We start from the raw sequence: 1,153,433 nt of genomic DNA, 5'->3' as shown, positions 1-1,153,433 counted from the left end.
TCCAGTCGGGTGTGTGGTCCCGCTCTGGCAGCGTCTCTTCACTGGGTGTCAGGGGTAATTAAGGTAAGCCTCATTTTCTTATCATGTATGTCCTGATGAAAATGCCATGATATTAAAAAGGCATTGAAACATTGACCACCATTACCGCTGCCTGAGTGACGTTTTTTCAAATGCTTGGAGTGCCACACTACGATATATCCTATCTACTTGACCCTGTGTGGGCACCCAGCTAAGTATTTTCCAGTTCCAAGGAGTGCCGGACATTGTATCAATTTGTATATATATGTATATATATATATATATATATATATTTTATTTATTTATTAACAGTTTCTTATATAGCGCAGCAAATTCCATTGCGCTTTACAATTTGAATCAAGATTAACATTATACTGGGTTGTAAAAGACATACATACATGACATACATAAGGGTAAGAGGGCCCTGCTCACAAGCTTACAATCTATAGGGAAATAGGTGTTGATACATAAGGAGAGGTGCTATTGCAAATTGGTCCAGCCCAATTGCAGATATTCTTGGTGGGCTGTATAATCCAATCACACTGGAAAGTTGGCCTAGGGTTAGGAGGATGTTCACTTGAAGAAAGAGAAGATGTGATAGGTGTTTACTATAAGAAGAGAGTTAGATAGGGAGCTATAAAAGGTTAGGTGGGCAGTCCTGGAATCTGATAAGCTTGTCTAAAGAGGTGAGTTTTCAGAGAACGCTTGAATGTTTGGAAACTAGTGGAAAGTCTTATTGTGCATTGGAGGGCATTCCACAGGGTGGGTGCAGCCCGAAAAAAGTCCTGTAACCGTGCATGGGAACAAGTAATGCGCGGGGATGAGAGACGCAGATCTTGTGCAGAACGGAGATGTCGGGTTGGAAGATATTTTGAGATAAGTGAAGAGATGTATGTTGGTGTGGTTTGGTTAATAGCTTTATGTGTGAGTGTAAGTATTTTAAATTGAATACGGTAGAAGACCGGCAGCCAATGGAGGGACTGACAGAGTGGATCAGCAGACACTGAACGTTTGGTGAGAAAGATCAACCTCGCAGCTGCATTCAAAATGGATTGTATTGGGGAGAGCCTGTTTTTGGGAAGACCAATAAGGAGACTATTGCAATAGTCAATGCATGAAATTATGAGTGCGTGTATAAGAGTTTTTGCAGTGTCTTGCGTAATTTATGATCGAATTTTGGCAATGTTTCTTAGAAGTATGTAACAGGATTTAGAGACAGATTGAATGTGGGGAACAAAAGACAGTTCAGAGTCAAGGATGACACCTAGGCAGCGAGCTTGTGGGGTGGGGTAGATTGTCGAGTTGTCAACAGTAATAGAGATATCAGGTTGGTAACTGCTATTGGCTGGTGGAAATATAATTAATTCTGTTTTGGATATATTAAGTTTGAGGTGTATATATATATATATATATATATATATTCATTTCCAGACTGGTGAACTGAGTAGTATGCTGAGCGATTGAAAATTTTGAGCAGTATGTTGAGAGACTGAAAATTTTGTGTCTGGGCTAAAAGCTTACCTTCCTGGTGGATTTAAATCTCCAGTAGAAGTAGATAACCAGTTGCTAACAAAACAGACTGGCTGAGAGACTTATTGTTTGATCCTATGCTAATAGCATATATCCTTACATTTTCCTGGTGGATATATACTCCCGGTAGAAGTAACCATCCTTAAATAGATTTTCCTGGTGGATACACAGTATACTGCGGGTAGAAGTAAGTAACCAGTGACAAAACACATTGGTTGACAAGATATCAAGATCCAAAGTGGACCCTACAGGGTGTTAAAGAGATTGTCCTTAGAAAGGGAGACAGCAAGTGTACTAACATCTGTCCTACAATGGTCAAGATGTCTCTGTATATGTAAGAATATGTTTTAAATGTGATTTTATATTTTTTAATAAAACGGTGTACTAAAAGGAAATAAAGTTATTAGTTGTATTTGGGTGAACTCAGGTTGAAATAGGTCTCTTAGTAGGCCTGATAGGAGGAATATAAAATTCACCATTATCACCTCACAACACTCTATATATTATACTATATAAAGGGGGAATTGGATCCCATATAGAGTTGTATAATCTAGTTTAGGTGCTCCCCAAAAAAACAACATTATCATTGTTAATTCCATAGGCCCTTTCTGGTGAAGGACCTTTTTGGGGATTAGCATCCTTATTTGACTATCAGATAATTTATACCATCTGACGATTGACAGTCACTAGCGCAATATTGATATATATATATATATATATATATATACAGTCAGGTCCATAAATATTGGGACATTGACAGAATTTTCAGATTTTGGCCTCTATTCACCACCACAATGGTTTTGAAATGAAACAAACAAGATGTGCTTTAACTGCAGACTTTCAGAATTAATTTGAGGGTAATTACATCCAAATCGGGTGAACGGTGTAGGAATTACAACAGTTTCAATATGTGCCTACCACTTTTTAAGGGGCCAAAAGTAATGGGACTATCAACTCGAAAGCTATTTCATGGACAGGTGTGGGCTATTCCCTTGTTATTTCATTATCAATTAAGCAGGTAAAAGGTCTGGCGTTGATTCTAGGTGTGACATTTGCATTTGGAATCTGTTGCTGTGAACTCTCAATATGAGATCCAAAGAGCTGTCACTATCAGTGAAGTAAGCCATCATAAGGCTAAAAAATCAAAACAAACCCATCAGAGAGATAGCAAAAACATTAGGTGTGGGCCAAATCAACTGTTTAGAACATTCTTAAAAAGAAAGAACGCACCGGAGAGCTCAGCAACACCAAAAGACCCGGAAGACCACGGAAAACAACTGTGGTGGATGACAAAATAATTATTTCCCTGGTGAAGAAAAACCCCTTCACAACAGTTGGCCAAATCAATAACACTCTCCAGGAGGTAGATGTATATGTGTCAAAGTCAACAATCAAGAGAAGACTTCACAAGAGTGAATATAGAGGGTTCACCACAAGATGCAAACCATTGGTGAGCCACAAAAACAGGAAGACCAGATTAGAGTTTGCCAAACAACATCTAAAAAAGCCATTACAGTTCTGGAACAACATCCTATGGACAGATGAGACAAAGATCAACTTGTACCAGAGTGATGGGAAGAGAAGAGTATGGAGAAGGAAAGGAACTGCTCATGATCCAAAACATACCACCTCATCAGTGAAGCATGGTGGTGGTAGTGTCATGGCCTGGGCATGTATGGCTGCCAATGGAACTGGTTCCCTTGTATTTATTGATGATGTGACTGCTGACAAAAGCAGCAGAATGAATTCTGAAGTGTTTCGGGCAATATTATATGCTCATATTCAGTCAAATGCTTCAGAACTCATTGGATGGCGCTTCACAGTGCAGATTGACAATGACCCGAAGCATACTGCAAAAGCAACCAAAGAGTTTTTTAAGGCTAAAAAGTGGAATGTTATGCAATGGCCAAGTCAATCCCCAGACCTGAATCCGATTGAGCATGCATTTCACTTGATGAAGACAAAACTGAAGGGAAAATGCCCCAAGAACAAGCAGGAACTGAAGACATTTGCAGTAGAGGCCTGGCAGAGCATCACCAGGGATGAAACCCAGCGTCTGGTGATGTCTATGCGTTCCAGACTTCAGGCTGTAATTGCCTGCAAAGGATTTGCAACAAAGTATTAAAAAGTCAAAGTTAGATTTAGGATTGTTTAGTTTGACCCATTACTTTTGGCCCCTTAAAAAGTGGGAGGTACATATAGAAACCGTTGTAATTCCTACACCGTTCACCTGATTTGGCTGTAATTACCCTCAAATTAAATCTGAAAGTCTGCAGTTAAAGCACATCTTATTTGTTTCATTTCAAAGCCATTGTGGTGGTGAATAGAGGCCAAAATATGAAAATTCAGTCAATGTCCCAATATTTATTGACCTGACTGTATATATATATATATATATATATATATATATATATTAGGGGTGAGCGGGTTCGGTTTTACTCGGTTTTACTCGGTTCTTATCGCCACTTTACCGCAATTTCGGCTCGATTTCATTCGCTATCCAAAACACGTGTTCAGCGATAGCCAATAAAAAGATCCGAGTAAAACGAAGTAAAACCGAACCCGCTCACCCCTAATATATATATAATATTCCTAAGTGCGCTATGTGCATTCAAATTAAGACAGATTGAGTTAGCAGGTTGCTTGATTGTGAAAGTATGTCCTCTAAATGTTTAAATAAGGTACAGTATTTTCATTGGACATTACTCCTCTAGCTTGGAGTCCACTCTAATCAGTAGGATCAGTCCATATCTGCGGGTTTAAATGTGCAGTTACTCATTGCAAAACATTAACAATACATTAGCCTGATCTAGCAAACATGACAAATGAAAGCAGATGTGTTTATATACACAGATGTATTTTATATGCATGCAATTTAAGAGACACTATATTGTGAGCATTTCTAATTACCATCATTTAATGTCAAAATGTATTAGGTCTACCCATGAACCTTGTTTTTTGATATTTCTTTTGTTGCTTTTATTCTTATTGTTGTTTTTCCTCATCTTATTGTATTATAATAATTTATGTATAAAGTGTCAATATATTCTACAGTGCTATAGAAGCAGGCACAAAAAGCCTGATTCATTACGGAACGCTATTGCAATCGCAGCTGCAATTAGGCAAGCAGTACCACTGCGAATATATGCTAATGTTTGCAAATGCAATGCCGTCGCAGCCTAACATAAGGACGTCCACGTCCCCTTACTCACATCCGTAACACTTTGCAAGTCTATGAAATCATCAGTAACATCAAGTACTATAGGAGCCTCACGCACACTTGCACAAGGTCAGACCTTTCTCAGAAATTGCTAACCTCATCGCATGCAGTGAAAGCCCAAGCTGCATATAGTATCGCAGTGGCTAACATATGCACGCCCTGTAATGGCATTCAAAAGCACTGGCATTTCTGCGTTTCGCTGACCACCCCCCCGTCACCACCCCCAAACGGTCACTTCCTGTCAATCACTCTGTAATGGATGTGCATTGTCATTGCAATCGCAGTCCGATCGCAGTCAGACCTTCGCGCAATGCGATGCATACAAATGCGCCGAATTCAACAATCAGCTGACTGCGTGCGTAATCGCAGTTGCGATCGGTAATGAATCAGGCCCGAAGTGGAACATGCCATGTTTATTAACACAGTTAAAAATAATGTGGGAATCTTGCAATCAATCTAAATTAAGTGAGAGACAACAAACATAAGATACAGTGCTTTTTATTGGGAGGGGGGGTTATCTGGTAAAGTAAGGGACTATAGACCCCTCACACCACAGATAATTTGGGTGGTAGGCATAATCACTCTATTTCCAGTAGGACAGAGGGAATTGGTTGGTGATTGGTTTATTATTCTGCCCCCAATGAATGTATGGGTTGACATGAGCATCATCAGGGGAACCAGGATTAAGGGGGAGATGTATAAAACCTAAAGATAACAGGTATCAATGTTGCTCTTAGCAACCAATCAGCTTCTACTGTGTCCTCATACTTCTTTGACAATCGCGCTAAAAATGTGCACACGCATCGCGCCATGCGATTACCTGCAGCAGCATACACTATGGTATGCTATGGAGTGCACTGTGATCGCACTATGCAGTCCTATAGAGTTGCGGGTTACTGACGCAGTGCGCATATCCGCTCGCGGGCACGTCTCGTGCCATGTGTGGCGTGATTTGCCACGTACGCAGCAAAGATGTAGCAGGACACATCTGTACCTATCATTTTATGGACTGTAGTTGATAAATAATAGCCATTAACTAAGTGGTTACTACGGGCAACTTCTCCACTTTAGAAGGTTTGATTCATCTCCCCATAGAACTCAGCACAAGATTGACAGTTATTTTATTACTTACCTGCACAGCACAAATGGAACACTTAGATACTTTGAAGGAGATGTATCAAACCTTAGAGAGTGATAAAGTGGATGAAGATCAAGTACCAACCAATCAGCTAATAACTGTCATTTTTCAGTCTGTAAAATGAAAGCTAGGAGCTGATTGGTTAGTACTTTCTCTCTCCACTTTATCTCTCTCCAAGGCTTGATACATCTTACCCTTTGCCCCATAAAACTAGTTTTATGGTTGCATTAGCCTACTTTCCCAGCACCCTTTCCAGCTGCTGAAGCTGAACAGAGTGGTCTGAAACTAGATTAAAACAACCATTGTTACATATTAATAGTGTAGGCATAAGCAAGGTGGATTATAGGTGAAAACAATCCATCTCCATAGATGATTTGCTGTTTACAGCTGCTATACTGTAATTTTTAGACCTGCACATGTTGTTGAAGTAGCTCTTATTTACAGGATATTAATGATTTCACTGGCAGCATCACATAAAATGGTTCAATAATTATTACATCACTGATATAACACAGCATCCCCTATGATTACATCTACATTCAAATAGATTATCAAATGAAATATCATAAACATTTTTATTTGTCATAAATAATTAAAATGAATTATTGCTGAATATAAAATTAAAAGAATATATTTTACTACTTCTGTTTTTCCTCTGTTATTGGAAACTAAATTGGTTAGCCTTTTAGTACTATGAAGGCCATTTTCTCTACATTTAGAACCAGGTTGCAGGGATGCTATGAGTTTATATGTCGATCAATTATTTAAGATTTAAAAAAAAAATAGTCTGGTAACAAGTTGACATGTTTAAAGTAGGGATGTGCAGGCTCGGATAGGTTCGAGTTTGCACGTGGAGTTCGGATTTTTCCCTCCAAAAAAACGGAACTCAGAACGAGGCAAAACGTCATCTTACATGGACGAACATCATCATTCCTGGTCTTTTGTCCAGGAATGATGATGTTCGTCCATGTAAGATGACGTTTTGCCTCGTTCTGAGTTCCGTTTTTTTGGAGGGAAAAATCCGAACTCCACGTGCAAACTCGAACCTATCCGAGCCTGCACATCCCTAGTTTAAAGTGAGCCAATCAATAGTCAGGTCTTTGTCAAGGCAAACTCATATGGTGCATACACACGGCCAGATATGTTAGATGAATGATTTGAACGATTTGAATGATTTTACCAACAATTTGAATGATTGCATGATTTTAGACTGTACTAAAATGAATGGAATTGTCCAAATCTGACTGCAAACACATCAGATGTCAGATATCATTATCTGACAAGTAGGAACGCGCATCATTCATCGTTGCAGGCTCACATGTCAGATTTTCTTTCAGATATGAATGATTGAACGATTTTTAAAATTGTTATCTTTTGGATCTGACAGAAAATCTGACCGTGTATATGCACCATAACACTTATTTGGGTGAATTACATTTTTGTCAAGTAACTTTATGAGGAAAAAGTGAATGGAGTTGGTTGTCTTAAAAAAAATGTGCGCGCATCACAACCACTCACTGAATAACTCTTTAGCATCTCTGTGTAGAAAAGTAATCTTGCAAATACACATTAAACTATATTAACCAATCAGACATTTGCTTTAATGTCTGGAACTAGACGGGCAAAGTAAATTATGAATGTTTGTAAAAAGATTGTCTGTGTGCTAAAGGTAGTGCACAATGTCATGGGCCCACCCAGTGTCGGACTGAGACATGAAAGGTCCACCAAGGAATGCAGTCATTATGGCCCAAGCTTAAGGAATGTGGCCAGATACCAGAGGGAATGGGCCAGCCACCACAAAGGGACTTGGACTATTAAAGAGGAGATACAAAGAATAAGGCCACTTTATAAAGGAAGCAACAGTAATGTGTCAGGACCAATCACTTTGATTGGCAAGAGATTTCATCCATGATCCTGCTCCAGCAAGTTACTGACCCCTAGAGGAAGAATGGGTATCTTTGGCAGTGGGACCCAACACTGGTTTCCCCTGTACACCTGTGGGCCAGTCCAACCAGTCTGATGAGAAGCCATGGTCTATTAAAAGGAGATTCAATCAATGTCCCGATTGAAGCTTTGCCGTATATTCCTTAGATCCCCATTATCTCACACCCCACTATTGCACCCTCCCTGGTGTGTTGGGCGAACCTCAGAAATCTCACTCATGTTTCCCCTTTTATATCTACTTTAGTGTGTATTCAAGGTAACCTGTGCTTCGCTCTGGGCTGTGTGGCTGGCTCTTTGAAAGCATGGAATGTGGCTGGAAATGATGATGATAATGGTGGATAATTTTGCTCTTTTGATGTTCTGAAGGAATAGCTTAGTCTACTGATGGAATGTATGCTGAAATTGTTCATTATATACATTATGAGGACCCCATTTGTATATGTGTTTGCTCCTCTAGAACTCCAATTAAGCATTATATCTCTCTCACATAGAAGTTGCTGGGAGAACATACATTCATCTTCCTTCCAAAATATGTTGTTATGTGGCATAAGGAAAGAGGTTTTAAATGACTGCCTGGACAGTAAGGGCTGGTGTTACCTGTACCTCCAATGTGAAAAAAATATTTTAAAAAATGACAAGACTCACACAACACATGTTTTTAAGCTCAGCTAGCTGGCTGACTAAGCTAAGTGACACAGTGGGCGGCACTAACATGTGGCAGTTCAGCTTCTAATTTCCAAAATGGATGCAGTGTGTTAAACAGTGTGGGTTGGATACAACAATAATGCTCTTACTGTTGGCAGAGCGGAGTTGCTGATGGTGTCCTCAGTACATGGAATGGCAGTGCTGTGGTGCTGGCAGTGTCCTCAGTGAAGGGTACCAGCGATGTCGGCAGTGCCAATGGTATCTTTAGTGCAGGTTTGCTGGCTGTGTTGGCAGTGCAGGGCTTGCTTATGGTGTCCTCAGTACATGGAATGGCAGTGCTGCGGTGCTGGCAGTGTCCTCAGTGAAGGGTACCAGCGATGTCGGCTGTGCCAGTGGTGTCTTTAGAGCAGGTTTGCTGACCATGTCAGCAGTGCACGGGTGTTCTCTATGCAGGGTGCCGGCAGTGTTGGCCGAATGGGGGTGCCAGCGGTGTCCTAAGTGTAGGTTCACTGTCTGTGTTGGCAGTGCAGTGGTGTTACCAATGCAGGGTGCCAGCAGTTTCCTCAGTGCATGTGTGCTGACAGTGTCGGCAGTGCAGGGGTGCTGGTGGTGTCCTCAGTATGGGAGTGCCGGCAGTGTCGGCAGTGTGGGGGTCACTGACAGTGTCCCCAGCACGTGGGGCAGCAGTGCAGGGGTGCCAGCAGTGTCAGCAGCAGTGGTGTCGGCAGTGGCAGGTGCTGCTAGTAGGGGTGCCAGTGGTGTTGGCAGCGGGGGGTGCCAGTAGCCATCTTCTTTTGTTTCCTGTGTGCATATTAAATGGGCTTAATGCTGATTGACTGAGAGCCGTGACAGATGGCTCTCTCAGCCAATCAGCGTTAAGCCCGCTCAATACAAAACCTTGTGATCAGACAGCGAGATCACATGGTTTTGCCTCAGAAGAGGGATCCGTGGCAGGCAGGGAGATCTGAGCTTGGCTCGGAATGCCCCGGATCCCCAAAATTCGGGTGGGTTCAGTTCTCTGAGAACTGAACCTGCTCTTCCCTAGCAAAAACAAATCAATTCCATGCAGTGTAAAATAAAGAATGGGTAAAATGGTGCTTTGACTTTTTTTTAGTGAACCTATCTCTGTAATCCTTACTTATAATTGTTGTTTTCTGCACTTATGTATTTCATTTTACTCATAATAAAATATTGCAGTTTAGGATAGATTTACTTTGACAATATTTGTTGTACATTTGGGAGTTACACCCTCTACAGTATAAAGCAAAGCAGTATTTGTGAGAAAATTCAGCATGCCGTCACTCTCTAATAATATCTCTCAAATACAGACTTTCCAAAGACAAATTCAGTTCATAAATATGCTTTAATCAGTCAAGTGTTTAATCTAATAAAAGCATTCTTCAGAAAATGGAATTTGATTGTAACCTTGTTTATGGCAACCATGTTGTCTATCAACCTTTCCGTCAGCAGCACCATTTAACATAGCATGATACTTTCTGAAGAGGAAGAAATATTCCATGGTGAACATTCCATTGCTTGCTGTTTATTCTAGATAACAATGACAACAATGTAGCTGTGTTCTCTATGGGACATCAGCCAAGTAACACAGAAAATAATGCTGTTGCCTTTATCAAATTTGAAACAATCACAGAGTAAACATCACTTATAATACCCCCAACATATTTGGCACCTCTAATAGGTATTGTTGTAAGCTCTTATATGCACTGACCTTAAGAAAGGCAGTAGTTTTACATAAGCCGCTGTTTGACTTAAACAATGTGTGATTCAGTTTTAACCCTACAAACCACTGGATAATAAATCCAGTGGTTTGGAGGGAAAAATCACCGGTGATGTTCGGCCATATATGGCAATTGCACACCCACAGGAAAAAACAGCCTCTAATAAATGTAACATCTAATTTGTTGTATTTTCACATTTGTGTCCATGTGTAAGAAAGAAAAAAAGTACAAAAATATATGTAATCTGTCAAATTATATGCATTTATTTACTAAAATAAAGATTTATGTAACGCACCAAAAACAATTAATGTTGTGCTCCCTCTGTACCATGCATGCATCAAACACGATCAGTTCTGTCCAGAAACAAAATAAGAGAAAATATCCAGTGTTGTGTCATATCAAATGTTCTAGTTGTCCATGGAATCAGTATTATTTACCATCGGCCGCATGCCCGGCAGTGAAGATCCCGACAGGTATGTATCTTTTCTATTTACTAACCTAACCTCCCCCTAACCCTAACCCTCCCTTAGGGATGCCTAACCCTAACCTCCCCCCCCAAGTACCTAACCCTAACCCCTCTAAGTGCCTAAACCTAGCCCTCCCTTCCCCGCAGCCTAACCCTAAGTCTTATGGGGGGGTGCCTATCCCTTAACCTCCCCCCGGGGGTGCCTAACCATAACCCCCCTTCCCCTAGCCTAACCCTAACCTCCCGGTGGGGTGACTAACCCTAAGTCCCCCTTGGGAGCCCTAACCTAACCCTTCCGCCCGTGGCTGTCCGCACCCAGCTTACCTTCGATCAGTAAGCCACGTGTCGGGCTCCCAGAGTAGGTCTAATGACAGGCGTTGGGATTTCAACACCAGTCATTAGACACTTGCCGGGATTAACACAAACAAAAATCCGGAGAATACCACTCTGCGCTCACCCAAGATATAGAATTTACTTATCTTCAATATGAAGTCCTGATCTTGGGACCTCAAATCGTTTTTATATTGGACACTTTATATGATAGGTGTGGGATGTATGTTCCAATGTTGATGAATATGTGGGAACATAAAACATAGAAAACAATCTAGTGCAGACGTATAAGAATTCACTTGAGTACACAATAATTCACATATAGGGGTGTATATGATCTACCCCAAATTAATACATATATAGTCCATTCAGGTATATGCTCTCCATATGTCCATATTAAAATGGAAAAAAAGGCACATTTAAAAACCAAAGAGACAAAATTTCCAAAAAAATAAAAGTGTTTTAATTGGATATATCCAAATGAAGGAGTTCCAAATAACTTTAAAAATACAACAATGCTTCACAGCTGAAATATCCACAAAAGGTGAAGATGGCTTCCTACCAGAATACAGTGGTTTTTTGTGCGTATAAGAGTGATCTCACTGCCCGCAGTAATGCACCCAAATATTCGATGGAAATGGCACCGTCCTCCTCTGGTCTGGTCAGGATAGCTGTTCAACACCAATACCGCCAACGCGTTTCGATCAGTACTCTGATCTTCCTCAAGGCTTGGATGTCTGCCACTCTTCCCATGGGTATTTATACCCAGTGGGATAAAATGCACCTAATTACTGGGAGGAGCCATCCTCACTTACAAAATACACATGTTTACAAATATTGCATAAAAAACTCTCTAACATAAAAAATATCTTCCTGAACAAATGACCATGCCATCGTTTCTTTAATAACATATAAAACATAGATTTTATAGTCTTTATTTGTAAATAAAGTTATATACATAAATTTCCGGCTATTACTTCCGGTTCGGCCAATAAATATGTCCCCACAAAACTTAACCATAATGGTTCCTCCTGCCATTAATCTGATCCTATACCTCCGTGTAGCCTGCGTTGCCCCAAGGGCATCACCATCCGGTCCCGCATCTGCATCCGGTTCGGACACAAAATGCGTCCCCGCGATGCTTCTACACCAGAGTTCCCCCCTGGCACTGCCTCAATGGGGGACTTCGGCTACACATCCGTAACGTGACGGACATCATCTTCCGGTCCTGCATCTGGGCGGGCCGAGAAAGATGTCCCCGCGATGTTTCCATACCAGGGTTCCCCTTCCATAGATTTATTAATAGGGGACAAAAAATAGTGTTGTGCATTGAACTCTAACCCGGATGTTATTCCGGTACTATTCCCGTTACATGCACTTCACAGTTACCTACCCAATTATTTTAAAAAACCTTAGATGAACAATACAACAATTATTGCTTTTTGAAATAACCAGATATCTCTTTTTCTTAAAATTTGGCAAATCGATATGTTGACATTTGGCCTATATAAAAGAATCTTCAGTGGCCATTTTAGATCCTGGCATATCTGTTTTTTTTCACCAAATAATCAATTTGACAACCTATGCGTTGAATAATTAAATGATATTCACAAAATTAACCATATTTGACATATTTAGTGATATACAGTTAAACAAATAAAAAACATCATTTTTTTTTTTTTTTTTTTAAACAGACATCATTTTTTTGGTGATCCGTTATTTTTCAAAGTTATCCTTGGTGTTCTCCATATGTTAGCCCTTTAAGATAGAGGAAAAATATCATATAAGAATTACATATTCAAAAACCAGAAACATTATTACTCCAAAAACCACTTCACTTCAAAATCCTTATTTAACCCATATGGCATCAAGGTTTTAAATGAGTATATGTGTTCCATCTCAGTTTTGGCTAAAACTTTCGCAACGTTATTGCATCTCCAACTCCCTTTTACTAATTTACATGCCCCAAAGGCTGTAATTTCTTTCCGATTTCCCTGATGGAATTCCTTAAAATGTAAGGAGAGTGCATGGGTTTCCAACCCATTCTTTATATTACGTAAGTGTTCCCCGAACCTTATTTTGAGGTTCCTGGAGGTTCTCCCCACATAATATTTCTCACAACTACATTTTATGAAATAAATAACATTTTTTGAGGCACAAGTTATAAATTCCCTTATTTTTTTGGTGTGGCCATTTATTGTTATTTCTTCACATTTATTCATCCCCATAGTGTTTTTACACATACAACACGTGCCACACCTAAAAAAACCTTTCGACAAAATAGTGGTGCCCGTTTTCTGTGAAGACAATGCACTCTTAACTAAATTATCTTTTATGTTTTTAGCCTTTCTGTATATGAATTTGGGTTTATCAGAGATAACATTTTTTAAAAGAGGGTCCTCTACTAAAATGGGCCAATGTGTTTTGAAGATTTTTTCTACCTGTTTGAACTGGGTGGTATAACCCGAGATAAATGCTATGGACAAGTCTCTCTTTAATGTATCACCTTTGTCTCCCTTACCCTCTATATTTGCCTTTGGAACTAATAGGAACTTTCTATCTATATCCCCACATTTTTTTGTAGCTTTCTCCAAATTTTCAGGTATATAACCACTATTTCTGAATTTATTGATCAACTCTTCCGCCTGATTTTTATAAACTTGATCATCCGTGCAGTTTCTCTTCAATCTTTGTAGTTGGCTTTCTGGAATGGAATCTAACCAATTACTATGGTGACAACTTGAAGTATGGATATATGATCCTGAGTCTGTAGGTTTAACAAAATTACGAGTTTTTAATATACCATCCTCAACATAAATGTTGAGATCCAGGAAATTCACACCAATCTTGCTACTATCAAATGTCAACACTATATTATAACTATTATTATTAAAAAGCATTCTTCAGAAAATGGAATTTGATTGTAACCTTGTTTATGGCAACCATGTTGTCTATCAACCTTTCCGTCAGCAGCACCATTTAACATAGCATGATACTTTCTGAAGAGGAAGAAATATTCCATGGTGAACATTCCATTGCTTGCTGTTTATTCTAGATAACAATGACAACAATGTAGCTGTGTTCTCTATGGGACATCAGCCAAGTAACACAGAAAATAATGCTGTTGCCTTTATCAAATTTGAAACAATCACAGAGTAAACATCACTTATAATACCCCCAACATATTTGGCACCTCTAATAGGTATTGTTGTAAGCTCTTATATGCACTGACCTTAAGAAAGGCAGTAGTTTTACATAAGCCGCTGTTTGACTTAAACAATGTGTGATTCAGTTTTAACCCTACAAACCACTGGATAATAAATCCAGTGGTTTGGAGGGAAAAATCACCGGTGATGTTTGGCCATATATGGCAATTGCACACCCACAGGAAAAAACAGCCTCTAATAAATGTAACATCTAATTTGTTGTATTTTCACATTTGTGTCCATGTGTAAGAAAGAAAAAAAGTACAAAAATATATGTAATCTGTCAAATTATATGCATTTATTTACTAAAATAAAGATTTATGTAACGCACCAAAAACAATTAATGTTGTGCTCCCTCTGTACCATGCATGCATCAAACACGATCAGTTCTGTCCAGAAACAAAATAAGAGAAAATATCCAGTGTTGTGTCATATCAAATGTTCTAGTTGCTGCTAAAGGGTAAATCTCCTTGGTGTTATCCTCACCAAAATTACATTAACACAAACAAAAATCCGGAGAATACCACTCTGCGCTCACCCAAGATATAGAATTTACTTATCTTCAATATGAAGTCCTGATCTTGGGACCTCAAATCCTTTTTATATTGGACACTTTATATGATAGGTGTGCCTTTGTAGCGCAATTGTTGGCAGATATCACCTTCTACATTCTTCTATATCTATTATCCAAACGATATTTGCCTTTTTGCTGCTTTCAATTATGTTCTCATTAAGAGAAAACAGACAAGTTTTATCCAGTAAATTTTTTGATGAAAATTGTGAAGATACTATTTTGGAAGATGATGATGTAGGTAGTATAATGAAAAAAATGGAAAAACTGCTACTAAAGGAGGGAAAACTGTGGTGGGAAGTGTATACATTAGAAAATTATACCACTAATAAATTGATCCCTAGGGGACTTAAAATAGATAAAGTTGCTTCTTTTGAAGATTCAACTGAAGCATTCAAAAAAGACTGGGATAAAATAATTGAAAATTGTTCATTTAAACTTATGGAATTAATTATTCAGGAAAGACGTAAACAATTAAAAATGGTGGAGGAGGAAATAGAAGTGTCAAAAACTCTTATTGCCCCATTTTCGAAACATTCTGATTATAAAGATTTAGAAAAAAGTATTGTGTTTAGATTAAAAAAGAATGAAAAGGAACTAATGACAAAAAAATTAAAGAAATTTAATAGAGATAAAAATGAATCTAGTATACTACAGGAGGGACGGGATGTTGTATCAGTGAGAAATAGTAGATATAATCCAAGATCTACAACAGCAAATTATGTTCCTTATGACAGGTTGGAGAAACCCTGGAATGGGACAAGAAAAAGAAGGGAATCTCCTATAAGGATAGAAAAGGAGTACACACCTTATCATAATTGGAAATCTCAAAACTACACAGAAAATAGATCTTTTTCAAATAAAGGATGGACAAGGGTTCCATCATCTAGATATAAACAGGATAATTGGAGGACAGTGGATCATAATAATAAAAGGTGGGAGGAAAGAAGTTCCCCCATGGGTGGTCAGGAACGGTGGAGGAATAAAGACCACATTATTAGAACCAATAATCGATTTGGGACTTTAGGAGAATCAGATGATTTTTTAGATTATGGACACAACCGCAGACACAATACATAAAACCCTATTTACATAGGGGAAAAAGGGGAGGTCAAAAAAAGACGAAAAACAAAAGAAATATTAGGAGACAAAAACGAAAAAGAGGAGGAATAACTACAAACCAAAAAAATTCCAACACTGAGAATAATAGTGAATTGCAGGGAAAAATTAAGATTTTTAATTTAAGTCAACATATTCTGAATGAACACGAAATATCCCTGCTTGAAAAGGGCCTAAAATTTGCCCCTTCTGCAAAACTAAATAAATTTGATTTATATGTGGACCTTCAGAAATTTTTGCGGAAACTATCTATAAAAAGATTTTTTGAAGCAAAGGTTCCCTTAGGATCGGAAATTGAATATGATGTTACTTGCCCTAAACAGTTTAAACCAAAGTCGATATTCAACCCCACTCATATGAGAGGAAATTACGTGGAGACGTTCGGACATTTGGTGAATAGAGACATAGATTTAATAATACCAAAATGTAAAAACTTTAACCTGACAAAAAAGGAGAATGAAGCATTGAAAAATCTTAGGCTAAATAAAAACATTGTAATAAAACCCACCGATAAAGGGGGAGGAGTGGTGGTGATGGACTTAGGCAAGTATGAGGAGGAGGTTTACAGACAGTTAAATGATATTAAGGTATATAAAAAATTAAGAGGGGATCCGACTAAAAGGATTTTAACAAATTTAGTCTCTCTGATAACAGAATATATACATAATGGAACCATTACTGAGTCAGAGGGAAAATTCTTAATACCTGAGGATCCTAACATACCAGTGATTTATATTTTGCCAAAGGTCCACAGGGACACTCAAAATCCTCCGGGTCGTCCAATCGTTTCGGGTTGCAATTCTATAACTGCAAACCTTTCTGAATTTATAGACTACTACTTACAACCTCTTGTAATAAAGAATAAGTCCCATCTTAAGGATACCCGTGATGCCCTAAATGTTTTGAAAGAGATACAGTGGGAGGATGACTATTATGTTGTGACAGCAGATGTTAATTCCCTGTACACAATAATTAATCATGATTTAGGAGTGGAAGCTGTTACCACTTTTCTGGAGGACAGTGGCTATGAAACAGAACTCTGTGACCTTTTGATTAAGGGAATTTATTTTATCCTCCGAAATAATTATTTTCACTTTAAGGATCAATTCTACTTACAAAAAATGGGGACTGCAATGGGTACCAGGTTCGCCCCAAGCTATGCCAATATGTTCATGGGAATGTGGGAGTCGGAATATGTTTGGCAGAACCATCAGTTTGGGGCGAGCCTGGTATCCTGGTCACGATACATAGATGACATCCTTTTTATATGGAAGGGTGATGCAGAATCCTTAACCTCTTTTTGCAGTCATCTTAATAATAATAGTTATAATATAGTGTTGACATTTGATAGTAGCAAGATTGGTGTGAATTTCCTGGATCTCAACATTTATGTTGAGGATGGTATATTAAAAACTCGTAATTTTGTTAAACCTACAGACTCAGGATCATATATCCATACTTCAAGTTGTCACCATAGTAATTGGTTAGATTCCATTCCAGAAAGCCAACTACAAAGATTGAAGAGAAACTGCACGGATGATCAAGTTTATAAAAATCAGGCGGAAGAGTTGATCAATAAATTCAGAAATAGTGGTTATATACCTGAAAATTTGGAGAAAGCTAGAAAAAAATGTGGGGATATAGATAGAAAGTTCCTATTAGTTCCAAAGGCAAATATAGAGGGTAAGGGAGACAAAGGTGATACATTAAAGAGAGACTTGTCCATAGCATTTATCTCGGGTTATACCACCCAGTTCAAACAGGTAGAAAAAATCTTCAAAACACATTGGCCCATTTTAGTAGAGGACCCTCTTTTAAAAAATGTTATCTCTGATAAACCCAAATTCATATACAGAAAGGCTAAAAACATAAAAGATAATTTAGTTAAGAGTGCATTGTCTCCACAGAAAACGGGCACCACTATTTTGTCGAAAGGTTTTTTTAGGTGTGGCACGTGTTGTATGTGTAAAAACACTATGGGGATGAATAAATGTGAAGAAATAACAATAAATGGCCACACCAAAAAAATAAGGGAATTTATAACTTGTGCCTCAAAAAATGTTATTTATTTCATAAAATGTAGTTGTGAGAAATATTATGTGGGGAGAACCTCCAGGAACCTCAAAATAAGGTTCGGGGAACACTTACGTAATATAAAGAATGGGTTGGAAACCCATGCACTCTCCTTACATTTTAAGGAATACCATCAGGGAAATCGGAAAGAAATTACAGCCTTTGGGGCATGTAAATTAGTAAAAGGGAGTTGGAGATGCAATAACGTTGCGAAAGTTTTAGCCAAAACTGAGATGGAACACATATACTCATTTAAAACCTTGATGCCATATGGGTTAAATAAGGATTTTGAAGTGAAGTGGTTTTTGGAGTAATAATGTTTCTGGTTTTTGAATATGTAATTCTTATATGATATTTTTCCTCTATCTTAAAGGGCTAACATATGGAGAACACCAAGGATAACTTTGAAAAATAACGGATCACCAAAAAAATGATGTCTGTTTAAAAAAAATAAATAAAAAAAAATGATGTTTTTTATTTGTTTAACTGTATATCACTAAATATGTCAAATATGGTTAATTTTGTGAATAACATTTAATTATTCAACGCATAGGTTGTCAAATTGATTATTTGGTGAAAAAAAACAGATATGCCAGGATCTAAAATGGCCACTGAAGATTCTTTTATATAGGCCAAATGTCAACATATCGATTTGCCAAATTTTAAGAAAAAGAGATATCTGGTTATTTCAAAAAGCAATAATTGTTGTATTGTTCATCTAAGGTTTTTTAAAATAATTGGGTAGGTAACTGTGAAGTGCATGTAACGGGAATAGTACCGGAATAACATCCGGGTTAGAGTTCAATGCACAACACTATTTTTTGTCCCCTATTAATAAATCTATGGAAGGGGAACCCTGGTATGGAAACATCGCGGGGACATCTTTCTCGGCCCGCCCAGATGCGGGACCGGAAGATGATGTCCGTCACGTTACGGATGTGTAGCCGAAGTCCCCCATTGAGGCAGTGCCAGGGGGGAACTCTGGTGTAGAAGCATCGCGGGGACGCATTTTGTGTCCGAACCGGATGCAGATGCGGGACCGGATGGTGATGCCCTTGGGGCAACGCAGGCTACACGGAGGTATAGGATCAGATTAATGGCAGGAGGAACCATTATGGTTAAGTTTTGTGGGGACATATTTATTGGCCGAACCGGAAGTAATAGCCGGAAATTTATGTATATAACTTTATTTACAAATAAAGACTATAAAATCTATGTTTTATATGTTATTAAAGAAACGATGGCATGGTCATTTGTTCAGGAAGATATTTTTTATGTTAGAGAGTTTTTTATGCAATATTTGTAAACATGTGTATTTTGTAAGTGAGGATGGCTCCTCCCAGTAATTAGGTGCATTTTATCCCACTGGGTATAAATACCCATGGGAAGAGTGGCAGACATCCAAGCCTTGAGGAAGATCAGAGTACTGATCGAAACGCGTTGGCGGTATTGGTGTTGAACAGCTATCCTGACCAGACCAGAGGAGGACGGTGCCATTTCCATCGAATATTTGGGTGCATTACTGCGGGCAGTGAGATCACTCTTATACGCACAAAAAACCACTGTATTCTGGTAGGAAGCCATCTTCACCTTTTGTGGATATTTCAGCTGTGAAGCATTGTTGTATTTTTAAAGTTATTTGGAACTCCTTCATTTGGATATATCCAATTAAAACACTTTTATTTTTTTGGAAATTTTGTCTCTTTGGTTTTTAAATGTGCCTTTTTTTCCATTTTAATATGGACATATGGAGAGCATATACCTGAATGGACTATATATGTATTAATTTGGGGTAGATCATATACACCCCTATATGTGAATTATTGTGTACTCAAGTGAATTCTTATACGTCTGCACTAGATTGTTTTCTATGTTTTATGTTCCCACATATTCATCAACATTGGAACATACATCCCACACCTATCATATAAAGTGTCCAATATAAAAAGGATTTGAGGTCCCAAGATCAGGACTTCATATTGAAGATAAGTAAATTCTATATCTTGGGTGAGCGCAGAGTGGTATTCTCCGGATTTTTGTTTGTGTTAATGTAATTTTGGTGAGGATAACACCAAGGAGATTTACCCTTTAGCAGCCTTTGTAGCGCAATTGTTGGCAGATATCACCTTCTACATACTTGCCGGGATTAGATAGTCGGGATGCCGATGGTAGGGATTTAGACCGTCGGCATCCCGATCCCATTGTCCATATACTGTACTTGGTGACACCAAACATGTCAGAAGAAGGCATAAATTATTTCTTGTATGTGTCAAAAATTAAACGAAGCAAAAACTAAGTACAGTGAAAACCTGTGTGCCAATTTCACATTGATTTATTTATTATGATTTATTTATTATGTATTATTATCAGTTACTTATATAGTGCCAGCATATTCTGTTGCACTGTACAATTGGGAACACACATTAATAAACTGGGTGATAACATACAGACATAGAGGTAAGAGGACCCCTGCTAACAAGCTTACATTCTATAGGGAAAAGTCACGGTTAGGTATTTTAGATCCCAGTCAGGACCCATGGACTGGGCTGATGGTTTTTTAGCAGAATTGATGTGGTAGGATCAGAGGTCTACTCATTGGTGAGAGCCATGCGGTAAATGTCTGATGCCTTCAGAGAGGTCAGTGGTAATGACAAGGCTCCCAGTCTCACCCTGGAACCAACTGAGTGTAACTCAACTCCTTACCCTAAATGTAGGGAAAAGGGGCCAAGACTATTATTTGAGAAATTAGGGGACAGAGCAGCAAGTAATTCAAGTAATAGGTAAGCTACCTAGAATCTACTAACAGATGCTGCAGACTGATTATCAGAGCTTGGTAACTGAAGCCTAAATCCTCAAGGAGGTCCAGCACCCAATCCCCAACAACTGGAATAAATAATGTAGCAGAAACTCAGCATGAGCCCCCAACACTAGGGGATAAATTTACTAAGGGTCGAGTGTGTGTGAGTTTGCAAACTCACGTGAGTTTATGCATTTTTTTCATCTTGCAAATTTTCTAAAGACAAACTCAAGTGAGTTTGAAGTGAGTGCTCTTTTTTCACTGTTAAAACTCATGTGATTCGAGAAAACTCACCATTGGCCAAAATAGGAAGTACTTTAGATGAAAAAGATGCAACTCGCAAATTTACTAAGATTCGAGTTTCCAATCTCATGTGAGATTGTAGCAAACTCACTGTGAAATAGAAGTTTTAAACACTCACCTCCTGAGCTGCGAGTTTGGCTGAAACAAACACAAATCATTGTGATTTGTGTATGTTTTTATTTAACTTGTTTAAGTAGGGTTAATAATTTTTTTTAAAATGACGTGAGGTCCCCCGCAAAAGACTAATCAGCCCTGGACTTGCCAGCCAGTCCTGGTTCTTAAAATTACAGTGAAAAAAATGTGTAGGGTTCAACTGTAATTTAAGAACCAGCACTAGGCAGCAGGGACAGAGCTGGTTTTAAATATAGAGAGATAAAAAATGGTGTGATATATTTAAAACCAGCTCCAGACCCTTTTAGTGGGGGACTGATGCCACAGCCAGGGGTACCCTTTCACTGGGCCTCCCAGCCGCAGCATCTGCCCTGACTGCTTGCCAGCCCAGGCCAGGGATTCTTGAGGAGTTGTGGACCCCTCAAATAAAGGGGTCCCCTCTCCAGGGTACCCCAGGCCTAGACTGATAGCCCAGGGCTATCCCAACCACCCCTGGGCGGTGGGTGGCAGGTTGATAGTGTAAGTGTAGTGTTAAAAATATAACTAACAACATTGTCTATACAGTAGAACTGCAGGTCCGAGCAAGCCTCCCCAGCATGCTGGTATATGAAGAACCACAAGTACCAGCATGCGAGGCATTAAGGGGCCACTGGTACCTACTGCATAGTTCACCTGTAACGAAATGTGTAAAAAAAAACAAGGGAGGGGTCCCCAACTCCCCAGATCCCTGGCCCGGGCTGACCAGCGATCAGGGCTGATGCTGCAGCTGGGGGGCCCTGTGATGGGATCCCCTGGCTGTGGCAACAGCCCCCTGCTAGAAAGGGTCTGGTGCTGGTTTTAAGTTTTTACCATTATAATTAAAACCAGGACTGGCCCTGCATCCTGGTGCTGGTCCCTAATTTATGGTGGAACCCTACTTGTTTTGTTCTCTGTAATTTTAGGTACCAGGACAGGCTGGCAAGTCCAGAGCTGGTTAAGGTTTAGGCATGGGGACCCTATGTCTTTTTTAATTATTTAACCCATTTTTTACAGGTCTTACCACACAAGCAGCTTACACATATCACACTGATATGTGCAGGCTGCTTGCTTGTGTCAGAGTTCAGCCGGGGATCGGCCATCCCTTACCTTCCTGCAGGCTTCCTCTGACTTCCCGGGCAGTCGGGCGGCTGGTGCGGCGACATGGGAGGTGCTGAGCATTCTCCCTGATGCTGGTGTCCCGGGCGGCCTGGTGCGCGGGGATCAGAGTCCCTGTCATGGGCGCCGCCATGACACTTCCTTTTCTGACTGTCCTTCCTTCCCTGACAGTCTGGCTGGTCAGCTGACACTGTGGACCAATCAGTGGGCTTCCAGGGGTTTATTTCTGGCTCCTGTGTATCAGGTAGTTGCCTGAACAACCATTGTCGCTGCTAGTGTTACTAGTGGTCTCTCATTCCAGGTTCCCTTGCTTCCAGTGATCTATTCCTGTGTGCAGCTATATCGTTTATCTCACCAGTGCTTTACCACCTCAGCCTGTGTGCAGCTATATCGTCCATCTCACCAGTGCTTTACCACCTCAGCCTGTGTGCAGCTATATCGTCCATTTCACCAGTGTTTAACCACCTCAGCCTGTGTGCAGCTATATTATCAGTGCTTTACCACCTCAGCCTGTGTGCAGCTATATCATTCATCTCACCAGTGCTTTACCACCCCAGCCTGTGTGCAGCTATATCATTCAACTCATCAGTGCGTTACCACCTCGCCTGTGTGCAGTCTCCATTCCACCAGTGCGTTACCACCACCGCCTGTGTGCAGTATACTATACTATCCATTTCACCGGTGCTTTACCATCACAGCCTGAGTGTAGTTATACATACCAAAATCTCCAGCGTTATAATCTCTGGCTGGCTCCAGTACTACTACCCACCTTGTTACTAGACTCTGTGGTCCCTACCTACGTGTTACAGTATTGCACCGTGGTGCACTCTTTCTGACCGGCAACCCGGTAGAGTGTGTCCGCAGTGCACACTTCCTTCTACCTCAAGTACAGTGTCCCTACGTGCCCCTTACTGGCACTGACCCTTTGGGCCACGAGTGTTCATCTCTCCTTTTTCCCGCAGGCTTTGGTCAACTAGTTAAAGGACCATGACCTGCTTACAAGGTGCAGCTCAAGCCCATGTCCCGATTGGTGAGGTCACTGGCGAACACCATCTCGTGGGTTAGATTCCGCACCTTTGACTAGGTCTTGCCAATGACCAAGACCCGTGGATACGGAGGTCGTACATTCAGGCCCCTCGCCTCCGTTTCCTCTCGCAGCCTCAGGCCTCAGCTTCCAGAAAACCGCCTCACAGCATGACAGTTTGTTCAGGCCCAATGGAAGCTACAGGCTCCCCAGGTACTGGGAATCTCCAGGAGCTAACGGCTCGCATGGATAACCAAGAGGCGGCACAGCAACATGTGGCCCAGTACCTACAGGAATTATCTGTTCAGCTCCTGTCTATTCAGAACACTCTGGCAGCTATGTCTCATGCTCCAGCTTCTGTTGCTCCTACGGTTTCTCCTGTATTACCTTCGAGGGTCATTCCTTAAAAATCCTGTTTGCATCTGGCTACTCCCGAGAGGTTCGATGGTACTCCTCAATGATGTTGTGGTTTCATAAACCAGTGTGAGATCCAGTTCGAATGCCTACCCCAGAATTTCCCTACCTTCCTGTCTAAGGTGGTCTATGTAATTTCTTTACTTACTGGGGCAGCTCTGGATTGGGTCTCCCCCTTGTGGGAACGAGCAGATCCGCTCGTATCTAGATATGAAGAGTTTGTTGCAGCTTTCAAAAGGATCTTCGATGAACCCTGGAGATCTGTCTCTGCTTCTACAGATTTGCTTCATGTCCGTCAGAGTACCCGGTCCGTCGGGCAATTTGTAGTACAATTTCAAACCTTGGCGTCCGAACTAAAATGGAACGAGGAAGCACTTAAGGCAGCCTTCCTACATGGCTTATCTGAGAGGATGAAGGATGAATTGGCATCTAGGGATTTACCTCCCACCTTCTCGGATGTTATATCCCTCTGTATTAAAATTGACCTTCGCCATAGAGAGCGGTGGGGAAATAGGGGGCGTGGAGATCGTCCTCGGGATTGCCCATCCTAGGGAGGTCATTCCTCTCCTTCCTTCTCTAGCAGTGAGGAGCCAATGCAAATTAACAGATCCCAGTTAAGTACCGCCGAATGGAACCGGCGTTTTCAAAATAAATTTTGCTTGTTTTGTGCTGCTCCAGAGCACATATTAAGGAATTGTCCTGTATTGGCGGGAAACGCGAAACCCTAATTGATATTGGGAGCATGCAATTGGCGGTTATTTCTGACCAAATAAATGACAGTTTATTGCCTGTGTCGCTCTCCTACTGGTCCAGGACAATTATGGTTAAAGCCCTTGTGGATTCTGGGGCTGCCGGCAGTTTTATTTCTAAGTCACTGGTTCAGACCCTAGGCATTCCGGTGGCTCCATTGCCAAACAGATTACTGCTCTCTGGAGTAGATGGCAAGACCTTGCTAGGGAGATCTATTTCCTCATAAACCCTGCCAGTGTTCCTCCAGATTGGATGTCTGCACCAGGAGACAATTGATTTTTTTGTTCTTCCCAACTCAGCCTATGATCTAGTTCTAGGCCTCCCCTGGCTACAAAAGCACAATCCTACATTTGAGTGGTCCAGTATGCAGATTTTATCGTGGGGTCCAAGTTGTTTCCATGGATGTCTCATCCAAGTACTCCCTGTCCGCACTAACGCGGTGTCATCCAGTGGAAATATAAGCTTCCCCCGTCTGACAAACCCAAGTGTTCCTCTGTTCCCGGTCTACCAGCAGCTTATCAAGATTTTGCCAATGTATTTTGCGAACAGGCTGTGGATAAACTTCCACCTCATCGTTCCTGGGACTGTGGTATTGAGCTCCTGCCAGGGAAGAACCCTCCTCGGAGTCGAACCTATCCATTATCAGTTCCTGAAACAGCCACTATGGCGGCATATATAAAAGAAAATCTAGCTAAGGGGTTTATCCGGCCCTCCACTTCTACAGCAGGGGAAGGGTTTTTTTTTGTAAGCAAGAAGGACGGCGGGCTCCGGCCTTGTATTGACTACTGTGGTCTCAACCAGATTACTATAAAGAATCGATATCCTCTGCCTCTGATTCCAGAGCTTTTTGATAAAGTTCGCGGGGCCTCTTTGTTCACCAAACTTGATCTGCGGGGTGCGTATAATTTAATATGTATTAAAGCTGGAGATGAGTGGAAGACCGCTTTTAACTCCAGAAATGGCCACTTCGAATATCTCGTAATGCCCTTCAGACTCTGCAACGCCCCAGCGATATTTCAGAGTTATGTGAACGAGATCTTACAGGATGTCCTCTACAGTTTTGTTATAGTCTACTTGGATGATATTCTAACTTTTTACAAAAATTTGCAAGATCATCGCCAGCATGTCCGCGAAGTCTTGTCATGCCTCCGGAAGCATCATCTTTATGGAAAAATATCCAAGTGCCTTTTCGAACAAACCTCGGTACCCTTCCTAGGGCACATAATTTCTGGAAAGACCCTCCGGATGGATCCGGAGAAGTTAAAAGCCATTTCTGACTGGCCGTTACCAAAATCCTTGAAGGCTACTCAACGCTTCTTGGGTTTTTCAAATTATTGCAGAAGGTTTATACCAAATTTTTCCACACTGTTGTCACCTATCACAAATCTCACAAAGAAGGGTGCCAATCCCATTCACTGGCCAGATACTGCCATCAAAGCCATCCAAAATTTAAAAGAAGCCTTCTCCGCTGCACCTATCCTGTGCCAACCCCAATTGGACAAACCGTTCACAGTTGAGGTAGATGCTTCTTCAGTAGGGGTGGGGGCAGTACTGTCTCAAATCTCAAGTGATGGAAAGTGCCATCCCTGTGGGTATTTTTCTCGTAAGTTTTCCATTGCCAAAAAGAACTATGGAATTGGTGACCAGGAACTACTAGCAATGCGGTTAGCTTTAAAGGAATGGCGGCATTTGTTGGAAGGAGCCAACTTTCCAGTTACCAATGATCACGGATCAAAAAAACTTAATCTACCTCCAAAAGGCTCACCGTCTAAATGCTAGACATACCCGTTGGTCCTTGTTCTTTTCAATATTTAACTTCAATTTCGTCCTGGCAGTCTAAAAAGAAAAGCTGATGCCCTCTCATGGTCTTTCTTGTCCAGTACTCAGAAAGAGGATCATTAATGTTCCCGACCAATTTTAGATCCTGTAGGCTTCGCCTCTACTCAAATTTTGACTCTTCCCTCAGGGAAAATTTTTGTGACCCCAGAACTACGGGGAAAATTACTAACTTGGGCTCATAACTCTCTGTTTGCTGGCCATTCTGGTATCCTCAAGACTTACAAGTTCCTTCTGCGTTCCTATTGGTGGCCCACAATGAAAGGGGATATTCGAGAATTTATTCTTTCATGTGTAAAATGCGCTCAGCATAAGACTCCTCGCAAGAAGGCAGCAGGTCTTCTGCGACCCCTGTCCATTCCTAATACTCCTTGGACCCATATATCCATGGATTTCATCTCTGAACTACCATGCTCCCAAGGATACAATACTATATGGGTAGTGTTGGATCACTTTTCTAAGATGGCACACTTTATTCCATTGATGGGTCTCCATTCTGCTCCTCAGTTGGCAATAGTCTTTGTTAAGGAAATATTCAGGTTGCAAGGACTTACTAAAGAGATCATTTCCGACCGCAGAGTTCAATTCGTAGCTAAATTTTGGAGAGCCTTATGTAGCACTTGTGGAACCAAGTTAAAATTTTCTTCAACCTTCCATCCACAAACTAATGGGCAAACCAAAAGAGTTAACCAAGAGCTGGAGACTTTCATAAGACTCTTCGTTTCCTCCTCACAAGATAACTGGCTGGATCTATTACCTTGGGCTGAATTTTCACACAACAAATATCACACTTCCTCCAAAGCCACTCCATTTTTTACGGTGTTTGGGAGACATCCTCGAGTCCCAGATTTTCAAAATTTACCTACAGTAGAGGTCCCTGCAGTTTCTAAATTGGTGGAGTCTTTCGCAACCATTTGGAAGAGGGTTCATTCTTCTCTGAAGCAGTCATCTAAGAACTACAAAAAGTTTGCGGATAGATGACGTGTCACTGTTCCACTGCTGAGAGTTGGAGATAAAGTCTGGGTATCCTCCAGGAACATCCGATTGAAAGTACCCAGTATGAAGCTAGCCCCGCGCTTCATTGGTCCTTACCGTGTTCGCAAGGTCATCAACCCAGTCGCATATAAGTTGAAACTCCCTCCTCAACTAAGAATATCCAATACCTTTCATATTTCTTTGCTGTGTCCTCTAGTGCTGAATCATTTTCAAACTTCTGCTCCCAAGTTACCTCAAGTGCAAACATCTCATGGTACAGAGGGCCTGATTCAGAGCTGAACACTCTGACCAGAGCGCTTGCTCTGAATCAGGTCCCTCCTCTCTGAAAATGGAGCGTCCTCTTGGACGCTCGCATAGGTGTGGGTGACCACCCACAGCATATGCGAGCGTCCATGATGATGGTCGCGATGGTCTTAACCATCACGACCATCGGGCTTGCAATGGAGACCCTGTGGTAGGGTCTCACTGCCGCAAGCCCTGGAGTGATTTTGGCTCTATCAGAGCCAAAATCACTCCCACTGACATCACTAGTGATGTCAGTGGGGCTGGCTCCAGACCAAAGGGGGCGTGCTGTCAAACAACATCGACAGCACGCCCCCTTTGGTGCGAGACCCGGAGTGACAGCTTGGCTGTCGCAGCCCGGGTCTCGCGCATGTGCATGACGGAGCTCCCTCCATTGTGCGCATGCACAGTGGGGGAACATTGACCCGTTTGCGAGCATCCTTTGCTCATGAACGGGTCTGAATGACCCTCTGAGTTCGAGGTAGGGAGGATTTTGGACTCTTGATTTACCAAATTTTACAACCTCCAACATCTCATTGACTGGAAAGGGTACGGTCTGGAAGAAAGGGCATGGATCAGAGCCACAGATGTTCACGCGCCTCAAATGGTTCGAGCCTTCCATATTACATTTCCTGGTAAACCTGGTGGGTGTCTGGTGTCCACCCTGAAAGGTGGGGGTACTGTCAGAGTTCAGCCGGGTATCGGCCGTCCCTTACCATCCCGCTGGCTTCCTCTGACTTCCCGGGCAGTCGGGCAGATGGTGCGGCAACATGGGAGGTGCTGAGCATTCTCCCTGATGCTGGTGTCTCGGGCGGTGATCGGAGTCCCTGCCATGGGCGCCACCATGACACTTCCTTTTCTGACTGTCCTTCCTTCCCTGACAGTCTTGCCGGTCAGCTGAAACTGTGGACCAATCAGTGGGCTTCGAGGGGTATATATCCGGCTCCTGTGTATCAGGTAGTTGCCTGAACAACCATTGTCGCTGCTAGTGTTACTAGTGGTCTCCCTTTCCAGGTTCCCTTGGTTCCAGTGATCTATTCCTGTGTGCAGCTATATCGTTTATCTCACCAGTGCTTTACCACCTCAGCCTGTGTGCAGCTATATCATCAGTGTTTTACCACCTCAGCCTGTGTGCAGCTATATCATTCATCTCACCAGTGCTTTACCACCCCAGCCTGTGTGCAGCTATATCATTCATCTCATCAGTGCGTTACCACCTCGCCTGTGTGCAGTATACCTCCATTCCACCAGTGCGTTACCACCACCGGCTGTGTGCAGTATACTATCCATTTCACCAGTGCTTTACCATCACAGCCTGAGTGTAGTTATACTTACCAAAATCTCCAGCATTATAATCTCTGGCTGGCTCCAGTACTACTACCCACCTCGTTACTGTACTCTGTGGTCCCTTCCTACGTGTTACAGTATTGCACCGTGGTGAACTCTTTCTGACCGGCAACCCGGTAGACTGTGTCCGCAGTGCACACTTCCTTCTACCTCAAGTACAGTGTCTCTACGAGCCCCTTACTTGCACCGACCCTTTGGGCCACGAGAGTTCATCTCTCCTTTTTCCTGCAGGCTTTGGTCACCTAGTCAAAGGACTGCGACCTGCTTACGAGGTGCAGCTCAAGCCCATATCCCGATTGGTGGGGTCACTGGTGAACACCATCTCGTGGGTTAGATTCCGCACCTTTGACTAGGTCTCACCAATGACCAAGACCTGTGGATGTGGAGGTCGTACATTCAGGCCCCTCGCCTCCATTTCCTCCCGCAGCCTCAGGCCTCAGCTTCCACAAAACCGCCTCCCAGCGTGACAGCTTGGGTGAGTTTGGAAAAGAGAAAACTCTGCAATCTCGAGTAAGTAATCTCATCTGAACTCTCTTTAAACTCTCCTCTAAACTCGCAATTTGGGGAAAAAACTTGATCTGCTTCACCATCGAAAGACTCACTTTCAGCTAAACTGACTTCTTAGTAAATTTGTGAGTTTGATAAGGGAAAACTCACCCAAGTTGTGGTGAAGCAAAGTGAGTTTAAAAACTAATAAACTTGACCAAACTCAAATCTAAGTAAATTTAAGCCCTAGGAGAGGGCCCACAAAGCAACAACCATCATTGATAGAAGTACTGATCATATAGTGAGTAGTGAGTCCCAAAGTGGATCAGGAGCTGTAATACAAAATAATGTAGAACAGAAGTAAACTGTAGTACAGTGAAGATAACATCTACTTAACTCTGCAATGAGCAAGAGAAATTTACTCAGGGGACTTGCTAGTAGATGAGGTCACTGTGGCAGAAGACTTGGCACTGGAAGCACTAGTATTGTCTTTGTAATGCCCAGGAGACTTCAGTTTACAAGAAGCCTGGAATTACAAAATAACTAAAGACTTGGACGGTAGATGAAACCAGATAAGAGCTGGTGGCTGCAGATGTGAAACTGGAATGGAATCGGATACTTCAACTGGAATATGACCGGAGGTAAAAACAGAGTAGCCAGAGTGGAACCAGAGACTTGAACTGGAATGGGACAAGAGGTAACAGCAGAGTAGCCATAGTGGAACTGTAGACTTGAATCGGATTGCGACCAAAAGTTAGCAGAGTAGCTGGAGTGGAAATGGAGACTTGAATCAGAAGTAGTCAAAGTAGAATGGTAGGTTCAAACTGGAGTGACTGATGAGATAAACAGCCAACCGGATTGGAACCACAGACTTGGACCTGAGTGGGAACGGAGATACGTAGCAACAGCCAGCCAGCCAGAGTGGGACCACAGGTTTGAACCAGAGTGGGACCGGAGAATGCAGTATGCAGTTGGAGTGGGACCACAGACTTGAGCCAGTTTGGTACCAGTGAGAATAACAGTAGCTGAGCCCGACTGGGACTGGTGCTTGTACACAGGCTGGTAGGTGCAAGATGGAAGTAGCATACAGCACAGTGCTGCAGAGTGCATGAAGTAGCTTCAGAAGCAGCAGCTAGCAGGAAACCAATAGAGCAAGTTCAGGCAGTGGATCAGAGGTCATACTTACTCCAGTGCTGTAACTTCAAGTTGTGGCACCTGGTGCCTGCCAGGATCCCCTTTGCATATGATGTCATGACATCATACCATGGTGGTGGGACCACATCCTCAGGATACTCCGGGGCATGATATGGCTGCAGTATGCCATTTGGAACATCCAGTGGCTGCTCCATGATGAACTGCATCTGTGATTCTGGTTGCAGGGTGCCAGCGCCAGTCACCCATAGCTAGATATTGCACTGATTTACTCACTAGTGAGTGAGATCACAGGATATAAAAAATCCACATTGTTCTGACAAGGTGCTTGTGTCAGGTGCAGACTTAAATGGGGTGCCCTTGTCAGGGATAGGATATGGTGGTAATGTCAGTGCAGGTAGAGACTGGATACCAGTTTTCACCTGATGAGAGACAACATAGCTGTGTCCTTGAACCTCAGGGAATGGATCAACAGTGCACTGGAACATTTTCAGTATATTGTGTACATTGTAAAATGTCACTATTTATTAGAACCTAATATGTCTGAAATGAAAACTGGGTGAGGTCAATCACTGATTTTCTAGTATAAACTACACTTTAGTTTTAACTTATATCCACCTGTGCAAAATATGGGGCTTTCTATAATTCTAGTGTAGTGACAATTAGACAACAGAGCAGGAATCTGAAATCTATTAGGTTGTTAAGTTTCATTTATGGCAGTTATTTCTAGGAATTAAGATTGTCTGGTCAGAAATTGCTCTGCATGTCATCTGTCATGGGACCAGTTTGTAAAAATTCTAAATACAGTAAAGCAAGAAGCAACAAACAGTAGCTCATAACTGGAGAGTGGAAGTGCATCTTCTGTAGTTTGAAACTGGGATCCCTGACCTGATTATTGTGTAAGGTTTACTGTATTTCAGTGATATTACATAATATTATATCAAACATTTGGAGTTCAAAATATCAACACAAAATATCCATGCGTACGCAAGATTCACATATTTTGGTATAAAGCATAATCATCCCAGTGGAGATCTTTGAGTGATTATTCATTGCATACAGTGATTCATAATACTGTAGCTATCAATGCCCTCTTTTTGGAAATAGCTTGGATAAATATACTTCTCTCATGGGCAATGCTGCATTATATTGGATTAATATTATTTTTGGTGTGGTGGAATGGACCATGTGAGTTTGTGTGTTGAGACATTGGCATATGTCCTTACTATTCGGGTGGAATATGTATGATGTTAAAAGAATTTTATGTCTGTTATAGAAGTAACTAATATTCAACTATACCTTAGACTAGAAGCATGAGTGTATCAAGAGAGGCAGGGGCACCCTCCTCTGTCCCCAGCTGCCGTCAGAGAACTGACAGCAGCAATAGGCTTCGGGCACTAGAAGTTAAAAGAAAAGGTGCACACTGAGATCTGTGTGAGAATAGAGTTGTGCTACTAAGCTGCCACACAAAGTGGGATCTGCAACCCACTAAAAATTGGAAATAGAGAAAACACAGTGTGGTGCTGGTAGACAACAAAATTAATTTAATAAGTACAATAAAACATACGTGCACATGAATAATACATATGAATAGAATAGATCCTGATCAATATGAGATATAATTAACCAAGCTGCTATAATAAAAAAAAAAAATAGTAGAAATGGTATATGGGGTGGATGTTTTGCAATGAATTTCCTCATACAATTGAGTCCAATATGGGGAACAATAGAAGGTAAATGTCTCACCCCAAATTCGGCTCTGCAGTATCTTATCCACAGGGCACCAAGGAAAAGTTCCAATAAGTTCTACCTGTCGTCGCTGGAGTTGTAGAATAGGAAACACAGACGTGTGTAAGTATGCCGTGGTATAATTCCCTCTTTGGTCCGTGTGGCTCACTTAAACGGGGGTGAAGTTTCCACTATGGACTCCCAAACTTTCTCCTGCCATGGCAGTGGAATTGCCGTGGAGGCCAATGGGGCCCAAAGATAGTCTGCTATGTCCACAGTCTCTTTCTAACGTGGACCTGTGGCCAGATTACCTCCAGGTGGTCTCCTGTGTGTAGTTAGCTGACAGCGCTGGGCAGAGAGACGGGAACCGGCCGCTGGATGCACTCCGTGCACACTCCATCTGTAGCTGCTGCATGTTACAGCTGAGCAGTTTTTCCCAAAGTGACGGTGTGGAATAAAGATCGGTGATATAGGTAGAGCGTCTTGCAGCGAGGTTCAGAATATCCCCTGTGACTTAACGCGTTTCTCCGAGACTTATCTCCCGGTTTCATCAGAAGGAGGGGGTAAGTGTTTTGCAGTTTTAGATCAGGTATATATAGGGCCTGTAGCCACATCACTTTAACTTAATTAATTAGTGCACACCTGTATCACTTGAGTCTCTTAATATACTGAAGTATAAGGCAAGGAATGAGAGGCTTTTTTCATATATATAAATAAATATACGTTGTAAAAATTTAAATTAAACAAAAAAGTAATAATGATACATAAAAATATTTATATATATAAAAATACATATACATTTTAAACATAAATATGACAAATAAATTTGTACATATATATATATATATATATATATAATACACACAGAAACACAAAATCTAAAAAGAGACCAATTAGTCTCTGACCAAAATATATATTATTTGTTTATACAACACTGATGGTTATGATAATATAGAATGATGATATAGAAAAAGAACCCTGAAACTAGATGACTAAATCTGAGGGAAACCTCATAAACAAATGCATAATCTTGTTATCATGCTGGCTCATCCACTACTACCCACCCACAACAATGTGGATGGATAAGTGTGGGAAGTAAATAATTCAACAAAAACACACGAATAATTAAAACACATGAATAATTGAAAACCAAGGATTAACTATCAGACAGGGGAAAAGATTCTACATCTAAATGTTCTAAAATGTCGCTATTACAGGAAAGAACTATATCACGCTTGAGTAAAAGGAAATATAAATATCCGAATTTACAAAGGCTAGATCCACAAATCAACTGCTGAGATAATTAGTACATTTAAAGGGATCAATCAGAAATCTAATTCTATAGTCTCATTATGCCCTTCTGGAAAAAGAGTATGCATAATGTGAATCCAGTATGCTTCTCTTGCACAGAGTCTACTGTATCTATCACCTCCCCTTTGTGTAGGTTCAAACTTCTCTATTATTATTGCTTTAAGAAGTTTTGAATCAGCGTCATGTACTTTGGAAAAATGACGTGATAAACTGTGATTGTGAAAACCTCTTTTGATATTTCTGCAGTGTTCAAGGTATCTGATTTTAAATTTCCTAGTAGTGCGTCCAATATATTGTTTTTTACACAGACATGTGAGCAAGTAAATTACATATTCTGTTTTGCAATTTACAAAGGTCTTAATTTGATGTGTTTCACCCGTAACTTCGCACGAAAAGGAATTAGTCCTATTCATTATAAAGGAACATGTTATGCACCTTTTGTGATTACATCTAAAACATCCCACCCATTTTGAAGCCCAAGATAATATTGGTGATATCTGATTAGATGCCATATTTGTTTGTCTTTTAAAATGACTAGGGGCTATCTTGACTTGCAGATTATCTGCCTTTTTAAAAATCACAGTCGGTTGATTACTTAGTTCCTGCTTTAAAATAGGATCTAGTTGCAAAAGGTGAAAGTTCCTCCTAAGAATAGGTTTGATTTGGTGAGAGGCACTATTTTGTTTGGATACAAACACAATGGATTTGTCTATCATATCAGCTTGGGGGTAATTCTTTTCTTTTCTTTTTTCTTTTTTCTCATTATTTACCACAAGGAGTGATGATCTATCTACAGCAGCAACCTCTTTAAAGGCTGTTTACAGCAACTTTGTAGGATATGATTTTTCTCTGAAAGATTCTATTAGGACATTGGCTTGTTCTTTAAATTTAGTTTCAGTAGTACAATTTTGTTTTAATCTTTTTAACTGTCCTTTTGTGATGTTATCCAACCAAGCCTTTTGATGGTTGCTGCTATATTCAAGGTAATTGTTACAATCTACATCCTTATGTTAAGTAGAGGTGATAATTTTATCATCTATAATCTCCAATGTTATATCCAAGAAATGAATACATTCAGAGTGAATAGTGCTTGTGAACGTGAGATTAAAAGTGTTCATATTAAGGTGCTCAACAAATCTAGTAGCTGACTGGTGATTTCTTCTCCAAATAAAAAATAAATCATCTATGTATCTAGCGTAGTGGACCAGGTTTGCACCGAAGCCGCCATCCCACACGTGGCATTGCTCGAAAGCACCCATGTAGATGTTGGCATAACTCGGTGCGAACCTGGACCCCATCGCCGTCCCAAGGACCTGTAAATAAAAAGTGTTATCAATTAAGAAAAAATTGTGAGTGAGAATAAATTGAATTGACATCAAAATGAATTTCCGTTGTGGCTCTGAGATACCCGAGTCTTCTATGAGACTCTTTTCCACTGCTAACAAACCCAAATCATGTGGGATGTTGGTATATAATGATGATACATCACGTCAAATTAAAAAATCGGGTTCCCATTGAATTTCGGAAATAAGTTTGAGAAAATGTGTAGTATCTCGTATGTGGGACCTCAGAGCCACGGCTTTTGCTTGAAGAAATTGGTCAACAAAATGTGAGAGATTAGTGGTAAGTGCCCCCAAACCAGATATAATGGGTCGCCCCGGTGGATCATGCAGTGACTTATGTATCTTTGGAAGGTGATAATATGTCGGTGTTGTAGGGTGTGTGCAAAAAAGAAAATTGAATTCATCCTTGGATATAATCCCCTGTTCTCTATTTATCGACAATATATGAAAAAGTTCATTTTGATATACTGAAGAGGGATCTCTTTCTAGTATTTTATAAAATCTTTTATCGGTCAATTGTCTAAGAGCCTCATTGACATAGGGCCTGATTCAGACCCACTCGTGAGCGGCTGTCCACTCGCAAGTGGGTCGATGGTCTGCACTGCGCATGCGCACGATGGAGGGAGCTCCGTCGTGCGCATGCGCGAGATGCGGCGAGCGAAAAACTTTCCTTCGCTCGTAGTGTCTGATCAAAGGAGGCGTGCTGTCGATGTTGATTGACAGCACGACCCCTTTGGTGGGTGTGCCGGGGGCGTGCCTCCCAGATGGAGGCGTTCCCAAGGGAACGCCTACCATCAGAAGCCGGCTCCACTGACATCACTAGTGATGTCAGTGGGAGTGATTTTGGCTCTGATAGAGCCAAAATCACTCCTGGCCCTGCGGTTGAAAAACTCAACCGCAGGCTTCTGCTCACAGTGGCGATGGTCACGATGGTCAAGACCATCGCGACCATCATCCTGCACGCTCGTATATGCTGTGGGTGGTGACCCACAGCTATACGAGCGTCCAGGAGGACGCTCCATATTTATGGAGGTGGGCCCTGATTCAGAGCGAGCGCTCTGGTCAGAGCATCCGGCTCTGAATCAGGGCCATAGTCCACAGTGTTCTGCACAACCACCCCTCCCCCCTTATTGGCTGGTTTGACTATAATGGAATAATCTTTCTGGAGTTCTTTTAATGCCTGCATCTCGGATTTGGTAAGATTATGTCTGTATTGAAAATCTGTATGAAATTTAGTACATAAGTTCCTAATGTCACATATAGTTTTTTCATAGAAAGTTTCTATTGGAGGACGTTTATATCTCAAAGGGTAGAATTGCGATTTCAATTTACAACATGATGCATTAGAAGTGTTATTGATATTAAAAATGGGTATTGGGGATTCTGAATTGCCACCATTCTCCTCTATTAAATCTGAAAGTTATTCTAAGGATCTTGCATCACCCTCATCTAAAGTTACACTCCTGCATAAAAATTCTCCATCTGTGAGAATGGGGGTGCCTTCTATTTTATGTTTTTTAATATTTTTCAGGGCAAAATACCCTTTTCTGCAAAGATTCCTAGTATATCTATTCAATTCCATAAAGAGATTGAACAGATTAGGTTCTAAGGAGGGGGCAAATTTTAGAAATCTCAACAGCAATGTTTTTTGTGCCTCTGTTATAATTTTAGAGGATAAATTAAAAACACCTTTATTTAACCCTGTTGATTTACCTATGGTTTTTAATATTTGTATATTTGTTCTTTTTTCTTTTTTGATGATACCACTCTCCCCCTCTGCTTCCTCGTCATCTAGATCTCTTGCTCTTTTTGGAATTCCCATTCTGTGTTGTATTTCTTGGGTGGATGTTTTGGTCGCTGTTTGCGACTTTAATCTGTCATTGTAATCTCTCTGCCTGCTCAAATGAAAAGGGGGTGGATTTTGTGCATGTTTTCTATTCAGAAGGGACGGTTCAGAGTTATTATCATTTCTTTATATTCATTCACAATAGGGGAATAATTTCGACGGAATCCTGTAGATGATCTTGGTCTCCTATGCTGGGATCTAGACCTTTCAGTGTATACTTCCTTTTTAATAGGGGAATTATATCTCCTCTGTTTCGATAGACTTCTAAAGCTTTGCATGTGGTTGTTGTATATCTTATTTTTGTGATTATTATAAGTCATAATTTTATTTTCTGCATAATCTCTTTTATCCCTATTAAATTTTTCATTTTTCTTATTAATAATTTCTCTTTCATAATTCTTTATTCTTTTATTAATCTCCCTGTCTTTCTCTTTATAAATCACTGTTTCTGAAAACTCTATCAAAGATGAATGGATATTTTCTATTTCATCCTCTAGTTTTTTTTATTTTATTCTCTCTATGTGAAACCAATAATTTCATCAAATCAAAAGAACAAGCATCCAATGTTTCATTACATTTTTCAGGGAATGATGGGTCATCTTTAAAAGAGCAACTTTTAAAAATATGCAAACCTCTAGGGATTCTTTTTATTTCTATATATTTTTCCAACATGCATTTATCCAACCAGTGTCATGTTTCATCTTTGACTAAATCTTCTAAATCATAAAATTGTGACACAATAAAATCATCTGTTTCAGTTATACTTTTAGTAATTTGTACACCAATTTGCTCAGTAAAATAATCTTGCCTTCTAGAATGCCTTTTAGTATTATAAGTGAGACTCATAGTGAACAATTCTCACACTAGACTCTATGCTGCACCAAAAGCATTGAAGTTAAAAGAAAAGGTGCACACTGAGATCTGTGTGAGAATAGAGTTGTGCTACTAAGCTGCCACACAAAGTGGGATCTGCAACCAACTAAAAATTGGAAATAGAGAAAACACAGTGTGGTGCTGGTAGACAACAAAATTAATTTAATAAGTACAATAAAACATACGTGCACATGAATAATACATATAAATAGAATAGATCCTGATCAATATGAGATATAATTAACCAAGCTGCTATAATAAAAATAAAAAATAGTAGAAATGGTATATGGGGTGGATGTTTTGCAATGAATTCCCTCATACAATTGAGTCCAATATGGGGAACAATAGAAGGTAAATGTCTCACCCCAAATTCGGCTCTGCAGTATCTTATCCACAGGGCACCAAGGAAAAGTTCCAATGATTTCTACCTGTCGTCGCTGGAGTAGGAGAATAGGAAACACAGACGTGTGTAAGTATGCCATGGTATAATTCCCTCTTTGGTCCATGTGGCTCACTTAAACGGGGGTGATGTTTCCACTATGGACTCCCATACTTTCTCCTGCCATGACAGTGGAATTGCCGTGGAGGCCAATGGGGCCCAAAGATAGTCTGCTATGTCCACAGTCTCTCTCCAACATGGACCTGTGGCCAGATTACCGCCAGGTGGGCTCCTGTGTGTAGTTAGCCGACAGCGCTGGGCAGAGAGATGGGAACCGGCCGCTGGATGCACTCCGTGCACACTCCGTCTGCGGCTGCTGTGACACACAGCTGAGCAGTTTTTCCCAAAGTGCCGATGTGGAATAAAGATCGGTGAAATAGGTAGAGCGTCTTGCAGCGAGGTTCAGAATATCCCCTGTGCCTTAACGCATTTCTCCGATACTTATCTCCTGGTTTCATCAGAAGGAGGGGGTAAGTGTTTTGCAGTTTTAGATCAGGTATATATAGGGCCTGTAGCCACATCCCTTTAACTTAATTAATTAGTGCACACCTGTATCACTTGAGTCTCTTAATATACTGAAGTATAAGGCAAGGAATGAGAGGCTTTTTTCATTTTTTTTAAATACATATACATTGTAAAAAATTAAATTAAACAAAAAAGTAATAATGAAATACATAAAAATATTTATATATATAAAAATACATATACATTTTAAACATAAATATGACAAACGAATTTGTACATATATATATATATATATATATATATATATATAATAATACACATAGAAGCACAAAATCTAAAAAGAGACCAATTAGTTTCTGACCAAAATATATATCATTTGTTTATACAACACTGATGGTTATGATAACATAGAATGATGATATAGAAAATATGACCTAATAAACAAATGCATAATCTTGTTATCATGCTGGCTCATCCACTACTACCCACCCACAACAATGAAACTAAATTTAAAGAACAAGCAAATGTCCTAATAGAATCTTTCAGAGAAAAATCATATCCTACAAAGTTGCTGTAAACAGCCTTTAAAGAGGTTGCTGCTGTAGATAGATCATCACTCCTTGTGGTAAATAATGAGAAAAAAGAAAAAAGAAAAGAAAAGAATTACCCCCAAGCTGATATGATAGACAAATCCATTGTGTTTGTATCCAAACAAAAGAGTGCCTCTCACCAAATCAAAGCTATTCTTAGGAGGAACTTTCACCTTTTGCAACTAGATCCTATTTTAAAGCAGGAACTAAGTAATCAACCGACTGTGATTTTTAAAAAGGCAGATAATCTGCAAGTCAAGATAGCCCCTAGTCATTTTAAAAGACAAACAAATATGGCATCAAATCAGATACCACCAATATTATCTTGGGCTTCAAAACCGGTGGGATGTTTTAGATGTAATCACAAAAGGTGCATAACATGTTCCTTTATAATGAATAGGACTAATTCCTTTTCGTGCAAAGTTACGGGTGAAACACATCAAATTAAGACCTTTGTAAATTGTGAAACAGAATATGTCATTTACTTGCTCACATAGCCGTGTAAAAAACAATATATTGAATGCACTATAGGAAATTTAAAATTAGATACCTTGAACACTGCAGAAATATCAAAAGAGGTTATCAAAATCACAGTTTATCACGTCATTTTTCCAAAGTACATGACGCTGATTCAAAACTTCTTAAAGCAATGATAATAGAGAAGTTTGAACCTACACAAAGGGGAGGCGATAGATACAGTAGGCTCTGTGCAAGAGAAGCATACTGGATTCACATTATGCATACTCTTTTTCCAGAAGGGCATAATGAGACTATAGAATTAGATTTCTGATTGATCCCTTTAAATGTACTAATTATCTCAGCAGTTGATTTGTGGATCTAGCCTTTGTAAATTCGGATATTTATATTTCCTTTTACTCATGCGTGACATAGTTCTTTCCTGTAATAGGGACATTTTAGAACATTTAGATGTAGAATCTTTTCCCCTGTCTGATAGTTAATCCTTGGTTTTCAATTATTCATGTGTTTTAATTATTCGTGTGTTTTTGTTGAATTATTTACCTCCCACACTTATCCATCCACATTGATGTTGGTGGGTAGTAGTGGATGAGCCAGCATGATAACAAGATTATGCATTTGTTTATTAGGTTTCCCTCAGATTTAGTCATCTAGTTTCTGGGTTCTTTTTCTATATCATCATTCTATATTATCATAACCATCAGTGTTGTATAAACAAATAATATATATTTTGGTCAGAGACTAATTGGTCTCTTTTTAGATTTTGTGTTTCTGTGTGTATTATTATTATATATATATATATATATATATATATATATATATATATATATATATATGTGTACAAATTCGTTTGTCATATTAATGGTTAAAATGTATATGTATTTTTATATATATAAATATTTTTATGTATCTCATTATTACTTTTTTGTTTAATTTAATTTTTTACAATGTATATGTATTTCAAAAAAATTAAAAAAGCCTCTCATGCCTTGCCTTATACTTCAGTATATTAAGAGACTCAAGTGATACAGGTGTGCACTAATTAATTAAGTTAAAGGGATGTGGCTACAGGCCCTATATATACCTGATCTAAAACTGCAAAACACTTACCCCCTCCTTCTGATGAAACCGGGAGATAAGTCTCGGAGAAACGCGTTAAGTCACAGGGGATATTCTGAACCTCGCTGCAAGACACTCTACCTATATCACCAATCTTTATTCTACACTGGCACTTTGGGAAAAACTGCTCAGCTGTAACACGCAGCAGCCGCAGACGGAGTGTGCACGGAGTGCATCCAGCGGCCAGTTCCCGTCTCTCTGCCCAGCCCTGTCGGCTAACTACACACAGGAGCCCACCTGGAGGTAATCTGGCCACAGGTCCACGTTGGAGAGAGACTGCGGACATAGCAGACTATCTTTGGGCCCCGTTGGCCTCCACAGCAATTCCATTGTCACGGCAGGAGAAAGTTTGGGAGTCCATAGTGGAAACATCACCCCTGTTTAAGTGAGCCGCACGGACCAAAGAGGGAATTACACCACGGCATACTTACACACGTCTGTGTTTCCTATTCTCCTACTCCAGCGAAGACAGGTAGAAATTATTGGAACTTTTCCTTCGTGCCCTGTGGATAAGATACTGCAGAGCCGAATTTGGGGTGAGACATTTACCTTCTATTGTTCCCCATATTGGACTCAATTGTATGAGGAAATTCATTGCAAAACATCCACCCCATATACCATATCTACTATTTTTTATTTTTATTTTTATTAAAGCAGCTTGGTTAATTATATCTCATATTGATCAGGATCTATTCTATTTATATGTATTATAAATGTACACATATGTTTTATTGTACTTATTACATTTATTTTGTTGTCTACCAGCACCACACTGTGTTTTCTCTATTTCGGGCACTAGAAGTCTACTGTGCATGAGAAGTTCACCGGGAAAATGGAGCAGCATTGATTTCCTACTAAGCACGTGCAAAACACTGGGAAAATGACTGCAACAGCCAGTTTCCAGGCATTTTCTGTAGTGCTACTCTGTATGACATTGGAGAGATAAGTATGAAAAAAAAATTATGGGTGCAGGGTGGACCCAGAGGCCCGTGTGCACCGCAAACCCTACACCCATTATAAGTACGCCCCTAACTAGCAGGTCAAAATGTACTTTGCAGCTATCTTTCAATTATAAAATGACAATATGCTACCTCCTATTAGTAATAAGAATTATTCAGTATTGCCATGCTTGTATTTATTGAAAGTAGTCATATCTGCTATAAAGTTAAGATTGGGTGATTCTTGAAAAACCTTTTCTAAGGGTAGACATGATAACTAATTACCATAGCCAATTTGTTTTTAGTTGGATTCAGCATATATGTTTTTTAAAGAGCACGGCTTTATTGCAAGCTTGTGCAATCAATATGGTCACCTCTGTATAAATAATGGTGTGCTTGTAATATTGTAAATAAGTCCACAATCTGAAAATGTGCCATTAGCTTAAATATTCCTATTATAAAAGTAAAAAATACATATTTGTTTATTATTGCTCAAAGCAGAGTTGCAGTCACACAGAAGTTATGAATCTCATATATTTTTTGTACCCGATACAATTTAAAAAAATATTTTGATCTAGAAAAAAAAAGTCATTTTATAACCAATATGCTCAGATGTGGTTTTATTGTTACAGATACAGAAAAAAAATAGACCACATAATAGTTTTACTGAATAAGAAAAGCCAAAGCTCAACAAAACATTGCAAAATGATTTTTAGAACTTGGCAAACATAATGTAGACATGAAACATTCACATTTGTTGTAAACTAAATCATCACCACAATATTTTGAAATGATTGATGTTGCTAATAATGGCAAAATGATAGAACAAAGAAAAAATAGTAAATATGAGATGTGTGGAGTATGTGGCAACTGACATAAACAGTTAAAAAGGTTCATTTTTATACATCACTTTTTGCACTGTGAGACACACTGAATCATTTGTATCAGTGGTCAATGTGTTAAAAATGAATAAAAATCTGATGGAGAATTTAATATTGTAGTCTACTTGGAATGTGGATTAAAAAATAATATTGCAAGTGTTGCCATAGCAACAGTGTTCTGTTCTCACCAGTGGGCCATTGTCTGCAAGGTAATAGTTGCTCACTAACATCTCCTAATCAATCAACATGCTGGGACCTGCTTAGAATATTGGGAATATCACAATGGCATAAAGTATTGTACTTGCAGAACAATAAGGCATGCACATCTTCTTAAAATAAACTTTATCAATAGCACACATAACTATTATAAACATATGTTAATTTATATTTCCTTATTGCCTCATATTGAAAATATGGTTAAATCAAAGAACTTACATTTATATGAAATCAGACTGAATAAAGTTCAAGGGTTGATGGTTCTCCTAAGATCATGTCTTACTTGCTCCAGAGTTCAGGGGGTTGAGAATCCAAAGCGTACCAGAAGGATTGCCACAGGGCCCAAACTCTATTGATATTTGAAAGTGCATTGGCACTTGTGATACATAAACCTTTCATGTACAATAGTGCTATTACCTAAACCCAACCATTCTGGAAATGTCGGAGTATGAGGAGCCATCCAGGTCCAAGCAAGACACAACCTGGCTAATACAAATACATTAAATACAATGTGACACTAATAAAAAGTATGTGAGGGAAATAGCTGTATGGCTGCAGAGGGTCCATACGACTCAAAAATTAAATATCACCCCCCCCACAACACTGTGCACAGAGGGCATGCCTGAGCTGTAAGTATTGAAAAAACATGTTAAAGGGAAGGTTAAACTTAAAACTCAACTGAGCAAAAGATTGTAGAACCCCAGTGTGATAGATATGACCCACAGAATCTTCCCCATGAGACAGCCAAAGGGACTGACCTCCCAAAGTACAAAGTTCAGGAACATTAGGATGACCCCAAAGAGGAGAACATGGGTCAATACCAGATTCCCCCAAAAACTTTGCCACCACCATCCAAACATAGTGTAAGAAAAAGGGGACTCTCAATAAGGTGCTAAAAAATCAACTATATAGATAGAGGTTGCGAGAAGAAGTGTCAGGTCTCCTATTATTCTCAAGGAAAGAGAAAAAACTAAGAAATGGAGTAACACAGCGCTTATAATATCAGCAATAAAGGGCTAATATTGATCATAAATTCAAATATTTAATGAAAATATATAAATAATAAAACTATACATTTAAAAAAGGTGGAAGCAATCCGTCAAATAGCTGCTGGATTCAACATGCAATGATACATAATAGAATGATACAATGATCAGTATAAAACCTGAGATGAAATAGTCATATACTGGAGTCCAGTGAAGGACTCTCCAAATCAAAAGTCTCTTCGTAAACTTGGTAGATAAGAACGTGTGTCCCAAGTTCCAATGACTGATGAATCACAATAGTAGGATAGTGATACTAGCAGTAAAAAATCTGTAAGTGACCTTTAAATAGCTCACCCTTGGAAGGGAGTCCCACGGCATGGGGAGTGCTGAAAAATTAATGAAGCAGGCTGTTATATTACCCGTGCAGGGGAGCCTGTCTGTGACCAATGAGAATGCTCAGCATGTGGCCAGGAGACTCCGATGATGACTGCCACTAACAAGAGAGTGAATGTTGGTCAATGGACTCAACGTGCTGTCACAATGCTCCAGCCGGCTCCAGCCGGGTGTCCAACTCACACAGTACTGTGTGGTGGAGCAGACATGCAGGAGGACCACCCTCGTAAGAGACACCGCTGAAGATGGTAAGGCTGGGTTGTCGAATCTGTGCTGGTGAGAGAGGGCTCCAACAGGTGTAGTGAGATAACAGCAATGACTGGCGCATTTCCCCGTGGCTCCACTCACGGCTTCGTCATTGGACTCCAGTATATAACTATTTCATCTCACGTTTTATATTGATCATTGTATCATTCTATTATGTTTCATTGCATGTTGAATCCAGCTGCTATTTGACGGATTGCTTCCACCTTTTTTAAATGTATGGTTTTATTATTTATATATTTTCATTAAATATTTGAATTTATGATCAATATTAACCCTTTATTGCTGATATTATAAGCACTGTGTCACTCCATCCACACATAGTGTGCGTTAATGAGAAGAGGAGGACACTGGGAAAGCGAGGTCTTGGTCAATAGAAACAGTAATGGGCTAAAACCTAATCCCCATTTTGCCAACAAAGCCCAGTAGGAATCTTCCTGTTCTGGAGCTGTAACTTGCTCAGGGTGATAAAAAAATGAGCATCTACACAAATAGAGCATCATAACTGACAAGGCTAGGCCCGTCTCACTTTTAGGTCTGCAAAAAGTTTTGGAAGCTATACAGGCTGTGTTTTGCCCCAAAATAAAATAGGTCACCTACTGTATCTGGCAATTATGGAAGACAATATGTAAGGGAGATAGATTGGAGAGTTCTGTAGAACATACAGGAATTGGTCTGAATAACCATCTTTATCAAATTAAACTGGCCAGTAACCGAGAAGGGGAGTCTTTCAAAGACAAGCTTCAAATACTCAATCTGAGGTCTCAAATTCAAATCTACATAAGCAGATGAAGAGTGAGCAATCTACTGGGAAGTATTTGAATTGCATACACCAGCAAAGAGGGAAGGCATATGAGTCCAGTTAGAATATGGTAGGAAGAAGGAGAAATACTAAAGATTTATCCCAATTTACCCTGACACCAGAGTAAAGACCAAAAAGATCCACCATCATCAACTTAGCCGGTACGGAGCTCTCCATGCAAGACAAAAATAAAATCATCAGCATACAAAGCAATTCACTCCTTACATTCACAGACCATCAAGCCATAAAGCATAGGGGAAGCTCTAATGGCTTTATTACAGTGGTGAACAGTAGAGGTGAAAATGGACATCATTATTTAGTGCCTGTACCAAGGGCAAAGGCATCCAAGACAAAATTATTGACCGAGGCCTAGGCTGCAGGACATGAACAAAGCAATTTAACTCAAGCCAAGAACCCAGGTCCCACTCCAAATCTAGACAATTCTTCACACAGAAACTGCCATTCTACAGAATCAAATGCCTTGGCCGCATCCAAGAACACAACCAAGGCATACTACCACTAGCGAGTTGTAGACAGGTATAAAGGCACCAGAGATTAATAGAAGTCAACCATCCAGGTATGAATCCAGTCTGGTCAGGGTGAATTTCAAGAATCACCTTATTCATGTGTAGAGTTAGAATATTTGCCAAACTTTTAGTTTTAGTGCATAATAATTATATAGGATGGTAAGAGTCTGGGAAAGCCTTGGTCCTTACTACTATGAAACTCTGTAATAGTTTAAACTCTATTAGAAGCCCATCAACTCCCAGTGCCTTAAAAACAGGTAAGGAATTATAGCATCTTCTACCTCCTCTTGAGTGATTTTAGAGTCTAGAAAGGTGCTACTGTACTTGAATTTGACAGTGTAGAAAGCACAATTTGATCATGGAACTCAGGACCTGATTCAGCTTTGGGAATAGAGTAAGATATAGCAAGTAACTGTGAACCAGGACAAACATGTTGCAATGCAAGGGGTGCAAATACATACATTTTATTTTGCATGCATGGTAAATACTGGCTGCTTTTGCATGTAGCCCACAAATACTGCACAGCTTTATTTTTACACTGCAATATATATATGTCAGTTTGGACACACCCCTCCCAATCTAAATCTCTCTGCATATTTTAAATCTGCCTCACCTGCAGTGCAGCAAGGTTTTACCAAAATTATAATTTACATGCTATATCTTACTCTATTCCCAAAGCAGAATCAGGCCCTCAGCTAGCTCAGATCTCGAACAGGCAGTCCTAGGTGTACACATCCCTAAAGTGGCCATAAATACAGCAGCAATGGATAGAGTATCTATATGCACAGTTTCAGCCGCAGCCTACAATCTGTGCATAGTGGTAGGGGCAACATCAGCTCTGGCCATATAGGCCATAAATTGCCCAGCTCTATTAGTATGAAAATAGTGATTATGGGTTGTGACTGTACTTCAAATCATCAAGTAAGAAGTCAGACCATTCCTTATGAATCACCAGCATTTTAACTCTGTCCACTGAAAGTCCACTAAGAGTGTAAATGTCCAAGAGAGTAAAAGGTCACAACATATTCATTCTAATTATGCCTCGCTCCTGCTATGAAATAACATAGGTTGTGCCACCCTCAGCGGTGAAACGTCATCCCAGGTGCCGGGAGGCAAGATAAATGTTGGTGCCCCCCCTAAATTAAAATTTACCACCCCCCAGCACCTATGCCAGCCCCAGCTACTGCTGCCCCCTATGCAGTTCCTTTTAAAAAACTGCCCCCAGTAGTGGTCCCCCTACGCAGTGCCTGCCTATGTAGTGCCCCCCAGTAATGGTCCCCCTATGCAGTACCTTCAGTAGTGGTCCCCCTATGCAGTGCCCCCAGTAGTAAGGGCCCCTGTAGTGCCCCCCAGTTGTAATTCCCCTTGAAGTGCCCCCTGTTGTAGTGCTCCCAAAAGTGCCCCCAGTAGTAAGGCCCCTGTAGTGCCCCCATATGATGCCCCCAGTAGTAATGCCACTGTAGTGCACCCATATGATGCCCCAGTAGTAAGGCCCCTGTAATACCACCTGTAGTGCCCCTGTAGTAAGCCCCTTGTAATGCCCCCTGTAGTAAGCCCCCTGTACTGCCCCCTGTAGTGACCCATTAGTAAGCCCCCTGTAATGTCCTCCATAGTAAGCCCCCTGTACTGCCCCCAGTAGTAAGCCCCCTGTAGTGCCCCAGTAGTAAGCCCTCTGCAATGCCCTCAGTAGTAAGCCCCCTGTACTGCCCCCAGTAGTGTCCCCAGTAGTAAGCCCCCTGTAGTTCAGCCAGTAGTAAGCCCCCCATAGTGCCCTCAGTAGTAAACCACCTGTACTGCCCCCAGTAGTAAGCCCCCAGTAGTAAGCCCCCTGTACTGCCCCCAGTAGTGTCCCCAGTAGTAAGCCCCCTGTAGTTCCCCCAGTAGTAAGCCTCCTGTAGTGCCCTCAGTAGTAAACCACCTGTACTGCCCCCAATAGTATGCCCCCTGTATTGCCCCCTGTAGTAAGCCCCCAGTAGTGCCTCCTGTACTGCCCCCAGTAGTAAGCCACCAGTAGTGCCCCCCCAGCGCATACACATATACAAAAAACCCCCAAAAAACAATACTTACCTTAAACCCCGCTCCAGTGCTGCTGCCATCCGTCCCCAGTGCCCGCTCCTTGTAACTATGGGAGTGACGTCATGACATCACTCCCATAGTGCACTGCGTCACCCAGAATCCAGAGCACAGGAGTGAGCTCTGTCTGGTGCCGGGGGTGGGAGAGGAGAGGAGTGGAGGAGCCGGGCGCCTGCTGGTAACACACTCAGCGGACGCCCGGCAAATGGAGGGAGCAGGGAGTACGGCCGGAACAGCCCGGAACAGCCGGGGGACAATGGAGCCAGGTGCCCCCTTCAGGGCTGGTGCCTGGTGGCAAATGACTCCATTGTCTCTGGGAGTTCCACCACTTGCCACCCTAGAACTCAAAGTGCAACAGAGAAAAGCTTTAAAAGTATCCCAAACTAAAGTTGCCGAGAAGCTACCAAGCTACAACACATAGCGAGAGGCATAAAAATCTCCTATGTGTACTCGAGTGCTAAACTAATAGTAAATGGTTTAGAGCATATGTATTTACAAGAGTATACAATGGGGCAGAGCATTTTTATTTCTTTGATTGTTTTGTGAGGTGGGCAATACCTCTTTTGTCACCTGCTGCAGGTGCATACTCTATTCTGTCTGTTCCCTATGCACGGGTGTTGGTTGTTTTTCCAAATCCAGCACAGCATTAAAATTGCCAATACATATAATGGGTACTTTAGGAAAATCAGTAAGAAATGTACAGCACTGAAAGGGATGGGGACATACACAGCCAGGAAACAAATGGAAAGATTTATACCGTACCATGAAGTCAAATAAATCTACCTATAGGATCCACCTGAACCTGGCAAACAAAACACACTGATGTATTGATTAAAATAGACACTTCTCTAGATTGAGCATGAAACAGAATGGACAGCCCAACCAACCCAAATCTTCTTGAGGACCCGACATCCATTTATATGAATTTCTAATAAACAGATATAACTTTTAGACTGCGCTTTGACCTGACGCATTATTGTTCTGTTACTTTTTTGTTTTTATATAAATCCATGTCTTGGAGGTAAAGGAAAGCCCTTGAAAACTAAGATAATTCCCTGCCCAAAGCACAACACTATCCCATTAGAACCAAGTACTGTATAAAACTTAAAATATATTTATTGAGAAGCACCCTAATCTAAACTCCACTGTTTATTTGTGTCTTATTTGTGTTTGTTTGTTTGGACTTACTCCACAAATAACCCCATACAAATGTGTGGAAATAAGCCACATTGTATTAACTTTAGGACACTTTTGAAATAACAAATTTGTGGTACAAGATTCATGCTCTTAATCTGACATGTAACTTTGTTGTTCTTCACAGTACTCATGAATGTCCTAGACTTTGTAGCCCAAAACTTTGCATTCACACACATTAATACATTTGTATTCATTTCTCTGAACCTAACATTCCTCCTATGGAAGATGATGCCGCATGTGCTGCAACCAGTGGTGGATTGGGATGGAAAATAGCCTGAGAAATTTATGGAAGAAGCCCTAATGTGGGTGGAGTCTGAGGGGTGGGGTATGTTGAGGGGGGCTGGATCCCTCCTCATAGGACCTGATTTTGAGTTGGACGCAGTTGCGTCTTTGACTTTATGCTAATTCCGCTACAATGCCCTTCCCTGGTGTACAGCCGTGCATCTGACACCCATTGTCAGTGTCTACAGACACTGTAATTATACTTTGTGCATCTTTAGACACCACCAACGGTCATACCAATGAAGCTTTCACCACACCAGCCCTATGCAGATCATCTGTCTGAATATGGCATCCAATGTGAGTAATTCAGTGTCTCTGTATGCTACCACTTTCAGCAACACACCCATGTCACTCCAATAACATGCCCATACTACTTTACATCTGTGTCTGATTAGCTAACCCCCTGTAACCAACCAGGAACACCCAACACATTTCTAATAAACTTCTTAGTACGTGCTTCTGAATCTGTAAAGCAACTCTGTATGAACAACATTGGGACGCATCCACAGTGCAACTCAGATGCATGTGCAGATGAAAAACATTGCACAAAAAAAACAAAAACACATTGGCACCCGCTAGAAAAAAACACACACATTGGCCCCCACAGGAAAAAAAACATATTGGCCCCCAAAGTAAAAAATAAGACATATTGGCCCCCACAGGAAAAACACACACATTGGCCCCTACAGAAAATAATACAACACATTGTCCTCCACAAGAAAAAAACAAACACATTAGCCCCAATAGGAAAAAAAAACACAATAGACCCTAACAGAAAAAAAAGATATTGGCCCCCACATGAAAAAAATAAAACACATTGGCCGACAACAGGAAAAAAAAAACACATTGGCCCTCGCAGGAAAAAACACACACATATTGGCCCCGACAGAAAAACAAAATAAACACATTGGGCCCAACAGAAAACAATAAAACACATTGTCCTCCAGATGAACAAAAAAAAACCCACACTAATCTCAATGGAAAAAAAACCCACATTGACCCCTGCCAGGAAAAAAATCATGTTAGCCCCCAAAGGAAAAAAAATCACACAATGGCCCCCACAGGAAAAAAACAAACACATTGGGTGAGGCAGGTAGATTATATCTCTAAAGCAGAGGGTAGAGTGAGTAGTGTATGTCTCTTGGCATGGGGGGTAGAGTGTAGGGTGCGAGGTGTGTGGTTCTGGGGCCGGGGGTGGAGTGGGGGTGGTTTATGTCCCTGTGGTAGGGGGAAATGTGTGCAGCTGCTCTCCCCAACACGCTGTGCCAGGACAAGTATGGAGATCCCGAAGCTCAGCTGGGAAAGGCAGTTGGTGACTGGGGAGAAGCAGTGGGTGCCTGGGGAAGTGAGAGGGTGACCGAAAGATAGTGGGTGACAGGGAAGTTAGGAGGTGATGGGGAAGTCAGAGGGTAACAGGGGAAGTCAGAGGGTGCCAGGGAGAGGCAGTGGATGACACGGAGAGGCAGAGGGTGACAGGGAGATAGTGGATGGCGAGGAGAGGAAGAGGCTGATGGGGAGATAGCGGGTGACAGGAGAAGTCATAGGGTGCCAGGGAGAGGCAGCAGATGACAAGGAGAGGTAGAGGGTGACATGGAGTTAGTGGATGACTGGACAGGCATGGATGACAGCTGTAAGATGGCTGCAGGCTTAGACATTTATACGTTTACTTACTACTGTAAACAAAAAAATGCTCTGTGCCAAAGTTTCTTCCTTCCTCCCTCCCACTTCCTCTCCCCCTGGCTGTATGAACCTGCTTACCTCTCCAACATCCATGTCTGACTCGCCCGGGGTTGCTCCAGGTGGTTCCAGCCTCCAGTCACCCTCTTACTGCAGCAGCACCTTCCCCGGTTCCTGGGATCCATAGTTGGGAGGTGTGACCATGTATGCCAGGTTGCACCCACCGTCACTCACTCCCAGCCCACCAATGATGCCTGCTGCAGCCCCTGCAATTTAGTAAAAGCCGCTGCTGCTCAGGGTTATGGCACCTGGAAGTACCTGTTGGCCGGAGGAGATGACAGGTTCCCGTTTGTGTTCCACAGTGGAACGCAAATACCAGAATCGCTGCATATGATTCAGCCTAGGTCTACATGCAGTGTGAGCTGACCCAGCAGAGGGGGGATCGGACCAGCCCAGCAGGACATTTCCCTCTTTTCCGGTGGCCCAATCCACCCCTGGCTGCAACTCCAGATGCGGACAACCAAGATGAGAAGGTCACACTACATTTAGTAGCTGTCTCCCCACCACAGCAAGAAGTTAAAGATGTATAGTAACAATATTTTTGTCTAGGTACCTAGCATGTGAGCAGTGCCATACTACTCTACATCCACAAGATATATGTCATTTTCTGATACTAAATTATTACCTTGTAAACGTTTTTCATTGCTGTATATTTCTTATTTATATGTTTTACCATTGCTGTAATTAGATATCATGTTATTTAAATATCTGAGTGTCTGGGTAATTGTTCACATAGATGTATGTATGCACTAGGTTAGTTAATACTATTTTGGAGTTAATTTTGTGAAGGCTTGTATACTTTCTTGCAATTGACAGCAGCTGTGCACCATTGCATCAATGGTTAAGTGCTAGTGACAATTGTTTTATTCAGTTAATGGTCACTCAGACAGCAAAATAAACACTATGTCACATAAATCACACATATTGTGACATATTGTGAGATATATTGAATACTTATACTTTTGAATATATTACGGTATGTTTCTTTCTTCATTATATGAAACAATTGTTAATACAATAAACAATATATGTTGGTACAGCAATTGCCATATATTGATTTTGTTAAATATATCAAACAATATGTTTGTACAGGCAAAGTAAATCTGATTTTGTGGGTGCAGATATCCTGCAAACACCTATCCTATATGAGGTAACATTATTTTTACATTTTATTTGCAATAACAAACCATAAATGAAAGGTACAAAACTTACATGTATATAACTTGTTAAAAAGTGTCTGCCTAATCTGCCTTCCAGTATTTGTGGTCACAGAGTTCTTTGATGGTAACAAGACCCCCTACCTGCTCACTGTCTATTGCAATATCTGGTAGTGAAGGTTGGTGCAATGCCAGATTATGCAATAGATAGCTGCAGAGCACAATATCAGACACTTTTCAGATTATATAGCAAAATTACATCAGATTTATCAAGACATCTGTACCTAGTTTTTAAAGTATTTCTGTCACTGATCTAGTGGATATATGGTGCCACATTATAGTTGTATATATGCAAACCAGGAGTCTATGGAAAAGACAATGGAGTCAGAAGCCAAGAGCAACATCCTTATCCAGAATCCCCTGTGTAAAAAACCCAATAAACATATATTGCTTACACCTTACAATTTAACATAAATATTAAAGGTCACTTACCCAGCAACCATCACTCAGACATTTGTTGCACCCCATACTTTGCATAGAGGGATGTATTACTTAGAATGTAGGCATCATGGGACAAACTAGGGTAACCAGTTACATCACTCATGATTTTTAGTGTTGACCACAAATTTATAAAAAAAATATGTAATAAATCTTGTTGAGGCTGGGAAGACATACATTTGTAAACAGCCATGCAACAGTTACTGTCTTTACAAGCACTATCAAACAATGTAAACAAAAAATATATTTATGCAAATTGTAACTTTAAGCAAATGTATTTAATAAATTTATAGTTAAAAATGTGCATCTGAGATGGATACAATATCTTGATTAGTTTTGACCGTTTTGGTCATTCTAAAAGGTCAGAAAAAAATAACTAATAGCTTAATAATAGATTTAGAAATGTTGAGTAATATGTGTGCACTACATTAATTATTGTTAATAAATAAATGATAGACAGAGAGTGAATATAAATTTACTTTTTTCACTTGGCTTATAACTTTCCAGTCTTCTCTGATTTATAACACCTGAAACATATTTAAGTGCCTATTTGGAGTCTAGCCATACACTGTGAAAAAATAACATTATTTCATTCTTAAGTGATAGCATATCACAAATAAGCGCTCATAACTGGATTGTGAGTACAGAGATGGTTCCTTTCAGAGAATAACATTTGTAAGATATTAATGAAATGAGCTCATACAGTACCTGTAAACAAATTTACCAGAGTGCTTTCATGCTCCATTTTTGATGTTTGCTATCTATTAAGAACTGTGAACAATCTGTATTGACCTTACCATTTGTACTTCTTATCTTTTTAAATGGGGATGGAACTGCATTGTATTAATTTTTTTTCTTATCCTGTGCATTGATTTTTTTTCTTCTGTTACTTTAACAACAAACTATAAAAAGTCCAAATCACAATAAGTTGTTTTTCATAATAAAAACAGACCTACCAGAACATGACTTTAATATCTAAAGTAGCATTTCTTCAGAATGTTTTATATTTTATTTTCTCTCTACGTTTGCAGTCTAACGCAGAAGAAAGGGATCTATGCTGCTGTGTTTAGCTTTGTTGTGTTCACAATGGAGAACCGTAAAATAGAGCTACACGTGAGATACAGTATTCATGGTTGGGATAAGCATCTGCTTTTTCTTCAGTGCGATCAATAAATTTGTTATTTTTAAACTCAGTAATATTGATTAAAGGTCCCAGGAACATTGAATAACTATTTTGAAGTGTACTGCAAATTTGCCGGCTGATTTCTTGCATTAATAATAAAGCAATCAATGTTTAACAAATGTTCAGTAAAAGGTTTATGGACAGCTGACACTAGAAGCAAATAAGGACAGAGGTAAATGTGTTTCATGAGCTTAGCCTTAACAGAATTTCAGAAAGTGTATAAGTATTTTATTATTCTCAATATATAACAACAAACAGTACAGATTGTAATGACATAAAATAAGCTAAGAGAGCATGTCAGTTAACCCTGATCAAATTTACAGTGATTTCACATGTTATTTTCATGTGTTTCAACCTAACAACTTTGTTCTGTGTCAATCTGTAAATATACACTGAGACTCAGTATTATATAGAAATACAATGAACAGAGTGGTCCGCACTCCAGGTCTTAGAGGGTATGTCTATAAGGTGTGTGAGGAAGGGAGATTAGGGAGCAAGATGGGGGGAAAGCAAGAAAGGTGGGGCTATGGTGGTTCTGCACGTGGAACAGGAGTACCAGATCCTGTTAATTACAAGTTGGATGAGGGGGGTTTACACGTGCGCTCCTGTATGTGGATACATGCTGCGAGGGGAGGAAAAAAGGGGGGGGGGTTCACCAACTCCCTGACCAGGAAATCACTAAACCCGCCACTCAACCCCAATCTCATTCACGATACCGCCTGGGGAGCACTGTGACTCACCAATAAACAGATTGGATTCGATCTCAGGTGTCTGGCTTTTCATTACACACCAACAACACCCACACAGTAGACAAACACTACTACACGCCATCTATTGTTATTACATAACCACCCATATTCCGCTTTCCCACCTACCCTCCCCTGTCACCTCCCCCCCCCCTTTTTCCCCCCCCCCACCCCGTTTCTCTCACCCCTCACCCCACCATCATATATACATACATTTCTCCCACAAACCCCCCACTTTTTTCCTCCCCTCGCAGCATGTATCCACATACAGGAGCGCACGTGTAAACCCCCCTCGTCCAACTTATATAGAAATACAGTTTGTTGGTACAGATAAATGATATTGCCAAAATCAACATGCAATTCAATTGAATGATAATAAACAGAAACTATTTTAAATAACAAAGACTTTGTATTGAGTGTGAGGGGTATATTTACTAAAATACAGGTTTTTAGAAGTGGAGTTGTTGTCAATAGCAACCAAACAGATTCTAGCTATGATCTTCTAGAAGGTACTAGATAAATGGTACAGTAAGTAGAATCTGATTGATTGCTATGGGCAACAACTCCACTTCTAAAAACCTGCACTTTAGTAACTAAATATACCCCTCAGAATCCAACATATCTTTAGTTATCTTCAATTTCATTTGAGAGGGACCCTTGTTAATCATAAATGTCTGTCATCAATCATCAATGTTGATCCCAGATTTGATAGTCAGTTGTAAAAAGCAGACCTGAGTACAGCTATATCTTGCAATCTCCTCTGTCCAGTTGATTCCCAATGTAGAAAGGAAATAATCCTTCTAATACACTTTGTTCAACCTCTCAGGATAACTTGTTAGAAATGGTATAATGTCCCTTAATGCCCAGTATGTCCTCTATGTGTTCATTTACTGAGGGCCTCATTATACAGTATTTATGTCTTGTATGACCTTAAAGGTCAGTGACAGTTAGACATTCCCTAGGTACAGCATGTGTACAGTGATGTGAAAACTCCATTACTGGGCCTCACATGATATCTGCTAGTCATTCAGAAATCATCATTTATTTTACCCTTTTTTAACCCTATGTGGACAAATATATATAGAGAATTCCTGTTATATATGAAACTGAAAGACAGTCCCACAGATCCTTGAAGTTATAGATGTCTGTCACTGTCATCTGTATTTGTTGATCCATTCCTGCACCCTTGGGTCTAGCTGAAGCAGAAGTAAAGCTGAAGCTAGGGGCTTTGATAAGAGCTCATTTATGAAATACCATAGCCAAAGTAGCACTGGCAGGAGGGGCAGAATCCAAAGACCAGCAACTAGATTGATTATGGAACTGGAACCCACAGCTAGAGGACCCTGTAACTGATAATGGAGAACTCATCTCTGGAACCTGAATCCAAGAACTCGGAGCTGGAGCCCACTAATGGGAACTCGAGAGATACAGTCAGCAAAGATTTAGAACCAAAATAAGTTAAAACTGGAATCAAGATCTCAGACCTGAAACCAGAAATGAGGACCTATGAGCTGATTGCAGGCACACAAACCTGGAAAGTACACACTGTTACACAGAACTGGAAATGAAACCTGAAACTCAGCATTATCCCTGACTATCAGACACCCAGAACACAGAGACCAGTCACCTACCACCGATAGTATGCTAGCAGATGGAGTAGTTACTTGTGGCACTTGCAAGGTAATGGGCACTAGATGTAAGCGGATCACTTGCTTAGAAATAAGTACTTTGGATAATGCAGAGTTCTTACTGGGAACAAGCACTTTGGAGAATGCACAGTTCTTACTGAGAAACAGGCACTAAGAGTAAAAAGAGCACTTGATGAAAACATTGGGACTTGGAGAATGCAGAGTTCTTGCTAAGAAAGCAGGCACTAAGTATAAATAAAGCACTTTATGAGAAACAGGCACTTAGTGCAAGCAGAACACTTCCCGAGAACACAGAAACAGAGCAGAAAGCAAGTGAAGTCCAGAGCCAGAGAATTATTTTTCTGGGAAATAAATGAGTTGTTCTGGCAATGAGCTGGCCTCAGGAGCTAATTTAAATAGGGCACTCTCAGTGTCAATTGTAAAATCAGATAATGTATTTCTATACTCCAGATGCACTTGGAGGATCACATGACAGATCCAACATGGCTGCGCCCCTGCAGCCAGACTGTTGTTTACAATGGAGATGCAGTGTTTCAGGGGTACTGCAGATGGTGAGATTAAGCACAGATGACCCTGAGGTGGCACCGCCAGATATAGGTGGAGCTAAGACCCTGATGTGTGACAATACCTATGCACTGCTCCTACTTTGACATTCCATTCCAGCATGATATGGACAGTGGCGACCAAAATAATTATTTTAAAATTTATGGCTGTGCTTTTTACCTAATTTCATGATTTCTTTCATGGTTATTAAATAATCAGGGATAAAATGTATATAAAACAAGCAAATATGCACACACCCGTGGGTTACAAAAGTAACAATTATTTTGTTATAAGAAGGCTAGTGTAGGTGCCAATGTGAATGTGGTCAGCTTGTCTGCGTAAATGACCATTCAGTTTCAGCAAAATATGTGCTAAATAACCTCATTCATATTAGATCTACTGTAATCTATGCTAGAGATGAGTGGTTCTGCTGAAAATTGAACACACCCAAAATTTGGGGATCTCAGTCGTACCAAGTCCTGGCTTGAATCACTTTGAGGTTTTGAGTAGAACCGAGCTCCAACTCGTGTCTTATCGCCAAGTTCAGAACTCTGATCTAAATCCATTCCTTGTATGTTTTGGATTGCATTTGAATCCCTCCCTCGTGATTTTAGGAGCTGTGAAGTGGTCAATATTAACTGAAAATGTATGTTATTGATGTTAATAATACTATAGAAACAAAAACAGGTCCAAATTACCTGATTTTAGCTGTTTTTATCAATTTTTTAAGAAATCCAAAACAGGTTAGTTTAGCCCAAACCAACACATGTCAATGATTTAGAACCAAAACCAAAACACGGGGATCTGCACACATCTCTAGTCTATACACCAATGTCACTTATAGTGAAAGTATGCTTTGACATTCTGTATTATGTGAAGTTAGTGACAGCAGTGATGCATCTTTTTATCCATTTTACAAACTGATGTGTGCGAAGAAAATTGCCATTGTTTTTCTCTACAGTCAGTAGGTGTATTGTGGACTGACATTTTGAAATGTTATGTCATATTGTATTGTTTTTTTAATGTGACACAAAATTATTGTATTATCTATGCAAATGTGTACATTTTGATATACAGTAAGTGAAAACAATTTACATAAATGCTACTCTTCTGAACTCTGTTGAATTACATCTGTATTTTAGTTATCTGTGTTTTTTAACTGCTTAATACCAAATTTATATACAGTAAGTTACCTGCTATATTAATAATCGTGTCATAAAGTGAATTACCCCTGGCGCTAAGTCCTACTTAAAAATAAATAAATAAATACTGTATATCTCAAACAGCTAAAATAAATTGCATTAATTTATTTCATAGTTGATATTCAAACAGATAAAGAATAAAAATCTGTGAACAAATCACATTTATATCCAATATAGTCGGATCTGCTCATGTAGAAATATAATAAAAACAATGAAATACATATGTATCTATGTAGTATAAGTGCCTGTGCATGCAAAATTGAATAAAAAAAATCCATTTGTAGTTTTTTGCAAATCAAGTGGAACAGTCTTAAGTTATCCACTAAGAAATAATAGTCTCACAGTCCATATACATATATATATATTGTCAACCTCCGTATAAGACAGTTCATTTATATAGAACCTTCTTAGATAGTCTTTTAGTCTGGTGCAGATAGACAAGGGTGTTTACTACGTATTTCTTCTTGGGAGATAAGTGGTGAAATATGTGTTTGTTGCACACAATGGTGCTCTGGAGAAACTTTGTACATAAAGAGGGTAGATGCATGAAGCAGTGAAAAGAGTGGAGAAATGTGCCAGTGGATAAGCTGCCCCTGGCAACCAATCAGCTTTGAGACTGAATGAATCAAGTACATTCTATACAATTATAGGTAGAAGCTGATTGGTTGCCATGGGTAACTTCTCCACTGGCACACTTATCCTCTCTTTTCCCTGCTTCATACATCTGCCCCAAAATACCTTAGATGAATATTTGCTTCCTTCTGCTGCTCCGCTCTTGCCCCAGCTCCATGAGTCCTGTTTGTACTTCACAGCTCCTGGCACCTCACCAATGTGTCTCTGTGCTGCCAAAGACTAGATGGATCCTGAGGCATTAGATGATAGGCACCCACTGTTACTGGGTGTATGGCTGGATCACGCTGCATCCTGGTGCGAGTGTGTATGTGGGTGTAACTACCTACATGATTTGCCCAATCCAGGGCTTCCTCAGGGTCATGTGATCCACCTCTCTGTTTCTGTTCCTTTATTAAGCATCTGGTAACCCTGGTGACCTGCTTGTACTTGTAGTGCGCATGCTCGATACTCTATGTTCCAGTACATGGCTCAATAAACAAATACATAATGGATGCATCTTTATCTGTGCTAATAGATACGTGATTTTAATATTGTTGCAATGCATGGCTGGAATAAATGGACATTTTACAAGCTAGCTATATCTTCCAATTCACTTCTGGTAGGCATGTTAAGGACTGTCCGTATATCAGGTAAAAGATACAAAGACCAATAATTACAAAGACTAATACAAAGACCAACAATAATTAAATAATTAATAATCACGTGTCATGATAAATTATATTATTTTTCTAATTCTCTAACAATAAGCTTTCTGAAAATAAAATGAATCATTACTGTAGATTATAACACCACATTGCACACCTGCCATGAATTTTGCAAACAATAGGAGCTAATCTTCTAAATATTACATTTATCCTTTGACCAAAATGGATCTTGCATCAGAAGTTTTGAAGAAAATAACTGTGGGTCTGATTCAGCAAGGAATGCAGTATACACACGCAAACAGCCAATTAATTTGCACTGCGCATGGGTATGCATCGCAGTGCGCATGCACAAGCCAGTCGCTACGTTTGTTACTGCGAATGCAGAGGATGCACATACCCATGGCAGAATGAGTGACAGAAAGTGCCGTTTGTGGGTGGTGATGGGGGGTGGTCGGGCAAATGCAGGTGTGCCAATGCATTTCAACGCCGTTGCAGGGGCATGCATAAATTATCCACTGCGATGCCAGATGCCACCTGAGGCATCACAGCGTGCACATAAGTAAGCAATTCCTGAGTGAGGTCTGGGCTTCCCTAACTGTCCGCTGTTACTCGATGTTACCGATTGTTTCACTATGTTGGCAAAGTATACGGATGTGAGTAAGGGAAAGTGGGCGTCCTTATGTCAGGCTGCGATCGCAATATGACTATGAACATTTAAATAATACTGCTGATATTAGCAACGCAGTTGCGTGCGTATCAGCAGAGTAGTTAATCAGGCCCTGTGATGTATATTTCCTACAGAAGTAAAATAACCCGAACCACACATATTATGAAAAAACTTATGTGAGACTTTTGAACCAAAAATGCAGCTCCTGCAATAACATGGTTTAGTAGCTACAATACTAATCAGATTATTGTGCAACCATTGCCTCAAATTTATAAACAGCATGGAGAGGCAGGGTCTGGTTGGAGCAGCTAACCTGGACCTCCTAGCTGGCAAGGAGTCATGAACCAGCATAGAAGTTCAAATATTCAATAAAAAAGTATTGGAACCACTTGAACAAAATGTGGTAGAAATTGACCAGAGGACCACAAGATAGGTTTCAGCATGTATCAAGCTGTCCATCTGATAGCAAATAACTGACCAGGGGCTGGCAGGATAATTTCAGTCTTGTAGGATGCCCACAACAGTGGACAGTGGTCTTTCCTTTAATTGTGGTTTCAGGTATAAAACACATGGGCTGATTTGTCAAAGGGCAAAAAAACATAACATACCTCCCAACATGACCCTCTCCAGGAGGGACACAATGCTCTGGTCCTGGACTTCCCTGGTAATTTATGATTGGTGGCGGCTCTAGAAGTGGGGCTGCAGTACAGTCCAAAATTCAAGTAGGGAAGTCACACCAACTACCAGTGAGTCCCTGCCAGTGATGTTTGGCAGCGTGTGAAATGGCAGTTGGTGTGGCTCCCCTATTTGAATTTTGAACTGCGCTGCAGACCCACCTCTTACCAGGGAAGTCCAGGACTAGAGCATTGTGTAGCTCCTGGAGAGGGTCATGTTGGGAGGTATGTATCAACCACCCGAGTGTTTGTCAAGATCGTGTTTTCCGATGGTGCATTTGATCATTCTTGCCCATGTAGAGTGATGGACACGTTGGTTACAGCCAGAATTGGCTCCTGCCCTCTTACCTGAGGGGGCTGCCGCTGCTAGCCTGGGTCCTGGCATCTGTTCCATGAAATTGGCAGGCAGCGGGACCTGCGCATGCGCATGAGTGGTGGTGGCGCCGTGCATGTGCATGCCTTACACCAGCTTCTCAGGGCTGCATTAGTTGCACTGGAAGCTGCTCTCTGCAGATCGCAGCCTGGACAGGCAGTCCCAGGGGGAGGAGACACCTCCCCCTGGCTGCCTGTCTTCAGTGTGACTGACAGGTGGTGCTTCCAATAGAAAGCCACCTCCAGTCACAGTGAAGCCAGTGCAGTCATAGGTAAGATCCGCCACTGGTTACAGCCAATCAGCGGCCACTACATGTGAGAATTTCAGAAGACTCCCCTCTACTGTCATTCCGCGTTGTATAGGTGTATAGTTGCCCAAGCTGGTACTGGTCACTCATGTTTTTGTTTTGACCCATTAGATTTCTACCTGGAGAAGGGGACTGAATATATGCCAGGAGGTAGGTGTTTTTTTATTTATTTTTTATTTTACATGTAACCCATTGGATTTCTACCAGGAGAAGGGGATGTGAACTTTTGGTAGAAGGTAAGTATGTGTGTGTTAGGTGTGGAATAAAATTCTAAAATCTAAAGTGTGTGTCTCTTGTAGTTTTTTTTACTATTTTTCTCTGCAGTGAGGGGTATGGGGCCATCTGCTGGCACTTGTAGTTCCACTGTAAAAAACAATAGTTTACATTATAATTACCTCACTATTACCCCTGCACCCACCGGCCAGGGCTGCAGGGAAGACCCCCGGGCTTCAGTGCAAGCCTGGGGTGCTCAGGAGAGGGGGGACCCCTTTATTGGAGGGGTCCAAACCTCTCCAGAGATCCCCAGCTTGTTCTGACAAGCTTGGGGTGTTAATGCTTTGGCCAGGGAGACCAGATGAAATGGCTCCCCTGGCTGTGGCATTACACCCCAGCTGGTTGCTTTTAAAAATAGGGGAAACCCCTCCCCCCCTACCTATTTTTAAAACCAGGACTGGCTCTGGGAGCACAGTGCTGGTTCTTAAAATACGGGAGGAACCCTACTCCTTTTTTTGCCTGTATTTTCAGAACCAGGACTGGGTCAGGAGCCTAGGGCTGGTTGTGCTTTGGGGGGACCCCACATCATATTTTTTAAAAAGTTAACCATTTCAGTCACACTAAAATGGCAGAAACATACACAGATCACACTGATCTGTGTGTTTTTCTGCTAGGCATGCTGCGCAGGAGGGGGTCTAATTGAAATTTCTATTTGGACATAGAGGCCCTGATTCAGAACCGGACGCTCTTTCAGAGCACTCGCTCTGAATCAGGGCATATTTTTTTATTGGAGCTGGCCTCTTTGGTGCTCGATAAGCTGTGGGTGACCACCCACAGTTTTTGCGAGCAGCCAGGTGGTGGTCGCGATGGTCTCGACCATCATGACCATTGGGCTTGCAACGAGACCCTTGTGGTAGGGTCTCATCTGCTGCAAGCCCCAGTGAGCTTCCAGCTGTAATAGAGCTGGACGTTCACTACTGACATCACTGGTGATATCAGTAGGGCCGCCCCCCAAATGGCAGGCGTTTCATCGGGAAGGCCTCCATTTGCACAGCCACCCCCCTCCCCGCCTTCAAAACAGGGTGAGCTGTCAATCAATATCGACAGTTGCCCCGTCTTGTAGAGAGCCCAGGAGTGGCAGAGCTGCCGTGCGCTTGAGCAGTGGGGGACCATTGACCCACTTGCGAGTGCTGTGCGCTCGCGAGCAGGTCTGAATCAGGCCCAGAGTTTGCTTTTATTATACCTTGATTATAATCACAATTTTTGGTAAATTCCCATGTTGTATTCCTGTCTAGGGAAACTATTGCCATTTTTAGAAGATGGGGTATTCATTTCTATTTGAATTTTCGGCCGCATTTTAACTATGACATTGTGTGTGATTAACTCTACAGGTATGGGAAATACTCCTGTTTTTGACATAGTAAACTTTGTTAGAAAAAATTACTCCCGTACAACCAAATTCAGACCAACACGACTCTTAGTAAATTTACCCCTTACAGTAATCAACTACTGCTTGCACACCCCAATTCCACCTATGCAGACATACAGGGCTACAACTTGAATTTAAGTCCAGCTTGCATACAGCCAAATTTGTTGTGCATGTGCTGTATAGAAAAGCATATTTTTACACAACACAGGTGGATTTATGTTCAGCTCTAAATGAGACCTTGAATATTTGTCATGTGCTGATTGCTCCCAAGAGAGAATCACATTGCCGTAATACTGTAGCTATCAGGAACACACCTCAACAAGCCAACTCCCTTATTCCTCATAAGGAATGTCATGAGGAACAAGGCTGAAATTTGGTTAAAGAAGTTGGAATCATGAAAGGCAAAACAAAAGTTGTAAGGTTTGATAATGTAAAGTTCTGAGGAATAAAACTAAAGTCAATAATCAGGCAAACACTAAAATAGGCTTTGAAGCACGAGCAGTGAGTGCTTTACACAGGCTGCATTGAGGTCAGGTCTCTTACCTAATCACTGGTTGATTTTTACCTAGCACCCACTAGAAAAATCTGCAGGGACTGCCTAGCAATGTGGCAGAGGCTTCTCATAGGTAGTGCTCTCTGCTAATCATGACAAGAGAGGCAGTCCAAGGGAAGGTCCTTTTTCTCACTGGGACTGCCAGTCCGGACTGCAATTAGCAGAGAATGGGAAGACACTCCCCTGCTGTAATGGCAGTCCTAACTGGGTTCTAGAGGCTGCTGCTGATGCAGTCCCTAGAAGCCTGGTTTTTGATATTTATTTATATGCAGGGTCTCGATCCTGATCATGCACACACTGCAGTCTGACAGACCCCCCTCGGAACTTCAGAACTTATAGGTATAACCCACAGCTGAAAAGGCAAGGATGAAGGTAGCGCTAGTATTATCAGATCCTATAGGTATCGCTTTGAGAGGAAAGAAAAAAGGGGCTCACCCTCCCTGATGGATATATTGCATAAAGAAAAAAACCTCTAGTGCCTCCTATAGATACTGAATAAATAAGTGAAGCAGTGATACTAAATACAGGTTTATTAATATTGCTAGCTATTATAAAACTCACTGACTTACAACATGTAACAAATAACATAGAGCTGTATAACATACAAACATGTAGAAATAGAGAAATAAATAAGAATAAGATAAAATAGGATAAAAATGGGATACAGACACGCTGAATAGCGGATTATTCTGGTCCCTAATCAGGATCAATATCCAGGAGGTTTCCTTTGGTGGTGAAATGTCTTAAATACAACACATTAATAGTCCAAAGAATAAATCCAAGCAAGGGGCAATCAGTTGAAAAGTTTGCCGGCAAACTAAAGGGTACCTGATACACTGCAGTGATAACGTCCAGGTCCCCCTCCACTGTCATCAATGCATTTCACCTGTCATTAGGCTTCCTCAGGATGGTATGTGGGTCTCACTTCTGCCGCCTTATATACCTGCTTGATCATCACTCTCCGCCCAGCCGTGCTACGTGTACTTCCGGTTGGCGGGCCGTCATATCCGGTTTCCTTTTTGCTTTGCGTCTTGCCACTCGTTCTGCACCTCTGATCCATGCGGTCCAGGCTTCACCGTCACTTCCCGTTCAGTGAGGATGCGCCAATCATCTGGTTCTCCCGCGTGGTCATCTCCGTGCATTCCACCTGGTATCGTCACTCCCGTTTGGGAGTTGCCAGGAACCAAGATGGCCGCATGTAGTTGTATGTTGTCCATCTCTTAGGGGGGTCCCTTATAGAATATTCATCACATTTGTTCCTATTACTAATAGGATACAATGGACTTCCATGTTTGATCAAAATGAAAGCGGTGATAGTTCAAGGTTATTTTCCAATATAGATATTAGTCACGAGACACTGAAATATTAAAATAGATAAATAAAAATACTGAAAGTAAAATAAAAATAAAATAAAATAAATAAAGTAAAAACGAAAATAAAGTGAAAATTAAGAATAAGTAAAATGAAGAAAAAGAAAGGAATAGATTACATATAACATCGGACATCACAGACATACATATAACAACAGATGGGCTCCTGATTTTATGTAAAGGAGATGTCTCTGATAGTTTAGAGGTCAATGATCTAAGTTCATCCTCAAGTTTTCAAGAAAGGTGCCAAGTCAAAATCAATATTAAGGCCCTTGGGCTGTAATGTACCTAGTTCAAAAATTAACTTTGTTTCCTCTTTTAGTAGAATATCGTTAAGATTCCCTCCTCTCCATGGAATTTTTATTTGCTTTAGACCCACAAAAGACAATTTGGAGGGATCGCTATCGTGCTTTTCCTGGAAATGCTTAGAGACACTGTGATTCTCCTTATTGTTTTTGATGTTGTTCGGATGTTCATTTATTTGTATGGACAATTTACGTATTGTCTTCCCTACATATTGGTACCCACAAGGGCAAGATAGTAGGTAGATGATTCCCTTTGAGTCACATGATATTTTGTGTTTGATTTTGAAAACTTTCTTTGTGGTGTATGATATGATGTTGCATGTAGGTTTAGTGGTGAAGCTTTTAGTTTTTTTACATGCGCTGCATCTTCCACATTTGTAGAATCCTGAGATGTTTTCTTGTAGCCATGTATTTCTCTCCTCTTTCTCTATGTAAAGATGACTTCTAACTAAATTATTCTTTATAGTCGGGGCTCTTCTATATACGATCCTAGGTGTTATTGGTAAAAATGGGCTAAGTTCTTCATCTGCTCTTAGTATGTGCCAATGTTTTTGGAGAGATTTCTCCAGATGTTTACTTTGTCCAGTGAATTCAGTAATGAAAACTATGTTGTCTTCTCCAGTTGCCAGTTTTTTCTCTTTATATTGCAATAAGGTCCTTCTATCTAGTTGGCGGACTTCCTTTTGATCTTTTTCCAAGTTGTCTTTATTGTAGTCCTTATCTTCAAAATACTGGATTAGCAATCTTGATTGTTTTTCCCAATCTTCCATTTTAGAGCAATTCCTTCTCAGTCGTTTAAGTTGTCCTTTTGGGATACTAGTTATCCATTTTTGATGGTGATTGCTGTTTGCATTAAGGTAACTATTCCAATCCACTGGTTTTGAAAAGGTGGAGAAGACAACATAGTTTTCATTACTGAATTCACTGGACAAAGTAAACATCTGGAGAAATCTCTCCAAAAACATTGGCACATACTAAGAGCAGATGAAGAACTTAGCCCATTTTTACCAATAACACCTAGGATCATATATAGAAGAGCCCCGACTATAAAGAATAATTTAGTTAGAAGTCATCTTTACATAGAGAAAGAGGAGAGAAATACATGGCTACAAGAAAACATCTCAGGATTCTACAAATGTGGAAGATGCAGCGCATGTAAAAAAACTAAAAGCTTCACCTCTAAACCTACATGCAACATCATATCATACACCACAAAGAAAGTTTTCAAAATCAAACACAAAATATCATGTGACTCAAAGGGAATCATCTACCTACTATCTTGCCCTTGTGGGTACCAATATGTAGGGAAGACAATACGTAAATTGTCCATACGAATAAATGAACATCTGAACAACATCAAAAACAATAAGGAGAATCACAGTGTCTCTAAGCATTTCCAGGAAAAGCACGATAGCGATCCCTCCAAATTGTCTTTTGTGGGTCTAAAGCAAATAAAAATTCCATGGAGAGGAGGGAATCTTAACGATATTCTACTAAAAGAGGAAACAAAGTTAATTTTTGAACTAGGTACATTACAGCCCAAGGGCCATAATATTGATTTTGATTTGGCACCTTTCTTGAAAACTTGAGGATGAACTTAGATCATTGACCTCTAAACTATCAGAGACATCTCCTTTACATAAAATCAGGAGCCCATCTGTTGTTATATGTATGTCTGTGATGTCCGATGTTATATGTAATCTATTCCTTTCTTTTTCTTCATTTTACTTATTCTTAATTTTCACTTTATTTTCGTTTTTACTTTATTTATTTTATTTTTATTTTACTTTCAGTATTTTTATTTATCTATTTTAATATTTCAGTGTCTCGTGACTAATATCTATATTGGAAAATAACCTTGAACTATCACGGCTTTCATTTTGATCAAACATGGAAGTCCATTGTATCCTATTAGTAATAGGAACAAATGTGATGAATATTCTATAAGGGACCCCCCTAAGAGACGGACAACATACAACTACATGCGGCCATCTTGGTTCCTGGCAACTCCCAAACGGGAGTGACGATACCAGGTGGAACGCACGGAGATGACCATGCGGGAGAACCAGATGATCGGCGCATCCTGACTGAACTGGAAGTGATGGTGAAGCCTGGACCACATGGATCAGAGGTGCAGAACGAGTGGCAAGACGCAAAGCAAAAAGGAAACCGGATATGACGGCCCACCGACCGGAAGTACACGTAGCACGGCTGGGCGGAGAGTGATGATCAGCAGGTATATAAGGCGGCAGAAGTGAGACCCACATACCATCCTGAGGAAGCCTAATGACAGGTGAAACGCGATGATGACAGTGGAGGGGGACCTGGACGTTATCACTGCAGTGTATCAGGTACCCTTTAGTTTGCCGGCAAACTTTTCAACTGATCGCCCCTTGCTTGGATTTATTCTTTGGACTATTAATGTGTTGTATTTAAGACATTTCACCACCAAAGGAAACCTCCTGGATATTGATCCTGATTAGGGACCAGAATAATCCGCTATTCAGCGTGTCTGTATCCCATTTTTATCCTATTTTATCTTATTCTTATTTATTTCTCTATTTCTACATGTTTATATGTTATACAGCTCTATGTTATTTGTTACATGTTGTAAGTCAGTGAGTTTTATAATAGCTAGCAATATTAATAAACCTGTATTTAGTATCACTGCTTCACTTATTTATTCAGTATCCATAGGAGGCGCTAGAGGTTTTTTTCTTTATGCAATAACCCACAGCTGATCCTAATTGATTTGACCTTTAGCAAAGTGCTGATTACAGTAAGTGAAAAATAATGTGTCGTTGTCAGCTTTGATACTGCACTACCACCTGTTGCCAATAACTGACATTGTGAAAGATTTTTAAATAATAAAGTAGTCAGTGAACTGGCACATTTTATCAATAGCTGATATTATACCACAGTGATCGCAAATATGTACTACAGAAGGTATTTTACCCACATATGAGGACCTGGGACTCACTTTTTCAAAATGTGAGGGTCCCTGGGGACACACTTTGCTGCCGACCAATTTCCTGGCTCCTGGGTAGATGATTGATGTCTCCCCTGGCCCAGCAGCAGGGAGCACTATAACAAGGGGTAAAGCCAGCAGCAGCTCATACATGAGGACTGGTGTGGACTGTCGGTATGTAGACTGCGGCCCGGCCCCCCGGAGTGAAGATGGCCCCCTACAGAAGGCTCCATGGACCAAGCAAGAAGACTGCACATGTGGCTGTTCTCCCTCAGACAGGTAAGTGGATAGCAGGTAGTGCTGCAATAGCGCGTGTGGGGGGGCTGGTTAGGTGCAGTGGGGGTTTAGTAATAATGTGCAGTGGTGGCGGTGTTGCTATTAATACACACAGGGTCTGAAGGAAAACATTCTCTGTCACCCCTCTTGCTGTTTGGAGGCAGAATTCAGGCTCACATGGAGGAGCAGAAGCCAGCAGCAGGCTGGACAGGGGTGGTAAAGTGATTAAATAGTGCTGTGAAAGAGGATGGAGAGTACTGCAGAGCACCTGGCCCCAATAGTCCCCGACTTTCAGTCTCTAATCCCCACCTCATCTCCACATCTAATACCCAGTGGCACTCAGAATCTTCTGTCCATGCTTACTCCTGCAGTCCCTAGCTCCCCTCCACATCTAATACCTGGCAACCATCACCTTCTCCTGTCCCTGCTTACTCCTCCTGTCCACAGCTTCCCTCCACCTATATTCTCTGACTCCCTGATTCTCCCTGTTCCCTGCACCCCATCTCCTACTCCTGTACCCTTCTCCCCACCTCCTACTCTTGTTTCCTGCTCCCCACCTCCTACTCCTGTTCCCTGCTTCCCACCTCCTACACCTGTTCCCTGCTCCCCACCTCCTTCTCCTGTTCCCTGCTTTCCATCTCCTACTCCTGTTGCTGTTCCCTACCTCCTACTCCTGTTCCCTGTTCCCCATCTCCTACTCATGTTCCCTGCTCCCCACCTCCTACTCCTGTTCCCTGCTTTCCACCTCCTACTCCTGTTCCTGTTCCCTACCTTCTACTCCTGTTCCCTGTTCCCCACCTCCTACTCCTGTTCCTGTTCCCTACTCCCCACCTTCTACTATTTCTGGTCCCTGCTCCCTACTTACTACACCTGTCCCTGACTTCCCACCTCCTACTCCTGCCCCCAGCTTGCAGCTCCCCTCCACCTATACTCTGACTCCACAACTCTTCCTGTTCCTGGATCCCCACTGTCTACACATGTCCCCAGCTTCCTACCTCCTACTCCTGCACCCAGCTCACAGCTCACCTCCACCTATACTCTGACTCCTCGATTCTTCCTGTTTCCAGCTCCCCACCTCCTACTCCTGTTCTCTGCTTTCCACCTCCTACTCCTGTTCCCTGCTTCCTACCTCCTACTCATGTTCCCTGCTCCCCACCTCCTACTCCTTTTCCTGTTCCCTGCTCCCCACCTCCTACTGTTCCTGGTTCCTGCTCCCCACCTACTACACCTGACCATGGCTTACCACCTGGGGGTATCAGATGGGCATTCTATGGGTATGTGGGGAAGTGTGGTGGCATGAGGGGCATGTGGGGAGCTCTAAAGCATAAATTATGATAGGAGCCAGAAATGGTCAGGTAGGACCTCATTTATTTAAAGTGGCGGGTCCCTGGGACCCACATATTTTGTCACTCAGCATGTTCACTGTACCAGAACCGCACAGTGCATCACTACTTTGAGAAAAGAATTTTGAGGCAACACACTAGATTTGGCAGAATCTGTCATGAAGAATTTGGAGAGCAGAGTGAGCATCACTAAATATCAAACCTAAGGATCAAAGCCTTTCCAGTTGGTACTGCATGTGTTTTCTAGATCTGCTGAAGTCTTTATTTGACTGGATGATGCACTCCTGCTGGTCTTCAACTGCGATCTCTACTGAAGGAAAACATTTTTATCTAGAAAAAGGGTAATTAACCACTAGTTTCTGATAGCAGACATGGAACACCAATTGGATCCCATAAAGATGGTGGTAAAAGTAGCCTCTACACTGCTGGAGTTATCTTCCTGCTGATATAACAAAGGCCAATGTACTTAGGACTGAGTTTGAATAAAAGCATCTTTAAGATAAAATTGTTTCTGTAGAGCCACTCTTAATAGCCTACTGAGAATGCCTGCCTGTTTCATCTGTCTGACAAAAAATTTTGGTTAGCTTCCACCATTTTCAGCTGCTCTTACAGCCTTTCCACAATCCCTGGAATGCCTGCACATGCTTACCTGCAGAAGGAAGCCCACAGGGAACATGGGAAGACAAGAAGACCACCAGGCTAAAACCGTTGCTAACATAGAACCGGGTGCCCCAAGGAGTCCTCCTACATCAGTTTGTTAAATGAGAACTATGCCCATGAAAACAAATGGAACCAGTTATTCTAATTATATGAAACAAAGAACTGTATAAACTACTTGAAGGATTTGTTACCAGGCTCTGTCTACTGCAGGTTGTACATGGGCAAGTAGTGAAGTAAAAATTCCCTTACAGAAGGCCCTCCAATGCTCAGTCATGAAATAGACTCCTCAATCAGACCTGATTTCTCAGGGAGTTTCATTCTGATAGGAGACCTTTATGGTGAAGTTTTTGTATATGGGAGCTTTTCAAGGCTGTGAGGTTGATGTGCTTAGAGAAGCAATCTATTATTTCCAGATGGTGGTGGTAACTTAGGAGCTAAGGAGGTCAGTTATTAAATCCATGGAGGCATGGGTCCATGGCCTTGTGGAAAGGGGAGGGGAATTAGGAACCAGGAGAATAAGATCCATTTCACATTATTTGGCACACAAGTAGTTCAATACTAGACAAAGGAGACAATAACTTCCCTTTAAGTCAGATTCATAGGAAGACATAACCATTTTCCTGTTGCTATAATGGCCTGCCAATTGTGATTACTGTCTTTATTGCAGGATTTTAGGCACCATTTTGAATGCTGCCATTTTGACCTGGATCCTACTCGGAAGTAAGCCCCCACTTCCAGTATCAAGTCTGGAAATACCATGACCGTGTTCTTAAAGATGAATAGTAAGGGGTGAATTTACTAAAGTGAGAGTTTTTAGAAGTGGAGATGTTGCCCATAGCAACCAAGTAGATTCTAGTTATTAGAAGTGAAAGAACTGCCTGGAGATCCTTTTTCCTCCAGGTTTCTTGTGCATCTTTGTGAGGGCTACCATTTTGACCTGGATCCATCTCCAAACAGATGGCTTCTTCCAGTATCAAGTCTGGAATTATAATTGCTTTTCTCTTGATGACAGATCATTTCATCATTTGGGAGAGAACCTTGCACCAGCCAGGAATTTGAACACTATATTACACAGCTCATTTTGTGAATCACTTTGGGTCACGCTGTTATATCTAATTCCTTGATATTGATTACCCTACAAGATATCACTCCAGCTCCATCTGTTTCTATCTTATTTATAGGATAGGATGGGAGGTAATCGGGAAGCTGGCTGCCTAAATACTGGCAGCCGGCTTCCCGACTGTCTTATCCCGGCAAGGGTGAAATGCCGGGTGTCTAGATGTAGACGCCCGCATTTCCCCGATGCCGGGAGACCGGCGCTCAGCATCACAAATGTAGTGATGCCGGGCGCCGCGAGCGGACAGCTGTGGGGGGGAGGGTTAGGTTTAGGGCTCCCGGGGGGGACTTATTAGTGTTTTTGTATTGCACTGTCCAACATTCTTCCTCTTTGTGATTCTAGATGTGTATATAGTAGCACCTCTCGGTGCAATAAATTATGTCTTTTGCCATACACCTATAAAATAATTAAATATTATATATATATATATATATATATATTTATACACACACACAGACATGAACCTGCACTCAAAAGGTACAAGGGAATACTGCGCCAGGTGCCTCCACAGTGAGCCTTTGAGATGCCAACAATACTTTACCTGCGAGGTGGTTCAAATTCCCCCCAGCGTACTGATGACATTTAGCAGCTATTATTCAGTCTATGTCTCCCATCCACTGAAAACACTTGATAATGTATTCCAACATTAATCATCTCTGTCATTTCCATCTCTCCACATTTAGCTGTTAGCTGAAATAATCCGTTCATACCTGCCAGTCATGTTTGATGCCCACATGCTAGGCTGTTAGGCTGTAACCAGCATGGCTATAGAAGTGAAGAATGTCCCTGGTGAACTCATGTGCCATGTTAGACTCCACACCACCACTACAGACAGCACCAAACCAAACTGTTCACTATGGATCGACAACACTCCTGTGTATTCTCAACAGAGAGCTACTGTGGACCTGATGATAGTGGTATTGCTGTATTGGAAAAGATAGCAATTGCTAGTTGATGTGAGGGAAGAATATAAGCTATTATATTTTAAGTGGTCACAAATCAAATGTCTATTACAGAAGGATGACTGAGAGACTTATTCAGAAGCAAGGCCACTTGGTACACAGAGAAGTGAGACCATGATAGGGAGCAAGGAACTTGTGGGTGTGCATTTGGAAGTAGCATGGTCTGAGATACTGTGGCAGGCTTTATTGTGGAAATTGAACCCTAGAGCACATGTGGGGATTGTTACTGAAAATTACAATGCCGGTATGCCTAGGGAACCATATCATCTATGAGTAGCATTTCTATAAGATAGTCTTGGTGACTACTTAACAAATGTCTTGTACATGTATCTAGCAAGACATCTCTACTTCTAGTCCAGGTAACATAAGCATAGCAGACTTCAGAAACAAGAGTACATTTAGCTGTGGAATGTGACAATCTGCGGCTAGTGCAGAGTGCAAACTTCTCTAAAAAAAATCATATCCCAATATGCATTCTGGTCACCAAAGTAGCATATGTGCTTGGTTTATACAAGGCACTAATCACAGGCACTTACCTGTCATTTGTACCCATATTCTAAATAATTTATATTATAATAATAAACTGCAAAAACCTCTACTATAGCTTAAACAATGCTTAAACATGCTGACAAATGCATATTTTATGCACATTCGATGAAAACTACAATCAGTATCAGGGCAGCATTTGTAAACAGCCAATCACAAGTGGTTTGCTAGTACCAGTGACCATCTTTGTTATCATCCCATATGTGCCCCTGACCACACGCAGGTATATATGCGAATGTGTGTACTTGCTTGCAATTACATGAGCATGCCCTTACAGTAATTGGCGTAAGATAGAATGCCCCATCCTGCCTAATTACACCCATTGAGCAGTAGATAGGCATAAGTGTCAGTATCACACAAAACACAAAACTGCAATGGTGCATATAAGTAGAGATGTGCACAGACCCCCGTGTTTTGGTTTTGGATCTGGTTTTGCAAAACCACCCTCACATGTTTTGGTTTTTGTTTTGAATCTATATTTAAAAAAAAAAGAAAAAAACAGCTAAAATCACATAATTTGGGCCTGTTTTTGTTTCTACAGTATTATTAACCTTAATAACATTCATTTCCAGTCCATTTTGACCATTTCTCAGCTCACAATATTGTTTTCACGATTTTTCGCCAATATAGGCCAAAGGCTGCAGTGAGCTGGCTGGCTAAACTAAGCGACAGAACAGAAGCACAAATACACAGCAGTTATTTCTGTTTAAAAATGTTTAGCAAATTATTAATGTATTAGCAATAACAAATCAAACGAACTCGCAAGTACTTTCAACAAAGAACAATACAACACAGAAGTTTACTAAAAATCGTGCATTGAATATCCTGGCTCAAAACACAAGTAGTCATAGTTAACAAGCAGCAAAGAAAAACACCTAAACTATGTGTAAGATAGCAACAGAAGAAGTGAATGCCCCCTACACAAGTGCAGATGGCCCCAGCAAATACCTATTCTCATTGCCCAATCTGTATTTCCCTCCTGGGGTGCTGATGACCAGCACTCTGTGCCCATGTAAAGCCCCAAACAATCAGCCATTTTGTTGAGCAGTTTCCCAATATCTCCCTCACCATAAAAACAGTGTACTGTACCTGCAGGTCAAAAACAGCGCTGGTCGGATACAGTGCAGGTTACAGTGCGGGTCGGATACAGTGCGGGTCAGATACTGTGCGGGATATAGTGTGGGTGGGATACAGTGCGGATACAGTGTGAGTTGGATATAGTGCAAGTCGATTACAGTGTGGTATGCAGTGTGGGTTGGACAGTGCAGGATGGATACAGTGCTGGTCCGATACAGTGCGGGATACAGTGTGGATTTAATAAAGTGCGGGTCAGATACAGTGCGGGTCAGATATAGTGCGGGTCGGATACAGTGCAGGTCAGGTACAGTGTGGGTTAGATACACCAATAGTGCACTTACTGAGCCAGCAGTGTAGGCAGTGCGGGGGTGCCGGCAGTGTCATCAGTGCATGGTTGCCAGCAGTGTCGGCAGTGTGAGGGTGCTACATTTACTGTTCAGTGCAGGCACAATGTGCATTAACACAAGATATGATATAACTGTAGTAGCCTTCTCTGTATCTAATGGCTCTATTCATCATCACTAAACATGACCAATTTTCAAAGTTTCAACTTTGTTTCTACATTTTTAGTTAATTTCCTATTCATCAAGGCTGTAACAAAGAAGATATTACTCATATCTCCTTGTTACAGACCTTCCCTGATAATTTTCATACTCCCCATACTAAAGTATAGGGATGTAGAAATTGTGTAATTCATCAAATTCCGAAAATGCATTATTTTCAGAATTTGATAATGAAACTGTTCACCATCCTGAGATTCCATTCAGTTCCCCAAATGTGCTAACAGGCTGCCGGCAGCCTGTGTAGCAGCGCATGCAGCGGCGGGATCTGTTCAGTTTCCCCACCGCTGTGTCCTGTAGTGCTGTGCCCCCTGCTTCCACAGGGCAGTAACAACAGAGACCTGTGTTTCTGACGTCCATACGCTGTCGCGTCTGCTTTATGGACCGGGCTGTCCCACACGCTATTGCATCCCCCTGCCCGCCCGACTGGGGCGTGTGTTCGGGTGCAATAACCCGATGGGATGGTGTAATCAATTTTAAGCAGTTGTGGCCGGGGAAAATATTGGGGTCTGGGTTAGTTTGAACGCCAACATACTAGTCCAGGCAGCCCCTTCAGTCTGCAGCTCCGACTCCAGCTTTACAATTATTTTAGGTTTCAGCTGCTGATTGAATCCTCTGGCAGAAAGGATCTTTGGACTGCACACAACTTTCTTGTTTAGATGCTGTGCATCGGCATCGTGACAAATATGCAGGAGGTAAGTGAAGCACGAGCTGATGCAGAGGGGAAATATATCACTTTCCGAAAAGCTGTCTCCACAAAAGAAGCCACTTTTCGGAAGTGATCATTTTATAACTTGGGAAATGTGAATTCCAATAATTTTTTGTAAAGAAAACCAGCGAATTTAAAACTAAACTTTCACAATGGAGAATTTGTTCATGATGAATGGAACCCTAATTTAGATAAGTACATTTATTGGCAATTTATTTGATTTTACAAACTGTTAATCAAATAATAGACACAAAATTAATGCTAGGATAAAAAGGAGTAAAAGATAAAACCATCATATTGCATGTTAGCTTTAAAATGGGAAGAATTATTTCTGATTTTAAGTCATTTTGATTTCCTTAAGTATTAGAAATGCTTAAACATCATGACCACTCAGCTGCAGTTTGCTAAAATGTCACTGACAACTTTATCCATAGAGCAGTTGTCGGTTTCATCTCTATCCTAGTGTATTCCAATTATCTGACCCAACTGACAGCCATCTGATACAAAGGTGCACCATGGTTACAGTTGTCAAGGAAAACTTAGCTGCATGTCAGAGATGTCTGCAGTTTTAGGGTTATCCTCTATAGATGCCAATTTTTTAACAGTTTAGGAAAAGACTTATATTTTTGTGTAACAATAATTAATGTCGCTTTTGTCAAAATCTATTAGACTTCATAATGGTTGATATCTGTATTGCACCTTAAAGACTTATCATAACTAAAACTTATCTAAAATAAACACATGGACAACAGGAGTTGGAATAAGATCAAATTTTATTTTGACACAAGATTATTAATTATTAAATTAATCATCGAATTAGATATTGGCAATTGAAATTGATTGTTATGAACTTAAAGCTAGTATGGTAACGGACAACAAAGAACGGACAATCCAACAAACACATGCAGACCAAACACATCACTCGTTGGTGTTCAACTCTCCAGCAAAGCACGCCCGGATGGGCTGTGTCATTTCCTTGTCGGGACCATTGGCCTATGTTTGAATAAGGAAAGTGCATCCATCTAACCTAATAACAAATAAAAAGCACACTACTGTTCTTTCCGCCAAAGCGAGGCCACTAAAGCTGCTGCCCACCACCATAACAAACTAAACCAACTCCACCAGCGTCCCAAACAAAGTCTCTACAAACAAAAACAGTCCAACATTCATCAAATGTACTCTGTCAGCCCTAAACAAATGCACATCATGAAACCAAATCATGGTATGGACCACGACTCTGCCACCCACTGACAACAAAAACCAGGCCACTGCAGCATTCACTTTCCACCTTGCCTCCTTCATCACCGTACCTGGTTTGCTGGAATGCCAATTATGGTGAGGAGTTATCGCAGACCAAACCAAAGTACAGATGTAACAATTCGTGCACAATAGCCCACCTAAGTTCCAAGTAGGTATGTTTCCCCAGATCATTTGCCACCCAGGTGCACAATCAACACCTTAGGCTGACCAAACATTTGTACAGCAGACAACAGTTGTCCCTTTAATTCATGCCATAGCATCCCCTGAAAGCCTGACCACTTGACACTATGTATAGAAGCAAAAGAACCAGAGCAATGTGCTGCATCTGATTTTGCAGCCCAATAAAATAATGAGTGGCCAATAATCCATATAGGCCTCTCATCATACTATCCTATATATTCAGTATTATATGTTGTTAATAAAGTTGTTTGAAACCGGCATCACACCCTTCTACACCATCCACACACAGGAAAAACATTCACCATGAACATGAAGACAACAATAACATTGTTAGTGACAGACACAATCATGGAAACCAGCATGCAGGTAAAAAACAAAAAACTACTAGGATATTTTCTATATTTGTATATATCAACTCTACTTGATGCCTCTGGTTAGCATGCTGAAAAAGCACTAGCAATCACCTTACACGGTCGCACATAACAATGAAAAGCCCCTGATTTCCACTGACCCAGAGTCTTAATCTCTGACAGTGAAACTCGGAGGCCACGGCAGAAGTGGCAGCGCCAATTCTAAATGAATGAGTGCCATATTCATGCAAAGAGAGGTCGAGAGCTGCAATACATTGTTTCAAGACCTGACCAAATTGGTACTTAGTAACTGGGGATCCATCTGCATGCACAAGCCACATTACCCCGGCGAAGGACGCCAGTCCAAATATGCATGCTCTAGAAACACTGGGCAGATTCAGCTGTCCAGACATTTCCTCAAAGATATCCAATGACCCCGCCCAATCTGGTCAGTCTTGGAATGACTTATTTTGCACAACAGAGCATCACCATCACACAAAACATCCCAATAAAGAAGAGTCGTTTCAGCATCAATTGCCGGCGCCACTAAATTACTAACCCAAAATGCGCCATGAAAATCCATTGCAAAGGCCAGTTTAAACAAAGAAACCTCAAATGTCAAGTAGCACACACCTTCAACTGCTGTCAATAGATGGCAACAAATTAATATCAATGGGACGCCAACAATCTTCTTGAACCGGCCCGGCTCTGGCGCCCTAGCTACTAGAAAACTCTGTGTGGGATCAGGCCAACCAAGCAGGCTAAAGAAGAATGCCACCTCCATCAACCATTTATGCATGGCTGACAAGGAACAATGTGCAACAAAATAGGACCAGATAAAAGAGTTCACCAATTGATGCTGACTCCTACTGTGTTCCCAAGCAAAAGGCAATACTGTTCCCACTCATGCCAAGCAGCTTTATATGAGCATAAAGTCCTAGGGGCAACAGATCACCTTGCTAATTCCTCCAGTCCAGCCTGATGACCTGCCAGACATAAATAGGGCAATCATCACCTTCTAGTGCTGCCTACGGTGCCAGCTCTCTAAATTCTACCCAGTGAAACCTAGAAAGCACATCCGCAATGGTATTATCAACTCCAGGGACATGCTTAGCCTAAAACCTCACATTGAAGACCAAACAATGCAAAACTAGTCTAGCAAGCAACTACAGAAATGGCAAGGAGGGTGCTCGCTGATGGTTAATAACCCGAACTATGCCAAGGTTGTCGCACCAAAATACTATGATAGTTATGAGAGTTATGGAGATGCTCACCCCAAAGCTCCATAGCCACTATGATTGGGAAAATCTCAAGCAGGAGTAAGTTCCTGGTCATACCTTCCCCGACACATGCTGATCACCTAGGAGCAGCACACCAAGAACCGCCTAAGTAAGCCCCGAAACCAGATGACACAGCAGCATCTGTAAAAAGCTGTAAGTCCCTATTGCTGTGTGCTGGCTGTGGTCAAATACTAACCTCATTAAAATCAGTCAGAAAAATGGACCAGACACACAGGTCATGTTTTATTTCTGCGGACAGGCAGAGGAAATTATGTGGTTTATGCAAACCTGACATGGCTCTTTCTAATTTGTGACAGAAAACTCTACCAATAAGAATTATCCTACAAATGAAGTTAAATAGCCCTAAAAGAGATTGCACCTGATGCAATGTCACCTTACCCACCTGCAGCCCTGATGCAATCGCCACCCTCAATTTATCCACTTTATCAGCTGGAAGCTGACGGCAACCTTCTTCGGTGTCTATTACTATACCCAAAAAGGAAAGGCGCGTAACTGGACCCTCCATTTTGTCATGCGCAATGGGGAAACCTAGCTCTGAAATCAATGCCTGCACCAAAAACAGCAAACATCCACACTGGGGGAGAGCCCACCAGTCCAATACAGAGAAAATCTTCAAGGTAATGAACCAGACCCACTTCCTTTGTGCCAGCAGAAATGCACCAATGTAGGAATGTGGTGAAATATTTGAAAAAGGAACAGGTGATGGATCACCCCACAGGCAAATATTTGTCTAAGAAGTACTCCCCCTGCAACTGAAACCCCATAAAAGGGAAAGAATCTGGATGTAGGGGCAAAAGACAGAAAGCTGACTCAACATCTATCTTCGCAAGTAAAGCCGCGCTCCCGAAAGAACAAACGAGGTCAACCGCACCATCAAAAGACTGATACTTTACAATAGCCAATTCCTCTGGAAAGGCATCATTGACAGAGCTGCCATAGGGGAGGGAAAGATGCTGAATCAGCAAGTATTTACCATGTGCCTTCTTTGGAACCACACCGGCAGGAAAAAGTACAAGTCCACCAAAGGAGGCAAAGTAAAAGGGCCAGCCATTCACCCTAACTCAAACTCCTTTAAAACTTTTTCACAAACTATGAGGCAACTCAAAAGCAGACCTTAAATTCCAAGGGGTACCCGGCGACACCTGACCTCTAATGGGAAGGTAAACTCCTTCCAAAAACCTGGCGTGCAGAAATTCCACCTCGCTTTTATCTGGGTACATGGTTAGCCATGTTAACAATGGTGCGATGCGAATTGGGGATAGTGCCTTACTTAGCTCCACCCCCACCTGTTGGCCTGCTGGAAGGGGTTGCTTCACTGGCCCTGCTGCAATGTTTGCTGAATGCTGTCCCCCGCAATGGAGGCAAATGTGTTGAAAGCTACACTGCGTACGAAGCTTTCAGAAAGAACCATTGAAAGCATAACAATGACCCTGCCCCCCTCCGATCAGGAAGTGAGTGCTTACCGGGCCCTTTGCGTGCTGTTTGCCAATGGAGCATATCCTGAAGATTGCTGTGTAACCTCCAGCCAAACCTCGACATCTTTGCACCCAAAATCTATGATGGCCAATCCCAATTGTTTCTTCTGAAACTCTTCATCATAGATATGCCACATGGGCCCTTTATTGAGGTGAGACATACCATGAATCATGTGCAAATATTTAAGAACATTAGGGTGCTCCACTGGTCTAGTATCCAAATAGCAGGCAAAAAATGTAGACATTCCCATAAGCCAATTAGTTTAAGACTGAAAAGCTTCCTCCCCAATGCCCCCTTTTTGCTTAGCCACTTTAAGTTATTTTTTGGACTTGGACATGAGTGTGAAAACATCTACATATTTCCCTTTAATAATACGATCCTGAACATGCCTACGCAAGCTGCACAATATAACTGTAGTGTCACAATGCACAACACACCCTTTAGGCTGTGTTTGGTCCTCCAAACTGCTAGTCCAGTGTGAGCTGGATTTACAAGACTTGCGGGCCCTATGCTGAGACTTATTTCTTGCCCGCTTCGCTCATCTAGGTGCAGCATCAGAAGAAGAGGATGCATCATCAGAATCTGTGGAGGAAAAACTAGTTCCTTCAGCTGTAGCCACCCCCACTACCAACTTTATTTGATGTCCCAGATGGATCACCATCTGCCTGCACCACTGTGTCAGCTATGTGGTCACTGGATGTCATACCAACAGCAACACCTGCAGAGGATGGAAGAGGAATAACAGGTACAGAATTTGCTACTACATATACAGCTGTAGGGGTGAAAGCTGGCACAGTGGCAGGACCTGAAAAACCCTGCAAACCTAAAGCGCACAAAAGCTGTCTTGTCAGAGGGGCTAAAGCTTCCTGTAACTGTACAGATGACTGCGAAGCTGGAGGGGGCCCAGGTGCCACCACTGACTGTGCTGCTAACAACGGCATCAATGCACCCACCAAAGCCACCAATGCATTAGCGGCATCCAGCAGGTCCAGGGTCACCCTACTATAGGTAGGGAAGGTGGCAAAGTAGAGGAGACCTCTGTATTTGCAGCATTTGAGGCCGTGGGAGCCGACTGAACCTGCTGTGCTATAGGTGCAATGGTACCTAACAAAAGCCGCCTGGGAAAAATACGAGATTGACGCAAACAAGCAAGCTAAATATGCTGTGCCAGTGGAGGGGTGGATGCATTTCCCAGTGATATCTGCCCTTGTGCAAATTCTGCTTGCCCAGCAACTACAATCTCACTATATAAAGAGGCAGTGTGACTTAGCTGGCTGTGGGAAGCCATCACAGCACTCTGCAGAACAGCAGCAGGCTGCCTCTGCAAAATGGAACCAGCCTGAACAGCAGGCTGCATCACAGGTGCCTGTAAGCATAAGCACCCACTACTGCCAAGCGCTGCAGTGCCATACTCCCTCACTGCCCCGGAGCCCCTGGGAACAGTATTAGCTGGCCATTTATGCCCTGCCTTCCACCCAGAATGCCAATGACCATGACCGGAGTCACCAGCAACCAAGGCTGCATCAAGTGGCCCTGGCCCTGCACTAATGGCGGGGTAGAGTGGAAGTACTGTTGACCCCGACACCATGTTCATGGCAGGTGACTAAGATGTGCCCAAAGCCGCCATGTGGGCTGCGTCTCTCATTAGTAGGTGGCAAGAGGGGCATGCTGACGCTGCACACTGCCGGGAGCCTGGGCCGCTGAAGCTGCCTCCGACCCTAGTGCTGCAGTCACTGCCGATGTCCCACATCGTGACCCGCATTGCGATGGGAAAAATGACCGCTCGCCGTGTGGCTGTCCTCCGGCCCTGCTCTGGCAGCAGAAGCAGAGCGGGAGGGACATTTAGCCTGGTGGATGGTGGGACATGCTGAAAGGATAATAGCAAGGAAGGAAGAGACAAAAGAAAGTAGTAAAGGAAAGAGAGAGGGAAAGGGAAAGAATAAAAGTAGCAGTAAATCAAATGAGAGGAAAAACTATGACAGGATGTAATAACAGCAGACTAAGGAGGCAAGAGGAGAAGGGAGAGAAGGAATAGAGGTTGAATAAGAAAATCAAGAAGCAAGAAGGGACAGAAATATGCACTGAAATTACAGTCAATAACACGGACCACTTTCCTGATTCCTGGGCTGGAAATTTCCAATATCAAAGAGACTGATTTCCTGGTTTTCCAGCCCTAAGATTAGAACAAATACACACCCTCCAAGAACCCTATAGGCTAACTCTAAATGTCTGACACCAACAACACATAATTCTGAAAGGTACCCTGCTACTACAACCTTGGGGTTTAACCAGGCTCAGTCAGATTGCAGCTGCCTTACGATGTTCTTTTTCATGGTTTCCAGTAGACACCCCATAACTTTTAAACAGCATGAAATAAAAATATATGCAGCATGTGGATGCTACTGTATTTGTTAGAATTATTGGAAGCACCACACATATCTCTGTCATGAGATCCAGATAGGTACACTAGAATTAATTATATATATGTAGCATGCTCATCTATCCTGTGATGCGTTCGCATTGTGGCATGGATGGTGCAACTAGTGTGCCCGAGTCTATGGCATGAACATGTGTATGCCCAGCACCAGAAACTTTTTTGGCAGGGGAGAGCAAAATTTATAGTTATACCACTGTCTGTCTGTCTCATGGACGTTGTCACGACTGGCTGTGTGGAATCCCCTGCTGAGGGAATGAAAGCTGAGGAAGGATTGGAGGCGTGGGGCCTGCATGTAAGATCTCCTCATCCACAAATACAGACATTTACGAGACCTTACCAATGGTGCGGAGTCTAACCAGCTGGGAGGTGTTCACCAGTGACCCCTCCAAGCAGGATATGGGTTTAGCTGCACCTCTGGTCAGGTGTCCGGTACCCACGGGAATAGAGGTTACTACAGTGGCCCTAGATAACTACTTCTGTAAGAAGTAAACAGCACCAATGAGGAGATTGCCAGTTGTACACTGGAAAAGGTCTTTTGATGCACAATTGTGCCGAGAGGTGACACTCATAATAGTACACAAATGAGAGTGGTTTGACGCAGAGTTGCATCAAGGGGTGGCACCGATGATACGCACCGGTGTGATGTCCAGATGCACAATTGCGCACCAAGGGGACACTAGATGGGTACGCAAGTAATGATGTAAATAATCTGTGTTGCACAATGGATAGGCACTTGCTTAGCACACAGGCAAGATGTTTAGGATGCACTGTTGCACAAGGAGTTGGCACTTGTTTCAGCACACACAAAAGATGTTAGGATGCTCTGTAGCACAAATAGTTGGTACTGTCCGCACACAGGCAAGATGTTAGGATGCTCTGTTGCACAAAGAGTTGGTATTTGTCAGCACACAGGCAAGATGTTAGGATGCTCTGTTGCATGAAGAGTTGGTATTTGTAGACACAAGGATATCATGAAGAGGGAACCTGGAATATGGTAGCAGCAGTAAACACTAGGTAGCGAACCCAGTAACCAAGGCATGGAGTGGCACATGGACATCCACATGGCTCTAGAATAATGCTCAGCATGTCACCCGCCGCAGCTCCTGTCATCTGACCACCCGAGATATCAGGGGAAGCTGGCACCACAGTGAGTAATGGCCAATCCTAGGCTGCAACCTGAACAACGTGTAATTGGAGTGTCACAGGTGTGTCAATGAAAGCAACTACAGTACATTTACAGATGCACAGATGCAGCCATAGGAGGCCAGAGTCAGATGGAGTAACTATCTGCCATTGGGCTGGTGCAAGCAGGGCCACAACTGGGGGGGGGCTAGAGGTGCATGTGCACTGGGTGCTGGAATGCAGGAGGTTAAAAAGAGCTGACTCAGCCCCTGCACACTCCACGAGGTCTTGTAGAGTGTGGTGATTTGGGGGCTGCAGATTCCATGTGGACTAGCCATCCGCATGGGCTCTGCTGAAAATGGGCATCCAAAAATGGCCGCCGCCAAGGAGAAGACAGATGCTAGAGGTTTTACTGGACCTCTAGATTATGTTAGGCCAGCGCAATGCACATAGCATTCCCGGAAGTGCCGGGAATGCTGGCGCTGCTGGAAGAAGATGCCGAAAGCTGCATCTTCTCCCATGAAACCCCCTTGCAATGAGCATAAACCCCCTGGCAATGAACGAAACCCCCTGGCAACAAGCATGAAACCCCTGGCAATGAGGATGAAGCCCCATGGCAACAAGCATGAAACCCCATGGCAATGAGCATGAAACCCCCTGGCAACGAGTATGAAACCCCCTGGCAACAAGCATGAAACTCCCTGGCAACGAGCATTGAAACCCCTTGACAACCAGCATGAATCCCCTGGCAACAAGCATGAAACCCCCTGACAATGAGCATGAAACCCCCTGGCAACGAGCATGTAACCCCTGGTAATGAGCATAAAACCCCTGACAATGAGCAGGTAATTTTAAAGTAATTAGAAGCCTTACTGTAGGACATAAAAAGGTGTCAGGCAAATATGTTAGTGGCACACATTTGTAATAGGCATTACAGTGTGTGGCAAAATGTGTAATGGGCATTATGGTGTGTGGAATAATGTAGGTCACTATACCAGGGACGTCTGACTAGTGCACTGCCTTATGGAGGAGCAATGACAAAATCCAGGTACAGGAAAGGAGGGGGCGCAAAATTACTGCCTTGCACTGGGTGACAGGTATCCTAGTTTCGGTCCTGGTGAAAGTATCGATAGTGCAAGTGGTGCAAGAGCACCAATGGTGGAATCTAAAATAACACTGGTGTTATTACTGCGTTGCAATGCTGAAAGCGGGCATCTCAGAACTTGCACATTTCAGTAGCAAACTACAACACCAGGGAAAGGGCTGAAAATAATAATCAAAGTAAAGTAAATGGTCTGCGCTAACCAATACCATAAGAGAATCTAACAAGTAGCTGCTAAGAGTGTGGATGTACTACAGAACTGCACCAACTGCACCAAAGAAATATAAGCAATCTAGGTCTCAGCATGACTATGTCAGATGAAAAATGTGCAAATAATCTAACACAATACTGAAAGTTTAAAACTTAAATACATTCCCTTTATTAAAATATAAAATATATATACAAATAACTGTAGTCAAGATAATATCCAGCATAAACTAGGGGTGAGCGGGTTCGGATTTCTGAAATCCGAACCCCCTGAGCCCACCCGATCCGAGGCCGATCCGAGTCAGGCTCGACTTTTCCCGCCTGACTCGGATCTGAAATCGAGGCAAAACGTCATTATCCCGCCTTCCGGGTCTCGCGGGTTTTGGACTCTATATAAGGTACCCGCATCGGCGCCATTTTCTCACTCGGCTGTGGACAGTGAAGAGGGAGGGTGGGAGTTAGGGCTGGCTGGGCTGTGTAGTGTAGTGTAGTGCAGTGTAGTGTTGTGCTGTGCTGTGCTGCGCTGTGCTGCTGTTGTCCATAGGGGCTGTGGGCCTGATTCAGAGCCGCTTGTAAGTGGCCGCTCGTTTGCTCCGAGCGATGTTCGCACAACTGCGCATGCGTTTGGCTCATAATACGCATGCGCGAATCAGTCAGTGCGGTCGAAATTCATGTGCTCGCAAAATAGCGAATGCTTGCTAATTTGAGTGACAGGATAAGGCGTTTGTGGGTGGTAACAGGGGAAGGTGCTTGAAAACCGGGAGTGGAGATCCGAACGCAGGCGTGCCAAAAAGTCAAAACGGGCGTTTTAAGGGTGTGCATAATTAAGAAATCAGCGGCATCGGCCACGTCACTTGGTTGTCTTTTAGCCTAAACTGCTCTCATGATTGCATTAGGAAAATCCAACCACAAGCACTGCGAGCAGTTCATAAGCCTTTCGATGTACTCGATTAATCAAATAAATAGCGGAGATGACGTAGGATGCGAGCGGCCAGGGTGTGTTTTTTACAAAATAGCGAGCGCATGTTTCGTTCGCTCGTTCAGACATAGAGGCGTCAACAGACCGCAAAGAGCGAGCACTCTATTTAAATATCCGGCCCCTTTTTCTGAACGACCATTCGCAAATAGTGTCCGGCTCTGAATCAGGCCCTGTGTCCACTCCTCCAAACTCCATAGAGGCTGGCTGTGTTGTGCTGTGCTGCTGTTGTCCATAGGGGCTTTGTCCACTCCTCCAAAGTCCATAGGGGCTGGCTGGACTGTGTTGTGCAGTCAGTTGTCCATAGGGGCTGTGTCCACTCCAAAGTCCTGTGCAATGTCCCAGTCCTAAAGGGGTGCTGTAGTGTTGTCCAGGGAGTGCTCTGTCCATCAGGGGTGCACCCCCCAAGTGCAAATTTTTTTAATATTTTTCCTGTTTGTGAAGTGTGTGCGCAGTAGCCGCACATGCATCAACAAAGTAGTGCCAAGCGTGCGCCTGTGTCAAAAGTAAAGGACCAGCTGGCTTGACCGTTAAAGGGTGCTGTAACCCCCAAAGTGCACTCCAAGCGGAACGTGACATGTCAACAGCTCCTTCTTCATTTTCTCCCGCAACTGGGGCTTCCAGGAAAAAACTTAGGTATCCTAAGCAACCTGCTGGCGGTGATTCAGGGCAGGCAGGGCCAAGTTTGGACATCTGGTCCGGACTGAAGGACCTGGCAACAATTTCTGACATGTCTACTGTCACTGCATATGATACTGTCACCATTGACAGAATGGTGGAGGATTAAATTGGTGACAGCATCCAAGTAGGCATGTCAGACAGTCCGTACCTGTACTTGCAGGAAAAAGAGGCAATTTGGGGGCCCCTGTACAAACTGGCTCTATTTTCCAGAGTTTCCCCCCCTCCAGTGTGTACTCCAAAAGAGTGTTTAGTGCAGCCTGGAACCTTGTCAGTGAAAGGCATAGGAGGTTGCTTCCACAAAATGTGGAGAAGATGATGTTAATAAAAATGAATTATCAACTCTTCCAGGGAGACCAGGCTCCAGAACGTACAGAGGAACCTGTGGTGGTGGATTCCAGCGAGGACAAATTTATACTCTGTGAGGATGAGGATGTACACAACACTGAAGAGAGTGAGGAATCGGTGGATGAGGACGATGAGGATGACATCTTGCCTCCATAGAGCCAGTTTGTGCAGGGACAGATTAATTGCCAGCTTGTTTTGTGGGGGCCCAAACGAACCAATCATTTCAGCCACAGTCATGTGGCAGACCCTGACGCTGAAATGATTGGTTTGTTAAAGTGTGCATGTCCTGTTTATACAACATAAGGGTGGGTGGGAGGGCCCAAGGACAATTCCATCTTGCACCTCTTTTTTTTCTTTGCATTATGTACTGTTTGGGGCCTAGTTTTTCAAACTGCCATCCTGTCTGCCACTGCAGTGTCACTCCTAGATGGGCCATGTGTTTGTGCCGCCCACTCGTATCTCTTAGCATAGTCATCCAGCTACCTCGGTGCAACCTTTTGGACATAAAAACACTATTGTGAGGTGTGAGGTGTTCAGAATAGACTGGAAATGAGTGGAAATTAAGGTTATTGAGGTTAATAATAGCATAGGAGCAGAAAAACCCACAAATTCTGTGATTTTAGCTGTTTTTTAAAAAAAAATACAGATCCAACACACAAAACCCAGAACCCAAAACACGGAAGGGTGGTTTTGGCAAAACCAATCCAGATCCAAAACACAAAGAAAGATCTAGATCCAAAACCAAAACACAAAACACGAAAAGTGGCCGGTGCACACCCCTAGCATAAACAATATCCAGCATTTTATATATATATATTTATTTATTTTTTTTATTTTTCAGACTGATATAATATGTGTATGAACCTAATACCGGTATATATACATTAAACACAACACATAACGTATATGCACCAATTAAACTTAGGTCTAACATGTCCAGAGTTTATTTCCAAGCTTTAAATATCGAGCAGTCCTGGTAAAACATGGGGTATACGTCTTAGTGTTTCACTCTCCCTATAATGACAAGTGGTTCTCTACCTGATGAACCATATAATCGACTGCATAAGACTTTAACCCATAAACAGACGTCATCCAAGTCTGTAAGGGTTATGTAGTAGTGGTACCTCAATTTATATACATTCCAATTGTCCCTTAGGTGGATTAGGGAACCGCTGTTCTGCACCTATATGTGTAGATAGCTGCAGCCACTAAGTCCGGTGCACAGCAGAGGTAATAACCAGTAAGGAACCTGGTATCCTTGCAGATTGTGGGTCCATCTTACATACATGGTCCGGTTATGTGCTGAGGGTCTGCCAATGTGGGACTCTTGATGTGTCCATCTCTATAGTGCCGGACCACACTGTTCGGGATTGATATGTTCTGTGATATAGGCATTTCACCAACATGCTTCTTCAGGATTGCAGGTACTAGTATTTGCATATACTCACAGCTGCAACTCTGGCAATAGACACAAGAGTGTATGCAGCAGCAACCATCTCTGCGTCAGACTCTATATCCAAATGTAATCTAGATTTAAAGAGTTAACAATAATATAAAATATATATTCAATAATTTATACAGGAGATCTTATTTCTAACTGCAACTGAACTGAGCTATGTATCCCAAAATAAGGACCGCAGAACAGTGGGGCAAGGAGGTACATACTAAAACGCTGTAATAACAATAAAAAATGTGGAGTAGAAAATCTGTCCATAAACTACCAAGTATTAACCTACACTGATATGACGTAATATTATCCTGTTGTAATAAAGATTCTAGCATTGACATTGAAGTTTTGGTGAGTCTGTCTATCCATTATTTAGTTATATAGTTATTATTATGCATTTGAAAAGTACAACCATATTACGTAAATCTTCCCAGACAATATAAAATTGCTCACATCAGTCCCTGACCCATTGGAATGCACAACTTAAATTCTGTACCACCCCAACAAACATACTATGGTCTATTTTTATAGAAGACAATTAATTAACCCTACAGTACATGTTTCAGGATTGTTTGGACGAAACTGAAGCACCCAGAGGAAGCCCACACAAACATAAAAACTCCAAATACAGTGGATAGTGCCTAAGTCAAAATCACATCAATGGCTCAAGCACTGTAAAGCAGTTAATACTCACCATGCCACCCATGCACTTACAGAGCTGGATTAAGCTTTTGGGGGGCCCGGGGCACTGCAGACAGGAGTCCCTATGATCTAAATGATCTGTATACATTTGCACAAACAAACACTAACCTCAAGACTTTTGGGTGCACTGGTTCCAGTGATGTGTGCTGAACTCTCCTGATATATTCTCTACTGTCACACCACCAGCTGCATGTTTCCCCATTCAGGACTCTCACTCCACATCCCCCAACCAAACACAAATATTACCCCCAGCTCTCCTTTGTCCCATGAGCTCTTTCCTCCATCCTTTAGCTGCTGTTCTTTCCTTTCTTTATCTTTCTGTTCTTTCCCAGATCTCCCTCATTCCCACTCTTTCTGTTCTCTTTCTCCTCTTCCCCCACCCCTAACCCTCTCTGTTCTGGCTGTAACCCTCCTACTGCCACCCCAGCTAATGCTCTCTTCTCTACTGTCACACACACCCCTTCCCCCTTGCTGTCCCTCTCTCCCCTGTGACATCTCCCTTCCTGTACTTTTATTAAGTGACAGCAGCCAATCATCACATCCTGCAGATGAGCCCTATCCAATAAGATCAAGTTAAATATGCAGACATAATCTCATACTAGTTTGCCTTCTTCTAATGATTGGTCCTGTGTCTATGACAGACTATCTGCGGCTGCTGTTACTGGACTAACAGATGTAGTTAGTTTATATGCAGGAGTGTGTTTGGCTGAGGCCACCCCTGTATGCTGCCACTGCAGCAGCATTGATGAGGAGTCTGGTTGACTGTGCTACCCACTCACACCACTCCTCCTCAGTTTGTACCCTCTGCTTCTCTGGCCCACCCCACTCCTCCTCCAGCCTGCCCCATGCATCCTTTGGACTTCCCCACACCTCCTCTGGCCTTCCCCCACTCCTCCTCTGGCCCACCATCACTCTTCATCCAGCTTGCCACCACTACTCAACTGGCCCTCCCCCCATCATGCAGCCTTTAGTTACTGTACAAAACTGCAGTGCTCTGAGAGCATAAGACAGAGCAGGCAGGGAGAATAAATGAATGCCTGTGGGGGGCCCCTGAGAGAGGCTCCCCTTAGTATTGCTCTGTACACTTGAGTAAGTTTTACTTATATATATCATTGGTAACACTGAAATGTAAGCTGCCATAAGTATATATATGCATATTTTTTATTTTGTACTTTATTTAAATGTATAATTATTTCAATGCTAATTTAATAGATGTGCAAATACTTATCTTTTATTTTAGCTTGTTATTTTTTTAATTTCTAAATTATACAATATAGAATGTTGACATATTGTTCCAAATTATTAATACATTTTCAAAGTGAGAACTATTTCTAATTTGTTACTGTCGTTCCTTATTCTCATGAATTGGATTTGTGTTAGCTGGTGGATGAAAGTACTGTATTTAAATACAGAAATTAACTTTAAATGGCTTATCTAAAATCACATAAATTGCCCACAGTGCAATATGCTTAGAGCTGCAATGCATTACATAAAACTTAAACAAGACCCCAGTGGCAAGATCATTGTGATACCTTATGACATATCAGCTACTATAATAGGGACTTAACAAAGGAATTTAATTGCATTTTGATCTGGATTTCAAGATTTGCCATCCTGTAATTATAGCAGCATTGTGTGGAGATAACAGTTAGTTCAACTTGAATGTCTGTGAGATAAGAGGTTGAACTGCATGAATATCTCAGGATTTCGAGATTTCAGATATTGTGTGTTTCATTGTTTTGATTGAAGTTTATTTATAACTCTGCTGGGACTATTCATTTCAACAGCTTTATTCAAAGAAGACCTGAAAATATGACAATATACTGTTACTTATGAAAGTTCTGGATCTTTCCATGTATCGCTTAAAATAACTGTTAAGACACAGTCTTTGTTGATATTTATACTTTTTTACAGATAAATGTTTCCCTGTATATTATGCAGATGCAGTGAAACCCCTCTGGGATGGCATAATAATAAAGTGTTAGACTTAGTTATTCAGCCGAATGTAGATTATATGTTCTCTGCATATCCCATACTGGAAATGGGTTGGGTACAGGATCCCGGCGGTTAGGGTATCTGTGGTCAGAATACTGACAGCAGGATCTGACAGTCAGAATACCGACCCAATTAGATAAGTGTCCTAACCCTACCTCCTAAGCTACCTTACCCACAGCCTAAGCCTAACCCTTCCCCTGCAGCATAACCCTAACCCTCCCACCCACAGCCTACCCATAACACTCCCCACTGCAACCTAACCATAATCCTCCATCCCCCACAGCCTAACCATAACACTCCCTCTGTAGCCTAACCTTAACCCACCCCTAACCAAAATAGTTATCAATGGGATGCTGGCGAACTGGATTCCGACTGCTGTTGGGATTCCAGCGCCGGTATTCTGTGCGCCGGCATCCTGACCACCGGGATGGTAACTACATCCCCTGGAAACAAACTGCTACTTGTTCCAGCAAACAGACAAGAACCATTTTAGATGATTTTTAACTTCTCTTATATACAGTGTTGTGTTAGAGTCAGACAATGCTTTGTTTGGAAAGAAATACAAACTTCTGCATACAGTATATGGGGGAATTCCTAATGACATCATCATTGGATGTTTCCATGGTGGAGGGAGAGCCAAACTAAAATAAAACCCAGGGAAAGTCTCCCAAAATACTGAAATTTAGTGCATGAGTTAACATGTTGTAACCTGAGCTTAGATATCATTCAATATATTACATTAAAATACATTGAGTGGTAAATATGTGGACCTGCACTACCTGTGTAAACATGTTTAAGAGCATCTCCACAGTCAAATGCATTTTTCCTTTTTTTTACTGTACTTCAACTTTCCCATATTTATTCCAAATTAAATAAAGAATGATATGTTCAGATATGCTATGAAATGAAAACTGTGGTTGCAAACTTTGCTAAGTGGCAGGTTCTAAATCCTGTCTGTTTTTGGGCAGTTTTACTATCTGCTAATTTATTAAAGATGAAAACCACCACCATCAAGAAAGCACACTTTAGAATAAAACAGAACAGAATTAAATATCAAAGCACCATCAATGTTTTAGAGCATATAAAGAATAGAGTAGAAACCCCTGATTTATCAAGCAGGGTTTTTAGAAAACTGCCATAGAACCCACCCAAACAAGCCCTCACATGATAACACTTGTAGAACCAGAAGTGCCAACATACCCAAACATTAAGGGCCTGCTGGTGCTTGTAGTCCACCTGTAAGGAATAAACACACTGTGGAGACCCCCTGCCATAATGTTAACAAAACCCAAACTGTTCAGCCCCATGATGGACTCCCGTGGCAAGCCAGGACCCCCCCAAAAATGGGGTCCTCCATCCTGAGAAAGGCTCTTCTGCACACCACCTGGTATTTGGGTGCATGGATAATAGTGATTAAGTAGTTAACAATACTGTTCTTTACAAGTCCCAGCAAGTCCTCACATAATAGCACTTATAGAACCAGAAGTGCCAGCATGCCCGAACATTAAGGACCTACTGATGCTTTTAGTCCATCTGTAAAAAAAAAATCTTAAAATAAAGACACTGATAACCAGTATTGTAATTTTTTCATTTAAAAATACCTCCCCCACACAGCCCTTATTCTCCATTTTAATACTCACAAAAGCAATGAGAAAGGTCCACAAATCATGTTGACCAGTGTAGTGCTTGTCTATATTTTAGCTTCTATTCCACAATGGTTTCAATAGAAATGCCGGGTTGTCATTTTGAAACCCCTGGTAATAGATGGTGATTTCTGTTTAGATATCAAAACAGACTGTTAGTAAATGCTAGCAACTAGACATAGACATCGCTGTCAATTACATATGGTGCCCAAATCAGGGACCTACATAGAATCCAAAACCCACGGGAATCCGACGCCCCGAGGATGAAGTTTTGCCTCGATTTGGAATCCAAGCAAGGCTTCAAAATCCGAGGCGGCATTTGGATTCACTCAGATCCAGGAAGTTCGGGTGGGCTCAGATTCCATAAAAACAAACCCAGACATCTCTACTGATAACCAACATTATACACGTTGTTCTTCATAATTCAAATGGACTGCATAATTTTTTTCTTCTTAAATGTACTGAACTCCTTCTTGTAATGATTACATTGAGTCTTCAATGTAGAAATTGTTAGGAGTTGTCATCTAGAATAGTTTTGTTAGATTGCATAAGTATCTGGTGAGTTGTAGTTCTTTTAAGGCTTTTCTATGACTAGCAACATCAAACAAAAGTTTGTTTATTAAAGATAGCAATCCATCTTCTAGAAAAATCTGCATTGTTTCAACCAATGGTTAGACTATTTTTCACTCATAGACCCCCATTTATTAATGATTGCAATTGCAATGCAATCTGGGCATGACATTACCGCCCATGATCGCATTACAATATGCAATCATAGCGCCTGGATCTATCATATGGCACATGCAAGGACACAGGCTCCGAAAGAAGAGGAGAGCTGCTTGGGCTGCTGCGCATGTCCATTCACGCTGACTGCATATGCATCGCCGTCATTGCTGGGCAGAATTCAGGAGGAACCCTCCACCGGCTAATTATGCGTGGTGTAGACCATAGGCTATAGCGGCTAATGCCATTTTCAGATGGCGTTAGCTGCGGGGGCCAATATCCGGAATGCATCACATTCTGGATGTTGGTAAATTTGCCAGCATCGCATCCCCATTAGAAACCTGTGGGGGATTCGATTGCCAGCGGGAATGGAGGAAACACAGCAGTATCGGAGATACCTGCTGGGGACCCTCCTTCATACATCCAGGGGAAACTTAATATTTGTGGTTAATCCCCAATAGTTAGTAATCCAATAATGTGGTACCATGTAATCAATAATCTTTTCTTTTTTGTTAATTTCTTGATATAGTTCTTTTACTGATGTAGTCGTTTCAGAGAGCAGTAATCAAGATTTAGCTTGCTTTCATAATGAAACTACAAAAGAGGTAGATATCTCAGAGACATCTTGGTTAAAGCATACATAATTATTATGGCCAAACTTTCTTATTGATTTCTCACTAAAAAAACTGGGGTGTTATAAACAGGGGCAGATCTAGACTGTTCTTTTAGGGGAGGCAATGTAATGTTTAATTATGACTCCTCCTCTTTCCTGTACTGGCACCTCCCCTTTCTGGTCCCAACACCTCTCCTTTACAGTTAGTTTTTTGTGGCCACATTGATTATTACAATGTATATGTTTATGTATTCACTATGTGTAAATACACAGTTTTAGCACCAGAAGCCATCTCCCTGCTCCCCCCTCCCCCAGCCATCTTCCTGCTCCCCCTTCCCCAGCCATCTTCCTGCTCCCCCTTCCTCTGTCCAAGATCAGCAGAAGCCATGCCCCTTTGTTTGTGCAGGGGCAGAAGCAGCAGGGACTGGCTGGCAACTTTTAGCCTGGCAGACACAAGTAAGTGGTCCGGCATCTCTACCAGTACATTGCAATGAGGAAAAGACACTTGTTAATAGCCTCTGTAGGTAAGGTTTGCTTAATGTGGGTGTGCTATAAGTAGCCAATGAAATGTATAAAAAATTGTTATATTAAAGAGCTATAAACAAGTACTACAACCAGCCCCATCCCAAACCAGAAACCAGAGGCTACCAGATAATGCAGAGAGGTTTGCCATGACAGCCAGATCAAAGAGCATCGCAGAGACTAACATATCATACAGATAGGTTTGCAGTGACCATCAGATCAGGAAGTGTCGCAGAGATGCATATAATATAGAGAGGTTCGCAGTGACAGTCAGATCAGGGAGCATTGCAGTGACTGCCCTATAATGCAGAGAGGTTTGCAGTGACTGCCAGATCAGGGAGAATTGCAATGGGTGCCAGATAATGCCAGATAACTCAGTAATCACCAAATAATGCAGAGACCATCAGTGACCCACATATAACACAGATATTATGAATATACCCCTCACACACAATAATAATACCCCCAACATACACACACACATTATTACACCACCCTCATCACCTACAATATTAAAACAACCCCCTCCTCCCAAAAATAAAAACAACTACACCCTCCATTGCATAAGTATTCCAACCCCCCTACTCCCCCTCAAATATAATTTAAACATTTTCACACCTCCCCTGGCACTTACCTGTCTGGAAGACTGTTCTGTCTCTGGTCTCTGTGGAGCTCCAGGGTATAGGAAGAGATGACACAGACAGGATAGACTAGTGAAGGGACAGAGACTCAGGGTGAGGGGGCGGGGTCTTCATCAGGGAAAGAAGATTAATATAGTCAGACAAGGTAGGAGAGGGGGCGGGGCCTCCAGTGAAGGGGCAGGATCTTTGCCAGGGACACTAAGGAGCCCGAGTGAAGGGACAGACACAACAAGGAAGGTAGTGTAAGTGTACCAGTACAGCCCCTCAAGCAGAGCGGTCACGGAAGTAGCGCCGCTCATTGTGCAGCCAGAAGCTGCATAGATGTGAGAGGCAGCCGTGTAACAGGCAGAGAATGCTGCCCAGCTGCTCTGATGCTGCTATAGTTGGAGCTACGGAGAGCACTTTCTGCCTGTCACCCGGCCATCAGTCCTGCATGTGTAGCAGCTGAGTGCATGATGCATACTGTGCTAGTAGGGGCAATCGCCCCCCCCCCCCTTCCTGGATCCACCACTGGTTATAAATGCATCTCATTTGTGACCACTGGCTATCTAGAACATGGCACATATTTTAGACATCCAAACACAGGCAAAAAATATAAAATGAATCATGTCCTTACATGCACCACAAAGTATGATATATACCTCATAACATACCATGTTGGCTCTTTTATATTGTCCAAACCACCAGGACCTTCAAGATTGGAGTGGTACAATCAGAGCTGCTGCCCAAACAGTGGCTCACCACTTTAAAAGTACAAACAACCAATTATCTTCATTAAGATATAAGATCATTGACCATATTCCACCTTCATCCCACAGAGGATATAGAGCAAAAACCTCACTTCAAAGAAAATCAATATGGATCTATACTTTGGATGCTGTACATCCGAGAGGACCCATGAAAAAATTGTCTGGAATGCATTTATTTTAACTCCCTAATTGTCTTACAATTATTTATCATTATATTTCTTTACTCTCCTATTGATATTTTCTTTTTTTGCCCTATCATTTTCTTATTTTCCTTTTTCTGTTATTTCATTGCACTGGTGTAACAATATTTTCTATGTGTCTTTCATGTCCTATTTATATATATATTAGTATAAGTATACTATTCCTATTTAATCTTTTCTTTACAGCCTTCACTTCTAGCATGGTGGGGACATTGGCGTCTGCAGTTATGGCTGCCTACGTTCGACGGCCCCCCTTGGATGACGTTGGCGGCTCTCTGTCTGAGGTTGCTAGGCGTTGGGATGCCAGGTCCTTGCTATGCCTCCCTTCATGGTGGATTCCCGCAGATGGCAGATCCCTTGTCTTCCTTAGAGGGATGACACCCCTCCCACACCTTCCGGTTTCTACATTTCAGCGCTCACGGTTATATAAATTAAGTTCCTTGTATTTGTTATTTCCACATCCTGAAGAAAATTTTAATGCAGTTTGAGTTTTTTCAAAGTCTGTGGAGTGCCGCCTTGTCCTTGATTGGATATCCACATGTAGCTCTTATATTAGGAAAGCACCCCAGCATGCTGACCAGACTCCAGTGTGACACAATTCTTCACATTTGCATAATTTTGGCTTTTCATATAAAGTGTAGAAGCACCGGATATATGTTTGTTTGTGTGTGTGTGTGTTGAATTCCCAAATCTAAACATGATACATACATTCTCCAAGTTTCTAAAATGTTTTCTTTTCTTTTAGGTTTGCTGACTTATATTGTATTGATTTATTCCCTTTTCTCCAGTGCATTGCTGATAAAAATAATCTAGAAATTGAGTTTGAGAATTGATTTTAAGCATCATAGGTGTGTGTCTAGTGACAGCAGAAGATTAGAAATGGCTTTTTCCTGAACAGCATTAAAGTCAATATAATTGAATTATTTTATTTAGCCGGCAAAGAAACATTACCTGATGGAATGAGAAACATTTTCTGATGTCCACTTAGCTGAGTTAAGGATACAATATGTTACAGAGGGACACATTATTCTGTAATTTGTAAAATTTTGAATATTCTGTGTTCATAATATGTCTAGTGGATAAGATGGCCCTAAGAGCCATGGGCATTCCTATAGGCTCCAACTGAATTAGTCCAGCACTGCTTTTGTGTGACTAAACAGATGAAACTAATAGGTCAAAGTTGATTTTTCTACTTGTGTTCTCATTATAAGGACTCATACACTGGGCCTGATTCATTACGGATCAAATTTTTCGATCGCGGATGCAATTATGCACGCAGGTCTTCTGTGAAAATATGCAAATTAATGCAATCACAAAGCCATTGCACAGCCAGCATAGAGACGCCCTTTACCGTTATCTCACATCTATAATACCTCGCAGTCCTGCGTATACATCGGGAACATTGAGTAACATCAGCCCTTCACGCACAACTACAACAGGTCTGACCTTACTCAGAAATTGCTGACCTCATCGCATGCAATATGTAATCAAGCTGCGTATGCCGTCGCAGTGGCTAAGTTATGCACGCCTATGCAACAGCATTCAAATAGACAGGAATGCCCACATTTCAATATCCAACCAAGCGCTAAAGAATATATGTGTCTAGTTCAATTAAATAAATAGCTCTTAAAGCAAAACTCTGTCCCAGTAAAAACACAAGTATAAAGATACTTATAATATATTGGATAACAATTAGAGAAATTACCACTGTCCTGCTGCTCAACTCAAAAAACGGGTTGCTGGGTCCCGGAAGAAGGTGAATATAAAAAGCAATGAAGAGCACTGGACAGGGGTAAATAATTTATTAATCTAAAAATCACTGTCACAAGACATATATTAAAATCTCATATAACATGAAATGACATATACATAAATGAATCACATATTGTTTAGGCACCTTAAATGATTAAAAAGCAGAAATAAGCAAGAAAGCAACATGCAATTGGCAGCTGATAAATTTGTATATAGTTAACTGCAAAGCATCTCCTGCATTCTCCATCCAGCTCAACCAGCGTTAGTGAAGCAGACTGAAAATGTTAGAAAAATAGATCTGCATGTATAATAATGCTCCAACTAAATATTGAATGATGGTACAGAACAATGATACTTAAAATCACCAGGGGACTTGTATTGGTTGGCAGGCAGTGGTGATATGTTAATCACCTGTGTGGAGTTGAAGCTGTTAGCTGGCATCATGGCAAAAACAGCCAAGTGGCATCTAGCCTACCTCTCAACAGGTCCTGATGTATGTAGTGACCTGGTCGTCTGGAGATGTGGAAGGCCACATTGCCCACTGAAGCTCAACAGGTGAGTAGCTGGAGATAGAGGTATGAATGGTGTCTATGTCTGCAGATGTCCCGGCAGCTGGCCATCTGGGGTGGAGATAACCAGCCATGCTGCTCACTTGTGCCTGGTGAGGTGGACGGCTGGAAGCGGAGGTGCAGGCAGCATCCCCATCCACGGGGATCCAAGCAGCCAGAGGGCACAACGGCGTGTGCGCCTGTGATTGCACTGTAGTGCTGGAACCACACTTCATCTGGCAGTGGCTGGTGAGCAAATCGGGTGCTCTCTTGGTCCAGGATGCACAGGAAACACCTGACAAGTTTCTATGCCAATAGGAGGGGCTATTTCATCAGAGGTGACTGGTGTGTAAGAGCAACAAATGTTTACTGACAAATGTTTTGTTAAGCAATAACACATGAAGCTATTAAAATCAATTAGATTATCCACTTGTGTTTGCAATGGGACAGATAAAAATAAATTCAAAAATGTAAACATACTCTAGTAAGAATAAATATATAATATATAACTTGTAATTAACTTGTATCTATACATGAGCTGGACACCTATATAAACAGGATTATATGTAGAATAGACAATATAACTAATTAACTTAAAATCGTAATAATTTTGTCACAAGAAATTGAATCAATATAGTTATCAATAGTCATATGGTTATGACTATATGTACAAAAATACATATAATATATAATAAAAAATATATATTAAAAATAACAATAAATTCTATAAATAATAATAATAATAATAATAATAATAATAATAATAATAAATAAATCTATCAAAATGAATATAATAATGGATTAATTTCAAAAGACATCTAAATCTTATCAATACAATAATCCTTAAACTGAACTAAAACAATCTAAATAAACATTATTATTATTATTATTATTATTATTATTATTATTATTATTATCATTATTATTTGAGTTACATTTATTAGTATACAAACACGTGGCAGTTCAACTTCAAACATGGCACATCTAGGAAACAGAGTGGCACTGTAGAGGCAGACAGGATGGCAATTTAATATAAATTATACAATGCTATCGAATGCTTAATCAAGTACTAGATCAAAGGCCCAAGGGCAGTACAGGGAAATGGAGGTGGAGTTTGTAGTGGAAGAGTAATTGATTGATTAATTGATTGATTAATTGATTACCGTTATAGAAAAATCAGAGGTAGAAAATGTTATTAAAAAACAAGTACCCGAAATGGATGAAAGTGGTGCATTCATTAATTGATTAATTCATTGATTGATTAATTCATTGAATAATTTATTATAATTGTTTGATTGATTATCAAAATTTTATTTAAGGCCATTAAACAATACAATGTTAATAGCCAAGGATTCCTCACAAGGGTTGAAATAGAAGCCAAGAAAATGAATAGTTGCACTGCAGAGTAGCAAACTCCAAATCAGACTATCATATACTAATAAATAAAAGGAGGCTGACCATACTACTCCTCCTCTCCCTTAATTTGTGTAAAACACACCTGTAGGGTACACCAGATAGTCTGAGTATAAGGGATAATACCATGTTTTTTCTCCTAAATCTAGTCCTCATGCAGAGATTTTCTGCTTATCCATATACTGTATATAACTAATTAAATTCTACTGCCACCGGGATATTGGTGGTTTACCCATTTTTTTGTGCACATTCTAACATGTCATTTTAATTGAATACACAATGGGGTAGATCTGTGTGTTATATATAAATAGAGATGTGATTTGGTTCTTCCCGTTTTTTTTCACCAAATTAGCTCAAATTCAGATTTTTACTATTGTCTATCCAAAACACGTGAGAGCCGGATAGTCAATAAGATTAATTTTTCTGATCCAAACCAAACTGAGCCAAAACCGACCCTGTCATCTATAGTTATATCCCCACATCTGTGGAAAATTCTACTTTTTGTGTACTGTTTCAGTCAATGTTTGTTTATCACCATGTTCTAACTAATAAAGGGTCATATATTTTGAAAGTGTAGACACCTCTCATTCAAACAATAATGTCCCAATGTGTGTGTGAGCCTGTAAAGGGCAGATAAGTCACAATGTGCACTCCCTCTGCTTATGGAAAACAATGTTTTTTTCATAGCACTGGTTAATTTTGTTTTGTTACCAGACAATGAGGGTAATGTATTAAGCCTTGGCTAGAGATAGAGTGGAGAGAGATAAAGTACCAACCAAACAGCTCTTACCTGTCACTTTACAGGCTGTGTCTGAAAAATGACAGTTAATAGCTGATTGGTTGGTACTTTATATCTCTCCACTTAATCTCTCTCCAAGGCTTAATAAATCTCCCCCTATATCTGCTAAGAGGTCACATTATTTTGAAAAGGGAACTTCCCTCTGTGATATGTTGTTCTTGGTTATTGCATACAAATGTATTGATGAGACACACAGGAATGCTAGTCCCAACACATACAGTTTATTGATAGAATTATTACAATTATATACTTAACTACACCTGGTTGACAGCGAAATGTTCAGTCTGAAGTTCCAGAGAGCCCTGCTACTTGTCTCAGTGTCCTTTATATGGGCATCATTTGCAGTTCAGTGCTGGAATGAGGCTGACATTTACTTACAATGGGTTACAGTAGCTTATATACCGTTATCTAAATGCTGTCTATCTTGAAACACTGTACAAGCAAAGTCACAGACTTGGATAAGATACATAGTTCAACATGTGTAATATAATATCATATAACATCTAAACAGATTTAGTGATATGACCCATGTTATAAAAAGTATACATTATTTGTACCTGGTTTACTCCTGGACAACAGTGATATACTGTATATCACAAGGAAAAAGCTTATTTGATTGCGCACAGGTTTAATTTTTTGATAATTACATATCTAAACTAATTAACCAACCAATAAAGAGTACTAATAAATCAGAATAGTGTATCTGATGTTCATGTAGTTATAATGGTTGGTGGTGCACCACATACAGTATATAGATACTATAGCTACATAAAAAAATGGGAATGACCAGAGAAGGTTCAACAAAGAAACGTTTCTTTCTAGTGCACTCTTAAACCCAAAAAATTGTTAAAATTTAACTTTTAATGGTTCTTATAAATCAATTAAGTGTTGGCCACACAAACTAACATACGCAACATTAAATATTTAACAAATTGATACTATTATAAGTATCACTTCAATAAAGACAGTCAGAATAAATAAATTGCTTATACCAGAGGTTCCCAAACTTTTTTGGTTCACAGTGCCTTAGAGTAACAGCATTCTTTTCATGGCATCCCTAAGCCAAACATTAGTTTCTGAGAAATTCAGAAAAAATTAAAATGCAGTGCAGTAGTAAAGTGAAGTAAATTGTGCTCCCCTGTCATCCTTAGGTTCCATTATGTGGTTGTGGACAGGTTTGAGATTATGTTTATCCACATATTTACATTACATTGACCATAAATAATATGGTTTGGTGCTGGACCACCAACCTGAAGCACCCCTGCAAGTGTCCTGAGGCACCCCAGGGTGCCACGGTTCACAGTTTGGGGACCACTGGCTTATACTGTATAACTAAATGAATATATTAAAATGGTTATGCTGCATTTCATCAAATATCATCATATTAATGAGATTGTCAATATCCCTGATGCAGCATATACTGTACCAAGAGCATACACCAATGAGACAATTGTATCACCCATATATCAGGATAGTATGTGATTTTTTGTGTATCAGGAGGATTACATATAATATCACTGGGTTGACATTACCCACATTTATTTCGTGTTCACAAGAAATCACAAAAATATATACAAAAGCACTACCGATGATAGTGCAATCCTCTCAAACTAACATCAGATAGACATACTATACCAATCAGATTCTACTTAACATTTATCTACCACCATCTAGAAGATAATAGCTAGAATCTGATTGGTTGCTATGGGCAACATCTCCACTTTTAAAACCCCACACTTTAGTAAATATACCCCTTAGTGTCTGCTGGTGCCTAATTGGGAGCATGATATATGTTGCCTGTAGAGAAGTTGGAATTTTTTGCAAATGATCCACAGAGTATAATTAATTTAAATGCATTTCAAATAAAATATTATTCTTTCTCTACATGAAGTCTGTAGGTTAAATAATGTTCAAAAATGAAACATGTTCATAGAGTAGGCATTGATCTACACAGTATTTTGAATTTATCTGCACTTTAATGAGTTAATTTTCAGAAATATCTAAAAGTACACATCAGGACTAGCATCGTACCACTTATGAAATATTGTTTTTTCCACATAAATATCCTCATGGGGAAACTGCAGTTTAGAAAAAAGGCAGTGTTATTTATAAGTTGGTAGTTCAGTATATAAATAGAGCAGATCCTACAAACTATAGGGCTATGAGCTTCTGCTTTCCCAATGTGTGCACTTCTGGGACAGTGAACAGTTGGATGAGAGTACTGCTAACTGAGGCATAAGGAAGGGAAATGCATGCTTCTGCTGTCTCCTGATTCTAAATGGAGCCTCTGTTGTTATATAACATTGCAGGGGTATCACAGGCAGGGAGAGATGAGATAGCATGTAAAATTACCTTAAAGAGGAATGTGCAGTATGAAGTGCACTGTAAATTACAGTAGTTAGTGTCAGCAGTCAGCTTTGTGCTCCATCAGCGGGTCCCAACAGTGCTGAGACCTTCTGAAAGTGCTGAGATGATGTACATTCACCTAATAGGCTTGATCCCATCTGAGTCCATCAGTCCATAGTTGAAATTTGTATGAATAACATTTTGGCAAAATAATAGTTTTGCAAATCAACCCTGATTCAGATGAGGTTTGACGATAAAATAAGTAATCCCAGTCCTACCTCAACCACACTACGGATAATGAGCATAATTGTTCTAGCCCTAGTCATATACTGTACTTCAAATTTCACAAAACACAAATTTAAAATACAGAGGCGCATGCTGAGTTTAATAGAATTTTTGTCTAAACTAGAGTTCCTGTTCAGTAGTATTTGCTCCTGGTTTATACCTGGGCAACAGTAATATATATGCCTGGTTTATAACAGCAAGTGTGGATTCACAGTTGTTTTGTATAGATGTGTCCTCATACACTGGGCATCTTTGTGCCATACTGTGTGAGATGCCTGGCAAGACTGAGTTGCACCAAGAGCAGTGGCATGACATATTCTTCTTAAAATTTTGTGTATAAGTAGCATTGCAGATGCAGCAAAGTCAGAGGCATGCGCAAAGGCTGGCACTAGGGGTGCTCTCCTCCGGATCATGGACTAGCCCATCTCCCCTCCAACCAGGACAAATCCTAGTGACCTGGGTGGCCAGGTGAGTCCTGGTGAATGTTCTGGGGCGAGGAGGGCATGGGGTATTACATAAATGAGCAGAGGGGGAAATGCTGAAAGGGCATGCCCTGGGCTAGCTTCTGTGCATGTCTTTGTTCACAGTGAAATAGGAGAGGCAAGGCTGCAGCTTTAATCATACAGGGATTTTCTTTTACACAAACAAAGTCGCAGATGAAGCACAATGGAACTTAGCATCAGTAAAAGCCATGTCTGTTTGCATTGAAGCCCTTTTTACACAAATTCAGACTCAGTCACACATAGATGTGCAATTGTCGCACACCCCAGTGGTTAGTGTATGCTAGCAATGCAATTACAGTTGTTTTATTTATTCGAATAAGACGCTTAATTTGAGTGAAAATGACACTTGATGCGGTGGAGTTGCACTGGACCTGGCACATGGACAGGGTCTATTTGACACAACTGTAACAGTATAAGTTTGATATTCACTACACAATTCATACACAGTATAGTACTACTGAACATTCGCAATGTCAAAGGATGCAAAGACAAATTGAAAGAAATTCAGATGAAAACACATATCTATTGCTTTCCCTTTAATCAGATGAAATGGAAAGTAAAATAAAGACATGTTACATAGGTTACTCATGCCCTGCTTGGAGGTAAACTGACTGGAGTCTCAATGTAGCAATATAATCTACTGAAGTTATGCCTCATGTGGGGTGTAATTACTACTAGGTAAAACAGAGCGGCTTCTCACGCTGATTGATTGAGTGTTAAGCCTGACATAACATTCAGAGTAAGCAGATACTCCCCATTCGCTATTGTTTTTTTTTATTTTTACTTAAGCATTGCAAGCTGTTAAAAGGAAGAAAATCCCTCTGAGTCATGTAAGAAATAATTGGGTAAATATGGGTGTGTAAGGGAGTCATTTTGTTTCCAGTGGCAGTGTTTTCCTTTCATAGTATTTTTGTCTGGCATATCTACTGTCGAAGCTGGATAATTGGCTGACACAAGACCAGCTTAAAATTAGGTCGTAACGACGCCATCTTGCGACTGGCCGCAAGACGCCATCTTGTAAATCAGATCGCAAAACGCCATTTTGCGAATGGCCGCCCAGCGCCATTTTTAGCTAAACTCACACTTAAGTACATATGGCGATGTTACTATTAGCATAATGCGATTGCATCTTACACCATTTCTCATACACACATAAATACGCACAATTGCGCTGTTAACTAGTCGCATATTAGCGAATGCATAAGATCCTGTATGAAAACGCTGTTTGTTAGCTTCATGCGCACGCATCTGCCCCAAGTTAACTAGCATCTTTATATCAAACCCTAAATACTTACACAGTACATATTCACATAAAAGGTCTCATAAGCTTTAAAATATAAGATTCTAGTTTGTACATTTATTATAATTGCTGTGAAATAAAGGTTATTTGGTAGCTAAGGTTTAATACATGATAAGTAAGTCATGTTTGATATTATACTGATCTGCACTCTTTCAACAGCATTCTGGTATCGTCAGTGTGAAGATCGCAACATGCATTCTCAACTTATGGACCGCAGAGACTTAAAGCACTGAAATGTACATTATATGACCAACTGTTAGGATGTGCATGAGGCTGGAAACCAGAGACAACCAGTTGTTAGTCTGGACTGTGTCTATTTGAATCAACCTGTTAAATGCTCTGCAACAGATGCATCCTCCTTGGGAACCAATGGCATCAGTGACAAGCCTCTCTATTGTGTTGTCTGTTTCTGTGAGAGTATAAACGTGTGTGTTGTGACCCCAGTCTGAGTCTTCTTGCTGAATGCTGATAGACGGGGGTTTCTTGCTGATGCCTACATCTGGTCCAGAGCGCTGCGTATGTATAACTGTACTCGGGTCTGTATAATTCTTTGCGCTAAATTGTACTTAGATCATAACGTGTAACTGACTGTACTTTTACTTGAAATATTACTTTGTGCTTTGCATCCACAGGTTCAAGGTCTGGAGACTTTATTTACTATATGACTGCGTACGCAAAATAGCATCATCCATTATAGGCAGGATATTAGAAGGTATAGGCAGGAGTGTATAGAGGTTCTAATTCAATATCCTTACTACAAGTCCCAATGAACACAGAATTCAAGAGCATACTGGTGCTTGTAGTTCAACCAGCAGCAGTACTTTCTGGCAGCCATTGGTATGCTAGCACTTGTAATTCTATAGGTTATACTGTATAAAAATATAAAGTAGAGCTAAGCATACCCGAACTTATGGGTTTTAATTTTTAAAGAAAACCAAAACTGAATCCAAACCTGAACACTTAAGGGTGGTTTTGGCAAAACCAAAACCTTTTTGGCAAAACCAAAGCACAGTGATCCAGGCACATTCTAATATAAAGTAATAAAATAAGGTTAGGACTGTCAGAGCTTGATGGGATATCTGTTTTTTAAATATATATTACTCAAACACCAACTGGGCACAGCTGTTCAGAAGAGCTCTATTGCTGATGTACAGGTAAATTATTTTTATAAAGACAATTTTCCCAAATGTGGTCCTCAAGGAATCCCAACAGATCAGGTTTTTGAGCTGTCCATGGTTTAGCACAGGTGGTTAAATCAAATTGACTGTGGTACTTATTAAGTCAACTGTAGTCAGGCATGGATATCCTTAAAATGTGGACTGAGTTTTGGAACCTCTGTCCTATGAAATTCAGCCCGATGATGAACAGGCTAATAATGATGGTTGACATAATGACAGGAGGGCCCTAAGTTGGAGGTTCCTCTGGGCCCAGCCAATCATAGCCCACAATGTCCATTCCCCCAAAAGTTCTGCTACCAATCTGGTTATAAGCTATATTTTTTGGAGAGGAAAATTATTATTAGTTTTTTTTTTATTTATTTTTTTACAATGGTAAAGTGTATCTTTATGCATTTTAGTGTATCTTAGTGCAAATGCATTTATTGGTTAATTTTAAATGATAAATATCTTAATATAAGTGCACCTCAAAGAGACAAGTCAGGGGGGGTGGCCTAGCAGCTGAACAGAGCGGTCAGGCTTTCTCAATCTCCGGCTCCAGGGCTATCATTTGGTGGATATATACCTGGTGCTCCCGATAATTGGTCTACAGTGATAGCGGTGCTCCCGGGAAGTCCTGGATTTGCTGCCTAGTGCCTGGCCTAAAGCTGCGGACTTTCCTGAGGTGTGGTCCCCAGCATTGGACAATTAGGTGCCATGACTAGTGCATCTGCCTCAGCAGAACTCCAGTCCTCAGTGGGAAGGTGGCCCTGAGACCTCTATGAGTGAAGGGCACAATCCGAAGGCTATACTCACCCTGCAGTATCCTGCTATTGCTTCAGCTGATTATCTAATTTTCCAGGTTATGGTGCTGTATTGGAACTGTGGCCATCTTGGATATACTGCTGCCCTGCTCTTTATTTTTTCTCTCAGTCTGTAGTCCTCTCAGCCTGGGAAATTTATAGAAGCAGCCCTAATGGGAACGGGGTCTGTTGAGGGGGTGGGGTTTGTCGAGGGGGCCAGATCCCTCCTCATAGGACCTGATTCTGAGTAGGACTGTTATGGTCTCTAGCTATACCTTTAAGGTAGCCATTAGAGTCCAGATAGACAGGAAGTAGAAGTCAGAACTGGAGTTCCTAAGAAGGCCTGTGGTGGAACAAATGATGTGGGGAGAGATGAGAATCTGGATGTTGCGGTCTTTAAGAACCAATAATGCGGCTAATGCCGATGGTGCGGCTACTGTGCCAATGGTGTGGCTAATGAGCCGATGAAAGTGGCCAATGGGCCGATGTTGCGGCTGATGAGCCGATGTTTTGACCAGTGGGTCGATGTTGTGGCCAATGGGCCAATGATGCAGCTAATAAGCCGATGATGAAGGCCAACGGGCCTAAGTTGTGGCTGGTGAGCCGATGTTGTGACCAGTTGGTTGATATTGCAGCCAATGGGCCGATGAGGTGGCTAATAAGCCGATGATGAATGCCAATGGGCCTAAGTTGTGGCTGGTTAGCTGATGTTGTGACCAGTGGGTTGATGTTGTGGCCAATTCGCCGAAGATGCAGCTAACAAGCCGATGATTAAGGCCAAAGGGTCTAAGTTGCGGCTGGTGAGCCGATGCTGTGACCAGTCGTTCGATGATGCGGCCAATGGGCCAATGATGCAGCTAATAAGCCGATGATGACTGCCACTGGACCGATGGTATGGCTGATGGTACTGGAAAGCGATGGGTACTGCATCTTGAGGAACCGATGACAGCACGAGGATGCAGGAGCTATGATGATGGCCAATGTCCTGGAGGCACTGCTGGTACGGTGGCGGCTGAGTGCCGATGATGGAACCGGGTGCAGACAGAGGGTGGAATGGCAGCGCTTCAGGAGTTGCCGGGGGGAGTCGGTCAGGAAGCTGAGTACACCCTATGTGTCAGCCGACAGCAGACAACAGCTGGTGCTGCAGCTAGGAGAGCAGGAGGCAGCACGAGGATGGCCGAGAGGAAGTGTGTCCTGGAGCGGCCAAGCAGTCGGAGGAGACACGGAGGACTTGTAGCAAGTAAGTAATGCTGAAAATGCAGCAGAGCCGAGCGCTGAAGTAAACGCTATAGCTGGCGATGCAGCAAAAGTTCAGTGAGTTTAAATAGAGGAAGGACTCATCAGGTGACATGGGAGGAACCCAGTCCAGGTCTCAGATGTCCGGATCTCCTGGGGGCAGGTCCAGTGGGACCAGGATCAGGAGCAGGAGAATCTTGAGCCATGTACAAGTCCTGGACTGGACTTGTAACAAGGACACAGTTGCGGTCTGACATGTGTCTTTTGCTGCAGTTGCATCTGCAACTTTATGCTAATGGATGCTACAATGGCCTTTCTGGTGTACAGCCATGCTTCCGAATATGCAAGAACTGAGATGCCCACTGTCAGTATCTACATACGCTGCAATATCACTTTGTGCATCTTTAGATGTTACCATCAGTTGCACTATTGAAACTTTCACCAGCCCTATGCTAGGTGCAGATCATCCATCTAAGTATGGCCTCCAATTGAGCAATTAATTTTCTCTGTAGACAACTCCTTGTAACCACCCAGGAATGCCCAACACATTTCTAGTACACTTCTTGGTGCATGTGTCTGAATTCATACTACAACTCTGTAAGGACACCATCAGGAAGCATGAGCGGTGTAACTCAGATGCATGTGCAGATGAAAGACAATGCACAAGAAAAAAATAAAACACATTGGCTCCCACAGGAAAAAACACACACATTGGCCCTCACAGAAAAATAACACATTAGCCCCCACAGGAAATTAATAAAACACATTGGCCCCCCCACAAAAAAAAAACATAACAAACAAATTGGCCCCCACAGGTAAAAATATAAGCACATTGGCCCCCACAGGTAAAAATGTAAACACATTGGCCCCCACAGGTAAAAATACAAACACATTGGCCCCCACAAGAAAAAATAGAAACACATTGGCCTCCACAGGAAAAAATAAAAAATGCATTGCTCAGATCATAAATAAAAATAAAACACATAGGTCCCCACTGGAAACAAAACACATTGACCACCGACTGGTGAAAGGCAAATAAATTCATTGGCCTTCACAGGAAAAAAAAACACATTGACCCCTGCAGGGAAAAAATAAAAACACAATACCCTACACATGAAAAAAATATGGTGAGCAGTGTACATCCCTGGGGAAGAGGGGGGAATGTCCATGGGCTGGGTGGTACTGTATGTCTAGGGGGCCAGGGGGTAGGGTATGATGCAGAGACTGGGGGTAGGGTGGGTTATATTATATATAAAATCTTGTGTTGACCTGCACTCCTAATACCCCTGCACCTTGCCCTGGTACCTTTTGCTGGTGGTATGTAGTCCAAGTAATCAGACTTAGGGCCCCATTTACAAATGAACGAAAATACCAGCAGCAATTTTCGTTTAGTATCACTGTGATACAAATTAATATGCCACTAGTATTTACTAATACTTACCCCTCTGGTGAGGTCCCGCGAAGTCCAGCAAAGTCCTCGTCCTCTATGAGGTACTTCACTAGGCTGCTGGCAGCCTAATGCTGCCAGCAATGGGGCTCCAGTGTTATGCACATGCATGATGGTCCGTGAGATATACGAGTATATATACTATAAATAACACTTACTTTATTTAATATGTTATATATAAATATTCAATTTTTTTCTGCTGGTGCCTACCTGTGAAACAGCAGACTGAGCACTGTAATATTTGCCCACTGCCTACCGCCTCTACTCTGGCAGCTCGCCGCTGGGTGCTGACAGCCTAGCACTGTGCTAGCACATCTGCTGCTGCTGCTGTCAGGTGTGACATCAAGCAGGCTTCAAAGGGGCTGGAGGCAGAGTTGTCAGTGGTGACCGATGGCTCTGGGCTCCGCAAAGGATTATGGGAGGAGTTTCCCCCATTGGCCATTTTTTGATAAGTTACTGGAGATCAGTTCAAGTCCGGTGAAGATATGGTGAGATCTGAACTTGTTATTCGATTATTATGCTGATTGATATTAGTTTGTTATATGATGAAATATGTGTTATTCATGTATCTGTTTAACTACTATTTTCATAAGAGTGGTGGGGGGCAGCCACTACCCCCAATACATTTATGTGCCACCACTGGGAGTGGCCTCATTTTGCACCAGTAGGGTGCTCTGTCTGTCCAAAAACAAATATGATCTTACAGTTCATGCGCTATGAGTTGTTCCAACACTACTGAGATCTCCAGATGTTTTTAATGTTGCAGTCCATACATAAAAAAGAAATATAAAAAAGGAGAAGTGATGTTGTAGTAATGTTTAAATTAAATAGTTTACACCCCTTGTGTGAATAATAGAATATGGTGAAAGGAGTCCAATTCCAGGAAGATCTTTAAGGCATCCAAGCTCCCATCACAAGCACCCCAAATGTGAACTGTGCTTCATATAATGGTGCTTACATGTATGCTTACTTTGCACAGGTATGGTATGGACATATAGCGGTTTCTTTGGGTCCTCATCTGATACATCTGTCTGTCCCTTTGTTCATTCCTTTTATCTTTTCTATTTTTCCCTTTGTATTAATATGTTAAGGGTACATTTCAGATTTTTCCACTCAATCTCTGTTGTCCACATTACAGGTAAATTATAGTCAAGATGGTGAAGGTACTGTCTCTCAATGTTAAGTGGCTAAATTTCCCAAATAAGAGACACTTGGCCCTGAAATATTTCCACAAACATAAAGCGCAGATTGTGGCTCTTCAAGAGAAGCATTTTCTAAATGCATCTCCTCCGAAACTTTTTGATACTCATTTCCAGTGGCCCCCACAGAAAAGCAGGTGTGGCTATATTGATTTCTGCATCCTGTAACTTTATATTAGAGAAACAAAGTGTGGATAAAGAAGGTCGTTGTTGATGTTACTAGGAAAATTGGAGGGGCTTCTGGTTACGATATTTTCAATATATTCTCCCAATGCTAAAAAGATCTCTTTTTGTAGACGTCTTTGTACCAAATTACAAGATCACCAAAAGGGGTACGTTTTGTTATTAGGTGATTTTAATATGGTCATCTACACATCTATGGATAAATCTTCCTCAACTTGTAAATTAAGTTCTCGTATTCTTCGAGACCATTCCAGCTTCTTTGGCCACCTTTTACAGGAATATGATCTACTCGTATATGATATATTAAGAGCAAAAAATCCCACTGTACAGGATTATACATTTTATTCCCATTTCCACCATTCATATTCCCGCATTGATTTTGCTATATCTGACAAATGGCACTCCAGCAAATTAAAATAGTGGTTATTTTACCCAGGGTTTGGTCAGACCATTCAGCAAAGTCTGTTTTGGCATATTGGGAGACATGGAGCCCCCCTTAGTCCTTGGTGCCTGTGAGAACATTTGCTTTCCGACTTAGAGTCTAGACAAAATATATCCCAGTCCCTCTCCTTGTATTTGGAGACAAAAATTCCCTAGATGACACATCTCAATTCAACTTTTGGTGTTCATTAAAGGCAGTGGTGCATTGGTCTGTGATTCAATCTGCACCTCGTCTTTTGAGAAATGCTATTAAACATCAAGAAAATTTTTAATTACTTATGCAGATTTAAAAACTACACAAAAATGCTCCCCTCAGAATTTTAAGATCTATCGGGAGCTGCTCAGACTTAGGGAAGAATGGAATACTTTAGCTTTGACAGAAGTCCATAAAAAAATCTTCAGGCTGATCCTAAAATTCTATGTCCAATGCGATAGAGTGGTTAGTATGTTAGCACCCAAACTGAGAGGGAAAATGGCAAGGGAGTGAGTTTGTATGGTCTACAACCAGGTAGGAACTAAAGTAATTGATCTTAAGGCAATAGCGAGTGCGATTGCATAATATTATTCTAATCATTATAATTTAGCTAGCGATCCACAAATCCTGCAGCCCACAGAGGAAAGTATTGCTAACTTTTTAACCAATGTACATTTGCCAACACTAGATGAAGAACCCCGACTAATGGCCTTTCCTAATCTGGGGAAGAACCCAGCATTGATTTCTAATTACCGTCCAATTGCGCTTTTGAATACTGATGTTAAAATTTATGCAAATCTAATTGCTACTAGAGTGCATCCATTATTTTCCTCTCTTATCCATCAGGACCAGGTAGGATTTATCTGTGGTAGACAGGCCCCAGACAACACCAGGCATGTTATCAATGTTATTGAGTCCTCCACCTTTGATGAACCTTTGCTATTGTTATCACTGGATGTGGATAAGGCTTTTGATAGGCTTTATTGGTAGTATTTAACAACACGGCTGAAACGATTTGGGTTTTTCGGATGAGCCCTATCTTCCATACTGGCCCTCTACACCTGCCCATCAGCTAGAGTTATGGTGAATGGCATCCTTCCATCAGGGGTGCCCCTTATCCCCACTGATTTTTTGCCTTGGCCATAGAACCCTTAGCCAAAATTATTAGAACTAAGGAAGATATACGAGAACCAATTCTTCAAGGCTTGGATTATAAAATTTGCCTCTTCATGGATAATATCCTCTTAATCCTTATGGATCATATATCTAGTTTGCAACAGTTACATATAATACTAGAAGAATATGCGAAAGTATCTTATTACAAACTGTATACATTCAAAATGAAGGCCCTTCCGATAAACATCTCCCCAGACCTTTTTTTTAACATTAAGATCCTTCTACTCATACTCCTGGCAAGATAGGAGCCTTAAATACCTGGGAAGACATACAGTATCACACCTAAGATAGCGGACCTGTTCCCGTGTAATTATCTCCCCTTACTGAGCCACTTTACATTTCTGAGTAAGGTTTGGATGATGCAATAGGTATCTTGGATAGGATGCATCACAGCTCTTAAAATGGTGGTCCTTCCTAAGATCTTATATTTGTTTAGGATTATCCCTATTCTTCTACCTAATTTTTTACTTAACAAATGTATGCGATTTTCACTAAATACGTATTGAAAAATAAGAAACCATGTTTAGCACAAAAGATTCTGGGCAAAATTTACTAAGCAGTGGGTTCTAAACCCAGGCAGTTTGGTGGTTTGGTGGCGGTTTTGCTATCCGCAGATTTAGTAAGGCCAAAACAGCAGCCAAACCACTGCAAAACCGCCATCAAAACAGATTTTAGAATAGAATAGAACAGGGCTGTCATTTAGAAACTTCCACCAAACCTCCACTAAACCCCCTGGGGTTTAGAACCCACTGTCAAACCACCACCAAACCACCGGGGTTTAGATGCCGCCGGTTAGTAAGTTTTGCCGTATGTTTCTCCCAAAATTGGATGGAGGGTTGGCATTCCCCGATTTGCAAGGTTACCAATGGGAAAGGGAGGATTCCACACAGAAACTTATGTGACTAAATTTATTCAGTAATTATCAAAATTAGATAGACCAATCATCATACATCTTCTCAAACATTGTGATTTACAGTGTTGGTGGTGCTCCCAAAGCTTATAAGTACATGTAGCAAGATTACAAAAAAAAAAGGATAGGCTATTTGCTGGGGCACTCTTGGATGAAAATTACAAATAAGATTGGTTAAAATATAACTTTTATTATGTATACATAAAATTAGAGATATCTATAACACAAAATCATATAGTAAGAGATATGAAACATCAAACATAAATTGAAACTAATGTGAAATAGTTAATTTTTATTATTTATTTTATATTGTGATTAATTAAACACTCAAGTGTTTACAACAAACATCCCAGTGATAGGCAAAATAGAACAAATCATATCAAATTCTGTATACCACTAGGGACACAAATAAAGGTTTGGTATCAATAGAATATAGGTACACTGATGTAGATAATAGATAAATTATACAAGTACTGCATCATGTGATGTTCCATTCAGCTTCCCATAAGTTTACCTATGACACCTGATATTCCTAGGAGGTCTCCTATCCAAGTACTGACCAGGCCTGGTGTTGTACTGCTTCCAAGATCGGACGTGATTGGGCAGATCCAGTATCGTATGGCTGTAGGTAATAATTCAAATAATGGGGATGGACATTCCCTTGCACATGGACTTCACAGAATTGTAAAAATGTAGGACTGACACAATGGACAGTCCAATTTATTAATTAAAAGTAAGGTTCAAAATAGTATTGCATGGGCATACTTATTCGTATAAACATATGACACTTACTAAGCATGAAGAGAAAAACCCCTTACATAATGCAAGGTAATCCTTGTGGGAAAAAAATGTCACTAGGTAAAGTAATATAGAGAGGCACTGCACCAACCAAATGATATTAGTAACAAACAAGATCCTAAAGCCTGGACATGGGCGAAACGCGCGTCCTCTCTTATTGTGGTGGTATGCCTTTTTATTTACTTTGCAGAATCCAGTGAAGTTTCCCTCATTAGCTCAGTGGGATTCAGATCTAGCGTGCCAGTTTACAGAGGAGGACTGGAATCAGATATTTTGCACGTGTTTTCAACTTTCAAAATGTATTACTCATGTGTAACATTATTATTAACTTTTACACAGATTATATCAAACCCCTGTTAAAATGCATAGAATCTGGCCATCAGTGTCAAATCCCTGTTGGCGTAATTGTGGCCAAGTGGGATCTCTAATTAATATATTCTGGTCATGCCCAGCTAACACTAGTCTTTGGTCTTCGGTAATTGGACTTATATCTAAGGTTTTTAATGTCACAGTGCCCCTTAATCCATATGTGGCTATTTTTCATATATCTATAGACACTTTCTAATGATCGCTATATTATAGGTCATATTCTTAGAACTACCAAATTATTAATTGCCCATCATTGACATACAGGGATAATCCCAACATTGGATGCAATAGAAACTAAGGTGTAGGCACACTGTGAATTTGAAAATGCAGGCTGCCAATACTCATCCTCGTCATATGATCCCTTGATCTGTTAGTTTGAGTATAGTGAATACTGGGCTCACAAATGTTCTTCCATTGGGCCTAGTGATCATAATGGCTGAATACCTTTTTTCAGTCTAACATGTCTGCTTTTATATTTGTATATGCTCCTTTCATTTATTTATATTAGTTGTGGGCCTGAGCCTTGGCTATCTCTATGTATTGTGGCGATAATGTTTTATATTGTACCTTATTGCATATATATTGTTGACATTTATTGTATGGACGTTTCGTGATGATGTATGCACCCTATTATGTGTACTATGTTTACTGTTCCTTATCCCCCTTTTTTCTGTATCCCATTTTCCACCTCCTCACTTAATATATTTATATCTTTAATAAAAATTATTATGGAAAAAAAAGACTAGTAAAATGTGCTGATAAATCACACATTTCTATGCCTGCACTTTTGGAGTAAACGATCCACTATATTGCTGAAACATCATGCATCTACAAAATATCCTGTTCCAAATCAGGCAAAGTGATTAGGCATTATGCATTGCAGCATTTGTTAAGCTGTACATATGTCCCCATAAAATATGTATACTGCAATGTATTGAACATGTAAATTATCACTTTCAATCAAACCGTTTTTGGGAGAGCAAATCCTACAATAAACTTTAAAAAAAGTATGAAAAATTATGAAATGCATTCTAAAACAAACAAACAAATGCAATAGTTCTGCTCACAATATATGTATTGACACAAATTTTAATCAGTATGCTGTACAATGCAGACAGCATTGTTTGTGCAATTAGGCAATTCAGAATTAGCTTGAAATGAATTAAACTGTGATTATAGATACATTAATAAGATGACAAAAGGATGTGTCAATTGAAAGTTTTAATTTGTTTACTTTTCACCAAAATAAATTTGGATATGACAGTCGGAGTGGATAAATAAATATTTAAATAAGAAATTGCTGTCATGCACAAATGTATACTTATGATTATCAGTAAAAGCACATGCCAAGTCTTCAATTTCATTTCCTATGTTTCCTGGAAGAACTGAGATTTGGAAGGCTTAGTGTTACAGATTAAAAAGGACTGTAAGTAGCTAAAAGAAGGCTCGAGACAGGATATTAATCGCATAATGATATATAATTTTCCAATTATGCAATAACGATTCTTAGAGAAAATTTGGAAACTTGCAACAATGTTTTTGGTAACTGTTACACAAAAACATTTTTATTCACATTCATATATTGTTCTGTTTACCTCAACTTTTTATATTAAAAACACAAGCCAATAATTAACATATCAAACAACACTACAGTCAGCGAGTTTAAGAATACTTGAAAGTTACCTATTGCCAGGGGTGTGTCTATAATTGGTGCAGGGAGTGCGGTGCACACAGGCCCCCGGCACACCCTGCCCCCATATTATTCAAAGCTTACCTCTATGAGGTCCTGCGCCGGGTGTTCGAGCTGTACAAAATGCTGGAAAAATGGCTACAAAGGGCATTTTTCCCGGGGTTTTGTGCATGCGCAGGAGACTCCGGGCACACTCTAGTTCCCAGAGTCTACTAATACTCCGGTGGCCGGCCAGCCACGTCAGTTGGCTGCAGGCCACCAGGAAGAGAGGAGGGTACCCCAGAAGGGGAAGGCACACGGGCCCCCTCCTCTCTAAAGATGCATTTGCCTGTAATATACTTGAAGTAGTCACTGAGCTAAACTGCTGCAGTAATTATCTGCAAATGAACAAATGCACATGGAAAGAATGCAACTTCGCTCACTATGAACTAATAACACCACACTCACTGTTCTGGACTTTCATAAAATTGTATACACCTACAAAATGGCTGCCTCCAGGGAATACTTGCATTTTAGGCTGTACCTAGAGATGATATACGTTTAGGAAGCAGGGCATCGAAATGCTGACAGCCAGCTTCCCAACTACTTAATCCCAGCGAGGGTTAAATGACAGCCATCTAAATCTAGATGCCTGTCATTTTACAGACACTGGGAGACCGGTGCCCGGCATCCCGATCGAATGGACACCTGACGCCAAGCGCAGATAGCCCTGGGGGGGACTTAGGGTTAGGCACCACCCCGGGAGGTTAGGTTTAGGCTAGGCGGAGGGAGGGTTAGGGTTAGGCAACCCCGGGGGAGCTTAGGGTTAGGCACCCCCCCAGGGGTCTTAGGTTTAGGAGGTGGGGAAGGGGGGGTTAGGTTTAGGCACGTAGAGGGGGATTAGGGTTAGGCACAGGGGGGAAGTTAGGGTTAGGCACTCTAAAGGAGGGTTAGGGGGTAGAATTAGATTAGTTTATACTTACCTTTAGGACGATCAGGATTTCCTCCTCTGTCAGACTGACGTTGCCGGGATTTGAAACGCTGGCTATCTGGCTTGCGGTGAATCATACCGAATGCCTAGAGATGCATGCAGTTATTTAGTATACAACATAATTTATGCTTTCTCTGAATACATTAAAGGTTCAGTTTACAATTCTAGATAAAGAAACTATTCAGCAGTGACGTGCGGTGAGGTAAATGGCAGGGGAGGCACTAGCTAGTATCAGAGCCAGATTTACAGATACAGTACATATATGAACCTGCAGGTACATGTGGGCATTATACAAAAGTGCAGCAGCATATAGTGCTGGAAATTTGATGTGTTTTGATCAGGGATGTGTGGAAAGGGTAGATAGAGGAGGCAGCGCCTCACCTGCCATACACTTTTTATTCAACAGTTTTTACTATAAAAATTATTATAATAATACAAAGAAGATATTTATAGTTTTTTCTTTACATTTTTTTTTAATCATTTTTATAGTCAAAACTCTGAAGTATACCTAAGTATGGCAGAAAAGACTCTGCTAACCTGCCTCATCTCTCCACACATCACTGCTATTCAGTATATTCTAGAAGATCTCTGACCACAGAAGAAGCAGTTTTTCTATTTACATAAGACTCAATATACTGTATATATTACAATGTAAATCAGTTGTTGAATACAAGCATTTTATAGGCTTTTAGATACAGTAGAAATATTGCTTTCACCTATTATACAAATAAGATTGGCAAGCTGCATATTTGTCGATTGTCCTAACTTGTATCACTAAATTTTGTACATTTTGTTATGTTCACCATCAAAAATTTTGGACCTCCTTTACAGTGCAGAGTGCATGTCATGTTCACTAATAAGCACATTGGTTCTACACTACTGCTACAAGTGGATGAAATGCGTTGGGATAGTTGCCTTGCCTGACTGAATGAACTTTTACAGATAAGCATCTCATTTTTGTAGAAAACTTCCTATATATTTTTAACAAATTCTGAAACTTTTTAAACAAATACCTTTTTACTTGCTTTTATCCACTGATCCCTTTGTGTAAACTGGCTTTTTTATAATATATCAACTCCATTCGTTTTCAAGATGTATTTAAATGTATGAATTGCATTTTTAATGTCATCTTAAATATTTATTAGCACTATTTGCACACTCTGGGAAATTCTATCTATTTATTTATTTACCTGTAATATCTGTGCTTGTATGCACAAGATCCAGTTATACTTTTTAAATATTAAATTGTGATTTTTATTTTTATTTTTATACTTCGCATGGTATATTTGTTGGTTTATGTCACACATTCCACAAATCATTGTAGAATATAGGTAAGTTGCTAATCACCTAACACTTGCACTATTCTCACATTTAAGGGCTTATCCAAAAGTCCTCCTACGTTTGGTTCTAGCTGACACCTTTATATCAAGGGAGTACGTATTATTACACATACTTTGTATCAATCCTCTAGAAAACTTGAAGGTGGTGCCGACACATTTTTGGTGTATCTATATATATATATATATATATATATATATATATATATACACCAAAAAAAGATCTGCAATCACTAATAAACGGTCATCATCCAAGGAACCTTTCCTTAACCTCATCTATCTGAATTTCAGCCAAGTCAATGTCTGAGTTGTTCCTGAGGACTCTCATAAATTGTGACACAGGTAAACTGCTTTTAAGGGCATCTGAGTGGTGACTTGTGGCTAACAGAATGGTATTTCTATCTGTTGGTTATGATATAAAGTATAAACCAATTCACCATCCTTCTGAGATATCAGTACATCCAAAAATGTAATCTGCATCCTGTCAATGGAAAATCTTACTGGACAGTCCATGCTATTCTATATGTTCACTGGCTCATAGAAGGAATTTTCATCATTCTGCCACACAATGAAAATATCATCAATAAATCACTGATAATAAAGAATGTCCTTCTGAAACTTTGGCATGATATGGCACTGCTCATAATAAATCATATAGATGTTAGCATAAGCAGGTTCCATACTTGAGCCCATGGTCATACTGGATTTTTGTATAAAAAAAATTCCCTATACAAAAAATTATTACATTCTAGCACTGTCTGCAAAATGAAAATAAAAATTCATCAACTTCTTTTTTAATCCTAGGCATAGGGTTGAACATAATTTTCTCATAAGTTGTGCTATCCTTTAACTGCCTACTGATTTCTTGGTCATTATTAACTAAATCCTTGAGCAAACTCCGCTCTCTGGATCATGACTGATTGATCATTCCAAAGAGCCTTAAGAGCCTGTCTTTCAGCTTTATTTAAATTGTCAAATGTTATATACTTAATTTTGTACATTTTAACCTCGTCAACCTTCCTTAAATTTTTTTTATACTTCTATTATTGGATGGGGGGCCAAATCTACTAGATTTATTAAAATTTCCTATAACCTGCTCAGACACAGTATTTTTTTAAAAACAGTCTCAGCTTTCTATCCATTTTGTAGTGGTCAAATGACCAATCAAAGCTGTTAAATTCACAAGTTGATACAAAGCTGAGACACCTAGAGATAAGATTTCAGCCTCAGTCAGACAATGGCTAGTGTATGTGTGGTTGCTAGTTTGTTGGGTGTGATTGTGAGCCGTATGAATGAGAGAGGCGGACACAACAGTTCAGGGTAAATGTTTTATTGGAGAAGTCACAATGCTTCTCCTGTGTAGTCCCGGGCAACATTTACCCTGCACTATTGTGTCCACCTCTCTCATTCATACTGCTCACAATCACACCCAACACACTAGTAACCACACATACAATCCTAGACTCCCCAACAACCACTGCACCCACAGGGCGAGCGCACTTTCCATTCCCCACCTCCTCTAAGTGGAGGTACATGATCAATGATTCTGTAGTGAAGGGCTGAGAGGTTATGTTTAGCCAGAGGCAGACTGAGGAGGGCACCTGGCTGTTACAACTTGCATCTCACGAGTGCTGGATTTTGGACATATATATATATATATATATATATATACATATAGCAAAATGTGTGGTGCAGCACTCCTGGGATAAACAATCAGTCAGATTCCAGCAGTATAATCCAATGTTTCAAAGTTTTTATTTTGTCATCAGGGATAAAATACAGAGACAAATTGTCTTACCTTAAATAGATCTGAACTTAAATAGATCCGACACCAAGTGGCCACCAACCCCGGCATCAGGAGCATGCACCTGGCCGGTGATGCATAGAAATGACATCATCATGCCAAATGCTGCAGGCGCTGTATATGTACAGTATATATATAAAGAGAGAGAGAAGGAGACCGCACACACTTATTGTTAGAATAGTATAGGGTGCTAAAGCCCAGTAAATGTATAAAGGATATTTAATTCAGCTCAAAATAGCCAAACAAAAAGACCAGCACATCACCATTGCATTATATAATACAGTATATTGTAGAGAAAACATGCCAAAGTAATCCACAAGTACTATTGATCCAGTAAAATAGACATGGTAATTATATTAGCCTATGACAAAACCTCATTAATGTCCCAATGGCTGTTTGGGTGGGTACAACCAACTTCATTAATGGCAAAACATATCTGGAGAATAAAATGGTTTATATGTGATTTAGGTGGGTACCAAATCAAAACAAATTCCTAATTCAGCTGGGCAACCTGCACACTGCTGTCTGCCAGCAGCCAGATCCCGGAAGTGGTCTCAACAGTAACATAGACCAGATAATACCCAACGACCTTCACCATGCGGCTTCACTTCCACCCAGCCAGAACCAAAAGTGCAGACATCTCAGAGGGGAAGGCACTCAAGTTCCACCGTATTGGAAGTGATACAACATTACCTAGGAGACAGAAGTAGCAGACAGAATCAACTCATCAAAAGTAATTTGCACTACCCATACCCATTGGGAAATAGGTAAGCTCTTCAAGGGTTTTGAATGAGCTATCAGCCTTTAGTACATAATTTTAATCCATCGGATGATGATCACAAATATGTCATCAGTAATCACAACTGAGCTAAAAAAAATCAATCATCCATGGGCTGCTTGACTATGTAAACCTAATAGTGCTGGTTATTGAAGCTAAAAGGAGAATAAATTAATCTAATGCTGTTTTACCAGCTGTCCACAATAATAAAATCATCAATGGACTCTGTATAGAACACAAATAATTTAGAAAAAAACCTGTTGTTAAAAATATGCATCGTCTCTTGCATAAAAAAATTGATACAGGCCAGGACCATATTAGACCCCATGGCTGTGCGCTGTAGTTGCAGGTAAATTAATTTTCAAACAAAAATAGTATTTTTGCAAATTGATCTCCATAAGAAGCAATAGATATACACTTGGCGGACCTGAGTAATGTGGGCTGGAGGTAGAAGCCTTTTAATAGCCTCAAGTCCCTCTTTATGACCAGTGTTGGTGTAGAGACTGGTAATGTCAAAGGTTACTAACAATTAGAAGGTGGCTCTCCAAAGTTCTTATGTCTCATCATAAAGACAGAAGTGTCCTTCAGGACAGTGTCATTTGATTGTACAACAGGCTGTAAATGATAATCCTCAAATTGAGAAAGAGCTTGAAAAAGTGAACACCAGGAATATTTGTTTGGTCTACCCAGGGTTTTTTAAGGAGTTTGTGGATTTTCGAGAGTATATATAATAGTGGTACTATGGGATACTCCTGTCAAAATAATTGTACAACCATTTTAGGGATCTATTTATTAAGCCTTGGATGGAGACAAAGTGAACGAAGATAAAGTCCCACACAAACAATTCCTAACTGCTATGTCACAGGCTGTTTTTGAAAAATGACAGTTAGGGGCTGATTTATTGGGAATTTATCTCCATTCACTTTATTACCATCCAAGGTTTAGTAAATAGACCCCATACTGTAGTTACAGATAATGCCATCTCTATATATATCACATGTGCATTAGCAACTTACTTGATATTCTGATGCATCCACATACTTTGCAACTATCCTCAAATCATGCTGATTAGCCCTGTTTGGTTTGCCACAGACTTTTCGACTTAAAAGTGCTGTGCAACTTTTTCTTGCAATATGCTTTTCACTGTGCTATACTAATTCTAAGTACAGTACTTAATACATTAGTAGCAACTTAGTGCCTTGTTCATGTATATACTTAAACTCAATGGTTTACTGTACATACATATGCAATGGTAAGTTGTCTGTGTATACTGAAGCAGCATCTATGGACACTGCACTCAGATCACAGATGCCAACAGGAGGTGTCTGTTTAGACACCTCCTGCTGCATTTGCATTTTAGTTGGACGGTAGTGCACAGCTGCTCCCTTGCCACTGTGCACTACTATCCACATCTCAATCATGCCCTTAGTATGCTATTAGTAAATTAAAAATCAAAATTAAAGAAAAAGAATGTGCTCTGGGAAAAAGAAAGGCAAAATACAGATTTCCTACAGTATAGGACATTAATTCACTAATATTGTACTAAGTCACTAACTGTGTTCAGGTTATATATTTACTGTCACAAAGGCATTGGTAAAATGTAGCAGATTAAGCATGTTGATGTGTAATGCGAGTTCCTCATATATGATACCAGTAACTCACACCACACATCAACGTTATGCTTAAACTTCTTTCTAACAATTTCCTTGCATCAAAAAATACTACTATTTAGTACACTATTAGAGACTTAGTGCCTGACTCGGAGACATAGGCAAAGCCGATATTTATCCAGTTGACTAATTATCTGTAAACTGCTCATGCTGTCACACTGAAAATGGGTTACGATACATTACTATCATTGCTCACAGCAAATTGTTACCCACAGTGTGATTGACAGTCAGGGAACATTTGTGGGAGGTAACAGGGAGTGATGGCAAAAACCCAGGCATGTTATAACCGTTTTTGAGGTGTGTCATAGCCTGCATCTGTGATCCCATATGCAATAAAAATTGCTCTGGTGTCTCAGTACATGTGGCCATAGGGTTACTAAGGTGGATTATTGAATGATCTGAGACCAATGCTGCCTCTTTGTATGCAGTCGCTTGTATTACGATGCCGCTTGTGGGGGTCTCAATACAAATCTTGGCTGCTATGACATTTACATATTTTTGCATTGCTGCTCTGTACAAAGATGCAGCAGCAGTAGCATTAGAGTACTCTGATGTAAAATTCAGGTAAAGTACTCAAGCACGGTAAACTGCTCATGTCATATTATGCAAATGGACAAGGTATATGGACATATCTGTAGACTAATCGTGTACATCAATGATATAATAATAATAATAATAATAATAATAACAATAATACTAACCGTAGATGATTGCTTGTTATTGTATTACAGTTATACTGAAACAAAACAGCCCCATTTACTTCCCAGTCAGGGAGAAAATTATATTCTTCAGGCTTTTCAGCATACATTAGTTACATTTCAGTCCTGATTACTCCCTTCAGGGTGATGTATTAAATTTTTATATTTGGACATACACTGCAAGTAAACTTATGTCGTCAATTTGAAAAGAATGATTCTGAAGTTCCCCTCTCACCATTCTTTGCTAACAGAAAAAAACACATTCAGTAAAGATAATAATGTAACGTTATCTGCCATCTCCACATGGAATAACACTACCAGGATTCATTTCATATACTGGTCACCTCTGACGCATTTCTCCGGTATATCTGTTTTTTATCATAGTCTTTAAATTGTATACAGCTCCCTTAAGGGAGTAATCAGGACTGACATTACAAGGACATATTGCTACTGTTTGCAGCAGAGCTACTGTAAAAGCCCAAATTATTTTGATGTAGATTAATTTACTATCACAGCACACTGCAATCTACCATTAGCACTATTGCAGTTTTTTTTTGCTTTTTATATGTTAAATAAGCCTTAAACCTGTAAACCTGAATCTAGATATTTACATTTTCCTGGCACTAATCAAACTTTTACAGGTAGATCAAAATATTTTTTTATAATAGTTGGGGATTTTTTATTTACTATAAACAACACAATTCTAGAGAAATTACTGACAGCACAACTGCCTTTCCTCACTGTGTGGAGGCAACTCCTCATTTAAAACCCTCCTCAGATTGACACACCCCTTTCACATTACCCTCACGATACACTGCTCTTTTTAACAAATGAAGTACAATACATTTTGGATGTGCATGATCTGATTTCTCTAGTATTACTCATAGACATTCAAAATATTGTAATTTCAGTACACACATTGGTGTAATTTTAATATCGCAACCGTTTCTGCCCCAGGTGGTTGTCTTTGGTGTAGCTAGACCAAACAAATGAGACATTGTGTGCTTATAATCAGACATGGCTCTATGAGATGTCGCTAGTAAGTTGCCTTGTTATTTTCTACCATTGAGTATAATGGTTGGTTGCATTTCCAAAAAGCAACATTGTTGTGATGTTAGTTCAGTGTAGCTTTTATAGTGGTCAATTCCTATATGGTTTCCATGGAGAGTGATGCTTTGTGTCTCATCTCAAGTCTCTGATTTTCAACAGTACCTATTTGTGGGCCTCCCATATGGTGACTCTTGAAAGATCAGGAGTATCAGTATTGAAATGTAATCATCTATGATGGATTCTAGCAGAAATATTCAATATAGGTCTTGTCAGATAAGGTAATGTAGTCTAAATGACCACTGTCTGAGAGCAGGGTGGGTCAGAGAGATATTTAAGTATACAAATGATGGTCTGACCATGTGGCATGTACTATTATTGCCTCTTTCAAGAGATGTAGGTAGCAATGGTTAAGTAATAAATAATCTAGTCTGAAATAAACTGAGTGAATGTTTGAAAAAAAGGAATAGTTGAGACTTCCAGAGTATAAAGGTGGCCAGAAAGCATCCAGCTTTGGATCATCAATAGTGTGCCCTATTCTTGCTGTTTGACTCTTTAGGTGTCACTTGAGGAGTCTAGCAGTGGATCGATGGCCCAATATATTGTAGGTCTCCATCTAGAATCAGGATTCATTTCAGAAGTGGTTAAATCTCCTTTAAAGCTCTGTTAAGAATAACAGCTGATAAATAAAATAGCCCAGCGCATTATTTCAAATTCTTACTGCAAAGAGCAACTCATTATATGCACCAGCTGCAGTACAAAAAAGAGGTGTTGTCTGCCTCACGAAAAACACAATTAGCAAACTAGTATTCTGTGCTGATGTATATAAACAAGTATATGTGTTATTTAGAAATTGTGTATTTATTTTTATGAAGGGTAAAAATAGAAACAAACATGTATTAACATAAAACCATAGTATAATAGTTCAAAACAATGTTAAGTATATTGTAAACATAGCCCTATAGACTCAATAAATTATGAAGTGAAAAATAGCAATATATAAACTATATAACTACACTGAACAAGACCTATATGTATAGAACACCCAGTGCAATAGTAGCAGCATTAGTTATCATTGAAAGACTTCCAGCCATATATCAATTATATCAAAATGTATCATAGTTCAAAAATGTAAAAAGTGAGTACTCACATAAATAAAAAATTAAGGTGCGGCGTGCATTATAGAGATGCACTCACAGCGGAGGCATCACTTGGCCACTGACATCAAATAGGGAGGATGCTCCCTGGCTGCCGCTAGAGACCGCTATGCTTGGCGGGGACCTTGGTAAGACGGAACCACAATTATTCACCTGGAGGTGGTACAAGTATCCATTCATCTGTTTTAGCTCTATGAGCGATAACATTTTTTCTACCTTTTGTGAGTACTTTTTAAACTTTGATATATTTGGATATAATTGATATATGTCTGGAAGTCTTTCACTGATAACTAATTCTGCTACTATTGCACTGGACTTTCTACACATATAGGTCATGTTCAGTGTAGTTATATAGTTTATATATTGCAATTTTTGCTTCATAATTTATTGAGTCTATAGGGCTATGTTTACAATACACTTAACATTGTTTTGAACTATGATATTATGGTTTTATGTTAATAAATATCTGTTTCTTTTTTTACCCTTCAAAACAATAAATACACAAATGATAAATAACATATACTTGTTTATTTATTAATATACATCAGAGCAGAATACTAGTTTGCTAATAATAATAACTGACCCCAATTTGGTAAATATAAGTAAACAAAAGAACAGGCATGGCCAATATTGCATAGCTTCACAAGGATGTGTCTGCTGTCTCTGAAGGAATGTTAACCGTGGGAGCCTTTTAGACAATAAAATGACCACTCTATATTTCTCAGAAAAATTGATGTTACAGAACAAGAGTTAATTCTAGAAAAGTGATGCATTCCATTTTTTATCTATTTTTTTCCAATTTGAATTAACTTCAATAATTCTAAACTTTGTGATATTTGGTCCCATGGCATCAATGGAAAATATTTTATGTTCATCAAGCATAAACAATTATGGTGTTGTGCTATATTGCATATATTCTGGAGACTCATCTACATCCTAAATGATTAGGGTTATTTTAGTTGTATTTAGCACTATTCCTGAAGTGAGAGGGGAGCAGGGAAGCAGGGTGAGAAAGAAGACTATAGGGAACAAAAGTTTTAACAACTAAACAATTGAAAAGCTGAATGAAACAAAGAAGAAACTGTGCGAAGAAATAAACTGCTCCAAACTGTCAATAGCTACAAAGGTAGACCATGAGCAGAGAGATTTAACATAACTCATAACCCATAATGTTTAAAATGGACATAATTTAGTACAAGATCATCCAAAAGATGGACACTCCAATAACTGTGCACAAAATCAAAAATATTTATTAAAATTATTAACAATTACTGTATGTGAAAACATTATCAAATTACATATTAAATAACTTGCATATGAAATTATAGGTATGATTAAAGACTGATGCCTGAAGTACTAGCATACGATTATTTTATAGAATGCTTGAATTTAATATTGGAAAGACAAACAGACAACAAGTACACACCTGACACCCAATCCATTTTCTTGAGTTGTAAGACTAAAGCAATTACCAAAATGCATAACCAATGTTACCTTTAACAAGTGTTGTTCCATAATAAGTAATATTCTCCAAACCAGTATACTTAAGAATTTGTCATTTTATTAATTAATTAAATAATTAGATTAAGCCCTTTTAACTGGGACATATTCTCCCTGTGTTATAATGCAGGAATAACAATGATTGACATTGTCACACAGTACTTATACATTATTACAATATTCAGATTATACGCCCCTTTCATACACCCACTACCATTATCAGATAGACAAAGCTTATTTTTGTTAACTCCTCCTTAGCAATCAGACTCGAAACTGAATTCCTTTTGAGTGATACTCATGGAGTGTTGCATCCCATATTTAGTCAAAATAGTTTCATCAGCGAAAGGAAACATATATGGGCTTGATTTTGTTCACTTTGTTAGATAAACAGTTTCCCTCGGGAGTGGCCTTAAAGACATACACTAGTTTCCATTTAAATCTGAGTTTGGACAGAGAAACAAAATGGAAGTACCAATGCCCTGTTAAATCTCATGTACTGCTTCATTATACAGCATAAAGCATATGTAAATATGGAATTATGTAAATTAGTCTTCGACAGATGATACCTTTTGAGTGAGGCACAAGATTGGTCTTTCAGATGTCAGGTAATATCCAACTACCACAATCTATTGATATTTAAAATTCTTTTGAATAGTTCAATATTTAGGAGCTGCCTGGTATTTCAGGATAAATTTGTGAAAAGTCTATCCCATCCAAGTGCCAGACCAATTTGACAATTTACTCTTTTTGCCTGTGATAGTGAAAGTGGGAGTTAATATCTCGGAGCCACTATATTTAAAACCCCTTTGGATGTTACAAATGCACTGTCAAAAAACAAATGTGAGCAGTGACATTTTGGGCAATAATCTTGATAAATCTGTTGACTTAATTTCAATGTAAAAATAAGACGTGAAACTTTTTTGATTCAGACTTCAACTTAGTAAATTGGAGAGATTATGAAAACACAAAAAAGGTGGGTTTGCAAATCTGCCAAATAGTAAAGTACCCCCTATTCTTGAAATCTGCTTTCATGCTTTTTTTTTTTTAAATTACAAAAAAATTGTATTGCTCACAAATTACATTATTAATTAACAATTTTAGTAGTCAGACATCAAATGTTATTTGAAATAAAAAAAAGTAGCTCAATGTTGACAAGTAACAACACTGAATGACAAACTTAGTCTTAAAACTATTGTGGCACTTCAAATTTGATATGATAAATTGAGGACTTCCTGAAATTGACAATGTGCACTGCAGTTTCTACAAATGCTAGATGGAAAAAGAAGCAGATTTTTGCAGTCAAGATTCATAAGGAAATTATTAAAATTGCCACATGTATTAGTAATAACACTTAGTAAAAAATTGGAGTTGACAAGTGGTTAAGCTTAATGCAGGACAAGGTGGTATAATGTTAACCTGCTTGTGGATATGTTCCTTTATTTTTAAGCTCGGAACATTGGAAGTACAGGTACAATGGGGTAGAAAATGCAAACACATATGGACTGAAAAACAAATATGAACCAGTGACAAAGGAAAGGTCAAGGCTAGTAGCAGATAAAAATAGAGCAAGAAACAACTCAAATGTCAGCAGCAGAGAGAACCTGGTATCTTTTATGAATATGAAAACAGCGTTAAAAGACTTAAAGGGGTTGCAAGATTATCTGATCGAGAAAACAATTTCTTAACAAATAGCTGTTCCGTGGCACTATAGGAATTACAGTATGTGAATTATACAAACAGGCATGGCCTTTGTACAAATGCACATGCATACTGTACATCTAAGAATTACTACAATATAGTCATTATCTGCTATATAATTGTAACAATTTGTAATGTTCAACAATAAAGTTGATTTTTTGGTTAGCTTTTATTTTGATTAGCTTTTAATTTGATTAATGAATGACTCACCAAATTCTGGTTCTCACCATACATATGTAATATTGGCATTTTGTGGAAATTTTAGTCAATGAATAGAGCTGGGATAATGACAGACAATGCTATGTCATTCATTTGGTTTAGTACTTAAGGCCCTTTTCTGCCAACAAAGGGCCTGATTCAGAGACGGACGCTCTGACCAGAGCGCTCGCTCTGAATCAGGGCCCTCCTCCATGAAAATGGAGCGGCCTCCTGGCTGCTCGCATAGCTGTGGGTGACCACCCACAGCATATGCGAGCGGCCAAAAAGATGGTTGCGATGGTCTTGACCACTGCGACCATCGGACTTGCGACGGAGACACTGCGGTAGGGTCTCCCAGCCACAAGCCCTAGAGTGATTTTGGCTCTATCAGAGCCAAAATCACTCCCACTGACATCACTAGTGATGTCAGTGGGGCCGGCTTCAGACGGTAGGCGTTCCCATGGGACTGCCTCCGTCTGGCCACCACGCCCCCAGCACGCCCACCAAAGGGGGCGTGCTGTCAATCAACATCGACAGCACGCCCCCTTTGGTGCGAGACCCGGAGTGATGGAAAGCCCGTCGCTCCCCGGGTCTCGCGGATGCGCATGTCGGAGCTCCCTCCGTCATGTGCATGCGCAGTGGGGAACATCGACCCACTTACGAGCATACTGCTGCTCGCGAGTGGGTCTGAATGACCCCCAAAATCACTAAAAAATGTCCAAATGCAAAATGAGAATATGTAATGCAATAGACTGAACAAGCCTTATCACTAATTGCTGCTTTAAATTAAGCAGCAATCTTGCAGAAATCCCACCAGTTCGGTAAAATCTGAACAATTTCAGTGAGATTGCAGTTAAATTTAAAGCAGAAATCAGTTATAAGGCTGGTTCAGGTTTATAACTGATTGCCGCTAAAAATTTAGTGGCAATATCGTGAAAATCCCACTGGTTCCATGTAATTGGAACCTATTACATAACCCACATTGGCTGATGTAATGTTGGATGTACATACAAAATGATGCTTTCATTAATGAAATATAAGTCTACACTTAGAAAGGCATGACAGGGGAGGAAAAAGGCAAGCTAGCAAAACCAAATTATACTGTAGTAAGGGCAATCCATGGACTTTTCATAGTATGTAGGGGTGAAGCAAGTATGTCTTTCAATAGATGTATGCGTTGTGCCTGTTTCCCTCCTGGTCCAAGATATGTGCTGCTGACAAGGACAACATTTACTTCTAATGAATAAGATCTGTACTTATCAGCCTATGACAACTCATGATACCTAGAAAACAAAGAAGTTGGTATGAGACTTGCACTAACAGAACGGCAGCAGGGGTCCAACCAAAGAGTCACCAGCTCTTAACCTCGCAAAACATATACAGAAAATAGGGAAAGGCCACCCAGCGCTGGTCTGAAAAAAATGGTTAATTAAATAATGAAATCCAAAAAGTATTATGAATAGTTCTTCTGTGTGATAACATCAATTGAAAATCCTCAGGGAACTTTAAATAATCGATGTCGACTGATATATCCCAATAAGAATATGCTCACCTCAAATTGGTTAGATGTGTACACATAAGGGTATCTTTTAGGAGATCTTCTAGATTTATTCATGGATAACACTTGTCCCACTATAATCGATACTCCACGGACCCTCAAATAAATCACAGAGAGTGGACTCCCATCGTGTAAGGCAGTAACTCAATTTATTCACAATAAAAATACACTGAACATATGACAAACGGCACTGGACAAAAAAATATATAATAAAAAATAAATAAAAATTAATAAATAAAAGACCCTCTTCGGGGTATCCTGCGTACCGGAATGGGCCTAGAAATAGGCACTGTGAAGAACATGGGTGGATGGATGTTAACCCGGGTGCATCTCCTCCCCGATCAGTCCAGCAATATCCCTTCCCAGGTCCAGCCAGGCAGCAGTAATTTCTCCCACACTACCAACGCGTTTTGGAAACCTGTTCCTTCCTGAAGGTATATGGGAGAAATGAAAACTAGAGCTCCTTATATACATGAACACATAATTAATGATGCTCATTAGTAAAACCACCTGTGATCTTAATGGTGGACTCTTAAGTCAATATGTGCTTTAAAAAATACCAAAATTTCTAAAATATCCACATTCTATCCACAATATATATCTAAAAACCCTAGAAGAATCAATATTTGATAAAAACATGTAAAATACCACAATCTATCCCCAATAGGTGAAAAACAAAGTGCGGTGCATAATCCTAACATAAGTATGTACATCCTTAGTGATCCCATGGTTATGTTAGTCCATTTACTGTTTTGCTAGTGCAAAATGATGCATCCGGAATAAAACTACAACGTAACATCCGGTACACGGAGCCCAAAGGTGGAAGTCATTTAAGAACAGCAGGTCCATCTAACGTGGCATGCAAGGAAGTCCTGCTGCCATGATTACATTGGTATTTCCAGGCTGTGATCTGCACAACCGGAAGTCATAACAGTATCCCAAGTCCTGGCAGTGGAATGCACAAGCGGAAGTCATGGGTAAAACGGACAAGTGGCTCCGCAATATATATATCAGTTAGCCGCACGCTCAATTAACTCTTTATTCACTGCATCTCCGTTCACCGAATAGCACCATGGAGATTGTAGTTTTTCTCAAAATGCTCATAGCATTGTAGGCACAAGGATACCTCATAATGAAAAATAAAAATATGTAGTAAGGAAACAATATAGTAAAAAACACCTTATACACTCTAAAATCTATATTTATAAAAAATCATAAAAACCACTTGGTCTCAAAATCAATGTTGAGACCCCTTGGGGTTAAAGTGCGTAAATCATAAATAGTCCTCATTTCCAGCCTTGCTAAATCCCTTTCCTGATCTTTAGTTCTCCATTTACAGGGAGATATCTTAATACCACAAAAAGAGGTTAGAAATTTAATATCGCATACATTTTTTTCTTTTTTTTTATGCGATCTTAAATTTCTAACCTCTTTTTGTGGTGTTAAGATATTTCCCTGTAAATGGAGAACTAAAGATCAGGAAGGGGATTTAGCCAGGCTGGAAATGAGGACTATTTATGATTTACGCACTTTGACCCCAAGGGGTCTCAATATTGATTTTGAGACCAAGTTGTTTTTATGATTTTTTATAAATATTGATTTTTTTATAAATATAGATTTTAGAGTGTATAAGGTGTTTTTTACTATATTGTTTCCTTACTGCATGTTTTTATTTTTCATTATGAGGTATCCTTGTGCCTGCATTTTGAAAAAAACTACAATCTCCATGGTGCTATTCGGTGAATGGAGACGCAGTGAATAAAGAGTTAATTGAGCGTGCGGCTAACTGATATCTATATTGCGGAGCCACTTGTCCATTTTACCCATGACTTCCGCTTGTGCGTTCCACGGCCAGGACTTGGGATACTGCTACGACTTCCGGTCCTGCGGATCACAGCCTGGAAATACCAATTTAATCATGGAAGCTGGACTTCCTTGCGTGCCACGTTAGATGGACCTGCTGTTGGTAAACGACTTCCACCTTTGGGCTCCATGTACCGGATGTTACGTTGTAGTTTTATTCAGGATGCATCGTTTTGCACTAGCAAAACAGTAAATGGACTAACTTAACCATGGGATCACTAAGGATGTACATACTTATGTTAGGATTATGCACCGCACTTTGGCCCTCATTCAGAGCCGTACGCTCTGAGCAGAGCGCACGCTCTGAATGAGGGCCGCCCTCCATGAAAATGGAGCGTCCTCCTGGACGCTCGTATAGCTGTGGGTCACCACCCACAGCCTATACGAGCGTGCATTGTGATGGGCGCGATGGTCGTGACCATCGCGACCATCGAAACTGCGAGCCCGAGCCTGTGGTTGAGGTTTTCAACCGCAAGCTCCGGAGTGATTTTGGCTCTATCAGAGCCAAAATCACTCCCACTGACATCACTAGTGATGTCAGTGGGCCGGCTTCTGATGGGAGGCGTTCCCGTGGGAACACCCCCGTCAGGGAGGCACGCCCCCGGCACGCCCACCAAAGGGGGCGTGCTGTCAATCAACATCGACAGCACGCCCCCTTTGATCAGACACAACGAGCGAAGGACTTTCCTTCGCTCGTCGCATCTGGCGCATGCGCACGACGGAGCTCCCTCCGTCGTGCGCATGCTCAGTGCATAACATCGACCCACTTGCGAGCGGACAGCCGCTCGCGAGTGGGTCTGAATCAGGCCCTTTGTTTTTCACCTATTGGGGATAGATTGCAGTATTTTACATGTTTTTATCAAATATTGATTGTTCTAGGGTTTTTAGATAACTACTGTGGATATAATGTGGATATTTTAGAAATTTTGGTATGTTTTAAAGCACATATTGACTTAAGAGTCCACCATTAAGATCACAGGTGGTTTTACTAATGAGCATCATTAATTATGTGTTCATGTATATAAGGAGCTCTAGTTTTCTTTTCTCCCACACACCTTGAGGAAGGAACAGGTTTCCAAAACACATTGGTGGTGTGGGAGAAATTACTGCTGCCTGGCTGGACCTAGGAAGGGATATTTCTGGACTGATTGGGGAGGAGATGCACCCGGGTTAACATCCATCCACCCATGTTCTTCACAGTGCCTATTTCTAGGCCCATTCTTGTATGCAGGATACCCCAAAGGGGGTCTTTTATTTATTAATTTTTATTTATTTTTTATTATATATTTTTCTGTCCAGTGCCATTTGTCACATGTTCAGTGTATTTTTATTGTGAATAAATTGCCTTACTGCCTTACACGATGGGAGTCCGCTCTCTGTGATTTATTTGAGGGTCCGTGGAGTATCGATTATAGTGGGACAAGTGTTATCCATGAATAAATCTAGAAGATCTCCTAAAAGATACCCTTATGTGTACACATCTCACCAATTTGAGGTGAGCATATTCTTATTGGGATATATCAGTCGACATCGATTATTTAAAGTTCCCTGAGGAAGTTTGGTTAATGTTATCACACAGAAGAACTATTCATAATACTTTTTGGATTTCATTATTTAATTAACCATTTTATTCAGACCAGCGCTGGGTGGCCTTCCCCTATTTTCTGTATATAACTCATGATACCTGTTCCTCTTATTAATATGATATATAACTAGGATTTTGAACTTCTGTAAGATTCCATGACTGAAAATAAAAAGGGACAGATGTATCAAACCTTCTCAGGTGGATACATGGGAAGTTGCCCATTGCAACTATTGAACTTCAAGCTACATATTATTTATCAAGTACTTCTATTGACAACTTCTCTACTATCTTCTTTTGAATGTTTGGAATAGTTAAAGTGGTATTTGTAGATATTATGACATTAACATATACATATACTATATATATATATATATATATATATATATATATATACACAGTATATATATATATATATATATATATAATTAATTTGAAAAATAATACAAGGGTGGTTCAATAAATAAAGTAACAAGACCTCTCACATGTAATCATTAATATGGCCTATATTTGTTTAAGTATTTGTACAAATGGTACAAGTTATCTGCCCCAGCATAGAAGAAATCAGTGTCAAGCACCTGAAGCCAGGACATGATGACTTGCTGAACTGGTTGCCTTCCATCCAAGTGCTGATTCGATGGTCCAAAGAGATGGAAATCACTCAGTGCCAGATCAGGGCTGTAGGGATGATGGTCCAGTACCACACATTTGTAGCATCATAACAACTCGCGTTCTGTTGGCTGAGTGTGGCCTGGTGTTATCATGCAGCAATATGACACCTGTTTGCAGCAACCAATGTCATTTTTGATGAATTGTAACCAGCTTAATGTGTCACAATAATGGATAGCATTCAGAGTATCTCCGTTGGTGAGGAAATCAACTCCAAGCACACCCTTGTGGTCCCAAAACACGGTCGCCATGACCTTATTTGCTGAAGGAATTGTTTCGAATTTCTTCAAAGGTCTGGATGATGCATGTTTCCATGTCATGAATTCTTCTTCATCTCTGGTGTCACATGATGCACCTAATGTTTCATTGCCTGTAACAATATGCTGCAGGAACTGAACTCCCTCCTCATGGTACTACGTCAAGTTCATGAGAGACAATCCCATCCTATTAGTTTTGTGAACTTCAGTTACTTTGATACTCAGCATGAACACTTTTTCCTGTACCCCAGTTACTCATGAACAATGTTGTGCACAGTACCAACTGAGATATTCAGTTTGTCAGCAATATCACTTGAATGTGTCTGTCTTCCTGAATCAGACCTTCAACACAGCACAAATTGTCATCTGTGGTGGACGTGGTTGGACGGCTGGATCATGCTCATCTTGATCATCTCTCCTGCTGTTATCAAAGGGAGTGCACCAAACCCAAATCTGTATCCATGACATGATGTTATCACCATACACCTTGACAAGTTGGTGATGAATTTAAGTGTGCACCAAGGGCAAGAGACCTTTTTAAATATCTTTTAGGTTTTCAGCAAGATAATTCACTTATTTCCTCTATGCCAGACCTTAATGCAACAGAGCTTTATATTTTCCTGAATTCTGATACATAACACTAGGGAACAATTTTTTTTTATTTTGTTACCAAGGATTTAAGATCGGGTTTAGAGTACTCGCAGGTCCTATTTTTGCATTAGATCTTCACTATAGCTGAATTGGCTCCAGTTTTTAAATAATTGAAAAAATTTAAAATAAAATTTCCTCCATTTGAAGTACCTTACTAGTTTAAGCCTGCGTTACTTAACAAAATTGACTTAGTTTTGATTTTTTTTACAACTACCCTCTTTCAACAATAACAATAATTAGTTTTATTTGTGATGACATAGCGGGTAGTCACGTTTGAGACACATAACACATTCAAATCTAATTAAAGCTGGGAGTAGGTGTAGCAGTGCACTGCTGAGCCTACTGGGACATCCTCAGACCACAGCCATGCCTCCTCCCAGCATACAGAGAGGAGCAATAGAGAGGACCCAGTGACGCAGTTAGCACAGCTCCTGTTCCTTTGTTCATCCCTCTCTCTGCCCACCACAATCAATTTCCCACCGTTTGGGCTTGTTTTGTTCAGTACGTCCTTGACTTTTGTTGGGAGTTAGCACTGAATGTGTGAAACAAAATGTTTTTGCTGTAAAAATAAGTTCTTCTTGGAGATGGTGTGCTAACAACTCCAGGGTTGGACTGGCCCACAGTTGTACAGGGGAAACCCCCAGTGGCGCCCCACTGCCTGAGGGCCCACCAGCTCTAGAGATCAGGTTCCAGATTGTACACTTGAATTATACATTATACATATGTTACATTATACTGCACAGAAATATGTTGTATTTTCTACAATACATTGCTGTTATTAATCTGGTAGATTATCTTGCATGTACTAGCAGTATTTACTATATATATATTTAAAGGGGCCCAGGCCATGCACTCTCTAATGGTTAACCAAGTCTCTGTAGAGGCTGGCCACACCTGTGGAGGTTTGCCACACCCCTAAACATGGGCACCTATCTATCACTGCATTCCCCCTGGGGGCCTTTTATTCCCCAGTCCGACACTGAAAAACCCTGATGTTTTTTGTTATATTCATGGCAAAATATAGTGTTATGAAAGAAAGAAATGCAGTGGTAAGTTGCCCTGTGCATTTCTGTTATTGCAATCATTTATTCAATTATCTGTGCTATATTCAATATAATTTATTTTCTTTTTCACATAACACTGTGAGTGCTGCTCATTTTTTCTGTTTCTTTCTTTTTTCAGATAATAAGATATTTAATAAATTTTCAGTAACGCTATTGTACCTATTACCACCAATTTGCAGGGAATAAATTGCCAGAATATCATTAGTGCACACACCTAAATCCTCTCCAGATGAAGTGTATAAAAATACTTAGACTACTGATAGTCCAATTATGGACCCCATAGAGGCAGACTTTCTAAATCACACCATGGTAGTTTGAAATATACCATTAATAAGAATCACATGTAAAGGGGTTTAAATTATTGTAGTTTAAAGTAATTAGAAATTATCGTTTATTATTAATATACACTATTTAAGTAAAGGAAAATGAAACAATTGTGATTCTATGGGCGAAATGTAATAAGATTCCACATTGGTGGAGTTGTATCTTCAATATGGGAAATCATCTGGATGAGATTTTAAATTGTGAGAGTTTTTTTAGTCTGTAAAACATGCAAGTTTGCTCTGTTGCTTTGTTCTCAGACTCTTTTACAATGGACTAGTTTAAAAGGTGTGAGAAAACTCTCACCCTATTACATTTGGCCCTATAAGCTATTTAGGTTGGGTTCATTTCCCAGAGATACTATATGCAGCTGGACAGCATCACAGTGTCCATCACACACATTTCTGCTTATTACGGTAAGGAATCACTACTTGTTTTTCTGCACACCTCAAAGAGTAAAGATATATTGCCACAAAGTTCCTTTGCAACTGTTCTGAAGACACTCACCAAGTATTGAATGTTAGATATAGAATATACTTGTAACATTCTCAGGGATAAACAATGGATGATTATTGCCAACAAAGGCCCCATTTATTAACGATGGTAAAAATAAGCAGCATTTTTAATTTAGTATCACTGTGATACAAATGAAAATGCCACTGGTATTTATAAATACTAACCCCTCAGGAGAGGTCCAGCAAAGTCCTCCTCATTGACGAGGTCATCCACTAATGCTGCCAATGATGGACTCCTGTGTAATGAGCATATGCGTCTCATGACACATTCACCCGGCAGGGACCCAGCAGTGCCTGGAAGGCTTTGCTGAAGCCAGAAGGGCAGTGCCATCAATGGGGACCACGTTGCTCTCACCATCTAAAGATGTTGAGAACGATGCTGTGACAAACAGAGATAATCTTAGATTATTGCTGTTTGTTATATACAGAAAGAATGAAATAACCCCTTTAGTGAGTGCTAAAGGGGTGATGCTTAATTAATGATTGGGCCCTAAGTTTGGTACTACCAAGGACAGAGGTACAGAGTCTAATGTGTCTGTGGTATTTACCAAGGACACCCAACAAAGGGATTTAGGCTTTGCTGCACCTGACACACAGGTCACACCACTCTGAGTGGGTACCTAGTGTGAGTGCTGGTAACTAGAACCAATACTGGAAAATAGTATGACAAGCTGTTGGTCTCAACCAGAACTGTAGAAGAAAATACCAGAGGAGTGTCAAGGAGATTTGTCAATAACAAGCCAAAAGTCAAAAACTGGAATCAAAGGGACAGAATGGCAGGAAGAGAGGCAGAAGACAGGAAGCAAAGTCAGATATCAAGTTAGATCAATACACAAAGAAGCAATCAAGAACTTGGAATTGTAATGCTGGCACACAGTAAGGTGAGCTGGACACTCTGGCACTGATCTAGTACCAGACTGGTTTATACAGGAAGTAGGATTTGAAGTTGGCTCCAAGAGCCATATAAGCAGTCATAGGACCACACTCCTTTGACTGTTCCTGTTGGCAGAATGGATATGCATGAAGATCAGAGCAAAGCAACTGCCTGTCTGCAGGTTGCTGCCACAGCAGGGTGTTACAGTCTCCTAACCTAACTAGATAGAACCCTCTTAGAAAGAAATGTTAAGGCCTGGACAGACATCTTAAGAGGAATGGATGGAGTTATATGGCACAGAGAGCTGGAACATATAGTACTAGAAAATGACTTTATTGTTGTATAGCAAGAAACAAGGCAGAGGAAAATCAACTAAGACACTTGGAGTCTGAGTATACAGAAATTTATATAAAAGGATGTTAGTTCAGATGTTGTGGTGTGATCGCCAGTTGACAGTTCATAGCTGAGGAACTGCTATGCAACTAAGATCCAGTGATGAGGCTTGTAGCCAGAATTGCATCAATTTTCCGGTGGAGTGCCTTGAAAGACGGAGGTGCAGCCTGAGAGCTAGAGGTGCGACTTGAGAGCCGGTGATACAGCTTGAGAGCTGGTGGTGTGGCTTGAGAGCCAGTGCTATGGCTTGAGAGCTGGTGGTGTGGCCTTAGAGCTGGTGGTTTGGCCTGAGAGCCGATGGTGCGGTTTGAGAGCCAGTGATGCAGCCTGAGAGCCGCTGGTATGGCCTGATCATCAGATGACAGTTCATAGCTGCAGAACTGCCATACAACTAATATCCAGTGATGCAGCTTGTAGCCAGATTTGCGGCAATTTGCTGGTGGTGTGGCTTGAGAGCCAGTGGTGTAGCTTGAGAGCCGGTGGTGTGGCCTTAAGAGCCAGTGGTCCAACCTTGACAGCTGGTGGTGTGGCCATGAAAGCCGGTGGTGTGGCCATGGGAGATGGTGATGTGGCATGAGAGCTGGGGATGTGGCATGGAAGCCTAAGTTGTGGGATGGAAACCAAGGAGGCAGCATGGAAGCTGGTGAGAGTACACTTGAAATCAGGAACAACAGGAAGTACTGACCATTCAACAGAGCCCAGAGATCCTTTAGGAAATGCTATAGTCAGCGAGGTTGAAAAAAAAGGAAAGGATCCAATCACGCTGTGTTCTGGTTCACATGTGACATCCTGCGGCATCCTGATCACGTAGCAACTGACAGAAAGACTCCAGGTGAAACTGTCAGATGAAAGTATATTGCTGGAGGGAAACAAGTCATGACCGTGACTTGTAACAGTACCGCCCCCTTGATGCAGGGTTGAAGAACCCCCAGAACATGGTTTGTCAGAAAATCCCAGAAAAAAGCCCTCTTCAGTCTTGGAGCATGTGAAGCATTCTCAGGGACCCAGGAATGTTCCTCTGGGCCATACCCCTACCAGTGAACCAAAAACTGCAAGTGGCCTCTGGAAATCTTAGAGTCCAAGATCTTCTCGATAACAAATTCATGTTGACCGTGGACGATAATCAAAGCAGGTCTGTATGGAAATTTTTGTTTGACTTTGACAGAGCTGAAGACTGGTTTTAATAGGGAACAGTGAAAGGTGTTATTGATATAGAGATACTTGGGTAATTGAAGTGTCGAAGGCCACTAAATTAGCCTGACCAATGATACGAAAAGGACCAATAAATCTCGGACCTAACTTCTGAGTAGGTTGGCGAAGCTTGATGTTTTTGGTAGAAAGCCAAACTAAATCACCCTTCCTGAATGCACATGACCTCTGATGCTTGTCAGCTGAATTCTTGGAGCAGAGAAAAACATTATGAAGCTTTTGATGCACTTAGGGTCTGATTCAGAGCCGGATGCTCTGAACGAGTGCTCGCTCTGAATCAGGGCATTTTTATTTTTTTTTTGGAGCATCCTCCTGGACGCTCGCATAGCTGTGGTTTACCACCCACAGCTTATGCAAGCGTCCATGATGATGGTCGCGATGGTCAAGACCATCGTGACCATCGGGCTTGCGACGAGACCCTGCGGTAGGGTCTCGGTGACCGCAAGCCCTGGAGTGATTTTGGCTCTTTCAGAGCCAAAAGCACTCCCATTGACATCACTAGTGATGTCAGTGGGGCCGGACCCAGACGGTAGGCATTCCCATGGGAATGCCTCCGTCTGGCAGCCACGCCCACCAAAAGGGGCGTGCTATCACTCAACATTGACAGCACGCCCCCTTTGGTGCGAGACCCAGAGTGACAGCTTGGCTGTCACTATCTGGGTCTCGCGCATGCACACTAGGCCACCATTGACCCACTTGCGAGCATTCAGCGCTTGCGAGCAGGTCTGAATCAGGCCCTTAGTTCCAAATGAGATGGAGCCAAGTTATAGAAGGTGAATCAGGCAAATTGGAGAAACTGGAATCAAATGAATTCACTCTGGGATGTTGTCCAGTCACACAAAAGAAAGGAGATGTTGAATGGCACGAGTTGTTAAATGCAAATTCCGCAAGAGGCAGATGAGAAACCCAGTCATTATGGCATTATGAGACATAGCAGTGTAAATATTGTTCCAGAGACTGGTTGGAACATTCTGTTTGCTCACTGGATTGAGGATGATATCCTGAAGAAAGGCTGAGGCAGATGCCTAAAGAGGAACATAAGGCTCTCCAGAACTGTGCAATAAATTGTGTTCCCCAATCCGACACTATGTCTACAGGCAATCCATGCAGATGAAAAATATACTGGAGGAACATCAAAGAAAGTTTCTTGGCAGTGGGTAATTTAGACAAAAGGATGAAATGTGACATTTTGCTGAAGCGATCCACCACTGTCCAGGTAATGGAGCATTGAGCAGAAACTGGGAGATCGACAATAAAGTCCATGACAATGTGAGTTCAAGGTCTCTTAGGTATAGAGAGAGGAAGCAACAGACCTGAAGGGGCTGTTTGAGGTGTCTTATTTCGGTCATAAACCTTACATGCTAGGACAAACTCCTGGACATCTTTGGTCAGAGAAGGCCACCAAAATGAGCAAGAGAGTAACTCCAGAGTCTTGCTAATGCTGGGATGACCAAAAACTCATCGAGAGTGGAAATCCAACAAAACTGAATTTCTGAAGCTCTCTGGAACAAAAAAAAGAACAGGAGGTTTGTCCAATGGTGTTTCCTACTGACAAACCTGAATGAGCTCAGCCAAATTCCGGATGAGAGCAAAATTGATACGAGAATTTAAAACATAAGGTTCGTCGGAAATTGTAGGCTGCTGAACTGGTACAAAGCTTTTGGAAAGTGCATCAGCATTAATGTTTTTTTGACCCAGGATGGAAATAAATGATGTTATTAAAACAGGTAAAAAGCAAGGCACAACTTGCCTGTCTGAAATTCATTCTTTTAGCAGACTCGATGTATGTTAAATTCTTATGGTCAGTAAGAACATTAACTTGGTGCTTTTCTCCCTCCAAACAATGCGTCCAGTCCTCAAAAGCCCATTTAATAGTGAGTAACTCCTGATTACCCACATCAAAATTATGTTCTGCAGTTGTGAACTTATGGAAGAAAACAGCACAGGGGTGCAAATTTTTGTCTTGAGCATCCCTCTGGAACATAACAGCTCCAGCTCCTACATCAGAGGTATCTACTTCCAGAATAAATGGCAGATCTGGATTAGGATGACGGACAACAGGAGGATGTATAAAAGTGGCCTTAAGATCTTCAAAGGCTTGAACAGCCTTAAACGGCCAGTTGGAGGTGTCAGCTCCCTTTTTGGTCAAATCCAGTATGGGAGCCACAATAGTAGAGAATGAATTGATGAACCTTCGGTGGTAATTAGCGAAACCGAGGAAGCACCAAATAGCTTTAAGGGTAGTTGGTTGGATGCACTCCAGAAACTCTTTGATCTTATCAGGATCCATAGAAAATCTCTCGGAAGATATAGCCTAAAAAAGATATTTGAGTAACGTCAAAATCGCACTTCTCCAATTCAGCGAAAAGATAGTTTTGCAGTACCTGACGAACATGTTGATGGTGTTGATTCAACGACTGTGTGTAAATGAGAATATTGTCACAGTACACTACCACAAAGATCCCCAAAATTCACAAAGAAAATCATTAATAAGGTATTGGAATACCGCTGGGGCATTGGCCAGCCCAAATGGCATAAACAAATACTCATAGTGTCCTGAGTGAGTATTTAAGACCGTTTTCCATTCATCTCCAATCTTAATCTGGATTAGGTTGTAGGCTCCCCTGAGGTCAATTTGAGAGAAGAAAGTGGCTTGACGTAGCTGATCAAAGAGGACTGAAATGAGCGGTAGCAAATAGGAATTCTTGACTGTTATCTTATTGAGGTCCCTGATGTCGATGCAAGGATGGACGGAACTGTCCTTCTCTACGAAAAAGAAACCAGCCCCAACTGGAGTCTTGGAAGGGTGGACGAATCCTTTATCTAATCCATCTTCAATGTATTCTTCCATAGCTTTGTTTTCAGGAGTTGACAAAGAATATAACCAACCTTTAGGTAACTTAGTACCAGGGACCAAATTGATGGCACAGTCATATGGTTGATGAGGTGGAAGGACATCAACCATCTGTTTAGAGATGACATCAGATAAATCCTGATACTGGACAGGTATAGCTGGAAGAGTTTCAGAAACAGCAGGTTGAATCATCCGAATAAGTAAGGTGAGACCCTGAGACTGGCACGAAGGACTCCATTTTATGATTTCCCCAGAGGACCAGTCAATAACAAGATTATGATCCCTGAGTCAAGGGAGACCAAAAAATATGGGTGCCAGAGGACACTGGAGTAGCTAGAAAGAGATAATCTCCAAATGTAATAGACCAATGGACATATGAATAGGAGGTGACATGAATTTGATGAAACCATTGGAGACCAGACCTCCATCCAGGCTGCAAATGGTAATGTCTTGGTCCCAAGGAACAGCAGGTCCCCAGAGATGTAATAAAAAAAAGATGTCCATAAAATTACCACTATCCAAAAATGCGGAAGTGGCTAAAGTAGCATTTAAAAGTTGGATAGCTGCAGAAGCAAGTACAGAATTCTTGGAAGAAATTGGAGCTAGGCCTAAATGTAACTCTTCTGAACACTTAGGCCTTGCCTTTTACTGGTCTGAGTGGACAGTTACACAAGGAATGGCCCTCGTCTCCGCAATACATACATAGACCTTGGGAACACCTCTTGTGTCTCTCTTCTGGTGGTAAGTGAAAGGCACCAATTTGCATGGGTTCTTCCTGTACTGAAGATGGAACCCAGGAGGGAGACAGAGGTGATCTAGTTGGAAGATTCTGCTCTCGTCTTTGCTCACGAAGATGACGATCAATGTGGATAGCCATATGCATAAGATCATCCAAAGATTTAGAAATAGGATGCTGGATAAGAGTATATTTAATGGCCTCAGAGAGCCCAAGACGAAATTGGCTGCATAGGCCTGGATCATTCCAACCGGAGTCAACTGCCTATCTATGAAATTCAGAAGAAAAATCCTCCGCTGCCTTTTGTCCTTGCCTGAGAGAACGCAGCTTTGACTCAGTTAAGGCAGTTCTATCAGGGTCATCATACAAAAGCCCATGTGCAAAAAAGAAGGCGTCAACTGATTGAGGAGCTGCATGTGTCGAGGCTTAACCAAAAGCCCGTCTTAGGGTCTCCTTTGAGTAAGGATACGACCATGCCTACCCACTGAGACTCTGATCCAGAAGAAGCAGCACGTAACCTGAAATAAAGTCTACAACTCTCATGAAAGTTGAGGAATTGTTTGCGATCTCCAGAGAATTGATCTGACAGGTTAATCTTGGGTTCCTTGAGACTACCATGAGCTGCCGTAGCATGCACATCCTCAACCCAAAGAGTAAGCTTTTGAGTAAGCACTTGAAACTGTGCAGCAAGCACCTGAGCAGAGTTTTGTGACTGTTACGTAGGAGCCACAAATTTCTTTATATTTTTAGGCCAACTATAATGTTGGAGTCTCCTTAAAACACTCTTAGAAAAAATGTTTAAGGCCTGGACAGATGTCTTAAGAGGATTGGATGAAGTTATGTGGCACAGAGAACTGGAACACAACTTTATTGCTTTATAGCAAGAAACAAAGCAGAGGAAAATCAACTTAGACACTTGGAGTCCGAGTACGTTGGAAATTATATAAAAGGATGTTAGTTCAGATGTTGTGGCATGATTGCTGGTTGACACTTCATAGCTGAGGAACTGCTGTGCAACTAATATCCAGTGATGTGGCTTGTAGCTAGAGTTGTTGCAAATTGCCGTTGGTGCACCTTGAAAGCCAGTGGTGCTATCTGAGAGTTGGTGGTGTGTTTTGAGAGCCAGTGGTGTGGCTATGAGAGCTGTTGGTGTGGCCTGAGAGCTGCTGGTATGGTATGGGAGCCTAAGTTGCAGCTTGGATATTGAGGAGGCAGCATGGACACTGGTAAATGAGAGTCCACTTGAAATCAGGAAGAAGAAGAAGCACTGACCATACAGCAGAGCCCAGAGATCCTTTAGAAAATGCTATAGTCAGGGAGGCAGAAAAAGGCCAGCGTGAACAAATAAGGAAAGAATCAAATCAAGTGAGGTGGAAAATGGCAAGGTAGTGTGGCTATGAGAGCCAGTGATGCAGCTTGAGAGCTGGTTGTGTGGATTTAAAGCCGGTGGTTCAGCTTGAGAGCTAGTGGTGTGGTTAGAGGGCCAGAGATGCGGCTTTGAGAGCCGGTGATGCGGCTTGAGAGCTGGTTATGTTGCTTGACAGCCGGTGGTGCAGCTTGAGAGCAGGGGGTGCAGCTATGAGAGCTGGACATGTGGCTTTGAGAGCCAGTGGTGAGGCTTGAAAGCCGGTGGTGCTGTCTTGAGAGCTGCTGGTGCGACCTTGAGAGCCGGTGGTGTGACCATGAGAGCAAGTGAAGTGGCCTTGAGAGCTGGTGGTGCAGCCTGAGAGGTGCAGCCAAAGAGCCGCTGGTATGGCGTGGAAGCCTAAGTTGCAGCGTGGAAACCGAGAAGGCAGCGTGGATGCTGGTAAGTGAGAGTCTGCTTTAAATCAGGAACTACAACAAGCATTGACCATGCAGCAGAGCCCAGAGATCCTTTAGGAAATGCTATAGTTGGTGAGGCAGAAAGAGGCCAGCGTGAACAAATAAGGAAAGGATCCAATCACACTGTGTTCTGGTTCACACGTGACATCCTGCGACATCCCAATCGCCTAGCAACTGACAGAAAGACTCCAGGAGAAACACTGGCATATGAAGGTACATTGCTGGATGGAAACAAGTTGCTACCACGACTTGTGACACAGGGTAGACCCGAGCATCCACCCATTGTAGGTAACAGGAAGCAGTGAGCAGACCCAGGACTCCAACGGTTTGTGACATTACTGGTTTTAAACATAATTTAGTCTCTGGCTATAATTTTAAATGCATTATTAATTTATTGCAATTAGTTAATTAATGGTTGATTAATTATATATACATCCCACCAATCTGCTCCTGGCTTGTTTTCCAAATAATAACTATTTTATTAAAGGTTCCAATTCTTTGGAAGCTCAATCTGGCTGGGCATCACAGCTCTCTGCTTTAGGATCAGCAGTATTTCCTTTTTGAGTATAAAGACACAGCATCAAACACTGCCCAACTAGAATGCCTGGAAGTATAACACTATACTGAACTTACAAAGCCGTAAACTTATCTTACCCTCTTACATCTCTCAATTTTGTTATACACTGTCTCCTACTTACTACATTCTTCAACTGACCTTGCCTCAACTTACCACTGATTACCAAATTTCAGCTTTCAAAGTTTCACCCTTGTTTCTTTCTACTAATGGAACTCTCCATAACTTCCAATTAGACTCTTCCTAGCCTTCAAAGCATTAAATGACCTGAGAAAACCTAATTCATTAAAGCTTACCATTTTTCCACCTATTGTAACTCCTCTCTTGCCAGTTTAGCTGGCCTTTGTTTACACCCATCCAGGTTAACCATGCACCTTATGCTTTAGATCGTTTCTCCATATTGGATTGTAAGTAATCAGGAGCAGTTGTGGCAGCATTTGGGGTGACTTCCCTATTTGAATTTTGGACTGTACTGCAGCCCTACCTCTGGAACTGTCACTGCTCAGGAGTATGAACCTCCTGTCTCCTTTTCTACTCCCAATTCATCAAGATGTTTGTCAATGTATTTTTTGTTTTAATCTCAGAGATCTTGTGTCTCCCCCAGTGGCCCCTCCACCATAGGCCCAGCCTACCCCAATGGTTCCTCCTCCTCCTTCTCCGCCCCTTTTGCATTTACCTTGTCCCCTCTTCCTCTCCCTGTGTAACACAAAAACAAAATAGTAACTGCAGGTTTTAATATTGTAAATACAAATAGATGTATGGCTAATGTTGTTCAAGAATCCACAATTCAGATATACAGAATTCACAAGACATCAAGCACTGAAAATCGCATACTGTACATACACTCATTGCACGGTGATTGTCATTGTATGTGATTGTAATGTGCCTGACAATCTACCTGTTGCTCACGTACACAAGTGACATTTATCAGTATTAGTGATTTGTGGAGGTGTACACATTTTAATATCACATGCTGAGATAACTAATACATATGGCCTGTTTGGGGTGTGCTGTCTGCTTTATAAATCTCACATTATGATAATGATAATTATATCATATTACTTCTTACTGATTTATTATTGTTAACTATATAATTAGTGTAAAACTAACAAAACATTGAGTTAATAAAATAAATTAAAAAGTGTCACCTAATTTAATGATATTCTACTTACTATTAGGTTACTGTTCTGAAAACCCTGGACTAATTTTACAGGGCCTGATAATGAGTAGCATACTCCTACAGCCAGGGCCGGATTAAGGTCTGTGGGGGCCCATGGGCAACAAACATGTGGGGGCCTCTATTAAATGTGACAACTGGGGGTATGCACAATGGGCACCCCAGTAGTGTCAGTGCCCACTGTGGTAGTGCCCCATATGCAGAGCCCACAGTAGTGGTGCCCTTTATGCAGTGCACCCAGTAGTAGTGCTCCCAGGAGTGTTGCCCCTTATGCAGTGCCCCCTATGCAATGCCCCCAGTAGTTATGCCCCCAGTTGTAGTGTCCCCAATAGTAATGCCCCCTTTATAAATGCCCTCAGTAGTAATACCCCTGTAGTTGTCAGTAGTCATGCCCCCTGTGGTAGTGGAACCAGTAGTAATGCCCCCTGTAGTAGTACCCCCTGTATAAATGCCCCTGTATTAGTGCCCCCAATAGTAATGCTCCATCTGTACTAGTGCCCCAGTAGTAATGCCCTACCTTCAAGTAGTCCCCAATAGTAATGCCCCCAGAAATGGTGCCCCCAATAGTAATGCCCCTAGTTGTAATGCCCCCTGCAGTAATGCCCCTTCCTGAGTAATGCCCCCTGCACTAATGCCCCCCAGTAGTAATGCCCTCAGTGGAAAAGCCGCTTGCACTAAAAAGAAAAAAAAGTCATACTTACCTTAAGCCCCACTCCCGCTTCCTTCTGGTCCGCCTGGCTGCTCCTCTGCACTATGGGAGAGAAGTCATGACATCTCTTCCATAGTTCACTGTCTGAGCTGGAAGCCGGTGTTCATGAGTGAGCTCTAGCCTCTGATTCTGGCTGCCGCTGCAGGGAGGGAGCCGGGCGCCTGCTGGTTACAATCACAGCGGGGGCCTGGCCAATGGTGCCTCCCTGCGGTGTCTGGGTTAGGTGGTTCTGTCTCCTCCGGTTCACTGTAACCCTCATGGCTGGGTGTGGGGGCCCTTCAGGTGTGGGGGCCCAGGAACAATCACCCCTGTCACCTCCCCTTTAATCCGGCCCTGTCTACAGCTGCTTTTCCTTCCAGCCGCAGTGTTGCCCTCACTTTAATATACTAATGCAACAATCGGCCATACTAAGTTACAAATCTGTGCATCTGAAGGTGCAAACCTTTCCCACCCACTGCTCTAGCATCTGCAGATGTAACCATCATCATTAGTATCAGCACTTGCACCAATCCTATTCTATGTGCAAGAGATCTATCAGAAACAGACATTCCTTTCCCAAACACACACTCAGCATCACACAGAGCTATACATACATGCCCAAAACAGTTCCATGACACTCCCATCAGAAGTAGCTGCTCTGTGCATCTTGATACTCGCTGCCCAGTTGCTGCCCAGAAATGCCCATTTCACACAGGTCTCCAGTTATACAAAATGCAGCATCTACTTTAGTCACATCATGTGGCAAATGCGCACACCACATTTTGTGATTCAGGCTCATGAGCAGTTGGTTCAAAAATGGAGGATGCATCTGTCTTCACAGGTGTGTCATACTCCGAATCAGGTCCACAATAGCTACAAATGGTTGATGACTGTGTAGTCAACAAGATTCATTATATTCTATCAGTCTATAATCTTACATGACTACTTAGCAGTAGGAACTGTGCTTATGTCAAGAAGTACTTATCCTTCCCAGGACTGAAGTATTAACAATTACAAATTATTTATGGTAGCAATTTATTATGCCTATATTTGGCTTTTAAAAGCATTTTCAATATGTCTGTACTTGACAAGATCTAATGTGGGACTGAAAAGCTGTCTGCATAAAACAGCCTTGATTTTACGATCAGTTGTCTCAATAAATTTTAAAATGGATCCTATAAAATTTGCGACTCACTCTATTTGCTAACTCCTAAGTGGAAAAAAAGTTATAAAACTACTTGATTCATCATTTACTGACCATTTTAAAGTATATTTTCCAGACTGTTTTTCTTTCAAGCTCGGGATATGTAAATTGTAAATGGATAATTGGATTTGTATTTATGTCTCATATGGTTGCATCAGAATCATGCCCTTTCATTGTCAAAGTAACATCACTTTTAAGGTCATTCTGAAATTTTAGCATTTACCAAGGTCAATCCCTAAAGATGTTGAGATAATGTAAATTTGCCAAGTTGTAAACACATAATTGAAAAGATTTCTGACATGAGGCAAACATAATCTTAATCTGATCATCTGGTTATTGAATTCTAACAGCAGACGCTACTAAACCGAAAGTGATAATGTATGTGCAGCAATACCAATAGATCAAGTAAATCTTTGTGCATCTTGATGTCACACTGTTGTGCATTGAAGCAGAAGATGTTATGATGCACATCTTCCTGAAATAATCATGTCATCTCTAATTTTCCATGGGTCATTGAATTGAAAATGATCTGTGGGAACAGCACACAATGAACACATTTCAGGTAAAAAGTAATAGTGCGTGACTGCAATGTAGTTTAGAGCAACAAATCATGGTTCCCATTTACAATGAATATTAAAGACTATGGTAAACATTCTAAAAGCAAAATACATTTGTAAGGATTTTCTTGCCGGTTAAAATTTATTGAATCCAAGTGCTTAGAATGTGCATTGATTAAAGCAAGCTTGTCATCTTCAGACAGCTATATTGTGGGCAGAACCAGTATTTATTAAAAGGCATCTAATTAATTCACTAAATACAAGTCAGAATATACTCATGAAATGCCTCAATAATGCTGTTTTCTAGTGAATTAATAAAAGTTATGAATCAACGTGTTAGTAATTTGCATAGAAGCAGAGAGTTCTTGCTGTATATTGTTTTTTTAATATTTTGTACTGTATGGTTTACTTTAAAATATTTGTTCCACACAATTATTCAGGCTAAACTGTAAAGGCAATGCATTGCTAAAGGAATATATCATAGAGCATGTACAGATTTATATATTTTCCTCCCCATTGGAATGCTTTTCTGAGGTTCCTACCTTGGTGACAGATCAAAGATACCTGAATTCTGCTGCAGTCAGTCAATTCTATCAAAGGTGTTCTTCTTGAAAATATCCTTCTGTATATTTTAATGTAATTAATAGATTATATAATCTGGCATGTCAGTTCAGGACTCTTTATTGTTGAGCACTTTTGTGATATGTTCCCACTCTCTTCATTCCCCTATGTGCTTTGGGGCATATTTTAATTCAATTCTGACACCAGATGGGCTATAGATGTCAAATTCTAACAAAATACCCCCACAGAGTTAACTGATGATGTATTACTACAAATGAAACATATTTGATCCAGTGGGCATCTTTGTTCCTGTGACATGGACTCGAGATAATGTTGACACTGTAACTTTGGTTTAACAGTCTGCTTTATTTGTCAAGATGGCAGACAACTTTCACAAAATATAAGTACATTTCTTGGAAATCCATAGCACAAATCTACCATAGTCCAATTCATGATCAAATCAACCACCTGGTCAATCATTGATTGCCCTGCCCTCAGGAACCAGAACTTTGCACCTAAGTTAAATCCTAATTGACAGGTATTATGTTTTTCCTTCTTTGCTGCTGACAGTTCCCTGATTTCCTACATAAGCTGTCTATAGCCTAAGAACTTCAGTATTAATTAATTGGATATAATATCTAATAAAACCAATAACTAACAATAACAACACAAGACACATTTGTTAGGATTTAAGTAAAGTTACAGTTTTTTACTGAATTTGTTAATTATCATTAAAAGTGGCCTAAGAAATCATTGCAAAACTCAGCTATAGCCAAGATGTTCTTCACTAAAAATGGGGGGTGGCTGTATGCCCCAAAGCAAACTGAGCTGTGAAGGCTTATATACCCCTCTCTATTAACCTAGAATTACTGGAACCCAACCATTATGAAGAAGCCCAGGTCCCCAATCTGAGCAGAGACAGCTCACCATGCGAAATGGAAGGTGTCCTGCAGTTACCACTTGCTTTCCAGCCAAAGCTGAATTTGACAGATCACAGCCCACCACCCAGTGTCCTTTCAAATCCAACCTTAAAACTGAAAATATTTATTTTAGAAAAATTACCATCCCATTGTACATAGCTAAGTAAATGATATGGGGTCATCATAACAGTGACCTAGCTGCCACACCAGTAAACCACCAGTGGCAGGACTAGTAAGTGGTGGACCCAGGTGCAACAATATGCATTGGGACCCATCCTGTCCTCCCATCATAAAGATATATATATATATATGTATATTCTGTATATATATATATATATATATATATATATATAAAATCAGAAAACTCAGCACTTACAATGTTTAAACACTCACAGTAATGTATAAATAAATAATGGGGTTTTGGTTCATGATTTGATCAATGCATTTAAGCTTGCAGCCCACATCTTCTTATAGAGACCTGGTAGCTGCTATCACATAGTTTAAACTGAAAAAAAATTACCTGGTTTAAAGCTCACCTGCCAGCTAATGGATTTTAAAGGCAAGGCAGTCATCAAACATAGCTTCTATCATACTATTGTTTATCTGGTTAATTTTTAATTAACCTTTTGTGATCATAGCTTTCTTATGCACCCCATATGCAAACTCATTTATAATAACCTGTGTCAGCTGCGTTTTTGGTAGTATGATAGAAGCTATGTTTGGTGACTGCCTTGCCTTTAAAATCCATTAGCTGGCAGGTGAGCTTTAAACCAGGTAACATTTTTTTCAGTTTAAACTATGTGATAGCAGCTTTCCATCAGTGTGACAGATAGTGTAGGACCAGCAGTGAAGTGGGGTCCCGTGATGTGGGCTGCAGGCTTAAATGCATTGATCAATCCATGAACCAAAACCCCATTATTTATTTATACAATATTGTGAGTGTTTAAACATGGTGAGTGCTGAGTTTTCTGACTCTACTTATTTAAGCAATGTGGTCACAAGCCACTTGCACCCCATGCCTGGGAATGGCAAGTGCAGGTCTGCACCTCAAATCTGGGAGTGGCGAGTGCAGTGGTGTTCTGACTTTATATATATATATAAAAATATATACATATACATATTCACATACCATGGACAAAATAGTTTTCACTCTATGATTTTTTTGGGCAGGGTGCTGACAACTGAGGAGCGCACTTTTGAAATTTAAAGGGCAAAATTTTGGATGCATCACTGGAGCTGATGTATACAGTTATATAAACATCAGTAATATAACATAAATATATCACTGTTACATTATCTGTATTGTAATATATTGCTCCAATTAAAAATATGCCACACATAGGGCCTGATTCAGAGCCGGACGCTATTTGCGCTCGCTCGTTCAGAAAAAAGGGGTGGCTATTCAAATGAACTGTTCGCTCTTTGCGGTCTGTTCACGCCTCTAGGTCTGAACGAGCGTACAAAACATGCGGTCGTTTTTTGGAAAACTATGCCCCCTGGCCGCTCGTATCCTACGTCATGTCCGCTATTTATTAGATTAATCGAGTACATCGACCAGCGTATGAACTGCTCACTATTCTTGTGGTTGGTTTTTCCTACCGCAATCTTGCGAGCAGTTCTGACTATAAAATAACCCAGTGACGTGGTCAATGACACTGCTGTATTAATTATGCACACCCATAAAACGCCCGTTTTGACCTTTAAGCACGCCTGCGTTCTGATTTCCACTCCCCGTTTTCATGCACCTTCCCCTGTTACCACCCACATACGCCTCCTCATGTCACTCAAAATAGCAGGCATTCGTTATTTAGCGAACAAACGATTTTCAGCCGCACTGACTGGTTCGCGCATGCGTATTACAATCCATACGCATGCGCAGTTGTGCAAACATCACTTGGAACGAACGAGCGGCCGCTTACGAGCGGCTCTGAATCAGGCCCATAGTGCCCAAAATGTACATGATACACAATAGTGCCCCCAATTCATGCCAGCGGTGTGGACTTTGATGTGGACTTGGTATCCACAGTCAGACATTCCTAATTACATCATGGGACATCGAGAATCACTCTGTCTAATGCTGTGTGCCACTGTGGAGTTGTTTATACACACCTTTATACCTTCTTAAAGATTGTAAGTGCAATGTACTATTAAAAATTTGTTTTTAAAAACATTATTTGCACAATATATTTTCTTTTTTCATGTACTTTCCCTGATGTATATTGCTGCAAAGTATATAAGGAAAAGGTCTATACCATTTTAATACATTATGGAGGAGTGAAGGAGATGTGGACCTAAATTGTGACCTTCTAATACCAACAAGAGGGAAGACTTTATTCCTATTGGGACATTCATATAATTCTAATGGATTTTTATCCCTTTATGGTGTTTACTCCATTTTTTCATTTGTGTGAACACGGGTGAACATTGACATATTTTTGTGTACACATATTATCTAGAGAGCGCTGCTTATTGGTGGATTTATCTTGTATGTAATACTTTTGGAGTAATTTTGGATGTTTTACTTTATTAACTCTGCACTCTTGGCTTAATTGTACACATTTCTTTAAAATACTTTATTTACAAACCTTATTTATGTAATGCCACACAGTAATGCCCATTATTTATATTATGCCACACAATGTGTGTATATATATATATATATATATATATATATATATAATATACAGCAGGGTCTGGCACTCCCAGAAATGATATACAACTTGGCCGGGTGCCCACAAATAAATAGGAACAGTCTTACATGTAGGCAGCACTCCTGGCACAAACAAGGCTTGAGATGGCAGTTTGGAAAATCAACGTTTCAAAGCTCTTTATTCCAGCTTTTTCATCAGGACAATGTCCTAATGAAAAAGCTGGAATAAAGAGCTTTGAAACGTTGATTTCCAAACTGCCATCTCAAGCCTTGTTTGTGCCAGGAGTGCTGCCTACATGTAAGACTATATATATATATATATATATATATATATATATACAGTCAGGTGCATAAATATATGAAAATTTTGTCAATGTCCCAATATTTATGCACCTGACTGTATATATATATATATATATATATATATATATATATATATATACAGTCAGGTGCATAAATATTGGGACATTGACAACATTTTCATATTTTGGCCTCTATTCACTACCACAATGGCTTTGAAATGAAACAAACAAGATGTGCTTTTACTGCAGACTTTCAGATTTAATTTGAGGGTAATTACATCCAAATCAGGTGAACGGTGTAGGAATTACAACGGTTTCTATATGTGCCTCCCACTTTTTAAGGGGCCAAAAGTAATGGGACTGTCAACTCAAAAGTTATTTCAAGGACATGTGTGGGCTATTCCCTCATTATTTCATTATCAATTAAGCAGGTAAAAGGTCTGGAGTTGATTCTAGGTGTGACATTTGCATTTGGAATCAGTTGCTGTCGATTCTCAATATGAGATCCAAAGAGCTGTCACTATCAGTGAAGCAAGCCATCATTAGGCTAAAAAATAAAAACAAACCCATCAGAGAGATAGCAAAAACATTAGGTGTGGCCAAATCAACAGTTTGGATCAGTCTTAAAAAGAAAGAACGCATCAGAGAGCTCAGCAACACCAAAAGACCCGGAAGACCACGGAAAACAACTGTGGTGGATGACAGAAGAATTATTTCCCTGGTGAAGAAAAACCCCTTCACAACAGTTGGCCAAATCAAGAACACTCTCCAGGAGGTAGGTGTATATGTGTCAAAGTCAACAATCAAGAGAAGACTTCACAAGAGTGAATATAGAGGGTTCACCACAATATGTAAACCATTGGTGAGCCACAAAAACAGGAAGACCAGATTAGAGATTGCCAAACAACATCTAAAAAAGCCATTACAGTTGTGGAACAATATCCTATAGACAGATGAGACAAAGATCAACTTGTACCAGAGTGATGGGAAGAGAAGAGTATGGCGAAGGAAAGGAACTGCTCATGATCCAAAACATACCACCTCTTCAGTGAAGCATGGTGGTGGTAGTGTCATGGCGTGGGCATGTTTGGCTGCCAATGGAACTGGTTCCCTTGTATTTATTGATGATGTGACTGCTGACAAAAGCAGCAGAATGAATTCTCAAGTGTTTTGGGCAAATAAAATATGCTCATATTCAGTTAAATGCTTCAGAACTCATTGGACGGCGCTTCACAGTGCAGATGGACAATGACCCGAAGTATACTGCAAAAGCAACCAAAGAGTTTTTTAAGGTTAAAAAGTGGAATGTTATGCAATGGTCAAGTCAATCCCCTGATCTGAATCCAATTGAGCATGCATTTCACTTGATGAAGACAAAACTGAAGGGAAAATGCCCCAAGAACAAGCAGGAACTGAATACATTTGCAGTTGAGGTCTGGCAGAGCATTACCAGGGATGAAACCCAGTGTCTGGTGATGTCTATGCGTTCCAGACTTCAGGCTGTAATTGCCTGCAAAGGATTTGCAACAAATTATTAAAAAGTGAATGTTAGATTTAGGATTGTTTAGTTTGTCCCATTACTTTTGGCCCCTTAAAAAGTGGGAGGCACATATAGAAACCGTTGTAATTCCTACACCGTTCACTTGATTTGGATGTAATTACCCTCATATGAAATCTGAAAGTCTGCAGTTAAAGCACATCTTGTTTGTTTCATTTCAAAGCCATTGTGGTGGTGAGTAGAGGCCAAAATATGAAAATTCTGTAAATGTCCCAATATTTATGCACCTGACTGTATATATATATATATATATATATATATATATATTGCAAGCCACATGCTTGGCACTCACAAATATAAGAAATCAAAGTTCCAGGTGCCTTCCACAATATGGATAGATAAATAGGCAGGGGATGGTGACACTCATAAGAAATGTAATATACAAATGGGTCAGGAGACCTACTTGATAACTCTTGAGTTATCAAGTAGATCTCCTGACCCGTTTGTATATTACATTTCTGGTGAGTGCCATCATCCTCTGCCTATTTATATATATATATACTGTATATATAAATGTCCAAAAGATCAGCAATCAGTGGCTTAATAATTAACATGTGCCCAGTCCATTCCCCTTTAACAGACCTGAAGTAATTTACCAGTGTGAGGGTGGCACTAATAGATGACTTAATAAAAAAGACAAAAGACTCCTGTGGAGTATACTGTATAAATCTTTCACAGCTAGGATTACAAAGAAATGAATACTTTCTTACCTTAAATTCATACAGTATCATTACGTGTGAAGGCACCAAACAGCCCATCGCAGACGCGGCTTGTAATGACACATGAGTAAACGTGAAACCCATCACCATAGCAAATAAAGTAACAAAATACGGAAACCTGAAAATTATAGTTACCAATTTGAGCAACATAACATTACCAAAAAGCTTAACTCTAATCCAGACTGCATTGTAACAATGTAACCAGTTAGTAATCACTGAGTTGATGTAGCAAGATAAACTAGATACTTAGCATAGTTGTATAAATAATAAATCACAAAATTAAAGATTGAAAACAGAACAGCAAGCATCAAAACACTTTATGTTATTGTATATTCCATTGACAAAAAACCTTATGGTTTCACATGTCCCATTAAGGCTTCTTAGACATGGTCTGAAATTTCACAAAACCATCTAAATTTCTGCCACTCAAACTTCAAAAAGCAATTAAATTATGCTCATTAAGGCTGATACCTTAATGGACGTGTTCCTTGTGTAATACAGATATGGTGTGCCATGACACTATGTAGTTGACTGCAGATTCAGTACTCTCACAAAGTGAGATTGCTGTCACTCACAAAATGGTGGAGCAGCTAATTCACAGAATTGTGTGCTCATTGGAATACACACATGCAGTCTATGCAACTGAGGTCTGAGCAGTTATGTGGCACACACATCCCAACTCAGTGCCCACAATCTTTCCATTCAGTCATTACGATAATCTCACTGGGTTCCAACATCCTTCTCACTCAATACATCCATCTCATTCATTATACACATTCAGCTGCCTAATGTCTAAAACTATCATAGTCTCTATGCATGTACACTATTTTTGCCTCCATTCTTCTATAACTTCCTAAATCCATACAGCTGTGTGTTCTACCAACTGTGCTAGTCTGCATGTCCTCAACCACAGCAATATGTCTTTACCCATGTGCACAGCCCTGTCTTCCTGCATCCATGCCACTGTTTTTCCTTCCATCTGCACCACTGCCTTGCCCCCAGCCACGTCACTATGTCTGCTCCTCATCTCATCTCTGCTACTCTTTCTTCCTCTATCTGCACCACTCTGTCCCCCCAAACATGCCACTCTGTCTTTCCTTTCAAACCTGCACCACTCTGTCTTCCCACCCATCAGCACCAATCTGTCTTCCCCAATCCCTACTGTTGTGTGTTCACACATTGTGCTAGTCTGTATTCCTCATCCACACCAATCTGTCTTTACCCATCTGTGCTGCTCTGTCTTCCCGCATCCATGCCAATCTGTACCCACCATTCATGTTGCTATGTTCCCCCAAACCATGCCACTCTGTCTCCCCTCATGTGCACCACTGCTTTCCCCCAATCTGCATCAATAGGGGGTTAAATCCCCCTCCTTTTTCTAAATAGCCCCGGGCTATCAGCCTAGGCTTTGGGTGCCCTGGAGAGAGGGACCCCTTTAGGGGGGTCCCCAGCTCCCCAGGGATACCCAGCCTGGGCTGACTAGTGGTCAGGCTTGATACTTTGGCTGGGGGGCCCAGTGAAAGGGCTCCTCTGGCTGCGGCATCAGCCCTCTGCTAGAAAAAGTTGGGGTGCAGGTTCTGGAAAATACAGAGGATTCCTACTCATTTTTTCCTGTGTATTTCCAGAACCAGGACTGGCTCAGGGTCCAGTGCTGGTTGCGCTGATTACCTGGGACCCCTACATCATTTGTCCCCCATATTTTGGCAACCAGGACTGTTTCTGATTTGCCTGGTGCTAGTTGTACTTACTATGGGGGACCCCTATTTCTTTTGTCCTCTGTATTTTGTACAACCAGCACTGGGTCACTAAAAGGCAGGTGCTGGTTGCTCTTTTGAGGGGGGGCCCATGCCATTTTTTTTTTACACATGTTACTTTTTTTTTTACACACAGATGCAAGCTTCATGAGCCTGCATCTGCCACTGATGTCGACTAGCTCCCCTGAGTCCTACTGCCCACCGCACACCCTGCCTAGGCTGCTAATGGCTGCCCGCTGCCACCTGATTTCTCCCCTGGGTCTCAGCCACTGCTAATGCATGCTACAAGCCCCTGGGTCCCAGCCACAGCAAATGCTGGCTTCCTTACCCCCGGTCCTGGCTCCCACTACCACCTTCAGAAAACAGCCATCTTGGTGCACCCAAATGAAGCCACAGTGAGTACACCTGCTGGAGGCTCCTACTGAGGCTGCGCAAGGAGTTGAATCTTCCTATCTCTATAATGGCACAATTGTTAGGAAATAGTTTAAAAACTGTAACGTTCTAAATTACCTAAACCCCAAAAGGCCCTACCCTGGAACAATAGCTACCTAATAAAGCAACCCCATGTCTAAATTTGCACCTCACCCTGAGTTATACCTTCCTAAAAATCCCCCATAGTTAGAGTGTCAGAAAAAACTGACAGTTTGAAATATTAGATTACTCCCAAATCCTAATTTTTTTGCGCCCTGAAATTTGGCTTGCAGCTCTGAGCGACAGTTCTACCTGCCCCTGCCAAATTTCAGTTTGGTACCTCCAATAGCTTTTGAGGTGTTGCCCCATTAAACACCATGTCCCACCTTCCAGAATTCTCCATGGAGATTTCCATTTTTTTCGGTTCAGACAATATAAGGGCATGACTGTGCCCTTATAATTACATAGACAATTTAGAGCAACCTCCAAAAAAGCAGGGGTTTCATAAAAATCAAGGCAGACACATATTTTTGTATAAACCTTGAGCGAAAAAGGTGTCTAATGTAAACATCAACTTAGATTCCAATTTTAATAGTTGGCATTAACAACTACCTCCGTGAATAGAAGGTGGTACATGATCTATGATGTGATAATGCAGGGTAGCTAGGCTATGTTTTGCCTTAAAATAATGTCTGGTGACACGTTGATCACTCTGTTTCTTACTGATGGAATTTCAATGGCACTCCTATTGACATCCTATCTGTCTTGCCAATATAGCTTTTGCTGCAGGGGCAATTGATCATATAAATCACATATCTGGAGGTACATCATTAATATTATACCTTTTGCCAGTGTGTGGATGATGAAAACTACTACCTGTACCACAAATCAAGTAGCAACACGTCAAGAAACTAAGACATTTAAAACAACCTAGTGTACAGTATATACACACATAGATATACATAGTGTCACTTTTAGACTTGTTTGGCCAGGGTGCTGACCACTGACACGTGCGCATTTGAGTTTTGAAGAGCAAAATTGTGGTTGCATCGTTGACATGTCATACAATAGTGCCCAAAATTCCCATTATGCTACACAGTAGTGCCCACACTTCATGTTTTGCCATACTGTAATGCCCCTTATTATATTGTACCACTTAGTAGTGCTCCTTATACACATTATGCCACACAGTAGTGGACACAATTCATGTTATGCCACACTGTAGTGCCCACAATTCATGTTATGCCACACTGTAGTGCCCACAATTCACATTACGCCACACCATAGTGTCCACAGTTTGCATTATGTCACACATTAGTGCCCTCAATTCATGTTACATCACTCAGTAGTGGCCCTAATTCACATTGCGCCACACAGTATGGCCCCTTATTCATGTTATGCCACACAGTAGTGTCATAATTTCATATTATGCCACAGTAGTACCCATTATTCACATATTTATCTTCAGGGTAATGGGGGGGTAAAGGTAGGAAAGGAGGTCAAAAGGACAGGCAACTCAGCCAAAAAAATAACCTTCAGGATACTCAGCTAGTCTGGTTCCACATGAGGAAAAATCCCTACACACCATGGTAATGAGAAACCAAAGTCCTGGGCTAACCCACAAAGGAGTGCACTGCTGTCCTATACAAGGCGTGTACCAAAAATTGTATTTTGCTAAATATTGCACTATCCCGAGGACCTACAGTACCACCAGAAAATCATCCAAGTAGTGTACAACCCCAGTGTGACCTGTGCCTGCCTGAATACACCATTGAATAATGGTACTGGACTTTTCAAAGAAAGCACAGGAAACTGCGCAACCCATGGGTAAACAGTAATTTACAAAATATTGTTCCTTCAATCGAAAACCCATCAACCTGAAGGATGTCGGATGTGAAGGCAACAGAAAAAAAACTGACTTTTAGCCATCAGGGCCCCTGGGCCAAAACTCCAAACTAAAGACATTGCATCATCAAAAGATTGATAAACAATACTGCAGATCTGAGGATAAATGGCATTATTAGCTAAAGACCCTACTGGGTAAGATAGGTGCTGGATTAATCAAATTTGCATTGCATCTTTTCCAGTATGACAACTACAGGGGAAATGCACAAGTTCTGTAAATGGGGACTGGTGAAAGGTCATTCCTGCCTGGTTCTACTCAAACTAAGTTCAAGATCTAACTTGGTGTATAGCACCTCAAGAAGGTCCCTGGCAGAGTATAGGATGTGCAAAGCTAGAACAACCTCCTGACCAGAAACACAAACTTTGAAGATTAACGCAAAACCTTCCCTCAAAAATTTTGCATCAGTCCTATTGGGGTAACACCCCAACCCAAGCACTGTATGTACTGACCCCCTATCACATTCTGTGTTGGAATGCCCTCCCCTGCAAATGGCACAAAAGAGGCAAAACATTTCCACCCCTGTCACATTGTGAACTATTAAACGCAAAGTAATTCTCTTCTGAAATGTGCCTTATTGCACTCTAGCCACTCCAACTGACTTCTTACTTGGTGCTACTTCCCCCCAAACCTCCTCTTCTGAATCACTTCTAATCATATTTTAACATCTTTAAATCCCAAAGACATAACAGTTTGACTAGCCTTCTTCTTATGAAATTCTTCATTGTAAGAATGACAAATTATGCCTTTTGATTTTACATACATGTCACTGGTTAATCAGGGGTGTATTAAGAGAGGAGTATGCCCATGTGTATTCCCCATCCAGGGCCCCCTCCTCCCTCCCAGGCAGGCAGCGGTGCAATGACAACAGAGTAGACTCTGGGTACTAGCCAGTGTTCACCGCATACCCTGCCCCAATTATAGATATGCCTCTGTGTTTAAATATTCAGAAGGAATAGGTTCTAATTAGCATGCTGCAAATACCAGCATGCAATTCAACTAATTGTTATAGCAGCTATAAGACTCATATCCAATGATTCCTGATGCCTTCACTACAGCCAAACGCTTCCTACATTCTTCTAAACATATCAACCTAGCAAACTTTAGCTATCCTCTCATTAACACTGCTGCCTAAACCTCTAGTAATCGCAGTATAAGCGCAATGTACTAGGTCACTGCCAGCAATCATCTGCCTACTTGGATGAGAAGCTCATCATCCTGTACCACTCTTATGCAGTCCCCTTAAAATGTCTCTCTAATTGCTTCATAATCTTGTGCAGCCTTTTAGGCAAGCCAGACTAAGCACTACTATTGCTCGCTAAGGAGCTATCTTAATATACTGTATAATCATCATTGGCACTATACTCATTGACACTGGAAGGACCCTCCACTTCCTCTGCTGTTTCTACGACAACAAGCTCTTGAAGCTGGCCAGGCCACTGGACGAGATTGCCCTGCAACAGAAGAAGAAACAGTAGGAGCCCCAACCCACATAACAGTAGATGGGGGTAGTGTAGCCACAGGTGAATAACCTTTGGTTAAACATAAAGTAGGAGCACTAACAAGGGCTGGGACAAGCCTTGGAGACCAAAGGGGAAATAATCCTATGGTACATGGTAGGACTGTGCTCCCTGTCACTGGAGCATTTTGAGAGAGGAATGGAAGTAAGACACATGAATATAAGGTGTACTGACTGAATAAATATACATCGAGGATGAAAAGAATGGGAAAACTGGACAAAAGTGGCAAATGGGTGCCTGTGTCCAAGGCATTGGGTAGCTCCAGAAGGCAGAAGAACCATGGGATGCTGAAGAAAGGAGGGGATAGTAAGGAGATGGGATTGTGGAATAGGATTCAGCCTCAATTGAAAGTTAGACTTCCTCCTCACTGGCAATTTTGGAGCCATAATCAACTGGGTCAAGAGGGGGGCAAAAAAATTAGGTTGAACAGTGTCCTGTGCTACATCTTGCACTTGGTGCTATGTCTCAACAATACTCTGTGCCATATTAGGGGTTGGTGAGTGATGAGTGTAATGGAAAGACTTGGGCTATGTAGGGTGCTGCCTGGGAGACATGTGCAATCCCTGAGAAGAAGCCTAAGAATAAATGTGGGGAAGAGGGCAGGGGTTAGAGACACACAGTGCACAGCATCTCTGGCCTCAGAAAATGGTTGTACTGAAGCTAAATCAGTGTCAGCTGCACCTGAATTAGCCACAGAGGTCATCACACATGCCGCAGCTGTTGCTGAGAATACAGACACTGAACCATGTCCTTTGCAACCGTGGCCTGAGTCCATTCTATCTGGATCCATGGCTGGTAGTACATTCACAGACTCGGCTTCCACAGCAGAGGCTGGGCCCCTGACCGGAGACCATAAGTGTAGATGGGAATGCTTAGCAGGCCTCTTAGATGGGCAGCAGCCCAGTGGAGATGAGGGAACATGAGGCAACATTAGCTGGCAAAGAAGGAGACCATGATGTTAGACTAGAGAGGGGGTAGGAGAGGGGGGAGGAGAGGGGGGGAGAAAACTAAGATAGGCAGCTGGGAGGGCGGGCAGAGCACTACTGGTGGGACACAATAACAGGGGAGGGGATACAATGCAAATAAGAAAAGGAAGGAGGAAAGGAAGATAAAAGAAATTAAAGAAAATAAATAAATGAGAGAAAAGAAATGAAAATTGAAGGAGAAAAGAACAAATAATTATGGAATAATAAGCAGAATGAGAAAGAAATGAGGAGCAGCAGACAAAAGAGAAATAATGAGAAGAATAAACAGCAAGCTCTAAAGATGTCCAGTAAGCAAACTTGACTCTACCTTCTATAAACTCCTAATGTCAGGACATAAAGATAGATACTTTTGCCAAAGTTCCATTGTGGTCATTGGAGGAGCTATCCTGCTTACTGGCATGCTTCTCATTCATGGGATAGAGTGTTAAAGTGATCATCTGTTTCCCAGGTGTTGTCAGGTTGTGGGATTCTTAGATTGCTCATTATTTCAAACCTGATTCCATTTGAGTCACATGTTCTGAAACTTTCTATGGATCACAGACCTCTAGTATAAAGCCTGTTACTAACTGTGTCTCAGTGTCTGTTCAACGTTGCTTTCAGATTACTGTGGACTTTGTTATATTCCAGATGAACTTCTGATGTCAGTCACCCGCTGCACTACAGGGCCCAGCATTCCTATTGCCTAAGTATTGCTTATTGCTCCATCACTGCAGTTTCACCATTTTGCTACCCTATTTATTTTGCCTGTTGTCTTTCTGTTCCTGTGGATATTGAACTCATCCTTGTTACATTAGTCAACTACACCATTACAGTGTCATCTCTGCATCACGGGGCTCAACCCCGCTCCGAACCCTAGCCGCACCACAGGGCCCAACCCTGCTACGATCTTCTCTGCATCACGGGGCCCAACCCCGCTACAATCTTTTCCGCATCATGAGGCTCAACCCCGCTACAATCTTCTCTGCATCACGGGGCTCAATCCTGCTACAATCTTCTCTGTATCACAGGGCTCAACCCCACTACAATCCTTTCTGCATCACGGGGCTCAACCCTGCTCCAAACTCTAGCCATGCCGCAGGGCTCAACCCTGTCCTGGAATCTCATTGTCTTACAGGGCTTAACCCTGCTCCAACTTCACAACCCCACATGGCTAAAGTTTGCTTCATCTCTCACTGCACTACAGGGCTTGGCCCTGTCCCGCAACTATATTATTCTGCAGGGCCCGCTTTGCTCCCTATTTCCAATACTACAGGGTTCTACCCTCGCAAAGGTCCTCAGTGTCATCCTGAGTGTTGGCCTCATTCTGGACTCTGGGTTCCCTACCATGTTAGTTCTTATATATTAAAGACTGCATATATATATTTGGGGATTCTCTCCTATACTTATTATTGCATATGTGAACCTCTGTGCTGTTTGAGACTTTATGTGAGACCTTGTTGATTATCATTCTTTGTGAATAAATTCTATTTTACTTTTATCCTGTGCTACTGAGTTTTATGGAAAGGTCATTCCTAAGACCACCCCAGTTTATTGTGCCTAGTAGGCCTGCCTCCCTCCAGGAGTCTCAAGTGTCAGCAACCATGACACCTAAGACCTTTCCTTTCCTGTGTTAGGATAGAATAACTGGTCTCACTAAAACTGTCAATAAACGATTTAACCTGAAACCACCTATTGGCTCCAAGACTAGCCACTTATCTAGGATTAGGCTTATATAACCTTCAGCTACCTTAAAGGTGATTAGCCCATGTCTTCTGTTTGGCTTGACTTCAAATCTACCATGCAGCTTCACAGCAGTTATTAGAGGTGAATTATTCAAAAGGCATGTGGTAAGTCATTCAGTCTTCTACGTATTCTCCTTACCAGTTTGCACAGACACCGTGGGGAGGGTACATTTTCATAAGTGTGAATCCACATTTTTTAAGTAAAAGGCAAGGTTATATTCCACAATATAACAGAATTGTTTCAGCATCAAGAACTAGATAGTCATCTTCTTGTTTATAGTAGCCTGTGATTGATCAGCATAAGCTCATCCTAGAAGGTAGTATTTAAAGGTATCTTTATCCCACTTTATTGTTAGGCATTTTTTCTCTATTAAAGAGTACTTATGTTCCCTGAGAAGCGGTTTATGACATAGGGACTGATTCAGATTTGAGAATAGATTAAGAAAGAGCAAGTAACTGTGCATTATGGCAAAACCGTGCTGCACTGCAGATGGGGTAGATTTAAAATGTGCAGAGAGATTTAGATTTGTGAGGGGTTTGTCCAAACTGAAATCTTAATTGCTGTGTAAAATAAAGCTTTCTAGCATTTGTGGACTACATGCCAAAGCAGCCAGTATTTACTATACATGCAAAAAAAAATATGTATTAGCACCATTACATTAATTTGCAACATGGTTTGTACAGGAACACAGATACTTGCTCTATCTCACAGGTTCTCAAACTCGGTCTTCAGGACCCCAAACCATGCATGTTTTCCAGGTCTCCCCATAGAATCACAAGTGAAATGATTAGCTTCACCTGTGGATCTTTTAGAATGTGTCAGTGAGTAATGACTACACCTGTGCTCCTGCTGGATGACCTGGAAAATGTGACCTGTTTGGGGTCTTGAGGACCGAGTTTGAGAACCACTGCTCTATCTTACTCTATTTGCAAATCTGAATTAGGCCCTTAGTTACAAAACTGGGTATTATAACATTTTTCTAACCTGTGACAAACCTAAACAGCCTGTGTGAAAGAAAAACATACAAATAAAACATGGGCTTTTTAGGAAATGAGCAGAGGACGCTGAAAATTTGAAAATGCAGCTTCTATGGCATCAGGCCTATTAAGCAATTTGGGCAGTTTTATTATTATTTTTTATTTAATTTAATGGTTCTATCCTCATGTCAGAAATGTTTATAAAACTGCAATGGTACCCAACTAAGGGCCTGATTCAGAGTCAGAAGCTCTGACCAGAGTGCTCGCTCTGAATCAGGGCCCTCCTACCTAATATTGGAGCGGCCTTTTGGATGCTCGCATAGCTGTGGGTTACCACCCACAGCTTATGCGAGCATCCATGATGATGGTCGCGATGGTCAAGACCAACGTGACCATCGGGTTTGCGACGAGACCCTTGTGGTAGGGTCTCGTTGCCACAAGCCCTGGAGTGATTTTGGCTCTATCAGAGCCAAAATCACTCCCACTGACATCACTAGTGATGTCAGTGGGGCCGGACCCAGACGGTAGGCTTTCCCAGGGGAACACCTCTGTCTGGGCAGCTACGCCCTGACATGCCCACCAAAGGGGGCGTGCTGTCAATCACCATCGACAGCATGTCCCCTTTGGTGTGAGACCCCGAGAGATGGCTTCCCCATCACTCGCCGGGTCTCGCGCATGCGCATGATGGAGCAGCCTCCGTTGTGCGCATGTGCATTTGGGTACCATCGACCCGCTTGCGAGCATCCTGCGCTCATGAGCGGATCTAAATGAGACCCTAAGACCAGTAAAGTACATTTTTTGTTTTTCTTTTCATGTACTATATGTTCCACTGTTTTTCTGCCTCTATCTTATCTACATGGGGCTCTACAAAGACTTGCTCCACATCATAGCCCAAATATTTGGCCTCTGCCATGACTATTGCACCCTTAACTAGTTTTCACTGTGGTACTTTTTTTCAAGTGTATTTTATTGGTTTTTCAATAAAGAAAAATGCATAGAACCAACATATACAAGAACATGGCAGCAGTATACACATACATAAAGATATACATACATACAATACACAGACACATATATTTATATATATATATATATATATATATACAGTCAGGTCCATAAATTTTGGGACATTGACAGAACTTTCATATTTTGGCCACTATTCTCCACCACAATGGCTTTGAAATGAAACAAACAAGATGTGCTTTAACTGCAGACTTTCAGATTTAATTTGAGGGTAATTACATCCAAATCAGGTGAACGGTGTAGAAATTACAATGGTTTCTATATGTGCCTCCCACTTTTTAAGGGGCCAAAAGTAATGGGACAATCTAATCAATCCTAAATCTAACTTTCACTTTTTAATACTTTGTTGCAAAACCTTTCCAAGTCTGGAATGCATAGACATCACCAGACGCTGGGTTTCATCCCTGGTGATGCTCTGCCAGGCCTCTACTGCAAAAGTCTTCAGTTCCTGCTTGTTCTTGGGGCATTTTCCCATCAGTTGTGTCTTCATCAAGTGAAATGCATGCTCAATTGGATTCAGGTCAGGGGATTGACTTGGCCATTGCATAACATTCCACTTTTTAGCCTTAAAAAACTCTTTGGTTGCTTTTGCAGTATGCTTCGGGTCATTGTCCATCTGCACTGTGAAGCGCCGTCCAATGAGTTCTGAAGCATTTGACTGAATATGAGCATATAATATTGCCCGAAACACTTCAGAATTCATTCTGCTGCTTTTGTCAGCAGTCACATCATCAATAAATATAAGGGAACCAGTTCCATTGGCAGCCATACATGTCCACACCATGACACTACCACCACCATACTTCACTGATGAGGTGGTATGTTTTGGATCATGAGCAGTTCCTTTCCTTCTCCATACTCTTCTCTTCCCATCACTCTGGTACAAGTTGATCTTTGTCTCATCTGTCCATAGGATGTTGTTCCAGAACTGTAATGGCATTTTTAGATGTTGTTTGGCAAATCCTAATCTGGTCTTCCTGTTTTTGTGGCTCACCAATGGTTTACATCTTGTGGTGAACCCTCTATATTCACTCTTGTGAAGTCTTCTCTTGATTGTTGACTTTGACACATATACACCTACCTCCTGGAGAGTGTTCTTGATTTGGCCAACTGTTGTGAAGGGGTTTTTCTTCACCAGGGAAATAATTCTTCTGTCATCCACCACAGTTGTTTTCCCTTGTCTTCCGGGTCTTTTGGTGTTGCTGAGCTCTCCGGTGCATTCTTTCTTTTTAAGAATGTTCCAAACAGTTGATTTGGCCACACCTAATGTTTCTGCTATCTCTCTGATGGGTTTGTTTTGATTTCTCATTCTAATGATGGCTTGCTTCACTGATAGTGACAGCTCTTTGGATCTCATATTGAGAGTCGACAGCAACTGATTCCAAATGCAAATGTCACACCTAGAATCAACTCCAGACCTTTTACCTACTTAATTAATAATGAAATAATGAGGGAATAGCCCACACCTGTCCATGAAATAGCTTTTGAGTTGATCGTCCCATTACTTTTGGCCCCTTAAAAAGTGGGTGGCACATATAGAAACCGTTGTAATTCCTACACCGTTAACCTGATTTGGATGAAATTACCCTCAAATTAAATCTGAAAGTCTGCAGTTAAAGTACATCTTGTTTGTTTCATTTCAAAGCCATTGTGGTGGTGAATAGAGGCCAAAATCTGAAAATTCTGTCAATGTCCCAATATTTATGGACCTGACTGTATATATATATATATATAAACACACTACTCCCGGTACTCAATAAAACTCAGTCCATGTAGCTTGCTACAGTGCCTTCACTAAGTGAATACATCACTCCATATAATTACCCCAATCGGGCGGCACTCAGTAGACTTCCACAGGTTCTGTTTCAAAGCATTTATTCCAGGTTCGATGTTTTGGGGTTGCCCCCTTTGTCAAGAACAGCAGACATACAATATACATTAAACAATACAAACATACATATATACACACATAAAAGATTGCAACTCACCTCACCTGGTGAACGCTGGCCCGCCAACCGCTGGAGCCACGCACCACTACCCCTGTACGTGGCTCACATGATGTCAATAAGCTACGTCTCCAAAATAGAGAGTACCCGCTGCTAGGCAACAAGCCTTGCAGCTCATCATTATATAAAATATCTCTGAACTAAATAATTACTGCAATACACCTTGGATACATAGTTGTCCAACTCTTGACTATAACAGAGATAAAACTCTATCAAGTACATATGATATATATATACCACCGATACAATTAAATATACATTATAAAATATCAATAGGACAAAACATATATCCAAGCATAACACAATAATAAGGTTATATGTTTAACATATATGACTAGTCCCATGTGAAAAAAACACTGCCCCCATATTATCTGCTTATCCACAAACAACCAGATAAACACCTAATCCACGTGAAAATTATAATTAGAAAAACAATCAATACAACCCCACAATCGGATTAACATTACCAAAAACAAAATACTCTAAGTTGCAAGATGTTAATACAAAGTACAAAATGATGTAAAAATACTACATCTCATATTGGTTTAAAGAAAACATTGGAGCCCCAAAGTTTAATTTAATCCCCTTGGCGCAATAGTTACTCAGATCATGTATCTACTTACTCTCTTTCTGCATCAGAATCTTGTTTCTGTTACTACCCCTAATAAGGGGGAACATGATCTATAAGGATAACTCTTAAAGCCTCCACCCCATGTTGCTTTTGTGCCCAATCGTGGGCCACAGGTTGTTCACTGGTGCCACTCACTATGGCCTGTCATATGGCACTACGATATAATGCCATGCGTTTCTTAAATTGTTGTTGGGTTTTACCCACATAAGACAGGCCACAAGGACATGTAATCATGTAAATCACATATGTACTGGAACATCCGTATGAGGATGACAGAACGTATTGCCAAACAACAGTGATCTACATGTCACACATTCTAGACAATGATGACACCCTGTCTTAATTCTCAAAAAATTAGTTGGTCTAACTTGCTTGCTTAAACTAGTAATGTCTAATTTGACAACCAAATACTTAATGTTCTTATTTCTCGTAAAGCTAGGTAAAAGTGTAGTTTCTCGCAAACCTGGTAAATCACTATCCGTGCTAACAATTGGCCACCATTGTTTAGCACATTTAACTACTTGGGTGCTATTGATGTTAAAACGATTCACCCATGGTATCCATTTCTTTTTATAATGGACCCTTTGATTATCAATAGGAGATAACATTTATGATCTAAAATAGATAATACCTTCTCTTTGGTTTTTAATAATTCATGTAGTGGATAACCGCAGTTAACAAATTTACTTACCATTTCATCCAATCCTTGGATGGTATGGGTAACATCAGATTTAATTCGTCTCACCCTGAGAAATTGTAACCCCTTCCTTAAGGGATATGGGTTGAAACTGTCAGTTCTTAAAATCGTATTCCAATCCATCTCCTTAGTAAATAATGATGTACTAAATGTCTCACCATCATATTGTATGGCCACATCCAAAAATGTATGCTCTTCTTACTAAACTGATATGTAAGTTTGGCTGCACTGTCAGAAAAGTTATGTCATTCTAGCAAGTTGACCAAATCATTCTCCAAACCTGCCCAAAATAAGAGTAAATTGTCGATAAATCTTAAATATAAGACAACCTCTTATCGCAACTCTATTTGTACATAAAACATGGATAACTCTACCGAATACATGAAAGCATTGGCATACGATGGGGTCACAGAGGACCCCATCGCACACCCAGCAATCTGGAGATAATATCTCCCATTGACAAAAAAATAATTTTTAGTCAATACCGGCCACAACAATTTGATGACAAAATCAATTGATGGACCTACATATTCAGGGTCCTTTCTGTATTAGATGTCTAACATCCTCCACACCTGCATCATGAGGAAGACAGGTGTAGAGGCTGGTGACATCTGCCATACACAATACTAAAGAATCACTAGATCACGCAAAATTACCAATAAGGAATTTGTATCCTTTAAATAGGATGGTATACGTTGGATGCAAGGATATAAAATCAAATCCAAGTGCAATTTTGGCAGTGTATAAAATAGTGGGGTAATTGGGTACTCCACTGTTAATGCTTCCCTTAACTCTACAGAAATGATGCAGTCTTGAACTGCCTGATTTAAGATTTCATCTAATTCTAATTTATATACAGATGTTGGATCATTAGGCAACAACAAATACATATTAGAATTGTTAAGTTGACGATATCATTCATCTCTATAGTCACTCAAATTTTGCACCACCACTGCACCCCCCTTGTCCGCACTACGGATAACAATGTCCTTTCTTTCAGACAAACATTTTAAATCCTGATGTTCTTCTTTATTTAGATTGCATTGCTGAGGAATGTGATGTTCTGGTTTTGTTGTGGGCCTGAGGTGGTGATAGAAGCAAACACAGAAGCAGATTTAAAACAAAACATGGAACTTTTAATAAGTGGTTTGGCAGACATGAACAATGGAAGAAAATAAAGTCCATGGATGGCACTAAAGTGCAAATGGGAACTGAGGTGAAGCAATGAGTAAAAGTCAAGGCAGTGGTAGATAGGAGCAGTCCAGTAATCCAGGTCTTGTGAGGCTGTAATGAATAGCAGGTTCAAGTGAATTTGCAGGCTATAGTGAATTGCAGACTGAAGTGAATGGATAATGTCCAGGGGATTAGCAAGTGGAGGCAGGGTGCAGAGTAACAGCTGACACAGGTACTCAGGCAAGGGAGAGGCAATAGGAGGAGGCAGAGGATTCCAGCAGCATATTGAGCAGGTCAGGTAAGCAGGCTAAGGCAAAGATCCAACAGGCAGTAAGTGAACACAGGAACTCTCTTTCAGCAGTGGCTGAGAAACACGTTGCACTGGCAATGAAAGAGAACTCTCAACTCCCTTAAATACCCAGTGCTCCACTGTGACAGGCCAGAGAGAGCATGTGACCCACCAGGATAGGGTGATTAGACCACATGGCTAGAGGCAAGATGGCGGCACTCATGCTGGAGTGGACAGAAACACCACCAGACCAAACAAGCCCAGAGTGACAACATGCCCACACAGGATCATGTACAACCAATGCTCCCCACCAGGTGCCAGCACCACCACCAGACGCCTCCCGCCATAGCGACCTCACAGGTAATACTCGCCGACCACTATGCCGAGAAACCCCGGTCGTGACAGTACCCCCCCTTATGGGTGGCCTCAGAACAATCACCAGGCTTCTTAGAGTGTGCAGAATGAAATCTTCTGATGAGTGCGGGAGCATGAATGTCTCGGGCATTGGTCCAGGAGCGTTTTTCTGGTCTGTAACCCTTCCAATCTAGAAGGTATTGCAAATGGCCCCTGAGGACACAAGAATCCAGGATTTGGGAGACCTCGAACTCCACACCTCTTTCTGTCTGGATATGATGGGAAACAGGGAGGACCTTAAGGAACTTATTCAGAATCAAAGGTTTGAGAAGGGAGATGTGAAAAGAGTTTGGAACTCTTAAGTAAGAGTGGATCTGAAGGCGATAAGACACAGGATTGATGATACCTGTGATGGAGAAGGGTCCGATGTAACGTGGGGCAAACTTCATGGATGGAACTCTGAGGTGTAGGTTCCGGGTGGACAACCAAACCTGGTCTCCAACTTTCATGCAATATACCTTCCTTCATCTCCTGTCTGCTTGTAGTTTGTAGTGTGAGGACATCTTCTCCAAATCAGTGCACACTTGAGCGAATATGGACGCAAACCTCTGTACTGTATCCTCCACAGCTGGAACATCAAAAGCTGGCAGGCTCCGAAACTCAGGTATTCGAGGGTGAAGACCGTAAATCACCTGAAAAGGAGTTCAATTCGTAGAGGTATGATATGAGGCATTGTGCGCAAATTCAGCTCAAGGCAATAACTCGGACCAGTTGTCTTGGGATGATCACATGAATATTCTCAGAAAAGTCTGAAGGTCCTGCTTGACTCTTTCTGTGGATCCACTACTCTGTGGGTGGTAGGCTGTAGAAAAATTGAGTTTCACTTGTAGGACAGAACATAAGCCTCTCCAACACTTCACCACAAATTGAGTATCACGATCAGAGACTATTTCCGTAGGGTGTCCATACAGGTGGAATATGTGCTGGACAAACAAATTAGCCAATTCAGGGGCTGTGGGCAATTTCTTCATAGGAACATAATGGACCTTCTTCGAAAATCGATCCACCATGACCCAGATGGTGGTGTTACCCTCAGAACTTGGTAAATCCATTACAAAGTACATGGAGAGATGCGTCCATGGATGTGATGGAATAGGTAGAGGCAACAGTTCACCAGCTGGAGCTTGATGTGAGGATTTGTGCTGGGCACAGGAAGTACATGATGATATAAACTCTAATACGTCAGTTTTCATCAAGGGCCACCTGTAGGACCTTTTTAAAAGTTCCAGAGTCTTGTGAGTACCAGAATGTCCTGCGAAGCATGAGGTGTGAGCCCACATGAGCAGCTGCTTCCTTAACTCTGGGGCCACAAAGGTTTTCCCAGTAGGAGGCTGTAACTGTATGGTGGCAAACAGCCATGATTCCAGCACAGGGGTACTGCAAGAGTTTTCGGTATTGTTGTCACAGGAAAATTATCTAGACAGAGCATCTGCTTTCTGGTTGAGGGCTCCAGAGCAAAAGGTCAGAGTAAATTGGAATCAAGCAAAGAATATTGCCCATCGGGCCAGACAAGGACTTACACACTGAAGATTTGTGAGGAAGAGGAGGTTTCTATGGTCAGTGAAGACAGTGAAAGGGAATTTAGCCCCCTCCAACAGTTATCACCACTCTTTAAGTGCCAGCTTAACTGTCAAAAGTTCTTGTTCTCCTATAGCATAGTTATTTTCAGCTGGAGTAAACTTCTTGAGAAGAAGCCACAAGGGTGTACTCGGTTATCCTCATACCATTGAGATTGAACTGCTCCATCGCCTCCGATGATGCATCTACCTCCAACAAATAAGGTCTATCCACGTCTGGTTGTCTTAACACTGAAGCCGTGATAAAAGCTTGTTTCAAAAGCTGGTAGGCTGTCTCAGCTTCAGGAGTCCATAGAGTAGGATTAGCGCCTTTATGAGTCATTGCTGTGATGGGTGTCAACAGAGATGAAAATCCTTTGATAAAGCATCTATAGTAATTGATGTCTTTGGATGGCTTTCAATGTCTGGGGTCAGGACCAATCTAGAATCGCCTGGACCTTTCTGAGATCCATCTCCAGGCTGGAGCCAGCATCTTATCAGGCAACAAATCGATGGGGCAATTCCATTCCCTGTGAGGAGGTAAGACATTAGCTCGTTGTTCAGAAAAAACATTAGGAAACAGTTGATACTCCTTGGGGATAGCTGGGGTTACTAATGAGACTGTTTTCCTCACAGGTCATATCTTGGGAAGGCAGAACTTTTGACACTCCATTCCCCATGATAGAATTTGTATAGAGCACCAGTCTATCCTGGGATTTGGCAGACACAACCAGGGTAACCCTAGAACGAGTTCTTGGGAAGCCTCAGGAATGAAAGAGATATTTTAGATACTCAGAATGGAGTGCTCCAATGCGGACTAATACTGGTTGAGTCTCCTTGGTGACAACTACGTTAGCCAGGGGACGTGCACCTACAGCAGTCAGAGCAGTAGAATGATCCAGGGTAGAACAGGAAATTTGTAATTTATCAACAAGACTAGAGGTCATAAAGTTTCTGGCTGCTCCAGAATCCAGTAGAGCAGCGACGAAGGCAGGTTTAGGCTTAACATCTAAAGCCAAGGTCAAAACAAAATCTTTAGAAGTTGAGGACGGACAGATTACTCCTAACTTGATGTCCCCAGGGTCAGTTAGGAACGGGCGTTTCCCAGTTTGCGGGTACAGGAGGCCACCAGGTGACCCGAGTCTCCACAGTATAGGCAAAGGTTTTTTGATATTCTTCTCTGGCGTTCCACTTTGGAGAGATGGGTATGATTCACCTGCATTGGCTCTTCATCTGTAGGAGGGGGAAGTGGATGCGTAGGGGAAGGAAGAGTGACTGACCTAGTATGGTCAGTTCTTTGCTTCTTGGCCTGACGTTCTCTGAAGCATAGATTGATTTTGTTACAGTGAGAAATCATATCATTGAGATTAGTAGGGAGGTCACAGGTGACCAAGTCATCCTTCAGTCGGTTTGGAAAGCCCATGTCAGAAAGCAGAGGTGAGGGCTTCCTCATTCCACTTGAGCTCTGATGCCATAATCTGAAACTGTACAACATATTGGCTGAAAGGACAGGTACCTTGTTTCAGTGACATAACACTAGATGAGGCTGATACAGTTTGCCCAGGTTCATCAAAAATCCTCCTGAATGATGTTACGAAATCTGTATAGTTGTCCAGCAGGGAATCTGAACACTCCCAGAGTGGGGAAGCACAATCCAAGGCTGGACCGGACAACAGAGACACCAGGTAGGCCACTTTGGTTCCAGCAGTGGGGAAGTTGGCAGGCTGCAAGGTGAAATGTATATCGCACTGATTCAGGAATCTGCGGCAGAGCTTGGGGTTGCTGTCGAATTTGCTTGGCATAGGAAGGTGCAGCCAAGGAGATGCCCTGTAACTAGTATTGTCAGGTGGAGGAGCATGGGTAACTATAGTTGCATTAGAGGTAGACAAAGAAGTTTGCAGATTATCCTGTCATTTAGACATCTCTTGAAGAAACTGAGCCATTTGATGCTGCATAGTTTCCAGGTTTTCCAAACGACCTTCACTATACCAAAATAAATCTGTTCCAGACTCCTGTCCCATGGCCGGGTCCAAGGGGCCAGTGCACACTGTGATGTTCTGGTTTTGTTGTGGGCCCGGGGTGGTGATAGGAGCAAACACAGAAGCAGATTTAAAACAAGACATGGAACTTTTAATAAGTGGTTTGGCAGACATGAACAATGGGAGAAAATAAAGTCCAGGGATTTATTTATTTACTTATTAACAGTTTCTTATATAGCGCAGCAAATTCTGTTGCATTTACAATTTGAATGGCACTAAAGTGCAAATGGGAACTGAGGTGAAGCTATGAGTAAAAGTCCAGGTAGTGGCAGATAGGAGCAGTCCAGTAATCTGGGTCTTGTGAGGCTGTAATGAATAGCAGGTTGAAGTGAATTTGGAGGCTGTAGTGAATTGCAGACTGAAGTGAATGGATAATGTCCAGGGGATTAGCAAGTGGAGGCAGGGTGCAGGGTAACAGCTGACACAGGTACTCAGGCAAGAGAGAGGAAATAGGAGGAGGCAGAGGATTGCAGCAGGGTATTGAGCAGGTCAGGTAAGAAGGCTAAAGCAAAGATCCAACAGGCAGTAAGTGAGCACAGGAACTCTCTTTCAGCGGTGGCTGAGAAACACGTTGCACTGGCAATGAAAGAGAGCTCTCAACTCCCTTAAATACCCAGTGCTCCACTGTGACAGGCCAGAGAGAGCATGTGACCCACCAGGATAGGGCAATTAGATCACATATAATACAAAAAATCATTCGGAGAAAACAATGGCGCATTCTAATGTTGAGCAGCCAACTTATGAGACCCACTGTCTCCACCAAAACAGTAAATAAAAAATCAAACTATCTAATAGAGTTGGTCACATAAATAAGGCACTGATCAGATGTTTCATACAAATAAATACAAGATTAATATAAAAACAAGAGTCTCTGGAATATCTTTCTATATGTTCGTATTCATATGTTCCTTTCAGATGAAAATTCAGTATTTCTCTTCCAAATATGCATGAAAAAAAGAGAGAGAAAATACTATATAGTGTAGTATTTAAGTGAATTTAATGACATATATACATATAACATAGGGAATATAATTTCCACAGCAATAACATAAAAGACACAACATTAGTTTATTCTGAGATCACCCAGAAAAAAGTTTAAATTGGATCCGTACTGTATGTAGCACCAAAACTAGGTGCTTCTTAGAGAGCGTTAATTGGGGAGTCTTCCGGATAGACTGCCACAAAACCCCTTTAAGTCTTTGGCTTCACTCGCCCCACATGGTAAAATATTCCACCAGCAGATAGATCCCAGCTTCCAACGCGTTTCGAGTAAAGAAACACTCTTCTTCAAGGCTGTATGGGATCTATGGCTGGACCATCTGCTTTTTAAAGGTCCAATGACCCGGAAGTGAAACATACTCCATTTCCTGAATACATCGTACAATACATCTGAAAAAACTCAAAAAACCACTCATTCTTATACCCAAATATATAAAATCATTTAATTATTAAGAGATATATTGTCTCTAAGGAATAAATGAACGGAATAAAAATAAGAATTGAATAAGAATTCATAAGTCTGTGGATTCCACCAAAACCATAGATCCACAGTCCTCCACTAAAAGAGTGAAAAAACCCACCTCCTTAGAGGTCCAGTCTCAGGCTTACCCCATTATTTATAAAAAAAACCTTAATTCCGGCTCATCTACTGGAAGTCTCTGCTCAGAGTTCATGCCCCATGCGGCCACGTGTCTCCAAACATAAACATGCAGACACGTGGTATACAAATCCTTCCGGTGACACATCGGAAATATCCACTCCACAGTCCTCCAATAATAAGGAGGCACAAGTAGAGGTACACTCTATTCCTTCATTATGCAGCTCTCTTTCCGCTATCCACTTCCGGATATATACAATGCAGTCACCATGGTTACGCCAACTTGCGATCCGGCTATCTGAAATATGAAAGGTCCGATCACGTGACACAGGGTCCGATTACGTGACACAAATTAATGCACGTGACACAGAATACACAGAGTTTGATCACATGACACAAATATATAAAAAGTTCCTAAAAAAATATATATATATATAAGAATGAGTGGTATTCATAACACTCTATAAATAATATACACATTCCCTCCTAAAATATTTATAAAAACAAGAGATATAATAATAATACTCAATTAAAAATTATTATAAAAACCACATCAATTCAAACTCTTTATTAAGACCCATAGGTACAATAGTGTTTAATTTAAAAATCCATGACATTTCTGCCTTGGCTAAAATCCTCTCTATGTCATTTATTCGACACTGATGCTTCATTCTGAAATGGTTGAAGAGATTATGTGTCTCCAAACGTTTCTTAATATTCCTGGAGAAAAGAAGGAATAATAAGAAAAAAAGTAGCCATAGATCTACAATAGAAGACCCGGGACATCGTAATATTGAATTTGGAGAATTTTTTGACGAAGATGATAAACGAAATCAGAGAAAGAGTAGAGAACATCATATGCCATATAGAGAGTTTATGGAAACTCCCATGAAACGTAATTCGATCCTGTCACCGATTAAAGTTAGTTATGACATGTCAATATTTGTATCGCCATATAAACGAAATTTTAACAATACAGGAACTAGACGACAGGAAATGTATATTGGAAATGAATGGATTTACCCTAAGAAGAATTTTAAAAATCAATTTTATTCAAAAACAGGTCAGTCGGGACCTACATATTCTTACCGCAATAGATATGGTCCATTAAATGAGGAATATACCCCTAAACCTCATTTTTTAGAGAGAAGGAACAGAACCCACTGTCCCCGATAAAAAAGAAATGGAAATTGAGGGGGAAAAGGGGAGGGAGAGGAAATAGAAATAGAAAGAAGACTAACAAAATGAGGAACAAGAGATTAACTGATAAAACCCTTGACGATGGTAGTATATCTACACTTAAGGGGACAAAATTTTTTAATATGAGCACGAGAATTCTCTCAGACTCAGAGACGAGTTTGTTAAATAAAGGTCTTAAATTTGCACCGACAAAGAATTTAGACCCTTTTGAGACATTTATAGATACACATAAGTTTGTACAGAAATTGACTCTAAAAAAATGTTTTGCTTCACAAAATAAAGAAATAAGTGCAGAAAGTTCAGAATCTAGCAAATTCACTAAGAAATCTTCCTTTTATCCCGCACACGTTAAAGGGAATTTTATTGATTGCTTCCAAAAGCTGGTAATAGAAGATCTGAATAAATTAAAGGAAGATAAAGCGAAAAATCATAATCTTACAAGAAAGGAGAAAGTGGCAATCAAATTATTAAAACAAGATAAGAGTATAATTATCAAACCATGTGATAAAGGGGAAGTAGTTGCAATTATGGATCGAGATGGATATACAAAAGAGATCTATAGACAAATTACAGATGGAATCACTTATCAGAAATTAAATAATGATCCAATAGAGAGGATCAAAGGAACTCTCCTAAAATTTTTGAATAAACATCTGGATAGAGGAACCATTTCAAAACGGGAATATGATTTTCTGTTTATTGAGTAACCAAAAACTCCGACAATATATATCCTGCCAAAAGTTCACAAGAGTACTACGGCCCAACCAGGGCAGCCCATTTTGGCAGGAGTAGGTGGTATCACTATGAATCTCTCAGAAATGATAGATTATTATTTACAACATTTAGTAGTTCAGAATAAATCTTATATTAAGGATACCACTAACATCATTAATAAACTGAATGAAGTAAAATGGAATGATTCAATGTTTTTGATAACAGGAGAAGTGACATCTTTATATACCATTATTTCCCACATAAAGGGTTTGGAATCAGTACATTGGTTTTTGGACAAGTCTGATTATTCAGAAGATTTAAAGAACTTTATAGTTGAGGGAATAGAATTTATCCTCAATAGTAATTATTTTTTCTTTGAAGGTGATTATTATTTGCAAAAAGTCGGTACCGCAATGGGGACCAAGTTAACGCCCAGCTACGTCAATCTCTTCATGGCATATTGGGAACAGAGGTTGATTTGGGATAGTAGCTGGGCGCGAGACTTGGTGACATGGTACAGATATATAGATGATGTATTATTCATCTGGAACGGTACTGAAGAAAATCTTAACCGTTTCTGTGATTTTTTGAATGTCAATGATGAAAATGTTGTCCTTACTTTTGATGTGAGTAGGGAGAGCGTAAATTTTTTAGATTTGACATTATATATTAATGAAGGCAGAATAAATACCAAAGGCTATATTAAACCCACTGATTCACATAATTATATTAATAAGAAGAGTTTGCATCATATCAATTGGTTAAAAGGGATACCCAAGAGCCAATTTATATGTTTGAAGAGAAACTGCAGTAATAAAGATGACGTTAGACTACAAAGTGAGAGTATGAGTCACAGATTTCTGCAACAAGGTTATGATAAATCTCAGTTAGAAAATAATAGAAAAGAGGTGTCTAGAATGGATAGAAATGTATTATTGGCACCAAAGGATGGCTCAAGGTGCAGTGGGAATAATTATGATTTCTCCTTTATGACTACTTTCTGTTCGAATCACAAGAAAATTGAAGATATTATTAATAAACATTGGCATCTTTTAAAAATGGATCCAATATTAAAAGAGTTGATTCCCAAAAAAACGAAGTTCATATACAGAAAGGCCCTAAATTTGAAAACTCATTTAGTTAGAAGTGCCTTAGATTATGAAGCCTCCAATCCGGTGAGAACACAAGGTTTCCACAGATGTGGCACATGCACTTTCTGCAATGCGGTACCAAGTCCCATTTCTAAATTTGTTAATTTTTCAGTTAATGGGAAAGAGTACAAAATTCATAACTTCATTACTTGTCATACAAGTAATGTCATATATTTAATAAAATGTTCCTGTGGTCTATTTTATGTAGGATGTACTTCCAGGGCACTGAAAACGAGATTATCTGAACACTCCAGGAATATTAAGAAAGGTTTGGAGACACATAATCTCTCCAACCATTTCAGAATGAAGCATCAGTGTCGAATAAATGACATAGAGTTATTCCTGGGGATTTAGAGTGTGAGGGCTTCATGGAAAGATAGAGATATAGAGAGGATTTTAGCCAAGGCAGAAATGTCATGGATTTTTAAATTAAACACTATTGTACCTATGGGTCTTAATAAAGAGATTGATTTGAAGTGGTTTTTATAATAATTTTTAATTGAGTATTATTATTATATCTCTTGTTTTTATTGTTTTTTAAAATATTTTAGGATGGAATGTGTATATTTATATTATTTATAGAGTGTTATGAATACCACTCCATTCTTATATATAATATATATATATTTTTTAGGAACTTTTTATATATTTGTGTCATGTGATTGGACTCTGTGTATTCTGTGTCATGTGCATTAATTTGTGTCACATGATCGGACCCTGTGTCACGTGATTGGACCTTTCATATTTCAGTAGACTTCCACAGGTTCTGTTTCAGAGCATTTATTCCAGGTTCGACATTTCAAGGTTGCCCCCTTAGTCAAGAACAGCAGATGTACAATATACATTAAACATTACAAACATACATATATACACACCAAAAAGATTGCAACTCACCTCACCTGGAAAACGCTGGCCCTTTAGGTGCTCCAAGGGACAGGGGTTAAAACCAAAAGGACAAGGAGATCTAAACAAAGTGCGCGGTAGAGGAAACAGAAGAAGACTGCCGTGGAAATAGAAGACCTTGTATTTCATTTATCTGACACTCCACTTGATAAATTAGAACTAAATGTCCTTTCAAAAGGACTATACCTTGTCCCGATTACTAAAGTGGATAAATTTCAATGGAAATTAGATATGTACAAACTCAACCACACTTTACGGCTGAGAGACCACTTTGGCAAATGTGAGCTTGGAACTTCTACTGTGAACAAAGATCTTATCCCAGTACCTTTAAGAAACATTATCCCACAGTCCAGATTTGATCCTGTGTCACACAATGCATCTATAAAAATGTTTACTCGAATGCTTGAGGAATAGGGTTTTAATTCTAGTTCAAATTTTCATCAGCAATATAATCTAAATAAAGAGAAACATCAGGCTTTAAAATGTTTGTCTGAAAGAAAGGACATTGTTATCCATAGGGGGGTGCAGTCGTGGTGCAAAATTTGAGTGACTATAGAGATGAATGCTATCATCAACTTAACGATTCTAATATGTATTTGTAGTTGCCTAACAATCCGACATCTGTTTATAAATGACAATAAGACGAAATCTTAAATCAGGCAGTTCAAGACAACATCATTTCTGTAGAGTTAAGGGAAGCATTAACAGTGGAGTACCCAATTACCCCACTATTTTATACACTGCCAAAATAGCACAAAAATGCAACTGCACCCTCTGGACGGCCCATAATTTCTGCCAGGTCATCTCTTTTTCATCCAGTGTCAGTATACTTGGATTCGATTTTAAATACTTGCATCCAACGTATACCATCCTATTTAAAGGATACAAATTCTTATTGGTAATTTTGTGTGATTTACATGTGTCTAGTAATTCACTGGTATTGTGTACGGCAGATGTCACCAGCCTCTACACCTGAATCCCTCATGATGCAGGTGTGGAGGCTGTTAGACATCTAAAAGAGAAGGACCCTGAATATGTAGGTCCATCAATTGATTTTGTCATCAAATTGTTGTGGCTGGTATTGTCTAAAAATAATTTGTTCTTTGATGGGAGACATTATCTCCAGATTGTTGTGTGTGCGATGGGCGCCATTGTATGCCAATGCTTTCATGTATTCGGTAGATTCATCCATGTTTTATGTACAAAGAGAGTTGCGACAAGAGGTCATCTTATATTTAAGATTTATCAATGATTTACTCTTATTTCAGGCAGGTTTGGAGTATGATTTGGTCAACTTGCTAGAATGACATAACTCTTCTGACAGTGCAGCCAAACTTACATATCAGTTTAGTAAGGTGAGTATACATTTTTTGGATGTGGCCATACAATATGATGGAGAGACATTTAGTACATCATTATTTACTAAGGAGACGGATCGGAATACAATTTTAAGAAATGACGGTTTCCATCCATATCCCTTAAGGAAGGGGTTACACTATTCTCAATTTCTCAGGGTGAGGCAAATTACATCTGATGTTACCCATAGTATGTGAGCATTGGATGAAATGATAAGTATATTAGTTAACTGCGGTTATCCACTACATGAAGTATTAAAAACCAAAGAGAAGGTATTATCTATTCCTAGTTCAAAATTGTTATCTCCTATTGATAATCAAAGGGTCCATTATAAAAAGAAATGGATGCCATGGGTCAATCATTTTAACATCAATAGCACCCAAGTAGTTAAACGTGCTAAACAATGGTGGCTAATTGTTAGCACGGATAGTGATTTACCAGGTTTGCGAGAAACTACACTTTTACCTAGCTTTACGAGAAATAAGAAAATTAAGGATTTGGTTGTCAAATTAGACATTACTAGTTTAAGCAAGCAAGTTAGACCAACTAATTTTTTGAGTATTAAGACAGGGTGTCATCATTGTCTAGAATGTGTGACATGTAGATCACTTTTGGTTGGCAATACGTTCTGTCATCCTCATACAGGCAGACATAATACTATTAAATTTCGCTTAACTTGTTCCAGTACATATGTGATTTACATGATTACATGTCCTTGTTGCCTGTCGTATGTGGGTAAAACCCAACGACAATTTAAGGAACGCATAGCGTTACATCGTAGTGCCTTACAACAGGCAATAGCGAGTGGCACCAGTGAAAAACCTGTGGCCCGCCTTTAGGCACAAAAGCAACATGGGGTGGCGGCTTTAAGAGTTATCCTTATAGATCATGTTCACCGCCTTATTAGGGGTGGTAACAGAAACAAGATTCTGATGCAGAAAAAGAGTAAGTGGATGCATGATCTGAGTACTATTGCATGGGTGAATCGTTTTAACATCAATAGCACCCAAGTAGTTAAATGTGCTAAACAATGGTGGCCAATTGTTAGCACGGATAGTGATTTACCAGGTTTGCGAGAAATAAGAACATTAAGTATTTGGTTGTCAAATTAGACATTACTAGTTTAAGCAAGCAAGTTAGACCAACTAATTTTTTTAGTATTAAGACAGGGTGTCATCATTGTCTAGAATGTGTGACATGTAGATCACTGTTGTTTGGCAATACGTTCTGTCATCCTCATACGGATGTTCCAGTACATATGTGATTTACATGATTACATGTCCTTGTGGCCTGTCGTATGTGGGTAAAATCCAACAACAATTTAAGGAACGCATGGCATTATATTGTAGTGCCATATGACAGGCCATAGTGAGTGGCACCAGTGAACAACCTGTGGCCCACCATTGGGCACAAAAGCAACATGGGGTGGAGGCTTTAAGAGTTATCCTTATAGATCATGTTCCCCCCTTATTAGGGGTAGTAACAGAAACAAGATTCTGATGCAGAAAGAGAGTAAGTAGATACATGATCTGAGTAACTATTGCGCCAAGGGGATTAAATGAAACTTTGGGGCTCCAATTTTTTCTTAAAACCAATATGAGATGTAGTATTTTTACATCATTTTGTAGTTTGTATTAACATCTTGCAACTTAGAGTATTTTGTTTTTGGTAATGTTAATCCGATTGTGGGGTTGTGTTTTTATAATTATAAATTTCATGTGGATTAGGTGTTTATCTCGTTGTTTGTGGATAAGCAGATAATATGGGGGCAGTGTTTTTTTACATGGTACTAGAAATATATGTTAAACAAATAACCTTATTATTGTGTTATGCTTGGATATACGTTTTGTCCTATTGATATTTTATAATGTATATTTAATTGCACTGTGCATGATCGGCCTGTAGCGTAGGCCGGTAGTATTTATATATCATTTGTACTTGATAGAGTTTTATCTCTTTTATAGACAGGAGTTGGTCAAATATGTTTCTGAGGTGTATTGCAGTAATGATTTATTTCAGATATATTTTGTATGATGATGAGCTGCAGGGCTTGTTGCCTAGCAGCGGGTACACTCTTACTTGGAGAAGCAGCTTATTGATGTCATGTGAGCCGCGTACAGGGGGAGTGGTGCGCGGCTCCAGCGGTTGGCGGGCCAGCGTTCTCCAGGTGAGGTGAGTTGCAATCTTTTATGTGTGTATATATGTATGTTTGTAATGTTTAATGTATATTGTATGTCTGTTGTTCTTGACCAAGGGTACAACCCCGAAACATCGAACCTGGAATAAATGCTTTGAAACAGAACCTGTGGAAGTCTACTGAGTGCCGCCCGATTGGGTTAATTATATATATATATATATATATATATATATGATAGCAATATAGGCGGCACTCTGGAGACTGTAGTTATAATGTATATAAAAGTCCTTTAATATGCCGACGTTTCGGGAGTCACCCCGTCATCTTGTCCCTGATGACGGGGTGACTCCCGAAACATCGGCATATTAAAGGACTTTTATATACATTATAACTACAGTCTCCAGAGTGCCACCTATATTGGTATCATGTGGATGGGTCTTCAGTCCTAGGAGGGCACTGGAGCATTTGTTTGCATCAATTGGAGTGTCGGATACAGCTGGATTTATATATATATATATATATATATATATATATGCACAAATAGTCCGGCTCTCACGGTAATCCCTAAGCTTTATGTGCTCAGGTGCCTTCCACTGAAGAAAATGTATAGACCGCAGAAAGTAGTGGCTGTGCTGGAAAAGACCAATGTTTTGGGGCAACACCGCACCTTTGTCAAGGTGAGTAACAAGAAATGAAGCACAAATATACCTTAAATACCCTCAGGAAACCCGCCGGTGAAAAAAGCGTGCAGGAAGCTGTGTGCGGCTGCCGTGTCAATGAATGATGATGTCACCACGTTGATGACGCCCGGTATCCCGGGTAACCAGGGACGCAGGCCAGCCTGTGAAGTAAACAAATGTAGATCGTGATCAGCAACGCCTGTGGAGCAAATTGTACACACCACGGCATGCAGACACAAAAGTAAAACTACCGCCAAGAATTAAAATGGCATATGCCCGGAAAAGTGGATAGGAGGGGAAGGTTAGATCAGTAAACAGAGACCAAATGATAAATGCTCCTGAGTTATATAGTGGCCTGAAGGAAAACCAAACCATAGTGAGTGAACAGGATGCCTGCATGGGTGTATATTAATACATAGTGAACACATACCCAATGTAAACATCGCACCACAAATACCATAAAGTCAAAAAGTACAGTTGCTGCAGCTAGCTGTAGGGCCAAATGAAGAATGTGGCATAGTAAAGCAAAACTTTATCTCTAAGAGTTTTAAAGGCATAAGTATATCAATGAACAAAGAAGATGGACAAGTTCAACTGTTGTTCCGAAAAGCAGGGTCCAGGGAATCAGAACACACTCCACGTGATTCTTTCATTCAGCCCATTAGGCCTAATAGTATTTAAATTGTACATCCATCTAGTCTCCAGTTGAAGGAGCTTGTTAGCTCAATCGCACACCGTCAGGGACAGTGGTACGTGATTAATTATCATATGTCTAAGGTGTATCAGGTTGTGTTTCTCCTCCATAAAGTGTCGAGCTACGGGCTGATCTGTACTCTTCCCACCACTTTGATGGCTGAGCAGTGCAGTGCCATCCTTTCCCGGAGGGATCTAATGGTCTTGCCTACATAATATTGGCCGCAAGGGCAAATAATTATGTATACGATGTAGGATGAAGTGCAAGTCAGCACGTGTTTGATGGTAAACTGTTGATCTGTATGTGGATGCTTAAAGGTGGAACCTGTGATCATGCTGTGGCATGTAGTACAGCGTAAACATTTATAGAAACCAGGCAACTTAGAGAGGAAATTTTGAGGACCCGGGACATTTGTAAAATTAGTAATGTCCATATGGACAATCATATCCTTGATGTTCCTGCCACGAGTGAAGCACATCATGGGTCGTTTATCCTTAAAGCATTTTAAGTCTCTATCTGTAGAGACTATAGGCCATAAAGCCCTAGTTGCCGTTGGTAGGACAGGGCTTGAGGTGTTGTATTTGCTGACCCATGGAATGATTTCCTCATTGGAACTCGTTTGGGGTGATAGCAACTGAGACCTGGGCATTGCCATGATTTCTTCCTTTTGGTCAAGGAGGGTGCTTAACTTATAACCTCTGGATAAGAACTTGTTAATCACTGTGTCTAACTCATCTCCAAGAGACTCGCGATCACTTGTAATCCGTGCTACTCAGATCATTTGTGACTTAGGAAATCCTTTTATTAATGCACGTGGGTGATGACTATCAGCCCTCACGAGTGTGTTCTTATCCGTCGCTTTGGAAAACACTTTAGTGCCAAAATAACCATTGGTAATGCTCACTTGGACGTCAAGACAGTTGATGTTGTGCTCGTCCATTTGATAAGTGAGTCTGATAGGGGAATCTCTATGATTGATGTAGTCCATTAATTCGATGAATCGATCCCTTCCTCCAGTCCACAGCATGAAGAGATCATCAATATAACGAGCAAAGGTAAGTATGTGTTTGGAGACCTCAGGCTGGATGAAAAACATAGATCTCTCCTCGTTGAAGATATATATGTTCACATAGGAAGGAGCCACGTTACTCCCCATTGCACAACCGTTAAGCTTGAGGAAAAATTCCCTGTTGAAAAGGAAGTAATTTCTTTTAAGGGTAATGCCCAACAGACACTGGAACAATTCCAGATCAACTGACTCCATGTTCTCTTTAATTAAGAATTCCCTCATAGCTGTAAGACCTCCAGCATGAGGAATGCTGGTGTACAAGCTGCTTACGTCCATTATGCACAGCAAGGTACCCATCGGAAACCTTGCCCCCTCTGTTGAGAAGATTGAGAATGCGGTGGTGTCTTTGATAAAGGTCCCCTATTTCATCACCAAGGGCTGAAGAATGCTGTCTAAAAATTCAGAGACTGGTTGAAAGAGGGAATTCCTTGCTGAGATGATGGGGCGGCCGGGGGGATTCCTTAGATCTTTGTGGATCTTGGGGACCGTGAACAAGATGGGGACTACTGGGTGTTCCTGTTGTAACACTGTAGCCAATTCTTTGGATAATTTTCCTTGGGAAACTGCTTCCATGAGAATAGAATCCAGTTCCTTCTTATATTGAGCCGTCGGGTCCGCAGGTAGACGTTTGTAGGTGTCAAGGACCGCTAATTGGTCATGGATCTCAGATCTATATGTACTCAAGTCCATAACCATGATCCCTCCCCCCTTATCCGCAGGGCGGATGATAATGTCTCTGTATGAGCCCAAGTCCCGTAGTGCCTCCCTCTATTTTTTAGACAGATTATGGTGCTTGATGGTTTGCAGCAGCATTGTATCTAGCTACAGAATTGTCCAACAGACGTGTAAATGTCTTGATTGATGCATTGGTCGATTGGGGGTCGAACTTCGACTTAGATTTGGAATTGATGAAGCTCTGATGCATAGTGCCAGGTGCAGGTGGTGTGTTCTGAAAATGCTCCTGTAAACGTAGTTTACATGAAAATTTATATAGATTGATTTTCCAAGCTAATTCGTTGTAATGATTTGTCGGAATAAAGGACAACCCTTTGTTCAAGATGCTAAGTTCAATGGGGCTGAGGTCTCTTGAGGATAAGTTGTAGATTACTTTCTCTTTGGTTCCAGATCTTTGAAGCCTCGAGTTCTGGCCCCCCCTGCGGGTGGTCTGCCCCTGCCTTTTGGGCCTTTTATGATGGCAGCTGGTGTCCCTAAAGGGACTGGTGTTACTTCCGGCAACCCTTCTGAATCCTGAATGGTGAATTCGCTGTCATCACCCACGTGCATTAATAAAAGGACTTCCTAAGTCACAAATGATCTGAGTAGCATGGATTACAAGTGATCGCGAGTCCCTTGGAGATGAGTTAGACACAGTGATTAACAAGTTCTTATCCAGAGGTTATAAGTTAAGCACCCTCCTTGACCAAAAGTAAGAAGTCATGGCAATGCCCAGGTCTCAGTTGCTATCACCCCAAGTGAGGACCAATGAGGAAATCATTCCACGGGTCAGCAAATACAACCCCTATAGCCCTGTCCTACCAAGGGCAACTAGGGCTTTATGGCCTATAGTCTCTACAGATATAGACTTAAAATGCTTTAAGGATAAACGACCCATGACTTGCTTCACTCATTGCAGGAACATCAAGGATATGATTGTCCATACGGACATTACTAATTTTACAAATGTCCTGGGTCCTCAAAACTTCCTCTCTAAGTAGCCTGGTTGCTATAAATTTTTTACGCTGTACTACTTGCCGCAGCATGATCACAGGTTCCACCTTTAAGCATCCACATACAGATCAACAGTTTACCATCAAACACGTGCTGACTTGCACTTCATCCTACATTGTATACATAATTATTTGTCCTTGCGGCCAATATTACGTAGGTAAGACCATTAGATCCCTCCGGGAAGGGATGGCACTGCACTGCATCAGCCATCAAAGCAGCTTTGATTCAGAAGAGTACAGATCAGCCCATAGCTCGACACTTTATGGAGGAGAAACACGACCTGATACACCTTAGACATATGATAATTGATCACGTGCCACTGTCCCTGAGGGTGTGCGATCGAGCTAAAAAGCTTAGCTGCAGTAGCTGTAGCAAGTGTACTTTTTGACTTTATGGTATTTGTTGTGCGATGTTTACATTGGGTATGTGTTCACTATGTATTAATATACACCCATGCAGGCATCCTGTTCACTCACTATGGTTTGGTTTTCCTTCAGGCCATTATATAACTCAAAAGCATTTGATCATTGGGTCTCTGTTTACTGATCTAACCTTCCCCTTCTATCCACTTTTCCGGGCATATGTCATTTTAATTCTTGGTGGTAGTTTTACTTTTGTGTCTGCATGCCGTGGTGTGTACAATTTGCTCCACAGGTGTTGCTGATCACGATCTACATTTGTTTACTTCACAGGCTGGCCTGCATCCCTGGTTACCCGGGATACCGGGCATCATCAACGTGGTGACGTCATCATTCATAGACACGGCAGCCGCACACAGCTTCCTGCACGCTTTTTTCATCGGCGGGTTTCCTGAGGGTATTTAAGGTATGTTTGTGCTTCATTTCTTGTTACTCACCTTGACAAAGGTGTGGTGTTGCCCAAATATTAGTCTTTTTCCAGCACATGGAATAAACATTGTACGTTTGCTTTTTGCCTTCAAGTCTCAGAGTGCCACTACTTTCTGCGGTCTATATATATATATATATATATGTATATATATATACCCACATCACCAATAGACTCGGCACTCCTGGCTCACAATGATTCACACTCAGTCGGCATGTCGGTTACCAACGTTTCAGTGCCTTTTTATTATATCAATGCGCACTTTCATCAGGAATACAAACTCATTAAAATTGTCTTACCTTCTAACTGTACCTTCACAATGTAAGTTTCGAGTGCCGGACACAGGACCTCCCACCCAGCCGGAGGCACAATTATAGTGACGTCAAAGCCAACAGCCTACTCGGCTGTGTCATATCTGACACAGGCACATGGTGAAGGTATAGTAGTGCTGTTTCTATTGGTGATGTATGCTGTACTGCATTTTTGCATTATTGAGGGCACCCGGCACCATTATTATATATATTAAAGGGAGAGCTGGATTTTGAGTATATATATATATTGACAGAATTTTCAGAGTTTGGCCTCTATTCACCACCACAATGTTTTAGAAATGAAACAAACAAGATGTGCTTTAACTGCAGACTTTCAGATTTAATTTGAGGGTAATTACATCCAAATCGGGTGAACGGTGTAGGAATTACAACAGTTTGAATATGTGCCTCCCTCTTTTTAAGGGGCCAAAAGTAATGGGACTATCAACTCAAAAGCTATTTCATGGACAGGTGTGGGCTATTCCCTCATTATTTAATTATCAATTAAGCAGGTAAAAGGTCTGGAGTTGATTCTAGGTGTGACATTTGCATTTGGAATCAGTTGCTGTCAACTCTCAATATGAGATCCAAAGAGCTGTCACTATAAGTGAAGCAAGTTATCATTAGGCTGAAAGATCAAAAACAAACCCATCAGAGAGATAGCAAAAATATTAGGTGTGGCCAAATGAACTGTTTGGAACATTCTTAAAAAGAAAGAATGCATCGGAGAGCTCAGCAACACCAAAAGACCCGGAAGACCACGGAAAACAACTGTGGTGGATGACAAAAGAATTATTTCCCTGGTGAAGAAAAACCCCTTCACAACAGTTTTCCAAATCAAGAACACTCTCCAGGAGGTAGATGTATATGTGTCAAAGTCAACAATCAAGAGAAGACTTCACAAGAGTGAATATAGAGGGTTCACCACAAGATGCAAACCATTGGTGAGCCACAAAAACAGGAAGACCAGATTAGAGTTTGCCAAACAACATCTAAAAAAGCCATTACAGTTCTGGAACAACATCCTATTGACAGATGAGACAAAGATCAACTTGTACCAGAGTGATGTGAAGAGAAAAGAAGGAAAGGAACTGCTCATGATCCAAAACATACCACCTCATCAGTGAAGCATGGTGGTGGTAGTGTCATGGTGTGGGCATGTTTGGCTGCCAATGGAACTGGTTCCCTTGTATTTATTGATGATGTGACTGCTGACAAAAGCAGCACAATGAATTCTGAAGTGTTTCGGGCAATATTATATGCTCATATTCAGTCAAATGCTTCAGAACTCATTGGACAGCGCTTCACAGTGCAGATGGACAATGACCTGAAGCATACTGCAAAAGCACCCAAAGAGGTTTTTAAGGCTAAAAAGTGGAATGTTATGCAATGGCCAAGTCAATCCCCTGACCTGAATCTGATTGAGCATGCATTTCACTTGATGAAGACAAAACTGAAGGGAAAATGCCCCAAGAACAAGCAGGAACTGAAGACATTTGCAGTAGAGGCCTGGCAGAGCATCACCAGGGATGAAACCCAGCGTCTGATGATGTCTATGTGTCTATGTGTTCCAGACTTCAGGCTGTAATTGCCTGCAAAGGATTTGCAACAAAGTATTAAAAAATGAAAGTTAGATTTAGGATTGTTTATTTTGTCCCATTACTTTTGGCCCCTTAAAAAGTGGGAGGCACATATAGAAACCGTAATTCCTACACCATTCACCTGATTTAGATGTAATTACCCTCAAATTAAATCTGAAAGTCTGCAGTTAAATCACATCTTGTTTGTTTCATTTCAAAGCCATTGTGGTGGTGAATAGAGGACAAAATATGAAAATTCTGTCAATGTCCCAATATTTATGGACCTGACTGTATATATATATATATATATATATATACACACATATATATATATATATATATATATATATATATATATATATATATATATATATATATAAAAATTATATATAAATGCAAAATATACTGATAGTTTATATTACCTGAAAAAATGCTCAACTTTCAGCAGATGGCACTTCCAATACCATCAGAATATTACATTGTCATCTAAGTAATATGCAGCTTCATGAGGTGTCAATTTATTTATGGGCTTCTGTAAGGTAACAGGGTAATTTGCAAACTATACAGAAGTACTATACACTGGTACAGTTAGATGGCACTATCCAGCTAGATGGGAATTTTACAATTCCTTTTTGTTACATCTAATGTGGCTAAATAGTTGCTGTTGTCTAAGTTTCTCGACTAGTAGTAGTTTATTCACCATATGCATAGATGGACTAAAGTATTAAAGCATCTGAAGTACAGTAATTGCAAAAATGTTTGGTTTACTTTTGGTTTTGGGACAAACAGTATTGGGCTAGACAAGCGGTGGCCAACCTGTGGCTCTTGAACCACATGTGGCTCTTCCATTGTTCTGATGTGGCTCCCCTGACTGCCTCCTCTGACAGGCACACAGCTGTTCAGAGGAGGCATGTCCTTTGATACAGCAGTCTGCTCCACTCCGGAGACATGTATGGGCGATGTGGCGATATCATGCCTCAAACAGGAGGTAGAGCTCAACTTGTTACTGAACCTGCAGCCATGAGCAGGATGCAGTCGGGATGCCAAAGTCTACCTACGTGACACAGACAGTTGCAACAGGTAAAGAGCCATGGGGGGGATTCACTTTTTATTTGTGACATGTGGGGGGCTGGAGAGCCCCGTGGGGTGGGAAGGAGTGTGGGGGAAGGTGGCTGGACTGTAGTGGCTGGGGAGAGAGGGGGGGCTGGAGTGGCACATGAGGGTCTGCTGGAATGACTTATCAGGGGCTGGAGTGACACATGGGGAGGTTGCTGGAGTAACTAATGGGGGCTGACACATGAGAGGATGTTGAAGTGACACATGAATGGCCTGGAGTGACACCAGGGGGAGTTGGATTGTATTATGTGGATCTATTTTTATTTTCAATGCATTTTTTGTGGACGTGGCTTTTTCAGTGTATTTTATGTGGATGTGGCTTTTTCAGTGTATTTTATGTGGATCTGGCTTTTTCATTGTTTTTTATATTGTTCTGGCTTTTTCTTTCCCTTTTAATAGTCACCTTCACAATGATTGTGTGCATGCACTTTTACATGCTTCTACAAACACGAGGCGAGCTCAGGGAGGACAGAAACCTCCCGTGGAGTAGAAGGGCACTTCTGCTCCACGGGAGGTTTCTGTCCTCCCTGAGCTTGCCTTAGGACACCTGCATTACGGTTTGACAGGTGTACCACCCCAGTCAAACTCCCCACCTGCCACCTAGATGACCACGCCCTCTTTGCACATGCGCCTTCGGCGTCTGCATGATCTCGGCTCTTTGACATACCTACAGATATTTTTGGGCTCTGACTGGTTGGCCACCCCTGGGCTAGACCATTTCCTTGATTTCTACTCAATGACATCTAGCTGAATAATTTATCAAGAACTTCTTTCCAACTAAAAAATCTAATGTTGGCAGTATCATTGCTTTGGGATGTATGGTTGCCACAGGGCCTACAGTAGGATGACTTGTTGTATTAATGAAACTATGATTTTTTGTTTACACCAAAATATTCTACAGTAGAATATCAAGGTATTCATCATTGAATTGAAGCTCAATAGAAGGTTGGTTTTTCAGCAAGACAAAACCTTAAAAGCTCATAACTGTTTTAAGCAGAATAAATTTTCTATCTTAGATTATGGCATGTAGTCAGCATCTCGGCATGCTGGATGTCGATGGTCTAAATGCCGGCGCCAAAATCCTGACAGGTCAGAATCCTGACACCAGTATCCCAACAATCAGCATCCCAAATGGTAAGTATCGGGGTGCACGGGGAGGGTAGCATTAGGTAATAATAATAATAATAATAATAATAATAATAATAATAATAGTTTTATTTATATAGCGCTTTTCTCCTAAAGGACTCAAAGTGCTTTACATTTATAGTACAAAATAAGCTTAAACAAGGGACATTAGTGAAATGCTTGGGTGAATAGGTGAGTCTTGAGTCTATTTTTGAAGGATTCTAGAGTGGAGGCCTCTTGAACTGTGCAGGGAAGTGAGTTCCAAAAGGTTGGAGCCACAAAACTGAAAGCTCGACCCCCAGACGAATTCCGTGAGATTCTAGGTACTGTTATTAGTCCTTCGTCAACGGATTGCAGTAATCAAGTGGGACAGTAAGGAATCAGAAGCTGCTTCAGGTACCCTGGGCCATGGTCATGAAGGGCTTGTAAGTTATTAATCCAATCTTGAAAGCAATTCGCAATCTGACAGGCAGCCAGTGAAGGGAGGAGAGAATGGGTGTTATATGGCTGGAACGGGGCTGGCTGGTTAATAGCCTGGCAGCTGCATTTTGTAACAAAGCTGCAGTGTAATTCTTTTGCTAGGAGACCGAGGTAGAGGGTGTTGCAGTAGTCTAGGCGTGATGATATAAATGCATGTATGACTTTAGGCAGATCTTCTGAGGGAATTAAGTGCTTGATTATGGCTATGTTCCTCAGATGAAAGAATGAGGATTTGATTGTGGCAAATACCTGATGTTTAAGTGTCAAGCCACTATCCAGGACAACGCCAAGATTCCGCACATGTTTAGTGTTTTGTAATTCTGAACCCCATATAGCCCTGTCCTGTGACCTATCATAAGCACCTCTGTTTTATCAGAGTTCAGTCACAGCCAACTGACACTCATCCACTCCTGAAAGCTCAGCTAGGCAGCCATTTAGAGTTGTTATTGGGTACCTGGATCAAAGGACAGGTGCAGCTGTTGTTATTGGGTACCTGGATCAAAGGACAGGTACAGCTGTGTATCATCTGCATAGCAGTGGTAGACCAGGCCATGACGTCTGATTATTTCACCCAATGGTAGCATCTATACTGCAAAAAGCATGGGAGATAGTATAGAACCCTGTGGGACACCGCATGAAAGTGACACTGGTGATGAAGAGTTTACTCCAGAAGAAACTCTCTGTGACCTACCAGTGAGAAATGATTTGAACCATCTAAGGACTGTGCCATCCAATCCAAGAATTTTCAGATGCTGAATTAAAATCGCAAGGTCCACAGTATCAAATGCTGCTGAGAGATCCAGAAGGATTAAGATTGAACAATCACCTCTGTCTCTTGCCATCAGAAGATCATTAAGCACACATACCAGGGCTGTTTCAGTGCTATGTCTTCTCCTGAATCCTGACTGGAATGGATCATAAATATCATGGGTAGACAGGTGGGTTTCCAGTTGCATTGCCACCACTTTCTCAATGACCTTTTCTAGAAAAGGAAGGTTTAATACTGGTCTATAGTTGGTCATGCAGTCGGGGTCTAAATTAGATTATTCAGAAGTGGCCTAACAATTGCTTCCTTTAGTGGTTCTGGAAACTATTGAACTAGTTGAACTATTTTTGCAATTACAGGGCCAGTAATGTCTATACACCCTATGAGAAGCTTGGTTGAGGCAGGGTCCAGATCACAGGTGGTGGGTCGCAACATTCTGATAATTTTAGCAATGTCTTTTACATCCATTATGTCACAGCTGTTCCAGGGAGACAGGTGGCTTACCTTGGCAGGCTTGGTAGTTTTGCACTTCTTTGATGGCACTGTGGGGATTCCAGCCCGGATGAAGGATACTTTATCTGCAAAGAATTTTGCAAACTCATTGCATCTTGACTGGGAGAGGGTTTCATCATGCTGCAGGCATGCTGGTTTGCAAAGCATCTCCACTGTATGGAAAAGCTGAGCCGGCCTATTGTTTGCTGCCTTGATCTCATTTGAAAGGAACTCAGGGCCTGATTCAGAGCCGGATGCTCAGAACGAGCGCCCGCTCTGAATCAGGGCATTTTTTTTTTTTGGTGCGTCTTTCTGGACGCTCGCATAGCTGTGGGTTATTACCACCCACAGCTTAAGTGAGCGTCCATGATGATGGTCGCGATGGTCAAGAACGTTGTGACCATCAGGCTTGCGACAAGACCCTGCGGTAGGGTCTCACTGCCACAAGCCCTGGAGTGATTTTGGCTATATCAGAGCCAAAATCACTCCCACTGACATCACTAGTGATGTCAGTGGGGCCGGCCCCAGATGGTAGGCGTTCCCATGGGAACGCCTCCATCTGGGCAGCCACGCCCCGGCACACCCACCAAAGGGGGCGTGCCATCACTCACCATCGACAGCACACTCCTTTTGGTGCGAGACCCCAAGCGACGGCTTCCCCATCGCTCGCCGGGTCTCGCGCATGCGCACGACAGAACAGCCTCCATCATGCGCATGCGCATTTTGGTACCATCGACCCAGTTGCGAGTGTCCTGCGCTTGCGAGCGGGTCTGAATGAGACCCTCTGTTTTCTTATGGGTGATTGTTGATTGATATTCTCTTATATGTTTGATTAGTGTTAACTTATCCTCTACCAGGTTCGTCTTCCTCCATCATCTTTCAAGTCTATGCCCCCTTTTCTTGAGTTCACTAACACTATTGTCAAACGAAGGGGCTTGACTGTGTGGTATGAGGGGTCGTATACACACAGGAGCAATAATATTCATTGCAGCTGTCACATCCCTGTTATAGTAATGGAGAAGGGAACAAGTATCTTCATAGGCCCCCATTACCGCAGAAAGATCCAGGTTTGCTGCAAGAGCCTGGGGAGTCATGCCCCTCCTTGGACAATACCTTGTCAACTCCATGGGTAAAGTTCTGTTTTGAGGGGTTGCAACTGAGAAGTGAATTGAGTGGTGGTCTGACCACGTGACTGGGTTTATATTTAGGTCAAAGACATCTAATCCAATCTGGAAAACAAGATCAAGAGTGTGACCACTTATATGAGTAGCCGAAGGAATGATTTGTGTGAGGCCCAGAGTATTCGTTGTGCACAGGAGTTCTTGGCCAAGGTGTGAGAGCTCATCATCAACCCATGCATTGAAATCCCCAAGGATCAGCCATCTTTGATGCTCCAGAACTAGTCTAGCAACAATATCTTCAAATTCTTGTAGAAATATCTTTCCATCTACAGGGGGGCGGTAAATGAGAAATACTCTTAATCCTAATTCTTTAGAACTCTGAGCAGTGATGCACTCAAATGTAGAGACATTTCCATTGGGTGTACCTTAAGTTTAAGTGATTTCTAAAGCAGATGGCCACTCCCCCTCCCCTGCGGCTAAGTCTTGGGTTTTGAATGACAGAATAATTTGTTGGAACTGCAGCTTCCAAGATAGGTGCTGCATTTTCATCTAGCCAAGTCTCTGTATTACAGGCAAGATCTGCAGATTCCTCAGGAAAAAAACATAAAAAAATGGGATCCTGTGTTTAAAAATGACCAGACTTCCAGATTTCAGAGACTGGGGATACTGTATTTTGGATTATTAGTGCAAGAAATCAGAGTTATTTGCTGAGCAGAAAACAGAGGTGAATGATGTCTTAGGGGGGAGCTGGAGCCAGAGATAATTTGTATTCCACAGTACCTTGCCCTGGGGTGTCCACTGCAGAGATAATGCCAGTCTAGGTTCTGGTGGAGAGGGCAGAGGTTTCAATCCAATCCAATGTGAATCTCAGTACAGGGATGCAATCCATTGATTTTGGAGAGATGTCCATGTAGTGCAGTACAAGTTAAAGGTAAGTCCTTGGAGATTTATTGTGCTTCTAATGTCACTTTTGCAGAATTTAAGCTGTTTTATGGAGATGTTCAGGAGCTGTAAAAGGTGAGGCAGCCATCTTGGGCGCCTGTGAAAAGGTAGCGGGTTAGGTTTAGGCATTAGGGGGAGGGTTAGGCATCGGGAGGGAGGGTTATGATTATGGTGCAAGGAGCGGGAGGTTAGGCTTATGCACTAGGGGGAGTTTATGTTTAGGCATCAGGGATGGGGTCTTAGGTTTAGGGTGCGGGGAGGGGAGGAGAAGGTTAGGTTTAGGCTAGGCATCAGGGAAGGAGGGTTAGGGTAGGAGTTAGGGTAGGGAAAAAATGTACCTTGCTTTTCAATGGGTGTCTGTATTTTGACTGTTGGGATTCTGCTGTCGGTATTCTGAACAGCAGCATCCTGACAGCCAGGATATCATACCCAACCCTTAGAATGGTCTATTCAAAGTCCAGAATGTGATCCAGTAGAATTGTGGCTAAAATTCCTCCACTTACTATACATATTTCATTGCTGCTCAATGAAGTCACCTAGAGGTCCGCATACTTTTTGTGACAAAGAACTTTAATGTTGGCTCATTTTATTAAGAAATGAATAAAAAAATATATCATTTTGTTTGCTGATTTTTTTGGGTTGTTTATCTATTGTTATGGATAGAAAGTCTGTTTGGCACATGAGTTCTGAGAATGACAAAGAAAAAATATGAACACTGTATATATTTGAACATTCTTAGTTCCGAATGTTCAAAACTCAGCTAATTTAGTGAGAAGGTTGACATGTTTTTATTGTTCATGAAAACTTTTCTAGACAGGAAATGTCAGTTCAATAAAAGGAATTCATCTAGCAACCATCTTTTGATTTTCACTTTATTTCACGATCAAAGTAGATTAAAACTTTTCAATATTTGCCGTAAAGCTCTAGTTATCACAATGTCACAAAATCTCAGATTGGAAAAGCAGGAATTTAATCTGTTTACAGTACTAAATCCTTGTGAAGTTTTTCTAGTTTAGACAAAGGAAACAAAAAGGTAAATGCTTAGTGCTAAGTATTAACACCTAGATGCATATTTACTAAAGTACGGGTTTTTAAAAGTGGATATGTTGCCAATAGCAACCAATCAGATTCTAGCTATTATCTTCTAGAAGGTGCTAGGTAAATGTTAAATAGAATCTGATTGGTTGCTATAGGCAACATCTCCAATAATAAAACCCACACTTTAGTAAATATACCCCCTAGTGTGATCTAGTCATTTTTCTGAGCACTCTGTTTGCTTGCAGCCACTATACATTACATAGCATTAACTGAATTTACTAGGACAGTGGTTGTCAACCACTATCCTCAAGTACATCTAACAGGTCATGTTTTGTGGATTTTTGTCTGTGGAAGCAGGTGGAATAATTACTAGCCCGTCAAAATAGATTAACTCACTTGTGAATAATTTAAGAACTCCTCAAACATGACCTGTTGGTTGTACTTTAGCATTAGGACTGAGAACCGTGGTTCTCAAACTTGGCACCCTGTTTTTCAAATGTAAGACAACCTTTTTTTGTCGTTATCCAGGTGCTTATTAACTGATATCCCTGGGTGTGGACCTGTCTCTTTAAGCCAGGACCCATTTTCATGTTTAAAATGTATGCAAGCTTTAGCCAAAGGTGGCAGACCAAGGTCATTTATCTGAGAATCAGTGTAGGGACTGGCCAGATGGGAATGAAGTGGTGGTCTGCTTAACAAATTATTGCAATATTTTGGAAAAAACATTCCCTGTATTCAAAGGAGTTGCAGTTTGAAAAGCAAGTGAATGCTGAGTTTGTATGAAATTTTTTATGTAGATGGTGTGGTCACCACCAAGGTTGCCCCAGATGGTTGAGTGCTGTGGATTAAGCCTACCATGTCTGTTGTGTGTATATATGTATATATATATATATATATATATATATATATATATGTGTGTATATAAAGGATATCACATCTACTATACGTAGAGATAAAGGCACTCGCCAGACTTTTGAAGTCAAAACATACTTTAAGCTTTATTAGCATGCACATAATCCATAGTTGCCAACGTTTCAGTTCCACTCCGGAACCTTTGTCAAGGCTTCATAAAAGTACAACAGACTAAAACAGAAAGAAATAATAACAAAGAAGTGTCACATAAGGCACAGTAATGCCTCCCAGGCCCTTATCTGGTTATATATTAGAACTTTTAAAAGTCAGTACACAACAAAAATTGTGTTATGCTGTAACTAAAATACATCAAATCACATTTACCAAATATCAAAAAAATTCAAATGAGATTAAATACATCCTGTATCTGGTCTAGAGAATCAGTAAATTAATGCTGAATTTCACTCATGTAGCAAATGCTTAAATGGCATATATTGGGATATGTTAACCAGAGTGCAAACTCATTTATGTAACAAAAGCATGTATGAGTATATGCTAGCCAGAGTGTATAATCACTTATGTAACAAATGCTCAGTGAGCACATATTAGTATATGTTAGCTAGAGAGTGATGACATCATACAAACAACTAAAAACTAAAATTAAAAGCTAGTATAATAAGTAAGCTATACATAAGAATTAGTGTAATCAGCATCATGTTGTCAACTGTGTATATCAGTCCAATGAACTATTATAAAAATTGCTTAATAGATGACAACACTGTACACTTCATATAATACATCACCAATGCAGTAAAAAAAAATTATACTGGGGAACATAGCAATAAATAAGAAGATAAAGAGCATAACAGTACATGGGAAGAGAAAAGGAAAATTATCTTAAATAATACACATACCTGTGGAGCTGAAAGAATGTATGTGTGCATGCTGGCATGGCTGTGAATGACAGGCTGCCTGTATTTAAACTAGTCATGACAGGAAGTGGTCACAAAGACAGGAAATGTGGCTTAATATGTTGAAAAGTGGTAGACTGCTTAATGTGACTGGCTTGTGGATAAGTGACACTACTCCATGTTGTGTACTGTCACTATAAAGGTGTTTTAAAGTAACTTAGTTATCATGCTGTGACTAGTTGAAGTTAAAATCAAAGAACAGGAAGTGGGGCATGTGTGTAAGAGGAAGTGTGGCGCATCAAGTATATGACAGGAAGTGTGTATATATATTGTATATATATATATATATATATATATATAGAAAGAGAGAGAGTAAGTTTTTGTTGGCACTCCTTAAAATAATAGATACATTTGTCCCATCTGCTCTGGTGCTCGATACAGAAAAAATGCAGATACCACAGAAAATCGGCACTCAGAGACTGTCATAGATATGAAATATATATAAAGGCAACGTTTCGGGGTAGAGCAAAGATCCTTTTGAATAAGGAGACACAATGGATTTTTAAACTGAACACTATCAGTCCAAATGGACTTAACGACAAGATTAATTGGAATGTTCTATCTTGATTCATTATTAAATGTGATATTTCTATATATTGGTTTTGATTATTAGTTTTTTTGTTAGAGAGATTTGAAGAGGTTATTCTTTGTTATTTTTTCTTATTCTCTTTTTCCATTCATTTTGTTTATTTTTCTAGCTTTTTTATCACTCATATCCTTATTTTCTGTTATTTTGTTTATCTTTTATTTATTTTTTGTTTATTTTCCTTCTATGTAAAGTATAGTGGTGATTGATGTTCACTTTTTATTGATCCTGCCTTTATTCTTTTTTCAGCGGACCAGGGCTGGAGGGCTAAAGATTGGGGTTGAGGACTCCTGCGGCTGCCGCACTCTGGACAACTGCGCGTGCACCACAGGAGATTACCCAGGAGTATGCAGGCAGCAGGTTGCCATGACTCTTGTTGACTGCGCATGCACCAGGGGTGATGTTCCAGTGGAATGCAGACACGAAGTTGCCAGGAGATGCTGGAACGCAGGAGCCGCATGTGACTCCTCCTATGGCTTCCGGCGATGGGTCTCGTGGAGATGGAGATACGGACGGACTGGTTTATCACTATTTAAGGGGTAAGTGGATGATCTATGTGTTTTTATTGTCTACTGTGGCTTGACAAAGGGGGTTGTACCCCGAAACGTTGCCTTTATATATATTTCATATCTATGACAGTCTCTGAGTGCAGATTTTTCTGTGGTATCTATATATATATATATATATATATATATAGTTTAAATGTATATTATTTTGACTTGTCTTTAATCTGTTCAGGCTTATTAATATACTTTATTTCAATGGTGCAGTTCCACAATTTTTTTCTTCTTGATTGGTTTGTGTGTGTACACAGACTCGCATTTGGCGTTTGCAGCTATAATATTTTCAGTATCCTATTTAGGAGTAGAAATTCGATGATATTTTTTTTTTAATCCTTATACTTTTTATATTAGTGCTTGGTCACATATTGTTTTGTTTGTTTTTTCAGTGTGACTTTCAAAAATACTTCACTGGTGGACAGATTTTGTGGAAAAGAGATTGCAATATCACATCACTCTACTGCAAAATTTCCCCCCATAGGCACCACATTTTTTCTGCCATCTAAAGATGGTGTCAGTTTTCAGGCCAAACTCTAAAAAACTTTTAAGAGCTGGGTAGATTGAATCAGACTGCAGTCCCCATTGAGAATAATGGAAACTGCATTCTCAGCTCTGAATGTCTGAATAGCCTTTTGCAGTAGATTTATATGATATCCCCAGCATTAGACTGCTGCTACGAAGCCCTGATCTTAAAACCATATTGTAACAGAAGTTTCTGCATAATTTAAGTAAAAAAGGGCTTGATACATATGCCCCTTATGTTGCAATTGTGAAATAAATGTACATTTAAAACAAACATGGACAGTTTTCCTATAATTTTAAAACTAAAATCCAGGATAGCAAAATAAACTTAGCATATTAGCAATAACACTCATCAGGTGAGGCTAACAATTACACAGTAGGTTTGTTGTTAACAGTACGTATCACTCAGGAGAACCTGGATTAGACAAGTGTTTTTATGGGCAGCCCTCTTCAGCACAAAGTGCAACATATAGTACACTTGGCAAGACAAGCAATTGTGATTCTTCAGAGTTCATTGCAATAAAATAATAAATTAAAATTAGGAATAACCTAGGTTATGTTATAGATATTATAAATTATGATACTGTAGCTAGTATAAACCTTGTCCAATTTGTTTTACATGCAAACATGGTAACATACTATATATCTTACTAAGAGAGGCAGACCCTACTGAGGCTACTAATGTCTTTGAACATCTAAAATTAATGAAACAATTTAGATATTAATAGGTGTGGGTTCTGCATACTGAATAACAAAATAAATAATACATTGCAAAATACTCCTGATAAATTTCCCTTATGAATAACAAAATGAGTAGTTGAGAAAATGTTAACAGTTTTTTTATAAGAAATAAAACCAATTCCCAAACCAATTTAGCTCAAGTTATATAAAATTCAAAAGCTATTCCAAAATAAACAGCAAATACGTTACCATATTTCATCTAATTTGCAAATATAGCAAAACAGTTATTTTATATATGTACGTAAAATTCTAATAAGCTCCTGGACACAAACATTAAGTAGACACATGTGTCTAATTGTTCTGAATTTGATACACATCGCTCTATAATTGTGTTTTAATTTACTGTTTAAAGTAAGCAAAACATTTTCAAATCACTGAATTACAGTATGCCCCTTTTAAAAGGACTAGTGTGCCAGAACCAATAGGATGAACTGTATGGCTGAGCTCATATAATAAGCAAGCAGAAGGAAGCAGTTAGAACAAGGAAGATCATCTTTAAAAATAATGATAGACAATGCTATGGCTTTAAAAGGATCAATAGTTAGAAAAAGGTAAATAATACTTATATTCCTAATATTTTTGATATGCAAATGTCCATCAACTGCATACAAGTATAATATTATTTTAAAGAACTTATAAATATTTTATTTTTGAAGCTATGTTATAAAAAGATGTGAAATATACCAAGTAACTAATTCATCAATACAAATAAACACATCCACCTGGGAGTCCTACTACATACTACTAGTTTTCATCCTCTTTCAAAGTTTTCAATACAGAAAAGTAGAAGCTAACATACCATAAGATTAAATCAATGAATTAGATAATGTAAACATATATCTATATGCATTTAAAACACAAACAACAACTGTCTCATAAACATTGCTCATGTCTCATTAAGTTTGGATATAGATTACATCAAAGATGTCACTATTTTCTTACAAATTGATTAGCCACATTGTTACATTTATTGGTCTAGCTTACAAAAGAGCTTCCTCTACTGTGGACAGGGATATTTTTGATTGCCTTTAGCAATTATATGCAGTACAGTATGCACTGATAATATGTATAGCACTTTATACACAGAATTTATATATTACTGTTAATAATATATAAATTATATATTCATGTCAATCATTTTTATAATGTTAATAATTTAAACTTTACTTTTAAGTCATCAATAAAAAACAAACTTTATATTTTTTACATTTTGTTTCAAATTTATGCTACTGTAGTCCAGTTGCTAGCTGATAAACTCATTTAAAAGATAAGATGAAAATGAAAGTACGATATTAAAATTATCCAAAAAATAAATAAATAAATAAACTATATCTTGATTCAAAAAGGATAAATCAAAGTGTATAACCAAATTACATTTTCACAAGAAGTGTGAAAAATAATGAAAAGTCATTATACTGTACAGTATATGTGATTTATGGAAATGATTAACACTAATAACTTTAAAGATTTTTTCAAAGAAGGTCAGTTAAATTTGCAAATACAATGCTAAGCAAAATAGGAAGGCATATTATTATTATTATTATTATTATTATTATTATTATTATTATTATTATTATTATTATTATTATGACTATTATTAACCACATTTACTTATATAGCCTAGAACAAATTCAGTTGCTCTTTACAATTGGGAACAACAAAGTGATAAAACAAGTCAGAATAATAAAACACATACAAAGAGGTACTACAGTGATAACTGATTTTTTTTTCTTTTAAAGATAAGCAGTAAGGTTTTGGCTAGGATCTTCCTGTCAAGTTTGGATCTCAGAATAAGGCAAAGTGTCATCTTTCACTGACATCTCTTAAATACGATAATTTTTTTATCATCATACTGAAGCTGAAATATTATTGGAAGGTGTTATGCATCCAGTATTTATTTTTGTTTTATGTTATATGCATTCATTTCTGTGCATGCTTCATCTAGGGTCATTCTGATATCTGTTGGTTTGAACTTCTTAGGCAGCCATAATAAGCCTCCCAGATGCACCCTGGGTAGGTTACAGCGCAGACTCCAACTTAGTTTCCACATGGATCACTGCAAACAGGTGCTATATATTTCTCCCCTCAGCACAGCATTGATGGCAAGATCTGTTGTTAGTTGCAAATCCTGTTTTATGTTTGCATTGATATGAATTATGAATTAGTGCATGCTGTAATCACATTCCATGTTTGCTTTTATTTCACTTTTACCATATTCTCCTATTACACAATAAACACCATTCTTCAGATCTTCACATCTAGATTGGATTTTTGAAAATTAGGAGTAGTTACGCTGTCTGTCTAATTTTATATATAGACCAAAGGGAAGCATATAGTGAGGACAACAGAGGGAGTGGCTATCACTTGCGCATAATAAACACATACACTCTCTATATTTCATACTGTCTCTAAACATACAGATTTGCATCATGTTAAAATACCACTTATAACAGAAATACTTGCTATCTGATTCATACTGTAAGTGCTGTTGATTGCACCTGCTAAAAAAAAATGAACACTGTAAGCCATTTATCTTTCTAGCAGCCAATATAGGTGGAATATACTTGTTACATTTACTTATTATTTGGGACAAGAGGAAGCTTTTTGGTTGCAGATTTTGCAGGCTTAAGTTGTTTCTTAGCTTTATTGGAGCTTTTTGGGGATATTTACCAACTGATATATTGCTTGCCAATTGTGTTAAGTGGTATTATCAATCCATTGTTACAGTAAATGCTATATTACAGAATATTATTTTGAATTATTTAAAACAGTTAGAAAATTTGGACACTTTTTAAGATTCAGGGCGCCTAAAATTTGATATGTACCTCGTAATTTGCTAATCAATGTGGCTGTATTATCCTAAAAATAAAAATTTTATTAATATTGTTAAACTTATGTAGGTTTATGCCATGTTAAATATACAGTTTACAGAACTTGTATTTATTTCTTATTTTTAATAGCTCTAACCCCTTTGTGTGATAAAACTGATTACTAATTTTGACAGCATTTAAAAGAAGAAATTGCATTTGAAGATAGTATTGTAAGATATTCACAACTATCCTGTAGCCACCTTTTACAGAACTAAACACACAACTCATCTGCCAAAACTACAGATAAGCTAAATTTTAAAAGCTGTTCTGCAAAAAGCTAACTTCATTCTGTAATTGGTTGTGTCACTAAACAGTATGTAATCAGGAAGCCGGCGGTCGAAATGCCGACTTCCCAACTGTCAAATCCCGGCATGGGACTAATGATAAACATTGAAATCATTATCAACCCGCCAAAATACTAACGCCTAGCATACCAAATGAAGGTAAGCCAGGGGGGGTTAGGTTTAGGGATAAGTCCCAGGGGGACTTAGGGTTAGGCACCCCCCAGGAGGGTTATGGTTAGGCTAGGGGAAAAGGGGTTAGAGTTAGGCACCCCGGGGGGAGGTTAGGGTTAGGCACCCCCCAGGAGGGTTAAGTTTAAGGTGCAGGGAGGGGGTTAGATTTAGACACCTATGAGAGGAGGTTAGCATTAGGCACTAGGAGGGTAGATTAGGGTTAGGCACCCCTAAGGGAGGGTTAGTGTTAGGGCGGAAAGGGGTAGGGATAACCTACTTACCTCCATTGTCGGGCTCTTCACCCACCGGGCTGCCGGGATTTCAACCGCCGGCCAAATCCCTCTAAACACCTTAATCTTTTTTCCAGTGTAATTTGGTTTTAAATGTTTTATCCAACACCCTATAAACAGATCTGACAATTGTCTGGCAATCTCATTTTATATTTGTCTAAATCCTGAACCACAATAGCTTCGCCTTTGTCAACCTGTGGCAAGCCATTTTGCTCAAGCAGGTCACAGTCTTGCAGTATTGAGGTACAATATATGGCCATTGACCATATACAGTACCTTTATCAATTAGAGGAGGTAATAGACAGAAGAAGCTTCTGCAATGCGAGTCCCGGTGGATACATAGATTGGGGACTCTTGTGCCCAAGGGGCTCAATGATGGATTCGGCTTACATTGCTTTTTATAATTTGACATATGGTGCAGCCAATTGGCTTGAAATGTTATCAATTTATAAATTATATATCCGTATTGGTTTTTGCAAATTGACTAGTTTATAAGAGCATATATCAATAAATCTGCATTGTGTATAACAAATATGCCTTATATTCTATGTTGCACGGTCGTCATTATGGCTAATGTCTAAGCATTTTTGAAGCACTCATTTACTCCAATGAAATGTTTTGGTCATGATGAATCCTATATTAAAGGTTTGGGATCCTATTAGAATTGCATCTGTATCTTTTTGTGCTTGAACCCTTTTTTGGGAACCAAAGTAGAACTGGCTATGTATAGCAATCTGTTATTGATAATTTTTTATGTATTTAAATTTTTATATTTGTGATCTGCCATAATTGTATTATATTGTTTGTTTACTTGGTAGTCGCCACAATGGATGCAGGATGTGAACATCATCTGTGGGTGCTGCATGCTTGATGCCGGAAGCCACGGGTGTAGATGGTGATGGTGACGGTATATAGGTAGGTTTAATTTTTGTTATTTGCTATTACCCTGATGACAATGCAATAAAGTGGGGCATCGAAACTTTGGTGACTTACCTTGCCTCCATGATATTTATTTTCATCTGAGTGCCGCCGTAAAGGAGTTGTATATGGCCCCTTGAGAATAGACCGAAGGAGGGCACTGGTATTTAAAACTTTAATGAATGGGAGTGCCATCCACAATACATTATTATTACATAGAATATCAATAATGTAAAATATTTACATATTAGTATAAAATGAAGTGATAGATTTGTCTGACATTAAAATTAAGTATAAGAATTGTGCTTTTTGCCAAGGTGGAACACACAAGCAAGGAATACTAATTAATTGCATTCAGACGGCACTCAGTTTTAAACACTTAGGTACTGTAGATCAAACAGTGACTATTGCTGAAGCGTTGAACACATGCAGGATGCCCATATAGGATAAAGATTTCAATTTATACCACTTTTCTACCTAAATTCCGGGTCTGACCCAGAGTTTGGATCAGGGTTCCAAACCAGATCAGATCTGGAATGTAGGCAGCGCCGACCCAGGACATTCCCGAGTCCGCGATGTTCACCCTGGAGCCTAGTCTGCAGTGACTCGGCTCTTCCGGTGTGGAAGTGGATGCTTGGAGATGATGTCATCTCCAAGTGCCAGTGAAGCTGGCCATTCAGCCAGCATGCGGCACGCTCCAGGTTATTGTGACCCTGACCGCGCCATTTACACTGCAGGGTTTCACGAATCATTCCCTTTTTAAACCCTGAAAATTACCTGGGTTGGATTGCCAGCTCACTGGACCTGGGAATCCAACCCTATCGCTTTTTACAAAAAGGAGCTACCCAGGTTAACCCTGCAATAACCCGGGTTTTAGCTCCAATGTAAAAGGGGTATTAGTAAGTAGGTTTACATTTATACTATCTACTATTTAATTAGTACAGCAGTTGTATTTGTTATGTCTGGATGAATCCTTCTCTGGCTAGATAAAGCTTTAAATTGTCACTAATACATTTGCTTACAAGTCTATTTTGTTTTAAATGTCTAAATCCATAAGCTGTAATGTTAAAAAGTATATGAACTCCCACTATATCAAACAATGTCTGTATTTTAAAAGGTTGGCAAAACAATTATGTATTTAGCCAATATTAATTAAAATACAGTGAATGATTTTGTATAATTCATATAAATTAATTTTATAGAAGTAACTTAGCTAACAAAAAACAAGTTTATTTGATACTCCAAGTGCAGCCCATTATTCAATAAGATATAGTTTTTTAAAAAGGAATTTTAAGCTCAAATTTTATCTTTTTAAAATAAGCCCTAGTTGCTATGATGAATTATAATATTGTTTATTTCTAGAATAAATGTAAAGGAAATATTGCATACTTTATGCATCTTATGTCTAAATATGTATTATGAAAATGTGCTGTGTTATATTCATTGTTATAAAGATAGGGGGCCTCATTCAGAGGCGGTCGGACGATGCAAGCGGTCGTTCAGAAACTGGGTGGCCACTTGCATCCTGACCGCCCGCCTCTGTTAACACCCACAGCTCTAACGACCGCTAGGGTGATGGTCGCGATGGTCAGCGACCATCGGGGCTTACGACGAGACCCTAGGGTAGGGTCTCACCTGTCATAAGAACTGGAGAGCTTCTGGCTCTGTCAGAGCCGGAAGCTCTCCACTGACATCACTAGTGATGTCAGTGGGGCCTCCCCCAAATGGTAGGCATTCCCATGGGAATGCCTACGTTTGGGCTGCCACCCCCCAGGCCCGCCTTCCAAACGGGGCGAGCTGTCAATCAACATCGACAGCTCGCCCCCTTTGGAAAGAGACCTGCTACGACCGGCACTGTCGGTCATAGCGGGTCTCACGCATGCGCACGAGGGAGCCAGCTCCCTCGTGCGCATGCGCACTGGCAAAACATCGAGGCGGCCATGCGGTTGTAGACCGTACGGCCGCCTCTGAATAAGGTCCAGGGATCTCATACAAATATATGATCTGTAGAAGGAAAAGTATATAAATAATGAGGAACCACATTACTTTTCATAAAGCCGCAGACCTGCAGAAGTCATTTGTGATGAATTGGAGTGATAAGGGTGGCAATTACTGACTGTACTAACAGAAGAACACAGACATACACTAAGAGCTCTACACTGGTTAGGGATACCATAAAGTAAGTGCTAACGTCTGTTGCAACTGGTGGTCAGTTATATATAATTAAATTTTATTTAAGAGTGCTTAGGCTGTTTTCCAAAAGTTTATTAAATTACCATAATACTGCACAAACCAATCATCGAACTATGAAATCAATATCTGTGAAACAATCAGGAGTGACAAATAGGCACCTACTTCTTGGAGGCCATTGATATACTGTAATCTTAAAAGAGAGATAAAGTCATGAAGGACTGACATAAAAGAATATACAGATAAGCTTTATTTCAAGGAACTTTGATGTATGGCTAATATAAACTTACAATACTTTAAAATCTATAAACAGATCAAAATGAACTATACTACAGTATACATGCCCTTGTGGTGCTTGTATTGTCTGTATTTTATTGCTAATAATAATAATTATATAAAATAAGTTTTGAACACATCAACCTTTTTCTCAGTAAATATATTTGTAATGGGGCTATTGGAATGAAATGTTCACCAAATGTCAGCAACAACCCATGCAATCCACACATGCAAAGAAATCAAACCATAGATGTCCATAATTTAGTTATGTGTAATAATGTGAAATGACACAGGGAAAAAGTATTTAACACGCTTACTGAAATGTATTTAATACTTCGTAAAATAGCCTTTGTTGGTAATGGAGGGATAGGGTTTGGCACTTAGAGGGGGGATTAGGGTTATGCACTTGGGTAGAGGTTAGGGTTAGGCACCCCTAAGGAGGGTTAGGGGGTTAGGTTAGTTTTTACTTACCTATGGACGATCGGGATTTCCAGCGCTGTCAGGCTTCCGCTGCCGGGAACTCTGCTTCTGTCAGCCTGCCGCTGCCGGGATGCGAATTGCCGGCCAGAGGGCCGGCGGTATGTCATACCGATCCCGCCATGTTCAAGGAACATGACATAATGAGATCATTTGAAATAATGAGTGCACTGTCTATAAAGTTTGTTACCACCATCTTTATTGAAGCATGTATATGAGACAGAAGGACCATGAATTTGCGGTCCAGAGTTCCAGCACAAACGTGAGATTTGGTGATTTCACACACTTTGTACATGGAAATTGGTAAGTAAATGATCTCACTTCCATGAATCATTGGGGATATCCACTCTGGCACAATTATGGCAGAAATTATGCTAATGGATACCAATTTACACCTCCATTTATCTAATTACAGTATGTTGGGTATATACACACTGCCATAACTTAACTTAACATCGGCAATATGTTTTACACTGTTATCTTTCTACCAAACATAACCTAACATAGTCTAAATCTTTTTCCCCTATCAAAATAACAATATCTGAATGGATTTAATGATAACTTATTTGCTGTGTTTCATACCAAGTAAGACTTTACTTTCTTATTATTTCTAGAAATATATAATTATAAAATGTGTAAAAATGTGAAATTAGTGGTATATAAGTGGATAAAATATTTGGCTGCAGAAAATAGAGGAATTATAATCAAGGCCACACCAATTGGTATGATGAATGTTTTTTTCTTGCTGACAAGCAAAAATGTTGCACAATTTTACCTTAAGTAACTTTACTGATAGATGGCAATTATAGTTAATACAAACAAAATGAGGTGCACATTAGTGTGAAATACATAAAGGAAAATGAGCAATATACTAATATTAAATTGGAGTCTGATATAAATTAGGCGATCACATTTGCATGCACATTTATGCCAGACCTATTTTTTCCTCTAGAAAAATAGCCTTATGCCATTTGATAAATAAGCAGTGTGTTCTATTCCTATGCTGCTTTTTCTACTCATGGATCAGAGCTCTCTGCTCATCTCTAATACCCATTTTCCACCAAATGGGACCTGGGTTTTCATACATGGTTCCAACCCAGGTCAGACCCTTTTAACACTGCACCTTCAATCTAGGTTTGTCAGGATGTGGCCTGGGTTCAGCCGCTACTCACCTCTGTGCCAGCGTCATTGGGCTTAGGTGTTCAGTCACTGGGAGTGGAGGTGAGTGGTGCCTGAGTATTCTCCCCGGGGTCTGCTAGGGCTTCTGTGAGTGCATCCTGGATTCCGGGGTGCTGGGCATGGGTGTAGCCATGTTGGTCCATATCACCTGACTAGTCTCTCCCAATGGTAGTCCTGTGGTCATTCAGCTGATCCTCTGATCCAATGACCAGCTACCCAGGGGTATTTAAGTCTGACTCCAGGAACAGGAAACTGCTGTTCAACTACACTGTTCCACTGTCTGTGTTACTCACCAGTTCTTCTCTGTGCTATTTCCTTCAGAGTTTAGCTTCAGCCTACTCACAGTTCTCCAGTGTTATTTGTATTAGCTTCCATGCTAATTCTCTGTGTGTAGCTTTAATTCTCTCTCAGAACTTAGGCCCTCATTCAGAGGCAGTCTCAAGAAGCGACCGCTCGCTCTGAATGAGGGAGGCAGCTTTACTTTTCTTGTGCAGCCTCCTGGTCGCTAGTTACGCTGTGGGTTACCACCCACAGCTTTAGCGACTGACCAGGTTTATGGTCGCTATGGTCAAGGCCATGGCGACCATCAGGGCTTACGACGAAACCCTAAGGTAGGGTCTCGGCAACTGCAAGCCCCAGGGAGCTTCCTGCTCTGAGCAAGCAGGAAGCTCCCCACTGACATCACTGCTGATGTCAGTGCAAATGCCCATAAAATGGCAGGCGTTTCCTTAAGGAATGCCTCCATTTGTAAAACCACCCCGCCGCCACACCTACAAAATGGGGCAAGCTGTCGATCAACATCGACAGCCACCCCTTTTGTAGAGAGCTCCAGAGCGAGAGAATTTCTCTCTCACTCCGGGGCTTGCGCACGCACAGAGTGGCTACTGTGCATGCGCAGGGCCTAAACATTGACCTGGTTGCGAGTGCTCTGTGCTTGCGACTGGGTCTGAATGAGTTCCTTAGTGTTTCATGTTACTATTCCTGTGTGTCTTTTAGTGTGCTGCTTAGCTCTATTGCAGCCTCCCTTTGTTACTGTGGTGTCAACTTTCATGATAATTACTAGTTAGCTCTCAGTTGGACCTCTTTTAAATATCCAGCTCATCTCCTGTGTTCAAGTATTCACTTAATCTCCTGTGTTCAAGTATCCAGTTCATCTCCTGTGTTCAAGTATTCACTTAATCTCCTGTGTTTAAGTATTCATTTAATCTCCTGTGTTCAAGTATTCACTTCATCTCCTGTGTTCAAGTATCCAGTTCATATCCTGTGTTCAAGAATTCACTTCATCTCCTGTGTTCAAGTATTCACTTCATCTCCTGTGTTCAAGTATGCATTTCAACTCCTGTGTTCAAGTATTCAGTACAACTCCTGTGTTCAAGTATTTATTCTATAAAAAAATATATATATTTATACCTGTCCAGAGGGCCTCGACCTGCTCACTTGGTGCAGCGAACTCATATCCCAACTGAGGGAGATCACTGGTGAAGACAACCAAGTGAGTTAGACTCTGCGCCTCTGGGCAGGTCTAGCCAAATCTGGGTTTGGCCACAATAGGGAGACCTAGCTGTCACTCACCTGCTTATTCCCTACCCACCTTACCCCCTGGCTTTTCCCATACAGTTCATGACAGGGTTATTCCCAGGTCAGCTCTGTTCACACTAATCTTGTGAGGTCATAAAAAGTGAGAATTTCCTGCTCCACAACCACCAATCAGCTCATTTTAGGCACAACCCTGGTCGGAAAACCTGGGTTGTGCCGTTTACACAGCACCATTACCCGGGTCCATCCTGGGTCCAATCCTAGTAGCTTTCTGGGTTGGATTTAAGGGATCCTCTTCAACTGAGCTGTGACCTGGGTATACTCGGAAATAACCCAGGTTATTGCAGCAGTGGAAAAGAGGCATAAGAGAAAAATAATTGCCAACCAACCATTGATGCAATTGATTGACAACCAGGCTAATATTTTGGTGTTTATAACAAAAACTCAAAGCAATTAATATCAGGGTGAATCCTAGCTAGTAGAGCTATCTCAGTATGCTGTATCAAATGGGATATCGAGAATTCTTTGCTATAAAATAAATGTTTTAATCTCTCCTGCAGTAGAAAGTAAAATGAATAAGCATCTGTAATACACAAGGTGACCCATATCCAATAAAATCAATTAATTAAACATTTTTAAGTGAAGCAAATATTACTTAAGTGTTGCACTAGATTCAGAACTAAAATACTAATACACAGTGTCTTTATTTGTTTATTTTCCTCCCAGTAACTAGGTGTTAAATTAAATGCTGAAGGAAACTATAGTATACAAAAAAAGACATGCTGTAATCATGTTTGTAGTTACCCTTGAGAAAGTTTGTTTAGCAAAATGAATACTAAAATAAGTTCCTCTGATAAACTTTACTTTGATTCAGTAATTGGAACAGCAAACACAATTAAGTTTCATCAGTTGGGAATCAAGAACAAGTGAGCCAAGATCTTTATTAGCTTTCTTTTACATCTTTCACATGGCCAAAAGGCTTTCTAAATTTTGAGTGTCACAAGGGCCACAGTGGGACCATTACCTAAATTGAAAAATCTATGCTACCATGCACCTTTAGGGCTTTTGAGTTTCTTAGAATTTAGAAGAATTCTCAAACCATACACAAGTACTGGGTTTCTTGGGTCAAGATAAAGTAAGAATCAAGTTTTCTACAAGTCAGCAATAGAAAAAAAAAAAAATAAACAATATCATTAACAATTTATTATTGCAGTCAATTGATGGTATAAATGAAAACTAAGCATATGTCATATTTAGAAAATTATTTTAATGTTTTCAATTAAATTAATTACATTATTTGGTAATTATTTCAACATTTACCAAAGTTATGCCTTAAAAGACCAATATACAATCTTAAAATGATCTAATAAATATAATTGTCAACTTATAAGCAAAATTATTCTTAATTTATTTTTATTTTTTTAAATTAACTAGCTGTTTATCTTTTCTTCGGTATTAACACTTCCCAAAAGAAAAACAAGCAAAAACTTGCTAAATCCAAAGTACCATAATTCTGTATATATACAGTATACTGTATATGTCAATAAATATTATAAAAAATCTAATGTTCCATATGTTGTTTACTTTTATATATAAACATAAAATTTGCTTCACAAATGGATTTCAGGAACCTCCATTAAATCATTGAAAAAATTTGCAAACAAAACCAGTTGGAACTCAGCAGGGACCTGAGATGACAACAAAGAAGATTTTCCCAGGCAAAACAACCTCAGGGATGTGCTCTGCACAAATATAATTATATAGAGCAGTATATTTTTCTGGACATGTTTCACCCATTTTACAGTCAACTCTGCACCCATCACTATATATGTAATTCAAGACTCCTAAATCTTGTTTTCTTCAAGATAATCTTGTCTGTCTTAAAGTGGTGCTGTTTTTCAGCTTTGGTGCCTTCTACAGAGGTTGGGTATGCAGTCCCGGCACACACACTGCCGGCGGCCAGAATCCCAGCCCCAGAATCCCAACATTGAAATCTCAACACATGTAGGTAAGTAATTTAATAATTTCCCTAACCGACCTTTCCATAGCCTATCCCTAATCCACCCCACTTTCCACACATTAAACCTAACCCACCCACTGCAGCATAATCTTAATCATCCCCTCCTGCAGTCTAACCATAACCCTCCCCAAGTGCCTAACCCAACCTCCTGACCTAATCCTAATACTTACCATTGGTATCACAGCCATCAGGATTCTCGAGTCAGGATTCTAATCCCGTTGGGATTCTGGTGCCAAGATTGTGAGCACCGGCATTCTGTTGGCCAGGATGCCAACTACATCCCATTTACATCAACTGTATAAATGCATACATGTGCACATATGCAGAACAGGCACACAGAGGAAAATGGCATTGATAACATATATATCACATTGCCAACAGGCATACTATATTTACTTCTCAAACAAATATAGAAGTGTAGCCATATAAATAGGCTCATTACTCACTAAACTCTACTGTTTCAGACTAATTGAAGAATATTAAATGTTTTACATTAATACTGGGTAATTAAGGCCTACTCAGACATATACATTCAACTATTAAAGATAAGACTTTAGTCTTATGCTCTGGCTGAAATTATGTTCACTAGGATATACTGTAAAGATACATAAACTTTGTATAAAATATAAACAATTAAAAAAAAAAAAAAAGATTGTCACTTATAATAAAAAAGATAACAAGAATATGAAATATGCAGAATGTTCTCCTAATCACACTTATATTCATTAATATAAACAGGTTTGAGAATATTAACCCCCAAATCCTGGACATATTGTAGATGTTTAGCTTTCAGATTCTTTCAGTTTGGAGATCAAATGTCCTAAATGTATCCAATTAATATTCAATTAGACCAATTCATTTCTTAAGATAAAACAAAGAATACTTACTGTTAGATTTTATTAGCAGTTTATGCTGCATAAAGTCAATAAATGTAACTATTTAGGAGAGTCCTTAGTGACAAACCTAAACTTCAGTTAATAAAGAGTTAGATATTACCATCTTCTGCTACTTGCACACCCTGCCAGATGTAATCTACGCAGTGCACCCCAGATGGCTGCCCCGAATGGTTCATTCTTGGGCAGGATGAACAAACACTTGGATCTATTTAATTCAGTGCATTTCATATTTCAAATGTTTCAGTCACCTGTAAATCTCATGCCCGAACTGCAGCAGTGTTTGCTGTATTTACTATTCCCTGTTCTGCAAAATGTACTTCCACCCCATTGTATGATATGCTGGTGTGCTATACATCCACTGAAGTGCATTCTCCATGGGCAGGATGTACTTCATGTGGATTTATTCAAAAAGGGTATATCATACTGCCACAAGTGTCAGTTTTGCCACATATTCCTTGGGTCCTTGTATGGTTTATCACCCACAGTGCAACCTTCGTAGTGTGCACACCATGGCTGCCACACCTGGCACACTCGTGGATGGGATGAAAAATACATGGACCTGACTATTATGTTGGGACCCTACTCCTAGCATCAGGATGCTGCAACCACCCATTTTGTGTCATCTCTTCTAGCGTAACCTATTCCACCCAGGGTAATCCTACATAGTGCACACAAGATGGCTGCCAAATTTGGTACCTTTTGTGGGTGGAATATATAACCCATGGAAGTTATTTCCCAAAATGTCTGCAACCATGCAATATGCTTATTGTGCCCTCTAGGTTTTGGTTGATTTTAATTATCTCGGTGTGGTTTTCTATTTTTTTGCAACACCAAATCCTTGTACAATGTACCATGTTTTCTGATGTCTGTAAAGCGACTTTTAAGTCCTATGTGAGAAAAGGGCTATATAAATAAAATTATAATTATTATTATTATTATTATTATTATTATTATTATTATTATTATTATCTTCCAGGTTTTATGTTCCTGAATCCAAAATTAGCAAGTGGTCAAATCACAGTCCAACCAAATAATCACAGGAATGATGCATTTTGTTGCATCAAATAATTTCATCAGGGGTAAATATTAAAAGCTATTTTGCCATTTTCCACCTGTTTTTTTAACTCAACTTTGAATGTAATGATTCATCACTTGGTGGCTTTTTAACATCATTAAGCTTACTCACTCACAGCAAAAATTTTGCTGTCAAATATATAGGGTCAGATAATGGGGAGAGCACTGTTAAAATACTCTCTCCAATACTGACACTAATGGACTAATAGACTCATGGCTACTACAGAATGGCCAGAGTCTCATCCTTAAAATGATGTGGATACTGAGAATTATTTTATGGTGATCATGTTTGAGAATGACCTCTAAACTTCAGAATTAATTAAGAAGTCCAGGGATGGGGGTGGAACTCTTATTCTGGCGTCAATGAACTCAGGAGCAGGGATGTGCAGTCAGGGTAGGTAGGGGAGGCAGAACCTCTTCTGTCATACTTCAGAGATTTTGATATTAGAATGATTAGGATACTAAAAAGGAGATATTTTTTACTTATAAACATCTTATTTGTGTATTGTAATAATTTTTATAGTTAACACTCACCAGCTTTGTGGAGCTCCCTGGAACTACAGAGAGATGAGAGATGAGGCACCAACAGATCAGCCTCGCTTCTGTATAGTCAGATACTGCTTGCAGAGCTGGGGGTGGACCACACCACAGGCAGTAAGTTGCACAGAAAGAGAGCTAATAGAGGCATGCCTCTGAGCACTGATGGATGTCTTGGTGCACTGCAGTGTTTAGAGATCAGAGCTCAGTCAGCAGCAGCAAGAGAAGACACAGTGATGCTGGTAGGAGAATCAATCGACACTTAAGCTTAGTGTACTGAGGGGAGAGTTACAGCAAGTTGGGGGTGAAACAGGCTCCCAGCACTCAGACCCATCTCAAAATGTGCCTCTCCAGCCATTGACCTCACCGCATGTCACTGCTCAGGACTGATGACAAATCAATATCACCCTGCACTACAGAAACATTAGCAGAACCAGAAAATGGAAAGGAACCAAAATGCCTAACCTTCTCATCTTAGTACCTGCACACTTGGTCCTCTCTCTTTCAAATGTTTTCCAATTTATTAGTTAATATGTGTTGATCACGAGACAATAATACCCTACACTAGAGAAAACTATGGTGGGTACCGGGACATTGTATCTACTGCTGTAACCACAAAGTTAATTGAGGTTAACCTTGTGGTTACAGCAGTAGATACAATGTCGTGGTTCCCACATAAACTTCAATGGAGATTTCTCCCCATTGAAGTCTATGGGGAGACACGCTGACCACAAACAGCCAATCAGCGAGCTGCTCCAATGGAGATGCCCGCTGATTGGCTGGCGGATCCTTCAGTTCAGTCCAGCTTGGATTCGGTAGCACCCATTTTTTTGTTTTAATCCCATGGATGCCTACTTGGAGAAGAGGATGTGAACTACGCATAGGAGAGGTGAGTATGGATTTTTTTTTATAGGTACCCCTATGGATTACTACGGATACTAGGTGAGTATGTGTGATAGTGAGTGTGCATGTATGTTATAATAAAATTTTACTTTCACGGTGTATGATGTGTTTTTTTTCATATTGCTTTGGTTGTGTACTACAAGTGCCAGCGGGCCCGTAATGCCCTGCATGCTGATATTTGTGATTCTCAAAATACCAGCATGCGGGGGAGGCTTGCTGGTATGTATAGTTCCACAACTAAAGACAATGTTTAACCATTTATTTAACACTACACACTAACACTATAAACCTGGCACCCACCGCCCTATGGTGCCTGGGATAGCCATGGGCTATCAGCCTAGGCCAGGGTGCGCTGGAGAGGGGGGACCCCTTTAATGGATAGGTCCCTAACTCCCCAGGGATCCCTGGCCTGGACTGACTAGCAGTCAGGGCTGATGCTGTGACTGGGGGGGCTGGTGAAAGGGCACCCCTGGCTGTGGTATCAGTCCTTCGCTAGAAAGGGTCTGGAGCTGGTTTTAAATATAGGGGTAACCTCACACCATTTTTTTTATCCCTATATTTAAAACCAGCTCTATCCCTGCTGCCTGGTTCTGGTTCTTAAATTACAGTGGAACCCTACACATTTTTTCCCTGTAAATTTAAGAACCAGGACTGGCTGGCAAGTACAGGGCTGGTTAGTCTTTTGGGGGGGACTTCATGTCATTTTTTTTTAACAATTTGAGGCAAAAAGTCTGAAGTTGGACTTTTCAACATCATCACTGGTTTTTTCTGGGATAAAGTCTCGGGCGCGTTATCGCTTATCCCCGTATTAAATTTGGAACCGGCGAAAACGGGACCCGGCAGAAAAGTAAGTATCAGAAAAGTCCTGTCAATTTTCGGGAAATCATCCTAGCACCCCCTAAAGATGTCCTGACATGGGGATCACTATGGGTAACCCCGAATAGCCCTGCTAAAGGTATTTGGGTTTTTTAAATGGTCTCAATAGGCGCTATTTTGCATCATTGAGCAAGTGATGAAGAATGCATTTTTGCTTTTTTTGGAGGGTAAATAAGTATTCTCATCAAATTTGGGGTACATGAAAATGGTTGCAAGAATAGTGCAAAGTTACTAAAATAAAGCTTTAAAGTGCATAAAAAATGCACCTTCAGCAAGCACCTGCAATAAAAATAAAACATCCCCCATACTTCCAGATCCCCCCAGAGGCTATTTTGCTATTTTTTTAATTTGTACCCTAACTTTTTTATTTCACCCCTTTTTTAAAAGTGATGTTTTTTGGGGGTGTCAATTGTGTAATTTTTTGCATTTTTTGATGCAGTTAGCGTAAAGGGGGTGTAAAAAGAGTTTAGGGTGGTAACCGCAAGTTTGCACCCGAAAACCCTAATTCTGCACTTTTTTCCTTCGGGCATCAATTGCCTATACTTTTCTGCTGGTTACAATGCGCAAACTTTCACACCAGCAAAAAGTCTGGGAAATTGAATACGGGGATAAATGTAATCGGGGAAAATGATGTCATTGGCGAAAAAGTTTCCCCGAAAACGCCTTTTCGCTCAAAATTGAATACAAGTAGCTTACACATATCTATGCTTGCTAGAGAGAATTCTGCAGAGAGAAGTCACTGCTATCTCGGGTGAGATAACTCACCCGAGCTTGCTTACAAATCACCCGAAAATCTCGACCTACAGTACATCACCATCGGCAAACTCGTTTAGCCTCAAATCGTCTGTTGGCAATTTTTTTTTAAAAAAGTGAAAATTAACCCGAGTTCCAGCGATTTATACCGAGATGAATCACTTTGCAAATCGGGTCAATCCTGATTCTTAATAAATTTACTAAGCAGTGTTAGGAGACAGACTGAAAAGTGATAAGGTTCCAGCAAATTAGCTCCCAACTGTCATTTTTCAAACACAGCCTGTGACATGGCAGTTAGGAGTGGATTGGCTGGCACCTTATCACTTTTCACTCTGTCACCTAACACTGCTTAGTAAATAGACCCCTTAGTGTTCTATCTATCCACTAGCTGTAATGCAATTGCATTGTGTACTGTTATTGAACACTTATGGAGAATGCACACATAAACCACACCTTCTGTCTCAGACAAGTTTAATATTAAACTGGGTACACACCTAAAGATTTTCTGTCCAACCATCCAACTAGTTGATGGTTTGGAATTAAAATCTGGTAACGTATGGATGTAAATGATGGTCAGCAATTTGCTCCTAAATATCAGAAAACAGATGAAAATGGTCGTTCAGAGAAGTTTGTTAAATGTTTGATCTAAAAAATTTGTTCAAACAACAGTTTTTGTCCATTTTCCAGCGTTTGGGAGTAAATTGCTGATTGTCATTTGCTTTCATACCTTACCAGATTTTCATTCCAACCAATCAAACAGTTGGATGGTTGGACAGAAAATGTTTAGGTGTGTACAACAAGGGAAGGGAGCCACATCCAAGGGAAATGACTTGTGGTTTAATATTTGCATATGTGACTCACTCCTAATAGTTCACAAAGATGCAAATTGATTTGAAATTGCAATTTGCAATCCTCTTTGTGACTGACTCTGAGTAAGGTCCTTTATGTGTTTCATTCAAACTAGTAATAAAAATGCATTATCATGTTCAAGTGTAGTTTTCATTAAAAAAAACACCTACATATAGAATCCTGATTTTAGTCACCTTTCCACCAGTTTTGGGTACATTTTCTTTGTTGTGCAAGGATATATAAACAAACTAATGCTATGCTTGGAAAAATCAAAGCTTTGCTACTGCAAAAAAAACAAAATGACTGATAATGTAGCAAAATGTGCTAAAAAGGGATAAGATAAACTTCAACTATAAAGGGGATAACACCATTATTTACTAAACTAGCCTCATTAACCACTAATGTATAAACATCAATTAAATTTTTAACTTCTTTATACATATTTATTTTGGAAAAACTCAAGTTTAAAGGTTTAACACTGACATATTTTTTAAATAACCCTCATCAACCAATAATATTGAAGCATTTTTTACTACTTCACACCTTATTATTTTAGTAAAACTCCATTATGAAGATTTTAACACAAGTACTTATTGAATAAATATTTTCTATACACTTAAAATTAATTTAATTACAAAGAAACGGCCATAAGTGAGCAAATACATTATATAAATTAACATTGTTCTTTTATTAAGAAATAAATAAGAAACAAAATGAAAAGCTCCACCCGAGGAGGTCAATATACTGGAGAAAGTTGTCCAAGTTCCTGTCTTGGATGCAGAGCCTCTGTAGCCCTACTGTCACTACCACCAGGCCAAAGCAACACTACAGCCTGCAAAACTGTAGAAGAAATAGATGCAACATAGTTGTAAAACAGTCATGATGATGCATCAATATGACATCACTACATATTGCATGCAAACCTTGGCTGAATGGGAGCTGTATGGTTGATGTAGTTACATTCTTGTAAGCTCTGACATAGGACAACTTTAATTTTTAATTGACTTTTATCTGTATTTAGTTTTTTGTTTGGTAAAGGGGGGTGTTGTTTGGCAAAATGGAGAAAACATGACATAATACAGGTCAATTATTGCAAAGGATGTGATATGACTGCTTGACAGTCTGAAGGTCGACCTTCAGAAGGTCAACACCAAAAGATTAAGTGGTTCTGAATGTCAGCATGGTCATTAGGTTGACTAACAATATGTAAACATGTATTTAAGCCAACATGGTTAATTGTTGACACATTCATAAGGTTGACATTTAACACGTGGAACAAAAATGTGGACATATGTGTTTTTGTTATTTTAGCATAACTCTATCCCTAAATATCATTAGAAAACCATGTCATCATTTTTGTGTAGACATGTTAAAAGTCGACCTTTTGAAAGTGTCAACCATTTAACCATGTCGATCTAAATACATGTCTTCATATTAGTGGTTGAACTAATGACCAGGTCACGTTTTGACTGTCGACATTCAGAATGTGTCGACCTTCTGGTGTTGTATGCTTAATGTCGACCAGTCACTGCATACCATTGCACAGGGAACCCAATACAGGGCCAGCACAATATTATAACCACAGAGTAGAGAGCAATATAATATAGGTAACTTGCAAGCACTGTTCCAGCGGCACTGATGCAGAGTGGAGTCCACCGAGATTTACTAGGAGCAGGTCTGTATGCAGCGTGAAGGCTGCAGTATAGACAAATAGAATGTAGGTGACAATAGCAAATTTTTAAGACTGAATGCAGCAAGATAGCTGCAACGCTGGCAGAAAAATCTGAGGATGGTATCCAGCGAGTCGTCACAAAATAGCAATGGAAGTCACAGGAGACATGATATCAGAGCACAAGGAATGAATCCTGGGAAGGAAACATGTTGTTCAGCCCATGTGCTGACTCCTGGTGCAGATTTAAATAGCAGACAGTCCTTTAGCATAAAAAATGTACTAGGTGAATATTACTAAATAGATGGGATAATCATGTAATTTATGCAAAGAGCATATAAAGATAAGGTGAAAATTTACCAATCCCTTATAAGAAACTATAATTAATGTATTGCTAAAGGGATATAGGCAGACACATAAGTTCCTGTCTCTGATAATAAAATGTAACCACAAATGGTCTGATCCTTAATTTGGATTGAGCATTCCCAGTATGATCAGTGGGGAATTCTCCTGGAAATTGGTTATTTCATACAGCATTAACAGTAATTTAAAAGCTGTTAGTTGTATATAACAACAATGGATCTAATCCTAAACTACGTTTGTATGGTCTCAATATACTGTAACCAGTGTACATTTATTTAGTAAATTAGTTAATCCAATCAGTTTTAACAACAACTTAGAGCTCTTTATTATTGTTGTTAAGACTGCATGGATCAACTAAATAACTCTACACTGCCTGACTCAGAATCAGCCAAATGGTGTGGATCAGACTTAATGCAGTGTGCAGGTGATTTCAATAATTCCACTGTATTATATATTGACAACAAGCTATGCTTCCCCATCCACCAAATTGTATTTGATGAGATAAATAATTTTTGGTTTTTATAATGACCACCTGTAGCATTTTGTAAGAGCCTGTAATAAAAAAAGCTAACAATTCCAGTCCACAAACCAAGTCCAATTGAGCCGAATGAGGAATGTACAGTATGTGTGGGTGTACTTATATGTTGTGACAGGTTCTTCAACACATGTGGAGTTGTCCGCAATGTATCAGGAGTTTCCACAGGAGCCCAAAGAACATACAGACCTCATGTAGTAGGCTTTATATTATTTATTCTTTTTACACATTTGTTCTTGTAGAAAAAAAAGTTATAATGAAAAGGTTATTAACATTTATTTATTCAGATGTTGATATTTTTTCTTTCAAAAAATGATTATGTTTATTTGAAGTGAAGGAGATGTATATAAATTTGAAAACTCGGCTGAATGTTGTAGGGTTAGTGTTGGAAACATATACCTCTGATTGTAATATAATATATTTAAATAATATCCAATACATATTTTTAATATTTTTCGCATATATTTTAATGAATACCAAAGTTATTAGCATATTATCTTCTACAAAATACAACTCTAATGTTGGTAATTTTTGATTCATTTTAATGGTCAATGAGAGCTAATTTAATAAATGTTGTTTTTAAAACCTTCATACAGTATTGTACTTTTGGCAAAATAAAGTAGTGTAAGGTATATTGATGTTGAAGTGTGAGCATACAAAAAAAACAGTTTATGTAAAAGGTGTCAAATTCTTAAATTATATTAAATTAGTGTAAAACAGTGGTGTGCATCGAGTAATGATCTTAATTAAAGCTCTGGTTGCATTTGCTTATACAGTAGGTGAATGTCATAGGTTGTATAAGTTTTGTGTTTGATTGTATAACTTTGCATATATATGTGTATTTATGCATTTTTGCATTTGGTGGAAATGTAGCACATTTGCTGTTTATATCAAATGAGTCATATCATTGACATGTGTTCCATATCATTGACATACCCAACTCAGAACACATTCTATTTTAATGGACAATATGTAAGGTGTATTGCTCCATACCTGATGGTTTGACTGATAAAACAGTGTCCTCATCTTTTTTTACCCAGAGGAAGTTCCATAGCCAGTAACTGTGATTGGAATCTAGAGGTATTTTTTTCAAATCATTTTTTAGTGTGTAATCTTGAGATGGGATCCCTCGTCTTTATAATTAGGGAACTTTAGAGTTTATAGTGTATGTATAGACTTTCCAATATTTTTTCAGTTCTTGAACTTTTTTGCTAATAAAACTGTATAATGTTTTACTTTTAAATTAGATATATTGCTACAACAACCCAGAGATTGTGTTCAAATCATGTCCTATTAGTACTATCTTAAACCTTTGAATGCTAAGGGCAAGTGCAACTCACCCTCACTGTGCAGCCTAAAACCCAGAATGGCAAATCCTTATCATCTTGCAGTTGAGAGTTTACAAGAAAAACTAATAATTACTGCACACCAGGTTTAGTGGGTTTTATTGTAGTGTGCAGCTGTAGACATGCCATGAGAGCACACAGCCTTTATGTCACTAAAAATGGCAGTTGTATGACAGGGTTGGGTATGAAATCCTGGTCGTCGGGATGCTGCTGGTCAGAATACCGACAGCGGAATCTTGATAGCCAGAATCCCAACACCCATTGGAATGCATGGTAAGTATTTTCCCATCCCCTACACTAACCCTAAACTCCCCCCTCTAGTACCTAAGCCTAACCTCCCCCTTCCTGCACCCTAAACCTAACACCCCTCCCAGGTGCCAAAACCTAATCTCCTCCCCAGTGCCTAACCCTAACCCTCCCCCTAATGCCTAACCCTAATGCTAACCCTGCTACCTAACCCTAACCTCCACCTAACTCCCCGATACTTACAGTACCTTCGGGATGCCGATGGTCGGGATTCTGGTGCTGGGATCCTGGCCTATTGGGATTTGGCACCGGTATTTAGACTGTTGGCAATCCGCATGCCAGGATGCTGACTACATCCCATATGACATGAGTCTCTCAGAACTTAAATCTCTCTATCTTTGGTTCAGAAAGCTAGGGGGAGGTGATATTAGAAAATAGACATATTCTGTGCATCACTGTTCTGGAAGGTGATATTATGAAGGGGAATGTACCCTTTTTGAAATGAGTGTACCATTGTTTATTTATTCAGTGGTGAGATTAATCTTTGTTCTTAGTTAGTGGGATTGTATCTTTTTCTCTTTTCTGTCTCAGTTAGTGAAAAATATATTAGGAAGGAATACTAGCAAAAAAGAAAGGAGTAAGTGAGGGGTGAGAGGTAAAATTGGGTTATGTGGCTGTTGTTGTGAAAGGAAGAGTCTTATGGTGAGGTGAAGTGTATGCATTGGAAGAGTGGAAAAAAGTTGGAGTTTGTGGGAAAATGTGTACCTATCAAAATAAATAAAAATAAGTGGTATACAGTAGATAAAGCATATATAAGTGATTTGACAGAAACTATAGTATTAGTAAAATGTAAAAGGTATTGGAGGAAGAATAGGAATAGAATGATGAAAACATATAGAATAAAGTGCTAAAAATGCAATAGAAGTAAAGTTAGAAAATTGAAAATAATAACTAATACAATATAAAATATACAACACTAATATAAAATAAATTACTAAAACAAATAAAAAAATATTCATCTAAACTATAAATGGATAAAGAGAGAAAAAGGATAAAAATACAGTTAGTAAATAAATAAAAAAAAATACCAATTTAAATAAACATATTAAAATAAAAGACTACTATTAGAGAAAAACAAGTTAAAAAATATACAGTATGTCTGGGTACTGTGCAAAAAAAAATACTGATATTGAAATCAGAATGGAAACATCTCAAAAGTACTAAAATTACACATGGTTCGAAACAATGTATTAGAATCAAAGGGGTTAAGAAAGAGGTATACTTTGAAATTGTCAGAATTTACATTATTTTTAAAATTAACAAATCAAAATTAAGCAATCTTTGTTTCTATAAATATCAGTGTTTTGCATTCAACAGATCAGTTTGCTAATTTTGCACAAAATGTAAAATGTGAAAATAGAATCCAATTGCCCTGAAAAATGACTATGGTGTCTTTTTTGCAACACCATACATACTACTGAGAAGGAGACAGGAGGAGGAAAATGAGCACCAGAAGCAGCTGCCAGTTCCTCAAATTCTATGCATGCCTTTTTTTTTTAGTGTGGGTGCGTATGCTTAAACCTACATGCCCTATCTGATGTGAGGTCATTCATGTGGGTCATCTTAAACTCAACAACATAGTGAATCTAGATTACCAAGTTAAAGAGCACTTTAAACCAAATACATCTCACTGAATTTCTGTTGCTTGCCTGCACAAGCTGCTGTATGCTCTTAAAATTGTAATCCACTTAATACAGATTCTGTACAGTGCCATAGCAGGGTGCTCTGTGCCCTGGGCCACCACTACCTGAACAAGTCACAATTGACATCATACAACTAGTGCTGGAAGAGCACGCAGCAGGAATATGTGTGCAAGGTGTGACCTATGGAAAAATATGGTGGGTGCCCTCTTGGCCTTGCACCCTGGACAGGGGCACCAGTTGCATACCTCTTGTAAAAAGCCCTGATCCTACATGCCCTGTAGAGAGTATCTTATTCCTCAATCTCCTTCTTAGCCAGGAGTCACAAAGTCATGAGCTAAAGGTAGCATTATTATCTCATGTCTTGGTAGCTATAGAATGCAACATACACTATTGGGCTGAGACCACCTCAACACAGAGTTAAGGCATTTATCACTAACATTTCTTGAATTTGCATGTGGTCTGTAATACAAAAATGTGCACAGGTGTCTTAATAAGTCTATGGTGTGCTCCTCTACAGCTCTGCAAAGGTATCTGATTTTGTAGTACTGTATATTGCTGACTACTACTACATAATCTGGCATTACAACAACCTGGATCATTAGATATTGTAGTAGATAGTGGCTCTTCAAGGGTCTTTGAACCATCTGGTAAATTGCAGAGAAGAGGGTTATGTTAGGTGGGAACATATTGACACTTAATTTTTATGTACGGTAAGTATTGTTTTTTAACATTTCATTTTTTGTCATGTACCTGACCACTACAGTATATTGTGTCTGTTTTATGTGCTCTTAATGCATCCCTCTTTCCAGTGCATGTGTTGGTTGTGGTACAATGTTACTTTTTATAAAACATTTATTGCTTATATTCAAAAAAATGTTTAAGCCAAAATATATTTTTATTACAACAAGTGAAATGCATAACTTGCAGCAGCTTTTTATTACCTTTGACACAAGCATACACTTTATACATAAGGTGGTTTAAAAAATATAAAAATAAATCAATGCAGCAAAGTTCTATTTGACATACTTTTACCAAAACAATGGGACTGATTCAGAGACAGACGGTAATGCAAATGCATAACAAGAATATAAAGCCACCGGCGCTGCAAAATAACCAATATATGTGCTAATTATTATTGTAACAGGTGTTTCACCTGGCTGTTATGGTTGCTAGCCAAAATAAAAACAAAAAAGGTGGGAACAACAGCGCTATGGGACCCCTGAAACCTAAATAAATGATAATCAATAAAAATGAATATAAATATAAATAAATGTGTCAGCTATGTCAAAGAACAAGTTAGATCTGTTTATTATTACAACTATAATAAGTTCAATGTAAAACAGAAATCATTGGCCAATGAAACACGCATGAATATAGATATAAAGTTACAATATGCTTAAAAAACATAGAACATAAAAAAAATATAAAGAATGTGTAAAAAGTAGCCAATCAATGTCGATAAATATTACAATAATGAACACTGTAGCAAGATAGTTGGCTTGTTTGAATCACCACAATACTTTGTATCAGCTAAAGGTTTAATGCTGATTATTTAAAGCGCAGATATTTATCATCCCATATGTTGGGGGATCCTTTAGTACATCCTGCGATATGTATAAAGTATCAATCAGAATGCATACAGTTTCACAAGCAGAATAAAATGGGTTTCAAACATTTTGAACAAATGTGTATTATCTGTAATGATCTTTAAACTGAATCCTGTTAGGGATTAGTTGCAGTTCCCCACAATAAATTGCATTGATGAAAAGAATGCCGCACTATCATATAAGGACAAGATGTTTATAATCATTGGGCTTTGTTGTCCCATATAAATGTAATGACCTGCCACTCACCAGCAAACTACAGGCTCCGTCAGTCTCAATGCAGGGTCCGCTCTCCTGCACCGCATCCCGGCTCATGACTCGCAGGTAGTGTGTGGCCTGAACAAGTTTGCCTGGGTTGTACCTGTGATGTCTTGCAGCAGTGTGCTGGAGAGGTAGAGTGTCTCCGTGGAACAGGAATAACTTAGTCTCCCTCGTGAGAGGCAGCTTGGTGTGGTTTAATGAAAAGGCACCTGTCTCAACTCATCCTGTTCCGGTCAGATGGGTATGAATTAGTGGAGATAAATGCTGGATGATGAAAATCTTGCAGTGGTGACCAAAAGATGCTGATAAGATTCTCTAACGCGTTTCTTCCCAATCGGGATTTCCTCAGAAGGGTAATGAAAACGCAACTGCATACTCTCATGGATCGCAGTTGCTAAAATATACTAATGCCTTCCAAAGCACACCTGAGCACAGGGATGCCTACTGCTGCCTTCTCGTATCCATACAATGACATGCAACAGTGTAAACATCGGCACTATGACACACATCAGGCAGTCATGCAGCATGTAACTCAAGTATGACCAGTCACAAATGCTTCAGCTCTCCTGACACGCAGAGAGCTCTCATGCTTCACATGAGATCACAATGAGTAATATATGCATGCCAACGAAATGGTGTTTAAATAGTCAGAGACGCCTGCTTTTTTTTGACCATTCCTATTACCACCCCCAAATGCTGACTACCTGTCACTCACTTTGTGAGTGGGTCCTCTGTGCATCCGTGATTGCAATGCAATCGCTGAACGTGCGCACTGCGGCAATCGTGCATTAACAAACAATCACTCGATCTGTGTAAAAATTGCCATTGTGTAATCTCTGAATCAGGCCTAAAGTGTGTATTTGCAAAAAATTGGATTATTTGTCTCTTCCCCTTTTCTAGACTGAAGAATGTCAGGTATTATCGTAATTGGGCAACTGAACATTATTGCATTATAAAATTATACACTGGATACATCATCAGAACATTGGAAATTTGTAACATACAAAGTTTCATACAGAAAGGTTTCTTGTAAGAATTCCATTGAAAAGCAATACTGTGAGTTCATTTTGTGATACTCTGCAATGCAGGAGTATCAGTTTGAATACTCTGACACAACCGTGGCTGGTGGCAGCAGGGAACCATGGTTGCAGTATGAACTACATACCCCAGAGTACAATGGGGTAGTGCAGATGCCAGTCACATGTACAGTGCACCTAGAGAGAAACCCTTTAAACAGGAGAAAAGCCAATGAAACAGAGGGAGGAGCATATCTGTGGTGAGAGCTTCAGGAAGAGTGTGGGTGAAGGGAGAGTGGAGAAGCTACAGTGAGCAGCATAAGGAGGGGCTGAACACCTGGGGAGGAGATGGAGTTGATGTGGGGTGCAGGGGAGTAGCGAGGTTGGTTCCAGTGAAGCATGAGCTCCGGGTGCCAAAATGGACAGGGGGCGCCATCCAGGATTCTGGAATTGATGGGGCGCTGCACAGTACATTGGCTGCCTGTTAGTTTTATCTTGGTTTGTTTGCTTTACATCCTAAAAAAGTTACAGATCTGAGATCCGTTTCTACATGTCATTCTCCCCCAAGCTGCCCAGAATGCCTCCCCTCTGGCCCTACGTCCTCTGTGATCATCTGTCACCTCCCCTTTCCGGTCAGATTGATTACATTCACTTCTCACTTCTTTAATTCCCTCCCCTCTCTACCCTGTGATTAGCTCTTTGTCCCTGTCCATTCCTTTCTTATTGGCTTCTGTCACCACCCCTATCTGATCAACTCTTTGTCCCTCCCCTCTCCTTTTGTTACTGGCTTCTGTCACCACCCCTCTCCTTTTCCTATTGGCTTCTGTCACTGGCCCTCTCTGAATCGCTTTGCCATTCCCCTCTACTTTCTTATTGGCCTCTGTCACCTCCCCTCTCTGATCAGCACTTTCCTCTCTCCTCTCCTCTTTGATCCGATCTCTCCTTCTTTCCTGAAGCATTCATTTTGTTTCAATGGACTTAAAAGTGACATATCTGAGGTAATATCCTAAACTTCAATTATAAGGTATGAGATTAAAAAAAAGTAACTGCTTTGCTATTTAAAGTAATGGAGGTGTTACCAGGCATGACCACACAGTGTTATTTGAAAGTTATTTTAAAAAATCTTAGGAGACCTGAAATAATAACAATTGTGGTAGACAGAACATGATTAGTAGTACTCACATTAATATGGGTGCAATGTATATTTGCAAAGTAGGAGCATAGCTGATAAGGGAGCTTCCCATAGGTGTTCCCACTTCAGTAAAAGTTGCTTGGGTCCGTAATTGCAATCATAAGCTGTGCAACCTGTGGAGTTTCACTCTAGCACATGTACTCTGTCAATTTAAGTTAAATGATCAGAATATATAATGCAATCTGCTCTATTGACTAATAACAATGATTCAAAGGAGCAAAAGCCAGATCATAGGTGCTATACATAAACAAAGCAGTGTCAAAGGAGCTACCCATTAATGTCAGATGGAACCAAATGGGACCTCAATGCCCAATGTGATGTTGCCACTGTTTTGCTGTTTTTCTCTTCACTTTAGTATTCCTCCACATGCTGGTCATACCCCACTGGCACAGTTCAGTACAGGGGGGGCGTTATGACATGCACTCTCTCCAGGCACCATGGTTCCCTGCTACTCCTCTGGTGGGGTATATTCCTCTATACCTTTCAGATGAATGATAGCTGAGAGACTTTGCAAACAAAGAGTAACAGGAGGGAAAGCTGCATCCCTACAGGTAAGTATTCCTGTGTACAGGAGATCACAGTTAGGATCTGCAGTTAAGCAGATAATATTGTTTCCAGTTTTCAAACTTAGTTGCTACTGAGACACTGCACTAATTACTGCCTGTTTGTGTGCAGTATCAGGTGCACACTAATTGATTATCCTGTCTATGCACAGCCCAGCTGCACTTTAGTCTGTCATTAAGGGAGGCTTGCTCTGTTTGGGCCCTGTTTCTGTTAAATTCCAGCCAACCCTTCACTCCATGCCAGTGATAGAGTTACTCATGCTTCCGGTTGTGTCAGTCTCCTGTTCTACAGTCAAATTCCAGAGTCCAGTCTGTTGTGCAATTTCTCTGCTATTTCCTCCATCCAGGCGGCACACTCTACATTTTATCTGCCGTGTGCTGCTTGTGTCATCAAGGCAGCATGGTGTGCACCCCAGCCACAGCCGTATGTGTCATCTAAGTGGTTAGGAGTGCACTGCCTTCCCTGCACAGGTCAGCGTCAGGTGGCTCGTGTCAACCTCGTGAAACTGGTTGCATCTCTGTGTCCCTACTGCGCAATCCAGTGCATCAATGCCAGTGTCAACCCGGCAGCACTGGTAGCAACTCAACATCCAAAGTGTGTCTACTGGCAGACCAATGCCAGTGTCAATCTGGCGGCTCTAGTAGCAACTCAGTGTCCAAAGTGCGTCACCCTGCGCACCATCACCAGTGTCAACCAGGCGACACTGGTAAATCTCATCAAGTCAGTGTGCACATTCCATTGGAAATTCACCAGGCCAAAGGCTGCATCTCACCTTTGGCCCCAGGCCACAACTAGCCAAGGCCAATCAGCCCTCATGGCTGCTTCACCAGCCCAAAGGCCGCATCGCTTCCACGGCCCTCAGGCCGCAGTTAACCAGCCCTCAAGGCTGCCACAGGCCCAAAATCTGCATCTCACCCTCGGCCCACAGGCCGCAGCTGGCCAAAGCATTCCAGCCCTCAAGCCTGCTACACAGCCCAAAAGGCTGCATCTCATCCTCAGCCCTCAGGCAGCAGCAAGCCAAGGCATTCCAGCCATCCAGACTGCTACACAGCCCAAAGGCTGCATCTAAAACTTGCCCCACAGGCCACCACTACTCCAGGCGAATCAGCCCTCAAGGCCATCACCAGACTCTATCCAGACTTAATTACCCTTACTTTCCTAACAATATCACAATTGTCAGGCAAAAATTGATGCATCCTGCCCAAAGTGTTGCTGAGACCTATAGTACCAGAAAAACGCTTCATTGTTCCAATGTATCCACCTTCAGGAGGGGAAGTCAGAACTCTTCTGGGTGAGATAAATCGATTGCTGCTTGTATGTATATTCACAAGCTGCCATTTCAAGAGAGAAATACTGTACCTTGTTTTAAAATTGTATTGTACAGCACTGCAAAATCATTGTAAAGGTCCGAACTTGTGCATACAAAGATTGAAATCAACCCAGGTATGCCAATATTTAAGCCCTATAGGATAAACTGCCTTTCTAATAATGTGTTGAACATTTTATATAGTTAGATTTGACTATAAGGTGTATCAATATTCATTGTAACATGTAACTAATGTATGTACAATATGTGAACCTCTATCATAATCTTATATATAGTTCATCTATACAATAATATTTTTATAATAATAAAGCATGCACAATTTCTTGCATTATGTATGGATGCATTATTTGTATGTGAGTCATGGTTTCCAAGGAATATTCATTTTAAGACATGTTACTGGGTTACTCTAATCTCTTTCCTTCCCCTCATTACATTACAAGAACCACACTGGTGCATGATTTGAATAGCAGGCTGATAACCTTTCTGTAAAAACTATGAAATAAATAGAAAACAAATGTTTTGTGAACATCATATAGAGGCAAAAGAACAAATAAACCAAAGGGCAACCCAAATGTTTTCACATTTAAATTAATACAATGCATAATAATCACAATATATTTGATATCTGGAGTTTAATAATATAGCACTAAAACAAGTCTCATCTGGCAGAACCTGTATAAATTAAATATTTAGAATTTTCAGATTTGATGATTGTCAGTACGTTACATATATTTTTAGAGAGCAGTAATTACATACAAGCAATACATGTGAAAAGTTTCATTTTTGTGGTAACTTTCAAATCACCATACATTGCTGAACATTACCTGTAGTTTACTGCTCTAAACTGCACAATTTACTATACTGTGGTTTGGATTGTGAAAACTCAAAGGGCCGGTGATGTATGGAGTTGTGTGAAGGTTTAAAAGTTGCCAAAACAGCAGAATTTTCTTTTAGCTCTCTCTAACCATATACAAATTTGACCTAATAAAGGCCTAGCTATTCCATGAACTGTTATAGGGTTGAAATTACCTTGGTTACAGAGAGAGGATAAGCACAAAGACATTTTGTGAGGGAAGTTGTCGGAACCTCTCTAGGCTACCAACGGCAGCTGTAGTCACAGGTCTGTGACCACCAGTGCAGTGGGGCCATTAGAAATAAGTATTGACCACTGCATGAAAGGGTTTCTGATATTAAAAGGTGTCTCAAATTAAAAATGCCAGAGAAGTGAAAAGCTGCAGCAGCCACAGGTGGTGGCCTCAATGATGTAACTATAGTGAGTTCATGGGGTGCCATTGTCTTGAGTCCCAAAGACTTAGCTGCAACCAGCTCACAACATAAGTGTCTGAACTTTGTTTATATATTCTGGAAACTGCCTGGCTAAAAGGAACCATAAATAGATTTATTTTCATACATAAAGGAACTGTAAGTGGTATGCATTGAAGGCTGTAGTGATAATATGCATTAAGAACATTCAGGCATTATCCTATAGCTGCTGCCTCTGCCCATTGCAAGTACTGACATCTAAACACAGGATTTGGGAGAAAGTGGTGAAGCTACTGGGAACTCCTGACCTGAAGTGGGACTTGGTGAAATTATATAAATCACAGAGAGGCAAAGCTGCTCTACGCTCTGCACACTACCTATCTCTGCCTATTCTTTGCCAACCAAAAGAGCTCACATGTCCTGAGGAATATTAATTAAATGCTAAGTAAGTGTAACATATAGACAGGTGTCAGCTGCTTCATTCCTCCAGCCTCTAGTGTTCCTCCTGTGGTGACATGGTGGTCATAGGAGCATCAAAAACAAAGTTTTTTCATGGAAACCAGTCCAAGCAAAGATAATTAATTCCTTGGTGTCAGTCATGTTACCAATACACAGCTGAGGCAGTCTGAATTCGGTAAACAGCAATGATGTTTATGCTAAGCAAAATATATGAACAATTAGAGTGTAACTAATAGAGGGTACAAAAGCTATACCTCAGTGTTATACACCATGTCAGAGATATACCAATAGAGCATAAGACCCTTAACTTAATGTGATACACAATTAAAAAGCACACACCATATGTGATATGATGGGTGGGAAGAGTTGCAATATGCAAATAAACAATATTCAACAAATAGAGCGAAGTAAAACCATAAGTCAACGTTATGCATTATAGGTGTAAACTTGGAAAAATACCAATAGAGGGTGCTACAACCTAACCTTAATATTATGATTATCCTTTATTTATATTGTGCCACAAAGGTTCTACACAGTACATAAATGAGAACACAAGAAAAACAGTTATTAGCAGTACAAAACAATGCAGGACAAGGACATGGTTTTTAAAGATAGCTGCATAACACAAGCAGCAGGGCATCAGCAACCAAGTGTTAGGTACCAATTTGGGAGTAAGGAGTACATGATAGTATAAGTAGGGGAATGGCAAACATAAAATGGAAGCTGCTCAAATCAATTTGGCAATACTCTTCAGGTGCATGAAGGGGAGGGGTCATACTAAATAGAAAAACAGAAAGGGGAGTATCCCCTAGATATCTCCCAGCACACTAAATTGTACCTGTAACAATACTTGAAAACTATGGGCCATATTCAATTTGAGGCGAAAAGTCCTTTTTCGCCATCATCGCTGTTTTTTTCAGGGATAAATTATCGGGTGCGTGCCCACTTATCCCTGTATTCAATTTGGATCTGGCGAATACGGGACCCAGCGGAAAGGTAAGTATCGAAAAGTGCTGTCAGTTTTTGGGGAAATCATCCTGTCACCCCCAAAAAGATGTTCTGCCATGGGGGATCACTTTGGGCACCTCTGATTTCGCCTGCTGAAGATAGTCGGGCTTTTTAAATAGCCGCGGCAGGTGCATAAATGCGTATGTGAAGAACTAGTGAAGAATAGCACTTAGGCATAAAAAAAAAGCTATCAAATTTGGGGCACATGAAAATGGGTGTAAGCATAATTTTAAGTCCCTAAAATCCTTTTTTAAAATACTTCAAAAATGCACATGCCGCTACAAGCCGCATTCTAGAAAACACCTGCCGCATACATGGGAACCCCCCCTGAATCAATTTTGCTAGTTTAAAACTTTGTTCCCCAATATTTTTTTTTCTCACCCCCAAAATGAAAGTACATTTTTTGGGGTGTCCTGAGGACTTTTTTAAAAATTGTTTAACACAGAATACTTTAGGGGACACTCCCAGGGGTGCAGGCTATTTTTTTAAGTCTGCACCCCAATACCCCAATTCTGCACTTTTTTTTGCCATATATTACATGGTGAAAACTTATCCAGGTTTTTTATCAAAGACTTTTCGCACCTGCATAGGCAAACAAACAGGGTTCACTCTAGTGGTTGATGGTCAGTGAAAGTATAACCTAATACTCCATTTAAAAGTCCAGGGTGCAAGAAGAACGTACCTCTGATATGTGAAACCTGATGCAATTCACACCTCCTTTGTAAACACATTTCAATTCCTTTGAATCTTTATCAAACACCTGTATAGGGACTGGAAGGTACATTTTGGATAATAATGATATTAGAGAATGCTGGGATCCTTAGGTGAAGTATGGGTTATATTCATTGCATGTACAAAGTGTCACCTTCTGGAATGGGGTACATAGCAAATGATCAATAAATCATAGAGCAATGATGAGTATGAAATACAACAGGGTTACTGCAGATGGTATGTAATTAGAATGTCAACATTTACAATGCTGAAAGTTATAATGTGGACATTGTTAAAATCTGAAATATTGCCATTCTGCATGGACTGACAGCAGAGGGTTATGGTTAGACTATGTGAGGGGTGGGTAAGGTACTAGGGAGAGGGTTGAGATTAAGCTATGAGAGAGGAGGTTAAAGTTAGGTAAGGGAGTTAAGGGTAAAAATTAGTAATACAGAAATAAGCACTATAGTATCCACCAGAAACCATCCTGACACCACAGCTGGACCTAGAAAAATAACGCTGGAGCTGCGGGAGCCACCATACCAGGTATGTCACCATTAGACCACCAGGGACATTTTGTTTACATTCTAATCATGTCAGCATTTCATCAGTGGCAACATGATAAAGGAACATCGCAAAATATATCACACCCACTGCAGATTGCTATTGCCATGTTAAGCACTTTTTGTGAACAAAAAGCCTTTGGATTAGATATAATATTTTTTTTCATAAGTAACAGTTTACAAACTCAGATTAAAGAAAATAAGTTTATTGGTCATCCTATTGAGAAGCTGAAATGCCAGTAATAATAAGTCACACCAGTTCTTATTTCTATAACGTAGATCATTATATTCTTTATATTTGTCATATACTATGCCTTTGTGCACTTCACCTCACATTCTGTAACACAAACTACAAACAGCATCTAAAATATATAATAATATACTTATCTTTAACACAAACTAAATATTGATAAATCAAACTATTATTTATCACAAACACACAGCATTGTAAACTAAAATCAGTGTCCAAATTATTATGAGCACCAGGCGATTTTACACAAAGTAGCTATTCCGCAGATAATGCAGAGGTAGGATGAATCTGTATAAGACTGAAAAGATGAAGGTATTCAGGACCTCATTCAGAGTCGGTCGTTGCGGCCGCATGGTCATACGCCACCGATGTTCGCTAAACTGCGCATGCGAAAAATGCGCAATGCGCATGCGCAAACTAGCTATTGCGATCAGAAATTGCTCTCTCCTTCAACTTGGCCAGGTCGTTAGTTTGTGTGACAGGATGAGGCGTTTGTGGGTGGTAACAGGGGAAGGTGCTTGTGAACGGGGGAGTGGAGATCCGAACGCAGGCGTGCCTGACTATGCAAATGGCGTTTTATGGGAGTGCATAATTAACTAAGTAGTGTCATGGCACATGTGACATGGGATGTTTTTACACTGACTTGATCGTAGTGCTTAAGAGAGGGTATGGTCAACCTTAAGGTCTACGACCAGCTCCGATGGTTCCCGATGGTCTCGATTAATCCTTATATTCCCGGAGATGACGTGTAATGGGAACGAGAAGGGGGCGTTTATTTAGTCTTACGGTCGCATCCTCCCCTCGCTCGTCCAGCTAACAATCCCATCTTAAAGACGCAACTTGCGAGCGCTTCATTTGCATATCCGGCCCCTTTTACCTTACGACCATGCGGCCGTAACGGCTGACTCTGAATGAGGTCCTCAGAGCCTAATGAAGTGTATCACTCATGAAAAAATTAGTAAACAACAAAATCTTATGGACTTTGAATGTGGATTGTTGTGCTCACAGCAGCAGAACAAGTATTAGCAAAATGCCTGCACAAGTGAATTGTTTGAGGGCTGCAGTTGTTAAAGTGTACATAGAGTTGATCAGCGAATTAAAAACTGAGGGCCTGATTCAGAGCCGCTCGTAAGCAGCCGCTCGTTCGCTCTGAGCGATGTTCGCACATCTGCGCATGCGTATGGGTCGGAACGCGCATGCGCCAACCAGTCAGTGCGGTCGGAAAACGTGTGTTCGCAAAATTGCGAGTGCCTGCTAATTTGAGTGACAGGATGAGACATTTGTGGGTGGTAACAGGGGAAGGTGCTTGAAAACGGGGAGTGGAGATCCAAACTCAGGCGTGCCAAACGGTCAAAACGGGCATTTTAAGGGTGTGCATAATTAACAAAGCAGCGTCATCAACCATGTCACTTGGTTGTTTCTTAGCCTGAACTGTTCGCATGATTGCGGTAGGAAAATCCAACCACAAGCACTGCGAGCAGTTCAGACGCCTTTTGATGTACTCGATTAATCTAATAAATAGCGGAGATGACGTATGATGCGAGCGGCCAGGGGGTGTCTTTACAAAATAGCGAGCGCATGTTTCGTTCACTCGCTCAGACATAAAGGCGTCAACAGACCGCAAAGAGCGAGCGCTCAATTTAAATAGCCAGCCCCTTTTTCTGAACGAGCGAGCGCAAATAGCGTCCGGCTCTGAATCAGGCTCTGAGTCTGAGCTTAAAGCCTGTGGTAGTAAATGGCTACTGGATACTCGAGCTGAAAGAGACTGGTCAGATTTGTTCAGTCCCACAGATGGCAGCATAACATCAAATTAAAGATAATCTGTATTCAATCAGGGACCACAAGTAAAAGTCAGGGACCCATTTAGATGACCTCTCAATGAACAGTACACAGCACATTACATTGTATGGGCTACAGAAAGAGAAGGACTGTCCGTATGCCATTGCTATCTGCTGCAAGTGGTCAGGAACACAGAAATTGGACAGTAAATTATTGGAAATGAGTCGTGTGGTCTGAGAAATCCAGCTTTCATTTACACAATGCAGATAGTATATGGATAGGATATGGAGACAATAGCACAAAAGCATAGATTCTTCTTGCATTATCACAACTTTACAGGCTGGTGTAGGTAATGTTATGGTATGTGGCATGTTTTCATGAGAGTGTCTGGGCCCTATAATTTGTGTCACCAGTTAATAGAATCTATGCCTAGAAGTATTTAAGCCATATTAAGGGCAAAAGGTGGCTTAACAAAGTACTAACCCAGTGGTCATAATAATTTGGCCACTCAGTGTACATTACTTGCCCTGGAATGGGAAGAGAGAGGTCCATGAGGCAACCAACAACAGAGAGGGTCATTACATGAGCTTGTTACTGTACTTTTGAGCAATCTGTGTCTAAAGGAAAAAAATATTACAAGAAAGGTACAGAAATTACTTACTGTATCGTAATTGGTTCTTTCTGTAGAATCTTGCAGTAAGCAATGCCTACTATATGTCCTTTTTTTGTGTAAGAGATCTGAGTGTATTTATATGGTAATATTAATTATTTTCATTTCAAAACTAGTTTGACCACTCTATAGCAGGCGATACATTAGACTAGACTGGTTGGGTGGTCGGAATGAAATTCTGGTAATGTATGGGAGCGGTATACAATTGGGAAGCCGGCTGCCTTAATACTGGCAGCTGGCTTCCCGACTGTCATAGCCCGGCGATCGAAGGGATGCCGGGCGCCACGAGCGGACAGCCGCGGGGGGGAGGATTACGTTTAGGGCACCCGGGGGGACTTAGGGATAGGCACCCCCCCGGGAGGGTTAGGTTTAGGCTAGGGGGAGGGAGGGTTAGGGTTAGGCACCCTCTGGGGGGACTTAGGGTTAGGCACCCCCCCAGGGGACTTAGGTTTAGGCAGCGGGGAAGGGGGGGTTAGGATTAGGCACTTAGAGGGGGGATTAGGGTTAGGCACTTGGGGGGGAGGTTAGGGTTAGGCACCCCAAAGGAGGGTTAAGGGGTTAGGTTGGTTAGTACTTACCTATCCACGATCAGGATTTCCAGCGCTGTTGGGCTTCCGCTGCCGGGAACTTTGCTGTTGTCAGCCAGGTGTTGCCGGGTATCGAACCGCCATGCGGCCAGCGGTATTTCATTCCGATTCCATGGGAGCAAATGGTCATTCAGACAAGTTGGTTATATCTGTTTGGTTTGGCATCTGTTGCTCCCATTCAATAAAAGACTTTCATTCCAACCAACCAACTAGTTGCATATTTGCATTAAAGTTGATCTAGTGTATGGTCAGCATAACATGGCTGTCAGCCATCTTGCTGTGTGGCTAAAACAAATTATAAGGTTTGCATAGAATGGTGGATCTTTAACACCCCAATAATAAGAATGCCTGAGCACATACAACTTACCTAGCAAAGATATATAAAAAAACACCTTTAACAGAGGCATCACCTCTGATGAGCACCAAATACAAAATTAATTAAACTCCAGTGAGCACAGTTAGTTAACAGCCAAGCAGCCCATTAGTAGCGGCCTGTTATCTGTGTTCGGCTGAGCATTTGAACATGAAAACGACATGTGACAGTTTGCATTGCATATAAAACTGCTCCTTAGTAAATTTCCCTCTTAGACACAACATTGGATCAGTGCATGCACTAGATTACTGTGACAATCCTGCATGTTGTGACTTGATGTTTAACAATCACTGTCTTTGCTGCTAAAGTCATACATGAATTCCTTGCTACTTTGGATCTCCCTACACATTTCTCTAATTGTGGAATGACAGTAAGATTTAAAAAACAATCGGAATAAAATCTAACAGTTACAAATTCAAAAATTAAATTAACCCATAAGCTGGATACATACTTGTCCAATCTACGGCAGATCAGACCACAGATCAGTCTGTTTATACATCCTACTGCAGACCTGCTCACAGATTCTACATCCTATCCTTACTACTCACTTGTCCAATATTTCAGCAGACCTCCAATCTGAGTCCGCTGAAACAGTCTGCTGAAAAAATACATTCGTCTATGCAGGAAAGGGGATTTATTAATGAGGAATTTTATTAATTATTATGGTGTAGAAGGGAAGGTTGAGAATTAATAAATTAACAACAAAATACAACTGTGAGGGGTTCCCCCCACAGAGGCATAACCAGCCCCAGACTCCTTGAGTTTGCTTTGGTTCAAAAAATACAGGGAAAAAAACGTGTAGGGTTGAGCTGGTAATGGTTCTAAAAATATCTGGAACAAAACAAGTAGGGGTCCGCCGTATTTTCAGAACCAGCACTAAACTCCACTAGCAAGGGGTTAATGCTACAACCAAGGGACACACTTGACTGGGTCCCCTGACCAATGCATTCATCCCCCCTTTCTATTTATCCCAGGCAGGGGATTTCTGGGGAAGTGGGGACACTCCCAATAAAGGGGTCCCCCCTCTCCAGGGCACCCAAGGCTGTGGCTGAAGCCCAGGGCTATCCCCGACACCCCTTGGCTGTGTGTACCGAGTTGATAGTTGATTAGTAAAAGGTTAACACTATCTTTTACAGGTGGAACTACAGGTCCCAGAAAGTCTCCCTGCATGCTGGTACTTGGAGAACCAAAAGTATCAGCAAAAGGGGCATTAAGGGGCCACTGGTACCTATAGTACCCTTGTAAAATATCATCGCTCCTCCTCTGCAGACACTCTCTGCTCAGCGTTGGCTTATCTAAGTTGGAATTGAAGGGGCGGGGCGATGGAGCATCTCACTGTGGCCATCTTGATTTTCAAAAATGGAGACACAACGCCATTTTTGAAATGGGAAGCCATGCCGTTGTCTGACGCTGAACTCTGCAAGGTAAGTAACTAGCTACCTCCAAAATCGTCCCTGCTGCCACCTCTTGATGCCACCACCGCCATGTCCCCGCATTCCGCCACCATGCCCGATGCCTCCCACCACCATTACTGCCATGCCCTCCGCATCTCACAGCTGTGGCATATGGTTCAGGGTCCCACCGGATACCACTGCACCACCAGGCTGATGGTGTGTTGGGCTGCCGGTAGATCGGTTGCCAGCACAGGTCTCCACAGCCTACACACTACAAAATCAGTTACCTGGTCAGCGATTGGGTCTCCTAGTTTTTAAGCATGATTAAAAACCAGGAGATCTGACAGGCGACCAGGATCAGATGTGCAGGTTGGTTGGCAGAGGGAGCACACCTGTCCAATGTCAGGCAGACCAGTCGGTTGGGTGTCAGATCACCCTAAGATTGGACAACCCAGGTTTAGTACACCCTTCAGTGTTTATGAATTTAAATTCATAGTTTATTTTGTTAGATATGACAATTTCAAAATAATGAAAAGTATTTCAATAAGATTTCTTTACTTAAAATGTACACCTAATGTGTTCAGCATTACCACACATATCACAGTATTGTAACAATTTCAATTTCCATTCTGTTATAAAGGTAATTTTGAATCTAAGTAGATATAATTTTCCTTTCATTGATCATGAGTTGCTCAAATGGTTTATTCTTTAGTTTGATTGATTTGTCTGAGATCATGCAGGGACATAATTAAAATGTATCTTGTTAGGAACAATTGTCATCACCATCACTGATATAAGCAATATTAATTCACCCATTATTTTAATAATATGTTTTGCTCCCAACTTAAACCACTAACTAGAAATAAACACTCGGAGGCATATGTGGAATTTTTATGAGGAGACAGCCAAAAATGTATTTAGCAAATTGGAATTTTAATTGAAAGATCGGTGGCAGAAAAAGCAGTGCTCCTGGGCCACAGCCCAATAAAGTATTTGACTAAATAAAGAGGATGGATCGCCACCCTAGCGTAAACTGGCCTGAACTGGTACCACTCTCCTCTAATTGGCATAGCCTTGACCCCTCCCTAAGATGATGGCCTAGTCCCCCCCTTAGGAAATGACTAACTCACCACTATCAAGAGGAAAATGCCACTCAGGCTCTCTTAGCACCATAAAAAGGCTGCCCAGGAGCACTGCTTTCTGCCAAAGTCCGGTCCATAATGAACCATTCTAAACCCAAGCCCATGAGATGCACTCCATCGGGCCTATAAAAACTCTCCTCCACATATCTTAAGCATGGATGCTTGATCATGTGCCCCCCCGCTTTGATGACAAACCTGGAAACTGCTGCATTGACCTTCTTACGCACCCTATCCAATGCTGCACCCCCTTGTGACCCTTTCCAAAAATGCCTGGGAACTATGTCTTCCCAAACTAAATTTACCCCTAGCCATTTATCCATTATTGTTTGCCAATCCCTCCTAATTGCATGAATGAGCTCGATGCCTTTACAAGTACCCAGATTTTTACCTCCCAAATTAACCAACACCAAATCAGGGGTCCAAAATCTAGCTTCTGCTGACCACAATGCATTTAAAAGGCTGGACCAGTGCATACCCCTAAATCCGAACCACTGCACCTTGCCAACACCTAATAAGTAACGGGCCTTAAAGGCCAAAGGATGTTTGCTATCAAGTAAATTTATGAATGACCTATGAACCACTCCCGACAATTAATCATCCCGGGAGTACCTGCATAATGGGTTAATCCCGTCACAATTGGTAACAATTATTAAAACGACCTAGCTAGGGAAAGGGAAACAAATAACTGGGTTACCCACCTTGAGGGGGAAAAACAGTAAACCTCTGTGAGGATAAAACTGAAACCCCCCCAAGCTCCATAGTGGTAGTAGCCATTAGGCCCCTGGGTTTCCCAACAAACTTGCTAGGTGTGCAGTGAATCATGCAACTTATCCCCCCACAAATAAGTTTTATACGCAGAAGATTTCCATCACCCCAATTGTTTTAAAGAGTCATCTGAAGCGCCCGCGGCTGCTGCGCATGTTGCTGCCCCTATTCTAAAGGAGTGTGTACCAAACTTATTTAAAGGTAAGTCAAGCGCAATCAAGCAATTTTGAAAAACTCTAGTAAACTGAAACTTAGAAAGCAGGGTCCGGTCAGTGTGGACAAGCCACTGAGCACCACCCGAGGGACGCCTTCTGTTAAATTGGTCGGCCCAACTGAATGGATTGAGGACTACATCCGTGTGTCCGGAATAGAAATCCATTTCCCTATAGCTAACTGATCTGTTTTAGATTTGTGAATGCGGCACAAAATTAGATCCTTTTTGACCACCAAGTTACTAAAAAGCAAACTTTACGATGCAAAGGTCTTATTAACCGCCACCAAGTCCCCAATCCTAAGTGCACCAAAATAAGCTAAGGAGAATGACAAACTAAAAAGCGTCGCTTCGTACTCGCCCACCGTGACCCCAGAAACTGCAACTATGAGTTCCCTTAGGAGAGAGGAATCTATGGGACGCCTTGTATCCCCTACCGCAACGCACTCCTTCGCCCAACCCCTCATTGCCTTAGTTAACAAAAAGGATTTCGTGGGGTCCGATTCACCATGTAACTTAGAAAAATAATAAATGCTGGATAAAGCAGCTGACATGGCAGCTTTAGAATGGCCTTGCTCATGCCTATCCCAAATGAACTGTAACATGCAGTCATGGATCAGCTTACCTCCCTCCCGCATGGAGGCCCGGAAGCCTTGCCAATCTTTCCAAGTCCTCAGGGTACTCAAGGCCAATGACATCAATGCGAGTCCTATGAAGCCGGCTCGACAATCTGCCAGACATGCAGAGGACAAGTTAAGCCACGTGAACTAGCAAACAGAGCAAGAACCCTAAATCTATCCCACTGAAAATGCGACAAGGAATCTGGGATATTATTCTACACCCCTGGAATGTCATGAGCCCGGAACTGAATATTCTGGCACAAAACATAAAAGGGTTAAATGCCTTAATAAGTGCAAGGCCGGAGGTGATTCTGCCCTCTGATTATTAATAGCATGCACTACCCCCAAATTATTGCACCAGAAAACTATACTCCTATTGGAAAGCTTGCCGTACCACAGCTCGATGGAGACCATGATTGGAAAAAGTTCCAAAAGCAGCATTTTCGCCATTAGACCTTGCCTCTTCCAAGAATCGGGCCAATGTTCTGCACACCATTCGCCCTCCAAGAATGCTCCAAAACCTAATGAACCTGACAGATCCATGAATAGCTGAAGCTCGCAATTGTCAACCGATGCCGGAAGCCAAATTTGCACTCCGTTAAACTCCCTCAAAAACATAAGCCATACCCGTAGGTCCTCCCGCATATCATGTGATATGTGAATCAGGTGGTGGGACTTTTTAACTCCTGCAGTAGAGCGCTCTAAATGGCGACAGAAAACCCTGTCCGTGGGTATCACTCTGCAAGCGAAATTCAAAAGGCCTAAGAGAGATTGCAGTTGCCTAAGAGAAACTTTCTTCACCAAAACAACTGACTCCAAAAGATCCCTTAACTTCCTAACCTTTTCTAACAGTAAATGGCAAATACCCAACATGGTATCGATTTCTATTCCCAGGTAGGATAAGCGGGTAGTTGGACCTTCCATTTTCTCTTGCACTACGGGAACCCTTAGCATGGCAAACAATGCTTGAAAGAAAAAGAGCAAGTCCTTGCAAACCGAGCTGCCCGCCAGACCCACCACTAAAAAATCATCTAGGTAATGAGCTACGCCCCCGTGACCCATACCTGCCTGCACACACCATTGTAAAAAGGAACTGAAATGCTCGAAGAATGAACATGAGATGGAACAACCCATCGGAAGACATCTGTCAGCGTAATACTGCTCTGCGAGTTTAAAAACCATATATTTAAAGGAATGTGGGTGAAGGGGCAATGATCTGAAAGTGGATTCGATATCCACCTTTGCCAACAATGCTTGCCTACTGAAACCTTGTACAATTGCTAGGGCCTGTTCAAAAGACTGGTAACTCACACTGTAATCTTCCTAATTTAGACCGTCATTGACTGATCATCCTTCTGGGTAAGAAAGGTGTTGGATTAACCGAAACTTGCCCTGCTCCTTCCTCTGAACCACACCCAATGGTGAGATACAGAGACCCTTGAGGGGGAGAGAGGAAAAGGGGCCGCACATGCGTCCCAACTGCACCTCTGCTGCCACTTTATGGCCATGTCTGGGTGCTCCCTCACTGACTGCAAATTTTTCTTGGCAACCACACAAATATCCTGAGTTAAAGGGAGATGAAAACCATACTTAAATCTTTTGAGCAACAACAATGCCTGTAATTTGAGGGTATAGCAGCCTAACCACTTCTCCAACTCAACTAAAATGATGGGTGATGGTGCTTTACTTAGTACCACTTCATTGTTCCCCGTGTTGCTCCCCCCGGCCTTCCCCAAAATACCCAACCTGGGAGCAGTCTTTGGCTGGGTGCCCGCTACCACATAGCATGCAGATGTACCAATATCTACAACCAGCACCTCTGCTGCACTGGGCATTATTGAATGCATAATATGTCCCATGACTGCCCCCCGTTGGGGCGAAGCGAGCTGGAAAAGGCTGTTTCCTGGCCACACTGGAGTCCGTAGGCACTTTGTTTTGTTGATTGACTTCCAGCCATACTCCGACGTCTTTGAAGCCAAACTGGAAAACTTCCTGACCCTCCTGTTTCTTTCTAAAGGTCTCATTGTATTGATGCAACGCAATCCCTTTGGCCGAGTTATACATGCTATGGACTAATTGCATGTATTTGAACATGTTCAAATATTCGCCTGGCCTGATCTCCAAATAACATGCTGCAAAAATGTACATGCCTGACAACCAATTAACATATGATCTTCTGACTTCCTCAGCTACTGCCCGAGCAGACTTTGCCTGATCAAGTGCCTTTTATCATCCGCAGTAATGGTGAACATGTCTATGAATTTACCTTTTCTAACCCGTTCTCTCACCTTTGATCTGAGACCCCTATCGCATCTGGCACCTTAGCTGCGGAAACCACTCTAGATTTCTTGGGGCTATCTCACTTCCCTTTCATATTTTGTGCTAAATATTTCATAAACTTACGCGTCCTATCTGCAGAGCAAGAAGAGCCACTAGAAGAGTCAAATGACACGGGGGAAATGCTGCGCAGGGCTGGAAAAACATGGTTGCCGGATTTTGCCGCAGATGGCCCAATGACAACCGACTGTTCGGAGATGTCTTGTCTCTCGCTGTGCTGTTTGCCAACCACAGCTTGACTCGACATTGTCCCAGCACCAAGCACGACCGATCCATCCTGCAGAACCATGAAGACGGGAAATTGCAGGCTCGAGATAACAGGGTGTGAGGCTAGCGGAGATGGTAAAGCTGCCACCGGCAGGGCAGGTGGCGGTGTGGGAGGGGGGTGCATAAGATATGGGGGCAGGTGGGAGGGGCGTAGGGGGGCCTGTGTAGGAGGCAGAGGTGGGGCATGAGTGAATGCACTTGTATGAATAAGGGGTCTCAGCAAGGGAGGCTGGAGTGCTTGGTAAAAACCTGCCATGCCTAGTGGCAAGGGGTCGTGTGTGGCGTATCCAGGATGTTTGACATATTCGGGTGGTGCCTGGTGCAAAAGGGGGCCTGCGCTTGCACACTGCCGGGTAAGTAGTAGCAAATTATGCAACTGCAGGTGAGGGGGGGCAAATAGTGGAAAACCCTATGGGTACTTGGGGCCCTAGATGGGGCAGGACTAACCTGCAACACTAAAGATCCCCGGGGGCTAAATAGCAGGGGAGAATCCCCTATAACTACCATGTGCCCCCCTGTTCCTGAAACAGAGGGGGCAGGAGAGGGGGCGCAGGGAAATAGGAGCCTGCTGGTGGAGGACTGGCTGAATGAGAAAATGGCCGGCTGGTTTTGAGTTGCATGGCCTAACGCCGGGGGGCACAAATCAGCGGGTGCTTGGGGTTGAGACACATCTCGGTGGGGGCACCAGCACCACCTGCGGAGCCCCGGCCAGCCAGACCGTGAGTGCAGATGGGGCAGGAGAAGATTTGCCAGCGCCAGAGCTCCAAGCGTGCGCAGCCACGGGGGACACAGAAGCGGCATCGCTGCTACCTGTGGGCCACGAGTCGCGCCTAAATGAGGCTGTGGCTGCTGAGGAAAGAGGCCTGGCCGACTCCAGGGAGGGAGGGCATTTCTACATGAACGGGGCATCGCTGAGCAGGGGGGGAGGCAAGCTAAGCTGCGCTGCAAGAGACAGGCTTGGTAAGGGGGGTAGTGGGCAAGGTGAGGCACAAGAGTGGAACAAAAGGGTAATAATGGCTATGAAGGGTGATGATACAGGTAAATGGATGGGAGAAAAGGATATGTAAAGGTGATTAAAGGTAAAGGCTATAAATACAGCAAACAGTTAGGGTGATACTCAGTCTGCTTGAAACAGCAAAGAGGAAAATGGTTCCTCAAGCCTGGCTATTTATGTGACTTGCAGAGGCCTTGCCTCCTGCTACATTGCTAATAGGTTCAATAATTTTATTGACAGGTCCTAGCTACGCCCTCTATCCTTTAACCCCCTAACTGACCAAACTAGCAAAACTCCTAACAAACATGGTGCTTACCTTTCCCCAAACTTAAACAAGTATTTGGAATCTTTACTTAACTCATTCTTGTTAACACTGCTACATGAGCAATAAGAAAATGTCTTCTAGACCTATTTTTTCTGTGCTACCATTATTTAGCTTTATTTTAAATGAAGACATGTTAAGTCTTGAAATGTATTTAAATCAATGACTGACAATATATTACTTGTGCATTATTAATTTGCAATTTTAGATTAATTGGATTGAGTAAATCATTAATTTGATTAGCCTATAGGAACAATGCAGTATATAACACTCTGATTAAACATGTTTTATCCAAATTGACATAGTAATTAAATGGAGGCTAATTAAGAATTAAATTTCAACGAATAACTAAATATGTATTTTTAGAAGAAAATGTGAATGAAAAGGTTTCACTTTTATTTTGTACTGGAGTAGTTTAGAAAGCTTATACTGGTAATTCAATTTGCATCATATTGCAAGACTAAGTGAAGACTTTGGGGTAAATTTACTAAGAATCGTGTCTGGTCCGAGTTTAAACTCTCATAGCATTGCTGAAACTTGGGAGATTTTTCCTGCTGAAACTCACAAATTGAATAAGAATCATGATTTGCTGAATCGAGTTTTTCAATGGTGTAAGTAATCAAGTTTATCCCTGAGTTTCCTGCATCTGATCACAGTCAAACTCACCCGAATATGCAGCCTGCACATAAAATAAAAAAATAAATAAATAGTTATTTTTGTAAAAAAAAATATGTAAGGTACCTCCTCCCCAAAGCATAACCAGCTCCAAGCTCCTGAGCCAGTCCTGGCTCTAAAAATATGGGGGGGAAACAAGTAGGGTTCCTCCCATATTTTAGGAACCAGAACTGGGCTCCTAGAGCCAGTCCTGGATTCAAAAATAGGAGAAAATATAATGTGGGTTTCCGCCTATTTTTAAAACCAGCACCGGACTCAAACCGAGTCACCGGGTCTACCCAGCCAAAGTATTAACACCCCAAGCTGGGGATCTCAGGGGAGCTGGGGAGGTTACTTTAAGTTTGTGATGTACAGTATATGCAGAACTACAAGGTATTATAAATGTGAGATAGTGGTAGTGAGCGTCTCTATGCTGGCTGTGCGACGGCTTTGCGGTTGCTTTCATTAACAAATTTTCACAGCAGACCTGCGGGCAAAATCGCAGCCGTGATCACTACAGCGATCCATAATGAATAAGGCCCATTGATCCTTAATCTGCAACACTCTACACAATCCAAATACATTTTGCACTTCTATAATGTGGAGCTACTAATCTGCACAGTCTCATTTTTGTGCAATATACATCATATTGCCATATTAATATTAGGGGTGTGCACCGGCCACTTTTTGTGTTTTGTGTTTTGGTTTTGGATCTGGATCTTTCTTCGTGTTTTGGATCTGGATTGGTTTTGCCAAAACCACCCTTCCGTGTTTTGGGTTCTGGGTTTTGTGTTTTGGATCTGTATTTTTTTGAAAAAAGCATAAAAACAGCTTAAATCTCAGAATTTGTGGGTTTTTCTGCTCCTATGCAATTATTAACCTCATTAACCTTCATTTACACTAATTTCCAGTCTATTCTGAACACCTCACACCTCACAATATTGTTTTTATGGCCAAAAGATTGCACCGAGGTAGCTGGATGACTATGCTAACCGACACGAGTGGGCGGCACAAACACGTGACCCATCTAGGAGTGACACTGCAGTGGCAGACAGGATGGCAGTTTGAAAAACTAGGCCCCAAACAGTACATACTGCAAAGAAAAAAAAGAGGTGCAAGATGGAATTGTCCTTGGGCCCTCCCACCCACCCTTATGTTGTATAAACAGGACATGCACACTTTAACAAACTAATCATTTCAGCGCCAGGGTCTGCCACATGACTGTGGCTGAAATGATTGGTTCGTTTGGGCCCCCACAAAACAAGCTGGCAATTAATCTGTCCCTGCACAAACTGGCTCTACAGAGGCAAGATGTCGTCCTCATCCTCCTCATCAACCAATTCCTTGGATAAAACAGGAAAAAGGGATTTAGGTGTCCCTGGACTGCTTACCGTCTTAGCCAAAGTTTCTGAACTTGACAGTATAAGGGAAGATGTTCCTAGGTGGTTAACGTCCTTACCCCTACTTATCTCACCTTTACATATGGTACATATGGCAAGACAGTTGTTGTCTGGATTTGGATAGAAATATTGCCAGACCAAAGAGGTGGAATGTTTGGTCTTCTGCCCAGGCATGACCGTGATGGGCTTTTTCATCCCACGGACAACAACTGTCTCCCCCGGAGCCTGATTTAAACAAACCACATCACCATCAGAATCCTCCTCACCAACTTCCTCCTCAGTGCCAGCTAGACAAGTACCCTCATCCTGTTGTACTTCAACAGTGACATCTTCAATTGCATATCAGCAAGTGGACTGTGGGTGCTCCTTTCAGCACTTGCAGGGGGCGTGCAAATGGTGGAAAGAGCCTCCTCTTCCCGTCCAGTGCTGGGAAGGTCAGGCATCGCAACCGCCACCACACTTGGACTCTCCTTGGGGATTTGTGATATCTTCTTAGAATGCACAGTTCTTCGCTGTGCTTTTGCCAGCTTAACTCATTTGATTTTTTTAGCGGGAGGAGGGCTTCCATCATCATGTGAAGCTGAACCACTAGTCATGAACATAGGGAAAGACCTTAGCCGTTCCTTGCCACTCCGTTTCGTAAATGGCATATTGGCAAGTTTACATTTCTCTTCAGATGATTTAAATGTTTTTTTGAAGGTCATTTTCCTGAACTTTGTCATTTGGGATTGTATGTGCCCTCTACTATGACATTGGGCATCGGCCTTGGCAGACGACGTTGATGGCATGTTATAGTCTATGTCATGACTAGTGGCAGCAGCTTCAGCACTAGGAGGAAGTGGTTCTTGATCTTTCCCTATTTTATTTTTATCAGAGAAAGTTTGGTCCTCCATTTATGTTATATTGATATATACGTGCGGCTAAGGCGCACACAAACACAGAAAATATTTTTCTATTTTTGTTGGAGACTAGTGCACTTTGTGGGTTACACCACCCTTTAAGAAATGAGCCAGCTGGCTCTTTACTAATGGGACACAGGTGCACGCTTGGCGCTGCTCCTTCGTTGATGCACATGCAGCCACAGTGCACACAATTCACAAACACAGAAAATATTTTTTTATTTTGTTTGGAGTGCCCTTTGGGGGTTACAACACCCTTTAGCGGTAAATCCAGCCGGCCCTTTATTTATGGGACACAGGCGCACGCTTGGCACAACTTTGTTGATGCACGTGCGGCTACTGCAAACACAATTCACAAACACAAAAAAATATATATTTTTATTTTGTTAGGAGTGCCCTTTGGGGGTTACAGCACCCTTTAATGGACAAGCCAGCCAGCCTTTTACTTATGGGACACAGGCGCACGCTTGGCGCTGCTTCTTTGTTGATGCACGTGCTGCCACAGAGCACACAATTCACAAACACAGAAATTTTTTTTTTATTTTGTTTGGAGTGCCCTTTGGGGGTTACAGCACCCTTTAGCGGTCAATCCAGCTGACTCTTTATTTATGGGACACAGGCGCACGCTTGGCCCTACTTTGTTGATGCATGTGCGGCTACTGCGCACACAATTCACAAACACAAAAAAATATATATTTTTATTTTGTGTGGAGTGCCCTTTGGGGGTTACAGCACCCTTTAATGGACAAGCCAGCTGGCCTTTTACTTATGGGACACTCATGCACGCTTGGCGCTGCTCCTTTGTTGATGCACGTGCAGCCACAGTGCACACAAATCACAAACACAGAAAAAAAATATATTTTTTTTGCACTTGGGGGTAGCACCCCTGATGGACAGAACAACCCCTGGACAACACTACTGCACCCCTTTAGGACTGGGACACTGCACAGGACTTTGGAGTGGACACAGCCCCTATGGACAATTGACTGCACAACACAGTCCAGCCAGCCCCTATGGACTTTAAAGGAGTGGACACAGCCCCTATGGACAACAGCAGCACAGCGCAGCATAGCACAGCACAACACTACACTGCACTACACTACACTACACAGCCCAGCCAGCCCTAACTCCCACCCTCCCTCTTCACTGTCCACAGCCAAGTAAGAAAATGGCTCCAACGCGGGTACCTTATATAGGATCCAAAACCCGTGAGACCCGGAAGGCGGGATGATGATGTTTTGCCTCGATTTCAGATCTGAGTCAGGCGGGAAAAGTCGAGCCTGACTCGGATCGGCCTCGGATCGGGGAGGCTCGGGGGGGTTCGGATTTCCTTAATTCGAACCCGCTCACCCCTAATTAATATTAATCAATTTCTGTGTGATGAGCTTTCTGTATCTACAATATTAGAGGTTAAGTACACTGACAGTTCCTGCTGTGACACCCCTCCAGGTGAGTAATAAGAAGGGAGTGATGAGGTAAACATTAAGTACCTGGTGATTGGCAGTTGGATAGTAGACATCTTTTTTTCCTTATAGTGCCTTGCTCTTTAGCAGCAACAAAGGTAAGAGCCACCACCCACAGATTCAATAAATTCACACTCATGGACAACCAAGCATTCTGTACTATATTTATGTTATTTGTTTCATTCTGTACAGTGTTCATCTAAAGAGCCAAACTATTTAAATGAATAGGTAAAATATTTTGCTATCCTTTAGAGGTGTAAGATATATCACAATTTATCAAAGTGTTATATAAAGTCATGCTTAGCAAACTGATTATACTACTCTAAACTATATATTCACTATGTTTTAATTTTATAAAGTTTTAATAATGAAAATTACTTAATAATCATAACACCTAAGTTAGACCAAATTTTACTAATGCTGCTGACCTGAAATATTATTAAGATGTCTTGGTCATAAAATAGTACTTTACTGCTTATTCTCTCACAGAGATCAATAGCAATTGCTTTACGGTGGTGCACATTTTTAGAGGATCTAGATCCAGATCTGTTTGTACTGTAGGATTCACTAGTTACTCCAATATTAAAGGTGTATCTTAATCCAGGCAATTTTTTATTTATTTTTGTTTTAAAGTCTTGTCTTAACACCTGGCCAAATTATCCTGTTGCGAAGTTTGTGGAATAAATTCTTATATTATAAGAAGCCATTATACATTGGATAGAGCTCTCTTATGCTCCTCAGGTAGGGTTCCTGTTGTTAGCTGTCTGCCTTAAAAGATTAATGTGAGGTAAGGAGGGTTTCTATGAGTTTAGTAGAAGTATGTTGTAAATAGGGGTGTGCACCGGCCACTTTTCGTGTTTTGTGTTTTGGTTTTGGATCTGGATCTTTCTTCGTGTTCTGGATCTGGATTGGTTTTGCCAAAACCACCCTTCGGTGTTTTGGGTTCAAAGTTTTGTGTTTTGGATCTGTATTTTTTTATAAAAAAAGCATAAAAACAGATAAAATCACAGAATGTTTTGATTTTTCTGCTCATATGCTATTATTAACCTCAATAACCTTAATTTCCACTCATTTCCAGTCTATTCTGAACACCTCACACCTCGCAATAGTGTTTTTATATCCAAAAGGTTGCACTGAGGTAGATGGCTGACTATGCTAAGCGACACGAGTGGGCGGCACTAACACGTGGCCCATCTAGGAGTGACACTGAAGTAGCAGACAGGATGGCAGTTTGAAAAACTAGGCCGCAAACAGTACATAATGCAAAGAAAAAAAAGAGGTGCAAGATGGAATTGTCCTTGGGCCCTCCCACCCACCCTTATGTTGTATAAACAGGACATGCACACTTTAACAAACCAATCATTTCAGCGCCAGGGTCTGCCACACGACTGTGACTGAAATGATTGGTTCGTTTGGGCCCCCACAAAACAAGCTGGCAATTAATCTGTCCCTGCACAAACTGTCTCTACGGAGGCAACATGTCGTCCTCATCCTCCTCATTCACCGATTCCTCACCCTCTTCAGTGTTGTGTACATCCTCATCCTCACAGAGTATTAATTCATCCCCATTGGAATCCACCACCACAGGTCCTTCTATACATTCTGGAGGCTGGTCTCCCTGGAAGAGTTGATAATTCATTTTTATGAACATCATCTTCTCCACATTTTGTGGAAGCAACCTCCTACGCCTTTCGCTGACAAGGTTCCCGGCTGCACTAAACACTCTTTCGGAGTACACACTGGAGGGGGGGCAACTCAGGTAAAATAGAGCCAGTTTGTACAAGGGCCTCCAAATTGCCTCTTTTTCCTGCCAGTACATGTACGGACTGTCTGACATGCCTACTTGGATGCTGTCACCGATGTAATCCTTTAACAGACAGACGCACACTTGTCACTGCTGCTTTGAGGATGCAAGTGCGGCTACAGCCCACACAATTCACAAAGACAGAGAAAAAAGAAGAATTTTTTTATTGTTTGTGGAGCGCACTTAGAGGGTTACAACACCCTTTAACAGACAGACGCATGCTTGTCGCTGCTGCTTTGAGGATGCAGGTGCGGCTACAGCCCACACAATTCACAAAGACAGAAAAAAAAGAAGAATTTTTAATTTTTTGTGGAGCGCACTTAGAGGGTTACAACACCCTTTAACAGACAGACGCATGCTTGTCGCTGCTGCTTTGAGGATGCAGGTGCGGCTACAGCCCACACATATCACAAAGACAGAGAAAAAAGAAGAATTTTTGTATTGTTTGTGGAGCACACTTTGAGGGTTACACCACCCTTTAACAGACAGACACATGCTTGTCGCTGCTGCTTTGAGGATGCAGGTGGAGTCTAGACGGGATTTGGAACCAGGGACACACTACCTCCATCAATTGTTTAAATCCCACTGCACTAATGACGGATACCGGACGCATGTCTAACACCAACATAGCAGTCAAGGCCTCAGTTATACGTTTTGCTTCAGGATGACTGCTGTCATACTTCATCCTCCTCGCTAAGGTCTGTTGGAGGATCAATTGTTTAGTAAAAGTAGTGGTGTTCCTACTTCCTCTCTGGGATTATGAACAACTCCAAGCAGCAGCAACAGCACTAGGAGGAAGAGGTTCTTGATCTTTCCCTATTTTATTTTTATCGGAGAAAGTTTGGACCTCCATTTATGTTATATTGATATATACGTGCGGCTAAGGCGCACACAAACACAGAAAATATTTTTTTATTTTTGTTGGAGACTAGTGCACTTTGTGGGTTACACCACCCTTTAAGAAATGAGCCAGCCGGTCCTTTACTTATGGGACACAGGCGCACGCTTGGCGCTGCTCCTTTGTTGATGCCCATGCAGCCACAGTGCACACAATTCACAAACACAGAAAATATTTTTTATTTTGTTTGGAGTGCCCTTTGGGGGTTACAGCACCCTTTAACAGACAAGCCAGCAGGCCCTTTACTTATGGGACACAGGCGCACGCTTGTCACTGCTCCTTTGTTGACGCACGTGCAGCTACAGTGCAATCAATTCACAAACACAGAAAAAAATTTTTTATTTTGTTTGGTGTGCCCTTTGGGGGTTACAGCACCCTTTAACAGACAAGCCAGCTGGCCCATTACTTATGGGACACAGGCGCACGCTTGGCGCTGCTCCTTTGTTGATGCACGTGCAGCCACAGTGCACACAGGGCCTGATTCAGAGCCGGACGCTATTTGTACTCGCTCGTTCAGAAAAAGGGGCCGGATATATAAATTGAGCGCTCACTCTTTGCGGTTTGTTGACGCCTCTGTGTCTGAGCGAGCGAACGAAACATGCGCTCGCTATTTTGTAAAGACGCCCCCTGGCCGCTCGCATCCTACGTCATCTCTGCTATTTATTTGATTAATTGAGTACATCGAAAGGCGTCTGAACTTCTCGCAGTGCTTGTGGTTGGAATTTCCTACCGCAATCATGCGAATAGTTCAGGCTAAGAAACAACCAAGTGACGTGGTCGATGACACTGCTTTGTTAATTATGCACACCCTTAAAACACCCGTTTTGACTGATTGGCACGCCTGCGTTCGGATCTCCACTCCCCGTTTTCAAGCACCTTCCCCTGTTACCACCCACAAACGCCTCATCCTGTCACTCAAATTAGCAGGCACTCGCTATTTGGCGAGTGCTCGATTTCCGATCGCACTGACTGGTTGGCGCATGCACATTACAACCCATATGCATGCGCAGTTGTGCGAACATCGCTCGGAGTGAACGAGCGGCCGCTTACGAGCGGCTCTGAATCAGGCCCACAATTCACAAACACAGAAAATATTTTTTTATTTTGTTTGGAATGCACTTTGGGGGTCACAGCACCCTTTAACGGTCAAGCCAGCTGGCCCTTTACCTATGACAAAGGTGCACGTTTGGCGCTACTTTGTTGATGCACGTTTGGCTACTGCGCACACAATTCACAAACACAAAAAAAAATATTTTTTTATTATTTTTGGAGTGCAGTTTGGGGGTTACAGCACCTTTTAACGGTCAAGCCAGCCGGCCCTTTAGCTATGACACAGGTGCACGCTTGGCGCTACTTTGTTGATGCATGTGCGGCTACTGTGCACACAATTCACAAACACAGAAAAAATATTTATTTTTTTGCACTTGGGGGAGCACCCCTGATGGACAGAGCACCCCCTGGACAACACTACAGCACCCCTTCAGGACTGGGACACTGCACAGGACTTTGGAGTGGACACAGCCCCTATGGACAACAGCAGCACAGCACAACACAGCCAGCCCCTATGGACTTTGGAGGAGTGGACACAGCCCCTATGGACAACAGCAGCACAGCACAGCACAACACAGCACAACACTACACTGCACTACTCTACACTACACTACACAGCCCAGCCAGCCCTAACTCCCACCCTCCCTCTTCACTGTCCACAGCTGAGTGAGAAAATGGCGCCGACGTGGGTACCTTATATAGAATCCAAAACTTGCTAGACCCGGAAGGCGGGATGATGACATTTTGCCTCGATTTCAGATCCGAGTCAGGTGGGAAAAGTCGAGCCTGACTCAGATCGGCCTCGGATCAGGGGGACTCGGGGGGGGTTCGGATTTCAGAAATCTAAGCCCGCTCACCCCTAGTTGTAAATATGCCCAAATACTGTGGTTGGTCAAAGGCATATTTTAGTCTGCTCTATAAAGAAGTCATTCCCCAATTTTAATAGCTTCTGACTAACCAGTGAAACTTTGTAATGTCTAACACTCATTGTGATCAAGAGAAGTAATATGTTATGCAAGCAGATATATCTTTTCTTACTTTTTCTTCTTTTTCAGTCTCACCTGCAGCACTTTCTAAATTGGACAGCTCCTATTTTCTCTCATTGAAACCTCAGCAGACTGCAGCATAGAACAACAGGACAGGCTCTGCCTGTATTACTGTACTTTCTCCAGTCATCAGTAAGTGGGATTACTTTTTCCTCAGACCCTCCTGTGTTTCCACAGGAACTGAGCTGTTCCATCCCCTTAGCCTCTGCTTGGTAGAGACAGCAGTCACAGATCCTAACATCAACTGCTATCCTAATGGCTCCCAACAGTTTAGCTTGAGACCCCTCCTTTCCACCTCTGGCAAGGGAGCTGACTGCTTGTTCCATGCAACTCAGGATACATATGCAGGTCAGGTCTTTGCTGACAGGCATCCACAGCATGACTTTTGCTACAGCTGAAGCCTCTCTGTACCTACCATTATTTCACTTTTACGCCCCCTTGGGCAGCACACTCTCCCTGCTTCCCTGTGTACTCTTGGCAGTGTCTCCTGTGGTGGTTCTGACATGCTAGAAGTGCCAGCGTATGTGGCTGTTGGGTCTTCACTGCAGCCACAGCTCTTCTGTGGCTGCATTACTACTACAACTGATGCCTGATAAGGTGATACCTCACAATGGAGGGGTATCAAACTTCAGCTGGAAAAGGATTTGGGGTGGAGAAGAATGTACATTTATAAGGAAAATCAGGGGTGTATTTAGGGGTCTGAGTGCCCCTGGCAAAGTAAGGGACTGCCCCGCCTATTTTTGGAATATCTTAAGATAAATATAATAATAATAATAATAATAATAATAATAATAATAAAAATACTTTGGCAGCCACAGGAAGAAACTAAAGCACATTGGCCCTCACACGAAAAAAATAGAACATAATTGCCCCAGTCCCTCACAGAAAACTAACTTGCCTGCAGTACTTTCACACATACCACAGTCATAGAGGTATAGTGAGGAGCTGCAATACCCTGAGCAGGCACAGGCTATGACACCCCATCCTCTGTCCCTTGGCCTGGGGTGGGTATTGTTTGACCCTGGGCTGGGGGCTTACTGTGTGTCTTGGGGGCCAGGGGTAGGGTGGAAAATGTATGACTAGTAATAAAATATATATATTATAAGGGCATGGTCGTGCCTTTATAATAAGGTTGAGTAGAAACAAATGGAAATCTCCATAGAGTATTCGGAAGGGGGGGGCAGGGTGTTTAAGGGGATACACCTCAAAAGCTATTAGAGATACCGGGCTGAAATTTGGCACGCATGGGTAGAACTGTTGCTCAGTGCTGTGTGCAAAATTTCATGACAAAAATGTAAAATAATTAAGATTTGGGAGTAATCTACAGCTCCAGCTGTTACTTTTTCTGACATTCTCAATTAGGACCACTTTTCTGCTGTTCTGTATGGGGGATATTTGGGAAGGTATAACTCAGGGTAAGGGGCAAATTTAGACTTGGGGTTTGCTTAATTAGGTAGCTATTGTTCCAGAATAGGGCCTTTTGGGGTTCAGGTAATTGAGAAAGTTACAGGTTTTAAACTATTTCCTCACAAATCCACCATTATACAGATAGGAAGTTTCAATTCCTTGCGCAGCTGCAGTAGGAGCCTCCAGCAGGTGTATTCACTGTGGCTTCACTTGGGTGCAGTTAGATGGCTGCCTTTTGCGGAAGCATCAATCGATCATGTGATCATGACATGGAGTACATTCTAAACAGTGTATACAATTATATAATTTTAATTAAAAGCAATCTTAATGTTATCTCCCATCTTCATCTAGGGAGATTAGTGGTTAATCACATTCATATATGATACTAATACCAATTAAAATTTAGTATTAACACAAACCAATACATATTACATATCTAGCTGTATAGGACATACACCGTCCACAGCATAATAGTACACCTTTAGCCCATTAGGACCACCGACTTAGATCGATCACTGTATAGGAAAAAAAAATATATAAAAAATTAAAATTAGAAATAAATATAAAGTATCAGAAATAAACTTGAATCCGATTATATCACTTCTGTATCCAGACTGCACCCTAACAGAAAAATATTCAGATATACAGATTCATTTAACCTCTTGGTCAGACTGTATCAAGTCTATTTATCCACTGAGCCTCCTTACACAGGAATGCTTTAGCCCTTTCACCACCTCTTGGTAGTGGAGGCACTATATCAATAATCATGCAGCATACGGATGCTAACTGATGTTGATGTTGCATGAAATGTCATGCTACTGGTTTATCAGTAGTCAAGGACTTCAAGACCAACCTTATCGATGAACGATGATTGGCAATGCGTCCTTCTGACTTTGTAATATACGTCTTGATGTACCCATGTTCATTGGTATATGTGGGCAAAACAATTTGGCCCTTCCATGAACACATTGCCAATCATTGTTCGTTGAGAAGGTTGGCCTTGAAGTCATGTACTACCGATAAACCGGTAACACGACATTTTGTGCAACATCAACATCATGGATTGGATCATTTTGAAAGGTTTACGACTGTTATTATTATTATTATTATTATTATTATTATTATATTTTTTGTTTGTTTGTCTTTGCTTTTTTGAATTTTTTTTTTTTTGGACACATAACCCAGATATAGTGGTTAACACAGTTGTATCCTTATATCTAGTCATTTTGTACTAAATATTGTGTATGTATAGAAAGAGAGAGAGAATTTGGCTTAACCCTGAATTACTCTCTAATGCTGAATATAATCAAACATCATACACAGACGAGGAGGTGGAACGTGTATTGTTTGGATTAACTGACTTTACTTGTATTCCCAGCAAAAAAAGCGATAGATGTCTATCATAAATTATTGAACCTTGAGAAGAGAAAAACTGATCTTTTGTTATATGATCAGTTTCTTTCTGACTACTATCATAAAAATCAGATACCACATGGATTCCGAGTTAGGAATATCCCCACCATTGGCTCCAATAGCCCTGTGTTTTGCAGCCTGTGGTGTGGGATTCTTAACAAATGTTCTTTTGATTTACTACTCCTAGTCATTGAGGAGGTTGGCTCAGAGTTGAAGTGGGTGAGAAATGATCTAAGTATAGTCCATCCTGATTCAGAACTCACTTTACAAGCAGATAAAATAGATGATTGGCTTGTGAAATTAAAAACACAGGCAGATAAATATAAAATCGACTTAATTAATTTCAATAGAAACAAATTGGATAAAGTAGAAAAGGACTATAGGGACCATAGAGTCTATGATTGGTTAGTTGGGTCTGATATACCTACACGTAGATTTAAAAACTTTAGGAATAGATGAGGTCCCAGTCAGTTTGAAAACTACTCTGCAGCTTCATCCTCTGATAAAGAATTCTCAGAATCACAGGCTGGAAGATACCAGCCATTTCTCATATTACCACAAGATCTCAAATAGATACAATGCAAACAAATGACAGAGACCCCTCCCTAGAAGGGGAAAGACCCAAAAATATAAAAAAAACACCCAGAAGAACACTCGCATAAAATCATAAATATCTCTTCATTGACACTTAGTCCAGAACAAGAGTGTGTGTTGTCACGTGGACTGTCCTTTATACCTACTGTCAAATTTGATCAAATGAGGTGGAACATTGATAATTACTGTACCTCTTGCAAATTGAGACTTACTGAAAAATGTTGAGATACTAAACCTGACAATAAAACATCTATCTTAAGCATGAAGGATTGTTCAGTTATGGAGAACCTTCAGAGGAATAAAATAATTAGATACAATCTTACTAAACTTGAAAGGGAGGTGATTAGGTAATTGAAAAATAAACTAATTACAATCAGACCAGCTGATAAGTGTGGGGCCATGGTGGTCCAGAATACCCTAGCATATGATGAAGAGCTCTTGAGACAGTTGTCCAACAATGACACGTATAAGGTTTTAGATGGTGATCCTACTACTGGCTTTAAAAATAAACTGGATAGTTTGTTGGATGTGGCATTAAAAAATGGGTGGATAACCGAGACTGAATCTGATTTCATGCATGCAGAGTTCCTTATATGCTCCATATTGTACTTGTTGCCTAAGGTACCCAGGTGCCTACAGAGAACCCCAGGTTGACCGATTATATTGGCCTGGGGTTCTCTGTTCCAGCCTGTAGCTTGCTATCTTGATAAATATTTGCAGCCATGTGTTAAATACAGTATATTCAAAGTTACATCAAAGACACAGGCGATTTTAGAAAAAATCTTAAGATGTTGTCTTCTGTGGTAAACACACAATTATTGGTGACAATGGATGTGTCATCACTGTATACAGTGATACTGCATACCTTCAAGCAGTGAAAAATGCCTTGTTAAAATATCATCAGGGTCTACCACCTATTGATTTTCTGCTGGAACTCCTCCATTTAACATTGATTATTTTAAGTTTGGTGACCGACGCTATCTCCAAATCACTGGGACCGCTATGGGTAGTAACATCACACCCATGTACGCAAAAGTTTTCATGGGCAAATATGAGTGTCAATTTATTTACCTGATATTTGGAGGTAGCATCAGTTACTATAAATGATTCATCGATGTGTAATCTTGTTGTGGCGAGGTGATATGACATCTGCCATGGCTATGGTTAGATCGTTGAATGAATTGGATTCACTGAGAAGATTTAAGATGCAGTGTGATTCATTAGAAATAAACTTTTGGATGTAACTGTGTTCACTATGGATCTGGACTTTGGACACCGAATGTATAGAAAGATCACTGACAGGAACACACTTCTGGGTTATAAAAGCTATCATCCAAGACCATTAAAAGAGAATCTCCCGATCTCACAATTTATTTGGGTTATGTGAAATAATTCTGATAATGAAGATACAATTGATTGAGATGCAACACAGATTTCTTGAGAGAGGCTACCATCCTAGAATTATTGAGACATGCTTGCACAGAGCAAGACTTATTTTTGAGAAAAATATACAGAGGAAAGTAAAGAATGATAAGAACTTTGTCTTCTTAACCTCTTTTGATACCGGTAGTCATGTGACTAGAACGGCCATTAAGAAGAACCTAGTGACGACTGATTCGATTTTGGAGAAATCCCTACCAAAGAAACCTATGATCTCATATAGAAGAGTACCTAACTTGCGAGACCTGCTGATGTTTCCTAATATGGTGATAAAAGATGATGGTAAATGTTGGTTATCAACTACCAAGGTTGGCTGCTTTAGATGCTTAAATTGTACCACCTGTAAAATTATGAACACGGGAAGTTTTTTCTCACACCCGCATAATAGGCGTAAGATTGCCATTAAACAATGCTTGACGTGCACTTCTGACTTTGTAATATATGTCTTGATGTGCCCACGTTCATTGGTATATGTGAGCAAAACAATTTGGCCTTTCCACGAATCCATTGCCAATCATCGTTCGTCGATAAGGTTGGCCTTGAAGTCCTTGACTACCGATAAACCGGTAGCACGACACTTCATGCAACATCAACATCAGTTAGCATCCCTACGCTATATGATCATTGACAGAGTGCCTCCACTACCGAGAGTTGGTGATAGGGTTAAAACACTCCTACATAGGGAGGCTTAGTGGATAAATAGACTTGATACGGTCTGGCCAAGAGGCCTAAATTAATCTGTACATCTGAATATTTTTTCTGTAGGGGTGCACTCCGGATGCAGAAGTGATATAATCAGATTCAAGTTTTTTTTCTGATACTTTATTTTTATTTTTAATATTTTATTTATGTTTTCCTATACAGTGATTGATCTAAATTGGTGGTCCTAATGGTCTCAATCTTTACTGTTATACTGTGGATGGTGTATCTCCTATACTGCTAGATATGTAATATGTATTGGTAGTGTTAATACTAAATATTGTATGTTGGTATTAGTATCATATATGAATGTGACTAACCACTAATCTCCTTAGATGAAGATGGGAGATAACATTATGATTGTTTTTAATTAAGATTATATAATTGTATACACTGTTTATAATGTACTCCATTCGCGATCACATGATTGATTGTGTACTCCAGTTGCTAAGCAAAACCATGTCTGTTGTGGTGTGAGGTTAAATGTTTGATTACCATTTTTAAGGTTACCCGGAAGTAACGTAGCTGAGTAAGCTATGATTCTTAGTCAAGGTTGAACATAACTAGGTGGTTATGGGTACTGAGAAACGTGACTGCACCTGTTTCCGGTGGCGTGCATTCCAACTGCGTGTCACTGATGGTGCCGGAGGTAAGGGACGGAATAAGTGTGTAAATAGAAATATTGGGGACTGGATGTTTTGTGGGTGGAATGATAATACATGTATCTGATGGTTGTTAATTTAATGTTACCTGCCCTGTTCTAATACATGCCTGCTTTTGGATGTTAAATAGGTGGGGGATTTAAGGGTATTTATGGTTCTGTGTCATTGGTGATCATTTGTGCCTTGACAAAGGTCCAGACAGGACTGAAATGTTGGTGTAACTTTTTACTATGATGGAATAAAGTTTTCTACTATTTTGCATTAAAAGACTTGTGAGTGCACCCCTATATTCAAGAATTTATATAGCTTTTGGATGTGTATCTTTCTACACCATATTTTGTGTAGCACGACAGCATGGTAATTACTCATATATATATATATATATATATATATATATATATATATATATATATATGAAAACAATGAATCTGTTTAAAAGTGCCTATGTGCTAAACAAAGTGCTGTGCATACATAAATATTATTAGTAAGCTTCAAAAAATTAATATTAATAAATATCTGTGGTATTTATACCAATAAAGTGCAAAGTGCAATTGTGGAGCAAATTCCTTAATATCAAATATAAAACAATAGTACCATCTAAGAAAGTGTGAGTGAAAATAAAATAGTACTCTGACTAAAATGTACATATAATAATTACACAAAATTTATTTTAAAACAAGAAACATAAAATAAATAAAAAATACTGTGCAAAAGTGGATGTGCTATACACAGCAATTACATATTTGTTATTGATCAGTATATGAGAGTATGCACAAATAAATAAACACTATAAAAAAGATATATCAATCAGTATAGTTTAAAAAAAGGATTCTGCGGCTTATCTGATAAAAATGGTAGTAAGTTCATGAGAGGTAAGTGGAGCAGCCAACGCGTTTCATCTGCCAATCAGACTTCTTCAAGGAAGAAACTGTGCACCCCAAGAAGACTGCTTTGTTTTGAGATTGCAAGATAAAAAAATATTTCTGTTTTTTTTCTAAAACAAAATAAAACCTGCATTCATTTCTAATTCAAATTAAAAATTATATTGTATATTTCCAGAATTGTGTGTTCAGAAAAGTGATGCAGTGTTTATTACTGTTCTGTGTGCAGTGGTATCCCCCCATCAACTGCACTCCAATACAATTCTCACAAAGGAGACCTGTTTCTCCTAGTGCATGAAAACTATTGCTAGTGTTGTTTATGTATAAAAACACGAAGAAATTAGTGCAAAAAAATTAGCATAGTGTGTTTTGCTTCCAGTGTAAGTGACAGTGTGTGCAGTGGTATCCCCCAACATCTGCTCCTCTAAACAAGTCTGTTCCTCCTAGTGCGTAAAAATAATTCCCAGAGTTTGTGTGAAAACAAGAAAGAAATAATAAAAAAAAAAAATTGCAGTCTTTTTCCTTTCGACTGTAAGTGACAGTGTGTCAACGTTGGTTCACCATCACCCCATTATCTGCACCCCAAAGCAATTCTCAAGTGTTCTCCCTTTAATAAAACTGCATGGTAAATGTAACAGTCCCTTCTTTCCCTATCTCATTGTGTGATAAGTTAAACAATAGCAGTTTTACTCCTTTTCTGGTGTCAAAAATAAAACCAATCATGGATCATTCGATAGAAGAGCAGGTGATGCCAGTAATAAAACTTTAACATTTACAATTATGGTGGTGAAATTAAACTTCATTTTGAAAACATTTATCCTTTAGTATAAAATGTTGCAGTCATTTTGATACATGAAATCGATAACGAAAACTCACAAGACAAAATATTATTTTGCTTATTAATCCTACTTGTGAAATATTTCCTTAAAAAGAAATCCTCATTAAACATAATGCCTGCAAATGGCAAGCTTGCAGTGCTCAAATACATTCACAGATACTGACAGTGAACAAAAAACAAAACTCTGAAGGTTTAAGAAAGGGCACCTGAAATCAAAACAATATTTCACAAATGTTTAAGAAAATATCAATTGCCAACATGCCATACACAAAAGGCAGTGGCAAGGAAAGAAAGCTGAGGCCATGGCCTTACTTTGTGGGTGGTTATCCTGTTACTGCACTAGAATGCATACAGTATTGCAGAAGCCAGGGCCAAACACAGTTAGGTATCTTCTATTACCTTGAATGAAACACCTTCTTGCTTTGAGTGTAGAAGTGTTACCTTTAAAACAGGCAAATCAGTGCACAAAAAGACTAAGACTGAAGAACAAACTGTGTTCACAAACTTCACAATACCTGTGGAGAGTCTAAGGGGTATATTTACTAAAGTGCAAGTTTTTAGAAGAGGAGTTGTTGCCCATAGCAACCAATCAGATTCTAGCTATTATCTTCTAGAAGGTGCTAGATAAATGTTAAGCAGAATCTGATTGGTTGCTATGGGCAACATCTCCACTCCTAAAAACCCACACCTTAGTAAATATACCAATAAGTGCGCATGAGTACTATGTGTGAGTCTGACATATTTGACACTGTACTCTTAGAGAAGCCTCCTTCCACCTTTTCTGCACCTTCTGCAAATGTTAGGATGAGTAGCAGTAAAAGTAATGATGGTGATATAGAAATTGAGATTGCTACTGTGGAAGTGCAACAGGATGAGGGGTATATTTGGGTATCTGATGCAATTGAGGATGTTGACAATAAATGTGTTGAACAAGAAAAAGTTAATAATATTCAGGAGGAGGATGTTGTTTTTGTCAAAGTAAGCCTGCCACCAGTACTTGCCAGTGATAATAAGAAGGCCGTTGTAATGCCTGGACATAAGACCAAAACAGCCACCTCTACTATATTTAATTATTTTTATCCAAATCCTGACCATACAAGCTATCTATATAATTTGTGAGGCCAAAGTAAGTAGAGGTAGTGACGTTAACCTTCTAGTCACCTCCTCCTTGTTACTTAATTTGCGGTGAGTTAATGCAAGTTATTTAGCAAAATCTCAAAAATCCTGTAAAATAATAAGTAGTCCAGCATCAGCTATAAGCAATATGGATAAATCCCAGCACATGCAATATCCACCACCAACCTCTTCATTAATCAACCTCCTCATTAATGATCTGAGATTGTTCTCCTTCATCCACTTTGCAAAGTCTAACTGACTCCTTGCCTGTCCAGAATTCCCAAGAAGAACAAGAAGAATCCTTGCATGCAAGGACTGCTGCTGCATGGGGTGAAACTTCATCACAGAAGGGGACACAAGACTTGTAGTTTCAAACAATAATTGACTGTGAAACAATCATTTGCAAGAGTAAGCAAGTATGAAAGCTACCATACAGTTGAACAGCAAATCATTGCTTCAGTATAATGCATGATGGCTACAGTATGCTAGTATTAGACATAAAAAGAATCTTAAAATGTGGACAAACTGATGTTCCTAAAAATTAACTACAAATTATATGAGGAATACCTTTCCCACCAATTACAACTAAGTACAGATACTTCAGTAATGGTGGATTCCAGTGGGGGTGAGCTAATATTGTGTTATGATGATATTAACAACACTGATGAGGGTGAGGATTATATTTACATATTCACAATTATGGACATGATTAACAACACTGTTAGCAGCCTTAAGCCCATTGATAGCTTGTTTTGTGGGGCTCAAACAAACCAAGTACTTAAGCCACAAAGGTGACAATCCCTGTTGGTGAAGTGCTTGGTTTGTTCAACTGTGCATATCCTTTTTAATATACAATATAAGGGTGGGTTGGGGACCCCAAAGACAATTCCACCATGCACTACTTTTCATTATGGTCGTTGCCAAAATTGTGTGTGTTTGACAGTCAGTGTACTGTATATTACTATGTTACTGTAATTTACTGGGGCGTTTATGTTCTTTTGTATCTTGCATTGCCATCCATCACCAGCTTCTCATCCAGACATATAGGCCCCATTTCCTGCAGCTTCTCAGCAGATACAGGCTAATATCATCAAATCATATAATTATATAATTAAAAAATATTCAATTTGACCAGGCTGTTATTCTGCATTGAATCGCAAGAAAGTAATTGATTAATGAAAACATTCCATAGCATCATATACTGTAGTTTATATTAAACTGTCATCCTGTCTGTCATTGCAGTACCTCTATGTTTCCTAGTTTTTCTACTGTAAATTCTTTTTTAAACTGCCATGTGTTTATGCTGCTACTCTGTTGCTTAGTTTAGCCACTCATTTTTCTGCAGCCTTTGGCCAATTTGGGTGAAAACAATATCGTGAGCTGTGAGATGGTCATAATTGACTGGAAATGAATGTTTTAGAGGTGAATAATACTGTAGAAACAAAATCAGGTCCAAATTACATGATTTTAGCTGTTTTTATAATTCTGAAACAAGTCCAGATCCAAAACCAAAACACTGGAATCAGAGCACAACTCCTCTTAAAAGTTAAAATACATTTATTTATCTGCTGCACAAGGTTATCTTTAAATAATTGATTACCTCTTGGCATCCTGTTTATTATTAAATAAATTAGGAAAAAATTATATAATGGCTATTGTGTTATCTGATCATGTGGTTATTTCAGTGATCTTAAAAATCCCATATGCTATAAAAAAAATATTTTAAAAGGAGGTGCGCTGAGTGCAGGAATCATTCTTGTTGAATCACCCTGTACACTTGTATATATACTGTATATTTCAATAAACTTTATAATTATATAGTATATATATATATATATATATATATATATATATATATTTGATTATAGTCAGATGGCAAGAATATATACATTATATACTGTATCTATCAGCATATATCTGAACTTCGTTGAAAATTATATATACAAGTGTGCTGGGGCAGCACTCAACAAGATTAATTACTGCACCCAGTGCTCTCCTAAGGTGTATACCACAAGCCAGTAGATACACCATACACAGGGCCAGATTAACAATGGGGCGGATGGAGCTCCAGCTCCAGGCCTCCGCATAAAAATAGGCCCATCAACATGACAGCATGATTACCAACTGCCAAACTGGCCGTAAATTTTAAGTATTTAAATAGTTTTTCTAGTCCACTCCCCCAACCCCAAAGAAAAATGCAATTTTTCTAAAAACTCTCGCTGGCTCTGCCCCCTTGCGCTGGCTAGCACTGGCTCTGCCCATTTTTCCCAGCATCCTTTGCAGCAGGTCTAACTTGACCTACTGCTCTGGGACGCCAGCACATGCGCAGTGAGAATACATGTAGTTAGTGTTCATAGTGCAGGGGGTGTAAACACCAAGGGGACTCTGAACACACTCACACAGCACCAATCACAGCTCTTCCCTTTCTCAGTATAGGCCTTTGAACATTTTCAGCTCCAGGCCCATATGGGCCTTAATCCGGCACTGACCATACACAATCAATAGAATCAGGTGGCACTAGGGTAAGAGAAAATACACACAGGAGTGGATATATATATTTTAAGATATTAGTTATATTTTCCTCAGAGATACAAAGAAACAAAGCCAAACACTCTTACCTTATATCTCACTAATCTCCATGTGAATGATGACAATATCCAGAAGTCTGCAGCCACGCATCCTGCTGATGTCAGCACCCCGTGCCTCATCACCATAGCAACTAGTATAAACAAGTTGACATTAGGCTGGAACAATATCATCAAGTAATTTAAGATAGGTATGGGATGCTGGCGGTCAGGATGCCGATGGTCAGAATCCCGATGCCGGCACCCTGACAGGATTAGGATACAGTAAGTAAGTATCCTAACCTTAGTGTTAGGGTTAGGATTTTATCCTAACCCTAACACTACCCCTAAACCTAACCATCCTTCCCCGCAGCCTAAACCTAACCCCTCCGCAGCCTAACCCTAACCCTTCCCCTAGTGCCTAACCCTAACCCTCCCCCTATACTTACTGTCAGGGTGCCTAACCCTAACACCTAACCCTCACTCTATCCCCTATACTTACTTTCGGGGTGCCTAACCCTAACCCCTACCTCTAACCCTCCCTCTATCCTTATGGTTGGGATGCTGATACCGGGATTCTGATTGGTGTTGGGGATTCCAGTACTAGCTTTCTGAGTGCCGGCATTCCGACAGCCAGGATATAAACTACAATACATCTTAATGGAACAAGTAATATCAGCATGCAATGTTTACTTACAAATATAAGAAATATAAGAAATTATAACGGTCATAGTGGAATATGTACTAAGCCTTGAAACGGATTAAGTGCAGAGAGATAAAGTACCAACCAATCAGCTCCTAATTGTCATGTTACAGGCTGTGTTTGAAAAATTACAGTAAGCAGCTGTTTGGTTGGTACTTTATCTCTTTTCACTTATAGCTCTATCCAAGGCTTAGTACTGTATATCTCCCCCAAAGTCTCTATATTTTATAAAAACAGGGAGACAAGATAAAACTACAGTATATACGATTTAAAAACTCAACAGTATACCATAAGACACATAGACCTACCCATTCGAACAGAAGGTGAAAATCCCATAAGTGTACAACAATGTTAATATTCATACTGCGATTAGAAATAGATTCCTTGAAGGAAAAAAACAAATAAAGATCCATCATACGGATCAGATTAGGAATGACCAGGGCGCCAAATTATTGCAGCTCGTGGTTCCTTATTTCAACCGGTCCAAATCTGTACTATTTGTCGGACAGAATGCTATATTGAATAAATTGAATTACCATCATGTTTACAGCTATACTGCAGGCGCTCATAAAATGCGTAAAGTAGCATTATACACTTGCCGACATCCCAGCATCTGCCTTTCGAGTCCACATACTGTTTGCTGACATTTTGATTGTCGACAAGCCATACACACATGTTTAACTGACTAAATTTTACCAATGCATGCTATAAGCTAAGTCATTGGTATTTTATTTAATCTTTATGAAGCATGTTAACTACTTAATGGTAAAAAAAAGTCACCTCTTGTCTATATTAGATAGGATTTTTTATATTTTGTGGGCCAATTAAAATAAAACTGTTAGGGGCATATTTACTAAAGTGCGGGTTTTTAGAAGTGGGGTTGTTGCACATACTGTAGCAATCAATCAGATTGTAGCTATTACCTTCTAGAAGGTGCTAGATAAATGCTAAGTAGAATCTGATTGTTTGCTATTGGCAACAACTGCACTTCTATAAACCCACACTTTAGTATATATTCCCCACTGAGTGGTAAAAAATAGATTAAGCTTTAGTTTTCTCCACATATCCTTTTGTGTAATTAGGGCAATTACAGTACTGGTACATAAATTTATGCAATGCATGAACAAAGGCATACATTTAAGAGCTGGTGCAAAGTTGACTGTAAATGAGGGAATGGGATTGTAAGGCCGGTGGCTGTTTTGCTGCTGGTTCAAATCCCGACACTGTGAGCCTGACAGATGGAATCCCAACAGCGAGAGGTAAGTACCCTAACCCTCCCCTCCCCTCCTAACCTTAACCCTCCTTTAGGGGTGCCGAAACCCTAACCTCCCCCCAGGGGTGCCTAAACCTAATCTCCCCTCCCCGCACCCTAAACCTAACCTTCTTGGGGGGGTGCCTAACCCTAACCTCCCCCTTGGGCTGTCTAACCCTAACTCCCCCTTCCCCATGCCTAACCCTAACCCTCCCAGGTGGGTGCCTCGCCTTAAGTCCCCCCGGGGTGCCCTAAACCTAACCCCCCCTCCCGTGTCTAACAGGATGGGCGCCCCATACTCACCTAGTTCGGGCCCGCGTCATCCTGGATTCCAGCATCGGGATCATGACAAGCGGTGGTATCTAGATGCCTGCCATAAATCCCTAGCTGGCATTCTGCCATTGGGATTGTGACCGGTCACATAACTACATATTTAAGTCAGTTTTGCGTGTGCTTCTTATGTATTTTTTCACTGTGCATGCTCCAAAGTTGAGCGCAAGCATCTATGGGCTATTCAGAGTCATACACAAAAAAGTTGCACTTCCACTTGAAAGGGTGGTAATGGGAAGTTTGCAAACAGGATTGTAGTGAGTGCTTTCGACTGAATTGCGGGCTATGCTGTGTCGGGCATACACAAAGATAGTTCTGTTTTCAAACAGCTTGCTTGCACTACTGTATGTACTTTTGCAAGTGCGCCCTGCTAATAATGACATCTATGAAATCAACTGTACAGAAAGGCTCTTTTGTACATACAACCCCCCTCCCCTAGATTGTAAGCTCCTAGGAGCAGATCCTCCTCCACACTGTCTCACAGCCTTCTTCTCTAGCACTTCTATGACAGCCTTCACCTTCAGAGCTGTACTGTGTATGGAGAATTGTGTTGCTAATTGTTACTTGTGTTCTGTTTATATTTGGTTACTGTATTGCAATGTAATGTTCTGTGTACCCTTTACTGTATGTATGGTGCTGCGGACCACTTGTGGCACCCTATAAATAAAATGTAATAATAATAATAATAATAAAAATAGCTCAGCATTCGAGCGAATATCCACATTTTTTTCTGTGCATACAATGCAGGTGTTATTATTGCAGGTTTTCATTCAACTCTGTGTCTGCCATTTTATGTGCATACATTGTTAAGCTGGCCACATACTAGACCAACTTACATCCAACCATCCAACTAGTTGATTGATTAGAATGAAAATCTGGTAAGGTATGACAGCAAATGACAATCAGCAGTTTGCTCCCAAACATCGGAAAATGGACAAAAACTGTTGTTTGAACAAATTGTTAAGATCAAACATTTTAAACTGGAACCTGTGAACAGCGCTCAACAGGAAAAATTATTTTAATGCTTTGGGAGCAGCTTGGTACTGGAGATGTCCGGTCTCCAAGGGGTTCATGTAGTAAAGGATATTGTACTGAGTGCTCACCTGTGTCTATGGAATATAGTGAAGAGTATGTATTGATGTGAAGATATGATATTAATTAGTAAAAAAGACTGTGAGAAATGTAGTTATAGATTAAAATATTTTATTCCACTGGTAGGCACAATGCTCCAGTGCAACCTTCAGTCTATGTGGATCCCCAAAAAGGTAAATTGTATTATAAAATAAATATAATTAGCTCTGACCTCATATATGGTACTTTAGCCTAATGTCACAACAGCAACAAAATATCCCCGAGATCATGATCTTGAATCTGTGTTAGGCATTAGAACTACTCACAGTTTGTGTTATGAACATATCACAAAATAACCTCTCTCAGTTCAGTACCAGTTCTCCAAACCAAGTTGTTGTGGGGACTGAGGTGACAACTCTTACTGCATCTGACCAACAGTGTCAAACTGGGACATGATGGGCCCACCAGGGCAATGCAATCATAGTGGCCCACTAAGGGGCATAACCAGTTTCAAAGGGAATGTGGCCAACCAGAGAGCAGTAGCTAACCATTAAGGAAGACATGCTAATCCAACGGAGGACATGAGTATACAAAATGATCCTTTCAAAAATGGACAGTTTCATATATACTATGTCAATATAAGGGCATATAAAGGGCATGTGAAGGATTGCTTATATAGCAAGTGGATGAGTATGAAGATATATACAGGGTTCTGATGGTATATAAGAGACGCATGGATAATTCTGAGGGCATATAAAAAGTACATGGAGGATTCTAATGGCATTTAAGGGGCACTTGGAAGTGTCTGAAGGCAAAAAATGGGCACTAGAATGGGTCTAACAGCATGTAAGGAGAAGTCTGATAGAATATACATAGGGAAGTCTGGTGGCATATAAAAGGCATGTGGAGTATCCTGATGACATACTGTACATAGAACATCTGGAGGGGTGTGATGGCATATAAATAACACCAATTAATATATGTACAGGTAATTAACCTAATGGCTTCCACTTAAACAAAACTCTGTGTATGTAAAAATATTACAACATACAAATGACAATAAGCAGAGCTAGGGAAGCTTAAATGAATTAGCCTATCCAAATATAATACAGGAGTCAGATAGTTCTAAAATAATAACAAGAATACATGTAATATGAATAATTCTTATTATACACACATTAAGAAAACAATATCTCTCATACATCATTATCTGACAGTGCTGTAGGCTTATTTATTATTAATTTGAAGGTCCTGGGCAATTTGAACTCATTGCAAGTTGCCAACAATTAACAATATAGTAAATATATAAGAAGGGCTTATCTTAACCATCATGTACTGTACTAAGGTGGTGACTGGTTCCAAGAGAGGAACCAGCTCCAGCCACCAGGAAGGGGATCATTATCAGCTTGCCCTCCCCCAATATGCAAAACTTCCTGTGCCTGCGGCCATTATATTTACTTAGTAGTATGAATAAGCAGACAAAGCCCTATTCCCCTGGGATATGGTGAGACTATGAGTCCCTGAAGCCCCAGCCCCCCACCTGGCCAGTAAGACCCTGTTGCCCTTCTCCATTCCTGCTTGTGCTAAAGGTCGGACAAAGTAATCACAAAATGAATGCTGGAATTAGCAGCAAAATTAATAGTTATATTTTATCTTATCAGCATCATTATCAATACAGTAACAATAGTACGAATAATTACTTATAATAATAAGAAAAAAATATGTTGAAAATTGCTAAGAATATATAAAATAACATTTTCAAAATGTGTGTTGTTTATAGAACTAAAATGAAAATTAACTTAATGTCAAATTTTCTGTGCTTTCATCTGTAAATAACACTAAAGGTAATTTTACTGTATATCTTTAAATATTGTATACATGGTTTCTCCAGAACAAAGAGCTAACCTTGTGGTGGACTAATTTGCATACTATAGATCATAGTGTCATTGTAATCTCTACCTATTTGTCTTGAAGATACTTAATGATAATATATATTGTAGGATGTGGATTGAAAGATCTACAGTAAAAAGGTAGAAAATGTCTAGATAGACACCAGATGTTAGACAGTAAATAGTTTGACAAGGTCAAAGGGTCTACAGGGACAAAAGGTCAACACAATAAAAATCGACATGCAAGAAGGTTGACCAGTACAAATGGTCGACAGGGTCAAAAGGTTGATATGTAAATAGTCAATACAAAAATGGTTGACACATGTTTTTTTATTTTTTCTAACCCTAATCTTCACCTTAACCCTTCGCTTGGTAGGTGCCTGACCCTAACCATCCCTTCTAGTGCCTAATTATAACCCTCCGAAAAGTGTCTAACCCTAAATCTCACACCTGGTGCCTAACCTTAACCGTCGGGGTAAATGCCTAATCCTAACCGTTGGGGTAAGTGCCTAACCCTAACCCTAACTCTAATCCTAAAGAAACTCCCCAAAAAATCATGTCGACCATTTTTGTGTCGTCCATTTTCATGTCAACTTTTTGACCAAATCGACCATTTGTACCTGTCGACCTTCTTTTAGTGTGTCGACCTTTTGTCCCTGTTGACCTATTGACTGTCTAACATCTGGTGTCTATCTAGACATTGTCTACCTTTTTATTTTAGATTTTTAGACCGGATCCCATATTGTATATGCAATTGCATCCTGATGCATGCTGATTACTTTGCATATTTTTTTTTAACAATATTGTAGTCTTGGCTTTTATGTATTTACATGTTCATATTTAAAAATAACTTTTGAAGACATACAATTAGCAAAGATACTGTAGTACTGTATATTAAGTATAAATGTGCACACTATTATTAATTAAGGGTCTGATTCAGCATGGATCGCAATTGCAACCCTGTACGCAAATCGGCTGATTGTTGCATACTGCACATGCGTATGCACCACACTGCGCACGTGGCAATCACACTGCAATTACCGATATACTGTACTGTGGAATCCATCGCAGAGTGAGTGACAGGCTGTGAGCGTTTGGGGGTGGTGATGGGGAGTGGTCAGTGAAACGTAGACGTGCCTGTACGCTTGAACGCCATTGCATGGGCGTGCATAAATTAGCCACTGCGATTGCCTACGCAGCTTGAGTGCTCACTGCGTGTGATAAGACTTGCAATTTCTGAGACAGGTCAGACCTACTGTAATTGTGTGTGAGGGGCCAATGTGCTTCCATGTCACCAATGTATATGCAGGACTGCGAGGTATTACGGATGCGAGAAAGCAGTAGTGGGCGTCTCTATGCTGGCAGACAGTAGCACAATTTTTTAGCTTTATTGTGTGCAATTACGTAGCTGCGATCCCAGTTGCGATTCATGCTGAATCAGGCCCTAAATACAGTATAATAAAAGGCAACGTTCTGTATATTACTTTCAAATAATTATAATGGCACAATTATCAGTTTGATATAACAAAAGGGATACAGAAGATTTTAATATAGAAAAGGGGGCACATTTAATATATATTACATAAAGGGGACACAGACAACACTTTCATTAAGTAAGTGGTACACAGTTCTTTTATTTTATTGAGGTGGCCAGTGCATCCCTGGGTGCTGGGCCTGAATGGTGGCAGTTTTCACTAAACCGACAGCAATTTGCCTAACTGCTAACGATTTAGGAGTTTCAATACCCTGCACATTGCCAACAATTTTCATTTTGGATCTCCAAGTTGCTGGCTAATCACTGGTAAACAAATATTTTGTCACAGTACACCTCAGCTGGTACTATATACAGTATGTATTTTCAATGCTGATTTAAAAATGGTCTTAGAATCTATCACCTATAGTTTTATATTATACAATAAAATGCCATAGTTTTCTTTAATTATACTGTTCTGGAAAGATTAGTATTACTTAAGAAGGGTACAGAATAATAAACAGTTGATTATAAACAGAGGATTGGCTTTTATTTATTAAGACAGCTTGAAAGCTGTGCTCCACAATGAAAATAAGTTTCCATCAGTACCACTAGCTCATGCTGCTAATATGAAAGAAACATATGACAGCATGAAACTCCTGCTGAATAAAATCAAGTATGAAGAATATAAATGGAATTTCTGTGGTGAGTTAAAAGTTATTGCTCTTGTGCTTGGTCTACAACTTGGTTTCACAAAGTGCTGTTGTATTCTTTGTGATTGGGACAGCAGAGCCAAGAGAAATCATTATGCACAGAAGCAGCGGCCAAAGTGAACATCACTAACCCCAGGAAAGATGATTGTTGCCAGTACATTACTTGTCGATCTGAAAAAATGATATCTACCTCCACTCCATATAAAGATTGGTCTTATGAAAACTTTATTATAACAAAGGATCGAAGTGGACTTTGATTTACATACTTAAGAAAAAAATTCCTGAGGATCAGTAATGCAAAAGATCAAAGAGAGGATCTTTGTAGGACATCAAATAAGAGAACTGATTCAAGATGAGAGCTTCGATGACCAGTTGACTCCGACTGAAAAAGCTGCATGGGAATCTTTCAAGAAACAGAACTTCTTAGGGAAACATAAGGCAGACAGATGAAGAAATAGTGCATAATCTTTTAAAATCTTACAAGACTATGGGATGTAACATATTTTTGAAAATCCATTTCTTGAACTTGCACCTGGATTTCTACCCAGCAAATCTCGGAGCAGTCAGTGAAGAACATGGCGAACTGTTTCACTAGGATATTTCTAGAATGGAAAAGCAGTAGCAGGCAAGTGCAGTCCAAGTATGCTTGCTGAGGCAAAATACAGCAGAAAATCCTGTACTTCTACATTTTATATAGAGATATTTGGTCCTGCGCAACTTGGGTAAATGGTAAGAACTTCAAAAATGTGTGCTGCTCCACTGGGGGATGTCTGAGCTCATCCAGTACAATAATAGGTAAAAATGACCAGATGCTGCTCACAACCTTACTCCTATTGTATATTAGATCGTGATGTCTTCAACTATTATGCATACATATCTCTGATGCATTCGTATGAAATGTGATGCTGAAGGTTAAGTTTAAGCACGGAATGCATTGTAATAAAAATTTTAACTTTTACTAATAATGACAAAAAACATACATCAATATAAATATCTCTGATATTCAGTAGGCAACTGATACCAGCACGGTGTATTGGATACACATATGGATTATGTGGAAAAAAACACAGTGCCAGTAATAAATATAGCAGAGTAGAACATGCATAACTTGAATCAATAATGGGAAATGGGATAGAAATAGTCAGGAAAAAGATGTTTTCCTATGAGCCAGTCTTAAACCTGTATCACACCAATAATTCTCAAAATCCAGCGGTATTAAGTTAGTCTAGGTGTGGAGATGTGGCGGCATCCCACTACTGTCAATGAAGGGTACCTGTGACTAGTGTAAATGAGTCTGATATTCGCGTGTTGCCCGGGATGATCCTCTTGTGGTGTGGGGATAGTTGTCTGGCGCCAACAATGGGGATCACTCTGTGCTGTGGTGCTCTGAGAAGCGCGGTCACGGACAATGCCCGTGCAACCAGGGACAAGTCCGTGCACGTGTGTCTGAGCATGCAGACAGACGTGGGTGGAGTTGTCAGTGGTTCTATCCCATTTCCCATTAATGATTCAAGTTATGCATTTGTTGGTATCAGTTGCCTACTGAATATCAGAGATATTTATATTAGGGGTGAGCGGGTTCGGATTTCTGAAATCCGAACCCCCCCCCCTAGCCCCCCCAATCCGAGGCCGATCCAAGTCAGGCTCGACTGTTCCCGCCTGACTCAGATCTGAAATTGAGGCAAAACATCATCATCCGGCCCTCCATGTCTCGCATGTTTTGGATCCTATATAAGGTACCCGCGTCGGCGCCATTTTCTCACTCGGCTGTGGACAGTGAAGAGGGAGGGTGGGAGTTAGGGCTGGCTGGGCTGTGTAGTGTATTGTAGTGTTGTGCTGTGCTGTGCTGCTGTTGTCCATAGGGGCTGTGTCCAATCCTCCAAAGTCCATAGGGGCTGGCTGTGTTGAGCTGTGCTGCTGTTGTCCATAGGGGCTGTGTCCACTCCTCCAAAGTCCAGAGGGGCTGGCTGTGTTGTGCTGTGCTGCTGTTGTCCATAGGGGCTGTGTCCACTCCTCCAAAGTCCATAGGGGCTGGCTGGACTGTGTTGTGCAGTCAGTTGTCCATAGGGCTGTGTCCACTCCAAAGTCCTGTGCAGTGTCCCAGTCCTGAATGGGTGCTGTAGTGTTGTCCAGGGGGTACTCTGTCCATCAGGGGAGCTCACCCCAAGTGCAAAAAAAAAAAATATTTTCTGTGTTTGTGAATTGTGTGCGCAGTAGCCGCATGTGCATCAACAAAGTAGTGCCAAGCGTGCGCCTGTGTCCCATAAGTAAAGGGACGGCTGGCTTGTCTGTTAAAGGGTGCTGTAACCACCAAAGGGCACTCCAAACAAAATACAAAAATATTTTCTGTGTTTGTGAATTGTGTGCACTGTGGCAGCACGTGCATCAATAAAGGAGCAGCGCCAACCGTGCACCTGTGTCCCATAAGTAAAAGGCCGGCTGGCTTGTCCTTTAAAGGGTGCTGTAACCCCCAAAGTGCACTCCAAAAAAAATTAAAAAATATATTTTTTGTGTTTGTGAATTGTGTGCGCAGTAGCCGCACGTGCATCAACAAAGTACTGCCAAGCATGCGCTTGTGTCCCATAAGTAAAGGGCCGGCTGGCTTGTCCGTTAAAGGGTGCTGTAACCCCCAAAGTGCACTATAAACAAAATAAAAAATATTTTCTGTGTTTGTGAATTGTGTGCACTGTGGCTGCACGTGCATCAACAAAGGAGCAGTGCCAAGCGTGCATCTGTCTATTAAAAGGTGGTGTAACCCCCAAAGTGCACTCCAACAAAAATAAAACATTTTCTTTTGTGTTTGAGAATTGTCTGCACTGTACGTGCATCCTCAAAGCAGCAGCACCAAGCGTGTGCCTGTCTGTTTAAGGGTGGTGTATAACCCAATGTGCGCTCCACAAAGAATAAAAAATTGTTCTTTTATTTCTGTCTTTGTGAATTGTGTGGGCTGTAGCTGCATGTGCATCAACAAAGGAGCAGCGCCAAGCGTGCACCTGTGTCCTATAAGTAAAGAGCCGGCTGGCTCATTTCTTAAATGGTGGTGTAACCCACAATGTGCACTAGTCTCAAACAAAAATAAGAAATTATTTTCTATGTTTGTGTGCACCTTAGCCGCACGTATATATCAATATAACATAAATGGAGGACCAAAATTTCTCCGATAAAAATAAAATAGGGAAAGATCAAGAACCACTTCCTCCTAGTGCCAAAGCTGCTGCCACTAGTCATGACATAGACAATAACAAGCCATCAACGTCGTCTGCCAAGGCCGATGCCCAATGTCATAGTAGAGGGCACATACAATCCCAAATGAGAAAGTTCAGGAAAATGACCTTGAAAAAACATTTAAATCATCTGAAGAGAAATGTAAACTTGCAAATATGCCATTTACGACACGGAGTGGCAAGGAGCAGCTAAGGTCTTTCCCTATGTTCATGACTAGTGGTTCAGCTTCACATGACAATGGAAGCCCTCCTCCCGCTAAAAAAATCAAACAAGTTAAGCTGGCAAAAGCACAGCGAAGAACTGTGCATTCTAAGAAGATATCACAAATCCCTAAGGAGAGTCCAAGTGTGGTGGCGGTTGCAATGCCTGACCTTCCCAGCACTGGACGGGAAGAGGTTGCTCTTTCCACCATTTGCACACCCCCTGCAAGTGCTGAATGGAGCACCCACAGTCCACTTGCTGATATGCAATTGAAGATGTCACTGTTGAAGTACAACAGGATGAGGATACTGGTGTAGCTGGCGCTGAGGAGGAAGTTGGCGAGGAGGATTCTGATGGTGATGTGGTTTGTTTAAATCAGGCTCCGGGGGAGACAGTTGTTGTCCGTGGGATGAAAAAGCCCATCACGGTCATGCCTGGGCAGAAGACCAAACATTCCACCTCTTTGGTCTGGCAATATTTCTATCCAAATCCAGACAACAACTGTCTTGCCATATGTACCATATGTAAAGGTGAAATAAGTAGGGGTAGGGACGTTAACCACCTAGGAACATCCTGCCTTATACTGCACCTGCAGCGCGTTCATAAAAAGTTACTGTCAAGTTCAGAAACTTTGGCTAAGACCGTAAGCAGTCCAGGGACACCTAAATCCCGTTTTCCAGTTTTATCCAAGCTCCTGCAAACCACACCGTCAACTCCCTCCTCGTCAATTTCCTCCTTAGTCAGGATCGGAAGTAGTCCTGCAGGCCATGACATTGGCATGACTGACTCTCCTATCCGGGATTCCTCCGGAGGATCCTGCATTGCTACGCCTTCTGCTGCCACTGCTGCTGTTGCTGCTGCTGGGAGTCATTCATCATCCCAGAGAGGAAGTTATTAACACCACTACTTTTACTAAACAATTGACCCTCCAACAGTCCTTAGCGAGGAGGATGAGGTATGACAGCAGTCATCCTGAAGCAAAACGTATAACTGAGGCCTTGACTTCTATGTTGATGTTAGACGTGCATCCGGTATCAGCCATTAGTGCAGTGGGATTTAGACAATTGATGGAGGTAGTGTGTCCCCGGTTCCAAATCCCGTCTAGATTCCACTTCACTAGGCAGGCGATACCGAGACTGTACAGAAACGTCCGAAAAAGTGTCCTCAGTGTCCTGAAAAATGTGGTTGTACCCAATGTCCACTTTACCACGGACATGTGGACAAGTGGAACAGGGCAGACTAAGGACTATATGACTGTGACAGCCAACTGGGTAGATGTATCACCTTACGCAGCAACAACAGCAGCGTCAGCAGTAGCAGCATCTCAGAAACGCCAGCCCGTTCCAAGGCAGGCTATGCTGTGTATCACTGGTTTCAGTAAGAGGCACACCGCCGACAACCTCTTAGAGAAACTGAGGGAAATCATCACCCAGTGGCTTACCCCACTTAGACTCTCCTGGGGATTTGTAATATCTGACAACACCACCAATATTGTGCGGGCATTACATCTGGGCAAATTCCAGCACGTCCCATGTTTTGCTCACACAATAAACTTGGTGGTGCAGAATTTTCTGAAAAGCGAAAGGGGCGTGCAGGAGACGCTTTGGGTGGCCCCAAAAATTTCTGGCCACTTTCACCATTCAGTGACTGCGTGCCGAACACTGGAGCGCCAGCAAACATTCTTGAACCTGCCCCTTCATCACCTGAAGCAAGAGGTTGTGACGCAGTGGAACTCTACCCTCTATATGCTTCAGAGGATGGAGGAGCAGCAAAAGGCCATTCTAGCCTATACATTCACCTATGACATAGGCAAAGGAGGGGGTATGCACCTTACTCAAGCGCAGTGGAGAATGATTTCAGTTTTGTGCAAGGTTCTCCAGCCCTTCAAACTTGCCACACGTGAAGTAAATTCAGACACTGCCAGCTTGAGTCAGGTCATTCCCCTCATCAGGCTTTTGCAGAAGCAGCAGGAGAAAGTGAAGGAGAAGCTAAGACGGAGCGATTCCACTTGGCATGTGGGACTTGTGGATGAAGCCCTTCATTCACTTTGCCAGGATTCCAGGGTGGTCAATCTGTTGAAATCAGACCACTACATTTTGGCCACCGTGCTCGATCCAAGGTTTAAAGCCTATGTGGTGTCTCTCTTTCCGGCCAACACAAGCCTGCAGAGGTGCAAAGACCTGCTGGTGAACACACTGTCAGCTGAAGCGGAATGTGACATGTCAACAGCTCCTTCTTCATTTTCTCCCACAACTGGGGCTACCAGGAAAAAACTTAGGTATCCTAAGCAACCCGCTGGCGGTGATGCAGGGCAGGCAGGACCAAGTTTGGACATATGGTCCAGACTGAAGGACCTGGCAACAATTTCTGACATGTCTACTGTCACTGTATATGATACTGTCACCATTGACAGAATGGTGGAGGATTACATCGGTGACAGCATCCAAGTAGGCATGTCAGACAGTCCGTACCTGTACTGGCAGGAAAAAGAGGCAATTTGGAGGCCCCTGTACAAACTGGCTCTATTTTACCTGAGTTGCCCCCCCCCCTCCAGTGTGTACTCTGAAAGAGTGTTTAGTGCAGCCGGGAACCTTGTCAGCGAAAGGCGTAGGAGGTTGTTTCCACAAAATGTGGAGAAGATGATGTTCATAAAAATGAATTATCAACTCTTCCAGGGAGACCAGCCTCCAGAACGTACAGAGGGACCTGTGGTTTTGGATTCCAGCGGGGACGAGTTAATAGTCTGTGAGGATGAGGATGTACACAACACTGAAGACATCTTGCCTCCATAGAGCCAGTTTGTGCAGGGACAGATTAATTGCCAGCTTGTTTTGTGGGGCCCAAACGAACCAATCATTTCAGCCACAGTCATGTGGCAGACCCTGGCACTGAAATGATTGGTTTGTTAAAGGGTGCATGTCCTGTTTATACTACATAAGGGTGGGTGGGAGGGCCCAAGGACAATTCCATCTTGCACCTCTTTTTTTCTTTGCATTATGTACTGTTTGGGGTCTAGTTTTTCAAACTGCCATCCTGCCTGCCACTGCAGTGTCACTCCTAGATGTGCCACGTGTTTGTGTTGCCCACTCGTATCGCTTAGCATAGTCATCCAGCTACCTCGGTGCAAGATTTTGGACATAAAAACACTATTGTGAGGTGTGAGGTGTTCAGAATAGACTGGAAATGAGTGGAAATTAAGGTTATTGAGGTTAATAATAGCATTGGAGCAGAAAAACCCACAAATTCTGTGATTTTAGCTGTTTTTATGCTTTTTAAATAAAAAATACAGATCCAAAACACAAAACCCAGAACCCAAAACACGGAAGGGTGGTTTTGGCAAAACCAATCCAGATCCAAAACACGAAGAAAGATCCAGATCCAAAACACGAAAAGTGGCCGGTGCACACCCCTAATTTATATTGATGTATGTTTTTTGTCATTATTAGTAAAGGTTACAATTTTTATTACAATCCATCCTGTGTTTAATCTTAACCTTCAGCATCACATTTCATATGAATACATCAGAGATATGTATGCAAAATAGTTGAAGACATCACGATCTAATATACAATAGGAGTAAGGTTGTGCACAGCATTTGGTCACTTTTACCTTCTACATTTTAAGTGATTTAATCGTTTACTCTGTATGTATTGTTAATAAATATAATATTGTAAACCTTAATTGGGTGTCACTCAAAATCCTTATGTGATAGAGCAGTGGTTCTCAAACTCAGTCCTCAGGAACCCACACAGTTCACCTTTTTCAGGTCATCTAGCAGGAGCACATATGTATTTGTAACTCACTGACACATTATAAAAGATTCACAGGTGGAGCTAATTATTTCACCTGTGATTCTGTGAGGAGACCTGGAAAACATGCACTGTTTGGGGTTCTGAAGACCGAGTTTGAGAACCAGTGTGATATAGATATTCTAAAATGATATTTGAGTTCAGCACCTGAGATAATATTATATTCAACTACTGTATATTTACTATTGTGAAAAAAACATATGAAACATTTTTCACCTGCAGATTCTACTTGCAGGTGCCATCTTGCATATTGGCTCTGGCTACAGTGGCAGCTCCTTGCTCAGGCAGTGCATTTCAGGCTCCTTATTAGCTGCAGATCCATAGTGAACCTTAACATTGGAGTAAGATTGACCCCCGGTACCTCTTCTGAACTGTGGAGTCAAGGGTCTGGTGACCCCCCTCCATTCTCCTCCCCTTCCCTTTTGTTTGGGGTGTTCTGCAGGCTCAGTGCCTTTCTGCACATACTACCTACAGACTGAAGGGTTAATCTGTACTCATTACCTATTGGCAACAGCATCTCCCTCCACATACTACCTACTACCTGCAACATCTCCCTGCACATACCACCTACTGGATGTAGTGTCTCCCTGCACATTTTACCTATTGGCTACACTGTTGGGGGAGATACCCTGTGGAGTGAAGTCCCCATATTTCTCCTGTGTGCTGGGGTTCCCCCATAGACCACTATTTTCCACACTCACTGCGAGTACTAAGCTTTCTACTTTTGAGTACCAGGTGGCAGCCTGTTGCTCCAAGATTTCTAATGTTGAGGGGCATCTCCACAGAAATGCAATTATCTTTGTTAGCATACATTAGAAAGCTGAGGGCTCTCATCCAGAGATGATTCTGGAGAAATGGAATGATTCTACATTTCAAGGACAGAGATGCTATAGTCTGTTTGGCTCAACGTCAAGGCCCCCTGGAATATAATGTTCAAAGCATTGCTGCTTATCCAGTTTTTTCCATTGAGGTCCAGAAGTCCAGGTCCCAATTTGTACAGGTCAAGAGATGGTTTCTGTGATTTGGGCCTTCCTTATGCCATGCTGTTCCCTACCAGATTATGAGTGGTGGTGGATGGTCAGTCCCACTACCTTCTCATTGGAACATCCCAGCAGGGCAGCGCCTCTGGACTAATTTGGTTTTGCTTTCATATAGTCTGTTATTGAGTTTGTAATATTCAATAACCTATTTGTAAATTTACTTTCTGGTATACTACTATTCGCTATGTATTGACTGTTGCCATTGCTATGAATGTACTGTTATCCTTTTTTTCCTTGAGGTAATTCTTTTATATTGACTCATCTGATCCATTTCTCTCAGTGTCAGGGCACTTTTGCTTTGGGCCTAAAGAAAACATTGGAACTTATGGCATGAGATAAGACTTTCTCTTGCCTTTTACCCCTTTTGTTTGGTTTGTCTATATAGGCTTTAGGCTTTGTGGTTAGACACAGTGCATAGGGATCCAAGTATACCTGGTTAGGATGGTTATACAGTGTGGGGGGGGGTTGGTTGTTTTTTTGTCTGTTTGGTCTTTATGTGCTTTTGTTATGCCTTTTTGGGATTTCTCATTAACACATCCTTTTGTTTACCACCATTTGATATACAGCATTTTATCTGTCCCTGTCTGTGCTTGCCAGATGCCCCTCCTTTTCTTTTGGCTTTTTGTAAGTTTCCATTATGATCTCCTATGTTTTCCTATGTTGCTGCAATGCCTACTAGTCTATGATTCCTGTTCAGATACTCTCCAGGAATGTGAAGGGCCTTAATGATAGGGCGAAGCACTTGTTGGTCCTTAATCAGGGAAAAAAATCTAATGGCGACATTATTTGTAACTTTAGCCTTGCGCAAGCACTGTGTGAGTGGTAGTGTGGGTTAAAAAGTGGGTCAAAAAGGAAAATGTTTCTGCGTCGATTGTGAGGGTCGAAAAACATTTGTGGGATCACTCGATAAGATGATTGCCATTTAGTTTTTAAAAATCGGATAATACCTTAGTCAGCCAACCGGCGCCTAAAGATTTAGTATTTATGCCCTATAGGCATGCCCGCAGATCACCACCACAAAGAGCTCTGGTAGTGCCTCCTTTTCGTACTGTTTGTTGCTAAGTAGCAGAATACAATTGTTTTGACTTGTAATACACTAACACACTAATTAGCAGGGCTTAAAATAATGTATATCAATATAATTAGTGCTATATTTAGATATTATTTGGTTCTGCCATATTTGGTAATAGTATTGAATAGTATTATTATATAATTTTTATATACATCAAATTAGCGCAAAACTCATTAATAGTGATTGACTTGTAATACACACCATGTTCACTGTTTATTGTCATGTAGTAAGTGCGCTCAACATAGCCATAACATCTAAAATGCAGTAGTAGGGTATCTGTTGCTCTCTGCCTGCAGCTCTCAGCTTGTTGCAAACAAAATATGCAACAACCCAGGAATCACCATGTGGAGGTGGCTGCAGCTTGAGATCCACCTGCCCCCACCCTGTTACATTATAATGTGCTCAGCCGATCACTGCACACTGTTCTAGCAGCTTGTAATATTTTTTTGAATCAAACTGTGGCATTACTGCATGTGAATGGAGAGTAGACCTAATGAAACCATCGCAACTGACCTCATCACAGCATTTTCAGAAGCCTCAGTCACTGATTTGACAATTCTTTCCACACTTTGGGTGTGTGAAGGAAAAACAGAAAGAGGATTTTTTCCATCCCTGCACATTTAGGTGAGTACATCTGAGGGTATTACGGAGAGCTGAAGGTTCTGTAATGTTGACCTTTTCCGAGTTAATGAGTTGGTAGTATTTTGATGACTTTTAATTGATTTCAGGTACTCAATATTTCTTGTAGTAAGTCTGAATGCATTTGTCTATGGTGTCAAAGCTGGATAATTGGCTGAGACAAGATCAGCTTAAAAATAAGATTAAAATGACACCATCTTGCAAATGGCCGCAAGACACCATTTTGGAAATGAGATCGGCAAGATGCCATTTTGTGAATGGCCGCTCAGCGCCATTTTAGCTAAACTCACACTTAAGTACATATGGCGATGCTATTATTAGCATTAGGTGATCGCATCTTTTACCATACCCCATACACACATTAATACACATAGTTGCGCTGTTAACATGTCGCATATTAATGAATGCATAAGGCCCAGTATGAAAACACTGTTGATTAGCTTAGTGCGCACGCATCTTCCCAAAGTTAACTAGCGTCTTTTCCCATATACCTAATACATACATAATGCACACTCACATGAAAGGTTCCATAGCTTTAAAGTATAAGATCCAAGTTTTATACATTTATTACAAATGCTGTGAAATAAAGACTATTTTGGTATCTAAGGTTTAATACGTGATAAGTAAGCCGTGTTTGGTATTGTACTGATCTGTACTGCCTCAACAGCTTACTGGTATCATCGGTGAGAAGATCGCAACATGCATTCGCAACTTATAGACCGTAGAGTCTTAAAGCACCAGAATGTACATTGTAAAACCAACAGCCAAGATTTGCATGAGGCGGGAAAACGGAGGCAACAAGCTGTTAGAGGCTGTTCTGTGTCCATTTGAATCAACCTGTTAAATGCCCTGTAACAAACGCACCATGATGGGGAACCAATGGGATCAGCAACAAACCTCTCTATTGTGTTGTCTGATTCTGTGAGGGTATAAATGTGTGTGTTGTGACCCCAGTTGGGAGTCTTCTTGCTGACTGCTGTTTGACAGAGGTTTCTTGCTGATGCCGGTATCTGGTCCGGAGCACGTGCGTATGTATAACTGTATCTTGGGTCTGTATAATTCTTTGCGCAAAATTGTACTTAGATCACAGCGTGTAACTGACTGTACTTTACTTGAATAATACTTTGTGCTTTGGAAACACATGTTCATGGTCTGAAGTCTTTATGTTACTGTATGACTGCGTACGCAAATACGTCAATTTTAGAAGTTTATAGGCAGGGTTTAGAAGGTATAGGTAGGTGCGTATAGAGGTTGAAATCCAGTATTCTTAGTTGGGGGCTCATAGAGTGAGGTCACTTACCTACTCACACGATATACCTACGGTTATTGATATCTCACCAAAGGGTGGATAGTGGCCACAAGCAGTTTACCTGCAACCACTCAGTGCTGAGAGATCACTACCCGTTATCGTGTGAGCAAGGGACGCTGACTACAATCCAGGGACAAGAAAGGAAAAAAGTTTGTTTTCCTTTGATGATAGAATTTCACGCTAAAAAGGCACCACAGTATTGCGCACATGGCTGAGTCGCATTTTTGCGTGCGTAATGGAGATGCACGTTTGCGTATGCAGTTCATGTTAAGTCATACGGTTGTGTAGTAGTCGCATTATTGTGTATGCAACTAGCCGCACAATAGCGTATACGCACTTCCGGTAGTGCTGCCACATGTTTAAACAAAGCCATTAAGGTTTACATTTTTCAATTGTTGCCAATAACTGGGTTAACGTGTATTTTTCTGCGCAGGAAAAAAGTGTGTAACTGTGAGTACTTGTTTAGGGTGTAACACGGGACCTAAATGTTAAGGGTACCGTAGGACCCTTAAGTGGTAGGCGCAGGAGTTGGCCTAGTGGCTCGGTAGCAGCTTACTGTTTACGTTACACAAAGCAGGTGTATGGGTTGTTATTTTTGTTAGGGTTCGGCTCCCAGCGTGATTACAGCGTTCACTAATCAATGTGTGTGATCTGTTAGGCTTATTTGAACACTATAATTGAACCGCATAATTTTGGTTAGATTATGATTGTGAGCTAGTGAGAAGGTGGATGAAATCAACTGGAAAACAAAGGGTACTTTGCTGCCCCCTAGCAGTTGAAACGTAGTCAAAAAAGGATTTTCTGCTTGGGAGCAGCTTTTCTCCCATAGGTGAGTGGAGGTGTCTAGAGGTCCTCCATAGGGTTTGTTTATACACCCTTTTTCAAAGGCGTCCACAGGTAAGTGAAAGTATCTTTATTGTCTTTCACCAGTTTAAATTTTTATTGAAAAACGTAGGAGTTGTCCCAATATGGGAGCCACGCAAACAATAGAAATGTTAGACAATGATGTGCTGCTAATGGAAGCGCCGCTTGGATCAGCCCATTGTATTATGCATAATAAGTATGGTACTTATGCAATAAGGTATTGTGACGTATGGTTTAAAATAACGATGAAGAGTGTTAGACCGTTTCACAGGATTAGAAGTTTTGATAAAGATGTATTGGATAATGTCCGGGATCACACCAGTCTGATGCGCTCTCGAGAGAAAATGGGTAAAATATTATGAATGTTTAAAATTGTGGCAGCATGAAGGGGATGCGTGGCTTAAAAATGTGCAAGCGATGCAAACTAGCATTGCGAACGCATTGCCAGTAAATATACCTGCGGCACTGGATTGCAATGCATGTGAGCCGCAAAATGGTGCCCACGTGCGGCAAGGTAGCATTGCGGAAGGTATTGCCAGTAGTTCACATGCACCACCGCCACCTTATGTGGATGGGGGTGCAGGTACAGTTATTGAAAAAACTTATGAAAATGTAACAGGCAATTTGTACCCTCTCTTAAGTAACCATAAAGATGATGTTTATGATGTGGATGATGAGACTATTGTCATGTCTGCCATTACCCATGCTGTGCACATGTTAGATGCGTCACCACGACAAGCCCAAGTGGTGCCACCATCTCCATCAGTAACAGCTCAGGAAGTGCTAACATCCTCTTTGCCCATGGAGGAAGTTATTGATACTATATGTTGCAGCAACAGACTAAACCACCAGCCAGGTAATAAGGTCAAAGGTAGCAATTCGGCCAGTCTGAACATAACTGTTCCGAATGGGAATGCAGATGCGAATGGAGTTGTACCTACAAGGGATGTGGTAATGCATTGTCCTTGGACAAGAGCAGAGCTAAATTCCATCATAAATGATTTCCCCGATCCCAAAGAAAAATTAGCCAAATGTCAAAGATTTTTGAGGATTTGGGTATTTCTCACTAGCCAACCAATAAAGATTGGCAAGTGTTGTTAAGGGACTGTCTACCACGCAATATCGATGTGACAAAATTTATCACGGATTGTGTATTGGATGGTGATGTTCCCTTAACAGACCAAGTGAACCAAAGTAACATTACCCATATTATAACTCAATTGGGTGTATATTTTCCAGTAGTAGTTAACTGGTACAAAATTTTCACCATAAAGCAAATGGAGAGTAAATCTGCAGAAGATTATTGTGACCGGGCTCTGCAGGCTATCCCCCAGTACACTGGGTTAGAGGATATTAAAGATAGCATTCACCACAGGGGAATGATTGTCACCATACTCATGGATGGCCTTAAAGAGAACCTAAAAACCAGGGTTCAGACCTCACAGCCTGGCTGGAGGGGATTCACAATAGATACCCTCATAGAATCCGCCATAGAACATGACAAAAACATCTCAAAGAAGAGAGAGACCCAGAGCGAGAAACTAATGGCTGTCAGTATTCAAGCTCTGGAATGAATGATGATAACATCACAGCCAGCAGACACACCTGCACCCATGCACACACCTGCACCTGAACAGTTATACGACCTCACTACTCCTACACCACAGCAAACACAGCCTTATCCCACTTATCCTACACAACCACAAGTCCCATACTACCCAAAAACTTCATATCCCCCACCATATCCTTTCCCTCAATATCCTTACCCATACCCACCACCTCTCCCTCAACCCACACAGAAATCCTTTTCTCCATCCAATTCACAAACATGTTTTAATTGTAACCAGCCAGGAAATATAACTAGAATATGTACGGCAAAAAGGGTAGGACCCCCAAATCATGGAAAACCTGGATATCCCCATAAGGGATATGCACAGAGACCAGCAAATGTCCAACAGGCACCAGCTCCAATTGTGGCTGTTAATGCTTTATTGGAGAGTGGGAGCAAATGCTAGGGGTCAGGTCATACCAGTAGTCTACAGATAGTCAGGTTAACAGGAGGTGCTAGGGAAGAGCCAGTCATGATGGTTGATGTAGCTGGTACTAAATATCCTTTTCTTGTAGACACAGGGGCGACCAGGTCAGTGATAAAATATCCCATTAATTTACAGGTAACCAACGAGACAGTACCTGCAATGGGTGTAATGGGTAAAGTGCAACATTATCCCTTAACAAAATCCACAGAGGTTACTATCGGGCCGTTGCATACCAGACGTTCTTTCCTTCTGGCTGCTGCGGCTCATACTAACTTACTGGGGAGAGATTTGTTATGTAAGATGGGATGTGTCATATATTGCACCCCTGTTGGTATATTTCTAGATATCCCAGAAAGAGTTGCGCATGAGGTGAGGGATATGTTGGACACTTCCCAAAGGATAATGTATCACTCTACCAGTGTAAATGAAAATCCATGTCAGGTAGATCAAATGTTATACAAAATTCCAGATTCACTTTGGACCAAGGATGGATAGGACACTGGATTAATGGCAAACCTAATGGTGACTGTAATGGTGACTTTAAAAGGCAGTAGGCAAGCTCCAAAAATTCCCCAGTACCCACCAAAATAGGAGGTATAATTAGGGGTTTATCCAATAATTGAGTGATTATTACAACAGGGAATTTTAGTTTGTACAGCTAGTTTAGCCAACAGTCCCATCTTTCCTGTGAAGAAGAGTGGTGGGAGGGGTTATAGGCTGGTACAAGACTTTAGAGGTGTTAATAAGGTAGTAGAGAGCCAAGTTCCCATAGTGCCAAATCCAGCTGTCATTCTTATGCAGATACCAGCAAATGCAACCCATTTCACTGTCATTGACCTCTGTTCTTCTTTCTTCTTTGTGACTCTTCATCCTGACTATCAGTACCTATTCGCTTCACATACAGGGGGGTACAATACACAAGGACACAATTGCCCCAAGGTTTCATAGACAGCCCCAGTATCTTCTCCCAGGCCCTGCACGACTGTTAACAATCTTTTCAACCTGCCAATGGGTCTGTTCTAATTCAATATGTGGATGATTTATTGCTATGTTCTGATTCATTTATGTCATGTTTAAATGATACTAAACTTTTGTTGCTTCACCTCTGGCACACAGGACACAAGGTTGCTAAGGACAAACTACAGCAGTGCCAATCCAGAGTAAAATATTTGGGACACTACCTAACCCAGGGGTTACGACATCTTACAAATGACAGAATCCAAGCCATACAGAATATGACACTGCCACAGAACCAACAGCAAATTTGTACCTTCTTGGGAATGTGTGGATACTGTAGAATGTGGATACCAGGTTTTTCTATTTAGGTCTTGCCTTTACTGGACTTAGTCTCTTCCTCAAAGCCCGATTGTGTCAAACACAAAGATGAATCAGAGCAGGCTTTCCTTAATCTTAAGGATAGTCTGACAAAAGCACCTGCATTGGGAATACCTGATTATGAAAAACCTTTAGATTTGTATTGTACGGAAGCTGATGCTTGTGCTGCAGGTGTCCTCACACAAAAACATGGTGATGCCAGTAGGCTGTAGCAATCTACAGTGCCCAATTGGACACTGTAGCAAGATCACTCCCAACGTGTTTAAGAAGTGTAGCAGCGATGGCTCTATTGGTGAGTAAAAGTGAGGACGTAGTATTGGGCCATGATATGATTGTCTACACTCCCCACACTGTATCTGCTCTGCTGAACTCTGCCCAAACCAGACATGTTTCTTCAGCTAGGTTTACCAAATGGGAACTAGCTCTAATTGCACCTGCAAACATCACTGTTAAACAATGTAGTATGCTGAATCCAGCAACGTATTTACCATATGTACAACATGATGTACAAAGGGTGGAAGGAGATGAGTTGCTGATGGGAAGTGAGTTCAGCGGACATAATGATACACATGATTGTATGGAATATCTGAGTCAGACCTTTACTGCTAGACCTGACATACATGACACCTTTAGAGAATGTGGATGTGATATTTTACACGGATGGGAGTTGTCATAGACAAACAGACACAGGTGAATTATATACAGGTTATGCTGTTGTAAATGACACAGACATCATAGAAGCTGAACCCCTTGGTCGTCCTCCCTCAGCCCAGGTGGCAGAATTAGTAGCACTAAAAAGAGCATGTGAATTGGCAACAGGCAAATCTGCTAACATTTACACTGACTCTAGGTACGCGTTCGGAGTCATGTACGATTTCGGAGCTCTATGGCGTCTGAGAAATTTTATGACAGCAGCAGGCAGACCAGTCACACATAAAACAATTACTAAAAGCAATCCAACTGCCCAAAACGGTGGCAGTAATTAAGTGTAAAGCCCATACATGAGAGAATGACCCGGTGTCACTGGGCAACAACAGAGCCGATGAAGCTGCAAAATGGGCAGCAGGGTTAAAAATGTTTTTACCAACAGAACAAATTATTTCCTTCCAAACAATTGATATGCTGAAACTAATTGAGATGCAAAATTTGTGTTCAATCCAGTCCTCTGGGCTCTGGAGGGATGGACAAGGTAAGCCAGTAGCCCCCAAAGCATATTACCCCAGCCTGCCTGAGGCAGCACATGGTCTGACTTATCTGGGAAAGCAAGGTATGTGTAAATTGGTGAGAGCATACTGGTGCGCACCGGATTTTCTTCACAAGCAGAAAAGAGAGAAATGTCCTGTCTGACCTGCTTGAGGAAGAACATAGGGAAAGCGATCCCTACCAACCATCCCACATTCCACCGACTGACGGATCTTTCCAGGTGATACAAATTGATTTCATCCAATTACCACCCTGCAGGAATCTCAAGTATGTATTGGTGTGCACAGACGTATTTTCCAATGGGGTTGAGGCCTACCCAGCGGCCACTAATACTGCTGTGTTTACTGCCAAGAAAATAGTATAGGAGTTTGTATGCAGATATGGTATCCCTAAAATTATTGAGAGTGACTGGGGTACCCATTTCACAGGTGATGTTTTTCAAAATATGTGTAAACTGATGTGTATTAATAGTCGACTTCACACCCCCTACCAACCACAGGCCAGCGCCAAGGTAGAGAGGATGAATGGGACTATTAAAAATAAGTTAAGTAAAATCATGGCAAAGACTGGACTAGGATGGCCAGAAGCATTACCGTTGGTCCTACATAGCATAAGGATCACTCCTAGACCCTTGAAACATTGTTTGGTAACAACCTCAGGAAGACTTGAAGGGTAACAATGAGGTAACTGTAAAGTATCTTATATCAATGAGTAAACAGTTAAAACAGCAACAGCAGAAACTGAAATTGTTGTCCCATGATATGCCTGAAACTAACTGTCATGATGTGGAACCAGGACAATATGTTATGATCAGAAATTTCTTGCATTCAGATTGTTTGACTTATTGATGGGAAGGTCCGTACCAGGTGCTGCTGACAAGTACAACATCTTTGAAGGTGGCTGAGAGAGATACCTGGGTCCATTCCACTCACTGCTAAAAGGTCAACTAACCGGTGGAGAAACAAGGTGGAGACAAGGCTGATAACGTGGACCTGTCGATCACAAGCTTGTTCCGGGAGGATTGAAAAGGTCATAGTGAGATACGTGAACTAAAAGAAATTTGCAGGTCTTTGTCGTGGCAATGGACTGGCCTGCTGTGTTCATTTTCATATTCTCTTCTAGAGTGTTCACCATTCTGGTTGGTTCGGGAATGTCCGGTTTCTGTGTCGGGGGACCCATAGAGGAGATGGGAGCTGATGGCAGTGCTGATGGAGTGGAGTCAGGAGGAGTGCTATGCCAATCAGGGAAGTGTTTGACCAATCTTAGTACTGTAATTGTTAAGAGAGCTGTTATTTCGGATACTCGGGAATGGGGTGGAAGTTTATCGTCTGAAGATTCTTGTATTTGTGAGTTTTGTGGGTCCCTAGTTGATGAGAACTGCCTCCAAAGGTGCCAACCTAAATATAACCCATACTGGGGTGGGTATCCTTTAGAGGATTATCATAGCATGGTAGGCAAATTTTTAAATCAAACTGATTGTGTGGTGTGCTCACATGTGTCACAGGCTCAACATAATGTAGGGTTGGTGCCATTTCCACTGAATATCACAGAAATTTTAGAATCGCAAAAAGAGAAAACCTTGGATGGAAAATTCCTCTCATCCAAACCACCTCATTTCAAACTATATCAATTTCAAGCAGATAGATCACTTTTGTGTTTAAAAATAACCAACCCTAATAAACCAGGGAATTGAGAAGTGACTGAGAATAATCAGACGATGACCTTCTCACTGAGAGCTGATATTGAGTCCATGAATCATGATCTATTATGTTCAATTAAATCTAATGGGAGAAGCTTTAGGTATCGTTATACATGAATTTCCACCAAAGAAATTATTGGTAAGGTACCAAATGGATATTGTGCTAAGATAATACAATCAGAAGCTTGCATGTACCAAATGGAAGAACCTGAAATAGGATTATTTGCAAGGGAAATGTGTTTAATGATAATGGTGCATACTATTCCTTATGTTCTCCCCGATAATGTATATTTTATATGAGGAAGAAATGCGTATAAGTGGCTCTCCCTGAGTTCCGAAGGTTTGTGTTTCCTGGAGAGAGTAGTCCCAGAGGTTATGATCCTCACACATGTTGAAATGCTTGGTATTCATAAAAACACACCATCACCATATCTTCACACACAGTATGAATACAGAGGCAAAATAAATATGATACCTGGTGACTTGCATAAAGCCACTCAGTTAATTAGTGAGACAACTGGCTTTCAAGTTTTAGTAGCATTGGATCCCACAAAGATCGCTCGGGGTACACTAAGTTTTAGATATATTCAGGATCTTGCTAAATTGATAGATAATATCACCGAGATGTATGATGACACCTTCAGGTATACAGGTAGAGAATTGCAAGTGTACAAGACAGAAAAGGTGCAACACAGGCTAGTGTTAAATTATTTAACCGCTGTCACTGGAGGATATTGTGTAACTTTGGCCACCCAATTTAGAGTGAAGTGTTGCACCTATGTCACCAATGATACCAGCGATCCCAAGGAGGTGATAGACTGAAAGATGGATGAAATTCTGCAGCTGAAATGGGAATTTCGGAAAAACCATAACGCTTCAGAGGCTGAAGTAGAGGAAAAGGTAGAGGAATGGGTGTCATGGTTGAACCCCATGAAATAGTTCTCAGGCCTAGGGAAATGGGCCCAGGAAATGATCGCAAGTGTAGGCAACTTCCTGATCCTTATACTGGTCATCATCATATTTATTGGAATATGTGTCTGGTGTGCTCCTACTGTGTTGAAGTGTGAAAAATGTAAGAATAAGGTAAAACGAAGGAATGAAATTATGATGGTGGTCAGTAATGAAGTAAATATAGAACTGTATTACAACCCTGAACTTGGAAATACCATCATATAATGTTTTGTATTTAGATGTGCATAAAAGGTATTATTGAAGTGTTATTTTTCCCATTCAAACATCTTTGATGATGTAAGTCTCTATTCCCCATCAAAACTTCCTTTATAGGACTGGTGCATCCCCACATCTTTCACATGATCTCCCAAGGCCGGCAGTGTGTGTATAATGGTAGTTTTATGTCTCCTCCTAGAGACACATTATTTATGGATTAAAAACCACCTTGTGCCATAATAACATTAATTAATATATATAAATGTACGCCTAAATTAAATTTAAATCAGAGTGTGATAGCATGTTGTTCGCTATCAAAGGGTGGACTGTCAAAGCTGGATAATTGGCTGAGACAAGATCAACTTAAAAATAAGATCGAAACGACGCCATCTTGTGCATGGCTGCAAGACACCATTTTGGAAATGAGATCGGCAAGACACCATTTTGTGAATGGCCGCTCAGCGCCATTTTAGCTAAACTCACACTTAAGTACATATAGCGATGCTTTTATTAGCATTAGGTGATCGCATCTTTTACCATACCCCATACACACATTAATACACACAGTTGCGCTGTTAACATGTTGCATATTAGCAAATGCATAAGGGCCAGTATGAAAACGCTGTTGATTAGCTTAGTGAGCATGCATCTGCCCAAAGTTAACTAGGGTCTTTTCCCATATCCCTAATACATACATAATGCACACTCACACGAAAGGTTCCATAGCTTTAAAGTATAAGATCCAAGTTTTATACATTTATTACAAATGCTGTGAAATAAAGACTATTTTGGTATCTAAGGTTTAATACGTGATAAGTAAGCCGTGTTTGGTATTGTACTGATCTGCACTTCCTCAACATCTTTCCGGTATCATCGGTGAGAAGATCGCAACATGCATTCGCAATTTATGGACCGTAGAGACTTAAAGCACCAGAATGTACATTGTAAAACCAACAGCCAAGATTTGCATGAGGCAGGAAAACGGAGGCAACAAGCTGTTAGAGGCTGTTCTGTGTTCATTTGAATCAACCTGTTAAATGCCCTGTAACAAACGCACCACGATGGGGAACCAATGGGATCAGCAACAAACCTCTATTGTGTTGTCTGTTTCTGTGAGGGTATAAATGTGTGTGTTGTGATCCCAGTCGGGAGTCTTCTTGCTGATTGCTGTTTGACAGAGGTTTCTTGCTGATGCCGGTATCTGGTCCAGAGCGCATGCGTATGTATAACTGTATCTTGGGTCCGTATAATTCTTTGCGCTAAATTGTACTTTGATCACAGCGTGTAACTGACTGTACTTTTCTTGAATAATACTTTGTGCTTTGGAAACACATGTTCAAGGTCTGAAGTCTTTATTTTACTGTATGACTGTGTACGCAAGTAGCGTCAATTTTAGAGGTTTATAGGCAGGGTTTAGTAGGTATAGGTAGGTGTGTATAGTGGTTGAAATCCAGTTTCCTTAATGGTTGGCAGATTGATAGTAGGTAATGATGCTTTAGTCCATACAGCTACTGTATAGGGAATTGGCATGAAATACCGCTGGCCACATGGCCGGCGGTTCAATTCCTGGCAACGCCTGGCCGACAAAAGCAGAGTTCCTGGCAGCAGAAGCCCGACAGCACTGGAAATCCCATTCGTCACTAAGGTTAGTATAACCTAACCTAACCCCCTAACCCTAACCCTCCTTAGGGGTGCCTAACCCTAACCTCACCCCCAAGTGCCTAACCCTAATCCCCCCTCTAAGCCCCTAACCCTAGCTCCCCCTAAGCCCCTAACCCTAACCCCCCATTCCCTGCTGCCTTAACCTAAGTCCCCCGGGGGGTGCCTAACCCTAAGTCCCCCCGGGGGTGCCTAACCCTAATCCTCCCTCCCCCTAGCCTAACCCTAACCCTTCCAGGGGAGTGCCTAACAATAAGTCCCCCCCCAGGTGCCCTAAACCTAACCCTCCCCCCTGTGGCTGTCTGCTCGCGATACCCGGCATCCCTTCGATCGGGATGCCGGGCGCTGGTCTCCCGGCATCGGGGAAATGTCAGGCGTCTACATCTAGAAGCCTGGCATTTCACCCTTGCCAGGATATGACAGTCGGGAAGCCGGCTGTCAGTATTAAGGCAGCCAGTTTCCCGATTGTATACCCTGTATAATTCTGTTAGAAACAGCCCTAGTGACCTCTGCAGTTGACAGGTTATGACGTGTATCTAATCGAATGTCATGTTGAATGACATGGAATTGAAGAACAACTTTTTCGCAAGTCAGAAAAACAGTATCATCAAACTCCTGAGGGTCCCGAAAATAGGACAGTTAGGAGGTTGGGGGGGTGGGGGAGTTGTTTTCTTTCTAGTGGATTTGACCAGAGCCTTATCCAAATACATCCTACTAATGGAAATTATTCGATGGTTTTCCGTTGTTTAACTCTTTCTTTAATTCCTCAGAGCTGCACTGGCCCTGGCTCCTTCCTGATTGCTGGGCGTTTGCTTCAGGGGTATCTTGTACTCGTTGAAGGCAGTCTCTCGGAATCAGTCAGCCTCAGTGATACTTTCCCTCACTAGGCTGCTGCTAGGCATACAGACACATTTCTAGCTCTGATTGGCTCACTGATAAAGTGATAACCAATCAGAGCACAGCCTGCCCCTCTCCCCTGCACTGCTGCAGCTTCTAGTAGCACAGCCACAGCATGATGACCAGGGAATCAGCAGGCAATTGGCAAGCCTTCCATCCCACCGAGTCACTCAGTGACTGCTGCTGGAGACAGACTGACAACAACAGCACAGTATACCACAGTATACCTCTATCTGCATAGCCAGAGCAATTTGCGGTGGTGTTCTGTGGGCATGCCCATAGGGCGAAAATACTGAATCTTAGGCGTTGGTTGGATGACTTTAAAAAACTAAACGGCAATCTTCTTCTCGAGTGTTCCCACAATTTTTTTTCTATCCTTGCAATCGATGCGGAAACATTTTTTTTTTCAACCCAACCTAGAGAGTGGGGATTATTATTATACACATTCTGCATATTCCAGGGGAGTGTAGGTTCTAGTTCGCAGCTCTCTATGTTTTATGTTTTACATGTCTCCATGCATTCCTCTCCAATTATGAATCTTACCATTTATATTCCTCCTTCTCCTTACTTCTTATGCCCCTTTCTCTGAATCCTCTGTTTATATGTATTGGGGATTTTAATAATGTTAGCTTGCAGCCTGTCCTTGATAGATTGGTGGAATCTTCTGTAACAAGTAACCACTCTCCTTACCCCTTTGTCAATCTAGTCATGGAGCTTGGCTTGGTAAATATTTGGCATGTGCAACACCCTTACCTGGCTCAATTCTCCTGTTTCTCAGCCTCACACCACTTTTCTGGAATTAATTAGCCTTTAATATCCCAGAGTCTGGTGCCTTTAGTTGTGGAGGTGGAGTATCATTCCCATGGTGTGTCAGTGTGTCAGATCATGATCCTCTGTCCTTGTATCTCAATATTGCTGCTCCACAGGGGACAATCATTTTGAAAATTCAATCCCTTCTGATTTATGGGTGCTGGTTCGGAATTGGAGGCCCTATGAACTGAGTTTTTTCTCCTCAAATACTGAGTCTATTGGTCCCCAATTTTGTGAGATGCCTTTAAAGGCAGTCCTGAGGGACTCCTTGTTTAGGAGAGTCATAAGTTTTACATCTTTTTATAACCAAAAAGAAGTAGATTTGGAAATTTGTTGTAAAATACTCCAGGAGCAATATATATATATATTTTTTAAACTCTTTTTATTGAGCAAATCACAACACAATAGTACAGTCAAACATTCAAAGATAAATTACAGCACATAATATACTTTTAAATTAAAAACTGTAATCTCCCAAAACAATAATATAGTAATTAATTTTCTCAGTATAGAAAAAGAAAAATATAGAAGCAAGAAAAACATCTTGTGGCAACGGTGTGGCAAACCATCTAAAAGTAAGAAAGAGAAAAAGAAAGACCTAAACCAGAAGAAGAACAAGGGAAAATATGGGTAGTAAAGGGTGGGTTGGCTCTGAGTTAAAAAAAAAAAACATTCTTTCAATCTAAATAGAATAATAGAAAAAATAAAAAATTAAATGTATGTAAGCCAAGGGGACCATGTCTTATCAAAAGATTTCAATGTATTGCATAATAACACGGTCATGTATTCCATCTTGTAGACATACCAAATACATGATATTACCTGCATAGGAGAAGGATTAGGAGAATTTTTCCAATCCACTGCTATTTGGCAGGCCATAGCAGATACTATATGTCAGAATAACTTATTCTGATATCGTGATAGAGTGGGCAGATATAAGGGAAGTAGAAAATTCTGAGGATCGGAGGGAATCGTGGTATCAAAGAGGCGCGAGAGGAGATCGACAACCTCCTGCCATATACTGGCTAGTTTGGGACAAGTCCACCAGATATGCAAAAAAGTGCCCACGCAATTACAACCCCTCCAGCATCTATCCGAAGCATCGGGAAACATTACTTGGAGCCGAGATGGCACATAATACCATCGATATAGTAATTTGTAAGTGTTTTCCTTAATTTTGATGCAAATAGAACTGGCGGCGGCGTTGTCCCAAATTTCCGTCCAATCCTCAGCATCTATAGAGTGTCCCAAATCTCGTTCCCATGTCAATTCATGAGATTCCCAATTGGGGCTTACTTCTTCCACTAATAAGGAGTAAATAGTAGAAATAAGACCCCTATTGGAGGGTCGTCTCCAACATATAGACTCAAAAGTAGTTAAAGCTCTGCAGATCAAAGTCGAACTAATTTTGGAGTTGAAGTGTCTAATTTGTAGGAACCGAAAAAATTATTTGGATGGAATTGATACTTTATCCTGGATTTCAAAGAATTGTGGAAAATTAGTATCAATAGTTATATCGTTTATATAATAATATATATTACCCAATGACCAGACTGTAAAGGAACCTGGAGGGATAATGGGATTATGAAATAATGGAATCTGGAGCCAACTTAAAACGTCTATTGAGTAAATCCCAGATTGCTAAAGAACGGGAAATGATGGGGTAAGAAGAAACCATCCTAAGGCGATGAATCCTAGATATCCATAAGAGGGAAGATACAGTGGTCAGTCCCAGCTGCTCGGCTTCGATAGCAACCCAGACCTTCCTTGCATTAAAATTACACCACTGAGCACAATGAGAGAGCTGCGCAGCATAATAATATTTTTTACAATCAGGGATACCCAAACCTCCTCCCCTGGAAGGACACAGAAGCAGTTTTAGTCTGATCCGCGGGCGTTTCCGGTTCCATATGAAATATGAAGTTTGATACTGAAGGAATCTGAACATGTAGAGAGGAATATAAATCGGAAGGGTCTGAAATAAATACAAGAGCCAAGGGAGAACGCTCATCTTAACCGAATGAATTCTGCCTATCCAAGAAATAAAATAATTGGACCAGTCATGCAAAACAGACTTAATACTATCTAGTAGGTGAGGAAAGTTTGCCTGAAATAGCTGATGATGGTGATGAGTTAAGAAAACACTGAGATATTTGATCTTTTTTTATGCCAGGTACAGGGGAGCATGGCCTCTAGGGTTCGTTTTATGGTAGCTGGGATATAGAAATCAAGAACTTCAGTCTTGGTAACATTCATTTTATAACCCGAGTATTGAGAATATGAATTTATTTCCTCTAGAAGTGAATTTAGGGATTGGGCCGGGTCAGTGAGAGAAACTAAAACATCGTCAGCATATAATCCAGGAGCAATATTTTATTGATAATACTTCTGTAACCTGGCTTGTATGGAAGGTAATTTTTGTCTGATTTTCTTTTGGGTAAATCCAAATGGTGCTTTTGTTTTAAGCAAAACCAATATACTGAATTTGATGGGAAAGGCTCCTTCTTGCCCTACCTGACCAGAGAGCAGTGAGCAGCCACTATTATAGCACAGATTAGAGATCCTTGGGTGGGTTACATGTCTCTACACATGACTTTGTTAATGTGTGTTTTTTTTGTAATTATTTTGCTCAATTGTACTCCTCTTTGGCAAATTATATTTTAGAGGAACTGTTAGACTACTTGAGTCCTTCCCCTCCCTCTCACCAGAAAGTAATTTTTTTCTAGACACTTCATTGACTCTAGAGGAGGTCGAGGTGGCAGTTTCCTCCTTTCCAGGCAGTAAGGTGCCTGAATGGGGTATGCACTGAATTGTACAAAAAACATATCCTCTTGTTTTTTCATCATCTCCTGGACCTTTTTAAAGGCTTATGAGACTTGGGTTCTTTTCTCCAGACAATGTCTGAGGTGCTTACAGTATTGTTATGATTCTCAACCCCCCAAAAATACCTCCTTGATCCTGTCTCCTATCTCCCCATCATCCTTCTCTCCACTGACTTTAAAATATTTGCTAAGACTCTTACACTTAGATTTAGTAGGGTATGCATATGTTTTGCCTCATTCTCGACTCTCTCAGGACACGAGAAAAGGTTTCCCTTTCTCCCTGAGTTTACTTGCCCTTGCCACTAAGCCTTTTGGATTGTGTTATTCTGAATCACTGGGATATCCACAATATGCAGAATCATTGGTGGGTTGTCAAAGTGACTCTGTACTCTAAAAATAAGTGGTGGGACGCACTTCAAATGGTGGTGGAGTGATGAGGTATGGGGTCCTTTGTCTGGGGAGTGGTTGGGGGGACAGGGGGAAGATAGGATGGGAAATGTGTAGGTGCAGCAACGTGAAGCAGGAGTACCAAGGCCTGCAGGTTAGATAATGGGCTAAAGGGTACACGTGCGCTCCTGCATATTGTAGAAGATGGGATGGCATGGGGGGAGGGCAGGGGGAGGAGATCAGGGGGATGTGTGGAGGGGAGATGGGGGGAGAAAGGTGTTGGTGATGAGGCTATGTGGAGACTTTGTCAGTGGGTGTGTGTGGGTGAATAAATGATGAGGCAGACAATGTGTGTGGAATCCAAACCTATTTTATTGGGTAAGACACAGTGCTTCCCTAGGTGGGTGTGGGGATGAGCAGATTGCTCTGTACAATCCTCGGTTGGGGAGTGAGTGGACCCTTTCAGGGGCACCTTTCCATGTGGTCCTTACTCCTGCATGCCCCCCTGCTGTGCCTTTGGTCTACAGTCTTCCGCAACCGGGATGTGATTGGTGGTGTCAAAGTCCAGGATTACATACAGTTGGCGGTGTCCAGCACTGTCTCTGGGATCTGCTTACCTACCAGTAGGTGGAGGGAGGTCCGCGGTGTTAAGCAGCATATATGATGATCCCAGATGCTGACCAGGTGGTGTGTGACACCTCCATGATCCCGCGGGGTGTCTGGCTGGTGGGTGCCCATAGGTGTTTTGCTGTTGGAGTCACTGGGAGTTGATGTGAGCAGTGGATTGATGCGGAGAGCCGTGGTGTGACTTGGCCCCACAGTCCCATGGGGTCAGTCTGGTTGTACTGTATGCACTGCCAGGGCAGGCAGGGGGGGCCCAGGGTCTGCCGAGTGTTTGCAGTGCTGGATCCTCTGCAGCCTGGATTATGTGCAGCAATAGGTTAAGTCTATGAGAACTTCTGTAACGCTGGTGAGTGTGGAGTGCTATTTTCCCCAACGCGTTTCGGCCACGGGGCCTTTATCAAAGAGTTCTGTACTCCGATTGTATGCTTCCATTGTCGGATGTATCAGAGTCACTTGCCTCTCGTCTGTCTGTAGTGGATCCTTTTGGTATTTTCTATGGGATGCTCAATAATTAGAGCAAATCTAGCATTCTTCATATACATTTCCTCTGCTCTGGTTGAGACTGTTGTAACTCATTTGTCTTGGACTAACAAATTTAAATACCTGAGTACCTTAAATCTAAGGTGCATGATTGAAATAAACTTCCCCTATCTGTTATTGGTAGTGTAAATTTGACTAAGATGTTGGTTCTCCCTAAGTTCTTATCTTTTTTCCAGCAAGTCCCAGTTTATATTTCCCCATGGCTTTTTCATTTAATTGATTGTTATCTCTCCTTCTTGGTTTGGGTGGACAAGAGGCCTAGCATTAAGCTTAAGATCCTTTGCATGCTGAAATCTCTGAATGGATTTGCCTTTCCTAATATTAGACAAATACAAATATATTGTCGGGGAATGGCGCTACGTGTAATGGGATAAGAAATGTCCACCAATACAAAAAACATAAAACATATCCAATAGGAAAATGAATGTCTTAATCTATGGAAAGTCCCATCCAAGAGCATCAATTTAATCCTTTTCACTTTATTCCAATATGAGATCCCAATCAGAGCAAACAGGTATTCATTTCTCCATTCATTCCATAAACTTCTTATATTCATAGGATCTCAAAAAAGAGAAAAAAATAGTAGTACAACACAGTGGATGCAAAATGTTGACAATTTATTTATATATCTCACTCACATTTCATAGTAATATAAAGTCAATTAAAACCACATGTAGTGGTATCCCCATTTGCACAGCCTGCTTGGGGGTGTACAGTACCTACCCATCCAGATGGTCCATGGAAAATGATTTGCAAGGGTACCGGGAACCAGAGATCCTTATGGGGAAGGAGAAACACTAATCTGGTGGTAAGTCCAAAAAATGGAAGTCTTTCATCACCAGCTTAACATGTTTTGGACATACTGGTCCTTCATCAGAAGCTGGGTAATGAGTGTCCATAATTTCCTTAAATACCCTCTAAATTGTCTAGCCCCCACCCCTTCCCTAGAAGCCACATCCTTCTAAACTCCTGCACTTCTGCGGACAGTAAGTGCGTCATCGGGAGCGCCGGTGTGACATGTTACTGCAGACACACACATTTACTAATACTTAAAAAAACAAATCAAAACTTGTTTATTAGTTAATGTGTGATTAGCTCCTTAAATAAAACATCAATGGTGATCATTTTTAATCAATTTTAAATCGATCTTTAGTAAATATACCCTTAATGTTCCATTTACTGTCAAAATTAATTAACTATAGTTGCCACTTTGCTGCACTCTGAAATAATACAGCTACAACTGGGATAGTGTCATATATTTATAGCTTACCCTAAACAGAATAATACACCTCAGCTTACATTAGAATACCAAAGAATATTGAAAGAATATTGGTGAGGAACTTTTACCATTACTGTATTTGTATTTTAACATTACATTTTTATTTCGTGTTTTATTGAACAATTACAAAACTTAAGCGGTTTGATCAAACAACAAACTAATTACTGTAGGGAAAGCTAGGAATGGCAAGGAAAGCTTGATGAGGATAAATTACCATTTATTAACATATATTTATATTTACTACTTTTTTATGAACAAGTATTTACTATGTGTAGGGACAAACATTTAAATACAACCAGTTTGTCCAAGCTGTCATATAACAATGAGTGTAAATGCAGAATTAAAGCAATAGCTTTCTCCAGGAGCAGAATTGGAAGGAGGTTAATTTAAGATAAAGGGCAGTAATGGTAGCCAGCAGCTAACTGTTTTAACATTTTTACAAAAGCTAGTTCATAATTCTTGTCTCCACCTAAGACTGTCACACCTCATTTCAAACGTACCACAGAAAGAATAAAGATGACAAACTTTGCCACTCCCATCCACTTTTATTTATGTTAATACTAAAAATATAAATATTTAATTAACATGTGATATAAAATGCAAGAGAGAGTAAAAAAATACAGCAAACACAGTGCATGGTGTGAAAAGAAAGAATAAAACATAAAATATTATAGTCAAATTAATCCTACCTCTGACCTCATACTCTAAGGCACAGGTTCTCAAACTCAGGGCCTGATTCAGAGCCGGACGCTCTGACCAGAGCGCTCGCTCTGAATCAGGGCCCTCCTTTATGAAAATGGAGATGCCTCCTGGCCACTCGCATAGCTGTGGGTGACCACCCACAGCATATGCGAGTGGCCAAAAAGATGGTTGCGATGGTCTTGACCATAGCGACCATCAGACTTGCGACGGAGACCCTGCGGTAGGGTCTCCCTGCCACAAGCACTGGAGTGATTTTGGCACTATCAGCGCCAAAATCACTCCCACTGACATCACTAGTGATGTCAGTGGGGCCGGCTTCAGACGGTTGGCGTTCCCAATCAACATCGACAGTACGCCCCCTTTGGTGCGAGACCCGGAGCGATGGGAAGCCCGTCGCTCCCCGGGTCTCGCGCATGCGCACGACGGTGCTCCCTCCTTCGTGCGCATGCGCAGTGCGGAACATCGACCCACTTCCGAGCGTACTGCCGCTTGCGAGTGGGTCTGAATGACCCCCTCAGTCCTCAGGACCCCAAACAGTGCATTTTTTTCAGGGCTCCTCACAGAATCACAAGTGAAATAATTAGTTCCACCTGTGGATCTTTTAAAATGTGTCAGTCAGTAATGAATTCACCTGTGCACCTTCCTAGTGATCTGGAAAACGTGAACTGTGTGGGGTCCTGAGGATCGAGTTTGAGAACCTCTGCTCTAAGGAACCTACTTTAATGGCAGCCACACCCACCACAGTAATAAATGACCCTATACTACAAAATACACTCACAGAACTTCAATCAAAGAGAGGTTTAATCCACAAAATTGTCAGATAAAATGTGCCAATGTTTCAGCCAGTAAGCAACTTTCTTCAGGGCATGGTGCCTCCAGGATGCAAGGAACCTGGTGTAGAAATAAAAGGCTTTCACTAAGAGTGTGATCAGTAAGTGATTATTTAGAATTGGTTATCTTATTTAATGTTTTGATTTTTCTAGGTGCTATGTACAGTATACTAAAACAAGAAACCAAGGAGTAAATTTATTAAGAATCGAGTCTGGGAGAGTTTGCTTTTTATTCAACTCGATTAGCTTCACCTAATCTCAGGTGATTTGAAGCTCCGGAGACTTGCAAATTTACAAAGAAGGGAGTTTAGCTGAGAGTGAGGTGGCCGATGGTGAAGCAGAATGAGATTTCTCTGCCGAGTAGCAGGTTTTGCAGGAGATTTCTCCCCCGAGTTGCAGGTTTTACAGGAGATGACTCACCCGAGATTGCGGTATCTTCTCTCTGCAAAACTCTCCCGAGCAAGCATCCTGCACATATCAGTGAGATATGTGTAAGCTGCTTGTGGTCTAGCCTGTAAAAAAACGGGTTAAAAGTTAAAAAAAAAATGACATAGGGTCCCTCCTCTAAAGCTTAACCAGCCCCAGACTTGCTAGCCTGTCCTGGTTTATAAAATTATGGGGAACAAAATGTGTAGGGTTCCCCCATAGTTTAGAAACCAACACCAGGCTGCAGGGCCAGTCCTGGTTTTAAATATAGGGGGAAAAAAATTGCATATGGTCCCACCTATATTTAAAACCAGCACCAGACCCAAAACAGCCGAGCTGTAATGCCACAGCCCGGAGACCCTTTCACCAGGGCTCCGGGGCCAAAGCATTATCAGCCCAAGCCAGTCAGGCCAAGCCGGGGATCTCAGGGGAGGTGTAGACCCCCCCAAGAAGGAGTCCCCCCGTAACCCCAGGCTTGGACTGAAGCCCGGGGATCTTCCCCACACCCCAGGAGAATTGGGTACGGTGGTAATAATGTGGGGAAACAGAATTAAACTATTGTATTTTACTGTGGGACTACAGGTGCCAGCATGCCTGCCCTTTGGCACTTGTGGAACCAGAAGTGCCAGCAGACAGGTGGTACCTGTACCTCCACTGTAAAATAAATAGTTAAATAAAGACAAAACACACATCATGCAGTCCCGTCAGCTGGCATTTGGGAGGGATCAGTATGTGTGGCAAGACACATGCAGATCCTGAGTCTGTCTGGTCGGCTAAGTCGTTTTTTTGTTTTGCCAAGTCCCGGGGATGCTGCGAAGACCAGCACCAGGATATAGGTGAGTATGTAATCTTTTTTGCAGGGCCAGTCATTACAGATTCTACTGGAGAAGAGGACAGAAACATCTGGTATAGGTAAGTATGTGTGAATGGGTAGGTGTATGTAATGAAGTTATACTTGGCATGGTGTGTGTATTTTGTCTTTACTTAACTATTTATTTTACAGTGGGTCTACAGGTGCCGCCCATCTGCTGGCACTTGTAGTTCCACAAGTGCCAATGGGCAGGCATGCTGGCACCTGTAGATCCACTGTAAAATACAATAGTTTACTTCTATTTCCCCACTTTATTACCCCCATACCCAATGCTCCAGGGGTGCAGAGAAGAGCCCAGGGCTTCAGTCCATGCCTGAGGTTATGGGGGGGACCCCTTCTTAGGGATCCTCACCACCCCTGAGATCCCCAGCTTGGCCTGACTGGTTTGGGCTGATAATGCTTTGGCCCCTGAGCCCTGGTGAAAGGGTCTCCTGGCTGTAGCATTACAGCCTGGCTGATTTGGGTCTGGTGCTGGTTTTAAATATATGTGGGACCCTACACAATTTTTCCCCCCTATATTTAAAACCAGGACTGGCCCTGAAGCCTGGTGTTGGTTTCTAAAATAAGGTGGAACTCTACACATTTTGTTCCCCATAATTTTAGAAACCAGGACAGGCTGCCAAGCATGGGGCTGGTTATGCTTTTGGGGGGGACCCTATGTCATTTTTTTCTGATATATATATTTTTTATATATTTAAAAAGAAACATACATGGATCACAGTGATCTATGTATGTTTCTGCCAAACTCTCAGATCACATGCAGGTGTATTTTTTCCACAAGTTTTTTCAGGCGAGTTTTCCCATCTCATGAGAGTTTAGAAACTCTCTGCTTGGTAAATTCCAGAATCCTTTCTTCACCAGTGAAAAGGTTCTCAAATTTTGCCGATGGTGAATTGAAGAGAGTTTGCTAACTCTCCAGTATTTTCCCGTACCAAAGGAGATCTCTCTCCCGAGTTTGACATAAGTAAATCTGAGAGTGGGAAAAAATGGCCAAACTCTCAGCTGAGTAAATTTACCCCTAAAAGTTGTCTTTCTTTATTTGTGCCATACATTACTACATTGTTTTTGGGACCAATTAAAACTTTTTTTAAACAAATAGTTGACTGCCATTCTTTGGATTCAATGGAAAATAAGTCAGATGAAATTGCTGTTTACTACTGCATTCCACCTTATTAAACTGAGTTCTGCTTTTTGTTTTTCCATGTATTCTGCATGTATGAATCACATTTACTATAAGACCACATAAATGTAAAGATTTGTTGGGAGTCAGTTTTATTTAATGATGGATTTGTGGTATTGAGTCTAATGCACAGGTGGTTTTCATCAGGGATAACCACAAGGGTTTTCTGCTTTGATGTGCTTGATATGCAGATCATGGCCCCCAGAATAGGTTTCAACAAACATAAGGGGATAGAAAAGAACTCTGTTTGGTGAGCACTCAAAATAAGTAATTGACTGGTATTAAAAATTAACTTTTAATATTCAGTATTAAAAAAATATATATATTGACATAAATGACAAGAGAGAATAAAGTTTAAAACAAAAATGATTACAATACACACTATTCCTTATCAGTGTACATGCTTAAAAATATCACTATTATTGTGTCTAAATGATATGCAAAATGCTATCACAAAAGGTTATTTATAAACAGGTAGTTGAGACGTGTACATAAAAGAATTCCCCTTGCCTATTAGTTAATGGTGAAGTATTACCCAGTAAATAATATTAGAATCTAACATCATAAATAGATCATTGGACTTCAATATGTTTTCTTAATTGTTAATTCTGTATAAGAAGGAAATCTTAGGTGCAAGGACGGTCAGGGTATAGGAGCTGTTTATTCCTGATTCTGCTACTCCTCACCCAGAACTAAGTCCATCATGAGGAGTGAGTGACCATAAGTAATGGGTTGCCCTTAGAAACAACAGGATAACAGTGATTTTACTCAGGTGTTCGTTTCTGCTGTTGTGGGTCTTACTGGTTAAGCATAGTGGTTTCATCTACATAATTCATGTACTTGTGTTTAAATTATCCTATGGTCAGTGTGACGATCTTTCCTTTTCCCTTTCCTTTAACTATGTACCCCAGAATAGGTTCTCAGTGTGGTAGGCTGGATTATGGTCAGCAAGCAACTCAGAACAAAATAATATGTTGCCAATTCCAGTAGTGGTTAGCAGAGAGTAGATTGGAAACAAGCCCAGATCAAACAGAATAACCAGGAGACAGAAAATGGGTCCGAGAGAGCGCAAGTCAGGAATCAAGGTGGTTCAATATATGACGTAAAGCAAACAAACTATTGGTAAATGATGGAGAAAAGCTGTCAGGCCTAACATGCAGGGGCATAAATGTTCAGGTCTTGTTCAGTGATTTAGTGAGTGTACAAAGTACCAGGTGGGATGCACATCTACTGCCTATTGGTGCAAACTCTGGCAGACAAGATAGCATTTGGGGAGGGGAGCAGAGAGCAGGTGGGGAATGAAAGGATCACTGATGCTGCAAAAAGTAGCAGCATTGGACATGGTAAATTTAGGTGGAAAATGTCATATTTCTATTTTTTGTGACATTTTAAATACATTAATTTGTCTGGTCTAAACTAAGCAACTGGTTTATCATGTCCACCTAAAATGTTTTACCTAAAATTTGAAAATGGCACCACATTGAAAATAGTGGTGCACATACCAGTAACAATATCAAGGCCATTTACTCATTTAAAAAGCACTACACTACTGTTCACATTGGTATACATGAGTTGGGTATGATATGTCAACAATCATCATGTTAACATGAGAATGTTGACATGATCATTCATAATGTCGAAGTTGACATGATAATTATGTGTGCATTCATTATGTAGACAGTGATGAAATGTCGACATGTTATAATGTTGACATATCATTCCTGGTGGCCAGACGATGACTTACCTGCTCCCAATGGCTGAAGTGGCTCAAGAGGTGTTTTCTGGGTCCCAGAATTCATGTTACTGTGACTCCTGAGTCATACCTCCAATCTTCCGGCATTTGGGTGAGTATTTCTCCTCTACCCCTTACACTGATTACGAACCCCAACCCTCCTTGTAATGCAGGGATGGGGATCCTCAGGCCCAGGTTCCATATAAGGCCTGCAGAGTTATTTGGTTTGGTACTCTGAACTTTTCTCTGCTAGCCTCATCTGGCTAGAAGGGTGCCTAGAATGGCACCCTGCAGCCAGAAATTATGCAGCAGTGCTTCCTGGAGCATCCTTAGCTCAGGATGCTCTGGGCATTGCTGTAATCACCGGCGATTGTGGCTCCGCCCCATGTGATGTCACATGGAGGGAGCATGGCCTGCACTGGGACCGCAAATAATGTTATATATATCAAAATGGCACTTGGAAGAAAAAAGGTTCCCCACACCTGTTCTAGTGCCTAAGCATAACCATCCCCATCCCCACAGCCTAACCCTAACCTCCTACTAAAATCTAGCCCTAACTAGGGGTGTGCACCGGCTACTTTTCGTGTTTTGTGTTTTGGTTTTGGATCAGGATCTTTCTTCGTGTTTTGGATCTGGATTGGTTTTGCCAAAACCACCCTTCCGTGTTTTGGGTTCTGGGTTTTGTGTTTTGGATCTGTATTTTTTTGAAAAAAGCATAAAAACAGCTAAAATCACAGAATGTGTGGGTTATTCTGCTCCTATGCTATTATTAACCTCAATAACATTAATTTCCACTCATTTCCAGTCTATTCTGAACACTTCACAGCTCATAATATTGTTTTAAGTCCAAAAGGTTGCACCAAGGTAGCTGGATGACTATGCTAAGCGACACAAGTGGGCGGCACAAACACATGGCACATCTAGGAGTGACACTGCAGTGGCAGGCAGGATGGCAGTTTGAAAAACTAGGCCCCAAACAGTACATAATGCAAAGAAAAAAAAGAGGTGCAAGATGGAATTGTCCTTGGGCCCTCCCACCCACCCTTATGTTGTATAAACAGGACATGCACCCATTAACAAACCAATCATTTCAGCGCCAGGGTCTGCCACACGACTGTGGCTGAAATGATTGATTCGTTTGGGCCCCACAAAACAAGCTGGCAATTATTCTGTCCCTGCTCAAACTGGCTGTACGGAGGCAAGATGTTGTCCTCATCCTCCTCATTCACCGTTTCCTCACCCTCTTCAGTGTTGTGTACATCCTCATCCTCACAGACTATTAACTCGTCCCCGCTGGAATCCACCACCACAGGTCCCTCTGTACGTTCTGGAGGCTGGTCTCCCTGGAAGAGTTGATAATTCATTTTTATGAACATCATCTTCTCCACATTTTGTGGAAACAACCTCCTACGCCTTTCGCTGACAAGGTTCCCGGCTGCACTAAACACTCTTTCAGAGTACACACTGGAGGGGGGGGGCAACTCAGGTAAAATAGAGCCAGTTTGTACAGGGGCCTCCAAATTGCCTCTTTTTCCTGCCAGTACAGATACGGACTGTCTGACATGCCTACTTGGATGCTGTCACCGATGTAATCCTCCACCATTCTGTCAATGGTGACAGTATCATAAGCAGTGACAGTAGACATGTCAGAAATTGTTGCCTGGTCCTTCAGTTTGGACCATATGTCCAAACTTGGTCCTGCCTGCCCTGCATCACCACCAGTGGGTTGCTTAGGATACCTAAGTTGTTTCCTGGTAGCCCCAGTTGCAGGAGAAAATGAAGAAGGAGCTGTTGACATGTCATGTTTCACTTCAGCTGGCAGTGTTTTCACCAGCAGGTCTTTGCATCCCTTCAAGCTTGTGTCGGCTGGAAAGAGAGACACCACATAGGCTTTAAACCTAGGAATGAGCATGGTGGCCAAAATGTAGTGGTCTGATTTCAACAGATTGACCACCCTGGAATCCTGGCAATGCGAATGAAGGGATTCATCCACAAGTCTCACATGCCGAGCGGAATCGGTCCATCTTAGCTCCTCCTTCACTTTCTCCAGCTGCTTCTGCAAAAGCCTGATGAGGGGAATTAATAAAAAAACAATGGACAGACCCAAACTATGCGCGCTCCTATTGTAGTGCCATTAGTAATATATGGTACACCATGAGTAAATAAAAAGGGAGGAACATGCACTAATTAGAAATAACTTCTATACATTTAAGGTAGAGTGATACAGTACCCAATGACAATGGAAATCGATATCCTGTTGTGGACGAGGCAATATTCAATACGGCACATAGAGCAGTGTCCCTCTCAGTATTTTACAAAAAAGATAAAAAAGACAAAAACAACACAATGGTGTAGTAGTTCACTGCAAAGTCTTTATACACCAGGCTAGAGCATAACTTCTACCCCAGAATGGTGAGAAATGTTTGTACCGCACTCATGACAAGGTAATGTGTATTCCTCATATAAAGGTATCTTTAATGGAAGGGTCTAATCACCACTGTGCAGTACTTCCAAACATAGTGCCCAGCCATGCAGTGTCTGATGTAATAAATGGGCATTCCCAAACTCACACTGGTGAAGGTCTCAAATGCTCATGAAGGTATCTTTTAAGCCAATGGTCCCATCCTTCTGTGGTGTAAGATATCTTGTCCTCAAACCCCAAACATTCGGGGAAAATGGCAATATAGAATGGAATGGACACTGACTATTATTACAATACAAAAAAATATATATTTATTCTTATTATGTAAAAAACATAAAGTAGGGTAACCCATGGAAATCAGGAAGATGGAATAATGACAAAAATTACCTGGAGTAGATAGTAAGTCTGGACTCACTCCGCTACAAGTCACTGATCCAAAATCTAAAGGGCCCCTTTTCATTCCTGCTGCCACCAATGCATTTCGACAGGAAAGTCTTTATCAAGGTGAATGTGACAGGATGACTAAAACAGCTTTATATACCCCTAACACATCCCTCCTCTGTCCGGGGGGGCGGGGGTCTCAATTAATCATCAATACCATATGAAGAAGAAAATAACATACAGACAGTGTACATAAGTTATACAACATAAAATATCCGATTTGGAATTTCTACAAATACAGAATATATAATAAATATACTTTAAATCAATGGTAGATCCGTTAAAGTGTTCCATAACATGAAACGCATCAGCCGGGAAGTCCGGGACAGGTCAATTCCACCCATGTGACTTCCGGTAGCCAACCACATGGATGTCTCGGAGTGAGGCCTGAACCACCGGACCACATGGATGTCTCAGAGCGAGGCCTGAACCACACCTACCTGCTAGTGTGTGTTAAAAAATGGCAATACCGCGATGTCCAACGTCTTGCTCTGGACCAAATTAATACCACTGGGGCTTGTGTTTCAATTGTCTGGAAGTGGGGCATATTTAGGCATTCGAATCCCTGGACCAAAAAATAAGACATATCATATAATAAATAGTGTGATAAATATACAAATTTACTATAAAACTCCCCATATTGCATAATAAAATTTCAATTGATACCTGCAATATGAAGATAATCAATATAAAACAAATATATTACCAACATAAACTACATGAGACAAATAAAAGAGAAATAATAAAGTGTGTTGGAGAAGACTATTTCTGTAACAACATTAAAGAAACCATTTTGTTTCGAACTCAAGATTAAGGCCATTAGGAATAAGTGTTCCCAAAATAAAAATAGTTTTCATTTCTGTCCTGGCCAATCTTTCTTCTACATCATTTTTCCTCCACTGGTTGGGAATTAATTGTATCCCACAAAACGTATTAAGGTCCTCTGTTTTACAGTTGTGTTTATCCTTAAAATGGGAAGATACACCATGACTGATAAGACCTTTCCTAATGTTGCGTAGATGTTCTGCCATCCTTTCTTTCAACCTACAAGTGGTACGGCCAACGTATTGTTTATTGCAATTACACTCTAGTAGGTACACTACATTCTTGCTATGGCAAGTAATAAAATCTTTGATTTGGAATTCTTTTCCATTATATTGGGATTTGTACTTCATAATAACTGAATCTTTACTCTTACAATTCCTACACATCAGACAGGAACCACAACGGTAAAAACCTTTTGACGGTGTGGTCTGAAGGCACTTGAATACAACAGGACAAAGGGATTTAGGTGTCCCTTGACTGCTTACGGTCTTAGCCAAAGTTTCTGAACTTGACAGTAACTTTTTACGAACACACTGCAGGTGACGTATAAAGGAGGATGTTCCTAGGTGGTTAACGTCCCAACCCGTTAACGTCCCTATTTCACCTTTACGTATATATGGCAAGACAGTTGTTGTCCGGATTTGGATAGAAATATTGCCAGACCAAAGAGGTGGAATGTTTGGTCTTCTGCCCAGGCATGACCGTGATGGGCTTTTTCATCCCATGGACAACAATTGTCTCCCCTGGAGCCTGATTTAAACAAACCACATCACCTTCAGAATCCTGCTCACCAACTTCCTCCTCAGCGCCAGCTAAACCAATATCCTCATCCTGTTGTACTTCAACAGTGACATCTTCAATTTGTATATCAGCAAGTGGACTGTGGGTGCTCCTTTCAGCACTTGCAGAGGGCGTGCAAATGGTGGAAAGAGCCACCTCTTCCCATCTAGTGCTGGGAAGGTCAGGCATCACAACCGCCACCACACTTGGACTCTCCTTGGGGTTTTGTGATATCTTTTTAGAATGCACAGTTATTCGCTGTGCTTTTTGCCAGCTTAACTAGTTTGATTTTTGTAGTGGGAGGAGGGCTTCCATCGTCATGTGAAGCTGAACCACTAGTCATGAACATAGGGAAAGACCTTAGCCATTCTTTGCCACTCCATGTCGTAAATGGCATATTGGCAAGTTTATGTTTCTCCTCAGATGATTTAAATACTTTTTTAAGGTCATTTTCCTTAACTTTGTCATTTGGGATTTTATATGCCCTCTACTATGACATTGGGCATCGACCTTGGCAGATGACATTGATGGCATTTTATCGTCTATGTCATGACTAGTAGCAGCTTAAGCACTAGGAGGAAGTGGTTCTTGATCTTCCCTATTTTATTTTTATCGGACAAAGTTTTGTCCTCCATTTATGTTATATTGATATATACATGCGACTAAGGCACACACAAACACAGAAAAGAAGAATTTTAAATTTTTTTGGGAGTGTACTTTCGGGGTTACACCACCCTTTAACAGACGAGCCAGCCGGCCCTTTACTTATGACACAGGTGCATGCTTGGCATTGCTCCTTTGTTGATGCACGTATGGCTACAGCGCATATAATTCACAACACAGAAAAGAAGAATTTTAAAAAATTTTGGGAGTGCACTTTGGGGGTTAATACACACACCCTTTAACAGACTTATGACATAGACGCACACTTGGTGCTGCTCCTTTGTTGATGCACGTACGGCTACTGCGCATACATTTCACACACAAACACAGGAAAAAAAGAATTGTTTATTTTTTGTGGAGTGCACTTTGGGGGTTACACCACCCTTTAACAGACTTATGACACAGGCGCACGCTTGGCGCTACGCCTTTGTTGATGCACATGCGGCTACAGCACACACAATTCACAACACAGGAAAGAAGAAATGTAAATTTTTTTCAAAGTGCACTTTCAGGGTTACACCTCCTTTTAAGAGATGAGCCAGCCGGCCCTTTACTTATGACACAGGCGCACGCTTGGCACTGCTCCTTTGTTGATGCACATGCAGCTACAGTGCACACAATTCACAAACACAGAAATTAATAATTTTTTTGCACTTGGGGAAGTACCCCTGATGGACAGATCACCCCTGGACAACACTACAGCACCCCTTTAGGACTACAGCCTTTATGGGACACTACACAACACAGCCCAGCCAGCCCCTATGGACAACAGCAGCACAACACAGTCCAGCCAGCCCCTATAGACAACAGCAGCACAACACAGCCCAGCCAGCCCCTGTGGACTTTGGAGGAGTGGACACAGCCCCTATGGACAACAGCAGCACAGCACAACACAACACAGCCCAGCCAGCCCTAACTCCCACCCTCCCTCATCACTGTCCACAGCCGGAGTGAGAAATGGCACAGATGCGGGGACCTTTTATAGAAGCCAAAACCCGCGAGATCCGAAAGGCGGGATGATGATGTTTTGCCTCGATTTCAGTTCCTAGTCAGGCGGGAAAACCTGAGCCGAACTCAGTTCCCGACTCAGATCGGGGGGCTCAGGGGTGTTTGGATTTCAGAAATCCGAACCCGCTCATCCCTAGCCCTAACCCTCCCACCCACAGCCTGACCCTAATATCAACAATGTGACAATATTAACATCTAACCTGTCAACATTCTAAGAGAGTAAACACATTGTCTGTTGACATTTTAACAATGCTGACACCATTAACTGTTGCCATTGTGGTGTCAAAATTGTCATTGTCAACCTTTTTACTACAACCCATATACATCATTAAGTGTATCATATTTTAACTATTTGCTTTACATTTAAATTAGTTGTATATGCAAAAAAAATATTTTTACAGTGTTCAACTGTCATTTTCAGATATTGCCTTTCTGCATATGGAATGCCCTGATTCACCGCAATCTACCTATCATCCGGAGATAACAATTATTTAGAGAAGTTGATAGCAGTGGCCTAGTCCAGATGTCATAGTTGTAAAATAAGAAACCATAGAGAACAAATGGATCTTAAGAGCCGGATTCATTACATATCAAAACTGCGATTACGCACACAATCGGCCATTTGTTGCTTTCTGTGCATGCAGCACTGCGATTGCAGTGACTAAGTAAATCTATCGTAGAGTGATTGAAATGAAGTGCCGTTTGTGAGAGGGTACGGGGGGGAGGGGTCGGCAAAATGCAGGCATGTCAGTTCATTTGAACGCTGTTGTAGGGGCATGCATAAATTATCCACTGCGATGCCATACACATCTTGTGTACTCATAGAAAGGTCAGAGCTTGTGCAAGTGTGTGTGAGGCTGCGATGGTACCGATGGTTTCACAGTCTTGCTAAGTATAACGGATGTATTTAATGTAAAAGGGTTGTCCTTATGTAGTGCTGCGACGGCATAGCGATCGCAGTGGATTAGCATACTATCGCAGTGAGACTGCGTTCGTAATCGCTATTGCAATCGCAGTCGCGAACGGTAGTGAATCAGGTCCTCAGTTAGTTAGCACTGTGCTATTTGCTCTTAAATGCCCCATCATAACTCCATTTGATAATCATTTCCAATGATCTGATAATACTCAGGCATATAGTGTTAATCTTCAAAATATGAGGAATACTGAAGAAGAAGTAATTAACTGAGTTTGGGAATAGTTTTTCTCTACTGAAAATGATAGTCATAATTATAGTGCTGCTCACTGCTGGATATCATGCAGCTAGTTTCATTATTTGAATCTTAATATTGTTGTTGAAAATTGCACCCTCCTTTTTAAAATTATAGTATTAGCATGACATTAGCAATGTTGTAAACATTTTACAGCTAAAATAATTTATGATTCTTTACTACTTTTTAAATAATCAATGTACAGATTTACAAATGGTAACATTAAGCTGGATTTAAAAGTCCATTTTAGTCTGAAAGTGCTTTGTGATTATACTTCAAAAGTATTCATTTAGCACAGCTTTCAGACAACCTGCATAAATTCATTTTGTGCTGCAATTCAAGATTATCAGGGTTATCAGCTATATACAGTACCTATTGGAAAAATAATCTCTTTCTCTAAATTATTCTGTACCTTGTTATTAGTAGATACACAGAACATGAAGTATTATTTCTGATGTTAAAAAAACCCCTCAAGCATTTCTTATTTTACTGGTAATTGGCCAATAGCACAGACTAAATCACACTTTTACTAACTGACAATTCTGTGTTATTTTGTCGATATTGCTGCAGGATTTAAAGCATACTTGCCAACTTCCTTGCTGCAATCTCCGGGATGGGGCAGCCAGGTCGGCTCAGCAGGGGTGCGTGTTGCAGAGTGGGTAGACTGATAGGCATGATTACCAGCATTGTGATGTGGGCTCAGGGCATAATGATGCAATTCAACATGAATCGTCTAACTGGCCTCCCAGACTGCCCACCTTCGTCAGGTAAGTGGGTGACTTGTGTGTGGATGGCGGCCAGTTCAGGAGACTAGCCCACTCTTCCGGGCAGTCTGGAGCGCCACCAGATTTTCGGGAGCCTCTCGGCTATTCCAGGAGAGTAGGCAAGTATGAGTTAAAGCCCACTGCTTTAAATCCCGCAGCAAGAATACCATAAAACCGCTGAAAATCACTGTAAATAAACCCATGTGACTGTCTTAAGCAGCAATTGGTGCAAGCCTATTGATTTACTGTACCCAAACATTTTATCAGCTTACATTCTCAAGTAAAGCAATACCTAATACAGTATATGTACATGTTTTCAGTATTATTATTTGACACTTGAAGGTGTCATAGTGCTTTAAATTCTTATGTTTTTTTTTTCTATTTACTATCATATTTTAATTTGTATTATGTTTGACTTAGTGAGAGGTTAATGGAAAAGCTTTTTATCAAATCTAAAGGATTTAGTGTAAATGTAAACTAGTTCTAATCAAGTTGCTTCTTATTAAAAGGTGATAATAAGCTGATTGGTAAACATGTTCCATAGGCATTTCCTTGTTTTCTAAAAACACTCCATGGACACAAAGTAAGCGGAGCAGACACTAATTACCCTGGCCTTGGCTTGTTTAAGTTGCCCAGCAGGGGCCCAGGCTAGCTATGCAGAGTAAAGAATACCTCTCTCAGTGGTTATCATTAGAGATGTGCGCTGACCCCCATTTTATGGTTTTGGTTTTGAATATGGATCTCCCCTGGTTTTGTATATATATGGATTGCTTTTGCCAAAACCTCACCTCCATGTTTTTTTTTGGTGTTTTGGTTTTGGATATGGATTTTGGATCTGGATTGGTTTTGGATCTACAGTATTAATAACCTCAATAACATTTATTTCCACTCATTTCCAGTCAATTTTGACCACCTAACAGCTCACAATATTGATTTTTTTCATCTAGTTAAAAGGGCCAAAAGGTTGCATCCAGCTTGCTGGCTCAAAACTGATTGATATAATTATTAATAGAGTTGAGGACTGTGCAAAGATGATGGTTGGGATACCCTTGAGGATTGAAGAATTGATAGTTGATAGTTGGTGTAGACCCTGGCTGTAAAATTGATAATAAATTAATTAAAAAACAATCATTGGTGCAGCCCTTAGCTGTAAAATTGATAATAAATTAATTAAAAAACAATTCATTGGGAGCAGCCCCTGGCTGTGAAATTGATAATAAATTAATTAAAAAACAATTCATTGGGAGCAGCCCCTGGCTGTGAAATTGATAATAAATTAATTAAAAAAACAATTCATTGGATGCAGCCCGTGGCTGAATAATTAATAAAAAGAAACTCATTGGTACAGCCCCTGGCTGTAAAATTGATAATAAATTAATTTAAAAATAAATCATTGGTTCTTAAACCAACCATAACATTATTTAAAATGTCATACAGCAATGCCTCAAACAGCACATAATGGAATGGAAAAAGGTACAATATGGAATAGTCCTTTGGCCCTCCCACCCACCCTCATGTTGTATATGAAACAGGACAGTTTAACAAATCAATGATTTCAGCAACAAGGACTGCCAATTGTGGCTGAAATGATTTGTTTGTTTGGACCCCCATAAAACAAGCTGCCAATGTGCATTGGACATGGAAATGAAAATAATCCCATACACAAACTGGCTTTACATTACAAGTTGTCATCGTCGTCGTCCTCATCCTTGTCATCCCCATCAGTGTGTACATCCTCTCCTTCACACAATATTAATTAGTCCCCACTGGAATCCACCATAGGCGCCTCTGTAATTTTTTGATGTAATTGTTGGTAGAGGTCTTCCTCATGGAATTTGTAATTCATGTAATTCATGTAGTTCATTTAATGAACATAATCTTTTCCACATTTTGAGGAAGTAACCTCCTACGCCGATCACTGACAAGGTTGCCAGCTGCACTGAAAACTCTTTTGGAGTACACACTGGAGGGTGGGCAACTTAAGTAATGCAAAGCCAGTTTGTGTATGGGACTCCAATTTGTCTCTTTTCCTGCCAGTACTGAAAGGAACTGTCTGACATGCCTATAAGGATATAAATGACCAGGGAAGGGGGGAATAGAGGGATATAGTTTGAGCACAGGATATAATATATTGGATATAATTAGTAGGGGTGAGCGGGTTCGGATTTCTGAAATCCGAACCCCCCCGAGCCCCCCCGATCCGAGTCCGATCCGAGTCAGGCTCGACTTTTCCTGCCTGACTCGGATCTGAAATCGAGGCAAAACGTCATCGTCCCGCCTTCCGAGTCTCGCGGGTTTTGGATCCTATATAAGGTACCCGCGTCGGCGCCATTTTCTCACTCGACTGTGGACAGTGAAGAGGGAGGGTGGGAGTTAGGGCTGTGTAGTGTAGTGTAGTGTAGTGCTGCTGTTGTCCACTACTTCAAAGTCCATAGGGGCTGGCTGTGTTGTGCTGTGCTGCTGTTGTTAATAGGGGCTGTGTCCACTACTTCAAAGTCCATAGGGGCTGGCTGGACTGTGTTGTGCAGTCAGTTCTCCATAGGGGCTGTGTCCACTCCAAAGTCCTGTGCAGTGTCCCAGTCCTAAAGGGGTGCTGTAGTGTTGTCCAGGGGGTGCTCTGTCCATCAGGGGTGCTCCCCCCAAGTGCTAAAAAAATTACATATTTTCTGTGTTTGTGAATTGTGTGCGCAGTAGCCGCACGTGCATCAACAAAGTAGTGCCAAGCGTGCGCCTGTGTCATAAGTAAAGGGCCGGCTGGCTTGACCGTTAAAGGGTGCTGTAACCCCCGAAAGTACACTCCAGTCCAAACCAAAAAAAAATTATTTTCTGTGTTTGTGAATTGGGTGCGCAGTAGCCGCACGTGCATCAACAAAGTAGTGCCAAGCGTGCGCCTGTGTCATAAGTAAAGGGCCGGCTGGCTTGACCGTTAAGGGTGCTGTAACCCCCGAAAGTACACTCCAGTCCAAACCAAAAAAAAAATTATTTTCTGTGTTTGTGAATTGTGTGCGCAGTAGCCGCACGTGCATCAACAAAGTAGTGCCAAGCGTGCGCCTGTGTCATAAGTAAAGGGCCGGCTGGCTTGACCGTTAAAGGGTGCTGTAACCCCCGAAAGTACACTCCAATCCAAACCAAAAAAAAATTATTTTCTGTGTTTGTGAATTGTGTGCGCAGTAGCAGCACGTGCATCAACAAAGTAGTGCCAAGCGTGCACCTGTGTCATAAGTAAAGGGCCAGCTGGCTTGACCGTTAAGGGTGCTGTAACCCCCAAAAGTACACTCCAGTCCAAACCAAAAAAAAATTATTTTCTGTGTTTGTGAATTGTGTGCGCAGTAGCCGCACGTGCATCAACAAAGTAGTGCCAAGCGTGCGCCTGTGTCATAAGTAAAGGGCCAGCTGGCTTGACCGTTAAAGGGTGCTGTAACCCCCGAAAGTACACTCCAGTCCAAACCAAAAAAAAATTATTTTTATGTGTTTGTGAATTGTGTGCGCAGTAGCCGCACGTGCATCAACAAAGTAGTGCCAAGCGTGCGCCTGTGTCATAAGTAAAGGGTCGGCAGGCTTGACTGTTAAGGGTGCTGTAACCCCCGAAAGTATACTCCAGTCCAAACCAAAAAAAAAATTATTTTCTGTGTTTGTGAATTGTGTGCGCAGTAGCCGCACGTGCATCAACAAAGTAGTGCCAAGCGTGCGCCTGTGTCATAAGTAAAGGGCCGGCTGGCTTGACCGTTAAGGGTGCTGTAACCCCCGAAAGTACACTCCAGTCCAAACCAAAAAAAAAATTATTTTCTGTGTTTAGCCGCACGTATATATCAAATCGATATAACATAAATGGAGGACCAAACTTTCTCCGATAAAAATAAAATAGAGAAAGATCAAGAACCACTTCCTCCTAGTGCTGAAGCTGCTGCCACTAGTCATGACATAGACGATAACATGCCATCAACGTCGTCTGCCAAGGCCGATGCCCAATGTCATAGTAGAGGGCACATACAATCCCAAATGGCAAAGTTCAGGAAAATGACCTTGAAAAAGACATTTAAATCAGCTGAAGAGAAACGTAAACTTGCCAATATGCCATTTACGACTCGGAGTGGCAAGGAACGGCTAAGGTCGATCCCTAGTATGTTCATGACCAGTGGTTCAGCTTCACATGACGATGGAAGCCCTCCTCCCACTAAAAAAATCAAAAGAGTTAAGCTGGCAAAAGCACAACGAAGAACTGTACTTTCTAAGAAGATATCACAAATCCCCAAGGAGAGTCCAAGTGTGGTGGTGGTTGCGATTCCTCACCTTCCCAGCACTGGACGGGAAGAGGTGGCTCTTTCCACCATTTGCACGCCCCCTGCAAGTGCTGAAAGGAGCACCCACAGTCCACTTGCTGATATGCAATTGAAGATGTCACTGTTGAAGTACAACAGGATGAGGATACTGGTGTAGCTGGCGCTGAGGAGGAAGTTGGCGAGGAGGATTCTGATGGTGATGTGGTTTGTTTAAATCAGGCTCCGGGGGAGACAGTTGTTGTCCGTGGGATGAAAAAGCCCATCACGGTCATGCCTGGGCAGAAGACCAAACATTCCACCTCTTTGGTCTGGCAATATTTCTATCCAAATCCGGACAACAACTGTCTTGCCATATGTACCATATGTAAAGGTGAAATAAGTAGGGGTAGGGACGTCAACCACCTAGGAACATCCTCCCTTATACGGCACCTGCAGCGCGTTCATAAAAAGTTACTGTCAAGTTCAGAAACTTTGGCTAAGACTGTAAGCAGTCCAGGGACACCTAAATCCCGTTGTCCTGTTGTATCCAAGCGCCTGCAAACCACACCGTCAACTCCCTCCTTGTCAATTTCCTCCTTAGTCAGGATCGGAAGTAGTCCTGCAGGCCATGTCACTGGCATGACTGACTCTCCTATCCGGGATTCCTCTGGAGGATCCTGCATTGCTACGCCTACTGCTGCCGCTGCTGCTGTTGCTGCTGCTGGGAGTCGTTCATCATCCCAGAGAGGAAGTAGGAACACCACTACTTTTACTAAACAATTGACCCTCCAACAGTCCTTAGCGAGGAGGATGAAGTACGACAGCAGTCATCCTGAAGCAAAACGTATAACTGAGGCCTTGACTGCTATGTTGGTGTTAGACGTGCGTCCGGTATCCGCCATTAGTGCAGTGGGATTTAGACAATTGATGGAGGTAGTGTGTCCCCGGTTCCAAATCCCGTCTAGATTCCACTTCACTAGGGAGGTGATACCGAGACTGTACAGAAACGTCCGAAAAAGTGTCCTCAGTGTCCTGAAAAATGCCGTTGTACACAATGTCCACTTAACCACGGACATGTGGACAAGTGGAACAGGGCAGACTAAGGACTATATGACTGTGACAGCCCACTGGGTAGATGTATCACCTTACGCAGCAACAGCAGCAGCGTCACCAGTAGCAGCATCTCAGAAACGCCAGCTCGTTACAAGGCAGGCTACGCTGTGTATCACCGGTTTCAGTAAGAGGCACACCGCTGACAACCTCTTAGAGAAACTGAGGGAAATCATCGCCCAGTGGCTTACCCCACTTAGACTCTCCTGGGGATTTGTGATATCTGACAACGCCACCAATATTGTGCGGGCATTACATCTGGGCAAATTCCAGCACGTCCCATGTTTTGCTCACACAATAAACTTGGTGGTGCAGAATTTTCTGAAAAGCGACAGGGGCGTGCAGGAGACGCTTTGGGTGGCCCGAAAAATTTCTGACCACTTTCGCCATTCAGCGACTGCGTGCCAAAGACTGGAGCGCCAGCAAACACTCTTGAACCTGCCCCGCCATCACCAGAAGCAAGAGGTTGTGACGCGGTGGAACTCAACCCTCTATATGCTTCAGAGGATGGAGGAGCAGCAAAAGGCCATACAAGCCTATACATCCACCTATGACATAGGCAAAGTAGGGGGTATGCACCTGACTCAAGCGCAGTGGAGAATGATTTCCGTGTTGTTCAAGGTTCTCCAGCCCTTCGAACTTGCCACACGTGAAGTCAGTTCAGACACAGCCAGCTTGAGTCAGGTCATTCCCCTCATCAGGCTTTTGCAGAAGCAGCTGGAGAAAGTGAAGGAGGAGCTAAGACGGAGCGATTCCGCTCGGCATGTGGGACTTGTGGATGAAGCCCTTCATTTGCTTTGCCAGGATTCCAGGGTGGTCAATCTGTTGAAATCAGACCACTACATTTTGGCCACCGTGCTTGATCCTAGGTTTAAAGCCTATGTGGTGTCTCTCTTTCCGGCCGACACAAGCCTGCAGAGGTGCAAAGACCTGCTGGTGAACACACTGTCAGCTGAAGCGGAACGTGACACGTCAACGGCTCCTTCTTCATTTTCTCCCGCAACTGGGGCTGGCAGGAAAAAACTTAGGTATCCTAAGCAACCCGCTGCCAGTGATGCAGGGCAGGCAGGACCAAGTTTGGACATCTGGTCCGGACTGAAGGACCTGGCAACAATTTCTGACATGTCTACTGTCACTGCATATGATACTGTCACCATTGACAGAATGGTGGAGGATTACATCGGTGACAGCATCCAAGTAGGCATGTCAGACAGTCCATACCTGTACTGGCAGGAAAAAGAGGCAATTTGGAGGCCCCTGTACAAGCTGGCTCTATTTTACCTGAGTTGCCTCCCCTCCAGTGTGTACTCCGAAAGAGTGTTTAGTGCAGCCGGGAACCTTGTCAGCGAAAGGCGTAGGAGGTTGCTTCCACAGATTGTGGAGAAGATGATGTTCATCAAAATGAATTATCAGCTCTTCCAGGGAGACCAGCCTCCAGAAGGTACAGAGGGACCTGTGGTGGTGGATTCAAGTGGGGACGAGTTAATACTTTGTGAGGATGAGGATGTACACACTGAAGAGGGTGAGGAATCGGTGGATGAGGATGACATCTTGCCTCCGTAGAGCCAGTTTGTGCAGGGACACATTAATTGCCAGCTTGTTTTGTGGGGGCCCAAACGAACCAATCATTTCAGCCACAGTTGTGTGGCAGACCCTGGCGCTGAAATGATTGATTTGTTAAAGTGTGCATGTCCTGTTTATACAACATAAGGGTGGGTGGGAGGGCCAAAGGACAATTCCATCTTGCACTTCTTTTTTTTCTTTGCATTATGTACAGTTTGGGGCCTAGTTTTTCTAACTGCCATCCTGTCTGCCACTGCAGTGTCACTCCTAGATGGGTCACGTGTTTGTGCCGCCCACTCGTGTCACTTAGCATAGTCATCCAGCTACCTCGGTGCAACCTTTTGGACATAAAAACACTATTGTGAGGTGTGAGGTGTTCAGAATAGACTGGAAATTAGAGGAAATTAAGGTTATTGAGGTTAATAATAGCATAGGAGCAGAGAAACCAACAAATTCTGTGATTTTAGCTGTTTTTATGCTTTTTTAAAAAAAATACGGATCCAAAACACAAAACCCAGAACCCAAAACACGGAAGGGTGGAGGGGCAAAACCAATCCAGATCCAAAACACGAAGAAAGATCCAGATCCAAAACCAAAACACAAAACACGAAAAGAGGCCGGTGCACACCCCTAATAATTAGTCAAAAGAATAATGAAAATCCACAGTTATAAATATCAAACCCTAGTATAGGTGTCAAGCAAAAATATTGTAAAGTGTGGAGGTGCTCCCCATGAGAGTATAGATAAACGTAGTATGGGGAAGAAGAAGAAAACTCTCTTGTTGGGGGCACTCGAATGTAAAGGTTATAATAAGAATAATATATAAAAAATTACTTTTATTAGATATATTTTAAAATACCAAAAACAAGTCTGAGCCTGTTACTTATTGGCATTACTGTTGGAATAACAGCTATAAATTATCACAAGCAGAACACTAACATACACAGAACATAAGACAACATATAATACAATACTTATCACAATTATGTGAAGCTAAGTGAAATATTACAAATAGGTCTATAATTCTCTGTCTCATACAATATTGAGACCTATATAAAACATATACTAGTTCAATGACCTCATAATGTCGTCATAGCACAATGGCTAATCAGAATTACGGCAGAAGCATACAAGCAAATCTTCTAGAAAAGAATGTGATAATAACCATACAATATTCAATATAGGTTACGTGAGATATCACAGCACAATAACACTGAACAGTAATCAGAGAAATACAATGATAAGGGGGTCAGATGAAATAATAGCTGACCCTGCAAATATCAAAATGAATATAAGCAAATCACTGGTTGTAATGAGAGGCAGATCACACGTAGGTTGCCTGTGATGCCACCCAGGTACTTGTAGACAGTAAGGTTATAGGAAAAAGTAAAGCTACTCCTTTATGTGGAGTTTACAAAATAGCAGCTGCTGCATGCCATTGTATAACCATTGAATGGCATGTGAGCGTACTATAAAGGTACTCCCAGGGTAGGGAATAAGTACAATGAGTATCTGCTGTTGGACGGCGTTAAAAAGAAGGTCCTGGTGTAAACATTGCAGGAACCTCTAATAGGCGCACCCCAATGAGAGTACTCATAGAGACAATAGTTATCGTAATGAAATAACACAGCATAGGTTTGCGATCTGTGCTGCTGCCAGTCATATACCAAAGGTAGTGGTGAGTGGTGGGAAACCCAGATCGCATATGCAGTGATAGGAAGAAAGAGTATGAGGGTAGCTGCACTATGGCTAGTACAGGACAAGTGGAGCTCTGTTGCCCTAAAGGTATTGCAGGGTCACAAACTTGTCTCTGTTAAATAAAGCCACTCAGTGCGCTAAAGAATGCATCTGACTGAGGAAGCGACAGTGAAACGCGCATCTCAGACCCGCGAATCCGGCTGTGTACAGGCAGGATTCGTCATGGCAGCATACTGACAGGCTCTTCTAGTGGCAAATTTTCTATACTACACACCGGCTCCCTGGAGGTGAGCGCTCAGGTACTTTTCATACTACACTTTCTTTAGCGCAAGTTTGTGACCCTGCAATACCTTTAGGGCAACAGAGCTCCACTTGTCCTGTACTAGCCATAGTGCAGCTACCCTCATACTCTTTCTTCCTATCACTGCATATGCGATCTGGGTTTCCCACCACTCACCACTACCTTTGGTATATGACTGGCAGCAGCACAGATCGCAAACCTATGCTGTGTTATTTCATTACGATAACTATTGTCTCTATGAGTACTCTCATTGGGGTGCGCCTATTAGAGGTTCCTGCAATGTTTACACCAGGACCTTCTTTTTAACGCCGTCCAACAGCAGATACTCATTGTACTTATTCCCTACCCTGGGAGTACCTTTATAGTACGCTCACATGCCATTCAATGGTTATACAATGGCATGCAGCAGCTGCTATTTTGTAAACTCCACATAAAGGAGTAGCTTTACTTTTTCCTATAACCTTACTGTCTACAAGTACCTGGGTGGCATCACAGGCAACCTACGTGTGATCTGCCTCTCATTACAACCAGTGATTTGCTTATATTCATTTTGATATTTGCAGGGTCAGCTATTATTTCATCTGACCCCCTTATCATTGTATTTCTCTGATTACTGTTCAGTGTTATTGTGCTGTGATATCTCACGTAACCTATATTGAATATTGTATGGTTATTATCACATTCTTTTCTAGAAGATTTGCTTGTATGCTTCTGCCGTAATTCTGATTAGCCATTGTGCTATGACGACATTATGAGGTCATTGAACTAGTATATGTTTTATATAGGTCTCAATATTGTATGAGACAGAGAATTATAGACCTATTTGTAATATTTCACTTAGCTTCACATAATTGTGATAAGTATTGTATTATATGTTGTCTTATGTTCTATGTATGTTCGTGTTCTGCTAATTTATAGCTGTTATTCCAACAGTAATACCAATAAGTAACAGGCTCAGACTTGTTTTTGGTATTTTAAAATATATCTAATAAAAGTAATTTTTTATATATTATTCTTATTATAACCTTTACATTCGAGTGCCCCCAACAAGAGAGTTTTCTTCTTCTTCCCCATACTATGCCTATAAGGATGTTATCTCTAAAATAGTCCTCCACCATCCTGTGAATGGAGACTGCATCACACATAGTCACGGTAGAAGACATGTCACCAGTAGGCAGTTCTCTCAGGCCCGATCAGATGTAATTTTTTGGTGAATGATCTGCATGACCAGCAGGCATTCTGTAAGGAAAATTGAGTTTTTTCCTGGCAGCTGCAGAAAGTGAAGGAGGAGATGATGGTGTTTCACGTGCAGCTGCAGCTGACAATTTTTTTACCAACAGCTCTTTGCATAGTTTTAGATTTCGGTCTGTTGGAAAAAAACTCACAAGATAGGACTTAAACCTAGGATCCAGAATGGTCACCAAAATATATTTTTCAGATTTCAATAGATTGATGACTCTTGTATCCTGGTAAAGTGAATCAAGGGCTTGATCCACCAGTCTGACATACTTTGTGCAATTGCTCCATTTCATCTCCTCCTTCAGTTTGTTCAGCTGTTTTTGCAAAAGTCTGATGAGGGGAAAGACCTCACTCAAGCTGGCAGTGTCTGAGCTAACTTCATGTGTGGCAAGTTCAAAGGGTTTCAGAACCTTGCACAACATGGAAATTATTCTCCAATGCACTTGAGTAAGGTGCATTCCCCCTCCACGGCCTATGTCATAGGCTGTTGTATAGCCCTGGATGGCCTTTTGCTGTTCCTCCATCCACTGAAGCATATAGAGGGTAGAATTTCACCAAGTTACTACCTCTTGCTTCAGCTGATGGCAGGGCAAATTGAACAGTACCTGCTGGTCATGTAATCTTTGACAAGAGGTCTCCGAATATCTAAAATGTCTGGATATTTTGCAGGACACCGAGAGCATCTCCTGCACGACCGTTTCAGTTTTTAAAAAAAACGTTGCACCATCAAATTAATTGTGCGAGCAAAACATGGGATGTGTTGGAATTCGCCCAGATGTAATGCTCTCACAATATTGGTGGCATTGTCTGAAATCACAAATCCCGAGGAGAGTCCAAGTGGGGTAAGCCATTTAGCAATGATTTCCCTGACTTTTTCTAAGAGGGTCTCAGTGGTATGCCTCTTAGTGAAACCAGTTATACAAAGAGTAGCCTGCATCTGTATCAGATGTCTTTTGGTAGATGTTGCTGCTGCTGTTGCTGTTGTAGGCAATACACGTACCCAGTGGGCTGTCGCAGTCATGTAATCCTTAGTTTGCACTGTCACACTTGTCCACATATCAGTGGTCAAGTGGACAGTGGGTACAATGGCATTTCTGAGGACATTAATACTTTTTTGTAATGTCCTTGTACAGATTTGGAATTGCTGTTCTAGCAAAGTGGAATCTAGAAGGGATCTGGTATCGAGGACACAGGACCTTAATTAACTGTTGAAAACCCACTGCAGTAATGGCAGATACTGGATGAACATGTAATACCTGCATAGTTGTTATGGCGTCAGTAATCTGCTGTGCAAATGAGTGATTGCTGTCATACTTGTGTGCCCTTGCAAATGATTGATTAACAATTATGTGTTTTTTTGGAGGATATGCTACAAGTAGTCTTCCTCCTGGTGACCTTCTGGGATGAAGATCCACTGACAGCAACATCAACAAGCGTAGCCATCAAGGATCCTTCTAAGGAATCATGGATAGGAGAGGAGTCAATCATGCTTCGAATACCAACATTGGATGCAGCAGGACTACTCCGGATGACGAATGAGGATGTTGATGATGCAGGTGTTGGTGTTGGAGATCGAAGGCGCTTGGATCTCACAGAGAGGGAGCAGGTAGGTGACACTGGACTTGTTACGTTTTGAGTTTTGGAACTTGGCAACGTACACTTTGATATTTGATGAATGCACTCCAAGTGATGTAACAAGGAGGCAGTTCCTAGGTGGTTTAGTTCCCTCCCTCTACTCACTTTTGCTTGGCAATGGTCACATATGGCTTGACAACTGTTGTCCGGATTGGTGTGGAAATAATTCCACACGTGAGAAGTGGATTTTTTTGTCTTTTGTCCCGGCATGACAACAATGGGCTTTGGCTTTTTTAATACATGGGCAACAGCTGTTGCCTTACTTACACAAAGGACATCCTCAGCATCAACATCCTCATCACCAACATCTTCATCATCAACAACCTCATCATCCTTTGCGCATTCAACTACCAAAATATCCTCCTCCTCCATGTGCAATTCCACAGAAGCATCCTCGATGACTATGGGCCTGATTCAGACCCACTCGCGAGCGGCTGTCCGCTCGCAAGTGGGTCGATGGTCTGCACTGAGCATGCGCACGATGGAGGGAGCTCCGTCGTGCGCATGCGCCAGACACGACGAGCGAAGGACTTTCCTTCGCTCGTTGTGTCCGATCAAAGGGGGCGTGCTGTCAATGTTGATTGACAGCACGCCCCCTTTGGTGGGCGTGCTGGGGGCGTGCCTCCCTGACGGGGGCGTTCCCACGGGAACGCCTCCCATCAGAAGCCGGCCCACTGACATCACTAGTGATGTCAGTGGGAGTGATTTTGGCTCTGATAGAGCCAAAATCACTCTGGAGCTTGCGGTTGAAAACCTCAACCGCAGGCTCCGGCTCGCAATTTCGATGGTCGCGATGGTCACGACCATCGCGGCCATCAAAATGCACGCTCGTATAGCCTGTGGGTGGTGACCCACAGCTATACGAGCGTCCAGGAGGACGCTCCATGAAAATGGAGCCCGGCCCTCATGCAGAGCGTGCGCTCTGCTCAGAGCGTACGGCTCTGAATGAGGGCCTACATTTGCTAAGATGTTGACTGCCCTTCCCCGCAGTTACAGAGGGCACACAAATGTTGGAACTTGGAGGATCCTCCAGTACAGTTGTATTTAGGTCTGGCTCACACATGGCAGCCACGGACACACATGCACTCTCCTTGGGGATTTGTGATTTCGATTTCTCAGAGCACACAGTTGTTTTTTCCGAAGGGCTATCAGAAATAGCAGTCTTCATAAAGAAAGGCCAAGGCCTTATCCTTTTCTTGCCACTTTGTTTAGTGAGTGGCAGATTGCCAATTATTTGTTTAAGGCAAATGTCCTTTCAATTTGTTTTTCTTAACTTCAGTAAAAGTTGGTTTACCATATCGATGGCGTGACTTAAGCCCTGGGGCATGTGCCTTCATAGAGGATGAGGAAGTTGACGGCCTTGCACTGCTGGCGGCAGCTACAACATGTGGTTTTTGGCCTTGCTCTCCTGTCATGTGACAGCCCTCCATATTTTCTGCAGTCTAGAAGCAATATCACAAGCACCAATAGTGTAGCCAAGGTGCGGTTACAGAATTCTCACACGTGCAGTCGTGCGCACCCAGAAAAATAAATTGAAAAAAAAATATTTTTTTTTAACATTTTTTTTCAGCTCCAGAACTTGGGCCCAGAGCACAAGGTTGCATTGCCAACTTGCTAAATCTTTTGCTGCAAAGCTTAACATGCACAGACAATTATTAGACTAAATAAAGACAATTAAAAAAAAATAAATTTTCAGCTCCAGAACTGGGGCCCAGAGCACAGATTGATGGCAACTGAAGTCGGGCAGCACTAGGTTGCATTGCTGACTTGCTAGATCTTGTGCGGCAAAGCCTAACATGCACAGACAATTATTAGACAAATAACGACAATTTAAAAAAAAAATTTCAGCTCCAGAACCTGGGCCCTGAGCACCGATTGATGATGACTGGAGATGGGCAGCACTAGGTTGCAACTTATTGTATATTGTGTAGCTAAGCCTAACACGAACACAGAAAATAAATTGACAATATATATACAGTATTTTTGTTTTTTGGGGGGTCCAGAACTTGGGCCCAGATGGACGCAGCAGTCGGCACAGCACCAGCTCAGATGGATCAGCACCAGCCCAGATGGACACAGCAGACAGCACAGCACCAGCCCAGAATGGATCAGCAACAGCCCAGATGGACATAACAGACAGCACAGCACCAGCCCAGAATGGATCAGCAACAGCCCAGGACACAGCAGACAGCACAGCACAGCCCCTCACCCCAGCCCGACTCTACCCACCCTCCCTGTTCAGTCTCCACAGCTGGAGTGAAATGGCACCCAACACGTCCCTTATATAGAGACGAAAGCTCACGAGCTGCAAAATTTTGACTATATGGTTTTGCCTCGATCTGAGATCTGAGTCAGGCAGGAAACTCCGAGCTGGCTTGGATCTGACTCGGATCTACAAAATTCGGGTGGTCATTTTTTACCAGGTGGTTGTCGCCATGCCATGAATTGGCAACTCTTCCCCTAACACCCAAGCCCTTTGCTGCTCTCTCTGGCCCTAAAAATACTTACCAGCATACCTTCATTAAAATTGGTGGTAGTTGAGGCATTTTGCATTCTGTATTTTTCCACCATGAAAATGTACTTTCAAGTAGCAGGATAACTATGTTTCCTATTGTCACAAGTACTAAGGGTCTTGTCCAAAACTCCAAACACGTGGAGCTACATTGGAAAGACGTTTGTGATATTCTATACTATTTTTGTGCATATGACTCAGTTTACATGGAAAGCACAAGTATTAGCTCACCAAGATATCAGTGTTGGCAGTGAAAGCTCAAGCTGCATATGCCATTGCAGTGGTTAATTTATGCATGCCCCTGTAACAGTGTTCAAATGCACTGACATGCCTGCGTTTTGCCGACCACCCCCCTGTCAACAACCCCAATGGTCACTTACTGTCAATTACTCTGAGATGGGTCTGCGTAGTCACTGCGATCGTGTGAAGCCTTCACGCACGTGCACTGCGATGCAAATGCATGCACAGTATGCAACAATCTGCCATCTGCATGCGTAATCGCAATAGCGATCCATAATAAATCAGGCCCTTTGTACATAACATAGGAATGTATAAAGATCTTGGTTGGAGTCCAGGGCACTACTTCCCACTGACACATTTTAACAGGTCCAGAAAGGAAACAATATCCTCCACAATGCTACTCGCTGTCATCTTGTATTAAGTCTTTATCCAGGCATATTTAGATAACTGAAGAAATCTTTAAGTAGTCACACTAGCCAATCAATGGGCATCAGACTTAAATTCCATACACATTCATCAAATACTCCATATAATTCACAAAATTATTATTAATTATAAAATGGAATTCAAGATTAAAACATATATACTGTACACATAATGAACTCCAATCATGCTGCAATCAGATTTCATCACTATTATTGGAAAACATGCCCCCAACTTAGGGATGCTTTTCTTACAGTATATATGATCTGGTTGGGTCTAGAGATGTATTGTTTAGTTCTCCTGAAATCCAAATCCACCAGAATTTCATGAATCTGGAAAGATCCGAGTTGCTGTTTTGATCTCCTGAGGAGATCCAGATAAATCAGAGTTGCCGTTCTGATCTTCCTGCAGTTCGGAATTCGGATTTTAAATCCGAATTTCAGGGCTTGGATTGCAAAAATGACATGATTTTAGCTGTTTTAAAAAACATTTTATAACTTTTTTAAGAAACGCAGATTGAAAGCCAAAACCAAAACACGTGAGGGTGGATTTGCAAAACCAAAACACGAAGTTGAATCCAGATCCAAAACCAAAAGACGGGGGTCAGCACACATCTGTAGTTAGATCATATCTATACATCGATCAACCTATGTTATCAATGATCTGCACCATTGTTAATCAAAATGTTTACACTATCTTATAGCAGGGATAAATATCCCACTACAGAACATTACTAGTAGATGTTCCAACAATCATGATGAAACTATCAAGAAGTAAATAAATCCCTTTAATCATCTTAGTGTGTGCCAATTGTCACGATCAGGCTAGGGTGTTTCTCTGCCATGGAGATGGAAGACGTGGATCCAGCTTGAGGAGGGAATAGGAGGCGAGGGTCCTGGATCAGGGTCTTCCGCATACACTAGTACTGGATGTAGGCGAGACCTGACCAAAGGCGCAGAGTCTAACTTACTGGGAGGTGTAGACCAGTGACCCCTCCAAGCGGGATTTGGACTTAAGCTGCACCCAGTAAGCATGTCACGGCCCTTTGGTCAGGTATCTGGCAAAAGTGGTAACAAATATAAGAACACTATCACAGGGAAACATAGGGGATAGATATTGGAGGTTTTGAATAGAATACACAGAGCTCCCACCAGTAGATTGCGATCAATTCTCCTTCAGAAAGTGGATCACTAGCCTCTGAAGCCATCAGAGGCTAAAGAAGCCTCTGATCGCTTCAGCGTTCCCAGTGATGCAGTGCACAGTGGCGCACTGGTGATGTCTTGATATCACCCATGCACCCGCGGCACCGTGTAATGCATCATTGGGAACTTGTGAGCATCATGCATGCCTGCTGGATCCAGCTTGATCCAGTCAGTGCAGCGGCAGTGGGAGAGACAGCAGGAAGAGCAGTCCCCAGCGTGAACTTCATACAGGTAAGTTCTGCACAGGGGTGTGGGGGCTACTAGTGGGGACACTGCCTAAGAGGCACTACTACAAGGGGTACTGCATAATGGGCTCAACTACAGGGGCATTGCATTATGGGCAGTACTACAGGGCACTTTACATAAGGAGCACTACTACAGGGGGCATTGCATAAGGGGCACTATTACTGGGGGTATTGTATAAGGGACACTACTTTAGTGGGCATTGCATAAGGGGCACTACTACAGGGGGCATTGCATAAGGGGCACTACTACAGGGGGTATTGCATCATGTACAGTACTATAGGGGGCACTACATGAAGGGCAGTACTACAGGTAATTTTGCTTAAGGGTACCTTGAAAAAATGAAGGAGACCCTAAGGGTGCCTCAAACTGAAAAAGTTTGGGAACCACTGGATTAAGGATTAATGGACATACTGTAGAAGAGAAACATGAAATCTGTTGGAAATCTTCAACTGAGGAGGTAGCTCAAGTTTATGCACCACTGGATTAATGATTTTAAGACTATGACATGGTCCAATGAAGCGTGGAACAAATTTCAGGCTTGGAACTTTTAGTCGAATTTTCTTAGTTGACAGCCACACCCTATCTCCAATCTTCAGAAGAGGAATAGCCATACATTTATGATCTGCACATTTTTTGTAATTACTAGAAGTTTTTTTCAAAGAGGAATCAATGTTTTTCCATGTATCAGATTGTGATTTCACGAGATTAGTGATGACAGGCACTTCCATGGGTGGTAACTTGGAAATCAGGAACACGCTCTTGCAGTATTTTGCAGTATTTGTCTTCCATATACTGCAAAAAATGGAGTAGAGTTTGAAGAAGAGTGGTACCTAAAATTGTGGGCAAACTGCCACGGCAGTAGATCTAGCCAGTTATCTTGAGAAAAAGAAACAAAGAGTCTCAGAAATGTCTCCAATTCCTGATCCACCCTCTCAGTTTGACCATTTGTCTGCAGGTGATAGGCGGAAGAAAATTTCAGTTAAATTCTACAAGAGGCACATAAAGTCCTCCAGAGTTTGGCCACAAATTGCACACCTCGGTCTGACACTATCTCCTTTGGTAGTCCATAAAGATGGAAGATGCCACGAATAAACATTTTAGCGAATTGTGGAGCAGAAGGATAAATGGTCCATTTTTGAAAATTTGTCCACTACCACCCAAATAGTATTATATCCCTTTGAGGGTGGTAACTCAGAGATAAAATCCATCATGGAGTGAGCACATGGATGTCTTAGTAGACCCTAGGTATAATCCTCAGCGCATCACTCGCTGCCACACATGGTGTCTGACCACTCTAGAGATCAGGGGAAGTCGGTGCGGAGGTGAGTAATCCTGATCACTGGGATGCCGACGGTAAGTAGCGGGGTGGGGGGAGGGTTAAGGCTAGGTTTAGGGGTTAGGGTTAGGCACTAGTGGGAGGGTTAGGTTTTGGGTGCGGGGAGGGGGAGGTTAGGTTTAGGCACTAGGGGGGAAGTTTAGGTTCAGGCACCAGAGAGGGAGGCTTAGAGTAGGGAGAGGGTCAGCATGCCATCCACCAAGGAAGTACCGTTTGGAGGTGGTGACGGGGTTTTTCGGTAAAACGCAGGTGTGCCAGTGTGTTTGAACACTGTTACAGGGGCATGCATGCATTAGCCACTGTGATGCCATATGCAGCTTGGACTCATTGCATGCAATGAGGTTAGCAATTTCTGAGTAAGGTCTGACCTTGTTCAAGTGTGCTTGAGGCTCTGATGGTACTCATGTTACCAATGGTTTTGCAGTCATGCTAAGTATTAAGGATGTGTGTAAGTTATAGTGGTCGTCCTTATGTTAGGCTGCGTATGGCTTTGTGATTGCAATTGCAATAGCGATCCTTGCTGAATTAGGCCCTAGGACCACAAAATTTCTACTACGGAGAGACACAATCATTGCAGGCCTCATTAAACAAAAAGTAAAATTTCAGAAGACAATACAAGATACTCATTAGTTACTTCTACATTAAGAGATGATGTCCACTTTACTTTACGTTTATACAACAAGATATGTGAGAGAATCAATAGTGGTAAATTATGTGACACACTAGTGTCAAGTGGTCAAGTTAGTCTTAGAGGTAACCTTACTAAGCATCAGTTTTGGTTTTTCTGCAATTTTCTATTGATTTTTATCAAATCAGAGGTTTACAAGAGTTAAACCCGATGGGAAATAACATGAAAAACCCGACTTTAGACGGAAATAGACCATCGGAAAAAAACATTGAATGCTTTTCATAGACAGGAATACAAATCCCAAATTTACTAACCATTGTGTTAGTAAAACAGTTAGAAACCATTGAAAAATTGCAACACAATAGACAAAATAAATAGACTACCTAATGAGTGGCGAGTTTGTACAGTATTTCGAAAGTGCTCCAAAATGTTCAGGCTTCATTATGTTGCAAATAAAAGGGGACTAATTTACCTGAAGAATTGTGGTTAATCCAAATATGGGAATTGGCAGGTATTTTGGCTGTACTGAACAGTTATTCTTTTCCTGCAGTAGTTCAAATGAAAATGTCAAATAAGCAGAGGCGTTTGCTCCTGCGGGGCTACAGCGCCTACCTAATCTAGCAGCGGGAAGCTGGATGCCAGGTAATAGAAAAGTATTACCTGTACCTGCAAAACCCTTCTTGCTGGGAGTCTGTAAGCACACAGGGTATCAGTGCAGTGCATGACAGCTGCAGCCGCTGAGACAGGGCAATCAGCTGACTCCGTGGTTTATCTGCCTGCCCCTCTGACTCCTGTTGGCTAGTTTGCACAGGAGACTGGAGAGCGGGCTGATACACCATGGAGGCTGCTGATTGCCCTGTCTCTGTGAATGCGGCTGTCATACACTGCGCTGATCCCCGATGCATTTTTATAGTCTCCAGCAGGATGGTGTTTGCAGGTACAGGTAATGTTTTTCTGTTATCTGGCACCTTGGTAGATTTGATGGGTGCTGCAGCTCCGCCAGAGCAACTGCTACTGATAATAAGTAATGTGACTTTCTATAATGTAGCCAGTATGCTCATAAATTAGGTACTGTCTGCTAGAGTGGTACATACCCAAGCATCCAATCAGATGTGATTCAAATTTGTCATTATTATGTATCTTTGCACCAGCCCTACAGTACCCACAAGAGATAAGCCTCTTAAAATACATACAGTATACAGGAAGCGGAGTAGTCTACATCATCCAAATATGCTGCAATTACCTTAACAGTCACCAGTGGCGTAACTAGGGTATTTGGAGCCCAGGGCAAATTTGAAAAGGGAGCCCCCCCCCCCCGATGTGCGCAAAAAATGGGCTTGGTCACTTAAAAATGGGGCATGTCAACATGACACACCCCTTTATTTTCACACTGAACATTCCTATCCATAAGCACCTTAACCCCAGTAGTACCCCTTATACAGTACCCCCAGTATGCAGGCCCATAGTAGTACCCCTTATACAGTATCCCCAGTAGCGGTCCCCCTTATACAGCCCCCAATTAGTTTCCCTTACTCAGTACCCCCAGTAGTGGCCCCCCCAAATGCAGTGCCCCATGTAGGTGTTCCCCCTTATGCAGTGCCCCCAGTAGCAGTCCCCACAATGCAGTGCACCCAGTAGCAGTATCCCCTTATGCAGTGCCCTTTATATGGTGCCCCCAGTAGTAGCCCCCCTGCCCTATGCAGTGCCTTTTATATAGTGCCCCCAGCAGTAGTCCCCCCCATGCAGTTTTCCCAGTAGTGGTCCCCTTATGCAGGCATCCAGTAGTGATCCCCCCTATCCAGTGCCCCCCTGTAGTGGCCCTTCCTATTATTGCCCCAAGTAGAGGTCCCCCGAGTGCAGTGCCTCTAGTAGTAGGCCCCTTTTATAATGCCCCCAGTGGTAGTTCCCCCGCAAGTAGTAGTCCCCAGTAGAGGTTCCCCCTCCCGATTAAGTGCCCCCAGTAGTAGCCCCCCCCAGTAGAGGTCCACCCAATAATGGTGCCCCCAGGAGTAGCCACCCATCCCCCGTTGTGCCCCCACCACCAGTAGAGGCCCCCCAGTAGTAGCCACCCCCATTGTGCAGATAGGTTAAAAAAAAATATATATATAAAAATATACTTACCTGAATCCACACTGCTGCTGCTGCTCTGGTCTGGTCCGCGACGCCGCTCACGCCCGCCAGTCCTCCTGGGCTGGCGCACTCAGCATTATGGGACAGACATCATGACGTTTGTCCCATAACACTCTGCAGGAGCTGGACGGAAGTTCGGCTCTTGCAGTGGGTGCTGCAGCAGTCAATGAGAGTCTATCTGACTCTCATTGGCTGCTGTTTAACACACGCATCGCCGCCAGCGCTGGCGGTAATGCGTGTGTTATGCACAGCCTGAGCCCGCCTCCTGGTGCTATTGAGCAAGTGCTCAGGGGGAGGGAATGGGCTCAGGTGCACAGCACAGGACTGGCGCTGGAAGCCTAGCACCGGTCCTGTGTAAATATGTAGTGCTGACCGCACTCACTGTGGTTGGCGCTACACTGGCTAACTAGGGCGAGCAGGCCGGTACCGTGGCCGGCGGCGCCCCCCCGCGCCGCCGGTAAAATGGTGCCCAGGGCACGCTCCACACTCGCCCTGCCCTAGTTACGCCACTGACAGTCACATACTGTACTTAGCCTAAACTTGCCTCCCCTTATCTGCCCCTATTCTGCCTCTCCAGACATTAGCATACAATATGCAAAAGTCTCTGAGCACACATAATGGTGCTCATGATGAATATGAAAATATGCATCTTATGCAAAAACAAATCTGACAGACATCCATTTCTAAATGAGCCTCATTGTGTTCAATTATTTTTACTGCTGAGAGTACTATGGTCTAAGCCAGTGGTCACCAACCTTAACTGAGGTGTGAGCTACTTTAGTAAAATGAAACCTCCTGAAGAGCTACTAAAATGGTAGAAAAAATATCTGGCTAATAACCGAACAATTGGAGGTCATTTAAGGAAAAATAAAAAATTTTAATTCATAGAAAACAACAATGCATTTAATTATTACAGTGATATTGTTGCAGTTTGTAAATAAAATGTAAGCACAGGCACATTTCACTGTTATTACTATGCAGTAGAGGAGCAAAAAATACTGTATAGGCAGGAATGCTGTGTGATTTTCTGTCAGGCTGGGCGGGAGTCAGTCACTCTGCAGTAGCATAGACGCCGTGGGTGGAACCACAGAGAAGCACAGCTGTGGCAATCACCTGACGTGCGTACCTGTGGCTCCGCCCATGGCATCAACACCATTGGGGAGCACATGTCAGAGGTCTTTTCCTCTTGGATTACTCGGCAGTGCTGCAGCTAGGTGAGCTACCAAAATTAAGACTGCGAGCTACCGGTACCGCTCAAGCTACAGGTTGGAGACCACTGGTCTAAGCCATTTATATGCCTTGTGGGCTTATGCTAGATCTCATTTATGTTACCTTTATTAAAGTAAAAGAACACTGACCATGTTTTTCATTTCTAAAAATGTGATCCAGTCAAATTACTGACAGACGGGATGCTGGCGCTTAGAATGCCAGCGCCAGAATCCTGGCACCTATCAGATTCCCAGCACCGGCATCCTAACAGCCGGCATCCCGATGGTAAGTACTGGGGTTGGGGTTTAGGGTTAGGTATTAGAGGGAAGGGTTAGGCACTAACGGGGGAGGGTAAGGTTAAGGGTGCAGGAAGGGAAAGGTTAGGTTTAGGCACTAAGGGGGAAGGTTAGATTTAGGCACCAGGGAGGGAGGGTTAGGGATAGGGTAGGGTTAAGATACAGACTAACAAATGTCGGGATGCCAGTGTCGGGATTCTGACTGCCCGGATCCGGTACCCAACTGCTCAAAAAAACTTATAGAAGACATTAGCTTTTTCTGAATGCACAAAATGTCAGGTAAAATAATTTTTATCCAGGAAACTCCAAAAAATATTCTTACATTTGAATTTTAAGAGTTTCCCAAAGTACACCTTAGTAGTATAGAGAAAAGGAACGGAGACCTTGGCATCCTAAATAAGTGACACCTGCACTGGTCCAATAAGCAGACAAACAACGATCAACAGGGAATAAAATATATATTTCACTTGTTACCGTACGAAGTTCATAGTAAATGTAAACAAATGTTTTTGTTAGTTTTACATCTCATACATATCTGTTGATATTTACATATTACAGTAACTAATAAATGTTTAAGTCATTTATAGAAAGGTACTCCTGAGATCTTCATGTTCCCAAATACTGTGCAGCCAGCTGCCTTTAGTGAAGGAGTTCAAAGACTATTCTCCTTCTAGATTTCTTTCTCCTGAGCAATCTCTCAACTGTGTTAACTTTTATTACCTTAGAAGATTGCAATCAGAAATGAATTATACGGTCACTGTAAGTAAGCCCTTAATTATTGAACAGTTCACACTGGGATATTTGTTTGAAAGGTTTGTGAATAGATATCATTAAAAACATTGTAAAGTACAATACTGTAGTGTTCATTTCTGCTTTGTAGGTGGGAAACACAGCCAGTCTAGACAATACTTTATAAGGTATAAGCATCACTGGAAATATAAAAAATGTCATATGACTAGTAGGAAAAATGTATCTTTAAAAATAGAAGACAAACAGATATTGGAATGTCATTACAGTCTTGGGAACACTTGGTATTATGTGTAAAGAAATGGAATACAATTTATGGTGATACAAAATCTAGCAAATATGAAGGTTGTTATAACCGTTAATGAAGCAGCCACATATAAGATTAAATTGAAAAATGCTGTACCAAATAGAGATAAATTGAACAAAAATGAATTTTTTTATTTTATTGTATCATTAACCACAGACACAAAGCCTGAGAAGGGAGAGGAAGATATCAAATGTAATATGTAAGCGATTTCTGTGACTGTCTTGGAGGATGGAATGAATATATGCTAATTGAAAGACTTTGAAGTATAAGGATGAATCATGTCACGTAGTCACAGCAAGGCGATGACTGAAACTGAGTAGCGAGCACAGCGTATTATTAAACTGTAATGCATTTCAACATCTCCTTATAAACCAGTGATATGATATATAACAATTTATTTATTTATTTATATCTGTGTAAAAAATACAGAAGGGACACATACCATTTCCTAAACCATCAATAAATATTACAGAACAAACAAACTCTCTAGTGGTCATTAATATACTGTTTATGGAAAAGTGTATTATTGAGCTAGATAATGTACAGTACAAAAAATCTCCTACCTTGCCCATTCCTACAGTATCTTCAGTTCTGCCTCTGTGTAAGCCCATTATAATGCTTTCCTATCTAAACCTTTTTCATGCACTTGACTTCACTATCCTTTAGGTTTATCATGCAAAGGTCTATGAAAGGCTTCATAGATTGTAAGCTCATATGAGCAAGGTCCTCTTCATTTTGTATTCTAAACATAATTATGCTAACTACACACCCTAATGTCTCAAAGTGAATTTGCTGCATACACTGTGTGTATTAGTCTGTACTTAAAGTATGTACCCTGTCATCAATCTTACCCAGTTTTATAGTGCTATGAAACCCTTGTATATTAAAGATAATAATAATATCTTTAATATACAAGGGACCTTATATATTAAAGACCTTATATATTAAAGATCTTATATATTAAAGATAATAATAATAATAATAATAATAATAATAATAATAATAATAATAATAATAATAATAATAATCCTTAAACTGTCTGTATGAAGGTCTAGCAAGTAAACAGTATCTTTCCTTTAGTCCACACCCTGTCATCAATCTTACCCAGTTTTATAGTGCTATGAAACCCTTGAAGGACCTTATATATTAAAAGATAATAATAATAATAATAATAATAATAATAATAATAATAATAATAATAATAAATAATCCTAAAACTGTCTGTATGAAGGTCTAGCAAGTAAACAGTATCTTTCCTTTAGTCCACACCCTTTCCAATGGACCAATTGTCACTGTACCCATTTGGAATCAAAGATCTTCTCCACAACTTATTCTGTGTGAACATTGACAGTCTTAGAAGAGGACCTTTCTAGTTACTTACAGAATTATTTTTAGATACATACAGTAAATGGTTTAAACAAGGAAGACTTTTAGGAATTCTTACAAATCTAGGAATATATTAAACTAAAAAAAGTCAACTGCATTCAATTGTTTCAATACTTTGAATGGTCCAATATATCTAGAACCACATTTATTAGAAGGCTGAAGATGCTATATATAATTTTGTAGAAAGCCACACACTGTATGACCTCCCTTCAATTTATAAGGGCTCCAAAACTCATTCATACACATTTTAGAACAAGAACAAGAACAAGAAGAAGCTTATATCAGTGAAACATGTACCTTTCATCAACTTTTCTTAAGTGGCTAAACAAACTTTCCTGTCTCAGGATGAACAGAAAAGTGGGTATTGGAAAAAGATGACAAATTTGGATATACACCATGTACATAAAAAGTTGACAATCTGTATGGTGAGTGATGTGAATTATTATTTGCTTAGGTCCATGACAGATGTTCTGCTCGATTAACATGTACTCCAGAAACATTTTACATTCTTTTCCAGTTTCTGGTTTTCTCTTTTGGTCTGGCCATTTGTATGTGGAAGAGGAGTGTAAGAAAAAAAATATTTGAATGTCCAATAGACAACAAAAAGATCTCAAAAAAGGAGGATCTCTGTCAGAAACAATGTTACTGTGTACCCCATGAAATATGATGATGTGTTGTTTGCAGAGTGCAGCCTAGGCTGTGGATAAAAAACAAAAATGAGTAATAGAATGAAAAGAGTAATTTAATTGAAACTGTCATCTATATAATTATTATTACCTTGTGATAAAGTCCACTAAGATGTGTCCAAGTGGAGTAGGTAATAGGCAAAATAATTGACTATCCCACAGGTATCTCTTTGGGTATCTTAATTTTAGCACAGGCTTCACAGGCCAGGAGTAATTCTTTGATATCAGATTTCAAAAAAGGTCACCAGATTAAATGGTAGAATCATTTGGTTGTTTTGATGATACTCTATTGCTCTGACAGTTTATTATCTGACAGTTTATTATCATTTATACAGTATGGATGATTTGCTCTAATGCAATCATAACCAAACAGCAGCAATCCAAAAGGTTAGATCTAGTTAAAAAGTTGAATACATTCATGCACGGGCCCAGAGAATCAGAGAAAGCATGAACCCCTCTACAATTGTAATTACACAACTATATCCTGTTACTGGACAAATTTGAAAGCAAACCATCCTTCCACTTACTACTTTTGGACTCAGATCAACTCTCCCACTCTCGTTCCAGAATACATGAGAAATCAGCTTGGTTCTGTACATCCAGTGCCTGTTCTCCTACATAAACAAGTAGAGTGGAATGTACTTCACATCCATTAAATAGTACCTTGCTTCTATGCAAACTAGCATTCTGCAGATTAATATGTTTTTTTAAGCCAATAGATAAATTTGGTGAGCAATTTAAAGCATAAGAATTCTAATGTATAGACTATCAAAGTTCCACAAAGTTATCAAAGTTCCACAAAATGTATTTCATTCTGTCTATGAAAGTATAGCTTGTATCAGGGATTCTAGTAAAAACAATAAATGAGAAGGATTAGCTGTTGATACTTGATTCTGAACAGCATACAACCGAACAGATAGATCTTGAGTAAGTCCAAACACAATAGCAGTGGAGAGATCAATTGAAGTATTAAAAAGTGTATATTGATGTTTCTGCAAAAAGCTACTGGACAATGCATCTATCTTTATATATTTGGAACCAGGATCATGAAGTCCAGAGAAGAATAATGCCTGTCTAGGACTCAATCATTTTTCTGCTCTAATGAATTGAAGATTCTTGTAGTCAGTAGATACTATAATGGTATGTATGCCTCCTTTTTTAATGTATTTTTTTACAGTAATTATTTCACAATTACCCATTACTGTATCTCATTAGTAGAAAATGTCATGGAGAAGAAAGCACAAGGATGCAACTTCACAACAACAACAGATACCTGGGACAAGATGGCACCAGCTCGGATAGTTGCTGCTTCAACTTCAATGATAAACGGTGCTTCATCAGAATCTGCATAATAAAGAATGGGTGGAGTTAAAAATGATTTCTTTAATGAGACAAAGGCTAGCAGAGGAGTAGATTTCCATACTGCAGCAGGATCCCAGGCAGCTCGTCAGCCCTCCTCAGTCCCGGAGTCTCATGACAAGCTGAGCTGACAAGTTGACATCTTGGAAACTTCTTGCACTCAGCAGTGTACTCTATAATCAGAATTCCATTATTATATAATAACAACAAAGTGCTTCTCATAAAATATATGATCAGATAGCAAATTGGAGCTCTACCTAACTTTCATCTCCACCATCAATAAGTGTATTTGCAATAATAAAACTACATTTATGATTAATTCTCAAGGTTTTCTGGCTGAAAATAATTTTAGTAAGTGGCTTTGCATAGCCATAAGCGGCTTACTTGTATTCCTAACACTTCCTGCATGCTGAGAGAGAGAGAGAGAGAGAGAGAGAGAGAGAAAGATAGAGAAAGAGAAGGATGGAAGGGACAGAAATGGGAAGAAGAGTGTAAGAGAGAGAGGGCTTAGTGGAAGATAGAATCATGGACGGAAAAGAGAGAGAGAAATTGGTAAAGTAGGACAGAGAGATGGGATGAAGAAGGGGGGGAGAGAGGAGGAGGAGGAAGAGGAGGAGTGAAAGAGGGATGGGAGGAATAGGTGAAAAGAGTGATAGATGGCAGAAAGTGGGGGTAAACAGGAGAGAAAGAGATGTGACAAAGAAAGGGGGAGAAGAGAGGGAAATGGAGAAGAGAAGGAGAAATAAAGAAGGAGATGGAGTATGAGGAAAAGATGGGTGAGAGAGCTGAGAAAGTGGGAAAAGAGAGAGACAAAAAAATAAACCCTGTAATGCCAGGATCAATATCTAGGCAATCAACAAATGAAGGGTCTAAAATACTAGCAATTCTATATTGTGTCACAATGAAGGGTGGGAGCAACTTTTTAAAGTGAGACTATAACTTTATGTCTAACCATATTGTATTGGACTGATTCTGGGGCTGATTCAACATTACACGCAAGTGCAATGCTGAATGCAGATTCCCAATTATCATATATCTGCGCATGCCTTGATTGACAGGCAGAGGCATTTAAGGGTCCGCCAGTGTTCCCAGAAATGTCCACCCCATTTTCTTGAAGTGGCAAGGCCTGGGGCTGCATCAAAGTATGCAGTTTCCTGGCATCACAAGATGGCCAGCTTGAGTAAGTTGAGGCTTACGCAGCTGGCTGACAGCCCAGTCAATGGTCACGATGGTGATCCCAACCTGCGACCTCAGTCACAGAGCTGGGATTGCAAATGCAGCAGGGGTTTCATACACTTCCTGCTACATTTGCATATTTTCAAGGATGGAATTGCAAAGCTGACTGCCTGCATGCAGCTTTGTAATTCCGTCCCCTGCTAAATCACTCCCTCTGTGCAATAAAAATTTTGAGATCATTATTATACTATGTATTGTTTAGCTTGTTTTCCCATTTTTAAAATATCTGAAATCGTATATATATTTTTAACTAGAGTTTGCCCACAGCTACGCTCATGTGGATGTCTGTTATTGCTCAGTGGAACAAATTTTACAAAGACAGTAGTGGTATCTAATATTGTGTTGTATATTTGATATGTAGTATTTGTCTTGGTTCACCATCTACTGGAGCCTGCACACTGCAGTGTCATGCATCTGGTTTTTCCTTTATTGCTCCACCCTGATGTCACATCGAGATAATAGTGTGACAATATTTTTTACGAATACACTGCGTTTCCACTAACAGTGTGACAATATTTTTTTACGATTACACTGCGTTTTCCACTTACAGTGTGATAAAGTTTTTTATGAATAGACTGCGTTTTCCAGTAACAAAACCAATATTTTTTATGAATACACTGCATTTTGCAATTACAGTGTGACAATATTTTTTTACAAATACACTGCATTTTCTACTTAGCATGACGATATTTTTTATGAATACACTGCGTTTTCCACTTACAGTGTGACAATATTTTTTACGAATACACTGTTTTTCACTTACAGTGTGACAATATTTTTTACGAATACACTGTGTTTTTCACTTACAGTGAGACAATATTTGTTATACACTGCTCTACCATTTACAGTGTCACAAACAATACATGTATGAATATTACACTGCGGTCTGACAGGCAGCATCACAGTAAAAAAAATTATAATAAATATAGTACAAAAAAAATATATAAAATATGTTATTTTTTTATTAATTATATTATTTATTAGCTATTATTTTTTTATACACTGGGCACTCTTGGATGGACAGAGCACCCCTGGATGGTCACAGCAGCCCCTGCCGTAGATAGACACAAAAACTTCTGGATGGAATCAACAACCCCTGGATGGACACAGCAGACCCTGGATAGACACAGAAGCCCCTGCCCTTGATTGGCACAGTAGACCCACAGCAGCCCTTGGATGGACACAGCAGCCCTTCTTGGATGAAGCACAGCCCTGACAGCCCAGGACTCAGCAAGCAAATGGCGCTGATCATCATGGGGGATGGACTTTAATACAATCCAAAACCCGCGAGAATCCGACACAGCGGGATGATGATGTTTTTCCTAGCTTTGAGATCCGAATCAGGCGGGAAAACCCGAGTCGGACTCGGATCTCGCATTGGATCTGCGAGTTCAGGTGGGTTTGGTTTTCAGGGATCCGGACCCACTCATCTCTAAAAACCACATGAAATCACAATTTTCCATAATTTCTGCATACTTTTTTGCATCCTGCCTATGTAACAAGAGCTAAATGCAGAGCCTGTTCACAGAAATCTTTTGACAAAAAGGATCATTATTATCAATGAGGAATACAATCTGACCCCTATGTATCAAACTTCAAAAAAGCAAAGCATAAACCGCTTTATGCCTATGGAGGCATTCTCATAGAAGGATTTTGGGATCCCTCTCCTACAGCATCTGTCCGGCTCTGAAATCTGACACTGTATGCATGTGCAGGGGCAGATTCCCAGGAAAAGTCTTTCAAACATGAGAACGACTCCTCTGATAACCCCAGGGATGATATCAATAACCATTGTCCCTTCTAGTTACATTTAGTACATTACAGGGACAACCATGTAAAAAATATGATTATCCCTGCTGCAATGAACAATTAAAAAAAAAATGGCACTTCCCTGAGTTTTGTTTTTTTGATACACTGGGGGAGATGTAAGAAGCTCAGAAGCAGTATCAGTGCACGTTATGTGCGCTGATACCGATTCTCCCCGATGTATGATCGGGGGGCTGCATGGTAAATGATAGGGGCGCTATGCACCCCTGTCATTATCGGCACTGCTATCTACAAGATAGCAGGGCATGTATGAACGGTCACATCACCAGACCAGTCTGCTATCGACAGCTATAGCCTGGCGATGCCCTATCCCCACAGCAGGGACAGCAATATCCCTGCTGCGGCGGCTGCCAGCTCCAGGGCTGCACGCAGGATCTCGCGATACTTGCAAGATCCCGCACATGCTCAGTGGAGCCAGCCGATGCGCTATGTCCTCAGGGATCGCTGGAAGGGGGGGGTTAATGCTCCCCCTCTCCGGCAGATGAGATGTTAATACATCTCAGTAAAGAGGCGGAGGATGAAGCGATATAGCGGCATGTTAAGTGCAGCTATAAATCATCCCCCCCACTATTCTTAAAAGTGGTTCACAACTCCAACGTTCAAGTTTTCCCAACAGGTGATATTCTGAGGATTTCTGTCTGTGGAAGTAGGTGAGATAATTACTAACCCAGCACCTGTGCATGATTAAAGAAATCCACAAGACATGACCAGTGATACTTCATGACTGAAACCCTGCTCTGAACTTCCATTGATTTTTTTTTTGTATACCTAGTCCAGCATTTCTCATGGTCATATTCTCTTAAAGACCATGGATCTCAAATTTCAAAAGCATAACATACTGTAGGTCAACATGCTTAAAGAAGTAACTTACAGTTTTATCATGGTTTATAGAACAAGAAAAAAAAATCAAACTACAGTTGTGTAGCAGGTTGCATTAATTAAATTAAGTTTATATAAGCCAGGCACGCCCTATACTTAGCTTGGTCTTTTTTAACCAAAAGTGAGAACATCACAAGGTAAGCATACTATTTATTTGAATATTGGACAAATTGTTATAATTAATTACTATGGGGTACATTTATTAAGCAGTTGATTTTAAAAACCTACTATTTTTGTGGATTTTGCCTGCCATATTTTAAAGTGCAATAATAGTAAGTGCAAAATCTGACTTGTTTTACATTAAAGGTTGCCCTTTTAAATTTGTCAGGCAAAATCTGCAAAAATCCAGGGTTCTGAAAATCCACTGCTTAGTAAATATACCCATTGGTCTGTAAAAATAACAGAAAACAGATGAGATGTTTTCCGGCTAGCAATAAGAAGCACACATGCAAGATGTGCATAAACTGAAAAATAACTGTTTAGTTTATTAGAGTATGTAGTATTGTTGGACATGAACTTTTGCATCATTTTATAAGTGTGTCAAGGAGAAGTTGCCCATTTTGACATATGTCGTTGATGCAATTGAATCGGTTATATTCCTGAAGTCAATAAAGTATTTTCCTAGTCTTACAACGTAGATTCTTATTTTGGAAAAACTTTTAAATGAATGAGTACATTGCTACCATCTTGCTAAAATAGTATTCACATAAAGATCAAACAACATTTTAAGAATATAACTTACAAATAAGTTTTGTAAACTTATGTACAGTAATAATGCTTTGAAAACCAGTACCTTGCTACTACAGATTTTTATGCAACAATTGTGTGTACAGTATAATGTTACTATAATTACATTAATAGACATAAAAAAAACCCATACATGTTAAGTTGTTAACATACAAGACCACTGCTTCCACTATGGGCAGATGCTTTAGGTATTAGGATTTAGGTGGTGTCTAAAACCTAATCCCACTCATTCAGGGTCTTTGTTTTTATCATGGTACCCCCTCTCTATGTATCACTCACTGACACAAGCTGGCAGCTTCTCCTCGCTTTTAGTAATTAGCTTAGCGTGCGGTGTCAGTTTTGCATCCCAAAAGGGATCTGTGCCTCAGATCCACACAAGATGTAGTGGAAATGAGTCGGTTCATGTGGGGGTGGGGCATCAAAGAGGTGTATACTAGATCTGTTCACATAACGTGCCTAAAGGCCCCCATACATGGTGCGATATAGCAGCCGATCCGACGGATTGGAATGACATCGCTGCTATATCGTTCTGTGTGTGGGTATGATATCGGCCAGTGCGTGCTCCCATGGGATCGTACATCTCTCCTCCAGATCTTTCTGTAGATTCAGTTGATTTGGGGGAGCGATGTACAATCCCATGCAGCACTATACGCTTGGGGGAGAGGGTGCCGGCATATCGGGCAGTCGGCCACCCAATCGCTCCGTGTGTGGGGAACTTCCGATATGTGGGCCAACCATAGGCGAAAATAGAGATCTGGTAATGGGTGGTCCCAGTTTTAGCACTATGTAAGATATTGGGGAAAAAAAAACATCAGTGTCGTCCATCCTTATAGTGTCACCCGGTGCAGGAAGGCATGTTGTGTGCGCGGCGTAGACATGCACCACCAAAAAAGGGGGTGTGGCCTTGTAAAACAGGGGGCATGGTCACTTGAGAAAGAGGAATGGCCTTGCAGCCCGAAACCCTCACACTGTCAGGAGCCGAGTGCTGCATTTAATGCTACAGTGCAGCATCCGGCTCATGTCACCTTGATGTCACCCCTAGGCGGGTTTTTGGGACTCCAGTCAGTTTGAAAGTCTTTTCTTACCTATATGGTGGTTTCTCTGCAACGGGGAACCCCTGAGGAATTTGAGTCTCACTGGGCAGCGTCTTCAGCCGGTATTCACTATTCATGTAGGAGATGACATTGTCTGGAAGAAGTCTGTTTACATAGAAATATAACCCATGTCATCAACATAACCCAATAATATATACTATAGTAACAGAAGCTTTTGTGCAGGAAAAATTTGAATGTCCCTGATCAAACTTCTGTGTCTCTCCGCGCTCCCCTGTGTAACTCCAGACCCCCCAATGTCTCCATCCCCAGGCCCCTCTGTGATTCTCCAGGCTCTCTGTGTCTCCTTATCTCCAGGACTCCATGTCTCTCTATATCCAGACCCCTTGTCTCTCTCCATCCCCAGGACCGCCTGGGCCTCTCCATCCCTAGGACACCCTGTGTCTCTCCATCCTCAGGCCCACCTGTGGCTCTCAGCCTTATTCCACCAGCCCCAGTGCATCTATCTGTCCCATTCCCCTGACCCCAGTGTGCACCTCTCAGCCCCAGTGTGCACCTCTCAGCCCCAGTGTGCATCATTCTGCCCCAGTGTGCATCATTCTGCCCCAGTGTGCATCATTCTGCCCCAGTGTGCATCTCTCAGCCCCATCCCCCCTGCCCCATTCCCCCTGCCCCAGTGTGCATCTCTATGCCCAATTCCCCCGACCCCAGTGTGCACCTCTCAGCTCCATTGTGCATCACTCTGCCCCAGTGTGTCTCTCAGCCCCATTCCCCCAGCCCCAGTGTGCATCTCTTAGCCCCATTGCCCGGACCCCAGTGTGCATCCCAGTGTGTCTCTAAGCCCCATTTCTCCGGCCCCAGTATGCGTCTCTCACCCCCAGTCCCCCAGCCCCAGTGTGTGTCTCTCTGCCCCAGTGTGTATCTAAGCCCCATTCTCCCTGCCCCAGTGTGCATCTCTCAGCCCTTGTGTGCATCTCTCTGACCCAGTGAGTCTCTCAGCTCCATTCCCCCAACCCCAGTGTGCATCTCTCAGCCCCATTGCCCCAACCCCAGTGTGTGTCTCTCTGCCCCAGTGTGTCAATAAGCCCCATTTCCCCGACCCCAGTGTGCATCTCTCAGCCCCAGTGTATGTCTCTCTGCCCTAGTGTGTCTCTAAGCCCCATTTCCCCAGCCATGGTGTGCATCTCTAAAGCCCCGGTGTGCGTCTCTCTGCCCCATTCCCCCAGCCCCAGTGTGCATCAGTGCCATTCCCCAACCAATGTCACCCCAGCCCTGTGTTAACTTCAACCCAACCCAGCCCTGTGCAGTCAGCTCCAACCGTCCCCCCAGCCCACTATGCAGTCAGCTCCAATTCCAAACAGCCCTGTGCAGTCAGCTCCAACCATACCCCCCAGCCCTCTGTGCAGAAAGCTCCAATCCCCCCTCAGCCCTTTGCAGAGAGCCCCAAACACCCCCACCCCTTGGCAGTTAGCTCCAACCTTGCTCCCCAGTCCCCTGTGCAGTCAGCTCCAAGCCCCCACTCAGCACTATACACAGCTCCAAGCCCCCCTCAGCACTGTACACAGCTCCAAGCCCACCCTCAGCACTGTACACAGCTCCAAGCCCACCCTCAGCACTGTACACAGCTCCAATTCCCCCCTCAGCACTGTGCACAGCTCCAATTCCCCCCTCAGCACTGTGCACAGCTCCAATTCCCCCCTCAGCACTGTGCACAGCTCCAAACCCCCCCTCAGCACTGTGCACAGCTGCAATCCCCCCTCAGCACTGTGCACAGCTGCAATCCCCCCACCCACCTCCCTGCAGTTTCCGCAAGCACTTACCTGCTGCTCCATTGTTTTGCTGCTTGTGGGAAGAGCTGCTGCTGGGCATGTGCAGCAGCTCCCCCGGTGGCCTTTTTTTTTTAAGCTAACTGGGCTAGTGGGTGGCCAGTGCACCCCTGTACTACCCCCCAGTTTCACCTATGTTGCCAACGGATCGGCCGCCGCATCACAAGGCATATAGCACCATGTATGTGAGCCTTAAGAATGTTAGAAGTCACATTATAAAATTAGGATGTGCCAGCTCTTCCCTGTACTTTATAGCATACATATGTCACCCAAAAGCAAATGTAGTTGCAAAATGGTTTTGGGTAGCTTTAAAATTAAAAACATTGTTCAGAGTGAAATATATACTAAAGAAACCTATATAAACATAAACGTCGATCAGCACAAACCTGACTGCACAAACCGGAAATCAGCACACACCTGGCAATGAAATTATGTTAAAAAGGCAATGCAGATGTGTCCTCATACATCTAGCCTCTCAATATGCTACACAGGTGAGACTCTGCTAGCACCAGGCTTTTTAGTGTCTTTTTTTTTTTTTTGCAGAAAATGTATGCATCAGCAGACTGTGCTGATTCATTTGATATGTGACATTTGTATACCTGTGTGCACCTGAGTCTGTATATGAGGCATAATGGTACCTGGAATGAAAAAAGTTGCGGCTGGTACATTGTAGTACTTTGTATACTGACTTGGAGACTCAGCCGCACACAGATATTCAAGTTAATCAGCAGTTTGCTGGTGCATCCTAGTCACATAGCATTTCGAAATAGACACATTTTCTTCAAAAAAGGATGCCCAGCACTAGCAGAGTCTCACGCGACCTGGCATGCTGAGAGCGTTATTTTGGTGTGACCGCAGCAAAGATTTGTAAGGACACATCTGTATATAGGGATATATGTAATAACGTGTGATATTCTTGTCATCGTTTGTTACTAATCTTTAATGGTGTTCCAACCAATAAGCTCCTGTCATGTTTTTGAAAAATGACATGAGCTGATTAGTTGGAGCACCATTTAAGATTAGTAATGAATGATAACAGAAATATCACTTGTTATAAAATATGCCCCATAATTCCAATGATGTTGATTTCTGTACAAATCATTCTACAGTTATTTTGTTGAATCCACTTATGAAACAATCATATAAATTGCATAGTTATCCTGCTCATACAGAAAACATTGAACTATGTCCCAGACAAAATTTGGAATCATAGTGGTCCCTAAAATGTGTATAATATGTGGATATCTACAGAGACAAAATATCTCCTTAATGAAGGATAATATGAGTTCCCCATATATACGTATCTTAACTGCAAGGTAAAAAAATCTATTTGTTTAGACAGCCATATCAAATGACAACTAAATAAATAACTTGTTCATATACAAAACCATATCCAACACAAAGCAAATGCTATAAAGTATTTCCTTCCCCACAAATGTATCAAGATACAGTACACCCACAGTTCATAGTCTGATATCAAAACGTATGTGATTATAGGGTCTATTTACTAAGCAGTGTTAGGAGACAGAGTGAAAAGTGATAAGGTGCCAGCCAATCAGCTCCCAACTGTCATTTTTCAAACACAGCCTGTGAGATGGCAGTTAGGAGCTGATTGGCTGGCACCTTATCACTTTTCACTCTGTCTCCTAACACTGCTTAGTAAATAGACCCCTTCATCTCTCATCCTGCTTACTGCATCTACACTCTGAATAGAACTTCATGCAATCATGTGTGGGTTTAAATGTACAGTATGTGATTTCATAGTTTGCATATATTTGTTATTACCCTGTATAAGCTATATTTTTCAGTGAAGCATAGTTTATGGAAGATAACTGACTTAGGGCCTGATGCAAAGCCGGACGCTATTTGCGCTCGCTCGTCAAGAAAATAGGGGTGGCTATTCAAATGAACCGTTCGCTGTTTGCGGTCTGTTCACGCCTCTAGGTCTGAACGAGCGTACAAAACTTGCGGTCGTTTTTTGGGAAACTACACCCCCTGGCCGCTCGCATCCTACGTCATGTCCGCTATTTATTAGATTAATCGAGTACATCGACCAGGGTATGAACTGCTCGCTATTCTTGTGGTTGGTTTTTGCTACCACAATTTTGCGAGCAGTTCTGGCTATAAAATAATCCAGTGACGTGGTCAATGACGCAGCTGTTTTAATTATGCACACCCATAAACCACCCGTTTTGACCTTTAAGCACGCCTGCGATCGGATCTCCACTCCCCGTTTTCAAGCACCTTCCCCTGTTACCACCCACATACGCCTCTTTCTGTCACTCAAATTATCAGGCATTCGCTATTTTGCGAGCACATGAATTTCGGCCGCACTGACTGGTTCGCGCATGCGTATAACGATCCGTACGCATGCGCAGTTGGGCAAACATCGCTCGGAGCGAACGAGCAGCCACTTGCGTCCGGCTCTGAATCAGGGCCTTAGTTTTTGCTTCAACTCTGAGCAAGTTATATCCTTTTATCAGCAGACCAATTGACTCAGATGTAGCCTGTCTTAATCAAGGATACCATTCCTATAGATTCAGTCTAGGGACAGCTGTGGATATTTGGCAGCTGATGTTAAATACACAAAGTGTTAAATCACAAAGTGTGCTAACATAACAGTTAATCAAACATTTGAGCAAACATTGACCAAGACCAACAGCTAAGATAATTTCAGATTAAAAATTCTATGATCTCTTTACATTCTGTCCAAAAAAAACTTTCCTAAAACTCACCATGTACTACAAGTTTTGTTTCATATAAACAGTCCATTGTATTTTATTTAAGGATATAACCTCCTTAACTCTCCCTGCATCTTGCCTGTCTATGCTCATTGCAGCCCTACTGATTCACTCCCCTCCTATAAAAACTCATGAGCTTTATTCTTTTCATCATACATTGAGCATTACAACCTCATTGTGTCACAATAAAAAACTTTTACACACCGCCTAAAACTATATTTACTTCTCCCTCCTTCTGCTTTTATTAGCTGGTGACAGATCACCAAATCCAGGCCCCACACACATACAGCTGATTTACTATGGAAAATCCTACAAACGTCATACACATCATGTGTCTCCCATCACCCTCCAAAGCACTAAATGTGCCTTATGGAATCCACACTCTGTCACAAATCATCATTATTTAATTGTCCACTTCTCAAGAACAACTACTGTCACCAATTTCTACATTCACTTCTCCTAAAACTGCTGTTTTACACCTTAACCAAACTCTTTAAATAGCCCTTGATGAAGTGGCTCCAGATACCCATTCAATTTCATGTAAACTGAAATGACAACCAGGGCTTTCCACAGTAACAAAACACCTTCAAAAACTCTCAAGTAAAGTAGAATGTCAGTAATGACTTCCTCACATACTGTATAGTAGGAATCCAACCATCTGTCATCTTAACAGTATCATGCTCATTGTCTACCCCATCTGTGTCACCCCCATCTGTCTGCCCTTCCCCTTTAGAATGTAAGCTCTCACAAGCAGGGCCCTCTTCCCTCATGTGCTTTTTCTTCCTTTACATACTGTATACAGTATATTTACTCTACTCTATACTCCTTACAACAGCAGCTAACCCTTAACTTTTGCCATTCTGCTACTGTTGCAGCAATGTTTATATACCATGTACTTGTCCTGCAATGTCTTGTACTGTATAACATAGTATTCTTGTTCTGTTCAACTGTTTATGCACTTTGTTAGGCATTGCGGAACCCTTGTGGCGCCATATAAATAAAGGATGATGATGATGATAATAATAATAAAAGTGTGCTCATATAAAATATATAAAAAGATTTAGAACAACAACATTACTGGTGAAAGTGTAAGTAGAAAGCTGCATGACTGTTGGCCAGAAACATATTTCTACAAGAACCAGTTGGGAAGCCGACGGATGGAATCCCGACCGTCGGCTTCCCAACTGTCTAATCCCGGTAAGGGATTAAATGACAGGCGTCGATATCCTGATGCCTGTCATTTTACCTTTGCCCGGAGCCCAACACTCGGCTTTCCGATTGAAGGTAAGCCGGGTGCATACAGGGAGGGATAGGTTTAGGGTTCCCATGGGGGACTTAGGGTTAGGCACCCCCCAGGAGTTTAGACTTAGGCTAGGGGAAGGGAGGGTTAGGGTTAGGCACCCCCTGGGGGACTTAGGTTTAGGCAATGGGGAAAGGGGGGATAGGTTTAGGCACTTGGGGGGGAGGTTAGGCACCCCTAAGGGAGAGTTAGGGGGTAGAATAGGTTAGGAAATACTTACCTTGGGATGATTTGGATTTTCACTGCTGCCAGGATGCTGCTGTCAGGATTTGAACCGCTGGCCCAGTGACCTGTGCATACATTATGGATTCTGGGCACACTCTAGTGCCCAGAGTCTATAACTCTGGTGCTGGCCGTGCACAGCTCAGTGCGCTGCGGGGCAGAGAGGAGGGGGCCCATGTCGGAGAATGCACTCGGGCCCCCTCCTCTCTAGAAACGCCAATGGTTATACAGTAATTAATGTTGCAAAGTTACCAGATAATATCAATGATTGCTTAAAGGATATTTTAAATAGAAGGTGAAACACTTATGTTCTCTTTTATTTTTACAGCTCTTAAATTAGTAATTTTATCCTTAGAAATGTTATTTACAATGATGCATAGACTGTTACATTTCCTTAGAACTAAATTTGGTTTGAAAACAAGTGTTCCATTGAAATATATGGCTAAAGATCAGTAAAGCCTTTTTTACAAATGACCAACATGTATAAAATAATTTTCTTTATTAATTACCAGTTATTTATATAGCGCACACATATTCTGCTTTCACACCAGTCCCTGCCCCATTGGAGCTTAGAATCTACATCATGTACACGCACGTACTGTACTTATACACTAGGGTTCATTTTTGTTGTGAGCAAATTAACCTCCCAGTGACAAAATATTTTTGGAGTGTGGGAGGAAACTGGAGTACCCGGAGGAAACCCATGCAAGCACCGGGAGAATATACAAAATCCACACAGTTAGGGCTGTAGTAGGAATCAAACCCACGACCTTAGTGCTGTGTGGCAGTAATGCTAACCATTACACAGTCTGTGTTGCCCACACAGACCCCTGATCAGAAGTTTAGAATGTAGGACAAAATTGTCTCTAATGGAGCGTACACACGGTCAGATTTGTCAGACTTGTCAGATTTGTCAGATGAACGACTGAACGATTAAACAATTTGAACGATTTGGACGATTGAACGATTTTTGACTGCATTAAAATGAATGGAATCGTCCAAGTCTGACTGCAAACCCATCAGATGTCAGATATCGTTATCTGACAAACGGGAACGCGCATCGTTGATCGTCCATCGTTCAGGCATGTCAGATATGAACGATTTTCCATCAGATATGAACGACTGAACGATTTTTAAATCGTTATCGTCCATATCTGAACAAAAAATCTGATCGTGTGTATGCACCATTAAGATGTGTTTAAATGCATCATATTGAAAATATTTTTTTTGGTTTCAAACCCTGTTGTAGCCATACACAAATGGGTTTACAGCTTAGTCCAGAGGTTCCCAAATTCAGTCCTCAGGGCACTGTAATGGTTTAAGGATAGCCATAATTTAGCACAGGTTAATCAATTAGTATTAGTGCCATGGATATCCTTAAAACTTGGACTGTTAGGGTGCCTTGAGGACTGTGTTTGGGAACCAATGCCTTAGTCTGCTGATTATGGACAGGAAAAAGAAACACCATTGGGAGTCAAGTAGTATGACTCCTCCTTCCCTTTAGCATGGGTTTTCTTGTCCCTAAGTTGAGTGAGGCAAGTGTATAGGAATGAAGTGTAAGTGTAGTATTCGTTTCCAGCGAGTCCAGATAGTCCCTGCCATGCACGCTGGGAGTTTTGCACCGCCCCCTCATATGTCCTTAGGACCCATTGTAAAATCACCTCCCATCCCCAGTTGATATTGTCCCCCCAGTGGCAAAAGACCCCTAGCAGTATCACCTCACACCCCCCCTAGTGGTAATAGATTCCAATGACCCCACCTCTAGTGTCAATTGCCCAACCTGTTTTAGTGTTCTTCCTCTCAGATGCTGCCCTGTATGTGGTGCACAGTGTGATGTGATATCACAGGTCATGCTGCACAGCCTGATTCCAGCCAGCCCCTTCAGCGTGCCCACCGGCCTGCCTGCTTATGCAGAGGAGGATGGCAGCAGCACAGCAGTGCTAAGAGGAGAGGGATACAAGGGCTCATCAGTCCACTCCTGGCTGGGAGTCAGGACCGGGCTATATGGCGTGAGGACTGATTGAGGGACAGGACTCAGGAGAAGGATGGAGTGCAGCCTCTGAGTTCTGCAGCAGCTACTGACTGCCAGTTCCACCACTGCCCAGCCCCACACCCAGTATAGAACTGTGCCCAGCTGGGTTCTGCTACTCTGCCAAATGCCAAAAGCATTGGAGAGAGCAGGTCTAGAAGAGGCAGGAGGAGGGAGTCAGTGAATTTTTAATTTTTTTTTAGTTTTGGGGGTGGGGGTATGAAGTTACTTGTACCTGTGGGTGAGGGGTACCATCGGGCATGAAAGTTTTATAATTTTCTTGTGGGCCATGAATACAAAGTACAGAAAAATAATATTGACCAACTCAATTCCGAGTATCAAGGGAATCCCAGAATTAAATGTTTTTCAATCCTGAATCCTGGGATTGAAAGAACGACCCAGGATTGGCTTCTTTGCTAGCATGGTAGCGTTGTCAATTCCAGTTGTTTTATTTATGCGGATAAGATGCACATTTTCAGTGAGAAAGATGCTTAGTGCAGCTGAGTCACCCGACCTGATGAGACAGACTGTATATGAGGACAAATCTGTATTGCACATGTACAACATTTAACTTGAAATTATAGCTGGTATATATATACTACCTTAAATGTGACTATTTCATTTTTAGTAGGAAAATGTTAGAATATTTATTTTGATCTCTTGAGGTACTCAATATTTAGTCAGTGCCAAAGAAACCTACAGTACTTAATTTTTATTTAAAATTCAGAATCTGTGATAACAAAATATAAAAATTATGTGGGGGCTGAATTTTTCAATGCATTTTACATTTACAAAAGTTCATGTTCTAAAGCAGAATGCATTAAACATAATACCAAATATGTTAAGTTCAATTAGAAACAAAGGCAGAAGGAACCAGATGGTATCTAACATGAATTACTGTTTACATTGATAATAACTAAAAGGTTCTCATAAAAGGCGCTTTCTGTTTTGCAAATATGAAATATATTTTGCATTCCCATATTTTACTGTGCAGCAAATGAATCGAGACTTGAATCAACACAGTTTTAGGCATCTTCATGTTCTCTATTCTGTAATTGGGATTCTAACCTTAACCCAGACTGTGTGCACTTGATATCATTTAAAAATTATTCTTGACTCTGCACCTTTGAACTTGAGTTTTATGGTTGCTGACAAAGAAGTTTAACTAATTTTATTTTTAATTTCTTCGAAATCTATTTTAAATTCAACATTTTGATTTGAGGCAAAAATGTATACATTTTATTAGCCACACATTCCACTCTTGTAATATCTCTACTATAAGAATAGTGAATGAAATTATGTATCCCTGAAATGGAATAGACTTGACTTCAAAAACATATTTCTCCAACTTGCAACTTGCAATAGAGATGATGAGTGCAAAGATGTGACAACACTTTCTTTAGTTGAAGACTATGTTCTTCCAGATTATTGGCAAATATGAGAATATCATCAAGGTACACAACAACATGTTTCTATAGTAGATCACAGAAGATCTCATTCACATAATGCTGGAATACTGCAGGAGTGTTACTAAGGCCAAAGAGCATGACGAGGCACTCATAATGGCCATCACAAGTGTTAAATGTGGTTTTCCACTCATCTCCTTCCCGAATGCGTATGAGATTGTAAGCACCACGTAAGTCCAAATTTGAAAAGATGGTGGCACCACTGACCTGATCAAAGAGTTCTGTAATGAGTGGAAGAGGGTAACGCTTTTTAATGATGATTTCATTTAAACCTCTGTAGTAGATACATGGATGTAGACTTTTGTCCTTCTTCTTAACAAAAAAGAATCCTGCACCAGCTGGAGAGGTGGTGGGATGAATTAACACCTTTTCCGTATTCTCTGCATTACAGTCGGACTTGACTTTACTCTCTAGTATAGATAGAGGATAGATACGTCCTCTAGGAGGAGATTTCCCAGGAACAAGTTCAATAGGACAATCCCATTCACAGTAGAGATTCTCTCTTTTTTTTGCTGAAAACATCAGTAAATTCTTTATAAGGAGGAGATGGGACATGCAGATGAGATGGTGCAACAGAACACACAGGAGTTAAAACAAGAGGATCCCGACGCAGTAATTTGTGAGGTTCACCAATAAATTTGCAAATTATGTATACGGAGCCAGGGTATGCGCAGAACAATGGATTGCGAAGCCCTGGGTATCACAAGGAATTGTAAAAGTTCAGAATGCAAAGTACCAATTTTGACACACAGTTGGAGTGTTTGCTGAGTAATAGTTCTTCCTGGAATATGGCTGTCATCCACAGCAGTGAGATAAATAGGACTGGACAAGGTCTCAGTAGGCAGTGCCCATCACTGAACCCATTTGGATGTAACAGCTGCATCAGAATCTAATAAAGCTGAGACTTGCTTAAAGTTCTTTTTTACTTGAATAGAAACTGGAATGAAACAGTCTTTATTTTTTGGAGATGATCGCATCACTCCCAACTTAACCCAATTTCTGAGTTAGGAGCCAGAGTTTCCTGAAAGCTTGGGACAGTTATTAATTTGATGTGATGGAGCAGCACAATATAAGTAAAGGTTCTCTGTTTGCCATCTATGGCATTCTTCTTGAGACAATAGAGAGCGATTAACTTGCATGGGTTCTTCTTTAAATTCTTCCTTGGGAGGTGAGGTGAAGGGAGACACCACTATAGCTCTTGTTCTCTGAAACATAAGTCCACTTTGGTACATAAGGAAATTAAGTCCTCTAAATTATTAGGCATATTATGAGTGACTAGGACATCTTTAATTGTGTTGGATAAGCCATTCCAGAAGGCTGTGTAGAGAGCTTGAATATTCCAAAACAATTCTGATGCTAGAATGTGGAAATGCACAAGTTATTGACCCACAGTATTAGAGCCCTGACATAGTTGTAAGAGATTAGTGGATGCAGCTGACTCTTTCAGGCTCATTGAAGATTCAACAAAAAGTGGTGACAAACTCTTTAAAAGGTGAGGGCAGAGGATCTGTTCTTTCCCATTAAGGTGATGCCCATTCTAAGGCGGAACCAGACAACAGGGAGATGATATATGCCACTCGGGTTCGATCTGTAGGAAAATTGTGAGATTGAAGTTCAAACTGTATTTCACATTAATTTAGAAATCCTAAGCAGTTCTTAGGATTTCCATAAAATTTAGCTGGAGTTGGAATATGAAGACTGTAGCTGTAGAAACACTAAGAGCCGGAACAATAGGAACAGATGCTGTGGACACTCCTGATATTCTGAGAGAGGATTGGATGTTATCCAGCTGGTCAGATAGTTCTTGAATGAAATGGAGCACTCTTCTGTGTGCCACTTCTTGGTGTTCCAGGCAAGTAACAAGGTCAGGTGGTAACCCAGAAGCTTGTGCTGGATTCTCGGGTTGGTCCCATACGGCCAGTACAAACTGTCACATCTGCAGTTAGATCTGACTGGGAGCAGGCATGGGTAACTGAAGAGGAATGCACAAACCTAGGTGGCTAGACCCAGGTCTTTCTCATAGAGGAACAGGAGGTAGGTGTGATGATTTTGATGTCAGGTGGAACCGATGAAGAAACCACTAGACAATGATAATAGTCCACAAGGGTAGATTACTTGAAATTAATAGTAAAAGTCCATAGAAGAATATACTGGATAGGCATAGACAATTGGTAAGAACCAATGTCGGCAGTGAATAGTGACCAATGGTAGATGAGAAGCAAGGTGAATGCTTGATAGGAATTGATGATAACTTTATTAACCATGATCGGTAAGAACCAATGTAGGAACTGATGTAGATAGGAATTGATATTGATTGTGAGATAATTCCCAATGATAGTAACCAAGCTCCAATGGTCGATCTAGGAGAGATAATTCCTGATGGTAAATCCAGACTGCAGCTGAAGATATGAGAATAATTCTCAATAGCAAATCTGGACTGCAACAATCGATGGAGTTGATTGAAGATAATCGATTAGGACAGACTGCATCATTCAGTATAGCAATTAAGGGAGCACAGCACAGGAGCTGTTACTTCAGGGGAAGCATTGTTATACTGGCAGAGGAGTTCAGTGAGGAAATAATTTATAGGTTTGGAATGCAGATGATAGGTTGGTGCAGTCAGCAGACCATGCTCTGAGTGGACGACTGGATTCATGTGACAGAATCCAAAATTGCCACACCCATGACCTGGCTCTAGAGCGAAGGCTGACATGTGGCCTGCATGCTGACAGGTGACAGAAACCTGCCTGGAGTACAGGGATGCGGAGTACCATGCCTATGCAGAGCTACCACCCGGAAGCAGTGCGCGAGCCCGGATCTCCTCTCTGCCAACCAGGATAGATACTGCATAGGTAAATAGTGTGTTTCCACGCTCCAGATTGTGACATATCCCTTTAGAAGATGGTGCTTTACTAAGAGATGCTATGGACCAAAATATAGAAACTTATTTTAAAAAGTTGCATATTTCTTTGTCTGTGTCTTTGAAATCTGGTGTTGCTGTGTCTTCAGTTTCATGGGCCTTGAGGCTATGGGGTTGCATTATGCAGTCATATTTGGAGGAGAAAATCCAAGACAATATTTGCAGAGGAGCCTAGGAATAATGCAGAAGGCTATAGAGTATTTTTGTGAAGTGTCTCTTGTTGTGCTGGAGTTTTCAACAAAAACCATGACTGCAGGTGTTATGGCAAGAAGAGCATTATGTTTGAGACCTTGTGCAGTGGATACACATTCAAAGAACAGATTGATTTCTTTGCCATATGATGGTTCTCTGTTTTTGGTAATAAGCTGGAAGCAATAATTCAGAGATTGACAGATGGTAAGTTTAAAGCTACCTCAAGATAAATGAAGCCAGTATCCTGGGCCATCTCCTAAGCAACAGTTTAAAGAAGCTAAAATTTATCAGCCAGTATAAAAATATAGTGGAAGGTCTTCCACGGGAATGAGGCAAGAGTCCTTTTACCAATCCTATAGGAGAGGCAATCAGAAATTATGACTACTGCAAACTCCTCACATCGGTGTTGGTAAGGGGCAGACTTCTAAGATTTGCTGGCTGATGCAAACATTTTGTTCAAGACAAATCTCTGTAAAAGCGCTGTGGAATATGTGTGCACTATATAAATAACTGGTAATAAATTAATAAATATCACAGGAATACCAGATAGAAATTGCACAGGTTCCAAGAATAAACAAATTTGTGCAATCTTAAGTTTCTGGTAGGAAAGGCTTCAGGGAGGTTCAGAATGATTCTTTATCTCAGCGGATGAAACAAGTTCTTGAAAGGAAAGAAGCTTCATATGGAAACGTTGAATACTATTTTGACAGGAATAAGAAATGGAGATTTTCTGGTCTCCATACTGTAGATCTGAAGGAAGCGTATTTTCACTTTCCATTCTACAAGAAATACAGCAGGTATCTGAGATTCTATGCCAAAAGAAAACATTTCCAATTTACCTGTCTGCCGTTCGGTCTCCATGTCTCCAAGAATGTTTACAAAGGTCCTTGTAACTCTTCTAGCCCATCTGAGAAAACGAGGAATAGCGATCTGGCTATATTTGGATGACTTGCTACTTTCAGGGAAATTGGAAGAAGTGGTGAAACAAGCTTTGGACGAAACAATAGAATTCCTTCAGTTTCAGGACTGAAAAATCAACTGGGAGAAGAGTCAGACAAAACCAGTACAAAACATCCAATTCTTGGGCATGCAAATATATACTCGTCAATACACTATTACACTTTCAGAAGAAAGAAGCAGGAAATTTGAGAATTAGCAGTATTTGTGAAGGGATGTGACAAATTTCTCTACATCTGGTGCTCTGACTTCTTGGGATGATATCCTCAACAATAAAGCTGCCTACACATGCAACTATTTTGTTACCAATGATTTTATGAACGATTTTCTGTCAGATTTTTTTAAAGTGTAATGAACAATTTTGTGAACTACAAACTATTTTTGTAACTTCCCTTAATAAAATCATTCAGTTGGTCAGTCAGAATGAACTACAAACGACAAAAGGGAACGCGCATGAACGATAATCGTTCATTGTTATCACTCAGAAACTAAATGATTTTTTCAACGATTGAACAATAACGATGTTGTTATAGTTAAATCATTCAAAAAACTGTTACATGTGTGTGCACCTTTTAGTATAGTCCCATGGGCAAGGTGGATAATGAGGAAATTACAATGGGGCATTCTGAAACACAGCAGGGGAGGGGCTGTCTTTGTGTTGCTGAATAAAATTGGAACAAGCAACAAAGGAGTCTCTATCCTGGTGGATAAGCACATAATTAAATGACCAGGGAACATTGCTATCAGAGCCTCAATTTCTGGTGTTAACCACAGAAACAACCTTAGCAGGCTGGGGTGCACATTTATTGCAACAAGGACTACAGGGATTTTGGACTCCTCAGAAAAGGAAGGCCTCTTCAAACCAGCAAGAGATGAAAGCAGTCTGGAAGGCAATCAGGTGCTTCCAGAATCTGAAGAAAAGCATCTAAGAATATTCTCGGACAACGTAGCAGTGGTGGCATAATTGAATCGCCAAGGTGGCACAAAAAATCGTACTCTAATGGTGGTGGTATCAAAGATCATGGAGTGTTCAGAACAACACCTAAAATCCTTATCGGCTCTGCATGTGCCAGGGAAAGAAAACATCCTAGCAGATTTCCTTAGCAGAAACCAGGTCCTTCAGGGGGAATGGGACCCGGATGCACAAGTCTTTCTTTATGAAGAAACTAAATATTTAAGCATGGATATACTAGTTGGCTAATTTTTTGCTCTCCCTATATTCTGCTTTGGTATATCCCAAAGTAATGGCTGCCATGAAGTTGTGAAGAAAAAAAAAATACAAATTCTACTTGCCAATAATTCCATTTCTTCGAGATAACTTCATGGGTGCCTATAGTAACTTTCCTTTATGGTGTTTTTTCCTAGGACCCGATATGGGACACACTAAAAAGACAGGGCGAAAGGGAGAAGCAAGGTTATATACACTAGGTGGGTGGTCCTTGGCAAAAAAAATTCTATCTACTGTATACTGGGGAAATGGGACATAATCCCAGAGTAATGGCTGCCATGAAGTTTTCGCGAAGAAATGGAATTATCTGTAAGTATAATTCACTGTTTTGTTTGCTCATTTAAAGATATGCTAATCCACTTTGGGTGCCTAATTCAGAGTTGGGAGCAATGCAAAATGAGAGCAAGTAACTGTGCACCTGTACAACCCTTTAATACAAAGGGTGCAAATACATGTATTTTTGCATGCAGGGTATATACTGGCTAGTTTTGCATGTAGCTCACAAATGTTGGAAGTCTTTAAATCATTTATAGTTATTTGTCATCAGTTTGTTTTGCTTTTAATATCTTCCTGTAATATAGCAAACATCATACTTGTACTGCCTTTTAGCAATTTCAGTGGTTATCAACATGCAATTTACCTACAGTAGAACATATTTGAAAAGTTGTCTTATCTTTGTCAGAATTAATTGTGAACAAAGTGGATTGCTGGCATTAAAATGACATATTTGGTTATTAGTCCAATATTATATTGCGAGAGAATACATGCAACCCAAATTAAGGGATTTGAATAGTTTGCCTTTGGGGAGTTTATTTATTAGAGAGTAAGTACTTATACTGTTATTAGTAGTTATAATTATCATATATAGATGTATTCATGGAGCAATCTTTATAAGTGCAATACATTGTATGTACTGTAATACCCAACACAGAATCCCTAGCCACAGCAGTGAAAGTGCCAGAAGCACTGCACACTAGGAATGGCCATCAGTGGCTTAGCCATTGATGGCATCATTGGTGGTTAACCTAGATTGTATGAAACCATTGATGGGTAAATAGGTAAATTTGTTTAAATGGAGTCCATTGACCAGGGGGTCCTTCCTCTGTCATAATCCGGGAGCAGGTCAGTAATATTACATAGCACCACATTTGTGAATGACTCCTCCGGGGGGAATCTAACACTGATCATGCACACAGTGACAGTTTCTGCTGCTGGACCGAGGGCCTGATTCAGCAAAATTGCAGTTGCAATGACGCACGCAATTGGTAAATTAATTTGCATTGCGCTTGCATATGATTCACAGTGCACGTTTGTGAACTAGCAATTGAGATGGGAACTGCATCTGTAGAGACTATGCAGACCCAGAGCACAGTGATTGACAGGAAGTGCCATTTATGGGTGGTGATAGGGGGGTGGTCGGGCGCACACAGGCATACCAGTGCATTGCAACACCATTGCAGGGGCATGCATAAATTATCCACTGCAATACCATACGCAGCCTGAGGCCTCATAGCGTGTGCTGAAGTTGGCAATTCCTGAGTGAGGTCTGACCTGAATTAACAGTGTGTATGGGTCCGATGTTACTCGATATTACCGATTATGTTGCACAAGTGTACAGATGTGTGTAAGGGAAAGTGGGCGTCCTTGTGTTATGCTGTGATCACAATGCGATTGCAAACATTTACATTTCACTACTAATATTAGCAACTGCAATGCGCGCGTATTAACAGAATAGTGATCCTTGCTGAATCAGGGATCGGAAGATACTTCTCCTGCAAATATGCCTTCATAGGCTCAAAGCAGTTTATGCCATCTGAAAATGTTGGAACTAATGGAACTAAACCACAAAAATCTTCACTTTATGGAGTTTGCTGCATAGGGGTCAGATGGTAGTCCCCAAGGATAATAAATGGGAATATAATTTGCAGCACTAATTAGTTTTCTGGCTATTAGTACATAGCAACAATTCATAAAATGATGCAGAAACATACAGGATACTATTTAACAACTACATTGTTTGTTAGGAAATGTATTAATAGGATACTATACTGGCTCCAATCAGACTGCCTGTTACTTCATCTATTTAAGAAAGAAGAAAAACACTCTATAGGATACTTTAGTCATACAGGCTTTATGAATTTTATTATTGACAGCATACTCCTCTGCTACTATCTAGTGAGTGCAAAATACATAAACTATTCTATTTTAAAGAGTCGGTTTTAATCCCTTATGGACTATGTATAGGGGATAAAGTCTGATCTGAGCTGTGAGAGTCATACTTTTTAAATGGGGGGAGTAGGACGGAGTGATTGGTTACACTAACAAATTGGATCTCATTCTATTACAGAAAGGAGATTGGCCTACCCTTACACCCCATTTTCTATAGTTGGGGAGTTTTTACATGGTCAAACAAGACCTCCTTTTTGATAACCATCTACAGAACAATGGAGTCTAGCATATGAAACTTTAATTTAATTCCCCATAAGAAGTTTTTTCCAAACAAAACACATTGGATGATCCTGTTTTTCTCGCCAAGGAAGACATCTACATCATGGTCCCAGTTGTCTGTTGGTCATTTACGATAAGGCCCTGGGTGAACCATTCTGTCTTATTTATATGCTTTGTGCGAAGTTTTTTCATTTTTGGGCTGTCCTGTAATGGTGATTCAGAATCCTTAGAGAGGGCTACACCATAAGTTTAATTTATTTCAGATAAGCTTTACAAATTGTATGTTTTTTATGTAGATCCATTACTGGCTGGGATCTTTCAGGAGGAGCTGCATTTTCACCTATATTACAATATTCTGCATTGTTAATTAGAGATGTGCGCTGGACCTTTTTTGCTGGTTTTGGTTCTAATTCATTTTCCAGTTTTGGTGTTGCCAAACCATTTTGACTGGTTTTGGCTTTGTATTTTTTCCTAAAATGTACAAAAAAGCTAAAATAATATCATTTAGGCCTTTTTTGTTCCTAGAGTTATCCTCAATAACTTTAACTTCCACTCCTTTCCAGTCAATTTTGATCACTTCATAGCTCACAATATTGTTGTTTTTGTCTACTTTAGACTGTAGCACACTGGCTAGTTACTAAGCGACAGAGCAGTGGCACAAACACATGGCAGTTTATAGCACATCTATGAAACATTTCCACACAGCAGAAAATAATTGTGGTGCAAGATGGAATTGTCCTGGGCCCTCTCACCCTTATGTTGGATAATAAAAAGGACATGCACAGTTTAACAAACCAAGCACTTTAGCGACATGAACTGCCACGTTTATGGCTAAAGTGCTTGATTTGTTTGGGTCCCCACAATATTGATTAAGGCAGTTAAGCTAACAGCTCTACATGGGCAAGATGTCATTGTCATTATCATCCTCATCAGTGCATTCATCATCCTCACACACAATTAATTAATCCTGCTGGAATCCACCATTACAGAAGTCTCTGTACTTTGATGTAATTGCCGGTAAAGTTATTCCTCTTGGAATTTCCAGTTCATTTTTATGAACATCATCTTTTCCACATTTTGAGGAAGTAGCCTCTTACGTCAATTGCGAAAAAGGCTCCTGGCTGTGCTGAAAACTCTTTCTGAGTACACACTGAAGGGTGAGCTGTTTAAGTAATGCAAAGCCAGTTTTTACAAGGGCCTCCGAATTGCCTTTTCTTCCTTCCAGTACTTAAATGGACTTATATGACATGCCTACTTGTACAGTGTCATGAAAATAATCCTCCACCATTCTTTAGTTGGTGACCCTATCAGTTGGAATTACAGTAGAGGTGTACCTGAATAATAAACACACAGGGATATAGTGTACAAACAATAGAACAATATCATTTTTTTTTTATTTGAATTTTTTTTGCTTGCAGTTCGGTGTGGAGTCAGACCGATTTTATAATGCACTGGAGTACAGCGCACATAGGTTGTACAAACTTAAAATAATAATTTTTTAACTTTTTTGAATTTTAATTTTTTACTTTTTTTTGCAACTGACAATACACATGGTAGTGCTTATACGTGAACGCAGTGGGTGGGGTATGGCCTGTGGAGTCAGTGCAGCACCACAGTGTGACAGACTTAGACTGGGGACTGGACACAGCACTTGTGGATGGACACAGCACAGCCACTTAATGGACACAAAGACTATGTATTGCATGACTGTGAATGGCTGAGATGTGTCAATAGGGTACACTAACCCAGCAGTATATAATTACACATTTTATCTGCTAACATTTATTGAATATTTACTGGGGGTTATCCCAGGCCTGCCCTTGGTGAAAAAGCAGATCCATTCTTAAGTGGAGGCACCACAGTTTGTAAAATAAAATGCAAGTCCTCCAGTGCAGCCGAGTGATGATCAAATTGATATAAATTCACAATCCATATTTGAGACGTAAACGTCAAATGCATTTTTGTGCAATAACATTGAGTTACGGTCTCCTCCCCAGGAGATGAATCACTTAGGAGCAAGCTAATCTTATTTATGTACACTTAACCTAAATTATTATAACTAGAACATATTGCTGCTTTCTATGATTATTTCCCAATTGCAATGATATTAGCTGAATTAATGCACTATAGTTAAATGCATTTATATTAATTTGGACCAAATTCTTGCAGTTGGCGAATAAATGGGAAAAATAGAACCAGACGAGTATCTAATTATGAGGTTCTATGAATGATGCACGATTCCATCATTCTTTAATTTCATTATACACTGCAGTTTTTTTTTAAAAAAGTTATAGAACTTCTGTAATTACATTCTTTTAAATATTTTATTTTTAAACAATTCAAGATATGATGGGATTAAAAAACTATATCTAAAACTATGTAAGTGTAATTAAAAAGTACAATGCAAAAGGCAATTTCCAGTTAAGTGGGACTGTTCTTTTCATTTGAAATTACAGATCATGGTTAGATGAATTCTTTAGCTGGTATTATAACAATCCTGTCTCTGTTCATGGATACTAGTGTCAAAATGATTTTTTTAATAACTTGGCAATATGGCTATATTGAATTTTATGACTACTGTACATTGTTCAAGAATGGTTTTAGATATGTCAGGTTTCTAAGATAATGGCAAAGATTCTAAGAGCACGTTCTTCAAATTAGCATATACAGTATGTGAATCTTAAATATCACAGTCATGTTAAACTCAATGTAATGTTATTAAAAATGTGACTTTAGCATAATCTTATTCCATAAAAGATGTTGTGCATACCCTGATCAATCTTCCTGTGAATACTGCTTCAAAGATATTTTAAAAATGCATTTACAAGGAGAATGTTCTCTGCATATACTAGTATATTAGATTTAGCGAATGCTGTGTTAAGGGGCCACAACTACCTTCTCTTGCCCCTGCTGCAGGAACTGTCACTGCTGCAAATATGTATGTCTCAAGACATGTAATTCTCAATTATTTTAGTTATATACAGTATTGTATATATATCTTGCATGGTGCGGTGATTCTTACATCGGACTAAAAGCTTTCCTGCTTCCTCTGCAGGTAGCATTTACACTGATCAATGTCTGCTTAGCTGCAGTTGTGTGATGCTCTGTAAGTTTCTATAATGAGGCACCACTAGCACCAGGTTCAGGTGTGTTCAGTATGCTTCGGTGGCCGATCTCCCCGAAGCTAAGATAGGACACACCATGACAGAGAGGAAAGCCTTAGGGGGAATTACTATCTGCAGACACAGTGACCAGACCGGAAGGAAGATACAACACAGTTTTATTTTTACAAGTGAGTGAATTACAGCAGTATAAAATGTACCATGGACAGAATACAAACGCGCAGCTTTCAATAACAATGTAATTACTTAAAACCTCCCTGTCCTCTACCGGGGACCTCTGCTGGCAAGTAAAGGTCAACTACAGGAAACACAGTTGTTATAAAATCTTTTTTTAAGAAGTGAGGAATCCTGGGAAAACACAAACTATGCTAAACCTAGCAGTTCACCAGCAGAATGTAGCAATTAAAGACAGTCCTTGCTAATACTTGATCCTATGCTGGGAAAAAAATAGATAAACACATAGGCTATGCTGAAAGCAGTAGTTCACCGGCAACTGGCAATAGTTTAAACACAGTCCTTTTGTGCCTTTGCTGAGAAAAATAGATAACCACCACTTTATGCATATACTGTACCAAACATTATCACCACCCAAGTTGCCAGCCGGGGTTACACAGGGTTAAAGAAACATTACATTCATATACATTGCATTACAAAATCAGCATTTGAAATATATAACAGTAGACATACACAGTGCTTTGAGACATGCAACATTCAAATGAGGCACCGACCAGAATGGATATACATTATGCTAATGTAAACTGTCCCTGCAGTACCTACCGGCAACAAGCAGTGCATTAACGTCATTTGCATTTACACCAATACCAGCAGATATACATACATTTTCATGCAAGGAAAAAAAATAGCATTTACATTAATATCACTGGAATCAGGTATGAGCTAACACCATAGCCAAATCATGTCCCCTCCCAGCATGAGCTGAAGGTTCACAGGAGGAATAAACACCAACCTGATTCAGGTGAACAGAAGGGGTAAGATGGCAGGCTATAACTAATAAACCCCCCTATGTGTGCCTAAGAGTAGGTACTGGGCACAACAGCATGGTGGCAGATCCTAGGAGGGGATAAGGGACCCACTAGAAGGCACTATGGGGAGGAGGCAAGGGGTAGTCAGTCTCACCACAGGCATGGGCTCTAATCTGACTCCTGGATACTGGAACTGCACAGCCCGGGATGCAAGGCACCTCACCGGGCTGTGCTCCACTACTAGGATCCAGTTACAGGTAGATGCCAAAGTGTTACTACTGATGCCCTCATTGTTTTGTAATCCTTGCGGTGTGCAATCACTCTTGGCAGATCCTCTTCCTCTGGGTCCCGGGCACAGGCTTCCTCTGGGTCCTCCATGATGGAAGGTCCAGTCAATGGCAGCAGGACCCTCTCCCCAGTGGTCAAATCAGCAGCAGTGTCGTCCACAGGTCCAGGACTCTCCTCCTCCCTCCGACAGGCAGTTCAATGGTCGACCGTGGGGTCCTCTGGTTCTCCCAGAAGTCCTCAGTGGCAGCAGGGCTCCAGACAGCTTCAGGAGCTCTTCATGGCGACTTGTCAGGAAGCGGGCAGTTCGGGAACAGGAAGCCACAGCAGAATTTCACCAGGGTCTGGCTCTTGGTGCCAGGATCCTTCAGAGGGTGAGTGACAGTGCTCTTTGAGTGGGGGGAAATCTGACAGCACCGTGGTCTCCAAGCCCCAGATTAATCATCCAGCTGCCCCCTCTGCAGTCTGGCAGCAGCCAGTCTTCTTGCTCTGTGACAGCAGTGATGTCCACCTTCTGACCTCTAACACAGGGCAGCAGTCTGTAAAGTTTTCTCAAGGCTCTCAGGAGCCATTATTTATCACTTAGGTCCCTTGTCTGGGCCTCCTTCCTGGCATGGTCTGGCATGAATCATTGGCCCAGGGGACCCAGTAGCAGCCCACCCACAGGTCCCTCTGCCCTGCAACCAAAGGGGCCAATCAATGGGGTGCCATTTTCCCAGGTTGCTGGCCAGCTGGACAATCTTTCCCTCCTGGCCGCACATGGCCAGTAGGGGTTACCAGAAGCAAGGTCACATAAAGTTCAGCATCCCTGACAGTAGTTGGATGGGGCTGTATGTACATTTATATATACATAAAAAAAATTGGGAGACCCCTATTTGGGCACAAATTTGGGGGTACCACAGTTGCATGCAAGGAAACATTTTCATTCTAAAGAAAGACATTGGAAATGTCTTATTATCTTTGGATCAGTAAGAAAACCATTCACAACTTTTTAAATCATCAGAGTTGCCATCACTATTCTGTGTGGCTGCTTAAATCTAGAGATAAGAGGCTTGGATACTGTGGGGTCTATTTACTAAGCCCTGGATGGAGATAAAGTGAACGGAGATAAGGCACCAGCCAATCAGCTCCTAACTGCCATATTTCAAACAGTCTGTGACATGGCAGTTAGGAGCTGTTTGGCTGGTACTTTATCACAGTTCACTTTATCTCCATGCAAGGCTTAGTAAATAGACCCCTGTGTATGAAAGAGTAAGGGATGTGGAGAAACCTCAAAAAGGATTTTAGGGCTCCCAGGGGGGGTTAGGCACCTCCCCAGGAGACTTAGGTTTAGGCTGCTGGGAAGGGGGGGGTTAGGTTTAGGCACTTATAGGGGGGTTAATGTTAGGCATTGAGGTGGAGGTTAGAGTTAGGCACCCCTAAGGGAGGGTTAGGTTAGGGAGTAGGGATAGCAGCACTTACCTTAATTAGCGATCAGGAGCTTCACCCCTGCCAGGCCTCCGCTGTCAGGTATTACCACCAGCTGCATGGTGGTTCAAATCCTACTACACCCTACTGAAGAGGTATAGTGTTTATTGAGAGGATAGAGCCTCATCTTGGTGGCAGGGCAAGCACGACGCCATGGATAGCAAACCTACAGCTTTGGGTGCTGGTAAGCGCTAATGATACTTGATACTTCATTATCTTTTATACTGCTATAGAAAATTTTAAACAATGAGAGATTGTCAATAGATGAATCACAAGTATGATTAATCTGCTTTACAATGACTGGACTTACAGCGGTAAGGACTTATAGACAACTACTTCAGTGCTAAATTGACAACTGTCTGCTGCTGTAATTGGCATCACTGGTGTGGTACAAAATTTTGACCTTGACATACTGTTTTCATTGCCAGAATGACTTTGACCATGCAGTTTTGCATTGATGGGGTAAGTATCCAGAAGCCCAACCCTAACACAAAAATTGTTAAATAAAAAATTAACTGTCGACATGCTGTCATTGTTGACATATTGAATGATTATTACAGAAAAAAGAAGACTTTTAGTTGGGGCACCCTTTACAGTGATCTGTTAAAACTAGAGATGAGCGGGGTTGGTTCTCCGAGAAATGAGGCGAGATACGAGTCCAGGTCTGGATTTCCCGCATGACTCTGATCTGAAAACGAGGTACAACATCATCTTCCTGCTGTCGGATTCTCGTGGGCTTTAGATTCTATAATCTTCGGCTGTGGAAAGTGTACAAAGCAGATGTGCTCTCTTCTTCTAGGGTGCAGTCAGTGTTGTGTGTTGTTGTCAGTGATGTGTTACTATTTGTTCTAGGGTACAGTGTTGTCAGCTGGGACTGCAGTGCATAAAGTGGGGGGGTGCTGCTGTCACTCGCTGGGTCACTTGCCATTGTCCTGTCAATCAAGGGGCAGGGGCTGCAGTACATAAAGGGCTGCTGCTATGTTGTCCTGTCCATCAAGGGGCTAGAGCTGCAGTTCATCTAGGGGTGCTCTTCCCAATGTGTAAAAAAAAATGATAAGGAAAAGCCCATTGTCATGCCTTGGCATAACACAAAAAAATCCACTTCTTATGTGTGGAATAATTTCTACCCAAATCCAGACAACAATTGTCAAGCCATATGTACTCTTTGTAAAGCCAGAGTAAGTAGAGGTAGGAACCTTAACCATCTAGGAACCTCCTCCCTGTTACATCATCTGCAGTGCATCCATCCAAAAAGCTTTTTAAAATTTCAGAAACTTTTGCTAAAAAAAGTAAAAACAAGTAGTCCAGCGTTAGCTAGCTCCCTTCTCTCTGCTAGATCCAAGCACCTGCTATCTTCACCACCAAAACCTTCATCAACAATATCAATCATGAAGCAATTGGTTTGTTTGGGCCCCCACAAAACAAGCTGCCAATTGGCAGCTGACATTGCTGGCAATGATCTCTATGCACAAACTGGTTTTATAGAGGCAAGATGTTGTCACCATCATCATCCAATTCCTCACCCTCATCAGTGTGTACATCATCTTCACACAATATTAATTCATCCTCAATTGAATCCACCATTACAGGTGCCTCTGTAACTCCTGTATGTAATTGGCATACGTAGACTTTGTAGTTCATTTTGATGGAATCATCTTTTCCACACTCTCAGGAAGTAGCCTCCTATGCTGATCGCTGACAAGGTTCCTGGCTGTGCTGAAAACTCTGAGTACACACTGGAGGGTGGGAAGCTCAAGTAAAGCAATGCCAGTTTGTGCATGGGCCTCCAAATTGTTTTTTGTTTCCTGCCAGTAGTCAAATGTACTGTCTGAAATGCCTATTTGGATGTTATCATTTAAAAAATGTAAAATAGTCCCCAACCATTCTTTGAATGGTGACCGTATCATTTGAAGTCATGGTAGAGGTCTCATTAATTGTTATGCAATTCTTTTAGATCCAACCAGATGTCAAAACTTAGCTGTGTTGACTCATCTGCATCACCAGTGGGCCTTTTGGGAAAGTTTTTATTTTTTTCTCATCAGATGCACTTGCTGCAGAATATGAAGGAGAAGCCATCACTGCACCGCATGCCACTTGAGCTGACAATTTGCTTACCAACAGCTGTTTGCATCTTTTCAGATCTGTGTCCATTGGGAAGAAAGACACAATGTATGAATTAAACCTTGAATCTTAAATCTGGCATTTGCTTTGTTCAGCATGTCCACATATCTGTGGTTAAGGGCATTTTGGAGGACACTAAGTTTTATTTATTGTCCCTGTAGAGGTTGGGAATTTATTTTCTAGTGAAGTGGAATCTAGATGGGATTTGGTAGAAGGGACACAGGACCTCAATTAACTGTCTAAAACACACTGCATTATTGATGGCTATTGGACGCACATCTAATACCAGAATAAATTATATGGCGTCAATGATCCACTATGCAACTGGGTTACTGCTGTCATACTTGCTCCCCCTTGCAAGGGATCATTTAATAGTCAATTGTTTATGAAAGTACAACTAGTAGTCTTCCTCGTCCCCTTCTGTGATGAAAATCTACTCCCAGCAGCAGCAGGAGACATAGTGCTCAATGATTCTTTAGGGGTAAGGACTGATGTGAATGATTTAAAACTTTTTTTTTGTAAATGCCTCCCCTTATAAATTTACTTTGGAATCAAAAAATTAAATTAATTTACTACTAATCAAATCTTCCTTTCCCTGCCTTCAAATACTGTACATACATACTCCAACTTCCTCACGTCACTAGATTAATGAAAATATATGTTTCCTTATGTGCCATGTTGGAAGTTGAACTGCCACGTGTTTGTGCCACCCACTGCTGCTGCTTAGCTTAGTCAGCCAGACAGCTTGGTGCAAATTTTGGACCTAAACTGATTAAAATAATTTTGTGACCTGTGAGATGATCAATATTGACTGCACTTGAGTGGAAATTAATGTTATTGAGGGTAATAATACCGTAGGAACAAAAAAGCCCAAAATATGTGATTTTAGCAGTTTTTATACATTTTTGTAAAACAATACAGATCCAAAACATACAAGGGTGGTTTTGGCAAAACCAAATCCAGATCCAAAACATGAAGGAGATACAGATCCAAAGCCAAAACCAAAATAAGTGGGTTGGCACACATTCCTAATTAAAACATAACTTTTATTCATAGATAAACTTGACTCCCATTCCACACAATGACGATAAGCAAAAATAGATATAAAAATGAAAAAGTGCGAAGTAATGAGGTATCGTTGGCCTTGTACCTTATACAATGTAAATAGAAGACCAATGAAACTTCTCTTTATGTATGCATAAAATAATTCACTTTGTGTCACCTCTCTCATAACACTGAAATCTGTATCACATAATTGTGTTAGCAGTGAGCATGCATAACCTGTTGCAGATGTTTTATAGCATATTAAGCATATTCATAGCTATGCATAATCTTAACTCCATAGGTAATAATTGTATTATCATAAACAATTTGTCACATCTAATCATAGGTAGAAAAAGATGGAAGGAAGCATGCATAGAGTGCAAATCTGGTTTCTGCTTTTTAAATAGTTTGTCATGTGATATTGAATGGCACAAATGAGAGAGGCAATATGATTTATGTTTGTATGCATATAAACTTTATCTGCTTTTGGCTATGATCCATCTGGGACATTGATTATCCTTACACCAATGAGTACAGTGAAATGAGAGTAACAAACTGTCATGAGGTATCGCTAACCTTGCTCCACACAATGCAGATACAAAACTGATAACACACCACTTATTGTATGAATTACAGAATCATCTAGTAACCTCTTTCTTGGTACGATAGCTATGAACGATAACAATATCGTTAAATTGTTAACTTTTATGCAGTGAATGAAAAACGATGCATGTTCCTGCATGTAGGATAACAATATCTATGGTCATCCGTACATCAAGGCCAACTAGGATGATTTCATCACGATTTGCCTGTTCAGAGATGTGGCAGGATGACTTCACTGAGAGATATCTATCATAGATATCTATCAATGTGTACACCCAATATTGTTTATCCTGCACTACAGAAAGTACAAGGGAAATCGTTCAGTGATATCGTTGGTTATGCAGATTGCACCATGTGTATACTACCTTATACACAACACTAATTACTGTATTTTTGTGCACAACGAGGATGTATAAAGGTAGCGCTAGTGTCTGTAGGCACTATCAGGGTGCTGCCTGTGAGGAAAGAAGATTAGGGACTCATCTTCTCTAAATGAATAGAACAATAAAAACAATACCTCTGGCGCTTCCTATAGTACCTGTATGAATTTTAAATGGTATAAAATGCAATGAGATGATATATAGAATATTATAGATTTAATGTTTCTATATGGTAATAATACATAGTATGCAGTATAAAATAAAGTAAAAGAAGGCTAGTACCAATACAGTATTAAAACATGTGGACTCACAACATAAAACAAAAGACAGAGCAATCCCTAAACAATGGGAGTAAGGCAGATACACCTCTCAGCGTTTTACTCTGTAATACCTCGGGTACCTGAGGTATGCTGAGAGGCGTATCTGCCTCACTCCCATTGTTTAGGGATTGCTCTGTCTTTTGTTTTATGTTATGAGTCCACATGTTTTAATACTGTATTGGTACTAGCCTTCTTTTACTTTATTTTATACTGCATACTATGTATTATTACCATATAGAAACATTAAATATATAATATTCTACATATTATCTCATTGCATTTTATACCATTTAAAATTCATACAGGTACTATTGGAAGCGCCAGAGGTATTGTTTTTTATTGTTCTATTCATTTAGGGAAGGTGAGCCCCTAATTTTCTTTCCTCACAGGCAGAACCTTGATAGTGCCTATAGATACTAGTGCTACCTTCAGACATCCTCGTTGTGCACAAACCTACTGTAATATCACCACTGAAGGATAAACAGCAGTATCTTCCATATACATAAAAATGGCATATAGCTGAGAAGAACAGTTCAAACAATTAGAGATGTTCAGACTAAAAAGAGATAGCAACAACACTACAGATAAAACGGTATCGGAAGAAACATTTTGTGACCTCTATACAAAATTGGAGAAATTAGAGAGTGTTGAAATTAGACAATGGTGGGAGAGTACCACCCTATCCAAATATATTGAGAAAGGCATGATCCCAAGAGGATTAAGAATTATCAAGAAAGCCTCCTTTACATCTAGGAATGAGTAAATGCCTAGAACATTGCATCATGGATAAAAGGAGGAAACTGAAACCCATAGAAAAATTACTAGACTTCAGGAATCTTTGAGGAGATAACTAGGAATAAACTGAGAAGGATTGAGAATGACACCATAGAACAGAAAAAAAGGAAATTTCTGCAAGATGAGGAGGATTACAGAGGTGATTACAGAAATTGGAATGAAAATAAAAAGAAAAGGAATCAAACATTATGGAGAATGGACAGGATAACAATGAAACAAAGAAATCCAGAGAAACGAAAAAGTCAAGAAGATACAGGACCAATGTTATCGAGCAGATTCAACCCCAGAAAGGAATGAGAACAAAACAAATATAACCAAGAGACCTCAAGAGGTGGCCATGCAAGCATGCCCTCTACAAAATATCACAATGAAACAAGAAGAAAGAGAACCCCTGGAAAATGGTACCGGTTCCCATATCACCAGGACCTGAGGCGGTCCGAATCAGGACAATACAAAGAAAGAGAATACCCCAACACTAGGACACTGGTTAAAAGCTTCAATAGTGGAAGGGAGAATCAACAAGAAAACCTCAACATTTTGGCGAGAACTCTTACGACCAGTCTTAATACAGCACATTGTGGAGAAATAAGGAACATGAATAATGAGAAAGATAGGGAACAAGTGGAAGAAACTGAAGAATTTTTAGATGCTTTTTTATATCTGGTACACCAGAACAAAACATTCAACAACACAGGGACATCATAAACAGCAACACTGAAAACCTACTGAACAGAAAAAGGGATCGAAGGAAAAGAGGCTCCACATCTCCCAGCGTGGCAAGTGAGGAGAATGCCAGACTAGAATCAAAGAAAGGAAGAAAGCAACAAAAAAGATGATGCACAGGGGATATTCAACTTGAGCCAATACAACTTGTCCCCTTCTGAACTTGGAGTACTCAAGAAGGGACTCAAATTTGCTCCCACAAATAAAATGAGTAGGTTCAACACCTTTTATAGACCTCCATAAATTCACTAGGAAGATCACCCTAAAGAAATTCTTCAGTAGATAATAGAATCAAGTTAGGGAACAACCAAAGGAGGATATCTTTACACATACGAACCTGAAGGAAAAATCTGTCTTCTTTCCCCAATATGTTAAGGGAAACTTGATTACTACATTTCAGAAGTTGGTGGAAGAGGATATTAGAAACATGCCAGAGTGTACCTGAAAAACACAGAAACACAATCTGTCATCTACAGAGAAGAAAGCTCTGCAGAAACTAAAAAAGAACGACAAGATAATCCTGGAACAAGCAGATAAAGGGGGAGGAATTGTCATTCTAGATAAAGAGGCTTACATCAAAGAAGTGGAGAACCTATTGAAGGAAGAGGGTACATATGAACTCCTGAAGAATGATCCTACTTGTACCTTTATGGAAGAACTATCAGAGATCCTTATGAAGGGTAAAGATCGTAATATACTGACTAAGAATGAACTCTAATTCTTATGCCCGAATTGTCCCAAAATACCGGTCTTTTACCATATTCCAAAGCTACATAAAGACCCAGTCAATCCACCAGGCAGACTCATAGTGGCAGGAATAAACTCACTTACATCTAGCCTATCCGAATATATTCATCAGTTCATGCAGCTAGTATTTAAAGTATAACGTGGATATCTAAAGGATACAACACAGGTACTGGAAATCATCAACACTATAGAATGGCAGGAATCTTACATCCTAGCAACCTGTGACATCAAATCTCTGTATACCTGCATAGAACACACCAAAGGATGCAGGAATGTTAAGAAAATCTTGGAAAATGATTCTGCACTGAACTAACAACAATTTGAATACATCCTAGAAGGAATCTCCTTCATCCTAACACAATTTCTTTTGGTTTGACCATAAATTCTACATCCAAAAAAGGGGAACAACCATGGGAAAAGTCTTTGCACCATCATACGCTAATCTATTCCTAGCCCAGAGGGAGGAGACTATTTAGACCAACAACATCTACCAAGAAAATGTAATCCTTTGGGCACATTATATTGATGATGTCATTATAATATGGAATGGAGGAAGAGCAGAACTGGAGGACTTCGTCTCCTACATCAACCAGAATGAAGATAACCTTGAATTCACAAGTGAAATTAGTGAGACCACAATTAATTTTCTTGATCTCATGATCTTCATAGAGATTAACAAAGAAACCAAAACATTCTCAAAACTGGTGGTCTGCAATAGCTATTTGAACGTGAAAAGCAACCACCACCATCAATGGATAGCCAATATTCCAAAGGGACAACTTAAGCAAATAAGAAGGAACTGCTCAAAGAAAGAAGACTGGAACGAACAATCAAAACTTTTGATCCACCATTTTGAAGAAAATAATTACATTAAGGATAAATTGGAGAAAGACTGGGAAAAAATACACCAATTAAAGAGAGATACTCTTTTAAAATATAAAAGTAAGAACACACAAGGATGGATCTCTCTTTATTACGGAATTTTCATGACAAAGCAAACTCCTGGAAAAATCCTTAAAAAAACACTGGCATATTTTAATGGCGGATGAAGAACTCAGCCCCCTCCTACCAAAGGTACCAATGGAACCTAGGATTGTATACAGAAGAGCCCCCACCATAGGCAGCACTATGATAAGGAGCCATCTCTCTTAAAAAGAAAAAAACATGTGGCTAAAAGACAATACTCCTGGCTTCTACAAATGTGGTGGATGCAGTGCCTGTAAGAAAACCAGCAGTCACACAACCAAGCCTATTCTAAGTGTTACATCATTCACTATGAATAAGATCTTTAGAATAAGAGATAAAATGACATGTAACTCTAAAGGAATTATTTATATGCTCTTCTGTCCTGTGGATACCAATACATAGGGAAAATTATATGAAAACTATCTATACATATCAACGAACATCTTATTAACATCAAGAACAGACAAGAAAGAAAGAAAGAAAGAAAACTCCCTTGTTAGAGGCACATTAGGTCATGTATATTGTTAAAATGAACTTATATTATAGCACATAAAATAAGTGGAACCCCCCAAAAAATGAATTATAAACTCCTTGATAAAGAGCTAAAAATTACACAGCTATGTGCTGTGGAATTTACTCATGAATTCTCTAGAATTGTCTATATGTTTTGATAAGTAGACAAATAGTGAATAACAAATGTATCTATGAATCACCAGTGTATCAAAACAACCCACATGCAAGGCACATATGGGATACGACAATTGTTTAAATTAATAGGACAGACACATATAGCAACAGCATTAAAGTGCTAAAGCATAGTAGTCGATCTGGTGTGTGCAAAATGACAGTGCAATCATATGGACAAAAACCACAACTTTTATTAAATGTAAAGTACAGAGTGCAATTAATATATACCATTGTCACAGAATGCATAAAGAGAAATATCTTATCATATGAGTACATTATGATGCAGTATCTTATTATGTTAATACATACAATTTGATGCAGGCAGAAATATTGTAAAGAAAAAAAATCATAAATATCAATCATTAATAACAACATAAATAGCTGCTTCAAAATGCAATAACACCATGGATATCACTATTAATTAGCATGAGGCGTCCTTCAATATGTGTAATAATGTCCCCGAATAAAGAATGCTGAGAAATGAATTATAGTACCTGTGTACTTAGAGGAGCAGAGATCTACTTTTTCCAGTCTTACTTGTTGCATTGGGCTGGAAATGAGAGTCCCTGCCCCAAGGCACAGTGAAGAAACAATAAGGTACTATCAGCAGAACAGTGGGGAGAGGCTAGTGTCCATGGTGTAAGGAGTCCCTGTGTGCACAGGGACTCCCTCTGGAACGTGGCCTGATGCACGTTTCGCCTGACTGCTTTGTCAAGGAGGCTCCGCCTATGTGTCTCTTTACTATATGTCTGCCTGCATCAAATTATATGTATTAACATAATAAGATAATGCATTATAATGTACTCATATGATAAGATATTTCTCTTTATGCATTAGGTGACAATGGTTGATATTCAGACGTGGTATATATTTGTCATTTTTAATTTCTTAATTGTCTTATGAATAATTGGCACTTAGTAATCTGGATCCATTAGTGGTTGCATGGTGTGTTTTTCTACACATAACTTCATCAGCAGTATAAAGATCAGTTACTGCTATATATTTGGAAAAAATTATTTTGCTGTTCTACTGCATACCAATTATATTATTATATGCCGTCTGATTTGATGTGTATGCATTTGCATATTATGCGGTTCATGTATACGCGATTAATATCTTGCGCCATTCTAATATTTATTATTGTGGCAAATTTTGGAAATATATATATATTTATTGCACTCTGCACTTTACATTTAATAAAAGTTGTGTTTTTTGTCCATATGATTGCACTTTTGTCATTTTGCACACACCAGATGGACTACTGTGCATTAGCACTTTAATACTGATGCTGTATGTGTCTATCCTATTAATTTAAACAATTGTCGTATCCCATATGTGCTTTGCATGTGTGTTGTTTTAATACACTGGTAAGGCATATATACATTTGTTATTCACTATTTGTCTACTTATCAAAACATATAGACAATTCTAGAGAATACATGAGTACATTCCACAGCACATAGCTGTGTCATTTTTTCCTCTTTATCAAGGAGTTTATAACTCAATTTTTTGGGGGGTTTCACTTATTTTAAGTGCTATAATATAAGTAATTTTTTAACAATATACATGACCTAGTGTGTCTCTAATGAGGGAGTTTTCTTTCTTTCTTGTCTTTTCAATATTAGCTTATTCCTCCCAGGGAGCACCTAGTCATTCACCTCAGACTTTGGAATTTTTCCAAAATAAATTTCTCTTATTTTGCGAATATACCATTCACCTACCTGTGCTGCGTTCTTCTCCCGCCATTTCCCTTCCCTTCATACTTAACATCAAGAACAACAAGGAGAACCATAATGTGCCCAAGCATTTTCAGGAAAAACACAAGAACGATCCCTCCAAATTATCTTTTGTAGGATTGAAAATAGTGAAAGTGTCCTGGAGAGGAGGGAGCCTTGATGACAACCTGCTAAAGGAAGAAACAAAAAGGATATTCAAATTAGGGATATTACAACCAAGAGGCCTGAACATTGACTTTGAGCTGGCACCTTTTCTCAGCACATGATTACTATCCTGAATACGATTATTATTTGTTCTTTCCCTACACAAATCACAATTAGCTGTACCATTGTGTGTGTGTGTGTGTGTATGTGTATGTATATATATATATATATATATATATATGTATATATAATATATATCCATGTGTGTTGTATGTACCCGTATGTCGGCACCACACTATCAATTCACCATGTTTTCATATGGCAACAAGAGGACTCTTGATTATTTCACCATGATGACAATCTACATCATAATAGGACATATTGGAAACCTTATCCTAATGTACCTCCCCAGGAAGCTTGCATATGGAAAAACTTACGCAGGAGAACAAAATATCGCTCAAAATCTTCTTTAATCCCTTTGGTTTGCATTTAAAAGCTTTTTTTTTTATCATCCATCTTCCACATTGACGAAAGTGCATCAGGAATAAAGTAGAACAGATGCGATGTGGACAGGAATGACCTGTATCCATGCGTCCATCACCTGCCTGTACCGGAAGCAGATGAAGAAGCCTATGATTGGCCAGGCGGAAGTGGTCACAATGGAGATGAATGAGTCCGACATGCATCTGTGTGCTCGTCACCTACCCTTACTGGAAGTGGATGAAGGCACCTATTCTTTGCCGAGCGGAAGTGGATGCAGCAGAGACAGGTGGGACTTACAGACACACAAGATCCAGAGGTATACAAGGAGGTAGAGGTGCAACTTACTTGCCATCCTGAGGAAGCCTATTTCAATAGGTGAAACGCATTGATGATAGGAGGGCACTGGTGTATGCTTGAAGTGTGTCAGATACAGTACCCTAGAGTTTGCCGGCAAACCACCTCTACTGATGGAACCACTGGATCTATTACACAGGACCTATCCAGAACGGTGAGATTTAATTGGATAATCCACTATACCGCGACTGGCCTGTTTGCATTTTTTTTGTTCAGTCGCACTTTCATTGCGGACTAGACCTCTGTGGGGAGATCACACACGTGTCACTCCACTGCATATGTTGGACTTATTGACTATTATTCCAGAGTGGAATTATAATATCTGAGGTATTAGAGTAAAACGCTGAGAGGCGTTTCTGCCTCACTTCAATTGTTTAGGGATTGCTCTGTCTTTTGTTTTATGTTGTGAGTCCACATGTTTTAATACTGTATCGGTACTAGCCTTCTTTTACTTTATTTTATACTGCATACTATGTATTATTACCATATAGAAACATTAAATCTATAATATTCTACATATTTTCATCTCATTGCATTTTATACCATTTAAAATTCATACAGGCACTATAGGAAGCGCTAGAGGTATTGTTTTTTATTGTTAATTTCTGTATTGGCATATGTATTTGCTCCTATTTATATCAATCTAACAAAGATGGCCGTCATTTGGTCTTCTGCACATGCGTGATGCCATCTTGTCACTATGTATGAGCCCCATTTATCTCCAAAGACCATGCTATAATATTGTGCATATTAGCCTGTATATACTGCACATCCTGCATATACCAGCTCTGGATGGTGCTCTGTATGCTCTGCTCCATCCAGATTACCAAGATGTGTGTAACTGTCAGTATGGCTTTACCAGTAACCACTACTACACTACACTAAACTTTAGTCAACCTGACACCTGGTTAAACACTATTTTGTGCATTCCGCAATTCTGCTGGTGTTTCTTTATAAGGACAAACTAGTCGATACATTGCTCAATTAAATGAGGGATATATTGTAGTGGATTGGCAGGTGTGTACACCCGATATGTCTAAATTATGTTGTCTACAGACATATCGGGGTTGCCCTGCAGCACAGCTGATGCTGATATATACAGTATTACAGCTGTATCTGCTTGTCTGGCTGTGTGTACAGATGATCCAACGACCACCTGTACACTTGCTGCTGATGACCGCCGACACTGACATCTCAAAATGAAATTCCCACCCAGTTGTGATGCCAGCCCAAACATATCTAGCGGCCGATTGGTAAGTGGGTATAGCTTGCGAATCGGCCAGGCTGATAGCGGATCAGTTTCCAGACACATCTGTTGTCAAGGTGTGTACTCAGCTTAACTCTGTTTATTACCTCTGTTTATTACTGCCAAATAGAACACACATATCAACAACTGATAATTCTCCAAGTAATATAAGAGCATCCTTAAAGTCACAACTTATGCCTCACATCTTTAAAAATACCACACACACAACTATTTTATCACTTATATGGACATCGTGTATTTTGAGAATGGCATTTCTAATTCTCTGCTGGAATATATATGTTATGTTAACTTTAGGATATTAGTTCTATATAGATAAAGTATAAGCTGTACATTATTAAAGAGTGATATTACCATACTAATCTACACAAGCAAAACTTTCTTTCATACTTACACAGCCTAATGCTGCATAGCACCATGCCATCCACATTTAGCACCAAACAATCATCATAGTCTTAAGACCCCATATACAGTGATATGTGATCCACATGAAACATATAAAATATTATGCCCCAGAATTCTATTCAGCGCCCAGCACCTAACAGAAGTCAAGCCTGATGTCTTTATAGCTATTCCTTTAAAATGACTAGCTGTTCCACAAATAGCTCTGAGCCTATCTGTCACAATGTGTTCATCAATTGGATGTGCTCTGTTGGACTTTGCTCCTTCCCCCTCCTATCATCACTAGTAGAAATACACAGGAGTTTGTGTAACCTATGCAGAGTGCATACTCTGTGGTGCTGTATGGTAGGCACACCGCACCACTGTTAAGAAGAGCTGTGTTATCAAATGTAATGGTCACCTATGAGCTGCCATGTACCACTATAAAAATTGTACATTTGCATAAATGTGACCTAATATTTGTTTACTATGGGTTAAAGTGTCTGTGTGCTATTTTCTCCTTTTTGTTTTAGTCTCAAAATGCTTCTCTCCTTTTTTGTTAATCGTGACTGAATATTTCTGTGTAGCTGCTCTAGCAATTTTAGACATTTGGCAAAGTATTGATGAAATATGATGGTGCAATGTCTTACTGTTGTAAAATATGGCTGGATAGTAATTATTCTCCTGGGATTTGTGCCATGATTCAGATGCACAAATTTCTATTCCACGAGTTGATGGATGATAACTATAAAGAAAGAAATGCATGCTAAAACCCACATTTTTATTTGTACGAAAGACAAAAGCTATATATATTTATTAAAATGTACCCTTCACTTCACTTTCATACCAACTACCTGTTTTGTTGGATATCCGTTAAAAAAGCTTTAAAGAGGGGTAGAATTCAGTTAAATAAATGGCAACACCCGATGAGCCACTGACAGCCAAAGTCACTCTCTACATGAGGTTTTCAATTCTAGCAACAGTAGGTATGCAACCACTTTACTGAAAATGCAATACTGTATATTCAATACTGTATGCAACCATTTGCTTTACGCATTCTACTAGTAAACTCTATACAGCAGTTGCCGCTCCTGCAGATCTTCTGCAGCTCCTGCCATCTGCAGTAGGCTGCTTGTAATGACTTCTCTTCTACAGCCACTACATATATTGGGTAAATGACTAGTGCAAATTGCTTATTGGTCTTCACCAGTGTTTCCCAAACTCATTCCTCAGGGAGCACTAACAGTGCATGTTTTCCAGTTCTAATCACAGAATCGCAAGTGAAATAATTAGCTCCACCTGTATATATTTTAAAAGACGACCAGTAATAAATTCACCTGTGCACCAACTAGGAACAATTGAAACCATGCACTGAGGAATGAGTTTGGGAAAGACTGGTGTACACTATTCATAGAGAGAGAGAGAGAGCTCACAGAAGCAGGCCTAGAAAATGTTATAGAACTCATTTCTGTATACAGTCTACCAGAGAATACACTACAAACTGTTAGAGCAGGGGTTCCCAACCACGGTCCTCAAGGCACACTAACAGTCCAAGTTTTAAGGATAACCATACTTGAGCACATGTGACTTAATTAGTACCTCAGTTATTTTGATTTATCCATCTGTGCTCAACCATGGATAACACTAAAACCAGGACTGTGCCTTGAGGACCGAGGTGGGGAATCACTCTGTTAGAGATAGGATAATCAAGAAAATAATGCAGCAATAGATTATCTATTAAAAACATCTTGTTTGTGTTCACTATTTTCCAGCAAATATAATTGAATAAGAACTGAGACAAATCCTGATACAAATTTTAAAGGATAAAAATGATAGTTGCCATGATTTTAAATTAAAATGAACAAAGTGACACTTTGCTAATAAGTAGTAATATGTCACTCATATTTCTGTATTACATTTCCTCTAACAACAATTTTAATAAACACATCAATGGCTGATGTACCAGTGAAGGCTCAACTTTACAATATAACTTGACAATAAAATAAAGACAGAGACAAATTGTGGAAATATATTTGTAAGATTTTAAATTGAATTTTAATTTAATGTAACTGTAAAGCAAACCAAACACTTTTTAAGCATTCAAGCACAAGCAAAATAGTGTACCAGGATTGTACAATATGTTAACCATCATGATATAAAAAAGGGGGTCACAGAACTTGCCCCTCCTGCATTATACTCTGAAAAACTTTGACCCGCAACCACTTAACATATATATGGACCTTTGTGAGGACTGTAACCATAAGATTCTCAAGCGGCTGCTACTCCCAAACATCATCACTGGTCGATTATTGAATGATTTGCGATGGCGGCTCTGTATGTGTAGGCAGTTGATTGGTGACCCCGATTTGGTGTCTGCATATTTTTGTGCAACAGCTGTGGGTGGGATCTCAGCTGTGATTGCAGTACCATATGTAACCCCTCTTTAATTAATGAATGGGACTCTAGGTTACTAATTACCTTGGTTCGCTAAATGTACTAACCCTTGTTATATCAGTGCATCCACTAAGCATTGGTAAGTAAAATACATTAACATTGCATATACTTACACTTGAACATAAACTAACACATCAGCTCCTGACAGAATTCCTCTCTGTAACACCACGTGGATTATCAGATAACACTTTTATTTGACAAGACAATAAAAGTACATACAATCAGTTCTGGATATAGTTCAAAGATGTTATTCTTAAACTCTATGCTGTAGATTCATCTTCCATGTGGCTATTCAAAACACAGCTCATTTATAACCCTTATATAGCCTTATATTCATTACTATAGCAATGTATTTAAAGTAGGGATGTGCAGGCTCGGTTCTACTCGGTTCCGTTTGTTTGTTTTTTACCGAATCTTATTGGCTATCCAAAACTCATGACAGCTGATACCCAATAAGATTCGGTAAAAAAAACCCAAACGGAACCGAATAGAACCGAGCCTGCACATCCCTAATTTAAAGTAGGGATGTGTGCCGGACCATTTTTGCAGGATTTGGATTTCCCAAACTGCAGTGACTGATTTTGGATAAGGATTTTTTTCCAAAAAAAGCTAAAATCACACAAATTGTTTTTTTTTTCTTCCTAGAGTATTATTAACATCAATATCATTAATTTCCAGCATTTTACAGTCAATTTAGACCACCTCACAGCTTGTAATATTGTTTTCACCATTATTCGCTAAAGGCTGCAGTGAGCTGACTGGTTACTAAACGTCAGAGCAGCGGCACAGATTCCACAGTTTAAAACACATCTATGACACATTGCCACACAGCAGTGTCAAAAATGAAAGGTAGTGCAAGATAGTATGGTCCTTGGGCTCTCCCAACCACCCAGTGGGGTACGGCAAGCAGAGTCAAGGTACTTGTTTACACAGTGGGCTACAGCCCAAGGAGTCAGTTTTATTCACATTACACCGCACATAGTGCCCCTGATTCACATTACACCATAAAGTAATGTTTCATTTGTTATGACATGCAGTAGTAATGCCCCTTATACAATGCCCACAGTAGTAGGGCCCCTTATACAATGCCCACAGCAATAGTGCCCCTTATACAATGCCCCCAGTAGTAATGAATTTTGTAGTAGTGCCCCCTGTAGTAATGCCCCCAGTGGTAGTGCCCCCAGCAGTATGCCATTAGTAGTGTCCCTAGTAGTATGCCCCCATTAGTGCCCCTTGAAGTATGCCCCCATTAGTAGTGACCCCAGTAGTATGCCCCCATTAGAACTTGAAGTTCTCCTAGTAGTTTGCCCCCAGTAGCATGCCCTCATTAGAAGTGCCCCCAGTAGAACTGTATGCCACTTGTAGTATGCCACCAGGAGTAATGTCCCTAGTTGTATGCTCCCAGTAGCATGCCCTCATTAGAAGTAGTACTGTATGCCCCCATCAGTAATGCCCTCGGTAGCAGCCACCATCCCCCCATCCCACACTGTGCCCCCAGTAGCACCCCCTTACACAAACACACACAAAGAAGAAAAAAAATGTACATGAATCCCCACTCCTGCCATGACCGCGGCCGTCCGCTCCCCTCTGCACCCAGTGGGGGGGTTCCAGAAGACTGAGCTCATGACTTAGCTCCTACTGGCTCCCTCCTTTTACACAGCAGCCAATGAGAGTCTGTCTGAACCTCATTGGCTGCTATAACAAACACACTGCCACCAGTGCGGCAGTGTGTTTGTTACAGTGTAGGGCAGAGCGCTCTAACTGCGTTCTGCCCTACACTTGTGGAGCCCTGATGTCAGATTCTCTCACGAGGATCCAATGTCAGGAGGCTACGGCTTGGCCTTGAAGGGGGATCCGAGTCAGGTGGGAAACACCTGAACAGCATTCGGGTGGACTGAGATCCCCTATGTTCGGAGCGGTTTGGATTCTGTAGGATCCGAACTGCTCATCCCTAATTTAAAGGTTATGTTACCTCTAAATAAGCACAATACATGCTTTTAAGTAACTTTTAAAACACTCTAAATTATAAAGCAGTATAAATATTTAGGGTCAAATGTAAAAGGGTGCGAATTTGTTAAAAATGAGAGTTTAACGCTAAACTCACATTTTTTACTCACTCACAAATATAATTTTGTGCGACCTATAGTAAAACAAAATTTTTGGGGGTTTTACTATTACTTGCAAAAAAGCATCTCACATCCAGATGTTTTCCCTTTATTTAGATTGAACTCGGGCTATGTAATAGAGTGCGAGTGCTTCACTCGCACATATTACTGCCTGAGAAATTGCAAAAACAATAGATCAGCTTCAGGATAGTGAGTTTATCCTGAGCAGGTCAAACACAGAAACATGCATATATCCATGAGGTACGTGCATGTTTCTGTGTGTACATATGAAAATACTTAGAAACAAAAATGTGTACCCTGTCTAAAGAAGTTTAACCAGCCCCGGGCTCTGTACAGCATTTGCTGGTTTTTAAAATACATGGACAAAATGTGTAGGGGGCCCCTGTATTTTAAGAACCAGCACCAGGCTATTTAAAGCCTGTCCTGGTTCTAAAAATACAGGGGACAAAATGTGTAAGGGTACCCTGTATTTTAAGTACCAGCACAGAGATTTTCTGATCTGGTCCTGGTTGTGGAAATACAGGGACAAAACGAGTACGGGTCCCCTGAAATTTCCATAAACAGTGGAGAACCACAAGTACCAGTTTGCGGGGCATTACGGGTCTGCTGGTACCTCTAGTTTTACTGCAAAATAAATATTAAAAAATGACAAGACACATACCTTGACAATATAAGTTAATTTTACCATACAGGCAGACACACATACACACTTACACTCACAATCACACATACTTACCTAATATCCCTGTAGCCAATCACATCTTCTTATCCAAGTAGCATCCATGGGTACCTGAAAAAAAACATCCTTACTCAACTCTCCTATGATTGATCATGTCCTCTTTGGTCCATGTAGGCATCCAGGAGGTTAAAAAAAACAACCAAAAAAATTCGATACCATACCGGACAGGAAGAAGGGTATGTTTACACATAGCCTTCCTCCATGCAAATGACTGGGGCCCACGTGTGCCCTGTCTTTGCAGTAGCCACCAGCCAATCAGCGGGTGCCTCTGTCAGAGCTGGCCGCTGATTGGCTATGTGCGGTCAGCCTGTCTCCTCCATAGACTTCAATGGTGTGAAATTTCCATTGAAGTCTATGGTTGGAACTGCTACATTATATCCAATGATGTGACAGCAAGGTTCACCTCAAGTAACCTTGAAGTTACATCATTGAATACAATGTAGCTGTTCCCAACATAGACTTCAATGGAGATTTCACACCATTGAAGTCTATGGAGGATACAGGCTGACCACACACAGCCAATCAGCGGACAGCTCTGACAGAGGCGCCCACTGATTGGATGGAGGCTCCTGCAATGACTGGGCACATGTGGGCCCCAGTCATTTGTGCGCAGGAAGTCTATGTGTAAACATACCTTTCCTCCTATCCAGCAGATATCAGGATTTTTTTTTCACCCCCTGGATGCCTACATGGACCAAAGAGGACACGATCAATGCATAGGAGAGGTGAGTATGTTTTTTTTTCAGGTACCCATGGATGCTACTTGGAGAAGGGGATGTGATTGGCTACAGAGATAGTAGGTGAGTATGTGTGATAGTGAGTATGCATGCATGTGTGCCTGTATGTTTAAATAAACTTGTACTTTCACAGTGTGTATGTAATGTATTTTTTTTATATTTCTTTTGCAGTAGAACTACAGATACCAGTGGGCCCATAATGCCCCGCATGCTGGTACTTGTGGTTCTCCTAGTAGCAGCATGCAGAAAAGACTTGCTGGAAACTGTAGTTCTATTGCAAAAGACAATATTTACACTATCTCCCTGGCACCCACCAGCCAGGGGTGCTGGGGATAGTCCCTGGCTATCAGCCTAGACCTGGGGTGTCCTGCAGAGGAGACCCCTTTATTGGGGGGTCCTCACCTCCCCAGGGATCCCTGGCCCAGGCTGACTAGTGGCCAGGGGTAATGCTTTGGCCGGGGGACCCGGGGAAAAGGTCTCCCTGGCTGTGGCATTACCTCACCACTAGAAAGTGTCTGGTGCTGGTTATAGAATTAGAGGGGACCCCTACTCATTTTGTCCCCTGTATTTCCACAACCAGGACCAGATCAGAAAAGACCTGTGCTGGTATATAAAATACAGGGGCCCCCTATGCATTTTGACCCCTGTATGTTTAAAACCAGGACAGGCTTTAAATGGCCCAGTGCTGGTTCTTAAAATACAGGGGCCTCTTACACATTTTGTCCCCTGTAATTTAAAAACCAGCACAGGCTGCACTTCATTTAAAAAAAAAAAACAGACAGAAGCCTTCATGGATCTCACTGATCTGTGAAGCCTTCTGTATACTGTGCACCCTTTAATGCTAGTTACAGTAAAAGGTGTGAGGTTACATATTAAATGCTTGCACAGATAGTGTAGTAGCATTGAGCTCAAAAGTTTGCAGGCCATTACATTTGCAAATCCCAACACCAACTCACACCTTCAAAAAATGTGAGTTGGATTTAAACTAAAACTCGATCCCTATTACATTTGTCCCTTTGTCTTTTATCTGACTAGTCATCTTTTGGTGGTGTAATTGTTGGGGCCATTTTAAAAGAACTGTACCTGTACTCCTTTAGTTTCTCTCAACAATTAAAATAGGCTACTTCTGCAGTGATGCTTGACTTTTATTTTAATATCTCCACACAAGGGGGTATATTTATTAAAGTGAGAGTTTTTAGAAGTGGAGATGTTGCCCATAGCAACAAATCAGATTCTAGCTATTATCTTGTAGAAGGTGCTAGCATACCTCCCAACATGACCCTCTCCAGGAGGGACACAATGCTCTGGTCCTGGACTTCCCTGGTAATTTATGATTGGTAGAGGCTCCAGAGGTGGGGCTGCAGCACAGTCCAAAATTCAAATAGGGGAGTCACACCAACTGCCATTTAGTCCCAGCCAGTGATGTTTGGCATTGTTTGAAATTACTTTTGGTGTGGCTCCCCTATTTGATTTTTGAACTGCTCTGCAGCCCCATCTCTTACCAGGGAAGTCCAGGACCAGAGCATTGTGTCCCTCCTGGACAGGGTCATGTTGGGAGTTATGTGCTAGTTAAATGTTAAGTGGAGTCTAGTTGCTATAGGCAACATCTCCATTTTTTTAAAATGCTCACTTTAGTAAATATTCCCCAAGGAGTCCAATTAGCACATCTCTCTTTAGAACATACTTAAACATATTGAGCTTTTATTGCTCCAATGGCTATAACTTCTAGGGCGGGATGTACTAACCTTGCGGAGTATATCCCGCCATGCTTCGCATTCCTACTGATCGCATATGCACTAACATATGCGATCAGTAACACAAAGGACAGCTCTTCCGATAAGAAGCATGCTGGGAGGGATTCGGTCGGATCCCTCATAGCAGGGTAATGCGGTAGAAGCCCATAAGCTTGTATAGGGTAACGCCAGCCTTCGCATCAGAGACACGGCAGCCAGGTGGTGATGCATACGGAAAATGCAGTAAAACACCGAAAACACGTTTTTTACCACATTTTCCGTTTAGTACATCCCGCCCCTAGTCTTTAACGTCTGCTATTGATGTTATGTTTTTCTTGTATAAGTCTTAGATTAGTACTGATCCTTCCCTAGACACAGCACATATTTATATTTAGTTTACAGGAATGATTTCAAGTGTGCTGACAACACCATGGGAATACTTATAAGCTTTGTGCTACCTCAGTCTTTTACTTATAGCTTTAGTGCCCAACATGTAGATATTATACATTAATTTATATTTATCTTATCTGTATAGTCTGCATTAAGCTAAAGAAGGAGAGTTACTTATAAACCTTTCCCTCTTGTTGCAGTACCTTCTATTGAATTAACTAAGTAACCTTCGGAAAGATAGATCTCCTTTTCTATCAGTGTGCATAAACTTTAGTGGCTCGTGTTGCATTAACATTTAGAAACTGCTGCTCTGATGTAAGTACAATCTCTAGATACTTCTATCATTACTCACAATACCTTACTTCAGTCAGACTACTGCTTTAGGATGGTTCATTAGAGCTGCAGCGCATCTCACTGTGTCTGTATAAAAGTAAGTGTATCTGTAGAGGTGCAAACATCCATTACAGACCTCTGAGCTGTCTTCACTTTTATTCTCTGACTGTAGCTATGCCTGTAGAACCACTCCCCCAGCTCTCCCCACTGGCTTTTACCGAGGATATGGAGGCTTGATCTGCTATCTGTGTGCCTACCCAGTGCTCCTTCACTATGCAGTAGCTGTATGTGTACAGTGCATTTAAGTTTACTCACTGACAACCACTAGTGTAGAGCCTCCGCTCACTGTTGAGTAGAATACCAGGATACCTCTCTTTACTAGGTTTGGAGGATGGGCTATGTTGCCAAAGCTGTCATCTATCTCCTGTCAATGACCAATCAGCCAAGGGGCAGGACTTGGCTCCAAGGAAATATCGCTGCCACCAGGTGCCCTGGTGCAGTTCATGCCACACTGGCTCATCCAACAGATTAGTAGCCACAAACTGCATCTGCCACTGCTCCCCCATGATGTTTACCAACAGTGGCCGACTGCCTATCAAGCACCACTGCTGATTAGTGAGCCAGTAAGGGAGCCCTCACTGGCTTCCTCTGTCTGTAAGGCACACCTTCTGCCAGCTGTCACCGTATTTGCTCAGCATACCACAGCTCCTGCCCGCCGGGTCCCACCTGTCATCACCTGGTAATGCTTCACTACTCTGTGACACGCTCCCTCTCTGACTTCACCCCCTCTCCTCACTGTGCCTGGCAGCCTGATGTTTATAGCTTAGTGGCTGCTCAGGACACAGGGGGATGTGAGCACTGGAGGAAGGAAACAGAAGACTGGCTGTCAGTGCTGTTGACGCTCTTATATACCACTGGACCTGGCCCCTCTTTCTCTGAGAAAGACCAAATCACTCCAGGCTGTATCATCAATATCTGTGAAATGTTTATGTGCAGAACTAAATTTCACTGCCAAAGATATTTGACATGCACAAGGTACATACATTTCCATACATTAACAATACCTTTATGTACATTTACCTAAAATCACATATATCATTACAGTATATTCAACATTTACATCATAAATGGCATTTTGGTGTAAATACATGAATTAAATATATTTCTACCTCATATCAGATATGAATTTGACATACATTTTTCTGTTATAACAATTAATGTACTGTAGGTTATCGCTCATTTCCCCATACCATATCGTATTTATGTATTCTCAGAATTATATATTCTCATTTATACATCATTTTAGCCCTTACCCAGGGTTATAAGGACATATTTAAATCAGACCCTGAGTGCAGTTAAGTATGTGCTAGTAGTCAGTGGGAGGGGTCAGTTAATTTTATTTTTGCAGATCCCTGAGAACAGGCTGGCACTGGCTCACACTGTGACATGGGGTTGCCAACAGTGTATTTGGATTTTTTTTTTTTTTTAAAGAACAATAAAAACAAAACTCAAGTGCAAACTACATGTGAAAACACATAATGTTACAATGCAGAATGGTTTACAGACGTCACAGCCACAGTTGGTATGTGCTGACGGCACCGGTTTTTATATTCATTTCAATAGTCTATTGGTTCAAATGGAATTTCAAGCTTGTAGAAACCCCACTGAATTGAGCAGGCTTCTGATACAAACAGAATCTTCATTTGTACATGATTTTTCTTTTTATCTTTTTCGTTTCTTTTAAAGAAATGGTATAAGCAATATACAGTCTGTGCTGGGTCCCACTAAAACAAATGGCAATGAGTGTTGAGCACTCTACAGTCCATGGTAACTTTTAACTATATGTAAACAAACAGCTGGCAATATAGGCTGATCCAGTCACACTATAGCAGTTGGCTTAACAGTTTGGTTCTTTTTAAGTCAGACCTCTATCCAAATTGTAAAATTCTACTGTGAAGATAAAAGCTTTAAATGTCTCATATCTTATTACCAGATACCCATATTTAATTGCAGAACAGGTATCCATGTGTGAAATTAGAACATCTTTTTCCATTCATTATCTCTTTTAATGCTCATTGGTTTTGGTGTCGTTTGGCTGTATTTAGGCTCATCCTGGCTTCTGCAAACAAGCCGTCATCTATGTATTCCTTTATTCCCCATAATTGTTATTTTGAGATGATCAGGTGAATACTAGAACATACTGTAGATTGGGGGTACACATGATTAGAATTGCTTGGACATTGATATTCTATTTTCTACTCCCTTTACACCTGCTAGTTAAAAGTGTCATTACTTCAAATTCTTTTGTTATTAGAAGCTTGGTGTATGACTTTTTCATCACTAACAAACTCAAATTAATTCACAATAGAAATATGTCAAGTTTATTGGGTTAAGAGGAACTCTTTCAACTTCCTAAATATTTCTCTATTCTGCTGCCATCAAAGAATGCCCATACTCACATACAGTACTCCTACTGGAGACTGGAGACAGACCGCATATCATAGAATGGAGAGCAAGCATATAAAGTGCTATTGAGAGGGGAATATGCATTTATGAAAGGGATCCAGGAAAGCTGTAGAGATGATAGTCAAAATAAATACTGTCTGTCAGCAAACCCATAGAAACCAGACTTATTTTTGCATTTAGAGCAATTTCCCTGAGAAACAGAGCCCATCACTAAATGAATAAAATATATTACCCATTTTTACCGGTCTGTTGAAGTCTAATAGCAAGCAAAGCTGATTCATCAATAAAGCACTATATTTTAAATACAATAAGAATAATTATGAAAAGGCATATTCTGTAGGGAAAAATGACATTGCTCAAAGTTAATGTATACAACTTATCTATTTTCAGTTCCATTTCTTTACCTTTTGGCAGTTATAACATTAGCTCAAACACCTTTCAATGAAAATGTAAATACTCAGTTTTAATATATACATAATGGTATCATGGGACTTCAGCTATATATGATTTACTAATTTTACAATCCTTTTACTTGGTAAGCTGCTGTAGTTTATTCAGAGCAAGTTTTACCTCCTGTTCATATCATGAGCCTTTCTTATGGTACACTGCTGCATATTTTGTTGGTACTTTATAATTAAGCTAATAAAAAAAAATCCATAAATATATTAAATATGTTTAATGAAAAATGTGTTTACAAATCTTGCAATGAAAACATTAGTGTTGTGTCATTTTATTTAATTACATCTATTCTTTAAAAACCTCAATATACCTTTAAATCTAATGTGGGTAGACTATGACTTGAAAGCTTTGTATTGAAAATCACCACAAGTGTACAGGTGTGAAATAAATAAAACATGTTTAAAATTTTTAGAATTATTTGTAGTTTCAACTATTTAGACTCGTGCTCATAGGAATATTGTGAATATGATAACTTGAAGTAGAAAATGGAGGGGGATTTAACCCCCTATTGTACCTCAGCACACTGAATAATACCTGCAACAATATATGAAGACTATATGGTCATAGAAATTCAGAGATATTAGTTGCATGCATTTGCATATACATGGGAGGCTGCTGGGCCACGTCACGGCTTCTCTGTTACCAGCAGTCCCTAACACTAAGGGGTTCACATCCGGGGCGCAGTGCACCCCAAAAAACGTCCAGCCCAGGACCCCCCCAGGGCACCACACGAAAATGGAAAAAGAGTGACAGTGCTGTGTAAAGTATAGCTGTGTGTGAGTAATCATTAAGTGTGGAATGAGAGGTTAAAATATATGTGAAAAAATACATGAATAATAAACAAACATAAAAGGTGATGTGAGAAGCAACTATGTGTATTAAGTGGTGATGCCCTGAGGAGGCCCAGCCAGACCAGTCCCGGGGGCCCTACGCCCAAACGCTCACCCCAAATGTAAAATATACCAATTATAAGGCCTCATGACGTTTTTTGGGGTGCACTGCGCCCCGGACATGAACCCCTTAGTAATAACATTAATCTTTAAAGAAAATGTAATCTTTAAACACTTTCCACCAGCAGCATCCAACACCTAACCTCAACTGCTAGCCAAACCTGTCAAATCCAGGCCCAAGCACCAGTCATGCTGAAGTCAGCCAGCACTCTCAACCTACCCTAAAAAAAAGCGTTATAAACGCAAGAACACATTGCCAGAAGATCCACTGTTAGTCCAGGTGAAGTTGGCTTTAACAAAGCCACCGGATATGTTTGACCACCTTGGAACCCACATAGCGAGCATGGTTCGTGAAATGGGAGAGAGTCAACAAATCCATACACAGTGGATCATATGAAACTATAGTCTAGGGGAGAAGCAATAATCTTACCACCAATACAAGGCTGACTGATGAGCCCGTGTACCAGACAACCATGCAGCCCTGCTTTAGGCCATCAGTATCCCACAGTTATCCACCACTAATGCTAAATTATCAACAACAAACACAAATGGTGCCTTCCCTATCCCAGCCAACACCCCATTACAGTCAGCCATTGCCACAAATAACACCATCAACATCCTCAGCACTTGAATATAGTGGCATTTTGGGTGAGGATGAGCAAGCCAGCCAATGGTTTATCCTTTTAATGTTTTTTGGGAAAGTTGCAAAACATTAGTTTTGGTTAAACTTGTAAATCTACTTTAGATTTTGTTAAATTTGTACACAATGTATCAGCCAGTTGTTCTTTCTCAATTCCTGCTGCATGGTATGGGGTGTGGATGTGGCAGATTGGACAGGTCCACTAAGCGTATGGCGCAAGGACAGATAGTTGGTTGCCGGGGCCTCATTCTGTCCTTGTGACATGCTTTTGGACATGTTCAATACTGCATCTCACACACCACATACCATGCTGCTGGGTTTGAGAAACAATAATCTGTCTGATATTGTAGTTGAACATAGTTTACATAGTATTTGTTTTACCAGTACAAGCCAAAGGCAACATGTTGGTTTTGTGTTTTACTACCTAAACATGTTATAGAATTAAACAGCCATGTTGGTTGACTTTATACAGAGTGGTACCACCAAAAAATAAAACATTATTTTGGATTTCACAAGATAAAAATGTGTAGTGTGTTTTACTTACTTTAAAATAGTTGAACTTCAGGACTGGATAATGGCCAAACAGGTTTCTAGGATGATGTGCCCAAACGCCTGGGTGGAAAGAAGGGTCCCAAACTTAAGGTCTTCAAAAGACCGTCCGGTCGCCAGATAACACAAACCTCTCCTCAGCCGGGATGGCCATCCTCATATTGGTGTCCTGCTGCTGGATAATGGGGGTCACCAGAAGCAGCAACTCCTGGAATGTGGCGTCATCCATTCGCAGGAAGTTGCAAAAATCATCCCGGTTATACTCCCTATGCTCCATTAGAAGGGGCATATAGGACTCCCTCCTCATCAGCCACGCATTGGTCCAGCAGGACCTCATCCTCCTCCGTCTATCCTGAACTCCTTCACCTTTTTGGCTCAGAAAACCAAAGGCTAGCAGAAGCTTATGGTGATAGGAATCCATCAGAAAATAGCACACTTTGTAAAAGGCAAGCCTTTAAAACAAAGCAAACACACTAGCAAAGTATAGCAGTCAGCAGGTAAACCTAGCCTCACTAGTCACTGAGCAGTGGGCCTGATTCAGAGATGGAAAGCGCTCGCTCTGAATCAGGGTGTTTTTTTTTTTTTTTTGAGCGGACAGGTTCATGGTTGCAATGGTCAAGACCATTGCGACCATCGGGGTTGCGATGAGACCCTTGTGGTAGGGTCTCATGGCCACATGCCCCAGAGGGGTCTTCGACAGCTCGCCCCCTTTGGTGCGAGACCCAGAGCGATGGAGCATGCCCAGTGGGCAAACATCGACCCTGTTGCGAGCGCTCAGTGCTTGCGACCAGGTCTGAATCAGGCCCAGAGTGTGTAAAGATCCTAAAATGGCTGATTCCTTTTATACCCAGTATATAATAGCCCTCCCCTAGCTGACATTCCAGCACATGAATCGTGTGTGAATGTGCTGCCCACAATCAATCTTATACGATTTCAAATCATTTACAATTGATCAAATCTGATTGTCTTATGTGAAATCGTTGCATTTTCAAAACAAATCGTCCAGAATCTTAAGGGAATACTTTCAAGGGAAATCGTACAACTCATCTTACCAACTTTTGAATCTCTCCGTGTATGGCCACCTTTAGATAACACCATATTAATTTTTTGTTTTTGTTTTCTAACAATGATCCTAACAATCAGTGGTATTAAAGCAGTGTTGAGGCAAACCTATTTTCAGAAACTGCTTGTGAAGTTTTATCAAGTGCTGCTGATTTAAAAGGAAACAGCCATACAGTACATCTAACTAGATAGAGTTGCCATTCAGCAGGCACATAATAACCATGAAATACATTTACTTGCATCTGAGGATGCCTCCTGTCATCATCATCTCCCCACAAATCATAGTAATGTAAAAAGTATAATTTATCATAGACTAAGCTTAAAACCGATAATAAAGTACAAACCATTTTATGACTAGACGTTTACGCACAAGTACAAATTACAACTTTGATATATAATAAGCCGAATATTATGTATAGTATAAGGCTAGTAATTATGGCAAGCTGATCATCATTTGGTTTTGAAATGTGTTCAGTGACATGGATAAAGGTTCAAAGGTCTACTGCTGAGTATATGTATAAAGGTGGTATTTGAATTCTAGTACAAGAGAACAAATCTTGGACCACTAGCACTGAATGCATTGAAAGTCATTGGGAGAAGCATGCTAGACAAATCAAATGGCAGTTCTAATTATAAAGATTAACATGCTATTCGTACAAAGTTTTCATTGTTGATGGTGATGAGGTGTAGTAAGATGCTGTTAGTGAATAAGCCATAAAACCGCAAAATGTGTTCTTGAGCAGAATGTACCTGTCTGTGCACAGACCAGATCTCTAAGGAGCCACTTTGGGTATCTTTACAACATAAAATAACAGACAATTCTATTCCCTACTCTTTCATGTCTATTTATATTTTCTTTTTTCTAGTGTACTCTCACTGTGATCCAATTACAGTAGATTCATCCAACAGTAGATTCATCCAATTATCTATATTCCATTTAAAGCACCCTTTTTCTGTGCTTTCATTCTCTTGTTCATTGTCTGAGACATTCTCAGAGACACAAGGGAGACACAGGATCACTTTCAGCTTCAGATATCAACTGTGTCAATATGTCACTGTTATCATATCTAAACTCAGCATTGAGCCTGCCAGCAACATTGTATCAATCGCAGGCGCAACCAATTTATAATGTGTATCATATGCACTAATAATTTGTGCTTTTTGATCAACTATTAGACATGGGGTCTTCAACCTTTGCCTCAAGATCTGCTTTGTCCATACTTAAAAGTAAGACTTTATGCTTAGACTCTACAGACAAATGATGAATTATGTGCAGTACTTGACCATTTTGCTTATTCTAACCAGTTATACTAAAATCAAATGTTGGAATTTATAATAACCTGATGGTCAACTAGCACTTCATTGATATAATTGCAAACGGTCAGTTAATATATTTTCTCGATTATCTGACAGCCTACAAAACATGTATAGAGATAAATATTCAGGGTTCTTACTTGCAAGAACTAATAAACAACCCTTGCATTAAATGAGTAGGTTACAATAAAGCATGCCCAAACTTAGAGCTTCTTTAGGGATCTGGATATAAGTCAGACAATTTTTTTTTTACTTTTTACATATTAAGAGGAATATAGCTCTATCCCAATCCCCCATCATACTATAATTTTCCTGGGAAATATTTTTCTCAATTTGCTAAAGCACATATTAGGGTTATTTTCTAGTAGACACTGGGGAATTTCTTCTTTTTTCTCCCCTTTTTTTCTGTCAATGCATTTGGTTATATTCTTACTGAAGGTGAGATTTTATAATTAGTACAAATAAAAGTTAAGTTTTAACTACAGTCAGGTGCATAAATATTGGGACATTGACAGAATTTTCATATTTTGGCCTCTATTCACCACCACAATGGCTTTGAAATGAAACAAGATGCGCTTTAACTGCAGACTTTCAGATTTAATTTGAGGGTAATTACTTCCAAATCAGGTGAACGGTGTAGGAATTACAACGGTTTCTATATGTGCCTCCCACTTTTTAAGGGGCCAAAAGTAATGGGACAATCTAAACAATCCTAAATCTAACTTTCACTTTTTAATACTTTGTTGCAAATCATAGACTTCTCCAGACGCTGGTTTTCATCCCTGGTGATACTCTGCCAGGCCTCTACTGCAAATATCTGCAGTTCCTGTTTGTTCTTGGGCATATTCCCTTCAGTTTTGTCTTCATCAAGTGAAATGCATGCTCAATCGGATTCAGGTCAGGGGATTGACTTGGCCATTGCATAACATTCCACTTTTTAGCCTTAAAAAACTCTTTGGTTGCTTTTGCAGTATGCTTCGGGTCATTGTCCATCTGCACTGTGAAGCGCCGTCCAATGAGTTCTGAAGCATTTGACTGAATATGAGCATATAATATTGCCCGAAACACTTCAGAATTCATTATACTGCTTTTGTCAGCAGTCTCATCATCAATAAATAAAAGGGAAACAGTTCCACTGGCAGCCATACATGCCCACGCCATGACAGTACCACCACCATGCTTCACTGATGAGGTGGTATGTTTTGGATCATGAGCAGTTCCTTTCCTTCTCCATACTGATCTCTTCCCATCACTTTGGTACAAGTTGATCTTTGTCTCATCTGTCCATAGGATGTTGTTCCAGAACTGTAATGGCTTTTTCAGATGTTGTTTGGCAAACTCTAATCTGGTCATCCTGTTTTTGAGGCTCACCAATGGTTTACATCTTGTGGTGAACCCTCTAAATTCACTTTTGTGAAGTCTTCTCTTGATTGTTGACTTTGACACATATACAGCTACCTCCTGGAGAGTGTTCTTGATTTGGCCAACTGTTGTGAAGGGGTTTTTCTTTACCAGGGAAATAATTCTTCTGTCATCCACCACAGTTGTTTTCCGTGGTCTTCCGGGTCTTTTGGTGTTGCTGAGCTCTCCGGTGCATTCTTTCTTTTTAAGAATGTTCCAAACAGTTGATTTGGCCACACCTAATATTTTTGCTATCTCTCTGATGGGTTTGTTTTGATTTTTCAGCCTTATGATGGCTTGCTTCACTGATAGTGACAGCTCTTTGGATCTCATATTGAGAGTCAACAGCAACTGATTCCAAATGCAAATGTCACACCTAGAATCAACTCCAGACCTTTTACCTGCTTAATTGATAATGAAATAACGAGGGAATAGCCCACACCTGTCCATGAAATAGCTTTTGAGTTGATAGTCCCATTACTTTTGGTCCCTTAAAAAGTGAACGGCAGATATAGAAACCATTGTAATTCCTACACCGTTCACCTGATTTGGATGTAATTACCCTCAAATTAAATCTGAAAGTCTGCAGTTAAAGCTCATCTTGTTTGTTTCATTCCAAAGCCATTGTGGTGGTGAATAGAGGCCAAAATATGAAAATTCTGTCAATGTCCCAATATTTATGCACCTGACTGTATGTTATCAATAACCATTTTTGTGCCTCAGAAAAGACTTCTTTCTTTACCTTTGTTACAATTTACAAACTACTGACTCATGGGTGCACCACCATTTACTATAAACTAGAGATGTGTGCGGAACCCCGTGTTTTTGTTTTGGATCTGGATCTCCCCTGCTTTTGGATCTGGATTGGTTTTGCCAAAACCTCACCTTTGTGTTTTGTTTTCGTGTTTTGGATCTGGATTTTTCTTAAAAAATAAAAACAGTAGCTAAAATCACATAAAATGTGCCTTTTTTGTTCCTACAGTATCAATCACCTCAATAACATTTATTTCCACTCGCTTCCAGTCAATTGTGGTTACTTCACAGCTCACAACATTGATTTTTTTCATCTAATTAAAGTGCCAAAAGGTTGCATCCAGCTTGCTGGCTTAAAACTGATTGATATAATTATTATTAGAGTTGAGGACTGTGCAAAGATGATGGTTGGGGTACCCTTGAGGATTGAAGGCATGGGTCTTTATAGAGGACAAGTAAGTTGATGGCCTTGCATTACCATGATGACTGCTGGTGGCAGCTACAACATGTGGATCTTGGCCTTGCTGTCCTGTCGTGACAGCCCTCCATAATTTCTGTGGTCTTGAAGCAGTGTCACAAGCACCAATAGTGTAGCCAAGGTGCGGTTACAAAATTCACACACATGCAGTCATGCACACACAGAAAATATATACAAAATACACTTTTTTTTTTCAGGTCCAGAAATTGGGCCCAGAGCACAGATTGGTGACGACTGGAGTGGGGTAGCACGAAGTTGCGTTGCTGTATCTTGTGTTTCTAAGCCTAAAACACACACACAGAAAATAAATAGACAAAATACACTATTTTTTTTGTTTTTTTGGCGGTCCAGAATTTAAGCCCAGAGCACAGATTCATGACTGGAGTCAGGCAGCACTAGCGTGCATTGCTAGGTTGCAACTTGCATTGCTGGCTGGATCTTGTGCGGTTAAGCCTAACATGCATGCACACACAGAAATATATTACACAAAATGAGTTGAGTTTTTTTTTTTGAGTCCAGAATTTGGGCCCAGATGGACGCAGCAGAGCCCAGATGTAATCTCCACCAGCCCAGAAGGGCACAGCAGACAGCACAGCCCAGAATTGATCAGCAGCACCAGCCCAGGATACATCAGACAGCACAACACCACCAGCCCAAGACACAGCAGACAGCACAGTCCCAGAATGGATCTACAGTGCACCAGCCCAGGACACAGCAGACAGCACAACACCAAACAATACCAGCAACTCTCCCAGCCCTTCACTACCCACCCTCCTTGTTCAGTCTCCACAGCTGGAGTGAAATGGCGTCCGTCACGTGGTCCCTATATACTACATTGATCATAGAGACATAAGATCGCAAACCACAAGATTTCTGACTCTATGGTTTTGAGATCTGAGTCTGGCGGGAAACCCCGAGCCTGCTTGGATCCGACTCGGATCTACTAAATTCGGGTGGGTTTGGATCTCTGAAATCCGAACCCGCTCATCTCTACTATAAACTTATATTCTGGATTTATTGTTTTAATGTTGGTTCCTTTCATATTATCCTTTATAAGCCAATTATTGTAGAAATTAGAGATGTGTGGTTCAGTCTTCCTGAAATACGAACAAACCTGAACTTAGGGGTTTCAAGTCAAATTGAGTCCTAGTTAAATTTGGTCCCAGTTTTGGTTCTGCAGTCCGTTCGGAACTCTTATTTAATAAACAAATTAAAGTTCTGGATTGCATGTAAATAGGTCCAAAATAGGAATATAAAAAATTTATAAAGTGAACAGCTGCGTACAGGTGGCTGCAGAGGGGGTTTGTCAAAGGAAGGTCCTCAACCACAAAGCAGGTGTACAGTCAAAAGAAATTCAAGAACATAGTGAAGCATATCACTCATTATGGACCTCATTCAGAGTCGGTCGTAAGTGGCCGCTCAGTCGTACCCAGCGATGTTCGCTAAACTGCGCATGCGTAAGAATCGCAATGCGCGTGCGCAAACTAGTTTGAGTGACAGAATGAGCTGTTTGTGGGTGGTAACAGGGGAAGGTGCTTGTGAAAGGGAGAGTTGAGATCCGAACGCAGGCGTGCCTGACTATGCAAACGGAGTTTAATGGGAGTGCATAATTAACAAAGTAGTGTCATGGCACACGTGACATGGGTGGTTTTTACACTGACTAGATCGTAGTGCTTGAAAGAGGGTATGGTCAGCCTTAAGCTCTGCGATCAGCTCCGATGGGTCCCGATGGTCTTGATTAATCCTTATAACCCCGGAGATGACGTGTGTTGTGATCGAGAAGGGGGCATGTTTAGTCTTACGGCCGCTTCTTACCCTCGCTCATTCAGCTAATGATCACATCTTAGCGACGCAACTTGAGATGGCTTCATTTGCATATCCGGCCCCTTTCCCCTACGACCGAGCGGCCGCTTACGACCAACTCTGAATGAGGTCCTATGTTCTTGAATATTGTGTGCTGCATAGATGTTTGGCTCTCTATATATATATATATTTTCTATCAGAGTGGAATAGAGAGAAAAAGTGACCAGGAGAATAAGGGGAAGCAAACAGAATATCAAAGGTACCTTTTCCGGACATGTCATCTCACTTTTTAGTTTGAGTTTGGGAACACCCACCTTCTTGTTCCCTATTACCTACTTCATGAGGGTGACTATTTTGATTGTATGTCTCCATGTTGGGGATAAGGATATTGTGATTAAAGATACCTTTATATGAGGAAACCGTAACACTACTACGTGAGTACAGTACGATTATCTGCATTCCACATAAAGGGGATGGATCAAGTTACTAATATCGTAATACATCAGGGGGTTATAAGTCAAGTATCCTGTTGTGACATACTACACCATTGGTCTTTCTTTTCTTCTTCTCTCCTCTAAATTTTGAAAGAACATTTGACAGAGGAAGGATACCTATTGGAAGGAAGCCCAGTTTTCCCATATGGTAAGGTTCCATAGCGGACCCGATTAAGACGAAAGCATTTCTGTGACATTGGAACTTTAACCCCCGATGTGGTATTATTGGACTGTAAATTTCTGACAGATTATATTTTATTATATAATTGTAGTGTTGCCTTAGGTAGTGCACAGTAGTGGGTTTTGTTCATTTCTTTTGACTGAGGTCCAAAATAGCAGTTTTATCGCTTTTTTTTTATACATTTTTAAGGAATCCATATCCAAACCAAAATCGAATCCGAACCAAAACACTTGAGGGTAGTTTTACCAAAACACAATGATGTATTAGAACCAAACCACAGGGGTCTGAGCACATCTCCAGTAGAAATTCTGTGCGGAATCATCCTCCCTTGTTTAGCTTACTGATACAAATTTAGTCATTGGGGTATATAGCATTTGGTGCTTGAATTTGATTAGATTAAAACTGTGAATATATTCATTGTATAGAAATCATAAAATGTTAGTGAAAATCCATGAAAAATGATTTGAGACATAAATAAACACTGATGTCTTACGAACATTTTGCTAGAAGTTTAAATTTGAAAAAATTTTAAAAAAATAAGTCAAATAAATTTGTATAATTGAACCATTTTAAATGCATTTAAATTTTACTATATCTAGAAAAATAGTAAGATGTGACTCTATAGATAGTAGGAGAAGGACAAGTTCAACTAAAGGGAGATGAAAAGAGGTTAGAGAGGAAAGAGCAAGTTGTCACCCGTCTCTGAGAGATGATTGATTTGAATAATTTATTTAGTCTTTTAAAAGAGGAGAGGATCTGTAGTGATTTGTCCATAGATTCCAAGAGCTGGAAAATTTATCTGGTGAGTTATGGATAATGCTAAATATAAATTCCATATAATAAATTTGCTAAACTTTTTAATAGTTGGGAGAAGAGTTAGTAGCTCCAGGTTTTACCACTATAATGCAATTCGGTATGTAGTCATACTCTGGATGTGAATTAATAATTTGTGGATGAGTTATAAGTATTTGGAATCTGGCAAGGTAGAAGCAAATAAGAGTCTAGTCACTGGCTCCTACAAGGTTTTAACAACATGGGAAGTTACTCTGGATATTACTCTGAAAGAATTTTAGAAAATTAAGTCCTTTTTTTTTCTATTTGTACTAATCCATATTAGCTTGTTTCTTTTTTTTAACATCCAATTTTATGGTTTCTATCAAGAGGGAAATAGTTTCATAAGATTTGATTGAAACTATTGAGGTTACCAAAGAGCCATCATTGGTTTTAAGGCTTTGATGGTTATTGGGGTAAGTCTAGGTCTAAAATTCAGATTTAATGACATTTACTTTAGAGCAAAGATGTGTGGATACAGGGCCTAATTCATTATGGATCACAACTGCAACAGCGGACGCAGATCGGCTGATGGTGCATACTGTGCATGCGTATGCACCACAATGCGCAGGCGTGAGTTAGCATTATGATCGCACTACAATTGCCTACACAGATAGGAATCCATTGCAGAGTGAGTGACATCATCAGGTGGTGATGGATGAGTGGTTTGGGAATCGCTGGCGTATCTGTCCATTTGAATGCCTTTGCATGGGCGTGCATAAATTAGCCACTGCAAAGGTATACGCAGCTTGAGTACTCACTGCGTGCAACGAGGTTAGCAATTTCTGAGTAAGGTCTGACCTGTTGTAATTGTGCATGAGGGGCCGATGTTACTCAATGTTTCCGATGTATACGCAGGACTGCAATGTATTACGGATGCGAGACAGTGATAGTGGGAGTCTCTATGCTGGCTGTGCGACGGCATTGCAATAGCATTCATTAGTATATATTTGCAGCGGGTCTGCGTGCATATACATAGCTGCGATCACAATAGCGAACCGTAATGAATCAGGCCCATAGAGAACAGCCTTGTCTTGTACTGTTACCTGGAATATTGAGCTAACAAAGATTTTACCTTTACCCTTTAATCTGGACTTACTATCCTATCAGCATATTACAACTTTCATAACAGCCCTACACCCCCTCCCCCAAGAGGGAAAAACTGTTCAGAGAGTTTAAAGTTAGTATCCTTGATTCTTATTAAAATACAAAACCGAGGTGTCTATTTACTAAGCCTTGGATGGAGATAAAGTGAACGGAGATAAGGTACCAGCCAATCAGCTCCTAACTGTTTGTTAGTTTTCAAACACAGCCTGTGACATGGCAGTTAGGAGCTGATTGGCTGGTACCTTATCTCTGTTCACTTTATCTCCATCCAAGGCTTAGTAAATAGACACCCTAGAGAGGTAGATATATAGTAATTGGTTTATGTAAAGGAAGTGGGAGTTTTATGCATGTTGGCTCTTCAGTTCCTGTCATGGTTTTATTGCAAAGAACTCTTGGCCATCTGGAAATTTTGTTTTATATATAATTGTGGGGAAAAATGTGATAATTTTCTCCAACTTGTACTCTACTTTGTTACTGCAATCATTTTCTTTCTTTAGCTAGATGTTATCATCTCTAACTCTTATAGATTTTTTTTACTGATTCTATGTAGTTTTATGCTTTACCCATCTTCCATTTATTATTTTTCTCTACACTTCCATTTTATACTTTTCACACTTTCCCATAAGTCACTTCTGCCCGTTTCACTGCTTTGCCTTATTAATAACTCTTGCTTGATCTCCATTGTCAGTTAAGATTTACTTGTGTAAGAATGAGAATCAAGTAGTTCCCTGATTGATGGGTATTATGAGATATGGGATGGCATTAGGCCAAGTACACATATTTTGGGGGTACCTCCCAATCCTTCACAGAAGGTACTGTATAGGCTGGGTGTTGGTGTTACACTGAGATGCTGCTTTACCACTCTGCACAGTAGCTGGGGCATTGGGGCTACCTAGCCACAGAAGCCTTAGGTCATTTGATGGAGTGAATTACATTTTGATGATTTTTTGATCACTCCCGCTACTAGCGGTGTCTAAAACGTTCAAAAATTAGACCACTTACTATATTCTATGCCATCAGCATCACTGTTGGTTATTTGTTTGTCTTCCTACTAAGTTATTTTTTATAGGGTCCCCTAAAACAAGTCTTTGTCACTTGGCTGTCCCATCTTCTTTTTTTTTTTTTTTAAAAAGCACTATGAATGCCATCGCCTCCTGTGTCTGTCCCATGCCATCCTGTATGTGTCTCTCCAGCATCATTCTTCCATGTTCTCACCTACAGTACCTCTTGCCCCAGGGTCTCACCAGCCCTGTCCCCATAGTTAATTCCAGTCCCCTCTTAACTTTTCTGTCTTGTTCCTACTCCTCTTCCCTTCAGTGGTGCAATGTCATGATGTCAAGTTCACTGTGCTGTAAACAAAACTCCAGGGATACAGGAGCAGGAGTTTGTACTGAGTACACCCACTAGGTGATTCATTAAAAGGGTTCTTCCTCATGCCCTCACCCTGCTAAATAGTGCAGTGGCACAGGCAGAAGTCAGAACTGGACTGGTCTGGGTGGCACTGTATCAATGGATCCCTAAGTGGTTGGGGTCCTTTAGAATTTCAGGCCTTACACAAGTGTCTCTTCTGTAGTCAGGCCTGATTTGGTGGCTCATTTTGGATATGCAAAAGAATGGAGCTGAGCTCAGCCAGGAAACCCTTCTCCACCATTCATGTCATACCAAACCAGGTGCCTCAGAGTCCCATGGGAACCCGAAGCATTACAACTGTTGCATTGCCATTAGTTCCAACCTTGTTGCCTAACCCTAACCAATGACACTCATTCACTCATCACAACTTGTTACACTTTACATACAGTATTTTAAATATGGCATACATTTTAATACACCACTGTAAAATAACCAGATGAGATCTGTTCAGTTACTTAGTAACAATATGCACTAATTGCATTAGTACACAACTTTAGTATTGCTTTTTTAAATATATCAGGTGTTGCTACTAGTTTGTAAATAAGTTTTATACATTATATACATGAGTGCCCAGTGGCAGTTGCTGACCCAAAGTCATCTGGGTTGGTCAGTTATTTCTGTCAGTTGAGGAGCTGGGTCTTGCTGTGTGAGCACGTACCATCTGGTAATTAAGAAACCGTATTGATCAAGCTCCAATTGTGAGTCCAAGTGATTGAATATCCATGTTATCTTACAACCACTATTTAGTATACTTAACTCAGATGCCATGTTTGGTAAGCTGCTGTCTTTTTATTGATTCCTGTCTATAATTGTCAGTGTACCTATTGACTGCATGCTGTGCTGATGCGGTTTGGACTGTCTTGAAAATGATCCTCAGCGCTCGAAACATTGACTTGTCATACCTACCCTGCTGAATTAATAAGCATCCACTTATACTGGTGAGTGCCCTCTTTTGGCAAAAGTGACATAACTTTTGCTAGTATTGATACAGGGACTGCCTGTTACCTTAATGGAGCATCCCTTTGATGAATTGTTTTGGTATATGAGTGCGGACTATTGGAACTAATATATATATATATATATATATATATATATATATATATACAGTGGCAGACTGGGCCGGGGGGCAGGGTGCCATCTGCCCCCCGGGCCGGTACATTGTTAGTACTTGAAGGCCGCCTGGCTGTGGCAGAGAGTGCTGCTTCAGCTCTGACAGGGGAAGACCAGCTACGCAGCGAGTGATATCTAAGTTAAAGAGGCTAATAAAAAATGTCTGCCCCCATGCTAAGCTACAAAGAAATGGCCACTGTCGACCAATGAGGAGCCAGGTGTTCATTCCAAGGATCCATAGAGGCTGGAAAGTGGAAAAAGGGGGCGGAGCTTATCGGGGAGTCTGACAGGGAAGCTGAGATGAATAAGAAGCGTTATGGCACCCAGGGAAGAGAGAGAGACAGTGAGTGCAGAGGTGAGGAGTGCTCCACAGAATGCAGGAGAACATCCTTTCTTCTCTACACTTTTAGAAACCAGGTAATTGGAGGGTGTGGCTTATATACAGTGTGTCTGTCTTTCTATCTATCTATCTATCTATCTATCTATCTATCTATCTATCTATCATATCTTGTATACAAGTTATATGTGTCAGTGTGGCATAAACTTAGTGGGGGTGTTGTTTTGTACTTTATAATGTCCATGGGTGGAATTCAATTCAGTGCCATGCTGAATAGGACCGGGAGGGAGGGAGCGGAGCTATTCAGTTCAGCACGCTGTTACGTCGGAGAATGCTGGTTCTCGCCACCTAACTTAGGTATTTAATCGTGAGAACCAGCATTCTGGGACTAAAGTGCCAGCCGGCACTTTTGTAGAATTTCTCCTTGCATCCCCAGGGGGGTGCGAAAAGAAATCCTTTAGCCCGACCAACATCGCGTTGAATAGCTTCGAGAGCTCCCTCCCAGGGCTATTCAACATCGCTTTGAATTGAATTCCCCTGCATGTGTGTGGACTTAATGTGTCTGTATGTATGTATATTATTAGTGTTGCCACTAGGTACTTTTAGCAGGGCACTACGCCCTGCCCGTTTTGTTAACTGTGAAATGCACACTGCTCATTTTGTGATCGATGAATTGCACCCTGCTTTGTCTGGGTCAGACACACACACTCTGTGGGACAGAGGACCTCATTCAGACCCGCTCGCAAGCGTATCGATGTTTAGGCCCTGCGCACGCGCAGCGGCCACACTGCGCGGGCGCAAGCCCCGGAGCAAGAGAGAAATTCTCTTGCTCCGGAGCTCACTACAAAAGGGGCGGCTGTCGATGGTGATCGACAGCTCTCCCCATTTGTAGGCGTGGCGGGGGGGTGGTTTCATAAACGGTGGCGTTCCTTAAGGAACACCTGCCACTTTGTGGGCGGCCACACTGACATCAGCAGTGATGTCAGTGGGGAGCTTCCTGCTCGATCAGAGCAGGAAGCTCCCTGGGGCTTGCGGTTGCCGAGACCCAACCTTAGGGTCTCGTCGCAAGCCCCGATGGTCGCGATGGTCTTGACCATCGCGACCATCAACCTGGTCGGTCGCTAAAGTTGTGGGTAGTAACCCACAGCTTAGCTAGCGACCAGGAGGCCGCACTTCAAAATACAAGCGGCCATCCTCATTTAGAGCAACTGCTCGCATTTTGCGACCACCTCTGAATGAGGGCCAGAGTTTTTGAGGAAGACGGAACAAAGGGCCGGGCACAGCTGCTCAACCCAGCCCCCAGGAGACGCACACAATAGATGGTATTTATTTATAGCTCTTTGTCATAACAATTTTCCCTCATATGCTTCATTAGCTATTTAAACCACACGCACATTACGGAAACCATGTCACTCCAAATTTTACATTGCATTTGCTAGTAGAAAAACTGGGCCACTTGCTTGTGTCTGCCCCCCAGGCTGAAAGTTGCCAGCCAGCCCATAACGTCATCTTGCATGGACGAACATCATCATTCCTGGACAAAAGTCCAGGAATGATGATGTTCGTCCGTGCAAGATGACGTTTTGTCTCTTTCTGAGTTCCGTTTTTTTGGAGGGAAAAATCCGAACTCCACGCGCAAACTCGAACCTATCCGAGCCTGCACATCCCTAATATAAATATATATATATATATATATATATATATATAATATATATATATAGCATCATACTAACAAATCGCACACACTTCCAGAGCATATAAGGTAGGTGCTGGATTTCAATCATCAATGATAGTATTTCCTTTCCAGCTCGGCAAATTAGAACATACAGAAAGAGTAGATCCGCACTCCTTTGTAGAAAAGTTAAATTCTTAATGCATTTTAATATGGCAACCAAAAAAAATGCATAAAAAGTCATATAAACGCAAAAAGTGCATCAGGGTATTTATCAGATCACAGGCAATGAGGGATACATGGTTCCTGGTCCCAACCCGACAGCTGTTTCGGTGTAATACCACCTTCCTCAGGGGTCTGCCATGTGCTGGATTCACCCAGCAAACATATATATATATATATATATATATATAATATATATTATAGCCCATACCGTAATCACCTAAAGTACACTCACCTCCTCCCTTGTGCTGCCGATGTCGGACCGTGTATATAATAATACAATGTGATGGTGATGACGCCAACCGAGTGATACCTAAATATGTGAATATATTATAATGAATGTAAAGGTGTGTAAACCTTATATAGAGAGGGACGCTGTACCAAAGGTGTCAGCTAGATTGAAGTAATAGGACCATGGTGTAAGTCCTAAATATCAAATAGATAAAAATGTATCAATCCAGTGACAGGCGTATCACAAAAAGTGTACGTGCAAAATTTAAATAAACATAAGTGAAATATATATGCAATATAAAAATGTATTAAAAAATTAAGACAAAGATACTGATTTGTAAATAATATATAAATAAATAACACATAAAGATTATAATAGAATACATGAAAAACCAGGGGATAAAAATACCGGCCTATGACTGTATCTCTGGATACTGTGGTTACTAGAAATAAAGTGCAAATAGTGCTAAATTAATTTTAAAAAACATACGTTTAAAAATTAATGCACATAACAGCAAGAGATACCATTCGTTAATTCATGTCTAAATGTACAACCGATTTCAACATATAAAAGAGGATGAACATAAAATATAGTAAAAAATGGAGACTAGACACAAAAAGGTTTTTAGCTAAAAATGACCAGAAGTTTATAAATAGCTTATCTTGATAGCTCATTGAAGCAAGAGTTCATCTTTCCCAACACATTTCATCCAATGGGACTTTTTCAAAATATATATATATATATATATATATATATATATTAGGGGTGAGCGGGTTCGGATTTCTGAAACCCGAGCCCCCCCGATCCGAGTCCGATCCGAGTCAGGCTCGACTTTTCCCGCCTGACTCGGATCTGAAATCGAGGCAAAACGTCATCATCCCGCCTTCCGAGTCTCGCGGGTTTTGGATCCTATATAAGGTACCCGCGTCGGCGCCATTTTCTCACTCGGCTGTGGACAGTGAAGAGGGAGGGTGGGAGTTAGGGCTGGCTGGGCTGTATAGTGTAGTGTAGTGTTGTGCTGCTGTTGTCCACTACTTCAAAGTCCATAGGGGCTGGCTGTGTTGTGCTGTGCTGCTGTTGTTAATAGGGGCTGTGTCCACTACTTCAAAGTACATAGGGGCTGGCTGGACTGTGTTGTGCAGTCAGTTCTCCATAGGGGCTGTGTCCACTCCAAAGTCCTGTGCAGTGTCCCAGTCCTAAAGGGGTGCTGTAGTGTTGTCCAGGGGGTGCTCTGTCCATCAGGGGTGCTCCCCCCAAGTGCTAAAAAAATAATATATTTTCTGTGTTTGTGAATTGTGTGCGCAGTAGCCGCACGTGCATCAACAAAGTAGTGCCAAGCGAGCGCCTGTGTCATAAGTAAAGGGCCAGCTGGCTTGACCGGTAAAAGGTGCTGTAACCCACAAAGTGCACTCCAGTCCAAACCAAAAAAATATATATTTTCTGTGTTTGTGAATTGTGTGCGCAGTAGCCGCACGTGCATCAACAAAGTAGTGTCAAGCGTGCGCCTGTGTCATAAGTAAAGGGCCGGCTGGCTTGACCGTTAAAGGGTGCTGTAACCCCCAAAGTACACTCCAGTCCAAACCAAAAAAAAAATAATTTTCTGTGTTTGTGAATTGTGTGCGCAGTAGCCGCACGTGCATCAACAAAGGAGCAGCGCCAAGCGTGCGCCTGTGTCCCATAAGTAAAGAGCCGGCTGGCTCATTTCTTAAAGGGTGGTGTAACCCACAAAGTGCACTACTCTCCAGCAAAAATAAAAAAATATTTTCTGTGTTTGTGTGCGCTTTAGCCGCACGTATATATCAATATAACATAAATGGAGGACCAAACTTTCTCCGATAAAAATAAAATAGGGAAAGATCAAGAACCACTTCCTCCTAGTGCTGTTGCTGCTGCTGGGAGTTGTTCATCATCCCAGAGAGGAAGTAGGAACATCACTACTTTTACTAAACAATTGACCCTTCAACAGTCCCTAGCGATGAGGATGAAGTACGACAGCAGTCATCCTGAAGCAAAACGTATAACTGAGGCCTTGACTGCTATGTTGGTGTTAGACGTGCGTCCGGTATCCGCCATTAGTGCAGTGGGATTTAGACAATTGATGGAGGTAGTGTGTCCCCGGTTCCAAGTCCCATCTAGATTCCACCTGCATCCTCAAAGCAGCAGCGACAAGCGTGCGTCTGTCTGTTAAAGGGTGGTGACACCCTCAAAGTGTGCTACACAAACAATAAAAATATTCTTCTTCTTTTTTCTGTCTTTGTCAATTGTGTGGGCTGTAGCTGCACGTGCATCCTCAAAGCAGCAGCGACAAGCGTGCATCTGTCTGTTAAAGGGTGGTGACACCCTCAAAGTGTGCTACACAAACAATAAAAATATTGTTCTTTTTTTTTCTGTCTTTGTGAATTGTGTGGGCTGTAGCTGCACTTGCATCCTCAAAGCAGCAGCGACAAGCGTGCGTCTGTCTGTTAAAGGGTGGTGACACCCTCAAAGTGTGCTACACAAACAATAAAAATATTCTTCTTCTTTTTTCTGTCTTTGTGAATTGTGTGGGCTGTAGCCGCACTTGCATCCTCAAAGCAGCAGCGACAAGCGTGCGTCTGTCTGTTAAAGGATTACATCGGTGACAGCATCCAAGTAGGCATGTCAGACAGTCCGTACCTGTACTGGCAGGAAAAAGAAGCAATTTGGAGGTCCCTGTACAAACTGGCTCTATTTTACCTGAGTTGCCCCCCCTCCAGTGTATACTCCGAAAGAGTGTTTAGTGCAGCCGGGAACCTTGTCAGCGAAAGGCGTAGGAGGTTGCTTCCACAAAATGTGGAGAAGATGATGTTCATAAAATGAATTATCAACTCTTCCAGGAAGACCAGCCTCCAGAACGTACAGAGGGACCTGTGGTTGTGGATTCCAGTGGGGACAAATTAATACTCTGTGAGGATGAGGATGTACACAACACTGAAGAGGGTGAGGAATCGGTGGATGAGGAGGATGAGGACGACATCTTGCCTCCGTAGAGCCAGTTTGTGCAGGGACACATTAATTGCCAGCTTGTTTTGTGTGGGCCCAAACGAACCAATCATTTCAGCCACAGTCGTGTGGCAGACCCTGGCGCTGAAATGTTTGGTTTGTTAAAGTGTGCATGTCCTGTTTATACAACATAAGGGTGGGTGGGAGGGCCCAAGGACAATTCCATCTTGCACCTCTTTTTTTTCTTTGCATTATGTATAGTTTGGGGCCTAGTTTTTCAAACTGCCATCCTGTCTAGCATAGTTATCCAGCTACCTCGATGCAACCTTTTGGACATAAAAACACTATTGTGAGGTGTGAGGTGTTCAGAATAGACTGGAAATGAGTGGAAATTAAGGTTATTGAGGTTAATAATAGCATAGGAGCAGAAAAACCCACAAATTCTGTGATTTTAGCTGTTTTTATGCTTTTTTTCAAAAAAATACAGATCCAAAACACAAAATCCAGAACCCAAAACACGGAAGGGTGGTTTTGGCAAAACCAATCCAGATCCAAAACACGAAGAAAGATCCTGATCCAAAACCAAAACACGAATAGTGGCCGATGCACACCCCTAATATATATATATATATATATATATATATATATATATATATATTAGTATATACTGCAGTACTTCAGAATTGAAATAAATTTGTCAGGAAATTTTAGCAGCTTTCACAATAAAGTTACAACTTCATGGGCAGCATGAAGAGTTCAGTGGAAATTAAACTGTGTGATTCAGGGCTGTTTATCCAATATAAAAACCTTGAAATGCTGAATTTAGTACTCCCAATTGTATCATCTATTGAACAATTGTCTCTTTTCTTTTTTTAATAATGGAAGTTATTCTGTTTGCTTCTTTCTTACCTTAGTTTGTTTCTTGCAAAACTGGCCTGATTGTTGGTCAGAGTGAATAAATAATGTGTGTGCACCTGAATTTGTCTGTTTCTGCATACTTATGAGCTCCATTTTATGTCTGAGTCAGATGTTACCTGCTCAATAAATGTCACACATTCTTGATGTTGCAAAGCCTCTAAACTGCATTCAGACAGTCCAACACAGGACATAGCAATGTGTTACAGTAAATTTAACACAAAAATAGACAAGAAATGTATGAACTGACCTAAAATGGTTTGTATAGAAATCCTGTGTACTTATCTGCAAATATGCTAAGGAGGCCTGATTCAGAGTTGTACTGTAATGCAGCTGCGATTTGCTTACCTTTGGACGTGCCAAAATTTGCTAATGTCCGCAACTGTGTATACATGCGCAGCGTGGGACATAGATTATGCAAACATAGACTTCCTGAGCAAGTCTATGGTCACTCAGAATGCTGGCGTAACTGAGATGCTGGATGTGACAAGCCCCCAAAAATGATTGAGACATGAGTTTTTAGCCGATACTGCCTGTTGTCTCCCCTGAATGCTCCCTACCTGTCAATCATGCTGCAAATAAAGACTTGCAGCTTGCGACTACGGTAATGTACCTTGATACATGAGCAGTGCAACTCAGGTTCATGTGCAGTGGCAAACAATTACTCCATTTGAGAAACATCGGCAAAGAGTACTAGGGGTATATTTACTGAAGTGAGAGTTTTTAGAAGTGGAGATGTTGCCCATAGCAACCAATCAGATTTTACTTATTATACATTTATCGTAGACCTTCTAGAAGATAATAGCTAGAATCTGGTTGCTATGGGCAACATCTCCACTTCTAAATACTCTCACTTTAGTAAATATACCCCATACTCTGAATTAGGCCCTTAGACAATAATTTTGTGTTTTACTATTAAGAGTGGCCTTTAAAATCCCACATGGTAAATAAATCCCCGAAGCTTAATTTATGACATCAAGGACCATAACCATATACTGGAATGCAGTGGCTGGAAGCTAAAAAGCCAACTCAGACCTCAGTAAAGTGTTATACAGGAAATTTTCTGGCACTGCTTGATATCAAATGTGAGGTTTTATTATTTCATTTGTGATATAAACACTTGCATCCTTTTGTTAGAACTGTTGCATTAAGTGTAAATTTTTGATAACAAATTGAAAATGTAGACTTCATAGCATCTATTTGTATACACTTGCTTCATAAATCTTTATATAGTATAATTCTTGAAATCTAGTAAGATGCTAGGTTTCTCTCCAACCAAATTAACAATTATAATATCACAAGGCAGTTTGCACAGCCTTAAGGCCCCCATACATCAGAGATTGATTGCAGCAATCGTGCAATTTGCATTCGATTGAAAAAGGAAAAGATTTTTATACACAATCGATTGTGGCAATTCTGCAATCTGCAATCGATTGAAAAAGGGAAAGATTTTTAAACACAATCGATTGCAAATTGCACGATTGCTGCAATCAATCTCTGATGTATGGGGGCCTTTACTCCATTTCTCATCACCACAATATGATCAAGACTTGAGGGGTATATTTACTAAAGAGCGGATTTTTGGAAGTGATGTTGCCCGTAAAAACAGATTCTACTTAACATTTAACTAGCACCTTCTGCAAGATAATAGATAGAATCTGATTGGTTGCTATGGACAACATCTCCACTTCTAAAAACCTGCACTTTAGTAAATATACCCCTGAGCGTATGATGGAAATTTAAAGAGTTGTTTTGACACACACTGAGCCAAAGAAAATAAGAACAAAGGAGGATGATAAAGTTGTACACATTTATTAATCACTTTAACTACTTTTTACTATTGTCTCTTGAGGTTTACTTTAAGTATATACTAGGGGAGAGCGAGTTCGGATTTCAGAAACTCCCCCGAGCCCCCCCGATCTGAGGCCGATCCGAGTCAGGCTCGACTTTTCCCGCCTGACTCGGATCTGAAATTGAGGCAAAACGTCATCATCCCGCCTTCCGGATCTCGCGGGTTTTGGATCCTATATAAGGTACCTGCGTCAGCGCCATTTTCTCACTCGGCTGTGGACAGTGAAGAGGGAGGGTGGGAGTTAGGGCTGGCTGGGCTGTGTAGTGTAGTGTAGTGTAGTGCAGAGTAGTGTTGTGCTGCACTGTGCTGCTGTTGTCCATAGGGGCTGTGTCCACTACTTCAAAGTCCATAGGGGCTGGTTGTGTTGTGCTGTGCTGCTGTTGTACATAGGGGCTGTGTCCACTACTTCAAAGTCCATAGGGGCTGGCTGGACTGTGTTGTGCAGTCAGTTGTCCATAGGGGCTGTGCAGTGTCCCAGTCCTAAAGGGGTGCTGTAGTGTTGTCAAGGGGGTTCTCTGTCCGTCAGGGGTGCTCCCACCAAGTGCTAAAAAAAATATTTTTTTTCTGTGTTTGTGAATTGTGTGCGCAGTAGCCACACGTGCATCAACAAAGTAGTGCCAAGCATGCGTCTGTGTCATAAGTAAAGGGCTGGCTGGCTTGACCGTTAAAGGGTGCTGTAAACCCCAAAGTACACTCCAAACCAAAGAAAAAATATTTTCTGGGTTTGTGAATTGTGTGCGCAGTAGCTGCACATGCATCAACAAAGTAGTGCCAAGCGTGCGCCTGTGTCCCATAAGTAAAGAGCCGGCTGGCTCATTTCTTAAAGGGTGGTGTAACCCACAAAGTGCACTACTCTCCAACAAAAATAAAAAAATATTTTCTGTGTTTGTGTGTGCCTTAGCCGCACGTATATATCAATATAACATAAATGGAGGACCAAACTTTCTCCGATTAAAAATAAAATAGGGAAAGATCAAGAAACACTTCCTCCTAGTGCTGAAGCTGCTGCCACTAGTCATGACATAGACGATAACATGCCATCAACGTCGTCTGCCAAGGCCGATGCCCAATGTCATGGTAGAGGGCACATACAATCCCAAATGACAAAGTTCAGGAAAATGACCTTGAAAAAAACATTTAAATCATCTGAAGAGAAACGTAAACTTGCCAATATGCCATTTACGACACGGAGTGGCAAGGAACGGCTAAGGTCTTTCTATATGTTCATGACTAGTGGTTCAGCTTCACATGATGATGGATGCTGTTAGAGTGGGTTTTTCTGGTGTCTGTGCAACCTCCACTCCTCTCTGAGGGTCTCATAGTTACACAAAATCTTCTCCTCATCCATAGTGATGGTTATAATTAATTATAGGAATATGACATAATATTCTCCTCTTTAATCTATTTTCTCTGTCTGATATTGCTACATCTGTGACCTCCTAGATTACTTTATTAATCTTCCATACAGTCTTTTTACTTTTTCCGTCCTTTACCATAAAACACCCAGACAGAGAGTTGCCATTGTTATGTTATGCATAACAACCAAAGCTCCATGTGAGCTAAACATGCAAGCTATTACCGGGCCAATGCCACCCAAATATTCCTTGACAAATCTATCAAGTCCCCTGCATATCTTACCCATAATGTATCATTGCATATTAATTAAACCTTGAAATCATACTTAGTTATCTATACACCATATACATGATATAAAACGTATTTTACTCCATAAATGAGAATTGCAAGATAATAGATGATTTACATATGAATAATACAAATGATAATATAGTATGCAGTACAGTACATAACCTCAGATGTGATTTTCTAACTTTAATCCCAGTAATGAATTAACCCTATGCAGTTGCTAAATAAATTTCAATGCAGATTCGATTTAATCTTTCACTAGTATATAACCTTGTTCATGCAAATATATGTATATATGTTTATATGTATGTGTGTATGTAGGAAACTGTATGCATGTGTTATATATATTTTGCTATCCTCTGTGTACGGGTGTATAAGAATGTGTTATAAGAAAGCACATGGCTGGAAGAATGTGAGAAGTGTACATGTGTGTGTGTAGGGGTGTTATAAGAAAGCACATGGCTGGAAGTATGTGAGAAGTGTACATGTGTGTGTGTAGGGGTGTTATAAGAAAGCACATGGCTGGAAGTATGTGAGAAGTGTACATGTGTGTGTGTGTAGGGGTGTTATAAGAAAGCACATGGCTGGAAGTATGTGAGAAGTGTACATGTGTGTGTGTGTGTGTGTGTGTAGGGGTGATAATTAAGGGTAAATTGTTGCCCCTGCACATCCGTCGAGACTACTAGTCTATAGATAAATTGTGGAGTGCAATCTATCAGAGAAAACAATTATGTGTGTATGGATGTGATTATGTGAAAATACATGTGTGAGTATATAGAGAGAGTGTGCTATGTGTTAGAGCCTCATGGCATGGTAGCCAGGAGGTCATCCTTGTGTCTTTGTGTTGCTATGTATGTGGAGTGAAACCTCATGGCAAGGCCTGATAGCCTGTGAGCTGTAGCTGAGACAAAGAGAGAGAGAGAGAGGATTTAAGATTCTTTGTCTTATCTAGTGTGAGTGTTAGCTCTTATAGATAGGCAGGAAAGGAAAGTTTAGGCAATAGAAGACAAGTTATTATAGAGGACAGAGTACCTTGTACAGTCAGAGGTCCAGTGAGCCAGGTGTGTGTCTGTGTCTTGGATGGGAATGGCAGAGAGAGAGACTGTTGTTTTTGGCTGCTACCATTTATATACCTCCTCCCATCATACATTGCACCAGCTAAAACCCCCACACATCCACATTGTCTGTAACAAGAGACTCTGCTAGGTGCTATATCCTGTTTTAGCTCCTATTACAACCATGTCTGTTTCTTTGTTTAAGCTTTGAGCTATTTAAAATCTAAGTCTTCTGGCCTTTGCATGATGGCACTGAGATAAGTTAATATTGGAGCTCTTTCACAGTCCCCCTGTTGTCGGAAATCCAACACTACAAATTGGGAATATACTTCACATTACTTCCCCCTACCTTCCCATTCACTTCTGTAGTTGTACATATTAAACAAAAACAACCATTTTGGAGTCAACATCATTACAATAAACAGATACAATCTTTCAATCAACATATTCTTAAAAATGTGTGTGTATATGTGTATATATATATATATATATACATATATATCTCAAAATCCTTCTAGTCAAAATTTCAAACAATTTCTTTAAAGTTTCAAAAGTTATGGGGAGATAAAAAAAAACCTCTGTGTATTCCTTGTTGTTCACAGCAGGAAAAAACCCCCCGAAGAGAAAAAAAATAATAAAAAAAAAAATAGTCCGGGAAATTATGTTGGTATCTTGGTGGTCCACTACCCCCCCTCACCCTTAATAGTTCCTCATTTGTCAACTTTTAGTCTTTAAAAGATCTTCTTGTATAGTTTTACTGTGTCTTGTAGTTGTGCATTCAGTCTTTTTATCTTCCGGTAGACAATTATTAACCCAATGTACATAATCAATACTAAAAAGATGAGAACTATTATGGGGTGTATAAGAAGGTTGAAGAATGATGTTGCCTTTGGACTGTATCCAAAGATACTTTCCCACCAAGATACTTTAGAGTCTTCTTCTAATGATGTATAATATTTGTTATTTTGGTGGCATCATGGTCCAGTTTGATAGTCGCTTGGTTCTCATTCTTCTTTAGTTCCTTCAGGATGTCATCCTCTTTCCCGAAGTCGAGAAGCCAGTTCTTGAGTTCTGTACCAAAACTGAGTGGAATCTTTTGAAGCCTCACTGGGGTGTCTGGGCGAATGTCTAGTTGCTTCTCTGGGGTCACTGGCGTTCTTCCTCTCTCATCTGCTACATCGATACCTAGAATGGGATTAAGGGTACAATACACTCCTCGGAGGAGAGTTCCTCTTTGCGTGCAGTTAGTAGCATATACAGTATATGAGGCATTTTGCAGTTGATACCAGCACCAGTATCCTTGTCCCAGGTATTTTAAGTTAGATGATGGTTTTGGACTAGCATTCATTAAGCACGATCCTTCAGAGTCCCAGCACTGACGTCTGAGAATCCTTTCATGATCTCCTTGACACAATATGCCATCCTCTCGTCTCCAACAACCATCTGTATCAAATAGATACGGATTCAATCTTTCATATGTGAAAATGTCAGATTGTAGACGTGGATGGAGAATTGTCTCTCCAGACATGAGAATGCCAAAATTCACTGCAGTGTACCCTTGCTTTTCCTTACCTGAAACAGGAGCTAGGGAAGAGGCAATACATGTCAGGTTCTGACAACCATGCCACTGAGTGAGCCACCAATTTGTGTGATTCAATGCAAATGAAGGGACAAATGGTTTTATCCGCTGTCTAAGGTTGAATGGATAGTGACCATTATAGAGGGAATATATTATGTGTTTTAGATTATCTGAGAGTTCACTCTGAACCTGTGTACATGCCAGAGCTAAGTGTGTTCCATCTTGTTCTGCAATTAAACCCACTACCAAACCCCTAAACTTTTCTCAAATGGCTAAAGATAGAGAAGTTGTGGCATCTATGTGAGAATGCTGTAAGTTTTGAAGGATGTGATCTACATCTAATTGGGTCTTTATTCCTTCTCCTGTATGTTGTGCCAGACTCCCAAGTTTACTCCTCAGAACTTCTAAGTCCATGGTATTTAGAGTCCCTAATCCTAATGCCCCTCCTCCCAAGAATGTGGCAATGATATCTCTTTTGTTCCTACTTTTCCTAAGTTTCAAGCCATCTCTTCTTGCTTCTTGTCCAGATTCTACCCAACCCTTTAGCATGTCTATTTGGTTTCTCACAAACCTTTCACATCTATGGTCCCAGTGATCTACTCTGAAATCCTCTACTGAACTCCTCCAGGTATACAATACAAACTTAACATCCGTTATTATTTTCCATGGAGAAGAGAGTTGGGGAGCAATTACATCTGCTAATTTATGGGCAGGGATTCTACAGGCATCTAAGTGTGGTTTCACTGGTTGTAGATTTTCTCTCTCATAAGGGATTCAGACTATAGTCACACATATCTGTCCTCTCCCTTCAAACAGGTACCACTGGTCACTATCCCCTGGTTGTAAGGAAAGGAATTTTATAGGTTTTATTTTGGAGAGGTAAACCCACTGTGAAAACGTCCAACACCCTTCATCTACTGCTTCACAGAATGGCAATTTGAATGGTCCATCTATTTTGATATCAAAATTGATATCTCTACCACTGGGGTCCTTCCAATCAAAGGACACATATCTATTCCTGTACTCCTCAGTCATAGGGGTACCATCCATCCATACATCAATTATGGGGGTGTCTATACCATTGCAAACTATATCCCATCTCCATGGATTCACGTCAGACATTACCATTTGTTTGTTTAGTTCCCAATGAGCATAGGTGATAAAATAGTACCCAGTAACTTCTGTTGTACACCTATCTCTCATTATGGATATCATAAAAGATCGTATGGATGGTGATCCCTCTATCTGAGTGTATTTAGGGCTTTTGGCATCGGTTCTGATTTTCAAAATGACTGCTCTGTACAAACCTTCCATGTCTACTGATCCAACATGATCGTTTGATATCACTTGGCCTGTGCTGCTGCAGTTTAATTTCAGCATCATGACACTGGTTTGTAAGTAATCTGTGGGGATGTGTCCTTGGGCGTATTTGGATTCCCTTGTAATTAACAGTCTGGAATCTCTTAACATACAATATGCTTTCATAGTACCTATAATGGGTATGGGTCTATCGAAATATGTTCTAACACGTAACTTTTCCTGAACATAAGATCCTATAAAGGTGGCTTTAAGAATATACCAGCCATCATATACTCCCCCTGTGGTGTCTTCAGGGTACAAGACACCATCTCTAGTACACACAACTTTAGTGACATTACTAATTGTTTTCCTATATGGATGTAAATGTGGGTCCTTTGAAACCCATCGGATGGATTTAACGGGCACTGAATCAGTGTCTCTATAGTGGGTGTATTCTTTCAAGCATAATGTATGTAATTCATATTGAATAGCAGACACATTTTCTACTGGTGTATAGTGTTGAACTTTACCATCAGCAAAACCCTCTCTCCAAAATCCATATAAATACCATTGGCCTGATACAAAGGTGTAATTATGGTAGGGTGTCTGGATTTTACCTTCCTTACATTCTACTATTAATAGACCTGACTGATTAATAGGTTCAGATGTCATATCATTTACTTGCGATGTTATATTTGACTCCCCCTTTTCGCTCTTGTTATTAGGAGGGGTAACGGATCCTACCAGTACCACACCTACCAGTAGTACCAGTATCCGTAAGTTTAGTTTTTTTAGAGGGCATTTTACCCTGCACCTCTTGGTTCCTAAAGCTGAATGAGATTTGTAATTGTGTCCTTTGGGAACTGGGGAAACAGCTTCTCTTTCTGGTTCCATGATCTGCTAAGAAAGAAGGCATGAGTATAGTTCTTTTTAAGGCAGTTTAGGTATAACCCTATGTGGAATTTCAAAAAGACCAGTCTCCTGTTTTATGTTTCCTCTTACCCTACCTATTGATTGAGTACCCTGGCACCTTGTTGGGCTGGAGAGGTCCTGGTGGTCTTTGCCTGGTCTATATGGACCCAGAGAACCTTGCATCTCCTTTGAGAGTCTCTCTTTGTAGTTACTGGCCTTTGGACCTTCAACATGGTATCACCCATTGTTTCAAGGACTTGATATGGTCCCTCCCAGTTTGCATCCCAAGGACCTGCTTTACGGAAAACTTTAACCATTACTAACTCACCTACAGAGGGCATGGGTGTCTCCCCCTGTAGATAGGGTTTATGCAGCCGCATAGCTGCATAAGGCAACAGTCCCTTGATATTATCTTGTACCTGTTGCAGGAACACATCTCTCGCGATAGCATCTTTCATTGGGTTTGACAATTGTGGCTCATTAGGGAAACAAAGTGGCATTTTGCGACCTGTCATGAGCTCAAACGGAGTGATCCCTGTGGTGGATGCTTCCGTAGCCCTAATACCCATGAGTATTGCGGGTAAGGCTGTTACCCAAGAAGAGCCCTTCTGCAACAGTGACTTAGCTAACCGGGCCTTGATGGTCTGATTCATATGTTCCACGACCCCGGCTGATTGGGGATGATAAGGAACATGGAAGCGCTGCCTTATGTCCAGAAGTTCACAAAGGGCTTTCATGACCTTGCCAGTGAAATGGGTCCCTCGATCAGATTCTATGATCCTAGGGATACCCCAGCGTGACAAAATCTGTTCCCATAGAACCCGTGCTGTAGTGGACGCTGAGTCATTCGCTGTAGGAATGGCTTCTACCCACTTTGAGAACACGTCTACTACTACCAAGGCATAGCGACAATTTTGGCTGCCAGCTGGTAGTGGTCCTATGAAATCTATTTGTAAGGATGACCAGGGCCCCTCTGCAGGAGGCACACGCTGTAACACTGGCTTAAGTGCTGGTGCCCGAGGGTTGATTTGGGCACACACCAAACACTGTTGGGTGACATTTTCTACTGTTTTGAACATTCCTGACCAGTATAATTTTCTCTTTAAAAGAGAGAAAAGTTTATCCCGGCCAGGGTGTCCAAGAAGCTGATGATTAAGCCTTGTCAGATCACCTTGATGATGTGAGGGTACTGCAGGGAGAGGTTCTAATCCTTCTCCTGGTGAGTGGCACAGTATACCCTGTCTTATAGACCAGGGATCTTGTGGTGAAATTCTGTGAGTCATAAGAACAGCATCTTTTGCCTGTTCCTCTTCAAATGACACCAGTCCTACTTCAAGGACTTTTCTACGTGCTGCCACCTGGATTGAGGGCAAAGTTTCAGCATCCGGATCCCGAAAGATCCTAGATACTGCTGCCATTTTTGCAGCTTCATCCGCTGCATTGTTACCCATGATTAGGGGATTGCTCCCTTTTTGGTGTGCAGACACTTTGATGATTGCTGTATCATCAGGATGGGTCTTACCCCATTCCCAAAGTTCCTTTAAAACTGAAACATGTGCCAGAGGTTTATTCTGGCTGTCCACGAATCCACGTTTTTGCCAAGACAAGATGTAATGTGAGAGACCGCACTACATATGAGCTGTCACTATATATAGTGCATCTCCCTGGGGGGTGGATGAAGAGTGCTTCCTTCACTGCCTCCAATTCAGCACGTTGGGCTGACAGGTGACCTGGGAGTCTAACCAGACTCTGAGTTCCTGTGGTCTCATCCAAGACCGCATATCCTGTCACATATGACCCATCAAGATGAAAACGTGACCCATCAACAAAGATGATTCTGTCATCAGGGTGCACTACCTGTCTAAAGAATGGTGTAGTAAAGGAATGTGTTACCTGACCACAATCATGTTCTGTTCCAGTTGTGTTTAACAACTGGGAAAGGACATACTTAGCCTTGTGACAGATTTTGATATTCCTTCCACTGAGGTCCATTATCCACCTCCCAAACCTCTGTTGAGAGACTCCAGGAAGTGTGTCCCGAAGTAGGAGGGTTAATGGAGAGTGTGGTGTTTGCACATTGAGCTGCCTGAACCCTACAATATGCTCAGTCACTTTGATAGCATAATGAATGGCTGCAAGTTGCTTTGCACACTCATCAAAACCTCTTTCAACTGGTGAAAGGAGTCTTGAGAAATAGCCAAGAGGTCTTATCATTGTTCCCACCTCTTGAAGGAGGACCGCTGATATAGACTCTGAACCAGCATGTGCTTGGATGGCCAATTCGCCATCTGGATGTGGGGTAGCTAATACTGGGGTGGAAGACAAACTTCTTTTAAGTGTGGTGAAAGCTTGCTCCTGTGTTTCCGCCCATCCCTTCAATGATGGTTTTTCACCTCTGAGTAATTCATAGAGGGGCTTTGCTTTGGTAGCAAAGTCCTGTATGAATTCCCTCATGAAGTTTGCAACACCCAGGAACTTACGTAAGTCCTGCAGAGTGCCTGGCTTGGGTAGTTTTATCATTGCTTCCATGTGGGCAGCCATGATACCCTTTGTTCTGTAGGCAATCTTAACACCTTGGAATGTTACCTCTGACCTAGCCAGGTTTGCCTTGTGAGGACTCAGCTTCAGTCCTGCACGTGACAGGAGGCCTAACAATTCCTGTAAGAGGGTTAAGTGTTCCTCCATGGTCTCTGTATGAAGGAGTAGGTCATCAACATACTGTAACAGGCATTCTGGGCATGAGAAAACACTCAGCACTGCTGCTAATGCCTGATGAAAATAAGTCGGACTACTATGTAACCCTTGGGCTAGGACACAGAACATGTATGGCGTATCACGTACAGTGAAAGCAAACTTATACCTGCAACTTTCAGTCAAAGCTATGGAAAAAAATCCATTAGCTACATCAATGGTTGAGAACACTTGGCTTTTGCCATTTATCCTCGCCATTATGTCTGGTGTATTACAATTTCTGTCTGTATAAATGGAAATGAAGTCCTCAATCCTGGTTCAGATTGGAGAATTTATCTTACAGACCTGAGATCACCCAGCGAAAGTTGCAAACTTACGCCTTACTAGAGATTCCCAGTGCGCGCTGTCTGCTCAAAATTCTTACTGCGTCGCTTACGCGTGCCCGCTAGACAACTTTCGAAGACGTGCTTCTGTAGGAAATACAGCTTAGAAATGTTTTTCTTTACAGGGTCAGTAGGAGGCTGCCCTGAAAAAAAAAAAAAAAAAAATAACCAGAATAAAGTGTTCTACATGAGTTGGTCACAAGTAAATATTCAGATAAGGAGAGAAAAGAAAAAAATTTGAAAATTTGTTATAACATTCCTTATAAAATATCTCAAGTTTGTAATCAATCAAACCTAGTGCTAACTAACTCTCAGTTCCCTAGTCCAGCTAGAGAAAGAAATGTTACAGCATTAACCATAGGCAGAATACTATTACGTTTTCCCTTAAGAATATTTCACTAAGATATTAAAGATGTTTTTGTGTAACCATTATAGCAAATATAAAAAATTCTCTGTTTCTAATTGTGATTCTCCGTGGCCTTTGGAGATCACAATTTTAAACAGGCTTGTTCGGGCGCCATATGTTAGAGTGGGTTTTTCTGGTGTCTGCGCAACCTCCACTCCTCTCTGAGGGTCTCATAGTTACACAAAATCTTCTCCTCATCCATAGTGATAGTTATAATTAATTATAGGAATATGACATAATATTCTCCTCTTTAATCTATTTTCTCTGTCTGATATTGCTACATCTGTGACCTCCTAGATTACTTTATTAATCTTCCATACAGTCTTTTTACTTTTTCCGTCCTTTACCATAAAACACCCAGACAGAGAGTTGCCATTGTTATGTTATGCATAACAACCAAAGCTCCATGTGAGCTAAACATGCAAGCTATTACCGGGCCAATGCCACCCAAATATTCCTTGACAAATCTATCAAGTCCCCTGCATATCTTACCCATAATGTATCATTGCATATTAATTAAACCTTGAAATCATACTTAGTTATCTATACACCATATACATGATATAAAACGTATTTTACTCCATAAATGAGAATTGCAAGATAATAGATGATTTACATATGAATAATACAAATGATAATATAGTATGCAGTACAGTACATAACCTCAGATGTGATTTTCTAACTTTAATCCCAGTAATGAATTAACCCTATGCAGTTGCTAAATAAACTTCAATGCAGATTCGATTTAATCTTTCACTAGTATATAACCTTGTTCATGCAAATATATGTATATATGTTTATATGTATCTGTGTATGTAGGAAACTGTATGCATGTGTTATATATATTTTGCTATCCTCTGTGTACGGGTGTATAAGAATGTGTTATAAGAAAGCACATGGCTGGAGGAATGTGAGAAGTGTACATGTGTGTGTGTAGGGGTGTTATAAGAAAGCACATGGCTGGAAGTATGTGAGAAGTGTACATGTGTGTGTAGGGGTGTTATAAGAAAGCACATGGCTGGAAGTATGTGAGAAGTGTACATGTGTGTGTGTAGGGGTGTTATAAGAAAGCACATGGCTGGAAGTATGTGAGAAGTGTACATGTGTGTGTGTGTGTGTGTAGGGGTGATAATTAAGGGTAAATTGTTGCCCCTGCACATCCGGCGAGACTACTAGTCTATAGATAAATTGTGGAGTGCAATCTATCAGAGAAAACAATTATGTGTGTATGGATGTGATTATGTGAAAATACATGTGTGAGTATATAGAGAGAGTGTGCTATGTGTTAGAGCCTCATGGCATGGTAGCCAGGAGGTCATCCTTGTGTCTTTGTGTTGCTATGTATGTGGAGTGAAACCTCATGGCAAGGCCTGATATCCTGTGAGCTGTAGCTGAGACAAAGAGAGAGAGAGAGGATTTAAGATTCTTTGTCTTATCTAGTGTGAGTGTTAGCTCTTTTAGATAGGCAGGAAAGGAAAGTTTAGGCAATAGAAGACAGGTTATTATAGAGGACAGAGTACCTTGTACAGTCAGAGGTCCAGTGAGCCAGGTGTGTGTCTGTGTCTTGGATGGGAATGGCAGAGAGAGAGACTGTTGTTTTTGGCTGCTACCATTTATATACCTCCTCCCATCATACATTGCACCAGCTAAAACCCCCACACATCCACATTGTCTGTAACAAGAGACTCTGCTAGGTGGTATATCCTGTTTTAGCTCCTATTACAACCATGTCTGTTCCTTTGTTTAAGCTTTGAGCTATTTAAAATCTAAGTCTTCTGGCCCTTGCATGATGGCACTGAGATAAGTTAATATTGGAGCTCTTTCACAGAAGCCCTCCTCCCGCTAAAAAAATCAAACGAGTTAAGCTGGCAAAAGCACAGCGAAGAACTGTGCGTTCTAAGAAGATATCACAAATCCCCAAGGAGAATCCAAATGTGGTGGCGGTTGCGATGCCTGACCTTCCCAGCACTGGACGGGAAGAGGTGGCTCTTTCCACCATTTGCACACCCCCTGCAAGTGCTGAAAGGAGCACCCACAGTCCACTTGCTGATATGCAAATTGAAGATGTCACTGTTGAAGTAGAACAGGATGAGGATACTGGTGTAGCTGGCGCTGAGGAGGAAGTTGGCGAGGAGGATTCTGATGGTGATGTGTTTTATTTAAATCAGGCTCCAGGGGAGACAGTTGTTGTCCGTGGGATGAAAAAGCCCATCATGGTCATGCCTGGGCAGAAGACCAAACATTCCACCTATTTGGTCTGGCAATATTTCTATCCAAATCCGGACAACAACTGTCTTGCCATATGTACCATATGTAAAGGTGAAATAAGTAGGGGTAGGGATGTTAACCACCTAGGAACATCCACCCTTATACGGCACCTGCAGAGCATTCATAAAAAGTTACTGTCAAGTTCAGAAACTTTGGCTAAGGCCGTAAGCAGTCCAGGGACACCTAAATCCCTTTTTCCTGTTTTAATCAAGGAATAGGTGGATGAGGAGGATGAGGACGACATCTTGCCTCCGTAGAGCCAGTTTGTGAAGGGACACATTAATTGCCAGCTTGTTTTGTGGGGGCCCAAACGAACCAATCATTTCAGCCACAGTCATGTGGCAGACCCTGGCGCTGAAATTATTGGTTTGTTAAAGTGTGCACGTCCTATTTATACAACATAAGGGTGGGTGGGAGGGCCCAAGGACAATTCCATCTTGCTCCTTTTTTTTTTTCTATGCAGTATGTACTGTTTGGGGCCTAGTTTTTCAAACTGCCATCCTGTCTGCCTCTGCAGTGTCACTCCTAGATGGGCCACGTGTTTGTGCCGCCCACTCGTGTCGCTTAGCATAGTCATCCAGCTACCTTAGTGCAATCTTTTGGCCATAAAAACAATATTGTGAGGTGTGAGGTGTTCAGAATAGACTGGAAATTAGGGGTGTGCACCGGCCACTTTTCGTGTTTTGGTTTTGGATCTGGATCTTTCTTCGTGTTTTGGATCTGGATTGGTTTTGCCAAAACCACCCTTCCGTGTTTTGGGTTCTGGGTTTTGTGTTTTGGATCTGTATTTTTTTTTAAAAAAAAGCATAAAAACAGCTAAAATCACAGAATTTGTGTGTTTTTCTGCTCCTATGCTATTATTAACCTCAATAACCTTAATTTCCTCTCATTTCCAGTCTATTCTGAACACCTCACACCTCACAATAGTGTTATTATATCCAAAAGGTTGCACCGAGGTAGCTGGATGACTATGCTAAGAGATACGAGTGGGCGGCACAAACACGTGCTCCATCTAGGAGTGACACTACAGTGGCAGATAGGATGGCAGTTTGAAAAACTAGGCCCCAAACAGTACATAATTCAAAGAAAAAAAGAGGTGCAAGATGGAATTGTCCTCCCACCCACCCTTATGTTGTATAAACAGGACATGCACACTTTAACAAACCAAACATTTCAGCGCCAGGGTCTGCCACACGACTGTGGCTGAAATGATTGGTTCGTTTGGGCCCCCACAAAACAAGCTGGCAATTAATGTGTCCCTGCACAAACTGGCTCTACGGAGGCAAGATGTCGTCCTCATCCTCCGATTCCTCACCCTCTTCAGTGTTGTGTACATCCTCATCCTCACAGAGTATTAATTCGTCCCCGCTGGAATCCACAACCACAGGTCCCTCTGTATGCTCTGGAGGCTGGTCTTCCTGGAAGAGTTGATAATTCATTTTATGAACATCATCATCTCCACATTTTGTGGAAGCAACCTCCTACGCCTTTTGCTGACAAGGTTCCCGGCTGCACTAAACACTCTTTCGGAGTACACACTGGGAGGGGGGGCAACTCAGGTAAAATAGAGCCAGTTTGTACAGGGACCTCCAAATTGCTTCTTTTTCCTGCCAGTACAGGTACGGACTGTCTGACATGCCTACTTGGATGCTGTCACCGATGTAATCCTTTAACAGACAGACGCACGCTTGTCGCTGCTGCTTTAAGGATGCAGGTGCGGCTACAGCCCACACATTTCACAAAGACTGAAAAAAAAAGAAGAATATTTTTATTGTTTGTGGAGCACACTTTGAGGGTTACACCACCCTTTAACAGATAGACGCACACTTGTCGCTGCTGCTTAAAGGATGCGGGTGCGGCTACAGCCCACACATTTCACAAAGACAGAAAAAAAAAGAAGAATATTTTTATTGTTTGTGGAGCACACTTTGAGGGTTACACCACCCTTTAACAGACAGACACATGCTTGTCGCTGCTCCTTTGTTGATGCACGTGCAGCCACAGTGCACACAATTCATAAACACAGAAAATAGGTTTTTTTTTGGTTTGGAGTGTACTTTGGGGGTTACAGCACCCTTTAACGGTCAAGCCAGCCGGGCCTTTACTTATGACACAGGCACACTCTTGGCACTACTTTGTTGATGCACTTGCGGCTACTGCGCACACAATTCACAAACACAGAAAATATATATTTTTTTGGTTTGGACTGGAGTGTACTTTGGGGGTTACAGCACCCTTTAACGGTCAAGCCAGCCGGCCCTTTACTTATGACACAGGCGCACGCTTGGCACTACTTTGTTGATGCACGTGCGGCTACTGCGCACACAATTCACAAACACAGAAAATATTTTTTTGGGGGTTTGGACTGGAGTGTACTTTGGGGGTTACAGCACCCTTTAACGGTCAAGCCAGCCGGCCCTTTACTTATGACACAGGCGCACGCTTGGCACTACTTTGTTGATGCACGTGCGGCTACTGCGCACACAATTCACAAACACAGAAAAAATATTATTTTTTTAGCACTTGGGGGGAGCACCCCTGATGGACAGAGCACCCCCTGGACAACACTACAGCACCCCTTTAGGACTGGGACACTGCACAGGACTTTGGAGTGGACACAGTCCCTATGGAGAACTGACTGCACAACACAGTCCAGCCAGCCCCTATGGACTTTGAAGTAGTGGACACAGCCCCTATTAACAACAGCAGCACAGCACAACACAGCCAGCCCCTATGGACTTTGAAGTAGTGGACAACAGCAGCACAGCGCAGCACAGCACAGCACAACACTACTCTGCACTACACTACACTACACAGCCCTAACTCCCACCCTCACTCTTCACTGTCCACAGCCGAGTGAGAAAATGGCGCCGACGCGGGTACCTTATATAGGATCCAAAACCCGCGAGACCCGGAAGGCGGGATGATGAGGTTTTGCCTCGATTTCAGATCCGAGTCAGGCGGGAAAAGTCGAGCCTGACTCGGATCGGCCTTGGATCGGGGGGGTTCGGATTTCAGAAATCTGAACCCGCTCACCCCTACTGGAAATGAGTTGAAATGAAGGTTATTGAGGTTAATAATTGCATAGGAGCAGAAAAACCCACAAATCCTGTGATTTAAGCTGTTTTTATGCTTTTTTTCAAAAAAATACAGATCCAAAACACAAAACCCAGAACCCAAAACACAGAAGGGTGGTTTTGGCAAAACCAATCCAGATCCAAAACCAAAACACAAAACACACTGGTGGCCCAGTGCACATGTGCGCAAACCCAGTAGCGAGAGAGAAATCACTCGCTCTGGGCAGTGGCATAACTATAAATGTTGCTCCCCCCTGCTAAAAAAGTTTGACTCCCCGACCCCCCCCCCCCCCCCACATGGCTTTTTGTCAAAAATAATTACAGGGACATTTATACGCAAAATGGCTCCCAATGCAAAAGTTAAAAATGTGCCCTCACCCCCCTAGACAGTTTACAATATTTTTCCTCCTTATGGTAATGCCCCTTACACATTATGCCACACACCGTAATGCCATTACATATTATTCCATACCCCATGTGCCTCAACTACCTGCTTCTCTCACCCACCCCCTGCACCTCACACTACCTGCTTCCCTCTCCCAACCACTGCACCTCACACTGCCTACTTCCCTTTCCCACCCCCTGTACCTCACACTCCCTGCTTCTCTTCCCACCCCCTGTGCCTCACACTACTTGCTTCCCCCCACCCCCTGCTCCTCACACTACCTGCTTCCCCCACCCCCCTGCTCCTCACACTACCTTCTTCCCTATCCTACACCTCACAGTGCTCACACTACTTTGTCCTAGTTACAGTACCTCTCAGTCCCCCTTTGCTGACAGAGACCGGCTGCATCTCCTCCTCCCCCTTCCCCAACGCTCTCCGTGGGTGACTCGGCACCAAACAGGGCACTCCTTTCATCAGCACTGCCTGAGACTGGCTGCTTCTCCTCCCCCTCTCAAGGCAGGCAGTGGCTCTCCACGGCGGCTCAGCACCCAGCAGGAACACATACACATATCTTCAGTGCTGGGATAGTGAATAAGGCAGACTACAGTGGCAGCATAAACTATGAGCTGGTTTCTGAGGATGGTTCCCATGCGGTGTCCTCATGAGCACACGTCAGATCTGCCTCAACGTTCCTCTCCCCGAGCGTGCATGCACACACACAGTGACAGCAGGGAGGTGGAGCTGAGGAAACTGACTGGAGGGAGGTGATGCTGAGGACAGCGTCGCAAGGAGGCGGAGCAGCGGACAGTTTGCCGGTAGGGAGGCTGCGCTGCAGAATCCAGTCTGGCCCTGCCTGTCTGTACCTCTCTGTCTCCTCATCACAATACAGTGGGGAGCCACTGAGTGTCTAACAGTAACAGACGCTAGAGGTCCAGTAGGACCTCTAGTGTATGTCTCCTATGCGGCGGCCATTTTTGGAGGGCCCGTTTTCAGCAGAATTTCATGCAGACAGCTAGTCCGCATGGAATCTGTTGCCCACAAGCCTCCACGCCACCGCGGGGTCTGCGGGGGCTGTAGTTACGCCACTGGCTCCGGAGCTCGCAAAAAAATGGGGCAGCTGACAGCTTTGCGAGTGGACAAGAAAAAAAATTTAAAAATTCCTCCCCGCCCTGAAAGGTGCTCGCAATTAGCGAGCGCCTCTGAATCAGGCCCATAGTGCACACTGCTTTTGGGTTTTAAAATAAACATACACCCCTTTCTCATGCTGGTAGCATGGTATTGTGCTTTATTGTCACGTCCAGCGCAACAATACAAGCCTAACAGTGACTTGGAGGCGCAGTGACAGCTGCTCCATGCCACCTTCTCCCATCCTCCACTTCCATTTTGCTTTACACATGTACAAATAATGGGTTAGGGGCACACCATCTTAAAGACCTGGAATTTCTGAGGGAACGTGTATAGTACCATCCAACCAGCCCTGGCCCTATGACATCACATGAGGATTTACCAGCTTTACATTTACATATATGTATACAGATATACAGTAAGTTGCACATTGGTTTGAAAAGAGTATCTATCTGCCTGCACTAGACATTCCCAAACATGGTTCTCAAGGCACTCTAACAGTTCAGGTTTTAGAGATATACATGCTTGAACACAGGTGACTTAATTAGTACCTCAGTGAATTTGATTTAGCCACCTGTGCTCATCCATTGATTTATGTGAGGACCACGTTTGGGAACTTCAGGCCTACACATTTGCTAACCCAGGGTTTCTCAATCCTGGTCCTCAAGGAACCCTAACAGTCCAAGTATTAAATATATTCATGCTTTTTCACAGATGGTATAATCAAACTGACTGAGATACTAATTACATCACCTGTGCTAAGCCTGGGTTTCCTTAAAACATGTACTGGTAGGATACCTTTAGAACTGAGTTTGGGAACCACTGCACTAGCCCCTTGTTACTGTTTAGCTGGTATGAGGTGCAAAAGTAGACAACCTTTTTCCTGATGCATTATTCTATCCTGTCTAGCTTATGGTGTGGGCATTTAGTGATGGGGTTGTAGTATGTTTTGTCGATAGCCAGGATGTAGACACCAGAATGTCGACAGGTTCTGAATGTTGACAGTCAGAATATCAGCAAGTTCTTTTGGTCAACAATCCAATATGTAGACATGTATTAAGGTCAACATGTTGACATGTTCAGCATTTCGACATTCAACATGTCAACACCCAAATTGTCAACATATGTTTTTTTTGTTATTTAAGCTTAAACCTAACCATCAACAAAAACTATATGTCGACATTTTAACATGTTGGCCTAAATGCATGTATACATATTGATTGTTGACCTAATGACCATGTCAACATTTTGACTGTCAATCTTTTGAATGTCAACAAGTCGACCAGATACCACTAAGTTACCTCACTCATGCAGGGTTAACAGCAAAGTTTTCTTTAATGTGGACACAAGTAATGTTGCATGGTGGTTGTGCAGTGTAAATACAATATGTTGGCGTTGGACCATCCCTATTCCAAAGTAAGTTCACTTTATTAAACGACTCCTACAGAACACATTACTTAACAGTTTCTCAAACTCGGTCTTCAGGACCCCAAACAGTGCATGTTTTCCAGGTCTCACAGAACCACAAGTGAAATAATTAGCTTTATCTGTGGATCTTTTAAAATGTGTCAGTGAGTATTAAATACACCTGTGCACCTGCTGGGTGACCTGGAATATGTGACCTGTGTGGGGTCCTGAGGACCGAGTTTGAGAACCACTGTATTACTTGGTTGCAAAACTATAAATGATAAAAATATCTACATCTCCTTCTCCCCTCCTGCACAGTACTTGGATTGTGGCAATGGAAAAGAAAATGTATACATCTCTTGGCTATAGTGCCTGTAATTCCAAACATACTCCCCTTTTTCTATAAGGCTCTTATTGATTTACAGACTCTTGGCCTACACTCAACTCATATGCACTTACTACATTCCACAAAACCACAAAGAGTTACTCAGAGCTGCTTCCCACTCACTTGCTCTCCTCATAGACCTTTAAGTCTGGCACTCATTTATTTTATTGGATCTCTGCATCTGTGTCACAGCTCTGCATTTCTTTTATTGTTGCAACTCTGCATTTGTGTCACAGCTCTGTATTTCTGTGTTGTAGCTCCACATTTTTTTTTTTTTGTTGCAGCTCTGCATTTCATCTCTACAGCACTCAGACTGTTTTTTTTTTTTTTTTTTGCTGCTTGGTCCTACCTGATCTAGGACTTCATCCCTTATATTCCTGTATTGTGAGGATTTCATCTTGCTATTTAGTTTAGATCACATTATGTACACAGCACTGTATCTCCCTGCCCACAGTCACAGGGCTGTTACAACTTACAATCAAATGTATCAGATAATCTGTTCTGTTTTTCAGCACTACTGCAATTAAACAAATCTTATTCAGCAATTCCAATCTCTGTCCACACAATTCAAGCAATTCTGATAGGTGGGGAACACACCTATGAATCCTATCTTTTCCATGCGTCTGTTTGTTAACTGCACAGTTGTTTCCAAAAAATGTCCATTTCAAGAACAGAGTGATTCAGCCATGCATGGACCTAACAGTCTGCTAGATGTCCTCCTTCATGGTGTGTATGCATAGTCTACTGCAGAGGTTCCCAAATGCGGTCCTCAAGGCTCCCCAACAGTTCAGGTTTTGGAGATATCCATGATTGAGCACAGGTGGTTAAATCAAACTGACTGAGGTACTAATTAATTCACCTGTGCTCAACCATGGATTTCTCCAAACCCTGGACTGTTGGTCAGCCTTGAGGACCACGTTTGGGAATCTCTGGTCTAGTGCTTAAGCAGTCTGTGATTGCTTTCATTTCCCCATTTGCAGTCTGCTGATAAGCACAGTATGCGTCCAATTTTGGAGTTGCCTCATGATAAGAATTTGGTCCTAACTGTTGTATTTAAAATGTGGAAGGGTCCAGCATTTCAGCATCTTGCACACAAGGCTTGATCTAGAGTTCACATCAGTGCCTTTGAGCAATACAAGGCTGTGCAGTGGTGCAATATAGTTGCATTGTAGAAGAACATTTAAGTGCAGTACACTAGAGATGTTAAGCATGTTATGAGATGTAAATTTAGCACAAACATTAGGTGAAAGATTATCAGGTGATGATCATGGTTGCCCTATCATTACTTTTATACATCTATCTGCTAAATTTAAGGTTGGATATATGTTTAAATAGACCTTGAAATGCAAGTGTGCAGATGCATCCTTGCTGATACATAAATGTTTATGCATTGTTATATATGTTCAGTTCTGATTTAATACACATTGTTAATTTTGAATTCTATGTACAATGGTTGTGGGGCCAAATGTCACTTGGCTGCCTTTTTCCCAGCATAAGACCTTATGGGGTCTGGGCTTACCTGTTGTGGGGATAATGAATGAGCATCATTTTGTGGTTTATACTGTAAAGGACCCCACATATTTATTTCATGTCTGACATACTTTCTCCCTTTTTATATGATTTATTACAATGAAAAGTAGAAGGGACTCTCCTTGTATTTTTTTTCCTTATAAAATACAAAATACTTCTATAAATAAATTGCACTGTGGAAGATTGACTTGAAATTTTTGACATATGTAATCCTCCTAATGGATTTATTTACATTCTACTGATATTGACAGGATGTATAGCTAGTCCAAAACTATCCCTTTTTGTATAAAAAAAAAATAATTTGAAACTACTCTGTACATAATTTATAATACATTGCCCTGTTTTGGTGAAACTGATGCAAGTTTTAAGTAGGAAAAGATACAGTTGTGGGTACAAATTTTTCTAGCTTGGTAAGTTTTATTCATATTTTTTGTTATAGATTGGTCACCTTAATTCTTTTCTGATGGAGATCTATTCGCCTTTTACACCTCAGGTAACCAAGCTAATTTTAATATTTTTGCATAAATTAATACAACATGGATTGTGAAATCTGAAATTCAGTAAAGCTACCCCAAATCATGTATTTTTTGATAGAAGACCTTCATGAAATAAAAAAAAATGTATATATACTGTACATACTATGCAACCTACGGTCAAATTTATATGACCAAATGTAATAAAATGATACACCAATGTTTGCATACATAACACAATGTAACACAATAATTTATGTTCCTTAAAATTAAACTTTAAAAAAATCAGAAATACTGTATGTCTAGTTTTCAAACCAATCAAACATATAACATTTTAATCATAACTTCATTCCTTGCTTCATACGTTATATTTTTTTATTATTCATATTTATAATTAACCTTTATAGGGTGCCACAAAGTACCTGCAGTCCCTTACAAAGTAAAGATAGAGTATATAACATACATGTCAAGTATAAAATTACAATACACACAAAGCAGACTGTAGCAGGATGCAAACCAAAATGAACATATTGAGCTAGGTACACACTACAATGGCAGATCGGTCAGCAGACCGATTCGCTGTCTGAGTGGCCGATTGGTAAACTATAGACATTTACCAACTGGTCGCTCAATATATCTGTCCTGACAGCACAACTGGGAGGGCATGTAAATATGCCCACCCAGTTGAGATGTCAGTGTCGGCGGTCCATGCAGCTAGTGTACGGGTGGTTGGCAGGTCACCTGTACACACATGCAGATGCACCAATATTTATTTCAGATATATCGGCTGTGCTGCATTAAGATCAGGTGTACCCGATATGTACTCGTGATATATCGTTCATCGAATGAATGATACATCAAAATCCGTACTCTATTTGGTGGGTACAGCAGACAGGATCAGAGCCACAGTAAGCAAGGGGGAGGAGAAAAATACATAAGTAAGTAAAAGAAAAGTACACAAGGGAAGAGGGACCTGCTCATGAGATTTTACAATCTATAGGGTATGGGAAGACAAACATGGGTGACACAGAATAATGAGTCCATATACAATTAAAAAAATCAATGGCTAAGGATGAGGGAATCCTAGATTTATTGTGTACCCTAATATTCAGTGATTTCTTACATTTATAGGCTTTTTGAGTACAGCAACCTTAGAGGAGGTGTTCTCCACTTAATTCATGTCAAAATAAAACAAATGTCTACTCTGGCAGAGTCTGCCCTAACCAATTTGATGCCTAGGCAAAATTTAGTCTGGTGCACCCTAGCACAGCCACTAGGTATGTCTCTGACCCAGCACCCCACTCCCAGCAATGCAGATCACAGCAGCAGCCAGCAACACATTTGCCCACAGCAATCCTCAGCCAGCACAGCACCCCTCACCCAGCAGCACAGACCACAGCAGTAGAACCCATCACCCCTCACACCAGCCAGCACACAGCACCTCTCGCATCAGTCAGCTCAACACACCTCACTGATGCTGAGCTGACTTGCACTGGGTACACACTTAGTGATGTGTAGCCAGCACTGATGTTGCATGCGGCAGAACCCGGCAGGGTGCCAGCATCGACAAGTGTCCTGTCGGACAAGCATGCAGGTCCAATGGACGAGTTTCTGACAACGAGTGGGAGCGTACATCATCAGCGACATATTGGGTACACACTGGCCATTGTGCCAGATTTGTCATCCGATTAGTGTTTACCCAGTATAAGTCAAAAACTCACTCTTAAGAGCTGCCAGACTACCTGTGAAGCTGATTGCTGAAGCACATATGAGAATGCAGCTGCCTTGCGTCCGCCCCTGCAGTTGTTTCCAGGGTCCCAGTCCTTCCTGTGCTTGGTGGCTGGCAAATACATTGCCCCCACAGGAAAAAACACACTGCCCCAAACAGGGAAAAATTATATGCATTGACCCACAGGAAAAATCATATACACTGCCTCCACAGGAAAAAAATCAAAAACATTGTCCCCACACAGAAAAAAAATCACTGCCCCACAGAGGAAAATATTCAAACCCCCCATCTCCCTGCCCACAGGACATTGCAGTTATGGTACTTTTGGGACGAGAGATATTTACCGAGGAGCAGCAATGCAGGACAGGCAGGCTGACATGTCTCAAAGCTGGTTTGGCTGTGCTGGGCTGGCATGGTTTCCCTTCCCTGTTAGGTTTTCTTTTGTCGTGTCAGGGACGGTTATAAAGACTAATTCCCGGCGGCAACTGCAGGAGGAGAGGCTCCATACAGAGAGGTGGCGCCGGAGGAGAGATGAACAGAGGTGAGTGGAGCGCCCGGACCGCCTCCTTCTCCCTCTTCTTTACAGCCCGCGACTGTCAGCGTACTTTAATGTGTCAGTCTGACTCATTATTAGTACCTGTCTGGTGCAACCGGCTGCAAGCCCCTTCATAGCGACGTGCGCTGGTGCCATGCACCGGCTGTACCGCCGCTAGCTTCTCCTGACCATTTTAGTAGCTGTCCACTGCATACACCATTCAGATGCCCAAAACCTCCCCTGCCTAGGCTTGGAATGCCCCTAGGCATTTCAGATGCCCCTAGGAATTTACTTATGTTGCTTATGCCTCGGGCCGCTCTGTACTCTGGTGTGTCTGTCTGTGTGTGTGTGTGTGTACGCTCATGTTTTAGTTTTTTTCTTTGTTTGTATTATTGTTTTTTGCACTTCATACATGATCTACACAGTTTGCTTAATTTTGAAAAAAAATAGAAATGCAGAAAAAGGTTGTAAAAAATGTAATGTAAAGCAAGAGACAGCACAAAGACTACCAAATTGACCTATAAATATGAAAGATCAGAAACCATATATTATACTGTAGCACATCTAGTGTATAATATAAATAAAGGATGTATATGGCAATTATAGATGTCTAAAACATTGCCAGTGTGCATGTGTGTGTCAACAGCATCTGTCTATCATATCATATTGTGTTTTATTTATTTTAGATTTATTGTTTCTTTTTAGTTTAAGCTGGTGAATCCCTCTCTTGACCTTTTTTTTTTATTTCACCCTATCTATACTAATATTATAAGAACGTTGTCTCTGTCTGTTTGTTCCAAGTTGGCGCAAAAATTACTGATCCAATTTTTCAATTTTATAGTGGAAACTCCTAGAATTAACCTGCACTTTGTTTCATCTCAATCTGGCAAGTTACAGCTGAGCAATAGCAAAAACAAAATGTATTGACATGTCTATGCAAGAGATAGATGTGGCACCATGCACATGGCCGGTATGGAGTGGGGGGAGAGGTGCTTTGGGTCCCTGTTCACTTGCATAGGATAGGTTACATAGCAGTCTGTGCACAGGGGACACAGTGACATTGTTTTGAGTGGTGGGTGAAGGAGCTGCTGCCACCAGTCTTTATAGGGCTGCTAGTCACATGTGCCACTCCTGTGATATGGCCCCTATGCAAAGCAATACAACTCGAACACCTCAAATAAATAAAATGTTGGCAGAAGCTATGTCATCATGGGCGTAGCCGGAGGCAACAGCTAGTACTATATATGAGTTCTAGATCTCTTGCTCCCATCTTTAAATAGGCAGTCTGTGTCTGGAAACTATGCCATAGTCTTTTAGGAACTGAGTTGGGTAAATTTGAGGGTCATGTGTTCTGGCTCCAGTCTGGGGTACATACTTTATTGTACCTTTCTGACTCACATTTTGAACAATTCAAATGGGAATTTGGCATTTTAACTTCTTCTTGCAATTGGTTTTACAATTACTGTATGACATGTTCTTGATTCTAAGTACTGAGACTCCCAGTCTAGATTTCAAGTCTCTTCCATTAAACAGTTAAGTCTGGCGTATTGTAAACACTCATCTATGTTGTATACTAACTTTTAATCACCTGGTTCCTCGCATTGACTTGCCTCCTTTGCGGGATAAATGGGAGGAAGATCTGATGTACAGTGTGCTGTCTAGAATTTGGAATGCTACTTCATTTTCAACAAAAACATTTACATATCCTGAATAGGCTTATCATTCCCCTAAGGATTTGTTTAATATAGGGGTCAGCTACAATCTGCCAAAATGTAAAAGTTCTACATTGTACATTTTGCCCTTTACTCTGGATTGTGCTGTTGTGTGCCAATTTTTGGGAGCAGGTGTGTGAATAAATCTGACTCGCTTTGCTGGCACTTCCACCACTAGAACCCAAGATTTGTTTATTTGGGATCATTCTATAGGAGTCCCTTAATAATCCAAAATATGCTATATTTTCAATTTCATACAACTAGATTGTGGCTGACCGCTTACCTTCCAGCTCTTTTAAATTAGAAAAATCCAGTAAATGATAGTTAACCATAAAATGTATATGTATGCTAGCAGGAAGGACACTTCTAAATTTCACAAAATTTGCCAGGATTGTAGCGGGGGGGAAAATGCACCCTGGGCTAACCAGGAAGAAGTTGAGTGCCTGCAGTTCTGTGGCAGCTGTTCAAGCTGCAGTTTGCCATTTCAGGCACCCTACAAGTCAAATACAAGTGCCACCATCTCAGCAACAGTGCAGACCCATAGGCCCTGTGTTCTGGGTGGTGGCAACACAATCATACATCCCTAGTTACAGCCCTATCTTCTGGTACAATTTTAGATTGAGGTGCCTGGCTTCGCTACCTGGTGATGATTGATTTGAATCTCTAATCGCTTGTATCTTATCCCACCCCCTACTCCCTATTAGTGCTTCTCTCCTTCCCTCTGCTTTCCTCCGCAGGGATTAACATTGTGGAACTAATATAATTATTTTTTAACTCCTCCAAACTCAAGCCTTGCACATTGATTGTCCTTTTTGTAACTGTAATCTTGTATGTGCAGCTAATTTCTTTGGGACATTTGTATCCTGGTTTATGTCACTCATTTGGTTCTTGGGATGCTTTTTTGTGTTCTTTTGTATTATATCTGGAATGTTTTTTTTTTTTCTCTTATGCAAGATTAATTGGCACACGATTTTAAAATGTATTGTGTATAAAACAAGTCAGCGTTTATATATTAATGTCGTAATTCACACAGCGATCGGTTTCCTTGTGTATCTAGCAAAAGTTCAGTTTGTTTTGACAACAGCTGTTGCAATGACTCTGTTAGCCCACAAAGTATCACACTGCACATTCCTCACTGCTGCCAATTGCACTCACAGGTGTTCAAACACATTTTGTTTAGGTATTTTTTTTTTTTCTTACAGTCCACCTACTTTGCCTAATTTATCTACATTTGCTACACCTTGAACTAAATAGCATTATTTCTAAGCTTCTATCCTCTAAGTATACATACAGTATAACACCATTCAAAGGGGACTTTCAGACACAGATATACTGTACTAAGCCGTGGAGGGAGATAAAGTACCAACCAATCGGCTCCTAACTGTCATTTTACAGGGTGAGTTTGAAAAATGGCAGTTAGGTGCTGATTGGTTGGTACTTTCTCCCTCCACTTAATTTCTCTGCAAGGCTTAGTACATCTCCCCCCAAGACTCTTAAGCAGTGGCACAGTTTATCTAGTACCCTTGTAAAATCTGCCGCCTCAGTGAGCCAGTTGCAGTCCGTGACTGCACTTGCTACACTGTGACTGGCAATGCTTCCCCATTGGAAGCTCTGCCTGCCAGTCACATACACAACATGCAGCCCCAGTGGGAGATGTCTCCTCCCCCTGGGACTGCCAGTCTCGGCTGCTATTAGCAGAGAGCAGCATCTAGTAGGAAGCCGCTCATCTGGATTTCGGCCAGCCCTACCCAGCTAGTAGGGGCTGCATCGGTTCCCCGCCACTAGTGCACATATGCCGGTACCTGTCACAGTGGTCAAAGTGGGAATTTTGAAGTGGGGGTAGGGAATATTTAGATGGGGTCAGAACAAAAACGAGTGTATGCCGAAGGCGCGGCAAAAAAATGGGCATCACAAGGGGTGTGGCCACTGTAAATGGGCGTGTCAACATGACACACCACCCATTTCTTGTAACTCTGGGAGCATTCCTTTCCTCCCTAAGTACAAAACATGCATGTCATGGAATAAGGAACCTGGTTGGGAGTGCGGGGACTTGTGGTTCCTGCTCTACTGCAGAATCACAGCTCACTGACACCTGCTCTATAAAGAGGTCACATTTACATTGTGTTTCAGGACAGGTGCAGCTGAGCAGGGAATTAATCAGGGTAGTCTCCCACAGGAGTAATGATCCCAGTTTGAGAACTATTGAACATCTTGCTGCGAGTCTTATATCTAAAGGCTGTCCCTCTCCTCCCATACACTCACACATTGCTACAATACATTACACAGAGCAGCCTCACTTGAGCTGTACTGTCAGGGCCGGTGTCAGGGTGTTTGGTGCCCTCCTGAAAACTATTAAATTTGCGCCCTTCCTTCCCGTTTTCTACAAAGGGATAGTGCGTGCTGTAGGTGTTCGGGGCACAAATGGCCGTGGTCACACAATAGTATCCCCAATTCAAATGAAACAACACAGTAGCTCAATCTTATTCACATTACATAGCACATAGTGCTCCTGATTCACATTACACTACATAGTAGTGTCCCTTTTTCCCATTATGACACACAGTAGTGCCCCTTATACACAATGCCCATAGTAGTGCCCCTTATGTAATGCCCACATTAGTAGTGCCCCTTTTGCAATGGCCACAGTAGTAGTGGTACCCCTTTCACAATGCCCCCCTGTCGTAATAGTGCCACTTTTGCAATGCTCCCTATAGTTAGTGTCCCCTATGCAATGCCCCCTGTAGTACCCCTTATGCAGTGCCCCCAATTATTAGTACCCCTAACTCAGTGCCCCTAGTTTACGTGCCCCTTACTCAGTGTCCCCAGTATTAGTGCCCCTTACGCAGTGCCCCTATGCAGTGACAGTAGTAGTGCCCCTTGCACATAAAGTCACAGACACACACAACACAAAACTATACTTACCAGAAGCCCCGCTCCTGCAGCCGCCACTGTCTAATTACTCTGTCCTTGGTCCTCACGCTGGGCAATATGGGAGAGATGTCATGACAGATCTCCCTTCACCCACTGTGGGAGCCAGAAGGTGGAGCTCAGGAGTGAGCTCCAGCCTCTGGCTGCCGCTTCAGAGAAGGAGCTGCTGGGCGCCCGCTGCTAGCAAAATCTCAGCAGGCACCCAGGAAATGGAGTAGGCAGTGGTGGTGCCTCTCCAAGCTGCTGCCTCCCTGAGGCACAGGGCCAGCTGATTACGTTGCGCCAGCCATGCCCCTAACCCTCCCTCCCCGCAGCTTACACCTAACCCCCTTAGTGCCTAAACCTAATCTATCACCCCCCTTGCAGCCTAAACCTAACCCTCCCCTTAGTGCCTACCACTAACTTTCCCCCTAACCCCAGTACTTACCTCCGGTATTCTGATAAGTGTCGGGATTCCAGCGACGACTATATTTAATATTTTGAATTAAATGTACACTGTGTATATTTCATTTAAAATATTAAATATATTATTTATTAAATGAATACACATATAACCTTATTAAATAGATACTTTATAAACATTTAAAATAAAACACTTACCTTTTTTCTGCAACAATTTGCTTCCTCTATTTTCTCCACTCCTTTTCAAATTTTCCTCTTCGGCTGGACGCCATCGGCACTGGAGACTGCCTTTATTCAGATAGCCAGATTAGGTGGAGAGGGGAGAAGAGCCAGGTCAGGTGTGTGGGGGGGGCCAGGTCAGATGGGGAGGGAAGGAGAACCAGGTCAGGTGGGGAGGTGAAGAGAGCCAGGTCAGGTGAGGGGGGGGAGTGCCAGGTCAGGTGGGGAGGAGAGGAGAGCCAGGTCAGGTGGGGAGGGAAGTAGAGCCAGGTCAGGTGGGGAGAGAAGTAGAGCCAGGTCAGGTGGGGAGAGAAGTAGAGCCAGGTCAGGTGGGGAGGGAAGTAGAGCCAGGTCAGGTAGGGAGGGGAGGAGAGCCTGGTCAGGTGGGGGGGAGTGCCAAGTCAGGTGGGGAGGAGAGCCATGTTGAAGTGGGGAGAGGAGGAGAGCCAAGTCAGGTGGGGAGGAGAACCAGGTCAGGAGAGGAGGTGAAAAGAGCCAAGTCAGGTGGGGAGGTGAGGAGGAAGGAGGGGACTCAGGGGGATGGCCAGTTCACTGTCCCAATTCGTGGCAGTTTGAAAAGGGGGTGGAGCCAAATATCAGGAGGGGCGGGGCTTAACTGCAGGCAGCTCTGGTTCAAGAAAAACAATTTGGCTCATCAGAGGGATGTGGCTGGGGCCCGGGGGCAGTGCTGCTGATGAAGAGGCTGTCTGCTGCTTGGCAGTCATTCAGTTTCACAGCAGAAACTGTGTGCTGTCATACTAAATGACAGCCAAGCAGACTCTGGCTGAATGCTAACGATGTGAAGTACAGTACAGTACTGTACTTCACATTGTCAGCATGCAGCCAGAGTCTGGGTACTGAGAGACTGGCCATAGCGTGTGGCTCTGTGCTGAAGCTGTTGAACACCCAGCATAACATCTGCCAGATGTTTCAGCAAAGAGCCACACATTACCTACTCTGCCTCCTCGCTCCCATCAACCACAGCATGTAATACAGATGCAGCATCGCTCTGCTTCTCGGTTCCTCCTGCTCATCTCAGCCTGGCTCCTCTGTACTAGAGCTTCTTGCCGCATGTCGGGTGGCCAATCAGCAGCCTCCCCCTCCAGCCGCTGATTGGCCACCTGAGAAGCCAGTGCTACAGTGACGCCTATGCCTGCCCTGATACAATAAAAAAATTCAGTGCTTGAAGGAAGTGCCGGTATGTTATACCGTTGCATACCGGCACACTTAGAGCACTGTCCTGTCAGATCTAATATGCAGTCACCAGGAATGGCTGGGAGGTGAGTGTCTCCCCAGTCCCCCTCTCTCATCAGTGGCAGCCCCTCTTGTCCAAGAGGATAGCCACCGCTGATCTTAAGCTATTAAAGTCTCCTACTTATTTTAATATTTTCCCAAATAACTCTCCTAAAGAATTATTCAGTTTATAGACAGTACATCACAGGAAGCCACATCTAAATAATTTTAACTACAGCAATCTTTATTCTCAGCAGTGACATACTTCCTGATTTTAATTAAAACTTCCTCATTCTGTTCCACATTTACTCCCGTCCACCTCATAGAGAAAATACAATTGTATTGCCTTTGCTAAAATTCTTAAAAAGTATACATACAAAGAGAGGAAGCATTGTTAAAGGAACACTGAAACCGTTTCCCCACAACAAAGTATGTACAAAATCAGTTATTGAAATTAAATAAATTGCTGAACTCCACTTTATTATAAAAGTACAGTGTGGGCTGGATGTACTAACACTAAAATGCGGTCAAACTGCCAAAAACTGCAGTTTTTGTAGGTTTTATCAGATTTTTGGGGAAGTGGTCTGGGCACAGGTATTGACATGTTATGCCTGCATGGCAGAAGTATTAACCGCCAATCATCTGTTTATAATGATAAATATATTGCAATTATATTTTGTTGTCTTTCAAACCGGTGGTGCTCCCGTAGAGTTCATGAATCAAACTGGACACAGAGAAGAAGAGAATGAAAACTCTTGTCTGGGGGCACTCGTTTACATTTAAAACATAACTTTTATTTGATATTATCACTGATCAGAAATAACTTACACAAAAAAGGAATACATTGCAGTTTAAATAAGAGGGAAGTACAATTTCTTTCAAATACCAAACACAACAATTAAAATCAAGAATCTTGGTTTAATACTTTAAGTGATATACCATCTGAGAATATTCTCTATCCAGAGTATACATCATTATCCAAAATTGGCAAAAACTTCCATGGTGGAGAAATATGACAAATAAATGAAAATAAATCTTTTTAATTGAAACAGCACCATTGTGTGATGATACTAATGACCAATAAGTACTTGAGATCCTATTGGACCTGAAAGTTGCAATTACACAGTTGTAATATTATGTAACATAATGCATAAAGAACTCTCTTTGATAAAGGAGCAGTTCTGAAAAGCGTATGTATTGCACTGAAGTAGTGATCTGCTATTAATCACCAAAAACCGCTCTGAAATTGTAAGTTTTTTTATGAGTGAATTAGGTCAAGAACATCTTTTTAAAACACTTCCAATTGAATATTTTTTTTAAATACCATATATCATAAAAATATATTTTTTTATGGTATACAGTAGTTCAGGTCATTGATAGTTGTACCATCGATGGCCGATTGTTTATATCGATGGTTGAACCAATCAATTGTTTGACATTGGTTGGGGCTGCACATACAATCTATATACAAATATGGTATATATGCATATATATATTACAGTACACGTATATAGAGCCAGGTGTATCTATCACACGGGTGTGTGTGTGTGTGTGTATATATATATATATATATATATATATATATATAATGACATGCTGGACATCCGGCACTCAAATGCACATGTGGACCAACCAGTGCCCCGACATTTCAAAGAATTTCAACATAATTTATCCACCATTAGGTATAAAATGATCGATTGGGTGCCCCCTAAACTGAGGGGAGGTGATCATGATCGTACTTTACTGCAGAAAGAGTCCCATTGGATCCACAGACTACAAACTGTACAACCGAGGGGCTTGAATGAAACTCTTTCATTCTCGTGTTTTCTATGAGCCTTTGTTTTGTTTTCATTTGGACTGGTTTGTATCCACATTTGTGGCCCTTTTGATATATAGTTAGTTATTGTATAGTGATCCATAAAGTGGATAAAGGAGGAGTTATTGTGCTTCAGGATTTCATCAGATATGATCTAGAGATCCGCAGACAGATGATGTTGCCACTTATCAGAAAGTTCCATTTAACCCTGGGCCCAGGATTAAAAAAGAAGTGGAAGGTCTTATTGATCTATCACTCCTAGAAAGCTGGATCACTGAAACCACAGCAGATTTTCTCAGTGGATTTTCCTTTAACACCTATCCTATACACACTTCCTAAAGTGCACAAGTCACTTGGCAATCACCCTGGTGGACCCATCATTTCTGCTAGAGGATCAGTATTGCAGCCTCTGGCGGAATTGATTGACCACCATCTCCAGCAATGTGTGATTAGGTCTGAAACTTACGCTAGAGATACAGGTCACTTCCTGGAGGGAATCAGTGGATTGTTGGATATTCCTGAGCAATGTTATTTAGCCACCATGGATTTAGGCTCCCTCTATACCATCATCCCACATGATGGTGGTGTAGAGGCAGTCCGTCAATGTCTGGTACAAGGTCCATATACAGGGTCGCCGATTGAATTCCTCCTAACACTGTTGAATACAGTGTTGGGATGTAACCATTTCATGTATTACAAGAATTTATATATGCAAAATTCTGGGATAGCCATGGGTTCAAGCATGGGGGCCATGCAAACCTTTATATGGACCAATATGAACATCACCATATTTTGTCTCATTATAAAGAAAGTATGGTCTATTATCAATGTTATATAGACAATATATTTATAGTATGGTGCATCAGTATTGAGTCCTTTAATGAGATGGGTAAAGTTTTGAACACATTAGATAGCCCTGTGCAATTCACTTCAGCAATAGATGAGAAACAGATGTGTTTTCTCGATGTATTGATATTTAAAAAATGTGGTAGACTGGCTTATATTCTGTATAGAAAACCTATAGACAAGAACACGATATTGTTGGCTTCTAGCCATCATCCAGAGAGAATAAAAAAATAACCTTCCAATATCACAATTCATACGTGTGTTTAGAAACAACTCTGAAAATGATCTTATGGAGTACCAGCTTAATGAGATTAAACAGAGTTTTTTTGCATGGGGTTATACCAAACAAACAGTCAAAAGTTGCCTCACTAGGGCACGTGAATTATCACAAGGAACACGAAGGTCGATGGCCAGTTCTATTCAAGATGATAAACTGATTTTGGGCACCAGGTGTGATACTGAGTTGAGAGCTATTCAAAAGTCTGTAAAAAAAAAACATTGGCCCCTCTTAAAGTCTGATCAAAGTCTTAGTGCAATTGGACATAAGCCACCATTGTTAAATATTCAAACTTGAATGACCTCCTCTACAGAACAGATATGTCTACCGCGAAGGTGAAACAGGAAGGTTGGTTGCCTAAGAAGAATGGTTTCTATCACTGCTTGGGCTGCACCACCTGCAGAGCGCTACTGGTTGGAACATTCTTCCCACATCTGCAAAGTGGAAAAAGCATCTCGATTAAGTATAGGATGTCTTGTCAGATGGACCATATTTTATATAGTCTATGCTGCCCATGGAGCCTAAGGTATTTTGGGAAGACTGTGCAAACTTTTTGTGAGTGGATGGCTCAACATAGATCTGATATTAGACTGGCATATGATAATAAGGGCACAGATAAGCCAGTAGCAGCCCACTTTTTATCCAAAGGTAATCAAGTGGCGTCCCTTAAATATGATGATTGATTGGATCCCTCCACCTAGATGAGGTGGAGATCGCGGTCTCTTGTTACTCAAAAGAGAATCCTACTGGATACACATGCTGGAAACAGTGGCCCCTAAGAGGTTGAATGAATATAATTATTTGAATCAATTTATATAATTTTTTATTTTTTCTCTTTTTTTCTTTCATTTTTTTTCTCAGATGCCCAATATTATTCATCAATATTATTCATTAATATTTATTCATATTTATTGATATTATTTGTAGTTTGCACTTTTTAATGTATAATGCTTTTTATGTGGTAAAAGGGTTCACAATCGTTGTTGTATCGTACAACGTTTGATGTGGATAATTTTTTATACATCTCCCCCATGGCCAATTTTATTTCTAAATAAGCTAGGTTTGTATGTGAGTACTTATATATTGATCTGTAATAAGCCTGTTAGAAGTGGTCTAGTCCATCTGTTTTTTATGATGAAAATATTCCCTTTATTCTTAGAGATGCTATGGCACATAGTAACTAAATGGCAGCTTTGCTAGTAAACACGGAGATAGATGATGCCTGGTATCAATTAGGAACCACTTTATGAAGTTGATGTTCTTGGGTGAACAACTTAGCGGACCGGAAGTGACGTAGTTGACTGTATGGAACGCATGACTTCTGGTATTGCTGGAATGCATACTGGAAGTATGATCCCATCCGTGTGGATAAGGTCAGTGTTGATTTGTCTGTGGGCATCTATATAACTGCACCTATACTGTTGGGAGTCCTGCTACAATAATGTTGAGGTTGGATATGGTTTAATAGTGGATTAGTGTGGATCTGATGCTGTTCCATCACATATGTGTTACTTCCAGTACCGGAGGGATGTTGGGGGTGGAGCAATCATTGATGTGTGTATATAAGATGGCCTTGGTGGAGGGTGTTCGTATGTCCTGCGCTTCACTTGTGGTATCCTGAGGAAGACCGCGTTTGTGCGGTCGAAACTGACATTTGCCTATGATGTGATTTATTTTTTTTTAATATGGTTGAATATATATATATATATATATATATATAATATATTCACATATAGATATATAATATGCCCAGGGCTCTGCTGTTTATTCATGGGGAGTGGGGCTTGCAAAATGGGGGAGAGGCTGCTGCTAGCAGAGGTGGAGAGAGGGAAGGACAATGCTGTTAGTAATAGCTTCTCTGAGCGGTGGCTGATGCTAGCTGGAGGGGCAGGGAGAGAAGGACAGAGCTATCAGCACTGCCTTCTCTGTCCTGTCAGCAGCCGCTGGGCTGCTGGTATCCGGAGGAGGGAGAGAAGGACGGCATTCTCAGTGCGGCCTTCTCTGCCCTGTCAGCAGCCACTGGGCTGCTGCTAGCCTGAAGTGGAGGGAGTGAAAGACAGTGCTGTCAGTGCTACCTTCTCTGCCCTGTCCTCCCGGTAGCCGATGGGGGGTGGGCGTACTAGCGCTGGGCTTTCTGATCACTGCTAGCAGTGATTAGCCCATGGGGTGGGACAGTGTGCAGAGGGACCAGGAGGTCCCTCTGTAGTTGGCGCCTGCTAGAAAATGATACTCCAGCAGCCACCCACAGAGCTTTTCTGACTGGTTGTATCAGGTATGACCATGTCAGGGAAAGCCCAGTTTGGTATGGTCGTATTTGATACAACCATGCCAGGCAAGTGGTTAACCACATGCACGTCGACAGAGGTGATGAACGAGAGACACCCACTTAAATACATATGATCAGAAAGATTTCCCTGCATCTACTGTCGGCTCTGAGAGATGGAGCTGATGAGATTACAGAAAGAACAGATTAAGAAAGGACAGGTACAAATTCATGGGTTACTGGTGAGAGTAGTAGTCAGCCAGAGTGGAACTGCAGGTTTGAACCAGAGTGGGACCATAGATATCAGCAGCCAACCAGCATGGAACCACAGGCTTGAACTGTAATGGGACCGGAGACAGCAGCAGCCAGCCAGAGTGGAACTGCAGGATTGAACCAGAATGGGACCATATAAATCAGCAGCCAACTGGAGTGGAATCACAGGCTTGAACTGTAATGGGACTGGACATAGCAGTAGCCAGCTAGAGTGGATCCATAGGCTTGGACCAGAGTGGAACTGGTGAGAGTAGTAGTCAACCAGAGTGTAACGGCAGGCTTGATCCAGAGTGAGACCGTAGATATCAGCAGCCAACCAGAGTGGAACCACAGGCTTGAACTGTAATGGGACTGGAGATAGCAGCAGCCTGCAGGCTGAACCAGACTGGGACTGGTGAGATTAACAGTAGTTGAGCTGGACCAGGACCAGCACTTGAACACAAACTGGTAGGTGCAGACTGGAAATAGCAAATAGAAAGTGGATGGAGCAGACTCAGGGGCAGCAATTTGCAGGAATCAAGTAGTGCAGGTTCAGGCAGTGGATCGGAGATGGCACTTACTAGTGCATGAGATCACTGGAAGGTAAAGAACCACAAGGTGCTAGTGTCAGGTCTGAACTTAGTAAGGCCATCTAGTCAAGGATGAGATGGTCATGTGAGAGCAGGAGACAGGTAGAGACTGGATACTGGTGCTCACCTGATTGGAGACAACATGGCTGCACCAATGAACTTAAAGGAATGGATTGACAGTGATAGAATGGCCCACCTTGGTAAAGCACCACCGGACAGGGTAAGAGTGACTAAGTCCAAGCTTTATAACACTTAAAGCTTTAATAAACACAGCTCTGCATGCGGTAACTGGAGGGTTGTGTATCATTCAAAATGGGATTCATAGTACAACCCACCCTATGTATGAAATAATAATTTTCAAGTTTATTGTAGTTTCTAAAATATTAAAATATTTTATATATTTTCCATGGAGGACAAAATTACATCCTCACATGCATGTGCACATTGTGCATAGTGCACAGTCACACTCTTCTCCGCTAAAGAAAAAATGCTGTTGCCCATTAGATATTCCTGGATCTTCAGTCCTAACATGGTCACATTATTCTCAAAGGCCAGTTGGTGGTCTTGGCTTCTACTTATGGTTAGGCTGTTTAGTGGTGCTGGCTGTCCGGCAGGTGGTCTTGCTCAAGGCTCAACCAGTATTTTCAGTAGAACATTAGTGATAGAGGAGGAGGATGCAGTCATCAGGGTTCCTGATAATTTTTAGGTCAATGAACAAATGGAGCTAAGACTTCTTGGAATTGACCAATGTCAGGAACTAGTCTGTGAGTGCCCAGGCTTAAGCTTATGTCCTTGTATACCTTGTTTATCAGGAAGGTTGAGCTGGTAAGTAACTACTACAGTTTCTCTCAAACTCTCTCCTCCCGACCCCAAACATTTTCTAGGTCACCTAGCATGTGCACGGGTGTATTCATTACTCTCTCACACATTTTAAAAGGTTCACAGGTGGAGCTAATAATTTCACTTGTGATTCTGTGAGGAGATCTGGAAAACATGCACTGTTTGGGGTCCTGAGGACTGAGTTTGAGAACTTGTGAACTACTGCAAAGATTTCAATTGCCCAGCTGGGGACTGCACAGTGGAGCCGTGATCACACTGTCTGGACTAGATGGAGTAGAAAACATCAAGTGTAACACAATGTCAGTCTCTGCTTGGACGCTGCAAAAAGTATCCAATATGGAGAGTTTTCCTATCTATGGATGGTGGTGGGGTGAGAGCTAAGAGTTCTTTACAGGTGATTTCCTTGCATTGAAAATGTTGAAAATACAATCTACTGTAACTTTAACTGCAGCCTTACCCTAATGCTGATATTGTTCACTTTCAGGAATGAATAAACATTCTTGTCGACATTATGAATGTTGAAAATATGTTTGAGTATATCACCTTTCACATAAATTGAAATCAGGTGGTGTATTTGTCTTGTACACTCCCACCTTAACTTTCCAAGTTACGTTCCACCTGCTATTTCTGCCCCAGGTACCCCTCATCTCCAATGTAGCTGCCCACAGCAGTCTCCCTGCCTCTACACTGGCTGTGCAAGACAGCACTACCACCATTCTGGCTGCCCCAGACAATGACAACCTGCCTCCACTCTGGCTGCCCCAGATACACAGTTCCCAGTCTTCTTTCCTGCCTCCTTGTTTTCAAACAAATTGTAATTCCACAATGTATGCATGGCACATCCATAACATTTTCTACCGTCCACCCATGACAAACAAAACCTCTTCAAAACTTGAAAGACCACAACAATAAGCAAGATAATCTCATCATCAAATGAATTCAAGATCCCTAATATCCCCGTGATCAAATCAGTACTACTCATACTTGATCCAGAAAGTTGTATTCATCCAATATAAAAGTATTTATTATTTATATGTTGCCACAAGGGGTCCGCAGCACCTTTTACAAAGTACAGAAAGCTAAAAAAAGTGACTTAAAGTACAAAACATTTCAGGACATGGACAAGGTTTATAAACATTACTGCATTAGAAGTCATAATGGCAAAATAAGTAGCAGGGCAACAGAACCCAAAGGTTTGGTACCATTGTGGGCAGTGGGGAGGATATGATGGTATAAGTGAGGGAAGGGAAAGCAAAACATACATTTAATGAAGTCAATATGAATAACAAGAATACTCATTTGAAATCTAACACATTTCCAAGTCGCAATTAAACTTTCACTATAATATAACACAATAAATGCCTACAAAGCCAATCAGGTTTATTAAGTCAACTCATCACAATAATTACTTTAAAGTACACATTTTTTCCAATTTATTTATTTAGACCACTGCTATAAACAATTCTGTCTGACTTTATAGGACTCAAATCCATTCTATGCATTTTCACACAATATTTTCATATTTTTATTTTATCCATAAGTCTTTTTCTTGTTTTATTTTGTGACCAGCCCCCATTGTGCATGATTCAGAGATGGGCAGTATTGCACAGCAGTACAGTAATGTATCTTTGTACGCAGCAGCTGTACACCTACTGGTTGTTATGACTCTGTTTTGGGTTCGGTGTAAACGCTCAGAGGCTGGTGTCAGATACTGATTACTGAAGGGAAATTAACAGACCACACATGTAAATGCAGGTTTTGTAGTTTAATGCAGCTGGGTGAGCACTAAAAAAACAATACCAGGGACAGATAATGCAGACAGGCAGAATATACAGGGTTAAACAGAACAGAATTAGAAGACATTGCAAGATACCAATTTTACCTGAAGCATGTGGGAACAGAAACAGGATTACCCTAGAACTCTTTCTCAGGACACAGGGCCTAATGCAGAGATGGACAGTATTGCACACCCCACCCCCACAGAGGAGGCTATGCAATACAGAATCGGTATGTAAAGCCAGCAGTCAGGATGCCTCCTGTCAAAATATTGATAGGGGCATCCTGATGGTTTGTATCCCGACAGGGGTCGGGTAAGTGTACTTACCCTCCTCTCTTCTCCACCTAACCCTCCCTTCTTGTAGCCTAACCATAACCAGTCCCATCCTGCACCCTAACCCTCTCCATTAGTGCCTAAACCTACACCCCCCCTCAGTGCCTAACCCTAATCCCCCAGTGGTACCTAACCCTAACCTGCCCCTAGGAGTGCCTAACTCTAACCTCCCCCCAAAAAACTGAGTGCTAACCATGCTATGCTACCTAAACCTAACCCTCTTCCCCCCACAGCTAACACCTAAGACGCCTCAGACTTACCTGGTTCGGGCTGGCATCTGTCTGTGTTCCTACATATTAAGTTAGGCATCAGTATTTTGATGCCTATCTTTAATCCCACATGCCATCCACCAGTCTGATAACTACATCCCGTGGAATACCATCCAACAAAATGTAAATGCAGTAGGAGGTGTCTGGAGGAAATAGACACCTCCTTGCTGCAAATGAGAGATCAAAGTGCAGCATCTATAGATGCTGCCTCGGCTTACAACCGCGAGCATCGGTCACAATGAAGCTTACCTCAGCCTGGCCAGTGCCTTGTCACCTGTGAGGCCAGTAAATCTACAGTATGTCCACTGATGCAGGCGCTGACCTTGTGATGCCCCCATTTCTGAGAACTGGGACCAGCAATGCCCACTTTCTGCCTCCAAATGTTGCAGCCTGTCATTCTTGCTGTAGGTGGGAGACACTGCGAGCGGACTTGCAGATCAAGGGCTGAACATGCTCAGTACACATTCAGTATGCATATACGAGCGTGCAAAAAGATGGTCGCGATGGTTTTGACTATCGCGACCATCGGACTTGCGAGTGAAACCCTGCGGTCGGGTTTCCCAGCCGCAAGGCCAAGAGTGATTTTGGCTCTATCAGAGCCAAAATCACTCCCACTGACATCACTAGTGCCGGCTTCAGACAGTAGGCATTCCCATGGGAACGCCTCCGTCTGGCAGGCATACCCCTAGCACGCCCACCAAAGGGGGCGTGCTGTCAATCAACATCGACAGCACGCCCCCTTTGGTGCGAGACCCCGTGCGATGGAAAGCCCGTCGCTTGCCAGGTCTCGCGCATGCGCACGACGGAGCTCCCTCCATCGTGCGCATGCGCAGTGGGGAACATCGACCCACTTGCGAGCGTACTGCCGCTCGCGAGTGGGTCTGAATGACCCCCATAGTATTCCTCACAGATAATGTTAATTAGACTGATTTGACTTGTCATAGGTAATCCACACATCAGAAACAGACAGATTGCTCACAAACAGTGGCTCCATAGTGGTGAGCACACATTCCAGAACTACAACACAGAGTCCCTGATTCAGAGCCGGACACTCTGACAGACCGCTTGCTCTGAATCAGGGCCAGGCTATTTTTTTTTTTTTAGAACGGCCTCCTGGCCACTCGCATAGCTGTGGGTGACCACCCACAGCTATAGCGAGTGGCCAGGAAGATGGTCGCGATGGTCAAGACCATCACGACCATTGGGCTTGCGATGAGACCCTTGTGGTAGGGTCTCATGTCCGCAAGCCCAAGAGAGATTTTATCTCTAACAGCCGAAATCTCTCCCACTGACATCACTCGTGATGTCAGTGGGGCCACCCCCAAATGGAGGCGTTCACATGGGAACGCCACCATTTGGGCAGCCACTCCCCTGACGGAGCCACCATCGACCCAGTTGCGAGCGCTCAGCGTTTGTGACAGGGTCTGAATCAGGCCCTCAGTTCTAACATTATTCACCCCCTTTAGAAGGTGATTTCCAGACACCTTAGGAACAACTTAATATTTTCAGAAAGACAGAACCCCCCTTTCATGTTCAAAGGCAGTTCATTCTGTTATGACTCAGTGCCTGATTCAGACCAGCTCGCTAGCGCTATGTGAGTGGGTCGATGTTAGGCCACTGCGCATGTGCACGCCGGAGCCGGCTCTGACATGCGCATGCGCTAGACCTGGCTAGCGACGGGTGCTCCGTCGCTCCGGGTCTCGCACCAAAAGGGGGTGGCTGTCTATTTTGATTGACTGCTCGCAGCATTTTGGAGGTGTGGTGTGGGGGTGGCTTCACAAATGGAGGCATTCTCATGCGAGCGCCTGCCGTTTGTGGGTAGCCCCACTGACATCACCAGTGTCAATGTACTGGGAATGTAAAGAATAGATGCTGACACAAGTACCTAAATCATTGTGAATACGGTATGAGATCACCTTAAAAGAGGATGATTATACATTGGGTATACATATCAATGATCTCATTCTAAAAACCTCACAAAGGTAAAGGTAATCAATGTTCAAACATTGTCATGTGATGATAATTAAGATTTAGAGCAAGATATAGATAAGTGGGGATAACCAGTTTGCACATAGGCTCTGCTGCTCAGTCTCATACAAGCTGCAGAGGAGAGGGAGTGAGAGATCTGCTAGTGCAGTGATCCCACAAAACAAAAGTCAAGCAGTGGTTGTCGTCATCAGCCCAAATATCTGCTGTTAGTTGTCTTGCCGTGTGGTATCAGACAACCGATGAGAGAATTATAAGGCTGCTATGGGAACCACTGGGAGGGTATAGAAATAGTGCAATAGAGAAAACACTGTGTAGAAACATCCACAATTCTAACTTCAAATTAGCTACTTAGTAGCTGTAATGATATCCTTACCTGAATACAAATAAAACAAAGGACCTGTGATCTCAGGTCTACTATATACAGTAAAGATGTGCTATATCATAAATAATTCAGCCTGAGTACAGGTATACAGTGTATGACAAATCAATATTCAATAACTGCCATACTCAGAGTGCTGTATTAGTGTAGTCCTACAGGGTTAATAGTAGTTGAGCAGGGTCACTTGGTATAATAAACATAAACAGTGCAGTTAGGGTCCAAAAGTAGCAGAGTCAATTAGCCTATGGGACTGGGAGGGTTAAATTACCCTTTTTAATATGTGCCACCTCTACAGAATCATAGCGACCCACTGCTGCACATAAAATTAAAAAGGCATAGGTATACATAAATGGTTCATATAACAACAAGACCTGCTGTAGGGGTGTCCCGCACTGCGCAGTCACGGGGCACCCTGTATCTGTTCCAACATACGTTTCGCCTGGAGGCTTGATCACAGAGAAGTCCATTTTAATCTTTTTTCCTTGCAAAAATTAATAAAGGCTATGTTTTAAGATATTTTGATTGACATTTAGCTATAACAGTGCACTCCTATAGTCTTTGGGTTGAAGTTCTCACAGAACTGATATACCCTCCCCTTCTTGTCTACTTGCATTAACTCTGAGTAGCACCACCACCACCAGCCACAGTGGTATTTCATTACCACACAATACTGTTTAGGTGGATATAACTTATTATATATTCCTCTTATACATTCCAACAGACATATGTGGATCTGTGCGGTGAGTCTCAAATCCCTCTTCCCCCCCATCCCACATCTCAGCCGAGTCAGTTCTGGTTTTGGAAATGCAGGGGACAAAAAGAGTAGGGGTACCCTGTATTATCCATGACCAGCATCAAGCTCTTTTTAGTGGGAGAGTGATGCCACAGCCAGGGGAACCCTTTCACCGGGTCCCCCAGCCAAAGCATTACCCCTGACCGCTAGTCAGCCCAGGCCAGGTAGCTGGGGAACACTCTATCAAGGGCACCCCAGGCCTAGGCTGTTAGTCCAGGGCTATCCACTGGGTGGTGGGTGCTGGGTTGATTTTGTTAAGTGCCCCCCCAAAGCACAACCAGCCCTGGGTTTTTCACTGCTAGTCCTGGTTGTAAAAATAAAGGGGACAAATGATGTAAGTGTCCCCTGTATTTAGTACAACCAATACCAGGCTTTTCTGAGCCAGTCCTGGTTGTCAAAATACAGGGGACAAAAGATATAGGGGTACCCTGTATTTAGCACAACCAGCACTGGGCTAAGCAAAGCCAGTCCAGGTTTTGGAAATACAGGGGACAAAAAGAGTAGGCGTCCCCCTGTATTTTCTATAACCAGCACTGAGTTATTTCTAGCAGGGGGATAATGCCACAGCCAGGGGAACCATTTCACCAGGCCCCCTGACCAAAGCATTAGCTCTGACCGATGGTCAGTCCAGGCCGGGGATCCCTGGGGTGCATGGGACCCACCCAATAAAGGGTTCCCATGTAGTACACCTGCAATAGAAATCTTAAAATAAAAACATTACACCAATTGTTTTAATAAACTATTTTGCTGCAGCTTTACCATGGGGGCGGCAGTCTTTAAGCAATATTACTTTGACAACGCCCAACCAGGACTTCCCCGGCATCTTCCGTCTTCAGGAGCTCTTCACTGCTCCTCCTCTGCCATCGGACTGACACCCACTGCCTCATGCTAGCTTATATAAGCCAGCATAAAGGAGTGGGACAAAGATGCGGCCAGCCATGATTGGCTCTGTGCGGCCATCTTGAATTTAAAAAATGACGCCACGATAGATTTTTGAAATGAGAAGACCGCCCCACCACCTCCCGCTGCCAAGCTCTGCATCCTGCACGAAGCCTGTTGTGTCTCATCTTCATGCCCGCTGCATCACACCGCCACCATTCTTGCTGCATCCCGCAGCAGTGGTGGACAGTGCGGGTGGCCAGGTCTCTGCAGCCACTAACACCCACTACCTCCGACGTGTTCTGCCACCGCTAATGCCTGCAAAGTACAGCCATCTTAGTGCACCCAAGTGAAGCCCACTGTACACCCCCTGCAGGAGGCCACCTACTGAGCATGCACAGCAAGCTGAAGCACCCTACCTCTATAATGGGGCATTTGTGGGCTAATAGTTAAAAAACTGTAACTTTCTCAATTGCCTGAACCTCAAAAGCACTGACACTGGAACAAGAGCTACCTAATAAAACAAACTCCATCTCTTTATTCCTCCACTCTCCTGAGTTATGCCTTCCTAAAAATCCCTCATAGACTAAAGCAAAAAAGTGGTCCTACCTGAAAGTGGCAGAAAAAACTGACAGTTTAAACTTGTTCCCAAGTACTAATTTTTTATTTTATTGCGCTGAAATTTGGCATGCAGCACTGTCAATGCCAAATTTCAGCGCAGTAGCTGCCCTTAAACACAATGCCACCCTCTCAGGAATTATCTATGGGAAAATTCTGGTTATTTGATTCAGCATTAATATAAGGGCACGACTGTTATATGTATGTTTGTATGGTGTGTGTATATATATATATGTGTGTGTATATGTGTGTATATATATTTTAAACACACACACACATATACATGACATTTTTTTTACATGAACATATGGAAATCCAGCGTTTGCCCTTAAAAAGTACCCCCCATGCTATACCACCTCCCTAGAGTCCATGTGTAAAAAAACATGGGGTTCACAGAAATTAACATTTCACAACAACCCCTATGTGATGTGCAGAAAGAGATGCATGACAACACAAAAGAGGAAGAATCAACTTTTGGCCACCTCTTCTGTATTTTTGTGCTTTTAAATTACATTTACTTCTATAATGGGTCTTTAATAACTCCTTGTCATATATAGACATACACATTGTTTATTTGCACTACAACTTTTTATGGCTAAAGGGTATATTTAGCATCTGGAAAAACCATGCAGGAATGGTAGTTTCCACAAGGTTTTAGCATGGGGGAAATTTAACAAAACCTGAACCCATATAACATCAGGAATATCTCTTGTGCTAGGCTACCTAACATTGCAGTCCCCATTATTATCAATGGCAATTATGGTTTAACTCAAATTTGGAGTTCGCTAGGTTATCTGATGCTATCTTTAGATGCCGTTAGCTAATGTAAGCCTATGGAGATTTTTTGCCCAGCATTCTCCAAACTTCTTCCCACTCAAGTATTTTCAAAATTATACTTCTCATACACAGCCTTATGACAGCACATGCACAGTTTTAGACCAGTTTTAGGCAGTACAATAACAGCACTATCTTCTTGCCATACAAACAAGAAGATAATGATTCCGCACAGGACAAAAAATACCAGTGTGTGTGTGTGTGTGTGTGTGTGTGTGTATGTGTATGTGTGTGTATATATATATATACACAATATATATATATATATATATATATATAGTGTGTGTATATGTATATATTTATATATATATATATATTATAAAATATAATTTGCTAACCATCAAATTTGATAGTGATGGCAATTATTAATGTAGAATAGATGAATTTAGATGACTAACAGGAATTGAACAGCCATGACAAACTTCTATTGAAGCCACTTTCCCATCAAGGGTTTCATGATAAATTGCCCTGAAAAGTCTGTATCATTATGATATGGAGCTGTAAGGAATGCTACTTTTTGCGGCCCCACTGCCACCAATGAGAAATAGACCCCTTTTACTAAAGATAACTTGCATTGCCATACCTGAGAGGTATGGAAGGATTTTCTCTGCTATTCCTCTTACATGGTCAAAAGATTTAGACCTGTGGTTCTTAAATCCAGTCCTCAAACACCACCAACCAGTCATGTTTTGTGGATGTCTTTCATCATGCACAGATGAGTTAACTATTCTGGGTCAGTAATTATCAGACCTGCTTCCACAAGCTGAAATCCTCAAAACATGACTTTTTCGGAAATCTTGAGGGCTACGATTAAGAACCACTGATCTATGGAAAAGTTATTTGGTCAGGACCACACATTGCTTTTGGCCATGCAATATGATTATATTTGACCTTTTAATCAAAAATATAGTAACTAAAAAAGGAAATAAGAAAATACACACACACACACACAAACACACACACACACACACACACACACACACACACACACACACACACACACACACACGTTTTGAATTCACCATGTTGCAGATAATGCAAGGTCCCACTAAGGTGAAACTGCTTTTGAAGAGTAAATTAACTCTGTTTTACTACACATAAAACAACAGATCCTACAATAGCCAATCCTGTCATATAAATGCTTGTCTTGAACAGTTTCTTATGCATATGTGATCATCATCATGTATAAATAGACAGGAGGCTGCCAGTGTACTGAAATATAGATTGCATAACTTAATAAGTGAGTATCAATTTCTGACTTTAAGGATCCTCTAAGTGTGCACTGCAAAGTGAAACTGCTTTTATAAGTAAGTTTCACACTTTGACCTCCAGTAAGCCTGTACTGATTTCTGGTATAGGAAGTTACTAGATCTGTGTGTTTCTGTTCTTCTATATGGTCACGGAGCATTAAAGAAATGAAAGAACATTTAAGTATTTTTATGGCAAAATCAAGAAGGCACATACAAGTATAATTGAATAACAGCTAAATTACAGTATAATGTTACAATAGCTTTTTATTCCTTGTCCTGTGCTTTGTTTAAAAGTGATAATCTGAAGTGAAGACTCTAAACTGTTAATATTAATTTTTGTTTGAATACCTTTTGGCCGACAGACAATGTGGAATACTTTACGATCAATACTTACAGTGGAACCTGTAGTTTTCCTTTTTATGACCGGAATATTTCTGCAAACTCCAGCCTATCAACAGCTGATATTAAACAAGGTAAGCTGAAACTGTTTTGTACTTTAGATTCTTAAGAGAAGTGTTATGCTGAGTTCTGCTATCAGTATATATTCAACTTTGTGCTTTTTGTTTAACTACTTTAAGGAATTGCTGACATGTTCAGTATATGTCTGACAAGGACATAAGCTTTAGGAACATTTTAGCAAAGTAATTATATCACTATTGTCATGCTCTTTTCATGCATTATTTACCGGCGCTTATAGTGCACAAGAAATAGGCTGTTCTGTGTTCTAAAATTGAAATAAAGCATTACAATAGTAGAACCCATGAGAATTGCAAAATTCACTATGATTTGACCTATTATACATTTATTAATGTGTGAAATGCAACAATGTTGATTAAAATTAACTTTCAGTTTATTGTTTTACTAAATATTAAAAAGCGAATGTCTACTTATTTTTTTATTTTTTCTTTAACATTAATATTCCCCAGACCAAAACATTAGGAGTCCTTTAGAAACAGAATCTTGGGTATTCCAATGTGTCTGTACAAGTGCAAGTTTGTCTACTGCTACACCACGCTTTTCATGGTGTATGGACAGTCTTTTAAAACAACCTCTTAAAACAATCTACACTGCAGTGGAAATGTAATAACCTGTGAGATGCAGGCATTGGCAAAATTTATACAAGTTTGCCTTTTTTTTTTAAAGTGGCAATCATATAAAAGGAAAAACAGGCAGACACGCAGGGATCTAGTCAATGCCTGCAACTATTACATTTCCCCCTGAGACAACGGATTGGTCAGCAGACTGATCCACTGTCAGAGTGGCTGATTAATAATCTATAAACACTTACCAATGGCTGCTCAATATGTCTGGGATGACATTACTTACAACTGGACGGGCATTGGAGTTTGCCCGACCAGTTGTGATGTCCATGTCAATGGTCCCTGCAGCCAGATTCAGCGGGTCGTCAGTTCACACTGCAAAACATGCAGATATATTGGCATCAGCTGTGCTGCAGGGCTGACCTAATATGTCTCTGAACAATGTCATTCACAGATCTATCTTGTGTACACACCAGCATATCTGCTACCGATATTTCCTTCATAAAATTAATGAACAATCTGAGTGTGTACCCAGATTTAATCTTGCAGGTTTCTGATTGCTCCAGTTGATATCAGGGCAGTTTTTAATACATACAGTAGGAACACAAAGGAGATTCTGCACAGGGCTAGCACATGAAAAAATATATATACAAAAACCAACATTTTCTGTGTCCAATATTGGGAAATATTTCTTATTTTTTATATAAACATTGTTGGCGGTGTTTCCATAAAATAATGTAATGAATAAATGTAGCATAAATCTATCATGCGAAGAATCAGGGAAGAGAAAAGAAAATACTCCATTTTGGGGTACACTTGTGAAAAATAATCTGTATGGTTAAAACTTAACTTTTAATAATAATTCTTTGTAAAAATTGAGCTAGAGAAAGACTTCATAATATATATATGGAAGGAGTTGTAACAGAAAGAGACTCTTAACAAAACTGTTAAAACAAGTATTAAATATAGAGATTATTGGTAAGGCATATGGATCATTACCAAGTGACCAGAGAAAAATGGCAAAATATAAAAATGATAATATGACTCAAACAACACATTATTTTAGGATAGTTCCTACTTACTGTTGTCAATTGCTGTCTATTGGCAAAATACACAAAAAATATATATCTGTTTCTACAATATTATATCATATATTTTATTTTGTGTATGCATGGAAGCATATAAATATATATTATCACGGGTACCTATGGAGATAAAATACCACTAGGAAGAGATAACATTGTACATTAGTAATTCCCTGTATGTAACACTAACTGAAGTACACTGCATTGCCTAGGTTTAAATCTTCAAGTTATAAAGTTATCAATGAGTTGGATGTAACTGTTAACATCTTAAAAATAATTAGCAGCTTAGCAGCTCTTCCAACTCACCCATGAGGAATGGTCTGCCTGGCGCACTCCACCATGAGGTCCGACTGGAACCTCAACAACTTCATTAGGCATCCCAGACCAAATTGCCACCCTTCTGTGTAGTTTTCATCAAAATACATCCAGTGGAAGGCCCAGAACAGGCTCCCTGGATCAAAGTTCTGCCCATCGTACACCAACGGGAGGTCAGACTAGGACCCTAGCCCACCTAAAACCTGGCCATGATCCGACTGGACCACCTCGCATTGGTTTCATCCCAGTTGGTGCAGGGGTGTCCGAAAGCATAACTGGATAGACAGTCCAACAAATAGACCAATGAATTATATATATATATATATATATATATATAATGATGCATGCTCAAGTCTTGACTATCAATAAATATCAGACAGAATGAAGGGCATACTGTTCGCAATATAAAATAGTTCTTGAAGTTGTCAGAACCCCACTTGTGTGATGAAAAGTTATACTTTATGTTTCGGAAATACATACAGAGAAAATTACATTTAGGGGTATATTTACTAAAGTGTGAGTTTTAGAGGTGGAAATGGTGCCAGTAGCCACCAATCAGATTCTAGCTATTATATTGTGAAGGTACTAGGAATCTGATTAGTTGCTATGGGCAGCATCTCAACTTCTAAAAACCAGCAACTTAGTAAATATACCCCCTAGTCTGTAATCAGACTCTGAATGTAGCAAATAAACAATAAACCATTCATCTATCTTAAATCCTCTGTTATGCAATATCAGCAGAATAACTTTTTATGACCACTATGTAAAAAAGCATTTACAGGATAATGATCATATCATACTTTGCAACTCTCCCTGATTGTTAGGGAGATTCCCTGAAATCATAGCAATCTCCCTGATTGCACCATACCCTCATCATGTAGGTGTTAGATAATAAAAAAAAACAGAGATATATGCATTCAAATAGGATCATTAATATAAATCCCCTGCATTGGTTATATGGTACAATGATCTACATACATTTTACATACATTTTATGAAAAGTATCAGTGTGTTTTCATCAACAAGTAGATCTTACTACCTGCTTTGGGGCTCACTTACATTTGAATGTAAGTCAGTTTTATGACACGCCTCTCAGATGTAGCAGTACACGCCGACTTTACCCCCGTGCTCATAGGTGCTGCTTTCACAATCTCCCTGAAATGTTTTTTCAAAAGTAGGCAAGTATGGATCACACACAGGATAATTTGTACCTATATACAAAAATCCAGTAATCCTGTTGAATGGTAACAGCATTGTGGCAAGTTAAAGTTAATGAATTTATGAGAGGGTGACCCACAGGTTAGTAGACTGCGAAAAAAAAAAGAAGTCTATTCTGCTGCAGGGAGGCACCTATCGAGACTGCACTGATATCAAGTATTGCAGTGCAGCTCAGGCAGGGTCTCACGCAGTCAGAAAGCATGTAGTGGAGGGAGAAAACAGATAGGTACCTGACAGAGATTAGCAGAGATGCATGTTATATGGTATACAATCGGGAAACCAGCTGCCTTAATACCAACAGCCGGCTTCCCGACTGTTAAAACCCGGTGAGGGTGAAATGCCGGGCATCTAGATGTAGACGCCTGACATTTCCCTGACACTGGGAGACAGGCGCCCGTCATCCAGATCGAAGGGATGCCGAGCACCCCGAGCAGACAGCCTCGGAGGGGGGGAGGGTTAGGTTTACGGCACCCGGGGGGACTTAGGGTTAGGCACCCCCCCGGGAGGGTTAGGGTTAGGCTAGGGGGAGGGATTCCTGTTATACTCCCTGGAGTGCTTCCACAAGCCGGCTGTTTTTAGTACAGTAGATATGTGACACTTGTGTGATCATATTGAATCGAGTGATTACATTGAAGTGCACAGAAAAAGTTTCTCCATCTCTTTATAAGAAGTCACTGTAACGATCTACAGTACATGTGGTGTTCCATTCAGCACGTACTAAACAATGCACTTAAACCACCAAAATCTTAACATCTGCTGGAAGATTTGTACCCAGTAGATAATGCCATCCATGTGCATTATCCCAAGACTGGGTACGCTTGCAGAAACATAGGTGTGTGTCAAGGACACAAAACGGCATCTTTGCTGTGTGTTTGTACTTTAATATAATATAGGACCCATATTATTTTCCCTTATTCTGCTGCATAATTAATGCAGAATGTAACACCACCCGCCCCCAAAAAGGAAGAAAACTATCTTAGATCTTTATTGAAATGAAAGAGTAAAGGGGGTATCCACTAGACGATATTGGCAGGCGATTGCACGATAACGACGTCGTTATCATGCAATCGCCCGCAAATTGGGCATGTAAATGACAAAAATGACCAGCGATGCCCGTGCCCGCTGGTCGTTTTTGCCATCTATCATCGCCCGTAGATGCTGGTCAACCTGATGATCTCCTCAGGTTCAGCATGTACGTTGAGCAATAGAGAGGACCTACTGTTCTCTTCTTGCTGCCGCCGGACCTCTCTGCAATACATGGGAAAGGAAACAGTCACAGCCTGATGACACCAGACACTCACAACATGTGAGTGTCCAGCGTCATCAGGTTGTGACTGTTTGTTTCCCTTCCTGTGTTTTGTAGAGAGGTCCATGTCTTGATCTCATGCTGCCGAGACTGAACGAGTGAACGTTCACTAGATATACAAACAAGAGCCTGATTTCAATGTCGTAATCATGCTCTCGTTTGTATATCTAGTAGTGGATACCCGCCTTAAGGAGAGAGATTGAAGAGCATAGGCTGCTATATTTCTAAACTCAGTTGATGTTAACTGAAATTTTCACAAAATGAAAAACAGCATTTAATATATTAGATTTTCACAGTAAAACTGTACAAAGATTAATTAGAATAACTTGCAAATGATATTATAAATTGAAGTAAATAAAAAAAGAGAAAGTTTGGCATTTCAAAAGTATGTTTTGAATCTCTTATTAGAAATGATAATTTAATGGGCAGAATGTGGCATTATGCAAATTTCTCTCCCTATACACATGTTCCTTGTGCTTGATGAAGATGGCATTTTCTATTCAAACATGTAGCAGTTTGAATAATTCAGTGAATTACATGGGTACTACAGTATTTGCTGGAGTACCTGATACTGTACTAAATGTGATACACTGCCATTGTGATTTTTTTGTTTTATCCTGCATTTAAAAATGTACTTGTTATAGTAGCTTTATGTGAGTTTCTCAATTTGTAAAATCAAATGTAAGATAGTTTAGTGATACAAAGAAAATCTGTAATGTTAAACAGGGTCATTCACATAAAAGGTCAGTTACTGCATGATGATTGCCTGTTCTAGAAGTTACTCTATTGTTAAAACAAACATATATATATATATATATATATATATATATATATATATATATATGAAATATTTTTTTTTTGTAAACTAAAACCCTACTGAAGAGCCAGGCATCTTTTTTTTTTTTTATGCATTGGCACTCAAGGAGGCAATAAAAATAGTACCTTGGATGACATTGGTTCAATAAACTGTACTAATGTAACAACTTTTAAGAATATAATTTAAGTATAAACAGATATTAGGCTACGGGCATCATTTATTTAATTCAATAATACAAAATTTGTAAGGCTTCCATGAGAATGGGTTAAAAATTACCATGAGCATAACTATTTTGCTACAACAATTGATATAGCTTTGAAGACTACTGTATATAGATAATGTTTAAAACCTCATTAGCAGTTGTGGATAAAGGGATACAAAATAAGTTCTACTATCTCCATAAATCCAAACTTGGCTAAAAACAGTTGGTAGGATCTACAGGATTACTGTCAGACTTACCACCATTGTGTGGGTTAAGCAGCAAAAATGGGACACAGAGGTGAGATGGGGGGCCATTGTTGCTGCACATTTTGCAACTTTGTTAATTCTAGTGAAACCATGCCTTAATAGAAGCTTCAGCATGAATGCACAGGCCTTACACATACTCGGAAGCCCAGAGCTGGGGTAACAGGGGGACAGACACATTGCTGGTCCACCTCGGCATATTTTTTAGGTTGCTGTTAAGTTCAGCTACAGTAGCTTTACTCCTGTCCTGGTGTAAAAATGTATCATGGAACAGGAGCAACACAATACTACCGTAGAATTGGAAGTCATGAAACTTCTTCAACATCTCTTTTTAAAGAATGTTAAGGGGTAAGAAGAAGGTGTAAGAAAGGATACTCTAAATCTAAAAAAATGTTTGATAATCTTTAAGAAAACACCTCTAAATAGGACAGGAAAAGTAAATACAGAAAAACGTTAAATAACCAACATGATATACACCACATGCAGTGACAAGGAAAGGGTCAACCTTAGGCCATGGACTTTTTTAGAGAGTAGTGGTCCTGTTACTGTTCTTCATACACTAGAATCACTATTGCAAAAGCCAGGGCCAAACAGTCAGGTATCTTCTATAACCTTGCATGCACCACCTTCATGTTCTGAGTCTACTGTAGATGTGTTGCCTTTAAAAACCGGCAAATCAGTGCACAAGTAAAAACCCCATTAAGGCTGAAGATCAAATTCTGTGTAAACAAACTTCACAGATCCCTGAGGAGAGACTATGGGTGCCCACAAGTGCTATGTGTGAGTCTGACATTTCTAGTTCTGAATTTTCTATCATAGAGAAGCCTTCTTCCACCATTTATGAACCCTTTGCAAATGTGAGGATGAGTAGTAGTAAAAGTGATGATGGATAAGACATATAAATTTAGGATGCTACTGTGGAAGTGCAACAAAATAAGAAGGTTACTTGTGTATCAAACATTAAGAGGTGTTTATGATGAATGTCTTGGACAAGAACAAGCTGATGATAAAATTCAGAAGGATGATTTTGTTTGTGTCAAAGTACATCAGCCACCAGTGGCAGAAGTTCTTGCCAGTGATGAGGAGAAGCACATTTTCAGGCCTGGGCAAAAAACAAACAATAAAGCCACCTCTTCCATGTGGAATTCTTTTTCCCCAAATCCTGACATTTGGCATGGCATCTGTACAATTTGTAGTATGAAAGTAAGTACAGGTACTGTAGGAACATTAACCATCTAGACACCTCCTCCCTATTACAACTTTTGATGCAAGTTCATTCAAATTATTTATCAAAATCTGGAAAATCATATAGAATAATAACAAGCAGTACAGCATCAGCTACCAGCAGATCTCGACACATGCAATCTTCAATGTCAACACCTTCATCACCTCATTAATGATCGGAGATGGTCCAGCATCCAATATGCAAAGGCAAACTGACTCATCATCTACCTGCCATCATCCTGTTGCACAGTGGATCACGAAAGCCATGATGCCTATGTTAGCAGTAGATCTGCATCCAACATCTGCCATCAATGCATCTGGTTTTAGATAATTATTTGAGGTCATCTGCACACGCTATCAAATTCCATATCAATTCTATTTTACCAGAGCAGCAATTTCTCACCTGTAGTGGGACATTAAAAAAAGGTAATTTTTTGCCTAGAAAATGCCATTGTACTGACTATCCACTTAACTACAGATATGTGGACAAGTGGTACTGGTTAAATTAGAGATCTCTTGACTGTGACAGTCCATTAGGTGGGTGTATCACCTTCAGCAGCAGTATCTGACACAACACCAGCTCATTTAAAGGCAGGTTACTCTCTCTATTACCAGCTTAAATAAGAATCATACCGGTGCCAATCTGTTGGACAAACTTGGGGATGTGATAGCAAAATGGCCTACCCCACCAAGACTCTTTTCAGGATTTGTAATTTCTGACAAAGGAGCTAACATTGTATGAGAATTACGACTTGGTGTATATCAACACATATCATTTTTTGCGCACACAATAAACTTGGTGGTTCAAAATTTCATTAAAACAAATTACAGATCCTTACAATAAAATACAATAATATAAATAAACAGATAAAACAATCACTTAACCATTTTCCCAAAAGCCTATAACATCTGGAATCCACAAAACAGTGTTAATTCCACAGATCTAAATTTCCTCACAGCACAGCTTGATATTAGGAAAATATGTATCCTGTAGTTGATTGGCAACAATTCAAACAGGGACATACACTTCATGTGGCTGAAGTTGACCTACGTGGAGATTTTCTTTTTTTTTTTTTCTCATGGACAACTTTAAATGGTCTTTTTGCGTGTCACGGCAAAACTAAGGCCCTCATTCAGAGCCATACGCTCTGAGCAGAGCGCACGCTCTGAATGAGGGCTGGCCTCCATGAGAATGGAGCATCCTCCTGGACGCTCGTATAGCTGTGGGTCACCACCCACAGGCTATACGAGCGTGCAGTTTGATGGGCGCGATGGTCGTGACCATCGCGACCATCGAAACTGTGAGCCGGAGCCTGCGGTTGAGGTTTTCAACTGCAAGCTCCGGAGTGATTTTGGCTCTATCGGAGCCAAAATCACTCCCACTGACATCACTAGTGATGTCAGTGGGCCGGCTTCTGACGGGAGGCGTTCCCATGGGAATGCCCCCGTCAGGGAGGCACGCCCCCAGCACGCCTACCAAAGGGGGCGTGCTGTCAATCAACATCAACAGCACGCCCCCTTTGATCAGACACAACGAGCGAAGGACTTTCCTTCACTCGTCGCGTCTGGCGCATGCGCACGACGGAGCTCCCTCCATCGTGCGCATGCTCAGTCCAGAACATCGACCCACTTGCGAGCGGACAGCCGCTCGCGAGTGGGTCTGAATCAGGCCCTAAATCTTTTCTTGTTGGAGGAAAAATGACTAATGTCATCTACAAGGCAATCCTAGAAGACCCTGTTTAAAAAGACTATCGCCATAAATTAAAAATTTCTCCCATGTAAAGCCGGGATCCTAGTGTGTGTGTGTGTGTGTGTGTGTGTGTGTGTGTATGTATTTTCAATTTGGTCATTAATAAAGGAGTAAAATCTGAAACGTTGGAACCAACAGATATGGAGTGATGTCTTTACTAGTCCAGATGAGTGCCGCTATTGGGAAGATATGAAACTGTTTTATTACAGATGCTGAGCACCCTGTCAGCTTTCATTCTGTGCCATCCTTTGGAGGAGTGTGTATGTGTGTATATATATATATATATATATATATATATATATATATACATACAGCTGGCACTCTACTTCAATATAACAAGTGCCACAGTGCACATTGAACGTAATGCAGGAGTCTCAATAGGCGCCACTCAGCAGACTAAACTTAAAGAAAAACACTAGTTACTTAATGCTCTGTACTAAAACATTTGTTTTTATTAAACAACTGAAATGTTGCAGTACAAAGCATGAAGTAATTAAGTTGAGTCCACTGAGTGCCGCCTATTGGGACTGCTATATATTATACTGGCTGAAGTACCCGGCGTTGCCCATGTATAAATCTTCAAATTATTAAATTTTTTTTAATGTGATTTCATCCAAATCCATCCAGTGAAAGGCCTCCCTGTGTCAAAGTTCTGCCCAGCGTACATCAACAGAAGCTCTGTCTGGGACCTCAACCCTCTTAGTATGTCTTTTGGGATCCAATGTTACCACTGTGAAGTTTTTGTCCAAATTCTCCAGTGGAAGATGCAGAACAGGCTCCTCGGGTAAAGGTTCTGCCCAGCGTATACCAATGTGAAGTCCGGCCGGGACCCTAAATCACCTAAAATCTGGGCAGAATCCAAATGGACTACCTCTCGTGTTTTTCATCCCAATGGGTGCAGCAATGTCCAAATGCATAATTAGACAAACAAACAGACCAATGAATTTTATATATAAGATTTGTCACTTTGTCACATTGTCGCTATGTGGTCTAATAGCTTACTTCTTCTTCAGGGTCCATAGGGTCCACAGATTTTACCTTGGGGTATGTAGTGGAATGATCCATTTCACCAAACAGCTCTTGCTTTGTTGCTCCCAGCATGCATCGGTCCTCCTCCCTATATTCCCCACCCACAGCCACAGGCATTGTATTTTTGTTTGGTGCGTGGCAAGCATCCAGACACACCTGTTATAACCGTAGGACTGCCTAGGCAGTCCCAGGCTTTTTTAATTTCTAATTTACTTAGTTTATTGAACTACCGAGTTTAGCAGTACCAGGTGCTGGTAAAGCCGCAGGTACTTTGACTCCTACTATCTCCGCTGGGGCCTTAAACACCAGTACCACTATATGCCCTGAGGTTCTTTGTGGGCCTCAGCATGGCTTAGCTAGCACCTGTGATGAGGCCCGGACTGCAGGTCTGGCATGGAGAAGACAGGTAAGTGCACAGCAGTCCTAGCATCTGGTGTAGGAGACACATCGGTGCAGCTTAGGGTGATGGCCTCGTGTGATGTGTCCTCACTAAGGTGGCCGGGGCCATTTTGTTGACGCCGGGGATGGGTGGTAAGATGCCCTAGAGTGCACTAGCCAATGTCTTGCTACTGTGAGGTCAGTGTTAGATAGGCACTCCCCCAGCCGCTCCTCCCCCAAACCAGACGCAACTTCTGGGGTGGAGTTTAGCATCTGGATTGCTATATTTGACCACCTCATGGAGAGATGCTCACAGATCGCATTTGTGTACTGCTGTAGCTGATGGTCTCAGAGGTTGGTCAGTCTCCATATATACTTCTTCCTTGGGCATAGTATATAGTACTCTATATCCTGCCATTACCCCTCCGAGGCTCGCTAGTTGATTCAGAGTACAATTTGCAATAGCAATTGTGCATATTTATGCATTGTATGTGACTTTAATGCTAGCTGCTGTATGTACTGCCTTTTTGTTCCAAACTATCAGTTGCACCTGTCACTGTGTTTCTCCTCATCCCTCTGAAAGTTGTGTGGGGGGGGTTCAATTTCATTGATAGGGAGTCACATTGCATTTATGCTGCACACCTTATACCATTTCCACGTTTTTCATGTCTAAAGGTGTAGGTGAGAACGATGATATGCCAGTACTCAGCTCATGTGTGTCTTGTTTGGCAGGCCTATTTGAGCAGGATGTTAATCTGGATGGTTTGTGTAGCCTCTGTTGTAAACTGCTACCAATTCAAGCCAGTACATCTAGAGCTCCAGCACTAGAACCACTCAGGTGGTATCCGGTTTTGTCCCACTTGGTGGACAAAGGCGCAGAAGCGTGGGCTCCGGCTGCTGTATTTTCCCATGCTATGGGGTATTCACAGCAGTTGCATCCTTCCATGAATATGCCCCCATGAATTTCTGTTGGGTTAATTCTACTGCTCACTCTAGTCAGAATATGCCACCGTCTATAGCTCCTCAACAGCCAGAGAGACAGGTGGCGGCAAAGCAGGGGCATAAAAGAGGTTCCTATCAGTTGCCTTATGACGACTCAGACTCCTCTTAAGATTCTGATTCTCAGAGTTTTGGGTCTTACTCAATAGAAGACAACCATTGGTCTCTGGTGGATTTTCCCTCTCTGGTGAGAGCGGTTAGATCTGTCCTTAGTATAAAGGAAGAGGAGACCTCACTGAAAGCCAACGTGGTTTTTAGGCATCAAAAAGTGGCTTAGGACTGTTTCTCTCAGTCTGACGAGTCTTATGTCTGAGGCATGGCATACTCCTGGGAAGCATTTTCAAGCTACAAGGAATATAACCTCTCGGTACCCATTTGCACTTGGTGAGTGTAATAAATGGGAGGTTCCCCCAATAACAGATGCTCATGTCATGAGGTTGATTAGGAGTGCTGCATAACCCATTCTGGCAGCATCCTTTTTAAAGGAGGTTACAGATAAGAAACTTGACAATCATTTGAAATCAATGTTTTCATTATCAGGAGCTAATACCAGAACAGCTACTGTATGACTGTAGCCTGGGTAGCGAAAGCTATGGAGAAATGGATGACAGCTCTGGAGGGTACTATACCTGATGCTACCAGAGAACAGCAGTCTTTTCTCTATCGGATGCGGGAAGCAGCTGTGTATATGAAAGAAGCGGTCATTGACACAGGTATTTTGGCTTCTAGAGTCTCGGCAACATCAGTTGCAGCCCGAAGATCACTTTGGCTAAAAACCTGGAAGGCAGATGCAGGATCCAAGAAGGCTCTTGAATATTTGCCTTTTGCAGGGAAGGTACTGTTTGGACCAGAGCTGGATGACATAATGACTTCTCTGGCAACACCAAAGTAAGCTGAATTGCCATCCACAATTACTGCTAAATTGAGGCAGTTGACAGCTCGGTCCTTTTGCCCACAGAGTAGGGTGAAGGGTCAGTCTTCCTCTAGACAGAGTCAGCCCCCCAGGATACCCCAGCCCAAGAAATCTTGGTCAGGCAAATGTTCTGCCTCCAAGCCAGATAGTAAGTCTACTGTCTGATGGGGCGGGCCTCCCCCTGGGGGGTCTCAGGGTTGGAGGCCGACTCCTACAGTTCTCCCAGGCCTGGTATCGGACAACTACGGATGCCAGGGTTCAAGAGCTGGTCTCTTAGGGTCATACCATAACATTCCTAAGGCATCCCCATCAGACATTTCTGGATAGAAACCTACCTTTAGACCCTAGCAGGGCTTTGGCCTACCAGGAGTCTATTGGGACCCTCCTGAGGTCAGGGGTCATAGTCCCCATCCCTGTGGTGCAACAGGGAAAGGGTTTTATTTGAATGTATTTTTAATTAAAAAACCAAATGGGTCACATCGTTTTATCCTGAATCTGAAGTCTCTCAACAGGTTCATCCATGTGCCAAACTTCCGTATGGAAACCCTACAGTCAATTATGCTTGTGATGGAGCCTGGGAATTTCATGGTATCCCTGGACACTATTGCATGATCCCATCAAAGCTTTCTCAGATTGGCGGTAGATCAACAACATTACCAATTTCAGGCTCTACCCTTTGGTCTAGCCACAGCCCCTTGGGTATTTACCAAGATAATGGCAGTCAATATGGCTCATCCCAGATGACAAGGAGTCGGGATACTGCCATATCTAGATAACCTCCTGATATTGGCTCAATCTCTGGAGATATTACAATGTCATCTGTGGATGACCATTGCCTGCGCACAAGAGCATGGCTGGGTAATCAATTGGGAGAAGATCTTTCTTTCTCCAACTCAGCAGATGGTGCACTTGGGGGCACTGCTGGACTCTCTGGAATAGAGGATTCTTCTACCCAAAGACAAGATTGTGGCTATACAATCTCCTGTGCACAGTCTACTCTGCAGGCAAACAGTGTCAGTTCACTTGGCTATAAAGGTACTGGGCTCCATGGTAGTCACATTTGGCATGGTGGCTTATTCCTAGTTCCACTTCAGGTACCTACAGCATTGGTTTCTGGCTCATTGGGATGGTTGGTATCATTGCATAAAGTCTCAGATGATTTGCATCTCACCAGAGGTTCAGCTCTCCCTTACATGATGGCTGGAGACAGCTCATTTAAACAAGGGTCATCCATTATGGATCCCGGAATGGGTGGTACTCAGCATGGATGCAAGGATGGGGAGTGGTGACAGGTCATCACACCTTTCAGGGAGGGTGGACGGTCCAGGAATGTCACGTGACAATAAATATATTGGAGCTTCGTGCAGTGCACAAAGCAGTCCTACTGGCGCAGGACCTCCTACAAGGTAGGTCTGTCCAGGTTGAGTCTGACAATGTGACAGCAGTGGCCTACATCATCAGTGAGGCACACGAAGTCCAGCAGCCATGAATTAAGTGGCAAAGATTTTGCTTTGGGCAGAATGCCATCTTCCAGCAATCTCGGCAATATTCATCCCAAGTGTACTCAACTGGGAAGTAGACTTCCTAAGTCGCCAAGACATACACACTGGAGAATGGGCTCTTCATCCAGATGTGTTTCAACTCCTGGTGGACAAGTGGGGATTACCAGATGTAGACCTCATGGCATCACATCACAAACACAAGGTCCCCAGGTATGGGTCCAGAACAAGAGATACCTCAGCCATCTTCGTGGATGCTCTGGTGGTTAGGTAGAACTTCAGGTTGGCATACCTGTTTCCTCCAATCTCTCTCCTCCCAAGGGTCATCAGAAAGTTCAAGCAGGAAGACAGCAGGATAAAACTGATAGCTCCTTCCTGGCCCAGGAGGCACTGGTTCTCTAACCTGACATGTCTGTCCATAGACAGTCCACTTCCACTGCCTCTATGGGCGGATCTGCTAGTGCAGGGACCCTGCCTATATCAGGATTTACTTCATCTGACTTTGATAGCATGGATGTTGAGTCTGCCATCCTCAATGCCAAGGGTTTTTCAGCCTCTGCGATTCAGACAATGCTGAGGGCAAGGAAGCCTGCCTCCACCTACATCTATTACATAATTTGGCATTCATTTTTTCTTTGGTGTGCGCACAGAAAATGTGACTCTAACATTTTCAAGGTAGCAAGAATTCTTGCTTTTATTCATGCAGGATTAGACCTAGGTCTTTGCCTGGCTACCTAGAGACTTCAGGTTTGTGAATTATCAGTTTTGTTCAAATACAGGATTGTCCCTCTGCTGGAAGTTAGGATATTCTTGCAGGGGGTTCTCTGGCTGCATCCTCCATTTGTCCCTCCGGTGGCATCGTGGGATTTGACTTTGTTTCTCAGGACATTGCAGGCGGCTCCCTTTGAGCCTTTGGATATGGTGGACAAAAGACTGTTGACAGCAAATACCCCTTTTCTCATCGCTATCGCCTCATCTCATAGAGTTGTCATGTCATTCTCCTTATTTGATTTTCCATCAAAATAGAGCTGTCCTCCATACTTAGGTGGGTTACCGTCCAAAGTTGGTTTCCTGTTTCCATATAACTGAGGCGATTGTAGTTCCAGACTTTCAGTCTTCAGACCTGTGGTTCAAGCTTTTTGTATTTACATGGATCGTATTGGCTCCATCCGGAATTCAGACTCATTGTTTTTGTTATATGCTACTTATATACATACATGCATACATACATACATACATATTTGCATACATACTGTGATAGGATCACTGGTAAAGTGGTCTGTGGCAGGTACATTTGTCCCAGATTCCTGTCTTTTTTGTGTTTTAAACTCCCAGGAGAAAGTCTGCAGTGTAGCAGGCTTGAGTTTCGGTTTTTTGAAAAGCCGGTTTGGGACCTGGGGGTTGTGGGTGAGAGAGAGGGAGGGCTCCACCCATGGCCACTCCAGGTTTTGGTTCTCGCAGCCTGGTAACAGGTTGTTAGGGTTTCCACCTGAGAGTGGCCAATATAAGCCTAGTGTGTTGAGGCCTGATTGTCTCACCTGGGAGAGCAGACAGGGAGTTTGCTCAGAGACACTTGGAAAACCTATCTGTGAGTACTGTGCTGTGCTTTGTTGCTGGCGAGGGCATTAGGCCCTGCCAGGTTCTGGTAGTGAGGGAACCACCTGTGAAGTTAGTGCCCCGACAGGGCTAGGATTTATGTTTATGTTTTCTTTGTTATTTCTGACATTTGTACAATAAAGATTGGCGCCGACCAGCTTGTACTCGCATCCAGACTGGTGTGCTGCTTCCCTGCTGCTGTGTGTGTGTAAGGAAGGAGTCCCCTACCCAGGAGAGGGACCTCCTATTCTGACTGTGTCACAATATGGTGGAGAATGCGGGCACCCACACACACTGAAGTTGCAGCAAGAGGAAAACTTTCCGTTTAAAAATGAAAGGGACATACACCTAATTTGTGAGTGTGGAAATAACGCTGTGTCCTTGGGGTCCCATAGAGGAGGCGTCAGCCAATGCTCAGAGAGGCAAGGTTCAGATTCCAACCTACACCCCAGTACAAAATGGAGGACATTATTAAAGCCTTGCTCCAAGCTACAGCAGCTCAGCAGGAGACAAACAAACTTCAGCAGGAATCTACCATTGCTCAGCAGGAAGCTACAGCAGCTGAGCAGGAATCTACCAGGGCTCAGCAGGAATCTACCAGGGTGCAACTGTTGGCCTTGGAGACAGCCCAGAGGCAACAACAGGTCGCCATTGAGGAAACCCGCCAGGCCTTAGTGGAAAACAGCCAGGCCATAAGAGAGGTGGTACAGCACCTGGTCGCCCGGCCCAGAGATGTTACTACTGGTCCTCCCACTACCACTCACTCCGTACGAGCCAGTCACTTCCTCCAAAAGATGACTTCGGGCGATGATGTGGAGGCCTATCTTGCCGCATTTGAAAGAACGGCCGAGAGGGAGAGTTGGCCCAAGGAGCAGTGGGCAAGTCTGGTGGCACCTTTTTTGTCTGGGGAGCCACAAAAGGCCTATTTTGACTTATGCCTGGCTGATGCCAAGGACTATAAAAAACTAAAACATGAGATCCTAACTCGCTTGGGAGTCACCACCTTTGTTCGTGCCCAACGGGTCCACCGCTGGGAGTTCCATATGGACAAGCCTCCACATTCGCAGATGCATGACCTCGTCCATCTGTCCTCAAAATGGCTACAGCCCAAGACGCTGACGGGACCACAGATCGTGGAAAGGGTCGTGATGGACTGGTACCTGCGATTGTTACCTGCGACTCTGCGCAAGTGGGTGAGCCATGCAGACCCTAAGTCCGCGGACCAGTTGGTCGAGCTGTTGGAGAGGTACGTGGCGGCTGAGGAGCTGATGAGTATGCCCCACCGAGCCCCGATGGTGCACCGGCGAAATCCCACAGACACTGGTAAGACTGTTCCAGGGGAGAAGGGCAGTGGAATGTACCTAAGACTGAGGGTGTAGAACCTGGAGACAGGCCTGGCAGGCCGGGAAGGTTCTTGCCTCGTAAATGACTAGACATTAATATGACTCAGTGTTTCTGATGTGGTGGCCTCGGCCATATTGCCGCTAATTGTGCACTTACAACTGAACCTATGCAATATGATACTGCTCATGTCTACCGCAGGGGGTCTTTCTTTGCACAGATAGCCTGTACGGCTGACCGGCAGGCTGTGACTGATAAGCACATGTGTGTACTCACTGTAGATGGCAACCGAGTAGAGGCACTGTTAGACTCTGGTAGCTTGGTGACACTTATAAAAGCTGAGCTGGTGAACCCCTTGAGGCGTAAGGGGAAAACTGTTGGTGTGACCTGCATACATGGGGATACTTGATATTATGTTACTGCCGAGGTGAACATTGAGACACCATGTGGTTCTGCTATAGTTTCTGTGGGTTTGGTGCCTGGTCTGATGTGCAATGCAATATTGGGGAGAGACTTTGCTCACTTCTGGAAGTTGTGGGAAAGTCGTTTTGTTCCAGAAGTGAACAACCCCGATCTATTTGAGAAGGTTGTCGATGTAGTGGAGGAGGGAGTTTCTTCTGAGTCAGAGTTATTCCCTTTTTCTACTATGATTGGCGAACTAGAGAATGCGGAGCGTGACGGTGGTCCGCCAACTGATGTGCCTCCCATTGAGGTGGGAAGTGTTGTTGGGCCAGTTGATCGTCTGCCTGATTTAGAGGTCAGAAGAGAGGTCTTTGAGGTGGAGCAGTTGAATGACCCTACTTTGGTAAAAGCCAGGGAGAATGTAAAAGTAGTTGATGGTAAACCCATAGACCCTGATAGTCCTTTGTCCTATCCCCACATGGTAATGTGTCAGGATTTGTTATATCAGGTGACTAAGAAGGGGGAAGATGTTGTGGAAGAACTAATAGTTCCCAAAGCCTACAGAAGAACAGTGTTGGATCTGGCCCATGGTCATATAATGGCAGGCCATCTAGGGGTAGAGAAAACCACTGAGCGAATAATGCAGAGGTTTTTCTGGCCCGGCCTTCATAAAGAGGTATCTGACTTTTGCGTATCCTGCCCTGTGTGTCAGTATCATGCTCCCGGACCACGTTTTAAGGGTCCACTAGTTCCATTGCCTATTGTAGAGGTGCCAATAGTGAGAGAGCACCTGAAACAGGCTCAACAAGCACAGCAGAGGGTATACAACCGTAATACTCGGTTACGCAGCTTTGCTCCTGGGGACAGAGTGTTAGTGTTGGTTCCCACTGTGGAAAATAAATTTTTGTTCAAATGGCAAGGCCCCTTTGAAATCTTAGAAAGAGTGGGACAGGTCAATTACAAAGTTTACCAGCCGGGGAAAAGAAAGCCGTAACAGATATACCATATAAATCTGTTAAAGCCCTGGAAAGATAGAACGGTACTGTCGGCAATTCAACAACAAGAGGTCAAGGAGTTTCTGGTCAGAAATAGGGTACTGTTCTCTGACATACCTGGGAAATCCTAGGTCGTTAAACATGACATCATCACTGACCCAGGGGTTAAAGTTAATCTAAAACCCTATAGGTTACCAGAAGCACCAAGAGAATCTGTGTCGAAAGAAATTAAAAATATGCTAGAGTTAGGGGTTATTGAAGAATCACATAGTGAATGGTCAAGTCCCATTGTGTTGATCACAAAGCCCGACGGGAGTGTGCGTTTCTGCAATGACCTCCGAAAGTTGAACAGTGTTTCAAAATTCGATGCCTACCTGATGCCAAGAGTGGATGAACTGATTGAGAGACTAGGGATGGCAAGGTATTTAACCACTCTTGACCTAACCAAAGGGTATTGGCAAGTACCGTTAACCGAGAGCGCCAAACAAAAGACAGCTTTTTCAGCACCAGAGGGCTTGTTTCAGTACAAGCTGTTGCCCTTCTGGCTACATGGGGCACCTGCTACCTTCCAAAGAATGATGGACAGGATTCTAAGGCCCCATAGATGGTATGCGGCTGCTTATCTGGATGACGTGGTCGTTCATAGTCCTGATTGGCAGTCTCACTTACCCAGGGTACAAGCAGTGTTGGACTCCATCTATAAGGCAGGTTTGACAGCCAACCCAAAAAAGTGTTGTCTAGGCATGGAGGAAGTAAAATATCTGGGATACACCATTGGCAGAGGCCTGATAAAGCCTCAGCTCAATAAAGTTGATGCCATACAAAACTGGCCACGGCCTCTGAATAAGAAGCAGGTGAGAGCCTTCTTGGGAATTATGGGGTACTACAGGAGGTTTATACCCAACTTTGCCACCATGGCAGTCCGACTGACTGACCTGACCAAAGGCAAACAAAAAGTCATGGTAGAATGGAGTCCTGAGGCAGAGAAAGCTTTTCAGGAGTTGAAAGTAGCGTTGTGTTCCCAACCAGTCCTGATGACTCCTAATTTTGAAAGGGAATTCATAGTACAAACCGATGCATCAGAAGTGGGTATAGGAGCGGTCCTGTCCCAGAACAAGGAGGGTGAGGATTACCCTATTTTCTATCTTAGCAGAAAGTTGAATGTACATGAGAGAAACTATGCCACAGTGGAGAAGGAGGCATTGGCCATGAAATGGGCGTTAGAGGCTCTCAGGTACTACTTGGTTGGAAGAAAGTTCAAATTAATCACTGACCATGCCCCTTTGAAGTGGATGTCCGAAAATAATGACAGTAATGCGAGAATTACGAGATGGTTCTTGGTGTTACAAACTTTTACATTTTCAGTGGAACACAGGCCAGGAAGTCAGCTGGCCAATGCTGACGCATTGTCACGCGTTCATTGTTTGGGGGCTTCAGTTGTTCCGCCCCACAGGTCGAAACAAAGGGGGGGATATGTGATAGGATCACTGGTAAAGTGGTCTGTGGCAGGTACATTTGTCCCAGATTCCTGTCTTTTGTGTTTTAAACCCCCAGGAGAAAGTCTGCAGTGTAGCAGGCTTGAGTTTCGAATTTTTGAAAAGCCGGTTTGGGACCTGGTTGTTGTGGGTGAGAGGAGAGGGAGGGCTCCACCCACGGCCACTCCAGGTTTTGGTTCTCGCAGCCTGGTAACAGGTTGTTAGGGTTTCCACCTGAGAGTGGCCAATATAAGCCTAGTGTGTTGAGGCCTGATTGTCTCACCTGGGAGAACAGACAGGGAGTTTGCTCAGAGACACTTGGAAAACCTATCTGTGAGTACTGTGCTGTGCTTTGTTGCTGGCGAGGGCATTAGGCCCTGCCAGGTTCTGGTAGTGAGAGAACCACCTGTGAAGTTAGTGCCCCGACAGGGCTAGGATTTATGTTTATGTTTTCTTTGTTATTTCTGACATTTGTACAATAAAGACTGGCGCCGACCAGCTTGTACTCGCATCCAGACTGGTGTGCTGCTTCCCTGCTGCTGTGTGTGTGTGTGTAAGGAAGGAGTCCCCTACCCAGGAGAGGGACCTCCTATTCTGACTGTGTCACAATACATACATACATACATAGAGCTTGGGTCTCCCATATCCAAAATGCTTAGGAACAGAAGTATTTTGGATATCAGATTTTCCATATTTTGGAACATTTGTATGCTTTAATGAAATATTGGGACCCAAGTCTAAACACAGAATGCTTTTTTGTTTCATATACACCTTAAACACATTGCTTGAACGTAATTTTATACAATATGTATAATAATTTTGTGCATCAATCAAAGTGTGTACATACACAAAATTCATTTGTTTTATAAACACAGCCTGAAGATGTTATACAGTATTTTTTAGAATTTTTTACATTAAAAACTTAGCTGAGAAAAGAAATCCTCAGAAACTTGTAGTATTTTTATGAGTGAATTAGGTGACAAATGTGTATTTCAACTTATCCAAAATGAATATATATATATATATATATATATATATATATCACAGGGGCTCTGCACTCACCATAATAACTAACAATAATCATAATAAACAGTGGGGTTTTGGTTCATGAATTGATCAATGCATTTAAGCTTGCAGCCCCGTCATGGGACCCCACTTTATTGCAAGTCCCTACTCTGTTGCTCAGAATTATAACATGGACATAGCCATCACATTAGTGTTAAACTCATTGTATGCTATCAAGTTTTAAAGCTCACAGCAACTTTGCTTTTAAATGTGAGACAGTCACCAAGCACACCTGTTGCAAAGCACCTAGGAAAACAGCTGACTAGTTAGATAACTAGTTAAAAGGGGTGCATGAGAAAATGTGATCACAAAAATGATTAATTATAAAAATTAATCACAATAAACAAAAAGCACTAATCCACGGCACTCACCATTCCTAGTTTTGGGGTGCAACATGGTATGTGACCACATTGTTTAAATAGAAATCACAGGGGCTCTGTACTCACCATAATTTCTAACAATAATGATAATAAACATAATAAACAGTGGGGTTTTGGTTCATGAATTGATCAATGCATTTAAGCTTGCAGCCCCGTATTTAAACAATGTGGTCACATACCATGTTGCACCCCAAAACTAGGAATGGTGAGTGCCGTGGATTAGATATATATATATATATATATATATATATAGTGTGTATGTATATGTAGTTTAAGAAATACAAAATACAGCATAAGAGACAGGTGGCACTTATTGCAAAATGACACAGGAGACCAGGTTACACCAACGTTTCAATGTTTTTGCAATGAGTGCCGCCTGTCTCTTATGCTGTATTTCTTAAACTACCTAATCAGGATGTTTATGTGGGGAAAGCACCTGCATTATCATATTGGTTGGATTGTTGAGTGCTACTGGACTAATCTTTTTTTAAAATAAATAAATATATTGTCAGAAATCCACTGCACTCGCCACTCCCAGATTTGGGGTGCAGACCTGGCTTGTGACCACATTGCTTAAATAAATAAATAAATAAATAATGAAAACTTGGCACTCACCATTGTTAAATCACTCACAAAATATATAAATAATGGGGTTTTGGTTCATGGATTTATCAATGCATTTAAGCCTGCAGCCCACATCATGGGACCCTACTTCTCTGCAGGTTCTACACTATCTGTCATATTTATTGAAACCTGGTAGCTGCTATCACTGAGTTTATACTGAAAAACTGTTTACTGGTTTAAAGCTCACCTGCCAACTAATGGCTTTTAAAGGCAAGACACTCACCAAACATAGCTTCTATCATACTAACAAAAAGGCAGCTGACACAGGTTATTATAAATGAACTTGCACAGGGGTGCATGAGAAAGCTATGATCATAAAAGGTTAATTAAAAATTAACCAAATAAACAAAGTCAGAAATATACTGCACTTGCCACTCCCAGATTTGGGAAAATCTAGTACAGGGCTGTAAAAATTACAGGTGAGGCATATTTCGGGGGAAACTGCTGTGAATCATTGTTCAAATAATAAACCTGTTGAGGCAACCTTCCCACAATATTGTCCTTTCGCAACAGTTCAGCAGAATCTAGTTCACTAAGAGCAATCCAAGTCTACAGTACATCAACGCCATCCTTGCAGAAACATTGGCTTTTCTAGTTGTTATCAGTAAATCATCTAGGTTCTGATTCACATAGATACTGTAGTATGTTGCAATAGAGAGCACTATGTTAAAGACAATAGTTTAAAAACATATAAAGATAAGATATAAATGTATTCATTTAAACACTAACCGTAAGTAGATGGATTACAAATTAGGACCATTCTATGGCTCTCATCAGCAGTGGCTTAAGTGGTCCCTTTGTATGATGATTCTCCAGCAAGAATTACACTACTTCTCCACTAGTCAGGCTGTATCTAGTTTGTATGTTTCCATAAAGGATCTCATATTACATGACCTATTGAATAAATCAGGATTGCAAGAACAGATGAAATGCAGAGCTTATTTATTGCAGTAAAGAAAAATCTGTTTTAGCACTTTTAGGGGTCAATCCTATTAGGTGCAAATTGCGGGTAGCGATTTTGTTTCTTGAAACTTGCAGACTTTGCACTAATGCGCGCTCCCGAGAACTCTCCAATCCAATTAAAAATGTCTATTCAAGGTACTCGCAATGGAGGGGTGCGAATTAACTGCCAAATGAGATGTGAAAGAAGTGCATAAAATAGTGGGAAAACAAACCTGGAACTCCGAAAATTAATAATTTAGTTAGCAGGATGTATAGAAGGCTGCCTGTGGGCATTAGGAAGGCACTGTAGGTTTTCAAATGACAGATTTGTACTTTCTTTAAAATGCAAATATTATTGAAAAATTTAAAAAAAAAAATATTTTTTCAATTAAAAAAATATTGTAATTAAATGTGGGGTGCCTAAACTAATGAAAAAGTTTGAGGAATTTTTATTTTTTTAACCCAAAAAAATTACAATAAATTAATGGACTAAGTAAGCTAATTGGAAACTTCCAATTGCCTAATTAGAGGGCGTGTCCAAAGCATTCAGCACAGTGTCCTGACATTTTAATCTTAAAATAAAGATTTTCCTTTCCATCTCTCACCCTCAGGGAGTTGCGAATGGAAAAATTTGAATTCAGTCTCACTGGTTCAGTGCGAGTTGCTAATTGGATTACAGAATTAATTTGCTGTGCGAATTTGAAGAGACAATATCAACTCACACCTCAAAATTAGCACCTAATAAGATTGACCCTTTAAATTGTTAAGATTTAAAAAAATTCACAGCTATCCCACAGATCAGATGTCTGGTCTCCAGGATCTTGTCATTTATTTTATGCATTTTTGTGGCAAAATCTGACTCCTGATGGTAAAATGCTGTACTATACAGACTCAATTTATAGGTATTAACATGTTCAGTTGGGTCCATAATTACCTCGATAATTGATAAACACCTTTGTGTGAAAACTAATTAAATAGTTTGAACCTATTCATATTGTTTTTTTCAAAGATGAAAATTAATAAAAATCACAAAAGGGAATGCTTTTCCATATACATATGTATGATACCTATTTATGACTACTCAAGCGGTACTTTGTATTAATAGTCAATAGTCATTAAAATCATTGGTACTCATAACATTTAAATAACAGTTCTAATATGCTTCATTCTATTTCAATTGTGCCAATTACTACTGGGATCAATATTTATTATTTTTTACCAAGACATGTTAAATTTGAATCCATGGTTCTGACACTCAGCCCAATGCCTACAGATCTAATGTGTACTAGTTTTTAGTGTTATATCCTGTTGCTAAAGATGTTCATTTACGGTATATAATATATTGTATGGGTGAGTGTATGTGTGTGTATATGTGCATTTAGGAATATTCCGTATTTCTGAATATTTGGACATAGGAGTCTGAACCTTGTGTGTGGGTATGTATGTGTGTGTGTGTATGTGTATATATATATATATATATATATATATATATATGTATATAATATATATATATTATTTTATTTTATTTTTTTTTACATAGACACATGTCCCATTAAGGCTTCTTAGACATGATCTGAAATTTCACAAAACCATCTGAATTTGTGCCACTCAAACAAAAACAATTCAATGAAATTATGATCATTAATGGACGTGTTCCTTGCACAATACAGTTATGGTATGCCATCACACCCTGTGGTTAACTGCAGATTAAGCACTCTCACAGAGTGAGATTGCTTTCACTCACAAAATGGTGGAGCTGCTAATTCACAGAATTGTCTGCTCACTGGAATACTCACATGCAGTTTAAGCAACTGTGGTCTGAGCCAACAATCTTCCAATTCATCCACCACAACAATCCCACTGGGTTCCAACATCCTCATCACTCCATAAATCCATCTCATTCAGAATACACATTTAGATTCCTAATTGCCAAAACAATCATACTCTGTCTATGCATGTACACTTTCTTACCCTATATGCCTCCATGCTGCTCTATCTTCCCCAATCTCTGCTGCTGTGTGTTCTCCCAACTATGCTAGTCTATATTCCCTCATCTGCACCAATCTGTCTTTTCCAATCTGCACAGTCTTGTCTTCTTGCATCCGTGCCACTCTGGTTTCTTCCATCTGCACCACTGCCACACCGCTCTGTCTTCCACTCTTCTGTTCCACTGTTACATCCTCCATCTGCACCACTCTGTCCCCACTGACTGTGCCACTGTCTTCCCCCCCATCTGCACCAATCTGTTCTCCTCAATCCCCACTGTTGTGTGTTCTCCAATTGTGCTAGTCTGTATTCTCTCATCCACACAAATTTGTCTTTACCTATCTACACTTCTGCCTCCCCCCATCCATGCTACTCTGTGTCCCCCATCCACATTACTCTATCCCCCCAAACCATGCCACTCTGTCTCCCCCCATCTGCACAACTGTGTTTTTCCACCCATCTACATCACTTTGACTCCCCCATCTGTGCTGCATAATCTTTCCCCCTCTCCATGACTTTCTGTCTCCCCCTTCCACACTACTCTGTCTCTTCCTCATCCACCCCACTCTTATCCCATCTGCACAGCTCTATCTTCTGATCAGATCTCAGTTGTGTGTATTCCAATAAGCACACAATTCTGTGAATTAGCAGCTCCACCATTTTGTGAGTGATAGAAATCTCACTCTGTGAGTGCTGAATCTGCAGTTAACCATAGGGTGTGATGGCATACCATATCTGTTTTACACAAGGAACACATCCATTAAGGCAAATAGCGAACAAGAGAAAGGATACCTATTGGTGCTATAGAGATATAGGTCAATCAAAGGAGTATATACAGATTTCACTCGCTACCACTTGGAGGAGCTGACCCTCCTAAATGAAATACACAAATGCTAAAAAAGAAATATAGTGGAGCGCTGACTTTGACTGGTCCAGTGTGTATAGTGAGAAATATTAATGGTATTTAAACATATAATTTATTTTCAAAAAAATATTAAAACTGTAATTTGATTTTAAATTACAGTATGCTCAGTCACAAAAATATACACATAAACACGAAAAAAATAAAAATATAAAAAGAATTCATAGTAATAAAAATATTGTCTTTTGCTGTGGAACTACTGGAACCAGCAAGCCTCCCTCTAATCCCAGTTCTTGGCAAACCACAAGTACCAGCATGTGGGGCATTACAATCCTGCTGGTACCTGTAGCTCCACAACAAAATAAATATTAAAAACACAGAACACAAACCGTGAAAGTAAAAGTTTATTAAAAAATACATGCACATTCACTCATACTCGCCTATGTATCCCTCAAGCCAATCACATCTACTTCTCCATGTAGAGATAACCCATAGGGTACCTGTAAAAAAATCCATACTCACCTGCTCCTATGCATGGATCATGTCCTCTTCATTCTATGAAGATATCCCTTATAACAAACAAAAAACAAACCACTGGACATTATTACTGTCTTCTAAATACAGTACTACCCACATGACAGCTCAACGGCTGGATTTCACTAAAGAAATAACGGTGCTGAGTGCTCATTAGCTAAAAGAGGCGAGCCTTCCACCTCTCAGTCAATGAGCAGTTCCCACTTTTGAAATCAATTGTAAGAACCGTGAAAGAAACCTTAAGACAAGGAGAGGCAGTTGATGATGCCAGGGATAGGCTGTCAGGGAGAAGCAGTGGGTATTGCTAGGGAATTAGTGATGGGGGAGTCAGAAAGCAGGGGTGGCAGTGGGTGACGAAGTGGATGATGGGGAGAGACAGTAAGTGACATGGATGGGGTGACAGGGAGTGGTAGTGGGTAATAGGGAGGAGCAAAAGGTGACATGGAGAAGGTGATGCCTTGTAGGAGAGGGTGACAGGAGAAAGAGGATGATGGGGAGATAGTGATGCAAGGGAGAGGGTGATGGGGAGAAGCTTGTAGAGGGCAGAGGGTGACATGAAAGAGAGGGTGATAGTAATGTAGGGGAGAGACAGAGATTGATGGGGAGAGAAAGTGGGTGATTCCAGAGTGAGGGAGACAGGAAGGGGCAATGGGTGTTGCCAAGGATATGGTGTCAGAGAAAAGGCAGTGGGTGATGCCAGGGATAGGGTGTAAGAGTGAGGTAGTGGCTGATGCCAGGGAATAAGTGACAGTGGAGTAAAAAGGTGACACCAGGGAATGGCAGTGAGTTACATAGGGGATGACGAGTAGAGGCAATGGGTGACAGGTAGAGAAAATGGGAGACGGAAAGGCAGCGGGTGACTGGAAAGGGTGATGGGGAGAGGCAATAAGTGAAGGGAACAGGCAGTGGGTTATAGGGAGAAGCAGAGGATGACAGGGAGAGGGTGATGCCGTGTAGAGTGCAGAGGGTGACAGGACAGAGAGAGTGATGGGGAGATTGTGATGCAGAGGATGAAGGAGGGAGGGTGGTAAGGAGAGGCAGAGGCTGATGGGGAGAAGCAGAAGGTGATGGGGAGGTGCTGCCTTGTAGAGGGTGATATGAGAGAGAGGGTAATCGTGATGCAGGGGAGAGGCTGAGGGATATGTGGAGAACCAGTGAGTGATGCCAGAATGAGAGTAACATGGCAATGGGTGACACCAAGGATATGGTGACAGGCAGTGGGTGACACCAGGGACAGGGTGTCAGGGAAAGGCACTTGGTGAAGCCAGGGAGTGAGTGATGGGGGAGTCAGTAGGTGACACCAGGGAATGGCAGTGGGTGATGTAGAGAATGACAGGTAGAGGCAATGGGTGACAGGAGAGATGGGTAGAGATAGTGGGAGGTGGAGAGGTAGTAGGTGACAGGGATGGGTGATGGGGAGAGGCAGTAAATGACAAGCAGAGGGTGACGGGAAGAAGCAGTGGATGATAGGGAAAGGGTGATGCCTTGTAGATGGCAGAGAGTAAAAGGAGAGAGAGGGTGATGGGGAGATAGTGATGCAGGGGAGAGGCAGTGGGTAATTGGGAGAGGGTGATAGCAAGAGCCAGTGAGTGATGCCAGTGTGAGTGTAAAAGGGAGAGGCAGTGGGTGATGCCAGGGATAGGGTGACAAGCTGTGGGTTACGCCACAGATAGGGTGTCAGGGAGAGGCAGTGGTTGATTCTAGGGAATGAGTGATGGGGTAGTCAGAAGGTGATGCCAGGGGGTGGCAGTGGGTGACATAGAGGATGACAGGGAGAGGCAGTAGGTGACAGGAGAGATGGGTGACTGGTAGAGTTTAGTGGGGCATGGAGAGGTAATGGGTGACAGTAAAAGGTGATGAGGAGAGGCAGTAAGTGACAGGGAGAGGGTGACAAGAAGAGGTAGTGGGTAATAGGGAGGAGCAGAAGGTAATGGGGAGAAGATGATGCCTTGTTTTAGAGTGAGAGGGTGACATGAGCTAGAGGATGATGGGGAGATAGTGACGCAGGGAAGAAGGTGATAGGGATTATATGTGGGTGATGGGGAGAAGGTGATGCCTTGTAGAGGCAGGTGAGATAGGAGAGAGAGGGCGATAGTGACCCAGGGGAGAGGCAGAGGGTGTTGGGGAGAGCAAGTGGATAATGCCAGAGTGAGAGTGACAGGGAAGGGCAATGGGTGTCTCCAAGGATATGTTTACCGGCAGTGTGTGACAGGGAGAGGTAGTGGATGATGCCAGGGAATAAGTGAAAAGGGACTCAGAAGGTGATGCCAGGAAATGGCAGTAGGGGATGATGGGTAGATGCAATGAGTGACGGCTAGAGAAAATGGGAAACAGAAAGGCAGTGGGTGACAGGAAAGGGTGACGATGAGATGCAGTAAGTGACGGAAAGATGCAGTGGGTGATAGGGAGAAGCAGACGATGTCAGAGAGAGGATGATGCATTATAGAAGGCAGAGGGTGACAGGAGAGAGAGGGTGATGGGGAGATAGTGATGAAGAGGAAAGGCAGAGGATGAAGGGGAGAGGGTGGTAAGGATAGGCAGTAGATGATAGGGAGAAGCAGAGGGGGACAGGGAGAGGGTGATGCCTTGTATAGGGCAGAGAGTAATAGGAGAGAGAGGGTTATGGGAAGATAGTAATGCAGGGGAGAGGCAGTGGGTAATTGGGAGAGGGTGATAGTGAGAGCCAGTGGGTGATGCTAGAGTGAAGGTAAAAGGGAGAGGCAGTGGGTAATACCATGGATAGGGTGTCGAGAATAGGCAGTGAGTGATGCTAAGGAATGAGTGAATGGGGAGTTAGAAGGTGATGCCAGTGGGTGACATTGAGGATGATGGGTGACAGGTGAGATGGGTGACAAGTAGAGATAGTTGGAGATGGAGAGGTAGTGGGTGACGGGCAAATGCAGAATGTGAAGGGGAGAGGATGACAGGGAGAGGTAGTGGGTAATAGAGAGGAGCAGAGAGTGAAGGGAAGAAGGTGATGCCTTCTAAATGGCAGAGGATGACAGTAGAGAGATAATGATGGGAAGATAGTGATGAAGGGGAGAGGAAGATGGTGATAGGGAGAACCAGAGGGTGATGTGGAGAAGGTGATGTCTTTTAGATGGCAGACAGTGACCGAAGAGAGAGGGTGATAGGGATGCAGGGGAGAGGCAGAGGATGACTGGGAGAGGGAGACAGGGAAAGGCAGTGGGTGATAGGGAGAAGCAGAGTGTGATGGGGAGAAAGAGGTGCTTTGTAGAGGGCAGAGGGTGACAGGAGAGAGAGGGTGATGGGGAGAGAGTGATGTAGGGGATAGGCAGATGGTTATAGCAAGAGCCAGTGGGTGATGCCAGGGAAAGGATGGCAGGGAGAGGCAATGGGTGATGTCACAAAATGAGTGATGGGATGGCAGAGGGTGAATGGAGAGAGGATGATGGGGTGATAGTGATGCAGGGGAGAGGTAGAGGGTGATGGGGAGAGCCAATGGGTGATGCCAGAGCAAGGGTGACCGGGAGAGGCACTAGGTCATGTGATGCCAGAGAATGAGTGATGGGGGAGTAAGAAGGTAATGACAGTGAATGGCAGTATGTGATGAAGGGGATGATGGGTAGAGGCATTGGGTGAAAGCTGGGATGAGTGACAGTTAGAGAAAGTGGGAGATGGAAAGGCAGTGGGACACAGGAAGAGGTGATGGGGAGAGGCAGTAAGTGATGGGGAGAGGGTGACAGGAAGAGGTATTGGGTGATATGGAGAAGCAGAGGGTGTCAGGGAGAGGGTGAAGCCTTGTAGAGGGCAGAGGATGACGGGAGAGAGAGAGGGTGATAGTGACATGGGGGAGAGTCAGAGGGTGATGAGGAGAGGCAGCTGGTGATGCCAGAGAAAGGATGACAGGGAGTGGCAATGAGTGACACCAGGGATAGGGTGACAAGGCTAGGCAGTGGGTGATGCCAGGGATAGGGTGTCAGGAGAAATGGATGACAGGTTGAGATAGTGGGAGACAGAGAGGCAGTGGGTGACCGGAAAGGGTGATGGGGAGTCAGTACATGAGGGGGAGAGGGTGATGGCAAGAGGCTGTAGGTGATAAGGAGATGCAGAGGGTGACATGGAGAAGGTGATGCCTTGTAGATGGCAGAGGGTAAAAGAAGAGAGGATGATGTGGTGATGCCTTGTAGAGAGCTGAAGTTGACAGGAAAGGCACTGGGTGATGCTAGGGAATGAGTGATGGGGGAGTCAGAAATTGATGCTAGTGTGGCAGTGGGTGATGTAGAGGATTACGAGAAGAGACAGTGGGTGACAGGAGAAATGGCTTATGGGTAGAGATAGTGGGAGATGGAGAGGCAGTGGGTGGCATGAAAGGGTGATGGAAAGAGGCAGTGCATGATAGGGAGAAGGTGATGCCTTGTACAGGGCAGAGGGTGAAAGGAGAGAGGAAGATGGGGTGATAGTGATGCTGGGGATAGGCTGAGGGTGATGGGGAGAGATAGTGGGTGATGCCAGACTGAGGGTGACAGGGAGAGGCACTGGGTGATGCCAGGGATAGGGTGTTAGAGAGGCAGTTGATGGAGCCAGGGAATGAGTAAGTTAGAAGGTGATGAATTGCAGTAGGTGATGTAGGGGATGATGGGTAGAGGCATTGGGTGAAAGATGAGATGGATGACAGGTAGAGAAAGTGGGAGACCAATGGCATTGGGTGACAGGAAGAGGTGACGGGGAGAGGTAGAAAGTGGCAGGGAGAGGGTGACAGGAAGAGGCAGTGGGTGACAGGAGAGATTGGTGACTAGTAAGACAGTGAGTAACCGGAAAGGGTAACCGGGAGATGCAGTAAGTGATGGTGAGAGAGTGATGGGAAGAGGCAGTGGGTGATGGGGAAAAGGGGATGCCTTGTATAGGGCATAGGGTGACAGGAGAGAGAGGATGATGGGGAGATAGTGATGCAGGGTAGAGCCAGTGGGTGTATTGCCAGAGTGATGGTGAAAGGGAGAGGCACTGGGTGACATCAGGGATCATGAAAGGCAGTGGGTGATGCCACAGATAGGGTGTCAGGAAGAAGCAATGGATGATGCTAAGGAATGAGTGATGGGGAGTCAGAAAGTGATGCTAGGGAGTGGTAGTTGGTGACATAGGGGATTACTGGAAAAGGCAGTGGGTGATGCCAGAACAAGAGTAACAGGAAGAGGCAGTGGGCAATACCATGGATAGGGTGACAGGCATTGGGTGACAGTGAGAGGCAGTTGGTGATAGGATAACAAGTAGTGGGTGAAGCCAAGGATAGGTAGTCAGAGAGAGGCACTGGTTGATGCTAGGGAATGAATGACAGAGCAGTCAGAAGGTGACACCAGGGGGTGGCAGTGGGTGACGTAGAGAATTATGGGGAAAGGCAGTGGGAGACAGAGTGGCAGTGGGTGACAGGGAGAGGCAGTAAGTGACATGGAGAGGCAGTGAGTGATAGGGAGGAGCAAAGGGTGATGACTTGTAGAGACAGAGGGTAACAGGAGAGAGAGGATGGAGATAGGGAGGGGGAGAGGCAGAGGGTGATGGGGAGAGGGTGATAGGGAGCACCAAGTAGTGATGGGGAGGTGATGTCTTGTAGAGGGCAGAGGTGAAAGAAGAGAGAGAGGGTGATAGTGTGTCAGGGGAGAGGCTGAAGGTGATGGGACCGCCAGTGGGTGATGCCAGAATGAGGGTGACATGGAGGGGTAATGGGTGACACCAAGGATAGGGAGACAGGCAGTGGGTGATGCCAGGGATAGGGTATTAGAGAGAGGCAGTGGGTGATGCTAGGGAATGAGTGATGGGGGTGTCTGAAAGTGATGCTAGGGGGCTGGTAGTGGGTGATGTAGAGGATTATTGGAAAAAGCAGTGGGTGACAGGAAAGATGGTTGACAGGTAGAGACAGTGGGAGAAGGAGAGGCAGTGGGTAACAGGAAAGGGTAACTGGGAGAGTCAGTGGGTGAAAGGAGAAACAAAGGGTGACAAGGAGAAGGTGATGCCATTGTAGAGGGCAGAGGGTGACAGGAGAGGAAGGATGATGGGGAGATCATGACACATGAGAGAGGCAGAGGGTGATGGGGAGAGAGAGTGGGTGATTCCAGGGATAGGGTGACAGACAGTGGGTGACAGGGAGAGGCAGTGGGTTACACCAGGGTTAATGTGACATGGAAGGCAGTGGGTTACCCTTGGGATAGGGTGTCGGAAAGACAGTGGGTGGCACCAAGGAGAGGTATCAGGTGATGGGGAGAGTGTGACAAGGAGAGGCAGTGGGTGATGCCAGTGAGAGGATCCCAGAGAGACACAATGAGAGGGTCACAGAGTGGCTATGTGACACCAGGGAGAGGGTGTAAAGGAGAGGCAGAGGGTGACACAGGGTAAAGGGATGAAAGGCAGCGGCTGACAGGTAGGAGATAATTTTGAGAGACAGCGGGTGATATTTAGGGGAGTAGGAGAACCCTGTGCTAAGTGATGGAGGGACACTGTGACTGGACTGGTTAGGGGGGTTCTTGCTGAGAGGCAGTTAGACTTGTGTTTAAAAAAGAAAAAAGGAGTTGATAATAATGGGCGCACAGATAAGGTAAATAGAGAATTAAAATATAACTTTTATTGGTTACTACCTAAAATAGTTATCCCCTATTGGGGGGGAATATACAGTGAAATATAAGGTTAAAAGATTGATATCAAACAACACATACATATATATTAAAATGGCAGATCCACTGACGTGTTATTGTGTAGAGTATAATTAAATGTCTCTCTAATTAGGGATAATAATAGTAATATTTATTTCCTACTCCTTTTGGATGCTATGATGTCTGGATTATCAGATATTTTCTTCCTCTTGATGGGGTATCGAGATTAAATTCTCATATAATAATTATAGTATCTTACTGTTGATACTCTTATTGGTATAATGTGAGAAAGATATATAGTTTGAGACTGGAAAATCCCACCATCATATCAATATAATTGGTTTAAATACCTATACCAAATTGCCAATATGTTGTGGCACCTAAATCAGATTTATTCAATTGATGGTTAAATATAACCGATTATTGCTCAGTCCGCAATAGTGCATGTAACTCTCTATTATTAGTTACGTTTATGAATAGGTAGAGAATATTCTTAATTCTAGTTTTGTAACAGATCTCAAATGATATGCAAAAAGATATTTTTTCTCACTATTGCTAGTTGTGCTATAACTATATAAGATGTATTATCAGCACAATGTATCTTGCAATTGTGCAATAGTTGTTAATATCACAGTATCAATTTATAGATTCTTATAATTAGGAAGACAGAAATAGTCTAACTTGTAGCATTCTAACCCATTTAACATAAGTCAGCTACTTAGAATATTATATAATTCTTGCTGCATGTGTCATACATAACATTGACATTGGTGATTTAAATAGACACAGTTAACTGAGTAATTGTAAGTGCTATTATGTAGCTCTTCAGAGTCAGTCCTTAATATTGGTTAGGTCCCGTTTGGCCCAGAGATACAGACACCCGTACAGACAATTTCATAGCATCTATTATTTAAATGTTCATGGTTCTAACTACACATAATAAACACACAACATGGAGCTGCCAGTGACGCCAACGCGCGCGTTTCACTGTAAGCAGCTTTCTCAAGGCCCTGAGCCTTACAGTGAAACGCGCGCGTCGGCGTCACTGGCAGCTCCATGTTGTGTGTTTATTATGTGTAGTTAGAACCATGAACATTTAAATAATAGATGCTATGAAATTGTCTGTACGGGTGTCTGTATCTCTGGGCCAAACGGGACCTAACCAATATTAAGGACTGACTCTGAAGAGCTACATAATAGCACTTACAATTACTCAGTTAACTGTGTCTATTTAAATCACCAATGTCAATGTTATGTATGACACATGCAGCAAGAATTATATAATATTCTAAGTTGCTGACTTATGTTAAATGGGTTAGAATGCTACAAGTTAGACTATTTATGTCTTCCTAATTATAAGAATCTATAAATTGATACTGTGATATTAACAACTATTGCACAATTGCAAGATACATTGTGCTGATAATACATCTTATATAGTTATAGCACAACTAGCAATAGTGAGAAAAAATATCTTTTTGCATATCATTTGAGATCTGTTACAAAACTAGACTTAAGAATATTCTCTACCTATTCATAAACGTAACTAATAATAGAGAGTTACATGCACTATCGCGGACTGAGCAATAATCGGTTATATTTAACCATCAATTGAATAAATCTGATTTAGCTGCCACAACATATTGGCAATTTGGTATAGGTATTTAAACCAATTATATTGATATGATGGTGGGATTTTCCAGTCTCAAACTATATATCTTTCTCACATTATACCAATAAGAGTATCAACAGTAAGATACTATAATTATTATATGAGAATTTAATCTCGATACCCCATCAAGAGGAAGAAAATATCTGATAATCCAGACATCATAGCATCCAAAAGGAGTAGGAAATAAATATTACTATTATTATCCCTAATTAGAGAGACATTTAATTATACTCTACACAATAACACGTCAGTGGATCTGCCATTTCAATATATATGTATGTGTTGTTTGATATCAATCTTTTAACCTTATATTTCACTGTATATTCCCCCCCAATAGGGGATAACTATTTTAGGTAGTAACCAATAAAAGTTATATTTTAATTCTCTATTTACCTTATCTGTGCACCCATTATTAGAAACTCCTTTTTTCTTTTTTAAACACAAGTTTAAATTTAGTTGATTAGGGATGCACCCCCGTGATTAATGATATATTGAACCAACATTATATAGGGGTTATCCAATCAATTTATTGATAGAGTGCAGATATATCTCTTTTCCTCTTCTCCCTTCCCTTTGAATAACAAACTGAGGGGCAGTTAGAACAAGGCAGTGGGTTGGTTGGGGAGGGAAGAGGGTAGACACTGGGATGGGGGAGTCAGTGAGAATGTGTATGGCATTGGGTAGGGGTAGAAGAGGACAGGGAGAAAGCGATGGGAGGGGGTAAAACTGTGACTGGACTATTTGGATAGTACATGTGCCAAATAGAATTGCCTATAGTTCATGTACTGGGTTTTTGGATATGTACAGCGAGAAGAAAACAATGAGCTGCAACACAGAAAGGATGCTAACTGTGGAATTGCTTTACCACATCTTTTGTTTTGCAGCTCATTGGACTCTCTATGCAATTCCAAAACCCAGGCATATGTACAACGTGCAATTCTAAAATATTTGACACAGACACAGCATGTGAATGTGAAATAAAAATACACCTGACCTTAGCAATATGGTAGTTTCTCTGTGATGGGGAACCTCCTGAACTATATGGTAGTTTCTCTGCGATGGGGAACCTCCTGAAGACATTGATCCTCCCTCGGCAGATGGTGTCTTCAGTCGGAATTCACTATTCATGTAGGAAATCGCATTGTCCGGAAGATGCCTGTTTGTATAGGAATAAAATTTATGTAATTATCATACAACAAAGATTTAACAAGACTCACCACCTGTGTCCCCTCCAATCTCCTGTCCATGTGTCTCTCAAGCCTCCTGTCTGTGTCCCATCTATCCTCGTGTCTTTCCACTTAAATGCCCCATGTTACCTGCGTCATTCCAGCTTCCTGCCCAATGTCTCCTCCAGCCTCCTACTCAGTGTCACCTCCAGATGCCTGCAACATTCCAGCTTCCAACCCCATGTCACCTCCTTCACCACATCCTCTTTAGCTGCCTGTGTCTCTCCAGCCCATTATTGCTTCCAGCTGCCTGTGTCATCTCCAACCTCATGGACCGTCTAGCCTCCTGCATCTCTCCTGACCCCTGCCCTGTGTTGCTTCCACCTTTGTTTCACCTCCAGCTCACTATCATTCAAGCCTATTACTCCATGTCATTCTAGCCTCCTGATCCCTGTGTCACCTCTTGCCCCATGTCACTACAGCTTCCAGCCTCCATTCCCCTTGTCTTTCCAGCCTTCTACTCCCTTGCCTTACCAGACTCCTCCTGCTGCCTTGCCTTTTTTTTTCCAGCCTCATTTTGCCCCCTTGTTTTTCTAGCCTCCTTCTGCCTTGGTAGTGTCTAGATGCCCGTCACTGAGCAGACCCAAATGTCATCAGGTGCTGTCCAACATCATTCACTACTTTCCACGTGGGCACAGAGGGGAATATAAACCTGTGGCAAGTGAAGCAAGTGCACAAATTTGTAATATTGGTGGCCTTAATGGGCAAGGAACAGCACTTCTGCCCACAATGCACTTCACGTCTGGGTGATTAGGATGAAGGGGAAATATAGCCTACCCTTTTGCCACATTGTCTTTCCAGCCTACTTCTGCCCCCTGGTCTTTCCTGCCCCTCTGTCTTTCCAGCCTCCTTCTGACCCCTTATCTGAACAGACTCTGGGCCTGATTCTGAAAGAGCGCTCACTCTGAATTGGGACATTTTTTTTCTTTTGTGCGGCCCCCTGGCCGCTCACATAGCTGTGACTACACACAGCTATTGCGAGCGGCCAGATGATGGTCGCGATGGTCAAGTCCATCGGGTCTTGCGATGAGACCCTTGTGGTAGGGTCTCATGGCCGCAAGCCCCAGAGAGCTTCTGGCTCTAATAGAGCTGGAAGCTCTCCCACTGACATCACTGGTGATGTCAGTGGGGCCGCCCACAAATGGCAGGTGTTCGCATGGGAATGCCTCAGTTTGTGAAGCCACCCCCCCATCATGCCTACAAAATGGGGTGAGCTGTCAATCAACATCGACAGCCGCCCCTTTTGTAGTGAGCCACCGAGCGAGAGAATTTCTATCTCGCTCCGGGGCTTGCGCACACGCAGTGCAGCCGCTGCACATGCGCAGAGCACACCATCGACCCGCTCGCAAGCACTTGCAAGCGGGTCTAATTCAGGCCCTCTGTCCCCATCCCCTCTCTCACAATTTGTGTGGTCCTCCCCCATCCAGAAGCAGCAGGGAGCATGACATGACACCACAAGGTCAGCATTACACAGCCAGCATTGCTGTCCTGCAAATAGGATCTTTCACGCTGCCAACCACCTTGGCTTTGTTCGGCGGCACAGTTCCTGCATAATGATGGCGGGTTGTAAAACTTACCGTCTACCAAGTTCTTATCGGAATGCCATACCAGACAGTACTGTCCTGCTGCTATACTAGTGCATTACAAATAAAATACTAATGCAAATACTTTTTGAGTGACCCTGAAGCATGGGGATCTGAGAACAGCGTGTAACCAATTTACAATGTATTCTGATTATATGTGGGCCATGTGCTCCTAGAGCGGCATTATAAAGGTGACCACTATGCTCAATTCCATCTTGGAAACACTAGCTGCCCAGTGATGGAACTATAAATTGTGCTCCCCCCTTACAAAAAAAGTTTATTGCGGCCCCCTTCCCATGTGTGGCTTCAGAACATATGCTTTGTTGGACAACAGCACTTAGATTCCCAATACTGTCCAACAGGACAGTATACCATCCGTGTGAGGGTGCAGACAGGGTGATGTGAGGAGAGGATGAGACGGGGTGATTGGTATGAGGGGTGGATGTGAGGGTGCAGAGCAGACAGGGTGGTGTGAAGGGGGATGAGGTGTAGGGTGGTTGGTATGAGGGGAATGTGTGTGAGGGTGCAGAGCACACAGGGTGCTGTGACGTGGGAAGAGGCAGGGTGGTTGGTATGAGGAGGGGATGAGTGTGAGGATGCAGAGCAGGCATAGTGGTGTGAGGTGAGGATGAGGCAAGGTGGTTGGTATGAGAGGTTATGTGTGTGAGGATGCAGAGCAGACAGGGTGGTGTGAGGGGGGATGAGGCAGGGTAGTTAGTATGAAGGAGGGATGTGTGTGAGGATGCAGAGCAGATAGGGTTGTGTCTGGAGGTGAGCAGGAAGAGCAGATGGTGGGGTTAGGATGTTTCCGGGCTGGGCAGTGCCAGTCACTGAGGTGAGCAGGGGAGTATACAGGAAAGATGGGCACTGGATGGCACCAGGCTAGAAGCAGTGTGCCATCTCACCTGCTTCCACTCTCTCTCTCTGCTGCCCATATATCCCTGAGACATGAACTCTATGGCCCTGGCAATACTTGGCGATGTTGATGTACAGAGCCTAGGTATGATCTGAGCCACTCTACACATTCCCCAGGCCCACCTTCTCACCCCGATGTATTCCTGGTACAGGTTGAGCTCCAACTGCCGAACATTTCTCATCAGAGGTGGTGGAACATCACCAGTGGTCACCGTGAGGGCCGTTGTCACAGCTGCCCAGAGGCATCACTTACCTTAGTGACACCTGGTGCGGGTGTCTTGTATCCTTAGGTGCGCATTCCTGAGAGGGGTGTAGCTTTGCGGAAAAGGGGCATGGCCGCAACCTGCGAAGCCATGCCTCCTTGTATGCCGATCTTGGGGGCGTTACTGCCTCCCATTCTTGGCAAACAGTGGGCTTCCCCAGCACTCCTGCAGCTGCTGGGGAAGCCCACAGTCTCTCCCATGATGAGTCCGTAGGATGAGGAGCCTGTTATTGTCCGCCACGGCTAGCAGATGCAGTCCTGCCAATTCCATCAAAACACAGCCATGGCCACCCCTTGTAGGTTACAGAATGGCGTGGTGCTGAGCTGTCTATTTTTAAATTTGCCACGGCATCCATTAATCGGCATCGTACTCCGCATGTATATAGAACCAGCTCCGGTTATATAATCTAACCTGATTAGACACTGGATGTGAGGGGAAAAGGCAGCCATGTTTGTGCACCCAACTGAAGCCAAGCCAAGTACACCCCCTGCTGGAGGCTCCTACTGTGGGTGCACAACAAGTTGAAAAGTCCTTTCTATTCAATGGCCCATTCTTGAGGTAATAGTTTAAAAACTGTAACTTTATAATTAACCTGAATGCCAAAAACACGTAGCCTGGCACAATAGCTACCTAATAAAACAAACCCCAAGTCTAAATTCGCCCCCTACCCTGAGTTATGCGTTCCCCAAAAAAAACCATAGACTACAGCAGAAAAGTGGTCCTAATTGAGAATGTCAGAAAAATTTTTAGATTACTCCCAAGTCCTCATTTTTTATGTTTATGCCCTGAAATTTGGCATGCAACACCGAGCGACAATTCTACCAGCCCGTGACAAATTTCAGCTTGGTACCTCTAATAGCTTTTGAGGTGTAGCCCCTTAAACACCATGACCCCCCCCTCCGGAATTCTCTATGGGAGAATTGCAATTTTTTTGCAGCAGCCTTAACATAAGGTCTCTCCCTCTCCCTCTCCCTCTCCCTCTCTCTCTCTCTCCCTTTTTCAAGGCTTGTAATCCATGTTTAAATACATTAAACTCACAAAAGATCAATTCAACCATCCAATACAGCAACCCCCATGCCTTACCATCGGCAAACGCAAAAGAGGATCGTGTTCAGGGATCAATCAAGGATAGCATCACCTATAAAAAGAAGACACATAGAGGAAGAAGAGCTGGTGGTTGAAAGAGAACCCAAAAGAAAAATCCATACAGATTATGAAAGATCCAACCACACAGGGGATTTTTAACTTATCAGATCACCAATTAACAGTGGTGGAGATATCCTTGCTTAGTAAAGGTCTTAACTTTGCACCTACACAAAAAAACAACAGGTTCCAAACTTTTATTGATTTAAATAAGTTTGTAAGAAAACTGACCTTGAAAAGACATTTTATTAGAAAGGATACAGCCATTGTATCTAACTATGCAAACACGTCTAAATCAGGTCTGAAACCTACGTCAAAATTTTTTCCCCTGGAATCAAAGAGCAGCAACATTTCCATTTTCTACGATATGGTCAAAAAGGACTTAATAGATTCACAGAAGGAAGTATCCACTAAAAATAATCTTAATCTACAAGATAGGCAAGCACTCAAAGCCTTACAAGAAAACAGTAACCTAGTATTAAAACGGGCTAACAAGGGAGGAGGTCTAGTGATTATGAATAAGACAGATTACACTAAAGAAGCTGTGCGACTCTTAGGTGACCTGGATTCATATAAACCACTAACTAAAGATCCCACAAAGGAATATGTTGAACTACTCAGAACATTATTAGTTCAAGGCCTTCACAAAGACATTGTTACTAAAGACGAATACCAATATTTAATGCAGTCAAGCCCGGTAATCCCTATATTTTACCATCTACCAAAAATCCATAAGGATATGAAAAACCCACCCGGCCGGCCCATTATTGCAGGAATTGGTCCTGTGACATCACACATATCAGAGTATTTAGACATTTTTTTGAATAAGTATGTGAAAGAACTTCCATCCTATCTGAAAGATACGACAAACCTCCTAAATATTTTAGAAGAAATTAGCTGGGATGAGAGCTATATGTGGGCCACTATAGATGTTCAATCCCTATATATTTGTATACAGCATCCTAGAGGTATTGAAGCTTGCAGAAAATTCCTAGATGAAGACTCTTCCATTAACATTGAACATAAACAATTCATATGTGATCTAGTTTTATTCATCTTAACACACAATTATTTTAAATTTTTAGATAAGTTCTTTTTACAAATCTGTGGAACGGCAATGGGTACATTTTTGTGCCCAGTTACTCTAACCTGTTTATGGGTAACTGGGAATCAGGGCACATATATAATAATAACCCATATAAACCCATGATATACCTCTATAAATGAAACATTGATGATGTTATCATTATTTGGAAAGGTAATGAATGGGATTGTAGTAATTTTATAGATTTTATCAATATTAACGATTTTAATTTAAAGTTCACATCCAACCTACAAAAGACAGAAATTAAGTTTCTAGATGTTATCCTAGAAGGAAAAGCCACTAATATCTCCACAAGAACATGTATAAAACCTGTCGACACTAATAGTTACTTGTACTATAGAAGTGGACATACTACGAGTTGGAAGAACAACATCCCATACTCACAATTCCATCATATCAAATGTAATTGCAATGATAGAGAGATCTGTTCTAAACAAATAAATATATATGCAGATAGATTTAAAGAACGAGGGTATCCAGAAACATTAATAACGGAGGCAATTTCAAGAACAGATACTTTGGATAGAAAATAACTTCATAAATATAAAACCAGGCCCAAAAAGGAAGATGTAGTAACTTTCATTACACAGTTCAATAGGGTAGAGGGTAGAATCTGGCAGGTCCTAAATAAACACTGGGGAATATTGAAGATGGACCCCATTTTATCAGGAATTTTACCCAATAAACCTACTGTTATTTTCAAGAAAGCAAGGAACCTCAAGGATATTCTAGCCCCCAGTATACTCCAACCACTGAAATCCAATAGGCAGGACTCCAACAAATGCCTGGGTGCATATAAGTGTGGACACTGTAATATGTGTAGGTATCTACACCCCAACAGAAGGCAGTTCTCCAATTCTGACAACTCCAAAATATATAATATGAAACACTTTATTAACTGTAACACTTGCTCTGTAATTTATTTGCTTGAGTGCCCATGTGGCCTTAAATATGTGGGCAAAACTAAAAGAAACCTTAAATTCAGAATACAGGAGCACGCCAGAAATATAAAGAACAAAATTGAGAGCCATTCTGTATCCAGACATTTTAAGTCACATCATAATGCTAATCCTGAAAACTTACTGTTTAGAGGTAATGAACATGTTAAATTGGGTCCAAAAGGTGGCAATCTAGCTAATAGGCTGTCACAAAGAGAGATGTTTTGGATCTTTGAGCTGAATACCATATAACCTCAGGGTCTTAATGATAGCTATGAAATTGCACCCTTTTTATGAATTTTTTATTATTCTGTGATATTTTTAGATTATTTATTATTGTGCAATTTATGGTTTCTTTTAAACATATACTGTGGATTTTATGGTTTTATGATTCTCAAGTACCATCCAGCCTTATACTTTTAATCATCCTCTTAGTATTGATCCATAATTTAGATCCTTTTTTATCATCAATATAAAGTATTTGTAGTCCCTGATATTTTTATTAATTTTTATTAGTTTTAAGGGGCAATTTTTTACTCATATTATTGTATTTTACCTATGTTATATGGTCTTCTTATCATTCATGTTATTTAATAACACAGTCGATTTTATATATGTTGGTTCTCAGATACATAAAGAGAAACCAACAAAATGGCCACTATATGTCTCTTTATAGGGCTATTGCCACCAACAAAATGGCCGCTGATCATTTTATTTTTTGAAGGAACCAATAAAATGGCCGCCGCTGTCTGTGTGTGCATTGACAGTGGCGGTTATGTTTGTTATATGGCCCCATTATGCAGAGTTCCTCCCCTACATAAAAGACCTCTGCACCGTCTCAGTGTATCAGCTAGATCGCGGCAGGCAGCCTCTATTGGCCACCGCGATCTGCGCATGCACGAGGCATGCCGCGCGGCATCTTGGGAGTTGTAGTATATCATGCATGACATCACACAAGATGGCCGAGGGCAACTGCGCATGCGCAGAACGGCGCTAGATGCTGTTTTTGGAGCTATTCCGTACCTTATTAGGTACAGTATAAAAAGGGCACCCCAAGAGGTCCACCAGTACCCCTGATGATGTCTATCCAGACGAAACGCGTTGGGACCCCTGTTCCAGCCCCTCTCCATACTGCTGATTATTCACAAGATAAGCACTCCATTATCTTATTTATATGTTTTTTAACCTTTTGTGTACCCTGTATCCCTATGTACTAAGTGTCATTAAAAACCCCTTTTTTTATGTAACTTCTCTGAGTATGGGTCATTATCTGCTTATTTAAAGCTGAGCTATTCCATCTATATATGAACCATTGGGGCTATTATGGGATGTTGAAGAGGTCACCAAGATACAAAGTACTTTATGCAGTGATTCAAGTGACATTCTGGTACGCATTCTAGTTTACTTATCACACCACTTTACTTGCACGTAAAATACTACACTATATGTGTGTTTTTTGGTTTGGTGCAAGCTGATCTTATTTAAGGTTCCTGGTTACCTTGAAGTTCTGAGTGTACCCCACCATATGAGGTCCCAGCAAAAGAACCACAGATAAGCGATAAAGTTTTATTTTCCGGTACGCACATTTATATTTGAGCACATGCTAAAACCGTTTCGAAATTACTACATTATTAGGCGCATGTTCTTTCCAAACCTCATTTCTAGATCACATTCATCCTTATTGTCATTCGTGAACCTGTTAGCACCAACTGGACTTTATTTACATCTTTGCACTACAGTGCAATACCACTTGTGATTTGAACCAGAGCACCATTCTACACACCCTATACATACATATATATATATATATATATATATATATATATATATACACAGCAAAAGCGGGATGGCACTCAGTGACACTCCAATACAAATAAAGAACACAGCACTACTTTGCATTAAGTCGTCAGCATTTCTGTGTTAGCACACTTTTATCAAGACATACAATCCAACAAAAGTACATACCTTATGAAGCCTTCACCCCGTGCTCCACCACCATGTCACGTCCCATCAGGAGTTCGATGACGTCACGTGTGGCGCCATGACGCCGGCGTCACCATCATCCCTGGGGGCGTGTACACCCAGTGCATTGAACCATCACCATGGCCAATGGCCATAGCAGAGACCGTAGGAAATAACAGAGAGTATATATCTATAAAACAGTCAACAAGTTGCATAAATACATATAAAATCTACTGTATAAAGTGCATCTGCCATACAAACACTGATGCACTGAATGCTATAATGTAATCAAGGAACAACTGTATATATATGCACACGTGTATATATATATATATATATATATATATATATATATATATATATATTAGTATTACAAGAAACAGGAAAATTAGATAATTTCATTCAATCCAAAAGGTTTGAGTGTCCGCAAGTTATGGATCCATCTAGCTTCATGTTGAAGAAAAATCCGACCTCTATCTCCACCCCTACTGCTAGGGGGGATCCAGTCTATCATTTTACATCATAAGGTAGCTAAACCATGTTTCAAATCCCCAAAATGTTTGGCCACCGGCTGGTCCACGGGTTTACCATCAAGGGCAGGCCTAATGCTGGAGTGATGAAGTGCCATCCGCTCTTTCAGCTGGTGTGTCATTTTGCCTATATACAAGAGTCTGCACGGACACCTGATATAGTACACCATGTAGCGACTAGTGCAAGTTAATGCATGCTTTATAGAAAATTTCTGGCCTGAATGAGGATGTACAAAACCATCTCCAATCTCAGGCAAGACTGGATCCCCCCTAGCAGTAGGGGTGGAGGTAGAGGTCGGATTTTGCTTCAACATGAAGCTAGATGGATCCATAACTTGCAGACACTCAAACCTTTTGTATTGAATGAAATGAACTAATTTTCCTGTTTCTTGTAATACTAATATAGATATACGTGTGCTTATATATACAATTGTACCTTGATTACATTATAGCATTCAGTGCATCAGTGTTTGTATGGCTGATGCACTTTATACAGTAGATTTTATATGTATTTCTGCATCTCGTTGACTGTTTTATAGATATATACTCTCTGTTATTTCCTACAGTCTCTACTATGGCCGTTGACTTGGTTGCCATGGTGATGGTTCAATGCACTGGGTGTGCACGCCCCCTGGGATGACGGTGACGCCGGCGTCATGGCGCCACACGTGACGTCATCGAACTCCCGATGGGACGTGACATGGTGGTGGAGCACATTGTGAAGTCTTCATAAGGTATGTACTTTTGTTGGATTGTATGTCTTGATAAAAGTGTGCAAACACTGAAACATTGACGACTTAAAGCAAAGTAGTGCTGTGTTCTGTATTGGAGTCTCACTGAGTGCAATCCAGCTTTTACTGCAAGTACATTCTTTCTGGGAAGTGCACCGGAGCGTTCTGACCTGAGAGAGAGTGCCGGCCCCTCGTGCAACTGTGTGTGTATATATATATATATATATATATATATTAGTTTCTGAGCTCCTGCTAGTGTCAATCACATTAAATTACTTAATTGGATTGCATCTCTCTCAAAAAACTCCAAAAAAGAATTGAATATAATTATTATGGCTGCAAAAAAATAACAGTACAGAGAAAGATGTTCTGCATATACCCTAGAATAAAAATAATACATTGGTATTTGCAACAAATTGACAGTGGCAAGTTTCATCAGAGTGAGAGGGTAATGCCTTCCATTTAACTAACAGAGAGGTATTACCAGGGCCGGCCTGATCTATGCACTGAGTACGCAGTGTACAGTGAGTTACTCACTGTTCCCTGATTGGTGTCTTGAGGGCAAGTATGCGCTGTATGGAACTGCGCTCTCACAGTGCTAAGCAGTGGGCTGTGTCTGGGACTGGTACTCCTCCTTCCTGGTCCTCCCACAGGGTGCAGATATGCACCTGCTGGACACAACCCAGGCAGCAGGACTGACTGATGACGTTGTGATGCTGCTGCGCCTCTGCAGTGTCAGTACCTTGAAGAGCGACTGGAGAATTAGAGCAGCACGGAGAGGACTGAAGGCAGTGGAGTGAGGGAGAGAGGAAAAGAAATTATGAAGGAAAGACCATACAAGGTATGAAAGGGACAGAGGACAATGGGAGACATGAGGAAGGACAATATAAGACTGATGGTAGGGCAAGAACAATACATGGCATGGAGGGTGGTAGAGGATAATATAAAATAGAGGAGGAGAGAACAATAAAAGACATGGGGGTACAATACAAGGTATGGTGGGGGAGAAGTCAACTTGAGACATGGTTGAGTTCAATACAATGCATGGAGTGGGGGGAGAACAATACAAGTATCAATTCCTATTTAACCTCTATATCTTAAAGTCGCTATTTAGCATTGCGTACGCACATGAAATAATCACTTTCCAGACTTTGAGTGTGGTTCCAAAGCACAAAAGTTATTATTCACATAAAAGCAGATAGTTACACGCCTTGATCTATAATACAATTAGCACAAAGGTTATACAATATACAAGGTACAGTCAATACATACGCATGCGCTCTGGATCCAGATTTCCCGGCAATAACTATGAAACCTCCGTCAACAGAAAAAAGAAAGATGAGTAACTACCAGATCCAGGGTGCTTGCATATAAACCCTTGCAGAGATAGGCAATACAATAGAACAAGTTGGCATAATCCCATTGGTTCTTCTTCCTGGTTCTTCAGTTACGATACAGTTCATAGGTCAGTTTGTGTTGCAATAGTTCAGCCTCCAACAGCTCTTTGTGTCCATTTTCCCACCAAAGAACAAGTTTAAACTGGCTAATAAACATTTCATTACAGAGTACATTTCAATGCCTATCTCTCTATGATCCATAATTCCTAGATATCAAAATACCTGTACTTCACAATAGATTTGATAGCATATAAAACCTTTAATATGAACCTTAATGCTAGGGAACCTTTTTGTATAAGTATGCAATGTGTCAGTGTGGGGATATTAAGAAAAGACGCTAGTATGTGTTGTGCGTCTACATGTTTGTGGAGTACACCATGGTACGGTAGCAATGTAGTCGCACAATGCTAATAATAGCATATGAGCATCGTACATAATGATTTCATGCTGACGATGTAAGATGGCATCGTCAGGGGCAACATAAAATGGCATCATGCAGATTCTAAGTTTACAATTTAGGTTTCAGCCAATCATCCGGCTTCGACACAAGGCATTTGTGTAGATTTATAGTTGCATATTTATGTACATATGTGAACATGCTTTAGGTACAGTACAATATGTGTATGGCCTTTCCCACGAGACCACGCCCCTTATTATTTTTCAATTGCATGCCTCCAGTGCACGCAACAGTACCCCTGGGGGCGCTGGAACAAATAATCGCTTACCTACAAAATTGGGCTTGAGCCATCCCTGGGTATTACTGTTAGTAGATGTTTCTCAATTAGTAACTGTCAAATATATGTTCCTATAATAAACATACAGAAAACTCAGGGCTAGAGATAATTAAACATAAGACCAAACCATTTTAAGTGTAAATTGTATGACAATATACATTATAAATAAGTAGATTTAGAATTCAATTTAACTGGGTAGATAAGGACACATCAAAAGTTCTCTTAAAAAATACCAATGTGCATACTTCCCAAATAAAAATGTTCCACAAGAATCACAATGCAAATAATGTCATACTTGATACAAAACATATTTTATCAGAACTTTAATGGGATCACAATGCAGATTTCCTCAATCATTTGCCAAACCTATTATAGAGAGTGAGTAAATGAATATACAAAGTGAAACAGCAACCAGACTTCTCCTTTCACCCAATGTTTCAGGATAACCTGACAATGAATGGAGAGATGAGAAAGTCAGTATATGGTGCTTTGTGAGAAGACAGTAGAGCAGGGGAGTTTTGAGAGAGAAAGGGCCCCGTGTACAGACTGTGTGGGCCCCTTCGCTCTGTACCGGTGCCACTGCTGCAGCAGCCGGCAGGTGCAGCAGTAGATTCTGGCTCAGTGCCAGAATCTACTGTCCATGTGCGGGACTCTGGAAAAATGGCACCCACACAGTGTCCGCTGGCATATTCCCAGTGAGTTTTACTGCTCTGCAATGCCAGCCCGGTGCTGCAGAGCAGCAGTCTTGAGACAATGAACAGGTTAGTATAAAGAGTATATGGGTGCAGAGTTTGCGGTGTGGGCTCATGTGCACCGCACACCCTGCACCCATTATATATATGCCTCTGAAGTAGAGACACATTTATTTAATAAGCTATTTATATAGCACACACATATTACACAGCACTTTCCAGAGAATAATTGTTTGCATTCACGTCAGTCCCTGCCCAAATGGAACTTACAATCTATAGTCCCTACAGTTATGAGCCGCAGCAGCTCTCTCCAGCGGCGGATCCGGGTTGTTGCTTATTGACTGGAACACTGCGTCGTGCCAGCCGCTATTGCTGATGGTTGGACACTCACAATCACACATACTCGCTAATAATCCCTGTAGCCATTCAAGTATGCTAGCATAGATCACGTCCTTTTCAGTCCATGTAGGAATCCACGGGTTAAGAAAAAAAAACAAAGGCCACGCAAAACCACCTCGGGCAGATGGAAGGGTATGTGTGTTTACACATACCCCTTCCTCCGTTCAAATGACCAGGACCCACTTAAATCCAGCCAATTAGTGGGTGCCTCCATAGGCATTACACCCCCGCTAGAAGGAGTCCAGTCCTTGTTTTGGAAAATACAGGGGACCCCTACTCATTTTGTCCCCTGTATATCCACAACCTAGACTGGCTCAGCATAACCTTGTGATGGTTTATAAAATACAGGGGAATCCTAGCCAATGGAGCCCAGGACTGGTTATGCTTGTGGGAGGGAACGACACGTAATTTAAAAAAAATATATATTTTTTACTGTTTACTTTTTTTTTAAACGCAGAAACCTTCACGTATCTCACTGATCTGTGAAGGCTTCTGTAGAACTTGTACCTTTTAATGCTAGTCTCTTTAAAAGGTCTGAGTTTTAATAGGAGAAGACTCACCCGGACTCACAAGTTTGCGGTCTATTATATTTGGCGATTTTTGAGACAAACTCAGAAGTTTAAATGTTCGAGAGGGTCCGAGTTTGCATAAATGCATTTGTGTTGTACTAATCAATATCTCACATGAAATTAGTTGCATGAATACAACTAATGGCAGTATTTTGAAAAGCCCAAATCAAACAACTGTTGCCCCATGCACTGTGGAGAAGGGAGGTCAGGGTTGTACAGGTGTACAATAGGAAGGTTATGTGAATGTAAGATGGGCATGGTCCTTTTAGATACATTTTTACTTTGAGTTACACATTTTTTTAATCCAATTCTTTCCAAGCCCAAGACCGTTTTAAAGATGATGATGTGCAAATGCATGGTCTGAATGCATCTATATACTACAGTATATTTTGAGACACATACATACATACAACATTATATCTAAATATGGAGATGTCAGTGTGCAGATGCATATTTGCACATACTGTATGAATACAGTTCAAGAATATATCACCGCCTACAAGCACACCTAGATTTTTTTTCTCCCATAACTATTGCAGTACTCCCTTATATCTTTTTTGAACACCATTTCCACCCTACTTTTGAGAAAAATCTACCTCTGTAATCTACTGTAAATTTTCTAATAATTTATTTTGCATATATCATAGTTAAAAGCGTGTATTTAATCATTTTTAATAACTTTTATTTAAATGTAATTCAATCACATTAGTAAAGTACATTATCAAAAGTTTGTTTTTTAAAAGTTGTGTTTTAAAAATAAACAAGAACTTCAATTAAATAGGTCAATTGAGCAGATGTTCACATTAAAGATCTAGCAAACTCAGAATAGCTGGAATTTAAAAAGAACTTAATGTCTTTTTTTAATAAAGTACAGTATAGTGTTCCAAAGTAATACAACTCCATAGCATTATCAATATTGAGGTCAGTGTGAGGAATTGGTTAATGCTGTTTAAAGGAACCAATCTTTATGCAAGGAAAACAGCATGGAGAAATGTCTCCATTCCAAAATCAATATACTGAGTGCATTACCTATTAAGATGTAATGAAGTCACTTTTATCACTGTTATTATTGGCCAAATAAGATAATCCTGATCAACTTTGTGGACGTATTGTAGTTTATTTTTCCAAACAAGCTTACAAGAGAGTCTATCTTGCTTAAATGATATTGCCACAGTAAATTAATTACCTGGTCTCCTTTACAGTCTCTTTCTTTTGCACTAAATTCTGCAGACCAAATCACTTTTAGCTCTCCTATTCCACGACATGAAAGTTTTGCATCCCCATATGCTTTCATGAAAGTTCTGGCTTTTATAATGAACCACAATGTGAATTACTATGTGCTAATAATAATGTATTAGAACATTATGGAGTGGCAAATTATCTTTGAATATACTGTGTTGTGCTAGAGATGTGTCTTCATGCACCTAGTATAGACACTTGGTATGACTAAGATGCTTCAAGAGATATAGCGTACTGTATTTTTCTTTAAATATTATATCCTATTCACATCCCAGATGCAGCAAAACACCACTCAGTGTATTAGAGTCACTGGGCTGCAAATACAGTATAACCACCCAGGAATCAGTTTTAAACACATACAAATTTGCAGATGAAACACAACGGATCTTGGCATAAGAAAAAGCCATGGCCGCCTGCACACAGACAGGGCCATAACTAGGGTAGTGTGGCTGGTGCCACCGCACAGAGCGCAGGTCGCCCTGGGGTAATGGGTATGATATACCGTCGGCCGCATGATTCCCGTCAGTGGCAGCCCGACAGGAGCAGAGTGCGTAGCAGCGGAAGCCCGACAGCACTGGAAATCCCGATCGTGGCTAGGTAAGTATCCACTAACCTAACCTAACCCTAACCCTCCTTAGGGGTGCCTAACCCTAACTTCCCCCCCAAGTGCCTAACCCTCATCCCCCCTCTAAGTGCCTAACCCTAACCACCCCCTTCCCCACTGCCTAAACCTAAGTCCCCCGGGGGGGTGCCTAACCCTAAGTCACCCCGGGGGTGCCTAACCCTAACCCTCCCAGGGGGGTGCCTAGCCCTAAGTCTACATGTAGACGCCCGGCATTTCACCCATGCTGGGATAAGACAGACGGGAAGCCGGCTGCCGGTATTTAGGCAGTCGGCTTCCCGATTGCTTCCCGCCCTAGGGATGGAACCGGCTGCCACCACAATTTTCATTTGTGTCAGGTGCTGGAAGCAATGTTTTAATTAGTGGTGTGCCCGGCTCCGGCTTCTTCTCACCCCGGAGCTACACCTTCCGGCTACCTCAGTGTTCACTGCACTGCAGGGAGAGACCACAGAGCTGAATATGATCAAGGGCTGAGGAGCCATGTGCCGTTGGGAGCAGCAGGATGGTTTCACTCTCAGTTTGCAGTTGCACAGAGATTGACAGAGCCTGTGTGAGTGCAGAGTGCCAGCAGTGACAGACAGGCTGCGGCTGACTGAGCTTACAGACTGTGGCAGGGTGAGTGTTGTCACTGGCTCACCCAATGGCTGTTTGTATGTACATTGCAAAACAGTCAAATACAGACAAAGCAGACAGAACCTGCCAGGGAGTGGGGGACATTACAGTTAATTATGAATGTAAAGACCCAGAAAATAAACACTAGTCCTGTAGTGCTGCTAGATCAGGATTAGGCAGAGGAGTGTATTAGAATTCAACTATTAAAGAACAATAATTTACTGTTCTTTAATTTAATACTTGAATTCTAATGACCCCCATCCACCCCTCTGCCTAAACCTAATATAGCAGCAAGGCTACTGTTTTTTATTGTTCAATGTCCATAAAAAACACTAGTCCTGCTGCTAGATCAGACTTAGGTCATTTGTTGCTCTGCAACTGCTATGGAACTATAAGTTTCCCAACAATCTGACAGCTATTGTATCACACTTGCCTACCATCCCTATTTGGTCAGTAGCCTCCCGAAAATTGGGTTCGGCTCCTGACCTCCCGGGAAGGCAGGCAATCCTCCCAGCTGCCACCCACCCCTCCTATCCCCCCGAAATTACCTTTGAAACCCCGGCAGCAGGGGGGGGGTGGTGATGCAATTCACGCTGAATCACATCATTTTGGCCCCACCCCCTACTTCACAATGCCTGTAATATCGGCATTGTGTAGCGGGGGTGGTGCCAAAATCACTCAATCTCGTGGCCCCGCCCCCACCCAAAATCTTAGTCTGGCCGGCCCCATCTCCTTGTGCTGGCCATGCCCCCTTTTCATGCCGATCTGGCTGCTCCCTCCCAGAAGGGGCAGCCAGAAAGTCGGCAAGCCTGCATTGTATGGGAGGACATCATGGGACTTGTATCACAACAGCTGGAGATCAACAGGTCTCTCTGTGATCTAGCCAGGCTGCTGTTCCTAAAGGGAGGTCATTTAGCTGATTTATTGTAGAAGCTATTTGTGGCTTTCAGTCAGTCAAGAGTCTAACATTTGAACTTGCTGCATTCTCCTGTAAAGTAAGTACTACTGTACAGGGCCGCCATCAGGGGGGGGGACTGTGGGGACTGGAGTCCCGGGCCCGGACACTCAGGGGGCCCATCCGCTCCTACCCTAGTATCGCACACAGCGGACCACAGATGCAGCCAGGGAAAGACTGGGCTGGGGGCATGCAGGCAGAGGACTCTCCCCGGCCACTCCAATTGCGCTTGTAATACAATGAGAGCGGTCGGGACTCAGGCAGCATACTTCTGCCTGTCGCAGTCACACTCACCACTACACTGTGTGACTGTCACTGCAAGAAGCATCCGGTGGCGGGCAGCTCTGTAACTGGCTGTCAATGAAGTGCCCGTCTGTGCGATGCTGATTGGTTAATGGCTCCAGCCATCCACCAATCACAGTGGTGGGATGTATTTATGCAGTGATTGGTGGATGGCTGGAACTATCCACCAATCAGAGTGCAGGAAGCTGAGGGATTCAGGATCAGGAGGACTATGAGATGGCAGGACAAACCAGGTGAGGATTAGTATAGATATTCTGATATTTAACAAGAGGTGGAGTTTACTGTAAGTCCAGGGTTTTTAATCAATGAGAGAGGGCATTACAGATTTGGGAAATGTATTTCAATGATAGATGGTAAACTGAAGATTTAGGGTATGATGTTTGAGTTAGTGGGTAGGCAGATTTAGGGAGAGACTCAGATTTGGGGTGTTATTTCTCATGAGGGAGTATGTGTGTGCGTGTGTATATATATATATATATATATATATGTGTGTGTGTGTGTGTGTGTATATATATATATATGTATATATATGTGTGTGTGTATATATATATATATGTATATATATGTGTGTGTGTGTATATATATATATATATATATATATAATCTATCTCTGAAGGGCGAATATGGAAACCCCTCCTGACTAAACTTGCACTTGCCTTTGTACCCTGCGCTACTACCCCCCCTACCCAGAGGCGCCATTCTGCTCTGCCTCCTACCAACGCCACGGCCAGACACTCAAGGGGCCTGCCCGCATCTAGTACCGTCCACCCGCTACTACTAACCCCTTGAAAGTGAGGGACAGGCCTTGTCGGGGGCCTGCTCTTACAAGCACGCTGCCCACTACTACCCCACCGCATGAGTCACTTCTCACCCAGCTGCCCAAGGCTGCCCTCCCACTCCGCCTCCTCCGCATGTTGCGGCCGGCAAGTTTTTCTTGTTAGCAGTTGTGCCATGACTTCAGGCCATGCAGCTGAATAAGAGAGGAGCAGCGGCGTGCTAGAAGGCCTGACGAGTAGCCAGAATAGAAGGAGCGAGGTAACTAAGGTAGCCTGGGGTTGTGGGGGGACCCTACCTATTTTATCAGTCCCGGGCCCCATAATTTCTGATGGTAGCCCTGCTACTGTATGTCATAATGTGTAAAGGATATTCAGAAATAAAGGATGCATTTCTCAACTTTCTATTTCAGGGAATTGGGTGAACTTTCCCAATTTTTGTTTCACTGGCAGCTGCAGCTTGCTCTTAGTTAATTGAGCAGTGATTGGTATTTGTTCTTTCAATAATGTGTAAAGGGCATTAATGTGTGTTATGTGTATAAGAGGTACTACTACTGTGTGGCATAATGTGTTATAAGGGGCACTACTGTGGAATAATACTGGGTAGTATAATATGAATAAAGGCCTCTACTGTGTGGCGTAATGTATATAAGGGGTACTACCATGTCGTGTAAAGTGAATAAGGGGCACTACTGTGCAGTGTAATGTGAATAAGGTTGTACTACTGTGTGGCATAATTCAAATTGGGATACTATTTTCTGGCCATGCCCCTTCTCAGCAAGACCACATCCACTCATTTTGGTTTCGTGCCTTAGGTGCATGCTTTTCCTATTTGCAATATTGGAGGTGGGAGTGCTCATTCTGGCACAGGGCCCCAAAATGTCTAGTTACGGCTCTACACACAGATACACAAATATCGCAGTTTAAATTGATAAGTGGAAGCTAGTAATGTAGTTTTCTCACTTCCACTTTTATGTGAATAAGATGCACATTTTGAGCAAGAAAGACACTAATAGGGGAATTCAATATGGAGCGATAAGTCCGTTTTTGCGCAGGTTCGAAAAGTCTTTGGAAAAAATCGGGGATAACTTTTCCACAACTGAATAGGTGGCGAAAAAAAGTGCAGAATTGGGGTTTAAGGGTCCAGGCTTAAAAAAAATAGCCTGCACCCCTAGGAATGACATTTTAAAAAGAACTGTGTCAAAAAAAAATATGGAAACCCCAAAAAATTAATTAAAAAATTGGTGTGAAAATATTTAAGTGTTTAAAAATAGGGAAATAGGTTCAGAGCTATTCTGCAAGTATGCGGCAGGTGTATTCTAGAATAGGCAATTAGCGGCTGGTGCATAGATGCAGAATTTTTAAAAACTTACTAGTACCCATTTTGATGTACCCCAAATTTGATGGGACCACTTAAAAAAATGAAAAAAATAACCTAAGTGCTCTTCTGCAACACTTCTTAAATGTCGGGAAAAAAACACCTGCTGCGGCTATTTAAATCCCCGACTTTCATTTGCAAGCTAAAATGGGGGTACCCATAGTGATCCCCCATATTTTTACAGCTTTAGGGGGGTCCTACAATTTTTTTAAGGAAAATTTCGTAATTTAACGCAAATCCCACTTCGCAGGCTCCCGTTTTCGTAGGTTTCATATTGAATACGGGGATAAGCGAGCGCGCGCCCGATACTTTATCCCAGGTAAAAGCTCCGATATGAAACGTAAACTTCGACAGCGAAGTTTACGTTTCATATTGAATACCCCTATTGGTATTGTCTGGGACCTGTACACTGAGAGGGGCAATTTGGCCTGACTTGAGCAACAATGGATGAGGACACTTAAGTATAGCTTACAAAACAAACAGGACTGCGCTCTATAGCATCCAAATTGTGAGCTGGCAGAAATGATAAATAGCGGTCAGAGTTTACCAAAAACCTTTGGTTTTAATCGTGTAAAAAAGTCATATACATATACATTTATAAAACAACAATACACAGCATGCTAATAAGATTACTAATAAGTGCATTGCTGATCAATAAGCCTTTATATGTCAATGCAGGCTATCATTCAGTTATTCGATATAAATATAAAATATTGTCCCACTCAGAAGATGGATGTTAAATCTCCTTAAAGTACATAAAATTCCTTGATATGATGTAAAAAACTTCAATTGAAGATATAGGAATAAAAGAGGGATCCGTGTTGAATGGTGTGCACACAAATTAAATGTCTCATTAAACGGTGTCTGTCTCCACAGGATAGAGACTAAATACTTGAGTTAAGGGCAGTCTCCTGCAGTGTCACAGCAATCGGCTGCCTTAAATATACCTGGTCAGCTGAATAGTTCTAGGTGGCAGCCTGATCAGGTACAGTAGCCCTGCACCGGCAGTAACACTTGGCTCCCGCAATCTTCCAATGGTCCGGCTATAGTATGTGACCAGGACCAGCAATGCATGTAGCGTGTAGCTATAAGCGGCGTGAAGGCTTGCTGCTTCTGCTCCGTTAGTGGATAAATGGACCAGAATGGCACACCAGTGCCTGGATCGCGATTCGAGTGCTCTGAATATTACCCTGCACAATAGAATGTGGACTTCATATGAAACTGGCTATGCAATGTACTTTTGGTTTTCTTTTTTGTGTGTCTTTGAAGTATAATTGAGTCAGCAATGCAGAAAGTATCAATCAAGAGATTGAGTGCACAGTAGTTTGAAGATATTTTACAGACTAGCACAGTTGGGAGATCACACAGCAGTAGGAATTGGGGAAGATAGAGCAGCATGCATAGACAGAGTATAATAGTTTTAGCAATCAGGGAGCTGAATGTGTATTCTAAATGAGATAGATGTATTGAGTGAGAAGGATGTTGCAACCCAGTGGGACTGTTGTGACTGAATGGGAAGATTGTGGGCACTGAGTTAGATGTGTTAGCCACATAACTGTTCAAACCTCAGTTGCATAGACTGCATGTGTGTATTCCAATGAGCACACAATTCTGTGAATTAGCAGCGCCACCATTTTGTGAGTGACAGCAATCTCACTCTGTGAAAGTGTTGCTTCTGTAGTTAACCACAGGGTGTGAAGGTATCTGTTTTGCACAAGGAACACATCCATTAAGGCATTAGCCTTATTGATTGCAATTTCATTTCTTTTTTAAGTTTGAGTGGCAGAAATTCAGAAGGTTTTATGACAATTAAGATCATGTCTAAGAAGCCTAAATGGGACATGTGAAACCTTAAAGTTTTTTGTCTATGGAATTTCATTGCTTTTTAAAATTTGTTAACTATCAGGGTTTGAAGGAGCAAACCGAGCCACCTGCAGGGGAGAAGGGCAACAAAATGGTACATTAGCACAGATGGAGAAGGGGCCTGCACACAGGAAGTGGTTTGAGGGTGCAGGTGTGAGAGACAGCTATGGGGGTGGGCTGCAGGCATGAGGGGCAGCAGTGGGGGTGCAGAGCAGTGGGGCAGTGCACAGGGCATCAGGGGGTGACAGAGGGCTCAACAGCACAGGGCATGCATCTGAGAAAATAAAATCAATGAGACACAGATGCATGGACTTATCAGTGAGATCCATTTATGCATCTTTGTTAAAAATTGGATATGTGTAAAATAAAAAAAGGACATTGCCCCCCACCCACCCAAAGCACAACCAGCCCCAAGCTTTTCACTGCTAGTCCTGGTTGTGAAAATACAGGGGACAAAAAGCATAGGGGTCCCCAGTATTTAGCACAACCAGCACTGGGCTTTTTAGAGCTAGTCCTGGTTGTCAAAAGTTATGGGACAAAAGACGTATTTAAACCAGTACTGGGCTCAGCCAATCCAGTCCTGGCTTTGGAAATAAACGGGACAAAAAGCATAGGGGTCCCCTGTATTTTCCGTAACCAACACTAAGCTCTTTCTAGTGGGGGGATAATGCCACAGCCAGGAGAACCATTTCACCGGGTACCCCAGCCAAAGCATTAACCCTGACCACTAGTCAGCCAAGGCTGGTGATCACTGGGGAGGTGGGGACTACCCCCAATAAGGGGTCCCCATTTCCAGGACACCCCAGGCCTGGTCTGATAGCCTGGGGCTGTCCTCAGCACCCCTGGAGCAGTGGGTGCTGGGTTGACTGCACGTGAAGTGACCCAACCCCTCCCCTAAAGCACAACCAGCCCTGTGCTTTTTCACTGCCGGTCCTGGTTACAGTGCACAAAAAGTGTAGGTGTCCCCATATTTAACACAACCAGCACCGGGCTTTTTAGCACCAGTTATAGTTGTCAAAATACATGGGACAATAGACATAGGGGTCCCCTGTATTTAGCACAACCAGGGGAGCCCTTTCACCAGGTCCCCCAGACAAAGCATTACCCCTGACCACTAGTCCACCCCGGCCGGGGATCCCTGGGTAGCTGGGGAACCCCCCATAAAGGGGTCCCCTTCTCCAGGGCACCCCAGGCCTAGGCTGATTGCCCGGGGCTATCCCCGCCCCCCCTGGTCAGTGAGTGCCAGTTTGATTGTGTAAGTGTGGTTTTATATATTTTTCTTTGCAGGTGAACTACAGGTCCCACCAAGCCTCCCATATATGCTGATACTTGGAAATCCACCAGCATGCAGGGCATTAGGGCCCACTGGCACCTGTACTACACCTGTAAATTCAATATCAAAATAAACAAAAAACACTTTAAAATTGTAATATTTAATTTTACTGTGTCTTTGCCTGGGGGACGGTGGCTCTTAAGCTCTTTTGCATGGATGCCACCACACCAGGACTTCTGCCTCTTTGCCTGGCTGATGCCAACCCACCAGGGCTTTGGTGTCTTTGCCTGGTGGGCACTAACCCACCAGGACTTCTGCATCTTTACCTGGTGGGTGCCAACCCACCAGGACTACAGCGTCTTCACTTAGGGGATGGTGGGCTTTAAGCTCTTTTGCGTGGCTGCCACCAACCAAGGGCTGCTTCTTCATCTTTGTCTGGCTGTCGTCAACCTGTCTGGGCTTCAGTGTCTTTGTTTGGGCGGCCTTTAAGCTCTTTTGTGTATCCGCTGCAACCCCATGGCTTCCAGCATCTTCACCTGGCAGGCTTCAACTCGCCAGGGCTTTGGCATCTTCGCCTGGCGGGCACCAACCAGCCAGGGTTTGGTGTCTTCACCTGGGGATGGCAGGCTATAAGCACTTTTGCATGGCCGCCATCATCCCAGGGCTTCTGGCATCTGCGCCTGGTGGGTTCCAACCCACAGGGCTTTGGCATCTTTGCCTGGTGGCCACCAACCCACAGGGCTTTGGTGTCTTTGCCTGGTGGGCACCAACCCACTAGGGCTTCAGCATCTTTGCCTGGCGGGCACCAACCTGCCAGGGCTTCGGCTCCTTTCCCTGGTGGGCGCCAGCAGTGGTTGGGAACCCCTGCCATATATCAACATTGCTATATCTCAAATGTGCAGCACATAACCCTGATAAAACTAATTTGAGAGTGAATAGTGAAAATAAACAAGTATGATTTAATATATGCAGTAGTAGTTATAATGGTTTTCAATAAAACTATTTATATATATATATATATATATATATATAAAAATATCCTATGATTCAAATCTCGTATCACAGCTGTGTATTGACAATCAAGGGTAAGGACACAGGCGTAGGATGTGGGAAGGTGAGGATACAGGGGGTAGAAAAAATTCACCAATGAAAGGATAAAAAATCAATAATGAAAAGAAAATTATATATAAAACTAGTCCTCGGTTAAAAGTACTGAATGTAAAATGTAAAAACACAGGTAGGGAACAGCAATAACCCTGCAATGTCCAGTTAAAGTCAAGTTCCATATGGTAGGTAAGCAACCAGTTAATAGAGATGTACAGGGAAATGTTTCTTAATAAGTGATGACTAAGGGGCTGATTCAGACCAGCTCGCAAAACGCTATGCACTCGCAAGTGGGTCGATGTTTACCCCCTGCGCATGCACTGCCTCCGGCGTGCACATGCGTGAGACCCGGCCAGTGATGGGCACTCCATCGCTATGGGTCTCGCACCAAAATGGGGAGGCTGTTGATTGTGATTGACAGCTCGCCCCATTTTGGAGGCGGGCAGGGGGAGTGGCTGGACAAATGGAAGCGTTTCCGAGGGAATGTCTTCCATTTGTGGGCGGCCCTACTGACTTCACTAGTGATGTCAGTAGGTGGACTTCCTGCTCTATTAAAGCAGGAAGTCCACTGGGGCTTGCGATGGATGAGACTCTACCACAATTGTCTTGTTGCAAGCCTGATGGTCGCGACCATCACCTGGCCGCTCGCAAAAGCTGTGGGTGGTCACCCACAGCTTAGTACAAAGAAAAATGCCACCCGATTCAGAGTGAGCACTCTGAAAGAGCGTCCGGCTCTGAATAAGGGCCTAAGTTTGTTCTAGCAAACCGTGGCTCTGCAGTAGCCGTGGTCCGTACAAGGCCAGCTATCTCTGCTTACCTTTGAAAAGCTAAACATACCCCTGGGGTAACATCATGGTCTAATTAAAATGGGTGTAGGTTCCTGGGATATGACTGCCTGTGTACATGGATAAACCATGGTGGGATAAACCAATTCCGGTGCCAAGGGCTAGCCAACACTGGGCCTTCCTGCCCTGTTTGTTGTGAATCTAATGTAGCGGTGTCCCGAATCACTGCTGAGACAGAGTGGATGCCTCAAAAACCACAGGTGACTGACACAGGGAGTGAAACGCACCTGTTGGTCCTGACCAGAATAGACATGCAACAGAGGGACAGGTGAGCGGTGATCTCTCATAGCAATTTGCGGCAGGAGTACAGTGCTGGAACTCCCGTGGTGATGTGTATCTCGTCCGGATCTTCACTTTGTCACTGTAAAGAACTTAGTGAGTGAGAGGTGTGGTGCTGTAAGCTAGTGTCTCCAATGCGTTTCAGCCGACGTGAACAGCCTTTTTCAAGGATGTCTTCACCTGGTGGACAGCTGCTTTTAAGCTCTATTTTGTGGCCTCCATCAGCCCAGTACTTCAGAGTCTTCATCTGGCGGACGCCAACCTGCCAGGGCTTGGGGCGTCTCTGCCTGGGGCGTGGCAGCCAATTAGCTCTTTTACATGGCTGCCACCTCCCAAGGGCTTCTGGTGTCGTCTTTACCTAGTGGACAGCAGTCTGATAGCTCTTTTGCATGGCTGCCACCCACTAGGACTTCGGGCATTTTCTTTCTTCAGGAGCTCTTCACTGCTACCTCCCAGCCATCTGACTACCATGCAACCTCCTTGCGCTGGATTATATAAGCCAGCTGAGGGGGCGGGGCGATGACTTCACAAACCATGAGTGGCTCGAAGCAGCCATCTTTGAAATTCAAAAATTGCGTCATTTTTTAAATGGCCTCTGCTTCTGAACTCTGCAGAATGGCTTGCAGGGACTGGATCCTCTTGGATCCAGGCCCGCTGCTGATACCAACACTGACACTGATGGCCACACCACTACCAAGTCCCTGTCTGGCTATCTTCCCGCTACCATTACCGGGTTCCGTTGCCGCTATCACTTGCAAAGGACAGCCATCTTGGTGCACCCAGGTGAAGCCACAGTGAGTACACCTCCCTGCTGGAGGCACCTACAGAGGCTGCACAACAAGTTGAAGCTCCATATCTATATAAAGAGGCATTTGTAAGGTAATAGTTTAAAAACTGTAACTTTCTCAATTACCTGAACACCAAAAGCACCTACCCTAGAATAAGATCTACCTAATAAAACAAACTCCATCTAAATTCGCCCTCTACACTGGATTATGCCTTTCCAAAAATCGCCCATAGAGAACAGCAGAAAAGTGGTCCTAACTGAGAGTGTCAGAAAAAAACTAACAGTTGCAACTTTAGATTACTCCCAAATCCTCTTTTTTTTATTGTCCTGCAATTTGGCATGCTGCACCGAGCGACAGTTCTACCCACCCTTGCCAAATTTTAGCTCGGTACCTCCAATAGCTTTTGAGGTGTAGCCCATTAAACAACATGCCCACCACCTCCTCAGGATTTTTTTTTATGCAGCCTTAATAAAAGGGCACAACTATGCCCTTATAATATCTTAATCATTCTGATATATGTAGCATTTCTCTTAAGGTGCATATCCACTACTCAAGTGTAGATCAATTGTACGATTACAACAACATAATCATTCAATCGTTCATCATCCTGTGCAGTGGATTTTGTTCCCACACTGAACTGTATGTCATTCAGTGCAGGCACCCTCCCTCATCCCCGAACATACACAACCTGTCGATATCGGCAGGTTGGCCTGCATGTTAAGGTGATGACAGATACCGGCAACGACCAGCGGGAGCGTGCATCGCTGGTCATTGCCGGGATATTCAATGCACATTAATGTAGTCGTTCAATTTTATTGTGTAGTGGATATGCATCTTTAGCAATAAATCAAATAAAAGCAAGTGGAAAGATGTGAACAACTTCTCAGGCAAGAGGTGAAGCAAGATACCCCTCTGAAAAGGATCTGTAAAGGAAACACTTGATTGCAATGGGAAATAAATAGAGATAAGAAAGCCTCAGCTGCTATTATATTTAGTTTCAGAATGTAAAAGTAAAATTTAGAAACTAAAAAATCCCACATGGCATGAAAAACATTAAGGTGCTTGGCATTTGCAAGGTAATTCAAATTTTTTGTGATCTGTAAATATAGTGATTTTACTATTCAACTCCTTCACAAATGAGACACAATTTTTCCAGCATTACTGTGAAGAGTTCTAAATTATTTTGATGATGTATAATAGAAAATATGTGCAAGACCACACTTTGCCATAGAGCCCAAATGTTGGGAAAAGTAGGTGAATTTGAAAATTAGCTCAATAATCTCAACAAAAGCCTCTACCGACAACTTTTGACAATTTAATTACTGGTTAAATTGATGATCAGAGCACCAATTTTGGAAAGGTTCTTAATGGATTGCCTACAAAACTTGGAAGTTTTTTATATATCTCTTAGGGATAGTAGAGCTCAGATCAAGTTAAAACATAAAATTGTTGGCAGGACACATTTGAAATCTGTTGGAGAATTGATAGTACTTAAAGGCTATCTTAAAACAGGCATTTTTAGTGTATTCATTCCATGCTCCCAGAAAAGTGGGCAAGTCTCCCAATCGGCCGCCACTAGCCAGCATACCCCCAGACCTGCACCCCCCCACACACACACACACCTGTGACGCTGGGGCTATGAAATGATTTGCTCTGAATTACATCATCATGGCCCCATGCCCTGCCTCAAAATTCTGGTAATGCTGGCTTTGGACAGTGGGGGTGGGGTGATAATGATGCAATCATGGGGCCACGCCCCTGCTCTGCCCCCTGATGCCGGGTAATGTTCACAACTGTGCGCCCATATGCTGTCTCACCACCCTCCTGCTGTGCTGACCTGACTATCCCCTCATGGAAAGGGCAGCCAGAATTTGGCAGGTATGCCTTTACTACTGCAGAAAACAGTTTATGTACCTTGTGCACAGCCAAGATGTGTGGCTTCACAGTTGTAGTAGCAATTAAAGGTTCTTACACAATGCAATTCATGTCCAGACATTTGGTATTAATAATAACTAATAAAGCTGCATTTACCATGTCAATGGAAATCAGACCAAGACGCAAACACAAATGTTTTTATTAAGTACAAATCAATACACACATCTGTAGCCTTCTGCTTTAAACATGAATGCTTTATTGCAGTAGACAAATTGCAAACCTCTTTATAAGAATGCAAATAAAACACAGCAGGAACAGTACTACAGTATTTGCTTAAGAGCGAGTGATTCAGAATTAGTTAATCAGAAGCAGCCACAGACTGTTGTTCTCGTCAGTTTGTTTTTTTCCACCAAGGGTCAAGCACCCACAAGTGAGTTGACTGCAAATATAGATGTATCCACACTCATCTAGTGTCCATACTGTAGCTAGCCGCATCTCATATGCACACATCAAGATTTGTTGTAAGGTATTCAGTTGCAGCATAACTTATTCATTCGCAGCACAATGTATTGAGACACCGAAGTGTGTAATACTGGTTTCCATTCACCAGGTGTTGCTTTTGCTAATTGTCATTGTACATGCATGAAATCACTACAGTATAAGGTCTGATTGAAAAGTTATGAGACTGCCGCTGTTTTTATGTCCCATAGGTAGATGTAGCAATGCTTGTTGCTTATTGTGAAGCTTATACATCGATGTGTCTGAACCTGCGGTTGGACTTCCATAGTCTACTTTAGTCACAGCGAGTGGATGATCTTCGTCATGGCGGAGGAGGAAAGATTACATAAGAGATGTGTGATTGGATTTTGTGTTAAACTTGGAAAAAGTGGAAATGAAACTCATGAAATGTTAAGGCAAGCATTCGGTGGAGAAACAATTAGCCATGCTGCAGTATTTTGGTGGGGGAAGAACTTCAAAGAGGGTAATACGCGGATGACTGAAGAAATGCGTTCTGGGAGACCATCCATCATGGTTACAGATGTTAACATTGCCAAAGCTGCGGAGATGTTGCAAATTGACAAAATGACAAGATGTTGCAAAAATGACAAAAGTTTATGCAAACTTTAGTCTCCACTTGGCATCTCATTCGAACTGGTTCAGCATATTGTGACAAAGGACCTGAAAATGCATCGCGTGTGTGCAAGGTGGGTACTCACTGAAGAGCAGATGTGACAACGAGTTGAATCATCCAAGAACACCGTTCGAATGACTGTGAGGATACCTGATTTCTTGACAGATTGGATACCGGATCATAATGACGAATCTACGATTCGTCACACATCACAAACAACAATCCAGTATATCAAAACATCAAATTCACCTCCCCCTCCAAAAAAAATTCCATGTGATTCCTTTGGTGTGTTTCCCGTGGACAGACAATTAATGGTGACTTCTTTGCAACTGCCCTGAAAATCCCTTTGCGTGGAGCCATGAGGCAGAAAAGACCACATTTGCTAAAGAAACAGTGTTTTTTGCTCCAAGACAATGCACAACCACATGTTGCTGCTGTTGCATTGGCAGCACTGACTGAAATTAATGGGACAGCACTGGAACACACTCCATATACCCCGGACTTAGCGCCCTGTAATTGCTGGATATTCCCAACCCTGAAAAAATAACTGTGCAGAAAGCAATTCTCAACAGATGATTAAGTGAAAAATGCCACAACTGCAACACTAAAAGTGATGTCACAATACAGTATACTGCAAGTCTTTGAATCATTGTGGAAACGCTGCAAAAAATGCATTGAATGCTTTGAACTCTTTGAAAAACAAAAAATGTTCAGATTATGTGAAGTCATCTGGTTATGAATAAAAAAAATTAGTCTCATTACTTTCAATCAACCCTCGTATAAACCACTGACAGATGAACCAATCACCTACTGTACTGTACAGTGTCAACCGATCCACTGCTCATGGAAGAAGACTATAAATCTGCAGATGTAAAGTATGGCAAATCACTGAATCAGCAATGCACAGGGAGGTTATCCTGCATAAAAGTCACAAACATGACAACGAATATGCTGCACGTGCAGTCTTTAATAGAATGAGATATTCTCATGATGAGACATGTACTCTAGTTAAGGCCATTTCCTGCAACATTACTGCAAGCAAAAAGGTACTGTAATGCAGTGGCGTCAGAAGGGGGGTGTGGGCAGCACCCGGGTGTCACCCGCCGAAGTGTGACACCGAGGTGCAGGCTCCCCCTCAGTGCAGGAAGCCAGGTGCTGCATTGTAGCTTTAAGTGCAGCACTGCTCCTGTCACAGTGAGGGAGCCGGCACTACACGCAACTCCGGCACCCCCCACCATTCCACTGATAACCACGGGCCGGGAAGGTTTGAGCAGTGAAGCCCTTCCCGAGACCATGCCCCTACCCTTAGACCACACACCCCTTTCCGTCGGCGTGCAGCTGCGCCACGTGCGTGGCATCCCTCCCCGCACCAGGTATCACCGCGGGGAGGGACGCCACTGCTGTAATGTAAGGTGTTAGAGGATATGTCACCATTTAACTAGTTAGTCTCATCATTAAAATATCTAATTTTGTTAGACTGCCTATGCGTCATATTAGCAGCCACGTTTGTGACTTTTACACAAATTCCCGTGCACTGCTGCTATGGTGGCTTGCTGAACTTTACAGCAGTGGCTTTATAGCAGCTGTGTCTATGAGCAGTACACCTGTCAGGGCTTGCCATACTGAAGTGCAATGTCCATCCACAGCTATTGTATTCAGTTACGTAGTTTTCATCAGTGGAGCACTGACCATCAAGCGGTTAAGCTGTGTATTGCATGCCATTGATTCAGTCGCGTCTTGCTGAATCCTTCCATGGTATTTCAGAATGTGACTAAGGTGCCTGTATGACGTAACCTGAGCAAAAACGAGAGAGAACACATATGTAGGTGCATATATGTCTTTTTTTTTTTTTTTGTAGCCAGGACTGGATATCCTTACTGTGCTTGGGCCGCATTTTTCATACTGTTGCCCTTAGCACAAGGAGTTGCCAGTCGACCAGTCTCTTTGGTGCACATGCACAGTTGAAAAAAGTACAATCTGCAGGGAAACGAAAATCAAATTGAGTTTGCATCCAGTGCTCCATGAGCTACTATGTGTTTCGTTTTACCAGAATGTTTCAGGAATTGTATGAAAATGTGAGCTTGCTATTTCAGTACAACCTGTTGCTATGATTTTGTTGTTTACCATTATATAAAAAAGTGATGTACAGACAAAACAAATTACATCCACAGAATTCCTTCCAGTGCAATTTATCACTGCACTCAACAATGTTACTTTCCATGACTCTTACCATTTTCAATTAATAATATGTGATAAAAAAGTAAAAGGTTTCTTTTTTCTTATTTTTTTTTTTTTTACTGTGACACATCAGCTTAATCTTGCTCAATGAGTTGAGGTACAGTAGCAGAGTTCAAAACTAAGAGGAGTCACATAGTTTAGGTGCTGAGACCACTGTTTTATGTACAATGAATCATCTGGGTTATATGGGGACAGTTCATAACAAGATTGTGAGCTGTGCAATACATATTCATTTTATGCTACTGTACTTACATAACAATAGAGGTGGTTCTGAGTAGGTCACAATGCCTGCTATTCATGTAAGATGGCAATTTTATTTGACTCTGCATATGTCTAGTGCAATAAAAAGTCAAATAATTGCTGGGGCTCATATAGCTCTATTTATGAAGTATAGTTTTTCAATGCTCATAGTCTAAAAATACATTAACCTATGTAGAGTTTTTATGTCCCTCCTGGCTGTTAACACAAAATGTCACATGGATGTTTCCTGCAAGGAAGCAGGAGAGAAAGAAGAAAATAAACTTCTTGGGGCACACTTAGACAATAGATTAACCATACCTTTTAATAAATACATATAATACATTGGAAGAAGACTTGCACACAAGATTGATGGTGATGTTGTCAGAAAAAGAAACAAAATATCACCAGTTAAAGAAGTATTAAATAATATAGTATATAAGGCATATCAGTAATTACTTACGACGGGGTAATTGCAAATATTAGTATTATTCAAATATCATATACCAATATTGTTAAACAGTGGGTCAATGCCTCTTTCTGTTATTTTAGTCTCATATTTGCAGCAAAACACAGACCACATGTCATAAATAGAAGGAATAAATGCCTGATTTATTTTGTTTGTGTTGCTAGGGGGTAGGTAATTAAATGGTACTACAGTAGGAAAAAGTGCTTATCAATTTTTATTTAAAGATCATATTAATATTAGGGGTGTGCACCGGCCACTTTTCGTGTTTTGTGTTTTGGTTTTGGATCTGGATCTTTCTTCGTGTTTTGGATCTGGATTGGTTTTGCCAAAACCACCCTTCCGTGTTTTGGGTTCTGGGTTTTGTGTTTTGGATCTGTATTTTTTTGAAAAAAAGCATAAAAACAGCTAAAATCACAGAATTTGTGGGTTTTTCTGCTCCTATGCTATTATTAACCTCAATAACCTTAATTTCCACTCATTTCCAGTCTATTCTGAACACCTCACACCTCACAATAGTGTTTTTATGTCCAAAAGGTTGCACCGAGGTAGCTGGATGACTATGCTAAGCGACACGAGTGGGCGGCACAAACACGTGACCCATCTAGGCGTGAAACTGCAGTGGCAGACAGGATGGCAGTTTGAAAAACTAGGCCCCAAACTGTACATAATGCAAAGAAAAAAAAGAAGTGCAAGATGGAATTGTCCTTGGGCCCTCCCACCCACCCTTATGTTGTATAAACAGGACATGCACACTTTAACAAACCAATCATTTCAGCGCCAGGGTTTGCCACACAACTGTGGCTGAAATGATTGGTTCGTTTGGGCCCCCACAAAACAAGCTGGCAATTAATGTGTCCCTGCACAAACTGGCTCTACGGAGGCAAGATGTCATCCTCAGGATGACTGCTGTCGTACTTCATCCTCCTCGCTAAGGACTGTTGGAGGGTCAATTGTTTAGTAAAAGTAGTGGTGTTCCTACTTCCTCTCTGGGATGATGAACGACTCCCAGCAGCAGCAACAGCAGCAGCGGCAGCAGTAGGCGTAGCAATGCAGGATCCTCCAGAGTAATCCCGGATAGGAGAGTCAGTCATGCCAGTGACATGGCCTGCAGGACTACTTCCGATCCTGACTAAGGAGGAAATTGACGAGGAGGGAGTTGACGGTGTTGTTTGCAGGCGCTTGGATACAACAGGACAACGGGATTTAGGTGTCCCTGGACTGCTTACGGTCTTAGCCAAAGTTTCTGAACTTGACAGTAACTTTTTATGAACGCGCTGCAGGTGCCGTATAAGGGAGGATGTTCCTAGGTGGTTGACGTCCCTACCCCTACTTATTTCACCTTTACATATGGTACATATGGCAAGACAGTTGTTGTCCGGATTTGGATAGAAATATTGCCAGACCAAAGAGGTGGAATGTTTGGTCTTCTGCCCAGGCATGACCGTGATGGGCTTTTTCATCCCACGGACAACAACTGTCTCCCCCGGAGCCTGATTTAAACAAACCACATCACCATCAGAATCCTCCTCGCCAACTTCCTCCTCAGCGCCAGCTACACCAGTATCCTCATCCTGTTGTACTTCAACAGTGACATCTTCAATTTGCATATCAGCAAGTGGACTGTGGGTGCTCCTTTCAGCACTTGCAGGGGGCGTGCAAATGGTGGAAAGAGCCACCTCTTCCCGTCCAGTGCTGGGAAGGTCAGGCATCGCAACCACCACCACACTTGGACTCTCCTTGGGGATTTGTGATATCTTCTTAGAAAGCACAGTTCTTCGCTGTGCTTTTGCCAGCTTAACTCTTTTGATTTTTTTAGTGGGAGGAGGGCTTCCATCATCATGTGAAGCTGAACCACTAGTCATGAACATACTAGGGATCGACCTTAGCCGTTCCTTGCCACTCCGTGTCGTAAATGGCATATTGGCAAGTTTACGTTTCTCTTCAGCTGATTTAAATGTCTTTTTCAAGGTCATTTTCCTGAACTTTGCCATTTGGGATTGTATGTGCCCTCTACTATGACATTGGGCATCGGCCTTGGCAGACGACGTTGATGGCATGTTATCGTCTATGTCATGACTAGTGGCAGCAGCTTCAGCACTAGGAGGAAGTGGTTCTTGATCTTTCTCTATTTTATTTTTATCGGAGAAAGTTTGGTCCTCCATTTATGTTATATCGATTTGATATATACGTGCGGCTAAACACAGAAAATAATTTTTTTTTTGGTTTGGACTGGAGTGTACTTTGTGCGTTACAGCACCCTTTAACGGTCAAGCCAGCCGGCCCTTTACTTATGACACAGGCGCACGCTTGGCACTACTTTGTTGATGCACGTGCGGCTACTGCGCACACAATTCACAAACACAGAAAATAATTTTTTTTTTGGTTTGGACTGGAGTGTACTTTCGGGGGTTACAGCACCCTTAACGGTCAAGCCAGCCGGCCCTTTACTTATGACACAGGCGCACGCTTGGCACTACTTTGTTGATGCACGTGCGGCTACTGCGCACACAATTCACCAACACAGAAAATAATTTTTTTTTGGTTTGGACTGGAGTGTACTTTCGGGGGTTACAGCACCCTTTAATGGTCAAGCCAGCCGGCCCTTTACTTATGACACAGGTGCACACTTGGCACTACTTTGTTGATGCACGTGCGGCTACTGCGCACACAATTCACAAACACAGAAAATAATTTTTTTTTGGTTTGGACTGGAGTGTACTTTCGGGGGTTACAGCACCCTTTAACGGTCAAGCCAGCCGGCCCTTTACTTATGACACAGGCGCACGCTTGGCACTACTTTGTTGATGCACGTGCGGCTACTGCGCACACAATTCACAAACACAGAAAATAATTTTTTTTTTGGTTTGGACTGGAGTGTACTTTGGGGGTTACAGCACCCATTAACGGTCAAGCCAGCCGGCCCTTTACTTATGACACAGGCGCACGCTTGGCACTACTTTGTTGATGCACGTGCGGCTACTGCGCACACAATTCACAAACACAGAAAATAATTTTTTTTTTGGTTTGGACTGGAGTGTACTTTCGGGGGTTACAGCACCCTTTAACGGTCAAGCCAGCCGGCCCTTTACTTATGACACAGGCGCACGCTTGGCACTACTTTGTTGATGCACGTGCGGCTACTGCGCACACAATTCACAAACACAGAAAATAAATTTTTTTTGGTTTGGACTGGAGTGTACTTTCGGGGGTTACAGCACCCTTTAACGGTCAAGCCAGCCGGCCCTTTACTTATGACACAGGCGCACGCTTGGCACTACTTTGTTGATGCACGTGCGGCTACTGCGCACACAATTCACAAACACAGAAAATAATTTTTTTTTGGTTTGGACTGGAGTGTACTTTCGGGGGTTACAGCACCCTTTAACGGTCAAGCCAGCTGGCCCTTTACTTATGACACAGGCGCACGCTTGGCACTACTTTGTTGATGCACGTGCGGCTACTGCGCACACAATTCACAAACACAGAAAATAATTTTTTTTTGGTTTGGACTGGAGTGTACTTTCGGGGGTTACAGCACCCTTTAACGGTCAAGCCAGCCGGCCCTTTACTTATGACACAGGCGCACGCTTGGCACTACTTTGTTGATGCACGTGCGGCTACTGCGCACACAATTCACAAACACAGAAAATAATTTTTTTTTTGGTTTGGACTGGAGTGTACTTTCGGGGGTTACAGCACCCTTTAACGGTCAAGCCAGCCGGCCCTTTACTTATGACACAGGCGCACGCTTGGCACTACTTTGTTGATGCACGTGCGGCTACTGCGCACACAATTCACAAACACAGAAAATAATTTTTTTTTTGGTTTGGACTGGAGTGTACTTTCGGGGGTTACAGCACCCGTAACGGTCAAGCCAGCCGGCCCTTTACTTATGACACAGGTGCACGCTTGGCACTACTTTGTTGATGCACGTGCGGCTACTGCGCACACAATTCACAAACACAGAAAATATTTTTTTTTTGGTTTGGACTGGAGTGTACTTTCGGGGGTTACAGCACCCTTTAACGGTCAAGCCAGCCGGCCCTTTACTTATGACACAGGCGCACGCTTGGCACTACTTTGTTGATGCACGTGCGGCTACTGCGCACACAATTCACAAACACAGAAAATAATTTTTTTTTTGGTTTGGACTGGAGTGTACTTTGGGGGTTACAGCACCCTTTAACGGTCAAGCCAGCCGGCCCTTTACTTATGACACAGGCGCACGCTTGGCACTACTTTGTTGATGCACGTGCGGCTACTGCGCACACAATTCACAAACACAGAAAATAATTTTTTTTTGGTTTGGACTGGAGTGTACTTTGGGGGTTACAGCACCCTTTAACGGTCAAGCCAGCCGGCCCTTTACTTATGACACAGGCGCACGCTTGGCACTACTTTGTTGATGCACGTGCGGCTACTGCGCACACAATTCACAAACACAGAAAATAATTTTTTTTTTGGTTTGGACTGGAGTGTACTTTCGGGGGTTACAGCACCCTTAACGGTCAAGCCAGCCGGCCCTTTACTTATGACACAGGTGCACGCTTGGCACTACTTTGTTGATGCACGTGCGGCTACTGCGCACACAATTCACAAACACAGAAAATAATTTTTTTTTGGTTTGGACTGGAGTGTACTTTCGGGGGTTACAGCACCCTTTAACGGTCAAGCCAGCCGGCCCTTTACTTATGACACAGGCGCACGCTTGGCACTACTTTGTTGATGCACGTGCGGCTACTGCGCACACAATTCACAAACACAGAAAATAATTTTTTTTTTGGTTTGGACTGGAGTGTACTTTGGGGGTTACAGCACCCTTTAACGGTCAAGCCAGCCGGCCCTTTACTTATGACACAGGCGCACGCTTGGCACTACTTTGTTGATGCACGTGCGGCTACTGCGCACACAATTCACAAACACAGAAAATAATTTTTTTTTTGGTTTGGACTGGAGTGTACTTTCGGGGGTTACAGCACCCTTAACGGTCAAGCCAGCCGGCCCTTTACTTATGACACAGGTGCACGCTTGGCACTACTTTGTTGATGCACGTGCGGCTACTGCGCACACAATTCACAAACACAGAAAATAATTTTTTTTTTGGTTTGGACTGGAGTGTACTTTCGGGGGTTACAGCACCCTTAACGGTCAAGCCAGCCGGCCCTTTACTTATGACACAGGTGCACGCTTGGCACTACTTTGTTGATGCACGTGCGGCTACTGCGCACACAATTCACAAACACAGAAAATAATTTTTTTTTGGTTTGGACTGGAGTGTACTTTCGGGGGTTACAGCACCCTTTAACGGTCAAGCCAGCCGGCCCTTTACTTATGACACAGGCGCACGCTTGGCACTACTTTGTTGATGCACGTGCGGCTACTGCGCACACAATTCACAAACACAGAAAATTATTTTTTTTTTGGTTTGGACTGGAGTGTACTTTGGGGGTTACAGCACCCTTTAACGGTCAAGCCAGCCGGCCCTTTACTTATGACACAGGCGCACGCTTGGCACTACTTTGTTGATGCACGTGCGGCTACTGCGCACACAATTCACAAACACAGAAAATAATTTTTTTTTTGGTTTGGACTGGAGTGTACTTTCGGGGGTTACAGCACCCTTAACGGTCAAGCCAGCCGGCCCTTTACTTATGACACAGGTGCACGCTTGGCACTACTTTGTTGATGCACGTGCGGCTACTGCGCACACAATTCACAAACACAGAAAATAATTTTTTTTTTGGTTTGGACTGGAGTGTACTTTCGGGGGTTACAGCACCCTTAACGGTCAAGCCAGCCGGCCCTTTACTTATGACACAGGCGCACGCTTGGCACTACTTTGTTGATGCACGTGCGGCTACTGCGCACACAATTCACAAACACAGAAAATATATTATTTTTTTAGCACTTGGGGGGAGCACCGCTGATGGACAGAGCACCCCCTGGACAACACTACAGCACTCCTTTAGGACTGGGACACTGCACAGGACTTTGGAGTGGACACAGCCCCTATGGAGAACTGACTGCACAACACAGTCCAGCCAGCCCCTATGGACTTTGAAGTAGTGGACACAGCCCCTATTAACAACAGCAGCACAGCACAACACAGCCAGCCCCTATGGACTTTGAAGTAGTGGACAACAGCAGCACTACACTACACTACACTACACTACACAGCCCTAACTCCCACCCTCCCTCTTCACTGTCCACAGCCGAGTGAGAAAATGGCGCCGACGCGGGTACCTTATATAGGATCCAAAACCCGCGAGACTCGGAAGGCGGGATGATGACGTTTTGCCTCGATTTCAGATCCGAGTCAGGCGGGAAAAGTCGAGCCTGACTCGGATCGGACTCGGATCGGGGGGGCTCGGGGGGGTTCGGATTTCAGAAATCCGAACCCGCTCACCCCTAATTAATATGAGCAAAATGTCAGACAAGTCTTTCAAAGAGTAATAATTTACCTTTAAGACAATCTTATCGTCTACAAAACCAACTGTGATACTTTATCACAAGAATCTAATTCTCATGTATATAAGGACTCCTCTACTATCATGCTACTGAAACCATTTGAAATTGTAACCAATTAATAGGGGTATTCAATATGGGAGCGAAAACATCGTTTTGCGTTAATATCGGAGGTATGACGTCATTATCACAGGTTTTACTTTTACACCGTATTCAATTTCAAAGACTTATCGCAGTTTTGAAAAGTCTTTGATAAAAAACGGGGATAACTATTCACCACTGAATAGGTGTCAAAAAAATTGCAGAATTGGGGTTTAGGGGTGTAGGCTTAAAAAAAATAGCCTGCACCCCTGTGAATGACATTTAAAAAAGAACTGTGTCAAAAAAAGTTTTAAAAAAAATTAAGAACACCCCAAAAACTTAATTTAAAAATTGGGGTAAAAAAAAAATTGGGAAAAAATTGTATAACAATAGGGAAATAGGTTCAGGGCTATTCTGCAAGTATGCGGCAGGTGTTTTGAAGAATAGAATTATAGCGGCAGGTGCACAAATGCAGAATTTAAAAAAATTTACTTTAGGGACTTAAAAATATGCTAGTACCCATTTTCATGTACCCCAAATTTGATGGGAACACTTAAAAAAATGACAAAAATAACCTAAGTGCTCTTCTGCAACACCTCTTCAATGTCGGGAAAAAAACACCTGCTGCGGCTATTTAAATCCCCGACTTTCAATTAAAGGCTAAAACTGGGGTACCCATAGTGATCCCCCATGTTTTTACAACTTTAAGGGGGTCTTACAATTTTTTTAAGGAAAAATTCGTAACTTCACGCATATCCAACTTCGGAGTTTCCCGTTTTCGTTAATTTTATATTGAATACGGGGATAAGCGGGAGCGCGCCCGATATTTTAACGCAGGTAAAAACTCCGATATGAAACGTTAGCTTCGACAGTGAAGTTAACATTTCATATTGAATACCCCTCTAAATGATTTCAGACACTACTAGCCTAGGTCAGGTGATTCTGTTAATTAAACTACTGGAAACGCAGCTAGAGAAGCTGAAGGAAGAGATGCAACAAAATGTACTGCTTCAAGTGGTATATGACACGACAACATCTCCTGCTTCATTTTCTCCTGTAAATATTGCTACCAGGAAAAAATCTACTTTTTCCTAGAGACCAACCTTTGATGAGGATAAATCATCTCAAGGCACCAGAGTGAAACAACATTATGACTTGTCAGGCTTAAAATAATTGCCCACAATTATTAACACCTTTACCATGACTCAATCTGATACAGTAGCATTAATAGAATAGTGGAGGATAATTTTAAAGACAATGTACAAATTAGCATGTCACACAGTCCCTTTGAATACTGAGAGAAAAAAAGGCAATTTGCAGCCCTTTGTACAAACTAGCTGTGCTTTACCTAAGCTGCCCACCCTCAATTATGTACTTGAAAAAAGTGTTTAGCACAGCTGGTAAACTTGTGAGCAACTGGTGTAGGAGGCTATTTCCAAAAAATGTGGAAAAACTGATGTTCATAAAAATGAACTACAAATTCTATGAGGAAGTCATTTGCTGCCAATTAAAACAAAGTACAGAGACTTCTGTAATGGTGGATTCCAGTGTAGATGAGTTAATATTGTGTGATAATATTATCATTGATGAGGATGATAATGACATGTTCCAACTGTGACAATGATTAACAACACTGTTAACCACCTTAAGCCTATTGGTAGCTTGTTTTGTGGGCTCCCAAACAAACTATGCACTTGAGCCACAAAAGTGGCAGTCTCTGTCACTGAAGTGATTGGTTTGTTAAACTGAGCAGGGTCCTTTTTAATATACAACATGTGGGTGGGAGGGCCAAGGACAATTCCATCATGCACCACTTTTCATTAGGGGCTTTGCCAAGATTTTGTGAGTTTGACAGGCAGTGTATATTGCTCTACTTTACTGGGGCATTCTTTTGTATCTTGTAAGGCCCTCCATTACCAGCTTTTCATCCAGGTGTATAGGTCCTTTTTCTGCAGCTTCTCCACAGATACAGAGTAATATAATCAAGTCATATAATTAATAATTATTAACTACGACTAGACTGTTACTCTGTCTTGAATCCTGAGGCCTGTGATTTGCTGTTTAGATTCAGTTTCCACTTTGAAAATGTCATTAGGATTTTGGAAGCTTGTTTTTTAATAGTGTTGATAATGTCCTTTTTGTTTAGTAATATTAGTACTATAATCAATCAATAAATCAATCATTTTCCAGACTTCCACTAAATACTCTACTTCCATTTACCTGTGTTGGCATCATGCCTCTGATCTCAATATTGTTTTCACCAATATTGGTCAAAGGCTGCAGCAAGCTAGCTGGCTAAACTAAGCAACAGAGTAGCAGCACAAACACTTGGCAGTTTAAAAGAATATAGCACAATAAGCTTTATAACCATATAGAAAGTATTCATTGATCAAAAACTAATAGCCTAGAATTAAAAGCCTAGGAGAAAATGTAAAATATTCTCAACACAATTCTCCAAACAGCAAATCACAGTCCTCACACCAGAAGAGGTGGTTGCTACTGGAGTTAAGTATCATAGAAAACTAGATCACAATCAAACTTATTCCAAACAGTAAATCATAGACTCAAGGCCAGTACAGGTGATTTAAAGATGTGGAGTATTTAGTTGAAGGCAAAGCATTGATTACTATAAGGAACAGTAAATTGGAAACATAGAACAAACTATTAAGATCAGGCTTCCAAATATTAGTTTTCAAATGCAAATTTCTCCAACCAGCAAATCACCGGCCTGAGGCCAATACAGGTGATTCAAGCCAGAGTAACAGCCTTGTATAATTTTTTTAATTAATACTGTAAATTAATTATAAACTTCAGTGGGTCTCTTGGAAAATTTCAGTTTTTTTCTTTGCAGGAGAAACTGAAGCAGGAGACATGTCATGTGCCCCTTGAGATGACAACTGACAACCATACTTGATCCTAAGATTAAGTCATATGTTATGTCTTTCTAATTGACACAGATTTATAGATGCAAAAAGCTTGAGCAAGGAGCTTTTTGCATCTTCAGATCTGTGTCAATTAGAAAGACTTCATATACTGTAGTTGAACTTAACTGCCAATATACCATGTGAATGTACAATGATAGAGAAGTGAGGCTCTGTTAAGGTGACTCTCACTGCACAGACACATCCAGTCACAAAGTGCAAGTTGTTCTCCGCGGTATTGATCAGTGGACTCGTGCTGCTCTCAGACACTCACAGCTGCGGTGTTCACCAAACAGGTGGCACCAAGCAATCACTGCAGCTCGATGTAAGCCCCGGTTCAGTGTCTCAGTTTGGACCTCCAATAGAGCACTATGGCTCTGTTACAAATGGCTGGAAGTCTCACGGCAGATATCAAAGGTGTCAATAACTCTACAAAGTCAGGAATGCAGGTGAACCTCTGATGCATTTTACTCCCAATTCCAGAGCTTTATCTTTGAAAGTTTTTATGTTCACTTCAGGTCACAATCCAGGAATGTCCATGGTTTTGCACCACCAGTTTTAATGACTGCAGTTTTGTATGCAGTAGTGTACTCTCAGTATTTGTGTAATGCATGTGCCATGAGGGTTTTTATGACTTTTTGTGCACATGCAGTAACAAATAATTGCTCAACTGAGCAAGCAATCGGCATTGCATCCACCTCAGTGATAAATGGTATAGCAATAAGAGTATGCTTTGGCAATTGATACAAATTCAAACTTTATTGGCTTTAGCTCTGCACCTTTCCTGTTTTAGCCTTTGCAAAGAATGGCAAACCTATCTGTAATTTATCAACCCTATCTGTTATGAAAGTACTGTACTCATAATGTAGCTTTAAATTAATGAGACATTTTAAACTAGTGAGAAAGGAGTTTAGACAGACATGGGGGTTTATTTACTAAAGTGAGAGTTTTTAGAAATGGAGATGTTATCCATAACAACTAATCAGATTTTAGCTATTAAGGTGCTAGTTAAATGTAAAGTAGAATCTGGTTGCTATGGGCAACATCTCCATTTGGAAAAACTGTCACTCTAGTAAATATACCTCATGGTCTCAGCGTAATACGTTATATGACATTTACACTGAATCTATATATACTAGAATTGGAGACTCCTCCTCTTCTCTCTAATGTGTATAAAAAATGAAATTGCTGCACGCGATGTAATCTTGGTTTTATATTATAATTATAAAAGTTACATAATGTGTAACCTCTGCAAATTCTGCAGCCAAGTACAGTTAACATTTAAGAAAAAAAATCAAATTCTCAACCTATCAGTATAAATGTCAAGTCCCAATAGGGTTTGGTGAACATACAGTTTGTTAGCTTGCCGTCTGCTCACAAATGCATGCTATGATCAATACTGGATAAATGGCTTAGTATTCTCATATCTCAAGTATAGATTCCATCACTTATTACTTAATTGTTTTCCATTATTTTCATTTCCACCTAAAATGTTATGGATATCTTTTATTCTAATAAACAGAGAAACTGCAAAATGGATTGCAGAAAATATGTTTTAGGAATATACTTATAAAAGACCATACTTTATTAAATTTTGAGAAAATCTATTGGGATCTATTTCCCCCTTTAAAATATTTAATACAGTTATTCACTGGCAAGACTTCAAGATAAATGGATATGATATGAAGCATCGGAAAACAAAGTCTTTTTTAGGTAGCAAAATAAAATAAAAACCTTTAGAAATCTAGTTCATAATGACAAAATGACAAGTTTTATGTTAGTAGCATAATGTGCTTTTTGTTACTTTCAGTACAGAAATACATGTTGGTAGCCGCTCAATCACTAAAGTAATATCACTCAGGTGCATGTAAGGGAGGGGTTAGTCTATACAAGAAACAACAAAAAGTGATCCCTCAGCACACTGAATGAAATCAGCAATAAGATTTGAAAAACTACATGGTGGTAGATAATTCAGAGATCTCAGTTGCATATATTTGCAAAGATATGGCTAAGCCTCCAGCGTTTCTGACACCTCACTTTTTTTGTTGTTGTTTCTTTTTGTTACTTTGTCAGCTTATTTCATACTAACCTAGATGTGGTCAATTATTCCTGTTTTCAGTATAGTTTGACAGCATTGATTCAGGAGAAAGAGGTTTGCATGTATATGAATGGTAACTACAGGACATTTCACACAGCAAAGCGATGTCACACAACTATTTTTTGTCAAAGTATGCCTCATTTTTGTGCGGTAGGACATGTTTCTGCAGGCCAAAGTGATGGTGTTTGAGGTTGAAAACTTTGGAAAGGTCAGTAAAAGGAATTAGTGGATAAAGATGTCCCTTGTTACTTGTAAATGAGCAACATAGATTTGCATATGTTTTCACAATAGAGAGAAGATTTCATTTTGTGTGCCAGGATTTATTAAAAAGTAAAAGGATAGAGAAAGGTGCATTCATATGGGTGTTTCTTGGTTTTTAGGAAGGGAATATGTGAATGCTATTTGTGTTGATTGTGGAGCAGGTGAAGTTGAGAGGTAAAAGGAAAGAGGTTATTGTCATTGGATGAGGAGCTGAACATATAGGAGATGTCACAATCTGCCTAAATCATAGGTTCTCAAACTCTGTCCTCAGGACCCCAAACAGTGCATGTTTTCCATGTCTCCACACTGAATCAAGTGAAATAATTAGCTCCACCTGTGGACCTTTTAAAATGTGTCAGTGTGTAATGATTACACCTGTGCACCTGCTGGGTGACCTGCAAAACGTGAACTGAGGACCGAGTTTGAGAACCACTGGCCTAAATGATTACCACCAGCAGAGGACATAGGAAGAGATGAGGGTGAGATGTTGAGGTGCCTCAGTAATGTATTTCTGAGTAGGTGTTGTAGTCCCATAGAATAAGGGGGGAATCCAATTGTGGGCTGGAAATTTAATAAAACCCACGGCGTGGGGTTTTGCTCTTCAATTAGGGGACTGAAAATGGGACGCGGTGATTTCTATAGAAATCAGTGTCTTTTTTTTTTCTTGCACCTCTAAAACAAGTCTGAACTTTCCTATAATTGTTAATTTTAGGAAAAAACAGTGGGACTTGCTCTGGGACCATGGCGGCACTCCTCCTGAGGACTAATTAAGCAATTATAAGTTTTCAATTAGCTTAATTAGTCCTTAATTACTCACCTTATAAAGCAGTGTCTTCTGCATCCAATGTCTAGAGCCGGGTTTTCTGCAGCAGGGTGGGTATGTGAGTGTTTGTAAGTATGTATGAGTTTGCATGAGTGACACCCGGTGTGTGTGACTCCTACCCCTTTCCTGTGTAAGTAAACTACTCCAGGTAGCTGGCACTGGGAGAACTAAATCTCCCAGCAGCCCTTGCACCACCCTGCAGCCCCTGAAGCTTCCCAGTGGCCCTCAGGAGTCCCAGCAGCCACTTCCCCAGTGACTAGATGGAAGAGAGGCTATACTGGGAGCTGTGGAGACCACCATAGACCCCCAAACAGGTGAGTATAATTTTTTTAAGTTCATTTTTTTGTACGCCGCAGGGTTTTCAGCGCTGAAAACCCAGCAACAACTTTTTTACCTCGCTAAACCTCATGCCCAATTGAATCACCCCCTAGGAGTCCTTAGGTTTGCAGAGAGTAAGCTGGAAAGCCAAGCAGCAAAGTTGTTGTGAAATTGGTAGTTGAAGTGGATAGTGCAGCCAACTACAGTCAACCTCAAAAGAGAGAGATGCTTCAGGGGATGACATTGCAGTTACAGCTAGAAAGGAAAACGCTAGATGTCTACTACAAAACCATGAAGGTACCCCAGACATGATGTGGAAGAAGGAAATTCCACCAAAGGAGAAAGCCTTGGGAATCAGTCTCGTGGTAGATATCCAGGTTTCAGTGAGAACTAAGAGACTGAAGGAATGAGAGAGGACAAAAGTTGATGAATGGATGTGAGCATTCCACCGTGCACAATGAGAGGGAGAAAATATGGCTGCGGATAATGCAGTGATGAGAATTTCTAACACTGCGATAAGCGGTGTCAGAAACTGTAACTATTGCTGCATATTGACAAATATTTACTCTTACACTTTACAACAGTCCTGGTTAAAAAGTGGGTTTCCAGCTGTTGTGAAACCAGTCCCAGCATGATTTACCAGATGATTGATGGGAGGGTATTCTGGGACTTGTAGTTTCACAACAGCTGGAGTCACAGGTTGGCCAGGCCTGCTTTTCCCTGAAATAAGTTTTTTGAACTGTATGCCTTAGACATGCCAATGTGATGTCACTGAATCCTAATGAATTGAAGTACTGAATAGTTATGCTGCTGCATTTTTGTGAATTGAAGTTTTGCTAAAAAAATGACTTCCTATATGGTTTATGTGGTTGATGTCCTTTAAGTTTTAATATACAGAAAATTTGGTATAGTAAGGTCTTAAGTTATTTCATTGTGGGGTAGATGTACTAAGTCTTTGAGAATGATAAAGTGGAGCAAGATAAAGTACCAACCAATCAGCTCCTAACTTTCATCTTACAGATTGTGTTTGAAAAATGACAGTTAGTAGCTGATGGATTGGTACTTTCTCTCTCCACTTTATCACTCTCGAAGGCTTAGTACATTTCTCTCTGTTTTCTTTCTTACACCCCTTACCTTCTTAGCAGGGCTCTTCCTAAAATGAAAATAGATTGGTAATTAAAAAATAATCTTCTATTAAAAGTGTTACATAAATAAATGCCTACTCCACAAATGAATACAAATATTTATAACATTTATAATAAGGATATTTTTCTTCAAAAACATGTTTTTAACACAACATTTCTTACCGACTTATGAAGGGAGTAAAGAATAATACATTGAGAATGCTTTTGGATTCAATGACGCTGTTAATTCAGAGATATTTGTTTAGATTTGTTTCATTTAAACTCAAAATCTTGTGGAAATGTTATTGTGTTATTTAAATATAAGTGACACAGAACAATTTCATTGAAATGTACTCTGGAAACCATAACAAATTACCGTTATGTTGGTTCAGGATTAACAATCAATCATGGCTTCAGGATCAACACACTCATGGCCAAGGATTCAATAAACTGAAACAACTCTATAACACTTCTGTAATTCAATTGATCAAAATGATTTATAACTAGATCCACTAAATGAAATACGAACGCTACTCCACTATTAAACCCTATTGATATTCCTTGCAGCTATTCCTGCAGATTAATTAAACTAGAAAGTAATAGAATATACTGTACAGTAGTTTTTCCATATTTGCTTGACAAGAATTTTGGTCGATAAAAGGCTTTTGTGTAAAATAGAATTGTCAGATTGTTACACAAAATATCCACTTCATTCCACGTAAGACATTTGCACTATTGCATAGTGGACCTCAAGCTTAGTTTTGGGTAGGCAGATGAGGTCCTAAATGAGCAAGATGTTTTTAATTACTTACTATGCTTACTTCTGAATTGATGGCTTATTGTGTGTGACCACCTTATCCAAGATTGCCATTTTAAGCATATCCTTCACTGAGCAAAGTTTGGTTCATACAGTATCCACATGCAGGGCAGCCATGATTCAGGTGGGCTCAAGTGCTGGGGTATGTAGACACAGGGGGGCCATTGCTATGCCCCCTCATTCAGTAAGTAGCTTTGCAATGACATGTATTGGGGAAAGGGTGTATGCTCACCACATTTAGAGGGAGGGTAACCCATATCCACCACCCCCCTTAGCACCCCTGACTCATAAAAATATGCAATGTCTGTACGCATTCTTTTAAATACAGGATACAATAAATGTGCATGATCTATTTTATATGACTGAAACTGTCCTTTTATCATCTTGAAAACAAACTACTTTGCAAATCTAATGTAAACTTTAAGCACTGTTTTGGGATGAACAATGATTAGTAAAATGTTAGTACCGTATAAGGAATTGTTTGAAATATTTGCTTATGCTGGAGAACAATTACCAGAGAATATGATTAATGAACTATTGGAGCAAAAACTGTACATTGTCAGTGAATAATATTAAAACATTTAAAATGTCAGCATCCAAAATGCCTGAACTCAACAGAAAAAAAAAATGTAATTATGAAAATTGCACTGTGATGACAAATGTAATCTCTACAGTAGTATGAATGAAAAATAACTTTGACTAATTTATTTGCAATTCTAATTAGAATCATTGCATGGATTGTGACCATAAACCGTGTTAGCTAGAATTCTATGAAGGATTTTAACACACAATCATCAAATACCAAGAAATAGAGCTTGTCAACTGTAACCTCTAAAATGAAGGGTGTACCAATGGTAAAGTATGTTTGACATACTGCTCCTAGCAAATATAATAATAGACTAAACTGAGGTGTTCTATGCATTAATAAAAGCATGCACGCCAAGTGCTTTTCTGTACATGACACTGAATAGTGAGGTGTATTTTAAACCCTTATATTTGATGATAGGGAGTATGTTCCTAAGGAAAACATGAGTATACAAAGAGGGGGAATGGAGTAAGACAGAGACTTAGGAGAGATGAGAAAAGGGAGATAATGTGCTGTGAGAGTAGGGAAGGGGGATAGACAGGGAGGAAGGGTGGGGAAGAGAAGGTGGCAGACAGACTTGAGAACAGAAGTGGGTTAGAGTGAGTTTTGGGAGAGACTGGAAAGGAGATGTAATGAGTGACTAGACTAAAAAAAAGGGAGAGACAGGGAGGTAGGAAGGATGGGAGGGAGTAGGAGAGAGATAGACATGAGAACAGAAGGGTGAAAGACTTGGGAGAGACAGGAAAGGAGAGTTAATAAGTGGCAAGAGTAGTTAAGTAGGGAGAAAGAGACCGGGAGGAAGGGTGGGAGTAGGATGATTATAGACATGAGAACAGAAAGGGAGAGCGAGAGATGAGGGAGCGCAATGGGAAGGGGGGTAGCAGGAGAGCAATGCAGGGCACAACAAATGCAACCAGGACAAAAATACTAGAAGACAAATAAGGGCAAAGAAATGTGTATAGATAATACTACATCTTGTGAAATCCTACTTAAAATCACATTACGTCTGTTGACGCCACATGGACGCACCTTGCGTATGGCTATACACAAATGTGAATGCACGGTGTACACAACGTGTGATGCACATATGGACCCACTATGCACACAATGTATGATGCATACATTATATCTTCCCTTACTGTAACACTAACAGTATGCATAACAGTTGCTATCTTTATATCAAATTATAATGTATATTACAGTGTAATAAATATCTAAGCATAATAAGTTTATGTGAAAGCAAATGAAAACACACACACCACTTTCTGTGGTCCAAAGCACAAAAGTAAATATTTTATTGAAATAATATATAACATTATTATTACAAGTATTACAGCAGTACAATACAGTTTCAAGAAAGAGTCAGAGTTACAATACCAGTATAGCCTGCATTTGCATGCGCCCCCCTGGAATCCAGACCTCAGTCGACACCAGATGACTGGTAGAAATACAGCTACTGGTTCCTGGATCAGCGTCATGCGGGCCGCGGGCAGTCTGTGTCACTGTGACACAGACTGCACCGCATGTGTAGCGCTGACCGGACAAGTAACAAACACACAGCCGCTGGCTTCGGCAGCTGTGTGTTTGTTTTGATCAGCAGCCAATGAGAGTCAGCCAGACTCTCATTAGCTGCTGCTGCGCCCACTGCAGGAGCCGCTCCATCTTCCGGCTCCCGCAGTGGGCAATGGGAGAGGCGTCATGATGTCATATGATGTCTCTCCCATAATGCAGAGCGGCCCGGCCCGGGAGGACAGACGGAGGAGCAGATGGCAGCGATGGCAGGAGCGGGGATTCAGGTAAGTGTTTTTTTTTATTTTGTTTTCTATATTACATTTGTCTACTTGGGGGGTCTGGCACTACAATGAGGAAACCACTACTGGGGGCACTACAAAGGGGAGGACTACTACTACTACTGGGGGCACTACAAGGGGGGTGGGGGACTACTACTACTGGGGGTACTACAATGAGGAGACCACTACTGGGGGCACTACAAAGGGGGGGACTACTACTACTGGGGGCACTACAAGGGAGGTGGGGTACTACTACTACTGGGGGCACTACAAGGGGGGTGGGGGACTACTACTACTGGGGCACTACAAGGGGGGTGGGGGACTACTACTACTGGGGGCACTACAAGGGGGGGACTGCTACTACTGGGGGCACTACAAGGGGGGGACTACTACTACTGGGGGCACTACAAGGGGGACTACTACTAGGGGCACTGCATAGGGGGAGGGGACTACTACGAGGGGCACTGCATAGGGGGAGGAGACTACTACTAGGGTCACTGCATAGAGGGAGGGGACTACAACTGGGGGCACTGCATCAAGGGACCACTGCTGGGGGCTCTATATAAAGGGCAATACTGGGGGTACTGCATAGGGGGGAGACTACAACTGGGGCCACTATTTAAGGGGCATTGCATAAGGGTTACCACTATTGGGGGCACTGCATGGGGGGTGGACTGCTACTGGGGGCACTATATAAGGGGCACTGCATAGGGGGTACCACTAATGGGGGGTACTATATAAGGGGCTTACTACTGGGGGCACAAGGGGCACTGCACAGGGGGGACCACTACTGGGGGCACTATATAAGGGGCTTACTATTGGTGGGATCACTACTGGGGGCACTACTGGAGGCCTGCATAAGGGTGTTCTCTCCTGTGGCACACGGGGGCACTGCATATGGGCACTACGACAGGGTGCTGCCACTAATCTTTATTTTTACCTTACATTAATCCCATATGGACCCGCCCCCTCCCTGGAAGACTTGAGTGGGGGGCGGCGCCGTAGCACGCACATTTTTCGGGCACCCTGGCTACATGCTACTCCTCTGCCAGGGCCGCCTGCATGCATTTGCCCCCCAGGCTAAAAGTTAACAGCCAGCCCCTGGGTGATGCCTAGGCTCAGGGTGTTGTTACCTGAATTCACCACTGGATTCCCTCCAATAATTAGTTCAAATTAACCTATTGTTTTAGGCTATATTTAAACATAAATCTGGCATTGCTAATATCTGTTTTCCACAATGTGTGATAATCTATTTGCAAACACTGGATTGATGCTAGCATAATTCTGCACGTTTTGACCCCAAACATGATATTAATATATGGTTTTATCCCTGAACTATAATGTATTTTGTGACCCATAAACACTGGGATATATAATAATACATTGGGCATGTAATATATATGTCTACTTCTTCCTATATTCATATACTGAAATTTCTAAAGGGTAAGATAAAGGAAAGATTAGTTTTACACGAAATGCCTCAAAATGCATTTGGATATATCTAAGTTAACCAATCTATCACGGCCTCAAGGGAAAACCTTGGTACTGCAGCTAGCTGGTATATTACTTGCAAAAAATCAAATATATCTCTAGGAATCTGAGGATTGAGAGATATCGCTAGAAACAGCACATCTCTGATTGCTATTTTAAAATCACTGCACATATATATATATATATATATATATATATATATCAATACACATATATAGTAGATGCATTTCTCTTACTTATTTGACCAAGGTAAGTAAACAAGTTTCCCTGCTTATCTCATAAGACAATGGACTGGCCACTTGTCTACACAGGTGTGTGTGTAGGCAATACATATACTTAAGACCTGGGGTGATCATAAACTAGTTCATCCATTGTATAGTTAGGGTCAGCTTATTTGTACCACAAACACAGGGAATGTTGTTGAATAGAAATTGCACATTTTATGACACCATTGTTGTTTGTTCCAACCTGGGCCAGAAAACATTGATTTTATATCTCATTGGGGGTTACTGGCTAAACTATAATTATCTATTACATTTGTAATCTGTAATACTAGGCTAGTTATTGCACAAGATTTTTGGATATAAGACATTATTTTTGTATTTAATATAAATCTGACTTTGACAATCTCTAAGTACAATATATCAAAATTAAGCCAGTTTCTAGAATTTATTACTTTCCTGTAGACTACTTGCTGCTGGTGTCTGAAACTCTCTTACTGCTTGGCTGGATACTGCAATGATGGGGACTTGTTTGGAAAAGATACATTTCACGTTTTGAAAAATGAGCTAGGACTAAACAGTCCAGTTAATTGTCTCCACATAACAAGGGAAAGAGGAGTAGTGGTGCAGGGGAGGAGATGACAGAGAGGCAAGATTGGCAGTTTGGGGAGGAATAAAAGGCTTATTTGCAAAGCAGTACATTTTATTTATTTATTACCAGTTATTTATATAGCGCACACAGATTCCGCAGCACTTTACAGAGAATATTTTTGGTAATTCCCATCAGTCCCTGCCCCAGTGGAGCTTACACTCTATATTCCCTATCACATGCGCACACACATACACACTAGGGTTAATTTGTGTTGGGAGCCAATTAACCTACCAGTATATTTTTGGAGTGTGGGAGAAAACCGGAGTACCTGGGGGAAACCCACGCAAGCACAGGGACAATATACAAACTCTGTACAGGTAGGGCCATGGTGAGAATCAAACCCATGACCTCAGTGTTGTTAGGCAGTAATGCTGACCATTACACCATCTGTGCTGCTACATGAGCGGTTGTCCTATTTTGATCAGCCACTTTTAAACCTGCTTTGGCCCTGACAATCCCAGGCCACCCAGTTTAGGACCTTAGGTTCCTTAGAGCACCCCCTCATAATTTGAACAGCAATCTAAGTTTTACTAAAGGCGCTTGATACATATTACCAACTACAGATTTGTCCTCTGTCGCACAGTGCGTCCTGCGCAGTATGATGTAAAGATGCTCACTGTACAGTATGAGGACACATCTGTAGGTGAACTATAACTCTTGGTGGGAGAGGGACTCTATTGCATGATGGTTGATCTAGTGCTGAACCCGTTTTTCTATAGGTATAGTCCTGAAAAAAAAATTTTGAAAAACACATCTAATCTAATTAAATAGTTTGGAGATAGTTCAAACATCTTTACTGTAATATAGGGGTAGATGTATTAGGCTCTGGAAAGCAATACATTGAAGAGTAAAAAAATATCAACCAATCAGCTCCTAACTGTCATGTTACAGGCTGTGTTTGAAAAATGACAGTTAGGAGCTGATTGGTTGTTCATTTATCACTCTCCACTTTATCACTTTTCAAAGCTTAATACATCTGCTAGTCACACTTGTGTTCATATACTTTTAAAAAAGTCTCTCTATTAGAAATGTTACATCCACAGCGCATAGCAACTTTGCCATTAAGGCAGGACTGGAACAAACCAGCTCAGATTTGTGTGAGAAAAATGAATAATGGTAATGATAATGCATGAAGAAGTGTATGTGTAATGGAAAAAGTGAGCAGATTGTCTGTCTAGTTTTATTTTAAGTTTTGTTTTTTTACACACACAGAGCACATTTATAAATGTGGGCAATGATTTAGCATGCTCTTGTGCAGCCACAATTTCAATACAAAGTAAGAAGTGCCAACATGCATCAACTGTATGCAGCTGTCAAATAAACTTCAGAATTAGTTAGCCACTTTGAAATGTCTTGCTGGGTAGGCAAGACTTTCTTCACTTGAATGATCGCAATCACAAAAACCAGTACTTAGCATTTTTGTAAAATAATATATTAAAATGTAAAAGTCAAACTCTATCGGTGTTAAAAAAAAAAAAAAAAAAAAAGGAAAAATGTTTCTGAATTCAGTAAGCTAATTTTTACGGTCATACTACATAGCCTTTTTAATTTCAGCTACTGAGCATTTAGCAAAAAAAAAAAAAAGTCCATTCTTTCTCTGAATGTTTTTTGATGTTCTTGTTGATGCAACAGTGGAATGTAGAAAAGTATAACTTATTAATTTATGTCCAGCAGACTGCATATTCTCTCTGCTGCTTCTTTTAGTAAATATTTGTGAAATAAGCATGATGTTCATATAATAATTATAGAGATTGTCTTAAACGATCTAGAAAATATGTTTTGCATCATTGGTTGATTAATATGTGTACATGGGGATTGCAGAAGTAAGTTGATTATTATATTTCATGCATTAAAACATAAACTGAAGTAATGCCACTGCATGCATCGGAATCGGTATGAAACACCACCCCCTGTAAGTGCCTAACCCTAACCCCCCCTTCTCCGGGGGGGATGTCTAACCCTAAGTCCCCCCCGGTGGTGCCTAACACTGATCCTCCCTCCCCCTAGCCTAACCCTAACCCTCCCTGGGGGGTGCCTAACCCGAAGTCGTCGTCCCCCCCCGGGTGCCCTAAACCTAACCCTCCCACCCACGGCTGTCTGCTCGCGGCGCCCGGCATCGCGTCTGTCTCCTGGCATCAGGAAAATAACAGGCGTCTAGATATAGATGCCTGTCATTTAACCCATGCCGAGATAAAGCAGTCGGGAAGCCGGCTGTCGGGATCACGTCAGCCGGTTTCCCGATTGCATCCCGCATGCATCCATTAATAAAGAAAACTTACACAACGCTTATTACCTCCAGTAGCTCCACAAATTCAATCACATATTTAATCCTGTGGATGGAGAAAAGTAGATGCACAGATGGAATATAATGTATCTCAGGAGTAGTGTTCCCTTCTACAATCACAGGTGCATTAAAAAAACAAGGTTAAATGCAGTTAAACATAAGGCATACCTACTTAAAGGTTTCTCCATGGAATATGTATACATCTATTTAAAAATACTCTATCATCATACTGTTAAAATACTCTTTTCAGTTATTGGATACACTGTGGCTGTTGAAAAGTCAGAAGTAAAATCAGTGTACATTACACAAAGCAAATGGCAATTTAAACATAGTTTATTTCTAAACCCAAGCAGTACTATACTCATATTGAGATTGATACGCCTCTATAGCTCCAGCAATAAGCACCTGGTTTACTACAAGTCTTCATCAGTGTGTACATGCACCAGCTCTATAGTAGGTGCAAAATATATCCCCTAGCCAGCGTAAACCTGCTTATCTGTTGGTCTGCTTGAGTTGCATTTGTATGTACGGGTGTGTTAGAATTTGACAATGATGCAAATATTGACATGTTCTGATTGTCGACACCAGAATGTTAACAAAGGTAGAAGGTCAACATGTCAAATGTTGACATTCACAATGTCAACATTGCATACCAATCAGGTAGCTTTACATTCTGGTAGTGAGAAGGCTTATCATAAACCTAAGCCTAACCCTAAAATTGTTAAAAAATGGGCTGTCGACATACACAATGTCAAAATTGTCATTTCAACATTGTCTTTGTCGACACTGTGAATGTTGAATCTCTGTCAATGTTGACAATTAGACCATGTCGACATGTCAATATTATGAACATATACTTCATAAACATGTCCTTTGTGAACTTTGGCTATGTGATTAGGGGTTCCATGTACTAAGGGGAGAAAAGGGGCCAAATGAAAAAGGCAGAGAAAATCCATGTACATATCACTTCTCAATTTGTACTGAAGAGATTTCTGCCTGCTAACGTTAATAGGTTTACTTACCTGCACTGCCATAGACACCTATGGCAGCGCTAAGTAACGCAGCTATTACTAAGAGGAGTGGTCACTTACCATCAGCTTTCTTCTCCAGCACCAACTTTGTCACTTCCAGCTGCCGGTATCTGCTTTACCTCACATGATCACTAGTGAGAAGCAGGAACTTCAAGGAAGTGAGCACTGTAACTTTTGTCTGGTTGTTAATAAAGTTTGCAAAAGAATAAAACAAAAATAAAATTCTCACTGCTGAACTGAAGCTGCAAGGGATGGGGGACCAGAGGTGACCGGAGAGAGTCCACAATGTTAAAATGTGCAATGCGCCTCTGTTGACACCGCGGAGGGGGTAACTTTATGTAACTTTATGTTCCCTGTCCTCGGCTGGGCTAGTTTTAGTAAAAATCATGTTGGCTGCCTCCTGCTTCACAATGATAACAAGCAAAGCAGGAGCAGCCTTTTCTCCACTATACTGTTAGTGAATTTTTAGTACAGGTACGTGGAGTCCAATACCCCTTTCCACCTCTGTCCTATTCACTGATCAATAAGTATACAGGTAGATACACTCAGAGGGGCTGCTTCAGATTTGGGAGTAAAAAATAAAGTAGGCACAACTGTGAACCTTGACAAACATGCAACAGGTGCAAATATATTTATGTATTTATTCAATTATTTTGCTTGCAGGGACAATACTGGCTGCTATTGCATGTAACTTGCAAATACTGTGCAGCACGTTTACACTGCAGCTTATGAGGTGATTTCTAAGTTAAATTCATCTAAAGAGACTGCAGCATCCCTGATTTGGAGCCAACTGCACATACATCTGAATCAGAAAATATGGGGTGCGCAGGTGCCGTTTCATGCTTCCAAGGTTGTATTCAGTGGCGACCGTGTTGACTGTCACGCGAACAAAGACTAACATCAAGTAAATGTTCTGGGTGGCAACTAGGCGACGAGTATGAAGACACACCGAATAGAAATTGGTATCTATTGCAAATTCAATGCTTGATTAAGGTGCTCAGATGCAGTTGGGGTGCCTGTTTCAGATTCATCTTTTGCACCCAGCAAGTGGTTGGAGGAAGTCCAGATACTAATGATGACGGCTGCAGCATGGATGCAATAAAAAGTGAGCCATGCGACTGGGATGCATGAAATCACACTAATACATAGATGGACAGTCATATTAGCATATTCTAGTCCTCTGGCTGCCGCAACGGAAGCATATCTGGAGACGACTGCATTGGACTCCGTATCAGGCCCTTAGAGTTCAACAAGGACCAGCCCCTCCCAATCCTAAAACTGGCCATACACTTAAAGGTAATCAATCCAATTCTGCAGATGTACTGTGTGACTGTTGGGAATGATCGTGGTCATTGATTTTGATTTTCAGACACACAATCTGTTCTGCTAACTTCATTCAGTAAACTTAGAATGGAGGCACTTCAAAATTGTCTGAATCGCTCAGACCGTCAGTACCGTTGGTCAGATCATCTGAAAAAATTTTCATTTTTTTGTCCATTTAAATCTCTGTGCATTTTTCATCTGCCCCACATGCAGTGCAGCATGATTATTCAAGATGTAAATCTTCTACTTTTTTTATTGCTTTGCTCACTCCCAAATCTAAATCAGCCCCTGGATACATATTTATTTATGTACACTTATTTTAGAAGCATGTGCAGTGTAAATTCATGCAAGATAAGTTATGCAAAAGGGGTATACTTTCAACCCCAAATTCTCAAGTATTTCCTAATCCATCATTTATCAAATGTTAGAAAGCTATTTATGAGCTTTTCAAATAGGACATACATATTTTTAAAAGTCAGATTATCTTTCTGCAGAAGATATTTTTGTTTAAAGATTTGTTTCCTGATTCAATTGATGCTACCAGTAAACAAGGAGCAATTATCAAGTAGAAATTAAAAGACTCAAGTTTATAAAATAGAAGATGAACACAAATTTGTTTAAGCTCAGACTTGCATTTCAAGTAGAATAGCATTCATAGTTCTCAGAACTCCACTGTGACCAAAATATGCTTTATGTGCTCAGGACCGCTTACCCATACTTCCCAACTGTATTGATTAAGATAGTACAGTTCAAATTTTGGGCGCTGTGTGCCATCTTGGGCCACTGCTGCTCTGCCTAGCATGTGGTGTGTGTGCACCTGCTATGGCATTCAAAAGCTGTTTTAGAGGAAGAGAAAGGGACAAGGGAGATCCAGCACACTTGAAGAGTGAATATTTGTACTAATTCCCTAACTTAAACATTTGGGAGATTGCTTTGTCGTGGGTGGCTGTTGATAGTATTGTGATACTGTTTTTGTCTGTACTCGGGGAAGGACATGGTCTGCATACTTTGATGTTGTGTGATCTGCTCCTCTCAGCAGGGCCAGCTCTTAAGGCGTTCGACCAGTGTGGTCGAACAGGGAAGCCACCCCATAGAGGCCGCATCCCTCCCAACCATTCTAATTTCTGCAGGACAGTCCTGTTTATTGGGCACTGTTCCACTGTGCCACCTGTGGGCCGAAGTGTCCCGCAGGTGATTGGGAGGTTGGGAACCACCTAAAGCCACAGCTGTGCCATGGTGCCAGATTCCAATAATGCTGAGTGGATGCCCCACGCATGCACGCGGCATCCATTCAGTGCAGGGAGAGGGCTGAGGGCAGCCGAGCTACTGATGGAGTGCTGGGCTCACCCCAGTCTGACATTAAATGGGAGGCATGCCATATGTGCACACTCCCAAATAACATAATTTAGGGGGGTGGCCTATGTTATTTAGACCTCCCCCTCTTTTCAGGTGCATGCAATGATAAGGGACAACCCCTTCCTATTCTGCACAGGGTGCTACTCCTCCTGGAGCTTGCCCTGCCTCTCAGCATGTGGGTATTTATGTCAATGCGTGTATGTCATATGTATATATGTAGAACTGGATGCAATGATGGTCATGATTGACTCTGTTGCTATGGGGTTTTGTATGTGTGGCATGGCTTCTTGTTTCAATTCATTGCCATGATGATTTGATGCCATGTTGGTCTGAGTTTAGAACTGGACATGCTTTGTGCACATCATGTACTATGATTTTATGTGCCCATCTAGCAGGTGTGTCTTTGAACATTTGATGAATCATTGCTTATACAATGTGTGTATGTTGGCATAGCAACTGGGTTATGGTTGTTGGTAAATATACACGGAGCTTGGTGTATTAATTTGTTATATAGACTCATTTGGATTAATTTATCTAGATTTGTTTGTGATTCCTATTTCCTGTTAATGGGAATAATTGGATTTAGGATATAACTTCTTATTTTTATTGAAATTTAGTTGGATATAGTGTTTGTGGTATGTTAGTGGTAGGGGTGAGCGGGTTCGGATTTCTGAAATCCGAACCCCCCCGAGCCCCCCCGATCCGAGTCCGATCCGAGTCAGGCTCGACTTTTCCCGCCTGACTCGGATCTGAAATCGAGGCAAAACGTCATCATCCCGCCTTCCGAGTCTCGCGGGTTTAGGATCCTATATAAGGTACCCGCGTCGGCGCCATTTTCTCACTCGGCTGTGGACAGTGAAGAGGGAGGGTGGGAGTTAGGGCTGTGTAGTGTAGTGTAGTGTAGTGTAGTGCTGCTGTTGTCCACTACTTCAAAGTCCATAGGGGCTGGCTGTGTTGTGCTGTGCTGCTGTTGTTAATAGGGGCTGTGTCCACTACTTCAAAGTCCATAGGGGCTGGCTGGACTGTGTTGTTCAGTCAGTTCTCCATAAGGGCTGTGTCCACTCCAAAGTGCTGTGCAGTGTCCCAGTCCTAAAGGAGTGCTGTAGTGTTGTCCAGGGGGTGCTCTGTCCATCAGGGGTGCTCCCCCCAAGTGCTAAAAAAATAATATATTTTCTGTGTTTGTGAATTGTGTGCGCAGTAGCCGCACATGCATCAACAAAGTAGTGCCAAGCGTGCGCCTGTGTCATAAGTAAAGGGCCGGCTGGCTTGACCGTTAAGGGTGCTGTAACCCCCGAAAGTACACTCCAGTCCAAACCTAAAACAAAATTATTTTCTGTGTTTGTGAATTGTGTGCGCAGTAGCCGCACGTGCATCAACAAAGTAGTGCCAAGCGTGCGCCTGTGTCATAAGTAAAGGGCCGGCTGGCTTGACCGTTAAAGGGTGCTGTAACCCCGAAAGTACACTCCAGTCCAAACCAAAAAAAAATTATTTTCTGTGTTTGTGAATTGTGTGCGCAGTAGCCGCACGTGCATCAACAAAGTAGTGCCAAGCGTGCGCCTGTGTCATAAGTAAAGGGCCGGCTGGCTTAACCGTTAAGGGTGCTGTAACCCCCGAAAGTACACTCCAGTCCAAACCTAAAAAAAAATTATTTTCTGTGTTTGTGAATTGTGTGCGCAGTAGCCGCACGTGCATCAACAAAGTAGTGCCAAGCGTGCGCCTGTGTCATAAGTAAAGGGCCGGCTGGCTTGACCGTTAAGGGTGCTGTAACCCCCGAAAGTACACTCCAGTCCAAACCAAAAAAAAAAATATTTTCTGTGTTTGTGAATTGTGTGCACTGTGGCTGCACGTGCATCAACAAAGGATCAGCGCCAAGCGTGCGCCTGTGTCCCATAAGTAAAGAGCCGGCTGGCTCGTTTCTTAAAGGGTGGTGTAACCCACAAAGTGCACTACTCTCCAGCAAAAATAAAATAATATTTTCTGTGTTTGTGTGCGCTTTAGCCGCACGTATATATATATCAATATAACATAAATGGAGGACCAAACTTTCTCCGATAAAAATAAAATAGGGAAAGATCAAGAACCTCTTCCTCCTAGTGCTGTTGCTGCTGCTGGGAGTTGTTCATCATCCCAGAGAGGAAGTAGGAACATCACTACTTTTACTAAACAATTGACCCTTCAACAGTCCCTAGCGATGAGGATGAAGTACGACAGCAGTCATCCTGAAGCAAAACGTATAACTGAGGCCTTGACTGCTATGTTGGTGTTAGACGTGCGTCCGGTATCCGACATTAGTGCAGTGGGATTTATACAATTGATGGAGGTAGTGTGTCCTCGGTTCCAAATCCCGTCTAGATTCCACCTGCATCCTCAAAGCAGCAGCGACAAGCGTGCGTCTGTCTGTTAAAGGGTGGTGACACCCTCAAAGTGTGCTACAGAAACAATTAAAATATTGTTCTTTTTTTTTCTGTCTATGTGAATTGTGTGGGCTGTAGCCGCACCTGCATCCTTAAAGCAGCAGCGACAAGCGTGCGTCTGTCTGTTAAAGGGTGGTGACACCTCAAAGTGTTCTACACAAACAATTAAAATATTGTTCTTTTTTTTTCGGTCTTTGTGAAATGTGTGGGCTGTAGCCGCACCTGCATCCTTAAAGCAGCAGCGACAAGCGTGCGTCTGTCTGTTAAAGGGTGGTGACACCTCAAAGTGTTCTACACAAACAATTAAAATATTCTTCTTCTTTTTTCTGTCTTTGTGAATTGTGTGGGCTGTAGCCGCACTTGCATCCTCAAAGCAGCAGCGACAAGCATGCGTCTGTCTGTTAAAGGGTGGTGCAACCCTCTAAGTGTGCTCCACAAACAATAAAAATATTCTTTTTTTTTTTCTGTCTTTGTGAATTGTGTGGGCTGTAGCCGCACTTGAATCCTCAAAGCAGCAGCGACAAGCGTGCGTCTGTCTGTTAAAGGATTACATCGGTGACAGCATCCAAGTAGGCATGTCAGACAGTCCGTACCTGTACTGGCAGGAAAAAGAAGCAATTTGGAGGTCCCTGTACAAACTGGCTCTATTTTACCTGAGTTGCCCCCCCTCCAGTGTGTACTCCGAAAGAGTGTTTAGTGCAGCCGGGAACCTTGTCAGCGAAAGGCGTAGGAGGTTGCTTCCACAAAATGTGGAGAAGATGATGTTCATAAAATGAATTATCAACTCTTCCAGGGAGACCAGCCTCCAGAACGTACAGAGGGACCTGTGGTTCCAGCAGGGACGAATTAATACTCTGTGAGGATGAGGATGTACACACTGAAGAGGGTGAGGAATCGGTGGATGAGGAGGATGAGGATGACATCTTGCCTCCGTAGAGCCAGTTTGTGCAGGGACACATTAATTGCCAGCTTGTTTTGTGGGGGCCCAAACGAACCAATCATTTCAGCCACAGTTGTGTGGCAGACCCTGGCGCTGAAATGATTGATTTGTTAAAGTGTGCATGTCCTGTTTATACAACATAAGGGTGGGTGGGAGGGCCCAAGGACAATTCCATCTTGCACTTCTTTTTTTTTTCTTTGCATTATGTACAGTTTGGGGCCTAGCTTTTCTAACTGCCATCCTGTCTGCCACTGCAGTGTCACTCCTAGATGGGTCACGTGTTTGTGCCGCCCACTCGTGTCGCTTAGCATAGTCATCCAGCTACCTCGGTGCAACCTTTTGGACATGAAAACACTATTGTGAGGTGTGAGGTGTTCAGAATAGACTGGAAATGAGTGGAAATTAAGGTTATTGAGGTTAATAATAGCATAGGAGCAGAGAAACCAACAAATTCTGTGATTTTAGCTGTTTTTATGCTTTTTTAAAAAAAAATACAGATCCAAAACACAAAACCCAGAACCCAAAACACGGAAGGGTGGTTTTGGCAAAACCAATCCAGATCCAAAACACGAAGAAAGATCCAGATCCAAAACCAAAACACAAAACACGAAAAGTGGCCGGTGCACACCCCTAGTTAGTGGTAACTGTAATTAGAACATCATGCTATGTTGGCTTCTAGTTATTGGAACCAGTTCTAAGCCTATTTTGTTGTTTTACAGACTTCCTGGTTCACTTTGATTGGTGGGTGGCTCTTCGGTGTGTAGTTGGTATAAAGAGGGAGCCTGTTAGATATGGGTAATGGTGTGCATTTGGAGGTTCTTTGTATTGGTTGAGATGTCCTGACAAAGGTCCAGATGGGACTGAAATGTCAACAATATCTGTGATGTACCTGTGAGGTACTATTAAAAAGCAACTGTGAAAATTTATACTGGTGAGTGCCTATGCTTTGGATTACTATATTTTGGGACTTTTTGCCTATTATAGAGCACCGCCTTGTTGGCTGTCAATAACTGGAGTGTGGACTGTGTGAACATTGTGATACTTGGGGTAAATTAGCTTGGTAGACTGGGGTCAGTGGTTCTGTGAGTAATTGCAGAATTAGAGTCCACATGTAGCATTCTAGTTAAATAAACATAAGTGATGCTTTACTTGTAGCATGTGAAATCAGGAAACAGGAAAATAATAAACAAACCTAGCCCTTGTTTAGAGCACTAGCTCACTTCTTGAACCCTCTCTACAGAAGCAGCTAATCTGCATGAAAGCCTCTCACAGTCTCTGAGATTTGTGGTTCTTCCTGCCACATGCAGGACTGGACCCTGGCCTCCTGGCCTTGTATAGCTTTCTCAGCTTGTTGGCTGCCGCCTCTCACAAGGACAGTGTTAGAGGTATATGGATCTGCCTGCCTCCTTGCAGGTATGATCCTGACGACCTGGTCTGCTTCACTCACACTGCAGCCCCACCTGGACTGTCTGGCTGTGTCCACCAGCAGCCTCACCTGGGGTCTGGTCATATGGAAGCCATTATACATCTTCCCACAATGCTTTTCTAGTCTGTGTGGGTGGATCTCCCCTGCCCCACACAGAATCTGCTACTCACCATATAATATATATACACATTATGGAATCTGCCTTAAAGGGAGTGACTCTGCACACCATTTGGATTATTCAGATGGCTTCTTTACTTATCACAAATGTTATAACAGCACATTCTTATGCATGAGATGGCTTCCTGTCACAAGCTATGGCCCACCAGCCCTAGCAATCATCCAGCTGCTGGTAATCATTTGAAGCCCCGCCCACTGGATCCCGCATTACTTTCATACATCGCACACTCCAGAGCAATCACACCCATGTAGTTCAGCTGTGTGTAAAACCTTTCCTGCAGGAAACAGCAGCAGGATCCTTAACCCTGTCTGCCCCTTGTCTTAGGGAACAAATACTGTTCTGGACATCAGAAAATGGCAAAATACCATTAGCTTTGCCATATTTGGTGAAACAGACTCTTTACCTGGAAAAGATTTCCATCTTTCCAGTTCTCCCTTTTCTTAACTTTGCCAACTCTGTTGAAATAGTCCCCCCTTGTGAAGTGCAACATTTTTGTGGCAGGGCCTCAGTATTACTATGGAGACCTCAGCTCCATATTCCACTGCAAAGCTGAAATAGGGGCAGTTGCACTACAGCTAAAGTCTTGGATGAGGTCCTGTATATAGTTTTGATTTTCCTGTCACCCTCATTTGTCTGTTGAGGTGGGGGTCAAGGATGGAATGGTCTATGGAACCTGGGACAGAACCGTTGTGGTGGAGGACTGTTTTAACCAGATGACATGATAGACTTGCTCTATTTGCCATCTACCCAGCTTTACCCAGCTGCCATACTTGAGCATTTACCAGTCCTATGGCCTCTATAACTTCATAAAGGCATTGCCCATGCACATACAATTTGCCCTTTTGGGTGGGTACCAGGACAAGCACCTTGTCAACTGGATTAAAGGTGCATATGGTGGCTTGGATATCATAACTACTCTTTTGCTACCCCTGTGCTTCCTTTAAGTGTTTCTTTATAAACTTAACTAGGATTATAGGAATAGGTACCCGTGGAGCTTAGTAAACTGGTTTAGGGGTAGTCCATTGGCACAGTGCAAGCTTGGCAGTATCTCTTGACAGCCATGTGAAATGTGGATGCGTGGCCAGTAATACCTCTGGAGCTCCCAATTGCCCTCCCACAAGGTGTATATTGGTTGCTGCCAATAACAAAGGGACATGTACCTGTGACATCGAGAGCTGATTAACTATTTTCTCTTTTACCACTGCTACCCTATATAGCAGGTTCCTTTCTATCATAAAGTATGGTTCTCTCTCAGCTGGTTCCTCACAATACTCCATTCACTTTCACAACATATCTGAAGGCATTTTACAATGCACCATCTTTTAACTGATCTCGAGCAAAGTCTTAGAGTGATACAGTCCTGGACACTGCAGTCCACTATTCTTCACCAGCTGGCAAGGTTTTTGTTTCCTTCCATCCTTGTTTGATCAGGACTTTTTCTTCACACAATGCTGGTCTGAATGCAGCCATTGCCTTATATTCAGACGCAAGATATCGCTGCTTTTTGTTTTCTCCCTCTGGCTCCATTATATAAGTAACAGGATCATAATAGGGTCTGATGTCCAGTCAGTAATTGAGTTGCCAGCATGTCTGGACTGATCTGGTTGAATATAATTTCCTGGACATGGGAAAAGTCACACACCAAATAAGATGATATGGCAACCCTGGTGCTATTGCAGCTACCACTAGCACTGCTCATCCCCTCACAGTGATGGAAAGACATACATAGTCTTATTCTTCAGTGGCCCCATGGATGCATAGGACATTTACTGGTTTTAACCGGTTTGTTAGGCTTCCTGGAACTAGATTGCTGGACACCAGGGTGACTTCACTGCCCGTATTCATTAATACCAACACCACCTGTTGCCAGGGCCAAAACTAGGATATCTATCACCCGGTGAAAGGCAGCAATTTTGTGCCCCCTCCCTTCCCATACCTGGATTTTGTCCTTGCTCCTCCATAAGGCAGTGCTATGGGGTTTCATGCTTATTGCTATGGGGTTTCATGCTCATTGCTATGGGGTTACGTGCTCGTTGCCAGAGGGTTACATGCTCGTTGCCAGAGGGTTTCATGCTCATTGCCAGGGGATTTCATGGGAGAAGATGCAGCTTTCAGCATCTTCTCCCGGCACTTGCGCTGGCCTAACAGACACTAGAGGTCCAGTAGGACCTCTAGTGTCTGTCTCCTCCTTGGCAGTGGCCATTTTTGGATGGTCGTTTTCAGCAGAGTCCATGCAGATGGCTAGTCCGCATGGAATCTGCTGAAAATGGCCATCCAAAAATAGCTGCCACCAAGGAGGAGACAGACACTAGAGGTCCAGTAAGGACCTCTAGCATCTGTCTCCTCCTTGGCGCTGGCCATTTTGGATGGCTGTTTTCTGAATCTGCAGTCCCCAAGCCACCGTGAGTCAGCCCTTATTCACCCCATGCATTCCGGCACCTGGTGCACGTGCACCTCTAGCCCTCCCTTAATTGTGGCCCTGTTGCTGTGTCAGGACAGGCACCCACAACAGCAGTTGGCTACTCATGGATGAGGACATAGTCAAGCAAACAGGAAATGTGGGGCCTAGTCACCCCACCAAACAATCCATTGGTTCCTGCCAATTTGGGTCACCCTGCACTCTGTGCTAACATCTTGTGCTGGGTTTGGCTTGAAGATCAGCCTTACCACCTTTTCCGCTGTTGGGCCATATTTCCCCAGAGTATAATATAGGTCAATGGCTATCACAAGCTCTAAAGATGACTGCAGATCACTCTGCAGAAACCATCTTTGCAGCTCCTGTTTAAGTTCCACATGCAGTGGTCCATTGCGAGAACTTCCAAGATTCTGACCAGCAGATTTTGGTCACGCTCTAACCAGCTTTTTGTTAACTTCACCAGGTCAACTAGCTGAGCATGCATTGCAGACCTTAGCCTAAATTTCCATTCATAAAAACTTTGTGCCTTCCTGGTCCTGTCACCCTTATTCGTGGCACAATTGTGACTTTTAGCTGCCAATAATTTGCCCCCTGGACCTCGGGCATATTCACATAGGCTTGCTGTGCTTCACCCCTCAAATAAGGAGCCAATTTTACAAACCACTACTCTATTGTCCATTTAAGTTGAGTTTATGTCCTCAAAGGACAACAGGAAGGCCTCATCATGGTCTGAGGGTGTCATCTTCTGCATCATGGCAGGCCTCTGTTCACCCATTCAGAGCTGACTAAGCTCTCCTTGCAACAATTTGTTGCTCACCACCTGGGCCTCAGTGATGGTTAGCATTTTGCCATGCTTAGCTTGTTGCCAGTGGCCACATTAGACATAGCCCAGAGGATGTCCTCTGTCTTGCTGTCTGAGCCAATGGAGTAGTGAAATTGGGCCTCACTTAACATAAACCAACAAGGCAATGTTTCTGACACTCATATGATTTTAGCTGCCAATGGCTGCTGCGTATTACCTACTGAGGAGGAACAAGACAAAAACCTTCCACTTTATTTGGGGTTATATAGACTACACACAGGAAAAATGTCTCCCTAGCTGTCCTGTGCTCATGTAACTATACCACACCCAGGTTTAACAAAGCAGAGACGAGAACAGAAATGAAAAAACACTTTTCATTTCAATAACCCTTTCTCATTAGGGTGCCATTATTAAAAGTGCTGTGAGGCACTGTGTTGTGTGTTCAGGCACTGTTACAAATATTAAAATAAAACTGTTGTGTGTTCAGGCACTCTGTTAAAAAATAATGTCATTAGGGTGCCATTACGAGGAGCACTGTGAGGCACTGTGTTTTCAGGCACTGTGTTAAAAAAGAATGTCATTAGGGTGGTATTACTAGGAGCACTGTGTGGCTGGCATAATTCCATCATCCACAACTTTTCTTTTCATTATGGGCTATATTTTTGGTGGGGCATTGATGATGGTCTTCTGTCTTTTGAATCTCTAAGTCCTGACTTCTGAGGCCTGTGATATGCAGCATAGATTAGTTTACAAGTGCAGAATGAAAATTTGCATTTGGATGCTTTTGGTTTAATAATTTGCTCCACATGTCAAATTTATTAAATTGATTAATCAATCATTTGCCTTCCCTCCACTACATACTCCACCTCCATTTCCCTGTACTGCCCTAAGGCATTTGACCTAGTTCATGATTAATAAAAACATTTTCTATGGGGTTGTATAGTTTATTAAACTACCATCCTATCTCCAACTGCAGTGCCCAGGGTTTCATGGATGTGCTATGTTATTTTAAACTGCCATGTGTTTGTGCCACTACTCTGTATCTTATACCCCTTTCAAACCAATGACACTGGAAATACACTGGTTTATCAGCCTGTGAATTTCCCAGATCTCAGACCCCGACCCTGGTACAGAGTAGGGTCCTAGACCAGAACTTCAATCCAGATCATTTGCATTCACACACTGCAAAAACCCGGGTTGATGTAAGTTCACATGCAAAAACCCATGAATGGGGTGTTAGTTTAGATGGTGCACTCACTGCAGACTATGGCCAATATTGGTGAACAATATTGTGAGCTGTGAGGTGGTCAAAATTTACTGGAAATGACTGGAAATTACTGTTATTGAGGTTAATAATACTGTAGGCACAAAATGAGACCTAAATTACATGATTTTAGCTGTTTCTATCAATTAAAAAAAAAATCCAGATCCAAAACATTTGAGGAAGGTTTTGGCAAACTCAAAACCTGATGGTGAATTAGAACCAAAACCAAACACGAGGGACCGTGCCCATCTCTACTTTTAACTGAACACAGTACCATATCCCTTCTACATAAATTTAACATATTCAGGAATTTTGGGGAATCTTGCAATTTTGAAAGTTTAAATATATGGCTCAAAATAGGTGCTCTACATATGATGATGATCCCTCATATTCAAAAGGAATGAAGCCCTTTATGAGAGATAATTGAATAAAAAAAAGTAAAAGAGGTTCACTGGAGTTTATTAAAATTATTTTAAAATAAATTACTGGATTCAGGACAATGGTAGTTTCTTATGCATTATAACCTTCAGTTTAGAGATATGATTAACCAGACTTGGAGAGCTGGGTTAGAAATATATACAGGCAATAGATTTAGCTCAGTTAATAGGACTACTTTTGAAGCTAAATCATATCCACTCATTATACAGGATAACTGTGATGGAGCAACATGCAGACCAGTTAGAACTAACAATATGGAAGTCTGTCAGACTCCTGGGGGTATATTTAACTATGGTTCAATTTTGATTTCTGTTTGATTTTGGTTAAATTTTTTATTAAGTGATTTACTAAAGGACAAATTGAATGTCAAATAGAAACGAAAAAGGAATTTGAAATTAAATAGCATTTCTGAAAAACATCAAAGTTTTCACATAGAGGACAATAGGATCCCTTCATTTACTAACATTCAATTTATAAATCGAATGAAAAATTAACTCAAACTCGAACTGCAAATCCCCAAATGAATAGAAAAACTTCATGCATTTGGCTTCAGCATGCTCAGTTCGATTTCACACAGATACATGCATACATCAGTGAGATACATGCATGTATCTTACTGTAAAAAGCTTGTAAAGAGTTAATTTAAAATAAAAAAAAGGACATGGGGTCCCCCCCTACATACCCAAACAGCCCCGGATTTTCATAGCCAGACCTGGTTGTGTAAGTACAGGGAAAAAATTGCATAGGGTTCTCCTGTAATTGGCACAACCGGCTCCAGGCTCAGTTCCCGTCCTGGTTCTGGAATTACAGGGGCAAATATGCATAGGGTTCCCTTGTAATTTCCACAAACAGCACCAGAACCTTTCTAGCGAGGGAGTAATGTCATAGCAAGAGAAACCCTATAACCGGGTTCTCCAGCTGAAACATTACCCCTGACCACTAGTCAGCCCAGGCCCTGGATACCTGGGGAGTTGGGGACTCCCAATATATAGGTCCGGCTCTCCAGGGCTCTCCAGGCCTAGGCTGATAGCCTGGGGCTATCCCCGCCACTTGTGGGCAGTGGGTGGCAGGTTGGTAGTATAAGCGTAGTGTAAAAAAAGATAAGTGTAAACATTGTCTTTATGAGTAGAACTGCAGGTCCCAGCAAGCCTCCCCCACATGCTGGTACTTGGAAAACCACAAGTACTAGCATGTGGGGCATTAAGTGCCCATTGGTACCTGTAGTTCACTTATAAAGAAATGTTTAAATTAACACAATACACACACACCGTGACAGTATAGTTTTATTACATACATACAGAACACACTCACACATACTCACCTATATTACCTGGACTGGTCCACTTCTCCATGTAGGCATCCTACATCTTCGTAAAATTAAATAATGTGAAATCCCGAGCCACGCAACATGTGACAGTCATGATGGTTGTTACCTACTGAATGAAGAGCTCAGACATGGCTTTTCCCTTTGTAGGGCTGTGTCTGAGCATTCATTGGCTGAGAGAGGTCAGCCCTTGCCTCTCTCAGCCAAAGAACGGCTCTCACCATTGAAGTCAATGGTGGGAATCACAGAATCACCTTTAGCAACCCTTCGTCTCTCACCATTGACTTCAACTGCTCATGCTGAAAATGAAAGCATGAAGCAGTTCCATTGTCCTTTCCTATCACTCCATTCCATTAATCCTTAAAATGACCCCACTGTTTGCTAACATACATGCAAACAGTGGGTGCAAGGGATGTGGCTGCTATGGTGCCTGGTCTGCCACTCCCCCTGCACCCAGTCATGCACACAAGCTGGGCCAGCCCAGTCATGCCATCAAGGGGGGCCCAGGTGTCAGGGATGTTGATTTGGTGCTGGCCTGCCAGATAATTACAGCTAATGTACTGGCAGGCAGTCATGGAGAGAGAGCACCGACTGTCATGACACCATTTGCGAGCCAATCAGAGATCGCAGACCGGCAGTATTGGCTCCTGTTTCATCTTCCAGTCCGCAAGTTCTGATTGGCACACAAACTGCACATAATTAAAATTTTGCCAGCACTGTCTGTCTATGGCTGCTGCTGCCTGAAGGCGATCCAACTGTAATTAGCTGGCAGCCTGGCCCCAAATCCACATTGGCTGGCTGCTGATGGCACACAGGGGGAGGCAAGAGGCTGCTCGAGGGACACAAGAAGGTCAGTTGCAGAGGGGCTTAGTTTGTAAGGGGAACTACTATTGTATGGAATAATGTGTTCTATGGGGCACTATAACTATGTGGCACAATCTATAAAGGGCATTTCTGTGTGGTATACTGTGTAAGGGGCATTACTGTGTGGCATAATGTATAAAGGGCACTACTACTCCATTGCATAATGTGTATAAGTGGTACTATTGTGTGGCATAACCTGAATGGGCTCTTTGTGGCATTACATGAAAGGGCTCTGTGTGGGGGCATTTTTTTTTTTTTTTTTTTACCTCTGGGGTGCCCTTTTAAAATCTTGCTATGTGGCGCACAAAGTTCTAGTCATACCTAGCATGCAAATACAAAGGCTCTGGATTTAATATGAACTTGCATGAGACATCCACTTTGCTCACACTGAGGGTAAAACGTTAATCTTGCAGCTTTCTCACAGGTTTCTGGCAGACTGACAATTTCCACCATCATGCAAATTTGGTGGAGTTAGGTCCAAAACTTTGGCTGTACATAAGGACAAAAATACAAACAGATAGACACACTGATTTTTTTTTTGTAGAACTGAATCATATAAGATCACTATAGGAAAAGATACTTTGCATCTAAATTGCTAAAAAAAAAAGGACTGGCCCGTCCAATTTCTTTGTTTTGAAATAAAACAGACACAGTGGGCGGGATGTAATAGAGATCGAGTCTGCCGGAGGTGCGGGATGCAGACTGATATCGATCGTTTTTGTAAAGTTGCAGTCATTTACAAGGCAAAGCCAGTAATATCCTGTCAGACTTTAAACTTCAGACTTAAACACATTACAATCAGGTGAACATAAATAGTTATATATGTTTATTCCTTGAAGAAGTCTGATTGGCAGATGAAACGCCTTGGATGCTCCTCTTACCTTTCATGAATTTACTACCGCTATATCAGATAAGCTGCAGAGCCTCTTTTAATTTACCATTTGTGATGTCTTTTATTATAGTGTTCATATATTTATTTGAAAAGCTCTAATATATGTGTTTTTGAAAGACATAAAATTATTGTGCACAGTACGTGATTTATAGTTGTATACCATATATTTATTTATCTTGTCTTTTTAATTTGCTTTGAAATAAATTATTTTTTTTAGTCAGAGAACAGTTTTGATTCTTACACTATTTGTACTTTATTAGGGGGTAATATTGGTTTATATTAAATACTAAAAAAAAATTATATTTGCACTATGCACTTTTTGGTTTAAATACTACACAAATATTTGATCTACCTGATTTAGCTTTTTATCATTATTTATTTATATATGCACAGCACTTTGGTTAGCACATAGGCGCTCTTAAACAGATCTAATTTTTACGCATTTTTTATTAACAATAGATCACCACTGTTGTATTATTTCTGTTTGAGCTGACACCACACTATAGGGGAGTGCTACATACACATGTTTTTGTATTTTTAAAAAGGTATATATTTATAACATTTACGTTTTAGATATTTTTTTCTGACTGAAAAGTAATTTTAAAAAGAAAATACATTTTCTTTATTGAATTGAGTAAGGGTGTGTATTATCTTTTGGTGCTGTGTCCTTTCATTTTCACAATAAATAGTTATATCCTGACACAAAGCAATCATCATCCCAGTTGAATTAAAGGCATCCCGAAAGGGTAATTTACAAGACTTAGACGAATTTGCACAAATTTAGAGGATTACAAGGTTCTGACCTCAAGTGCAAATTCAAAGAAAAAGATTATGATATGGGGGCAATAGAATGAGCTTTTCAAGCTTTAGAATCAATATCTAGAGACACATTACTCGCAGATTCCAATAAACAATCATTCAAGGGGACTGACATAGTTTACTTCATAACAGAATACACGGGATCAGCAAAAAAGGTGAGTGACATTTTTAGGAGACATTGGCAAATCCCTCAGATGGATGACAATCTCAATACAATGTTTCCTGATAAACCAGATATAGTCTTCCGCAAAGCCCCTGACATAAAGCAAAAACTGGTTCACAATCACCATAAAACAGACAAAGGTACAGTACAAACCACCTTAGAAGGCTCAGCCATCAAGGGTGGTTTCTTCCACTGTGGTAGATGTTACAATTGTAAAATACTAGGTCCTAAAAGTACAAGACCCACATGCGGGTTCAAATCCAACCAAGCAAACAGGAAATATAAAACCAGGGAGACCCTGACATGCGATAGTGATAACATCGTCTATCTTTTGGAGTGTACTTGTGGATACCAGCACATACGAAGGACTACAAGAACCCTCAGGCTGTATTCGAGAGCACATACATAACATTACAAAGGGTTTTGAGAATCACAGTGTCTCGAACACTTCAAAACCAGACACGACTGCAATCTCAAGGGTCTAAAATTTACTGCGATAGACAAACTCCATTACAACTGGAGAGGTGGAGATAGGATTGAGGGAATAGATTGCACAAAAAGTAGATGGATCTATGAACTGCAGACACTACACCCAAATGGTCTGAATATTGACCCTTAAAAGATCGAAAATCTTACCTAACGAGTCCAACATGACACCCCCAATATCTGAGCATTAACCTATATAGATCAACAAATCTATATACAGATCCATACCCCCAGGAATAGAAACAATCTAAGGAATTCCTGTGCAGAGTTCCAAAAATTTGCATTAATACTTCCCCTCTATTGTTTTTAAACAATATCACCTTGGGTTATTTATGGTACCATCATTCCAAAGTGTAAGGAAGTTACACCAGTGTGTAAGTCCAAACCAAATAAATGTCAAAACACAATACCTCTATAGAAAAAGGTTATTATTAATAATCGTCCTTATGGATACATTTAAGTCACAGACAGAAAGACACATTAGCAATCGCAAGATAGGACATATCTCACAGATATCACGGTACATTAACAAACTCACCTTTAATGTATGATAACCATCCCCAAACATATAGCTAACCAGCCCATAAGGCCTCTTATTAGTAATAAACCTACCCAATCTGTGATTTCCGTGACCCGATCGATACTATCTATCTGGTAACACAGCAAATATAACATATAGATACTACCTAAGTTTGGCCCAAAAGATGTTAAGATATGATCTATTGGTACCTATTACATAATCACCATCCCTCCTAGAAGTTATTTAATAAAGGTTTTATTAAGTAGTTTCATATGGCTCTCATTCCTGTTTCATCAGATATTAGAAGTAAGCTCATTACCTTTTTATTAAATCAAACAGCTATCAGCTAATAGCTAACCTGTATTTTTTCACAAACTAACACCATTCACAAGATAACCCTAACTACTATCATCAGTGATCCCAATTAGGCAACTGAGAGATTATCATAAACATATAGGGTGCTGTCTATAGGATAATCAAGATACAGTTCCCTGCTTATACTGTAGGACACCTAACGTGGACACTAGAATAAGTCACGCCAAAAATGGCCACCACCATAGACTGAGTCTTAATCATAGCGAGTAGAGCCTGCATTACATTAAGGAAACATAGTGACATCATTCACCTTAGTACACTAATGGATGGTTCTTACCCACTTAGCTAGAGTCTCACAACACACGAGCATGCATGGACAGCGGAACCGAGAAGTGCGGCTCCACCACGGCACACTGGAGTTCTAAGTAACTCACTATAAAGCAGGGTGAGTAGATAGATACAGACATTTGCCCTTGAAAAAGCCTCTTTATGGGATGAAATGCATTGGGAAGCATTTACAGACCCATTCCTTGCTTTTATCTGTAGCCATGATTGCTGTATCTCCATTGGTGTGATACAAGGCTGTTTTTACATTGACCAATAAATTAGTTTCTTGTATTGGAGCCTCAGCAGTATTTGGGTCACACTCCCAGATCCTCTTCCCACTCACATGCACGCATCCATTGGAGAACCCACAGATAAGTGTCGGACCAGCAGCAACAGAATTCAGCTGGGAGGAGAAGGTTAATCACAACCACCATGAGGAAGGATCATATACATAATCCGAACACCAAGCCGAAAGTTTTTGCCTACTGATTCACAATCTCTGTGGACTTAATCACAGAGATCCTAATTCCATCACCGTCCTTATACTTACTGAATATACTGCCAACAGTTATTGCCTAACAGATTTGGATAGAGACTCTTATTTAGACTTTACTATATGTTATCAAAAAGTTCCAGCCTCCAGTTATTGCCTACCGGACATTCTACATAAACATTTCTAATTGACTATATCATACTGACGATATTGGATCAGAACCTCTATACACACCTTCCTATACCTTCTAATATCCTGCCTATACTTTCTAAGGATGATGCTAATTTGCCTAAGCAGTCATACAGTAAATAAAGACTTAGACCAGGAATCTGTGGTTCCAAAGCACAAAGTATTATTCAAGTAAAAGTACAGTCAGTTACACGCTATGATCTGTGTACAATTTAGCGCAAAGGAATTTTACAGACCCAAGTACAGTATACATACACAGCGCCTCTGGTCCAGATGTTAGGTATCAGCAAGAAACCCCTCGTCCGTTAGCATTAAGCATGAAGACTCAGACCCAGTGTTTGAGCACACATGTTTATACCCCCACAGACAGGACAATATACAAGTTTGTTGCTGATATCATTGGTTCCCAGGGGAGAAGCATCTGTTACAGAGCATTTAACAGGCTGGTTCAAATAGACTCACCCAGCCTCTTACAGCTGGTGATCTCTGCCCACCCGCCCCCTGCAACTTCATAACAGTTAATACATTTTGTTGCTTGAAGTCTCTGCGGTCCATAACTCTAGAATGCATGATGCGATCTCCCCACTGATATCACCGGAATACTGTGGAAAGAGTACGCATCAGTACAAAACCAAACACTGCTTTCTTAGAATGTATAAAACCTTAGTTATCAAATATCTTTATTTTACAGCATTTATACTAACTGAACCAACTTAAATACCTTAATGTTAATGGGACCTTGTAAGTGAATATGTAATGTGTGAGTGTATGGGGTTTGATATGAAGACGCTAGTTAACTGGGGACAGATGCGTGCGCATTTAGCTACTAACCTGTGTTTTTCTTCGTCATGTTAGCTTTTGAGTTGATAGTCCCATTACTTTTGTCCCCTTAAAAATTAGGAGGCACATATAGAAACCATTGATATTCCTACACCGTTCACCTGATTTGGATGTAATTACCCTCAAATTAAATCTGAAAGTCTGCAGTTAAAGCACATCTTGTTTGTTTCATTTCAAAGCCATTGTGGTGGTTAATAGAGGCCAAAATATGAAAATTCTGACAATGTCCCAATATTTATGCACCTGACTGTATATGTACATACATACACACACACACACACATATCATTCCTCACTCACAGTTTTAGACTGCAATGCAAATGTGTTACCTCCAGCTGTGAAGCTGGGGCCATTCTGTCTGGGTGTGGGGCTAAAACCTGTTTAGGATTCAGACACATTCAATTGTGTAGATCAATGCCTGGGTTATATTACAATTGCCACAACTATACTTATCTGCATACAGAGCTTCCCAATATATATGTAAAGCACTCACAGTTTCTGGTGCATTGTCTATTCTATTTACTTTTTCTCAAGAGGCTGTTCTTCTAGTTGCCCTTGGTAGATTATCAAAAACATTGCCATCTGTTCTTAGCTCGTGAGTTGTAACTTAGTGACGCTGGTCGCAAATTGGCGTCTTGCAGATTCTTGTTTCTAAAATGGAGTCTAGCTGCCATTCGCAAGATGGCGTCGTGCACGCTTCAATTTTAAACTGATCTTGTCTCAGCCAATTATCCAGCTTTGACAATACTAAGAAGCCTATATTTATATTTATCAATCCCACGCCACACTTTAACAAGTTAATATTACTATAGATCTCCCTAGAACTCTACTCCTTCTCCCAACCACAGAGTGCTTCCCTCCTCTATATTTGTTTTGTTCCAAGTCAGGGAAGTAAGGACAACCCTTGGGGTAGCAGCTAGCGATGCAACACGAACCCTTCTTTTGGAGCGCAGACTGCAAAATCAATTTTATTTCCTGTTACAGAGCCTATACCTTTCTTTGATGTACCTCCCAGTGAGTCAAGTGCTGGAATTTTTATTTCTGGGGTTGGAGAGCTGACTTCTTCTAAGTCTAGAAATAAATCTTGCGTTCCATGGTGCAAGTGGTGAGATAGTGCACATAGCTCCCATAGGAATAGCAGGGGCCATTCTATCAGTAGTGGTAGTGCGAAAGGGCCAGTGCACCTGGAGGTGTGGTACACTGCACAAACACTGCTGTGCTTCATGGTCTGTGCTACTGGATGCAGGATCACATTCATAAAGGCAAATATAGTTATTTATTTGCCCTACTAAGGTAAATAGTGATATTGGGGAGGAGGTGTTTATTTTATGGTACCTTGTCTGATATTATTATATTCAAAGTGGTAATTATCTTGCAACTATCTGACTAGCTTTTTATAAATTTGCAATCGAGTATCTCTTTCAGTGCTTTCTGTATTTTTGTGTCCATTACTGTGTAAACCACACAGAGGTTTACTTGTGATATCAGCTGAGAGGTACTTTAGTTTTATTTATTATAGTGCCAATAGGTTCAGTTTGTTTTTTGGCATACCAAATGTTCAACTTGTCTACCTTTATATGAGAAAAATGCATTAAAATTATAATCATAAAAATTAAATGACAATAATAAATATGTTTTAAGGCTATAGTGTCAGTCTAATAGCAACTATGTACTCCATTGTCTTAATTTCTTATCCCCAAAGAAAACCAAATACACTTCTCCCAAATATAGGAAGATGGACTGGAAGTATACTGTGAGGCATAGGATACAACTTTTTAAAAATTATTACAGTATTTTGTAAAAGTGGAATCAATATCTATGGTTAGTGGCAGCACACATATTAACACCAACTGCACACACAAATTTATCTCCTATACTATGAAGTTTTAATTATGTCCACTGAAATATATTTCTAGCTTTTTTTGTGGTTTGGCATGTAGCCAGCATTGCCTGCACATCATATGACAGAATTAAAGTTGATTGGTCACAATATAAGGGGAAGGGCTACAGAAAGCAGAGCACAAATATTTCTGTTAATGCCTCAGCTGCCATCAGAATTTGTGGAGCCTATTTCAAATATTACAGGTAACGCCTCATCTTAGACCGCAACCTTCACCAGCCCAGTGGGCACAGAAGTGCAGCATACTATGACACTCAACTCAACTCTACTGGCATGTTGTACTTGTCCCTCAGACCAACCCACATCCCATTAGACCAAACACATTCCTCTTACATGCCCATCAGACCATCTCACATGCTACTGTAGATCCAAAGGCCCCCTGAGAATGGCAACCGCCATGCCCAATATCCAGCTCTGACAGTGAGTCCAAAAAGCATTGATGATCCCATATGCAAAATGATTATTCACAGGCACATACCAGTCTATGAATAACAAAACATTTGCAGCTGTGATCATTTGCACAAGTGGGACACCCGTCAGTCTGGGCCCAGTTTATTAGTACCCCCATATTACCATGATGGCAGCTCTGGCAAGCACAAAAAGGAAATCTCATCTTCTATTAATTCTATGCCAAAAAAAAAGTTTTTCTAAGCAAAGATACATCAAACTGGTCACACAATAATATACAGAGCCGCTCAGTGTAAACATTTTAGTTGTAATTAAAATTATAATCGTTCAGAAATTGCTTTCATTATTTGTATATCTATTCTGAACAATGCTTAATACATTTGTACAAGCATATTTGATAGAGTACAGTAGGCATAATACAGTTGCACATAATAGCCATAATTTTCCAGAAAAGTATAACATAATCTTCTACAGAAAAATAGAGCTACTTTACATTTCTAGTTCACTATACTTGTTAAATGCCTTGTATCCATGGATACTGGTTCAAAGAACTAAATATATTATGCCTATATCAAGTTTTATATACATTGGTATTACCAGACTGTTACGAAAAAAAATAAAAATAAAAATAAGGCTGAATTTATAATGTACCACTTTATTTTAAATAAAATGCACAATACTACTTGGCTGACCCTGAACTAAACCTATTCTATAACTACACTGCAATCTAGAACAACATTGTTCCTGACTGTAGATGGAGAAGTGTAAATTTATTGAAGCATATAAATGGACATCATGCTCCCATTGCTGATCTTCATTCAATCACTGTGTTCCTCAGGGGCAAAAAGGTTGCACACCAGCTGCCTAATAAGTACCAAATGTAGCTAAATCAAGAGAATAGCCTCTTAATTAAAAATCTCTGTGCATAATTCAAACATGGAGGGTTGCTTTGGCAACATTACTCAACATAGTCAACAACCAGGAAATGCCCTGAGTCAAAAATCAAGGCAACAGGTATGCACCATCAGTTATTGATGTACAACAAAACATATAATACAAAGCATATAATCACAGCATGACAACTGCACTTATCAGTTATCAAAAGAAAATTATGAAAAGAACCAGAAAAAAATCCCCGAAAGTTGGAAAACCTTAATAAAGCCTGCAAATATAAGACAAAATACCATAAAAAAGTCAGGCAAGTAAGTCATGCCTTTGAAACATACATAATACTGTATATCAACAACAGGAATAAGCATTCTATAAATATCAGAACATACATAGTGGAAATCTCAAAGAAAACAACCACAGGGGTCAGAGAGTTGAGCCAGTGTATCCATCTTAATTCTCTCTGTAATGATATCTCGAGTACCACTTCTCTGGAGAGACGGTATGTGGCTGATGATAAAGCAATGTAGAAAGTTTCTATTCCTTATAATGTATTGCAACTGGCAAGTTTGTATATCCATTGAGGAGTTTAAGGGTAACAGAGCTTGCTTGGTTAATGACCTGTGTTGAGCTAAGTACTCTTTAAACATTCTACAAGTTTTAGCCACATACTCATAGATACACCTGCATTGGCAAGTAATGTGATGTGTTTAGAGTCGTCTTAAAGAAACACACAACTTCAGTATCGCATGTGGCATGCTAATTCCTCATTTAGTCTTTGTAATTATAGTACCAAGAGGGTTGCAGCTTTGAAGTTATTGCTTTTTCAAGATTAACCCAAAAGTGATTTTCAAGATGTTTGTACTTTTATTATATGTTAGTTATCATTACGTTGTCATTGTTAACCATTTCATGTGCTCTGTATTTGTTTAATATATTCGATTCTTTATGTAAGCGAGCAGCAGTTAATTTTAGGGGCGCCAGAACACTTTTTATTTTTACTCATGCTAATGTCAAATCTATTTAGTGCATCAGAAACCTCATACTTGCTGTTTCCAGGGCAAGGGATATTTTGTTCATTGCAAGAGTGATATGCACTACTCTAAGGAGCTGTGAATAAGGCAGTCTTTTTAATGGCAGTGGGATGGAAGCTAAATGCATGAAGATGATAATTTTTATCCGTAGGTTTGGTGAAGATTTCGGTAGCTAGTCTTCTGTCCTTTACAGCAATGGAAACATTCAAAAAATTGATGACCTTCTTGCTAAAGTTAGAACTGAATCTAATGGTGTTGGGTAGATTGTTAAGATAATTAATGAACTCAAGAAATTTCACCACTGGCCCAGATAAGAAAGCTATTGTCTCTGTATCTAATATAAAATGTAATGCCTAGTGCAAAACTATGATTTTTGGTAATGTGGTCAACCTTAATTACTAAAACTAAGAAAAAAGTAAGTCCTTCTATTGAGGTGCACCAGAGATATTCCTTATAAATCAGTTAAAAATTAATTTAAAAAAATGTATTAGAATTATTATAGAATGAAACCTTTTCAACAGAAAATTATAAAAACATTATTTTTATTATTTTATGGGAAAATATTCTCTATTCTGACCAATCCCCTCTATCTTTAGTTATATTTTAATTAGGGGTGTGCACCGGCCACTTTTCGTGTTTTGGATCTGGATCTTCGTGTTTTGGATCTGGATTGGTTTTGCCAAAATCACCCTTCCGTGTTTTGGGTTCTGGGTTTTGTATCTGTTTTTTTTTAAAAAAAAAGCATAAAAGCAGCTAAAATCACAGAATTTGTGGGTTTTTCTGCTCCTATGCTATTATTAACCTCAATAACTTTAATTTCCACGCATTTCCAGTCTATTCTGAACACATCACAATAGTGTTTTTATGTCCAAAAGGTTGCACTGAGGTAGCTGGATGACTATGCTAAGCGACACGAGTGGGCGGCACAAACACGTGACCCATCTAGGCGTGACACTGCAGTGGCAGACAGGATGGCAGTTTGAAAAATTAGGCCCCAAACAGTACATAATGCAAAGAAAAAAAAGAGGTGCAAGATGGAATTGTCCTTGGGCCCTCCCACCCACCCTTATGTTGTATAATCAGGACATGCACACTTTAACAAATCAATCATTTCAGTGCCAGAGTCTGCCACACGACTGTGGCTGAAATGATTGGTTTGCTTGGGCCCCCACAAAACAAGCTGGCAATTAATCTGTCCCTGCACAAACTGGCTCTACGGAGGCAAGATGTCGTCCTCATCCTTCTTGCACTCTTCAGTGTTGTGTACATCCTCATCCTCACAGAGTATTAATTCGTCCCCGCTGGAATCCACCACCACAGGACCCTCTGTATGTTCTGGAGGTTTGTCTCCCTGGAAGAGTTGATAATTCAGTTTTATGAACATCATCTTCTCCACATTTTGTGGTAGCAACCTCCTACGCCTTTCACTGACCAGGTTCCTGGCTGCACTAATCACTCTTTCAGAGTACACTCTGGAGGGGGGGGGGCAACTCAGGTAAAATAGAGCCAGTTTGTACAGGGACCTCCAAATTGCCTCTTTTTCCTGCCACTACAGGTACGGACTGTCTGACATGCCTACTTGGATGCTGTTACTGATGTAATCCTCCACCATTCTGTCAATGGTGACAGTATCATATGCAGTGACAGCAGACATGTCAGAAATTGTTGCCAGGTACTTTAGTCCGAAACAAATGTCCAAACTTGGTCCTGCCTGCCCTGCATCACCGCCAGCGGGTTGCTTAGGATACCTAGGTTGTTTCCTGACAGCCCAAGTTTCAGGAGAAAATGAAGAAGGAGCTGTTGACATGTCAAGTTCCGCTTCAGCTGACAGTGTTTTCACCAGCAGGTCTTTGCACCTCTGCAGGCTTGTGTCAGCCAGAAAGAGAGACAGCACATAGGCTTTAAACCTAGGATTGAGCATGGTGGCCAAAATGTAGTGGTCTGATTGATACAGATTGACCACCCTGGAATCCTGGCAAAGCGAATGAAGGGCTTCATCCACAAATCCCACATGCGGAGCAGAATCGCTCCATCTTAGCTCCTCCTTCACTTTCTCCTGCTGCTTTTGCAAAAGCCTGATAAGGGGAATGACCTGACTCAAGCTGGAGGCGTCTGAACTGACTTCACGTGTGGCAAGTTCGAAGGGCTGGAGAACCTTGCACAGCACGGAAATCATTCTCCACTACCCTTGAGTCAGGTGCATATCCCCTCCTTTGCCTATGTCATAGGTGGATCCATAGGCTTGAATGGCCTTTTACTGCTCCTCCATCCTCTGAAACATATAGAGGGATGAGTTCCACCACGTCACAACCTCTTGCTTTCGGTGATGGTGGGGCAGGTTCAAGAGTGTTTGCTGGTGCTCCAGTCTTCGGCACGCAGTCGCTGAATGGCGAAAGTGGCCAGGAATTTTTTTCGGCACACACAAAGCATCTCCTGCATGCCCCTGTCGCTTTTCAGAAAATTCTGCACCACCAAATTTATTGTGTGAGCAAAACATGGGATGTGCTGGAATTTGCCCAGATGTAATGCTCACACAATATTGGTGGCGTTGTCCGATATCACAAATCCCCAGGAGAGTCTAAGTGGGGTAAGCCACTGGGTGATTATTTCCCTCAGTTTCTCTAAGAGGTTGTCGGTGGTGTGCCTCTTACTGAAACCGGTGATGATACACAGCGTAGCCTGCCTTGGAATGACCTGGCATTTCTGAGATGCTGTTACTGGTGATGCTGCTTTTGATGCTGCGTAAGGTGATACATCTCCCCATTTGCTGTCACAGTCATATAGTCCTTAGTCTGCCCTGTTCCACTTGTCCACATGTCCATGGTTAAGTGGACATTGGGTAGAACCGCATTTTTCAGGACACTAAGGACACTTTTTCTGACGTTTCTGTACAGTCTCTGTAACGCCTGCCTAGTGAAGTGGAATCTAGATGGATTTGGATTCAGGGACACACTACCTCCATCAATTGTCTAAATCCCACTGCACTAATGGCAGATACCGGATGCACATCTAACACCAACATAGCAGTCAAGGCCTGAGATATACGTTTTGCTTCAGGATGATTGCTGTCCTACTTCATCCTCCTCGCTAAGGACTGTTGGAGGGTCAATTGTTTAGAAAAAGTAGTGGTGTTCCTACTTCCTCTCTGGGATGATGAACGACTCCCAGCAGCAACAGCAGCAGTGGCAGCAGTAAGCGTAGCAATGCAGGATCCTCCGGAGTGTATCCCGGATCGGAAAGTCAGTCATGCCAGTGACATGGCCTGCAGGACTACTTCCGATCCTGACTAAGGAGGAAATTGACTAGGAGGGAGTTGACGGTGTGGTTTGCAGGCATTTGGATACAACAGGACAAAGGGATTTAGGTGTCCCTGGACTACTTACGGTCTTAGCCAAAGTTTCTGAACTTGACAGCAACTTTTTATGAACACGCTGCCGGTGACGTATAATGGAGGATGTTCCTAGGTGGTTAACATCCTTACCCCTACTTATTTCATCTTTTACATATGGTACATATGGCAAGACAGTTGTTGTCCAGATTTGGATAGAAATATTGCCAGACCAAAGAGGTGGAATGTTTGGTCTTCTGCCCAGGCATGACCGTGATGGGCTTTTTCATCCCACGGACAACAACTGTCTCCCTTGTAGCCTGATTTAAACAAACCACCTCACCATCAGAATCCTCCTCGCCAAATTCCTCCTCAGCACCAGCTACACCAGTATCCTCATCCTGTTGTCATTCAATGGTGACATCTTCAATTTGCATATCAGCAAGTGGACTGTCAGTGCTCCTTTCAGCACTTGTAGAGGGTATGCAAATGGTGGAAGGAGCCATCTCTTCTCGTCCAGTGCTGGGAAGGTCAGGCATCGCAACCGCCACCACACCTGGACTCTCCTTGGGGATTTGTGATATATTCTTAGAACACATAGAATGCACAGTTCTTCGCTGTGCTTTTGCAAGCTTAACTCATTTGATTTTTGTAGCTGGAGGAGTCATAGTCATGTGAAGCTGAACCACTAGTCATGAACATAGGTAAAGACCTTAGCCATTCCTTGCCACTCTGTGTCATAAATGGCATATTGACAAGTTTACATTTCTCCTCCAGATGATTTAAATGTTTATTTTAAGGTAATTTTCCTGAACGGTGTCATTTGGGATTTTATATGCCCTCTTCTATGACATTGGGCATCGACCTTGGCAGACTACGGTAATGGCATGTTATCGTCTATGTCATGACTAGTGGCAGCAGCTTCAGCACTAGGAGGAAGTGGTTCTTGATCTTTCCCTATTTTATTTTTAGGGGACAAAGTTTGGTCCTCCATTTATGTTATATTGATTGATATATACGTGCGGCTAAGGCACACACAAACACAGAAAAGTTTTTTTTTTGGAGTGCACTTTGGGGGATACAGCACCCTTTAACAGTCAAGCCAGCCGGCCCTTGATTTATGACACAGGCGCATGCTTGGCGCTGCTACTTTGTTGATGGATGTTTGGCTACAGTGCACACAATTCACAACACAGAAAATAATCATTTTACATTTTTTTTGGAGTGCACTTTGGGGGTTACACCACACTTTAACAGACTTATGGGACACAGGCACACACTTGTTACTGCTCCTTTGTTGATGCACGTGCAACCACAGTGCACACAATTCACAAACACAGAAAATAATTTTTTATTTTTGTTGGAGTGCACTTTGGGGGTTACACCACCCTTTAACGGTCAAGCCAGCCAGCCCTTTACTTATGACACAGGCACATGCTTGGTGCTACTTTGTGGATGCACAAGCGGCAACTGCGCACACAATTCACAAACACAGAACAAAAAATTGAAACTTTTTTTTGGAGTGCACTTTGGGGAAGCACACCTGATGGACAGATCACCCCCTGGACAACACTACAGCCCCCCTTTAGGACTACAGCCTTTATGGGACACTGCACAACACAGTCCATCCAGCCCCTATAGGCTTTGGAGTGGACACAGCCCCTATGGACAACTGACTGCACAACACAGCCCAGCCAGCCCCTATGGACAACACAGCCCAGCCAGCCCCTATGGACAACAGCAGCACAACACAGCCCAGTCAGCCCCTATGGACTGAGTGGAAACAGCCCCTATGGACAACAGCAGCACAACACAGCCCAGCCAGCCCTAGCTCCCACCCTCCCTCTTCACTGTCCACAGCTGGAGTGAGAAATGGTGCAGACGCAGGAACCTTTCATAGAATACAAATCCCGCGAGATCCGGAAGGTGGGATGATGACGTTTTGTCTTGATTTCAGTTCCGAGTCAGGCTGGAAAACCCGAGCTGGACTTTGTTCCCGGCTCTGATTGGGGGGGGGGTTCGGATTTCAGAAATCCAAACCGGGTCTTCCTAATTTTAATATATCATAAATTCCTTTCCTGTACATATACTGTTAGTAATTAACCTTTATTTAATAAGTCAGTATCTCCCCATACTTAATGGTTTTAGCTAAATATATTTAAAAACAAAACAAAAGACTATAAATAGTGTGCTGTCCCCTGACCCTTGTTTTCCTTATGTTTAATTATATATAATTAGGGTATGATTCATTAATGTTACTGTACATATCCTGTTTGTTGACCTGTACATTATTTATTTGTTATCAATAACAGATGTTGTTGGTCTTAATAGACAATGTTGTACAATAGCTTCTTGTTCATAGGGATTTTGGAGTGATTTGTGTATATATAGATGTTTATAACATTCATTGAGTATCCAATATGTGTTTGTTACATTCTTATACTGTTTTATTGTAATGGCTACACTTAGAGCTGTCTTTTATTTCCTATTTTAATTAGGGATGTGCGCCGACCCTCGTGTTTTTGCATTTGGATCTGTATCTCCTCCTGGTTTGGATCTGGATTTGGTTTTGCCAAAACCGCCCCTTGTGTGTTTTGGATCTGTATATTTATTTTTAAATTGATAAAAACTGCTAAAATCACATCATTTTTTTTGTATTATTCATGCTGAATAATTAACCTCAATAATATTAATTTCCACTCGTTTCCACCTCACAATTTTGTTTTCATCATAGTTAGGCCTATAATTTGCTCCTAGCTGGCTGACAAAGCTTAGAAGCAGCAGTGGGTGGCACAAACACGTGGCAGTTAAACTTATAACATGGCACATAAGGAAACTTTTTTTCATTAACCTAGAGGCCTGAGGCAGTTGGAGTATGTATATATTCTGAGAGGGACAGAACGTGTTGATTGGTAGTAAATTTTATTACATTTTTTTATTCCAAAGCAAATTTATTAGGGAGGATTGGAGAGCATGGGTAAACAATATGTCCCATGTATTGCCCACAAAATCAATTTGGTGGTTCAGAATATTTTTTAAAATTAAAGGGGCATGTAGGAGATGCTGTCTGTGGCCATAAACATTTGTGGACATTTTTGGCATTCAGCAATGGCATGGCAAAGATTGCAGCAGCAGTGGCAGTTCAACTTCCAACATGGCACATCAGGAAACAAATTATTTTATTATTCAAGAGGCCTGAGGGAGTTGGAGTATGTATGTAGTTGAAAGCAGGGAAAGGAAGATTTGATTAGTAGTACATTTAATTAAATCTTTTTTTCATTTCAAAGCAAATTTATGATGTGGGAGGGAAGGCATTTACAAAAAATATTTAATTCATTCACATCAATCCTTGCCCCAGAAGAATCCTTGAGCGCTATGCCTGCTCAAGGATTTTAAACTTTAAAAAACAATTGACTGTTAAACAATCCTTTGCAAGGGGGAGCAAGTATGACAGCAGTCACCCAGTTGCATAGCGGATCACTGACACCATAACATGCTGGCATTAGATATGCGTCCAATACCCGCCAATAATGCAGTGGGTTTTAGACAATTAATTGAGGTCCTGTGTCCATGCTACCTAATTCCATCAATATTACACTTCACTAGAAAAGCAATTCCCAACCTATACAGGGACATTAAAAAAAACGTAATTAGTGGCCTCCAAAATGCCGTTTTACCCACTGTCCACTTAACCACAGATATGTGGATGAGCTGAGCAGAGTAAAGCAGAGCAAAGTAAAGACAAGATTTAAGATATAAGGTTTAAGTCATACATTGTGTCTTTCTTCCCAATGGACACAGATCTGAAGAGATGCAAAATATTGTTGGTAAGCAAATTGTCAGCTCATGTGGCATGTGATGCAGCGATGGCTTCTCCTTAAGTTACCCCAGCAAGTGCATCTGCCAAGAAAAAAAAAAAATTCCCAATAGACCCACTGGTGATGCAGATGAGTCAACATAAAACACAAAAATGTAACAGGGAGGGAGGAGATTCCTAGATATTTAAGATTCCTTCTTCTACTTTGTCTGGCTTTACAAAGGGTACAGATGACTTGACAATTGTCCGAATTTGGGTAGAAATAATTCCACACATAAGCAGTTGATTTTTTGTATTGTGCCCAGGCATGACAATGGGTTTTTCCTTATCATGGGCAATAACAACTGATTCTTCCACTGGTGCCTGATTTATACAAGAAATATCCTCATCAACAACACCCTTTTTAGCATCAGCTACACAAATATCCTGCTCATCCTGGTGCATTTCCACAGAAGCATCCTCAATTTCACTTGTGCTTACATCATCATAAGAGGCAGAACCACCAGTGATAAATAAAGACCAAGGCCTTATCCTTTTCTTGCCACTTCATGTGGTGAAAAGCATATTGCCAATTTTGTCTTTCTGCAGATAACTTTCTGTCACAAACTGCAGCCACATCGTGTTGGACAATGATGCTCCTGGTGGTTCTCTCAGGCCAGTTGATGGGAGACATAGATGCCACGCTGTCAGTTCATGAATTCCTCCCATTCAGCTGTATGTCATCTCTGCAGGTACTGGATTGATGCTTCCTCCTTTTTCTGTCCTGCTGATGCATTGCTCAGGTGCTGGTGACAGCATTTCATGTGTTTCCAGTTCTGGTGTTTGCATTGTGTCCAAGTTGTGTGTCCTGTATCTCAGCCAGTCTCAACTGTATCCTGCCACTTGTCATCCCAGCGACACAGTCCGCATTCCAGTGTATTCTGCCGCTTGTGTCTTCTCGATGGTATAAGCTGCACTCCAGTGCATCCTGCTGTTTGTGTCATCTCGACAGCACAGGCCATCATCCAACGTCTCCAATCCACACCATCTTGTATACGGCTTGTCACTTGCTGCTTGTGTCATCTTGGCAGCACAAGTCACACTCCTTCATCTTTTGCCAACACAACTTTTAATCCTGCTACACATCCCAAAGGCTGCTACCTGCCAAGCTCTACTAGCCCTAAAGGCTGCTACACAGCCCAAAGTATGCTACCTGTCTGATCTACAAGCCCTCATGGCTTCTACACAGCCCAAAGGTTGCACCAGATCAGGCGCCCTCAAGGCTGCTAGTTGGCCAAGACCGCACCAAGCCAATCAAATCCAGCCCTTAAGGCTACTACATGGCCCAAAGGCCACACCTGGTAAGGCACTTCCAGCCCTCAAGGCTGCTCTTCAGCCAAGGCCCCACCAAGCCAGGCACCGCCAACCCTTAAGGCTGCTACATGGGCCAAAGGCCACACCTGGTCAGGTGCTTTCAGCCTTTAAGGCTGCTATGCAGCCAAGGCCACATCAAGCCAAGCACTACCAGCCCTTAAGGTTGCTACTCAGCCCAAACCAACTCCATTCTTCTTTTTCCAGCCCTCAAGGCTGTTGCTGGACTTCATCCAAAAGGGGTACCCCAACAGCCATCCTTGCATAATCCTCAGCACTGATGCTACTCTGTGGTGAATCTACTCTAGGTTCTTAACACTTTCCTTTTGATGTTTTTTTCTCTACCAGTTTTAAAGATTGGTTCTTGATTTTTAGATGCCCTGACTTAAGCCCTGTATGTCCTTGGGCATTGGCTTTAGTAGAGGATGTAGATGGTCTAGTATTATCATGACTGGTTCACTGGTAGCAGCTCCAGCACTAGTATGTGGTTCCTGCTCTCCTCTCAACTGATTGTTCTCTATATCAGCAAACATGAATGAGATGGAGTACAGCACACATTTCAATTTGTACCAATTTTAAATATTACACTGCAGTATCAATGACCGACAGTGTCACAAGATTTTTTACGAATAAGAAAAGAATAATACAATGTGCTACCACTTAGTGTTACAAGATTATTTAGGAATAAGAACACACTGCGCTGCCACTTACAATGTCACAAGATTATTTATGAATAAGAATAACAAACTGTGCTACCACTTTGTGTCACAAGATTGTTTTATGAATAAGAGTAACACACTGCGCTACCAATAAATGTCAAGATTATTTAATAATAAGAATAACACACTGTGCTACCACTTAGTATCACAACATTTTTTATTAATAAGAAAAGAATAACACACCGTGCTACCACTTACAATGTCACAAGATTATTTATGAATAAGAATAACACACTGCACTACCACTTAGTGTTACAATATTTTTTACGAATACACTGCATTTCCACTAACAGTGTCACAATAGTTTTTATGAATACAAAGCATTTTCCACTTAGTGTCACAATATTATTAATGAATACACTGCGTTTTCCTCTTACAGTGTCACAATTTTTATTATACACTGCGCTACCACTTAGTGTCACAAACAATATGTGTATGAATATTACACTGTAGTTTTACTGGCAGTGTCTCAGTAAAAAAAAATAATAATAATATAGTACACTGGGGTACAGTACAAAAATAAATATTTTTTTATTACTTATATTATTAGCTTTTATTTTTATACACTGGGTACCCTTGGACTACTGAACACCCCTGGTTGGACACAGCAGCCCCTGCCCCTGGATGGAAACATAAACCAATGGATGAACAAAGCAGCCCCTGCCCTGGATGGACCTAGTAGACCCTGGATGGACCTAGCAGACCCTGGATGGACCTAGCAGACCCTGGATGGACCTAGCAGACCCCAAATGGAGACAACAGACCCTGCCTTTGATGGGCAGCCACAACCCCTAGATGGACACAGTAGCCCCTGCCCTGGATGGACACAGCAGTCCCTGCCCTAGATGGACACAGCAACCCCTGGATGGATACAACACATCTGTTCACTACACTCTCCACAGCTGGAGTGACATGGTGACGATAACCATGTAGCTTTATAGTATCCAAAACCCGCAAGAATCTGAAAGCTGGAGGATGATGTTTTGCCTCATTTTAAATTTTGAGTAAGGCGGGAACTCCCAAGCTATGCTCGGATCTCGGCTCGTAACGTCAAGTTCAGGTGGGTCCAGTTCTCTGAGAACCAGACCGACTCATCTCTAATTTTAATATGTATATTTTCTTTAACATTTTGTTAGTATATATTAGGGTCTCCACATGAGTGATCCCTATTATACATAAACATATATGAAATATGAGTTGATCTAGTCTCTAGTATAGAAAGTCTAGTTTTCTTGTCATGTATCTGTGATGGCACCCATTTATAATACAGAGAGGTTATGACTGAGCTGTCTTCTTACAACTAGTAATGCGGAGTTCCCTAAGCAGTAAAAATAGGTGACAGGACACTCAGTGTTTTCTTTACTATATTGTTATCTTTATTGTAACTTTAGTACATTGAGCAACTGGTTTAAATGTGACTAAATACAGAGAGCTGATATGGCAAGACTCAGGGCCATCTCTAACTTTTTGCGATATTGCTGCTTTCCAGGTGGCCTAACTGCAACTTGTTAGAATAGTGCCTTTTGTACTGTGACTACTGTAGCTTCTGGACTGCAACTCAGTGCAAAGAGCTGCTGTACCATGACAGTGAATAATAGGGTGGACTGCTACTTTTGTACTGTGACTATATACTAAACTATGACTTTGTACATAGAGCTGCAGTACCAAGACTCATAATTTGCATCCTCATGGTTGAAGCGCTTACTAGATGCCCTTGCTACGATTAAGTACAGTGAACTGATGTCTTGAATGCAACTGCATACATCAGCTCGGACTGTTCCCCTATGTAGCCCTGGAACTATTCTTATTCCTCGTGGTAATGTTGCATTTTAGGTTGTCTAATGGTAACTTAGTACACAGTGCAAATAAGATGATCCTGGGGAGGACAGGGTAACCATAAATGCAGACAAATGCTTTCTCAAGGCATAAATATTTTATCATTGTCTGTAGAAAAGTATTCTGTTATAAATGTAATAAAATTTAAATTGACTAATTTATTAATATTCCTATTGCACCTCAATAGAAGGACTCACTTTTTTTTACAGTTCTAATATTTGTATTGTATTCATCAGTCTAAGAGGAAGTACATTCCACTAGTTTCTTCCAACATATTAATTTAATATACATTGTGGATTTAGGGAAAACCAAATAATGAAAATAAAAACTATACAATAAATTTAATATTAATTACTAAATAAACTAAGTTATGAATATTGGTATTTTTCTATTTGGTGCTAGGCTTTTTTTGTATATCACTACAGTACTGTGCTCAACCTCATAAAATGTCAAAAATAAATTGAGAATAAGGGAGCCATTTTGGACCTCATTGCAGTTCCACATTTCTGAAAGAAGAACATATTATCAAATACAAAATAACTTTTGTGAAATATCACATCATTGAGATGAATTAAAAATTGGAATGATGGATCACAATATGCAGGGCTCTCTAGGATAGCTTTCTAGTAGCCTTTCATGCAGACTTTCACTGCAGTGACATGGTCAGCAAGTTTCTTGATATTTTCATTTCTATAAAGGATAATAGATTATCAAAATCTTCACCACACCTATGGGTAAAAATGATCTTCTTCATGCATCTAGATTCTTTGCCATTACCATTAAATACATGTCCACATTTTTTACTGCTTGTATGTTTCGCTTATGGCATGCTTTTGATCATATGCCGCTTTGATTCTCTGTCCAAGGTTTTTTAACATTAGTATTATTATATTTTCAGGTTTGTCAAGAAACATACAATGACTCAATATGTGAAGATATTCAGCAAAACAAAGATGAATTTAAAGCTGTTCAAAGCAGAGGATCATACATTATGTTAATATACATTGCCATCATGAGTTTATTGTCAATTTTACCAGCTCTAATTCTTGGGGCATGGTCAGATAGGGGTAACCGCAAGGTAGGAATGATCTTACCTTGTGTCTTCTCTATTGGAAGTGGAGGACTCTTTATTACTATACATTACATGAAAGAGATAAGTGTTTACTGGACATTTGGTGCTGCTGCGTTGATTGGCATCTCTGGAGGGCATGTTTCAATCTTTTTAAGTGTTTTCAGTTACTTGGCTGACATCACAGAAGACTCAAATCGCACTTTTAGAATGGGCATTGCAGAATCTATGATATTTATTGGGGGAACCTCTGGCTTTCTGCTAAGTGGAACTTTGCTACAGCATAGTACATTTGCGGTTTTATTTGGGGTCTACTGTGCCTGTAATTTAGTTGCAGCACTATATGTCCTTCTTTGGGTACAAAATTCAAAGCCTTCAGGAGGATTTACTAAATTTCATGAAGACTACCATGGCAGTGACATTGATTACGATGGTGAAGAAAAAATATCACCTTCAAAAAAAACAATCCTGACATATATGAAAGAGTCCTTCCAAACCATTTCTAAGAAGCGTGAAGGTCATAACAGGCTGAAAATTCACCTTATTTTATTCTGCATTTTCCTGATAAATCTCTGCAATGTTGGTAAGTCACTTTGGATTACATGATCATAAGAAAGTACATGTTATAAAAGGATTATGGTTTTAACACAATAGTCTTGATCATATACAGTGTGTGCATGTGTGCTTTATATACATCAGTCGAAGTTACACATAATATTGAAACTTGATAAAATATATATATATATATATATATATATATTCACCTTACCAGACAATTGCCCAATAAGAAGCACAGCACTAACGGATTTAACAGATGAACTTCTTTTATGGAAACAGCTTTCTTCTTATCAATACCTCTTAATCCTTACACAAAGTCAGTCAACTTTTCAGGGCCTCGGCAGACCCCATCATCAGGACAGAGGAGATGCAAAAAAATGAGCCAGTACATGCTCTGTACTGGCTAATTTTTCTGTATCTCCTCTGTCCTGATGACAGGGTCAGCCGAAGTCCTAAAACGTTGACTGACTTTGTGTGAGGATTAAGATGTATTGATAAGAAGCAAGCTGTTTCCATAAAAGAAGTTAATCTATTAAATACTGCAGTGTCGTGCTTCTTACTGGGCAATTGTCTGGTAAAGTGAATCTATTTTTACATAACAAAGTCACACAGGTGGATGTATTAGCTGTTTTTGAGTGCCAGATCGTTGCTATATATATGTATGTATAATATGTAATACTAAGTAACTTCCTGGGTGTGCTATCCGATAGGAATATCAATATGCAGCATAGGGGCTTGGCGGTATTCATAGTCTAAATACAATGAAAGGGCCACATGAAACTGGCCTTTCAATGTTTAAGTTTTATAAACTTACAACAGTTGATAAAACTGAAATGTTGAATAGTAAGTTTGTGTGGACCTTTCAGTGTATTAAAACTAGAGATGAGGGTATGGTTTTCCAGAAAACTGAACATGCCTGAACTTGGGTTTCCGTAGAGGACCTGCTTGGGTCTTCCCGCCTAGGTCAGAACTTTAAAATGAGGCAAAACATCTTTATCCTGGAAATCTTTGATCTTGCATGTTTTTGGATTACATATAAAAGTCCCTCTCTCATGACCAGGTGCCAACTCACACAGGAGAGGGTGTGGGTGTAGTTTCTCTTCAAGATATGCCATTAGCATGCCATTAGATTAGAGTGAATTGTAGTAGATCAATAGAGTAGGTGCGAAGGGTGACTGCAGGCATCTTTGTCACTGTGTATGTGTGTTTGTCAGATTCACTAGCAAGCAACTGCAATCCAATGCCAGAAAGCTGCCAACATGTTACTGTGTGTTTGTTTGTCAGACATAGTAGCACATTCAATCTAGTGCTGCAAACAGACTGGATTGTGTGTTTGTTAAAGATAAATTGCACTTGTTTAATCACTAGGATATCTATCTACACATCAGTATAAATATTGTAATTTGTGTATGATGGCAGAGACAGTATGATTTCAACATTAATTGACCAAAAATACTGTTTTGTGTCGGAGTAAACTGCACATCAAATAAGACAAATTTTACCTTTTATAAAATAATAAATGAAAAAAAAGATATATTTTTTTTTATCTCCAATTTATTTTTAGACTTCAATTAATATTGTATTATTCATGAATATGTGCTTTGTAGAGGCAGTGTATATTACTGTTCTTACTGGGTATTGTCATGTCCCCATTAGCTGCACCCCAAAATACTTAAAGTGGTTAAAAGATTTGGTTTCAGTGTCAAAAATATCTCCCATTTTTAATAAAATAGCATGATAAAGTTAACAGTACCTCTTTTCCCTATCTCATTGAATACTTGGTGTGGTGGCATTTATAGTCAATTACAGTAGCTTTACTCATGTCCTGGTGTAAAAAATAAAATAAATCATGGATAAGTCAAAAGAAAAATAGCAACACAGTACTAGTATCAGAAGTCATAGTACTTCAACATCTACTTTTAAAGGAGGTTAAGGGGAAAGAAGGTGTAACAAAGGGCACCTCAAAGCTAAATAAAAAGTATATTCTAATCTTAAAGACAAAATCATCTCTAACTATGAAGGGAAAAGTTACTGCAAAAAACTGTAAACTTGCCAACATGCCATACACTACACACATTGCCAAGGAAAGGCTCAAGTCACTGCCTTTCTTTGCAAGTGGTGGTTCTGCTACTTCTCTTTCATGAACTAGAATGCCTTTTGCAAAATACAGGGGCCAAACACAGTCAAGAATCAGGATTCCACTATGTGAGTGCAGTAAGATGAGGGGGATAAATGTGTAGCTGATGCTAATGCAGATGTTGATGATGAATATGTTAGACATAAATAAGTTGATAAAATTCAGGAGGATGATGATGTTGAGTCACAGTCAGTCAGCCACCAGTTGCAGCAGTTCTTGCCAGTGATAAGATGAAGCATATTGTAATGACTGGGCAATGGATAAAAAAAAAATCACCTCTTCTATGTTGGATTATTTTTACCCAAATCCTGACATTTTTCAAGGCATCTGTAGCATTTGTCAATCCAAAGTGAGTTGAGGTGGGCATGTTAACCATCAAGACACCTCCTTCCTGTTACTTAATTTGCAGAGCATTCATTCAAGTGGTTTATCAAAATCTGTACAAATATATATAACACTAGTAGCATGAAGAGATCCCACCTCCTACAATCTTCTCCACCATCAACAACTTCAACAACAACCTTCTTGTTAGCAATCAGAGGTAGTCCTGCATACAATTTGCCAAAGCAAACTGACTCCTCCCCTATCCTGGATTCCCAAGAATAATCCTTGCATGCTAGGTCTGCTGTTAGTAGGAGTTGAATCTTTATCACTGAAGTGGACCAAGAAAACTAGAAGCTTCAAACAACAATTGACTGTGAAACAATAATTTGCAAGAGGGACCAAGTATGACAGGTGCCATATTGTTGCATAGTGGATCACTGAAGCCATGATGGCTATGTTATAATTGGATCTGAGTCCAATATCTGTCATTAATGCATATGTTTTTAGATAAGGTTATGTGACCATGCTACCTAATTATATCTTGATTCTTTTTTACCAGCACATCAATTCCTTACCTGTGCTTGGACATTAAAAATAGTTGCCTACTGTCATGTTAAGTATACAATAGTTGACCCAGTAGGGTGTTCACCTAGTGCTCTCTTGGGTATTACTATGCTCAATGGGTGGGCAGCAAGGTACTAAAAGAGATAACCCTAGTCTCTCACTTGGATAGATTCACGTAGTTGCATGTGGCAACATGCAATATAGTATAGACCTGCACCTGTGGTGGAAATGTACATCAACTGGCTGTGAACCGTGACCACAGCTAAGTGTGGCTATAAAGAGAAATGAGAGTGCGGTATAGATTCAATCAAGCAGAGGTGGATGCCACAAAAAGGGTGTGTTAAATCTGTTTATTAGTTAATAACACAGCTAGATTAGATGTGAAATATTGCAACTAGGCACTGATCCCCTGGAGGGGGCATGTGTGCTGTAAACTGGGGAGAGGGATGCTACGGTAGAAAGGCTGTGTAAGGGCAGGGGTCCCTGTCCCTTACTTGAGTCCCAAGTCCGGGGGTTGATGTGAGAGAGTTAATAAAAAGTGTTGAAATTAGTGAGGCCTCACCTTTCTTTAATGTCCTGTATCTGCATCCTCTTCTTGATCCAGACCTTCTGTTGGAGTGCACGCACCTGCGCTAATGCCGGTGACCCTATGCGGTGTGTGCCTCACCTGGGCTGCTGTCTGCTACATGGCATCAAATATGTCATGAACCAGATAGGGCCCGGCTCTGGTGTTTCTGCTGGTTAGACCAGTGTGTTCGCACTGCGCTGCTTCCGGCTGGTCCCTGCAGTGCTCTCTGGAACCTGTGTCACTTCCGGCTTCCTGGCATCGATGGATCCCGTGAGCCTGAAGGACCCTGGCTCTGGAGCGCTCGACTCACCTGAAGGTGAGGAGACTTTCTTATGCAGATGTCCTGTGTGGTGTGGGTGTGCAAACAATGTCCTCCTACGTGTCTCGAGTGGAACTGGAGACTTGACTCAGACTAGGACCATTGGTAGAGCAGCAGAGTAACTGGAATGGATCCAGAGTCTTGAACCAGATTTGGAATGGAGGAAGAACAGCAGACTGACCCAAGTGGACCCAGAGTCTTGAACCAGACTGGGACTGGATGTAGAACAGCAAAGTAACTAGAGTGGCACCAGAGAGAGAGAGCAACAGTCAGCAGGGTTGGAACAACATTCTTCAATCAGATTGGGATCAAGGAGGGCAACCGGAATGGAACCACAGGCTTAAACAGGAGATGGATCAGATATAGCAGCAGCCAACCGGAGTGGGACTGCAGTCTTGAACCGGAGTGGAGCTGAAGAGAGTAACAGCAGTTGATCTAGACTGAAACTGGTACTTTAACATGGGTTGTAGGTGCAGGCTTGGAAACAGCATACAGTGCAGAACTGCAGAGTAGGTGCAATACTCAGAGGCAGCAGTTTGCAGGTATCCAGAAGCAAAGGTTCATGTAGTGGATTGGAGGTAGCACCTACTCATTGGTGAGTGAGATCTCTAGAAGGTAAAGAACCACATTGTTCCGACAAGGTGCTTTTGTCAGGTGCAGGCTTATATAGGGTACTGTTGTCAGAGATAGCCTGAAGTGGTCATATGAGCACTGGAGACAGGTAGAGACTGGATACTGGTTCTCAGCTGATTAGAGACAACATGGCTGTGCCTGTGAACCTCAGGAAATGGAATGACAGCACTCTGGGACAGAATAGCCCAACTTGGTAAAGCACCTCTGGACAGTGTGATAGTGACTAAGACCCAGTTTTTGTGACACCTAGAAAATGCCATTGTACCAACTATCCTCTTAACTACAGATAAGTGGAGAAACAGTATTGGTCAAATGAAAGAATATATGACTGACAGCCCACTGGACAAGTGTATCACATTCAGCAGCAGCAGTATCTAACACTCTGTATCACTGGCTGCATTAGAGGCATACCGGTGACAATCTGTTGTAAAAACTCAGGGATGTGATAGCAAATAAGACTATCTAAGACTTTCCTCAGGATTTGTCATTACGAATAATGCATGTAACATTATATGAGCATTATAATTGGTTCAATTTGAGAACATACCTTATTTTGTGCACACCATAAACTTGGTGGTTCAGAATTTCTTAAACAGGTATGTGCAACACATTATAACTGTGGTCCATAAACTTTCTGGTTATTTTCGGCATTCAGCAACTGCATGTAGATGTTTGCAGCAGCTGCAAGAAGAGTTTCATGTGCCATGCCACCAACTGAAGCAAGAGGTAGTAAACAGGTGGAATTCCACCCTTATATGCTTAAGTGACTCGAGGAACAGCAACAAGCCATCCAAATGTACACTTCAAACCATGACATAGGGGAAACCCTGATACAGTGATGTCTACTGCATCAGTTTCGCCTGCAAATTTTGACAGTAAAAATATGACCTTTTTCATGAGACCCATTGGTGATGATGATGATTCAACTCAGTGCACCAGAGTGAAACATTGACAATTGGTGAGGCTTAAAATAATTGCCCACATATATTGACACCTCTAAGGTGACTCATTCTGATACAGTAAACATCAATAAAAAGTTGGAGGATTACTTGTATAATAATTTACAAATTAGCTTGTCACATAGTCCCCTTGAATAGTGGGAGGATTAAAAGGCAATTGAAAGCACATCATACAAACTAGCTAAGGTGTACTTAAGCTGCCCACTCTCCAGGATGTACTCTGAAAGAGGGTCACTCTTGCCTTTTCATGAGCTGTCTACTCTATCTACTGTCAATATATTACTCCTTACTTCTGCAATTATCTAACCGTATTGTTAACTATGTTCACCTCATTACAAAATGTCTGGATGTTCCCTTCCATTCTTTTTCAATCAACCACTAGTATCTTCTCATTCTTTACCTTTCTTGAGCTCCCACTATACTCATTTTAATCATCCAACTCCTTTCTGACCATTATCTTATATATTTTCTTCATTCCAACACCTCACTCTATTTAGGTAGCTCTTCTATCCCGTATAACCTGTCTCCACTTGGAAGTGCCCATGGATTGAGGACACTATCTGAAATTATAGCAATTTTGTATGAAAATGCAAATGCCATCACACACATTGGTTTGGTCATGTGCAGTATGGGTTTTCTGGCATACGCAGTAGCAAATAATCGCTCAACTGTGCAAACATCAGTGCTGCATGCACCTCTGAATCAGGCCCCTGGTCTCCTCTGTTACTAGAATGAAAACCAGATAACAAGAATGTGTGTGTTGTACAGCCATAATGAGCTATCAGGGTTCCCTTTAATTTTTTTAGAATGAGTAAAACATGATCTCTGCAGAGTGGTGATATAATCAATATCAATCTGTAAATAAAATACAATTTTAAAGTATTATAAGAGTATATGTACCAGTGATGTGTGCTGAGGTGCGGCAGAGCCTTTCCTGTCATACTTAGGTTTACGCCAGAGTTTTGACTATAAAAATTATAAGAAAAATGTAAAGATTTTTTTATAAATATCTTCTTTGTATTATTTTAATAATTTTTATAGTCAAAAAGTATATGGCAGGTGAGGCTCTGCCTCCCCTGTCTAACTTTTCCGCACGTGCCTGATCAAAACACACCAAATTTCCAACACTGTATACTGCTGCACCTTTGTATAATGCCAACATGAACCCTCAGGTTCATATATGTATCTGTAAATCTGGCTCTGATACTAGCCAGTGCCTCCCCAGCCATTTACCTCACCACACATCACGGAAGCCGACAGACACAATCCCGACTGCTGGCTTCCCGCCTGTCTAATCCCAGCAAGGGTCTAATGACAGGCGTTGAAATCCCAACGCCTGTCATTTTACCTATAACGGGAGCCCGACTACTGGCATCCTGATCAAAGGTAAGCCGGGGATGGACAGCCACGAGGGGGGAGGGTTAGGTTTAGGCTAAGGAAAGGGGGGTGTTAGGCACACCTGGTGGGAGGTTAGGGTTAGATACCCCCCTGGAGACTTAGGTTTAGGCAGCAGTTAAGGGGGGGTTAGGTTTAGGCACTTAGAGGGGGGATTAGGGTTAGGCACTGGGGGGAGGTTAGGGTAAGGCACCCCTAAGGGAGGGTTAGGGTTAGGGGGGGAAAAGATTAGTTACTTACCTTTTAGAAGCAGTCGGGATCTTCACCCCTACCGGGCATGTGCAGTCCAGAATCTTCACCCCTGCCGGGCATGCGCTGTCGGGATTTGCACCGCCATGCAGCCGGCAGTAATACATACCGATCCCCGTCACTGATATGTACATATACTGTACATAGCCAAACTGGTAACCTTATGCTTTCTGACTTAAAACAGAATCCTACAAATTATTTTGGCTTTATTTCTCTAAATTTGATACTTTTCCACAATTAAAAGTGCAGTTTTGAGAAAGTAGAACAATATTTGTACGCTCTTACAGAAGAAGTTCACCATCCTGTCGGCGTGCATCTTTTGTTTCTTTTATTTATTAAGAAAATTATTTAATATATTTTTCTTTTGTACATTATGCCAATATATTGTTGAAATGTTGTGCATCCTTTTCAAAAAATGGATTGGCTCTGTCAAGCTGTGTAAAATAAAAATTCAAAGGAAATTGTTTCTCCTTTAGATGAGAGATTATAAACTTTATTGAATTGATTTTTTTAAGGCACTAGAAAAGTTTATATAAATATAACTCAGAAAAATGTATTCCAAATTAGCTAGAGATGTGTGAGTGTCTTTATACTGGACACATGGGTACATTTTGTATTTTATATATAAAAAAAAGGAGTGTAAATGAGAATATTAATGACAAACTTTAAACTTTTAAAATTGTTTAAAATTAAAGCTATTCTGGTCAGTGGCGTCCCTCCGTACGGTGACACCCGGTGCAGGGAGGGATGCCATGCATGCAGTGCAGCAATGCGCCGATGAAAAGGGGACGTGGTAGGGGGTGTGGTCTCAGAAAGGGGGCATGGCCTCGCAGCCCAAACCTCCCTGGCCCGTGGTTATCAATGGAGTGGTGGGGAGTGCCGGAGGTGCATGTAGTGCCGGCTCTCTCACTGTGACAGGAGCTGATTGTTGCACTAAATGTTAGTGGCGGGTGACACCCAGGTGTGGCCCCCAACCCCCTTGTGATGCCACTGATGCTGGTTCTCTCTATAGTCACCTTAGTGCAAAATTAGATCTGCATGTAGGCACATTTTTAATTGTGTAATATTACACATTCTAGTTGTCGGCCTCATTTAGAATGATTAACATCCTGTATTGTATCTATAATGGGTGAAGGTTATGGGTGTCCTGCAGCTCCCACCCTGCACCCAGAGTGTTGCCTCACCTGGATTCAATTGGCACCATATATCATTCTTTGGAAATTTGGTGAAGGCATCTATGCAGAAGATAGAAAACAGTCTGCCATCAGTGTCAGTCTTTACAATCTTTTGTGCAGATGCTGTTGCCATATCTGTAGTTGGGCAATAAAGGGAATGGCATCCCTGACTACATCTACAAAGAGTGCTGAAAATAAGCTTCTGGTGCGTGCGCATAAGTTACCAATGACTTCTTAACAGGTGCCAGTGCCACATTTTTGGAAGGAGGGTATCCATGCAAATATCTGGCACATGAGCTTATCATTTCTTAAAATGTCCTTGGTAGCATGTTCACATTTTGGATTTTAGAGCTTTCCACCTTAATATCAGTTGTGCCTACTTTTGTGGGACTATGTGGAAATGCATATGGTAAACTCCAGCCTAATATCACTTTAGAACTACCCCTTTATTTTAGCTTCTCATTATTTTTGTCATAACTATTACTTTGCTTAGCAAGATTTGAAAGGGGGTGATTACATTTGTGACATAAGTAATTACTTTGTCAAAAGATTTATTGCTAGAAAAATGTGTATGATGGTTTCCTGGATAAATATGTACCAGTAAGCTGCTATTTTCAGGTCTCGTTTCAAAGATGTCATTTATACACTGCTGTTGGAAGAATAGAAAATAAGTCAGCAATGAACACATGCTGATAGTGGTGATGGGCAGCAGATACCAGCTCTGCATGGCATACATCCCAGTACATAACCACATTCATATGCAATTGTCTACATTTCACTTGGATGACAGCAGAGAACCTAGCCTCACTGTTATCAGTTCTTATTCATCTTTTCCCATGAATCTGTTGTCGTGCATTGTGGAGCCCAAGACTAGAGATGTTGGATGGCTCTAAGCAGTAACAGAAGTTTTAGCTTGACATTGAAGCATGTGTATACTAGGGATGAGCGGGTTTGGATTTCTGAAATTGGTAGCTCCCCGAGCCCCCCAATCCGAGCTAGGTTCGAATTTTCCTGTCTAACTCGGATCTGAAATCGAAGCAAAATGTCATCATTCCGCTGTCGGATTCTCGGGGGTTTTGGATTCTGTAGAAGGTCCCTGCATCTGCGCCATTTTTCACTCAGGCTGTGGACAGTGAAGAGGGAGGTTGGGAGTTGTGCTTATTTTGTCGTCCATAGGGGCTGTGTGCAGTTCAAAGTCCATGGGGGCTGGCTGGGCTGGGCTGGGTTGTGCAGTCTGTTGTCCATAGGGGCTGGCTGTGTTGTGCAGTGCCCCATAAAGGCTGTAGTCCTAAAGGGGAGCTTTAGTGTTGTCCAGGGGGTGCCCAGTCCATCAGGGTTGCTCCCCCCAAATGCAAAAAAAAAATGTTTCTGTTTGTGTGCTCTGTAGCTGCACGTGCATCAATAAAGTAGCACCAAGCATGCGCCTGTGTCATAGGTAAAGGGCCGGCTGGCTCGTCTGTTGAAGGGTGGTGTAACCCCGAAAGTGCCTGAAAAAAATATTTTTTTTCCTGTGTTTGTGATTTCTGCAGTGTCCCATAAAGGTTGTAGTCCTAAAGGGGTGCTGTAGTGTTGTCCAGGGGGTGCTCTGTCCATCAGGGGTGCTCCCCCCAAGTGCAAAAAAACACCACTTTTTTTCTTTGTGTGCACTGTAGCAGCATGTACATCGACATATTAGTGTGCGCCTGTGTCATAAGATTAAGGGCCGGCTGGCTCATCTGTTGAAGGGTGGTGTAACCCCCAAAGTGCCGGGAAAAAAAACCCAACTTTTTCTGTGTTTGTGTGCGCCTTAGCCGCACATATATCAATATCACATAAATGGAGGACAAAAATTTGTCCGATAAAAATAAAATAGGGAAATGTCAAGAACCACTTCCTCCTAGTGCTGAAGCTGCTGCCACTAGTCATGACATAGATGATGAAATGCCATCAACATTGTCTGCCAAGGCTGATGCCCAATATCATAGTAGAGGGCATATAAAATCCCAAATGGCAAAGTTCAGGAAAATGGCCTTAAAAAAATAAATTTAAATCATCTGAGGAGAAATGTAAACTTGCCAATATGCCATTTATGACACGGAGGGGCAAGGAATGGCTAAGGTCCTCCCCTATGTTCATGACTAGTGGTTCAGCCTCACATGATGATGAAAGCCCTCCTCCCACTACAAAAATCAAATGAGTTAAGCTTGCAAAAGCACAGCAAACAACTGTGCATTCTAATTCTAAGAAGATATCACAAATTCCCAAGGAGAGACCAAGTGTGGCGACTGTTGTGATGCCTGACCTTCCCAATACTGGACAGGAAGAGGTGGCTCCTTCCACAATTTGAATGCCCTCTGCAAGTGCTGTAAGAAGCACATGCAGTCCACTTGCTGATATTCAAATTGAAGATGTCACTGTTGAAGTACAACAGGATGAGGATATTGGTGTAACTGGTGCTGAGGAGGAAGTTGATGAGGAGGATTCTGATGGTGAGGTGGTTTGTTTAAATCAGGCACCGGGGGAGACAGTTGTTGTCTGTGGGATGAAAAAGCCAATCACGGTCATGCCTGGGCAGAAGACCAAACATTCCACCTCTATGGTCTGGAAATATTTCTATCCAAATTGAGACAACAACTGTCTTGCCATATGTACCATATGTAAAGGTGGAATAAGTAGGGGTAGGGATGTTAACCTAGGAATATCCTCCATTATACATCACCTGCAGCGCTTTCATAAAAAATTACTGTCAAGTTCAGAAACTGTGGCTAAGACCATAATCAGTCCAGGGACACCTAAATCCCTTTGTCCTGTTGTATCCAAGTGCCTGCAAACAACACCATCAATTTCCTCCTCAGTCAGGTTTAGAAGTAGTCCTGAAGGCCATGTCACTGGCATGACTGACTCTATCTGGGATTCCTCAGGAGGATCCTGCATTTGCTACGCCTACTGCTGCAACTGCTGCTGGGAGTTGTTGATCATCCCAGAGAGTAAGTAGGAACACCACTACTTCTTTTACTAAGCAATTGACCCTACAACAGTCCCTAGCAAGGAGGATGAAGTACGACAGCAGTCATCCTGAAGCAAAGCAGATAACTAAAGCCTTGACAGCTATGTTGGTGTTAGACGTGAGTCCGGTATCCACCATTAGTTCAGTGGGATTTAGACAATTGATGGAGGTAGTGTGTACCCGGTACCAAATCCTATATAGATTCCAATTCATTAGGCAGGCGATACCAAGAATGTACACAGATGTCAGAAAAAGTGTCCTCTGTGTTCTAAAAAATGCAGTTATACCCAATGTCTACTTAACCACGGACATGTGGACAAGTGGAACAGGGCAGACTAAGGACTATATGACTGACAGCCCACTAGGTAGATATATCTCCTTAAGCAGCAACAACAGCAGAATCACCAGTAGCAGCATCTCAGGAATGCCAGCTCATTCCAAGGCAGGCTACACTGTGCATCACCAGTTTCGGTAAGAGGCACACCACCGAAAACCTCTTAGAGAAACTGAGGGAAATCATCGTCCAGTGGCTTACCCCACTTAGACTCTCTTGGGGATTTGTGATATCTGACAATGCCACCAATATTGTGCGGGCATTATATCTAGGCAAATTCCAGCATGTCCCATGTTTTGCTCACACAATAAATTTGGTTGTGCAGAATATTCTAAAAAATGACAGGGGCTTGCAGGAGATGCTTTGGGTGGCCTGAAAAATTTCTGCTCACTTTTGCCACTCATTGACTGCGTGATGAAGACTGGAGTGCCAGCAAAAACAGTCTTGAACCTGCCCTGCCATCACCAGAAGCAAGAGGTTGTGACGCGGTGGAACTCAACCCTCTATATGATTCAGAGGATGGAGGAGCAGCAAAAGGCCATTCAAACCTATACATCCACCTATGACATAGGCAAAGGAGGGGGTATGTACCTGACTCAAGCGCAGTGGAGAATGATTTCCGTGTTGTGCAAGGTTCTTCAGCCCTTTTAACTTGCCACACGTGAAGTCAGTTCAGACACTACCAGTTTGAGTCAGGTCATTCCCCTCATCAGGCTTTTGCAGAAGCAGCTGGAGAAAGTGAAGAAGGAGCTAAGATGGAGCGATTCCGCTCAGTATGTGGGACTTGTAGATGAAGCCCTTCATTTGCATTGCCAAGATTCGAGGGTGGTCAATCTGTTGAAATCAGACCATTAAGTTTTGGCCACCGTGCTTGTTCCTTGGTTTAAAACCTACGTGTTGTCTCTCTTTATGGCCCATACCAGCCTGCAGAGGTGCAAAGACCTGCTGGTGAAACTACTGTCAGCTGAAGCGGAACGTGACACGTCAACAGCTCCTTCTTCATTTTCTCCCGCAACTGGGGTTGCCAGGAAACAACTTAGGTATCCTAAGCAACCCGCTGGTGGTGGTGCAGGGCAGACAGGACCAAATTTCGACATTTGGCCTGGACTGAAGGACCTGGTAACAATTTCTGTCATGTCTACTGTCACTGCAGATGATACTGTTACCTTTGGTGACAGCATTCATCGGTGGAGGATTACATTGGTCACAGCATTCAAGTAGGCATGTCAGACAGTCCGTACCTGTACTGGCAGGAAAAAGAGGCAATTTGGAAGCCCCTGAAAAAACTGACTCTATTTTACCTAAGTTGCCTTCCCTCCAGTGTGTACTCCGAAAGAGTGTTTAGTGCAGCCGGGAACCTTGTCAGCGAAAGGTGTAGGAAGTTGCTTCCACAAAATGTGGAGAAGATGATGTTCATCTAAATGAATTATCAACTCTTCCAGGGAAACCAGCCTCCTGAACGTACAGAGGGACCAAGAACTGTGGTGGTGGATTCCAGCGGGGATGAATTAATACTCTGTGAGGATGAGGATGTACACAGAACTGAAGAGGGTGAGGAATCTGTGGATGAGGATGATATCTTGCCTCCGTAGAGCCAGTTTGTGCAAGGACAGATTAATTGCCAGCTTGTTTTCTGAGGGCCCAAACGAACCAATCATTTCAGCCACAGTCGTGTGGCAACTGGCGCTGAAATGATTGGTTTGTTAAAGTGCACATGTCCTGTTTATACAACATAAGGGTGGCTGGGAGGGCCCAATGACAATTCCATCTTGCCTCTCTTTTATTTCTTTGCATTATGTACTGTTTGGTGCCTAGTTTTTTAAACTGCCATCCTGTCTGCCACTGCAGTGCCACTCCTAGATGGACCACGTGTTTGTGTTGCCCACTTGTGTCGCTTAGCATAGTCATCCAGCTAACTCGGTGCAACCTTTTGGCCTAAAAACAATAGTGTGAGGTGTTCAGAATAGACTGGAAATAAGTGGAAATTAATGTTATTGAGGTTGATAATAACATAGGAATAGAAAAACTCACAAATTCTGTGATTTTAGTTGTTTTTATGCTTTTTTCCAAAAAAAATACAGATCCAAAACCCAGAACCCAAAACACAGAAGGGTGGTTTTGGCAAAACTAATCCAGATCCAAAACACAAAGAAAGATCCAGATCCAAAACACGAAAAGTGGCCGGTACACACTCCTAGTGTATACATGTAATCTCCTATATGTACATTGGATTTTTTAGTACCTATACTTGCTGCGTTTCCACTGAGGCATACCTATGCACACTGATAACAGTCAGTGCCTCTGTGTTCTTTACAAAAGGTGAAGAAGCAAGCTTTCATAATCTTAAATAGATCAGTCATAAATCTAATTTTTAGGTGCACATCTTAAAACAAACCATTATAGTGTACAGCAGAATTTAAACTTCACTTCATGTTAGAAATGTGATGCTGATATTTGATATCAATAGACTGTATGTAGTGTTTGTCAAAGCCAAGTTAGATATAGAAAGGGGTGATCATCATCTTTGCTGGAAGGCTTCTATTCTATAAATGGCACTCCACTAGAAGATGTGATGTTACCCTTAGCTAGGGCAGCATATATGGTATATTAATGGTTAGCATTAAAGCTTCACAGCACTGAGATTGTGGGTTAGATTCCCACCATGACCATAGTGTGTATATTCTCCTTGTGCTTGCATGGGTTTCATGTGTAAGGTAGAGCTGTCATCATAATAATGAAGCACTCTATAGTCACTCGAACACATGTAAAGCTTCTATATACTTTGTTTTAATCAACTTGTATGCAATGGAAGCATCATTTGATGGGCTGAAATAGCTACTGTAGATCCATGTATAAACACATGAGCATGATTTCATCCTGACAAATTATTGTAGTCTGACTAATGCACATAGCATAGCCAAATCCCTGTGTCTTGTAAAGGTGAGCCTATTCATAATTTAATGTACCTGTGGGAACTATAGGTGATTGCACCTTTTTCTGCAATGGTGGATTTATATTTTCTGCCACAGTTCAATGTTGGAAAATAAAGAAATTCAGGATATACAGAATGTCAAAAACACTATATCTGGCACTGCTGATGCACAGTGAAAGGATTCTCCTTTTATACTTTGGAACGCAATATTTTTTTACTGTGCTTCCAAGTATGCATTTATTAACAGTTTCTTATATAGCGCAGCATATTCCATTGCACTTTACAATTGGAATAGCAAGTTAAATTCATCAACAATTATTTCTTCACTATCAGTTATATAGTGCCGTGATATTTTGCAGCACTATACAGATAATACCAGAGCCGTAACTAGACTTTTTGGTGCCCTGTACCAGAAAGAGCATTGGCGCCCCCCCTCATTTTTCAAAGGGACATAATGCACCCAAAAAAGGGCCATGGCTTCATGGGGAAGGGCCAGGGAAGAGATAGGGGATGCCAGGAGATGCTGGGGATGAAATAAGAGGAACCTACAAGTGAGAATGATAATAAACAGAAATGTGACAGGCCCAAACAGCGCCCCCTGACCTGTGGTGTCCTGTGCGATGGCACCGGCCGCACTACCCTAGCTACAGCCCTGGATAAAACGTAATCATTCCCTGCCCCACGGGAGCTTTCAGTCTAAATTCATACATACCAGTGGCCTAATTCTGAATCTGATGGATCTCTTAGCACAGAAGCAAATGGCAAGCTATAGCATAAAGCTCATGCATAGAAGCGAAGTTACACAGTTTGTGTATGACTGTCCTATTCTGAGTCTGATGGAACTTGGCTGGATCTGTCTGTCTGTGAAATAGAACATTTCGGGGCAGGAACTGGGCAGTGACAATGCAATCCCACTTAACCATCCTGACTTGTGGGAGTGTTATGAGTACATATTAATAGCCCTGTGCAATTCTGAGTCAAGTGTATGAGGAAAAGAATCCTGTTTCTGACATCTCTTGTACCTAGAATATAACTGGTGAAAATGCAGATACTAATGGTGACATTTGTGGCAGCCTGTGTAAAATCAATGGGCAGCTGGGTTTCTGCTTCCTCACACAGGAACTTCAGCATTAAACATATACTCTCATTAGCATCAGGTACTGTAGTAAATATGACTTCCTCTGCTGCCTGCAGATACTGTATAGTCCAGTGGTTCCCAAACTTTATTGAACCAATGCGCCATAGAGTAACAGCATTGTTTTCATGGCACCCCTAAGCTAAAAGTTTGTTATTGAGAAATTCTGGAAAACATTTAAAAGTAGTAAAGTGAAGTAAATTGTGCTTACCTGTCATACTTGAGTTCAGTTATGTGGTGGTGGACAGGTTTCTGCTTCTGTTTGTCTACATAATTACATTACGTTGACCATAAATAATTTGATTTGGTGCTGGATCACCAACCCGAGGCACCCCTGCAAGTGTCCCAAGGCACCCCAGGGTCCCACAGCGCACAGATTGGGAACCACTAGTATAATCACTTTTGTGTGTGACTCATAATCAGCCTTTGGAGCAGCCATTTAACCTACCAGAATGATTTTGGTGTGTGTGAGCAACTGAGAGAAACCTAGGAAAACTCTGGGAGCCTATAGAAACTCCACACAGATAGGGCAGGGCCGAAACTAGGATATCTGTCACCCAGTGCAAGGCAGCAATTTTGCGCCCCCTCCCTTCCCGCACCTGGATTTTGTCCTTGCTCCTCGATAAGGCAGTGCACTACTCAGACATCCCTGGTATAGTGACTTACATTATTCCACACATCATAATGCCCATTACACATTATGCCACACACTGCAATGCCTATTACCAAAGTGCCACTTACATATTTGCCCAACACCATTTTATGCCCCACAGTAATGCTTCTAATTACTTTAAAATTACCTGCTCGTTGCCAGGGGGTTTATGCTCATTGCCAGGGGTTACATGCTCGTTGCCATGGGGTTTCATGCTCGTTGCCATGGGGTTTTATGCCTGTTGCCCGGGGTTACATGCTTGTTGCCAGGGGGTTTCATGCTTATTTTCAGGGTATTTATGCTTGTTACCAGGGGTTACATGCTCGTTGCCATGGGGTTTCATGCTCATTGCCAGGAGTTACATGCTCGTTGCCATGGGGTTTATGCTCATTGTCATGGGGTTTATGCTCATTGCCAGGGGTTTCATGCTCGTTGCCAGGAGTTACATGCTCATTGCCATGGGGTTTATGCTCATTTCCAGGGGGGTTTGAAGGGAGAAGATGCAGCTCTCGGCATCCTCTCCCTGCAGCGCCAGCGTTCCCGGCACTTCCGGGAACGCTGTGCGCATTGCGCTCTGCTAACAGACACTAGAGGTCCAGTAGGACCTCTAGCATCTGTCTCTTCTTTAGCGGTGGACATTTTTGGATGGCCGTTTTCAGCAGAGTCCATGCGGACGGCTAGTCCGCATGGAATCTGCTGAAAACGGCCATCCAAAAATGGCCACCGCCAAGGAGGAGACAGACACTAGAGGTCCAGTAAGGACCTCTAGCATTTGTCTCCTCTTTGGCGGCGGCCATTTTCAGATGGCCGAGTCAGATTTTTCACCCCCCCGCAATACCCACCCGGTGCACGTGCACCTCTAGCCCCACCTAGTTGCGGCCCTGGATAGGGCCCTAGTTAGAAATTAACAATTAATGAAGTCACATTATTGAATGATATACTGCGACTATGGCTTGTCAAATCATTTGCAACCAACAATAACTGCAAGTTTTGTTAGGGGTTAACAGTATACTGACACTGCAATTACTACTAAATAATGTAACACTTGAAATCAATTTTTGCTCTAATAAACTGCTATTATTCTTTCACATCTATTAATTGATCAATACTGGTAATGTGATCTCTAGATGTGCATAGAGCACATGATCACTTCACCCAAAATTATAGCTTTGTACTTTTGAGTGGTTTCATAAAATGTTTGCATATATTAGTCATCCTACAAATTATGTAAATTGTTTTATGCAAATCAAACTTTGTTTTTCAGTTTTCTATGTCACTGCACAACAGAATTGTAGTGCTGGCCTCTGATGTCATTGTATTTGCAGAAAACCTTTCCATAATGGCAATGTACTGAACTGCAGCAAAACTGATTTCAAGAATGTCTCATTACATGAAATGGATGCTTGAATATTTCTTCATTCCTTGGACTAACAAGTTACTTTCTTCTGAAAAAGCCAAGTTTCATTAGTAGTAATATAGTTAAATTACCCATGCAATTATTTTCAACTGGCTAGCCTTCTGAATGAACAATTTATTTCTGGAAAATGAAAGACTTGAGTAAAAAAAACAGTTAAAATGGTGACAGCACTTGAGAGTAGGAAAATAAATCTACTTTGCGTTTTAATGCTAAATATTCAATAAGCTACATGGTTTTTATTATAAAACAAGAGTTTTTACCTTACTACTGAAAACTGCATGAACTAAACAGACCAAGGCCACATATATCAAAATTTTAAAGTGACAAAAGTTATTTGAACTCTTTGAGAGATTAATACAATTATTGCAATATGGCTAGTGTGGTTTCTTGCAATTTTAGTAATGGTCATTCATTTATATATTCACTAACAGATAGACAATAGTATTGGTATGTATGCAACTTTCTCTAAGACGATTCCAAAATTAGAAATGTGCACAGAATCCCATGATTTGGTATTGGTTTTGGCTCTGGAACATTTTTTGTTTTTGCATTTGGTTTCTGCTATGTCATCAAAAACAGGTAAAAACATGTAATTTGTAGGTTTTGTTTGGTTTTTACATTACTATTAATATAACTAGTGTTCATTTATAGTCCTTCACAGTCAATTTTATAAATGAACACCTCAAAATATTTAATATTTTAAAATTTTTTTAACAATATTGTTCAATTGCTGCAGGGAGCTGGTTGTTTAAACTTTAGTAAAAAAGCAGCAGTTTAATATCCGATAATGACACCTATAGACTACAACAGAAGTAAGTAGAAGCAAAGGACCTCATTCAGACTCGGTCGCAAGCGCTGAGCACTCGCAACCAGGTCGATGTTTAGGCCCTGCGCACACACAGCGGCTGCACTGCACGTGCGTAAGCCCCGGAGCAAGAGAGAAATTCTCTCGCTCCGGAGCTCACTACAAAAGCGGGTGGCTGTCAATGTTGATCAACAGCTCGCCCCGTTTTGTAGGTGTCCTTAAGGAATGCCTGCCGTTTTGTGGGCAGCCGCAATGACATCAGCAGTGATGTCAGTGGGGAGCTTCCTGCTCGATCAGAGCAGGAAGCTCCCTGGGGCTTGCGGTTCCCGAGACCCAACCTTAGGGTCTCGTCGCAAGCCCCGATGGTTGCGATTGTCTTGACCATCGCGACCATCAACCTGGTTGGTCGCTAAAGATGTGGGTGGAAAGATTGTAAATATATTTAGCAATGATGAGAGCATTTCAAAATGAGTATTCAATTAAATAGTACTCGTATATTTGAGAAAGCCTTGAGCAGTACAAGAAGTTTGTTATGGTCATTCTATTTTTAAGAAACAACTTTGAAGGCAAAGCATTTCTTCAAGGTGTCATGGTCAATGGTGAGGGGAGAGGGTAAATGGAGTAATTTGATAAAGGGCAGTTACAAGGGTTTGATAATGATGTGGTTCTGCAGGTGAGGTAGGCAAGTTAATCAATCAAAATGTTGACATTCAGCTTGTTGACATGAGTATATTGACATGGTCTGCATGTCGACTAGATCTCCATGTTGACATTTCAACATTGACATTTTCAACATGACAACATTATGCATGTTGAAAGTGTGAATGTCGACTGTACTATCTAACTCTAACCACAGCCTAATCCTGATATGTTCATAATGTAGGCATGTATGATGTCAAAATTTTGAACTTGTTGACATTTTGTTGACCTGTTTGCTGACGTCATGCATATCAACATTATGAACTTGTCGACATATTGAATGAAGTTGTCAACATTCTGAATATCAACATTCAGAACCATTCAACTTTACAGCCTCGACATTCCAAATGTCTACAACATGTGCACTGATATTTCCACATCAGGACCAGGAAATGTAAAGCTTGGTATGAGAATTGGTTGCAGAGGAGTGGAAAGTTGTTAAGTTATTATAACTGAGATTTCAGGATTCTTATGGAGTTAGAGAGCAAAGAGGTTAAAGATATGAATCAGAGTTTACTGGTAAATATGGTAATGGCCTAAAACAGAGGTTACTAAACTCTACCATTACAGTCCAGGTTTTCAGGATATCCATGATTGAACCCAGATGGTTAAATCAAATGTAAATGCTAATTAAGTTACCTGTGCTCAAGCATGGATATCCTTAAAACTTGGAATATAATGGAGAAGTTTAGGAACCTCTGGTCTTAGTTGGGAGAGTTAAATAAATTAGAAGCCAAATATAGTCTGCTAAAGCCAGGACAACACATGACTATTATAAAATATTTAGAACAGTCAGAAACAGGGGTGAAGCTAGGCTTTATGTCACCCAGGGCAAACATTCAATAAGCTACAGGGCAAGCAAAAGCATGGAGCAGAATCAAAAACAGTTTGTGGAGGAGACTTTATAGGGTTTTGCTTTCTAACAAAATACTGTATGAATGTGCAAGTTTAATACTAGGTATGCTTTGCTAGTGAATGTGTCTGTCACATCCCAGGTAATGTACCTGAAGTCCAGCAGCCAAAAGAAGGTATATAAGCAGCCGGGTATTCTGGAGCTGAGCAAGCAGAATACTCAAGCATGGTTTATCAGGAAATGCCTATTTATAGGCCCAAACAGTAAACAGGATCCAAAACTAAGGGCAAATCAGAAACAAATCATGACCTTTTGTGGTCAGAGGTGTGATAGTCAGATACAATTCCTTACAGTATTCTCCCCTTCAACAATGTCCTCTGGATGGTAATTTGCCGGGTTTATTTGTATATCTCTGACAGAATTCATGCAGTAATTGAGGGGCGTGAACATTCTCTTTTGGTTCCCATGAATTGTCTTCTGGGTCATACCCCTGCCATTTTATCAAATATTGAAGCTTGTTTCGATGAATGCATGAATCCAGAATTCCCTCTTCCAAAAATTCCTCATGTTCATTTACTCGGGCAAGATCTGGGGGAGGTAAGATGCATCCAGGAAATGGATTTGGCATGACTGGTTTCAACAGGGAGCTGTGAAAAACTGGATGAATCCTCATGGACTCTGGAAGTTCAAGCCTAAAGGAAACTGGATTGAACTGAGCTAAGATTTTAAATGGACTTATGAATTTTGGCCCTAGTTTTGGAGTAGGCACACTTATTTTTAGATTTCGTGTAGAGAGCCAGACTTTGTTGCCAATCTTAAAAACTGGTGCAGCTTTACGGTGCCTATCAGCAATTCTCTTATAACTGTCCTGGGCATGATGCAATGTTTCCTTTAACACCTCAAGATTGTAGTCTTTCAGCAACAGCAGGAATAGCGCAATCCTGTGGAAAATTAGGGAGCAGATTTGGGTGATACTCCAGATTGGAAAAAAAGGACTCTGTTTGGTGGAGGAATGTTGAGAGTTATCATATGAAAATTCTGCCATTGGGAGAACATCAACCCAATCATCTTGCAGATGGCAAATATAACACCTTATGAAGCATACACACGGTCAGATTTGTCGGATTTGTCAGATGAACGATTGAACGATTGAACGATTTTTGACTGCATTAAAATGAATGGAATTGTCCAAGTCTGATTGCAAACACATCAGATGTCAGATATCATTATCTGACAAATGGGAACACGCATCGTTCATCGTCCATCATTCAGGCATGTCAGATATGTCAGATTTTCCTTCAGATATGAATGACTGAATGATTTTTAAATCGTTATCGTTCAGATCTGAAGGTAAAATCTGACCATGTGTATACACCATTAAATATTGTTCTAATGTCTGGTTGGTTCACTCTGTTTGACCATTTGATTGTGGATGGAAGGTGGTTGACAGGTTAATCTTTATATCAAGAGCTGAACAAAATTGCTTCCAAAAACGTGAAGTAAATTGAAGCCCCCGATCTGAAACCATATCATCAGGTACCCCATGTAGTTAAAACACTTCTTTAATCAACAATTCTGCTGTTTCTTTCACAGAGGGTATTCCATGACAGGGCACAAAGTGGGCCATCTTTGTGAATCGATCCACCACCGCTAAGATTGTAGTCATACCTTTTGATGGAGGTAACTCAACAATAAAGTCCAGGGAAATTGACCTCCATGGATGAGAGGGAATAGGTAATGGTTGTAAGAGTACAAGTGGAGAACTATGGGGAACCTTAGATCAGGCACAAATACTGCAAGATAGTACAAATTTTTTAATATCCTTTTTACATTTTGGCCACCAGAAATAATGAGATAATAGTTCATGGCACTTTTGCACACCCTTGTTGCCTGCCAGTGTAGAGTCATGGACAAATTGCAGAACTTTTAATCGTGCTGATGCTGGTACATACAAGCGCTGTTTGTACTTCCATAAGTTGTTCCTGTAGGCTAAATGTACATCTAAAGGAGGACTTAAAAGGATGGGATCTGTTCTGTAGCCTTCTTTGATATCAGATATCAGATCGCCTGTGCCAATAGCTCCTAAGAAGATTGACTTAGGGAGGATTGTTTGTTCTGATTCCACTTGAGAAGAGCCATTAATATATGCTCTGGATAGAACATCAGCTTTCCCATTGTGGGATCCTGGTCTGTAAGAAATAACAAAATCAAAACGATTCAGGAATAAGCTCCATCTAGCTTGCCGGGTTGATAGTCTCTTAGCAGACCGAACAAACTATAAAATTTTGGTGATCTGTAAGTACAGCAAATGCCTCCATTCAGTGAATGCAGATACAATGGCCATCATAATTTCATTCAGAGGCAGTCATTTTACAGGAGAAAAAGGCACATGGATTAAATAACATCTTCTCTCCTACTCTTTGTGACAAAATTGCCCCAACTGCAGAATCTGAAGCATCTGTCTCGAGAATAAAATTTTGCCTCAGCAAGGAAAACACAGTTTCAGCTTAGGGAAACCAATGGAAAGATAATCGTTTCTTGGTTAAAAGAGTAATTGGTGCCACGATCTTGTAAAAATCTTTAATAAAGCATCTATAGAAGTTGGCAAAACCTATAAACCTTTGAACCTCTTTTAATATTTCTTGGAGTTGGCCAATCTACAATAGACTGAATCATGTCAGGATCCATCTTGAAGCCTTCAGGTGAAATGATGTAGCCCAAAAACTGAACCTGAGTTTGATGGCATACACACTTCTCCAGCTTAATATATAACTGATGCTCACAAAGGCGCTCAAGCACAGTTTGTATGTGTTGGTGATGTTCTTCCTGGGAATTTGAGAAGATTAGTATGTCATCAAGATATACATCAATGTACTGATCATTTAGATCTCTAAAAACATCATTTACCAAATGTTGGAATGTTGCAGGGGCATTACACAGCCCAAAAGGCAATACCAAGTTTTCATAATGTCCATATTTGGAACAAAATGCAGTCTTCCACTCGTCACCAGGTCTTATGCGGATTAAATGATATGCCCTTCGTAGATCTAATTTAGTGAAAATTTTAGCTGTTCGAAGCCTCTCCAACATTTCTGAAATGAGGGGGAGAGGATAGCTATTTTTTATTTTATTCAGTTCTCTATAATCAATACATGATCTTAATGAACCATCCTTCTTTTTCACAAAGAAAGTAGGCGCTTCTGCTGGTGATGTTGAAGGATGAATAAAACCTTTTGTTGTATTTTCATCAAGATATTCTTTAAGGACCTTCATTTCAGGTTCAGCTAATGGGTAAATGTGTCTAAAAGGTATGGGTGTCCCAGGTAACAAATCTACTGGACAATCATATGGTCTATGAGGTGGTCGTTTGTCAGCATTCCTTTTATCACAAACATCACCAAACTCTTGATATTGTGGACGTAATTGATCCAATGCTGGCGCGGAATTGCAACTCTTGTTCTCCTCTATATGAGAGGGTTCAGCTTTAGCCTCAGAGACACAAATCTCCTGAGATAATGAAACTGTCTTTGCTTCCCAGTTGATGGTTGGATTATTTGCAGACAAGCAAGGAATTCCTAGAATAATGGGAAATTGGGGAGAGGAGATCAGGAGAAAGGTAATAGTCTCATAGTGACATGATTCAATTGCTAGTTCCAAAGGTTCAGTTTCATGAGTAACAGAACCGGCGTTCAGGGGTAAACCATCTACAGTTTCCATTGAAATGGGTGTCTGTCTTTCTAGGAACTTTATTTTGTTCTTCTTGGCAAACATTATATCCATAAAGTTGCCATTTGCACCAGAATCCACCATGGCTGAAGTGGAAATCCAATGAGAATTGACCTGGAAATGAACTGGAATTGTGAAGTGAGAATTATGATTTCCTTTATTCTTCTCAATTGTTGCTAAAGAAGACAAACTTGGGATAATAGCATTTAATTGGTGAGGAGTATCAGAATTCTTGATCAGAAAGATCAATCTCCTACAAGGTGGCTTCTGCTTTATTAGGTCTTCTGGGACAATTTGATACATAATGCCCTGGTTTTCCGCAATAGGGACACAAGTTCTCCTGGTGGCATTGCTCTCGTCTTTCATTTAAACTTCGTTTTTGAAGTGTGTCAATTTGCATGGGTTCAATATCAAATTCTGCATTTGTTTTCACCTCGGCAGTACCAAAATGTGAAGCAGTAGATTTGCAATAATTTAGATTAGTCCAGACTGAGGCTCTTCTCTCTTCCCGTCTCTCAGTTAAACGGGTGTCAATATGAATGCAATGATGTATATAAGGTTCAGTTGGTGCATCTGCCTGAGAGAATTAATCCTTAATAGTATCAGACAGTCCTTTACGGTAATCAGACAGTTGTGCCTCTGCATTCCCTGTGGTGTCCATAACCCATCTCCGAAAATCAGCAGTATATTCTGCAACTGTGCATTTTCCCTGATGAAGTTTCAGTAATGCCTTTTCAGCCATTTCCTTCTGGTTTGGATTATCAAAAGTTAATCTCATGGCTTTGAGAAATTTATCAAAACTCTCTAATATGGGGCTCTTGGTCTCAATGTAGGGTGATGCCCATGTCAGTGCTGCATCTTTAAATAACAAAAGAATACATCGTAATTTCAGCTTTACAGTTCTGAAGTGGGAATTATATAGGTCAAAGTGCATCTGACACTGATTAATAAATCCACAACTTTTGAGGGTCTCCCCCAAACCTGGCTGGTGGGAGAGGGAGTGTAGTAGAAGAGAGTTGTACAGCAGGTGATCAATTCTCTAATTCTAATATACATTTTCTATGTTGGGATATTCACATTAAAAATTCTTGAAAACTATTATGTGCATCACAGGATTTTTGTGAAATAGTTTGCATTTCTTGTTTAATCTGCGAATCAAATCCCACAAAACTTTCTTTGAGAAATTTTAATTCTGCCTGGCACTCAATTAACATGGGGCTAAACTTGATACACACTGCTTAATAGGCACATCTACAGCGAACTCCATTTTAGGCTTGAGTATCCTGTCACATCCCTGGTAACATACCTAAAGTCCAGTAGCCAAAAGAAGTATATAAGCAGCTGGATATTCAGGAGCTGAGCAAGCAGAATACTCAAGCATGGTTTAAATCAGGAAATGCCTTTTTATAGGCCCAAACAGGAAACAGGATCCAAGATGGAGTCAACTTAGATAACACTAGCCATCTTGGTTAAGGGTAAATCAGAACAAATAGTGACCTCTTGAGGTCGGAGGTGTGATAGTCAGATACAATTCCTTACAGTCTCATTGCTCGATATGGGTTACAGCAAATTTTCACTTTGCAAAGAGAATATTCCTTATGTGATCTACTTTTATTGTGGTCTTTTTGTTTACTTTCTGTACTGAAATAGTGAAGAAACTGGTTTTAGTCTGTCATAAAAAGTAATAAAGAAATCAATAATATGTTACCCAACTCATCTGAGTGCTGCTATTTTATAATATAACTTTATAAAACATAAACGTAAAACCTAAAATTAGGTCAGACTTTTCATAGTTTTGATATATAAATATGATCCAATATACTATTGGTATTTAATAAGTGAATTAGGTTTATAGTGCAAATGTAATAACTGGTGACTGTTGAAGTATATTAAAGCACATCAAAATCAAAGAAGCATCATATCCTTCCTAGTGAGAGAGAGAAATTAGTAGAACCCCTGCCCCCACCTAGTGCTTGTCCAACCAGCAAGAGTGCTGCTTGCCACAATACCTTGGCAAGGAGCAATGAAACCCATGGTTTCCCACTGAATGTTCTGGCTGGCTTTGCCAGCCAGGTCTGGAGCCATTATAGCAAGGAAACAAACTACCTGAGGTACACCCTACAATAGTACCAAAAATTCCCTAGGCAGGTTTGCAAGAGGGATATTCCCTAAGGCACAGGTTCTCAAGTTCGGTCCTCAGGACTTCACACAATGCATGTTTTCCAGGTCTCCTCACAGAATCACAAGTGAAATAATTAGCTCCACCTATGGATCTTTTAAAATGTGTCAGTGAGTATAGATTACACCTGTGCATCTGCTGGGTGACGTGGAAACATTAGTTGTATACTTGTGGCAAGCACTCTCTAGGTAATGTGGGTTAGGTTTTTCCAGCTGCTGGACCTACATAGGGAACCCTATCCCTATTTGTGTAGATCAAATATAGAAATTGGGAGGTCCGCGCTAGTTAATGGTGGATGGTAAATGTAGGTATTAATAGTGAATCAAGTAAAAAAGTTAATCCCACAATAACGTGTGTTTGATTTCTAATTTATTTATTGCAAAAGGATGGTGAATAAATTCAAGCTGTCATGCTGCTTCAGTTCTGGTTATAAATCTGATATTATGAATGTGTATTTTATATTTTACATTTTAAAATGGAGTCAATGTCAATGCCCTGAACGGGATTAATAGGCTCAGTGTAGTTTAAATCACCCTGTCCGGGTGAGACGTGGGTAGTAAGTTCCCTAAATAGGTGTAATCTTTACAGTGTTAACTGTAGAAAGTACATGTCAAAAGGGATCAAGTGGATGGTGTCCGGGGGGCTGTGTCTGGTGGAGCGGCGTCCTGTGTCTGCCAGGTGCACAACTTACCCAATGTAGCGCTCCCCTCCGGTGTTCTCTCTTCTTTCTTCAATGTTCTTACGGGCGTCCATTCACCTGTAGTCGCTCCTATCCTGCAATGTACTCACCAGTCCGTCGCGCTCCCTCCGAGGTGCCGCGCTCTTGCGAGCTGGCGCGGTCCTTGGTGTTCACATTCCGGAAGCGGTCGCTCTACTCTCACCAGCAAGGAGACTTGATGTTATTGATGCACAAGTGTGCTGGGGCCTGTGGTGGCTAGGTATGATGTTCCGACATGTATCTGCCACTTGGCCTTCCTCAGGGAGTATATATGTGTATGTATATGTGTGTGTATATATATATATATATATATATATATATGTGTGTGTGTATATATATATATATATATATATATATATATAATATATGCTTGTGGCTGTCAGGCATTTTCTCCCGGCCACATCACTCTTTTTTTTAACCATTTATCCCTCAACTATTTCTAAATGGAGTGTCATCTTTGGTCCATGTAGCATACAACAATCTTGACTTGGCAAAAAAAAACCACTAGATGCATGAGTAGTGCTTGATTTTTCCAACAAAGTGGCTTTGCTCTGATTAGCCAGATAATGAGAAAAGCCACACTAGTTAGGATTAACCTGCCCACCTTTGGTCCTGGCTGCTTATTTTAGTTTCATTTATGGCTTAATTTACAGTATTATGCCAGTAAGAGGCAGAATTTATTACATATAGAACTTTGCTTTTTGATTTTTTTTAACATTGGCCTAGTTTGCCATTTAATGTTTAATCACCAAAGTACAACAGGAAAGTACAATATAATATAGGTTCCACATGCAATGGAACATTCCTCCCTTTTTTACTTTATTAACTTATTTGCAAATTATATTTTTGCATGGCTCTGCAAAACTAGGTGCACCAATGCATCTATTCAGTACTTACCAAGGAATGCCTTTACTTTATCCAGCTAATATCATTGGCTGTTGCAAATATCTGATACTCCGTTAATGCTCAACACAACTGCACCTTGCACATAAGGCCTATTAAAAGGAAATCATAATTCACAAAATTGACACATCTTGATATTATTTGTATGTAAATAAAAATACTTTTTAAAGAAATATGATGACATTCAAACTTAATGGTTTACAAAATAACAGCCCTGTACAGTACTACAAAGCTTTTACCTGAATATTCATTGGAAATATGAAAACCCCATATAAGTGAATTACACATGATGCGATTGAAATTACATTTGAAACTACTAGATAAAAATAATGGTTTGAGTTCATATAAACATTTTTCAAGATTTGTGACCAGGTTTAGAAGTACAACCATGGACTTTAAAGGAGTTTTTTAGCTTTCATTAGATGTGATAATAGTCCAAATATTTTGAAATATCTTAACAATATAATATATACTGAACACAACGCTAGGTGCTGACTCAGGATGTTATACCTTACGTAATACAATTTTATTTACTTTGGGTAAGCTCTCTCAATGATGTGATTAAAAACATGAATGTGGGTTATAGCAAGAGGCCAAAGCTCTATACAATTCTTACACTAACATTAGACAAAACTACTGTAGGTGTTGCCTATGATGTCAGTATAATAGCATCATGTAGCTGAGCGCTTTAGGCAATCAACAAAATTACAAGAAGGTATGTGCTGTAAGTCAGGAAAATAGAAAAGGATAATTGAAGGTGTAAAAGGAATAGTAAAACAGGGTAGGTGGGGGACAGAAGAAGGAATTGTGGGAGGAAACAGGGTGAGATGGTGGCACTGTTGGAAAGATATCTCAGGGCTATGGAGGAGCATTTCTGACCACTAAAAGGTCATAACAAAAATAGAACAATAAGAACATTCAGAAAATACAGTGTGGAAAATAAGACTGGTTTGATAATCCATGGTAAGAGGGAGTATGGTAAGGAAGATTATGAAAGTGGCACCATAGACTCTGAACTTGTAAGAATGTGAGACCTGCTACTAAGGTAGGCTGTGATTTTTGCCATAGCAGCTAGGTGCCAAATTTTGTCAATGACCAAATGTAAGGAAGGTGGTATAAGGGTATTTTAAGTGGGAGGCAATTAGACATCTGTCTAATTTAAGAATCTGAACTGCAAGATTAGCAGCAATGGCTTTGAGAGGAAGTCCCAAGAGGAAAGACCCGGGGACCTTAGAAATAGGGACATTTACCATTTCACTGATCAGACCCAGGACCTTGTCCTAAAATGTTGATTTCTTGGGGCATGAGGCCCATACATGTATGAAGGAAGCCAATTCTCCATAGCCTCTCCAAAAAGGTTGGATGACAACCCCAAACATTTTGTGCAGTCTAGTGGGGACTATATACCATCTATAGTTTATCCTATATGCATTTTATATCTTATATGCATTTTCTACCACCTGTGTGGAAATTGATGCTTTGGAGATACATTCTCTATTGGTAGACCATGAGTCTTCCTCTGGAGGAATAGCAGATCAACCTCCAACTGGAAAAAACATATACAAGATAGTAGCACTATAATACAGTACATAAATATGTATTTTAAAAAATAGATAGATAATACATTATATATAGTCACTTTAATAAAAAAAGATATTTCATAAAAATTAATTTCAGAAGATATGCACAAATTCATATATGAGCAAGGTGCCTCACCCTAGGATTTAGTGGAGAGGGTGCTATTTTGCATCAACTTGGATCTCAATCTAGAGGCCTTATTGCTTTTCTCATAAAAAAGAGCAAATGAGCCAGTTCAGGGCAGTTTCAGCCTTAGCCGTTAACATATTCAACTTGCCTTTAGCAGTTGACAAACTTAAACAGATTGTATCTTTAGACCCCAACAATGTATGTAAGGGGGTGTACTTGCTTAGAAAGCTCCAAAATGCATTTCACCCTACTGTAGATATTGTAATGTAGGCAGAAGACCTAATATTGATTACCACAAATAACATCCTTTTGAGCCTCCATCTGGAGCATATGGAAAATAGTAAAGGCAGCATTAGTTTTAAAATAACAAATTGTAGCTTTACTTGTGGGTTTAGGAGGCACCTATTCAAACACTGCAAAGGGTAATGAGGACCTAATTGGGAACTGGGGACATCCACCAAGACTGACCCATGATCAAACCAAGTACTAGGATCAATAAAGGCATCAAGAATACGTTGGGCAGATTCAATACTTAGAAATATCATATACAAGTCATCATGGAGAAGATAATAAAAATTGTAATTGCCTTAACTCTCCAAGTGTCAAACAGAAAGTGTTGACAGAAGTAGGATCAGATCTCAAAAATCTTGCGCAGGCAAGACAAGAAGACTAATTTCTGGGGCATACTTAGTATCACTGTGTTTGTGTGTAATTGTACAGTTTAAAATCACAAATTTTATTTATGTATTCCTAAAATAGAATGCAATTTAGATTATGTATAAAAAAGAATCACATAAAAATGTGACATCAATTCTGTTCAAAGAAAATGGATTCAATTCACTCCTCAAATAACAGATATTATGAGTATTAGAATTGTATTACTATTGGTATGTTCCGTGCAATAATCAGACACTGTAAAGTCAAAGTGGTAAATCAATTGAGAAAAGAGGGAAAACGCATATCTGGGAAGAGATTATTCACAAGATAAATTATGTATTCTATAAACCAGCTGTAAAAAATATATAGTTTTTGGAGAGTGATTCTCTCCTGGTTTTAATTGCTGGTGGTGATCCCAGGAGTCAGAAAATAGTCTACCAAATGTCAAAAATTTTGCGCAGGCAAGACAAGAAGACTAATTTCTGGGGCACTCCTAGTATCACTGTGTTGTTTTTAATTGTAAAGTTTAAAATCACAAATTTTATTTATATACTCATAAAATAGAATGCAATTTAAATTATGTAAAAAAAATAATCACATAAAATTGTGAAAAACAGATAAATATATAGGGCGAATATATTGAAAAAAATCTCTTTTTGGCTATTTATAATACAGCATCTTTGAGGGAACTACACCAAAATTTAAATAAAAGGGTATACAGTATATACAGGGGAAAACCAGGGACCAGTGTCTATGATATAGCCAAACTGATTGTTCCTTTTGTAACACAGATGAAAAATATGTTCACACAGTCAACCACACAGGTATATAGTACTTCCGTGGATTCCAAAAATTACTTTCTCATCAATCATTAAATATACATATGTTTAAAATATCATTGATAGGTTTTTAAGATGACCAGAGTTGCCAATGTTGGTCATAAGGAACATACATGGAGGTATCAGCCCAAAAGCCAGAAGGAAACACAGTAGACAGAGTGAAAGGAAATAAAAGCATAGCAAAGTACAGGTTGTTGTGGAACTTCTAGAAACAATAACTACAATAAAAAAGCTACTATAATGGAGCCATGAGGAGGTGAAGGTAGGGAGCACCAGACATGTTAACAGCTCAAATGTGAGGCTCTCCAGTCACAAAGCTGGAAAAAGACAATCGCCTCCTTCAGACCAGGCAGCAGATGACAGGGTGATGTTTCCAGATAAAGAGCAGAACCAAATCAGCAGGCGAATACTCAATGGATAGGCCACACAAGCAGGCAACATGTTGGAAAAAAGGCGGCCATAATTTAACCACAATACTGGAAGGTGAGTCGATATTCCAGACAGGACTCTTGGAGTATTAAAGAAACATTTGCCATCTTAGCAGGCAAGCCACTCCCCCACGCATTCAATGTTTTTAATCCATGCTGTGTCCTCATGGAACATCTATCACTGTCATGGAAGAGCAACAACTAGCAACTTTTTACCTGTTAAGATTATGGTGGCGACTGTTGGTTGCTGTGCTTCCTTAGAAGGCTATCATGTTTGTGCCAAATTTGAAACAACTCTGCTCATATAACCAATAAATAAGCACTTGCATATTGGTCATTGAGGATGTTGGAATGTCAGATGATCAGTCCCAGTACTGTGGCCTCTGTGAGGTCCCAAAGTATCATGAACAAAAATTAACTTGTCGCCAGCTACTTCAGTAAAAAAATAATTGATTTGAAAACACTTCTACCTACTGAAATCTGGCTGGGGTGTATTTTGTTGACATCAACAATTTTGATGTTCATTAGATCGACACAAAAATGTTGATATGGTTGTAATGTTGACATTGAACATGTCAACATTAACCATGTTGACACTCCTCATGTCAATACTGATTTAATTAAATGTCAACAATTTGCTTTTAGTCTTATTCTTTCTCTAACCGCTAACCCTAACGGAAATACCAACAATATGACAACAGAATACCTTGATTTATTCATCTTGTGCCGCACCATTCTACCTGATGTCTGTGTTTTGACAATATTTGAATATGGTCTAGAATTGTTTGAGTGGGTACAGAAAGCTATAGTTTTTACCAAGGCTGACTTAGGTGGGATGTACAATCTTGTTTGTAATGAACCAGGAGATAAGTACAAAAACATTAAAATCACAAACTACTATTTGTTTTCAATTGTAATAGAAATGTATAAACCCATTTTGGCATTCAGCTAATTATATATAAGAACTGCTATAGGAACTGGAATATATATAAATATGATATTTATTTGTAACTAATAGAAGAATTCACCTCAATCTATGTAGTACAAAAATTGAGATCAATAAAAAAGTAACACAATAAATGAAATAAAAGCAGTTAAGATATTATAAAGACATGAAAGTAATTAAGACCTAGTAAAAATATAAGTAAATAATTAATATCAATAATAAGAATCATTAATAATGTTCGCAGCAGCTGTGGCAGGTAAAAAAGTTTTCCTTTAAAATAGAGGTTTTGTCTTGTAAGACTGTATCTAATAGTTATCCGGAGGTTGTTACATAGTATCCAGGTTCTAATGGTAATGTTGCAAGGTCTTAACAGTTGTAACTTTTTATCCCGGCAGTATAGCTGTAGTGGATTAGGTTAAGGAGGAGTGAAACCACAGTAAGCACCAAGGGAATATTTACAATCAAACCACCCTGGTACGCCCAATCTTGTCCGACCTTGGTAGCTGAGCAGGATAAGGCCTAACAAGTACTGAGGAGGGGAACCCCTCAGGAACATTAAGTATTATAATCTGCTGGGAAAGCTTGGCATGGACACTCACCCCCTCTGAAAACAAAATAGAAAAAATAAAGTTAACTTGCATGTCTTTATAATATATTACATGATTTTTTTTATTGATCTAAATTTTTGTACTACATAGATTTATATGAATTCTGCTATTAGTTACAAATAAATATAATCTTTATATTCCTATATAAGTTCATATATATAATTAGGTGAGCGCCAAAATAGGTTTATACATTTATTTTATATTTGGTAACCACAAGCAGGAAGAAAAGACCATAGCCAGCACCCTAATTTTTACCCCAGCACCTTTAGGGAGTAGGAGCATAATGTTAACCCCTGTATACCAGTGTCTTATTATCTTTTCAACAATACCTTGCAGCATACAAACTCTCTTAGGATGTACATGTCAACAAAGAAAGATAGAATTAAACAACTTGAGGATATTTTCTCCCCCAGTGAGGAAACAATCAACAAAAGTCTGATACAGACAATTGATGATTCATTTTGTTCTCTTTTTCTCCAAATGGAAAAGCTTAAGATAACTGAAACTAAGCAGTGGTGGGATAGCAACACCCTGCAAAAATATATAGAGATTAAACTATTTTCCAGGGGTCTAAGAATTCTTTAAAAACCTTTATTCCAACCCCAAAATGCAGACTTTCAGAAAGAATGGGATATAATTCTAGACAACTGCTCTTTTCAACTCATGGAACGTATTATTAAATATAGAAATACCTCCTTTGAAAAAATTAGAGAAGAAATATCCCTCATCCAGGAAAAATTAGAACCAGTGGAGGCCCTGGAGAATTTCATTAATTTAGAAACCATGACAAAAAACAAAATTGAAAGAATAGAGGATGAAGTAGTATCAACTAAGAAAAGAAAGTTTGAAAGAGACAGAAATGACTATATTAATAATCAAAAGAACTGGAACACATATAAACAAAGAGTGTATAAAGATGCTTTCCCAGACAACACAAATGATAACAGCAGGTGGAATGAACATAACAAAGCACTATATAAAAGTAATTGGAACCAACAACACCCTAACAACTTGACATGGAAAAAAAATAGAAATAATAAAGAAAACAGAGGAAGATACTTGAATGAACATCAAACTAGAAAAATCAATCATCAATGGGAAAGAAAACTTAATGAGAATTATAGAACACCACTCATCAAGCACAGACCTAAATACAGAGGGAAAGGTAAGGTACTGTATACAAACCATACACTTTAATTATGAAAATGGTCAAATGTCTAATGCTCTCAACACAGATACAGTGATAGAGAACTTCAGGAAAGGAATGAAAGAAGCAGAATAACAAGAAGGAGAGAGATGATTACACTAATGGAAAAACTTGATAGGAAAAGAATAAATTCAATACAAAGCACTTCCATCAATTATATGAACAATGATGCTGAAAAAAATCTAGAGGTTTTATTTTAGAATTACTACAGGACGAAACACCGCCAGAAGAATAACCCATACACAAAAAAGAAAACACTCCAGAAACACAGGAAAATCAGAAGAGGAACAAGAGGAGTAAGAACTCCAACAACCTACAAAAAAACTAAAAGAAAAGATAAAGAGGAAATAAAGACTGAATGTATTTACAACCTCAGTCAACACACTCTTACAGATGCAGAAGCAAACATATTCAAGAAGGGCCTTAAGTTTGCCCTATCTAGAGATATGGATAATTTCATCACGTACATTGTTCTACATAAATACATAAGAAAAATCATTTTAAAGAATCAAGTTTCTACCCAAAACATACAAAATGAGCACTTATTGAAGCATTCCAGAAGCTGGTAGAATCTGACTTGGAAAAATTGAATGACAAAAGAAAGAAAAAGAGAACAAAAAGAAAGATGAATATACCCACAGAAGAAAGAAAAAGCCTAAAACTTTTGAAAGCGAACAAGAATGTGGTAATTAAACCAGCAGACAAAGGGGGCACAATCATTATGGACAGGGAAAAGTATGACAAAGAAGCCCAAAGACTATTGTCAGATAAACTTATGAAGCACTAAAAATTTGACCCAATTGGGATATACCAAAAAGAAATTGAAGATTTTATCAATAAATGATTAAGGGAAGGAATATTAAACAAACCCAAATACCAAAACATCAGAGAACATATTTCAAGGACACCTGTATTTTACTTTCTGACAAAGGTACACAAGATCCAAGAGAATCCACCAGGATGCCCAACAGTCTCAGGAATTGGATCACTAACCACCAATCTGTCCAAATATATTGATTCAATACTTCAATACAAACCATTTGTGACTACCCAACCAAGTAACTTAAAGGACACCACCCAGACAATGAAAACCCTCAAAAATATAATATGGAAAGAAGAATATACTCTAGACTCCTATGATGTAAAATCTTTATATACGTGCATTGGACATGAAGATGGATGAAAAGTGATCAAAACAATCTTGAATAGTGATTACAAAATGTCTGAAAAGCAAATTGATTTCATTCTCAAAGGAATCAAGTTTATACTTAAGCACAACTACTTCCGGTTCAGTGACCCCTACTATAAACAGGTTTGTGGAACGGCTATGGGGACAAAATTTGTCCTTAGCTGCGCAAACCTGTTTATAAGTAACTGAGAGATAAAAGCCATATGGAACAACACGCCCAATAGAGACACAATTATCCTCTGGAAGAAGTATATAGATATACTGATGATCTGGGGAGGAACACCTATTGAACTGGAATATTTTACTAAAAATATAAATCTGAACCAACTAAACCTAGAATTCATAGAAACATCAAGCAAACAATCATTACACTTTCTAGACCTTACCATCTTTATAGAAAGAACAAAATCCAAACTAAAACCTACCTTAAGCCAGTGGATTGTAACAACTTTATCCCTCCTAAGAGTAATCACCATACAGATTGGATCAGGAGCATCCCATCAGGACAACTTAAAAGACTACAAAGAAACTGCTTTAAAATCACGACTTCGAAGAACAAGCATCAGATATTAAAAGAAAATTCCTAGAGAAGGAATATGATGAATAATCAATAGAGAAAGCTTTGGAAATGGCAGCCAGAACAGATAGAGAAGAACTTCTAAAATATAAAAAGAAGGAAGAAAAAGAGAAGGACAAACAACCCCTATTCATAACACAATTCAACAACCAACACAACAAAATAAGGAAAATTATTAAAAGACATTGGCCAATTCTTTTAAAATACAAAGATGTGAAAGTCATTCTAGAGGATAAACTGAATATTATTTTCAGGAGAGCACCAACTTTAAAAACAGAACTTGTCCAGAGTTGCATACCAATATTAAAGGAACACAAGGTGAACCAAACCAACTGGATGACAGATAAAAAATCAGGCTTTTATTACTGTAGGAGATGCAAAGCCTGTAAATCAAGTAAGAATGCTAAAACAACATCTATAACCAATTAAACATTGTATAGTACGAAGGAAGAATATAACATCAAAGAGAAACTCACCTGCAATAGCAAAGGGGTCATATATCTCCTTACATGCCCATGTGGCCTACAATATGTAGGCCATACTAGTGAGTAAGTTCAGTATAAGGACCACATAACATATGAGGAATATTGCAAAAGGAGTGGAGACACATTGTGCATTGTCCTAAAATGATCTAATATACTATCATGACCCAGGACAACTTAAATTGATTGCGATAAAAAAGTCAAGACCCCTTGGAGAGGAGGGAACTACTTAGAAATTATGTCAAAGGAAGAAAGGCATTGGATATATAATTTGAAAACTTTGGCACCAAAGGGCCTAAATATAGATTTTGAAGTTTCACGCTTCCTAAAAGATTAAGAACACCATCCCTTGCACTAAAGGACTTGTGAACAGGAGTGTAGGAGGAGTGTAAGCATCAAGGGAATATTGACAATCAAACCACCCTGGTATGCCCAATCATGTCTGACGTTGGAAGCTAAGCAGGATAGGGTCTAACAAGTACTGAGGAGGGAAACCCCTCAGGAACATTAGGTATTGTAATTATTCTGCTTGGAAAGTTTGACGTGGACACTCACTCCCTCTGAAAACAAAATAGAAGAAAGGGAAGACAAAGAGAAAAGGAAAGAAGATAAGGAAAAATGAAAGCGAGACAATAAAAGAAAGACATTTTGAATATCATTATAAAGGATAGAATCTTAAATATGGAATTAAACTTATGAATATGATGTTTATGTTCCACACCACGTACATTATCCGGTTTTATTGAGGTTGGGCTATTTTCATATTATAATTTATTTATTCAATTAATTATTTATGTATACTCCAATTAAATTGGTACCTTTAGAATACTACTTTGTAACTCTCATTTATCTCACTATTTGTACTACTACTGTATGTGATACATAATACATAGATAGAGCCTTAAATTCTATATGTGAACTCTCAAACAAATGGAACAGCAACCCCATGGACTAATGATTGAAAACCTGATTTGAAACAAAAAAAAAACGTAACCAATAAAGAATATGCACAACCTCTATTCAAATAAACAGAAAAACAGCTTAAGGAGTAATGATGACTGACAGTCTGATTAAGTAATTAAGCACTTAAATCAGTAAAGAACACCCGCAGCTCCTCTACAAATACCCTTGAAACACAGTCTGAGTACAGAGTCCCTGACAAAGCACTTACAACAATAGCATGCGAAACACGTTGTTACTGCCTACAGACACTCACCCACCCACCCAGATGACCAGAGGATGCAGATAAAGAACACAGAGTTTCCGATCCCCGTGTAAAGTACGGACAGCGCAGGAAGACGAGAGCACCACCGGAGAAGAGCTTGTCAGCGCTACAGACCAGGAGAGTTTCCAGCTGCCTGCGTGCTTACTCACCACACCGGACCAACACAGCTGACGATTTACTGGTAAGATCGCACTAAACATTGTCCTATGCGGAGCCCGGCACATACAGGAGGGATTTAACCTAATCCACTACAGCTGTACTGCCGGGATTAAAAGTTACAGTTGTTAAGACCTTGCAACATTACCATTAGGACCTGGATACTATGTAACAACCTCCGGATAACTATTAAATACAATCTATACGGTCTTACAAGACCAAAACCTCTGTTTTAAAGGAAAACTTTTTTACCTGCCACAGCTGCTACGGACATTATTATTGATTCTTATTATTCATGATATGAATAACTTATTTATATTTTTACAAGGTCTTAATTACATGTTTTTATAATATCTTATCTGCTTTTATTTTATTGTGTTACATTTTATTGATCTCAATCTTTATTGACTCTAAATAAATAAATATATATATATATATATATATGTGTGTGTGTATATACAGCAATTCGGCAGCACTAAGATTGATTCAAATGATGCTGAAGGCAGGATCTAATGAATCAACATTTCAATGCTTTATTGCATCGTTGTCAAGATACCTTGACAAACCAGAAATGTTAAAAAAAAATATTAATGAAGTGCAGTAATGCAGGAATGGCCAGCATGGACTTCTCTGCCACTACCTTTCTCTAAATAAAGGGCCATAGGGCACATACTGTACATAAAAGGCCTCACTATCAGTGCAGGCAGGTTTTTACACCTCATAGGAGAAGGGGAGTAAATAACCTCAGTCAGGATACGTTAGTGTATGGCAGCCATAGTGTTATTTGGGGTAAGGAGCACACTCAGTGACCAGCTAAGGAAAACACTTCATGGCATTACCAATGATATCATTTTAGAATTAAACATTAAATCTGATTCCAAGTTCTGGAAGGGTTTCTGCACTGCCATTGGAGTGAATGTAAATCTGCCTTTCCACAATCAAATGGGCCAACTAAAAAATAATATATATTTTTTAAAATATTTATAATGTTTCATAAAATACCTTCAAGATGATTTGGAGGACCTTGTGCCCATTGTTAAATTTGCTTGTGACAACTTAGAACCCAACTCAATAAAGTTATTTTTTTGTTAACAGTTATCTATTCAACATTTTTTCATTTGCCCCCATAACCAATAGAAGCTGCAAAAAAAGAAGGTAGAAAAAAATCTTCAGGTTGGCAAAGTCTGTCTATACATTAAAAGCCTCAAACAAACAATACCCTCTCTCTAACTGTTTGAATTATTTTATCAGACTCTTTAAGATTTAGGAGCTTTTTCATTATCATTGCCCTCCCCGGAAAATAATGCATCTAACTCACCAGATGTTGTCTATATTTAAATTTGTATTGCTCTGGTTGCAGGAGACTTATCCAAAAAGCTGTTGTCCACTATGTCACTTCACTGTTACTTTCACCTCTAATTAGAGATGAGCAGTTTGGTTTTGCTGAAAACCAAACACACTCAAACTTTGGGGTTCTGTGTCATGTCTCAAATCACTTTTTGGGTTCCGAGAAGAACAAAGTTCCAGCTCGGGTATTCCTGTGAGTTTGATACTTGGATCTCAAAATTAAATCTTAGGTTTTGGATTGCATGTTGTAAACGGGTCCAAATGACACGATTTTAGCTATTTTTATCAGTTTGAAAGAAATCCAAAACTGAAACTGAACAAAAACACTTGAGGGTGGTATTACCAAAAACAATACATTTGAGAGTGGTAATGACAAAACCAAAACACATCTCTACCTCAAATTACTAGCGAAAGTTTACACTGCTGGTCAATGTAAGTGTGCACGCATGAACTGACTTCATGCATGCACACAGAGAGGGCCACTGGAGGCACTCCAGAAACTTCACAGTTTGGAACTCCTTCCAAAAGGAAGGAGCAGGCCATCAGGAACTATCGCCAACTGAAGATGCTGTGAGTTCCCACAAGCTAACTCCAAAAACTTTACATTTTTCTAATTTTTAACATTTCTCTCTTGCTTTCAGAAACTCTTTGAAGACTGAATTGATAACCAGTGGTGTAACTAGGTATATGGAGCCCAGGGCAAGTTGAAATATGGAGTCCCTCCCCCAAAAAAGAGGGTGATCACATACCACAAAGGACGTGGCCACTGAAAAATTTAGTAATGTCCCAGTAGCAGTGCCCTTTATGCAGTGTCCCCAGTAGTGCACCATTATACAGTGCCTCCAGTTGTGCACCCTTATAGAGTCCCCTTTATGAAGTGCCCCCCAGTAGTGCTCCCTTATACTGTGCCCCCTCTTACAGTGTCCCCTATGCAGTGCCCCCAGTAGTGGCCCCCCTTATGCAGGCCCCCAGAAGTGCCCCTTATATAGTACCCACAGTAGTGGTCTTCCTTACGTAGGCCCCCAGTAGTGCCTCTTATACAGTGCACACAGTTGTGGTCCCCCCATATGCATGCCCCCAGTAGTGATCCCCCCCTATTCTGTGCCCCCAGTAGTTCCCCTTACATAACACACACAGTCATACATAAACACATAAAACACTGACTTACCTGAATCCCAGCTCCAACCGCACCTGCCACTGTCTGCTCCTCCATCCTCCTGCTCAGTACTATGGGAGAGACAGAGAGACATCATGACGTCTTTCATCACCCACTGCAGGAGCCAGAAGGTGGAGCTCATGAATGAGCTCCAGCCTGGCTCTGGCAGTGGGCACAGCAGCACATGAGTCTGTCTGAGTCTCATTGGCTGCTGAAATACACACATTGCTGCCTGGTAGTATGAGTGTACTACCCAGTGCCGGTGCAATGTGTGTAACTGTGTAGTGCAGACCGCTGTTGATAACAAGTCATTTTTGAAGGGGGAGAATTTATTGTTAAGAAAATCTTGGACTTTGTAACCCACAGATATTAACTATATGTAGTGCAATGGAAATTGTATATTTAGGAGAGTGCTACATTGCTGGCTGAGCTATTTTTTAATCTTGGCATCTTCTTTCTAATGCTCTTTGAGTAATCTCAATCTCTTTCTTGAATTTCTAGCAGTCTCTCTTTACTCTTTGACTTCTTGTATAAATCATCCCTGTCATTTACTATTTACTCCTGTCAGAGATATAGTTGCTTCTGCTTTCTGCCTCATGTCATTCACAACTCATTCAATGACACACATAAACCTTTGCATTGATCTGCAGAACTGAGTAAGGAACCTGGATGCCTTTGACCATTATTAATTTTAGTGAACTCTTATTGGTATAACTTTCTTAATGGCTACTGGAATCTGACTCCAGAGTTACAGAATAAACTGACTAAATATAGAGTCCGTAAGAAGAAATTTTCTCTTTACATGGAAACCACAATTAAAGGTTGAATGACTTTGCCTTTGTTTATAAAAATAAGATCAGTGAACTGCAAATCATTGTTAGCCTTCAACAAGAACAAGTAACTAATTTGCAGGGTGTTAAAAGAACTAATAATGCAGTTGCTGCACAAATCTCACATACACATAAATGCTGTGGCTCCATAACAACAGTCTGATGGGGCCTTCAATGCTTCTTGAAAGACACCTCTCTGCAATGCCTTTTTGGAGAACACATGCCCAGTGCTGCACAGGTAGCATGCTTACTAATGGGTTGGATACAGGATGCCAGCAACTGGTGTCCCGGCGGTCAGCATCCTGACAAGGTTATCATCCTGACGGCTCAAGGTAAGTATACCTAACCCTACCATAACCCTCACCCCTTAGTGCCTAAACCTAACCTCCCCCATAGTGCCTAAACCTAACCCTCCCTCCCTGGTGCCTAAACCTAACCCTCCCCTCTTAGTGCCTAACTTTAAACCTCCCTCCAATCCTGCTACTTACCTTCGGGATTCCGATGCCATTATACCAATAATTGTCAGGATTCTGGCCATCAGAATTTTAAAACAATGTATATTTAATATATAATTCTACAGAATGTAGTTTTTCAACTTTCATTTTGTTTGTGATGATTGCTTTCACTTGCAACCAAGAATGCATGACACATCAAGCCCTACATAAGCCCTTACATAATGTTACCTGAAGATACTACTGAAAGTGCTTATTGGATATTTTAATATGAGTTAATGACTGAGATGATTATGGTGATTTGAGGGGATGTGAAGATGAAGAAACTTGTAGAAGTTAATGCATTAAAATGATAGGTGTCAGTAAGGGTATACGTTCAATATCCCAACAGTAGGGATATCAGCAGTCAGAATGCAGATGCAGAAATCCTGACAATTATCGGTATACCAGTGCTGGCATCCCAACCGCCAGAAGCACCTGGGAATAAACTACTGTAACAAAGTTTGTTTTACATTTGAAAAGCAGGGTGCCCTAGTAAGTGTGACCAGGTGTAAATAACAGGCTTAAGACACACCACTCAACTATCTGGGGTGCCCTAGGTATGTGACCGCACATTTATTCCCAGGTGCTAATTAATTGATATGCCTGGGTGTGGTTTTGTCTCTTTAAACCTGGACCCATACTTGTGGAAGAAGCATAATTTGCATTTAAAATCTGTGTGTTAGCTGGACCCAAATGTGGCAGAGCAAAGCTCATATTTTTGAGAGGAAGTGTAGGACTGGCCAGATGGGAAGTCCTTGCCATGGTTGTCCAGCTGGACAAATGATTGCAATATTTTGGAACTAACATTCCTTGTATTTACAGTTTAAAAAGTAAGTGAGTACCGAGTTTGTATGATTTTATATATATATAAACTGTATATAACTATTGTGTTATTCACCTTTTATCTGTGTAGACTCAGGCTGTATAATGTGTTGCATTTCATCTAATCTAATGTTTGATTATGAAATCTTTGACAGTTATTTAGGTCATATTGTCAGTATTCACTGCCATAGCCTTGAGTGTTGCGATGGGGCTTTTATTAAATGTAGCTTACTTGATTTTCAGTGTACCCTTATTAAGTTTATAATTTAGACATACAGTATGAGCTACATTGTATTCATTTTCTTTATATCAATTTAAAATTTTTCTGCTTTTCACTTTTGTGGAGCCTGTTAGATACTGTCATGATTATTCTTTCACCTTCATCCGCAGATGTATTGTTTTGTCTTTAATAAGCGTTTAAATTGCTTATCACGCCTGTCTTGAGAAAGGTTCTCATGCAGAACTGAAATGTTGACGCTGTATGTGGTGGATTATAAACAGGGGCATATCTATAATGGGTCCAGGGGGGCCCCGCACTGCACACCTTGTACCCATAGTATTACTAACCTCTCCAGAGTCCCACGCCGGAGCAGGGGTCAGTGCTGTAAAAATGTCCCCTTGTATAACAATGCATCACAGATTTACGATGTAATGATGTTAAATTTGGATTACTGCTGATGATCGGCCAATATGTTCTGATTGTTTTGCTAACCAAATGGCTAGTTGGACTGTAATGGTTCACCCAAGGGATTCTGGGGGTCATTCAGACCCGGTTGTTAGCGCTGATGCGCTCAGACCGGGTCGATGGCCCCCCACAGAGCATGCGCATGACGGCACCGGCGCCGTCGTGCGCATGCGTGAGACCCGCTACGACTGACAGTGCCGGTCGTAGCGGGTCTCTATCCAAAGGGGGCGAGCTGTCGATGTTGATTGACAGCTCGCCCCGTTTGGAAGGCGGGCCCGGGGGGGTGGCAGCCCAAATGGAGGCGTTCCCATGGGAATGCCTACTGTTTGGGGGAGGCCCCACTGACATCACTAGTGATGTCAGTGGAGAGCTTCCGGCTCAGACAGAGCCAGAAGCTCTCCGGGGCTTACGACAAGGGAGACCCTACCCTAGGGTCTCTTCTTAAGCCCCGATGGTCGCGATGGTCTCTGACCATTGCGACCATCACCGGAGCGGTCGTTAGAGCTGTGGGTGTTAACCCACAGCCTAACAACCGCAACAGAGGCGGGTGGTCAGGATGCAAGTGGCCGCCCAGTTTCTGAGCGACCGCTTGCATCCTCCGACCGCCTCTGAATGAAGCCCTCTGTCTCTTTTTGTAACTTTATCTTTTGATTTTAACAAGGAAGCTTTTGATTGTCTTAGAGCTTAATCTTTTTGTTTAATATGGTCCACTTTATTGTAGCCCCTCTATAAGAACTTATCAAGGGTGTTATCCAACTCTCAGTACTCATTTGGTTATCCTGCAAATGCGTAAGAGCTAAGAGTAGGGTAAGCTTTTCTTTAGGCTGATTGGATGGAAACTGCTATAGTGCAATAAGTTATTACGATCAGTGAGTTTATTAAAGACAGAAGTATTTAAACTCACATGTGATAGTCACATCCAAATAAGTGATTTGTTTGTTGCTTAAGTCATATGTTAACTTTACAGGATGAGAAGATTTAATGTGCTTTTCAAAAATATCAATTAAATCATTTGCTGGACCTATCCAAAAGAACAATAGATCATATATATATATCTGAGAAATTTTTTTTTAAGTACTTCGAAACATACAGGTTAGAATAGAACAAGTCCTTTTCCATAGAAACCCTGTAGCTATTGGCATAGCTACAGTAAGTGCTACAGCTGACCCCATAGCACATCCTGATATTTGCCATAAAAAAATTATAATTTTTTGTCAGGATAAATTCAAGCAAAGAAATGACTAGGTCAACATCTGGGCCTGTATATAAAGGATTGTCAGTTATAATTTGACATTTAGCCCAGAGACCCTCCTTATGAGGGATGCATATATAAAGGTTTTTGACATCAGACGTGCACAGTACCATATTTTTAGGGAATGATGTAGTTGATCCTAGGATAGTCAATAAAGTCTATCCTGTGCCTTGCATTGGATGGATTTGGATGAAAACTCCACAAAGAGATGGCAATTGGTCTGGGTATCCTAACTTAATAACATGAAGATTAAATCCCAGGCAATGCCGGGATCTTCAGCTAGTGTGTGTGTGTGTGTATATGTATGTATATATGTGTGTGCGTGTGTGTATGTGTGTATATATATATATATATATATAAAAAAATAAATGGACCCAGCGTCTGTGGGTCACTTCATCCACCCCTTCACGTATTCACCCTGTTCCTGCCCCTTTTTTCCCCAAACACTCCCATCTATCCATCTCCATCCCACCCCATATGCATGTGCCACAGCCACAATTAGGTCATCACGCACATAGACTAATTGAGATCAGCGATCAATTTTATAATGTGTGTGAGAAAAAAAATAATAATAAATAAAAAAAAAAAATATATATATATATATATATATATATATATATACTGTGTATATATACTGCATATATGTAGAAGAAATATTTCAGATATAAATTAGGAGAATTTCCATTGCAATATGAGGCCAGGGGACTCTTATGTTTGCAGCATTTCTCATTCATGATACTGTTTTGTAGTAAAAAACTGCTTTTTCTTATTCCTCTGAATGGTTGAGTGAAATTGCCATACATTTTCATACATTCTTCATGCTTACAGGCAACAGAGTGCTGGCTTCTGAATCAATAATCAAAATAGATTGTTTCTTTTTTACAAAATAATAAGTCCTGTGGAAGGTTACTGAAAATAATGAGCTGTGGAAAATGTTTCTAACAATACTTTGCCCTTGAGGAATAAAACATTTGAATTAATCAATTATCGGCTTTTGACTACATTCAACAAACAAATGTTCAGAGATAAAGTTAATCTAGTTTCATTGTGAAGAAAGACTGAGTTTGACATAACATGTTAAACATTTTATTTTTAGAAAATACACATCCATAATAAACTATACTGTAAGAGAATGCTAATACATACTGTAACTAATAGTCACATTTGCAAAGGAAGGTAAAACAAAACACCAACCCTAACCATTACCACCATTTCTGTGGTTTCCTACTTTAACCCTCACAAGTACACTTAACTCAGACACTTGTCTCCACACTGGGCATGAGCAAGTCGATAAGTTCACACATGTCTAGTCAATACATACATCTTTATGAGTACTGCATATGTGCAAAATGTACCATTTTTAAACAGCATGGGTGCTTTGCATTACATGGGTGCTGCGACGGCTATGGTGGGCTTCTCAGTACAAGTCCCAGCCGCTGTTGCATTAGCATTTTTTCACACATCTACCTACATCTGTGAAAATTGCAGTTGTGCCAGCATTACCATACAACTCTGAATCAGGCCCATAGATACCCACATGAGGAGAAGGAGACTAATACAAAGATAGTGACAGACACACAGAGGGAGAACAGACAACCAGAGAGACGATGGAAAAAACATAGAGGGGGAATGGGGGGTGCACACCGTATGAAGTGCAGCTTGTGTAAATTGCCTCATGCTTCATCTCTAAGGCAACAGGCAGCATAGGGCTCAGCCTGCAAAGATGTCATGCCATGGTACTAATTTTTTCAATTTTAAGGTCACAGTCATGCCCTTATATTAAGGCTGAATTGAAAAAAACTGAAATCTCCTTAGTGAATTCTGGAGGGGGGCATGATTTTTAAGTGGCTACACCTCAAAAGCTATTGGAGATACTGGGCTGAAATTTGACATGTGCAGGTAGAACTGTCACTAGGTGCTTCTTGCCAAATTTCAGGGCAAAATAATAAAAAATGAGGATTTAAGAGTAATCTAAAATTCCAACTGTCAGTTTTTTCTGACTTTGATGTCTCTAAAACATTCAATATGAAACATTTCATCAACTGTAACACATACTCTGTTATATACGTATTGGAATACCCTTGCGGCTTAAAATACATAAGAAAAACCAAAAGAAATCTTAAGTTTAGGATTTAAGAGCATGTTAGAAATATTAAGAATTAAATCGAGAGCCATTCTGTTTCTAGACATTTTAAAAAAACACCATAATGCGAACCCTGAAAATTTTCTATACAGAGGTATTGAACATGTAAAACTGGGACCTAGAGGAGGTGACTTAGCCACCAGACTGTCCCAGCGAGAGATCTTATGGATTTTTGAACTCAATACTGTCCTATCTCAAGGTTTAAATTACTGTTATGAAATTGCCCCCTTCTTATGATTACTGGTTTTTAAGATGTTTTTAATGTTCATCTTTTGGTCTATTCTTAGGCTTTTTTATGGTTCTTTAGAGATTATTCCCTGTGTAGTCTGCACTAATCCCTCTTAAATACCTCTTTGAAGGATTTATTTTAAAGATGCCTTTTAAAGGTTTTTTTATTTTATGATGCTTTATCTCTGTATTGTTTATCAACAAAAAGTTTTATTATATGCTGACATTGTTTTAATAGTACTTTCATGTTAGCACCATCTTTCGATATATTCTGATTTTTTAGCCATGTTATGGATATATTTGTTTATATGGAGATTTGAATAGTTTGTACAGTCCAAAATTCTTATTTTATTAATATTAATCTCTTTTATGCTATATATATATATATATATATATATATATATATATCTTTTATGTTCTGCTCTGCTGCTGCTATCTCTACTATAATACCTGAATATGACTGCCCATAGTGTACTAATATAGTGTACTTAAGAAAATAACCACCACCGACCCTGCAGTGTTTTATACAACCAATAAAATGGCCGCCGTCATTGTGGAGTCTATAGACATCCAACAAAATGGCTGCCATCCCATTTTTCAAAGCCCATAAGGGCTTGTTTACTTCTGGCCGAAGGCTGAGTATACGACAAATGGGCCCCTACACACTGCTGAGGTCTCATCTTCCAACAGGCACTTTCTGATACTTAGGGCCAGTGGTATCGTCATGGCGCGCATGCACACCAGCGGCAGATGCCACAAGACGGCCGTTGCCAAACTGCACATGCACAGCATCAGCCGCGTGGCATCGGGGGAAAACCATATACATCATATTATTAATGCATTATACAAGGGGCACCAACAGAGACCCAGTACTACCCCTGAAGAAGTCCAGTAGGACAAAATGTGTTGGGACTACTAAACCAGCCTCATCTAGAACCTCAGCAACATGCAGATAAGCACTTTTATTTGTTTTGTTTTAATCATTGTGTTTTGTTCCTATATTCCATTTCCCTTTTTTATGCTGTAATAAATCCCCTTTTGGCAAATCAACACTGATGATGGGTTATTTTTGCTTGGTTTAAAGCTTATAACCTACCCATATGGAAAATTGCTGGGGTTGCTAAGGGATACTGGAGGAGTAATCAGGAACTTCAAATTATATGCCATTTTTCAAGTGCTATCTGGTAAGCATACTATACTTAATAGCGCCACACACCTGTTACAAGAAATAGTGCACTAAATGTTCTTTCCCATATGGCTCTGACTGAGCCCCTCCACTTAAGGTTTCCTAAGTATCAAGAACCACCGGGTCCATCTCATCCATCGACCTCCTTGTGTGGAACTTCAGATAAGTATAAAAGAGTTTAATTTGGTACGCACATTCACTTTGGAGCACATGCTCCCCAATATTTAACATACTACACTATTAGGAGCATGTTTTCTACCCCCCTTTTTCAGATCACAATAATCCACTTGCCACATGGAACATTGAAATACTGCTGCCGCCTTCACCTAAAGGATCAGCGTACAGAACTGAAAAATTCCACATTGTACCTTCTACATTTGCAATATAAAAAATGTCTGGGCTAATAACCTGTGAGCTGTCCTACAACCAGTCTTTAGATATATATACACACACACACAGTGCATCCGGAAAGTATTGACAACGCTTCATATTTTCCACATTTAGTTATGTTACAGCCTTATTCCAAATTGGAATAAATTCATTTTTCTCCTCCAAATTCTACACACAGTACCCCATAATGACAACAAGGTTTTTGCAAATTTAATTAAAAAAACACTGAAAAAAATCACATGTACATAAGTATTCACGGCCTTTGCCATTAAGCTGAAAATTGAGCTCAGGTGCATCCTGTTTACACTGATCATCCTTGAGATGTTCCTACAGCTTAATTGGTCCAACTGTGGTAAATTCAGTTGATTGGACATGATTTTGAAAGGCATACACCTGTCTATGTAAGGTCCCACACTTGAAAGTGCATGTCAAAACACAAAGTAAGCATGAAGTCCAAGGCATTGTCTGTAGACCTCCAAAACAGGATTGTCTTGAGGCACAAATCTGGGGACGGGTACACAAAAATATCTGCTGCTTTGAAGGTCCCAATGAGTACATTGGCCTCCATCATCCGTAAATGGAAGAAGTTTGGAACCACCATGACTCTTCCTAGAACTGGCTGGCCATTAAAAATGAGTGATTGTCAGAGAAGGGCCCTAGCCAGGGAGGTGACTAAGAACCCAATGGTAACTCTGTCAGAGCTACAGCATTCCTCTGTTGAGAGAGGAGAACCTTCCAGAAGGACAACCATCTCTGCAGCAATCCACCAATCAGGCCTGTATGGTAGAATGGCCAGACGGAAGCCACTTCTTAGTAAAAAGCACATGGCAGCCCGCCTGGAGTTTGCCAAAATGCACCTGAAGGACTCTCAGATCATGATGAGACAAAGATTGAACACTTTGGTGTGAATGACAGGCTTTCTGTTTGGAGGAAACTAGGCACTGCTTATCACCAGGCCAATACCATCCCTACAGTGCATGGTGGTGGCAGCATCATGCTGTGGGGATGTTTTTCAGTGGCAGTAGCTAAGACACTAGTCAGGATAGAGGGAAAAATGAATGCAGCAATGTACAGAGACATCCTGGATGAAAGCCTGCTGCAGAGCGCTCTTGACCTCAGACTGGGGTGACGGTTCATCTTTCAACAGGACAACGACCCTAAGCACACAGGACAACTCTGAATCTCCTTGAGTGGCCCAGCCAAAACCCAGACTTGAATCCAATTGAACATCTCTGGAAAGGTCTGAAAATGGCTGTGCACCGACGCTTCCCATCCAACCTAATGGAGCTTGGGAGGTGCTGCAAAGAGGAATGGGCGAAACTGCCCAAAGATAGATGTGCCAAGCTTGTGGCATCATATTCAAAAAGACTTGAAGTTGTAATTGCTGCCAAAGGTGCATCAACAAAGTATTGAGCAAAGGTTGTGAATAATTATGTACATGTGATTTCTTATTTTTTTTTAACAAAATGTGCAGAAATCTAAAAAAAACTTTTATCATGTTGCCATTGTGTGTAGAATGTTGAGGACAAAAATTAATTTATTCCATTTTGGAATAAGGCTGTAACATAACAAAATGTGGAATAAGTGAAGCACTGTGAATACTTTTCGGATGCACTGTGCATATTTATATGTATTGTGATAGAAACACTGGAGAAGTTAGGGATGGCATGTATAAGTGTCCCAGATTCCTGTAATATGTATTTTAACCCCCAGGAAAAGTCTGTTTTACAAACAGATTTGAGGGTCGGCTTTTGGTAAAAGACGGAGAATGGGTCCTGGGGGTGTGGATGTGTGAGAGAAGGGAGGGCTCCATCCACAGGGCCAATTCAGGTGTTAGGCCTTTCAGCCTGGGAGCAGGCTAATTAGGGATTACACCTGGAAGTGGCTCAATATAGCTGTGTAAGAGTTTAGATGCAGTGTCTCACACACCCTGGGAAGAACAGACACTGAGGTTTAGTTCAGAGACACTGGGACCTTTTGAAAGTGCTGTGTTTGTGGTGAGGCAGTAGGCCTTGCCACTTGTAGAAAGGAAATGACCTGTCTAGTCAGTGCCCAGCTGGGCTAGGATTTTTTTTTGTTTGGTTTATTTGACTATTGGAGTTGCACAATAAAAACAGGTGCCAACCAGCTGGCACGAAAACCCATGACTGGAGTGCTGTTTCCTGGCTGCTGTGTGTAAGAAAGTGTCCACCTCCCCCAGGAGAGGGACCCATACCCTGATCATATCGAAGTATGTGTATAATATATATATATATATATATATATATACATGCTGTATCAAGATAATGATACCAGAAAAAACCAGCACTCCAGAGGTTAATGCAAAAAAAATATGTAATTAATTCTCTTGAATGATGCATATCATCCCAAGATGGACTCCGGAATGACAATCACATTTACAGTAGTTTTCAGTCACAAATCAATAAAGTGCAATGTGCCAGGCATTAGCAGCAGTAATAAAATACTTGCGAATTAGTAGCATTCTAGGAGCCCAAGTACATGAGGATATATTGTCAATGCAGCCCAACGGCCGTTTCGGTGCTGAATGGCACCTTCATCACGGAGCAACCACAATCAAATGGGTAAAATGACCACTGCTTAAATAAGAGCAAAATCGCACTCAAATGAGCACACCTGATTACTCACCTGCAGGTGCACATTGTCTCCGGTCCAATGCGCGCATCAAGCCAAAAGCCAGATGTAGGGCGCACTGTACGGGAAGCCACTGAGATAGTGGTATGCATTCCAAACACCGGAAGTAACACTTCACCGGAAATGATGCGTGCGGCCCATCGCACGGCCACTGGGGACTCTATACCGCTGCAATGTCAGCATGCACAACAGAACAGGTGGTTCATTTGTGCAACCAGAAGCAGTACGTGTAACATAATGTGCCCCCAGTGATGGAAACACCAAATTATTAGTTCCACTAATATCCTTAATAGAGATACAACATGCACATGCAGGTGAGGAAAGGTGGCCCATGTGGCGATTATACAAAGAAATATGCATCAAGAATGAACCAAAAAGTGAATATATGAAACATCAACCAATACACAAAAAGGAAAATATTGAAGAAACAAGACAAGAAAATAACAAACAAAAAAATAATGATATTAAAATTAATTAAAGAAAGCAAGAAAAATGTAATTCTTCATTTAACCCTGTTGGCGCCAGACATTTTAAATCGTATATCCATCTTGCTTCCTTTTGGAGAAGCAATTTTTCACGGTTGCCACCTCTTTTTAACCGAGCTATATGCTCAATGGGCATCACCTTAAAATCCAAAATATTATGCTTCATATCAAAAAAATGTCTTGCCACCGGAGGTGTGGTAGGATCAACACTGGTTAAAGCTTTTTTAATTGACGATCTGTGTAATGCACGCATTGGACCGGAGACAATGTGCATCTGCAGGTGTGCTCATTTGAGTGCGATTTTGCTCTTATTTAAGCAGTTGTCATTTTACCCATTTGATTGTGGTTGCTCCATGATGAAGGTGCCATTCAGCACCGAAACGGCCGTTGGGCTGCATTGACAATATATCCTCATGTACTTGGGCTCCTAGAATGCTACTAATTCGCAAGTTTTTATTACTGTTGCTAATGCCTGGCACATTGCACTTTATTGATTTGTGACTGAAAACTACTGTAAATGTGATTGTCATTCCGGAGTCCATCTTGGGATGATATGCATCATTCAAGAGAATTAATTACATAATTTTTTTTGCATTAACCTCTGGAGGGCTATTTTTTTCTGGTATCATTATCTCGATACAGCATGTATGTTTATCCATTATGACTTAGCACCCTCCATTGATTTCATGATTTTGGGAGTGTGCAGGATTTGTTTACTATTGTGTACGTAACTTCTTTTGAAATTTTTGCACCTCAAGATTCCTCTTTTTGTCTCTGATCTTGTGATTGGACATTTCATTGGGATTTTATACTATATATACCACAGCACAATATGGAAACTACATCAGCAGAAATGGGTGATTTGACCGGCACCAAACTTTTTTGTGACAAAGACATTAACGCCATATTATTTTCTAACACTGACATTCTTGAATTTGATGTTGACAGTCCACGGGAGGTATTCAATGATTTAATTAAGATGAAAAAACGTCATGTTGAACTGACCTTGCACGGTTTGACATTATCACAGTACCATAAGGAAAATTTGATCCCTCGAGGTTTTAGGATTAAAAATCAACCAACTGTCAGATGCAATAATAAAGAATTTTGCAGGGAATGGTGCATGATTTTGAACCAGTGTTCATTTGATTTAATGGTGTTAGTTATTCAACAGGTCAATGCTGATATAGTTATATTGGAGAAGAAAATTAAGTCATGTGAAACTGCAGGATTACAGATTTTGTCTTCTGACACTGACTCTGATTGGCTCAATAAAATTGAAAGTACTATCACTTCCTTTAGGGCTGAGTTATTGACTTTCAAAAAGAATAAGTACAAACGGGTCCATGAGGATTATAAAGACCATAGAGTTTATCAATGGGTCTTAGGTGGTGACGCCAGGAGACCCTGGAGGATGAATCAGGGTTTTAAGTAAAATAAAATCAATAAAACATACACTGATCTAGACTCACAAACTTCCCAAAGTGTTTTGGATAGCTCCTACAACAGGCGTCCTTTTTTAAAGGATCTTGTGGCCACTCGAAGCAAGATCAAAACAGGAGAAAACCCTGTAGAAGGGGAGGGGTCAAATCTAGATATAAAAGAAGGAGGGAACAAAAACAAAAACAGAGGAAGGAGGAGGTAGTGGTTTTCAATCTATCATCTTACCAACCATCGGCTACAGAAATATCGGTCTTGTCCAAAGGTCTTACTTTTGTAAGGACACATAAACAAAAAATTTTTGACTTTGAAGTTGATTTATTTAAATTCGAAAGACAATTGAAATTGAAATACCACTTTGGTCCTAGAACTGATGTGAAACAACAAACAACTACTTTCAGACCAAAGAGTACATTTACACCGATAGTTAGTAATAATCTCATTGCCAGGTTTCTAGAATTGGTCAAAAGAGACACTATCCCCTGTTTGAAAAAACAAAAGACCTCTTATTCTAACCTCACATATCAACAAATTGAGGCCATTAAACGATTAAAAAATAATGCTGATATTGTAATTCGCCCCGCCGATAAAGGCGGAGGTGTAGTGATTTTGGATAAAATCACATACATGAATGAAATCAATAGGCAATTATCTGATGTTCAATGTTATCAAAAGTTAACATATGATCCCACTATGGGATACAAAAAAGAAATAGACAACATAATTCTGTTGGGTTTGAATAACTCATGGATTGATGAGCCTACAGCACAATTTTAACCCAAACAAGTTAAAATCCCTTTTTCCACCTTCTTCTGACCACATTCTTGTAACTTTAGATATAGTGAACCTCTACACCAGTATTCCGCATTCTATGGGGATGAAAGCCATCAAACAAATGGTGACGACAAACAGACACTATGTCGGACCACCTGTCGATTACCTGCTCCTATTAATTAACGTCATCTTGAATAAAAAATATTTTTTGTTTGACACCTTTTATTTGCAACGCCACGGCACAGCAATGGGGTCAAACATGGCCCCGTCATATGCTAACTTATTCATGCATGTCTTTGAGGAATCGAATATTATGCAACATCCATTGGCGAAACATATCTCTTTTTATGTTCGCTACATAGATGACGTTTTCTTAATTTGGAGAGGTGGACAGGAGTTATTACTTAGATTTTTCGACGAGCTTAACAGAGTCAGTGCAGAAATCAAATTCACAATGAATTTTAGTAACAGAACCATCAATTATTTAGATGTTTTGATTGACATTACTACTGGTACTAATGCGTCTAGTGTTTACACGAAGACAACTGATAGAAATACCCTTTTGGCAGCCGACAGCTTCCACCCTGCTCCACTCAAGAGGGGGTTGCCTTACTCGCAAATGGTATGTGTTACCAGAATTACTTCTGATCAGGCCTCTTTACCTGGAGCTTTGTCTGATATGGGCGATAAATTTTTACAACGCGGATATGAAAAGAAGGATATTGACGAATCTATGCATAAATGTTTAGCGATGGATAGAGATGAACTATTAGTGGAGCACAAAAAGGACACGGCAGCAGAACAGTTCATTTTTTCTTCCACTTACAGCATTGGGTCACAAATCATCAAGAGTGCCTTCAAAAAGCATTGGCATGTAATTCAAATGGATCCTGTCCTGGGCAAATTGGCCAGGAATTTCCATTATTCAGCTTCAAGAGGAGTAACAACATAAAGGATGATATTACATCTCCTATCATCGGATCCAGTATACAAAGAAATTGGTTGTCTCCTTCAGTAGGCTCATTTCGTTGCACAGGATGCATTAACTGTCATTTCATGATGATTGGAGACAAGTTTTGTGATCCACTATCTAAGCGATCCTTTAAAATCAGGCATCGATTAAATTGTGAAAGCAAATTCGTAATCTATGCCATTATTTGCCCATGTCAGCGGCTTTACATTGGCAAAACTATCCGAATGTTGAAAGAACGAATAGCATTACACAGATTGTTAATTAAAAAAACTTTAACCAGTGTTGATCCTACCACACCTCCGGTGGCAAGACATTTTTTTGATATGAAGCATAATATTTTGGATTTTAAGGTGATGCCCATTGACCATATAGCTCGGTTAAAAAGAGGTGGCAACCGTGAAAAATTGCTTCTCCAAAAGGAAGCAAGATGGATATACGATTTAAAATGTCTGGCGCCAACAGGGTTAAATGAGGAATTAAATTTTTCTTGCTTTCTTTAATTTACATTAATATCATTAATTTTTTGTTTGTTATTTTCTTGACTTGTTTCTTCAATATTTTCCTTTCTGTGTATTGGTTGATGTTTAATATATTCACTTTTTGGTTCATTCTTGATGCATATTTCTTTGTATAATCGCCACATGGGCCACCTTTCCTCACCTGCATGTGCATGTTGTATCTCTATTAAGGATATTAGTGGAAATAATAATTTGGTGTTTCCATCACTGGGGGCACATTATGTTACACGTACTGCTTCCGATTGCACAGATGAGAACCACCCGTTCTGTTGTGCACGCTGACATTCCAGCGGTATAGAGTTCCCAGTGGCCGTGCGATGGGCCGCACGCGTCATTTCCGGTGAAGTGTTACTTCTGGTGTTTGGAACGCATACCACTATCTCAGTGGCTTCCCGTACAGTGAGCCCTACATCCGGCTTTTGGCTTGATGCGCGCATTGGACCGGAGACTATGTGCACCTGCAGGTGACTAATCAGGTGTGCTCATTTGAGTGCGATTTTGCTCTTATTTAAGCAGTGGTCATTTTACCCATTTGATTGTGGTTGCTCCGTGATGAAGGTGCCATTCAGCACCGAAACGGCCGTTGGGCTGCATTGACAATATATCCTCATGTACTTGGGCTCCTAGAATGCTACTAATTCGCAAGTATTTTATTACTGCTGCTAATGCCTGGCACATTGCACTTTATTGATTTGTGACTGAAAACTACTGTAAATGTGATTGTCATTCCGGAGTCCATCTTGGGATGATATGCATCATTCAAGAGAATTAATTGCATAATTTTTTTTGCATTAACCTCTGGAGTGCTGGTTTTTTCTGGTATCATTATCTTGATACAGCATGTATGTTTATCCATTATGACTTAGCACCTGCCATTGATTTCATGATTTTGGGAGTGTGCAGGATTTGTTTACTATTGTGTGTGTGTGTATATTTATATATATATATATGTATAGAAAAATAGGTGGGTACGGCGCCAAAATATAATATCTTAATAAGTGACGTATCTTATGATACTAAATGCAATTATATCAACCCAACCCAGTGTTAATAGGCGTCAGCTCCAAGTCAAATAAATAATACTGGTAAAAGTATTAGAAAATTTATAGAAAAATAAAAAAATAAAATGACCTAGAGCGACTGGTTTACCAAGGTGCATTAATCATTAATAGAATTAAATATGGTTCACAATATAATAAAAATGAAAGTGTCAGTGCTTATAAATAAATAATTCAACAATTTAATAAATGTACAAAATACATAGAAATAGATAAAAACGTACACACATAAACACAATAGACCCTTTTAAGACCGGTCGATAAAATCAGAGAAAAAGGTCTAAAAAACTCAGCATAAAATATTCACTTTAAAAAAGAAGATTGTCTTTTTAAGAGAATAAATAAGTTAATAGCTTATCTGAGTAAGGTGGAAAATATTTTGCTCATTCATAGGTTCAAGAGGCAAGGCTGATTCACTCCCAACGTGTTTCATCCTGGGGACTTCATCAATGGGAACTGTCTATTGTATATATAACAATAGACAGGCACTCTCTCAATCCCTAAATATACATCGCCCACAGTACCTTCCAGAATATACTGAAGGTACATACAAACAGCAGTGGTGGTACTCGTGTATAATATAGTTAAAAAGGTTTCCTAAGTCACATACAGTGTAGCTCCAACATTTTGGTTTTAATTCAAACCTTTGTCAGGGAACAATCAATGTTGTAAAATGCGTACCTTAAATAAGTTCTCACCAAGTGCACGAGACGTTGCCGGTGATGTCACAAGCCTGCAATGTGCACTCCCCATGCAGCCTAGCAACAGTAAGTTTAGGCATTAAACATCAACAATTATCGTGAAAACAAAAACCTTTAACCAATTAAAAAAAGGGACTGCTGAGAGGCACTAATAAACACCTAAAAAATAATATATATTAAATGACATTTAAATGAAGCAATTTAATTGCAAATAGTAATTGAGACCTGCAGGAGTAACAGTATTGAGGCAATGGATCCATTTTGCCTCAAACTGCAATCATTTCTGTTCTCGGTTCCCACCTCTTAATGACAGAGGAATATGGTCAATAATTTTATATTTTAAGGTGGCCAGAGTATGATTATAATCCTTTAAAATGTTTTGCCACTGGTTGGTCATCATAATCCCTGCCCTCCAATGCTGCTCTGATGGGCGATCTGTGTAAGGCGATATGTTCCTTAAACATCCTGCTAGTCTTGCCCAATGTATAGCATACCACAGGGGCAGCATATGATATATATTACATACTTACTGCTACATGTCAGTACATGCTTAATGGCAAATCTGCTGCCCATATGGGGATGTGCAAATTAAGCTCTTGTCTCGAGATATCGGCATGTAATGCAATTCACACATTTGTAAAAACTTGGTTCTTGTATATTGTGGATCCTTCACTATTCCATGCTTTAAAGCCTGTGATGTCATTGTGTATGATGATGTCTTTGATATTTGTACCACACGAGTAGCAAGGCATAATAGTGGTGTCTTTAAGAGTTGGTAAATCGGTATCAGTAGTTATCAATGGCCAATGCTCCTTTGCTATAATTCGGGCTGTAATACTTGCAGTGGAGTATTTCTGCACCCATACAATTCTTCCTGTCCATGGCTTCTTATCCTTAGATAATAGGGTGTCTCTGCATGGAATGGTGAGGACTTCATCTTTAGCTGCCAGTAGATCTTGATACTTGTATTCACATATAAGGAATGTATTTATCATAAGATCCATCTGTTTAATGGTTTCTTCCATACAGACAAAAAGGTAAGAGGGCCCTACTTGCAAGCTTACAATCTATAGGGAATTAGGTGTTGATACACAAGGATAGGTGCTACAAATTGCAAATTGGTTCATATTGGTCCAGCCCAATTGCAGAGGTTCTTGGTGAGCTGTATGATCCAGTCACACTGGAAAGTTGGCTTAGAGTCAGGAGGATGTGAAATTGAAGAGAGAGAAAATGTTATATGTGTAAACTATAAGAAGTGAGCCATCAGCTAATTGCCTGTAGATCTCATATCTATAGTGCTCCATATCCTGTATCCCCCCTTATCCACTGGATGTATACCAATATCTTGGTATATACCAAGATTCATTAATGCTGTATATTCTCCTTTAGCCAAATTTTTCTTTATAGTTGTCTCTTTAATTGCTTTATTCATGGTCAGGTTATTGACCATCTGAGTGAAGCATTTTATCGATGTGTTATGAGAAACTGGGTCAAAATTAGATTAATTTCCAAAATTAGGCATATCTGTCAAGCACGCTTGTTCTGATGGACCAAAGAATTCTTTAAGTTTTAATTGTTATGAAAATTTGTGGAGGTCTACCTTCCACTGAAAAGAATCAGACATTTGTAGGAACAAAGGATAACCCTTTATTTAATACCCTGATCTCATCTGATGTCAGTGTTCTGGATGCAACATTATAAATTGTCTTTTTCTTTGTTTGTTTTTTTTATAATTCCTTGCCCATTGCCCCCCTCGGAGTGTGGCAGACCTTTTGTGGACCCGCATTGTGCGCTGGCCTTTATTCCTAAAGGGGGTTTCTGACTTAAGGTGCTGTTGAATTCTTCCTGATCACTATTAGTTGTATTGCCGGAACTAGAGGTATCCATGACAAAATAATTCCTTCTATCCCGTCTGGGTCTGGACTCGTATGGTGGTCTGGTTGAAGTTTTAGAAGCCCTGGTATACACTTTACATTCCTGGTAATCATGCTGAACTATCAACAACTTGTCTCTTTTGAAGTTAACGAGATCTTTCTTTTAGGTATCAATCTGCGATTACAATTTCTTTAGCCACTTGCCAGCTGGATCAGTCACTAAAGAATAATGATTTGCAGCATTAATTGCAGTTACCTTATTCTTAACAAGTGTAAGCTCCCTAGCTGACTCCTCTATCATAGGAGCATAAGGTCAAAGCTACACTTGTTTAGCACCACCACCCACTTCCTGCAAAATTCCTGACTAAATCATCCAATAGTGGGTATATTATTTACCCTAAAACCTAGTGGTATCTGTTTACAACAGAAGTAGTTTGATAATGTTACTCCATGTAAAAAATAGTCACTGTCTTTTGCGTAATTTTAATAATTACAAAATACAGCTGCTCTACTGTTTCATCACCGCCAGAAACGTGCACATTTTCTTTAAATTAGATATGGTCTGCCTCCATATCTCAAAATGAGAGTATCACCCAATGGTATAGTGACACTCAAGAAACCTGTGCCATCGTGTGAACTTGTAGCCTGTGTCATATCCAACTGCAGGAATCACAAAGATTGCAGCACTTTCTCCATGACTGGGTCCACACAGTAAAGTCAGAAGGTGCCTTGTCATAAATGAGCACTTATAATCCAAGTAGTCATAAAATAGTACAGACAACAATAGACCGGCACTCTCTCAATCCATAAATATACAACATCCACAGTGCCTTCCAGAATATAGGTACATACAAACAGCGTTGATGGCACTCATGTATAATATAGTTAATAAGTCACATACAGTGTAGCTCCAATGTTTCAGTTTTAATTCAGCTTGAGTCAGGTCATTCCCCTAAACAGACTTTTGCAAAAGCAACTGGAGAACCTGAAGGAGGGGCTAAAATGGAGTGATTCCGCTAAGTTTGTTGGACTTGTAGATCAAGCCCTTCATTCCCTTCACCAGGATACAAGGATCGTCAATCTCTTGAAATCAGATCACTTTATTTTGGCAACCATACTTGATCCTAGGTTTAAGTAATACCTTGTGTCTTTCTTTCTGATGGACATAAATCTGAAGAGATGCAAAGAGCTGTTGGTGAAAAAATTGTCAGCTCAAGTGACACATAACATGGCAGCATCTCCTTCAGTTTCTGCAGCTGCCAGGAAAATACTACATTTTCGTAAGAGACCCACTGCTGGTGATGCAAATCAGTCATAAAAATCTAATGGCAGCTGGTTGTGTCTGAAAGAACTGCCTACAATGAGTGACATGTCTACCATGACTTTGTCTGATATGGTCACCATTCAGAGAATGGTGGATGATTTTTTTAGGGATAGCATCCAAATAGGCATTTCAGACAGTTTGTTTCACTACTTGCAGGAAAAATAGGCAATTTGGAGTCCCTTACACAAACTGGCTTTGCTTTATTTAAGTTGCCCACCCTCCAGTGTGTACTCTGTGGGACACTTGTCAGTGATCAGCATAAGAGGTTACCTCCCCAAAATGTGGAAAATATGATGTTCATTAAAATTTATTATGAATTCCGCAAGGAAGACCTTTACCAGCAATTAAGTCACAAAAATACTAAGGCTCCTATAATGGTGGATTCCAGTGGGGATAATTAATATTGTGTGAAGAAGAGGATGATCATTGGGATGATGATGACCATAACAATGATGACATCTGATCTTACCTATGTTGTAAAGCCAGTTTGTGAATGGGATCACTTCCACCAATGTCCACTGTGCATTGGCAGCTTGCTTTGTAGGGGTTCAAACAAACCAATAATTTCAGCCACAATTGGCAGTCCCTGTCACTGAACTGATTGGTTTGTTAATCTGTGAATGTCCTATTTCATATACACAACATAAGGGTGCGTGAAAGGGCCCAAGGACAATTCCATCTTGCACCTCTTTTCTTTGCAATATAAGCTGTTTGGGGATTTGCTGCATGACATTTTTCATTTTATGGTTTATGAATGTCCAGAAATTGTAATGGATACATACAGCATCTCCTGTATGCCCCTCTTATTTTTTTTAAGAAAATTATGTACCTCCAAGTTGGGGTGGGAAAATATGAGCAACAGTACATAGCATTTTCCTGTTAGGATATGTGCAATAAAGTTTAATACAAACATTAGTTGTTTATATTGCATACATATTTACATGGTCCATACAGTGCATAAAGCAGGCTGAGGTAACCTGAATCATGCCACCTGTTGTTGACAAATACCTTCCAGTAGGCCCAGCAAATATCACAGAAGCTGGGAGTTCTAGTTCAGCTGGAGAACTATAGGCTGCATTACTCTGATGTAAACAGCAACTCTTTCTTTGCAATATCCCTAACAACCTCCCTGAGTACAAACTAGTAAAAGTCTGTTTACAGTATGTTCTAGCAGCACTTCCACAATCAAGGCCACCTCATGTCTATTAGATGTATAAAAAATAAAAAACCTCATCCAGATCAAAGGAACTGAAGAACTTGGTCCTAGATTGATCTTCCCTCATTTATTTTAAGAATCAAAACATTAAAATAAATAAATTAAAACTAATCAATCCTTCCATTCTTTCCCTATCTTCAGTCCATAAGCATATTTTAACTCAGTCGGGCCTCTGCCCTAGTTAAAGAAAACATTCTTGGTTTTTAAAATTACTAGGGATTGTATAGTTTATTAAACTGCCATCCTGTCTACCACTGCAATGCCACTCTGTGCCATGTTGGAATTTGAACTGCCACATATTAGTGCCACCCACTGCTGTCGCTTAGCTTAGTCAGCCAGCTAGCTGGGTGCAACCTTTTGGCCCTTAACTAGATGAAAAAAATCCATATTGTGAGCTGTAAGGTGGTCAACATTGACTGGAAATAAATGTTATTGAGGTCAATAATACTGTAGGAACAATAACTGGCCCAAATAATGCGATTTAAGCTGTTTTTATGATTTTATTTTTAGAAAAAAATACAGCTCCAAAAGCAAAACACACAAGGGGCGGTTTTGGCAAAACCAAATCCAGATCCAAAACACGAGGAGATACACATCCAAAACACGGGGGGTCCGTGCATATCCCTAATAAATATATATATATATATATATATATATATATATAACTGTTGAAAGTAATGGCCTCTCCAAGGACCACCATCCAAATCCGGGTGCCAGGATACAAAAATACAAATGCAGAAAAATGGCACTCCTAAGTAGATTCAAACACCATAGTGTTTATTAAAAATCCATACAATGTACAGCGTACAGTGAATCTACTTAAGAGTACCGTGCCCTTCTATTGAGGCTGCATCTAAAAAAAGGGAAATCTCCATAGAAAATTCTGGAGGGGGTGGGCATGGTGTTTAAGGGGCTACACCTCAAAATCTGTTGGAGGTACTGAGCTGAAATTTGGTACGGCTGGGTAGAACTGTGTCTCAGTGCTGCATACAAAATTTCAGGCCATAAACATAAAAAATGAGGATTTGGGATGAATCTAAATCTCCAACTGTCACTTTTTTCTGGCATTCTCAATTAGGACAACTTTTCTGCTGTTAGGCATAACTCAGGGTAGGGGACGAATTTACACTTGGAATATGTTTTATTAGGTAGCTATTGTGCCATGGTACGTGCTTTTGGGGTTCAGGTAAATTATAAAGTTACAGTTTTTAAACTATTACCTCAAGAATGCACCATTGAATAGATAGGAATTTTCAAATTGTTGCGCAGCTGCAGTAGGAGCCTCCACCACTCACTGTGGCTTCACTTGGGTGCACAAAGATGGCCATCATTTGTGGGGTTAAGCGGTGGTGGGCTCGGGGGGAAAAAGTGGGCATTAGCTGCAGCAGGACCCAGGGGAAAGGCCCGGGGGGGTAGCGGGTGCTAGCTGCAGCCAGAACCCAGGGACAGTAGCGGGCCTTAGTGGCGGCGGTGCGGGCAGCAGTGTATTCAGCAGTGGGGCAGGTATTAAGACCCGGGGGAGATAGCAGCACACAGAATGCAGGCTCGGATCTGGAAGATCCATGAAACCGGCTTCTATGTTTAAAAATAAAAAAATATGGTGTGACCCCACCCCCCAAAAAACAATCAGCGCCGGGCTTTGGAGACCCAGTACTGGTTGTTCTAAATAGAGGGGACAAATGATGTAGAGGTTCCCTATATGAAGCTCAACCAGCACCAGGCTTTTCATAACCAGTCCTGGTTGCCAATATACGGGGGGTTTAGGGCCATTTTTAAAATTCAAAGATTGCTGCCATGAGCCAATCATCATTGCCCTGCCCCCTCAGTTGGCTTATATACAGCCAGTGTGAGGCACCTTCCACTCACAGTCCATCAGACAGGATGCAGCAGAGAAGAGCTGCTGAAGACAGAAAATGCCTGTGAAGCCCTGGATGGGCTGTGGCCACGGAAAAGAGCTTAAAGGCCACAGCCCTCAAGGTGAAGACACCATAGATGTCCTGGGGGAAGTGGCAGTCATGTAATAGAGCTTAAAGGCTGCCGCCCCCCAGGTAAAGGTACAAAATAATAAAATCTATATTTTTTAAAATAGTTTTTTTTATTTTAATATTTATTTTGCAGGGGTACTACAGGTATCAGCAAGCTCTTAATGCCCCAACAGCTGGTACTTGTGGTTCTCCAAGTGCCAGTATGCAGGGATGCCTGCTGGGACCTGTAGTGCTACTGCAAAATACAATATTTATTTTCATATGCACCACACAACACAATCAACCCAGCACCCACTGCTCAGGAGTGCTGGGGATAGACCTGGGCTATCATCCTGGGCCTTTATGTGGGGGGTCCTCAGCTCCCCAGGGATCCCTGGCCTGGGCTGAGTAGCGGTCAGGGGTGATGCTTCAGCTGGGGGGATGGGTGAAAGAGCTACCCTGTCTGTGGCATCACCCCCTCCCTGCTAGAAGGAGTCTGGTACTGTATTTCCAGTACCAGGGCTGCCTTAGAGACCAGTGCTGGTTGCACTGAATACATGGTACCCCTATGTCATTTGTCCCCCATATATTGGCAACCAGGACTGGTTCTCAAAAGCCTGGTGCTGGTTGTGCTTCATACTGGGGACCCCTACATCATTTGTCCCATGTTTTTAGCACAAACAGTACTGGCATTCCAAACCCTGGTGCTGGTTGTTGTTTTTTGGGGAGGGGCCATGCCATATTTTTTTTTTACACAGGGTTTTTTTTTAATTAAACAGAAGCACAGATGGGTCTCACTAACCCGACCCTGCTTCTGTGTTTATTTAAACACAGCTTTCATGGATTGTTCAGATCCAAGCCTGCGTCAGTCTGCTGCTACCTCCCTCGGGTCCAACCACCTGCAACACTGCTGCTGCTAACACCCATGGGTCCCATACATAGCTAACACCTGCTATCCCCCAGGTCCAGCTGCAGCTTATGGCTGCTTCCTTCCCCCAAGCCCACCGCCACTACCACCCACACTGACCTGCCATCTTTGTGCACCCAAGTGAAGCCACAGTGAGTACACCTGATGGAGGCTCCTACTAAGGCTGAGCATCCAGTTGAATCTTCCTATCTCTGTAATGGTGGATTCTTGAGGTAATAGTTTAAAAACTATTACTTTCTCAATTACCTAAACTGCAAAAGCACCTACCCTGGAACAATAGCTACCTAATAATACAAACCCAAAGTGTAAATTTGCCCCCTACCCTGAGTTATGCCTTCCCAAAATCCCCCATAGAGAGCAGCAGAAAAGTGGCCCTAATTGAGTGTCAAAAAATACTGACAGTTGGAAATTTAAATTACTCCCAAGTCCTCATTTTTTATGCTTTTGCCGTGAAATTTGGCATGCAGCACAGTTCTACCAGCCCATGCCAAATTTCAGCACTGTATCTCTAAAAGCTTTTGAGATGTAGCCCCTTAAACACCATGCCCCCTCAGGATTTCTCTATGGGAAAATTCAATATTTTTCAAGAGGACTCCTATGTTGCTTGTCCCCTGTTTTTTAGCAAACAAAACTAGCTCTGATTAGCCTAGTGCTGGTTGTGCTTAATACAGGGAATTCCTACGTCATTTGTTTCCTGTGTTTAGCACAACCAGAACTGGGGCTCCAAAGCCCGATGCTGGGCCCGATGCTGGTTTTGCTGTGGAGGCACATATTTTTTTTTATATTACACATTCATGGATGGATCTCACTGATACGTCCATGCATCTGTGTGTTATTGATTTGATTTTCTCAAGTGCATGCCCAGCACCAGTGAGTCCCTCTGGCACATGGCTGATGCTTCTGTGCATGCCCATTGCTGCCACTGGTCTGCACTTCCACTGCTGCCACTGACTCAAACACCTGCAGCATTCCCCCGCAGCCATCTCTCCCTCGGCACCCTTAAAACACTTCCTGTGTGCTGTCTGCTACTCCACCCATGTTAGTGTACCAATTTTTTGTCCTTCTACCCTTCAGATGGCCCAGTTTGCTCGTCAAAACCCTGATGGTTAATAAATTATAAAAAAGCAATGAAATTCCATAGACAAAAAACCATATGGTTTTACATGTCCCAGTAAGATTTCTTAGACATGATCTGAAATTTCACAAAATTAATGGAATTTGTGCCACTCAAACTAAAGAAAGCAATGAAATTATGATCATTAAGACTGATGCCTTAATGGATGTGTTCCTTGCGCAATACAGAGATGGTATGCCATCATACCCTGTGGTTAACTGCATATTCTGCACTCTCACAGAATAAGATTGCTGTCACTCACAAAATGGTGGAGAAGCTAATTCACAGAATTGTGTGCTTATTGGAATACACACATGCAGTCTATACAACTGAGGTATAAGCAGAAAATAGAGCTGTGCAGATGGGATAAAAATGGTGTGGATGGGAGGAATGAGACAGAGCAGCATGAATAGGTGAGACAAAAAGGCATGTAGAGGAGGGAAGGTTATGCACTACAGATCGGTGGGGCAGCCAAAGTGATGCAGATGGGTGAATAACAGTGGTGTGGATAGGGTGGAGGAACAAAGTAATGCAGATGGGTTGAAAACAGTGGTGCAGATGGAGGGGAAACAGAGTGGCATGGTTTGGGGGGACAGTGACGTGCATGGGGTAGAGAGTGGCATGAACATGGGAAGAGAGAGCAGTGCAGATGGGTAAAGACAGATTGATGCAGATAAAGGAATACAGACTAGAACAAATAGGAGAACATACAACAGTAGGGATTTGGGAATACAGATTGGTGTGGATGGGTAGGAAGACAGAGAAGTGCTGGTGAGGGGAGGAGACAGAGTTCCACAGTTGGGGGGACAGAGTGGTGCAGATGGAAAAAGAAAGAGTGCCACAGAGGAAAGTAAGACAGAGTGGTGTGGCTTAGGGGAAAGCAGTGGTGCAAAAGGAAACAGAGTAACACGGATGCAGGGCAGTGCAGATGGGGAAAGACAGATTGGTGCGGAAGAGAGAACACAGACTAGAACAGTTCGGAGATTGGTAGGGATTGGGGAAGACAGAGTGGTGCGAGTGGTGGGGGGAGACAGAGTTGCACGGTTGGGGGGCCAGAGTAGTGCAGATGAAAGAAGAAAGAGTGCCACTGATAAGAGAAAGACGGCAACATGGCCGTGGAGGAAGCACGGATGCAGGGTGGTGCAGCTGGGGAAAACAGATTGGTGCTGTTGAGGGAACACAGACTAGCACAGTTGGGAGACCACACAGCAATAGGGATTGGTGAATATATAGCAGCATGGAGGCATATAGGGGAAGAAAGTGTACATGCATATACAGAGTATGATAAATTTTAAAATAACGGAGCTGAACGTGTATTCTAAATGAGATAAATGTATGGAGTGAGAAGGATGTTGGAAGCCAGTGAGATTGTTGTGGTGATCAAATGGGAAGATTGTGGGCACTAAGTAGGTTGTGGGAGCCACATAACTGCTCAAACCTCAGTTGCATAGACTGAATGTATAAATTCCAATGAGTACACAATTATGTGAATTAGCAGCTCCACCATTTTGTGAGTGACTGCAATCTCATTTTGTGAGAGTGCTGAATCTGCAGTTAACCACAGGCTGTGATGGCATACCATATCTGTATTGTGCAAGGAACAGGTCCATTAAGGCATCATCCTTAATGATCGTAATTTTTTTTTTTAGTTTGAGCGGCACAAACTCAGTAGGTTTTGAGAAATTTCAGATAATGTATTAGAAGCCTTAATGGGATATGTAAAATTGTAAGGTTTTTTGTCTAAGGAATATATATATATATATATATATATATATATATATTTTAATATGCCATGCCTTATAATGGCATATTATAATTATAAGGGGTATATGTACTAAACCTTGGGGTATAGTATGCCATGCCTTATAATGGCATATTATAATTATAAGGGGTATATGTACTAAACCTGAGGAGAGATGAAGTAGAGAGAGATACAATACCAACCAATCAACTCATAACTGTCATTTTTCAAACGCAGCCTGGAAGGTGACAGGGGCTGATTGGTGGCGACTTTATCTCTCCCTTTGTATTAAGAGCCTGTGTTATTTTTTAAGAAAACCTTTTAGAAAATACTATCATTTAGCTTGTCAACCTATGTTGAATACTGACACTATACACAGCTACAGATTTATTATACAGTGTCCGGTAAAGGGTGGACATTTCATGGCCCATATATATATGGAGCCAAATGAGGCAAAGCAATGCTCATATTTTTGAGTGTCCGTGTAGGGACTGGCCAGAAGGAGAGACTATGACGTGATTGGTCAGCTTGACAAATTATTGCAATATTTTGGAACTAATATTCCCTGAATTTAAATATATTACAGTTTGGAATATAAGCAGGTGAGTGCAGAATTTGAATGATTTTTTATTTTATTTAAATGGTGTGGTCATTTACCAAAGGCACCGCAAATGCTTGAGTGTTGTGGATTGAAAATGTGAGTGTGTGTGTAAAAAAAAAAATATATATATATTATTTAGGGGTCTGCTTGTTCATTCAGACTTATCTCCTTAACTACTGGACAGATTTTCATGTGTGTTCCACTATTCTATACAGCATTGGTCGAAGAAGGTTTAGGTGTATGAACCATACTTCTGCAAAAAATGGAGACTAGCAATGACTATTTTAGTGTAGCAGTCTCAGAAAAAAATCTTGCACAAAGTTGCTGTATAGCAGCTGGCCAGGGTGCTGTAATGGCAGGAACCAATGAAAGACCATTGGAGATAGCAATGTGCCTTGTTGCTTAGCAGCAGCCTAGACAAGGGAGGGAGTCGGGAACTGAGCAGGGTCAGGTCTAAGGCTGACAAAGTGAGAGCCAGCCTCCAATGAACCTATGAAGATGCCCTGATGCTGAAACAGTAGCCAGAAAGGAGCCAGTGGAGGCATAGCTATCAGAAAAACAAAATAAACAATGGGAAGACCATCAAATTATTTCCATTCGATGGTGGCAAACATTGGACTGCTACTATCAAATGGCAAAAACACTACCATCACAACAAAAACTTTATGGTTAGTAGCCATTGGATTTCAATGTCTATCCCTATGCTGAACCTGCAGGCAGACTCCGGCGACCACTCCACCATGAACTGTTTCCTCTCTGGTGTGATGTTTCCACTCAGCCACATGCCCTTGGTGAACTGGAGGCACCTACCATCGAAGTCAGCACAGTTCTCAGACAGGGGCACCACCGTGAGGAAGCTCAACTGGAAACCCAGGAAATACAGGGTACATTGTGCAAAGAGGATATTTTGCTCATCTCCATGTTCAGCAGCTGGGGAGGGGTGCGCATGGAGGCTGCGTAAATGTGCACAGGTTCTCCAGCCTCAGGGACATGCTGCTGATAGTGCTTACAGTATCTGCAATACAAGTCTCTCATCCACGATCCTCCTGCCCTTCCCAGCATATCCTAGTGGCCGGACCCCAGCCAGCTGCAGGGCAGCAGCAGTGGGGGTTGTGGTGACACTGGTGAGATGCAGGGGGCAGGAGTGAGAAACAGGGGGTTGTGGTGAGATGCAGTGGACTGCAGCACATCTGTAGATACTAGGACAACCACCACCCACAACACTTGGTCATTTGGGTGATGGTTGTCCTAGTATCCACAGATTTACTGTTGTGCCTTTTGAAAAAAGTAATATAAGGACCAAAATGTTGAGACTGTTTTGTGGATTTATGATTCATGAGATGCCATATAGAAAGTAAGAATTAATTTTTTTTTAAGTTGTGCAATCCTGGTGTGTGCCCATTTTTCTATATTTCTATACCCCTTAAGCCTATAATGTTTTAATACAATACTGAGGGAGATAAATAGGAACATAAACACACCTATAACAACTCACCTTATGTTAAATGTTTATTTTTCACTTTTGGCAAATATTTTTTTTCCTAATAAAGATGTGAAAGAGGTTAGGGCCATACATGTTACAGCAATGAATGTGTGTTTAGTAGCTGGCGTATAGCAAGAGAAAAACTGTAAATCTCAGTCTATGCTCTCATTTCACTGACATTACATTTGTGTTGTTGTATAATGTTGGTATTCCTTGATTAATAACTATAGCAACAGCATGTGTAGACACACACATAAATAGTCCAGCAAATTCCATTTGAAGAACCATAATGTTGCTATCGGCTGCACAAGAAACACATTATCAAACTTCTATTTCCATTTCCTTTCCAGACGTTTCCATTCATTTTCATTTGAGCAGTGATTGAATCTCTGCAAAAAAATTATATAAATGGTTAGATTAAATATGACATAAAAGTCACTGTGATGTGTACAAAGTTGCTAGTATGCATTTAATCACTTGTCATTGCTATTGTAATATTATTTGCTTTATAATTTATTATGTAATCTGAAGGTCATCCCATGTCACTGACGAGCTTACAGCTACAGTACATTACTCGCTGCTAGTAAAATAAACTTTTGTTTACAGTATTGCACAAAAGGATCACAGAACGGTCCTAGGAAAAGATTAACCATTTTATAAAGTAGTCTATAACCAGACATTGTTGATTATATCTTGTCTTATGTGCACCACTTATATTTAACTCACTAAACACTAATGAATAATTTTATATAAATATACAGTGCTTATGTATGTTTTCATATTTTCCATAGGGGAGCAGTCAATCTCACTGATGTTTTTGAGTTATCCTCCAAGAAGTTTTAACAATGAGCTTTATGGTTGGTACACAGCATCTAAAATGTTAATTTCAGTAAGTATAAAAGTATTTTATATTTAATACAAACAACATTTTATGTGAAGCATTGTGTATTATACCTGACATCAGTTCTAAATAGAGATGAGCTGTTCAGTTTTGGCTCGGATCTTATCACCTACATTAATTCAGATCTCAGCATGAGGCAAAACATAATCTTTCATGGAAAAAAATGCCATCTATGTCTATGAAAGAAGATGTTTTGCCTCATTCTTGGCGGTAAGATCTGAGCCAAAACCAAACAGCTCATCTCTACTACTAAAATGTATTATGTAACATCATTATAGATGAGTTCAAGAGAAAAACAATTGTTTTAAAGAATAACCTTCTCTGGGAAGCAGTTTTTTTACCGGCATCCGGAATGCTAGACATCGGTATTCCAGTGCTGGAAGCCCAACTCTGCACTAAAGATTGGTGTCTAAATACTGATGCCTATCTGTAGCCAGTCTCTGAAATCCCAACACCTGGCACCTGAATGAAGGTAAGCGGGGACTGTTAGTTGTTAGCAGCAGGGGGAGGGTTAGTTTTAGGCATCCATGGGGGGACTTAGGGTTAGGCACCCCCATGGAGGGTTAGGCTAGGGGAAGGGGGGTTAGGTGCCACTGGGGGGAGGTTAGGTTTAGGCACCCCCCCGGGAGGGTTAGGTGTAGGGTGCAGGAAGGGGAGGTTAGGGTTAGGCTCCACAGGGGGAGGTTAGGGTTAGGCACCACTAAGGGAGGGTTAGGTAGGGGGGAGAGGGGAGCGTTAGGGTACTTGGCAGCCCCAGTTGGGATCATGATGGTTTGGGCTTCCAACGTCAGTATTTAGTCCACTGACAATACATCCAGCGGCATTACATACTGATTCCCTTTCTCTTATTGTCAACTGTAAAGTCTGCACTAAGCCACACCATTACAATCTTAAAGGAAGATCTAAAGAAAATAGCATAGTCATAAAAAGCTGATCTACAGCTTTATGGAGGCAATTACAATAGACTAATGCAGGATAAAGGTTTTATTTTCTTGTGATCTCATACACCAGACTGTGCTTTTGTATTTGCTATTAACTTGGGTTTTGTTAGCTGAGACATCTCTTATGTGGGCCATCTTGGGTGATAGGTCAATGCCATCCATGTACAATATGATCAAGAGACTACTGATTATCAACCACAATTGAAACATGGTTTATTGTATCGGGGTAAAAAATCCAAATGGGGAGATCCTCATTGCTTTGATCTGAAATTCCATGTTTACAACAAGAGAACTATAGTAAAAAGTGTATAAGGGTCACACAAACCTAGAAAGTTAACATTTATTTGCATTGCATGTTTGCTGATATGTCAACTATCAGGTTTCAGTTTTAATTTACAAGTATGCTGTTTTCAAAGTTTAAGATTGATCAAAATTTAAGCTGTATCTGCCTAAGGTATTGTAACCTCTCCTCCCCTGCTTCTTTTCTCCTCTAGCTGAGTTTTATAAGGTAATTAGGGGCTCATCTGGAGAACTGTCTTCTTGTTGGTGCCTCCATCTTATCTTCTGTCTTTCAAGGAAAGTGGTTGTCCAGTCTTCGGCTCTGGGATACCCCTTATGGACTGAGTGTACTGTAGGTGCAATGAACTTTGTACCTTTCCTCAATAAAGTAACACACAATGACACAATATAGATAAATAAATTAGCCAATAGAGGTGGTTGGATTCTATTAAAACATTAAAATGTAGACATTTTGAATGGAATGCAAGGGGATACCAATTTCCTACAAATGGAGCTACTTATCCCACATTGTCACAAATTTGTAACATACAGAATTTGATAGATCTACAGTATATGTATAAATCATTGACTTTCCCAATGTCAACACCACCACATTATAGTAATACTTATAAATCCCCACCCATATTTCCTGTTTACAATACTGTCCTTATCTAATATTTCAAATTACTGGAGAACTTTCACACAAATACACAAATATAACCATAGGTTGTCCTTAGAATGGGGTTGTGATTTTTGGGCAAGTATTAACACTTACCTAGGGATTCCAGTCCTGGACTGACCAGAATAGGGCAGGTTGACATTATAGCTGGGGGACCTCATGCTGCTTGTCTCCCTACTATAGTCGTTCAGCCTAGTGAAAAATAGGGGCAGCCCCATGCCATTCCAACCTCCACTATTTTTCACTAGCAGCCTAGAGTTAGAGGCCTAGGTCTGGTTATCTATTTGGGGGTACCCCACATTTTTTACCTGATATTGCACATTTTAACATATTAGCCTGCACAGAGTGCTTAATTTTATACTCAAGGCAAGTTATTTAGTGGGGTCGGTTTAAAACCTGCTGCTTTATAAATTCATGGTTTATACAGTATCTCAAAGTAATAACAAAAAACATTGATAGTCATTCACTATTCATTGGAATTGTAAAGTGTGGTATTTCTGCATTGAAAGTCAGTTTGGGCTTTAGTAAATCTATGGATTACAAAACAGTCAGAGAAATGCTTGGATTGCGAAACCGATGCTCAGTCATTTTCCAAATTACACTTTTATGCACACAGAGCAGATATAGACAAGTGATGGAGAGTAATTGGTTTTGTGTTGTGTTAGTTAATGTTTGGCGAGTATAATAAATAGAGGATTTTGTGTTGTGAGTGGGTTTACCGAGGTTGAACTATTTGGCTGGTCACTACTAGATAGATTACCTTTTTATAGACCGTGACATGGTCACAGGGTTTTCTTTGAAACTTGCTGTTGCTGTCTTTTCCATCCTGATAAGCTTAAATAAAATACAGCAAAGTGGATCTGAATACCTGTGTGAGTACTGTCTGTCTATTGCACCTTTTATGAGTGGTGTCATCATGGCAAGATGGTGCTTTCTTACACAATTCTGATTCTGCTTTCTTACACAATAAGACATGAACATGGAGGGTCTCCTGAGAGCTTTGGTGAGCATGGTCACTGTGCAGCAGGAACAGCTAGCCCAAGTACTGCGAGTCACTGTGGCTCAAGAAGAAAACACTAGGCTTTTGCATGATGTGCTTGCTCTAGTGTGGTAGGATTCAGACGTTCTGGTTCCCAGAAGTCTTGGCAGAAAAACTATTACAATACTTGACCATAGAAGCTCAGCGGGCTTATTTTGATTTAATGGAGGAACAGGCTTTGGACTGTCAGCAAGTGAAAGCCCACATAATGGCAGCATTGGGGTGATGGGTCCAGGGTTTCTTTGATTGGTGTTTTGTCAACCATAAAGCCATTTGTTCACAGTTGGCCAAAATCTCCAAAGTGTTAATTACCGGTTGCAGCCAGACTGTTCTCTGGCTTGTCTGGGCCCTGCATTTCCTACAGTACTGTAGTCCCTGCATTACTCCTTCCTTGGGAAATCCATTGCTATTATATTAGACAGTCCTTATTATGCAACATGCACTCTTGGCATTGGTTGACTTAGGAAACAAACTGACATTGAAAGAAATGACAGTTAAAGGTGCTATGCCTCCATGGAATCACTGAGGAATATTAATAAACTTGGTTTCTGCTTACTTTAAAGATCTAAAGAGTTACTGTAGTTACTGCCATAGCCCCAAATATCCTTATTCCAGGATGAGATTTTCCTCATTCCAGGAGGTGCTTAATGATCAGGTCATTGGTGGACATGAAGCAACTGGCACCCTGACTGAAAGTCCAGTCAAAAAAGAAGCCTATTCAAGCCCTAATGGACACCAGAAAGGAAACAAAAAAAATGTCCTTGGGATTTTTGCCATAGGGCCAAGTCTCATCCAAAGAGGCAGAAGGAGCAAGAGATTCAGTCCTTGACCAGTGATGCTGTCAGTTGACATGATTTCAAGTAACAAGAAAGTATTTTCTCCTATTTCAGGGCACACCAACATTATTGAACATGACAGTTACACCACCATTAAGCAATGGCCCTTTCCATATCCCTGAGGCTAGACAGGCTGTCATGAAGTCAGAGAATATGATCCTACTAAATGTGATAGAGGAATCCACCAATGAATAAACTAGTCCCATCTTGTGGGTCTTAAACTCAATGAAATTATAAGCTTTTTCAATGACTTTTGTAAGTTTATTAAAGTATCTCAGTTTGCCAGTTACTCTATGCCATGGGTAGATGATCTAGTGGAGAACGTAGCCTGAAGTAAGTATCTGACCATGTTAAACCTCTCAGTGGTAAAGTCATATAACCCTGAAAGTATTGGCTAATCCCAATACATTTCAGACACCTGAGGACTTGTTTCACTGTAAAGTGTTAATGTGTGGGATACATGGAGCAAAGGCTACAGTATACAAAGGACTATGGATATACTCTAGATGCTCTATAAGGTATATGCAGCTGTATGTCTAAACAACATAGTCATCTATTCTGAGAATTGGGAATCACATCTTCCCAGCGTAGAGGCAGTCTTGACACCTTTGAGAACTGTTAATTCTAAGAAATGTGCTTTTGCCATGTGAAAAGCAAAACAGTTCAGCTTGCCATGGTCTGACTAGATATACTGATAAACAATCAGGGAGTTTGTTAATTAGCCTGGGGAGAAGAATAAATAGGTGATTGGGTGTTATGGGCAGGGTATACTACACTTAACTAATTGGATAATCACTAGATAGCTGATTTTGCATAGTCAGTGAAAGGATTGTAGGATTTTCTTTGAAACTACTAGATTTAAACTTGCTGTTGCTGTCTTTGCCATTCTAACAACCTTCAATAAATTACAGCAAAGTGGATCTGAAAATCTATGTAAGAACTGTCTGACTTCCGTGCCTTTTACAAACTTTTGTCTGTGTCCAGAAATAAAAGATAACCAATGAAGTTGATTAAGAAAGTAGAAAAAGTATCAAAACCACTTATGATAGATTGGACAAAATTATTTTGAGAACAGTGGTCACTATGGTGGTGCGGGCTGTGCCAGATGACACCATCAGGCAGGGTGATGCCAACATAGCGGAGCTGCTTTGTCACTGAGGGTCTTCCATCACCCCCCCTGTGGCCAGAGAGGCTTGAGGCTAACCAGCAGCTCCTGGAGTGCTAAGCAAGCCACCAGTGTGATGTAATATGGGGGTGTGACACTTCATGTGCATGAGGGGTTCATAGTACTGCACTGGGTATCACCACACCTGATGTTGCCACTGTACGGGACTACAAGGGAATCTGGATAGTAAAGATTGCAGCTGAAAAATACTGTATATTACAGAACATAGATTTATTATAGAGATGAGCGGGTCCAGTTCGCCGAGAACTGGACATACCCGAAAATTGCAATTCCAAGTTGGATCCAAGACCGGCTCATGGTTTCCCTACTGACTCTGATCCAAAAATGAGGCAAAACCTCTTCCTCCCACTGTCAAATTCTTGCAGGTTTTGCATTCTATAAAGGGCCCGGTTATCGGCGCCATTTCCGGCTCTAGAGAATGTGCAGAACAGACATTTTCTGTCTGTGCTGCTGTTTTTCAAGGGTGCAATTTTTGGGGGGCTTGGGGTCTGTGCTGCTGTTGTTTAAGGGTGCAGTGTTGTCGGGCTTTGGATGCAGTACATAAAGGGGGGCTGCAGTACATAAAGGGGTGCTGCTGTGTTGTCATGTCCATCAAGGGGCTAGAGCCCCTATACATAAAGGGGTGCTGTATCATCCAGGTGTGCTCTGTGAATACAGGGGTGTTCTTCCCCAGTGTTAAAAAAATAAAAGTTAAATAAAACTATCATTCCACAAAAAAAAGATGTTTTGAGGGTTTTTTGTGTGCTACGGTAGCTAGTAGTTATGCTATTATTGTTTATTGAAATTGCCAGACCAGACCGTAGTTTATCATCCACGTGTTTGTGACTCTGCAGGTGGTCTGTCCGCACTATTTTGTTCCGCAGGGGTGCTTTGTTGTCCATAAAGGGATTCTGTGTTGTTCATCAAGGGGCAGCTGCCAAGTTGGGAATTTATTTTCTAGTGAAGTGGAATCTAGATGGGAATTGGTAGGACCTCAATTAACTGTCTAAAATCCACTGCATTATTAGCGGATATTGGATGCACATCTAATATCAGCATAGATGTTATGGTGTCAGTGATTCACTGTACACCTGGGTGATTGCTGTCATATGTGCTCCCCCTTGCAAAGGATTTTTTAACAGTCTATTGTTTCTTAAAGTACTACTAGAAGTCTTCCTGGTCCCGTTCTGGGATAAAAATCCACTCCCAGCAACAACAGCAGGCACAGCACTCAAGGATTCTTCAGGGGCAAGGACTGATGTGAATGATTTAAATATTGTTTGTAAATGCCTCCCCTCCTCCCTCATAAATTTGCTTCGGTATTAAACAATTAAATTAAATTTACTCCTAATCAAATCTTCTTTTCCTCGCCTTCAACTATATACTCCAACTCTCTCAGGCCTCTTGAATAAAAAAAACATTTGTTTGCTGATGTACCATGTTGGAACTTGAACTGCCAGAGCTGCTGCAATCTTTGACATGCAGTTTCTGAATACCAAAAATGTCCAAAAATGTTTATGGCCACAGACTGCATCTCCTGTATTCCCCTTTAATTTAAAAAAATAATCTGAACCACCAAGTTGATTTTGTGGGTAAAACATTGGACATAATGTTCACCCATGCTCTCCCTTCCTCCCTCATAAATTTGCTTCGGAATCAAAAATTTAATTAAATGTACTGCCAATCAACCCTTCATTTCCCTGACTTCAACTACATACATACGCCATCTTCCTCAGGCCTCTTGATTAATGCCATGTTGTAGATTGAACTGCCATGTGCTTGTGCCACCCACTGCTGCTGCTTAATTTAGTCAGCCAGCTAGCTTGGTGCAAATTTTAGACCTACTGGATGAAAACAATATTGTGAGCTGTAAGGTGGTCAAAATTGACTGGAAATGAGTGTAAATTAGAGTTATTGAGGTTAATATACTGTAGGAACAAAAAAGCCAAAATTATGTGATTTTAGCAGTTTTTATACATTTTTGAAAAAAAATACAGATCCAACACATGCAAAGGCAGTTTTGGCAAAACCAAATCCAGCTCCAAAACATGGAGATACAAACCAAAACATGGGGGTCGGCGCACATCCCTAGTTCTTAACATTTATTACATTTATTAAATAGCCAGACAAATAAAATGTATGATATTGGGCTATCAAATGAAACATACAGAAAAAAACAATTGCAGAAGATACAAAAAAAATAGCTTATTCTTAAATATATATTTTTTTACTTATTGGTCAAACACAGGACGAGGTGCAGTATATAACATAATGTAAAGTAACAGAAAAAGCACCTGAGCCACTTTTAAATGGAGCAATTTGGATCCACTGTCTGAATGCTCAAAGGATGGTAACAATCCTTATACTATATTACCTTCCCCATCACACCGCAGTAACTATCAGGTAATGCAAAGAACATTGCAGTAATTATCGTATAATGCAGAAGACAACACAGTGAACTCAGTGTAATGCAGATAACATGTTTCTGCCAAATAATGCAGAGAACATCATAGTGACTGCCTTATATGGCAGAGAACCTCTGTGACTGCCATAGAGTAAAAAGTGCATCAGTGACTGCCATATTATACATATAGCATCAATGAACACCATACAATTCACAGAGCATCAATATCTTGATATAAAGTATACAAAGAGCATCAGTGACTGCCATACAATACAAATAGTATCAGTGACTGCAATAATACATAGCACATACCTGAATTCAGTGCTGTTCAAACAGTGAAGATATTGAAATGAGTCAAGTGGAATTATGCATGCAGGGCTGCAGGTACAAATGTCCAGGGTCACCAGTAAGCCTCTTTCTTAGATAATGTAGCTGGTCTACAGGCTCTTCAGCTCTATACAAGGCTGCTGATACATTCATGGGGCCCAGGTACTGAATGGGGAAATGGTCAAACAAGTGAGATGTGGCCATATCCCCCTCCAGTAAACAAAATACTATGCTCCACAACAATAAGTGTCACTGCATGCTGTAAAGGGGGATGTTTAGCAGCTGGTCATAGCTCCAAGCAGGGCAACCCTAGCTGCCTTGCCCTTCCTCTCTCCAATGTGCACAGCCCCACCACACACATCCTGGCATACTGTGCACAGCCAGTGAGTGTATCAACAAACACTGAGCCTATGTTTATTAGGACTCTACAGTAAGCTGATCTGAAGGGTGATGATTAATAATCACCCTTTATTTGCCTGACAATGCTGTGGCACCCCATTGCTAAACCTTTGTAATTAACTGTACGGCTTTCTTTACAGTAGTTCTCACACACCTGGAGTGAGTAGTAGGCAGATTGTAAGTTAATATTCCCACACCTCTACAAATCTTTCTGGTAGAGCCTTTAATTTTCAATATTTTTAGGGTGATATATTTGTATAAGGAGATGATGTACTTGTTGCCATATGGAATTTTTTGAGAATGTAATGATCAGTGATACAACAATTATTTTAAATATTATATATGATGCCAATTGTGACATAAACAATTGCATAATTTTCAAGTGACTTTATAATTTGTTATCAGAAAATCATTAGGAGTGAGTCCACTTGTGAATAGAGATGAGCTGTTCAGAACCTTGGATTCCCACACCTCTACAAATCTTTCTGGTAGAGCCTTTAATTTTCAATATTTTTAGGGTGATATATTTGTATAAGGAGATGATGTTATTGTTGCCATATGGATTTTTTTGAGAATGGAATGATCAGTGATACAACAATTATTTTAAATATTATATATGATCCCAACAGCGACATAAACAATTACATAATTTTTCAAGTGACTTTATAAATTGTTATCAGAAAATCATTAGGAGTGAGTCTACTTCTGAATAGAGATGAGCGGTTCAGAATCCTTGGATCTCCCTGTCTGCCCAAGCCAAAACCTCAAGATCCCACTGTTTGATCTCACGGTTTTGGCTGGGGCGCCACTTTCAAAAGTCCCATTTAAATCAATCAGCTGACCACTGATTGGCTGAGAAAGCCATCTGTCATGCTCTCAGCCAATCAGCACTTCCTCATAGACTTCAATGGGATAAATGGACCCAAGATGGAGGCTCCCCCCACACCAAGGACACTGCCACCCACAGTGCCAACACTGCTGGCAGTGTCGGCACTGCTGGTACTCCCTGCAGTGCCAACATGACCAGCAATCCTGCACTAAGGACACAGTCAGCACCCCTGCACTGCCAACACTGCCGGCACTCCTACACTGCTGGCACCCCACACTGAGAACACTGCCAGCAATTCTGCACTGACGACACTGAATGCACTCCCACACTGAGGACACCACCACCACTCCTGAACTGCCAACACTGCCTACACTCCTGGACTGAGGACACTGCGCCACCCCTGCACAGCCAACACCAGCAGCACCCCCGCATGGCCAACACCGCCAGCATCCCTACACTGAGGACAACGATAACACCCTCTGTCACAGTAAGTGCACCATTGGTGTATCCAACCTGCACTGTATCCAACATGCACTGTATTTGGCCTGCACTATAACCCTCATGGTCTCTGACCCACACTGTATCTAACCCACACTGTATCCAGCCCAAATTGTATCCCACACTGTATGCAACTAGGACTGTATGCGACCCACACTGTGTCCAACCCACACTGTATCCAATCCACACTGCATGTGACCCAAACTGTATCCAACTCATACTGTATCCTGCACTGTATGCGACCCGCACTGTATCCAACCCACAGGCTTGGAATGCTGTTTTTGTGGTTGAGGAGATTTTGGGGAACTGCACAACAGAAAGGCTAATTGATCACATTACTAATTTGCAAAACATTTTTAACCGGAAATAACTGCCGTTTATTTGTGCCACTGCTTTGTTTCTTATATTAGCCTGCCTGAGTTTGGCTTATACTTGTGAACAATATTGCGAGCTGTGATGTGGTCAAAATTAAGTGGAAATGACTGGACATGACTGTTATTGAGCTTAATAATACTTTAAGGACAAAAAAGGCCCAAATTATGTGATTTTTAGCTTTTTTGAAAATTTTTGGAGAAAAACCAATACCAGTCACGGTGTTTTGGAAATACCAAAACCGGACAACGAATTAGAACCAAAACCAGCAAAAATGGCCCGATGCACATCTCTACTTCTGCATAAACAACCTTTAATAGCCTATTTTCCTAAAATGGGTCTCTATATTAGTTTTAACCTTAGAGTAGTTGTGCTTTTACCAAAGTTGTATTTTAAATATATTTAACGTTTACCAATATTTACCCCAGATGATTTATTTTTATTATCTGAAAGATGTTTCAAAACAATAGTTTCATTTTGTGCATGACTAGCACATGTTGACTTGAATTTTTTGTTGATATTTATTACAGTATTCTGGTACAACTCAGAATACCTATTCATCTTGCTTGCCAGTTGCATGTAATTTGTGGCACAATTGTGCAAATTTTAATTAAGCTTTGTTTAATCTCTCACTCTCCTCCTTTGCCACTCACAATAAATGCTATTTTGGAAGAATTTTTTTTACAATGGAAGGGCACAGTGCCCTAGAGTGAAAGTTGTGGAGAGTGGTTTAATTTATAGGAATTGAATGAAAATTGGCAAAAATATATTTTTTTTTTCACAATTTAATTACAAATATTACAGTTACATTGATAATTACAGTACCTATCCCTTGGTAGGTTGCAGCCTGGAGTCAATTGATCTTGTTAACCTAACTCTAGAAAACAGTACTTTGATATGAGTGCATTGGAGAAAGGGCACAACTACAATAGGCATTGGAGGAGAGGCACAACAACTGGGGGCATTACAGAAGGGCCACAACTACTGGGGGCATTGAAAAAGGGACACAACAACTGGGAGCATCGCAAAATGGCCAAAATTACAGGAGGCATTGGAAAACAGGCAGGCAGCCCGATGTATGTGTGTATATATGTAGCCAGTGTCGGGGTATTTAGTCTAAAAGGGCTGGGTGGTAGCAACACTAGCCCTATAGTAGGGACCCGCACCAGTCATTGGTAACCAGAATAATCCTTTTGAATACAGAGAATATTTTATATTTATGTTAATGTATATATAGATAACAGGATGTTATAGGAAATGTGTATATTTTGTACAGAGTGATAAGTCATTGTTGGAGCACAAACACTCAGGGTAGAGGTTAGTGCCATAGGAAATGAGCTGGTCATGTGATGACCAGAGGGATACAGGAAGTGACAGTTGGGTCAGTTGGTGTTTCCCCCCTCCAGTGCTGTACAACAGACTTACCAGCACTGCAATGAGAGCAAAACCTAGCAGCAGTCAGTAGTCAGATAGTGACAGGCCAGTGTGGGGCTTTCTGGTACCTTCAGCGGCAGCTTCCAAACCGCAGTCACTAGACTTTGTGGTGGTAGAGAAGTAAGAGGCTCCCAGGAGGTGCTTCATGGTGGGGGCCTGCGGTTGTTAAGGTAGCCTGAGATCTCCAGGGAGCATGGTTTCCAGGGCAGCCACATCAGAGAGGACTCCAGGCCGGGGGAGTGAATGAAGTAGACAGACGGGTGGCAAGACAGTTATGTAAGCCGGTGAAGTGCAAGCTGCAGCAGTCAATTTAATGTAGGAGTCATAGTAGCTGTAAAGGCTGCATGGGACCTGGATAGGTATAGCAAACTTGCTTTACATAATGAGGATACCAACATATATAAACCACTTTGCTTATACAGAAGCCCAGTAAGCTTCGCTAATACAGAACAGAGGGATCAGCCAAAGGCCAGGACCATTAAAGAGGAGCAAGTTAACAACCCAGAATATATAGAGATATAGGGGAAGTCCTCATTTCCCTCAGCTAGGATAGTGATAATGACTTATACTTCAAAGAGTATTGTTGCCCACTTTCTTTGAGCATTTATATACCACCTATTCCTAACATATGTAAACTGATACAGTGTGTATATATATATATATATATATATATATATATATATATGTATTTAGCTATCGCTGAGGAGCAATAATAGTGAAAGAGAAAGTGGAGCTGGAGTACACCAGTGGAAAGTAGGGTGAGTTAAGGCTCCTAATGAAATAAGACTATCTGATGCAGCTGAATATAACTTGTTAAAGAGTCACTTATTCAGTCTACAGAGAATTCAAGGCTGCAACATTGTAACAATTGCATCGTTCATGGACATCAGTCCCAGAGAGAGAGGAACACCTAGTAAGGAATTAGTTTTAAAGAATTCTGGGGATATTGTAAATATTTCACCTATAAACTCTCTCTTTGACTTTTGCCCCTCTATCAGAGCCTGTATATTTATGCTGTTCAATAAGAGTGTGAACTGATACCGTAAGCTGAGAACAGGGTTCACCTTTGAGTGGAGATATTATTTGGTCCGTAAAAGAGGACCGACGGAAACTATCTATGCTGCCAGGAGGCTGTATTCAAGACTTTGACTTATAGTAAGGGACTATAAAAAAAAAAACAGAACTGTGGGAAGGACATTTTAAGTTATAGGGAATCCTGAGAGTTTATCCAATCCATTGTATATTTATATGTGTATTGTTATATTGTCAAAATACTGCTTGATGTTATAATAGTATAATTATATTGGTAGGAGTGTTATTATTGAAATTTAATAGCATAGGTTACTTTTGCAACTATGCATGATTTTCTTTAGGGTCACAAGTAGAAGCTGTTGTAGATAAAGTTGTGAGCCATTTTGAAAGGTGGCATTACGAAGGTGGATATCGTAGGGATGGATTTTTTCAGGAATAGTTCCGATACCAGCTGGGGAAGAGACATATGACGCATGGAGAGAGGCCGCCATTCAACACTCCGAGGAATGGCAGTGCCCTGAACATGTCAAAAACCAAAGAATAGTTGAAAGTTTAAGGGGTACAGCTATGCGAATAATCCAGGCTACACGTAGATGTAATTCTAATGCTACCTTGGTTTATTATTTTGAGGCATTGGATTATTCCTATGGTACCTTGGAAGATGTAGGAGATTTGTTGACTAGATTAAATTGCACATATCAAGAACCTGGAGAAACGCTAACCAACTATATTTATAGAGTTGATAGATTCATTTATAAAATAGTTGAGAAAGAGGGTATGGAAAGAGGTGATGTGGATGAGCATCGTATGAAATAACTCTTACGTGGAGCTTTGACTACGGACCCTGTGGCCCAGATGTTATATTGATAGGGCCTCCTGTGGCCGGAGGCCAGCCACACAGGGTTAATGGCTGGCACAGCACTGAAGGGGTTAACCCTCGTGCTGTGCCGCCATTTTTAAAAGGACAAAAAGGCGCCAGGCGCCCATTGTAAATGTATACTCTGCGCTATGCGCTGAGTGTTAAGTGTGTTTTTAATGTTTTATATGCAGCGGCCTGGACTTGCTGCACTGGGGGAGTGGAGGTAGAGTGTGTCATGGCCGCTGTGGGACAAGGAGAGCCAGCTCCCACTGCGACCAGCGCTGACACAGTTAAAGTGGACAGTTTAAAAGCACACTGCACATGGTTCATAGTAAACTGTATTAAAGTATATATGTATTGCTGTAATGCACTGCAGCTGCTCTGCAATGCATTAGTGCATGAAGCAACGTATATTTAATAGGCTATGCACTATATGGTTTAAATGTAAATTGGTTTTAAATGCACTTTTTGTATATGATATGACCAGCCTCTGTGTCTACAGAAACTAGCAGGAGGTCTGTTGAATAGGAAGACCTGTTGTGGTCAGTAAACTTTGGCTGGAAGGTTACTGTGTGAAGGTGTGAATGGTGTCATATAGCCAAACACTTCACATACTGAACTTCCTTTTGAAAAGACAATTTGTTTTTAAGAAGATCCTTTTGGATGCCACTTCTAAAAGCTGAATGTGTTAAGGTTGGAAATGCCAAAGTGATTGATAAGGATGAATATCATTTACCATTTCCTGTGAAATGTTATACCAACATTTTAGGAGACACTATAATGTATGATAAATCAGTTTGTGTTTAAAGTTTGGGTGGTGACCAAAACACCAGGTAGTCTCAGGCTCAGGGGAGTGACCACTCCCCACTGTCCATATGCCAGCACATGCACAGGTCATGCACTTAAGGTGATTGGTTGGAAACCACAGGACATACTTACCCCCTGTGGAAGTGTGTGTTAGAATGACATAAAAAGAGGGACTGTGAGCCCTGTATGTGCACATCTTTGAAAATCCTGTGTGGAGGAGACCTGCTGTATGATTCCTGTAACATTTTGTATGCTGATATTCCCCTTCAATCTGAAGGGAGGGTCTTTTTTTAAGACTTTGAGCAATAAACACCTTGCCTGACTTCAATGGTATCTCAATCCTGCGACCAACAGAATTGCGCAAAATGCTATTCCATTCTCCTGTTGTTCTGGGTAAGAGTTCCATGTCTCCAAGTTCAAGCCCTCTGCCAGCTACCGTGCAGACCTGGTCCATTGTGAGGGATCAGGTGGGAACAGCCGACACCAAACAGGAGGTGTGTCCGCAGTTAGTCAAATGCATACACAGCAGAGGCAGTTCCAGGTGCCGACGTAGCAGCCTGATTGTACGTAAAAAGCGGTTACAAACGCCGATGGTAGAGTTTGGTGGTGGCAGCATCGTTACACGCCCACGGTGCAGTGGGCGGAGTCAGTGACAGGCGGTCACTGATGGTGAGTGGGAGTCCGAAAGCGCTAACCCATGACCAGAGCCATCCTAGGCGAAAGGCGTCCGGTCACACCTCCCCTCCTACCTTACATGATCTAATTAAAGATGTCAAATTGGATGAGGTTCAAATTGAAAATAGAGAGAAATCATTAAAGAAAGTCAAAATGGTATTGCCTTCGACTGATACCACCAGCCTAGATAATTGTATAGTCAAATTGATTGAGGAGCAAAATAAGAAACTTGAACAATTAATTGCTCTGCAAACTAATAGTAACAATAATAATCTGCCATCTGGGCTAGGTAGGGGAGTAAATCGAAGAGTGGAGTCTAGGCCTTCCATCACATGCTATCGATGTGGACAATTAGGACATTGGTCTCTTGAATGTCCCCAGAATGAAGATTCCCATAGAAAGTCTAATTACTTTGGAAGGAGGAATAATTCACAATCGGGAAAATCAGAAGGGAGGTCTGTGAGCCCCTCACAGACTCCCAGACAAAAAATATAGATGTAATGGGGAGTGTTACGTGGATGGGTACTATACCTGAAGGCATTATGGGACTTGCTCCACTTGTGAAAGCTCTACTTAACGGGTATGACTGTAATGTTCTATTAGATAGTGGGTCTCAAGTATCCATAATCTTTGAAGATTGGTATCGTTCCCGTCTATCTGATGTACCACTTCTACCATTAAGTGGACTTACCATTTGGGGGCTGAGTGAGCAGAAGTATCCCTATCTGGGTTATGTAATCACCCATATCAGTTTTCACAATTTAGAATTAAAGTCCCCGGAAATAGTCCCCATGATTGCAATACTATGTCCTAACGCTCCATGGGATAGTAGAGATGTATCTGTAATAGTAGGAACTAACACTTATTTATTCAAAGCACTGACCCAATGGTGTAATGAGAAAGGTAGTTTTTACTTACTTGCAAATAATGATCATTCTACAAGGGAGAGTGGAGTTTGTAAAAAAATCTCTGGGCAAAATCAAAACATGGAGCAGGAGGAAAGAGAATATTGCAAGGACACTGGATTCAAAGAGTTAATTAGACCATGTTTCCAAGGTAGTGATATAGAGGATAGTCAACAGGAATGGTTGGCTAATGAAATTCAACAAAGACAACAAGCTTTTTCATTAGGGAATTGGGATTTAGGTATGGCAACTGATGTAGAACATCATATTAAATTAATGGATAACACCCCTTTCCGAGAACATTCACGCAGATTGGCCCCAGCTGACTTTGACGACATAAGGCAATATTTGCGTATGTTACTGGAAAATCAGGTGATAGCTGATTCAGAGAGTCCCTATGCATCACCTACTGTTGTGGCCAGAAAGAAAACGGGTGAAATAAGACTGTGTATTGATTACCAAACTTTAAACAATCGTGCCGTCCCCGATCAATATACGGTGCCTAAAGTGGATGAGGCTGTGTCTACAGGGAAGCAAATAGTTTTCCGTATTAGACCTGCAAAGTGGATATTACCAAATAATGATTGCAGAGGAATGCCAAAAGACTGCTTTTATATGTCCCATTGGGTTTTTTGAGTTTTTGAAAGTGCCTCAGGGCATAAAAGGTGCCCCTGCTACCTTTCAATGTACCATGGAAAAAAACATAGGAGACATATGCTACCGAGAAGTGTTGGTCTATTTAGATGACATTATTGTTTTCGGGAAGACTTTAGAGGAACAAAATGCTCGGCTTCTTAAAGTATTAGATTGGTAGAAAAAACAAGGACTTAAACTCTCCATTGACAAATGTAAGTTCTGTCAACCCTCGGTGAATTATCTGGGACATGTAGTGAGTAGAGAGGTGGATTGCTACTGACCCTGAGAATGTAAAGGCTGTGAAGCAATGGCCATGTCCTAAAAATCTCAAAGAATTAAGATCCTTTTTGGGGTTTTGCGGTTATTACAGAAAGTTTGTCTCTCATTACTCAACTATTGCAAAACCATTAACGGACCTCACCAAAGGATATCCTCCCAATAATAATAAAAAAACAACAATCTCTACTGGCTCTACCCATAATAGCACCATTGGTTATTTCAAACTGCAGGAAACTTTTGGAGAAAGGTGGAGTGAATCATGTGAACGATCTTTCCAACTGTTGAAACAACTTTTAACAGAATCACCCATTTTGGCTTATGCCAATCCTGAACTCCCTTATGAAGTGCATGTAGATGCTTCATTCAACGGATTAGGTGGAGTGTTATACCAAAAATATGATGATCATTTGAAACCCATCTACTAGGTGAGTTAGGGGGCTCTCCTGCAGTGAAAAACACTATCCATTGCATAAATTAGAATTCTTGGCATTAAAATGGGCCATAGTAGAAAAATTATATGATTACCTATATGGAGTTACTTTCACGATACATACTGACAATAACCCTCTTACCTATGTGAGTACCACAGCTAAATTGGATGCCACAGGACATAGATGGTTAGCGGCTTTGTCGAACTATCATTTCACCATCAAGTATAAACCAGTGGTAAATAATGTAGAGGCTGATGCCCTTTCTCGCCGACCCAATGCAGAACCCTTGTCTGGTAATGATGAATGGATTGAAGTCCCTGCTTCTACAGTCCAGGGATTATGTCATCAACTTTCTTGTATGGTTTCGGCAGAACGAGAACTCATTAGTGCACTTGGAGCTGCAGATACTGCATTACCTGTACTGTATTGTAGATTGACTACCACTGAATTGAGAGGGTTAGAAGTTGTATCCAGAGGAGAGATGGCAAGGGAGCAAAGTAAAGATCCTGACATTATGCATGTAATAAACTTACTAGAAGGAAATACTGGGCAAGCTATTCCCAGTGATAGGACAGGAATGGTAACATTTTTGGTTAGGCAGAAATCCAAATTAATATTCCAAAGTAATGTATTATACAGAAAGACTCAGAGGCCCAATGGGAAATATAGATGTCAACTAGTTTTACCATATAAATATCGAAAAACTGTATTGCATGATCATCATGGTCATTTTGGGTATGACAAAACTCAAGGATTAATAGCAGAAAGTTTTTATTGGATTTATATGAATTATGATGTAGAAACTCACTGCAAAACTTGTGGTAATTGTGGTAATTGTCTACTCCGAAAGACTTTGCCTACGCATTCTGCATCCCTTTTAAACATAAATAGTAATGGACCCATGGATCTCATTTGCATTGATTTTTTTATCTCTAGAAGGTCCCGACTGGAAAGAAAACCAAATTTTGGTCATTACTGATCATTTTACTCGGTATGCTCAGGCCTACCTCACTTGTGATCAAAAGGCCATTACCGTCGCCAAAACACTTTGGGAAAAGTTTTTTTTTTTCCATTATGGATTACCTGCACGCATTCATTCTGACCAGTTATGAGATTTTGAGAGTCGAATTGTAAAAGAACTGTGCCTATGCTGTGGTATAAAGAAATCTCGTACCATGCCATACCACCCTCAGGGAGACCCACAGCCTGAACAATTCAATAGAACTCTATTAAATATGCTGGGTACACTAGATTTGAAGAAAAAATATCAATGGAGCCGTCATATCACGCATCTGGTGCATGCATATAACTGTACCACCAACGAAGCCACTGGATACTCACCATATGCTCTAATGTTTGGGCGAGAGGCTAAATTGCCTATAGATGTAAGTCTGGGAACTTTATCATCTTCCCCAAAGTCCTCATCCTACACTAAATATATCTCTCAGTTACGGCAAAATTTAAAGACAGCTTATGATACTGCGCAGAGAACAGCCCGGAAGTTAGAAAGAAAGAAAGAATGAGACATTATGACTCCAAGGAACATCTGTTACTTCCCGGAGATCGAGTATTAATAAGACAGTTAGGCTTTCCCAGAAGACAAAAGTTAGCCAATCGTTGGCGAGAAATCCCCTATGTATTTGTTAAACAATTACCTAATTTGCCTTTATATCAATTAATTTCGGAAACCCAGACAGGACCTGTACTGAAATATCATAGACTACATCTATTACCTATACATCAAGATGTTCGGTTCACTGAGAAAGACCCTTCTACTTCCTGAGCGAGTGTTGGGTTAGGGGTTACCCAAATCAAGAAAGGAAATAAAATTTCCAACTATTATGAATATCAGTCGGAGGACCATGATATTATAGATCCTAATATCGAAAATGTGGATACTGGGAGATATTTCTACTCCGAAGCATTGACAGCAGAACATCAGGATAGTGGTACTATTGATCATAGTACTGATAATAAGGAGGGTGAAAATGTTCTAGAGGGTAGAAGTGAATGTGAATCTCCTGAGAGCAGTAACACTGATAATGATTCTGCATATACCCCAGAGTCATTACCAAGCTGTAGGGAAGAAGAAAGGGAGTGTATTCCCCATCATCGAGAGAAAATACAATGTGGACCCCCACAGATACTTACTTATGATCAATTGGGAATACCCAGTAACATTACTAGGATTATCCATCCAAAAATTATATTTACCTGGCATAATTTTGGATATGTGGGCTATAAGATAAAAGAGAGTCAGTCGGACTGAGTAACTGAAAGGGAAACAGGGGTTAGTATGGTGATTCATCATCAATTAGTAACAGAAAGTATGTAATTGATTTGATCACCAGGGGGAGAGTGTAGCCAGTGTTGGGGTATTTAGTCTAAAAGGGCTGGCTGGTAGCAACACTACCCCTATAGTAGGGACCCGCACCAGTGATTGGTAACCAGAATTACCCTTTTGAATACAGAGAATATTTTATATTTATGTTAATGTATTATAGATAACAGGATGTGTTAGGAAATGTGTATATTTTGTACAGGGTGGTAAAAGTCATTGTTGGAGCACAAACACTCAGGGTAGCGGTTAGTGCCATAGGAAATGAGCTGGTCATGTGATGACCAGAGGGATACAGGAAGTGACTGTGGCGGCTGGGTCAGTTGGTGTTTCCCTCCTCCAGAGCTGTACAACAAACTTACCAGCGCTGTGATGAGAGCAAAACCTAGCGGCAGTCAGTAGTTGGATAGTGACAGGCCAGTGTGGGGCTTTCTGGTACCTTCAGCGGCAGCTTCCGAACTACAGTCGCTGGACTTTGTGGTGGAAGAGTAAGAGACTCCAAGGAGGTGCTTCATGGTGGGGGCCTGCGGTTGTTAAGGTAGCCTGAGATCTCCAGGGGGCATGGTTTCCAGGACAGGCAGCCACGTCAGAGAAGACTCCAGGCTGGGGGAGTGAATGAAGTTGACGGATGGTTGGCAAGACAGTTAAGTAAGCGGGTCAGTTTAATATAGGAGCCGTAGTAGCTGTAAAGGCTGCATGGGACCTGGATAGGTATAGCAACCTTGTTTTACCAATTGAGGGTACCAACATATATAAACCACTTTGCTTATACAGTAGCCCAGTAAGCTTTGCTAATACAGAACAGAGGGATCAAGCAAAGACCAGGATCATTAAAGAGGAGCAAGTTAACAACCCAGAATATATAGAGATATAGGGGGAAGTACTCATTTGCTAGGATAGTGATAATGACTTATACTTCAAACAGTATTGTTGCCCACTCTCTTTGAGTGCTTATACACCACCTATTCCTAACATATGTAAACTGATATATATATATATATACTGTATGTATTTAGCTATCGCTGAAGAGCAATAATAGTGAAAGAGAAAGTGGAGCAGGAGTACACCAGTGGAAAGTAGGATGAGTTAAGGCTCCTAATGAAATAAGACTATCTGATGCAGCTGAATATAACTTGTTAAAGAGTCACGTATTTAGTCTACAGAGGATTCAAGGCTGCAACATTGTAACAATTGCATCGTTCATGGACATCAGACCCAGAGAGAGAGGAACACCTAGTAAGGAATTAGTTTTAAAGAAATATGGGGATATTGTAAATATTTCACCAATAAACTCTCTCTTTGACTTTTACCCCTCTATCGGAGCCTGTATATTTAAGCTGCTTAATAAGAGTGTGAACTGATACCATAAGCTGAGAACAGGGTTCACCTTTAAGAGGAGATATTATTTGGTCCGTAAAAGAGGACCGACGGAAACTATCTATGCTGCCAGGAGGCTGTATTCAAGACTTTGACTTATAGTAAGTGACTGTAAAAAAAAAACAGAACTGTGGGTAGGACATTTTAAGTTATAGGGAATCACGAGAGTTTATCCAATCCATTGTATATTTATATGTGTATTGTTATATTGTCAAAATACTGCTTGATGTTATAATAGTATTATTATATTGGTAGGAGTGTTGTAATTTAAATTTAATAGCATAGGTTACTTTTGCAATTATATGTGATTTTCTTTGATAAAAGAATAACTAATATATATATACATATATATACATGATTTACTTACCTGAAGGAGTGTAAAGATACTGTTGAGGAGCCAGAACCTGAAAGAAAAGATAAGTGATTGGGTATGTAATGTATTGAAATTGTATCCTAGTACAATATACACTAAAACTATACACCCCAAGTATAATACTGTCATTACATAGAATGGGCTTTCCCAGGTTAGCCTAGATAATTTATATCAAATACAAATCTGGGTGGAAGCACTACATACTAACTCATAACGAAGGGTTACATATATATATATATATACAGTCAGGTGCATAAATATTGGGACATTGACAGAATTTTCATATTTTGGCCTCTATTCACCACCACAATGGCTTTGAAATGAAACAAACAAGATGTGTTTTAACTGCAGACTTTCAGATTTAATTTGAGGCTAATTACATCCAAATCAGGTGAACGGTGTAGGAATTACAACAGTTTCTATATGTGCCTCCCACTTTCTAAAGGGCCAAAAGTAATGGGACAAAATAAACAATCCTTAATCTAACTTTCACTTTTTAATACTTTGTTGCAAATCCTTTGCAGGCAATTAAAGCCTGAAGTCTGGAACGCATAGACATCACCAGATGCTGGGTTTCATCCCTGGTGTTGCTCTGCCAGGCCTCTACTGCAAATGTCTTCAGTTCCTGTTTGTTCTTGGGGCATTTTTCCTTCAGTTTTGTCTTCATCAAGTTGAAATGCAAGCTAAATCAGATTCAGGTCAGGGGATTGACTTGGCCATTGCATAACATTACACTTTTTTGCCTTAAAAAACTCTTTGGTTGCCTTTGCAGTATGCTTCGGGTTATTGTTCATCTGCACTGTGAAGCGCCGTCCAATGAGTTCTGAAGCATTTGACTGAATATGAGCATATAATATTGTCCGAAATACTTCAGAAATCATTCTGCTGCTTTTGTCTGCAATCATATCATCAATAAATACAAGGGAACCAGTTCCATTGGCAGCCATACATGCCCTCGCCATGACACTATTACCACCATGCTTCACTGATGAGGTGGTATGTTTTGGATCATGAGCAGTTCCTTTCCTTCTCCATACTCTTCTCTTCCCATCACTCTGGTACAAGTTGATCTTTGTCTCATCTGTCCATAGGATGGTGTTCCAGAACTGTAATGGCTTTTTTAGATGTTGTTTGGCAAACTCTAATCTGGTCTTCCTGTTTTTGAGGCTCACCAATGGTTTACATCTTGTGGTGAACCCTCTATATTCGCTCTTGGGAAGTTTCTCTTGATTGTTGACTTTGACACATATACACCTAGCTCCTAGAGAGTGTTCTAGATTTGGCCAACTGTTGTGAAGGGGCTTTTCTTCACCAGGGAAATAATTCTTCTGTCATCCACCACAGTTGTTTTCCGTTGTCTTTCGGGTCTTTTGGTGTTGCTGAGCTCTCCGGTGCATTCTTTGGAACATTCTTAATAAGAAACAGATGATTTGGCCACACCAAATATTTTGCTATCTCTCTGATGGGTTTGTTTTGATATTTCAGCCTAATGATGGCTTGCTTCACTGATAGTGACAGCTCTTTGGATCTCATATTGAGAGTCGACAGCAACTGATTCCAAATGCAAATGTCACACCTAGAATCAACTCCAGACCTTTTACCTGCTTAATTGATAATGAAATAATGAGGAAATAGCCCACACCTGTCCATGAAATAGCTTTTGAGTTGATAGTCCCATTACTTTTGGCCCCTTAAAAAGTGGGAGGCACATATAGAAACCATTGTAATTCCTACACCGTTCATCTAAGTTTTGATGTAATTACACTCAAATTAAATCTGAAAGTCTGCAGTTAAAGCACATTTTGTTTGTTTCATTTCAAAGCCATTGTGGTGGTGAATAGAGGCCAAAATATGAAAATTCTGTCAATGTCCCAGTATTTATGCACCTGACTGTGTGTATGTATATATATATATATATATATATATATATATATATATATATATATATATGAATATCCTTGAATATTTTGGATGAAGGCACTCACTATATATAATATAATTTTTACTGAAACATTATTTCTATAGGCTATTCAGCCTTTAAATCTGGCACCAATAATTTTTGTCGACGTTTCAGTCTACTTCTGACCTTTTTCAAGACCAGTGTCTGTCACATGAGACACACAATACAAAAATATACATCTAAATGCCAAATAATAATAAAGCTGTAGGTGTCCACTATTCACCAATTATAACAAGACCAATGCTGGACAGACAGGAATACACTAATGTGTCAACATCACCTTATCCAGCAGGATTGCAACAGCCATCATAACGCACAATACACGTGGAGCTCCCAGTACAGTGTCCAGGCAATTCCACCCTGTACCTGAGGAGCGCTTAATATTAAAAATTTCAATCCCCTTTGGTAATACAATATTGATAGAAATATACAGTAGATATAGATTGAGTCAATGGAAGATGAGTTGACATTTTATTCATTCCAAAACACTTTATTAAAATTCAAAAATACAACTTTTCTTATTAAAATATAAGCTGTTATTATCCCAATTATAAGGAACAGGATTATTGAAAAAATCTTTGTCAATTTTGACGACAATCGCCCAATGCGTTTAGTAGATTATGACTTTATCAAGGGTTCTGTGGTATCTTTGACTTGCTTGTGTCAAAATGTGTAAGAAACACCCTTTTAATGACAGCTAATACTGGTTGATTCGTTAGACTGCACCTGAGTATTTTTAAATCCTTAATTATAGGAACATATAAAGTTTATCCTATCTTTGAGATTTAAATTCTGGTCTCCCAGGTTTGGATCTTGATTTTGATAGAAACCATCTTTAGATGTTAATGAGGTGTATAATCCTCATACAGAGAACAAAATATCTCTTTAATTGCTTTTTCCTGTTTTATAACATATCCTATACAAATCCCAGACTTCTATAATGCTACTTTATCATGCAAAATTCATTCAATCATTCAGACTTAAATTTTGGTCTCCCAGGTTTGGATCTTGATTTTGAGAGAAACCACCTTTTAGATGTTGCTGAGGTGTATAATCCACACTAGGAACAAACATATCTTCCTTAATTACTTGCTTCTGTGCAAATCCCAGACTTTTTTAATGCTTCTTGAAAAGAAGAGTTGTCCTCCACCTTTGTGAATCTTGGATTGAATATATACTGTATATACAACTTTTATTGATAGGGTCCCCTACACGTTTGTTACCCAGGGGCCCTCACAGACCTTAATCTGGCCCTGCCAATTTGTGTACCTCTACAAAGCCCCCCAGACAGGCAAAGGTAATCTGTACCAACCCCACACAATACCCTCAACAATATACAAAATAAAATGTTTTTAAAAAATGCTAGAAATACCTCAAATATTGAATCCTTTTTGTGTATGATCTGTCATATTTTAAAAGTTTGTTTTGTATTTTTTATTAAAAATTTGTATAATGTGGTTGGATATGATCTGGTTTTTTAAGTGAGTAGGAAGCTACATTAATTTTAGAGAGGACAGTTACCACAAGAAAATATCATTTAAATAGTAGAAATGTTCAGTTCGGTTTTCCTGAAATACGAGCACACTCGAACTCGGGAGTTCAGAGTTGAATTGAGTCCTAGTTCAGAATTGTTTTGAGTTCCAAGTTGAACAGAGTTCCGGGTCTGGTCTGCAGTCAGTTCATAACTCCAATTTAAAAACTGAACTCGGGTTCTGGATTGCATGTAAACAGGTTCAAATGACGTGATTTTAGCTGTTTTGTCATCGATTATTGTCTATTTTTTTCTGTATCGATTTTTTTTTAGAAATCCAAAACTGAATCCGAAGTAAAACATTTGGGAGTGGTTTTACCAAAGTCAAAATACGATAATGAATTAGAACCAAAATAAAGCACGGGGTCCACGCACATCTTTAGTAAAGTTATTTTTATTGATATTATAATTATTACCATTAGAATGTTGATTTTAGTGCCTGATATCTTTCTTTTCTTTGGTATGATTTAGCTGTAATGAGACAATTGGTTTTCAGATTATCAAGCTAATATCCAGGGTTAGAAGGGTAACCAGAATTGCATGGGCCCCATCACAAGTTTGCTGTGGGGCCCTATTTTAACCATCATTAATTAATTCTCCGCACCCATTCTCAGTCATTAACTGAGATGGCACTGGGCCTAAATCAGATAGGTATGCTATTCTGATGTTTATGCAGTTGAGCATTTATCATCAATCTGCGTTAAGTCGTTTAGCACATGCTTCAAGGTACATTACAAAAATCACTTGCAGACTATTTACTCGCAGTGCGATTGACAGACAGACGGAGCATTTGGTGAAGATAATGGGGAGTGGCACCAAAGAATTCAGGTGCGTCTCAAACATTTTCAGGCCATGTAACAGCCTGCATCTGCAATCCCATACACAGAGAGAGTTGCTCCGGTGTCTTAGTATACGCATCCAATCTGCACAACAATAGGGGCTACTCAGAAGTCCATTTAGTAACTGCAACTGATGCTGCATCTTTGTATGCAGTTGCTTGGATTTCCAAAGCCGCAGGTGGGCATCTCTATACATTCCTCACCATGTGCATAATTTGCATATCTTTGCGCAGCAGCTGCATATGGGATTAGCATGCATCAGTGCTATGTGTTTTTGCCAAAGTGCAGAATTGGACCTTATAGTTTGATTCTTGTCAAACACAAGAGGATACATAATGTCTTGTAAAGGCTACAGTCCCTCTACAGTCCCTGACAGAAGTCAGACTTTATGTCAAGTGAAAATAAATCAACAAGCAACAAAGCAGTTCAGCTTTTAGAGATGCATCTCTGCATTCTGATGCAGACATGTCCCAGTCAATCTGTGCTAAATTTTAAATGTTCTTGGCTGATAAAGTATTTTTTCCCTGGCCTGGGATCCCCAAAGTTCCATCAAACGAGTGTTAAGATTACAAGTTACATTTTTTGGGGGGCGTTTTGATCTAGATTTAGCCCTCTAGATCAGTATCAAGTCCCTATAAACGTTCTAGTAGAAGTATTGGTGTAACTGGTCCGGTATTCACCAAAATAGTACCAATCTCTGTGGAGAAAGACACATTGCCTGAAATGCTAAAGAAAACCATTAACTGACCTCTTCTACAAAATTTGATGCCTGTAGTACATGTACCAAAAATTAACCTATCCAATGGATTTATGTGAGTAACTTATTGAAGAATGAATGTTCTGGGGATTTCTTTTTTCCATAGTGTGTTCGTCTTCTCTTTATAGTAATATTTTCTTTACAGATGTACCTAGTGGGATTTCCTTGACAACCAATTTGTTACACCACTGCCGGTGGTTCTGGGGAATAACCCTAGTCTCATCAGCAGTGGTCTGGTTGTCCCTAGTGGAGAGTTTGCATTTTTTGTCCCCATTTCCCTGGGGATAAAAGCAGTGTGGTGACCAGACTTAAGGGTAAATTTACTAAGAATCTAGTTTGGTCGAGAATAAACTTGGGCAGGTTTGCACAAACACACACAACTTCTCCCAGACCAAATTCACAAATTTACCAAGATTCAAGTTTGACTAAATCCAATGGTGAAAGTAAACAAGTTTTTTCATGCAAGTTTTTGTCCCAAACACATGCAAGACACAAAATGCATGAAAATGTTTACATAGTTTCACAATATGGGTGACGATAAATACGTACGAACATGAAAGTGTGTTTTTAAATCACACATGAGAATGCATGCATCATCCAAAAAAAGTGTTCTGATTTGGTTGAAGCAGTCACATGTCATGTACACTCTGCTCAACCATATAAAAATGGCCCAAACAGCCCGACCTTTGAGGGCTTTGTTGGTTGGAGTTTGCAGAAAGACAGTCAGGAATGGGTTTAGTGATGTAAGAGAGAGTTTTTGGCTAATTAAATCAATTGTTGCTTGGTGTGTGGAAGTTGTTTTGTGCTTATTTGTTGTGTTGTTATTTACCGGTTTGTCTCATTTTTCTGTCTTGATTGTGTTTTTTTCTTTTGTCCTGTCAGTGTTTGTTGTGTGCATGTGGGTAGAAGGAAAGGTTTGTGTTAGTCTTTTTTGTGTGCTTTGTGTTTATGTAGGGAGGGACAGGAATATGTCTATGGCAGAGGAAGAGAGAGAGTGAGGTGGAGGAGGTTGCTGCTCAAGAGGCCCTTTTGAATAGTACAGGTTGCAGTGATGAGGCTCCCAGGCAGAGGGCCAAGACCAAGATGGGGGAAATGTGAAATTGTCTGTGTAAGAGAACATGGCCCTTATGCAGGAAGTTTTGAAATCCCACCACTTGCACTTTTGTCGAATGGGAATGGTGAATATTGAGGTATACATGTGCCTTGGCTCTAGATAGTCTCAGCTGAATGTGATTGCAGTCAATAGCACCCAGGACATTAGGCATGCCCAAAATGCTATAAAAAGCTACCCTGACTGCATGTCACTGTGACTCCTGACTAGGGAAGCAGATGCAGGTATCCATTAGTGGATAAAATGCCGCCACTACCTCAGTTAGGTACCGTGAGAATGTTGACTGGGACATCCCGATTCCCGAGAACTCTACCGGTCACAGACTGAAAATTACCAGTAGCCAGAAAGCTTATGCAGGACTGAGATAGAGTGGGAACATGCTGTGTCAGGGTCTAAGTCCAGTTTGACTTGGTCATTCAGATGGAATATATTGTTACGGTTCAGCCAGAACATCTGTATGGCTTTGCCATCAGCCAATGTGTTCAAGTTCAAATGCCTAATAAAAAGATGTGGCCTGCATAGCCTTTGTGGTACCTGAATTACCTCCTGAGCCTGTTCAGTTTCTTGCTCATGTGTCCTTCCAGCCTGGTGGTAGAACCTTGATATATCAGCCATGAACAGTGTAGAGCAGTACTAGCAAATTTGACCATGTTTGCCTTACACAAATCAATGCAGCTAATTTAGCCCTTTTTATAGGCATCATCATTGTGTTCCCACTACTTGCAAGTTGAAACACCTGTGAACACATGCAAACATGCAGGTCAGGTAGTCTTTTGAAAAGTGTATTTTGGTGCGAGTTTGAAAATTTTAAGTGGGAGTTTGAAAACACGATTCTTGGTAAATTTGTGAGTTCTGTTGTTTCCTATGGAAAGTACTTGCAAGTTAGTTTGATGGTGTATTTTATTATATTTTTGTATTTGTGCATGTTTGCCTGTTCGTTTTCTGCTTCTTCACGCGAGTTTGGCATAAATGTGAAGTCAGAAAACAGGTAAAACGTGCATGAGACTGTAATCTTGCCAAAAACACGATTCTTAGTAAATTTATGCATTAGATGTTATGGCTATGTCACATGTCCCTCTTACTATAGTGCTACCAGCCCTGTGGGGAGGAAATGTGACATCAAGATCTGAAAACGTTTGAATATTAGTAGGTATCAGTAGGATATATTATTTTTTTTTGCTGAAAGAGTGGATTTCCCTTCATTCATGTGAAAAAACCCTGAATCAATCACAATCCAATACATTTTTAAAATGTGAAAATGGGTTTATAAATTTTATTGATAATCTGCAAAACAAAATGAAGTTCAGTACCGGGAAAAGTAAATAATAATAATATTAATAATATGTGTGTACTTTATATATTATGTGTGTGTGTGTGTGTGTATATATATATATATATATATATATATATATATATAATGCTGTATATAGTATAATAATAGAAGAAATGTATTTGGCTTTAGGACTCTATTTTCTAGGTATGCTTGCAGAGCACCATTCTACATTCTGTGTAGATAAAATTGACTGCTTTATCTTCACGATAATCCAGTTATTTTCTCTCTGAGCTGTTTTGTCAATATTATTGAGTGTGATAATCCTCTCAATAGAGAAGCTTGAGGGCATCACCTATTGACAAGAGATATGTGTGACATGATTTGGGGCAGGGTAAGATACTAAATAGAGAGATAGTAATCAGGTGGAAGAAACTGCTCCCTAATTTAGCTCATAGCCTGTCCTGAGTAATAGCATACAACTATGTGTAATACATACATTCTCCTGTGCTCGGTACTCATAATCATAAAACATTGAGAGAAATCTCTATCAGTCATTTAGAATGAACAATGATTAAGGGGCTGTTATTAAAAAAAGTTCCATTTACTGCTTCACTTGATTAACTCCTTCACCGCTGAAGGTTTTTTTCACTCCTGTACTGAATCTTTTTTGGAATAAATCACCTTTGCATAAATCTGCATTCTGCATGTAGGTTTTCATAATAAATTTAGCACTTTAAAAATGTTAAAAGGTAGCCCATGGACATGTGAGTAGGGTATAAAAAGATGCAGATGCAGGGGTGTTTATCCACCAAAGAGATTGAGCTCAGTCTATACCATGTAGAGGAGTGAATGGCATGTCTCAGAAGCAGTGTTTCACATGAATGTATATAGGATTGCCTAATTGATGTATGGTGAAATCCCTAGTATTTCTGTGTTGTGTTGTGTACAGTATCTTAATTATTAAAGGTTGTGCATTTTTCACCCACTATTTGCCAAGGTGATTTATTTAACCCTTGTCAATGTCAGTGGAGACAAGTCAGCTGGCAACGTGAAAAGAGCTGCTGTAACAATACCACAGTATCCACATTTGTTGCATGCCAAAAAAGAACAGCAGGCAATAAATAAACACAGTAGGTACTGTACCCTCATTTGAACTTTCCTTTTCAAATTATGTACTGTACGTCCAAGTTTGTAAGACATGCATAAATAAGCCTTCATCTAATTTTTCCCTGCTTTTTTACACATGCCATAATGCAGGTGCATCTGGGCCTCTTTAGTATATTTAGAAAACCCTCTAATTACTGCCTGAATGTAATTATTACTAGGTTTTCTTATAGCTCTATCACTTGTGGAAGAGAGGGACTTTTCCTTAGCAGTCTTGGGGTAGATTTAGGAGTTAATTCAATAATCTGTGGTAATTTACAGTGGGCTGTGTTTCCCCCCCGGCTACCACCCTTTTTTATCCCTGTTAAATTAACAGGGCTAATTGAATTTGGCCCTTGGAGTTTCACTCGTCCTTAGCTGGAAAGAGGTTAAAGGACAATCCTTCGTAATTAAAAGCTTTTTGCCCTTTTTGTATGCCAAAGTCCAAATAATATTAACAAACCACCCAGAAGCTGAATTATTCTCCTTTTTATGATATCCCAGAAAAACTATCATGTGTGCTAGCACCTATATTTGCTGTTAAGAGTGGAACTATCCAGAACTTATGGAATATTCCTTTTTTATGTCAAATCATGAAAATATTTATTTTTAAAACAATTTTACTGCACAATACAGCTAATGAAAGTCATAGCTTTAAAACTTGTTTTTTTATTAGTATGCAAATTAATTTAAATTTACTTTTCACCACACTATCTTAAAAGATAAAACAAATAGTTACCATTTCAAACACATTAATAACATATTTCATAGTGAAAAGAGAGAAAGATAAATAGATGAAAAAAAATAGAGGAAATCTTCATCTTAATTTATCTCTTAATACAGTATATCTATTCAGTGTGAATACTTCTTGTTCAAAGGTTGAATTAAGTTACAATATTTGTAATATTAGCCTTGAAGTCTGGCCCGATGCTGGCACTTATTAGGGTTTTATTTTCAGGACCCGACGTATTTAAATAATCCCCCAAAAAAGCAGCGTTTTTGCCACTGCTTTGGCCGAAATCACATAGGTCTGTGAGCTTATCATGGATCCTATGTGTTTTTACCTAGAAAATTGTTCATATAGGATACCAGGATAAAGAAATGGGTGAAAAAAGGGATTATCATGAAAAATCCCTGTTTTTCACATACTCGTAAATTGCATAAACTGGTTGAAAATAAATAGTGCCACTCTGTTTTAAATTTTAGATTTTCTTTTAAAGTGATTACAGTAGAAATGGTTGGGGAATTAACATCATGCAGTTCTGTCCTGAAGAGCGGCAAAACACACCACCTACAGAGAAATTGATGTCATCATCACCCAGCTATTGTTATCATTCATTATGGTCTAAGAGATTATTTGTCTGTATATGATTTAGGGAGAGTAATTCCTCCAACTCAGACAGATTGCCAAATATATATACGAAAAACAGACAACCAACTATTGCTGTACAAGATACCAGCTTCCTGAATTTAATCTGGTTAAATGCACTTTTCTATCTACGGATTTTTTCACACATTTTATTCTTGTAAAACTGAATATCTGCCTTCACACACCTGATAATCTGTAACACTCCACTGCTAATTTTCCCCAGTGTGATGCCCTGGGTTTTTTCAGGCTGGGCTGGTTTGGGGGTGCCATCCTCCCCAGACGTGAAATCCAAAGTGTTAGGGACTTGCCTGAAAAGACATGACCTGGATGGTGGTGGGCAGGCCCATATTTTTGGCCAAATATATGCTAACAACCTCTTATATGATATTTAATTGTGATATATATTTACATTTTGAGTAATAATGAATGATTGCATAGTGCATCTGCATCTGTTTTTCTATGCATAGTACTATAAACCTCAGCAAGAGAGCACCTCTAATTACAAGCAGTTAGGGTGTGCAGTCTAGAGCCATACCACTTGTATAATCTGGTTAATCCCAAAAAACATTTCACTACCTATTTGTCTACCCATGGACCATGCTGAGTTTTAAATTGTGTATTACAAACTAAGAAGCACAAAACTAGCCAAGCAAGCAAACTTATCCTTGGCAACAAGGATAAGCATTGATGATTTATAGCTTAAATAACCACAAGGTCATTATTCCAAAAATCATGCTAGCATCACATCAGCCATTCATCCCTGAGCTCTGAAGTCACTACAGTATGAAATAGTTCAAGCAGGAGCAAGTTGCATTACCTGGTGCTAGGCGTACTACTTCAGATTGCAACTTTATTGCCTTTTTCTTGTGACCATATCAATTTTGATACCTAGTAATTAGTCTCTTAATCTGGCCCTCCATCTTGTTCCACTCAACCGGAACTCCAAGTTCCAAATATAGCACCTGAATGGAGGAAAGCAGTTTGGCACAGCATGAAGATTCTGCTGGGCTAATGCAGAGAAAATCGTTGAGGTAGTGATCTACCATGTGTTCATCCATATCAGCTATCACAGAACAAGGCAAACATTTGTCTATAAGAAAATATCCACTGTAAATCAAATAGAATGGAAGAATGCAGATGTAGGGTTAGGAGGTGAAAGCAGAATCATATTAATCTAACATTGCAGCTGGAATAAAAGAACAAACGAGGTCCAAGGCTTCATCAAATGATTGATAGGCAACCTGAGCTAATTCCATTGGATTCCATCATTAACAAGGGGGAAAATATGTAGAATCAGCTTATATTTACCTGGGGTTTCTTAGGTGCACACCTACTGGAGAAAGCACTCGGTCCAACAAAGGAAGGAAACAGACAAGCAATCTGTTCCAAACTCACCTCCTTCATGACATTCTCAAGGACAATCTGCTGCATTTCAAATGTGGACAAATTGTGAGGGGTACCAGAAAATACCAACACCTGAATGGGACAGTGAAAACTTTCCAAGATTCTGATTTTTTTTTAAACTCCATCTCATCATTATTTGGGTACATACAGTAGAAAGCCATTTTTTCAATGGTCTAAGATGGACATGAGAAGGTGCTTTACTTAGCATTACCTCCTTAGACCAACTTGCTAGAGGAGACTTTACCAGCCAACCTGGTGTAGTCCATTGCAGGGTGTTGTCCACCAAAATGGAAACATAGATGCCTAAAAACGACATTGAGGCCTCAGATGGCAAAACATAGCTATTAAAGATGTGACACCAACCCTGACTTACTGCCAACTAAATACATTAACTTGAAGGAAATTAATGAGTAGCCTGTATGTAGGCAAATGCTAAAGATGACTGAGTATTTTCAGCCAATCCTCCACATCCTGACACCCAAAATCCAATATTTTCACACCCAAAAGTTGCTTTCAGAACTCTGCATCAAAGGAGCCATTGCCAGTATAAAATATCCAATGGATAATGTACAAGTATTTCAGCACATTCAGATGTTCAAATGGGTGAGTCACCAAATAGCAAGTGGAGAGCATGTACATTCTTGCTAACCAGCTGTGACAAGACCAGTTTCCACCCTCTCCAATACATTCTTTTTTTTCTTCAACTTGGAAGTAAGAACAAAATATCCATGTATTTGTCTTTCTTAACATGGTCACGGATATGTGGGTGAAGCCTCACAATATTGCAGTGTTGCTCAAAAGTGTTAGACCACCTCTAGGCAAGACCACAGCTTACATGATCTACACATAGACCTACTGAAAACCTGCTATGCTTTGCCCACATTTTTGCTGAATTCATGGGGACACAATGTTGAATCAGTGCTAGACAAAGATGATTGATAGCTATCGCCCAATGCATTGTCATCACATGCCAATGCCATCTTCTTCCTTGGTCACTAGAGATACAGAATGGAGGCACACAATTAAACTGCAAAATATGGAAAAGGGGGGAAACAAGGCTCTCTGACAGTCTTAGGAGCAGAAGTAGAAATTTTTAGAGATACTCCTGCTAGGGATTTAGGAAATCAAGCCTGAACTGCTTGCACGAGCAGAAAAGCCATGGTCAAATATATAGAAACCTGCCACTCCTGCTGCAATAAGGGAGTACTGAATAGTAGCAATATGCACACCATGGTAGACCAGTATTGCAGTACCGGGGGAGGGTGCACTGTCAAACAGTGGTAAATTGCCCACTTTAAGAATACAGGAGGCTCTAGTGGGCCAGGAAAGAAGATCCCATAATTGATTCCACACCAGACTCTTGATAAATGCCTAGAGGGTGCCGAAGTGGACTGCACCATTAAGGGAAGGACTAGGTGCCACTAAGTGACATTGCCTAAGTTATTATAGGGTGCAGAGAAAGAAGTTTCAGGATTTCAAGTATGTATTAGAGTTGTATCTGGATCTCCCAACTCCCCTCCATGTTTTGGTTTTGGCAAAACCAACCTCAAATGTTTTAGTTTTGGAAAAATAACTCTCCAGTGTTTTGGTTCAGCTATAGTTTTGGTTTTCTTTAAAAATGTATAAAAACAGCTACAATCATGTAACTTGGACCTGTTTTGGTCTTATAGTATTAAAGCATCAATAACATAAATTTCCAGTCATTTCCAGTATATTTTGACCACCTCACAGCACCTGAAATCATAAGGGAGAGACTTAAATACAATCCAAAATACACAATTTGGGAACCCAAAGTGATACAAACTGAAACTCTGGGCTTGATTCAGACCTGCTCGCTAGATGTGTACGCTCACTCGATGTGTATGCAAATTCAGCTAAGTGACAGCAAGACAGGTGATTGCACGGCAAGGCATAAGTGCGCCCACTATGTCATGGCGTGCGATCACTTTGTGTATGCAGATGCCCCCAGCCTGTCTTAAGACACCCACTTGCGCATGTCATCTCCAGGAAGTGTATGCAACCATTGGTACATTGGGTACCATCGGAAGCGTACGCAGAGCTTGAAGTTGACTATTCCCTACCGCAAGCACTGTGAGCACTTCAGTGTAAATTTCAACCAGGTGATGTGTACTATGATGCTGCCTGTTAATTATGCATGCCTCTGAAATGGCATTAAGATGCTCAGCCACACCTGCATTCGCACCTCTACTCCCCCATTTCTAGTAGCCTGCCCCTGTTACCACCCACAAACTGCTTATCCTGTCACTCATTCAGCCTGGCTGTCTATGCTTGGCGAGCATACACTTTCTGATCGCTCAGACTAGTAAGCGCACTCGCACTGAGATGCATGCACACATTGTGAACCATCGCCAGCTACGAGCAAATGCTCCTTAGCGAGCGGGTCTGAATCAGGTCCTCTGTTCAACTAAGAACACAAAAGTTTTGGTGTGTTTGGTTTTCAACAAAACGAAACTATTCATCCCTAGAAAGTGTTATATATACAGATACAATTCCTAGTTAAGTGATATTGAATCTCCAGTACCACTATTTCACAGAAACCCTCATATAGGTGGTGTGGTACAAAATGTTGAGGTTTAATATGTTGACATTCAGAATGTCAACATTCTATTATTGTCAACATTGTGGATGTCAACATAATGACTGCAGTGCCTTGCAAAAGTATTCACCAACCTTGGCTTTTTACCTTTTTTTTTTACATTACAACCTGTGATTTATTTATTTTTTTATCTGAATTTTATGTGATGGATCTGCACAAACTAGTCTAATTTGGTGAAGTGAAATGAGAAAAATATATATAAAACATTATCTTTATAAATACATTTCTGAAAATTGGCATGTGCATATGTAATCACCCCCTTTGCTATGAAGCCCCTCAAAAGTACTGGTGCAACCAATTACCTTCAGAAGTCACATAATTAGTGCAATGAAGTCCACCTGTGTGAAATCTAAATGTCACATGATCTGTCAGTATTAGCACACCTTTTCTGAAAGGCCCCAGAGGCTGCAACACCACTAAGCAAGAGGCATCACACCATGAAGACCAAGGAGCTCTCCAAAAAAGTCATGGACAAAGTTGTTAAGAAGTACAATTCTGGGTTGGGTTATAAAAAAATATCCAAATATATGATGATCCCCCGGAGCACCATCAAATCCATCATCATCAAATGGAAAGAACATGGTACCACAACAAACCTGCCAAGAGAGGGCCGCCCAGCAAAACTCACAGACCGGGCAAGGAGGGCATTAATCAGAGAGGCAGCACAGAGACCAAAGGTAACCCTGAAGGAGCTGCAGAGTTCCACAGCAGAGACTGGTGTATCTGTGCATGTGACCACAATAAGCTGTACTCTCCATAGAGCTGGGCTTTATGGAAGAGTGGTCAGAGGGGGTCATTCAGACCCGCTCGTGAGTGCAGGACACTTGCAAGCAGGTCGATGTTACTCAAATGAGCATGCACACGACGGAAGGAGCTCCGTCGTGCGCATGTGTGAGACCCGGACAGCGACAGCCAAGCTGTCGCTCTGGGTCTCGCACCAAAGGGGGCGTGCTGTCAATGGTGACTGACAGCTCGCCCCCTTTGGTGGGTGTGCCGGGGGCGTGGCTGCCAGATGGAGGCGTTCCCATGGGAACGCCTACCGTCTGGGTCCTGCCCCACTGACATCACTAGTGATGTCAGTGGGAGTGATTTTGGCTCTGATAGAGCCAAAGTCCAGGGCTTGCGGTCACCAAGACCTTACCGCAGGGACTCATCGCAAGCCCAATGGTCGCGATGGTCTTGATCATCGTGACCATCTTTTCAGCCACTCGCATATGCTGTGGGTGACCACCCACAGCTATGTGAGTGGCCAGGAGGCCGCTCCATTTTCAGGTAGGAGGGCACTGATCCAGAGTGAGCGCTCTGGTCAGAGCATCCGGCTCTGAATCAGGCCCAGAAAAAAGCCATTACTTAGTGATAAAAATAATAAGACACAATTTGAGTTTGCCAAAAGGCATGTGGGCGACTCTCCAAATGTATGGAGGAAAGTGCTCTGGTCAGATGATACTAAAATTGAACTTTTCGGCCACCAAGGAAAACTCTGTCTGGTGCAAACACAACACATCCCATCACCCCAATAACACCATCCCCACAGTAAAACATGGTGGTGGCAGCATCATGCTGTGGGGATGTTTTTCAGCAGCAGGGACTGGGAAACTGGTTAGAGTCAAGGGAAAGATGGATGGTGCTAAATACAGGCATATTCTTGACCAAAACATGTTTCAGTCTGCCTGTGATTTGAGACTGGGATGGAGGTTCACCTTCCAGCAGGACAATGACCTGAAGCATACTGCTAAAGCAACACTCGAGTGGTTTATGGTCAAACAATTAAATGTGTTGAAATGACCTAGTCAAAGCCCAGATCTCAATCCAATCGAGAATCTGTGGACAGACTTGAAGATTGCTATTCACAAGCGGAAACCATCCAACATGAAGGAGCTGGAGCAGTTTTGCCTTGAGGAATGGGCAAAAATCCCAGGGGCAAGATGTGGCAAGCACATAGAGACTTATCCAAAGCGAATTGCAGCTGTAATTGTCACAAAAGGTGGCTCAACAAAGTACTGACTTTAGGGGGTGAATACTTATGCACGCTGAAGTTTTCGGTTATGTTGTCCTAAATGTTGTTTGATTCACAATATACAAAAAAAACACAACTTCAAAGTTGTAGGCATGTTCTGTGAATGAAATGATGCACACCGTCAAATAATCCATTTTAATTCCAGGTTGTGAGGCAACAAAACATGAAAAATGCAAAGGGGGTGAATACTTTTACAAGGCACTATATATACCCTTTAGACGCAAAGACTCGCAAACACTTAGAAGATGACTCATGTCCCTCACAAGGAGGTTTGGTGCAAGCAAAAGACCATACTAAAGGAGAATCTGATTATGCGTCTTTCCAGAGTGTGTTATCTCAAGTGGAGACAAGTATGCTCAACAGAGATTTATCCTGTGTGTCCACCTGCAGGTTTAACAAATTTAATTGGAAAACAGATTTATGGCGTTTCAATAGAAATATATTGTTGAAATATATATTTTTTCTGATTATCAGATGTAATTCATCAGAAATAAATTGTCCAATCAATTTCAAATCTACATTTCAGCCTTATATTTAGAATGCCCTGATAAAAAAAAGCATTACCAGGTTGCTTAATCAAAAAGTATTGACCGGGGTTAAGAAAATCTTTCTAGAGAGGAATATGAAGCACTGACTGTACTGAGCAGAGATGCACATGTGCTAATACATTCCACTGACAATGGTGCAGTGATTGTAATCCAAGATTTATTACCCTACAAAAATGAGATTTATTGGCAGCTCCAGGATTCCCTAATATACAGAAACCTGCCTGAAGATTCAACAACTTTGTTGAAACAGGAATTAGACCAACATTTGAACATGATCGCAAATTAAGTTGTTTTTACTGAAAAAAAAAATGCAAAGCATTAAAACAAGTCCATGATCCTGTTATTCATATACTGTACACTTTACCAAAAATCCACAAGACCCTAGTCTGCCCTCCTGGTAGACCAATAATATCTGCCTACAATTCATTGTATCATACGATTTCTAAATACTTGGATTACTATCTGCTACCTCTAGTGCAAAAATAACTCAATATTTTTAAAGAGATCCTACAAAGTTATTTTTGAAACTTGCAGGACTTAGTTTCTGATTCAGAGATAAACATAATGCTGATGTTTGCACAGTTGAGTGATTATTATTGGTGGTCTGCGCATGAGTTTTACTCAGTCCGTGGACGGCAGCTCAAATTCGGGCATGTCATGACTGTTTTGGGGGCATGACATAGACTGTGACTGCGATCCACTTAAGCAGATAATTTGGCTCCAGCTTCTTAGTTCCTGCGGCTTTTCTGCACAACTATAGGGTTACTCAGAATGCTGATATTTCGACTGATCTGTGACTGATGTTGCATCTTTGTTTGAATATACATCTCAATAGATATTATGTCTATTTTTATTGTGCTTTTCTTCAGTTAAAATACACAATGGGGTCTAACATTGCTGCATCTTTTGCCAGCATTATATTTTCTACATTGTGAGACATCTCTTTTAGGACAACCTGCATTTCACCCAACATCTACTATTTTATGCCCACTTAACAGATGACATTCTTGCACTGTGGTCACATTTTTGGCCACCTTGATAGAAATACATGTAATAAATGATACATTAAAGATCACCTATGAGAGCAGTCATGATTTGATCCATTAAACATTTCCATTACTTGGAATGACACCAGTTTTGATACCAATATTTCCAGTAAACCAATGGATCAAAACATGTACCCACATTCTTCAAGCTATTATCAGGTGCTGCTAAAGCAGAGTTTGCAATTCTCTCAATTTGTTTGCAGCCACAGTATTCCTAACAATAAAAAGGAAGCTGAAAAACAAAATGCATAGTACAGTACAGGGCCATGATTTACGAGATCTACTTGGGGCAAAAGACAAAGAAATAACCATCTTTCTGGCTGAATGCCTCTAGCCGTGATATATTCAGTATCCTGGTGCAGGGGATGCCGGCACTTAGAATACTGGTGCCGGTATCCTGACACCTGTAAGAATCCAAGTGCAGAATTCCGACCACCAGTATCCCAAAGGTAAGTAGAGGGGTTGGGAGGAGGGTTAGGGTTAGGCACTAGGGGAGAGGGTTAGGTTTAGAGTGTGGGGCAGGTGATGTTAGGTTGAGGCACCAGGGAGGGAGGTTTAAGGTAGGGAGAAGGGAGAGGGTTAGGTTTCCTATCAACAGGTATCGCTATCCTAACCCTGCCGGGATGCCAGTGTTGGGATTTTGACCGTCGGGATCCCGAGAGCCGGCATCCCATACCCAATCCCTCTATCCTCAGTCTTGATGTTTTTCTGAAGGAAACACAACGGTCTTCATTAATGATCATACCACAGGAAGCAAAATTATTAACAAAGCAGCCAGAAAAATATGGCTCATTGTTAACACAACATTAAACCGCATAAGAACTCTAAATTAAAGACCTGCTACAGTACCAAAGAAGGAAAATTCAAAAGGTTAGTTCATCCACGATGATCCTTTAGGTTTTACCCAATGACAACCATTTTATTTTCTCTCCCTACTGGGTCAATGAACATCTAGTATTGTCCTATTAATTTTTTTATGTTTAATAAGATTGTGAATATATTATAGGAAGCAAGTTGTAATTTTTTTCACTAGTTGGTTGGAAAGTACTAGAAATTTAGTTTATTTTTGGGAAATCGGTTGATTTAATAATTGCTTAGTTATATTTATGATACAGTAGGTGGCTTCTTATACATATGAGCCTTGCTACACATTGTAATTTGTAAAATGGGATGTACACCCAGTGACAGTAGTTCACTGCTTCACCTGCTATAAACAGAGTAATGTAGCAGGGTTATGCCATGTAGCTGCTAATGGTGCAGTGTTTAAGATTTGATTAGGATTAGTGGCAGGATTATTTGGTTGCCACTACATGATTTTGCATCAACAATTTGCTTATGCAATCCAGTAATTGTATACTGTATATTATCTTTTTTAGTCTATTTGGTGTTTTACTCGCTTCAGAGATTATGCTATTTATGAGATATGCATTATTTAGTACAATAACCAAATCTTGAGCATGATTTGTACTTTAATTACTGTGTACATTTTTGTATGCTACAAATGTGAGGAATATAGTTGCTATGTATACTAGATTGTATGATATATTGTTGCTACATTACTCTGCTTATGGCCATTGGAGTTTGTACTGCATTTAGAATATTAAGTTGCAACTAGTTTCTTAGTTTAGCTAAGCAAGCCTTCCCACTGCTCTCCAGCCACTCCATGTAGCCACTCAGCTACCAACGTCTACACACGGCTATCCAGCCACTCCACGTAGCCACTCAGCTACCAATGTCTACCCACGGCGATCCAGCCGCTCCAAGTAGCCACTCAGCTACCAACGTCTACCCGCGGCTATCCAGCCACTCCAAGTAGCCACTCAGCTACCAACGTCTACCCACAGCTATCCAGCCGCTCCACGTAGCCAGTCAGCTACCAACGTCTACCCTCAGCTATCCAGCCGCTCCACGTAACCACTCAGCTACCAACGTCTACCCACGGCTATCCAGCCGCTCCACGTAGCTTCCTAGCTACCACGTTACTGCCGCATTCCTCAAACTCCTGTCAGTTCGCTGCACCCTCTCATGCGGAGAAACTTCATTAAGCCAAGTCTCCTCCAGCAAGCGTCTGCGCCAAGTAATACAGATCCAAGGCCCAGTCCGGGAACACAGCTGCTAAATTCAACGTTTGTGTCAGAAAGTCCAGAAATTTCCACACTGTAGTAAATAGAGAGGACACTCACCAGACTTGGAAAAAAATAAGTATTACAGTAATATCAAAACAAGGCAGATGGAAAAACCTACATGCTGATAGTGATTCAACGTTTCAATCCTGATGGATTATTGTCAAAAACTTCTCTTGTACAGTACACAAATCCATCCAGAAAAGCATAAACAACACTTTCTAGGCTTAGTTAATATATCTACATACATATATATGTATAATGTGCCAGAGTAATTGTGTCATAGATGATTAGTGTGGATGCTTACCCATACTATGGGGTTGAATGGTACCTAGTACAGAGGCATGAAGTCTAACATGCTGCTGGTGTTCATCAAGGACCCCTGCAAGGAAGTTTGGGCATAGTTGCACCCAACATGCAGGTCACAGCCCTCTGTTTGGGTTCCCATATATGGAGCTGGCAACTGAACTAAGCACCAGAAGGCATACAGAATCATAGCCAGGAAACTGGCAAGTTCAGGTAGTAGGATAGCAGGGTCAAAACCAGAAAAAACAGGGGCAGTACAAAAGATGATACAAATTCAGGCCAAGTAATAGATAAGGTAGCACAAACAAGGAACAGGAATGCCTAAGCTAGGATGAGACCTCATATGCTGGCACATGTCTGCGGTCAGAGATTCCCTTTTATTGGAAGGAGAGTTTGAAACTGGTGCCAAGCATGATGTCACATGAAAGGGATGGAGCTGGAGTGTTAGGGAAGAAGGATTATGGAGGAGAGGATGGAGCCAGAGTATGAGGAAAGTAAGAGGATGATGGAGGTAAGGATGGTGTCAGAGTGTGAGGGATATAGTAGAGGAGAAGATGGGGCTGAATGTGAGGAAAGGAGCAGGGTGATGAGGGAGAGGATGTGGCCATGGAGTGAGGGAAGGACCAGGGTGCTGGAGGAAAGGAAGGCTGCAGTGTGAGGGAAGGAACAGAATGATGGAGAAGATGAGGCCAGAGAGTGAGAGAAGGAGCAGGTTGATGAAGGAGAGGAGTGTCCAGAGTTTGAAAAAAAGATCAGTGTGATGGAGGAGAGTATTTATCTGGATTATGAGAGATGGAGGATTGTCAGAAATACTGACATTGGGTCCCGACAGAGAGCCAAGCCAGCAGCATTACTTACCTCGGCTCTCCGCTTTGTGGACTTGGGCAGCCGCTTGACTTCTTTGTGTCAATGCTCCAGCCACAGGCCGCAAACTTCTCCTCCACACTGACTGGCATCCCTAGAGCTGTATGATGTCTTCCTCCAAAATTGCACACTGAGTCTCCAGTTCATGGGCGCGGCCATCTTGTTGTAGCCAGAGTCTTCCTGTGATTCCTGGTTCTCAAGTCAGCTGGGACTCAATCACCAAACATCAACAGGCACTGCATTTAAAAACACTTCCTGGATGATCATTCAGTGCCTGTGCAATGTTTTCTCAAGTCCTAGTATTTGGCTTCTGATATCTTTTGATCTTGGACTTCCTGTTATCCTCGTGTCCAGCTCCATGTCATAGATGCCACTTTGGATACAAATCCTGCAGCACTTATTGATGCACATCTGTGTAGTTTGTCCATATCACCATGACACATGTCAGTGTACTATATCTGGAGTTCGACGCAACACTGTTTACACAAGACTCACTCTCATCACAAGCCTATGATGTCACAGTCTAGCTGGATTTACCTCTATACCTTTGACCCAGGATTCCCATCTTGTCTTATTGTGTGAACCCCTGTTACTCGGACTCAGGATTCCTGTCTATGTCTATTGAGGATACTCAGCATCATCTGACTAGTGCCCTGCTTGTGGAGTTCATGCACTAATACCAGTTGTCCCACTCCTACTACACTGCTGCATTCTTGTTATAGGTTCATGTTCTTTGTTCTGGACTTTTGTACTGCTTCTACCCATCATTTCCAATTCTCCACTGTTTGTTCAATAAAACATTGTGGTCTTTCAAAAGATACTGAGATTCAAGTCTTAATTCTCCTATGGGGAAAAGCTATCTAAAACTCCTCAGTTCTTGCAACCACAGTCTCAGGGCCTGATTCAGAGCCTGACACTCTGACCAGAGTGCTTGCTCTGAATCAGGGCCCTCCTACCTAAAAATGGAGCGGCCTCTTGGACACTCGCATAGCTGTGGGTTACTACCCACAGCTTATGCAAGCGTCCATGATGATGGTCGTGATGGTAGAGACCATTGCGACCATTGGGCTTGCGATGAGACCCTGCGGTAGGGTCTTGTGGCCACAAGCCCTGGAGTGATTTTGGCTCTGTCAGGGCCAAAATCACTCCCACTGACATCACTAGTGATGTAAGTGGGGCCGGGCCCAGACGGTAGGCGTTCCCATGGGAATGCCTCTGTCTGGCAACCATGCCCCCGGCACGCCCACCAAAGGGGGCATGCTGTCAGTCACCATCGACAGCATGCCCCCTTTGGTGTGAGACCCAGAGAGACAGCTTGGCTGTCGCTATGCGGGTCTCGCGCATGTGCATGACGGTGCTCCCTCCGTTATGCGCATGCACATTAGGACACCATCGACCCCCTTGCGAGCGTCCTACGCTCGCGAGCGGGTCTGAATTAGGCCCTCAGCCCGCAGAATCTGATCCATCTCAGTAGGCCTACTTTCCTAGAGTTGTGACAGTTTGTACAGGCCAAATGAATCCCAAACAGGATCAGGCTTCAGGGGCTCACGCCTTGCATAAAATAGCTGCTCAACTAAAGGCACAGGAGAATACACAAGCACGAGTACACCAATGCTTACAAGAACTGTCAGTACATTTGGACCAGCTCCAAGTTGCTTCCCTTCCTACTGCGACCATTTTGTCTGCCTCTCCGGTGCTAACTTCAAGGACCACTGAATCTCAATTATGTCTCCCTACCCCAAATCATTTTGATGGCAACCCCAAGAATTGCTGTGGGTTCCTTAACCAGTGCGAGGTGCACTTCGAAATTCTCCCACAGAACTTTCCCTCTCCTATAGCTAAAGTTGCATATATTATCTCTTTCTTGACTGAGACAGCATTGGATTGGGTGTCATCACTTTGGGAAAGAAATGACGCGCTACTTTTGAATTACCAAGAATTTATTTGTTCCTTCAAGAGGATATTCGATGAGCCAGGCTGGCCAGTTGCAGCCTCCATCGACATTCTCCAATTAAAACAAGGGTCTTGTCCTGTTGGACAATATGTCATCCAGTTTAAGACCATAGCAGCTGAGCTACAGTGGAATACGAAGCTTTGAAAGCTGCCTACTGGAATTATCTCTCTGACAGGCTCAAGGATGAGATGGTCACACGATATCTACCAGACAACCTGGAAGACCTGATATCCCTCAGTGTCAAGAATGGCCTATGTATACGTGAATGGGGTGTTGAAAAAAGTCAAAGTAACCAGGAAGAAAAATTGTGTAGGTGTTGACAGAATTTATGTCATTATTGTGCCGCCCCAGACCATTTGCTGAATAAGTGTCCTTTATGGACGGGAAACGGTCGAACCTAGGGCCTGATTCAGACCCGCTCGCTAGCGCTATGCTCGCTACAAACAGGGTGGCTGTTGATGTTAATCGACAGCTCACCCCATTATGTAGGTGGGGTGGGGGGGTAGCTGGACAAACTGAGGCATTCCAGAAGGAATGCCTACCATTTGTTGGTGGCCCTACTGACATCATGAGTGATGTCAGTAGTGAGCTTCCGGCTCTATTAGAGTCGGAAGCTCACTGGGGCTTGCGGAAGACAAGACCCTATCACAAGGGTCTTGTCACAAGCCCGATGGTCGCGATGGTCACGACCATCATGTCCGTCACCTGGCCGCTCGCTTAAACTGTGGGTGGTCACCCACAGCTTAGCGAGCGGTCATGAGGCCGGGTTTTTAAAAGCAAAGTGGCCACCCTGATTCAGAGCGATTGCTTGCTTTTTGTGAGCGGCTCTGAATCAGGCCCCTAGTCTGCAATAGGGAGGTCAGACTAGGGGTTCTCGCTGCAAACTTCCCAAATCAAGATTGTTCTATTCCTGTGTATATGCTGTGTAAAAAAGAGAAGTATCATTCAGTGCCTGTGCAATGTTTTCTCAAGTCCTAGTATTTGGCTTCTGATATCTTTTGATCTTGGACTTCCTGTTATCCTTGTGTCCAGCTCCATGTCATAGATGCCACTTTGGATACAAATCCTGCAGCACTTATTGATGCACATCTGTGTAGTTTGTCCATATCACCATGACACATGTCAGTGTACTATATCTGGAGTTCGACGCAACACTGTTTACACAAGACTCACTCTCATCACAAGCCTATGATGTCACAGTCTAGCTGGATTTACCTCTATACCTTTGACCCAGGATTCCCATCTTGTCTTATTGGGTGAACCCCTGTTACTCGGACTCAGGATTCCTGCCTATGTCTATTGAGGATACTCAGCATCATCTGACTAGTGCCCTGCTTGTGGAGTTCATGCACTAATACCAGTTGTCCCACTCCTACTACACTGCTGCATTCTTGTTATAGGTTCATGTTCTTTGTTCTGGACTTTTGTACTGCTTCTACCCATCATTTCCAATTCTCCACTGTTTGTTCAATAAAACATTGTGGTCTTTCAAAAGATACTGAGATTCAAGTCTTAATTCTCCTATGGGGAAAAGCTATCTAAAACTCCTCAGTTCTTGCAACCACAGTCTCAGGGCCTGATTCAGAGCCTGACACTCTGACCAGAGCGCTCGCTCTGAATCAGGGCCCTCCTACCTAAAAATGGAGCGGCCTCTTGGACACTCGCATAGCTGTGGGTTACTACCCACAGCTTATGCAAGCGTCCATGATGATGGTCGTGATGGTAGAGACCATCGCGACCATTGGGCTTGCGATGAGACCCTGCAGTAGGGTCTTGTGGCCGCAAGCCCAGGAGTGATTTTGGCTCTGTCAGGGCCAAAATCACTCCCACTGACATCACTAGTGATGTAAGTGGGGCCGGGCCCAGACGGTAGGCGTTCCCATGGGTACGCCTCTGTCTGGCAACCATGCCCCCGGCACGCCCACCAAAGGGGGCATGCTGTCAGTCACCATCGACAGCATGCCCCCTTTGGTGTGAGACCCAGAGAGACAGCTGGCCGCCCTGATTCAGAGCGATTGCTTGCTTTTTGTGAGCGGCTCTGAATCAGGCCCCTAGTCTGCAATAGGGAGGTCAGACTAGGGGTTCTCGCTGCAAACTTCCCAAAATCAAGATTGTTCCATTCCTGTCTAAGTTGAGAATATCAAGTCCCACTTTCAAGAGTTTGTTGCCCTAATTGATTCTGGCGTGGCCAGAAATTTCATGTCTTCATCTATTGTTCAGCAACTAGCTGTCCCTGTTTACCTTTTGTCTCATCCTATTACTCTCACAGCGGTCAATGTGACATGGTTAGATAACGGCATAGTCACCCATACAACGAAGGTCCTCAAAATGAAGATTGAAGCCCTATATATGGAGCAGATAGAGTTCCTAGTCATCCCAGCCACCACTCATGAAATAGTTCTTGGATTGCTGTGGCTATGTCAGCATAATATTCATATTGACTGGTCTACTGCTCATAATCTGCCCTGGAGCTCCCAGTGCCATCAGCAATGCTTGGATTGAGTGTTTCAAGTTGCGGACACCAAGGCTCTTCTTGCTAATGACCTTCCCCATCAGTATCAGGACTTTGCCGATGTATTTTTTGAACAAGCTGCTGATAAACTACCACCTCATCGGCCTTGGGATTGCCCCATAGATCTGATGCCTGGGAACGTGCCTCCCAGGGGTCATACACACCCCCTGTTAATTCCTGAGACCCAATCCATGTCCCAATATATTCAAGAGAATCTACAGAAGGGATTTATCCGGCCTTCCTCTTCTCCTGCAGGTGCTGGGTTCTTTTTTTGTCAAGAAAAAAGATGGTGGGCATCGATTATTGAGGCCTTAATGACATTACCATTAAGTACAAATATCCATTACCTCTCATCACAGAACTCTTCGACCGGATTAAGGCCGCCCATATCTTCTCTAAACTAGACCTCAGAGGAGCTTATAATCTGATAAGGATTCGTGAAAAGGATGAATGGAAACAGTGTTCAACACCTGGGACGGGCATTATGAATATTTAGTGATGCCCTTTGGTCTCTGCAATGACCCCGCGGTGTTTGAAGAATTTGTCAATGAGATCTTCTGGGACGTTCTATACCAGTTCATAATTGTCTACCTGGACGATATTCTTATATTTTCTAGTAACCACATTACCCACCGACAACATGTGAGGGAAGTGTTGCTCCGATTGTGTGCCAACCATCTCTTTGGGAAATTATCAAAGTGTGTTTTTGCATTTCTTGGATACATGATGATCTGTTCAGAATTGCAGATGGACACTGAAAAACTCAAGGCTATCCAGGATTGAGTCTTGCCCACTTCGTTGAAGGCTATTCAGAGATTTCTTGGCTTCTCAAACTACTACAGGAAATTTATCTGGTCTTTCTCCAATATTGTGGCGCCTATCACAACTATGACCCGAAAGGGAGCCAATCCAGCTGATTGGTTTCCAGAAGCCATTACAGCCTTTCATACGCTCAAGCAAGCCTTCTCCTCTGCATTAATTCTTCTACAACCTGACATTGAAAAACCCTTTGTAATAGAGGTGGATGCATCTGTGTATGGAGTGGGAGCAGTCTTGTCTCAGACATCTCCAGGTGGGAAGTTCATATCCTGTGGGTTCTTTTCATGCAGATTCTCTCCTGCCAAGAGGAACTACTCTATCGGGGACCAAGAACTGTTGGCCATTAAGTTGGCTCTAGAAGAATGGAGATAACTGTTAGAAGGAGCAAAACACTTAATAACCATTTACACGGTTCACAAAAATCTCATATACTTGAATTCGGCTCACTGCTTGAATCCTCGTCAGGCCCGTTGGGCACTCTTTTTCTCCCATTTCAACTGTATCTTGAAATATCACCCAGGATCTTTGAATATCAAAGCTGATGCCCTGTCCAGGTCCATGTTGAAGGAAGAGGAGCAAACTTCAAAGCAAGAATAACCCACTGTCAATCCTCTGGCCTTTGCGACCACTGAAGTAGTGCCTACTCCTCTGGGAAAAACCTTTGTAACTCCCGAACTACAGAACAAGTTGATATCTTGGGGTCATGATTCCATTTTCTCTGGCCACTCTGAGGTGCAGAAAATGTATTCCTTTCTTCAAGGGAAGTATTGGTGGCCCTCCATGAAAACTGATGTGCAAGAATTTATTAGGTCCTGTCCCAAGTGTGTTCAACATAAAAACTCTTGACGATATCCTGCTGGTTTACTCCATCCCCTTTCAATTCCAGTTAAACCTTAGACACATTTATCGATGTATTTTATCACCAATTTACCAGAATCCAGAGGGCTTACCATCATATGTGTTATAGTTGATTGTCCAATTCATGGCCTGCTTTTGGAGAGCCTTTTGTATGGCTATGCAAATCATATTACAATTTTCTTCAGCCTACCACCCTCAATGGAGTTAATGCACTAATACCAGTTGTCCCACTCCTACTATGCTGCTGCATTCTTGTTATAGGTTCATGTTCTTTGCTCTGGACTTTTGCTCTGATTCTACCCATCATTCCCAATTCTCCGCTGTTTCTTCAATAAAACCTCATGTTCTTTCAAAAACTACAAAGATTCAAGTCTTAATTCTCCTATGAGGAAAAGCTATCTAAAACTACCTCAGTTCTTGCTACCACAGTCTCAGTCCACAGAGTCTGATCCATCTCAGGAGGCCAACTTTCCTAGAGTTGTGACAAGGAGATGATGAAGCTGCTGGTTAAGGGAAGGAGGAGGGTGATTGAGGAGAAATTATGGCTAAGGTGTGAGGGAAGGAGAATGATGAGTAACTGATCAACCATTAGGCAGACCATATTACAGTCAAGGGTGTCGGAGCTTAGCCTCCATATTGGGACAATCATGGACAACTTTGACATGCACCCAGCTCCTCTCGGTATTTCCAGCATTGCAACACAGCAATACTTGCAGATGATAGTGTAGAGGAGCTGGTAGGGAGCAGTCACCAGGACTATAAAAAAGATGCAGAGCACATATAATAGTGTTTGAAGTTAAGGACTTAATTTAAATATTAAAAAGTATGATGTTGTAGTGGTTTTTACAGTTGGTGTTTTGGTTAGATGGCACTGGGGGCTATGTGAGTCAAGGGGCTATAGGCTCTATTGTATTGTTAGGAGAAGGGACACATCATCTTAGATTCTCACATCCAGGGGTTAAAGTGGGCCAGAATGAGGCAGAGCTTAAGGTAAGTATTGTGTTTCTTTTTGTGTACAGGGAACTAATAATGGGGGCACTACTGTAACACATGAAATGTGAATAAGATTGTGCTATTGTGTGGTGTAATTTGAATTGGGGTACTATTGTGTGACCATGCCCCTTTCTTTTGAGACCATGCTTCTTTTTTCAGCACGCATTGTCCCTTTATTGAAAGAGGGAGGGAGGGTGCAAATTTATATATTTATAGTTTGCAGGAGGGCACCGAAGACAGAGAGCAAGGGGGCCAAAGTAACACTGAGTGACAGTATTTAATCTGGTGGGGTGAGTATTACAATGTTGATCACAAATCAGTGTATTCTCCACCTATTGGAATAGTAAATTTTCCACACATTACACAATCGCTACCTTTATTAGTGATTAAAAATATTTTATTACTCTACTAACACACCATTTTTGCCCCAGCAAATTGACTAATCATTCTGTGTCACCTCTGTTTGATGACACCTCCCCTATAGATTGTAATTTGTCACAAGGGGGGCCCTATTCACTCATACACTCTTTATTTGTTTACCTGTGCCATCATCTTTTCCTCCTTAGTATTATTATGCAATCAGTGGCTCTAAACCAAGGGGTGAAGCTATGCCTCTGTTACCTGGGAAAATGTCTCAGCCTGGCAACCTCTGCCTCCCATTTTAACATATTCTTAAATGCCTTCAGACCATCCTGATGCCCTTTATATGCCATAAGACTCTTTTATAAGCTCATATATGCCATCACATTCTTTCATAAACCCAATATATACCATCAGACTCATCTAGATATGACATCAGAACCCCCACTTCCACAGACACCACCCCACCAGAAATTCCCCCAAGCTGGTCTTCAGTCCCAATTTGCCCCTGTTGCCTAATATGTAATTATATTTTGAATCCATATTGATAATAAAATTGTATATATTAGCACCACAAGGGCTAAATGAAACACTGGGGGTAAATTTACTAAGATTTGATTTGGACCCAATTTTCTCCCGCTTTTCAACTCGGATAGGAATGATCAAATATGGCTATTTTTTTTTTCACTTTAAAAATCAAGAATTTACCATGCTCCCGGTTTTGACAGGATCATTTTGATTGATGGTGTATTTGGTTGATCCTGTCCATTTTGAAGTCCTGATTTCACCTGCCAAATTTCTCTCCCAAAAAAGCAGCCTGCACATATTGGTGAAATATGTGCAGACTGCTTGTTTATTTTTTTATATTTTTAGGGTTAATTTTTTTTTTTTAAATTTATGTGGAGTCCACCCCTAAAACAGAACCAGCCCCAGACTTTTCATAGCCAGTCCTGGTTGTCTAAGTACAGGGAAAAAATGGTGTAGGGTTCCAATGTACTTAGTACAACCAGCACTGGGTTCTGGGAACCAGTCCTGGTTCTGGAATTACAGGGGGAAAAAATGCGTAGGGTCCCCCTGTAATTCCCAGAATCAGCACCAGACCCTTTCTAGTGGGGGGCAGATGTCACAGCCAGGGCAGTCCTTTCACTGGGCCACCAAACCACAGCATCAACCCTGACCGCTAGTCAGCCCAGCCCCCAATAAAGGGGTCCCCTTCTCCAGGGCACTCCTGGATTAGGCTGATAGCCCGGGGCTATCCCCACCACCCCAGGGCAGTGGGTGGTGAGTTGATAGTGTATATGCTGTGTAAAAAAGAGAAGTATCAACATTGTCTTTGCAGTAGAATTGCAGGTCCTAGCAAGCCTCCCCCACATGCCGGTACTTGGAAAACCACAAGTATCAGCATGCAGTACCAAAGACACACCATGAAAGTAAAGTTTTATTACATACATGCACACACAAACAAACTAACCTACATTACCAGGAGTGGTCCCCTTGTCCAATGTAGGCATCCAAAAAAATTCTGATCCACGCACTAGATAAAAACCAGGATGGTTGTTATCCCCCAAATGAAATGTTCAGACACAACTTTAGCCTATGTAGAGCTGTATCTGAGCATTCATTGTCTGAGAGAGGTCAGCCCCCGCCTCTCTCAGCCAATGAATGGCTCCTCCATTGAAGTAAATGGAGAGCCACAGGGTTACTAAAGTTTTTTCTGCAGTTCCCACCACTGACTTCAATGGAGGAGCCATTCATTGGCTTAGAGAGGCCGGGGCTGATCTCTCTCAAACAATGAATGCTCAGATATGGTTCTACAAAGGCAGAAGCTGTGTCTGAGTGTTTCATTTGGTAGATAACAACCATCCTGGATCCCTGGCCTGGGATGACTAGCAGTCAGGACTGATGCTGCAGCTGGGGGGCCCAGTGAAAGGGCTACCCTGGTTGTGGCATCAGCCCCCCACTAGAAAAGGTCCAGTGCTGGTTTTAATTATAGGGGACCCCTACACAAGCTTTTCCCCTCTATAATTAAAACCAGTACTGGCCCTGCAGCCTGGTGCTGGTACCTTAATTACAGTAGAACCCTACTCGTTTTGCTCCACATAATTTTAGGTACCAGGACAGGATATGTGTATGTGTAATGACAACTCGTAGCTCAGGAGGTGGTGCATTTAAGACTTCTTTTGAGTGTCCAATTTAAGTTTAAAATGATTGACTTTAGCAAAACGAATAATGGTAAATTCCCGATTTATTCGGTAATATGTGAAAAGTACTTCTGATACTGAGCCGATGGTGATATCATTTCTATTATTCAAAACAGCTGAATTTGCGGCATTAAAACACCCAATTTCAACCTGAAAAAAAGAACAAATTCACCCGAGTTTAATAAAGTAAATTCCTGGTTTGCAAAAAAGTGATATCACCCGAGAATGCAAATCGGGACCAACACGAATCTTAGTAAATTTACCCCTGGCTGTACACTGCTTTTTACAATTTCTATAAAAGTAAATAGTAACACTGATGTTTCTTGGATACTCTTTACAATGTGTTCAGGTTGTACAACTGAACTTCATTGATATGCATTAACCCATCTCTGAGACTGTAAGTGTTTGCTTTACAGCATTTCTTTATATTATTTTATGAATATTTTTTGTAAACTGTTGCATTAAATTTTGGCATGTTATAAACTGTTTTGGTTGTTGTTATAGAAACTACAGTACCCTATATTGTTTTTTAAAATACTGCTCCTGCTGTCACAATGTGATGACGCACCACTATATGTGTAACTCCCAGGAAGTTTGATGTGCTTGCCTGGTGACAGCCATGATAAGGTACATGCAAAATTTGGGTAATAGGTATTACAGGTATTTAAATGTATTTATATTCACTTGTAAATGCTGTCCCTGATGAAAGTGCTTAGGCATTGAAACGACAGAATAAAAATTTCTGTTGTTTTTACTGTTTGAAGTTTCCGAGTGACACCATCTGTTTGGATTATATTTTGGGAATGGAGGGCACCAGTGCATGGTAGAGTCAAGTAAGGATTGATTGCCAGATTATTTTTGTTTACTCTATTTTATTTGGGTTTTTTGCATTATACTATACCCCATATATTTTTTGTGGGGTGCAGGAATTTTAGGAGATGGCAGGGTGGCACTATATTGTAGTCATGTAATCAACTGAATTTATGTTTAGTCAACAATATATTCCTAGCCTACAAGAATGCAAATCTATAAATTAATATTTGTCTGAAATCTATATTAGTAACGTATAATCAATATGCTTGGTTTCTTTTAGAAAAATGTAATTTGTAATAGATAGGTTTGCCTTTTTGGAAATACAATTAATGCATAAAGTAGCAATATAATAAAACTCACAACTAGGGAAATAAAATTGGTTTATTATGTTCATATATTAAATTAAGACAATAAATCAAATACAATCAATATTTTGTTATAGTTGCAGAAACTGCATACATTTAAAAGTTAATATTTAATTAAGAGCTCTTAGTGGAATGTAAGATGAAAAGTAGGTGGAAAACTACTGGCGATATGAATAGAGTTACTTATGGACAGAATATAAATTATAATTTTTACTGTTTTTGAAGGTGATTAACCAATACACTTTGGATTATTGTGCTCTCAACGTATCTCATGATGAGTTTTGTGTGGCTTAAAGGATCAAGTAAATTTGTTTGACAAAATCTGGGTTCATTTAAAGTTTTATTTCAACTGATTGATAGTCAAGTCAAGACATTAAAAGGAAATAACTTTAATGCTGAACCATTTGCTTTGTTTACTTCAAACCGCTATAGTGCAGTAAATGTTGAGTGTTATTATCAAAGAGCAGACTTATAGTTATGATTATTTTCATTAATATGTTCACCTTGCTTACCATTATTATCTGTTTGATCTCAAACCAATGAAGGTTGAAAGGGGAGAGTGGCTGCAGTTAACATTCGTTTGTGGATGTATATAACTTTTGTATCTCTATCCTTGCAGCAACAGTTTTTAAACAGAATAATAAGAACATTTATTTTAGTTAGAAAATGTCAAATTAGCTCTCTCAAACAAAATGTATAGAATTCCTATATATCATGTATGCAGCAAAATTTGGGTAAATTGGGGGGGTTGGATGATATGTTGTCTAAACTAAATTCACTAAACACATTCACTTTTTGAGAGCATCAGTAAACATATGCCATCTTACTGCCACTAATATTTTAAATGTTCTGTTCAATTAAACATTAATTACAGATTTCTTATGGATAAACAGGCAAACATTTACTTAATATGAATTGCACAGCACAGGATGCTTGTACATTTCTAGCTTGGCATCTTCAAGTTGACTTTAACACATTCAGTGCTAAGGACAAATGGGTTGTGTCTTTCAGTGTATAAAATAAATCAAAACTGCTGAAGATGAGTCACACTCGTTCTCAGCACTGCAGTTGGTTAAAGCAGGGACAAAATACTTAATTCTCCAACTGCTAGTTTCTGCTATTGGGAGCCAGGAGAGTATGCTACCAGATGATGTCACCCCCTTGTGCACTAAGCTTCCCCCCTCCCAGCCAAACTACAAAGAAATGGTGGATGGTACAAATTTGCACAATCTTGACCATCCTGATTTAGAGACTCAAGAGCACCTTCATTTTAAATAGGGGAGTCGCATCTTTCAGTGCATGTGCTGCCTTTACAATTGTTGTCTATTGATCAGTGTGATCATCAAACAAACAATAAATCTTTTGCTCTACATAAAATCTTTGAGTCCAGCAATGGGGAGGATATCCCACATCTTGGCTTCAATACACTCATTTTAAGGATTGGCATAGAAGAAAGATGACAATTCTCTGGAAACTTGTCTTGAAATATGAAATGTAATCTGCAAGAAAGTCTATTATATATAAAGCACTTGCCTTCAGAATTACTATCTGAAGCATATAAAAGCCATCAAAATTGGGTTTATGTTGTTTACTACACCACAGAAATGTTGTCATTGTATTGTGTACTGATCAACAGAACAGGGTCCTTTTTTATACAAGACAACAGAATGTGTTCTATTTTGTATACTACAGTCCTTGCTACTGTATATGTTTTAGGTTTTATTATTTCAGTCTGATTTTTAGTTTGCATACTATATGTAGGTATAATATAGGTATTATGTACAGTTCTAACCACAGTCACCCCCTTGTCACAAATCTGGATCTTAACATTTTTCTGACAATTCCTTCATTGCTGTCTCCAGGCCTGTTTAGAAACATCCTCTGCTGCTGCTGCATCGGGGATTGACTGTCTGCTATTTAAACCTACACCTGGAGTCAGCACATTGCCTGAACAATGTATCATTTCCCTGGATAGTTCTAGGCTCCAGGTTTACTCCTTGTATCTTGTGAACGTGTCCTGTGTGACTCTCTTTGCGTCTCTGTGGATTTGTTGGTATTTACCATCTTTCACTGTGTATCATCACCTGTCAATGGCGCAACTTCCAGTCTGCATACAGATCTGCTCCAACCACTTAATTCAGCAAGCAAGTATACAGTTACCTGCCTTCCATCTGCCACTGTGTATCATTACCAGTCAGTTCCACAGGTTATTGGGTTATACTATTGTGCTTACCTTGTATTGGTTTCCCTGCATTGTGTACTGTTGTCTTGGGCTAGTTCAGAGCATGGTGCTGGTTCCAGGGCTAGAGTTCAGTATACAGTATTCAGTCTGTACACTGAGGTGTCCAGTAAACTGTATTACTTATCCTGACTCTCAGTTGCTGAGTTCCTCACTGGTTTCCAGTTCTAGGTCTTACGTCTGAGCAGTACCAGAGTTACAGCTTTCTCAAGCTGTACACTGACTAAATTAGACTCCGATTCCTGGCTTGAGTTCTGAGTTCTATTCTACCTGTACTATTTTGTTCTGAGTTATGGAAGTCACCCTTGATCCCTGGAGTGTATCCCTGGTCTTGCCAGCCTTCACAGGTCATTAGGCGAGGGGTCTCCTATTGCACCTGTTCTGTTCACTCTGGTTCCAGTTCAGTATCCATGGATATCACAAGTATGTTGTTCCTACACTGTCACTAGTATAGCTATACTCCTGTCCTATTATTAGGCCTTCTCATTTCCTATGCACATCCATCATACCTAAGGATCCCGAGCTGGATCTATAGAATACCAAGACCGTGACACCCCTTATTTCTTAAAGTAAATTTTTAAATAAATGAAATATTGTGGGATACTCAGATTAGTATAACTGGACTAATACAGCCATAACATTATTACTGTGGTGTCTACTACACAATACTGACAAATGACGTCCCAATCTGGTGGCTACTGTATAACACAGCTCACAATTCTGGTGCTCTATAATACAATAAAAACTTAAGTTCTGCTGAAATGTATACAAAATATTATGTATTGAATGCAGAACCAAATAATGGCAGTAAGTATTATGAATACCCTTAAATTGCTAGAGAGAAATAATCGCTGTCCAGACAATAATTGTGGTTCCAAAGCACAAAAAAATTGTATTGCAATTCAGAAAGAAAGGTCTTCCAAGAAGAATGGCTGTATACTAGAACCAGCACACAAGCTATATACCCTCCCAGAACAAAGAAACTAGTTAACAGGTTTCCATTGGGTCTTGCTCCAGGACATTCTGGTACGATGCATTTCATAGGACAGTTCATATAACATCACTTGGGGTATGTCCCAGTTCCTCAGATGTTGCTTTGTGTGGTTTTCCCGCCAAAGAACTGGTTTAAACTAGTAAAAACACTTCATACAGCTTTACATTCTAACCACTAATTTCATATAGTTCATATCTTGCGAACGCATGATGCGATTTCCTTGCGGGTTGAACCGGAACTCTGCAAGAAAACAGTGCTTTAGAATGGTACCAAACATGATATGTCTACTAGCTTATGTACCTTAAATATCATATGCAACATAAGTATTTGCTAATAAAACCTCTAATATTAAGCTTTTAATGTGGAGGAACCTTTTTATAAGATTTTATTATGTGTAAATGTGAGAATATTGCGTAAAGCCACCAATATGCGTGGTGCATTTATGTGTAGAGTGCTTTGATAAACAGTGCAACTGTGCTCTGTGCATCTTATATAATTTATGTTTTATTTAATGTGCATATGGGGTATGGTAGGACTTGCGGTAGCAATGCATACACACGATTAAAATAATTGCATATAGCATCGCGCACAATGGTTTCATGCTAACGACACAAGATGGTGTTGTCAGGGGCAACACAAGATGGCATCACCAGGGGCAACACAAGATGGCATTGCCTGATATTAATTTTGAGATCTGGTCTAAGCCAATCACCCTGCTTCGACAGTCCACCCTTTGATAGCAACCAAAATGCTATCACACTCTGATCTTAACCTTTTGTAGTCATACATTATGAAATATTATCTAACATAATATTATGGGATGGCACAATGTGGTCATTAAACCATCAATAATGCGCCCCAGGGAGGGACATAAAACTACCCTTATATGCACACTGTGGATCTCGGAAGATCATGGGAAAGATGTGGAGATGCACCTAACCTATAAAGGAAGTCTTGAAGGGGATAGGGACTTACATTATTTAGGATGTTTAAAAATAACAATAATACAACCATGCATTACCACACGATTCTATAGTCCATCATCTGATGGTGCACTCTAATTCAGGGTTTTAATACAGTTCTTCCTTGACCTTGGTATTCATACTATCATTGCTTACCACCATCATGATTTCATTCTCCCTGTTAGCTTTAGCAGTACATTGTCCACACTTCATCACATTAGGAACACACCTGACACATAAGCCAATTACTAATATGGCAACCACTATGAGGATCAGGAGCTTACCTACACTGGCAACCATTTCCAGGACCCACTCTCCTAGACCAGAGAACCATTTCACTGGGTTCAACCAAGAGAACCACTCTTCTACCTTTTCCTCTACTTCAGCCACTGAAGCGTTATGGTTCTTCCGAAATTCCCATTTCAGCTGCAGAATTTCATCCATTTTCCAGTCTATAACCTCCTTGGGGTCACTAGTGTTATTTGTGATGAATGTGCAACACTTGACACCAAATTGGGTAGCTAAAGTCACATAGTAACCTCCAGTGACAGCTGTTAAATAATTTAACACTAGCTTATGTTGCACAAGTTCATTATTGTAGGCCTGTAACTCCTTACCTGTGTACCCAAATGTGTCATCATACATCTCGGTGATATTATCTATTAATTTGGCAATATCTTGTATATATCTAAAATTTAAAGTATCCCAAGTGATACTGATGGGATCCAATGCTACTAAAACTTGAAAGCCAGTTGTACATAAAGCCACACAGTTGATTAGTGAAACATCACCAGGTATCATGTTTACTTTGTCTTGTGTTCATACTGTGTATGAAGATATGGAGATGGCATATTCTTAGGGATACCAAGCATTTCACCATGTGTAACGGTCATAACCTCTGGAAGTACTTTTCCCAGGTAGCATAGACTTTCTGAACTCAGAGAGAGCCACTTATACTCTTTCCTTCCATATATAAAATACACATCATCGGGGAGAACGTAAGGAATAGAATGCAACATAACCATTAAACACATTTCCCTAGCAAATGATCCTATCTCAGGTTCTCCCATCTGACTAACACACATTTCTGGTTGTATAATCCTGGCACAGTACCCTTCTGTTACCCTACTAACCATTTCTTTGGTGTCACTATGTGTATACTGATGCTGGAAGTGTCTCCCACTTAATTTAATTGTGCATAAAAGTAAAAAAATTATAGGTTCATTATCAGCTCTTAGTGAGAAGGTCAACGTCTGGTTATTCCCAGTCACCTCCCAACTCCCTGGTATGTTGAAATTGGTGGTGATCAAACACAAAAGTGATCTATCTACTTGGTACTGGTGGAGTTTAAAATGAGGTGGTTTGGACATAAGAAATTTTCCATCCAGCGTCTTCCCTTTTTGCAATTCTAAAACCTCAGATAATTTATAGGAAATGGCACTAACCCTACATTATGCTGTCCCTGAGGCACGTGAGAGCACACCCAACAGTCAGTCTGGTTTAAAACTTTGCCCACCATGGTATGATAATCCTCTAAAATATACCTACCTCAATACTGGTTATACTTAGGCTGGCACCATTGGATGCATTTCTCATCAACTAGGGACCCACAAAACTCAAAAATACAATTTTCCTTAGACGATAACCCTTCACACTGTCTCCGAGTTTCCAGGCTAACAGATCTCTTAGCAATTACTGTACTGAGTTTGGTCAGCTACCGCCCTTGTGAATGTATGGCTTCTTCTCCCGACTCCACTCCATCAATATCACCATCAACCTCTCCCTCCATCATCTGCCCACCATTACAGAAACAGGAAATCCCGAACCAAGCAATGATGATGAGAATTCTGGAAGAAAATAGGAACGCAAACCCAGCCCACCATTCCATTGCTGGAATAGTGGACTGCAAATTTCTCTAGCTTAGGTATCTCACTGCAGTCTTTAACTCTCCCAAAACAAGCTCACAATTGACAGGTCTACATTATCTGCCTCAACTTCACCTTGTAGCTCCACCAGTTGATTGACTTTTCTGCAGTGAATGGAATGGACAAAGGTATCTCTCTCTGCCACTTTCAAGGATGTTGTACTTGTCAGCAACACTTGATACGGACCTTCCCACTGATCTGTTAGACAACCTGAATGTAAGAAATTTCTGATCATAACAAATTCTCCAGGTTCAACATCATGACAGTTTGTTTCTGGCATATCAGGTAACAACATTTTAAATTTCTGCTGCTGCTGTTTTAACTGTTTACGCATTGTTATAAGATACTTTGCAGTAACCTCATTGTTACTCTTCAAGTCTTCCTGTGGACTTACAATCAGATAAGGTTGTCTCCCGAACAGTATCTCAAAGGGGGACAAATTAAAAGGGGGTCTAGGAGTTGTCCTGATGCTATGAAGGGCTAGCGGTAATGCTTCAGGCCAACCCAATCCAGGTTCTTACTCAATTTGTTTTTAAAAGTACCATTCATCCTCTCCACCTTGGCACTGGCTTGTGGTCGATAAGGGGTGTGAAGTCTACTATTAATACCCATCAACTTACACATGTTCTGGAAGATGTCACCAGTGAAATGAGTACCCCTATCACCTTCTATGATTTTAGAGATACCGTACCAGCATACAAACTCCTGAACAATCTTTTCTAGCAGTAAACGCAGCAGTATTAGTGGCAGCTGGATATGCCTCAACCAAATTAGAAAACACATCTGTACAAACTAATACATACTTGAGATTCCTGCAGGGTGGTAATTGGATGAAATCAATTTGTATTACCTGAAAAGGTCCATCTGTGGGAGGGATGTGGGATGGCTCGGTTGGTAATGTTCTTCCTCAAGCATGTCAAGCAGGACATTGCCCTCTTTTCAGCTTGGGAAGAGAAACCTGGTGCACACCAATATGCCCTGACCAACTTGCACATACCTTGCTTTCCCAGGTGGGTCAGACCGTGTGCTGCCTCAGCCAAGTTTGGGTAGTATGCCTTGGTATGCCTTGTCCATCTCTCCAGAGTTCAGAGGACTCCTGTCCAAATCCCTTTGATCTCCAGACTGCCTTTTCCTGAATGGAATACAAATTTTGCATCACAATTAATTTCTGTGTGTCAATCATTTCAAAAACCATAATTTTAAGAACTGGTATGCTAACTCTTAACCCTGCTGCCCATTTGGCAGCTTGTCTACTCTATTATTGCCCAGTGACACCGGGTCTTCTTCACATGTATGGGCTTTACATTTGATGACAGCTACTGCCTTTGGTAGTTGGATTGCTGTCAAGAGTCCTTTCATGTGGTGTGAGTGTGCAACTGGTGTGCCTACTGCTGTCATAAAATTTCGAAGATGCCAAAAAGCACCAAAATCGTGGACTACCCCGAAGGCATATCCAGAATCAGTATAGATATTAGCTGACTTACCTTCTGCCAGTTCACACGCTCTCCTTAATGCCACAAGTTCAGCCACCTATGCTGAATGAGGTGGACCAAGTGGTTCAGCTTCTACAACATCTTCATCATTTACAACAGCATAACCTGTGCATAACTCTCCAGTCTCAGTTTGTCTATGACAAGTCCCATCTGTGTAAAATGTCACATCTACATTTTCTAAAGGTGTATCACGCATATCAGGTCTTGCAGTAAATGTCTGATTCAAATATTCCATACAATCATGTGCATCAGTATACCTGCAAAACTCACCTTCCACCAGCGACTCTCTCCACCCTTTGTGCATCCTGAGGCACATATGGTAAATACGTTGCTGAGTTTAATGTACTGCACCATTTAATGGTGATATTTGTAGGTGCTATTAGAGCTAGTTCCCATTTTGTGAACCTAGCTGAGGAAACATGTCTGGTTTGGGCAGAACTCAGCAAAGCAGATACAGCATGGGGTGTATAAACAATCATATAAAGGCCTAATACTACATCCTCACTCTTGCTGACCAAAACAGAAGTTGCTACTACACTTCTTAAACACATTGGAAGTGATCTTGCCACAGTGTCCAATTGGGCACTGTAGTATGCTATAGGTCTACTAGCATCACCATGTTTTTTGTGTGAGGACACCTGCTGTGCAGCCATCAGCCTCTGTACAATATAAATCAAAATGTTTTTTGTAATCAGGTATTCCCAATGCAGGTGCTCTTGTCAGACTGTCCTTAAGGTTAAGGCAAGCCTGCTCTGTTTCCTCAGTGTGTATGACACGATCAGGTTTTGAGGAAGAAACTAAGTCCTGCAATGGTAAAGCCAAAACAGAAAAACCTGGGATCCATGTCCTGCAGTATCCACACATGCCCAAGAAGTTACGGATTTGCTGTTGGTTCTGCGGCAGTGTCATGGTCTGCATGGCCTGTATTCTGTCGGTTGTCAAATATTGTAGGCCTTGAGTTAGAAAGTGTCCCAAGTATTTAACCTTTGTCTGGCATGGCTGTAATTTGTCCTTAGTAACCTTTTGTCCTGTCTGTGAGAGATGAAGCAACAGCAGTTTAGTATCATTTAAACATGACATAAACAAATCAGAGCACAACAATAAATCATCTACATTTTGGATTAGAACCGATCCACTGCCTGGTTGAAAGGATTGCAAACAGTTGTGTAAGACCTTTGAGAAAATACTGGGGCTGTCTATGAAACCCTGGGGCAATCGTGTCCATGTGTATTGTACCCCCCTGTAGGTGAATGCAAAGAGATACTGACAGTTAGGATGAAGAGGGACAGAGAAGAAAGCAGAACATGACAGTAACATGGGTTGCAGATGGTGGAATTTGCATGAGGATGACAGCTGGATTGGGCACTACAGGGAATTGGCTTTCAACTACTTTGTTTACACCCCTAAGGTCCTATACTAACCTATAGCCCCTAACCCCAGCCTTCTTCACTGGAAAAATGGGACTATTGCCTACACTTGCTGTATGGACTAAAATCCCCTGCTGTAACAACCTCTCAATTATTGGATAAACCCCTAGCTCTACCTCTGGCTTTAACAGGTATTGAGGGATTTTCGGAGCTTGCCTATTACTTTTTAAATGTATCATTACAGGAGATACATTTGCCATCAATCCAGTGTCCTGTCTATCCTTGGTCCAAAGTGAACCGGGTATTTGAAATAACATCTTTTACTTGGGATGGGCTTTGTTTTAAAATGGTAGAGTGAAGCATTAACCTTTGTGGAGTGTCCAATATATCCCTTTCCTCATGCGCAACCTTATCTAGGATATCTAGGAATCATGGGTACAGTAAATGACACATCGCATTTTACATAACAAATCCCTTCCCAGTAGGTTAGCAGGAGCTGCTGCCACCACAAAAAAGAAATGCCTAGTTTGTAGTGGCCCGATAGTAAACTCTGCAGATTTGGTTAAAGGATAATGCTGCACTTTACCCGTTACACCCATTGCTGGTACTGTCTTGCAGGTCACCTGTAAATTGGATGGAGATTTTAGCACTGATCTGGTCACCATTGTGTCTACAAGAAAATTATGTTTAGTACCAGCTACATCAACAATCATTACAGGTTCCTCCCTAGTACTCCCAGTTAACCTGACTGGCTGTAGACTACAGTTGTGACCTGACCCCTAGAGCTGACTGTCCTGCTCCAATAAAACATTTACTGCCACTATGCGAGCAGGCGGTTGCTGGAAGTTTCCTGCATACTGGGATGTTTTGGAGCTCCCTTTTTAGGTGGTCCCTGTTTCCTTGCTTTACAGTCCCTAATTAGGTGTCCCTTCTGGTTGCAGTTATAACACCTTGGTGGTGGATATGGTTTGAAAGGTTGTTGTTGTGTGGGTTGGGGAGTGTGAAAAGATAATGGCTGAGGATGTGGATATGGGGGTTGTGGCTGTGTGTGGAATGTATTCTGAGGCAAGGTATGTTGATATGTGTTTTGTTGCTGAGTGTGATATGTGTGTTATAGCTGTGTAATTTGTGACTGCGCAGGATGATATGTATTGAGAACTTGTAGCTGCGCAGGTGAGTAGGTGTCTGGTGGCTGTGGATGCATTGTTTCAAGAGCTTGAATGCTAACAGCCATTAGCTTCTCACTCTGTGTTTCACAATTCCTGAGGATGTTTTTTCATGTTCAATAGCAGTTTCCCTGAGGGTGTCTACCATAATTAACATTTGAACTGCATGAAAAATTGCTGACATTACAACAGGTTCATCATGTGCTTCATAAACATTTTCCTTAATTACTCAGGAGAGGGTACAAGTTATTTGTTAAATTTTTATAATTTTTGATATGGGCTGTATCTTTACCTTCCACTGCATAGTGCGGTGGAGGTGCACCTGCGCTACTAACTGTACTTTCGGCAATGCTACCTTGCCGTGCATATGCGCTCTCTTGTGGCGCACACATGACGCTATTTAGCATTGCGTGCATGTTCCCTTGCATCGTGAGCATGATGCTATTTTGCGCTGCATGCACACCGCTAAGCCACATGTTCCCCTCATGCCGCAACAGCTTCAAGCAATCGTTATATTGTACTCTTTTCTTCAGAGATTTCACCACACAGATGTTATCTCTAATATTGTTCGATATTTCCACATCAACACTGCCAATCTTCAGAGAAGGTTTTACACACTTCCTCATCATCTTAACCCATACATCACAGTGCATAGTTGCATACGCTCCATACTTTGCATGCATTATATGCCATGCCGAACCTGTCAGTCCTTCCAAAAGCAGTGCATCATCTAACATTTCCACTGTTTGTTTAGCATCCATCTTGGGCCAAAATTCTGAACTTTTCAATAGAGATTTAGACCGGTGGACGAATTCACAGGCTGCGTCCCCTCACCTCACCCGCTGTGTATAACCAACTCGCTAATCATTACAGTCAACCTACACAACAAGCAGCAGAATGCCACCTATACAATATCCTGCCTTCCGGATTGGGAACACACAGTACCCCTAATCAATGGGAACACACAGTACCCCTAACCAAATCCCTTTTTGAGTACTTTACACTGCTAGAAATTAAGAGTTTCAATAACCCTGATCCTTTTCAGTGATTTTCTAAACCACAACTCAGTTCACAAGCACGGTATGCCCCAACCGTGCTGTTCAATCGCAATGCCCAAAGAAACCTAACTGATCAATGGATTTTGCGATCACACTGAGAGACGATTTTAACTCTAGGGAACACACAGTACCCCTAGTAATAGGGAACACACAGTACCCCTATTCTCATCACAAATCTACATCTATCATGTACCTTTTCTGCGCAGAAAAGAAATGAAACTTTTCTCAGATATGGCAGTATGATTAAGAGACTCAAACAATGTAATCACGCTAACAATACAACAATGCAATCTTAAACAATTTGTTTGAACGCGTGGCAGGAATACTGGAAACACGTATACGCTATTGTGCGCCTAGTCACATACACAATAATGCGACTGATACACAAAAGCGTGGAAATAAAAAAAATATGCTATAGTGCAACTAGTAGCATACACAATAATGCGACTAACACACAAAGCACGGGCAGACAATAAAAGAATGAAACCTTTTTCTCTTGACCCCAGGTTCCTAATCAGCGCCCCTTAAGATCACACAATAAAGGACATCGATTCCACAACACTGAATGGTAGCAGGGTTTCAAACACAGGGCCTGATTCAGATCCACTCGCGAGCACTAAGTGCTTGCAAGCAGGTCGATGTTGCCAAAGTGCGCATGCGCACGACGGAGGTGGCTCCATCATGCGCATGCGTGAGACCCGAAAAACGATGGCCAAGCCGTCGTTATTGGTCTCACACCAAAGGGGGTGTGCTGTCGATGGTGATTGACAGCACGCCCCCTTTGGTGGGTGTGCCGGGGGCATGGCTGCCCAGATGGAGGCTTTCCCATGGGAACGCCTCCATCTGGGCAGCCTCTGATAGAGCCATAAGCACTCCAGGGCTTGCGGCAGTGAGACCCTACCACAGGGTCTCGTCGCTAGCCCAATGGTCGCAATGGTCTTGACCATCGCGACCATAATTTTGGCCGCTTGCTAAAGATGTGGGTGTTCACCCACAGCTATGCGAGGGGCTAGGAGGCCGCTCCAAAAAGGAGAAGGGATGGCCCTGATTCAGAGTGAGCGCTCTGTAAGAGAGTCCTGCTCTGAATCAGGGCCACAGTGCATTCTTGCCTGCTTATGGCATCTTCCACCCTTTGGTGATGAATCGAGGTCCGTTCGCTATCGTGCGAATTACGGTGGCATGATATCAACTTCGTTCCCCCAACTATGAATACCCTTAAATTGCTAGAGAAATAATCGCTGTCCAGACAATAATTGTGGTTCCAAAGCACAAAAAATTCATATTGCAATTCAGAAAGAAAGGTACACGCTTTGATCTAGCACAGTTAGTGCAAAGGCAATTAAATACAGAAATTAAGATACAGCCCAATGCATATGCATGCTCACTGGTCCCAGCATACAGTCATCAGTCCAGAAGCCTGTGGTCATCCAAGAGGAATGGCTGTATACTAGAACCAGCATGCAAGCTATATACCCTCCCAGAACAAAGAAACTAGTTAACAGGTTTCCATTGGGTCTTGCTCCTGGACATTCTGGTATGATGCAGTTCATAGGACAGTTCATATAACATCACCAGGGGTATGTCCCAGTTCCTCAGATGTTGCTTTGTGTGGTTTTCCTGCCGGAGAACTGGTTTAAACTAGTAAAAACACTTCATACAGCTTTACATTCTAACCACTAATTTCAGATAGTTCATATCTTCCTAACGTATGATGTGATTTCCTTGCGGGTCGAACCAGAAATCTGCAAATAAATAGTGATTTAGAATGGTACCAAACATGATACGTCTACTAGCTTATGTACCTTAAATATCGTACACATTACATTTCACAACATAATTATTCGGTAATAAAACCTCAAATATTGAAGCTTTTAATGTGGAGGAACCTTTTTATAAGTTTTGGTAGGTGTAAGTGTGAGAATATTGCGTAAAGTCACTAAAATGTGTGGTGCATTGGTGTAGAGTGCTTTGATAAACAGCGCAACTGTGCGCTGTTCGTCTTATATATTTTATGTTTTATTTAATGTGAGTATGGGGTATGGTAGTACTTTCAACAGTATGTGGTAGCAATGCAGATGCACAACGCTAATAATTGCACATAGCATCGCACACAATGGTTTCATGCTGACGACACAAGAGGACATCATCAAGGGCAACACAAGATGGCGTCACCAGGGGCAACACAAGATGGCACGCCTGGTATTAATTTTAAGATCTGGTCTAAGCCAATCATCTGGCTTCGACAGTATAAAATGCACATCTTAATTCAGGTGTCTAGAATGCAAAAATATAATGCATTTTGATGGTTAGCATGTAGTTAAGTTCCAATATCTGGTAGCCAGAATACAATGGAAGTCCTAATCGGTTTGTCTATAAAGTAATGGATAGTGTAATTCTGGTGTTAGTAGTTTACAATACACAAACCTGATTTTAATTCCTAACATTCCATGTTTCACAACTTATGTATTTGATGCTGTTAAACTGTAATTTTCAGCTAGTAGGAGGTTAAAAAAAAATCTGAGACTTGTAGTTCTACATGAAGATATAGAACACTGCACAGATTCTGCTCGACAACCACCCTAAAAATACAAAATTTATATACTGTCTCAAAGATTTGTGTGTGAAGGGTGTGTGCTACTTGCTACCATTATTCATATATACAACAGAGAAGGAGAAGAGGTAGTATATAGGTGCACCAGTCGGGTACTCGTGTAATTAGTTTTAAAACATAACTTTTATTAAATATACATTAGGATATACAGCCCCTATGAGATTAATCTCCAGAGGGTCTGTATATCCTAATGTGTATTTAATAAAAGTTATGTTTTAAATATAATTACACAAGTACCCGACTGGTGCACCTGCAGTATAAACTACCTGTTCTCCTTCTCTGTTGTACTTATAGCTCTACAACATCTGGCTAGCAAAATTATGCCTCCTTTCTGTACCAAGAACACTGAGGCATAAGCAATTGAAAACAAAAAGACAATTTAGTGACCCTGTAAAATAGTCCTGGCCAACTTATGGCTCTCCAGCTGTTGTGAAAGTGCAAGTCCCAGCATGCTTTACAGGCTGATCGGTGGGAGGGTATGCCAGGACTTCTAGTTTCACAACAACTGAAGAGGCACAGTTTTGCTAGGGCTGCTGTAGAGGGTAATTGTTACAGAGCTTGGTAAATGTAAAAAAATGTGTCTAGTAATTTGCATTTCTTCATAGAAGATACATTAAGCACATTGTTTTAATAAGAGATGTGCGTTGACCCCTGTGTTTTCGTTCTAATTAATCTTCATGTTTTGGTATTGGCAAATACACCCTCAAGTATTTTAGGTTCAGATTGATTTTGAAGTCCTGAAAAGTAAAAACAATGAATAAAAAATCGATAAAACAGCTACTTTGGACCTGTTTACATGCAACCCGAGTTTGGTTATTAAATCAGGTTTTCTAACTGATTGCAGAACCGAACCGGGACTCTGTTCGACTCGTAACCCCAAAGTGATTTCGAACTAAGACTTGATTTGACTCGGAACCCCTAGGTTCAGATGTGTTCGTATTTCAAGAAAACTGAACCGCAGTTTTAATGGCAATGTGCACAAAAACATTGATCTAATCTCAAAACTAGAGGGATGCTATATACAACTTTTCTGAGCCAATGGTAACCAAACTCCCATTTGAAGAACTGAGTACAAGCCTTTATTTCTATTGTACAATAATGTGGAGTACACACTGCAGCGATGGATTGGCCAGACGGCCGACTGATTTAAGTAGGTACGCGACTGTGCATACACTCTTACCAATTAATCAACCGGTATACCTGGACAGAGGAAGCAGCATTGATGTCATTTTAAATGTTTCCTGTGGCTAGCATATGGGAAGGTCATGTGTGCACCCTGCAGATTCTTATGATATATCTGCAAGATATATTGCATCTGGCATCATGGTATATATGTGAATGACGTTGTTCACAGGAATATCACGTGTACACACCCACAGATGTACTGAACAATTTATCCACTGACTGAGGAGGTGTAACTTTGTTGTAACAAGAGGTGTTCTCACACACTGTTTGCTGAGGTCAGTATAGGTATTAAAATGAGTCGCCCTAGGCATAGGCATTCTAATCAAATGCCTAGGCAACTGAAAAAACTTGGGGCATTCCAGGGCTCTAATGCTGCCCCCCTCTGCGATGCTGCCCCCACCCCCTTCGAGACGCTGCCTCTCCCCCTCCCCTCCCATTGCTGCCGCAATCGGAGCTCAGCTCTGATCAGGCAGTACAGTAGTCAGCCAGTCAGCTGACTCACTGACTGTGAGCCAGTTCAGAAAGAGCTTCTGCACAGAAACTCATTCTGGCTATTGGCTACAGTAGTATACAAGATGGCTGCGGGATGGCATGCTGCGCATGCCCAGCCATGGCCCCTCCTCCTATGGGCCTTTGTGGAGCAGAGCCATGTGTGACCTCATGGCTCTGCTTCCATCCAGACTAACCTGCCGGCCAGCCACCCGCATTGCCCAGCTTGCAGCCGTCAAGAGCAGCAGCATTGCCTGCATCAAAAAGTAAGTGTAACCTGCTTAGGCAGGGACTGTGGGCAGAGAGGGGGGCTGAGATGTGTCATGCATAGATATATATCTATAGATAGATATATATCTATAAATATATAGATCTCTGATATAGATATATATCCCCAAAAAACAAATATATATATATATATATATATATATATATATACTAGGGGTGTGCACCGGCCACTTTTCGTGTTTTGTGTTTTGGTTTTGGATCTGGATCTTTCTTCGTGTTTTGGATCTGGATTGGTTTTGCCAAAACCACCCTTCCGTGTTTTGGGTTCTGGGTTTTGTGTTTTGGATCTGTATTTTTTTGAAAAAAAGCATAAAAACAGCTAAAATCACAGAATTTGTAGGTTTTTCTGCTCCTATGCTATTATTAACCTCAATAACCTTAATTTCCACTCATTTCCAGTCTATTCTGAACACCTCACACCTCACAATAGTGTTTTTATGTCCAAAAGGTTGCACCGAGGTAGCTGGATGACTATGCTAAGCGACACGAGTGGGCGGCACAAACACGTGACCCATCTAGGAGTGACACTGCAGTGGCAGGCAGGATGGCAGTTAGAAAAACTAGGCCCCAAACTGTACATAATGCAAAGAAAAAAAGAGGTGCAAGATGGAATTGTCCTTGGGCCCTCCCACCCACCCATATGTTGTATAAACAGGACATGCACACTTTAACAAATCAATCATTTCAGCGCCAGGGTCTGCCACACAACTGTGGCTGAAATGATTGGTTCGTTTGGGCCCCCACAAAACAAGCTGGCAATTAATGTGTCCCTGCACAAACTGGCTCTACGGAGGCAAGATGTCATCCTCATCCTCCTCATCCACCGATTCCTCACCCTCTTCAGTGTGTACATCCTCATCCTCACAAAGTATTAACTCGTCCCCACTTGAATCCACCACCACAGGTCCCTCTGTACCTTCTGGAGGCTGGTCTCCCTGGAAGAGCTGATAATTCATTTTGATGAACATCATCTTCTCCACATTCTGTGGAAGCAACCTCCTACGCCTTTCGCTGACAAGGTTCCCGGCTGCACTAAACACTCTTTCGGAGTACACACTGGAGGGGGGGCAACTCAGGTAAAATAGAGCCAGTTTGTACAGGGGCCTCCAAATTGCCTCTTTTTCCTGCCAGTACAGGTATGGACTGTCTGACATGCCTACTTGGATGCTGTCACCGATGTAATCCTCCACCATTCTGTCAATGGTGACAGTATCATATGCAGTGACAGTAGACATGTCAGAAATTGTTGCCAGGTCCTTCAGTCCGGACCAGATGTCCAAACTTGGTCCTGCCTGCCCTGCATCACCGCCAGCGGGTTGCTTAGGATACCTAAGTTTTTTCCTGGCAGCCCCAGTTGCGGGAGAAAATGAAGAAGGAGCCGTTGACGTGTCACGTTCCGCTTCAGCTGACAGTGTGTTCACCAGCAGGTCTTTGCACCTCTGCAGGCTTGTGTCGGCCGGAAAGAGAGACACCACATAGGCTTTAAACCTAGGATCGAGCACGGTGGCCAAAATGTAGTGGTCTGATTTCAACAGATTGACCACCCTGGAATCCTGGCAAAGCGAATGAAGGGCTTCATCCACAAGTCCCACATGCCGAGCGGAATCGCTCCGTCTTAGCTCCTCCTTCACTTTCTCCAGCTGCTTCTGCAAAAGCCTGATGAGGGGAATGACCTGACTCAAGCTGGCAGTGTCTGAACTGACTTCACGTGTGGCAAGTTCGAAGGGCTGAAGAACCTTGCACAACACGGAAATCATTCTCCACTGCGCTTGAGTCAGGTGCATACCCCCTCCTTTGCCTATGTCATAGGTGGATGTATAGGCTTGTATGGCCTTTTGCTGCTCCTCCATCCTCTGAAGCATATAGAGGGTTGAGTTCCACCGCGTCACAACCTCTTGCTTCAGGTGATGGCGGGGCAGGTTCAAGAGTGTTTGCTGGCGCTCCAGTCTTCGGCACGCAGTCGCTGAATGGCGAAAGTGGCCAGAAATTTTTCGGGCCACCCAAAGCGTCTCCTGCACGCCCCTGTCGCTTTTCAGAAAATTCTGCACCACCAAGTTTATTGTGTGAGCAAAACATGGGACGTGCTGGAATTTGCCCAGATGTAATGCCCGCACAATATTGGTGGCGTTGTCAGATATCACAAATCCCCAGGAGAGTCTAAGTGGGGTAAGCCACTGGGCGATGATTTCCCTCAGTTTCTCTAAGAGGTTGTCGGCGGTGTGCCTCTTACTGAAACCGGTGATACACAGCGTAGCCTGCCTTGTAACGAGCTGGCGTTTCTGAGATGCTGCTACTGGTGACGCTGCTGCTGTTGCTGCGTAAGGTGATACATCTACCCAGTGGGCTGTCACAGTCATATAGTCCTTAGTCTGCCCTGTTCCACTTGTCCACATGTCCGTGGTTAAGTGGACATTGTGTACAACGGCATTTTTCAGGACACTGAGGACACTTTTTCTGACGTTTCTGTACAGTCTCGGTATCGCCTGCCTAGTGAAGTGGAATCTAGACGGGATTTGGAACCGGGGACACACTACCTCCATCAATTGTCTAAATCCCACTGCACTAATGGCGGATACCGGACGCACGTCTAACACCAACATAGCAGTCAAGGCCTCAGTTATACGTTTTGCTTCAGGATGACTGCTGTCGTACTTCATCCTCCTCGCTAAGGACTGTTGGAGGGTCAATTGTTTAGTAAAAGTAGTGGTGTTCCTACTTCCTCTCTGGGATGATGAACGACTCCCAGCAGCAGCAGCAACAGCAGCAGCGGCAGCAGTAGGCGTAGCAATGCAGGATCCTCCGAAGGAATCCCGGATAGGAGAGTCAGTCATGCCAGTGATATGGCCTGCAGGACTACTTCCGATCCTGACTAAGGAGGAAATTGACGAGGAGGGAGTTGACGGTGTGGTTTGCAGGCGCTTGGATACAACAGGACAACGGGATTTAGGTGTCCCTGGACTGCTTACGGTCTGAGCCAAAGTTTCTGAACTTGACAGTAACTTTTTATGAACGCGCTGCAGGTGCCGTATAAGGGAGGATGTTCCTAGGTGGTTGACGTCCCTACCCCTACTTATTTCACCTTTACATATGGTACATATGGCAAGACAGTTGTTGTCCGGATTTGGATAGAAATATTGCCAGACCAAAGAGGTGGAATGTTTGGTCTTCTGCCCAGGCATGACCGTGATGGGCTTTTTCATCCCACGGACAACAACTGTCTCCCCCGGAGCCTGATTTAAACAAACCACATCACCATCAGAATCCTCCTCGCCAACTTCCTCCTCAGCGCCAGCTACACCAGTATCCTCATCCTGTTGTACTTCAACAGTGACATCTTCAATTTGCATATCAGCAAGTGGACTGTGGGTGCTCCTTTCAGCACTTGCAGGGGGCGTGCAAATGGTGGAAAGAGCCACCTCTTCCCGTCCAGTGCTGGGAAGGTCAGGCATCGCAACCACCACCACACTTGGACTCTCTTTGGGGATTTGTGATATCTTCTTAGAAAGCACAGTTCTTCGCTGTGCTTTTGCCAGCTTAACTCTTTTGATTTTTTTAGTGGGAGGAGTGCTTCCATCATCATGTGAAGCTGAACCACTAGTCATGAACATACTAGGGATCGACCTTAGCCGTTCCTTGCCACTCCGTGTCGTAAATGGCATATTGGCAAGTTTACGTTTCTCTTCAGCTGATTTAAATGTCTTTTTCAAGGTCATTTTCCTGAACTTTGCCATTTGGGATTGTATGTGCCCTCTACTATGACATTGGGCATCGGCCTTGGCAGACGACGTTGATGGCATGTTATCGTCTATGTCATGACTAGTGGCAGCAGCTTCAGCACTAGGAGGAAGTGGTTCTTGATCTTTCTCTATTTTATTTTTATCGGAGAAAGTTTGGTCCTCCATTTATGTTATATCGATTTGATATATACGTGCGGCTAAACACAGAAAATAAATTTTTTTTTGGTTCGGACTGGAGTGTACTTTGTGGGTTACAGCACCCTTTAACGGTCAAGCCAGCCGGCCCTTTACTTATGACACAGGCGCACTCTTGGCACTACTTTGTTGATGCACGTGCGGCTACTGCGCACACAATTCACAAACACAGAAAATAATTTTTTTTTGGTTTGGACTGGAGTGTACTTTGGGGGTTACAGCACCCTTTAACGGTCAAGCCAGCCGGCCCTTTACTTATGACACAGGCGCACGCTTGGCACTACTTTGTTGATGCACGTGCGGCTACTGCGCACACAATTCACAAACACAGAAAATAATTTTTTTTTGGTTTGGACTGGAGTGTACTTTCGGGGGTTACAGCACCCTTTAACGGTCAAGCCAGCCGGCCCTTTACTTATGACACAGGCGCACGCTTGGCACTACTTTGTTGATGCACGTGCGGCTACTGCGCACACAATTCACAAACACAGAAAATAATTTTTTTTTAGGTTTGGACTGGAGTGTACTTTCGGGGGTTACAGCACCCTTAACGGTCAAGCCAGCCGGCCCTTTACTTATGACACAGGCGCACGCTTGGCACTACTTTGTTGATGCACGTGCGGCTACTGCGCACACAATTCACAAACACAGAAAATAATTTTTTTTTTGGTTTGGACTGGAGTGTACTTTCGGGGGTTACAGCACCCTTAACGGTCAAGCCAGCCGGCCCTTTACTTATGACACAGGCGCACGCTTGGCACTACTTTGTTGATGCACGTGCGGCTACTGCGCACACAATTCACAAACACAGAAAATAATTTTTTTTTTGGTTTGGACTGGAGTGTACTTTCGGGAGTTACAGCACCCTTAACGGTCAAGCCAGCCGGCCCTTTACTTATGACACAGGCGCACGCTTGGCACTACTTTGTTGATGCACGTGCGGCTACTGCGCACACAATTCACAAACACAGAAAATAATTTTTTTTTGGTTTGGACTGGAGTGTACTTTCAGGGGTTACAGCACCCTTTAACGGTCAAGCCAGCCGGCCCTTTACTTATGACACAGGCGCACGCTTGGCACTAATTTGTTGATGCACGTGCGGCTACTGCGCACACAATTCACAAACACAGAAAATAATTTTTTTTTGGTTTGGACTGGAGTGTACTTTCGGGGGTTACAGCACCCTTTAACGGTCAAGCCAGCTGGCCCTTTACTTATGACACAGGCGCACTCTTGGCACTACTTTGTTGATGCACGTGCGGCTACTGCGCACACAATTCACAAACACAGAAAATAATTTTTTTTTAGGTTTGGACTGGAGTGTACTTTCGGGGGTTACAGCACCCTTATCGGTCAAGCCAGCCGGCCCTTTACTTATGACACAGGCGCACGCTTGGCACTACTTTGTTGATGCACGTGCGGCTACTGCGCACACAATTCACAACCACAGAAAATAATTTTTTTTTGGTTTGGACTGGAGTGTACTTTCGGGGGTTACAGCACCCTTTAACGGTCAAGCCAGCCGGCCCTTTACTTATGACACAGGCGCACGCTTGGCACTACTTTGTTGATGCACGTGCGGCTACTGCGCACACAATTCACAAACACAGAAAATAATTTTTTTTTAGGTTTGGACTGGAGTGTACTTTCGGGGGTTACAGCACCCTTAACGGTCAAGCCAGCCGGCCCTTTACTTATGACACAGGCGCACGCTTGGCACTACTTTGTTGATGCACGTGCGGCTACTGCGCACACAATTCACAAACACAGAAAATAATTTTTTTTTTGGTTTGGACTGGAGTGTACTTTCGGGGGTTACAGCACCCTTAACGGTCAAGCCAGCCGGCCCTTTACTTATGACACAGGCGCACGCTTGGCACTACTTTGTTGATGCACGTGCGGCTACTGCGCACACAATTCACAAACACAGAAAATATATTATTTTTTTAGCACTTGGGGGGAGCACCCCTGATGGACAGAGCACCCCCTGGACAACACTACAGCACCCCTTTAGGACTGGGACACTGCACAGGACTTTGGAACTGACTGCACAACACAGTCCAGCCAGCCCCTATGGACTTTGAAGTAGTGGACACAGCCCCTATTAACAACAGCAGCACAGCACAACACAGCCAGCCCCTATGGACTTTGAAGTAGTGGACAACAGCAGCACTACACTACACTACACTACACAGCACTAACTCCCACCCTCCCTCTTCACTGTCCACAGCCGAGTGAGAAAATAGCGCCGACGCGGGTACCTTATATAGGATCCAAAACCCGCGAGACTCGGAAGGCGGGATGATGACGTTTTGCCTCGATGTCAGATCCGAGTCAGGCGGGAAAAGTCGAGCCTGACTCGGATCGGACTCGGATCGGGGGGGCTCGGGGGGGTTCGGATTTCAGAAATCCGAACCCGCTCACCCCTAATATATACATACAACAGGCTTAATCCACGGCACTCAACCATCTGGGGTGCCCTTGGCATGTGACCACACCATCTACATAAAAAATATCATACAAACTCGGCACTCACATGCTTTTCAAACTGCAACTCCTTTAAACATAGGGAATGTTGGTTCCAAAATATTGCAATAATTTCTTAAGCTGACCACCGCTTCACGGTCGTCCCCATCTGGCCAGTCACTACACTGATTCTCAGATAAATAAACTTGATCTGCCACCTTTGGTTCAAGCTTGCATACATTTTATGCAATTGCAATATTTTGGAACCAACATTCCCTATGTTTAAAGCAGTTGCAGTTTGAAAAGCATGTGAGTGCCGAGTTTGTATGATATTTTTATATATATATATATATATATATATATATATATATATATATACAGTGTATATAATCTACAGTACCAGTCAAAAGTTTGGACACACCTTCTCATTCAATGGTTTTTGTTTATTTCAATTATTTTCAACATAGTAGATTTATACTGAAGACATCAAAACTATGAAAGAACACATATGGTTATATGTTGTAAACAAAACAGTCTTAAACAACTCAAAATGTTTTATATCTCGCCATCTAAAAGGTAGAGAGGGCAATGCTTGACAAACCAGTAATCTTTGATTACCACTGTTTGTTAACTCCAGAAACTATGGCATAACCCCTTTAGCAAGCGGTAAAGGGGTTATGCTTCATCGATAAATGGGGGCCTTAGATTGGTAGTGGGATTATCTGATAGGGGGCACCAGCCAATATTTTGCCTAGGGCACCAAATTGGCTAGGGCAAGCTCTGGGTGTTAAACAGATCTATGCAGAGTTAGACTTCAGAGTAAATATGCCTGTTTCCAGACATTTAATTTGCAGTATACAGTTGGGTGGTTCAAGTTCACACTGATTATGATGATGATCGGAGAGGAAGTTTAAGCAAATATCAATTTTTGTTCAAGAAACTCATATTTGGGAATCTGTTAAACTCTATTTTTAAGGTTAAATAATACTAATATAGGCTTATTTTATTTGCATATTTGTTTTGTTTGCCTATATTTTATTATTTTTATTTTACTAACTTTTTCGGATGATGACTTATAGCAAACCAATCGTGATTAGGAGATGGTGGTCATACTGCAAGATGTACATCTATACATATGGACAAATATGCACATTTATTTATGTGCATGCAAATTGATGGTATATACGTACAGCTGACTTACATCCAACTCAGCATCAGATCCTATGTGATCCAGACCTAATCTTGACTAATCTTAAAAATGTATAATAATTTCATAGTCAAACAAAATTATTGAGAGAGCGTGCTTAATTTGGAACGGCTGTAGTTGCTTGCTTTCTTTTAATGCTGTAATCTGTTTTATTTTATAGTGTTAATTACCTGTCATTTTGAGCTACTAATTAGAAGAGATAAATTAAATACTAAGACAGCTTAACTTTTTTCAATTATTAGCAAGTAAATTGTTATTTTAAATGGTGCATAATAATTTTAACATATAACTCTATAAAGAGCCAAGGTAACGTTAAAGGAATTATCATGAAAAACATTTTAATATACAGTACATACCAAATTGTACTCTAGGTCTTTAAAAGTAGTATTTAACTTTTGTCAAAAACTGTTATGTTTAGTTTTTGATTGCTTATATTAATAAAAAGCCTTCTTTTACAGTTGAAAACAGTGTGTTAATTTTTTGATTTTTTTTCAAACTATGGTGATTAAATCCCAGACAAATACTCAGAAATATATTTGGAGGATTTGTCTGATATGTAAACATCAACAATAGGGCCCTAACTAGGGTAGTGCTACAAGTGCCGTGGCTCAGGGCCCTGCAGGGCAGGGGGCGCTGTTTGGGCCTGTCAATTTTCCTGTATATTATCATTCTCACTTGTAGCTTCCTCTTCTTTTATCCACAATCCACAGAATCTCCTGGCCTCCCCTATCTCTTCCCTGGCCCTTCCCCATGATGTCATGGCACTTTTTCAGGTGCACTATCTTATGTCCCTATTTAAAAAATTGGGGGGGTGCCAATGCTTTCTTTGGCACAGGGCACCAAAAAGTCTAGTTACGGCTCTGATCAACAAAGTGCTTTGAAAGCTTTGTAACTCTAATAATTATTGTTACTCTAGCTCTTTTTCTATTTTAGCTTTGAGATGTTTAAATTATACATCATATGCAACAGACTTCTGAGTTCAAAAGTGGAAAAAGGTCTTTAGCTATATAAAATTGAAATGTCCACTTCAATGCTTAAAACCAAAACAAAAAGTTTTTCTTGATAAGTTACACTAATATAATAAAATTATATCTACAGAATCTTTATATCTATCTAATACATGCCTACTCTCCCAAAAGTTGCGGGAGGCTCCTGGTTTTTTGTGTAACCCCCAGCAAACCCCAGAAGAGTAGGTATGTCTTTCTAGTGAAGTGGGCAGAATGGTGAGATTTTACAGGGAATTTTACGAGTCCATGAGTAGGGGGCAGGGCTTAAATGATGTATACAGTCTGGCTTTGCTCCCAAAGATGTCTATAGCATCTCCTCCCCGGGTATAAAATCAGCAAGTATAATCTATGTTTTAATATTAAAGGAGTGCACCTCAGCATGATGTTGTTGAATGGGAGAGTGCCAGACAACACGAGTTTTCTGTGTGTGTATAGTCAAGTAGCATTCATTGTAGACTGAGCACCTATGTCTAGATTTTTTAATGGAGATCATTAATATCATTAGGAAATGCATGAAAGACTTTGAGAACTTCCAAACTTTCTGGTCCTTTCTCTTTCTGACCAACTATCACTATATAAACATGCACATTATTGGCTCACCCATGTGGTGGTAAATCTCAGTATTGAAATCCTCTCAGCTGGTGGTACTGCTGACATCCATGTGTTCTATTTGTTGCTGGAAAAATTGTGGGGTTAATGTCAGTTTGCATAGTGTATAATTCCTGAATTCATACTGCACATGCTCAGAGCTTAGAAAGTATGCACACGCACAGTACATACAGCTATTCAAATCTGCTCACATTTTGCACTTATCAAACCTTACAACCAGAGAAGTTAATGGTGGTAGGAAGCCATGCTAATCCAAGGTGGGGTGGTGCCAGGGGCAGGGGGGTAAGGTCGGGAGGAAAAAAAAGGAGAAGGGGTGGTAGGAGTTGGTGGGGCGGGGGGGAAGTGAAGGGTTGCAGCGAGATGGGGATAGGTGTGTGCAGAGAAATAGGGGGAGGAAAAGTGCTGCACCTGTTAGCAGGAGTACCTGGTCCTGTTTATATTCAATGTGATAATGATGGTCTGGTGCACTCTTCATATGGGGGTTGGTGGGCATGTTGTGTTGGTGGTGGTGAATCTTGTTGTGTGTGGAAATAAAGACAAACAGAGTGGGGGCCAAAACATTTAATCAAGTAGTCACAATGCTGCTCAGGATTGGTGGGGAATGGGCAGGAGTGGGTGGGGGGGTTTGGGTTGGTGTCTAGAATGAGGGACTGTGGGTGGGGGTTGAGGGTGTGAAGGTGCTCGACTGGCTGTGGATGGGAATGTCAGTGGACCCTTTCAGGGGGCTCCTTACCATGTGGTTCTTGACCAGCACATATTCCCTGCTGGACCTTTGGTCTACAGACTTAAGCACAGTGAGTGTTGGTGTGTGATTGCCAGGGGGGTAGGTGAGATCAGTGAACAAAGTCTCAAATACAGTCTTGAATAGGTAGCATCCCACTAGGTGGTTCTGCAAAGTTTTTACCTACTGATAGGTGCTTGTGTAGAGCGGAGCTGCGGTCAACCAGTTACTTGCTGTGATGTGATGAAGACCCACAGCAAAGGTGAAGTCTGCAATTTACTGAGCCCGGATATTGCCCACAGCTGATGGTGCTGATGGCTGGCCTGTGTTGTTAGACCTTCCCCTCTATGTTCAGTGTGGTTGAGCTGTCCGCTGCCTGCAGTGTGCTTGCGGGCCTGTTCAGAGAGTGGTGCTGTGAACTGAGGTTGTACACAGTTTGCTGGACTGATGCACAGCCTGGTAGGTGCCTGGACAGCACTTGGGGGGTGTGGATCTCCATGTGTAGAGCTGCAAAGGTGGTGGTGGTGGCATGGGAGGGTTGAGGGAGCGATTTGGAATATGTTGCGTGTGCCGGTTTCTGAGTACCGGTCTTAGCTTTCCCAGCATGGGATATTGGTTAAAGAGTGTGTGTCTCCAATGTGTTTCAAAACTCACCCCGTACAGCATAACCTGAACCCTCCCCCACTGCAGACTTAATCTAACCCTCCCCCCAGTGCCTAACCCCTAACCCTAAATATAACCCTAATAATTACCATCAGGATGTCAGCGGATGGGATTCTGGAGACAGAATTCTGAATGCTGTCTGGATTCCAGCACTGGTATTCTGAGTGCCGACATCCTAACTGCCAGGATGGTGACTACATTCCACTAATACAATACTGGGGGTCAATAGATCGCCAGAGACAGAAGATAACACTGCACCTCTCCAGTGACTACTACTGTTATACATTTCACTGCCAAGACATCCTGTGTAATTGCAATAAGCTTTGATGCAAGATCTCTTAGAGCTGAAAACCAAGGAAATTTTAATACATGCCCCTCTATATTACTAATAACCTCATTAATTATCACCACCAGGGTTCTTAACATCCCAGTGGAATAATTTACAATGTACACTTAGCAAAGATTTCTGATTTCACACAATATTAAAATAAAAACACAAACTACCCCACTTTATTTGTATTTGTTAAACCCTTTTATATTTATTAACCCATGTCCTAGACATAGATTTTCAATAAATCATAACGCAACTAATCTTATTTGAAATTTTTTGTCCTCTATTGATATGTCATTCAATCAGAAAAAGTAATCTATTTCTCACCCATAAATGGTTATAACATGCTGCTAATATCACCCATAAATGGTTACAACATACTGTACTGCTATTAATAATAATTTAAGAAACTGCCCATTGTTCACTTCGAAAGCACCCTGCATAAAGTATTTTTATTTTACTCCCTTTATTTTTTTTTTCTATCCATTGCTCATTGGCTCAATAGGGAAAGGTGTGGTTCAAATAACATTCATTTATAAATATTGAGCCAGATGCCCAACTTTGGTTTGAGGGATTTTCTTGTTGAATAGTTTTTAAGTTTATTTTTAACCACAGTTTGCTGTATTTTTTAAACAACATCACTGCTGAACACTGCCATCTATAGTTTAAATAACACTTAAAATTACTGCTGATTGCTTAGAAACTGCTGTTTAGTAAACTACCACAGGAATCAGTAATGGGTTGTGATAGCAGATCTCAACAACTGTTGTCTAGGAGAATATCAAAGGCTATATTAACAATTTGTTGCCTAGGGTGCCAAAAACACTAAATAAGTGACATACAGTAATATCCCTCATCCAGTGATTTTATGCCCACACACAGCTGTGGTCATGAAGGAAAAGGAGCCATCAGCTTCTTACATGTGGAGCTGTTGGCTGCTGCTCCTCCATGTCATTGTTATGCTTGGAGTGTGGTCCTTTGCTATGATGTCAACACCAAGCATCACAATCACAATCGAGCAGTCAAGTATGCCGCTCCCACCCCCACCCTGCCAAGCTAAGAAGCAGTGGGAATATGTGCAAGATGAAACAGACGATAAAGTAATGTTTATTAAGTTAGTTTGAGATTGTTATTGAAAAGCAAAATTCCATTACACATTGTAATAGCAGGATATATTAACTTGATACACCACAGTTTTGCATGTAACTTCGTATAAAATGATAAATTATTTTCATGTGTTTCTTTGACAAGCATTCAGTGTTTGTATACTTAACTAATTTATTGTCCAGTTAATGACTGTTTCTTGTGATTAAAAAGATAACTTGTTTAATTAAACTTGCCTAGATAATGTTTGAGACATTTGAAACAGACAAAGTATTAAAACAATTGAAGCATTGCTGAGATATTGTATTACATTTGGTTCTATATCAAGTAACTGCCAAATAAACTGAACTGAGGTTAATTACTTGGCTGCTAAACTGAAAATTCTATAGTAAGTTGGACTCGATTTTCAAACTTTCTAGTAATATAAAATACAATATATTGTTCAAATTACATGTAGAAGTGTTGTGCTGTGGAACATGATAACCCATTTTAAATTAAATTAGTGATTTCCATGCCAACAAAATGTCTTGTTTAAACTAATTTTGTAAGTTACAACAATTTTTCAACCTGTTTAAGCAGTACAAGTAAAAATATATAATTATTTTTTGCTTAATGGGAGGGCTTTATTATAATTCACTTTCGGACAGGTCATGTGACATCCTTGATCATAAAAAAATGTATTGTAAAAGTATAAGAATAAAACATAGAATTAATGTAAAAGCCATAATGCACCATACAGAACTCATACAGAAATGTTCCAAATGTACATTTAACCAACCTGTATAAGTGTGTGTATTATACAGTATACATACAGTATAATCCACCCTCAAGTGTTTTGGTGTTGGATCTGGAGTTCTGCAAACATTTATAAAAACAGCTGAAATCATGTAATTTGGGACTGATTTTGTTCTTACAGTATTATTAACTTCAATAACATTAAATTAAGGCTTCAGTGAGCTGAGTGGCTAAACTACAGTAAGTGACAGAGCAGCGGCACAAACACATGGCATTTAAAAAGAATATAACACATCTAGGAAATATAGTCACACTGCAGATGCAGACAGGATGGCAGCTTAATATAAACTATAGGAAGCTATAGAATGTTCTCATTAATCAAATACTAGGTCAGAGGCTTGAGGCCAGCATAGGTAAATTGAGGTGGAGTACTATTTAGTGGAAGCAATGTAAAGCTTTTATTGACTAAGTGATTTGATTCACTATCTGTGAAAACTTACCATTTGCAGGCATTCTGCTTAATGAGGATTATTTTAAATGAAATATTCGCAAGTAAGATTAATAAGTAAAATAATATTTCTTTTGTGTTTTCATTACTGATTCATTTATCAAAATGCCTGGTAAATGTTATACTAAAGAAAAAATGTATTCAAAATTAAGCTTACTTGGACCACCTATTGACCACCATTAGTAGATGTTGAGGCACTAGGACTGGTAGCAGCTGCAGCACTACTACTGGGTTGCTGCTCCTGCTCGTCTATCAACTGATCTGTGATTGGTTGCATTTTTGACACCAGGACAGGAGTAAAGCTACTGTTGTTCAGTTTATCTGCCACCACACCAAGAGAATGTACCTTTATAATGCAGTTGTATAAAAAGAATGGAATTTTTTATTTTATTTTAAATCTGTATTATTAAAAGTTTTCAAGTTTTAGCAAAATACAGATATATAAACTGTAATCAATAACAATGGCATAGTTAAATATATGAAATGGTCAAAAATTAAAAAAAAATTAAACATTTCAATAATGAAAGATCACCTGGATGATCTAGTAGTTAAAAGACTAGCTAAATAAATATGTCAACATCACAAAAGAATATTAGTAATCCTATCAAGAACCATAAGGATCAGGCATGTTTTGATACAAAAGAAAGAATGTAATATAATAGATAAGGAATATAAGGGTAGGGAGGGAGAAAAGGGGAAGAAAGTGTGTGGGGAGAAATCTAGTCGGCACATACCCCCATGATTAATATATTGTTGTCAAAAGGCAAAGGAACTATTTGGTATTCAGAGGATGTTCAAGATGACTGGTTCATGTGGTTGCAGACTTTCATAAATTGGTCTGTAGTGTCATGTAATTCTGATGTCATTCTCTCCATTCTATAAGCAGACCATTTCAAGCTCATCATGGGCAACAGATGGGGGGGATTTCCATTGTGACACAATGTGGCACTTAGTCGCATACAATATGTTTGAGTTTCTGTGAGGTGCGGTAGGAGACAAGAATAGCTCTCATAACAATGAGTAGAAAGGGGACTCTGGCATTTGCATACCAGTAATGAATTTATATATAATATGTGTGTGTTTGTATTCAATGTATTTAAGATGTTTTGGGTCAATAACATTTAAAGAAGAAAAGAGATGATTGCTATATTTCAAGATCAAAGCTCCTAAAGACATTACTACTATATATATATATATATATATATATATATATATATATATACATACAGTGAATATAAATCCAAGCCATCCCCTCTTCCTCCCTGTTCCCAGCCACTGATCTCCTGGAAAATGTTGGGGAGGGTAATCTCATCCACTGTGGCTGTAATATTTGCCATGTTATTTGTTAGCTGTGCAGTTGAATATTGCTGTTCTCTTTCCTCATGCACTACAAGTGGAGAATTTCCCACTGTCTGTACATCACTTACAAGTCTCAGTACTGTACATACTACTGGAAATCAACTTGGGGTTCCACCACTTTGTCTAGATGGTACACAAGTGAAAATCAAAGGTCTTGCCCACTCACTCTCTCTACGAATTAAACATTTGTTTAGAGAGGAAAAAACCATAGTATAGGCACCAAATCCCAATGTACCTGGAAGGTGCACAATGCATTCCATTGAGGAGCTTATTCAGAGTTGGGAGCAAAACAATAATAGGAGCAGATTTACACCTTGACAAAACCATGTTACACTGCAAGTGAGGCAGATTCAAAATGTGCAGAGAGATTTATAGTTGTGAGGTATGTGTCTTAGCACCCTGTGCATTGTACTGTTCTCCTAGTATTGCACCCCTTGTATTGTAACATGATTTGTCCAGATGCAAGATGCAAAGTTGATGATTTCTTTTTTATTTGCTCTCAACTTATAATTAGTCCCTAAATATATAAATTAAGGCTTTACATCCTTTTGCAAAGCCTCCAAAAATATTGATTCTCCACCAATTAATCTTGCCCTGCGAATATAAATCTTGTTTTTGCTCCCCTTAGTAAAGTGATGTTATGTTGCATATTTTATATAAGTAAAGTTTATTTCTCTTCTTCTATTTGCACCATTTAAATTTAAAACTTGGTGCTCAACAAAGAGCTCAACTTTATTGACTTCTTTTTTTGTTTTTATTGTCCCTTTCAAAAATCTTTATTCTCAATTCCAACTAACATCTAATTATTACCTCTGGGACATTGTCTAGTCAAGTGCATTCATGGGACTTTATGTCTTTTACTTATTTCAGTGTTCTGTTTACAGATATTGACTATTTAAAAGAATTTCATTCCATTTAAGGCACTGCGCATGCGTGATTTCATAAAAGAAATGCTGTACAATTCTTCAAGGATTTATATCAGACAATGTCTATTATAATAGTGCAGACCCTGTCCTTAAATTATGCTTTTAAATCATTTGCAACTGAGTTTGTTCTAGTTAGTGAGTTAGTAATAAAGAGAGTTTCATTAAAATCAATAACTAACTCAATAACTTATTTTAACATTTTTTGTGCTCAGGAAATGAGATTACTTATGGTCTTTCTCTGGTAATTCCTTTCAAAAGTGTTTAGAAAACAAACACATACGCATTAATTTTTATGACTCCTGGCAGAGGCATTGAGAAATTGTTCTATAAACTTCAATCTGTGCGTTATTGAATATGCTATATAGAAAATGGCTAGGTATGTATTAGACAACTCTTTCGGAGTCTTGAGTAAATAGTAAGGTACAGCATAAGGAATAGATCCACCTGCGTGCACCTGATATGGGAATGCCTTTTCTGTCCTGATATTCTGTTACAAACATTGCCAACTCAGCACATTATCCATCCACCGTTGAAGTAAAATGGGAACTGCTGACAAAATTATTATTTTGTGGTTAATGCGAACAATGCTAACCATGTTTCCACAAAAGAGCATATTATAAAGGGTTCAGTAAACTACATACAGGTAGGTGGATGTGTCTATATACAGTAGATAAATGAGCCACAACATTTAAACCACCTGCCTAATATTGTGTAGCTCCCCCTTGTGCCATCAAAACAGCTCTGACTCATTGAGCAATGAACTCCACAAGACCTCTGAAGGTGTCCTATGGTATCTGGCACCAAGAGATTAGCAGCAGATCCTTTAAGTCATGGAAGTTGCAAGGTGGGGGTCTCCATGGCTGGATCAAATTGAGATCTAGGGAATTTGGAAGCAGTATCAACACCTTGAACTCTTTGTCATGTTTCTCAAGCCATTCCTAAACATATTTGCAGTGTGGCAGGAAGCATTATCCTACTGAAACAGGCCTCTGCAATCATCAAATACCATTGCCATGAAGGGGTGTACTTGGTCTGCAACTATGTTTAGTTAGCTGGTACATGTCAAAGTAAAATCCACATGAATGCCAGAACCCAAGGTTTCCCGGCAGAATATTGCCTAGAGCATCAAATTGCCTCCATCAGCTTGCCTGTCACGATCCAGTGCAAGAATTCCTCTATGGAGGACGTTGAGCTGAGGGGTTCGGGTGACTAGACTAGGTCTCCTAGTTGCGCCCAAACTCAGGTTTGGCTAGACATGCCCATAGGCGTGGAGTCTAACTCACTTGGTGGTTTTCTCCAGTGACCCCTCCAATTGTGATTTGGTTTTCAGCTGCACCAAGTGAGCAGGTCACGGCCCTCTGGACAGGTACCTGGGAATGGCAGAAGACCGGAAACTATAATGAATGCAATAGCACTGGAGGTGAATGGAATGAATGAACTCTGGAAATGAAACTGAATGCTATAACACAGGCATGGACTGGAAACAGTTAAATATGCAGAAAAACACTGACATATACTGGGGATTGCAAAGGCAAGAGCAGAGTGGACTCAGGGAATATATGGGAATGCTGGAAATGTTTGGAGCTGATTACCAGAGACAAGACACTGAGCAAAGAACACAGACATATACTGGAGATTGCACAGACAAGAGCAGAGTGGATCAGGGAATATATGGGAATGCTGGAAATGATTGGCAGAGACAAGACACTGAGCAAAGAAAACAGACATATACTGGGGTACTATAAATGTAGGTGCTGGCTGCACAGACAAGATGCAAAGAGAAGTCAGGCATACGCTAGGAGAGTGCTAAATGCAAGTGCAGATTTGCACTGACAAGACACAGGGCAGATTGACACAGACATGTGCTGGGAGGTCCAGCTGTGAGCTAATTAATTAATTCCTGGTAATCTGACACCTCAGTGACACAAGGAAGCTGCAATACTAGCAGCACATATACAAAGACACACAGACATAGAAAACAAAACAGTCTGGATACTTGGAGAGAACTACTCTCAGACTATGAATAGCTTGGAAGCTAATACTGGAAACTGGAGAACTGTGAACAGGCTGAGGTAACTCTCTGAAAGATTAGCACAGGGCAACGCTGGTATCACTGGAACAGAGAAGACGTTGAACAGCAACTTCCTGGAGTTCTGGAGGCGGATTTATACCCTGGGGTAGCAGATTACTGGAGCACAGCATCAGCTGACTGAAATCATGCTACCATAGGTTAGGAGTACTGTCACATGAGAGGAACTGTCATGGCGGCGCCCATGATGGGAACTCCGATCCCCAGCACACAAAGCTGAACGTGGAAGCTCGCAAAAAGCACCTAAGGCAGAATACTCAGCCCCACATCCATCACTGCACCAGACCTCTGACCGCAAGGAAGTCAGGGGAAGCCGTCAAGGAGGTGAGAGAGGCCGATCCTAGGCTGAACCCTGACATTGCCTTCTTCCCTTAGTGCTTCCTAAATTGCCATCTCTTCTTAAGGTAATCGGCACACATGTACACAGCCTTCCACATGCTATAAAAAGAAACGTGATTTATGAGACAAGGCCACCTTCTTCCATTGCTCCATGGTTCAGTTCTGATGCTCATGTGCCTATTGTAGGTACTTTTGGCACTGGACAGGGGTCAGTTGGGCACTCTGACTGGTCTGCAGCTATGCAGCCCCATATGCTGCAAGCTGCAATGTACTTTGTGTTTTGGCACCTTTCTATCATAGCCAACATTAACATTTCCAGCAATTTGTGCTACAGTTGCTCTTCTGTGGGATCTGACCAGATGTTCTATCCTTTGCTCCCCATGTGCATCAATGAGCTTTACACACCCATGACCCTGTCAACCTGTTCACTGGTTGTCCTTGCTTGGACACTTTTGGTAGGCAATAACTACTGCATTCTGGGAACACCATACAAGACCTGACATTTCTGAGATGGCCTAACCCAGTCATCTAGCCATCACAATTATGGCCGTCGAAGTCACTCAGATCCTTACACATACCCACATTTCCTGCTTCCAAAACATCAACTTCAAGAACAAACTATTCACTTGCTGCCTAATATATTGAACTTCTTGGTGCCATTGCAAAGAGATAATCAATGTTATTTACTTCACCTGTCTATAATATATTTATAATGAAGTTGGAAAACTAAATGCGTTCGGAGATGACCAGGAAGTGACTAGGTCTAATTGGGTAGAGGAGAAAGCAGAAGCCAGAAGAAATCAATATTATTTAGATTCCGTGGATCCATGATCTGGTGAAATATTTGTATTTGGAAATGTAGATGTACATATTTGCTACTATTAAAGTTTTGCTTTTATTTATTATCTTACCATTGTGCAACCTCATGTTTGTTCATAATTATAGAGACTCTGAAGCCTAATGGGAAGAGACATGTTTTGAAGGAGAGCTGCCACCTAATTACTGATACTCCACCTGAGATAGAGAAATGAACATAAACAAAATATGATATATTCAATGGGAGTGAAGGTGGTCATCAGTTTCTTGAGTGTCCTAATTTTGATGAAAGAATGGCCAAAAAGAAAAAAAGTTCTCAAATAATAACCAAGGCTGCGTGAATATATATATATATATATATATATATATATATATATACATGGTTTTGTATAGTTAATGTGTTTATCTACATTTTTCCTTACCATAAACAGAAAATGAAAATATGTTAAGTGAACTCATGTAAACCTTGTACTTATACAGCATTCTACACTTAAAACAGTGATTTCACATCTTACACACACCATCTTTCTTTGGGTGGCATCAAGACCACAATATTATTTTCTTGTTCCCAATTTGGGTATAATCTTGACAAGCAACCTTACAAACCATTTTTTTATTTTTTGCACAATCTTTACAAATTTTTAACCTACTGTATATTGTATGCATTATGAATTTGTCACTAATACTCTTCAAATAATCAGCATCATTTGTAAGGTGTCATTGAGCTCTGCAGCTGGGGATAGTCACAGTTACAAATCTTACAAAATAAAAAGTGATTGAGGGTTTTGGTAGAGTTCTTGAAGGAAACAAAGTTTTTAGAAGAGTCCTAACAGGCGGGGTAGGAGTCTGCAGAAAAGGATCAGTACAAGAGAAGTCTGAGAGTGGAGAGCAAGTAGTGGTTATCAGAGAGGAACAAAAAGTGTAGGTCAGTGGAAAGTCAAAAAGGGTAAGGGATAGCTTATATTTGTGACACACTTACCTCCTGAGGATGCAAGCAGAAAATCAACAAAGGTGCCATACGCGAGAATGCTTTCTGGTTTAGCGTGGTGCTAACAACCTCGCGGCTTGCACTTTAGTTGGAGAATGCCGGTTTTCTTGTGACAAAACACCCAGGTTAAGTCACAAGAACCAGCATTCTCTGACGTAGGTTCTTATAGTCAGACTTAACAGTGAGGTAAATTGAATAGCTTGGGACTAACTTCCCAGCGCTATTCACCTTGCTGCGAAATGAATCGCCCCCATTGGGACTAGCTCTGAATCGGATGCAGAAGCATCTATTGGTGGTCTCCCATCTGTGACTTGCAAATTGTTGCTACAGACTCCATCCCTTGTGTACATCCATGCAGCCAAATGTGCAAGGGCTAAAAAAAACACTTTCTTCATCTGTACATGCAGTAACACCACATGGTGCATCCTTAGACCCCATCAACGGACACACCAACAAAACTTGCACCAGCACTACTGCAGGTGCATTTTCTCCATCTGATTATGTCCTCCCAAATCTGCATCTGTGTATCTATGTACGCAGCTGCTCTCACTGTACCTCTGCGACACTCCTATAACACAGACCACTTTTGCATGCATTTCTAGCCACCTTCCAGTCACCACTCAGAAATGCCCAACACTTTTTCACAACATTTATGATACCATGGGGTATATTTACTAAAGTGGGAGATTTCAGAAGTGGAGATGTTGACCAAAGCAACCAATAAGATTCTAGCTATTATCTTCGAGAAAATGCTAGTTAAATGTTAAGTAAAATCTGATTGGTTGCTATGGGCAACATTTCCACTTCTAAACACACACACTTTAGTAAATATTCCCCTATGTCTCAATCACAATAGCACCTTTGTGCATATACTCTGTGTAATACATTCGCCATATGAGTAAAAATTATTTTTTAACACATGTGTAGTTGCAATTAATTGCTTAACTTCATGAGCATCAGCATTGTGAGCCTAATTCAGAGATGTACGTAAATCTGATGTTTACTCTAATCACAATGTTTTTAGGTCTGTGCAAAACCTGCACTGTGCATGTGAAGATTTAGGGCTGCAATGTTGCCTGCAGTGCCCAAAAGGGTGCAGCATGTTTGACATGCTGCTGGCATTTGGGGGCAGTGACAGGAAGCATTGCAGAAATTGGCTTGTCAGCCCCATTTTCTAGGCGTGTTGAAGCCAGTGGCTGCCTCCATGGATGCAGCTTCACTGGCCCCTGCTGCATGATTTAAGCAAACATCCAGAGTATCATGAAGGTTACTCAGATGTACAATGGTCACACAGTTGATTCAATGCTGCATCCTCTGGGGCTTTATCTGAAATGTGTTAAAGTGAAGAAAATTATTAAGATGTTTAAAAGCACAATCAAGCAACTGCTAGGCAATTCACATAAACAGATAAAGTTCCATAAGGTCAGGAAAAAAAGAAACAGGAACTTGAATGATGAGACCACCAAATGTCAGACTAGTCTGTATGATATATTTAAATGTGGGGAAAGGCCCTGATGAGAAGCGCAAAGAGAGACTTCACCATGAAAATGCCTTATTACAAGTCAGACAACCCAGGGGTTGTGAGCTGGGGTGAGGGATATGTGGTAGGTGCCACTGATTATGTAACTGTGATGAAGGGATCCTCCCACACAAGTTTAAAAATGGTGTGCCCAATACAGTACCTATGGGCAGCTCCAGAGAATACAGCCAAGGTGGGGCTGTGGCAGCCAAGCCAAGTCAGGCCAGGAGGCCAGTGAGCCAAACCTGCAAGAAGCAGTCAGGACTTTTTGTTGTCCGCAATCTATCTGCCCTCGTGAGTTAGGAGTGAAAAAGTGATATAATTCCCTATGTGGGGGCTAGTTTGCTTGTTATTTTCTGTTGTATGTTTGCTGACAAACAGCAAAGCATAATTTATTTGTTCAAACCAGGACTAGCTGTGTGGTGACCCTTATTTTAGCACACTCTACCAAGCAAAATACCCCAGAATGTCAAAAAATATAAATTTTTATATATATATATATATAATATGGGAAAGAAATCTGTGGCACTCCGGGATTTTAGGAGATTGAACTCCAAATATATTTCAAACTTGCATGACAGGTTTTCTGTCATGCACATAAAGAAGTGTATAATGCCATACGAAGATACAAAAATCTGGATAGACCAGATCTGCTTGTGCCTAAATAACGTATCAACGTGGAGGATGAGCAGTTGATTTTTTCAAATACCTACTCTGTTGCATCTAGGGGTATTAAACAAGCCATCCTCAGACACTGGCATATTATTCAAACTGATCCAATACTCAGAGAGTTCTGTAAACATACACCGCTTTTTTGTTATAAAAGGAGCCCAAATTTCAGGGACCAAATTGTTTTTTCTGATGTAAGCTCGGGCTCTAATACAACTTCAGCTAAGGCAAGTTGGCTTACACAGAATAAAGGAGCATTTAAATGTACTGGTGGTACGAATTGTCAGTACATGAAAACTGGTCCCTCCTTTATACTTCCTACGAAGGGCACAGTATTCAATCTAAAGCATCGAATGAATTGTGAAACCAAGTTCATAATCTATGTTATCTTATGCCCATGCAATAAATTGTACATTGGGAAAACCATTAGAATGGTAGAAGAACGTATATCAATGCATAGATCTATCAAAAAAGCAAGTGTCAAGCTGGAGTCTTTAACACCACCAGTGGCTAAGCATTTCACTACATGTGGACATACCATTAAAGACTTTTCATTTATGCCAATTGACCACGTACCACCATTTAGGAGGGGAGGTGATAGACATAAACTATTACTGCAGAAAGAGTATAGATGGATTAATCTTCTAAGTACCATGAGTCCTCATGGCCTGAATGAGGAATTCTCTTTTTCCCCATTTTTGCGTTAATTGTCACAGTCGACATAGCTCGCTACTAGTATGCAACAAAAAGATTTTGCTTTGTATTATATTCAACTGATCCAGTTCTTGATCTGCTTATCTTTTTTCATAAATCATTCTGCAATATTAAAGTTATTATGCTATCACAGCTTGGTTCCATTACCTGTTTGACATCTGGGTACATAACTGTTATTAGAGTAGGAACTATATTGATTTAGTGGAATTTTTAATAAACATGATTTTTGTAAAAAAGAGTAGTTTTGTGACTAGATTATTTTAGCATCCATAGCCATATATTTAGCTTTTTTTGTTAATAATGCCACATTTTTTTATATGTATCATATTATGTCAATTTGACAATATTTTTAGATGTTTATTGCGTTGATGCTAAGTTTCTTGGATTTTTTAATTTTCTTTGTCTCATTTATTATTATTATTATTCATTTCTAGGCAACGCGGTATCACTTTAGGTGCCATAAGTGAGGCCGATGTATTTGTTTATTTTGTTGTTTGTTTTGGTCACTTAGTTTTGCACGACGTCACTTCCGGTGATGTTGCATCTCCATGGTTACCTCTCGGGAGCACCGGAAACCTTGGTTCCTTCCGCGCGGATGCAGTGCTTCACTTTGGTTCCTCTTGCTGCTATGCTGAGTGGCGTGATGTGACTGAAGTGTTGCACCGCCCGCTTGGCGGGAGTTCCGGTTGCGCCAGGGGCATACACATGGAGCCACATGTTACACACAGGTGAGCACAGTTCTGTTATTTAGGGGGTATTTAAACATATTTTGTGGGTTATTGTGGTGGCAGTCTCCTGAGGATGGTATGACGAAACAGCTGTCGGAGCTTTCTCACACGTTTGTTAATGTAATCATCATGGATCATGATAAGTACTGATGACTGCATTTATGTCTGATTTATAGGATGGCTTGTTTCCCCTATTACTTCATGGATATTAAATAAGTATTTTTTGCATATTAAGAGGTATGCTGGTCTATTTCCACTTGGAGTTGGATATTATTTATATATATATATATATATATATAGTCCAACCAAAGATCAAAATTTAGAGTGCACTCACCAGGTTAGTATGGATGGTTAGTGGATGCTTGAGGAACTGACTCCTCCATCCAGTATCTACTGTCATGCATTTCTGGTGGCATGTGTTCCACAGCGCGTTGTGCTCTTGAAAACATTCTACATACTGTAGTCCACAATTAAGGAGTACCAAACTGCTATTTGTGAAGGAATCATATTACATTGTAAAAAATAAAATTTGTAAAATCAGTATGTATGAAATCTTGAGTTTTGCAGAATTCTGAACTGTATACAAGAAATTTAATGTTTAAGAAACAATAAAAAAGAAACAGAAATGGGCAATTTTTTTTTTCATTGTACTGGATAATCTTGGGGTTGTGAAAATTACTGTTAAGATAATAATGCTAACGGGATACTGTACTTGTGTACAATTTCTCTAATCTCAACAATATAAGAAGATAAAAGAATATTGAACCTATTGAAATATCTATGTAAGCCAAAATCTCTGGATTTTAACAATATAAATTGTAAATGGTTAGAAAGTTATTATGCATTTTGTACATATGGATTGCAGGTAAAAAAATACAACATTTTTGAATTTTCTTTTTGCAGGGAATATGTTTACTTTGCAGTTTTCATTGGCTTTTAAGACATGTGAAAGAGACTTGCCTTGCCAACATTGGAGTGATCATGAGAACCATTTCATTTCTGTTGATGGCATTTTCAACAACCAAATGGATGATATTTCTAAGTAAGAACTAATATTTGTTACATACAGTGCAATAAATGTTTTAAACATATAAATGATACTTCTATTAGGTGCAAACAATAGATGTAATTTACAATGAGCAGACACAAGTGCAGTGCAAACAACTGCTCTTTTGTGTTTTTCGATTTAGTACTTTTGTATTAGTCTGTTTACAAAAATATAATTACTTTGTGCATGCACACAGACTTCAGGAAAGGCAATTATGCTATGTTTTTTAGAATTGTTGATTTGTTTGCAGTTTTTTAACAGTTCTCTTTATTAGGTCCAAAAGGACTAAAAAATAAATATGACCTTATGGCAACCTCATGATGATATGAAGTTTAGAACAACTTATTGTCACAGTTTCATACTTAATATGTAAACTTTTCAAATCAAGCTTATTCTGTGAGCTAATTTTTGACCATTGAAAAAAATGCAGACAAGACCCAAGTGCTTGCTAATTGCAGTTAAGCAAAGTAACAGATTGTCTACTATTTGTATTTAAATTGGAAAATAATTGGAACATGGTGCATTCAAATTGTATGTGGGAGAACACCTTGTGGGCTTACATAATGTCTGTAATTGAAACAGACTGGTTATGATTCTGCTCAATATGAATCTAAGTATGAGAAGAAGGATTTTGGAATTAGTTAAAAAAAATAGTTCACTAAACCTACTGCATTTTGTATAAACATACAGTATATGATAAGCTGAATAGTAAGTCCTCTAGTGTACCCCATAAACATGTACTTTGACTGCTGTGTTGTGTGTCTTCCCAAAGACCTGGGACTCTAATTTATTATTATAATATACTATTGTAATAAAGTCATAATAGCTTTCTGATGTTCGGTGATGTCAAATATTAAATTTTTATTACCTCTTTTTTACTATATTAAGGCTGGTTAATGGTGTGTGAATTTATGCCAGTAAATTTTAAACACAGTGCTTTTTAAGGCTGTAATCATTCTTTCAGCTTCTCTCTTGAGCTTTTGTGCTGACATCAGCTTCGTGACAATGTATCATTGTTTCTCAATCATGAATATTGCTGAGTTGATGATCATTCCAGCTATTAAAAGGAAAATATGACCTTGTATAAAAGAAATCTCTTCTGTAACTTGTTAAATTTGGTTAATCATATATACTAAATGGGACACATTTAAAAGGATCTCACAGACTAAATTTAATTGACTAAAATAGACTATATTCAGAATAACATCTAAACCCCCCTTAAATTAACCACTAAAAAAGTAGTAAGAGGTATGCCACTTACTTTAACAGATCAGGAAGGCACAAATGAGGAGGAAAGGTTAACCGCCAGTACACTCCTGTACTGTAATAACAAAGATATTGGAAATATTCAAGAAATCCTATCACAATAGGAGCTCACGTATATCTCCGTGACTTATCAGCATGTTATTGTCTTGACCTTCCAGATAGGCTTTATAGGCTAGATTCTCTAAACTGAGTCATACTAACCTACTTTTTGGACCTCATGGAAGGGCAAATGTGGAGGCCATGATGATGCAAGTGTAATTATTAGAGCTTTGTCCACTTCACAAAAAGAAGAGAGACAGAATCTGGGTAGGTGGCTGTACTCAATAGTCCCTTGGACATTCTGAAAGATGAGGTATGACCTACAGAAAGGTGCATATCACCTACTTTTATTGCATAGGCTCTAGACAATTGGGGAGTGGTTGGCCATATTTGTTTGTTTGTCAGGAATCCAATGATAATCTGTACTACTAGTAATGGCAAATTGTATCAAGGGCTGGTAAAATTGTTTATGTATGTTCTTATTTATATATTTGTAGTTAAGTGATTGTACAGCTCAAAATTTGATTTTTTCATATTTTTTAGGTGGTGTATTACATGCTCCAAGTGGATACACTGTAACTGTTCTACGATCATTGACCTCTAAAATAGCTCATCCTAATGAACAAGGTAAATTCAAAGTATAAATTATTGTTTCTTTGTATTATGTGCTCTACTTTAGTACTTTATCAACTTGGAAACTGATGTGCTATGTTCAATAATATAGTATCTAGACTAGTGGGATAACTTACGTTGAGGCTATGACATGTTTATACATTATGTTAAGTATTCATGAAGTTATATTTGCCTAATTATACAAGAATGACCTGTGACAACCTATTTAATTTGAAAGAAACTGACAAGAAATTGTATAAAATGTGTCCATACTCAGACAAATTACATTTTCACCTTTGCTGTTACAATTATTTCCTGCTGAAGCTGTGTTTTATAATCATCATGATTATAGAGACATTGGCAAAACCCTCATTTGTACAGAGTTGATGCTCATTTACTGTAAACTGGTTAATTTCCAAGAGGTCAGCGAGTCAATTACAGAGATTGATTTGATAACGTTAACACATGAGCAATATGTTTTCCTCTGAGTATGAACATCATACTGTAAATTAAATTAAAGCTCAATGCTTGATTAAAGTTACATTTTATACACTTGAACAATTAATAGATGTTAAGTTCTAAACTACTTAAAATATGTTTGCATTTTTATATACAGTACACATTATTATACTCTCTAGATGTGGTTGATCATTTATTTTAGTTGTAATGTGTACCTTAAATTTACATTAATAAGGATTAAATAAAATTAGCTCTCTACTACAAAACTGATTTCCAGGGAAAAAGCTAAACATAAATATTAAGAAAAACTCAGTGTTCAAAGTTTTAATTTTCAATTGCTGGTTTGTCTAACATAAAATGAAACTTAAAATTTCATTTTTACTTGCAATATACTGTACTTCCATCTGCTTGAGGTCAATAATGATATGGGTCAAATATAGCACAAAAGAGAGCCCTGTGGAAATCTTTTGTTACATAGGAGACTGTAAGCAAATGCTACTATATGAAGTTACCATACAGTTCTTGATGCACATTTAGGTCATAATGTGAATGCCCATCTACTGCCTCTATGAATTTTGTTACTTTGTGGAAATAAGTTAAGCTTAGGATCTACAACATCACTAGAGGGGTGAGGAGCACCAACTGCAGCCTAAATTGTGCACTGAATTGATTTTATATAGATGCTGATGAGGTATAGGAGTGTGTGTAACTAGCATAGTCACATTTATACTATTATTGTATTTTGTGTTTGTTATATAATAAAATAGTGCGCCTTTCACACGCTATTTGCCTAGGTGATTTATTTTATCCACTTTGAGATACAACGAACATCAAATATATAGTGATGATTTATGGGCAGCACAGTCAGCTGGCATCCAGAAAGAGCTAAACATTGAACTGATATCCTCACAATGTGCCTGATTCAGAGATAGAAGCAGGACATAGCTTCCAATTGTTCTTGCAGTCAGGACAAAGGGCTTCATTCAGAGGCAGCCGTACGGTCTACGACCACACGGCCACCTCGATGTTTGTCCAGTGTGCATGCACACGAGGGAGCCGGCTCCTTGGTGCGCATGCGTGAGACCTGCTACGACCCACAGCGCCGGTCATAGCGGGTCTCTTTCCAAAGGGGGCGAGCTGTCGATGTTGATTGACAGCTCGCCCTGTTTGGAAGGCGGGCCGGGGGTTTAGAAAAAGGAATAGGTACATAAAATGTGAAGTGTACCATTTAATGAAATATCTATGTCTCCCTCAACTAGCCCAATAGCACCCACATTCAGGGTCGGACCGGCCCACAGGGGAAACCCCCGGTGGGCCCCACTGCCTGAGGGCCCACTCCCTCTTCAAGGAATCAGGTGTATTTTCTACAATCCATTGCAGTTATTAATCTGAAACATTATCATGCACCAGCATTATTTACTATATATATATATATATATATATATATATATATATATATATCAACAATAGATTTTCCTACCTGCAACAAGCCATGAATTAATAGCATTCCCCTTTAAAACTTTTAACAACAAATTTTATTATATGCAATGAGTTTTAAAACTTACCGCATATGATAAATGGTGCTCAAGCTCCCAACTGTCATTATCGAATACAACGAGGTTTAAAACTCGTTGCATATGATAAAACGTGTTAATAAATGAGCCTCTTAGACTTATTTCCCCATAACCAGCACTAACATTAATAGCATTCAGAACTAATAACTAGACCTATTTTAGCCCAACATACACAAGCATTAAATTAAGTATTAATATTGAATACACTTATCCCCGCCACAAAAAAGTTTCAACAAATAAATAACTAGGATTCACATTCAATAAACCTCTTTCCCTTCCAAATTAGTCCTGACATCAATTCTAAATTCAATTAATAGTCCTGAAACCAGCCAGCATTAAAAAAATAATAATTCCATCACTGACTTCAAAATTAATAGGCACCACCATTGCTCATTAGATCAGCCCCACCCTCATCATTAAATAAAAAGCCTATACCCCCATGCATTTTATGTAAAGATACAATCATTGCCCCACACATTTTATTTTCTTAACTATACAGAAGCTACATGTGTGACTGCGTGCCTGTAACCAGTGACCTATGTTCAGCAGGGGAAAGTGGTTACACACTGTGAGGAAAGGAGTAGAGAAACCAATATATAGACTTGCAGCAGGGGTATTTAAAGAGAGGAGGGGAGCCCCTGTGCCAGATTCTACTGCACATATGCAGATCTCCAGCAACATGTTCCCAGAGACTTCTCTACTGCACATGTGCGAATCCCCATGAAAATGGCCACTGCACTAGTTTCCCAGTGATTTTTGTCTGCAGCATCTGCCGATGTGGATTGTGCTGAGTGGGCCCTCATGGACCAGGGGCCCATGTGCACTGCACACCCTGCACCTATTATAGATATGCCAATGACTTACAGCCAGTTGCAGTAAACTGGCTTGTGCTGGAGAAAGATCAGACTGGAGGGTACATTTCTTGGTAACTAGAACCTCTCCTTAGGTGTGACTGGGCTTTGCTGTAGATATGTTTTCAAGATGATGACCATTTCCTTGAGAAAAAAGCATGGGTTCATAAGCCCTAAAAATATCCACTGAACATTAAAAATGTTAAAAAATATATAAGAGGTGGGTTAGACTGTATATCATAAAGCAGTAGTTCCCAAATGTGGGGCCGGATTCAATTAGAGGCGAAAAGCCGTGATCGGTGAAAAATTTTTGCCTATTGCAGCTTTTCGCCTGTTTATAGCTATTCGCCTGTTTGTGTATTATCTCCAAATTCAATTCCAGGACCAATTTACCTAAGCGGAAACTCAATGCACTAAAACAGGAGGAAAAGTTTCTCCAATGAATGGCAGGCGGAAAAAAGTTACTAATCTCTATTTTGGGGTGCAAATGTGGGGAATTGATTCAGAACCCTTTGTACACCCCCGAAAAGGACAAATCAGACCCAAAATTTAAAAAATGACTTTACAACATCCGAAAAAAGACGCAATTTTTGGGCGAAAAAAAGAAAAGTGGGGGGACAAGGATAAAAAGTAGTGCAATTGGTTTCTTGGGGGGCTGTATGGATGGGGAAGGTGTTTTTAGGATTGCAGGTGCTTGCAGTAGGTGGATTTTTCACATTTTTTAAAAGTGCTCTTTAAAGAAACAAAAATATGCTAGCACCCATTTTCAAGTATCCCAAATATGACTGGACTATTTTTTTTTCCATAAAAAATACTGTTTTATATCATTCTTCATCACTTTTACAGATATACTTCTTGAAAGCTTTTAACACAATTTAAGGACAAAATTATTTTATTAGGGCTAATAGTACACATCTGTAATAATTTCCAGTGTCAGAGCATCTTATTTTGGGGTACAGACTGATTCCCCCAATGTATGCAGTACTTCCTGCCTGTTATGCATTCGCCTATTTGTGTTTCGGCCTGTTCTGTAATTAGGGCGATTCGCGGGGACGCGCATGCCGCGAATTCACGTCTCAAAAAGGCGAATACAACGGAAAGTGCAATAGGCGAAAAGTATACAACTTTTTGCCTCTAATTGAATACAGGCACCCTAACAGTACAGGTTTTAAGGATATCCTTAAATCCTCGACTGGTAGGGTGCCTTGAGAAACGAGTTTGGGAAACCCTACTGTACAGTCGGGGAATGGACAATGTATTCTAAGAAAAGACAGAGGGCCTGATTCAGACCAGCTCGCGAGTGCTGAGTGCTCGCAAGTGGGTCAATGGTGCCCGCATGCGCACGACGAAGGGAGCTCCGTCGTACGCATGCGCTAGACCCGCATAGCGACAGCCAAGCTGTCACTATGGGTCTCGCACCAAATGGGTCATGCTGTCGATGGTGAGTGACAGCACGCCCCCTTTGGTGGGCGTGCCAGGGGTGTTGCTGCCCAGACGGAGGGGTTACCATGGGAACGCCTACCATCTGGGGCCGGCCCCACTGACATCACTAGTGATGTCAGTGGGAGTGCTTTTGGCTCTGATACAGCCAAAAGCACTCCTGGGCTTGTGGTAGCAAGACCCTACCGCAGGGTCTCATCGCAAGCCCGATGGTCTTGACCATTGCGACCATCTTTTTGTCCGCTCGCATAAGCTGTGGGTGGTCACCCACAGCTATGCGAGCGGCCAGGAGGCCACCCCATTTTTAGGTAGGAGGGCACTGATTTAGAGCGAGCGCTCTGGTCAGAGCGTCTGGCTCTGAATCAGGCCCAGAGTACTGTATTTTATTCAGAAAAATGTTATTCAATTGCTTAAGGATATTTTCTGTTCTGATACTTGCAGCACCTTGCGCAACTTTGTTCTGAAATAAAAAATTGTGGTTAAGAATCATATCTATGTAAAGACAAAGAGCATTTTGCATGAGCATTTTTCAATTGCTGGTTTGTCTAACATAAAATGAAACTTAAAATTTCATTTTTACTTGCAATATACTGTACTTCCATCTGCTTGAGGTCAATAATGATATGGGTCAAATATAGCACAAAAGAGAGCCCTGTGGAAATCTTTTGTTACATAGGAGACTGTAAGCAAATGCTACTATATGAAGTTACCATACAGTTCTTGATGCACATTTAGGTCATAATGTGAATGCCCATCTACTGCCTCTATGAATTTTGTTACTTTGTGGAAATAAGTTAAGCTTAGGATCTACAACATCACTAGAGGGGTGAGGAGCACCAACTGCAGCCTAAATTGTGCACTGAATTGATTTTATATAGATGCTGATGAGGTATAGGAGTGTGTGTAACTAGCATAGTCACATTTATACTATTATTGTATTTTGTGTTTGTTATATAATAAAATAGTGCGCCTTTCACACGCTATTTGCCTAGGTGATTTATTTTATCCACTTTGAGATACAACGAACATCAAATATATAGTGATGATTTATGGGCAGCACAGTCAGCTGGCATCCAGAAAGAGCTAAACATTGAACTGATATCCTCACAATGTGCCTGATTCAGAGATAGAAGCAGGACATAGCTTCCAATTGTTCTTGCAGTCAGGACAAAGGGCTTCATTCAGAGGCAGCCGTACGGTCTACGACCGCACGGCCACCTCGATGTTTGTCCAGTGTGCATGCGCACGAGGGAGCCGGCTCCTTGGTGCGCATGCGTGAGACCTGCTACGACCCACAGCGCCGGTCATAGCGGGTCTCTTTCCAAAGGGGGCGAGCTGTCGATGTTGATTGACAGCTCGCCCTGTTTGGAAGGCGGGCCGGGGGTTTAGAAAAAGGAATAGGTACATAAAATGTGAAGTGTACCATTTAATGAAATATCTATGTCTCCCTCAACTAGCCCAATAGCACCCACATTCAGGGTCGGACCGGCCCACAGGGGAAACCCCCGGTGGGCCCCACTGCCTGAGGGCCCACTCCCTCTTCAAGGAATCAGGTGTATTTTCTACAATCCATTGCAGTTATTAATCTGAAACATTATCATGCACCAGCATTATTTACTATATAAATATATATATATATATATATATATATATATATCAACAATAGATTTTCCTACCTGCAACAAGCCATGAATTAATAGCATTCCCCTTTAAAACTTTTAACAACAAATTTTATTATATGCAATGAGTTTTAAAACTTACCGCATATGATAAATGGTGCTCAAGCTCCCAACTGTCATTATCGAATACAACGAGGTTTAAAACTCGTTGCATATGATAAAACGTGTTAATAAATGAGCCTCTTAGACTTATTTCCCCATAACCAGCACTAACATTAATAGCATTCAGAACTAATAACTAGAACTCTATTTAGCCTTTAAAAACACACACACTCCAGGGTTTATCAATGTCCAAGAAAGAACTTTAAAATGCTAAAAGTTTTGAATATTGTTTGCGATCACAAAAAATCATTATAGTGAGAGTAAAGCTTTTGCAGTGCTAGGAATTTATGCCTATTTTAGGTAATAATATATATATATATATATATATATATATATATAAAGTGAGCATGTCATTTTTGTGACATTTGGAATAGTTAGTCAGTGAATTAAGTTTACTCTTTAAAAAAATTATTGATTTCTATACAATAATAATATAGTATAGAAAGATCATCCAGTACAGGGATTTCTCTTGAAGAGTTTTTTGAGTTAGCCTTTAATGGGAATATATAATTAGGTTGCCAGAATCAGGAGGAAAGCTTTAGTTCAGTTATAGAGTTGAAACAGTTATTAATAAGATCCAATTACTTTGGAAGTTGTACCTTTTATTTGATCATAGAGGTAAAAATTCCTTTTATAAAAGTGATCATGTCTAGTCTCTTTATTATCCTTGAGGCTTTAAATATTTAGGAATTACCATATTTTATGTTCTAAAAAACATTCAAGGGATGTGCTACTGTAGTGTTTTAGTTTTATATAATAATATATGTTCTACTAAATCTTCAAGTTACTAAATCTTCAAGTTATTAAGTTATCAATGAGTTGGATGTAACTGTCAACATTTTAAAAATAACTAGCCACTTAGCAGCTCTTCCAACACACCTATGAGGAAAGTTCTGCCCAGAGCACTCCCCCGTGAGGTCCGAATGGGACCCTAACCACTCCATTAGCCATCCCAGAACAATTGTCTCCTCTCTGTAAAGATTTTATCAAAATATATCCAGTAGAAGGCCCAGAACAGGGTCCTCGGATCAAAGTTCAGCCCAGGGTACACTAACGGGAGGTCCGACCAGGATCCTAACCCACCTAAAACCTGGTCAAGATCCAACTGGACCACCTTACATTGTGTCTGAATGCATAACCGGACAGACAAACAAACAGACCAATGAATTTTATATATATATATAAGATTTACTTTCTACTTGTAAAATCTTGTTCTTGGTGGTTTTTTTATGCCAATATAAATTAGTTTTATTTTATGTTTAGGTTTTTTGCATATGAGGACAACAAAACCAAACAAATTATTTATCTGTATGAAGCATAAGGATAAAATGAATTGACAATGTTAGTCCTATTCTCAAATACAGCTTGGTTAAAAGAAAAAAGTAAATGTCCTCTTCCCTCAGTTGTTAGCAGCTAAAATCACCTCTATCATTTTTTTTTAATAATGGATATACTATAACAAAATAACATAGCATAGCAGTTATTGTGTGACATCAAAGTACAAATCTGCCAATATGAAGCCTGTCCACGGCATTGCCTGGAAGACTATTAAGACAAGAACACAAGCTCTTGTTTTCCACTGCTATGGAGTAATGTAAGAGAAAAATACCATCTTAAATAATTGAAAATGTCAGCTTTCACTAAAGAATAAATAGACAACTACTAGATACTGTACACAGTGTGTATATATAAACACTCTTAAGATATATTAACACAGCAGTGCACAGACATATACATACTATAATAGTCAGAATAACTTGCTCTTTAAGAATGAGAACAATTTATTAAAATATTAAAGAAGCACAATGAAACATATGCTCTTTGGTGGCAGACAGGGGGCTAAAACGACATGCATTGAACAGACAACATACCACAACTATAAACAAATTCACATCTATAACTACAATAGATGATGCATTTGAGCTTTTAACAAATAATAGCAATGAAAGCAGTAATGAAGTCTAGTCTAAAGTAAATGACATAGACAACGCTCAGATTTGCATGAATGCACACGTGGATCAGAAAATATTATCGCGTATTAATACTGACAGTGAATGTTAAAAAAATATGGTTGATATCCTGTCATTATGTTATTTATGTTTCTGAAATTAATGATTTTACTTGTCCAATGAAGAGAAGAAATGTATTAGGTACAGTAGCAAAGTAGTAATGTGTTCCATTCACTCCTGGGACCCTTCTTACCCCTGTGTTGAGCTTTTTTCAGCACCTTTTAAGCTGGTTACATTCAAAACCAATATCCTTAACTTTCTAATGTAGTAACGACACAAATTATACCTTGTTTACAGGAGCCTTTGAGATTTCAGAAAATAGTGTTAGTTTGCTTATGCTTACTGATAAAGCAAAGAATATCTACCTAAATTTGCAATAAAGTGAGTTTCCTTGGAAATTTAAATAAAGTGAACTAGAATAAAATATGCATTTTTTTTTCTGAAAAACACCAAGAAATACCTTGTGATTCTTGCTTTGGCATTAATCCACATCAGTATACAGATTTCTACAAATAAGTATTCATAATAAAATCTACAAGTAGAAATGACAACGAGATGTATTACATGTGTAGATATAATGTGGTATTCCAATCAAGGCATATGATTGCGTAAAGTGGACAACCTAATATATGAAATAAGGCTCTATTTTATTGAAGCCAGGATCGGGGAGATTTGGGAATTAGAACCACACATCCCCCAAATATCTGTCTTTCTATAGTATATGATGTTATTTTCTGGTATTCACCAGACAATAATTACTAAGTGGATACATCACTTAAAAGAGGGGACTCCCCTTTTCAAACAACGGTGCCTCAAGTGCGTTGGTTTCAGTATTCAGATGAGTTTGTACTGCAGGTGTAATTATCTGGTGATCACAATGATCACCAGAAACTATTATTATGGAAAAATATAGTTTGAAGTGTGCTTTAGATAGTGTGCTGGTAACGCCCACTTCCCCATTCCCTGATTTTTGATATTTTATATATTCTCTGTGTTGTGGCTGTGGGGGATGTGCAGTTTGATTATATCATCAACCCATGCCTTCTCACTGATCCTTCACTGGCATTTACTGCTGCTGGGGGACTTTGGAATTATCCTCAGCACTTTTGATGTTTATGCTAAAGATGAGTCTCACTTCCCCTGTATACTCCCACCAAAAATCATATGTTGTTTGCTTTAAATGAACAATTTGCACTTCATTGCGAAAGTCTGTAAAGACAAATGAACAGACCTTTTCAAACCACACCTCGTCATTTTCCTGGGAAACTGACCAAAATTAATACAAAACAGCATGTTTGCAAGTATATCATGTTGGAATATGTGTGTACTATTGGCAATGGTAGGACAGAGTAATGCTACACACCAGTGGATCCCCTGAAATCAGTGAACAGCCCAGTACTTAACCAGTTAAATTGGTTTATTCAGCAGTAATCTGGATGTACAGCTGTGCTGACAGTTATGCATATAACAGACTCTCGGCATGAAACTGAGCATACAGAAGAACCATCCTGTGACTTTAGTTTGATAGCAGTGCATTATACCTGCACCAATAAGGAGCTTTGCTTTCCTATTATACAGCTTTTACATACAGGTTTAGCTGCATCAGTCAAGGTTATTCCTGAAACCAGTCATTTCTGTCATATCCAGGGTGACCAAATCTTCTGTGCCAGAATGTCATAGAGTGACTCCATCGTCATCATCATATAACACTGCTGTGTGTCAAGGACATATAATTGATGGCATCGGGTACCTGTTGCTATTAGTCCCTTTTCTTTTCTGTACAAAGCACTTTCCTTTTGCATAATGGACTCTGTGACCTTTTTGCTCTTGAACTATGATGGCTATGAGTTGTGTTCCCATCTCTAGTACATAAAGCACATATTGGATTTCTGCAGCTTTGTTTTAGTCCCTAATTTCAGATAGGTAGTGACTGTTCCAAGTTTCATAGCTATAAGCACTTCGTTCCCAATTCCTTTGATTTTTATGGGATCACACATGGCTATTGTAGTGAACCACTATTCACTGCAGCTGAAATGTCTGGTAGTGCCTGATTCAATATTCCAACAATATTTTCTGTGGCTGTCTGTGACACTCAAAGCTCACTCATCTTTAGCATTGTACCTCTTATTCTGCACAGCAATAACATTCTTCTGCTTATATTCTATAAATTTGTGACCTCTTTTGTGACATGCATAACACTTTAACTTTCTGAGATTCTCAATCCTAGTGTGTAATGCATTATTCTTAGCATTCAATTTAACTGGCACACATTCTGGGAACTAAAGCAGCTTTGCTCTAACAACTTCTGTAGTTACAGTATCTTGGCTGTGTTGGCTTCCAACTCCACTACTAGAAAGTAAAACTCAGATGTCGAGTATTGCAGAATCACTGTGATGTTTTTCTTGTGATCTACTTGAACTCATACAAATGTTAGTTGCTGAGATATGGACATCATTCTGTCAATGTAGCCACTCATACTGGTGCATTCACATATCTTGGTATTATATAATATGCACCTCAGATTAATTCTTCTCATTAATAAGACCCCCATACTCATATGCTGCAGTAATGCAGTACACATGTAATTTGCAGGCACTTTCCCAAGTATGATAGAGTACATGTGTTGCTCAACACTCAAGCCAATTTTACTTATGGTTCTTGGGATTGGACTTTCACCAGGATCAACTGTAACTTTCCACAAATTTTCACATTTTAATTGCATTTCCATTGCAAACTTCCGTATGGTATCATAATATGCACCTTTCAGTTTTATAAATCCCAACATGGGTATAGATCCTGTATGTATACTTCTTTCTGACATGATTATACAGCTTCTGTGCTCTGCTTAACTCTCTGTGCTGACACACTGCAACAGAAACACTCTGTGTTGTTTTCATTCTGGGTTTGCAGGTGTCTAATGGCATCTTTGTGCTGCTGGGCAGTCTAATTTCTTGGAGCCTGTGCAACTGGTGCTCGTGTACCTGGCCCCTAACCTGTTGGAATATGTGTGTACTATTGGCGATGGTATAGTAATGGTGCACATCCGTGGATCTACTGAAATCCATGGAAAGCCCAGTACTTACACAATGAAATGGTTTATTCAGCAGTAATCTGGATATACTCACAGTTCAGCATGTAACAGACTCTCAGGATGGAGTGAAGCATACAGACCGCCAGCCAGTCACTATATGTTGGTAGTAGTTGAGTGTACCTCTGCATTATCAGCATTGTGGGTCAAATGGTAAACGACGGGTCTAACAGCTAAGTGTCTGTGTTCCACTGTGGAGCTCCAACACAATGACAAGATTGCACTGCGCATGAGCAGAAGTACAGTAGGTGGCCATCTTGGTTTGGGTTTGAAGCATATTTAAAGGAACCAATATGGAGACTGCACAGTAGCACAGTCCTAACTTCAGCCTATCTAAATGGATGACCAGAGACAAGAATGCTTTACATGGCTATAATTTCTTTTTATAGCAAAACAGTGCAAGTCTATCAAAATTAACATCTTGTAAAATAGATGTTCTACAAATAGCAGGATATTCATTTTCTTATCACAACATATAAGTATTTTCAGGATATACAGATGTGTCATCTTACATCTTTGCTGCATACTGTAAAGCGCAACGGAATATGCAGCACTATATAAGAAACTGTTAATAAATAAATAAAATAAATATACAGCAAATTGCACCACGCATGGCACTAGGCGTGTTTTCCTGCGATTGGATACGTGCACCGCATTCGCACTTGTGACTCTATAGTATTGCCTGGTGCATTGCAGTGTGCGCCATAGCATAGCATAACATATGTTGCTGCAGGTAATCACATGGTGCACTGCGTGCGCATGTTTGTAGCGCAATTGACAAGGATGTAAGAGGACACATCTCTACTAATTTGTCAGATTCTTGTTTTGTATCTACTGCCATTAAATTTTAGACTGGGCACTGCATCTGGTAAAATAAGAAGGTTCAAGAACAATGCAGGGACTCATACTTTAGCCTAATATATACAACTGAGATCCAAATACAAATATTCATGGGGAGATCTACTAACCTGTGACTGGATGAAATCACACATTGTATACACTGCTTGCGGGATGCCGATGGTTGAAATACCGGTGCTGACTGCCAGAATCCCAAAGGTAAATGTCTGGAGTTAGGGGATGGTTAGGGGTTAGGGTTAGGCACTAGGGTGAGGGTTAGGATGCAGGGAGGGGGAGGTTAGGTCTAGGCACTAAGGGGGAGATTAGGTTTAGGCACTGTGGAGGGTAAGGGTAGGGATTAGGATTAGTGCTACTATACTTACATATGGGTGTCTGGATTCTGACTGTCGGGATGCCGCTGTCGGGATTCTGACCAGCGGCATCCTGACCGCCGAGATCCCATACCTAACCCATATACACATTTATGTGCTGTTTCTGAGTTATGCAATGCAAACCACACATCATACAAAATATTTATTTTAAACCACTATCCTGATTTCAGTACATGGAATACACAAAAAAAAAAATCAGAGACTTTTTTTTTCCTAATTTCTGTTTTCTGAAAGCCCAGCCTACTCGGCATGGTGCCTGGCTCTTTACAATGCAGCCTGAAAAATGGTCATGCTCCTGCACCTTGAGAATACTGGCCTAATAATGAAATACACTAGTCCCTTTCAGGTGCTCCTGGCCTGTGCATACCAGAGCAAGGGGTAGATGTACTAAGTCTTGGAGAGAGATAAAGTGGATGGAGGTAAAGTACCAACCAATCAGCTCCTATCTGTCACTTTACAGGCTGTGTTTGAAAAATAACAGGAGCTGATTGGCTATTACTTTATCTCTGCCCACCTTTAATACAAGTGACTAAATTTTGTTAATGGCAGTATCAATATTAATTATTTTAAACAAGGGCACTAATATTTATTTCACCAACTAATGGTGGCACTATTATTTATTTATTATTACATGGACAACATGTGAATTGCACTCACTTGTACAGCTTACACTTCTCGTGCCACAAGAGTGAGCACTATATTTTGAGAGTACTATCATGGTACATGCTAGCCAGTGGTACTGGATAGGGGAATGGGCATGGGATCCTGGTGGTCAGAATCCCGATGCTGGCATCCCGACAGGGTTAGAACACCATCACTTTTCGGTCTGTATTAGAACTTTCCCCCTCTCCCTACCCTAACCCTCCCTCCCCAGTGCCTGACCCTAACCTCTCCCCTAGTGCCTAAATCTAACCCTCCCTGCACCCTAACCTAAAGCTGGGTACACACTAGAGCAATGTCAGGCCAATATGCCATTTTGTAATGGCATATTGCCTACATCGATCAGTGTTTATGCATCTTCACGCGCTCCCGTGTTCATTAGCGACAGTCACCAGGTTTGATGTGCTACACATCAAGCCTAGCAATATCACTAGCGGCCAGTGCATTGTTATTGAATGAAATAACGGTGATCGTTAAGTCATTCATTAAAGTCATACAGTGTGGATGCACAATCACTGTTGACGGGCATTCTTTCTGATGTTGTAACAAATGCCCATCGCTCCAGTGTGTACCTAACACTCTCCTTAACTCTCCTCCCTTATTGCCTAACCCTCCCCCTCCTCCTAGTGCCTAACCCTAACCCCTAACTCTAACCTTTCCCCCAACCATGCTACTTACCTTCGGGATGCTGGCAGTCGAGATGCCGGCACCGGGATTCTGACAAGTGTCAGATTTCAGGTGCCAGGATTCTGAGCACCAAAATCCCCACGGTTTGGATATTGACCACATCTCATGGGTAAGGGCTCACTGCTACACACCATTGGGCAAGTACTTACAAGATGTAAGGTTCACATAATTTAAGCACCACGCTCAATGCCATGTAACATTGGACATAAAGAATATAGAAAAAGGTATCGCTAGATGTTTTGCCATGCAGTTTGGCTGCAGATTTCAGCCTCCAAAATGCAAGTTACTAAAGAGCCAATTTATCAATTAAAATTTGTGCGATATCCCCCAAAACACCCATTTTTTGGTGGGTACCAGCAAGAATTAAGGTTCCCTAGGATTTACTATGGTTGGACTGCAGCAAATACTGTACAGTATCTCTGATATCTGCCATAGTCCTCCATTTCCGACTACAAAGTAGCCTCCATAGGTTTCTACAGGGCTTGCTATGCAGTCAGATTTACCAAGCTTGGATCTGGTAGCTAATGCCATCTGAAGATGGTGTTAGCTTATAGTCTCCTATGGGCTACTGTATCAGGGATTTCACAGAGAGGGATCCTCTGGATACCTCTCCGTGTCCCCTCACTGATGCATTCTCTGGCTGACAGCCATGCATGCACACTACTTGCACTGGACCTGAAGCAGGAAACAATTATAGATAAAACTATCACTGCTTCTGGCTATTCAATTGTGGCAGGCTCTTTTTGGAGCCCCATTTCCCAGCAAGATCATATTGGTAAATTTGTGTTAAAATATGAATTTTCACAATGAGAATTTAGGCAAAAATGATCACATTGGCATTAAAAATGTGGATTGTGATAAATATGCCCCTTAAATCTGAAATTCAAACTCTAAGTAAATTTCTGCTTCTGTTGTCTTTGTGAGTGCATTTTGAGAGAAGCAGACAGCAGCTATTAGAGAATTGTGAAGTGTATATTAGGAAGCAGTTATGTAATCTAGAATAAAGGTGGAAGGAAAAGAAAACCAGAAAATAGTGTATACTGTTGTACAGTTGTGTCGGTGAATGGTGGAATATAAAAACTCACCATATAAATGACAATGGAAGGAGTTGGACAATCTTAACACTGTTGTCCTGTAATGGTTGCTCAACAACAGAGAGCACTTTTTTCATCTGGGTGTTCAGTGTCATGGTTCCAGTACTCAGGAGACGGGACAAAAGTGAAACAACATGGTGTATATCTTCCATGCCCATTGGTGGATACAAATGCTTATAGTGGTTGCACTCACCTTTAGTGTATTCTTCTGGAGCTTTGAACAATCATTTGTCTATTCAGATGTCCATCGGTGTGATGAAAAATATTTACTTTAACCAGCCCATAAATCCAGAGTATAATAAGTCCCAATAAATAAAAGGGACTTAGAGGTATTAAAATGTAACTTTACAAAGGAAATTAAATTTTGGCCAGTTTTGCCAGTACAAACAGTTGTTTTATGCAATATAATTCTAATAAGCCACAACCTAGGCAAAATTAAGACACAGAAGCAAAGTAGCAACTTTTGTGTCATATAGCAGCGCTGCGTATATAATGTTCAAAAACCGAGGAAAATAAAACTTCAATATAATTATACATTTTTCTTAAAATAAATGTAATGGTGCTTCTTAAAAGAATGTCTCTAAAACTAAACAGTCTTGTAATCCAAAGGCAAACTCTCCAAAATTACAGTACTTCCATAAAAAAATAGTCCTTTGATGAATGTGGGGTCCCACAATCTAAGCACAATGTTAAAAAACAGGGAAGTGTTGGTCCTGGAGAAATCCTATGGTACCTGAACACACCAGGGTGGTATATCTCCAGGGTAATAGATATGATGCAGAGTTCAACTCTCACCCATAGTCTGTCCCAATCTCCAAACACTAATTCCTCTGTGCATATAGTTATCACTCGCAGCTGATGCTGGTGGCTCTCACCTGTGGCTCTCACTCACAGCTGATGCTAGTGGCTCTCACCCGCGACTGTCAGTACGAGAGCACTGGTTCTTATTCACAGCTGATGTTTGCGGCTCTCACCCGCGGCTCTTACTCGTAACTGATATTGGCGGCTCTCACCCGCGGCTGTCAGTATGGGAGTATTAGATCTCTCTCACAGCTGATGATAGCAGCTCTCACCCACAGCTGTCCCTCAGCTGATAATGTCGGCCGGGTCCCAATTGTTCCGGCTATCCACCGGCAGCTGCCACCTGTCGGGTTGGCCCCTTAAGTGTCTCAGATGGTAATCCTGGAACATAAAATGTAATCTCCATCTCAAATCAGCTGCCGACACGGTTCCACCCATCACGGTTCTTTGTCAAGGCATAGCTGAGTAGAGACCTACCCCTTCCTTTTATGTTACCTGCAGATCCGGTATACATGTTCCCATATACATTTTAAGTATGCACATTCCAGGGAGTATCATAAAAACATTATATTCGTACTAAATAGTACATAATAGAAGATGAGTAAAAGGACATACCGTATATACTCGAGTATAAGCCGACTTTTTCAGCACATTTTTTGTGCTGAAAAAGTACCCCCTCGGCTTATACTCGAGTGAAGTGTAGCGCTGACTGGACGGAGTTCGGCAGCGCTACACACTACCAAACACACAGCCGCCGGAGCCGGCAGCTGTGTGTTTGGTGTAATCAGCAGCTGCTGAGAGTCTGTCAGACTCTCAGCGGCTGCTGCTGCTCCCACTGCGGGAGCCATCTTCCGGCTCCTGCAGTGGGTAATGGGAGACACGTCATCATGACGACGTCTCTCCCATGCAAAGCGGCCGGAGGAGTGGATAGGGGTTTCGGGTAACTAATTTTTTTTTTTATTCTGATCACGTCTCTCTCTACTGGGGGGGGGACTACAGGGGGCACTACCAGAGGGGCAATTACTACAGGGGGCACTACCAGGGGGCGATTATGACAGGGGGCACTAAAAGGTGGGATTACCACTGGGGGAACTACCAGGGGGGATTACTACAGGGGGCACTACCAGGGGGGATTACTACAGGGGGCACTATAAATTGGTGATTACCACTGGGGGTACTACCAGGAGGGGATTACTACTGGGGGCACTAAATGGGGGGGATTACCACTGGAGGCACTGAAAGGGGGGATTACTACTGGGTGCACTACCAGGAGGGATTACTACTGGGGGCACTGAAAGGGGGGATTACCACTGGAGGCACTGAAAGGGGGGATTACCACTGGGTGCACTACCAGGAGGGATTACTACTGGGGGCACAACCAGGGGGAATTACTACTGGGGGCACTACCAGCTGCTGCCATTTCCCACACTAGGCTTATACTCGAGTCAATAAGTTTTCCCAGTTTTTTGGGGTAAAAGTAGGTACCTCGGCTTATATTCGGGTTGGCTTATACTCGAGTATATACGGTATATTAGTTTTCTCTGCCCTCAATATAAAGCTTCCCGAGATGACCAACATGATATAAGAAAAATATTATTACTGTAACATCCTTATATCAGGGTAACCACATTTAACATAGAAATAAATAAAACCCCAAATTATAAAATATACAAATGCAGATATATCTTAATATTCATGTATCCACTAAAAATTATCAACAGTAGGAGAAAATGCTAGCCAAATATTAGTCATGGAAAATTACATGAACCATTTAGTCTCAAAATCTCCATTGAGTCCTCTAGGTTTTAAGGTTCTAAGTTCATGGATCCACTTCATCCGGTAAGCTTTTCCGTTTTTGTGTATGTTCAGATGCTGTATCGTGGAATATATTTCAAGTTCCTTTTTTTGAGAAGACTGCAACTGCTTTAAAGAATTTTACCATTTTTTGTGGTTTTGCAGCTTGTTTTAATTAAAGCATTATTGGATTTTTAAGACAATCTTTGTTCAGCAGTTTGTTTTTTCATCAAAGACTATTTTTTATGGAAGTACTGTAATTTTGGAGAGTTTGCCTTTCGATTACAAGATTGTTTAGTTATAGAGACATTCTTTTAAGAAGCACCATTATACTTATTTTAAGAAAAATGTATATATATTGAAGTTATTCTCCTCGGTTTTTGAACATTATATAGGCAGAGCTGCTATATGAAACAATAGTTGTACTTTGCTTCTGTGTCTTAATTTGTAGAACCTAACTGAAAGGTGCGGGTGTCAGGTGCACCAGCAGCTAGGAGTGCTTCATTAGAAATTTAAGCATATACCTAACCTAGGCAAAATGTTTTAGCCAAAAATTGATATCAATGCTTTTGTGCTCAAATATGTGTGCTGTTCATAAAATATATTTTTATGTTGTTATTTAGTATATTCTTTAGGTATTCAAACTTACATATTATAGAAAAAGTGAACAATTTTAAAAATGCAAGCATTCAAACAGATTCTATCATATATACAGAAAATTCAAATACATGCACATACAGAAACACACAAAGAAGTGAAAGACTGAAAAATTAGAGATGGCAGAAAATCGATCAGAAATTAGGAAAGATGGATGATATCCTTTGTTTTTCCAATATTAGCAGAGACCATCCTCTATATAATATAGTGTAGCTTTTTTATCCAAGCCAAGAGAGATCTCAAAAGCAGGTAACTTGATCTCTACACTAACATTTTGCAGAAATTTTAAACCTATATTTTCTTCATTTTTGACAACAAATATTATAAATAACATGAAGATCAAAAAGAGCATTCAAATTATTTATTGTATTATAAGATGATAAATAATATCTCACTAAGGGCTCTATTCATTATGTTAATTATCGGGGTCCACTCGGACCCCGATAAGTAACATTTCAGCTTGCCGTGAACACCAGAGCAATTCATAATTGCTCTGGTGCGGAGACAGCTGATCCGAAAATGAGCTGTCTCCCCACATCTTTTCACTGCATCAGAAGGAGTCGGACAGGGGCGGAGGGATCTGAAAGGATCCCTCTTTGCCACTCGGGACTCCTTCTCATAGGGATTAAGTGGGTTGCAGGAACAACAGCCACCCGAAGAGGGCAAATACTCACAGTCAAGCTCTGAAAATGTAGTATTTTCAGAGCTTGATTAATTTCTGTCCCCATGCTAGTGTATGGGTACAGTGGGCCATTTTGAGAAAGAAAGGTAAGCAGGTGATATTTGTGATACATTTTTGGTGAATGGCCTGAAAATTTGTTAATTTAGAGCCCTAACGGGCAGATGTACTTAACTCTGGAAAGTGATAAATTGGAGAGTGATAAACTACCGACCAATCAGCTCCTAACTGTTATTTTTCAAACACAGCCTGTAACATGACAGTTAGGAGCTGAGTGATGGGTAGTTTATCAATTTCTAATTTATCTCTTTCCAGGGCTTAGTACATCACCCCCTAATTGTTTCTAATGAACCAAATGTATGTTTGTCCATCATCTTTCCATCATTAATTCAGTTTATCCCAGAATATTTTCTGATTACATTTAAATCTAAATAGATGCCTTATTAAAGAGTTATATCTTGAAGATCCACTGACTTTAAAATGGAAGAATGCTTGTGATTGGCTAGCTGCCTTCTTCAGAGAGGCTATACATCTGTTATTGTGAATGAGATGCTGTTATTCTAAAATATCACATTGTTTTAACGGTTTATTCATTCCCGCTATAAGAGATTTTCATTATTTTCTTCTCATGATATTATCTTTGGTAGAGCTGTGTGATTCAGTTTTCCCGAAATAAGAACACACCTGAACCTCTGGGTTGCAAGTCATATTGAGTCAAAGTTCGGAATCACTTTGGGGTTCTGAGTCGGACTGTGGTTCGGTTCAGCAGTCAGTTTGGAACTCAGATTTAAAAACCAACCTCGGATTTTGGATTGCATTTAAGTCTCTCCCCGGGTACCATGACTTGCGAGGAGCTGGAGATTGGTAGAAGCATGCACAGATCACTGTGAACTGTGCATGCTTCCTAGGCTTTTTTAAATCCTTTAAAGATTTTTTTTTTTTTTTTAAATGATGTGGGGTCTCCCCTTCCCAGCATAACCAGCCCTTGGCTCTTTGAGCCGGCTCTGGTTAAAAAACATGGGGAAAAATGTATAGGGGTTCCCTGTATTTAATAAACCAGTACTGTGCTCTTGAATTTGACCCTTGGTCTTAAAAATAGGGGTCCCGCTATTTTTAGAACCAGCACTGGGCTCTACTAACATAATTCCACAGCCAGGGGACACACTTGACGAGGCCTCCTGGCCAAAGCATTCAACCCCAACTAGTCAGCCCAGGCTGGGGATACCTGGGGTGGTGGGGACCCCCAATAAAGTGGTCCCCCTTCCTGAATGTACCCCCAGGCTGGGCCTGAAGCCAGGGCTATCTTTGCACCCACCACCCAGGGGGATAGCCCTGGGCTATTGATAGGTGTAAAGAATAGTTTGAAATTAATATTGTTTTTACATTAGGACTACAGGTCCCAGCAAGCCTCCCCCTAATGCCAGTATTTGGAGAACCACAAATACCAGCATGTGGGGCAATAAGGGCCCACTGTTACCTATAGTACCCCTGTAAAGGAAATTTTAAAATATTGACAGTACACACACCAAATGTTTTATTATTTTATTACAGATGCACTCACTCAGTAACTCTCACTCACCCCCACTACATACTAACCTACTCCCTGGTGCTGTTTGGTCCCCTTGTCCAGTGGGCATCCCAGGCAAAGATCACTTCTCTTCTCCTGTAGCATCTTTGTGTTAGAAAATAAACTGAATCCTGGTCCAGCTGGACATAACAGTGCTATATGTACATACTGTGCATACAGAGCTGCTCCTGAATGTGACAGGACCCACATGTGTTCCTGCACTTGGAGTCCTACAAGCAAATTCAAGCCTTCTACCATGGGAACAGGCCACTGACAGGCTATGAGTGACTATTTCTTAACCAATCAGTGGCCTGTTAGCATAGTAGCAGCTGCTGTGCCACTCTGTTTCCTAGATGTGCTACTGTATATTCTTTTTTAAACTTCCATTTGTTTGTGCTGCTGCTCTGTTGCTTAGTTTAGCTAGCCAGCTCGCTGCAGGCTTTGGCCAATATTGTCAGAGTTGTTCAAAATTGACTGGAAATTAATGTTAATGAGATTAATAATACCGCAGGAACAAAAACAGCCCCAAATTATATGATTTTAGCTGTTTTTATTATTATTATTATTATTTTTATTAACTCCAAAACCAAACACATGATGGTGGTTTTGGCAAAACCAAAAAACAATGATGAATTATGCTGGGTACACACTGACAGGTATATTGGCCAATCAATTGATCGGCCAATGTATTTGCTGCCCATCAGGCAGTGTGTACCTGAGACATATCGGCGTTCACCGACATATCGCATTGGCTGTGCTGCACAACTGATGGACAGATATGTCTGCAGACATATGTGTCCATCGGCAGGTGTGTAAGAGCGGTCTGCAGACCGCCTGTACACACAAAGTGAATGCCATGGGGAGGGGGGCGTGACATGCCCCCCACCCACCAGGACATGCCCCCTGGTCACCGGGACCTGGCACCAGTGGCAGACTGAGCTGGGGGGCAGGGTGCTATCTGCCCCCCGGGCTGGTACAATCCTGCAGCACTAGGGCCGCCGCTGCGCACATATACTAGCGACAGCTGGGGAGGTTCATGTGCCTGCCTCCCGACTGTCAGTGCCAGGCTGCGGCAGTGCAGCTAGAATGAGCAGAGGCACAGCAGACACAGATGCACTGGGCAAACTACAGGGTGGTCCTCCGGAGATATGTGCTGACCGCATATGTGTCAGCACATAGTCACATACCCTAATAGCTTATTTGAATCTGACTGAAGAAGGGTGGGCATGGGCGGGTGGGTGGGGCCTAAAGGGACCACTTGGTGAGCCTGTAACATTGAGAGATCAGTGTTTTCATGGAAGGAGGCGTGGTTTGGGCGCAGCCGCACTTGCTGCTCTCGCCATGCCCACACCACATACCCTTCTCTGAAAGCACTAATCTCTCTCAGTCATGCAGGCTCAGCAGGTGATCTCCCCACCACCTGTGTGTTATTTGTTAGGGATGGGGGGATCTATGTGTGGGTGAAGTGCTGTGTGAGGGAGGGGAAGGGGTGGAGAACTGTGGGGTCCAGAGTTATTGGGGAGAGTGTTTGTGATGTGGGGGATCTGAGTGAGGGGGATCTGGATGGGTGCAGTGCTGTGTGTGTGAGGAGGTGATTTCAGTGATTGGGGAGAGCTGTGTGGGGAAGGGAGGTCTGAGAGGTGGAGGCTGTGTGTTTGTAAGTGGGGGAGCTGAATGAGTGGGTAGAGAGCTGTATGGGTGAGTGGAAAGAGCTGTGTGTGGAGGAGGTCTGTGTGAGGAAGGGAGAGATATGAGAGGGTGGGATCTGTGTAAGGAGGGGACAGCTATATGAGGGGAAATATTTGAATTAGCGGCAAGAGCTGTGTGTGCGGTAAGAGCTGTGTGTGCAGAGGGCAGGGGAGTATCTAACTCTTGGCCAGGATGGCACTTGCCAGCAGCACCGGCCGAGCGGGGACTCACCTGGTGGTGCCACCCATGGCCAGGGGGTAGAAATCAGGGCTGCCTATCATGACAGTGGTATTTGGTCTGTGGACGGGGAGCTGCTGGCACTTGCTGGCAGCCAGGGTGCGTACATATTGAGAGTGGAGCGCTGGTGGCAGTGCAGGTCAGCCCTGGACCACACACACTGACTGTGTGTGACACTTCCACTTTTGGAATACCGGGCTGAATCCCCGCACTGCAGCATCTTGGCAATGACCATGTTGCCATGTGATGTTATCTGGCAGCGGGTTGTCAATGATACTGACGAAGTCAAAAGAGCCAGTAGCACTCAGAGAACAAGACTGCCCGAGAGCAACTTTCCAGATTTGTAAGGGCGCGTATCCTGTACACGATAAATTGGACAATTTGAATGATAACGATGTTGTTACCATTCATCGTCCACAATATTGTGCAGTGGATATGCCGTCAACGAACAATGATGCGCACTTCCGCTGGTCATTGACGACGTCGCTCATCCCCCGAACCTGCTGGCCAACCTTACAATATTGCCAGATTGTTGCAGGTTCAGGGATGGAGGAGGGTGCCTGGCACTGAACGAAATTGTTCATGATATCGTTCAGTGTGTGCTCTCAATGTTGTTAACAACATGGAGCACACCACTGCCAAGGACACACTAAACGATATTGCTCATGGAGCGAATCATTTAGTGGATACGCACCTCTAGTAAGTTACTTAAAGTAACTAATGCTGGCGGGCCTCTGGTGCCGTGGATCACAAAATGTGAGATCAATGTGGAGGGGAGAGGGTGAGCACAGAAAATAGTGTGGGTTGAGGAGGGGAAACAAGGGAGCACACACAGTGTGGGATACGGGAAGGGGAGAACAGTGTGGGAGCTGGATCTAGAAGGGAAGTACAGTGTGGGATGTGGAGGGGAGAAGCGGAGCACAGTATGGGATGGGGAGCCCTCAGTGTGAATTACTCAAAAGTTGCACTTCTGGCACTGCAGTGACCTTAGCAGGTGCTGTTACAGTCTCTGATGCTGTCCACAAGGATCACAACTTTTGATTGACACATACTGACAGTGAGACAGAGACTGAGCAGCTACAGTAAGTGTACTATTTGTGATAACTGGGAGCGATGCATGCATGCAGGCATGGCAGCTTCTGATATCAGTATGCCCCCCCCCCCCCCCCTTCCCTAGGCAGAAACTAGTCAGTTAAGGTGGGTACTATTTATATAAAATTAATATCTATTTTAAGTTTTTTATTTTTCAACAATATAAGTAGAGGATGTAATTCTTCTGAAAATATGGGGGGGCACTTACTTTGCCAGTGGTGCTCAGACCCCTAGATACACCCCTGGTGGGGGGGAACTGTGTGAGGGATATATATATAATGTTTGTATTTAAATATACATTAATATGGGACCCCAAAGCTGCATTTTTATTATCAGTTCCTAGTACTGATAATTATAATTTCTTGCCCCCAATATTGCACAGGTGGGTGTATATATATATATAAATATAAATAGAGTGTGCTGCATTGCCGTGCCCTTTCCCTCCCCCTGAGCGTTTATCTAATAATGCAGCGGGAGTGTGCGGGGCAGGGTTTTCCTGTGATGGTGCGTTCAGGCATTACCCTATCGGGACCAAGCTCCAAAATGCTTCACAATGTGCTGGTAGAAAAGCCGAGGCCACTTGCTTGTGTTTGCCCCCCAGGCTGAAAGTTGCCAGCCAGCCCCTGGCAGGCACAGATGATGGTTGTTCAGTGTGTACGATCTGCATATATATCTGTATAGTGTGTACCCACCTTTAGAACCAAAACTAAAACACGGGGGTATGTGCACATCTTTAATCTTTAGAGTGGGGATGCTGCTGTAAGCCTTTAAGTGTTTATGAAGCATTATGTGTATAAGCTTTTTTTCTATAGAGTGAGTATAACTGAAATATTATTATTTTAGTAAGTGGACATCATATTGGTTTCTCACTTAAGCACTGAGTATATATTTTTGACTATTTTATACATAGGAACATATATAATACTGTAATATGTGGTTGCACAAATAATATTCTAGATTCTTCAAAACAAAAAGCAATCTCTTCGTGCTTGAAGTTTATTTTTACAATGTATTAAAGAAAAACAATTACTGCGCTGGAATTCACCAGGTACTCCATACCTGTTATACAGCCTCTAGGTTCCATTAGTTAAAAAAAAAAAGAAAAGAAAATGCAAGTATATCTATCACACAGATTAATTTGACTTGGGTTTAGGCTGTGTGACAAGGATTTATGGAAAGCTATCACAGATGTGGAGGCTCCACTAAGCACAACAAACAAAATTACACACTGCATAGATCATGAGTGTTTACTTAATGCACCTTCACACTTGTAGATTAGTGCAATAAACCAGTGATACCTTATTTTGGAGATTAGCAATTCATTAGCAGCATAGTACTTTACACAATTTAATTGTCACTATTAAATAGAAAACCAGTTGGTTGGTTTTATTCCAATCACTTATTTGTCATATCCTATACAGCAAACCAGAAACTAAAGGTGGCAGACACATCACATTAAAGCATTGCATATGAATAAGGTATGGTTCCACAATAACATAGCTACAATATCACTTGTAGTTAGAATCTCAAAGTTTAAATCAGAATTGGAGTGAATCTCCCACTGCACATTTCATGAAATTATTTGACCTTCTTGTTCAATGTCTCAGAAAAAGATTTATCAGAAATCCAAAGCAGTTTTGTTTTGTTTTGAAAAATGTTGGTACAGTACATACAAATGTGATAAAACATTTATTTTATACTGCATATAGCTTTTATACACAAATGCTCTCAGAATGCACAGAAACAGACAGGCACAAGTGTTATTTCTTTTCTGCAGCTTTTGTTTTATTTAAATTATTTTAAATTGTCCTACCATAAAATCTGTTTGTTCTATTTACATCATGTCCGGGAGAGGTGCTTTTCAAATAGTGCAAATAAAAGACAAATGGTGATTACCATGGCCGGATTAAGGGCCACATGGACCTGGGGTTAAAATGTTCACGAGCCTATACTAAGAAGCTGGGGATCTGAGCCCAGTGCTGTGGCCAGAGCCTCATGGGTATGTACACCCCTACACTATCAACTCCAAAGTCTACATAAATACATAAACTAAAAAAAATGGCATAATTTTGTGAGAAACTAGAAAAACAACTTTTATACTTATGATTTACGGCCAACTGGGCGGCTGGTCATTATGTTGTCATAATTTTGGGCCTATCTTTATGTGGAGGCCTGGAGCTGTAGCTCTATCTACCCCATTGTTAATCTGGCCCTGATGATTCCTTGATCAAGCCTTTCCCACACATCGTTTATTGTGGTGACAGCAGGTTCCAAGTTTTGAGTATTGCTTGTATCTGCATCACTCCAAACTTATATTTCTAATCAAAATTAAAATACTAGACATCAAGACTTTACATTTTTATGCAATTACTAACATTTCTAAAAGTCTAGATAAATGTTCATTAGAAAACATGGTTTCCAGATCCAGGTATTTAATACATACACAAGCAACAACTAACATCATGGTGACATTAGCTGCTGAAGTATCAGTTACTGGTGCAGATGATACCACCAGCAGGACACCTTTGCCAGACACTGAAGTTTATGCTTAAAACCTGCTGAAGGTTCCATGTCAGTGTTGTCAGGCAGGCACTCAACTGACTTCTTTATGGCTTTTACACCAGAGGAATTGAAGGCCTGAGTTTGAGAATAAACAGAGTATCCTAATCTGACCACATTGCCTTTGTCCTGCCATCATTATTAACATATCTCCAAAATTTTCTGTGATATAGATGAAACATTTTTGGCTGGCTGACCACAACAGCCATGTCAGCATTAGCTCAGCTTCACGACAGTCCATACATACTGCATATCTAATGTATATGTGATTAAAGAGATATACAGTCAGGAGCATAAATATTGGGACATTGAGAAAATTTTCATATTTTGGCCTCTATTCACCACCACAATGGCTTTGAAATGAAACAAACAAGATGTGCTTTAACTGCAGACGTTCAGATTTAATTTGAGGGTAATTACATCCAAATCAGGTGAACGGTGTAGGAATTACAACAGTTTCTATATGTGCCTCCCACTTTTTAAGGGGACAAAAGTAATGGGACAAACTAAACAATCCTAAATCTAACTTTCACTTTTTAATACTTTGTTGCAAATCCTTTGCAGGCATTTACAGCCTGAAGTCTGGAACGCATAGACATCACCAGACACTGGGTTTCATCCCTGGTGATGTTCTGCCAGGCCTCTACTGCAAATGTCTTCAGTTCCTGCTTGTTCTTGGGGCATTTTCCCTTCAGTTTTGTCTTCATCAAGTGAATTGATTGCTCAATCGGATTCAGCTCAGGGGATTAACTTGGCCATTGCATAACATTCCACTTTTAGCCTTAAAAAACTCTGTGGTTGCTTTGCAGTATGCTTCGGGTCATTGTCCATCTACACTGTGAAGCGCCGTCCAATGAGTTCTGAAGACTGAATATGAGCATATAATATTGCCCAAAACACTTCAGAATTCATTCTGCTGCTTTTGTCAGCAGTCACATCATCAATAAATACAAGGGAACCAGTTCCATTGGCAGCCATACATGCCCACGCCATGACACTACCACCACCATGCTTCACTGATGAAGTGGTATGTTTTGGATCATGAGCAGTTCCTTTCCTTCTCTATACTCTTCTCTTCCTATCACTCTGGTACAAGTTGATCTTTGGGCCTGATTCAGAGCCACTCGTAAGCGGCCGCTCATTCGCTCCGAGCAATGTTCGCACATCTGCGCATGCGTATGGGTCGTAATGCACCTACGCCAACCAGTCAGTGCAGTCGGAGATCGAGCGCTCGCAAAATAGTGAGAGCCTGCTAATTTGAGTGACAGGATGAGGCGTTTGTGGGTGGTAACAGGGGAAGGTGCTTGAAAACGGGGAGTGGAGATCCGAACGCAGGCGTGCCAAACGGTCAAAACGGGCATTTTAAGGGTGTGCATAATTAACAAAGCAGCGTCATCGACCACGTCACTTGGTTGTTTCTTAGCCTGAACTGTTCGCATGATTGCGGTAGGAAAATCCTACCACAAGCACTGCGAGCAGTTCAGACGCCTTTCGATGTACTCGATTAATCAAATAAATAGCGGAGATGACGTTGGATGCGAGCGGCCAGGGGGCGTCTTTACAAAATAGCGAGCGCATGTTTCATTCGCTCTCTCAGACATAGAGGCGTCAACAGACCGCAAAGAGCGAGCGCTCAATTTAAATAGCCAGCCCCTTTTTTCTGAACGAGCGAGCGCAAATAGCGTCCGGCTATGAATCAGGCCTTTTGTCTCATCTATCCATATAATGTTGTTCCAGAACTGTAATGGCTTTTTTAGATGTTGTTTGGCAAACTATAATCTGGTCTTCCTGTTTTTGTTGCTCACCAATGGTTTACATCTTGTGGTGAACCCTCTATATTCACTCTTGTGAAGCCTTCTCTTGATTGTTGACTTTGACACATATACACCTACCTCCTGGAAAGTGTTCTTGATTTGGCCCACTGTTGTGAAGGGGTTTTTCTTCACCAGGGAAATAATTCTTCTATCATCCACCACAGTTGTTTTCCATGGTCTTCCATGTCTTTTGGTGTTGCTGAGCTCTCCGGTGCGTTCTTTCTTTTTAAGAATGTTCCAAACAGTTGATTTGGCCACACCTAATGTTTTTGCTATCTGTCTGATGGGTTTGTTTTGATTTTTCAGCCTAATGATGGGTTGCTTCACTGATAGTGACAGCTCTTTGGATCTCATATTGAGAGTCGACAGCAACTGATTCCAAATGCAAATGTCACACCTAGAATCAACTCCAGACCTATTACCTGCTTAATTTATAATGAAATAACGAGGGAATAGCCCCCACCTGTCCATGAAATAGCTTTTGAGTTTATAGTCCCATTACTTTTGGCCCCTTAAAAAGTGGGAGGCACATATAGAAACCGTTGTAATTCCTACACCGTTCACCTGATTTGGATGTAATTACCCTCAAATTAAATCTGAAAGTCTGCAGTTAAAGTACATCTTGTTTGTTTCATTTGGTGTTCATTTCAAAGCCATTGTGGTGGTGAATAGAGGCCGAAATATGAACATTCTCTCAATGTCCCAATATTTATGCACCTGACTGTACATTTATTTATTTATTTATTTATTACCAGTTATTTATATAGCACACACATATTCCGCAGCGCTTTACAGAGAATATTTGCCCATTCACATCAGTCCCTGCCCTAGTGGAGCTTACAATCTGTTCCCTATCACATGTACATGCACTTACACACTAGGTTTAATTTGTGTTGGGATCCAATTAACCTACCAGTATATTTTTGGAGTGTGGGAGGAAACCGGAGTACCCGGAGGAAACCCAAGCAAGCACAGGGAGAGTATACAATCTCCACACAGCTAAGGCCGTGGTGGGAATCGAACCCGCGACCTCAGTGCTGTGAGGCAATAATGCTAACCATTATACCAATACATTTAATTAACTTGGATTCCAACGTATTATTCAAAAGCAATTTGAAAAAAAAAATCTTAGAGATGTTTATTATATCTAAAAAAAATCACATCAATCTAAGTTTACCAAAATAAATTGGATAAAACTGGATGTTCCTTCAGACCTGTATATTCATACAATTAAAGCAATTGTCTTCTGCTCACCAAATTAGTACATTTTTAAATATGGTCCAACATTTGTAGCTTGATGGTATAAGTAGATGCATGTTTTTTATAATGTTTAGATATTGCACATTTTAGATCACCATTTATGACTGCTAGCTTGAATTGAATTATCACAGTTGTACTCATTCTTCCAATATATACATTTCCACAAAAATGTTTTAACTTATCTATATGAGTAATACAACAGAAAAAGAGTTGATACTTCTTGTTTTTAGAATTGGTAAAAATGTTCTAATTGTTTGCTTTTATCCTTAAATACCTTGCTAAAGAGATATATTAACTGACTTCAAAATTGAAAAATGAAGAATTGAGGGCAGAATATGCAAAAGTGACTCATACCACGAAGCTGGGGGTTGGCCCAAGTGTCAATTACATATTGTTTAGCCTATCAGATTTATAAAGGAGTGGATTAACAGAGGCTTTAAGATCTGTTGCCTTACTGGGCCTAAAGCTGGCCACACATCTAAAAATTATCTGTCCAACCAGCCAACTAGTTGATTGGTTGGAATGAAAATCTGGTAAGGCATGACTGCAAATGACAATCAGCAATTTGCTCCCAAATGCCAGAAAATGGACAAAAACTGTTGTTTGAACAAATTGTTTATATCAAACATTTAACAAACTTGTTTGAACGACCATTTTCATCGGTTTTCTGGCATTTAGGAGCAAATTGCTGATCATCATTTACTCCCATACGTTACCAGATTTCCATTCCAACCAATCAGCAAGTTGGCTGGTTGGACAGATAATTTTTAGATATGTGGCCAGCTTAAGACTTTTTGTCGGTGGATCATTCCCACTCTGTTTCTTGTTTTCATTGCCTTGTTGTTTCTGTTTTTGATGCTGGCTATTTATGGTGTGCGGGAAAGCTCAGTAGTTCAACAAACCAGGTGCACGTTTTGAGTTGTAAGCTCAAAGTTATATTTATATTTGTTTTGGGGTGCACTCATGCTAAGACCATTTTCTCATACTAATTCAACTACAGTATATGATATAAATTGGTAGCACAGAATAATTTTAAAATCTACTTTGTTTTTCTGCAGTTAAAATTTTCATGCAATACCTTACCTCCAATCATGTGTGACATTCTTAGTCCCACAAAGACGCATTTTCCAAAATGTACTTTCACTTGTCTTTAGAATGCTTAAATACAGGGGGGTCGGATACTTGGTTGAATGTACGCCTATTTGTAGGGTGTGTGTGACATTTTTGCACTGTCCATGTTTCAGAACAGGGTATGCTCAAGTACGGGCAATGCAGATTAATACACATTTCAATTGAATCTCTACTTATGACTAAATGACTGGTACAGTAAATGTGATAATAGGGCATTCTCATGTACTGTAGTTGGATGTAGCCGAAAACACTTGTTCTAAAAATGTCATTTGCACAAAGTGAAAGCTGGTGTACTGTAAGTGGGTGCTGATGATGATGGAGACAAATAGCAAACCAAGTATATAGATTCAGATGGGGAGATTGCTCACAACTCTACAGACTTGCAATTACTGTATATGCATTTATTTCCATGTGCGCAATGCGGAAGCATCTATGCTGACTTGCATTCAACTCCTAATCAGGCCCAAGAAGTTTTAAATCGCTCATTACAACATTGAAAAATTTACTTAATGAAAGGTATATTATTGTTCTTATTAGTTCACATTGGTTCATTAATCATAAATTCCTTTTTAATATCTAATTGTAGGTTAAAGGAAGAAGGAGGTTTTGGCTGCAGGTGCTATTCAATTAGGTGTGAGGTTTTTGATTTTTTGAGTGCTGGGAGTTTTTATTGTTATTACATCTCCCAGCAGCCGCCCCGGCTCCCAGCAGCCCCTTCTCCAACGCAAACATGGAGAGGATATGACCGGGAGCCGTGGACACCAGCGCACCGGCTGTAGATGTTTTTTTTTATTATTATTTTCGCACTGCGGGTTTTCAGCACTGAAAACACTTTGTGCATTTTTTTCAAAATTTAAAATGTCTATCACCCTCCCTGCCTGTATGTGTGTATGTGACCCTGTATATGTATATGTATGTATGTATGATCCTGCATGTATGTGTATGTGTGTATTTATGCATGTATGTAGGAATGTATGTGTGACCCTGCCAGTATGTATGTGTAACCCTGCCTGTATGTGTGCATGTATATGTATATGTATATATATATATATATATATATATATATATATGGGGTATGGTTCGGCACTCAATATTCTTCAAAAAAAGATATGTCACCTGGGTGCTCGCACAAAGAAGGGTATAAGTGTCCAGGGTGTGCTGTCATGTAACAAGACAGGCCACAGCGCGTCACTCCAGGATTTAGAAGAAGAAACTGTTTAATCAACGTTTCAAGGCTCTACCGGCCCCGTCGTCAGGACGGGGCCGGTAGAGCCTTGAAACGTTGATTAAACAGTTTCTTCTTCTAAATCCTGGAGTGACGCGCTGTGGCCTGTCTTGTTACATGACAGCACACCCTGGACACTTATATATATATATATATATATATATATATATATTCCATAGACAAAAAACATTACCTGTACCATTAAGGCCTCTTAGACATGATCTGAAATTTCACAAAATCTTCTGAATTTGTGCCACTCACATTAAAAAAAGCAACGATCATTAAAGCTGACTGCATGTGTGCATTCCAATGAACACAGAATTCTGTGAATTAGCAGCTCGACCATTTCGTGAGTAACAGCAATCTGTAGATAACCACAGGGTGTGATGGAATACCATATCTGTATTGCACAAGGAACACGTCCATTAAGGCATCAGCCTTAATGATTGTAATTTCATTGCTTTTTTTAGTTTGAGTGGCACAAATTCAGAAGGTTTTGTGAAATTTCAAATCATGTCTAAGAAGCCTTAATGGGACATGTGAAACCATAAGGTTTATTGTCTATGAAATTTCATAGCTTTTTTTAAAGTTCATTAACTATCAGGGTTTGGAGGTGCAAACCGGGCCACCTGCAGGGGAGAAGGGCAACAAAATGTTACACTAGCACAGGTGGAAGAGGGGCCAGCACATAGGAGGTGGTTTGGGAGGTGCAGAGTGCAAGATTGCTGCAGAGGCATGCGGTGAAGTGGCAGCAGCGGTGGTGCAGAGCAGTGGCAGCAGTGCAGTGCAAAGGGGGCATCAGCGGGCGACAGCAGGCTCACCGGTACTGTGCATGCACCTTAGAAAATAAAATCAATAAGTCACAGTTGCACGAATGCAGCAGTGAGATCCATCTATACATCTATGTTGAAAATTTAATGTGTAAAATAAAAAAAGGTGCTTCGTCCTCCCAAAACAAAACGAGCACCAGGCTTTTTACGGCCAGACCCGGTTGTGCTTAATTACAGGGGAAAATGACATAGGGGTCCCCTGTACTTAAGCACAACCAGCACTGGGCTCTGATCTGGTCCTGGTTCTGAAAATACAGAAATACAGGAGGAAAAAATGTCCCCCTGTATTCTTCAGAACCAGCACCAGATTTTTTCTAGTGGGGGCCTAATGCCACAGCCAGGGGAGCCCTTTCACAAAGCCCCCCAGCTGAAGCATTAACCCTGACCGCTAGTCAGCCGAGGCTGGGGATCCCTGGGGAGCTGGGGACCCCCCCAATAAAGGGTTCCCCCTCTCCAGGGCACCCCAAGCCATAAACTGATAGCCCGGGCTATCCCCAGCACCCTGGGCTGTGGATGCTGAGTTGATTGTGTGATGTGACCCCCTCCCCTTGAAGCACAAACAGCCCTAGGCATTTAAGGGCCAGTCCTGGTTGTGCATAAATACAGGGGACAAATAACATAGGGGTCCCCCGTACTTAAGCACATCCAGCATCGGGCTAGTGAGAACCAGGCCTGGTTGCCAAATTATAGGGGACAAATGACATATGGGTCCCACGTACTTTGTGCAACCAGCAATGGGCTCTGATCCGGTCCTGGTTTTGGAAATACAGTGGGAAAAACTGAGTAGGGTCCCCCTGTACTTACCAGAAATAGCACTGGACATTTTCTAGCAGGAGGCTAATGCCACAGCTAGGGGAGCCCTTACACCGGGACCCCCAGCTGAAGCATTAACCCTGACAACTTGTCAGCCAACGGCGGGGATCCCTGGGGAGCTGGGGACCCCACCAAAAAAGGGGTCCCCCTCTGCAGGGCACCCCAGGCCCAGGTTGATACCCCAGGGCTATCCCTGGCACCCCTGGGCAGTGGGTACCGGGTTGATTGTGTATTGTGAGGTGCATTTTAAAGACTATTTTCTTTCGCAGGTGAACTACAGGTCCCAGCTAGCATCCCCCGTATGCTGGTACTTGGAACACCACAAGTACCAGCAAGCAGGGAATTTTGGGCCCACTGGTACTTGTAGTACACCTTTAAAGGAAATATTAAAATGAACAGACACCATTTTTTAAATAAAATTTATTTTATCTGCACCTTCACCTAGGCGGCGGCAGCCTTTAAGCTCTTTTTCATGGCCACCATCACCCCAGGACTTCAGCGTCTTTGCCTGACTGGCACCAACCTGCCAGGGCTTTGGCATCTACGCCTGGCGGGCTCCAACCCACCAGGGCATCAGCGTCTTTGCCTGGTGGGCACCAGCCCACCAGGGATTTGGCATCTTCACCAGGTGGGCACCAACCTGCCAGGACTTCAATGTCTTTGCCTAATGGGCGGCAGCCTGTGTTAGCTCTTTTTCATGGCCACTGCCCACTAGGACTTCTGGCATCTTTGCATGGTGGGTGCCAACCTGCCAGGGCTTCAGCATCTTTGTCTGGCAGGCGCCAACCTGCCAGGGCTTTGGCATCTTCAACTAGTGGGCAGCAGCCTCTGTCAGCTCTATTGCATGGCCACTGCCCACTAGGACATCTGGCATCTTTGCCTGGTGGGCGCCAACCCACCAGGGCTTTAGAGTATTCGTCTGGTAGGCGCCAACCTGCCAGGGCTTTGACATTTTCGCCTAATGGGCAGCAGCCTGTGTCAGCTCTTTTGCATGGTCGCCGCCCACTAGGACTTCTTTTGGTGTCTTTGTTCTTCAGGATCTCTTGTTTGATCACTTCTGGCCATCGGACTGCCATACCACCTCCTTGTGCTGGCTTATAGGGGGTGAGGGGATGATGTTGGAAGAGGGGGTTTGCAGGGGTATAGAGGAGCTAATGGGGGCAGGGGCACAAAGGAGATGGGGTGTAAGGGTATAGAGGGGGCAGTGGGAGCAGGGGCACAGAAGAGAGAGGTGTGCAGGGGTATATTCAAAGCAGTGGGGCAGGGGCACAGAGGAGAGTGGGATTTAGAGGTATAGAGGAGAGGGGGGTGTGGCAGTATATAAGAAGTAGTGGGAGCAGGGGCACAGAGGAAAGGGGGTGTAGGGGTATAGAGGAGAGGGGGGTGTGGTGGTATATAAGAAGTAGTGGGAGCAGTGGCACAGAGGAAAGGGGGTGTGGGGGTATAGAGGAGCAGAGGGTGCAACAGTATATAAGAGGTAGTGGGAGCAGGGGCACAGAGGAGAGGTGCATGGGCAAAGGATAAGTGCAGTTGTTTAGAGGAGGTAGTGGTGGCAGGAGCACAAAGGACAGCGTGTGTAGGGGTATAGAGGAGCTAAGGGGGCAGGGGCACAGAGGAGAGGGGGTGTATGGGTATAGTGGAGCTAATGGAGGCAGGTCACAGAGGAGAGGAGGTGTAGGGGTATAGAGGGGGCAGGGGCACAGAAGAATGGGGGTGCTGGTGTATATAAGAGGTAGTGGGGGCAGGGGAACAGAAGAGAGGGTGACATAGGTGAGGCATGGGCACAGAGGAGAGGGAGTGCAGGGGTACAGAGGAGAGGGGGGTGCAGTGGTATACAAGAAATATTGGGAGCAGGGTCATAGAGGAGAGGGGGTGCAGGGTTATAGAGGAGAGAGTGGGGGCAGGGCACAGATCTGAGGGGGCATAGAGGGAGCACAGGAAAGAGAGGTGCAGGGGTATAGAGGAGGGGGTTTGCAGGGGTATAGAGGAGCTAATGGGGGTCGGGGCACAAAGGTGATGGGGGTGTAAGGGTATAGAGGGGGCAGCGGGAGCAGGGGCACAGAAGAGAGGTGTGCAGGGGTATAGCCAAAGTAGTGGGGCAGGGGCACAGAGGAGATTGGGGTGTAGAGGTATAGAGGAGAGGGTAGTGTGGCAGTATATAAGAAGTAGTGGGAGCAGGGGCACAGAGGAAAGGGGGTGTAGGGGTATAGAGGAGAGGGGGGTGTGGTGGTATATAAGAAGTAGTTGGAGCAGGGGCACAGAGGAAAGGGGGTGTGGGGGTATAGAGGTGCAGAGGGTGCAGCAGTATATAAGAGGTAGTGGGAGCAGGGGCACAGAGGAGAGGTGCATGTGCAAAGGATAAGTGCAGTTGTTTAGAGGAGGTAGTGGTGGCAGGAGCACAAAGGACAGGGGGTGTGTGGGTATAGTGGAGCTAATGGAGGCAGGTCACAGACGAGAGGGGGTGTAGGGGTATAGAGGGGGCAGGGGCACAGAAGAAGGGGGGTGCTGGTGTATATAGGAGTTAGTGGGGGCAGGGGAACAGAAGAGAGGGAGACTTAGGTGAGGCATGGGCACAGAGGACAGGGAGTGCAGGGGTACAGGGGAGAGGGGGGTGCAGTGGTATATAAGAAATATGGGGAGCAGATTCATAGAGGAGAGGGGGTGCAGGGGTATAGAGGAGAGAGTGGGGGCGGGGCACAGATCTGAGGGGGCATAGAGGAAGCACAGGAAAGAGAGGTGCAGGGGTATAGAGGAGGGGGTGTGTAGGGGTATAGAGGAGCTAATGGGGGCCGGAGCACAAAGGAGATGGGGTGTAGGAGTATAGATATGCTATTGGGAGCAGGGGCACAGAAGAGAGGTAGTGGAGGGGTATAGAGGAGTTAATGGAGGCATGGGCACAGAGGAGGGAAGAAGGGGTATAGAGGGGCAGTGGGAAAAGAGGCACAGGACAGAGGGGGGTATAGTGGCACAGGCAAGGGGTATAGTGGGGCAGGGGCACAGATGAGGGGGGGACAGGGGCACCAAAGAGGGGGTGTGCAGGAGTATAGAGGAGCCAATGGGGGTAGGGGCACAGAGGAGAGGGGGTGCTGGTGTATAGATGCAGTAGTTGGGGCAGGGGCACAGAGAAGGGGCCATAGATGAGGCATGGGCACAGAGGAGAAGGAGGTGCAGTGCTATATAAGTGGGAGCAGGGGCATAGAGGCAAAGAAGAGGGGTGAAGGGTTTAGAGGGTGTAGTGGGGGAAGGGGCACAGAGGAGTGGATGTGTAGGGGTATAGAGGAGCTAATGGGGTCAAGGGTACAGAGGAGAGGAGTGTAGTAAAGAGTTGGAGCATGAGCACAGAAGACAGGGTGGTGTATTGAGGGGGTAGTGGGAGCAGGCGCACAGAGGAGTGGTGGCCAATAGGAGGTGGAGGGGCAGAAAGGAGAGGGGGCGCAGGGGTATAGAGGAGGTAGTGGAGACATGGACAAAGATGAGAGGGGTGCACAGAGAAAGGTTGTGGGGGCAGGGGCACAGAGGAGAGGGTGCATTGGCAGAGAGAGGGGGCATTGGCACAGAGGAGAAGGGGGTGCAGGGGTATAGAGAAGGTAGTGGGAGCAGGGGCACAGAACAAAGTGGGGTGCAGGGGGATGCAGGAGGTAGTGGGGGCAGGGGCACATGCACACTTTCCTACCTACCTCTATGTGCGGCAGCAGGACAGGCTTCAAATAGGGGCAGGCACTCCATGGCTTTAGGCCCCGCCCCCTGCCGATACAACCGCGAATTGCGGCATTATGTCAGCAGTTATCTCCCAGTGATGGAGGGTGCTATCAGCGGCCACCGGGATTGCAGATGCCGGTGACTGGGAAGAGACTTCCATGACACACAGCTCCCCTGACACCTGCTTCTGCTGCTTTTAGCTGAGGTTCAGGTGCCACATGGACAGAGGGGGGATCAGAGGTACCACTTGCACTTCTTGTCCCTGCTGGAAGCTCATACTGCAGCTGCACAACAAGTTGAAAAGTCCTATCTATTCAATGGCGCATTCTTGAGATAATAGTTTAAAAACTGAAACTGTAACCTTAACTTTCTAATTTAACTGAACCCCAAAAGCACATACCCTGGCACAATAGCTACCTAATAAAACAAACCCCAAGTCTAAAATCGCCCCCTACCATGAGTTTTGCCTTCCCAAAAAAAACCCATAGACTCCTGCAGAAAAGTGTTCCTAATTGAGAGTGAGATGGACCTTTAGATTACTCCCTAATCCTCATTTTTTATGTTTTTGCCCTGAAATTTGGCAAGCAGCACCCAGTGACAGTTCTACCCAGCCAGGCCAAATTTCAGATCCGTACCTCTAATAACTTTTGAGGTGTAGCCCCTTGAACACACTGCCCCCCCCTTTCGGATTTCTCTATGGAGAAATCCGTTTTTTTAGATGCAGCCTTAATATAAGGGTACGACTGTGCCCATATATATATATATATACTGTGTGTGTGTGTATATATATAAATAGTGGTTATATTATATGACACACACTTTTTTGTGGGGGGAGGGGGTGCCGTAGCTCGTGCTCCGGGCGCCCTGGCCCCATGCTACACCTCTGATCAGAGCCGTAACTAGACTTTTTGGTGCCCTGTCCAGAAAGAACATTGGTGCCCCCATCATTTTTCAAAGGAACATAATGCACCAATTATGCATATCCTCCCACTCACTTTACCTATTACAAGTGCGGACCACCTGGTTCACACTGGGACGCCAGTAGTGAAGCACAATATAGCAGTGGAGTTTGGCTGCTCAGTACACTTGTTCATGGAATTGTGATTATTGCTCCAGCTACACTGTTGCATTATAAGTGACATTATTTTAAAAGCTCGTGTAGTGGTACCTCTGTGTTTTATTGTTACAATTAGTATCCATTCATTCAAGCAATTCTCAGTCACACCTGATATAGCTTGCTTGTGATACTCCATTCACTCATTGTTTGTTTGCAATATATGTTTTTATTTTTATTTCTTTAACTTCATTATTTATTTGTTTGGTCTATATTATTGATGTGTTTCATTAATTTTTTTTTAATTTTTAATATCAAGCCTCCTGTATAATAACAGACAGCAAACCAATTATATAGATCTGATATAAACTATTACATCCACAGTGTTTAGCGCAGCATACTTTGCTCCAAAGAAGGGGAATGGCCTCATGGGGATGGGCCAGGGAAAAGATAGAGGTTGCCAGGAGCTGCTGGGGATGAAAAAAGAGGAAGCTACAAGTGAGAATGATAATAAACAGAAATTTGACAGGCCCAAACAGCGACCCCTGACCTGTGGTGTCATGTGCGATGGCATCGGCCACACTACCCTAGTTACAGCCCTGCCTCTGATTGTAGGTACATACTGTATGTATCTAATGCAATGTAGTAAAAACTGGGAGTAATAGTGAGTTCTAATGATAACAATTGATTAGCTGCTTGAATATTTACATTATGAGTACTGGTCATATATAATGATAGAGACGAGTGCTCTGTGCAATCTCCGGATCCAGTGGGCATTAGGACCTGGCACAGTTGTCCTTGAAGGTTTAACCTCTGACATGCGCAGCTACATTGCTCGTCTTTATCCTGAGGCATCCTGCATGAAAGGACATGTGCCAGAGTACTCCACCCTGTCTGAAGCAACGAGACTCTCAAACTCCACTGTGTCATCATAGTTTAGTTTAACAAGCACCCCACTGACAGTACTGTTATTTTTAAACAGCCATTGCTGATCTAATGTATGGCCAGCTTAACAGTTTGTTTTCCAGATCATCTGTAGATCTGTATAATGCTGGGCATACACTATACAACTATCTGTCAGACATCTGTCCAATCTGGCTGGTTGGAAAGAAATTCTGGTAGTGTATGGGAGCAAATGACCATAAACCATTAAATGCTGGAAAACAGACAAAAATGGTCGTTCAGAAAAAATTGGTTAAATGAAACAAATTTAACCAATTTGAACAATCGTTTTTGTCCGTTTTCCAGTGTTTGGGACTATATGGTCTACATTGGAACTACATTACCAGATTTTCATTCAACCAGCCAGATTGGACAGATGTCTGACAGATAATTATATAGGGCACAGGTTCTCAAACTCAGGAGCTAATTCAGACCCGCTCGCAAGATGCAATCGCTCGCCTTCAAAAAGGGGCCGGATATTTTAATGAAGCACTCGCACTGCATCGCGTAAGGATGCCCACTATGTTTTAGCAAGCTACGGCAAAGGTCACTCGCAAATGTCTGAAGACGCCCCCTTGCCACTCGCAGCACACATCATCTCCGGGGAAACGAAGGATTAATCAAGACCATCGTGAGCCATCGGAGCTGCTTGCAGCTCTTGGGGTTGCCATAGCCTGACGCAAGCACATCGATCAGCGCTGGCTGAAATACATGCAAGTGACATGTACAATGACGCTACCTTGCTAATTATGCACGCCCTTTAAACGCCATTTTGGCGGCCAGACATGCCTGCGTTCGCACATCCACTCCCCCATTTACAAGCACCTTCCCCTGTTACCACCCACAAACGGCACTATCTGTCACTCAAAGTAGCAACCTGATAGTGGCTTACAAGCTAACAAAATCAGATCGCAATGAATGGCTTGCGCACATGCACTGCGAATTGTCCGCTTGCACAGATGAGAGAAAATTGCTCAGAGCAAGTGATCGCACCTTAGCAAGCGGATCTGAATGAGGTCCTCAGTACCCCAAACATTGCATGTTTTCCAGGTCTCCTCACAGAATCACAAGTGAAATAGCTCCACCTGTGGATTTTTCAAAATGTGTCAGTGAGTAACGAATACACCCGTGCACCTGCTAGGTGACCTGGAAAACATGACCTGTTTGGGGTCCTGAGGACTGAGTTTAAGAACCATTGGTATAGTGTATGCCCAGCATTTGGAATGAATGCGCCACATATTTTAAAATGACATAGTTAGTAATGGCTACACCTGTGCACCAGCTAGGTGGTCTGGAAAACGTGATCTGTTAGGGGTACTCGATGACTGCGTTGACCACTCCTTCTATAGGGGATACTGACAAATAATGAATGGTGTTTTTTAAACTTAAAACTAAAAGAATAATTTGATCATTTACAACTAATGAAGCTCACTCATTTGCAATAATGCTATGAGCTCGAATTATGTATATTCCACATGATTTACTGCTTGATTGATGATCTCGACAATATATTACTCATTAATGTTTGTTGTGATAATTTATGGATATTGCCTGGTTCTAAATTAAATGTGTAAGCAAACATATTCTCTAAAATCAGCATTAGTGCCCTGCATAGAAGGTACAGAAGAATGATAAATCACCTTCATATATCTTGTAGAAGCCTCTAATTGTTCTGTAACAACTCTCTTACAAGGGCTAAACAACTTGACATTGTACTAAATATTTCAAATAAATATAATTTTCAATTAAAAGACAGAACGGTAATTAACCTTTCCCTCATCTCAATCTAATATATAAAATCCAAGCAACTGAGTGCCATAATTAGTATTTTACTGAAACTTTATTAACTGAGAATATAACAGTCAATTATTACTGATTTCTATTGTACACATTGAATTACTGTATAAAATATAATTATGACCGAAGTGTTAACTGATACTGACATTGCATGAAATGGGGTATGCAAGTTACACATTGTTGCTGTAAAGGATGCAGTAATCAAATACTTTGCTATACTGTCTTACGTGTGGCACATACAAACACTTTTTATTTGTTTGTACTGTATATTACCAGCAAGAAATGCCTTTATTTTTCAGGTATGTTCTGCGTAGATTATATTCAGCTATTACCAAACTATAGATAAAACACTTTATTCATTGCCATTGAAAAATATTTTAGAGCCACAAACAAGGGGCAGATTGAGGTGATTTACATTGGGCAATCCAAAATGGGGAACCTGGTTGGAGAAAGCAAAACACCCAGATCCTTTATTAGATTTTAGAAACCATTGGCAAGCGAATGGCATACATTTTTTGTGTGATACTGTAACTGCAGTTCATTGAAGGACTGTTAAATAATTAAGTACTTGAAAGACAATGACTTTATGTCTAAACTTCAGTATAGTCAGCCACACAATAGTGTGTATTGTGTTTATACAATATAAATAGTAAACACTTCAAGATTTCTATCACTCTGTTAACACTATTATCATCTCCATCTGTAGTCCATTAACATCTAGAATGTTTTCCCCAGCTAATGTTACATAATTTGTGACTACCTCAGTGTCCAGTGAAGTGGTCATTAACTGTTACTTATGGATTTGGACCATCTCATTATTGAAGATAAACTTTGAAATAAAGATTATGTACATCTCAACAGGGACTAAACTAATACATTTATCACAACAAATCCTAATGTTATCAGGGATTCTTCTAAACAGAGAGAAATAGATGAGATCTGTCTCAAATCTTCTATGTTGGTCAGGACTCCTGGAGCCAGGTAAACATGAATACATCTTTTACACCAGAGCTAAAACCCGGGAACTTGAGGGTTAACCTGGGTAGCTCCTTGGTGTAAAAGGGGACAGCGTTGGATTTCCAGGTCAAGTGATCCGACAATCCAACCCAAGTAACTTGCAGGGTTTAACACGGGAATAACCCATGAAACCCTGCAGTGTAAATGGTGCGATCCGAGTCAGGGTGACCTAGATCGTGCCGCTTGCCTTCCGATTGGCTGGCTACAGTGGTGCTTGAAGATGACATCATCTACAAGCGGCCACTTCAATGCCAGAAAAGCTGGGTCTCTGCAGACCCGGCTCCTGTGTGAACAGCACCAACTCGGGAATATCTAGGGTCGGTGCCGGCTAAATTCCAGGTTTGATCCGGATTGGAACCCTGTTCCAACCTGCGCGTCAGAATTTAGGTGTAAAAGCTGTATAACAGTGTCAGACTGTATCTATTAGCAGTCTCTAATTTTTTTTATACTGTAAATCAATTTTTCCCTTTACTTTCAAGTCTTTCAGTTACAGTATACCTACACTACCAACTTTAATGGTAGACATATATGCTAATAGATCACTTCCAATAAGTGACCAAAGTTGGGAAATTGATATAATTGTCTCAATAATAAATATTCCTGACAGTGGGTGGGAATAAGCACATAAGGGGAGATGTATCAAACCTATCAAAGTGTGAAAATGTGGCCTATAGAAACTAATCAGCTTCTACCTATCATTTTATAGAATTAAATAAATTATATTTAGGAGCTTATTGGTTGCTATAGACAACTTTTCCACTTGTCCCCTACTCCAGTCTTTAGAAGGTTTGAGACATTTCCCCCCTAGTCTTTACAGGTTCCCAAGATAATCTCCTCTCATAATCACAAATGGGGACTGTGAGGATAATGGGTTTATTGAATGAGCGACCGACGTCGTTCTCAGAGATATCACTGGAATACACTGGCCGACGGGCACCAGCTATATTGGCCTATCAATTGATCGGCAAATATATCTGTAAGTGTATACACAGCTTAAGTCTTCATGCTGCCTGGTTAATGTATTAAACAGGCCTTTAAATAAATGTACATACTGTACATTATAATGTTTTCTATTCTTTATTTCTGGTTTTTATTAGGTGCCATGTTTTCCATTATGGCTTCTGTTGAAACAACATGCTTACTTATTGGTGCAGCGATTTTCAATGGACTTTACCCAGCAACCCTATCAACATTTCCAGGAATGTGCTTCATAATTATGGCAACTTTCATGGTGATTACTTTTGTGTTGATTCAGTAAGTATTGTACTGACATTTTTATATTATTTTGTGAGAACTAAATAATGCTTTCGCATTATTTTAAAATTAATTGCCAGACAATGGTTTTAGACACTCATTATATTTATTAATAATTATTAATAATTATACCCTCTTCCTCTTAATATAATGATAAAACATCACAGTGGCTGCCATATAATGCAGAGAATGGTATTGTTAGGGTTAGGCTGCGGTTAGAGTAATATAGTACTGTCAACATGCATCATGTTGACATTATGTCAAGGTTGACATTTACATAAATGTTGACATTGTGATCATGTCAATATCCTGAATGTCAACATTGTGATAATGTTGAAATCCTGACTGTCATCAATTTGATGTTGACATTCTGAACATCGACATGGTATACCACATCTGCAGAGCACATCACAGTGACCACCATATAATACAGAATGTATTAGTGACCATCATATTATACTGAGAGCATCATTACCACCATACAATATGTAGAACATCTCAATGACCACCTTCTAATATAGAAAGCATTGATGACCACCATTCAATAGATAGAATTGAAGTGGCTACCATACAATATAACAAGCACCAGTGATTGCCATGTAATACAGAGGAGTGTATTCGTCACACAATACAGAGAGTATTTTTGATCACCTCTACCATTTCCTTATCAATAAATCACCCTTCCTTGAAAAATATTAACTACTTTAGCATCATTGTAACAACTACCCTCTAATGTAATTAATATAATTAACACCTTTACAATAATTATATACATATACCCCATTATTAATTAGCCCCAGATTTATCCATTTTCCATTTATATGTATATTAACTCCCTTATTACCTCCCTCCATCTCATAAAAAACTTTAATCTTAATTAACTAAATTATAGCATTAAACAATTACCCCTTTATATCTGCTATAATATATTCACTACCCCTCCCACACTATATCCTAAACGTACCTGTTGGAGATCTCTTATCTTCTCCCTGTTGCAGCCACTGTGCTCAGGAAGCAGCAGAAATCTGTCAAGCAAGTCTCTCTGAGGCTGCTGGCAGTGAGATGAGTTTACTTTATACAGAGATAGGAGCCATGCAACCTATTTGCCGTTTGGAGGGAATAACTTTACACAACTGCCCTTCCTCCCTGCTTACTGGGAATGCAGGACCTGCAACTATGGAGCATCCACTTGTGCCCCCTCTCTCGGTTACCTGAAGCATAAGCCCCAACTCCCTCCTAGCTGCACCCCTGATGCTAGTACAATGTTCTAAAGAAGTCCTGTCAGGGCAAAGAGGTAGAAGCAAAGCGATAGCAGTAGTTATCACTTTGCTTCTAATTCTGTGGCTGGTCCGGACCCAGTGAGCATATTGCACATGTTAATGTCAGGCTGTGCATGCATAAGTGGGGCTCAACAGAGAGTGATCTAGAGGATCCATCTCTGAAAAAAAAAATGTGGAAGAGTAGACCATAGGCAACATTGGAGCTTAGTAAATTTTCAGTTCAGCAGCCCCCATAGAAACTTATAAGGACTGCGTTTGTGGTTGGAAATGGTTGGACCAAAGCAGATATCAGAGATATTTCTTCTTCATCAATACTGGGGATATTTGGCTTCAGCAGGGATCACCAACAAAATCACCTTAGTATTAGTTTACCATAATACACAAGTGAGGAACACCAAACAAGACACCTACATCCGAGTGAAATATATGCAGTGCAGTGCTGTAAATACTGCTCTTCAGGAACAGGAGGTCATACAGGATCAAGATGTAAATAAATGGTAAAAACTATATGCATACATCCTATGGGTCATATTCAATTAGAAGCAAAAAGCAGAGATCGGCGAAAAACTATCTGCGATTGAGACTTTTCACCTGTCGGAAAAGTATCACCGTATTCAATTCCGTCCGCTTTTCGTGTACACGAAAACGCAATGCAATGTAATAGGCGAAAAAGATTTGCTTCTGAATAGGTGGAGAAAAGAAGTGCAACATTTTTGCTTGGGGGTGCAGAGGTGGGGAAACCACTCAGAACCCTTGGTACAGCCCCCCAAAGGACAACTGCATCAACAAAACCCTAAAAAATAGAGGAACACACCAGAAAATGACTTAGAAAAAGGGGGAAAAAAAGCGCAAAGTGGGGGTACAAACTTAAAAACTAGCGAAATAGACTTTTGGGGGGTTTGCATGTATGGGTGAGGTGTGTTTTGGATTGCAGGTGCTTGCTTCAGGTGCATTTTTGACATTTTTTTAAATTTTACTTTAGCGACTATAAACCATGTTTGGATCCATTTTCAAGTACCCCAAATTTGACAGGACTACTTATTTTCAACAAAAAAAAACTGCTTAATGCTATTCTTCACCACTTGTGCAAAGACGCTAATTAGAACATATTGACACACTTTAAGTACCCCAAAAAGCTTTATTAGGGCAAATCGGGGGCATGTACAAGCATCTTTAAGGGGGTGTCAGACTGATATCTCCATTTCTGACAGCACTTTTTGCCTGTTTTGCATTCGCCGGGTTGTGTTTTGGCATCTTTTGGAATTGAATACGGCGAATCATGGGGATGCGCGCGATAAGTTTCTGTGGCTAAAATACGTGATGTAGGCGAAAAGTCCGGCATGCGACAAAGTATCGCGGATGCGAAACTAATTGAGTATGGCCCTATATTTGCTATATATTCCTGTTCATATTCAAATTTGTGTGTGACAAAAATAATTCAGTTGGATAGACTACAAAGTAAGACTCTCCCCATTGAATTGCTTTTACATTGAAAATGTGAAAACTGGTTATTGTTATACATACAGATTAGTCCAGCTCTTGTTATTCATTTCAACAAAATATTCTAGTACAACTCTTTGGGGACAACTTTTCACTACCCAGCTGGATGGCCTTGTTGTCTGTTTGTTTAAGAGGATGCATTCATAACACAGACAACTGTGTTGGCACTGGCAGGCATAGTAATTGTGTTTACATGGGGAGTGTGACCTTTTTTTCTTCTCTTTTTCATTTAAAATTCACAGATCATACTTTACAACTGTAACATCTTTTGTTAAATTTGCTCATCTACTACTAATCACATTTTTACGTTGGATCTCATTTAGAGCTGAATGTAAAAAATAAAAAACTGTATTTTATGTCTGTATTTTTAGAAGGGCATATTGTAAGTTTTGTCTTTATTAATGTCTGCCATATAAATGCATCCAAAGAAAAATATACAACAGTCACGATTCTACCAAAGCCTATGCTGTGCAGTTTAAATACAGATTTATTTTATTTTTAAGTTATTTATAATATATGCATAAATATTCTGCAGCACTTTACAGAGAATATTTAGACATTCCCATCAGTTCCTGCCCCACTGGAGCTTACAATCTATATTCCCTATCGTATATACACAAATACAATAGAATGCATTTTTCTGGTCAGAATCCGAATAAACTACAGTACCAGTATGTTTTGGGGTTGATGGAGGAAGCCGGAGCACCCAGAGGAAGCCCACATAAACACGGGGAGAATATATAAACAATCTGACAAACCCTAGTATATATGTGGCTGTACATCTGATAGGAAATATAGATTGTAAGCTTCACTGGGGCAGGTACTGATGTGAATGACCTCTGTAAAGTGCTGCGGAATATGGGTCTGATTCAGAGATTTACACAATGCTTATGTTTACGTAAATCGAGTGAATTTTAGCCATTGCGCACGTGTGAAAGCCGTACTGTGCACGCTCTGCGATTAGTTTGCAATTACGCTCGCACAGAAGATTCACTCGCAAAGTGAATGACAGGCGTTTGGGGCAGTAAAGGGGGATGGTTAAGGAAACGCAGGTGTGTCAGGACTGTTTAAATGCCATTTGACAGGCATGCATAAATTAGCCATTGTGATCTCTCTGTTTGAGACAGGTCAGACTTCACTCAGAATCTGCATGGCTGCCCCCGATGTTTACTCTGTTGTACGTCATCGGACGGATATGAGAAGGCAGCAGTGGGTGTCCCTATGCTCATTTATGCTTTGGAGACATTAGCATATTTTAGCTATTGCGGTTGATAATGGATCGCCTTTGCAATTGCATTACCGTAAATCTGTGAATAAGGATCTATGGGCCTGATTCAGAACCGCTTGCGAGTGGGTCGATGTTAGGCCACTGCACATGCGGACGCCGGAGCCGGCTCCGACGTGCGCATGCATGAGACCCAGCTAGCAATGGGCGCTCTGTCGCTCCGGGTCTTGCACCAAAAGGGGGCGGCTGTCGATTTTGATCGACAGCTCGCACCGTTTTGGAGGTGTGGCGTGGGGGTTGCTTCACAAACAGAGGCGTTCCCATGTGAATGCCTGCCATTTGTGAGCGGCCCCACTGACATCACCAGTGAGCCAGAAGCTCTCTGGGGCTTGTGGCCATGAGACCCTACCACAAGGTTCTCATCGCAAGACCATTGCGACCATCATCCTGGCCGCTCGCAATAGCTGTGGGAGGCCGCTCCAAAAAAAAAACGCCCTGATTCAGAGCGAGCGCTATGTTCACTATAACAAAAAAATCTAAATAATTAATTGTGATATTAATAAACTGAAATTTTTTAGTAAACACCTCTTATTCACTGAGATGTATATAACATTGTGCATTGCTTTAAAATATTTAATACACTTCATTATACTTAACTATAATTGGGGATTTAAATTGGCTAATAAATTCCTCTATTACAGTCGTGGTTAAAATAATTTTAACATCATTTATTCTAATTGTGACAAAAAAATTGTCTTTTTCACTAAGTGCTGAACTTTCCTAATGCTGCAGTTAACGCTCTAAGCACTGCATTCCAACTACAGAATATGTGACTAAACTCAAATGCACACAGCAGAATACACCAAAGACCTTAGGTGATAAAGCAGGCATAGTAATGATTACCTTTCAGGAGGATGTGACTATCTTCATATAAATAATTGGTACCACTGATTTCCTTCCCATCATAGGTTATAAATTGCTGCAGAAGTTTTGTTATATCATAGTTCATTTATTTGAGCTTACAGCCATCTTGCCCAACTAAAACATTTTAGCCCTTAATATAAAAAACTTTTTTAGAATCTTTGTTTAGAATATTTGAATACAATAATTACTGCATTTCAAAAGTATAAAGTCTTACATTATGATGGCTACCATTTTACATTAAAATTCAGATAAAGTCCATTACCTTGTGACATATGGGAATACTACATGTCCCCAAACTGTGGAGAATGTACCCAATTGCTCCACTAATGGTTCCTCTTTACTTGAAGATTTTTGTTCACAGCCCCATAGGGCACACACCCGAATTTAGAGGTTCCGAGTAGAACTAGGTGAAAGTTTGGATTCACTTTTGTGACTGGGTTTGAACCAAGTCCCGATTCGGATCTGTTGCCAGTTTGGGACTCGGAATTAAAAACCGAACTTGGGTTTTGGATTTGGACATTTAAACTGTTTTTATTGATTTTTATTGATTTTTATCCAAATCCAAAAAAAAATGGTTTTGCAAAACTAAAACCAAAACCTGAAGATGAATCCAGATCCAAAACCAAAAGTGCACATCTCTAATTGCAACATATCTTCAAAAGAAACTTAGTCCATCTGTATAAACAAATAAAAAATATTTTATATTTGAGTTTCCATTAAAATTAAAAGATTTTCAATCTGGCAAATGTCATTTCATTATGGGATGAATTATCTTGGTCATTTAGTATGTCAGTATTACTCTTGTTACTCAATTGACCTTGTTTAGATGAAATTGTATTACCTACTGAACTTAAGCGCTTTGATCTATCACAGGTTTGGTGAGTTATGAGCAGAAATACCTATTTATTAAAAGTAAATGTCTTTCATTCTTTAAGTGAGTTGGATAAAACTGCCAGACTAACAATGAACTTGTCCTGGGAGTTTGACTCCCTTTTCATTTTCACAGAATGAAGGGGAAGGGAGAGGTCATGTAGCAAGAAGGCAGTTAATTTTAAAACTACATAAAAGCTACTGGAAAGGGAGAAGTCAGAAAAGAATACAAATGGGAAAGGAAATGAGCAATTAAAATCCACAGAGATTAAATGCACTGTTAAATGTTCTGTGGAGTAAGGGAATCACTACATGATTTGAAAAGCCAGTAGAATATAATTAGATAAAAATGGATTAAGTTAGAAGAAAAATAACTTTTTGTTTTACCTGAAATTAATTAGTGTGGGGGGGGTTATGCAAAAAATGCTGAAATTAGCATAAATGTTAATATGAAGATCATAAGAATAAAGTTGCTAATCACAATTCAACATTGACATATGATTAATTAATTACTCAGATTTAAGTTATTTGCTACTCTTGGTTTTCCCTCTTTGCTGCTATCACACCAATTGCCATTCACCATTATACCATTCACCATTTGTCTCCAATACCCCTCTTGCCCCATCTGAATAAACTCTGCAAGACCTGAAATACATATCAATGTGTCAGTATAAGATCTTCTGCATGCATAAAGTAATGGATGCAAAAAAGATTCAGGTCCTCCTGGCCTTTAGTTAAACAGAGCAGTTGCTACAGTACAGATATGTCGTCATACATCTAGCCTAAATACGACATGCAGAATGAGAGTGAGCCACCAGGTCCCATGCAACTCTATTTGTGCCGAATGTCTTTTATTTTCACCTGGAATTGCATCTTAGTCACAATCAGATGTGACAAACCACTTCATGAGACTGCATTGATTAATTTGATATAAGACACTTGTATATCTGTGTGCGACTGAGTCTGTATATGAAGCACATTGGAACTTGGCGTGAAAAAAGCTGTGACCGCTATATCATAGTACTTTGTATTCAGACTCGGTCGCACAAGCATATACAAATGTTGCATATTAAATTAATCATTACAGTCTCTGGAAGCTGGTTATCATCCGATTGCGACTTAAGATGCGTTTGGGAGTGAAAAAATGCTTGGCGAAAGCTAAGTTGCACAAGACCTGCTGCACCGATAATGTCTGTTTGGCTTTCTACAGCTATAATGTATGAGGACACATCTGTATATGAAGACATGCAAACAAATGTAGAAATTAAAATATACTCCTGATATTCCACATAGTTGTGATGCCCATTGTTAACTTCTATGGATATGCTTAATGACTTGAATATATATTTGTGAAATGGAATATTTAAAATTGGTAAAGTGTTATTTAACGGGGAGATGCAAGCTACAGTAGATCATCTAATGACAGATAATAAAATATATAACAAAAGAGGTATGAGGTAAACTTTAGCCATATGTGGTTGAAAGATTGGATGCCCTTTACCACAATTACTCTATTAAACATGGATTGTAAATTATTTAAAAAGAATGCATGAAAACTCTTTATCCTTGACTGATATGGAGTGACCAGGATGGTTTATCATAGATAGTCACGTGCCCGATGATATAAGAAGGTGCCTTAATGTAATCAACTCCCAAGTTTTACAGAAGGCCTTCTTTAATCTCCTCATCTTTGCTTACAAAGAAAAGCATTTGATCACCTTCTATGGACTCATATTGTACTGTATAAAATAGAATCTGCCAATTTAACAATGGCCCTTTACTCTAACCCTATAGCTGGGTACACACTGTGAAATAAATGCACTGTACAAATGAATGGCTGATATATATCGCAAGCATGTTGGTGGGTGTGTACCTCCATATGTCTATGAATGATGTAGTTCACAGACATATCGCATCTGCTCTGCAGCTCAGCAGTTGGGCGATAAATCTACAGATAAATTGGCACATCTGGCTGTATGTACGGGCACAGCCGGTGACTGACAGCTCAGCTGGCCGCTCAGTTGTGATGTCAGGGAGCATACATCAAGCGGCTGATAGGTGAGTCTGTATATCCTACCTGATCGCCCACTGTGTTGGTGGATCCATCTACACAGTGTGTACCCAGTTTAATGTAAACTCAAACAATGGCTGATTGTCAAGAGTTTCAGTAAACAAAATATTAACTAGACAGGAAAACCCACCCGATGCTATCAGATTTTCCATCCCAATATCAGGACCATTCATGGACAATTTCCCTAATTTGGCACGTATATTTGCAGATATTTTTTTAGTTACAGCAACAGAATAATCCAATTAAATAATCTACATTTGTTTCCTAATTTCAGGCTTTTGTTCAATGTCATATTTTAAATGAAACACCATATAGGCAGGCACTTAGTTATAGCATTCCTCTTTATGCAAATATAATACATTTATGCCTGACTAAACACATTTTTAATTACAGTATCTAGATATTGATATTTTCTCCATTTCTCAACACTTACTGTATATGAACCCAACTCTAGTCCCCTAATCACTGATTTTTAATTCTTGTTTGACAGGTTTACTTTTACTTTGCGCTATGCTTCTGGATATTTCTTATGCCTTCCCCACACAAATGCAAAGTTTTATGTTGCTCTTTATTTTGCATACAAAAATGACCCCCACAGTCATCATGTCTACATACAGAGACTTGTCATTTTAAAATACTGATAACTATTGGATAGATACATTTTTGAACAACTCCACCTAGCACCTTAGAAGGGCTCTGAGGCACCTAGTAAGCTGTAAATGGGTGCTGTCAAGGCAGAGATCTTTTTGCCCCCTAGGTGGGGGCACCAGTGTCACATCCCTCATTACGGCTCTGACTTCCCCTCTGGCTGCACTCTAATAAGAAGAAAAACCTTGAAAAACTACACAGCAAAATGCTCTATGGCATTTAAACTATGTACCAGTGTCAGCAATAAGTATGAATACTATGCGCAAGATCTCTGATTAGCAGTTAGATAGCTAATTGTGGGCACCGCCTTCATTAGTGAAGCCTAACTTGAATTAATGTAACTAATGAGTGTCTCTTTGATGCTTTTATAATAGATCTATATACTGTATGTTTACTACATAAGGGGTTTAATTAGATGAACACATTTCAAGTTATCTTGCAAAATCACTGTGAACAAATAGTTTTAAATAGATTGTCTATAATAATATTGATGATTATACTTTTGCATAGTGGTATTTGATGGTAACCATATAGCAGTGCAGGTGACTCACTATATTTGTGCCTGAGTTTTCTCTATTGAACTATAGGGAGAGAATGCATGAAAGGATAAAACTGACAGAATAAATAGGTTAATTCAATGTTTATATGGAGTCAGTACATATTATGTTGTAAACTTGAGAACTTTATTGATTTGAAATGTTAACATATGTTATCCTTCAAAGTTTCAGTTCTTTTTTGTAAACATGGTAAAAAAAGGATAATATAGTGTAGTAAATTAAAAAATACAGTGCTTACACACTAGCAGCTGTGAAGGTTAGTGGATGCACCCTAGCACCGTAATGTCATTCCTCATTCTGATTACACTTCCATTAAACCATCTTGAAATTAAGTGAATAATATTTCATATGTAGAAGTCTGAAGAGTGTGGGTATGCAATATCAGGATTCACCTTCTCATAAATACCTCCAAAAATAATGACCAGGACTGGCGTAATATTTAAATTTACCAAAAAAACTAGGAAATTATATATTTATTATCAGTTATTTATATAGTGCACACATATTCTGCAGCGCTTTACATAGAATATTTGGCCATCAGTCCCTGCCCCAGACACACTAGTTTTTTTTTTCAGGAGCCAATTAACCTTCCAGTACATTTTTGGATTGTGAAAGGAAGCAGGAGTACCCAGAGAGTGGTTGGGTATGGGATGCCTGTGTTTGAGATCCCGGCAGTCAGAATCCCGATGCCAGCATCCCAACTAGGTTAGCATCCCAACAGCTGAAGGTAAGTATCCCTAACCTAACCCCCCTAACCCTCCTTCCCCAGCGCCTAAACATAACCTCACCCTCTAGTACCTAAACATAACCCTCCCTCCCCGGTGCCTAAAGCTAACCCCCATCTAGTGGCTAACCCTCCCCCAACCCTGCTACTTACCTTGGGAATTCCGGCGGCTGACATTCCGATAAGTGTTGGGATTCCGGCATCGGCATTGTGACCGTCGGATCCCCGCTGACGGGATATTAAACATATCACCACAGAGAAAACCCACACAAGCACAGGGAGAATATAAAAAGTCCACACAGTTAGGGTAAAGGTGGGAATCAAATCCAAAGCCCTCAGTGCTGAAAGGCATTAATGTTAACCATTACACCTTCCGTGCTGCCCAACTTTAATGCACTCACAGGGGCACTTTCAATATCATACATATAAATATTAATGCAGCAATTAGACTTCCATCTAGGAGACTGTTATATTGAGACTGTCATTTTTAATCAGTAAGACTTTCAAAGTTTTTACATATTTGCATCCTTTTCTATTTTATTCATTAACTTTTATGGCACTTATCCAGTCTTTGTTACTACGTTGGAGACTACAGCAGCTGGTATAACAGACCTTAAAATATGAGATTGGATGGATAGGAGCTTGATGTTTTTAAAAGATATGTTTGGTCAATCTTCTCTCCCCTTGTTTGTGAAACTGGACGCTTCATTTTATGGATATGAATTAGGAGAGAATCCAGTCCAGCTATATAAAATATCCCACTGTATTAGTCTCCCATCTTTAAAAAGGCTTTCTCTCTGAGTGGTATAATTATTTCAGAGATCCTCTAATATTTACTAAACTTCTGTATGTCTTTAATAGGAGAAGGACTTGATTCTCTATTTAGATGAAACCACATGGTCCAAAATATTTACTAAAACCTTGCTCTTGCAGGTATGAAAACCATGCTAAATTTTACTTCTAATCACTGATGGAGCTGCAGAGAAATAGTAAATTATGCCTTATGGTTATGCGCCAAAGTTCATCTATTATGACTGGCAACATAAAATCCCCAGTTAAGCCTCCTATTAGTTGATGATCCATACAGCAAATACATTCCTAAAGCCTAACTTCTATTTGTAATTCCCCTACTTGACCAATAATCACTCAATTTCATACCAAGATAAACCTGCAAATAAAGACACTGACAAACTGATAGGCCAGTTAAAGAAAGAGTTTATTACATCATTTATAACAAGTGTAAAGAGTGTCGAGCAAGCACCAACATTACTTGGGCTGCCTGGGAACCAATCCCCTTTTTGGCACAGTATTTGACACTTCAATAAGAAGATACATAGGCACCACCCGTAAGGTGGCACTGGTGACTCGTGCTTTCGCCTAGATGCACCTGCTCAGCGAGGGAATATTTGATGCAAAAAAAATGAACAACCATGAAATAAGGAACACAGACATTCGGACAAGACACAATAAAAGGAGACATATAGGAGGGGAAATATAAAAATAGCAACAGGCTGAACTTTCTATTCCAGTCCTTATAAGTGTGCACAAAACGATTTCCAAGTTGTCCACCAAAACAGATCCTATTATATGTCAATCAAAACAGACAGCTAGAAGTCATTGGTTACTATTAATCAGCCCTTGCGTAATCATAGATCTCTTCTATGCTTTAAAGGCCTTTCATACAATTTATACCCATTCTTATAGCTAAAACCTATAACCCACCAGATGCTCCCACAATGGCATATATTCACAACTTTCATGGAATAATTAGTAGCAATCACTCCACATTTAAAGAATTGGGTTGGGATAGTTGCAGAAATCTTACCTTGCATATAATGTAATTCCTGTTTTTAAAACACCTAGAAAAAGTCTTTAAATCTTATAGCTATAAAAATTAACCTTTATGGAAAATCGGTTGCAAACCTACATGACTACATGACTCTTATGCATCTAATTAACTAAAATACATTGAGTACAGGTGCAAGAAAACGTCAAGTAATTATTTATTGTTAATGAATATTTCCAATAAGTCTTTTTACTGCACAAATCACAATCTATTTGTCTTACTTTGGGTTTCATACATTGTAGTATTTTCTGAGATTTATGATTGGAATCACATTTTGGTAATCCTTAACATTCTGCTCATTCTACACAAGTAAGAGATACAAGTCAATATTTATAACTCATATTAAGTTAGTTTTAAGATTAAAAAGCATATTTGCCCACTTGGGCTATACCATCCAGTTATTTATTTAGTTGAAACCAACATTCATGGCCTAATAATATAATTATGAGATAATATGCTTCACTGTAATTGATCCACTTTAAAATAGTTGATTAACAAAGATGTAATTTTAAAGCAAAATAAAAAATATTCTGTTAAGTTATTACAGTAGTCGACAAGAGTGTCAGTTCTATGCTTAGTTCATGATCCAGGAGAATTTAAAAAATTATTTGCTAATAAAATATGGTCTGAACATATGCCAGCCGCCTACAAACGCTTAGTATCAATGGATATAATGAATAGCACATAACCCTGATACAACCGGATGGTGTGAGTTGTAAATACCTTATATATGCAAATCAAGAATTCCTTCACCTATACTATCCAATTTCATACTGACTGGTTATGTTTTGATTTTTATGCTTGACCACTTTTTTTCTGATTATTTTCTGATTTTGCGCCATGAGCTCATGCAATTCTTGATTTGCATATATAAGGTATTTACAACTCATACCATCCAGTTGTATCAGGGTTATGTGCTATTCATTATATCCATGGATAGTAAGCGTTTGTAGACAGCTGGCATATGTTCAGACCAATACATTGAGGATCATATCCTTGTAATTAAATAATTACTGGTATATTTTCACTTTGGTATTTTTTGAGCCAAAGTGAAAATATACTAATTGCTAATATAGCAATTAGCGACGAATGTTCAGTGACCCCATTTGAATTTTGTAGTACTTTGTGTACCATTGAATAGTGCGTGAATATATATACATACGCGGATCACTCACAATTTATCTCGGCCAATTTTGGGCCTAATTCTGTATTTATATGTATATGTCTATTTGTATTTATATGTTGTCCATTTTTCCTGTTTTGCAGGATATTTTTTAACTTGTTCTATTAAAGGTTATATTTTATTTAATCTAATTGGTAGAACTTGTGCCCCTAACAAAGAGAGTACTTGCTTTATCTTCTTTTTCCATATACTTTTTACTCTTCTGGGTGCACCTCCATCTGTTTGTTTATTTTGAGGTATTTTACCTCTGATACTGATTAGTTATGTGTGGAGTATTTCTACCATTGTACATGAATCTTATATTTACTGGTATCAGAGCTTAGGGTATCCCCTTTTCCCTTTCCCTATATTTTTTTCTCTGTACACGTGGTCTAGGACTATTTGTGGTCCTGGGATTTCTGAAAAACAGGGAAGTATCCCTAAATTTTCTATTGAAAGTTCTCACTTCTCCTAGACTATAGTCCTTATGATCCCTCGAAAGCTTTTTGTTCTTATTCACAATCAGGGAATGTTCATATTCTTCTATCTTTTTATTCAAAACATGATCTAAATCTCTAAAGTCATGTTTAGTGTCAAAAGGTTTAAGCAATTTTTGTACATTCAATTTTTCCAAATTCAATTAAAAAATATGGTATATTTCAGGAAGTTTGTGTTAAGATGCAGTGTATAGTACTGTTCTAAGTGTGTGCAGTGGTATCCTCCATCATCTGCACCCCAAAACAATTCTTGCAAAGAAGACCTGTTTTGTTTTTGGTGTGTAAAAAAATTGACAGTGTTTGGTAAAGGAATTGAAAAAAAAATGCATAGTGTTTTCCAATGGTAGCTACCGTTTGTGGTGATATACCCTCATCATCTGCACCCCAAAATAATTCTTGCAAGAGAGACCTGTTCTGTTCCTGGTGCATAAAAAAAATTGCCATTGTTTTGTAAAGGGATTTATTAAAAATTCACATTGTGTGTTTTCCAGTGTCAGCTACTATGTGCAATGTTGTTAAAATACGAGCGCTGCAAGTATGTATCTAAAACTGGTAATAGGTATTGTATCAATAGTGGATCTGCAAACTTTTATCAACAAGGAGTATATGAATGAATGTTGTAAAACAGAATATGTGTGAAATAGAGCACTTTAAAACATATGAAAACATAAAAATAGAAATAAATAAAACCATGTGCTTTATTTTAAAGCAATATGATGTTTATACCTCTTTTGAGATGTTTGGAGAGTCTGTTAGTCTATATGCAGCAGATGGGTAGCGCAACTCACAGTGAGGCCAAAACAGCAGGGGTAGCGTTGCTCACTAGCTTTCCCTACCTTGCCTCCTAGGCTTCCTCCATGGTGCAGCAGGTCTTCTCCTAGCTGTTGCCATCGCCGAGTGTGGGAAAAGCCAGCTTGTGATGTTTGTCAGCCGGGACGGGTGGTATGATGTCACCTGCTTCCGTGCACAGTGCGGCTCCAATATTGCTGGATGTCAGCTGGACTTTGGTTCTCTCTCCATTGTCTCCAACACATTTCATACCATGCTGGGTACTTTTTCATGTGCAATGGTAGCCCTCCATCATTTGCACCCAAAAAAAGACCTGTTCTATTCCCGGTGCATACAAACAATTGCCAGTGTTTTGTTAATGAATAACAAACAAATTCAGGTGGTGGTATGTAGTTTGTTTCAAATAAGTCAGCCACCAGTGGCAGCAGCTCTTGCCAGTGATAAAAATAAGAATAAAAAGCCACCTCTTGGGTTAAATCAGTTTTTACCCATATCCTGACAATATTTGTAAAGTCATCTGTACCATTTGTGAGGCAAAAGTAAGCAGATATAGGGAGGGTAACAATCTATGCACCTACTCCCTGTTACATCATTTGCAGCGAGGTCATGCAAATTATTTATCAAAATTTGAAAAATCTTGTAAAATAATAACTAGCAGTCCAGCATCAGCTACCAACAGCATGTATATATTCAAGCACATGCTATCTCCACCGCTATCACCGTCATCATCAACCTACTGTATTCATTAATGTTTGGAAGTGGTCCTCCTGCATCCAATTTGCAAAGGCTAACTGACTCCCCTATGCAGGATTCATTGCATGCTGTGGCTGCTCCTGCTGTTGGAGATGAATCTTCATCACAGATTGGGACCAAGAAAACTAGTATTGTAGTTTAAAATAACTGACTGGAAAACAATCATTTGCAAGAGGAACCAAGTATGACAGCTGCCATTGTGTTGCACAGCAGAACACTGAACCCATGATGGCTATGATAGCATTAGATATGCATACAGAATCCGCCATCAGTGCATGAGGTCATGTTTCCACACTACCAAAATTCCATCTCGATTCCATTTTACCAGAGCAGCAATTCTTCACCTGTACTAGAAAAAATATATTCTTGGTCTAGAAAATGCCATTAAACCCACTATCTACTTACTGTATCTACAGATATGTGACACTGGTCAAATTAAAGATTACATGACGGTAACAGCCAACATTGGGTGGGTGTATCGCCTTCAGCAGCAGCAGTATCTACAGTAACACATAGGCAGGCTAGTCTCTGTATCACCAGCTCATTAAGAAGCATACTGGTGTCGATCTGTTGGAAAAACTCAGGCATCTGATCGCAAAATGGCTTGCCCCGCTAAGACTCTCCTCTGGATTTGTAATTTCCTATAATGCAAGAACCATTATATAAGCTTTTCCACTGGGTTGATTTAAACATGTATCATATGTTGTGCACACAAAAAAACTTGGTTCAGAATTTCTAATGGTCGGTTTTAAAAATGACCAATAAATGATGGCAAATCATCAATCATATGATCTGTGCAGGCCTCATTAGGTGTAATTGCATAGAAAGAGCTAAATTTAAAAATGTGTCACCCTCAAATCCATAACCAGCCCTGGACCTCTTAGCCTGGGCTGGTATGGGAAAATAGGGGGAAAAATGACTTGTGGCTCCCACTATTTTCTTATAACCAGCACTGGGCTGAACTAGCAGGGAGGCTAATGCCTTAGCAGGGAAAAGCACAGCGTGGGGACCCCCTGCCATAACCAACCATTTAATCAACATTTTCTACACATTGTTTCCCAAACATTAAATTTACATTTTCTTTATCTTTTTTTTTATCATATTCCTAGTATAACCATGATTATCTATGATACGGAGAGTAGTACAATATATTATCTGACTGTAAAGTAGAGATGAGCGGGTTCTGTTTTCAGAAAACTGAAGCCACCCAAATTTCACAGTTCTGATGGGATCCGAGTCCTGGATCAGGTCTTCCCACCAGGTTTAGATCCAAAAATGAGGCAAAACGTCATCTTCATGATGTTCGATCTCACATGTTTTGGTAACAATTTCAAAATTCACGCAGAACACCGGAGCTCTTCCTTTCAAAAATGGATTATTACAACAGTGGGGTTGATATTCCTGAGTCCTGCTCTGTCCCACTGATGGAATAGGATTGCTGGTGTATGTGGATAGTATGCTGGGTGATAGATGCGATGTAAAGCACCGTGGGAGCCTGAGGCCATTCTGCATGCTCCCTACTAGTCTCCGAATCTCTCAGTCAACCTCCCAGCTCCATTTCCCATGTCCTGCTGGCTGCTGCTCACTGCCTTTATCCTCGCACCCTTTCCGTGTGACACAGAGGTGACCCCGCAGCGCACTGCAGTATTCACTATGTTGGATCTCTGAGCTGTGATCCGGGAAAGACTGTGGCAATGTGCAGACAATGCAGGGCCACATCTAATTAAGCTGATTGCTAGTAAATTGCTGTATTCTGCTGTAGTTCTATGTACAGGTATGTGTATGTAATATACATACTTGTGCCTCCATTCCCTCTATAACAGTGTTGGCTAACCTTGACACTCCAGCTGTTGTGGAACTATATATCCCAGCATGCCCTGCCACAGTTTTAGCATGCCCTAATAGCAAAACTGTAGCAGTGCATGCTGGGTTATGTAGTTCCATAACAGCTGGAGTGTCAAGGTTAGCCAACACTGCTCTATAACATATATATATATATATATGTATATATATATATATATATATATATATATATATATACACATAGGGTACCCCTGTCTCTATTCTCTGTATAAAATATATATATATATATATATATATATATATATTTGTATATATACAGAGCACCCCTGCCTACATCCCCTGTGTAATACACCCACACATACACATATACATAGAGATGGAGATTGATATATTAGAACCAGGACCAAAACACGGTGGTCGGCACAAATCTCTACAGTAAAGTATGGACTAAGGCCCGTATTCAATTGCCCTATTTAATTCCAAGGGATGCGAAAACGGCACCCGGCGAAACTTGAACAGGTTGAAAGTCCACTCAAAAATGGGGAAATCAGCCTGACACCCCCCAAAAGATGCACTGACATGGGGGATCAATATTGATACCCCTGAATTACTCTGATAAAGGTGTTTGGGGTACTTAAATGGTTTCAATAGGTGCTGTTTACCGTATTTGCATAACGGGTGAAGAATAGCATTTAGAAGTTTCTTTTGAAAATAACTAGTCCCAGCAAAATTTGTGTACCTGAAAATGGGGGGTAGCATATTTTAAAGTTGCTAAAGTAAAGTTTTAAAAACCATGAAAATTCCACCTGCCGCAACCACCTGCAAACTTAAAAACAACTTAAAAACATCTGGGGCATACTTGTGGACTCCCCTGGAGTCTATTTAGCTAGTTTTTAAGTTTGTCCCCCAACTTTTTAGTTTTTTCCACCCAAAACAAAAGTACTCTTTTGGGGTGTTTTTAAGTGTTTTTTACATTTTTTGCATGCAGTCTACCTTTGGGGGACTGTCTTAAGCCTGCAACGTTGCACCCCAAAACCCCAATTCTGCACTTTTTTCCGCCTGCTTTCAGAGGCAAATCTTTTTCACCTATCCGAATGCATTGACTTTACGCATACGCAAAAGTCTTAGCAATTGAATATGGTGAAAAGTTCCTGACAGGCAAAATTACGTCATCGGTGAAAACTTTTCGCCCGAGAACGGCTTCTCACATGCAATTGAATACGACCCTAAGTGCTCTAAAAATATATTTTGTTTGATCGAGTTTTCATTTGTTTTAAATTAAAGTCATACTGTAATACAAATGTAGCTTTAAAGCAAATACCATAGTGATTATTTTTCTTGCTTACATTTTTCTAAAATCTCAGAGTTTTGCCTTTACAATTCTGTCAATAAAATGTGTTCTTGCCAGTACCAGCTTTCTTATCGCTGCATAGTGGTCAGGATGCCACAAAAGTGCTGTTGCCATCTGTAGTTTTAAAGTATGTAAAAGTAATCTTCACTTAAAAAGAAGGGTAATGACTTGGAATAATAGTGTAAGGTTAATTAGTGACGATCAATGCAGCTGTAGAATATAATATGTGTGCTATCAAACACCAAAGGTGGAAATAGATAATTAAGCCAATTATGCTATACTTTTGTAAGTACAAAGCAGTTTCAATGAACCTTATTAGAAATTGCATGTGGTAGCACAGCCGTGCCAGATTTACAAATTTCAGCACTGCTTCAAATACTACAGTTCAATGATGTTTTACAATGAAATGGCCTAGAAATTTTTATTTCCACGATATTAACCCTAAATATACAAACAACTATGAAAACATGTATTTCTTAGATTTTGCAATAAGTTGGCAATTTTTGATGTAGATAAAAACTTTTTACATCACTTATAGTGCTGCAGTCAGATGAATTATATATACTGTATACAGTAGTCTTTTGAGAGGTATTGTTGCTTAAAGAACCTTATATTGTTCATGTTTAATAGTGTTCAAGAAAGAGTTCAATTAACCTTAAGCTGACGGAACTTTCAAAATCTAGACCTTCTACAGAGGTACTGTCTTTTTCAGATGTCACAGCCCCCCTGTAGGAAGTTATACATCTGTAAATAGCCCAAGAAGGAGGCTCAAGTTGCATGCCACTAACCACTGCTGTAGACAGAGAAAAAACAAGATGCTTTGTGAGGATGTTTTTTGCTTTGTTTCCCTCCCCCCCCAATTAAATAAGAAATGCTCTCCCAAAATTTTTCCAACATAATAACAGTGTTTATATTTTCAACAAGGAATGCCAATAATTGAATTACCTACATAAGCCAAAAATTGTAGATAATGAGATACATGCCACCATATTATAGTCTACATACAATGTTGCATATATAAACTATTAGCCAAAGGACCTGGCGTTGCCTGGGTTTAAATGTTCAAGCTATTAAGTTAGGCATCCCACACCAATTGCCACCCCTCTGTGAAGTGTTCATCCAAATCCATCCAGTGAAAAGCACTTAGAACCTAGAAAGGCCTCCTTGGGTCAAAGTTCTGCTTAGCATACACCAATGGGAGGTCTGACCAGGACTTAATCTTCAAGTTACTAAGTTAGGTATCCCAGACCAATTTACATACATCCCAGACCAATGTCCACCCCTCTGTGAAGTTTTAATCCACATCCATCCAGTGGTAGACCCAGAACAGACTCCTTTGGTCAAAGTACAGTACTACCCAGTGTACACCAATGGGAGGTCTGACTGGGACTGTAACCACCCTAAAACCTTGCAAGGATCCAACTGGACCACCTCACATTGGATTCATTACAATTGATGTAGGGGTGTCTAAATGCATAACAGGACAGACAAACAGACTAACCAATTAATTTTATATATAAGACTAGCTGAAATCTTTAAGTTGTTAAGTTTTATTATGTGATGTCATTCAAATCAACCCAAGCCCAGCACAGGATCCCTGGGTCAAAATTCTGCCCACACACTCCGCCATGAAGTCCAACCAAGACCCCAACCTCTCCATTAGGCATACCAGACCAATTGTTACCCCTCTGTAAAGTTTTCATCCAAATCCATCCAGTGGAAGGCCCATAACAGGCTCTCTGGCCAGGATCCAACTAGACAACCTCCCATTGGTTTCATTCCGATCAATGCAGGGGTGTCCGAATGCATAACCGGACAGTCATACAAATAAACATACCAATGAGTTTTATATATAAGATTCATACTTAGATGCACATTTTGTACTGTATATATGCACTAAAGATACATTCATACAGTAGTTAGATTTTGGCATATTGTTTGCTTGCATGCAGAGGCTTAATAGGAGTGGAAATATAATCTGAATAGAGGAAGGGGGTGTTCACATCAGTGATTTCTAATTAGACATGAATGCAACCTCGTACACTGTACACCTCTTAGAAGGCATATCTCTTTCTTTTAGGTAAAACTGAATTTAGTGGGCACATGCACCTGTCTCCTTTTATATCAGGAATCCCAGACCGAGGAGAAAAATGTATTTTTGTATTATGACATTATACTCTTTAGTTTATTGAAAACACAAGAGTATCTCCGGGCACTGAGAAGGGTACTTTATAAATCAAAAGTTCATTGTGACACTTCTGCTATGCAAAACTAGCCCCTTACTATCCATAAATGGGAGCCTAGCAATATAGGACTGTTAAAGGTAGTGTCAGCACTTAAGATATAAGTGGTCAAACAACATCTTACCTACACATGAAATATGGATTAATGGCATCATATTACAACTCACTATTTTCATGGATAAACAAAATGTAAAAATACCAAAATAATTTTAAACAATCATATAAATAATTTAAACACAGTGTCATTCAACACTGCCTGAGGAAGGCGACAGGTATTTTGAAATGCATTGTAATTTTAAGTGAGATTTAATTTTATTTTTAAGCCTGTTTTTTAATTTGTGATATTATTTTTAAATTATTTGTATTTTTAATTATTCTTTTAACCATTGCTGTCTACTATAGTGAAAATGATTTTGTTACTTTTAAATTTAATTCATCCATAACAATAGTGAGTTGTAATATGATGGCATTTATCTAACTAGTAAATCATTTGATTAATTATAATTTTTTTGTTGGGTCATCCCTAATTTGCCAATGGCAGCCTGTATTTTATATTTGGGTAAGAGAGTGTTTGACCATCTATAAGTGCTGACACTACCTTAAACAGTCCTATACTGCTAGGTCCCCATTTATAGAGAGTAAGGGACTAGTTTTGCATAGCAGAAGAGTCACTATGAAGTTTTGATGTATAAAGTTGTTTTGCAATTGTATTCGCTTTGGTTTAAGTTGAGAAACCCACTAGCTCTCCTTAGGTCGCAGGAATTGTGCACTCATTGGTACTGCCCCTACATTCATTTTTACAAAGCACTTCTTTTATTTTACACCTTCTCTTCATTCTTTGCCTTCACTGCATAGTTCCATCTTCCTAAAGATGTCACTAGGAAGATGGTGTCATGGAGGAAGAGGTACCCACTTCCTGGCACAAATTAAGTATACTATGGGTGCAGTGTATGCAGTACCATGCACCCATTCTAAATATGCCTATGTTGCAGATGTATTATAACAACTGGCAGAGGTTTGTTTACATTACTTGTCAATTGCATTTGGACTATTCTAGGAAAGGAGAATTGGCACTCGTAAAATGCAAATGATTTGTTTTGTATTAAGCTACACTAAGCAGTCAAGACACTATTCTCGTGTATTTAACTCTTCATCACATTATTTTATTATGTACACAACTTTGTAAGTATTAGTAACATTATAAAGCATATTGCTATACTGTTAGGTATAGGTATCAAACTTGGACACCTGAAGTACTGTAAGTTTAGTACCATTACTACAGTTTTTAAGATGGAGACACTGTGAGATACATCCAACTTTTAACATACAGTACATGTAAGTATGCATTTTTTGTGTACAGATTTCTCTACTCCCATTCAGGAGCTCATGCAGAGTTTAATGCTAAAGCATTTTGTGGGGAAAAAATCATCTTATTGCAATGAACATGTGTGCCAAATAGCCATGTAAATACTGAATGCTGACCAAGTCATATTTAGAACTTGTAACCCCTTGGGGAAGACGTACTAAGCTATGGAAAGTGATAAATTGGAGTGTGGAAAACCACCAACCATCAGCTACTAACTTCCATTTTGCAATCACAACCTGTGACATGACTGTTAGAAGCTGAATGTTTGGTAGTTTATCACTCTCCAATTTATCACTTTTCAGAGCTTAGTACATCTCAACCTTGTGTGAACGGGGCAGAGATCGGGGTGGAAGGAGGCATGTGTAGATGCTGGCAAAATACAGTAAGGAGTGATGCATGCTAATTACCAAACAGATGCATATGCTTCTGTTCGGAGGCAGATCACTTGTGGATGTTTAATTACTGGAGCAAGTTGCGAACTGAAGATGACAGTCCTCTGCTGCATCTGATTGGCTGAATGCATCTAAATGCTTCCAAATTATTCTATTATGCTCCTAATGATACTGCTCTAATGTATTTGCAAGAGCAAAGTGCAATGAGTGATCTTGTAACTATAATAATTCATATGTCCTAGTTATCTTGGAAAGGTGAAGTCTGCTGATATGTGTATTGTGGTGCAAAATAAAATGTTATAATTGTGTCTTCTTCAGTTCTATTTCATTCCTGTGACTTTATTTCCTTTTTATTTTACACTGTATGGACCTGATACTGATTTTCAAACATTATTCAATATAATTGAATCACTATCAGGACTGTGACTAGGGTGGCACAACCAGGGCTCAAGGATACATCTGTGCACCTTCATAGTTGCCTGCCATTGCCCTGGTGGAACTATTCCTGGCTGACTGGTCAGGAGAGGCACCCCAGGAAGATCTTATCATCCAGCTCACTGCTACAAGCCATGACATTATGCACCCATTCCCGGCAACCACAATGATGTAGCAAACGTCTGTAAGTGAGCTGCAGTCCAACCACAGAGACTTATATCTGGATGCCCAGTGAAGGCATGTACTTGGAATGAAATGGTATACCATAACAAGTCAGTGTAAAAAGAGGCCCTTTAGATGACTAGAGCCCAGTTAGTAATTTAGCAGCCAGTTTTGATGCTAGTTTGAACATGTCCAAAGGGGCAAGTGTTGCTGTTTTAATGCATAATATTGAGAGATTAGGTCTTCAGGGATAATGTCTGTGGTTTCTAATGTAGCTGGAGAAGTGTAGATGTATATGTTCGAGAAGTCAGAGGTATGGGGAAGAACAGATACAGGAAACATAAGCTTACAGAGAATTTTTTATCAATCTCCGTGGTCTCAAGTGGTGCTAGGGACACGTGTAGCAGGAAGTCGGGAGCAAAATATGGGGAAGGGAGTTATAGACATTTTCATGTTGCTTCTTTTGGATACGTTTGCCATTGACAAATGGGTATTAGAACAGGGACATAGGATGGATGAAGATAGATTGGATTTTAGGCTTATACCTGATACATTGAAAGTTAGTTGCAAGACTTTGTCTCATAGGTCATCTTATAGGGAAAATGGTTCATGAAAATTGTTTGGGGCTTATTTGGTAAGATAAATTATGGAAAGCATACAGGATGTTTGTTGGTAATTATTTACTGAAACTTAGTTGTTTTGGTTTTGTGGTCGATCCATTATTAGGTTGGGACAGGGCCATAGCAAAAGCAGAGCAATATCTGACTCACCACCTGGTGTGACTACAATCAGGGGTGGGGTGCGGGAATGGGAGGCACCTGTGTTCTCTATCACTCAGGGTGGTTTCCAGTTGCATTGTTGTTTCGGGCTGTACTTGTGATTATAGACAACTTGCATTGAACTCTACATAAATCCCACTATGTGCAAATGCATACAAACTTAAATAAGGTCCACTATAAAGATTAGGAAATTCAATAAATGTTGTTTTTAATCTTGTAGGAGTTACTTTTATATTTCTATTACATCATTAACTTTTGCAACCTTTACTTGTCGTATTTGCAATAGAAAGAACAATATATTGTAAAAAATCATAGAGCCTTGCTATTATCTTTGTATTATCACACATCATATAAATTATTAAATTATACTATATGAATATCACTAGTAGTAAACAAACCTTTGAAAAAGGTTTGTTTACTCAAACTTTATTCTAAGAATTTTAAATATTTATAATTGTGTTATGTGTACATAGACTTCTGTTTGTTCTGGAAGAGATGTGCTATTAATAATCCTTTTGAAAATGTGAATCAAAGGTTAATCGAGAATAACCACAGAGGTCACAGCCAACAATCTACATGGCTTTTGTAATACTGCTCAAATCTAGGATAAGGAGGTTAAATTTGTACATAGAGATTTTAGCCAGAGACATACTCAGGATTAGTTTCCTTAGATTGAATTCAAATACAGTTGATTAGAACACTAAAACTATTTCATGTTTTTATTAAAACCTGGATGCTGATATGTATGATAATTAGGTGTCTGATACAATGAAACTATAGGAAAGATTTCCCAATGATTATGGTAGCATGGGTGCATTATTTATACAGTTTCTTAGAAAATAAGGTACAGTATGGTGTTACATATTTCTAGTAAGAAAAACTAGGGATGTTCTCTGAAATCCAGGATGTATGAGTATGTTAAATGTTATTGCATACTCTAGTAGCTTTTATTTCAAAGTTTGTAAATAATTATGGGTCAGAAAGCATAACATATGTATGTCAAAAATAGTAAGTCACCCATTTGTTTTACCATTCTATTTGTTAACTTAACTTAACCTAAGCCTAGAAATGAACACACTGACACATGAAATGCGATTAAAGAGGTCACAGCCAGAATTTATTGATCGAATTGAATTAGAAATAGGTGGCAGGAAAAAAGCAGTGCTCCGAGGCCACAGCCTTATGGAAATCAATAATAAATAATAGGGGGTGGATCCCTGCCCCGCGCAGACTGACCTGGGGCAATACCATCCCCCCTTTGGGCGGTGACCAACTTGCCGCTCTCAAAGGAAAGATGCTACCCAGGCACTCCTGTGCTAATAATAGACCGAACAGGAGTACTGCTTCCCGCCAAAGCACAATTCATAGAACCAGGCCCGCCACCAAACTGTGACCCTTCAAGACCTATAGAAAACTACATAAGTTGTTGATAAACAGCTCTAGCCCTACCCCCATTAGGTGTACCCCGTCAGGCCTATAGAAGCTCTCCTCCTCGTAACGCAAATGTGGGTGCCATATGACACGGCCCCCAACACTGAGGACAAAATGACCAATTGCCACATTGACCATACGATGAACTCCATCTAATGCCTTGCCACCCTTGGGTCCTCACCAATTTCGCTGTGGAACAATGTCCGACCAAGCGATACCTGCATTGGGCCAATGGTTAACTAGCACTTGCATGTCATCCCTAATAGCGTGTATCAGTTCAATGCCAAACTTATCTTCTGCCATCCATAAGGCTTCCAGTAGTCGCTTCCAGCACATACCGTGGAAACCCAACCAATGGACATCACCTGTACCTTACAAAAGGGGGGCTTGCAATGCTAAGGGGTGCTGACTAACCCAAAATATGAATGAGTGTCCCACAAACCACACCCGACAGTTAACTTTTCTTACAGGGTTACCCAAGAATGCTATCTAGTCAGAAATTGATTCTCAGATAACAATAAATGTACCTTAAGGAAGGGAAACAAATAGTTGGGTGACCCAGCTGAAGGTGAAAAACATAATACCTCTTTGAGGGGAAAACTGAAAAGCCCCTCAAACTCCAAAGCGGCAGTAGGCATAATGCCCCTGGGTTTCCCAACAAACTCGCAAGGAGAGCAGCTACTTAAGCAACTTATCCCCCCTTTAAATAAGTTTTATAAGCCGCTGTCTTCCATCGACCCAACTTTTGTAAGGTGTTGACCAAAGCACCATCAACCGCTGCGCAGGTTGCTGCCCCAATTCTAAACGAATGTATCCCAAACTGGTCTGTGGGCAGGCCTAAAGTGGTAAGGCAATTCTGAAACGGCTTTATAAACTGAAACTTGGATAAAGGTGTAAGATTAACATGTATAAGCCACTGCGTGCCCACTTGCAGGCGAAGAGCATTAAAATGCCCCGCCAAAGCTACTGGACAAATTACTGCATCTGAGTGTTCCTTGATAGAAATCCACCCCCCCCCTGCCAAATTGGTGTGTTTTGGACTTATGATAATATACACAATATAAATTTTGGCTTAATTACCACGTGTTTTAACATTAGACCCGATGATGTGGAAGTCTTACTAGACACCACGAGCTCGCCGATTCTAAAAGCTCCCAAAATATGCTAATGAAAAGGCTAAACTAAAAAGAGCCGATTCATATTCACCTAATGCAACCCTTGATACCGCCGTAATCAAATCTTTAAGCAGGGCTGGGTCAATTGGTCTATGCATATCACCTGTGTTGGGGTGTTCCTTTGCCCACCCTTTCATCACCTTTAGCAGTATGAATGATTTTGTGGGATCTGATATACCATGTAACTTAGAAAAGTAAGTGATACCAGATAGCGCCGCAGACATAGCCACCTTAGAATGACCCCCCACATGCCAGTTCCAAACAAACTCTGCCATACAGTCATCAACCGTCTTACCTCCCCTGTATGTGGAAGCCAAGAAACCCTGCCAAGCATCCCAAGCCGCCGTGTAGGTCTTTAATGTGCTAGGGGCCAGAGCCTTCATTGCAAGGACTTTTATGCCGGCATGATAAACTGCCATACATGGGAGGGGCAGGTTAAACCATGGAGAGAGGCATAAGGAGTGAGAAAACAAAACCTGTCCCACTGTAAACAAGATAAGGAGTCTGCTATCTCATTAGAAACACCCGGAACATGCTGCGCCCTAAACTCAATGTTCCTTTGTAAGCAAAGGAGGGTTAATTGCCTCAATAACTTCAAAGCCAATGGGGATTCAGCCCTCTGATTATTCACCACCTGAACCACTCCCAAATTATCGCACCAGAAAAGGATACGCCTATTACAAAGCCTGTGAGCCCACAACTCAACGGCCACCACCATCTTGCATCTTCCAGAAGCAAGATGTTCTTAGTAAGGCCTAAAACACCCCAAACCTCTCTCCAAGGCTCCACACACCAGTCCCCTTCGAAAAAGGTGCCGAAACCGATGGAACCGGATGCGTCCATAAATAGTTGAAGCACGGAATTATCTACAGGGGCCTGGAGCCAATTACGAACGCCATTGAAATCACATAGGAACAGCAACCAAATGCGAAGGTCCTTTCTCAAATCTTGGGATATGCGAACGAGGTGATGGGGCTTCTTAACACCCACGTGGCTCTTTCCAGCCACCTTAAAAAAACCTGACCCATAGGAATGACTCTACAGGCAAAATTAAGGAGGCCTAGCAATGACTGCTTTAGCAAGACCTTCTAAGCTAAAACAAATGCTTCCCGCAACTCCCCCAAACGTCACACCTTCTCAAGCGGTAAACTGCATAACCCTAGCAAGGTACCTATTTCTATACCCAAATACGATAAGCGTGTAACCGGACCCTCCGTCTTATCCCTGGCAACAGGAACACCTACCACTGCAAACAAGGCTTGCAGGGAAAAAGCAAATCCTCGCAAACCTGGGTATCTGCTGGCCCCACCAACAGAAGATCATCTAGGTAGTGGGACACACCAGCCTGCCCTGTACCCGCTTGTAAGCACCATTGCAAAAATGAGCTAAAACTTTCAAAAGAGGAACACGAGATGGAACATCCCATCGGCAAACATCTATCAACATAATAGAGCCCCGCAACTCTAAAATCCATGTACTTAAAAGATTCAGGGTGAAGGGGCAACAGCCAAAAAGCAGACTCAATATCCACCTTGGCTAATAAAGCCCTCCACCCAAAACTCTGTACTATATCTAGAGCCTGCTCAAAGGATTGATAAATGACCCGGCAATCCGATGGATCTAGTACATCGTTGACCGACCCTCCTTCTGGGTAAGAAAGATGCTGTATCAGCCTGAAATTACCCTGTTTCTTTTTTGGTACAACCCCTACAGGAGATATGCACAAACCCTCCAATGGGGGGAAGAAAAAGGGCCGCACATGGGCCCCAACCCGATTGCCGCTTCAATCTTAGCTCGGATTACTTCCGGGTGGACGCATGCTGACTTAAGATTTCTTTTAGACACAACTGAGACCTCCCACGTCATGGGTAATCAAAAACCTTCACTAAACCCATTTAACCAAAAGGCTGCTTCCTCCCTGAGAGTATAATGAGCCAACCAACTCTTTAAAGCCCCTAGTTCTATCAGTGAAGGTGCTTTACTTAACACTGCCACGCGATTCGTTGCACTGATCACTTCGACCCGCCCTTGTGCCACTGGTATGCCTGCAATCCTTAGCCGGGTGCCCACCCCCACAGAGCATGCATGTGTCTATACCAACAACCCGACCCTCTATTACACTGTGTGTTGTTATACGCGTAGCATTTTCCTCTGCCGGCTCCGGCACCGCCTGCGTGGGCCGGAAAGAGCTGTTTAGGCACCACCAGGTATCCGAAGGAGTGTGCATGGATGGTGGTTGTGCAACTGCAGGGGCCTGGGGCAGGGAAAAGGGGGGGCTGTAGATGGTGTTGCGAGGCAAAACCTTGTGAAAGGGGGGTGGGACCAAAGGACGCTGCTGGGGGAGCATACTGGAAGAGTATGGAGGGGGTCGGTTGGTGGTACATGATGGGAGTGGAATGGAAAGTGGCTGGGTTTGAAAATTGGAGGGGGGGCAATTGGGTCCAGGAAATAAAGGAACCAGCCATACTGCTGAGGCACTAATGGGTTGAAAGGAGGGTGTTGGAGTTGCTGGAAACTAACAGCCCCTGAAGACAAAGGGGTGTAACCCCCCCTTCTGGATGCTGGGAGGGGGGGACAGGCAATAAATTGCTGTCGGGGACACCTGTGGCCACAGATATGATGGATCCAGAAGGAGAAGAGGAACTGATGGGGGAAGCCCTGTTGCTGAATAGCAATGGTGAGGGCTGTCAGTGTGAGGGCCCCCCTACTCCTGGAGTAGTGGGGATGGGGTGGTGGTGCATGGCTGTGCGGTGCTGCAGGACTACCTGACTGACCTAAAATGGCCGCCGCGACCCTATGAGCGGGGCCAACTGCCAATGCAGGGTGCAGGCTAGCCAGAGGCTGTTGTGACTGTGACAGGGCTCTGTGGCCACTTGCGCTGCATGCGGCACCACCGGAGAGCCAGGCAGCCATGAGAGGCAGTGGGGGTGGGCAGAGTGCTGTGGATGGCGGAGGGCAAGCGGGATCATGCCCCGGGCATCTGAAGTGCACCACGTCTGACTGGGGGGAGGCTATGGTAGTAAGGGGCCTTGAAGCCTCCATTAAGCAGTGGGGGGGCGCTGAACAGCAGGGCCTGGGCATGCTACCAGCAGGGTATAGAAAAAAGGGGGGGTGGTTTGAAACAGAAAAGGGGAAAGGTAACAAAAGAAAATTAAATGAGTGACAAAAGAAAAGAGACTGAAGAAGGTTAAAGTGTGGAAATAGAGTATGCAATAAGGGGAAGACAGGTATATTTAAACAGAAATTTTTAACACTTAGCCAGCCTGGTTTGAAGAAATTGGGAAAGAGGAAGATGGCTCCTCTAACCAGGGTATATATATGGGTAATTTGAACCCTCCCACAAATCCTATGATAGGCTCACCTCGTCAAATGATCACTACCTAACCACACCTCCTCCCAAGCCTAAACCCTTAGCTAACTAACAAAACTAAATATCAAACAGGGTGCATATCTATCCTCAAACTTAATTAAGTATTCTGATGCACAAAACAAAAGAATATCCAGGTTAGCAGAAAAATTCTTGACAGCAACACCTTGCTATAAATTCTGCAAGATATGGATAGAAAGGTGCTTGAACATCACATATAGAGAAAGTGGCCTCTAAATTCTGGCCAAAAATAGTCCAACCCACCAACATTTTTTTATCTACAGTACTGTAGACCTCTAGCAGGGACGAGAGAATGAGCATTCCGAGCAGACAGCTGCCTTAACCATCTAAATGGTGATTTTTTTTTTTTTGCTAAAAACTGCTCTGAACTTCTCAGGGTTTTTGAGTGAATTAGGTGAAGAACATCTATTTCAACTTATCCAAAATGATTTAATTAAAAAACAAGTTTTTTTTTTAACATTTGTAAAAAAATCGTTTTTTCAAACATTGGATTACCACCATCGGGAACTTCGGAAACATTGTGACCATACTGACTTTCCATTTTACAGTGACTTCAGGCACCAGGTATACTTTTAGGGGTTAAGGGGGGTTAATTTACCTTTTCCCAGCAGCTGCTAATCTCTGCAAGGGGGGTCATGTTGTGCTGACCAATCAGCAGTGATCGGCAGCATGATAGAACCTGGGAAAGGGTGCAGGGAAGCAGAGGGACCGAAAGGTCCTTCTGAGAGCAGCAGCTGTGGCAAGATTCTCTTACTGCTGAAACCCACACTGTTTATCTGACTGGTCGAAATATTGCGACCATATCCGATAAAGCACTGTCTGGTGTGGTCAGAAAAATGCCACCATGCCAGATAAGTTAATACAATTAGTTTTCTCCTTCTTTGAAATATGTGCAGGCGAACTGTCTTTAATGTTAAATCTATACTTATTTATTTATAAACATTAATATAGTGCCAGGATACTTCTCAAAGCTTTACAGTTTTTCAGTGAGATTCTGAAAGGGAAGGATTTTGAGAGGAAATATAGATTTGCATAATCTGCATACAATAGTGATGATACATTTTTGTTAGGAGAGAGTGAGAGTGTCTTTGTCTGGTGCTAGGACTACAAACTGCCTGAGGTGCATGACCTTACGTGCTACTGTGTATCTTTACCTTCATCCTACATATTGAAAGGACATGAGAGTCTCTAGAGAGTAGTGTATGAGAATATGTTACAGTTCCACTGCATCACCACCACTATACTGGTGTACGAGCCAGTCTGTGATATGCCACTGCCACCACTGTATGTTTAAATATCTAGTGTGTGTTCCCATTTGTCAGCACAATACTTGTGCTACAGGGCATATCTATAATGGGTGCAAGGTGTGCTATGTACACAGGCCCCTTGGTCCATGGGGGCTCACGCCGCACACTTTGCACCCATTTGTTCAATACTACCTCTTCGGAGTCCCACGCCAGCGGCAGCAGTGTTGCACAAATCACTGGGAAAATGGTGCGGCAGACATTTTCCCAGTGTTTTACACATGCACAATAGTGTAATCGCTGGGGAAATGGTGTGACAACCATTTTCCCGGTGGTGGTATCAGCGCTGCACAAATGCAAAATGGTGTGGGAGCCATTTTCTCTACGTTTTACACATGCAAAGTGGGAAAATGGCTGCTGCACCAATTCCCCAATGACCTGCACATGCGCAGTAGACTCTTGCACAGTGCTACTGCTGCACTCAGTACACTGCTGATCGCTGGGTAGAGAGTGGGAGACCCGAGGGAGACTGCACATGGGCCCCCTCCTCTCTTAATACGACCCTGCTATGCTCCCTATACATTCTTGACTGGATCTGGTACATACATTATATGTGCACTGCGTACCTGTTATACATACCTGCTGTATTAACTCATCTTGCAAACCTGTTCTACCTGCTTAATAAACCAAAGACCTGATTAAGATATCTGTCATGTGAACTGACCTCCATCACACAATGCTGCAACCTATATATCAACTATAGGGTATGCCAATAATTATTTGGTCTTTTTCACCATTCCATGCCAATTTAACCTCATTCAGATGTTTCCTCATACAGTGTTGCTCAAGTCACACCAAATAATCCCCTGTTGGCATGTCAGGTACTGGGTTACTTGGCCGAATAGTGTGCCTTTCTTACTCAAACTGTGCATCTTATTTGCATAACTAAAAAAACTGGGAGTGAAAAAACTACATTGCTGGCTTGCACTGATCAATTTGATGTTCAACATTTGTTATTTGTGTGTGACTGCATCTGAATCTGTGTATAAAGGGCTCCAATGCAGTGGGGGCAACTTTTTCTTATGCCAAGTTCTGTTGTGCTTCATCTGAAACTTTGTAATAGACATGTGCATGGATCCCCATGTTTTGGTTTTACCAAAACCACCCTCAAAGGTTTGATTTTGTAAAAAAAAAACCTGAAATCATGAGGGAGGGTCTAAAATGCAATTCAAGGCATGCAATGCAATAAAAAAATGGGATCAGCAGGGCGCTGTCAATAAGCCGCTTGTTCAAATGGAGGGTGTCAAGCTCCTACTAGAAGACTGAAATTATATAATGAAGAAATGAACAGCACTAAAAAGGTTATAGCTTAGTAACATGCTTGCTCGATCCTTAATAACATTCCATTAATGCATGAAATATTACAAATAACTTTAACCCAGTTGAGATCCTTCCTCTATTTATACCTACTGTATATGTCAATCGTGGAATTTTAAGTTTCTAATGTCAAATGAAACTTATTTGATACAAATAATTATATTACATATTCTCTATGAGATCAAGTGACATGAATGCCGCTGGGTCAATGTGGTCATAGGGTATTGTTTATGCCATGTGATATCCGATCACACTCCGGGTTGAATACATATTGTGGCTGCTACATTTGTGCAGCCTTGCGTGATTGTTTATACCACGTGAGCCACAAACAGATCACAGACTGACATGCACTCTAATGGGCTAAGTTGGATCACGTGGTTAGTGCACATACATTTGTGACTCGATTGGACCACGTGACCAGTGTGTACATCACATAACCCGGTGCTGGGAATGTGCTTCACTAAACGGGTTTGTGCATGTCTTAACTATATGAATTTATGACTTTATCTAAGTTATGATTGTTTGTATATATTAACACTTGCTCTTCATATATTGTGTGATTCTTTATACGGCATGGTTGATTAAGTGAACATACACGTTGCAGCTTCTTCCTGAGTATTTATAGCCACCGTCTTGTACTGTGGGCATCACGCTACTGACGAAGTTGTGGGTATTCCATGATAGGCGTTTAGCAGACCACTGGCATCCACGTTTGCAAACCTTGGAACCTCATTTTGGACTTCCCGGACTGGCACCTTCCATCTAACCCCAGCTGTATTTACTATCCAAACATCACGCCACTTCCGGTATTCTCTGCATAACATCAGGGTGTGACTGTCTATTTCTGGGCTGGTAATTATTTGCAAGCTGGACAATATTCCGGATGGTTTGGGTATGAAATCCTGGCTGTTGGGATGCCGTTGGTCAGATTATTGACAGCGGCGACCCAACAGCCAGAACCCCGACACCCATAGGTTAGATAGGTAAGTACTTTTCTAACTCCTACCCTAACCTCTTCCCTAACCCTAACCCTCCCTCTCTGGTGCCAAACCTTAACCTGTCCCCCAAGTACCTAAGCCTAGCCTCCCCCTCCCTGCACCCTAAACCTAACACCCCCTCCATGGTGTCTAGACCTAACCTCCCCCCAAGTGCCTATACCTAACCTCCCCCTAATGCGTAACCCTAACCCCGCTACCTAACCCTAACCTCCCCCTAACACCCCGACACTTACCTTTGAGATGCCTGCGGTCCAGATACTGGTACCGGGATCCCGACCTGTTTGGATTTCGGCACCGGTATTCAGACCGTCGGCCTGCCGTGATGCCGACTACATCCCTTCCAGATCATACTATTGAGACCAATGACTGTTGTTACACATTCTAGATTGCCATTGAATCAAGACTTTTTAACAGGAATCCACACAGGAACTCACCTTCTTATCATTATTATTACTTTTTATAATTTATTATTTTTATTTTCCATTTATTCATATTATTGCACCTTATATTGATTACATAATCATAATGGTTTTATCCATTTGTTATGGAATGCAGTAATAAATGATCACTATTTATTTAACCAAGCCGTATACAGTCATATATTTATATATGTATGTTCAAAAGTATGTCTTTTTCCAAAATGCATGTTTGACAATTGCTATATATTTACTTTATCTGAGGTTTTTTATTTAGGTTACATGACATACTCTTTATACTTTCAACTATAAACTTTTTAGCGCTGTTCATTAAACTCCCTATGGTTGATATGCACATTAAAGCTTACAGACTTAACACAACTAAAGACTTATCTAAAATAAACACACGGACAACCGGAGTTGGATTTAAAATTAAAGGTCAAATTTATTTGACATTAGATTATTAATAATTAATAAAATATTGAATTTGGGCTATCGAATTAGATAATTCGATTTTGCCCATTGAACTTGATTGTGAGCTTAAAGTTAGTATAGCGGTGGACAAAAAAGAACAGACTCACGCACAAAACACATGCAGACCAAACACATATCCATTGGCGTTCAACTCTCCTGCAAAAAGCATGCCCGGATGGGCTGTGTCATTTCCCGGTCGGGACGGTTTGGGCCAATCATTGAACCAGGAGAGCGCACCATCTAGTTTGTATAACTAAAAGCACATTACCGTTCTTTCCGCCAAAGCAAGGCAACTCAAGCCACAGCCCGCCACCAAACAAACCAAACCAACTCCACCATCTCCTTAAACAACACCTCCACAAACATAATCCAACCTGCTTCTGACAAAGGCCCACATCAGTCCTAAACGAATGCATGTCATTGAACCTGAGTGCACATGATCAACACCGTAGGCCGACCAAACATTCGCCCCATAGACATCAGACGACCCAATAAAAGTATTGAAGAACCCACGACTTTCAAACCACACCATGCACACTTGCAAACCACAGACAGGACAACATAAAACAACAATAACAATGTTAGTGACAAACACAAGCATGCCAACCAGGCTGGAGGTAATAACAAAACCTGCTAGGATCTTTTCTACTTATATGGGGAAACTAGTTGTTGCCTCCGTAGGAAAAATAAAAATCCCTCCAAACCCCTAAAAGCGAGTAGTCTAAACCCCTGGTTAGCATGCTGAAGAAGCGCTAGCAAGCAGCATGCCTGAATGCACATAAAGACAGAATGCTCCGGATTTCTGCCTACCCAGAGCCTGAATCTCTGACATTGGAAAACCAGAAGCGGGGGCAGATGTGGCAGTCCCCATTCAAAATGAATGAGAGGTAGACTGAGATCCACCATACACTGCTGCAAAAACTGACCAAATTTGTATTTACCACTGAAATCCCCATCCTGATGCCCCACTACACTTCTCCACACCACTGTGACTTTAGTTGATGGGGAATCCCAATTGTTTTTACTCATTATGAGGAACTGATCATTGCCAGAGCTGTGAACTGATTGAATTAGTTCATTTTGAAGATCAGCTCATTTGAACTGTTCATATGTGAACTACTACTAACTAAACCTGCCCAACAGAGCTTCCTCGCTGTAGAATACGTTCCGACAAAGCAGCACAAATGCTGAAGCGCGCGTGTTCCCATCCACTCACTAACCCGAAATACGCCATGACGCCATTGTAAATGCCAATTTGAGCAAATTAAATTCAAATTGTGATAAGCACACACCTTTCGACTGCTGACAATAGGTCAAGATCTATCGGCTATCATTTCCCCCCAGCTAATGTTACCCATTTTAGCAACCTAGCCAATCTATTCAGCAAACCACCGCACCATCAATCTGGTCAGCAGAGATCACAGCTGCAACAACACCTGCAGAGGAGGGAGAGGGTAGAACAGGCACAAATTCCATAACCACATTCACAGACGTAGAAAGAGGAACCAAAGGCGCAGCACCAGGGCTTGAAACCCCCCGCAAAACCGAAAGCGCGCAAACTGTGAATTGTGTGTCATGATTTATGTCATGATTTATAATTCCAGCATAAACAGGATCAGAGATCACAGTAACCCATTATATGTGTCATACAAAGTGTATTGTGCATCATAATTCCAGCATATACAGGACCAGCGATCACAGTAACCCATTTCATGCATACATAGTGAATTATGTGTCATAATTCCAGCATATACAGGACCAGCGATCACAGTAACCCATTATATGTGTAATACATAGTGTATTGTGTGTCATATTTTCAGCCTATACAGGACCAGTGATCGCAGTAATCCATTACATGTGTCATACATAGTGTACTGTGTGTAATGATTCCAGCATATACAGGACCAGAGATCACAGTAACCCATTATATGCATCATACATAGTGTATTGTGTGTCATAATTCCAGCATATATGGGATTAGCGATCACAGTAACCCATTATATGCGTCATACATAGTGTATTGTGGACCAGTGATCACAGTAACCCGTTATATCTGTGCTACAAAGTGTATTGTGTGTCATAATTCCAGCAAATACGGGATTAGCGATCACAGTAACCCATGATGTGTGCTACAAAGTGTATTGTGTGTCATATATCCATCATATACAGGACCAGTGATCACAGTAACCCATTATATGCCTCATACATAGTGACCAGCGAACATAAGGGACAATGCTGCATTTGCACTGGATGCGACTATGGAGGCGAGGAAAAATGCTGTAGTCTGCAGCCATAATAAAACCAGGGCCCTATAGAGTCCAGCGCTGCCTGGCCAAGCCCCCTCACCATTTTGGTCCCCGGGGAGCTAAAGAAAATGGCAGGCTGCATCACTCAAAAAACAAGGGTGCGGAGCCCGTCACCGCCACCTGTTACCGTCGGGTGCCGGGGTAGGTGTAGATGCCTCCAGCCCCGGCAGCATGGTCCTGGCCTGTGTACCACATTGTGACTCGGAGTCACGGCGGGACACATGACCTTGCGCCACATTGCCACCTTCCGGTCCTGCTCCAGGATTAGAGATGCAGCGCAGCGGGCACTGGAAAACAAGTGTGGGGAATAACAGGGAGAATAAAAGAAAGAAAGAGGGGGAAATGATTAACAAAGGGAATAAAGAACAGAAATAACTAGAATAGGCACAGGAGATATGTAGAATAGGATAGCAGGGTGAGGAAAAAGAATAGGAAAGAGACCGTAAAGTACTGTAAGTTAGAAGCAAAGAAAGCAGAGAATGTACTCAGTGTAATAAACAAATGCACAGCCACTTCCCTGATTCCTGGGCTGGAAATTTCCAGAAACAAAGACGCTGAATCTTTGAATAACAGACCTAATATACCAGCAGGCCCAACCCCCAAAGAACCCTATAGGCTAAGACTAATGATTGACACCAACCTCAAAGTCCTTAAAGGTATACTGCTCCCACAACCACAGGGTTTAACCTGGCTCAGTCAGTTTGCACCTGCCTTATGCTGTCCTTCCGAATTGTGAGAAGAACCGAGTCAGGATGAGGTTATTCTAGGAACCACAGAGTGATTGCAAACTAGGACTCTGGACCCCAAAGATTGGGTGTGTTTGCTTTTCTCAAATATGGAACCACTCATCTCTACTTTGTACAAGTTTAAAACTAGTTTCTGTGTGGTTAAAGTCACAGCCCAGCATCTCTAGTACACTATGAGCGGTGTTTGCTGCGTATGTGATGCAAATATGATGCAAATTTTAAAGATAAATAAGGTAAGCTGTAAGCTACACCTCACAGAATGTCTCAGTCGCACTTTATAGAGTACAGATGCTAAGTTTACGAGGACACATATGTAGGAAGGAAACTCTCCTTCCCCAATAGTTGCTTCCCTGGTTACCTTGTCACCCTAAATATCCTATTGTAATCATAAGTATATTTCATAATTATGGGCCTGATACAGTTGGATGGAGGTGCAGTAGAATGTATGCTAATGCCACATCCAATGGGCTTCCTACTGAGATGCTTACCGGCTGTGGTTCTACTCCTCTGTAGTGCATTAAAAATTGCACCATCAAGCGGGCATAGGCTGCACCATCGAACATTAGAGACATGTATGAAAGTACATGGCTGCCGAGGCAAGTGGAACTGAGTTTTCCAATGCAGTCCCCTGACACCAGCACGCCCCCGACATGCCTGCAGACACTAGCCACATGAACGGTCACAACTATGGAATGCCTATTAAAACTGCATGGATCACCATGCAATTCCGATATGTGTCTGCCCAAGGTAATCATCAAGGCACCTGTCTCAGACGCATGCGTAGATTTAAAAAAGCTTCTCTAATAGTATTTCCAACCCCAAGGTTTAACTTCAGTTCTGCAGCTAACTTTTAAAATAGGATTATATCTGATATTTTTTCAATCATTACATGATGGCTATAGTACAAGGTTGATTAATTATTAATCATTTGAAGAGATGAGTGGATGAAGGTGTTATGTAACAATTTTCCAAAAAAAAATTTTTTTAATAGGTGAAGGTGTCATGACCTAGTGATCATAGTACCAATGTCATTTTAAATATTGGCAGACTTTCTACTGTTATATTTTGTGCTTCTTCAGTCAGTTTGTAGTCTAATAAATTATCTTTAACTGTAAATATCTCCGTTTCTTGTAAATGTAACATAACACCTTCATTCACTTGCCTCTTCATTCGTTACTGTTGTGAGCTCAGTTATGTATCTTGCAGTGGGTATTTGCTGATTTTAGTGACAGCTGTATTTGGCATTTCATTGTCATTTCAATGCAGTCATATTCAGAGAAAAAGAATTCTTAAATAATTTAAGAAAATTCTAAGTCTAAAAAAAGTGCTAATGTGCACAAATAAACACCATAGATCAAACTATTTCAAATACGCGTATTTATCCGCATCGCACAATTATAGGTGCACATCCACATTCTACGATTTGAAAATGTCACACTTTTTTTTTTTTAAATTGCTGTTCTGTCTGGAGGCTTGCCTTGTGGAAAAAGTAAAAATGTCACTTCAAACTACTGCCTATTACCACTTTATAATACTACCTTTATTCTTTTCAACTTTTATGTCTTTACTTAGTTGAGTGAACAGTAGTCAAGACTGTCTTGTTACATACTTCACTTTTGTTTAGTGAAACATTTTTTTTATTACATTGTTTTTTATGCTCATACTGTATAACCAAATATAACATTCTGCATCAAATGCATTTTATTGAAAATGTTATTTAACGTGAGACTAACACCCCGTGAAAGGTAACAATGAAGTAAAGTTACATTGAGGGGATAAATAGTCTGAGAATTAGGAAATGTCCTTGTACTGTATATACATCCTCCCTTTTTCTTGAATATCATTTAAAGATCTCATGCTTTAAATATCTAATGCTAAATCTAATTTTTTTACATGTGGGAGCAATCTGGGGTGCTTGTATGCACCCAGTTCACACTTATCTAGACAACCACTGATAGGAAAATCTCTTCATTTCAGTAAATACAAGATTTTGTCCTCCCACAGACACCTCCTTCTTGAATCACAGGGGTACATGTAGAAAAACATATGCATAATATCACAAGACAGCTAATGTGCTGCTTAGGTGAATTTTGTGCATGTGTAAATGACCCTTCTGGTCTCACAATTCAGTGACTGGAACTCATCAGACTGTTGAGTTTGTCATGAATCAAATGCATTGGCCATTTACTGGATAATCTTAGGAAAAGGGGTATGGGGAAACCCTAAGCATTGGTACCAAAAGACTCTATATATAGAGAGAAAGGCAGATATAACTCCAGTATAATGAGGGAAATCACTGCAAGGGATGTAACCCAGCATAATAATAATAATAGTAAAAAGGAGGTGCACCCATGAGAGTAAAATATAGTCGAAAGAAAGAGAAGTACTCTCTTTTGTTGGGGCACAATATCCACCTATATAGTATAAAACTTAACTTTTAATAAGTAAATGGTGTAAGACTAGGACTAACAAGACTAGACAACAAATAACAAAAACAAGCTAAATATCCAATAGATACATAGGAGAAGGTATCAATGACTGTCATATCTCAGATAAAAATTGTACATGAAGGCATAGCAGCATATAAGTGACACTGATCAAACTATGCCTAGTAACCAATGATATGTGCTGTTATGGCTAGAGTATATGATTGATTTGATAGGTGAACATATATGAAACAATGCATAATAATTGAACAGATAAGCGCTGAAATAAAGACTGGAACACTAATCCACAGTATCAATATATGATGACCAAAACAAGGTGCCGGGTAAATTCAATAACCCGGGCACTATGTAAATATCTACAATTATTCACCTTATATAGGTGAGCATAAATGGGTTACCATATATTGGTGTCAACACACTAAAACACAGAAAATTATAACAGGTATCAAAAATGTTTAAATCAAAATTGAACAGTCTGGTATCTCTCACTGTAGATGAAAAAAAGAAATATAGACAAATCCCATGTGTACATATACAATATATACAAAGTGGGCTTAAATGATTCCACCAACATAGGTCTTAGATGTATTTAACATTATATGCAGTACCATATATCGATCATCCTGTAACAGGTAGTAATCCACAAACCATATGAATGGTGAATCCAGTATCTATAACAGATTAATTATAAATAGAGATGACACAGTAAAGATACCACTCACTTAAGGTAAGGGGATAGGTGGCTTCTGTATCCCATGTACACCAGTATTAAATGGGATATGAGCGGACCCACCAAAGATACCATGAGGGTATGAAATAGTGTAATAACGGACATATACTGTCACCCGTGTATGTCCACCTAAAGCCAGGTATATAAATGCTGGTTTACTGGTGAACACTAAGGGAGTGAGTGGATATCCAGAAATGAACCGTGAGTCATAGCAAAATAAATAACCATCTCTGTCAGATATAGGAGAACATATAATCAACTGATAGATATTAAAGACAATTGGTGAGATTAGCATCATAAAAGGAAGTGAAAGAACGGAACAGCGCCAGTCTCTGCAATAAACACACCTCACCCCACTGATATCAATAGACAGCGCAGTGGGAACAGTAAATGAAGTGGTGCAATCCGGATGTCCGATGAATAGGACAGAGGAGATACCTGTGTGTGTGACAACGGTGAGTCCAGAGAGCGGGTCACCCAGCAAACAAGCAGACATGCAGTTCACCTACGGCTTCACTGACGAAGCCGTAGGTGAATTGCGCGTCTGCTTGTTTGCTGGGAGCCATCAGAATGCACATGGGGACTCCCGCTCTCTGGACTCACCGCCATCAAAAACACACAGGGTTCTCCCCTGTGCTATTCATCGGACATCTGGACTGCACCACTTCATTTACTGAGGTTTTCATCATTTACAATATTACCTCTCCTGACTGGAATCTTTCTCCTGGCACCACTTGATGTGATAGGATACAATTGTAATGCTACCTGCCTTAGAAAAGTATTCTTGACCCAACTTAGAGTGTGGTCGTGCAATGATGTTACTGAACTGTAGTAGGGAAAAGGCAATTTCAGTCTATCTGCTTGTACTGGGTGGGGATAGGGTGTATTTTTATCCCCTAACCTAACTCTGTTGGCTATAACTACCCACTATCATTTTGATTAAAAGGCAGAGAAGAGGCATTTCCACTCACTCTTTGGGTCTGGAAATGAGTCTTACCTCCTTTTCATGAGGTTGTGCCATTATTGAAAGTGCTACTGTTAAAATATTTAAACTAAAATGTTAATTATCATTGTTAACCATAATCTTTATCTCCATACTACATTACATAATATATTTCATACTATTTGTAATCAAACAGAGCTCTTGTCCTAAATATTTATGCAGCATAATCTATAGTTAACTTACATTAAAATGGCTTGCGATCAGAGATTCCTAAGGGATAATTTGATGTTCCTCTGAAAAGTATGAAAGAATTATGTTGGGATAAAGCTTTTATTCGGTTCCCCACCCATTTATTGAAAACAAATGACCAATAGGGGAGACTTTAAAAGAGAATGACATCTAAAAAGCTCAATATATGTTATTTCAGATCCACTGTCAGGATGGATTTAAATCTTATGAGATATTTGAAAAAAAAAATAAGGATAAAGGGATTTGATTGTATTTCTTTATTAGTTTACTTGTCCAGAATGTTTGTCACATTAAAACCAGTATATCCAATTGGTATAGAAGATGGGAAGTCAGAGGTGGCATTTACCTGTAAGTATGCATGTTGCTAGTTCTATGCCATAATCCTGACATGATGACAGAGAAGAATGGGTTGGGATCTATCTTTATAATGAGGGCCAGTACTCTTTCCTTGATCCCTACCAAGCTGGTGGTGCAGGGATTCCAGGTTTCATCCTGTTGTGTCTTCCCTGCACCAATAGGAAACTGGGTGTGGGGCTGGTAATCTTTTCAATACATTCCATCATTCATGACAGAAAGGGCCACCATCACCAGTCTTGGTGCTGACACTCATATATGCCTTTATGCATTTAATAGGGCATATAAGACATCAGCACTAGGGTGGAGCCAGAACACTATTACACCCTTCCATCTCAATGATGATGGTTGGAAGTTGCTGATATCAATATTTTAGATCAAATTAGCACAGAATTACCATTTTTTTAGTATATTGTCTCAGCTCCATAATGCTCCAGGTTAAAACAGGAATGAATTCTATAGACAGAATGTTTTTTTTTTGTGTTCTCAACTTATTCCTTTTCTTATCTTCAATAAAACTACTTCTCTCTCAAATATCTACTTTGTCTTTCCCTTGTTTGGCAGTCTATAGTTACAATGCCACTCTTACTGAAGTCCTAGGCAAAGCAGCTACAGTCATCATATAATTTCTGACAAGTCAAACATGAAACACCAAAGAAAACCTCACTGCTGAGTAACACTGCAAAAAGCTCACTCCTGCACCAACTTCCTTCACTATACATTCTTTCTTTCAATATTTCTCACTTATCCAGCCAATATCTTCTAAAACCTTCCAATATTTCTAATATACATTTAATTCATTTATTTGCCTATTTGCACCGAATCCCTGTCATCCTACCTCCATTCCTAACAGCCCATGTTTTTGCAGTTTCAAAGTTAAAATTAACATTATTTTTCATTTTTCTAAATTATCTCTTGACCCAGGCACCCTCTCCAAATGGCAACCTATTTCTGTCATATTGTTGCCCCCAGACAGAGCAGTTAGTGTACATCTGACCATGGCTTGATATACCTCTGTTTTTACAAGAATAAAATGTGGAATAATTCAATCTATTTTATCAACACAATCTTAGGAGATGAATGGAAAAGCTTATTAAAAAGTAACCAAATAGTTGAACAGGGCAGATGTAATGTGTTGTAACGCAACTATTTAATAGCAGAGTCTGTGCAATAATGAAGAGAACTGACTCCAATGAAGCAATTGAAAAACAATTTTTTAAAGACAAAAAAGACACAATACAAACACTTGTATACTAATAGTCCTTAATATCCAAAATCATTAATATTATTATTATCCTTTATTTATATGGTGCCACAATGGGTCCACAGCACCTAACAAAGTGATTATCATTACAGATAAAGTGCAAACATACTGTAATGAGATATGAAATGCCAGAGCCTGCATTAACCCCCATGCACCATCAGCTGTCTAGGCAATGTATGTGATTGTCCTTGCTGAGTACAACTGCCAGAACCTGCATTAACCCCCATGCACCATCAGCTGTCTAGGCAATGTATGTGATTGTCCTTGCTGAGTACAACTGCCAGAGCCTGCATTAACCCCCATGCACCATCAGCTGTCTAGGCAATGTATGTGATATTATTTGACATCCTGCAAACCACAACTCCTAATCTATAGTTGCATTAATGCAAAATTAGCTGTGTATTTAAAGTATTTGTTTAATTTTGTACAAGTTTGTAATTGGTATTGTTTAAATGTCTGTGAATCTTTTTTGACTTGCTAGCCATAGTCATTACCTGTGTTTGGGTGGGGATCACTGAAGCATAGTTTATAGTGTCATACTGCCTGTTTACTTAAACTTAGTGCAATGTATGTCCATTGATCAATCTGCATTTCAACCAGCTGACCAATTGGCTCAGATGTAAGCTAGTGTCTTAATCAGGTATACTATTTCTTAACATTCAGTCTTAGGGCAGCTTGCTGAGGGTAGCAGCTTCATGTGGTTATGCATTTAGTGGTTAAAATCAAGTGTGCTTTCTGAACAGTTAAATAACAGTTGAAAAACATTGAACAACATCGAAGACCAGGTAATTACAAACCCATTACTTAGAAAATAAAAAATTTTCCAAATACAAAAAAGACAATGTATCAAAAACTTCTTTTAATAATCTCACTTCATGGAATCATCTCTAAGGCTACTACATCCTTTACTCTCCCTGCAGCTCACCCTTCTGTACATATTTCTACCTCATTAATCTACTCACCACTTATGAACACACATGAGCTTTTAACTTATGTATACACACTGACAATAACATCCACAACCTGTCGCCATAAAAATCTTTCGGACAAATCCAACAATTATATTTATATCTCTCTCCTGCTGCTTCTATTAGCTGGTGACATATCACCAAATCCGGGTCCAACCCACATTCCACACCCACAACGAACTATAAATCCAGCTAACCTCATAAACATTGCGTGCCTCCCTTCACCATCCAAGTCACTAAAATGTGCCTTATGGAATGCACACTCTGTCTGCAATAAGCTAACATCCATCCATGACCTCATTATTTCAACTAACCTCAACCTTCTGGCAATAACAGAAACATGGCTTACACAATCAGACACTGTCTCCCCTGCTGCACTTTCACATGGTAACCTACACTTCTCACGCACCTCCAGGCCTGGTAATTGTAAAGAAGGTGGGGTAGGAATATTACTCTCCCAATCATTCACATACACAGTTCTCCCACAGGTACCTTCACTCACATTTACATCATTTGAAGTACATTCTATCAGGACTTTCACCCCTTTCTCTCTGCGAGTTGCTGTAATCTATTGCCCACCTGGGCCAGCTCAACAATTTCTGGAACACTTTTCTGCCTGGCTCCCTCACTTTCTATCCTCAGACATCTCCACCATCATTATGGGTGATTTCAATATCCCCATTGACAGTCCACAATCTCCTCATGCCTCCAAACTACTCTCTTTAACATCGTCTCTTGGCCTCTCCCAATGGACTGACTCCTCTACTCATCAGGAGGGCCACTGTCTTGATCTTGTATTCACCAGACTATGCTCAGTTTCTGATTTCACTAATGCTCCTTTCCCTCTCTCAGATCACAACCTTATCACCTGCACACTCTCCTCCATTACATCAACATCATTGAAATCAACCAAACCTAAACCTATTACCCATAGAAATATTAATGCCATTAACCTTCAACAACTATCTACCTCTCTACAACAACAACTTTCACCAATTTCTACATTCACTTCTCCTGAGACTGCTGCATCACACCTAAACCAGATTCTAGAAAAAGCCCTCGATGAAGTAGCTCCAGCTATCCATCGCACACCACGTAGAGTTAGACATCAACCGTGGCATTCTAGCTTAACAAGGCATCTACAAAAACTCTCGCGTAAAGTTGAACGTCAGTGGCGAAAGTCTCATACTCCAAGTGACTTCCTCACATATAAGACTATCTACAACTCTTATCGTACTGCTCTGGACACTGCCAAACAAACATATTTCCAATCTCTAATCTCTGCTCAAGCTTCTAACCCCAGGCAACTTTTTAATACATTTAAACTGCTTCATACCCCTCCATCACCCAAACCACCTGCTACTATCTGTGCACAAGATCTTGCTTCCTATTTTTGGGACAAGATTGATAAGATCCGAAATGAAATGGTAGGCTCTTCTTCAGCTAGTGAATTGCTCAATTCCCTACCTGAACCCTCTGGCACATTCTCTTCATTTGATCTCACAAACGAAGATGAAGTATCTACACTCTTCTCATCCTCCTACTCTATTACCTCTCCTTTAGATCCTATACCCTCTCAAATCAGTAAAGCTCTGTCTCTGTGCTTATCCCAACCCTAACTAAAATCTGTAATCTCTCTCTCTCTACTGGGAACTTTCCATCACTGTTCAAGCACACAGTGATTACTCCCATTCTGAAAAAACAAAATCCAGACCCTAATATTCTCTCAAATTACCATCCTATCTCCCAGCTCCCATGCCCCTCCAAGCTACTTGAGAGACTTGTCTACACCTGCCTCACACACTTTCTTAACTCACACAACTTATTGGGCCCACTTCAGTCCGACTTTCATTCCCAACACTCCACAGTGACAGCACTGACTATGGTAGTAAATGATCTTGTCACTGCCAAGGCTAAAGGTCATTACTCACCCCTAATTCTTCTAGATCTCTCTGCTGCTTTTGACACTGTTGACCACTCTCTTCTCATACAAACACTGCTATCCCTAGGTCTTAAGGACACAGCTCTTTCTTGGTTTTCTTCCTAGCTATCTGATCGCTCTTTTACTGTTCTTTTTTCTGACTCTGCCTCCTCTTCGCTACCTCTATCAGTTGGAGTACCGCAAGGCTCTGTCTTAGGGCCTCTGTTATTCTCATTCTATACCACCTCTATTGGCAAACTAATAAGCTCTTTTGGATTTCAGTACCATCTGTATGCGGATGATACTAAAATCTACCTATCCTCCCCAGATTTATCACCATCTATATTGGTCCGTGTCACTGAATGTCTTTCTTCCATTTCATCTTGGATGTCATCTTGCCACCTGAAACTTAATATTTCTAAAACTGAATTAATTATATTTCCACCGGCCAATAACAGTTACCAACCTGATCTCTCTATCGCTGTTGATACCTCGACCATCCACCCCGCCCCACAAGCTCGCTGCCTTGGTGTCATCCTTGACTCTGAACTGTCATTTGTTCCCCATATTCAATCTGTCTCAAAATCATGTTACATACATCTAAAAACATATCCAAAATTCGACCATATCTCACACAAGACACTGCAGAAACTCTAATCCATGCACTTATTATTTCCCACATTGACTATTGCAATAGCCTCCTTACTGGTCTTCCCAAAAATAGGCTATTACCATTACAATCCATTATGAATGCAGCTGCAAGGCTTATCTTCCTTGTGAAATGTTCATCGTCTGCTCCGCTCTGTCAGTCCCTCCATTGGTTGCCGGTTTTCTACCGTATTCAATACAAAATACTGTTACTTACACTTAAGGCCATTAACCAAACCACACCAACATACATCTCTTCACTCATCTCAAAATATCTCCCAACCCGACCTCTCCGCTCAGCACAAGATCCGTGTCTCTCATCCCCACACATTACTTGCTCCCATTTACGGTTACAGGACTTTCTTCACGCTGCACCCACTCTATGGAATGACCTACCTCGCACAATAAGACTTTCCTCTAGTCTCCAATCCTTCAAGCGTTCCCTGAAAACCCACCTCTTCAGGCAAGCTTATCAGATTCCAGAACCTCCCACATAACCTTCATAGCTTCCATGTCTTAATACATCCCCACTCACAGTCCACACACAATCTCACAGATCATCTTTCTCTCATATCCTCATGACATTTGGTTGACATTCCTGTGGGACTGGATCATGCAGCCAACCAAGAAACTGTGCATTCTGGCTGGACCAAAATGCAATGTATAGCACCTATCCTTGTGTATCAATGCCTATTTCCCTATAGATTGTAAGCTTGCGAGCAAGGCCTTCCTAACTATATATCTGTCTGTTATTACCCAGTTTTGTTCTATTAATGCCTACAATTTTAAAGCGCAACGGAATATGCTGCGCTATATATAACTGTTAAATAAATAAATGCATAAATGTGCAGTTCAAAACAATGCAGAACTTAGGAGTACACACTCTATAGGGGAGGGGCTGCAGAGAAACACTGAGAGATGAATTAGGATGAAAGTTGGAAGGCTGAAAAAAAGAATCAGGTTTTGAGAGCCCATTTGAAGCTTTGGAGAGAGGTGGAGAGTCTGAAAGGGAGAGGAAGAGATTCTACTGGTGGAGAGCAGTGTGGGCAAAATTTTGGAGGTGGGACTGGGATAAGGTAATAATTTGAGAAGAAAGGTTTCAGTCATTGGCAGAGTGAAGTGAGCAGGTGTGAGTGTGGAGGGAGATTAGGTTACAGATGTAGGTGCGAAAGAATTGATATGATAATCAATTCCAGAGTTGTTCTATAATAATCAGAGAATTATACTTCACAAATAAATACATGTTTTACTCCCTAAACTACATTGCAAACTCAAAAAATATTTGTTAGCCACTCTGGTTCTTTTATCTTAGAGATGTATTAGTAATATCTTTAGGTTCAGTTAGTAAGTTAGGTCAGTGTCAAATTGTTCAGCTTCTGGTTCTTACTCAGAAATCTGAACAGAATTCAATCCTATGTCTATTATTGATATAAAGTTGTTTAAACTCTCATGTTAAAGTTGTTTAATTTGGGTTAACAGTCTGTAAGTTAACAAAAATACTATGTGCAGAAAAACTATCAAAAACCTACTACACAAAATAGTAGGTTGTAAAAAGAAATTGTGACACAGAATGCATGGGTAAAGAATTTGCCTCATTAATAAAAAATAAATAAATATTCCACTTTTTGTGAATTTATAATTCTGCAAAATATGTTATGCACTTCTTCATAACATTTTATTTGGTCATTGTCCTAATCTAAACATCATCGGTTAATCACCATATTATACAATACTAATTCTAAATTAGTACTATTAATAAACCAAAGAACAAACACCCAAAATGTAAAAATAATTCACAAAACTATTCTATTAATTATGAAACAGATAAAAAATTATCAACAAAATAAATAAATGTATAAATTTGTGAACTTTTGTTATAAATTTATCCATGAACTTTATTACGTGAAACTCAAACCCATACGTCTTGTGAAAGGGTAGTATAATTGTTCTTCCACGGTATTGGAAAAACAATACATTTTTTAATACTATAAACTATCAATAGAATACTTTTAGAGACATATAATTTTGCTTGTATTTTTAGCAGAATAGCAAGTAATTTTTACACAACCCCTTAGGAAGAAAACATTTGTTTCACGCAATTGTTTTATACAATGATATATTCAAAACTATAAAAAATTATAATTTTGTTTTTATAACTTGGTTGTTGTAATTTCAGTTATTGCCTCTCAGTCACATTTATAGTAAATCAGTTTTATGATTATATTTACCCACAGAGGGTCCAGGCCCTTTAGTATACAGTAACTTTTGAAAAAGGTAATACTGTGCAATTTTTATTGTTTTTGCTATAAAAAGTAAATATGTAGTTTATTATGCCTTCAATTTTAAGTCACAATATTTTAAATTTTCTTTAAGAAATTAACATGTCAAATATGATTGCTAGGTAACAAGATAGAAAAAAATTGCAAAAACATATTTTTTAAGTACTGTACACTCAGATACATATTTAGAAACTTTGTAAAATATATTATTTGTAAAAGCATGTAATGGATTTTTACAATAGTAATAATTTAAGATGATATACTTTTCCAATAGAGTATGACATATTTGTTAACATGCTTGCTACATCAAAGTGTGCACACAATACCTGTAATAATGAAGTATTAGTGATTATTGTTAATATCATTTATTTATAAGTTGCCACAATATTACACAGCATCATACATACAAAAAACAGTATAAATAAAGTAATAAACTTACTGTACATGTTTTCTTACTATATCTACACTTGTAATTCTATATTTAAAAAACTAAAAGTGTAGTCATAGTTACAGAATATACCTGTTGGCTGACATATAGTGCCTAGGGGGAAGGATGAAACAAGAAGTTGGAGGGCCCTGCTCACAGGAGATTACATTCCAATAGGGAAAACGGATAACAAGTGATATGCCTGATAATGAGTCATGGCTGCTATATTTGCTGCAAAATTATAATATATTTATAACAACAGGTTAATTAGCAGGGTACATTGAGGGGATGAAAACAAATTATGAACAATCAATTGAAACAGAAGGTAAAGATGGCACTGGACAAATTAGCCTACAGTTTAAGCAGTGAGCTGACCCGGATCACTTTACACTCTCCCCTCCTTAATAAAAGAAAAATAACCATTTGAAGCAATGTACGCTGAGGTGGGGGCACTGTGAGACCCTCAGTCAGTGGAAAATCCAGGGAGGGTGGGTGCACTCAGTGTGATCGCTCCCCCCCTTCTCTGCCCAGACAGAGGAGAGGGGACTGCTGTCTCTGCTCAGTGGCAGCAGTTTCTCTGGTCCAACTGCAGCCTAGCACACAGCAGCATGTGCTGGACTCCTGACAAAGTTAAGGGGGGGCTTTGTAAGAACCTGGGCCTCCGCCAGGCCCCACCAACAAGCCCAAGCCCAGTTAATTAGTACCCACTCCTTCCTCTTTGGCACACCTGACAGTGAGAGGAACAATTGATAAATGTTTTAGAATAACAATTGCAGGTGGTGGGGAAGGTGTTTATGGATCTTATAAGGCAGACAGATTATCAGTCACCAATATTTAAGTAGTCATAGTTGTCTGGTCTGGAATGGGTAGAGAATGAGAAGTTGGAGGCATTAAAAATGAATGTCATTGTTGAATTCTTAATCCTTGACCATCCTTAACCATATCCATTAACCAATCCTCCTAACTTTTCTGATTCTGGTAATTATATAATATATTACCAAAGCTGAATATTGGAAATCATCAATAGCAGAATATGTGTCTGGCATTAAATTGGTTTTAAACATGCAACATCACCCAGAATACAAAAGCAGCGTATTTAGCAGGGTGTGATAATATGATCCATCTCTGCAGCAGTAGCCTATGTGGGAAGTTATTTCCAGGAGAAAATAATAGCATGTGTTCTGAATACGTCTGTTAAACTGTAGCAAATACATATTTGACTTGCTAATTAAGTGGTTTTGTAATAAATTAAAGCTTCGGCAATGATGATGCAGATTTACATATTGTTACTAGGGGGGGATTTAAAAGGCTCCTTAATCTAGTTTACATTCTGTTAAATACATGTTGAAGTTACACTACATTACATACTGCATTATAGATACAATGCATGTTTTCTTCCTTTGCTGTCACTTTCAGTTCATCAGTTATTCTGCACTAATGATCAAATTTCTCTGAAATAACTGCCTTGCAATTCTGCATGAGGCGTGTAAGAAGCATTTGTTACATATAATATAATTTTTAGTTGCAACTAAAAAACAAGTTTATAGACAGTGTGTGTGAGTATATAATATCTGGGGGGGGGGGGGGTTTGAGGGGGAGAATATGTTTATAGGCTTAAAATAATGGTTGCATGTAAATGTAACTCAGATGATTAGATTACTGTATGTGAGCAACAGGCTATGAGGCCAGATGCTCCAATTTAGTGAAAGATCATGTAAAGTAATCAATGTCATTTCTAGTTAATCTTAAAAAGTCATAGAGATCCAAGCTTTCAAAAATAAGATAGTTATAAACTGCATTTATATTATTTACTGCGGTGTACTGATGAACCTACAAAGAAAAAGATGCACATGTTTTGGAATTGTGCAGTTTTGTGTATATTTTGCATGTAAGCACTGTGTTTTTTGATGAGTATATGGATCATGTGTGTGAGCTGTACATACATACAAAGAGGGAGAGAGTCTATTAACGAACCGTTTTTACAAATTGTGATCTAAATCACTAATTTTAATAGTTTACATCAAAAATGTAAACTCCACAGTTTTACGGATATTCTTTACACAATGAATTTGGTATTCAATATCTACGTTATCAGAGGATACCAATCAAAATGTGTACCTCAAACATATATACCATAAAAAACAAGTAAAAATCACAATCCATGCAAAAATAATTGAATACTATAAAGAAGCAATCCTACTACTGTGACATTCCACCCGCAGTGCCGACATTGCAGAAGAGCATTGTCAGTCAGAAGGTAATGATTTGTGATTGATATCTGGTCAGTTGGTCAACAGTAACCATATCATTATTCACAATAATGACACCCCAATGTCACCATTAGAATGTTGACATGGGTCAACATGTCAGTAAAGGGGGGGGGCTTGGACTGCATACCCTAATTTTAAACATAATAGGAGATGCGGCCATGCTGAGACTTGTAGTATAATACATGGGACATAGAATGCAGGCACACACTCTAGGTACTAAGAATAATGATAGACAAACAAATTCTGTTAAACTCTACAATTAACATGGAGTATAAATGAGGTTCTTAGTACATGTTTGGCCAAAAATGTTTGTCTATCAACCTCGTCAAGGTTACTACTATATTTGTGTGTATTTTGTACACTTGGAGGTTGAGACTCCTTCTATTTGGATTTTGCACCCCACCCATCTTCCCTCAGGTGTTTTTAATCAGCAGCCCAGGTTCCTGCATTTCTGTCTGCATATTAGAACTGGCACTATTACAGGTAAGTCCTGGATAAATGTAACATAATATGTTAGTATTAGGGATGTTAGGGACCCATCTTATGGGGTTCACCTTGACGTGGTGGATGGGCAAACATTTTTGGCCAAACATTTACTAAGAACCTCACTTATACTCCATGTTAATTGTAGTATTTATCAGGATTTTTTTGTCTATCAGTGTTCTTAGTACCTAGAGTGTGTGCCTGCATTCTATGTCCCCTGTATGGATCAACATGTCAACAGGCACCATTACGACATGTTCATAAAGTTGACATGTTCACGATGTCTACACCTGAAATATGAAATTTTGACATTCTGAGGATGCAGATGGTTAGGGTTATGGTGCATACACACAGTCAGATTTTCCTTCAGATTTGTACAAAAATTATTTTAAAAATCATTCAATGGTTCATATCTGAAAGAAAATCTAACACGCGTCCCGGCAACGATGAACGATGCACGTTCCCGTTTATCAGATAACTATATCTGACTTCTGTGTTTGCAGTCAGATTTGGTAAATTTTTCATTCATTTTAATACTGCCAAAAATCATTCATATGTCATAAAATCATTGGTAAAATCGTTCAAATGTTTGTTGTTTATCTTTCGTAGTTCATCGCTTGTTGTTTGTCTGACAGATCTGACTGTGTGTATGCACCATTAGGCTCTGCTGGGAGGGTTAGGCTTTAGGCGAGATTGGGGTCAGGCTGCAGCAGGGTGGATTATGGTTAGGCACTAGGGGGGGATGGGTAGAGATTAGGGATAGGGGGAAGAATATTACCCAGATTGCAGCTACTCAGATATCGCTGCTGGATGTATTCCACATGTGATCTGGAAGAAGACACTGCAGCCGCTGGGGGAAAGTGGGACACCATTAGACCATCAGGAATGATTTGTTGACAATTTATCATATCAACATATAATCCATGTAGACATGATGAATGTTGTCATGGTCACTGTCTTTAGGTGTGTGGCCATCTTAAATAATGAAGGGATTTAGGGCCTGATTCAGAGCCGTTCGCTATTTGCGGTCGTTCATTCAAAAACAAGGGGTGGCTATTCAAATGATCTGTTCGCAAATTGCTGTCTGTTCACACCTCTAAGTCTGAACGAGCGAGCAAAACATACGCTCGTTTATTTGATAAAAACGCCCCCTGGCCGCTCGCTCCATACGTCATGTCCGCTATTTATTAGATTAATCGAGTACATCGTACAGCGTATGAACTGCTCGCTATTCTTGTGGTTGGTTTTTTCAACCGCTATTTTGCGAGCAGTTCTGAGTTAAAAAAAACCAAGTGACGTGGTCAATGACGCTGCTGTATTAATTATGCACTCCCTTAAAACGCCCGTTTTGACCTTTAAGCACGCCTGCGTTCGAATTCCACTCCCCCGTTTTCAAGCACCTTCCCCTGTTACCACCCACATACGCCTCATTCTGTCACTCAAAATAGCAGGCACTCGCTATATAGCGTACAAACGATTTTCGGCCGCACTGACTGGTTCGCGCATGCGTGCTAAAAACCGTACGCATGCGCAGATGTGCGAACATCGCTCGGAACGAGCGTACTGCCGCTAGCGAGCGGCTCTGAATGAGGGCCTTAGTTAGTAATGGGGACCGAGAAGTAAAAATTTGTGACCTATGTAAAATAGGATTTGTATACTGGCAGCTGAAAATTTCTATTGGACAATATACTGTATATACATGCTCTCTGTTGTAATTCCGCCAACATGGAAATTTAAATGGAGTTTGAAATGCCCACCCACATATGATACACATTTACAGTATAAAACAGTTAAATAATTGAGACTAATGAAAAACTAACAATGTATTATACATGATTATATGTGAGCAATGCTGCTATATATTAGATAAGATTGGGATTAATATATATTGTATATCTGTTATGGTCTCAATGAATACAATATAGTGATACCTACTGTATGTCTAGCACATACAGTAGTTAATTTAGAGAACTAAAGGAATTATATTACTTGGCTAAACTTGAAACAGACTCCTCCAATTTGAATCAAGGAAGAATATCCACCATCAGCTTGCACCTGCACCTTATTCTCCATGGACATTTCCAGTTTTTGCTGAATTTCCTGCATTTCCATGCAAACTATTATTTTCCCGATCTTACCCTTAACCTATATTTGTTTTAGGTAATTCATTTTATCTATGGTTTGATTCAGCAAGTATCGCAATGGCGAATGCATAGCGATTATGCACACAGTCTCACTGTGATAGTATGCTAATCCATTGCGATTGTTATGCTGTCACAGCACAACAGAAGGATGCCCACATCATCTTACACACATCCATAATGTTTAGCAAGACTGCAAAACCATCGGTACTATCGAGGTACCATCGCAGTCCCACGCACACTTGCACAAACTCGGACCTTACTCAGGAATTGCTAACTTCATTGCACGCTATGAGTGCTCAGGGTGCGTATGGCATTGCAGTGGATAATGTATGCATGCCCATGCAATGGCATTCAAACGCACTGGCATACCTGCGTGTCGCTGACCACCCTCCTGTGACCACCCACAAACAGCACTTCCTGTCAATCAGTATGCGATGGGTCTGCATAGTCACTGTGATCGCTGTCCTGGTAGCAGTGTCTGGTTCATGCACTGCAATGCATATGCATGCGCAGAACACAACAATCAGGCGATTACGTGCATAATCGCAGTTGTGTTTGGTAGTGAATCAGGCTCTATGTCCCTTATATGCATGTAACCTATGTGCCAAGTGACTATGCACAATAGTTCTGATGCATTTATTTGCCATTTAGGGCCATATTCAATTTGAGCAAAAAGTTCGTTATCGGGGATAGTTTATCGCCGATGACGTAATTTTTGCCATTTTCACTTATCCCGATATTGAATTTCAAAGTCTTTTCACAGGTGCGTAAAGTCTTTGTGAAAAAATGGGGATAAGTGTTCTCCACTGCATAGGTGGCGAAAAAAAATGCAGAATTGGGGTTTTGGGGTGTGCAATTAAAAAAATGTACCCTGCTGCCTTTGGAATGTCCCCATTAAGTTATCTGTGTCAATTTTTTTTTAAATAAACAAGCATTGGACACCCCAAAAGAAGTGGTTTAATTTTGGGGGCAATAAAAAAAAGTTGAGGGACAAACTTAAAAACTAGCGAAATTGACTCGGGGGGGGGGGTGGGGGGGTTCCCAAGTATGTGGCATGTGTTTTCTAGAATGCGGGTATTTGTGGCAAGTGGATTTTTGAAGAATTTTTTTAAATCATTTTAGGGACTTAAAAATATGCTTACACCCATTTTCGTGTACCCCAAAATTGATGGGACTAGTTTTTTTTTTTTTTTTTTAAAAAGCTAAATTCTATTCTTCACCACTTCTTCAAAGACGCATTAATGCACCTGCCGCAGCTGTTTAAAAACCCCAATTACCTTCAGCAGGCCAAATCGGGGGTATGCATAGTGATCCCCCATGTCAGACCATCTTTTGGGGGGTGACAGTCTGATTCCCCAAAAAAGTGACAGGACTTTTCGATGCTTACCTTTTTGCTGGGTCCCGTTTTTGACGATTCCTAATTGAATATGCGGATAAGCAGGCACGCGCCTGATACTTTATTCCATGGAAAAATGGTGATGATGGTGAAAAGTCTGACTTTTCACCTCTACTTGAATATGGCCCTAAGTGTCATGAGAAAAGTTAATTAAGATAACACTGAAAATGTTTGAATTTCATAACTAAAATTGTTTAAACATTATTTTCCATCAAATAATAGTCATTTTATGCCTGTATTTGTTTGATCTATTAATACAAGATATGTTAGCTAATTTTGGCAAACAGTACATCATGGTACAAAATATCAAATTTTCCTGCATAATGAAGAATAGTGTTTTCACTTATTTCTACTTGTAAGGCAGAATCTTACAAATTTTTATACCATTTAGGACTATATTTATGAAATTCCATTTTGAGAAACAACACATACAAAAATTGTGACATTTCTTGTTAATGAACAGAAATGCTCTATCAATTTACAGATTACAAGGTGCTAGAAGGGTGCCATAATCGTGCACATAAGCGAGACTCATTTTCTTCAAATGCATAGCTGAAATGTGGGCAAATATTAGTGTTAAATAGAAAATTTAAAATATTTTTATGTATAGTATGAATAAATAAATAATAATGTTATACAAGTAGCTGACAAAAAGTAGCTGACAAAAACTGAAAACCGTTTTACCTTCCACTTGATGGCAGAATGAGCTATGGAAGAAGACATTTAATATTACAGCTTGACAGAAGCATTAATGATATTTGTATTGATGTAATTAGCAGTGATGCTGGCAATGATTAAAGCTGACACATTAGCATGTTGATAGTGTACTCATATTAATCAAACTTCTATATGAAACTGTGACAAGTCAACCTTTAAAATTTCTAGCAAGAGACTATTGCATTTGAAGTACTGTGTGTCTAGTAGGTAGAGCTCATTTAAAATGCTGCTATTACATATGTAAAATGTACAAATATATATTGCATATTGTATACTTAACAAACCACATCAATGTTATATAATTTTCAGCTATAAATAAAAGCATAGTTCTACCAATATGATTGCAAACTGCAATTCGCAGTGACTACTTTGCTAAAGTTGAAATACTAATAAAAGGGACTCTGTCTTGTTGTAAGGATGTCTTCCTCAAATATATGAAATTAAGGAAAAAAGTAGAGAGTGTATTCTGTTTACAAATAATGCCTCCACCACATGTGACACACTGGGAAAAATTGAACGGTACTGACTCACTTGATAATAAGATATAGATTTTCTCCACAAAGACCAAATGACAGCCACCAGATTATTTCCTTTTGGTAATATAATTACCCCAATAGAGGTTAAAGTGTTCCGCCAAGATGTTAACCCATAGCTCTGGGCACTTATCCCAGAATCTGAATCTGTGGCTTAGTGCACATTAGCTGTTAGCATTACTGCACAGGGAAAAGGACTTATCATTGAATAGCTCCAGGCGTAAATCTGAAGCTACAAGAACTTTTTCTCTTATGGTAATTTTTGTGGCTAATTGAATCTTGCCAATTATGTCCTGCATGGTCTTACTTACAACACGTTTCAATATGATCTTCCTCAGGTAGCAGCTGGAATTTGGTCTCTGTGGAGAAAATCTATACCTATTCAAGTGAATAAACACTTTAAAATTTTTCCCAGTTTGTAACTTGTGGTGGAAGCATCATATATAAACATACAGTACTACACTATGTACTTTTTTCATGTATTTGAGGAAGACATCCTAACAAGAAACACCTTGTTACGATTGATTTTCTACATAGAAGGATGGTGAAAACTTTGATTTTGTTTCTTGGGGCCTGCACTACTTTGTTACCTTTATGCTAATTGATCACATGGTATTTTATTTATTTGTTTACTAAAAAGAAGTTCTCACAATAGAATTTTTCAAGCTGATAAAACCCATAAGACTTGCTGATCAGAAGATCTGGATTTGGTGTATTTTCTCAACATTCATCATGTTGAAATGGTTGGAATGTTGACATGCTTATCATGCCAACACTGATGAAATGTCAACAAAACAGTCCTGGGGGTGCAGCAATCACTTACTTGCTAGCTGGGCTTTGGTGGTGTCTTCTGGGTCTGGCGGTCAAGTGATGATGGCTTCTAACCTGTCATCCAGTGGTGAGTAATGGTAAACCCTAATATTAACCCCTAACCCTCCCCCTGGTGTCTAGCCCTAAACCTACCCTAACACAGCCTAACCCAAATGTCTGTAATTTACAGAATATCAACATGTTAACATTTTGAACATGCTGCCATTCTACAGTTGATGACATGTTCCATGTTGACATATCAGCAAATGTCAACATTGTGATTGTCAACATGTTGATTGCTTCTCAATACTGCCACAAGATCATTGAGTTCACAGTATTCAATTTTTAAACAATGTTTCCAAGTCATCACACATGAATGCTTCAACTTTGTGAAAAGGTGTATTCATTGTACACTGCATAATATGATCTCATTATATAAAGAAGAAAAATAATGAAAAGTGGTCAATAAAATATTGTAACATCTTAATAATTACTTTCACTTCCAGCCAATTATTAAATGCCTACCAGCAGCTGAAATCCAGCAGAGGGGATCTAGAGGAGATGTATAAAATACTCTCTACAGAGATAAAATAGAAAAGTTGTCCATAGCATCCAATCAGTTTTGAGCTATCATTCATCTAACACAGTTTATAAAATGACAGAAACTGATTGGTTGCTATTGGCAAAGTCTTCAGTTTATTAATCTTGAAAGTTTGATACATCTTCCCCACAGTGTGAGGTAATCTGAGAAGTCAGCTAACAGTCACAGCCTTTTGAATCACATACAGTCGTATTCTGCTTTAGTTACTAATGTGAATATGTTTCATCAGTTTTATTTTTGAAGTCTGGAGATGTCATCATTGGTAACTGAATTAAAGCATTTATCCTCCCAAAACTAAAAACTATAGATGAGGGAATGAGTCACACACAGAAGCATCAGTATCCCTGCATTATTTTGTCTGGTGGGATGAATGGCGCAGTTGAGTTGCAATGTCTGTGGCAGACAAACCAGTCCTATATAACATGATTTGAGAGTAGGTTTATGTGGATACATTCATGTGGAACAAAGCAGTAAACTGACTACCCCACAGCTGTGCTATGCACTGCAGTTTTGAGAACTGGCAATAACATTATGCATAACTTTATCTGTCTCTGTGGCTCGAGATAGAGGGATCGTTACCAGAATTTCAGGTTAGTTAATTTAAGTATTAGTAGATTTAATACTTGTAGGAGGATGAATTTTCTAATGCTTTTCTTCATTATAATACTGGAAGTACAATTTTGTATTAGCAAAGAAAAAAGTTGAAAGCTACAGTTGGGTGATTATAGATGACTTATTCGGAAATGTGAGCAATTTTCTTGGATCTGCTGACAAAATATTTCACAAACTGACCCCAAGCCACTAGAAATAAGACCATTAGGGGTAAATTTACTAAAGTGAGAGTTTTTAGAAGTAAGTTTTAGAAAAGATATTGCCCATAGCAACCAATCAGATGCTAGCTATTATCTTCTAGAAAGTGCTAGTTAAATGTTAAGTAGACTCTGATTGGTAGCTATGGGCAACATCTCTTCCAAAACTCAATTCTAAAAACTCTCACTTTTGTAAATTTACCCCTTAGAGTTTCATGGAACAAAACAAATCCAATCATAAAGCATTAACAAATGCCATATACTATAGTTTATAAAAGTGAACTACATTCCTCCTGGATTGTACTCAGAGAAAACATATTAGGAAGAATTTTATGTCCATTGTAATACCATTTAAATACCATTTGGTGTTTCCTTCTACTATCTATTCCAAATTAACCCTGGACCCACCATTCCATGGACATTTATTAGATAATGTAATAGATGTATTAGATCTTCACTAGTCAAGGGCTGCAATACTATTTGGAGAGTTGTGGACCATGGACATTTTTTTTCTCTTGCACAGTTCTCTCCTTGAAATGGTCTCTGATCTTGGGGCTCAAATTAAATGTAAAATTTAGTGGGTGTTCTGCAAGAACATGCATGTTAAACTCCATGGCATGTAATCCCCAATTATTACAGTCCAAAAGAATAAGTCAAGAGCTTCAGAAATTATTATGGATGTACATATCAGCCAATCCAGATAACTGGGTTGGCTTTTTGCCCTGGGTGGTATTCACCCATAAAAAACATTTTCATGAGGCTATGTCCATGTTTCCTTTACTTATTATGTATAGCTGCCACTCTTGTCTTTCCAGTTTTAGTACTATTCTGTCTCCCGAAGTACTGTACATGTGGTAGAGCCTCTCCTGCAGAAATATTTAGATACCCCAGTCCATAATTAAACTGTTGTTTAACTTTAGTGAGGTATCCATTTTGGTTTACAAGGATGATGGTGGAGTTAACTAAATTTTACTGGATTTTTTCTTACACTAGAGCAGTTGTTAATATGTATTCAGCAAGATATGTCAGCTGCTACCCTCCCCATAATGAACATATATATAATATATATAATAATAAAGCCAAGGGGAAAAGGTAAATAGGAATGATAAATATGGTTCTGGATAGATACGCATTGATGAATGGAGCTAATGATTGAAAATTAATTAATAAAAATTAATAAGTATAAGACACAACCAACATGACATTATGGGTCTAATAGTGTCATGTTGGTTGCCCGTCAGCAGCATTCTGAAAATGGTGCTACATCCATGGTTCTCACTTTCTAAAGACTGAAATGCTCAATGTTAGCATTCACAGGTGCTGAAATACCAATTGGTACATCTTTAGATGGGCCATTGGTCTCACCAATGAAACTTGCAACTGCACTATGGCAGGAGCAGTTTCTCTGTCAGACTATAGCCTCTTATGTGAGTGGTTCAGCATTTGTGTATGCAACCACTTTCACCAACATGGCAATGACACTTCCATAATATGCCCATAAGATGGATCATCTCCATGTGTGCACTAAGCCACCTCCCAGTCACCATCCAGGAATGCCCATCACTTTCTGATACTATGCATCTAGATCGCAACAGCATCTTTGTGCATACTCTCTGTGGAATGCATATTTTTAGGGTTTTTTGTGCATTACCAAAGAAAAGACGCTCAACTATGATTTTATTTTTTTTTAGCACGACTTGAGTCTGGCAGCAGCACTACTTGTGTTGCTGACTAGAATTGTGCGGTACTGTGGTTAAGCCTAACATGCACGCCCACACACACAGAAAACTATAAAAGACACTTTGATTGATTTTTTTTTGACTATATATATATATATATATATATATATAGTCAGGTGCATAAATATTGGGACATTGATAGAATTTTCATATTTTGGCCACTATTCATCACAACAATGGCTTTGAAATGAAACAAACAAGACGTGCTTTAACTGCAGACTTTCAGATTTAATTTGATAGTAATTACAATCAAATCAGGTTAATGGTGTAGGAATTACAACGGTTTCTATATGTGCCTCCCACTTTTTAAGGGGCCAAAAGTAATGGGACTATCAACTCCAAAGCTATTTCATGGACAGGTGTGGGCTATTCCCTCGTTATTTCATTATAATTTAAGCAGGTAAAATGTCTGGAGTTGATTCTAGTTGTGACATTTGCATTTGGAATCAGTTGCTGTCGACTCTCAATATGAGATCCAAAGAGCTGTCACTATCAGTGAAGCAAGCCATCATTAGGCTGAAATATCAAAACAAACCCATCAGAGAGATAGCAAAAGCATTAGGTGTGGCCAAATCAACTGTTTGGAACATTCTTAATAAGAAAGAAGAGACCTCAGCAACACCAAAAGACCGGAAGACAATGGAAAACAACTGTGGTGGATGACAGAAGAATTATTTCCCTGGTGAAGAAAAACCCCTTCACAACAGTTGGCCAAGTCAAGAACACTCTCCAGGAGGTAGGTGTATATGTTTCAAAGTCAACAATCAAGAGAAGACTTCACAAGAGTGAATATAGAGGGTTCACCACGAAATTTAAACCATTGCGAGCCACAAAAACAGGAAGACCAGATTAGAGTTTGCCAAACAACATCTAAAAAAAGCCATTACAGTTCTGGAACAACATCCTATGGACAGATGAGACAAAGATCAACTTGTTATTATGATGGGAAGAGGAGAGTATTGAGAAGGAAAGGAACTGCTCATGATCCAAAACATACCACCTCGTCAGTGAAGCATGGTGGTGGTAGTGTCATGGCATGGGCATGTATGGCTGCCAATGGAACTGGTTCCCTTGTATTTATTGATGATGTGACAGATGACAAAAGCAGCAAAATTAATTCTGAAGTGTTTTGGGCAATATTATATGCTCATATTCAGTCAAATGCTTCAGAACTCATTGGACGGCGCTTCACAGTGCAGATGGGCAATGACCCGAAGCATACTGCAAAAGCAACCACAGAGTTTTTTTAAGGCTAAAAAGTGGAACATCATGCAATGGCCAAGTCAATCCCCTGACCTGAATCCGATTGAGCATGCAATTCACTTAATGCAGACACAACAGAAGGGAAAATGCCCCAAGAACAAGCAGGACCTGAAGACATTTGCAGTAGAGGCCTGGCAGAACATCACCAGGGATGAAACCCAGCGTCTGGTGATGTCTATGTGTTCCAGTCTTCAGGCTGTAATTGCCTGCAAAGGATTTGCAACAATGTATTAAAAAGTGAAAGTTAGATTTAGGATTGTTTAGTTTGTCCCATTACTTTTGGCCCCTTAAAAAGTGGGAGGCACATATAGAAACCGTTGTAATTCCTACACCGTTCACCTGATTTGGATGTAATTACCCTCAAATTAAATCAGAAAGTCTGCAGTTAAAGCACATCTGTTTGTTTCATTTCAAAGCCATTGTGGTGGTGAATAGAGGCCAAAATATGAAAATTCTGTCAATGTCCCAATATTTAAGCACCTGACTGTATATACATCGGCCTTGCATGTGTCTCTGAATCAGCCTCTATAGGTGTATAAGAATGATCAGCCATTATATACAGTACAGTTCATTTAGAGTTGCACACATGTCTGTAAAATTTGCATTGTATGTACATATAAAAATGTGTATATTTGCACATATGTATGCAGAGTTCTGCTTATCTATGCAACTGCATTGCCCCTATCCATGTTTGGTTTCATAGTCATCATCATTATAAGCACAAACTTTCACCAGCCCTATTCTTGCTGCAAGAGATTCATCTGAATTCAGATAGATCTCTCAAATTCACAATTTATCATATCCGTCCGCGCATCCAGTCACTGAACTAACCTTATGTGCAATAGCCCCTTTACCCCTAGTTATACTGTACCCCTTTAACTGCAAGTTAAGTTGCAACTCTGATGCACTTGGCTACAGAGCCTACATTCTTGCAAAAAATGAACAATATTCATTACAAAACAAGTTTAAAATAGGTATAATGCACATGGCCTGCTCTCCAAACCTGAAATGATTCACTAATAGGTGACTCAACACAGAAATCACAGATACCACATCACCAGATGCTGCACTACCACACAACATGAGCAGAAAGCTCTGGCACTGAAGCTGTCCAATCTTTATCACTGTTAACAAGAATGGGGAATGGGAGAGTGTCTGGCAAAGCCCAAGGCATCCCCTATAAAGCCAAACCCTCATTCTTATAAAAAAAAGTACTTTTATACAAAAAATTAGTATTGCAATAATACAATCTTAAATTATCTTTAAACTACTATATAAATAACTAAAATTAATCAAAACATAACATGAATCAATACACTTAAATTATTCAAAAAACAATCAATAAGTTTCTCAAAATACAAATAAATTTAACTAAGATTAAAAAAACGGAAACAAACATTTGATAACTTTCAATAGAGATTGTAAAATAGCTGACAGGAAGTCAGTCACTCAGTTTTGCCCATTGTAGCAAATTGTGCAAAGCTCACTTGTAGAAATAAAAAATTAAAATGTTGCCCTTATATATATTTAGATCAGGTGTATGTCCTACTTAAAGCTGAAAGTGACAATTCCAGCAATAGCATTTAAAATGTATTGTATATTATAAACAAAAATTAGACAACGTTTAAATAAATGTACAAATCTGATGATTTACAGCCAGCGAGTTTTGCTCAATCACTTCATGGCTAATTTTGACAATGTGTTTTCTACCTGTTATCTGATATGGTACCCTCATAATAAATATCTCCCATACTTAAATTCTGAGGAAATTCTTAGAAACCTGTTTGTGGAGTACTGTCTGCAAATATACTTTAATAAATGGGCCCCTTACATACATGCAGATAATAACTGAGAAATGATTTAAATATAAATAAGAGAAAATAGCTAGGATTTGTCTTTATTTTTTGTGCACTTTTATTTATACTAAATTTTTGCCAATGGAAGAGGAAACATAGCAAACAGAAATGATAATGCATCTATCTATCCATATATATGGTTTAAAAAAAATGCTAATATAGATTGAGCCTCCCATATGTAAATATTCAGAAATATGGAATATTTCAAAATACAGCATGACTGAGATAGTGAAACCTTTGGTTTTTGATGTTTCAAAGTACACAAACTATGTTTATGGCACAAAATGACCAAAATATTGTATAAAATTACCTTCAGCCTTTGTGTATAAGGTGTATTTGAAACATAAATGAATTTCATGTATGTACACATATTTTGTTTGAGCCACAAAATTATTGAAAATATTGTATAAAATTACCTGCAGGCTGTGTGTATAAGGTGTACATAAAACATAAATGCATTCTATGTTTAGATTTGGTCGCTTTCCCAAGATATTACATAATAGTATGAAATATTCCAAAATACGGAATATTCCGATATCCAAAATACCCCTGGTCCCAAGGATTTTGGATATGGGAGACTCAACCTGTAGCTATTCAGCTTTATAATCTGATATATGTTCAAGTACATGTTTTAGCTGTAAAATAATAAGCATATCAAAATGCATGACAGGGTGTTAAAAGTTAAGTTTAATGGTAAATTAACTAAGATTTGTGTTTTGACTTATATTACAATCTGCTGGACATTGCCAACATATTGCTTCACAAAATTACATATTTACTAGCTATTGTATTTGAGTATCTATTGCAAAGTAATACCATTCATTTTTTTTCTGTCAAAAAACCTAGTCAGATTGTGCCCTTTACTGTCAAATTGAAATATGAATCCACCGTCAGTCACCTGTGATTCAAAGCAATAAACAGCTCAGTATAAAAAGAGAACAATTGGTTAAATAAAAGAAAAACCTGTGGACCTTTTCCTCCCAAATCTATAACCAACCCCATACCTCTCAACCTGAACTGGTTTTGGTAAATCAGGGGAAAATAATGGTTTTGGCTTCCCCTTCTTTCAAAAACATCAGCACCAGGCTGAACCAGCTGGAAGGGGAGAGGAGTAATACTATAGCAGGGAGACACACAGCAGTGACGTTAACCAACTCCAAACTTAGCTTAGTAAATATATTGCTTAGAGTAACACTGTGTGATTTGTTTTAACATTTTACCATCATTGTTACAACTGTTTCATAACATATAGCTGACCTTTACTATCAACATTATCTATTTCTACTATACTGATACCTTGCTTGCTCCGAGTGTTACAGTACCTTCTAGAGCTCCTTTCTCCTAGAACGACCTCTTCTTATCTGTTGACTTTCCCAGGCAGTTTTCTTTTTTCTCTCAATATGCATAAATGCACTGTCTAAAGGCAAGGAAGAGGCCCAAGTTGAAATTACACACCATTTTATTAAACAGGACAAATTGAGGGATGCTGGCTCTCAGTCACTCTCCTTCATCAAGCCACAGACTCCATTATGGTATCAGAGGATGCTTCAGCCACCAAGTAATATATCTATAATCTCCAAACCTCATTGAATATCTTGATAGTGCTTTTACTGCAGGGCTCCACCGGACTGTGAGCAAACTAAAACATGACTTCTATGCCCATGACAATGCACCTCAGTGCTAGAAAAAGCCCACTCCTAATAACTGGGGTTGCAGTCTGAAATGAGCAAAGATCTGGAATATTTTAGGCATGAGCTCAAATTCCTGAAAGACAAAAAATGGGAAGCTAGAGAATTGAGAAAGATGCAATAATCTCTGTATCAGGAACAATCTGGAGTCGATAGATCCTAAGGCCTTTACTTCCTATGCCATCCACTTCTTTCTGTCTCTATTCTACTCATTGACCCACTCAGATATAGCCATTGAACATGATCACAGAGCCCTCTCCCTTAAATCCCTGGATTTTGAGCCCCTCCCCAGAGATGTGGATTCTAATATTTTTGTGTTATGGAGAAAATTATGTCAGTGAACCATAACTCCATCTCTGATACACTTGAGGGCTCCAAACTCAAGAACTTTCAGGACCTTTCCCCCAATTACCATTGCTAAACAGAGACCTCCAGGATGTCTCCCTTACCTTTTAAGATAATGGCTACAAATATCACTGGGATTATCTTTTCATCTCATTGTGGAAGATGGGGTCATCAACATGTGGTCAGATTAATGGCAGATGGCAAAGAACATCTTCAACATCTAAACTTAAGGACCATCTGAAGTGTCTTGTCCCATAGCCCCACCTTGTAGCCAGGCATCCTCAGCAGCTTCCCTATTCATCCCTTTCTGTCTCTATTTCATTTCTCTCCTGCTTCTCTCCTGTTCCTTTCCTGATTTTGTTTCCCTTCCCCAACCCATTTTTGCTCTCCCTTCCCTCTCTTTGTATATTAATGATGTATATCTAGGGCCTCTTGTTACACCATGCCACTCTCCCTTTTATTTCTGCATGCTAAGTGTCTTAACACTCCACAATCTTTTTTTCCTATATTAATTCACACTTAGCTGACTTTGTTTTCTTATAGGAGATGCACTTTATTAAGGGAGGCTATCCCTTGTAGTCATCTCAGCGGTTCCCAATAGTCTTCTATTCTAACCATGTTTCTAAATGTTTTGGGGTGGTGATCCTGATTTGTAACTCTGGGCCTGATTCAGAGCCGCTCATAAGCGGCCGCTCGTTCGCTCCGAGCGATGTTCGCACATCTGCGCATGCGTATGGGTCTTAATGTACATGCGCCAACCAGTCAGTGCGGTCGGAAATCGTGTGTTCGCAAAATAGCGAGTGCCTGCTAATTTGAGTGACAGGATGAGGCGTTTGTGGGTGGTAACAGGGGAAGGTGCTTGAAAATGGGGAGTGGTGATCCGAATGCAGGCGTGCCAAACGGTCAAAATGGGCATTTTAAGGGTGTGCATAATTAACAAAGCAGCGTCATCGGCCACGTCACTTGGTTGTCTCTTAGCCTGAACTGTTCACATGATTGCGAACGGCCAGGGGGCGTCTTTACAAAATAGCTAGCGAATGTTTTGTTCGCTCGCTCAGACATAGAGGCATCAACAAATCACAAAGAGTGAGTGCTCAATTTAAATAGCCGGCCCCTTTTTCTGAACGAGAAGCGCAAATAGCGTCCATCTCTGAATCAGGCCCTATGTTCCCTTCAAGCTCATGATACTGACAAATGTTACCTTATGGTGAAGAGTAAGATAGGCAGGTGGAATGTTACCTTTGCAACAGTATATCACTCAGGTAACTCTCTCCATTTATCCTATGCTTCCAGTTCCAAGACCCTTGGGAGCCAGTTGGCAGAGGCTGGTTTCTACAAGATATTTTTTCCACAGCCAGAGATTTAATTTTTGTCCCATCTGCATACCTCCTAGTCCAGGAACAATAAGTTCCCATGCTATGCCTCTTTGATCCAGTCACATATAGATTTGTCAATTCATGCTAAACTCTGGTTGAACCATTCTGCAGTAGAAACATTTAGTCTTGATGACTATATGTATAGTATGGGAAAAGTGCTTCTGGAGATTTAACAAAACACTTCTTAAAATCCCTGATTTTCAAGCTGTAATTAGTACTAGATTACATGACTATTTTAACACTGATTTAACACCTGAGGTTTCTATGGGTATTGTGTGAAGTGATAAAGCAGTGATCAGGTGAAAAGTTATTAAGTACACCTCTCATTGTAGGAACAGTCAACTTGCTGCCCTGCCAATGCTGTCTGACCAAATTTGGCATTTAGAAATGCACCGTAAAACTACCCATTCAGTTTTGAAATTGAAGCAATTTGACCAAGCCAGGAAATGACTGCACAACATGTTAGCTGAGAAAATGAAGAAAAGCCTTAGATGGCTTGGCCAAAATTTTTATAAAAAATGAATAAGACAGACACCCTGGTGGCTAATGTATGGCTAAAAGGGCCATTCAAGTAATTGCATCTGTGAAATATGGTTCTGGAAGGTTGTTTTATGACCCTATGGTTATTAATCTGACCTTTAAAGACTACTAGGAAATGCTATATAGACGATTTACATTAGAACAATCCTGCACTAGTATTTAGAGGACCTGTAATATTAAGTTTCCAATAACTATTGGTTCTATATCCTTATATCATATATCACATATTTTTAGACTTATGGTCATTATAGTGCAGTAATGGATACATGGTGCTACACTGATGCTATGAATCTTAGACCAAATTATTTCAAAGGAGAAGAAAAAAGAAAGCATCTAATAGAGTAAACCATGAACCAACAAATATTAAAACTTATACTTTTATTGTTATCTATTTAAAATCTTATATACTTTCAAAATATTGGTGAAATATTAAAATATATAGCTGTGTAAAGATCAGAAAATGGTGTATTAAAATAATTATTAAACTTTAACGGCTGCTGTCTTAATTATATGATCCTGTTCACCTCCTTCCATATAAATTATAAATGCTATATTGCTAATTTTGTTCATATGAGGTTGTGCTGATTATAATTATTTCATAGCCATTTGCTGCAGAGTATGAAAAGTGCCAAACTTAATCATTTATAATACGGGATATCCTGTCCCTAGAGTTTTAAACTCCAGCTGTAGGCATATGAATCCTTATATTTGCTGTTTGTGTGCCATGTGTCCATACAGAGTTCTCTTTATTAATGATCTCACAAGCCAGATATATTATAGGCAGATTATTATGTCCACAATAGGATTTTTATGTGGATCAGAGAACTTAGGGCCTTATTCATAGCTGAACGCTCTGACCAGAGCGCTCGCTCTGAATCAGGGCCCTCCTACCTTTTTTTGGAGCGTCCTCATGGACGCTCGCATAGCTGTGGGTGACCACCCACAGCATATGCGAACGTCCATGATGATGGTCGCGATGGTCTTGACCATCGCGACCATCGGGCTTGCGACGGAGACCCTGCAGTAGGGTCTCACTGCCGCAAGCCCTGGACTGATTTTGGCTGTATCAGAGCCAAAATCACTCCCACTGACATCACTAGTGATGTCAGTGGGGCCGGATTCAGACGGTAGGTGTTCCCATGGGAACGCCTCCATCTGGCAGGCACGTCAATCAACATTGACAGCATGCCCCCTTTGGTGCGTGACCTATAGTGATGGAGAGCCCGTTGCTCACTGGGTCTTGCGCATGCGCACGATGGAGCTCCTGCCATCATGCGCATGCACAGTGGGGGGACATCAACCCGCTTGCGAGCATACTGCCGCTCACGAGCGGGTCTGAATGACCCCCTTAGTCTATGTCCACACGCCATTTATCTGGCTGGCACAGTGATCAGGAGATCTTACTCTGTATCCTCACTCTGTCAGTATATCTGTCACTTACTACAATCAGGTCAAAGACAATAAAATTGTATTGCTCTATATTCTCAAGTATGGTAACAAAATAGTGTATAGGGCACAATGTAGCAATATAATCTAAACGCAGACAGGACTTCATAATTATAGCAGCAGCCATGCACAAGCTGACGGGTGTTTCACCAATTAGCTTTTTCAAGGCCTTTGTAGCATCCATGTTATATGTAAATCTGCCTGGATGGTCCAAAACATTCAAATAGTTTACTATGTTGACCAAAAGAGTTCTGCTTATCATTCCATAGTAGAAATACATCATCAATAAATTGTTTGTAGAAAATGATGTTCGCAGAGTAAAAATGGAAAATGTGTTGTTTCATGTGCTGTGACATTAATATGTTGGGTTTATGAAGGCACCATATTTTAACCTATCACTGTTCTGAACATTGCAAATATTATGCCTTATTGCACATGAAGTGGTTTTTATGAAGTACTAATTCTGCAAGCTCCACAACAAAGTCAATCAGGAGTCCCACACCAGCTACAGATGATAAAGCTATTCTGAGTGTCTCTAAACTTGCTGCATGCGGTATTATACATTGTAGCCAGAAGTATATGATCAGGAATAGCACAAAGGCTCTTAAATGTATCCAAGAAGCCAACAGAGTCTATAATGTAGCTTGCACCAGTGGATGTTGCAGTCATTTCTACTTCTTTATGCTAAAGCAACATCACATTTTTACATAGCTGAGATGCCCACTTGCAGCATCTTAAGACAGTGTATTTCTATTTCTGTGCATCTTTAGATGCACCATTGTGCACCATCAAATCATGCTGCAGCCCTATGATATGTGCAGTATCTCCATCTGTGGAGATCTCTATCTATGGCCTCCATTGTTAGCGGCTGTGCATCTTTGAACAGAACTGCTTTCACCAACATGCTCATATTGGCTTAGCCACCTCCATTACCTCCCAGAAATGTGCAATAAAATTATCATACCCTGGTCTGATTCTGCATCTCTGTGTAGACAATCGGGACATATGCAGTGTGACTGTATGCGCAGTACAAAAAACATTGGTCAACTGCGCACATACCACCACTGTGTTCACCTCTGAATCAGGCAATGAATGTACATTAACCTAGCAGTTATTTCTTATAGTTTATCATCAGTATATTTGTACAATATGGAAGAGTAGGCCTGAATCATTTACCACTGCCCTGGGTCACACTAGGATTTCTTGTCTAGACTCCCTCACATCAATTGTTTTGCCATATTTTACACCTCACCAAGATCACCCATTGAGCATCCCAATGATTTTCTTGACATAGAATAAGAATAATATGCTTTGACAGATAAGATTTTTAACATAAAAATGATCCTAAGAATGTATTACATTTCTCTAACAAAATACAAAGATTCTTGACAGAGCAGTTTTGTTGAGTGAATAAGGATAAGGCTTATGGTTGATTTTGACAGACCAGTGTCATATTCCTCTAATAATGTAAGGCATATTTTATAAAGACATTTTCAATATTTAATTAATTGGATCCTATGCTTAACAACTAACTGCTGAATATTTTTTCCAAAACTGTCCTCATAAATAGTTGAATTTTTTTCTTATTTAATATAGTCAAAAACAAGTATTTAAAACCTTACTTAACTATTTTAGTTAACAAAAATGACTAGGGGCAGTTGATCATCACTCTGGAGATTTATGTTGCCAGCTCCTGTACCATTTTCCCATCACCCTTGTAGCATTAGATTCCTGTAGCAGTGTAGCACTGTATTTTAATGCACCTTTAGCTTTTTGCCCCCACCACTGTGTGCAGAAGTTCCCATTGTAGAAAAACCAAAACCACACCGCTGTCCATATGTTTCCATTGTAGAATTACCTTCAAACAACCCAGCGGCAATAGATCCCCCAGTTGCATTACCTCCTTCCCTTCCCCTCTGTGGAAATGGGTTCTATCAGTGGTATTACTTCCCATTGTAATGGTCCCCAATGAATCATTACTCCTCTCATGACAAATAAATCCTCCAGCTTCCAGTGGCAATAAATCCCTTTATAAACCCCACCCTTCCCTGCAGTGACACAAAGGAATCTATTTACTAAGCCTTTGATGGAGCTGAAGTACCAACTAATCAGCTCCTAACTGTCATTTTTCAAACACAGCCTGTGACATGGCAGTTAGGGGCTGTTTGGCTGGTACTTTATCTCCGTTCACTTGTTCTCCACCCAAGGATTAGTAAATAGATCCCTTACTTTCTCCTCATTCAGAGTAGGTCCCAGAGGGAACTGATCATAACTTCCCCAGCTAATGCCAGAGAGATCAGCAAAAAAGTGTTTAGGTTTAAACATTCTGAACATCAGTTCCATCTCTTTGGACGGAAGTACTATTTTGTTTTCAGCTCATGCACCAGTTAAGTCTTTACAAAAATTATATATTGAAAACTGAAAAAATCTTTAGAGCTTAGTATTGTTAAATCAGATTATATTACAAATTTAAAAATAGCTAAGAGACTATCAAGCACAATCCTTTGGTGTGCTGCCATCATGTTAAATTGTCTTACATTACATCCAATTTATTACACATAAGGCATATGAATTTAAATCTACTTTTAGCCAAGGTTCTTAAGATTAAATTTTTTTATTAACTGTCAAATGAACTATATTATTTATCTACTTAAGTGTAGTTGTCCATTTAAGTATGTATGATGTATCATTCATTCACTGAAAGTTACATTCCTAGAACACTGTGGATATACTGTATTCTAAATAAGGTTCTTCGCACAAGGTCTTAAAGCATGCACTTTGCATGACTGCAAAAATCAAAGGAACATTAATCTGATTGGAATTGAATATATTAGTATGGATGAGAGCGTGGTGATCACTTTTAGAAACTTTGTAAGAGGGAAGCCTCCTGAATACATAATTTCATCATTTTTGTTGTTATAAGATTATTGTTTAAATTAAATTTGTTTTGATTATAAAACTTGGTGGAAATTAAGGGATATGGACAAGTGGGACTCGACCTCGGCATATAAATCAAAGTGCAAGTCACACTGATCATCAGCAGTGCAGGAGTTCAAATATGAAGAGGAAGAGCGGTCTGCAGTTGTAGGGAGTTAGGAAGGGAGTGGAACTTGATGACACATCATTCCAAAGGCATAATAATATAATTATGTTCTGCCCCCATCTTAGTCACTACACTGTACAGTACTGTAAAATGCAAGGGAATGGAAAGAAAAGTGCTAAGAGCATGCTATCTCACCCAGCTTGTAACCATACAGAATTTTAGGTACCCTCATTTGACAGAGAACTGTTGTGTCCCTTAAGAGTTATTGTCTGAAAATATATGTGACAATAATCCCCTATATTACAGAAACCATTCAGAAATAATGCTAGATTATCTCCCCCACCATTGTTTCAAAAAACTCAGGGGCACCACTATTGAAAGAGGGAGTCCTATCTTTAAAATGTTGTGGATCTTTTATTGTCTGATGATAACCTATTATCACCAGAAAATATATTCTTATACAGCAAATATACTAGTAGAACCAGTGAATTTGATGGCACTAAATGTGCCCAATCTCCCCCATCCTGGCACCTACACCCTTATTTGAAAGGGATGTTTCAAACCTTATTAGTAGTTATTGTCTAGTGATCGCAAGACAATAACACTAAACTACAGAAAGCATTAAGGAGTCTTGAGATGGAGAGTTCTAATACCCAGATCTGCCCCTTCCTTGCTTCAGTAAACTCAAGGGTGCACTGGAATGGCTCCCTGCATCCAGTACAGCTGCCTGGAACATCTTTATAATGCTTTAGGGAGTGCTTTTCTTTCTGGTACCGGTGTACCCTCACCCCATTCCAAATGTCACAGGTTTAGGTTGAGGCGGATCTAGCACAGGGCATAAGACTACCCTGTTATGGTGCTGGGTGCCCTCATTTATTGCAATATGTTGTCTAGTTTTCAAAATGCATGAACCACAAGTTCAGTGTTTCTCAGAAGTTGTGTTGAAAAGAAAACAAATATACACACACACATTTGCTATTACTTCACCTTCATAAATTTCAATAAATAGCACTTTGGTTTAGCCATTGTGGTTCTTTGTTATTTGTAGAGATGTGAGATGACCCCCCGTGTTTAGGTTTGGGATCTAGATTCATCTTTGTGTTTTGGTTTTGCAAAACCACCCTCAAGTGTTTTTGTTTTCGATCTGGATATTTTAATTTATTTTAAATAATACTTTTTAAAAACAGCTAAAATAATGTAATTTAATTTTTGCATCCAAAACCTGAAATTCGGATTTAAAATCTGATTTAGAACCATGGCTCAGATTTATCCGAACCTCTCAATCCAGGAGATTAGAACTGCAACTTGTATCTGTCCGTATTCACTAAAGTTGGGTGGATTAGGAATTCTGGAGAACCAAACCGCACATCTCTAGTTATTTGAGGATATAAAAATAATTTCAGAAAATATAATGTCTTCTGGGAAAACACAAGGTATAATTTGTATTAGCTCTGCATAAATATACTAGTGGTATTGATTAGAGATGTGTGGTTCGGTTTTCCTGAAATACAAATACACCCAAACTTTGAATTGAGTCCTAGGGGTATATTTATTAAAGTGAGAGTTTTTAGAAGTGGAGATGTTGCCCATAGCAACCAATCAGATTCTAGCTATTATCTTCTAGAAGTTGCTAGTTAACTGTTAAGTAGAATCTGATTGGTTGCTATGAGCAACATCTTCACTTCTAAAAACTCTCACTTTAGTAAATATAACCCCTAGTTTGAAATCACTTTGGAGTTCCGAGTCGAACCGTGTCCCAGTCCGGTTCTTCAGTCAGTTCAGAGCTCGGATTTAAAAACCGAACTCGGGTTTTGGATTGCATGTAAATAGGTCCAAAATAGCTGCTTTATCAATTTTCTATCAATTTTTAAAAGATTTTTACTTTTAATTTTTATTTATTAATTTTCAATGATTTTTAAAGAATCCAATACCAAACCAAAACTGAATCCAAACCAAAACACTTAAGGATGGCTTTGCCAAAACCAATACACAATGATGAATTAGAACCAAAAATAAAACACTGGGGGTCTGCGCACATCTGTATTATTAATGTTAGAATGTGATCAGCCTGATAAACCAGAAAAATGCCAAACTAGCCTTTTAGTTTATTTGATCATTATGTAAATATCTATCTATCTATCTATCTATCTATCTATCTATCTATCTATCTATCTATCCATATACTGTATCTATCCTATATTGTTGGCATTTGTGTCAGTGTTTTATACTTATAATATTAATCTTGTTGTGTCTTTATTGTTTATGTATATATTCATATATACCCTGTATATAGGCACATTTACAATTCATTAGATGGCATTAGAAGTTGGTGAACTGTGATATAACAGTAAAAAATTATACTGCAGAAGAATTTGTTTTGCAAATGACTATGAAATATTAATGGTTAAGTTTCCATTAAGTTTTATGTGGGTACTTTACTCAATTGAGATAAAAAGACAGCAACATGTATGCCTCAATAAAAATGAGTGATCCCAGTTACAAAAGAACTACATTATAATATATTTATAAACCTAATGGTAGGGAAACAAATAATAGAACTTAAACATGTTCCTGCACAGTATGGTGGTATGATACTTCCATTAGAGTCTTTTAGTGTGTTATCCGTATCTTCTACATATACTGTACAAGACACAGAGTTGTAAATGTAAATTCTACATGAAAATATAAAAAATGATAAAAAGGCATAAATGACTCCATCAAAGTCAAAAGAATGTTCTTGATAATATGCTGATTAAATGTAAAAATTAACCTCAGTTCTGAATGGTTTTAATAGATGATATGTACAATAAATGCAATGTATGTGCTTGCTTTTCAAATTATACATTAGCCACATGTTTCCATATATAGATCTGCAAAGTGCAGTACTGAATTATCTTAATGGTGGAGATATTGAAAAGCATAATTATATTTAAAGTGCATAGATTATTAAAAAACACGAGTTTTGCAGACCAGTGTCTACTTTCTTTCAGTCCCTAGTTTAGGATTTTTAGTATGTAGCAAGAAAATACACTGGTTTGGAAAGTGAATAAAATATTGTTCATTCCCATTACTAGTGAAAGTTTTTTCTTTTAATGGGAACTATTATAGTGAGCCAAATGTTAGGCAAATTAGTGTCTTCCATGCACCATACAGTTTGGCTGCATTAATATAATTTCTGGCCAAATCCTAATTTAGTGGGTGACATATGAGCTTTTTTATGTACTGTACAGTACAAAAGATCAAAGTCAATTTTGTACATTCAATATGGTGGAAGCAATTTAGCTTCTGCTTTCAAAAGGAGTTCTATTGCTTTTTCAATTTTAATATTTGTTTGTACACATAAATTAGTCCAATGAAAACATTACAGTGTGATACAAGAAACAATGACTGTCCTAATTTTTCCTTAGTTCCATGAACAAGCTATTTTTCTGTAGAAAAAAAGGTACGCTTTTAGGGGTATGGTCCAAGCATGACACTAGCTTGTACATTTAAGTGACTTATCCACTTTTGACAATATGCATTTTGGTATCATGGATGTTCTGCTCTTCCCTAGCCCCTAAGGCACACCATATAAATTATACCCCCTACAAATAAAACATTATTTGTTGCATAGTCCATTCTAGTATTGGTGTAGAATCAAATATGTGACCAACATAGAATACAAGAACATTCTAATGTTCTTTATATAATACAGAAGCATGTATATCTGCCTAATACCAATTTGCATCCCTATGCAGTCAGGCAAGTCTTGAATGCAATGTGGCACCAAACTTCTGGGACAGAATGGTGGCCCATGTTCATTACGATGTGTCCTATATGTTGTAGTTGATCTTTAGTCAAATAGCTTGTTCCATCTCAGTCCAAAGGTATTTAACTAAGATCTGATGAGTGGGAAGATCACTAAGCTGAATTTACAGTTATGTTCTGAAATGATTCCAGAGCTTTTCAAGGCTTGTGGCATTAAGCAGTATGTTGCAGAAAAAAAATCATTCACAAGGTTACACAGCTGTATAGACCTGATTAGCAAAATGTTTGTTAGTACAGGACATGGCATTCAACTGTTGTGCTGTTCAGAGTAAAGAACAAAATGTGTATCACAAAAATATACCCCACATTATTACACTTCCACCAGCAATCTGCATTGTGGATATCTAGCAGGACAATCCGTGGCCACATATGTATTTCTCAATATCCCTGTTCTCCCATCCAAGTGTTGCAAAGGCAAATACTGTATACTCCAGCATTACCACTACATCAGCATGTCCCCTCACAAGACTAAGATGTCACTGGACTTATCAATTGTCAGTCAATATGTGACATGAGGGGTGCTACAACACAGGGGGTAACTTTAAAAAAAAATAATCAGTGTGGGGATTAAGTAAAAAATCTCTATTATTATATGACATATATCTAAATAATTTAGTTGTGAATAAGATGGGATATTGTACTTTTTAATATTTGCCCTTGATAAATTAATACAGGCATAATTGATTGTATTCATGCTTATTTATAGATATATTATTAAATATCAACATATATTTTGTACTCCAGGAAGATGGTATATTTTTAGTTGGTGCAATATAATTGACTGTTCATCTTTGTTTACAGAATATATTGAATCTAAATATAGAGTGAGGCAAATATACATTGTTTGCCTCTGCAGCTTTAAAGCCATTAAATGGAAAATACATTTTTGGGAAAGTTTGATTAAATCATTTTAACACCCTAATGTATCTCCTTTTTCCTCAATATCTACTGTAATCTAAAACACATTAACCAGATTGGAAAGAAAGATCACACTGGCCAATTAAACACAGTTTTAGTACTTTTTACTACAGCTGTTTCCCCATCGCATGTATCAAGCAGACAATAAGGCCAGCCAGTTGGTCTGTGTATATTGTTCCCCAAAGAAGTGAGCCGAAAATTGAAAATTACATAGCAGAAAAGATGGGGAGAAATGAATGTTGCTTTAAACATTTTGGGATCTTGATAAAACTGATATAGAAAACAGTTTTAGATCTAATTGAAAGCTGGATTAAACGGTTAACCAAAAATTTGGGAAACTTTATTTTTATTTTAAATTATAAATTAATAATTAAATAATAATCCATACATACATTAAATAATTGTTCCTACATTACAAGTAAAATAATTAAGCTTATCTGGGATCTCAGTGTTTTTTTTCAGGATACAATGTCCTCATTAGGTGAACAACTCCATCAGGTCCTTGTAAAGTCTCCAAGCCCCTTAGAAAGACTCTATGATTTTCATCTAATATATATAGATGAAATCAGGGAGATAATATATTGCTTATTTGCAATTTTAAAATAGGTTTTAAAGACTCTGATTTTACTACATGTTAGAAATTTCATTTTCTCTCTAGCAGACTAGTATTTATGAAGAAAGCTGCCAAATTGTTCTTTGAGGAAAGGATTCACACATATAAAAGAACTGGGCCATTCAGAATCATTTTACATGATTTGAGCTAAGCACCATTTGTCACCATCTCATCTTTGTTCATGATTTATGTTTTGTTTTTTTTAACTGACTTGGAAATAGTTGGAAACATGTTAAAGCCTAGACTAAACTTAAAAGCATTATAAAACATTTCATGCTTGAGATTTAACAATCTAAACATTAATGTTTTCATAAATGAGCATCTCTAAATATTAAACAGTACAGTACAACCATTTTAATCAAGCACTATAACAATAACTGAAAATGTAGTTTAAAACAGACTAACAATTTATTTACTTGAATATGTTTGTGCTACTGAATGAGCTCATTTGTCTTTGTTCTGTTTCTGTACAGTACCTTTCTATTTTGTTTTGGAACACAGAGCAGCATATTTTGTACAGAAAACATTAGATGCACCCAGCTGCTGCAAAGAAGTGTTTTGGATAAAAATGCAAAACAGACTGAGTTGAATTTTTAAGGCAAAGTGTATTTCTTCAGCAGAGCATAAATATAAAAAATATTAATTTATTTTACATATTATCTCAATTGCACTTTGCACAGTTCAATGATTTTAGAAAGCTGGCAAAGAAAATTCACATATGTCGGTGTTGCTTTCTTTTATTTTAAATAACGCTCTGATACATTTGTTTCTGTATTTAAATTTATGTTTATTTAATGACTCTGATTTCTCATTTTATATACTGTATGCACAATGCTTCTGTGGTTTGGGAATGCTTAACCACTGTGATAAAAGCCAAACAGAGTGGGAAATGGACGCTATTCTGTAATATTGTTGAAACATCCAAGAATATATTAATTTTCTTGTTTTCACAAAAAATGTATATTTTGCTACATGAATAAATGGATGATACCAGAAGGTACATTTTCAATGTTTATCTTTGTTAGGTTGCTAAATTAAATTAGTCCAACTAGCTCTGCAAAAAATGCAAATCTAAAAGATTATGTAAAACGGGGTGACAATATACAGTAGTAATCATGGCACATTAACTTGTGAACAACTGAGAGATACATCAGAGAGTCTGCAAACAACTATTGGATACAACATATTATTTAGGATACATCTGAATTCACAGTAGAATACTTATTTAACTATTTGAATCAGCTAGGCAGGTAACCATCCTTTCTAACTTTCCGTGTGAAGTCACAAACTCAATAACACAGTACTGTACCTGAATTTCATATAATATTTATTTACCTAGGCAACAAGTAGTGACATCATATATGGCCATACATTTAGGGGATAGTTAAACAATGTAAACCATGGGCACAATAGTTGGTGAAATGGATAGCATTACTGCCTCACAGTGCTGAGGTCTTGAGTTTAATTTCCATTAAGGCCATATATGTGTGGAGTTTGTATGGCCATATTACGTTGGTTTCCTCCGGCTCCTCTGGTTTCCTCCCACAATCCAATTATGCCTATGGTGGATTTCCCAAGAGGGATTAGAAATAAAGGAACAATCTAAATGCTATTTTTCTGAAGTGTTTTCCCTTCCACCAAAGTTTGAAATTGGAGCCTTTAGTCAAATCTATGGAATGAAAGAACTTGCATTAGATTACAGTAAAATTTAATTTATGGGTCTTATTAATAAGTAATATGTAGTTGAAATGCTAGAAGTACCAACAACCATATAATACTTGTAGGTTTAGTGTAATAATGGAAAATAGATCATTAAGTTTCCTCTCCAAAATACTTACAATGTATACTTCTAGTATACACAATAACTACTGAAAGATTTTAAATAACATTATCATCTTTTATTTATATGACAACAATAAGTTCCATACTGCCATGCTACATAGTGGATGAAACATGCAGCAACAGTACATATACTTTCTAGCCACTGTGAAAAAAGTAAAAGAACATTAAACAATCTTTTTTTTTTTTTATTAATCAGCATCAGCTAAACTTGATCCCATGACCAAATGCTTAATCTTCATCCTCTCATTTGCCTTGATCTAGATTAATATGATTGGAGAGAAATAGCAATCACCTGTTGTAACAAATGTAGCAGTCCAGTGCTTCAGTGGCATCCCTCCCCTTGGAGACACACTTTGTGGATTGGATTTTAATGCTGGTAAAAAGGGAGTGTGGTATCACAGGAAGGGGGCATGATCTCATGACCCAAACCCCAATTTTAGTCACTCCTGGGGTCCAAAAGATGTGGACTGCCCCCGGGGACCTGTCTGTGTGCAGTGCCGGCTCCCTAACTGTGCCAGGATCTGAGTGCTGTATGTAATTCTACAGTGAAGCACCGCTCTCCTGTCACTGAGGAGATGACACTTTGGTGTCACCCCTTGGCAGGTGTCACCCATTGGCAGGTGACACCTAGGTGCGCCCCGTACCCCCTTGTGATGCCACTGCAGTGCTTCCTTGTCACCAGTGTGCACTAGAATAAAAAATATAGAAGAAGGAAATAATAATGTCAGATTAAAAGTGGTTAATTGAATAGTGGACTTTTAGTGAATTTATTGTAAAGTATAACTAGAAAATGGTGTTAATGTGAATGGACGTATAAAAGCATTTTTGCGTGGTCCCCAGGTTCTTCATATTCCTGGTGGTAAATTAAGTGGTGATCACTGTTAACCCCTTCTTGTCTGCACTTCAGAAGACAAAAGTGATTATTACTGCTTCTCCTAAATATATTAAAAGGCAGATTATGGAAAAATGTGAGATCTTTCCATCATTGAATTCAGCATCTCTTAATAATACCTTCACCACAATGGGTCATCAGCCACTGCATTCAGACATCTTAACCAGTGGCGTAACCAACTACCATGCATGCAAAGGATGCAGCTGCTATGGGGCCCAAAGCTGAGGGAGGCCCATCTTCCTTGTCAAAGTTACAAAGAGGAAAGAATTATACTCTCTTTTTTTCTGGGGGCACAAACTTAATCACATGTCAGAGTTAAAAGTGTTATTTTTATTTTTCACCATTGGGTTGTACATAGGGGCCCTTACAAACTTTGATATGAGGCCTTCAAATACCTAGTTACAGACCTGATCTTAACCACTCCAATCACTGGATTTAAACCCATGCAACTTTTGGTCATGGCTTGTGATGTTTTGTTTTTTAAGAAGAAGCAGGAGTTAGAGCTACAGTATAAGACAGCATTAGATGTCACATGTTGGCTACTCCACCTGAAATGTTATGTTATGCTCTATAAAATGTTATTCTTCAAATGAAAAATGTTGACCACAATGGACATTGTACTATTGTAAAGCTATTGAATTTATTTGTATTGCAATAGTGCATCCGACACTTGGTACTTGTTCAAATTTCTCTTCCTTGTAAATCTTAGAACTCACTGCATTGACTTACATAATATGTCAATATTAAGAGCTCATGGTGTAGTACAAAATATAATTTATGTTTGTTATAGAGCAATATCCATTACAATGTTTTTTTTCTTGCATCAAATATCTAATAAGGTCCAGATTAGACTACATGATTAACATTTCACCAAATGATCTCACATGTTGTATCCCATGGTGGAAGTTTAGTCTGGTAGCAACATATGAACTATGCACACTCTCTTACATACTCCCTCAGACAGTGTTTTATCAGTGCACAACAGACTTACGTTCTGAATAAGGACCAGGTTGGCAGGTGTAATGATAGCATAGTAGACATCACTGCACAGTCTTTTGTGTAATATATATTTTAAATATATAAGACAATCTTTTTAAATGTATTTTCATAATTTGAGCCACATTAAGAAATAATTTGCTTTGCATATTTTCTATGCCTAACCATCTAGTCATTTAATTTTGCTATTAGTTTGTGATTCATTGAAGGCTAAACACATTTATCCTGTATACTATTTTCATATTCAATTATACTGGATGAATAATACTTTAGGTCATTACTTAAATAAAAACATACTTTGGATGGAGAAATTACAACAGAAAATAACATTAAAGTCAGTGAAGGATGAATGAAGATTTAATTCTATTGCTCAAAGCCAGTTGCAGACAATAGGTTCAAAATAGATGGCAGGAAATGTTTCACTCATTTAACTAGACCACTAACCCCTTCACTGTATAGGATAGCTGGGGAAGGGACTTTAACTCCCTCTATCTCATTTAACTCGAATAGAGTCCCCTCTTTCAAATTATGTTCTCCTTTAGAGATTTCTTCAAGTTGACCAGTGTGATATCCAGGCAAAATCCCCTGCAATACAGAAAAATCATAGAGTCCAGGGATGGGGGAATATCTCCAACAACCTGGGACCCTCTTTCAAATGATGGGTCCTTTTAGTACTTATTGTTTAGAGATCATACCCATAATGACACCTGCAACTTTGTAAGCACACATATTTGAAAGAGTGGAATCTGCTCTTTCATATTATGTGCTGACTAGTAGACCATTTGTAATCATCAGACAAAATTACCCTGCTCTACGGAATCCCCCTAATGCGCATGCCATAGGCATGCTCCTGCAAAAGAGACATGGCCATGTTGTAAAAGGGGGCATAGCCAAGTCTCTGGGGGGCATGGCCTCACTGCACACCCCCATTTTTCAGTGTCTCAGTTGAATAGAGCATCAGGCCGGTCCATTAGTCCTTCTGGTATTTGCCAAAAGTGCCAGATGGACAGTCTGGCCCTGGTATGAGGGCACTATGTGCCCTACAATGCCCATAATTTTACCCTTTTAAGGAAGGGTCACTCACATATGAAAAAGGGGAGCACCCTTTTTCAAAGCACGTGGCCCACTCAACAGCAGTTGTCTGGTTATCACCTGTGATCGAAAAAGTAAAACACTGCACAGACTCTACTTGATAACCACCTTAGAAGTACAAATTAGATATCTCCATATTATATATACCATTGATAGTACATACAGCAAAAATGGAAAAAGGGGTAGTATCTAATCGAGTGATATGTTGTAAATTACTAAAAATTTACTTTTATTAGCTTATATTAAAATGATTGTGTAGTCCCTCAAAAGATTTGTGGACGGCAAAGTATTTAAAAATAAAGATTGAAGAAAGAAACATAAGAATTAATATTATATGCCAAGGGTCGTGTCACTTAGTTGGGCAGATACTCGTCTTGGCAGATCAATAATTATGTTTGCAGATGACGTTTGTAGGTTTATATTATTCGGAGTGCATAATCTCATTAAATCTTCATTTGGCTCATATGGATAATAAAGATAATATTGTCCAAACCCTTAGTTGTCTCATTTATTTCCTGTCTAATGGCAACCAGGATCGTGGTAGTGAATATAATGTGCAGTGCCTAGCACATGTCTGCTAGGTAAGTGGCAACAAAGTAGCTGGTATTTTTTGTAACAAATCATGTTGCCACCTGATTCTTAAAAACTGGCAATAAATGTGTCGATTTATACACACTATACTTTAGATAATAGTAGGACAAATATATTCATCTATTTCTATTATCTGTCTGCTACTGTGGTTTAAACAAAAAATACAGGCTAACACACATGCGGTCAAGTATCATTTCTCCTTCAGGGAGGTATGATCCGATGTGAAATATTCCCTGTGTGACTTAGATCCTTATTCACACAACAAATAAGTTGGTGTATAGGAATATGATATCCATAGGTAATTAATACACTTTTATACACTAATCACATCCATTGACTTAGACATACTGTGTGTCTATAAGATATATTGCATCAACATACACAAATCTAATATTGCAGTATCAATTTATTCCTGCTGTGTTATGGCCAAGAGATGTAGGTTGGCACAAATTATGTTGAGCGTCACCTGATTATTCAGACATTATATACAGATATATAATATTACATGTGTGGTGTTTGCCAGTATTAGCACAGTAATTAATTCACTGTTATAACACTGATAAGGTTTTGATTATATATCACTGATTCACCACCTGTGAATTCAGAGCACTAATCGTATTTATTAGCTCTTAACAGCATGTAGTATGTATATATTGGAGCATAATACCACAATGCACCTGAGTTCTGTGATTATATACGAGGATTTATCCAGTCAGTTATTAATATTGACATATATTAGCCTGAAAATGGCATGGAAATAAATGCAGGGCTAATAGGCCAATTAGGTATATTTATTAATAAGTGGTGTGCTATTCTTAGAAGCATACAGTGCACTAATCACGTTGGTTAGTTGTAAGACAATATATCTATTTTTTTCTTTTGGAACATGTGATATCATGCTCCTAAATACCACAGTTTATGAGAAAAGGTTTTTCTCTCACAGTTGGTTATTAAACACATACATTAACATACAAACAAAATACATATGTTGCCAGAGCATATTACATCAGTGCTCATGGACGCCGCACAGAGCTTGTGATTGTGTTACACATAGAACACTGTTGTACTGCGGGCTCAGAGTTTGCTGCCCTAAAGTGCATAAACAAATTAAGACAGAATCATCATAATATTTTGCACTAAGTGAACGAGACCCTTAGCAAGGATCGGGATGCAGGGATGTAAGGGCTGGCTGGGACCTGTAGTGCCACGGTTGAAAGTAGCAGCGGGGGATGCGGTATTAGCGGGCAGCACGTAGGATATGTATACCATTTTGTATTGTCTAAAAGTAACGTGTCAATCTTTTATCTGTCGATCTATCAACTGTTGACCTAGTTGGCATTGATCTTGGACTAGTCTATCTTTTATCTGCCGATCAATTAACTGTCGATCTTTTATCTGTCGATCTGTTAACTGTCGAAATATTTGGTGTCGAACTTGGATTCGTAGAACTTTTATATGTCGATCTATTAACTGTCTACCTAGTTATATGTCAATATATTAATTGATGACCTATTTAGTTTCGATTTTTTATTTTGTCTATCATGTTTGTTGTCTATCTTCATATTGTCGGTATGCTATATTTCGATCATATATAGTGTCGATCTAATGTCCATGTCGATCCCGTGTTTGTTGATATAGAGATGTGGTCGATCTATGGTTTGTCGACCTATAGTACCTGTTGACCTCAATGGAGTCGATGTATGGTGGTCAATGTATGTATTGTCAATCTAACTGAGGTCGATAAGAGAACCGGATACCCTCTCCACTAGTGCCTAAACCTAGCCCTCCCCATTGGTGTTTCAACCTAACCCTCCCCCTTAGTGCCTAACCCTAACTCCACCCAGTGGTGCCTAAACCCTATCCTCCTGGTCCATAGCCTAACCCTAACCTTCCCCATACGGTAGCTTAACCCTACCCCTCCATGGTGACTAAACCTAACCCTCCTCCCACTATACTTACATTCGGGATGCTGGCTGTCAGGATTCCGGCATCGACATCTGAACTGGAATCAGGATTCTAGCAATGGTGTTCTGTCCCAGATTGCGATTATGGCACCAGGATTTCAAAGGCTGGCATCCCAGCTGTAGGTATAATAATTACATCCCAATGTAATCACTAACACTAATGGACATTAGATCAACACTATATATGATCGAAACATAGCATACTGACAATATGAAGATAGACAACACACGATAGACATAATAAAAGATCGAAACTAAATAGGTCATCAGTTAATAAATCGACATATAAATAGGTTGACAGTTAATAGATCGACATATAAAAGTTAGACAAACCGCCGAGCAAAAGTGGAGAAGGTCAAGCTCCAAAACCTGGAGTGGGTTGTGGATGAAGCCCACCTTCTCCTCACATCCACACCCCCGAGTCACAAACTGACTTTTCCAAAAGGCGATACTTATATCTGCTTCACTTCAGACTTTCTCCTGGGGGTTTTAGAACACATAGGTCAAAAGCCTAGGACAAATGTATCTACCACTGACCACTTTACCATTTCAAATTTATGATCCATTTCTCCATATTCTCTATTTCAAATTTATGATCTCATCCTACAGTGCTGCCCTTTCCCTCTCTAAACAGTCATACTTCAAGCACCTCATCTCCTCCCAGTCCTCAAATCCGCAGCGTCTGTTCACCATCCTGAACTCCCTCCTCTGCCCACCCCCATTCTCACCTTCCCTCCTTGCTCTCTGCCCTTGACTTTGCTTCCTACTTCACATCTAAAATTTACTCCATACATCAGGATATCTTATCCCACCAGTCCCCCAGCACTACACCTCCTCCTTTCCCGGGTCATCCCTCCCCTTCCATTTTACCTACACTAACATCCTTCTCCCCTGTATCTGGAGAGAAAGTCATGGCCCTTATCCAGTCCTCCCCACCCCTTCCACCTCCCCGCTTGACCCTATTGATGGCACAACTATCTCCTCTAGCCCCAAAGTGCGCTGTCTTGGAGTTATCCAGGACTCCTCCCTCTCCTTCAAACCACATATCCAGAACCTCTCACAGTCCTGCCATTTCCATCTTAAAAATATTTCCAGGATCAGACCCTTTTTCACCCAGGATGCTACTAAGACCAAAAAAAAACTCACTGGTTATCTCCAGATTGGATTACTTTATCTTTCTCCTATCTGGCCTCCCCAACTCACATCTCTCTCCACTCCAGTCTGTCCTCAATGCTGCCGCTTGACTCATCTTTCTCTCCAATTGCTCTTAATCTGCCTCCCCTCTCTTTCAAGCCCTCCACTGCCTCCCATTCCCCTTCAGAACCCAATTCAAGGTTCTCACACTCGCGTAAAAAGCCCTCACACACTACTCTCCCATTTACATCTCTGACCTCATCTCCCTTCACTCTCCTGTCCGCCCTCTTCATTCAACAAATGCACACTGCCTCTCTGAGCCAACTGATTACTTTCTCCCACTCCCACCTCCAAGACTTTGCCCGTGCTGCTCCCCACCTTTGGAACTCTCTCCCTCTCCCCATCAGACTCTCCACCTCTCTACAATCCTTCAAACGGGCTCTCAAGACCCACTACTTCATCAATGCTTTTCAGCTCTCATCCTAACTTGCTACTACATGCTCCCTCCTCCCTGTCTTCCCATCTGTATCATGCCCATCTGTCTGCCCCTCCCCTTGAAAATGTAAGCTCTTGCGAGCAGGGCCCTCTACCCTCTTGTGCTTCTCCTTACTTTATGTTCATCTTCTTCTTACTCCCCACTAGGACACCTAACACTTGGTGCCAATGCTTTGTTACTTAATTGGGTGTTATGGCCACCTATGTATCAATGTATATTATCCATGTCCTTGGCCTTCGTTGTATTGTATTTTACTGTAAGTCACTTTTTGGTTATGTACCCTGTAAGGCGCTGTGGAACACTTGTGGTGCCATATAAATAAACGATAATAATAATAATAATAATAATAATAATAAGGAAATTCCTCTTTTTGGATTGCTATTATTTAAAGACATCCATAATATTACTAATACTATTGTTATTATGTGCAGTACTTTGAAATTGGGAACAAACTGTGTACTAAAACAATTTAAACAATCTGAAGTAACAGTCTACTTACAAGTTTACAAATATATGTATGCGCAGTGTGTGTGTGTGTGTGTATAATAATATATATATATATATACATATATATATATATATATATATATATAGTAACAGGACCGGATTAGGGGTCCCTCTCCTGGGGCAGATGAACTCCCTCTTCACATACACAGCAGCTGGAAAACAGTACACCAGTCTGGGGTCTCCTGCTAACTGGTCAGCGCTAGTCTTTTTTGTGCAATGCAAAAAGAAACACAAAACCTAAAAGTAAACACTAGCCCATCTGGGCGCTAACTAAACAAGAGGCTCCCTCTCTACAGAAATAGTGGGGCCTACTGCCTCCACCATCAACACAAGCACATGCACAAAACCTTACAGGTAGTTTTTACCAGGTGTCTCTGAGCCAGACAGTCTGCTTGCTCTCCCAGGTATGAGACACTAGCTTACAAACACACACAGCCTATATCAGCCAGCTCCAGGTGCAGACCCTAATGAGCAGGCTTACAGACCTAAAAACCAAAACCTGGAGTGGGTTGTGGATGGAGCCCACCTTCTCCTCACATCCACACCTCCAAGTCACCAACCGGCTTTTCCAAAAGGCGATATTTAAATCTGCTTCACTGCAGAATTTCTCCTGGGGGTTTTAGAACACATAGGTCAAAAGCCTAGGACAAATGTATCTACGACTGATCACATTACCAGTGATCCTATCACATATCCCCACCTTTGTTTCGACCTGTGGGGTGGAACAACTGAAGCCCCCAAACAATAAACGCGTGACAACGCGTCTGCATTGGCCAGCTGGCTTCCTGGCCTGTGCTCTACTGAAAACATAAAGGTTTGTAGCGCCAAGAAACATCTCGTTATTCTTGCATTACTATCCTTGTTTTCAGACATCCATTTCAGAGGGGCATGGTCAGTAATCAATTTGAACTTTCTTCCCACCAAACAGTACCTGAGAGTTTCTAATGCCCATTTTATGGCCAAAGCTTCCTTTTACACTGTGGCATAGTTTCTCTCATGTCTATTCAATTTCCTTCTAAGGTAAAAAATAGGGTGTTCCTCACCCTCTCTGCTTTGGGACAGGACGGCTCCGACGCCTACACCGGATGCATCGGTTTGTACCACAAACTCTTTGTCAAAATCAGGGGTCACCAGAACAGGTTGGGTACATAAGGCTATTTTTAATTCTTGGAAAGCTTTCTCCGCTTCCGGACCCCATTCCACCATGGTTTTTTGTTTGCCCTTGGTAAGATCAGTAAGTGGGACCGCAATGGTGGCAAAACTGGATATGTACCTCGTATAGTATCCAGTAATCCCTAAGAAGGCTCTCACCTGCTTCTTATTGAGGGGTCATGGCCAGTTCATTATTGCCTCAATCTTATTGAGCTGTGGTTTTATCAAACCTCTGCCAATGGTGTACCCCAGATATTTTACTTCCTCCATCCTTAGACAACACTTTTTCGGGTTGGCCGTCAGATCTGCCTTAAAGATGGAGTCTAACACTTCTTGTACTCTGGGTAGGTGAGACTGCCAATCAGGACTATGTATGACCACATCATCCAGATAAGCCACAACATATTGTCTATGGGTTTTTAGAAATCTATCCATCATTCTTTATAAGGCAGCAGGTACCCCATGTTGCCCAAAGGGTAACATCTTGTAATGAAATAACCCTTCTGGTGCAGAAAAAGTTGTTTTCTCTTTGGTGTTTTTGATTAATGGCACTTACCAATACCCTTTGGTTAGGTCAAGAGTGGTTAAATACCTTGCTGTCCCCAACCTTTCAATTAGTTCATCCACCCTTGGCATCGGGTAGGCATCACATTTTGAAACACTGTTCAGCATTCGAAAGTCATTACAAAACGACACACTCCCATCTGGCTTCGGAATCAACACAATGCGACTGGACCACTCACTATGTGATTCTTCATTACCCCCAATTCTAACATTTTTTTTAATTTCCTTTGACACAGATTCCCTTTGGGCTTTGGGCAACCTATAGGGCTCTAGGTTAACTTTAACCCCCGGGTCAGTGACTATGTCAAGTTTGATGACCATGGTTTTTACTGGCAGGTCAGAAAACAGTACCCTAATTCAGATCAAAAATTCCTTGACCTCCTGCTGTTGACTGGCTGAAAGGGTTTTTGCCTGCCACGGTCACTTCGGGTACCAGGGAACTGGGTTTTACTGGAGGGGCTGGCAGTGCTGCTCTATCCTTTCAGGGTTTTATCAGGTTCACATGATATACAGTCAGGTGCATAAATATTGGGACATTGACAGAATTTTCATATTTTTCATATTTTGTGGTGGTGAACTCTGTTCACCACCACAATGGCTTTGAAATGAAACAAACAAGATGTGCTTTAACTGCAGACTTTCAGATTTAATTTGAGGGTAATTACATTGAAATCAGGTGAACGGTGTAGGAATTACAACCGTTTCTATAAGTGCTTCCCACTTTTAAAGGGGCCAAAAGTAATGGGACTATCAACTCAAAAGCTATTTCATGGACAGGTGTGGGCTATTCCCTCATTATTTCATTATCAATTAAGCAGGTAAAAGGTCTGGAGTTGATTCTAGGTGTGACATTTGCATTTGGAATCAGTTGCTGTTGACTCTCAATATGAGATCCAAAGAGCTGTCACTATCAGTGAAGCAAGCCATCATTAGGCTGAAAAATCTAAACAAACCCTTCAGAGAGATAGCAAAAACATTAGGTGTGGCCAAATCAACTGTTTGGAACATTCTTAAAAAGAAAGAAGAGACCTCAGCAACACCAAAAGACCAGGAAGACCATGGAAAACAACTGTGGTGGATGAGAGAAGAATTATTTCCCTGGTGAAGAAAAACCCCTTCACAACAGTTGGCCAAATCAAGAACACTCTCCAGGAGGTAGGTGTATATGTGTCAAAGTCAACAATCAAGAGAAGACTTCAGAAGAGTGAATATAGAGGGTTCACCACAAGATGTAAACCATTGGTTAGCCACAAAAACAGGATGACCAGGTTAGAGTTTGCCAAACAACATCTACAAAAGCCATTACAGTTCTGGAACAACACCCTATAGACAGATGAGACAAAGATCAACTTCTACCAGAGTGATGGGAAGAGAAGAGTATTGAGAAGGAAAGGAACTGCTCATGATCCAAAACATACCACCTCATCAGTGAAGCATGGTAGTCGTAGTAGTGTCATGGCGTGGGCATGTATGGCTTCCAATGGAACTGGTTCCCTTGTATTTATTGATGATGTGACTGCTGACAAAAGCAGCAGAATGAATTCTGAAGTGTTTCAGGCAATATAATATGCTCATAGTCAAATGCTTCAGAACTCATTGGACGGCGCTTCACAATGCAGATGGAGAATGAGTCGAAGCATACTGCAAAAGCAACCAAAGAGTTTTTTAATGCTAAACAGTGGAATGTTATGCAATGGCCAAGTCAATCCCCTGACCTGAATCCGATTGAGCATGCATTTCACTTGATGAAGACAAAACTGAAGGGAAAATGCCCCAAAGAACAAGCAGGAACTGAAGACATTTGCAGTAGAGGCCTGGCAGTGCATCCCCAGGGATGAAACCCAGCATCTGGTGATGTCTATGCGTTCCAGACTTCAGGCTGTAATTGCCTGCAAAGGATTTGCAACAAAGTATTAAAAAGTGTAAGTTAGATTAAGGATTGTTTAGTTTGTCCCATTACTTTTGGCCCCTTAAAAAGTGGGAGGCACATATAGAAACTGTTGCAATTCCTACACTGTTCACATGATTTGGATGTAATTACCCTCAAATTAAATCTGAAAGTCTGCAGTTAAAGCACATCTTGTTTGCTTAATTTCAAAGCCATTGTGGTGGTGAATAGAGGCCAAAATATGAATATTCTGTCAATGTCCCAATATTTATGCACCTGACTGTATCTGTTCTGGTTTTCTTTTCCCCGGCTGGTAAACTTTATAGTTGACCTGTCTCACTTTTTATAAGATCTCAAAGGGCCCTTGCCACAGCCACCAGTTTACTTTCTACCGTGGGAACCAACACCAACACTCTGGGCCTGATTCAGACCTGCTTGCAAGCGATGAGCTAGTGGGTCGATGTTGGCCCAGTGCGCATGCACAGAAGGGAGCCGGCTCCGTCGTGCGCATGCTCGAGACCCGGATAGCGATGGCCAAGCCTTTGCTATGGGTCTCGCTACAAAGGGGGCGTGCTGTCGATAGTGAGTGACAGCATGCCCCCTTTGGTGGGCATGCTGGGGGCGTGGCTGCCCAGATGGAGACATTTCCATGGGAATGCCTACCGTCTGCTGCCTGCCCCACTGACATCACAAGTGATGTCAGTGGGAGTGCTCTCGGCTCTGATAGAGCCGAAAGCACTCCAGGGCTTGCGGCAGATGAGACCCTACCACAAGGGTCTCATCGCAAGCCCGATGGTCACGATGGTCTCAACCATCGCAACCATCATTTTGGCTGCTCGGTATAGCTGTGGGTGGTCACCCACAGCTATGCGAGCGGCCTGGAGGCCACTCCAAAAAAACAGAGGGACGGCCCTGATTCAGAGTGAGCACTCTGTCAGAGCGTCCGGCTCTGAATCAGGGCCTCTAGGTCTGATTCGCAGCCGATCGTTCGCTCTGAGCGATATTCGCACATCTGCGCATGCGTATGGGTCATAATGCGTGTGCGCAAACCAGTCATTGCGGTCGGAAATCGTGCACTCGCAAATCAGCGAGGGGCTGCTAATTTGATTGACAGAATGTAACATTTGTGTGTGGTAACAGGGAAAGGTGCTTGAAAACGGGGGAGTGGAGATCCAAATGCAGGCATGCCTAACGGTCAAAAGGGCATTTAGTGGGAGTGCATAATTAGTAAAGGAGCGTTATCGACCACGTCACTTGGTTGTCTTTTAGCCTGAACGCTCGTAGTGATTGCGGTAGGAAAAACCTACCACAAGCACTGCGAGCAGTTCAGATGCCTTTCAATGTATCCAATTAATCTAATAAATACCGGAGATGATGTGTGATGCGAACGGCAAAGGGGCGTCTTTGCAAAATAGCGAGCGCATTTTTCGTTCGCTCACTCAGACATAGAGGCGTCAACAAACCGCTAAGAGCGAGCACTCAATTTAAATAGCCGGCCCCCTTTTTGGAACGACCATCCGCAAATAGCGTCCAGCTCTGAATCAGGCCCTCTGTCCCCAGGAGCAAAGTTTCTTAATCGTACATTGCGGTTATATACCCTCTGCTGTGCTAGTTGGGCCTGTTCCAAGTGCTCCTTAACTATCGGCACTACAGCCGCAATTCTCTCTTGCATCTGGGAAACATGTTCAATCACTGTTTTATAAAGACTGGACTGCCCTTCCCACATCTCCTTGGCAATGTCTAGTAATCCTCTTGGATGTCTCCCATATAACAAGTCGATAGGTGAAAACCCGGTGGAGGATTGGGGAACCTCTCTTATGGCCAACAGCAGATAAGGCAACAAATAATCCCCATCTTTACCATCTTTGTCGACAACTTTCCTTAACATATGTTTTAAGGTCTTGTTAAACTTCTCGACCAGTCCGTCATTTTGGGGGTGATAAACCGAGGTCCGTAACTGTTTAATCTTAAACAGGTGGCACAACTCCTTCATAACTTTTGACATGAACGGGGTACCCTGATCAGTTAATATCTCTTTAGGTATTCCCAACCTGCTAAAAACATGGACCAGCTCCCTAGCAATGGACTTGGTAGATGTATTGCATAGCGGTATCGCTTTCTGGTATCTGGTAGCGTAGTCCAGAATTACCAGAATATATTGATGTCCCCGGGCAGACTTCAACAAGGGTCTGACCAAGTCCATAGCTATTCTTTCAAATGGTACCTCTATAATTGGTAGTGGGACTAGAGGATTTTTGAAATGTGGTCTGGGAGCATGATACTGGCATTCAGGAAAGGAGGCGCAAAAGTCAGATGCATCTTTATGGACACAGGGCTAAAAAAACCTCTGCACGATCCGCTCAGTGGTTTTCTCTACCCCTAGGTGGCCTTTCTCCTGTAAGCTTTGGGAACTATTAATTGTTCCACAATCTCCTCCCCTTTTTTCTTCATCTGATACAACAGGTCCTGACACATCACCATGTCAGGATACATCAAGGGACTATCGGGATCTACGGGTTTACCATTGACCACTTTGACATTCTCCCTGGCTTTTACCAGAGTAGGGCCATTTAACTGCTCTACGGCAAAGACCTCTCTTCTGACCTCTAACTCCTGCAGACAATCAATGGGCTCTACAACACTTGGTGAGCGACCATCATGCTCTGCATTCTCTAGTTCGCCAACCATGCTAGAAAATGGGAACATCTCTACCTCTGCCACTACATCAGTCACCCTCTCAGATGAGGCAGGGTGATTTACCACAGTGCAAAACTGACTTTCCCACAACTTCCAGAAGTGAGCAAAGTCTCTTCCCAATATTACATCATACATTAAGCCTGGTACCAAACCCACGGAGATTACCGCGGCACCACATGGTGCCTAGATGTTCACTTCGGCAGTACTATAATACCGAGTATCCCCATGTATGCATGTCACACCAACAGTTTTTCCCTTATGTTTCAAAGGCTCACCAGCTCAGGTCTCAAAAGTGTAACCAGGCTACCAGAGTCTAACAGAGCCTCTACTCGGCTGCCTTCCACAGTGAGTACACACAGGTGTTTATCAGTCTCCGCCTGTCCGTCAGAAGTACAGACTAGCTGTGCAAACAAAGATCCCCTGCGGTTGACATAAGCAGTGTCACATTGCATGGGCTCAGAGGTAGGTGAACAGTTAGCGGCTATATGGCCAAAGCCACCACATCGGAAACATTGAATCACATTAATGTCTAATCTTTTGCAGGGCAGGAACCTTCCCGGCCTGGCAAGCCTGTCTTCAGGTTCCCCACCCTCAGTCTTAGGCACATTCCACCACCCAGCACCCTTTTCCCCAGGAACAGTCTTACCATTGTTGTTGGGAGTTCTCCAGTGCACCATCGGGGCTCGGTAGGGAAGACTCATCAGCTCCTCAGACGCTACATACCTCTCCACCAGTTCAACTAACTGGTCAGCGGACATAGGGTCGGCATGGCACACCCATCTGCGGTCAATTATGACTCATTCAATGATTTGTGGTCCTGTCAGCATCTCTGGCTGTAGCCACTTGGTGGATAGATGGATGAGGTTGTGCATCTGCGAGCGTAGAGGTCTGTTAATTTGGAACTCTCAGCGGTGGACTCATTGGGCACAAACAAAGGTGGTGACCCCCAATCAAGTTAGGATCTCCCGTTTCAACTTCTCATAGTCCTTAGCATTGGCCAGGCACATATCGTAATAGGCCTTCTGTGGCTTCCCAGACAGAAAAGGTGCCACCAACCTTGCCCATTGCTCCTTAGACCAACTCTCCCTTTCAGCCATTCTCTCAAATGTGGTGAGATATGCCTCCACATCATTGCCCAAAGTCATCTTTTGTAGGAAGTGACTGGCTTGTATGGAGTGAGTGGTGGTGGGAGGACCAATATTAGCCACTCAAGACTGGGCCCCTAATTGTTGTACCACCTCTTGTATGGCCTGGCGGTTTTCCTCTATGGCCACTTGTTGAATCTTGTTAGTTTCTTGCTATGTCCGGGTAGCCTCCTGCTGGGCCCAGTTAGCTTCTTGCTGTATTTATTTAGTCTCCTGCTGAGCTGCCAAAGCCTAAAGCAGGGCTTTTACTACATCCTCCATTTTACCTCCGGGTGCTGGTTGGAAGCTGAACCTTGCCTCTCTGAGCATTGGCTGATGCCACCTCCAGGGATTCAACAATCACATTTCTACCCCTTTCAATTTTAAAGGACAAATTTTCCTTGCTGCACTTTTCAGTGTGTGCTTGCCCGCATTCTCCACCAGTTGTAATAGGACAGGATTAGGGGTCCCTCTCCAGGGGCAGATGGACTCCCTATTCACACACACAGCAACCGGAAAACAGTACACCAGTCTGGGGTCTCGTGCTAACTGGTCGGCGCCAGTCTTTATTGTGCAATGTAAAAAGAAACACAAAACATAAAAGTAAATGCTAGCCCGTCTGGGCGCTAACTAAACAAGAGGCTCCCTCTCTACAGAAATAGTGGGGCCTACTGCCTCCACCATCAACACAAGCACATGCACAAAACCTTACAGGCAGTTTTTACCAGGTGTCTCTGAGCCAGCCAGTCTGCTTGCTCTCCAAGGTAGGAAACACTAGCTTACAAACACACACAGCCTATATCAGCCAGCTCCAGGTGCAGACCCTAATGAGCAGGCTAACAGGCCTAAAAACCAAAACCTGGAGTGGGTTGTGGATGGAGCCCATCCTCTCCTCACATCCACACCCTCAGGTCCCAAACCGGCTTTTCCAAAAGCCGATACTTAAATTGGCTTCACTGCAGACTTTCTCCTGGGGGTTTTAGAACACATAGGTCAAAAACCTAGGACAAATGTATCTACCACTGACCCCTTTACCAGTGATCCTATCACAATAAATATATATATATATATATATATATATATATATACTGTATATATATATATACTGTATATATACCTCCAGACTCACTTTTTATCATCAAGTTTGCTGGGGTAGCTACCCATATAGGATGCTCAAAGGGGTCTTTGCAAATATAAAATAAAAATAACAGCGGCGCACTCACTAGACTTCATAGAAACATCATTTTTTATTCCATACAAAAGTGCAGTTTACAGCAGCATTGACATTTTGGTCCTATGCCTGGGCCTTTGTCAATATACCTTGACAAAGGTCCAGGCATAGGACCGAAACTTCGCTGCTGCTGTAAACTGCACTTTTGTATGGAAAAAAAAATAGGTTTCTATGAAGACTGGTGAGTGCACCCCTGTTATTTTTATTTCAAATATATATATTGTAGTACCCCGCTACGGTAAGGTAAATAATGGTGTAAAGTGGGTGTAAGCTGGAGTTACCGCCATATAGAAGATGCCTCCTCACTTCTTTCTTCAGCAGCAAATCTTGGCTCAGCCCACACCCTGGCAGAGAGTCAAGAGCCGCCCCCACCTTTCCTGTTAAACTCAATGACCAACAATTGTTATGGGTATAAGTAATATTTTATCTAACTCAAGCCAGAGACTGCAATGCTGGGTCAAGCGTTCCTTTTAAATGTCAAATTTCAGTTAGCTAAATATACAGTATATTCAAATACCACAGAATTTGTATCCTTACGTTCACTGTAGTTTAGTGCCTTTCTATTTTTAACTCAAGCTCAGCATAGCCAAGCAAGAATACCTTTACAAATTACTGGATGGATTTTCATTCATTCAGGACAATTCCATTAGGTTTATGACTGATTGTGTGTGTATATACATATCTATACATCATCACATTCAAAGTGAGTTAATCTGTACTGCATCTATGAATTATTCCGTTATAGTGACTGAATTCAAATATAGAACATCAATTTCTGCTTTTGTGACAGTACTAATTAATATTTGGGGGTTTTACAGTAAACTGATAATGATGGTACTAATGAGGTTAGCAGCTATGGCTTCAACTTTTTTTGTAATCTGTATAATCATCTAGTGGCCTGTGAGATACCATCCTGACCCTTTGTGACATATCTGTTGTGACATAAGCCTGAGTACAAACAGATTTTGTTTGTGACTGTTTGCTGATAATTGTATTAATGTATAAATTGGAACAATATATTTTGAAAAATAATACTGTCTAGAGGTTTGCCATGTTGATTCTGCAGAAGTCATCAGTTCTGAAATGTTTTGCAGTTTTCTACTACTATAAATTATAATGCATTTATGGAAAGCGCTGTAGTGTACCGCGTGCTATACTGTTTTTGATCTGTCTTAATATTTTACGGTGGCTATAGCTGAGGTTAATATGTAATTTTGTTCATGAAATTGTTGCAATCATTAAATTACACTAACTGAACTTGTAGCTCATTGGTCTTCAGGTTCAAGTTTATCTCAATATCCTCATCACCTTCTGCATGGACAGCAATTTCAAGGTGTACAATTGATGTTTCAACTTTGCTTATTTTTCTTAGCTGTCATTTGCTAGGTCCGGCCGGCATATTTTTTTTCTTGCATCAGTGTTGTTGTTTCCAGTTTACTTAACGCACTCTTTGTGCACATGCTGAATACATTGTTTTTCACGCTGACACTGGTAATTAATATCATTCTTAAAAAAATGTCTAAACCATAAAATTTTTGATTTGCATTTGTAGTTGACTTTTGAATATGTTTCAGGTAACATCATGTGTGCCAGGAGTTGGGCCCTTACTTAAGTAATACAATTGGGATATAGGGTCTGATTCAGCCCCGCTCACAAGCGGCTCAATGGCCGGTCAGCGCACGCGCGCGAGCCCCGGAGAGAGCGAGAAATCACTCGCTCCGGCGCTCGCATCCAAAAGGGGCAGCTGTCAATGTTGATCAACAGCTCGCCCCATTTGGTAGGTGGGTCAAACGGAGGCATTCCCGAAGGAACGCCTGCCATTTGGGGGCGGCCCCACTGACATCACGAGTGATGTCAGTGGTGAGCTTCCAGCTCTATTAGAGCCGGAAGCTCACTGGGGCTTGCGGCAGATGAGACCCTACATCGAGGGTCTCATCACAAGCCCCGATGGTCACGATGGTCAGGACCATCGCGACCATCAATTTGCTGCTCGCTAAAGCTGTGGGTAGTTACCCACAGCTTAGCGAGTGGCCAGAAGGCTGGACTCAAAGAACAGCGAGCGGGTCTGAATCAGGGCCATAGTTCATAAAGAGAGGGCTTACCCAAATAGAGAATCCTTGTGTATTTTTTGTAGAATTAAAAATTAAAATTGGACCTGCATAATTTAGCTAAAATGTTTATTTATGGTAATGGAAACAAACAGGACAATTATTTTTGTTTTCTTTTAGCAATTAAATATTTATAAAAATGCATTATTGTGTTGGTAGTATGTGCACTTATTTGTATCATACAATTTTTCTATTTTTTTTAAGGTGGATCAGCGAAATACCTACTACACTACCTAAGATGATGCTTAATGAAGAATAAGATGCAGGACAGGGTTTACTGTATGCAAAAAATATTATGTTTCATTGAAATCATTACTTTTTATTTCTCTAGTTAGCACTTGAATATTAAGAGCATAATACTTATATGCTGCTGGGCACAGCAGCATGTGTGAATATAGAATGATTGCAATCAAAGAAAAGCAAAAGACTTCGGAACATTAAAACTACTTAAATTAAAAATATGTTAACCTTGTAACTAATATAATTACTTTGTGCCTTTTGGTCATGAAAATACATTAAATAAACAAATGTTATTTACTTGGTGAATATCTTGGATACAATTTTACGTTGAAATTGATTGTCATAAGTATTATATTACTGAAAAAATATATCATAATTTTTAACCATTTCTCTTTCAGGAGGTTATAAAATGTTGAAGCTATCATGATTTAAGTGCATTTATTAAGATTTAGATGCACATCAATTTGTGTACCAGTTTTACTTTGGATCCTTTTTTCTTTTGTTTACCTATGTTATGTAATTGTTTTTTAAATGTATCCACTTCCCCTGGCAGATTCAGGGCTCATAACATGGGAAAACTCTGTTCAGGAGGAAGTCTCCTTAAAACTAGAGATGTGTGCCGACCCTTGTGTTTTGGTTTTGAATCTAGATCCCCCCTGGTTTTGGATCTGGATTGGTTTTGCCAAAACCTCACCTCTGTATTTTGTTTTCGTGTTTTGAATATGGATTTTTTCTTAAAAAATCATAAAAACAGCTAAAATCACATAAAAAGGGCCTGTTTTTGTTCCTACAGTATAATTAACGTCAATAACATTTATTTCCAGTAATTTCCAATCAATTTTGACCAACTCACAATATTATTTGCTTCATCTAGTTAAGGCCAAAAGGTTGCATCCAGCTAGCTGGCTGACTAAGCTAAGTGACATAGAGGGCAGCACTAAAATGTGTCAGTTCAGTTTCTAATTTCCAATACTGATACAGTGTGTTATACATTGTGGGTTGGATACACCAATAGTGCACTTACTGTGACAGCATTGTCGTCAGAGCGGGGTTGCTGATGGTGTCCTCAGTACATGGAATGGCAGTGCTGCAGTGTTGGCACTGTCCTCAGTGAAGGGTACTGGTGATGTCGGCAGTGCGGCAGTGCGGGGGTGCAAGCGGTGTCTTAGCGCAGGTTTGCTGGCTGTGTCGGCAGTGCGGGGGTGCCAGCGGTGTCTTTAGCACAGGTTTGCTGGCTGTGTCGGCAGTGCGGGGGTGCCAGCGGTGTCTTTGGTGCAGGTTTACTGTCTGTGTTGGAAATGCGGGGGTTGCTGGCGGTGTCCTCAGTACATGGAATTGCAGTGCTGCAGTGCTGGCAGTGTTCTCAGTGAAGGGTACTGGCAGTGTTGGCAGAGCGGGAGTGCCAGCGGTGTCCTCATTGCAGGTTTGCTGACTTTTTTCGGCAGTGCAGGGGTGCTGGTGTTGTCCTCAGTGTGGGAGTGTCGGCAGTGTGGGGGTCGCTGACAGTGTCCTCAGTACATTGGGCAGCAGTGTAGGAGTGTCGGCAGTGGTGGTGCCAGTGATGTTAGCAGCAGTGGGTGCCGGCGGTGTCAGGTGGCAGGTGATGGTGGGCACCATCTTCTTTTTCTCCTTTGTGCTGTTTTTAATGGGCTTAATGCTGATTGGCTGAGAGCTGTGACAGACTGCTCTCTCAGCCAATCAGCGTTAAGCCTGCTCAAAACAAAACCTTGCGACTTGACAGTGGGGTCGCAAGGTTTTGCCTTAGGTAAGGGATCCCGGATCCCTGAAATTCGGGTGGGTTCGTATCTCTGAGATCCGAACCCGCTCATCTCTACTTAAAACCAGACCTTTCTCCACTGAACTACACTGCTTGACCAGTTCATTGAGTGATAGACCCTGTTGATACTAGATCATATATAAGTATTGTATTTCTGTAGTAGTGGAACCTGAAACTTACCGATCTTAAGGTTTGTACACTGGGAGGATTGATGTCTAGCAACATCTGATGGGTATAGGCAGCAAGACTCCCAATTATCTGCTGAAGACAAGGAGAGGGAAAAGACATTTACAGTGCAAATAATTACAGGAAAGATGTGCATGTGCAAAGCAGCAGGTCACATGCACAAGCAGGTCCCATGGATTAGCTGTGTACATTTGTACCTGCTACCTGAGGCAGATTTGTCTTCAACACAGAAGGATGGAGGACGGAATTTCAGTCTCTCTGACTGACACATTGGTCCTTTTTAACACTTATATGAGAGAAACAAACAAAAGCTCTAGTAAAGTTTATTTTAGTGCCCACTATTTTTCCCTCATCTGAGGAAAGGCTATTAAAGATCAAATGAGAAATTCTTCAGCCAGAATACCTGATGGCCAATTTTCCTCAAGATACAGGGAGATGTATTAAGCCTTGGAAAGTGATAAACTGGAGAGAGATCAAGTACAAGCCAATCAGTTCCTAAATATAATGTTACATCTTGTGTTTGAAAAATGACAGGAGCTGATTGGATGGTAGTTTTTCACTCTCCACTTTATGACACTGCGGCTTAGCACATCTTCCCCATGAGGTAAAACTATGATGTAATCATTCAAGTTTATCCTCCTATATTAATGATAGGTATGTAGGAATAGGAAAAATTACGAAAAAGTACATATGTATCCACTCTCATCTTTGCTGCTGCTGCGATATGCCACATTGCACATGCCATGTATCTTGTTCACTCCCACATTTTCTAGGATTGTATAGTGCGAATGCTACCATGGCCTGGTATACGGGGCAAAGCGCACGTCACGATGTGTGCGCATGTTTGCTGCACCAGTGGCAAAGATGAGTGTGGACACATCTGTATATAGTTTTCTTCCTATGATGTCTATTCAGGCATGTGTACTTTATAGCAAGAAATTTAGCAAGCAAAAACTGCCTGTACTGAGCTGACAGAACAATTCTGCTTGTTGCTGGCATAGTAACTTAGCCCAGAGCAGGCATCATGTGGGGAACTGAAATCTGATTAAAGGGTACTCTCACAATAAACCCATTGCTGGACCTCCATGTATTGCATACTATGCTTATGTGATAGATTGGGATAGTTAGGACAGCTGCATCTTCTGAATTAGAGAATTAAGTGAGTTACAAATGCTGAGAGCAGACATAGCAAGAAAGACTCTTCTGTCAAAATTATATGTGTTATGATTACATTTAAGAAATGCAACCATCAATTGATCAGGAGAATTGCTTATTAATTGTTATATGTTTATTTTCCAACCGTATAGCATATTCCGATGTACAGATGAAATAGCATGGAATAAATAACAATTGACCAGTAAACCAGGAATGCAAATAGTCCAGGAATAAACAAACAGGGGCCCTGATTCAGAGCCGTACGCTCTGACAGAGCACTCGCTCTGAATCGGGGCCATCCCTCCTACTTTCTGGAGTGGCCAAAAAGATGGTCGCGATGGTCAAGACCATCATGACCATCAGGCTTGCGATGAGACCCTTGCGGCAGGGTCTCGCTGCCGCAAGCCCTGGAGTGCTTTTGGCTCTATCAGAGCCAAAAGCACTCCCACTGACATCACTAGTGATGTCAGTGGGGCTGGCCCCAGACGGTAGGCGTTCCCATGGGAACACCTCCATCTGGGCAGCCACGCCCCTGGCACGCCCACCAAAGGGGCGTGCTGTCAATCACCATTGACAGCACACCCCCTTTTGGTGTGAGACCCATAACGATGGCTTGGCCATCGTTATTCTGGTCTCGCACATGCGCACGATGGAGCCGCCTCCGTCATGCGCACTTGGGCAACATCGACCCGCTTGCGAGCACTCAGCGCTCGCGAGCGGGTCTGAATCAGGCCCAGAGTGAACTGTCAATAATAAGAAAGTCAAGGAATGCAATGATATGGTAGTAAAGGAATTAAATGCTGTGTGTGAAACTGGACAGGATTGCCAGATATAGTACAGGCAATGCATGGAATCCAGGAGTCCAAGAACAGGAAGTAGATGTTGTAGCAATATTGAGCAGGATTGCCAGACAATGCAGGAACTGAATATTGTGAATATTGCTAAGCAGGTTTGCCAGATCGCTCAGGCAATGCAGGCAGATTAGGTTTCCAAGGACAGGATTTAGTAAGGCAAGAAGTAGATAGGCAATAGGAAGAACCTAGCACATGGCAGGGAAGAGACAAACAATAAACTCCTATTTAAATGGTGTATCTCTGCAAGGGACTGTTGGTGGGACCAGAGCCACTAGATATTAACACTAGTCTAGCTGGACAAAACTGTAGATGTAAACAAGGAACTAATTTCTTACTTCTAGAATGTATTTTCTTATGATTACACTTAGCTAATGATAAAAATCCTAACATTAACCCCTCCTTAATGAGTGGATTTCAGACACCCAAAGAAGTCGGCTTTGAAGACTCTTCATATTCCTTCAGTGATGGTGGACCAAATTCATGCAAGACTGCCATATAGAAGCATTGAGATCTGAAAGGATATGATCACCATTGGCCAAGTGGGGACTTACCCAGTCCAATGCCTCCTGTCTAAAGGACATTAGCTTGGGTTGCAGGAACACTGGATTAAGGGCTTAAATGAAGAAGACATTGTTCCAGTAGAACATGGAATTGTTGGAGCTCTGCATAAAAATAGATAAGTGGATGGTTTGAGGGTACAGATACAGGAGTCTCCTACTGGACTGGGAAAAAGTCATGACAGGGATCTTGGACTGGATACATGAAACCCAGATAGGGCACACAACTGGACAGGAAACCCAGACTGAGCATACAACTTGGCAGTCAGCACATCAAGCACTGGAGAATCAGCAGTTGGCATTGCAGGCATTGGAGACTCAGCAAGCTTGGAAAGAGGATTTGGGACCTCGGCAGGACCTCACACCCAGAAGTGTGTGCAAACAGAACCTTGCAAGGAATTGTCCATTTCACTGATCTTTAAAATGGCAAGGGGCACCTCTTGTACCCCTGAAAAGGCAATGGATACCTCTCAGATGTTTGCCAAGACAACAGACAGTTCTTGGACCTCTAGTAAGGCAGGTATCTTTCAGACCTCTGGCACCTCTCAGATCTCTGACAAAGTTAGCACCTCTTCGACCTCGGCAAGGCAGGCACCTCTTGGACCTCTCGCAAAGTGATCACCTCTCGGACCTCTGGGAATATGAAAAAGACCTCTTGGAACTCTGGCAAGGTGACAAACAGTATTCAGAACTCTGGAATAGCGATCACCTCTTGGACCTCTGGCAAGGAGGCAGACAATTTTTCATGCCCATGGGCAAAAGCAGACAGAACCTTATGCCTGGAGGCAAGGTCAGAAGGAATCTCATGCTTGAAGGTGAGAGCAGATAGTATCTCATGCCCAGAGGCAATGGCATTCATTTTGGTGGCTGACACGGCAGCACTCAGAATGGTGGCTGACATGGTGGTACTTGGACTGGTGGCACTGGGACTGGCAGACAAGAGTTTCCCAGTGGGACTGGCATACAAGGGTTCCCCACTGGGACTAACAGACAAGAGTTCCCCATGGGCTGTTGCCCTAGAGACTCCTCCTGAGGCTGTGGCTCTAAAGGCCCTCCTTGGGCAAAGGCACTGGAGTATCCTCCTGGATCTGTGGCCCTAGAGTCCCCTCCTTAGGCTGTAAACATAGATCACCCTCTGAGGCTGTGGCCCTAGAGTCCTCTCTTGAAGCTGTGGACTTGGAATCCCCACCTGAGGTTGTGGCCCTAGAGTACTCATCAGAGGCTGTGGATGCAGAACTCCCTCCTGGGGCTGGCAAACAGAAATTCTCCACTGGAACTCCAGACAGCACAGCAGTCGCTAGACTTGGATGCTGGGCAGCAGTCACTGGCACTGTCAGACTAGCAGCAGATGGGACTGGATCCACTAAACCGAGGGTAAGAGTTCAGCTCACCAAACTACAGCTAGCGGACTGCAGTAAGAAATGTTCTGGGCTGGCACAATACAGGCAGAGATTCCAACTTCTTTTGTAAGTGAGCTCTTTTTCTTTAAGTGGAGGATGAAGGACAATTTTATGTTTAAAGGTTTTTGCGGTGGCAGATTGGACTGGGACTGGAACTGGAAGTCCTTAATTAGCATTAGTAGCAATGACAAAACATGGGTGAGCTGAGCCTGCAACTGTATCATCTTCAGCTGCAAAGTTTGAAGCAACACGTATTCTAGAATGTCTTTTCTTACGATTACACTTCGCTAATGAAACAGATTATAACAATATGCCACACACTGAGCACTTGAGTAATCTGAGGTGTATTCATTTTCTAAATTAGCTTTCAGCTGCACATTATTTTAAGAATATGAATGGGTTTATGCAGCCTCTCAAATGTGTCTGCTTTGTTTGCATCTAACTTAGGCCCTGCACTGACTGCATTGTTAGGAGAAAGTTTGTGAATTACTCCCACAAATAAATTGCCCAGAAAAATACAGTTTCCTGTAAGATACATGATCATTTGTTTTCCCATTGTAAAGCTAAAGAGAAGATTAATATATATTTTCAATGGAGTCACATTCATACTCTAAATAGACAATTAGTGCAGCAGCTCTGATTACATTGGGGAACAAGAAAACATTTTTGTGTCCCTAGGTTTAAAATACCTGAATCTTTAATCTAAAAATAATGAGTTTAGCTTAAAGTTACCATTAATTGGATTCCTTCATCAAACCTGCTCTCTTTACAAAGGTTGTAGTCACTTCAAGTACTCCTGATGGAGGCTTTAATACAATGAAAAGTAAAGACCCAAAATAAACATATCCCCTGTACAATAACCAAAACCGTTAATCATGTAACTTGTTTCCTAAGACCAAAACTTTCATGATGGGCTAGACAGATATTCCCTTCTACATTTAAAAGATGGGCATGGTATAAATATAGACCTTAATGGGGATTCCCATATCATCTTAAAACAGGATACAATAGTAGCACAGGCTTCAGTGTTGTCTCTATCAAGCCATTGGTATGGGTGGGTTTCCTGCCACTGCACCTTTGCACACAATTGAGGTAACTCTTAAGAGGGCTATATACTAGTCAGGTTCATTTAAGCAACTTGCCACTGCACCATAGCATACAATTGAGGTAACTCTGAAGAGGGCTAGATACTAGTCAGGTTCCTTTAATCAACTTACTAAGTGTGTACAGTACATAGTTCAGGGTCCTTTTTTCCCAAATCACAGATTTTTTTAAGTTTTAATTGTGAATGTTGTTTATTCCCTTAAAAATAGGAATACCACTGTCAGAAGAGTGTTTGGTGCATCATATCTTTAGATGATATGCTACTAGCACATTTCAAATTTCAATGTATGCAAGATATTATAGTTAGCAGTATGGAATGCTGTATCCTTGTTATGATGGGACATCAGGATGGCATACACACTTTGGTAATGGCAGAACATTGTGGGCACAATGTGAAGCATTTCGCTTATTGCTCATTTCTTAACTGCCTGTAGAGTCCTGGCTAAGTCTGGTGGAAAATAATTTTTCTTTCCCCACTGTTTCAACTCTTTCCCTTGCAATACAGAAAGTCACACTACTTTTTATGAAATTTCTTTAGGCTTTGTTTACTTGGACAGATCATATCCAATTAACAATTCCAAGATGTTTGAGAAATATAAGTATTTGTTACTTTGCTCCTGTCACTTCCAAGACCATAACTACATGTACAACCATTAAAAACAATACATTTGGTGTGATCATTACTAATTTGGGAAGCTTTCACACAAAACCAAGCAGTGAGAACAGATTGGTATACAGAGTATTTAATCCACTGTACAGTATATTCAGTATACATTTTGCTCAAAATAACAGATACATGAAGATGTTCAATGCATTTTTGTCTGCCTATGTCTAAACAAGAGCACAGAACTATTAGCTATTTTACATAAATCTGATAGGAGACACCCATTTGAGATCTCTTTGATGAAAGGTCCGGGAGTGATGTCATTGGACACTTCTTGAAAATATATTATTAAAGACAGCTTTGCCACCAGGAAAAATTAGCAAACTAGCAGAATCTTTATCCAGACATCACATAACTTTGTTGTCTTAAGATCTATCTTTCTCAGAAAATAGTTCACTCAGAACTGAGGAGTAGAAATTGTTCCCCATCCAGTAAGTTCTCCAATTCCTGGTTTCTGGTCCAAATTATAGGAAAAGGTACCCTGGGAAAAGTATGCAATGTCATTTTCTTCGTATAGATCTTAATATCCCCTATGCTTTTTCCATTTGCTGAAAATACTACAAAAAATAATCAAATAAAACAGGTGGCTGGAATAATGCTGGTGCCTACAATATGGCTGTCGAGGAATTTGTTACTGCTGATTGCTCAGTTATGCATACTGTGAATCCAAATATCCATCTAAGCCTATCCAGAAACTGCTTCCATAGTACAGTGGACATCATTGATTCCCTTTCGCAATGCTTCTGTATGTTAAGACTACAACATTATTATATTTTAAGACCTCTAACAAGGGTCAAATATCTCTACATTAAAAGCATTTAACACATGGCAGTTTCAATAAGAATTAGGTAGCATTTCATTTATTCATATTACATTTAGAATTTGACTGTCTTGCATACTATAATGAACAAGGTTTAATATCTGCCACTATAATATCATATGGCTCAGCTTGGCTCAAACAGTTAATACTGGTTTCTAGACCTAATCTTCCAAAACAAAATTAAGTTTTGGGACATACTGTAGATTTGTGTTTACATATATGTTATAGTTAAATTATAATTCTGACATTTACTCTAATACTTTATCACTTGCATATCCCTAGCTTTAGCATGCTGGTAGGGGAACAGAACTTACTTTAATGCAGGGGTGGGCCCTCCAACTGTTGCTGAACTACAATTCCAAGCATGCCTTGCAACAGTTTTTAGCATGGCCAAATAGCAAAACTGTGGTAAAGCAGGTGGGGAGCCGCTTATTGCCCACTGCTACTTTAATGGCTATTTCAGAACTTTGATAATCACAAACTCTACAAAATTACCATATGATCTTAAACAAGACAATCTGGCATTTACCAGTCTATTGCAGAGTTTGACCATGTTAGAAATGATCAATCTCCTGCTTATGGTTTACGGTTTTATCTTTATATCTGTCAGTAACAAACTGTATTGGAATAGACATCCAATCATAACCTATGGAAAACCTTTCAAGCTTGCCACAGCTTCTCCCTTTTTAGGATAGATAGTGATGAAAATGTTTAAAAATGGAACTGACAGTTGATTTTGTGTAGGACTCCTTATGATGGGATTTGGCAACCAAAGTGATTTCAAAGGTTTAACATAATGAGCTATTAGAAATGTCATTTGTTGGGCCTCTGCATTACCTCTGCATGGCACTATTGTAATTTTTCATTGTCATTATCATTTTTTTCAGAACAACTACCAGGCATATGGTAGTCTGCACATCAACTGTTGCTAGGTGGCAATGCTCCCAATAAACAAACAGTAATTTTCAAGAATCTATGACCTACAAACATTATTTGTTCAAGGGAATAGGATTGCCAAGTAGCAACAGTACTCAACCCATTTTAGTCACTGTTGTCAGATTGGTGCTTGCTCTCCAAAATAATCAAAATGTATATGCCTGTCAATTCAAACAGTTACTCAAACAATCCAAGAAAACTTGTAATCAGTTGTTTACAAGAAAAATAAAGAAGATACAGTTGTGATGTATTTAATTCCCTAAAAAAAAAGAGTACTACTAAGAAGAGTTTACTTCACATTTGCTCCAAATAAAAAGTATACCCGACTTATGTCCACTTATTTCTTTTTTAGTTTCTTTTTTTGTCTTAAGTTTCTTTTTTACTTTTCTACAACACTATTTAAATATATATTTTTTATTCTATTTTTATGTCTACATGTTTTTAATTTCACATGCCTCTGTACATCTTTTAATAATGATGGCTGAGTTTAGTATTGCATAATTTAATCATTTTTTTCATAAAAATATTAATTATTTGTACACAAAATTGCACAGTGACTAAATAATCAGTAGAAAATTTATCTATATCTTCTTTGGTATTGCTATTAAACTTTTAGTTTTTCTGAAAGGGCTTATAAAGTTACATATTCCTAAATTTGTCAATTATACTGTACCTTATTTTCTAGTCTAGATATTTTTGACCATATTGACATAAAGTTTTAGTTGTATTGACAGAGTTTACTTATGAAAGCTAAATTATACAGAGGGAAAGTACTACTCTTATGATGAAGTTTGCATGCATTGTTTTTATGAGATGCTGATGAACAACTTGAAATGTAAATTACCTATTCCAAGTATGAGGCACTTCATTATCTGCATATCATCCAATCAAGAAAACGATTAAACTATCATTTTACCACTTCAGAATTATTTGGCTTGAAAACGAAGGAGGCTTGTAGATGACTGGTATTGTTTTCTAACTTTATATTTGCATGACCAATAAAAAATATACTTTTAAAATGTTTCTTTTAGTTTAGCTGATTTTCTTTCAATCAGGTTACCACAATACCAAGAAAATGATAAAACCTTGTAAAATGAAGAAAAAAAAGAAAGAAATCCCTCTGTTTGTTCATTGTTCAATTTTTATTTTACAATTCAGCAAAGGGAAAAAATTTATGTTTAGGTATTCATTAGAAAATAAAATGCATACAGCAGAAGTCAGACCCCTCCCTTCATGGCTGTACAATTTATAAATGGAGACTCATGAAGATCAGTACTGAAACAATCTGAGTACACTTTTGGGTACCGAGGCCTTAACATTTGCAGGTGGGCTTGCCCAGTGTAGCTATATTCATTGGAACTGAGAGTGGGAAGAATAGATACTAATGACCCAGGCATGATGGAGGGGCCCAGGTCTGCTGCTCACCCCTCTTCTTTCCTCCCCCTTACCTGATAAGTGCTCCTGCCTGTCAGTGTCTCCCCAGCCTAGCACACAATTCGCAATGCAACACTGCAAATATTAATATTTCATATTAATTTTTTATTTTTTTTTATAAGGAGGCATGGTCACATCTCCTTATGTTATGCCAAGTACTGAGTCCGGCACCGCTCTCTACATCCCTGACTATATTGTGTACAAAATCTCTTCTATTCTTTGTTGCAGAGTGCAGGGTGTTTTTGGTTTTAATAAAAAAGAGCAACTATATAATTAGTATGCAACACTGCCTTTTCAAAGCTACAAATTGTATAGCATATTACATAAATGTCACCTGTGAGCACAAGCATTGGTTTGGCTTTCCAGTATGGATGATATTCATCAAGGTATGAACCTCATATAGCACCCATGAGTAAAACAAGATGTAATAATGTGTTACAGTACCTTGAGATGGTGGGTCTAATTTATTGAGTAGATAGATGGATGACCAATAAAGGCAGATTAAAATAAGAAGAGGATAGTACATACAAATAAAAAACCCATAGTTTACTTTTTTCTTTTCTACGATTTTGTTTCAAGAAATTACTGAATTTTTGGCTGTATATTTAGCATTTCCTTCAACTTACAACTTCCTGCATTGAATAATGAAAGATTTTCTTAGCAAGCAGTTACAAAGATTGATATGGCAGTGTCACAGCCATACAAACATGAATCTTTGTAATTGGAAATCAACTGAATCATTGTGGGGAATTAATCAAACTTTTTTCTCCTACTTTGCACATGTAAATGTAATTTCAGTTTAGTTTAACTTATGTTATTGTCATTGAGAAATGTGGTGCTTTTTCCCTGTTAAAATAAAAGAAACATTTCAACAATTATCTCTTGATAGTTTTTTACCTTGTGCAGTAGACACAATAACACATTTAACATTGCTGTTTTGTGTGTATTTGTTATGTTTTTACATAGTAAAACAATTTTCTCTTGAAAGATAAAACATACAAACAAATATCATTTAGAAGAGTTATCTTTTACGGTTTTGAAGATTTTTCTGAATTGTAAAAGCTTCAGTGATTGTGATCTTCAATAATAGTGAAGTCCCTGTTTAAAGGCACTGATCACAGATATCAGTCAGATATAGTAATCAATGAGGGATCATGTTATTTTTACCAAGTATTGTAGAGTAGGACACATGAGGTGATGCCTACATCAGGGGGAAAATTTGATATGATAATGTTTGTCCCTTGGGGTCATCACTTCTAGCTTCACTATGGGCTGTTCATGTCATCAACAGATGATTGTACCAACACGGTTATGGTATCCATCTATTGCTTGTGTTCACCAACATGCCTTATGAATCTGATTACCAGAATCATTTTGATTGATTTTGCAGCATGTGTAGTCAGAATATTTTCATGACTGATTATAATCAAGACATATTTATCAATATAAGCTGTGATATTGTGGTGTGTGACAGTGTCATAAACTGCAGCAATTCTGCAAATACTTAATAATAAACTTTAATCTCCTTAGTATCCCATTAGAGACACATGGGGGTTGGGTTGGAGGGTCTTAGGTTCTACCAAGTGTTGGCAGCATTGCTTAGAGGAAACAATGATGTTACCATGTGGCACAGTTGGTGTAATGGTAAGCATTACTGTCTCACAGCACTGTAGTCTTAGGTTTGACTCCTACCACAAGCCTAACTGTGTGGATTTTGTATATTCTCCCCAAGCTAGCGTGAGTTTTGGCTAGGTACTCCAGTATCATCCCACAAACCAAAAATATACTGGTAAGTTAATTGGCTCCCAACCCAAAAAAATAACCTTTGTGAATGTGTGTTTGCACTATATAAACAACTGTTATAAAATAAATAATTACACAGAGATTGAGAAAACTATATGGTGTTACATCATTACTGCAACCTAATGCTCTAAACTTACCACAAGAGCTTGACTCAGACCTTCTTCCTGATATTTCTCTGGTTTCCAAATATACTGAATAGCACTTTGGGGATCCAAGTAGATTTGAATCCTGACTCAGGTCTTCTTCCCAAGTTCGGACCTTAGATCTAAAAACCAGATATTGAGTATTTTGGATTGCATTAAGTTCCTCCTTTGTGATTCCAGGTGCTTTGAGGTGGTCAAAATTGATGGAACTTAATGTTATTGATGTTAATAAAACAGGCCAAAGTTACATGATTTTAGCTTTTTTATCAAGTTTTAATGAAATTCAAAACAGAAACCGATCCAAAATACCTTGAAGGTGGTTTTGCCAAAACCAAAACATGATGATGATTTAGGACCAAAACAAAAACCAATATCAGGGGATCTGCGCACATCTCTAATACTGAGTGGGTGCTGGCAGCCTGCTGGCACTTGTAGTTCCACAAGTGCAGAAGGGCAGGCATGTTGGCACCTATAGTTCCTCTGTAAAATGCAATAGTTTACTTATATTTTACACACTATAACCTCAGTACCCACAGCTGAGGGGTGCGGGGAAGAGCCCTGGGCTTCAGACCAGGCCTGGGGATTCGGGAGAGGGGGATCCCTCTTTTGGGGGGTCCCCACCTCTCCTGAGATCCCTGGCTTGGCCTGACCGGCTTGGGGTGAGAATGCTTTGATCCTGGAGACTCAGTAATATTGTCTCCTGGCTGTGGCATTACACCCTGGTTGGTTTGGGTCCAGTGCTGGTTTTAAATATAGGGGGACCCCTACATAATTTTTCCCCCCTATATTTAAAACCAGGACTGGCCCTGCAGCCTGGTGCTGGTTCCTAAATTATGGTGGAACCCTACTCATTTTGTTCCCCATAATTTTTGGAACCAGGACTGGCTGACAAGTCTGGGGCTGGTTATGCTTTTGGGGAGGGACCCAACGTAATTATTTTTTTTTTTACACTTAACCCATTTTTTTACTAATTACTGGCAGAAACATATACAAATCACAATGATTTGTGTATGTTTCTGCCAAACTCACAGCTCAGGAGGTGGAGAGTTTGAAAAGTGAGTTTGGCAGAGAGTTTGCTGTCATCTCACCCGAGCTTGTCATCCCAATTCTTGGTAAATTTGAGAGATGTATAATTTAGGTGAAAAGTACTTCTGAATTGGCCGATGCTGAGTTAATTCGGGTTAGCTATCTTCCCAGAGTTTTACGAGTGAGAAGAGAGAAATCTCTCTATCTCACCCGACTTTGCATTTAGTAAATTTGTGAGATAAAAATCAACCCTAACCCGAGATTGGCTTCTTGACCAATCTCAATTCTTAGTAAATTTACTGGGCCTGATTCAGAGCCGCTCGTAAGTGGCCGCTCGTTCACTCCGAGCGATGTTCGCACATCTGCGCATGCGTATGGGTCATAATGCGCATGTGCCAACCAGTCATTGTGGTCGGAAATCGAGTGCTGGCAAAATAGCGAGTGCCTGCTAATTTGAGTGACAGGATGAGGCATTTGTGGGTGGTAACAGGGGAAGGTGCTTGAAAACGGGGAGTGGTGATCCGAACGTAGGTGTGCCAAACGGTCAAAACGGGCGTTTTAAGGGTGTGCATAGCAAACATGACAAAACAAAGTAGCGTCATCGACCACGTCACTTGGTTGTTTCTTAGCCTGAACTGTTCGCATTATTGCGGTAGGAAAATCCTACCACAAGCACTGCAAGCAGTTCAGATGCCTTTCGATGTACTCGATTAATCAAATAAATAGCGGAGATGATGTAGGATGCGAGTGGCCAGGGGGCGTCTTTACAAACTAGCGAGCACATGTTTCGTTCACTCGCTCAGACATAGAGGCGTCAACAGACTGCAAAGAGCAAGCGCTCAATTTAAATAGCTGGCCCCTTTTTCTGAACGAGTGAGCACAAATAGCGTCCAGCTCTGAATCAGGCCCTTACTCCTTAAAGTACAAATATGTTCTCATACCCGAGTGCGAGACACCCAGTGTGACTGATATGCTGCAAAGAGGTATAGCATAACATATTTTCCTTTAAATTTTGCAACTTATTTGCATCACAGAAGCAGTGAGACACCACTCAAAGTGAACTACAGATGCTGAGCTGTGACTTTAACCACACAGGAATTCATTTTAAATGCATCCAGATGAAGCACAATGAAACTTGGTGTAAGAAAACATTTTGATCGCTGCATCGTAGCACTTCTTACACAGATGTACAAATGTAGTTTTGTTGCTTCATTCCACTTGTTTTATTTATTCAAATAAGATAAGATGCACATTTGAAACGAGAAAGGCACTGTTCTGCCAAAAGGGGCTAATTGCTATGACTTGAGCAACAGTATATGAGGATGCATCTGTAAGTGGACACACATATTTGAAGAACTGTAACTGGAAATTATTTTATCACATTTTCTGTCCTTTTGCAGCATTTTTTCCAACATGATGAATTTCACCCTTTAAAAATGTGATATTCCTGAACTTAAGTTTTATTTTTGCTAATATTATTATTTGATTTTAAAGGGTGGATACTTCTATAACATTGACTTGAATGATTATTGTTGACTCCAACTTATCAGTAGATTTTCGTTCCAACCAGCCAACTAGTTAGATAATCTTTAGCTGCATGTCCAGCTTGACTCTCAGAATATTTTGCATTACATTTTCGCTGACACATTGTATGTGGATGTGACAATAAATTTGTTTGATTTAATTTGTTTATCAGTGTACTGAAACAGTGTTCATTTCTCTGATCACAGTTACTAATGTTTATGTGATCTAAAATAAGTAATTCACACTCAATTCAAAAAATCAATAAAGGCAGCATGTTCTTATTATTAAGTATTATTTTTGCTGCAATTCCTTTTTTTCTGTTTAATTAGCTATTACATTTTACATCTTTAAAATACCAAATACTGCCGTAAATACATTTTGTTGCCAACCACAAGTTCAATGCATAAAATCCGTTAATAAATTAAATTAAAAGTAAGCATGTTGGAAGTTTTTAAGGTGGGTAAAATATAAGAGTTGTGGGTAAAAAAAAAGACTAGGTAGAAAATGAAAAATATATACAGTATGCTGTGGACATAGAACTAGACGGCATCCAAATGAAGTAATGGTGGCAGTGACGGATCTCCCAGAGACATTGGAGTCATTTGCCGCCGGGTGCCAGCCCTGAAGGGGGCATCTGGCTCTATTGTCATCTAGGCCGGCCACTGCTGAGGAGGAGCTGCACGGAGAAGGAGCACCGCTGATCAGCGCTCCACCTCCATTGGCGTAACTATGGAGGATACAAAGGGTGCAGTCGCACCCCCTGCACCCTACATTGCCGGGCACCCACTGAGTGTGTTACCAACAGGTGCCCGCTCCTTCTCTCTCCTCCCTTCCCTGGTGCCAGCGGCAGCCAGAACTCACTACTGAGTTCCTGGTCCCACAGTGCACTATGATGTCACTCCCATAGTTCCGAGGAGCGGGCACTGTGGACAGATGGCAGCAGCACGGGAGTGGGGTTGAAGGTAAGTTTTGTTTTTTTTGTATATGTGTGTGTGTGCACATGTGGGGGGGGCACAATACTGGGGGCACTACAGGGGGCTTAATACAGGGGGCATTACAGGGGTCACAATACTGGGAACATTACAGGGAGCATTTTACTAAGGCACTAGAGGGGGCACAATACTGGGGGCATTACTGGAGGCACAATACTGGGGACACTACAGGGGGCTTCCTACTGGGGGCACTACAGGGGGCTTAATACTGGGGGCACAATACTGGGGCACAATACTGGGGGCACTACAGGGAACTTAATACAGGGGGCATAATACTGGGGAATTTCAGGGGGCACAATACTTGGGCATTACAGGGGGCACAATAATGGGGGCATTACAGGGGGCTTCCTACTGAGGGCACTACAGGGGGCTTACTGGGGGCACTACAGGGGGCTTACTACTGGGGGCATTACAGGGGGCTTGCTACTGTGGGCACTACAGGCTCATTACAGAGGCTTACTACTGGGGGCACTACTGGGGGCATTACAGGGGGCTTACTACTGGGGACTTAATACTGGGGGCTTACTACTGAGGGCATTACAGGGGGCTTACTACTGGGGGCTTACTACTAGGGGCACTACAGGAGGCTTATTACAGAGGGCTTATTACTGGGGGCACTACAGGTGCCTTACTACTGGTGGCATCATATGGGGGCATTACAGTGGCCTTACTATTGGGGGCACTACAGTGGCATTAGTACTGGGGGCATCATATGGGGGCACTACAGGGGCCTTACTATTGAGAGCACTACAGGCTCCTTACTACTTGGGGCACTGCATAGGGGGATAACTACTGGAGGTACTGCATAGGGGAAACACTACTGGAGGCACTGCATAGGGGGACCATTACTGGGGGCACTGTATAAAAGGGACTGCATAAGGGGGTGGCAGAAGCTGGGGGGTAAATTTTAATTTGGGGTGGCACCAAAATGTATCTTGCCTCTGGGCACCTGGGATGAAGTTATGTCACTGAATGGTGGGTTAGGTGCTGTCAGAAAATATAATTAGATGCTAGAAAAGTTAATGTACAAAACTGCCTAGTTTTATGTTCCCGAAGTATATACTTTCTACTTTTGATCTTTGATGATGATGACTTTGTCATAAAAATATGTGCCAACATGACTGTCACCCAGCTAAAGAGGAACATCATTAAGTTGAGTTTTATTAGTACCAAACTCTAAAACTGATCTTGACATTTAACTTTCTTTTAAAGCAGTTGTTGGTTCTGCCTGCATTTAGGACAAATGTAAGCAGTACACTTGAAAACATTTTGTACTACATTGACACATTCAATTAAATGGCAAGTTTGAAAGGCAAAACTGATGACATTTTCCAGTATTATTTAAAATGTTTAATTTTTGGGAATGCAGAAAAGGTATGGGCATAGCCATGGATTAATCAGCCCTCCACTTTGGATTTAAATACAATATACAACCCCTTAAGTGTGTCTTGCTTTAAGGTTGTACTGCACAATATTATTTCCCATTAACAATTTGTACATGGCTTAAAACACTAAGTCAAGAAATGAATTATTCAGTATAGTTTTTACTATTACATTTTTAGTTTTAGTATCTGCTATACCATTTTTTTGATATGTAGGGAAAGCTACAGTATATGCTGTAAATGTTATGTTACTGTTTTTGAAAAAAATATGACTTCAATTATTGCATAATAGTAAATAATTAATAATGTTCATTTGCTTGATTACATCTTCATTGCTCATGAAGTAGTTAGAAAAAACTTAATCATATGTGTTTTTGTGCATTTGTATGTGGCAAATGCCAAACATGATTCAAACAGTAATGTTTTTTAATAACTTTTTAATAAAAATAAATTAATTGCAATTCATCATTTGTAATTGTAATTGTAATGCGTAATGTTTTTTGTACCCTCTCAGCATTATAAACTACCACAATAGAGCAAGGGTTGTGATTTTATGGAAATGGAGTATGAATACTGCTGGGCTACTTTTCCAGTGAGTTTCATAATATTATTTTTTTTCTTAGTATAAGATCAGAAAATTAGAGCACAGACTTACAAAAGTTGCTGAAATATTGATCTGTTTGTATAATAATTACAAAACTTTTTCTATAATAATTGGAATCTAAATTTACATAAGCAGAAGTCAAATCATGACAGATAAATTACACACAAGTGGGGTGGCATTTATCAGACAACATAATCAATAATTTTGTAATTAACTTTTAAATGTATATATGATCAGCAGTAAACCTATCCAATTGTTTTGTTTTGTGTTCGATGCCAACAAGTAAGACAACAGCTAGAATGCTATCATAAAAGTTGGGGTTTAATTTAAAACAACTGTAAGTCTTTCATTACTTCAATCACACCAGTCAACGTAAATTTTGAGTCTGGATTCTGCATATCTGATTTCTATTTCTTCCACATTGCTAATTAAAGAAAACATAGTTTTACCTGAAAAAGTTTGCTTTTGTAGCTATCAGAATGAATTACAGATTTTAAGAAAATTTCCCTATTTTCATACCTTTATTGTATGTAAAAATCAAACAAACTTTTGTTATGAATTTGAATAACTTTTATTAACAAATATTTTTTTTTTAAAACAAACTACTATAACAGAATTTATTAAAAAAAAGTTTAGAAATTAATATTTTTCGTATTCTGTGATTGTATGGACTCTTGTATTAGCCCCCAAATATAATCCCTCATCATACTCTCATTGCATTGCCCCTGATAATGACGTTCAAAGTCCATCACATCTTTATGAAAACATTCACCTTGCTCTTCCGAATAGGCACTCATGTTATCTTTATATTGGTCCAAGTGAACATGTAACATACTGTATGTGCTTTAAGGGACATTCTGCAACCCATGAGTTTAAAGTTATCAAGCATAGTTGAAATAAGCTCTCTGTAATTCTCAGCTCTGTTGTTTCCAAGAAAACCATGAACCACTGCTTTAAGGCTTGTCTTTTGTGAGTGTTGAGTAGCTGTGGAAATTCATCACTGGCCATTATTTTCATTATTTGTGGTCCAACAAAAATACCAGCTTTAACTTTGGTTTTGGATAACTTAGGAAAAACATTCTTTAAAATATTGAAAAGCTTCAGAATCTTGACGAAGAACATTTATGAATTGCTTCATAAGACCTAATTTTATATGCAATGGAGGCATCAATACGTGTTTAGGCTCCACAATTGGTTCCCATTTGACATTATGCTTTCCTATCTGGAACTCGGTCCGCTTAGGCAGGAGTGCTGTTGGTAATGTGCTGTGTCTGCTCTACTGTCCCATAAGCAAAGTTAGCAAGGATATTTAGTATATCTGATTTGCATTCCCATCAGAAAGCCAACCATCTTAAAATCACCTATCACTGGCCAGATGTACTCTTTATACTTTAAACTCTCAAGTACCATTTTCACACTCTTGTAATTTTCTTTGAGCATTACGGAATAAGCCAAAGGAAGAGATGGAAATGTATTTCTATTGTGAAGAAGGACAGATTTTAAGCTTTTTAGAACTTTCTATGAAAAGATGCCAGTCAGAAGGAATGCATGGGATTCCGATTTCTTCAAACAAGCCCTTCACATCATGACAATAACAAGTCTATCTTCTTTAGTGAAAAAGCAAGAAAATGCTTTCTTTGAGCACTTATTTTAACATTTGTTTCAAGCAAATTCCACTGTTTCAACCAAGAAGCTAGGATTTCTGCTTCACTTTTGGGCAGGTTCAGATCTCTAACAAAGTTGTTTAACATTTGAGTCAATGAGGTGTGGTTCACAACTTACTGATTTGATCTGGAAGTCTTTGCTGTCATAGCTACTATTAGAAGTTTGTGATGCAGGCACTTTGGAAATTTTTCACCCGATACCAGGCTAAAATTAAAAAAAACTATCATAAGCAATGAAAAAATATTAATAATATAGTTTAAATTGGCTTAAAAGATGTATTGTCTACTTACCTTCTAAATTGTTTTTTCAGTTATTACATGAGAAATGAGACACCCAGTTTTTATCTTTACTTTGAATGGGTAGTTTAAAATAAGCTTCATAGGCTTCACAAAGCTTTAAATTCATAGTCAAAGCTAATTTTTTATCTCTTATTTTGATAAATTTGCCACAAATATAGCAAAATGAGTCTACATCATGTTTACAACTTCTTGAGGCCATTTTTGGACCTAGTTTCACACAAATAGCATAGTGTCTTGTTAGTGATCTCATGTGACAAGTTAATGTTCTGCACTCTGCTAGTCTACTCTGTTCTGTGCAGATCTGCATTTGTTTGTCTATGCTTAGCTGCCTTTTGCCATGTGACAGGTCAAAGGGTTAGACCCTCCTTTTTTGTTACTACTCAGTTATCTGTGCATGAGTTGCTGACAGGCTGTGTTAAGTCTCCTCTACCCCAGAGACTTATATCTTCTTTCCGTGCACTGTTTATTCTCTTATTTGTTACGTATACAGTGATCTATTCTGCAGAACTACAGCTATATTATATAGACAATCATTCCAGTCTGTATTAATAAAAGGTTTACAGTTCCAGAAATCTCATTGTCTTTGCATTGAGATATGGACATGGTTTAGCTTTATGAATAGTTACACACTGCTTAAATATAATGAGGGTCAGAATACCACTTGCTTTCCCCCCACTCGTCCCCTCCCTTACTTACTTAAAACATGCTTCTCCTTATGTGGTCATTCAAAAACTGTAATATTTATTGATCTTTGTAAAAGGGACAAAAACAAAGTTTTTACAAAATAAACAAAGGTTTTGGTTATTTTTCAAGGTAGAGAATCAGAAAATAGTCATTAAAATAAAGACTCAAAAATATGTTTTTTTGTTGACTGATGTCATCTACTGTATGTTAACTATTTTACATATTTTAGGGGTCAAAAAAATTATTGATTTGTACATAGTATGCTTTATTTAGTTTATATGCTGTTGGGATTTTAGTTTATTACACAAACTTATGTCAATTATTAAAAAATATTATAGAGTAAAAATAGGGCCGTATAAAGTAAGGAGGGGGCCCATGTGCAGTCTCTATCTGGGGCCCTGTCCTCTCTTCCCAGCAATGAAGTAGACTCTGAGCAATAGTAGATTCACATGCTGTGCCAAAGTCTACTGTGCATGCACAGGTCTCTGGGGAAATGGTGCGGCAGCCATTTTTTCTGCGATTTTCTCACTGCGCTTGTACAAAATGCCTGAAAAAATGGCCACCATGTCATCTGCCTGGTGATTTGTGCAGCTCTGCTGCTGCCAGTGTGGGACTCCGTGGCCCATGTGCACCATACACCTTGCGCCTATTATAGATACACCATTGAGTCAAACATTTGGTTTCATACTGTTGGTGTCAAGTTACATTGTGCATTGTTTAAAAGAAAAATGATGTGATCAGCACACATACTTTGTTTTGTGCAATATGTAAAGACATATTGATTAAAACACTAAGTGAATTATGAGTTACAAAAAACAAATACAGCCCAACATTTTTAAATATTAACAAGTCTACACAAACTACCATAGATATCAAATTGCAGTTTAATTGCACACAAAATACCTACATCATATCACACAACACTATAAGAGTTCAAAGGAGATCGTACTGTATAAACGCAAGCTACAATATATATTGCAGCTATAAATGCAATGAATATTAACTTTTACATATACTGTAGTATATGTATGGATTCAGAAAACAAATGTTGCCCCTTCTAGTACTAGAGTGGAGAGGAACTAGGAACAATAGAAGTCTTATTGAATTTAATGTCACTTGTTCAGTTTTCTCCGTTACTGTTAAGATTGTGTAAATACTTGTACAAATAAATAAACACAATTGACATGCATTGAGGAAAGAGATTTCTTCAGTGTATGAGGTGTATCCTCATATACCTTTTAAATATATGCCATACAGCGCGAGATGCCCAACGCAACTGACCTGCTCTGAGAGAATCGCATACCATACTTTTCTTTTAATTTTGCATCTTATATGCAATGAAGACACAGTAAAAAGCCACTCATAGTGTACTAGAGACACTAGGATATGACAATGACCACACAGGAGTTGCAGATTAAGCACAGTGGAACTTGGTGTGAGAACATGCTGTGGTTGCTCACTTTGGAGCCCTTTTTACAAAGATTCAGATTCCGTTGCACACAGTTGTACAAATGTTGCACATCAAATTGATCAGTGTAGTCTAACAATGTCATTTTGTTACTCCCAGTTGTGTTATTTGTGTGAATAAGGCAAACATTTTGTGTGAGAAAGACACTCAGCATGGCCAAGTTGTCCGGGACCTTGGGCAAAGAGAGGGGTGCAACTGAAGCCACAGCGGATAAGGACACATCTGTATAACTTCCATTCATAGCACTGACTGGTTGCAAATTTCAGCCAATCAGATTTGGTGAGAAAATCTGAAAGTTAGTAGCTAACTGAATATTTGGCACACTCATGAGGTACATGAGATGTGATGGGAAAATCAGTAATTGCTTAAAGCGTTTAATCAATCAGAACTCAAAGGACAAATTATCTATATAATAAAATTCACCACTGATAAAAATGACAGCAGTGCACATGTGTGCTCATTGGACCTAACATGCACTGTTCATCCATGCCTTCCAAATCATAAAGTGCACAAGTCTATCTCTTTGTATCTCACCTAAACTCCCAATGAACAGCCTTAGGGGTTTCAGAAACTATTGCATGGTCCCCATGATAATCCACAATCCATCCCAATGTCTCAGGCTATAATAGTCACCAACATTAAACATTGGGGAACAATGGCTGACAGAGGAGTATGGAAGCACACAAAAGCAAGTATGCTGTTTGGAATGGCAGTCAGGAGAGTAGGCATGAAGTACCCCTGTAGAAAAAACACTCGGGCAATTCCGGATGTAACTACTGTACTAGTGTAACATATTTTTGCTTGAGTATCTTTTAGTACAAGTCATCCCATTGAGAAAGAGTTTCACAGATTGTTGTGGTCATTAATGCTACACACCCTTAACATTTTTTTGGATTTAATGGCAAATTTTGAAAGGCTGTACATGCCCTACAATACTTCCCCATCCTCAGCAGTCTTGACTAATGGACTTACATCCTCCCATATTCTGGTTAAGTAATTTATCATGCATGCAAAGTATACCCACTTTAGTCATTGATCTATGCACTGTGTATGGAGCCATTGGCAGACACATTTCATTGGAAGACACATGTGAGGGGGTAAGGATGGAATTACTAAATACAAGATATTATCTGAACTTTGAATTCTAGTGGAGACCATCCAATATTTAAAAATAACAAAGCACAATGCTCAACTTTATCAGTCTAATTACCTCCATCTGCTACACTTATGGGATAATGCAACTTTGTGTCTCCTTTAAATCTCATTTAATGCCAGGGTCATTATTCAAATATATGAATGTGCTATTTTATCCCTTTCAAATAATACATGAGTCAGTTCTGGGTCCATTTCTTGCCACTCTATAGATGTTGTGCAATAATTTTGTCTGCACTGTAAAAAATCTAGGGCCAGTCATTCTTCCCTTGCAAAATCCACTGTTTTGGGAGGAATGGTTTGTTGAACCAGGTGAGTAAATGTGGGAGGACATTGAAGATGATCTTTTTCCCAGAGGAGTTATATAACTTGCTTCCCCAAGAAGGACAGGCTAGCCTCAATTTATTCAACATCCATCATACAGTATGCACTTGATTTTTCTTTAACCATTTGATTAATTTGCACAAATTTACCATGTATCCATTTATACAAGTCCTAACTTTCTGAGGGATTCTAGCCCTGGCCTGAGCAGTGTGAGGCTGGTTAATGTTATGGCAGGGGAAGCCAATGCTGTGAGTCTCCCTGCTATAGTGTTATCACTGTGTCCCTGCAGCTCCTTAAGTCTTGTCTCACATTAAACTCCCCCAACAGAGATGAAATTCCAAACCTGATATCCGAAGCTTATAGTGCATCCAAGAACTACCTGATCTTTTCATGACACAACCATACCAATATGTCCATTTATTATTCAGACATACATGACTATTCTTTTAATGTGTATGTATGCAACTCTGGTCAACAGGGATTCTGAAGCAGTCTGTGATCTAATTTCAACTTTACGAGCTGTGACAACTTCCTTAATTCAACCAGCCTTTTCTAGATTGGGTCCATTCCCTCCTCTGGTCGCTAATACTGTATGTCCAATGACCCTATTCATTGCTTTATACTTTGTGGGCTCTTTCACCAGTTAGACTGCATAAAATGTCTTATATTCTGTGCTACCTTTTGCTGACAATCACTGCAACCATAATAATGGTGATTGGCAACTGTTAGTTACAGCTTCAAGTGTTACAGCACATTGAGAAGTCTTTTGCATTTGAGGAAGTATGTTGCGAATGCTCATTGGGTTACTGAGGTATGTCTTCACCTGTACAATGGGATTTCGGAAGCACTATGGCCCTCATTCAGAGCCACTCGCTAGCGGCAGTACGCTCGTTCCGAGCGATGTTTGCACATCTGCGCATGCGTACGGTTTTTAGTACGCATGCGCGAACCAGTCAGTGCGGCTGAAAATCGTTTGTACGCAATATAGCGAGTGCCTGCTATTTTGAGTGACAGAATGAGGCGTATGTGGGTGGTAACAGGGGAAGCTGCATGAAAACGGGGAGTGGAGATCAGAACGCAGGCGTGCTTAAAGGTAAAAACGGGCGTTTTATGGGTGTGCATAATTAATATAGCAGCGTCATTGACCACGTCACTTGTTTTTTTTTAACTCAGAACTGCTTGCAAAATAGCTGTTGAAAAAACCAACCACAAGAATAGCGAGCAGTTCATATCCTGTTCGATGTACTCGATTAATCTAATAAATAGTGGACATGACGTATGGTGCGAGCAGCCAGGGGGCGTTTTTAACAAATAAACGAGCGTATGTTTTGCTCGCTCGTTCAGACTTAGAGGTGTGAACAGACTGCAATGTGCGAATGGATCATTTGAATAGCCACCCCTTGTTTTTGAACGAACGAACGCAAATAGCGAACGGCTCTGAATGAGGGCCAATGTCTGCTCTTGATACATCCCTACTATAAATCTGTATTTCTGGTAGTGAACATTGTGAATTTGTCTGGTAGTTAATTAGGTCTTTTCTGTAATATTGATATAAAAGCCCCGTAACCTGCAAATTGGGCCAGTTCTAAACTATGTAACACTTAGTGTAAAATACTTGTCCCCCCCAAAAAAAAAAAAAAATAACATGTCAGGACAATGCATCCAATCAAAATGTCAATTACTAAATGGGAAAGTGCATACCTATTTATGCAATTAACAATACTGTACTGTATATTTAAAACATTAAGATGCATTCAACATAAAAGAGGCTACAACAATCAGAATTCTAGGAGAAAATTATAAAAAAAATTAAAATGAAAGGGAAGGCCATTCGGTGTCACTCTTATGTTTTTTTCTGCCACCCCTCTGAGTTTTTTTTATGGGGCCCCCTTAAACAAGTTTTTGTCACTTGAGTGCCCCATCTTTTTAATTTTTGAAACCCCTGTGTGTCCCTTCTTTATGAGAGTCTTGTATTACCTATATGGCAACAGGAAACACCTGAAGAATTTAGCCTCCCTGGGCAGACAGTGGACCTGATTCAGAACAGCTCGCTAAGGCGTGATCGCTCGCAGCTGCGGCAAGCAAGAAAATTCAAAGCGAGTGATCGCTCACAATGCACAAAGCAAGCGGGTAAACACCCATCACAATGAAAACACATCTACCGGACCACATAACAGAACGAGTGATGACTACACTCGTAGTAGTCTGACAGACACAGCCGTCACCCTAAGCGGCCATCGCGATTACTTGGCAGAGTCATGTTTTCTCATCTGCGCTCTTGATGACCCCTTTAATTGCTTCTGATGTGATTGCAATCAGTGTTAAATCGCACCTTTTTTTTTTTAAATTCTAATTTACATAGGCTGGAGTTAGCAAATTGGACTTCCCCCAACTTTGTTTTTCTAATTATATATTCTCGCTCTCCAAAAAAAAAAAATACATATTTATAACTAGATGCAGAGCTATCTAATATCTGCATATATATATATATATATATATATAAAACATAACAAGCATGCTAGCACTCGCTACCTCCATAGAGTTCTTTGCGCCGGTGCCTTCCCTTGTCCTGATCGTGACCAGGAAATGTATAACTGCAGTTATATATATATATATATATATATATATAGTATCCAATCCATCCGCACTCACATCCTTATTTATCCAACATCGGGGTGCACTCCAGCCAATCCAATCATCCAATCCTTCTCCACAGGTGGCAGGCAATAATATAGTATTCCAAAACAGGAAGACATAGCAGTTCAGTTTAATTTATTGCATACTTATACCATCTAGGCAGTTGGTTATAACAGTATAGCAGTGATAACAGCAGCGACGTTTCGATCACAGCAGACCTTTGTTAAGCCAACAGCCTGTTACTTCAACGCTTCAAAATGCAACAAGTATAATCTCTGCCCTGAAAAATGAAGACATATGTCTGCTCTGACCAAAACATTGCTGCTGTTACCACTGCTATACTGTTATAACCTACTGCCGAGCTGATATAAGTATGCAATAAATTAAACTGAGCTGCTATGTCTTCCTGGTGAGTGCCTCTATTCTGGAATACTATATATATATATATATATATATATTTATATCTATATATATAATATATATACGCCGATGTCGGATAGTGCTAAATAAATAGTACCAAGCCACGCAGGTCACTCCAGGACTTGTAAACTGATTTTTCTTTATGTGTAATACGACGTTTCGGGAGTGCGCAGAGTCCCTTTTTCAAGATACAGACAGTCTGTCTGTATCTTAAAAAAGGGACTCTGCGCAGTGCCGAAACGTTGTATCACACACAAAGAAAAATCAGTTTACAAGTCCTGGAGTGACCTGCATGGCTTGGTACTATTTATTTAGCACTATCCGACATCGGTGTATTGGTTTTTAGCAGGAGCACCCAGGCAGCTGTCTATTTCTATATAGGAGTGCCGGACCATTGGATGCATATATATATATATATATATAAAGCACTGATCCACGGCACTCACCATTCCCAGATTTGGGGTGCAACATGGTATGTGACCACATTGTTTACATAGAAATCACAGGGGCTTTGCACTCACCATAATAATAATAATTATAATAATAATAATAATAATAATAATAATAATAATAATAATAATTATTATTATTATTATTATTATTATTATTATTATTATTATTATTAGTAACAGTGGGGGTTTGGTTCATGAATTGATCAATGCATTTAAGCTTGCAGCCCCTGACAAGGGACCCCACTTTACTGCAAGTCCCTACTCTATTGCTTAAATTCATTGATCAATTCATGAACCAAAACCCAACTGTTTATTATTATTATTATTATAATTATTATTATTATTATTAGTGCCGTGGTTCAGTGCTTTTTGATTATTTGATTAATTTTTTAAATTAATCATTTTGTTATCGCATTTTCTCATGCACCCCTTTTAACCTGTTTAATCTATCTTGTGACAGCTGTTCTCCTAGGTGCTTTGCAACAGATGTGCTAGGTGACTGTCTCACGTTTAAAAGCAAAGTTGCTGTGAGCTTTAAACCTTGATAGTATACTCTGAGTTTAACACTAATGTGATAGCTATTTCCATGTTATAATTCTGAGCAATAGAGTAGGGACTTGCAGTAAAGTGGGGTCCCTCATCTGGGGCTGCAAGCTTAAATGCATTGATCAATTCATGAACCAAAACCCCACCGTTTATTATTATTATTATTATTATTATTATTATTATTATTATTATTATTATTATTATTATTGTTGTTATGGTGAGTGCAGAGCCCCTGTGATTTGTATATGTATATATGTGTGTATATATATATATATATATATATATAGTTAACAAAATATGTTTGTATATATATACATATACCGACGAAGATTTTTAAAGATATATATATATATATATATATATATACATATTCATATATTTGAAAAATATATATATATATATGTACACATTAAAAATGACATATACGCAAACATTGAATGAAATAGTTTTACTTTATTAAGATGTTATTTATAGAATGTTTGACCTTTTAAAAAAAACACAACACATTTTTTTTTTAAACTAGTTAATCTTTTTTATTTTCTTTCAACATAAAATGTAAAGAGCATTTTTGATGCAGGTAATCACCTCCAATGTAAGGTGGACAGCTGCGGCAATTGTGCCCACCTCCCTCCTCATAACCTTCCGAAGTAGCTCCTCTCGTTCAACTGAAACGTAAAGGAAAAGCAAAATTATTTATTAAGTATTTGTTATTAAATCCATTTTGACATAAAACCCACCCACCATAGCCATGAACAATTTGTGTATATCCCTTCACCAGATAGTACTGCATAGGGGTGTACACCGGCCACTTTTCGTGTTTTGTGTTTTGGTTTTGGATCTGGATCTTTCTTCGTGTTTTGGATCTGGATTGGTTTTGCCAAAACCACCCTTCCGTGTTTTGGGTTCTGGGTTTTGTGTTTTGGATCTGTATTTTTTTGAAAAAAAGCATAAAAACAGCTAAAATCACAGAATTTGTAGGTTTTTCTGCTCCTATGCTATTATTAACCTCAATAACCTTAATTTCCACTCATTTCCAGTCTATTCTGAACACCTCACACCTCACAATAGTGTTTTTATGTCCAAAAGGTTGCACCGAGGTAGCTGGATGACTATGCTAAGCGACACGAGTGGGCGGCACAAACACGTGACCCATCTAGGAGTGACACTGCAGTGGCAGGCAGGATGGCAGTTAGAAAAACTAGGCCCCAAACTGTACATAATGCAAAGAAAAAAAGAGGTGCAAGATGGAATTGTCCTTGGGCCCTCCCACCCACCCTTATGTTGTATAAACAGGACATGCACACTTTAACAAATCAATCATTTCAGCGCCAGGGTCTGCCACACAACTGTGGCTGAAATGATTGGTTCGTTTGGGCCCCCACAAAACAAGCTGGCAATTAATGTGTCCCTGCACAAACTGGCTCTACGGAGGCAAGATGTCATCCTCATCCTCCTCATCCACCGATTCCTCACCCTCTTCAGTGTGTACATCCTCATCCTCACAAAGTATTAACTCGTCCCCACTTGAATCCACCACCACAGGTCCCTCTGTACCTTCTGGAGGCTGGTCTCCCTGGAAGAGCTGATAATTCATTTTGATGAACATCATCTTCTCCACATTCTGTGGAAGCAACCTCCTACGCCTTTCGCTGACAAGGTTCCCGGCTGCACTAAACACTCTTTCGGAGTACACACTGGAGGGGGGGCAACTCAGGTAAAATAGAGCCAGTTTGTACAGGGGCCTCCAAATTGCCTCTTTTTCCTGCCAGTACAGGTATGGACTGTCTGACATGCCTACTTGGATGCTGTCACCGATGTAATCCTCCACCATTCTGTCAATGGTGACAGTATCATATGCAGTGACAGTAGACATGTCAGAAATTGTTGCCAGGTCCTTCAGTCCGGACCAGATGTCCAAACTTGGTCCTGCCTGCCCTGCATCACTGCCAGCGGGTTGCTTAGGATACCTAAGTTTTTTCCTGGCAGCCCCAGTTGCGGGAGAAAATGAAGAAGGAGCCGTTGACGTGTCACGTTCCGCTTCAGCTGACAGTGTGTTCACCAGCAGGTCTTTGCACCTCTGCAGGCTTGTGTCGGCCGGAAAGAGAGACACCACATAGGCTTTAAACCTAGGATCGAGCACGGTGGCCAAAATGTAGTGGTCTGATTTCAACAGATTGACCACCCTGGAATCCTGGCAAAGCGAATGAAGGGCTTCATCCACAAGTCCCACATGCCGAGCGGAATCGCTCCGTCTTAGCTCCTCCTTCACTTTCTCCAGCTGCTTCTGCAAAAGCCTGATGAGGGGAATGACCTGACTCAAGCTGGCAGTGTCTGAACTGACTTCACGTGTGGCAAGTTCGAAGGGCTGAAGAACCTTGCACAACACGGAAATCATTCTCCACTGCGCTTGAGTCAGGTGCATACCCCCTCCTTTGCCTATGTCATAGGTGGATGTATAGGCTTGTATGGCCTTTTGCTGCTCCTCCATCCTCTGAAGCATATAGAGGGTTGAGTTCCACCGCGTCACAACCTCTTGCTTCAGGTGATGGCGGGGCAGGTTCAAGAGTGTTTGCTGGCGCTCCAGTCTTCGGCACGCAGTCGCTGAATGGCGAAAGTGGCCAGAAATTTTTCGGGCCACCCAAAGCGTCTCCTGCACGCCCCTGTCGCTTTTCAGAAAATTCTGCACCACCAAGTTTATTGTGTGAGCAAAACATGGGACGTGCTGGAATTTGCCCAGATGTAATGCCCGCACAATATTGGTGGCGTTGTCAGATATCACAAATCCCCAGGAGAGTCTAAGTGGGGTAAGCCACTGGGCGATGATTTCCCTCAGTTTCTCTAAGAGGTTGTCGGCGGTGTGCCTCTTACTGAAACCGGTGATACACAGCGTAGCCTGCCTTGTAACGAGCTGGCGTTTCTGAGATGCTGCTACTGGTGACGCTGCTGCTGTTGCTGCGTAAGGTGATACATCTACCCAGTGGGCTGTCACAGTCATATAGTCCTTAGTCTGCCCTGTTCCACTTGTCCACATGTCCGTGGTTAAGTGGACATTGTGTACAACGGCATTTTTCAGGACACTGAGGACACTTTTTCTGACGTTTCTGTACAGTCTCGGTATCGCCTGCCTAGTGAAGTGGAATCTAGACGGGATTTGGAACCGGGGACACACTACCTCCATCAATTGTCTAAATCCCACTGCACTAATGGCGGATACCGGACGCACGTCTAACACCAACATAGCAGTCAAGGCCTCAGTTATACGTTTTGCTTCAGGATGACTGCTGTCGTACTTCATCCTCCTCGCTAAGGACTGTTGGAGGGTCAATTGTTTAGTAAAAGTAGTGGTGTTCCTACTTCCTCTCTGGGATGATGAACGACTCCCAGCAGCAGCAGCAACAGCAGCAGCGGCAGCAGTAGGCGTAGCAATGCAGGATCCTCCGGAGGAATCCCGGATAGGAGAGTCAGTCATGCCAGTGATATGGCCTGCAGGACTACTTCCGATCCTGACTAAGGAGGAAATTGACGAGGAGGGAGTTGACGGTGTGGTTTGCAGGCGCTTGGATACAACAGGACAACGGGATTTAGGTGTCCCTGGACTGCTTACGGTCTGAGCCAAAGTTTCTGAACTTGACAGTAACTTTTTATGAACGCGCTGCAGGTGCCGTATAAGGGAGGATGTTCCTAGGTGGTTGACGTCCCTACCCCTACTTATTTCACCTTTACATATGGTACATATGGCAAGACAGTTGTTGTCCGGATTTGGATAGAAATATTGCCAGACCAAAGAGGTGGAATGTTTGGTCTTCTGCCCAGGCATGACCGTGATGGGCTTTTTCATCCCACGGACAACAACTGTCTCCCCCGGAGCCTGATTTAAACAAACCACATCACCATCAGAATCCTCCTCGCCAACTTCCTCCTCAGCGCCAGCTACACCAGTATCCTCATCCTGTTGTACTTCAACAGTGACATCTTCAATTTGCATATCAGCAAGTGGACTGTGGGTGCTCCTTTCAGCACTTGCAGGGGGCGTGCAAATGGTGGAAAGAGCCACCTCTTCCCGTCCAGTGCTGGGAAGGTCAGGCATCGCAACCACCACCACACTTGGACTCTCTTTGGGGATTTGTGATATCTTCTTAGAAAGCACAGTTCTTCGCTGTGCTTTTGCCAGCTTAACTCTTTTGATTTTTTTAGTGGGAGGAGTGCTTCCATCGTCATGTGAAGCTGAACCACTAGTCATGAACATACTAGGGATCGACCTTAGCCGTTCCTTGCCACTCCGTGTCGTAAATGGCATATTGGCAAGTTTACGTTTCTCTTCAGCTGATTTAAATGTCTTTTTCAAGGTCATTTTCCTGAACTTTGCCATTTGGGATTGTATGTGCCCTCTACTATGACATTGGGCATCGGCCTTGGCAGACGACGTTGATGGCATGTTATCGTCTATGTCATGACTAGTGGCAGCAGCTTCAGCACTAGGAGGAAGTGGTTCTTGATCTTTCTCTATTTTATTTTTATCGGAGAAAGTTTGGTCCTCCATTTATGTTATATCGATTTGATATATACGTGCGGCTAAACACAGAAAATAAATTTTTTTTTGGTTCGGACTGGAGTGTACTTTGTGGGTTACAGCACCCTTTAACGGTCAAGCCAGCCGGCCCTTTACTTATGACACAGGCGCACTCTTGGCACTACTTTGTTGATGCACGTGCGGCTACTGCGCACACAATTCACAAACACAGAAAATATTTTTTTTTTGGTTTGGACTGGAGTGTACTTTGGGGGTTACAGCACCCTTTAACGGTCAAGCCAGCCGGCCCTTTACTTATGACACAGGCGCACGCTTGGCACTACTTTGTTGATGCACGTGCGGCTACTGCGCACACAATTCACAAACACAGAAAATAATTTTTTTTTGGTTTGGACTGGAGTGTACTTTCGGGGGTTACAGCACCCTTTAACGGTCAAGCCAGCCGGCCCTTTACTTATGACACAGGCGCACGCTTGGCACTACTTTGTTGATGCACGTGCGGCTACTGCGCACACAATTCACAAACACAGAAAATAATTTTTTTTTAGGTTTGGACTGGAGTGTACTTTCGGGGGTTACAGCACCCTTAACGGTCAAGCCAGCCGGCCCTTTACTTATGACACAGGCGCACGCTTGGCACTACTTTGTTGATGCACGTGCGGCTACTGCGCACACAATTCACAAACACAGAAAATAATTTTTTTTTTGGTTTGGACTGGAGTGTACTTTCGGGGGTTACAGCACCCTTAACGGTCAAGCCAGCCGGCCCTTTACTTATGACACAGGCGCACGCTTGGCACTACTTTGTTGATGCACGTGCGGCTACTGCGCACACAATTCACAAACACAGAAAATAATTTTTTTTTTGGTTTGGACTGGAGTGTACTTTCGGGAGTTACAGCACCCTTAACGGTCAAGCCAGCCGGCCCTTTACTTATGACACAGGCGCACGCTTGGCACTACTTTGTTGATGCACGTGCGGCTACTGCGCACACAATTCACAAACACAGAAAATAATTTTTTTTTGGTTTGGACTGGAGTGTACTTTCAGGGGTTACAGCACCCTTTAACGGTCAAGCCAGCCGGCCCTTTACTTATGACACAGGCGCACGCTTGGCACTACTTTGTTGATGCACGTGCGGCTACTGCGCACACAATTCACAAACACAGAAAATAATTTTTTTTTGGTTTGGACTGGAGTGTACTTTCGGGGGTTACAGCACCCTTAACGGTCAAGCCAGCCGGCCCTTTACTTATGACACAGGCGAACGCTTGACACTACTTTGTTGATGCACGTGCGGCTACTGCGCACACAATTCACAAACACAGAAAATAATTTTTTTTTGGTTTGGACTGGAGTGTACTTTCGGGGGTTACAGCACCCTTTAACGGTCAAGCCAGCCGGCCCTTTACTTATGACACAGGGGCACTCTTGGCACTACTTTGTTGATGCACGTGCGGCTACTGCGCACACAATTCACAAACACAGAAAATAATTTTTTTTTAGGTTTGGACTGGAGTGTACTTTCGGGGGTTACAGCACCCTTAACGGTCAAGCCAGCCGGCCCTTTACTTATGACACAGGCGCACGCTTGGCACTACTTTGTTGATGCACGTGCGGCTACTGCGCACACAATTCACAAACACAGAAAATAATTTTTTTTTGGTTTGGACTGGAGTGTACTTTCGGGGGTTATAGCACCCTTTAACGGTCAAGCCAGCCGGCCCTTTACTTATGACACAGGCGCACGCTTGGCACTACTTTGTTGATGCACGTGCGGCTACTGCGCACACAATTCACAAACACAGAAAATAATTTTTTTTTAGGTTTGGACTGGAGTGTACTTTCAGGGGTTACAGCACCCTTAACGGTCAAGCCAGCCGGCCCTTTACTTATGACACAGGCGCACGCTTGGCACTACTTTGTTGATGCACGTGCGGCTACTGCGCACACAATTCACAAACACAGAAAATAATTTTTTTTTTGGTTTGGACTGGAGTGTACTTTCGGGGGTTACAGCACCCTTAACGGTCAAGCCAGCCGGCCCTTTACTTATGACACAGGCGCACGCTTGGCACTACTTTGTTGATGCACGTGCGGCTACTGCGCACACAATTCACAAACACAGAAAATATATTATTTTTTTAGCACTTGGGGGGAGCACCCCTGATGGACAGAGCACCCCCTGGACAACACTACAGCACCCCTTTAGGACTGGGACACTGCACAGGACTTTGGAACTGACTGCACAACACAGTCCAGCCAGCCCCTATGGACTTTGAAGTAGTGGACACAGCCCCTATTAACAACAGCAGCACAGCACAACACAGCCAGCCCCTATGGACTTTGAAGTAGTGGACAACAGCAGCACTACACTACACTACACTACACAGCACTAACTCCCACCCTCCCTCTTCACTGTCCACAGCCGAGTGAGAAAATGGCGCCGACGCGGGTACCTTATATAGGATCCAAAACCCGCGAGACTCGGAAGGCGGGATGATGACGTTTTGCCTCGATGTCAGATCCGAGTCAGGCGGGAAAAGTCGAGCCTGACTCGGATCGGACTCGGATCGGGGGGGCTCGGGGGGGTTCGGATTTCAGAAATCCGAACCCGCTCACCCCTAGTACTGCACAGTGTTTCACATTGGCTACTGCGGGTAATGCTGCTTTCACATTGCATTTTTTTCTGGTTCCTAAATTTGATATACATTGCATAATGGCATATGTGACATATGTACCTTCATGTCCTTGGGCCAGCAATTCTTGGGCAGAAGCAGCCCAATTTGAGCTTCCCAAGGAGTGGGTGGGGGAGTCAGGTTCAGGTATGGGTGATGAGGAGTGGGTGGGGGAGGCAGGTTCAGGGATTGATGATGAGGAGTGGGTGGGGGAGGCAGGTTCAGGGATGGTTGTTGAGGAGTTGGTGGGGGAGGCATCTTCATGGGTGGTTGATGAGAAGCGGGTGGGGGAGGCATCTTCATAGGTGGGTTGTGGGGAGGCATCTTCAGTGGTGGTTGATGAGAAGTGGGTGGGGGAGGCATCTTCAGGGGTGGAAGGGGTAGATGGTTGGGAAGAGGGGGTTTCAGGGGTGGGTTGGGGATTCAGCTTGGTGAGCCCTTTCTCTTCTTTGACGTAATCCTAATATTTTTGATAAAAAAAACCTTTTAAAATTATGAGAATTAGAAATGTCCAACAGTGTATTTTTTTACAGTTAATCCCATCAAAATCCAGACTCAGGGTGTGCAGAATTACACATGTTTATTAAAACATCATATCCAGATAGCCCTTGTTTAGCAGAGCAAAGGCATGAGCAAGGATTTAATTTTAAGCCAAAATTAAAAAACAGAGGATTACATACAGACACCTGTGTCACCCATGTTACAATAATCCAGAGACACTGCGTAAACTGTAGCCTGACACTCAAATTGTCAGCCATCTTCTACATTTAAAAAGATTTCAGAAACCATGTTGATTTACAAATAATCCCACACACACAATGACTACAACAGTTGTGCTAATTTTTCAAACACAGTATTGAAATTAGGACTTAATACTTGTTGGCAGCCATTTAAAAAAAAAAAAAATGTCTGCAGACCTTAAAATGAAACAAACAAACAGGCCATCAAAATCAGTAAATATAATACAAACACACACACATGCAGAAAGACATACGCAACACAAAGCATACACCACGCAATGCATATACAATGCATTACTTACTTTGGCGGTTATCCACCTGCAATTGATCCAGGTGGGCTGGGGTCTGCCTCCGGATATCCAACCACCTTCTCTCCAGTTGCACTACAGTTCTGCGGAAGCCCATGTGGCAGAGCGTCCTCCTCACCTCTGCGTACACCTGCATTTTAATGCGATTGGGCACATGCGGGTCCACAGGCCCCAGGCACCAGTCCATCATGTCTGTGAGGATGCACAGCTCCCGTCAGCTAAAACTGGAGGATCTCATGATAGCAATGACAAATATTACAGTGTGCAAACTTTATATCAACTTGGGTGCAGTCTGATTGGTTAGCCATTCCAAAATGGAGTATAAACACAGGGCATTTGTTGATTTAATACATCTATAACAACACCTATCATACATCATGGGACTCACCTCATTCCACAACTAGGATATGCCTGTGCGGCCAATAGTACACTCCCAACACTACGCAGCTCATTGTGAAAGTGTTTGGAATTGTGAGGGGTGCTTTTAAAGGGTGTGTTGGTTGCTTGTGCATTGCATAGTGTACTGCATGGGAGTGGCATACTGGAGCAGGCACATACGCATATTGTTAAAAATAGCAACGCCAGATTTTTTTATATTTGCAGTCAGGGATTCTGAGGAGGCCAGTGTAGAGGACTGCATGCTTGATATACATGATGTTCTGGACGAATTTGGTTTGGGAATAGGATCAGAAATTGAAGTTGTGGACACACTTCCAGATGTGGCAGAGAAAAGTGTGCCTGAGCCCACACCAGATGATCCTCCTCCAACACTTACAAACACATCACCTCCAAATGTGGCTGACCCATCAGATGGAACGATACAAGGTCAAGTTAAACCTTGTCTGGTTACAGATACCCTCATCCAGGTGGCACTAACCAGATTCACTTTTGGACATGAGATTACTTTTTCTGTAAGGAAAAAAATCTGGGTGAAATTTGCAAAGATCATCAATCGGAAGCTCTCCACTCATTTTGAGGCATCTTTTCTTCATAAAAGTAAGTTTATTCATAAAATTTCTATTTTGTGGATACTGTCAATGAAATGTTTTATTTTATTCTTGTTTACCAAACCAAAAATTATTTAAAATAAAAAATGTTAGTAAAAATGGTCAATATATCTGTATCACTCATAACAAAATGTTTGTGCATAAAAATAATTGAAGTTAAATTTCTCAAAAGGTGGAGTGACCTTTGCAGTCGACTCAAGATGATGGTGAATTTGTGGAGAAAACACTTTAATGGGCCAGGGGGTACCCTCCCTGATACCTTGGCTTTGACCCAAAGGCAACATCTACTTTTGGGGGCTTAGATTGCAGTATAGTGGTGGAGGAAAACTAGACAATTTGGAGCCTTCACAAGATGACCCACATGCTGAGTCTGGTAATTATTTGCATACACCTGTCTCTGTATCTGTATATTTTTGTATTACTTTATAATAATAATAATAATTGTTTTTTCTACCATTGTTTAGGAACTGACATGGCTGAAAGCCTGCAGATGGATGGGGTGACAGCACAACGTGCATCAATTGTGCCTCCCCCATTCTCCACTGCCACCCTTATCCAAGACCGGGATGACCTTAGGGTGGCAGTGTTAAGGCAATCAGCAGCCATGGAGGCTTTCCAGGCCAGCATGTTGGAGCAAAACTCCATTCTAAGGTCCATAAGCCAAGATGTCAGGGAGATCAAAGAACATCTGACTGGCCCAATAGAAGGTGAGGTGGACCAGTGCCCTGCTGTGGCTTGGCTGGACTGAGCACCCAGCAGGGTCCACAACGGTCCACCCAGATCTATAAATTCAGCTTACCAGAGTTGGCTGCAAAGAAGAAGAAATCCGATTGATGATCTTGAATTTATTTCACCCAGAACTTTACAAATGTATGTCCAAAAATTAAATCAACCAGAAGGGCCACAAGGAATATCTTGATTTTGTATCGTTCCATTTGATGAACCTGCCACATTTTGAGGTGATGTGTTTGTAAGAGGTTGAGGAGGCACATCTGGTGGCGGCATAGGCACACTTTCCTCACCCACATCTGCAACTGTGTCCACATCTTCATTTTCTGATGTTAATCCTAAACCAAATTTGTCCAGAAGAATCTTGTATTTTTGATGAATTAAATTGTTAGATTTTTTTGTAAAAAAAACCCTTATTTTTAATGATGCATTTATCAAAAATGTTAATTCTAACTGTTATGGATTTTGAATTCTAAAAATTCCCCCCCCCCCAAAAAAATAAAAAAATATTTCATTTTCAATGAAAGAATGTTTTTTGTACCTTTTTGCAACATAAAATAAAAAAAAAAATCTACTATGGTACAACAAATCCGACCCTGGCCTGCAACAGTATTGCTAATAAGGCATGTATTTACTCTGGAATGGCATGCTCGGCTATACAGTTCCTCAACCAAAAAAACACTTTCACTTTATAAACAACAAAAACAAAAAAAACATGTACTTGTGAACTTTACAAATATAGGGACTATTGATTGTGAATTAAAATTTTTTTGGGATTGGTATCTTTCTTAATATCCAATTAACAAACAAAGAGAGAAAAAAAATATGCTAATTTACGCATCCACTTTGCTATTATATAATGCAATGAGTAACACCTGCTACTCTATTAATTGACTGCACTTGATCACTGAAGTTGCCTTGCGCACGCGCATTGCGAATTTTACGCATGCACACTGAGCAAAAATCACCTGGCAGCGAGCGATCGCACCTTAGTGAGTGGGTCTGAATCAGGTCCAGTGTCTTAAGCCTGTATTCAGTATGCATATAGGAGATCATTTGGTATTGAAGCCAACTGTTTGAGTAGGAATAGTATGTCATCTTCATACAACAGAGGTTCAACCAGATAATACATAGTAATAGAGGTTTTGTGGCAGGGAAAAATGTGAACTTCCCTGATCAAACATCCTAGAGAGATGACACCCTCATATGTCTCTCCAGCGCTGTTGCTCTGTGTCTCTATAGCACTATACCATGTGTCTCTATAACAACACCCCCTTGCAATTCTTCAGTACCATCCCTGTGCATGTCTTTAGCACTATCCTTCTGTCTCTCCAGCACAATCCTCCTGCATCTCTCCAGCTCAGCCTTCTGTGTTTTTTCAGCTCAAACTACATTTATGTGTCTCCAGCTCTTCTTCTGTCTCACACCCCTGCATCTTTCCAGCTCACACCCTTGCATCACTCTTACCCATACACACCTCTCCAGCTCACCCCCTGCATTTCTCCAGCTAACACCCCTGCATCTCCAAAGCCCACACCCCTGTGTCTCTCCAGCTCATTCCCCTGCATCTCCAGCTCACTCCCTCCATCTCTCCAGATCCCATTGTCTCTCCAGCTCACATTACTGAATCTCTCTTCTTCACACCCTGTGCCTCTTCATCTCACACCCCTGCATCTCTCTATCAATGTACTCCATGTGTTTATCTAGCACCATCCTCCTGCATCTCTCCAGCACAATCCTCTTGCATCTCTCCAGCTCCCCTTCTGTCTCTCCAGCTCACACCCCTGTGTCTTTCAAGCTCACACCTTCCCCTGCATCTCTCTAGCTCACACCCCTGTGTCTATCCAGCTCACATTTATATATATTTTATTTACATGACCTGCCTAGGCAGCCATACTAATTTTTTGTAGTTTTGCATCTATGAACAATGGAGGATGGACCACACTATTTAGGATAGGACTGCAGAGATGCACAATTAGGAAGTGCAGGCAAACAACCATTTTTTTTCAAGCACCATCCCTCATGTTTGTATTCAGCACCATCCTCCTGCATCTCTCAAGCACATTCCTCCTGCATTTCTCCAGCTCACTTTCTGTCTCCCCAGCTCACTCTCCTGTGTCTCTCTCATTCACACCACCTGCATCTCTCCAGTTTACACCACCTGAGTCTCTCTAGCTTATACCTGTGTTTCTCCAGCACACAGCCCTGAAACTCTAGAGCTCCCTTTATTTCTTTACAGCTTATACTTCTGCATATCTCTTGTTCATCCCCTTACCCTCTATATCTGTCCAGTGTCCCTATCAGTGTCTCTCCAGACTCTTCTTACTTTTTTGTCTTTGGGTCATCCCAGAGACTGGTTTGGTGGCTCCTCTTCACGGCAGTGGCATAGCATCACGTTATCATGTAAGTTGCTCCAAAAATGATCCAAAGAGCAGCTGGGACCCAAGAAGGCAGAGGCAGCCATGGTCTGACAGAGTACACTAGCACTGGCCACTTCATCTACTGATGCAGAAAATGGGGCAGGCTCTGTGAGACAACATTAAATCATCCTGAGACCATTCATGTGTGGGGTTGCTTCTTATCCAAGGGAGTTGGATCACTCACAATTTTGCCTAAGAACACAGCCATGAATAAAGAATGGTACCAAAACAACCTCTCAGAGCAGCTTCTCTCAATCATCCAAGAACAGTTTGGTTATGAACAATGCCTTTTCCAGCATTATGGAGCACCTTGTCATAAGGCAAAGTGATAACTAAGTGGCTCGGGGAACAAAACATTGAAATTTTGGGTCCATGGCCAGGAATCTCCCCAGAACTTAATTCAGAGGTTCCCAAACTTGTTTGAATCATGGCACCCTAGAGTATCAGCATTGTTTTCATGGGAAACCTAAGCCAAACATTTGTTATTGAGAATTTCTGAAAAAAAGTAGTAAAGTATTAAAGTGAAGTAAATTGTGCTTACCTGTCATCCTTAGGTTCAGTAATGTGGTTGTGGACAGGTTTAAGCTTCTGTTTGTCCACATATTTACATTACATTGACCATAAATAATTTGATTTGGTGCTTTACCAGCAACCTGAGGCACCCTTGCAAGTGTTCTGAGGCACCCCAGGGTGTCACAGCACACAGTTTGGGAAACACTGCAATCCCATTGAGAACTTGTGGTTAAACCTCAAGAGGTGGGTGGACAAACAATAACCCACAAAATCTGACAAACTCCAAGCATTGATTAGACAAGAATGGGTGTTCATCAGTCAGTATGTGGCCCAGAAGTTGATTGTCAGCATGTCAGGGTGAATTGCAGAGGTCTTGAAAAAGAAGGGTCAATACTGCAAATATTTACTCTTTGCATAAACTTAATGTAATTGTCAATAAAAGTCCTTGACACTTATGAAATGCTTAGAAAAAAAACTTACATTGGCCTCAGCCAGTGTGCAGCAAGTGATTCCTTTGTGGGCATTCTTTTATAATAAATTAATTGATATCAGGAAATATGCATAATTACAATATAACTTTTAATCGGTTACCTCTTTAAAGAGATTGGGGATTTTTTTGAGAGTGAAAATATGACAGAGTCACCCATCAATAAACACCCATAAATACCATATAGTTCATATCAGAAAATGGACATAATTAAAACATAACTTTTAATCGGATCCTTCTTTAAAAGAAATTGAGAAGTATTATGACTCTGATTATGAAAATATGATAGTCACCCATCAATAAGCACACATAAATACATTAGACATTCTGTAATTGTGTATGAAATAATTACCTTGTGGTGATCATATACATGATACTGAAGTGTTGGCATTTATGTTTGAAAAAAGACAGAGATAAAAAAACTATCTCTCTTATAACAAAAGTATATCGAGAATATATATGTCCTGTATGGATATACTATACTTGCAATATTTATCAAAAACATTTTTAGAAGCATTATAGTGTTTAAATTCTAATTTATGTGTATGTTGGTTGCATATAGTGCTACTACATAAATTAATTAATGAAGAAAGGGAGTGAATATACTAACTGCTAAACCTGCCGATACCGCTGAAGCTGGTTATATGTATAAGAGAAAAAGGAAAAAGTAGGTGCACACTTTAAGCACTCTGATGATCAAATATTTATAATAAACTCCAACAATTAACATGTTTTTTTAATGGGGGTATTCAATGAGAGGTGATAAGCCATTTTTTGTGTGAAAATGTTTCACAATTCATGAAAAGTGATCATCACCCAATTCAATTGCAGGTGAAGTTAACATTCGATAATTCTCCATAAGATTTATCACAATTATTTTACCACTTCCTGAGCAGATGAAAAGTTGGGGGAAAACCCTATTTTATGGTAAAAATGTTGGGACTTAGTTTAGAACTGTTGGGATACCTTCCTTAATGACTAATTAGGCAAAATAATTTTTTTAGTTAGCTGAATTTGGCCAATAATTACATGATATTTTGGGAGTGAAAATATGCAGTGTGCAGGAAAATGGGTTAATTGATGTGAGACAAGTATATGGGTGGTGGGACAGGTGTTTTAAAGATTGCAGTTGGGTGTTACAGGTGTTAGAAAAGTGGCATAAATGTCTCAAATACTGTATATACTTACAGGCATTTTTATGCACCCCTAATTTAAATAAAGCATTATAATACAGAAAAACTCTTGCTTTCGATATTTTTTTTACTGTTTAAGAAAAATGCTTATAACAGACAGTTGACACAATTTAAGAACCCCAAATACTTTTATCATGGCCAGTAATAGACTTCTATACTGTTATCCAATATTAGTCTGTATTCTTAAAGGAAGATTTCCCCATTGTCCCCTATACTTAACAAGTGTAAAACCAGCAAGAGTTATTGGATGAACACTTGTCATCCATTTTCTGATTGGATTGCATTATAAATTAACTCCTGTATACAGGTGGTAGGGGAAATTATCAGGTGATGTGCATGATAAGTTAACACCAATGAAAACAAATCACTTTCACCCCTAGTTCAATTGCCCCCTATGTAAGATTATTAGTATATGTTTGGCCACAGATGTTTGCCCACCTACCCCGTCATGGGGAACCTCATAAGATGGGTCCCTAACATCCCTAATACTGACACATTAATTAAATTAATCTTTGACTTAAGTTTAATAGAGACCATTTAAATATGTGTACTGCAATGTAAAAGGATCCATACCAATTAAATAACCTGGGCAGATGGGAGGAATGCTAGCCCAAGAGAAGAGGTCTCACCTTTAAATGTACCTTATTTATACACATACACAAAGGAAAAATGGGGGGCTGAGCTGCACATCCTAATCTTAAACATAATAAGAGGTGCTACCATACTGAGACTTGTAGTTTTAATGTAGAATAAAGGCAAATGCAGGTGCACACTCTAAACACTAAGATTTCTGATTATCAAAATATTTATAATTAATTCCAACAATTAAACTGTTTATTACAAATATTTTGAGCACCAGAATTCTTATGGTGCATACACACGGTATGATCAATCAGCGATAACAATATCGCTGACTGATCTCCCTGCACCTTCCGGTGTGCTGGATGATATCGATCATCCAGCACACCACCAATGATGGACCAGCGAACCGCGATCAACGATTGTGGGTCCTCTATGTAATCTGGATGATATCGCTCAGGCTTGCCTGCATGCACGGCCAATGGACGATATTGTTAATGTCCGTAGGTGCTTGCACATCGCTGGTCCTTTGCGGGTTGGAAGGCACAAAAAAATTAACGATCTGAATGATAACGATATGAACAATATCGTTATCATTCATTTTTATTGTACCATGTGTACGCATCATTATTATCATGAAGTATATGTCATGAAAAAAAATGTTATGCGTAATATTTTGTTAAGGGAATTATTTATTCCTTGAAAAAGCATGTAATTTACTTGTTATCATATGTATTATATGTGAATTACTTTGCAGCTGTTTACAGTCTGATTTTTTTTTTGTCTATATCAACTCTCTTATCTTTCTCTTTTGCCAAATGATAAATTTAACTAAGGGTACAAAAAATGTGTACAACAGAAAATAATTTTCTAACCCATAATTGTAAAAAATGGAAATAATAGTAATGTGCTTTATGCTTTGAGGGATATAAGATGAGAAATGAAGCAAAATACAATTGATTTGATTTGAGATATTCAGAAATTAATAAATAAAAACTTAATGGATGACCAAAAGCAATGTGAAAAAAATCAATTAAAATGTGGATTTTTTTAAATATAATATGCAAATGTTATTATATAAACAGATGTATCCATTTATTTTATAATTCTATTTAATTTTGCTTAAGTACTTTTCTGGTGTCAATTTTATACTTATTTCCTTTTAGTTCTATCGGGCTAGACAAAATAAATTACAATGTTCTCTAAAACTATAGATTTTCATATATTCAGAGAGATATTTTAAAAATGGTAAAATAAAAATGTTGATACATTTTCATGCACTTCTGTGTAGATAATATGCTGTACCTTATGATAGGCAATGTAAAGGTGGTTGGTCCAAAGCCACAGCACTATGTTAAAAATAAACATGCATTACATGCCATGATTAAATAAATCTAAAACAAATAAATATAAATTGGATATTTAAATAGACTATAATCATGCATAAAGCAGTAAAGAATGAAAGTAGCACAAAACAGTCTGAAGTCTCTTTTAACCATGCAGTCAAAAGTCAGTACAGATAGTATAGAGATGTTAAATGAGCCATTTTGAGATGCTGTTACAATCTTCTGATTCATTTACATAATTCACGTTGTCAGAATTTAACAGCCATACCATACCCAAATGACTCATTTTCAAACTAATGCACTGCTTGCTGGTCTGATAATCTTTATCTATTGCCCTTGCTTTTTTAAAGATGCCTGTGGCTTCTGACAATTAATTCTTTTTATTTAGCTTAACTGAGAAACTAATTTACCTTGCCCATGATTGTACACTGCAGGTAGTAATTTATCTATAGATATGTTTTAAAATAGAATTCCACAGGTGGTAAGAACTTTCTTAGCGCCGCAGTCCAATAGAATGTTCTAAATGTAAGGTTTGTTTCTCCAGCATTATCTAAAAATTGTTCATAATTTTTGTAAACACTGTTATCATTAACTTACAATTGCATAAGTTCATATTCTATTTTGACCTTTTGTGCAAATGAAGGCATAAAAATTGTCCTTGCTTATAAAAAAGTTTGAAAATAGCAACAATACTACAATATAATAATAATATTAATTAAAATAATATATAATTTACAACCTCTTAAGCATTGATTATTTTGAAAAGTACAAAAACTTGTTATTAACCTAAGGATTTTTGGTAACTTATGCCCATATCTAATATCGGGTAGGGTACAAAATGTCGACATTCAGAATGTCTACATGTTGTTTTTTTTTGTTCACATGCAAAATGTTGACATAGCATTTTTCATGCATTTAAGCCCTAACCCTAATTTCAACCTAATTCTAACACTACCATGAACTGTCAACATCCATGACCATGTTGACATTATGAAGGTCAACATTTTAACTGTCAACTTAATGTCCATGTTAACACTGTGAATGTTGACATTTTGACTACGTACCCTGATATTAAGATGACCTTACAAAACTGCAATGCAGTGAGTGTTGCAGAGCAGTGGATTGCTACTCTATCATTGTAAAAATCATCCTGTCCTCCTTAATGAATGTGATATCAGCAAAATAAACATTAACATCATATGATATCTCAAAGTGATTTTAAAAAACTCTGCCTCTTCTATTCACTAAATTGCAATATAGTTTGTTGCTAGTTGTTACAGTATTTCCATTCATTCCATTATATATACAGTATATTACATATTTTTTTATATCATTCAATGCATATATATATATAAATATATATATATATATACATATATATATATATATATATATAGTCAGAACATGATTTGAACTTGGACCCGGGGTGGAGACAGGTGGTGACCGTAGAACGGGCTTTTAGTATTGAAACGAAGCTGGCCTTAGAGGGTGTTATTCATGAATAAAAGATAAAATGAAGGAAGCTTGATTGTAGAAAACTGTAGAAATCGTGGAGTATGTCAGACTTAGGAACTGTAACACCAGAGGGGACACTAGAACCACGGGAATGGCAGGTTCTCTAGCAGGAGAGGCAAGCAGGATTGTGCACACAGCAATCAGGAGTCAGAGGGGTTAAGAGCTGGAACTAAAGCAAAGCTGAGTGGTGACTGATTGCAGCTGGAGCTAAATCAGACTGAGCAGTGACAGAGTGCAGCTAGAACTCCAGGATACAGCAATAACACAAGGGAGCTCAGAGAACTAGCACACAGCTTGCGCTGTGTTTAACATTGCACTGGCAACTTTAGGACTTCCACACAACCCTTAAGTACCCAAGGAAGGTGCATGATTGGTTGCTAGGACTCCCAGGATGATGTTGTGACCGGATAGGCAGAATATGTCACATGCCCAAATCCAAGATGGTGGCATTCAGTAGCTGCCTGTCATGAACCACAGCCTGCACAGTCCATCCACCCTCCTTCAGGACTCAAATGTACCTGCACCCGCACACCACCGGAAGCCAGTACCCCTGCTGAAGGGACCCCACCAGAGCTCCTTGACAGGTAAGGTCAGCGACCTCCGGTGCTTCACAGGCCTGGTCATGACATATACTGTATGTGTATATGTATATATATGTATATATATATATATATATATATATAGTAGTTAAAACAGGTTGTAAGGGACAAAGTGATAATTCAGTTTTATAACATATGTGAATATTATTGAATAACCATTTGTTATGGACACAAACATAACTTTATTACATTTTGTGTGTAATATTTCTTGAATAGAATTATCCTAATGTTTTAAAGGTATATTTCCTGGGTATAACCTTAAGTTATTAATAGGCATATAATTAGTTGTTAAATATGATAAATTATTAAATGATAAAAAGAGACTATATGCTTAAAGACTATGATATTAATACGAGTAAAGAACAAGAGAAGGCTTTCACATGAGCAGTCTCAACAGAGACAGACTTTCACAGTAGTCAGTATGCTGCATTTGAGTATTGCTAAAATGTGTCACCTATTATTGGTGCTACTGTAGGGTCTTTAATACTCTGCCCTTCTTGTGAAGGTGAAACCAATATATAATGTTTAGTAGCCTCTACAATGTGTCAGAGGGTAGAGACAGGCATAACAAAAACAATCAAAAAATTTTTCTGCTGTTTTAATCTACAGTACCATAGTCTTCTTCATAAAAAAATTACGTCCGTTTGAACTGCGCTTGTTCAGATTAAAGTGCACTTAAAATTAATGCTTATACTGAAACATCTTTACTTGATCTTCAGGACTTACCTTAGAACATTAACCTGTTACTCAGAGTATATGCCAAATACTGTTACTGCAGCTAGGTAATCATTCATAATACCTCATCTCAACTACAGTAACCTGTCTGGGTACATGTATGCAAATTGACAGAAAGGTTCACATGTCACTTTATCTGTATGGGTATGCAGGAGTAGCCTGTTATAGGTTCAAATATCTGTAACATGGGAACTTAATCTGGTTTTCTGTGTACCAACATTGCCCATTTCCTAGAGCATGATAGAACCTTGTCAGCCATGACCTTTGTTTTGCTTTTGACCAGATATCTGTGTTGCCTGTTTTATTTTTAGTATCTCTTACAACCTTAGTATATTACCTGCTGAATTAACATTCATAAAATTGTCTTCATAGCTCACTTTTATTTTGTATTAGACCTCTATTTATCTGCATATTGTACAACCATAAAATTCCTATCAGCTGATATCATCTTATATTTCTACACCAGGAAAAAACAATTCTAAAACAGAGACAGCCATGATTACTGTTCTTTCCCACAAAACAATGATTCCAACACTTACAATAATGGGGGGGTGGCTTTTACAGAGGAAAGAGACCTCCCAACCATGAAATCACCATGATAAACAAGCAACTCCCCAAAACACCACCCCTTAACTGTAATGGGAATATGCAAATCAGACCATAAAAAAGGACACCACTTAAATTTTTAACCCTTGCTCCTGACAGTATTCTAATACAAACTAGTAGTTTAAATTCCACCAAGCATATAAAATGCTTTCTGTCTTCTAAAACTACCTGAGTTGGCTCAGGTTTTCCTGCCTGACTCAGATCTCAAAATGAGGCAAAACATCATCATCCCACTGTCGGATTCTCGCTTGTTTTGGATTGTATAAAAGGTTCCCCGCGATCGCCATCATTTTCATTCCAGCTGTGGACAATGAAGAGGAAGTAGGGGCTGTGATTGCTGTGCTGATAGGGGCTGGCTACTGTTGACAGTGAAGAGGAATGAGAGGGCTGTCATCGCTATGCTGATAAAGGCTGGCTACTTTAGTCACTTGTGTCAGGGGCTGGCTGCTTAACGTCCATAGGGGCTGGCTGTTGTCCATAGGGGCTGGCTGTCTGTTGCCCATAGGGGCTGGCTGACTGTGCTGCTGTGTTGTCTAGGGGGTGCTCACTGGGTGCTCTTCATCTTCACCCCCAGTGGGAAAAAAATAAAAATTCTGTGTGTGTGCACATTAGTCACAAAAAAATGAATGAATCAATCAATCAATAAGTGTTTTTTTTTCTGTCTGTGCACGTTAGCCACACTTATCACCAGCATTGTAGCTGTGCAAGGGTGCTGCCTGTATATGTGTGTGTGTTAGCCATACCATCACAAACACCTCAGATGAGATTCACGTAAACATTTTCAAAAGGTGAAAATAGAGTATATGGTTTAAAATTAGAATAAAGCAGCTAAAACTGCATTCTCTGATTATAGTGTCCCTACTCTCAGTCCCTACCCATGGCCCCCTCTACCTGAATTTCAGCGAGTTAGAGGGGCAACTCCATGCAACCATATTCAAAAGTGCAGCTGCTCCTCCTGTAGCCCAGGTCAGAAGATATGTAGTGGTTGTGGTGATATGGACTAAAATGGAGCTTACATCCACTAAAGTGGACAATGAATCCCCAATCTAACAGGGAGTGCAGCTGTAATTTATACACAACACAGGGTGGGATGACAATATAGGCTTGGGTGATGGTATAATCTGGGGTGATGTATACATCATCTTCTTCACACAATATTAATTTGACCCAACTGGAATCCACCATTACAGGTGCCTCTGTAGTTTTTGCACATAACTGATTTGTAGTTTATTTTGATGGACATCATCTTTTCCACATTTTGGAGAAGTAGTCTTAGGCAGATCACTGACACTGACAAGGTTCCCGGCTGTGCTGAAAACTTTCTGAGTACACACTGGAAGGTAGGCAGATCAAGTAAAGCAAATACAGTTTGTGTAAGGGCCTCCAAATTGCCTTTTTTTTCTGCCAGTATTAATTTACATCTCTTCAGATCTGTGTCCGTTGGGAAGATGAAACAATGTTTTCATCCCTTCTGGGATGAAAATCCACTCCCAACATGGTGCTCAAGAATTCTCAAGAAAGACACAATGTAAGACTTAAACCTTAAATCTAAAATGTTGCATTTGCTGTTCTGTTCCACTTGTCCACATATCTGTTCTAGTTAAGTGGACAGTGGGAACAATGGCAGATTGAAGGCCACTAACTAACTATGTTTTTTTAATGTCCCTGTATAGGTTGGTAAATGTTCACGTGGAAGCTTTACAATGGGTTATTTTACAGTTAATTGTTTTGGAAAGCACTCTTCCTGGTCCCCTTCTGGGATGAAAAAAATCCACTCCTAGCTGCAGAACCAGGTGCAGGATTCTCAATAAATACACAATGTATGACCTTAAATCTTAAATCTTGTGCTTGTCCACATATATGTGCTGGTTAAGTGGCAGTTTGGAGGCCACTAGCTAACTATGTTTTTTTAATATCCCTGTATAGGTTGGGAAATAACTTTTCATGTGGAGGCTTTGCAAAGGATTATTTAACAGTCAATTGTTTTGGAAAGCACTACTAGAAGTCTTCCTGGTCCTCTTCTGAGATTAAAATATCTACTCCCATCAGCAGCAGGCATGGTGCTCAAGGATTCTTCTGGAGCCAGGACTGATGTGAATTAGTCAAATAATTTATTGTAAATGCCTCCCCTCCTCTTCTCCCCTTCTCTCTCATAAATTTGCTTCAGAATAAAAAAAATAAATTTACTACCAATCAAACCTTCCTGTCCCTACCATCAACTACACACATACTCCAACTCCCTCAGGCATCTCTTGAATAATAAAAACATTTGTTTCCTGATGTGCCATGTTGGAAGTTGAACTGTCACATGTTGTGCCACCCACTGCTGCTGCTTAGCTTTGTCAGCCAGCTAACTTTTGGGCCTAAACTGGATGAAAACAATATAGTGAGCTGTGAGGTTGTCAAAATTCACTGGAAACAAGAGGAAATAAATTTTATTGAGGTTAATAATACTGTAGGAACAATACCAGTCCCAAATTTTGTGATTTTACATGTGTTTTAAATATTGTTTTAGAAAAAATACAGATCCAAAACCAAAACCCCAAAACAAAACACGCAAGGGTGGTTTTGGCAAAACCAATCTAGATCCAAAGCCAGGGGAGATACAGATCCAAAACAAAAACATGGGGGTTGGCACACATCTCTAACTAAAACAAACCCTTCACAGTGAGATGAGCCCATCTCACTGGTGAAGATGGAGGTCCTTAAGTTGAATAAAATGGTGACAGAGAACACTACCTTCAAGACTCTGTACCCCATGCCCAATGTCAGAATAAACTCACTACTCTGTGCCATATTTATTGCAACATTGCTTTCATGACAATGCCACACCCTCCTAGGGATGATATAGTGTTAAATCAGATAACAATAAAGCAATTCACTTCAAATCACATATAACAGAAGGCCTCAAATTCAAGGAATAGCAAATCAATAAATTATAACCACACAAGTGAATTATTAAAGTAAATGGATAAAAAGTCTTTCCAGATTGAAATAGACACTCAAACAAGAAATGCCAATGCATACCCCTGAAACCTATCCAACAAACAAATTTAAATTAATTGAACAGGAATCTTAAACATTCTAAAAAAACAAAATAATGACAATAATCCAGAAATATTCAGAATCCGGCATACCAGCTGCAAAGGAATTAAGAAGAAAACATAAACAATAAGTCAGAGAGATGTTGCTTGGTGTGTGGGGGGGACACGTAAAGGTGCAAGTGTCATAACTTGAATTGAGCCAAAACACAAAAAAAATTGCCAGATGCCAATATGTAATTTTTTTTTAATTATATTCTGGTCCAAAGGTAGCGAATTCTCAAGTTAGTACTCAAAAAAATAGTAGTAGCATCTAATGTAATGCTTAGTGGTGTTTCAGGACTGAGCAAACCCACCACTTCAGCTGATGTAGCAGAACCGATGCAGAATGAATAGGTACCAAATTCCACAGGGGAAAGAGAGCAAGGATGCTGCATTTTAGGACCCAACCAAATTATTAACTATACACCATCAAACCATTCTGATGAATCAACAATGCTCCAGCAATTCTGGGCCTCTGCACTAGATAAGATGATGCCATCGATAACAGACAAATCCAGTAATTACTGCAAAAAGATAGGGACACCCAATGGACTCTTCCGTCTTTGAATGCTGAATCAAACATAAGACTGAAACATTACTCACAAAACCATTAGACTAAGGAAAAGGAGGAGCTGTCTGCTTCGCCAGTGTCACCAACTCACAAACTGTAAAGACTCCATGAAATACCATAGCAAAGGCCTAACAGAAAAATACTGTAGTATTTCACATAGAAGAAAAACAAAGCCACATCACCTATAGTTAACAACCATGGGAGTAAGCATACAGTACATCAGTGCGTGAATATAGTGTGGATCCCGCTTTTCCTGGATGGGTTTCTGGATATTTAGGATGAATCCATCTGTTTCTATATATTTAATTCAGTGAGATCCATGTGTGTGTATATTTAGTATGGATCCCACCTTTTCTGTATATCTAATATGGATCTTGCTTTTACTCGTGAGAGGGGAGTCTGTGACACTACCTTTCTTCATTTATACTTATACACTGCCTGCTGAAAATTGTAAGATGAGGTCAGCAGCCTGACTCACACGAACATTACAAAAGCTCTCCATCTCATCATTCCATCTCTCATTTCACCCACTTGCTTGACACACAGTGAAGGTACATTGGTGTTTTGGTGTCTTGTTGCTGAAACCTATTACTATTGCTGTGACTACTGCTTAAGTCACTGGATTTTTCACAGGAATATATTAATGTTCTAACTGAAGATGTGCGGTTTCGGTTCTCCAAAAATCCAAATCCACATGAATTTTCATGAATCAGGGTAAATCCGAGTCTAAGTCCAGGCTATATGGAGGGTATTTCAGTGCTGTCTCACTACTTTCAGTCAGTGCTGCCAATGCAACAGTAGCATCATGTGGTTGGGCATTATCTTGGCGCAAAAAACACTGTTTCTTCAGGAAATGTGGTCTTTTCTTCCTCATGGCTCCATGCAAATGGGTTTTCAGGATGTTTGCTTAGTAGTCATTATTATTTGCCTGTGCATGGGGAATCCAGTGCTATAGGATCATACAGTGCACATCAAAGAACAGCAGAAGCATGACTTTACACACTGAAAGAATCACGCAGAATTTTTGGGGTGAAGGCGAATTTGTGTGTTTTCATACACTTTACTGTTGTTGTTTGAATTTCCGGATCATAATGATAAATCCATGATTCATCACATGTCACAATCGATGTCAGGAAAACAGGCATCCTCTACAATATTCGAATGGTGTTCTTGCGTGATTCAACTCATTGCATCTGCTCTTCTGTGAGATTTCTGGGTACCCACTTGGCACACACATGATGCATTTTCAGTTCCTTTGTCACAATATGCTGAAACTGTTTGAATGAGATGCCAAATAAAGCCGAAAGTTTATGTAAAGTTAACCTCCTGTCATTTTGCAACATATCTGCAGCTTTTGCAATGTTGACATCTGTAACCGCGTTAGATGCTCTCCCAGAATGTGCTTCATCAGTCAATTGTATATTACTCTCTTTGAAGTGCTTCTACAACTGAAACGCCTTATCACAGCTAATTGTTTCTCCACCGTATGCTTACCATAACATTTCATGAGTTTCATTTCCGCTTTTTCCAAATTTAACACAAAATTCAATCACACATCTCTGACATAATCTCACAACCACATCTTCCTCATCCACCATGATAAAACCAATGAAGATCTTCCACTCACTGTGACCAAATAAAGAAGGATATGGCAGTCCAACTGCAGGTTAAGGCACATCGATGAATGAGCTCCACAATAACCAGCATAGCATTGCCACATCTACCTACTGTATGGGAGAGAAGTCTCATTACTTTTCAATCAGCCCTCATGTATATATATACAGTCAGGTCCATAAATATTGGGACATTGACAGAATTTTCAGATTTTGGCCTCTATTTACCACCACAATGGTTTTGAAATGAAGCAAACAAGATGTGCTTTAACTGCAGACTTTCTGATTTAATTTAAGGGTAATTCATTCAAAATCGGGTGAACGGTGTAGGAATTACAACAGTTTCAATATATGCCTCCCACTTTTTAAGGGGCCAAAAGTAATGGGACAATCAACTCAAAAGCTATTTCATGGACAGGTGTGGGCTATTCCCTCATTATTTCATTATCAATTAAGCAGGTAAAGGGTCTGGAGTTGATTCTAGGTGTGACATTTGCATTTGGAATCAGTTGCTGTCAACTCTCAATATGAGATCCAAAGAGCTGTCACTATCAGTGAAGCAAGCCATCATTAGCCTGAAAAATCAAAACAAACCCATCAGAGAGATATCAAAAACATTATGTGTGGCCAAATCAACTGTTTGGAACATTCTTAAAAAGAAAGAACGCACCGGAGAGCTCAGCAACACCAAAAGACCCGGAAGACCACGGAAAACAACTGTGGTGGATGACAGAAGAATTATTTCCCTGGTGAAGAAAAACCCCTTCACAACAGTTGGCCAAATCAAGAACACTCTCCAGGAAGTAGGTGTATATGTATCAAAGTCAACAATCAAGAGAAGACTTCACAAGGGTGAATATAGAGGGTTCACCACAAGATGCAAATCATTGGTGAGCCACAAAAACAGGAAGACCAGATTAGTTTGCCGAACAACATCTAAAAAAGCCATTACAGTTCTGGAACAACATCCTATGGACAGATGAAACAAAGATCAACTTGTACCAGAGTGATGGGAAGAGAAGAGAAGAGAAGGAAAAGAATTGCTCATGATCCAAAACATACCACCTCATCAGTGAAGCATGGTGGTGGTATTGTCATGGCGTGGGCATGTATGGCTGCCAATGGAACTGGTTCCCTTGTATTTATTGATGATGTGACTGCTGACAAAAGCAGCAGAATGAATTCTGAAGTGTTTCGGGCAATATTATATGCTCATATTCAGTCAAATGCTTCAGAACTCATTGGACGGCGCTTCACAGTGCAGATGGACAATGACCCGAAGCATACTGCAAAAGCAACCAAAGAGTTTTTTAAGGCTAAAAAGGGGAATGTTATGCAATGGCCAAGTCACTCCCCTGACCTGAATCCGATTGAGCATGCATTTCACTTGATGAAGACAAAACTGAAGGGAAAATGCCCAAAGAACAAGCAGGAACTGAAGACATTTGCAGTAGAGGCCTGGCAGAGCATCACCAGGGATGAAACCCAGCGTCTGGTGATGTCTATGCGTTCCAGACTTCAGGCTGTAAATGCCTGCAAAGGATTTGCAACAAAGTATTAAAAAGTGAAAGTTAAATTTAGGATTGTTTAGTTTGTCCCATTACTTTTGGCCCCTTAAAAAGTGGGAGGCACATATAGAAACCGTTGTAATTCCTACACCGTTCACCTGATTTGGATGTAATTACCCTCAAATTAATTCTTAAAGTCTGCAGCTAAATCACATCTTGATTGTTTAATTTCAAAGCCATTGTGGTGGTGAATAGAGGCCAAAATATGAAAATTCTGTCAATGTCCTGACTGTATGTATATATATATATATATATATATATATATATATATATATATATGGGAGGTCCGGCACTCCATTCAAAGATAGTTATACTCCACAAGGTGCCATCACATAAAAATCAAATACACAGTCCAAGGTGCGGCACTCTTGTTATAAATAATTCATACACATCATACACATCAGGATGACCTGATGTGTATGAATTATTTATAACAAGAGTGCCGCACCTTGGACTGTGTATATATATATATATATATATATATATATATATATTGGCAGTATTAACAGATATGGTGCTGGTGAGCAGCAGATCCTGTGTGGAGCTGGAGAGATCCGCCTACACAGGGTAGAAATACTGAGTTATGACACACATTCAGGAGTAGTGAGAGCGAGTCAGTCTGCAAGACTCTGAAGTCAGGACAAGCTGGGGCCTGTGTGTCCAGTCTAGGTGGGACTACAGTTGGAGACCAGAGTGGGCTGGGAAGCCACTGGTGGCTAGGAAGGTGATACCTTTTGTGTATATATGTGTTTTTACCTGTTCTTAGAATAAATTACGTATATATTTTCTTTCACTTTAGCACTTTATATATTATCACGTACTATGCTAATTGATTTATTAATTTATTTATTTATGCATTAGCACTTTTACAGCAAACTGGTCGCCCATCAGTCAATCACATTATTCCTACACAATTTTTGGTTATTAAACACCATTAGCCTACGGTTTATTGACATAAGGCTGGCACACGTTATTTTAGGGCAAGGGTTGCTTAACTTGAGTTTTTGATGGTTGACTTTATCTCAATATATTGATTGGTCAACCAATGTGTGTTTTGGTGCCGTATCCACATAGTGTTTTATATATATATATATATATATATATAATCAAAACACAAAAGTGCGGCACTCAGGGCATTAACAATGTAACACGATGAAGCAAATTTCAACGTTTCAATTAGGATTTTCATCAGGAAATATAGAAAACATAGAAAAAACACCTTAACTTATACCCTCTCACCAGACATGCGAATGTGTGTGTGATCCGAGCCAGCCCCGATGACAGCGACGCACGAAAATGATGTCAGCAGTGCATCAGCGCTGTGCATGTCAGTGACACACCCCTGTAACCAAGGTAACACGGTGCACAAAACAATTACTGGAAAATACGGATACATAAGGTCACATATTAGCACCTAAGCACTAGTTTGAAGCTAAAAATAAATAAGTAAAATACCAGAAGGATACAGAACAATATATCACCATATCAATTAAACTGATAATCTAAAGCCATGTTAATCCCTGCTTAAACATGAGAGTGGCAGAACTTCATTAAGCCCTTTGGGGGAGATATCATCTAGGAAATGAATCCAAAATGCTTCACTTCTCAGTAAAATTTTATTCCTACCACCCCCTCTTTTAAGAGGAGGGATGTGGTCTTTCATCCTGTATCTCAAACTAGCCAGTTTATGCCCAACCTAAATGAAATGACAGGCTACTGGTTGGTTGCTGGTACCCTTACTGAGTGCTGTTCTGATGGCAGATCTGTGAACCCCCATTCTTACTTTAAATTTTATGGAGGTCTTACCTATGTAGGTAAGACCACATGGACACAGAATTTGATAAATTATGAATGATGACTTACATGTTAAGTGATGTCTGATCTGTAGTTTTTTCCCAGAGTGGGAGTGATAAAATGTGTCCCCAATCAACATGTGTCTACATGTGACACAAGTACATCTGAAACAGCTGAGTTGTTATTGTAAAAAATATCTAGGGGTACTTATACCCCTGCCTGTAATGTCAGTTTTGACAAGCAGGTCCTTCAGATTACTACCTCAAGAGTAGAATGAATGGATGTAAAACCTGGTCACAAAGTTTTAAATCATTATCAGTCTGAACAAGGTGCCACAGTTTTTTACTAATATAATTAATCTGTGGGGACAAATTATTAAACTGAGTGACCCCTGTACATTTATTGTTGGAGTTGACCTGTATTCTCCTACACAATAGATCACTCTGTTCCAGCAGTAAAACTTTCTGTTTAAGATGTAGTAAATATTTCAAATCATAGTCCCTGGACAAGAAGCATTTGATAAGATCATCAATCTGCTAGTCTGCTCTATCTTTAATACTGTTAATTCCTCGGACCCTGATCATCTGTGAGTAGGGAATGCCCATTTTTAATCCTTTAGGGTGACAGCTGTTAACATGTAAAAAAAAGTATTACAATCCGTATCCTTGCGATACACAGTGGTATCGATCATGGATTCTCTGAGACTTATTTTAAAGTCTAGAAAATCAATTTCATCACAGTGCCATTTGTATGTCAATTTTCCAGGACAATTAGATTTATTGTGACAGTCAAAAATAACTTTCAAATCATCAAATGGGCCAGTCCAGATCAAAAACAGATTATCAATAAATCTTTTATAAAATATAATTCTTGATGCAACCTCATGATTATTAAAGAATATCTGATGTTTTATATTGAACATGTAAATGTTCGTGTATGTAGGTGCCACGGATGATCCCATGGCACTTCCCTTTTTTTGTAGATCGTAATCACCATCATAAAGGAAAAAGTTCAGTGTTAGTATAAGTTCCAGAAGCTTCAGTATGATGTCAACAAAGGCTGGATCCAAAGTCCCTTTATTAGTAATCTTCTTACAGTGGATATGCTCTCTAAGTGTGTAGTAATAGTATATAGGCTGGTAACATCAACCGTTACCAGCCACACCTCTGTAGGTGGTATCTCTAGATTTTTGAGTAATTGAAGTAGCATGGTCGTATCAAGGAGGAAGTTTGGATGATCAAGGATTAAAGGTTGGAGGATGGAATCAAGGAGAATAGATGTAGGTTGAAACAACGATTTATGGGCTGAAAGTATTGGTCTGCCTGGAGGTGGATTTTATCCTTTATGGATTTTTGGGAGGGTATATAGGATTGGTGTCAATGGGAACTCAGAGAGTAGAATGTTAAATACTTCCTCATTTATGAAGCAAGCATCTCTGGCCCAAATAAGGATCTCTTTCAAGTTGCGAGTGAAACTAACTGTGGGAACCCCTTGAAGTTTATGGTAAACCCCTGGTTCCTCCAATTGTCTCCTAATTTCAGATTTATAGTCCTTAAGATTTTGTAAAACTATAGCTCCCCCTTGTTGGCAGGATGGATGATAGGTTATGATGCATAGGTTTAGATGCAGTTTTTACTACAGCCTCCTTAGTCTCTTGTTCCAGTAGTCTCATGAATGTTTTAATCGACTTGTTATTCGACAATGGATCAAACACAGACTTATTTTGTAATGGTTTAAATTTTACTGGGATCTCCGAAGTAGACATAGTGGATAAGGTGATGTTTTTAGAAAAATACTCTTTCAATTTCAGTTTATGATTAAGTTGGTATTTCTAAGATTGCCATTTTAGATCAGAAAAGTTGTTAGATGGAACAAAGGAGAGACCTTTGGATAATAGTCGACATTCACTCATCGTTAGTGCAAGACTGGAAAGGTTAAATACTATTTCCTCTGGGGTTGTATCAGCGATCTTTATCCACATCCTTTGCCATTGACATTGGCACTCTCTGCAGGTGGGTCATTTGTTAAATCACCTTTGGTATGCATTATAACTCCTAAAGGGATAGAAGGGTCATGGCATCCACGATGCCTCCCCTTGGTCTCACTCCCAGTGCTATTACTGTCTGCTGATATTTCTGTATCCAAAATACTTTTAGGATATCTACCCCTCCTATGGAAAGGTTTCCTTCGATCCTCAGATCAATTTCCAGATAACCAACCATAGATGTTGCTCATAGTATTTATCCACTTTACTGAGCTATTCCTTTTTCAAATTTTATGAGACCCCGTTTATAGATGGATAATTGGTTATTAAGTTTACAAATCCAGCCCTTGCTTTCATCCGCTGATAACACTTGCAAATGATCCTTCTCAAACTTATTAATCTTTTCTTTCAGCACCTCCACCTCTTTATTTTACTATTCCATGACTAGTAGCATGAGATCCAGGGAACATTTATTTAACACCACAATCCATTTGTGGCAATAAAATTTTCTTCCTGCAGCCATGGTTGGGCAATCCTATTAGGATTGCTGCTCACTGTGACCACAAGAAACCCAAGCTGGAGTGAGCCATCCAAATTTGACCTGGAGGAAGATTCTTCTCCTACAGCAGGGGTTCCCAACCATGGTCCTCAAGGCACACTAACAGTCCCGGTTTTAGGGATAGCCATACTTGAGCACAAGTGACTTAATTAGTACCTCAGTTATTTTGATTTAACCATCTGTGCACAATCATGGATATCACTAAAACCAGGACTGTTAGTTTGCCTTGAGGACTGAGGTTGAGAATCACTGTCCTACAGTCATACCTGGGTAGAGAAGTAGGAGACTTGGGGTGGATCCACAGGGCTGGAATGGGGCAGGTTAGGCACTCTGAGCCTTATGGCTATTGGAAGACTACCTTTCAACAGTCGTTAGTGGGCATTTCTGACATGGTCTCAGATGCGACCATGTCAGAGAAAACCCAGCTTAGAATGGTTGCATCTTGAACAACCACACCAGGCAAGTGGTTAAATTAATGTCTGATAAGAACACAAAGGCAAAAAATCCTTACTGATCACAAACTTGCAATTGAATAGAATCTCTGAATCAATCTAACCCATAATGTCATTATTGATTTAACAACATATATAATTTCTTCAAAGATAGACATCTCAACCATTTTTTTACATCTTCAGTGTTTTAGATTTTACTTTCACCAGCTCATCTGGAAAGGAATTCCATAGCTTAATCAACCATAAAAAAAGAAAAACAAAAGAAAGACTACTTCATTCAAGGTGAAACAATCTTGTATTCTCAATGGATGACCCCTTGTCATCTACATTGGCTCTGTGTACTTCTACTCAATTTTACTAAATAATACGTTTTTATCTCCCAAATTCTATTTCTTTTAATGTGTATATAGATCAAAAAAATTATAAAGTATTTGCAATATGATTAATAAATTGTATGTTATACATTCTTAATATGTTGCTTTCTACAGTTTGTCTACATGTAGTAATTTTATAGGTTAGTGTGTATCTTATTATTTGTCAAAACTTAATCTTGCTTCTATAATAAACCTGAAAAAAATTGGGTAATAAAATATAAATGCATTAAGTCCTAAAACTTTCTTCCAATAATGCTAATACACAATCCTATTAAAACATATTTCATCTAAATGGTACATCTTTGCACTTTTGAAGTTGTTTATGTGTTGAAAAAAAACTAAAAGACTAGAAAAACCTTGTTACAGGTTATTTTTTTTGTTCGCTTGACTGACTGCAGTTTCTGAATAACTATAAATATATTACATTAATGGAATTGTTGCAAATTTTTATTAAAAATATATTTAGGTATATTTGAATACCTAGCAAAATACCAGTTAAGCATATTGGGCCTGATTCAGAGGGGGAAGCAGTGATGTTTGCACAATAGAGGGATTATTTGCTACTGCGCATACACGAAAAGTCCATGAAACCCCTACTGCACATGCATACCACTGAGTGTAAACAGAAACCACTGTTGCATATGTGATCGCTCTCATTTGAGATATATCACAAGCCACCGTAACATCTTGATTGACATCAGTCTTCCAGGTGGCTCTCTCGCACCTGTTGCTAGGAGACGAGGAGACCGGGCTGCTACTCCATGAGGTCCTCCTACCTTACTGCTTTGTCACCTCCTCTCTGCACCAATTGGACCTTCTTCCTTTTTTATCCCTGCAGGTTCTCTGCTCTGATGCTGGCTATAGCGTTTAGTACATAGCTTTCTGTTCCAGAGTTAGTGAGTGAGTTCGTGTTCCTGCATGTTCCAGCTCCTCATATGCAGCGTGTATCTCAACTGTCTCTGTCACACTTCAGCATCTGTTTGAACTATCTGCTAGTAACACCACAGCAGTATTTGCCACACTCCAGTGCCAGTGTGGACTTTCGACCTGTAGCACAACAGTGTGAATCTCAACTGTATCTGCCACACTTCAGCATCTGTGTGGATTATCCGCTACTAAGTTAGGAATGGGGGACTCGGGAAGCACCTCTGCACAAGGTTTAATTTGAAATTAATAATTAGTATGGTGGCCCCAACTTGTTAATAACATACCAATGTATAATCATCCCATGGGGGTGCTGCCATAGACAGTAATAAACATTACACAAAGAAAGAGAGAGAGAAAAGCACTGTCTCTTTGCTGGTGCACAAATGGAAAAATAAATTAAAATGTAACTTTTATTATAAATGTTTAAAATTATTTTGCCTATCTAGTGAAATATTCCATAAATAATAAATCATGAACACACATATGAATATATATTGATCTAAAATTGTATTATTGATATTAAACAATTAGATAATTCTGGTATGTTTGTCTCCGTGTCCTTTTTTTCTGTTGTGTTCATAAAACGTTCAATATTGTTGATTAAATTGTAGTAACCTCCTTACTGGTAATGCACTCCCAAATGAATTATATCTTTTGCAAATCTATGACTGTAGATAGATGGTAATCTCATATATCAATACAGGTAAGTATATCCCAATCTAATAATATATTCATGCAACTTGTATGACTTGCCAGTCTCATGCTGTCATCAATTTTATGGGATTTATGATCAGAAAATGTGAATTAGTGATTGTTTCCACAATAATTATCACAGTGCCCTCTGTAGGGCAGAATACATCTTCAATAATGGGAATATGCTATATGGGAACATGCATCCACATCACATTACAGAATGTAGCACCCCCTATTAGACTGAAATATAATCAATCATATAATTACATGAACTGTAGAATATTCTCCAAGTTAATAATTGCAGCGCCCCCTATAGGGGTATATAATTATATTAGAATATTTGGTTTATCGAGTATTAACCAATACCACTTTTATAAAATTCACAAAAGACATAATCAAATATAGTTATGTGGATGGTGCATACTGCACTAAATTCTTAATTAGCCACGCATATGTCATGTCAATGAAAAATATATAATTGGTACATTTCTCATATTCTGCGCCAAAAGAGTTGTAGATAAATGTTACAACTCCCCCTATAAGGCTGCACAGTTTAAACTCAGTCATATGAGATAAATCTCATCTATATATTATCCATTAATTTCTTATATCAGTATTATAATATACACAATATTAAATTAGGGCGAGTTATAGTCCCACATATCACATTATCCACTCACATGCTGTGTCAATGGAGAACTGACTGGTGTAATTCTCACATTATATGTCAAATGGATTATATTCACTATAGGAGGATGTTATATCTCCCCCTATAAGGCTGCAAAGTTGCTTGTATGAATTTTACTGTGCGCTTGTATAATTAATTCATACCAGTGCCCTCTATATATTGTTACATCACAGCAGTCACTAATGCATTTCAGCATCTGTGTGGACTATAAGCTAATTACATCAGCAGCCTCTGCCGCACTTCAGTGTTTATATGGACTTTCTGCTAGTACACCACAGCAGTCACTGCCGCACTTCAGCGTCTTTGTATACTTCCTATTATTAACATCACAACAGCCTCTGCTGCACTTCAGCATCTGTGTGGACTTTCGATTATTTACATCTCAGCAGTCTCTGCCACAATCCAGCATCTGTGTGGATTCTCTGCTACACATCAGCCCTCAAGGCTGCTACCAGCCAAGTATACCTCAGCCCTCAAGGCTGCAACCAGCCAAGTATACATCAGCCCACAAGGCTGCAACCAACCAAGTACACATCAGCCCTCAAGGCTGCCACCAGCAAAGTTCATAATAGCCCACAAGGCTGTAGCTTGGCCACAAGGCCAAATCCCAGTCAAATACACATCAGCCCTCAAGGCTGCAAATTGATCACAAGGCCACAACTACAGCCAAGTACACATCAGCTCTCAAGGCTGCAACTTGACCATCAGGCCACACTCCAGTCAAGTACACTCCAGTCCTCAAAGCTTCTTTATTAATTGACGCCTCATCAATCGATTCCTCAAAGCTTCTTTATTAATTGATTCCTCAAAGCTTCTTTATCAATCAATCAATTCACACCTCTAATGATGAGCTTTTAATTAATTTTTACTCTGAATCTTCCCAGTGATTCATAACATTATAACCAGCCCAAAAAAGATAAATTCATAGAAACTTTTTATAGAGATACTATTACATTGTAATGGATCCCACTCAAAACCCAGCACAAGTCCTTGCAGAAAAATTCAAACCTTAACCCAAAAGGTTCAAAAACTGTATCTCTAGGTTGAGGATACTCGGGTTCACTAACGGCGGTTAGAGAAAAAGAAACACAAGTTGAACCTTCCTAACCGGTTTTCCAGGTACAAAAAAATACTTTGTAAATTTTTGTGAAAGTTGCAAATTGTATTTCAAGTTATGTCCCCAATCCTCTGGCTCCAAAGCCCACCATGTGGGAATCATTATATCCCTACTCCAAGGTGACCCTCAAACCTGGGCATTTGGTTTACCATACACCCATACTGCACTTCACACTATTCACACTTTCTTTTCTGCTCTAGGACTGTTATATGATGATCCAGATAAGGCAGCAATGGCCGAAGCCAGCCTTCGATCTCTGAGACAGGGACAGAAAGCAGAAGATTACTGCATGGAGTTCCGGAAATGGTCAATAGATTGCGGGTGGAATGATCCCACTCTCTGTAGTCAATTTTGTTTGGGTCTCTCTGACAAAATCAAAGACATCCTTGTGCAGTATCCTGCTCCTGAAAGTCTGGATGGACTAATGCACCTGTCCACCCATATTGATTGTCAACTTCGAGAGTGCAGATTGGAGAAAGATTTGCCTTATATCTTTCCTCGATCTCCAGTTTGGGTTACCCCTCCTGAGCTAGTAGAGCCCATGTAGCTAGGGACTTTCTGTCTTTCTTCTGAGGAAAAGCACAGAAGATGATCTCTTGGGTTATGTCTTTACTGTGGTGGTGGTGGTGGTGGTAAGGGACATACTGCCTATGTTTGCCCAGACAAGTCAGGAAAAGGCAAGGTCTAGATGTACAGGGGGAGATACATCTGGGCCTTGAATCTGTCTCTCCCAGTATTACAGTCCTTATTTCAAAAGTAATTCAAGTGGAATTAAACATTTCTGCCTTTCTGGACAGGGGTTCTGCAGACAATTTCATGAACATTTAATTTTTTATTTCTTTAGGCTTGACTCCTGAGTCCTTACCTTAACCTGTCTCAGTTATTGGTTTGGATGGCAATCTTATTACCAAAGGTGTAGTAAACTCTTGATCACCTTCCATCAGTCTATCTATTGGAGATTTACATTCTGAAAACATAATGTTCCTGCTATATATAAAAGGTGTGGTGGGTTACACTGTGAATGTGCAAAAGTAGCCTTAAATGATCTCTCAGGTCAAAATGGAGATCACCAATTCCATAGATACATAAACAATAATTAAGGCAACACAGGGGATACAAAAGGTGGTAATTACAAAAATTTGATGAACTGAAACATTCCTTTAATGATTGAAGTTATATCCTCATACACTTCTTTATGCACAGCTCCTCCTTAGGATTCACCACCGCAGTTTCTCTCTATGTGATGTATATGCAAGGATAGATAAATGGGGTGTCACTATAGGATATTCTCAAAGAAAACAACCAGATGCTATTCCATTACCCTGGAAAGTGTTCGGTGCACCAAGAAAAATGTGCACCCAACTCACAGAGAGTGCATATGGGAGCCTCCAATAACGGTTTCTTTAAATGAAGAAGTTCACACACAAAGTGTGTGTAGTAGAGGAGAAAAGATGTACATATAAACAATTTGATCAAATGAAAGCATCCTCACAATTCAATTGTAATTAAAACAAATTTAGGTAAAGTTAGCATGGGTTGGGTATGATATTCCAGCTGTCGGGATGCCTCTAGTCAGATTACGGACAGTGGCATCCTGACAGCCAGAATCCCGACACCCTTAGGACTGATTGGTGAGTAGTTTTCTAACCCCTACCCTAACTCTAACCTACCCTTCCTGGTACCTAACTCTAACCCTCCCCTACTAGTGCCTAAACCTAACCTCACCCTCCCCGCACCCTAAACCTAACAACCCCTCCCAAGTGCCTAAACCTAACCTCCCCCTAGTGCCTAAACCTAACCTCCCCACACCCTAATCCCCTCCCTCTCTGGTGCCTAACCCTAACCCTACCCCTAATGCCTAACCCTAACCCCGCTAGCTAACGCTACCCTACCCCTGCACCCAGACACTTACCTTCAGGATACCGATGCTTAGGATGCTGGTGCCTGGATCCTGACCTGTCAGTATTTCAGTGCTGGTATTAAGACCGTCGGCATCCCACACGCCGGGATGCCGACTACTTCCCTTTAGTATAGATATTTCTGAAAGTGGAAAACAAATATAGCCATCTAGAATATGTGCATACTGGTCTTTTTAGAACCTTCATGAGTATATGTTAACTTAATGAGCCTATGTTTAATAAAAAGGAAATTATCTCTGCACTAGTTGAAATGTATAGCAGCTCAATATAAATAAAATTAGAACAGCAATAGTATGAGCGCTATAAAATATGTGGCACCTGTAAAAGTACAATTTTCAATAAAAGGTAATATAAAACAGTATACAGGTTGTGTCTCCCAAATCCAAAATGCTTGGGACAGGGGTATTTTGGATATCTGAATATTCTGTATTTTGTAATATTTGCATACCATAATGAGATATATTGGGAATGGGACCCAAATCTAAACACAGAATGCATTTATGTTTTATATACACCTTATACACACAGCCTGCAGGTTATTTTATACAATATTTTCATTAATTTTGTGGCTCAAACAAAGTTTGTGTACATATATGAAAATTAAGTTATGTTTCATATACACCTTATACAAAGAGCCTGAAGGTAATTTTATACAATATTTTTAATCATTTTGTGCCCATCAAAAAGCAAAGGTCGCACAATCTCAGTCATACTAAAAAGAAATTCTGTATTTCGGAATATTCCATATTTCAGAATATTTGGATATGTGAGACTCTGCCTGTACTATGTTTATAGCTCCTTATTTGGATTATTCTTGTGAGTGGAGTCCAACATATAGAGGTGGTGGAATGGGCTATCCCTAGCAGTCCCTACCTTGTTCGTGTTTCTTCTCTCTTCCAATTCTGGACTAATTAGGCCCTAAGCAGTGCCCAAGAAGATGAGTCTACTTTTGCAGAATTAAGGGTCTACCTGGAAATATGCAGCATGGAGTCAAAACATCACCTCCCTTTTACAACTATATTAAAAATATACCTTCCTATATAAAATGTGCATGGATGGTGCAAGAGTCAATTCAGTCAAGGTATAATCCAATGGCAGAGATGCACCATCTCTCAGGATAGGTATAATTTATGTCTTTTGTGTTATATTTCCCCCTGCTAAGCAGGATACACAACCATTAATTGTGCCTTCTTCAGCAATTAATTTGCATTTAAAATTAATGTCCCATACCCCTCTTCCTTCTCTTTCAGACCAGATTTTTCTATCTGTCTGTCCTTTAGGCACAGTTTCACCTCCTGACTCAATTACATGTACCTCATATCCCAAACTCCATATTTCCACTTTCCTGTCTGGATTTTACTGACAGTCCTCATTTTGTACACTCTCAGATTAGCTTGTGTCTTGTTCTGTTCACCTCTTACCTTACTTATAATATGCTTTCTACTACTCCCCCACTATCTCCCTACCATTCATTTTGTGGTTCTAGATGACTTTCACCTCCTACATGTTATCAACTTTCTGTATACACTACTTTTGAACATTCATGGTTTCTGTTTGTTTTTCCACCTAATTTTTTCTCCTTCCATGGATTTCCTGACACCACTTGAGTGGTGTACCCTCAGGGCCTCTATGGTAATGGACCTCTTGACAGAACCTCAAGTACTCAAACAGGAACTCAGGTGGGCACACTTTATTACTATTTATTATAATGCCCTTAAATCTCCTTTAAGTTAATATAAATGGACTTACTTCATTTAAAAAGAGATACATTCTTATGATGTTTTCTTACAAAAGACTCATCCACTCCACACATCCCTTAAATGTAGACTCTTCCCACAAACATTCTTCTCCTATGCTTACTCAAAATGTAAAGAAAGGGCAATATTAATCAACAACAAGGTACCCTTTTTTTTCTCCTATACTGTATGTACTCCAGAGGGGAGATTCCTTATAGTTGTAGGCAGGCATCATTGTCACTCCCCAGATTTCTCTTATCACTTGCTATGCCCCAGATAAAAAAAAAACATGTAAGGGGTTATTTGTTTCTTTATGAGGATTTCAATCTGATGTTAGATCACTTATTGAATACAGTCAGACACAGTGGCCCTCTTTTAAAGGATTTGAACTCAATCTCCATCAGACACCAGACTACAGGAACTCTCTGGTGGATTCCAGGTGTCTGGGAGTTGATGAGGCTAGAGAAAACATATTCTATACTGCCTTCCCCCAAACTTCTTCCAGATGTGGTCAATCCTCTCAATGACCAATTCTAAGATTAAAAAAACATTAAGGCCAATAACTCCGCATCCTTCCCTGTTCCAGGAGGTTTTACAGCACTGTACTATAAAAAAAAAGTTAGTAGAAATCTCACACCTTGGGGATTATGTAATAGGTTGCAACTTGTAGCCACTGCAGGAACTCCAGCGTGTTTTCCCGTATTACTAAAGCGCCAATCATTTTAAAGGCAAAGCGAGCTTGGTTTCTTATCTTGTTTCTTTAAGTAGCTTTTAATTATTGTCAGTAATAATCCTAGGGAATATAATCTATATACAGTATATTTACCAATCATTTCAGTATTCATATATAATGTGTGGGTAGTTGGATGTTAGCCAACCACTTGAATTTGAATTGATTAAAACTCTGTCAGTACTGTGAGCCCTTTACTTAGGCTTACATATATTTTGTAACTTGCTTTTCATTTTGTCTCTAACAGACAATTCAGTCACTTTGCCTTAGGTGATCTCGATATATATCACTTAATTTCCTTTTTTAACCCTATATCCTATCTTTTCCTAGGTAATCAAAATCAGGAAGATGCCCAAGAAAAAGAATGTTATAGATTACACAGAAATTGTTTTTTTTTATGTATGTCTTGCCTACTTGTGTTTCAAGTCCTTGATACTAAGATTAATTTTTTTTGTTTCGTACTACTATAAATAGACTGCAAATAATCATCCTGCCTGGCTTCTTTGAGAATCCCGGTGTTATTTTAAAATTAAAATGCCTCAAAATGCAAAATTTAATCATTTTGTAAGTCACAATGATCTGTATCTCAGCATGTGTCCCTGAGGGTTGGCTTATCATTTTTATCAGTAAGGTAGGATGCAAAGAAATTATCATAGCTAATGTTAATGCATATATTCAGGAGTGCACTGGAAAGATAAAACTATAAGAGGTATATTTACAAAGGTTTGATTTTGTTTTCTGTTCAAATTGCCATTTGATTTTGGGTCCTGATTCAGACCCGCTCGCTAGGCTGCATTCGCACGCAGCCAGCCAATGTTTGCAATTTGTGCATGCATATGCATCGCAGTGCGAGTGCGTGAACTAGTCCATGTGATTGATGGGTGTTCACTCACTGTGCATAGCCAGCTTGCTAGAATGAGTGACAGGACAAGCCATTTGTGGGTGGTGACAGGGGATGGTCAATGGAAACGGGAGAGTGGTGGTACGAATGCAGGCATCTTAACTCCATTTCAGATGCATGCATAATTAAGATGCAGCATCATAGTACATGTCACATAGTTGTTTTAGACACTGAAGCACTCATAGTGCTTACAGTAGGGTATGGTCAACCACAAGTGCTGCGTTCACTTACTGATGTTACCGATGATTGCATACACTTCCTGGAGATGACGTGGGAAAGTGGATATCTTAAGACAGGCTGGTGGGCATCTAAATACACACCGCGATTGCACACCATTACATAGTGGGCGTGCTATTGCTTTGCCATGCGATCGTGGATTTGCAAACTTTTGCTGCGTGCGAATGTATCTAGCAAGTGTGTCTGAATCAAGCCCTTGGTTTGGTTTGATTTTCATAGAGGAGATTTACTAAAGCCCAAATCGAATGTCAAATCGAACAGAAACATTTATTTCATATCAAATCGAATATCAGCAAAACTTCAATGTTTTCCCATAGAAGAATATAGGATCCTTTATAGGATCCCTTCATTTACTAACATTTGATTTGCAAATCGAAAGTAAAAACGAACTCCAAATTGAACTGCAAATGCCCAAATGATTTGAAGTGGTTCATGCTTTCGATTTTAGCATGAGTTGTTCTATTTGTCACAGAAGCATGCATACGGCATGTATCTTAGTGTAAAAAGCTTGTTAAGTTTACTAAAAAATTAAAAATAACATGGGGGCCCCTAAAAGCACAACCTGCCCCGAACTTTTCATAACCAGTCCTGGTTGTGTAGATACAGTGGATAAAATGCATAGGGTACCCCTGTACTTAGTGAAACCAGCACCAGGCTCTGAGCCAGTCCTGGTTCTGAGAATACAGGGGAAAAATGCATAGGATTCCCCTGTAATTTCCATAACCAGCACCTGGCTATTTCTAAAGTGGGGGACAAGGATAAAAAGTAGCAAAATAGGTTTCTTGGGGGTATGCATGGATGGGGTAGGTGCTTTTAGGAGTGCGGGTGCATGCAGCAGGTGGATTTTTTTTTTAAACTGAACTTTAGAGACACAAAAATATGCTAGCACCCATTTTCAAGTACCCAAAATTTGTCTGGACTACTTATTTTAACCAAAAAATACTGTTTTCTATCTATCATTCTTCACCACTTTTACAAATATGCTACTAGAAAGCATTTAACACAACTTAAGGACTCAAAGTACATTTATTAGGGCTAATAGTACACATCTGTAATGATTTTCAGTGTATCTTAGTTTGGGGTATAGACTGATTCCTACAATGTATTTAGAACTTTCTGCCTGTTATGCATTTGCCTATTTTAATTTTTGCCTGTTCTGTAATTGAATATGGTGAAACGCGGGGACTGCATGCCGTGAATATGCGTCCCAAACAGGTGAATGCAGCAGAAAGTACAATAGGTGAAAAGTTTAAATCTTTTCATGGATAATTGAATACGGGTCATAGTTTCAAGTACCTGGTCAGATCTCAATATACTTGAAACTTACTTTGATCTTCTTGGTACATATAGAGGTTCATTTCAAGGGAAAAAGGGTAAGGGGGAGGATTTATGCACAGGATCTATTAGATATAGCAGTGGTGTAATAACAATATTGGAAATAACCTGGAGTAATATCCTTTTCAATTATACAAAGTTGGTGGTGCTCCCAGGAAGTTATATGTAACTGTATTGAGTTTAATTTTGCACAGACAAAAAAGAAATAAATTCCCTTTGTGGGGCACTCTTTATATAGTTGAACCTATGATATGGTTATGATCAATTAAAATATAACCTTTTTTCAAATCATACCGTATAAAATAGAGTAAATCACAGGAGAACCTGTAAATAGACAATAATATACACACAATTTTTATGTTTTTCGCCTATATAAATTTTGTGTATATTATTGTCTATTTACAGTTTCTACCATGATTTACTGTATTTTATAAGGTATGTTTTGAATAAAGGTTATATTTTAATTATCATAACCATATCATAGGTTCAACTATATAAAGAGTGCCCCACAAAGGGAATTTTTATTTTTTGTCTGTGCAAAATTAAACTCAGTACCTATAGCGGTTGCCCCTTGTAGCAATTAAATGAAGCCCTGCTCAAAATCTCAGCTTTGTGATACAAATAAACACAGTTTAAAGAATAATTTGACACAAACGCAAACTATGGGAAGTTCAGATGGTGTAATGGTTAGGGTTACTGCCTAATAGCACTGAGGGCCTCATTCAGAGGCGGTCGGAGGATGCAAGCGGTCACTCAGAAACTGGGCGGCCGCTTTCATCCTGACCGCCCGCCTCTGTTTCAGTCATTAGGCTGTGGGTTTACACGACCGCTAGGGTGATGGTCACGATGGTCAGAGACCATTGCGACCATCGGGGCTTACAACGAGACCCTAGGGTAGGGTCTCACTTGTCGTAAGCCCTGGAGAGCTTCTGGCTCTGTCAGAGCCGGAAGCTCTCCACTGACATCACTAGTGACATCACGGCCGCCTCTGAATGAAGGCCTGAATCCCACCATGGCCCTAACTGTGTGGAATTTGTATATTCTCCCTGTGCTTGCGTGGGCTTCCTCTGGGTGCTCCAGTTTCCTCCCACACTCCAAAAATATATAGGTAGGTTAATTGGCTCCCAAAAAAATTTACCCTAGTGTGTGTGCTCACGTAGTAGGGAACATAGATTGTAAGCTCCACTGGGGCAGGGACTGATGTGAATGAACTAATATTCTCTGTAAAGCGCTGCAGAATATGTGTGTGCTATATAAATAACGTAATAATAATAATAATAATGTACCTTAATTGTCCATGGTACAAAAGGCAAATAAGGCAGATGCACAAGCATAAATTATGCTTCAAACCAAAATCCCAACAAAGTGCAGCTATTTACACATTGGAACTAATGCTGATATGGATGTATGCCTGTTTTTTAGCATAAAAAAATGTGCTTGCATCTGACACTTGTGCCTGCTTTTGACAGGAGATTTGGGATGGGAGTAAAGGGGTGGGCTAAAATACTGTAGGTTGAATGCGATAAGTTTGCATTTGTTTACTGTAATTGTGAGCAAAATTATTATATCTCTAACTCCAAAAGTTAATATAGCTTAAAGTACTACTCAAATCAATATTAGCAGAAATAACAGAGCTAGGAATTTGGTGGTTTAACCAAAAAATTTGTGAAAACTATACATTTAGAATCATAAAAGTATGCCAGGCCATAATGTCACTGTAAGGATAAGTCATATAAATTAGTCCAAATTAATTAACACAATTTTTAAATATTTTTTTAAAGAGTTATTGTATAATATCCATGATAGTTATTGTATGAATATTACAGGGAAAATGAATAAAAAATTATTGTCCTCTAATAACCTCTCAATGTTGAATTTGTTCTCAATTCTTAAACTGAGTGAAAATATTACCAAAGAAGTGATTACAATCACATAAATCTATTGAAGGTTCCAGATACTGTTGGTGACCCCATGTCATACTCTGGGATCCAGTCTTGCTTCTTCTAAAGTTAGACATTTAGGGGCTTATTCTGAGTTAGACACAGCTATGTCTGTGCCTGCAACTTTTGTTGCTGTACTGCCTGTGACATGTCGAAGCTGGATGATTGGCTAAGACAGAATCTGTTTAAAATCGGAATCTGCAAGACGCCATTTTGTGACTGATCACCCAGTGCCATTTTAAGTTGCAACTCACGAGTTAAGTACATGCGGCGATGTTTTAATAATCCTTTCAGAAACCATACCCTGATGTATACAAGCCCATTCTAAAGGCAACCTTGCATAAAAAAATACCATAACAAACACAGTATTCATGCAGGGTTTAGTGAGTAACAAGAAAAACAGCTTCTGTATACAAGTCTGACAAAAGTAAATAAGAAAAACAATACAACAGGATACTGTGGGTGTTTTTGCATATAAATATCAATTGCCACAGCTATACCTGCCCACATGTAGGCAGGTATAGCTGTGGCAATTGAAATATAACCCAGACACTGATCTGTGCAATTGAATTTGTCTGAATGAACAATGGTAAGAAATCTGCTTAAAAAGAACTGACACAGGTATCCTAAATAGGCAGAAGAAAACCTTTGAATTCACTGTCAGACAGGATGGCACCAGCAGTCAGCTGGTGGTGTCCACCCTGTTTGAGAGTGAAACTCACTGCTCATAACACCTTGCATTGTAGTTTAAAAAACATATGTTGGAAGGGTATGATATATTTATATATGTGTGTATATATATATATATATATATATTAAATCCATCATAAACAGATGCACATGCATAAACACCGCACATTACGCACAGTTGCACTGTTTCACTCTACAAATAAACGCACCACATATATTAGCAACTTTATGCAATATTCTCTTACACATACACAAATTACATGAAAGGTTCCCTAGTACTAAAGTGTAATATTCAAGGTTTATTCAGTAATAATTAATGTTGTGAAATAAAGATTATTTGATATCTAAGGTTTAGTACATGGTAAGCAGACCATGTCTGATGATGTACTGATCCACTGTGTCTCCACAGATTCCCGGTACCATCGGTGAGAAGATCGGAACCTGCATCTGCAAACTATGGACTATAGAGAGTTAAAACATTAAAAATGTACTCTGTAATGTTAGCAACTTAGATTTGCATGCAAGGGGAAAAAGGATACAAAGGGCGATTGGAGGCTGTTGTGTCCATTTGAAATTGTCCAATAAACGACCCTGTAACCAAGACACCTTTAATAAGAACCAATGGAATCATGCCAAACTTATCTATTGTATTTCCAAATCCCTGCAAGGGTATATATGTGCACTCTCTGACCCCAGTGGGGAGTCTTCTTGCTGATGCTGTTGACAGAGGTTTTTTGCTGATGCCGGTATCTGGTCCCAGAGCGCGTGCGTATGTAACAACTGTACCTTGGGTCTGTTTGATTTATTTGTGCTAAATTGTCTTTAGATCACAGCATGTAACCTACTGTTTTTATGTTGAATAATAACCTTTTGTGCGTTGGAAACACATTCAAAGTCTGAAGGCATTTATTTACTGTATGACTCATTATGCTAAATAGCGACAATTTTAGAAGGTATAGGCAGGATTTAGACAGGTATAGGCAGGATTGTACCAAAGTTTAATCACGATATAACAGACATTATGCTAATGCTGCTACAAGCTCTTCCCTGGTGTACAGTACAGCCATGTGTCTTAATGTGCAAGGACTGAGACACCCACTTTGGCATGTTTAGATGCTCACATACTGTTTGGTGGGTCTTTAGATGTAAACATCTGTTGAACCATTGAACCTGTGTTAGGTGCAGATTCTCCATTTGAGTATGGCCTCCAATGTGAGCAATAAAGCTCATTTGTATGCAGCCATTTTCAACAACACACCCGCGACATTCCCATAACACTCCCATAAGACACAGCTTCTCTGTGCATCTGAATAGCCACCCCCTGTCACTGCCCAAAAATGGCATGTGCATTTCTTTTTTGAATAATATTTGTTTTACACAGTTTAAACAGAGAATACATTGTTCTACATAACATATAAACATATAATAATTCAATGACATAGTAATGCAAAAAAGGCTATGATGTATGCCATACAATAAAAATCAGATTCTCCACTTAGTAGTTAGCAACTTATGAAGATAGTACATGGAACATAGCATAGACCATATAGGTACTGCAGAGCACATAAACAAACCTACACAACACATTGAATATCCCCATTATGTACAATGTAAATTCTATGAACAGTATGATTTATTCTCAGAATGGCGGATGGCCTTTTTCAAGTATCTCCATTTTATACCAAGTAGTCATAATCACCACTTTACATATCCTTTCTTTGGTAGATGGTGATAAGGTGTCAATATATGGGAGCCATATCTCCAAAAAATTTTGAGCACTATTTTTGAAATCAAGTGAGCTTTCTACCCAGTCCATCTGATAAAGATAAATTAATCTTGGTAACATAAGCATTAAGGGAATAGAATTACAATCAATCCACTGTAACAGGATAATTTTTTTGCTGTTCCTGCAACTCTAGCTAGTAGTAAATGTTTTCCCCTTGATATTCTTGGTTGGGTTGTGGGAGGGTAATGATTCCACAGCGCCCATGCTATAGATATCTCAAAAGGAATATGTAGTATATTATTTATGTAAGATTGAACTTCTTTCCAAAATGCTTGAATAATCTCACAGGACCACAAGCAATGTACTATGTCAGCATTGGGTGTTAAGCACTTAAAACAATTAGAGTTGTCTGATGTTCCTGTTAAGTATCTAAGTTTTGGTGTATAATACACTCTGTGCAATATTTTATAATGCATCTCAGCATATGAAGAAGAAACCAATTGCTTATTTAGTGTAGTACAGGAAGTAATGACATAGTGGAGCGTTAAGTCTGGAAATGTATCCTTCCATTTGGCCAAACCTGTATCAACCTTTGCAAGGTCTAGCCGTCTTCATGCATAATCATAAAGCACTGAAGTAGAACATGGCCTGTCCATCCCACTCCTCACCACAGCATCCAAAGTATTAGTTTTGTCCAACTGGTCAAGATGTGACAATACTTTTAAAATATAACTTCTTACTTGAAAATATGAACACTGGAAAATTAATATTGGGATATCTCTCTTTGAGGATAGATAAAGATAAAACTGTAGAGCAGTCTTCATCTAAAAATTGATAAACCAAACTAAGGCCCTGGAGATGCCAGTCCCTGAAAATTTTATCAGTAATATTGCCTTCAAAAGTAATATCAGAAAAAATTGGTTTAAACAAAGACCCCTTATGGGAAAGATTAAGTCGTTTCCTCAATAGCCACCAAGCAGAACAGGGAGTATTCAAAAGAGGGTTACGTTTAATATCCGGAGCAATGTGTTGGGGTGGAGTACGCAATAAGCTGACCAAATTACATTCAGGGTAAAGGCTTGTTCTAATTCCCTATATGCAAATTGACTGCTATTCCCTATCCAGTCCAGGACATATCTACAATTGGCTGCTATAGCATAATCCTGTGCACACAGGAGATTCACTCATCCAAGTGATAGTGGTTGTTGTAACTTTAATAACAAAATTCTGTGGCATTTGCCAGACCAGATAAATTTAGATAGCGCTCCATTAATTATTTTAACATCATTTTTTGTTAGAAAAAAAGGAAGCATCTGGAGTGGATATAGTAATCTGGGGAAGAAGTAATTTTATATAGATGACATCTGCCTAGAAAAGATAAAGGCAAATGTTTCCATTTTTCGAAATCTTGTAGCATCTGTTGAATAGAAAGCATAATATTAGCTGAGTATACATTTCCCAACCTATTCGGAAATCTTAAGCCCAGATATGTTAGATGACCCTGAGCCCAGCGAAAGGGAAATTGGTCTCCCCATCCCAGTCTGGCATCAGCATACAGTGCCAAAGCTTCTGTCTTATTAAAATTCACTAGAAAGCCTGAGATGTCATGAAAATCTTCTAGTATTTTTATTAATGAGGGAAAAGCCCTTTTTGGTTCACTAAAATACAAAAGAAGGTCATCTGCAAATGCTGACACCTTGATCGTATGATTCCCCAATAAAATTCCTTTCCATAGATCATTTTTAATAAATGTGGGTATTAAAGGATCTAGGGCAAGATCAAAAAGCAATGGAGATAAAGGGCATCCCTGGTGTGTGCCTCTTGACAAATAAAAAGGAGAAGAGTTCAATTCATTAATTGTCAGAAAGGCAGCAGGGCGTGTGTAAAGTAATCAAAAAATATTAATAAATCCAGTGCCAAATTGCTGAAGGTGCAGGATACGTGATATATGTGACCAGGAAACGTGATCGAATGCCTTGTCGGCATCACAACTAACTATCACAGCCTCTCTATATTGTTTATTTGTTTAGAATGTGTCAAGCTGCTATCAACAAGCACACATTGAGTACAGATGTACGACCCTTAGCAAATCCATTTTGTGCTGGATGGAGTATTCTAGGAAGAATATTTTGAAGTCGCTGAGCTAATAATTTAGTGAAGAATTTTAGATCCTGGTTCAGTAGTGAGATGGGTCTATAGGACTAAACCAATGTGGTGTCCTTTCCAGGTTTTGGCAATACTATGATTCTGGCCTCATTAAAACCAGTCGGCGGAGCCTTCCCTCCAATAATAGCATTGAATAAAGACAACAGCTGTGGCATTAATTGAGTGGAAAGAATTTGGTAATAATCTGCTCCAAAACCATCAGGCCCTGGAGTCTTGCATTTAGATAATGACTTAATTAATGGTAAAAGTTCCATCTCAGTTACCGGTTCTACTAAAGAATCTCTTTCCTCCTCTGTTAGTATTGGTAAATCTGCCTCTCTCAAAAACATCATGGCTAGTGCAGGAGATTCAGGAAGCGCTGTGTATAATTGTTTATAAAATTGTTGAAACTGTTCTGAAATATCAGTTGATCCAGTAACATGAGCACCCAAATTATTCTGAAGTTGAAGAATATGTGAAGATGTATTATAAGTTTTAACTAAGTTAGCTAATAACCTACCTGTTTTATTGCATCCTCGAAAAAATGTATTACGCTGAATATTATGTGAATATTGGGCACGTTCTTCACATAAAACATCTAATTCAGTTTTAACCTCCACATATCTCTGTCTATTTTCAGGTGTCTCACTCAAAATGAGTGAATCATATGTTTCGGTTAGGTGTTTACCAGATATATCTAGTTTAGAAGCTAGCGACTTACGCTTCCTGGCCACATACTCCATTATTTGTCCTCGACGCACCGGTTCTGAGGCTGCCCAAAATAAATTAACATCATCCAAATGCTCAATATTATCATCTGCATAGTTACAAAATGCTCCTTCTAAATGAGTACAAAAATCAGTTGATTTACTTAAAGACTGTATGCAGGAAATCTCCAATTATATGCGGTAAGAAAAGGGGATTGTAATGAAAGAGTGAACCATACCAGAGCATGATCTGAAACTGCTATTGGTGTTATCCCAGAGGACTCTACCTTTTGATACAAAGAGCGAGATAATAACCAAAAATCAAAGGTGAAAATGTGTGGTGTGGATGTAAATAAAAAGTATTCTCACAAGATACAGGATTCTAACATCTCCACGGGTCACATAATTGTAATGAGTCTATAAACAACTGTACAGGGGACACCAAGGCCTCTCTGTCTCTACCTAGTATATTAGACCTATCTAAACCCTGAGAAATTACACAGTAAAAATCACCTCCCATAATCAATTCTCCTTCCATCCAGCCCTGCAATTTAGAATATACTGTAGATTGTTGAAAAATACCTTATTCAGACCAGTAGGAGCATAAACAGTGGCCAGGGTATAAATCGAGTCATGTAGTGATATCTTTACAAAGAGGAATCTACCATATCTATCAATGTGTCTTTTATACTCTATGGGAAATTTTTACAGAAAAGAATCAAAGCTCCTCTATGTTTAGACGTGAAGTAGGTGGCCCTATAATCACCTATCCATGTATCTCTCAGCGCATTGGAATCTTTAGAATTCTAATGAGATTCTTGTAAAAATGCCACATCCGGTTTTATGCTTTTTAAATGTTTAAGGACCTTACATCTCTTAATAGGGGTATACAACCCCTCTACATTTCATGAAACAAATTTAAGTACTGACTTTACCCTTGTGGAGTTAGAAGATTGTACAGCCATATCAGCCTTTTCCTGTCCTTGGCTCTGAAAAATAAAAAATTCTGACAACAACACAACCCCCACCTGTCCCAGCGAGCAGGCATCAGAGTAAGAAAATGTACCTCCTAGGGCACCATGTCAGAAAATAGAATGGAAAAATATATCATCCATATAAATAACATATAACATATTTGTAAATTTTTAAGAACCCAATATGGCGATTGAAATAATCACCTACTATAACAATAAAATAAGAACATTTTAGAAAAAAAAACCTATCATATCTATATAGGCGCTATGAGACCAATTCAGACAAATTAAGGTCATATGGCCCAAAAACTGTATCTGAAATAGAAACTGTTGGTAAACTAGGGAAGGAATTAGCAAAGGATTTTCTAATGGTTCACATTGACCTCTCGAAATACCATAACAATAACAATAATACTATTTGGGTATAATTAGCTTGTTGAACAAATTGCTCAAACATTCTCTCCCACTGTACCAGCTGACCTAGCCTCTCCTGCAAAAGGGACTCATTTTAAAGCCTGCTCACACAGGCTTGGCCTGCCAATATAGCCTGCATCTTAAGCATGCCATCTGAAGCATGGAGAGTTAGATCCGGAGCTGAGTTTTAATACCATCTTTCATCTTTTTCCAGGTAAACTAATGCCATCTTCCATATCTGATGCCTTTCCCTGAAAGAATAGCCTGTTTTGAAAGTTTGTTTTCCAACTGTGATGCTGCATCTTCCCCCGACCATTAATTAGCTTGTTGAACAAACTGCTCAAACATTCCCTTCCACTGTGCCAGCTGACCTAGCCTCTCCTGCAAAAGGGACCAATTTAAAGCCTGCACACACAGGCTTGGCCTTTCAATATAGCCTGCATCTTAAGCATGCCATCTGAAGCATGTTGTTAGAACCGGAGTTCGAACTGAATTTGGACTTTTGACTACTTTATAACCAAAATTTAAACAATTTCATGAACACACAGGAATGCTGCCACTCCAGCTTCATTTACACTCCCCTGAGACTGGGTCCGGCTGCTGTCTCATGCTGCAGCCATATCGAACTCCACAAACTGCTGGATGTGACAAACCCACACACTCGAGTGAAGGAGATGCTGTGGCTTTTTGCAGATCACTCTATAATTTTTAATTTCTTTTTAACATGGTTTTAACTTAAAATGCAGTCACCATTTATTCTTTTTAATTTTTTTTCTCCTTCTGGACGTTATACTTCCACTACTTGCACACCCTGCCAGATGTAACCGAAACAGTGCGCCTTAGATGGCTGCCTCAGATGGTTCATTCTTGGGCAGGATGAACAAACACGTGGATCTATTAATTCAGTGCATTTCATATTTCAAATGTTTCAGTCATCCGTAAATCTCCTGCCCAAACTGCTGCACTGTTTGCTGTATTTACTAATCCCTGTTTTGTAAAATGTACTTCCACCCCACGGTATGATATACTGGTGTGCTATACATCCACTGAAGTGCATCCTCCATGGGCAGGATGTACTTCATGTGGATCTATTCACAAAGAGTATATCATACTGCCACGCATGTGTAAGTTTTCCAATATATTTCTTGGGTCCCTGTATGGTTTATCACCTACAGTGCAACCCATGGCTGCCTCATCTGGTACACTCGTGGATGGGATGAAAAATACATGGACCTGACTATTATGTTGGGACCCTACTCCTAGCATCAGGATGCTGCAACCACCCATTTTGTGTAATCTCTTCTAGGCATAACCTATTCCACCTAGGGTAATCCTACGTAGTGCGCCCAAGATGGCTGCCTCATTTGGTACCTTTGTGGGTGGAATATATAACCCATGGAAGTTATTTCCCAAAATGTCTGCACCAACCCCGCAATATGCTTATTGTGCTCTCTAGGCTTCGGTTGATTTTAATTATCTTGGTGTGGTTTTCTATTTTTTTGCAACACCAAATCCTTGTACAATGTACCATGTTTCTGATGTCTGTAAAGTGACTTTGAGTCCTATGGGAGAAAAGCACTATATAAATAAAATTATTATTATTATAACAGATAGTAAAAAGCTGCACAATATTGACAAAATAATTGCCTTCAGTTAGCGGCAAACATTCAGAAAAAAAACATTTGGTATATAGAACATGAATGTAAATCACGCAAGGGAAAGACTTGAAATATAATGAAACAACCATGTCCCATTCAACCGTAACTCTGTGGTGATTCGGCAGATGGAAGAGAGTCCAAAAAGTTCTTTGCAGCTTGTGGTATATCAAAGAAGTAGATTTTTCCTTCACAGGAGATTCTCAATTTGGCTGGATATAATAAAGCAAAACGTTGTCCCCTTTCAAATAAACATTTGCAGATGGGAGCAAATTCCTTTCTCTTTGTCGCAACCATATAAGAAAAGTACTGGAACAGGAGTATTTTGGCTCCCTAATATCTTAGATCTGTTTGCTTTCTGTATGCCTCCATTAGTCGAGTTTTGTAATTCAACACTCTCATAATGACAGGCCGTGGTCTGTTTCTGGTATTTTGTCTGTCTGGGCTGATACGGTGGACACACTTCACCAGCAGCATTCCCGTATCTGGAACACTCTTTAATTCATGAGGCAACCATTCAGAAACAAGCGCCATCAACTCATTATATTTGATAGACTCAGGGAGAATAATTATGCGCACATTATTCCTTCTATTTCTATTTTCAAGGTCTTCCAACTTATCCTGTATAGAAACTGTTGCTTTTTCCTGGATCGATATATTGGTTTTAAGTACAAAAAGCTCATCCTCCAGGTCTGAAATCCTCTGTTCTGCCTCTGAAATACGTTGGTCATGTTGCGTCAATTGTGTCAAGGCTGAGTCTAAAGAGTCTTTCAACTGAGCTATTTTTTGATCCAATAATGAAGCTAATATGTTGGTAATCTCATGTGTTGAAAAGGATCCAGCGGGTGACACTTGGTGGTAGATTGCATCAGAAGGATCGGTGAGGCAGATGAAGCTTGTAACTACAGTATCCTCAGGGAGAAACAGAAATGCTGTGGCACTACAATCCCAGAATCAACCCAAGAGGAAGAGTTTAGCAGGAAAAATAGCATAAGAGAGTTCCCTATGGGGTTTTGTCAGAGACAGGTACTCACTATAGATGATGATTTTTCCCCAGGTTACAGAAGGGATCCTCAGGATTATGGAAATTTTCAGCCCAAGGTGATGCTTTTTTTCCCCAGGTTACAGAAGAGAATCTTCAGCCCAAGGTGACCAGCACACAAGGAGGAGAGCTGCAGCAGAGAAGAGGCCCAGCAGTAAAAGGTGAGTCACCCACGAGCCCACACTTCACAGAGCAGGCCTGTGGGATCCAGCCAGCAAATGGGGGACAGATCAGTGTGCAGACAGTGGCCAGGACACACAGTGTTATGTCCAGCCTGGTCCCAGGTGCAGGTAGGTCCCCAGACCTGCTTCCAAGATGGCAGCCTTCCATGATTTGCGGCTCTGGTCGTGAGTGTTTTCGGCGGCCACAGGGGTCTAAATCACCCCACCACTAGTCCCCACACCCCCAGCAGGGGGACAGGGAGGTCGCAGTGGCGTCCAGTGATGATGTGGTGCTGCCAACCCACGGGGCTCCAAAATCAAGTCCCAGGCCTCTGGTGGTGGAGTAGGCCGTAATGGTGCCGGAGCTTGTTCCCGGAGTGCAGAGAGGGGCTCAGCAGAGTATCCAGGAGTCAGGGGTGAGAGATGGCAGCTGGAGCAATGGTATTAGGTGGTCTTAGAGGGGATTTAGATGAGCTGCAGTGAAACGCGACCTCTTCACTTGGTAGCCAGGCCACGCCGGCCTGTGCATTTCTAATACATTTCAGAGACGATACATCTGAATTAGTACAGTGACTCTGTATAAAGACAATTGGAATATATACATGGCGTTATTTTGATGCATTTGCTGTGGATAAATATTGCTCCACTGCCTCCAACATTGGCATTGAGCATGACGAGTCAGGTCCTTAAATCTAAAATGCAGGGAGACAAATGTCAATCAGACACTTCCTTCTACTTTATTATTGTTATCTCAAAACCTAGGCAAAAGGGAAAAGGAGCGTCGCTGGTTGATGTGCAATATTTAAAACATAACCTTTATTATTATAATCCTAAAAGATATTAATGTCAAAACAGTGAAATATAAAAAATAGTATTGTGTAAGTAAAGAAAGAAAATTATGTGTATTAAAAGTAATCCCGACCACTCGGGGTTCCTCTCTTGACCTGAATTATTACGTATTTTTCAGTGATGGAAATATTATCGATGTTCCACAAAAAAAATCATATAAATTGTCACACACTCATATGTGAATATTTCTCTCCAGATACATACACTGCGCTTGTGCAGCTGTTGTGTATGAGTATATCTAAAGAATTACTATCTTGATAGAGAAATAATTGCTTTCTCAATATAATGCACAAAACAAAGGCCCTGATTCAGACCCACTCGCAAGCGGCTGTCCGCTCGCAAGTGGGTCGATGTTGTGCACTGCGCATGCGCACGATGGCGGGAGCTCCGTCGTGCGCATGCGCCAGACGCGACGAGCGAAGGAAAGTCCTTCGCTCGTTGTGTCTGATCAAAGGGGGTGTGCTGTCGATGTTGATTGACAGCACGCCCCCTTTGGTGGGCGTGCCGGAGGCGTGCCTCCCTGACGGGGGCATTCCCAAGGGAACGCCTCCCGTCAGAAGCCGGCCCACTGACATCACTAGTGATGTCAGTGGGAGTGATTTTGGCTCTGATAGAGCCAAAATCACTCCGGGCCTTGCGGTTGAAAACCTCAACCGCAGGCTCCGGCTCGCAGTTTCGATGGTCGCGATGGTCAAGACCATCGTGGCCATCAAACTGCACGCTCGTATAGGCTGTGGGTGGTGACCCACAGCTATACGAGCGTCCATGGGAATGCTCCATTTTTATGGAGGGCGGCCTTCATTCAGAGCGTGCGCTCTGCTCAGAGCGTACGGCTCTGAATGAGGGCCAAAGTGTCTATTATGATTACAGTTTCAAAAAGAAAGAAACATCCTGTGACTTGTTATTGTATCATCTGCTTAATCACTCTCTCATGTAAATTTCCCCCATAAACGGTAAATAGCAGCTGATCCGATGGATTGGAACGATACCGCTGCTGTAACATTCCATTTCTGGATATGATATCGGCCAGTGCACCCTCCCGTGGGATCTTACATCGCTCCCCTAGATTTTTTTGCATGTTCAGTTGACCTGGGGAAGCGATGTATGATCCCATGCAGTGCTATGCAGGTGGGGGATGATGGCATATTGGGCAGTCAGCCACCTGATCACTCTGTATGTGGGAGCTGCCCGATATGTCGGCCATCGGATCGGCTGTCGCATCGCAAGGTGCATATCGCACTGTGTATGGGGGCATTTAGACACTCTGAATTCATAGTCATACAATAAATTCAAACAGTGCAAATAAATTCACTCAAAAGATAATGGGGTCTATTTACTAAGCAGTGTTAGGTGACACAGTGAAAAGTGATAAGAAAGTGATAAGGTGCCAGCCAATCAGCTCCCAACTGTCATATTTCAAACACAGCATGTGAGATGACAGTTGGGAGCTGATTGGCTAGCACCTTATCATTTTCTTATCATTTTTCACTATGTCTCCTAACACTGCTTAGTAAATAGACCCCAATATATTATTTTCTGTTGTCTGAATCTGTGGTTATAGATAATTGGGTAGGACTAATTTAAAAAAATACCTATATTTATAATTTCAATTACAGTACATGTGTTAGTTTCTTGGGCATTCATACAGTAAGGTTATGTATATCTCTTTAGTTTTGCTGATTTGTGGCAGCAATGGTAACTGCACTTATGGACACCTTTTCATATAGAACGACACATATGTTATTGTCTCTCTATAATGCTGCAGTGGTCCTTCTTACAATTATGTAATCCCAAGATAATATTAACAAAAATATGCTGTATTCAGGACACACATCCTGTTATATTAGAACATAATAATTATAAATCATGGGAGATTGCAGTGCATATGGGACCACACATATCTTATCTGTTCTCTGTGCAGTACAAACAGACAAAGCGCTATCTATTGGAGATAGCAATACATTTGTGATACAGTGTATTATTTTAAGTGCTAATTAGCATAATAAATACTTATCTGTCATTCTATACATTTGAAACCATCCATCCATTTTTATTTATCGTTATATATATTTTAGCGCTGGTTCTTCTTTTTTATTGATCCTTCTGTTGTTTACAAATACCAATAGGGCTTTGTTATACAGAAATCACATCCCATTACAGAACTCCATGATGTGTGTAATACGAGGTAATAGCCGAATACAGCCCCCGCATGAGGTGTGATTTTGTATGTTAACACATTCCTGATGTTCCAGTATAATGGTATGTGGCTCCCGTATAATGTCGCAAGCTGTTTCTGTGCTGAGCTTGAGTCTTGAAAAAGTCCCAGCATTCTTTACTCCCTCTGCTAAAACTCTGGCTCTAGTCATTTGCTGTGTCATATTGGTGAGATCGGATTTCACTGCTCAGCACAGAAACAGCTTGCGGCGTTAGCCGTATACCATCACCAGCCGCATTAGTGCTTCAAGCCACCGCTCCCGATAAGGAACAGGAGTACCCAGTATATGGTCCCCAGCAGCGTGGCCACGCTAACACAACAGACTAATCTTCATTAACGGATACCAACAAGGGTACATGAGCAAATTCAACTCACAGAAACAGAGGTAATTAAATATATACAAAGCGATCTATTGGACAGCTGAAATTAGATTATATATGTACTGGGATGTCACTGCTGAAAAGACTATATTCTAAACAGCTGCTGGCTAATTGACTGACCTACCAGATTTGCTTGACAATATTTCTACAAATAAGCAAAATATCTGTTATTAACAACTATGGCCGTATTCAATTCAAGGCAAAAAGCCGAGATCCACAAAATAGTATCACCGATTGCGACTTTTCGCCAGACGGAAACTTATCTCCATATTCAATTGCAAACACTTTTTGTGAACGCTAAAATGCAATGCAGTGTAATAGGCAAAAAAGATTCGCCTATGAATAGGTGGAGAAAAAGTGCAAAATCGCTATTTTTTTTCCGCAACAAAAATTGTGCAAAAGTGGGGAAACCACTCAGCACCCTTGGGTCAGCTCCCAAACAATAACTGCGTCAAAAAAAAAGTGAGAAACACTCCAAAAAAGCAATTTGAAAAAGGGGGCGAAAAAGTGCAAAGTGAGGGAACAAACATAAAAAGTAGCGAAATAGACTTTTGGGGGTCTGCAAGTATGGGTGAGGTGTTTTTTTGATTGCAGATGTTTGCTGAAGGTGCGTTTTTTATGTTTTTTATAACTTCACTTTAATAACTTTTAAATATGCTTGCACCCATTTTCAAGTACCCCAAATTTGATAGGAATACTTATTTTCTCCTAAAAATACTGCTTTATGCTATTCTACACCACTTGTGCAAAGACGCTAATTAGTGGCAATTGTGCGAACTTAAGTACCCCAAACTGTCTCATTAGGGCTAATCGGGCAGTATTACATTGATCCCCAAAGTTTATGCATTTTTTGGGGGTTCAGGCAGATTTCCCTGATTCTTCCACCACTTTTTGCCTGTTCTGATATTGTGTATTTCCGTTTTCGCATCTCTTAGAATTGAATAGGGTGAACCACGGGTACACACACGATAAGTTTCCACGGCTAAAATACGTGATGTAGGCGAAAAGTCCGGCAGGCGAAAAAGTATTGCGGGTGCGAAACTAATTGAATGAGGGCCTATGTTGCAGATTTGTTACTCATAGTGATTCGATGGGACATTTGATCCTCTGATAACTTGAGACATTATATTAGTATTGTTCCGAGATTTATATGTGTATATGCTGTGTATATATATATATATATATATATATATCCGATTCCTGCCTGTCTATACCTTCTAACAATATTCCTTCCTATACCTACTAAAATTGTCGCTATTCAGCGTAATGATTCGCACAAGAAATAAATGCTTTCAAACTTTGAGTGTGGTTCCAAAGCACAAAAAGATATTATTCAATATAAAAACAGATGGTTACATGCTGTGATCTAAATACAATTAGCACAAGTAAATCATACAGACCCAAGGTACAGTTGTTATATACACACGCACTATGGGCCCAGATTCCAGCATCAGCATTAGAAACCTCCGTCAACAGCACAGCAAGAAGACTCAAGACTGGGGTCAGAGAGCACACATATATACTCTTTCAGGGATAGGCAGTACAATAGACAAGTTTGACATGATTCCATTGGTTCTTCTTAAAGGTGCTTCTGTTACAGGATAGTTCATAGGTCAATTTGAATGGACACAAACAGCCTCTGACAACCCTTTGTGTCCTTTTCCCGCTGCATGCTAATCTAAGCTGCTAACCTTACAAAGTACATTTTAATGTTTTAACTGTCTATAGTCCACAGTTTGCAGATGCATGTTCCAATCTTCTCACCGATGATACCGGAAATCGATTGAGACACAGTGGATCAGTACAACACCAAACACTGTCTGCTTACCATGTACTAAACCTTAGATATCAAATAAACTCTATTTCACTACATTAATAATTACTGAATAAACCTTGAATATTACACTTTAATGCTAGTGAACCTTTTATGTAAGTGTGCAGTGTGTAAGTATTGGGAAATTGGGAAAAGATGCTAGTTAGCGCTGTGCGACTGTGTTTTGTGGAGTACACCATGGTACGTGTTTTGCAGGGTTAATCATTTTATATGTTTTAGTGACTGTCTGTATTTGTATGGTGAGGACTGTTAATTTCTTTCTATTGCGTGGGAATTGCACGACGCTAAATAATAGCATCGCTGCATGTACTTATAATGGTGTGATTCACTAAAATGGTGCTGGGCGGCCAGTCGCAAAATGGCATCTCGTTGCCATTCGCAAAATGGCGTCGCCCCGATCTAATTTTAAACCAATCCTGTCTCAGCCAATTATCCGGCTTTGACAATAAATATATATAATATGTATATATATATATATATATATATATATATATATATATATATATATATATATATATATATAATATATATGTGTTTTTATGTAATTTGATTGTCTCATGAAACTATGCTATTTATGTAATCATTTTCTTTTTATTCAACATATGTGTTTATGCTTTTTAATAAAACCTATATTTGGTTTGATTAAACAGGCCTCCTGTGTATATAGAAAATGAACAATTGATACTAGCCCAGTGATAGCTGTTTGTTTTTATTTTGTTTTTTGAGACACTCTATACGGTACATGTTAAAAATATTTAGCATTCACTATAAGGCATCCTATCTGATACAGAAAAATTAACTCACCATCTCAGGTAAAAAGTGGTTTGCTAGTGCTGGCAACCAGATTTATAACCATTATCCACTATTTGAACCTGCCCACAAACACCTGCACGCCAAAAAGCACCTCTTAGCAAGCGAGGCCGGGGGCAGATCGGCCATACCTTGTGTCTCTCTTGCTCAAAATGTGTGTCTTATAAACATAAATAAAACAACTGGGAGTAACAGAACTACATTGCTAGATTAAACTGATCAATTTGATTTGTGCCATTTGTACTTATAATGAACAGAGTGGTCCGCGCTCCAGGTCTTAGAGGGTATGTCTTAGCCTGAATCCATATAAAACAAGCTCCGATGCGAGCGGCCGCTGCTTTTCCTCATGCCAAGTTCCATTGTGCTTAATTTGGGAATTTGTATGTGTGTAAAACCAATTCTTGTGTGATTAATGTCCCAGCCTAGCATCTCTAGTACACTAGGAGAGCTTTTTGCTGATTTTTCTATGCATTTAAGATGCAAAATTTTAAAGAAAAATACAGTATATTACTCCTCTCAGAGCATCTAATTTGGGCCAGGAGTCTATCCCCATATGAGGTATAGATGCTAGATGTATGAGGACACATCTGTGCCTTTCCCTCTCTGCATCTCTTTACAATTGCTCAAACATGCCTAAAGTAAGTTAGAATCCTCAACTGCACCCAATTCTGCCCATCCAGACACAGGCAGACATCATTTTCATAGTTTTTACTATGTACCTCACTATCTCTTCTCCTCATGTTTGCGCAGATTTCTACTAGTGTTTTCCAATTTTCTCCCACACTCCAAAAACACAGTGGTAGTTTGGTTGGATACAGTATTCCAGTGCTTGAGATACCGGTGGCCAAAAACACAATACCGGCATCTTGATAGGGTTAGGATGCCAACACCTGTTGGTAAGTATTCTAACCCTCCCTCCCCACATCCTAAACCTAACCTCCCCCAGTGCCTAAACCTAACCCTCCCCTCCTAGTGTCTAACTTTAACCCTCCCCCGTATTGGCTAACCCTAACCCTCCCCCTAGTGCCTAACCCTAACCCCTAACCCTCCAAGTAACCCCACTACTTACATTAAGGATACCAGCACTCAGGATGCTGGCATCGGGATTCTAACTGGTGTTGGAATACCGGTGCTGGCATTCTGGGCACCTACATCCCAACAGCTGGGATTTCAACTACCTCCCATTTTTTGGGGGCTGGTCTTTTTTCATATTGTTTACCTCATCATTATAAATCTTTTAAGTACTTTTTAAATTATTTCCTGTCTGAAACAGAACTTTAAAATATCTGTAGTCAAATAAAAAATAACTTTTTTTCAATGCATAGCATTTTGATATGTAAGAGAATGAAAAAATATATTAGCTCTTTATGAAAATCAGTATAAATATCTGGCACACTGTGTGACATGACAAAACAATGTAGTCAAGATTGATTATGAATATGATATCACTCCAAATTGGCCATGAACTCTATATGACCCTGTTGCAATTAGGAAGCTGTCTTTCTAAAACAAAAAAATATAGGTATTACATCTCCAATAAATTTAGCAAATGAATCAGGCATCAGAGTTCTCCCTCTTATGCAGTTCATAATTGGTAATGGGTAATAAATAATTTGTAAAGGTTCATTAAATTGTCAATGGAATACATATTATGGTTCTACTTAGTTTTCTCTTTTTTAAGAAACTTACAAACATGACACAAAATAAGGCACAATGTTTTTTGAAAAGAAAAAGTAACAAATAGAGAATCTACTTGAGTTTGAAACGTCTTTAATTTGTAAATTAAAAGAAGTATAATATTACTAATAGAGCACATCATAATAAGAGATATGATAGCATTAAACTGTGTTTGTTAAATATCCCTATAACAAAATAGAAATCTTAATACTTTTTGGACTTTGTGAATACATGAATTTGCTTATACCGTCCATTGTGTAGTCCCGTTACAAAGCAAAATATAGATTTCAATACATTTTTTGTTTGTAAAGTAATAAATAATAAAAAACAGTAATATAGGAAAATATTTAAATAACTTTAAACAGCCAGATGTTACAGTATTGTTTTCCAAAGATTATTACAACACTTCATTGCTATACTGGAGATAATTTTGATAATTTTTACTTGATTATTTTCAGGAATCTAGTAAATTTGTTAGTGTTATGATCCACTGCTGTGGCTCATCTTTAATGCAAGTACTGGCTCTTGCTAGGTGGCCGGGATGTTGTCTCTCTCCGGCTGCGCTGGGTCTGGGTAGCTAGGCAATGGGGATGCTGGGCAGCTACAGGGAATTCTTGTCCTGGCTGTAACTAAGCAGCTGGGATGCTGGGCAGCTGAGGCTGTCATTAAACAGCCAGAAGCTAGCCATACATGCAGCAAAGCAGCTGCTTCTAGTTGTTTTAATTAGGGGCTGGTCTCTCTGCCTGTATCCTATTGGCACATCTTAATGTTAAAAGGCAGTCAACCCTATACTTCATTGTCAGTGATAGTTCATACTTCAGTGTCTAGCTGGTCCTGTTCCTGTCACCTCTGTGTTGTGGAATATTTCCATTACCAGCATATCAGTGCGTATGTTCCTGATTATTGTAGCCTGTACTAAATTTATATAAAATCCTTTGGCTATTCAGCATTGCAGTTCAGGCTCTAGGCAACATTAACTCCATTCACCCCTGCTGCATTTACTACCTGCAGGCTACACCAACAAAAGTCCTGCTCAGTGAATGTGTTGCTTGTCTACAATTGTCAGGTTGCCTCTGACCTCTGTGTTACCTTTGAGGCTCCATTTCCATGACTTACTATTGAGGTCACTTCTGCCTCAGTAAAATCTCTATAGCATGACTCTAGGGGTCTTAAACAAATGATTCAGGATCATCATAACAGTTAGACCAGACATAGCTATATCAGTTCAATATTGTACTATTATTGGGTGGCCGTGTTCTAAAAACTATGTGCAGTTTTACTTCCAATATGGTAGCAATCAAACTAACCCTATATTACATCTTCTAGGAGTTGTTAGCAAAGTATTTCTGGTGGTCTAGTCTTCATTTTATAGCAAATATGTTATTTTGTTTTTTTTAATATAGAAAAACTATTAAATTAAATGTTATGTTAATGTTTTTGAAGGTTTTAGTGGCCCATTTAAGTAAAATGATGTAGTACTAAATATAGCAGTTCTCTCAAGTAAGAAAATGTACAAATGATGATGAGGTATATTAATTGATTACCCTTAAGGTTTTTAGATATACTCACAAATAAAATATGAATTTATAGCATATTATAAAGTAGAATATTAATCTATAGCCTATTACATTAGTAGGCAATGACAAATAATAAAATAAAAACATAACAATAGTTTTGCAGAATAGTTATAATTAAAAAGCTATTGATGTTGAGAAAGAAATATATTCAGGATAAAGAAGTCCAATTTGAGTTGAACCATATAACAATTAAACAAAAATATACTGTACTACAAAAATGGGTCTAAAGACTATGGAGTTTTATTATCACATCCATTCCAATAGATATTTCTATTTCTCAATTATGGTACACCATCACTAGACAGCATTAAAACAACAATACATTGCTGTGCTTTTGTTTCCTTTTATCCATCAGAACTTTTTCCTGCTGTCATAGCTTCTTCTGGATATCATCTTTCCTCATAATACATCATACTTGAATTAAGTGAATCCTTCTGTAATTCAAAAGAGATGAATGCTTTATGGAAATATCTTTTATGTGGGAAATAAAATTATTCATAGTTCTTTCAAAATATATAGTCTTTACTGATTAGTAAAACTTGTTCATGCATTGTTATTCATTGTTATACTGTTTTTATTAGATTGAGACTATCATTGTTAAATTGTATAATTTGATTTTTAGTTCAAACAGCCTTCTTGATAAGCTATATCATTACAAAGTTAGTAAAAGTCAAAATACAAAAAATTAAGCAATTTTAAAATAAAAAGTTTTTATTCTATTCACAATTGGTGATACCCTGCCCTCTGTATTGTTTTTTTGGTATGAAATATCTTTTCTCCACACCCTTCTTTTATCTCTCTATTTTATATCCATTCTTTCTTCTTTCATTCCTGTAGACCATAATTTCCCTTCTTTTATCCTTTTTCCCTTTGTTCTTCTCTCCATTTTGCCCATCCTTCTTTTTTCCCTTTCTATTTGTTCTCTTCTTTTTATTTTTCTCCCTTACCCCATCAAACAATTTTTAAGTCATACTTATATAACTGGCAATACCATTTCTACATAGGCATACTAATGTCTGAACTTACTCATGCACTTGTTCCCTACACCTATGTCCTATATTTTGATGCCGCAGGGGTAAATTTACTAAAGTAAGAGTTTTTAGAAGTGGAGATGTTGCCCAGAGCAACCAATCAGATTCTAGCTATTATATTTTAGAAGGTGCTTTTGGTTGCTGGAACACAAGAGACAGAATTTTGGGCACCTGCACAATGGAGTTGTCTCAGAATGGCTCAAAAGTTCAGGGTGTATAAAAGGTATTAAAAGTGCATTGCCTTCCACTGATTGTTATTTAAATTGTTTTCTCACAGACTTCTGACTGCTAGGGGTAAATTTACTGGACTTTCTAAAAATGTAAAGTGGAGATGTTACTCATAGCAGCCAATCATATTCTAGCTATCATTTCTCATTTGCATTCTAAAAATAATAGACATAATCTGTTTGGTTGTTATGGGCAACACCACTACTTATCTGTTTTGGAAGCTTTATTACAGTAGATCTATCCATTAGCTCCTGCACCTGACAGAAGCAATATATCTGGTTTTCTGTTACCAGCCTTGGATTGTACCTGATTTACTTTCTGCCTTTGCCCATAATATTTAGATACCTGTAACCAGACCTCGGATTGTACCTGGTGTCTGGGTGCTGCTGGGTATTGGCAGTGAATGCAGGGGAGGAGGGGGTGTGTGTCTTGGTGCTGCTAAGGTGTTAGTAGTAAATGCAGTATGATGAGGAGAGTGTGTGTCTGGGTGCTCCAGAGGTATTGGCGGTGAATGCAGAGGGGGTGTCTGGGTGCTTTAGGTTGTTCATAGTGAATTCAAGGGTGGGAGGGTGTGTATCTGGCTGCTAATGGGGTGTTGGAAGTGAATACAGAGGGAGGAGAGTGTGTGATTGGGTGCTGTTGGGGTGTTGGTAGTGAATGTGGTTTAGGGGGAGTGTGTGTGTGAGTGCTGCTGGGATTGGGATGTTGGCAGTGAATGCAAGCAATGGAAGGTGCACCAACAACTTTCTCCCCTCTGGGCTCCTGGCATTAACTTACTCCCCTACCTCCTACTGTTTTGGGGTTGCTAAAACCCAGAATGCTTTGTGAATAGATGAAAGACTTAGAGCTTGAACCAGAGATGGATGCTAATCCCATTGCAGCTGTGACTTTGTACACAGCAGTTCTGCAAAAATATGCAAATGCTGCAGGCACCATGATTTGTACATAGACACCCACAGGCTGCATCTCAAATCCACTGCTTGTGTTCTCAGATGCACCATTGCTTCCAAATCAGTCAACATCGAACATTAACTCAATGGTTGCTCAAGATGTTGATCAAAAGTAAGCCCGCATACAAAGACACGTCTCAGGCAAAGACACACCCATGAAATGTTCAAAACACACCTGTGTTTTATTCGCTACCACCATAACAAATGATATTGCAATCACTCTGCATATAAATCCTCACTGTGACAGCCATCAGTAATCACACTTGGCGCATGTGCATTGGGACTCAGATGCATTCTCAGTAAAAAAAAATGCTTAACTCTACAAACAATGGCATTGTGTCCACCTCTGAATCGGGTCATTCATTGTCAGTTTGATTGCTGTATACTTGTACCATATATTTCAGTTTTTCTGCTATTGGGATCCAACATTTGTTATAACAGTGTGTAAATTCTAGTATCTACTTGACACCTTCAAAATAGACCTATTTCAGCAGTTACAGTAAATGCATCTGTCTCACTGGCCAGTCCTCCGAGAGCCTCATATCCATGCTTTATAACTTCTTTCTCTTTACTACTAGTGATGAGAACAACCCCCCTCAAAATTAATGAGATACCAACTTTGGAAAGTCAAATGACTCAGAGTAATGGGCTGAGATTTTTGAGGGTGTGGTCAAATCTTCTACTAATGTATCTATTATGAATAATGGCATAAATTGCTGTACCACCAGGCTTTATGGCATTTACCCAGATCCATTGGGCTCCTATTGGAGGAATTGTGCCTAGCTTGGATCTTTTCTGCATATCTGGTCAACTTTAACCATTCTGGAATGAAGTAATAAACATGACTTCTCAAATACTCAACTTGCAAATTCCACATGACCTGGAATATGTCCTGCTTCATAGTCCTGTCCTAGAATTCCCCAAGCAAGCCTTCAAATGATATCAATATTCTGCATATTCTGCAGCTTGTTTTAATTGCGGCTACTTGGAAAAACCCATTTCCCCCATTGTTTCCTTAGTTAGTAAATGTAAATGTAATGTTTTTTCAAATAAAGTATATTACGAGCATCCTATGGAATTTATCCACATCACTTCACACAGTGTCGGCCCCTTGGACCTTGTGATTTAACTAACCTCTCTTCAACCTATGATGTGGATCTTCCACGATGCTATTTTTCATTGTGATCTTTCTGGTTTATCTTGTTCAGTTCACACCCATGTGAACAAGCCCCACTCACTGTCACCCCTTTTTCTTACCATATTCTTCTCTCTCTGTGCCCTTCCCCCTTTCCTTCCCAATATATACTGCACTGCTATTATTTCCCTATAGGTATGTCTTTAATTTGATGGTACTCTTTTTTATTTCCATTATTAGCTGATGATCAGCTGTTTTTGCTTGTTGCATATTGAATGTTGAATAGTTAAATTTAAATTTAACAAAAGGAAATGTATGGATGCCCAATTTGGATTCAATTTTTTGTTATAAATATTACCAACAATGTTTTTATCGTTTCAATATTAAATGTGTACTATCATGTATTTTTAATCATACTTATTCCTAAGTAAATAAAACCTACATGTTAATGCAAACAGGGTATTATTTGGTGATTCCTAATCATTATTATTTTTCTTTATTGTATATCCATTTATCAGAAAGGCAACAAAAAAGTGTTTGAAGGAGAAACAGTGCAAATAAGTTTCCAATATATTGCAGTGTTGGCAACAAAAGCCTGGTTGAAGTGGGTCCAGTGGGGTTTGGGAGTCTAGAAAGTGTGTGAGGCTTCACACACTAGGTTTCCTGCCCTGTTACCTAACACCAGACAGGCATCCATGATCTTGCTGGACGCCAGAGACATCCCTGAATTCCATGTCTGCCAACCAGCCAGGTGGTTAGTATCCTTTTAGTCTCAACTTCTGTGCTGGCAGAGTATGGACATTGATATCTTGACTGCTACCACCTTACTGTCTAACTCCAACCAGGTGCCACCATCTGTTCACCAAACCCACACCACCTATCAGGGATGTGGATGACCTATTTAAACCTGCTCAGGCAATGGACTCATTGCCAGAACATTTCTCTTCTAAAACCTACTTCCTGGCTCAGTGTGTCTGTATTATTGTTCTCTAGGGGAGCACATCTGTTTCAGTGTGTTAATGGTGGTGCACTCTGTCACCACTCCAGGCTGTCCTCATACATCTAGCCTCAGTACACCATGCGGCGCAAGATGCCTGGTGTGAGTGAGCTGCATTGAGTGTTGTAGTGTCCTTTTCACTCATGTGCTTTTTAATCACAACACAATGTGACAAAACCACTTTACGAGGCTGCACTGGTTAATTCAATATGCAATACGTGTATATCTATGTGCGACTGAGTTTTGAGGTTTGTGCTTGTTTGCCTACACATTAAATTGATTAGGCTACAAGTGTAGAGAGTGTCCTGCGCTATCCAAATTATCTTTTAAAGCTAAGGACAGGACTAGTCCTATCCTGTTACTACAGGAACACCCCTGTGGTTGTTTCCTGCTGACTGTGAGTGCTGAGTATGTTTCATTTGTTAGTCTTCCATTGTAAGGAATATAGTGTATTTCAGGACATTGCATCAGTATCTCAGGCAAGAGAATGGTACTGGCCAATGGGATAGATGTTACATAGGTAGGTAGGTATTGACAGTTGAGGCATGTATTTTTCCATGCCTAAAGTAGCTCCCCAATGCAATGAGAAATTCCTTACTTATCAGCCAAATCTGAAGATATTTTTTAAGTTAAAAATACCCCTCATCCAGAGCTATATAAAATGAATAGAGGATTTGGAGAAACAATTTACTATGATACAGTTAAATGCTTGTTCAGACATCTGCATTGACATTTAACTATATAGCTAACTTTAGAAATTATTTTAACCTTACATCCTAGGAAAGTTAAATAGAACTTACATCAATGGCAATTATATAATTAATGATGTAATTATGATATACAATAAATATAAAGTAAGATATATTATTAATTGAGACCCAGCTAATGGACAAGTTGTTCTAAAATGTAAACCTTGTAGAAACAGTGCCAGTTCAACTCTTTGATTATTATTAGAATACACTAAGCTATGATTAAAATCACAGAACAATGCAAAAGTACCATAATACCTCTTTAATAATGGCCTTTGCCACATTCTGATTAAATTATTATTAACTAAATTTAGTTATATATAATTCGAAGTGGACTTGCTCTATGTGTACCAAACAAGCCTTAGTTAAATTAAGACACATTTGTTCATTTATATCTGTATACAGTTCAGTGCAAGCAATTAACATTAGATTCACAGGTAACAACCCAAAATAAATTAAAAAGGTTAGTAATCAACATAATTACAATAATTGCATGAATTATTCAGTTTTGTAAATGTGATTTAATGAACAATGCATTTCTGTCAAAGAGCTCTGTTTTAATAAGGTATTTGTGCTTCTAATTTGTTTTTATCTTTTCGAAGGCAAATTAAACTTTTAATTTAATGACTATCTTCTTTAATAAATATTTAGTGGGAAGAGACATATTCTAGTAATGAAACAAAAAATATGAAAGCTATTTTGATTAATGTGTTATTGTTCTCTAGGGGAGCGCTTCTCAAATCCAGTCCCTGGGGCACACTAATAGTACATGCTTTCCAGTTCTCCTCATAGAAGTTAAATAATTAGAACCACCTGTGGATCTTTAAAATGTGTCACACAGTAATGAATACATTGTGCTCCAGCAAGGAGATATAGAAAAATTGCACTGTTAGTGTATCCTAAGAACTGGATTTGAGACGCTATTATCTAGGACAATGATTCCCAACCTCGGCCTCAAGGCACACTAACAGTCCTGGTTTTAGTGATATCCATGCTTGAGCACAGATGGTTAAATAAACATGACTGAAATACTAATTAAGTCACCTTGGCACAAGTATGGCTATCCTTAATACCTGGATTGTTAGTGTGCCTTGAGGACCGTGGTTGGGAACCCCTGATCTAGGATATATGCATGCATACGACTGTATGGGTACTGGATACAAATGGATACATAAACGTATTGAAAGGAGGAGCTTTCATTTAGTTGTGGCTCATGTCATAGAAATTTTGATTACCTATAAGTAGTGTATGGGTACTATAGCTTCAGAAAGAAAACTCAATGACCAAGACAGCTCAATTTGCTAAAGTTACAAGTAATGGTGTCTAAGATGATGTCAGCATGGAACTCTATCATCAGCAAAGTGCAGTATTGTGCAGAAGCACACACTATGATTTAGAGATGAGTGCTGACCTCTGTGATTTAGTTTTGGTTTTAAATCTCTGTTGTATTTTGGTTTTGGCAAAACCACCTTCAATTGTTTTGGTCTTGTTTTTTGTTTTAGATTTCTTAAATAATTGATAAAAACAGCTAAAATCATATACTTTGGACCTATTTTTGTCCTTGTAGTATTATTAATATCAATAAAGTAAATCTGAAATATGGAACAAATTATTAACAAACAAACTTCCAAATGTAAGTTTTCAAATGCAATTGCTGCTGGAGTCAAATCTACAAGAAAACTATATCACCATCAAACTTACTCCAAAGAAATATAATGAACAGAGTGGTCCGCGCTCCAGGTCTTAGAGGGTATGTCTATAAGGTGTGTGAGGAAGGGAGATTAGGGAGCAAGATAGGGGGAAAGCAAGAAAAGTGGGGCTATGGTGGTGCTGCACGTGGAACAGGAGTACCAGATCCTGTTAATTGCAAGTTGGATGAGGGGGGTTTACACGTGCGCTCCTGTATGTGGATACATGCTGCGAGGGGAGGAAAAAAGGGGGGGGGTTTGTGGGAGAAATGTATGTATATATGATGGTGGGGTGAGGGGTGAGAGGAACGGGGTGGGGGGGGAAAAAAGGGGGGGGTAGGTGGGAAAGCGGAATATGGGTGGTTATGTAGTAACAATAGATGGCGTGTATTGGTGTTTGTCTACTGTGTGGGTGTTGTTGGTGTGTAATGAAAAGCCAGACACTTGAGATCGAATCCAACCTGTTTATTGGTGAGTCACAGTGCTCCCCAGGCGGTATCGTGAATGAGATTGGGGTTGAGTGGCGGGTTAAGTGATTTCCTCGTCAGGGAGTTGGTGAGCCCTTTTAGGGGGCTCCTTTCCGTGCGGCCCTTACTTCTGCACGTCCCCTCTGCTGGACCTTTGGTCACAGTCTTAGAGGACCAGGATAGTGATGATGTCTATGATAAAGTCCCGTGAAGTGGCAGTGGTGGCGTCCCGCACTGAAGTTGTAGTTACCTACCAGTAGGTTGCAGTCTCTAGTCCTTGTACAGATGTCGTGTACTCCGGTATCGGTCCGGTGGTTACTGGCACCCTGCGAGCCCGCAGGGTGTACCAGACGGGCGCTCGTCACTGCTTTGTGATAGGGGATGATGCGGCGGTCCGCGTTCGTAATTCTGTGACACCTTGCCGAGGAGTTGATAATGGGGTACAAGGTGGGGTAGTGCAGTAGTCCTGTGCAGGGGTGTGTTGCCACCAACGCGTTTCGGCCTTAAGCCTTCTTCAAGGAGTTACTGATAGTATGAATGTGAGCATGCTATATAGGTGGAAGGTGGGTGTGTGGGCGTGGCCTGTGGGTTGTGTAGCCTATCATGACAGCAGTGTTAGCAGGTGTGGGCTGTATTGGGTGGGGTGGTGCAGTATGAGTGATTGACATTGATACAGACTAATCATTGGTGGTAATGGTATATTGTGCAAGCGGGGGGTGTGTGTGTCAGCACGCGCGTAATACACCACACGGTAATGGCCGGGCTGCCCGGCGGTGAGTGTTGCCGTGGGAGCGTTGGGTATCCCTCTGACGTCACCTCCCACGTGCGCATCGCTAACATGTGGTCCGTGTTGGCCAGGGGTGTGGCAAGTCATGTGACGCATAGACGCAGGCATCCTCCTGCGTCGAGCGTCACATGGTGTACATGGGCCTATCAGGGAGGGGGTTCGCGGTGGCAGCGTCCTGGTCTCCATGGTGATGCTAGCTTGCCGGGACCCGACTTCAGAGGTGCTGTATGTGGCAGGCGTCTTGCGTATAGCGCCTATGATGGGGGTTTATATTGTATGGAGAGGGGATTGAATAAAGTATAAAGTATACAATACATATTTAAGTGGTATTATGTGTCTGCAATTTCATATATAGGTGTATGGGTGCGCGTGATGGGAATCGTTGGATGGGTGGCCCGATGCTGCCAAACTGCGGTGTGTGCATGTTGAGATTCTGGTTATGTCCCCTGTGTACAGGTTACCCCTTATGTTAGTGTAATATGGGCAGGTGCTTGTGTCGTGGAGTCTGTTATTCTGGGTGCATCAGAGTTACAGTTAAGTGGTAGGGACATGGTTATGGACAGAGTTATGGACAGAGTTACAGTCAAGCGGTAGGGACATGGTGGTTACGGAGGGGGGGGGTTTGTAAAAAGGAGGGGTAAGGAAAGGGGGGGGTTTGGGGGGGTTTGATTGAGGGTTGATATCTAGTTACGTATTCTGGTGAATGTGGGATGGGTGGCTTGGTGCCATCATACTGTGGTGGGTGCATGGGGGTGCTAAATCTTAAGAGTTGTGTATTCTTTGACCTGATCAGGTATGCATTGTTGGTCTGATAATCTGGGTGTGTCAACATTGATGTCCAGTGTCGGTGATGTGGAGACGGTGGTTGTGAGGGACGTGTCATAATGTCTAACTGGACCTTCAACGATTTGTTAGGAGACTCACTCTCAAAAAATATTTCCTTTCACAACCGGCCATCCAACAACCCGCAGAGACAGACCAATTCAAACATTCCACACTCAAACCAACCTCTCAGTTTTACCCCAGCCACCTCAAGGGACACCTGGTCCACACCTTTGAGACACTAGTTATGGAAGACATCAATAAAATAGCTACACCAAACAGGAGAACCATCAAAAACCTCACCCAGAATGAGCAAAAAGCATTGCAGCAACTCCAAGCTAATAATCATCTTGTCATCAAACCAGCGGACAAGGGAGGGGGGTTAGTCATCCTCAACAAAGCAGACTATACCACAGAAGCACATAGGATACTATCGGACACAAAAACATACGAGATGCTCACACAAGACCCAACCAGGACCTATAACAAACAATTACTCACCATCCTACAATCAGGTCTCTCAGAAGGGATCTTAACTAGGAAAGAATTCGACTTCATATACAACCCACACCCCGTGATCCCGGTATTTTATTACCTCCCTAAAATACACAAAAACACTACAAACCCCCCTGGTAGACCCATAGTGTCGGGTATCAGTTCCATGACCGCAAACCTTTCCAGATACCTAGACAACTTTTTACAACCATACGTTAAAATACAGAAATCATACATACAGGACACGACACAGATACTCCAAATCCTTGACAAGATAGACTGGCAGGACGACTACTGGCTGCTAACCAGTGACGTCACATCACTGTACACGGTCATTAACCACACACAGGGCCTGGACAGCATTCAACACTTCCTTAATCAAGACACGACTTTAGACCCCTCACAAACCCAATTCATACTCCATGGAATAGACTTCATTCTACAACACAACTACTTCTGGTTTGATAACAACTTCTACAGACAGGTGACAGGGACCGCCATGGGGACCAGATTTGCCCCCAGTTATGCCAATCTATTCATGAGCAGATGGGAGGAAACTCACATCTGGTCAGGGCATAATTGAGGGAAGAATCTGGTCCTATGGACGAGGTATATAGACAACGTGTTTTGCATTTGGCAAGGATCACTCAACACTCTCACAGACTTCTTAGCTCACATCAATGACAATGACAGACATCTGAACTTCACAACACAATATAGCAAAACAGACGTCAACTTTCTGGACCTACACATCTTCATCGACGAACACAAAATACATACCAAGACATTTCACAAACCAGTAGACGTCAACAGTTTCATCCTATCAGATAGTGGACATCACCCAAACTGGCTCCAAAACATACCTAACAGCCAATTCAAATGCATCAGACGAAACTGTACCAAACTAAAAGACTACCACGAACAAGGGATACGAATGAAGGAGCAATTCATAGCCAAAAAGTATGACAACAAAACACTCCAAGATACTCTGGACAAAATAGGCAACGAGGGACGCTCACCCCTATTACAATACAAACCTGACAAACAACAACACACCAATGATATACCCTTCATAACGCAGTACAACACCAGTGCTACCAAGATAAAACAGGTAATCAAGAAACACTGGAATTTACTACTTAAGGACGACACACTGGCAACGATACTTCCCACGCACCCAAAGGTAATATACCGCAAAGCACCAAACATCAAAGACAAATTAGTTCACAACCACATACCCCCGACTTCGCTGACACAAATTACCATAGATCAAGAACCCTTGAAGAAGGGCTTCTACCATTGCAGAACATGCACTAACTGCCGAACACTAGGACATAGGAGCACCAAACCAACCACCACATTCTCTTCATCACAAACAGGAAAAACTTACAATATCCAAGAACACATAACATGCAACACCAATCATGTGATATACATGCTACAATGTCCCTGCAACCGTCAATATATAGGACGCACTATCAGACCCCTCAAAACTAGAATCGCAGAGCACATGAGAGGCATAGTAAACAAGACAGATACCCACAACGTCCCCCTACACTTCCAAGAAAGACACGCCAGTAACACAAAAGGTATGACCTTTATAGGCATCAAGGCTCTGAGCAAGAACTGGAGAGGAGGGGACATACTAAAAAGAATAAATAAAGAAGAACTAAAGTGGATCTTCACCATGCAAACATTCGCACCAAAAGGCCTAAACATTGACAATGAAATAAAATCAGTAATAACCCGTTAGGCTCAACCCACTAGGGAGGTGCGGACCATGCAACACACCCACAACCCAACAATCACCCGAGAGTACCCGACCATTTTACTACATATAAGGTGAACCATTATGAACCACATCGCACACAATACTTAAACAATGCACTCCCATAATGACACTACAAGAGTAACTCACATGTTACAACCAACACTCCGTCACACCAAGAGCGTGTACATACAACACAACTATGGTACCACCCCACACACACATCAATTAGCAAGTTTTACATCACCTTCACATAGGACACGGACATGCACATGATGATAACAAATGCATCATGAGACAATTCCCACATCAACCAATACAAGACATTTGTCAACACTCAGTTAGACGTTATGACACGTCCCTCACAACCACCGTCTCCACATCACCGACACTGGACATCAATGTTGACACACCCAGATTATCAGACCAACAATGCATACCTGATCAGGTCAAAGAATACACAACTCTTAAGATTTAGCACCCCCATGCACCCACCACAGTATGATGGCACCAAGCCACCCATCCCACATTCACCAGAATACGTAACTAGATATCAACCCTCAATCAAACCCCCCCAAACCCCCCCCTTTCCTTACCCCTCCTTTTTACAAACCCCCCCCTCCGTAACCACCATGTCCCTACCGCTTGACTGTAACTCTGTCCATAACTCTGTCCATAACCATGTCCCTACCACTTAACTGTAACTCTGATGCACCCAGAATAACAGACTCCACGACACAAGCACCTGCCCATATTACACTAACATAAGGGGTAACCTGTACACAGGGGACATAACCAGAATCTCAACATGCACACACCGCAGTTTGGCAGCATCGGGCCACCCATCCAACGATTCCCATCACGCGCACCAATACACCTATATATGAAATTGCAGACACATAATACCACTTAAATATGTATTGTATACTTTATACTTTATTCAATCCCCTCTCCATACAATATAAACCCCCATCATAGGCGCTATACGCAAAACGCCTGCCGCATACAGCACCTCTGTAGTCGGGTCCCGGCAAGCTAGCATCACCATGGAGACCAGGACGCTGCCACCGCAAACCCCCTCCCTGATAGGCCCATGTACACCATGTGACGCTCAACGCAGGAGGATGCCTGCATCTATGCGTCACATGACTTGCCACACCCCCGGCCAACACGGACCACATGTTAGCGACGCGCATGTGGGAGGTGATGTCAGAGGGATACCCGACGCTCCCACGGCAACGCTCACCGCCGGGCAGCCCGGCCATTACTGCGTGGTGTATTATGCGCGTGCTGACACACACACCCCCCGCTTGCACAATATACCATTACCACCAATGATTAGTCTGTATCAATGTCAATCACTCATACTGCACCACCCCACCCAATACAGCCCACACCTGCTAACACTGCTGTCACGATAGGCTACACAACCCACAGGCCACGCCCACACACCCACCTTCCACCTATAAGCATGCTCACATTCATACTATCAGTAACTCCTTGAAGAAGGCTTAAGGCCGAAACACGTTGGTGGCAACACACCCCTGCACAGGACTACTGCACTACCCCACCTTGTACCCCATCATCAACTCCACGGCAAGGTGGCACAGAATTACGAACGCGGACCGCCGCATCATCCCCTATCACAAAGCAGTGACGAGCGCCCGTCCGGCACACCCTGCGGGCTCGTAGGGTGCCAGTAACCACCGGACCGATACCGGAGTACACGACATCTGTACAAGGACTAGAGACTGCAACCTACCAGTTGGTAACTACAACTTCAGTGCGGGACGCCACCACTGCCACTTCACGGGACTTTATCATAGACATCATCATTATCCTGGTCCTCTAAGACTGTGACCATAGGTCCAGCAGAGGGGACGTGCAGAAGTAAGGGCCGCACGGAAAGGAGCCCCCTAAAAGGGCTCACCAACTCCCTGACGAGGAAATCACTTAACCCGCCACTCAACCCCAATCTCATTCACGATACCGCCTGGGGAGCACTGTGACTCACCAATAAACAGGTTGGATTCGATCTCAAGTGTCTGGCTTTTCATTACACACCAACAACACCCACACAGTAGACAAACACCAATACACACCATCTATTGTTACTACATAACCACCCATATTCCGCTTTCCCACCTACCCTCCCCTGTCACCTCCCCCCCCCTTTTTCCCCCCCCACCCCGTTCCTCTCACCCCTCACCCCACCATCATATATACATACATTTCTCCCACAACCCCCCCCTTTTTTCCTCCCCTCGCAGCATGTATCCACATACAGGAGCGCACGTGTAAACCCCCCTCGTCCTTACTCCAAAGAAAAAATCACAAGCCCAAGGCAAGTACAGGTGTTTGTTGGTGGAGTATTTAGTGGAAATTGAAGCATTTATTACTATAAGGATAAGTAAATCTGAACCATAAAAACAATTATTTTTCAAATGTATGTTTTCAAATGCAAACTGAATCCAAACAGCAAATTACAGGCTTTTAAGCAATTCAAGCATGAGTAACATTCTAGTAGAAAAGATAATAATAATCAATTTACTCCAAAGAGTAAATTACATGCCTTAGTCTAGTACAGGAAAAATATGGAGTAACATGCTAGTAGTCTTACATCAATACAGCAAGGTGGGCAAAGACAAATGAAAAGTGGTGAATGATGGAATTGTTTTTTGCAATCCCACCCACTCTTGTGTTATATATTAAAAAGGAGATGCACAATTTACCAAACCGAGCACTTCAGTGATGGAGCTGACACTTCTGTTGCTGATGTGCTCAGTTTGTTTGGGCCCCAATAAAAGAAAGCATTTCAGTGGTTTGGTTAAACCAAGTAAACAATGGAATTAAGTCCAACAGTATTATTGATCTTCAAAATTGAAGATGTCATCCTCATTAGCATCATCCTCATCACTGTTGTTAATAGCATTATCATACAATATTAGCTCATCCCGCTGGAATCAACCATTACATCTCTGTTTGTATTTGGCAGCAAAAGTATTCTTCATAGAATTTGTAGTTAATTTTGATTAACTTTATTTTCTCCACATTTTTTAAAGTAGCCTCCTACGCTAATTGCAAAACAAAGTTCCCAGCTGTACTCAACACTCTTTCTGAGTACACACTGGAGGGTGGGCAGTTTAATTACACCATAGCTAGATTGAACAAGATACCCAAATAGCATTTTTTTCCTCTTAGTACACAATGGGACTGTGTGAGATGCTAATTTGTACATTAAAATAATCCTTCACCATTCTATTGATGCTTACTGTATCAGATAGAGTCATGATAAAGGTATGTGGGCATTTTTTGTAAACCTGACCAGATGTCATAATATTTCAATCTGGTGCGCTGATATGACTGCTCGTCATTATTTGGTCTCATGGAAAAGGTAAGTTTTTTCTTAGAGGCAGTATTTACAGGAAAAACTGAAGCAGATGTGTGTCACTTGAACTAAAAACTTGCTCACAAGGATCTCTTTACATCTCATAAGATCTGTGTCAGTTGGAAAGAAAGATGTGTCAGTTGGAAATAAAAACTTAAACTTATGATCAAGCATGGTTGACAAAATGTAGTGATACAAATTGCAAGATGTTGGGCTTGGCAAAGCGTATAAACAATTTGATCTAAGTGCAACATATTTAGAAGAATTTCTTAGTTTCATCTCCTCCTTCAGCTTCTCTAGTGGTTTTTTTAAGTAGTTAAATTAATGGTTTGACCTGACTCAGGAGTGCATTGTCTGAACTAACTTAATAGGGTAGAATTTCAAATTATTTCAGTAGCTTGCATAAATGTAGAGAATTCTCTAGTGAGCCATAGTAAGGTTACATGTTTTCCTATCTCATGGCTTGATGTGAATAGTGTTTTTGGATGGCCTGCTGCTGTTCCTCTAGTCACTGAAGCATATAAAGGGTGGAACTTCACCTGGTTACTGTACCTTTTGCTTCAAATACTGGCATGACAAATTGAATATTTCTTGCAGCTGCTCATATTCTACATGCAGTTGCTCACTTTATTAGGAGTCCCTCTACAGCAATCTAATTACAAGTCACTTTCATCTATTGCCACACAATATTTACTGACACTCATCAATATATGTACTGACTTATACAGTATAAGTCAACTTAACCAGTCATTTGACTTTCTTCTTCCTTTTTTTGCATAGTTTTTGGATTTGTGTTTATTTCGTTTACTTTATTTTTATTATTGACTTTGTTTTGTTTACACCATCCTTTGACATTCTAACATGAGAGGCAGACTTAATGTTTAGAGACATCCAAACTGTGTGTGTTTTACAGATATTCATAAAGTTTTTGCTTCAAATGACCTTGTCCAAATCAATGTGTCTTGCCAATCACCTGGTATATACTTAAGAATATAGAAGAATTATAGTGGCAATTTTTGCTACCTAACCAATATACTCTGTACTGATGAGTGTTATACAGTATAAGCTTATAAATTTGAATGAACTTGCGGCAAATGATGTTACATGGAGAAGGTGTCTAGAAAATGAATTCTGTACCTCTACTTACTTTGGCATGAGAAATGCTACACATGCTTTGGCAAATTTTGTCAGGATTTGGAAAAACATATTTCCATATGGAAAAGGTGCCTATTTTGGTCTTTTGCTCAGGCATAACAATACACTTCTTAACATTGGCATTAAGTGTTGCAACTGGCAGCTGACTTACTTTGACACAAACAACATCATCCTTCTGAATTTAATCAACTTGTTCATCTTGTCCATTATATTCATTAGCATCATCATCATTAGTGTCAGATACACAATTATCCAAATTCCATAGTAGCATCCTCAATTTATTTTATGTCTAAATCATCATCATTACTTTAACTACTACTCATACTCACATTTGCATAGGGTTCAGAAATGGTGGAAGAAGGCTTCTGTAGAATTACAGTGTCAAAATCAGAAATATCATACTTACACATAGTACTCATGGACACCCTTAGACTCAACTCAGCAATCTGTGAAGTTTGTGAACACACATTTTGTTCTTCAGTCTTAGTGGTCTTTTGTACACTTATTTGCCTGTTTTAGAGGTGACACATCTACTCAGCGAGAATGTTGTGCATGTGAGGTTACTGAAGACGCTTAACTGTGTTTGGCCCTGGCTTTTGCAATAAGCATTCTAGTGCATGTAAGAGCAGTAGTAGGACCACCACTCACAAATAAAGGCCATGGTCTGAGTCATTCCTTGCCACTGCATGTGGTGTATGAAATTTTGGCAATTTTAAATTTTTCTGTAGTACATTTTCCATTCTTAGTAAAAGGTGATGTTTCTATATGATTGTAAAATACTGTTTAGATTTGAGGTGCCCTTTCTTACACTTTCTTCTTAAACCTTGACCTTATTAAAAGTAGATGCTGAATAAGTACTATGGCTGCCAGCACAAGCACTGAGATGCTTCTGTTCTTCTATAGATTGATTCATGATTGATTCACACCAGTATAGATATAAAGCTGCATTACTTGAAATTGTAACTGCCACCACACCAAGTGAACATACAATGAGATAGGGAAATTAGGGACTTTTAACATGCAGTTGTATTAAAAGTCTTGAGAATTCTTTTAAAAATAGCTCATAGTATTTTGTGGTGCTGCTGATGGAGCCAAAACACCCAGCAATAGGGGCAGAACTATGGGAGCCGCCGGGCGCTAGCACTGAAGGGGCACCTCCTCCATTGTATGTACCTGGAGTGTAGCGTCATGGCCGCCTAATAGCCACCTCTTCCCAGCAACTGGGAAGCTACCATAACCATATATTAGTGGAGGGCTCTGTGTCACACCATCAGTTGACACTAACATCTATCTATAGTCTGTCCCCACTAATTGTTGTTGCTGCTCCTCAGTAGCTTCTCATGTGTGACTCTGGTGGTCCCCCTTTACCCACAACTCCCATCCCACTCCTCCCTGGTGGCAGCTTTAGCCATGGACCTGTGCGGTGGGCCTGAGCATAAGCATGGCTATAGATCTTCCAGGAGATGGATGTCAACAAGGATGCACCAGACGAAGCTGCAGGTAACAAGACATGGGAGCTGGGGGCATGGGGCAACAGCAAATGAGTCTGGGGCAAATCTTTGGTGGAGCAACTTCCTGGCATGAGAAGCTTTCAGCAGTAGACTAGGCATTTTAGAATTTGTAGTTCCACCACAGTAGCAGTCTCAAACTCAGTCCTCAAAGCCACATCAGGTGGTTTCCCCTCCATCAGGGGTATCAGGAGAGCTCCCCACTCCACATCATATGGCTTTCGCCTCATGCTAATTGCACTATACCGGTCATTGTCTTATCTGTAAATAACGCATAGCTGTATATACCCAAAAAAAGAGTGGGGCTAACCTGCAAATGTACTTTAGCAAATAAGCCTGCTAAAAACAAATTCACATATTTTACATTAGTGTTTTTGTGTGTATGGACAGATAAATATATGCACCATATTTATTTTCCCTTTTTTAGGGGGGGGGGGGCACCAAATTATAACCTGCCTCTGGCCATCTGGGATGAACTTAGGGCCTGATTCAGAGCCAGACGCTATTTGCGCTCGCTCGTTCAGAAAAAGGGGATGGCTATTTAAATTGAGCGCTCGCTCTTTGCGGTCTGTTGACGCCTCTATGTCTGAGCGAGCGAACGAAACATGCGCTCGCTATTTTGTAAAGACACCCCCTGGCCGCTCGCATCCTATGTCATCTCCGCTATTTATTAGATTAATCGAGTACATCAAAAGGCGTCTGAACTGCTCGCAGTGCTTGTAGTAGGATTTTCCTACCGCAATCATGCGAACAGTTCAGGCTAAGAAACAACCAAGTGACGTGGTCGATGACGCTGCTTTGTCAATTATGCACACCCTTAAAATGCCCGTTTTGACCATTTGGCATGCCTGCGTTTGGATCTCCACTCCCTGTTTTCAAGCACCTTCCCCAGTTACCACCCACAAACGCCTCATCCTGTCACTCAAATTAGCAGGCACTCACTATTTTGTGAGCGCTCGATTTCCAACTGCAATGACTGGTTGGCGCATGCGCATTACAACCCATATGCATGTGCAGTTGTGCAAACATCGCTCGGAGCGAACGAGCGGCCGCTCTGAATCAGGCCCTTACACCACTGCCCAGCAGGTACAGCATATAACCCCTTCCTGGCAGATATACACTATCTCTGAAATACACACAATCTTCTATTTAAGTATCTAAATTGAATTAGAAGACTTGACAATTTTTTTTAAACTAGAATCAATGTCTTCTTGCTGCTCTTATTATTTTAGGTTGCGACTGATGGGGCCAAACACCTAGTAAGTACAGTAATATACACTGACTCTCAAACACTCACAATCTTCTCTTAAACTATCTAAATTGAAGTAAAAGACGAGATTTTTTTTAATTCAGAAAAAGATGTCAACTTTGGGGTATAGCTCACTCACACAAAGCTACTGTAAGTATTTTTGGTCAGCTAAGCTTGCAATCACAGCACTGTCTCTGCCCCAGCACACAAGATATACACCCTTAAAATGTGTACACAGTAAGTGCAGCTCATACTCAAACACAAGCAGGAGGAGACTGTGCAGATTGCAAGCTATAGTGTCTGTGCCTTTATCTCCCCCATGTACAATTTAAAAGACTGTTTTTTAGTCCACCAAGACACAAAACTGAGGAAACTAGATATATGATCAGCTAAACTTGAAACCACAGTAATGCCTCTACCCTTATACACAATATACACTGTTGATAGAAACCATTGTGTAACAATTGTAAGTGCACCTTACATTCAAACATATAAATGAGCAGCAGATTACTGCTATGTTGGCTGACCCTCACAGACACACAGGTTGGAGATTGTTTCTTTTCCACCCCTTCCATCAACTCCAACCACCTACAACTCTCTTCAATGGCCACTATTGCAGCAAAGCTACAGAAAACAACCCTCTCTATGCACTCTCTTATCTAAAACAGCACCTGAAATCACAAGGGAGGAACCTATATGCAGTCCAAAACACACAAGATCTGATTTTTCTGGGCAAATTAAGTTGTGTCTTATTATGACATCAGAATTTGGTGGGAGAAACCTAGCCATACTTCTGTTCAACTTGGTACCCCAGTATTCAGTTCTGTCAGATTTCTCTGAATCCAAACTGCTCATCTCTACTCGGAATTTGAGTATTATTTCTAACTGCAAGTCAAAACAGGCATTATTTGATGGAATATTTCAATTTGTGGCACAAGTAATCTGTTCCACTAAAAAGACCTACACATAATAATCAGATTACAATGTATAAACAGCTCATCACACCTGGCAATAAATGCAATATACATTTAGCAGTGCAATGCATGGAGGCAACAGAAAACTGAGCTATGGAGGAAGATGATTTGAGCAGATCACAATGTTCTCAACAAATGAATTAATGTACAACCTCCAAGAACTTTGAAGACCTAATGGCTTGTTTCTAACTTTGAAGAGTTCTGCTGCCTATGAACAGTTGTTCTGCACATTTTCCTGGCATAGTTTGGGCACAGTTCGTCCCTTAGAAGGCAAGGTCAATGCTAATTACTACATAATGGGACTGACGTTAAAGCATCTAGTGTTGCTTCTTTCCTTACTAGAAGTTTGTTCTCTAGAATGACAATGACTGGTCATGTATAGTATGAGAAATAGCTAGTAACTGTAGCGGAGAACAAAAGCAAGTGCCAAGACTTAGCTGTGAGTATATTACAGAATTAAGGGTCAAAAAGATGGCCTTAATATCTAATGGGTAAATCTAAGCTGTAGCCAGAAATGAAGCCAGAAGTTTGGTAAACACACGAGTAGCAAGAGACTATAAAACAAGGTAAGGCATGTAAGCTCAATCATCTAAAGCCTGTTCTTTAGCACTTTATCAAGTTATGAAGGCAATATTTTGAAATGAGAGATCATTTCACTAATCTCATTTATAACATTTGATGTCAAATGGTGATGCAAATATTCAGTATATCTGATGATTTTGAAAAATTGTGTTCTGTTGTTTTCCTTTATTCATAGGCTCTGAGCTTCATATTAATTAGAGTTTCCACATATCCTGGCACAATGTTCTCTTGTTTTCATTTGTCTTTTTTATGTTTTTTTCTGTCTTTTTCCATAGGACTTTTATATTTAACAAAACAGTTTGTCTTTATACTGTAGATAATGATGCTGATATAGGATATGATTCAGAGTTGTATGCAGACCCGATGGTTTGTGTACAATACGATGGTTGCTGATCGGTGCATGCGGAGGACCTGTCATGTGCATGTGCCAATTTGTGTCTGCAATGATGGTCACAGAGTTCCTGAAGCTGCAGCTTATGATTGATATGCTGCAGCTGTTTGAGGGTGGGGAAAGGGGTGTTGATGGGGATAATTTTTTTAAATGAGGATGTATTTCCCCCATTTTAAAGGCATGGCAAAGCAGACACTCTTTCCTCGGCTGCATGAATTTCACTCCCATCCTAAGTACCCTGAGGATTACTCAGATGGCCGACGATCACTTAAGTGATCCAATGGCTGCATATCCTCAGATGCAGCAGTGGATCACAGAAGCCAGCAGGAGGCATTTATTTACACAAGATGCCTTCTGCAACATTAGCATATTATTGCACAGCTGCTGCGTACAAAGTCGCAGTGACTGTGCAATAGCATACAACTCTGAATCTGGCCCATAGATTCTCTTTATCTAGTTGTCACCCTTTAATTTTACAGGGTCTTGGTGATAGTAACAATGATTGATAAATGAAAGTTATTTTACATCTTGTGAAGTTTACCCAAACTAATATCCATCACTTTGCCTGAAGAACTTAAAGTAAATGAATTTAGATTAATTTTATATAAATAATATTTTTCATTTTATTGATTTACCATGAACTAAAGTTACATAAAACCAGTCACCCAGGTAGTAATCCCACAGTATAAATAGAATATTTATTTTACAAACATATATATCAATGTACCCAAACAGCTGCATCCTTCATTAAATGTAACTTTTTAGTTCTTCTTTTCAATATTGCTTGATTTATGGCTTACATTAAGCAACATAATTGGGGGAAGTTGGAATTGTCTTTATTACATGTGAAACTTTCATGTGTTTGAAGGAAAATTTAGCATTGGGAAAAGGTCACCTAGAAATGTGCTTTTCATCTGTCTTACAAACTGGATGGTATCAAAATGTGTCCTGTTAAAAGCGTGACGTGATCTTATCTCTCAGCCATGGATTGGTGCAAAATTTAAAAAAATGCATAGTGGAAGTGGCTGGGCAATGAATAATCCTAAAATGTGCAACACGTCTATGCTAGGTAAAACTACAGATGTGTCCTGCTACAACTTTGCTGTGTACACAGCAAATCACGGCATGCATGGCGCAAGGCTTGCGCACGCGAGTAAATACGCACACTGTGTTTGCAACTGCAGCTCCATAGGATTGCATGATGCAATCGCAGTGCATGCCATAGCATACTGTAGCATACACTACTGTGGGTAATTGCATGGCGCGATGTATGCGCACTTTTGTAGTGTGATTGGCAAAGCTGTAAGAGGACACATCTGTAGATGTACTAAAGGTGCTACTTTGAATTTGGCAAGAAACTCTTTTGCTCCACACTGTCTTATGAGAGAGTGTAAGATTCCCCTCAATAAATGCCTTCCTCTTGCTCAAAAAGTACATACTGTATCCAAAGTAAATATCCAGGTACATGACATGGCATGATGCTAGACAAGATGAAAAGAGGAATAATGCAACATGATAAATAGAGCAAGAGAAAATGGTGAGTTGCTGTTTTGATTATTGAATACATTTTTCCAATAGCGGGGATTTGCAATCTAGCTATCCAGTATTATTATAAAATTGACATGGTAATTTTGATAAATACAAAATTAAAGTACAATAATATACAGTACAAATATTGATTCAGATCAACAGACCCTTTCAGTCTCTACACATTCCATGTGTTCTAGTGGCTTACATCTTGCCATGATCCTCTATTTTAAAATCTGTTCTGGGCTCTCTTCTTTTCTACCTCTACATCTCCTCACTTTGATAGTTTAGCAGAACTTTTAGACTGAAATATCACCTCTATGCTGATGATACCCTAATTTAACTCTCTTAACCGATCTCTCTTACTCTGTCCTCTCTCATGTCTATAGTTGTCTTTCTGCTATATCTTCCTGGATGTCCAAGCACATCATCAAATTCAACATCCAAATCCAAACTCATTGTTTTCCCCAAAACCAGGACCTCCTCACTTCCCCTTTCTATAATTGTTGACAAGTCCATCCTCATCTTTGTCTCCCAAGTACACTACCTGCACTTAATCCTTGACTTCACCTTCTCCTTAACTCCCCACTTCCAGTCTATCTCACAATTATACCACTTTCATCCCCACAATATCTCTAGAATCAGACCGTTTCTCTTCATGGATGCCACCAAAACATCATCAACGCACTTGTCATTTCTCACCTGGACTACAGCAACATTCTCCTTTCTATCCTTCCTGTCACACTCCTTTCATCACTTCAATCTATACTTCATACTTCTATACTTCTACTGACACACTGTCTGTCTCAACTCTCTGGCAACTACTTCACTGGCTCTCCATCCACAGGCTATACTTCAAACTTTGCCCCTTCTTATACTGTATAAAGCTTTTAGGCACATAGTTATTAATTATTGGTGTTTAGATGTGAAAATTATAATTTCCTATCTCTGCTTATCCTGGCAATAATAAATTAATTATCATCCAAATGTATTAATATTCACATGCAGTGACCAGGGCTTTGATAAGAGCCTGTTCCTGTGATGTGTTAGAAATGAAGTGATCACTAATATATACAGATGTGTCCTCATACACTATTGATGCAGTCATGCCAAAACAGCCCTTCTCAGCGTGCCAAGTCCTGTGCAACTTGGCTTGCGTTGAGTGTCTTTTTTGGTCAAATGTGCATCATACTAACACAAATTAAATAATTGGATGTGACAAAACCACTTTTGTAGACTGCACTTATTAATTTAATATGTGATATTTGTAAATCTGTGTGCTATTGACTTTTAATCTGTATATGAATTACTACGATGCAGGGGCTTCAGCTTTTTCTCATGCCAAGTTCCATTATGCTTCATCCGTGACTTTGTTATGGCTTATAACTAATTTCTTTGCAGTGATAGTCACAGCCCAATGTACACTTTGTGTGGTGTTTTGTGGTGTCTGTAATGCGATTATTACACACAATTTAAACTAAAGGTCACTCAGTTGTGCCGGGTGTCTTGCGTCACATATTAGAGCTTGGTGTATGAGAACACATCTGTATATACATATGTAATACAGCATCTCTGTCTATCTCTTTCTAATATATAATATATAATTCTGCAGAGCAATTTGGTGACTAATTTTGATTTAATTAAAGCTTCAAGGTTATAACTCACTGTATACTTGTTTTACAAAATATGTTATATTGTTATTATAGTTGTCTGGCGAGATATTTTCATTCTGTCAAGATTTGTTTACATGGATTGTATTAAGATTGCTATAGGAGGTCCCTCTCCTGGGGTAGATGGACACCTCCAAACACGCAGCAGGCAAAAACAGCACACCAGTCCAGGGTTTTCATGCAAGCTACCCGCTGCTAGTTTTTATTGTGCAGTATAAAATGAAAACCATAAAAATAAATCCTAGCTTGTCTGGGCACTAACTAAACAATAAATTCCCTCTCTCAAAATGGTAGGGCCTACTGCACTTACCACAAATATTGGCATATGCACAGTAATAACAAGTAGTAAATCACAATGTGTCTGAACAAGCCTGACTGCCTGCTCTCCCCAGCTATGAGACACTGAGCCAAACACAGCTTTTATTAGCCTCTCACAGCTGCAATCACTAGTTAGTCTGCTCTCAGGCTAAAGGCCTCAACACCTGAAACGGCCTTGTGGATGGAGTCCTTCCTTCTCTCTCACATCCACACCTCAGGAGCCATTATCCAGCTTTTACTTAAAGCCCAAACTCTAATCAAGCAGAAACAGACATTCCCAGGGGTTTAAAATACAAAGGTCAGAAACCTTGGACAAACACATACGTCATTTAGCACTTTACCAGTTCTTCTATCATAGGATATACTTGTGTCCATGTTAGATGGATTGGGGTTTTGGGGACGATTATTTCAGGCAATCCAAAATGTTGATACCTGACCATTTTATATTGCATTACATTTGCAAGCACAAATATTGTGTAATTTTGAATAAACACGCTGTCATGTTTAGTACACTCATGCTCTCATCATTTTCATAATGTATCTGTCCCTAATTTATCCAGAAACCACTTACACTTCATCCTTTGAAATTCCAGCTGCTGTTCAGCAGTCCTGGATATTATGCATATCATGAAAGGCATTATTAACCTTTTCTGGCATATAAATAACTTATTCATTTTGCTAAAATATTGCCAAACTGCAATTTCCACCAACTGAATCTTCCTGAGTCTCTCATTCCTCTTTACAAGAAAATTAAAAGAAGTCTTGCAAAATGGTATTTGCAGAAAAATCATATTTCATGTAGTTTTACATTCATGTTTTCTTCCTGCCAAATACATTGAGTTCTCCTAGCTTGCTAGTTTGCTGTTTTTCATCATATTTGTATACCAATTCCAATATTTGATATAAATTGATGTCGCTTGTACCATGCTATATATTAATATATCATTGCTTGTATGACATAAAAACTGAATAAAAATTAATTAAAAAAACATATTATCATTCAATAAACATTGCACAATTTTCAAACCAATTGTATGTATTTAAAAAAATATATATTAGATTAAAGTAATCAACAGAAGTAGAATACCCTAAAGAAGGTACCTTTTACTGATATGAAAGATTTACTATAACTTACGTTACAAAAATGGGATTGTCAAAATGCAACTGCAGGAGTTACTGTAGGTATTTTTGAGGGTTAGCAAAATACAACTATTGGAGACATATGACTTGAAGTATATTTACTGAATGTAAATAGACAAAGGTTGCTACAGAAAGTAAAGTAATAAAAATAGGGCGCTGATCTGCATGGTGACAATGTGAATTGATTGGACCACAGCTCTCTAGAAGGTACTCCCCACCTTCAAAAAACAACAATATAAATCACTTTAAGAAGCAAAAAACCTCTAAAGCAAGAAAGCGCTATTCATAAAATAATAATTTGCAATTTATTAAAAATGAATAATCCCACAATTTTGAGAACCATACTTGTATCACATTAATACATACAAATTATAATTAATAGCTGAGGTAATACATTGATTGTAAATGTAACAAACTACATAATCAAATTTTCACAAATAGACTTATTGATATATGTATGGTTCTCAATATTGTGTGATTAATTTATTATAAATTTCAATCGATTATTTTATGCCTATTAATTGAACAACGCTTTATTGATTAAGAGTTTTTTTGCTTCTTAAAGTGATTTATATTGTGTGTTACAGAAAGTAATTGTTATTTAGGGTAACAATGTCTGTTAGCACAATTTACCAAAATTTTGAAAAAGAAGCCTATTCCTGAATTTCACCCTGATCTTCATGACTATACCCACAGTTTGTTCAAAGCCATACACATGTTCTAAAAAGCTCTAAAGTTCCAAACAAAATCTAGAGCAATTGGGAGGTACATGACAGACATTGACAAAATGCTAGCAGCCAACCAAAGTATTGCATTCATTGTCCAACTTGCCAATGAAAGATTATTCCATTTGCAGGTTCAGACATGTGGAAACGTCATTAAAGCCCAGGAATAGGGAGACACCAGTTTTGTCAACCTATACATGGGGAGGTTTGAGGAGGAGCATGTGTGGGGACAGGAACTCGGGGTGAGCCTGGTTCTTTATGGCAGGTACATAGATGACTTGTTTTTTGTGTGTGATGGTGACGTGTCTTCACTAAAACTTTTTTTGGATGGTTTCAATCACAGTTCCTATGGTTTGAAGTTCACTAGCACTATTAGTTCTAATTCCATTAACTTTTTGGACATTTCATTGGTGATAGGGGTGGATAATAATATAATTACTCAAACTTACATTAAAGAGGTTGATCAAAGTAGATATCTTAACTATAAGAGTAAACATTTAAAAACATGGAAAGGTAATACTCCAAAGGGACAATTTTTTCATATCAAAAGAAATTGCTCCAGATCAGAAGACTGTGAGAGTCAAATCATGACTCTCTACAGGCCGTTTCTGTAACAATTTTATCCAGAACAAATATTAGAGCCTATAGAGAAGTAAATAAAATAGAGATACCATCATGCAAGGGAACTCAAAGAAAGAAGAAGTTGCAGATAGAAGTTAAGCATTCATTATTACCTGTAACTCATATACAAATGATATAAAAATGATAGTTATGAAAAATATTCTCTTGCTGAAACCAGATACTCATATAGGCCCCTCTATCATATCCCAAAAATCCATGATTTTTAGGAAGCCAGAAAATCAAAAATCAAAGTTGGCTCCAAGCCTTTTAACAGGACAGATAAAAAGCAAGCAGACAATTTGAATAGGCTCCCCCCAAAACCACAAGGTTTTTATAGGTGTTGAACAAACAACTGTACCACATGCAAACAAACTCAAAATAGAAACAATTACAACTTTGTTATTAAGGATTTTCTTAACTGCACATCATCTTTCATCATTTATGTGATAGAATGCAAATGCAGCCTACAATATGTGGGCCGCATGACTAGACCTCTTCATGTCAGATTTATGGAGCATAGGAGAAATATTCTAAAAAATCTTAAAACACATTTACTTTTTAAATACGTAGCTAGTTGGCAAGGAGAATCAATAGATACATTTACAGTGAAAGCTATAGATCATGTTAAACCCACTAAAAGGGGAGGGGATAGATTCAATGCCTTATGGAAATGAGAGGCATATCGGATTTTCCATTTGAAAACTTTGATCCCACAAGGGTTGAATGACACCATAGAATTGAATAACATCTGATAGAGAATCTATATTGCATAGATTATCTCTTTTCTTAAACTTTTATATTACTTGAAGTTTTCTACATAGTGAAAATTATGGATTAATTATTCACTAGCAGGGTATACAACTACAAAAATTGTATACACTACAAATTTGGCACAAAATTCAAATATCACTGTAATTTTAACAATTTTGTCATTAGTGATTAGTCAGTGAATTCGGGGTGAATTGGACATTCACAAACAAATAAAAAAATACCATTCTCTTATCCTAATACCCACCCATTGCCAACCATCTTCAACACTAGACATGTTGAGCTGGATTCTTCTATAATGGAGAGATAATTATGAAGGATTTCTCCTACCACAGGGACAAGAAACAGCATGTCCTCACTCCTCACTACTAAAGATAAATTTACCACTTGGCATCTCTTACTTTGAATAGTGTTGCTATTTTAAATGTCCTGCTTAAATACACAGATAATCAATATCTTGGTAAATTTAACCCCTAGAGGCTTTCATCCAATTCTAATTCCGATTTCTTAAAAAATTGATGAAGCTAAAATCATGTATTGTGGGGTTGTTTTGTTCCTACAGTATTAGTAACCTCAATAATATTAATTTAAAGTCTATGTTGACCACCACACAGCTTACAATATTTTTCTCAGCTTTCACCCATATTGACCAAAGGCTGCACCAAGCTGACTACATAATATAAGTGACAGAGCAATGGCACAAACATATGGCAGTGTAAAAAAAATATATAGCACATGTAGGAAACATAGTGGCACTGCTGTGGAAGACAGAATGGCAGATTTATATCTATATAATAAGCAAAAAAGTGTGTGTGTGTGTGTGTGTGTGTGTGTGTGTGTGTCTGTCTGTTGGTCCTTTATAGATGGCCAGAGTTATGTACCTAGTTCCACCAAATTTAGCATGGTGGTATCATTTGACCAGGATTAGGATAGTGTTAGAAGTTCATCAGAGTCATGGAGGTCTACATGGTGCCCATCAAGTTGGCTGTTTAGTCGCTGTTTTGAAATGTTTGTTTGCTCAGGATGTCTTTCAGTGCCTAAAACTGCACTGATCTGAAGTAGCAGGCTCTTATGTACCATTGGGGAGCAGGCAGAGCTCCAATGAAAAAGCAGTAAGTCAGAGGATCAACAGTCACACTGCACCTGCACTGACAGTTACTAAATTCTTCCAAGCACATTTTCATATGCCATGGTCTCCAATTTTGGTCTGAAGAGATTTGTGATTGGCAATGATTTTCTGTTCTGGTCTGATTTCTGCTCTGCAGTGATTTCTGAAACCATAGTGATATGGAAAGCTATTCTGATTTCTGACCTATAAGTAACTTTGCTCCTAATATACCCTATTACAAAAGAGTCAGAGAATACACCTGCCTGCATGGTAATTTACTCTTAAATTACATTATTATCCAGGTGTGAATAACTTATTTTTTGTTATAGCAAACAGTGGGGTCCTTTTTAGAATTAATGAAATGGTGTAAGGACAATGTTAAAATGAAGACTAGAGATGTACTTCAATGCCGAGTATCCCAGCTAGTAAACTATATGATGCTAAAGAATATTTTCATTAATCAAAAATTAGATCAGAGGCCAGCACAGGTAATTGTAGCTGGAGTACTATTTAGTGGAAGCCAGGTAAAACATTGATTTGTTAAGTAATTGATAAGTCTGAATAATGTAACTATTAAAAAAGTAAATCAGAGAAATGGAAAGCACTATTACAAAACAAGCATCCAAAATCCCAATTAGTATGATTGATTAACTGATAGATTCATTGATTGAATAATTGATTGATTATAGACTATAACTATAAATAAAAATATTATACATTGAAAATAATATTAAAAATAAGAATTCAATTGTGATTGATTGATCGATTGATTGATTGTTTGAATAATTGAATACTGATTGATTAGTGTTAAAAACTTTACTATGAAAAAGTAAATCAGAGAAATTAAAAATAAAACACTTCCATAAATCAAGCATCGTAAATCTCAATTATATTGATTCCTCAGAATTTAAGGCAGAGTAGCAGCCTACTTAAATAGAATAATTAATTAATTATTTTGAGATTTGATCATACTAATCTGTATCTGCTGAGATGCTACAGGAAATGGGGCCTATATGCCTGGATGAGAAGCTGGTGATGGATGGCATTGCAAGATACAAAAGTGCATGGATGCCCCAGTAAAGTACAGTAACATATAGTACAAACAATTTTGGCAAAGCTCATAATGACACTCACAATTATGTTGTATATTAAATAGAGCATGCACAGTTTAATAAACCAAGCACTTCAGCATCAGAAACTGCCACTCTTGTGGCTGAAGTGCTAGGTTTGTTTGGACCCCCAACAAAACAAGCTACCAATGGGCATAAGGTGGCTGAAAGTGTTGTTATTAATCATGTCTACAGTTAACAGCAAGTACATTACAATAAAGGTTTCTCATTTAATGATGTAGAGAAATGGGCTATGACAATATAAAATAATGCATGTACAGTTTTTGGGTTGGCTCATTGGTAAATAAGTAAGCAAAACTGCTGATACATCTGTCTTCTTTGACATCTAATGCCCCGGTCGAGATGACCATTAGTAAATGAAATCTTCTCTTTAAGCAAATACAATGTTGATTTTGTCTCTTTCAAAGCATATTTGAATGCAAGCTCGTGGGTCATTTTCAAGACTGACAGGCATCCAACATCATGTAATCCATGAAAAGTCTTTTTAAACAAGCTATGTTCCCCTTCATTGGAGACATTTTAACCCATAGCTATCCGAGTCTCTGCAACAACTATAGACACATATATTAGAATTAAACCTTAATTAATTCCTTTATTCAGGCAATACTGACTCTATTTTGATTTAACCTCAACACTGTTATTCTCATTGTCACTTTTATCAGTGTTGCTAATATAATCACACAATATTAGCTCATCCCCACTGGAATACCCACTGGAATCCGTCACTGCAGAAGTCTCTGTACTTTGTTGTAATTGGCGGCAAAGGTCTTCCTCATAAAACATATAGTTCATTTTTATGAACATGGGTTTTTCCACATTTTTAGGAAGTAGCTTCCTACGCTAAGATTCTGGGCAGTGCTAAACAGTTTTCCAAATACACAATGGAAGGAGGGCAGCTTAAGTTAAGCAAAGTTAGTTTCTATGAGGTGCTCCAAAGTTACTTTTTTTCCTTCCAGTATTCAAAGGGACTGTCGACATGTTAATGGGTACATTATCATTAAATAATTCTCCACCATTCTATTGATGCTTACTGTATCTGATTGAGTCACGGTAGAGGTGCCAGTAATTTCGGGCAAATCTTTTAAGCCTGGCAAGATGTCATAATGGTGTTTCACTCTGGTGCACTGAGTTGAATCATCCTCCTGAGTCTCTTGAGGAAAGTCTGTTTTTTGCTGGTAGTAGCATTTGCCAGAGAAACTGAAACAGGAGACACTGTAATGTCTTTGTGAGAATGGGTTTGAGGTGCAGATGATGGGGGCACACAGCCACACACACTGTCACTTACACTGGAAGGATATCACACTATACAAATATTTTTGCACTAATGGCTTTGTTTTTTAGACACAGACAACACCGGCAAGTGTTTTCACCCACTTGGAAGAACAGGTCTTTGTGAGAATTTTTTAGGGTGCAGATGATGGTGGGAAACCACCGCACACACCACTGCTTATACTAGAAGGATAACACACTATGCAATTGTTTTTGCACTAATGGCTTAGTTTTTAGACATATACAATAATGGCAATTGTTTTCATGCACTTGGAAGAACAAGTCTTTTTGAGAATTGTTTTAGGGTGCAGATGATTGTGGGGACAGAACAATAAAAAATGCACAGCATCACTCATCTGAGCAAATTACTTCATAAAATACACAATATAATTTTTATCTGAGTGCAACCTGTGTTTGTGGTATATATATATATATATATATATATATATAATTTCCTGTGTAGCAAAACCTGAACCATTGTGATTGTACTTAATTTGAGTGATGATTTGGAAATGCCACTACTGATCTAGTTCCTGATGTGCATTCATCTCTGCATAAATAAATAATTATTCTGTGCAAATGTTCTATACATGAACATAGTACTAGTAAATACATCTAGCTGTTAGGGCAGTGGTGGATTTCGCACTAGGCATGTGAAGCACATCCCTAGAGGTGTCACTTGGTGGGGGCAGCACAGTAGGCCACCCTGCATCAGAGCTCTGTAAGCCGCTGACAAGATGGGGACACCCTAGGGTGGCAAATAATGTGCCTGGGAGTAGTCTACAGTAGAGATGTGTGCCGGGCCATTTTTGCTGGTTTTGGTTCTAATTTGTCATCTGGTTTTGGTTTTACCAAAAGTCTGTAGCTGGTTTTGGTTTGGGGTTTTTGTTTCAAAACTTGACAAAAAAGCTAAAATCACATAATTTGTACCTTTTTTGCTCCTAGAGTACAATATTACTAACCTCAATAACATACATTTCCAGTCATTTCCACTCAATTTTGACCACCTCACAGCTCACTTTATTGTTCACCAATATAAGCCGAAGGTTGGCTGGCTAAAATAAGAAACAGAGCAGCAGCACAAAAATATGGTGGTTATTTCCATTTAAAATGTTTTGCAATTTAGTAATGTGATTAATCAGCCTTTTGTTAAGCAGTTCCCCAAAATCTCCCCAACCATAAAAACAGCATTCCGTGCCTTTGGGTTGGATACAGTGCATGTCACATACAGTTTGGGTCACATACAGTATGGGTTGGATACAGTTGCTCTCACATACAGTGTGGATTGGATACAGTGCAGGTCAGATACAGTGCGAATCGCATACTGTCCTGGTCGCACACAGTTTGGGATGCAGTGCGGGTTGAATACATGCTGGTCACATACAGTCCTGGTCGCATACAGTGTGAGATACAGTGTGGGTCAGATTCAGTGCAGGATACATTGTGGGTTGGATACAGTGCAGGTCAAATGCAGTCTGGGTTGGATACAGTGCAGGTTGGATACACCAATGGTGCACTTACTGTGACAGATGGTGCCGGTGTTGTTGTAGTGCGGGGATGCCAGTGGTGGCAGCTGTGTGGGGGTGGCAGCAGTGTCCTCAGTGCGGGAGTGCTGGTGGTGTCAGCATCGCAGGAGTGCTGGCAGTGTTCTCTGTGCAGGGGTGCCAGCAGTGTTAGCAGTGCAGGTGTATGGGCAGTGTTCTGAGTGCAGAAGTGTCGGGGGTGCTGGCAGTGTCCTAAGTGCAGGGTTGCTGGCAGTGTCGGCAGTTCAGTGGTGTTGGCAGTGCGGCGAATCCGAATCGCTCATCTTTAGTCTAAGCCCTAAATCAACCCTTGTTATAGGGAAATCTGATGGCTAAAGTTGAAATGCATGAATAGGTTTCTTTATTGGTGGTTATTCAAATATTTAAGGTTCCGATATTCTATTATATTCTTAGTTTTGATAAATGCTTTTTCTATTAGCCATAAAGGCTTTTCACGTGTTATACAGTAGCCATCAGAATTAAGGGGGTTTAATAGCCGGTTTCTGCTTCTACATTGATAAGTATTATTGGAATATCTTATATAATACAGACCAACAAGATAGCAGGTCTGCTTCATAGTTAATCAACCAAAATTTGATTCTTCTTTCAACTCTAACCGCCAGGACTAGTTATGTTCTCTAACCTAGGCATTATGATGAAAATACTTTATTTTTTATTGCACTGAAAAATATTTTTAATATTTTACATTTACTATATAGCCATGTTAAGTTATAAAATCATTGAATTAAGCAAAATAGAATTAACACAAGATGAACACAGCATGAACTCTAAACACAGACTTGAAAATAACTGATAATTAATAAAGCAACCTTCAGAACAATGAAGTTGAATCTGAAAGAACAAATATTATCTAATTTGCACTAGCATTGAACAACTGGGGCATGATAATTAAATTATTCAAGAAAATATGTGTGTATGTCATCTCTGGCTGAGTTTCTCAGAGCTCAATTACAAAACCTATTAACAGTAATGCACACCTAATTTAACCTGAAATGAGAAGTTCTAGTCCATAAGAGTTCCACTAGCAGATTTATGTTGCATCTTATTATGTATAACACACCTAAGTACTCACTTTACAACTAATATATATGAACTTATTTTTGTGCTATAGCAATCACGACAAGGGTTTCTAATAATTCCTGCTGTCAGTGCATACTTGGCTAGGGATGTAGTCAGGATCCAATGGTCATAATGCAGATGGTCACAACACTACTTTCAGATTGCGGAGGTAAACATTAGGGTTTAAAAAGTATAGAGAAACTTTTGCTCCAACACAATAGTATGACACCCAATAAGCTGAGGTGGTCACATACACCTCAAATTGTCATATGTATAAAAAAGATTATTAAGGGGCTAAGGCGAGGGTTAGGGTGTGGGGGAGGGTTAGAGTTAGGATAAGGGTTACAATACTTACCTAAATCCATTAAGATTTTGACTGTTGGGATGCTGCTTTCGGCATCCTGACCATTGGGATCTCGTTCCCAACCCTTTGGTTGTTCTACAGTGTGACACATGTTATGAATCAAGACATAATTAGTAATAATACTAAGCAGTTACACTGATGTACATATATATATATATATATATATATATATGAGACTACTGTATGTGATGAAAATTAACACAGTCCTGATAATACTTGTGGTGGTGGTTTTACAATAAATGACAATGGTTGAAATATGAAAATTATCTGAGAATAATTGCCATGTTTTCTCTATTGAGTGCACTTTGTCAGACATTGTATTTATATGATTTACAGTATTTGACTGACTGTATATCTCTACTTATAAAAAGCAGGATCAGCAAGCACAAACTCTGTTGCTCTACCCAGGGGCATAGAGAGGCCAGCCAGGCCCAGATGAAGGGGGTGTAGCCTAGTTGCAGGAGGTGTGGCCATGCCCCTTTGGACTTAAAAAAAAAAAAGATTTTTGCAGCGCTGCGTAGAGGGGCTGCACACTGAGGAGGGAGGTGCTGTGAGCCTCTCAGCCCAGTGCAAAGCCATGGAGGTGCACGATCAGTGTGATCACTCCCCCCCACAGTCATAGAAGACTTCTGTGGCTTCTGCTCAGCAGCCATGAGCAGTCTCCCACTGCAGCCCAGCATCTGCATTCCTTGCTGAATCAGGCTCTATGTTTGAAAAATAACAGTTAAGAGCTTATTGGTTGGTACTTTATCTCATCTGCACTTTATCTTTCCAATGTGTGATAAATAATTTATATTTGAAAATTATTAGCAATTAAGTACTTGACATATTGGTTCCCCTAAAGTCACTAATCTGAAATTTTGCAGATTCAACAAACCTGAAAAGAATAAATTCTAAAACTACAGTGTTTACTACAGTAACAAACCAGTGGAATTGGTATGTAATGCCAGCTGTCAAGATGCCTCCTGTCAGAATACTGACAGCGGCATCCCAATGGTTGGTATCCCAACAGGGGTTGGGTAAGTATACTTACCCTCCCCCCTTCTCCCCCCAACCCTCCCTTATTGTAGCCTAACCCTAAACCTCCCAACCCTGCACCCTAACACTCCCCGTTAGTCCCTAAACCTAAGTCTCCCCCCTTTGTGCCTAAATCTAACCCTCCCCCTTAGTGCCTAACCATATCCTTACCTCGTTCGGCTTGGCGTCCTTCGGCATTCCAGCATCGGGCTTAAGATAGGCGCTGGTATTTCAATGCCTATTTTAAGTCCCTTGTTGGGATTCCCCTGTTGGTAGAGACTGGCGGCATTGCGGCCGCCGGTCTCATAACTACATACCAATCCAGTAAGGGCAAGTGCTCTAGATGTGCCCTGCATTCCATCTAATACTCTCAACAGTGATGGTTGGTGGTGATAGCAGTTGCGGATTTGTAATTAATTAACATTACAAATGACCATAATAAAATTAAAATTATAAGTTGTCATTGGAGTCATTCACAAATAATCAACATCTACAGTATATGATTATCGACATCATTAAAAAGAAAATTACTGTATATGTTACATGTACAATTAACATGTTCCATTTTATTATTGTAATTACCTTCTGGTTTGTCAGGTCTTACGTGTTTCTCTCAAAGAAGACTATGGTGCCTTTCAACATGTTGGATCAGTGCTGAGCTCCTGGGTGACATAGATTGAACTTTTCTGCACATATTTTGGAATTGATTGTCACAATGGCATTCATGTCATTTGACTTGCAATGGCATGTGGACTTTTGCATATTATGATACTTTTATTACTTGACTTGGGATATCTCATTACTCTTTCTTGTAAGTTTTTATGTGATTAAAAGAAAGCTGCCGTGGCACTGTTAACAGTTTCACTTTGCCTATTATATATTAAACTTCCACAGTATAATGTTTTGTGTGGAATCGGATGGTGAGAGTTGACCTTTTTAATTCCGTTGATATGGTATACAATATTTTTTTACACTTTTAAAAAGCCCGCTGAATGCCAACTGCATTTATTTTACTGCATTACTTTTTCCTCTTCATTATCACAGTTTAATACAACTTTTCAAGCAATTTATTTAAATATGCTGCATAATGTAATTTTATTTTGTGAGGTTTCGACCCCAGAATCCGCAAACACAGACTGTTTTGCTTTACACATAACAAAAATGTTTTGAACCCTCCAATACATTTTTAGAAAATTCTAAATTATTTGGTTTCATATTAGATTACAGGGACACAGAGGAGGTCAGGTGAGAGTAGAATTAAATATTTTTAGTGAAAATATATAAAAATAGATCAGTGGGATCACCAGAGAGATAGCTAGATTCTTGCCCAGAGTGATGCATCACCTGCTAAACAGGGGATCAATATGCAAACAAATTACATGAAATAGGAAGGTAAAGATTGTTCTTCTCAACAAAACTTACAATGTAAAGTGTGGGCGGTGTAAAGCAAAAGACTAACATTTGTAGCATACACATGTTCATGGACACAATGTGGAAGTCCCTGGGTCCAGGCCATCGGTGATTAGATGCACAGCCTACTTCCAGTGATCATTTGGTTATTCATTATGATTGTAATTTTTTAAACATAATATTAATTAGATACCCAAAAAATAGCACAAAACATTGTGTCAGAGTCATTATGATCAGGATGCATTCACAATGTCAATAATCATATTTGTTGAAATGTGGACAGATGACATAACAACATCCTCAGAATGTGGACATTAGGGTTAGGCGGTGGGATGGGGGAGTTAGGGTTAGGCACTAGGGGGAGGTTAGGGATAGGTTGTGGAGGAACAGCCTAGGGTTAGGCACTAGGGATATGGTTAGGGTTAAGGGTAGGGATTAGTGTTAGGGGAATAATACTTACCAGAGTGCATAAATATGAAATTGTCTGGTATTATATTTATTGTAAGTTGGGATGCTATGTCATAATCATGTTAAGTGTGTAAATTAAACCAAGTAGATGTTTTACACAGATAGCAACTAATATAAATCAAATACACAGTCAAATATAAATGTTACAGTTTCAATCAGATATACATGAGGATTCATTTCTCTGAGAGGAAAATGATATTACCAGCACTTTAATATCAAGTACATCCAGTTCATTGTTACTGAGGCAAATCAATAAAGATGCATCAAGCAATAAAAATTATAGAAAACAGAATTTTAGTCCTATTAAGAAAAGTGGATACCAATTCATTGGTCTGTTAAATAACTATTTCAAGTACATAAACATAAGCCACACAGTACAATAAAACACTACAGATATAACATGAGAACAATGCAATAGGAATAATATGAAGCTTGCATATAATAAAGTAGTCCAAATAAGGTAACAGTGTAGCAATAATAGTATCAAAACTTGCATGTGATATTGCAGTCCAATAAAGGTTTCATAAGTGTTATTACCAAAAGCTTTGTTAATAATGTAACATTAGTCATGCAAATTGCAAGTATGTAGTGTGGTGTAAGTGACAAATAGAGATAAGTGTTTTGGTTTTGTTGAAAACTGAACACACCCACACTTCAGGTATGCCTCTATTTCCTTAGTCAAATACGGGTCTCAAATCAATGCAAAACATTATAATCATGGAAATGTCAGATCTCGAGTGTTTTAGATTGCCTATAAATCCCTCCCTGTCTAATTCTTTGTTCCTATTCCTCCCTGAAGCAACTCCACCTTTGTGAAAGCACTGCATAGATCAGTATGATCTGTGCAGGCTATGTGTAAATAAAATAACCAGGGGGTTGATGCTATAGCAGGGAGACACACAGTGTGGAGTTCCTCTGCCAGAATGGTCATCAGCCCCAAACTGGACAGCCCAGGGCTGGAATTCCTCGTTCAGTGGGGGCTCCAAAAAAAGCACACAAGAAGAATGGACTGTGCTAGAATGAATGTAGTATAGATATCTGCTTTATGATATTAAATACAAAATGGCTTCTTTTTAAACAAAACAACATTTATTACTAAATATATCATTATAACAATATATACAAACTGGACATAGTTAAACAAAGATCACTAATATGTTGCAAATGCCTGTAAAAATAAATAGCTCACCCATTGGAATTGGTAAAGATCATTTGTCCTCTATTTAGTTGATACAAATATATATTGCAAGTGATTTGCCACAAGAACTATGGTCTGTATATGTCAAGAGACTCCTCTTATTAGGGTGACCATCTCCACTTTGTTCATGGGTCTCTAACATTGCTGACCATCTACTTTCCACCAGCTAATAGTATTGGTGCTGTGGGAGTCACAGTGGTTTTCATGTGGATTTTCACCTCCGTGAACTCAGAGGTTAAGGCCCGTATTCAATATTGGAGCAAAAAGTCCGTGCTGGACTTTTCGCTCCACATGGGAGCTTTTCTGGGGATAAAGTATTGGGCGCGTGCCCACTTTATCCTCATTTTCAATTTGGAGCCGGCGAAAACAGGAGCCTGCAGAAAGATATGTATCGGAAAAAATAGGGGAATTTTCAGAAATTAATCCTGGGACCCCCCTAATGATGTCCAGACATGAGGGATCACTGTGGGTACCCCCGTTTAGCCCTGCAGAATATGTTCTGCAATTTTAAATAGCCACGGCAAGTGTTTATTTCCCAACATTAAAGAAATGATGTAGAAGAGCAATTAGTTTTTTTTAAAAGTGGTCCCATCAAATTTGGGGTACATGCAAATGATTAATAGCATATTTTTAAATCCCTAAACTATTTTTTTTTAAATTCTGCAAAAATGCACCTGCCGCTTATAACCTATTCTAGAAAACACCTGCCGCATACTTACAGAATACCCATGAACCTCCTTGAAGAAGGCACCTGTGCCGAAACGCGTTGGAGACCATCACATCAAACCTGACACCGATCCAGGCTGACCTCCACTAAAGATCCCCATCCCCACCAGGGACTACCAGTGCAGAAAGCTCTCAGCCCACCCGCCTGCTGGTCCGCACTGCTCACACCTCCAGTGACTGGCTCCACCGCGGACCAGCCCCTCTCCCCCCCTGCTCCCACGCATGCTCAGCAACTCACTCCTGGCCAGGGGTGTCTCCACCGTCGATCCCCATTTCCACGAGGGACCGTCAGTGATAAGAGCATCCTGCACATCCGGCTGCAAGTCCGCCCAGCCTACATCGCAAGTGACCAGCTCCATCCCGGTCACACTTTCCACATCCCCCCTCCTCAGTGGCTTTTTTTGAATCAGTATCCTGGGCAGACCACCCCCCAGGGGTGGTCCCAGCACACACGCTGCAACCCAGCCTCCCAGCAGCTCACCCATCCACACCTCTGGCTCCGAACCACCAGTGGCACGACCAAGAGCCAATTTCAGCTGCATACTATGGTCGCTGTCCTCTGCAGACCAATCAGAACAGCTGTGCACTTGCAGCACACCAGCAACATGCTGATCCAGCTCACCAACAAACCTGCAGCTTCCAACCAATCTGCAACGGCCGCAACGTCGACCTACATCACCACAACAAAAAACCTACCGGTAGGTAAGTACTGCCAAGACTCACACCAACACGCGGGACGCCGCTCAGGTGTTCCAACCCACTCTACAAATACCCCCACCCCCCGAGACTTCCTTGACTGTCGACCATATGTCCAGCAGGGGTGACGTGCAAGGTCACTGAACCGCATGGGAAGGAGCCCCCTAAAAGGGTCCACCTACCTCCCCAGTCTCATCACCACTCATCACTGAACCCCACCCACCTGCCCGGGATCTTAACAGAGCAGCATTGTGACTACTCAATAAAAGATTTTGCCCAAAATTCCTGTGTCTCGCTGGCCTCATTTTGATCCTATTCTATTCCCCTTTTCACATTACTCCAAACTACACTCCATACCCAATCACACCCTCCTCACTCCCAAAACATCACCACCACCAGAAGAAACATTCTAATTAACACCACTCACAAACACACACAAGTCATCACCAGTACTAGCAGGAAGAGCGCACCTTACCCCCCCTACCCCCATACGTTTTCAGTGCGGGAAAGGTACTCCCACACAAAGGTGCAGCACCCCGAAACCACAACACACCACCCCCTGGTCAACGAGAGCACAGTTCTACCACCCATCTTCATACCCCTGAACCTATTGCGCTATTTTTAAACACTGTTCCTCATTTTTTTTTGTTACCCCAAAATTAAAATATTTTTTTGGGGTGTGTCTATTTTTTTAAAAACTTTTTTTGACACAGTTCATTTTTAGGGGCTACTCCCAGGGGTGCAGGCCCTAAGACTGTACTGTTGGTTAATGAGGATCTTACTCCTATGATAGTAATGTTGTCTCCAGAGCTGGTTACAAAAAACATTCACTGGAATAATCTGGACAACAATATGATTAGTGGTGAAAACTTCCACAATATACAAGCTGCTTCTAATTAAAGTGGGACAAGGTATGAATACTATGATTCCATCTTGTGAAGACACATTTGTTTAATACAATCAGGCTGTGCAGCAAACAAACGCTTACACGTTTCGTTCTATACCAGTACTTTTCTTGCAAATTGGGCTGCAATCATACAGAATATATAAGTGTATCCTCTGGTGTGTTTTTTTTACCCCTTTGGAACAGTCACTTAGATAATATAGTCACTGTGCTAGTTCCGTGCTGTGGTCAGTTGGTAATTACAGAGGCAGAGCTAGTTCCTGGTTTGGGGTCGTTTTTTTACAGTAAAATAAAGCAAACATTTGTATTTTTAAATGATGCATGTACCACACACATTGCTTCTTGCATTTCACTTTAAAATAAATTGCTTTCCAGTATTATAACTATTAAAATATCAGACTAAAATGGCAACATAAACAGTGTTTTGCTTCACATTTCTACATTCCCTCCACATTCAACCTAATATAATGTGTTTCTTTCTACTTTTTGAGTGGGAAATAATTACAGCCGTCTTCAACAACTTCCCAAAAAAAGGATATACTGTATGGATGAAAAGTGAATATTATTTCATACAATGCTCTTTAAACATCGATATAATTTGTGATGAAAGTTAAACCACCAGCTAATCCATTACATGAATCCTTTATTTGTTTAATTCCCATTCATAAGCATTTCTCTGTTCATTATCACTTTGTGGTACATTTTCACTCTTGTTTAATCACCTGTGGGTATGAAAGAAGATTAAATAATGCTTCCTCTATCTAATATCATTTTCTCTTGTAAGCTATATATTACATGCATCCACTTTGTGACATTAAAATGTAGGTTAACTTTTTTTGGTATGAGGTCGAATGTTGACTTGACTTCCACTTTATTTGTTTGGAACTGTGCTATTTTATATGTATTATGCAATTTCATTATTTTTTTTCAATGCTTTCCAAGTTTTAATATTACTTTATTTTATATCGTCTGGTTGTCCGCTTGAAGGTACACACTACACAATTGGCACCAAATCGCATGTGATATCTTTCGGTTGGCTGTGTAGCACAGCCGCTAGGAAGACGTTTCATACTACCCACAGGTGTGCGCAATAGTGAGTACACTAGCCGATATGCACGATTACTCATGCTGATACAGCAAATTGTGCCGATATTGTCCAAGTGTGTTGCCAGTCTAACACTCAGCAGTTGGAGGTAATCCACTGTTAGCTGCACTGCTCGGCAATTTAGTCCTCACTTACTATATTTGATCCATATATGTAACCACACACTTAAAAAATCTAAAATTTTCAGTCCATTTTTACTTCACTCTTAAAATTCTGATCTTCTCTATACTTAATAACTCTTCACAAACACTATTAATACATATTCATACTTTATTTGATATTTACTTTATTCCACTTCTGTTGTTTGCCATTCCATCACTCTATAATTCTGTGGTCCTTCTATTAAGACTGTATCCAGATTTCTTCATTCACTCACTTTCCCTCATTTTACCAATTAACTTTCCCTTAACCAGCCTACATAAGGGCTTTCATTGTCATTTTCTCACTTACTGTCTAATGAAGCAGACCTATCTTTAAAATGCATATCACAAGTGACATTGTAGGTTTTTATTTATGTTATGCTTCTTTTTTTGCTTTTCATCCATATGTTCCATGTTCTATATATTATCCTAAAAATGTCTCTGTTTTAATTCTGTATACTACAGGGAAAATAAACTGGTTTTATCCATATGGTTTTCCATCACATGAGTAGTATACTCCAGGATACCATTTTGTGTATTACCTTTTTTATTTTTAATAAGGATATTTAGTGTCCACCATAGAAATTCAAATCACTCAATGATATTAAGATGTTGCTAATGTGATAATTAACTATAAATTATATATTATTAAAATATCACTCTGCTTTGAGCATTATTTTAATTCTTACACAAGGCTCATTACTGAGTAAAATGTAAAATAAACTGAATGATACTACTTTATATCAGAATTGAGATGCCCATTCAGCCTGCAATTCCTAATGATTATGCTACTTTTTATATCTTTTTTTGTAATAGCAGACATCAAAAGAGAGCAAGAGTAAACAATCATGAATCTCAGATGAACAGGGAGATCAAACACATACATGAGACAGTAGGTTGATAATTACCATTCAAATGTGACACATATAATAGAGATTAAAATTATAGATTAAAGAAACTTCACCCTTGAAGTAAAGAGCACGATCTGCTAAGGTTTTGTTTAGGGTAATTAAGGTTCTACAAGTATGTGTTGTGTGTGTGTGGAGAGGGGGGACGGGGGATGGACGGATAAGGCCCTGAGGTATACAGAACAGGGAAGCTTAAGTTTGGAGGGATCACAAGAGGTTCACTAGCAGAGGACTTTACCTTGCAAGAGTCATGTTTTATTAAGAACAACCATGTGGGGGGTGGGTGGGGGGGTTAGCATGTTAGCAAATTTAGCTGCATTACATATATGGACAAATAATCTATCATACAGTTTGGAAACCAATCAAGGTGGCTTGCAAAGCAAAATATTGAGGGAATTCTTAGGAACAGTGAACGGTAAGTCCTGTCAATCAAGTCCTGTAAATTCTTACCATATATGATGAAAGTACCCTTTTGGCCACAGTGAGACCAGCATAAATTTGTTGTGAATGTGTTGATATAGTGGAGTTTGATAGGGGCCATATACCAATGAGAAATTAGTTTATATGTATTATTTTAACTGTTAAAGAAAAAAAGCAGATCATATATATTGTATAGCATCCTGGACATGGCTGCATAGCTACAGAGATGATCACGTGTATAAAGATATTTGAAGTCCCCTATGGTGGACAAGGTAAAATAATAGAAGGATCGTCCAATAAACTTCTACTCTCAAACAACGAAGTTGTATGAAAGCAACCATGAATTTGAATCCGTAAAGACAGCTGTAAGGCATTAATAAAACCCTCCCATGCTTCAAACAGCCATGCCGTGCTTTGTTCTTTGTGGAGTGAGAATTCCTGCAACTGCATTTGAAAAACAAAAAATAACTTGTGTACAAAAAATGATAGGGGGAGGACTATGGTTTAGCCAATATTAAAGTACTCATTTTTTGGCCACTGCTGATACAAAAGAATGGAACTTATATATACTTGTAATGAGTGGCGGCTCCAGAGGTGGGAATGCAGTGCAGTCCAAAATTCAAATAGGAAAGACACACCAACTGCCAGTGAATCCCAGCCATCTATGTTTGACAGCATTTGAAATTGCAGTTGGTGTGGCTCCACTATTTGAATTTTGGACTGTGCTGCAGCCCCACCTCTGGAACCACCACTGATTGTGATAAATCAAAGTGAAGAGGCTCCTCCTCCTCCCCCCCAACCAACCAGTGACTTATAGTACAAAACAATGCAGGACAAGGTTTGGATACAGTACATTGCTATCTTAGTGATAATAACACTCAAATAAGTAACAGGGCATAAGCTACCAGGTGTTAGGTGCCTGAATGAGGAGTAGATAACAGTATAAGTAAAGAGAAGCACAAGAGGGTAGAGGACACTGCTTGTGAGAGCTGACATTCTAAATGGGCAGGGCAGACAAACATCAGGGATAATATACCAGAGGGACAGTCCCACAGTCACTTTGGAAAAGTAAATCCCCTGTCTGAGTAAATTATAATGCATGGAAATTACATGATTGGCAGTCAGGGGCCAAGTCATAACCCTACTGATATCATTGGACTAGTCATATGGAGTGAAGTGAGTTATCACATGTTGAGCATATTGCAAGGCCTGTAATACAAAATGATGGGTGTGAGGTAGGCCAAATTTCAAGTAAGGATATCAGTGACTGTCAGGGGTTTGCAAAGAGTCAAACTGAAAATTTTCCAAATGTGAGTAAGCCCATGAGAAATCCATCAAATTAATGCATAAGCAGCCTAACCTCCATGAAAAGTGGGATTTTTAAGGAATGGTTGAAATAAAATGTGTGGTGACTATTAAGGGACTGTCATTTTCTAATGTGTTTCCACATAGCCCAAAAACACATCAATAATGTTTTTTTTTTGGAATTTATCAGGGAGAGCAGAATTCAGCAAATGGAGAAAGGTGGTAAAAGACATGGTAGGAAGAAAAGACTGCGCAAGCGGGGTGTCAGCATAATTCTCTGAACAATTTAGTCAGTTTATAATGTACCTTAAGTTGCTGACAGTTATACAACTAGAGATTGGGAAAGTATATGCCCCCTCATGACCCCCTGTTGGAGTTTAACCATTTCATGCATGATTTATAATAACCTAATGCAAGTTTTAAAAATAAAAAATGTTTTATATTAGTCTTCAAGGTTTATAAATACACAAAAATATAGGTATACACATGTCCATCTGCAACATAAAAAATTGCCTTATTATTGTGAATTTTAACCATGAAAGTACTGAACTTTTTGTGTTTTTTTTGCAAAATAGTAAGGTAAAATGAAAAATCAAATGTCTGGTATGGTTCCAGTTTGTTCTTATCATGTTGCTTATTTTTCTCCCGAAACACAAAATCCTCTAAGTTGAAAACAGTAAATTTTTTACACCTATTTATGTATAAATTCATCCAGAAATAAAAATGCCCTCAGTGTTTATAACACAAATATTCTCATTTATTTCTTAGTTTGCACCATACTTAGAAAGTTAGCCTTTTTCACTATTGTGAACTAAATTTGACTGATTTTATTGCATGACATCCATTGAACTAGACAAATGAATTTAAAGTATGGATCTTTGTATTGCTTGATGTCCACTGAAGTGGAAATATGATTTTACATCAACTGTGAAAAAAATAATTTGAGTTTTTGAAAAAAACATCTACCATATTATGCCCTTATCTGTCCTTGAATTATTTTTTTTACCTGCTCCGCTATCTTTGAGTAAAAAGATTTTATAGAAATCCCTGAACTGCTCGAAGCTGGTGAACTTTTCTGTGCCATTCTAATTCGACCTTAGTGGTTTTGTAGGAATTAAAAGCTGCCATTGTGGCATACTTTCTACTTTTGGCAGAGGTCTAAAGAAGAGGACACCATGCACTAGTTATGTAAAAAATGAGTTTCTATAGAACATAATGACATAAAAACACCTGCCTACTGTAATGGCTTCTGTGCATGAAATAATTAAATAAAACTATGCAATGTCTTTTTTTATGCTCGATGAATCTCCTAAATTCCCTATCCAGCAGCTTCCTATTCCGGGGTGTGAATAAAATTGGATGAACCTGAAGGTGATATAATAATTTGGGAAAAAGGCTCATCTTAATTAAATTATCCCTACCCATGTATGTAAGAGGCAGAGTACACCAATTATAAATGTTCTGCTAGGGCGGATTTAATCAGAGTACAAATATTTAGAGAGTAAAGTTTATGAATATTATTTTGGATCTGGACACCTAGATACTTTAAAGAAGTAGAAGCCCAAGTCAGTGGTGAACATTTATGCCAACAGGGCTTGGTGTCCACATTAAACTACATCCCAATTGAATTATCCCAGTTGACCGTAAAGCCAGAGAGTATGCCATAATTTTCTGAGCCTAGTCATAGATCAAGCAACAAAAATCATCCACGTGGGTCAGATATCAAATGATCAATGGTGTAGTCCAATTTTTTTTTTAAGTACAGAGCTACCCCTCTGGGTTTTTTTTTAGTATGAAAGGCAGTCACACATTCGCCCACCCAGGCCACACACAAAATGGAAGCATGGACAGAACATTTGTGTGTTTCCTGAAGGATGGCTATATCAGTCTCAAACTTTTTAAGATGGGTATGCACAAGTTTTCTTTTAACAGAGGAATTTAAGTTTCCTACATTCCTTTAAACAATGCAGATAATGGAGGGAAGGGTGGAGGCCATTAATCAATCACTAGACCAGTGATTCCCAACCTCGGTCCTCAAGGCACACTAACAGTCCTGGTTTTTAGTTTTAGCTTAAGCACAGATGGTGAATTCAAAATAACTGATGTACTAATTAAGTCACCTGTGCTCAAGTATGGCTATCCTTAAAACCTGGACTGTTAGTGTGCCTTGAGGGCCGTGGTTGGGAAACCCTGCACTAGACAGTAGAGCCACTATCATGCATTTACCTAGGATGGCCCACTCACCTAAATGCATTTTCTTTAGTCTTGGAGAAATCCTTAACTCCTCCCTCTCCTATAAACCACACTCTCACAGTCCTGCCATTTCCATATAAAAAATATTGCATACACTGCTAATTGGATACCCCCAAATATGGAATTAAAATTTTAATGTGAATATGCAAACTGCAACCTTCCAGAAAGTCCTATCTCTCATAAAGAACCCATAATAAATTGTGTAGAACCCATAATAAATTGGGTACAAAATCCCCCATAATGTGTGAGTCTAGAAATCCCTACAGCAGTCCAAGTACATAAGTATGGTTGCACACATCCTATTGGGAATTGTGGATGCTGCCATATTGGCTCTAAGGGAGACAAGTATGAGACTAGACCTAACCTTTTGTTTAACTTGTCCCATAAAGAAAAATAATTGGACACAGGGAATCCTGTGGACTGAGGCTGGTCTCAAGTGAGAGGGGAGCCAGGGAAGAAACCCAACCTTCTGGTCTCCTACTAAAGCACTTTCGATGGTACCCATGTTTTGCAATCTGAATCTATGTGCCAGGACATAATATGGCTTAATTGTGTGGTGTAATAGTGTCTATTCAAAATTGGCAAAACCACGCCACCATTAGAGGTGGCCTTAGCAAGGCAGGCCCTGCAGTTTCATGGTCGGTAAAGTTCTAAATAAATAAAGCAGCCTGACAAATACATACATTTTTATAGATTAAATTATCCCACACTGTGAGATAAAAGTGGCCTTTATTTATGTAGATCATCCTTTATGGACTGTAGAAAAGGGACATAATTAGAACATAATAACTGGGTGCAAGACTTAGTATTAGAGACTCCTGAATATTTGATGGCTATTGGGCACCAGATAAAATCAAAATAGAGTTCCAAGAGTTTAGTAGCACTAGCACCTCTGACTTAGTACTGTTGACTATGTATCCACAGAATTCACATAGGTGTGCAGTTCTGACACAAGATTGGGGAGCTATGTTAGAGGGCATGACAAGGTCAACAGTGTGTCATTGGCAAATAAAGAAATATTGCTTATAGTCCACTGAGTTACCTCTAATGTCTGAGTTGCAACAGAATGTAGCTGCAAATGGCTCAATACTAAGAGCAAAAATAAATAAATCATGGAAAAAAATGTTTAATGGTCACTGAATCATAACTGAAAAGTCCCTTTTTATTTCTAGCAGCTATAAAAATTTGTGAGGCCCTATTTTCCCTCACAATCTGTAAGCCAATAAGGTATCAACTTGTTACCCATAACCACTTAACTGACTAATTATTTTTCCAAAAACCGCTCTGAAATTGTCATTTTTTTATGATTGAATTAGGTCAAGAACAGCTTTGTAAAACTATTCCCACATGATTTAAAAGAAAAAAAATGTAGATGCTGTATACCATAAAAATGGCAATTTTTATGGTGTATAGTAGTGATGGCAATTGATAGAAACATCAATTGAGACCACAGCATCGGTTGGGGGGCTGCCTTCTATATATGTGTGTGTTTGTGTATATATATATATATATATATATAAATATACAGAAACCAGAAAACCCAGCACTCTCATGTAGGGGATAAAGTTAATACTTGCTAGGGTGCCTCTCCAGAGGTGCAAGCTGCTATCTCCATGTAAAAGGTGTAGAAAGGATGGCACTCCATAGACTTGTAGAATAAAGTAAAAGCAGTCCTTTAATGATGTTTCGGGGTTTCCCCCTTCCTCAGGGACAACAGTACAAATAACACATACATAGTACAGATATATAAAGCCACATAATCACTGAACATCACACTCACCTGCAGGACCCACGCGTCCGGCTCCACGAAATCGCACCCAGCACACTCGGCACCGAATTCGTGACGTCATCAGACGGGGCCCCGCAGATCAGCGGACCATGTGATCTGGTTGCCAGGCAACCACAAACAACATTTATTGCACCATACTAAAAAATGTATGCTAGCGCTCATACATAAGCTAGCATTCATATAAATAATTAATGCATATTAATAGTGCCACATAGGCATATATCAAATGTAACACAGAGTTAATACACAATTGAAAAAAACAAATACATTAACAGCAGAAAAACTCTATATAAATACAGACAAACAAATTAATAATACCAATACCCTTCACAAGTAGATACCAAAGGAAACAGAAATAAGAAAAACACCATCCTAGAGAAAGCACTGCAAACCCAGTGTCTCATTGAGACCCCTGGGAGCAATGGTATCCAAGATGTGTATCCATCTACTTTCTTTTTGCAATAATAATTTATTTCTATTACCGCCCCGTATAAGTGGGGGCACATGGTCAATAATAATAGCTTGGATGGACGCCACCCCATGTTGGAGCTGGGCACAATGCCGTGCAAAGGGCTGCTCACTGCTCCCACTACTCAGGGCCTGTCGTATGGTGGAACGATGCAGCGCCATACGTTCTTTAAATTGGCGCTGTGTTTTACTGACATACGACAGGCCACAGGGGCAGGTGAGCAAATAAATGACATACGTAGTAGAACACGTTAAAGCAAAATTAATCTTAAAACGTTTCCCTGTATGGGGATGACAAAAGGAATTACCCACAGTTTGTCCTCTGCATGTGACACAGCCCAAGCATCTATGACAACCTGTCCTAGTACTTAAAAAATGTGTTGGCTGCGTTTGTTGATCAAACCCAGTTATATCTAAACGCATAACATGGTCACCAATATTCCTACTCCTAGTAAAACTAGGTAGGAGTCTAGACTCCTTTAAAGCTGGCAGCTCTCTGTCAGAGCTAACTATAGGCCACCATTGTTTAGCCTTTTTCACCAGCAAAGGACTATCAGCGCAATATCTATTAACCCAAGGAATGCATTTATTGTCAAATTTCTTCTTTTGATTTTTCGGACATAATAATTCCTCCCTTGACATATGTAAAACTTTTTCTTTAAGTTTAAGCAATTCCTGATGGTTATAACCCCGGCATATAAATTTCTCAACCACACGATCAAGGGCAGGTTCAACCTAGGAATCATCAGATACTATACGTCTTACTCTTAGCAGCTGGAAATATGGTAAGCCTTTACGTAAGGGCAAGGGGTGAAAACTATCATTTCTCAATAAGGTGTTCCTATCCGTAGCTTTAGTGAATAGAGATGTCTTAAAGGACCTCTCAGCAAAAGAAATATGTACATCAAGAAAATTGACATCAGTGGCATGACACTGATAAGTCAACTTTACCACACCATCAGTATCATTGAAATTATCCAAAAGAGAAGACAACTGAACCCCTGGGCCAATCCACATAATTAATAGGTCATCTATATAGCGGGGTATAAGGCTACCTCAGCCTTTAGATGACCATTCACAAAAAATAAAGACTGTTCCACCGCACACATAAAGGCGTTGGCATACGATGGGGCCACAGAGGACCCCATCGCACACCCCGCCAGCTGAAGGTAATACCCTCCATCAAAAATAAAATAATTATGTGTTAGAATTAACCACAACAGCTGAACAACAAACACAATTGGTGGTCCTACATAATTAGGGTCCTGCTGCAGAATACGTTTGACAGCCTCAACACCTGCATCATGTGGGATGCAGGTGTAGAGGCTTGTAACGTCTGCAGTGCACATGAGTAATGGTACATCCTTGATATGCAAATCTTTCAACTTCAAAAGCAACATACTTGTGTCCTTAAGGTAAGCAGGTAATCTTTGTATACAAGGATTAAGTATAGAGTCCAGGTATACAGCAGATGGATGAAAAAGGGAACCCTGGGCAGAGATAATTGGACGCCCTGGAGGGTTGACAGGGTCTTTATGGACTTTGGGCAATACATAAAATAAAGGAGTAATAGGGAATTCAACCATGAGAGAAACCTTTAACTCAGATGAAATAAAACCCTGGAAGACAGCGCGTTCTAACAAAGAATCCAACTCTTTCTTATAAATGCCAGTGGGATCAAAACCCAAATTCGCATAAGTAAGGGTATCACTCAACTGTCGTTGACATTCATTCCTATATTGTAGTACACTTTGTACAACCACCGCCCCCCCTTATCTGCATTACGAATAATTATATCTCTCCTAGATGACAAGGATTTCAACACCAAATGTTCCTGTTTGTTTAAATTCTGATGGTAATAATTATTTGGCATAGTTGCTTCTATGCCCTGCTGATCAAGAAGCCGTGAAAAAGTCCTGATGGAGGCATTTTGTGAAATTGGGTCAAACTTTCCCCGTGGTAAAATTTTCTTTAAGGCCCCCGGGATAGTAGATTGTGTATCAGACGCAGGATTGCATTGATTTTATCCAAAATGGTCTTTCAATCTAAGCATCCGATTCAATTTGAACAAGTCCACCTTTCTTTGAAAAGTATCCACCTTTGACGTTGGAACCAAAGACATACCTTTAGACAAAATATTAACTTCATCATTGGATAATGGTAGGCCAGAAAGGTTGAATACCAAATTATCTATCTGCGCGTAGGTCTTTTGCTTATTCTGCCGCACATTTTGTCCTGCTCTCCTCGTCCTCTTCCCAAAGGGGTTAACCCCATAGAGCGAGTTTGTGTCCCCAAAGGGTATGTAACAGAAGTGGGAAGGGACGATCCTGCCTCAGAATCACTCTGGGAAGTACTAGAGCCCTCCATTGATTTGTAATTTGGTCGTATTTTACGTGACTTAAAGTGGCCTCTCTGTCCATCATTATGGGGAGTGGTATTATTGACCCATAAATAGACACGTCTTTGTTCGTAATCCGCCTGTACTTTACGTAACTTCTCCTTTTTAAACAAGATTAAATCACGCTTGTATTGTTCCATCTGTGTGGATAACTTTTCCATCAGCGTATTATTGGTATCAAGACAAAGGGTTCATTTATGCAAAGATTCAAACTCCACTATTTTTACTTTTAAACAATTATACTCTCTTGTGGCCTCCTCCACTACCAACAATAAAAGGTCCATAGAGCATTTGTTTAATACCGCAATCCACGTACGGCAGAAGGTTAAATTATGTCTTCTTATCATAGGCATATTTTTGATGCGGAACCCTCTGGGTATTAATTGCTGCGGTAATATCCAGATAGGTTAATACTGTGGTAAAGATAATCACACTCCTTTTGTTTCAATTTTAACAACTGTTGAAAAAGCACATCAGGTGTTAATGTACTAACATCATCTTCAAGTTTAAGTTTATTCAATATTGCCTCAGCCTCCACATCTGAAAAACTTAATGTTTCCCTGGTATCTAAATGTAAAAGTTCCAAAAAGGAATCCGCTGTTTCACTACCCGTTGCCATCTTAAATAACAGCCACGTTGTGAAAGAAAGCTTTTGTCTTCCTCCAAATTTAGTAGATCACTTGAACAGCAATATGTCCCATAACATCATGCACTGATGAATATAATAAAAGTCAATATAAATCCCAATGGTGCCCTGGTCAGACTTCACTCAAATACATGAGCATAAAGCCAAATATGCAGAAACCAGAAAACCCGGCACTCTCATGTAGGGGATAAAGTTAATACTTGCTAGGGTGCCTCTCCAGAGGTGCAAGCTGCTATCTCCATGTAAAAGGTGTAGAAAGGATGGCACTCCATAGACTTGTAGAATAAAGTAAAAGCAGTCCTTTAATGATGTTTCGGGGTTTCCCCCTTCCTCAGGGACAACAGTACAAATAACACATACATAGTACAGATATATAAAGCCACATAATCACTGAACATCACACTCACCTGCAGGACCCACGCGTCCGGCTCCACAAAATCGCGCCCAGCACACTCGGCGCTGAATTCGTGACGTCATCAGATGGGGCCCCGCAGATCAGCGGACCATGTGATCTGGTTGCCAGGCAACCACAAACAACATTTATTGCACCATACTAAAAAATATACGCTAGCGCTCATACATAAGCTAGCAATCATATAAATAATTAATGCATATTAATAGTGCCACATAGGCATATATCAAATGTAACACAGAGTTAATACACAATTGAAAAAAACAAATACATTAACAGCAGAAAAACTCTATATAAATACAGACAAACAAATTAATAATACCAATACCCTTCACAAGTAGATACCAAAGGAAACAGAAAATTTCATCTGAGTTAAAGGTTTCCCTCATGGTTGAATTCCCTATTACTCCTTTATTTTATGTATTGCCCAAACTCCATAAAGACCCTGTCAACCCTCCAGGGCATCCAATTATCTCTGCCCGGGGTTCCCTTTTTCATCCATCTGCTGCATACCTGGATTCTATACTTAATCCTTGTATACAAAGATTACCTGCTTACCTTAAGGACACAAGTATGTTGCTTTTGAAGTTGAAAGATTTGCATATCAAGGATGTACCATTACTCATGTCCACTGCAGATGTTACAGACGTTACAAGCCTCTACACCTGCATCCCACATGATGCAGGTGTTGAGGCTGTCAAACGTATTCTGCAGCAGGACCCTAATTATGTAGGACCACCAATTGTGTTTGTTGTTCAGCTGTTGTGGTTAATTCTAACACATAATTATTTTATTTTTGATGGAGGGTATTACCTTCAGCTGGCGGGGTGTGCGATGGGGTCCTCTGTGGCCCCATCGTATGCCAACGCCTTTATGTATGCAGTGGAACAGTCTTTATATTTTGTGAATGGTCATCTAAAGGCTGAGGTAGCCTTATACCTCTGCTATATAGATGACCTATTAATTATGTAGATTGGCCCAGAGGTTCAGTTGTCTTCTCTTTTGGATAATTTCAATGATACTGATGGTGTGGTAAAGTTGACTTATCAGTGTCATGCCACTGATGTCAATTTTCTTGATGTACATATTTCTTTTGCTGAAGGGTCCTTTAAGACATCTCTATTCACTAAAGCTACGGATAGGAACACCTTATTGAGAAATGATAGTTTTCACCCCTTGCCCTTCCGTAAAGGCTTACCATATTCCCAGCTGCTAAGAGTAAGACGTATAGTATCTGATGATTCCCAGGTTGAACCTGCCCTTGATGGTGTGGTTGAGAAATTTATATGCCGGGGTTATAACCGTCAGGAATTGCTTAAACTTAAAGAAAAAGTTTTACATATGTCAAGGGAGGAATTATTATGTCTGAAAAATCAAAAGAAGAAATTTGACAATAAATGCATTCCTTGGGTTAATAGATATTGCGCTGATAGTCCTTTGCTGGTGAAAAAGGCTAAACAATGGTGGCCTATAGTTAGCTCTGACAGAGAGCTGCCAGCTATGACGGAGTCTAGTCTCCTACCTAGTTTTACTAGGAGTAGGAATATTGGTGACCATGTTATGCGTTTAGATATAACTGGGTTTGATCGACAAACACAGCCAATACATTTTTTAAGTACTAGGACAGGTTGTCATAGATGCTTGGGCTGTGTCACATGCAGAGGACTAACTGTGGGTAATTCCTTTTGTCATCCCCATACAGGGAAACGTTTTAAGATTTATTTCGCTTTAACGTGTTCTACTATGTATGTCATTTATTTGCTCACCTGCCCCTGTGGCCTGTCGTATGTCAGTAAAACACAGCGCCAATTTAAAGAACGTATGGCGCTGCATCATTCCACCATACGACAGGCCCTGAGTAGTGGGAGCAGTGAGCAGCCCTTTGTACGGCATTGTGCCCAGCTCCAACATGGGGTGGCGTCCATCCAAGCTATTATTATTGACCATGTGCCCCCACTTATACGGGGCGGTAATAGAAATAAATTATTATTGCAAAAAGAAAGTAGATGGATACACATCTTGGATACCATTGCTCCCAGGGGTCTCAATGAGACACTGGGTTTGCAGTGCTTTCTCTAGGATGGTGTTTTTCTTATTTCTGTTTCCTTTGGTATCTACTTGTGAAGGGTATTGGTATTATTAATTTGTTTGTCTGTATTTATATAGAGTTTTTCTGCTGTTAATGTATTTGTTTTTTTCAATTGTGTATTAACTCTGTGTTACATTTGATATATGCCTATGTGGCACTATTAATATGCATTAATTATTTATATGAATGCTAGCTTATGTATGAGCGCTAGCGTACATTTTTTATTATGGTGCAATAAATGTTGTTTGTGGTTGCCTGGCAACCAGATCACATGGTCCGCTGATCAGCGGGGCCCCATCTGATGATGTCACGAATTCGGTGCCGAGTGTGCTGGGCGCGATTTCGTGGAGCCGGACGCGTGGGTCCTGCAGGTGAGTGTGATGTTCAGTGATTATGTGGCTTTATATATCTGTACTATGTATGTGTTATTTGTACTGTTGTCCCTGAGGAAGGGGGAAACCCCGAAACGTCATTAAAGGACTGCTTTTACTTTATTCTACAAGTCTATGGAGTGCCATCGTTTCTACACCTTTTATATATAAATATATATATATATATATATATATATATATGCACACATACACACATATATGCATAGACAGTATATATATATATATATATATATATATATATACACACACAGACATATATGCAAACATACAGATGCACCCAGTTTGTTGCAGATAAAAGCACAAACATGCCTGTGAATTGCACTATGCGCCACGCTGCGCCATGGCCCATCCCCATTCGTGGGAGTGGGTCTCAATAGGATTGAACGGAGACACTATTGCGCATCCCAGTCATCTCGCACCAATGCATAGCATAATTCATTATATAATAGGCAATGATGTGGCTGGGAAAATCTGTACACATGTGTAAAATATGTGTATGTGTGTATATATATATATATATATATATATACACACTTCCAATGGTGCCCGGCACTCCATTAATAAGAAATGCTCCGGTGCCCTCCATGGTCAAGAACAGGCCAATAGAAAAACATCCATAAACGGAGGCACTAGTGAGACTGAGTAATTACGATAAAAGTCCTTTAATCCTACGTTTCGGGATTACACTCCCATCGTCAGGGACATACAGCAACATTAAGATCACCAAGACACACATACATATACCCGCGGAGCACACCCCAATCAACATTAAAATAAGACACACCTGTTACGGAGCAGGCTGGAGAGGTCCCCATCAGTGTGGCCCGACAGACCAGCGCCAGATGATGACGTCATCCACCCACGCCCACCCCATGTGGTCGCCGTCAAAGGTTGCTAAGCAACCTGACAACAAAACATTGCAAATAAACAGTCAGTGCAGCGAATAGCAAAATACATAACATTACAACAATGATATTATACATTAAAAACATTCACAGACAAACACAATATGACTCCATTTGTATTATATTCATTGAGATTTCTGCAGGAACAGCGATTCCTGGAGACCAAAGGCAGACTGCAGTCATTTAAACACAATATCTTAGTAGTGAATCAAGTAATATTCCAAAGTATATGTGAGCCCTCAGTAGCACTATATGCCAATAAGGACATAACTACACCGATGGGCAACCAATGTACCCCTAACCATTACTGTATTCCTAAAGTATCTAAATCGCATATAGGTATCACACATCAAAGAAAGCACTTCAATCCTAAAGTTTCATTAAGGCCTCTAGGGGCCAAAGTGCCCAGATTATAAATCCACCTTGACTCCTTCTGCAATAGTCTCTTACCTCGATCACCCCCACATTTAGAAAGTGGCTCATGATCGATAATAATGACTCGCAAATTGGCCACCCCATGTCTAGCCTGCAAGAAGTGTCTTGCCACACGCTGTTCACTATGGCCCGTCTCCAATGCCTGTCTAATGGCACTCCTATGCAGCGCCATTCTTTCTTTAAACATCCTTTCTGTCTTGCCCATGTAGTTTAACCCACATGGGCAAGACAGAAGGTAAATCACATGAGTGGTGGTACAGGTTAAGGTGAATCTGATGAAATACTTCTTCCCCGTATGGGAATGAGAGAAAGTATCACCCACAGAAAGAGATCTGCAAGTTACACAGCCCAGACACCGGAAACAACCTGGCTTTTTGCTTAAAAAGTGACTAGGAACGACTTTGTCCATATCCGTTATGTCGACTTTTACAAGCCTCTCCTTCAAATTTCGACCCCTTGTGTGGCAAAACATTAGCCTAGAACCACACAATGCTGGAAGTTCCTTGTCTGAGCTAATGATTGGCCACCATGCCTTAGCTTTATTGTTAATTCTACGGCTGCCCGTTGTATATTTATTGATCCAATGAACCACTTGTTTTGTATCACTGACCACTATTTCCTTAGGTATAAGGGTTTGGTCTCTAGGTATTTTTAATATCCTATTTTTGGTACTCTCTAGATCCTTTCTTTTGTAACCTCGAGCTACAAATTTCTCCAGCATCTCTTGCATCACAATTTCTTCTTGTGCAGAATCGGAAACTATCCTCCGCACTCTCATAAACTGAGAGAAAGGTAGCCCCCTACGTAGCGCTGCCGGATGAAACTGTCAAATTTAAGAAGGGTGTTCCTATCTGTGCTCTTGGAGAATAAGGTGGTAACTATATCATGATTCTTTAAAGATATATCTACATCAAGAAACTGGATGTTGACATCACTGATATTATATGTGAATTGTACCACACTACCTGATTCATTGTGTTGATCAAGCAGCGATCGTAAATCCAGTACCACGCCACATAATGAGCAAGTTATCTATGTACCTGTAGTAAAGAATAACATCATTTAGTAGATGCCCCTCCCTAAATAATAAATTCTGTTCTTTACTGTACATAAAGGCATCGGCGTACGATGGGGCCACATTGGACCCCATCGCACACCCTGCCCGCTGTACATAGTACTGACCGTCAAAAAAGAAGTAATTCCTCTCTAAAGTAAGATGTAGCAATGTGAGGAATAGCTCAACTGGAGGACCTACATAGTGAACATTATTAGTGATTAACAATCTGACCGCCTCCACACCTGCATCATGAGGAATGCAGGTGTAGAGGCTAGTCACGTCAGCACTACACAAAATTGAACCAGGCGGTACAGACCCCAAAGATTTTAAGGACATTAGTAATGTAGTAGTGTCCTTTAGGTAGGACGGCATGTTTTGAACACAAGGATTTAAAATAGTGTCCAAATAAACTGAAATTGGCTGATATAGTGAGCCGCGGGCCGAGATAATCGGCCTCCATGGTGGATCTTTCACACATTTGTGTATTTTCGGTGGGGTATAATACAACGGTACCCTCGGATGGGCCACAGTCAGTGCAGACTGCAGATCATTAGTAATATCATCATTCTGAACTGCTTCCAGTAAAATTTGGTTCAATTCACGCTTAAATTCCACAGTTGGATCCTTGGATAACGGTAGATATACCCTAATGTCCTGCAATTGACGTAAACATTCACTCCTATAGTTCACAAGGTTTTGCACCACCACAGCTCCACCCTTGTCCGCTGAACAAATAATAATGTCCTTTCTTTGGGCCAACTCACGCAAGGCCACTCTCTCCTCCTTAGTGAAATTATTTTCTTTATTGAATTCCATATGCATCAGTTGGGCACCCTAATCCTCCAGCATAAGGGTATAGGTTTTAATAGCAGCACTTTGTGTTACAGGGTCAAAACTGGAATGTGGTTGTAACTTCCTTAATTGCGGAGGAATATCTGATATAGCCTCAGTTTTATGTGAACTTTTGCCAAAGTGCTCTTTTAAACGCAAAGTCTGATTAAAATGATATGTGTCCACTTTCCATTGGAAAAGGTCCAATTTTTCTGTCGGTACAAAAGATAGGCCTTTTGATAGAACACGCTCCTCCACACTAGACAGGGGATATGAAGAAATGTTAATCACAGAGTCCTCTATTTGCGGGGTGGTTTTCTGCCGCTGACATTGCCTTTGGCTTTGCCGCTCCCTCCTCGTTGACCGACAATAGGGTTGTAAACGGTGGATCGGGTTTTTAGCCCTAAAGGGGTGCATTATCAGTGGAGGTTGATGGTAATGACTCAGTCTCACTGGCAAACGTGCTAGTACCCTCTGTTGTTCTTGAGTAGTGTCTCTTATAATGAGGTCGCCGGGTGATCTGGCGATCATTATAGGCTTGAGCACTGCTCAACCAGGGATAGACCCTTCTTTGCTCATAGTCGAGCTGTACTTTCTATAGCTTATTTTTCTTCAAAGCTATTAACTCCCTTTTGTATAGCTCCATTTGGCTGTTTAATTTATCACACCAGTTGTTTTTAGAATCCAAAAGCAATGTCTGTTTATGGACCTGTTCAAAAGTTGCTAATTTCTCTTTTATCAGATTTAGTTCTTTCGTGGATTCCTCTATTACTAACAGGAGAAGATCCATTGAACATTTGTTCAAAATACCAATCCATTTTTGGCAAAAAGCAACATTATACCACCCAATGGTGGGCATATTTTTTATTCTAAATCCCCGTGGTAGTTGTTTGTTCTTATAGTAATCGGATAAGCATATACCGTGGTACAAAAAATCACATTCCCTTTGCCGCATCTTTAACCATTGACTGTATAATGAATCTATTGTGGGAGCTGGGGCATCATCCTCTAGCCCCTGTGTATACAAAATACCCTCAGCTTCAATGTCTGAATAGCTATGCTGCAATTTAGGATTAATCAGCGCAAAATCTGTTGCTCCATCCATATCCAGTGCTTTAAATGATGACAGTCTCCAAAATAAACACAAACAATGACAAATGAAAGTCACATAAAAGTTAAGTTGAGTGTTGACTAGAGAAAAATCCCCTGTGCTGATATATACATGAATAATGCTGGTAAAAAATAATCAACAGGATTTTGAGGGTGCCATGGCTGAGGTACTCACACTTATGCAGTGTAGTGACTCCACGATACACTTCCAATGGTGCCCGGCACTCCAGTAATAAGAAATGCTCCGGTGCCCTCCAAGTGCATCTGGGCACTTTGGCCCCTAGAGGCCTTAATGAAACTTTAGGATTGAAGTGCTTTCTTTGATGTGTGATACCTATATACGATTTAGATACTTTAGGAATACAGTAATGGTTAGGGGTACATTGGTTGCCCATCGGTGTAGTTATGTCCTTATTGGGATATAGTGCTACTGAGGGCTCACATATACTTTGGAATATTACTTGATTCACTACTAAGATATTGTGTTTAAATGACTGCAGTCTGCCTTTGGTCTCCAGGAATCGCTGTTCCTGCAGAAATCTCAATGAATATAATACAAATGGAGTCATATTGTGTTTGTCTGTGAATGTTTTTAATGTATAAGATCATTGTTGTAATGTTATGTGTTTTGCTATTTGCTGCACTGATCTGTTTGTTTGCAATGTTTTGTTGTCAGGTTGCTTAGCAACCTTTGATGGCGACCACGTGGGGTGGGCGCGGGTGGATGACGTCATCATCTGGCGCTGGTCTGTCGGGCCGCACTGATGGGGACCTCTCCAGCCCACTCCATAACAGGTGTGTCTTATTTTAATGTTGATTGGGGTGTGCTCCACGGGTAAATGTATGTGTGTCTTGGTGATCTTAATGTTGCTGTATGTCCCTGACGACGGGAGTGTAATCCCGAAACATAGGATAAAAGGACTTTTATCTTAATTACTCAGTCTCATGAGTGTCTCCGTTTATGGATGTTTTTTTTTAATATATATATATATATATATATATATAACCTTTAAAGAAAGGGGTGCACTCACCAGTCTTCTAAAAAAGTCCTTTATTCCAACATTTAAAAGTAAATACAGGATCAACGTTTCGGTCCCTCCTCGTTGACCGACAATAGGGTTGTAAACGGTGGATCGGGTTTTTAGCCCTAAAGGGGTGCATTATCAGTGGAGGTTGATGGTAATGACTCAGTCTCACTGGCAAACGTGCTAGTACCCTCTGTTGTTCTTGAGTAGTGTCTCTTATAATGAGGTCGCCGGGTGATCTGGCGATCATTATAGGCTTGAGCACTGCTCAACCAGGGATAGACCCTTCTTTGCTCATAGTCGAGCTGTACTTTCTATAGCTTATTTTTCTTCAAAGCTATTAACTCCCTTTTGTATAGCTCCATTTGGCTGTTTAATTTATCACACCAGTTGTTTTTAGAATCCAAAAGCAATGTCTGTTTATGGACCTGTTCAAAAGTTGCTAATTTCTCTTTTATCAGATTTAGTTCTTTCGTGGATTCCTCTATTACTAACAGGAGAAGATCCATTGAACATTTGTTCAAAATACCAATCCATTTTTGGCAAAAAGCAACATTATACCACCCAATGGTGGGCATATTTTTTATTCTAAATCCCCGTGGTAGTTGTTTGTTCTTATAGTAATCGGATAAGCATATACCGTGGTACAAAAAATCACATTCCCTTTGCCGCATCTTTAACCATTGACTGTATAATGAATCTATTGTGGGAGCTGGGGCATCATCCTCTAGCCCCTGTGTATACAAAATACCCTCAGCTTCAATGTCTGAATAGCTATGCTGCAATTTAGGATTAATCAGCGCAAAATCTGTTGCTCCATCCATATCCAGTGCTTTAAATGATGACAGTCTCCAAAATAAACACAAACAATGACAAATGAAAGTCACATAAAAGTTAAGTTGAGTGTTGACTAGAGAAAAATCCCCTGTGCTGATATATACATGAATAATGCTGGTAAAAAATAATCAACAGGATTTTGAGGGTGCCATGGCTGAGGTACTCACACTTATGCAGTGTAGTGACTCCACGATACACTTCCAATGGTGCCCGGCACTCCAGTAATAAGAAATGCTCCGGTGCCCTCCAAGTGCATCTGGGCACTTTGGCCCCTAGAGGCCTTAATGAAACTTTAGGATTGAAGTGCTTTCTTTGATGTGTGATACCTATATACGATTTAGATACTTTAGGAATACAGTAATGGTTAGGGGTACATTGGTTGCCCATCGGTGTAGTTATGTCCTTATTGGGATATAGTGCTACTGAGGGCTCACATATACTTTGGAATATTACTTGATTCACTACTAAGATATTGTGTTTAAATGACTGCAGTCTGCCTTTGGTCTCCAGGAATCGCTGTTCCTGCAGAAATCTCAATGAATATAATACAAATGGAGTCATATTGTGTTTGTCTGTGAATGTTTTTAATGTATAAGATCATTGTTGTAATGTTATGTGTTTTGCTATTTGCTGCACTGATCTGTTTGTTTGCAATGTTTTGTTGTCAGGTTGCTTAGCAACCTTTGATGGCGACCACGTGGGGTGGGCGCGGGTGGATGACGTCATCATCTGGCGCTGGTCTGTCGGGCCGCACTGATGGGGACCTCTCCAGCCCACTCCATAACAGGTGTGTCTTATTTTAATGTTGATTGGGGTGTGCTCCACGGGTAAATGTATGTGTGTCTTGGTGATCTTAATGTTGCTGTATGTCCCTGACGACGGGAGTGTAATCCCGAAACATAGGATAAAAGGACTTTTATCTTAATTACTCAGTCTCATGAGTGTCTCCGTTTATGGATGTTTTTTTTTAATATATATATATATATATAACCTTTAAAGAAAGGGGTGCACTCACCAGTCTTCTAAAAAAGTCCTTTATTCCAACATTTAAAAGTAAATACAGGATCAACGTTTCGGTCCCAACCATCGACTTTTGTCAAGATAACAATACAAGCAACTAACATCCCTTATGTACCCTCCTTACTGATTGCTAAATCAACCCACCTGCGGTGGGAGTGTACCTATTAGGATATGCATCAGTATCTGACTCTACAATACACATTATACAAGTATCTATGTTGCAGGCTCCTGTGTGAGTAAAGGAGAAACTCCTTACCTAGTTTGAATTCAGTGGTTTCTATGCGATGGATCCATCCTCCCCGCTGTTCTGGGAGTATAATGGAAACCGTCTGCATACGTGTCACTGGCTTCCTACATCCTATCTATTGGAATGCACGCTTGCGTATCATCATAACTGCTCTGTTCTCAATCACAGCGAGCTGCGGGATCACGTGACAGTTGCTAAGCAACCCCCGTGCATGTTATACTGTTAAAACTTTTGGAGGTTTTCAGTCTCTAGGGTCAATAGCTGAATGGCAGAAAATAGATAATCCTCAAATCTCTATCAGAGGAGGGTAAACAAATAGGGGAAAGAAGTTAGCAAGCTATAGCTAGCTGTTAACTATTCACTGACCAAAAGTACTAGTACATAATAAAATACATAGAAACCTCTCAACTTATCAAAATTTCATAAACCTGTCCAAGAGGCTATGCCACAACAAACCTCTATTTATTTGCCATACTGAATAGAAAAAATAAAAATAAAAAAAGTGAAAAAAATGAAAAAATATATATTGTTATAGGTGGTGCACCCCTGGATTTAATATTTGTTGAGTCAATCTAAAAATATACCCAAATGTATTGCCTCATTAAGTCCTCTTGGGTAGATGGTATCCAATTTGTGTATCCACAGTGATTCTTTATGTAGGAGCATCCGGGCACGATCACCTCCGCGTCTCGGGGGGGGGGGTGCAGCAAATCTATGATCATACATTTCAGCGAGGCTAAGGCATTTTGTGCCTCCTGAAAATGGCGAGCAACGGGTTTATCCGAGGATCCAAGGGTTAATGCATTCCTGATGAAGGATCTGTGGTTAGCCATCCTCTCGCGAAATGGGCGGATGGTCTTACCCACATAATATAATGAGCATGGGCATGTCAGGATATAAACAACATGGTCAGATGTACATATAACTCTATGTCGTATTTGAATTTTTCGTCCTGTATGGGGATGATGGAAAAATTGTCCAGCCATCATGCTTCTGCATGTGGTACAGTTCACACATCTGTAACATCCTAGTTTAGTTACATTAAGCCAAGTGGATGTATTCTGTGGCATGATCATGTCTGGTCGCATAAGTATATCTTTAAGGTTACGACCCCGTTTATAAATCATTAGAGGTTTGTCAGGTAGTCGTCCTTTTAAAATTGGATCGCTTGTCACTATATGCCAATGTTCATGCGCCGCTTTGTTGATGAATGGTCCTGCTGTGTCGAATGTCGTGGATATAACAAAAGGATTAGCCCTTTCTGTCTTATGTTTCTTTGGATTGCCCTCTAAGAAGATCTTTCTTGCCTTTGAAAGGCAATTTTCTGTGGTTTTTAAATTAAAACCTCTGCGGAGGAATCTTTCTTTCATTTCCCCAAGCAGAGATTCAGCTGTCTCAAGGTCAGAATTGTTTCAAAGGACACGTAGAAACTGAGAGACTGGTAGATTCTGTTTTAAGGACTCAGGGTGATGGCTTTTAAAATCTAAAAAGGTGTTGCGGTCAGTCAGCTTTCTTTAGAGGGTGTAGCCATAGCCCAAATCAGTGGTGTATATGGATAATCCAAAAAATGTATACATGTACTATCATATGTCATCGTCAATTTAAATAAGTGTCAAGGTTATTCAAATGATCTAACATACCCAGGAGCAACTCCTCGGAACCCCTCCAAATGAGTAAAATATCATCTATAAACCTACGGTAAAAACCGATACCACCTCCAAACGCCGGGAACACATGATTCCTCTCAAAGGCATTCATGTAGATGTTCGCATATGCCGGTGCGATGTTACTTCCCATCGCTGTTCCGGACGTTTGGAGGTAGTATCGGTCACTGTATCTGAAATAGTTGCAAGTCAGATTAAAAATCATCCCCACGATAGACAGGAGCAATCCTATATTCTGCAGCAAATGTTGTTCAGTTTTGAACAAATGTTCATTTAATTTACTACTATTGGTAATAGAAGAAGTAGGTACAGATCTTTAAAAAATCAGAACTGAGATCATTGCCTTTAAACCGCAAGCTGTTATTTCACTAGAGTGATACTACTGACCTGTGGCTGGAAAAACTTAAATTTAGCATAGATCGCTATCAGAAAGATTTGATATCTTTCAAGCGAGCAAAACTTGAGAAGGTCAATCGTGATTATTTAGAACATCGGGTGTACCAATGGTTGACTGGGAGTGATAATGTGACCTACAGATCTAGAAACACTAGATTTAGGAATATTCAGTCTCAATTAGATAGTTACACATCCTCAGATAGGGATTCCTCTGATACACAAGTTGGCACCAAACCCCCATTACCACGTGTATATACCCGTTCTCAAGCCGATGTTCCTTTAAACATAGAAGGCCCCACCTGAGGCAGGGCAAATTCAAAAGGAGGGAGAAAGCCAACCAAAACACAGAGGAATCGGTAATTAATTTGTCTACATATCCATTGAATAAAGCAGAAATGTGCCTCCTTTCTAGGGGACTCTCCTTTGTGCCCCCCACCTATCATGATAAATTTATGTGGACGGTGGATAGTTACAAACTCAATCGTAAGTTAAGGCTAAAAGAAAGATTCAGTGATACATCTAACTCAGAAATTAATACATTTAAAAATGAGAGCTCCTTTGACCCGCCTTCACAAAATCCCAGCATAAAAACCTATACCAGATTACTTGATCAAAGTGTACAAGATTCTATAAAAACTCAACAAACAGTTAGACACAATCTATCATCGTTAGAGAGAACTGCATTAAAACAATTAAAAAAGAATAACAACATTACCATAAGGCCAGCAGATAAGGGGGGAGCCGTGGTCGTACTATATACAGCAGATTACAATACTGAAGCCAAGAGACAGCTATCAGACATTAAAATCTACCGATTATTAGGTGGAGACCCGGTTCTTGGGTTTAAAAACAAATTGGATGTGTTATTGGACCTAGCCTTAAATAACAATTGGATAGATCAACAGACTTATGGATATGTGAAAACAGAATTTCCCATTTGTCCCATATTGTATCTAGTACCAAAGATACACAAAACACTTGATAAACCCCCAGGCCGACCAATAATTTCTGACCGTAACTCTTTATTTGCTCCAGTGGCCCAATATTTGGATAATTTTCTTCAAAATAGTGTCACACAGATAGGTAGTTACCTTAAAGACACTAGTGATCTACTTGATAAGATTAGATCTTTACCTAGGATCAACGATGGTATATTGGTAACTTTAGACATATCGTCTTTATATACGGTGATCCCCCATGAGGAGGGCATGGCAGCAGTCAGAAGAGCTCTTTCTAATTCACAGGCTGGACCACCACCTATTGAGTTCTTTATGGAACTATTGGAACTTGCGTTGACTTGCAACTATTTCAGATACGGTGACCGATACTACCTCCAAACGTCTGGAACAGCGATGGGAAGTAACATCGCATCGGCATATGCGAACATCTACATGGATGTCTTTGAGAGGAATCACGTGTTCCGGTGTTTGGAGGTGGTATCGGTTTTTACAGTAGGTTTATAGATGATATTTTACTCATTTGGAGGGGTTCCGAGGAGTCGCTCCTGGGTATGTTAGATCATTTGAATAACCTTGACACTCTGATTAAATTGACGAAGACATATGATAGTACATGTATAAATTTTTTGGATGCATCCATATACACCACTGATTTGGGCTATGGCTACATCCTCTATAGAAAGCCGATTGACCGCAACACCTTTTTAGATTTTAAAAGCCATCACCCGGAGTCCTTAAAATGGAATCTACCAGTCTCTCAGTTTCAGTTTCCCCAAGCTGAATCTCAGCTTGGGGAAATGCAAGAAAGATTCCTCCGCAGAGGTTATAATTTAAAAACCACAGAAAATTGCCTTTCAAAGACAAGAAAGATCTTCTTAGAAGGCAATCCAAAGAAACATAAGACAGAAAGGGCTAATCCTTTTGTTATATCCATGACATTCGACACAGCAAGACCATTCATCAACAAAGCGGCGCATGAACATTGGCATATAGTGACAAGCGATCCAATTTTAAAAGGACGACTACCTGACAAACCTCTAATGAGTTATAAACGGGGTCGTAACCTTAAAGATATACTTATGCGACCAGACATGATCATGCCACAGAATACATCCACTTGGCTTAATGTAACTAAACTAGGATGTTACAGATGTGTGAACTGTACCACATGCAGAAGCATGATGGCTGGACAATTTTTCCATCATCCCCACACAGGATGAAAAATTCAAATACGACATCGGGTTACATGTACATCTGACCATGTTGTTTATATCCTGACATGCCCATGCTCATTATATTATGTGGGTAAGACCATCCGCCCATTTCGCGAGAGGATGGCTAACCACAGATCCTCCATCAGGAATGCATTAACCATTGGATCCTCGGATAAACCCGTTGCTCGCCATTTTCAGGAGGCACAAAATGCCTTAGCCTCGCTGAAATGTATGATCATAGATTTGCTGCACCCCCCCCCCCCGAGACGCGGAGGTGATCGTGCCCGGATGCTCCTACATAAAGAATCACTGTGGATACACAAATTGGATACCATCTACCCAAGAGGACTTAATGAGGCAATACATTTGGGTATATTTTTAGATTGACTCAACAAATATTAAATCCAGGGGTGCACCACCTATAACAATATATATTTTTTCATTTTTTTCACTTTTTTTATTTTTATTTTTTCTGGTCAGTATGGCAAATAAATAGAGGTTTGTTGTGGCATAGCCTCTTGGACAGGTTTATGAAATTTGGATAAGTTGAGAGGTTTCTATGTATTTTATTATATACTAGTACTTTTGGTCAGTGAATAGTTAACAGCTAGCTATAGCTTGCTAACTTCTTTCCCCTATTTGTTTACCCTCCTCTGATAGAGATTTGAGGATTATCTATTTTCTGCCATTCAGCTATTGACCCTAGAGACTGAAATCCTCCACAAGTTTTAACAGTATAATATGCACGGGGGTTGCTTAGCAACTGTCACGTGATCCCGCTGCTCGCTGTGATTGAGAACAGAGCGGTTATGATGATACGCAAGCGTGCATTCCAATAGATAGGAAGTAGGAAGCCAGTGACACGTACGCGGACGGTTTCCATTATACTCCCAGAACAGCGGGGAGGATGGATCCATCGCATAGAAACCACTGAATTCAAACTAGGTAAGGAGTTTCTCCTTTACTCACACAGGAGCCTGCAACATAGATACTTGTATAATGTGTATTGTAGAGTCAGATACTGATTCATATCCTAATAGATACACTCCCCCTGCAGGTGGGTTGATTTAGCAATCAGTAAGGAGGGTACATAAGGGATGTTAGTTGCTTGTATTGTTATCTTGACAAAGGTCCATGGTTGGGACCGAAACGTTGATCCTGTATTTACTTTTAAATGTTGGAATAAAGGACTTTTTTAGAAGACTGGTGAGTGCACCCCTTTCTTTAAAGGTTATATAAAGGACCTGAAGGACCCTCTTGGGCAGCTACGCCAGCACTCTTGGACTACAAAAATGTGAGTGTGGACATACTTTGACTATATATTATATATATATATATATATATATATATATATTACACACACATATACATACATATATATATATAATACACACACACATATACTATATATATATATAATGCTCACACATACATATATATGTACAGTATATATTTGATGGCAGGGTATAACTCGAGGGGTGGAGCTTGCTCATGTTCCACCGGGCTCTAGCAGGGCTTGGGGAGGGAGAGGATGACAGCACCATCAGTGCGCTGTGCAGTATATTTTCAGCTGCGATGTGTGGGTCCCTTACAGGGTGGGAGGATCGGGAGGGGAGAACACAGTGCCGACAGCATTGTGCTGTTACATTCCCGGCGGCTGCTCTGACATTTGCAGCCACCGATGTGGGTCCCGCAGGGCTGCCACTTCCAGGGTGGGGGGATCGTGAGAGGAGAACACAGCGCTGACAGCGCTGTGCTGTTATATTCCCGGTGGCTGCTCTGACATTTGCAGCTGCCAATGTGGGTCCCGCAGCACTGCCACTTCCAGGGTGGGGGGATCGTGAGAGGAGAACACAGCGCTGACAGCGCTGTGCTGTTATATTCCCGGCGGTTACTCTGACATCTGAAGCTGCCGATGTGGGTCCTGCAGGGCTGCCACTTACAGGGGGAAGAGGGAGGAGACTACAGCATGGACAGCACTGGCTGTTATATTCCCAGCAGCTGCCAGATGTGGGACCCACAGGCTGCCACTTACAGGGGGGGAGAGGGAGGAGACTACAGTGTGGACAGCGCTGTGCTGTTATATTCCCAGTGGCTGCTCTGACATCTGCAGCCGAGGGGTGTTGGTGCCGCCGGGCTTCCGCTTGCAAGGTGGAAGGGGGGGTGGGGGGAGACAATGACGCTGCTACTATCGGGTGTGGGAGCTGTGGGTGCCGGGCTGACTCAAGAGTGAGGAGGGACCGGAAGGTCCCTCTGAGATAAGCGGCTGCTAGAAGATCATCTTTAAGCAGCCGCCCACTTAGCTTTTTTTACTGGTCGTATCAGATACGACCATGTCTGGGAAAGTCCAGTCTGGTATGGTCGTATCTGATACGACTGTGCCAGGCAAGTGGTTAACATAAAATTTCTGATAAAGCCAACAAAGGGCCAACCTTTAATGATTGAAGTTCCCCTTGAATTGTAATTCTTGAAACACTGAAGAGGAATTGTGTATGTTGATGCATTTGTTTCATCTGATTTAATTGTCAGTAATACTTTGATCTTGAGTCCACATCCGATGCATAGCATAATTAATTATAGCTCCACAGATGCCTAATTTATGAAACCCCCCCAAATTGTAGGTACCTGTACCTGGACATCTGGCATTATATTAAGTTAAAAATATTCCTGAATCTGAGATTTAATTTGATCCTTAAATAGTGGGATCTGTAACAGGGCTTCATTACACTTCCATGATAGGTGGCCCCAGGGCATATCCAGAAAGTCAACTAAGGTTGCTATGACAGAGTGTTTCAACCTTAAATTAGGGAATATATCTTCTTTAGCTAGAATTTGCACAACTATATCCAAGTATCATATTAATCCAGGTGTAAGACCCGTGTGGATGAGAATAGAATGTATAACTCCTGGAAGATGAATTATGGGCTCTCCAGGAGTAAAACAGACCAACTTTGTCCATATGACTTTGGAGGGGCTTAGTGGCACTCTAGCAGAAAATTGTCTTGGGCCTGATCTATCAAGTTGAGAGGATAATATTGTGTTTAAATCCCCACCCATTAAGACAAGGCCTTTATGTAGCTTCTGGAGGTCAGTAAAAAGTGTTCTAAAGAGCAGGACTGGCCTGTGTTGGGGTATATATGTTCACCAGTATAATGTCTTTATTAATGTCTTACAAACTAAACTGATGTAGCACCATTTCACAGTCGCATTTGGAGGTAAGGAGCTGAAATGTAACTGAGAACTGAACTAGTTTTGCCATTAAATTTTTCTTTGAAGAGTGGGAGGCTTATTCTACTGTTGGGAATGAGGAGTGAAACCAAGGAGGGGTGGTCATTCCTCTTGAAGAAAGTCTCCTGGAGAAAAACAAAGTCACAGTGACAAGAATTGATTGTTCTATATAAAAGTAATCTTTTCTGTGGGTATTAAGTATCTTGCATTAAGTAAAAGTAATGCAATAGACACAACTAGCAAAGACAAAGGACCATATGAGATGATTGAAAAATAGATACAAAGTGTCACCTATGGGGATATACACTAGGAGTGGAGGAGAAGGGAACATAGGGAATGGTAAGAAAGCAAAGGATTAACCCTTGTGTGAGAGAAGAAAGTAAGCTTTTGTAGAGGCCATATAATAAAAAAGGATGGTTTACAGCCATAACAGACATACCTAGTGGGCTCCAAAAATTGGGAGAACTAAAAAACTAATGCAGTTGATAAGTGAGGGCCACCTCTGGGAGCATCAAGCCACCTTGCATGCACTCCTTGCCAAGGGAGTTTTCAGGGTGGCAGGAGGTGGCACCTGTAGCGGCCAATGTCCATCAAATAAGGACTGCAACTCCAGGCTACAGTGTCAGGTATGCAAACATGCCTCATTTGCTAGTGCCATGGGTCATGGCAAGCACAGCCTAGACTGGTCGCAAAGCCCCCTAAAAAAATGGGGATCCCTCTGAGCTCGCACAGAGTCCAAGAAGCAATGGAGAACACCGGGAATCAGATGGAGAGTTGTGTGGCACCCAGGCCACTCTCCTTCAATGATTTTGTTTAACTTCATTATGCCTCAGTTATCTGAACTTATTGTGACAGCAGGAATAATCATTTTAAGATTTATCTCTTCTGCCTTTTGCATAACGTCTGACATACATTTGCAATATTATTGCACAAATTGTTGCTTCTTGATAATTGTTGACAAAGTGTTTTTTGTTAGTTTGTTTCCATTTTCTCATTTCAGTGATGCATCCCTCAATAAAGCATAGCACCAATCATAAGGTGGTCTCAGTTCCTGGCATACACACACACACACACACACTCACACACACAGATTTATTATATATTATATACTGCAGTACTTATTGTACTTGCATATAAATTCCATGATGATGACATTTATTATTTTTGTTCATTGGTTCATCAAAATTGACCTTTACAGTTTGGAAATGTAATTTTACATTAGCAATTTTATTAAGTCCAGTGATGGTAAGAACAGAACCACCATGAAATTAGATTATTTCCCTTGCTCATTTTATTCATTACTTTATTTTCAGAATAACTGATTTTAACAGCGTTATAGTGTCCTACCTTCTGTCACTAAATGTTTGCTTCAAATGATTACTCTTTAGCATGTTATGCTTCAGGAAACATCTTCTTTATATGAGAATGCCAAGCCTTGAGGGTTCTTCATGATGCTATTTCTGCCAGTATAGCCATCTGTCTAGAAAAAGTGTGAAGTGAACACATTGACTAATTCCAGTTAGAAAGCAAGTTAGTATCTAATTATTTATTTGATTGAAAGATCATTATTGCACAAGCCAAAATTACACATATACATAACTAAGTTTCAATAATATCTGAAAGCAAAACTTTTGCAGAATATACAAATTTACTAACAGTTATTTTTAATTCTATAGAACCTACATATTGTACGGCATTTTAAAGAAAATATTTAATCATTCACAACAATCCCTGCCCTGGTGGAGCTTACAATCCTTAGTCCCTAGCATGCACACACACTAGGTTTCATTTTTTCAGAAGCCAATTAACCTGCCATGTGTTAGGAACAGCAGGTGACTGTGTTGTTCCTAGAAATTAAGGCTGTCTGCAGTTATTGATGATTAGTTGTAGTGTTGTTATTATGATGGATACTTGTGATAACATGCATTCATAGATTTCTTCTTTCAGTCCTTGGAAATTTTGTATGATCATCCTGCCAAAACTGCCTCTGCAGAATCTCAATGATGTTCTTTTAGACAAATTAATCACACTGTAGAGGAATATTGATCTGAATGTTATCATTAGTCATCGGACTTTGAATGGAATTAACTAGTTTCTCTAGTCCATTTACATGAGGCCTCTTAGAGCAAATGAAAGGTGGTTTGGTCTATTATCCAATCTTCAATTCATTTGAATATTTAATGTTTTAGCTTTAAAAATTGATAAATGGTTTAAAGAGAGGGCAAAAAATATGCTCCTTTCTTTTCTTGTCAGATAAATACTGAAGTATTTGAAGGATTGCCACTGCGATTGCAATAACGATTATGCACGCAGTCTCATTGGGATAGTATGCTAATCCACTGTGATCGCTATGCTGTTGCAGAACAACATAAGGATGCCCAGTTTATCACCCACACATCCGCAATGTTTAACAAGACTGAAAAACCATTGGTACTATAGAGTACCATCGCAGCCTTACGCACACTTGCACAAGCTCTGATCTTACTCAGGAATTGCTAATCTCATCTCATGCCATGAGTACTCAAGATGCATACATCATCGCAGTGGATAATTTATGCACGCCTCTGCAATGGCGTTCAAATGCACTGTCATGCCTGGATTTCAGTGACCACCTCGATGTCACTTCCCACAAATGGCACTTCCTGTCAATCACTCTGTGATGGGTCTGCATGATCACTGAGATTGCAGTCCCGATCGCAGTGGCCGGTTCACGCATGTGCACTGTGATGCATACGCCTGTGCAGTGTGCAACAATCGGCCGCTTGCATGTGTAATCGCAGTTGTGAATGGTAATTAATCAGGCCCTATGTGCCTCCCAGATGTTAAAGGGAGAGTTCACATAGGTGTTCCTTAGGCACATAGAAAAGTTCCCTCCAACTACCTACCATCATTTCAAAATTTACAGAAGGGTTTTAAGTTTTATTTTGTTACCAAAAATGATGGTAGTTTAACTCCATGCATTAACTTTAGGGATCTGACTCAAGTTAAAATTAAAAGTAAGTATCCAGCCCAAACCCTATCTGTGCATAGAGAGGCCTCTAGGGTGGGTCAAAAAAAACAAAATTGCAAGTTCAACTTTCCAACAGTGTGTAGAAGTTGTGGGTCCATAACAGTAACTCATGTGCAAAATTTCAGCTCGGTCAGATAATTTTTACTATTTCCAGTGGGCGCTTGAAATTGTGAAAATTTAACACAAATTAGGATATTTTGTAATCAGGTGAAGGCACAGTTTTGGGGCACATATTTTGGCAATTAAGTTGTTTTTAGGTGAAAATGCTTCAGTTGAACTCAGTTAGAAACAAACCTTCAGGTTAGACATTTAAGATATTGCAATTTTACACAAAATTTAATCTTTGCCGTATGTGCTCCTGAGATCGACTGACACTATTTTCAGGTATTCTGACTTATAAATTATTATTTTCTAGGAGTTAGGGAGTATGGATGGACATTAGAAGCCCACCATCAAATGATGGCTGGACTTCCTCCATTGAAACTTCTATATGATGGTAACTAAACATTGCATCAAAAGTATTCGATGATAAAAATAATGTTTATATGATTTGCACATGTGCAAAAAACCCAGCAGCACAGTTGGCAGGGTGTGGGATCAGGGGACAAGGCTGGGGATGGGGCCTGGAGCAACATACATACTGTGTCCTCTCTATTGTAGTTAGCAGTGCTACTGTGCTGTGGGGACTGGAGGGTACATTATATTTACATATACAGCCCATCATTTCATACTCAGACTCACTGTGCACCTCATAAATGTACTACAGAGGTGTGCTACCCAATTAGAAGGAGGCAGGAAAGGGGGTTGTACGGCCATATTCTCTTGCAACCCTGGTCAAGAAGCCTTGGTTTTTAACATTGTATTATTTTTTGGCCTTTTGTCTTCTCAGTTGCTGCAGAACAGCTCTCGCAAGGCCACATCTCAATTTTAATTTGTTTTAATATTCAATTGACCAATCAATCAATCAATCAATCAATCATTCTTTTGTACATGTTTTGGTTTTAGTAAAACCACCCTAAAATATTTTAGACCTAGATTTCTTTAAAAATTGATAAAGACTAGAGATATGCACCAACCTCCATTTTCTGGTTGGAGTTTTGGTTCTAATTCATTGTTGGGTTTTGGTTTTGGATCTGTATTATTTTTTTTTTAAATTATAAAAATGGCTAAAATTACAAAATATGTGGCTGTTTTTGTCTCTACAGTATTATTAACTTCAGTAACATTAATTTCCAGGCATTTCCAGTCAAGTTTGACCACCTCACAACTCACAATTTTTAACTTTTCACAAATATAGGCCAAAGGTTGCAGCAAGCTGGTTGGGTAAACTTAGTGACAGAGTAGCAGCACAAATGCACAGCATTTAAAAAGAATCTAGCACATCTATGATAAATTGCCACACAGCAGTGGCAGACAGGATGTCAATTTAATAAACTATAAAAATGTTTGCCATCTGCGCTAAAATACAGTCATCAATGCCCCAAACAGTGTATAATGCAAAGACAAAAGGTGCAAGATGGAAGTCCATGGGAAATATATATTAAAAAGGACATGCACAGTTTAACAAACCAATCACTTCAGCGACAGGAACTAACATTTTTGTGGCTAAAGTGATTGGTTTGTTTGGGCCTCCACAAAACAAGCTACCAATGGGCAGCTAACAGTGTTGTTAATGATGGGATTAAGGCAGCTAACTGTAATGTTTTTAATGATGGGCTTAAGGCTAAGCTAACAACGCTGTCAGTGATCTCTACAGTGGCAAGATGTTGTCATCATTATCATACTCATCCTCACCATCATCGGTGTTCATAGAATTTTTACACAATGTTAATTCATTCCCACTGGAATCAATAATTACAGAAGTCTTTGTTCAATACTTTGGCATAATTGCCAGTAAAGGTCTATCTCCCTTATGGAATTTATACAGTATAGTTAATTTTGATGAACAACATATTTTCCACATTGTGAGGAAGTAGCATCCTATGCAGATCACTGAAAAGGTTCTGGGCTGTGCTGAAAACTCTTTCTGAGGAGACACAGGAGGATGGGAAGCTTAAGTAAAGCAAAGCCAGTTTGTACAAGGACCTCCAAATTGCCTTTCTTTCCTCCCAGTAGTCAAAGGGACTTTCTGACATGTCTATTTGTACACTGTACATCTATGGAAGGGAAGCTGCATCAGATTGCATTACGGTAGGGCTGTCACTAATTTTGTGCAACTCTTTTAGACCTGACTAGATGTCAAAATGTTGTGTTGACTTATCTGCATCATTTGAGAAAGCTGTGTTTTTTCCTGGCACTGCAGTTGCTGGAGAAATTGAAGTAGGAGAGATCATTGTATCATGTGCCACTTGAGCTGACAACTTGCTCACAAGGAGCTCTTTGCAACTCTTAAGATCTGTGTCAGCTAGAAAGAAAGACATGATGTGCGACTTAAACCTAGGATCAAGCACGGTAATTAAAATGTATTGATCTGATCCCGATGAAGAGAATAAAGGACTTGATGTACATGTCTCACATACCTAGTTGATTCACTTCATTTCATCTCCTCCTTCAATTTCTCGAGCTACTTTTCCAAAAGTCTAACTAATCATCTGACTCAAGCTGGCAGAGTCTGAACTCACTTCACAGGTGACTACATTGAATGGTTTTAGCACCTTGCACAACACAGAAAGTATTCTCCCCTGCACTGGACTAAGGTACTATGTCATGGCTTGATGTGTAGGTTTAGATGGCTTGTTGCTGTTTGTCCATTCTCTGGAGCATATAAAGGGTGGAACTCCACCTTGTTGCTACCGCTTGCTTCAGTTGGTGGCATGACAAATTAAATTTTTCTTGCAGCCTCTGCAATCTTCTACATGCAATTGCCTCTTTGTGAAATGGTGAGAGAGTAGCCTGCCTAGGAATGAGCTGATGTTTTTTGCTACCAACTACTGCTAAAGGAGATACAACCACCCAGTAGACTGTCACAATTATGTAATCTTTAGTTTGCCCAGTACCACTTTTCCACATATCTTTGGTTAAGTGGAAGTGGGTAAAATGGGAATCTATTGGCCAATAATTAGTTCTTTGTATAGGCAAGGAATTGATTTTCTGGAAAAATGGAAATGAGATGGAATTTGGTAGTGGGAACACAGGACATCAATTGACTGTCTAAAACCAGATGCTTTAATGGCAGATATTGGATACAGATCTAATACTAGCATAGATATCATGGCATTAATGAACTGCTGGGCAACTTTGTGACAGCTATCATACTTGCTTCTTCTTGCAAAGATTGTTTAACAGTCAAATGTTTTTTTAAAATACTATTAGTATTGTTAGTCTCCTTATGGGAAGAAGATACACCCCCAGCAGCAGCAGGCATCATGCTCAAGGATTCATTTTAAGGAATCCTGGATAGTGGAGGACTCAGTTAGCCTTAGAAAATTGAATGCAGGACTAACTCTGATCATTTCTGAGATTGATGAAGGTTTTGGCAGTGGAGATTGCAGGTGCGGGGATCTAGATGGGAGCTAACTGACACTGGACTGCTTGTTGTCAACACTTTAGCAGAATTTACATGTGTATTTGAGTCGCTTATCCCCACATTGGCAGAGGGTGCAGAAGTGGTGGAAGGAGGCTTCTCTACATGTCCTGTATCAGAAAGGTCAGACTCACATAAAGATGTTTCCACATACATCTATTCTCCATGCAGTACAAGTTGCACCACACATAACATGGGAGCTCTGTGTGCCTATGTAGCGCTGAACATCTTTCATGTAGCTGTTTTACCTTCAAATGTGTCTTATTCACACAGTCATGCAAATAGTTAGCAAAAGCAGCTTCTGCTAATTAAAATGATATGCAGCATGCCTATATTCTGTGTGCGACTGCGGGTGAATCTGCATGTGAAATGCTACATTACAGAGTCAACGACTGTAACACTGTAACGTAGCGTTACACATGCAGATACACCTGCAGACATACAGAGAACATAGGCATGCTGTATATCATTTTAATCACCAGAATCTGCTTGTAAGTAAGACACATGTGAAGGTAAAAAGTCACAAAAAAGTTTGGCGCTACCAAATCACACCACGGCATGGCGTTATTAGTAGGGCTGTTTAATGCACACGGAGGCTCGATGTAAGAGGACACATCTGTATAGCTCTCGAGGTACCCTAAGACTTTCCTCAGGAATTTGTAACATTTCTGAATACAGTTTGTTCTTCTGGAATAGTGCTTTTTTTAGCATGATTTTCCTAATTTTTTTTTTTTTACATATCTTTTAGACTCTGAATGAGAAGGAATCATCATGTGAGGCAGGAGAAGATGCCTAACAGCAGTTGCAGAATCATTACTCACAACTAATGGTCAAGGCCTGAGCCTTTCCTTGCCACTGCATGTGTTATATGGCATGTTGGCAATTTTATGTTTTTATGCCGGAAACTATCCTTTTTTTAGAGGTGATGTTTTTTAAGCACTGTAAAATATAGTTTTGACTTCAGCTGCCCTATCATAAACCCTTTATGCTCTTTAGCACTGGCTTTAATAGATGATGTTGAAGGACTAGTATCATCAGCACTTTTGGCAGCAGCTGCAATGCTAATACTTAGTTGCTGCTCCTGCTGCTCTACTGATTGTAGATCATGATGATAATATTAATTAAGGCAGTGGCCCTTGACTTACTGACTGTTAGTGTGAGACTTAAACATGGTATCACAGCCTGAAGTTTTGTGAACACACACTAATATTTATTTTGTAGAAATTAAACTGCCCAATGACTACGACACACTGTGCAGATAATATTAAACTGGTGTCCATTGACCTAATGACTGTTAGTTTTAGAATTAAGCACAGTATTACAGCCTGAAGTTTTGTGATTAATCACAAATAGTTTTTAAATACCACACACAAAAAAAAAAATATATATATATATATATATATATATATATATTATATTTATATATTATAGATGTTCCTGCAATATAAAAAATAAAAAACAATGTTTTGCTGACTGCCTATCAAAAAACTAGCTCTGCCAGTATTTACTCTAAGGGAGTCAGGGACATGTGGGTGCAACTGCCCATCAAACTATGTTGCTGTAAAGTTGAACTTGAGCTTGAAATTCCACTGCAGCTCTGCTGTCCTACACCTCTGGTGGTCCTGTGACAAATGGTGCCCAAATAACTGTGGGAGAGACTTATATAAAATCTAAAACATGCCAGATCTGATGCCAGGAAGATGAGGTTTTGGTTTGTTTTGGAATCCAAAATGGTGTGGAGATCTGAGCCAAAATATAGGTTCTCCCTATTTTCCAAAAACCAGCAGCAGGCTGAAACAGCCTAGAGGATAATGATATAGAAGGGAGACAAACAGCATGGGGACACACTGCCATAACATTAACCATCCCCAAACTGATTAACCCAGGACTGGAATTCCTCAAAAATAAAATGGGTTCACCCCTCCCGAGGAACTGTTACTTACATCCCTGGTGTGAGTAGATGTGGGTTTAATGGTTAAATTATAGATAATAAAATTGTTAATTACAGGTGGACTACTAGCAAGCCAGTCCTGGCATGGCAGTACTTGTGGAACAACAAGTGCCAGAATGCCTGGATATTAAGGGCAAGCTGGCATCTGTAGTCCACCTGTAAAAAAAATAACCTCAGTTCACATACATTGAAGGTTGTAATTCTTTATTTAAAAAAATAAAACATAAATTTCTATTTACCAAACCTTGAGTGGCCTCCTCTTCGGTCCTTGTAGCCATCCATAGGTATTGGTAAAATGTAAAAAAATGCAAATGAGCTCACCAGACACTCTATGCAGCCCCTAACTTGAAATGACAGGTCACTGCCATTGAAATGAACAGGAAAGCACTGATTGGCTGAGAGCAATCATGCCTCCCCATTCATGTCAATGGCAGTGACTATAAATGACCATTCACTATAAGTGAACAGTAATTTCAAGTTATAGTAGGCACTGTACAGAGTGCAATGCAATAGTGCATGAGTTATATTCAGGTACGCCTCCGCTTGGCCGGCCACCCCCCCCCCCGGGGTACCATCCAACTGGGGCGAGCTGTCTATCAACATAGACAGCTCATCCCCTTTGGTGCGAGACCCGGAGCGATGCGTCGCTAGCTGGATCTCGCGCATGCACACGTCGGAGCCATCAGAACTCCAAGCAATATGATCTGCTTAACTGCAGATCCTAACAAATGGTTTCTTATACGGTAGCATTGTTGTACTTAAATATAATTCCAAACTTTTTACAATATGCATTAAAATATTAAATTAACCAATTTCTTTAAAGTTATAAATGCAATTCATCAATTCTTTAGGCAAATTAATATTTTTAATAATAACCAGACCAATTATATTTTTTTCAACTAATGGCGTCTTTAGTTTCTATGATAAAAAATGCAGAGTTTATGTTTACCATACAACTATAGTCACTATACAGATTCACATTTTATTAAAGGAACCACTTTACCTCAAATTTAACATTTAGCCTATTAGAGATCAAAGGGCCTGATTCAGACCCACTCGCGAGCGGCTGTCCGCTCGCAAGTGGGTCGATGGTCTGCACTGAGCATGCGCACGATGGAGGGAGCTCCGTTGTGCGCATGCGCCAGATGCGATGAGCGAAGGACTTTCCTTCGCTCGTTGTGTCTGATCAAAGGGGGCGTGCTGTCGATGTTGATTGACAGCACGCCCCCTTTGGTGGGCGTGCCTCCCTGACGGGGGCATTCACAAGGGAACGCCTACCGTCAGAAGCCGGCCCACTGACATCACTAGTGATGTCAGAGGGAGTGATTTTGGCTCTGATAGAGCCAAAATCACTCCGGGCCTTGCGGTTGAAAACCTCAACCGCAGGCTCCGGCTCGCAGTGGCGATGGTCGCAATGGTCACGACCATCGCGGCCATCAAACTGAACGCTCATATAGGCTGTGGGTGGTGACCCACAGCTATACGAGCGTCCAGGAGGACGCTCCATAATTATGGAGGGCGGCCCTCATTCAGAGCGTGCGCTCTGCTCAGAGCGTATGGCTCTGAATGAGGGCCAAAGTGTTATGAATATAGATATAATGCATCTCCTCTTTGGCATGTGTATTACCCTGTTGTTATTAGATCTGTAATATTGGAGATACCCCAAAAATGATAAATATATTTAGCATTGCTTTCATGATTCTCTTTCAAATAGGACTGTAGAGCCTGGGTTTCAAGGCTTTGCTAGATGAATTTTCAAAGACCTTTTGATCCTTTCTATATAGTATAGACCACATGTATGTACATTGAATCATATAAATGACATACTGTAACTAGTCTTACATGTAATAAAATTTCCTAATTCGTGTTGACCCATTGCTTTTATATTGTACATTGTACTATTATTTGTCTGTTTTACATATTTTGCACATATAGTAGTACACATCTAAAGATTCCCTTATTTCTCTCTGAGCTCATAACTAATTGTTTTTTTATATCAGGGGCTTTTTTTATAAAAGAAAAAATAGTTTTTTGTAACATTGGTTGCAATATAAGGTAATTTAGAAGGATGTTCTAATTTTTCTTCATAATCTTTTCCACTTATTTCTGTTTCTTAGAAAATGTATTAAAGGCCAAAGTACACATTGCATAACTTTTTTTAAGTCTCTTTTGATGTTAATAAACTGTCTCTATTTAACAATTTTACTTATTCCTTTTTGCTTTTTATGCTTGGGCTGGTTTATATCCTTTATTAATACATTTATATTTCATGTTGTCAGCTTGCTCTTTGTACTGTATGTTGCTAATTCTTAGCAATTACTTCAGATCCTTGTGAATTGACTTTTTGGAATATTAGATAACCACCTGTTAAAATGGTTATTACCTGCTTTGATTTATGTGTCTGTAGGTTTTGAATAGGTTTTAGTTTCTAGTTCGGCATTTTTTACATAAATGGTCAGATCTAGAAAATTAGCACAGCAATCGTTAATCTGAAACTTCAGATCAATATTCAAGAAGTTTTCACTGTTAAATCTCATTACTTAATCTACAAGAAGCAAGATCTTCCCTGTTATCTTTCCATACAAAAAAAGCATATTGTTTCAAACCCTTCACCAGGAAATTGGTTTGCCCCATAGCTATGACCACTCCACATGTGAAAAATGTGGACTGATAGATGGATCTATCCCATTTATGCGTTGTTAATCTATTATGCTAATGGTTTGTGGATCCATCTTATTTATGTTGTGTACTAATTAGGATGGTGTATATCCATTAATGTTGAGTGTGGATTTATGAGTTTTTTTGTGATAGCAATCAGGTGAAGAGTGAAGACTAAATGTAACTTTGAATTGCTTTCCCAGACCTCTCCTCTGATAAAAATAAAGAAAACCTTTTATATACCAGTATAGTGGCAAAAGCACTAGGAAAGTTGTGGATGGGAGCTACTGTATGTATGTCCCAGGTTCTAATTTCTTTCTGGTAGTAATCAGGCGAGTTTGCAGTCTTGATTGACAGACCCCCTGTGATAGGCTAATAGAGTTGTGTCCATTTTTCAAATCACTCTCTCACTGCACAGGGAGAAAGCTTCTGGCTTGCTATATGACACTGTTACTAAAAGGTACAGTCAGGTCCATAAATATTGGGACATTGACAGAATTTACAGATTTTGGCCTCTATTCACCAACACAATGCTTTTGAAATGAAACAAACAAGATGTGCTTTAACTGCAGACTTTCAGATTTAATTTGAGGGTAATTACATCCAAATCGGGTGAACGGTGTAGGAATTACAACAGTTTCAATATGTGCCTCACACTTTTTAAGGGGCCAAAAGTAATGGGACTATCAACTCAAAAGCTATTTCATGGACAGGTGTGGGCTATTCCCTCGTTATTTCATTATCAATTAAGCAGGTAAAAGGTCTGGAGTTGATTCTAGGTGTGACATTTGCATTTGGAATCAGTTGCCGTCAACTCTCAATATGAGATCCAAAAAGCTGTCACTATCAGTGAAGCAAGCCATCATTAGGCTGAAAAATCAAAACAATCCCATCATATTGATAGCAGAAACATTAGGTGTGGCCAAATCAACTGTTTGGAACATTCTTAAAAAGAAAGAAAGCACCGGAGTGCTCAGCAACACCAAAAGACCCGGAAGACCACGGAAAACAACTGTGGTGGATGACAAAATAATTATTTCCCTGGTGAAGAAAAGCCCCTTCACAACAGTTGGCCAAATCAAGAACACTCTCCAGGAGGTAGATGTATATGTGTCAAAGTCTACAATCAAGAGAAGACTGCACAAGAGTGAAGAAAGAGGGTTCACCACAAGATGCAAACCATTGCTGAGCCATAAAAACAGGAATACCAGATTAGAGTTTGCCAAACAACATATAAAAAAGTCATTACAGTTCTGGAACAACATCCTATGGACAGATGAGACAAAGATCAACTTGTACCAAAGTGATGGGAAGAGAAGAGAAGGAAAGGAATTGCTCATGATCCAAAACGTACCACCTCATCAGTGAAGCATGGTGGTGGTAGTGTCATGGCGTGGGCATGTATCGCTGCCAATGGAACTGGTTCCCTTGTATTTATTGATGAAGTGACTGCTGACAAAAGCAGCAGAATGAATTCTGAAGTGTTTCGGGCAATATTATATGCTCATATTCAGTCAAATGCTTCAGAACTCATTGGACAGTGCGTCACAGTGCAGATGGACATTGACCTGAAGCAAACTGCAAAAGCAACCAAAAAGTTTTTTAAGGCTAAAAAGTGGAATGTTGTGCAATGGCCAAGTCAATCCCCTGACCTGAATCCGATTGAGCATGCATTTCACTTGATGAAGACAAAACTGAAGGGAAAATGCCCTAAGAACAAGCAGGAACTGAAGACATTTGCAGTAGAGGCCTGGCAGAGCATCACCAGGGATGAAACCCAGCGTCTGGTGATGTCTATGTGTTCCAGACTTCTGGCTGTAATTGCCTGTAAAGGATTTGCAACAAAGTTTTAAATGTGAAAGTTAGATTTAGGATTGTTTAGTTTGTCCCATTACTTTTGGCCCCTTAACATGTGGGAGGCACATATAGAAACCCTCGTAATTCCTACACCATTCACCTGATTTGGATGTAATTACCCTCAAATTAAATCTGAAAGTCTGCATTAAATCATATCTTGTTTGTTTCATTTCAAAGCCATTGTGGTGGTGATTAGAGGCCAAAATATGAAAATTCTGTCAATGTCCCAATATTTATGGACCTGACTGTATGTGTTGTGCTTTACTGCTGCTTTTGTAATTTGAACAGTAAATCCTTGCTTCAGTTAGAGCCAAACAAGCTAAGATTTATATTTTGTTTTTACTTTTGCTTAAAATAATAATAGCGGAGGGTATTTGTACCAAACACCTTGGACTTGTATGCTGTGAATTGGAAAACTGTACCGTCAACCAAAGGAGACACATATAAACATACTATCTAGCAGTATTTTTATTATGTGTGTCAATGGCAGGATAAAAGTAAAATATGTCCCAATTAAAACAGTTATTTTACTTTCACCTCATTCTGTAATATAGAAATCTTATACATTTAAATTACTTTGTTGACTGAGTAGTCAGACTAATAGATTTATTACACAGCTGCAGCACTAAGTAATTTAATATAAGGAATAAAAATCCACTTAATCATTTGAATAAGTGTATTATTGTTGACCAGATAAAAATGTGGTACCTCTGATGTAATCTCATATTATGAATATTAATATTTACTGAACTAAACAGATATGCCAATTGTCAAGCCTTTTGTATTGGGAAATACATTGATTAAAAATGTGTACCATCAACCAAACAATTCTCAACCTTTGTGAGGAGTAACTCACTCACTTAAGGTATGTCTAAATGCTATTCAAGAGAAAATAACTTTAGTTGACACCCATACACCCTAAGGGGTAAATTTACTAAGAATTGTTTATTTTTTAGATTGCCCGAGTAGAAACTCAATTTACATCACTGAAACTGGGATGATTTGTCTACTGAAACTCTCAAATTTACCAAGAATCAGAATTTGCTGAAATCGTGTTTTCCGATGGTGCATGCGATTGAGATTTCTCTGCAAATTTTCCTGACTCTGACTGCAGCCAAATTCACCCAAACAAGCAGTTTGCACATACAGTATCAGTGAGATATGTGCTGGCTGCTTGTGTGCTTCTAAAAGAAATAAATAGTCAATGTTTTTTTTTTTTTAAATGGTGACTATTTCTTACCCTTAGTTGTGTTAATAAGAATCTGGAACTTTTATTTATTATTTTTTATGCAAATATACTTACTGGGGGAGTGCTATGTTCTTAGTGTAATCACTATTTTACTTATTGTGTTTTTTGAGTAACATTGGATGTTTTTACTCTAGTTGCACTAACTAAGCTGTACTTCCAGTTTGATTGCGCACCTTTCCAGCTTTTTCCTAAAATACATTCTGAAAATATCTATAGATGACAATGTCTTTGCCAGTAGTAAACCTTTCAAAGATACAAAATGACTTATCTTGCTAAATGTATTATATTCTTTAGGGTGGCTGTCACAGCACAAAAGAACCCGACACCTTCTTACTGGTTCCATTGGCACTGGTTACAGTGGCAATGGCTCTATTGTGGTTGGGTGCCGGTCTTTGTGCAGTCAGCACCCACCGTAGTGATGCTCCTTTACTGCTGGTAGCTGTGCTGTGAGAGTCTACACTCTCTGGTGGCTGCTGCAGCAGCTCCATCTCCTCACTTAAGTGGCTGCTGCAGATGGCTCTTTCCCCCAGAGGTAGTAAGCATACTAAGCTCTTTCCCCCAGAGGTAGTAAGCGTAGTAAGGTACATGCTTGCAACTCTGTTTCAAATTTAAAAAGTACACATGCTAAGTAATATCTCTTTTGCACCAAAGTCGAATCTCCTCCCTATATAATAAAGTCTCTAGACACTATGCAGTGTTAGAGTATTAGACTAATATCCTTATCTCCACCATCTTTTCTACTAAATCTCCCAACATACTTACCTGTGTTCTGACCCAGTCTGTCTGGTGATTGTCCATTCCTGCTCCTTTGGTACTGCTTCTTGTGACTTTCCAGTTCTGATTTTGGCTTTTTCCTGATCTGATTCTACCCATCCCATGGTACCACGTTGCCCACTTGGTTTTGACTTGTTCCTGATTACTATGCTCCAATATCCCTAACAGTGACCAGTCTTACTGCCTGTCTTTGTTTCCACCAATCCATACATATTAACCCAGTCAGAGGGCCACAAACTGCATATTAGGTGCAGCAATGCCCAATCCCCCTTTTGAAGGTCACCAATATGTTACACTCTTTGCCTCTGTTCTGAGTCTATGAAAATCCTATTTGTACAGTCAGCTTTTATACCATCCCAGCAAGAGTTGTAACACTGTCAACTCTAAGATATTGTCCATGGGCAAGTGCACCCAATGTGCGGTGTATTGGGCACAGGTAAATGCATATATTTACTTGATGGTCACTTATCGGAAACTTATTATTACTGTAAGTGGCACATGCAGACAGGCAAACCTCTGCATCTTTTTTAATGGATAGCCACCTTATTGATGCCAGATAGACCTGAAGTTTTGCTATCATGGACCACAGTTATGAAAGCCTGCCTAAGATATTCAGGTAGAAATATTAGGGGTTTCTGCAGATGTTTTTTTTTTCCTGGGCAGATAGTAATAAATCAGAAAATCTAAAGCAGGCAAAATACATGACCCTGAAATGATAGGAACATCATCATTATTGTTTTTTTTCTCTGATCTGAAAGTGATCGTGAAATGAATTCCTCTGAACTCAGCACCTGATTCAGACTCGCTCGCTAGATGTGTATGCAAATTCAGCAAGGCAGGCAAGGCATTAGCATGCTCACTATATCTTAGTGTGTGATCGAATTGTGCATGCAGACGCCTATCAGCCTGTCTTAAGATGCCCACTTGCACATGTCATCTCCAGGAAGTGTATGCAACCATCAGTAACATCGAGTACCATCGGATGCGATCACAGCACTTGTGGTTCACCATACCCTGCCGCAAACACTGTGAGCACATCAGTGTAAATTTCAGCCAAGTGAAGTGTAATATGATGCTGCCTCTTAATTATGGATGCCTCTTAAATGGCATTGAGATGCTCAGGCATGCCTGTGTTTGCACCTCCACTCCCCCATTTTTAGTGGCCTACCCTGTCACCACCCACAAATGGCTTTGACTGTCCCTCATTCAGCCGGGCTGTCTAAGTGCTGCGAGCAAACACATCCCAATCTCTTGCACTGGTTTGCACACATGCACTGTGATGTGTATGCATGCGCAGATTACAAACAATCGGCTGGCTGTGTACAAATGCATCTTAGTGAGCAGGTCTGAATCAGGTCCTTATTACAGTAAACAAACACAGGTCTGTGTCTTGTTGTAAGCAATAAAGGATATTTTAAGAAGAAATTACTCGGTATCTTCATTTAATAATCCTCACTGCCTATACAATGATTCTACAAACAGAAATACAATGCTGTCTGGGTCAATGATAATTGCCCAAGATTTGGAATCAGCCTTCAACAACAAAATATTGATTCTAACTCTCTGATCTAGGCTTGAGTTTAAATCATTATTTGCAACTTTCTCAATTTTTTTAAGATTTCTATCCCCAGATAACCTCTCCTGTAGGTGAACTTTAGGTTATGGGACCCCAGAATTAACAATCAGGGTCCTTCTAGCTCTTTCCATCTATACAATAACTTTTTCTGTAATCTGTTAAGCATACAGTACATTAAGCCAACCGGTATAAACACAATGGTGGAGTAACAGAAAAACAATGGAGTAGTGTACAGGAATTGAAGCCACCAATAAAGATCAAAGGTCTATATTTATAATTGTAAATAAGGGGGTAAGGGTAGATACTCAAATAGAAGACGGAAAGGGGATAAAGGGGGGTATATAGGGAGAGTATTTTCTGGAATCAGCAAATGAATGTTCAGTAAATTCCAAGGGGTTTTATGGGTATATATACTAAGCCTTGGAGAGAGCTAAAGTACCAACCAATTAGCTCCTGTCATTTTTAAAACACAGCCTAGCCTATAAAGTGACAGTTAGGAATTGATGATTGGTTGGTACTTTATCTCCAACCCCTTTATCTCTCTCCAAGGTTTTGTACATACATCCCTAAAGTCTGGCATGCCACTTCTTTTCATATATCACTCACATTAACCTATTGTGGAACAGATATCCAGATTTAGAGGTAAGAAGCTTGTCAAACTTATTAGATAATGGACAAACTTATTTGGTCTGTAATCTCTGCAGAAAATATTATAGGTTTTAGAGAGAATAGGACCTCAAGCAAACAAAATGATACTTTTTCCTTGCAGATGGTTGTGATTATTGAACTGAAAATGCTATTTTTTTTTATTATATTGATGTAATATTTGTGTACTTGTAATATACTTTAGAACATACAGCACTGTTCAGTTATGCTTATCAAATTTACTAATTTAAATTAACCTTATTAATATTAAAGATCCATGTTATTGGTAGCAAAGTTTTTTTTCAAATGTAAGTTTCATTATATTTATCATTTTATGTTATCACTGATAAAATATAAATTTGCTCTTTTTCTCCATTACAATCCTGATTTTAAGTTTGAATTAATAGAGGTAAGACTTATTTTCTCAAATAATGGTAAAAGAGTAAGAAAACAACATTTTGTTTTCATACACTTTTTCAAAGCTGAATTGAAATAAAAAAAAATAAAATGAAATAAAAATAATCTCATATAAAGGGCAAACAAGGTTACTCTTTATAGAGTTGGGTGAAACCTAATTTTGCAGACTTCCAGTCATGAAAAAATGATTCACAACCTCAACATTGCCTGTTAACCAATTTATTTTTCTTTGTCCACAATGCCTATCAAAAGGTTATCTAGAAGGGTAATGTCAAGGTTAAACAAGATAAATAAATCAGTGCTTTTATATTATTGCAATAATGACCGAATAACACTCAGCAAAGGAAAATATAAAAGTGACAATTAAATGTAAACATTTTCAAATAAAATAAGTGATAATATATAATATTATGAAATATTCCTTTCTGATGAAGAGCAGCATGGCCCGACTACAAAAATAGTTATTTAAGCAAATGTATAGGTTTCAGTTTTTTTCTACAAACAACACTGTTTTTATTTATTAACATTGACTTATATAGTGGCAACATATTATGTTGTGCTTTACAATTGGAAACAAAACAGTAATAAAACAGGACTGGATAATAACACACAGACAAAGAGGTAAGAGGGCCATGCTTGCAATTTATATTTAATAAAATATCTTAGGTGGAAATTATCAAAATATATATATATATATATATATATATATATATATATATATATATATATATATATATATATATGAAAGGTGAGTTCTCAATTTCAGGTGTGCACCGTGATAAAAATATTTTCAATAGATGTAATGTGAAAAAACAATTCAAAAGAAGCACATATACAGTAGAGAGTGATTCAATTGGGCACAGGGTTTAGCAAGGTAAACAACCTTGAGCCCATTGCACTCAGTTTTGGATTACCATTGGTATGCATGCTCCCAATGCCCACTGTATCCAATTAAAAAAAGTGGTTGCAGGGTTTTCAGAGCTAAAAACCCTATGGCACATAAAAAAAATGTTAAAAAAATAATACTCACATGTCCAGTGGTCTCAATGGCTCCCAATGGCCTCCCTCAAACTTGTCACTGGGGAGAGGACTACTGTGAGGCACAAAGGCTGCTGGAAGATGTAGTTCTCCCAGAGCCAGATACAGGGGAGTATACACTCACACAGGGGTCACACAAACTGGGAGTCACGCACACACACACTCATGCAAATACTGTACAAACTCACTCATCCACACTTACAAACACACACACACACACACTCATCCTCCTGCAGAAGACCTGGCTCCTGATGCTGGAGGAAGAAGAAACTGCTTCCGAAGTTGAGTAATTAATGACTAATTAAGCTAATTGGAAACTTCCAATTGCTTAATTTGTCATCAGGTGGGGGGGGGGGAGTGCTGCCTGGGTCCCGGAGAAAGTCCCACTGATTTTTCATAAAATTAATGATTTTAGGAAAAGTCAGATTTGCTCAGGAGCTGCAAGTAAAAAAGATGCTGAGATTCTATAGGAATCACCACATCCCATTTTCCTTCTCCTAACTGAATTGAAAAAACCTTGCGGCTGCGGAGAAAACCCCACACTGCGTGGTCTTTTAAATATCCCGCCCGCAATTGAATTCCCTCATAGTGTAATAACATTTGAGAAATTGAACAAAACTCTTTGTGATGGTAGAAAGAAATAAGTGCTTTAGACCCCAAAAAACATTCAGTGTTTTTTTGGGGGTCTAAAGAATTCAATTTCTTTCTTCTAACATACAGATAAAATGTGCACAAAACACTGAGTACAATTTTGGAATGCTTTGTTGTATGTTGCTACATTTGAATGCAAATTTCTGTAAATTGTCATACAACAGTGAAGAGAAACAATTATCAAAATATAAATATGTAGTAAATGCTGGCCACAGTCCTTACCTGGAGGACACTGTATCAAATGTCCATTTCATGGCCACATCCCTGTGACTGGTTTGCTATAGCTTTGCCTTCATCCACTACATTAGCTGTTTGATGTATTCACAATAAAGTTTTATACAGGGCACCATTGGCTGGTTGAAAAGTGGAATTACACACTGGTGCAGCTTAGAAGATTATGCTGTGACATAACATACCATGGTGCACCATGGCATGCATATAAGATGTGGCACTTATCATACGTTATAAGGCATAGAAATATAAGAATTATAGTTGTCCAGTATGTGGACACATCTGTATTGAAATAGTGCATTTCATACAATATTGGTTATATCACTGATCACTGAAATTACATTCTGATTACAAAATCACTGATTACAAGGTTTAAAATCACTAAAGTTCATGATAATGTGAAGTATATTTTTACTGTCACCTTTTATTGCAAAGAATTGTTAATATCCCTTTTGATAAAGTGAAGAATCATGTTAAAGCATGACTCCATTTTCTGTTCAAATGCTAAGAAGGAATGATATTATGTTTGAGACATTGTGCATGAGAAGGGCCTCACTCCTTATCTATCTATTCTAGCTCTTAGGAATGTATTCATATAGAAATAACTAATGTTAGCCAATTAAGACTATAGTAGAGTGTATTCTTCCTTTGTGTTCAATTCTGATTTATATGACAGGAAAGATAAGAGATTCTATACATCTATTCAGGACAGTGGTGTAAAATGTCAGACATATATATATATATATATATCCAGACGTAGAGGCGGCACTCAGAGATCAATCACCAGACTTGAGACAGAATAATATTTAAACGTTTCGAGACCATTTATTATCTCGTCTTCAGGATAAACAATACAAACAACCACTGACCTTAAATACCCTCCTCGTGCAACGCCGGCCCGCTCATGCAACTGATGGCGCCCACATACTGACGTCATCAAACCGCGTGCACAGCCAGCTGATACATAAATCATTTACAATGTAACACATAACAATCACAATGACAAACATACATACCATCCCCATAAAAACATCAATAGACATGACTATCACAGTATCTATTATTACACCGATATTCATCCTATTATCAAACCCGGATCCCAAAGCACCGTCATCTTTTACAAATTCTATTCCATGAGCCAATTGCAGAAGTTTAGACCCATAACCAATTCACCCAGACACTTCAATAATCAATCTATTCATTACCCTTAATACCACGTACATCAAATGGTACCAATAGATCTTATTACAAAAAACAATGTAGCCCCCTATTTTCATTCAGTCCCCTTGGGGACATAGTTCCCAAGCGGATAATCCACTGTGCTTCACAACAAAGTAATTTACGTGACCTGTCGCCTCTTCTAATAGACTCCGGTATATGATCGATAATAATATACCTCAATGTAGCAACACCATGTCCACGGGCCAAAAAATGCCGTGCTACAGGTTGGTCACTGCACCCTTTATCGAATGCCTGTTTAATCGATGTACGATGCATAGCCATCCTTTCTCGCAAAGTTCGCTCGGTCTTCCCTACATAACCTAACCCACATGGGCAGGTTATGAGGTATACCACATAACGTGTAAGGCAACTCACCCTATGCCTAATTACCACCTCTTTGCCACTATGCGGATGTTTAAAGGTGGTCCCCATCTGCATATATCTACAGGTTAAACATCCTAGACATTTGTAACAACCCTTCTTAACACTCAAAAAACCAGACTGCTCACTTTGTTCTAAATGCATTCCAGTGACATCACGTCTCATCACCCTGTCTTTGATCGTCCGTCTCCTCGTATAGCATGGCATAATGTCAACCTCTTTCAAATTAAGGCTCTCATCCAATTGTAAAATGGGCCATAACTCCTTTACTGTGCTCTTCAGTTCACTACTGCAAGGGTTAAAATGATTAACCCATGGAAACTTTTGTCTACCCTTAGTTTTTATAACCTTCTTCAGCAGTTGCTGTCTTGGAATTATCATTACCCATTCTTTAGCCTGTTCCATGGGTATCCTATCATAACCCCTCTCTTCAAATTTATTCATCATGTCATCTATACACTGTTCTGCTGTCACCGGGTTACTACATATTCTCCTTGCCCTCAGGAACTGTGAATATGGAAGACTATATTTACTTGTTTTCGGGTGGAAACTACTGGCATGTAATAAAGTGTTACGGTCCGTGGATTTTTGATGCAAAGATGTCTCAATGACACCACGCTTCACCTTAACCATAACATCAAGGAAAGCTATCGATTCTCTATCCATAGTATAAGTAAACTTGATCGGACTCATAGAATTATTATGCGTCTGCATCAAACATACAAATTCCTCCTCTATCCCCGTCCAGATTACAAACAGATCGTCAATATAGCGAGCATAGGTATAAACATACTTCGAAACCATCATGTTCCTAAAAAATATATCCTGCTCTGCTGACATCATATATGCATTCGTGTACGATGGGGCCACATTCGACCCCATCGCACAACCGGACAGCTGAAAGTAGAATCTCCCATCGTAAAGGAAATAGTTATGAGTTAAAATTAGCTCCAACAGTTCTAAAAATAAATCAATAGCAGGCCCATCATAAAATGCATTACCCTCAATCAACTTTCTGACAGCCAGTAATCCATCATTATTAGGGATGATGGTGTACAGACTGGAAATGTCTATACTACATAATAAGCTTCCTGTGGGTACACAACCGATATTAGACAATAAATTCAGAAACGAGGTCGTATCCAGAATAAACCCCGGGCTGTTCACTATACACGGTTGTAATATCGCGTCAAGGTAAGTAGATAAAGGTTGGAACAAAGAGCCTCTGGCTGCAATAATCGGCCGCCCAGGGGGTGCAATCAGGCTCTTATGCACCTTAGGGAGAGTATACAGCAATGGTACTGTCGGATGTTTTGGTACAAGAGCTTTAACCAATTCAGTGGAGATCAGGCCACTATTCGTGGCAATCTCAAGTATGGCTTTTAATTTATCGGCAAAAATCGCTGTGGGATCACCATCTAACATTTTATATACATCAGAGTCAGACAACTGCCTGCAAATCTCCTCCTTGTACATAGTCAAATCTTGAACAACAATCGCCCTGCCTTTGTCCGCGGGGTGAATAATAATATCATTGTAGGACGCCAAATCATTCAATGCATCCACTTCACCCCTAGTCATATTATTGTATCTGGGCTTGCTAACCTTAGACCCAATTACCTTTGATCCTCTCTGATCAAGCATACGACTAAAGGTCTTAAATGATGCATTGTGAGAGCTGGGTTCAAAGGTACTCTTACTGGATAATTTACGTAGTTGTTCAGGAATAATTGTCTCCACATTCGGGGCCACATTGTTAACAGCCTTAGTCCCCCGGAAAAATTCATGCAACCGTAATTTTCTATTCAACTTATATTTCTCAATTTCCCATGACACAGTGTCAACATTAGCTACCGGGACAAAAGACAAACCCTTTTGTAAGACCCTCAGTTCAAGAGCTGTCAAAGTATGTGTGGATAGATTGATCACTGCCTCCTCCGTAACAATGGGGGTCTCCCCACTCTTCCTCGACCTTTGCCTCTGACCACCTCTTCGTGTGCGGCTACGTTTCTGCCGCCTCCCATATTGCGAGTACGTGCCCCTAAAGGGAAGTCCTGTACCAACACATCCCTTGGCATAATGCCATCAGAGTCACTGGTGGTCGTTAGTTCAAGAGAGGAATCTATACCATATCCACGGCCCATAGTTTGCTGTCGTTGACCTCTCATCCTACCACGAAAATTAAAGTCACGGTGATTACTACTGGCCCAATGATAGACCCTATTCTGCTCATAATCTTGATTCACCCTCACCAACTTCTTCTTTTTGAAGGCAATAAGATCTTTTTTATACATACTGATCTGAGTGGACAATTTCTCAAACCAATTTACCGTAGTATCAGCCTCGAAAATTGCCTTATGAGTTTTTTCAAAATCATTGATCTTATCACGGGACACAGCTAATTCCCTTGTTGCTTCCTTGATCACTAACAACATAAGGTCCAGGCTGCATTTATTAAGGACCGCAATCCAACGTTTACAGAATGAAGTATTAAACTTGCCAATTGTAGGGGCGTTCCTCACTCTGAAGCCTCTTGGGATCCGTTTGGCCTTGAAATAATCGCTCAAGGTGATGCCGTGGTACAGATAATCCAGTTCTTTCTGTTTTAGACGTATCCAGTCTTTATATAAACTATCCAGGGTAACTGCATCCGTATCATCTGATAGTTGTTGTCCAAACAGAATGGTATCAGCCTCCATTTCTGAAAATGATAATACTAATCCTTGGGGTCTGAATAGACAAATTAACAGACCCCGTGTCACATCCAATCACCACTTCTTGTATATCAGCCATAGTGCTGACAAGAAACACAGTTCACAAAAATGCACTGAGGACAAGTAAAATAACTCTTCGTGGGTGCTATAGCCCAGGGAATCACTGGTCTGCCCACCAGGGTACTCCCCACAAATAAATCCACATAGGGCTGCACTCCCACCTTGAATAGATAATGTTCTGGTGCCCTCCTAGGTATCCCCCATAGGATCCAACATATCCAGACGTAGAGGCGGCACTCAGAGATCAATCACCAGACTTGAGACAGAATAATATTTCAACATTTCGAGACCATTTATTATCTCGTCTTCAGGATAAAAATCTTTGTGCGTCCCTGCCATCTGAGTGGGCTCGGATTGCACACACGTGCACTTGCTGGGTGAGGGGTATAAGGTAAGGTGTCTTTTTTTCTGTATGATTCATTTCCTGATGAAAATCTGAATAAGATTGAAACGTTGAAAAATTTCTGACTATTGGCTTGCTTTTGTTATACCCTGAGTGCCGCACATTTGGAGCTTGTGATTATCATTTATCTGTGGAGGCACCGGGTGAAGCTATCCGTGAGATTACTGAGTGCCGGACCAATTGTGGTTTATACATAGGAACAGTTCTTTTTGCATAGAATTGGACCAGGCCATGGCACCAACCTAATTTGGATTATTCACTCTCCATCAGCATCTCTTTCTTTTTGCTTATTGGATTCATCATCACTGCGGTGTGTTCCCCCATGTTGGGGGTTTCTATATTTTGTTTTTAATTATTTTCTCTTGTGCAATTATTTCACTGTGAACATATATGGATATGATGGCGGAATCTACTGAGCTGGAGATTGGTCAATTTGACCCACTGACGTTGCCCTTATATGAAACCTTGAGTTTTTCTGAGTCGGGGGCTGAACTTATTTTACGTAAAGATCCATTACTGTTACAATCTGAAGCACTGACTACTGATTCTCTATATCGTGATTTACTTTGCCTTAAGAAAAGGGAAATTGATTTTAACTTCCATGCCATGTCTCTTAGCGATTATTATTGCTCTAAGAAAATCCCAAGGGGATTTCGGGTGCACAATTGCCCTACGATCGGGAGATTTGACCCTTCATTTTGCTGTAAATGGATTGCGGTGCTTAACAAATGTTCTCTAGACCTTATGTTATTGGTGGTGGAAAAATCTAATAAACAAGTGGAAATATTGAAAGAAAGGATTGATAGATTTGAGAAAGATCATTTGCCAGTACTATCAGTAGATGAACAGGAGGATTGGATTGGCAAATTGAACAATCAACTCTCTATCTATAAACGTGATCTGATCAAATTTAAAAAGAAAAGTTGAATAAAGTGGATAGGGACTATGAGCAGCACCAAATTTATCGATGGCTATCTGGTAATCAATCAGATGATCGAAAGAAACCGTTTCATAGGAGCGGCAGATATCCCAAGAGTGTTTTGGATACTGAGACATCAGCAGATGGGAATAGTACTGGTAGTGAGACTGAAGGGAGACAACGTGGGCGCCGTGATCCGTCCATCCCTTTAGGAGTGGTAACTCGTACCAAAGGCGCTTTAATAAACGACCAACCCGTAGAGGGGGTCAATACCAACGGCAGGGGTCGTGGAAGAAGACCACCGATACAACCAAAGAGGAGATAATTTTTAACCTCTCTAATTATACCCTCACTATGAGTGAACGGCGTTTATTATCTAAAGGCCTTTCATTTATCCCGTCCAATAACTTTTCTGATTTAAGATGGCAATCCGAAAAATACCAACTTAATCGCAAACTTAAGTTGAAAGAATATTTCTCTAAAAATATTGTCCCTCCTATTATACCTTCTTTAGAGATTCCGGTTAAATTAAAACCATTACAAAAAAAGTCTATGTTTGATCCGTTATCAAACAATCCATCAATTAAAACATTTATGAGACTTCTGGAACAAGAGACTAAGGAGGCTGTAGTGAAAACTACTTCTAAACCAAGACCTCATAATTTATCAAGGGATGAGAGAGCTGCACTTCAATCATTGAGACAAAATGAACACTTGATCATACGACCAGCTGACAAGGGAGGGGCTATTGTGTTACAAGATCTTCAAGATTACAGAATTGAAATTAGGCGACAGTTGGCAGGCCCAGGTGTATATTTAAAACTGCAAGGTGACCCAACAGCTAGATTCACTCGTGACTTAAAGGACATTCTAAGTTCGGCTAGAGATATTGGTTTTATTAATGAAGAAATTTTTGATATATTACTACCTCAGTTCCCATTGACACCTGTGTTGTATACCCTCCCTAAAATTCATAAGGGGTTAGATCCACCACCTGGGAGACCGATAATCTCTGCCCGGAAATCATTGTTACAACCTACATCTATTTTTCTTGACTCCATCCTTCAACCATTGATTTTGGACCATCCTAATTTTCTTCTGGATACAACTACGCTACTTCAACTGCTTAAAGATTTGGTGATCCCATTAGGTAAAATATGGCTTGTGACGGCAGATGTCACCAGCCTATATACTGTCATCCCCCATAAAGAGGGTGTTTCCGTGGTAGGTAGATTACTTACCAGTAAAGGGACATTGGATCAAAGTTTCATTGAGATTATCTTGAAACTTTTGGAACTTATACTTACACGAAATTTTTTCCTTTTTGATGGTGACTATTATCTTCAAACGAAGGGGTGTGCCATGGGATCGTTGGTGGCACCAACATACGCAAACATGTACATGTTTGATGTGGAACAACAATTGTTTTTCAATAATCATGCAGTTGCATCAAGAATCATTTTTTATAAGAGATTTATTGACTATCTGTTTCTGATTTGGTTTGGTCCTATTGATGATCTTAAGGTTATTTTTGATTGTCATAACATCTCAGATTGTCCTGTGAAATTGACGTATAAATGTCATTGTGAGGAAATTGAATTTTTAGATGTAAAAATTGGCCTTAGAGATTCAGTTATAGGCACTACAGTTCATCGTAAAATTACAGATCGCAATACTTTCTTGCATGGGAGTAGTTGTCATCCCAGGGGGTTAAAAATGGGTATCCCCTATTCACAAATGATCCGCATTCGGAGGATCAATAGTGATAGGGGGTTGGCAGAACAACAGATTGATGACTTAATCAAACGTTTTTTGGTTAGGGGTTATGATTCTAAGTATTTATTGCAACTTAAACATAAGGTTTTGCTATTTGAACAGAGTGATCTTTTATGTAGAAAAGTTCAGGCTGAGTCCAGTAATACTTTACAGTTTAATACTTTGTCCCCTCAGATCAACCACATTAGTAAAAAATTATGGCACTTGGTCCAGACTGATAATGATTTAAAGCTTCAGGATCAGGCTTTACGCCCTTGCTATTCTCGTGGGAGGAATCTGAGGGATCTGCTTGTAAAAACTGACATTACTGGTAGAGGCATCAGTACCCCTAGACATTTTTTACCACCGAAAAAATGTGGATGCTTTAGTTGTTCATGCATAACTTGTAGACATATGTAGACGGGAGATCTTTTTATCACCCCCACTCTGGGAAAAAACTCCAGATTAGACATCATCTTACTTGTGAGTCATCTTTTGTAATATATCAAATTGTGTGCCCTTGTGGTCTTACCTATATTGGTAAAACCTCCAGAAAGTTTAAAGAAAGAATGGGGGTACATAGCTCTGCAATTAGAAATGCATTAAATAAGGGTTGTAGTGACCAACCAGTGGCTCCCCATTTTCTTGCACCCGGGCATAATCTAGCGATCTTAAAATACAGGATGATAGACCATATACCGCCTCTTAAAAGAGGTGGTGATAGGAATAGAATCCTTTTGAGAAAGAAGTCTTTTTGGATTCATTTTTTAGATGTCATATCTCCTAAAGGACTTAATGAAGTTCTACCACTTTCATGCTTAAGTAGGGACTAAGGTGCTTTATTATATACATTTGGCAGCTGTACTTTTGCCCATGTTTTTATTGGGATTAAGATACTATTAGATGTATTGTATTATTATATATTTTCTATTTATACATTTTATATCCTGTAAATTGTGTGTCCCATTATGATCTGCTTGTTAATATTGTCTCTCCATGTTCGATTACAGTGTCTACATTGCCTAACGGGTTGCCTGGGTTACCGGGTGTTGTGATTATCATTTATCTGTGGAGGCACCGGGTGAAGCTATCCATGAGATTACTGAGTGCCGGACCAATTGTGGCATATATATATATATATATATATATATACACTCTATATTCCATAGACAAAAAACCTTACAATTTCACATGTCCCATTGAGGCTTCTTGGATATGATCTGAAATTTCACAAAACCTATTGAATTTCTGCCACTCAAACTTCAAAAAGCAATGGCATTACGATCATTAAGGCTGACGCCTTAATGGAAATGTTCCTTGCATAATAAAGATATGGTATGCCATGACACCATGTGGTTAACTGCAGATTCAGCACTCTCACAGAGTGAGATTGCTGTTACTCACAAAATGGTGGAGCTGCTAATTCACAGAATTGTGTGCTCATTGGAATACACACATGCAGTCTATGAAACTGAGGTCTGAATTTCTATCTAATAAGATCATTTGGCCTAATAGATTTAATACGGCCAGTCATAAGGCTAGAGGTGCAATTAAAAAATTCTGACCCATCATATCATCTGATACAGAATTGCCAACTTTGCTTAATAAACACATTGACTAGTTTTTCACGTTGAAGAAACATCAGGGATTACCTTGTGCATGCAGATGTTACCAACTTTGGCAAAAAAAATCCCAAAACCCTTTTTAGGAGTCCCTAAAGTTGGCTTTGTGAAATGTATGTACTGTGTGACATGCAGCTACATGCAGACAGCATCCTTATTCTGCTAAAAAATGTAAAATCAGACATAATTTATCTTGTATGTCTAAATATGTAGTCTATGCATTAATTTGTCCATGTGGCAAATATTATATAAGAAAGACTGTTTGCCAATTTAAAACCAGAATGGTACAGCATAGACAAGTAAAAAGGGCAGCACTACTTTCGGGCACTAGTGAACAGCAAGTTGCCAGACACTTTCCCATGATGGGTCATTCGCCAACAGCAATTAAACATATGATTATAGATCATGTCTCCACCCTCACTAGGGGAGGTGACAGATCAAAATTATTATTACAAAAGGAGGCAAAGTGGATTTTTTTATTAGATTCTTTAAGTCCAAGAGGACTAAATGAAACCATGGGGCTTCATTTTTTCATTTGATGTCTCTTTATATATACTGTACTGTGTGTCATTTTACTTGTACTTTCCATTTGATCAAACTGGCTACCTGTTTGCAAGCAGCACTTCTGCTACATTAGCTATATAGCATGTAGATATTTGTCAGTGGATCAATTATTATTAGGATGCAGCACATTAGTGATATTTTAAGGACATCAGGTATGTGCAATATTTGTGTTTTTTTGTTTGTTTGCAGTTTTGTTTATCTTTCCATTATTATAAATTGTAATGTGTTAATGCTACTATTAGCTTCTAATTAGCTGGGCTGCATTGGTATGTGGAGCTTGGCTACATGCTTTGATTAACTATTTGCTTAACAGCTGTGCTACATTGATAGTGTGCAGAGTATTGCTGCTTTACTGCAGTTTATCTTGCTTCTTATTAACCATGGATTATTACGATTTCATATGCAGGCAGATTTTGCCTATACTTTGTTATTATATGTCTCATTACTTTTAATGTATTTGTTGTACTTTAACATTATGTTGGTGAAGGGAGCACTGTGTGTGACATCATCAACCTGCATCCCATGGCTGGGAGATGTGCCTGACATAAGGCTACATTGGTGAAGGGGAGCACCTATATATGGTGAGTAGAGCATGTTCTCTGTATTGCCCTGATGAAAATGTGCCAGCATTTAAATGTTGGCATTTGCTACCTGGTGGTCTGATGTGTATTTTAAATCCCTGAGTGCTACCGATTGTGTGACTATGTATATCAATTTCCATTATTTATATATATATATATATATATATATATATATAAATATATATATAAAATGGAAAGTAATATATCATGTACTGAAAATAAATGTATTTTTTAATAAAATTAAGTATTTGATATTAAATAAATCACATTTAATCCATATATAATTTATAAACAAAATATATTCCTTTAAAATCAATAATGCTAAATCCAATCTACAAATGCTGCCAGAAAGTACATATACTGTATGTACAATGAAAAAGTTTAAAAAATACTAGTCTCTAATAAAAAGAAGCGATTTATAGACACAATGATCATTGTTAGTAGCTTTTCACAGATATGCCACAGTCACAGTCTCATTGTTGCCAGTAATAAAATACTGTTTTCCATTTTCAAAATGGTCTCTTACCATCTACCATACAGAGAAAAGAAGAACACATAAATAAGATTGTAGTATCAATGCCAAGGCATCGTAATGTTGTGGCGTACTGTATGTTCACAAGGAGCCAACATCTTTTTAATGGTTCATACAAAATAGAAGAGAGAAGCAAACTACTCATACTCTATGGGGCATATTTATTAAAAAAAATACAGACCATACCCTAAAATGTTATCATAATTGCAGATTATTAGCAAAATAGTTTTACATTTACTTTTATTTTGCTTGTTCCTTAATTTTGTAAATGACCTGTACCTTATTTTACACCTGTGCATTCAAATACCACATACCTACACTCTGAATAAAACTGCATACATTTATGTTACAGCATGGAATGAGAAATGCAGTGCAATATTTTGACACATTTTTAGCCAATAGAAGTTATGACAAGCTTTATGAACATATTTATGAAGATCCCAGATTTCAATAAACTGCTTCACCACATTAATTGCTTTCCAAAAGGCTTCCATATAACTAAAATGTATTATATTAAAATCTATATACCTAGAACTAAGTTGGCAGCATATATATATATATAAAAAAACACAACCAAAGGTCATTGTTTACAGTATGTCAAGCAATAACATGTTGTTCCTATACCAGTATAGAGGTTGAATAGATCATTATACAGTATACTCTGAACATTGAATGTATACCTTTAAGTTTATCTGTAAGAACAGTAGGTCACTTATAATTTGCAAAACATTTCTGGCACACAGTTATGATCAGAATGACAAGATGAATAAGCAAGAATGGTTGTACTGAGATAAATATATTTTGTATTTAAATGATCAAATGACAGCAACTGATCTATAAAAGCATTAAAACACTAAACTAAATTGTTCTTCCAGTTTTAAATCACTCCTATTTTCTTGTTACAAAAATGCATCATTTATATTGATGAGGATATATTAGTTTTCTTTAACACCACTCAATGTTTTCCATCAGAAACCTAATAAAAAGGAGTTTAATGCCAAACATTTAATGAAAGCAAATAGAGCAGACATGAAAAAGCAAGTCTTGTAATGAATAAATCTGAATAATAAAACTCCCTGTGGAGAATAGAGGCAGACAGGTTAATTCTTTCACTTGAATTTTAATCTTTCACATACAAATCTACAGGCTTCAGTATATGGGTATTTAACACTTGGGATTTCACATTTCACAGTGCAAAGTGAAATTCAAGCACTATAAAGTGCTTCATTATGTATGCATATTTAAATCTAAAAACAAAGCAGCTATTGAATTACCAAATACTATAAAATCTCAGAGTATAGGAAGTAAACAATTAAACATATTGTAATCATATTAAATGGCATTAAGGTGTTTTAGTGCCCAGTAACATATACAATTGCAAAAATTGTACTGCACAATAACACTTTTTTAATTGCATATTTGCATATATTAATATTAGTTGATGTTATCTTGTTAAGATGGCCACACACTAGACCAACTTACATCCAACCAATCAACTTGCTGATTGGTTTGAATGAAATCTGGTATCGTATGGGAGTAACTGATGATCAGCAATTTGATCCTAAATGCCTGAAAACAGATGAAAATGGTCGTTCAGACAAGTTTGTTAAATGTTTGATCTAAACTATTTGTTCAAACAACAGTTTTGGTCCATTTTTCAGCGTTTGGGAGCAAATTGTTGATTGTATACCTTACCAGATTTTCATTCCAACCAATTAACTAGTTGGCTGGTTGGACAGATAATCTTTAGATATGTGGCCAGCTAAACTCTATCTGTAGCAGATGAAATATAATTCAAATTACAGGCACCACAAAAAATAATACTATTGCAGACCCTCCAACATGATCTATTACTTCAGGTACAAAATTATCTGCTCCTGGACTTCCCTCTTAATTTATGATTGCCGTCACCTGTGTTGAACTAGTTAATTGATGAGAAATGTGTTTCACCACAGGCAACAGCAATCCTAAATTAAGAGGGAAGTCCAGGAGCAGAGAATTTTGTACCTGATGGAATGGGTCATGTTGGAGGTTCTGCTATTGTTTCCCTATGAAGCAATAATGAATATATTTTTAAAAACTTGGAGTACTCTGCTGTTTTCATGCATATAAAAGTAAATGTAAGAAGAACACATGTTAGTACAGTATATGGTGCAGGGAGCAGACATCATCATCATCATCTGCAATGTTTCTCTGCACAACCGAATTTACCAGTGCCAGACAGTGTGCATAAAAAAATCAGAGATTATGGCAAATTACACATGAAAACATACAAGATTGAGGAAGAAGATGTGGGTGTGAAATTGAAGTAGAGCTTACTCTCTAAAGGAAGAGGGTTATGCTAGTGGGACATTTGAACAATAGGTAGTCATAACTCAGAAAGAATAGTATCAGATGGAGATAGAAGAGGCTATAATTAAGAGGTAGGGTTTGAGAACACACTTTAACAATTGTAGGCTATGAAAGTGTCTGGTCAGGCAAGGTAAGTACATCCATAAGTATGAAGTAGTATGGTAGAAGTATCAGGGGAGAGAATTAGTGGTGGTAATCAGAGGAGAGGTTTAGTGCTGGTAAGGGGTTGATCTAATAGGATGTGATAGTGAGCATTTTGTGACGAGATGAGATTTTTTAAGGGGAGAATATGTTGAGGAATTTGAAGGTGATGGAGAGCAGTTTTAATTGGAATCTTGAGGGTACGTTGTTGCCATTCCCTAATTACAGTTTCATGTTGTGGTAATATAAAATAACTGTCTACTTCAGCATTAGTTTTGCATTATCACATTGTATTTGTGATAGGTTTAGTGTAAGATATATATCCATTTAACTATTAAATTCCCTCTCAGAAGGAATATTCCCAGGGTGTGCTACATATGCATATCTTGCCATTCTGCATCTCTTACTGTAATCTGCCAAAGTTAGCCAGCCCCATACCTCCACTAATCCACCTCTCAAGTGCTAGATTCATGTAAAAATGCTTTGGTGCACCAATCTATTTTCTGGGCATGCCCACATGTGTCAATAGAAGGATGCAAGCATCACAAATAAATGGTTTATCCTGCTTTAGATCCTATCCAAAGGTTATGTATTATATACTATAAATAATGTTTGTTTTCTGAAAATGTTGTGTTTATGGTTCTTAAGTCTTACCAGGTGTAGTCCTATGGAACTTCTAGACTCTTTAAACATTTTTCTTAAAGAGCTACCAACATCTGTGTCACATGTGGGGCACCTAGTTAACTGTCAGTGCCCTGAGAAGTTGTGCGCAAATCACTGGCTCTGGACTCTCAAAGCCCATTCACCCTGATAAATACTACAATGGGTTAAATTATATGGACTTAGATAATCAGATTATCCTGTTTTATTGTTTGAACAAATGGGTGTCTGTTTGTTCCCCAAGACTATTTAGACTTCTGGAGGGCTAGTCACTGCAGTGTGTCTGCTATAACCCAATGACTTAGCAGAGTCGCAGTGCTGGCTCTCTGATGGTGCAGGCAACAATCATTGACCAGCAAGTTATTTAAAGACTGCCCTGTGATAGCTACACCCTATGGGGAACAGACAGGCATAAAAGGCAGTCTCATGGTAACTTAAGGACTCTTTAATTGGGGCATCCTAAGTAGGGGTTATAGCCCCTGTTGGGTTGGTTTAGGATCTCATCGGAAAATGGATCTTTCATAAGGAGATAAATCAAACCTTCCAGAAAGATAAAGTAGAGAAGTTGCCCATAACAACTAGAGATGTACGCTTTGGTTTCCATGGAAACTGAATACACCCAAACTTAGATGTTCTTAGTCGAACCGAGCATTTAAAAAGGCCATTAGGGATATTGTGTTTATCTTAAAGGGGCATTGCGTAGGCACTGTCATTTAAATAAAACACCATTAAGGATCATTGTTTCACTTAAAGGGGCACTGTGTCATTAAAAAAAAATGATAGAGGCACTGTGGACTGTAGCATGGTGTCAAAAATAATGTCAGTAGGTGCTACAACACTTGTCTATGTTCAGGTACTGTTATCAAAAATTTGATAAAACCTTTATGATAAAAAAATATGATGCCATTAGGGTGCCAGCCTTATACTAGGAGTACTTTTCAGGCAGTATTCTCAAAAATTACAATTATAAAACTTGTGTGTTAAAAAATATAACATCATTAGGGTGCCACAATCACTAGGTGTGCTGTGAGGCACTGTGTTGTGTGTTCAGGCACTGTTATCAAAAATGTAAATGATAAAACTTTTGTGTTAAACAAATATAATGTCATTAGGATGCCACCTTTATACTAAGAGCACTGTGAGTCGATATAGATTAGTGTATAGAAGAACAGGAGCAGCAACCCAGTTCTAGTGCTACAGCTGCTGCAAGCAGTCTTGATAGTACATCTACTAAAGATAATCAAGAGTAAAGTTTAACAATGAGCATCTGAAATCTAAACATTATTTCACAATGTTAAAGAAAACATCGCCTCTAGTAATAAGGGGTAAAATTTACTGCCAAAAAGTGGAAAATTGAAAACATTCCATACACCACATGCAGTGGCAAGGGAAGGCTCAGGCCATGGCCTTCCTTTGCAAGTGGTGGTCCTGCTACTGCTGTTTCATGCACTAAAATGCTGGCTAAAAGGGGTCGGCTATTTAAATCATGTGCTCGCACTGCGTCACATAAAGCCGCCAACTAAGTAATAGCGAGCGGCCACACTATGCACTCACACCTGTATAAAGACGCCCCTTTGCCACTCGCAACACATGTTAAAAGAGACAGGTGAGAGGGGTGCTAATTGAGATGGAAGTAGTCTCGTCCTTCCAGTGTACATACATACACAGTACAGAATACATAGGGGGAGGGGCCCTAGATTGCACACCCTAAGCACAATGTGAGGTGCTACTTGCTGAGACTTGTAGTGCTGCAAGCAGAAAAAGCGACAGAAGCAAGTGCATACTCTAACTATGCTGAACCTAATAATAATACTGCTAAATTGCATCCAAGAGGTTCTTAGCATAATGATGGCCATAATTATGGGCCTGCCCACTGCGTCCAAGTGACCTCTATCAGGCAGGTCCCTAAACACTCCTCTGGAACAAATACAGGCCACGGGACCCCCCAGACCAACCCAGCAGAACCATGGCATCACACTAGTGTGAGATTTAAAGTGAGGGGTAAAGACTAATAAAGAAAGCCTATGTGTCTCTTTTTCTGCTTGCAGCACTACAAGTCTCAGCAAGTAGCACCTCACATTCAGAGGCGGTTGGAGGATGCAAGTGGTCGCTCAGAAATTGGGCGGCCACTTGCATCCTGACCGCCTGCCTCTGTTCCGGTCGTTAGGCTGTGGGTTAACACCCACAGCTCTAACGACCGCTCGGGTGATGGTCGCGATGGTCAGAGACCATCGCGACCATCGGGGCTTACGACGAGACCCTAGGGTAGGGTCTCACTTGTCGTAAGCCCCGGAGAGCTTCTTGCTCTGTCAGAGCCGGAAGCTCTCCACTGACATCACTAGTGATGTCAGTGGGGCCTCCCCCAAATGGTAGGCATTCCCATGGGAACACCTCCATTTGGGCTGCCACCCCACCGGCCCGCCTTCCAAATGGAGCAAGCTGTCAATCAACATCGACAGCTCACCCCCTTTGGAAAGAGACCCGCTACGACTGGTGCTGTCGGTCATAGCGGGTCTCACGCATGCGCACGAGGGAGCTGGCTCCCTCGTGCGCATGCGCACTGGCAAAACATCGAGGCGGCCTTGCGGTCATAGACTGTACGGCCGCCTCTGAATAAGGTCTATTGTGCTTAGGGTGTGCAATCTAGGGCCTCTCCCCCTATGTATTCACAATCATTACAAATCCCTTATGAGAGTCTAAGTGTGTCCATGAGTGCTATGTGTGAGTCTTACAATTCTGACAGTATACTCCTGGAGAAGCCTCCTTCCACCATTTCCACACCCTCTGATAATGTGGGTATGAACAGCAGTAAAAGTAAGCATGAAATAAAATGATGAACTGTGCTAAAGTAACAAAAATGGTAGGCAATGAAGTAACTTGGTTCATAAACAAAGGGAAGGGGAAAAAGGAAAAAGTATCTGCACTCTGTCATTAAATTAGTTTTGGACCTCTATATGATCTTGGTTCAATGTTTCATATGTTCACAGGGGTGCAGCCCTAATCAACTGAGTTGAATCATATAATTAGAAAAGAAATAAGGAGTTGTTGGTAATGGGCGCACAGATAAAGTAAATAGCAAAGTAAAATTTTACTTTTATTGGTTACTACCTAAAATGAATATCCCCAATTAGGGGGGAATATACAGTGAAATATAAGGTTTAAAAGATTGATATCAAACAAAACATACATATATAATAAAATAGCAGATCCACTAATGTGTTGTTGTTTAGAATCTACTAATATCTAGACATCTATCGTGATAGGAATATCAATGATATTAGTTAACTCCTACCCATTCTAGATGCTATTATGCCTGAGGGCCAGACACCATCTTTTAATTTATGGAGAGTCAAAATCAGATTGACATGTATTAAATTTAATATATCACAAATTGTGTTCCTATTAGTACTGTGTTGATAAATTGTAGCTTTAGTGATGTTAGTCCTATCCAATAGGTAGGTATTTAAAATTTACTATTGTGTTACTGCTTACACCTCACGACTGGAAATGTCATACCACTATATCAAGATGTTGATATACAATTGATATACTATCGAAAGGAGAGATTCATATGAATGGAGAAACAGCAACAACCATCCAAACCTATGCAACAAGCCATGATATAGGGGGAGGAGGGTGAATGTACCTTAGTTCTGCACACCGAAGAATACTCTCTGTTTTATGCAAGCTATTAAAACCATTTAAAGTAGTAGCTAATGAAGTGAGTTCAGGCACTGTCAGTTTGAGTCAGGTGATTCCCTTAATAAAACTACTGGAAAAGCAGCTAGAGAAGCTGAAGGAGGAGAAGAAACAAAGTGATTCCACTAAGTATGTTGATCAAGTTCTTTATTCATTTCACTAGGACCAAAGGGTTGTCAAGATCTTGCAATTGGATCACTACATTTTGCCAACCATGCTTGATCCTAGGTTTAAGTCATATGTAATGTCTTTCTTTCCAACTAACACAGATCTTAAAAGATGTGAATGACTCTGTGCCAGCAAGTTGTCAGCTCAAATAGCACATGACAGGTCGATTTCTCCTGCTTCAGTTTCTCCTACAAATGCTGCTGCCAGGAATGAACTGACCTTTCCAAGAGACCCATTGGGGGTGTGGATGATGAGTCAACTCAGTGCACCAAAGTGAATCACCATTTTGACATCTTGTCAGGCCTAAAAGAATTTCTCACATTTAATAACACCTCAGGTTGATTATTGGGAGGAAACAAAGGCAATTTGGAGCCACTTGTTCAAACTAGCTTTAAGGGGTAGTTTCAAAGTAGGGTCTTTGTACAAAAAAACACCAGGCTGTTCTTTCTAATAGTCGTGATATCCTGTGTATTTGGATATAGAATATAAAGTAAAATTGTACTTGTCTGGTTGTTTGCCTAACTTATTCTAAACCAGTATTTTCACATCCAACTTTGCACGCTGCACAAGCCTGTGTGTCAGAACCAGTTACAGAGATAGTAATGAGATATTTTCCATTGAGATTATTAGGTTGTAATTGCAATATACTGTGACATCTGCACTATGGTAAACATAGAACAATTTTAAGTACATTTTGTTTGGTATTTTTGTTTAATACTATGCTTTTCAGTAAAGTGCTTTGTTACTACATTGAGTCTGTCTTTATTTTTTTTAAACTTAGTAAATAACAAATACAAAGTTGATGAGTTTCATGTAGTGTAGGCTGACTATTTGGGTTGTTTTGAATTGGTTGTTTGTTGAGTAATGATGGCAAACATTTTTTTTATTTTAATCAAAATTTTTGTGATAAATTTCTGAAAAAATGTTGAGGTAGTGTAGTTGCCATTTTAAAAAATGTGTGGACAATCATGCTGCGGTCTAGGGGTGTAGACAAGATAGATGTGAATAACTATTCTGCACATGCAAATAATAGGGGTTTTGCACAGTTGAAGACCCACACACATTGTAGATATGTGCGATCTTTCTTGCATGAATGTACATCTCACAATGAACATCAAATTATTTATACACATTACTACCTAAATTATTAGCAGACATGACTTAATATTAATCACAATTTTATTTGAACATAAGAGAGAATAGAATGTGCATTCTTCAACAGATGCAATCAGGTTTTTTTTGGACAAAAAGCTTTTTGTAAATTTTCAACATTAACATCTGCTATGTATATGTTTGGCAACAGCAGGATCCTGGCAAGAAGGCATGTCCATCAGACTGGACAGTGATCTGTTGATTTCAATGGAAAAAAAATAATAACAATTTTATTTAAAAAAAAAACCTTACACATGGACCCAGGGCTGCCAAGAGAAATCTTGGGCCCGGTACAGCAACATCCTGGGGATGTTAGCCAGCCCAGATACTGCCCCACTTGCTCGCAACACAGAAGGCCAAGAAACACACAACATGCAGCCTCTGAAGCGCAGAGAGGATGTGAGTGTCAGTGTACAGTGACTTTCAGCAACAGCAACTTTCCCGCAACTGTGTGGTTTTGCTATTCAATTAGGTGACTGAAAATGGCAAGTGCACAGTGGATCTCATTCAGACCCGCTCGCAAGCGCCGATGCACTCGTAAGCGGGTCGATGTAGAGCCCTGCGTGCGCACAGCGGCCGCACTGCGCATGTGCAAGCCCTGGAGCAAGAGAGAAATTCTCTTGCTCTGGGGCTTACTACAAAAGGGGCGGCTGTCGATGTTCGACAGCTCGCACCATTTTGTAGGTGGGCTGGGGGGTGGCTACACAAATGGAGGCGTTCCGGACGGAATGCCTGCCATTTGGGGGAGGCCCCACTAACATCACTCATGATGTCAATGGTGAGCTTACAGCTCTAATAGAGCCGAAAGCTCACTGGGGCTAACAGCAGATGATACCCTACCACAAGGGTCTCGTCACAAGTCCTGATGGTCGCAATGGTCTTGACCATCGCAACCATCAACCTGGCAGCTTGCTAAAGCTGTGGGTGGTCACCCACAGGTTAGCGAGCTGCCTGGAGGCTGGCTCATTTTAGACATGCGGCCGCCCCCATTCAGAGTGAGCGCTCGCATTTTGCGATTGCCTCAGAATGAGGTCCAGTGTCAGCTTCTGGAGCCAGCCAGGGGCTGCGAGAGAGAGATTGAAAGATCTCTCTCCTGCACCCGGAGTCCTCATAGGCTTATAGCAGTTTACACAATCAGAAGATGGTATAAACTACTGGGGCCAAACTGCGAAAAGCTTAGATTTTTGGACTTTGGTATAAAGGGGTAAGATTGTAGTCCCCATTGATAATAATGGAGGCTGCAGTGCTAATTAGCACTTTGCCAAAGATTTCTGTGAAATCTCCTGCATTATGCCATTAGTACATAGTAACAATACATAAAATTGTGCAGAAACTGCAGTTTCTGCATAATTTTATGTATACAACAGCTTGATACATAGGCCTCTTAGTCTTTTTATTTACGTCACCTCTCCTCCATATGTCTCTCAGCTTCCGCTTGCTAGGGCTAGCTGACGCAGGCTGCTTCATCTGTGCACCATGTCCGGCAGATCCTCTTCATACAAAGACAAATGGCAGCACAAAAAACTCATAAAATGTGCATACACAGCACAGTTAAAAAACAAATAACATCAAAAAAGAAAAACAAAAAAACATAAAATAAATTCAGTGTTGGATAAAAAAGTTTCCAATGATGGAAATAAAATCCCTGTATTGAGCTACTCACACCTTGGATAGTTGTCAAGGTGTTTCGGTCAATAGGCCCTTTTTCAAGACATCCTTTTGGTGTGAGGAGCTCAATATTTATGTGAGAATGCACCTATCAATTGCTCACAGGAAATGGTCACTATTCGTATAATCATTCATTGCTGTTAGGTATGTGAAATTTGTAAATGTACTCTTATTACATATTAAAACTTTTTGTTTACATATAGTTTATGCTTCTTATCTGTACACATAATATATGGACGTAGCATATTACACTTTAACAAGTGAATCGTAATTTCATTTAGTAAAAAAGAACCAAACTTCCGGTAATTGGATTCTGGGGAATGTAGTCCAAAATTTGCAGGCAAGTGGTACCACTAAAATGTAATGTCTGCAATAGTAATGATCAATCCGGGATATACAGAGAAATATCCTCACTTGATGTGGTGGTCAGCGATATGTTACCTGTTCAGGGAACATTAAATCTCTAACTTCTATTTACATCGATACTGGAAGTGACATATCGTTGTTAAAAATCCAAAACACAGGTAGTGAAGGACCATGGAATATGTAGTCCATATTTTGAAATGGAGCTCTTGTTATTCAATATTCATGAATACAACATCAAGCGGTATTCGGAGTGTTGCCATAGAGATACAATTAACATATAGGTAAGGCGGAAGTGGCATAACGCTCTTAGAGATCCGGACATCAAATAACAGAGGATCCTGGGATATGAAGTCCATACTTTAAAGTGGAACTTCCGTTGTTCAGTAGTCATGGATACAATCTCGGCTGGTGTTTATTCTGTTGTCATGGAGACCCGATGAACGTATGTGCAGGACTTTTAAATCAGGATGACTTTGCGAACATACAAAAAACGACATAATGAACATAGTATTAAACAATTATTATGATAATGGAATAAAACATAGTTCAAACATATAAAAAGGGGAGTATAGCTATAAAAAACTATAATGGATTTCAAAGATATTATGGTGAGACAAACAATCCTATATTGGAATTTAGAACATGTTCACAGTTCATAGTGGTGAGGAAATATATACACCACATGTAAATAGAACTTGCAAGTTAAATATAGGCAAACATGCAAACTAAATATGACAAAGATAAATGAAAAACTGAATTGGTTCATAAGAACCACTTCAGTTCAAAATCATCGTTTAAACCTTGAGGACTAAGAGTCTTATATTTGTGGATGGCACTCATTTCAGCCTTAGCTAATCTTATAGCAGTATCTTTACATCTCAAGTTATCCTTAATGTGTTTAATGCCATAGAAACCTGCAATTTCTGAAACTGAGCAATTATGGACATTCCTAAAATGTGACGAAAGAGAGTGTGATTCTAATCCCTTCCTCACATTTCTGACATGTTCCCCCATTCTAATTTTAAACATTCTTGAGGTTCGTCCTATATAAAATAAGTTGCATGTACATTTAATAGCATACACCACGTTTTTGGTGTTACAGGTAACAAAATCTCTTATTTCTATCTGTTTGTTATTAAGGGTGATCTTTTCAATTTTGCTATTACCCTCACTCAAGCATGCATTTCTAACAAGTGATGATATTAAATATTAGGGTGCAATTATCCTCATTTATGAATTTAAGGTATTGGGCAGATTTTATTTTGCCTGAATGGGTAGTGACCTGGCTCCCTGACTCCTCTGGTACCTGGAGCTGTAACGGAATGCCTACCATCTCCTAACTACTATCCCTGTCCTCCTTACCTCTCCTCCAATTAGTCAAACAACTAAAGAACTGTACAAACAAATAACACAGACAATACAGGAAAACTGAAAAAAAAAACATTAACAAAAATCATATACAGATAAGAAAGAGAACAATGACATGGATAAAAATAAATAAAAAGGCTGTAACCAATATATTGTAAAAAGGCTGTAACCAATATATTGTAAACAGACAGAATCACTGGGACAAGAGAAGCATTCACAATGTGTTTTGAGTTGTTTTAGATCAATCAGAACATTTCTTAAATTCACTGGCATTTTTGAGTGTTTTTATGGGTTTGAAATCACCACCCTTCACTGATGATTTCAGGTTTTTTTTTTTACACAAATTGTTTTTATTGAGAAAGGATCAGACATTTTAAATAGAATAAAACGGAAAAGCATATACAGTCAGGTGCATAAATATAGGGACATAGACAGAATTTTCATATTTTGGCCTCTATTCACCACCACAATGGCTTTGAAATGAAACAAACAAGATGTGCTTTAACTGCAGACTTTCAGATTTAATTTGAAGGTAATTACATCCAAATTGGTGGACGGTGTAGGAATTACAACGGTTTCTATATGTGCCTCACACTTTTTAAGTAATGGGACCAACTAAACAATCCTAAATCTAACTTTCACTTTTTAATACTTTGTTGCAAATCCTTTGCAGGCAATTACAGCCTGAAGTCTGGAACGCATAGACATCACCAGACGCTGGGTTTCATCCCTGGTAATGCTCTGCCAGGCCTCTACTGCAAATGTCTTCAGTTCCTGCTTGTTCTTGAGGCATTTTCCCTTCAGTTTTGTCTTCATCAAGTGAAATGCATGCTCAATCGGAAGATCAGGGGATTGACTTGGCCATTGCATAACATTCCACTTTCTAGCCTTAAAAAACTCTTTGGTTGCTTTTGCAGTATGCTTCGGGTCATTGTCCATCTGCACTGTGCAGCACCATCCAATGAGTTCTGAAGCATTTGACTGAATATGAGCATATAATATTGCCCGAAACACTTCAGAATTCATTCTGCTGCTTTTGTCAGCAGTCACATCATCAATAAATACAAGGGAACCAGTTCCATTGGCAGCCATACATGCCCATACCATGACACTATCACCACCATGCTTCACTGATGAGGTGGTATGTTTTGGATCATGAGCAGTTCCTTTCCTTCTCCATACTCTTCTCTTCCCATCACTCTGGTACAAGTTGATCTTTGTCTCATCTGTCCATAGGATGTTGTTCCAGAACTGTAATGGCTTTTTTAGATGTTGTTTGGCAAACTCTAATCTGGTCTTCCTGTTTTTGAGGCTCACCAATGGTTTACATCTTGTGGTGAGCCCTCTATATTCACTCTTGTGAAGTATTCTCTTGATTGTTGACTTTGACACATATACACCTACCTCCTGGAGAGTGTTCTTGATTTGGCCAACTGTTGTGAAGGGGTTTTTCTTCACCAGGGAAATAATTCTTCTCTCATCCACCACAGTTGTTTTCCGTGGTCTTCCGGGTCTTTTGGTGTTGCTGAGCTCTCCGGTGCGTTCTTTCTTTTTAAGAATGTTCCAAATAGTTGATTTGGCCACACCTAATGTTTTTGATATCTCTCTGAAGGGTTTGTTTTGATTTTTCAGCCTAATTATGGCTTGCTTCTCTGATCGTGACAGCTCTTTGGATCTCATATTGAGAGTCAACAGCAACTGATTCCAAATGCAAATGTCACACCTAGAATCAACTCCAGACCTTTTACCTGCTTAATTGATAATGAAATAACGAGGGAATAGCCCACACCTGTCCATGAAATAGCTTTTGAGTTGATAGTCCAATTACTTTTGGCCCCTTAAAAAGTGGGAGGCACATTTAGAAACTGTTGTAAATCCTACACCGTTCACCTGATTTGGATGTAATTACCCTCAAATTAAATCTGAAAGTCTGCACTTAAAGCACATCTTGCTTGTTTCATTTCAAAGCCATTGTGGTGGTGAATAGAGGCCAAAATATGAAAATTATGTCAATGTCCCAATATTTATGCATCTGACTGTAGATAGGAACAGTTGGCAATTGGTCATGCTATTTCGAATAATACAATCATAATCCTAATATAATGTAAATAGATCACATAAGGAATATACAGTAAAATAAAATAAACTATAAACAATAAAAAATAAACAATATAGAAACAATATAGGGGGAATTTCGGGGAAAGGGAGGTCAGAGGGGAAGAAGGAAACTGAGCGGGAGAAAAGGAGGTGATCCATAGGGGCAAATTATCAGTCACAAATAGATTATATTAGAATCAAGAAGAGACAGATACGGATACAGGGTTGGAACCATTAAACATGGAATATTGTGTAGAGCCCTTGAACATCAGCCAAGGGGACCACAAAACATTAAAGTCGGTAGGTCTACCTTTAGAAAAGGATATAATGTCCTCCATATCCATGTAATAATCGATCCTCTTAAATCAATATTTAATGGAGGGAGTGGAGGTAGACTTCCATAAAACAGGAATTACTACTTTAGCTGCATTGTTCAGGTGCCTCAGTAATGATTTCAGTTTTAACCCTATAAACCAATACCTTTTATATATATAACCATATGTGTCTTCTTACCTCTTTAATTGCACCTTGTCCTCTCAAACAAATTCTTTAATTAATCCTATCCCACAAAGTGAAATGTTTTCCAATTATGTTTAAAACTAGATGTACTTTTCAAACTACAGTAATCCACAAATAGGAAGAAACTTGCCTGAGCTGCCCATCTCAAACCAATGGATATTGCACTATTTTGCATCCCACATATGGTTCAATCTTGCCATTCAAATCTATGTACTAGAAAAATAATTACAACTGAATGATTCTTGCAATAAGTGGCATTGCAAACAAAGATAAAGGGGCACATCCACTAGCAGACTGTGAAAAGACTGCACGATTATGACATTGTAATCGTGTAGTTGTTTCACAGTCTGTGCTGTGCCTACACTGAATGATCAGTCATTCAGTGCAGGCACCCTCCCTTATCCCGAACATGGGCAATCTGTCATTATCAGCAGATTGACCAGCATGTTTGGGTGATGATAGATGTCAAAAACGACCAGCAGGAGTGCGCATTGCTGGTCGTTTTTGACATTAAGCTGCAAGATTTGTGCCCAATTAACAAACGATTGAACAATAATGATGCTGTTATTGTTCAATCACTCTGTTTAATTGGGTAGTGGATACACACCTTTACACTCTGCTTCTGCACATTTACACTTTTGTACACAGACACTAAATGACATTTCACTTTATTAAGTGCATCCTCCTATAGAATAGTTTTTCTTTCTTATATTTGCTGTTATAACAATGCAAAGTTAAGGATCACACACTCATCCACTTGAGACAGGGTCCTGCGTGATACAAAATGTTGCTGTTTGCTAAATAAACTTTAAGGGCCTGTTTGAAGCTGGGTATACACTGAACAGATATATCTGCAGATGATGTCATTCATACACACTGAATGACCATCATGTGTCTCTGGCCGCGGGTCCTGCTGGCTGGGGGCATCTCCTGCCACCCTCCCCACGGCCTCTGCTGCAGGTGTGCAGCAGAGCCGATGGCATATGTCTGTGAACAATGCCAATCACAAACATATTGCTGGTACCCTCTGGCTAACGAGCACCCGATATATTGGCCGATCTGTTGATCGCCCAATATATCTTTCACTGTGTACCCAGCATTAGAGTTAGAACCAAATAAAAAAGGAACAATTTGCACGCTGGCAAAGCCAAATTCCACTGCAGGTGGGGAAGATTTAAAATGTGCAGAGAGATTTTGAGTTGCAAATGGTTGTATCCTACTATAGCTAAATTTATTGTACAAATAAAGCAGCCTAGCATTTGTTTGCTGCAGTACATAAAAAGCCGCCAGAATTTTTATCGTATTCAAAAAAAAAGAAAAAGAGAAGGAACCTCTTTAATTGCAACATGTTCTTTTGCTAATTTTTTTATTTGCTCCTATGTGTAAATTCAGCCTTTAATGTTAATTTAGTGTTTTTAGTGTTTAATTAGTACTAGCTTATGTGGCCGGTTTCACCCAGGTAGACCTTAGATATTTACTATTTAATTGATCCCATTTTAACTTAACTTATATGCTTAGTTTATTGTATGCCTATGGGGTAAAGGAGCATGGTAGTCTTCATTTAAATATATTGATTTTTTGAAACTTCTTTTTATATGAATGAATTGAAGGTGGGTAATTTTTCCTCTACTTAAGTATTTCTTTGCAAACCAAATTGGTGGGGTTCTCCTCAGGTGTTAGGATCACCAGGCTTCTGGGTTAGCTCACTCTGGAACAGGCCACGTAGAACAACCCATGTGAGTAGCAGTCCTCCCTCAAGTCAATTCCTACCACCTTCAGCAACTGCCCCTGGGACTTTGATGGTCATTGTAAAGGAGACCTTGAGGGGGAACTGCAGCCTCTTGAACTCAAAGGGGTACTCTGATGGGTATGAGCGGTATTCACAGCTGGTGAACACGAGTGACATTCCTGTGGAGGGCCTTTTCTTGCAGCGTGGTACCATTGCAAAGTTTGGGTGGGTTGAGGTTCCACAGCAACATCACTTGAACCCTCACTTTGAAGAGAAGATTGTGGGCTGGGAGGCCAGTTGGGTTGAAAGTGTTGAGGAACTACATGGAGTAGTGGACTGCATCATCCACCTGCACTGCTGAGTCCACAGACCTGTACTTCATTTATTCCCCTTTGAATGACTAAAGTCAAGTGTCATTAATGACAATAGCCATGTTGTTCTAGGGGGTCAGAATGGCATGCTCGGACAGCCAGTCAATGGACTCTTTTTTTTGGATATCTGCAATATCAGAGTATATCCTGGCTGTTAGGTTTGTTAGGGTCTTCACTACTGTGCTTAGGCCTGCAGGATTGCCACTTTTCCTTTGTACTTGGAATACTCTCCATTCCCTATTTTGAGTAGGAATTCGGAGAGACATCGCCCCTCAAATGGACCATCATGTTATTCCTGAGAGAGAGTTTCCAGATGAGGGTCCTCAGATATGATGTCTTTACCCACACCTTAACTTCATCAGCTTGACTTCCCCTTGGTACTACTGGCAGAGTCTCCTGGTAGTCTCCAACTAGCAGCACGGTTACACCCCCATCACTCCATCATCGTCCCTGATGTCTATGAGGAGTCTTCTCAGTGCTTCAAACACCCTATTGTGCAACATGGTTCTCTTGTCCCAGACAATGAGTTTACAGTCCTTACAGTGTTAAGTCCTTAGCAGTGGCAGCTCCAAAGATGTGTTTGCAGAGCAGTTCAATATTAAAAAAGGGAACCACACCAACTGTTACCCCAAATGCTTCCAAACTTCATTGTCAGTTGGTGTGGCTCCTCTGTTTGAATATTGGACTGTGCTGCAGACACACCTCTGGAGCCGCCACTCATCCCAGACAATAAACTTACAGTCCTGCAGCACTTGTGCCATATTGCTTTGTCATCCAATCACTTCGATCAAGTGGAAACATCTTATCCCTTTTCAGTCCCTTAAGAGTCACATTAAGAGAAATTCCTGCTTAGTGTGTGCTTAGGTCATGGAAGGAATATACTCCCCGTATTTCATATTTCTAAGTCCAGGGGTTTGGGCAGGGTGTTGATGAGTCAGTGAATTAGGACATTAGTTTTTTTATATTTTAAAATTGAGTATTATTGCTGTCTCTTTTACTGCTGTATAGTCTCCTTTTCATCAGTCAAGGTACTTGACACACGCACATACACACTTTAAAATTCATTGTCTGTGATATTAGTCACTGGTTGAACAATTGATTACTTGGGAAACTCAAAAGTGCTTAATAAATTACCAAATGCATTAGATTATATTTTACTGATGTAAATAACAAAAACATTTTTTGTTTTAACGTACACTTGTTCAAATACAGTATTAAGTGTTTATTGTCACTATAACATAAGACTTTAATATTGTACATCACAAGAGTTTCTATAAATTTTTAATGAGTCCAAAACCCATCTGTTACAACATGTTTAAATGTTAGAGGAAGACAAAATAAATCAAATATGATATTCAACAGAGACCTATACCTGCTTTCTCCGCCAAGCATATTTTCCATATCTTCACATTCTGTTGTGAAACATTTAATTAAATTAAAGTGACAGGTAATTGGATGCAACCTATGATTTTGCTGACATGAATTGTCTTTGTAAATATAGACATGATAAATGTATATGGAGCTGTTTTGCCTTGGGATAAATGAAAGTCTTCGATAAATTAGATAATGGTAAAAGTTTTCCTTTTTATGACATGTTATGAGAGCTTTTTATGCTAAGTATAAGTCATAAGATGTTTTTTTACACAAAAGAAAAAAGCTCCACTATCATCATCAGAGGTTATTGCAGTTTTGTGAAATCAAATTAACTATAAGTTAACCATTATTTTAGCCATACATTTTGCTCTACACTTAACCAATAACTAGAAATAAACACTCGGAGGCATATATGGATTTAAAGAGGTCACAGCCGAAAATTTATTAAATCGAATTAAAATTGTAAATTGAAAGCTTGGTGGCAGCAAAAGCGCTGCTCCTAGGCTACAGCCCTCTAAAAGTCTGACTAAATTAATTAAAGGGTGCGGATCCCCACCCCTGCATAAACTGGTCTGAAATGGTACCATTCCCCTATAATTGGCACAGCCTTGACCCCACCTTATGACAATGGCCTAGCCCCCCGTTAGGGGAATGACCAACTTGCCACTATCAAGAGGAAAATGCCACTCAGGCACTCTTAACGCCAAAATAGGCTGCCCAGGAGCACCACTTCCTGCCAGGCTGTACCTCCACCTGCTGGAAGGAAAATTGACATGGAAATACATAGTCCAACCAACAAAACATTATACAAACCACATATGTCGGGTGGGTGGGTGGGCTTGAAATCAAACTGCCAAGAGGAAGATGGCTGCTCCAACTTGGCCTTTTATATGACTTGGGCGATGCCTCGCCCCTTGCTTGGCTATCATTGGTTTATTCCTGACTGACATACCCTAGCTGCGCCTTCTAATCCTTTAATCCCCTAACTACCAAACCAGCAAAACCTATAACAAAACAGGGATGCTTATTTTTCCTCAAACTTAATTAAGTATTCAGAGTCTTTAAATCACCCATTATTTTAGCCATACGTTTTGCTCTACACTTAACTAATAACTAGAAATAAACACTCGGAGGCATATATGGATTTAAATAGGTCACAGAAGAAAATTTATTAAATCAAATTAGAATTGTAAATTGAAAGCTAGGTGGCAGCAAAAGCACTGCTCCAGGGCTACAGCCCGCTAAAATCTGACTAAATTAATTAAAGGGGGCTGATCCCCTTCCCTGCGTAAACTGGTCTGAAATGGTACAATTCCCCTATAATTGGCACAGCCTTGACCCCACCTTATGATGATGGCCTAGCCCCCCTTTAGGGGAATGACTAACTTGCCGATATCAAGAGGAAAATACCACTCAGGCACTCTTAATGCGAAAATAGGCTGCCCAGGAGTACCGCTTCACGACAAAGCTTGGTCTAACTCAGCCGAGCCCCACCACCCAGCTATAGAATTTTGTTCAAGTTTCCAGGAAACCAAAAAGGTCCTTAAGGAACCATTCCATGCCCATACCTGTGAGGTGCACTCCATCTGACCTATAAAAACTCTCCTCTTCAACTGTAAATGTGGATGTTTAATCACACACACCCCAGTCTTGATTACAAACTTGGATACTGCCGCATTGACCTTCCTTCTCACCCTGTCCAAAACCACGCCTCCATGAGGCCCTCTCCAAAACCTTCTTGGCACCATCTCTGACCACACCAAAACTGCCTTTGGCCACCTCTCCATGATTGTCTGCCAATCGTTCCTAAATGCATGAATGAGTTCAATGCCCTTACACTTACCCAGATCGTTACCCCCCAAATGAACTAACACCCAATCCGGGGTCCCAAATCTAGCTTCTGACGACCATAGCTCACTTAAAAGGCCGGACCATCGCATACCCCTAAATCCTAAACACTGCACCTTGCCAACACCCAATGTTTAACTTGCCTGAATTGCTAAAGGGTGTTTGCTAGCCCAGTGAATGTATGAATGGCCTATGAACCACACCCGACATTTAGCCATCCCGGGAGTACCTGCAAAAAGGGTTAATCCCATCAGAGTCAGTAATCATTATGAACAACCTAGCTAAGGAAGGAACAAATAGTTGGGTGACGCATCTTGAGGGGGAAAAACAGCAAACCTCTGTGAGGGTAAATCTGAAACCCCCTCAAGCTCCTTAGCGGTAGTAGGCATAAGGCCCCTGGGTTTCCCAACAAACTCGCTGGGAGCGCGGTTAAGCAGCTGACCCCCCGTAAATAAGTCATGTATGCAGTGGATTTCCATCAACCAAATTGTTTCAACAAATCAACAGAAGCACCCGCCACTGCTGCACAAGTCGCTGCCCCAATCCTAAATGAGTGCGTTCCAAACTGGTCTAAAGGCAAGTCTAAAGCAATCAAACAATTCTGAAAAACTTTTGTAAATTGAAAATTGGACAGTGGGGTGTGGTCCGCATGGACTAGCAATTGCCCGCCACCGGAGGGGCGCATGCTGCCAAAGCGTTCAGCCCAATTAACTGGATTTAGGGTGGGATTTTCGTGCACTGGAATAGAAACCCATTTCCCTTTGGCTAATTGATCAGTCTTAGATTTGTGGATGCCGCATAAAAAAAGATCCCTTTTAACCACAATATTGTTCAAAAGCAGCCCTGACGATATAGATGTCTTATTCGCCGCCACTAGTCCCCCAATTCTAAAAGCACCAAAATAAGCTAACAAAAAGGCTAAACTAATAAGAATGGTCTTGTGTTGGCTTGATGCAACCCCTGAAACCACTATTATGAGTTCCCATAAAAGAGAGGGATTGATAGATCTTCTAACGTCACCCGACACCATTCGTTCCTTTGCCCAACCCCTCATCACCTTTGCTAACAAAAATGATTTTGTGGGTTCCGCTGCACCGTGCAACTTAGTAAAATACGCGATGTCGGACAGAGCGGCCGACATGACAGCTTTGGAATGCCCCGGCTCATGCCAATTCCAAACGAATTGCAACATATAATCATGAATCGGCTTACCTCCCTAACCTTCAGATGCCAGAAAACCCTGCCAATGTTTCCAAGTTGCTGAATAAGCTCTCAGCGTACTTGGGGCCAGTGACATCAATGCAAGTCCTTCAATGCTGGCTCGACAATCTGCCATACATTCAAAGGATACGGTAAGCCAAACGTGCTAGCGTCTGGGACGAGAGACCTAAATCTATCCCACTGAAAGCAAGACAAAGCATCTGCAATGTTGTTTTCCACGCCTGGTACATGGTGAGCTCGGAATTCTATATTCTTGCGCAAACATAAAAGGATCAAATGTCTCAACAAACATAACACCAGTGGCGATTACGATCTCTGATTATTGATGGCATGCACCACTCCTAAGTTGTTGCACCAAAAATGAATACTCCTATTAGCAAGCTTTCTGTACCAAATAATATGCCGCAAAAATGTACATGCCAGTCAACCAATTTGTATAAGACTGTCTAACCTCCTCAGCCCCTGCCCCTGCTGACTTCACCTGATCCAATGCCTTTTTACTGCCTGCAGTAATGGCTAACATGTCTACAAATTTGCCTCTTTTAATTCTTTCCTGTACCTTTGACCACAAGCCCCTATGAATGGCAGTATTTGTGCAATGCACCATGTCCCCAGCCGCGTCTGGCACCTTAGCAGCAGACACCACCCTAGCTCTTTTTGGGCTACCCTTTTTCCCTTTTAGCTTCTGCACTAAATATTTAATAAATTTACGCGGCCTGCCTGCTGAGCTAGAAGAGCTATTGGAAGAATCAGAAGTCGTGGAAGGTGCGTGCGCCGGGGGAGAACAACATGCTCACCAGTTCCAGAAGAAGATGGTCCAGTCATGGCAGCTTAACCCGAATAAGTCCTGTCCCTCGCTGCATGGTGCGCCCACCATGACATGACTCGCTGACGCCTCCATGTGGACTGGCACCGAATCGACTTGCGGAGACTCATAAATCACTTGCACCAGAACCTGATGGCTCAAAATTACAGCGTGAGGAGAATGTGGAGGTGGGGTGATCACCATTTGTGGACCAGGAGGAGCGCGATGGGGAGCCTGTGCCATGGGCGGTGGTGGGAGAGGGGGTGGGGGGTTGCTGCTGGGACAGGTGGCAATGGTGGTACCATCGTAGGGAAAACTGCAGGGTTGTGGGGGGGCTGTAGGAGGGGTTGAAAATATCCAGCAGCCCCCAGTGCCAGGGGGTCGTATGCTAGAAAACTGGGGTTAAATATATACTGCAGGGGGACCAAGATATAGAAAAATACCAAGCGCCAAAAAGGAGTGTGAACCAGCTACTACATTACTACAATAATTGTGTAAGCAGCTGCCCACCACCTGGGAGTATGCCACCACTCCCAATGAGCACAGAAGTGCCTGAAAATGCAACAAATATAGGTAGAATGGTGCTAGCAACACATATTAATCATATGATAAATAGAATGCAAAGTAGTAAATAATGTTGATGGAAAAATACAGTTCAAATCTTTATACTGGAGCCACCTGTGGAAGACAATTGAAATAAGGGTACCCTTGTTAAAAATAACAGTAATTATACAGCCGTGTATAGTATTAATATAGGTGATCAGGTGTATGTAAAAAAAGGATCAATCAGGTAGACAAGATGGTCTGGATAGCATATGGGCACTCCTGTTAATGAATCACTCACATGTACTGGCTCATCTCATGGCAATGATGATAGATTGCTCCAGATGTAGCAGCCAGATGGTATGACGGCTGGGTCTCAGCTGGTGGGTACCGGCGAGTGAAACGGAGTGGTGGTGCGCATGTCTGTGCAAGGAGAGCTGTCCGCTCTAGGGATCCAGAGACATGGCAGGGGCACCGCTAGGAATGCTGGTGGACGGTGAAACAGTGTAAATCCCAAAAATGTGGTCACTCTTTCCAGAGAGATTATGCGGCGTGTATGTTCCCCACTCTGCTAAGCTGTGGCTGGTGGACGAACCTGGTATGGCTGTAGATGGACTTAGTGTCAGAAGAAATCCGGGTACTGTGTCAGCCCACTGGCTGAATGGATAATGCAATAAAGGTGCAATTGTGCAAAGATGATGGTGCTGTCTGTATTCCTTAACGTGTTTCACTACATATAGTAGCTTCTTCAAGAAGGCAGAATGAGTGATTGTAACATGAGTGGCTTTTTAAAGCCTTTCTCAATAGTGGATCACCTGTGAGTATGCACCTGTAAAGCTTCATTAGCTGATGGGTGCATGCCAGGGCTTTTGTTATTTTAATGATCTCAATGCAAATCCTGAATAATACATACTAAACAAAACCAGAAGGAGATCTAGTATCCTAACTAGTATATAATAATGATACCATACTGTGTGAAAGTAATAATAACAACTTATACAATCAATACATAACTATAAAATAAAAAATATATATTATGTAAAAAAGAGTTTATCTACAAAGGTTATTTGGCATGTTACTAATAATAAAAACAGTAAATGAATATATATACACTATAAATTATGCAGGTTCCAATATTTTGATTTCTAAATGACTTTTAATTACACAAGGATATAAATATCCATATATACAATGTTATAATAGAAACAAACCATGTAGAAAATTTCTGTCAGAATTCGTGAAACCATATGATCATGAACCAGCGGCATGGTCCTGACCAATACATAATATAAACAGTGCGTATAGGTCAAAATAACATATCCATTCCCATGGTACGCATATAAAATGCATTGCAGATATATATACACATCATATATGGTACACTAGATATAGTACATTAGACATAAGCACTTAAATCAATAAATCATTAATGTACTGTATGGCATGTTAACAAAAGTGTAAATGTATAGTGAATATAAATACAACATATATAATGTGAATTTAAAAACCTATTAAAAGAGACAGCTCATACAATATTACATACTATATGAGTACTCAAAAGAAAAATCAATTCAAGAAAATTAAAAAACAAAAAGGCAAACATCATTGTGTGAATGGCAAGTGTATTATAGAATACCAATGGGACATAGGAAAAGGGAAAGCAATAATACAGTACATCAAGCATCTATACATGATGCATGCTAGAAACTCCTAAACACTGAGTAAACTAGAGCAACTCGACAATGATATTAATAAAAGAACACAGAGGAAACATGGAGTCTAAACTAAATAAATTCAAGATCAATGTTTTCATTCAGACCATGAGGGCTTAAGGTCTGCATTTTCAAGATCCAGGCTGCTTCTTGTTTGCACAGCAACTTGAATCTGTTACCTCCTCTAATCATATGTGGAATCTGCTCTGCACCAACCACTGTTAAGCCACTAGGATCACTATTGTGGTGTTCCAAAAAGTGTCTGGAAACACTATGCTTGTTTAGATTTGTTCACAATATTATGTCTGTGTTCCAAAAAGCATTGTTTAAGTGGCGTATCGTACGGCCAATGTAGAGCAGATTACATGGACACGATAATAGGTATATTATATATTGCAAAGTGCAATTGATGAATGAGTTTATAGTAAACCTTTTTTGGGCTATGGGTGAAAATACAGATTGAGTTTTATTCAAAATATGTGCACAGGTTGTGCACTTATTGTGGCTACATCTGAAGCAACCTGTGATCTTAAGGCCACTGAGGGTCATCTGGGAAGAGCAACTTGTGTCTCTCATGTCTGATTTGAAGAAACTGGGAGCCAAGATGTTCCCAAGATTTTTCGTCCTCCTAAAAACTAGCCGCGGTTTCATACCTAAATGTGTTTCCAAGACCGAATCAGTCAGTAACAATTTATAGTTATTTCTAATAATTCCTGAAATTTTGTTTGCAGATAGATTGTACCTGGAGATGAACAGTGGTTCCCCTTCTTTTAGATCTTTTGATTTATTTGATTTTTTGGTAAATCTAGAATTATTAATATCAAAGAACGTGGCCCTATCCAAAGTTGTGGATGTATGAAGTGCCTCATCTAAAATATGTGAAGGATAGTCTTTATCAGAAAAATCATTAATCAACACCATGGCTTGTTTCTTAAATTTATTCACAGATGTGCAATTTCTGCTAATGCAAAATATTTGACTTTTAGGAACATTGTTCAGCCATTTTCTTTTATGATTACTGTAATACAGTATAAAGCTACAAATGTCAACAGTTTTTCTATATTTAGAGACAGATATGTAATCATCTGCAATATGCAAAGAAATGTCCAGAAAATGAATGTGATGTTGGTGATATGTGTGTGTGAAAGTGAGTCCATACTTGTTGGTGTTTAAATAATTAATAAACCATGAAACTGAAAGTTTATCACCCTCTTAAACAAAAAATAAATCATCTATATAGCAGCAGAAGAGGACCAGATTCGCAGCGAACTCCCCACCCCAAATGAGCTCATCCTCCAGATGGCCCATATAGAGGTTGGCGAAGCTCAATGCGATCTTGGTCCCCATCACTGTGCCAAGCATTTGTAAAAAGTGACAGTGATTAAACAAAAAATAATTATGCTGTAAAATAAATAAAATAGATGAAAGAATAAATGTGCGCTGCCCTTCCAAGATCACACTGTCCTGACTCAAATACAATTCTACAGCTTCTACTCCCTTAATATGAGGAATATTGGTGTACAAGGCTTGTACATCGCAAGTAATGAATAGATAGCTGGATTTACCTTCAACCATTTGGATTAATTGTGTGGTATCTCGGATATGCGATCTGAGGGCAGCAGCATGTGGTTGTAAAAAGTGATAGATGTAAAAAGATAAATTTGATGTGAAACCCCCAATCCCAGAAATAATAGGATGCCTGGGTGGTGCATGCAGGGATTTGTGAATTTTGGGAAGGTGATAGTTAATGGGGGGTGACCGGGTGAAGGGGATACAAAAAATTGAACTGCTCTTTGGATATAATCTTATTGTCCAATGCGGACCCTAGAAGACGTTTGAGTTTCTGTTGATATGATGAAGTGGGATCAAACGAAAGTTTCTGGTAGAAGGTCTGATCTAATAACTGTCTATTGGCTTCTATAAGCTAATCTAAAGTGTCATGAATGACTACCCCACCCCCCTTGTCAGCCAACTTAATAATGATCGATGAGTCACTGTACAGATGCTTGAGGGCTAAATGTTCTTGTGAAGTGAGATTATAAGAATATGGATGTGGTTTGTTATCACACAGTACTTTACATTGTTCCAATGTAGTATAGTAAAAAGTTTCAATTGCACTGGTTTTATGTTGTATTGGAAAGAAGTTGGATTTGGTTTTGAATTTTTGGTCCTGATGGGACCCTAAGTCAAAAAGGAGGATCTCATCCTGAGATGTGTCAATGGCTAGATCCGCACTTTCTATTTTTAATTTGTTAAGAATATTTAGGCTCGTGTGATCACCTTCATCCAGTGTAATAATACTGCCAACTATATTCTTTCTATCCATTTTCTTAGCTGCAAAATATCTCGCTCTGCATAAACTGCGAACATACCTATTTAATTCAATGAACAATTCAAAGTAATTGGGTGTGGAGGAGGGAGAGAAATTTAATCCTCTAGAAAGTATACATATTTCATCATTGGTGAGTGTTTTATAGGAAAAGCTAAATACACCTTTAGTAGTTAGTGAAATCTTTGATTTTTTTCTTATTCTTTCTCCCTCCCCTACTGCCTCTGGGTCTACATCTCTGCTTCTTTTGGGTAACTTATATATGCTGGCATATCGATTGGGATTCTGAAAGTGATACGTGTGAGGGGGATGAGTGTCTGGTCTGTTGCTCCTTGGTCTGCCTAGATCTAAAAAATGTGATCTCGGGGGAGAAGTGTGGGTAGGTGTCCTTGCACTGTTCTTCCTGTAGGAGATATTGGATGAGGGGCAAAAAGATTGTGATCTTGGTATGTGATTTTGTTCAGATTGCTGCCAAACCTCATGTCCTGATCTAGTCATGCGGAATGGTGATCGGTGTGTAGGAAATCTGTGATGTGGGTTTGACCCAGGTAAAAAATGATTGTGTGGGTGACTCCTAGAGTACCCAGTAGTCATGTAGATCCCTTTGAAACTTTTTTCTTTTCTATCTATAATTTCCTTTTCATATGTGACTAAACGTGTGTTAGTGAGTGTTTCCCTTTCTTTATAATGATTATCTTCTTTAAATTTAATTAGTTGTTCCAGTGATTGCTTGATCTCAATCTCTAATGTTCTAAGTTTATTTTCCCTATAATCTATCAATAATTGCATCGATGCAAAAGAACATTTGTCTAAAATCATGTCCCATTGTTTAAGTAAGTCTGGATCTTCATTAAAAGAAAGTGTCTTCAAAATTCTAAGACCTCGAGTAATTTTATTATGTTCAATATATTTTTGCAATGACATTATGTCCCACCAGTGTCTGGCTTCAGCTTTCAATAGATTCTCTAATTGATTGAAGCCACTGAAAATTTCATAATGTAGACTAGAAATATCCAATGACTAGTGGGTTTCATAGCTCTTCAAAATGCCATTGCGCCGCTGTAACCTATCTCATAATAACTGGAGGACACCCCCTTATAGGCTGCTTGGTGTTGGCAAATAAGGGAGGACCAAGATATAGAAAAATACCAAGCGCCAAAAAGAAGTGTGACCCAGCTACTACGTTACTACAATAATTGTGTAAGCAGCTGCCCACCACCTTGGAGTATGCCACCACTCCCAATGAGCACAGAAGTGCCCGAAAATGCAACAAATATAGGTAGAATGGTGCTAGCAACACATATTAATCATATGATAAATAGAATGCAAAGTAGTAAATAATGTTGATGGAAAAATACAGTTCAAATCTTTATACTGGAGCCACCAGTGGAAGACAATTGAAATAAGGGTACTCTTGTTAAAAATATCAGTAATTATACAGCCGTATATTGTATTAATATAGGTGATCAGGTGTATATAAAAAAAGGATCAATCAGGTAGACAAGATGGTCTGGATAGCATATGGGCACTCCTGTTAATGAATTACTCACATGGACTGGCTCAGAAAATGCAACAAATATAGGTGGAATGGCGCTAGCAAAACACATTAATCATATTATAAATAAAATGCATAAATCTTTTATTATAAATAAAAATAAAGAATGCTAATTAGCAAAAAAAACCTGAATAAAATATTAACATATATAAGTGTAAAAATAACTCTGCATCAATGTTGTTCGTAGATACAAGTGTTATATTGTATCGACTGCCACAAATGTAGCAATGGATTACTTGTATTAAAACAAATAAATGTCTGTTCCCAGTAAAGGAGGAATATGAAGCTCCTAAGTAGTAAATAATGTTTATGGAAAAAAACAGCTCAAATCTTTATACTGGAGCTGCCAGTGGAAGACAAATTGAAATAAGGGTACCCTTGTTAAAAATAACAGTAATTATACAGCCGTGTATAGTATTAATATAGATGATCAGGTGTAAATAATGTATATATATATATATATATATTATATATATATATATGTTAATATTTTTTGCTAGTTAGCATTGTTTATTTTTATTTATAATAAAAAATTTATGCATTCTATTTATCATATGATTAATATGTGTTGCTTGAGCCATTCCACCTATATTTGTTGCATATACTGCAGGGGGACCTGTTGCAGCATCATGGTAGCTGGTGCGTAAGGGGAAAGGATAGGTAGGGAGGGAACTGCTGGTATGAAAAGGATAGGAAGGGAGATAAAACGCTGGTAGGAGAAAGTGGAAGGAATGAAAATTTTAGAAGAGAAAGGTTACAGCAAGGAGTATAAATGTTTTAGTTGGTGTGATACGTAGACAGGCTTGAAATTAAACTGCCAAGAGGAAGATGACTGCTCCAACTTGGCCTTTTATATGACTTGGGCGATGCCTCGCCCATTGCTGGGCTATCATTGGTTTATTCCTGACTGACATACCCTAGCTGCGCCTTCTAATCCTTTAACCGCTAACTACCAAACCAGCAAAACCTATAACAAAACAGGGATGCTTATTTTTCCTCAAACTTAATTAAGTATTCGGAGTATTTAAATTAATGTTTATTATATAAATTAAAATGCCCATTTAGCAAAGTAATAATGTTTATTGTACATATTGTTTTTTTAGATTTTTTTTTAAAGGTGGAAGAGTAAAACTTTTGCGATTAAAAGTATTATTTATCAGGAAACAAGATATTCAAGCTGCAATGTACTCATTAAGTTTCCTAGCTGACATTTGTACTTTATCAGCTATGTTTTAGTGTGTCTGGATTAAACATCTACAAAAGTTAAAAAATACATATTTCTAGATGGCTCTTCAGTCCTATTGGGTCCACACATATAATTATGGATGAAAACTATTCCTCTACTCTGACTTGTTTTAGGCAAAAACACATTTGTAGTTTGGCTTTAATACAGCAGATGAATTTGATTTGTATATTGCACTTGATATAGCCAAATCATAAGCCATCATTTTGTTTTGTTGACCCTGACCAATTTCATGCCCTAGACAAGATTTTAACTGGTGCTCTTTAATTAACAGTCAATTGCAATAGCAGTCAATCCTTCCAGTAAGTATGTACTGCAGGAGCTGCCAGCAATGACCTCTCCCAGCAGCTATTGTACAGTCAATTTGTTTTTGCCATTGACTTTAGTGTCACTGTTGAGAGTTCAAGTCTGCTGGTGGTTCCTCTTGTAAGTGGTTTCCTAGGCAATTGCCTACATGACCTATGTCCTGGGCCTTCTCTGTCCGACACATATGAGTTTGATTAGTTACTGATAAAATTGCAAATATAATTACTGTGAGTGTTCCTAATTATCCAATATTAGATGAATTATAAATAATTTTGATAAAAATTGCATCGTGGCAATCTCTGCTGCCTCCTTGGCTGTCGTCACTCATGGTATATATAAATCTTGCTTTTTTTTCCAGGAATGAATATGATACTTGTCTGTAGCCACGGTGGGCAGCATGGCATTTCATTAACTCCTCAAGTCCCCCTGGTTGGTAGGAACTCTGGGCCTGATTCAGAGGCGCTCGCAAATAGTGAGTGCTCACTCTGAATCAGGGCGTCCGCTTTTTTTTGTAAATCTGGCCTCCTGGCCACTCGCTATGCTATGGGTGACCACCCACAGCTTTAGTGGGTGGTCAGGTGATGGTCGCGATTATCGCAACCATTCGGCTTGCGACAAGACCCTTGTGGTAGGGTCTCATCTGCCACAAGCCCCAGTGAGCTTCCTGCTCCAATAGAGCAGTTAACTCACTACTGACATCGTGAGTAATGTCATTAGGGCCGCCCACAAATGGCAGGCATTCCATCAGGAATGCCTCCATTTGTCCAGCCACCCCCACTCCCCGCCTACAAAACAACATCGACAGCCGCCCCGTTTGTAGCGAGACCCAGAGTAAGTGAATTTCTCCCTCACGATTGGTCTTGCGCACGCACGTGGCACGTGCACTATGCCCCTCCTTCGACCCACTTGCAAGCACATAGCGCTCGTGAGTGGGTCTGAATCAGGCCCTGAGAACATCAGAGGCAGTAGCCACTTTGCATGCTGGTCCCGGTCAATGCTGGGAGACCAGGATGCCAGTGTATTTGATCAGAGGCTGCACAGGATGTCTGTAGCTGGTGTTTAACCACTTGCCTGGCATGGACAAAGTTTTCTGTCCACACCAGGCAGTTCTTTATCTGTACTGGATGTAAAATTTCGTACAGACAGATAAACATGAAGGCGGCTGCAGGAAGAGAATCTTCATGCAGCTGCTGCTCTCAGAGGGACCTTCCAGTCCCTCTGCTTGTCAGCACCCTCTCCCCCTCTGTCTGCTGTGCTGCTGATCTCTGTTGATTGGTCAGCAAAGCAGGACCCCGTCACAGCACCTGCAAAACTGAGCAGCCGCTGGAGAAAAGTTAGTTTAACCTCCCCCCTAACACCCCTGACATACCGTGTTCCTGTATCCGGTGTCTAATTGAACGTCGTGATTGTCACAATGTTTCCAATGTTCCGATGGTGGTTTCCGATGTTCAGTTATTTTAAAAAACTATTATTTTTTTTTACAAATCTTAAAAAAAAAACACTTTTTTTTAATTAAACCATTTTGGATAAGTTAAAACGGATGTTCCTCATCTAATTCACTCATAAAACTCCTATGTGCAACATCACACCTGTAACCTATTTCACTTGCAGGGGTTGATCCTAATTGATGTTTGGCGTTTGGTCTGTGTATGTGTTAAAAGGTAACCAGGCTTTAACCTCCTTTTCCTTTATAACTTCATGCCTTGATGTACCACCCTTGACACACGCACACATGCATAGCTGAACATAGCTGATCTGTATACCTGGTGAATACTCTGTACTCCTAAACAAATAAGAGATAAGTTATTTGCTTTACAATGGTGCTGCTATTAACCAAGTGGTCACCCAAAACACCTTCAGAAAATCAGTATATAAACAAACAATGGTATAACGTAACCTTTCATGGGGTATAACCAAACTGACATGATGAATGTAAAACATCTCTGGTGTGTCCAGTTTTATCACTACAGTACCATATGACCATCGTAGGTCTAATGTATAGAAGATAAAGTCTTAGTTAGTCTGATTCTTCTATAAAGTAATGTCTATAGCCCATAATATCCATAGATTACTCATATATTTGGTTTGCTTCTGGTATTCTCTGTCTCTCTTGTAGTGATTAATAATCCACCACAAACATGTAAAGGGAAACAAGAAGCCTCAATAGTGAAACACCATTTTGTTTAGGTAAAAGTGGATATAACATCTAAAAAGACATGAAGGTAAAGCAGCATACCAGATATTAAGGTGGAAGGAGTACACCAAATACAGGTAATAACCAGGTAACTCCCGGGAAAGGAAATCCACCAAAGATGTCCAAGTCTGGGTCAGCTAACCTCCTCCTGCTCTCCACAACTGCATTTTAGCTCTGAGGAGCCTTTTTCAAAGTGTGATTGGCTTGGTGGCTAAAGGTACTATTTATCCCCCCCTCTGGCCATCAATTGGCGGACCCATTTGGGGGAGTGACGTTATTAATTGACAACAAAAAAACATTCTTCCATTTAAAGTATACAACAATTTTCTATCATATATTTCTTCACAAATGAACCATGCCAAAGTGGTTATATTATATACTGTAGTCATATTTATTCCTATTTATGGAGAACTGGTTCTCCTATCTGCAGCATCACACCTGTAACTTATTTCACTTACATGAGTTTGATTCTAATTGATGTTTGGTGATTGGTCTGTATGTGTGTTAAAAGGCAGCCAGACTTTCACCTCTCTGTCAGTTATAGCTTCATGTCTTGGTGGAAACAAACTGATAAGTATACCTGATGAATACTCTGTACTGCTTGTATCCTTATATGCTATCCAGTTTGAGCTATTGGCCATTCTTCCCTGAATCACCTATTGATAAATATAACCTTACTTTATATTGGAAAGTGTCATTAGTTTGAAGTTACCGTTATCAAGCTACCTTTTTTATACAGCTCCTGATGTTATTGTAAAAAAAACATGAGTTTAATTATAAAGTCACATTGTACTTGCATATTTTATTTGACTAATCCAGTATTAATGCTGTGATCACATTATTTTGTATAAATCTCTACTATCCTGTGTTTGAGACCTGGTGGCATCTCAGTACCAGTGAGATCATATCTCTCTATGGGAAATGCCCAGTTGTTATAGGCAGAAGATCTAGAGGTTTTATGCAATTGTTCAGGTGTCCAATAAAAATTCTAACATTAGAAACCAGGCTACCCACAACTACGTCAAGTTGGCAGTTAATAAGAGGAAAGCCTGTGCTACATTAGAGAAAAAATCTTTACTAGAACCAGAAGACAATGGAGGTTCAGTTACATATAGTTATCAAAACAGTTATGCTTCTTAGGAGCCATTTTAAACACTTGTCTGTTGTGGCATCATCAGAAATTTGGTCTTTTCTGACATATGCTGCAACCTGTCAGATATACCCACTGGTGGCTGCTGAAAAATAATCTTCTTGCAGCCACCAGTCTTCATGTACAGTGCCACCAGCCCCTCTTTACTCATGGTCTCCCACCAGTCTCCTTCTTCTTCCCAGGTACAGGGGATTGTCACAACAGCTGCTGGAAGATAATCTTCCTGCAGACCAAGCTCACATGGCTCAGGGCAGCAATTACTTCCAACCTTGGCCACATTGTAATAATCCAAAATCCTAACAAGATCACTCACTAGCCTGGGGACCTAGGCTTACCAGCCATGTTGCCCCCCCAGTCTCTCCTAGGAAAATTGATGGATGCTCCTCAGGAGTGCCTGGCCAATGTAGATGGCTTCTCTTCTTGCAGTACTGTGAAGTCCTCTGAGAAGTGTAAATAATAAAATGGTTTAGGATAATATATTTTTTGAACATGTCAATAAAGTTATTATGGCCAGGTGCTCATAGCCCCTGCTTCTTGCCCCACATGCTACCTGGTGTGTTTTGTGTAGCTCCATGTCCTGCTATCTCTTTTGTATCTAGCATAATCTATATGGTGTCAAAAGAGTGGCACTGATGGCTGGATTGATCATTTAGCTTTCGCTGAGCACTTCTCTGATTCTTGGTTGAAGTTCCACATTTACTGCTATATAGGATTGACAGACAAGTCCAAGAAGGTACAAGCATGCTCCCTTCAAAAGCTGCCTGACAATGAGGAGGGCTGACACATTTGTGTTTGGTTTGGTGAGGGGAGGACAGAAAGAATCCTGAGATGTTCATGAAGCTATTGCAGCTGAGTGATTATTGTACCTGCTTTTTGCTCAGTATGTTACCCGGCAGACATTTTGTGAGTCAGTTCAGTGTTCATGATTCACTACGGATCACTATTGTGATCACAGCTGTGATTATGCATGCAGGCCCATTGCGAAAATATTCCAATGACTGCAATCTCATACTTGTGTAGAGATGCCCAAAGCAAGCATGGAGATGCCCACTACAGCTTTTACACATCCGTAATACCTTGCAATCCTGCATATACATTAGTACTATCGAGTAACATCAGCCCCTCATGCACAATTATAACAGGTCTAACCGTACTCAGAAATTACTAACCTCGTCGGACGCAGTGAGTACACAAGCAGCATATGCCGTCGCAGTGGCTAATTTGTGCACGCCCAAGTAACGGCTTTCAAATGGACAGGCACACCTGCATTTCCCCGGGCATCCAATGACACCACCCCCATATGCTGACCTGATGTCACTTACTCTGTGATAACTTTGTATCTACATAGGCAACTGCCGGGTGATCGCAATGTTAACTCATGAATGCACACTGTGGTGCATACACATGCGCAGTATGCACCATCGACTGATCGGCATGCATGGTATGCTATTGTGATCCATGATGAATAAGGCTAAGTGTCTGTAAAAACATGTCTCATGCAGTTTTGTGTCCTATAAAAATGTATCAACATATTTATAAATAGAATTAGATAGAAACACTTTTAAAAAAGCTATATATACATTCTGTAATTTAATAATTAAAAATATGGACAATATTGGGAAATGTTTTATTTTTTTATAAATATTTGCCAAATAAAAATCTGCAGTGACTGGTTCTTGTATCATTTCTCCACCTTCTTCTGTCTCTCCGCATTTTGGCATCGACCAACCACTGATCGTTGCACAAAAATGCCATAACATGACTGAAATGCACCCTGTACTGACCTCGTCCCTGCACGCACTACGTCTTGAGGACGCTGTTCAGATTGCAGGGTGCCTGTCTGGAGTATCCAAAGAATGCTGAGGGTGGCACTTGAGCAGTGATCCTGACTGCAGGGTGTCATTCCAGACACACTGCTAGCCAGATGCAAGGGCCGTGGGGCTGTGACAGTGCCAACAGCAAAGCCCTGTGCTCTATGCCGCGGCACCATTTGTACACCCCTAGTTACTGCCCTGCTAAGGACTGCCTTATTGTTGGCAACTGATGCGGCTATCTTGTATTAAAAGCACATTTTCCAATGTCCAGCTGCTACAAGTGTTATTCCACTTTCATTTGTATCAGGTATTCCCTTTTTGGTAGGGCCCTATTTACCTTTTTTTCATGTCATTGTATATAATTTGTTTATATCATGATCCCTCGGTATAGAGAGCTGCATAATATGTCAGCACTTTATAAATATATTAACAATTATCACTCGATATTGCTTTGAAAAACTATTATTCTTGAAGAATTAAAACTGAGGGCCTGATTCTGACCCGCTCACGAGCGCTGAGCGCTTGCAAGCAGGTCGATGGTGCCCAAGTGCACATGCGCACGACGTAGGCCAAGCCGTCGTTATGGGTCTCGCACCAAAGGGGGCGTGCTGTCGATGGTGATTGACAGCACGCCCCCTTTGGTGGGCGTGCCGGGGGCATGGCTGCCCAGACAGAGGCATTCCCATGGGAATGCCTACCATCTGGGGCCGGCCACACTGACATCACTAGTGATGTCAGTGGGAGTGCTTTTGGAACTGTCACCCACAGCTATGCGAGCGGCCAGGAGGCCGCTCCAAAAAGGAGCAGGGACAGCCCTGATTCAGAGCGAGCGCTCTGTCAGAGCGTCCGGCTCTGAATCAGGCCTGAGACGGTAATGCTGCAGCACCCAAATTAAGGCAAACTGTGCAATATATTGCTGTAAAACAGGGCAAATCAGAGTATAATCTTTTAAAAGTAAGCATTCTGGTCCTTATTCAGAGTTGTTCACATCTGGAAATCAGCAACTGCAGCTCCCTCCCATTCACATGCTATGGTCCGATGTGCCAGGAATACAACTGGATCTGTGTCTTCACTGTGAGTACACAAAATGTAAAAATGCTACAAACTCCAGTATACAATTAATTCACTTTACATTAAATGGCTGAATGGTACAAATAATAAAGAATCATGTGCCTTAAAGTATCTGGAGTGCTAAGCAGACAATAACTATTTTTTTTAACAGCACTCAAAAACACATGGGCAGCCTTCCCCTCACCAACAGAATATAAAGCATATTTTTTGAATTGTGATTTTACTTTTAAAATTCAGTTCCTGCGGTTTCATTCTATTTGCATTAATGAATGTGTTTTAGTCCCTTTCGTCCAATCAGATACAGCCTTGCGTCTGTCATTATCGTCGGTTTGAAACTTGCACTAGGATTTCAGGAGCTCATTCAGACTCGCTCATAAAGATGCATACTCTCGCTGCTGCCGATGGTATGCATTGTGTATGTATTGTGCGCATGTGTATGCATCGCAGTGCGCATGCTCATACCTTAGCCAAAGTTCACAATGCATTCGCTTGCTGCGGATAGACAGCCCAGCAGAGTGAGTGACAGGGGAAACTGTTTGTAGGTGGTAACAGGGGCTGGCCATTAAAAACAGGGGAGTGGAGGTGCAAACGCAGGCATGCCTGAGCATCTCAACGGCGTTTTAGTGGTGTGCATAATTAAAAGACAGCATCATAGTATACGTCACCTGGCTTGTTTTTACACTGAAGTGCTCGCAGTGCTTGGAGCAGGGTATGGTCAACCTCAAGCGCTGCGATAGCATCCGATGTTACCCGATGTACCGATGGTTGCATACACTTCCTGGACATGACGTGCACAAGTTGGCATCTTAAAACTGGCTGGTGGGTGTCTGCATACAATATGTGATCGCTCTCTAAGAAATACTGGGTATGCTAATGCATTGCTGTGAAGTGGTGTAACTTCATCCCAGGTGCCTGGAGACAAGATAAATGATGGTGCACCCCCAAATTAAAATGTACCACCCCCCCAGCACCTATGCCAGCCCCAGCTGCAGCCCCCTATGCTGTTAATAATAATAATAATAATTATAATAATAATAATAATATTATTCTTTATTTATATGGTGCCACAAGGGTTCCGCAGCGCCTTACGAAGTACAGAAACAAATGAGCACACACAACAGTTATGAACAGTACAGACAATGCAGGACAAGCACATGATTTATAAACAATGCTGCATAACACCTAAATAAGCAGCAGGGTGTCAGTAAGCAGTTTTAGGTGCTATTGTAAATGAAAGTAAAAGTAAGGCAAGAAGAAGCACATGGAGGGCCCTGCTCGCGAGAGCTTACATTTTGAGGGTAGGGTCAGACAAACAGGGGTGACACAGATGGGCTAGATAGTGAGGAAGGAGCATACAGTATTGGGTTAGGATGAGCGCATTTAGGAAGAAACGGGTCTTGAGGGCCCATTTGAAGATTAAGAGCCAGGAAGCCAAGTGATGGAGGAATTTTGCAGGAGCAGTGGTGTCAGAGGGGTATATCCAGGGTTTGATGATGGCAAGGAGAATCAAGGCATTGTAGATGAAGTGCTCATGAACGGAGACCAGGTTATTATAGACAAAACTGGCTTTCCAGAGGGAACAGGAGAGAGGGACAGAGTTAAGAGGCGAGAGGAGAATGAGATTAATAGGGTTGATGTAGTGTGGAGGTGATATTGATCTAGAGAAGGGGGATAAGGAGTGTGGGGTTATGTGGCTGGCTTCTGAATGAGGAAGGGTGACAGCAGGTGGTGGGTAAGGTGGAGGTTTAGTGTGGTGTGGGGGGGAAAGGATAGGTAACTTGGAGAAAAGAGAGGATTCAGGGTTTAGTGGTGGTGAAGCAGGACCATGGTGGAAGAGAAGTTAATAATACTGGAGTTGTGGGAGATGCAGTGGAGAGACTTATATTTGATGAAGAGAGACAGAGGAGGGGAAGGAGAGGGAGAACGTAGAGGGGATTATGGATGGAGAAAAGAGGTGAAAACTGGTGGTAGAGGAGAAAATGTAGCAGCTGAGTGAGGGAGGAGTAGAAGAAAAGAGACATTGGGGGTCATTCAGTCCCGCTCGCAAGCGGCAGTACGCTCGCAAGTGGGTCGATGTTAACCATCGCGACCATCTTTTTGGCCGCTCGCATATGCTGTGGGTGGTCACCCACAGCTATGCGAGCGGCCAGGAGGCCGCTCCATTTTCAAGGAGGAGGGCCCTGATTCAGAGCGAGTGCTCTGGTCAGAGCCTTCAGCTCTGAATCAGGCCCATAGTGTAGATGAGGCAGTTGGGGGGGAAAAGTCAGTAGAAGTAATGAGTGTGAGATGAGGGAGCAGTACAGGTCAAAGGTCAAAATCAGATAAAAGGAAGAACAGTGCTGGAAGATGTAAAGGCACAACTACAATAGTATATTATAACCAAAAAAGGAGTATAGAGCTGTTAAAGTTGCAAGATTTGAGAATTAGTAAAAAGTATGAATATATATATATAAATAAATAAATAAAGGTATAGATGTGAAACAATGGTAGATACTACAGTGGTATAAAGATAAATTGACAGTGGTATTGGAATGATTTAAACAATGTAGAGAAGAAACACAAACATACAAGAATTAAATGTTCAGTAAGCAGGTAGTTGCTTGCAATGCTGAAGCAGGGTGTTGGCAAAAGGTGTGTCCAGGTTATAATGGAAGCTGGTTGCTGAGTAGCAGGGTTTCCCGAAGCTCAGAAGATCCGTTGTTTTTTTTCCCAAGTTATGGAGAGTTCTTTTAAAATGTCGTCCTCCTGTCTTCCTCCTGCTTAACCCCTGACTAATTCTTTAAGTTATGCTGTACATGTAGTCCCACTTAGAAAAAAACCCACTTTGAAATAAAACCTAGCAGCCTTGTACAAGCCTAAAGCCTTGTGACCTACTGATTATATAGTTAAGCATAACATGTGTAGTCACTGATTACACCCACCCTCAATACCCTCACCCACACCAGATACGTCATAAAATTCTAATACAAACAAGCAGAGCCAAAACAGTATCCCATGAAGCTAGGAGATAAGATCTGACTATATAATTAAATTTAAAGTTACTCTGGAGTTTACAGATATTAATTAAAGACAGTATACCTAGCAAATCAGAGAATTCCAGACAGCATTGGTTTTTCTATAATAAATGCCTGGTGCAAATATATGATTACCTAGCAAATCAGAGAATTCCAGACAGCATTGGTTTTTCTATAATAGATGCCTGGTGCAAATATATGATTACCCCAGTAGTGGTCCCCCAGTGCAGTGCCCTCTGTAGAGGTCCCCCTATGCAGTGCCACCTATGTAGTGCCCCCCAGTAATGGTCCCCCTATGCAGTACCTCCAGTAGTGGTCCCCCTTTGCAGTGCCCCAGTAGTAAGGGCCCCTGTAGTGCCCCCAGTAGTAAACTACCTGTAGTGCCCCCAGTAATGCCCCCTGTAGAAAGCCTCCTGTAGTAAGCCCCTGCAATGCCCCCTGTAGTAAGCCCACAGTAATGCCCCCTGTAGTAAGGCCCAGTAATGCCCCCTGTAGTAGGCCCCCTGTAGAAAGTCCCCTGTAGTAAGCGCCCATAATGCCCCCTGTAGTAAGCCCCCATAATGCCCCCTGTAGCAAGCCCCCTGTAGAAAGCCCCCAGTAATGCCCCCTGTAGTGAGCCCACACACATACAAAAAAAACAAAAACAATACTTACCTGAAACCCTGCTCCAGTGCTGCTGCCTTCCATCCCCATGCCCGCTCCTCGGAACTATGGGAGTGACGTAATGACATCACTCCCATAGTGCATTGTGGGACCCGGAAGCGGAGCTCAGGATTGTGCTCCGTTCCTCCGGCTACCGCTGGGGGGAAAGAAGGAGCCGGGCACCCGCTGGTAACACACCCAGCAAATAGGGGGTGTGACCACACCCCCTGTATTGACACCACTGGAGGTGGAGCGCCTGGGGGACAATGGAGCCAGTTGCCCCCTTAAGGGCTGGAGCCCGGCGGCAAATTACTCCATTGTCTCTGGGAGTTCCGCCACTGTTGCCGTGTGGTAGCACTGCCTACGCAATTTGCATACACATCATGCAAGCGCTCGCATCTAGCGAGCAGCTTTGAATCAGGCCCTCAGTTCCTGCAAGTTTGCTCTTCTGGGCAGATGCAATCAAATTTTTGGCAGCCATTTTGGCCACACCATTCCCTCACTATAATTTAACTGTGTCTATATGTCCCCTTGTCCCCTTGTCATGTCTAAATATCCACTCCAGACCTCATCCCTGCCCCCAAGTTTTACAGAGCCACAAGTAAAGTTTAGTATGGAAAAAGATGTGCAATGCCTAATGATGCATGTGTGCACAAAAAAGTACACTTTGGGGTAAATTTACTAAAGTGAGAGTTTTTAGAAGTGGAGATGTTGCCCGTAGAAACCAATCAGATTCTAGCTATTATCGTCTAGAAAGTGCTAGCTAAATATTAAGTAGAACCTAATTGGTTGCTATGGGCAACATCTCCACTTCTAAAAACTCTCACTTTAGTAAATTTACCCCATTGTGTATAAAAAATCTGCAACTTGCATTCACACCCAATTCTGAATAAAATGATCTGTACTTATCTGTCAGATAGACCATGTGGAGAAAGTATCATACCATGGAGAGAGATAAAGTGGAGAGAAGATAAAGTACCAACCAATCGTCTACTACTGTAACTGCCATTTTTCAAACACAGCCTGTAAAATGGCAGTTAGAAGCTGGCTGACTGGTATATTGTCTCTCTCCACTTTATCTCTATCCAAGGTTTGATACATCTCCCCCAATGTTTGAAATAGCTATCAAAGATGGAAAAACTTTTCCATCAATTGTTTTTTTTTTCCATAACTAGTTTTTATTGCAATTTAGACAAAAAACGATGGAAACACTTTTGAAGTCTGATAGTTTCTATTGAATTGAGAATATTTATTGTCACACATGAAGAGATTCAATTTATTTTGCAGCAAAAAAGGTACAATAACTGTAATCACACTTGATGCAAATGTATGCAGAGGCATCTTTCTGGAAAACAAATCAAATCTATTAGCTATAATCATTGTTATACTTGATGCAGAACTTGTGGAAATCGAACATACATCTCATACTGAGGCCTATTTGTATCTATTGGTGCATTGGCCCAGATTATTATTTATGCTCTAGAAGAAACACAATTTTTAGTTAATTAAATTACCTGGTTCATATAAATATACAATTAGCATTTCAAAAACAAAATGGTAATTCATAAACAGATTTTTGAAGATTAAACATTTTTTTTTTGAAACCAGGATTCTTGCTACTTGGTGTTTCACTGGATACTGCATGCCAACCCTTCTTCCACTCACCCTTGCACACTCCCTCTGATGGCATATTGTCAGCCAACTAAGTTTACCCTGTGAAATTAGACTAGATTGGCAGGAAAAAGGAGAATCTTCCCCACACTCCTTACTGAATCTTCCACACACTCCTTACTGCTGCCAACCTGTTCGTTTTAGAGAGACAGCATATTGTTCACCTATAACACAATTCCAGCACAATCAAATAGAAGTGATGGGAGAAACAGCTGGCATGCAAGTGAAATCTGGGGACATACCAAACAACAAGAATACTGAACGTCAACCAGTAGCGGATCCAGGGGGGGTTGATTGGGGCAATTGCCACCCCTAGCACACTGCTACCTCCAGTGTGACTGTGCTGGGATGCATATACAGTACACTGTTCCGGCAGCCCTGCTCGCCGGTACTACCGTGCCCATTGCCCGCACCTCCTGCTACCTCTATTACCCCATTAATAAGTTTCCCTATGGGCCAGGGAACGGAATCAGGCGTGAGGTCATGCCTCTTCTTTGAGGCCACACCCCCTTTCCCAGAGGCTACGCCCACTTTTAGGAGGCGCGGGGGCACATGGCATCCCTCACCACATTGGTTGTCACAGGGATGCCACTGATAAATGCTATAGCCAGCCAGCAAAAGGGACCAGCCTGCCTGCCAGCCAGAGATCTGCAAACCAAGTACTGTAAGTAAAGTTGGAAGTGCCTGATTGCTTTGTACATTTAGGGTTCCGGACAGGATGATGAATGGACCCCTTAGTGTGGTATCTCGGGGGCTGTTAATAACAATGAATGAGCTCTAAATTATGAGTTAGAAAATTTGTGTTGTAGTTGATTTTCTGTGTGCCTCTCTGATCTCCTTATATTTAATCACATATATATTTAATCAGAATCTCCTGAAATATGTAAATTGTCCCTCCAAAATAAAGTCTATGTTACTGTTAAATTCCCTAGTGATGGTATTAGTAGTATTATAATCTGCTGTACTAATGTTTGGATGTCAATAAGGGATAATAGGCCTATTCAGAGTACGCTATGCCGATGTTTTTGCAAATGGAGCGATTTATTTGCCATTGCACATGAGTGAAGGTACGTTACCATAGTCGCACACTGCAATCTATGGCCCTGATTCAGAGTCGGACGCTCTGACAGAGCGCTCGCTCTGAATCAGGGCTCTCCTTCTTAATTTTTAGAGCGGCCTCCTGGCCACACGTATAGCGGCAGCCCGAAAGGAGCAGAGTGCGACGCAGCGGAAGCCCGACAGCGCTGGAAATCCTGATCATGGATAGGTAAGTATCCACTAACCTTACCCCCCTAACCCTAACCCTCCTTAGGGGTGCCTAACCCTAACTTCCCCCCCAAGTGCCTAACCCTAATCCCCCCTCTAAGTGCCTAACCCTAACCACCCCCTTCCCCGCTACCTAAACCTAAGTCCCCCAGGGGGGTGCCTAACCCTAAGTCCCCCCCGGGGGTGCCTAACCCTCCCTCCCCCTAGCCTAACCCTAACCCTCCCGGGGGGGTGCCTAACCCTAAGTACCCCTCGGGAGCCCTAAACCTAACCCCCCCCGCGGCTGTCTGCTCATGGCGCCCGGCATCACTACGATCATGATGCCGGGCGCCGGTCTCCCGGCGTCGGGGAAATGCGGGCGTCTACATCTAGATGCCCGGCATTTCACCCTTGCCAGGATAAGACAGTTGGGAAGCCGGCTGCCGGTATATAGGCAGTCGGCTTCCTGATTGCTTCCCTCAGTACAAGACCCGGCTGTTCACAGCTGCAATTATTGCAAGCACTTTTAGCCCAAAGGTATTCCCTGGGCTTTATATATGGTACTGGTGGAGTCTATAGAATTTATATGACACTAGGAAATTTTAAATTAAATGCACTAGGAGGCGCCTTTTGCCTTTATTTTATCACAGAAACTTCACCTACTGGGATATAGAAATTGGCCTGTGGCAGCCACTGGAAGTTCTGGAGAGTGCACATAGAAAGAAGACTTCCATCCATAAAGGACACTTGTTTTTTCATTTGGTTTACTAAATTTAAGCGCATTTATCACTATTTGCTTAATATATATATATAATTATATATATATATTATTTTATTTGTAGCAATATATATATAATATATATATATATATATAGCAGTTCATAGGAAAATCGCAAACAATTTAATCAGTGATTGTGTGCAGGGTCAATAAGTCTTAGTACAAAAAACACTTAGCTGCATCCATAGGAACAGTCAAGATAGACCAGCACACCAGCCTTATAGCAAAAATTAATCCATTTATTTTAAAGTAGAAAAAAAGCCATCAAGCTGCATGTCAAAATATTCAGTGGTATATCAATACTTATCAAAGTAGTGCAGTCTTAAGCATAGTGATAGCTCCCAGCCCTGACAGCTGTTTCAGTGTTACCACCTTCATCAAGGTTTCTGACCCTTGATGAAGGTGGTAACACCGAAACAGCTGTCGGCCTAATATTACTAATATTACAGTGCACACATTCAAAACCTCTCAGCTTATTGACTTGCGCTCCATTTTATTATTTCATATATATATATATATATATATATATACACACATATATACTGTATATATATATATATATATATATATATATAAATCAGTAGCTATGCACACACAGATAAGATGGTCAGCGCTGACCAGCAACTGCAGAGGCTCAGACAAGGACCTAAGAAACTGTGATACTACGTGATCAAACTACTGTAACATACAGTATGACTTTTTTTTTGTTCCTGCTATTTATTAACTTGAGGTGTTATTGTTTACTTCAGGGACTTTTTTGCCACCAAATTATTGGACATGGTTGCAGTGCAGACTATTGGAGAGAGAGTGCATATACTAATCCCAGGTGAAATAAATGTTGGATTCCTTCTCCAGTCATATATAAAATTATTTAGATCTTCAAGTGCCTAATTTTTGTATTCACTTTTTTATGTTTTTTTGTAATTATTTTTGTTGTAACTGGTGAATATTGTATTTAGCTTAAATTGATGCTCTATTTATATGCTACTTATCAATTAAAATATATTTTGGATATATTAAGCCTGGTACAGTGATGTTTTAATATGATTTTATCTAAAAGTGGCATTAGTAATGTATTACTCAGTAAACAGCTGCTTACAGATACAGTATATATCTTATTTATAATGATTCCTATAACCTTTTGTTATTTTTTTCTTTTTACTACAGTATATTGGTCAAAAGCCATTAAATGTCACTCTTCATATAGCTATTATAATACCTGTTCTCAGTTAGATAAGTCTTCATTGTACTTTGTGTTTTACAATACTGTGCAGTTGTCACAGTAAATCACATTCATCCACATTTTACATAAGTGCAGAAGCTGTTATATTAGACATTTATGGAATTAAATTGGTGAGCCAAGTTATCTAACTACTGTACAATACATATGGCTTTATTTGTACTTGCAAAACATACTGTCAAATGTTACAGATTGAATAAAATGGCTGTGTTAGTAACTTTATGCACTTGTCACAGTGTTTCAGTCAGAAACCATTTGATTTTATTCTTATGTGTACTGTATTGTAAGATAACATTATCGCTCCTGATATATAATCCAAAGAGAGTTCTTCAGCAGACCGTGTTGACTTCCTATTTGAAATAACGCTTTTCAATCTACTGTAGTCTAGATCTATCAGTAACTGACATATATCTAACAGTGACAGAAGCAAAGCACATAAATAGAGAAACATAAGCTATTATTAGTGCACTGGTTATTGCTCTCATTATTATCTGTGTAATTGTGTTGTTATTTCAAAATATCCATGAAGTTCAATGTGTTAGTTTCATACCATTTCCAATACTGCTTGACAAGGAAAAGAAAAGTATGTGAGAAAGTATGACAAATGCATGGTCTACTTGCCCAGCATATGTGGTTAATTTCATATAGTAAAAGAATTCACAAAATACATGGGACAAACACATAGCTTTTGGGCCATTGCTTTCATAGCGTGTCTGTTAATTTGAGCCTGTTTTCCTTCTGGCAATTTCTCATGTGAGTGCACTACCTGTCATCTTCTGAGGACATTTATCTAAATTTCTTGGCCTATACAGCAATAAAAGAGCAAGATGATATAATAATTCCAATCCATAAAAGAATATGTAAAATAATGGCTTATTTAAAAATAAAAAATAAACAATTGTGGCATATTTTATATCAGTTTCCCTGCCTCCTTCACTAACACAATTATTATTATCATTTTATTATGACTTCACAAAATGTCTATAGAGCCTCACAAGGTAAATTACAATAAAACACACAAATAACACAATATCCAAACTAACAGTACATGAGGGGAACAGGGGGAAATAATCAACAGTGAGATGTCTGTACAACTGAGTGGCAGATAAAACTATAGTAGTGGAAGATCCAGCACACTGGGAGGGGCCAATAGATTGAATCAGAGCTGCTGACTAGAGTTAGCACTGGAGACAAGGATAGTGTAAGGTAAGAACCAAGAGGATTCCAAGAATAGGCTTCCATTACATTGAACAATACTCAAGGTGACTTCTGGAGTCTCTCCATTAAATTGTCACTATCTGTGCTGTACATGAAGATGTTGGACCTTGCCGTCTGATTTCAAGATTTACCCTAATGCATTCGCAACTGCGATTTCTTACAGACTGCAAATGCAAATATATGGTAATGTCTTGCAAAGCTTCCCCGAGCATAGTGACACCCACTGCTGCCTTCTCATATATGCCCTTGGATGTGCAAGTGATTAAACACTGGGGACATCTACGCAGATCGGGCAGTCATACAACTTCTGAGTGAAGTCTGACCTGTGTCAAACACTGCATCTCTCCTGATACACAGAGAGCTCTCATGCTGCAAAGGAGATTGCAATGGCTAATATGCATGCCCATGAAACTGAGTTTAAATGGTCCTAACACAACTGCATTTGCCTAGACACTCCCCATTACCTCTCACAAACGCTGACTACCTGTCACTCACTTTGCGATGAATCCCCTGTGTGAGCATAAAATCGCAAACCAATCACTGCATATGTAAAGTACGGCTTTCACGCATATGCAATAGCAAAAAAAATGCTTGTCTGTTTAACAATCTGCATTGCATGCTAAATCAAGCCCTTGGTACGAAGAGGGGCATAGCCACACCACAATTAAACTTTTTGAATCCCAATCACAGATACTGCCAGAGCTGCTGAAAGGAGCATGGCCATACCATTTTGGGGATGCGGCTGCTCATACTTGGCCAGGCCCCGAAGAAGTCTCAGGCCTCAATTTGTGTTCACCTCTATTTAGGAGTAGATACTCAGTAATATTATACTAGTGTTGTCATGTTGAGTTAAGTCATTACACTAGACAACTAATGTAATGACTTTAGCATTTTGGCACTTTCAAAGGAATACACCTTTTTTAGCTATGTACCTTCTCTTGTGTTGTGCATTTGTGGTTGAGCAAAGGTTACCAGGTTCCTTGATGAGGCCACTTTTTTATCCAATTCTTCCAACTCTCATCCTTACCCACTGCTCCTTGGTCACTCTCTCACCCCTCTATGTCACCCCTGCCTGTCTGCCCCTCCCCGATAAACTGTAAGGTCTCACGAGCAGGGTCCTCTTCCCTCATGTGCTTTTACTTACCTCATCTAAATCATCATCTCCTCTCTACTGCCTACAATGGCACCTATGGTTCTTCCACCCTACTGCGTATTTGGGTATTATGACTGCTGATGCAGCAATTTTTATAAGCCATGTCCATGTCCTGCAATGTTCTGTGTTGTAAGTCACTTTTTTTTTGCTTTGTTCATATTGTTTCTTTTTATGTACTTTGTAAAGTGCTGTGGTCCCATATAAAATAAAAAATAATAATAAATATAATGATAAAATATTTCCACCTATCACTATAAAAGTTATTTGATCTTGCTCATCGCACATGACAGGCTCTGCTTGAATTACCTACTAGGTCTTATCAAACAGTAGTTTCATAGTCTTTTTTTATATCCACCCTGCTTGTTCTCTGAACTTTACCCTGCTTACTGACCACTGGTTATTTTTTAAACTATAAATTTGTTCATGATGTATTTGTTTCTGCAAACGCCTTTCATTGTTTAATTAAGCACCTACAACTATGTACATACATCATGTAAAACTGAGTTGTTATAAAACTAAGGTCTGAAGGTCTGTGTCTGATAAATGACTATCAAAAAAGTTAATATCTACACAGAGGCGGCACAAGGGATGGGCTGATAGCGCCATACATCGGAGAGCTGTAGCCTGTGAAGCTACTCAGCTGTTGTCTCTACTCTGCTTCATCCTGTAGCTCTTTTTTTCCCTGCTGGTCAGTGCAGCAGCTGATGCCTGGCTTTCCTTTGCTCCATTCTGGTCCAAGAGTCAGGATAAAGGGGGACATATATCAGATTGGAGACACCCATCGTACAGTGTTTCCAGCTTTAGACAAGCTCACATCTTATTCCTCCCATGTTTGTGTGTCTTGTCAGTATCCTTTGCACGTTTTCCGTTTTGTTTTATTTTTCTAGTGTACCTATCCTCCCTCTCTCTATGGTATGTCTGTTACCCACTTTCCCCTGTGCTTTACTTTTTTTCAGACTCACTCTCCTCCATCTGGTGTGTCACAGAAACACTGGAAAAATTAAAACAAAAGGGTAAAGTGGGCAACAAACTCTCTCTGATTTAGTGCAGATAGATAGTAAAGTGATGTTTTACAGTATAGTGCAGCTTATAGAGCGGTCATTAATGTAGTGTAGGGTATAGAGGGGTCAGTAATGTAGTGTAGGGTATAGAGAGGTCAGTAATGTCATGTAGGATATAGAGTTATCAGTAATGTAGTGTAGGATATAGAGTTGTCAGTAATGTAGTGTATGGTACAGAGGTGTCAGTAATGTAGTGTATGGTACAGAGGGGTTCGTAATGTAGTGTAGTGTATAGAGCTCATAATGTAATGTAGGATATAGAGTTGTCAGTAATGTAGTGTAGGGTATAGAGAGGTCAGTAATGTCATGTAGGATATAGAGTTATCAGTAATGTAGTGTAGGATATAGAGTTGTCAGTAATGTAGTTTATTGTACAGAGGTGTCAGTAATGTAGTGTATGGTACAGAGGGGTTCGTAATGTAGTGTATGGTACAGAGGGGTCAGTAATGTAGTGTAGGGTATAGAGAGGTCATAATGTAATGTAGGATATAGAGTTGTCAGTAATGTAGTGTAGGGTACAGAGTTGTCAGTAATGTAGTGTAGGGTATAGATGGGTCAGTAATGTAGTGTAGGATATAGAGTTGTCAGTAATGTAGTGTAGGGTACAGAGTTGTCAGTAATGTAGTGTAGGGTATAGATTAGTCAGTATTGTAGTGTAGGATATAGAGAGGTCAGTAATGTAGTGTAGGGTACAGAGGGGTCAGTAGTGTAGGATATAGAGAGGTCAGTAATGTAGTGTAGGGTACAGAGGGGTCAGTAATGTAGTGTAGTGTAGAGAGTGGTCAGTGATGTAATGTAGAGTGTATAGAGTCAAGTAGTGTAAGATATAGGGGTCAGTGATGTACTGTAGTATATAGAGGGGTCAGAAATGTAGTATAGGATATAGAGGGGTCAGTAATGAAATGTAATATATAGAGGGGTCAGTGATGTAGTGTAGGATATAGAGGGGTTCATAATGTAGTGTGGGTACAGAGGGGTCAATAATGTAGTGTAGGGTATAGAGGGGTCAGTAATGTAGTGTCGGATATAAAGTGTTCAGTAGTGTAGGGTATAGAGGGGTCAGTAATGTAGTATAGGCCATAGAGTGGTCTGTAACATAGTGTAGGGTATATAGTGGTCAGTGATGTTCTGTAGGGTATTGAGGGGTCAGTATTGAAGTGTAAGGGTATACATGAGTCAATAATGTAGTTGTGGGTATAGAGGGGTCAGTAAGTAGAGGCGGGCATAGAGAGTTCAGTAGTGAAGGGTATAGATTGGTAAATAAAGTAGTGTAAGGTATAGACAGGCCAGTAATGTAGTGATGAATATAGAGGGGGTCAGTATAAATACTAATCCCAAGTACTTGGTACACTATAACTGAATTAAGATGCAAAATGCAGGAAAAAGAACACAATCTGAGTAAAACAAAGTCAAAGGTCAGAGATCCAATACAAGTGACCTGGGCCATGCTTTGCACCTCATATCATAATGCTTAAACTGAGATATGTTAATTTTCTATGGGGGGGGCGCCAAAACAAATTTTTATCCTGGGCTCCGCTTGGTGTATGCATGGTACCAATGATAAACAAGTGTTAAATTTGCTGAAGAGTTAAAGAACAAGTGAGTATTAAGTTAAGATTTGATAAACAACAAGATTAAAATAAGTGTTGAACAAAAATTCATGTTGTAATACAATATATGAATATAATGACATTGAAAGGTGGTTAATTTAATTAAGCTTATCTCAGCACCAGTATATTTCATGTCCCCACCACACATTTTTCTGATGATGAGCAAGCTGTTTAAAGTCAAAATGAAAGAAGAACTAATTAATAGGTTCCATTTTATAATAAACTGGAGTTTTGCTCTTGAAATGTAATGGTTTTTTGATGGATAGCAGAAATATGTAGGACTGTAAATCAAATAAATTCATGTCACTGTACATTATAGCAAATGAACCCTTTTTATCTGATGGATATTTTATGCCATGTAACTAGATACACAAATTACATTTTTACATAAACTCCAAGATAAAATGGATGAATCATACTGTGTAATTGGTAATACTGTGTATTACACTACATTCTCTTAAATTCTGTTTATATAAAATACTAATAATTTAATCAATTACTTTATTCTGTCATTCTGTATTTGAATATCACCATTGTAGGACAAACACAGGCAAAATCAATGTGTTGTACTATACAGTTAATAATTCTTTATTAAATATCATATTTGTTATTTGCATGTCATAATTAGTTCTGTGTACTCAGGAGCTCATTCAGACCCGCTCGGAAGATGCGGTCGCTCGCTGGCAAAAAGGGGCGGGAGATTTAAATTAAGCGCACGCACTGCATCGCGTAAGGATGCCCTCTATGTCTTAGCGAGCTATGGCAATGAGCTCTCGCAAGTGTATATTGATGCCCCCTTGCCACTCGCAACACACGTCATCTCCAGGAATTGTAGGATTAATCGGTAACATCGAGAGACATCTGAGATGCTCACAGCCCTTGAGGTTGCCTTTCCCCGCCGCAAGCAAGGGCTGAAATACATGCAGATGATGTGTACAATGACGCTAGTTTGCTAATTATGCACACCCTTTAAATGGCATGTTGGCGGCAGGACACGCCTGCGTTCGCACCACCACTCCCCCTTTCACAAGCACCTTCTCATTACCACCCATAAATGGCACTATCTGTCACTCAAAGTATCGACCTGAAAGTGGCTTACGAGCAACCAAAATCAGATCGCAAAGACTGGCTTGTGCACGTGCACTGCGAATTCTATACACGTGCAGATGGGTGAAAATTGCTCACAGCAAGCGAACGCAGCTTAGCGAACGGGTTTGAATCACATCCTTAGTTCATATATGTATGGAAGGTTTAATAGAGCAGTGCAATATGGGTATAAATTGTTGTTCTCATATTTTCAAATGTTACTTTATTTTATGTACAAAGATAATTACTTGACTAACATTTTTTTCAGAATGAGTTACTAGTGTGAACACTGGACCTCATTCAGACCCCCTCGCTAGATGTGTTCACTCACTGCGTATGCAAATTTGGGAAGGCAGGTGATCACACGGCAAGGCATTAGCACACCCACTAGGTCTTGACGTGCGATCACTTAGTGTATGCAGACACCCACCAATCTGTCTTAAGATGCCCACTTGTGCATGTCATCTCAAGGAAGTGTTTTCAACAATTGGTACCATCGAGTACCATCGGATGCGGTCGCAGCGCTTGTGGCTGACCATACCATACCACAAGCACTGTGAGCACTTCAGTGTAAAAACCAGCCAGGTGACGTGTACTATGATGCTGCCTCTAAATTATGCACACCTCTGAAACGGCGTTGAGACGCCTGTGTTCACACCTCCACTCCCCCGTATTTAATGGCCAGCCCCTGTCACCAACCACAAATGGCTTGTCCTGTCACTCAATCTGGCGGGCTGTCTATGCGCAGTGAGCGAACGATTCCTGATTTCTCGCACTGCTTTGCACACGGCGTGGCTTATGCATGCGCACAATGCGAAAATCATCTGGCTACGAGCGAACGCATCCTAGCGACCGTGTCTGAATCAGGTCCACTATTCACTAAAAATAAACTAAGATTAGATGCCTTTTTCAATATCAAGCTAGAAGTTTAATTTCTGAACACATGCCTTAAATTCTGTAAAGAATATTGTTCATGATATACTGACATAGCAAAGGAGTTAGTGTACATGTGAAAAATTATGCTTAGACTATTGTGTACTTTATCTGCTTCCACAAATTTTGTTGAGCATCTCTTGTCTTTTTGGTGTGTAGTAATCAAAACTGATGGGAGAAATGGTAGATTAATGAAGATGATCCATCTTTGGAGATGATGTTTTCAAAATTTACAGCACACAAAATGATTTGGTATGTACAAAAGGTTCAACCCAAGGTCTTTGCCAATTGCTGAACTGTAAATAAATCCAAATAAAATATATTTCTTTCCCTGGGGTTTATCCTACTTACACGCTTATGTTTTTTTTCACAATAAAGTCTAACTTTTACTGCTGTAATTTAATCTAAAACACATTAAACTTTAAAATCAGAAAAAAATACAATTACATACTAAATGTTATAATATTAACATCAATAAATGTTGGTAATTAAACTGTAGTTGAAAGGATGAAAGGAGCTATGCTTACTATCTGTCTGTTGCTGAAGTGCACAATACAATAAACAGTAATGAGAACACACTGCAAAAAGCCCCAAACCTAGAAGCAAATGGGAAGTGAGGGCTTCTGTTGTCCTTTATTTTAAAACAGCCTTCTGATGATTTATTTAATAACTGCTATTTAAATACTGTAGTGTTCATATAATATTCAGCACTTTACATCAGTCAGGGCCTGATTCAGACCCGTTCGCGAGCGCTATGCGCTCGCAAGCGGGTCGATGGTTGCCCAGTGCACATGCGCATGATGGAGCCGGCTCCGTCGTGCACATGCGCGAGACCCGGATAGCGATGGGCAAACCGTTGCTCCGGGTCTCGTACCAAACTGGGTGTGCTGTTGATGTTGAGTTACAGCACGCCCCCTTTGGTGGGCGGGCCGGGGGTGTGGTTGCCCAGACGGAGGCATTCCCATGGGAATGCCTACTGTCTGGGGCCAGCCCCACTGACATCACAAGTGATGTCAGTGGGAGTGCTTTCGGCTCTGGTAGAGCCAAAAGCACTCTAGAGCTTGTGGCAACGAGACCCTACCACAAGGGTCTCGTTGCAAGCCCGATGGTCGTGATGGTCTTGACCATCGCGATCATCTTCCTGGCCGCTCTCTATAGCTGTGTGTGGTCACCCACAGCTATGTGAGCAGCCTGGAGGCCACTCTTAAAAACAAGAAGGAAGGCCCTGATTCAGAGCGAGCGCTCTGTCAGAGCGTCCGGCTCTGAATCAGGGCCTCTGTCACTGTAGGGCTTACAGTCTATATTTCCTATCACATGGACACACATACACAATAGGATTTTTTTTTTTTCTCGGAGGCAAATTAACAAACTAGTATGTTTTCAGAGTGTGGGAGGAAACTGGAGCAAACAGAAGTAAGAGTTAACATGAAAACTCCACACAATATGATCCCTTGGTCAGGAATTAAACGCATAACCTCAGGGTTTTGAGGCACTAGTGCTAACCACTACACCAACTGTCTTCAATTTTTTTAATAACAGAAGGTTGAATAAGCCTGAGGTGGGTTAAACCATGTAGTTGTTGCTGTATTTCATTGCAGGTCATCTGTGTTTAAAGTAGAGATGTTCGCTGACCCTCGTGTTTTGGTTTTGGATCTGGATCCCCCTGGTTTTGGATCTGGATTGGTTTTGCCAAAACTTCACCTCAATGCTTTTTTTTCGTGTTTTGGTTTTGGATCTGGATTTTTTCTTAAAAAAATAAAAACAGCTAAAATCACATAAAATGGGCCTGTTCTTGTTCCTACAGTATAATTAACCTCAATAACATTTAATTCCAGTCATTTCCAATCAATTTTGACCACCTCACAAAATTATTTGCTTCATCTAGTTAAGGCCAAAAGGTTGCATCCAGCTAGTTGGCTGACTAAGCTAAGTGACACAGTGGGCGGCACTAACATGTGGCAGTTCAGTTTCTAATTTCCAACATGGATACAGTGTGTTATACAGTGTGGGTTGGATACACCAATAGTGCACTTACTGTGACAACAATGTTGGCAGAGTGGGGTTGCTGACAGTGTCCTCAGTACATGGAATGGCAGTGCTGCGGTGCTGACAGTGTCCTCAGTGAAGAGTACCGGTGATGTCAGCAGTGCAGTTGTGCCAGCGGTGTCTTTAGTGCAGGTCTGCTGGCTGTGTTGGCAGTGCGGGGGTGCCATCGGTGTCTTTAGTGCAGGTTTACTGGCTGTGTCGGCAGTGCAGGGGTGCCAGCGGTGTCTTTAGTGTAGGTTTGCTGGCTGTCTTGGCAGTGCGGGCGTGCCAGCAGTGTCTTTAGTGCAGGTTTGCTGGCTGTTTCGGCAGTGTGGGGGTGCCAGCAGTGTCTTTAGTGCAGGTTTGCTGGCTGTGTCGGCAGTGCGGGGGTTGCTGGTGGTGTCCTCAGTACATGGAATGGCAGTGCTGCTGTGCTGGCAGTGTTCTCAGTGAAGGGTACCGGCGATGTTGGCAAAGCGGGGGTGCCAGCGCTGTCCTCAGTGCAGGTTTGCTGACTCTATCAGCAGTGCAGGGGTGTTCTCAATGCAGGGTGCCAGTGGTGTCAGCAGAGCCGGGGTGCCAGAGGTGTCTTCAGTGCATGTGTGCTGACAGTGTCAGCAGTGTAGGGGTGCTGGTGGTGTCCTCAGTGTGGGAGTGTCGGGAGTGTGGGAGTCGCTGACGGTGTCCTCAGTACATGGGGCAGCAGTGCAGGAGTGTCGGCAGTGGTGATGTCAGCAGTGGGGGATGCTGCCAGTGGGGTTGCTGGCAGTGTCAGCAGCGGGGGGTGCTGGGATGGCAGGCGTCCTCTTCTTTTTCTCTCTCTGTATGCATTTTCAATGGGTTTAATGCTGATTGGTTAAGAGCCATGACAGATGGCTCTCTCAGCCAATCAGCATTAAGCCTGCTCAAAACAAAACCTCATGACCCAACAGTGGGGTCGCGAGGTTTTGCCTCGGGTGAGGGATCTGGGGCAGGCAGGGAGATCTGAGCTTCGCTCGTATCGCCCCGGATCCCCGAATTCGGGTGGGTCACTCTTCTCTAGTTTAAAGAGCCTATCAAATTGTGGGCCACATAGCAAGATCTTAAAAGGCCCCCCACAGGTAAAAAAACACATACATTTGCCACCACACAGAACCCATTCATGTTATGCTATACAGAGCCCATTCAGGTTATGTCACACAGTAGTACCCCTTATACACATTATGCCACATAGTAGTAGTTCCCCTGATACATTATGCTACACAGTAATACTCCTACACTACATAGTAATGCCTCTTACACATTATAGCACACAGTAATGCCCTTTACAGATTATGCCACATAGTAGTAGTGCCCCATATTACAAATTATTCCAAACAATAGTAGTGCCCCTTACACATTATGCTCCCCAGCAACTCACCTCCCTGTGTCCCTCCAGAGCCTCTCGCCTCTCCCTGTGTGCCATCATTAGCCAGCAGGTGTGGATTTGGTGCCAGGGGGCCACCAGCTAATTATAGGTGGCACACTGGCAGGCAGTGACAGGCATGGACAGACAGCGCCAGTGCAATTTGAATCTGGGGCCGGTCATGAGACAACTACGGGTCACAAAGGCAGCTCGCACACCATAGCAGCTGAATTCCTTGCACCTACATTAGTTACCCCACTGTTTGCATGCATGTTAGCAAACAGTGGGGTCCTTTTCAAGATGAATGGAATGGGGTTATAGGCAAGGATAATGTAAACAAATAAATGCTGCAGGTGTACTTCAGGGTCCAGTCTTCAACCCGGGCAATGTCGGGTATCCCAGCTAGTCGGAAATAAAAGGTGAAATTACTGATTTCTCCAAAACATGAGAAGAAGCAATAATAACTACTTTTTTGGCAAAAATGCTAGAAAATTTTATTTGTGCTTGAAAAATAGACCTCTTAGATTACTCAAGGCAATTATGAATTTAATCACCATAACGTGCAAAAACAATAGGTTAACTGAAAACAATGATAATTTAGTAGTGTGCCATGGGTGAGTTTTGTAAATAACCTTTGTAAATTTTTTGAGCCTTACAGTGGGGAAAATTGCTTAACTATATTTAATTTAAGTAGCCTTAAATGTGGTAGCAAAATACACTCATAACAATGACATAAATAAAGAAAAATGTGCTCACTTTTCAGCATATGCAGTCACAGACGTTTATTCATGACAAATGGTGCGATCAAGCACCTGTCACTCGGTTGACTGAGCGGTGTATGTCATTTGGCATGATCAGCAGTTAGGTGGGCACCTGCTCGTGCCATATGTTCATTTGTGCTCCATCTCAAATTCAGGTCCTGCAAGGAAAAACAATTGATAACAAATAATTAACACTTGTAGCCTCACTAATTACACAAAAAATTTACAGTTTCAGACAATGGATTCTATTAGCATTCATTAATAAGGGTAATGTTTTGATACATAAAGTACACACATATGATATATGATACAGTATGTAAATATGTTGTGACTTCTGTTTCTCTCTTCTGTATATAAGCACATCAAATAAATATGAAGTAATTCATGCCAAATAATACATAAAAGTATGCAATAAAGAAATTGAAATTGTCATGTTTCATTGACATCAATAGAAGATTTAGAATATCAATTTGAAAATTTGAGAGTTAACAAAATGTGAGACTTTAGCAGTAAACTCTCACACTATTACATGGGTTGAGTTGTATCTTCAAAATGGGAAAACAGCTGGATGATATTTTAAATCGTGAGATTTTTTTGAGTCTGAAAAACATGCGAGTTTGTTCTGTTGCTTTGTTCTCGGACTCTATTACTTTGGTCGAGTTTAAAAAGTGTGAGAAAACTCTCACATTTGCTAAACTCTAACCCTGTTACATTTGGCCCTTTGTTTTAGAAATTAAAAACAGTGCCAATAGTGACAGCAATGGGCAAGTGGACAAACATTTATGTCAAACAGCTACATCACTTCCTATGTGTAGTAGCATTTTGTGCAGATTTTGTAAATAAGATTTAATCAAATATTTTCATCATCACATAAATTTTCTCATCTTATTTCATCTGTACAAAAGCTTTCAGCTTTAAAACAGTCATAAAACACTCTAGGCTTTATATATATTTATATATGACACATTTGTGTAATAATATTTTGACATGTAAATATTAATGCAGAAATTGGGCAAGCGTAGACAGCATTGTAAATACAGCATTTAAATTATGAGAACTAGAGTCTCATCATACTTAGAATAAAAATTTATATTGCTAATAAAATAAAAGAGACTGCATTGTGGTTAAGATATTAACATCATTTTTGCATCATTGCTCATTTAGGTTTAACTATATTCTGACAAAAAGCCACATATCTATATCATGCCAATATTTGAGACGGGGTAAAGGCAGGTGGCCAGAGAGTGTATTTATTAGCAGTGATGCCCTGGGTCAGACTGTCACTGAAAGCCTTTGGTCAGAGTACTACATCCAATTATAGTTAGATAAGTTCCCAGGTTTCTTGATCATTAAAACAACAGAAATATCTAAAATATAATAAATAGATAATTTGGAAAATTTGGTACCACAGGCAAATAGATTTACCAACTTCAATGCAATATAGGATTCAAATATGTCGAAATTAATTCATGTGATTATAAACAAACATTGGCATTCGAAATGTGAGCTGACCCTCCTTGTTTTGGTTTTGGATCTTGATTCATCTTCGTGTTTTGGTTGTGGTCTTGCAAAACCACTGTAGAGTATTTTTGCTTTAGGTTTTGTATCCGTTTTTTTTTTATTAATTGATAAAAACTTTTTAAAAACAGCTAAAATCATTTAATTTTTGCAATCCAAAATCCGAAATTTGATTTTAAAATCCGAACTCTGTTTCTGTTATAATGGAGACAGAAATGTTAATGATGTGATATAGGTCATTCAGTCCATGTCCAATAAAACTGTATCACATTCTTCCTGGTTGGGTAATGATCCAACAGGAAGTTTAAATGTGGAAGTTTCTCTCAATGGGCCTGATTCAGACCCGGACACAAGTGGCCGTTCGCTCGTTCGGCGTACGAACGTAAAAATGTAAAATCAAGCGCTCGGTCGTATGTTCGCTCACAGCTAATCTTCCACCCCATTGTCTCCAAACCCCTCCTCTAGCTAGCGAACGTTCTAAATAGCGACCGTCCGCCTCCTCTTTGGTTGCAGGGAACGCTCGCACAAGTCAAATCCGGAAGTGGCCCTGTCAGTTTTCGATTGCCTGTTATTTCATTCAGCAAACATACTTGAATCGATTAATGGCAATCACTATATTAATTACCTTAATTGATATTCACATGTTTGCAATCCTTTTTTTTTTCCAATGTCAATAAACTTTATTATTGTTAGTGTGTGTCATTGATTTCGCAGAATACGTACGGTTGGACCAAGGGGATGGTTGTTCAAAATTAAAAGTTTGTTTGAATGCTGCTATTGTTTTGCGTTTTTTTATATGCAGATTTTTCATCTTTTTTATTAATATTTAAATTAGCTTACGCATGTCACTGCATCAAGCCTATCATAACTCACATTATATTTTTGAGGGTGTAGGTCACATGACTCATACAATAACCAATAGAATGCTTTCTGTTAATTTACAAAGTACTTTAGCCAATCAAACTTTTTCTAGGACCTTTATTAAAACTGTTTGGTGTAAAAAAAATCATTGCCATCATGAGAGCCGCAGCTTTTTGTCGCAGAGAACTCCTGGTCCTCACTGATGTGATGGACCGGAGATTAACCAACTCCACAGGCGCCATCACTAACCTCCGCAAGCGACTTGCCTACGCAGAGGTGTGGCGCCATCTGCGTAGGACCGGCTTCTGCCGAAATATCGGATCATTGGAAAGGAGGTGGTCCGATCTCCGGCGCCGATCCCCACGCCTGTTGGCCAATTTGCGGCAGCAAATCCGGGAAAGTAAGTGGTTTTTTTTATTTAAAATGTAAGCATACCTGCGTATGCATGTTTCCCGTATAGCCCTGTTTTTTTTTTGTTTTTTTTTTGTGTGTAAATTTTGGAATCAAAATATTAAATATGTAATAATATAAATTTTTCAACATCATTTAGGGGCTGAGCGCAGACTATGACGTCTCCAACGTCACCGACGTCGGGCTCGTCCCCTCTCCCCCACTCCCACCCAAACATCCTCTCCCCACTCTTCCCCAAATTCCCCCTCCACCCCAGACCTGGCAGACCATGAGGCCCCTCCCTCATCTCACATTCTCATCCCTCCAACTTCACCCTCCCCTCCACTCCCCCTCTCTTTTCCTCACTCTACCCTCCACCCCCCCTCTCTTTTCCTCACCCTCAACATCATCAGCAATCACCCCTCCTCCATCCGTGCAGCATTGGCCCACCTCTGAGGAGGACGATTTCGGGGAACCTGGCCCAGGCAGCATTAGGCCCGGTATGTTTCCCTTTTAAACTATGGTTGCTTTTGCATTTTTTGTTTTTTGGGTGATGTTGTCCTTTTGCCTGTGCAGTTCAAAATTGTAAAGTAGTTCTAATGTTTTGGATATATATCTTTGTGAAATAATGTCTAGGATGTTTTCCCCTTATACATATGACACATGTCCAAACACTCACACTTGTGTCTTTCTTGTTTACGGTAACAACAAATGTAGTATTTTTGCGTAGTTGTCCCTATTTTTTTGAATTTTGATGTAAAATTTGATTTTTCTTTTTTAAAACAATCTTTGCTTTTGGCATTACTTTTCTTTTGTAGATGTTTTTTTTCTCGTTTTTTGTTTAGTCTGATTTTTAAGTTGTTTGCTAACATATAAATTAAGGTGTCATTTTAGTAATCCCCACATTTTTTAAACCCACAGAGGACCAGAGGCATAACAAACAACTGTATACAGGCTTGCAGAGCTTGAGGGGCCATGTAGTTGGCATGCTAGTGGTATTGGATTACCTGTTGGCGCTCCTGCACCACTAATTTTTTTTTTTGCACCCAAAAAATGTTTTGAAAAATAAAAGATATTTTGATTTATTTAAGTCTCATTCCTTGTCTGTAAATCTTAGATTGTTGAACCTTACATAAGTCTACTATTTTACCATGATGTTTGAAGTAATGTAAATTGGATTGTAGAAAGCTCAAGTAAGTATGTAAGCTGGCACATTAAACACATAACAATACCAATAGGTTTGTAGAATTAACGGCAACAATAGTTTGTTCTTTTTGGGGGTAACGTAAAAATTAAACCAAACCTGCTTAGGCCTACATTGGCAAACAGACTGATTCACCATAATACCTTTGGTGTTTGTTTTTAGCCACAAAGCAGGGTCAAAAAGATTACAATTTAGCACATTACAGGATTAGCCATTAAGCAAGTTTGCCTTTTTTGGACCAGGTTACACTTGTTTGTAATTTACCCAGGAAATGTTTGTTTAACGGTAAAAAAAAGTTTAATGCACACAAAATAAACACACCAAGTGATTTGTCACAATCAATTCACACAATGAAAACACACAAAAAAATCCAAAACACACCCAAAACAACAAATGTAAAACAACAATCAGGAACTGTTTGAAAAAGTAGCATGCCAACATGATTCCACAAATGAGGTGAAGAAATCATTGTTCCCGAAGTTATATCCAATGTGTCCACATGAAGTAATTTTTTGGGATCAGGTAGTAGGCATCGTTTTTTATGGTAATTTTATGGAATAAAATAAAATAAAAAAAAAAATTGTACATTAAAATCTTACATGTCTACATTGTGTCAATTAACTTAATTTTGGAAAATAATTACCTAAAAAATCTAGCCACAATGTCATCGCGTATGGCCCCCCACATACTGACCTCCGACCAACCTCGGGGGGGCCATCCTCAGGCATGGCATCCTCTGGCTGCATTGGGACACCACTCCTTATGGCAATGTTGTGAAATATCCCACACAGGACCACAATTTTCAAAACCATAGCCAGCAAATACATGAGCTCGCCACCAGAGCGGTGGAGGCATCTGAATCTGCCTTTTAAAAGGCCGATACAGCGCTCCACCACCTGCCTGGTGGCTGTAAGTGCAGAATTATACTCACTTTGTGGCCTTGGTGTGGGAACCAAATAAGGAGTTAGCAGCCAGGGCGTGCAAGGGTAACCACTGTCTCCTGTGAATATATAAAAACAAACATCAGAACCATTGTGTAACAAGCTTTGCATTGGTTTCAACAGAAGGTTTCAACTTACCCAGAAGCCATGCATCACCAGTTTGTAGGTTGTTTAATTTGTGCCAAATCCCTGATTGCCAGATGACGATGGAATCATGTGCACTCCCGGGGAAATTGGCATTCAGGGGACAGGATCTGGAGGGAGGCATCACATACCACCATTACATTCAGTGAATGAAAGTGCTTGCGGTTCCTAAAAATAGCCTCCAGCCTTGCTGGAGGCTGAAGTGGTATGTGAGTGCCATCCACAACCCCTATGATGTGTGGGAAGCCAGCTATTTGGTAAAAATTGGCCTTTGCCACATTAAGGGTACCCATATCCAAAGGCATTTTAATAAAATGATGGAGGTGTTTAAAAAGGGCCTCCATCACTGCCCTCAGGATCCTTGAAAAGGAGGATTGGGATATTCCCGCAACTATTCCCACAGTGGTTTGAAAGGATCCTGAGGCACAAAAATGTAAAACCGACATTAATTGAGTAAGTGGTGGTATTGCTGTAGGACTTTCTATTTGCTGTTCAAGATCACTCTCTATTAATGAGAGAGTGTCTATGATGATTTGTTGCGGCAGACGGTATCTCCTTAATACCTCATCATCTGGCATACCAAAAAGGGTGACACATGTTCTATATATCTGGGGCCTTGTACGCCTACGAGGCCTACACCTGAGACGAAGTTGAGGTTGGTCCGGTTCTGGAACCATGGCCAATATAATACAACCAACATCAACCTGAAATGGTAAGCCAGGTAGTTATTGTTTTAGATAAATGTGTAAAGAAAAATATACTTATCTTTTCTAAGAAATCCAAAGATGCTTACAGGCCTGGGCCGTGTCATGTGCAGAACAACCTACATTTCAAAAGTAGAAAATATGTTTAAGATTAATTTAAAAAAAATAGGATTGGAAACAAATTATTTTTGTGAAAAATAGAGAAGGGAGCACACATTAGTGCAGAAAATAGTATGCTACATTTAGTGATAAGACATGATTTTACACTGAAAAATTCAGAAAACCTTAGTTCGCAAAATAGTACGCTACTTTTACAGTTAAAACAAGACACATTAGTGCACAAAATAGTATGGTTCTTTTACAGTTAAATCAAGACACATTAGTGCGCAAAATAGTACTCTACTTTTACAGTTAAAACAAGACACATTAGTGCGCAAAATAGTACGCTACTTTTACAGTTAAAACAAGACACATTAGTGCGCAAAATAGTACGCTACATTTAGTGTTAAGACATGATAGTTCCCAGAAAATAAACAACATTACTTAGCGAAACATATGCTAAGACCAACACATCGAATTTGTAAATTCATGAAACCAAAAACACTTACCAAAAACAGACAAATATCCCAAAGTTCAAAAACGTCACTGGGGCAATGCAAAAATAACTGTAAAAAAAAAAATCAAAAATTTGTAAACTAGTTACGATTATTTTTTACGGTGGTTTTTTAAAATACTTACTCAAAAAATCCAATCAAAATAGCCAAACAATAAAAAAAAAAACAACAGAAAAGAAAGAAGTTAGAAAAAAAACAAAATCTTGCACAAACAAATTCCGCCTTCTACTCAATAAGCCAACAATCCACTCCAATGCAAAACCTCCAACAATCAAAACATGCCACCTTGACTCGAGTCACACCAAGCCATAAATTGTCTTTATTTTCCCACTCAAATTAAGGACGGACAATAGGAGCGCACAGTCAATGATGCGGCCGAATAATGCTGACACATGTATAAAAACATCACTGAAAACCCAAATCGGTCTGCTGTAGTGAGACCTGAAAGTCCAAAATGACTACAGAGCAGCAAAGCACTGGCCAAGAGGCGCCAGGTAAGTATTTCTCTTTTTTGGGCAAAAGGCTTATGTTTAACAATAATTTTGGGAACATTTTACATTATAAATTTTATTTCCATTTTAAAAAATGGTGTTGAGGATGCCATGGAAGAGGCTGCTGAGCCTAGTAGGCCAACTAAACAAAAAAAAAGGCAGCCACAATTCACAAGAAAGGAGGTGGAGGTTTTGGTGCAAATGTGCAATGACAACCTACCACAGGCAGCAAGGAATATCGGTGCAAGCCAGAAATGGAAAATGTGGGATGGCATAGCCAGTGGTGTCAATAGGGTGGGTGATTTTGAGCGTTCAACCCGGGAGGTCAAACGCCGGTAAGTGAAAACTACATTTTAGTAAAAAGTGTTTACAGGTCCAAATACTGCAGGAATAATGCCAACTTTTTACCCCACAGATGGAGCGACTTCAAATATCATCTTAAGCAAAAACTGGCTGATAGGGCTAGGCATGCAGGGGGGACAGGTGGGGGTCCCACCCCTGTGTCACTGGAGTTCACAGATTTGGAGGAGATGGCCCAGGGGTGTGTGCAGGATGAGGAGGTGTTTGGCGTGTAGAACATGGATACCGATATGCCAGACTTTGTGGCTCCTCATGTTGCCCCAGGTAAATGTTGTAATGTTAACAACTCAGAAATGTGTTTGGGGCAATATCTAGATTATAATGTTACTCTTTCCAGGCGGATGAGTCTGCTCCAGAGGGGAGCTTTGGCCGCAGAATTTCTGCTGGCTCTGCAGGGGAGGAAGCAGTAGATCCGGCTGGGGACCCTGTGGCAGACAGTCCAGGGCATTCCCCCTCGCAGGCAGTGGGCCTCCTCACTGATCTCAATATTAAAACGGATCAGCAGACCGAGATTCTGCTGAGGATGGATGCCAATCTGCTACGGGTGGCGGATGCCCTGGAGCAAAGTGCTGCAGCCAACGTGACCATTGCTAAGGCCCTGGCGGAAAATACTGGGGCCAACATGCGAATAGCAAATGCTCTGGAGCAGCTCGTTCGCCAGCACATGTTGGAGCCGGCCTCCCTTCCTGCTGGAACATCAGGACCCTCCACCTCTGGCACAACAACAGCCATCCCTCCAAATGTGCCTAGCCCTATGCCTAGTCCAGAGGCCACAACATCTGCCTCTGGCCAGGCCAGCAGAAGGACATCCCGGACCCGTTCAGGCTCCCTCCCTACCCCGGCCAAACGGGCTAAAAATGCGATGACAGCACTGGCTAATTTTCCCACAATCCTTCTCAGTGTTTGCCCCATATTCCTTAATGCCCAAAACCTCCCTCTCCTTTCTTGTGAATTTTTTAATAATTGTGTTTGTTTGTGGATTTCAAATGCCAGTTATTTTGCTTGTGTGTTTCTAAAATAATTTGTCATTTGTTTTTACGTTATCAAGTTTATATTATTTAAAAAAAATAAAATAAAAAATAAAAATAAAATACTATAGAAAATCTGCACAATTCTATTGGTAATTTATTCAAAAACTTGTTAAAATGTAATCCCGCAAACAAAATTACAAACAATCCAACGGAAATCTAAACATTATTTTTGAATTAAAAAACCAAGGGTTAAAAACAATTTATGAGTTTTAATTAACACATAGCAAAAAACAAAAGGACGATTGTTTTCTTGGCCCCTAACAAATGAAGAAAAACAACAAACATGCGTACAATATTGTTGCCCTAAAAAAAGAGGAAACCAAATTTGGCAAAAACACGCAAATTGAAATTAAATTTGTAAGCTAATTGATTGTCTAACCCAGAAATTAGCAGCTGAGTAGTTCACCTGCGTATGTTTTTTTGCTACTAAAAAAAGGCTATTTGCTAAACACCTTACAAGCATTTTTGCAATTCAAAACTGATTGTTTTTGAGGCGTCTATTGATAAATCAGAAAACCATCGATGAGCCTCGGGAAG

General features: G+C 40.6%; 1 protein-coding gene across 6 annotated transcripts; it reads left to right on the top strand.

The window, feature by feature from the left end:
- Nucleotides 1-349,561: 349,561 nt before the first annotated feature.
- On the top strand, nt 349,562-898,922 carry LOC148522165 (proton-coupled folate transporter-like). 6 transcript variants are annotated; one of them, XM_088474518.1, is made up of 9 exons: nt 349,687-349,953; nt 441,846-441,899; nt 467,005-467,115; nt 592,258-593,011; nt 662,840-662,937; nt 755,758-755,896; nt 757,751-757,834; nt 800,446-800,602; nt 898,644-898,922. In XM_088474518.1, the coding sequence occupies exons 2-9, from the start codon at nt 441,870-441,872 to the stop codon at nt 898,696-898,698; spliced, it is 1,428 nt and encodes a 475-aa protein (XP_088330644.1). In that variant the 5' UTR covers nt 349,687-349,953; nt 441,846-441,869; the 3' UTR covers nt 898,699-898,922. The 6 variants fall into 6 exon arrangements, with proteins under 6 accessions (XP_088330648.1, XP_088330644.1, XP_088330647.1 ...); XM_088474517.1 differs by lacking the exon at nt 349,687-349,953 and adding an exon at nt 408,553-408,578; XM_088474519.1 differs by lacking the exon at nt 349,687-349,953 and adding an exon at nt 412,820-412,897.
- The last annotated feature ends 254,511 nt before the right edge of the window (nt 898,923-1,153,433 follow it).

This window comes from Taudactylus pleione, unplaced genomic scaffold (assembly GCF_031769625.1).
Source record: "Taudactylus pleione unplaced genomic scaffold, aTauple2 ptg000154l, whole genome shotgun sequence".
NCBI lineage: Eukaryota > Metazoa > Chordata > Amphibia > Anura > Myobatrachidae > Taudactylus > Taudactylus pleione.
The sequence above is the reverse complement of the archived record's forward strand: the minus strand, read 5'-3'. Positions and strand labels throughout refer to the sequence as shown.

Bases quoted from the DNA above. Each gene is read 5' to 3' on its own strand.
- LOC148522165 (XM_088474517.1), top strand. The intron at 593,012-662,839 runs GTAAGTCACTTT...TATTTTCCATAG, and splicing joins GATAAATCTCTGCAATGTTG to GGGAGCAGTCAATCTCACTG. The intron at 755,897-757,750 runs GTAAGAACTAAT...CATATTTTTTAG, and splicing joins CAAATGGATGATATTTCTAA to GTGGTGTATTACATGCTCCA.